The sequence below is a fragment of the Thermobia domestica genome, chromosome 11 (assembly GCF_964235325.1).
Source record: "Thermobia domestica chromosome 11, izTheDome1.hap1.1, whole genome shotgun sequence".
In the NCBI taxonomy this organism is placed as follows: domain Eukaryota; kingdom Metazoa; phylum Arthropoda; class Insecta; order Zygentoma; family Lepismatidae; genus Thermobia; species Thermobia domestica.
In genome coordinates, this window is record NC_137464.1 from 55987652 (window position 1) to 57111052 (window position 1123401).

Sequence of the window (1123401 nt, forward strand, 5' to 3'; positions counted from 1 at the left end):
TTATAGAGCCTATTATGGCTTATGTGTGAGACATTGGTGGAAGATTAACACCTGATGATAGATCGCACTTAACAATAGTTCTCGATGTAATCACAGTTTTTGTTCAACTGCTTATCACAACGGCAGATAATGTTTTCGATACAATTTGCATAGAAATCCACGGCAAGTTCTCTTAGCGGTTTTGACAGATAATAGTGGCCAGCCATTTTTTTTTTTTTTTTTTTTTTTTTTGCTTCAGAACGGTTAAAATGTGAAAGTCATTGGGGCTAGGTCAGGGCTTTAGAAAGGGTGCTCTAGTTATTCCAAACATAATGTCAGTGGCTGAAGTACTGGCTTTACTGTGTTCAGGGTTGTCATTAACAATGTTGGTTTGTCTTTCTTTGAAGGCACGACACTACTTCCCTACATGCTGCTTTGGAATTTATCCCCCCCCCCATACACCTTTACATCTGCCTATGAACATCAGCTGGTGTAGTGTGTTTTTGGCACACAGGAGCCGTACCACTGACCTCACTTTTACTTTCGACTAATTTTCCAGACGAGGGATCATTTTTAATGTCTGCTTCTCGGGTATGCATAATCAGAATTCGAATTCTTCAAACATGTACCAAGGCAGACATATTATGAATCTACAAATAAATTTTCATTAAGTTACAGTGAATAACATAACGTATAACCTCGTGTATCATTTTGATATTTAATATTCAAATTTAATTTATTTTATAAGTAACATTGCGTTTTTATTTTAAGTAAATTCGTTTTGAGGAAACCAGAATCGTTTGACTACATTGAAGAAGAAACCAGTAAAATTCAAACCATTAAGACTGAAGTTCATTTGAAAGAAGTAGAAAAATAATTAACTCTTTAAATCAATGGGTTAAAATTGAAGTGTCCGAAGGTCTATAACTTGATAAAATAACGTATGTAAATGGTTCCCGAAATAAATAAATAAAAAAAACACATGTCTTTATATTAACATACCGTATATAGTCAATGGAGTAAGCGTAAAAATATTACACTTCCAGACACTACTATTATATTTCTCACAATGCTTATGTAGATATCGAAGAATACAAACACTACCGAGGGACACTTGATCAGAGGTCATGAACCCTGTGATGACGTTATCAAATTGGTTTCCCATATCCAGAGAAATAGGTGCGTTTAAATGACCGTATCTCCATTGCTAATCACAATATCATCACGCTTTATTGTGTCATTTGAAAATATTGAAGTAAGCTATAAAATCGGTTCACACGAGTAGTTGAAAAGTTATAGCGGCAAAAAAATTGAAAGTGAGTAATACTGGTGAACATTTCAGAAAAACGTTCTCTAAAACGATTTTAACGGCATTTTTTGCGACATTTGGACGGTGTGTATTTTTAGGCATAACGAAATCCTGCTGAACATACATCTGAATGTTTCCAAACTGAATTTCGTTTCCTTATAACCAAAATCCAAGATGGCGACCAAAATGACTGCTGTATAAATTTGGTTTTGGAAACAGCTGCAAATATTGCCGTTTTATATACCATTCAAAATATTTTGTAGGACAGGTAATCCATTTGATCCCCGAATTATAATCGGAACACCAAAGAAGAACATCAACAAATCACCATGAAAGCCAAGATGATTGAATTCGGTAAGAAATGAATTTGCTACATATTAAAATATAAAGTATCATTTCCCTTGTTTTCGGGCTCAATAATCTCATTGCTGTTGCTTAATTTCTGATTCGGACATCAGAAGTGCTCAAATCCACAAGATGGCTCCCAAAAGTGGCACAATGTTGGAAAGTATTGCAATTGAAAGCAATAATAGCACAGGTTTCTTTTGAGAATGGGATAAATATATCATTAATGATGCATAGCAATCTCCTCTGACTTCGCTTACACAGAAACGTATTCAATCCCAGCCATTATTTCCAAAATCTTGCGTTAAGTTACTCGCAGGGTATTGTAATGTTTTCATATTCATTTGACTAATATTGAATTCAGCTACAAGAATGATCATCTAAATGTTTTTATCAGACAAACGGTTTAGAACTTATCGCATGAGCAATTTGAAAGGGAATGAAGAATAAGAAATATACCTTCCGTAGTTGTGTCTTAATCTCTACATTGAACATTACAACTAATGTAAGAAAAAAAATTATGGAAGATTTCATGCATCGACAATGATTGCACCTTTCTCTTATATCAATGTTAGGTCTTCCGACGTGTCCATAGTGATCTCAGGCTTTCAAGATCAGAGGGGCCCCCACGTGCACAGGCAGCAAGATATTTTTGTATAGCATGATGTCAGTTTGACAATAGAGCCGAATGGATCTCCTTTCCCAACATGAAGCAGTTGAGCGAAAGAGTGAGACAGTTTGTGTCAGTTAGAAAGCTGTTACGGCGCAATCTAGTGGTATTACTTACAATGTGATCCATATTTAATATTTAAGTGACTACGTACAGAGAAGATTCGTCGGAAAACTGGGAATTGAACGAAGAGTGACGAGTGTGGTCCAAGAGTTCAGTATTGCTTCACATGTTTGAGGAGCATTCTAAATAACGGACTATGCTTTGCGAACCAGAGGTTGTGCTCAATCACGGTCACGTACAGCAGAGGACGACTGCTACATTATGAAAAACTGACGTGAAACCTCTAACGAGTCCATCTGATGCTCCAAGTGATACATTAATTACATAGGGTGGTCTCATTGCCCGACTGCCATTACATTGTGTTCCTTGAACCAGTTGCATCTTTTGTAGTGGCGTGAAGAACACCAGAAGTGGAGCGAGCAGAAGTAGAGTCTTGTTCTCTTCTCTAATAAGAGCAGATTCAGACTCTAGACTACAGCCTACAGCACTGCTCTAGACTACAGCAGTGATTCTAGACTACAATAATTTTAAACTGGGCGAGAGGTGAGAACACGCAATGAAACAAGGAACTTTGTAGAGCATGATCATTTTGATGATTCAGTGTTCTTGTGTGGGGAGGCATAATGTTGCTTGGACATACAGATCTTTTAATTTTTGAGTGCAGTTCACTCATTGGTCAACGTTATTGTGTTGCTCTACTACTTCTCCACGTGCGTATTTTGAAAGGTTCACTGCATGCAACTTCTTCTTCATGGTTGATAATGCACGATTGCATCAAATAGAGTAGGTGATGGAACTATATGAAGGATAGAATATTTGGCGAATGGACTATCCTACCTATTCTCCCAAATTGAATCCCATCGAGCACGTTTGGGATGCTATGGGGAGACAGACGTCTTGCAGTTGTCCAGATGCACAAGGATGATGCAACAGTTGCCAACTGGTGGAGTAACGGAACTCCATACCACACTAAACCATTACCACTTTATGAACAGCATAATGATACGTTGTAAAGCATGCATTGGTAACTTTTGAGAACAAATTCACTCCTTCTGCAATGTCAGAGGGCATCATTTGTCGTAGTGCTTTCAGTGTAAGCCTTTATATAAAAGTGCCACTTTGTTGTTTTTTCAAATCAGTGTTTCTGTCTGTTATTTTCTATATCACACTCTAGAGCTGCTTTCTATGTATGGTTCAAGTTTGACCAACCTATGCCACTTAGGAGTAACAAGGCATGTGAAACTTACTTAGCATAGTAGTCTTTAGTGGTAATCATATGGTCCTTAACGTTTACTCACCAGTGTACTATATGGTTACCAGATAATATATTTTCGTCGCATATGACTTTTAATACTTATGACGTAAGTGGACCGTTGATTTTCATTAGTTATTCACCCCAAGGCTTAGGTTCGTCTGCAAATTACTTGCATGCTAGCGGCATCTTTTGTTTGGCATCAGGTAGTAGAAGATAATACAGCTAACGGAATCTATTAACATATCTATGCTATTAGCGTGACTGAGAGACTGAGGAATCTTGTGTATATAATAAGGATTAGGAATATGTACATATTTTCGACAAGATGTTTAAGCAAACAGTAACTCTTTAATAACCATTAACTTTTCAAGTTTGCATATTAGTGTATTTACTCACAGACTGAGATGTTTCTTTTATAGAACAAATACGATTAGCACAGTTTCGATATCGAGGCAGCGTTGGAGACCTTACATCATTATAACCTCTGATAAGCTAGTACATTTTTTATTATTGTCTGTGTGCATAATACTACTATTACTACCAGTGGCGTATTTACGATTTTCTTTCGGGGGGACTTTGCTAACTTTCGGGGAGGGCTTTGCCTGAAAATGTGAAAATTCTGCAAGATATTTCATATACTTTACTATAGTAAGTAAGATTTCGGGGGGGGGCTTAAGCCCGGAAGCCTCTCCCCCCTAAATACGCCACTGATTACTACAAATAATAATAGCAATAAAATGGTAGATTCTTGTGGCGAACTGGTTTGGTTAAGGTTGTAATAGTAATTTCCCCTCGATGCTCTGTGAAGTCATCTTTCGCTGCTCACGTTCTCAGCAAAACCACATGAGCAGACGGGGAACCTGCTGCGTTTATAAAGGCAGTGGTGATAGGAAACATGGATCGTTGTCGATGATTTATCAAATAAACCACTTGATCCAATAATAATAATACGCTACCAACCTTTGTCAACTTCATTTTCTTGCTTTGTTCTTTACCCTCTATTACTCTACCTATTTCTCTCAGGCATTGCTCTAAGCGCAAAAGCGTGCTGTTTTTCGGCATGTGCATGTCGTTTGCTCTAGAACTAAAGTACTAAGAATCCATTGAGCAGTTTGTATTACGGCCTAAGCAGCAGAGAATAAAATCTGTATGACAAATTCAGCTTTTCCTTCAAATTCTTAATTAGGTGATGGCACCCCTGAAGAAAAGTAAAAGAACTTTAAAACAACATATTTGGGAGAAGACGTGCGATTACAAAGTTGAATATTTAAACCTGTCACCCATTGCAAAAGAGAACTGGAAAGTAGATTATTATCCTTAGAACAAAACCAATAGTAGTGGTAAGATATCTTCTTTCAACTCTTAAGTGAGAAATTTCTGTATACTTTAGTGCAGAGGATCTCAAAATTTTGACATATCACGTATTTAATATAGAGAACTAATACTCAAAGTTTTTTTCATGAAAAGCGTAATTTTTTGTTCTAGAGGTAAAATTACATACCTATTGACTTATTTTAACTAAGTGGGTTGCGTGGTGGCTCAGTGGTAGAGCGTTCACCTCCGGTGCTTGGGGTTTGATCCCAGATCACACCGTGTGGACTTTGTGGTGGACAAACACCGTGTTCGTGGGTTTTCTCGGGGCTTTCCGTTTTCTCCCACTTTCTTTATTCCACCATTTCATTCATCTCTCATCATCACCGTCTCCTTAAGCCTAACCGACATAATCGTGGGACGTAAAACTTAAAGATTTCATTTAATTCTTTTTCAACTGTTAAGTGAGGAATTTTTGTATACTGTAGTGCAGGGGATCTCAAAAATTTGACATATTACACATTTAATATAGAGAACATAATTATGCTAATAGTCAAAGTTTTCTTTTATGAAAAGCGCAATTTTTTGTCCTAGAGGTAAAACTACATACCCATTGACTTATTTTAACTAAGTAACTAAATTTTAACTTTTCAATTGTAATTATACATTGAAAAATAAGTTACTCCTTGAATCTATAAAGTGATTTTTTTATTAAAATATTTTGTATATGATTTTTAAAAAAGAAAGAAAATAACATTAAGTGTATACATTACTTTTGATTATTGTCCATCAGTTCTGAAATGAACTTACAGTCATGATAAGCAATGAATGTAATTTATATCAGGTGTTCTAAAAATGGCGCTCTCGGACCACACAGCACTATTCTATAGGCCAAAACAAAGCGAAAATGATATATGATGGTATGCCTTCCGGGGCGTCCTTCATTCGTTATGTTGAATCAAAATTTCACAATGTGGCAACGTCGAAGTTTAAGTTAGAGCCATTAGCATTTCTCTACGAATACAACAAGCAGTTGAATTGATTGCTACACTCATAAGTGATGCTTGTCAAGCAATATCGACTTTACCCACCATCTAGAAAGAAAAAAAAAATGAAATGAAGTTTTACGTCCCACGATTATGCCGGTTAGGCTAAAGGAGACGGTGATGATGAGAAATGAATGAAATGAAGAAAGTGGGAGGAAACGGGAGAGCCCCGAGAAAATCCACGAGCGTGGTGTTTGTCCACCACAAAGTCCACACGGAGCGAGCTGGGATCGAACCGGGGACCCCAAGCACCGGAGGTGAACGCTCTACCACTGAGCCACCGCGTCCCCCATCTAGAAAGAATCGATATAACTACTTGATAGATTGGTAGATCTAATCTATGATTCTTTATTTACGACGTTGCCACATAGTGCAATTTGTTTCTGGAGACGAGAACTCGAAAGGTATATATATATTGCTTCATTTTGACTTGTAGAATAATGCTCTGTGGTTCGTGAGCGCCATTTTTAGAACACCCGATATATACTGTATATATATAATTCGTATTTTTTATTCAGTGTGAAGGTTGTGTCTGTTTAGCTAAACATAGCTTCTTAATCTGGTTTCAATAGATTTTTATCTTAAATCCGGTTTAAGATTGACTTAATTCTTCTACTTGTTTTTCATTTGCATGTGAGAAGAAAAAAATCTTAAAATGTAGGTAATGTCAGACACCGATAGGACTTCATCAGATATCATTGGATATTCATGTCTTCTTGCCAACCAGAAGTTTGTTAAATCCAATATCTTGAGCGCTTTACGTATTGAAACTTTCGTTACATGAAATCTCGAACAGCCGACACTTCTTAGAAGACATTATCATATCTGAAAAACTGTCTCTAATGGAAAACGAGTCTCTAATCCAAAATTCTGAAACAAGACAGGGAAGTATTCTTTAAAATATATAATTAAACTATCAAGACGATCCTTCATATCCACTAGCAGTTCAGTAGGAGGAATAATTTCATTCCTAGTTAAGAAAATATCTAACAATGGAAAGGAACTTGTGTTACCGGTCTTCGTTTCTTAAATGAAGTAAAGTTACTTCCTAACAGCCGAATTTGTATCCTTACCAACAAAAGAGAAGTGCTCAAGTGCGCTTTGCAAACTTTTATTCAGATGGTTGAGTCGGCAAAATAAATCTGGTTGAAATATCAGCGCTCATCACTGAACTAATGTGAATCTGGGAATGTGTCCGAGAGATAAATATGAATTTCTAAACTAAATTTAAACAGCCAACTCAATGCATTTTCCTTCAACAGCCAACTAAATTTCGCGTGGAGTAAAAGTGAATCATGTTGAGCACCCGTTTCATTACACAAAACGGAAAGTAGTCTTGAATTCAAAGCTCTGTTTTAATGAAGTTTATAAATTTAACACTTCCAGTTAAAATTATCTTTAAAGAGTCAGATATATGTCTTGTGGCTAAAATCTTCCGACGAATATTACAATGCACATACGAGGCACATCCAAAAAGTAAGTTTCTCATGCATCCCATAGCTAGAAAACTGTATGTTACGTAAAGCGTCTGCTTGTGCGTACGATATTAATATCCTAGCATGGCACATGCTCTAGCGGAACTTTCCTAGTGCTTTCCTCTCAGAAGCGTCGTGGCAGTGATTGAAGATGGACGTTGCTATTCCAGCTCCCGCCGCATGTGAAGTACGAGCAGTGATAAAGTTTTTGAATGCACAGATCACAGTACTGATTGAAATCCATCGCCAGCTGTGCCAGGTCTATGGGCCTTACGTCATGAGCAAGCAGATGGTGCGTTACTGGTGTAGACAATTTGCAAGAAAACTCCAAAATGTGCATGATGAGGACCGCAGTGAGAGGCCAACCGTCATCACAGACGACCTTGTAGACCTTTCTCGGGAATGCAAAATCGTCGCTTCACAATAACAGAAATAAGCATCAGCATTTTCAGAATGACAGAGAGGCGGAGGAGGTTGTCAAACTAAGGTTCCAATCACAGACGGCCGAGTACTATGACACATGTATAGACAAGTTGAAAAATGAAATGAAATCTTTAAGTTTTACGTCCCACGATTATGCCGGTTAGGCTAAAGGAGACGGTGATTATGAGAAATGAATGAAATGGTGGAATGAAGAAAGTGGGAGGAAACGGGAGAACCCCGAGAAAACCCACGCACACGGTGTTTGTCCACCATATAGACAAGTTGGTTCCACTGTAGGACAAATATCTGAATTCCGGTGGTGAATATGTTGAAAAATAGCTAGACACATCCTGTATCTGGTACAATAAATGTTTCCATTCAATTGTGTTTTGTTTTAGTTAAATTCTTTTGGGAAGGTTACTTTCTGGATGTGCCTCGTGTCTTACCTCTGTCCTACTTGTCTGAGTTTTGTAACTACACCGCTGTGTTGTTCAGTCTTGAACATGCTCCACTGGAACAAAGTCAAATACATCTTATTTAAATTCTGGTAATTGTTTTCTTAAATTAGTCTAATTTTGAAAGTATTTTAGAAGCAGTTAACGAAAAATAACACTTTTTCCCGATCTACAAAACTTATATGCGGATAAGAAGAAGACCATATTGGTGAGTCTGTAGTTTCATCCAATTCAATGGAAAAATATTTACTAGCTCTGAATTTTATCGACTAATTAATTTTTAACATTTAAAAATGTATCTGAAATTATCGTGATACGTTGTCATTGAACAGTGAAATAATTTCAAGCTGTTTTGCTGCTGTCTGTCATCATTTTCACCATATCAGTAGGTGATAACAATATTAATGATTCTCCTATCGTGACAGATGTTCCAGCCTTAGCTATTCTCAAACTGTCCTCATAAAATGTATGCATCGTCTTCAAATTAAATTCAGAAAGTTAGGATATTTGTTTCTTTCCTTGCTAACAAATTGTATCCTTTTCTCTCGAAATACTCCACATTTTTGTGTTTCAAATCCCAACGCTTGGTTGCAAAGTGACTTTTTTTTAAAAAAAGCAGAATCTTCATCGAAACATTTGATAGCGTTTCGTAATAGATTACACACTTTGGAGTCTTAACGAACTTTCAAATACACTACTGGCTCTTTGCCATTAGATATTGACCTACGGTCGCAGTATTCCTTTTGCAAGAGATCTGCTACAATAACAGCAGTGACAATGCAAATAACTACCTCTATAGAGTCAATAACGGAAACTAAAGACAATAAGCTTTTAATAGGAAACCCGTTTTGATGTTACTAAAATTTGCAAAAGAATACTTCTTATTATTGTTGTCATTCGAACTGCTATTGGGACGGTTTTTACGAGTTTGAGAATACGGTACATGAAGTTGCCACTCTTACAGTTAGTTTCGGTTTAATAGTTACCACGTTTTACGTACAAACAAAAACGAGTAAATTCTAATTTGAGCACTAATTCCAAACTAACTGTTTATCTCTTATAACAATACTTTTTTTTAACGTTCAAACAGATCAGTATAAGTTTTGTAGAATAGAATGATCTCAAATAAAAGCTCTCTTAGATGACAAATTCAGCGTTGTCAGTTATCAAAAACAATACGTTACTTAGAACGTATTGCCTATTTTGCTTAGGCAAAGCCTGTGCGCTGAGAACTTTACTTAATGTGCGGACCTCTTTACTTGACGGCTAATGTTGAACTCTTCTCTCCTGAGGACGTGTTTTTCAGTTTTATATATCTATATCTATATATCTATATATATATCCTGATTTAATGACTGAAATCTTTATATATATATATATATATATATATATATATATATATATATATATATATATATATATATATATATATAAAGATTTCAGTCATTAAATTCTCAATTCAATGAATCGAAGGCAGGTAAAGAAAGACAATACATATAGACTCACGTCAGATGAGGTGAGCTTTAGTAATGTGGATGAAATAAAAATCTGTGTTTATTCATTATGAAATACATGGAAACGATAAGTCAACACAATATAAGAATTACTTTTATTTTTTAAAACTATAAAAGAGCTGTAAATTTAAAATATAATTTTAACATTGATCTGATACAGAAAATTCACAGTGCATAATATCAAATGAATGATGTTAAACGTTTCTACAGAATTTCAGTCCAATCTGAGACACGTCCCAAAACTAGTTATTAATCCCACCCAATATAAAAGAATTTAAAACAATTATCGTATCCAGTTACAATATATTCACACTTTAGTACTATTTTAGTACATTGTTATAAAAAGTTTTAATGGTAATTATTAGAACAGATGAAGAAAAATTTCACCTATAATTCATATATGAACCTCAATCGTCTCTCTCTCTCTCTCTCTCTCTCTCTTTCTCTCTCTCTTTCTCTCTCTTTTTTTTTTGGTAATATTCCCTATGACTTTGAAGACTTTTAACTTTACCAACAAAGGAGGGGGAAGTTGTTCGAATGGGTTGATTTAATAAATTTGCTAATAACTTTACCATGCCTTCACGTATATATATAAAGCATGATGTAGTGTGAGTGTTACCGCGATTATTTAGTCTACGTTTAACTCTGATGATGAAAGTAATCAGTGGATTTGAAACGTAAGTTGAAATCAAATAAATAAAACAAGGATGTAATACCACAAATCGATTTTTAAAACAATAAAAATAATAAAGTGTTTAATATCTCTCTCTATAAGTATATAAACTAATATATAAATTGAGTGATTAGGTTTGTGAGTTAATAACTCTTAAAACAAGAGACCGATCTCGATCAAATTTTCACCATAGTTGAGGTTCGGGCCTAAGATGGTTTTCGTCATTTCACTTCCACAGAGCAACGTAAGGGAGTTGGATAAGATATTGATAATGATAATGATAAAAAAATGGCCAATATTAGTGTCAAATCCATAGTTTTCTGGAGTAGTTCAGATGAACAGTGACACTACCGGTGCCGCTTAAATCCAAATTCAGCCCTGTAACTTTAAGAGAGGGAGGGAGATATATATGAAAATGAACGAAAATGACCAATATTAGTGTCGAATCCATAGTTTTCGGAGTCGCTGAAACGAACAGTGACCTTTCCGATGCCGTTTAAATAAAAATTCATCCCTTAATATCCAAAATGAAACGTATTCTCCCCGTGCGAAGAATGAGTATACCCTATTCTGCTAGTCTCTCTCTCTCTATAAAAGAAATTTTGACAGACTGAATAAATCAGTTGAAAATAATTAAACACGTATTTCGGCGTTCTTTACTGTTGGATCTAGAAGGGAAGAAAAGAGTTCACTAAAATTCTCATAAGAAGCATTCCGTTTTCATGTGTGTCTTCGAGTTAAATTCTACATGAAAATGTGGAGAAATAAAAGCAATAAATTTTGTGCGCAGTAACACGCGGGCTCGTGTGATAGCTGCACATTATAACTGCAATTTTGTTTTAAAAATATTGGCGAAACATAACCATTTAAAAAAAAAAAACCTCTGAAGTAATACTTGAAAAGATGATTACAAGTGGTTCCTACTGACTGAGTATTTTACTATTACCACTGTCTTTCACCAAAACATTTCAAGATATCCTGTTTTTTTCTTCTGAGAATATGTACACTCTCGTAAATATTTCCTGAAGTCTCAAAGTTCATAATACCAATGTAAAATAACATATTTGGAACACATATCCGGGATCGAACTCATCGCCTTCCACTTTGAAGATGGTATTCTTATCACTAACCTGTGGTTTATTGAGAGTGGGAGAGAGAGATGACAAAAATTGGGTGTTTTCATTCATATTGCCCTTTTGAAGACGCCCTTCACTCTCACTTTCCCTCGTTTTACTAAATAGGGGCGAAGGCAAGAATACATTTTGAGGGCAAAAAGAACTGAGAGTGAGAGCGATAATTCGTTTCAATGATTAAGAGATTAAGAACAAGAATATATTTTGAAGACGATTGCGAATAAAGTTGAGGGCAGATACCAGTAAGGATAAAGACGAAAATATATTTTGAGGGTAAAGGTGAATGAGGGTGAGGGCTATAATATATATTGAGACTGAACGCGAGTGAGGGTAAGAGCAAGAATATATTTTGAGAGCAAGGGCGAATAAGAGTGATGGCGATTGGGGGTTAGGGTGAAAATGCATTTGAGGGCAAGAACGATGCTTGTGGAGGAGATAGTGCATTTTGAAGGCGAAGGCAAGTACGATTGAGGGCGATTTATTGGGAGGATGGCAATTTATTTCGAGTGCGAGGGCTAGAACGTATTTTGAGGACGAGAGCAACTGAGGCTGAAACCGAGAATTCGAAGGCGAAGGTGAGAGAGGGAAGACGAGAACTTATTTTGAGGACGGTTTCAAGTAAATGTGAGGATAAGAACGATAATACATTTTGAGGATCAGAGTGAACGCAGCTGTGGGAAAGAATATAGAAGTTGATTCAGTTACATTGAACTGAATTCAGTGTGCAACTGCACCGCGCAAGCGCAATCTTTCGCCGTGAGACTACTATGAGGCAAGGAACAGTATCTTGTTAGGCACACAGCAAAGCAGTGTGTTCCGCTCGAGCGCAGTTCGATGCCGCCGAATCTGAACAGATTCTGGAAATACTCATTGTGCCTCTTTCCGACGATAAGTTCACGGAGTTGCACATCGTAGAAATGTGTAAAGTTCGTAATTTTTGTGTAGTTCTTGCCATCGTGAACCGTATTGTATGGAATTATGCTGCACAGAGTCCTCAACACACCATACCGACAATTAGGAACCGACCTTCCATAAAGATAATCTCATGCGTGTGGTTCTGCGTATGGATGCCTCCGAAAATCCTCACACGCAGCATGCGATGGCCAGCAAATATCGCACAAAGCAGGTGACGATCAACTGCGCCATTCGCATCTCATGGTCGTTCACAAACAGCAATGTGCACACCCTGAACCCGTGTCATGTGGCTGAGCGAAAAGAAACTGTAAGAAGCTGTATGAATGACATCTAACGAGTTATCGGTGGAAGTTTGTTGTTATCTTCAATGAGGCGTGAATTTACCTCACAGACTGTGGTAAAATCCTTGCCATTACATGCAGAGGATTTTACAAAAGAATTCTTTTTTTTTTGGCCGGTTTCCCGTTCAGGGACCAACTACATCTGCGAAAGGTGGAGTGAAACGTCAAAATCAATTCTACATACTACCAGACTCATGTCTTGACTAAAATGTACCAGCATGGAATCCCAGCATTGTATTGACAAAATGTAAACCAGGTTGAACAGCACTGGGATTCCAAAATGTCCCGGATTTTAAGGGACAGTCCCTTTTTATGATTTTGTCCCGCGCGTCGGGAAGCTTCGATACGGAACGACAAAAGTCCCGTATTTTGCCCAAAATGACAAATTTACCTCAGGCAACGACTTCAAAGTCCGCAACTTTTAATGAGTCGTCATGAGTGTGCGCAGTAAATGGCAAATTCTATTTCGGAAAAATCTGAGTTGCCAATCTTTTAAGGGTCGTCTCGTTTTTCCTAAGCATCCCACCGTCAAACTCATTTGTGGAGACAATTTTCTCATATAGGTGTATGAATTTGAAATGGACTGACACAAGAAATAGGTGTTCTACCCAGTTGAAAGTAGAGTTTTTCGACAGCCTAAAGAAAAATTCAAACTTGAAAAAGATTATAAGTGCAGTTATGTGTGAAGTACGATTTTTTGAAGAAAGTTTAAGTAATCTAAGTTCAATGTTTTAAAATTAATATTTACCTAATTTTTCTTATATTAACTCTTTGTATCAGTTCATATTTTTGTATTTCTTTCAGTCTAAAATGATTGCACTTTATATTTGATGCCTGGCTCATTTTTTTACCACTAGACTGTGTTTATCAAAACCCTTCCCCGTAATACCTGTTGAAACTCGTCAATTCGTCCCATATTTTGACTATTTTTATTTGGTAACAGCACCAAAACAAGACCTCTATCCGTACTACGAAAACATCAGTGGAATTCTATTGCAGTAGGAACAGGCAACTGGAATTGCAGCAATTCCCTTCTCTGAAATCTCTGTCAAGATTCCAGATGGCACCCGAATGGACTATTATTACACTATAGAACTCCTCAAGCGGGGTCTGTGCCAGTGGTGGGCACAAAAACCCGTTTTTCGGTTTTCGGTTTTTACAAAAACCGAAACCGGTTTTTGAAAATTAAAAAAACTGTTTCGGTTTTCTTCAAAACCGGTTCGGTTTTCTCCGAAACCGGTTATCGGTTTTTCACCAGATCCGGTTTCGATTTTCTTGAAAACCGATTCCGTTTTTTTTAAAATTTGTTCTATTTCTGACCAGAATGGTGTTTCGTTGTTCTCCGGAAACCGAATCCATTTCCACAGAAATAGTCTTATGTGTTTTCGAAAAGTTTTCACCGAAACCGGTTTTGGAGAAAAACCGAAACCGGTTTCGGTGAAAAACCGAACCGGTTTTTGGAGAAAACCGAAATGTCGGTTTTTCGGATTTCGGTTTTTATAGAAACCGGTTTTCGGTTTTTATAAAAACCGGTTTTGCCCATCCTTAGTCTGTGCCATTGTTAGGTCTGTATCGTCTCCGGCTAGTGGAAAGGCTGTAAAGGTATATGGAATGCAATACCCTACTCCATCTGCAACGCAGTTTCTTGCAATGTAAACTTCGATGCCGGATAATAGTCAGTAGAGATAGCTTGCATATCGAAGACAACCGATGGTAACATGGCATTTAATAGGTAAGAGGCATATTCTAACTCGGCTCAATATAACTGAGTCATCCTCTGTAGATTTTGAGGGTGAGGGCTAGCACGCGAGAGAGAAGGAGTGCAAGAGTATATTTTGAGGGCGAAAGGGAGTGAAGGTTCGGAAAAATTTGCACCTAAACCGAGTCGAAAATATCTTTCACGTCCCTATCAAACCATATACTATATAATTATCTTCTAGACGCAATCATGGTTCACCGTTGTTTATTACCTCACGTTTATTAAAGTGAGCTCTCTCTCTCTTTCAGTGCGTGCCTTTGGGACCTGGCTGTCGCTCTTCGTGTAGCAAGAGTTTTGTGTTTTAAGAGAGGTTCGTCGCGCGTCAACGAATGAAAGCAGCGCCGCCGCAGACGAGCTAGTGGCGAGGTTCAACAAGGCTACTGCGCGTAGTTTGTTGGGAAATGTCTGCTCGGTCCGTACTCGAGTCAGTAAGTCGTCAAACACCGGTTTGAACGCGACAAAAATTATCTCCCGCGCGTGACAAAAAAACGCGTTGTAACAAAAAAGAAAAAAAGATTTTGTTTTTATCAACTCCAGTTCTACTGGTTTTACCCCCTTTTAGCTGAGAGGAATATTAAAATAAATATCGATGACTTCCTTAGATCTACTTTTGCTTTTAGAAGAAAGATAATTTCTTGCTGTAAGTTTGTTTTGCATAAAGAGCAGGATAGTGAAGTAACTTTAACTCAATGTGGTGGCAGTAATATACATTTATTTAATTCGTATAAAATATATATAGATATAAATTTATTGACGTGGTTTGAGTGACATATTGAACCTAAAGCTGTGCATTTCGAAAGCAAGTTGGTTAATAAACTCCACATTTCCGGTCTTTTACGCTGAGAAAGAATGAAAATTGTGTAGTGTTCGATTATTAACTATATTTAGAATCAAATATCAAGTAATTTTATATATTTCTATATTGTGTGTGTGTGTTTGTGTTGAAGTGAAAACAAGAGGTTGTTCTTTGGAATTAGGTAAGTACTGATGCATTTAAATTAAATCTTTAGGTTTTATGTCACACGGTTATGCCGACTAGGTTAAAGCAGACGGTGATGATGAGAAATGAATGAAATGATGGAATGAAGAAAGTGGGAGGAAACGGGAGAACCCCGAAAAACCCACGCACACGGTGATTGCCCACCATAAAGCTCACTTGGCGCGAGCTGAGATCGAACCGAGGACCCCAAGCACCAGAAGTGTACGCTCTACCACTGAGCCACCGCGGCCTATTGGTGTATTTAACTACTACGATTTAAAACTGATTTGTTTTGTATTTCTTTAAATTACTAATTGATAGCGTTATTTCAGAAACACAGAAAAGTAACTTAATCAATTAGGGACTTCAATTAAGGTGATACAGTAGACTATATTTACACAAATAAATAAATACGGGTGCATTAACGGTTCACCCGATTCCATAGTACGAGTACCCCTCGAATTTTAGGGGTATTCCTAAATTTATGAAATTCGATTCGCATTAGACTTTTTTCAGTTTTGCGGAGAACACCAAATATAATTTCACTGCCATTGAGATACAGAATTAAAATAAAAGTTATCGCATTATAAATCTACTAAAATGCGTTCTGTTATATAAACATCTCCTGTTAACCTGAAGTACTGTTTCATTCATTCGAGTGTTCATCTGAAGATTCTAGTTAGATTCTCGACCGATATACTGTCCGAGTTCTAGCTATTTTACCCTGAAAATTTAATTAACTATTGCATAAATAAGGGTATGGTATTGAAATTCGAAAGGGTGTTCATAAATCAGGAGGAAACTGAAACAGAACGTATCTTTTCTTACTCAGGAGGATACCGAGACATTGAGTTTCGACTCTAGATGGAGTTAAGACTGAAAACGCTGTTTGGTCGACTGAAACGGGACTAGGATTGAGATCGCTGTTTGTTCGACTGAGACGAGACCAGGATTGAGACTCTGTTTGTCGACAGTCTCCTGTCTTGTCAAGTCCTGTCGACAGCGTCCTGTCTCATCTTGATTTTATACCTAGTTTAGATCATGATTGATCCCAATAACGATACAGAAGTCTCATTCCAAAATAGTCATATAAACTTCATTAAATAAAATTACATAAACATCTCTTATTACCGTACTATCTCAACATTGCGCACGCATGGGAGCCCTGGGTTCGATTTCCGTGGGGAGCTCATGTAGTTCAGATCTCACATTAAGAGCCTGCCTTACTAAAAATAATACAAAATTTACCATTTTTCTTTTGCTTGTTTATTCATAAGTGAAAGGAGATAATAAACTGCAACGTACCACAATCATATATATTATTATTCTACAACAGAAAATATGAATCTCAAGAGTTTTCAGTGTTGCCATCCATAGATATTACAGTGATGCCAGAATAACAATTCCCCTAAAATCTAAGTTGAGACAGCAACTACAAGAACGAACTCAACTGCATTTGATTGCGTATCATGTTGTTTTGGTTTGCTGTGAACTACTTTTTAAATAACATTATTATTGAATTTTAATAACTGTATGTTAAAACTATTTTGTTTATTACAAACCAAATACAACTACTATTAAAAAAGTATTCTGGCAACACTGTAATTTCTATGGATGGCAACACTGAACATTCTTCAGGTTCACATTTTCTGTTGTGGAATAACATTATCTACGATTGTGGTACGTTGCAGTTTATTATCTCCTTTCACTTATGAATAAATAAGCAAAAGAAAAATGGTAAATTTTGTATTATTTTTAGTAAGGCAGGCTCTTAAGCTGTAGGTCCATGCCTCACATATCCTCGCTGCTAAAAGGGACGCTGAATTCACACGCAAATCAAAATTGTGCTTAATCGGGAAATAAGTGGCACGTTAAAATGCAAAGAAAAAAATATATCTTTAAGGTTTGTGTCCCATGTTTATGCTGACTAGGCTAAAGAAGACGGTGATGATGAGAAATGAATGAAATATGGAATGAAGAAAGTGGGAGAAAACGGAAGAAACCCGAGAAAACCCACGCACACGATGTTTGTCCACCATAAACCACAATTGGCGCGCGCTGGAATCGAGTCAAGGACCCCATGCACCAGAGGTGAATGCTCTATCATTGAACCACCGTGACCCTTATTGGAAAATAGGACTATATACAGGGTGTTTCAAAACAACATCGACAACATTTGGGAGGTGATTTATGACACCAAGATATGACAAAAATATGGACCAATCTGGGTGCACAAATGCTTCCTTTCGGAGTTATAACCTGACGAAAACAGGAAAAAAAACTTTGGAGACCCATACCTCCAAAACTATGGGACCTATCGTAGTCGGGTCAAGGCTTCACTTAGGAACTAGTATATGCTCTATGCAAATATCCGAGTTTCAGAATCCTGTGGTACTTCCGCAACAGTTTTTATAGAGGTAGTTAAAGCCAAACTCCCGGTATAAAAATTTCTTCGTGAGTACTGTAGAATTCTAAAACCTGTATTTTTGGATAGCGCACATAGTAGTTCCTACGTGAAGTCTTGACACGACTACGGTAGGTCCCATAGTTTTGGAGGTATGGGTCTCCAAAGTTCAATTTTTCATGTTTTGGCAGCCTATAACTCCGAAAGTAAGCATTTGTGCACCCAGGTTGGTCTATCCTTTTTGTCTTATCTTGATGTCAGAAACCATCTTCCAAACGTTGTCGGCGTTGTTTTGAAACACACTGTATACACAAAGATATGTGAGAATCGAAGATTCAAACTAAGAAATCACCGAAATATAACGTAATGTATAAACGAAGTTTTGAGGTTATAAATTTAACTCAAACCTTAAGTTTTCATGGTTGAATAAAATGTATGACTTCTTTGGGGGAAATCGGGTGATTTCTAGAAATACCCAGTTTGTTTAACTAGATGCGTACTTAACTGAGATAGTAAACACTTTGAAGCAAGAAGGCCTATATTTGTTTCTGTCTTTATCTCAGATCTCACAATTGAAAGAGTTTTGGAGACTTACTCTTTCGCGCAGGGATGGATCGAGGGGGAGATACAAGGGAGCATAGCCATTCATTTTGAACTATAAATTTACATTAAATTCAAAACAACATAGGTCAAATCTGTTAGTAGCAGTATGTTAGGACAAATCCCGTACTACGTAAGGAGGTGTAGCACATCAGTGTGCAGCGAGCAGAGAGTGATAGTGCAAATCGGGCTTCCTCTCTAATTTCCAATGGTATGTGGGAGACCTGGAAACCAATTTATATTTGAGTTTTGATCCATCATACCAATGGATCAATCCTATTGTTCACAACAAAATGATTTGCGTGAGTATAAAATATCATGTGTAGTTTTCGAGAGACTGAAGAATAATTAATTCTTCAACCTGAAAATTGGTGCTTGAAGTGAAACTGATTCCAAAATAATTTTTCATTGAGCTCTTCATTATGACTTAGCAAGATGGCAGTACATAGTATGAATAATTAATTAATTATGACAATAATTAGTCACTAAATTCTCATGTGTAGGTTTCGGTAGAAACTGAAAAAGGACAACAAGTATTTGTGTCGCTAAAGAAAGGTATGCTATTTGCTACCAATAATAATCACTTGCCAGGTTTTATTTTGCTCGAAGAGAATGTTACTTATTTTATGTACTGTATATGTAGCAAAATACACTGTTAATCTGTCATATAGGCTCCTCTTTTCCTAACGATGAGACGCATATTACTTCTAAAATGAAATCTTAATATAACAGTTAATTATAACTTACAATGAATGAAATAACTTACGGACGTGTACAAAAGTACTCGTGCCCCCACCCAAATCTTTTAGCCTCGCCTACGTTCATTGAGTTGAATTGATTTTGAGTTTAATCTCCCTTTCAACAGGAAGGCTATATGAGAGGGGATCTGCTGATTAACGTGGAATCCGAACTACATGAGCTCCCGCCGGGAATCGAAGCCGGGTCTCTCACGCCAAAGGCGCGAACGCAAACCGCTTAGCCACGGAGGAGCTCTCGACAACGTTCGTGTGCTAGAATCGGGAGGTTTTTGTCTTTCCTCTTTTTTCTTCGTTTTCCTATCTAGCGTACTTTTCTGGTCAAAAGAATGAATGAATGAGGTTGAACGTCAGCAGCTAGCTATTTGTTCCCGTTACGATTTTCTGCTCAAAAGAATGCAGCCTCTAAGTTTAAAAAAAAAAACTTGCACAAGTATATTCGTCAGAATATAGTTTACTTGTACTTATATACGACTAATATTCAAGTAGCTTACTTATACAGGTAATTGTTCAAGTTGTACGTAGTATAAAGTACAATCTGTTGGTAGATCTTACACACAGTAAGCGCATTACTAGAAAGTAGTGAAGTACAATCTGTTGACAGATCTTACACACAATAAGCGCACTATTAGAAAGTAGTAAAGTACAATCTGCTGGTAGATCTTACACCCAATAAGCGCACTGTTAGAAAGTAGTAAAGTACAATCTGTTGGTAGATCTTACACACAATAAGCGCACTATTAGAAAGTAGTGAAGTACAATCTGTTGACAGATCTTACACACAATAAGCGCACTACTAGAAAGTAGTGAAGTACAATCTGTTGACAGATCTCACACATAATAAGCGCACTACTAGAAAGTAGTAAAGTACAATCTGTTGGTAGATCTTACACACAATAAGCGCACTGCTAGAAACTAAGATAAAATACGGCTAGAAGATGACTGTACTACGTGTACAGTATTGAGATTTTTTTCAATAAAAACTGGGTAATGTCTTGTATTTGCGAATTAAGTCTGGTTTGCACTCCAGAAGTGAGTCAATATATACAAGGTACAACCACTTACTTCTAGGATGAAAGTCGGTTGAAATGTTCGTTGTTCCACACAAAATGCAATTGGGCTTTACACTTAAAGCTTTCAGCTGCACAACGGACAAGCACCAGCTTAAGCGAAGCTGCGGTTGCACTGAAACGTCGAGATATTGGTGGGAAAACGAAACAGTAATTACTGAAATCTTTTTGTTTGTAAAAGTGAAATATTTTACTTTAACGTCCTACGGTTACCACCTGTTAGGCTAAAGAAGACGATGGTTAAGGCACGTAAGATGGTGCAAGAATTGGTGGAATGAAACTGTGGGAGGAAATGGGTGTACCCCGAGAAAACCTACGGACATGATATTATACACCACAAAATTACTTGGCCGGGGATCGAAAGAGGAAGCCCACTTACCAGAGGTAAGCGCACCACCATTGAGCCACAGTACCACCCCAACCTTTTTGTTTGTGCAAAGTTCATTGTTATAATGGAGGGGGAGTGAATATATAGGCGTTCGAGGTGGTCGTAAAATGAGTTGAAGCTTTTCAAATTGACTGTTCTGCAATATTTGTTCCGTGGCGTTTGTCCCGCTGTACCCGCAGAGGTTTTGGACTTAACGTACACCAAACGTACAACTGAAAAGAAATAAACATACCTTCCGTACGAACGTAAGAACTGTATATAAGCGGTCAGGATCTCGCATACAGATGGGGGTATGAAACATATAGCTGACTTATGAAACATACGTATACATATGCAATATAAGGAAGACTGTTAGATGTTAGAGATCTTGCAGCAGCATGATATATCAGCTAAGCGCGGAAAATAGCAGTACGTTTGTAGGATATGGATAACATATGTTCCGTACTGATTTCTGTAGTAAACATACGGATACTGTATATTTGTACAATATACCGCTGTCCCGATAACGATATTTTTCTCAATGTACAACTTCCAACAAAATAAAAACTAACATGCTATATAAACAGTTTGAATAAAACGGCACTAAAAACAATCTGAAGAACATAACTACCACTATATCGAAAGATAAGCAAAAAGGACATGTATTTTACTATCTACCAGCTCTAATTCTTTGTCACTTACCATAGAAATGTCAAATTGAGTTATTTTTGAGTTTTAGTGTCCTTTTCAGATTATGTGAGGAGTAGACCAACAGCTCAACGCGTAACTGAACCGTATGAGCTCCTACCGAGAATCGAACTCGGGGCTCCAGCGCCAAAGAGTCACTTCTCTTGCTGCTGCCCTGATTTGAACAAATTTTTGTGAGCAAGTAGACCATCCTCTAAGGAACAAAGATTGCTATATTTGGAGGCTGGCTCGGCCAGGAACAGTCTCGGCTCGGCTCAACTTATATATGATACTGTATTTCTCACTAACTACTGGTTTGATCTGAACCACATTTGGTGTCCAAGGAATAGAGATCACTATATTTGGTGGCTGAGTTGGGCCAGGACATTCTCGTTCATTTTCTTTTTCTTTTCTTTTCTTTTCTTTTTTCTTTTTTCTTTTTTTGATTAGATACTTTTAAAGCTGTAACTGTTTGAAAATTGTTATGAAAATAACATCTAAAATTTTGTTTCACCGTTGCTCCAAATTTTCATAATTAAATTCAGCAAAAATTTTTTCAAAATTTTCATTTTAAAAAATGATTAAGAACAAAATAAATGTAAGGACAAAGTACAAAAGTGTAATGTTAAAATACACACGCAGGAAATAAAATAAATAAAATAAAACTGTAGGAGCTATAAAACACAATATAAATATTAGGATTGTTGGAACATTTCTTCTGTGTAAATGATTGTAGAAGCCACTGTAGGTAGCCATGTGTGGTCAAACGTAAATAGGACAACAGAATAATATTGTATGGTATCGTGTGTGCGTGCTAAGAAGCGCGTGCTGTGATCTTTATCTTCCTTTTTGATAAATAACAGGTAAAACTAACGACACTTCCTAGGGATACTTCCGGTTAAACGCACTGTCCGTAGCCTAGCAATATTGATGAATGAAAAGCTAAAATATGTCACTTTCCTCACACACACATACACACACTACTGAAATGTGTGAATTAATTTCCACGCTTCGGTGTCATAAAAGAAAGAATCAATTTTGATTTGAATCTACGTTTTTTTTATTATTTTCCACACTTCCAAATTAATATACCAAAACCATATTCAGAAAGAAATTAAAGCAGGGATTCCTGTTATTATTCAGTTCAAAATCTTTTGTTATCGCGAATTCTGTCGAGGAATTTGAAGCTTAAAATACATATTTTTCTAAGTATTATTATGCCTGTTGTGTTGTATGGTAAATTAAAAAAAATCCCTTACTCTGAGGAAAGAATGGAAAGAACGTAGACTTAAAATATTTGAGAACAAGATCCTGAGGCGATTCAAACCTAAGAGGAATGAGAATGGGGAATGGCGGAAAATTCATACAGAGGAACTACATAACTTATGCCGTTTACGAAACATTGTTAGGATCCTCAAATCTGTAAGGCTCAGGTGGGCAGGTCATGTAGCGAGAATGGAAGTAAGTAAGAACACTTTGAAAGTTTCTACTGGAAATCCAATCGGAAAACGACCATTAGGAAGACTTAGGTGCAGATGGGACTACAACATTAAGATGGATCTTGCAGAAATAGGAGTACAAACTAGAAATTGGATCTAGTTTGCTGAGGATAGAAGTCAATGGAAAGCCTTTTCAATCGATGGCATTGAACCTCCAGGTTCCATAGGTCATCGAGTTAGGCTTCAAAATCTAAAGTGTGTACATGTATAAGTATGGAATATCCTGGAGCAGCTATGTTATATTGTCCATCTGCCAATAAGAACAGAATCAGAAAAAAAAATGATGTACTCGATAGCAAGAAATTGTTTCCTGGTATAGATTTAGTATCCTAAAAATACAGTCAGTCTCTGGTTCATTTAAATCGGGAGTGGTAGGTACCAATTTTCGCTTTCTACAATTTCAGTGTTGATCACCATACAGCGATAACGGTAATAACGTTTTCCTTTGTATTTATTCATCGTCCTAGGAATAAATTCTCTCTCCCTCTACTTTAACCAGAAGTGTAGAAATCTGCTACTAATTGTGGTTCCAATATTGACCACCAAGAGCAAAAATTGAAACAAATGGCAAACACAAGTATTTTTTATGTGAATTCTCTGTGCAAAGAATAAGTCCAACCTCCAATTCTCATCCTTCTGTTAAAACTGATAGTGTTCGAGATATACTATAGCTATCGATTCGAGTATTGATTCCTATAGAGCAAAAACGGAGCGGAAATGCACCTTTTGTTACGAATTTAAAGTGCTAATTAGATTCCACCTTTGAATTTTATCCGTCTATAAGACCGATGTATCAGTTATCACATTGAAATAATTCCTGAGACGTGGGATGAAAACATTTAACAATTTAATCTTATCTCGAGAACCGTTTGTCATATTTCGTTACAGCTTTTGCTTACCTAATGAAAATGAAATGAAATCTTTAAGTTTTACGTCCCACAATTATGTCGGTTATGCTAAAGGAGACGGTGATGATGAGAGATGAGTGAAATGCTGGAATGAAGAAAGTGGGAGAACCCCGAGAAAACCCGGTGTTTGTCCACCACAAAATCCACACGGCGCGAGCTGGGATCGAACCAGGGACCCCAAGCACTGGAGGTGAACGCTCTACCATTGAACCCTTGCTTACCAAAATGAGTAGTTTCCAAAGATGTTTCTTCTATAAAATATTTCAATAACTTTGATACTTAATTATAACTTACTTCAGAAAGGGAGGGCTTTCTTAATTCAAGGCGTTAATTGTGTGTATGTTCACCCTTAATTTTGATATAGTGCACCGATCTTGATAAATTAGTTGTTGTTGTTGTTTGAAGGAGTAGCGTACCAGGTTGTTCTACGTAAATTTCACTAGATTCAGCTAGACTGTTCTTCGTACCTGGAATATGAAACTTCTCAATGCACGCAGCCTGCTTCATTGTGTGTATGTTCACACATAACTTTGATATAAATGTACCAGTCTTGATGATTTTGTTTGTTTGTTGAAAGAGTGTACCTATCTTGTTGTTCTACGTAAATTTCGCTATAATTTGATGACAGTCTTCATAGCTAGAGTATGAAATATCTCAATTGATGCAGCCTACTTTATTGTGTGTATGTTCACACATAATTTTCACATAAGTATACCGATCTTGATAACCTTTTTTTTTTTTTTTTGGTTGTTGTTTGAAAAAGTGTACCTACCAGGTTGTTCTAGGTAAATTTCGCTAGAATCTGACGATAGTCTTCATATCTGGAGTATGAAACATCTCAATCGATGCAGCCTACTTTATTGTGTGTATGTTCACAAATAACTTTGACATAAGTGTACCGATCTTAATTTTTAGTTTGTTTGTTTGGTAAAGTATATCTACCCGGTTCCATGTCAATTTCGCTAGGGTATAGCGATTGTCCTTCTAGCTAGAATATGAAATATCTCAACGGATGCAGCCTACTTCATTCTGTGCATATTCACCCATAACTCCGGCAAAGATTTGTCAATTTTAATCGTTTTTATTTCTTCTGAAACAGTATATGAACTCGGTGGTTCCACGTAATTTTCATCGTGATTTAATGAGAGTATTTATCAATGGAAGAGCCCGTTGATACCAGAAATATGTATATGTTGATATATAATTCTGCTGTGCATTGACCGATTTTTTAAAAATGAAATAAACATTCCTTAATACATTTTTATAGGCTTACCAATTTTAGAGGAAATTACTGTCCTACCTCTGGTAGAATTGGAATGAAATGTCCCTTTGAGGATCGAGGCTATATAAGACGGATCTATACCTTAATCTGGGATCCAAGTTATATGACGTCCCATCGGTTCTCCTACGTCGAAGATATATGGTCTCACCTCCAGTTTTTATTTGTCGTGTTGCAAGTCAATGCATTCGTCGTGTACAATACACCACACTCTTTACAGCTTCACATATCACCGATCTGTTCTTTATCGCATATTGAACGATACCTCGAACGCTCAGAGCCGCACGAAAATGCGATTAGAACATATCCAAAAACAGTGCCATTCGCATGCATTAAAAATAGAGATATATACATTATGAAGGACACCGACGTAGAAATCGAACCTGCGAATCCTCATAGTCAAAAACTAGGCTCGAACACGACAGACCGCCCTACTACAGAGACTGGCATTGGCCAAGAAAGAATAACAAATTAACATACATTCAAGTTACCAGTTTCTAAGTATTTAACAATGCTTACACGTTTTGTAGGGTAATGACAAAGAGATTTTCGAAGAGCTTTATTTACCGACCATATACTCGTCATTTTATAAATCATTATCTACAAACATATTTCGAACTAAAACGAATTAACTGCTATCCCAAATACTAAACACTATGATCCTCACAAATATACAAGATATTTCGGGTTAGCTTTATTCTACACAGAAACAAATGAAATTACTTTGCCCCTTAAATTATATCAACACATGGAAACTGGCTTCTCGATGCTTCAATACTGCCAGTGTTCCTCCTAACCACGCACAAGAAGACGAACTCTCTCAAGCAGGTATTGTGTGAGTAATTGCTACTTGTGATGTTGTCAGATTTCTCCTACAGTAATTCTAACCTATGAAATTTTGCATTGGGCCTTATTTCCCTCCGGACATTATTTGCTGCAAGTACTTTATAATGCATTCAATGCTCACTCACCGGAAAACAGACCTGAAACCAGTACACTAAAGGCTGACACTAGGCACTACATCAGCGCAAGGCTACCATTTTTCTGTGTCTTAATAACAGAGATGTACTACTATACAGGGTGTTATTCCCAAAGTATTGTGACAAATTTTTATATGTTCCTCACACCAAATAAGACGAAAAACTTCATATGAACCTGTGGTCGAAATTGCATAGTTTCGTAGTTATGGAGTGCCGAAACGTGAAAAAATGAACTTCTAAGGTCTATATTCCACTATTACAGGGCCGATCGTAGTCATGTCAAGACATCACTAAGGAACTAGTATAAGGACTATCCAAATATCCATCTGCCAGAAACTCCGGTACTTGCAACAATCATTTCCAGAGAAACTGTTTGGGAGTACTTGATTACTCTCCACCCACCTAACTAAAATTGTTGTGCAAGTATTGGAGCTTTCTTAAACTTGAATATTTGAACAATTCACATACCAGTTCCTCAGTAATGTCTTGACCTGATTACAGTAGGTCCCACAGTAGTGGAGTTACGTTTTCGGCACCCTATAACTCCAAAACTATTCACTTTTCAGCACAGGTCCACATTCGTTTATTTATTTATTTATTTATTTTGATGTGAGGAATTTGTCCTCAAAAGATTGTGACAGATTTTTGTAATACCCTGTATAATGAGATTTTTCATGTATCCGTAATCCAGGCATAGGACACCAAAGTACAGTCAAGAGAAAAACACCATCTTTCAAGTTACATAAAAGAGAGAAGAAGCGTCTAACCTGTTTTGTCAACATGTGTTGAAGGCTTTTATTTGCTGTACGATGTTTTGCCCTTTGGTGAACACAAACGATTGATTTGATAGTCGCCAGAGTCTTGTTAACCTTCATCGTCAAGGGAGAGAATGAAAGTATACTTAGTTCACGAAACAAACAAAATCAAATATTTATTTGCTCCTTGGCGTTTAGCGTTTGAAAACCCAAACAATGTTTCGGAATATTCCCATAAAAGAATAAAAGAATCTGAGAAATGCTTACTTGGCGTTTAGCGTTTGAAAACCCAAACAATGTTTCGGAATATTCCCATAAAAGAATAAAAGAATCTGAGAAATGCTTACTTGGCGTTTAGCGTTTGAAAACCCAAACAATGTTTCGGAATATTCCCATAAAAGAATAAAAGAATCTGAGAAATGCTTACTTGGCGTTTAGCGTTTGAAAACACAAACAATATTTCGGAATATTCCCATAAAAGAATAAAAGAATCTGAGAAATGCTTACTTGGCGTTTAGCGTTTGAAAACACAAACAATGTTTCGCAATATTCCCATAAAAGAATAAAAGAATCTGAGAAATGCTTACTTGGCGTTTAGCGTTTGAAAACCCAAACAATGTTTCGGAATATTCCCATAAAAGAATAAAAGAATCTTAGAAATGCTTACTTGGCATTTAGCGTTTGTAAACCCAAACAATGTTCCAGAATATTCCCATAAAAGAACAAAAGAATCTGAGAAATGCTTATTTCAAGATAATAATATTCTACTCCTACTTGACACATGCTTAGAACATTAATTCTCTTTTCGTTCTAGACATGAACATTTCATATTTTCATACTAGTAGTATTAGTATTAAACAAAATACACATTTAAAATATTTACAGACTAATAGAATGTCCACACTCCGAGATCATCATTCCTCGTTGCCTTATGTATGTGTATCTCATTGTGTGCAAACATTAGTGTTGCTTCCTGGAAAACTTCCGGACTGGTCAAAACAACTAGGAGATGGCTAACTGCCCCTTTCTCGAAGTTAATGTAAAACTAATTACGATTAAATATCACTTTTGTGTAGCGCATGTTCTTTAACGAATTGTGTCCGATTGCATATCCCCTCACATTTTGATCATTCCCTGGGAACAACATTTTCTGAAAGAAAAGTTGGTTATATTTCCAAATCCGCTTTCACTGTTCACTCCTAGGTTACATATAAAACTTAGTTATGGATAGAACTGGGATTCCTACTCGCAAGTTTAAGAGCTTTGGATGCACCCATGATATGTTTTGAGACAGACATAATTTTCCTTTCAAAATCGTACAATCCAACTTCAATTGTACCATAATGACTCCTGTAAGAAGGCTAAATGTGAAAAAGAATTTAGAATGTATCACCATTTTAAGCTGAGTTGCGAAACCACACTAGACTTGCAAATTATACGATATAAATTTTGTAATAGATGTATTAACAATATTGAACTTCCGGTGGAAACAGAGAGATAGTATAAGAGAAGTTTTCATCTGACGCTAAATCCATATAAAAACAGTTTCTTTATATGTCTTACAATTATTATTACATAGGAATCAAGATTGACGTAGTCGTTAACGCTCTCACCTTGGATGCAAGTGGTACTTGGTTCTATTCCCGGTGGGGATACTCGGTCGAAGAGGTGTAACATTATTTTCTGGTCCTGCTTCCTTCCTTCCCCATTCCTTTCCTCCTCCCCAATTCTCCGGGTGGTGTTATCTCCAAGGGACAACACCTCTCACATACATGATGGGCTTACATGGCCATAGATGCCGAAAACCCAAAACTCTAATTCCTCTAAAACTCTAATCCTAATCCTAGTCAAGATTAAGCAAAAATATGTAATATTTCTTACTACGTTCAGTTTCCGTAGAGGAATAAATCTGAGATCAAATTAAATAGCAAATTCATATAAAAAATCATTTAAGTATTGCCTCCTATCGCTCTAAAGAATCAGTATTGACACTGGAAGTAGTGTATATTTCTATCTCGAGTTACAATAGAGCAATGGTTTCCAAAGTTATTAACTCGATGTCCCTTTTGATAAGCTCCGCACACTCCGTGTACCTTTAGTGAACCCTACATTCTTCACATATTCCCCTTTGCCGCTCGTTGGTGTGATCAATTTTGCAACTTCAGATGCAGCATTAAATTATCAAATCGCCAATAGTAATAATAATAATAATAATTCTTGCCAATTTATATTTATTACACTGAGAAAAAATCGTATGTGCGCACGTAAATATGTATGTTACATTTGGTACACTAAGAAAAATCCGTTATTCGAACAGAAGTATATTGTACAAATATACGGAATCCTCTTACTTACTACAGAAATCAGTACGGAGCATACGTTATCCGTATGATGCATAGGCACTGCCGTTAGATGTTACAACATGCCGTAACAGGATGTCTGATATCTAATATTCTTCCTTATATTACATACATATATGGATGTTACCTTCGTCAGCTATATGTTATATACGTCCATTTGTTTCTGAGATCCTGACCACTTATATTGTTTCATACGGAAAGTACGTATATGTGGAACACTTATACAGAAAGTGTTATAAAACATGCGTTTTCAGTGATACGTTTGCTGTACGTTAAGTCCAAAAACTACAGGATTTACACTGAGAAAAAAATGTATGTGGCGTACCTAAAATCGTATAATACATATGTAAATCCTATAGTCTTAAAGGAAAATTATGTCTGTCTCAAAACATATCATGGGTGCATCCAAAGCTCTTAAACTTGCGAGTAGGAATCCCAGTTCTATCCGTAACTAAGTTTTATATGCATCCTAGGAGTGAACAGTGAAAGCGGATTTGGAAATATAACCAACTTTTCTTTCAGAAAATGTTGTTCCCAGGGAATGATCAAAATGTGAGGGGATATGCAATCGGACACAATTCGTTAAAGAACATGCGCTACACAAAAGTGATATTTAATCGTAATTAGTTTTACACTAACTTCGAGAAAGGGGCAGTTAGCCATCTCCTAGTTGTTTTGACCAGTCCGGAAGTTTTCCAGGAAGCAACACTAATGTTTGCACACAATGAGATACACATACATAAGGCAACGAGGAATGATGATCTTGGAGTGTGGACACTCTATTAGTCTGTAAATATTTTAAATGTGTATTTTGTATAACTGAAAACATATGTTTTATAATACTTTCCGTATAACTGTTCCATCTATACGTATTTTCGCTTTGAAACAATATAGGCAGTCAGGATCTGATCTAGAAATGGACGTATATAACATATAGCTGACGAATTTTAACGTACGTATATGTATGTAATATACGGAAGAGACTGTTAGATGTCAGACATCCTGTATAACAAAATACTTTGGATAGGTTAATAATTACCTGTACCTTGGGCAGAAAGTGCTCATACATATGCACTATACTTCATAGAATGTTAATTTAATAATAACAGAAGAAGAATGTTTTTAAGATATGTAAGATATTATTATGGGATAGTTGTTGCTATGTACATGTTTATGGATACCGAGTCAGCAAGTTTGTGTGCTTGACAGTGTTAAGGAAAATATATTATAAAGTATATCAACTAATAAACCATTTTTAGCACTGTTTATCGACGTTATCATTCTTATATAAAAGGTGAGAACGATAGTATATAATTATTAAAGATATAAAAATTTTGGTTTACCTCACCCGGGAAATACTGCAAATTCACATCCCGAAGCAGAGTAAGGTTGAATTTACTTTTTGTCATATAGTTAATGAATACAAATTTGACCATATTACGAAGTGGTAGAACAATTATAAGAAAAATGGACAACGAAACAATGGAAAAGGAATCCCATAATAGTGACAATGGTGAACATAATGTAGCACCAGAAATGACATCATCAGAAGATCGCATCTTGCTAGTATTACAGCAGCAATTGATGCAGATGTCTACTGAGTTAAAGCAGACGATGAAGCATAACTCTGAAGAATTAAGTAGACGAATAGAACAGAAGTCGGATGAATCTAACAAGCAATACGAGGAATTAAGCAAACGAATAGAACAGAAGTCGGATGAATCTAACAAACAATACGAGGAATTAAGCAAACGAATGGTTCAGAAGTCGGATGAAACAAAACAATTAATTATCCAGACGATGAGCGATATCACCTCGCAGTTCGAGGAAAAGTTAAAAGGAATATCGGAGCAATGCCAGAGTAATCACAACCACCTGAGCCAAGAAATCAGTGATATAAAAAAGGATTTAGAAGTAACCGAATCTTCTGTTCAACAACAAAAGATCCAGGTCATCAGTAATGCTAACAACATACGTACAAATACGCAATTGTTAGCTACGTTATAGGAAGAAATTAGAATGCTACAGGTTAAGGACCACACATACCACAATAACCCGTGTGATGGTCGCTTGGAGTTTCCACACTCACCAGAGATGAACCCACCTTCGCCGGTATCTGATGAGGATATCATTTTAGAAGAAAGTCATCCGAAGAGTACAGATGGACGAAACATAGATGGTGTAACGACACATCACGTCATGAATAGGAACTGTCACCCAATGGGTACATGGAATGATAAAAGGAAGGTAAAATTAAGTGTTAAGATGAGTGAAATACGAGCCATGAGTAAATTCAGTGGTAAGTGTAACGAGAATGCTACTTCTTTCTTAGAGAAATTCCAGGATGAGTGCAATATAATGTGTATAGATAGATCACAATATATGAAATTAATCCCTCATGTATTACTCCCACCTTGTTCACTATGGTTTAAAGCAGTACGTGATCATATCAGTACATATGATGAATTCAAAGCGGCACTGATCGCAAATTATGAAAATGACTTTTTGCTGGCAAATAGAGATGCCACCATTAGAAATCAACACTTCAATCCTCGATTGCATAAATCTGTTGTAGAGTTTGTTGTAAATACATACAACGAATTAAAGGTCGTTAATCCATTGCAATCGGAATCGAGAATAATAGCATCAATTCGAAATTTGCTTCCATTTAAGTTACAACAGATCTTATTTTCCACACAGTGTATGAGTTTCAACCATTTATTAATGCTTGTCCAATGCTATGAAACTCAATACCATGCTATGAATCAACAAGCAGGAATGGGTAAAAATAAGAATAATTCAGATCATTTTGTGCCTGTTCGGAATTTGAATATCCGAAGTGTGAACAATACGGAACATAACCTAAGCCGAGTAAATTCTAGCAATCAAAATGAGCAGAATAGGCAAAGTTATGTAGGGAATCCGCCTAACCTAATTAATCGTAGCAATCCATATGTTAGACCATATAATCAAAATAGGTTTAAAAATAGACGGAATGTATGGCGAAATTCCAGGAATACAGCGAACTACGTGGATAGACGTAATGGGAGGACAAGAGATGTCACTTCGCATCAGGATCCAGGTATTGAAGTAATTCCTGTACAGAACAGTAATAGGGGACATAATAATGATTGTGCAGTACAATGTACTTTATTAGATTCATATGCAAGTATGAATGTAACCTGATTACCGTTAATGAAATTAAGTTAAATTCATATCAGTTATAGATTTTCATGAACATTTATTTTATTTTTATTCAATTTAATTCTCTTTAATTCTCATTAATCAATGATAATTCTCAAATGTTTTTAATATATGTAAGAATTATAATTCGATTCATAAATGATTAAAAGCAAAGGTTATTTATATTAGATTGATTTGTGTAAAAAACTTAACTGTCAAAGATTATGTTAAGAAGAAGATCTATTCTATAAAACTAAATATTCGACAACTATCTTGAATGAGATTCTTCTATGTTGTGATGCCTTATTAATCTAATGTTTATTTTAAAATATCACCTAAAATGATTATCATATAATGCGCCCTGACTATTTGTAACTCATGTTTGTCCCTTACGATTTTTGAATTCGCACCCTTCAACGATTAAATAAATGAGCGACGACATTTTTAATAAGAAAATATAATAATAATATAATGAATGTAATTAAAAATAAGTATTGATGAAGTGTAATATTTGTTATAAATGTATATATATATATATATGAAATGTAATGAAGATATATACAAGGTGCGATCAAAATGTGATGGACATATGCAATGTAAGAACATTATTGTAAACGGACCAGTGGTTCTTGAACATAAAAGCCAAACTCGCTTATGACTTTTATATTCAGTCCATTTGTCGGGCGACATTTTATATAACAAAATACTTTGGATAGGTTAATAATTACCTGTACCTTGGGCAGAAAGTGCTCATACATATGCACTATACTTCATAGAATGTTAATTTAATAATAACAGAAGAAGAATGTTTTTAAGATATGTAAGATATTATTATGGGATAGTTGTTGCTATGTACATGTTTATGGATACCGAGTCAGCAAGTTTGTGTGCTTGACAGTGTTAAGGAAAATATATTATAAAGTATATCAACTAATAAACCATTTTTAGCACTGTTTATCGACGTTATCATTCTTATATAAAAGGTGAGAACGATAGTATATAATTATTAAAGATTACTACCACTCGAGATTTGTATATCATATTTCGCCGAACCAGGTTGACGACTACCCTCGGTAAGTCGTTATACCTGCAACGGCATGATGTAACATCTAATTGGAGTCGTGCCTATGTAGCATACGGATAACGTATGCTCCGTACTGAGTTCTATAGTATGCAAGAGGATACCGTATATGTGTACAATATACCGCTGTTCGGAGAACGGAATTTTTCTTAGTGTATTAGTAAAACTTCTGCATATTATTATACTACAATATTCTATTTTGTTTAACAGTTTTGTTTTGATAAAAAGCAGTTCTTATTCAATAGTTACTTTTTACTTGTACGATATATAATTTAAAGCTCTTTGAATATGCATTCGTCATATTTCTAGTCATTAATTTTGTTTATTTTTGCAAGTAGCTTGCGCTCCCCTTTATCGTTCTTCACCCCCCTCTCCCCAGGGTATGCGCTCCTGGTTGGAAATTATGGCAATAAGGGAATAATACTGAAGGAATGAATCCTATTCATACAGTATTAGTTCAATATTTAAAGAAAAACTTATCTCTACGTATTACTGTTTTGGACTGCTGTGATCAGTATTGAAACCTGGTTGACGTACAGGGACAAAATGTCTAAAATAAAAGTTTTTCTTTGGACGCTGAATGGACCTTGAAACTGTTCCCGATACCTCTTACATTTTTGGTTATTTGGTGAACAATATTAAAACCGAAAGTATTAGTAACTTTCTACCATTTTCCCGTTTTAGTATAGTGTTACTGGTGCAGATGATAATCAGGGGTTGGACAAAAAATCTAAAACGTTTGCAAAAGTGTGAAAATCGTACCTAGTATGGTGTGGAGGCTCCTTTTGCGTCCAAAACAGCTTAGATCCGACGTGGAATGGTCGTATAGAGCTCCTGAATCGTGGTGTGTGGAATTTTGTACCACTGTTCCTCCAAAGCATGCTCCAGTTCCTTAAGGGATGCAGGTGGAGGGCAATGAGACCGAACACGCCTTTCTAACTCAGACCCCAATGGCTCAATGATGCTCAGATCTGGTGATTGTGGGACCCAGAGGAGGTGCGATAGCTCCTGGTCATGCTCCTCAAACCATGATTTCACCGTTTTTGCAGCGTGACAGGGTGCCAAGTCATCTTGGTAGATGCCTTCACCATCAGAGAACAATATTTGAACCATGGGTAGAACCTGGTCCCCCAAAATGGCCTCCTACACCTTAGCATTCATCATTCCATGCCGAGCTATGATGGGACCTGCGGAAAACCGCAATATCACTGCCCATACTGTGACAGAACCATCCCCATGCTTTACAGTCGGGAGTAGAGAGTCTGTATCATAGGCCTGCGACGGTTTTCTCCATACGTAAACACGACCGGTTGTTGGAAACAAGGTGAAGGTCGATTCATTACGTGTTTCCACATTATGCGTTTCCACTGCTCATGAGTCCACGCTTTGTGGTCCTTGCACCACTGGATACGCCTCTTCGCATTTACTGCTGTGACCCTGGGTTTGGCGATAACGGTCCTGCCATGAATTTTCATTTTATGAAGTTCCCGTCGCAGTTTTCGATGAAACCGGGTTCTGTAGGCCAGAGTTGAGTTCAGACGTAATTTTCATTGCAGTGGCCTTCTTTTTAGCTGCTACAGTCCGTTTTAATGCCCTCCGGTCTCTATCTGACAGGATTGTTTTTCGACCACTGTTGTGCTTTGCAGACGTCGTTTGCCCATGAACTGTGTATGCCCTCGTGACATTGGACACAGTGCCTGTCGATACCCCCACAATGTTCGCCACTGTTCCAATGAAACTCAAACCAGACGGGCACCAACGACCATACCTGTTTGGAAGTCTGTCAGGTCGCCCATTTTACCGCACCACTTTCACACTACGACACTCACAGGTGAACTGGTTACTGCTGACGGAAGAGGAAGGTCCACATGACACATTGAAAACAAAAAACGTATTGTACAGTGGAGGGCCAAACTTACGTGTCCTGTATGAAGTGTTTTTTAGATTTTTTTTTGTGTATCCCCTGTATTTTCTTAAGACACTGAATCGATTCCAGTAAATCTTTTTCGCAATCTATTAGCTTTTGTTTTGTTCTATGGCGATTAATGTTGAAACTCGAAACAGTTTATTATACCACTTTCGGTTTTAATAAGAGGTTAACCTAGGAGATGGAACCTACCCTTCGGAAGCTGACGCTTCATAATATCGCGTCTCGAAACCTCTTAAAGTTTTTACTCTGATATCTGTTAGCAGAAAGACGGACGGACATAGCCGGTCTATAAGTCTTCCAACACTTATGTACAGCGTAGTTTGGAAGTTTACTAATTAATAGCAGTTAATGCATTCTTTTTTGGAACCAAAGGGGGTCAGTGATTGATATGAGCACTCACTTCTGAAGCGTGACACTTTTTTTCATTACATCATTTCATTCATTAGTATTATCTCCATCTCTTTAAACCTAGATGCAGGATCGTAGAACATTAAACAAAAATTAACACTAAAAGCGTTCTCTTTTGATCGAAAGGACACAATTTTGATACCCAGCTTGAGCGAACACATACTGATTTTGTTTTGCAAGAAAAAGGCATAAGCTATTAAGTAAAGTAGCTTCCTATGTTCAGTTTTTGCGGGACTTGGGGAGAATGTTTTATTTGTAGGAGACTACGCCCGAGTAATTTGGGAAGGTACACTCATGTCCAAAATTATTGTCGCATGTCTATAAATATATTGTTTAGGAATATAATTTGATAACAAATTCGCCCAGTATTTCTTATAATGTTAGTATGTGTACAATCGGCAAACACATGTATGTGGCAAATTTCATGTCAAAAGAGCAGTAAATAAGAACAATAAAACGAAAATAAAATTTTCTTGTCCATTTAGCAACATTTTGTTTTATTCATTCTAATTTTCGTATTTATAATTCTTGTCCTATGACATTTACTACAAATATACATTTCTCGATTGCACACATAGTATCAGTATTAAAAGTAGCCTGCAAAATCATTACCAAATTATATTCTTACAAGAAGACAGTTATAGATATGCGGCAGTCATTTTGGACATGAGTGTACATACTACTGGGGTAGAACATAGATACTATAATTAATAAATTTATTTTAACAAGTAATAAGAAAGCTATAAAAGTAAGAAATGTTTCCCTCTCTACCTGAATTCACTAAGCTTGGCATTGAAATCAAGATTGCGTGTCCGCAGACAGCACGTTTCTTGGGAGAACTGTCTGCTTGCAGATCTCACATGAAAGCAGCAGGTCTTTCGATGGAGTTAAAACACGTGAGCATGGTTGAGAGAATTTTCTGTCTCATGTGACTTAAAAGACAGAAATATTTCTTTCGTGACTGTACCATGGTGCTAAAACACCTTTTTTCTTTTCTTTTCTTTTTCTTTTTTTTTTTTTTTTTTTTTTTTTTTTGTAGTGTGCGCAGTTTGATCTTCAGTTGCAAGTGTCAGTGCTTGTGTTTTAGATGCCAAAAAAATGTGAGGTTAAGCTAAGATTAATTTCAATATATTTGATTAAATTTAAGCACAAGTTGGTTTGATTACTTGGGTTTGAGTTTAATGTTCTTTTCAGAACCGAGATTCTGTCAGACGTGGGCATACAGCTTAACAAGGAATATGAACCAAATGAGCTCCCGCCTTGTATCGAACCCAGATCTCGTGCACAACTCAGGTACAGATAACTATGGCAATACCGTACATAAAGACATATTTCCTATAGAAAGTTAAAGTTAGCAAATAATATGAGAAAACCATGCCATAACAAAATCAGTTGTTCAAAATTATCTACGTTTCCTTCAGATTTGAAAGTATGTTAACCTCAATATAACACAATTAGCATGCAACAGACAGTTTATATTTTAATAAATATCAATATATCGAAATAATGGAAAGGGTGAATACGTAAAAATAGAAAGTGTAAAAACCAATACGAAGCTGAAGGATTTAAATTAATTAAATATTATTAATTTTTCTTCCTTTTTTGAGTATATAAATCAGCTGCAAACCAGTGTGTATTGTATACTATAATTTTCTACACGTATGAACGTATATATATATATATATATATATATATATATATATATATATATATATATGTTTGAAATAAAAGAGTGGGAATAATAAATATAATAATTTAATTCAATATAACAACGAGGCATGTTTTTTTCAATGGATGACTTTGTTTCTACCTTAGGCAGCAGCAAAAATAATGAGAATAATAATAATAATAATAATAATAATAGTAATAAAAAATAATAAGCCAGAAGGAATTTATGTTATCAATAATTGATTCTCGGTATTTTGCCTGGTTTGTCAAAGCAAGTGACAAAAGAGAGGGTTGAAAAAGAGAGAGAGAAAAAAGACCAAACAGAACTTTAAGTTATAATGAATCGATATATTCCTATTAATATGTGTACGTATAAGCGTCAACCAGCATTATATGGTATTTCGCGTAAGAGAATGTTCAATAGGACATAAACGAGCAGCTTTGTATGTGTGTTGCTACCAACCAATATAATATAACCTTGACCCCTTTTTTTTTTATTTCTTCTTGTTCTCTTTTCTAGTGTGGAAAAAGTTCTCTTTGTTTTATGGGTTTTGCGTGCAAATATATTTCCTTTCTTGAAGAATTTGGAGCATGTTTTTCAACTTGTAGATTTCTTTCCACATGACAAGAAAATGCAAAACCTATACTTGTTAACATGAACCGTGTTTGTGTCTAGATATTTCTCTAGATAATACGGTACTTTACTGAAACTTTACGAAGGCGTTCACACTTTAAAGAAGTCAGCACAAGTATTTGTTTGGCTGGATAAGAAAGTGTTTAGGAAAACACGCATAGATAATTATGACTTACTTTATCGTTCCAATAAAACGTAAGTTTAATAAGTCAGTAACGTGTAGAATAAGCATAATCTTCAAACGACTCGCTCAAAGAAAGAGAAAAGATAAAATAAAGATTTTAGTTTGGAGTTTCTCAGTTATGATTTGTAAGTTATAAGAAATGGCAGATATATAGGGAGTTATAACTATAAAATAAATAATTCGTGTTTATTTTTTAGAATTAAAAAGGGAAAAGACCAAGTAAAAACATGAATATAATTGATTGATTGTAGTGTTTAATAGGGACTCCAATAGTGAGACTACACTGTACTTGTCTCTCTCACGGAAAGGTCACTGGCCAACACGTACTTCTCATAAAAGAACTCTCAATATAATCTTCTAATCTTCTATCTAATCTAATCTTCTAATATAAATAAAATAAAGAGTTTGTTTGTGTGTTTGTCTGTCTGTCTGTCTGTGTGCGGCCTGTGGACCAGACGAGTGGACCGAGAGTTACCAAATTTTGATCAGGGGCACCTTGGCTCAGGCCCCAGATCAAGACGAAGCATTTTATTTTCAAATTTTGAACCAGGGGGTCTCAGTGGGGGGTAGTTTACCGGAACCGACTTGGAACCAGACAAACTGACCAAGACTTACCAAATTTTTGTCATGAATACCTTGGTCCACGCTCCAGACCAGAGTTTAACGTTTTTGTCAAAATTCGAACCAGGGGGTCTCAGGGCAGCGTTTACCGGGACATCTAAAAGTAGTAGAAAATGACCGATATTAGTGTTGAATTCATAGTTTTCGTGGTCGCTGAAATCAATTCTGAAACTCCGATCGTATTAACTTCCAAATTCACGCTATTCGGCTCCGGGCCGGGGTCACCGGGGGAATTCCAAGACGTAAAAAGTAGCCCAAAATGACCGATATTAGTATCAAATTCATAGTTTTCGCGGTCGCTGAGATGGTAGCACTTCCTCAGGCGTTGACTTCCAAATACAGCCCCCGTGCCAAACATCGGTATATTCAACTAGTATAAATTAAAAGAATCACAAAAAGACTCCTTGAAAATTGCAAATCGACGAACTCTAAAATATTACTTGTGATTCGAATAATCTTTGGGCCGCGTGGCTCAGTGGTAGAGCGTTGACCTATGATGCATGTGGTCCATGGTTCTCTCCTAGCTCGTACCAAGTGAGCTTTGTGGTGGACAAACACCGTGTGAGTGCGTTTTCTCGGGGTTCTCTCACTTTCTTCATTCCACTATTTCATTCATTTCTTATCATCACCGTCTGCTTTAGTCTATCCGGCATAGTTATGAAACGCAACACTTAAAATTGTTAAATAATAGATTAAATAAACCTATAAGTAGATAAAATAGAAGTCGAGAAGAAAACTTTAAGCTATTAACAGAATAGGAAGAATGTAACAACAAAACCAACTAAAAGAACAGAAACACTAACGAAAGAAAACAGATGAAAGCTAAAAGGAAAAGGCACGGAACATTAACAATTTCAATCTCTCAAATAGGACAAGAATAGGTTATCCTTCACAACTTGACTACAGTTGTTACACAGTCCTTAATGTCCTCACAAGACTTAGAGGACTACAAGAATATGCCGAATTTTGAAAATGAAAAAATGAAATCTCTAAGTTTTATGTCCCAAAGCCATGCCGGGTAGACTAGAGAAGACATTGGTAATGAGAAATGAATCAAATTGTGGAACGAAGAAAGTGGGAGGGAATGGGAGAACCCCGAGAAAACTACCTAGCTTACTTGGCGCGAGCTGGGTTTGAGCCAAAGACCTCACGCATCAGAGGTGAACACACTACCACTGAGTCACCGCGGCCCTATGCTGAATTTTGAGTGAGACGATACAATCTTCATAGCTTGAACAATTCTCGTTACGTAATAAATACGAAAGCATAAGATAAGCATATCTGATACGCTCTGATCTGATCTGTGAACGAAGAAGATGTTTTCGACCTCACATTCACACGAACCAGAAACCTCTTATATCAAGGGTAAACACTCTACCACTGTTTCAGTTACTAAGCAGAAGTTACATTATAAGTCATTTACTGAAATACTGAGTTGACGTACCTATACTTCTACATGAAAACAAGTAAAGGAATGTAATGAAATAGTAAATATAGATTACATATAATGATATACTTGATATATACTCTGTTTATATTTAGGAAATCATTTATGGCGCTTAAGAACGGGCAACTCAGGACCGGATTTAAGGTTTAACCGTCCCTAGGCCGAAAGGTGTTTCCTATTTCTCAGGCCGCTGCAGCGGCGAAATCAGGAATTTTGGTTTGGGGAGGGAAAAGATATTGGTAGCTACTCGTGGGTATGCAACCATCTAAGGGAAGAACAAAGTTTTTTTTTTTTTTTTTCTAACCACTATTCCCCTTCGCTGATGTTGTTTCACCATGAGTTTCGTAGACTGTCAGTCATCTTGGACACAATCTCTGGTGACACATCCAACATACTTGACACTTTCGTCATGTAACCGAGAGCTAATAATTTGCCCTCTTTGGAAGTCAGAATGATCGCCCATTTTATATTTTCACTGTTTGCTCAGTTGACAGTAGAGTGCTATTCTACTGCTCCTAACGTAGGACGGAATTTGTCCTAACATGACAACAGTAACATCCTTGCGCTGAGATCGTCACCTGACTGTTACCATCTAGATATCTGTACTGATTCCAGCTCTAGGTATTCTAATTAAATTGATAATATTTGACTTTTTCTACAGCAGATTCCATATGATTTTTAAAACCCCGTCTTCTTTAAGAAATCGTAAAATAGAATATTAACCATTTTATAATGTAGAGATTGTAAGATTGGAGGTATGTAAATCAGTGGTATACGGGAGTATATATGCGATTGGGCTCCTTCAATATGAATATTCAGCAAAGATCAGTTGTAATGACTTTACTTCTTCGTGTTCTCTTCGTCTATCTAAACTTCTCATTTCTCTTGTGGGTTTCTCTAGTTCCTTTTTATTTTTATCAGTGTCTTATTGCTCTCTGGTTCTAAATAACAACCTCACGCTTTCAAATTTTATTTTTATTTTTATATCATTTTGTAGTCTCTAGATAACGTTTAAAATTAATTTGGCATCTTTTATCTAGAGAGATCTTAATTTTAACATTCACAGGGAAATTACGTGATTAAGTAGAATTGTCTGCTGGCATGATATATGATTCTATTACGAGATAGGAAACAGGTTGTGTATCATACCGTGCATACAGGAACACATTTGTATATTTTTCAAATGACTATCTTATAGAGGCACGTCCTGGCTGATGGTTAAATAAAAGGTAATATCTTTACTTTTTGTAATGGGGGGGGGGAATAGTATGTATTTTTTTGTATTGTGTTGTAGAGAAATAAAACTTCTACAACATTATAAACGTTTAAGGGATAGAGTCCAAAGATATGATATTTATACTAATTGATAGTTCGCATTAAGCTGAACAAAATGATAAGAATGAGTTTCAATCCTCATGCGTAGATTCCGAGATAATTAAAAAAAACTTTATTAGAACCTGAAAATTGATTCTGTGCAATAAACACAACGATCTATTAAGTTGAAGCTGATACCAAAGTATACCATGATCAAAGTTTTAATTCTGACACTAACGTGACGTCAGTAGGCAGAGTTTGGTTAATTAGATATTGTCCAAAATTATGCTTACGATTATGATTAACTTCAATTTTTGTTTTACTGTAATATTATTCAAAATGGAACATACAGAGTATAACAAAAACTCTCTTCACAGACATCAACCTTGTTATGAGTGCAGATACGAAACAATGTAAAGAGAGCAAAGTTACTGGAAATGATAGGTTTTTCGATCTACCGTGATGGAATTTTTAAGGGCGGTGCGGTGGCTCAGTGGTAGAGCGTTCACCTTCGGTGCTTTGGGTTCCTGGTTCGATCCCAGCTCGCGCCGTGTGGACTTTGTGGTGGGCAAACACCGTACTCGTGGGTTTTCTCGGGGTTCTCTCGCTTCCTCCCACTTTCTTCATTCCACCATTTCATTCATTTCTCATCATCACCACCTTCTTTAGCCTAACCGGCATAACTGTGGGACGTTAAATTGATTTCCTCTCCCTCCTCATGGAATTTTTAAAATTGGATCAACAGCTTTTGGCTCTTCTACAGTGTTGGATTTTTTTAAAATTAGATCCGCAGCTTTGTCCCTACACTTGTAGTCACCCCATTGGTGATTGAAACAGCAAGTTTGTCAGTCGTAGTGTTACAATAGAAACACTAGTTCACGTAATAACAAGCAAAATATATACCGTAGAGAAGAAACAGGAATAATACAAACCTCAATCGCAGTCATTAGTACCATGGAGTGTAGAGAGGGCGGGAATAGTGGGGATAAAATTCGTGAAGAGTTGAAACTTGGTTATGAAAGTAGTTCAAGATGCAAAATACATAATGCAGTTAAACTAAATCTGATGTCGTTGTTTACGAAGTTTACTGGACAGACTTACATGCTACCAAGAATAAATTTACGTACCTCATGCACGCACGTTTCAGACATAACTCTTTTGGGTGCTAGTACAACAAGTTTTTATTATTTTTAAAATTGGTTTCTCTCCCTCTGGTATCACATGTAGATACGGTCTCGTATACTCCCACACACACGCTGCAGAATCGCAGATGTTATTTCTCTACACATATGTCTGATGCCCTCATTCATGTGAATCACAACTTTGGGTATGGTTCCACACACATCTGACTTTATTTAATAGATAATCTTACAAGTAGAAGTCTAGTAGCGTTAGGTCAAGTGACCTGGGTGGCCATTTCGCAGCACTTCATTCCAATCTATTGGTTAGGAAGCACATCATTTAGACATTGTTGTATGTACGTCCATAATGTGGCGGTGTTCCATACAAATTCTGTGGCGGCGGCTTCCATAATGTGGCAGTGGGATTTCTAAAATGATGTAGATATTGGTCTGACATTAACTTGTCAAGCAGGAAAACGAGGATCATGAAATTATTGCTGCCTATCCCAACCACACATCCTCCACATCCATAATGTGGCAGTGTTACATCGTGCTGGAAGTAGAATAAACGTCTCGATACCAACTGCATGCATCCAGCCAGATAGGCTGGAGCGGAATTTCCAAATGATGAAGATATTGTTCTGACGTTAACTTGTCAAGCAGGAAAACGAGGATCATGAAAATATTGCTGCATATCCCAACCACACATCCACTCGAGAATCAATTTAACGATGAGCTTTCATAACTATGTGAAGGTTAGCAAAACACCCTGCTGGTTGTACTGTAATGTTGAAAAGTAGCCTCATCGCTGAATAAAACGTCGGTTTCTAGATTAGAATGCTGTATTCACGACTGGTGGAACCATCCACAGAACTTTGTTTCTCTGTTTGTGTCATCTACATGTAACTCTTGTATCAAATGTATCTTGTAAGGATGATTTTATTCTTCAGGTTACAAAATTTTGGAACAGGAGAGACATGTCAGCCTCTTGTGTAACTTTCTGTATTGATCATTGCGGACTAACTGTCACATTTGCAACCACATAATACTCTTGGTGCAGGAAGTTTCACATCGTGGTCTCTCATTACGGGACCAGTTCCCACGCTGCCTGTGGTCTTCGTGCCATGAGCACCGAATTGATTTGGTGGGACGGTGGTACCTGACGTCTGCGTTACTCTGCAATTGCTTCCCATTGACTCGTTCCAGCTGCATGAAGAACCATCATTTAAGCTTTTTCCCCGCATTGAATGCACTTTCACTTCCTGAAAATATATATGTCGCAAAAGAAACCAATAGAACAGAACTATACAAAATTGCTCGACAGAGGTAACATAAGACACGGCACGGACAGACACCTGCGTGACACAGCTACACACAACTCCAACTCCGATAGATAAGTAATTTGTCCACCACCATACTCCAATGATAACGATCGAACTCAATAAGACACGTAATCTCCGTACACGTTGCGACATTTCAAAATTTGTTCGATTGCCTCAAAGGTTACCATTTAATCGGGTTTACTTACTCTTGTTTGTTCTCGAGTTTAAAAATAAAGCAATTAAGATCCTATGCTCTGATATTATATTTCAATTACGTTTAGGAATGTTAAATGTTTTGAAACAAAATATTAACCAATGGTGGAGGTAAAAGTGTCCTTCTTCCAAAACTCCATGTCCTGAAGAATTGTAAAGGTTCATGGGTATGAAGAATTCTATACGTTGTTAACCTTGATCATGTAGTAGTTGGGTGGTCAACATGACGGCAATGCCTCTTTTCCTTCTTCAGAGTTATCTTCCGGTACTATATTGAGAGCCTTCGGCCCCAAATGTTTATGTAGAACTCTTGGTTGAGATCCAAATTACTTTGGATTTGCTTCACGGTTGTAGCAGTAGATCAAAGGATTTGTAAATCCTTAGTGATGCTAGAGAGTGTGGGAGAGATTGACATTCCAAGAAAAATGAAGACAAAACAAAAACTATATACCTTCCAAAGTAATGAGTATTATAGGGTAACACCAGATTAATTAATATTTCCCTTGATTTTAGCTACCGGTACATTTGTTTCTGTAAGTTCAATATTTATGTCATATACTACTGTAGGCTTCATATAAAAACACAGGGAACTTTGATGTGAAAAAGAGACTTGGATATAAAACAGTCACTGGTTATAATACTTAAACTTACAGCAGATCAGGATGAAACAACATACCAAACATCCGATATTCATGAAAAAAAAAAACTTTTACTTCCGCTGACGGAAAATAAAATAAAAACTTATTCCCGATGAAGAAATTACGTAACAATTCACCGATCATTGAGATCAGATGGATCAGTTATTTTATTTTATAAAGTTAAAGTTCCTGATGTATTTTCGTGTCCCTGTGACAATATTATTTGAATTGTATACTCAGCTCTTTTCCTATTGAGTGTATGTTTATTCGGAATAGAATTGGAGAATGTCCGTGGATTGAGATGTATATGTTGAGAATTAAAGATTTCTCAGTTAAATCTACAGCAGTGAGAAAAGAGGCATTGTAACAAAGTCCTTCTCTCCACCATTCCGGAGAATAATTTTTATCTAGTTAATCTCACTTTTTAAATGTATATACAACGCAACATATTACGTATGTCCACACTGTCTTCATGAAACCATCAGACATGGTTGCAGCTTATAACTACACTTCAAGTCTTGTAGAACCATTTACATTATGTATTGGATATATATATATATATATATATATATATATATATATATATATATATATATATATATATATATAGATAGATAGATAGATAGATAGATAGATAGATATAGATATAGATATAGATATATATATATATAGGCATATTATTGTGATATTCTCTAAAATGAAATCTTATTTATTTATGAAAGACAATTACTAGTCCTCCGTTTTATCTGTGCTCCCTACCGCGATCTTGCATAGATAACACTGCATATCAACAAACTACCAGTAAATCAAACAAACGTAAATATACTACATGTAAAGATATTTCCTCTACATGGAAGTTAATCTAGGTTCTTCTGTATACCTCTATATAACGATAGCCGGAGGAATTCTCTTTCTCGGTTCTAACTACGTACTCTCCTTCTTGTCCTGCAACATGTAGTTTTAATTGTTCAAGGCTCAACTGAAAAGCAGAAACTCACTTTGCAGATAATGATTTTTAAACTTATACTCCATAGTCAATGCAAATTGCTAGGTGGTCTGAGCAATGACCTTCTCATGGATATCCTACAATGGTGCAGGGGATACACATAAATTTTGCACTTAAATGTGTTGACTACAGCAAAACACCCTTACTAACCTCTTTTCCGTACTTTTCGGAACAAGTATGTATCTTACAGCATGTATGTTTTTTTTTACTTCACAAATAAAAATACATTTGTCAAAAAACCATCAAATTTATAGAAAACACGAAAGTAGTGGTATTTAACTCGCTCTCTGCTCACAACTGTCATCTGTTAAATATGAACTGTTGAATATAAAGATTTTTTGTTGTACAGGGTGGTCCGTAAGTGGGCCTACCTCCCCCTTTAGTTTCAACAGAATTTTGTTAGTTATGGTAGAATGTCTGTACACAGTTACCTTGAAGTCTTAAGAGTCATAAGCATCGGTATGATCACCATCCATGTCGTAACACAGCTGAGTTCTGCGCCAAGTTCTCGTAGATGTTTTGTAGAGATACTTCGGAGTCACGAGGATGAAGGCGTGTTCCATAGCTGCTCGTAATTCCTGCGTTGTGTTAAAACGGAGTGTTTCTTACTTGTTGCTTTATGAAATCCCAGAGAGCATTGTCTGGTGTCGTCAGATCGGGACTTCTTGGAGGCCAGGTAAAGAGAGCTGGTGAAGATGTACAACCTCTTCCAATCCAGAGACCAGGAAACGTCTGATTCAGGTAATAGCGCTCGTGAATTTCGAAGTGCGCTGGTGCACCATCTTACTGTATCACAACAATGTCTTTGATACCATTTTCTTCCAGTTGAGGTACCAGTCACTCATTAAGTATCTCCAGGTAGGAATGTCCATTAACATTGTCTTCGAAGAAGTACAACGCCAACTGTATGTTCTAGAGTACAATTGGCAGATAGTACAGGGTTTTTTACAAATAAATAGATAAATGCACTAAACAATTACACTACTCATGTTCAAATAGGTATAATAGTTAAATATATGCAACATATTACATAACAAACTGAATATATTTAATATAAACAATATTTTCACTCTGGTAAACAGAAACAACAACCAGCTATTCCAGGAACCGCTCTCACAGCTTGAAAGGTTAATATTTAATTTTGACAAAAGTAGTTTTTTTTATCACTCTTTCAAAAGGAGACGCGATTAGATACAATTTAACACCTATTCCTTTTTATTCCAATAATAATTATGTTTCATACGACTGAACTATATGTTTTGACTGTGATCCTTTCTAAAACAACAATTAAAATTTTGAAGAGAGGCATCCAATCAATACAAAATTCTGGCCTGCCGTAGAATTCCAATGATAGAGACACGTTAAGTTGACAAGATGTGAAATATTTGTAAACCTTGCAAATGTACAGCGTCTTGAGCAGTTATTAACTCGCATTAACTTGCTAGCTGTAAAAAAAAAAAAAAAAAAAAAAAAAAAAAACTGCCCTGTGTACGACTTCTTGGCAACAAGGTTGTAGTAATACAAACCATCCACTCTTTCTTTTGGCTTAGGAGTTTACATGTATTAATGTAGAACCTCTCTTCTTTAACCTTAAGATCTGAGTTTTAGTGGACGTTGAATTATCGAGATAGAAACGTAAAAATCAAGGGTAATGTATTCTAAAACTTCTTCAGAGAGCGAGAGAGGAAAAATTGGTATTCTTGCTGAAACTTGAATTTTGTCTAAAGTAACATTTGTATATCATTCCTCTACTCTCCTGTTATCATGGTTTATGAAAAAATAATCTATATTCGGTGACCCTATCATTCTAATATAATAACATATAATTCTGCATTCACTTAATAATAAGTGTTTTAAAAGCCACAAATTAATTAATGCAATGGGCATACAAATATATAATTCCTTGATAGCTGCAATCGTATGTAACAGATCATCACATATCAATATATATATATATATATATATATATATATATATATATATATATATTATGAGAATAATTTTCGAATGCCATATTTGAATATTCATGAACAAATGAACTATAAATTTAAATATTGTATGTAAATAGGTTTACTTTACATATTCGCACGCAAATGAACAGGGTGTTCACTCTGCACTTCATAGTGCACACATTATTTTGAGGTTGAGTCATCCCCACAGCATTCAGATGCGGAGACGACGGAAAACTTATCCGGTTCTTATCATCCTGGAAATGAAACTCGAATCTTCCCCGTTGCAGTCAGATGCTCTACCGCCTTGGCCACCTTGGCCAGTGCTGACAACATTTTTATTTTTGCACTGAAAAAAAAAACATTCTCCGAACAGCGGTATATTGTACAAATACACGGAATCCTCTTACTTACTACAGAAATCAGTACGGAGCATACGTTATCCGTATGCTACATAGGCACTGCACTTAGATGTTACATCATGTCGTTGCAGGATGTCTGATATCTAACAGTCTTCCTTATATTACATACATATATGTACAATATGTTACCTTCGTCAGCTATATGTTATATTAATATGTGAGACCCTGACCGCCAATATTATTTCATACGGAAAGTATGTACAGATGGAACACTTATGCAGTAAGTATTATAAAATATGCGTTTTCAGTTATATTTTTGTTATACGTTAGGTCCAAAAACTACAGGATTTATAAATATAACACACGATTTCACGTACGCCACATACATTTTACGTACAAATTTGTTTCCTCAGTGTGAGCATTTTACAATAATGAAGACATGACAGGCCAATAGTTCGAGTTTGCATCGAATACAAACTCATACATTCTCTACAAAAAATAATAATTACGTTGGGTCCCTAATTAGTCCGGAATGACTCTTTTGCATCAGTAATTTACAATTTGAAATTTGGCTGATAAGCTAGTAAAGAAGAACATAAACTCATGATGAAGAGGTCTATTACGATTCAAAAGTGACAATTGGATAAATATGTACTTTGCATGTCAGTACATTATTTTTTGCTTAGCGGCATTTCAGTACGAGATAGTAATACCCGCAGTATGGGTACGACACGTTTAATGTCAGTATTCGTTGAAGTAATATTGTCAGTAATAATACGTTAACAAGAGGAGGTAGTAGTTGCAGTAATTTGTAGCAATAGCTGCATTGTTTTTCACATCATGATTATATTTTCCCGAAACAATGTTTAACTTGTTATGAGTTTTATTCCTTCACCTCTTGCCCGTTCCTGCACCCTATGAGGCAAACGAGATTTGAATATTTTTGTTTATTTCTATAATATAATTTTAGCTTGATTTTCGTTCAATTCTTTCTTGATCAACTGCTTCTACTGTAACACTATGATTATCAACTTTGAGTTTTCAATTACCATTGAGGCGATTATTATATAGAGCAATAACTACTGGTCCGATTTGGAAAATCCAACACTGGAGATTGAAAACCTATCATTTACAACAATTTTGATATCTTTACGTTTTTTTTTTAGTATCTGCACTAATAACAAAGTTGGCCTGTAGCATGAACTTTTGCAACAGTAGTTCCTTTCAGTACATAAAAGATTAATGTCTAGATATTTTAAATAATTTGAATAATGTAAAAGGCAGTGTCTGACTCGAATCCCCCGTTCAGATTAAGCCTACGTCTCATACAACTTCGGTACTCAGAGGGACAGTAACTCTAACCAGCTAACAACTATATTAGAGTGCAATTTAAGAGCAATATCGTGACAATGCATTTGTCAAAGTTACAATGTAATTCTACTAAATTCAGTTGGATTTCCGTAAATTTTTCAATGTCTCTGTGTTACCATTAACAACTAATGTCATTGTGATTACATACTCTGAGAGAATAAATGTACAGAGAAACAAAGTCATGATTTTAATAATAGATATGAAGTAAGTAGTTGATAGCAATATTTGTAAACGACCTATTTGGTATTTGGTATTTTGTTTGCGGTCAATTACGATTCTCTTTTTAATGTTAACTTTGATAACAACAAGCAATTCCCTCGTTCTTTTCAGAAGCCGAAGAGAAAAGTTTCTTTGTGTGATGGAGATAACATCTTATGTAATATTTGAAACAACTTCAAGGTAGACACGAAACTTTTTCGAACGACATGTAATCCAGTAATAGATGCTGATCAAAAGAACTCGGAAACACAAGATAATATCAGTGAACAACATTTATATTATAGTACTTACGATTATTGATGTTGCTGGCAAATTGTTCACTTTCTTTTAACATACTTCTGCTCTACTTTTTATTTGCAAGAATATCATAATCGGAAATGATTGGTAGGCCGCAGTGGGTGACCTCTCTGCTGGTCTAGTGGCTAGCACGTGCGCCTTTGGTGTACGGGGTCCCGGGTTCGATTCCCGGTGTGAGAACCTTCGTAATTTTAACTGTCCTCGATATTTCTGTGTTCGTGTCTCTGTCGCTTTAAGTAATTAGAAAAAGCAAGTAAAATTAGTAATAAGTAGTTCAAGTAAGTTACTGAGACACGTTCGGTGAGTCAGTTTACTTTTAAAAAAAAAAAGTGGTAGAGGGTTAAACTCTGGTGCATGTGGTACCGGGTTCAAACACATTTCCCGCCAAGTGGAATTTATGGTCCACAAACACCGTGTGCGTGACTTTCCTCGGGGTTTTCCTGTTTTCTTACACTTTCATCATTCCACTATTTCATTCATTTCTCTTCATCACTGTCTCTTTTATCCTAACTGATATAATCGTGGAACGTACAACTCAAAAATTTCATTTTTCATTTCAGATTGATTGGTACGGTTTACAAACCTTCTAGCTAATATTCTAAAACCAAACAAGTAACATGGGCATGTGTATACCACGTGAAAGCGTTAATTTGTATGATGTGACTGACATTTTCTAAATTAATATTGAAGCTGGCAGTTGTTGTAGATTTCTATACTTTCGGTTTTACTAGAAGGTTTAGGATTAGGAATTATATTTCTGGGCTTTTTTCATTATGAAATGAAATGAAATCCTTAAGTTTTACGTCCCATGGTTATGCCAGCTAGGCTAAAGGAGACGGTGATGATGAGAAATGAATGATATGGTGGGTTGAATGAAGAAAGTGATACGAAACTGAGAACCCCGAGAAAACCCGAGTTCATTTCACACGGGCTGGGATCGAACCAGTGACCCCAAGTACGAGAGGTGAACACTCTACCACTGAGCCACCGCGGCTCCACTTACGGCTATGTTAGCCCGTCACGTATGAGGGATGACGTCCCTCAGCAATCGAGGGAAAGTAAGCAGCCTGAGACCTGTATGTTCGGTACCTTTCCGACATTTACCTGGTGTGAATGAGAAAAAACCAGGAAAACCCCACTCAAGATGACTAGCCTATAAAGGCATTTACACTTTTTCGACCGGATGTCCACACCGGGAATCGAATCCAGTAGAGAGTTTAGAATAAAGATGAAATATATTCATGGGACCGTTGATTGATTGAAAACAGCAGTTTCTAGCTATCTATTATCGTATTTATTCTATATCGATCAGTGTTAAAACCGGAAGTGGTTAGTCTTTACCACTTTTGGTTTCAATAGAAGGTTAAGAGAGAGGAGATAGCATTGTGATATTCTTAGACCGATAAATTGATTCAAACAAAGGAGAAAATTCTCGCTCACTTTTATTGTTTTTTTTTTATTTAGATCAACATTGAAACCGGAAGTAATAGTATATGTATCACTTCCGGTTTTAATCCCCATCAGGACATCGCGGTCGGAAAGATGGATTGCCGCCGTCGACGGTGGCGGGCCGCCAGAGGCAGTCGGCACCCGTCCGCGGCGGCATGACGATCTACTTGTTCAAAGTTGCCGACCTTTTGCCGAGGCGGCAAGCGATCGAAACTCGTCAAGTAAAATTCCCTTTGCCGACTCTTTGCCGACTGTTGCCGACCGTAAGAGCCGGCAAAACAATCGGAAAGGCCTCTTTCCGACCCTCTGCCGACTCTTTATGCCGGCCTCTTTTCGACGGCGGCGCCGGCGCATTTACTGCGCCTTTACGGTTATTTGCCGACTGCTCGGCAAGACAACTTTCCGACGGCGGTGCCGGCGCGTTTAATGCTCATTTCCGGCTGTTTGCCGACCGCTCGCCAAGGCAACTATTCGTCGCGGTCGAAAATCGCGCTGAAAGATGCCGGCGTCCGGCGCCGGCAATCCGACCGCGGCATCTGGTCGGCATGGTCAAATTGTCCGACTATAGGCGGCAGAATCCTGATGGGGATAGAGTTGTAATGTTGAAGTTGAAGTGTATTCTTGAAACGATTAATCGGTTACAGAAAACCGCTTCTCGAGATCTATTACCATTTTTCTTTCCTGTAGTGATCAACGTTCCAACAAGAAATGGTTGATTCTTACTACTCGCTGAGGATGAATCACCTTTATCAAAGAAACTCGATTCCTAACGTTTGAATCCATACATCCTGGCCAAAATTGATGATAATCTATGAACTTTGTCTTTTTGATATTTTCTTTGTCTCGTGGATGGATGGACATGCCGACAAAGTGAATATGTAACGGAATTTTGATAAACCAAATTCCTTAATAAAATACAATAAAAAATTTGAATTCAATATCCCATTTTTTCTTCTTTAAACTCAAGAAGATACATCATTTATGAAAATGAATCATCGTGGAACAATTTGTGAAATTGAGAATGTGGGAAAACCAGGGGCGGATCCAGGACGACTTCTAAGGGGGCCGGTGGGTTGTAATACTGCTACTTAGAGCTACTTTTAACAGCTCTAAACTCTGGGATGGTTTTTATTTATATGTAAAATAAGAAAGGCGCCCAATTTCCTCTTCTTGGGGGCGCCCGCACCACCTCTGGGTCCGCCCCTGGGGAAAATCAATTGTTTCATAAATATGCACTTTGTTTCATTATCCGCATCGTTTGAAATAAAGGGATGTTGATAAGCGCTGGATGTTGAATTAAACCTCTTTTTCTTTCTATCATATTTTGAATGCTTTTCCTTCGTATAAAACGAAAGTTAAACGCGACTAATATAGAAAGTAAGCGTTTAATTCGATATTTCCTTATACTTTTGAATACAATATGATAGTGAAAGTTCCAGCACATAAAAAGCGAATACAATATTCGCTTCGTGAATTCATTAAATAATGCCAGACGTAATTAACAGCAATACCTATATGTTCCACAATGAATTGTATATACAAAAGCACGTTTAACTCAAACCGTAAACCCTAATACATTACTTTAATTCTAGATTATAATCGGTAAATATTTTCCTTCCCGAATACTTCGTAGCTACAATGGATATATCTAATAAAGGAATATGACTCTTTAAAATTGTCATTTTTCAAGATGGTTCATCATTTTATTACTTTTCAGAACGTCATAACTCTTAACATAGAAATTATGCTATGTCAACAAAAACGTCTAGGATACAAATGTTTACATTAAGTTGAATCTCCATGGTAACTGGCTGTAATAATTTCCCCATTTTCATTTCTTTAGTTATTGTACGATTTTATACTAGAATAAAAATATTTTTTTTTATTACAAGATGTTTTACTGGCATAATATCTTTCGCTTATGGCTGATAAAACATGGTTGTAAAAACTGCACATTACCAGTGTGAAAGAAAACGTTGGTTAATTTAAAATTATGTTATTGGACACATTCAATAACGTAATGAACGTCAATAATTTCAGATCAAGTTATACTAGTTTCAGTAGTTACGGCAATGTCCAGCAAAGAGCAGAAAGTAATCACATCATTCATGATACTAGTTCTCGCAAATAGCACATTGTTTGTCTTTACAGTCATGCTTGTAATAGTAAGTTCTTACGAAAATCTTTGAAGTGTGGGGCTGTAATTGCTAATTACTATCTTTTAACCACTAAATTTTACTCTTCCATTTACAATTAATAATATGTATTTATCCACACTATTACAAAGTTTGAAATAGTCTGCAAACACAATGTTAGTCCGGCATATTCAAATCAAGAGACATCCCGATCTTCTAACGATAACTCTTTCTCCAAAATAATGCACAATTTACTAGAAAATACAAGACGAAAGATGTATAAATACAGGGTGGCTCAAAATTAAGTATACAGTACCGTACTGAGCACCTCATTGCATTTTATAGCTCTTATTGTTATCCATCAGGTAGACTTAGTTTCTTTATTATTTGTTCTAAATGTATTTTTACTTACATCTTAGGCTTGGAAGAGTCGAAGCAAATACGCCCATTAACTAGAATGTTATACTAGATCAATGCAGGGGTGTATACCTACTTTTGGGCCACCCTGTATAATAATCAAACACCTATGTATATTCTGTTATGTAAATTAATTTATGACTGATAACGGCAGAATAAGAAATGAGTGTACAGATATTGTTTCTTTGTTTATTACAGGATAGTACTTCACAAAAGAATAATTTACATTTCTTTCTAATTTCTTTCATTAATTCGTTCACGTGACAAGTGCGAGCTTATCTGCAGTTATTTTAGTGTAATTTTTTAGTATTTCTTTCAGACACTACCATATCAAGTAAACAAAATAAGTTTTCATATCTTGTGCAGAAATGGTGGTTACTTATACCTGAAATCTTTATCTATTGCATTTTGTACCAAATGTATATACAAGATCGTTGTCATGGGCTATGTGAAGCAAATGCCTGTATTTTTCTACACGTTGGAATAATTTGTGTTCTTACAATGCACATTTTTATGTGTCTATGTTACTGTCTGCTTATCCTCGCTGCGCCTCGAAGAACCGCTATGTGACATTTTTGTTGTTGTTGTTGTTGAAAATGAGTTATGCCGTGCAAATAAACCTCAAAGCTGCCAGGCAGCGAACTTTATAATGTAGTAAGTGAATATTCATTTTGTTTCGCCCCAACAATGAAAAAAAATAATAAATAGGCTTCAAGTTCCAATCACGTACGTATTGATTTTCTCTGTGCTTATAAAGGCGCAAGAGATAAACTGACATGTGCTACGTGAACACAAAAATAGTATCATAATATAATACTGTTGAAGCAAGCTACAACAATGTCCATTGCATAATATACGCAGAACCGATTTTATTATATTTTCAAGTGTTTTCGTGTATATTTGGCAACATTTTAAGAGTGAGATGTTTTTTGCTTCTCCTGAAAAGTTGTTAGTTTTAACACATAGCGGTTCTTCGAGGCGCAGCAACGTTATTCTCTTTGCATTTCGTTTTCTCAACGGAAAGGTTTCGGCACTATATCAATTGATTGGTTGACTGATTAATTAGAATTTAAGGTTCCTTTTGAGCGCTAAGCCTACGTGAGACTAGACTTACTTCTTAAAATGGGATCCGAATCGGCACATTGGATTTGTGTCACAAAAATGGGTATTTTTTCCAATTCCTCACTCACACTCCCTCGCCTTCAAGTATTAATGATACCCTCGAATATTATTGATGACGTGATCCTCACACTCAAAGGTTATTGATGACCTCACTACACAGAAAAAACGTATGTGTTATACGTAAAACGTAGGATACATGCGTAAATCATGTATTTTTTTGACTTAACGTACGACTCTATGTAACATGTTGCAGCAAACGTATAACTGAAAGCGTACGTTTTATAATACTATACGTATAAGCGTTCCATCCAGGGCCGGATTTCCCAATAGGCCCGGGCCTATGGGCGCAAGCTCCCAGGGGGCGCACGGCCGAGAGAAAAAAATGTAAGCTGCGTTTCTGAGATTGAAACTATTTTATAATGTATTACAGAGTTCTTTTTATTTATTTGCCCAAATGGCTAAATTGAACAAAACCAAAATTATTCACCAATCTTTTGTTAATACATTAACGGTATTTTGCTAAGCCCAGAACCAAGTAAATTCCTCAAAAAACTTGCAATAATAAAATTGCATCGTGGAGTGGTGTTTAAGCAATTAACATATAGGCCTGATATATTTTTTTTAATAAAGGTATTTAGGAAAGTAACTTTAACCAGACTAGGGGCGGAAAAAATTATTGGGCCTAGGGGCGCCAAAATGCCAAATCCGGCCCTGGTTCCATCTATACGTGCTTTACACATGAAACAAAGAAATGTATATAGGCGGTCAGGACCTCACATACAGGTGGAAGTATATAACATATAGCTTACGTATTTAACATACGTATAGGTATGCAATATACAAAAGACTGTTAGATGTCAGACATCCTGTAGCTGTTAGATGTAACATCTAAGCGGGAAAAAGGGCAGCGCTTGTGGAGCACATGGTTAATGTATGTCTAGTACAGACTTCCGTAAGCATATGGAATCCGTATATTTTTTACAATATACCGCTGTCTGGATAACGGATTTTTCTCAGTACATCGTTCAACTCCCTCACTATTACACTCACTTATCCCTCTCCTGAAATATTTATGTCTTTGCTCTCACTCACATTCACGTTCAGTCAACTCCTACACATACACACACACACACACACACATCTACACTTATACTCACCCTAAAGCAGACTTGCCAACCATACAATAATTTATTTTAATATACCATAATTTAAGTCTTAATGCCATATAAGGATAATACCCTTGTGATAATAGGTGAATATACGATAATTTTAGAACGCATATATATATATATATATATATATATATATATATATATATATATATATATATATATATATATATATATATTTTTGCAGTTTTTGAACGCACAAATAAATTGTTATTGTGTATTAAATAATTACAAAACACACATACTGAAGTTTTTAACGGTCATTCCTGCTAAAAATAAATCAATAACGATTTGAGAATTGGCAAATAGCAACCTTAATCCATTATTTAAAATCAATTATGTTATTGTTCCGAGTAATGTTAATAAGGATTTTTTTTTTAAAAAATGTAAGAACAATGAATACAATTTGAAGATTACTAGTTAAGTTTACGGCATACTGTTGCTATTATTAGTTTGTTTCTACAATAATTATCACGTGCATAACGAATATGCGATAATTTTTTTGTAATATACGATAATTTTAAAGACGAAAATCAACAATTTTTTTCCTGAGGTTGGCAACTTTGTCCTAAAGTAAAATTGATGCCTTCAGTCAACAGTTACCCCTCACATACACACTTACTCGCCCTCGCCCTCAGATAATATTGACATCTGACTCTCACCCGCTTTCACTCGGAAATGAGGGTGAGCGGCAGGCCCGTATCCAGGGAGGATCTAGGGGGCCGGTCCCCCCTAAAATTTTCACGGTAGGCTTGCAAATGAACTATAATATGGTAATGAACTATAACATGATTTGATCGGACACCCCTTAACTTCATCCGGGCCCCCCTACAATTTTCTGCAGGCTACCGGCTTGGTGAGTGGAGCCCTTTTGAAGGCAAAATGAATGAGGATATCCATCTCTGTTTTGTATCCCAAACGGGTATCTCCCGGGAGTCATACCCGGAACCTTCGGCCATCTACATCGAGAGCAAAAGGGGTAGTTGTCCACCTGGGTTTTAACCCTCCGTTGGTAACAAGGGGTGACGCGTAACCCCATCTCGGATTATTCTGTTCTTTAACACTAGAAATACTATTCTCAGATTTATGCGCCTTCATGTAAAGTTCGGAAACAACAGTGTTTATTTCACATCACCTTTCTTCGTTCACATTACCTTTCTTTAGTGAATTATGACAGTGTTGGAGTGACTAGCCACCCTTGTTACCATTCCCGTTCGTACACTTCTTTAGTAAAATCACTGAACATTTTTACGTATAATTGCATTTGTGACCGTATCCGATCTTAACTTTCAAAAACCTCTTTCTTCTGAATTGGAATTAGATTCTGAGTGCAGTACTGATGATGTTTCTAGGAATAAACAGGACAATGTTGAAGTATATTTTGAGTCAGTGCGGAAATACAGGTATCGGATTCAGAGACTGAAGTAAACAATCATTCAGGCAATATCGTAAAAAGGTAGAGCCTGACACACTTGGTCCACCGAAGAAGTCAAGAATAGTTATTCGTGTAATTACACATATACTTCATGTTTACACAACATGCACTTATAGTGATGGGGTTATCAGTCACCCCATGTTACCATCCACCGGTGTTACCGGTATATGTTACCAACGGAGGGTTAAAAGGGCGTTTAGTTCTTTGAAATGCATGTCGAAACATACTAATTTCCTCTCACATACTATAGTACTTAATATACCAAAGTAAGTAAAAAATATCCGTAATATTTTTTCATACTGATCTCTGTCCTCATTTTATTGTTATGCTGTTGTGGGCATGCTCTGATCCTAATTGCTCCATTTGTCTTCCTTTTGTTGCAGATAGACCATGGCCGCTCCATTAGAATTTTGTATCAAAGAGGACAAGCGAACAGTGGCCACAATCCATCAAAGACTTTCGGCACAATACGGGAGCAGTATCGTGCTGCAACGGAGTGTCTTACGAACGGGTTGAAGAATTCAAAAATGGTCACACAAGTGCTACGCACGAGGAAGGAGCCGGACGACCATCTACAGCCACAAATGATGACGACATTGAGCGTGCACGTGACATGATTGTGTTAGACACTCAGCTGCGGTAAGATACTGCTCCTGTATTGTGCTGAAGGAATTTGATAGATTGCGGTCCCTCATACACCTTCCGGCCATAAAAACTCGATCACTGCTGGTTGTTCCTCTTTGGTGCAAACTTCTAATAGAGCGGCCATGTTCTATCTGCAACAAAAGGAAGGCAAATGGTGGATTTAGAATCAAACTTTCATAGCATGACTACCACAACATAACAATAAAATAAACGAGGACAACATGTGAGTATGAAGAATGTAAGATGAGTTATGTAAACACGGGATAATTTTTCACTTACCGTCGTAGATATATATGTCGTACATTAAATACTACAATATTATAATTTATTTACTGTGGTTAATAAAATATGTGCGTATATACATATTTTTAAGTTACGTATTCATGTCTGCTTGTATGTCGATCTTTCGCGCAAACCCACCATCTTGGGGGGGAAAATCCTGCGGCGTTCCTAGCTGGAACAACGCATATTATTAGATATTTGGTCTTTAAATTGATTTAGCCTTACGTTTATGATTTAACACTTAGTCTAACAAGTGACAACATAAGAAAGGCTCAAATTAGAAAATATATTACAGTATTTTTGAATCGTAATTGCTTGTAGCTTAACATCACTTTCAGATATTAACGTAAAATTAGCAACTAAATTTATAATTCAAACTAAATATTCTCCAATTGGAAATCGAATCCAGACATCTCACATATTTGAGAATGGCATAAGGTATGAAGGAACATAATTGAATTAAACTGGATTGGAAATGAATAGTTAGTGTATCGTTAAATACTGGTGGTATTACATATTGGAGGGATCCATACATCCTAGCATACTATAAGCCACATGTTTTTTTTTTGTTTTTTTTTTACCACAAACACGTATTTTTACAATTATAAAGGAACAGTGGCAAACGACAGGAAGAAACGAAGAGGATACGGAGAGCCACGAAGAAATACGACAATCCCTCCATAAGCTCTCCCTCCAAAAAAACGGCTATATAAGCGAGCGACGGGACCAAAAAGTTATCAGTGCCAGTGCTGATCATTCACTTATAAAACCCTTCTCCTGTCGGCCGGGGTTCGCGGTGGCTCAGTGGTAGAGCGTTCACCTCTAGTGCATGTGATCCTTGATTCGATCCCAGCTCACGCCAAGTCAGCTTTGTGTTGGACAAACACAGTGTGCGTGGGTTTCCTCAGGGTTCTCCCGTTCCGTTTCACTTTTTTCACTCCACTATTTCCTTCATTTCTCATCATCACTGTCTCTTTTAGGCTAGCTGGCATAACCATGGAATGTAAAACTGAAATATTTTATTTCCTTCTTCCGAGGCCACCATAGGCTAAGGAAATAACATTTAATACCTTTTCCCGGGATTGCTATGAGCTACGGAGTATAACCTATCTCGTCTGAGGCCGGTTTGGGCAAAGACAAGCATCCTTTTTACCCGAAGGCAACATTGTATGCTGAAGGGGAATATTCATAACCTTCACTGAAAACATTTTAGAATGATCAAAGATTGAGAGAAAACTCTTGGAAATTTTGTATAATAGTTTATATAAGTCATTTTTTATAATTAAAAAATTGAAGAATTAAATTTGCGAGTACATTATTTTGACTACCTATAGAACATTGCAATATGTTCAAGAAAAGTATTTAGATGTAACACGAAGTATTAATTTAACACAATTAATGGCAACAATAAATTCGTTTCTTCACGATGATAAATAATTACAGTATAATTATTCCGTAATTAACACCAAATCTACAATTGAATATATATACCACTATAAACCGAAAATTGTATAATTTTTAGGTATGAATAGTAAATAATAAAACAATGAATAGTAAATGATAATGAGCATAATAAAACAAGGAGAAGGCCTGGTTACGAGGTGGTACCAGAAAGAGTGCTCAGCGGGAGTGTACTGCCATGAGAGGAGCGACGTGGATAGGAGTACAAAGAGAAATTTCATAACAAATATGATAAGAAGAATAGAAATGATGGAGGACGAAGAGGAAGGAAGGAAGGAGAGCATACAGAAATTCTACAGACAGTTAGAGAAGAACGGTTACAGCAAGAAAGAGTTAGAGAAGGAAGAAGAACGCAGGAAGAGGAAGAGAGGGAGAAAGAAGAATGAAGAAGATGAGAGTGGAAAATGGCATGGCATAGAAAGTATGGGAGAAGAAACGGAGAAACTGAAGAATTTATTGAAGAAAGGAGGGGTCAGAACTTATAGAAAGAGTGGAGAAACTTTATTAAGATCAATAAAGAAGAAGAATAGAAAAGGAACTAAAAAGATTAATGAAGAGGAAGAAGGGGTCATTTACAGGGTATGGTGTGAGGACTGCGATATGTCATATATAGGAGAGACAGGAAAGAGAATGAAAGAAAGGATAAAACAACATGAAGATGATGTTAGGAAGAAAAAAGATACCAATGCCATATACAAACATGTTAAGGAGACGAATCACGCAATTAATTGGGATAAGACGGAAGTATTAGAGATGGAGAAAAGAATGATAATAAGGAAGTGGAAAGAAGCGGATTGGATAAAGAAGGTAGGAAGAGATAAACTGATGAACTGGACAGGGGGATTACCAATTAATGAATCATGGCAAGGAAGTTTGAATAACATAGAGAAAAAAAAATAAATAAATAAATAAAAAAAATAATAAAAATAAAAGGCCCTTATAAGAACCAAAAATAAAGGAAGTGATTAAATGGAAAGTGAACACGAAGACTTATAGGATGTGCTGAAGGCCTAATAAGAAATAAATAAGAAAAATAAATAAATAAATAAAAATAAAAAAGTACAACAATGACTCTATATATAACTGTTGAAAGAATTTAAAAATTTTTTATAACAATGAATATATATATGACGGTTAAAGAATTTAAACTCTGTTATAACAACATTTATATATATGTCTGTATTTTCATTAATTTCGATCGTGTCTGAAGAAGGATATAATTTAAAATAAAGTAAAGTTTTAAGCTTTGGTCAGTGTCTCTTTTGTTAAAATGAATAGTAAACTGAAAGGTTAGAGATTTTTGGTATTAATTACTAGTTAACATTTATACAAATTCAACTTTGACTACTTTTGTGCCATAATGCAAATGATAGCATGATAAACGGATTGTGATATGTTCAGTTAAAATGAAAGCACAAAAGGTTATAAGTGTGCAAATATGCCAAAATTGATTTAACCATTTGCGAGATGAAAAAAAAAACAACCGAAAAACACACACAAGAGAAAAATCACGATATTGGCTCGTTATATTTCCACATTTAATTTGCATGGAATTACGGGTAGTTTGATGCTTTCGCTTTTATAACTAGTGCCTGAATTTTACATTTCAAATCCCATCGACAATATACCAGATTTAAATATCAAACGAGTCCACTGTGTTTTTTTAACCCCAATCCAACTACAGAAAATGATGATACACGATGGGTTAAAAAAAGGGAAAAGGTTTGTATGTATCCTGCAATGTTATACACAATCTCCAATAAACATGTTTCCATGTTGGCTTGCCATTTAGAATAAGTCATGTGTTATCATCGTTGCCAGGGAGTTATCCGTTTTTAATACCGCAAGAATTCCCTGGAACAAATATACTTCTCTCATATACTTGTCGCGAAGTGGTTTTTATTTCAAATGACTGCAAAAATTGTGGGAATTAATTTTCTGCCTCTGCAGCATCATTGAATGAAATTAGCAAACATTCTCTCTCTGGTAACCCAATTGATTTTTACAGCATGAGTGGGTTTTGGTAAGTACTGTATTTGCATCGGTTTCATTTTAAAATTTCCCAGTTAGATACTTCGATTGTATAAAGCATTTTGTAATAGTTTTAAAATTGTATAATTACTTTAATTAGATTTCTTGTTAACGAGTGTGCTCTGGGTTTCTATTTTGTATAATTTTGATAAAAAAATCTTACATTCAGTGAATATTTTCCATTAATTATGAAAGGTAGGTCAAAAATAACTAAGCATTAAAAATTTTCATAAATTCTGTAATATTGATATATTTATTTATTAGATAAACACGTACATTGTTATGTTCTTCGTTAGACAACAAAGCAAAAGCATTTGTTATATCTCAACGTAGGCGACTGTGTTATTAATCAGCTTGTTCAAACGACCAGGGACACAATTTGTACTATTCTAAAGGATTAGTGTTACCAGTTCCTTCACTGTGTGCATTTTGAACGTATACACTTCCTCCTTCATGTAGCCCTACAACAAGAAAATCACGGGGAGTAAGATCTGGACTTCTTGCTGCCATTCACAGCGATCTGAGCTTGCTCCGCCATGTTTGTTTATATTGCACGTGTTGCTTTCAGCGGTCAACGATTGAACGAAAAGCTCACAAATAATAGTATTGGGAATTTACGTGCTAATCATGACTCACCCAGATGAACATGTGCGATATAGTTGATCATAATACTTAACGGGGTGTAATTCCAGGAGCTCATTTTTGGTTTTCTCTTATTTTTTTTCTAAAACAAAAATAATAAAATCAGTCACAATGACAATATATACCATATCCGATCTACTGACCTTACCTAATCTTGACCAAACTTGCCATGAACGTAATAGACTTCGACTTACTAGGGGGATACCAAAACGTTCTTACTCTCACTATAATACAAATCAGCTAGGGATCTGTAATTTGGTCCGTGGACTTGTCCTACTCTACATAGTAACCTCTATTGTCTTGCTATTCTCACATTCATGAACCAAACCGTTAATAGTACCTGTATAAAAGTCTGTAAAGTTAGGAACAAATCAGATTTCCGATGCATTAACGACCTCCTCATCATTCGCAACTCACCTATAAATGATTTCCACTGTATTAAATGTCTTGAACGGTCTCTTATTTATTCATTTATCTAATTAGCCAAAAGTCATAATGCAACGACATCTTGTATTTTCAGTATAATTTTAAATATCTTTTCTTATATTTCCGGGCAATGTATGATTTTGAAATATGCACTAACCAGTTTGAAGAAGAAGAAGAAAATATGAAAAAGAAAGAGAATCAAAATTGATTTTAATATGATGATTTTGATGAGTTTTGTCTTTAGGTTGTCAAAACAACGTTTTGTAAAAAAAAAGAAAGAAAAAAAAAGAAAAAGAAAAAGAAAAAGAAAAAAACGATATAGTAATTCCGGAACCATCATATAAAGTATGTACACATAATTATAAAGGTGTGTATTTAATTTAATAATTATGTGCCACAATAAAAAAAAAAGGAAAGCTAAATGCAATATAGACGGTTTTAAATGATTTTAGTGATGTAATTTAGCTACAACTGAGAACCTGTCTATAACGAGATACGTTATAACACTAAAATAATGCATCTACCGACTTCATTTGTCTCTTGAAGATGAAATATTATCCGATATAGCCGTGTACAATTAATTCTCCGAATTCCAGCATAGTTACACATTTCAAGTGATGAACTACGTGAAAATCATTCATCTACATCTGTTGATCTCAGTAATGTTGGCATCACACTTAAAATGAGAGAGAGAGAGAGAGAGATCGGTATGTGACATCCTTGTATCGTGGCGGATATAAATCATTGATCAGGTAATGGCAACTGCTTTGAAACAAATGCAGAGTATAAGAATTAAATCTGTCATATCTATAGTTTGGTGGGGTGAAGAAACAAAACTTCTAAACCAAAGATTTAAGAACAACTCAAGTTTTTAATATAAACTATGCCGAAGATAATTGACTAATATCATTGAAAAAAGAAATACGAAAGACGTATTGAAATGAAGAAAAGTAATATACAACTTTGCAAGCGGAGGCAAAGTAACCTAACATAACCACACTAAAGACGGTTTATTTATCACGTAGTGATCTTGGTTCAGTGGTACAGTAGGCAGGAGGTGGGTGGAACATGGTAAACCATTAAATTCACAACACTTCAGTAATAATAATAATAATAATAATAATAATAATAATAATAATAATAATAATAATAATAATAATAATAATAATAATAATAATAATAATAATGGTACTAAAGTTTTAAATTTGTCCTAAATTTTGGCAAAACTTACTTAAAAGTAGGGATTTGGAGGAAAGGGTTCCGTATCTTCAAGACACCTCTGCAACTACTCAAATTTTAAACGAAAGCGTTCTATTAAAGTTTCATGTAGAAAGTATTCTACTGTATGTTTTAAGGAAAATAACTAGTAAAAATAACTGAATATCACTCAACAGTAAGACATACAATAAACTAATTTTTAGGATACGCAGAGGTAATTGTGAAAGCTTTGCTACAAAATTACTTACACAGACCATAATTCATTGAGCACTGTAATTCAAAGTAACAAAATAGTCTATAGCGAAAAGATCCAGTCTACAAAGCAATTTTTAATTCTAGATTAGACATACAGTTTTTCGAGAATCGAGACAAGACGAGAAATGTTTACGATAGTTTTTCGTCTCATCTTGATTTTCATTTGCAAAGTTAGACGATAATTTGAGTTATCTTTCTCCCGTATCGAATGTAAAATGTTAATAATTCTCATGTTATTTTGTTTTAGAAACGAGATGATAAATTCCTCTTTTCGTGGGCAACATTAAACAAAATCGAAATTTTCTTGTCAAATGTCACGTTTCTGCTTTTAATGGTATGGCCTGAGCGATAATTAGCTTCTCGCTTTTAATCTTCTACGAGATAATTATTATTAGTTACTTATCGTTACTATTATTATTCCTGAAGATTTGATAGTTCAAGTATTAAACCATCCGAGTATTCAACTATTTGATTATAACAAAACTTGTATCATCGTCACCAAAAATTCTAAAGTAAGAAATAAAAATACTTTCCAGACGGAGATTCGATCCAAGAAACTTCAGATCGAGCACCTTGAACACTGAACACTCGATCACTACGCGGTAAATGAATTGTCTTTAGTATGGTTACGTTAAGTTTATTTGCTTCAGCTTGCAAAGTTGTATGTTAATTTTCTTCACTTCAAAAAGTAATTCGTATTTCTTTTACACATGATATAAGTCGATAATCTTCAGCATAGTTTATATTAATAACTTGAGTTGTTCTTAAACCTTTGGCTTAGAAGATTGTTTCTTCTCCACACCAATCTACAGATATGACAGATTTAATTCTCATACTCTGCATTTGTTTCAAAGCAGTCGCCATTACCTGATCAATGATATATGTCCGCCACGATACATTGATATGAAAGTAATACATACGAGTTTGCATGGTTACCTGAACGTATGGGACCTTTCAAGTCGTTCCATACAACTGGACCGAAGCTCAAAAACAGGTTCATCTCAATTAACGTAAAGAAATACTTAAAAGATTCAACCAAGGTATTTATTTCTTTATTTAACAAATTCTTAGATACAGCATAACTTTGCGACTTTACACATGTTAACAAAAGAAAGAAAAACCAAGCCAACAATAACAACATAAAATTGTGTCAAAAAAGAGTGTGAAGGTAATATTATTCTGTCAAAGCTCGTTTAATTGCTCTTTCAAACACCCCGTAGCTCAAAAAAATGTCCATATCAGTTGTTACTTGATTATAACAGTTTAATACTCTGTAAAAAAAAAAGGAGGGGGACCTATGTATAATTGACAATCTAGGACGGGTTAGAAGGAATAGTTGGATATTCCGGGTTATGCGGGAAGGGACACGTAAGGATATTATTTCCTGAAGTAATATTTCCGATCTTAAGTTTCCATTAACTATCTTTTCAGGACTGAAGATATTTCAGGTCAGAGATAATTCTGCGTACTTTCGCAGTCTGGATACTAAGATGTCGCAAGAGTTCCTTCTTAGATAATATTCGGAGATGCAGAAACACGAAAACGGACTATAACAACAAAGAAATCGAGAATAGAATCAAGTCTGAAGAGATGTGTAGGTGTTGCCATGACTTATATGGGAGAGCAGTATTCGATCTTGAGCGCAATTAAAGTTTTATTAAAAGTTGCTAATGAGAAAACAGTGCGTAGGTCAGTGAATCGATAAAGAAGTCCCAACATGCGCATTGAATTCTTAAGTATTGTGGAGATGTGGTCAGAGAATGTGAGGTTTGAATCCAAGATGACACCAAGACCATTATGACAAGCACAATGTGTGATAGAGGAATCATTGATAGGGTATGTGGAGGGAACAGGAGACTTTTTCAAAGTAATCGTAATACTGTCACATTTCTCAATGTTCAGTTTCAAGTACCACATTTAACAGCAGCCTATAAGGTAACTTATGTCTTCCTGTAGGGTAATTGTGTCATGGAGACACGATATTGCTCTGTATAACTTACAATACTCAGCAAAAAGCAGAAGGCCACTAGGTTGAGCTGATAAGTGCGTGTAGAGATCATCTATATACAGGTCAAATAGCAGGGGCTTAAGTACACTTCCCTGAGGCACCCCTAAGATCATGGGTTGGGGGTTAGAAGTCGCCCCTGAAAGAACAACTCTCTGTTTACGGTCCTTCCAGTAGCTGGTAATTAAAGAGAGAAATTTGCCATGTACATTAAATCTATTGGAGAGCTTATAACTACATATTAAATTTGATGTACTACATTATTACAGGTAACGAAACTTGGATTCGTTCATACGAATCCGAAACTAAACAGCAGTCCACTGTCTTCCCGTTTCAAAGTGAGCCAGAACCAACAAAAGTTGTTCGTTCTAGTACTGCTGTCAGACAAATGATTGTTTGTTTCCTCGGTTACACTGGACCTATGGCAATCATAACTTTAGAAGATCGAAGGACTTTTAAGTGCTGTATAATATAAATAAAGATCTTTTCGCCAAAGATCATCAACAAAATGCGTAAAACAAACCCAAAAATATTTTTCACAACCACAACGTCAGTTCCTATTCAGCACACCCAAACTGAAAAAATCTCAAATTAATGGTTCACTGTTCTATGTACCTGATTTAACACCTAAAGATTCCTTTTTGTTCTCATAGGAGAAAAACTATATGAATGTTCAGCCTTTTGTGTCGCTTGAAGTAGCTGTTTACGCAAAACGAAAAGTAGTTTCTCAAATATTTCTTCAAACTGATGTAAAAAGAAACAAAAATTTTAGGAATGATCTCCTCAAAAAATGGATCGAAAGATCGCGATCTTGGCCAATAATTAGTTTTTGTATCAGGGGCACAAAATCTTTGAACAGCCCCTAATTCGAGTCTTCGTATTTTCTACGGAATAAGCACATCGCACTGAGTTAAGTGATAATTTCTATTCAGCTACACTATATGTAGTTCTCCAGATATAAGACCTCCAAGAAAAATTTTGATTGAAATATATCGGATCTTTTGATCCAATAAACGAACAGGCTGAAACAATCAAACATAATTTAAACATGGAAACGTATATTCTTCCAAATTGCTTGTTCAATTACCCCCTTGCCCTTCTCAAGTGACGTTTCTGTAACATAAATCTTGAAATAAATATGATTCATGGTTTCAATGAAACCATAGATCAAAAACACTAAATTAAAATTTGTAGACTTCATGAAGAATACTATATTCCCTACCAGTGGCACTCGCAAAGGGGGTGGTTCCGGTTTAACCTCCTCTTTCAGCAAGATACACTGGCACAAATCCCGTGGGGGACGAGGGTAAAATGTCCCCTCCAATCTTGGAACCTGGGAGGACTGTCCCCCCAAATAATTCCATTTGAAATGTGTTTTTTGGGAAAAAATGTTATGATTTGTGTGTGATTACCACAAAGGAAGTGAGATGAAATTGATTTCTCCCCAGAATATGCCTCAAATCTGCTCGCCTCCCAATGCTGAAGGCAATTCTGCTCCCTGATCCTCCACAGGATTGTTTTTCAACTTCACAAATATTTTGAGCATCGCTTAATAAAAAAGAATAGACAAAAAGGTCTTACTTGCACCCCCTTCCCCCCGATGTTGAAGACAGATTTGCGCCGCTGGCAAGATGTTATGCAAAAATAAAAATAAGTAACGTTGTAACATAAATATATGATAATATATGTACACTAAAGTCACTTAATGTTCTGAAACGGTAAAAAATTGGGTGCTTGAACCCTCCTTTTAAAAAGAAATTCTGTGTGCACCACTCTTCCCCTACAAAATGTTAGTGCAAGCGATTTTCAGATTTAAAAATGATTGGAATGTTCAGAGCTACTAGTGCTGCCACCTCCTGGACAAAAAGCAGTACTAGACATGAAATGACATGGAGGAGATCTTGGGGTCTTTGTTGAGTATTGTATTTTTATGCGGAAACCTTTTAAAGCTTTGCTTTTTCGTTTTCAACATTTTGGGATTCTCTAGGAACATTCTGTGAAGTCTATGAATGTATGGATGTATGTGTAAGTTGGCTGTCGTCTCCATAAAAGATAGAAAAAAATAAAATATAATAAAAGAAAAGCAAAATGGAATGTGCAAACACAGCCTGTAGAATGAGAATTTTAACATCAAGGGAACAAATGTCTGCCACATTTGGAATTTTTGCTTGAATTCCTCTACATTTTATCTTCCATTTTTCTCCTTCTTTGTTTTTCTTATTTCTTATTCTGAAACACAAAAGGAATTTTGCTGAACACAAATGAAGTGAATAATAAGACTATATGTGTATGTTCAGACATGGTAAAAAAAAATGAACACGTGCCTTCGTTTAGATTTTTTTTTCTCGCACAAATCGGTAATGTGCTTTCATGGAATGACTTGCGGGGGAAAAAGTCTCAGAACAAGATGAATAAAACGAGGCATGCTAATAATGTTTGGTGAAAATTCAAAAGAAAATAAAATAAATTATAGGACATAAATAAATAAAAAACTATGCGATATATTACAGGGTGTCTACTAAAATTCCAAAATGAAATTTCGTGCCATTTTCGTGACCTTTTCTTCACCAAATCATAAAATTTCTTAACATTTTCAAGAGCAAATTTGGGTGCGAATTAGGCCGAATTTTCATCCATGCGATAGAAACGTACTTTGCTTGCGATTTGGTAGCGTCTAAAGCCGACCATTGACATCTTTGGTGGTGAATTTTGACGTACGACATTTTCCAATCTGTTATTGCATTTGTACACTTTTAAAGAATCGTGACCCAAAAGCTAAATTTCGTGACTTTTTCGTGACTTTCATGACCGTTTTCTGATTTCGTGACTTTTTCGTGACATTCATGACTTTCGTGACCGATAGACACCCTGTTATTACTTGAATTATATTCAAAGAAAAGAAACTTTTTTGAATAAAATTTCTCATTTTGTGAAATATTTTATACGTTTATTAGCTCCCTACTCAGTGGCGGATATAGCCCGGGGCAGGGAGGACCTAATCCTCTTTCCCAGGTTTTTAAGTGTCAAAAATAATTGAAGTTATTTATTTTAACCCTTTCACTGTGGAAGGCGACGGAAAGAAAATTTCCCTAACCTGCGAATGTCGATTATAGTCGACGTCTTAAAATTTGTCTGTATCTTGGTTTTGTCGATTGTAGTCGCCAATGGTTTTCTGTGTGATTTCTATTGTTTATCGAAAACAATAGAACACACACAAAAAAAAAATAAACGGTACAACTTTGGCGACTACTCTCGACAAAGCCAAGATACGGACAAACAAATTTTAACACGTCGACTATAGTCGACATTCGCATGTTAAGGAAATTTTCTTTCTGTCGACGAAAGTCGACTTCCTCTGTGAAAGGGTTAAAAAAAGTTTATAACAAACTAATGATATACCTATCGTAATCTTGGTTCTGTCTGGCTCCAAGTTTTTACCTTCTATATCTACCACTATCCCTGCGTAATCATACTGGAACTCATAGTTCCACTCCAGATGCTTGTGTGTATGAATGTTGTACTTTAATTCTCGGAAGCTACTGGCAGGATCTAAACCACTTTTGGTGGGCAAGTAGTTTATCAGCCACGGAATAAAGCATGCTAGATTTGATGGGTAAACTCAACCAGGGACAAGTTCGGCTTAACTTGTATGTGGTGCTTCATTTATCGGCAATTATTTTCCGGATCGAAATCAAATTGGATGCCACTTAGGCCATCGTGATTAGTTTAAAGATCGCTATATCTGCATGGTGACCTATTTCGGTCAGGCACAGTCTCTTCTTCGCTAAACTCGGCCAAAGCTTTTCACGGGCTTTTTACTTAGAATGTTAATATAATTTCGTTGTATAGTAATGAATACAGGTTAGGTATGTTGTGTACCAGAATACTGCAAGACTTATGACTCAACCGTGAACATAGATTCAGAATAACATTAATAGTTTCTATCTCCCCATTATCCGCCTGCTGAAACAAAAAGTGACAAATATTTTTTTTCTTTTTTTCTTTTCTCTTCTTTATTTTTATTCAGTTAAACTCCTAAGGCCTTATGCAGAGTCGTTTTGACGCATAATTAGCGTCATACTAAAAGCTTAACTACTGCAGGAAACGTATGTTAGTCGCTCTCTATAGTATGGCACTAATCACGCGTCAGAACGACTCTGCATAAGGCCTCTATAGTTTAAAAGTCTACGTACAGATACATAATGTGAAGCGATACTCTTTTGTTTTAAAATAATAGTAGGCAGAACTGTATAAAGTCTAGGGCACAGCACACTCTTTTACCATAAACTGGTCAAATTCTAGTTTAAAAATAAACAGGAAATCGTAAGAGGCGTTATTCAAAGTCCTTCTGACGCGTGATTAGTGCCATACTAAAGAGTTCGACTAACATATATTTCCTGCAGTAATCAAACCTTTAGTATGACACTAATCATACGTAAAAACAACTCTGCATAAGGCGGAAGATGTGTTAAATTTGTTCCCAGTTATTTGAAGAGAAATATCATGGACATATCATTTTCGAAGTTCAGTCTTTTGTTAGAATTAGATGTTGATCCTATATTTCTGTTTAATTGTTCACGTATAAAGGGGGTGGTTCGTTACTCAGCCACCTTCGGGTGAAATTTTAATTAACTACAACCCTTTTCGCATTGCAAAGGAAAATTTAGTCCCGTAACTGTTAATTTTATTCTAAAACTCAAACACTAAACTGCAGTAACCTTTGGATCTATAGTTGGGAAATGCTTTAATATCTGTGAAAAGAGAAATGTAAAGCGTGGTATAATGAGGAATTTAAAACAATGAAATTGAACTAGATTTACAATAACTTGAGATTCCAACTACTAAACACGGAAGATACAAGAATAGTAAAAGCAAAGCTACTTTTCACCTTGGCAGGCCCGTATCCAGCCCCAAAATGTAGGGAGGTCGTGGTAGAAGTTAGGGGGACCGATCCAACAATATTATAGTTCATACTATATTATAGTTTATTTTCAAGCCGATCGTGAAAATTTTAGGAGGCCAATGAAAATTGAGGGGGCACCCCGTAGACCCCCGTGGATACGGACCTGCACCTTGGGGAACAAGAAGAAATACCTGAAAATGCTTTCTGGAGGCTAATATACTGTATATCTGTTCTAAACAGTGAATAAGAAAGAATATTTCAAAACCCAAACAATTAAAAGTATAGGTCACTACACTAAACTTTCTAGCTCCTATTTCTTAAGTTATTAAGGACGTATTTATTTAAAATATATGAATAAATCTTGTGAGTCGTTTCTGATAAAATTCTTATCAAAGAAATTCACCTCGAAAAGTAAATTACATCGTATGCTATCTTTTTATTAAGGAAGATGACTTATGATGTATTGCAAGGTCGTTAATAAAACATTTATGTATGGCACGTAAATAAAATGACCTTAGTAGTTAATGAAAAACTGGCGAAGAAGAACTTGCTTGTTCTGGATTTTTTTCTTGGAAAATGACCTACAGCACATTATAGAATTGTTAACAAAATGTTAATTTTTTAAATAAATAAACAAATAAAAGCATTAGAACACTTTTCGAGAAATTTGCAATTTGTTGATATTCACTCCCGAGTGAAATATCCTTATTTTTTTGGAATACAAAGAAAGTTTGAAAGCAGATAGATATTGAAGGTCTTATAATTTTATAAAATATCATTAAAGTTTACAGTTTGGTCCACATACGTTTAACGATGTGACCTTTAGATCTGTCTATTCGTAAAAGAACGAATAGATAACACAAAGAGAAAAATGTACGTGGCGTCAAGGGCGCCGATTTCTCAGTAACTTTGCGGGGGGGGGGCATTCATAAAAAGTAACAATACATATAACAATGAAAAATTCATATGAAAAAAATCATAAAATACAAGGGCTCACATGAGGTTTGCGGGGGGCCCGGCCCCCCAGGATCGGTGCCTTTGCATGACGTACGTAAAAATATAGATTACATGCATAAATCCTGTAGTTTCTGAACCTAACGTGCGACAATATGTTATATCCTGTAGTAAAAGTATAACTGAAAACGTATGTTTTATAATACATTCCGTTTAAGTGTTCCATCTGTACGTACTTTCTATACGCGATAAGGATCTCACATAGGGATGGACGCATATTACATATAGCTGACGTATGTAACATACTGTAGTATACGTACGTAATATACGAAATACTGTTACATCTCAGACATCCTGCAGTGGCATGACGTAACATCTAAGCGGGATAAGAGCAGTACGCATGTAACATAATAACGCATGCTCGGTACAGATTTCCGTATTTAACATTTGGATTCCGTATATTTGTATAACATACCTGTGTCCGAATAACTGGTTTTTCTCAGTGCAGACAGACACTTTTTGTACATATGAACTATGAAACATGTAACGGTAAATTATTTGAAATTTCTAATTGTTTATGCCACGGTAAGCATGCTTTCTCTGTTCCTATCAAAGCACGAAAGTACAAATGTGAAAGTAGTATTCTGAGTATTCTATATATCTTTTAATTTAATATATTCATTTTACTATGATTTCCAGTTAAGTTTGAAGAGTTTTAATCAATTTTTTTTCATGGTGTTTGACACAGCAGTACCCCACTGAAAGTAAATCCCATCCACTTGTAATGATAATTGAAAAGATAAGTGTATGAAATACAAAGATTCACTTGTTAAAAGCGTCTAGATCCCAAAGAGTTGAGAAGTAATATTTATTTTTCAGTTAAGAATGTTTGCATTCTGTTTGTTTATCCATGTTTAATATCACATCTTCCTCTGCATAAGCTCTGATGCCTTATATAACTAGGTTGATTGTCAAAAAGACTCTCAGAATAGTTTCTCAGGGGGCAATAAAATGCAAAACTTAGCCCTTTTGGATTTACTGTGCTGAGACGACTGTTCTTGATGGAATATATATACACAGAAGCTCTTTGTACTGGCTGCAAAGTTGTACTAGTATCTACAACAGCTGTATCGCAGCATCTTCAGTTTATGATGCATTGTGTTGTGAAGTGGCTCTCCAGAGAAGACTCTCTCCCTGCAATATTTGACGACAACCAGGTTTTTGGAGGAATGAATTTCCAAAGCGAAGACGGGACAAATCCCTTCTTCCTCTTTACCTCATCTCTTCCCTCCTCTACTCCTAAAACCTTCCTTGATTTGCTGTGATTCAATCGCTCCCTCTCTCTTTCTAAGTTTAGGTTTATTTTCCTCTCCTTTTTTGCTTTTCGTGTAGTTAATCAATAAAACAGTAAGCATTGGTTGAGTTGTTAGTCTTTGAGTATAAATTTTCTGTGGTTTTGTTTTCTAACTACTAGAAACTACGTTCCTCTTTTCTTTCTTTCTTTCTTTTTTGCTTTTTTTATTTCATTCCTCCATTTCAAGCAGACGGAAAACATGCTATTATGTGTCCCATAATAATACCATTATGAAGTGATATGTGGCTTAATAAATTTCCAGTCGTGACAGGCTTGGAAATGCATTGTAATGAGCGCATTTTCAACTACACCAATTTTCCTTCATTCGAGAACCTTCACTTTTCAAATTTTTTATGGACTTTTCAAGCATAACGATAAACTTTACTTTGGTCTTCATTTTCCAACTATTATAGTGGCCAGGACGACTGATAAAACAGATGTAAGCTAATATGGAATAGGTACTTTATTTTTCGTTTTTACAGTCTGAATTTAACTATTGTATTGCACATCTAAAAGAATAAAAGAATATTTCATTTATTGAGGAAGAAGCAGAAGTAAAAGTGGATCTGAAAAGGCAAGGGGACGGATGGCGTCACCTCGTCTCCTGTGTTTATCTTTGTTCACTGTAATATTTTACAAAGTGGATGGACGCTGTAGATATATTTTTGAAAGTAGAGGTACGGCGTCCTCCCACATTTCCCCTCACTTTTAGCCCTCAGAAGAAGTATCAAAACACTCTACGAGTGATGTAACCAAGTGACATATGAATACTTTACAAATAATGAGTATGTTTCTGTTAATATCAATACGTGTTAGAAGCGGATATGATAGTAGTTACAAGGATATGTATATGTAAAAAGAATACGCTGTTAAGTAGTAGAAAAAATCTCCTACTTACCCCTTGTCGTGCAAGCTATTTTTGTAACGTAGACGGCAACTGAGGCCTTACCAACTCCATATGTTCATGACTTTAACATCGACTAAAGATAGAATAATTCACAATTTTATTCAGAATAGATTCAGATAGAATAATTCAGAATCAGGAACTGAAACTAAATATATGTCTAAAGTTAACTAATTTTCACTCAGATTTCCAGAATTTGATACCTGAGAGAAAGAATCAGCCATTACATTAGTTGATTGTTCAATTCATAATATTAAGCCTATCTAGTATGATTTATTGTTTCTGAGTATGTCCATTTATAACAGCAAATTACACATGTATTGCTACAAAATTGTAATTTATTACTGTATTTTAAGGACATATAAAAATATATTACATACTTTCATACAAAACCACAGAAAATTAGCATTTGCTACACGGGATCCGTGGCATCATCAAGTTAGGTAAAAGTAGTTTAAGATCAGCTACGTGTAACAGCCAGCGCTCGGGCCAGTTCCGAACCATTGAAACCTTTAATCCGGGCTACCTGACCCCTAATTGAAAATATACTTCTTACATAATCTTAAACTGAATTGAAAATATTTCGTGGATAACTGATGTCCAATTTGGAAAATATTATCCACGTTGGGACATCCTGTATACCACGGTACATTGAGAGACTAGTTGAGAACATGAAGAATCGAAATTTCCACCTAAAATTAGAAATAAATAGTTTTTTATGTCAGTAAATACATTTTTTTGATTATTGTGTACGAAGAACGAATTTTTCCATTAAATGTGGCCGTTCGATTGTTATGAAATCGATACAAAACTCTACCACTGAAATTGTTATACTTTGTTTTGCAGGTGCATAGGCAACCCAATTTACAATTGCGAGTAAATAATTATGCCTGGCTTGCCTCTTCTTCCGATCCCTTTCCCTTATATAAAGCAGTACCCGTCAAGTCATTGCTGCTGTGGCGTAATATATTCCTTCGATTCAGATAGAAATTAGACCGGATAGACTTTTTAACCGAGCGTTAAAATGTGTTCATCAGAAGTTACTACACGTTAACTAAATGCAAAATGATTTTGTTACGTTTGAGAAGCTGTTTCCAAACAAAGCAGGATAGTTTTAAAAAGTATCTCTTTTCGTATAAACTCAAGAAGAGAGATATTCAGATATGGGGCCAGAGAGGACATTCACATATGCAAGGTTAGGATTGGAGAAACAAATGATCGGACAATATTCATATTCTAAAGAAAATTATGATTTTGTATAGCTGAAGAATCAAAGTTTCTTGGTCGAATCTGCGAGTACCACATCCGTTTGTAAAATAAGGTGATATTTTTAAGAAATCGTGTTACTTGATCTATCTTAATCTAATACTTACTATTATAGAAATAATCTATTATTTACTAATCTGGTAGATAAAATAATAGTTGCTAGTACACTTTATATATAAGTAAAATTTTGTAAAGATTACACACATACATGAGTTTTGTAAATTCTTGTAACACCAAAATATCTATGTTGCTTTAAATAAGACGCAATATTATCTATTGGATATCCTATTTTGATCTATTTTGTTTATAAAATAATTCACTAGTCATTATTTTAATCCATTATTTGTTTTAAATGTTAAAAAATAGATGGAATAGTCATATTTTGGCACTTGTTTCAATCATAATTTAGTAATGTACCAGTATATATCTAATTATATATGATTTGTCATAGTTTGGGACCATTAAAGTTGTCATAATTTGAGATACTTTATATCCTAAGAAATAATTTGTCAGTATAGAATATTTCTTAGTTATTTTATATTTTAGTTAAATAACACTTAGTCTGCTCAGAAATTCATTATTGTCTATATTCGTGAAAATATATCTAGCAATATCACGAAAAATAATCACTTATAAAGTGGAAAGATTAAGTCTCGTCTATTTTTATTAATGTTATTAAAATCCAACTGCGGATATTATTAAAATCCGAGTCGGCGGTTTACGCTAGACTATAACAGAGCCGTTTCTTATTTTAACTACCTGTGAGGAAATCCAAGAATTCCATACAATTCTTACATTTTTTTGTCCCCAAAATGCTTCTTTTACTGACGCATATCTACGACTCTCTTTGCGTACTCTTAGTTCTTGCTTAGGCGTCTAAATTTATTTCTATTTGCAATCATTATCTTAATCACTCGCGAATCTAGCCCGGGGTCGGGAGGCCTAGGCTCCCCCCAGTTTTTTCAGCAACAAAATAAATTTATCTGTTATTTATATATTTTTCAAAGTATCATAGTCTGGATTCTGGCTGTCTTCCCCCCCCCCCCGTTTTTACCTTCTAGTTACGCCTCTGATCTTAATCAACATAATATTATAAAATCGTTATGCAATTATTCGTAGAATTATATTCAGCATATAAAAATTTCATGCAAAATTATATTCAATGTTTAATATCCTCACGTATCTTATATTAGTGCGCTAGTATGTTACTGAGTTGATTATCATACACTTATAGAAATAAATATTTTATCTCGTAAGTTATAGTAAAATCCGTTGATTATATTTCTCCAATCTTGCAATTATTTTTCTCTCTCTTTTCAGGTAAGTGCTTTTCTGCGTCTAGGATTCGTTATGGAATTATATATATCTGCAGGTCGTGAGTATTTGCTTGAAATTGATATTTATCTATTATATTATGAAATAGTACGTAAAATTAATATAATAGTAAAATAACTGAATATTTTATTCTAATGCTTTGAGGAATAATTCTTGAATATAAATAATTTGTTCACCAATAATTAGTTTCGTATTTCCATAGATACTGACTAAATTCGGTAGAAATCATGGCGTTAAATGGGCAAGTAAAATATCCACATGCTTTACAAACGATCAAAGGAGACTTTTAATCTCTTATGGCGCTTTACTTCAGCGGCTTCTAACTAAGTTTGTTTCCGAAGATTTACTGTGTTTAAATACATATGTATGTCCCAGAAAATCGTCGGAATTGGCTTATCGGACTCTTAATTTTTTGTTTGTTAGAAAAGATGCATGTTTCCTCCCAAGCTAGTATTCTCTATGAAAAATATTTGCCTAACTTGTCAAGGTTTTAATTTTACTAAAATTTTGAATTTCAACTAATGAATATCAAAAATCAAATCGTGCTTCTTCCGGTATCTTTAGGTTTTTATTTTCAAAAAATGGAAAGATTAGGATTAAGTCTAATTTCAATAGAGCTTTGAGAGCTTGCCAGAGGCTCAACTCGCTGATCAAATTAAATCCAAAAGCACAGATTTACATTCTTCTTAACCTTGGTACTGCATCTATATCATTTTCTAGATTTATTCCTAGTTAATATACTCACATTTCTATCCTATTCATAATTTAATGAATTAATTCTTATTTTTATTAATGTCTTAAAATGCATAAATCTACCTTCATGACCTAGGTGTTATATTTCCTTTCTGAACTTTGGTCTATGTGTTATTTTAAAACTAAGCAAGTCTCCTTCTTCCGCCTCTTATTGCTTTTCGTGAAGACATAAAGAAACATTTCAGTTGAGCTGTTATGCTTGCTTCTTGTTCCTATTATTTCTTAATTTAGTTACAAACTATACCTTGATCATACATTCTTTGTCTGGTCATTGATATTTGCAATAGATGAATTCAGCATATAGTTGTCACAGTCAATTGTGAAAAAAAAAATACTTCTAGCTTAAAAACAATTCTTAAAACTACGTCTAAGTTATAATAAAATTAAATAAAAATAACAAAATATTCCTTAACCTATATATACTATACTGTATACACTATATAACAATGCTTGATGCCTAATTATAGTTTTGTCCTTTGACTATTTGACATCCAAGTTTGCTTTACTTAAAGATATGTGCATAAACTGATGCATTTTAGAGAACCACTTCAGATGATAACTGAGAAATTTGATCGTTTGTGGTATCTCATGAATGTTCCTACAACATCTGATATCTGATAGACAGATCCGAAATCGAATCTTGGACTATGTAATCAGAAACCATTTATCTAACGTGCTCTGGTGTACTCCAACTTTAAAAAATACCAATAATTGCTGTCTTTTCCTTTAATTGAGGCAATTGTAACGGATTCAAAAATTCTTCATGTCTTCACAGGATTTTCCACTGTCGCTAGAAATTTTACTTTGCGATCAAATTTATGTCTGGGTGTAATTTCAATTACAAATCACTTATATCTATTTAATAAATTTTTCCTGATTTTATTTTCCTAATTATTGTATTTCGGAAAATACTCTGTAAAAGCGTCAAATATGCAAACATGCAGCTTTGAATACCTGACTTCTAATTTAAGTCTCGCTTGTTTATCATCACTTCTCACAATAAGGTAATGCAAATTTTTAATAGTATTCATAATGCTGTTTTGATCTAACTTACTTCTAGTTACTAGTAAATGATTATAATTCTCTTAATAAGTAGTGTCTCCGAGCTTAAAGTTATAAATCATCTTAAAATAGCTTAGACGCCAATCAAGGTTGGATGGGCTTGAGTTTTAAAATATTTCTATCTTCATGTTAAAGTTGTCTGGAGACCGATAAAAGGTGCGTAAGCCTTACAGTATTCTCCACCTATGTTAAATTATTGGCTAGAGCTGTTGAGATAATTATATTTAAGCACTGTAAAACTGTTTTACTGGGATCGAACAGTGAACGTAAGCCACACAACAAGCCTGCATCATGTTGACGTAAGATTTATTTTATTTCTGTGTTTTAAGTCGGGGTGTTTTGCGAAAGGTACTACAATGAAATCTCATAAACCAAATTTCAACGGTTTTAACAGTTTAATATAGTGTGTGAATTTAAGTCTCTACTACTGAATAGTCTTATACACTGGGCATAGCCTACCACAAATAGATTTCTCTGATACATACCTGCTCTATCCTAATTATGATGAATATTCCATTTACGTGTTTTTGATTTTTCGTGAGCTTCAAACCTGATATAATCTTGATTGATAGTGTGTTACTATCTCACACGAAGTAATGATGGCGCTAGTAATCCTTTACTAGAATTATAACAATTATGCCGAACATCCTCAGTTTCGCAGATGTTAAACTTCAAATAAATATTGTTTGACATATAAAACTTTGAGTCTCTTTCTGCTATAATTTAAATCGAAGGCTGCTGGTAAATGCAGGGTGTAGAATTTAATAAGTGCAGCATTTAATACGGAGTGTAATGACAATGGGCATAGATCTTGTGTCGTTTATTTTCTGAATGCTACTGGACGCCATATTTAAAATTACCTAAAATTTTATATCTCCATCTTTGCTAAGGTTGTTAATTCTAAAATCTCGTGGACGTGTCGTAAAGTCCCATCATGCAACAGTAAAAATTTTCCAAGTCTGGGTTCCAGAAGTTCCAGAACAAATTTCGAATTTCGAAAATAAGAAATATGTCTATGCAAGCTTTCCGTAATGAGAGCTAATTATGTACATAAGTAAAGCTGTTGTCACCGCAAAGGAAGAATTCACTGTCATGGTTGTAGAACAGAGTGAACAGAGTGTTTACAACATAATTCAATTCTTCACATACAATTAGTTTCAACTGAACTCAGTTTCGTATTTTCTGATGTTTTGTAAACTCATATCTCTAAAATGAAAATTTGATTTAACTTGAAATAAAATCTAAGATTCGCACTAACATTATATATATATATATATATTTAATTTAGGGATGGCCATTTTCGGCATTTTTCGAAATCCAGAAAGTGAAATTTCCGATTCCACAAACTATGGGTTGGAATATATATATATATATATATATATATATATATATATATATATATATATATATATATATATATATATATATATATATATATATATATATATATATATATATATATATTGTTTTCATTATGATCCTTAGGCGTAAACACATGAAACCTCACATTCAAAACTAATTGTTTAGTCACCGATTACATTCCAACCCACGATATTCTCACTGTGACAAGTAAAGGTTATAATCCAACAATTCGGGGTGGTGGACATGGTACATCGAATGATGTGAATTATTCAGAGGTTTCTTTTTTATTAAATGCTAATAGGAACGTTTTATAAACTTTTAGAAACACAATGGTAGATTACAGATCACTCTGAAAATTTGTAAACTCAGTTACATATATATTAAGTTAAAGTTCAGCTGTGTATCAGTGAAAACTATACGGTAAAAATAAAGATATAGCACATAGGCAAGTGCCTGTTGTCGCTTGCATATTAACAGTAATGTATCTGTAGAAAAGGATTTAAAATCTTATTCTTAACTGTAATTAATTAACGTGCCATACTAATTGATGCAAAATATCACAGGATATTTAAGTATTTATGTAATATTTTGTCCTGTATTTTTTCTATTTCCAAAATAAAAGACCACAATGTAGAAGTTTCCAACGCTAACCATTAACCTAATAGATCATGTAGTATAAAATCATATTTATTGCAAGTTCAACAGCCGTATCCAAATGAGTTTATTATGCACACATTGAATAGGTATTGCTCCTTTTGCGTTTGTATGATATAACACGTTTCAACCATTTTGTTTTTATTTCCCACTAGATTCGAATATTAATTTCTCAGGATATGCTTTGTGTTTGCAATACGTGTTAACATAAAGAATAACAAATCATTCCTTGCGTATATTGGTAGGTGAAATTAAAGTATTGTCAATCGATTGCAAGAAAATTTAAATTTAATTTTAAAATCCTAAATCGTAATTGTTTCTGTTTTACAATAATATTTTTTTTCTTGCTATTTCAGCTAATGTAAGTACAAGAAACATTTTGTGTTGTAAAGATTACAAAATCTCATTCAAAATTGCGAAAATCGAACAAATGAGTAGAAATCTCGTGTATTATATTATAGAATAATGACGCCCAATACTGTTTAAGATACTTAAACATTTTTTAGGAGCACTTAAAGGCCTGTTTGAGTAATTATAACAAATTAGCAGAAGTACTTGGCTTCACGTGGGAAGTATATTGTTTATTCATAATATTTGTAAATAAAGAACTGAAGAGAATAAAGAACGAATACCAACCCTTTGGTGTTACCCCTGTCAAAGGTAAAGAATTGTGTATAATATGCAACCATGAGCAGCACCATTACTGGAAATATCACCAATAACTTAGTCACACCGAAAAAGTTATTGATTCGGCCATAATCTGGGCCATTTCAAATATTTTATATTTTATTTTATCACCCCTCTTGGCCCCACTTCAAATGCACGGGGGTTTAACTTGAATTGAGGTGGCATCGGAAGTACCACTATTCATCTCAGCGACCCCGGAAACTGTGGGTTCGACACTAATATAGGCCATTTTCGATTATCGTTACATACCACTCCTTTCCTCTTAGGAGTGTCTTACTCCCATATTTTTTAGATTGTAAATTATATGTATATATCAATTTGTTTTAAGAAATGAGGATACATACCTAGTTTCAACTTTCTAATATCAAAACTCCGTCAGATATTTTATTTTTTAAACATGTATTTTAATCCACCTTTTCTCCTTCAAAACCCCGTCCACCCCATTAGGATACAAACCAACATTTTTATAGATTCTATAATCTCTTCAAAACCTCTTTGTTTTAAATCATTTTCAAGTATTCCGAGTCATCAGTATGGATTTGTATACCAGACAAACAAGCAAATAAATATATAAACACTTTCATTTTTATATTGTATGAATTATTGCTAATAGAAATAAAAGTGTATTTTCAACTTTCATATCACAAAAGTGTGATGTTTTTAAAATATGTGAGAAGAGCGTGCATGATTTGTGACTTAGGAATCGCATTGGGTGAGTGGTTAGCGTTGATTCATCATGAGACAGAGGTTTTGTGTTCGAAACTTGCGTACAAAAGCTTGATAATTTTAATTCCTCATCTTCCGCATGTAAATATCTTTTTCTCCCTGTGGAATCATCTGGTGCTTCAAAAACAAGTTATCTACCTTGATTCAATAACTGTGGATCTGATGTTCGGCAGGTTCGACTGACAAACTTTGATTCTTCTGCTACACAAAATCACAATTTTCCTTAGAAAATTGATACTGTTCGATTACTTGTTTCTCTAATGCTAGCCTTGCTTATATGAATGCCTTCTTTTCTCTCCCTATGTTAAAATATATTTATCTCTCTCTCTTTCTTTCTTTCCTTCTCTCTCTGTTGTCCGCCCGAGTTTTGTGTAAACACATACGTTTAGTAACTGTAGGTACACTGTAAAAGATTTCATAGGTAAATTTACAAAAGAACGGTGGCAATCTGTTTGCGAACCCTCTTTGTAAATCAATTTACACCTATAAAGTAAAATTACCAATATGAAATGGTGTAAAATTACATTTTTATCAATAAAAATATCAAATTTTCTTATAAATTTACTGTAAATTTGTAAAAAAACCCAGAAAATTTTGTAATTTAATCTAAAGAAATGTATATCAACTTACAAAATGATGGGTAAATGATTTTACATTGATGTTTGGCAATTTAATTACAATTTTTTTTCCAGTGTAGTAGCTTATTCTTGAGTTTATACTCAAAGTAATACTATCTTTCTGAGAACAATCGCGCTTTGTTTGGAAACAGCTTCTCAAACATCATTTAGTTACATTTATTTAACGTGGTAATCTGACGAACAGATTGCAACGTTTGATTTAAAATTCTATCCTGGCGAATTTCTATCTGAACGGAATAACTTGACGAAAACTGATTTATATAAGGGGGCAGAAAGAATTGAAAACCAGGCGTAACTAATTACTTGAATATGTAAGTTGGGTTGCCTATCTATCTGCAAAACAATGTTAAGAAATTTCAGTTTCGAAGTCTTGTATCATTTTTAGTGAGTAATCTGTAGTGTACTTGTTCCAACCCGGAGGATATTTTCGAGGTGAACATTAGTTATTCAGAAAATATATTCAATTCATTTTAAGATATTACGTAAGAAATGCATTTTTAGTAACGGGTCAGATTGCCAGATGAAAGAGTTCAGTGGGCCAGGGCTTGCTCTGAAGTCGGAAGTTGTACATGACTGAATACCACAATGGTTCTTTTTTACCTCTCAAATTCACGAATATTCTTTCTTTTAGAGAAGAGAGGTTTCTCACGAATATTCTTTCTTTTAGGTTTCTCAGTACTAGAAAACTCACATCTAGTGCGAGGGGTCCTTAGTATTGACCCAGGTTACTTGAAAGTGAGTTTGTGCTGGACAAAACCATGTTCTTGGGCCTTCTCGGGGAATTATAGTTTCCTTCCACTTTTTCGTCCTACCAGTTCTTTCTTAGTCATTCATTTTAATTGATTATCCTTTTCCCTTAACCTAAAGGACATAAACAAGGGACGTTAAACAAAGATTTCATTTCTTGTTGTTCTTCTTTTATTATTATTCAATCTAAATTTTAGTGTTTTAAATTGTAATTGAAAAATTTCCATTTACTAACGCTATTTGTTACTAGCTAGAAACATTTTCCTTATTATTTTGTGTTTCCATGTTTTATATGAAAATGTATTAAAGTTTGTTATTCTTGTCAACAGTAGTAAGCTTTTATGGGCTTATTCCAACTATGATATTTTTTCATTATGTTTTTTCTTCTTGTATGTTTGTGCTAGCGGAATGAGTCTTGTTAAGCTTAATTTACAAGTCAAATCTGGAATTCTAATCGCTACTGGGACATTGATGTTTCTGTTTCGTTTGAAAAGCAAACATTTGTCGTTTTGCTCTAGAACTGAAACGAATGTTTCTCATGTTATTGTATATCAAACTAAAACGCTTTTTTTTTTTTGTGGGTGCCAAAAATTCATTTTAGTGGCTATTGAATTTTGATATTAATCATCATCCTTTTTCTTTATTTCTTTTTAAATAAACTTTACAGATAGCACACTTGTATATCTTTGATTTTTCTGCCATGGATTATCTAGTCCATTCTAGCGATATTTAGCAGCTTACGTTAAGATGACAAAATAATTATTATTATAGACATAAAATCGCTATAAACTATTAAAACTCTTCTTCATATCGTACTGTTATTATACCAAGTATTTTTTTGCTCACTATTAGCGGTATTTGTGTCACTATTTGGAGCACATGTGTCACTGCTTGGAATATTTGCATCACTGTTAGGAGAGTGTATGGGCTACTGTTAGGAGAATTTTTGTGACTGTTAAGAGTATATCTATTAGTGTTAGGAGCATTTTTGTGACTGTTAAGAGTATATCTATTAGTGTTCGGAGCATTTTTGTGACTGTTAGGACTATATCTATTACTGTTAGGAGCATTTTTGTGACTGTTAAGAGTATATGTATTACTGTTAGGAGCATTTTTGTGACTATTAATAGTATATGTATTACTGTTAGGAGCATTTTGCTGACTGTTAAGAGTATATGCATTACTGTTAGGAGCATTTTTGTGACTATTAAGAGTACATGTATTACTGATAGGAGTATTTGCGTCACTGTTAGCAGTATATCTATTACTCTTACGAACATTTCCATCACTATTAAGAGCATTTCTGTCACTGCTAAGAATATATGCTTTAGTGTTAGGAGCATTTTTCGTTATGCTTAGTTTTAGTGTGGCTCAGAGAGTTATTAACCCAATCTCTCTAAAATGCGTAGCTGCAGAAAGCTTGGAGGAAGGAGTTCACGGCAACAGAAGAATAGTTCTGACTGCTTCACCTCTTCTGTAGATGTTGAAGTCGAGTGTGGAGTTCTGATACCATAGGCCTATCTAAAACATTGTGCGGCTTGTCTTTATGAACAAAATACATATTTGTGAGTTTTCATAAGCATTGGTAAATAAGGTATATTACCTAAAACTGAAAAGGCCAAAAGACTATTCGAAATGAATGCCTAATTTTGAAAGAAAAATGTCCAAACAGAATTAGAAGGTCGTTTTATCCTCTGTAAAGTTTAGATTTTGAGTGAGGTCTTGCTCTTAATATCTCCACTAAATGCACAGTAAACATGATCGTGTTAATTCAACACAACGTCTGTGTGTTATCCGACCTGTGTTAAACTTTGTCACAGTCTTTTGCTGCTTGAACTCCATCACACTTTGAAATGAATGTTAAAATGATAGTCGTAAGTCAATTAATTGTCTGACATAATGAGGAATCATTTAGTGACCCGACATTGTTGTTGTTTTATATAAAATTGCCAAACAAATACTTTTACTAAACCATTTCTTCCAGTAAATGGTCATGAATTTTATGATGGATAATAAACTATTGATGAGTGGTTACAAGGAATGAAACACTATTGGCGACAAACAGGAACGTTGTGAACATAAGAACAACATATGTCAGCGCCTGTACTTATGTAAATATAAATTCATGCGCTCACAAAACCATTTTCGTGAAAGTTTGCCGGAAAAGAAATACGTAATACGTTACTTTGTATAAATGTGAAATATATCATGTAAAACTTTTCCCATGGCAAGAAAAAGACTAGTACACATTCCTAATCCTAGTTACTATATATTTATGACTTCCTTGGATGATAATGTGCTAGCTCAAAATAACAATATAAGAATATCTGTCTGATAAACTGGTTTTCGAGGTGGCTATGATACCTTTGCAAAATCATAGTTTTTTTTAGCAAACGAAAGATTTATTGACTATTGATGAAAATACAGTTACTACAGTAATGTCGCTGCATAAATTATTCTCCCATCGCGTAGCCGTCTAAAGCAAACGACAACGCCAGACAGCCCGTTTGTGGTTGTCCGCTGATGCTTTCATGCCCTTAAAAGTATTCAGATGTTTCAAAGTCACGCCAATAAGCAAAAACCGTATAGCTGTAGTTCATTGGTGAAGTTTAAAGGTGTACGTTAAATGCAACACAGCATTAACTTCATGTGCTTTCCAGGTTAGCGAGGCCAGTCCGGGAGCAACAGCGACAATAGTATAATATTAGTGTCTCAACATTTGGTGTGAATACTAAATAGAAAAATCAGTGTGCGCTGTTCCTATTTCCGCGTTCCTCCGTTTAATTTCATAGTTCTGTAAACGCAGCCGCGGTGTTATTTTCACAGCAAACTCTGTATCAAATTAGTATCAGGCCTCTGTTAACCGTAGTGTCGGACCCGCGATACTGAAATAGCACGCTGGAGAGATAAACTTGCTGGGACTACTGGCCTGTGTTAAAATTGACTCTTTTCTACTCTATCACTTTTTTGCTGTGTACGGCCTTGGACATTTTAAAATTTTATCCCAACCTTCTAAATAACAGAATCAGAATTAAAATTATACGTAGAAAATCATGCTATGGTTGAAACGCTTGAATGGAAAATGTAAGTTCCAAATATTAAGAAACAAACAAACAAACAAAAAAAAAAGGAATAATGTGACCTTGAGTTTCCTCGGAAATCATCTCCTCCTATATTATCAATTCACCAATTATTCACCAATCATTCTGTTCCATTAATAATTCGTCTCCTTTTGTCTAAAGAGCATAATCGTGCGACGTAAGACTAGGAATTCTACCATAACTTTAAAACAAAGTGAGATTTTGTGATATCCTTAATAACAATGTTAACTAGAGTTACTCACGAAACAAGACCAGAGACGATCTTCGTGACAAAATACAAACCGAGACAAAACTCTTTCAATAATAATAATAATAGACACGACTGGCCATAAAACGTAGCATGTGCTTAAAGACGAGGTAGCAGTGGCGGATCTAGCCCTGCGTCGGGGGGTTTAGCCTTCCATTTAAGTTATTACTTATATAATTTTGAAAGTTTATAGTAAACACATGCTATAACTATCATAGTCTGGGCTCTGGCTGTTCCCACCAGTTTTCATCTTCTAAATCCGCTACTGCGAAGCAACTTCAATCTTGTCTAATAGAGACCTTTTGGTATAAGTGGCCGACATGCGTATATTCTGTGTGCGTTTTCTCAGGCACGATCCTTGATCAGACGAAACTTGATTAGTACTTCGGGTCCTACTTTAGAATAAAAGAATATCTACTCAGACGTTGAATGCAGATGTTAACTCCGATAAATTAAACAAACGCATTCCTATTTATAATTCATAGTACTAAGGTATTAATTAAGAATAGGAAGAAGTGTTTGAATTAGATTTACTCCCAGAGGTGGCATTTCGCGTATAATTAAAGACCTACAGACTATCTTAAATGAGTATTTTCTACTGGGAAGAACGTTTTAAAACATATCACTCTCGTACATCGAACTACAGTACTAAATATCTTCTACTTTTATCTATTTTTTGTAACACATATATCCTTCTTTCAAATAGACTTAAAACATTAGCTATAAGAGCTAAGGAACTAGATCAAACTAAACGTAGCAGCTGAGATTTCATTATCGTCGAAAGATTTTCCGGAATCCTTTAATCCTTTAATCTGTGTGCTTTGCTGAACACCACTGTTTCCACGGTAACCGCGATCCTTTATTTATTGCACCTAGGAAGTAATTTGCAGTAACTCAGTGTACATTCTTCCTTTTATGGACCCATTTTTCCCCTCTTCTTTTGTACAGGAAGTAATTGAAATTGTTCAGCTTAAGGGACTCATATACCCAGTATTCACACATATTATCATTTTTTTAATAGTATTTTTCATACACTCCATTGCTGTAGAGTGTACGTACGTAAAATAAGAATTACTTTCTCCTCCATTTCAACAGAATGAAAATTGTGAATTATGTAACGAGGTCATGAACCAAAGCTACCCGAAAGTTTTTATTGTAGGAGGCGCGCTGTATTATGAATGGTCTTTAAAAACGCACTGCTGTTTTTAATTCCTTTTTTTATTATTATTTTTAATTTCTAATGTGAACTTACATCGTTAAAAGAGATGTATTTAGTGCAAAGCACGGGCCACTGAACTAAATTGTATCGCTCTCATTGTTTTTAAAAATGAAATCACACAGCATGCTGGAGTTATTATGGAATAGTTTATTTATAAAACATAAACAATCTCATCGTACATTTCTTGAGAAAATCGTTCGAAAAAAGTCACGTCCAAGGGTACGTAAATTTATTGTGCGTTAATTTTTCCGAAGAATGACCTATGTTTATGTTGTAGAATTGTTAATGAAACATTTATTTTTGAATGTAAATTAAATCGCCTAAGTCATTTTTGAGAATATTGTCCAAAAAGGGCTTCACTCCAAGAATAAGCTAACTCTTCCGTGTTTTTAAAACAGTAAAATGACTTACATTATATTATAGGACTGCTTGTTAAATAATATCATTGACTCTATTTTCGGATAATTAGCTATTTTCAATGTTCATTCTTCAGTAAATTACCCTTACTTTTGGGCGTAGAAAGGAAATTCAAACCTTCCCCCTGGATACCTCGGTTTAAAATATAGTTTGAATACATTGGACACTGTGCCCACTCAACATGTGCTGGGTCGGATGAACAGACTTTCAAAAATAAAGCTTTCTGCATGTAAGGACTATTAAATGTGTAAATTCATTAAAATCTAGAATTTTATTTATTTTTACAATTATTGCACTTAATTTTTAAACTAGGACTACTTCAAACTAAAAATTAGATCTAAATTTCTTCTCAACTTTTGACAAAATTTTACAGTATAAATTTGAGAAAATGCTAGGTAGGAATTCAATCAAATGAAGCCTCATTATATTTTTTATGCCTTCCATTATAAACAATTGATTGTTTAATTTCGTCAAATCACTACCAGCCATGGGTATATAAGCGATAATGCATATTGCCACAGCTGATTAATGAACAGGATGTTGGTTGTAGCTACTGCTTCGGCAAAACGATGGCACCTTCTTTCAGACAGCCTTCTTGTAGTCAAAACTCTTGTTCGTTAAACCAATGAAAATAGTCTATGACTCCTTAACATTCCGTATGTTTCATATCACCTTCGAGCGCTTTAGGGTTGTTGTCGAGCAAGATTTAGTACGAGAATCTTACACTATTGGTAAGCCTTAAAAGTTGATAGTAATCATGAGCAAGGAATGTTAAATTTGTAGTACATGTTCTGTTTGGGAAATGCCACATTATTCTGTGTAAATATTTATGTAGTGGGATACAGGAAAGTGTTGATCTAGGATTAAAGAGTAGGCGTGCCTCTTAAGGTAATAAGCGAATTTCGAAAATACATATTAGCTTAATACAAATTATGCGATACATAATAAATTACTGTGGTGATTGATTGTGCCAAGACCAACCCTCTTTTAATGAACCAAGTGTCTATTATGCTTGTTATTTTCCAAATGTTTCAGTGAGGCGTCCAAATTCATAAGATCTTCCGAGAATAATATGATGATCGATATTATTCTTAAAATCTTCTTTCTTTTGGACATCTTTAATCACTTAATTTTATTACTGACATTCACTAAACTCTCATATCATAACAATCCATTGTGTATCAATTTTCTTCAATGTTTTATACTCCCAACACCCTCTGCTACAGGTTCAATCCGCATATCTTTAAGCAGACTTTTAGTTTCCAAGGTGCATTAATTAGGTACATTATCTAATTTTTATTATTTTCCGTACCCCGAATGTTCCAAATTTGATGCAAATGTGACATCTTCGTATTCCGTTTACTAATACTGTCTCATTGGAAAGTATTTTAGCCTTATCTAAGTATTTAGGTAAGTATCTAAGTATTTTGACCTTACTCCTTTTCCAAATTTCTCTTGATGAACTTGGATATCGAGTTACGATAGTCTTTCACCCAAACAGTCTTGTTAAATTTTCTGCTGAAAACCAATCAGTAGTACGCGTTAAAGTCTTTCGTATGAAGAAGCAAAGTCGTAGTTTAAATTTTATTAATATTTTTTGCAAGATTAGTTGATGTTCCTGGAATAGTGTGGCAATATACATAATTTAATTGGACCATTCACTTTTAAAATTGTGTTTTATAAATCTGATTACCGCTTGAAGAAATGCTATTCTTATATATACACGACGTCCATTCGGAAAGTAAGTTCCGTTTGATTATAAAAAAACGAAATCAGGTACAGATAAAGAAAGCAATATATTGCACAAAAATCAATAAAACTTACACTACTTTTCCGCATAGTTCCCGTAATTATCCAAGCATTTCTCATAGCGTCTATAAATTTATGTATTCCTGCCTCATAGAATCTTGCCACCTGTGTTGTTATCTGTGTGGTAACATGTTCTTATAACTCTTCATCGTTGTTGAAGTGCTTACCACCAAAGAAAGACTTCAGAGGCAGAAAGAGATGGAAGCTGTTAGGAGCGAGATCAGGACTGAAAGAGGGTGGCCATAGACGTCCCAGCCAAAGCTTTCAAGGAGTTGTCTTTTCACATTCGCAGTATGTGGTTGGGCGTTGTCGTGAATGAAATTCACGCCTTTTGAGAGCATTCCTCTGCGCTTGTTCTGTATTTCACTTCGCAGTTTCTTAAGCGTCTCGCAATAAACATCTTTATTGATTGTTGCACCTCGTGGTAAAATTTCAATCAGTAAAATGCCTTGTTTGTCCCAAAACATTGTGCACATGACTTTTCGCGCTGTCAAGAATTGCTTTGGTTTAACTTTTATTGGGGATGAAATGTGATTCCATTCCATGGATTGCCGTTTCGTTTCGAGGGTGTCATAAGTAACATAAGTTTCATCCGCTGTGACTATTTGCGATAAAAAGTTCTCACCATCATCATGATAACGTGTCAGATAATCAGGTGCGCTGCCCATCCGTTGTTTTTTGTGTTCTTCAGTAAGAAGTTTAGGCATCCAAGGTCCGTAAAGTTTACGAAAACCTAGTTTTTCAGTAACAACCTCGTAAAGTACTGTTCGTGAAATTTGTGGAAATGCAAGACTAAGCGCATTAATCGTAAACCTACTGTTGTTCTTAATTCTTTCTTTGACTGCACTTACCAGTTCATCAGAAACCTTAGATGGACGACCACATCGTTCTTCGTCATGCACTTGATCACGCCTTTTCTTAAATTGTCAGACCCATCTTCTGAGCATTGAATCACTCATTGCATTTTCTCCTTAAACCTCGTAGATTTATTGATAAATGTCACTTGTTTACGTTCTTCGCATTCAGAAAACGAATCACAGATCTACTTTCACAAGCGGTGGGTTTTTTCGTCAACGCTGCTATTATAAACAACCACTACGAACGACACACAACACAGGGCGATCTCAAAATGGCGTCATTTCGTTCTGTTTTGGTCAGAGTAGCTATTGCGCATGAGCGGAACTGCGATCGCAGGGCTACCGCGAAGAAAAATCGAAACGGAGCTTATTTTACGAACTTCCCATCGTATATAACAAAATGATTAATCAAAATTAGTAAGTGATTTAGACGTAACATCTCCCAGATTGTGGGGCACACACAACACTTCGTTTCAGGTACCATTTTTGTCATAGATTGAAAAATTTACATTGTGGTCCGTACGAAGTTATAGAAGTTACTTAACAGGTCTGAGCACTATGCTTCTTTTAAGGTTGCTCCTTGCATGCATTCGATCCCTATAGGCCACTATGCAAATCAGTCAATTATACATCTGTAGGACAAATTATTTCACAATCATAGTTTGCTGACAGTAAATACCATAGTTCCAGTCTATTTGCAAAATTTGGACGATATCATGTTGACGTCCAATAGTGAAATAACCAGTGAACTTGTCGTGAGTCCATGACGATTATTAAATGCTGCCCTTACAAAAGTTTATTATTATCTTTATGGAGAACACTACAAATTAAGAACAATTTTATGCTGTCTTGGATAGCGTGCCTAATACAACATTCAAATCTTCGTAATTTGCTCTTATTCCGATTGAATAACACTTCTCCTACGGTATTTGCTGATGTATCTCTCATGTCAATTATTTCTTACTCATTGAATGGATATAAGATCTCTGCTTTACCTACACTTCACTTTATCAGCTCAAATTTTTCTTGATACTTTTGTGTCCATTTTCGTCATACGCGTTTTTTTGTAATAATTGAAATAATGATGGTATTTTCAACATCACCGATGATAAATGTTCGTGTAAAAATTTACCAGTCGTAGAATGACGGGACTTCTTGTACTGATTGTGATGGCTTGGTTTCTAAGATCGGTATTAACGTTAGCTTCACAGGAAGAATGTCATCATCATTTATCTTCCATCTAGAATATGTTATAGATTGCTTGAAAACGAAACTTTTATCTCTGTGTATATAGAAGTAGTATGGCTTAATTTACCTAGGAGAAGAGGTTATTCTATGGAAGCACTGTTGGAGCGATTGACCCCAAATAATGATGTTATCCAGATATTTACGTACTTCTCTTGGCGTTCTTGTAGTATTTGATCAATAAATCTTTGAAAAAATTAGGAAGAGCAACAACAAAATTGGCAGCTTTGATTGCCTATACAGGCCCAAAAGTGTATTTATTAGCCAATATTTTAGTTGGTTATAATTTCACTTCTAATTGTAAACATTCATTTCGGAGATCTAATAGAACAAATAGTTTGCTCTCGTTACTTTGTCGAGAACGTCTTTAATATTGATAATCGGTAAAAAAAAAATATGGTAATCGGTTCTCTGTATCTTTTGATTGTTTGCCGAAAATCGATACAAAGCCATAGTTCTCTATTCTTTTTCTTCACTACCACCATGACATTCGCCCAATCCGAATACTCTATTTTGTGTAAACCTTTATCTGAATAAACCAATATTAGGTTTGCAATAGAACATTGAAAATAATAGTATACATTTTTCGAAAATGGGGATTGCAATCAGTCTTCATGCAATCGAAACTGTAAATTCCCGAAGTGGCATATCGATGTTATTTATGAACAACTTTCATACTTTTGTAAAACAATTTGTTCGTACTTATAGGAAAATTCATTATCCAATGTTACTGGAGATAATTGTTTTTCCAGTATCAGATTTGTAAAATAATATTGTCTCCATGAAGGCCATAATTGTTATAACTATTCTCTTTCTAAAAATGGAAAGCGAAAGATTTTGCCATGTAAAATTATTAAAATTATCAGGACTTTAATGATTGTGTATAACACACATTGTTTTCCAGAACCTATCTAAGAATCTTTACTTCTCCTAGTCTTCATAAAACAAATGTCAACACCGGCTACATAAATGTCAACATATGTTAACCATAATCACTGGTATCTCAGAAATGCACAATCAATTCAGATTTGTTCTTCTTGCTGTCTCATAAATAACATGTTACGGCATTTGAAAGCAGGTAACAATGCAATAAATTATCATGATGAATTGAACTTCACTGATTTATCTTTGGTATTCTAGGACACATTTGAAGTGGGTGTTTGGGTGTTTTGTTGCATATAGAGAGATAGGAAGAAGAGTGTGAGAAGAGAAATTATAGTAGTTGGAACTTAGAATTTGACAATTTTAAATTTTAAGTAAATGTTGAAGATCCTCCAAGAGTGAAGTGGGCAGGAAGGCGACAGTGACTTAGTAGTTGTGAGCTCAGCTCTGCTGCAAGGGATCCATGGTTCGATCCCAGGCCGTGTGAGTTTGTGGTGGATAACTTAGTGCTCATGAGTATTTTTCGAGATTATCCGGTTTCCTTACATGTTTTCAGTCCGTATATCTTTTAGAAGCTAATCATCCATTTTCAATAATAACCTTTGTCTTTGATAAAGGCATATTTGTTGTAATTCATTTCATCTTACAATGGGGCACAGTGGCTCTGTAATGATGTGCGATGAGTCCGTGATTCAGCTTGAGGTAGACATCGTTTCCGTTGGTATTCTGGTTTATCCCAATTTCTCATTCCATCGTTTCAAGAAAGGAATCACTAACTTGGATTCAAAATCCGTATCCTTTAGACTACAGAGTATACACTCGGAACGTAAAACTAAAACTAAGCAACAAGAATTTTTATGATACTTTCAAGTATTTTTTTTTCCCCTCACAGCCAGTTTCAGTGAATTATTTAAAATGAAAAAATATAAAGAAAAGAAATTACATTATGGCAAACGGAAGCAATAACACATGTAAATTACTTCCCTTGCCTAACGATATCCTATTCAAAGTGGATATACACTTTAAAAAAACTACAGACGTCGTATTTACCTTATGAAGACTACAGAACCAATATATATTGCCCTCGATGAGATAGTAATAAAATCTCTCTGAGAAAAAAAAATGTTGATTCACTTTGGTAGCATTCCTGGAATAGGTAAAGCTCTGTTTACCTGCTCTATATGCTATCAATCAAAAAATACTTCTGCTTCCTGTTGTAATTGTTTAGAAATATTGCTGACTCTTGACACGTCAATTTGAATCGGTAAACATATTTTTAGTAGTATTTAGTAACCCACTTCAAAAGGATCATTGAACTATACGAAAACAAAAACAGTCTCTCTGCCCGACAAGTGACACTCTTGAGTTTTATTCAAATAAAAATATGATTTTGAAAGTAATCAATAAAACAACTTCCCAAGCTAAGCATATAAAGTACTCTTTTATAGCTGAGATTGAACATTTCATGAATTTTTTCTTCATCTAAATAAACATATAGCAAGTTTAAACAGGTGTTTTGAAACTATAATTTCTTCCTTCATAGCATTGCTAAACTTTAGAATAAAAATTGTACAAACTTTTGGTACTAATAGATAAAATTCATTGTTTTTACTCCAATTAACATGTGTGGGGGCGCGATGGCTCAGTAATAGATCGTTCACCTCCGGTGCTTGGGGTCCCTGGTTCGATCCCAGCTTGCGCCGTGTGGACTTTGTGGTGGACAAACACCATGCTCATTGGTTTTCTCGGGGTTCTCCCGTTTCTTCCTACTTTCTTCATTCCACCATTCCACTCATCTCTCATCATCACCGTTTCATTTAGCCTAACCGGCATAACCGTGGGACATAAAACTTCAAAATTTCATTTCATTTTCAAATTAACGTGTATGTAGTATATTGAAGTTACGAAACATTTAACGAGAGTAAGATATAGGCATTGAATGCCTGGTTTCATCACTTCAGTGGTTTAACTCTTAACTGCCTGCTGCCTTAAGAGCCTGCCTTACTAAAAATAATACAAAATTTACCATTTTTCTTTTGCTTGTTTATTCATCAGTGAAAGGAGATAATGAAATGCACGTTACCACAACCATAGATAATGCTATTCTACAACAGAAAATATGAACCTGAAGAATGTTCAGTGTTGCCACCCATAGAAATTACAATGTTGCCAGAAAAACAATTTCCCTAAAATCAAAGTTAAGGTAGCGAGTAGAGGAACAAACTCAACTGCATTTAATTACGTATCATATTGTTTTGGTTCCCTGTGAACTACTTTTTAAATAATAGTTGTATTTAGTTTGTAATAAACAAAATAGTTTTAACATACAGTTATTAAAACTAAATAATAATGTTAATTAAAAAGTAGTTCAAAAGAAACCAAAACAACATGATACGTAATCAAATGCAGCTGTGTTCATTCCTCTACTCGCTGTCTTAACTTAGATTTTAGGGAAATTGTTTTTCTGGTAACACTGTAATTTCTATGGATTGCAACACTGAACATTCTTCAGGTTCATATTTTCTGTTGTAGAATAGCATTATCTATGATTGTGGTAACTTGCATTTCATTATCTCCTTTCACTGATGAATAATCAAGCAAAAGAAAATGGTAAATTTCGTATTATTTTTAGTAAGGCAGGCTCTTAATCGCTGCTACACAACAATAATAAACAGACACACAACAATATACTGTGCTTTATTCAGTATTGTAGACTCAATTGTTCCTTTTTCAGTTTGTTTTCTTCTAAATATACATATATCGTAAATAAGAGTGTGGTTCCTGTGATAGTCTAGCCTCTAGTACGCAGTATTTAATATACAGTATTTCGTTCAACTGAATGTTACTGGCGCAGCCTGTGGTCGAAATGTTTGATTTTGTTAAGGTAACTTTGTTTAATTATAATATTGAAAGCTCTTTTTGTAACTTTCTGCCTGGTTTGAATCGTCCGTATCTTGAAGAATGCATTATCCCACTGAGTATTCGGCACATTCTTGTCGAATGTCCTGAATAGTCAGATCTCAGATTGCGTCACGGACTGTTACTTATACTTGATCGTTATTGAGCAATGATATAAATACTGTTGAGCATGTACGTGTTTTTATGAACACTTGTAACATTGATCACGTTCTCTGAACATTTTGTTTGGTCCTTTGCTCTTTTATTTTTTCTGCACTTCTATCTTTCCTCTGAATTTTTATTGTTTTACTCTTGGTTGTTATTTTCGATATTTACTATTTCATATTATTGTTATATATTTGTTATTTTCAAATATTAATTATTTTGTCTCTTCTTTTAGTTTCGATTTCTATTTTGCACCATTTTTGGTTTCTAATGTTCTGAAATGTTTATTTTTAAATTTTATTTAAGACAGTCCATGTTTGAGCAGTCGTGTTAATCCTGACAGGGCCAATAGCCTCAATCATGACGTTCTCATTAATTCTTAATCAATCAATCGCTCTCTATTGAGCAGTCGAGTTGATCGTGACGGGGACAAATATCCTCGTTGCTAACGTCCATATTAAACCTCAATCAATCAATCGCTCTCTATTGAGCAGTCGAGTTGATCGTGACGAGGACGAATAGCCTCGACGCTGACGTCCATATTAAACCTCAATCAATCAATCGCTCTCTAATGAGCAGTCGAGTTGATCGTGACGAGGACGAATAGCCTCGACGCTGACGTCCCTATTAAACCTCAATCAATCAATCGCTTTCTATTGAGCAGTCGAGTTGATCGTGACGGGGACAAATATCCTCGTTGCTAACGTCCCCATAAATATCAATCAATCAATTAATTACTTTTTTAACCATTATAATTAGAAATGCCATACAATTTAGGGGCTATGAAATGGTGATTTTTCATTTTAGCCGATTTTTTCGGTATCCCACTAGAGCCTGGTTCTGTGGTGGGTGGTTAACAGGGTATCTACTGTATAATGATACAGTAGAAATTTCCTGAAATAATGTATTCGAGAAACAGACCAAAATTTAAAAATGATAGAAGAATTATTACTCGTGCCAATGGCCACATATAGACAAACTTCTACTTACGCATTTTATACTAATTTGAGCTCATTAAATTTGATAAAATTTTCTAAAAGCATAGCTATATACAGGATTACGTGAAAAATAACCTGAAATTTGGGATATTTACCTTTATTTATATCTCAAATTTGATTATGGTATTTATATTTTTTGATTGGGATATTTATGTTTATTTACATCCTAATGGTATAGGATGATTTGTATATTTATGTTAATTTACATTCCAACTTTGGAATATTTAAGTTCATTTGTATCCCAACTTTGATTGATATATTTATGTTTATTTACATCCCAACTTTAATTGAGATATTAATGTTTATTTCTATTCTAACTTTCATTGGGATATTTATTTAATCCCAATTTTGATTGGGATATCTATGTTTATTTACATCTCAATTTTGATTGGGATATTAATGTTTATTTACATCCCAACTTTGCTTGGAATATTGATTTGTATTTACTTACATCTCAACTTTGAGATGATTTTCTTCGTAACCTCATTGGACGGATTTGTTAAAATAGTGCCATTGGATTTAATGTCCTAAAATTTATAGATAAAAAAAACACAATTAGAAATTTGAATTAGCGGTTCGGCAGTAAAAGGTGATAACCCACAAAAGGTGGAAATTGACAGAAATTTTGTAAAAATCTGTACTGAAAACACAGTGAAAATATTACACACAAATACAAAGTTATTGATTATTGATATTTCCTTTTCAGAATCGACAAGGCTATCGACATACAGTAATTCAGAGCACAATCTTGTTGAAAAAACACAGTATATTAAAAGTATCAGAGTTCAAAATGTTGGTTATCATATTTTACATGAATGGAACTACACAGCACAACAACAACTGAATTGAATATTTAAACATAATCATGGAGAGAGAAGCGTCATGTTCATTGCTCTTGTCAGCTGCGAGGCACCGATTGTAGAAGGTCTTGCACGTCTTGAAATTAACTTGCGTGGCTCGTAGTATTTTGATTCCAGAGACTCCTTTGAAAACAAGCCGAAAACCTTTCTCTTCTTCGCAGGTTTACTTGCTTCCGGATTATGGTGTCGCCTGTAGTGGCTTTGGTACTTGGGTAAATCCTCAATATGTTTACCTATGTGGTTGATTTCACTACTAGTGTATTTCGACCGATGATTGCAGTGTTTAACCACAGCCATCGTCAGAGGCACTAATTAGTTCATTCCTTGTCATGGTCTTCAGGAGGTAATCAATACGGCTTCGTGAATTTTGTAGACTATACATGGCCAAAAAGGCCTTTTTACAAACTCGAACCTCCGTCCCTCCAGTACGAATATAATAAACAACGGATTATTTCCTCTTAATGGGATGTGTTGCATAATGTCTCTAGACAAGATACAACTCCATTTGTCCAAAGAAATAAGCATTCTGTTTGTTATGATCACCCATCTGCCAGAGCGTTTGAAATACTGTAACACGTTTATTTTCTTCTATTTTTTTCCATAACATTTCAAAGGACAGCCGCAGTCTGCTCTTATTTCCATTGCACTCTTTGTAGTTCATTTCCCTCTATACTGAACATATTCCACTCCACTGCATTTTTTCTGCCTCCTGCTTGGATCCTCTCCGTTTCCTTTTCCTTGATATTTTATTTGGAGAATCCTGTAACGAACAAACACTTGCATTAGCTACTGTGCACACGAGGATACAAATTCCATAGCACGTAAAACACAACAACACACAAAGTCGTTTCTGCAGAAATGCCCTGTATCTAAGTACATAGTAAATATCATCTGTACATAGTTGTGTGTATTAGGTATTTCTTTGTTCATAACATTCGTTTTATCAATGCCACTGCTCTATCAACGACCCAGTACAATTTTTAGCTCATACCCATATAGTTTGTACGTAAAAGCTGACAACGAACAGACATAAGTGTTCAGCTCAGATTTATTGTTTACAATATTCCTAATCACTTACCTGGCTCTCAACATTCTTCTCAGATGAGCTACTTTCATCGGGTATATAATTCGGATCAACGTCACTGTCGTCACTAAAGTCCACAATTGAAGAATGTGCTACCATGTTTTCTAAAACATCCTGTATGCAGCATACAAAACAACACTTTCCGCCATCTTGATGTGGCTTCTCAGGTTTTACTTGCAGGAGGATGTGGGTTTATGGGTTGCTTCATAAATTTCTGCCATCTTCGAATGAACTTGTACCATTCGCCACTACCAGAATGTCAGGGAGAACAAGGATCTTCCGATTACTGAATTTAACCGGAATGTGGGTTATGGCATTTTTCTCCCAAGCAGGCCGGTATCCAGAGGGGGTTTAGGGGGCCAGGCACCCCCTAAATTTTCGCTGCCCCCCTAAAATTTTCATGCTGGGATTGCAAATAAATTATAATATGGTGATGAACTATAATATAGTTGAATCGCCCCTCCCCCCTAACTTCGGCCGGGCCCGCCCTAACTTTTTCGGGCTGGCTACCAGCCTGTTCCCAAGCCGCTCATTTATCCAAGTATGGGCACTTTCTTCAATGGCGTAATCAGTAATTCTTTATTTGTTTTCATTGATTGACTGATTTAAGTGTTACGTTCCTTTTGGGCAAAAAGGTTATATGAGACATGGGCCATTCTTTAAAATTAGATTCAAACCATTTTAGTGGTAGCTTGGAATCCATATCACGGATCGAACCTGAAATAGTGCGAATAAACATGAGAAACTATGCAGCACTGAAGTTTGTTATTAAAGAACTAAAAATAGGTTTATTTGTAAAGAGTTTCCGAATCATGTTTGTTTTCTACATATGTTACATGCAGTATATACCGTTCAGTTACATGTTGAACTCAGCGGTTTCGCTTTCCTGATTTTATTGTCGTGAATTCATACCTATATTCAAGCAATTATTAAAATAGATACATTGAGACGGAAACAATATAGCTTTAGGCTCTACGAAATCAGAAAATTAAAAAAAAGTGAAAATCCTTGAATAATCTTTGCTATTGAATAGTTTGGTATAATAGATGGCAATCAAGTATCAGACTACGCTTAAATGTGAAAATGTTTTTACTTTGTTCATATTTCACTAGTGGTAATTTAAGCACAAAATCATTTAATATACTAGGTTCAATTATTGCCACAATGTTATGAAAATTAGCATCATTAACTATAATTATTATTGAACTGTAGGTTCGCTCCGTTACTTATTGTCTTAAGAAAATATAATTTCCTGGGGCAGCATACGAGTGTACGCACACGGTAAGTCCATTCTAAGTCCCGGTGGAAATTACGAGAAAATAGATACTTTAAGGCCCAAAAATATAAAAATCAACTATAGAATAAGTTGTGTTATTTATAGCGGTTGAAATAGTTTCGATTTCGTGTTCAATACCTGTCAGCCAGTTAAGATATTACAAAATAGCCTCAGCTTAGCTCGAGTATCTGCCGAGATTTTTGAAATAACACGTCTTTTAATGAAAGCTCACTAAATTGAAGTACACATGCAGAGTAGTAATAATAGTAACAATAACAAGAACATTTGAGATGTTATGCAAATAATCATGAAATAGCGCTCGGTTTGTGACTCTTTTATTTATTCACCTCTTCGAAAAAAAAAACTTTTAGAGATATTAAAATACCTTCTCTCTTCCAAAACCAAGCAGAGAATAACAAGGGAAGAAATTACATTAAGGAGAAGAACATTCACAGCAGTAGAGAAAGAGAACAATGCTTTTTTGACTATTATATTACTTTTCGCTGTCATTCATAGCAGTTGAGAAAGAGAACAATGCCTGTTTGACTATTATATTACTTTTCGCTGTCATTGACAGCAGTGAAGAAAGAGTACAATGTCTGTTTGACTATTATATTACTTTTCGCTGTCATTCACAGCAGTGGAGAAAGAGAACAATGCCTGTTTGACTATTATATTACTTTTCGCTGTCATTGACAGCAGTGAAGAAAGAGAACAATGCCTATTTGACTATTATATTACTTTTCGCTGTCATTCACAGCAGTGGAGAAAGAGAACAATGCCTGTTTGACTATTAAATTACTTTTCGCTGTCATTGACAGCAGTGGAGAAAGAGAACAATGTCTGACTATTAAATTACTTTTCGCTGTCATTCACAGCAGTGGAGAAAGAGAACAATGTATGTTTGACTATTAAATTACTTTTCGCTGTCATTCACAGCAGTGGAGAAAGAGAACAATGTCTGTTTGACTATTAAATTACTTTTCGCTGTCATTCACAACAGTGGAGAAAGAGAACAATGCCTGTTTGACTATTAAATTACTTTTCGCTGTCATTCACAGCAGTGGAGAAAGAGAACAATGCCTATTTGACTATTATATTACTTTTCGCTGTCATTGACAGCAGTGGAGAAAGAGAACAATGCGTGTTTGACTATTATATTACTTTTCGCTGTCATTCACAGCAGTGGAGAAAGAGAACAATGTCTGTTTGACTATTAAATTACTTTTCGCTGTCATTCACAGCAGTGGAGAAAGAGAACAATGTATGTTTGACTGTTAAATTACTTTTCGCTGTCATTCACAGCAGTGGAGAAAGAGAACAATGTATGTTTGACTATTAAATTACTTTTCGCTGTCATTCACAGCAGTGGAGAAAGAGAACAATGTATGTTTGACTATTAAATTACTTTTCGCTGTCATTCACAGCAGTGGAGAAAGAGAACAATGTCTGTTTGACTACTAAATTACTTTTCGCTGTCATTCACAGCAGTGGAGAAAGAGAACAATGTCTGACTATTAAATTACTTTTCGCTGTCATTCACAGCAGTGGAGAAAGAGAACAATGTCTGTTTGACTATTAAATTACTTTTCGCTGTCATTCACAGCAGTGGAGAAAGAGAATAATGTCTGTTTGACTATTAAATTACTTTTCGCTGTCATTCACAGCAGTGGAGAAAGAGAACAATGTCTGTTTGACTATTAAATTACTTTTCGCTGTCATTCACAGCAGTGGAGAAAGAGAACAATGTCTGTTTGACTATTAAATTACTTTTCGCTGTCATTCACAGCAGTGGAGAAAGAGAACAATGCCTGTTTGACTATTAAATTACTTTTCGCTGTCATTCACAGCAGTGGAGAAAGAGAACAATGCGTGTTTGACTATTATATTACTTTTCGCTGTCATTAACAGCAGTGGAGAAAGAGAACAATGCCTATTTGACTATTATATTACTTTTCGCTGTCATTCACAGCAGTGGAGAAAGAGAACAATGTCTGTTTGACTATTATATTACTTTTCGCTGTATTTCTGGTGGACGTTAATAAAAATCTTCCAGAGTTTCCCAGTTGAAGTCTCTAAAGAAAATCGTGTTAATCACCTATAATATAACTACAATTATTTATAGTATCGAGCAAAGCTAAAATAAAATGTGTGTTTAACACATGTGATAAAGTCAATTATATATAACTAATACCAACTTAAAGAATAAGAAAATATTGTTTACCATCTGCAATAGAGGTAATATTACTTATAGTATCGAGCGAACCAAGAATAAAATTAAATATAGTCACTATTACTTGTAGTACAAAGTAAGGGAAGAGAAAATATGTTTAACACCTGCAATAGAGCTACAATCATATAGTACGAAGGAAATGTAAAATAAGATGGTATTTCCCACCTATAATAGTTACAATTACTAATTGTATCAAGGTAAGGAATTAAGTTGACAATTATAAAATACAGTAGTAGATGTTGATGTATGGCTAGTGGAGTCAGCAAAAATGGAGAGGTCCAGGCCAACATACCCCCACCTTGTGCCAAATTTGAGTGGGTGCCAAATTTTAGGGTTCGAAGGTCAAGATCAAAGTTTGGTATGGGGTCTTGGCCCAGAGTAATTGTCCAGGTCTAATCTCTGCATTTGATGTTTTTTCTAATTTAATTAAATTTCTAATTTTAAAAATAGAAGAGGAAGATCAAAACAAATTTGCTACTAATCTGAACTTTTCTAACGTAGAAAATGCCTAATACAAAGTAACTTCTTAACTATTCATTAATAAGTACTATGACCTTTAATCATGGGGTGCGAGAATGTTTCGTCCAAGTAACATTAAGGGTATAGCAGGGAGCTCCCATCTTCTATTTTCTTTTTTTTTTACCATAGAAAAGCGCATTTGTAACTCCATCGTTCGTACCTTCTACGCGGCGTAATGTGAGGCCCTGCAATGCAGGTGGAACCGATATAACTTGGGGGTTCGCAGTCCCTTTCTACATTTCTGAATGAGAGGGACTTAATTGTTGAGTTGAGTTGAGTTGATTTTGAGTTTAACGTCGCGTTCAGCAGCGAGACTATATGAGACAGGGGCTTAATTGTGTATTTCATTGGTCATGTAGGGTAGTCGTAAGTACTTGTTATGAGTAAAGCAATGGTTTTACAGTATGCGCCAAAAAGGAGGGAAAGTTTATTGCTGAGGTAAAATAAAGAAGTATGACTAAATCCAAAAGCACTGGGAACAATTTATTATTTAAGTTACGTTCCTACTATCCCTGAAATCGGTAGCACCCAAAGGTTTTAATCTGAGTTAAGCACTGTTTCTAAAGCGTTTTTACTGCTATATTGTATACATTTTAAATCCTTTTTGGATTTTGCGATTTTTAAGATAAATGTTACACTTTCAGTCTAGCAGCTACCGCATCATCACTATTTATTCTAGGATTATGGTTTGTACCTTATTCTCTTCAGAATAAAGCAGTCTGACGAACGGAATCATTTGTATGCCCTTACCATATATCTGAAAAAGGAAATGGGATGAAAATGGGAATTGTTCTGAGAAAATCTCTTTCTTCAAAGTTTAAATCCTCTAGATCGTCCTTGTGTTAACGAACAGATCTCAAAAAACTTGAAAAATACTAAGTGGTGTGTGCAATGTATGTCCAAAATATCAACCTCATATCTTGAAAGCTAAGGAGGCAAGGTGTTCTTGGATTCCATAAAACTTTTAGACAGCATTTGCAAGTGAACAAAATAAGCTTTTGCGTTGTAGGCCTACTCTTGAAAAAAAAAAAAAATAGATGACGTCATGACCCCACCAACTTCACGAGTTCTTTCTCATGTGATCCATTTCCCAATGCATGTACGACTGAAAAATAAAAGAAATCCTGCAGTAACAGATGTTATATGAGCGTTTTAAAACAAGACACAAGTGTGTTTTTTTAATATATAAAATTAAATAAAATCTTGGAGTTTTACGTCCCACGGTTATGCCGGCTAGGCTAAAGGAGACGGATGAAGTGGTGGAATGAAGAAAATGGGAGGAAACGGGAGAACTACAAGGATACCCACGCACGCGGTGTTTGTCCACCACAAAGTTCACTTGGCGGGAGCAGGTTTGAACCTGGGACCCCTTGCATCAGAGGTGAACGCTCTACCACTGAGCCACCGCAGTTTATAACATAAATGTCGAAAGGGTTAATTGATTTCAAATAGCTCCGAACTTTTCCATTAAAAGAGGGTACATACACCTATCGAACCTGCCATCTACTTAAGTAATGTATGATTAATTCAAGTTGCCTACGCATATATGCAATGATAAGTACAATTTTTTGGTTTCTTCGGATTCTAGCTTGTCTTTAAAGCACCGAGAACTATATGATGTAAACCTAGAGTATAAGTTGAAGTCCGAATCACCGTAATGCGTTTAAATTTCAAGTGTTTTTCCACCGAAAACCATCCAAGAAACTCCGAGCACACCTGGCGTTCATGTTAGCGTTTAGATCAAGTGAAGAGCTATATATGATTGTAATTACATGCTTAATTTCACAGTAGAAGGAAGAAGTACATCAAAGACTATGCAAAGATGTTGCATTGTCATCGTCTTCACACAGTTGTACAAAAATTTTAGAGCTCTAGTTGGTTGTGATACCTATGAAACGAGAAATACCGTAACTTCTCTTGTCTCGAAAAGTAGACCAATGTCGAGACAAGAATTACCTTCTTAAATTCGAGACGAGGGAAGATACATTGTAATTCTCTTCTCGTTTTCAAGATACGAATCGAGACGAGACGACATATATCACGAGCCTTGAAGGGGAACGCAAGTTCAAACAAGACTTATGGGGCGTTTACACTTAGTCGATTTGGGTTCGATTCAGTTGAATTGACGTCACTTTCAACTTAATCGACCGTGTAAACAGGACTTCAACTTAATCACTTGTTGATCGAAAGCGACTAATCGACTTGCAACTGAATTGAAAGACGTTCTATTTTCTGTGGTCGATTCTATTTTCTTCTGCTATAACACCGCAAATTGTACCAATTACTTTTTGCTTAGACATCTTTAAAATTTCCAGTCGATTTCGAATCGACCAGAGGAGAGCGAGTCGACAAGGAGCATTCAATTTCGGTGAAACAATTGAACACATCCATCGATCTCATTCGGCCTAGTTGCTTCGATTTAGTCGCAAATGCAGCGAGTCGATTTAGCCGACCAAGTGTAAACGCCCCATTAGATATCAAAAACTCTTTTAGTGTTGTATGATTGGTATGTATATCTATATCTACATCAATTTCTATCTATCTATCTACCTTATGAAGTGATGAAGTAATTGTACGGGCATTTATAGACTATTAAAAATTTGCAAGCCAATGCACAATATACGCCAGTAACAAATTTGGTTTAAATATTGCTATCTCACACCCTTCATGTACCTCTTGTGGCTCGGAAGGATTCTGATAAGTTATCAAATGAAATTACGAAAACAATATTAGGGCATAAATTGTGTACTTACGTTTTACAAAACAAGACGAGAAAAGCCTTTCGAGAAAAAAATGAGACGAGACAATAAGTATTACGAGACGAATTGAGAAAACATTATTTCTTGTTTCACCTATTCGTGTTGTAACACTACTTCGCCTAGTACATTTCTGTGAAAATACAGTGGGGGAGTTAAGAGAATACCCACTTTGTTCTACGAGATTAACCATGCCATGCATTAGATATTATTATACTAATGGAACGTCCCAAATGCATATAAAACACCATACAAAATTACCATACTATATAAATGTAATAAATAAAAAATTGGCACTTAAAAAAAATTTCGAACCTTTCATTCTATCGAAGTTCTCTGTCACATCGTGGAAGTCAAGAGAATTGCTCACTGTACAAATGTGTTTGAAGTAAATCGCCTATTATTGTAGTCAAAAATACTACCCGACTCCATGCATGCAGAGTTTATAAATGGACGGAACTTGTTGACAACCTATTGTGCATCTACGTACGCAATGACTTACATTTTGTGTTGGATTGGGACTGGATATTCCATAATTATATGAGACGGGAGAAGATTTGTTTTCAACAAGAAAATATGAATCACGATTCTCATGCACTATATTTAACCTTATTTAAAAAAAAAAAAAAAACTGACTTATGCTAATGTATTACGACGGTAGATGTAAGAAACGAAACAATTTGTTTCATATTTCATCTTCCATATGGTTAATGTGGACAAGTGTAATATTTGAATTGAAGTTAGAGTATTTGACTCTAAGAGACAAAAAGAAAAGTTATATAATAAAATCAATGTAGGAAGAAGAGTAAATAATACTGATAAATGAATAGCAGAAACTCAGTTTTTTGAGCGAAATATACTCAGATTGATCCTATAGACTCAGATGATGATTGTATCTTGTATGATTCTTTTTTTAGATATCCAGTTGAGATTCTGATCAGAGTGGAGATCCCCGTCCACCTCAGCCCGGGTTTACAGCCCCCTTAAGCTCCCCCTTAATCTGGCCCTGATTAATATGGAAAAGTGTAATATTTAAATTGAAGTTGGAAGATTTGACTCTACGAGACGAATGGAAAAGTAACATAATAAAATGATTGTAGGAAGAAGAGTATATAATACTAATAAGTAAATAGCAGAAACTAATTTATTCGAGTGATATGTACTGAGATCGATCCTATGGACTCATTCAGTATTTAGTTGAAGGAAAATAGGTTAAAGAAAATTAAAATGTATATCTTTTTTTGTTATTAACGTATTCATATTTCATTGAAACATTAATGATTTTAAGTGCCCTCACTGAAATTCCAATATTAAGTTATAGGCAAGATTTTATGATTTTCTTTTTTTCCCTCGTGCATTCAAAAATTGCGTTAATATACATTTTACCTATCGTATAGAACACACACAATTCAGCTAACCTATATTTTGATCTGGGAACCAGTTAACTTCGATTCACTTATGAATCTTTTAGTTGCTTTTTTTCGTTTATTATTTTTTTTTTTCATATACCGTATATATGAGTATTCTCCGCAAGATTGAACGAACGGAACGGAATCGATAATCACCGTTTGAGATAGAACGAAAAGGAAAATAGCACGGGCAAACCAAACCAGCTAAGCCTCACTACACACAGACTCACTCACTTCATATTTCATATTCGCTTGCAATCTGGTAAATGAAATGAAAAGTTTTCAGTTATTCTGTGTGAGTGCAAGGTTTGGGAGTTTTTTTTTTTTTTTTAATATTTTATATTTGCTTTTGCACGCACTATTCACACATTTGCTCCCCCTTTTGCAATATCTTTATGCCCAACCTTTCTTTGACGCTACCCATCCCGCATCTTTGAACATGTTCGCGGATTTAACATATATGTAGATACACCCCACACTCTTATATAACATTCGTTTTCCCTCCCGGGTACAGTCTATTTCATTGTGAGGGTATGACTTCATAACACAATCACACCATTCCAAAGACACACTCTCTTTCCTGTCATGTGCGTATGTGTTCGTGCGTGTTTATATATACGACCCCAGGGATCATAGTTTTTCATTTCTGCGGATCGAAGAGGCTTTCTCTCTACGCGAAAACAAACAGAAAGAAATAAAAAGAGAGGTGCCGACAATTCTCTGCCGAAAGCAGAAATGAAATGGCAGAGACACAGTGAGCCAAAGCTGGAATAAACATCCAGGCGATGAGTTGTGGCGATACGCATCGTATGGCTAAAGTACCTGCGGGTGGTACAACGCGACAATTAAGCCGTTAAGCAGAATGAAATTAAACTAGAAACATCTCTATACACTTGTCATAGATATATATATTTTTTTCCTTTCGGTCATTATCCAACAGCGATTTCAAAAGAAAAAAATCATAAAGGCAGCATTTTGTTTTGCCTGTTTGACACACTACACTGAGAAGAAAGGACTAGGATTTCCGTGTGGATACATCGTATTTACGCGGGTGGGCTCCTTAAGTAACGTAATTTCATGTATAAAAGTACAGCAGGTGGGAACATCATGCCAAGTCTGGAGTTCGATGTCGAACTAGACTCGCTGTGATTGGATAATTTTATTCACATGATTGATTTCGTGTTAAAAACTATTACTCTCGTAAGGTAGTGAATCACAGATTTAGAAAGAACCAAGAGGGGACACTCGTGGGAAGGTAGTAACAACATTATATACCTAAGTTACCACCGTCGGAATGGGTATGGCATTAATTCTAGATTTGAAATGGTGGTCTCACAATACAAAATTTTCGCTGGACGGTGGTGTAGATCGTACTACTGATGAAAGAACATTACTTAATGTGGTGACGCGCGTAACCTGGTAAAAACAGCATTTACATGCCGACTGGATTATGCATTTTTCTCCGTGTAGTCTTGTGCCAAGCATGTGTAGGTAGAAAATATGACTTTTTTCGATATTTATTTTGAAGAATGGTAAAAGAATAAAGAAAGTGTTTTATTTTTAAATGTCATAATCGAATAAAGTTATTCTAATCATTACATTTAGATCAGTGGTTTCCAACTATCCAATGTGTGACGTACGAGTAAGAGCACGTTTTCACAATCAGAGAAATAGCGAGCGGTTAACATTTGTACACGTGTGGGACGTCAGCTGTGTAGAACCATACCTAACAGTGTACGATAAACTTTTGACTTTGTTAAAGTGTGCTGTTAATTGTGTAACAGTTTTTTTGCCGTATCCTATCGCACCAACCTCGACATTCTACAAAGTCCGAAATCCTTAATGAGGTATGGCCATCCCACATCTTGTGATTTGGTATTGGTTTCATCATTCTTTTCCCACCTTTGGAAGACACTAACCACAACAGCTAACGTCGTGCTGTTTCATCGTTATCTGGTCCCCCATTTTTGCCATCATAGTCTGGGCCTCAGTCAAACTTTTGATATATCGCCAGATTTTCCTATTCTACACACCAGCATCATGCTGATTGATTTAATGAAATCTTCTGGTGAGCGGTTCTATTGTGCTCCGTGTCTTTTACGTCAGTTCATGACTTCCTTCAAAAAATAGCGGTTGGTCATAAAGATCTGGCTGGTATATAATCAAGAAATGCTCCTAGTCACTAAAACATCTATTACAATTGGTTTCGATTGCGATTACTATTTGTTTGGTTGCAAGAACCTAGTATTTGGTTACCAGTACCAAATATGAATTTGGCAATTTTGACCAAATAATGCCAAGTAGTTAGCCGGTCCTCATTTTCCAAGTAGGTGTAAAGTTGCTTTTTTTTTAAATTTCCTAAGTCTACTGGAAAGAATATTGAGATGACCAGTAGTAGTAATCTCTATACCTACTAAGGAACTTGAAATAATTATTTAAAAAAAATATTCCTACGTTTGTCCATTTACTTCACAAAGTCAGCATAGTTTTATACCCAGAAAATCAACAGTAGCTAATCTTACTGACAGTGAGTTCCCTCAGTCACTAACAACATAAATTAACAGAAACTAAGTAGATAATTAATATAATTTATATTGTAAAACTTTGTGTAAATTCGTCTCATATAAGGAAGAGGTAGAGCAGATAATAAAAAGAGTGTCCGGAATCGACTCCCACTACCAGTTTTATTATAAAAATATGAGTATTTGTACAAAATACTATACAATTTGGTCTCTATTTAAAAGGTAAGTAAAAGGTAGTCTTTGACCGTGTGGTCGCAGACAGGATCTCCAACAGAGCCCCGTAGCAGGCTAAGAGGAGTGGAGTTAAGGAACCAATGCTCCGTAGCAAGCAGAGGCAGGTTAAATTGCCAACAGAGCCCCGTAGCAGGCTAAGCGGCTGAGGTTGGGATACCCAGACAGAGCCCCGTAGCAGGCTAAGCCAGGAGATAGGATAGGCGTAGTCCCGTAGCAGACTAGAGGCCTGGGGTTAGGTTACTCCAAGAGTCCCGTAGCAGACTAGAGGAGGGTCACCAGAAAACTGGTGTCGAGTTGCCTTCGTCCATCCAATTTATAGGGTCCTTTTGGGTGGCGGTGGCGCTGCTGCTCCGATGTCGTCTTCTGCTCAGTGGGAGGGGCCAGAAGCCGTCGTCTGCATGTGATTACAGGTCCCTCTGGTGGAAGATCCTCTTGCCGAACCATGTGGTGTTGTTTGTAAACATTGAAGCGTGGAACTGCTTGTTTACGACATCACATAGGATATTACACCCCCCTGGCTTGTTTAAAAAATAAGCCGAAGGGTTATTTTTCTTTATATGAGGGTTGGCAACACTGAGGTATCACACACACAAAAAGCACTAAAACATTAATAACACTTGCAACACACAAAAAATCACTTTTCGGAGCAGTAATAAGGTAGCGGAAGAAAGCACTAAACAGTTAGTCCCTAATCACAGGCAGGATCGGTGCATTTTAATATGTCACTTCATTTCCCTCGAGGCAGGGCTGTTTTAAGCTTTGGCTTAATACACATATATTAGTTCACTTATAGTGAATGGTGTTGGAGCCTGTAATGTCAGTTGCTCCATAGTTAAAATATTGGTATTAAATGTGTCCATCGGAATTGGAGGAGATATTTCTAAGCGATGCGTTTTGGATATTTTTGGTAACGAGCGAAGACGGATATATAATCTATGTAAAATTATGAGTTAGGAGTAATAAAAAAGCTACTATTGACACTGAGATATAAAGATAATTTATATTGGAAAGTTCTGATTCGAACGGCAAGATTTCTTAGTCATCCTGTATAAGGTGTAAAATTTCTAAAATATATGCGTGAAAGATATGTATTTCAATAAAATAATCCAATTTTAAATGTTAATGACGATAATAATGATGGTCCTGAATTCCTGATCATCCTGTATAATGTAGAAGTGGTCATAACTTTTGGAACGTCCTGTAGAATATTTATATTCTATGTTGGTGGCACCATTTAGCTCAAAGAATAAAGAAGTTGTATGATTATAAGTTGATTGTCCCTGTGAAGGTCAGTTGCCTTTTAAATGCAAAAATGGAGATGTCAGCATTCTTTTCTTCAGCCGTAAAATAAATGAATCAGCTTTTTATAAAACAAAAAGGAAATGAATGTTTGTGTCGTTATGAAGAGTGTTTTATCTGCTGAACTCGCGTCTCTGTATTTTCTTTCTTCTTAGTGGTGAGTACTGCATTTTTTTTTTTCGCTCGTGTAGAAAATAAAATGAAGTTATTTATTCTTGTTCTATATGATCTCTATATTCATGAAATGGCTTGATCCGGTCCACTGAAATCTCCTGTATTGTTTGACGATATGAATTTGGAAATTTGATCTTATAAAGATTAGGATTAACTCTTTCGATAATTTCTAGAGGTCCTACATATTTGGATGAAAATGATTCTGGTATCCCAACTTGACGATTGGGAAAGAATACAAGTACTTTCTGTCCCTTATCAAAATTAGTTTGTTGATGTCTGCTGTCAAAATATTTTTTCTGTTTATTATAACTTGCGATTAAATTATCCTGAACGATCCCTCGTATCTTATTCAAATGTTCTTTGTTGACACATAATGTTGGAGTTGACGCTAATGCAATATCAGAGATGGTCTTAGGTTCGTATCCATACATGAGGAAAAAAGATGAGTATTTAGTTCCGGCTTGCACAAATGTATTAATTGCGAATGTTATGTATGGAATTAGTTTTGGCCATTGATTTTGATTCTCCTGTACAAAAAATTTAAGAGCGTTCTGTATTATTCTGTGGAATGTTTCCACTACACCCAGATTTTTGTGGTCATACGCTGGACAAAATTTAAATTCAAAATTGTAGAATTTTGCTAAGTTTTGCAGTCTCTTAGCGTTATGCACAGGGTGTCTATCCAAATACAGGTATGAAAAAGCTCCGTACTTAAGAATAATGTCATATATGAGAAATTGTTCAATTTCTTCTGCTGTGATGTTGTCTACAACTCTGGTGACACAGTATCGCGTGGACATTTCTATAGCAACTAGTATGTGTTTGAATTTTCCATCTCCGACTGGCACTCGCCCAATTGAATCGTACTGCCAAGCAGTGGCAATGGGTTTAGATGGGTGATGCAGCAATTGGCCCGCTGGTTTAGCTGGTAACTTCTTGAGTTTCTGACAGGAAATGCATGTTTTAATTCTGTTGGCAATGTACGCTTTCATATTAGGAAAGTAGTATTTCCTAAGCGCCGAATGATATGTTTTGGTATATCCAAAGTGTGGTGCCATTGGGTTATTGTGTAAGGCATCAAACCACTTACTTAATAAAGATTTCGGCACACAAAGTAGATATAACAATCCTAATTGGGGATGCTTCTGTGTTCTGTATAATATCCCGTCCTTTAGAGAAAAATATTTTGCGGCCCGAAGAGTAGACAACTTATTAGGTTCCTTATTTTCCAAAACAGTGATGATGTCAGAGAATGAAGGATCTTTCCTTTGTTCTTCTGCTAAATTTGGTAGGATTATAGGTTGTTCAATTTGGAGAGTAGTGTCTAAAGAATGGGATGCAAATACTTTAGCATCTTCTGTGTCCGAGAAATTGTCAATTTCTTGTTTTTCTCCCTGTTTAATCTCCTGTTTATCTTCTAAACGACTAAAGATGTCCGCTGGGTGTAATTGACTTTTAATGTGTTGTATTTCGAAATTGTAGTCTGCTAAGAATATTCGGTAGCGACTAAATTTTCCAACTTTGTCCACTTGTGTTGTGAGAGATGTCAAGCATTTGGCGTCTATAAATAATTTAAATCTTCTATTTAGTAGGAAGTATCTAAATTTTCTCAAAACATAAATTAAGGCGTACAGCTCTTTTTGCCAAGTGGATGCTTTCCTTTCACTCGGTGTAAAACGTCTACTAGCATAGGCAACAACACGTTCTTGTTTCGTTTTTTGGTTATAGCATGCTAATAAGCCTCCTGCGGAGATAGAGGAAGCGTCGGTATACACACGTATTTCCAGTGAGGGATCGAAGTGAAACAAAGATGGCGCGTGTATGATGTCAGTCTTAAGTTTCTCAAATAATTCGTCATGCTGAGAGGTCCATTTAAATTTTGAATTCTTGTCTAAAAGGCACTGAAATGGTTCTATTTTTTCTGAGAAATTTTTGATATGTGCTCTTAAATAAGAACATAATCCTAAAAAGCTTTTCAGAGTTCTTTTAGTAGTTGGTTTCTTAAAATTTCGAATCTTGTTAGCGATTTTAGGTGAAATCTTGATTTCTTTCCCACTAACTGTGAAGCCTAAAACGTCCAATTCTGTGTATAATAAGTGGGTCTTTTTTGGACTGGCACGAAAATCATGCTTTCTTAATCTTTTAAAAAGTAATTCTAAATCCGATAACTGTTGTTTCCAATTTTTACTTCCTATGACCAAATCATCAGCGAATGCAGTTATACGGGGTGGTAGGCCCTCTAAAAGCATGCGTACAGCTATACTGAGTCCGGCGGCGGAACTGGAGTGACCCATGGTACACCTCTGGAATTTATATGCCTTTCTAGTATGGTTGACCTCAAAAGTCATGTATTTTTGGCTTTTGGGATGCAACAATAGCTGGAAATAGGAGGATTTTATGTCGATTGTGGATATGGAGTTTTTTCCTCTTAAAACGTGTAGAATATCCTCCGTATTTTGAAATGGTATACTTAGGTAATGTGAGAACCTATTACAAGCTTGGAGGTTGAGAACTAAGCGGAACTCTGAAGTATTTGGCTTCTTCACTATGAGAAGTGGCGATGAAAACGAACTATCGCTAGTTTCCTTGATAATATTTGCGTCTAAGAGTTGCTTAATTTGTAAGTCAATTTGAGGTCTTACTGCTAATGGAACCGGAGGAGATCTTTGATGGAAGGATGCTCCTTTGTCTATCCGTATTTTATGTATATAACCTCGGAAATATCCAATGTCTGTTGGTGTGTAGGAAAAAACATCTCTGTATTTAAAGAGTAAATCTTGTACGGCTTTCTTTTTTTCTTCTGATAAATCCGGGTTTATGTCAAACAAATTAATATCAAAAAATGATTTTGTTTCTTCTAATCGATCCTGAATTTCTTTGTCTGATCTGTAAAAAGTTTCGTCATCATGGCCATTATCTTGACAATTACCCTGTAAATCTACTTCTTGAAGATTCTCTTCTACGTAAGCAATTGGGGTGCTCTTTACTAACGTTACCGGTCTACTAGTAGGATTTGATATCAATAAAGTCAAATTATTCTTAGGTACCTTAGTAGGTAACGTTTGTAGTCCGTATTTGTCCAGCAAATTTTCTAATGGAGAGATGAAAAAATATTTATTATTCTTTTGCCGATTCTTGACACTAATTGGTAAAAAGAAATGTGACCTGGCTGGTATGGTAACCTTTCGAGTTGTAAAAACATCAGCCGACTTGTGCTGTTTTATTGTATGCATAGCGTTAGCAGATAATTTTTCCTGGGTATCAATTTCAATTGGATACTGCGGAGGCCGTGGTTTCTTGTATACTGACAACATGTTATTCTTTTAGTCAATTTTGGTCTGTAATCGATTTAGAATGTCTTCACCGAATAAAGGCAAAAAATCTCCATGTTCTAAAATTCTGAAATAATGAGAAAATGTTGTTGAGCCAATTCTGAATGTAATCAAAGCTATATAGCGTAAATTTACGACAGAATTCTCAATTCCTCGTAGATTAGTGCTAAAAGGAATCAATTTTGTGTTTGGTGGAAGCCAATTTTTAGGCCAAAGACTCAATGAACTGCCAGTGTCTATGATTATAGGATACTTCTCTTTATTAATTGTTACATTAATTAATAATTTATGTTCCTGGTTTAACATTTTAATGTTCTCCCTTCTATCTGATAACGGAGCTACTGCATAAAGTGATGTATTTGTCAATCTTTGTTGTTCACTTTTTTCCTGGTTCTCGGCCCTCAGAACATGTTCTTGAGAGGGTGTGTCCTGGGGCCCCCCTAGGCGTTTCCCTGCTGATTGTTCTTATAACATGTACTGGAAGAATGACCTTTCTTATAGCACGTACCGCATACTGTAACAGTTTCCGGCCTAGGATTACTATTATTATCTTTATTATTATTTTTAGAATTGCTCTTATTTCCATTTCTCTGCCGATTTTGATTTCCGTTATTTGTACTTTTCGACCTATAATTGTTACGGCCACCTCTTCTAAATTGTGAGTTCTTAATGGCATTTTGAGCTACAAGAAGAGATAGTTCAGCCATTTGATTTGCTAATTTAGTAAAATCTAATGAATTGTTTGCACTGGAATTACTAGATGTGCTAGGCGCGGGGGGTTCGGGAGGGGGATTGGGATTAGCAACTTGGGGGGAAGGATTTGGAATTATCTGATTTTGTGATGCACCCTGTAGCTGTGGTGCTGAAGGTGTAGGAAAAACTGAAGCTGGTTGCTGGTATTGATTCCAACTAGGTGTTGGGTTACATATTGGATAGGTCAGTTGTTGATGATGTACAGGGAAGGAAGCGCCAGCGACTGCTGATGAATGTAAACTGCTGACTGGTGTACTCTGATCGCAGAGTGAATAGAATGCCTGTTGTAATTCCACGTAATCACGTTTCTTCATGAGGTCATTTGCTTTCTCGAGGTTGTGTAAATGCGTTTGTAAGGCGTGAACAGTTGTAAATGTTTCTAACGCTATCTTTTGCAAAAAAGTTTTCTTTAAACCTAAGGATAAATAATTTATTTTCTGCTCCTCGGTGGCCTGAGGCAGAACTTGTCTAATGACCCTTAATTTTCTGAGAAAATAAGCATCTACTGGCTCGTTTTCACCTTGTTGGACTTGAAAAATTTCGAATTCCGCTCGATATGCCGGTAATCTTGGTCTACTCAGTGCAACTAATTTGTCTTTTAATTGGTCATAATTAAGCGCGTCTAACTGATTCTGGGTCTTTAACTGTAGGACTAAATCAAGTGCTACATCTTGTAAGTACATAGGTAATAGTTCTTTCTTTTTCTGTTCATTCCATGAATGTAATAGTGCCAAATGGTCAAAGAGCATAAAAAATCTATCGGGGTCTTCCGTAACGTGTCCCGAATACTTAGTGAGGTGTGGTATATTAAAAGAAGGGCGCGAATTTTGCTCCATGTTAAAAATGTTTTCTGGAAAAGTGTTTTTACCAGTTCTAGTTTGAGGCATAAACAAAATTCAGTTCACTTAAAAGCACTAACACTTTAAAATTCACATACCTTCCAAAGAAAAAAAGTCCACTTCCGGTTAATAAAAATACTGTCCGGTAGGGGAGTATTCAGAGTTTATTCTGAGTCGGTCAAGCCTCTACCATGTAAAACTTTGTGTAAATTCGTCTCATATAAGGAAGAGGTAGAGCAGATAATAAAAAGAGTGTCCGGAATCGACTCCCACTACCAGTTTTATTATAAAAATATGAGTATTTGTACAAAATACTATACAATTTGGTCTCTATTTAAAAGGGTGAGTAAAAGGTAGTCTTTGACCGAGTGGTCGCAGACAGGATCTCCAACAGAGCCCCGTAGCAGGCTAAGAGGAGTGGAGTTAGGGAACCAATGCTCCGTAGCAAGCAGAGGCAGGTTAAGTTGCCAACAGAGCCCCGTAGCAGGCTAAGCGGCTGAGGTTGGGATACCCAGACAGAGCCCCGTAGCAGGCTAAGCCAGGAGATAGGATAGGCGTAGTCCCGTAGCAGACTAGAGGCCTGGGGTTAGGTTACTCCAAGAGTCCCGTAGCAGACTAGAGGAGGGTCACCAGAAAACTGGTGTCGAGTTGCCTTCGTCCATCCAATTTATAGGGTCCTTTTGGGTGGCGGTGGCGCTGCTGCTCCGATGTCGTCTTCTGCTCCGTGGGAGGGGCCAGAAGTCGTCGTCTGCATGTGATTACAGGTCCCTCTGGTGGAAGATCCTCTTGCCGAACCATGTGGTGTTGTTTGTAAACATTGAAGCGTGGAACTGCTTGTTTACGACATCACATAGGATATTACAATATAGACTTCAGTAAATTTTTGATGTCATAAATCATGACATTCTTCTTAGCAAGCTTGTTAACTTGTAGTGTTTCGCATACTGTACAAAACTTTCTATCATTGTATCTCCGCGAACACGTAGGCTACAGAAATGTCCTGATTTCTGCATTTGTATTTCATTTTAGATATTTTGCATGGTTCAAACTTAGGACACTTGCTGTTTCCATTGTTTATTAATCATTTATGTGATGTAATAAAGTTACAAATTTTGTTACATGCAAATAATTTAAAATTTTGCCTTGCCATAAAGTTCAGACAGTGACTGCATCAGTTGCTAAACAACATTAAATCACTTTCAATTTGCTGTAAATTGTCTATTTAATATTTTACTATACACTGAAAAACAGGTTTGGTCAGATTGACCAAAAAATAGGTGCTGATGACCAAATCGTTATGTCAATATAGCGCCAACCAAACGTTTCGTCATCAGTAGGAAGTCATTTGGTTACGATTTGTTTGGTTGCAAGAACCTAGTATTTGGTTACCAGTACCAAATTCAAGTTTGGTAATTTTGACCAAATAATAACCAAATATGTAGGATTTGGTTGGGAATGCCAAAAAGTTGGTTAAAATGGTCCAGGTTTTGGTTCTTGGAACTAAATAATTTGTTTGTAAGTACTAGACCTGCATTTAGTGAATTTGACCAAAACATTTGGTAACAACTACCAATTTGTGTTGGTATAGGTACTAAACTGAAAATAATAGGAGAGTTATCGCAAACGTTATGGGAACTTTTGGAACGAAAATGGTAAGAAAAAAAGAAATTCTTAAACATGCAAATGGAAAGTTAGTACATATTTAAATATTATGTGTAAGTTGGATAGAAATACACATTCCATAATACCTTTTTTTGGATTTAAACTATTTTTAAAGTACAAACAAGAAAACTTTAAAGCAAAAAATTATCAATCGTGTCCACTTTATGGTACCTTTTCCTGCGTTAAAGGATTCTAATTTTCACTCTTTAATCAAGGGTCCCGGGTTCATTTCCAGGTAGAGACAAAATTTCTCTCAGGTGCAAACTGAGTAGCGGTTCGGGTGTCACTTCAAGCAATTAAGTCCCATTCTTTATAACTTTGCTGTCGCACACCTTTGTAAGGACGTTAAGCCTAAACAAATCAAATGAAGCCAAATTGAATCTCATCTATCTGCTTGACTAAATGCCTGTTGTTTCATAGATTGTGAACAAAATTTACTTTGTTTACATGTATTGACAAAAGTTTGGGAAATTTATCGACTTCATCCGTAGAATATCAGTTGGAGTTTCCAATTTAAGTAGAGGGATATCAGAGAAGCCGAAACCTAGTTTTGGAACGCTAGATCGATTTCCGAAAACTGCTTCTTGTTCTCTATTACTATTTTTGTTTTATTGTCATTTATGTTGCAATCGGAAATATCAGCATCTACAATTTCCGGTTTAAGTAGAGAGGTTTCGGATGAAATGGAACCTACTCTTGAGATGCAGAGTCGATTTTCGAAAACCACTTCTCGATATTTCTCAACGATTTTGTTCCATATAATCAAACTGAAATCGAAACAGTCAATTTCTACCTCTTCCAGTGTTGGTAGAGTAAAAATGGTAGCATAATATCTTTCCTTAAGACCCTAAATCCATTATCGAAATCTGCGTATCGCTATCTATTGCCATTTTTGTTTTAAGACCATTTATATTGAAACAAGAAATGGCTTATAAAACGTATGGCATAAAAACTACGAAATAACATTTTATTTCTCCCCCAAATCCATCGACGGTTCCGGCGCTGGTAGTGAGCCGTAATAATTACCTTGTTTATACAAATGCCCACCATCGCTGGCGCGTCTGCTCCATACGGACGCACCCCGTTGCTACAGCTCGGGCACCCCTGCTAATTTCCTGTCCCGATGCGGTTATATAGCGTTCGTGCTTCTTAGTGGCAACCTAGCACAAACTGATTCGTGTTTTATGCAGCGTAGTTTTTATGCCATACATTCACACTGAATTTATACTCGTGACTACATCACAGTTACAAATAAAGAACAATAACCACTACCAAGTGAGCTAGAGTCAATATCAAGTGTTCTGAGAGAGAAACTAAATAATATTCCTTATTTCTTCCGTATATTTTAGATTTTGTGCATCTGTAAATTTTGAATGCATCAGTTTATTTTGCAAACTTCTGGCGTTAATATAATTTATTTACTCCTTTCTGGAAGTTTCTAGTGGGGAATAGGAAATATCCCAACCTTTGCCCCTACAATTTTGCACCTTGCTCTAGCGTCGTCAGTGAAACTTACCCGCTTCATCTGTGTATAAAAGCCTATGTGTTATGCAAAATTTACGGCTACTAAGCTAACCAATACACATTAATTAACAGTAAAGTAATATATACGAACACGTAAGCTTACCTCGATTTAAACAATTAGTCATACACTTAAAAATATTCATTTTCGGCTGCCAAATATTCACTTTTATTTGTCACTTTCATACTCTCAAATTGCCGGTAGTTGCCATAACGAATTACCCAGAAGTCAAGTAGATAAATTGCGACATTGTAACTAAACATTTTGGTCATGAAAACCAATTCTTTACCAAATCACTTAATATTTGGTTGGCATAACCAAATTAACCAACCAAATGTTCTGGCCAAAAAAAATATAATAGTGTTCATAACCAAACACGTTTGATGTAAATGACTAAATTTTGATTAAATTAACGAAATAAAGTGACCAAATGCCCTGACCAAACAAATTTGGTATCCCTAACCAAGTCACTTTTTCAGTGTAGGTGAATCAAGTTTAGTTGAAATACGGTTAAGTTTATATACAATACAAATGCATTTTTACAAACGAAGTCATACTTGAATAAACTTGACGACTTAAAGTATTGAAATTCCTGTTAATTTTGAACCAAATATAAAAAATGATTCTACATATAAATCAATAGGGTTATAAACAATAATGGTGGAGGTGCTCAAAATAGATGATCCTAACACTGTTCCTGGTGAGGACGGGATATTTATTAAGAAGTTTGATTTCGGATTCCAATTTAAATGATCTCCCATTGTCCTACTCCATGGGCGATCACGGCAGTGAGCATACATTATTGTATAGAATATAGTATATTTACTGTATACTAAATTACAAAACTGAATAACTCTAAAAATATCTATGAGTACGTTTGGTTCATAAATTATAATTTATTTCAATTTTATATCGCTAATAAGTATGAAAAAATTTGTTTTGTTTACACTACAAAAGCCAATTCATTTAACCTTTTGTTAAGCATCTCTGCACTCTGTTGATAAATACCAAAACTACAAATTTCCTCGTCTGCGATATCTGATATTCTTTCCCCCATTCTCTCCCTGATTCACACGCCCACAATCCATTTGCATACTCTAATGGAATAGTATTACCTGAACATAATTGATCACTGATTGATCGATTGGTGCTACAGTTTCCTGGTGTTGTTCACTAAATGTGAAATTGCCCTCCGCCGATTCTGACAGTTGCTGTGATTCATAACATTGAGAATTATCAGTTGCATTGATTTCAGGCATTAAATTCAAATGAATTACGTCATTACTTCTGTTATTATTACTACTATTCAATTTTTTTGTTTTGTTTTGTTTCAGGGCATTAAAAGCAAACGCTCCAATAAACAAACAAACAAACAGACAAAAAAGCACGACAAGAACACTCGAAATGACAAATGAGAATTCCAATAACGTGTTGTGTCATTCTGTGTTATGTAGTTCTTTAAATAAAAATTATTTTTTAATAAACGATACAAATGAGTGATCAGAAGTCATAGTTTGGAAAAATGTGTTATTAATGGGGTTTTTATTAGAAATGGAAATCATATTTTTCAGTATAATGTCTTGCTGAAGGCTAAAGGAGACTGTAATGATGAAACTAAAAGAAATGTTGTGGGAGAATCCTCAGAAAACCCACACACATGGTGTTTGTCTACCACAAAACACACTTGGTGCAATTTGGATTTGAACAATAGACCCAATGCACTAGAAGTTAACGGTTTATCATAGTGATTCAAGTAATATATATCTATATCTATATCTATCTATATCGATCTCTCTCTCTCTCTCTCTCTCTCTATATATATATATATATATATATATATATATATATATATATATATATATATATATATATAAACAAGTAAGCTTCGTTTCATAGTGTAAAACTACGGTAGACCGGTACGATAAAATATGTAAATTCACGATTGTCAAGTCATAATATGCAACTATGCAAATTAACTATGTAACTTCCAAACTATGCAGATTAAGTACTAAAACTGGGAGTAATATATCTAAATACTTCTAGTTGCAATAAAGACCAGATCAAAGATAGAACCAGTTTGTCGCTGGCTGAATCCGCATCAAAAAACCATTAATGGCTATCTCCTACTGTTTTTGTTCCATAGAGATTAATATTGGAACCGGAAGTGGTGGTTGATTTCTACTACTTGCAGTTGCAATATAGAAATTAAGATGAAACATATTCTTGTGGCATTGAATCTATATATATATATATATAATCCTCTTGCTCGCTATTACTATTTCTATTCTATGGCGAACATAATTGAGACTGGAAATAGCTACTTTCTAGTACTTCCGGTTTTATTAGAAGGATAAGTGTAGAATATGAATCCAATCTTACGACAAGAATCGATTTACAAGAAGGACAGAGAGAGAACATGTCTCGCTAATCTATTAGAGGTATTGTTCTATGGCGGTCAACGTTAAAAGAGGAAATGATTATTTTGTAATACTTCCAGTTTGAATATAGGGTTCAGGGAAGAGATGAAACTTCGCTAAATCAATTTCAAGAAACCACTTCTCGCTGTCGCTTACATTTTTTTGCTCTATGGTTATTAATAAGGAAACCGGAAGTATATTTCTGTCATTTCCGGTTTTAGTAGAAATGCTGATGAAAATTATATAATTCCTTGAGACTTTGAATCGATTTTTACGAACTGTTTGCCCGTATCTATTGTCATTTTTAATCTTTGGTGATTAAAGGTAAAACCAGAAATAGCTTTCTCTGCTACTTTTGGTTTCAGTAGAGTTTTAACATATTAAATGGAACAAAACTGTGTCAAGCAGCACCGTAACCTACATTTTTTGCCTGGGGAGGAGGGCAAACATTAATACGCATATTCGTTCCCCCTAGAAAAAAGTTGTTTTTTCTAATTCTTGAGCCCCCTCTTTCCATTCTTTCCATTTTTCTCTTCTCTTTATGGGCCCCCCAGAACCTGTGTGCCCTCCCGCATGGCAAGATCTACGAGACCGTTAGTTACGCCCCTGGGTCCGTTCCATACATAAGAAATTAAGAGAACAATATTGACGACAAATCTTAAAGCATACGAATAAATATTATTTCTAGGGCTCCTAATAGTAGACACTTTCTTACTGATATGGGCCCACGACCCATTTTTGTTTTATTTACCTTTTACGTGCTGTTTTACTTATGTAATGTAGTGAACCTGTTTGATGCTTCATTTTTAATTTCATGTTCGTATCGTATATAGAGTAAGAAAATTTTGTCTTAAAGTAGGCCCTTTCGGACGGTGGGGAGCTTCCCTGGGGGGGGGGGCAGTTGCCCCTCCTGCCCCCACACAAGTTACGGCCTTGGTGGCAAAGGAGAGTTTTCCACTAAATCATACCGTTTCTGCTCTATGTGGATCAACGTTGAAACGGAAAATGGTTAATTTCTATCACTCCTGTTTTGAATAGAGATCTATGGAAGAGGTTAAACTTATTGTTAGGTCGCTGAAGCTATTAAAAAGGAAGAAAAAACGGTGTTGCTATCTCTTACTGGCCTTACCCTATGGAGATCAATGCTGAATACTGAATCATACCCTTTCTCCGATTTTAGAAGAAAGATGGGTATCTTTTCTTGAGGCACTGAAAGAGGTCACGGTGTCTCAGTGGTAGAATGCTTACCTCTGGTGCGTGAGGTCTCTGGTTCGACCCACAGCCAAGTAAGTTTGTGGTTATTTTTCTACCACTTGCGGTGTAAACAGGTGGTTTACGGATGAACTATAACCTATTCTTGTGGCGCTGAATTGATTCCAGAAAACCGGTTGTCGACTCTCTTAACCATTTTTTGCTCTGATACTTGTCGACGGACAGACGACATTGCCGATCTATAATTCTTCTTGCACTTTATGCATAGCATAATATTGTTCTACCTTAACTTTCAATATGTCTGTTATAGTAAATATATTTAGAAAACAATCTTGTGGTGAATCTTTTCATTGAAATCTCGTCTCGTAGTATCAAATAACAATGGAGGGATGTCTATTTCATATTATTTCCTGTAACTATTGATCTATCTTGCCACCAGAACTATGTTGGTTTAGGCACTTTCTCGCACCGTAACAATATTTCTGTATTTAATGTGCAACCAGTGCAAGATTTACCGTTTTGCTAAGCTTAGGCCCAAGACGAGATCCTCTCATAGTGCATTTCAATTATGTAAATTGACGATTGTCAAGTGCGATAATATTATTATCCTATTATCGGTATGTAGTGTTGCTCACTAGGCGATAAGAAAGAATTTATCGTCCGATTTTGTAAATTTTAAAAAGACTCGTCTCGTTTTGATTCTCGAAGAATTCTTTCTTGGCTAGACACAATTCTCGAAATGTTTTTCTCGTCCCCCCCTTTTTTTTTTTTAAAAAAATGTATTACCAGTGGCGTATTTAGGGGGGAACTTCCGGGCTTAAGCCCCCCCGAAATCTTACTTACATGATAAAGTATATGAAATATCTTGCACAATTTTCAGATTTTCAGGCAGAGCTCCCCCGAAAGTTAGCAAAGCCCTCCCCGAAACAAAATTGTAAATACGCCACTGTGTATTACAAAATTTATGTTCTGAATATTGTCTTATTTTTCATCTAGAAATTATCGTAAGCCTTCTGCATCATGGGATATCTACAAAGGGTGTGACATAACATTTTAAACCATATTTATTACTGATTTAGTGTGTTACGACTTGCGTATCTTTAAACGTTGATAAATGTTTCTTTTATTGTATTTACTATCGTTTTATGAATTCGAAATTTTGTACTATCAATTGTGTGTTTCATATCTACAATTTGGGTGACTATTGTTGCTCACGAAACTGGACAAGTTTCTCGTCTGGAAAACGAGAATTGTCCAGGTTTTCAGCTGTCTCGAATTTATAAATGGCATTTCTCGGCTCGGGTGTCAGAAAATTATAGCAAGACCAATCATTATGTCAATTACAGCAATTGTCCCTAAAAGTGCTGTAACGCAACTGGAACACATAAATGCTAAACATCTCCCAGCAAACCTACAAAACTTAGTTTTACTAGACATCTGTCAGATGGTCAAGAATTTCTCTGAAGAAGAAGAACTCTTCAAATAATCTGCACTTGACAGACATGGCGGTCAGATTATTAAACTGAAACCGTTTTAAACCGAGATACAGCAGTAATAATAATAATAATAATAATAATAATAATAATAATAATAATAATAATAATAATAATAATAATAATAATAATAATAATAATAATAATAGCAATACATTCAGAAGAGTTTGGCCAAATGATAGTATTCAACAAGTGCAGTCAAGAACGAACGTCTGAAGTCGTCCATTAAGAGTAAAAACTATATACAAGCTTATTATATATATTTCAAAAGGATAATAACATTTTTAAAAAAGTGAAGTACAACTAAGAAGATGTTATGTCATGTAAAATACCGCTCTACACGTGCGGCATGTATGCGGACAAAAGCAGACGTAGTGAAATCGCAGTAAAATTCCATTAGATAAATTAATATTATTCCCGTTTAATTGTGGGATGCTGAGAACACACTTGGATTGAAATCACAATTAATCAACCTGTGAAAAAAAGCAAGCAACTGTTATTTAACTATTATTGTTTTTGTTTGTAATATGTATTTTGTTTCCGTTGGCTATATTTTATTTACATCCTAGAAGTACTTGTGTGCGCTTGAATATGGAGTTTCCACATCCATATTCATTATTGAAAGCGTGTGTCGGCTTAGAAATGTGAGTGTGTGTGTGTAAGAGTATTTGAGTAGATGTGTATATATACTAAAATGGATCGATAAAACAAACAATGATTTTGTTATTAACGATCTGAACCCTTCATATGCCCATGTTCATTTGCGTTTAGTATTTTTGCTCTTCAAATGCATTTCCCGCTCTGATTCAAAATCTTCTTTCATTTCAGATATTTAATGTGCGGATATTCTAGATGAAAGATAAGATATACTTAAAATTATTATTGGCTCAAAGAAAGAAAATAATCAATGCCCTTAGCCTACACGTGTTGAACATACTATTAATATTTTGTAGGTAAAAAATTACATTGCTGTCAAAAGACATGACTCCAGTCTAATGAATATCTGCACATTTTGGCTGTTAAAACGACGTCTATAACATCACCTTCACTGGTCTATTGAAAACGTACAAGGAAAAAATTAGTTGAATTCATAGTTCTCAATGTAGCTTGTTGCAATTGAAATTGCTCTATCGGGTAATAATCTACAGGGTATTTCAAAACAAGATGCGAAGATAAGACGAAAAGTATAGACCAATCTTGGTGCACAAACGCTTCCTTTCGGAGTTATAGGCTGCCGAAAACATGAGAAAAATCAACTTCAAAGGTCCATAGCTCCAAAACTATGGGATCTTCCGTAGTCGGGTCAAGACTTCACTCAGGAACTAATATGATGCTATCCAGGAATACACGTTTTAGAATCCTAAGGTGCTCACGTAACAATTTTCATAGAGGCAGTTTTTTACGGGCATATAGTTTAAAATACTCAAGAACTACTTCTATAAAAAATAATGCGGAAGTACCGTAGGATTCTGAAACATGAATATTTGGACCGGGCACATACTAGTTCCTAAGTGAAGTTTAACCCGACCACGGTAGATCCCATAGTTTTAGAGCTTGGTCCTTTATAATTCGTTTTTGTGTTTTCGGCAACCTATGACTCCGAAAGAAAGCATTTGAGTACCCAAGTTGGTCTATACTGTTTGTCTTATCTTGGTGTCAGAAATCACCTGCCAAGCGTTGTCGGTGTTGTTTCAAAATACCCTGTACATTACTAGTGGTCCGATAGGACGCAATCAGCGGTGGTGACATTAATTCTCATAGGGTAACTACAATTTCAAAATTGATTGGATATAACCCAATCTACCCTCTGTATGCATTACACCTTTATGCAAATTAAATTGAATAAACGACATCTTATATTCACATAAAACACAATTTTACATTTGCATAGCTGAGTTTTACCATTCAGTATGTGCACCTTTGACATGAATTAATATTTGTATATTCCGTGGCATTGAATCCAATAATAATAATAATAATAATAATAATAATAATAATAATAATAATAATAATAATAATAATAATAATAATAATAATAATAATAATAATAATAATAACTTGCTCCTTACTTGAGTGCATTATTATGGAAGCACAATGGAAACAAGTTTGTCTTTTGTTGTGTAATGTTCTCTCCTTGTATAATATTTTTATTCTTGCAAATAGATCACAAAATTTTCGATTGAATTCATATCCCGTGAGTTTCCAGGTCAGTCCAAAACGCTTATCTCGTTATCCGCGAAAACTTGTTTTACTGTGTAGACACGTGACACGGTGCCAAGTCTTGCTGGAAAATTTCTGGTCCATCCAGTTGAAGTTGTTGACTTCTGGAATCACTCCTTACTTCATCATGTCAATGTATTCGTTATTTTTCTCATCTAATCAATAGGTACAATTATTTCAGGAACAGTGTAGAAAAATCACCTGGAAAATATTCTCTTTAGTGGGTTCTTCACTATTTGGTTAATACATTTCGGCGAATTTTTCCTCTCGGCTCTCGATGATGGAGTTGAGCCCGCACATGTTGAACCAGAAAGTAGATATCGTTAAAGAATGCCTTCTATTGTCCAATTTCTGTATTTTCTTGCGCATTGGAGACGTTTTAACTGAACTTCTTGCCTTATTACCATCTTCCAACAAACGTCAATGGATTGTTGAGTCATAAACTTGAGTTTCTACACGAGCAGGATCTTTATGAGGGTTATAACTATTCTTTTGTGGGCAGGGCCGTTTTTAACCTCTCCGGCACCCTAGGCACTTCAAATTGTTACGCTCACCACTATTTCCAGAGCACCCCCTTACCAGTTTTGTTCGGGAGGGATTTTCCCTCAACTCTCTTATTCTTTTCCCTTTCTTGCTCCTAAATAAGCAAGTGACAAAATAATTCCATGCATGTACAATAGATTGGAATTTATTGGGTGCGCTTTTAATAATGATACATTGAACTCATCAAAACTATATTATAATTGTTGTTAATTTTTTTTATTCTTTCATGATGTTGATGTTCAGTTTATCATATTGAGTAACAAGCTAGTAGTTTTAAATGGACTGAGGTTGCATTTATAGATTTCTCGTAAAATATTGTAATTAAATAGTGCACAAGGAATCATTTCCACAGTCTCGGCTTTTGTCTGCTAATAGCAGAAAACACGTATTTTTCCTAATATTACTGCAGTTAATAGTTTGTTTTCACCTCCCAGTTATACTCAGGCAACTGTCCTTAAGTATTCTTATTTATCAAGTAATATAAATCTTATTTTCAATTAACAAAAGTAAAATTATACTGACAACACAACATTGCTACACGTCTTGCAAGTAAGAACAGAAATAAAACATTGAACTGCTGAACAAGACTGTACTCTTAATAAAATTAAATACTTTACATGTTACGTTTCGATGTTCTAACCAAGATCCTCATCAGAGTGTATGTCGGATGAGGAAACGTTGGTTACAAGATCGAAACATAACATGTAAAAAAGTATTTATTTTTTATGAATAGTACAGTCTTGTTCAGCAGTTCAGTGTTTTATCTCTAAAATTATACGTATTACATTTACATTAGCCGCCGAGACCTAGTTTGTTTGTAACCAGGGAGCTCAAACGGAAGGGAAACGATGTTTCCTGCACCAGTGTATTTTGATTTTTTCTCTTTTTTCGTCCTCCACTTTTTGCGCCCCAAATCCTTTGCGCCCTAGGCACGTACCTAGTGCCTAAGCGGAAAAGTGGCCCTGTTTGTGGGTCAATGTTAGTTCCCCGCAATAACCAAGAGTCACTCTTAGCAATGCTTGTGCGTTTTCTGAAACATATTTCTTTCCTATACTGAAAAACAGAATCCGTTTAGTTGTTGAGCTTAAGATTTTAAATTACTGCACTTTGGGTAACATCACATTTAGCAGCAACATCTCTTTGTGGAAGGGAAAATGTTTCGTTCGATATCACAATAGCTGGTCTCCTTTCTGGATGAATATTTATCTTACATTGTAGATTAACAAGGCACATGTGAAAAAAAGGAACAATACTTTTTACGTAGAGCTTGCAACTCTGTTGAAGTCGAGCGTGCGCAGGAGCATGTTTTACTATTCTCTACTTGCAACAAAGATAGAATCGTCTAAATGGAGTTGGGTACGCGCGAGTAGCACTAAGGTGAAATGGCTGCCCTAGTACAAATTCCCGCCAAATATGAAGTGAGATCTGTCATACAATTTCTGAACTCAAAGAACAGAATGCAGCTGGCATTCACCGGAAATTGTGTGTCATTTGCGGATCGACAGTAATGAGTGAAGAGAAGGGCAGGCAATGGTGCAGAGAGTTTTGGGAAACGCGTTCAAATGTACATAACGATAAGCGTAGCGTAGTGTTCAGACAGATGATCTGTTGGAGTGCGTTAACGTGGAGGTACAATCAAATCGTCGGTTTACAATAACTGAACTTGCCAGAGTTTCCAGAAGTGACTGCAAAAGCAGTCCATCGAATTGTGAGAAATCCTTTGAGTCATCACAAACTGTGTGCACAGTGGGTGGTAAGAATGCTACCAGACTCTCCGGAAAGCAAAGAATGATACCTGCACGTGATTTTCGGCCATCTGGGGGGAGGATAGAGATCACTTCTTTTTTCACACAGTAACGGAAGATGAAACTTGGGTATCGTACGCACCTGAAGAGGTGAAGCAACAACGAATGCGATGGCGGCGCTCTCGTTCTCCTAAAGCAAAGAAATGAAACAAACACAAGTAGCTCACAAAATCATGACGACCGTTTGTGGAATTCAAAGAATCAGGACAAACAATTACAGGAGATGCGTATTTCCAAACACTGAATAAACTGTGACGTGCCCTCCAAAATCGAAAGAGGGAAATGCTATACTCTGGAGTTTTTCTGACTCAATGAAACGCTCGCTCACATATAGATGCTCATACTGTAGAGCGATTTCAAAGATGTTCATGTGAACTATTCAATCATGTCCTTTATAGCCCGTAACGTTGCCCAAAGTTATTTTATTCACCTAAAAAAGTTACTTGCATAGAAGTGTTTCAACGATAGTAATGTGCTAAAGACATCAGTTATGAACTGGCTACATTTTCACGGCGCATATTTTGCAGGGTTTACGGAGCTCGTCACACTACTATAATTGTGTCTAAAGGTGCATGATGGCTACGTATAAAAAAAAACTAGCCAAGATGTTTACTTCTATATCCGTCACAATAAATTTGTTCTACTGTTATTTTCTGTTTTAAAAGAGAAAATATCGGCCCGTTTTTGACCTGCGCCACGTAGGAAGATACAAAAATGTAACAGTGTACCTTCACATACACCAATACTATCAAGTGTACAAAAACTCATTCATAACTACGATTAATCTGTGAAAATAGTGGCAACCAAATAAGAGCCTAGAGATTGGAAGACAGACCCGGTACTAACAACCTACAAACCCGTCATTTAATCTTGGTTTTGGTATGTGTTTCAATTAAGCATTACTCTCTTAGATTTCTATGCAAGATTACATCGAATTCTGATACGATATATTGAGAAAAATCCGTTATCCGGACAGCGGTATATTGTACAAATATACGGAATCTTTATGTTTACTACATAAATCAGTGCGGATCATACATTATCCATATGGTATACACGCACTGTTCTTAGATGTTACATCATGCCATTGCAGGATGTCTGACATCTAACAGTCTTCCGTATATCACATACGTATATGTATGTTACACACGTCAGCTATATGTTACATCCATTTATCTGTATTACATCCATCTATATGTTACATCCAGGTCATAGGAGATCCTGACCACCTATATACAGTTTTATCGTTCGTATGTATGTGTATTCTGAATACTTATACAGAAAATACTATAAAATATACTTTTTCAGTTATACGTTTGCTGTACGTTAAGTCCAAAAACTACAGGACTTACACATGTAATCTACGTTTTTACGAACGCCATATACGTTTTTTCTCAGTGTATCACTGTTAAATCTCAATTAATTTAACACAATAATATAGTTGATATTAAATATTCATGATAAAATATTAAGTATTGATACTAAAAATTAATGTGAACATAATTAGTGACGATGTAAATATTAATGACGAATTACACAAAGGAAAGTTCTTGGATTTTAATCCCCCATATTCAATATAATACAAAAATAAGCTTTTACCATACTTAAATGTATGAAAATCCTGAAACGATATGAACTAGGGAGATTGAACCCTTTTTCAATTTCAGTGTACGCCACTGATATAAACCATAGTGGTCATGTTGAACTTTCACATTGTACATTTGGCGGTAGCTGCTTGTCACTTCACTGGAAAGTCTTACAGTCGAACACACATGAATGTTATATGGAATAGAATTTAATTACTTTTCAAGTTTTGTTCATTTTGAGCTGTTCAACATCATGCCACCATATATGTCACTTTTCGATAAAACCTGTTTCTCTGGCAAAGCTAATCAGCCTAAGAGATTGTAGCAATATTCCTGTTTTGTGCGGTAGTTTATTGACGTGTGTTGGTAACATCATAAATAATACAGACACTTGTATCACAAAAAGGAAACAAAAAACGTTGAGAAACATCTGTCTGCAATCAAACTTCAGCACCTGTTAAGCTCATTACAAAAATCAATATTAGGCTTCAAAAAGCATATACATATATGTATGTATGTCAGTTTACTTTCAATAAAGAAATGGAATGTAAATATTTCAATTTGAAGAAAATAACAAATTCTATTAACTTGTTAGTGTATTTTATATGAAATGAATGACAAATTATATTCTTACATAACAAATTTAAAATATTATGTGACATGAATATGCAGTAAAATTAATTTTCCAACATTTAAGGATAAACAAACTAGATTTAAGATAAATTAATGGACCTCAGTAGGATTTGTGAGTATAATGTTCCAGTGTACAACACTGCTATGTGAGGCGTGAAATGCTATAAAATCGGAACATAAGGACTACTCAAGTATTCATATTTGGTCTGTCATGGCATCAAAGAAGGATGCCGTGTTTTAACGTCCTTTTCCATATAATATTATGGAAAATTAAAAATAAAACCATATTAATATACAAGTAAACAAAATACCGCGTGTCCTGACAACGAAGAGTTTAGTTTCAATCTTCTAGAATCTTTGAGAAAATAATCAACAGAAATCCTTATTTGCTTATTATTATTATTATTATTATTATTATTGAAATCCTCTCGTTCATATAATTATGTATGTTCCACTTACTGCATATATTATTAAAGATATGTGTAATCAGTGGAATGATATATGCATCTCTAACAATACGCAATCAATGGAATACATATAATTACATGAAGCAGATTTAAACAACAATAATAAATGCATAAAGATGTGTGTTGATTATTTTCTTAAAGATTCCGAAAGTTTGAATACAATTCCTTCTTTGTCAGGACATCTTGAATAAATTTGCTAACGACATATTTGTCATATTTCTATATGAAATATAATATCTATGTGTCTCTATGTAGTACAAATAGAGAATATATTACACATAATCGTGAATTGTGCCTATATAAATTGAAAATAAGTACAAAATCTATGACAAGAGAGTAACTTTTCAGGATAGTGAAAATTAAAATAAGAAAGAAAAAGTATATTTATGAGCAACGATATAATTTCACTTTCGAACTTGTGATTGACAGAAATGCATTACAAATAGCAATATTATAATAACAAATAGGAAACTCTCTGTGACATAGCTACATTGCAAAGAAACAATATATTTAATTCAGTAATATTACAGATGGAGAAGCAAATCCTACAAGGTGTAGTTAAAATATAACAAATAGTGCGTTACACGTAATAATATATTAGGTGCTACTAAGGAAATAGTATCGCAATAGATTTTCTATATGTATACTTTTAAATGCAATTCTGGTATAAAACCAGCATATTCTCGGAACAAAAATTATTGAGCATAGTATTTGGAGTATAGTATTTTGGTTTGTCTTCCCCTTCAATTTTGACATTTAAACTATTTTTCCCATACAATGCATTGGACTCTATAGACTTATTTGTGAGAATTTGTGTTTCGTATCTTCCCACATACATTCTTACAAGTTTCTTCAAGTTAGCTATTGTTGCTTTTTTTGTATCAAGTAGCATACTATTTCATATAGTACCTGGTTTTACATTACACCATGGGATATGAGGCCTAGAAAACAAAAAGAAAATTCATGGTAGCAATATCAAGACTATGTGTAAGGAATGCTTGTATCATCTTGTTTGTATCTTTCAGGGTTATTTTCGTATGAGTTGATCCATCAAAGTTTTGCTCATTTAGTTTCATAAACTACATAACAATTATCAGCTTTTAGAATAACTTTCGTTAACGCTGGTAACCCAAATTTATTTTGTGTCTATTTTTTTTCATTTCTTGTGAACTCCGGATGCAGCTTTCCTACTTTATAAAAGTAGAGCAAAGTACGAAGTATCTAATATATCTGTGGTAAGAAAAAAACCTGGAGCAGACCGACATGAATCTGTTAGTGTTCCCAATTGTAGTCCATACAATGTTTGGTGACGTAGCCCAGGAAATGTTTCTGCACTATGTAATCACACACGACCATTTTGAACCACGATTTCTCTTTTTCAGTGGTCAAGGTTTATTATGCTCTATGAAATCTTCAATGTTATGAGAACAATTGAGAACATTTACTTCTATACGTGGCGTATTTTTTTATTTTATTTTTTTTTTAAATAAACAGTTGATTATAAGATCATAAACTACATAGTTACGATTCTGGCTGCTGACATGACAGAAATATGAATTATTTAAGAGGAGTTGACCTTGAAATTTCTATTCTGGAAAATTTCAATTTTGGACTTTGCACTGAAGTGACCCTATCGAAACCATCATTTTGTACTTAGTGACTTCTGCCAGAACGACGACATTTACGACCATTATAAAGATGTTATTTGTTCTTTAAACATTGAGCTAATATACCATTAAAGCCAAAATTCCATTAGGGGACACGGTGACTCAGTGAAGAGCGTTTACCCCTGGAGTGTGAGGTCCCTGGTTTGATCCCACTTCGCGCCAGATGGGCTTTGTGGTTCACAAACACCGTGTTCTTAGGTTTTCTTATGGTCCTTCCATTTCCTACAACTTTATTCATAGTATCATTGCATTCATTTCTCATCATCAGCGTCTTCTTTAGCCTAACCGGCATAATCGTGGGACGTAAAACCGAAAAACTTCATTTCAATTCCTAAATTTCATTAACAGACTGCAAAATACACTTTATTTTGCATACTACAATTTTGTTTTCGCTGGGATTTTGCCTATGTCATGTCATTGTGAATGACAACAATATATTTTGTGAGAGAACATTTCCTTGCAAAAAACATTCGATTTGGCCTTGAAAATATCTTTTAAAAATTATTTAAAGAAAAACGAGCGCAGTGGTCAATTTAGGTATTTAAATACTTCGTTTATATATATATATATATATATATATATATATATATATATATATATATATAAACATCAACGTCTAATTCTTCTTTGCTATTTCGGTTTAAGGAAAGTAAAATTGGTAAGTGGAAAGCCTCGTTGCATTATGTGTCTTAAAAGAGAGACAAAATTAAAGAAAGAGAGAAGAAGTTCTCAAAGACTAAGAAGTTTCCTTTTCCATTTTTTTTTTAAGTATTAAGAGTTTTATTTTTATCAAATTCAAAGTTGTGCAGAAAGGCGATAGCGTAAAAAGGAAGGGAGAAAGATAAGGGGGAAGAACGGTTAAAACGAAGTAGAAATGAGACTAGGAAAATGGAAAACGAATAAAAATTAAGGCCCTCTATATCGTCTCGTTTTCTTCTCTTCCTTTCTTGCTTTCTTTGTGGAAGCTCTTTTTCTTGCTTCCGATTCTCCAAACATTCTTACAAAGAACGTACAACTTCAAGAAAGGTACAGAGGGGAAGAACAAAAATATCAAGCTGTTAACGTCGTAATCAACAAGTTAGACTCAAAAAGAAACTGGCTCTGTTTGCCTAAAACACTCGTAAAGATTATTTTAATAGCTTAAATTTATGTAGAAGTAGGAGATCAAAGACCTCTTTGCAAAATTATCATTTAAGAGAACAGTAATCCTCTTTGAAAGTATCGTTTAAATTTGTCTCATGATTATACATACCGAAGTACTTTATCTTTATTTATTCTTGGGGCAAGATTCTAACTTGTTATAATACAAGAAGAAATCAGGGCTCATTAAACTGGAGAGATATTAATTGGTATTACGAAATTAATACTTGTATAATAAAACTATGTTTAGTTACGAATCATTTTTTGCCATTAAACATTGCAGATGTATCATTTTATAATATTGTTAGACCACATAACGTATCATACTATGAAAACAAAGGCTATACTAAGAGAATGACAAAGAAACCACGGGCCACGATGGATCAGTGATATAGTGCTTACCTCTCGTGCTAGGGGTCAGTGGTTCGATTCCATTCAAAGTGAATTTAAGGGGGACGCGTTCGTGAGCTTTCTCGAGTTCTCTCACTTCTATCAACACTATCATTCCACCAATTATTTCATAAACAATAAATTTCATTATTCATTTGTGCCTCTTAGACTAAACAGTATAAGTGTGGGACGTAGAACTAGAGATTTAATTTAGTTTCACAAACGAAGTTATAGGATTTCGAATTTTGGGCTTCATTCCATACAATTTAATGAAGATACATAGAAGTCGAAAACAAAATCATATAACAAAGGCAAGTATAACCAATTTATTGCAAAACTTGTAATACAATTGCTAATCTCTTCAGAGTTTTCTGATTTTAGGTCAGTTAAACTATTCTTTAAAGTCGTCAGTCAAGTCTTAGGTATATTTCCTGGAGTCTTTGGAATATCCCGATGTTCACATCTAGTTTACATAGTTTTACACACTAGTAACTTCAAAAGATATTTCATAGCGTTGATATTTAATTAATTTAGTCAGTTCTTAGTTAAGTCACTATGGTTTTAACTATCTGATTTTAGTTTATAGAATTCCTTTTCCGAGCGTTTGGGATATCAAACTTGAAAGATGATAATAATAATAATAAAAAAAAACAAGATATACATCATTGACGCTAGTAGCCACATTAGCATGAAGGGAAGATGTAGTTGAAAATTAACATTTATATTGCGAATCATCATGTTAATATCATATATAGTTTATGCAATTATATATGGAAAATGATCTTGACGTTTACTGTGGTTTGTCTTCTTTAAATCAAATAGTAAAAATTTAAATATCAAGTGCATATATTTTCGCTTTATAATTTGCTTTACATAGTTTTTGTTTACACTTATAAACAGTCATTTCTGTTTCCATAATTACGCATAAATATTTGTCGAGACCATTGTAAATAATTAAATTTTACTACACTTTGTTGGTTATACGGCACAATTTTACAGCGTTTAAACATTTGTAAACATACAATACTGATTCTAGTTTTATCTATTTTACTTGTGTGGAGTCGAAGGGTCTAGGTCAAAACCCCCACACTCAAGAAATGTCAAAACGCCCTTGTGGGAGTTTTGGCTGTGGGGGTTATGACCGTTCGTGTATTTGGGAGATTTGTCCATTTGTGTGGGGGTGATGACCGTTTGTATGGGCGTTTTGACATTTCTTGAGTGTGGGGGTTTTGGCTGTGGGAGTTTTGACCTGTTCCCGAGTCCAAGGACATTTCAGACATTCCTGTTCAGCGAAATAAACTTTGGGAAGTGAAAACTCAATAACATTGTTGAATAGGTATAGAACTGTGCATACTAACGAAAGAAGAAATTCAAGTACATCTCCTTCAAACAGCGTAGCACGAAGTTAGTATAGTCAGTATATCTATTGATTATAGCGACTTTCCACCTTTGAATATATCTAATACAAGGTCGAAGAAAGAAGTGATAGCAAGCATTAGTAGCTTAATAAATATGACTAAGTTACCTCTTTCAGTAATACTATCACATTCGAAGGTACATACAGGTAAGGATAACAAACAAGAAATACTGAGCAGTGTTGCACCATCAATTTTAACTAAACCTGGATCAGTACCCGAAAATATATCTGTGAATGCTGATAGAAGCAAAGTGGTGACATTTCAAGTAGCAGAAAGTGATATGAATTCCGAGGTTAAAAACAATACACATGATGTTAACGTAATCTTCGTTACTTCTGCACAAAATTCACTGATAGATTTAACGGAAATTGAGAGAGGTAATAAAGAGTTATCCAATTCCAACTTTAGTCAAGGGAATCTTAGCGGATCAAAGTGGTCTACTAGAAAGCTATATTATGATTTCAGTGAAATTGTGTTAAAAGGGGGGGGGGGGAGATGAGATTTATTGATGATGAAATTTCCTTCAGGGTTTCCGAAAATATACCAGAATGTGATGTAATAGAATTTGAACTATCTTTGCAATCATTTGAGGTACAAAATTTGATATAGCAAAATTTGCAAAAATCCCTAAACCGCAGCGTAAGTTTTGAGAAAATAATGGCGATAGTTAAACAATTTAATTGCTATCCAACTGTAATAAAAAATAAAATAAATATAAAGCCATTTGAAGTTACAGACATACATTTGAAGCGTAAGCTACGACGTGTTATAAAGGTAACAAAAGAAAAAAGGACTCACACTAAAATTAAGTATATGTTTGTTTTCAGTGTCATTATTAATTTAAAAGTTCATGGTAATTTTTTCTAACTTTAGATGTTAAGGGTTTAATGCAGAATTATTATAATCTACTCAGATTTGCTTAATACCGTATTTGAAAAGAATATAGGTTTAAGTAAGTTTCTTGCAAGGAACTAATTTGAATGCATCTCCAACTTGCTCTTATCTTAATGACTAAGGGTTTTAGATTAATTTACTTTAAAATTCGTTGCAGTGATATGGCTGTTGTTTTCAGTAAGACTATATCAATCGGCTGGCAAATTATATCACATTATCTAATATCGCCTGGATCTTTCCTAGTTGTATCAATCAAAATAGATGAAAATCTAATTGCATTTATTAACATTTATATGCAGTAGGAGGAAATAGGAAGCATTATGTTAATGAACAAACTAAACGACTATGTCAGTTCAATAGCGCTTGATTCTTTTATATTAGGTTGTGATTTTAATATTTAACCTTAGATAAAGAAGATAGAGCAAACTGCAAAGAACATAAAGTATTACTAAGTTTATAGTTTTCCTGCAACAGTATATACAATTTTCATATATCGAATTCGAAATCCTGGAACATTACAATATACTTATTATGGCAAATTTAGTCATATGCCTTGCAACAGATTTGACTGTATTTACATATCTAAACATTAAACTAATTGTTTCCATAGTTCTATTGTAATTATTAAAATTAACTTTTTCAGATCATAATTGAGTATTGTTAAATCACAGCAATTTTTCAACTACAAATTATTAGTGAATTCCAAACTTTCTTACGCCATAATGATTTTTGTAATGCAGTAATTTCACTCATTGAACATAACAAAGAATTAACAAATAACTTTGACATTATTTCATTCTTAAGAAACACATTTAAAGCTGAAATAAAAGAAGCAGGAACTCGGTTTGCAAGAGCACGTAATTCTATAATAACAGAATCTTTACCTCACTTGCATTTAACGAGATAGAGATATTAGAGATTGCTTCAGATTTTTAATGTGGATTTATTCTGGTCAATTACAAGATTTCTATTTCTGAAAAACTCACGGTTGGAAGTTAATGACGAAATATGTTACATCTAATGAGTTCAACACATCTTATGCCCTTTTCTATCTGAGAAAAATATAGAATAGTATTAATTGCTTACGAATTATGGGTAAGTTCAAAGATCTAAGCTCCACGAAGTTCAAGTGCCAAAAAAACAGTAATTAAAGTATAATTAGAACGGTTATCTGAGATTAATAATGTACACCATACAGCCCAATCTAGATACCAAAAGTGTCCAACGTTACGGAAGTCTGTACCTTCTCTAAGTGTTTTAGCATGTAACAAGTGTGGTATCAACGTCAGTAGTGATTAATTATGGATTGCAGTCTCTCAATTGAAAAATAATAAAAATAACAGAACCCATGGGTTTACTGCTGATTTTTTAAACATTTTTGTCTCATATCTATATCTATCTATATCTAAGGATAATTCATCGTGAAGACACAATACTGCACAAAAGCGTGAGGAAGATAATAATACTTGATTGGAATTTGTACCAACAGTAAAACTAGGTCTCTACTTCCGCCCAACTGAGATCGGGTATTACAATCTCCTAAAATATAATCGAAATTATCTTTACAATATCAAGCAATTAGATTCTGATTACGTTCTTCTACAAAGACAATTCTTCTCAGAGTATAAACACCTCATCCAGTTCCTTGCCAGGTGGTAAAGTGCCAAGGACCGACGAGACGTTACCACGTTGGATAGAAACGGATATGCGCTGTATTAGATAGGATGTGGAGCGAACTTCGCCGGAAACACAAGAAATGCGTCTTCCTACCTCCCTAATGAATTCTAGACTTCTTGCACCCCAAGCACCACTTGTTTCAATAGCGATTAGAGTGAAAACAATATCCTTTTTATCTCGAACTTACAGAAACATGCATTAAAGCGGAACATTCACCACCACTATGTATCAGACTATAATAGTATTACTCTGCAAAGCATTTGATATATCCGATGTACAAAACTGGTACCTGGTATACCTATATCGTTACTCAATGTAGAATAGAAGTTTTTTGGGGAAAGTTTATGGCAACTAGATTAGGTTCAGTTCTGAGTACAACAGCACAATCATTCTGTATTACATATTTTAGCATCTTTGTTAATTCACATGCAGTCAGAGATGCTATTTATTATGCCAAGTTGCCTTTGAGAATTGTGTCTTTAGATCAACAGGAGGCTTTTGATATGTTAAATCTTGATTATCTTTCCCAACTACTGCTCATCTATGGGTTCGGGCCAAACACGAAATTATTCTGTTGATTATACTGCAGAGCTCAAAGTCTTGTACGAATTGTATCTCATCTTTAAACACCTTTTTCTCGCAAATGTGTTGTTCGCCAAGGTGATCCATTTTCTGCTCCTCTGTTTTCTCTTGCTATTGATCCTTTTCTCCAAATTTGGGATATGAAAATATCACTCTTTGCTCTTAAAATTTCACAGATTCCGTTAGTAACTGCAGCATACGCTGATGGCTGTGCTCTTTGTTATTAGTAACGAAGGATTCAACTGTCGTCTTCACGCATTCAATACGTATAGCAGTCACAAACTGTTCATAATGTGTCTAAATTTTGAGATTTATTTTGTGGAACTTAACAGCACCGTACTGATAAAACGTTATATTTCTTCTGGACCAGTCAAGGAGGCAAGTTCCTAGAAGTCTGTTTTGGTAATCATTTTGATCCGGAACATCAATATTGGAACCAAATTCTTAATGTCATAGATTGTTTCTTTTCAAGATGGGGACACAGTGGATTAGTGGTGGTTACATCTGGCGCTTGGGGTCCCTGATTCGATACCCGGACAAGTAAGTTTGTGGTAGACAACATCGTGTCGGCGGATTTTTTATGGTACTGCAATTTTCTCTCACATTTTCATTTCACCAATTTTTCCATCATCATTCACTCGCCTTAATCATCCATCTCTCTTAACCTAAACGGCATAATGTTAGAACGTTAAGTTGAAGGATTTCATTTCTGTTTTGTACAGATGTTATCCTTTACACTTCAAGCTTCAGATAAGACAGTATTTTGCGAAATGCGGCCCCCTAATGAATAATAACGAGACTGATATTTTTCTCTTTGGCGTTCGCCTGTTCTCGGAAAGTATTAGTGAAATTTTGTATAATTATTCTCCTTGCACTCTAGGCTGTAGGTAAGACAAATATTTTGCGAAATATAGTCATTAAGAACGGATCAGGAGGCTTAAGTGATGCTTTTAGCTGTTTGTCAAATATTCGAAACTATTAGATGTGGTATCTTGAACCTTTTGTATGCATTATCTCTTTATACTCTAGTTATAGATAGAAGAACCTCAATTTTGTAGAAAGTTGTAGATTTTGCAAAACTCGGGCCGTAAAGGAGACATGAATGGTTTTTGGTTGCTAGCCAGATTTCCGAAGCTATTACATATAAAATCTTGAAATTTTGTATAAATGTTTTCCTTATACCGGTACTTTATCATAACTTTTTCAGACGTCATGTAATAACAAGCTATTTAACAGCAATTTAGAAGCACACATGAACATAACTTAAGCGAACAAGTATTTGAAATCAGTAAAATGCTGTATATAGCTTTCAAATACTTTCCATTAGTTTTATTCTTTCCACACAAAGAACGAACATTCTGCTAATAATATACACGGAGTTACAAAAAATTTGTCACAATATTTTAGGAATAGATTTCTTTCATCAAAATAAGAACAAAAGTTCATATGGACCTGTGGTCGGAAGTGCGTAGTTTCGTAGTTACGGAGTGTCGAAAACGTGAAAAAAATTAACTATGAAGGTCCATTGTTCCACAATTATAGGACCGATCGTAGTCGGGTCAAAACATCAACATTACGTATGTGAACTATCCAAATATCCATCTTTCTGAACCTCCGGCACTTGCACAATTATTTTTAGAGAGGCTGTTTGGAAGTACTTGATCATTCTCCACCAACCTCTCTAAAAATTGGTGTGCAAGTACTGGAGCGTACTTAAACGTGGATAGTTCGATATTTCCTCAGTGATGTCTTGACCGGACGATGATAGGTACCATAGCAGTGGAGCTATGAAGTTTTAAAGTTGACTTGGTTCACGTTTTCAACACCCTATAACTCCGAAACCATCTACTTTCAAGCACAGGCCCATATGAACTTCGTTTTCTTATTTTCTTGTGAGGGATCTGTTGTGACACATTTTTGTATCATTCTGTATAGCGGTTAGTATATTTCCACTGTTAAAATTCTACCATTCAATAATTTCTAAATCTTTCCAAAATAATCTTAAACTAAAGGAAAACTAATTTTTAACGTGGAGAATAATCCATCTTTATAACATTGATTCATGCTAAAAGAGAACCATAATACAATAATGTATTATAATGAGAATGATTCTTCTTCGTGAAGTGATATTATAGGCTGAAACCCAGAAATGGTATTCCTGTACACAGGATATTTCTATACTCCAAATCTCATGTAATGCAACCTACGTTCACTGCGCCAATCCATCAACACGCGTTTCTTTCTTTCTTGAACGAATGTAGATTATCGAATTATTATTATTATTATTATTATTATTATTATTATTATTATTATTATTATTATTATTATTATTATTATTATTATTATTATTATTATTATTATTATTATTATTATTGGATAATTGACTGCTAAAACTACAGAGTAAAACCAGGAGCTGTACCCGTTTTAGCTATACTTCTTTCATAACGTTCGAAAATATAAATAAAAAGAGTGTTACGTATATAATGTACATATACACAACTGGTTCTCAAGATAATGGAAAAACGTGTTTTCTGACAGTATTTTTTTTTTTTGAGTTAGTAACCTTGAGATTTATTGTAATGTTCAGTTATAGTGAGTAGTACAGGAGGCAGTTTAATATTAATTGGTAAATGTTAGACGTTGATGATCAGAAATGTGAATAAATTCCGATTTTCAGAAAGGCTAAATTGTGAAAGTATGGTTAGTAGAAGAAAGTATTGACATCTCCCTGTAAGGTCTAAGGCAGCAAAATCTAAGATGATGACAACATTTGTACGGAATTAGTTTTTAAAAAATAATTAGAAACGAGAAATAGTAGTTGAAAACGAACTCTACATAAGAGATATCATCGAACATTGAAGTGAAATGTCATAACAAACTGTCAACCTAAGGCAGTATAACGCAGTCAAAAGCTGGATTGATTTGTTTTACAATCACAGGACGACGATAGTTGAATAAATTTATCACCCGTAGTCAGATTGCGATTTTGGAACTGAATATCATTTCTGAGAACTTGGTAACACAAAGCATGAATCCTTGATGTGACTAATGGACTAAAAATAGACCACTATAGTTAATTTTTATTCCAGTTTTCAACAACAGACAGATTTATGTAAGACAGATTTCCAAAAACACTCACATGCTTCAAATTGCTTATTTTCCACCATTAAAAACGGTGTCAATTATGTGCTGGTGTGAACAGCAATTTTGTGTTATTCTGTAGGTTTTAATGTTACTCTTGTCGTATGATTTACAAGTTAATATACGTATTTGCCTGAATTCAGCGGCAAATATATAATGTATTATCGCCTGATTCATAAAATCAGATAAAATAATTTTCTTAAGATAGTCCCGAAAAGAAAGTAAATCCATCTTAAAAGTATATTCATATTAAATCTAGAAAAAAACATTACAAACAAAACTGGGTGAGCAGCACACAAGAAACAAGATTCAAGGTCCCTACTCAGAAATATGTTATCAATAACCTTACTTTCTTTTACTAATTCTCCTTGTAGATGTATTCCAATTTCAGTGGATCTCATAAACCAAGAACTGTTTCCAACTATAAAGGTAACCAAGGAGTTCTATCGCTTTTTGTGGAGGTTTATGTTCAATTGGCCCTCACACCGTGAGTTGAATGCAAATGGTGGTAAGGTGATGGTCAGTTGTTATTGTGGGTTTATCCAACATACTAACTGGTTGTGGCAGGTTAGTTACACCGTGAACTTTCGTAAGGACAGAGTGAACATGTGACCTCCACAGAGCGTCATAAGGACGTGTATGCTGTACAAGTTCAAACTGGGTTCAAACTCCCTGCAATGGGGTGGAAGATATTTCAGGCCTTTGGTGTGGGTATCGTGACTAAGCAGACAGTGCAGCGGTGGTTTAACAAGTGCTGGAAGTCCAACATATGTATAAAATGAAGATCTTTAGGCAGCAATTGAAGCGAACAGTGGCCAGACATGTGAGGAACTAACCATTCGGCAGAATCTAGAGCAACTTGGGAAGCACTACAAGTTGGGTCGATTGGTTCCACATGATTTCACTCCCGGCCAGAAGACAACGCGAGGAGACACATGGGTTTCTTTGCTGTCTCGTCTGAGGAAGGAGATATTTATGGATAGGGTGTTGACATGTGATGAAAAGTGGGTCCTGTACGAAGCTACACGGCGCCGTCATCATTGGTTAGCATCCAATGATGCTAATCATGAAGCGGTTCCAAAACAGTTGAAACCAGCACTGCACCAGAAGAAAGTCCTCCTGTGTGTTTGATGGACTCCTTGCGGCATCGTTCATCGGGGACTGCTAACAGGTGGTCAGAGCATCAATGCAACTGTGTACTGTGCAACTGTGCTAGTGTTCTGCTAGCAGTTGAGCCGTATTCAACAAAAAACTCCAAACTCTGGAGCCAGCATTTCTGAATCGCAAAGGCGTCCTCCTGTCACAGGACAACGCTAAGCTCCACGTGGCTAGGATGGCCCGGGACACCATTCTACACCTTGGATGGGAAACACTATTTCATCCTCGATACTGCCCAGATATTGCACCGTCCGATTATCATATGTTCCATTCTTGAACAATTACCTTAGAGGACGCCAGTTCAAATCCTTAGGAGAGGTACAAAATGCACTTGATACCATCTTCGGTTCACCGCCCACCAAATTCTACAGCGATGGAATCCATGGCCTTCCAGAACGTTGGCAGAAGATCGTCGATGCTGATGGATACTATTTTTTGTCTTTCAGGTACGTTGTAGATGAAATATCGATGTTCGAAGGTGGTGCGTTAAAAGCGACAGAACTTTCGTTGTTACCTTTATAGAAGAAGTATCCCGAACGTGAGAAAACGTCCTTGATCGATTTCCATTACGCAGTTATTATAATTACACACTACATTTACTTGAGGTTTAATAACTGGATGGATTTACTTGACATACGAGGTAATTCCGAAAGTAAGATCTATTTTTGGAAACACTGTACAAAGAAACGTTTATTTTCAATTAGGCCTACACTGACATCACTTTAATGCTTGTATATTTATCTATTTTTCTTCATAATCGCAATGGCTTTTGATGCATTTTTGTAGGCGCTGTGCTAATGTTAACCGACTACCAAAAAGGAGATTCTCAGTTTGACCTGTATATGTGAATGTTTTATGTTTGTATATATATAATATGTGTGTGCGCAATTATCTCGAGAACCGGTTATCGTATTTCGATACGGTTTCCTCTAATCGAATAAGCTATTTCCAAGAAAGGTTTTTACATATAAAAATGAAAACTAACAACTAATTAATTATTTTCTTAAAAATCAAATAATTCGTTCAGCTCCTAACTAGAAAACATATCCTAAAATATACTACAACCAGAAATTCTACCAAGTAACGCAGATAACATACAATCAAGGAATAATAAAACTTGTCTGCTAGCTTTCTCCGAATGATTTAACTTTGGTGATGAATGGTTAGATCATTGGTGATGTCATGACTGTTTATATTCTGTTCTTCTTCAACCTTTGCCAGAATATCATCCACCTTTTTGTGATTGGTCACCTTTTGCTAGAAGCATCTTGGACAGAACAAAAGCGACTGTTTTACTGACTTTTTTTGTCCATGTTTCCTGTTTGAAGTACCTAAATATCTGCAGGCTACTAAAAGCAAACGTATAGGGAGTCACAAAGGCCATTGTTTCTCCAATTCGAACCTTGCATATGTGTAACTGGTTTCAACTTTAAAAGGGCTGATTTCACAAAATTATATATAGAATTATCAAACTTATCTTGGGATTGCCTTTCTCAAAATGATGATGTTAATTGTGCTGTTTCAAAATTCTACGAAATGATTTATAACGTATTCAGCCGATGCGTCCCTGCTAAAAAGCACGTCAATGCCAGTTATCCGTGCTGGTTTACCTATGATATAATCAAAAAAATCAAACGGAAATCTTACCATCGTAAAAAGTGGAAAGAGGGGCTAAATAATATCGCATACCATCGGGAACAGTTCCTGGAACTACGAAAAGAAATTAAATTAGAAATTTCGAGAGCGTACAAGGCATTTATTTCACATTCTGAATTTACTATAGAAAAAGACCCACGGCAGTTCTGGTATTTTATTAAAAGTAAAACCAAGCATCTTTCGTCAGATTCTCTAACATATAATGGTAACGAGTTAAAACATAACAAAGAAATTTCTCAGGCATTCGCGCATTATTTTCAGTCAGTATATAGTAGTGTACCCGCTAAATACGACACAGATTATCTAATAACAAATAATTCTGAATGTAGTATATTAGACACCTTTCATATAAAGGAAATAGAATTAGAAGAAATTGAGCAGGCTATTAAAGCGCTGAAACCCAAAACATCTTGTAGTATAGATGACATTCCACCGTATGTGGTGAAGGGCTGTTTAGATATATTCAAGCATCCACTCCACATTATCTTTAATATGTCCATTAAAACCAATATATTTCCGAATAAATGGAAAGAAGGTCTCATTTGCCCTATTCCTAAATCTGGAAACAGGAATGAGATAGAGAACTTCAGACCCGTAGCCATCCTATCTCCCTTTGCAAAAGTTCTTGAAACCATATTATACAACAGAATTTTAAACCATGTAAAGCCTGTCATATCTGAACATCAACACGGATTTTTAAGGAATAAATCCACAACAACCAATCTAGCAATAATAACGGATTACATAGCAAGAGAGTTAGACAAAGGCGGTCAAGTGGACGTCATTTATACGGATTTCAGTAAGGCTTTCGACAGAGTTGACCATGACGTGCTACTACAGAAATTGGTATCTTTCAATTTTTCTAAACGAGCAATAGAGTACTTCGCTTCCTACTTGTGCAATCGAGAGCAAGCTGTCTCTTACAAGGGATATATTACCACGAAATTTACCACATTATCAGGTGTTCCTCAAGGATCCCATTTAGGTCCGCTATTATTTCTTCTTGTAATTAATGATATTTCAACCTATGTTAAAAACTCTCACTTTCTGTTGTTTGCCGATGATCTCAAATTATATTCTAAAATAAGCACAATAGATGACTGTACACAACTCGAGCAGGATTTACAGGGTGTTGGGCAATGGTGTGCCAAAAACAAACTTTCATTGAATATCTCTAAATGCAAGTCTTTATCGTTCTCAAGGAAAGAAAATCCCATCAATCATCTGTATATAATTAATGGCATATCTATGTATAAACCAAATTCAGTTAAAGATTTAGGAGTAATTTTTGATTCAAAATTGACCTTCTCTCATCACATTGATGCAATCTCCAACGCTGCATTCAGAAACCTCGGTTTTATCTATAGAATGGGTAAAGAGTTTAGAAACGAGTCAACATTCATTAAACTTTATAATTTGTACGTAAGGTCCCGATTAGAATATGCGTGCGTTATTTGGACACCGAATGTAAATAAATACTTACAAGCGATAGAAAACATACAATTTAAATTTCTAAAAATGCTTACGTACAAGAAAACAGCTTTCTATCCCAAACAGATTCCCTACGTGGACTTAGTAAGGAGTCTGAATTTCCTAACGTTGACGAATCGACGAAAGATGTTTGATTTACTATTTTTATATAAAGTATTAAATAATAAAATTGACTGTCCAGAGCTACTCACGAAAATATATCTGAGCGTTCCAACAGGCAGAACAAGACCAGGGAATACTGGTATATTTTTCTGTGAAAGGGCACGAACAAATATTCTCAGTAAATCTCCGCTGTGGAGAATGTGTGACTCCTACAATGAATTAAGTCATAAAACTGATGTATTAGATATATTCAGTATGTCAGAATATGTATTTAGAAACAAGATTACCGAGTACCTGACACTCGAAGTGCATTGATTAATTGTACGGGTAAAAGTATATATGTATATGTATGTATTATACGACACTATAATTAGGCATTAAGTCTGTTGTGTTGTTTTCTAAATAAATAAATAAATAAATAAATAAAATGAATGTATCCATCTCTGTCCCCACGTTTGAATTTCTCTCCCTTTCTCTCAGTGTCGTCCGCCACGAACTCATATGGCCTTAGATCAAATCTCCGACTCCTGGTACAAATGCAAGCGTTCTTCCAATGGGCAATCGTGACTCCCTATGCGTTAGTTGTGGTAAGTTGTGGATATTTAAGCACTTCAAATAGGAAACATAGACATAAAAATTGTAAAAAAAGGAACTAAAAATAGGCATATGAAATAGTCAAAATAGACATACAGTAACATACATAAAATGTACTCAAGAATGATATTTATGTAGATACTGACAGTGAGAAAGAAGGAAAATCATTATTGAAGAAAGTTCCTTTCTCCTAGGATTTTGGAAATAAATCAGCCCAGGTAAATGTATCTGTAAATAAAAGGAGTACATTACGTCACAGGGGCAATGAGTGACAATGGCTGCTTGAGATAATACGTATCTTTACTGAAATAAAATTGTAAAATGTAGCGCAGTTTTTGCGGTAATTTCACTTATCTATACGACGCAATACCTTAGCTCTGATTATAATAATTCCGATACTTTGCACATCTACTACTCTTAAGGGGGACGCAGTGGCTCAGTGGTAGAGCGTTCACCTCCGGTGCTTGGGGTCCCTGGTTCGATCCCAGCTCGCGCCGTGTAGACTTTGTGATGGACAAACACCGTGCTCGTGGGTTTTCTCGGGATTCTCCCGTTTCTCCCCACTTTCATAATTCCACCATTTCATTCATTTCTCATGGTCACCGTCTCCTTTAGCCTAACCGGCATAATCGTGGGACGTAAAACTTTAAGATTTCGTTTTTCTACTACTCTCAACTATCAGCTGCTAAATGATGTTAGACCGGATCCGCTGCGATTGATATACTTTAAGATTTCGCACATTAAGCCACGTTATGCGCACAAAGGTTAACTACATTTTAGAGTACATTATATTTTGTTGCGGTTTTCCCTAACGTAAAAATCTATTCTAAAGGAAGGTTATTATTTGTATTTTTTTAAAACGTATTTTAATAATTTGATAAGTAAGACATTTCTTCACGCAAGATTCGTAGGGAGCCTTATTTTATACGGAGTTTGCCATCTCTCTAGTTTAGGTATCTAACTAAAATATTGGGAAATGGAATGAAAAAATTAAAAAAATATAAAAATAAAATAAAACTTAAAAGAGAAATAGCTAAGTTCCAAACCGGACTAGAAAACAAAACAGTAAAAACTGAAAACAACCGAACTCAACAATGCACTAAAAAGCATTTAAAAAAAGAAAGAATATGAACCTATTAAAAATAATCATGAACGCATCAAAGAGCACATTATAATAATATTAATAAACAGTCTAAAAGCAGAAAATAATTTATTCCTATTATCTATAAAAATATCTTAAAATCATGCAAAACCAAACATATTAATGACTCGTAAAATTACCAACTTTGTACAGGGTGGTGCCGAGCCGACTGACACATTTCAAACTTGAATGTTGCGCAGGCGTAATAACTTATACTAGTTGTCGGGCTGGGAACCGATAGAGGAAAGAGCGCTATTTTATATAGTCAGTCACAATGGAGCATTTTAACACAGAACATTGTGTTAACTCGGTTCATAGTAGTTATTACGAAACTAAGTCTGTGCTAGAAATGCAACATTTTTTAGACGAAAGTTTAATATTGGTCGACATAGTAAGATCCCATCTAGGAATACTACATTGGCATGGGTGAAGAAGTTTGAAGAGCCTGGTACTGTGTTGAATATGAAATATGGAGTATCAAGAAGAACAGTGCGAACTCCTGTGATCGCGGAGAGACCAATATTAAAGCTTCGTCTTAGAAAACGTTGCACTTCTGGCATAGACTTAGTTTCGTAATAACTTCAAACTGAGGTAACACGATGTTATGTGCTCTAAAGCTCCATTGTGACGCAATATATAACGTGGCATTCTTTCCTCTTTCGGTTCCCATCCTACCAACCAGTATGTTATTACGCCTGTGCAACATTAAAGTTTTGTAATGTGTCAGTCGGTTTGGAGCCACCCTGTATTACACCTTAATTTCTTCGGTTTGGCATGATTTCAAAAAAAAAAATGTTTGTAGATAAAAGTAATAATTTATTTTCTGCTTTTAGGTGCTTTATTATTTTTTATTATCACTGCTGCAAACTTTCAATATCAATTTCCGGACATTTCTAACGTCCATACACCACTCGCCGTACAATTCCGTTAATTGGTTATTAATTTTAATAGGTATAGTGCCTTTCACTTTCAAAACCCGAATAAATGCCCGAACTTCACACTTGGCGATAGCGCCATGCGGGAGCTTCATTACAAATGGCTGTCAAGCCAAGACTGAGCATCCGAGTGATGTGCGCGCAGGTTTGTTTGTTAGTAAGGGAAAGAATAAACACAGCAGTGTTGCCACCAGCCACACGAACATTTTCTTTAGATTCCCAGCACTTTGTAAGCCTTACTTTCGGGTAATTCACGTATTTCTCCCTAGTTCTTGTTCTAAATGGCAACTAGTGTTTCTTATTATTATTTAGTAAATATTTAAATAAGCCAAAACTACAATTTTGATGGCTAATGACCCAGGAATCAAAGATATACACATGAGAAAATATTTCACATCCACACTGAGTAAATGAAGGTTTACTTCCAAACCAAGTTTGTTCAAGATGAAATGATTTTAGCACATCATGTACGATAAATATTGTCCTCGTTGTTAGTTTCTTCCAGTGTTGGGCAAATTTCAATTGAATTAACAATTAACAATTAATCTGTAAATTTAATTGTTAATTGCAATTAACAATTGAAATAAGTAATGGTTAATTGTTAATTGCAGTTGGCCATTAAAAAAGGAGAATCAATTGCAATTGATCAATTGATTGAAAGTAATTGCAGTGGAAAGTAATTGCAATTGAATTCTGTAATTCAATTGCAATTGAAATTAATTGGCAATTGATTCAATTGCAATTGATTTCCACAGCAATTACTTTCAATTGATTGATCAATTGCAATTGATTTTCACTGATTAATTTTCAACACTGTAGTTCAGAGAGCGCGTGGGGCAATGAAAACTTTAGCCACGACCAATTGACTCACCACCCGTCGTGACCCACGACCCACCGTGACCCACTCTGACCCACCACCCACCATAAACCACTCTTACCCACTGTGACCCACAGACCCACCAAAACCCATTGTCATCAACTCTGACCCATGATTCACGCCCTCTTCTCTACTGACTAAAGAGTTTAAACTTGTAATAAAACAAGCCTATAAAATTATCACTCATCGGAGTTTGAATTTTTACGATCAATAGCTCAAGCACCGCACTAATACAATAACGGCGGATCTGACCTTTCTAATATAAATAAAATAGAGTTTGTTCGTGTGTCTATCTGTCTATCTTTGTGCGGCCTGTGGACGAGATGAGTGGACCGAAACTTTTCAAAATTTGGTCACGGGTAGCTTGGTCTAGGCCCCAGACCAAGACGAAGAGTTTTTTTTTAATTCCTTACTAGGGGGTCTCCAGGGGACGTTTACCGGGACCGGCCTGGGGAACAGACAAGTCGACCGAGAGTTACCAAATTTTGGTCAAAGATACCTTGGTCCAGATCCCACACTAAGGCAAAGCTTTTTCGAAAAAATTCGAACCAGGGGGTCTCAGGGGGGCGTTTACCGGGACATGTAAAAGTTGTAGAAAATGACCGATATCAGTGTCGATTTCATAGTTTTCGCGGTCGCTGAGATCAATGGTGAAACTCCGATCGCATTAACTTCCAAATTCACCGTATTCGGCTACGGGCCGTGGGTCAACGGGGGGGGGATGCCGAAACGTACAAGTAATCCAAAATGCCGATATTAGTGTCAAATCCATAGTTTTCGCGGTTGCTGATATCAATGGTGACACTACCATTAGCGATGACTTTCAAATTCATCCACCGTTGTATGCGGGCCTTGGGTCACCAGAGGGGGGAATTCCGAGACATGTAAAAATATAATCGAAAATGACCGATATTAATGTCAAATCCATAGTTTTCGGGGTAGCTGAGCTCAATAGTGAAACTCAAGACCGCGTTTACTTTCACATTTAGCCCCCATCAGATAAGAAACGGGGGCATTATAACGGGATCACGAGACATGTAAAAATAATCCACAATGACCGATGTCAAATCCGTAGTTTTCGCGGAGGCTGAGATCAATGGTGATACTTTCATTAGCGATGATTTTCAAATTTAGCCACCATTGTATGCGGGCCGGGAGTCACCGGGGGTGGGGAATTGCGAGACATGTAAAAATAATGGAAAATGACCGATATTAGTGTCTAATCCATAGTTTTCGCTGTCGCTGAGATGAATGGTGATACTTCCACAGGCGTTGACTTCCAAATACAACCCCCATCGGCTGCGGGCCAGAGGCATTGTTTTTTCAAAATTGGAACCAGAGGATTATAGGGACTTTTACCGGCATATGTAAAAAGTAGTAGAAAATGGCAGATGTTAGTGTCACATTCATAGTTTTCGCGGTATTAGTTGGGGGTTGGTGGGGCCCAGAGGAGATTTTTTTACAATACGAACCAAGGGGGTCTGAGGGGGCGTTCACCGGGACATATAAAAGTAGTAGAATTTGTGTCGAATCCATATTTATCGGGGTTGCTCAGATCTATAGTGACACCCCCGATAGTGTTTACGTTCAAATTCAGCCCCCATCGACCTTCCCAATGAAAACACATGTACGTTGTTGGATATATATTCACACAAAATATATCCAATTTTAGAAATGTTTCTTAATTGTTCTCCCGTTGTTCAGTTTGTTTACATTGATATTTTATCTGATCCGTTCGAAGAACGGGCATAACAGCTTGTACGAAATGGTAAACTGTTTGTTATGGACCAAATTACAATGAATTCAATTATATAGATAATTATTATAATTATAACTAATAATTATTTCGTTGTTGAATTATAGAGCTCCTCCGTGGCTAAGCGGTTAGCGTACGCGTCTTTGGCGTGGAAGACCCGGGTTCGATTCCCGGCGGGAGCTCATGTGGTTCGGATTCCACGTTAATCAGTAGGACCATGTCTCATATAGCCTCGCTGCTGACCGTTACGTTAAACCCCAAAATCAACTCAAAATCAAATCAACTTGTTGAATTATACATACTTTTCAGTGGAAAAATGAATAAAATTTAAAAGTCCCAAATCAACGTAAAGTAGACCAACGTAAAGGAAAAATGTATAAAATTTTCCATATAATTAAGCTTACAAACTTAAAATTTCCATGTAATTAAGCTAAATTTCCATTTTTGTGTCGTTTTGTGCGCCTATTTCCTCGTTTTCTGCGTCACCGGAAATGGGTCAATGTTATCCTACAAATATGGCGGAACAAGTTAATGCTGTTTCGTCAGGAACGATTTCGAGGTCGTTTCCTTCACATCGTCTTGTGCGTGTTTTCTACCGTTTTGTAAGCCTATTTCCACGTTTTCTGATTCAATGGTAGTGGGTCAAAATGGGCATTCAATGTGGGAAGAAAACTTTTCCACTCTCCCACCAGTATCGAATTTCAAGGTCGTTTTTTTCGCATTGTTTAGTGCATATTTATACCGTTTCTGCGCATACTTTCATGTTTTGTAGGCCAACGAAAGTGAGTCAAAGGCGACCTACAAATATGGCAGAGAAAGACATATTCATTCCACTTTCAAGGTCCATTTTGACCCTCTTCGACTGATTCACAAAGCGACACAAAACATGTATAAAAAATGTGAAGGAAACGACCTCATTTGTTGGTGACGGAACAGCATTAAGTTATTCCGCTATACTTGTAGGCCATTTTGACTCATTTTTGTTGTCGCACTAAAGTGGAAATAGAGGCACTAAAGTGGAAATAGGAGTACAAAACGGTACAAAGCAGGCACTGTACGATGCGAAAGAAACGACCCCCCAAATTCGATAGTGGCGGAACAATGGCTCTATTTTCTCACACATTGATGGACCATTTTGACGCATTTCTGGTGATGCTCAAAACGTGGAAGTAGGCGAACAGAACGGTACAAAATACACACTAAATGAAGCGAAAGAACCAACCCCGAAATTCGATAGTGGCGGAATAGTGAGCCATTTAACTCCCACTTTAAAGGCCCATTTAACTCACTTCCGGTGACGCACAAGACGAGGAAGTAGGCACAGAAAACTTTTTAAAAAATAATCACTAAACGATGCGAAAGAAACGACCTAGAAATTCGACGGTGTCGGAACAATGAGTCATTTTTGTCATACTTTGGAGGTCCATTTTCACACACTTCTGGTGACGCGCAAAACGTGAAAATAAGGGCACGAAACGGCATGAAACATTCACTAGTCGACGCGAAAGGAAGGACCACGAAATTCGGTAGGTATAGTGGCGGAGCAGTGGGTCATTTTCGTCCCACCTTCGAGGCCCATTTTGACCGTCTTCCAGTGACGCACAAAACGTCGAAATACGCGCACAAAAGGGTATGCAATGTGAAATTAACGACCTCGAAATTCGATAGTAGCGGAACTCTTGGTCATTTTCGTCCCATCTTGGAAGCCCATTTTGACCCACTTCAGATGACGCATAAAACGGGAAAATAAGGGCAAGAAACGGCACGAAAATCCACTAGTCGATGCAAAAGGAAGGATATCGAAATTCAGTAGTGGCGGAACTGTTGGTCATTTTCATCCCACCTTCGAGGCCCATTTTGACCGTCTTCCAGTGACGCACAAAACGTCGAAATAGGCGCACAAAAGGGTACGCGATGTGAAATTAACGACCTCGAAATTCGATAGTGGCGGAACAGTGGGTCATTTTCGTCCTATCTTGGAAACCCATTTTGACCCACTTCTGGTGACGCACGAAACGTGGAAATGGGAGCACGAAACAGCACGAAAATTCAGTAGTCGATACGAAAGGAAGGACCTCGAAATTCGGTAGTGGCGGAGCAGTGGGTAATTTTCATCCCACCTTTGAGGCCCATTTTGACCGTCTTCCAGTGACGCACAAAACGTCGAAATAGACGTACAAAAGGGTACGCGATGTGAAATTAACGACCTCGAGATTTAATAGTGGCGGAACTCTTGATCGTTTTCGTCCCACCTTGGGGACTCATTTTAATTCACATCCTACGACGTACAAAACGGAAGTAGACGCACAAAACGGCACAAAACGATGTGAAGGAAACGATCTCGAAATTCATTGGTGGCGGAAGAGCAATAACTTGTTCCGCCATATTTGTAGGCCCATTTTGACCCACTTCCGGTGATGCACAAAATGTGGGAATAGGAGCATAAAGCGACACAAAACACGCACAAAAGATGCAAAACAAAGTACCTTGAAATTCGTTGGTGGCGGAACAAGTTAATGACGCCGTGAGCATCAATATAAGTATATACTGTAGTTCTTACCAGTTGGCGCGGTGGGTCAGTGGTAGAGCGTTCACCTCCGGTGCTTGAGGTCCCTGGTTCGATCCCAGCTCGCGCAGTTTGTACTTTGTGGTGGACAAACACCGTGCTCGTGGATTTTCTCGGGGTTCTCCCGTTTCCTCCCACTTTCTTCATTTCATTCATTTCCTGTCATCACCGTCTCCTTTAGCCTAACCGGCATAATCGTGGGACGTAAAACTAAAGATTTCATATCATTTTTTGTAATTCTTACCATCAAGGCTGAGAATTGCACGGTCCAATTTTTTAGACAAAGTAGAAGCCCAACCGGAATAGTGATGTCAACCGACTCGGATCGGTTCAACTGAGCGTACAGCTTGAACTGGCTTGGTTGGGATTACCCATCGACTGGGCTCAATTGAGCCAATGGCTTGAACCGGCTCCGTTGAAACGAGTCCATAGGCTGGGTTCGAGTCAGCTTAACTGAGCCGATGGCTCGAACCGGCTCCGTTGGGGTAAGCAATCAGCTGGGTTCGGCTCGGCTCGTGTGAGCCATCGGCTCACTTCTCGGTTCGGCTCGATAAGTGAATAAGCTGTGAGCGAGCCGCTTGAGCTGTTGACAACCCTAAACCCGGGTCGAGCAGTTTTGAACATGTTTGGCTGGAGTCCCACAACTTTTAATAATTTTTGGCTCGAGCCCGAATACTTGCTCCTCCTGAACTCAAACCAAGAACCTCGTGACCGATGTCCTTGCCTTCTGAAGATTTCTTGACGACCGAGAGACGACTGAGACCGAGAGTCAACTAATTTTTAGTATTCCGATACAAACCGCCTATATTCCATGTTTATACAGGTACACGGTGTTATAATGATAATTAATTATAGTAGTAGTAGTAGTATCATTGATAATTATATTGTCTATATAGGATACTTGAAGATAGTAGTACTTGGAACTACACAAAGAATTTAGCTCGAATTGGCTCGACTCGACTGGAAACTCGATCCGAATTCGAGTCGAGTTGGGGGAAATTTTTCGAGCCGAGATCTCAAGTCGAGCTCAAAGATGTCTGCTTCGAGTCGAGTCGAGTTTGAAAGAAAACTCGCTCGAACTCGTTGGTGCCCATTCCTATTGTTTGCATGACGGGCATATAGAGTTCTTTCGAGGGGGATAGAACCATAAACATAATATATTTTTAAAAATACTTAGTTTCCCGGCTTTCTTCCCATGGGGGGGGGAAGGGATGGTAGGTATCCAGCTTTTCTTATAAGTACCTTATTTGAAATATGTAAAACAGTAACAAGTGGACAACACAATACACACACATCTTCTTATCTTCAGTTTTAATCGCTGATTTCAATTGCAATTAACAATTACAATTAACAATTACAAGTTTCAATTGTCAATTGCAATTAACAATTAAATGTTTCAATTGCACCCTTTGCAATTGACAATTAACAATTAAAAGTTTCAATTGCCTGGTGACCAATTAACAATTAACAATTGACGAAAATTTAATTGCAAATTTTATGATTGAATTCAATTGCAATTGAAATTAATTGTCAATTACAAATTGAAATCAATTGCAATTGAAATCAATTGCAATTGATTTTCAGAGCAATTACTTTCAATTGATTGATCAATTGCAATTGATTTCAATTGATTTTGCCCAACACTGGTTTCTTCTTAGCTTTCGTTTCACACTTTTTTCTCACAAAAATTCAAATAAAGGACGGTGACACATAACATTGTTATAACTGACGTTTAATTAACTGATATACGTAGCTTTGCAATTATTACCAAAACATATCAATTTATAAAGGCTTTACCAATAATTATGGTAAAACCAATAAAACATATTTCATTTCATGTTACATTTGCTACGATCACTTCACTTATCGTACATTTGTTTAACTTTACTTTTTCTTTGCGTCATTTCGTTTCCTTAAATGATTGATTCAAAATGCTTTAATGAAAATTTAAATTAGCTACAAGGTAATTTACTGCCTATTTCGTTATATCCACAATAGTTCTTTTCTTTGTGCGTACTCGCACTAAATCGATATTATTAATTTCGTCTACGCTGCCGAGTAATTTATCTTCTATTACGAAGTAAATGTAGAACATTGAATAATTTGCATTTCAGACATAGTACCTAGAGTGCAATGAAGCAGCCCAGCGTGAATTTTGCTTAGCTTAGAATAATGAAGTATGGATAGGCATCCCTTAAGGTAGTATTATTGGTCTTCTTTTTTGCTTTGTGCAATACATGTATATGTAGACACGTTTTTGTCTTTTTTTACTTCTTTTTATCACTATGTGAATACTAAAAGTTACACAAGATATCTCTCTCTTTCTCTTTCCTTTATCACTTTTCTCTGTTGCATGTAACAGCGAGCGTGTCTCTGTGTAAGTCTCTAGCGCCACCCCTGCCTATCCGTGACGTTGATTGAGTGCCTTGTTTGCAAAGCGCTGTGCTCAATGATGACACCAGGGAAGAAGCACTGAATTGAATGCGACGACTGAATTACAGTAAATGAGATGGCGAGATCGTTAGAGCTGTAAGATACTTTTATAACTACTCTAGACTACTCGATTTTTGAAGTAAGATCAGCTAGAATGTGTTTTTTTTCTTTTAATGGTCACTGCTGCTGTTGGTGACGATAATGATATCAGATGAGGATTTTCTCATTGCTTTACAGTAGAATACATAACCTTAGTGACCAATAAGGATTCAGTTTTTCTCCGTACAAGAGAAAGGAAAGAATAAAATAAAATAATCTCTTTGTTTACTTCTTTCTTTCTTTCTTGTTTGCTTCCTTGCTTGCCTGCCTCTTTTCTATTTCTTTCGTGCTTACCTGACTCTGTTTTCTTTCTTTCTTGCTTGCCTGTCTGCTTTCTTTCTTACTTTCCAACTATTTTTTCTTGCTTTGTTTGTTGAAGTGAAAATCCTCGTTTAGCATTGAGACTTGAACTATAGATTAAGACAGAATACGAATTACGGTAATGGTTTCATATTTTAAAGGTTTCCTACCGGGAATCGAACTTAGGTACGTATGATAGCCATTAGAGTAGCAGAGAAGGCAAAAATGAAATTAGTAAGACTGTGACACTTTCGCAAAACAGCAAAACAAGCAAGACACTTTTTACATGTTTAATCATGTGATTCATAAACGTGTTTATCATAATGTAAAGAAATTCTTGAATAATACAAGGACAACTAACAGATCTATCGTTTGTAGAGAAAGAATTCCCAATCTAGTCAAATGGATAACGTGTATAACTGTGTTGAATAATCCTAGGTTCGATTTTTAGGAATAATCTGAAAATTTCACATGTTTGAGGAACATCCTGAAATGATTCGTGAGCTGCCTCAATTAATATCACTACGTCCTAGAAAAAACATAAATGAACGCTAACTTATAAATATACAAATTACTTGGCTATCTGAGTCATCCGTAGTCTATCTTGGACTGTTACTAATTAAAGTTTACTTCTGAGTTATCTCAAATACAACAGTTTCGTTCTAGTGTACGTCCGTTCATTTCCAATTATTGTTAATCTACTCAACTTTCAGAGGCTTTTACTGATATCGACTTTTTTTATTATAACTACTTTACTATATAGTATTTTAATCATATACAACATTAATAAATAGCACTTATACAACTAATAGTTAGTGGAGTAAACGTACAGGTTCTGATAACGGTTAGTACAAACACCACCAAATGTCGTTAAAACCATACACCAGCAGACAAAGCATGATGTTAGTTGTCTGTTCGTCAGTTATCTGTTTATTGCAAAGCAGTTGCCCACCATAAATAGGGTTGTCATAATTTTTGAAATGACGACCCATCAGAGATACGGTGTCAAGCTGACCAGAACTTTTACTTTCAAAAACGGGACGCATACGAATCGGCGACAGTCGGGGGGGGGGGGGGAAGTGACTTCCACGTTGCATTTTGGAACTCAGCAGTGTTTTCAATTTACAAAATACACAAGTAAGAATGATAACACAGCGTTTCTAACTTAAGTACAACCCAACAATACTTTTAACTACTACTTGGACACTCAGAATTCCAACTCAATTTCCACTTGAACCACAGAACGCTCAATTCCCATTTGAACATTCAGAAGTTCTAGGCACGGCTGAACCTTCCCAATGAGTGGCGGTACGAAAGAGTGTAGAATTTGCATTGACCATTTATATTTTGAATAATAATTACGGGACACCTGGGTCATTTTTGCTTAAAAACGGGACAATTAGGCGTCCCGTTTGAGAATCAGAAAAAACGGGACAACGGTTGAAAATAAGGGTCTGTCCCGGCTAAAACGGGACGTCTGGTCACCTTGTACGGTGTCCAAACACAGAGCAAATATTTTGAAATGTGTTAGATAAAAACCACCTTTTTAGGTTCTTATCATACAATTGTTTACTGTAATACTTAAAACGCTATTAGAAACTAACATGTTTTATATTTTTTTTTCATTAACACAAATATAATTAGAGCAACCCAAAAGCATAAAAAGCATAATAGCAATTTAGACATATGGCTGGTACCTTGAACATGGTTGTGGTTATTTAAGGGTCCAGAAGAAACTAATTTTAAAAGCATAATAAAGCATAATTTTAGAAAATAAAGTATAAAGCATAATTTAAAATATATAGCACAATTCTTGGAAAATTCTGTTTAACTGCAAGTTTAACATACATACTATATTAATATTTTTTAAAACCAATATTTACAAAGCAAAATCATTGAGAACATAACAATATAACAATGAAAAGCTCATTTTATTTCTGCAAACTTTTCGATGTAATCCTTTGATGTGAAGAGAAAAAGGAAATGAAGAGAACTTTCCGCCAACAATGAATAGTACACAAGAACTCCACTATATTGTTATGTGTACCTCTTGAACTGGAGCACTTCCTGTATTTTTTTGTGATATCTTTTAATTTCCCTTGTATATATATGTACCTCTAAGGCGCACACAAGTGACACAAGAACTGACTCGAGTAAAGCATATCTCTTTACAATGCATTAAGTAGAAATTTCATTAAATATGAAAGAAGCTGGTTGCATAAAATATTAATAAATAGATCAAGATATTTAGAATATTTAATGTAGAGTAAAGATTTTACTTTATACACGATTAATATGAAGCAACGACTGAAATTAACAATAAAGCATAATAAAGTATAATTTGGAAAAAAATAAAGCATAATGTGGGTTGCTCTAAATATAATAAATCATGCCATTAAGTTACGTATATTAAATTTAACCAGAAAAATCCTGGAATGCGAAAATGAGATACTTGTGAAAAACCTACTTCATTAATAGTAACTAAAATACATATGATGAAAACACAATTCTTTTCGCCCGAGATTTTAGCAATTCCCGACACGGAAATTTTCAGGCAGGTCCAAAAATTGTCAAATACGGACATTTTCGTATTTCATGCTTTGTAGGATAAGGACACGGACAAGGACCCAAAAATACAAACAGTCGCAATATAAAATACGGACATATGGCAACCATAAATATGTCTCAATATGAATAGATTTTTTTTTTTTTTGTACATGAAATTTAGCCTTCGGCCAGCTGTGAGCTTTGTCCCCAGACTCCCGAGTTTGCTTGACCTATGACCTCGCATGTCATATGTATCAGCTTTTACTTCTTAGATATTCTGCTTAATCACTCGTAATTTGTTTTTACAGTAGCCTTTGTTTTGTCATTCATAATGGATCAATTTATTGTATGATAATGATGTTTGATTCTCATTTTCAGACGTCCTGCTTATATGTTATTTCTAGTTTTCAACAAAGAAATCCAGGGTATATATTTGTTCAACTAGGCATATTGCCAAGACAAAATTTGATTCTTTTTCTTAAAACTTTGAAGTATTTCCACACCACCCCTATAACAACCGTTTAAAACAAACAACGTTAAATAAAATGTAATGATAACGTAAGATAAGAATAGCCGTGCAGATTAACAATATGGTAACGACACAAAACAACTGTAACGAACACGTTCTGTTATACCCGTTTTAGCTTGATCTACGGCCTTGCACCCCTTAAACCCAACATTCTACCGAATGTCAAGTTTCTTTTCCTATTTCAACTACCTAAAAATAAGATTTTGTATCCTAACAAAACGCCCACTTAAATAACACGGAGATTTTTCATTTCCCCTCTATACCCTTAAAAACTGAAAATATTGTTTCTGCAATCTTTTTATAGGCTAGTCCTGGAAGTCTACAATCATGTCAAATTTCATTATTTTAACCCTACGGGAAGTGCCTAAACATTTTGTTGATTAGAAGGTGTGCCATATAAATAACATGGGGAGTATTTTCAATTGCCCTTAAAACCCCACCTAATTTTGATTTGTTTTTGGTGATTTACTTAGGATCAACGGTAACTAAACCGTACAAGTATACCGAATTTTAAGTGTTTATTCCAAGTACCTGAAACATGGGATCATAGGTCTAAAAAAGACCCATTTAAATTTTGCGGCCTTCTTATGAATGCCACAACATAACATGGGGAATTTCTTCATCCCCCGTTAGACACCCTAAAAATTAAAAATATTCACTTTTGGCAATTTTTCTGTGAGTTAGTCCCGAAAAGCAACAAACTTGCCAAATTTCAACTCTCCACATAAACAGGAAGTACCCGTTATTTTATGTCAATGAGTTCATGTAGTTTTATTAATAGTTAGCATGTTGTTTATTTTGCAAAACAAGACCAATAAATATAGTTTTATATAGACACAATGTGCATTATTCGGAAAATTCTGAAAATCAGTATTGTGCTCAGACTTTTGACAATGACTGTATATTCGTGTACAAGCAATTCACCATAAATTACAAGAGACTCAACGGTTACAATAATTAATTAACCTTCGTACAACTAACTAACTTAATTCATTATATAATTACAAACTACCAGCAACTCAACAGATTAGGCAATAATTACAAGGCACTAACTGAATACCATTCCTTTTTTGTCTATAAGCAACTATTACTTGTGATGATACTTAGCCTTCACCTATCAACACAAAATTGTAGTCCTTAACATGTAACACTCGTACAGATAGTAGCAAATGATTAGATATGCCTATATGATGCACATAATTTACTCAAAGGGAGCTTAGTTCTAAGGTTGTATAAAACTATGGTCTATACAACCACGGTTCTAAGGTTGTATGTTGAATAATAAATGGAACACTAGCAATTTTAGAAAGATAAAGAGAAAAAAGAAAAAAGAAGAAAACGATTGATAGATAATATCAAAGTACATCTTTTGTATGTTAATTCAGCAGAGATTATCGGGGTTCATAGTAAATGGAAACGCACTAGATTTACGTTACGTTACATACCAACGACTGTATTATAAACAAATACTACATGTGTATGTAATGAAAATGTATTACATACTGAAAGTTAATAAGACAAAGACACCAATTACCTTCATTTGACTACTAAGTATCTATTCAGGTGTAACCTAAAAGTGAATACTCTCTTTTTTGTTAGCAAATATAAACGTGGTGAATCGAAATTCATAGAATAAACTTAGATCTTTTAACTGAACACGGAGAAAGAATGTATGTGACATACTTAAAAATATAGGTCACATGCGTAAATCCAGTAGATTTTGGACTTAACGCACAGCAAACGTGTAACTGAAAACGTATGTTTTATAAGTACTTTCTCTATAAGTGTTTACGAACGACATAACTGTATATAGGCGGTCAGGTCTCACATACAGATGAACGTATAGAACATATAGCTGACATATTTAACATAACGTATTTGATATACGGAAGACTGTTAAATGACAGACTTCCTGCATCGTCATGAACTAACATCAAAGAGGGAAAAGGGAAGTACTTATGTATCTGGATAACGTATGCTCCATACATATTTTTGTAGTAAATATACGGATTCCGTACAATATACGACTGTCCGGATAACAGATATTTCTCAGTATAACATCTTCCAAATTTCACAATCAAATTCATAACTATGAGGATAAAACTAACCCTTACCATTCTATTAATATTTACAATATGGTGTTTTAAATCACAGTTTAAAATTAGAACAACAAAATTCATATACACTCTTTTATTTATTATACTTATCGTAGTTATATTATTTTAATAATGCTTCATAAGAAGCAAATTATTTCCGTGAGAGAAATCGACACACGAATGTGCACAAACATCCGTGGGAAAGGACGTGGAGCTTTGTGTGTATGTGGGAGAGTGTATTAGAACATTACGTAGAGGGAGAAAGAAAAATAACATGTGAATTCAATCGATTTAGTGAGAGAGTGTAGAGGAATGGGTATGAGTTTGTCTGTTGGTGAGTGAACGATCTGGCATCATGTCAAGGTTCCTCATGTCAGGAGGATATGCGATGCAACAACTCTCTCTATATATATATATCTCTCTCTTTTCTCTATTTTCTCATCTATCCGTCGTATTACCCCCATCAGTCACGCTACTCGTCATGTGATCAAAATGGCATCTTTTTTAAAAAAAATATTGCTAGAATTCATTCACTAAAAAAAATAAATGAAATGTGTTTCTGGCGTGGCTTCCATATGGTTAGAAAATGAAATACTCGAAGCTCTTGGTAACATGTTTATTTCTCAACTTACCAGTTTCGAGGTCTATTTTTTTATCTAGAAGTAGTTATTTTAGCATTTATTAAGTTTCTTCGTTAGTTCTATTTACCTGTCTAGCCATCTAGCTATCTGCCTATCTTTTTTTTTCCTTCGTTATTACAATTTTTCAGGTGGCACCAGGAGCGACGTAACTCACATAGGTGAAAATTAAAATTTTCTCTCTAAAAGTTTTTAAAAAGCTTACCTCAGGTACAAATTCTGGAACATAAGAATTAGTATATTAGATTAGCTCTCTTTCCCTCACTTGATGAGATAAAATTTAATATTTTACCGACCCGACTTCCTCAAGAACAGCCATGAGATATGATTATGTAGTCATTTTATAAAGGAAAATCTTAATTATGATATGGAGAAGAAAACGTGCAGGGAAGATGGTCAACGACCGTCGTTGAAGGTACTAGCACAATATTCGTCTGATGCAACTCAAACATATCCTGCAGATATTTTGAAAGGAACGCCAACCGCTCGGTTGACGCAATTATTAACTTGACTTCTTACAGAAGAATGATAATATACACGTTGAACACAAAATACACATAATAGAACATTATTGATGAAAGTTGTAAATACAAATTTTATACACTAATCGATTCATATTTAGGATCAGAAATATGACAAATGTGACACATATTGTCATGAAAATAAAAGCATTTAATTACCAGTATATTGAACATAGATCTATTGCCAGAAAGTATAGTGATTGATGAATGAAATCATTTTTAAACTGGATACCAAGAGACTGGAAGCTATCTAATAAACGTACTTACATAAGGTAATGTGAAGAAATCAAAGAAATACTGCGAAGTGGTCTGGAAGAGAATTGCCCAAGAAGGCTGTGGAGAAGAGATGTAAAGGCCACCCAGCAGTGGATTGGCGATGGTTGTCAATGATGATTTTGGAGTAATAACTATTTAGATTTGGATGGAAAATATTCATAAATTTAACATGCGTTACAGTCTTCTGTAGAATATAAATAACACTGGGTAAACACCACCTCTGAATTAGGTCCTAATTGAAAAGGTACTTCACGAGGTGCTTCTGGTATGCCACATCGATGTTAATCTACTCGATTATCAGTATTAGGTCCTGCAATTTCACCAAAATGTCGGGATATCTATTTCTGTGTTTCACCCGCTGCTCCAGATAGTCAAATATATTTTCAATTGAATTTAAATGTGAGGGTGAAACCGGTACAAGATGATGCAAGATTTAAAGTTTTAACCCGTGTGCAAATGCTTTGAGCTCACTGAACTCAGAAGTTGTATCCTTGCAAGAGAAAATGTTCATTGCATATTCTTCATGAAGATAATATGCAACTGGTAACACCAAACTGAAGTACTGCTTCATGATTGCATTCATGTTCATGAATGTTCGCAAGTCATGGAATAAAAAATTACTCTCACCACATCGCAGAACACCCTATATATTTCCTTTCTTCAGGGAGAAATCAACGCAAAACCAAATTACATTTGGAAGCTCAAAGCCTCTAGAAAAGCTTATCCTATTTTCATAATGATCAGAAAAGTTCTAGAAAATTAAGTTAGATATGACTATTTAGCTTCACAATGCTGTCCATGACTGATTTCAATCCTAGGTGATAAGTTATATAGTTCATGATATATTTTCTTCATTACATGTATGTGTTATTCTAAGTTAAAGCATAAGATAAGATATGATTTTTTGCATATTTGAAACTGCTGTAACAATTTTCTAACAATATAATTATCTCTGCTTCAAATTACAAGAATTAGAAATTATAAAACTGTATAAGGATTGAGGGATAAAAATAAAAGTTGGACTATAAATGAATCTAAGTGTAACAAAAGCAATACATGCTACGAAGAATAATATGAAGTTACAAAGTGGGAAGGTTTGAACCGTGGATAAGAAACTATATCTCGAGGGCACTCGAGTGGGAAGGTAAAATAATTTGATAATGTGAAATAACTGGAACTAAATCTGAAGTTTGAATTATGTCTTTAAAAGGAAGTACCCTACGTGCCTTAAAATTAAAGTATATTACCAGGAATGCAAGATTCACATTTTCTCCAAGAAGACTGAATAGATAAAAGTTAGAAAATACTAGAATTTATTTAAAAGAAGAAATAATACAAGGAGATGATGAAGCTGAATTGTTTGTTTGTTTTTAGAAGTGTTTCTTGTTTTAATGTGTAGTGCAACTGTGTTAAGTGCCCATTATATTAGTAGTTTGAGTATTTGTGGTATCTAGTAATTGTGATGATTTATTACGCATAATAAGCAGGAAATTATTGTAGTAGGTTTAATGGAGAAATAAATAACCTACAAGTAGAATTGATTTGGTTTATTTACGAGTAAGGTTACGTTAGGGTCAACGTTGTTAGTGACTTTTGTTGATCTGATTGTTAGAACTTTTTAAAGAATGTGACATTTTATGTCTCCTGCTCTGGTTATATCATTCAACCTCGATTAAGCATTCTACACTTAGATAATACCGATCTTGTTGCTCCCCCAATCACAACCAGTTCCGCAAGCAGAGGGGTACTACGGGGGCCTGAGTACCTAAATTTTTCGTGGCCACTCCAGATCTCAATACAAAATGCTACTATTAGTATAAAAAGCACAATTTAGATATTTATAAGAGAATTTTTAATGATTTCCCCCCCCAAACGTCTGTGGCTGGTTTCGAACCTGATCACGACTCACTAGGAAGAATAAATATATATCATTATTATTTTCATGATCTTAAGTAAAATTTAAACAGCACAACATAATGGATTGAATTCATAGTGATAGGAAATTATTTAGAAGGTAACCAATTGTAAGCGGTCATAAAATCTATACTTCGTACGTTTGAATCAAATCTAGAGCTCTGCTCTTATATCTGGCTTCTATTTACTTATTTCTTTATTATTATTATTATTATTATTATTATTATTATTATTATTATTATTATTATTATTATTATTATTATTATTATTATTATTATTATTATTATTATTTAGGAAAAATTAGCATACAGTTAAATTTGAACATAAAAAATATGTGGAAAGAATTGATGAATTGTTAACCTCTTAGCTGCCAATGAAGACTCAATTCGTCATGAGAACTTCGCTTGTATTTGCACTCTGATGACTACGTTCGTCATAATAAGATTCGTATTAGCTGTGACGAATTAATACCTATTTTCCGTGGGACGTAGAACTCAAATATTTTATTTCACTTCATAATACGCATTTTTAACAAACTTATTCCCCATTCAGGTACAAATTTCTGATTCCAAAACTCCCCAGTTAACAGGTTAATAGATGAATGTTATGTTATATATGTATTGTAGCAAATAAATAGATTACAAAATGTACTTTATTTTAATTCAGTAGAACCACCAGTAAATACCTTCAATGGACTTTTGATTACTGGTGTTTAATTGAATATACTGCTTTCATTTAAAATAATTAAATTTTGATTGTATTTCCACACAGCAAATTTAATGAAAAGGCATGTAAAAAAACGTTGTGAATAATTCTATGCTACATTAATTAGACAGTTAAGTAGCATTGTACTAAATCATTGATCATTAGGGTGTAATATTAAATATTAATACCTACCATTTGTTCTCTAACTATGGATTTTATCTGTTTCAGTAAATAGGATAACATATGAGTGTGCGTATAAAACATATTTCAATTAAAACGTATCTGCTTTTCGCGTATCTCATTAAATTCAATTTTGCGATTAATTTATGCCATTCTGTATTTGGCGTTTAGAGATGCAAAAATCCTTTGCCAATATATGGTACAGACTCTCGGACAGTAATGAATATTGGACTGTCCTAAAAGAGATATATCGCCTCAGTTGGTATGCAGCCAACATTATTCAGCTTATATGTGGGTTGCAGCATAGAGCAGGATGATTTTGAATCTGGACAGGGAAGATGGGTAAAAGAGAAAAGAGAATCAAGGAATAACCAGTAAATTTTCGTAGAGTTCGTGCGTTCTTTAAGGTACTAATTTGTTTATATAGGAATATTCCTTTAAAAAGATAGAAAGAAGGAAAGGTTTTGATTCAACTGCTTGTTTTTCATTAGAAACTACGTGTAATGGCTTAGTTCGCTCTAGAAGCGAACTACAATTAACAGTAGTCTCAGATCACACAGAGATTTGTAATAAGGAAGTACTGTATACATTAAGCCTATGGCCGTTCTGGGATACCATTTCCCGTGAGATCAACGAATTTAAGCAGCAACAGGCCTGGTCAGAGGAAATATGAGTGATCTTTCGTCCTCATCAGATGGCGTTGGCATTATGGCGTCTACTCAGAATTTACCGGTATAGTTCAACTCTGTAACTACTTGAAAGAGAGAAGTAGTGAACTTCACCCAAGAAGGCTATCCTTAACTGCGAGAGGGGTCGGTGTGTATGCACCACAGATTATCCAAAACATGACTGCTACACACTGACTAATCGGTCGCCCAAAGATAAAGGGATGTTACTGTTACAGACTGTTTTCTTTTCGGCGTCAATGAAGAAAGAAAATAGTCTTTAACAGTAAAGTTAATTATCAAAAATCACCTTTTTTTGCTGTTTTCTCAAAACAAGCAAAATGTGGATACTTACCTTTACCTTTGGGCGGCCGTAATGGAACCTGGCTCCTACGGGCTGTTGTATCAGAGTTTTAGTTTTTTTTTTAAAAAAAAAAAAGTTTTAAACACTCCAAGCAATATTATTATCTATTTCCTTTAAATTCTTAATTTCATTAATTCATTCATTTAAATATCTTATCATTTCATTCCCTTCTCCCTAGAGAGAGAGAGACCTTTTGTGGCTAAGTGGTTGGTGTACGCGTCTTCGGCGTGGGAGACCCGGGTTCCATTCCCACCGTAACCTCATGTGCTTTGGATTACGCGTTAATCAGTATGTCCCGTCTAATATAGCCTCGCTGGCGAAAGGAACGTTAAGTTCAAAATCAACTCAACTCCCTTTTCGATAGAGATCGGAATTACAGAATATTAAACTTTCAACGCCGTTAACGTAGAGATAAAATTCTCCAGGACCTAGAGGTTGACGGTAGTAGAATGTACAAATTATTATATTGAAGTTTTCTACTCATACTTATATATAACTTATTCTATAATTTAAAATATCCAAAGAGTTGTCATCGCAGAAACAAAATATTTCCATTGGCTTATGTGTTTCGCTAAACCAATCAAGCGACTATCATTGTTACGCATCTTCTGTAAGTAAGTAATTAAGTTCTTTCTTATGTTATGTAAATTTTGAAGAAATGGAAAATATTCTCTCTATTTTCGACACAATAAGCTTTGTTGATTTTTTAAATGTCTTTTCTGTTATTGATAACAAATATATATGATAATAAAACTTCTGAAATTACAATCTTTTAACAAGTTGACAACTCGTGTAAATAAACTGTACTTTGGATTTTTAATGAAAGTTCAAAATTAATCTCAGAAATAGAATATAAAGTAAAGCCAACAATAAGATTTGGTGTTGAAATTAAAGTTTAATGTCCCTTTCAACACCGAGGTAATATAAGAATTGGATATTCAACTTAAAGTGCGATCCGAGAAAAATGACCTCGACGGGAATTTAACCCGAGTTCGGAGCATACACTAATCAAGGAGCGTACCCTAACCATACAGCGTAAAGGAAGTGCTCAATAGTAAAGTTTATCTATATGTACTGCGTGTGTTATTTTTGGTTGTGTAAAATATTTTGATAAGACGTTACGAGCATTTTATGTTCTATTTTCGGTAATATAATAATGTTCTCGAATTTGCTACATCTTTCTTCAGGAAAGTATTATGCACATATTCGGGATTACATGAAAGTTTCACACAATGCATCTTCCTTCAGTTGACAGTTTATTACAGCTAAGTGAAAAGTTAACTAATTAGCTTCACTGTCTTCTCCTGTGTTAAGTCTTATTGCGTGTCCAAGGTAATAGGCTTAAGTTGCGGCTTAATTGGAAAAGGAAAAGAACACTTAGACATGAAGCGTTGCTGTTTTAATTTTGTCACGCAATTTCATAACACGAAAAGAAATGAAGCAGTTAACTACATTATCTATTTACAATTTTATAAGGAGATAATTTAGTTTCGCCTAAATTAATTTAATATACAGATTAATCTAGAAGCGTCGCTGGTAAGATATGTAATAGAGCTTCTTATATTGAGGTTGCAAAATCTAAGTATAATTATCCTGTCATTTCTGTGGTCACTTTCTTCTTTAGAAGTTCACAGATATTATAATCCGATGCAGACATAGAATACAGATTTTATTTTGTTCATTGTTATTCTCTTTCAAATAAATGTATCCTAGTTAACTCTGATAAAATTAGTTTCATTGGTGCTTATTTCATTGGTTTATTTGTTTTGCGTCTTTGGATTCAATATTTTTGTTGTTATTTCTGTATCGTATAATGTATGAATAAAAACTATTAATTAAGGAGTTAAAGTTGAGGAAAAAGGTTGAAAATTAGAACTAATGTTTCCACTTTTAACGAGATTATTTTGATTACTAGGGGGCACGATATCTCAGTGGTAGACCGCTTATCTCTTGTGAATGGGGGATCGCTGGTTCAATCCCCACCCAAATAAGTTTGAGGTGAACAATATCGTGCTCGTGGATTTTCTTGGGGGTACTTCCGTTTCCTCCCACTTTTTCATTCAACTGGTTCTTCCACAATTATTCACTTGCTTTAATCATGGTCCCTCTTAGCCTATATAGCATACTGGTGGGACGTTAAACTGAAAGATTGCATTTCGTTTTCATTTATTTTGACTTTTTAACAATTAACAGCGTTGTTTCAGGAGGGCAGGATTCACTTGAATACATTATTCTGGTAAATATAATCTGCCTTGCTGAAATGCGAACGAGGCGGATACTTTGCAGAGATAAACTGTTCATTAGTGAACCCTTATTTACTTCAAATATGAATATTTCTGCTATAGAGGACTGGTGATTTAGTAGTTGTTCACTTATCTCTAATGTATGTAGTCCCTGGTTTGATCCCAGCTTGCACCAAATTGACTTTGTAGTGGACAAACGTTGTGTGTCTAGGTATTCGCACGGTTCCCCATTTTCTTCATACTTTCTTCATTTCATCATTTCGAGTGATTATTATATATTATCACTATTTCTCATAGACTCATTGCATAATCGTGAGACGTTAAACTCCAAAATAAAAAAAAATGTCATACTTTTCCATTTTTCTTTCTGCTTGTTGCTATTAAATATTACGTACATGGGTGTGTTAATAAAAATATAAATTATTCCATAATACATTTCAAACAAAATAACATTCATGTGAAGAGATGCACTCTCCCCTACTTAACGAACAATAACATTTTCCTCATTAACTGCAAGAACATCATTAACTTAGTTTCTATGATACTTATAGCATATTTGTAAGTCGACTAAACGTAATTACGAAGTATTAAAAAAGGTTTCTTTTGAAAAGGTCTTCTTGTTCATTATAATATTTAAAGAAAACATCGAAGAGAAGCTACTTTTGTTCTTCATTAAGTTCTGCTCAACTTGTTTCTATTTTTGAAGATGTTGAAGAGTCTGTTTTAGCTTTTTATGCATGCTGGTATTAACGCTCAAATAAACATTTATATACTACGTATAGCTTAATGAAGGTAGATAGAATACAATCTTTCTGAATATCTTAGATTTACATGTATAATTCTCAGCTAACTTCTGATAACAATCTCTTTAAATAATTTGCTTCAAGAATATAAACATGGTTTGCAGTGAATATGCTTGTTGTAGGAAGAATTTACGCTTTGTTAGAACACTTAATGAAATAATATGGGAATCTGCTTGTTCCAGTATTTTTACATCTAAACCAAAAATTAAAATTGCTTCACACAAAGCATTCTACAAAGTAAGAAATAATATGTTCCTACTGTACAAACACACAACTACTGAATCACTTTAGAAAACATTTTGCAGTGGCGAATCTAGAAGGCAAAACTTCGGGGGGCAGCCAGAATCCAGACTATGATAAGTATATCATGAGTTAACTATAAACTTTCAAAAATGTATAAATAATAGCTTCAATTATTTTTGTCACTTAAAAAACTGGGGGGGGGGCTTTGCAATCCGGCCCGGACTGGATCCGCCACTGACATTTAGTCTCAGTGCTTTCCTAAAGAATAGCTCGTAGTTCATGCTCCTGTTTTAACTCAGTCTTCTCTTTCTTTAAAAGCATGAATCTAGTATTTATTAACTAGTTAGTGATGTTTTAAGTAATATTACCTAACTATAGTCCAGAAAGTATAACGCCTTGGCTTTCCGCGCTTGGACCTGCTCGTCACTAGGGGTATGGTAAGAGGGTAGCCAATCACCACCAACCGTCTACAATACTCAGCAAGCCACGAGTAACCAAGCTGGCCACTCCCCATAAACGTCACTACAACTTTTCGCGGGAAGCCAACGACATTATACCTTCCGTACTAAAGATAGGCGTTGTTACCACGCCAGCAGACTAAGGATACAGGCTGAAAAAGGTCTATGTATCTCTTACATTCGAACTGAATTTAGAGATTAGAATAAAAAAGTTAATAAGCCCTACCAGGGATGTTATTCTTTTTTTTTATAAAATAACTTGTTATTATTCATATAACCTCAACATAAGATATGTGTCTCCTATTTAAGGAACCTCGACTTTCTACAGCGACAATAAGTTAGGTATTTGACAAATGTTAAAAGCCAGTTTTTAGGAACCAATTCTTTTCAATTTGAATTTCGAATAAGCTGTATAATAAAATAGACATTTCCTTTTATTTTATATTGTTTAATTTACATATAATTTTAAGTGCTTCATTAAATTGGTAAAAGCTTTTATCATACCGATTCCTTTTCCTAGAAGCGCAAAGTGTGACGATTTTTCCTAGCACAAAAATTTACAAGTACTGAAGTTACTTATGCGAATTTGTGCTGTTCGATATTGTATTTGCAAGACTTCTTTCAGTTTTGTAATTTTCTTCCAATATTATGCATTTCACAAATACTTTAGCAAGCTTTTATTTAAATTTATCATCTATTTAATCAAACCTGTAGAATATTTTCGTGTGAGGTTGCAGATTTTTTCAATGAATTCTTGGACGCTTTTAAATTTTACTCAAGAAACATTAGGGATTTTGCTTTAAATTACTGTATAAATTGGGAGCTGTCCCCAAGAAAACGGGATGTCTGCTAGCTTGATTACCCCGGACATTTCAATTCAGTTGATCATAGATTTATACTCTTATACTGAAATACTTCAAGAAATTGGATGGTTTATGTTTTTGTCAATACGCCAGTTTAAATTGTTGTAATCACAAACTGACGTACTTAAGAAAATATGTGAGTTACTATTTAGACTAGTTGATATTTAGCATAAAGGAAAAGAGGAACAATAGGGATAAAATGGAATTCATTCCTGTAGAATGTTTCGAAATTGTAGAACTTGTATGCTTCAAGATAAAAAATCCCGTAATTTAGAATTAGATTAACTCAAACTGAAAAGTTTCAGGTAATGATATTTTTTTTTTATTAAAGATAATATTTATAGCTCTGAAACTAAAACATTGTATAGCATTAGAACTCGAATCTACATTTATGGCTGTGAAACAGATAGATACATACATATGTATACATATACATATATACGAGCTCCCTTGACTTTGGAGACCCAGGTTCGTATTCCCGGCAGAAGATTATGTGGCTCGGATTTTACGTTAAGCTATAGGTCCACGTCACATATAGCCTCGCTAGTAGAAAGGGACACCAAACTGAAAATCTAATCAAATCAACCTACAAAAATCAGTATAGAGAAATAGTTTTGAAATTGAAACATTTCAGAATACGAAAACTATTTTTTTCAAATCATTTTATATTTATAACTCTAAAAATAAAATCTGTTTTACATCATGTCATTTTCATTGATCTGAAACTGAAAAATTTTAGGATATATACATCGTTTTTAGATCGTTTGCTTATAAGTACGTCTGAAACTGAAACTTCGCTTCGGTATTAGCTCATATTTATGGCTCAAAAATAAAACACTACAGAAGTAAGTGCTTGTTATCAAATCAGCTAATTTTTATAGATATAAAAACAAAACAGTTGAGGAAATAAAACTTTTTAACTTAGAAAACAAGATAAGTAAAAGTAACTTAGCAGTTTATTTTCGTAACTTCCTGTAATTTCCGTAATTTTAAGCTACACGACTGAATGAAATGGGTGAAAATTGATTGGAGAACACATATTTACTCTATTTGTAAAATGAACGAAGAAAGGCGTCATCTGAAAAATCAGTGTTCACAGTTTCTTTATGAATTCTAAATTAGAAAATAAGATACAGTATTTATTTTGATATACACACTATCAAATAGTACAAATACACTACAGCTGTAAAGCTTTCAAACATTCTTATTTGAGTGAGCAACTTCTGTTGACCTATTAATTTAGCGAGAGAACTTTGCAATTGGATCGAAATTCGGGAGATATACTATAAATGATATATCTAATTACAGCCTCCCCCAAATCTTAAAATGGACAAACAAAAGGACAATTTGTAATAAATATTGCATAGGATAAATAAAAGTATTAAAGGTGAGGAAACATATTAGTTTTGAGTTTTACGTTCCACGGTTATGCCGGCTAGACTAAAGGAGACGGTGATGATGAATAATGAATGAAATGGTGGAATAAAGCAAGTGGGAGGAAACGGGAGAACCCTGAGAAAACCTACGCACATGGTGTTTGTTAACCACAAAGTTCATTTGGCAGGAGTAGGGTTTGAACCCGGGACTCCAAGCACCAGAGGTGAACGCTTTACCACTGACCCACCGCGGCCCCCATATTAGTTTTTTTGAAGTAATATGTAGACATACGGAGTTCGTGTTGTGAGAGAAATTAGAAAGTAAAGGAAGAAAAGATGTTTGCATGTTTTGTCGTCCTTTATACCTTGGTAATACGTTAACGTTTTGCAAAATCAAAAATAATATGATTTAAGAAATATTTACTGTGATTTTGTACGTCTATCCTTTCCTGTTCGAATAGCAACAAGCTCTACAATACTTTCTTATTGAGTGACACAGAAGCCCTTATATAGGTCGTCGTAAACACATTTTAAAACATAACACTTTTGTCTTTTTAAACGTTATCATATCAACGAGGTATACAAAACTACAAAATATGTAACGCTTGTTTCCCTTTCAAATTTCTATTACTACTTTGAATCTGTATGGTTTGAGCTCTCAAAATAAACTCATATGTTATCTTACTTTCCACACTTGTGTTTACACTAAATATTTAATATAATACTAGATGTTTAATATCTATATCAAATTGTTTTATTTTTGTATATCTATTGTAAGAATTAAATATATCATCTAGAGCAGTGATTCTCAACGTGGTGCTTAACACCCCCAGGAGACGTTCTCGTTTACAAAGCGGGCGTTGGAACAAAAATGAGCAATTGAGGGATGATGGAGTATTTAGGGGCGTTTAAGATTTAATTTGAGATGACCTGTTAGATTTCTTCTTACTATTATACATTTTAAACGCTATGAGAAGTTTAGACTTTCTTACAAAATAATAATAATAATAATAATAATAATAATAATAATAATAATAATAATAATAATAATAATAATAATAATAATAATAATAATAATAGTAATAATAATAGGTTAATTATAATGCCCAATTAGATCTTTAAAAAATATCTTTCAATGAAGCACTCGTTGGTCCCTTTCATTCGGAAAGTGGGGAGATTAAGTGCATATTAAAATCAGTAAATGGAATAATGCCATTTTTCCGGAAAACAAAGGTAATGTAAGAGAAATCATAGAAACAGAATTTCCTTTCATATATATATATATATATCAAAGCTGATTTTAATAATTTAAACGTTTTCCTGGTTCTTAGACTGCTTTTTCCAAGTCTTACGTTCCGTCTTGTGCATGGGTGGGTTGGGTTCAGTTAATGGGGAGGGGTCAGACATTAAAGATAATAGCATTCATTCAAACGGGCCCAAGATTCGAAAAGATTGAGAACCACTGATCTAGAGTTTCTCTCAAATACTGATAGAACTATAGCCAGTTTCTGGTTTAGACAGGAATACCTTTGATACACGGTGGCAAATTTATCGTGTTAAAATGATCGGTGTACAGTATATGTTCATTCAAAACCGGTATGTTCGAAAACGTTGAGTGTTAGTGTGTTTAATGAGAAGAAGTATCCTTATTAAAAGTAGAACATCCTTTTTTCTTTAAATATATTTTTTTTCGAATCATCGTTTGATCTAGCACGCCTATATCTTCGATAGCACTTTGTGTTCCGAACGCTATGAATTGTTGCTTTGAAAGAATATACGACAAGGTTAAAAACCAAAAGGAAGAAACTGTAACCTGTTTGATTCATAATGCAAAGACATGTCTGACAGCACATCACAACGGAAAGCACTCAGCAGCAAATTAAAGCGATGAATTTTTCATACAATTTCGTCGCAACCTCTTCTTCTCTTTGTGTATATTATCATGTGTGTGTGTGTATGCATGCATATACCCTCGTAGGCGGAAGAGCTTTAGCTGCACAGCATGAAACAGAATCTATGTGTTCGGCGGAAGTGAGCGTTCGCATGTTGTCTTTATTTAGAATTGCGTTTCAGTTACATGGTTTGTTTATGTATGGAACAAAAACGAAATAAGAAAATAAGATGCAAGCGATTTCGTGCTTGTTGAAAGACAAAACAGTGTTTTATTAAAATTGCAGAGCGTACACGTTAATCACACACGGATTCCGAATTCATTGTATCATACTGAACCTTCAAAGGAAAGTAACATTGTCTCTGATTTGATCTTGAATAATTCTGAAACAGTAAATTGAAATGAAATATTTTTTTGTTTCTATACCTTTGATATATGGTGTACATCCTTAATAGTGTGCAATACATATAACATCTTTGTATTTTAGCAAATTGATTTACATAAAGAATTACGTTATCAATTTTCTTTGTGATCAATTAGAATTATAATATGACTTTAACAATTTGGTTTTCATGCCTGGTTAAATATTGTAAAATTCTTCTAAAACAGGTAGAAGGTAGAGCAATTACGCATGGGAATCGATTTTCTCCTACAACCAGTTTTATTATAGAAACTTCCTGTTATACAAAATAAATACAAAGTTTACTAATAATTAGGATAAGTAGGTATACCAAGGTATAGTCAACCAAGGGAAGAATTCGTCACAAAGCTTTGCTGCAAACTGAGTGAGATGGCGTAGGATTATCAGTGCTCCTCTGAGAGCAAAAAGAGGTTGAAGTCCCGCATAGCTCCGCTGCAATCTAAGCGGGAAGCAAAACACGAAGCTCCATTGCAAGCTGGGTGGTTTGTGGACATAAATTTCTCACTGTCAGAGCTCCACTGTGAACTAAGAGAGAAGTTCCCAATGGAGGTCCACTGCAAGCTGAGCGGGAATGGATAACTCAAAGCTCCACTGTGAACTAAGAGAGAAGTTCCCAATGGAGGTCCACTGCAAGCTGAGCGGGAATGGAGAACTCAAAGCTCCATTGTGAACTAAGAGAGAAGTTCCCAATGGAGGTCCGCTGCAAGCTGAGCGGGATGGAGAACTCAAAGCTCCATTGTGAACTAAGAGAGAAGTTCCCAATGGAGGTCCGCTGCAAGCTGAGCGGGAATGGAGAACTCAAAGCTCCACTGTGAACTAAGAGAGAAGTTCCCAATGGAGGTCCGCTGCAAGCTGAGCGGAAATGGAGAACTCAAAGCTCCACTGTGAACTAAGAGAGAAGTTCCCAATGGAGGTCCGCTGCAAGCTGAGCGGAAATGGAGAACTGAAAGCTCCACTGTGAACTAAGAGAGAAGTTCCCAATGGAGGTCCGCTGCAAGCTGAGCGGAAATGGAGAACTCAAAGCTAGTGTTGTAAATAGAAAAAAAACGGTTCGTATTTTTTAGAAAAAAAAAACATTGGCTCTCGTTTTTTTTCTAAATTTCGTTTTTTTTCAAACAGTCATTTGTAATGCATCTTACGTCTATTTAAGTACGAAATATTTTTTATGTAGGTGTAATCACCGTAAAATGCAACATAAATTAAACGCTAGATACTGATACGCTACAAATATTTTACAATTTACATGAATACCATACCTATTAACAATTCGGGTTTCAGCAGTTTTCATCAATATCAACTAAGAAATAAAAGTAGAAATGAAATTTTGTTTTTTCCTGAATGCAGGCCTTTAATAAGTACGAAAATAATGTCACGAGCAGTATAAAATTCCAATAACTTGTCTAAAGGTAAAAACTAATACTAATTTGCCTAATAGTATTTTACTAAATGTCATATATAAATAATTTGTCGACTAGATATATATGATATGCAGAGCCGGCTCTACCATATATGCAGTGGCGTATTTACGATTTTGTTTCGGGAGGGGCTTTGCTAACTTTCGGGGGGATTTGCCTGAAAATGTGAAAATTCTGCAAGATATTTCATATACTTTACTATAGTAAGTAAGATTTCGGGGGAGGCTTAAGCCCGGAAGCTCCCCTAAATACGCCACTGTATATATGCAACACGTGCATTTGCGTGGAACGGCAAGATTGGATGGTACGGCAAAATCTGTCATAAGTATATTATTTAAATTAAATATTTCTTGTTTAAAACAGAGTTGCATTTACTAAGCTGACCTTCTATTTGAATACAACATTCATAAATTATGTTTAGGTTGCATTAGTTTAAGGCCACATTGACAATCCTAAAGCAAATGCTCGAATAAATCCGAGCACAAATTGCTTGATTGTTGTCAATTGCAAGAATTCAATTCTCGAATAGTAGTGAATATCTGTTCTATTTAAGTTATCACAGTTTTGATATGAAAGTAGTCTTGTTTTTGTTAGAAGCAAGTTCCTTATCATTGAAGATAGAAACAGTTTTTTTTAAAAAATGTTAGATGTAGAAGAAAAATCAAGAAATAAAGATAAAAGAGCTAGTTGCACTGGAATTGCAAACTGATACATTGAGATTGAAGCTCGATAGTGAATTCTATAAAAAGGATTACCATCTTTCCTCTGTAGGTGTGTTTGCTTCATCTTTCACTATCATAATAGATTAACATTTAAAGAAAAAATAGACACAACGGAATTGCATTTTTAGTAAGTATTTAAGCCTTTCTGAGTTCACTTACCCTCACCTTTGTTGTTCATGCTGGAGTAGCATACTTAAAATTATGACTTCTAAGATTTGTTCTTTCTGGAGAAAGGGGGAGGCGGCAAATTATGTCATTGCACGAGGCGATAAATTGACTAGGACCTGAATATAGCATGACTCAATTTGAAGTAATGCAGGGTGTTTCAAAATTAATATTAGGGTTTTGAAACTTTGTAGTATCTATTACAATTAACTTACAATTATAAATATTATATCAAATGAAAGAGCAACTCAAACAGTTTTGTACGCACGCATGTACATGCATTGTTTCTTGTGTCTGCCGTTAGAAAGAGCAAGTAGCAAAGATGGAGACTAGAGAGCAGAAAGCTTTTTGTGTTTTAATAAAGACTGAACCTGTACAGTGCAACCGTCTGTGTGAAGAATATTAAGGAGACGCTTGCAACTACGTCTTTATTGTTTGCAGTTGCTACAGGTCTAAAGCCTTCAGACTACGGTTTACGTGCCAATTTCGCAAGTGAAATATTCCTGCATAACAATGAAGATTTTCTGGATCAAGTCGTCTTCAGTGATAAATCGACTTTTCACCTAAGAGCTAATGTGAACACTCATAATGTTTGCATCTGACCGTCAGCAAATCCTCAGGAGATGGTACAATTGAAACGAAACTCCCCTAAATTGAATGTGTTTCGTGCCATATGGCGGAAAGTTTATGGGCCTTTCTCGCCTATCGACCAGATGTGTGCCGTGTGACGAATGAATCTCACATTGAACACTTGTAGTAAAGACTGTTTGAGGTCTCTTTTACTTGATGCATTGCTTATAATTGTACGTAAAATGTAATAAGTACTACGAAGACTTAAAACCTCAAAATTTGTTTTGAAACACCCTACATTTCTCAGCAACAGTGTTGGAACTAAGATGTAAAAAGTAGAGAAAATTTTCTTATAAAGTTATTGTTTACAACGATATTATTATTAGTCGAGACTATAACTACAACAAGAACACGAGTTAGTAGTCAAAAGAAATGTAATCAAATGTATACTCGGTGGCCCAGTTGGCCAAAGTGGCACACACAGGTGTGTCACTTGTTTAATCCGCTCAAATGTGGACACTAATTAAGATATCGGGATATTATTCTTGCAAATTGTGGTTGGATTATAGTTTAACATATTAATTTCTTTTTCTTCTGGTGTCGAATTTCCTTCTCAAATTTCACCCCAGTCAAAAATTCGAGAATTTTCTAATTTCGAATTTCCTTTACGTTTTTCCCTGTAGCTTCCTTCGTTTAGAAAGACATCCTTAAGACTTGCCAGGTAGATACTTCGGATGGATACCTAACTGTTGACATCAATTGGACGGGCCTGCGCGCAGTGTTGCCAATTAGGGAAATTAAAATTCTCCTATATTTGGGCAAAAAATTAGGAATTTTTGTTTATAAATCCGTACCTATACGTCCGAGTGCAAGTCAACTTACGCCAATCGAACATTTGTCCTTACTTAACAAACACAAGTACAGATCGGTACAATGGGGTAATTAGGGGGCGCACGTAAAATTCGTATTTAGGTTCTAGCCCTTGATTTTTCTAATTTTCCCTTACTTTTCTGTTTACCGTAGTACCAATGTTTAATTTAAGATAGTTTGCGTCTGTTTGGTAGCAGAGTTGCCAGCTACAGAATATTTTAATTTCAGATTTTACGGGGAAATTTTGGAAAAATTATATGTTTTGTTTCTATTATTTCCCTCTTGTTGGCTATATCGGAACAAACGTACCAGTATCTGGAAGTCTCATCTTTGCTCTACACAACCCACTATAGAAAGTTTCAATAGGATAATTAGGGGAAGTACAATTGAGGTTTGCAGTGGACCTTGTTCTCTAATTGGAAAGATAACTGTGATTTTTTTAAAGGTAGAATGAGATATTTTTTATTGACATGCTTACTTTATTAGATATCGTCACAATATTTGTAGGATATATTAGAGGAATACCAAAGCTTATTTTAAGATAGTTTGTGTGTGTCTGATAGTAGTGTTGCTAGCTACAAAAAATTTTAATTCCAGATTTTAGGGGCAAATTTTGGAAAAAATTCTCTTTTTTATTTCTACTATTTCCTTCTTGTTGGCTACATTCAAACAAATGTACCAGTGTCTAACAGCCTCATCCTTAGCCTACACAGCGCACCATAAAAAGTTTTACTAGAATAATTAGGGGAAGTACAGTTGAGGTTTATAATAAACCATGTTCTGGAAATGGTAAGAAAATGGTGAATTTCTGAGGTAGAATGAGATTTTTTTTTTTAATTTCATGCTTACTTTGTTATATCGCCATGATACTTGTAGGATATATTCTTGGAGCACTACGGTTTATTTTCAGATAGTTTTCGTCTGTCTGATGGCAGCGTTTCCAGCCAAAACAATTAATTCCCGCTATTAGGTGAAAAATTCGGAAAATTTTTCTTTTCCCTCTATTATTACCCTCTTACTGGCTACATTGAAACAAACGTACCACTATCTGAAAGTTTCCTCTTTGCCCTACGGAACGCACCATAAAAAGTTTCAATAGGGTAATTAGAGAAGCTGTACCCCGGCATATTTGATTTTTGCTTCTGAGGCGTAAAAAGTCTAAAAATTTCATGCGTATGACAGAATTTTTTCTTTCCCTCTTTGAATGGAAGCCAGCGACTTCAGGATTACACTGTACCTTGTCAATACACCAAAGATTTGTTTAGGTGACTTGAACCCATATAGAAGCAGTGGTGGTAGATTTTTTTTTTTTAATTTCTGTTAGGGAATTTTTTGTAAATTTTCACCCCTACATTTCCCTCAATAATTTCCCACCCGTTGGCAACATTGCAATACAAGTTACACCAAAAAATAGCGACATCCATTTTCTTAAAAACAAGGCCTTAACCATATCAATCGAATGAATAGTTTTTGAGCAATAAGTCACTAACTGGAAATGTAGGAAAACGCCAAAAATGACCTGGGATCGAAAGGAATAATCACACAATTTTGCTCGTATAGGTACAAAGAAACAAACGATTTGTAAGTTACGAGGGCTTCGACTCAAGTTCTGTTGATTATTTCAATAATCTGCAACATAAATCAATAAATAATAGTTGCCAGAAAAAAAACAGACTTTTGAAAAAAAACATGAAAAAGAACGATGTTTTTTATTGAAAAAAAACTTCACAGAAAAAAAACCGTTTTTTTACAACACTACTCAAAGCTCCACTGTGAACTAAGAGAGAAGTTCCCAATGGAGGTCCGCCGCAAGCTGAGCGGGAATGGAGAACTCAAAGCTCCACTGTGAACTAAGAGAAAAGTTCCCAATGGAGGTCCGCTGCAAGCTGAGCGGGAATGGATAACTCAAAGCTCCACTGTGAACTAAGAGAGAAGTTCCCAATGGAGGTCCGCTGCAAGCTGAGCGGAAATGGAGAACTGAAAGCTCCAATGTGAACTAAGAGAGAAGTTCCCAATGGAGGTCCGCTGCAAGCTGAGCGAGAATGGAGAACTCAAAGCTCCACTGTGAACTAAGAGAGAAGTTCTCAATGGAGGTCCACTGCAAGCTGAGCGGGAATGGAGAACTGAAAGCTCCACTGCAACCTAAGAGGTAAGGTTCTCTCAGAGCTCCACTGCAAGCTAACAAAGAGAAAGGGGACTTGACTAGAGGAAACTGATATTGGTTGTGGTGATCCTCGAAATTTTATAGGTGTCCTTGTGTAGCGATGGTGCTAGTGTTAATCTTCCATCACTTGATTAGAAATGATATTGATTCCTGCCGTCTGCTGTGTATAGTAACTTGTAGTATTGCTCGTGGTGGACGTGATGTCTTATCGTAGAGCACATGAACACTTAAGATGCACGTTCAGATTAGCAGATTCTCTGCATATGAAATATATTTGTATTAAAGAAGGGTGGACGTTCCATTTTGATTGCTTTTGTAAAGAGTTTGGTTTCGCAAAACTCCAAATATATTTACCCAGTATGTAAGTGTGTGTGTTTTTCGTCGACAGAGATACGAAAAATCTCAAGAGCTACTTCGTGGATATCCATCAATTTTGGCCAGGACGTAGAACCTTAAGAGTTAGAAATCGGTCTCCTTACTTGAGGTAATCCATCTACCGGAAGTGCTTAAAAAACATTTCCGGTTTTAATGTTCACAACTGTAGAGCAAAAACGGTAACACATAGAAAGAAATGATTTCCTGTAATTGGCTTAAGCACCCCAGAAATTCATTTGATCTCTACTGTAATCTCGTTATTAAAACTACCTCTTCCGGTTTCAATATTAACTTAGGTATTGCTCAGAAGAACTTGCATGGGAATTTTGTAATTATGTACTTGAAAGGAGGTGATATTTGATATGACGAGCGGAAAATTTCTTTGATACGGGATATTTCCGGCGTACTTTACTATCTTCGGCCGAAATAGATATTTAACTAAGTATCTAACTATAGCATATGGAAGCCTTAGGTTCAATGCAGCGTTCACAGAAGCAATCCACTTACTTCTGTCCTTAGCCGACTGGATCCAGTTTCTACCTTGTATTCTCATTTCTACGAGAACCATCTTAATATTGTCTTCTCATCTACGCCTATGTCTTTCTCATGGACGATTTCCAACTGAATTTCCAGCCAAAACTTTGGAAACGTTCCTACTTTATTCTATTCTGGCTACATGACGTGCCCACGTGAACTTCTTAAACTTGATGACCCTAACAATGTTTCTAAGATAGTATAAATTATACAGTTCGTCGTTATGAGGGTTCCGCTTATTCTCCATTCCCATTAATCTTGGGTTTGATTATTTGTCTCATTATCTTGTTCTCAAATACTTTCATTCTACGTTCTTCCCTTAGAGTAAGCGACCATGCCTCTCAACCATGCAGTACAACATATATAAGATGTTCGACTGCAAAATAAAATGCTCGAGTGAAGAAGTAGTATGAAATTGATGACTGCTTGTATAAATGATTCTTTAAGAAAAGAAATTAATATTTAAAAAAAAATATAAAACAAATCTTTGGGTAAGGTTATAATGTATGTGTAAAGCATGTCACCAACACACACAACATAACAGTTTCCTACTACTAATAATTGTCAGATGCAGATAAAAAGTAATATATCTTAAAGTAAAATATCTTAAAGTATTCTACAGCATTAAGCATTAATATATTTTAATGCTTCAAGCTTAATTCATCTTTCTGCATTATTTGTTAGTAACGAGTTTCAAAATAAATTGTTTGTGTTGTACTATTCTTAATAACTTAATACATGTGCATTCACTATGAGAAATTTTTATAATACTTTAGTGCAAAAACAGAATTTTCTGTTTCCGTTTACACTTTCAAATTCTTGAAGTCTAGAAAGGTCTACACATACGTATTATTTTCCTTACGTTGTTAAATGTACAAAATGCAGTAATCTTCCTTTATGTTACACCTTTCTTGTGGATTAATCATGAGTAGGGCAACCGAAAAGCATAAAAAGCATAACAGCAATTTACACATATGGTTGGTACCTTGAGCATGGTTATGATTTTCTAAGGGTCCAAAAGAAACTAATTTTAAAAGCATAAATTTAGAAAATAAAGCATAATTTAAAATATATAGCACAAGTCTTGGAAAATTCTATTTAAAAATCTTGAAAAATTCTGTTAAACTGCAAGTTTAACATATTGTATTCATATTTTTAAAATAAATATTTGCAATGCAAAATCATTGAGAACGTAACAATGCAACAATGAAAATCTTATTTTTATTTCGGTTTAATCCTTTGATGTGGAGAAAAAAAAATGACAAAAAGAAAACTTTCTGCCAACAATGAATATTCCACAAGAACTCTACACTATATTGTTAGGTGTACCTATTGAACTTGAGCACTTTCTGTACTTTTTGGTGGCATATTTCACTTTCCTTTTCTTGTATATATATATGCACTTCAAAGACGCACGCAAGTGATTAAAAAAAACTGACTTTCAATAAAGCACATCTCTTTACAGTGCATTAAGAAGGAAGTTCATGAAATATGTAAGAAACTGGTTGCATAAAATATTAATAAATAGATTAAGATATTTAAAATGTTTAATGTATAGTAAATATTATACATTATACACGATTAATGTAAACCAATAATTGAAATTATAAATAGAGCATAATAAAGCATAATTTGGAAAAAATAAAGCATAATTAAACAAAAAGCATAATATGAGTTGCTCTAATCATGAGTGTTATTTTTGTTTTGTGAAAAACGACCGGTGTTCCATTTTGTGCGTGGGACGGTCCCCTCATTAAGGTGTAAGATCACATTTCATCAATCTCGGTCACAAAATTGTTATTGGAAAACGATCAAACAAATAAAATTCCATGATAGGGTAAGTGTTAAGAAAAGTGACGAATTACGTTGGTTTAGATATACTGGATATAGTTACTTACTTTGCAACACAATGTCACATTTTGACTTTTTCCCTTTTGAAAATACGAGCACATACAAATACCGAAATAGATACACAGAGACCGAGCTACACAGCTACACATTAAACAGGAAATCTCCAAAGGATATTTCTGTCACCCGCAAAAAGCACTCTCCCTTTAATGAACCTATATGTGAGACAATCTTTACAGCTCTCACGAGACGCCACCTCAGGAGCCCTCTGATCAAGAGCGTCGGACGAACTCGCCATTAGTTTGTCTCCTAGGGCGACAGTTTTATACCGTGCGACGTACCTAGCTTGGATTTAAATCAATACACAACAAAATCTGGGGAGGAACACAAGTTCAAACCAAACGAAAATAGGAGAAAATATAAAAAAGGCACAGAGTTGAAAGAGAAGTCAAAACCACGTTGTTTTCAATCTTTTCTGTTTCTGTACACATATGCACAGATATTGTCGTTATATGTCGCTCCTATGGGTCCAATGGTTAACACACTAGCCTTTGACATGTGTGATTACGTGTTCAATTCACGGTAAGAATATCAATCTTGCAGCATTGATCCAGAGTTGTTAAGCAATTAAGAGCTATGTTATTAAGAAGTTGGAAATCCTATCCAAGAACGCTAGAAATAATGCGGATGAGAGTCATGTGCTAAATATGCATTATTCAATTAAAAAAATTCGTTACTGGCCATGTTTTTGTTTGTAATGTTACAAAGATAGATGCTAAGATATATACAAACAAAAAATCTTGGAAGAAAATCTATGTTTAAAATACCTACAGCGTGTACATTTTGATTAAAATTACCTGAAAATTGGATCAGTTTCTTGAGATTAGTATTAAACACTTTTAGCCTTGATTTCATTTCATTTATTTGCATGTTTTATTAGCTTACAAAATACGCGAAATTCTCATCTAAGCATTAGAATTGCCCAAAAAATTACATACAATATTGTGAAGTACCAGAGGTATACATCATGCATCTTTCTAAACTACAAAATCATATAATAGGGTATGTCAAGTATAAAAGTATGACAATTTACATCGTAATTAGCGAACCGTTTGTACCATGCCAGGTATGTATTCACGAGTAAGTACCTGCTATCAACTCTTCATTTAATGAATCAATGAATCACTTAAATATTCTTTAATTGCATAATAGCATTTTTCAGCAAATAGATTAAATAACGTCTTATGAAGTACAGAGGAATTTTTTTATACAACCTGACACAATTCATATACACGGTTTTGTTTATATTAGCATACTTCTGACGCATTACAAATATGTTACTATCTTGTCTTGTATAATGGCTTTCAATTATAAAGTAATTTAATTAGCTACCATAACTATTGTAGGTGGTGAGCTAGCGCAGATGAAGGTTACAGTTGGCCTCGCAAATCAAGAGGTTCCAGGTTGTCAAACTCTCAATGGGGCTACAATAACCTTAGTTGCAATCAGCTCTATTATTTCTACAATGTGTATAAATAGCCACGAATTTTTTGTTTTAATCATCTTCAATACACTAACTATTATTCTCTTTGATGTTAGCCATCCTCTAGTTGATACAAATTCGATACATTTTAATTAATAAATATCAAAAATTGTAACTCTCTGACAAGTCATAACATAATTTAATAAGATACACAAAACCTACGACAATGACACGTACAGTATTTTCTTGTTTATTTTGTTTAATATGTGTACGAAACTGACTGACTCGAATTACGTACCAGCAATTACATTCCATCTTTCTTTCACAACCCATTCACTATTTATTTCTTCTCTATTTATTGTCGTAATACTTATGTCTCTTCTTCTTTGAGAAATACCCTAATATCTTCCAGAAATAGTTTATCCCTCTCTAAACATAGTCGTTACTTTCAATTAACGCCAGGACCATACACATTTTAATTATAACTTCCTTCTTTTCATACCGTTTGGGAACTTCCATTATCATTATTATATAGAATACGATCAATACCTTAATATTTACTTCCTTAGTGTTTTCAGTTTCCTAGAGCTAACCAATTTAATTGAGCTCTCCTAATAGCCACTCCAATAATTACCACTTCATCTCTAATATTGAATCTAACATTGAATCTTTACTTCTCAGAAATTTCAATTCTTGGAACACTTTTAAGGACAATCTCTCCCCAAAGAAGATTGGGTGGGAATGGAAAGATCGAAGACTCTGAAGAAACTTATATATGAATCAACAAGTAAGTGTTAGAAGAGTGGGGGAACCGACAGAGGAGAGTGCAGTTGGAAGGGGAGTTCGACAAGGATGCTATCTCTCAACAAACATTATTTAATATCTGTCTGGAAGAGACAGTGAAAAAGAGCTTACATAATGAAGACAGCATTTCAGTAGCAGGTAAAATGGTTAAATGTATAAGATTTGCAGATGATATGGCGTTTATTTCAGAATTTGGAAAGAAAGTAATAGGATGTTGAAAATTTGAGGAAGAGCTTTGAAGAATATGGGATAAAAATAAATATTAGGAAGACTAAAGCCTAATGATTGTTACAAAGCGCTCAGTGTCGAATATAAAAGTCTGAGGGGAGAAAATAGAACAAGCGAATAGTTTTCGATACCTGGGTAGTATTATTAGTAATGACATGAAGTGCGAACGTGAAATAAAAGCATGGATAGGGATGGCGAAAGATGCTTTTAGAAGGAAGAAAAGTCTGCTTTGTGGGACCTTGAATAAAAGGTTGAAAAAAATCATAAAATGTTTCGTGTGGAGTATTGTACTTAATGAGGCGAAAACATGGAAATTACTCAAAAATGATGAAAAACGACTGCAAACGTTTGAAATGCGGATGTGGAAAAGAATGGAAAACTTAGTTGATTCGAGAGAGGTACGAATAAGTGTTAGAAATAGTGGGAAAGAAAAGAATACTTTTAGATATTATTGAGAAGAGGAGGAGAAACTGGTTGGGACATTGATTAAGAAAAAAATGTATCATGAGGGACGTGCTACAGGGTTTGATGACAGGAAAGAGAGGGAGGGGGCAATGGAGGCTACAATTAATGGATGATATAATAGCAGAAACGTCTTTCGTGAAGACAAAGAGGTTAGCGAAGGACAGTGGAGCATAGAAGCTTCTCAGCTGCGGCAAGGGACCTGCCAATAGGGTAGAACACCTATGATGACCAAATCTACCATTGTTATCAGCAACTAGGATGGTGCAATCTAACCAGGGAACTGTACGAATAGGGCACTCGAGTTGCCGGACGGGGTGCATCACATGTGAAAGAGAATGTAAAAAGATGACCATATGCAAAATTGTAGCGGCTGAGGGCAACATGGACGAGCGTGAGAGGCGGAAGAAGTGGGGGCTACAGTGGAACTTAATAACACAGAAATATGCAGAATCACACGTTTCGCTCCCGAATGGTGAAAGAAATGCATGTCAAATGTATAGGAAGTGGAACATGAGAAGAGGTGCTATATTGTGGGGGATATGGACATCATGAACGCCATCTTGAAAGTAGCCATCTTGAATTTGAATTCAAAATGTTGAATAAAAAGTGGGGCATATGGTATATCAATTAAGACTGAAATTTTACCAGAAATACATTGGTGTGAATAATTTTATAGTTTCTTTATTATGAGTTGAGAAATACGAACATGCAACATCTGGAGGTGATATATGGACCCCCCTCATTTGAGTCCTGTTAAGGTACAAGTCAATTGTCCAGCAAAGAATATATGACAAAAAGATATACTGTACGCGTATTTCAATGATCGTGTGGAAAACCATATTATCTAAACCATTCGCAGAATGTAGTCACTGGATGCACCTCTATAAGAAGAGTACAAAAAGTGTGTTCTCATGCAATTCACTGGGAATGTTGCAGGGGATAAAGATTCCTGTATGTATGTGAACAATATACGTACTTGCCTAAAACACGTTCCATTACACCGTGAGTCGTTTGAAATACAATACCATGAATCATAACATAGGCATTACAAGTAAATACAGGCGCAAAAAGATACCGCGCCAATCTATGAAACACAGTTGATTTGGAGGATATCGATAAGAATGTGCTGGAAGCAAAATACATTTTCGCAGTGTGCACACCTGACGAAGCTAAGATTAGTACACTGATCTTCCTGACAATCTGCTGCTATGTCAGAATCAAAACAAAAGGTCATTGGAGTTTGGAATTTTCCCGGATGTTCTTCAAGATATCCAGCTATGTGGAAGGCATGCTTAATGAAATTAATGAACCGGGAAGCACGAAATTGAAAATGAGTGAAAGTTTGAAGACGGATGAAGTTGTCTCGATGCCAGATATGAAACCAATCAATGTTCAATGCAGCGTCAGTGATAAATCGCACATACTGCTTGTAAGTGAAAGAGAATCCAACGTTTAGAGGTTGAATAAGTCCAGTGCATTTGGGGGTATGAGTTGTTTGTGAAGGACAACATTATCTGGAACCAGAGATGTGCGTCTACGCGTAAAAACGATAGTTTACGTTTACGTGTCAACTATGCGTAGACAATGTAAACAACGTAGACTATGTAGAATATGTCAACAACACGTAATTTAATATGTCATCGTGGACAATAAAGGAGCTTTATTGTCGTTACCTTGCGAAATTGCGTACAAAATAAAATGCCTAGACCAGCGAATAGTAACTTTCGAATACTTAGTTTCGTCTTGATGAAGGAAAATGAAAAATATTATGCATTTTGTAAAATATGCAAGAAAAAATTGGCAAATACAGCATATTCAAGACTGAAAGCTCACAGGTGAGAATTAGTTTTGTAAATTTCATTATAAAAGCAGTGCTCAAAGTGGAAAATCTAAGGAAGTGGTATGTGCAGAGCAGAGTAAACATACAGATTGGATAATTCCCTCTACATTTTATATGTTACTCGTTTCCCTAATCTTTCGCTGCACGCATATTTGCGGATCCTAAACGTTTCAGATATCCTCTGATCTGATTGGTCGATACAGATACGATATCACAAGACATGATCTACATATAGCACAAAGTAAACAGCAAATGGTGTCGGCTCTGGTAGCCGAGTGGGTTTCTCCAAAATCGTCATCGACAGCTGAATTTAATCCAGAGAGTATGGTATGTGAATACCTATATATGTTCTCAATTATGGTATACAGCACAGGTGTGGCCACTTCCGGACATCTGTGCGTAAAAAGTGCAATCGATCATTGGTTGGTTTATTTGGTGCGACTTTTTCTTCCGAGTTCCACAGGTAGTACTGGTGTTACCAGTAGACAATGGTGGCCTTGCTTTAATCAATGTACGACTTAAGTGCAAAATATTATTTTTATTACGTAGCTATAAATTGTATCATTTGGACCATAGTCATACACAACAATGGCTACAATGTTGGACGCCCACCTTACCTGCTCCAAATCCACCCAATGTTCCTTTCCTTCAACACGCACCCTTATATGTATCTAAATTCGTCCTACCCTGGAGTTATCTATCTAAACATGATGAGATAAGAGAAATCTGTTCTCGTGGTCTTTATCTGTATTTTTTAAAAATGACCTTTACTACAACTACGATACGAGTACAGCAGAACAATTATAGTTGTAACTGGAATCGCATATGGTTTAATATTCATAGAAAGTTTCTTCCGACTTGTGTACGTAGTTTATGATATAGTGTTGTGCATGATAATTATGCTACTAATCAACGTTTGTTCGACATTCATCGCCTACCACATAATGCGTGTTCCCATTGTGGACACCCCGACACCATTCTCCACAGATACACCTCTTGCCAGCTAGTCATGTCTGTGTGGTTAAAACTATGTGCTCTCCTTGCTATCGTATGTCGGACTTCTCCACACCATTTCACACCTGGTATTATTACCTTACCTGATTATCATTGGTACCCTCCAACCCGTAATAATGCTGTTACTTGGCTAATAGGACACACCTTATGCTATATTGATTCCAGTCGCAGTCACATAAGTGTCACGGATTATCATGAATTCTTAAAACGCACCAGGTGGAAAACTTTTGGTACGGTACCTTTCCACAAGAATTTCGCAAACTTTTTGACTGCCTCATTTTAACATGATATGACTAGTGTAATATCTGTAAGATCATATTTGTAGTACCTTTAACTTTCTATATAATACTGTCAATATTTTACAAGTTCTTGTCTACCTTGATGAGCTCAAAAAATGTAATATGATGATGTGATTTGTATTGTTCTTAAAGCACTGTATATATCCCAACTTTCTACTTGTATTTAACGTCTATGTCTTATGTCTAAACGACCAATTTCTTTCAGGTATGTAAGTGACCTTGAAAAATAAAGATGTTTAAAAAAAAGTGGGCTAGAGCAACATGCTAGTAAAGAAAATGTTTTTGGCGTGGGTTCAATTCCTGCCTACGGACAGTTTTTTTTACTACTTTTAAAAATTTTTATAACACTTCTTTCGTTAAAATAAGATTAAAAATAATATTCAAAAAGTGATTTAACGATCATTTTTTAAAATTTTCATTAAACTTCTTTCATTAAAATAAGTTTGCCCTTGTACTATATAGATCCACAGCAATTATAGTAGTATTTCGTTGCCCTTGTACTATATAGATCCATAGCTAATGTAGTAGTAGTTGTAATAGTAGTAGAAACGGGTTAGAAGTCCCGCAGGGGTTGTTTGGGTTCTGTTCTCGACATCAAATTGGCAAGAATGCTGAAACGTTTGGGATCGGCAAAAATGCTCGCTGCACCGAAGCGAAACAACTGAATGAGGAAATATGAACAAACGAGCAACGAAATTGTTCCTTACATTTGATAGTGGTTGTCTACATAGTCTACATGGGAAAAGGTGTAATGTAGAATACGTATAGATTACAGTAGACAATCGCGTAGACGTTAAATTATAGTTTACGGCACATCACTGTCTGGAACAGTAGAATGTATCAATTGCGTATCTTTGTTACAAAACCACGAATCAACAAGCAGCAAAAGGCGATTTTCCGTCACAGTTGGCCAAAATACGTCTTGGAGAAATAACTTCAGATCATTCTTGCTTATACTTGCAGTTTTTCGAGCAAATGCCTTGATATTCGAAGGAGTGTCTCGCATATTCGCGAGGAATTTACCTGTAGGTTCAGCACATATTAAAAATAATGGTGATAACAGTTTACCATCCATCGCTATAATCGGCATTATCATATAAGAGTCCGTAACTGCTGTCGGTGATCCAATGCTAGAATACACCCGTTTGACGCCTTTAATTGCCAGTGTTCTGCCTGAATGCAGTTCTTTATCAAATCGACTTTGATCTGTGTTAACCACTTGGCCTAAATTGAGATTTTCTTCCACAATTATAGCCTTTGTTTCCTCGACAAACACGTCTGCATTTCTCTGTAATTCTTGCTCACTTTTGGCAGATTTGGACACGGAGCGCGTAATTTTGCTTGACACAACATTGTTACGCTTTTTAAATTTTGCTACTCAGGAAGACGATGCTTTGAAGTTAAGAGTGTCAGTAGGATCAATGCCTTTCTTTACATTCATCGCCCACATTCGAATTGTCCGATCGTGAACTATTCCATTCATGGCCCGCGTTCGTTTAAAACGTAATAGCACCTCGTCGTTTATTTTGCCGATGGACGCTTTGTTAAGGTTGCGTTCAAAAGTACGAAGGGCCTTCAGACTCCCATGTAGAAATTTGTACCGTGAAAATACAGACGATGCTTTTCTTCTTTTACCGGATTTTTTTTCTGTCTCAATTTAGTAATTATAGGCTTTCTCTAACTGTTCCTTCGTACATTTCGTAGATTGTTTTGGTACAAAGGGGCGTATGACGAACTACTACTCTGCTCACAACTGCTATCTTTTGGAGAAGGAGTTGACGCATTCGCTACACAAGATTCTTCGCGATGGTCACTGTCACTACTCTCACTGTCAATCTCATTCTCATCTGCTAGACACTCGTCTATAACCAACGTTTGATATTCTTCGAGCACCGTATCGTTATTTACTAATAAGCGTCTGATGCGTTCAAAAGCATTACGATCTTCTCGACGGGGATTATCATCGGACGTCCCAAACTCACGAACTAATAACGCTACCACTAGTTGGGGATTCATGTTCACGAGCAGGACCCAAATACCTTCTACACTTCAAGCACTACAACACAAAACGTCAATTTATAACGCTTATTTACCAGGAAGTGAACGACCTATGTCACATTAAACTTCGCACTAGTCACTCTCTTGTGTCTATATTTTCGTCTACTTGCTGCTAACGCACGTCAGTTATTTATATCGCTCGCGCAGTCTCTCTTTGTTAGCACAGAATGTTGTCTATAGCTCTGTACTACCTGGTCCGAACTCTATCGTTTATAACATCTTTTTCTTACGCACAACTATTTTGCATCTAGCCACAGAGTTTATAATGACCTACATTGAAATTGCAATTGAAATGTAATGCAACAAAAAGCCACATTTACAATATTTTATATTACAATATGTTATAATATTAACCAATTAAGTCTATAAGTCACAGCATTATAATATCAGTCACTTATTCCGACATTCTTTGTGTTGTCCAGTGTTCAAACCCCTACGTGCCAAAATTCCATCATTGTAGGCTTTTAATACAACAAACAATACATACGAATCAGAAACTGTCGTCAGCCTCAACCTAATTACCTGTGGATTTTTTATTCTTAAGGTTTATTTCATGGGTATGTGCCATTTGTTTACCCATATCTGTGCTCTTTCTTACCTGCTCGTTTTTTTCTAATTCACAAGACAGTTACAATAGCAGTTTTCACACCAATGAATTTCTGGTAAAATTTCAGTCTTAATTGATAAACCACATGCCCCACTTTTCATTTAACATTTTGAATTCAAATTCAAGATAGCTACTTTCAAGATGACGTTCATGATGTCCATATCCTCCACAATATAGCACCTCTTTTCATGTTCCACTTCCTATACATTTGACATGCATTTCTTTCACCATTCGGGAGCGAAACGTGTGATTCTGCATATTTCTGTGTTATTAAGTTCCACTGTAGGCCCCACTTCTTCCGCCTCTCACGCTCGTCCATGTTGCCCTCAGCCGCTATAATTTTGCATATGGTCATCTTTTTACATTCTCTTTCACATGTGATGCACCTCGTCCGGCAACTCGAGTGCCCCATTCGTACAGTTCCCTGGTAAGCACCCGCCGCTGCATTCATTCTCTAACACTTTTATATAAAATACTTAATTGTAAAAAAAAATACTTATCTATCCTCTAAATTTAAATTTCTCGGCGATACTCACCCACTAAATACCCGTTCTAAAGGAAATACAACACTCGCCGTTCAAACGCACAAATCTAATTTATTTTCCAAATCTTTCACACTGTTTGCCACCAAAGCTTGGAATGACACCCCTGAAAGCATCAAAAACTCTGGTTCAATGTTGACTTTTAAACGTCACTTAAAGAATATCTTTCTAATGAAGGTCTTCAGTAAACAAACAAACAAAAAAAAAGTTATTACACACTAAACTATTCCTTCCATTACCATGCAGTCGTTCGTTTTTCTTTTTTTCTCTCTCTATTTCTTCTTATTTTCTTTTCTATTCCCTTCTGATACATGTGTATGAACGTATATATTATACACAATCACTTAAGTATTTGCATCATTTTATCTATACATAGTCAATCAAAGGAATATGTTTTATAAGTTATATATAATCAAGATTGATTTCTCTGTTTCTCTCTCCTTGTATAGTTTAACATGTCTTCAGCATTGTCGCTTAGTTATTTTCGTTTTGTTTTATATGTAGTAAGTTTCTTTTTCACTTTTCATGTTTTATTTTCTGTATTCTGTATGTCTGTAACTTTTTAACGTGCCTAAGTGTATATCCTTTTTATTATCGTTGTAAAAGGAAAACTATTATGAGATCCGACTGTAAAAGAAAAATGTAATTGGTTGAGTGGAAGAAAAGGTTATGCCTTTAAATAAAGAAGAAATAAATAAATAAATAAATAAATAAATAATAATAATAATAATAATAATAATAATAATAATAATAATAATAATAATAATAATAATAATAATAATAATAATAATAATAATAATAATAATGAGGATCTCCCTAAAATACAATGATTTGCTCTATTTAACACTAACATAATAAAGAGCCATCTCTCTTCCTTATTCCGTTAAATTGGACTACTTGTCATATGACTAGTATATGGATAATCAAAACATTGGTTATAAGTTGATCAAGGCACTATGGTAAAGGTTAATCCTATATCTACTTAAAAATTTAAAATAATTTTATTGCAATTGATTGTAATTTTGCGTGTTTCATATCTGTTTTTTTTCTTCAATTATGTTATATTAATGACAATATGACAGAATGGCTGTACTTTCCACAAGGCAACAAAGTATTCCATTTGCCTTTGAATGTAAATCTGAAACATTGCAGATAAATTATAATAGCAATAAAATCAATTCTCACTACCCAAGAAGAAACTTAATCAATTAATCCATTTAAATTCCGCGTTTCCATCCGAAAGTAATCTATTAACATGAAAATGAAGATTATATTAAACAAAATAAAGTTTTCTTGTTCAGTCACCGACTAAGCTCAATACCTTCTGATAGAAGCAAAGAGAAGGAAAGAGGTCGAACAAGTGCAATCTTGTTTATCATAAGAGACAGAATGTTCAGCAATTCGCTAAGGTAGATTATCTCATCCATGTGGTACATATATACAAATATAGTCCTCGTGATCTACCTAAAAGTTTTAAAAATTCAGATGAAGATAGTATAAATTTTGCTTTGGTTATTTTGTTAAAATGGACGTCACAACTTAGCCGTACTCTTCGGTTGAGAATTCTTACATATAGTCCAAAGGATCTTGGTGTGGTGAAGGAGTATGTTCTTCATGTTCTGTATTCTCTTTCCACTCTCTTTATTCTACTAAATGCTTCCTTGTTATTTACTTGGATTATCGTTCGTCCACTTTGAGCTTACAGGGCATGAATATACAACGCTAAAGATTCTTACCACAACAAAGGAATTTAAGCGCTTTACGTAAAAACAAAGAAAGTCGAAGAGGATTTCCGAACATATGAACAAGTTTGGCAAATGCGGGTTCGTATAAGTATGGACAAGAGAAGTTCGAGTCGATTCTATAGTTCAATGTTCCTGAGGTTACATGTAGGGAGGGCCGGATTTTTAACATTAGCCCCAATATGCTCGGACCTAGGGACGCAACGTTCTTAAGGACGTACGTTGAACGTAAAGTTGATAAGCAAGACGAAGAAATTGCAGAAGTTCAATAATATTAATTACAATCAGAGTAAACTCCTTCCAAGTATTAGGTAATTTATTTAGCGAATCTACTGGCTTCAATCATTGGTTGTTGAAGTTGAGTGGAATTTCAAATTTGTACTTATAGTAGTTAGTTGCGTAGATCTGGGTCGTAACGTTATTGTACTGGGTCGAGGGGCACGCAGCACCTCAACAACATCCTGTTACCATACAAATCTCTCTCAAATAATTCCGTTCCGCTTGTTGTTTACGGCACGCATTGAGGTGCCGTTATTTTGTATATTTTATTATTTGGCTTCAGCAGAGAGGGGCGGTAAACATTTTTCAGCCTAGTGGCAATACAAAACTAAATCCGACCCAGCATGAAGGTCCACTGTGGTGGTTGCAGATCTGTCCGTTAGGTTAACCCGAAAAATCCTTCTGTCCAGCTGCTTTCCTACGGGTTTCCGCGTCGAGGTAGCAGTACTGAGTATGTCTGCGACCCAAGATCCGTATCGCGAATTCCGTCAAACCAGCTGGTCTCTCGCATCTCCACTTTGCCGTCACATTCGAAGTCACCTAGGTGTACAATAGACATCTGTTGAAGTCGTACTGATATATATATATATATATATATATATATATATATATATATATATATATATATATATATATATATATATATATATATATATATATATAGATTTTACATTAACTGTAACTCACACATAATGGGAAGTTCGTACATTTGTTGCCTTGTGTGACGACCTTAAAATTTTTGCAATATGTTATCTGCAGTGGCTGGTGCACTAAGAGAAGCATATTCTCAAAAGACATTCTGAGAAGTGAGTTTCACTTGAATCAGAGGGTTTATATCGAATGATCGTAATTCCGACTTCTCTAGTTAATCAAAAAAATATTAACAAGATAATTTAACGCGGGGAGTGATATGGTTTATCCAACAATATGGATAACATTGAATCGAGATTTTGAGACATATCTATAACAGATTTGGATTGTTTAAATCTACTTCAGTTCGGAAAAATTTGTCTGTCAACTATAAATGTATTTTAGATACATCAGAATTTAGAACCAAACATTGTTTTTAACCCTGCAACCCTCACGCGGGGTAAATATGACCCCAGAGGGATATTTTTGTTTGGCTCTCCTAGACAGTTGGCAATTCTGACCCGGCCACCCTACTAGCTGTCTGTTGTATTGTCTACTTCAAGGCCAACAATTAATTAGTTGTTTACTGCATAGGCTATCCTTCGGTCAGTGCAAAAGGTTCTGTGCGTCCGGGTGGGGTCACTGTGACTCCACGCGAGGGTTGTTGATACCTAACACCGCGCGAGTGGTGCAGGGTTAAAGCAATCTTAAGCAGTTGAAATACAAGCAAACACAACTGGGTTAACTTGGAAACTAAATATCTCCATTTAGTGAGCGAAAAAAATATACCAAAAGACCAAAGTGTTTGGTATTTAATTACTGCAATATAACCGAGATAGAATATTTTAATAATGACAGATATTCTAATAATGATATATTGCATTTGATAAAGACGATTAGGGACAACAATCTACTGCTCTAAACACTGAGGCCAGGTACACTCATGTCCAAAATGATTGTCGCATATCTATAACTGTCTTCTTGTAAGAATATAATTTGATAATGATTTTGCAGGGTACTTTTAATACTGATACTATGTGTATAATTGGGAAATGTATAGTTATGGCAAATTTCATAGGAAAAGAATTATAAATACGAAAATTAGAGTGAGTAAAGCAAAATGTTGCTAAATGCACAAGAAAGTTTTATTTTAATTTTATTGTTCTTATTTACAGCTTTTTTGAGGTGAAATTCGCCACATACAATGTCTTTACCGATTATACACGTACTAACATAGTAAGAAATACCGGGCGAATTCGTTATCAAACTATATTCCTAGAACAACGTACTTATAGATATGCGACAATAATTTTGGACATGAGTGTACATTTCAGCTTAATCAAGCTTTTCTGCACTAATAATGAGCTATATTAACATTTTGGGGACGACGAATTAGCAACGTAAAACTTTTAGTCTGGACAGAGCACTCGTCTGACTTTACTTCACGTGATATGGTCAAAGGACTTATTTAAATCAAACAATGCGATGTTTACTATTTCTGAGAGAGCACAACAAAATCATTTTAAAATATTTCCATTAACCAAATACCAAAATTGTAGTTAATTCGCTTACATGAGAGCTATTATTATTATTATTACTATTAATATTATTATTGGAAAGTAGTGAAAACAGATTTCTACAATTCTGCCTATTTTTTTCTCCTGGCGTCTAGTCTTCGTCCATTTGCTCTGTCACGCGTGAATTAAACTGGCAAGCTGTTCACTCATTGGAGCATGAAAAGGACGTTTTGTAAACAAACTGAAATATCGTGTTAAGGGAGAGACTAAGAGAAAATTAAAAAAAAAAAAAAAGCCGCCAATTGCTGAGACAATATTCGATATCACGTTTGTTGTTTTAGTTCGTTTGTTTGCTTTCCTATGAAATATTTCACCGATTAAACAGCCTCAAACAGTTCAACATGTCAGGCTACGGTACTTGAAGTGGCAAAAATATCCAAGCAAAATATTGAGAAAAGGATAAAGAAAAATAAAATAATATTTTAAGGTTTTTCGTGTTAGCCTTTAATAGATAAAAATAGGAAAATAAGAGACATCAACTAGCTATTTCATGATATTTAAAGTTATTTTGTTGTGTATTTTAAAAATTCCTGTCATCTCTTGAAGATAATTAGACCACAAAAAAGACAGTATTCATTTTTCTTCTTTAATAAATCATATACGAACTTCGTGAGGAACATTGAAAAAAATGTAATAAGTTTTTAGCTTGAACTGCTTTCAGTGATGTCTTTTGAGTGCAAAACAATGAACTTTTATTGCTACAAGGCAGTGGCGTATTTACGATTTTGTTTCGGGGAGGGCTTTGCTAACTTTCAGGGGGGGGGCTTAGCCTAAACATGTGAAAATTCAGCAAGATATTTCATATGCTTTACTATATTAAGTAAGATTTCGAGGGGGGCTTAAGCCCGGAAGCCCTCCCCTAAATACGCCACTGCTACAAGGAATTGTTGTATATCAGAATCAGTGGCGAATTTAGTTCAGGGACGGAGTGCCTAGGCTCCCCCAAATGTTTTGTGTGACAAAAATAATTTAAGCTATTATTTATGTATTTTTTAAAAGTTTATAGTAAGCTCATGATATTCCTATCATAGCCTGGGCTCTGACTTCTCCCCTAGGTTTTACTTTCTAGATCCGCTACTGACCAGAATTAGAACATAGATAATTTTTTTTTTCTTTTTTGAAAATGAGACTTTGCAAGAGCCGCCACTACAAGAAGCTAAAGTAAAAATATATAACTTTTTTTTAAAAAAATATTACTCACAAATTTCATGTAATTTATTAAACAAGATAATTATTTGCTGTTTGGTCTAGTGATCTTGTTACCTTTCACGGACATACAATCAGATATAAAAATTCTTTCCGTTTCTTAAAATTTATTTTGCGAATAATAGTTGCATGGCTTGAACTTACAGCAGTGATATGGCTGGAATGTATACAAAATTACTTGGGGCGTTAAAAAATGATTGGCACTACAATTAATTTATTTTCACAGGAACCATTTATTGAACAAACGAGTACAGTTTATTTTAGAGTTATTCCCCGGCAATGTCTATGCACCTTTGCCACCGTTCCGGAAGCTTCCTTATTTGTGTAGCAAACCATTCTTGCCACTGGAGGACAAAAGCGTGAAGTTCATCATTTGTGATGAACTTTCTACCTCTCATGCCCTCTTTCATTGTGTCGAATAAAGCATAATCGCTAGGAGCCAGATCCGGCGAATATGGAGGATGCGGCAGTACACTAAACCCTAGTTCATGCACTGTGGCAATTATCTGGCGACTGGCATGTGGCCGTGCATTGTCGTGTTGGAGAAAAACGCCACGGCCCAATTTTCCTTGTTGGCGTTGTTGGATGCGTCTGCGGAGTCTATGCAGTGATCTGCAGTAGCTCTCACTGTCGATGGACGTATTGGGAGGGAACAATTCCTCCATCAGTATCCCTTCCTGATCCCAGAAAGCGGTCGCCATTTGTTTCCGCACGGATAGTCCCACAGAGTTTCTTGAGCGTGGTCGATTACCCGAAACTGACATTGACCAAGTCCATGTTTCTACACGTCGTAGACTAAACACAAAGTTCTCAAACTTGCTCCTGAGATTGCTAACGTTGACAGGTAAATGCACCAAAAGGAGACTTACCTGACTTAAAGTACTTACTTCTATATTCATTACTTCCTTGTTGTAACACCGTGCCGTGGGAAAAGAAACGAAACGGACAATGTCTTGTAGTAGCCTGACTATGAGGGGACAATGAGGTCGAACCAATTGAGAGAAGCAATTGATCTAACAAAGCAAATTAACAGCGTCGCGTGTGAGACTGTTAAAGGGTGAAGGTTCTGAAGGTCGCTACCACTGTTTATTACAAATCACAAGTACAAAGACTTCCTCAATAACAGCAAAGCAATAGTTAATTAATCTTTCAATGTAAAGTGAGCTAGCGACGTACAACAGAATATTGGTGTTAATAACATCAGGCAGTGAACTCTTGAAGGCTGCTTGGCTTACATTGATGGCTGGTTGAATTTCCACATGAAATAAAGATGTCCTAACTTGTCCTTACTTCATATTCCGTAACACTCTGTTTCATTCATCCGCGATAACAGGTATCTTGCCCACATGACTGATATCTAATTCTTGTCATTATAACGGCAACTCTCGAAGATTACGCTTTGCACTTTATTAATAATGAGGAATGGCCACGATCGTTCAATAGTAGAACCCTTACCTCTGGTGTGTGGGGTCCCTGGTTCGAACCCCTGCCAGGTACGTTTGTGATGGACAACATCGTATTCTTGGTTTTTCTCGGTGGTACTCCCATTTCGTCCCACCTTCTCATTCCACCAATTCTTCCATTATCATCCACTTGCCTTAAGCATTCGTCTCCCTTAGCCTAAGGACTATAATCGTGGACTGTTAAACTAAAATATTTCATTTAATTTCACTTTTTATTATTAATGAACTCTCCTAAAGACTGTAAAGAGGATCACGTAAACTTATGGATGAAGGGGTTGCTTTTATAATAAGGAATAAAAAATATCTAAATAATCACTTTTTTAAATCTAGATCAGAGTTTCCCAACCTTTTTCAACCTACGGCACACTATAGGTGTAATTTGAATTCTCGCCGAACACTCATATATATTATTATTTGTAAATATAAAATACCATCGTAATTTCTTTCAGTGATTACTGATCTCCTTCTTACAGAGAAGAAATCTTGATCACTGATTTTCCTTTGTGGTAAATCATTATCCTTATTTTTTTATTCTAATTTAAAAGTAGAAAACAATTGCAATGACATATAGGACTCAGGTTTTTAAAAATACACTTTCTTTTTCGAAAACTGTATTCAAATTTTACTAAGAAGGAAGATCACTAAATAACGAACGAATGCACAAATCTCTTGTACTTTTAAAACACAAATGTAGGTAACTTGTATGTATGTTTGCTTTCTCGAAAGGATTGAATGATATTTTAAAATTTCAAGTTACGAAATAGCCTGCAAAAATAAGTAAGCAATAATGGCCATAACAGTAATAACACATACTTTTTCTCAACATTAAAAATGTACAGAAAAGTAACACAATATAAAACTATAATTTATTAACATAGTTAATATACATTACCATTTTTAAATATTATATGAAAGTTAGAATTGTTCAATAATATTAGTAATGCAACAAGTTTTCAATAATATCTATTGAAGGTTACAATTGTTTAATAATAATATTTGAAGATTACTTCTTTTCAAAAATAAGTAAAACAAGTTGATGCACGAAACAAAATTAATGTGTAATTTGAACTTGATGTTCTTTCAAAATCTTCTTCAATTGTGGACGGATAGTTGATAAACACACCCTCATATCGTGTTCCGGAGTTGATAGTGGTGACCTGTTCTTACACTTGAATGCGTTCATTACAGAAAATCTTACTTTAATTAATTAGGATGTAGAAAAGGGAATGAAAACTTTCACAGCCTTTGAAGAAATAGCTAGATATTCTCTCCGGAGAGAAATTCAGAATGATGCCATATCTTGCTGCTTCATTCTGAAGCTTCAAACTTCGGCCATCCGAACATCAAAAATCCGAAACGTCAAAAATCCGAACGCGTCCGTAGAAGCTTTTTACATTTTGTCTTAGCGCTAGCGATGAACAAATAATAGGGTTGTCCGTCGGCATTGTGTGAAGTCAGTGTTTTTACAAAGGCTCACTCATATGTAATTGTTCGTCATACATGTTTTTATTTTTGTTTTCCCTTAGACCTATACAAGTTTTAAGTGTGAGTTACAAGAACGGTGTAATTTAGTGTACGAGTAGGTTCTTCAGTAACAGTAAATATAAGTAGCTTTACGTACATTATTTTAATTACTGTATGTACTGTATAACCGCTGTATCGATAAAAGAGTATACCGTACAGTACATTTAAGCGTAAATGGCATTTTCTTGGCCATTCTTCAAAAATTCAAACAATTTGAAAATCCGAACTACCTGTGGTCCCAATTACTTAGGATTTTCGACTCCCTACTGTATGCATTTTTCCTATGTCCTGCAATTTGGTTGCTATAGAATTAATAATTTTGTTTCGATTTCCTCGCGGCACACCAACGGCCAATTCGCGGCACATCAGTGTGCCGCGGCACACCGGTTGGGAAACGCTGATCTAGATATTTATAAAACCGTAAGTCTTAAGCATTTTGAAGTTTGCATATTATCGTTAGACAAAACGTACATTTTTTTAATGAATGGGATACAAGTAAGCATTTAAAATTTCCATTATCAGCGAAGACGTTAATGAGTTAACTCCATTGATGAACTCGGCCGAGATAAGTGCTCCAGCTATCTAATCCAAAAAAGAAAAGAAAAGAAAAGAAAATAAATAAATAAATAAATAAATAAATAAATAAATAAATAAATAGAAATTAGCTTTTGTTCACGGTTTCATATGTGGAGTAACGTCGTACATATCATACTACCATTACAGCACTATAAGATCTGTCAGCGTGATTCGAAAAATGTTATCATACTAGAATTGATATTGACTCTCAACATTTTCTGTACTAACTTAAGTTCAATGTAAGATCGTAAGTCTGTTGCAATCTTGCAACATGTAAGCAAATGCAACATGTAACAGAAAATAATGCATATTCCAATATATCGTTTAAGTATCCCTTGGAGAACCAAGGGACTCTAGTCCGGGATATACACAAAACTTCCCATTTTGGGCATCGAACATGTCGTAGAAAACCATATGTCCGCTTATACATCTCAAATGGGACTTCCAGCGTGATTCCTATTATACATTTCTGGACTCCTTGAAGGATAATCACAGGATAACATTTGGGCATCCAAACATTGTTTTGTGACAGAAATATCCCATTGAAGTCCATGAAAAATCCCTCGCATATTTCAATTTTCTTATAGTTGTTTCTGTGATTGTAAATATCTGGGAATAGGTACGGGACTAATGAAACATTGAAAGAGCTTACTATTGACATGCTACACAATGCAGAGAATTCGCACAAGCATACACCATATAAAGTACTATGAATTCTGTCACTGGTTATCAAACAAAACAGAATATTTTAACTCATACTCATATTTTGATAATAGTTTCTGTTAATTATTCAATATTCCTTAAATGAGTTTAGTTAAGTGTGTGTATCAGTGCTAGTGCTGGGTAAAGGACAATGGATGATATAATATTGACTGCCCAAACATCTCGACATTAAAATACCAATCTGAAGCAACGGTATAGAAACCTTTTAAGGAGGGTGCTTGATTCATATAATGTTCTTGCAAAATATACTGCTGTGAAAACAAAGACGCTATAAGTATTGCTTGCACTGTTATTCCCAAGAGATATAGGTCGGTAAAATACAATCAGTACGTAGAATATAGTCTTACAGTATGATATAGGAAACAATAGGAAGAAACATGTGGTTAGAAGAATAAGAACGACACTTTAACCCAGAATCAATAACTTACACTGAAGTCACTGCGACTCATTATGCCCTACCCCTGACATTATAAAAGAAGTGAAATTGTCCTTTGAAGGGTACGTGATTGCTACGGACAGCAATGCAATCTCTGCAACGTATTTGGATGCTTTCCATAAGGTTGGAAACGAGTTGCTGTGGTATGAAGTTTAATTTCTCTACCAACGGTATTGGGAACTGCTGGATGGTCCTTGATGCATCTAGACCGGTAGCAAGATGTCTACCTATAACACCTTACGCGTGATCGATGAGATTCAAGTTGTGCGAACGGGCAGGCCAACCAATTATCTCGTTCCAGGAGCCCCTAACTTGCGCTGCTGGATGCGATCTCGCATTATCATCCATAAAAATGAAATTGGAACCAACTATACCTCCGTATAAGGAAGGACCACAGTGTTACAATAAAGTTTACTGATAAATATTTCGCGTACAAAAATTGGGAGTCCGCACACACGAACACTAGGACAACCAAACGATCACTTTCGACAATATTCCCGGATTTATTGCGTGTTCCTAACTTTCGAAAGATGAGTGTACATCCAGAATCACTGCAAAGACTGAATCTGCTATCATCTGAGAATATAACTCCTCATTCTGCGTTCGTATAAGATTTTGACCTTTCTTTGTCTGAGCTTCGGTATAAGATTTGTAAAGAATAATTTAATAATAAATTACAAGATAAACACGTACTCAAATACGTGCAGGTCTCGGGTTCGATCCCAGCCCCTGCCAAGTGAACTTTGTGTTGGACAAACACCGTGAGTGTGGGTTTTCTAGGGGCTTTCCCGTTTCCTCCCACTTTCTTCATTTCACCATTTCATTCATTACTCATCATCACCGTCTCCTTTAGCCTAACCGACGTAACAGTGGGACGTAAAACTCAAAAATTTTATTTGATTTTTCAAATACGTGCAGAATACACGTGTTACAAAATTAGCTATAGGATAGAAGTTTATTTATTTTACATTTCTTTACGTATTTATTGTTCTTCATTTTAAATTTAAATCCATTTTTATTACATGAGATTAAAACATGTAAAAAAAACTTAATAATATGAATGCATCCTTAATCCAGCGTACTGATTATGTACGTTGCATATTCCATGTTAATTTGCTTGCTATTACTCACACACTGATGGATAAATATATGCTGAGAGCTTGTCATAGTGACAATGGTAGAAGTTTATATAATCAACACGGTCACCGGCTAACTATAAAGGATATAGTGTTAGCACACATTGTCTTATTGTTAGTGTAATAGTACGAGATGAGACTGTCACGAACTGCATCAAGATGTATTTATCCGGCAATATGGGATGCAGAGCCAACAGGTAGTTTTTCTACAGAATTGGTTCAGATAACGTAAGATATGACAGAAACATGTTGGATGATATAGAAGGCATATAGGACTGAAAAAACGACCATGATTGGCTGTTTGCAATGATTAGAGTTCAAGTACATTAATTACTTATGAAACTTGTTAGGACCAAAGGTTTAGTATATATGTCTACGCATATAATATAATTAGACGTACAGTATAATTTCCTTGTATGTACAGATAGTTATCAAAATCATGAGATCACCTAAGCAATATACAATTTACCTTATTAATACGGTGTGGGACCACCGTTTCCTTCATAATTGTTCTAATTCTTTTTTAGTGGAAACAGATAAGTAAAGAATGTGTTCTAGAGAGATGGTACCGTTCCCCGTACAACGCAGATCTCATTTCCAACAGAAGAAGTGGTCCGTAGCCTGACCTCCAGAACTGCCTAAAAATATTTAACAATGTTGAGATCTGGAAGTTATGTGGCCCAGAGAGTGTATTGTATTTTATCGAATTGTTTATGGAACTACTCCTTAACAGCTCAAGCAGTGTGAATTTTAAATATTGTCAGCTGGAAATATTGTTTTAGTTAGCAGATATTAAGTGTGAAATTCATGTCACATGGCTATCCTAAGTAATACAAAGATATTTCACAGATTTAACAAAGTTTGCCCCTCTGTTAATATCAAAATTGAGTAAAAAGTGATTGCGATACACTTCTAGATCTCGGCAGAGTATCTTTTGTGTTGGTAGAAATATTGGAATTTTGTGATAGTTAAAAAGTACAAAACACTGCATGATCGTGTAAACGTACGAGTAGCGTTCTAAGTTTTAATTATTAAAAAAAAAAAACTATATTGAAAGTATCAATTACAAAGTGAAATGTTTAAATCGCATCGAATAGCTGTGAAAAGACGACATGGAAATAACGTAAGCAACTACGGCAGAACGTATAATTCGGAACAACACAACACGAATGCAAACTTGTTTCTTTTGGCATCATGAAAGTATGATAGTTTGTCAAACTCTAGAAGTTTACTACTGAAACCGAAGGCGGAACATTTATCACTTCGGCTTTTAATGGATGAATATGGGTAGAGGAAGAACCTATTCTTCTTACAATTAAACTTAACTACTCTATGTCCTATGAACTAACACCTGAAGGTTCAATGCCGCGTTTACAACAGCTGCTCATTGACAGGTGTTCTTAGCCAACTGGATCCAGTTTTTACTATTTGTGCGAGATCTAACTTAGTAATGTTAATTCGTCTGCACATAGATCTTCTAATGGTTCAGTTAAAACTTTGAAGGTGTTTCTACTTTCTTACATTCTGGATGCACGATCTGCCCACCTAAACTTCCTACACTTGATGGACCTAACAATGTTTGGTAATGTATATATTTCCGTTTTGGCTCTGTTACCCGTAGACGAACGTAGTTTATCTATAAGATTTCCCATTCTTAAGATTCTATAAGATACTATGTAAATTGGAAATCCAAAAACTACCACCTGCACCCTTTTCCCTTGCATAGGTATCTTCCTTTCGCCTGCTCAACTGTACATAGTGATGTGATACGAGAAAAAGACAAATTATTATATAATCTGACTCTTAACACACCCTGTATATTTATAACTATACCTATCCATTTACATTTACATAGAGCTATATCGGTTGGAAACATATGTATGGTACTGTTCACGCAGAACAATCAATATCTTCATTTCTTTTTTATTTCTTTAAAAGTATCCAGTAGATTTAATAAGAATATCCGCTTTGAATATTGTAATTACAGATGTAACACTTCACGAAGTGAGTAATTCGTAACCAATGTTTGCAGGAATAGAAACTTGGTGATTAGTTTGTGTTCTGGTTTTACTTAAAAGCAAACAAAACTGATTTTAACGTAACATAAACAGAGATACAAACCAGAGTGGTGAAGGTTTAGCCCAATACAAAGTAATTATCTTCTTTGAAGGCTACTAATTTCCTGTCGAACGCAAAATTTCCTACTGGCGTCTGAGCCACACCGCTAATACAAACAATCCTTGTTGCCTGTATAATCATATATACCTAGATAGAGCTGAAAATTTATATTCACGCAACAGCGTACCTTCTATTACGATATTAGGCTAACAAGAGAAATTATGTTCCATAATCATATATATTACTTGATAATTAGCTCAAATATGATTAATTATCTGTTTAAATTGACAGTTTAATAACTTTTACACTACTTTATTGTTACATGAAATTGGAAACATGACTTTCAATCTCACCGCAGTTGATTTTTAGAAAATCGAGATAATTTAAAATAAACAATCGGGAACAATAAAAACGATAAATATATTAAAAAAAGTAATGTAATATTGTACAGCTTGCTATAATTTTTTGTAAAACCAACAATTTATAATTGCAGGCCTCGGCGGCTCAGTGGTAGAGCGCTTACGCTTACGCAATCCCAAACCCGCGCCAAGTGAATTTTGTGGCAGACAAGCACCGTATTCCCTTCTACTTACCTCTGTTCCAGTACTAAAAATCTGTATTTGATATATTCTAATACTGGATACAGAGATCGAACCAAAGATATATCTTACTCTAAGACTATTTGTCGGGAATGTGATACATTGATAGGTAGTCATTAATTGCAATAGCTCTACACTTAACTGTGGCAATGTTGCATTGTAAATGATTTAAATAAAACCAAAGGCTTAGGTAGAAGTGTTGCAGAAACCAAACTTAAAGATGAAAATAGATAATGAGTGAGATTAAAGGTCAAGTGGAGTATGGAATAGCCCACATGACATTGAGATTTGTAAGTTTTAGTTGTCTCCTGTGATTGATATTGGACTTCTGACTATCTAACTTGCACTAAAGTCCGTGAGCTCCAAACTTTTAGTCTTAAACAAAGGATTTGCTTTTAGTCCCTCTTTAAGATTTTAGAATCCGATGCCAGCACTAACTCTAGCCTCACTTTATAGATCTGCCAAGCAATTCACAGACATAGTCTAGACACTGGCTTCTTCGTGGATCCTGGTTGCAACTGTCGGCCTCAGATGGTGTGCTAATAAAGTTTAGATTGACAGAAAGGTTACTGTTTATGAAAAGCTAGCAACGCGGTAGTAGAAGAAAAGGAAAGTTTTTGCCGTTTATTGCGGTCTTTTAGTACAGAAGAAATACATGAAGTTGCGTCTTTCAGTGATGGTCTAATATCCGTTAACAGTTACAGCCCTGTGCAGGTCTTCTCTGTGTAATGACATAGGTAAGTATCGACGATGGTCCAAAGATCGAATCAGGACAGGTCCTAATATAACTACACTTCATTCCGCCATCATCATTCATCTCATCTTCATCGTCTCCTTTAGCCTCGGGGAATTGTCGTGTCATATTAGACTAAAAAAGCATATAGCAAAGCAGACTTACATATGTTATTTCAGGTTAGATGATGTGATCTTTTCTATAGTGGTCTAACTAGGTTATTTTTCTCTGAGAAGATTGTTAAAGAAAATTATGACATTTTAAATTCCAGACACTTCCATACAATGTAGAGCTCTAAACTTTTATGTAGATATAAATCTGATGAAATAGAATGTATTTACATAATGTTTGTGTTAGCTTGTGGTTTTATTGCAAAATTAATTAATTGGCTCGATTCCAAAGAGAATCTTCCGAGAGAATCACGAATGTAACAATTGCACTTCGTGGTAGCGAACACAAACATTATGTAACACAAACAATCAGCAGTTCGAGCTGAAATTTAGAACTACTATTGAATATATATATCAATAGTAGTGATACACCTGGAGCAACTTACACATAGGTTAATTTACAATCTGGAAACAAATACATTGGGTTAATATATCCTTAGTAACCCTAGAGGGTAGAAGGTGGGACGTAGAAATAGTCGAAAACGATCAATAATAGTAATGAATACGTAGTTTTCGGGGTCGCTGAGAGGAATAGTGGCGCTCTCGATACTATACTATGGGAGCAGCGGAGGCTCAATATTAGTGTTCACCTCTGATACATGGGGTCGTTGATTAAATTCCAGATTGTGCCAAGTGCGCTTTATGGTGGACAAATACGTATGCGTGGTTTTTATCAAGATGTCAGGAAGTAGGCTCAAATTTTGCAAACGGTGCGAGATATTGAAAAAATAATCGAAAAATGTATCTTCTTTATGATATTCCTTGCCGATTTTTATCAAGACGTCTTTCACTTATGTCTCTAAAGGAACATGTACAGATATTGTTGGGAATGACATGAAGATTCATGCTCATATTATGAATGATGCGCTGTGTAGAGAGCGCAGGTTCAGCTAGTAGTTTTTAAAATCTTCATATCTATTGGAAAGGCATGTAACTTAGTTACTACATGGTAAAGAATCTCCTTTTCACTCATATGACAATCATAATCAATCAATAAAGTAAAACGCTTTAATAGACATGTATTATGTTAGAATGTAAATGCGATAATAAAAATTGCAAAAATCTGCAGTACATAATTTAAGTTGTAACACACATATATAATTGAATATTACGGTCTTAGTTCGTATAAAATTACTTTAGCTTCCATCAAAACTTACCACGAAAATTATCTCAATAAATTAAACTATTTTTATCTCTTTTAAACTTTGTATTTCCTTAATACTTACGATTCATTACGCAGAAATTAAAAATACACTTCAATCAACTATAACGTCCTCACTTACTATATCTTCAACAGCATAAATAAAACAAGTTTAAACATGTCCGGCCACCTGCTTTGTTATGATAAGGTATCGGATTATCGTCCTTATTGCCCTGTAATTAAATATACATAAAAGTTATCATTGTAAAGTAAAGCCAAATACATGGTAACAGGCTCTTTTGAGCTAAAGAATAAAACTTAAACTACAGATTCGAATCACAGATAGAAAATGTAAACTACTTTATTTACGTTTCATTTTTCAATATATCTCACTAAATATACCCACTTTAAGAATTGAAATATTATATCAGTAAATCATAACATTGTTACAGTTGTATGCACATAACCAGTCGCTAGTAAACGTTATTAATTCCTTAAATTCTTCCTTTATGTTTAGGTAATAGATATTTGTAATGTTGGCATTCGTGTGTGTTTTCTGGACACAAGTTAATGATGTTTGAAGACGAGCTTAGAGAAGACAACTAATATTGCATGAGGTGAATGATTTGGTGAGTTGGCTTCTAAATGATGCTCTTTGATTAACCGCTAAAGCTACTAATCCAGGCTTTGATTCTCCACAGCTTACAAGCTAAATATCCTAGTGTGGTACACGAACAGTACAGCAACAAGAGAATTTGAACGTCAAACATCAATTTGAGAACACTTCAATGTGTTTACACAACCCACGACTAACTGCTAACAACTTGTACCATTTCCTTAATGACAAAGTCCAAAACTCTATTTGTAAGGTATTTAGTTTATGATAAACTTGTCTTGTTTTGTATTAGTTCTTCAAATATGCTTTAAACAAAGTTCAGACAAGATGTTTTAATACGTATATACTGTAAAAAAAAAGACATATAATTTCCAAAAAGCATTGAACTATGTTTTCCAAGCCGCAATGTAAGCAATTTTATCCAATCAAAATTTTCAAATAAATGTTTAATGTTTCATAGTAAATATATACAGTATATACATTACCATGTGAATATTCAGCAATATGACTCCATGCTCAATATTTGAGTTATACTCATTAACTAATAATGTATTTGATAAATAAATAAGAAATTAGTTACATTTCAACGAAATCTCTTTCATCAAGACTTTCTTAAGCTTGCTACATAAAACAAACACCATGTTTTTACATTGCTAGAACAACTTCTTTCCTGTTTATGTATCATGAATATATGCCTAAGGGAGTACTACGCAATGTATACTTTCCCATGCTACTTATAATTATGAATTCACCTGTAATATTTTGTTAACTGTTTTTGTACTTGTTACAAAAACACGTGAAACAGAAAAAAGGCAAGCGAAATAAAATTATATTTTTTATTATCTAAACGATTAATATGAAGTGATGTAAGATCAGAATATTATCTATAATAATATCAGTATCCGTCTATTACATTAATACTCAGAAACATTTTTTTTATGTTCCTTATTATTAACTAGCAAAATACCAGTTTTTGCACGGAAGAATACGTCCCATTTTAGACATAAAGCACTAACAGAGGCTGAATTTGGATTTAAACAGCATCGGAAGTGTCACTGTTCGTATCAGCGACCCTAGAAACTATAGATTCGACACCAATATCGGTTATTTTCGATCATTTTTAAAATTAATATATATATATATATATATATATATATATATATATATATATATAGAGAGAGAGAGAGAGAGAGAGAGATTCCATTATTATTTACTTTGGAACATTATAAACAATTACTATTCAACGTATAGTGACATATATTTTCACTCACTTTTATGAATGACAATAATACGTATATTGCATGCATTCAATATATAATTGACATGACAGGCACAAAAGTGGCATGAAAAAAAGATAAAAGTTATAATCTTGCGAATTGCATGCAGATAGTCTAAACCAGCGTTTTCCAACCTTTTTCAACTTGCGGCACACTACGGGTGTTACTTGGATTCTCGCGGCACACTTATAGATATTATTATTTGTAAATATAAAACACAGTCGCATCTTTCTGTGATTATTGATCTCCTCAGAGAGGTTTTTCCCGTGGTAAATCATTATGCTTATTTTTAATTCTATTTTATAAATAGAAAACAATTACAGTGAAATATTGGACTCGGGTTTTTAAAAAATACGCTTTCTTTCTTTTTTTTTAAAAAAAAAACTATATCCAACCTTTTCCTAAGAAGAAAGATTACTAAATAACGAACGAGGAAACAGTAACCCTGTATGAAACTTAAAATTGTAAATTTATAGTACAGGTTCATAGTCATGTGAAATACAAACATACATTTTTAACTACGTTTGACAATAGGATTGCTATAAAATTAATAATTTTGCTTCGTTTCCTCGCGGCACACCAGCGGCACATTCACAGCACACCGGTTGGAAAACGCTGGTCTAAACATTCAGAGCGCATATTATCATCAATGTAGAAAATGATGTACTGCGTGTTCTTCACAAAGGAATTTCATTATGAGACAGAAAGTGTATTTGGAACCACGGTGGCTCACTGGTACAGTGTCCACCCAGCTGGTGCATGGGGTCCCTGGTTTGATCCCAGCTCGCGCCAAGTAAACTTTGTGGTGGACAAATACGGTATGCGTGGACTTTTTTCGGTGTTCTCCCGTTTCCTCCCATGTTACAAACTAATGACAATTGGCAAAAATACATACAAGTTACCAAATAAAATATTAAAGCTATACCATGATACAATACTATGTGCGACTATGGCATACGCTTCAAGTCTATGGGTACATCGAATTTTCGAGAACAAAAAAATTAGAGATTCCATAAATAGACCTCAAAGAAATTTACTTATAAGACTAAGTGGAGCCTTTAACACAGTACCAAATGAAGCATTATGTATACTACTACATATAAAACCACTGCATCTGGTAATACTACAAAGAGCAGCATTGTACTGGCTAAAAAAGAAAGAAAACGCAAAGCTAATAGATCTTCTTTGCAAGGCAGTAACAACAAAGAAGAAGATCGAAGAAACTATAGAAGAAATATGGAACTTAGAATGGACAAACTCAAACAAATCAAGAAGATTATGGGATATTATTCCAACAATTAATAAAAGGAAAAAGTTAAAACATCTAAATTCAAGTCCAGGTGTCATTCACTTTCTAAGTGGGCACGGCCCCTATGAAACTTACCTGTATAGAATAAAGACCAAAGAGAATACAATCTGTGAATGCGGCGAAATTGGAACACCAGAGCACCACATCTTTTGGTGCCCTCTGACAGAAGATGTAATACCAGAGAGGGAAAATATCAGACGTAAAAATCTAATACAAATAATCGAAAACGAAAATGATTTTAACATCTTAAAGCGAATAGCAAACAGCTATTCTGAAATAATAAGAAGAACTTATTACAATGAAAACGAATAAGCAATGCATAAATATAAATGGAATTAGAGTGGATGTGTCTTTGAGTGTTCTTGAATGAATGAAATCTTCCGGACCGAAGAAAATCTTCAGGATGGCACTGGTACTCCGTGCCCCCCGGGGGAGAGGAGCGAGTGGATCATCGCATCCCCGATTTACACCGGATGCGTATGGTCTTGTGTGTGTGCGTCGCATGTGTGGTTTTGTGTTCGTGGTTTCCGGGTTTTCGGGTTTTCGGGTTCTTGGGTGTACCTCATTGCGTCATGGACAATAAGTGAAGAGGGGTGTCTCAGAGATAGTGAACTTAGTGACCGCTTCAGTCGAAGTCGGCCGAAATGACGGTCCCAGCCTGGGTGTGCTGGCGGAAGGACACAACGGACCAGGATCCACACTAAGTGCTCTGAGTGGGTCCTGGACCTCAAGTCAGCACATACAGGACTGTGATATGGCATGGACACGAAACTGAGAACACTCACAGAATACTTCATGAATAACCATTGAATTTAGGTCACATAAGAGTGGAAGTTATTAGTGAAGTGAAATGTTAGTGTAAATGTGTTCCGTGACCACAGGAGAGAACCAATCATACAGTGAAAAACCATAGTGATCAGTTTTGTTGTGAAAAGTGAAGAGGAGTGCAGTTTGATAAATAACCATAAAGCATACGGGAGAGGAACCATTCTCATACGGTGAAAACCGAAGAAAGAAGATGAAGCAACACATCATTAAATAAAACTTAACTAAATAATATAACAATTTAAATAATTAATAAAGAAATATAAAATTAGTAACCTAACTAATAAATGTATTAATACATGATAATAAATAATATAATAAACCATTAAATAAAAATAGGAAACCATAATTATAATTTTAAAAAATAAAAATTAGAAACTAGGTAACTAAAAAACATAATAAGACTACAATCTTAAAAAAATCTTAATGATTAATTAAAGAAATCAATCAGTAGGAATTAGATGGTTAAGAACTACAGGGAAATAAAATATAAAAATAAACAAATAACAGCAAAATAGAAGAGTAGATTAGTTAGGTAATATAGATAGATAAGAACTAATAACAATAGAATGTATTATTTAAATATTTTTTATCGTATTCCATACTATTACAGTTGTTGGATCAGGAATTGAAATACTAAGTAGTATAGTTCAGGATAGGTGCAGATCGATTTAAGCTGAGTAGCACTTTGCAAGAAAATTGTTGTTATTTTTTTTCTTCATAGTTTATTCTTGTTTGTTTCTTTGTTTTTTTTCTTTGTTTTGTTCTTGTCCTGTGGTTCTTTAGTTCTTTCCCTTTTCTCTTTTCCTTTTCACCTTTTTTCTTTCAAACATGGATATCCAATAAAGATAAGAAAACAAATAAATGGCAATGATGATAACCCGTTCCGGTCAAAAGTTTCAAATGCTGGATCTGAAAGACGGGCCTGAGCCAAAATAATAAAAAAAGAACTCCTCCCATGTTATTCATTACACCATTTCATTCATTTCTCATCTCCTTTAGCCTAACCGGCATAGCTAACTATGGGACGTAAAACTTAAAGATTGTTTTCTTTCTTTCTAAAAATGAAACTTAAATATTTCATTTTGAAAATGTATTGAAAAAGTGAACTAGCCTATCCTACAGATGGTTGTTAGACGTTAATCAGTGCAGATATAGATAGATCAAGCTTGGGATGAAAGATTGACTGAAAGTACATACTCGCATATGTCGTAAGGACATTAATTACTAATAATTACTGTTAGACAGATAACAGAATAAAGTAAAGGCATTAAAGGAATATATAATATGGAATAGTGTTCTATTTGCCGGAAATAGGTATATGTTGGTTATTACTGAAATACGATTTAGTTCTTTAAGATATAAGTAAACCACGACTCTTGTATAATAGAGCAATAAATAATACAGAGTAACGTATACGAATATAAAGATTAAATTTTCTACAATGACACATATTATTCAGAAGCAGTGATCGGACAGGAACGCAACAAATCTATAACATAGATAAACACATTAAATGCAGTTCCAATGAGTTGTAAAATGTGCGAGAAAACATAAAGAAAACAGTTGTCCTGCAAAAACGAAGAGATGTTTGTTTTTGAACATTATTCAAGGATATGTTATGCTAAATCAATGAATCCTTGATGTTAGTTGCAAATAAGTGACGGCCCTGATCCATTCATGGAAGAAAAGGAAATACTGAAAATTGCAATAAATCTAACCGTATCACAGAGTGATGTTAACTATTAGGAACAAAGAGCCGAACAAAATTTTATAACAAAAATGATATTAGTACGTACGGGAAAGACAACTAACTGTACGAGATGCGTTACCATAAATTGTATTGATAAAAGCAAAACAATATAAAAGAGAGGGAGAGACAGAAGGTTAAAAATGTAAAGGAAGATGTAAAAATGTTGGATGGAAACAACCTCTAATGAATCAGAAGGAGTTGGTCAATTAATATCTTAACTTCCGACAAGAAGGAAAAACAACACCGTGATTCCATCCCATCTCACCTAATCCCATCTCGCCTAACGATTTATCAGCCAAAATAAGAATGTCAAGCCATTTTAGGCGAGATGGGAATTCCCATCTTGCCTAATCCCATCTCGCCTAAAATAGTGGTAAGATGCAAGAAGGGAATTCCTGTACTAAAGAGGGAATTCTTCTACTAGCATTTTAATCAGATATTTCAATCAATATTGGCAATCTCTCTCAACTACAGTATAAATATATAATAAGTACCATACAACAAGAAAGTACAGAGGAGGGAAGGCGATTTAGTGAATTTAGTTCATTTTTGGTTTGTTTTGGGAATACTGGAAGGTGATTGGCAGATAGAGCTAATCAGAAAGATAATAGAAATATACAGGGTGTTTCAAAACATCGCCGACAACGTTTGGGAACTTATTCCTGACACCAAGATAAGACAAAAAGTATGGACCAATCTGGGTGCACAAATGCCTCTTTTCGGTACTATGACCATCCTAAAATCTATCGGAAAATGCGAAAAAACAGTCATAATTCGAGAACAAAATGCCGGATCAAAATCGGACGAAAACGAATGTGTATTATTTAGTCGTAGCTTCCATTAATGCACAACTCGATGTGGTACAGGGGCGGCGCAAGGGTCATCCCAAAGAAATTGAAGAATTATTGGGATATTTTATCAAACGTTACTGGGACAAATTAACTACAATTAAATACGATATCTCAGCTAACAAAAGTCTTAGAACGTGGTCTAAGTTACAACATCAGCATTAGGATTCGAAAAAGAAGAGATACACATATTTGATTGATCTACTTTTCCTCAGTACAGAATTAGCTATCGAGAAAGAACTGAATTTATGTGAAATCCATAACCTTCTAGGCTAATGAAGACAGAGAGATCACTCATGGTTATGTGGGTAGCGTACGCAGCTTTGGCATAGGAAACCCGTAGCGATTCCCAGCGGGAACGCAAGCGGTTCGGGTCGCACGTTAATCCGTGGCTCCGTGTCTCATTTAACTTTGCTACCGAAGGGATGCTAAACTCAAATCCAATAATAGAAACAGATAATAGATGGAAACTAATTATTGGGAAATAATTCGTGAAATGAGAATGTAGGTGAAAACAGGATAATACCGAGAAAACTCACGGGTATAATGGTATTCGTCATGAACTTTTATAGTCTGGGATCGAACGAGGTCCATCCCACACTAGAAATAAGTGCTCTATCGCTAAGCCACCGTTCCCTACTTTGGGAAAGCACTATGATTCTGACATAAGTATCGGTCTAGTAAATATTGTGTTATCAAAAGTTGGCAGACGAAAATTGGCTAAAATCAAGTACGTTACGTCAACGAACAAAAATCGTGCTACATTGTCCAACTTAGAAGAACGCTAAGGAGAGATGCATACGTTTAATTAATCTAATTTGCCTCAGAGTAGAAAAATTTTTTCAAGGGTGAACTGCCCTTCCTATAAACATTCTTTGGGTTTATGACTTATCATTTTTGGAAAATACTGAAATATATGTATGTTACATGTGAAAGCACAACTTTTGTAAGTGTGACGATTAAGAATGTGTTTATAACCAATCAATTATTATAATCTCTCTCTTATCCTTTTCTTTTACTTTCAGTCTTTTAATTTTAGAATGTATCCTTAATGTGTTTACATTCCTGAACTAATTCACTATTGACCTTACTATCATACGAACTTCTAACATTATTATATATGTTACCTGACTATCTCTTCCGTCTTACTCTTGTGAGTTCTCCTACTAGAAGTTTCATACACACGTCTCGTTCGCGGTGTCCTTGCAATTTTCATGCCCTAATACGTTCGCGATACTCCGAATTATGTAAAAGTTAAGAATCACTGACAACACCAGACGGAAATAGGAGGACGAGCGTCCGTCCTCGGTAACGATTCCTGCCCCCCACAAACAACTTATATTATGATATAGGTGAAGTAATATAAAAATACTCTTTTCGTATACAAAAAAATTGCTGTCTCCTAGTTTTTCCCTGTCCATTCGCTTACGTCCACCCAATTAATTAAAACCTGGCGTCGTCACTGTTAAGAATCTTTCAGTGAGCTCCTGTATCAATTTCATCCGAATTTAAAATACCTTTCACTGAGTATTTTATGGGTTAAGAAATAGTTACTGACTCAATGAAGCAATCTATGCAATTTAGTTCACTATTGCTGCCTACGTAGGTCTAGTAAAAATGATCTTAAAACGCTCATTTAATAATAATGTGAAATATCCTAATATGAAAGGTGCCCAATACATATCCGCACATATTAATGTCTAGACCCTATCAAATAGGAATTGAAGTAACCTCTGCTATTTTTCGACGCACTATCCTTCCACTACATTTTTTCCTTACCTACCTATGAGCCCCTTCACTCAGTCATTGAGTCACACTTTTGCCCCCCTCCCCACACACACACACCACGCAATCCCTCAGAGACGCGGGCAACCATTTAAGAATAAGTAACTTAGAAATGTACTTACCTTTTACGAACGAAGGAAACTCTACGAATTCCACATTCTGACCGTTTGTACTCTTTGTGTATTGGTTTATCACACACAATATATCCTCGGAATTCTTCAGTTTCTTAGGGGACCACCCTCGTGCCGCCCCTGCACCACAACGAATTGTGCATTAATGGAATCTACAACTGAAAATAATGAATTTTTACTAGATTTCGATCCGAAATTTTGTTCCCGAATTATGGCTGTTTTGTATTTTTCGACAGATTTTCGACTGGTCATAGCACCAAAATGAAGCATTTGTGCACCTAGATTGGTCTATAGTCTTTGTCTTATCTTGGTGTCAGGAATCAGCTCCCAAACATTGTCGGTATAGTTTTGAAACATTCTTTATACCTTTAATGAATTGTGCTGCTGATATAGACCCTATGAAAGTAGCAGATACTCTTCATGGTATTGTTCTAAACATGGCTGGACTTACTTACAAAATATACGCGGTGGGAATCGAAAACAAGAGATTTCCAATATTGATTGAAATAAACTAAAACTAGGTTATTGATTTTCTGTTGTACGAAGGATTAATACATAGAGAATTTCTTTTCTGAAGTGTGTGTATGATTTTACATTATTATTATTATTATTTTTAGTATTGGTGGTTAAAATAGTAGTAAGGAAATTCCCTTTTAGTACAGAAATTTTCTCCTTGCATCTTATCGCCATTTTAGACAAGATAGAATTAGACAAGATAGGAATTCCCATCTCGCCTAAATTGGCGGACATTCTTATCTTGGAGATATCAGTGGTTGATAAATCGTTAGGCGAGATGGGAGGACACCAACACAGGAGAATGTGAATTGCCTGTGACAAATTTTCTCTACGTTAAATGACACTAAAACAAAGTTCAGAATCAAATTGGGACCAGAGCTTTAAAATTTATTTAAATTATAAACTCCTCCCCAAAGAATGTAGAACTTTTCAGATAATAGACCAGGTTATATCTCTAGACACTCAAAGTATCGTAATAGTTTACATGTTCTTTAATAGATTCGACCCCGGTAATAGTGTAAAGAACTATCTATGTACAAGATCATCTTTCAGTGTTTCCTTTTTAAAAAACAATGGAATGACACGTTAGCATACGTAAAAGATTTTTGGTCAATGAAAGTACATAGTAGATACATAATACATAGCCTATGTATTATGTAACGAAATTGCGAGGTGTGATCAAAAAGTACAGTGAAAAGTGGCGTATTTAGGGTGGCTTCCAGGGTCTCCCCCGAAATCTTACTGACTATAGTAAATTATATGAAATATCTTGCAGAATTTTCACATTTTCAGGCAAAGCCCCACCCCGAAAGTTGGCAAAGCCCCCCGAAACAAAATCGTAAATACGCCTCTGACAGTGAATAGTTTTATTAGAACAGGGAATTTAATTTAATCTACTTCAAAGTATTGTCCTTCACTAGCAATGCACTTATCCCAACGTTGAATCCATTACTGGAAACATTTCCGGAAGGCTTCTTTTGGAAAAGCATTCAGCTGCTCTGCCGTGGCCATCTCAATGTCAGAAATGGTATCAAAACGTTTTCCATTAAATACGCTTTTAATTTTGGGGAAAGAGTCAGAAGTTGTATGGTGCTATATCTGGAAAGCAAAGTGAATGTGGACAGACAGAAATACTTTCTCGACCAAAAACTCGCGGATTAAAAGCAAAGTGTGGCATGGTGAGTTTTGTGGTGAAGAAGAAAGTCATTTGCGCATTTAATCGGCGGTTAAAATGCTTTCCACGGACTCATACCAGATATTTTGTTCTTCGGAAAGCTCTCAAATAGTGATTTGTCTGTTTGAAGAAGTCATTGTGCTACTTTTTGCACGTTTTCATCTGTTCTCGACTTCAAAGGACGCCTCGATCATTCCTCGTTTTAAACAGGCTCATTGCAGCTTTTGAATCGCTCATACCACGTGTAACGGTTCTTCAATGCCACCATTTCATCACCATGCAGTGATTTTGACATTTCTTAACCTTCTTTGACTCATTTTTGCATTTAGAACATAACTTGGCACGCGGGAGATACTCTGAACACGTCCTAATTCATTCCCTCGAACTAACATGTCACAACTGGTTCAGACTCAACAGTGACTGTTCCAAGGCTTTAGGCTATCGAGATTACTAGTTGAAATGGATACAACGTCGATAGATGGCACTGTGCAACTACATGCACCATACATTTTGATCACACCTTGAATGTATAAGAACATTCATAATGCATCACAATACATATATTTACTATTAACTTAATATTTCCCATAGGGACTTTTTGGTAAAGTAGGGACATTTTAACTTAATTCTAGGGAGTTAGACAAAATATTGTTGGTATTAAAGGGTGATACCTACGATAACGTCGCCAAAAAATATAGATATAGCTTTCTGTTTCGTCAGCTAATTCCCCATTGCCACATGATTTGCCTAATGCTAATAATTCAATGTCGGCGATATGTCCCAGATATGGTTTTTGCCTTTTGGATTGCAGAATAGCTGTCTTGAAGGTGATGTGTCATCTCGGAAAGCATATCTGTCCCTATTGAAAGAACATCGTGTCATCTCATCTCATAGAGAAACCTACATAAAGATATCGATTAATAATTAAAAATACATATTATTAAGTACTAGTTTTCAAGTTATGTAACAATTTACTATATACGAGCATATTTGAATATATAATTAAGAAGTCCTGAGTGGGTGAGTCACTGATCAACGCCTAGGCCAGATTGCTTAATATTGTTTTGGATGCTATCCTTGCTTCTTGGCTAGAAACTTTAAATTTGGACAGAGTATAAGATTTATGACATATGATACTATTAAGAAGAGATTTTTGGACATTCGATGCGGAACGAAGTAAATAGAGGTGGCAATTATTATATTAAAATTTGCCCATATCATTTAATTCCTACCTAAATGTCACAAATATAAAAGTCGATATATGGAATTCTCATTTAAAATTATATATATTCTTCAGATTTGTTTTTATATTTGACGTAGAAAGGAAGAAAATGAATAGGAAGAAAAACGGTTAGAGATAGCAGTTATTATAATAAGATGTTATACCTTGGAATTTCTGAAGGGTAGAGACATGATATTTGGCATTTAGACTTCTCAGTTAAAATAATAAGAGACATATATCAACGTTTATTGTTATTTGAAGGAAAGAAGAGCAGAAAAAATAAGTGCTTCTACATTTATTATAATAAGATTGCCATATCTCGAAATCCCTTACTGCTAGAGACATGAAATTCGGAATTAGAACTTTTTATTTAAATTAATCAAACATGTGTTTCAGAGGGAAGAAAAGGAGTAGGAAGGAAAGGTGTGGGGGGCAGTAATTATTATAAGAATATGTTCATATCTCGGACTACATGAAGTTTGGGGTTTATGAATTTTCATCACAGAAAAAAAGGGTGGGATTAAAATTATTATAATATATTCATACTAAAATAAGATTATTATTTCTCAGAATCCCTTATTGTAAGATGACATAAAATTTGGTGTTTGTTCCTTTCATTCAAAATAATTAGATACATAGTGCCCCCCCTTCCAGTAGCATAGTCACTAACGCTCTTGTCTTTGGAGCCAGCGGTCCCGCGTTTGATTCCTGTTGGGGACACTCGGTCGAAAAAGCTTTTAACAGGCCTCAGCCATCCTGAATGCGGTTTCCCTGGGTTTTCCTCATTCATACCAGGTAAATGCCAGGATGGTACCTAATACTCTGGTCTCAAGCTGCTTCCTTTCTTCTTTTTCCCTGAATAGTATGATCACTCAGAGACGTTATTCCTCATACGTGACGGGGCAACATGGAAATAGATGACGTAAGCTCAAAAATTTAATTCCTAATCCTAATACTAATTAGATTCATATTCCGTCGTTTTCTATTATTTCTCATAGAAGGTAAGAAAAGACGTGAGAGAAAAGGAATGGGTCTGCAATTAACGTTACTAAATAAAATCTCCACATCTCGGAAACTCTTAAGGCTAGACCAATGAAATTTGGTGCTTGCAATTTTTATCTATTAAAAAAAATAAACTAAAAATGCGTTTCAGTGTTTTTGAATGTTTGACCTAAAATGGAAGAAAAAGAGGATTCTTCCCTAAGATGCCCATAGGAGACGTTGGATTTTGGGTGAGACTTCCGTACATGGATAATTTTGTGCTTAGCGCTACTTTCAGTTTCGTGGCTATATGAGACGTGAACATACCGTTTAAAGTAGGATCTGAACGACATGAACTTCCGCCGGGAATCGACAGGGATCTCCCGTGTCGAGTGCCAAACTGAGTTTTGACGAATTCTATGTGAATTATCATGTAAACAAACTATTACACACAGTAAGATGACGAGATATTTAACCATTTATCACAAATGGCGTTAAATAATTCATTGACAAGACGTTAGCTAACGTTGCACCAATATTTCACTATTGAAAAGTAGATGTGGTTACGCCTTCTACTTCTCATGTTTAGATTAGATTCCCGATCGATTATGAATGGTAAAGTACATGGATGTTTTTATTTGGATTCAGATTTCAAAGAATAGATTTCATCTATGACATTATTATTATAATTATTATTATTATTATTATTAGTAGTAGTAGTATTAGTAGTAGTAGTAGTAGTAGTAAATTGAACGCGGAAATAATTTAATTATTCCTTCTTTCTATTGTTTGATACCCATGTGTGGGTATAAAACACAACCTTTTGCTTAACGTCATACTCTTATGCCCTTTACCCTGAACGGTACGGATGATAATTGAAAGTGAAAGTTATGAATGAATTATTGGGATAATAATGTCGGAGAAAACAGAAAAATCTTGAGAAAACAAGCTGACACGATGTTGTTCATCATGAATTCATATGGCTAAGGGATCGAACCAGAGACCTATCTACTACTGACACCACGCTACTACTATATTTTTGAAAGTATGTTGTAATTTATCAATGTAAAATGGAACTCGTTTATTTTCATATTAACTGTATTTTTCATGTTACGATTTTGTGTAATTTAAGAATAGTTTTGTCTGTCAGTACCCTATCACAAAGATTTATCGTAATTTCACTGATGTTTCGTCTCTTTATACATATCTTTTTTGTCATCTTTTATATAACATGTATCAACTGACAAATACATATTTTATTCATGTGTGTGTGTGTGCAGGAAATACTAGTTTTCTGGTAATTTGGATTCAAACTATGCATATCCATTTACTATCTGCTGAATGTATGTAGGTAATTTCTATAGCCCTGTCTCTTCTCTCTCTCTCCCTTCCTTAATTTTGCCGCCAAACATTCACACACGTCCTGAACAAAGCTTTTATTCATACGTATATTTCGTGCATTATGTCCCATTTGAAAATCGCAACAAGAGATTATGTTTCCCATACATTCTGGTGAAATGAAATAAGGGGGTTAGGTAAAAACAGTCGGTTACAGAGAGTATCACCGTTGTGGTTTTTCTTTCTGTGGTGTTTTCTACCCCTCTTTCTCTCTATTCAGCCTATACCACCAACACACTTTCCTCACTCGGTTGCAACCGAACACACACCACCACCTGTCAGAGGAGTACGTGGAAAACTTGTACAGATCCCGACCGCAGCATTAACTTCCCCACACAAACTACTCAGCCACATAAACACACACACATAAACCCAAACCACATATGCCATTTGTTTCACCGTTTTCCCACCTGTGTCACTTGTAATCTTGTTTTCTGTCTATCTTTATTTCCCTTTTTGCAATTTTTCGATTCTTCTGTTTTTTACTCCTTATTGTTTTAACCAATACTTCTTTAATCACACAGTTTCTCTCTGTTTAGAAAAAAAATATATGTTTGTGATATGTGTGGTATATAGAATGAGCTCTCGATGTTAGATACTATGTTAAATAGCATTGTTTCTAGTTATATCATAACTAATCTGGAAATAAAATGGATTGGAATAACCGGGTGCACCTCGTTTGCGCACAGTTTTCTCCCAAAGATCTATGATAATCTGTAGTTGATTGACAGCTGATCGAAAAGTATAAAATCGTGGTTTTGCGCACAGTTTTTAAATGCGACGTTGCCAAATCTCAATATAATCATGCTTAAGCAAATCATGCAGTTGCGCACAGTTTCAATACTTTAGAGAATAAGGGTAAATATGAAAGATACGAAAGAAATATTCAATTCTGCTGTTCAATGTTTATTATATTCAATTCTGCTGTGTGGTACATTATTTACAACTTTAGTCCTTGAAAGTTGTGTCCTACAACTTTAAGATATTTCATTCTCGAAACTTCGCTGTGTGTGTGGAGTTTTGAAAGTACCTGTATAATTTCATGATTTGTTCCCTCCTTGAATTTCTTCTTTCCTTTGTGGTTTCGAATCACCTTTCTGTACCGAAGCGATCTTCAAACGTGTTTCATGCTGTATTTCAAGTAACACTGATACTACCTTATGGACATCAGGTGCACTAGAATAGAACTGGCTGTTGTAGTGACGGTGGAAAGATTCTGGTCCATTTGTTGTCTTAGATGCTGGAGATGGTTCACAAGCCCACATCACTTGATGGTACCTGAAAAGAAAAGGTAATCATGACTACCATTTCCTATCACCGTTTAATTTTTTAGTTTGATATAATATTTTGATTTCCAGAACTGCTATAAAGTAGAAACTAATTTTCGGATCTCATTTCATATAATACTTTACTATTTCTGTACGCTATTTCTATATTCATGCCTTTAATTTCTCAAACGAGAATGCTTTTAGCCTATATACTAGACAGTTTTTAATTACTTTGGTTGGAGACCCTCTACCTCTTTAATTTTGATATTTATCATTCTTTAATAGTTAAAACTAAGTTAAATGGTTTTTCCCAGATCGGGACGGGTGTAAGCCACATGGTTGTTATTGCCCCCAAAATTCATTATATCTTTTACATTTATCAAACCAGAATGCTATTTCTGATTTGCAATATTATCTGCAATTATCTTCGATGTAGTTGTTGAGCACATAATCTGAACATCTAAATCCTTTAGTGTCAGGTGCCACCGAAATCAGATCAGCAAAGGCATCTGGTACTTGCTCTGGAGATAAATACGGGAGTCCAAAAAATGTCTTTAGCCAAGAACCTAAAAAGCATAGAAATTAAATTGAGTTCAACATTGTTGACTTTTTATGGATAGTTCACAACTTAAATTTCCTAGAGTAGTCTTACCTAGAGTAAAAGTCACAAATTCATATTTAGAAGACATAATCTAATGCCATGATAGTAGAGTTATTTCAAAAGTCTACAGCTTAAAGAAGTAACTATAAAACCGAAAAGAAAAGTAACTAAGGCACAAATCATAATGGTACAAACCTAACTGCGACTTTGAATCTAAATAGGCACTACGGAGATCATTATCACTTTGTATCTTTCGCCACCATACTTGACCTAGGTGGAACCTGCAACAACGAATATCACAGTCTGGGAACATCACTCTGATAGCTTCTATGGCAGAATTTTCAAAGTCTGTGTAAATATATCTGAGTGTCACTCTTGCGTCTAAACTGATAACCATCTTCCACACATCTTCGTAGGTCTGTTTATCTTTTTTTTTTGGCAATAACGCGAAGCATAGAGGAACATAACATCCATTCTTATAGCCGTGAATGGTATATAGCTGGGCAAAATGTCGTGGAGAATATGCAAATGTCCCGTCAGCAAACAATTTCATGTCCTGGAAATCACACCAAAACCTGAAATGAAAAAAGAATAAAGGAATAAGAATACCGAATAAGAATAAAGAACACATAGAAGCGAAACATTTTCTTCACTAGGCCTATATAGAAACAACTATATAAAAACAACATCAAAATCAACAACAACTAAAAAGGAACACATACCTGATGTTTTCATTGCATGTAAGAAGGACTATTTGCGCTGCTTCATTGACGTACAGAAACCTTTCTCCAGCCATAGTTATATCCTTCGTTCTTTCTTTCAATTGTTGAATACCTTCGGTGATATCTTTTGGTTTACTGGGCATTTTCTTCCTCCGAGATCGATACATTGCTTCTCTGCATGTTTTCTTAACCTTATGATCAAGCTTGTCCAAGCTTGTCATTTTTGAAATCTCCTTTCTTATGACTTTATTTGGCCGTTTGTCAAGGCATTCTACAGCACGACGTTTTCAGTTTTCCCTCAACAAATGCCTGTTAACATTTTCAATACTCCCTTGATGATTATGCTTCACTCCCTTCTGTAATACCCTGCTTTCAGTACCATCAACTTCAATTGTAGCCGAGCATGTTTTCAAGGTACACCTGCAAAATTAATGGTTTGGTGTAACTAATCAATCATTAGTAGATGGAGCAATAGTGAGCAGGTGCCTCACCAAAAGGTCTATAGATTAACTCTGCTACTTTTGTATGAAATTGTATTCAAAACCGAAAATGTTCGAAATCTTAGAGTATTAAGTTAGTTTACATCCACTGCTTCATTACCTTACTTTAGCCAGTGGAGAGGCACAGTAAGCTACGTTTAAACTCAAGGATTATAAACGTCAACATAGTCTGTAGAAATTAAAATTGTTCGCAAAGCAATCTGAGAAGAACAAAAGTTTCTGCTCTTACCACTTTAGTAAGTCTATTTTAACTTACCTCCATATTGATCCTTCTCTTCCTTCACGGAAACGACTATATTTATAACCTCCCACTTGCTATCTTGCTATGTATTCTGTTAGATAAGTGAGTTAGTGTGTTTGAAGAAGCCAAGAAAGTAAGGTAGTTGGAGTTACTTAGGTAATTTAATAAATTAGTTTATTTTATGTAATCAAATGATTCCTGTCTTGTTTTGCAAAAAAACTACAAAATATATTGTATATTAAGATCAAAGAATGAATTGGCAACGTTGCATACCATTTTGTGCGCAAAAGCATTAAAATGATTATTTGTTTTGCTTCTTATCTGCATGGAATGATAAGCTGGAAGAAAGTGTGCGCAAAAGCATTGCACCCGGAATAACCAATAATAAAATTCGTATAAGGCTTCCTTGTAGGAGACAAAAATTTAACTTTTAAATTGAAAAACTGGAACTGGAAGAGGAACTATGTTATATGTTTTGATTGATGGTAGAGATATGGACTAACGGAACCAGTTGAAGGTTTGAAACTTCGATCTTCTCAAATCATAAGGTTCTAATAATTTTTTAAACACATTAACTTATTTTATATTTAATATCACATAGGTAATCGACTAAGTTTTTCTTTGTATTTAGAATGTGATAAATGATAATAATTTGCTTACATTTTATATGTAAATCAATTATTTTACCGTTTCGTTACTTTACCGTTTACCGTCTTAAAGTACGATTCAGCGGGGAATCTGGTTTTCCTTGACTGTTTAGTTTTTAAATATATATTTATTTAAAAAAAAAAGAAAGAAACAAAAGCTTCGCTTGATTGAAGGTAATCTCAGAAAATCTGAGCACTCTGGTCGCCCTCTAGCTACCAGTGTGCTAATAATATCCACGTATTGATCCCACGAATAGTGTGAAGAGAGTTAATTAGGACTCAGCGTCCTCTCAGCGAACTCGGAAACTACGAATTCGACATTGATATCTGTCATTTTCGATCATTTCTAAATTCCCCAAGTTGCACCGTCAAAGTGAAACGACAAAAAAAAAAAAAAAAAAAACTATCCCAGGCCTGAACTTCAACAATGTTGAAACTTTGGTCGAGATCGGTCAGGTGATACAAGAGTTTTTAAGTCACAAACATAGTTCACTTTCATTTTTATATATGTAGATCAATGCTGAAAACTTTCGGATTAACAATAACTTTTTCCATGTGCAATTCATAATATTTTAATGCCAAGAATTTCATAAAACTACGCTTTATGTGCAGGACGTCGGAAACGTGTCAAAATACTTAGTTAATGTACAGTCATTTTGAAACCAGTCCGAGAGACCATTTTTCTATAATTTTTCTCTATTTTCCCAACCTCCTAGAAAATGTGCCACAAAAAAATCTGGAAATTACTTCAAAGATTTTGTCTTTAACAGCAATTCAATTCTCGTCTCCTAGAAGTCAGTACTATAGATATTTTCTCTGGATACTGACTCCCAATTGGTTCTATATAGAATGATGAGTTGATCGGTTAATTGTATTAAAATTCTTACAAAATTGCATTCAAGATCAATCTATTTCTGGGCCAGTACATAACAGCTTCACAGATCTTGTGATATGACTTCCTTATATTGAAGACCTGAATTGCAGACCCAAGTCCACCGGAGTACTTTTCTGATTTTAGAAGAAAGACAAGAAGAAGATTATAGCTATTTGGCATGCTATTCTGTTTAGCTGAAATTATTTTGTATTTTTTAAAGGTAGTGATTTGGACTTATATATTATGCAAGTGAATAACCCTTAAAACATAGATACTAACATAAAAAACAAAAAAAAACGTAAAATACGAAAAGAAAGAGTAGACTCGGGATGTTATGCAATTCAGGTACTCAATTATGAAATCTATAGTGCATCATTTTGAAGTTTGTTATAAAGGAGAATGCAGAGCCGGTTTTGCCGTGATAATTGTGCTGGGTCATTTCCTACTTTAAAAAAAATACTAGAGTTAAACAAGTTGTGACCACGCTAACGATACAAAATATACCCATTATTTTTATTTACAAATAAATATTATGTTTCATTAGTTTTTTGAAACTACAGAGAATGGGTTTCTATCGTTTCTTACGTCAATTACTTTCACACGAATTTCGTGTTATTCCTAATCGTATTCCAGTTACACAGAGGAATCGATAACAGTAATGAATTTTCAGTAAATTTTCGGTACAATTTGTTATGGTTTGGGAATCCTTTCTATTTTTTTTTTTTTTAAGTGATCTTGACTCAAGATTGCAGTCATGATAATCACATTGTATTAGTAATATTCCCAACTGGAACAATCCATAAAATAATAACTATATATTTTATTATTTTTAAAAATATTTTTTTTTAAAAAAAAGCATTAGCTGTTATATTTATTTCTACCAGTCTTTGTATTAACTTCATATTTCATTATAACTCACAGGGGGGCCACAATGGCTCAGTGGAAGAGCGCTTAGCTCTAATATATGGGGTTTCTAGCTCGATTGCTTACCAAGTAAGTTTGTGGTGGACAACACTGTGTCCGTGGGTTTCTTCGCCGTACACCCATTTCCTCGCACTTTTTCATTCCACCAACTCTTTCATCATCATCCACGTGCTTAAATCATCGTCTCGCCTAGCCTGGAGGACATAATCGTGGGACGTTAAACTAAAAGATTTCATTTCATTTATTATAACTCAACCAAAAATAAAGTTATTAACTAATGACATCAGATTAATTTGCGTAAAATTTCGGTAAAATTATGTATATCACAAGCTAGGATTGATTGATTCAGAAGTTTTCTTCCTTGGTGAATTTCCTTGCCCTGGGAATGAAAATTAGCACTATGGAAATGCTGCGAGTGTGTATTGAGAACAATAGATGATTTAATCGTGGATGGACTTTTGCAGCTCCAAGGAAATTTCCCTTCCAGGACACCCCCTGAAATCAACAGGTCACAAGACACTCTATTTTTGACCAGTCCCTTCCTATTTATCATCCGCAATATTGATTCAAGATGAATACTTTCAAGATAGCAGCCATGAATAACATTCATCTCATAAACACGTAGGGCAGGCACGTAGCCAAGGAGGGTCCGGGGGGTCCGGACCCCCCTTCGAGACCAGAAATAAAAAATATAAGGAAGGATGAAAAAAATTAAATGAGAAAAAGAAGGATCGCGTTAAAAATTTTTAAAAATCAGAAAGCTTTTGGTTACTCTTTCTTATGAGGAGATTTGTATTACTTGAAATACATGGTGGCGAGGTGAGCAAGATAACCTGGAAGAGTCAGGGAATTTGAAATTTCTAGATGAGTTACGGAATTCTCAGAATTTCTGCTACTAGTCAGAGGGATTTGAAGGGAAATTTCAAGCTTCCGAAAGTATAGTACCGTTGTGTAACAACGTGGCCATTTTTTTTATCATAAATTTTCGTCATCGCTTCCTTGCAGTATCAAACATGTTATTTCAAAAATAATTTTCTACTGCTCCTTCAACTTGTCATTGGAACAGACAGTAGTTGACGGAATAATAAAAACAAAACTATATATGGAAAAAAAATTTCTATTAACATTTGATTCAACAGAGAAAGGAACTCAGATGTTGTAAAATATTTTACAAGCCATTATTGATATGTAGTTTTTATAATAGTGAATATGTACTTTCTATAATAGTTGAGGTCATAATGAGAGAAAAATTGTTATATTTGAATGAACAGAGGAAGGATGTAAATATTGTAAAATATTTTTCACGCTTTTTTAAAAAATTATTTTACTCGAGATTTCTCATAGTTTGTTATTAAAATACTTACCAACATATCCTCATTTTATTGTTCTAACAAACCAATATATATTGATAGTAAAGTAGTTTCGACTGATCGAGCTCCTGGGCATTCAGAGTTTCATGTCACGCCACCCCCATCCCGTTACGAAATCCTGGCTGAACGAACCAATATATGTACCAGTAAAATAGTTTAGAATGATCGAGCCCCTGTTGTGATGACCACAGTATTTCACGTCACGTACCCCTCCCCCTTCACGAAATCCTGTTTACGTGCCTGCGTCGGTCTAATGCCAAAACCGCGAATGTGCAAATTTTGTTATTTTCACCTAAGTCCAGTTTCATGTTACTTAGGGCGCATATATTTCAATACCTAAGTCCCATTTGTGAAATATGAGTATATTAGAAGTTATCGTAAATTCCTAAAACATGTACCTAAGTCTATATACTGATTTTTCGGGGTAAGTTGAATATTAAAATGCTTATAACTCAAAGTCACATTTAGCACATTCGCGGTTTTTGCATTGAATCGACTTTCTGATCATTATCTATCCTGTTACTAGGGAGTTTTCGAACCAGAAAGTTGTATCTGAATGGGGAAAAATTTGTTAAAAATACGTGAACCAAAATGAAATCTCATATGAACCAAAATGAAATCTCTGAATTTTAGTCTGACGGAAAATTTGTATTAATTCGTCAGACAAAATACGAATCTTATGATGACTAACGTAGTCATCAGACTGCAAATACAAACGAAATTCTCATGACGATTTCAGTCATCATTGGCAGTTCTCAGAATCTAAATATGTTTACAGACTCTTATTTCGAAAGATGACGGTAACATTTTTGATTAGGAAATATTGGTTACAATTGAAATCCCCAAAAATAAATACAAATATTGTTAGTTTATTTATTTTGAAAAACAATAAGAAAATTTCCAACTACACCATTGGATAAAGAATGGGAGAAAATGTGAAATAAGAAATATGAAGTCATTGATGAATACAAATATGCTAACATAAGCAGCTTGTTCATTCAATTGTCAACAATAAAGACGGTCTACTGACAAGCTTAAAATGTTTTACAAGTAATAATCCTATATATGACTGGATAATATGTAAAGTATTTTTTTTACGTATCGTAAATAACACAGGTCTACAAAAATAAAACCGTGCTAAGCTGTTTCGGTTTAGTTAACTGATTCGTTTGTGTTGGGTGCGCTGAATCCAGGAATGACAACCCTTTTGTCCTGGGAATTCTGAGTTTCGAACAAACGGGTGGGCATCGTTGCACAAAAATATGAACACAAATATGCGATTTACAGAAACACCATTAACAGCGTAACACAAATTAATGGACAGAAATACGCACACACGTGAAGACAAAAAAGTAATACCACCCTCAATCAGATTGCTAGTGCAATCATCTTTTTTAAAGGTCAAACTTCATTTGGAGTTTGTTCTTTTGTAGGTGGCTGCCGAAAGATCCCTAAACAACATCCAGCAATAGTCTGCCATCATCATAACATTTCAGTTCCCGCTACCGTCGTTCCATTTCTTTGAGATCTTGATGGAAACGCTTCCCCTGTTCTTCAATCACTGTTCTCACATTGTCAGGAAAGTAGTCAAGGTAGGAGTTGAGAAAATGACTTTTAAGCATGAAGTAACCAAGCTTTAGGAACGCGTGCAACATTTTTTCACCATTTCCTTGTACTGTTGGTCCTTTTGGTTTCCCCTCAAAAATTTAATGACCACAGTGAAGGTAACGCAAGCCTCTGTTTGAGTTGGAGTCATTGAACTAATGAAGTCTTTGTCGGATATGAGTTTTCTAATATCAGAGCCAACAAAACCCCGCGTACTTGCATACTCGTAGTATTTGAGCAAAAAACATTGGAGCCAGAACTGCTTACCAACGTTTTACAAATCTAAGATGTAATCTTACTAAATTCGTTTTACGAATAAATTTATTTATTTATTTATTTATTGTAATTTCGTACTCTAATTCATGACACATAACGATATGTGTCAGTGATGAGGACCAATATACATGTATTTTCATGTTTCGGGGAGCACAAATACATTTAATTTTCCATGTTCATTTTTATTTTCGTGTGATGCATTTGTAATTTAGCGATTTCCAGTTACCTGTTTGACCAGGTTACATTTCGATTGTGCAAAAACTTGACGTTGCAGGAAGAAACGGGGGTCATTTTCGACTTCGGTGCACCCAGAAGCGTAAAAATCAGCTAAACTTATGCAAACAGCTTTTTGGTTGCAGACCTGCGTAATGATAATTTGAGAAGTGTTAACATTTAACTACAGGCAACATTGCAAGGATGATTCATTTCGTTTTATTTACACCGCGTGGAATTGTAAGATACAAACTTTACTTAACGACATAATTTAAGTGATATTATCAAATATAATGATACATACATATAATGATAATAGCAAAATCAGCAGAAAATATCATGAGATATTATCGAACAACAAGCAACAATAAATTATGTTAATTCTTTTTTTTTTAAAAAAAAAATAGGTATTGAATTAAAACAAATAGTGTTCCTATTATGGTGCGAATGTCGTAGCCGCACTGGTATATCTCTTCTTATGAGATGAGGGAACTCAATTATTGCCGGGTTTGATCAGAGGAAAGATTAATGATCGTTCCTACTAACTAAATGGTGTTGGAATTGCGGCTCCACTTAGCGTCATGAGGACATTTGGGAAACTACTTGAAAGAAATAAGTTGTGATATCCAGTCTACAAACCCAGCATTATCAGCGAGAGGAGTGGATGTGCGAAAATCACAAATCCCCGAAAACATGAGTGTCACAGGCCGCGTAGTAAGTTCTGGTTGCCTGAGATCTGTTACGAAAGGAGATTAATTTAAGCGTTACTAAATTACTAAAATATAATTCACTGGCCATCTTTGAATACACGTTATTTGCACTTGAAACTCGACAAGTAAGAGCTTTTGAGATGAAGTTTATTTTCAATTTAGGACAAAAGAGGAAATTATAATTTCAGGCACAAGTTCCAAATGGGAATAACCCGACATTAATAACTACTTAAATATAAAACAAATTACCTTCTTATTAACAATTTTATAAATGAATATTTAAAAATGTTCGTGAAATCAAACTCTGGACATGGCGTTTCAAGGATAGAGCTCGCTTCTTTGGTGTGAGAGATCTCTGTTAGGTCTTCAGGATTTGTGAGTTTATGTTGGGTAACGTGGTGTCCGTGGGTTCTTTCGGACATCGTCTGTTTCCTCTCCCATTCTCAATTTATCAATTCTTTAATAATCATTCTCTTGAATTAATGTTCCTCTTGTTCCTACAAATAATAACTATAAGGTATAAGAACTAAAATTCTTCAAATAAAACTCGGCCGAAACCGGTAGAAATGATGATATTGTTCCATCATCATGGGCTTATAAACACTTTCGGAAAGCTTGGTGTGAAGATGCCCATGTACAGTGTTGAATTCAGACATTTTCACCCGGGGGGGAATGTCAACTCCTCGGGGGGGAGGGTTGTTTTTCTGTATTTTTGCAAGAAAGCAGCATATTTAACAATTCCATTCACATGCACATCTTACCTAATATTAAGACTAATTGCTGATAAATAATCAATGAGAGATTATAATTAAAAAAAAACAATCGTTTAATTTTATCTAAAACATTAAATAAAGACTGGCAAAAATATTTTACATTAAACTTTAACTGCTATTTACAGTATCTATTTTTGTTATTATTTCCTATATTCAGTAGTTACTGTTTGTTACCAATGTAGAGGTTTTTAAAAAGATTTAAATTAACTGAAATATTTTTTGTCCTAAAACAAACATACATAGGAATATCTTAACAAAAAGTTATCATCCTTTCTCACACTTCTGATTCTAAATCAAGCATATTAGCCTTGGTTTCTTCACTGCATACACATCACTAGTTTAGTTTACGAAATCTTCAGAAGGATTAGTGCCGTGTCGTGGAAAATCAGCGTTTGGCGCGAGAGTATACGATGGCCCTCGTATATATGAGTGAGGTCGACAGACCAGCCGCGAAAGGTGAGAAAATTTTAAAAAGTAAACCCTGCTTTTCCTTGATTTTGAGCACTTTTCATTACTTTTTCCTTTCATTTTATGTTATATGTGCACATGTGTTTCATTCCTCTGTTTTTCTTTTCTTCTTTTCTTTTCTGTTTCCCTCCCGAATTTTACAGCCCCATTACTTCATTACTTCGGTGCCCGGGGCCGGCGATCCGCTTGCCCCTCCCCCATGGCACGGCACTGAGCAGGATCTTCATCACCTTCAATAGCAATCTTTTACTCATATACTAGTATCATATTGATAAATTCTATATAAATCTCTAACTAAGGAGGGATAACTGTTCCTCCCTGATCCCTCTAAATGACGCACTCTAAATCTCACCCTTTAACTGAATTACTTTTAATTAAAGAAAGGTGTGTTTACTTTAACAATGGTAAAACACATTTACGTCTGTTACTTCCGATGGGAGAAATGGGATTTAGGCGCCCTATTTCAAATAATGCAAGAACTGTAAATTTTCAAGAACTGAAGTCTGCTGAAATCAGAGATCATATGGAATGATCGAAAGATCTTTCCTATCTTTCCTTTCCTATCTCAATCTGTGCTAGTGCTACCTACTAATATATAGTACAGGGCGAGAGTATAGTACCTACTAAAATACAAACCTTTCTTCAACAGTTAACAATTTCATGTTCTGCCAAACTCGGTCATAGCGTTAAGAAATACAAGTTTTATGACCTTTTGGTGTTCTATCTTAGATGTTACATGTTTAATATTTATATAGAATGTGTCTGCGTCATTTATATGTATATTGAGAGATCGGATTTCGTCTGCACATGCACGGAAAGAAAGCAAATAATTGGGTGAAGTAATTTCTACATTTTGTGACTGAAATTCTGGGAGTTTCCCCGGGGGGGAATGAATTTTCTTCGGGGGGGAGATTCCCCCCCGGGCTACCCCCTGGATTCAACCCTGCCCATGTATGCTGAGCGAAATATCAACTACTTTGCAACATTAAAGGTAGGAAACAAGATCAAGAGATATAATCTTCTACCAATTGGCCTCATCGTTATTTAAGATCATGCTAGGCTCAGTATAGTAAACAACACTTCATTGGAATATCCTGTCATATCCAATTTATAGCCCAGATTTGTCATAATCCATTTTTCTTCTCAGTTTGAAGATCGATCGTACCAAGATACTTAGAAGCAGATGAAGCATTCACTTCACTTACATCGTCAATAATCAGCGCTTTCCAACCTTTCCTGACGGGCAATGTACACTCATGTCCAAAATTATAGTCGCATATCTATAACTTTCTTCTTGTAAGAATATAATTTGACAATGATTTTGCAGGGTACTTTTAATACTGATACTATGTGTATAATCGGAAAGTATATATTTGTGGTAAATTTCATAGAAAAATAATTATAAACACGAGAATTAGAATGAGTAAAAGAAAATGATGATAATGGACAAGAAAATTTTATTTTCCTTTTACTGTTCTTATTTACTGCTCTTTTGACATGAAATTTGCCACATACATGTCTTTGCCGATTATACACATACTAACATTGCAAGAAATGCCGGGTGAATTCGTTATCAAATTATATTCCTAGAACAAGATATTTATAGACATGCGACAATAATTTTGGACATGAGTGTACTTTACTAATCACATGTTAAGATGTTCGAATTACGGTGCTATAATGTTCAATTGTTGCTCCAGTTACAGGCGTTGACTCATATAATATGTCTCAAAATTCATCTTTACATAGTTTTAAATAAGAATTCATAGTAAAAATAAATGTGTCCTATAAAGTTTAAACTTATAGGGATTCTGGATATTATAAAATGTATTTTGAAATTCAAAAAATTACCAATACACTAGTTGCAAAAGCACGTAGGTGTACATTTTTTTTTTACACATATACGAGGTTATATACGATGTCATATTTCCAAGGTTTATATATCAGAATTTCCCCTAAAGTTGTCTCAAACAATGAAATTTTAAATAAAAACCTACTTTGTTTGTGCCGTTTCTAAGCAACTACATTGAGAAACTAGGCCTTCTCATAGCTTTTTAGCTGCAACCTACAACGGAGAGAAGCCTCTGTAAGTATTTAACATGACAAATGGATGTTAGGGTGAAACTTATATAACGCAATCTTCAAGTTCTAGTAGAAACAGGCTGTGAAAAGAAGACAAGGAGAAAGAAAACAAACTGCACATTATTTTCTGTGTGTGAAATGTCGCTTCATTCCAGAACGAGGAAGCTTTTGAGATCCGAGCGCATTCCAGAGCGGAACCTTGCCTCATTTCCAAAAGCATCGCTCTACTAGACTGTTACTTTTCTAGGACCAAAGTGAGGAAGCTTTAGGTGACGTATGGTGACATGTCACGTGAGAGCTTATCTCGTTCTCTTTCTCTTTACCGACCCTTTCCTTGTTTTCTCTCCTTCTTTGTGAAAAACATCAGTAGAAGGGAAGCGAGGAAAAAAGATACATTTTAAAACAGTTATCTGATATGCACTTCTACAGAGTTCGTTCAGATAGTGAACTCTGATAGGTGACTGACGAAAAGAATCGTTTCAACAAACGGATTCCACCAATCCAATTCCGTTCCAGTGACATACTACAATATTGCTATTCTTTTAAAATGTTACAGTATACTAACATGTTATTTTGGACAATCTTAACTTCCAAGTTATTTCTTTTGAACTATACTATATCACAGTGCCTATTGGTGGGCAAGTGATCAACGCGATTGGTCCCTGCGTGCGTGGTTCCAAGTTTAATTCCAGATGGAAATCAAAGAATCGGATGAAAGCCTAAGCAGTGATTCGGATTCAATAGGAAGTCACAATATTGGAAACAAACTTTGAACTTTTAGTCCAATAAATGTGCATTCCATATAATGTGACAAGGTATACAATTAATCAATTTGTAGGTAGAATTAAATGCGGTAATTTTTGACAACAAGCAGATCAGAAGATTGCATGAGAAAGAGATTAGTGTCCAGGTCTGAAAGAAATTGAGATCAATACATTAAAAAGACTAATACACATTTTTGAAAATGCTGGAACATAACTAGTACATTCAATGTCTTAACAAATCCAATGTCCGCAAGAACAAAAACTAGAAATTTTATTTTCTCCTATAAAACAAAAGTAAGAGAAACCCTTCTCGTTTAGATCCTTGTTCTTGTACCCCCCCCCCCTGATCTTCAGCTTTTATCGGAGATTTACTGGTTTGTGGCCAAGTTGTTAACGTACGTGCTTTATGTGTATGTGGTTCAGTGTTTGATTACAGATAGGACTGTTTGATTTAGATACAAATCTATGTAGTAATTCTGATCATATTTGAGTAGGCGCTTTCTCATACAGCCTCGATGCTGAAATCGAACAGATTAATTACTTATTTTCTGGAACTCTTGAATTTGGATTCTATTACACGTATTAGTGAGGAGTTACACTACTTTAGACATCTCTATGTTTTAAGATTAGGATTAGGAATTAGACTTTTGGGCTTTCAACAGCTATGGCCATGTTAGCCCGTCAAGTATCTGGGATGAAATCTCTCGGCAATCACACTTCCTGGGGTTAATTGGGGAGGAACAAAAGGAAGAGGGTAAGGAACGAAATGACCGAGAATCATATGTGAGGCACCATCTTGGCATTTGCCTGGTATAAACGAGGATACTCTCACTCAGGATGACTGGCCTAAAGAAAGTTTTCCAGCTTTTCGCATTCTTAATCTGGGAATGCTCGCACCAAAGGTGAGAGCATTAGCGACTACTGATTCGTTACGGGGGTCCACGTCTGTATGTTTTGTTTCCTACTTTGTTTACATAATCGTATACTGATTGGTGAAGGCCACATATTAATCGATGAAGTGATAGTTCGCTGTCGCGTTCAACAACAACAGCTGAGAGATTATAATGTGGCCTGATGAATTCTTTTAGTCAGGATCCAGTAATCTCTACAGCAGATATATTGACTACTAATGAAATCCTGGAAGAAGTCCTATACAATTTAGGAGAATATGTTAATTAGCTGATCTTTAGCTGATTTGTTAAAAGTTATAAAATCCAACGAACTCATCCTGCAACTCAATATTTTATGTAATAGAAATAGTTCTCAGTGTATATAGGTATTTCAGAAAAAAGGAATGATATTCACTTTAGTGTGTTACATTAAATATCGGTTCCATTAAATATGACAACTTAAATCGTTTCCAATCCCCAAGTAAAATGGTAACCAAATGACATTATTTTACGTCTAGCAAAAATTGTATTAACTTTTCAGAAAGGGAAGAAATTATTAGAGAAATAGCTTATTTTCAAATTATACGAAAATCTAATATAGAAGAAAAATTATATTACCCTCAGTCGCTACAATTCAAATATTTTAGACTAGCTAGTTGGATCAAATAAGTAATACCGTATTACAAGGAAGTTGCTTCCTTAACTGGAAGATAACTTGTGAGTTTTCCCCTTTTGGAATAGCCAAACAGAAGAGAGTAGAAGAATTTTATATAGCTACATATATTCAAAGTTAGATAAATTGAACCTAGTTAGTTTTTCCCACTGTGTACTCAAGTAAAGTAAGATGGTGAGTGACTTGTTTTCAAGGTCTTAAGTAGATTTCTTAAACACGTCAGGCACATCTATGATATTTTAGGTTAGAACGAAAGTTTATACCTCAATGATGAATACTTTATTCTAACAATGAAGAAAAATCCAATATTAGCTTTCTCATCACTTTTGTACTCCTACTGACATTTAGAATTAAATATTACTTGGATAGGTCTCAGCTATATGAAACTAATATACATACGTCAATACTAAAGATAAGTTTTGCTATTATCAAGCAAATGAACCCATTGAGTTCTTTTGATCAGCTTTCAGAGTTCGAAACTGAATGTAATCTAGTTTAGTGCAGTAGAAGTTTTCAAACTCCTGCATCCATTATCTGTACAGAAACTAACAGCATTATAGTACTAATGCATGAATAGAGGAAGGAAACTATTCATCGAGAACTAATGGCAATTGGATATTAGCTTAAGCAAGCTATTGTATTGTCGGAAGTCCTGTAATGGGCAGATATCCATACACAATACTGCCAGCATACTCCGTTAACTATAAATCGAAAGTAACAGAAAGATAAATCTCAAAGCTCAAGTTACTAGTTGGTTTGGGAGAGAGAATAATTCAGATGGCTTTCTATTTAAAAATAATGATTAGATTATAGAACTGAGAGTATGAGATCACATAAAATCTTTAGTGTAATATCTTACTGTTGTTTCTGGACGAGAAGTGAAAGGAATGTTAAATACTAGTTATTAGTTTGAAGCGTTCGTAACGAGAGAAAACGAGAAAATCACTTAGAAAACCTCTGCGGACTACAATGCTGGCCACTACAAGACAAGATTGGTTGAATTCATATCTTCAATCATATCAATCAACAATAAGCGCTGAGAAACGGAATTATTACAGGTTTTGTATGATTAGATTTCAAATCTTCTGTTACACTATATCAGGCAAACTCATTATGTAAAAGTTGTTACATACACTGGTGCATATCCCGGGGGAGATGAGGGGGACATGTCCCCTCCAATCTTGTAACTGAGGGGGACTGTTTCCCCAATAATTCAATTTGTAGTGTGTTTTCGGGGAGGAGAAATGTGATGATTTGTGTCCGATTGCTACAAAGGAAAAACTAGATGATATTGATGTTTCCCCAGAAGTAAGCTTCAAATATTCCTGCCTCCCAATGCTGAGGACAACTCTGCTCCCCTAATCCTCCACAGCATTGTTTTTCAACTTCATAAATACTTCGAACATCGTTTAAAAAAATAGAAACATTATGGGAACAGTCTTACTTTACAACGATAACGTTGTATATAGTATTTGCAATCTGTGCCAGCTTATAAAAAGGGGATCAGAGGCGAATTATTTGAGCAGTATTATGTATAGAGAAAAGAAAGACACACAGAGATATCGAGAGATTATTTTGTAATCGTTAACTAGAAAAAGAGTTGTTGCTATGGAAAGGTAGTAAATAAGTGTGTGTAGGTATGTAGACATCTTGTTAAATATGCATAAAGTTGATTATGTACGCTTCTCATGGTTGAATATTAAAAATCAGCAAAGAAAGTGATAAAACGTATGAATTATTTTGAAAATTACTATATTGGAATTTACGAACCACCTACTAACTTGTCCCTCCAATGTTGAAGACAGATTTGCGACGCTGGTTAAATAGTGAAAATGTGTATTCTAATCAACTAAGAAAACTCATTCATTACGCGTAAAAGTTTAAATCAGTATAAGGAATCTATTTATTTACTCCCTAGCTTTTACACAATTCTCATGATTTTATCACCTAGGCTAAAGACATAATTTCTACTATTTAAGGTGCCGCATGTCTATAAATGATGCTTACAGATTCCTCGTACTAGAATCGAAATCACCTTGCTTATACTGTCTTTGCTGTAGGAAGACTAACTGCTAAATGTCAGTTCTAATATGAAATTCCAATAAGTAGTGGCGCTAATGCGCTTAATGAACAGACATGATAGGCCTTATGCAGAGTCGTTCTGATGTGTGATTAGTGCCATACTAAAGAGTGCGACTAACATAGGTTTCTTGCAGTAGTCAGGCCTTTAGTATGATGCTAATTATACGTCAGAATGACTCTACATATGGCTGGATGTCTCCGCGCCAGAAAATTAAGCGTGTTTTGTGCCTTGCAAAGCTAAAATTTGTAATCCGAGTGATGGAAAAATTTACAAAATTGGATCTACGATAACCTCTTAGAAGAACAATCTATCTACTGAACGTTCATACCAACAGGGTGTTAAAAAAGATGCAAACAATGGCAGATTATCTATTTGGTATGTACGTATATATTGAACGTGTCAAGCTATTACAAGGAATCCGGGAAAATTGTTAAAGACGATGCTAAGTACGTTATATATTTCTGTCACATTTCTGGGAAACAATTATATGTGGTAGTTTTATTTTGAAAGCAACCTTAAATATATACTCTGGAGACACACATTATGAACACCGTATATTATGCAGAACCTTACGGATGAGGCTCCTACCCAGAACACTAAAACAGGGTGCACCAAGATATTTTTAAGAGCTTAACTTGAGTTCACCGTACCTTTATAATTTCTTAGTACATAAATGCTATTATTGTGAAATATAACTTAACTTTAATGAGCTACATTTAAACACAAGCATTTCAAATGCATTGAATAATTAGCTTAGTTTCATGTGTTTTTATTCCTTCTGAAACGTTTTGAACGGATATTTACTTAAATAAACACATTAAAGTTTCAGTTTGAATACTCTGGCGATCTGTAGCTAGGCAATACTAGGGACTCAACATTTCAACAAGACTGCAAGACACAAAATGGAATTTCCAAATTTCCACTCGAAAGACAAATGCTGTACTGTTGAACAATCACAGAGTCACTACTGAAACTTAAACTTCTCTCACTCTTAATAAAATAGTAAAGAGTCACTTAACTACTAATTATATATTTCACCATTATAGACTAAATTAGAATTGCCAATCGTAAGGGAACCCAAAATCCTTGATGCTCCGGTTCCGGAAGCTACATAAACAATATAATTCAATGTATTTCATGATGAGAGCCAAGATACATTTCAACACAGACATCTTGTTCCCGGAACTGAAAACCGTTATTCAGTATGTTTGGAGAACAAACCCCATAATACATTTTTACATAATAATTTCTGAACCACGTTAGCTCAAGATCGTTACAAGCTGAAAATAATGTTAACTAACTGCGAAATAGTAATTCGAGAAAAACAATTAACAGCACTTTTTGCTGCAAAACCTATTTATCATTTGTCTGTAATTGTTCTTCCATATCAACATCCGTTTCGATTCCAGAACCAAAACCAATTATCTCAGAAAATCGGATAATTGGTTTCGGTACAAAGTACCTAACGGTATTTGAATCAGAATATCCCTTTCGGTTCGACGCCCGGAATATTTTGCTTCTAGAACATCAGTTTCGGTTTCAGAACCAAATCTCAATACAATCTGTTTACGCCAATCTCTTTCGATATCATTATCAGCCTTGGAATAAATAGTGCAGTTGAATGGAAGGAAATTATTGAATTGAATCTTGAAAACTTATTAACAATTTATTAACAATGGGTAAAGCAGGGTTGAAATCTGAAACTGGAACATCTTCTGTTCTTCAATGTAGTGACGTAGACCATAGACCACTTGACTATGAATGTCAGCTACATTAGGCACTAGTCCATGCAGTTTGGAAAAATTGCCTTTTCATGTTAGGTTCAAATCTAAGAGCACTAAAAGTACCCCAAAAATCACTTAAATCTTTTAAAATGAAACTGAAAACTTTTTTATCTTTTTTTTTTTTTTTTTCGTAGTAACCTAGAACCAGCCAGAACTTCCGGATTGTTGCTATAGTTCCGGTGATTTGAAATGTATGTATGGATGTGACTGGATGGGAGATAGTGCAGGAACGGGTGAAGAAGGGAAGAGATGGCATCTAAAAACAGTTATCTTCTGCACTGTTGTTGAAAAAGAGCAAAAAAAAAAAAGAGAGAGAGAGAGAGACTGCTGATGCACAGCGAAAGAAAGGCCCAGATAGAGAGAAAGTGCACGAGAGGAAAACTCTGGCAAACTTCCAGTCTTCTGGTCTCTCAGGCGTCACTCGGGCATCGATCAATGGAACTCCACCACCACAGCTTCTGCTTGCGTCCGTTCTTTTTCAAAATCCCCGCCAGGCAGCGCGGCAGAAATCTCTCTGTCAAAGAGCCAAAGGAAGAAGGTTTAAAAAAAAATGAATTATCGAAAAAGACAAGTTACTTCTACACGAATCTTGGGACCGTGTTCAGTTAAGTTGGTAGTGCATGTGTGGGTGAGAGTAAAAGTTTTATGTTGAATGTGGGTGGATATATGTGTGTGTATCTTGCAAACGTCAATAGTTTTCCTTTTAAATAAATAAACAAACAGACGGAAAGGATTTCCTCAACAAAGAGCTAAAAGAACAAATGTTTTGTGTTTCCTTCCACTTTGTTAAACATTTTGTGTTCTTTTTCAATGCTTTAAATTTATTTTAATCAAAAATTTAAAAGAAAATGCTAACAAAGGTCACAATAGTTTCTTTCAAAAACTTTATTTATATCTTCTAAGTTTGGTATTCTAATAACAAAACTTGAAGTCTTCAAAATATAAGAAAAACAGTGTGTTAGTGACAGCGAGCCGAGTGAGAACACGTGCAAGAGAGAGTGTCATTTAATTAAAATTCTTATTTCATAACTGAAAAGTATGCGTTCAATTCATGATCTATTTGTCGGTAAATAACTAAATAAGTTCTTCCATTCCTAACATAGGAGGCACGGTGGCTCAGTGGTAGAGCGCCCATTTCTGGTGCAAATGTTTTCCTGCTTGGATCCCAGATCCTGTGAGTTAGTGAGGACACATCATGTCCGTGAATTTTCTCGAGATTCTTCCGTTTCTTCCAACATTATTATACTACGATTTTTTTCTTTATTCATTAACGTTCATCAGTTATTCGTTTCTTTTAGCACAAAGAATGTAACAGTCGGAGATTTAATTGAAGTTTTCATTTATTTTTTCTCTGAAACTTATTTCAAATACACCTTCCTTAAATGTTATACAAGTTTTTTCGTTTCAAAGACTTTTCTGAGTACTTCTCTAATGTTTCATGAATATTATACAGAAATAAGTAACAATTTCCATGAAACTAATATATTATCCCATATTGTTATTATAATATATAAAGAGAGTTCAATCCGAAAGAGACTCCAGCCCGCCACCATCAATTCATCGTCGATATGATGATCACCGGTATAGACCATTGCAAGAATCTCGCCGTTTTCATTGCAGTAGTCTTCGTTGCAAACTCTGTCTGGAGTATACTACTCTACTTCGGCTTGCAGACTTTCTAGATGTCTTTTTACGTGCAAGCCCGACGTGATGAAAGATGCCGTTTGATAAGTCTAGAAGCTCAGTAATCTATGGAACTAACAGGTAAGCTCTTAAACCGGATATCCTCGAACAGAAAAGCATGAGTTTCAACTTCCATGCGTCGTCCATCTAGGTCAGCAACATTTTGGGTTTGCAATTTGAAGTCTTCCCTGGTGCAATTCCAAGCGATGAGTGTCGCCGCCGTCATACAAAGTTAGTATTGCGGTTGTGTCATCTTGGGACGCTACTCGTTATAAGCAGCATTGATTTGGACATTTTTTCGACTTCGAGGATCTTATACTGTCCTTGTAACAAAAGCGAGTAACAACCATAAAATCCTACGAAGAACATCTTAGTATTGACATGGGAATTTACAGCGTCCTGTTCCATGAACACTTCTGTAGGTGATATCCAGAACTTTCCCACAGTCACTTAGGTAAGTCCATGTTTTGTCCATTGATACAACAAATTTCCAGCGGTTACTAGCTAGGTGATGCTCTGCAGATTTCTGCCCTTTTTGGGCCCCGCGATATGTCGTAGTGTTAACGCATGCACTGTAGCCATACGTACAGTTTTCAGCTCTAATTTGTGATAAATGGCATCATAAACAGTTAATTGAGATAGGTCTAATCGTTTAGTCATAAAAAGCTGTGGTAATGGATTGTCACAAATCGCCATATCTTCCATAACAAGGGTCCCGTGATTTTCACTGACGGCCTCTTTCGATGCGGTTTCATTGGCGATGTACAAATAGTGGAGGAGGCTATTCTATATAACACTAACAGTAGCTAGAAAGTAGCCTATTAGATAGCCAGTATCCGGATATTATTCAATTATTTGAAATGTTAATGTTTACATAGGAAACAGACATTCTAAAAAGCTGTTTTTGGCGACATTTTGCTCAATACAAAACTTTCACTCTGTTACACAACAAATGAGATACTAATACACGTATGTGAAAACCATTTTGTTGGTTTGTGAAACTTGGTTTGAAAGATGTCACAGTCTCCAAATTTTTGGTATGAAAACTGCTTTATTTCAGCTTGCACAGAATAAAAATTTAGGGTTGTTGAATTGTCGTGCACCATCTGATAGAATGATAAAGCATTTGGTCCGTATACAAGAAACTAGCTAACGATTTTCTTTCCTCAAGTTGGAAAGACCATGAACTCACCTTCTCAACTTTGATTGATTTTGCAACCAGATATTACCAATAATCTTAACGTTCAAAGGAAATACACGATATTTTCATGTAAATCTTAAATATTTTTTTAAAGATTATTTTTAAAACATTTTCTGAAAGTTAAGATAGAATTCGCCAACTTGTCCCAAACTAATTTCAACCCGAAACAAGCCTCCATCAAAGAATATATACGCCATATATACTATGAAAATTAGATAATGTTTAGAAAATGTACCTACGTATAACTAAATATATTTCTCCTTAAATACGGTATTTAAGAAAGCTCCTACCAGCAAGTAATTTATACCAAGCAACATATCCTATTAAGATGTTTTAGCGAAAGCACACGCACTATTGCAATGAAATGGGATGCATTTTTAAAAGAAAATCGTTCAAGAATAACCCTTATTGATTCTCAACAAACTTCAATAGGAACAATTCTTAAACCTCTAAATTTCTAAGAAAGCACATCATATATTTCATGAAAATCGTAGAATTTCAATTAAATTTCCCAAGAAATAGTTTTAAAGATAAAGATGAACTCATTTGAAAACCTTGATCGATTTACTAAGGTATAGGGAATGGGAGTATGTAAAAGTTTCCAAAAAAATCGTAAAAGTGCTTTTTTTTACAAAAAAAAAAAAGAACAACAACAACAACTAATAGATATTTTGATTATTTTAGTGAATGCACAAACTTAAATCAGGGTTTAAATTTACTCCTTCACTTTATTATACTATTTCCGACCAATTGTAACTCCAACCCAGAGAGATGCATGTGGGAATTTTTAATTATACCAAATATTAAGCAAAACTTATACCAAATATTATACCAAATTTAATTATACCAAAAGTTATCACAGAAAACAGGCATGCAAATACATATCGAATTTATACTTTTCAAAGGATAGATAACTTACACGGCATACTGATTCATACACAGAGAATTTCTTGCCTTGATTGCATACTTCAATCGTTTGTGCTTAACTATTTCTTATTTCTAAAGCTAAAATGATCGTTGAAGTATTGCATATATCCAAGTAACGTATTGTCTGACTACCAAGGGTATTTCAGTATTTCGAAGCTTGAAGTATTTGTTTGAATGACCCAAAAAGTGTATTGAAAGTAGTAAAGTTGCACCTCCGTATACTCTTATTTGTTTTAAATTATTCTCTGAATTTCACTGACTTATATGTGACAGTATATTTCGTCAGATTAGCAACAAATGCATTTACGTTTTCATTTTATATTTAAAGAAAAAAAATCACTTCTGTACGCTTTCGAAACTAGCGATAAAGGAAATACAATAAATAACCAGATTGTAACTGAGATTCTGGGATATATATAAATCTCCCTTTTCGAAAAGTAAAGCGAGTGAAGAAAATCGAGTCATAAAATACGCATATATTTATGAGAAGAGAGAATTCGTTCTAAGAGGCCTTTCTTCACATCCTAAATTTCAATAAATCTACCAGTAGCTTCACAAAAAAGAAAAAAATAATATTTTTTATCACCATCGTTGTATGTGCTTTCTCGTCATACGCAGGGCACTTCTACTTGAACTGAGGAGCTTCTACCGAACATACTTCGTTTCACTAATATCCTTGAATTTTCACATAAGACTTACTTTCTATAATAACATTTATCAGTTCTATTTTTTCCTTTGCTCCATTGTTTTCCTTTTATGATTAGTTTAGTGTTGCTCACGAGAAGAGAAAGTCTGTCTCGTCTCGGAAACGAGACAAGAAGTACATTTTCAAATTCGAGACAAGACGAGAAATATGACAATTCTCGTCTCAAAAATCGAGACGAGACGAGAAATTCCTCGAATCTTGTGGATGACACTACAATGTGACCCGTAATTACATATATAATGTTTCAAAGACTGTGATAAAGAAATTACTAGGAAAATAACCTGTACATAAAAGCATTACCCTCATGTCTTTCATTACAAGAATTTTAATTTCTGTTCTCCATGGTATGGTCCATCAACTGCACTACCCAAATCAATATATGCCTGGAGACGAAGAACAACGTTGTCACAAGTAGCTTGACAGACCCGTACTGATATTCTATGAAACTCTTCTCTAATAGCTTCTCGTAGTTCGACCTAATTGCGTATGCGATGTTGGTACACTTTGTCCTTTAAAACATTCCATAAGAAAATATCAAGTTGTGGCAAATCGGGAGATCAAGCTCATCTTACCTCCGCGTAATTGTTTGTTACAGAATACAAACACACACACTGTTCCAGATACAGCCGTTTCGCCATCCTGTCTGGCATACTCTACCAGTTCTAAGTCCAGTGACTGTTATTCCCATTCTCAGACTACGTATTGTTGCTATATCGAAACATATAAATACTACAGACAGTCGAACACCATATACAGAATTATGGGCCACCCTGTAGTCCATTCAAATCTTATGTCTGAACAATTAAAGTATTATATGATTCATGACATAAAACATATAAATTGTACGAACATAATAAAGAGCACTTATTTACTTCTGAAGATACGCAAGCCATTACACGAAAAACTGCAATAGTAAACATAATGTCGTGGACCTCTTCTGATGCGGAAGGATTTGTATCACTTCTAGATAAAATTAAGAAAAAAGTAAGGGAATTAAGAAAAAAATGTACATACATTTATAAAATGAGACGAGAAAAACTTTGTTAGAATCAAGATGAGAAAAATATAATTTTTCTAGAATCGAGACGAGACATCACCTCTGGAGAAAAAAAAATTATGAGACAAGACGAAAAAAAAACTTATTACTCGTCTCGTGAGTAACACTACATACCTTTAACCACATCCATATTAAAACAATTTCTTCTCAAATTATTTTGAAATTTATCACTTTCTCTTTCAATTATCCACATTATTGTTTACCTTTTCATAACTTTTGGTAGTAATACCTTATTGGTTTCTTGTTACACTCAGCTATTGTTAATTCTTTTTTATAGCTAAACTGCAAACACTTCAAGTTGTTTCTTGTCAGTCGTTTGTACTGCCTATGTTTCTCTTCCATGCTCCACATGAAAAATTTGATTAATATTTTTGTTTACTCTGTATTTAATGACGTGCGAATTCGAATACGTCTTTATTCTCTTCCTAAATGTTAAGTAGTTAAAAATTAGAGCAAAGGTATTTACTTTTACTTAACCTTCTAAACTACTGTAATTACCAAGGAATGTCGAAGCAACTTTCAGACTACTTTAACCTTTTAATGCACCTCTATATCTCTGGGTAATTAACATACACTATGCAACTACTATGGTTCAGAGATAACTACACTTCAACAACTAACTTTAACAATAATCCACTAAACTCAGCCACATATGGATCATATCCAATCAACAAATAACTTCAGCCACTTATGACTCCATTCCAACCTAAACGTAATTACACATTATTTATATTACATAGTTACACCAGTTACGCCCTTCATTTGTTCTTACAATGTCTTAACACCTTGTCCGATTATTCAATAGCAAATATTTTATCCCAACTAATTGACATAACCATCACTAAAATCTTATTTCGTCATTCCTATACTTGTTTGTACTTCCCATTTATATTCCGGATCTTCAGTAGTAATACTATCAAAGGACATAAAAACTAATACTACGTATATTATTATTAGTTTGGCTGCAATAACTAAGAGCTCAGGTTCGTTTCTAATCACTATTCGTTTGATCTTCTTAATACTTTGTTTTCTTCTTACACTCTTCATATATTTTTCTCGAATTGTCCAACATATTATTAACTTTGCATTGGTTGACTTGAATTTACGTTAAGTTTACGGTTGATCAATTGCTTTGAAATTCCTTACAAAATGCGTCTTTATACACGACGCACCTGCAAATATAACAGATTTTTTAAAGGAACGAATCAAAGTAAAAGATGACAAAAATTTAAAAGGATTTAACAAAACACTGTAATACTTATCGAATAGTGTACTGATTTTTTAAATACCTGTAAACCATGTCACTGGCTTCTAAACATTCTCTCTTGTTCACATTGTAAGGGTCCTTCGACATCTATTTCTTACCAACGAGTCATCATTGTTGTCTTGATACAAAAAGTGGTCCTCACTTCTATTAAAAGCATTACTGATGTCACACTTTAAGGAAAGATTTAATGGGTGTCAGTTCGGTTCATTTACGACCAAGATATCTTCACTCACGACAATCGCACACCTGTATGATTGTAGCCCCTTAAAAGAAAGAGATAAAGTAAATGCCTTGAAAAATAAGTGGCATACCAATCTCTATCTTTATTTTATGAGGATCATCCATACTCTCACACATTCTCTAAAGCGTTTTCTGTAGTAGGGAAGTCACGGTGGCCCAGCCGTAGAGTGTTCATCTTTAATGCGTGTGATTCTTGGTTCAATCTCAGCTCGCGCCAATTGGTGGTGGTAGAGAAACACCGTATGGATGGGTCTTCTTGAATTTCTTCCCTTTATTCCCACTTGCTTCATTCCATTTCATTCATTGTCATCATCACTGTCTGTTTTAGCCTATATGGCATAATCATGGGAAGTAAAACAAATATTTCACTTCACTTTCATTCTACGCAATAATATTTAAAGCTGGCATTCAAAACTCAGACAATATCCGGACCTGAGGAAAGACACATTTTTCGGAAATACCGAATTTTGAAGGTTGTTATATATTGAACAGAAAATGACTACCCCTGCAATTCTTTTCAAGAAATTTAATTAAACACTAAATGCAAAGCAAATGAAATTTTACTGTTTACTAATTAAATAAAATAATTCTGCAACGTTTTAGTTCATTTGAATAGAATATATCAGATAATTATCAATTGGAGCGCTATGAAAACAAAAAAAACGGCGCCTCCAGAAAACAGTGGTGCGAGAACGCCGTAAATTTAAAAAATGAACTCCGAAATATATGCCGGAAATCTGAATATATTAAAAAGGATGTCTGTGATGTTTGTGATGACATCATGAAAAAATTATTAAACTTATATGAATTTTTGGATACAGTTTCCAAGTATCTCTAACTGGATTTTTTTTATCATGCTACTTTGATTTAAAAGTTTATCGTAGAATGTAGGATGGATTCAAAATTTCAGCAAAAGTACAGTATCCCATGAACCCCTCAAGTTAGAAAGTAGAAACTAGGTATATAAATATATCCGTCTTTCCCCGTTTTAGAAAATTTCCATTTTAAGGGGAAAACTGACGATTTTCTATGATTTATCTCCCCATTTTAAAATGTACGTTTTCAGTTGTTTGTGACTGCGTCATGTTGAAACAAGTTAATGGGTTTGAAATGAATTCTTGAACATAGTACCTACCACAAGTTTTGATTTTATCAAGTAACTTTGATTTAAAGGATGTACCCTAGAGGGGTTGGAAAGTTCAAAATTTATGCCAAAAAATAAATATCTTTATAGGGTTTTTATTATTACATCTTGATTGATATGCGTATCCTAAGGAGGAGAGGAGGCTCAAATATTTCCCATAAACCAACTCTTGCTGTGCGCAGAACCGTCATTTTAGCTAGTTAGGTTATTCAATTAACTTCAATTTTACTTCTAAATATGATTTTTATTCAATTTTTTCTATACAATAATCTTTGTCCCTGTTAAGGGGGAGGGAACTACGATATAGATATTTATTTATTTATTCGTTAACATTGTTCTAGATAAAACTAGAGAAACATGTAACAGTAAAATCGTTGACATTGAAAGAAGGAAATATGTTTCAAAATATATCCACTATGATGCAGTGTTACCAGATTGGGTTATAAGCATCGGACTGGGCGATTTTTTTAAGTGCCCTAGCTACCAAAATTTGAAATTGGACGACATGCTATTTTTGGCTACTTACTATGACTCTTAAGAATGTGCTACTTTCTTATTTTTTTTCTCTGTTAAATCACAAATTATTAGTTTTGTATAATACAATAAAACTTTTGTTTGTTGAGTATTGTATTTACAATAAACAATAGTTTTAGTAAAGCTAACATTTTTGATATAATTTAGTTCTTCTTTTAGCGCTTTTTAATCTTTAGATCTGACCATGCTAGACTTTTGTTGAGTTTGTGCTGTTGCAGTACTACTGACCGCTACTGACCGTGTTGCTGTCTCATTTAATGGCTTGGCTTATAGTTGTACGAAGATATATAAACGTAAACATTTCAAATTTAATTATGTTTTGTATAATATTAACATAATGAGTTAATGAAGTTATAATGAAAACATACAAAAATGACTCTTAGATAACCAAAAAATAGGAAATAACTTTAACAAATATGTCTTCTTGGAAGAACGTTGTCCATTTTATGCTATCATTGTACACTGTAGTTCTACTCTTCCTGACGCAGTATGGATTATAGATGATTAGTAAGAGTATATAGCTGCGTAATAATTCATTTTTGTTTGGGCTACAAATAGTTCAAATCCGCTACCGTTGATCTCAACCTCACTACTTTTTAATCTTCAGATCTGGTAACGCTACCAGTATATAACGAAGGGATCATCCCGACATTTGCTAGATGAGATAAGAAACACCCTCTGGAATCTAATTTGGATTACCTTTTCGGAGTTAGAACCTGGTATTTATATTTATGCCGCATTCATTCTCGCCAGCTAGATATAATAATAATAATAATAATAATAATAATAATAATAATAATAATAATAATAATAATAATAATAATAATAATAATAATAATAATAATAATAATAATCTCCAAATTATTTTATAAATCTCAATATTTATTTCTTCCAAACTAAAAATTTAAAATTCAATATTTATACATTCTTCATTAACTTCAATGACAATAAATTCGTTATAAATTAGGCGCACTGGCTCTAACCAAAGCCTTGCTGTACTTCAGTTATTTACTCTTTGTTTTCTTATTACTACTTGTTCCACAAATCATATTTATTCCTTTTATAACAACCACGCATAGATAATAATTATCTTCGAAAACTCTCAAACAGTGTCTTCAAATCACATATATGACTGGACCCCAACACGCAAAGTCTATTCCCTTTTACAGCTATTACAATCGTCAAAGAATGAACAACACCATGACAATTGTTTACGTTAATTCCCTTTTAAGCAAACATTTATAATTTCATCTGCTAAGTAAGAAATAAACGTTCTGCTAGTGTTCTGCAAAATCCAATAAATTATGCCTGCTAGATACAATATATTATAAAAAAGGAAACCTGATCATTTTCTGATTTCTGTTCAAGCAGAATAATTAAATTTATTTCAGTTTCTTACATGTTTCCGTAAGTTGTAGCACTATACACAAAGAAGTTGATTTCTACGTCTATTATCATATATTTTCCTGAGTGAAATAATCTATTTAGCGAATATTTGATCTCTGCATCTGCCAGTAACCAGATCTCTATATCAAATATATTTGTTGCACTTTGTTGGTAATTCATCGTTAGTTACATTTTGCCCAAGATTGAAACATCTAAAGAAAATTGTAAAAAAGAAAATACATTAGCAAATTTTCCATTGTGTAGCTTAATTCTTCTCACTGAACTGTTTTTTTGTAATTTTAAATTTTGCCCCTGCTCATTGTACAAAGTTCTGAATTAATTATTTAGGTGACTGCCAACTTGTTACTGACACATTGCGTAGACTTAAAGTATTTCTAATATAAAAACAATGAAGTTAAGAAATTCATCTTTAAACATTCTTAAATCCCGTTTTCTTCTCTGTGTCTTATTTTATGTACGCGTTTGAGAACGGACAATAGTTCACCATTTATAACCAATCGAAATGTAGTAAATAGATAATAAACAGTTTTAAATTGATTTGAATAGCTCGTTGGCTCTCGTTATGCGATGTTACGCGACAAATTCCTATTTAGATTTATCTATGTGTTTGTGTTTGGTTCCATCCGCTGCACTTTCAGATTCTGAGGTGCTTTAAAGGGCAGAATCGACTACTGATTCACCCAAAGAATACTGGTCAGAAAATTTTGATATAGAGGGTGGCCAGAAAGTAGGTATACAGTTCCGCACTGATCAACTCATTGCTTTTTATATTATTTTATTGTTATCCATCAGATAGAGTTAGTTTTTTTATTATTTGTTCTTAATGTCTTTTACTTATATCTTAAGCTCGGAACAGCCGAAGCCAATAAACCTATAAACTAAAATGTTATACGTGATCAATGTAGGGGTGTGTACCTACTTTTGGGCCACCCTGTATTACCTTTCCCCTGAAGAACTAATTTTCTTTATCCGTTTCTCTATTTCTCCGTCAGATATTCACACAACTTCATTTACCAGGATTGTCACTTACTATATTCAGAGATTCGTCTAGTATTTCATCACTGCACAAAACTTTGGAACAGTTCCATGGCATGGTATCAAAGACACACTTTCACAGTATAATCAGGGAATAATATAACACTAATTCGCTGAATTTTGTAGTAGATACTGACGTGAGTATATTTCTAGTTCGTACAAAAAGTAAACAAATGATTTACTTGAGGTTATTCAAAAGATCTATTTGTAGTACTGTTACGTATGATATAATAGAAAAATTTGGCATCGAATTCTGGAAATGTATTGTGCTAAGCTAAGGAAATGACCAAAGTGAAAAATTTATTGCTATTACGGTTCTTCATAAATCTTGACTTTTATATTTGTTTATATGAACATATATATACGCCAATTAACATACGAAAGAAGTAGATAATGTTACGTTATTGAAACTGTTACAATTCTAATAAATAAGTACATACTCTAGTCAGAAAAATATTAACTATTATGATTATGTACTTTATCTTGTCATAGCTAGGATGGCTCCAAGACAAACGCTGAGAATCTTTTATCTCGAAAGATATTGTGAAAGTGATGTCTTATCTCATATTTTGTTACGAAAATTTTGGTTTCTTTTGTCTCGTGGGTATCTCTAGTCATTGTTACATACGACTATTTTAATATCAATTCTGCTAGTTCTTGCTTATGCAATAAATTGCTTCATATTGTCTATATTTACTATTTTGAAAATTCAGAAATAATGAGCAAATCTTTAGGTTTTCTTATGGATCAAATTAATCGGTTTTGTAGGAATTTTATGAAATTTCATTTTCAAAAAGAGATGAATATAAATATCAGTAGAAGTTTACCACACTATGATGTATAAGGTTATAAAAGTAAAAGGAAATTACATGAGAAATGTCATTGTAGTTCCACTTAACCCTTAACGAGTTTTCGTAACCATTTGGTTACACATGTTTTGATCTTGCCTATTGCGTTTGAAGACTATTATTTTTAGGTATTATTCCTTGTGGTTATTTGTGTACATGTTTTCCGCGATCCAGAGAAGCTATTGCTTCCTGGTGACAACTCTGGTAAATTTTACGCGGAAGGTAGTCTGTGGATATATTGTTTTGCAAGCAGTGCCGGAAACAGACAGAAAATATAGTGAACCGTTAAGGGTTAAAAAAAGTTCAATTTGACGCATCTCGTCCATTTAGTGTTAATATAATATAAGATAACCGATATTTCTCCAAGATTGCGTATATTACTCTACTCATTTGCAGAATATCGGTTTCTCTATTGAATACTTATTTGGGCTTTTTCGGGTATAAAAAAGTAAAGATGCGAATATTTATTAATAGGAGGAGAATATTATTTAGTATTAGTAGGAGGACTACTGTCTCTATTTATTTATTGTTTCGAAACTTTTCATTAATGGATGGCACAACTATATTTTTCCTTAATATACCAATATTAATTAGATTTATTCTTTTTCCATTAACATTACAATATTTACTCAATTTACCCTATTTTTACCTTAATATATACCAATATTTACTCGATTTATCTAAAGTTTTCCTTAATATATCAATATTTACCCGATTTACCCTAGTGTTTTCCAAATATATTAATGTCCACTTGTTTTTCCTTTCCTCTTAGTATGCCAGTACTCGCTCGATTTTCTGTACTTTTCTCTTAATACAGCTGATTTAAAATAGTTGTTTCTTCTATATACCAATATTCACTCCATTTACTCTAGCTTTCCCCGTATCATAGTTCTGGGTATTCATTAGTCCGCAACAAAGCCAGTACTTTGTTATGCTCTACGTCATCATATACTTTGTGACAAGGTTCTTTGGGATAAGCGTATCTTTTCCACCGTACTTTTTTCGAAAATAATTTCCTCGCTACTTGCATTTTCTGCCCTTCTCTCTCTCTCTTTCTGTGTGATGCCTAGTGAGCTGCATTTGCATAATTGTTAACGTGCTTTGTGTCAGCTTAAGCTGCGCACTAGAACATAGAAATTCAGTCATCTACATAGCGTGTGTGGTTCAGTGCAAATAACGCTCTTAAGAATATATCCTCACTTACAACGTCCGAAAACAGCTTTCGTTATGCTATATCTTTCACCTTCTTTCGAGTTCGTTCATATGTCATCTATCTCATTATCTACGTTACTATTTCATTCACTTTTTCTTGTAATGTTATTGCATTTTGTTTGTTTTTAATTTTACTTGTATTTCAATTTATTTCAGTATTTAGTTAGCATATCAAAATAATATAAGGATATTAGAACCACAACATATCCGTATTCCACAGCAGCTTTACCTATACTTAAGACCAGTGGCAGCTCTTTAGAGAAGCCTCATCGAAAAATAATATATGCTTCAAACTCAGGGGAGGAAACTTTTAATTTGAGGCAGCTTTTGTATCTTATCGATAGGGTTTCTTAAAATATCTTTTGTGTTTCGAGCTATGGCTTGTTTTTCATTGTGTGTAATGCAAGTTGTTAAAAGTTTGTCGTCATCTAAATCATACACATCAGTTCCTTTAAATGACTATTGTCGGCCCCGAACTCGATTCTCTGTGAGGAATCTTAGTTCCAAAGGAGTAACAGCTTCTTCACAGCACTCATCCTGAATTTTTCTGTTTTTTTTTTTTTTTTTTTTTTTTTTCATTCACGCAAGGCAAATACTGAGACGGTTTCTAATATATATGTCTCAGATTACTTTATTTTTTCCTATACCTTTCTTCCGCCCGCTTTACGGGATAGTATATTTACCAAGGAGAGCCACCATGTCCCATATGTGATGGGTTTAAGGACATAGTTGCGGATAATGTCTTTAAACATGTATAAATAAAAATAAAATAACAGGTCTATTGTAAGGAATGTATTAAGAGATTCATAGATATAACTGATTGCCTTCCCGATGACTTGACTGAGGTATTTCTACTGTAAGTCATTAGCTCAAATGTTTACCTTTTCCGTATTGAATGTAGTTGCATCGTATTGATTGTTATGATAGAGTGATTTTATAATTTAGTCAGTTAAATTGTTTTCAATATTTCGTTGATTGTTCTTCCCACATATGAGTGTTCATAGTGTTTATCCAAGCGCGTTTTCAGTAAGCCCGTATATAATTTTGGACCCTACAGAGATATCAACGATACGTAAGGAAAGTAGGTAAGTCACAAGTTCATCGACGCTCATTGCATGTGTTAGGACAGATGGATGAGTTTGAGTCCCTTTCTATAGCGACATTATAAGAGGCCTTTACCTAGAGCTTAACTTGCGATCTGAACCGTATGACCTCCCGTCGAGATTCAAACCCAACTCTTGCCCCAAATGATTATGCAAACCATATAGCCACGAGGGAACTCTATGTTATGATATATGTCGATACTTATTATTGGGCTTGTTGCTTTTTAAAAATATTATCTGTATTTGTTCTTTTCAAAACTTGTATTGTCCAGTTATCACAATCAAACATTGCTAATTTTGTCTAATATTTCCCTTTACTTTGGAACAAACTTCAAACTTGCAAACAACGTTCCGTGAAGCTTGATTTTCTATCTATTAACCGTAATTTCACATAAAGATAAAAAATAAAATATTATGAAATATTCAGTTATAGTTCCTTACTTATGTTTCTAGACTGAAGAAAGTGGTTATATATATGTATAGGGCCGGATTTAGTGGGGTGCACCGGAGCACGTGCACCCCCCTCCGTTCTGAATATACACTATCTAAAGTGAGAAACTGGCAGTGGAAATAGCAATACTTTCCTAAAATATCATGTCATGCTTCTTTCTTAAAAGAAAGCGGTTTTCCTAAACACAATAGTTTAAGTCAGTTCCTCATACACATCACAGATGCCTAAAGGCATTAAAAAATAAATTTGATTCATATGTATGATAGTTATTGGTGCAACCCGCTCAGAAAATCCTGGATCTGGTCCTGTATATATATATATATAGGGTGTTATAAAAATATGTCACAGTATTTTGGAAATAGATTCCTCACATCAAAATAAAAAAAAAAAGTTTAGATGAACCTTTGTTCAAAAGTGGATGATTTCGGAATTGAAGGGTGCCGAAAATGTGAAACAAGTGAACTACTATTATGGGACCTAACATTGTCGACTCAAGATACCACTGAGAAACTGGTATATGAACTATCAAAATATACATGTTTAAGAATGCTCCAGTACTTGCATACCAATTAGAAACGTAGGAGAGTGATCAAGTAATCCCTAACAACCTCTCTAAAAATGATTGTGAAAGTACCGGAGGTTCTGAAAGATGGATATTTGGAAAGTTCACATACTATTTTCTCAGTGATATCTTGACCGACAACGTCAAGCTACTATACGACTCAGTGGCCGTATAGTAGTAGAACTACAGACCTCTAAAGTTAATTTTTTCACGTTTTCGTCACTTCCGACCACAGGTCTATCTGAACTTTTACCTTATTTTCCTATTTCCAAATTATTGTGACAAATTTTGAAACACCCTATCTATATCTATATCTATATCTATATATATATCTATATCTATATCTGTCTATCTATCTAGATATATATGGTGTTTTCTAACAACACCGACAACGTTTGGGAGGTGATTCTTGACACCAAGATAAGACGAAAAGTATAGACCAACCTGGGTGCACAAATGCTTCTTTTCGGAGTTATAAGCTGCCGAAAACATGAAAAAATGAACTTCAAAGGTCCACAGCTCCAATACTATTTTACCTATTGTAGTCGGGTCAAGACTTTATTTAGGAACTAGTATGTGCCCTATCCAAATACCCATGTTTCAGAATCCTGCTGTACTTCCGCAACAATTTTTATAGAGGTAGTTGGGGAGTGAGTATGCCCGTAGAATCACTACCTCTATAAAAATTGTTGCGCGAGTACCATAGGATTCTTAAACATGTATTTCTGGATAGCGCACATATTAATTCTTATGTGAAGTCTTGGCCCGACTACGGAAGGTCTTATAGTTTTGGAGTTATGGACCTTTTTTGAAGTTCATTTTGTTCATGTTTTCAGCAGCCTATATCTCCGAAAGGAAGCATTTGTGCACCCAGGTTGGTCTATACTTTACACCTTATCTTGGTGTCAGGAATCACCACCCAAACGTTGTCAGTGTTGTTTTAAAACACCCTGTATAATATTGAATTTCATGAAATAATCAATGGAATAAATGAGGGAAGAACCAAAGGATCTAGACAAAATCAACAGCTATGATGTTACCCAGTACAATCTCCCATAACCCGATCTCTTTCATTAAAGATGATTGCTCTTAAACTGATTCACCCTGCTTAAAGTGCATAACACTGAAACTGTTTCCTTATTGAGATCTACGGAAACTACACAATTTGCTGTGAGTGGCACCTATTCCCAGTATTCGAAAAAGAATATCAAATAGCATGTACTCTGCTTTCTATCTACATCAATGTTTAGAAGCCAAATATATGCGGAAAGGACGTTCTACCTATATGAATATTACAGTGATGGACATGCACTTCATTATATACATCCTGGTTCGGATGGATCTCATAAATATATTCCGTAAATCTATATAGATGCAAACCACTTTGCCATGAAGCTGACCTTGATTTCCACACGTAATATCATTAAAAGTAATTTTAGTTGAAATATTAATTATTGTGCATTGCAAATATGGTTTGAACGTAGGGATCTATCTCAGTACGCCATTATATATTTAATATTGTAGAACTGAATGAGGAAATATATTTTTAACTAAAAAAATATTCATTTTACCGTAACTGTAATAAATATACTCATGTTAAGGCATTTTAATAATACACTAATTAATTTTGTTTCTTTCTTGTAGGTTCAGTTGGTAGTAATGACACTTACACCCAAGCGATGATGTCATATTATGGGCAGTAATTATGTGACAGAGGTAAGATACAACCTTTTAAATGTTCATGATACTTTTTCACACATACTCTGGACTCTGGCACGAAAAACATAAACTCATGTAATATTAGCTCACATTGTGAATTTTAATTTTTGTACGATGTCAAGCGTAATTTCTGTATATGTGATTTTATATTCGATTCCCAATAGGAGAGTACATATTTGTATTCAACATTGAGTAGAACTTTTCATCATTGCCCCAGTGCCTCAGAAGAGGTTAGTAGGCAAATTTCCTTTTCACAATGTGATGTGGCAAAAATGTCTCCCATCATTTCCATTTAACTTAGTACGTAATTCTACTTAAGTATTTAGTGTTTTGGAAACACCATCTTCAGATGGATTAGTTAAATATTCATTGATTTTCACGTCGGTTATAAAATGTAGCAAATACAAAAGATGAATTAAGGAATTGTTTTTTCTGTTTTTAATTTCAAAATTTAAATGTACACATCACACTATATATATATATATATATATATATATATATATATATATATATATATATATATATATTATAGCAAGACAGAGTGAGTTGCGAGTTGCCTGCATACCATACGATTTACAAGTTAAAACACACATTTGAGTTATATATTTTACCACGTCAAAAGAGCTCAAAATTAATGTATGGAAAATACAACTCACGTGGTAGTTAATATCTTAAATATGTGTTCTTATGTTGTTCTTGTTCTATTTCGTTTTATTCTGGAAGAGCTAAACACCAAACCGCTAACAACTTGGCGTTACTATTATATTTTAGGTTTCAGTTAGGTATATTTCCTCCAAATGAACCCTAATATACATTATTTATTATTTTGGATAATTGTTTAATCGAAACTTTACTTTCCGTTCGTCACCGATGAATATGATTTAGTGAAATGTACAATTGAGTGTATATTTTGTGTGATACGTGATAATTTATGTGAATTTGAACGTTACCGCTATAGGAGAATATTTAAAAATAATACACTTTTTATTATTTAAGATGTTTGAATCATTATGTAAATAAATTAAATTTGAAACATTGTATGGATGAATTATAGTAAAAAAAAAAACATAACATTTAAATATTATACAAAAAATCGACACACTACATCGCTAATATTGCTATGAATGTATCTATATTCTACATATTTGCGCTCTAGAACTGATTATAAATGGTTGTGTAATGTAAATTTAACTAATTATGAATAAGAAAATATATACATACTAGTTAAAATTATTAGGCAATTAAGTTAAATGCTATATAAGACTACTAAATGACTAATAATCGTGACAAAGTAAACAAAAGAACAGTATATAATGTAACGATTCTTATATCTGATGAAGATGTGCTACTGTAGTATACAAACCTTTATTATGTTTGATGAAGTTACTGCTATAATACCGAAAGATTTCCTTGTGATTGATGGAGTAACTGGTTTAGTATCGAAACATTTCTTTGTGACATTCTTCGCCTCATGAAGATACTGCTATAGTGTCAAAATATTTCTTTGTGTCTGATGAAATTACTACTGATGTCGAAACGTTAGACTATATACTCTTTTATTGTTCATTATATATATATATATACATATATATATATATATATATATATATATATATATATATATATATATATATATATATATGTGTGTGTGTGTGTGTGTGTGTGTGTGTGTGTGTGTCATGTTCTCCATTCTATCTCTTAATTATAAAAAAAATCAAAATGTAAAATATTGGTTACTTAATACGCATGAGGTATTGTATAAATTCTATACTCTGAGCAACAAATTCACCAATAGCCAATGCTTCTTTTTTTCATATTTCGTAAATCGTACGGATCAAAGTTGTCAACTTTCATAGTCATAATCTTGGATTCCGGTTTTTAAAATTATGTTCTATTTCCTTCCTTTTCTGTCTATTGATAGCGGAAATGGTAGAGATCTGTCACTTTCAGTTTTCACATTACATGCCTATAAAATAACAATAGTAGCGGGAAATTGCTTTTATGATATGGGCTCAGTGTCCCAAGAATACTTTTATCTTTGCCTTCAACTCAATAGGGAAAGTAGGGGCGCGGTAGCTCAGTGGTAGAACGTTCACATCCGGTGCTTGGGATCCCTGGTTCAATCCCAGCTCGCGCGCTTTGTGGACAAACACCGTGCTCGCGGGTTTTCTAGGGATTCTCCCGTTTCCTCCCACTTTCTCCATTCTACCATTTCATTCATTTCTCATTGTCACCTTCTCCTTTAGCCTAACCGCCATAAGCGTGGCACGTAACATTGAAAGATTTCAACAGTGAAAGCAAAAATGCTAGATTTATCCGCCTTTTGTTTCAATATTTGATCTGCGTAGTACAAAAGTGGCAAGAAATTTTAAAAATATGTTAATTACATGGACTCAGTGTCTCAATATACACAAAGTTATGCCTCCAACCTTAGCCTCTATTAGAACTGGATGTAATATCATGTATACCATATATACCATTATATTCTATCATCACTATATGTCAGAGTTTCTCAACCTGGTTATCGCAAGAGGGTTTCACGGTGATCGCGAAAATAAGCAGAAGAGATAAAATAATTAGAACCTAATACCGAAAAATATTTTTAAATACTATTTTAAGTTTGGTTCTGATAGGTATATTTTTATTTTTACACATACTGTTAAGAACAACAAAAAATAGGTCAACTAGACATTTTAAACAGGTGCAGAATTGTTTAGAACTTAATTTAAATGAAAGAGGTACTATATGAAGCTAATGGGAAATGCATATTAAATACAAAAAGGTACAAATACAAATGCAACAAAACCTGTGTATTGAAATACATTTTAAATTGAAAGCTTATGAAATACCTGAGCATGGTGTGAATTCACTAGTGCGGCAATGTCCGGTTCAATCTTCGTGACGCACATTATCGTCATTTAAAATACTCAATAACTTTTTAAACAACTGTCCAAGTTTTTAAAAAACAAAATTAAAAATCCCTTTATGTTTTATCATGTGACCCAAAATTAAGGGAGTTATGAAGTTTTAAACTTTCCAAATGGACTCCATTCTGAAACAGTATGACGGATCGGATTCGATATTTGAAATATGAATGTACTGACCAAATTTGGTTTTCATTCGTTTTCTTTTAGGGAAGCTAATGTATTCACCATACACAAGAAATGGATTCTACTGTTATAGAAATAGATGGATATCGTTGAGATCTCCCCAAAAATTATTTTACCACAAAATTCATAGTTGAAATTTTCAACACAGCAAAAGGTAACGTATAGATAATCTAGACCTATATCGATTGGCAATCACTAAATGTAACATAATTATGTTTTGACGAATAATTTAATGTAATGTACAACATATGTGACATTTTAGAATGTGCAATTAAAACAGTAGTACATTAAAATCAATATCAGAATATGATAATTTTTATAAATAAAATTTAAAAATTATCTAAGCAAAACTTGGTAAACATAACGTAATTAATATATCTAGCTCTAAAAATGCACATCCAATAGTTGCGTTAATTTATTCAGAACCCCTGAATATATTATATAGAGCTGTTGAACCATTAAGTAAAGGTTATGTACACATATTTAGATGGTTTCATTGTGTATATACAGAGAGGTTGCCAGTCTTGTTTATTTAGTCTTGACGTTTGCACGCCTGTTACTGCGTAATAAAAAGATTGGATGGAAAGAAGAAGAATTGGGGTGATTAAACACTAGCGTAACCTAATATTTGCTTTTAGTGGCGGTGCAAGAGTGAAGGATCAAGGGGGAAGCGGGGAGTGAACTGTTCTCTTCGTCAGGCTGCATAGCAAATGGTGCAATGAGGTGGCAAAATTCGAGATATTGAACTCTCTCTCCCAATCTCTCTTGATGTATATATATATATATATATATATATATATATATATATATATATATATATATATATTGTGTATTGTATATACGATGTACGATTTTGCTGTAATTTCACACTGGATTGCATCTTCTTTAGGACTAAAACCAACCAAATTTCTCTTTCATGTTTGTTTGGGTTTTGTTATGAACACGCAGTTTCAACGTTTTGTGGCAACAATTTCATAGCGTGCTGTTGTTTGTGAGTCTTCTGAGATTTGATGTTAATCATCCGCAAAATTACGTCATTTCCCATCTCATTTCTTTAGATTACAATCGGCTTATTTAATTTGTGATTTTGTTATTATATAGCATAGTGTAATGTTCCTATTCTTCGTTTCCTCTCATATTTATTTATTTACAGTGTTATTCTCCACCTTACAGGGTATTTTTTGGCTTGAATTTAATATAAAAAAATAATTGTACTTTCTGGTCGAACTGATTGTTCCAAATGATGGTTAAAGTAAACGTTCAAAAGATTGTAGCCTTCCGTAATGGTACATTTTAAAAGAAGAATCACGATTACGTCATTAATTTGCACCAAAGTGTCCAATGTATGGCGTATTTCTGCACAAACTATTTGAATCTCATCCCAATATATATCTAAACTCTACCATTTATGACGATACTCCTCATCTTGCACTTTGCCTATAAGGAAAGTCGAACGGCGTAAGTCCTGGAGACAGCGCAGTAAGTTCAATTGAACCCCTTCGTCCTATCCACTGACTTAGTAGTTCTTATCCAGGTATGCTCCGATACTTCTTATGATAGTGCGGCAGAGTGCCATCTTGTTGGTAATAAAATCTAGCATTACCGTACATTGCAGGAATGACAGGGAAAATGGAATCAGTAAGCATTGTTAAATGAGTGTCGTGACTCCGCACGTTTACACCAGGCAAAGTAGCAAATTTTTCAGTAGGAATGTGAGGATTATCTACGCCCTGATCGGCCTTTCTGAACATCATACACTGTCCCATGAATCTCGAATTTGTCTCGTAGACGTGTAATAGTTACCAGTGAAGGGGGATCAGCCCCTTCCTCTGAACCAACCACAGAAACATTCTCAAGTTACCAGTACCATTTAATGATCTGTTTCTATTCTTCAAGACATGTTGATATTGCTTTCTTGGAACTAACTGGGTTTCGCAGCTAGACAAACGTATTTACTGCCACATGTTGAGGAAACATAACATTACTTTTTCGCAGAAATATAATCTTGTAGGTTGGAAAATACATATTGTATGACATGTCACAGCGTATATACATCTTTTCTGACCGATCTGGAAATAATTAAATACCCGGCATTGCGTGGGAATAAAAATGATACAAAAATCTAAATACTCTGCAATCTCTTTCCTAACATAGATATGACAATTCAACATTCTTGATTTTAATTCTAGTTTTAAATAGCTTATGGTCACTTCCTTCCAGTTACCTAGAAGTATTACAAGCCAAGAGTGTGGATTATTTGGCGGATAAACATGAAACAAATACATAAACATATATTGAGCCCTTTACGTAAATTAAGGATCAATAGTCAAAGTTGTCAGATTCGAATTGAATGAGGAATGTAATACATTGAGAAATGTAAGGAAAATTTGCTGATGTGAGTCATTTTGGCACTCACACATACAATAGCAGCCGTCGTCCCTGCAAGTCAATACATAGAACTTTCGAACTACCAGCAAATATTTTCCCGCGTGTTGACACGTTCAGGTAGCGAGCTGAATTCGTCAGTAAAAACCTAAAAAAAAAAAAAAAAAAAAAAAAAAAAAAAAAAAAGCGCACCGTTTATAGAATAGGAAACAGTGCACAATATTTATAAACCTCCTACGTAAGCCAACTAAAATATCGACTTTAAGATATTTATTGCAATTACTACGAATTGAGAACGTGTTGACATTCTGTAGTAATGAAATTACGATTCATCGTAATTTGAAGAATACGATTGATTCTAGTAAAACAACTATAACTAATATTGATATCTTCAATAATAACAGCGATCCAGTCATCTCTATATATTAATCAAGCTCTGATTGATTAATTGGTAGGTTAAACTGTGAAAACTAGAAACCTGAAACTCTGACAGTACACGCGATTTGTGACTTAAGATACCACTAAGGAAAAATATTTGGAAATTTGACATAGATGGGGTAGATGGGATTTACAACTGTTTTAGTGTTTTTTATATTATTATTATTATTATTTGACTTAGGAAGGAGAAAAAGAGGTAGAAAGAAAAATATTGTGAGGAGTTCACTAATGTAGGTCAAATACATATATGAAAAAAATAGACAGAGTTTTACTTATTTTAAATGAATAGTCAAAATACCAAAATTTATGTTCCTAATGTTAAGGGATTTCGAGATTTGGATATCTTGTTATTAGAAATTGAACTTGGAGAGAGGCGAAAGGAAAGTTATTATTATTATAAGATATCCGTATATAGGAATGCCTTAAGTTTAAAGACGTAACATTTGTTATATTAAATTTTCATTTAAAATAATGGAACACGGGTATCAGCGTTTAAAATATGTATTTGACTAAGGAAGGAATAAAAGGAGAGAGGAGTAGGTTCACTAAGAGTCTCATATCTAAGAATTTCTTAAGCTTATGGAAATGGAATCTTGATTAATACTTTTCATTTAAGATAATTATACATGTTTCTTAGTTCTTTATATTTAACGGAAAGAGAAAGAAGGGGGTCGGGGAAGAATCGAGCTCGTGCCGTGCCGCAATTTTCAATGTTCGACACGGCAGAAGTTTGCCGATAATGTAGGAAGTATGCCATGAAATGTGTTATTTACGTACAAAAAACTGAAATTTCTCCTAGTGCTATTTAAATATATCTAAGTAAATCGTATTCGTCAACTGTTGATGGATAAATGTAATTTTACTACACTTGTTAAGATTCGTTGTAAATTTAAAGAAACTTTTGCTGTTCTTGAAAATTAAGCAAAATTAGTTGCAGGGACGGATCCAGGAGGGCGGAAGCCCCCTAGAAGAGGAAACTTTCTTATGTTATATATATAAATAAAACCTATCCCGGAGTTTGGGGCTCTTAAAAGTAGCTTTAAGTAGCAGTATTACAAGCCACTGCTCCCCCAAGTCCGTCTTGGATCCGCCCCTGATTGGTTTCACGAGGGCTGCAGTGACTCAGTGGTTAGATGCTTGTTCGCTATTCATGAGGTAGCACGTATTCACTGGTGCTCCGCCCAGTTCTTTTACCGTGTGAGTACCATTGAATGAGCCTAGTATATTTTCGATTGAAATTTAAGTTTTATTAGGGTAATAATATTTTTAAAACTGCAGTTAATAGTGAAATTTGCATCGAAATTGCTCATATATATGAAACATATAAATACATTTAGATTAGAATTCCGTGCAATTCCTGACCATCCATCAACAATAAAAATCCATGAGTTTATTCAAAACACGTTTAAGTTGAAGGAGTAACAAATACTACGTCTGGAGTTGGATATTTATCGTTAATACGATTATATTAAATTATTATCTGACTTGTTATGTGAAAAACTGTTCCGAAACAATGCTGATAGTGTGAATTTTCAGATGTGACACTGTAATATACCTGTGATATTTAAAAAATTAAGTAGTAGACATCTATATGCTTTTAAAATGAATAACCCTTATATAACATCAAAATTTATGATCGATGTCCGCTTAGGTATTTGGCTCAATATCTGAGTAAATATTAATGACACGACTTTATGTACTACTAGCAAATCATTTTGATTTATGATTGTACACAATATTATTGATACTAAAGAAAAGCTTAGCAATATGATTTTAGTGATTGTTCTAAAAGTTATAAGTGTAATAACATAGATACCTGATTCACAGAATGACAATCTGCCTTGAACCCTAGAGGATATGGTTAAAATTACGTAATCCCTAAGCTTTTGTTACCGTAGCTCATAGAACAATATAAATATCAACATGATTTTCAGGCGAGGTTATCGTTTTTTCCAGCTACCAAATAACATAGTGAGAATTGGTACATCGGAATTGCAATCAAATATATTTGTACTACCGATTTAAAAGCAGGGGAGTTTTCTATGTGCCCTATTTACAGCATCAATTTTTAAAATTATTGATGTAGATACGTAAGAGGAAGTTTGCAAATTTTATAGCAAATTCTTTGTTTTCTTAAATCCCACAAATATTCATGTAAAATTCTAGAACGTTTGTTTTGTCGAACCACCGTTATTCTGTGCCAAGTACACCTTGAGACACTTAATTGTCATTGATTGCTGCGTACAATAAATGTTTACTTTTAAAAACGTGGTAAAGTGTTCACTCTTGGTGAATGAGGTCCCTTGCTCGATCCCAGCTCTAGCCATGTGGACATAGCACTGAGAAAACACCATGTCTCGGGGTTCATCCGTTTCTTCCCATGTTTTTCTCCCCACCATTGCATTCATTCTCATCATTACCGCCTTCTGTAAGCAACTTGACATAAGCCTGGGACGTAAAGCTGAAATTTCATTTGACAATTGATTGCATGAATATTACAATATATTTTAAACGATAATGCGTATACACACTGACTATTATTCGTTATTAATACGTCTGTTATTCTTTGAGAATTCCCAGTTTACTATATATATATAATTTTATAATATGTGCTCAATATGGAGTATTATACAGCTATGAAATACTATATATATATAGTATTTCATAGCTGTATAATACTCCATATTGAGCACATATTATAAAATTCTGAACGCATAGTGAAAACAGGTTTATTCGTCGGCGCGCTGATAAAAATCGAAAATCCTATACAAACACAGCGAGAGTGACTGTGCACTAAAGCGACTTAACTGCCACGATAAGATCAGAAAGGCATAAAATATATTGACACAAGAGATACATTGCCAGCTTACACGTCATATGGTATGAACTGTTGACTTTTTTATTATAAGATAAAGCTTGTTGTCTGTATTGCTTCCCTGCGGTTACAATTATCTATATTTTTATAGGTTTCTTGGAATTACGTAGGAAAGCGATGGGAATTGAATTCTGTGTAGGAGGGGGATCGAATTCCCCCTATATTTATGAAGAACTGTATAGTTACAACATGCAAGTAGGTTTTCTTTCTGAAAATTATACTGCTTGCACTCATTATGTGCAGTAAGTTAAGGGTCTTCTTGTTTTGAGATGAAAATATATGGTTTTGCTTATATTATTATCGTTCTGAGTCTCTCGTGTTAATATCGTTTCAAGTGAGAAGTTTAAGAGATTAACTATATATAACGTATAATTTCATACACTCACTACAGAATAATTTAAACTTTCACCGAATCAATACTTTTACACAACTACCCCTTCGTGGTCAAGCTGTTAACGTGCTTGCTTTCTGTGTTTATCTCGGACAGAAACCTTCGTTCAGTCATTTCGAACTGAATGATCTGTAACGTCACACTTTCCGGCTCGCCTTCTCACTGAGAGACAAAGGAGCATGTAGGTCACTTGGCGTTGAAACAATATTAGTGACAGGTAAACAAGAATATCGATAGTGTAATCAATATTTTTTTTAACAGATACAATACTCGTGTATCTATGACTTTGCGTGCACTGCCAACATTTGTTCTCCTATATCATCTCCTCCCCTCTTTTCCTCATTGGGTTTCTCTCTGTTTTTTCCAGATTGTAAAACTATGCTCTGACGTCATACATTGGCAAATTTGAAATTATTGACGTTGGTACTTTAAACCACATCTTCTGTCTCATATAATGTCACGCTTTGCAACCTTCTCCGCATACTTCAGGTAAAAAATATGGTCGAAGGGTTTTGGGACAGGAGGTCATAGTAACACTTACTTATTTAAACACAAAAACGGCAAAGAATACAACAACTGCAATGAACTACAAATCATTATAGGATTTGATTAGGATTAGGAATTAGATTTGTGGGTTTTGGGCATGTATGGCCATGTTAGCCCGTTACGTATGAAGGATGGCTTCCCTTGGCGATCACAATATCCGAGGTAAGAGACAGAAGAAAGGGTAAGGGAAGGAAGGAAGCGGAACCTGTGTTAGATAGCATCCCGGCATTCGCCTGGTGTGTATGAGGACAACCCAGGAAAACCTCAATCAGAATGGCAGGCCTCAAAAAGCTTTTAGACTTTTTTGGTCTCCACAGGGAATCGAATATGGAGCCGCTCGCACCAAAGACGAGTGTGTTAGCAACTACGCTACGCAGGTCCACTTTATAGGATTTGAATATTATAGTTGAAATCAGATATGCAGAAATCTACTAAATATTTATAGAACATGAGAAAATATCATACAATCTCGTAATATATCAGTATTATTATGTCGGCAGCCAAAGTTTTGCATATGTTTATTTAATAGCATCTCAGTATGCCTACAAACGTACACTGGAGTGACTAAAAGGAATGTAGCAACCCATAGTTGAGGAACATACATGAGATTTAACATGTTAAATGCCAAGAGTGAATTTTGTTGTTCACCGGAAGAGTGCCAAACGTACTTACACTATTTCAATCATATTTTTAAAACATAAGGTTAATCTTGAAACATCATCTAAGGCAACATATTGAATCCGCAGGCACGAAAGTTGGGGGTCCGATCGGACCTACGTATATATATATATATATATATATATATATATATATATATATATATATATATATATATATATATATATATATATATATATATATATATATATATATATATGTGTGTGTGTGTGTGTGTGTGTGTGTGTGTGTATGTCTTTTATGGGCAAGGGGATAAATTACATTTAAACTGGCAACTCTGTTTTTGTCGTTTGTTCATTATTACATGTGCAAGCTAGCTTTGTATGAGAAGTGTGGATGAATACCTCTTGCTTTTTTCCTAGTAAGTAGTTTTTTTGTGTAACGAAAAACGAAGAAATATGCGCAGAACTTGATCTCATAACTAACAACAGTATAGACCCTAGTGATCTATACCTTGCTGAAAACACAACACTTGCATCTTGACAAAAATAAATTAGAATAAATAATGAAGTATTTGTTAGACTTTTATTACGTCGTTTAAAGAGCAACACGAAGATTCGATTGGGCTTACAAAAACAGCAATTACTTGTTACTTGATATTCAGCGCTCCTAGCGGTGATAATAAAGAACATTTATCTGTCCAGTAGTGCAGTGGCGTAGCTAGTTTTACTGCGCCCTGGATCACGCCACTGCTGCGATACTCATAACTGCCTCTGCCCCACGCATTTCAGCTGCTGTTTTATATATACTAACAGTACACAAATTTATTTTTATTACACTGAGAAAAACGTAGGTGGCGTACGTAAAATCGTATCTTACATTTGTAAATCCTGTAGTTTTGGACTTAACGTACAGTAAACGTACAGGAAACTGAATGCATGTTTTATAATACTTTCTGTATATGTGTTCCATCTGTACAAACTTTCCGTATCAAGCAATATAGGCGGTCAGGATCTCACATACAAATAGACGTATATAATATTTAGCTGACGAAGGTAACATACATCTATGTATGTAATATAAGAAAGACTGTTAGATATCAGACATCCTCCAACGGTACGATGTAACATTTAAGGACAATGCCTATGTAGCATACGGATATCGTATGCTATATACTGATTTCTGTAGTAAACAAGAGGATTCCGTATATTTGTACAATATACCGCTGTCCGGAGAACGGATTTTTCTCAGTGTAAGAAATCTGAAGCTTTTACTTATCAGGGGACGCTGCGATCTGATTGCAATGATTCATTATGCAAAACTTTCACTAGGCAGCTAGATAGAAAAACTTTGTAGTGACAATTGTCCGGGATATTGCCCAGTGGGGATCCAGAAAGAGGACGCGGGGCTCGTGTGCCCCTCCATGAGGCGTAAAATATAAAAATTAGTCCCTAATGAAGCGCTTGTACAAAGGCTGTGGGGGAAAAAGTTTTAAAATTTTTCTCAAAAGAAAGATTTTTAGTGCGTTCTCCACTCATTGCAGATAATGTATGCGTTTCCAGTTCATGGTAATTCTTGATTCTCTCGTGTTGAACATAGTTTTCCTCAATGCCACCTCCAGAAGGACAGAGATGAATACGTATTATGAAGGACTGCAGTGTACATTTTTAGCTAGCTAACCAAATATCGAAAAATATCTGAAGTTTATTTTTCAGACCTGCACCTCCTCAATAATTCCCCTGGTATCGGCTGTTGCCAATTAACAGCTAATAGTCAGAGCGTACCTTTTGAAATGTTTTCAAAAGTTCTTTCCATAAGGAACAGTTTTCAGTATTCTTTGTGTTTTCGCCCTTACGCCTTTTTCTGTGCGCCCTGTAGCAACTGCTCCACTCGCTCCATTGTAGTTACGCCACTGTTGTAGTGTATGTGATAGAAACACCACAGTTCATTAACACTAGATGCAGCACTTTACAATACAAGTACTCTAACGACAACTCGACGAATTAGAAACTGTGGATCCGATCTGACCTACGAGGACATTTTCTTAGACCATTCCAGTGGGTCCAATCGAGCCCACATGGCAGCTACAGATCTATCTAAACATCTTCCCATACAAAGCAAATTATCTAAAAAAAAATGGTGCAATTTCTAAATAAGACCACATTAGAAAGCGAAAGCCTAGGTGATTGTTCTACTTCATAAAAACTAAAGATCCTAATCTTAATCAGGATTTTGGTTCCCAGGACAAACAATTGTATTTTATTTTGAAAAGTCTTATTACGTCCCATGGTTATGCGACTAGGCTAAAGAAGACGATGGTGATGAGAAATTAATGAAATGGTGGAACGAAGAAAGGGAGGAAAAAAGGAGAACGAAGAGAAAACCCATGCATGTGCTGTCTGTCCACCAGAAAGTTCACTTAGATCTATATAAGGATCCCATGCACCACAAGTGAACCCTCTACTACTGAGCCATCGCGACCTCTATACTATTAAGGTTAGAAAAATTAGAATAGCTTACTTACCATCAATTTGGATCCGTAAGCATTTGTATAGTAAATTTTTCATACAGGGCATGTAAAGTTTTCGAGCAATTTATCATATGCTTAAGAATTTGGCACATATACTAGTTGGCAACTCTGAATCATTATGAAAAATAGATTTTGACTAATAACATACTTTTCTAAGTTTTCGTGTTGTGTACTTTTTCCGAGTGAATGCTTAACTAAACTCTGTTCGGCCTAAGCTCTAAACTGTGATAAACAATGCCACGTGAAACTAAATCTCGTTGATTTGCTGTTGGCCTACCGACGCTCGTACTCCTCCGCAAAAGAGATCATATGATTTGATTATTACTTTCACTATGAAGCTCCATATAAAACTACTTCATTATTATAAATGACAAAAATATAATACGGATTATCTAATAATACTGTAATCGAGTGTGTTTAATGAAACAATAGAAATAATCACTAAGCATGCGCAGTAATTATGGCACCAATTCAGCTGTGGAGGCATGTTCTGCTTTTACGTCTGAAAGATGTCTCACACAAATCCCGGTTCCGCGAGTGTTGTGGTGAAACACCAACAAGAGAAACCTTCCCTCACTAAACAACAATTGTTTACCAGCTAAATTTAATTTTTCTAAAAAAATTCTTTCATGTATTTTTCTTTCTTTTCTACTGCTGTCCTAAGTATCTGGACAACACGAGACACAAAATGCACGTGTATAATTTGCTCCTGCCCCTGGGGAGTGGGAGTGATACATCACTAGCCAATCGTATTTGTGACTAGCGGAAGGATACAAATATTTTGTTTATCGGAGTTTAGAGCTTACGCTGAACAAGGAATAGTAATTTTAGTAATTCGAAAATTTTGTAACTTTCAATAGCTTTTAAGAGTGAAAAAATCTCTCAGTTTGACGTCCCACGCATATGGCCTTCAGGGTAATGGAGGCTTTGATTAAGGCAAGTGAATGATGATGGAAGAATTGGTAGAATAACAAAGGGGGAACGGGAATACCCCGAGAAAACTGATGGACACGGTGTTGTCCACCACAAATTTACTTGTCCGGAGATCGAAGAATTGGTAGAATAACAAAGGGGGAACGGGAATACCCCGAGAAAACTGATGGACACGGTGTTGTCCACCACAAATTTACTTGTCCGGAGATCGAAGAATTGGTAGAATAACAAAGGGGGAACGGGAATACCCCGAGAAAACTGATGGACACGGTGTTGTCCACCACAAATTTACTTGTCCGGAGATCGAAGAATTGGTAGAATAACAAAAGGGGAACGGGAATACCCCGAGAAAACTGATGGACACGGTGTTGTCCACCACAAATTTACTTGTCCGGAGATCGAAGAATTGGTAGAATAACAAAGGGGGAACGGGAATACCCCGAGAAAACTGATGGACACGGTGTTGTCCACCACAAATTTACTTGTCCGGAGATCGAAGAATTGGTAGAATAACAAAGGGGGAACGGGAATACCCCGAGAAAACTGATGGACACGGTGTTGTCCACCACAAATTTACTTGTCCGGAGATCGAAGAATTGGTAGAATAACAAAGGGGGAACGGGAATACCCCGAGAAAACTGATGGACACGGTGTTGTCCACCACAAATTTACTTGTCCGGAGATCGAAGAATTGGTAGAATAACAAAGGGGGAACGGGAATACCCCGAGAAAACTGATGGACACGGTGTTGTCCACCACAAATTTACTTGTCCGGAGATCGAACCAGTGACCCCATACACCAGAAGTAAGCATTCTACCGCTGAATCAACGTGCACCCGTTTTTAGAGTCAAGAAATGAACATAGTGGTATGTCACATTTTCAAACTTTCGAATAAACTGGGGGGAAAAGGTTGACAATTCCTTTACAATTTAATGCAATAACACATACCAATATATCTTTGGTTCGATCACAATCCATTGCATCTTATGACTCAATTTTACCGGAATTGGCGCTAACCATTGTGTTCGCTGAGCTGCTAAAAATATTGTGAAGAAAGTATAAGGCGAAAATTAAAATGTAAAATCAAGCAACTCGATGAAACACTTCGTAGAGCTGTTCCTGCGGAAAACTATATCAGCAAATAAGTAACATATCGACATTTTTGGAATATAATAAAATTTTTAGTATATATAGATATATAGTAAATTGTTGTAATTTTCTGTTTGTATTCCTAAGTGCGTATTAGGCTTATATCAATATAAAGTCTCACATAATATGACAGTATTTTATAAATATGTAGCAAATTGCTTGAATGCAATAAAGTACACGATTTGTTTTTTAAAAAAATCCAGTCTAAACGACCGACAAAGTTACAGCTTGTATGGTATATCAATATAAAGAGTATTTATTTTTATATTTTATTAATAATCTTTTCTCGTGCATATTTGGCTACAGACAAAGAAGAAAAGAAAAAAATATTACACGGAAATAGTTACTTACGCTAAACATAAAGTATTGATTGATTGATTACAGTTTAGCGACTCCTCTTCAGCATAGAAGCTATATGAGACTTGGTCCTACAGTTTAACCCTATTCTGGTACCATGGAATCAATATGAGCGCAAGCCTCTTTGGACTACGTTTTTTCTCTGAACTATCACGACTAGCGGCTTCACCTTTCAGATATCTTTTCTTTAGACCTTCCTAAAAATATCGCAGACATTAGATGGTTTTCGCATCTTGTTATTTTTTGTTTGTAATTATTTCCATTTGAGGTCAAGAATTACTTTCTATATGATGGAAAAATTATGTAATAGAAATATTGTACATTTATTTGAGATTCTGTGACATGCAGAGCGTAACAAAATGTGCAAATGACGAAGACTCGTGCTCGATGGTGATATTCTTGCGAATTTGGATTACTTGAGTAACATGAAGGCGTGTACATGTAAATTATGCCGAAGATGGTTTGAACTCAGATAAAAGTGACCCCATTTACTAATGAAGTGTCAGATTCTCTTAGCGAAATAAAGATTCGGGAAACCAGAAAATTGTTGACAACTATGAAGTTCTTGCCAAAGACTAGTAGGTGTGACTACTGAAGCCAATAACTATACAAAATATAATCGAAGAGAAATCAGCACTGATAGAAACGAAACGAAATGAAATCTTTGAGTATTACGATCCACGTTTCTGCGGCAAGGCTAAAGGAGACGGTGATGATGAGAAATGAATGAAATGATGGAATGGAGAAACAGGAGAACCCGAGGAAACCCGCACACGGTTTCAGTCCACCACAAAGTTCACTTGGCGGGGCCTGGGATCGAAACCGGGACCCCAAGCACCAGAGGTGAACTCTCTACCACTGAGCCACCGCGGCCCCAGCACTGATAGAGTATGAATATCAAGCGAGCACACTTTTACGGTCACATTTTATTTATTTATGAGTCTTTGGCAAGGGCGCCGATCCTGGGAGGAGGGGGGATCGGTTGACACGTAAAAACTCATGTGGGCTCTCCTCATTGTATTTATGAATGTACAATATTTGGCATAATTTGAGAATTTTAAAATCCTCATATATGCCTTCTGCATCTGAATGGGCCCTTCAAAATTTACAGAGGAATCGGCGCCCTTGGTTCTTGGTAAGAAAGATTGGGACATGTACTCACCAGAATATTGAAGATATTAAAAGCAGTTATACTGGTAGAAGCAAACCTGAGTTTCAGCTAATAAAGACAAAAGAGAAATAGGTTATTTTCACTGCACATTTGAAATTGTTAGAAAGAAAAATAATAACAACAAAAGATTTGAAGGAGCTTGGCATTTCTTTGATTATTCCACAGATAAGCTAGTATTGGAGATAAAGCAAACACTTCAAGATATCAAGTTTCTCAATTGCAGTTGTAGCATTTCATCAGAGGAGCACTTATCAGCTCGAAGAGCCACCCAATTTCATTAATGTCGGTGCAAGCGATGTTAATTTTATCGCAGACCAAAGAACTAGAGGGTAAAATTTATATGATTATGATTAGATAAGTTTGTGTGCGAAGAGAACAGCAAATAACTGTAACTAATGGCAGAATAAAGCTAGGGCTAAAATTATGTAAAATAATTAGAATCCCACGCTCAAAATACATAGGGATTTCTGTTCCAAAATATTTGTATTTTAAGATACATTTTATATATTTCTTTCTATCTATATATATTATTTCAAAGTTGCTAAGATAAGAACTTTTCTGTCTAAATTTGATTATAAAAGTTCCATATGTAATGTAATTTGGAAAAAATATAATATTTTGATTAACAATGTTTTTTTCCTAATAATAAAGTGCTTTTTATCTCATGTTTATATTGACTCATAGTATTCTCAACGTAATGTTTTTCATGGTACACTTCTGGTCACAAAACCTAGACTACCTTCTTGAGATTAAGTCCAAAACAAATAACCTTAGATGTTTACTAATTCCTTTAGGTTTAGCACAGCTTCCCTGCGTCTTTCCCATATTCAGAACAGAAAATGAAAGATAATATTGCAGTATGCATATGCAAATTTTGCTGTAAAGAAACAAAATTACTATATTACGTATATATATATTTAGTAACCGATGAAAATAAGGGAAATTGCATTTCTACAAATGGAATACAATGATTAAACATCTGCTTCACCCGACTTGCTAATTGTTGATAGTGAACAACTATCAATCTAAATATCCGCAAAGCCTATCTTTGTTCATTACCTTCGTTGGAGCAAAAACTAAGGAGCAGTTTATGAAAAAAAAACAACATCAAATTTAAAAAGGTAAAAACAAGAATATTTGAAAATATTCTGCTGCTTTCTAGTATAACATATTATTCTACTGATCCATCTTTTACAGAGGAAACTGGTCTTTCTTTCAAAAACCGTTCTTTGATGTCCCTTACCGTTTTTGCCACATACAAATAAGTATTTGAAACCGGAAGTACAAATAAATTTCAACCATTTGCGGTATTGGTAGAGTGTTGCAGATAGTGACGATATTTTCTTTTGAAACGCTGAATCGATTGCTGAAATCCGCCCAATGCTATTCAATATCACTTCTGTTCTATGTCGATCAACGTTAAACACCGAAACGATTGATTTCTAGTACTTGTGATTTGAATAGAGGGTTAACGGAATATTTAGCACCTATTATTAGGAGACTGAATCGATTACCAAAAAAAAAAAAAAAAAAAAATGATTTCTTATATTGCTTTTGCTCCTTGAGAATCAATATTCTAACCGGAAGTACAAGTAAATATAATCACTCCCAGTTTCGGTAGAATGTTGCAGGTGATGGTATGGTCACTCGGGACGCTGAACCAATTGCTAGAAAAAAGGAAAAAGAAATGGAAAGAAAAGAAAAGAAAAAGTAATAAGAAAGCATTTGTCGCTATCCACATTGAAACCGGGAATGGACAATTATGCCACTCCCTGTTTTAACAGAGGATGAATGGAGGAGATGGGGCCCGTTTAGGGGACGCTGAATCGATTGCAAAAAAAAAAAAAAAAAAAAATAGCTTCTCGATACCATTTTTTGTCTTTCTTCTATGTACACTCATGTCCAAAATTATTGTCGCAAGTCTATAAATATGTTGTTATAGGAATATAATTTGATAACGAATTCGACCAGTATTTCTTTCAATGTTAGAATGTGCATAATCGCTAAAGCCATTTATGTAGCAAATTTCAAGTCGAAAGAGCAGTAAATAAGAACAATACAACGAAAATAAAATTTTCTTGTACATTTAGCAACATTTTGGTTTACTCATTCTAATTTTCGTATTTGTAATTCTTTTCCTATGAAATTTACCACAAATATACATTTCCCGATTATACACATAGTATCAGTATTAAAAGTACCCTGCAAAATCATTATCACATCATATTCTTACAAGAAGACAGTTATAGATATGCGACAATCATTTTGGACATGAGCGTACGTCCGCATTGAAACCAGGAGTACTAGTAAAATTTCAACAACTTCCGAGTTTGGTAGAGTGTTGTAGTGGAATGATATGTTCTCTTAAGACGCTGAAAGATTACAAGAAACAGCCATCTGCTGCCGTTTCTGTTCTATGACGAGAAACATTGAAATCGAAAATGACTGATGTATATCGTTTACGATTTGAATATAGGGTTAGCCTACAATATTAAAATCAATTGGAACGCTGAGTTGATTGCAGAAAAATGCTTCTCGATACATTTTTCCGTTTTTACTCAATGGGAAACAGTGCTAAAACCAGAAGTAGTCATGGATTTCAACAATTTGAGTTTTAGCAGAGAGCTGTGGATAGTGACAATACACGCTGAATTGATTGCAAGAAACAGCTTGTCGCTATCTTTTACCGTTCTTGTTCTATGGTGAGAAAAGTTGAAATTTTTTCATAAAAAAATAGAACTAGACTGTTTTTATACGAAAGAAATAGTACAGATGAAGAGTTAAGATCAAATCTTAAGGCTATATCAATACTTTCTTTGCTAAACAAGTATAATTCTGTTAAGAAAATGTGCAGATGTATGTCGAGTTACGGATTTTTTTTGCAGGGTGAATTAAGCACCCCGCGTGAACCCCGCGTGAGTGAGCACCTAAGCCCTTATATAAGACTTGTACTTTGGAAATGTACAATATGCAGCCCTAGATGCATTTATAGATGGGCAAATATACTTTTTGTATATTATTGTTTTATACCTAGCTTAAAATGTAGTTTAAGCTTTTGGAGAAACAAAAATGGCGCTAAAAGGAATGTATCCTTTGCTCATTGAAATAAAGCCATAGAAACAGCGTTATCTTACATAATTTCCTAGGTATCATAGAAAGCGAAACATCATTCATTGTGACCACTTACATCCATGTGTGCACATGAAGAATTGCTACATAAGCGTTTGTGTAATGTTCAAGAAGAAATCGAAGTTATTGCCAATAAGGTAGTCTGTGGAGAAATGAACCAAGAAAACAAAAAATAGTAACCAATCATTGAAACGCGTGAACTGGACGACAACAATGGTTGTAATACAATACCTGAGCCCTATGGCGAATGATGCTGCTGTAGGTGGAATGACGTCAATAACAGCGAAATGTCCGCTCGTAACATCAGATCATAAATGTGTCATAAACACCGTTTCATTTTGTAGAGCACTGAATATGACATGCTGTGTGATAACCTCAATAACTTAGAAGCAAAAATTTCCAATATGAAGGTCTTTTTTGTACAACATAAAAACAAGAATTATTTTGGCTTATACGATCAATGCACACATCTGGATCTATTTATACCTTTAGGTGAATTAAGCAAGTGTAGCGAACTAGTTTATAGTTTTCGTAGAAGTAAAATATTCAAACTTAAAAGTGTTTCTTTTTGTAATTTAAATAACTAGTTTCCGATATCATTATCATCATCATGTAAATGTTGTGCAGGTGTGGAATGTCAGCTTAATTAGCTCAGATATTGACACCATTTCCTCATGAATTATCATAAATTACGCAAAGGGATGTAAATGAGGTTGAGAACTGACAACTCACATTCAAGTAATATTGTGGAAGATTATGCTGCAATGCATAAATAAGTCTCAACAATCTCAAATGACAAAATAGAGACTACATTCGGTAGAAGGTAAAAGAGGAAGGAGAGAGTTTGGATTTAACTAATAAGGACAGGAAATGAGCACTTGCATTTATCCTTCGTTCTTGGTAATGCTGTAGTTTTTCCAATTGATGAAGAAACTCTCCGAAGTTGCTGCGTAACTTACTGGGGGAATGCAGTGGAACCAATGCTCATGTTGACGATTGGATTTCACATTCCGTCAAACGTGTAAGGGGCAATGAGTAGTTAGTTGTGTCACAGCTCAATGATTATATTTGAATAATGGCTGGGTTTCCTTCATGGGCTGCTTCTGCGATTATGGGTTTCAAGACCCGTACGGCCAGGGGACTACACAGTACTGCACAGTATTGCACAGTATTTTGACTTGTTCACTTTTATCTCATTGGTCAATTTAGAAGCTTACATGCACTAGATTCCTCTTCGTTTAATATTTTTGTTTCTATGTAAGAATTACCATCTTCAATATTGTATATTACCTATTCTTTATGTTTCCGTCCATCTTTTACCTCTTACTGTAACATATATTACAATTACAGCTATAATATGACAAGATTTCTTTTTCTCTTTCTTTCTTTTTTCTCTTTATGGTGAAAAAAATGCTTAAATCTATGTTGATGCAATCGTGTTACGGTAATCATAGTTTCTTTTTAGTTTGTTGTTAATTGTAAATTCAAACACTATATCTCATAGATGACGAATTTGTACCTTTCTCATAGTTTTTCTGTAACAAAATACAAAATATCAATTTCCTTAAAATTTTAAATTACCTACTTTTTTCTGTTATTTATTCATTCAAATCTAGGATGATCTACCAAAGTTTCACAATCTTTCTTATGACAAACTGCTCTTAGCATTAACTTTGCCTTATACTCTATCAAATCTTGCTAACACTGCCTCATTACTGTTTCCTTTCGTTCCATCTAGTTCAACTAGGATGTTGCTAGGGTTCTCAGAGAAGAAAAGAAAGATTCTACGTCTTACTAGTGGTAAAAAGGAAGAATTTGCTATAACATACACATATAATGTTTCGTACGATAACTTGTAGTGATTTGCATTGGAGACTTGGTCTGTTTCATTAAAAATAATTGAAACACATAAACCAAAAACCACATCATATTACAATTCCCAGTACTCATATGGTTTGGATTTCACGGAAAGATGTAGATCCTTGTCCCATATATTTTCGGCGCTGGAAATGTAAAGCCAATCAAGTATATTAAACAAATATTTATTGCCTTTTCATTGTATTTTAATAAAGACTTAGCATTTCTTAACACTTCCGCATCATTTCTTATAGATAAAAAAAAATCTGGCAGAACATATCGATATTCAGATTGACTTGGAATCGAGCTTTTATTACGAGTAATTCACAGTAACTTCTGTTCGGACGCAAATATATCGTGATTGATTGGAAACGTGATATGATCGAGCTGGCGTTATCAGACAAAAGTTAAGATGCTAAAACCAAATAATTATTCCAAGTAGGGCGACAGTTAGGTAGGAGATTACGTTCTATCATATTGTTTGACATACTTATGTTATTATTATATCAGATACTACAGCTGTTACTTGAATAAAATGAACCCAATATAATCAATAAAGAAGCTCTCTTCGTATCCGCAGGAAACACATTTTGCAACAAATTTCCTGGTTACATATTGCTTACTGACTAGTTTCTAATTTAACATATTAATAGAACCTTATTAAAATTTCTTATTCTATATTCATGTGCGCATGTGGAACATTGTATTTAAACCTTATTTAAACTTTTATATTGTAATATCTTTGAGGTAGACTCAATAGCGGTCCGGATGTTTTCCCTTCACCAATTTTATTATAAAATCTAAATAAGCCTTTTGCTCATAGCAGCCTCCAGAACATCTGTAAGGTTTTAGATGAATACTTACAGGAAAAGGTCCTCAGCCGAAAGCAGCTTCGCGCGGTTTAGTTGTGGTTAGGACTCCTAGTCCAAAGCGACCTCGAATTTAGGTATAGGTGAACTCTTTAGTCCAAAACTACCTCGGGTTTAAGTATAGGTGAACTCTTTAGTCCAAGGCGACCTCGGGTTTAGGTATAGGTGAATTCTTTAGTCCAAAGCTACCTCGGGTTTAGGTATAGGTGAACACTTTAGTCCAAGGCGATCTCGGGAGCAGGTGTAGGTTATTTGATCAACGGTCAAACTGATAGCTGGTTCCATTTCAGGCTTCGCTTTTATAGATGGTCTCTTGGTGGCTCGTTCCTCCTCGGGCTTTCGTGTTTTCCTAGTTGTACAGGGTGCGGCACGTAAAACCGGCCCGTCGTAATATTCTGGTATATTGTGTGTTTGGCAACACTTAAATAATCTACCTTCCTACCAAGAGATGGCGTGTCGAGGTCGGGTCGACTTACGTCACCTGCAGCGGTCACTTGCAGCCGCAGCCAGTGAAACTTGTCGAAACCAGTTGAGAAAAAGGCCTCGTTGTGTTAAGCTGGGTGAGTGTCAGTGTGTGATAATGCCGTATTCGATACCCGAGCGTGTTGCCATTGTTGAAGGGTTCATTCTCACTAGATCTTTTGTGAAAACAAAGAATTTGTTTCGGGAGAAATTTCCAGGACGTTCTGTGCCAGCAAAAAGCACCATTCAGGAATTGATTGAAAAATGGCGGCGTACAGGATCGGTTCAAAATGCTCCCAGGAATAGACGACCATCTGTCTGCACACCTGAATTAAAGATGCAGGTGGAGGAGATAAAGACAAGAAGTCCTCGAAAGTCAACCAGGAGATTGAGTCAACAGTTTCATGCGAGTGAGAGAAGTTGCAGACGTGTTTTAAGGGGACTGAAGTTAAAACCGTACCGGATAAGTGTTGTGCAAGAACTGAAGGAGCCTGACCTACAGAAGAGGGTGCATTTCTGTTCATGGCTGTTGAGCAATGTTGCCAGTGGTTTCTTGGATCCACTAATGCTCATCATGAGTGACGAGGCGTGGTTCCACCTGTCTGGGTACGTAAATTCCCAAAACAACCGGTATTGGTCGACAGAAAATCCACATGCAATCCACCAGGTACCCTTGCATGATGAGAAGATTGGTGTTTGGTGTGCCATTTCCGCCACACGCGTTATTGGGCCCATATTCTTTGAGACGACAGTGAACAGTGACGTGTATATGAGAATCCTGGAGGAGTTTTATACACACTTGATCGAAGAGGAGCGTCAGTTATGTTACTTTCAGCAGGACGGTGCAACATGCCACACATCAGCTGCATAATTGTCCCTTGTGCATGAGATGTTTACACCAGAGAGGGCAATCAGCAAAGGCTTGTGGCCTCCTCGGTCACCAGACTTGTCCAGGTGTGACTTTTACTTATGGGGACTGTTAAAGGGAAGAGTATACGAAACAAATCCACACACAATTGAAGAACTCAAGACCAGGATCCAGGATGTCACCAAAAGCATTACAACACAGGAACTGACAAGGGTATGTATGAATCTCCTCAATCGTGCTCACATGTGTGTTGAAGTGGGCGGAGGACACTTTCAGTACCTGCTGTGAAGGCTGCTGTGAAGGTGAGTAGTCATATTCAATACATTATATTTCATTTATGTGTTGTAGTTAATCTTATTCAATACATTACATTTCATTTTATGTGTTCACTTTACGGGCCGGCTTTACGTGCCACACCCTGTAGTTTCTTGACTGCTTGTACTGTTTGTAAATAGTAGCACGTGTTGTGGTAACATGTGATTGCGCTGAAGGTGTCCTTACAAAATACATAATATCTACTTCTTTCTAATTTAGTGTCTCAAGCTTTGTAGTATGGTCACTAATCTTGAGGTTGAAATAATTTGTATATTGAAAACTAAATTTATTGTATATATAAAAATATGTTGTTACCTTCTGTTAAAGAAATGATTAGTGCTCTGACAAAATGCACTTATGTCAAAGAGATCGTCGAAATCACAAACTTTAAGAACGGTTGATAGAGGTAATTGTTTACCATTTTCAATGTAATAGTGTTCTTTTTAATTGTTTTTTGTTTCTTTTTCTCTTTCTTTATCTTTCATTATTAATCCTATATATGAATGTAGGGTTAGTAACAAGTATCATACTGATATTTAGGAACAATCACATAATTATTGAAGGCTTTTCGGAAATGAAAGGTATTATTTTGTTTAATGTGCGTTATCTTTACTATTACTAAACGCTTGGATAGCCGAAGAAAGGAAAAATCTTAAAGAAATATATAAATTCAAAATCTAACTGAACTCCAGTAAATACTGGAAGAACTTATTAGTAGCAGAAAATCTGATTAAAGGGTTAATATACTTTTAGTTCAAGAATTTCATTAATGTTTTTATGAGTATTTGTAAGTCTGAACAACGTGAGTCGATGAATCGAGAAAAAAATAAAAAACGTTTCTAATACTTACTGCCATTATACTTTCCTATCTTATTATATTCCGCATTAAAGAAGCCTTTGGTTGCAGATGATCACCGCCGGTGTGAAAGATAACCAGAAGTTATGCTACAGAATTCATAATATTCCAGATTGTCTTCTTTAAGATTATAATGTGAGGTTGGTATAGGAGACTTCTGATGATAGATGCTGATAGCTATAGCTAAAGATTGTAAATATAATGACGTGCAGCTGAGATGATTAGTTTTGAAAATGGATATGCATCTTCCGAGTAGGTGGCTAATTTTAAACTTGTTGTCCCCTAAAAGCTTCCATCCAAGTGATAAATGTAGTTTTGAATCATATACTGCTACAGATAAGAAGAAGTCCGTATGAAAAGTGAATTAAGAATGATGTCGAAATATATTTCCGTAGAAAGTTTTGGAAGTACATTCAAATATATTTCAAATATATCACCTCTGTTTTTTTTTAAATATTGTGTTTAATACTTTGAAGTGGAAGGGACACGGTGGTGGCATAGTACTGTGCTCATCCCTGATACCACGGGTAACCCTCTTGTGATCCGATGCCATGTTTGGGTGTAGTTGTCAATATTGTATCCGTAGATTTTCTACCACATTCAGCGTGCGTTATTTCCTTTTTTCCACATTTTCATTTCTCCAATTTTCTTACAAATCATTCGCTTTCAGTCATTATCCCTCTCCTTTTGCCTACAGGGCATCATATTAAAAGTGAAGTCACATTAAGTCTTTCAACTCTCATCTAGTTTCTAAAATTACTGTACACCATCGAAATTCAGTGCAAAACTCAGTCTCTCAAAACTCGTTACTATAAACTTCACTATTATTTTCTGCTGTCTTAATAATAGGGTATTTTTTTATGAATGAAGAATCGATTGTAAGAATTCCGACTATGTACTATTAACATTGACTATAGATCGATTGAAAGACTGTTTTGTCTTAGTGTGTGTGTGTGTGTGTGTAGAAATGAAGTCTGTATCTGGTAATACTTATTTTGCCTTGAGTTTTAACGTATAGCAAAATGCATCGTCTAAGGAAGACACCTCACTTTGTATTTATACTATACTGAATTTTAAATATACACTTCATATTGGGCGTATTTGATATGGAATTATTTATTTGACATTAAAATCTTTTTCTTTTCAACGCATGTTACTATGAATGAATGTGCATGTTTCCAATGTCATGTTTCACGACAGATCTCTTTTTTTCTTTCTGAGGTTATATTTCTTTCCACTTGCCATAAAAGTCAGCATGAAATATAAAATTGTGAAGAAGTTGGTGGAAAGGTTAACAAAAGAGGAATGTCGTCGTCCAGAAATGAAATACTACTAGTAATAATAATAATAATAATAGAAAAAACAATGCTCCCTCGTCAGATTCATGTCACGACAACATTGCTAAATATAATATTTAATTATGTATAAATTTGTTATGGTGATACGCTGAAATTTATCGTATAGGAATGATTTATTCTGTGTCTCTGAAACAGATAAATTTAATGTACGTATAAAGAATAATACATTGCCATGGGTTGAGGAAAATTGTTCTTACATTCTATTAAGTGCACGTCTGAGAAAGATGATTTCATGAATAAATACCAAAGGTTAATGTGTACAGAAGATTCCAGAGATGGAAAATACCGTCTTTAAATATCAAAGACAGTCAACGGATGAAGACAGAGAATTTTCCGTACAGAAGAACACTAAAGTACAGTATCTACAAAGAGGACAAAATCACAAAACGAGGCAGAGAGAGGCTTAAGAGAAGGAATAAATTAAAAAATAATGAATGCTTGGTGCAGAAGGAAGCTAAATCTGCAGTTATATCTAGTTTTGTCATGCACCAAAAAAAAAAAAAAAAAAAAAAAAAAAGATCCTGCTCTCCCTCTTGGAAGGCTTCTTATTCACCGCGTGTACAGGATCATAAAATATTTCGTAGCAACAACCCTTTTCTCTAACGGAACTAACATCTCTTCCTGTCGTTACTAAGCTTCCGTACTATGTAAAACCAACAACTCCTTCGACAGATACAAAAAAAAAAAAAATCGGATTCCAGATTTTTCTGTGGAATTTAAATACGGTTGACATACGCATTTTATAAATACTTTAAAAGGAAAACGTTTTTACCCGACTTTTTGGGTCAAAAGATCCAATATATTATTCAATCCAAAATTTTCTTGTTCGCCTTGTATCTGGGGAACTATATGTAGTGTAGCCAAACCCAAACTATCATTTAATTTAGTATGATGTGCTTATTCCGTAGAAAATACGGAAACACGATTTAGGGGCTGTTCAAAAATTATGTGGTCCCTGATGTAATATCCAATATATTTCAATCAAAAATTTTCTTGTACACCTTACTAACATATCTGGAGAACTATATATAATGTAGCCAAACCCAAACTATCACCTAACTCACAAGGAAAGGACATGAACCTGTCATCTGGACATCCGAATCAAACCTAGTCCATTCGATAAACATAACAGATATGTTCATGCACAAAAACTTAGATCCCATGAACAACAGAGTAAGTCCCTGGGGCCCATTAACGCTGTTAGTACAAAGAAAATCGTAGACTCGTAGTGAAATAGCTATCGCATCAACACTGTTCATTGGAAAGTCAGGGTCTATAATTGTTATTTTATACTTTTAAGTGATCATAAGAGTAAAGCTCCCATATTTGTATATTTTAAATAATTCGAATTCTTTATGCAAATCTGTGTTATATGCAATTGCTACTTTTTGAAATATCAAGACCTAATTAAATAATTATTCAACACTCACCAAAAGTGAATGATAGAGATTAGTCTATATTCTTTCGATCAGTTGATTATTGATGACTAATGAAAGGTTTTGTTTTTAAGATATCGCAAGAATGATGTTAACTAACATTGTGGCCCATCATTATGCATATGATGTTTCAATGCCCGCGATAAAGAAACTAGCAACATAATTTGAACATAAACACATTTATCTCTTACCTTACCTTACAAGAATTTAGTCCCTGTTCTCCATGGACGACACATGTCTGGAGACGAAGAGCAACGTTGTCACAAGAAGCTTGATAAACTCGTACTGGTAACCTGTGGAACTTTTCTGTGATAGCTTCCCTTAGTTTAGCCAAATTGCGTATGCTATGTTAATACACACTGTCCTTTAAAACACCCGATAAGAAAGAGTTAGGGACTGAAAAATCGGAATATCGAGCTGGCAACTCCACAGAACCACGTTAACCGATCCAGCGGTTCCGGACTATTTTATGCAGCCATTCTCGCAGTGGTTCAGCCATTCACTAACTGTTCTAAGACCAGTGGCACCGTTATCCGCACTCTCTTGACATATCGTAATATTTTGACTAGAATTACAGATACTACAGTCAGTTAAACAGCATATAAATAATAATGGATCATCCTGTATGTATTAAAAAATCAACACATTTTGAATTTCGAACAATTTTGGGAGGCACAGATTTGATACTGTACCGGCTAAATCGGGATGACTGACAGGCCTACGTAATAGTAAAGAAATTATACTCACAACAAAAGAAATTGAACAACTATCTTCATTTACACATTTTCTTATCCCACTTGTCATGCGATAGCACTGCTTTAAAAACCTTCCTCCAGATAGGCTTGACTCTCACAGTTCCACAATCACATCAGATTATTTACTCTCACAATAGCACTTTCTATCACCTTTCTCCTTATACTTTTATGTTTTCTGCTTTCCGATATCTAGATCAGTGTTTCTCGACCCGAGGAGAGCGCCTTCTGGAAAACATGAAAAATGTGCAAGGAAGTGCAACCTATTGACAGAAATAAAGTATGAAGCTATGAACAAAGTATTACATCTAACGACCATTTAGAAATTAACTTCACCAAATTTCACACGCGCTGCATATTTGACTAGTAAATATTAACTACCACTACCTTACAACATTACCCATAACTCTAATTTTTTAAGCTGTTTGTTAACTAGAGCATTGACTTTTCTCTATGATTGTTGATGTCATTAAAAATCTATATATTAAAATGCTAGATTTATAGATTTGTCTCCAAAGAAAAGTTATATGTTTGTCTCAAATCCTTTCAACAATAAGATCTCGAAAACCACAAGTTCTAGAAACGTGTGGTTTTCACTGGTTGATTCTAAATTTTGTGTAAACTATTCAGTTATAATTGAATATTTACAAACATGGTGGCCATTATTTCTTTATTACATTTTTAGGAATAACAGGTTTAGGGAAGTGTTGAAAATTTTTAAAAAGTTAAGCATAATATCCTACGGGTTATACATTCCAATACTACATAGTTGCATACAGGGATTGCATGTCACTCAGGCGTTTGTTTCATGGCCAAATGATATTGAAAAATGAAGGATAACTATTTCTCCAGTCTGATTGGTAAGATGAATCGTTATTATTTGGAGTATTTTGCCCAATGAACACCATATATCACTGACATTAGAATTAATTGTAAATTTAATGTATTTGCTTATTACATGCTGTATAAAGTAAGAAAGAAAACACTAGTCATACATGAATTAGAAACTCCAACAGGTAGTAAGTTCAAATCTTGCAAACGGTGCGAGATATTGAAAAAAATAATCGAAAAAATCTACCCTTTATGTGGTATCCCCTTGCCACTTTTTATCAAGACGTCTTTCACTTGTCTGTAAAGGGATATGTACATATGCTATGAGGAATGACAAGGAGATTCATGCTCATATGTGAATGATACGCTGTGTAGAGAGCGCAGGTTCAGCTAGTATTTTCTTAAATGTAAAATTAACTTTTAAACAATGTAGGCCTATATAACTTGTTTACAAGTACATAAGAATGCATACTTTAATTACGCTGTTAGTTACGGTCATTTAACTTACAAACACTGTATTACGAACGTTGTAACAAAGATGCGCTAAAATAAATACCATTCAAAAACAAATTAACTATTGTGGTTCTATTAAGAGCAAAGCTGCTAAGTCAATACTACACTATATCGGTATGTATAAGTCTTGTCGAAAACAAATATAAGCTCTTCGATTATTATTATTATTATTATTATTATTGTGGAGTTTAATTATAATTTTAAATCACAGAAGGAGTCGAACAGAAAGCATGGATGCCTAACGAGCTGGAAGCGAAAGGGCGTGAAGTGTGCAGGTTTTACGAACAGGGTGCTAGGTAAACAAGAGCGAGAACCACTGCTCCACAAGGTGGCCAGAAAGTCCCTTTACACCTGCACTTATTTTTTAATACTTACAGTTATTTATCCGAAACATCCGTATGTGGACGTCCATTATTCGTGCACAGTTTGATATGCCTCCATGATTTTCAAAGTGAAGTTACCGGTACTTGTTATTGTTGGTCACCAAACACGAAAAGTCGACACAATGAATTGATCAATGTATAGACTTCATTCTCCTCTCTCTGTGTGCAATCACGTGGCACTTATTAACCAGTAATTACGAGGCAATTCACGTAAGGAGCACTGTTGCCATACGGAGCACTATAGGCGGAGGATCGGAGGTTCAATTCTTAACTTACATTGTTACACGTATTTAGTTCGGGTGTACAGAAACTTTTTGTGTAGCCTGTAGAGCAGCCATTTTCAAACAGTGCGGCCCGCCACACTAGTGCGTGTGCCGCGATGGAACTACAAGTGTGAGAAAGTAAGAATATAGAAAAGTTTATTATTAATCATTATTATTTCAAACGGGTAACAATAAGTAGTTTTTGTTATTTAATAGTTAAACAGTTTCAACTCTGTACTAATGTTTCTTTAATGATAAAACATATAAAGTAAACTTGGTATTACGTATACGAAAAAAGAACCGTTAATTTTTTAAGTGTGTGGTAAGATGTCAAGTCATAGAGTTAGTGTGTCAAAAATCTAAAAGATTGAAAAAACGTTTCTGTGTAAAGAGAGTGTAAAATCATTAGAAATTGCTAAACGTCTATTTTCAATTCTTAGGGACTCTACTAAGTCCAAAAGTACAGTGTATTCCTGGGATCATCACTTCAAAGTCGGTAGAATATGTATATCCAACAGCCTGATTCAGCAATAAATCAGTCCAGTACTACTACTGTAAATAGATTGTTGGTGAACGACAAAAGAGTGGCTATTCCTTTGATTAGTATAAGTGTAGAAAGTGATATGGGTAAGTCTATGAGATCCTACAAAGTCATTTAAGCATGAGGAAGGTTACATGTATATTTCGACTATTGGAGCTATAGAGCCAAAGCTGATCATTATGGAAACGTGTTGTCAAAATCAAAACCTTTGGCAATTGTGTGATGATATATTTTCTTATACCATAATAACAGTAAACGAAATCGGAATACTATATTTCAACGCACAAACTAAATATAAGGAATGGCAAGTACCATAAGAAGACACTTTTATAAACTTGCGCTATTTCTTCTGTGTGTAAAGTATTGGAATTCTGATGAGATAATCTTGATAAATTACGTTTTAAAGGAAGCACAATTATTGATACAGAGTGTTTTTTCCATACTTTGGTCTGGTCTATTGCAACAAACACTTTTTAAACGTTGTCCAGCAAAGCTATATGTGAGATTCTTTGTGCTACAAGAGCGTACAAGACTCCTTACTGTTCGCCAAGCAAATAACATTTTAAGTGATTTGCCTTGGGAATTACCGTTACATTTATTCTACTTATCCAACCAGTCGTCTAATGGTTCCTGAGTTGAAAAAAAAAAAACCTTCTTGTGATATGCATTTGTGCTTTTCCAGAATCTGAGTGTTGTAAAACAGAATTCAAATATTTGTATAAAATATACACCGAAAAATTTCTCTAAAGAAGCAATTTTTTACGTTAGAAGAAATATATACAATTAAATTGGCATTACGCTGAAAAATAACTAGTTAATAAAAATGGAATCTAACAATTAAGTAAAATCCATTAAAATCGCTAAAACATTGAAAATATCCCTTGTATATTCGTTATATTAATGGTACATAGTTATCAAAATATGAAAAAAATGACTACAATCATAACTTCTGTAGTTTTCTTTCTCAGGTTTTCTGGTTTACTATATTCCTTATTCTCTATTCCTGATGCTATTCTTCTTGGTTCCCTTCTTATGTTTCTCATTTCTATCGCCCTATGATTCAGTCAATCTTACTTTGTTTATTACTAGCTAAAATGCCCGTTCTTAGCACAGGAAAGAATATTTTTGTGGAAGGTAACTTAATCTTCCCTCTTCAGAATTCATCCTATCGATTCTTGGGCTAGCCGACATGCCCGATTCCGCACGGAAACAATAAGGTTATAAAAACTTCAAAGATTGGAAACATAGTCAACGTATGCAACCTACAACACATTTAAAATGATTGGGTTGCCTACCTCACTGGAAATATCGTTCACTGTACTGTACACTCATGTCCAAAATTATTGTCGCATGTCTATAAATATGTTGTTCTAGGAATATAAATTGGTAACGAGTTCTTCCAGTATTTTTTACAATGTGAGTGTGTGTATAATCGACAAAGATATATATGTGGTGAATTTCATATCAAAAGAGCAGCAAATAAGAACAATAAAACGAAAATAAAACTTTCTTGTCCATTTAGCAACATTTTGTTTTACCCATTCTAATTTTCGTATTTATAATTCTTTTCGTATGAAATTTACCACAAATATACAATTCCCGATTACACACACAGTACCAGTATTAAAAGTACCCTGCAAAATCATTACCAAATTATATTGTTACAAGAAGACAGTTATAGATGTGCGACAATTATTTTGGACATGAGTGTACATTCAAGTACTTTATTGTGTCCCTCAAACCAACTCGGGCTTAAAGATCAAAAAAAAAAATCATACGCCATTAAATCTGATTGAGATATATTTATGTAAAAATGTGGTGGCTCTGGGCGACCCTTCCCCACGTGAAAATTTGATAACACATCCACATATTCTTTTATACATTAGTAAGAATACTACTAAATCCGTCTTCATAAAATTTCTCCTTGAGAAATGGCATCAATAATGTATCTTATTTTCCACGTATACGGATGGTTAAAAATATAGAAACATCCATAATTTGTAACATGCAAGATGTGTGAAGTAGAAGCACGAAAGATGCGTATACAGTGCCTGGCCGTTGTTGGTAGCTTGCTAGATGATTGTCAAATATGTTAGAACGAAAGCAGATGTATTAAAACAAGCAGATGATGGTAATAGAAAATGGAAGGGAGATATCCTTGCGTTTTAAACACGCCAAATTGTGTGTAGTTAGTTGGCCCAATTTAAGTAAGATATGTTAAATGTAGCCACCGCGAGAAATAGTGTTCTAAGTGGTAATGGCTTACAGAACTCATAGCAAAATAACATTTTGCAAAAAAAGTAGTAATAGTGGGCGGGTGAGAAGCTGTGTCAGGAATCGCCGAACATTGAAAAAGATTGTCACAAAAACTCGCAGACCGAATGCGACAAAAATGAATGTCTAATTAAATCAATAACTGAAACAGCCTTTTGCGACACGAATCTATTTTATTGCCTAATCAACGTATCCAAAAGAAATAATTAGTTAAGTAAGAAGATATTCACATATACAAACTAATTAACAACGTTTAATTGTTTCTGATATAATAATTATGGATAACTTCTAACAGAATAATAAATAACAAAAATGAGTTTATCATATCGCATAACTTCTATAAACACAAAACATTTGTTTACTTTGTCTTCCTTCAGTGGCTATTCAACAAATGATAAAACTCTTATGGCCAAAGTTAGCCTTATTTAAGTATGTTTCATGATGGATGTAAACAATATAATACTATTAATGTTACTCGTTGTCCCAAATAAAAAGAATTAATATAGTTTATGAGTTGAGTTGATTTTGAGTTTAACTTGCCTTTCAGCAGCGAGACTATATGAGAAGGGAATATAGTTTATAGTGTTGAAAATAGTGAATATTGTTGAATACAGAATTTTTCCCACTTACGTAATCATTCTGGAATATAAGAGATCAATACCAAATGATTCCACTAACATGTAATATAAAATGAAAAGATTTTCTTAAGGTTAGAAACTCTGCTTATAGTGTGAAGGTGTGCGAAATGAGCCGAAGTATCATTGGTAAATGGCAATTAGAAGATGGAAGAGTAAGGCAAGAGAGAAGACAAAAAATTGGTAAGATCTTGAGGTGGTAATCAGAAACAAAACAATTGATCAAATTAAGTTGGTCAAATCAAGTCAGAAGACATGTAATCAGGGGTATTATTTATGTAACAGAATAATAAGATGGGGTATATTTTTCGTTAAATTTTTGGGCTTATTTAGGTATAATGAATGTCACCTAGTCAAATTAAGATTAGCATTCCAAGGTGCTATAGCCCCCAACAATAAAATTCTGCAACACCAACTGGTTTTGTGTTTTGTGATAGAGCATAATAATGTAGGCTTACTCCGCCAAACAAGATAATAATAGTGTTTTCGTTCAAAACACGTTAAGAATATGAGTTTAACAAATTGAAGCGAATAAACCAACATTTAAGTTTGAGCATAACCATAATAATATTTCTTGCCACGGTTGACACACTACAACATAAATCATGGCAGTGGGAAAAACAAAACACATTCTTCAGTATGGCCTCGTTCAGACAGTTTTATGGATGTAAGACAAAGACATGTTACATCAATTTATATACAAGTTTTACATTGTGAATGATCACAATTTCTAACACAGAAATATTGTTGCAATCGTAGAGATAATAGCCGTGTGGTAAAATCTGTGAATTAAAATTTGTCTCATTTTACGAGAAACACGAGGCAATATTATCATACTCCTCTTACGACAATGTGTAATAATGCGAAAACTTCAACCATTCCAAATTCCATCAACTGTACGACAAAACGCAGACTGAACTTAAAACAATAATGACTGCTTCTCTATCTCTCTGTGGCGGATGTATGAGACATGAAACTGTAATTAACACATTGCTGGCGCCCATACTCTGCTGTAATTACGGGAAAAATCGTTTCCTCTTTCAGCAGAGTTCTCAGATAACGTCGTACGATGAAGGATAATAGCTGGTTCGTCTTCCGAGTATGATGATAGCATATTGTCAATGATGTCTACTGCAGAAACGCACACATACATACATGTAGTTACTTGAGCTAATGGCTTGTTATTATCATTACGAATTAAATAACACGCTAATCTTGATTCATAAAGGAAAAAATAATCCTTTTATACATGCAATGACATTTTGCAGTAAACTTTGAATGAATCACTGCCAAATGTAATGTAATTACATCATTTTTAAAATTACAATCAATTATTTATCTTTATTTTACCGTAGTACTGAATATTGTATTTTCATAAAACCTTATATCTTTTGTTATGTTCGATTACAACTTATAAACTGTATGACATATAGTATATAATTTTAAGTAATAATTTCTTGTGTTTGACTATTGCTAGGGAAGAAACACGCATTATCACATAGCCTTTTTTTGGAACATGATCCTAGAACATCAAGTGACCAATGTATGAGAGATATTAGTCCATTTTTTATTGTCATAGATGGCTGAAATTTCCATCTCTGCAAAGAAACAGGATGTAATAAACCAAAAAAGGAGATGCAAAGTACTATGGACAAAGGATATGAAGTGCAAGTTCCATGAGTGCAAATAGTACTGACTATGGTAGTAAGGTGTGTGGCTATTTTTGACAAAACAACATTATGCATATCTGTCTGGGATATCGATCAAGGTGTTGTAGTGACCCTGTAATGCATTGTCCCATTCCTCTTCTAGAGATAATTTTGAGAACCTGATTGGATCAGGGTGATGGATTTCTCTGTGCAACTCATTTCACGGAGTCATCCAAGATATGTTTGAATAAATTGAGGTCTGCGAAAAATGCTGGTCAAGCATATTTACGCAAAATATTCAACGGCTCACTAGTGCCCCTATTAGTATAATTATATCAATAAACATAAAATATTGTATAATATGAGTTTTTCCCTTGGAATATAGATCCAAGGAAGTCCGTCCTGGGGCTCCAAGTTAACATGGGATAAAATTGTACTTCTTGACCGTACTATACAATGCCACATAAATGTGTATAATCCCTCTAAACCAAATGGTGGATCAGTTCCTTTATCTATCTAAAAACTTTATTTTATACTTTAATTTATATAGTGTATAGATGTAAAAATAGGTGGAAATGGGTATTCAAGTCGTTTTTGATTCATTTAGACCAAATTCGTAAGTTGCTAAAATAAGCTTGTACTCTAAAAGAATTGAGATCTTTCCTATGATAAATTTAAACATTATAACGAGTCACAATAATTCACGATTAAGTACACAGTACACTGCTCCTTTCAGTTCTGTTTAACTGGTTTGTATGGTATGTATTTGTTCAGGTCTATTTGTAGTGAATACACAGAAAACATCATCCGTCTATCGTTATAGTGTCAAAATAGTTCTTATATTACAAAGTAGACTACATAATTAAAACTGTTTATGTAACTCAAATCCGTACAAAGAAATCTTTAAAATACAGCCCAAAATATATTCGTCGTGGGGCTCCAAGTTAACATAGGATAAAATTGTTCTTCTTGACCATACTATACAATGCCACATAAATGTGTATAATCCCCCTAAACCAAATGGTAGATCATTTTCTGTATCTATGTAAAAACTTTATTTTATACTTTAATTTATATAATGTATAGATGTAAAGATAGGTGGAAATGGGTATTCAAGTCGTTTTTGATTCATTTAGACCAAATTGTACTTAATGGTAACACAATTTCCTTTAGTGTAATCAGACTACTATAATTTCAGTAGAGAATTCTTGTATTAAGCATTGAGTTACTATATACAATGAAGGTGTGTAATGGAATTATTTCTAAGGGATATATTTTATAATATTTAGTGTAGTTCTTTGATATTTGAGGAATAATAACAAGAAAGAAGCACCGTCTGGAAATACTTTATACTTAAGGTGCATTGCTACATTCATCCGGCCGAATATCCGTTTCCCAGGATTAAAGTGGGTTTGTTCGTATTGTAAATCTAGATTTTTCTAAACTTTTATATATTATTTTCATCCTTTGTTACATATATATATATATATATATATATATATATATATATATATAAACATTTTATCGTAATTAACTTGCAAAAAACGATATTACAACAAGGTATATTTGGTAGTATCCGCTTAGATACATCTTATTAAATATCTGTTATTTTTTATTTAAATAATGCTTGTGTCACGTTTGTAGCAAAAGCTTTGTATGTAAGTTTTAATGGACAAAGGAATAAAATACGTAATTAGTGATAAATATTGTTAAAAATTTTCTCAATAAGGTATGGAACAAACATTTTCTCCATGCTAGCCTACGTGTTCTTGTGGGAAGTCAAATAGAGTTTGTTTAGTTAGTACTTGAATAAGTTTACCGTTAATTTAAAAATAAACAGCGCCTCCTCGCAGTTTGGTACTCACATAGCGTTCTTAGAACAATTGAAGATGTATGAGTACCTGAAAGAATTACTCGTATATTGCGAGTTTCGCTAGAGTAATCGATTTTAAAGATGTAAAGAATATGATGATGTATTTGATCACATCCACACGAATGGTAAATCCGGGTACAGACACGACCCCTGTGGACTGTTTTGCTTCAATAAGCTAGAAGAATTTACATTATTATTATATATACACAATGCTGTGGTTCTCATCCTATTGTTTATTCATTTATGGCTTATTTTATGCGGCGAAGTTAAGGCTTTGCAGCCTTCTCCGAATAGTTAAACACGTGCATACATTTTGTATAGAAAAGAAACACCAATACATAGAAAATATTAACAATTATAAAAAAAAGTTATTTCAACCACATCAAAAAGAATATGCCACTTAAGTAAAACAAAATAGATAAATATTTAAAAAAGACAAATGAAAATAATATACAAGAGAGTAAACAAAAAAAGCGTCTATGTATGAATACAATCTGAAATAAAACTAACATGGAGAAAGATAAATTAAAATTAATAATCTGGTAAGAGGAAGATGCCTCACGTGCTACTCGTATTTTTATCTTTGTTTAAGAGAAGGGAATTTACAGCTTTTTAAAATCTGGCAACTGTTGAAACATTATGTATTAATTGAGGTAAACTGCTCCAGAGGCGTGTACTATATATTGTAAAGGATTTGGAGTATGAATCAGAATTGTGAATGGGTATGGAGAGCAAGAAATTATCTTCTGATCTTGTGCTTCTAGTATGAAAGTCCGATAAATACAAAAATCTACGTGCTAGGTATGAAGGTTCTGACGTAGTAAGTCTTTTTCTCAATAGGATAAGATTGTGTAAATTTCTTCTTTCTACTAACGTCAGCCATGACAATTTTTTTTTATGAAATGGTGTGAGATGTTCACTGTAAGTTAAATTGAAAATAAATCTAATACAAGCGCTTTGTACTCTTTGCAAGCGCTTTGATTGATTTTTGGGAAGATCAGAATAGGCTGAGTCGCAATAGTCAAGATGTAGAAACACGAGTATCTTGACAAGTTTGATGTTTAGAGATATTGGTAAGAAATATCTTAGCCGATTTAATGTATCCAAGGCACCAAATGCATTTATTTGATCTGACCAGGAGAGATTTTGATTTAACATGGCTCCCAAATTTTTGACAGTTGTAGAGAATGGAATAACAGTATTGGATAATGTTATATTTGGGAGCTGATAGATATTAATAGAAGAGAGAATTCTTGGGGAACCAATTAAGATGCACAGCGATTTTGTTACATTTAGTTTTAACCCGTGAGCTGTAGACCAGTTCCTGATTTTGTTTAATTCACTATTTATTTTCTCAATCGCATGGTTAATATCTTGTTGGGGGGAAAAGAAGCACATAACTGAAAATCGTCAGGTAAATATGGTATTTACAATATGTCAGAGGTTTAGGAAGATCATTAATGTAAAGGGCAAATAGAAGGGGACCTAGTACGCTACTTTGCGGCATTCCACTCTATATACAATGCCATATCGATTTGTGACCCTGATTGATTACTACTCTTTGTTTACGTTGGGGAAGGTAAGAGTGAAACCATTTACCCTGATTTAGAAAAATTAAACCATATTGATAATTTCTGAATTAATATGTCAAAATCAATCGTTTGAAATGCCTTACTATAGTCAAGTAGAGTAAGGAGCTTCAGTTTAGCCGATCTTATATATCATCCATTACATTTACTAGCATAGTGCATGTGCTATAATTACTTCAGAAACCAGATTGAAATGTATCCAATAAATTCTTTGTTTTTAAGTACTCCCGAATCTGATCATTTACAATATATTCAAAAACTTTAGAAAACACGAGAAGGACACGTATAGGACGGTAGTCTGCAATACTGTCAGCGTTGTTCTATTTTTGGAAGTGGGCGGACCTTAGCGAGTTTCCATACCGTGGGGAAAATGCCTGTGGAAAGAGAGTAATTAAATACGTCAATGATAGGATTAAGTATGCAGTAGGATTTTCTTGATCATAGCTGCTGAAATACCATCTCAAGCTGTACCAGTGGCTTGAGATTTAATTCTTTGGATCTTTTTAATACATGTGCAGGCTGTACGTGAGAAAATGAGAAATCCTATGCGACGTCAAAATTTTGTTCTCCCATTCTTACTAAAATATAGAAGAACATATGGTGTGCATGTGTCATCAGATTTTCACATAGGAGGGAGCCGCATAGAGCCACCAAATTTTGTATAGTGATAGTTCTTTACCAGACCTATCCGCGAACGAAGTAATTTTTTCGACTTTCGATTCAATGAAGAAACTGGAACATCAGACGTTCTGGGTATTCAAAAAGTATAGTGTATTTCAAAAGATCTTCAAGTTAGACAGCCCACATTACTTTTCTGTGTTGCAGGGTTAAATACTATTCAGTTAATTCAATGACACTGTGTAACAAAATGTAACTTTTGTTTTGCCCTTGGGACTATATTGTTATTTTTCCAATTTAGAGTGTCCGAATATAATGGAAATTGTTATTTATATACTTTAAACTTTGTTTTACTAGAGAATACATTGGATTATTGTCTTTTTAACCCGTTTAAATTCTTGCATTTCACACGAATTTTAGTTAAGTAGCTACTACGTCAGCACTATTAATGCGAGTATCATGGTTCATACGTCTTTCTCTTTAGAATAAAATAGGTTTTCAAATAGTATCACGCATACGCATACATGGTGTGTCCTAAACGAGAAATGTCGGGATTTTTAGAAAATTTCCCTAGAAAAAACAAAACAAAAAAAAATCAGATCTCGATGACTTCTGGTGTCATCCTGTACATATGTACTCAAAGTAACTCTACCTTAGAAAATACTTAAGCTCTATAAGTGACTCATCCGCCAAGTTTCATTACAATATATTTAATAGGTATGAAGAAACTATTTTGTAATTGTTGTTCAAAATACAAAATTTATTACGTAAAAAGAAAATAAAAAATACATAATTTTTAAACAGCAGAACGAAACAAGTTTTCTTTACACATGTACTGTATTTGTACTTTTCAGTAAGAACTGCTGTTACTGACAGTGATTTGCACGAAAACCATATGTTTTAACGCAAACTATTTTCATAGCTTGAACACAATCACTTCGAAAAGCGTGTTCGTTTTGTACATTGACGTTTATATGGTGTATTGCTCTCACGAACCAGGACCAGATACAATCTCAATCATGTTTTCTTTGTACTGTTCCTGATACCAGCGTTCGAAATTTAAAATATCCTGGTGGAAGTGCTCCCCATGCTCTTCGGAATACACTCCCATGTTTTCAGATGTTAATGCAGAAATTGAATTTTCAGGGACATCCTGCATCCCATTTTACCATAGCCAGATTGTCTATCAGCTCCGTATAATTTTCTGCTTTATGATTACCAAGAAATCCTTGAGTCACTGCTACACAACTTCTCCTAACATCCATTTCAACTTCAGCGAGTAACTGAGGAAATACTTCACCCTGAACAATCTCTTTTTACTTGTGGACCTGTGAAAACTCCGGCTGTTATCTTTGCATTTGACAATTTGAGGAACATACCTTTTAAATATGTGAATATTGCGGACTCCTTATTAAGAGTTATTAACAAACTGTTTAATTAACCCTAACTTCATATGCAGTAGGGGCATTAGTACCTTTCGAGGGTCTACCAGTGGCTGAAATTTCACGTTTTGCTCTCCCACCAAAAACTCGTCCGTAGTGGCCAGTCCTTGCAGTAATGTGCGCCAGTGTCCCTACTATCCCAGAGGCGAAAGTAGCATGAAAACTTTGTATAACTACCATGAAGAACCATCAGGATTGTGATAACTTTAAAGTCTCCTATAGTCTTTCATTGATATTTTTCATAACACAACACCTGCAATAGGAACTTTACATTATTGTATTTCTCCTTCATATGTACAGAGTGAGCGAAGGGAAGACAGGGATAGCACTTGTTGAGAAGCACTTCTTGCAAACTCTTAGAGGGTTAAAGGAGATACCAACGGGCTCGAACAACTCGGTGACATTATTACAGAAGCATAGCCCAGATTTCATCACGAAAAAATGCGAAAAAGACTTGTGACGTGACCTCTGAAGATCTTTGATCAAATCGTTAAGTATTTTTCTGCTGGCGGAAAATCATACGAGTAGTTCACATCTCATATTTTATCACCAGTGTCTGACGAGTCATGTTCTTCAGAGCTCGGTTTCTCGGGGCGAGACGGAACCCGATACTGGAGGCTGTGTGGAGCTGGGGCCATCGACGAAAGAATATCGTGATATATGATTTTACGTGCATTTTTACCACTTTGTCGTTTCGATGGGTCCACTACGTAGAAAAAAGCAGTTGGTATTGTGGTCAGTTGGTTCCCTCCAAATTCTTCGGCAATGCACACAGGTCACATGTGGAGCCCACGGTTTATCTAAATTCCCAATAGCCATTCCAAAATAAGCTTTGTAAGCCTGATACATATTGGAGCATGTTTATAAAAAGTATCGTTTTCTTCTTTTCTTCATGAATTCGCCACAGACTTAGAAAAAATGTCTGGAGAATACTTGCAATGCCGGAATGCCATTTCTGAAATAAAGCAAATATAAGACTAAACATTAGCCTTCTATTACACATTAAACACAATATTTTGCATTCAATCGAGAACGAATATTGTTTCATATCAGCAAGGACTATTCCCTTACAAACAATATGAAAATGCTATTCAGCAGGAAGTTGGAAACACTGTTAAAGTTTTACAGTTTATCAGTACCGCTTGGATAAGTTTCCTTTGTCACCTATTCGAACGATCCCTTTACTTAATAAGATAGAAACAGATTCTTTTTGACACGAATGTTTAGTACTTGTATCGCATATATGAATGATTACGATTCTAAGTAAATCAGAGCCAAAAGAGTGCTATACACTTTCCTCTTTATCATATTTCGTCGCATATGCCACAAAAACAAAGTTTATTCAAAATAATATCGCATTTCTGTCGTCTTTCAACACAAGCTAATAGAAAATAACAATTAGACTTCAAGGACAAAATGTGTGTTACATAGTGTGATCGGGTACTTCCGCTGCTTCTCCATGAAATAGAAAAAAATATCCACATCTAACAACCTAACATTGTCAAATGCAGTAGTGACAAATAAACAAAAACATCGGTGCCGTAATTGATGGCACTTCAAGTACATCGCTCCTGAATTTATTACTACTTATACACTGACAACACCACATTTTTTCTGCCTTGTACCCCTCCCTTCTTTCACTCTTTATGTTTTTCTGTGTCGCTCCCCTGGGTATGTTCTAAGGCAATTTACTGATTATTTAAGTAAAAAATGCTGGGACATTTTGAACTTTTTACTAAAGAATGAAATTTGCCAAGTTACGTAATGGTCAAAAAGCAATTGAAGCAAATTTTAAATTAATACACATCAACAGCAAGATGTTGATGAAATATTATCCTTAGATTATTGTATAAATATGTAAATATTAACATTTTTTATCTAGTAAAACAACTCATTACTGAATCACGTAATCATATACTGAGGATATGTAAATGTTTCTGAAGAATATTCCAATATCTGGAGATTATTAGTAGTGGCCTGAAACGGGTCATTCGCTGGAAGAGTCATTTCATAACCTCTAGATAGAAGCGGTCATTATTAAGCTGGCCTTTGGAAACATATTTCTGATGAAAGGGACCCTTATCATGAAATAAAAGGTTATCAATGATGACATTACTTGTGAGTTTTACATGCAATCCTTCATTGGTCTTGACTTTTCAGTCCTTTCGTAGGACTAATCCTTCCAAGACATTTACAAAAGTGTTAGTGCCATTCAAATGTGCTAATTTTGGACAACGTTTTGTACCCGTAAATCAAGGATGCAAATAACCACTCGCCCAGGGCGAGTAGTTCATCGGTGCAGGTGACTATTTAATACCATACTGAAGGTAAGTAAATGATTTCTATTGTGGGATATTGGCTAGCAGCATTTTTCTTGGGCTAGTAAAATTTTGTTGCTTATTTGCTTCCCTGCCGTAAGCTCTATGGATTTCGGTGACTGATTTTCCCCAATTTCAGTAACCAACACGATTGCAGCTCTGTGACCCATGCTGACTTTATTACGCAATAAGTAGCACTGCTAACGTCACTATTGTTGTATGAAACTATTAACATTTGATCTAGTCACTCGACGAATATGTAAGGTACAATCCCACTGATTATTACTGTGATAGAACGCTTCCTCTGGTTACAAAGCATTCCATCTAGAAACTTTATTGTCGCACTGTCGATATAACACGTAGTAGTGAAGTGTAGTTGTATGCATGTTGCATCTGTAAATATATGTGTGACTGGGTGAAAGGCAAAGCAGAATATCAACAAATCATGATATGTTCTTGAATATGCACTTCTATTTTAGTGATTGTTTTTAAATTTTAGGCGTTAGACGTAAGAATCGTAGTTTCTTGTATCTTTGAGTTCTAACACTGGTTTGGGATAAGATTAAATTTTTTCTTCATTAGTTCCTGTATACGTTCATAGAAAAATACAAGAACAGTGAAATTCTATTTTATAAAAATCAGATATAACTATGATGCAAGATCTACAGACAAACGTTGAATATTGTGTATACTAATAGGTTATTCTTCCATTAATCGAATCACTTAAAGCGAAAACTTAACAGATTTCTTTTTTTAGATTTAATAGACGTATTTTGCTGTTAGTTATACGAAACAACACTTGGTTAGTGGTCACACGCCCCAGGTCAAGCATTTTCAGTTAACAAGTTCAACTTACAGAACATGATTTGGTGGTCGTACGAACGTGCCAATGATTTTATTTTTGCTGTTCGGCCTTTAGGCTCTCTTTTAATAGCTTCGCATTAAAACCCTTAACAATTCTAATAATCTAAGTTTATGCTATTGTAGTTTTGAAAAAGAAATCTTCATTATCTAGTATTATCTCATGCCAAATTATGAGATAAATCGTGCGTTGAAATTGCGCGCTTAAGGCGTTGTAATTAATAATAATGATTCATATATAGCTAACAGTAAGTCATACATATTAACATTTAGTCGTTGTTTATTTTAGCTGCAATTCTATTCCTTGTGGCGTGATGTATTGTAGCTTTGATAGTAATTTAACGTTTTAATATGTAATCTTACTATAATAATTACTAGTAATAAGCTAGCTTTAATTGAATATTGCAGTTATCAAGTACTCAAAATTCCGACAATTAAGGAATTTTCATATTAACTAGTCTTTAAAAAACACAATTTCCTTTTTGGATCATTTTTTCAAATTCATTAGCGTCAATTGCTCGCTTCGCTGGATTAAAATTAGGGATACGCACGAGACAAGTCGAGACAGAATTTTCCTGACAAAATTCGAGTCGAGACAAAGCTCTTCCAATAGAGAAATATAGATTTTTCGAGTCGAGACATCACTTCTACAGCACGTTTTCGAGACGAGATGGACTCAAATCTTGCCTCGTGCGCATCCCTAGTTAAAATACGAAAAATTAGTAATATGTTCCGTTAGTCAGTCACTTTTTACTATTACTAAAACGCTCTTTGATATCGGTTATTGGAACAAAATATCCAATGTATTTCCATCAAAAATTTTCTTGTAAGCCTTATATCTGGAGACATATAGTGTAGCCAAACCCAAACTATCGCTTAACTCAGTATGATGTGCTTATTCCGCAAAAAGTAAGAAACTTTATTTAGAGGCTGTTCAAAAATTTTGTGACCCCCAATCCAAAAATTAGTTATTGGGCAACAGAAATTTTCGCGTAGACCTTATATCTAGGGAACTACATATAGTACAGCCAACCCTAAACTATCATTTAACTCAGTATGATGTGCTTATTTCGTTAAAAATACGAACCTCGAGTTAGGGGCCGTTCAAAACCTTTATCAAAAAAAAAAATCCAATATATTTCAATCAAAAATTTTCCTGTACGCCTTATATCTGGAGACATATAGTGCAGCCAACCCAAACTATCACTTAACTCAGTATAATGTGCTTCTTTCGTAATATATATATATATATATATATATATATATATGGAAAATCGATTTAAGGGCCTTTCAAAAGTTTTGTGCCCTGATGCAAAAACTAATTATTGGCCAAGATCGCAATCATTTTATCATTTTTTTTTTGATAATTTCAAAAATACTTTTTCGACCATTTTTATATATTCCCCTCTCCATCCAGTAATTTGTGGGGCGTAATTTGTTTATACGGCATCGGAAGTGTCTCTGTTCATTTCAGCGACCCTGAAAACCATGGATTCGACACTAGTATCGGTCATTTTCAATCATTTATATACCTCTCTCCCTCTCTCTCTCCCGCGTTACAGTGCTGAATTTGGATTTAAAGAGGATTGGAAGTATCAGTGTTCTTCGCAGCGACCCCGAAAACTATAAATTCGACACTAATATCGGGGACATTCGAACATTTCGATATATCTCCCTCTTCCTGTCCCCGAAGTTGCACCGTCAAAGTGAAATGATTTTTAAAAAAACATTCCATACCCGAACCTCCTCTATGTTGAAAATTTGATCGAAATTGGTCGGGTGGTTCAAGAGTTCAAGTCACAAACATAGAAATTTTCATTTTTATTTATACGGATAGATATATTAAGAACATAACTTGTCATATACCTATTGACAATATTCCTACAATTGAGGATATGTCATATTAACTAGTCATATTAGGATATGTCATATTATTAGTCGTTTATAAAATCTTAATTTCATTTATATTCATTCACTAACGTATTTCCAGTTATAATTGTTAGTTTTTACTTAGTATTTAACTGTCTTTATTTATATCGTATCCCCAGTTACAGTTGCAACATATTTAATTTTAGTGCGTGACAGGTGAATTGATGTGAGCGCCGCCCTGAAGTCAATCAACCCGATAGCAGCAAACGTTTCCAGTGCAGCAATACGTAAGTTCGTTTCATGCGAAACTGAAATAAAAACGTAATATTTCTGATACGAAACAATTAGTTACAACAGTGGTGCTCCTGAGGAAGTTACATCTAATATTGGTCACTGAACGAGAAGTACGGTTACAAATTCGAGACGAGACGTGAAGCATAAGAATTCGTGTCTCATTTTTGAGACGGGAATCAAGTTGAGACTAGACGTTTCTCAGCTCTCATGTGAAACACTAGTTCATCCAAGTCTTAGACATCAAACGCTGTATTAGTGTTACATATTTCATAGCATAAAACATATAAACTGATAAAGTATTGCACGAACATAAGGAGAATATGGTCAACGTTTAAAGATACGCACGTTATTACAAAATATACTCTAGCTAGCATCAATTACCCATTTGCTGAGTTAAATTAAGAAAAAATATGTTCCAGAAAAAATACTAGACAGTCACTTTTTATTATTCCCGGCGGGAGCTCATATTGTTTGGATTCCACGTTAATCAGTAGGTCCCATCACATATAGCCTCGCTGCAGAAAGGGATGTTAAACTCAACATAACTCAACTCACTTTTTATTATTACTATAGCACTCTCTCATATAGGCCATTTTCGATCATTTTTATATTTATCTTCCCTCCTCCGCTCCCATGTGGCGTAGCTGAATTTAGAGCTAAACGGCATCGGAAGTGCCACTCTTCTCCACAGCAATTTCGAAAACTATGGATTCGGCACTAATATCGGTCTTTTTCGATTATTTTTAAATATCTGCTCCCTCCTTCCATATTGCGGGTCACGGCATCGGAAGTGCCACTGTTCATCCTAGTGACTCCGAAAACCAAGGACTCGACACTGATATTGGTAATTTTCAATCACTTATATATATATATATATACCCTTCCTCCAAGTTGTGGTGCTGAATTTTGATTTAAACAGCATCGGAAATGTCACTGTTTATCTTAGCTACAACGAAAGCTATAGATTCAATACTAATATTGGTCATTTTCGATCCTTTATAAATGTCTTTCCCTCTTTTCCTCCCCTAAGTTTACCGTCAAAGTGATATGACGAAAACCATCTCAGGTCCGAACCTCATCTACAGTGGCGTATTTAGGGGGGTTGCTTCCGGGCTTAAGCCCCCCCCCCCGAAATCTTACTTAGTATAGTAAAGTAAATGAAATATCTTGCAGATTTTTTACATTTCTAGGCAAAGCCCCTCCCGAAACAAAATCGTAAATATGCCACTGCTCATCTATGTTGAAAATTTGACCTAGGTTCTAGGTTCTACCTTCAAGATGAAATTGTAGAAACTTTGCAGTCCAAACTGTGAAAATTTTGATCGAGATCGGTCAGATAGTTCAATAGATTAAGAGTCACAAACATAGGCACTTTCAGTTTTATAGTATAGACTAGACTTTGGCTAGCCGGGGGCTCCGCCCCAAATCCCCTAGCCTGTGTGGCGTACGGATTCGCATTTCTTATCTAATCGCCTTTGCATCAACAGTGAATTTTGTGAACTTGCTCTTCATATTTTCTGAATCTGCCTATGAGGCAGTTCAGCCCCACACACTGTCTTTGCTCGGCCTATGACCTCGCACCTCCTGAACCCACAATTCTATCGTTTCTTTTCATATTTCAAGTATCTAAAAGATAAAATTTTGTATCCCCCAAAAAACGCCCATTTAAATAGAATGGGAATTATTTCATCTCCCTTTAGACCCCTAAACAATTAAAAATATTAACTTTTGGCAATTTTCCTGTCGGTTAGTCCTGAAAGGCTAGAATCATGCAAATTTCATCATTCTAATCCTGCCAGAAGTGCCTAAACATTTTGGGGTGTAGAAGACGTCTCATATAAATAAAATGGGAAACATTTTTCAGTTCCCCATAAAACCACTCTACTGTTGGAAATTTTTATTTCTGATGATTTACTTAGATAACGTTAACGAAAACGTACAAGCATACCGAATTTCGAGTTTTTATTCCAATTTTAAGAACCTAAAACATGAGATTATAGGTCAAAAAAGGCCCTTTTAAATAACATAGGAAAATTCTTCACCCCCTCTTTAGACCCGCTAAAAATTAAAAATATTTACTTTTGGTAATTTCCCTGTTAGTTAGTTCCGGAAAGCTACAATCATGCCAAATTTAATCATTGTAGCCGTACAGGAGGAGCTCTATAATTTACGTCAGCTCATGTAGTTTTATATATAGTTGGGATAATAAATATACTTTGAGAGTTGTCATTAGCCTCTTGTGACGCGGAAGGATTTTGATAACTTCTAGATGAAATTAAGAAAAAAAAATCAGAACATAAATTTTGTACTAAAATTTACAAAATGAAACGAGAACAGCTTTCTGAAAATCAAAAATGAGGCGAGAAATAATTCTTCAAGAATCGAGACGAGATGAGATCTGCAAACCTTATTTCTCGTCTCGTTTCGTCTGGAAGATAACACTAGTCACATCGGTAAAAATTTAAATGGTGTCGCTGGAAATTTAAAACAAAAAGCTGCATTTAATTTCAGAAAGCTGTATACAAGAATTAGTATAGGGTGAAACAAAGAACGGCATATTTTTAACAATCCAATAAATTCAAGAGTGATGAAAGGAAAATATTTTATTCATAATAATTTTTCATTTAAGAAATATTCATGGAATGTATCATTTCTTAAAAATAATGTCTTTTAGCTGCCGCCTTTTTAAACGCCGCGGGCTCCTTAAAACAGACTCGCGTACAACATTAATGTTCTGTGGAATACGAGCACTTCTTGGTCGTCCTGTTGGATTCCTCTTTAGGGCAGTTTCAGTCTCTTCAAAGTTATTAACTCAGCTTTTTATCGAGCGTTTTAATGGAACAACACCAAGACGTCCTAAGTAGTGAAAACGTCGGAACTCTCTCTCTGCGCAGCTTGCAAACTATCATTGTGTTAATAAAATATTTTTACTTCTAACGCACGCTGTTCCCCGTTCCACTGAGCCATTGTTACTAAACTTTTAAAGTGTTTACTTGCTCAAGGTTACTGTCCCGCAGTGCTGGCACCTGCTCACGGTTACCAATACGCACTTCAAAAATTCCCGTTATTCTTTCTCACCTTGCATATTAATTAACCTGTCCACCGATGGCTCTAAGCAGTACAAATGTAAATTATTACTGATGTGTATTCCCTCAAGAAAAGCACTGGCTAAAAGAGTTATATTTTCTGACTAGTGAGACCGTGGTGGTTGCAGACCGTCTAATACGAGGGGCTATGCCTTGAATGTTAACCTTATTTCATTGTACTGTAATAAATACAGTTATTACAAGGTTTATGAGTCACTCTTTATTGAGTATAATAACAATGTAAATTATCTTTCTTCTTATATTAAGTATATATTCATCAATTCTTCTTCATTTTCGTTTTTGTTCATCTTAAATTCTCTTTCCACTTTTGAGATGAGAAGAAATAATTTATCACCGAATACGACGTATGGTAAGATAACCCCCCCCCTTTAGAAAATTGAAACAATGACTAGGGCATTCGTTTGCACTACGTTTGCACCGTTTGTACCGAAAATATTTTCGTTTGTACAATTTTCCTTATATTGTTACTTGAGAGGTCAACTGGAGGGCTATGTTGGCGCCAAGGTAGCCCCCACCGTATCACAGCACAAAAAATTGAAATACATTATTCGAAAGCAAATTGTTTGTACCGAGAAACTTTTGTTTGGGCCCTGATAGTTTTTGAGAAAGAGGGGATGACATATTGGCGCCAAGATAGCCCCCAAATATCATCCCCTCTTTCTAAAAAATTATCAGGGTACAAACTAAACTTTTTTCGGTGCAAACGGTACAAACGATTTGCTTTCGAACGACGTATTTCAATTTTTGTGCTGTGATACGAAGGGGCTATCTTGGCGCCAAGATAGCCCCCCCAGTTGACCTCTCAAGTAACCCTATAAAGAAAATGGTACAAATTAAAATATTTTCGGTACAAACGGTACAAACGTAGTACAAACGAATGACCTAGTCATTGTTTCGATTTTCTAAAGTCGGGGGGATATCTTGCTATAAATCCGAAAACGTCTGCATTTGCATTTCTTTTCTCCTTTGTTGTTTGTGTGGAATTTAGTATTTACTTTTAACAGCCCCTGCTGTATATAAGATACGAACCTTTAGTTGATCAAAATCAAGTGTATGGTGAGTATAACAGCAATGTAAATTATCTTCTTTTTTCTTTTTTATTATTTATCTATGTTTATTTAACGTTTATTCGTTATTTCTCTTTATTCCTGTTTCCATCTTTGAGATAAGGAGAAATAATCATTGATGCAAGCAGTTCGTGTCTTTTCTCCCTTGTTTGTTTCTGTGGAATATAGTATTTACTTTTAACAGCCACTGCTATATGTAGGATATTAAACCTTTACTTAATAAGAACTAAATGTACAGTAATACTATTGAAAAATACCTCAGGCTTTTATCTTCTGTCTCTCCCATTATACACACCCAAATTGCTGTAGCTCGAACATTTTATAAAGGAATTGCTTGTATTTGTATTTTTTTTTTTTTTTAAGTGATTCACCCAAAGACGTCTGAATTTTGCCGAATCATTAGAGATCGAACTATTTGCCAATCTCGTGTGAAATCTTACGATATACATATACATTCTTATCTATGACTGCACTGCATAATTTTAAATCACGCTCGACCCTAGCCATAACAACTAAATACGCTGTTCTGATTGGTTGAAGTTATCCGTTTCTCGCCACGTAGCATACATATAGCAGAAATCAAAGGCTGGTTGCTATCGGTTCTCATAGTCGAGCGTGCCAGCGCAACAGGTTAGTAATCATAATCACTCGTGGTGTGGGTTCAAACTCGGCCCAAGAAAGTCTTTTTTTTATTTTTTTATTTTCATAACACTTTTTTTATTAAAATGAAAATAATACTAAAAAAGTATACCTTTGTAGTAGAAGTAGTAGTAGGAGGAGGAGGAGAAGTAGAAGAAGTAGTAGTAGGAGGAGGAGAAGAAGTAGAAGAAGTAGTAGTAGTAGTAGGAGTAGGTGTAGGAGGAGGAGCTGGAGTAGAAGGTGTAGTAGTAATAGTAGGAACGGATTAGAAGCCCCGCAGGGCCCGTTTAATTCCACCTTGGCCCCATGCAACCAATCAGTAACGTATATTTAGTTCCTATGGCTAAGGTCAAGCGTGAAAAAGAATATGCTACTGCACCAGCTTAAATAAGTCATCTTTATTACTTTCTAATCCAAAAATTATAACATCCTCTGAAAAGTATACCTTTGTATTTCAGCGTACATATTTGTTCTTCTAATAAATGAATTTAAGTATATTAAAAAGTAACTTTTCATGTTTTTTTAATAATTCATATGTTGCTTCAATTTGTTGCCATAGCGACTACATAATTAGATTTTCTCTAGTCGCCACAAGAAAGAGGTTTGTATACGTAAGTAAATCAATATACTTCATGATATTATATTATGTTAAGTCTTTTTCGTCTTTATACACATTTTTTAAAAAAAGAAGATGCTGTTCGTCAGCCTTTTCTTCACTTTTCCAGCATCTTGTAGAACAAACTTATATACCTAATATAGAGGAAGTCTGTTTATCTACATACTTTGATAGTAGTTAGAAAATAATACCCAGTAAACAAGACTTATTTTGGAGAATCTTCGTAATTGCTCAGTCCTTCTCTTGATGTATTCGAATCATTATTTAAAGACATGTCACTTGGAGACATTACAAACATTTGTACTAAGCATTATGCTCTGGAAATTAAATAATTAAGCAGGTAATTTTCGTAGTACACTTTGATATCAACTAATGTTTGAGAGAAAGCGAAAACAAAAATGGTGATGCAACTGATGATCATCATGAAAGTCTCTTCCTAGGATCAATATCAAAATAGCTGGCCAAAGAAGTTTCTCATTTGTATTTAGATTACGAGAGATGGTAATCTAATCTAACAATCTCAAATTGTCCAGAATTTGTAAAAACGGGTATCAATCGGTAGATTCTACAACTAAGAAAACTTTTCCAGCTGCTTACATATATACACATTATTTTAAAAATTATTATGAGAAGTGCAGGATTTCCTGTCATATTACTGTGTACTTAAACCAGTCTTTCTTAGCTCTCAGCTGTGGAGAAATATTTTTTTCAAAAGTATTTTTCGCGCAAATTGGAGAATACAGTCTCGAACAGTAACTGACTAACTATAAACGTTTTTAAAATGTAAAGCTTTGACTAAAATATATTATATAATTTTGGATATATATTTATCACACGTTTCATACCAATTATAAGAACTTTTCATATATAATAAACAATATTGACCGACTTCAAATCAACAAAATTGGCTATGTTAGAGTTATGTATGACCACACGCAAAGTTATGATCCTGCATACTGCATTCGCTGATATGTTTCATAGTCCAGCACAAAAACCTACAATTGTATCTCGATTAAATTTATATGAGACCACTGCAAAAGTATACTTTTTCAAGAAAGAAACAAAACATAAAAGAATCATCATCTATGACCTGTATTAAAGTTAAGCATGAATATATCAGATATAAGTGTTAAATTAACTCATTTGGTGCCATAATTTTTCTAATGCATTTTTTTTGATTGAGTTATATATATTTTCTCTTACATAGGACACATATACAAATGAAAAATAGATTTTGATTGTATGTAGGCCTACCTGGGTACCCGGTACAGCCTGTCCTATATAGGACATTGGCATTTTGGGTTGACAATTCTAAAAAATAAACACAATTATATCTAATTTTTACTAATTTTTTGAAACAACGTTTGCAAGAATACATATCCGTACAATGTGTCTTAGCATCTTTACACAGCACTGTTACACTAACGATGGTAATTATCAAAGCACGGAACAGCACACGAGCCAACCTGGCATTCCTGATATGATGTTATCGGCTTTTTTGGACATCTCATTTCATATTAGGGTATGTTCGCTAGCTTTCCGTGCTTCTGAACACTTTCTGTACAGTCTCTATGGCCCCTGACGAAGTCTTGTCAATGCAGACTGTGAGAGCAATACCATTGTAACACTTCTGTGAAATTCTAGAAGATCCAAATTACCTAAGTCCAAGATCTGATAAAGTTTTCATCCAGCAACTAAAGCAGTTTCAACAACATTCGTAAATAAGGTCCAATATCACTTCTTGCTTGGGTATAAGCTCATCAATTTGTCAAATAAATCTACACCATTCTTGAATTTGTTATAGTAAGCAATACATGAAGGCACTTTGATGTTTTCTTTACGTCCTTGTTATTTCGTGTTACTGTTTCCACACAATCAACGGATTCAAAATTCGTTACAACAGTCACAACTTTGTTATCATTCCATTTAACCATACTGACTTCTGAGTTACGATCAAAATGCAGACCTCCAGAACATGCCTAGACGGCCTAAGCTGGTTGTGGAACGAGTGTGGCTCAAGAGGCGCTGCGCGTGACGTAACCTCACCTAACCCCTAATACCCCTACCTATTTGTATAATGTCAAAAATTCTACCATTTTATTCAGTACAAGGGTCAAAGTTTTCTAAAATAACTTTGTCGCATTATTAGTAAATTTATAATTTTGAAGCACATATATCTACAGATGCAAGGGCTCGGAAAAAACCGGCTTTTTTGAAAAAAAAAAAACTCTTTTTTTCTGCTTTGTTTTTTTGCTTGGGAAATTTTGTGCTTTTTTCAAAATTCTGCTTTAAATTGATAAAGCAGACTTTGTTTCGCTTCTCTATAACACAAAAATTCATTTAATTACTGGTTGATGCCGATAATAATATAAAAACCTCGAAAATAAACTATGAATTTCAAAAAGATATTTCAAACAATTTTACTTCAACATTTTTACATTATGAATTCCAAAGGATTAACCAGTGTATATAATAAAACATTTTTTAACCTCCTATATACAAAAGCAAGCAGAGTTGGCAAGAACCATCGTTCTTTCTGCAAATGCCAAAAACCCGCTTTTGGAGGGAGTTTAAACCAGGTTTTTTGGGGGGTTTAAACCAGGTTTTTTGATTTAGATATTTTGCCTTATGTATTTATATTACATATTGACAGAAATAAGTTTGTTTCGCCTTGGTGTTATTATGCAACAACGGGGTTATGCCAGAAGAGGTCCCATAAGCTTAAAGAAGTCCGGTCAGTAAATTTCTTAAATTGAGAAACTCCCGCCCTAGCCACCGGGAAAATCCCGTCATTATTTTAAATGTAAAATAATAACGGGAAAATCCTGTTATTGCTTTCCATGTAAAATTTAAAGGTCAACGTATCATAATCAGTACGCTAAAACTGAGGTATTAAATTACAAATTTAGAATGTAGATATCATTGAAAGTCCAATCCAAGCTAATGTTGGAAGTTACGTAGGCAATCGACAAATTTTGCCAATTTCTATCAATATATTTAAGCAACCTTGGCTTCTTTATAAAAGAACAGCCATGCAGAAATATATAATTTGGTTTCGTTTCGTATGTTTAGGCTTAACATCCTTACGTAATACCGAGGTTATCAAGGAGAAGACTTTCGCTTAAAGTGACCTCCGAACCGCTACTTGGTTTACACATGAAAGGAGAGCTGTAGTTCGACCAAGAATTGAACATGGGACACCTTGATTAAAAGGTGAAAAGAAAATAAGACTAATGAAGATGATTTGACATGTGGAAACGTCACCATGAAGTTCGTATTTTTGTTCTTTTTATTTTTTATTTTTTGGTTTAAACCAGTTATTTAAAAAAAAACATCTGGTGTAAACGAGCCAAACCTAAAAATAAAAACTTCTTTTTTAAAAAAATATACAAATAACTAGCAAAATTGTATGTAGTATTTTTACTTCAAAATATTCCATTCCCTCTTTTTGAAACAAAATAAAATTAAAATAAGACATAAGAAAAATACTTAGATTTATATTATACAGTTAAAGGCTGCACATCTAGAGCTTTTGGTTCTGTATATTCGTGAAATTCTACATTTAAGTTTTGTATAACCACCATCACGGTTTACCCAATCCACAAGTTTTCTGAATTTTTAACAAGAGGGATTCAACATATCATTACGGATCCCCCCTAGCAAAAAAAAAAAGGACTACGAAATATATTTAAACTAAATACAACTGCACAACAAACATGACTGAGTGGTTAGCTTTTGCGCTTCTATCGGGAAGTCCGGGATTCAACCCAGCATTCGACCATTCTGACAAAGCTTTTCTTCATTCCACCAGTGAATGTAGAAATAGTGCGTGTACTGGCCGACTAGGAGTGTAGGAGTTGGCAGATTTCCTTTCTTATTGTTTTTAAATTGTTATTATTACTAATTACCAGCAGTGACGGTTTTGCGAAGGTTAGGGGGTCGGTCTTTCGGACTGAAGCTTGTTCCCCAAAGTTGCGGAATGTCTAAAACGAACGAAATATTTATTAGTTATGCCTTTACTCATAAACTTTAAGATCCCGTCAAATAAAAATTACGAATGTTTAGAAAAACTAAACATAAATAAGAAAAACCCCTCAAAAAATAATTTTCTAAATTCGCCACTGATTCTCAGTATAAAATGATCTTCAAGGTTGTATTCGCAAGATTATTGCTAAACATATAAACGAAATGAAATATTAGTTATGCCTGTACTCATAAACTTCAAGCACCTCCCAAATAAAAGTAGGACTTTTTAGAAAACGAAACAATTAGAGAAACTCCTCCCAAAGTACTTTTCTAAATCCGCTACTGATTATTTGTATGTATAAATTGGAATTCAAGGTTGTATCCGGAAAATTATTGCTAAATCATTGCACAACTACAGTATAACAGAAATGTGGAAGTACGGTTAGACGGACATATTGAAAAACGTAATCTTTGAAGGATATATAGAAAAACGTAAGTTTAACTTTTGTGCTAGAAGCTAGAGTACTAAGCTCTTAGAAATGAAACACGGATGACAAACTAAAATGATCTAGAGAAGAAAAAAATGTCGATAACTTAAAAGTTAAAATAAAGTTAAATAGCCTGTAAAATTGCCCTCAAATACTACATTCTTCATGTTAGCTTTAATTCGTAAAACCTGTGCTCCATCCATCTTGATGGTGAATTACAGAGCTAAAAATGGCATTTAGGTCATGGAATTCTTATCTAACTATAGAATATATTATAAGAAAGCTATTTAAATAGAAAAATCATGAAAATGAAAAAAGCCAAAATTTCCAAAATTCTCGTTTTTTTCCCAAAAAAGCCAGCTTTTTATGTGAAAAAACCATCGATTCAAAAAAGCCGGCTTTTTTGCATCCCTACATATATCTAATATTATATTACCTAAAGTCAAGAAATATATATATATATATATATATATATATATATATATATATATATATATATATATATATATATATATATATATATATATATATAAAATATATAGTAAACCAGCTATCTAAATTTTTCCAGTAGTGTCTACATTCTGAAGGTCCACATGATTCAGATTACTATTGTACGTTTATTTATATTACATTTACCGTAAATAAATGGCAAATCCGTTTCAAAGTTATATGTACATAGAGTTTCGTTGCAAAATACCCGGAAATTGAAATTCCTTGAAACCAGCAGGCTAAATGGCCGATGTCCTATATATAGGACACTAAAGAAACAAGGTATTTTTATCGCATTATTTTATTTTCTTAGTTTAAGCAACTAATATATCAAAACGAATTATATTTTAAGAATATAAAACAAATGATTAACTTTGATTTCTCGGCTTTTTTCCATTTTTCTGTTTCGAAGACAAAGGTAACGTTCATCAACAATCCAAATTCTAGATACCAATACCAGATTTCCCTCCAAAATGTACCACACACGACGAACAAAGAAAGCATGTTCTTGTCTGAGCATGCGCAGAACCAAACAACATTCGGTTGATTAATCAGTGTTGCAAACCGACGTATTTTGTCACTGTCCTATATATAGGACATTGGCGCCAAGGAAGTTTCTTCAGTTTTTTGAACAGTTTGTAGTTGGTTCAAAACACATAAATGGTTACGCTATTTTTCTAATACACTTAAATAGTAATCTTAATTTGTGTAGGTCCCAGCTTCCACTACACCTCTGATTTCGATATTTCCTTCTTGCTTTTTCCTCTTCTATCTCATCCTTACCTATTCTTAATCAGTATTTTGTATATGCAATGCTTAATTGTCTTTTATACTTCTTATTATTGTGTTATACAGGGTGTAACATAAATGCATGCCCAAAAGTGATGAGGTGATTGCGTCATCCAAATAAGTAAAAATGTTCCTATAAACATGGGTCCGATGCCGCTTCGTCTCCGAGATACAGGGTGTTTAAATGTCGAGTCCCTCCAATGGCTTATTATGGGAAAGTGAATGGAAATGTGCAATATTACAGGAATAATACAATAAAGTGAAATTATGCCTGTGCAAATACACTTACACTAACAGGGAGAATGAAACTAATCAACATTTGAGGTTATTGTGTTGTCAGCGTTGCCAACCTGGTACAAAGTGTTATGTTTTCAAATAGTACTAGGCGTCCACATGAAGTGGGCAGCATTGATACTCAATAACAATACCTCGTAGCTTTTAACGTTTAATTACTTTGTGGCTTCATATGTAAGTTATTCTCACGTGCATTCATTTGTAACGACACAATAATACTTTCAGGCAAGAGTTTTGATCTATGAACCGTTGTTTCCTATTGTGGGCCGTTAATTGATTTCACACTTGAATGCCTTGTCTTTCGAAAACAACGCGGGATCGGCCCCATGTTTAGGACGTTTGATGTCAGAAGCCATATGCTAACGTGTGAACATCTAGTGCTATTTGAAAACGTAACATATTGTACCAGGTTGGCAACACTGACAAACCAATAACCTTAAATGTTGATCAGTTTCATTCTCTATGTTAGGGTAAATGTCTTGGTACTGGCATAATTCCACTTGATTGTATTGTTCCTGCAATATTGAACATTTCCAATCACTTTCCCATAGTGAGCCACTGGAGGGACTCGACATTTGAACACCATGTATCTCGGAAACGAAGCGACATCGGACCCATATTTACACGACCCGATTTTTGCGATCTTGTTCCATCTTATCCTTAATGTATTTTTAACCGACCTGAAAAATATAAAGGTACCCAAAAAAGTTATGTCGCCTTTTGTGAAGATCTGTGTTCCATTGGCCCTCAAACCGTGAGTTAAATGCGAATGGAGATAAGGAGAAGATCAGTTCTTGGTGTGGGTATATCCAACATACTAGCTGATTGTGGTAGTTTAGTTACACCGTGAACTTGCGTAGAGATAGAGTGAACATGGGACCTCCACAGAGCGTCATAAAGTCGCGTATGCTGTACGAGTTCAATCTGGGGTCAAACGCCGCTGCAGCGGGACGGAAGATATGCCAGGTCTTTGGTGAAGGTGTCGTGACTACACGAACACGACGGTTTAACAAGTCAAAGGACGGTGACGAAACACTAAAGACATACCACGTGCTGGAAGACCAATACATGTTCAAAATGAAGATCTTCAGGCAATAACAGTGGCCAGACATGTGAGGAGCTGGGACTACAATTCAGTGTGAGTTGAGAAAGCATTCGTCAGAACCTCCATCAACTTGTTAAGCACTATAAGTTGGGTCGATGGGTCCCACATGTTATGTCTTTGGTGACATATTGATGTTCGAAGCCGGTGGGTGAAAAAGCAACAAAACGTTCTTGATTATCTTTATAAATAACAGGAGGTGGAGGAAGTTCTCAATTCAATCCATTTATATACCGTATTAGCCCAAATATCAGCCGTCCCCCGTCTATAAGCCACATCCTAAAATTTGAAGGAACGAAAAAGGAAAAAAGGAGAATAATACCTAAATACTTACCGATCAAAGAAAAGAAAATACCCGTAATCATTTACGGATAAATTCAGAGAAATAAAATTGGATAATTAAGGGGCTGCTAGTACTATAGGTTGCATGGTTGTGCAAACACCTATTTTTTTTAACATCAGAGATTATCTTTTAAAGTTTTAAAGTGTTATTTCAGTAAAAAGAAATATTTCTTCTTCAGCGTAGGACTGAAAGAAAAAGAAAGGTTTACCTTTGCAGTTGCAACAAAAGTGGTTGGAAGCTCCTATTTCTTAACATGTGAAAACTTAGCGGTCTTCATATGTCTCAATTCGGTGCTGGAAATATGAAAACTGTTAAGATTTCTCCAGAACACAGAAGATGAACTGTCTTACAAAGGTATCTCTTGTAATAAGATTATTATCTTTAAAAAAAAATAGAAAAAACTTTACGGTCTCATCGTAGATTAAAAACAGAAATGGTACTTCCTATGAATGAAATAATGTCCGAGTTGATGATCTTTGTGTTCTCTATCCTGCACTCGACATGCTTTATATTAATTCTTTGAAATAATATACTATTAACAAAGTTGACATATATAATTTATAGGAAATCTTGACAAAATATAATTTCCTGTAACTATAAAGGTAAGCAAGAAAGTTCTGTCGCCTTTTGTGGAGATCTGTGTTCCATTGGCCCTCACACAGCGGCTAAGGTCAGTTGTTAGTGTAAGTTTATCCAACATACTACCTGGTTGTGGCAGTTCAGTTACACCATGAACTTGCGTAAGGATAGAGTGAATATGGGACTTCAACAAAGCGTTATAAGGGCGTGTATGCTGTACGAGTTCAAACTGGGGCCGTCAAACACCGCTGCAGCGGAGCGAAAGAAATGGTCAAGGTGTCATGACTGCGCGGACAGGGCAGCGGTGGTTTAACAAGTTTAAGAACAGTGACGAAATACTCGAAGACGAACCACGTGCCGGAAGACCAACACATGTACAAGACGAAAATATTCAGACAGTAATTGAGGCGAACAGTGGCCAGACATGTGAGGAACTGGGACGACAATACGCGGAGAAACCATTTGGCAGCACCTCCATCAACTTGGAAAGGACCACAAAGTTGGGTTGATGGGTTCCACATGATTTTACTCCGTGCCGAAAGACAACGAGAACAGGGGGGCCGCGGTGGCTCAGTGGTAGAGCGTTCACCTCTGGTGCTAGGGGTCTCGGATTCAAACCCTTCTCCCGCCAAGTGAACTTTGTGGTGGACAAACACCGTGTGCGTGGGTTTTCTCGAGGTTCTCCCGTTTCCTCCCACTTTCTTCATTCCACCATTTCATTCATTACTCATTATCACCGTCTCCTTTAGCCTAACCGGCATAACCGTGGGACGTAAAACTCAAAATTTCATTTCATTTCATTTAACAACGAGAACAGGCACATGTGTTTCTTTGCTGTCTCGTCTGAGGAAGGAGCATTTCTAGACAGTGTGTTAACATGTGATGAGAAGTGGGTCCTGTACTAAGTTCCACGACGCCATCATCATTGGTTAGCATCCCGTGAACTGGTTCCAAAACAGCCGAAACCAGCACTGCACCAGGAAAAAGTCCTCCTGTGTCTTTGGTGGACAGCTCTCGGCATTGTGCATATGAAACTTCTACCAGCTGGTCAGAGCATCAATATGACTGTGTACTGTGAGCAGTTGAACCGTGTTTTAAAAAATCAAAATTCTGGAGGCAGCAGTTCTGAATGGCAAAGGGGTCCTCGTATTACAGGACAACACTAACAATCTAAGCCGGACGTGGCTAGTATGACCAGGTACATCATTCTACGTCCTGGATGTGAGACACTATTTCATCCGTCATACTCCCCGGACATTGCACGTCCGATTATCACATGTTCCATTCCTTGGACAATCACCTTAGAGATCGCCAGTTCAAATCCCTAGTAGAGGTGCAAAATGCACTTGATACTTTCTTCTCTTCACGGTCCACCAAGTTGTACCGCGACGGAATCCATAGCCTTCCAGAACGTTGGCAGAAGGTCAGCAATCCTGATGGGGCTATTCTTTCTCTTTAAGTGACATATCAGTCTCACTCATCAGATATGCTAGTCTTGCCACGTATCGGTCCAAAGCTCTACTACTACTACTTTCCAGATGGCAGCACCAGTCCCGAATATTTTGGATAGCACCTCGCATTGTTGTCATTTGCAAATGGCAAAGTATGCTCAAGTACTAAATAATATATTTCTCCTAACTACTGGCCGAATCTGTACAAAATTTGGTGCGCAATTTAAAGAATAAAGATCACTATATCTGGCTAGTGGCGTATTTACGATTTTGTTTCGGGGAGGGCTTTGTTAACTTTCGGGGAGGGCTTTGCCTAAAAATGTGAAAATTCTGCAAGATGTATCATATACTTTACTATAGTAAGTAAAATTTCGGGGGGGAGGTTAAGCCCGGAAGCCCCCCCTAAATACGCCACTGCTGGTGGCCAAGCTCAGTTCGACAACAGAGGATGTTTTCCACAACCTTTACACGGTGGGAGCTTCTGACTTCGATTCACGGAATGTGTTTCCTTTGCTGTACTTACAACCATAGCTTTTCCAAATATCCTAATAACTCTTATATGTCCAAACTTTCTGGTTGCATATCAGCTCTCAGCTTCACTGCTTCCACGTGAATAGCACAGAAGAAACAAAATAAATTATGGGAAATTGTTTTCATTACTTCTATTGTAAAAGGAACAATGGCTTCCAAGTGCTGTGAATAGATTAAATGCATCAATTGTAAGAATTGAAGCAATTGTGTTTTGTACTCTTCTTATCCTTTCACTTTTTTATTAATAATATTTTTTTAATTTCAATTTTTAACAATAATACAATAGCCAATTTCCATGATTAAACCAGCATTCTGGATACAGGTAGAAAGAATGATGGCAGTAGTCACGTATATAAGATATTAGAAGGTAGGGGTTACACTGTGCACATACCTGTATCTAATGTCATACAGTGCATCTTTTAAAACTATGACAAAGGTAAAACAAAGTGCAATCATACCTGATAAAAATGTGGAAGAGGTATTTTGATTTTATTGAACAATTCTTTTTTTATTATTATTATTCCATCACCAGATTGGATTCTTAATTATCAAATAAAATTAAATAAAATTTCTATTCTAAGTTTCCATTGTTGTATTTTTCAATATAAAGGAAATAATTAATGAAGGGGAATAAATTTTGAAGTAATTGATAGAATGAAAATGTGCGAGGAACTCGTGAAAACCCACATATACGATGATGTCCGCCACATAGTCAAATGGCCTGGGTGTCAAGTTCCCTCGCTGGTGTACCATTTGGATCATAGACATGCATGAATTCTTGAACAAATAAGTAATTGTGTACTTGTCACATGTGTTCATTTATCTATTTAATCAGTTCAAATAAAATCCGTGTAACGTGGGTTAATGTCAGCATGACATGGCGCGTCCTCAGGTTGTGGATCGAGGAGAAGGCCTCTAGATATAGAGGTTAGCTGCGAATATACTGAATAAGCAGTCGCGGACAGACGGCAAGCAGTGGTCCTCCAGTTTGGGAGTTTGGGTAAGGCTAACAATCTCATCCTGTAATAAAAGGGACTTGTTCAAAAACATTCACAGAAGCCTCGGACAAGGACTGATAACTTGGCACGAACTCAGCAAAAGAAAATGGACATGAGATTTGGAACATGGAATAGTAGAAGTCTTTATAGGGCAGGCGCGTTAAAATCCGTAACGAGTTGAGTTAGAGAAATACAGGATGGACCTAGTAGGAGTTCAGGAAGTTAGGTAGGAAGGAAATGGAACTGTAAATTCCAGAAATTTTATGTTCTTTTACGGGGAAGAAAATAAAAAATCACCAATTAGGAACAGAGCTATTCTTTCACAAACTAATAATATCAGCAGTTAAGTGGGTTATATTATTGCTTTAAATGTACATGCCCCAACAGAAGATAAGGATGACGATATAAAAGGCAGTTTTTGCGAAGAAATAGAACGGATATTTGACCAACTCCCGCCATATCATATGAAAATTCTGTTAGGGGATTTCAATGCGAAGGTAGTACGAGAGGATATTTTCAAACCGATTATAAGGAACGAAAGTCTGCATAAGGAAAGTAATAACAACGGTGTTACATTGGTGAACTTTGTAACATCCAAAAACCTTTTGGTAAAGAGTACAAAATTCCCACATCGCAACGTTTATAAATACACTTGGACCTCACCAAACGGAAAAACACATAATCAAATTTATCTCGTTTTAGTAGATAGAGGAAGACAATCTAGCATAATTGACGGTCGGTCTTTTAGAGGGGCTGATTGTGGCACTGATCACTAGCTGGTAGCAGCGATAGTAAGAATGAGGTTATCATTGAATAAAGGAAATATTCAATGTCCGAAAACGGAGAGATTTAATTTAAAGAAATTAGAAGAGAGCCGGGTAAGAGAGGAATATCAGATTGAAGTTTCGAATTGATTCTCGGTTTTAGAAGATTCGGAGTGCACTAGTGTTGAGGATAGTTGGATTGAAATTAGAAATAGCATTACAATTTCAGAAAAAGAAAAATTAAGACACGCGAAAATACGTAGAAACAAACCATGGTTCGATCAGGAATGTATTAAGAGAAGAGAAAACTGGCAAGATTACGTTGGCTTCAAAATCCGAATGAAATAACTACGTAAAATTTCGTAGACATCAAGCGAGAAACTTCCAAAACTTTTAGTACAAAAAACGCGATTTTTTGAAGGATAAAATTAAGGAACTTGAATATAGTAATAAAAATAAAAACATTCAAGACATGTATAGGGGTATCAAACTTTTTAAAAATTCTATCAACTGCGTGCTTATATATAAAAGAAAGCTGATGGAACAGTTTTCACGGATATAGATAACATCTTAAATAGATGCAAAGATTTCTTTGACGATTTGCTTAATACGCAGCCGAAAACTATTATGCTCGGAGAAAGGGAGATACACACCACAGAACCGTATACTTTGGAACCCAACCGAATAGAAGTAGAAACCGCTATAAAGAAATTAAACAAGCACAAATCTCCGGGTAAGACGAAATTCCGACTTAGTTAATTTTAGCTGGAGGCGAAAAATTGTGGAACAAGATACACAAACTCATTCTCCTTATGTGGAACAAGGAAGAATTGCCACAAGAGTGGAAAGAATCAATCATTGTTCCAATTCACAAGAAAGGCGACAAAACTGACTGTAATAATAATCGAGGCATTTCTCTTCTGTCAACATCCTATAAAATCCTTTCAAACGTTCTCTTAGCAAGACTGACCCCATTCTCAGGTGAAATTATTGGAGATTATAAGTGCGAATGTACACTAAATCGATCAACTATCAATCAAATATTTACCATTCGCCAAATATTCGAAAAGAAGTGGGAATACAATACCCCGGTACATCAACGATTTATTGATTTTAGAAAGGCTTGCGACTCGGTCAAGAAAGAAACATTGAAAAACGTTCTTACAGAATTTAGAATACCGAAAAGGCTAATTAGATTAATTAAAGTAAGTTTAAATGAATCCCAAAGTAAAGACCGGGTAGGAAAATTTTTGTCTATGAACTTCAACGTCGTGAGTGGCCAGAAACAAGGAGGTGCTCTATCACCATTATTATTCAACTTTGCTCTGGAATACGCTATAAGGAAAATCAAAGATAGCAACCAGGGTCACTAGGTTATAGCGTATGCTGATTATCTAAATTTAGTAGAGGATGATAGGAGAACAATAGAAAGGAATGCAGAAGTCTTGTTAAACGCATAGAGTGACTTGGGATTAAAAGTAAATACAGAGAAAACTAAATACATGGAAGTGCGCCGGAACCGTAATACGGCAAATTGTGGATGCCTTAAAAAATTAAATAATACTTTTCATAAAGTTTATACTGTCAAATATCTAGGATCCATATTAACAGACGAAAATCATATTCACGAAGAAATTAAATGTCGAGTAAAGCAGGGAATTTGTGTTATTATTCAGTTCACAATCTCTTGTCGCGAATTCTGTCGAGGAATTTGAAGCTTAACATACAGGGTATCTCAAAAGTCCCTTACCACCCCTATTAAAATCCAAATAGATGTACTTTCAGCAAATTTGATGTGGTAGGTGAACTTGAGGGTTAGGGGGACACTTATTGGTGTAGATTACGCGGACGGCCACCATCTTGAATTTACCTTTTTTATTACAAACGCTACGTGGGTCATGTGTTACATGACCATAGGCTAGAATTTCACCAGAAAACCGCATCTGAAGTCAAAATGCATTTATCTTTATGTGGTAAATAGTTATCCACAATTGAAGTTGTGAATTTGACTGCGTTTCTTTTGTCTTGCAGGTTGTGAATCATGCCGTTAGCAAGGGACGAACGCATCCAGATCATCAAAATATGGGGTAGGAGGAGTGCCCGCGCTGTGGCTGCCGATTTCAATGCGCGTCATCCACAACGAACACCTGTATCGCATGTTGCAGTGGCGGTTATTGACCAAATTCGAAGAAACGGGAACAATTGTGGACATACCCCGTAGTGGACGGCCAAGGACAGCCACGGACGAAGAAACAGCTATTGCCGTGCTGGTCTCCTTCTCGAAGTCGCCGCAGCGAAGCACACGTCGTTTAGCAATGCAGTGTGCCGTGAGTCACAGTTCAGTGCACAGAGTTCTCCAAAAGTATAAGTGGCATCCATATAAGATGCAATTGCAGTAACATTTGTCGGAGGACGATCCCGATCGTCGCGTTCAGTTTTGCGAGTGGGCTATTGAGCAATGGAGGGTAAATCCGCAGTTCGCTATGCAGATACTTTTTTCGGATGAAGCCCATTTCTACGTAAATGGTGAGGTCAATAGGCAAAACATGCGCTATTGGTCCCGTGACAACTCCGGTTGGATAGATCCCTCGAAAATGACCGGTGCAGGGAAAACTATGGTATGGGCAGGCATATGGGGAACAAAGATCGTCGGTCCGTTTTTCATTCCAGGAACGTTAAATGCAGACCGATACCTCGCGTTGTTGCAGGAAAACATAATGTCGGCTCTGATGTCCGAGGATGGTACCTTCCCCAGGTTCTTCCAATAAGATGGTGCACCTCCAAATTATGACATCCAGGTGCGTCAGTTCCTGGATGAACAATTCCCTGGGACGTGGATTGGTCGACGTGGTCCAGTGGAATGGCCTGCCCGATCTCCCGACTTAACCCCCCTTGACTTCTACCTGTGGGGACATGTGAAGGCTATGGTGTATGCTGTGAAAGTTCGTGATGTTCGCCATCTGTAACAACGTATCATGGCTGCCTGTGAACAAATATCCTCAGAAACCTTAATACGAGTCCATAGCAATTGGGGGAAGCGTCTGAACACGTGCATTGCCCAGAACGGACAACATGTTGAGCACATTATGTAATACGAAAGTCACACCTGCAATTGTGGATAACTGTTTACCGCATAAAGATAAATGCATTTTGACTTCAGATTCGGTTTTCTGGTGAAATTCTAGCCTATTGTCATGTATCACATGACCCACGTAGCGTTTGTAACAAAAAAGTTAAATTCAAGATGGCGGCACAAAGATGGCGTCACCAAGATGGCGGCCGTCCACGTACCCTACGCCTGAAAGTGTCCCCTTAACCCTCAAGTTCACCTACCATATCAAATTCGCTGAAAGTACATCCATTTGGATTTTAATAGGGTGGTAAGGGACTTTTGAGACACCTGTATATCGGTAAACGGTAATCATACCTGTTGTTCTGTATGGTTTCGAAACATGGTCGCTTACTCTGAGGGAAGTACATAGGCTGAGAGTATTTGAGAACAAGATCCTGATACGAATATTCGGACCCAAGAGAAGCGGAATGGGGAATGACAGGAACTTCGTAACTAGGAACTACATAATTTATACGGTTTCCCAAATATTGTTAGGGTCATCAAGTCTAGGAGGCTTAGGTGGCCAGGTCTGTAGCCAGAATAGAAGAAAGTTGAAACGCTTTCAAAGTCTTGACTGGAAGACTAATCGGAATACGACCATTAGGAAGACCTAGGCGCTGATGGGAGGACAATATTAAGATGGATCTCGCAGAAATAGGAATACAAATTAGAAACTGATCCAGTTGGCTAAGGATAGAAGACAGTGGAGAGCTTTTGTGAACGCAACATTGAACCTCCGGGTTCCATAGTCCATAGAGTTAGAGTTAGATTTCTAATAAAGTTGAGGTAAAGTTACACTGGACGTGCAAACACTTTACAAAAAAGAACAATGTAATTTAACATAAATTATAAACAATAAAAGTGATTAAATTCTATATGCTATCTATCTATATACAGTTACTTCTAGATTTATTTAATTTAAAGGCAAGTTAGTTTATTATACATTTGCAGAAGTCCCTAAAAAAAAGATAAATACTGTTTGATACTTTTTATATCCCAGAATATATTCTTTGTAGGATAAAGGACACGATACTCAAATAAAAACAAATACCTCATATTTGGTGAGATTAGAATGTGGGAGAACCCGGAGAAAATGTACGAACACAATGTTACCACTACAAATTCACATAATCTGGAATCGAACTATGGACATTCCTTACCAGAAGTGAGCACCCTATCAATGACCTACCATTTTCCCTAAATACTTCCTTGATAATAGATTGCATTTTAAGTTTAGAATTGGAAGCATTTATCTAAGTTTTGGGAGAAATTGGTTCATTGTTTACCTACTTACAGAGTCATGGTTGTTTACAGTCGTTTGAAAGTCCTCGCAGTTGCTTACATTCAACCACTGAATAATACGAAGCACATTTCAAGTCTTGAACAACTAATACAAATAAAAAAAAATACCAAGAAAAAAAAGAAATTTTAGACATCAAATTTTATTATTTATAATGTACACTTCGCATCAAAGCGACAGCTAACACCGTACAATTAGGCCACCCAATATACACCTTCTTATCCCATAATCCTGTCAGGTAAAGAGACCCCCTCTCTATATCCCTTTATTTTCTCCCATACTAAAATTAGCTAACAACATGCGCGCAATTCTGATTTCGAACTACACATGTATTAGTTTCGATAAAATCAAATAACAAAACCAAAACGAAACAAGATTCATAAGTTGATGTAGGAGAAACTGAAACACACTCAATGAACAGTTGAAACCAGTGGATGCCTATTACACAGAGATTTAAAAATGAAGCAGAGAGAAAAAAAGAAGAAAAAGAAAAGAAACAACAGATAAAACTGTGGAATTCAAACGTAGCAAGACAAGAACCTAACATTATAAGGTTCCGTTACCAGACATCCAACAGTAAAATAGAAATAACGTTTGTTTTCACATATTTTTTCAGAATTATTAGAACTAGTTAAAATTAGAATTGAGCTCATGTTGTTAGCTCATTTTAGTATGGGGGAAAAGAAAGGAGGAGAGAGAGGAGATCTCTTTATATGACACGATTATGGGATAAGAAAGTGTATATTGGTTGGCCTAACTTCACGGTGTTAGCTGTCGCAATTTTTTCGATGCTGAGTGTACAATCTTGTTCAAAAAATCCTGGACACTCACATCTCTTATAAAAGCCTTGTGCTCTTACCTACAGTTCAGTAGAGTCGGTTCAAATTTTCCGGGGGGGGGGGGAGAAAAATTACCCATTGAAACAAGAGTTTCACGTCTTTTTATTAGTATGCTAGTAAGATTTGCATTTATCCTTTTGTCCTCCCGAAGTGACGCCCCTGATACAGTTGGAATTGAATCAGACAAATGTGAATTTTATTCGTACAGTCAACGACAAAACCTCTTTCCGTTTGGTGAAACTTATATTTGGAACAACGTCGGTATAGCTGGAACGTACAGAAAATTACATTCATTTTAATTTACTGAAAACTGTACTCAAATTATCCTTCCATTCTGAAGTTATTTACGAAACTAATTTCATCAAACGCAAATAACTTTTCTCGCGGACTCAACAACTGAATTGCTGATTTGAGAAACGTCATAAGTCAGCCATACGCCGGAAAATAAGTTTACATCCAGCTTTGATTCTTGAGGGATAGCTACATCTTTGGGTTGTGATATGTTTGAAGTCACACTAATAGTTCGTGCAATCAGTGTTTTTTCCTGACATGTTTTTTGCGGGGCATAGCCACCCGGAGGGAAGTCTGGAAGTGCCTCCCGGAGAAGACCGAAAATAATACGTCTATAATATAATAATAAATAGAATAGTACCAGCAGTACCCCGTCGGGAATATTAAGTCCCCCCGGAACATTTTTTTGAAAGAACGACTGCATGCAATATTGAGCTGCAACGTGAGTACCTGAGTTAAGAAACGTCACAAATCATTGACTTACGGCATTATTGATATTATTGACTTATGACGTTTCTCGAATCAGCTATTCAATTTAGATCTTTACTTCGAACCAAACTTGAGAACGTGTTGCTTACAGTTGACAGAATACGGCTTCCTTAAGTAAGATTGGAGAGAGATTTTTTTGAAGTCTATACACGAAGTGATTTGTTTCGACTTCCAAAAAAATAATAAAAATTCCATCATTTAGAAAAGATTTTGATATTCATAAGGATTGATATTAATGGGAGATTGTTAGAAATGGTGGAAGAGAAAAGAATAATTTTAGATAGTATTAAGAAGAGGAAGAAAACTGGTTGGAACATCGGCTAAGAAGGAAGTGTGTCATAAGGGACGTGATAGAAGGTATAATGGCAGGAAAGTTACGGAGCGGGCGAAGAAGACCAGAATTAATGGTCGACGTCAAAACAAAAGTCGTATGTGAAGACGAAGAGGCTTACGAAAGACCGTGGGAGATGGAAGCTCTTCTGTTTCGGCAAGTGACCTGCCAATAATGGCAGAATACCTATGATGACGACGATGATGATATTAATTCACTCATAAAACCAAGGCCAAAAAGACACATATTAGATTGTACTGCGCATTATATAATATTTATGCCTTTTAATAATAGGCGTCCACAACGTAAGACTATGTAAAGATCGTGAGTCTTGGAGAGGAAAACTTAAACAAGAAGTTTTGTTGCAATATGTCTATATGCTGTGAGTCGGACATGTGTATAAACAATTGCCGATACACGCCTAGCACCAGAATTCCCTGAAATCGAAGTTGATTCAATACACAATAGAATTGGGTTGCGCTAAACGCATTCTAGATGTTTACATTTCACCAGGGTGTTCAATGCTTGGGCAAACTACGAGGTGAAAACCATTAGTATACCACGTAGATTCAATGAGAGTAAATAACTTCTGCAACTTCCAGGAAACATGGGCTTTTTACTTTTTTCAAAAATAAATGGTGATAGAGAAAACAGTATAGAAAGGAAAAATGTTCATCTCAATGATCTTAGGTAATGTTCAAACTGAACATCCTACGCGAATTTCGCTGCTTTTTTTTCATGCGGAACAGGACAAAAGGAAGTAGTGTGCTGAGATGTACTAACTATCAACTTTCAACCTAATATTTTTTCCTCGCCTCATTTCATGACAAAACATCATGAAATCCTCTACTTAACGTTTCTCGACCTCGTCCTTTAAATTAAAGAAGATGGATAATTAATGAAAGGCATTACTGTGAGATATTGAAATATTTATTTATAACCACAATCTCATTTATATGTTTCCCAGACCAATATGTGGGTGACAAGGTATTTTGCACAAGATTCTACTCACCTTTTGGATTTGGAAAAAATATGAGTACCCTTTGACTGCAACATATTCAGCGCAGCATTTTTTGAACATTCAGGTGATCTCGGATTAGAACAATGTTTCAAAACTAATTCATACAGGAGCGGCTCTGTAATATATCACAAAGTCACGTGCCTTCCCAATTCATAAGAAAAATAATAAATAATAATGAATACTTATGGACGTTTATTGCTGTATAGGAATGAGAAGGAACCGATTATTTTTAATTATTTTGGAGTCTGCATCCTGATGAGAAATTTGGCAATATCGTGTAAGTCACGATGCTTGATGTTACCCTCTGTTCACGTCTTCTGGCTTGGCTTTTTCTTGAATTAGCTTGATACAGAGAACAGACCTTTAAACGTCTTCTGTTACGTATAATATAATTACACTTTTAACGTGACGCAAAAATAGTGCTTTCTACCTATCTTTCTTGAGGGCAACGCGGGAAGAAAGTAAGTGGGCAAAAATGAAAATGAATTCCACGATTTGCCCATCAGGCTAAAGGAGACTGATGATTGAGGCAAGTGAATGTTGACGGAAGACTTGATGGAATGAGAAGTGGGAGGAAACGGGAGAAAACCCACGGACATGTTGTTCTACACCACAAACTAAGCCTTTAGAGAATGAATGAATATTCTTGACCTACATTTTAAATTGATCACGTGAATTAAATTAAGCCTTTGATTTTGAAGTTACGATATTCGTTGCCTGCAACGAGAAGACTACGTTATTTCCACGCAAATGTTCATGATTGTAGACAAAAAAGCTATTCTTAACATATTCTTTTTTGTTTCATGGGAATTACGAATGGATTTAGTTCACACCCTGTTGTCTTGTGACAGTTAATGAAAAACGTGCAATGGAGTATTCTTGGAGAAGGACATCGAAATAATTCAAATTGAATAGAAAAATTTGGGTCCTAAATAGCGGTTCCAGTATCATAGTCATCGGGTCTTAGTCGAGTGCTGTCAACAGATACTTTCTAAAACTTGCTAAATGATTTATAGAGTCTACGTAAAAATGACTTAAGTTGATTTTGAGTTTAACGTCCCTTTCAGCAGCAAGGCTATATGAGACGGGACCTACTGATTAACGTGTAATCTGAACCACCTGAGCCCCTGCCGGGAATCGAATCCGTGTCTCCCACACCAAAGACGCGTATGCTAACCACTTAGCCACAAGGGAGCTCTACCTAAAAATTGCTAAGTTATTGGACTTCCAAACTATGCTATGCATAAATGTAGGGAATATTATAGAACTACTTTATCTTTCAGTCAGTCCGGCTCTTAACAGCTATCAGAGCAGGAACGCTAAGAGATATTGAGAAACTATTTATCATAGTCGATTCAGCGTCCCAAGGATGAGTTCTATCTCTTTGGTTAAAACTCTAAAAACTGGAGGTAGTTCAAATTAGTCATTTCCGGTTTCAACGTTTATCACCATAAAACGAAACCGGTAACAGACAGCAAGAAGCGGTTCGCTTTAAAAAAAAAAAAAAATATTCAGTGTCCTGAAGCAATATAGCATGGCTTTTCTGAACACTCAACCAAAACCGGAAGTGGTCCAAATTTAATATTACTTCCGGTTGCCATACTCATTTCCAGAGAGTAAAAAGGCTCAAATATATAGGGATATGGTTCTTTGCAAAAGATTTAGCGTCCCAAGAATAGGTTACAGCTTCTTCATTAAACCTCTATTCAAACCGGAAGTGGTTCAAGTCAGCTATTTCCAGTTCTAACTTTTATCGCCATAGATCGAATAGGGCAACAGATCACAGGAAGCAGCTAACTGCATACTATTCAGTCTCAAGACAAAGTACAATTACTATCGTGACGAGTCTACTGAAACTAGAACTGGTTTAAATTTATTAGTACTACTTCCGGTTTTAATACTGATTTTCATAGAGCAAAAAAGTTAGAGATATTGAAATGTGACTTCTTCAATTAATTCATCGATCCAAGAATATTTTCCATCTCCTTTGTTGACCACGTATTCGAAACGAAAGTGGCTGAAATAATTATTTCCGGTTTCAATATCTGTCTCCATAGAACTTAATGGCACTAGATATCGATAAACGGATTTCTGCAAACGATTCAGGCTGTCAAGAACACATACATCGCAACTCACAACACTCTACAAAAGAGGGAGTGGATAAAAATTTATTAATACTTTCGGTTTCAATACAATAACGGATAGCAAGATGCAGATTCCTGTGATCGATACAGCTTCCCAAGGGTACGTTCCTTTGTCTACCTGAATCATCTATTCAAACCAAAAGTGGTTTAAATTAACGATTTCCTGTTCCAATCTTTTTCACCATAGATGAAAACCAGTAAGGCATAGTGAGTAATAGCTTTTTGATAGGGATTCAGCATTCGAAGAACCGTTCTATCTTTGATATTATTAATCTATTGCAATCAGCAGTCAAAGATGTACTACTCCAAGTTTGCGTATTGAATTGTCATAGCTTGCCAGTCTATCGTACTTACACACTGTGAAATGAAAGTCACTTGTTATAAAATTATTGCTAAATTCATAGAAACACAACAGAAAAATACAAGAAAAATATGTCAAAGTTTTACAGTACAGCTACAACATACTGCAATATTCTTCTTGTTTCTTTAAATCAAATATTAACCACGTATCCACACTTAAGAGGCCTCATCCCGGCGAAATTAAAATACCGCTAATTTTAGAGTAATGATGTGATATCTTCAAATAGATAAAATATAATTGAAATGTCTAACAAGAGCGCCCTAGACAATATTATTTTGCGTGAGATACCGTTATCACAAGTCACCTAGTGCCTTTCCGTTTTCAGCCGTTTAGAAACGCGAAAATGAATGCCAATTTTCCAAATGGCTCGAAATCGAAAGCAGATAAGTGAGTCGTGATAACGGTATCCCATGTAACATGATATTGTCTAGGGAGATCTTGTTCAAATTTCGATTACTTTTTATCTATTTGAAGATACATCTTAAAATTCACATCTTAAAATTCTTTCGTTCATTCTTAATCGTTCTAGTATTATTGGCTACGTGACGATGGCACTATTGCTCTACCACAATAATAAAAGTTTACTATCCATACCAAACACGCACTCATAATTTTCATTCGAAAATCAATTATGGTTTAAAATTAGCTATGTAAAGTTGGAATTTTCAGAATAGACCTACTTATTTCTCGCGGGACCGTGCTAAGAGGAGAGAATGAAAGATAAGACACGTAAAATAGATTGTGACGGGGCAATAAGAACAGAAGAATTATTAAAATATGGTACGCTTAGTCTTCTATAGTAGTGTTGGAAAATTTCATGAAAAGTTTAAACATGAAAAGTTAGCGCGAAAGTTCGGCTCATTTTTTTTAAATTGTCCATTAAAAAATCCCTGTAAAATTACAAACATTTTGGTATATAACATAGCTATTTTAAATATCGAAGTAAATTTATTGTAGTTTCTTTTCTCTCTTTCTAATAGTACATAATTTTCACATTTTTTTCCAAAGACGTTACGGACGTTACAAACATGTATTTCAAATTCCAAGCCCATATCATAAAAAACAGTATGTTTTCGGCAGAAACCTTCAATTTTATATGATGCTGACAACCGAAAACTTAAATTTGACTTGCACAAACAAGTTTATATCATAAACTCACGCATTACCAATACAAAATTAATCATTTTATTTAATATTTTTTCTTTGTGGAAAGCACTGATTCATTACAATAATGTGTTTTACGTGTTTATCCATATCATGTATAATGTCAATATGTATCAGTCCATCTTGTATCATTATGGTGCAAATAACTACTGTATAACACATAGCTAGCTTACAGTTATCACACAATGTTCAGAATAAGTTATTATAAAAATGAGTGTCGCTAATCAGTAAATAAAAAAAGCGAAAGTTCGGGAAAAGTTGCTTATGAAAAGTTCGGAAACGAACTTTCGAAAATGAAACATCGCCTGAAAAGTTCGCTCATTTACATCTCTATTCTATAGTTAGGGTATATAGGCCTATCTTTAATTGTAGAGGAAATTTTGATTAGAAAACCTATTCAATTACCGCTAAACATAGATGTCTTTCTCAACTTTGAACGAAAAATTGGTCAAGAATTATAGCCAATATTTTAGCTAAATTATGGTAAACATGATTTAACTAATAGCTAATAGTTAAATCATGTTTACTGTCTAAACACCCTGTAAAATGACTAGAATTAGTCATAAAATGGTTAAATTAACAACATCGTAAACACCGCTGGGTATCATAATAGTACCTCCTACATTTGTTTTTATGATAAAGAAGAAATGGTGCAACTGTTTCATTGAGTTTCGTCATTTCACGATTGTTGCGCCACCTTAAAGTGAAGTACCTTCGTACAAGAGATACCCCTGGATGTCCTGTGGAAATTCTTATGTGCGCTTTGTCCCGAAAATGAGGCTTCCTTTTGAATTCCTGTGGTTTTACCTGGATAATCACAAAACAACTTTTATAAATTCAAACGTTAACTGAGAGGCACACTCGATGCAAATACAAAATAAATCCTCAATGATGTTTCCATTGTTCATAAAAGTTTTACCACTAGCTTGAATGTCTCGGAACATGCATGCGACCTTACTTCTCTTAGACATGTGCTTTGTGCACAATGATATGAAATCCGTGACTCATAGAGCAAATTTGACCAGATACTAATCCATCTTAAACCCATGACACGCTGAAGTTTAGCATTTCGGTGAGCGTAAAAAGGGACGTTAAGCTATTCACTAGAACTGAACAACTCTGAACAGGGAGGGCCTTAGGAGTCGCAGGGTTTAATTGGAAATAATTTTGATCGTATCTGGATTCCCAGCCAATTTTCAAGGTGTTGTTTGTACTTGAATACTTGGTCCCAATTGGGAGGAATCGGTCCAATCTCCATAAGTCCGGCTCTGAGTACAGTTAAAATTTCTCCACATAACGAATAGGACAAAATATAAGTTATTACGAAAGCAATGCATTGTATATATATATATATATATATATATATATATATATATATATATATATATATATATATATATATATATATGAATATTGATATGATCTTTAAAATGTAGACCAAATGTGGAACTGCAGCATCCGAAGTTACTTTACAATTCGTAATACAGCCCACTAACTGCAAAAAGTTGGACATTCCAGAAATAGGTGGAGAAGTAAGCACAGTAATATCATTTAACAGACACTCCAAATTCTCATATATATATATATATATATATATATATATATATATATATATATATATATATATATATATATATATATATATATATGTTGCAGAGTTCTCTGTTTTGCTCAGATATGGCATTGATATCAATATACCTTTGCTACTGTTATGTTGGTCAACGTGATCTACAAATATCAGTTTTTTTTCTATACTGCTTCTGATATTACACGTCTTGTCTGTTACATTCAAATGGATAAACTGGAATACCGTGTCGTCATTAAAGTCTGCACCCAACGGAAATGCACCCAATTAGACGATTAGCTATCGCCGATTGCCGATATAGAAAATTGCCGATTGTCCAGTACCTATGGTATTCAGCGTGGCAGCTGAAAGGGACGCAAAGATAAAATCAACTCTGATAAAGTGCATCATAGGTATTCGACAGTAGACGATTAAAGATGTACAAAATAACTGATATCATAGGTATATCAGGGGAAAAAAGTAAACAATATTTCGCATATGAAGAATGAAATATGAGAAAGCTTTGTCAAGGTGAGGTTCGCATTTGTTAAATGCTGAGTGAAAACGGATTTCTCAGCAATGTATGGACCGATGCTTTTTTTAAACTAACCCCATTGATTTTGTGCGCCAATTTTTACCGTGGATGAGACGTGGATCCACTATTACACGTCAGAAACGAAACAATAAACATGCCAATGGGTGGAAGGTGGTGGCCTCCCACGAGAACGGGAAAAGTCGATTTTATCGGCAGAGAAATTGACCAATTTTTTTCTGAAATGAAAAAAATAATTCTTCTTGATTGCTTTCTAAAAATAAAACAATAACTGATAAATACTATGCAAGTTTTCCGAACCAAATAAATGAAAAATATGTGAGAAGAAGCCTGGATTGCAAAAGAAAAATAATTTTTGATCACGATAAGACAAGGTACTTCGGCAATGAGATAGCTGTGGATTCGGAGTACAGGTAGTTGGAATATCCACCGTATTCACCAGTTTTAGCGTCCTCTGATTTCCACCTATTCCCGGATCGAAAGAAATTTGTGACTGCAAACATATTTAGTCAATTAAAGGGGGTTCGCACTTCAGGGATGAAATTTACTCATTGGAAAAACATTGGACAAAGTGCATTTGCCTGAAAGGGGCTACGTAGAAAAGTAACCATTTTTGACCTGCAAAGCAGTTCTTCACTGTCAGATTGAAAGAAGACAAGATTAGCTTCTGTTCTTTTAAAACATTTATAAAAATCGTTTTCGTTTCTTTATTTTCTTTTCTTTTTTGCATTTTTTTTACTTTTAATGGATTTGGTGTTATTGTTTTGTTATAATTTGCGCAGTAACTCCCTTCCTAGCGAATGACAAATATATTTGTAAGCAGGGACGGAACGTACGCAGAGAGTGGGTCCTGAGGGTCCGAATCCTATGCAAAAAGCGAGACTTAAGGCGCGTTTACACATTTTAATATAATCTATTCTTATATTGAATTTGGACCCCTCCGAGAAGTTTTGGACATTACCCGCGAAATAAATTCCTTTCTATGCGCAAGTATTAGCTCGAATATCTAGCGCTTTTTTTTTTACATTCCCCGTGTGATATACCAAAATTAAGGGGACAGACTACTAAAAATGATACAAAAGCTAACCATTTTCTCTTTTTCCCGTTTTGCCCGTAAGTGGAAAGAGATAATGAAATGTAACTTACCGCAATAATAGATATTGTTATTCTACACCCAAAAGTACGAACCAAAAGAATCTTCAATGTTGTCATCCAAGAAATTGCAGTGTGGCCAGAATATGAATTACCCAAAAATCTAGGTTAAGGCAGCAGCAAGAGCCTGTCTATCTCAGGTGTGCCTTCGGAAAATATGTTAAATACACTTCGGCCCCACCCCCGCCACAATCTGACGGAGGAAACCCTCCCTTTGCTTAGAGAAAAGAAGTGAATAACCTGAGCTGTGTTGCCAATTTGACATTTAGTCGTTTGGTATTGACGAGTGAAGAACGTAGGCTATTGAGAAATGGCTAACAAGACAGAGCACAGCGAAGTCCCTGAAATAATTCATTGTGGCAACGCTTCCACATCCAATAATGGAAAGATCTCGGACGCAGCAACTTGTCTCTCCTCTTTCGAGGGAAATCACATATCGACAGCAGCGCCAGAAGGGCACAGTTGAAACAGAAAGGCTCTAGAAACATGAACTCAACGTTAATTGATGACTCACCATATTGTCATGGTTTCTTGTTAACTACTTTATAAATAATATTTAGCTATATTTATTTTCTAATTACCAGTACAAAATAAATAATTTTGTAATAAGCAGTAGAAAATAAATACAAATATTATTTAAAAAGTAGTTAACAAGGAACCCGGACAACATGGTAAGTCATGAATTACCTTTGAGTTCATGTTTCTAGTTGCTGCCTTAACCTAGATTTTTGGGTAATTCATATTCTAGCCACACTGCAATTTCTGTGGATAGCTGCACTGAAAATTCTTCCGATTCGTATTTTCGAGTAACAGAATAACCTTATCTATTATTGTGTTCAGGGCCGAACTGGCTAATAGTTCGCCCCGGCGGCTGACTTATTGCGTTGGCCCCGAATTCTCAATCCCCCACTACCACTACTACCAAAATTGCTTACTGTTCTCCCACGATAAAAGCACACTATTATTTAGATACAACACACATTTCTTTAGTAGCCACACCGTAATATAGAATCAGGGTATATGTTATGTAACAATATTTATGAGAACAACATAGACAGTAATCGTAAGCATATATATATATATATATATATATATATATATATATATATATATATATATATATATATATATATATATATGTAGTTTAAATAATAGTTTAAATTACTTTTGTCACTCAAAAAACTGGGAGGGGAGCTAGCCCCTTTGGCCCCGGGCTAGATCCGCCACTGCTTATCGTATCCCTTGTTCACAAATACTGAAACCGCCAGTGCTGACTTTCAATTAGTTTGTCCGTATTTCTTTATGAACAAATTTCAAATCTCGCGTTGGGATGGCTGAGATTTGTAATTTGTTCATAAAGAAATACGGACAAACTAATTGAAAGTCAGCACTGGCGGTTTCAGTATTTGTGAACAAGGGATACGATAAGCAGTGGCGGATCTAGCCCGGGGCTAAAGGGGCTAGCTCCCCTCCCAGTTTTTTGAGTGACAAAAGTAATTTAAACTATTATTTATATATTTTTTTTTTTTTGAAATTTCATAGTAAACTTATGATATTTCTATCATTGTCTGGATTCTTGCAGCCCTCCCCCCAGTTTTTACCTTCTAGATCAGCCACTAACAATAAGCTGCAAATTAGCTCTCCTGTATGTAGCCCGAAATATTTTTCGGGGCTGATATATCCTCCGAAACAAGCACGACAAAATCTCGTAAGGACGTGAATATCAGTAAGAACTTGTGGTCCCCGAACTATGTCAAGTATCCAAATTGGGTGTAAGTACACATATAGGCCTACAGGATAGTCATAATGGAACTACTTACTATGGTTGCGATGTGATAAAAGATTAGGAAAGAAATTATCACTAATAAATTTTAATATTGGTACCAGAAAGTGAAGTAATGAATTTATTTCAATTTACGTAATTTTGTTCCAACTTTATGTGTATATCCAGTTCTTACTGTAATAACAAATGTAGTACCGGTATATGAATACACAACGAAAACCATTAAGCCGGATTCAACAGCAGCCACAGTTTTATTTACCATAAAAGAAACACCTACGTATTAAGAATTTACTATTTTTTTTTTCATTTATCAATGCTGTAGATTCAAGAAGTCCGAATTTACTATCCAATCGTTACAATAGCACTACATCCGTTCGCACGGTAATTTTCGAAACGACACGATAAGAACATACACTAACTCTATAATGTAATACGTTATACACAGGTCCTCAGTCATAATTAGCTAGATATAATATATATAATATAATAATAAATAATAATAATAATATAATAATATAATAATAAAATATAGCTAGATTTTATTAACAAAATCACTTAAAACAGTTTATGCTGCGTTTAGCTTTCCTGGCTTTTATTGTGGCACACATTTATTGAAATAAATACACATCTTTATGGTTATGCATACATCCCTTTTATGATGATTCCTGAATTATATCGTTTATTTACAAAACGTTGCTATGACAACGTAAAGACAAAATCTTATCAGAAATCATCATATTAGAATCAATTTTGATTCTCTTTCCTTTTTTTTTCGTATTTTCTTCTTATTCTTCAAACTGGTTAGTGCACATTTTAAAATCATACATTGCCCGGAAATATAAGAAAAGATATTTAAAATTACACTGAAAATACAAGATGTCGTTGCAACTCATAGTGTGACTGAATAACTAACCGCGGCTCGACTCCCTGGTTGAAAAAAATTGGTAACTACTGAGAAATGAAAGCAAACACTCATGAGTAGATTTCGGATTTTTATGCAAATGCATATTTTTGTTTCCTTATATGTATCTCTGTTCAACTTGGTATGAGTTTCTAACAACAATAATACCGTTCGAATTTGAAGTTTTAAAGTGCATCTAAATACATAGTATTTCGAAGGTTGAAGCACATATTAATGCTGAAGAGCATATTCTGTAAGTTTAATTTCAGATACACGCTTATAGTATGCTATAAATCCAATTTTAAATTGTAATTTCAATGTATTTAAATGTCTATGTAACAGAATGTCTTTTTGGATGGGACGATAGAGGAATAACTAGTTTATGAAGAATTAATATTGTTACGAACCGATCAGTAGAGCAAAGACACTTGCAATTGCCAAGACGTTAAGAGAAACCTGATAATGATAAAGATATTGTAACATCCTAATGACATCAATTCAGAAACAAGAAACGTGAGGATGCTGCTCTGTGAATTCTTAGTTCTAGTTAATGTAGTTGAGCATGAGCTAATGTAAATTCCTTTTGAATTCGGGCGCTCTCTGGAAAAGAAACTGACGGATGTTTTTACCAAAAACCCAGAAGATTGAAGCCATGGGAAATATACCTTCTGGGGTTATATCCCAATTTGCCAGAAAATATAGATATTAACCTTGCTCCTCTTTATAAATGTTGGCCTTTAACATCTGTTGATGTTGACAACTCATTTTCTGGCTGCAAATATCAGAAACTGACACCAGAAAATGTAGAGAAGCATCTCATAATATACTGTAGTGCTAATTACGGGAAGGAATAAATCCATAGAAACTCACCTTTTATACATAAAATAGACTAGAATTGTGAAGAAAGACTAGAATTGTGTTCTTATATCACTGTATTCATTTTAATCTCATCTGTCTAAGCTTCAAATATTTTAAAATATGTATACTGTAAATATAATAATACGTTCTGAAGACAAATGCCTGAAACGTCAAGAACACTTTCCATTTTATATTTCACCTACAAAACTTCTATCATCTTCGTTGTATGTTTGAAAGTGTTCTCTTTTACTATATTGTTAGTGTATATTAAGTGCATATTTTAACACATTTAACAGCATACTTGCTTGCATATTAAATGAATTTTAAGTGCATAAATATCCGATGACTACTCATGAGTGACTCAACAATGTAGCCACGGAATCTTGTTACAGAGGCGACGGCGCGACGCCGTGATATCATAAATCATAAAAATGATCTCAGATCTGTCACTGTTGGGTTTCAAATTGTTATTTTTCCTAGGTAGAGAAACTAAACTCTCAAGAAGTGTATTATGCCACTATATTTCCGGATCCCTTTCATAGGGATATGAAGCGTGTTGGATTTCACTAATGTTTTTGCTTGCACATACATGATTCTAAATCTAGCATAGCCCATTCTTACTTTAAGGACGTACTGGTAAGTTGCAACAAAATTTTAATGAAATGCTTGAAGAGCTTGATGTACGCAGATTGCCGTCGTGACTGTTCACAATAATATTAGTTGTTCACACGTTTTCCAGATTTTTCTCCCTTCGTCCTGGCCTTCTCTCTTTATTAAAATTTTCATTTGGCCCCCTTTTGATTTGGCCCCTGTCTGGGTGGCGATCGCTACATAGCCACCTGGGGCAGTCCGGGTCTGATTGTGTTAAGTTACATTTCATTATCTCTTTCCACTTATACGAAAAAAGGGCAAAAGAAACATAGTTGGCTTTTGTATCATTTTTAGTTGTTTGCCTTCTTAATAGTATACAGTAGTTTTATTATACATTAATTTTCAGTCACTAGATGGCAACAATGTTCAATAATTTTGAATTTACACACATTTGTATGCTTCGAGCAGACTATGAATATATATTCAAGAAATAAATTAATAGTACAGCGGGGGACACTTCTAAATGGTACACCTTAGCCGTAAATCTCCATATGGCTGTACCATTTAGAAGTGTCCCCCGCTGTACTATTAATTTAAGTGTCGCGCTGTACATGAGCGCGGTTAAGAAAATAAGTAAAATATCCCACTGAATCCAAACAATTAACTTATTTTGGAATTATCGAAATATCATTTACAGCATGTCGGGTACACATAACATATATATTGCTTTAATTTATTATGGAAAGTAGCTTCATATTAATTGACGAATACTTATTTTTCTTTAGTGCAATGATTCTACCCGTGAGAAAGTAATGCATTGGTATTAATTTCTCTGTAATAACGATAAAGGGAATTTACGTAGAAATTTGTACCATATATGGTACCTTTGCTTCATCCACCCCAAAAAAATTCTCTATGGTGGAGTGATAGGTAAGGTATTCGTCGTCATAGATATTTTGCTCTTATAGGCAGGTCACTTGTAGCAGCTGAGAAGCTTTCACGGTCCTCCGCTAACCTCTTCGTCCTCACGTACGATTTCTGTTTTTATATCATCCATTAATTGTAGTCTCCTTCGCCCCCTCCCTCTCTTTCCCGCCACCATACCCTCTAGGACGTCCCTCATGATACAATTTCTTCTTAGGCAATATCCCAATTAGTTTCTCTTCCTCTTCTTAATAATATCTAAAAGTGTTCTTTTCTCCTCCACCATGATAAGTCTTCAATTAATGTGATGCCAATTGTCAAATTTTGTTACTGTAAAATGCATCCTAGCATGGAAATGGCTTAAAAATCTTTAAAATAACCGCCATAAACCTATCAATGTTTTGTATTTTTTTTAAAAAAAATATATATATATATATATAAATATCTTCCAAAACGTTCCATATGAAATTCCTAAAAATAAAACTTGTCTTATCTAGTTTCTCTGCGTTCTGTCGAAGATTATGACAAGAAAGAGGGACGGAAATATTAATTTATAACATCAAAATGTAGGCTACTTATCTTCGTAAAAATTTTCAATTCTCTCTCTCTCTCTCTCTCTGTCTTTCTTAATGACCTATTCATAAACTGTTGAATTATGGTAAAAAGTCTGAATTCACTCACATATTGAAGAAATTGGGTTCACTTGTCATATTGCTTATAAATATTTTGCAAAATTTGGTAAATCGTGGGAAATTCAAAAGCAAAATGGGACTTTCTGCCTCTAGAGGAGGGATTTTTTAAATAATATTTCAAGTTTCCACTACTATTTTAGTGTTCTGTATAATTTCTAACCATTCACTAAATTTTATTTTGTTCTACAAACTTGGAAGTATTTCAGAGGGAAAAGATGTTGCCATGGAGTTCTGCTTTGCACAACTCACTCACTCTTGAATACAAGCAAAAAAAAAAAAAAAAATCCTGCTTAATAAGTGGAAGTTTAACATTTACACCACTTGATGAAATTTATTTTGTACGGTGTGATATTTTCTTAATTAATATTGTTGAAACCGCAAGATATACTAATATAGAGACTACAGTGAAGGTGGATTATATTCCTAACAAGCTTAGTTGATTACACAGAACAGCTTCTCTGTATCTATTACCGTTTTTTTTTTTTTTTTTTTACTTTATAGCGATTAGTGTGAAACCGGAAAAGGTTTATTTCTGCTACTTCCGGTTTGAATAGAGATTTAAGAAAGAGGATTTTATTTTATTAGAAAGCTGAATTCAGGATTGTATTTTATTAGAAACGTTTTATGTCTTATCGCCTTTTTTTTTCTATGGAGATCAATATTGAAATGGAAGTTGTAGTGAATATCTATTATATTCAGTTTAAATAGAGAGTTAAGAATATGTAGGTGAAATGTATTCTTCAGACGCAATCGATTGCAGGAATCCGCCATTCTGTATCAATTTGCTTTTATGCTTTATAGCAGTGGTTTTCAATCTAATTCCTATCACGACCTCCATTATATAACATCCTCTTGCTAGCGATCTCCTTATAATTTCTGGTTAGTAATAAGCTTGTGTGGAATTTTTAATATATCTATTGCTGAGATCTCCCGATAGCAATCTATTTCTATAATAGTAGAATCCATTTCTCGTATATAGTGGATACAGTAACTTCCTTAAAAGTGAATGGATTAAAACCAAGTTTGGCCAGTTTATTCATACTAGTACAAATATTGAATCCGATCCGTCATACTGTTTCAGAATGGAGTTCATATGGTTTTAAAAAGTAATCTAATCTTGGACAGTTGTTAAAAAAGTTGCTGAGTATTTTAATTTTCAACAAGCCGCCACTTTAAGTAATATCCAGTATTAGACTCTAATTATATTTATCTCTTTCGCTTATCTTTGCGACCCCAATGAAACCTTATCGCGACACTTACGTTGAGAAACTCTGCTCTATTGTGATAAACGTAACAAACAAAAAAATTGATCTCTACCTCTTGCTGTTTCAATATCACCTCCATCAATTGAAATGTTTGACTTTTCCACTAATTCTAGTGTGAATATCATTTCCATCAATGGAAATGTTTCATTTCTCCACTACTTCCGGTTTGAAAATCACCTTCATCAACGGAAATATTTTATTTCTCCACTACTTCTGGTTTGAATATCACCTCCATTGATGGTATTGTTTGAATTTTCCACTACCTCTGGTTTGAATATCACTTCCATCATTTGAAATGTTTGATTTTTCCACAATTTCTGGTTTGAATATCACATCTATCAATGGAAATGTTTGAGTTTTTCACTACTTCTGGTTTGAATATCATCTTCATCAATGGAAATGTTTCATTTTTCCACAACTTCTGGTTTGAATACCACTTCTATCAACGGCAATGTTTCATTTCTCACTACTTCTGCTTTTAATGTCACCTCCGTCAATGGAAATGTTTGATTTTTCCACTACTCCCGGTTTGAATATCACCTTCACCAATGTAAATGATTGATTTTCCCACTACTTCTGGATTGAATATAATCTCGATCAATGGAAATGTTTGATTTTCCACTACTTCTGGTTTGAATATCATTTCCATCAATGGAAATGTTTGATTTTTTCACTACTTCTGGTTTGAATATCACCTCCATTAATGGAAATGTTTGATTTTCCATTACTTCCGGGTTGAAGATCACCTCCATTAATGGAAATGTTTGAATTTTCCACTACTTCTGGTTTGAATATCATCTCCATCAACGGTAATGTTAGATTTTCCCACTACTTCTGGTTAGAATATCACTTCCATCATTTGTAATGTTTGATTTTTACACTATTTCCGGTTTGAATATCACTTCCATCAATGGAAATGTTTGATTTTTTCACTACTTCTGGTTTGAATATCATCTCCATTAATGGAAATGTTTTTTTTACTACTTCTGGTTTGAATATCACTTCCATCAATGGAAATGTTTCATTTTTTCACTACTTCTGGTTTGAATAACATCTCCATTAATGGAAATGTTAGATTTTCCCACTACTTCTGGTTAGAATATCACTTCCATCAATGAAAATGTTAGATTTTTTCACTACTTCCCGTTTGAAGATCAACTCCATTAATGTAAATGTTTGAATTTTCCAATACTTCTGGTTTGAAGATCATCTCCATCAATGCAGATGTTTTATTTTTTCACTACTTCTGTTTGAATATCATCTCCATTAATGAAAATGTTTGATTTTTCCACTACTTCTGGTTTGAGTATCACCTCCGTCAATGGAAATGTTTGATTTTCTCACTACTTCTGGTTTGAATATCACCACCGTCATTGGAAATGTTAGATTTCTCCACTACTTCCGGTTTGAAGATCGTCTCCATTAATGTAAATGTTTCAATTTTCCACTGCTTATGGTTTGAATATCATCTCCATTAATGGAAATGTTTCATTTTTCACTATTTCTGGTTTAAATATCACCTCCGTCAATGAAATGTTTCATTTTTCCACTACTCCCAGTTTGAATATCACCTTCATCAATGTAAATGATTGATTTTTCTACTACTTCTAGATTGAATATAATCTCGATCAATGAAAATGTTTGATTTTTCCACTACTTCCGGATGGAAATGTTCGATTTTTTCACTACTTCAGGTTTCAATATCGTCTCCATCAATGGAAATGCTTAAATTTTCCTCTACTTCTGGTTTGAATATCATCTCTATCACTGCAGATGTTTTGTTTTTCCACTACTTCCGGTTTGAAGATCACCTCCATCAATGGAAATGTTTGATTTTTACACTACTTCTGGTTTGAATATCACTTCCATCAATAGAAATGTTTACTTTTTTCACTACTTCCGGTTTGAAGATCAATTCCATTATGTAAATGTTTAAATTTTCTCTACTTCTGGTTTGAATATCATCTCTATCAATGCAGATGTTTTGTTTTTCCACTACTTCCGGTTTGAAGATCACTTCCATCAATGGAAATGTTTGATTTTTCCACTATTTCCGGTTCGAGGATCATCTCCGTTAATGTAAATGTTTGAATTTTCCGCTACTTCTAGTTTGAATATCATCTCAATTAATGGAATTGCTTGATTTTTCCGCTACTTCTAGTTTGAATATCATCTCAATTATTGGAATTGTTTGATTTTTCTGCTACTTCTGATTGAATATTATCTCAATTGATTGAAATGTTTGATTTTTCCACTACTTGCGGTTTGAAGATCACCTCAATTAATATAAATGTTTGAATTTTCCACTACTTCTGGTTTGAATATCACTTCCATCAACGAAAATGTTTGATTTTTTCACTACTTCTGGTTTGAATATCACTTCAATCAATGGAAATGTTTGATTTTTTCAATACTTCTGGTTCAAATATCACCTCCACGAATGGAAATGTTTCATTTTTACTACTTTCGGTTTGAAGATCACCTACATTAATGGAAATGTTTGATTTTCCTACTACTTCTGGTTTTAATATCTCTTCCTTCAATGGAAATGTTTGATTTCTTCACTACTTCTGATTTGAATATCACCTCCATCAATGGAAATGTTTGATTTTTTCACTACTTCTGGTTTGAATATCACCTCCATCAATGGAAATGTTTCATTTTTCCACTATTTCCGGTTTGAAGATCACCTCCATTAATGAAAACGTTTGAATATTCCACTACTTCTGGCTTTAATATCATCTCCATCAATGGAAATATTTGAATTTTCCATTACTTCTGGTTTGAATATCACTTCCATCATTTGAAATGTCTGATTTTTCCAGAATTTCTGGTTTGAATATAACTTCTATCAATGGAAATGTTTGAGTTTTTCACTACTTCTGGTTTGAATATCATCTTCATCAATGAAAATGTTTCATTTTTCCACCACTTCTGGTTTGAATATCACTTCCATCAATGGCAATGTTTCATTTCTCACTACTTCTGGTTTCAATGTCACCTCCGTCAATAAAAATGTTTGAATTTTCCACTACTCCCGGTTTGAATATCACCTCCATCAATGGAAATGTTTCATTTTTCCACTATTTCCGGTTTGAAGATCATCTACATTAATGGAAATGTTTGAATTTTCCACTAATTCTAGTTTGAATATCACTTCCAACAATGGAAATATTTGACTTTTTCACTACTTCTGGTTTGAATATCACCTCCATAAATGGAAATGTTTGATTTTCCATTACTTCCGGTTTGAAGATCACCTCCATTAATGTAAATGTTTGATTTTTACACTACTTCTGGTTTGAATATCACTTCCATCAATAGAAATGTTTACTTTTTTCACTACTTCCGGTTTGAAGATCAATTCCATTATGTAAATGTTTAAATTTTCTCTACTTCTGGTTTGAATATCATCTCTATCAATGCAGATGTTTTGTTTTTCCACTACTTCCGGTTTGAAGATCACTTCCATCAATGGAAATGTTTGATTTTTCCACTATTTCCGGTTCGAGGATCATCTCCGTTAATGTAAATGTTTGAATTTTCCGCTACTTCTAGTTTGAATATCATCTCAATTAATGGAATTGCTTGATTTTTCCGCTACTTCTAGTTTGAATATCATCTCAATTATTGGAATTGTTTGATTTTTCTGCTACTTCTGATTGAATATTATCTCAATTGATTGAAATGTTTGATTTTTCCACTACTTGCGGTTTGAAGATCACCTCAATTAATATAAATGTTTGAATTTTCCACTACTTCTGGTTTGAATATCACTTCCATCAACGGAAATGTTTGATTTTTTCACTACTTCTGGTTTGAATATCACTTCAATCAATGGAAATGTTTGATTTTTTCAATACTTCTGGTTCAAATATCACCTCCACGAATGGAAATGTTTCATTTTTACTACTTTCGGTTTGAAGATCACCTACATTAATGGAAATGTTTGATTTTCCTACTACTTCTGGTTTTAATATCTCTTCCTTCAATGGAAATGTTTGATTTCTTCACTACTTCTGATTTGAATATCACCTCCATCAATGGAAATGTTTGATTTTTTCACTACTTCTGGTTTGAATATCACCTCCATCAATGGAAATGTTTCATTTTTCCACTATTTCCGGTTTGAAGATCACCTCCATTAATGAAAACGTTTGAATATTCCACTACTTCTGGTTTTAATATCATCTCCATCAATGGAAATATTTGAATTTTCCACTACTTCTGGTTTGAATATCACTTCCATCATTTGAAATGTCTGATTTTTCCAGAATTTCTGGTTTGAATATAACTTCTATCAATGGAAATGTTTGAGTTTTTCACTACTTCTGGTTTGAATATCATCTTCATCAATGAAAATGTTTCATTTTTCCACCACTTCTGGTTTGAATATCACTTCCATCAATGGCAATGTTTCATTTCTCACTACTTCTGGTTTCAATGTCACCTCCGTCAATAAAAATGTTTGAATTTTCCACTACTCCCGGTTTGAATATCACCTCCATCAATGGAAATGTTTCATTTTTCCACTATTTCCGGTTTGAAGATCATCTACATTAATGGAAATGTTTGAATTTTCCACTAATTCTAGTTTGAATATCACTTCCAACAATGGAAATATTTGACTTTTTCACTACTTCTGGTTTGAATATCACCTCCATAAATGGAAATGTTTGATTTTCCATTACTTCCGGTTTGAAGATCACCTCCATTAATGTAAATGTTTGAATTTTCCACTACTTCTGGTTTGAGTATCATCTCCATCAAAGGTAATGTTAGATTTTCCCACTACTTCTGGTTAGAATATCACTTCCATCATTTGTAATGTTTAATTTTTACACTATTTCCGGTTTGAATATCACTTCCATCAATGGAAATGTTTGATTTTTTCACTACTTCTGGTTTGAATATCATCTCCATTAATGGAAATGTTTTTTTTACTACTTCTGGTTTGAATATCACTTCCATCATGGAAATGTTTGATTTTTTCACTACTTCTGGTTTGAATATCACCTCCATCAATGGAAATGTTGGACTTTTCCATTACTTCCGGTTTGAACATCACCTCCATTAATGTAAATGTTTGAGTTTTCTACTACGTCTGGTTTGAATATCATCTCCATTAATGGAAATGTTGGATTTTCCACTACTTCCGGTTTGAATATCACTTCCGTCAATGGAAATGTTAGACTTTTTCACTACTTCTCGTTTGAAGATCAACTCCATTAATGTAAATGTTTGAATTTTCCACTACTTCTGGTTTGAAGATCATCTCCATCAATGCAGATGTTTTATTTTTTCACTACTTCTGTTTGAATATCATCTCCATTAATGGAAATGTTTGATTTTTCCACTACTTCCGGACGAAAATGTTCGATTTTTTTACTACTTCTGGTTTGAATATTTTCTCCATCAATGCAGATGTTTTAATTTTTTTTACTTCTTCTGGTTTGATTATCATCTCCATTAATGGAAATGTTTGATTTTTCACTATTTCTGGTTTGAATATCACTTCCATCAATGGAAATGTTTGATTTTTTCACTATTTCTGGTTTGAATATCACTTCCATCAACGGAAATGTTTGATTTTTTCACTATTTCTGGTTTGAATATCACCTCCATCAATGGAAATGTTTGATTTTTTCACTACTTCTGGTTTAAATATCACCTCCATGAATGCAAATGTTTCATTTTTACTACTTTCGGTTTGAAGATCACCTATATTAATGGAAATGTTTGATTTTTCTACTGCTTATGCTTGATTTCTTCACTACTTCTGGTTTGAATATCACCTCCATCAATGGAAATCTTTGATTCTCCACTACTTCTGGTTTGAATATCACCTCCATCAATTGAAATGTTTACTTTTTTCACTACTTCCGGTTTGAAGATCAATTCCATTATGTAAATGTTTAAATTTTCTCTACTTCTGGTTTGAATATCATCTCTATCAATGCAGATGTTTTGTTTTTCCACTACTTCCGGTTTGAAGATCACCTCCATCAATGGAAATGTTTGATTTTTCCACTATTTCCGGTTCGAGGATCATCTCCGTTAATGTAAATGTTTGAATTTTCCGCTACTTCTAGTTTGAATATCATCTCAATTAATGGAATTGCTTGATTTTTCCGCTACTTCTAGTTTGAATATCATCTCAATTATTGGAATTGTTTGATTTTTCTGCTACTTCTGGTTTGAATATTATCTCAATCGATTGAAATGTTTGATTTTTCCACTACTTGCGGTTTGAAGATCACCTCAATTAATATAAATGTTTGAATTTTCCACTACTTCTGGTTTGAATATCACTTCCATCAACGGAAATGTTTGATTTTTTCACTACCTCTGGTTTGAATATCACTTCCATCAACGGAAATGTTTGATTTTTTCACTATTTCTGGTTTGAGTATCACCTCCATCAATGGAAATGTTTGATTTTTTCACTACTTCTGGTTTAAATATCACCTCCATGAATGCAAATGTTTCATTTTTACTACTTTCGGTTTGAAGATCACCTATATTAATGGAAATGTTTGATTTTTCTACTGCTTATGCTTGATTTCTTCACTACTTCTGGTTTGAATATCACCTCCACCAATGGAAATCTTTGATTCTCCACTACTTCTGGTTTGAATATCACCTCCATCAATGGAAATGTTTACTTTTTTCACTACTTCCGGTTTGAAGATCAATTCCATTATGTAAATGTTTAAATTTTCTCTACTTCTGGTTTGAATATCATCTCTATCAATGCAGATGTTTTGTTTTTCCACTACTTCCGGTTTGAAGATCACCTCCATCAATGGAAATGTTTGATTTTTCCACTATTTCCGGTTCGAGGATCATCTCCGTTAATGTAAATGTTTGAATTTTCCGCTACTTCTAGTTTGAATATCATCTCAATTAATGGAATTGCTTGATTTTTCCGCTACTTCTGGTTTGAATATCATCTCAATTATTGGAATTGTTTGATTTTTCTGCTACTTCTGGTTTGAATATTATCTCAATCGATTGAAATGTTTGATTTTTCCACTACTTGCGGTTTGAAGATCACCTCAATTAATATAAATGTTTGAATTCTCCACTACTTCTGGTTTGAATATCACTTCCATCAACGGAAATGTTTGATTTTTTCACTACTTCTGGTTTGAATATCACTTCAATCAATGGAAATGTTTGATTTTTTCAATACTTCTGGTTCAAATATCACCTCCACGAATGGAAATGTTTCATTTTTACTACTTTCGGTTTGAAGATCACCTACATTAATGGAAATGTTTGATTTTCCTACTACTTCTGGTTTGAATATCTCTTCCTTCAATGGAAATGTTTGATTTCTTCACTACTTCTGATTTGAATATCACCTCCATCAATGGAAATGTTTGATTTTTTCACTACTTCTGGTTTGAATATCACCTCCATCAATGGAAATGTTTCATTTTTCCACTATTTCCGGTTTGAAGATCACCTCCATTAATGAAAACGTTTGAATATTCCACTACTTCTGGTTTTAATATCATCTCCATCAATGGAAATATTTGAATTTTCCACTACTTCTGGTTTGAATATCACTTCCATCATTTGAAATGTCTGATTTTTCCAGAATTTCTGGTTTGAATATAACTTCTATCAATGGAAATGTTTGAGTTTTTCACTACTTCTGGTTTGAATATCATCTTCATCAATGAAAATGTTTCATTTTTCCACTACTTCTGGTTTGAATATCACTTCCATCAATGGCAATGTTTCATTTCTCACTACTTCTGGTTTCAATGTCACCTCCGTCAATGGAAATGTTTGAATTTTCCACTACTCCCGGTTTGAATATCACCTCCATCAATGGAAATGTTTCATTTTTCCACTATTTCCGGTTTGAAGATCACCTACATTAATGGAAATGTTTGAATTTTCCACTAATTTTAGTTTGAATATCACTTCCAACAATGGAAATATTTGACTTTTTCACTACTTCTGGTTTGAATATCACCTCCATAAATGGAAATGTTTGATTTTCCATTACTTCCGGTTTGAAGATCACCTCCATTAATGTAAATGTTTGAATTTTCCACTACTTCTGGTTTGAGTATCATCTCCATCAAAGGTAATGTTAGATTTTCCCACTACTTCTGGTTAGAATATCACTTCCATCATTTGTAATGTTTAATTTTTACACTATTTCCGGTTTGAATATCACTTCCATCAATGGAAATGTTTGATTTTTTCACTACTTCTGGTTTGAATATCATCTCCATTAATGGAAATGTTTTTTTACTACTTCTGGTTTGAATATCACTTCCATCATGGAAATGTTTGATTTTTTCACTACTTCTGGTTTGAATATCACCTCCATCAATGGAAATGTTGGACTTTTCCATTACTTCCGGTTTGAACATCACCTCCATTAATGTAAATGTTTGAGTTTTCTACTACGTCTGGTTTGAATATCATCTCCATTAATGGAAATGTTGGATTTTTCCACTACTTCCGGTTTGAATATCACTTCCGTCAATGGAAATGTTAGACTTTTTCACTACTTCTCGTTTGAAGATCAACTCCATTAATGTAAATGTTTGAATTTTCCACTACTTCTGGTTTGAAGATCATCTCCATCAATGCAGATGTTTTATTTTTTCACTACTTCTGTTTGAATATCATCTCCATTAATGGAAATGTTTGATTTTTCCACTACTTCCGGATGAAAATGTTCGATTTTTTTACTACTTCTGGTTTGAATATTTTCTCCATCAATGCAGATGTTTTAATTTTTTTTACTTCTTCTGGTTTGAATATCATCTCCATTAATGGAAATGTTTGATTTTTCACTATTTCTGGTTTGAATATCACTTCCATCAATGGAAATGTTTGATTTTTCCACGACTTGCGGTTAAAGATCACCTCCATTAATGTAAATGTTTGAATTTTGCACTACTTCTGGTTTGAATATCACTTCCATCAACGGAAATGTTTGATTTTTCACTATTTCTGGTTTGAATATCACCTCCATCAATGGAAATGTTTGATTTTTTCACTACTTCTGGTTTAAATATCACCTCCATGAATGTAAATGTTTCATTTTTACTACTTTCGGTTTGAAGATCACTTATATTAATGGAAATGTTTGATTTTTCTACTGCTTATGCTTGATTTCTTCACTACTTCTGGTTTGAATATCACCTCCATCAATGGAAATCTTTGATTCTCCACTACTTCTGGTTTGAATATCACCTCCATCAATGGAAATGTTTATTTTTTCACTACTTCCGGTTTGAAGATCAATTCCATTATGTAAATGTTTAAATTTTCTCTACTTCTGGTTTGAATATCATCTCTATCAATGCAGATGTTTTGTTTTTCCACTACTTCCGGTTTGAAGATCACCTCCATCAATGGAAATGTTTGATTTTTCCACTATTTCCGGTTCGAGGATCATCTCCGTTAATGTAAATGTTTGAATTTTCCGCTACTTCTAGTTTGAATATCATCTCAATTAATGGAATTGCTTGATTTTTCCGCTACTTCTAGTTTGAATATCATCTCAATTATTGGAATTGTTTGATTTTTCTGCTACTTCTGGTTTGAATATTATCTCAATCGATTGAAATGTTTGATTTTTCCACTACTTGCGGTTTGAAGATCACCTCAATTAATATAAATGTTTGAATTTTCCACTACTTCTGGTTTGAATATCACTTCCATCAACGGAAATGTTTGATTTTTTCACTACTTCTGGTTTGAATATCACTTCAATCAATGGAAATGTTTGATTTTTTCAATACTTCTGGTTCAAATATCACCTCCACGAATGGAAATGTTTCATTTTTACTACTTTCGGTTTGAAGATCACCTACATTAATGGAAATGTTTGATTTTCCTACTACTTCTGGTTTTAATATCTCTTCCTTCAATGGAAATGTTTGATTTCTTCACTACTTCTGATTTGAATATCACCTCCATCAGTGGAAATGTTTGATTTTTTCACTACTTCTGGTTTGAATATCACCTCCATCAATGGAAATGTTTCATTTTTCCACTATTTCCGGTTTGAAGATCACCTCCATTAATGAAAACGTTTGAATATTCCACTACTTCTGGTTTTAATATCATCTCCATCAATGGAAATATTTGAATTTTCCACTACTTCTGGTTTGAATATCACTTCCATCATTTGAAATGTCTGATTTTTCCAGAATTTCTGGTTTGAATATAACTTCTATCAATGGAAATGTTTGAGTTTTTCACTACTTCTGGTTTGAATATCATCTTCATCAATGAAAATGTTTCATTTTTCCACTACTTCTGGTTTGAATATCACTTCCATCAATGGCAATGTTTCATTTCTCACTACTTCTGGTTTCAATGTCACCTCCGTCAATGGAAATGTTTGAATTTTCCACTACTCCCGGTTTGAATATCACCTCCATCAATGGAAATGTTTCATTTTTCCACTATTTCCGGTTTGAAGATCACCTACATTAATGGAAATGTTTGAATTTTCCACTAATTCTAGTTTGAATATCACTTCCAACAATGGAAATATTTGACTTTTTCACTACTTCTGGTTTGAATATCACCTCCATAAATGGAAATGTTTGATTTTCCATTACTTCCGGTTTGAAGATCACCTCCGTTAATGTAAATGTTTGAATTTTCCACTACTTCTGGTTTGAGTATCATCTCCATCAAAGGTAATGTTAGATTTTCCCACTACTTCTGGTTAAAATATCACTTCCATCATTTGTAATGTTTAATTTTTACACTATTTCCGGTTTGAATATCACTTCCATCAATGGAAATGTTTGATTTTTTCACTACTTCTGGTTTGAATATCATCTCCATTAATGGAAATGTTTTTTTTACTACTTCTGGTTTGAATATCACTTCCATCAATGGAAATGTTTGATTTTTCCACGACTTGCGGTTAAAGATCACCTCCATTAATGTAAATGTTTGAATTTTGCACTACTTCTGGTTTGAATATCACTTCCATCAACGGAAATGTTTGATTTTTTCACTATTTCTGGTTTGAATATCACCTCCATCAATGGAAATGTTTGATTTTTTCACTACTTCTGGTTTAAATATCACCTCCATGAATGCAAATGTTTCATTTTTACTACTTTCGGTTTGAAGATCACCTATATTAATGGAAATGTTTGATTTTTCTACTGCTTATGCTTGATTTCTTCACTACTTCTGGTTTGAATATCACCTCCATCAATGGAAATCTTTGATTCTCCACTACCTCTGGTTTGAATATCACCTCCATCAATGGAAATGTTTCCTTTTTCCACTACTTCCGGTTTGAAGATCACCTCCATTAATGAAAATGTTTGAATTTTCCACTACTTCTGGTTTGAATATTATCTCCATCAATGGAAATGTTTTATTTTTCCAATACTTGTGGTTTGAATATAATCTCCATTAACCTAAATATTTGAATTTTCCACTACTTCTGGTTTGAATATCACTTCCATCATTTGAAATGTTTGATTTTTTCACAATTTCTGGTTTGAATCTCACTTGTATCAAAGGAAATGTTTGAGTTTCTCAATACTTCTGGTTTGAATATCATCTTGATCAATGGCAATGTTTCATTTCTCACTACTTCTGGTTTTAATGTCACCTCCGTCAATGGAAATGTTTGATTTTTCCACTACTTTCGGTTTGAATATCACCTTCATCAATGTAAATGATTGATTTTCTCACTACTTCTGGATTGAATATAATCTCGATCAATGGAAATGTTTGATCTTTCCACTACTTCGGGTATGGAAATGTTCGATTTTTCCACTACGTCTGGTTTGAAGATCACCTACATAATTGGATATGTTTGAATTTTCCACTACTTCTGGTTTGAATATCACTTCCATCAATGGAAATAATTGATTTCTTCACTACTTCTGGTTTGAATATCACCTCCATCAATGGAAATGTTTGATTTTCCATTACTTCCGGTTTGAACATCACCTCCATTAATGTAAATGTTTGAATTTTCCTCTACTTCTGGTTTGAATATCATCTCCATCATCGGTAATGTTCTATTTTTCCACTACTTGTGGTTTGAATATCATCACCATTAATGGAAATGTTAGATTTTTCCACTACTTTTGGTTTGAATATCACTTCCATCAATGGAATGTTAGATTTTTTCATTACTTCCCGTTTGAAGATCAACTCCATTAATGTAAATGTTTGAATTTTCCACTACTTCCGGATGAAAATGTTCGATTTTTTCACTACTTCTGGTTTTAATATCTTCTCCATCAATGCAGATGTTTTAATTTTTTTTACTTCTTCTGCTTTGAATATCATCTCCATTAATGGAAATGTTTGATTTTTCAGTATTTCTGGTTTGAATATCACTTCCATCAATGGAAATGTTTGATTTTTCCACTATTTCCGGTTCGAGGATCATCTCCGTTAATGTAAATGTTTGAATTTTCCGCTACTTCTAGTTTGAATATCATCTCAATTAATGGAATTGCTTGATTTTTCCCCTACTTCTACTTTGAATATCATCTCAATTATTGGAATTGTTTGATTTTTCTGCTACTTCTGGTTTGAATATTACCTCCATCGATGGAAATGTTTGATTTTTCCACTACTTGCGGTTTGAAGATCACCTCAATTAATATAAATGTTTGAATTTTCCACTACTTCTGGTTTGAATATCACTTCCATCAGCGGAAATGTTTGATTTTTTCACTACTTCTGGTTTGAATATCACTTCAATCAATGGAAATGTTTGATTTTTTCAATACTTCTGGTTCAAATATCACCTCCACGAATGGAAACGTTTCATTTTTACTACTTTCGGTTTGAAGATGACCTACATTAATGGAAATGTTTGATTTTCCTACTACTTCTGGTTTTAATATCTCTTCCTTTAATGGAAATGTTTGATTTCTTCACTACTTCTGATTTGAATATCACCTCCATCAATGGAAATGTTTGATTTTTTCACTACTTCTGGTTTGAATATCACTTCCATCATTTGAAATGTCTGATTTTTCCAGAATTTCTGGTTTCAATATAACTTCTATCAATGGAAATGTTTGAGTTTTTCACCACTTCTGGTTTGAATATCATCTTCATCAATGAAAATGTTTCATTTTTCCACCACTTCTGGTTTGAATATCACTTCCATCAATGGCAATGTTTCATTTGTCACTACTTCTGGTTTCAATGTCACCTCCGTCAATGGAAATGTTTGAATTTTCCACTACTCCCGGTTTGAATATCACCTTCATCAATGTAAATGATTGATTTTTGCACTACTTCTGGATTGAATATAATCGCGATCAATGGAAATGTTTGATCTTTTCACTACTTCCGGTGTGGAAATGTTCGATTTAATCCAATACTTCTGCTTTGAAGATCACCTACATTAATGGAAATGTTTGAATTTTCCACTAATTCTAGTTTGAATATCACTTCCAACAATGGAAATATTTGACTTTTTCACTACTTCTGGTTTGAATATCACCTCCATAAATGGAAATGTTTGATTTTTTCAATACTTCTGGTTCAAATATCACCTCCACGAATGGAAATGTTTCATTTTTAATACTTTCGGTTTGAAGATCACCTACATTAATGGAAATGTTTGATTTTCCTACTACTTCTGGTTTTAATATCTCTTCCTTCAATGGAAATGTTTGATTTCTTCACTACTTCTGATTTGAATATCACCTCCATCAATGGAAATGTTTGATTTTTTCACTACTTCTGGTTTGAATATCACTTCCATCATTTGAAATGTCTGATTTTTCCAGAATTTCTGGTTTCAATATAACTTCTATCAATGGAAATGTTAGAGTTTTTCACCACTTCTGGTTTGAATATCATCTTCATCAATGAAAATGTTTCATTTTTCCACCACTTCTGGTTTGAATATCACTTCCATCAATGGCAATGTTTCATTTCTCACTACTTCTGGTTTCAATGTCACCTCCGTCAATGGAAATGTTTGAATTTTCCACTACTCCCGGTTTGAATATCACCTTCATCAATGTAAATGATTGATTTTTGCACTACTTCTGGATTGAATATAATCGCGATCAATGGAAATGTTTGATCTTTTCACTACTTCCGGTGTGGAAATGTTCGATTTAATCCAATACTTCTGCTTTGAAGATCACCTACATTAATGGAAATGTTTGAATTTTCCACTAATTCTAGTTTGAATATCACTTCCAACAATGGAAATATTTGACTTTTTCACTACTTCTGGTTTGAATATCACTTCCATCATTTGAAATGTCTGATTTTTCCAGAATTTCTGGTTTCAATATAACTTCCATCAATGGAAATGTTTGATTTTTTCACTACTTCTGGTTTGAATATCATCTCCATTAATGGAAATGTTTTTTTTACTACTTCTGGTTTGAATATCACTTCCATCATGGAAATGTTTGATTTTTTCACTACTTCTGGTTTGAATATCACCTCCATCAATGGAAATGTTGGACTTTTCCATTACTTCCGGTTTGAACATCACCTCCATTAATGTAAATGTTTGAGTTTTTTACTACTTCTGGTTTGAATATCACTTCCATCATGGAATTGTTTGATTTTTCTGCTACTTCTGGTTTGAATATTACCTCCATCGATGGAAATGTTTGATTTTTCCACTACTTGCGGTTTGAAGATCACCTCAATTAATATAAATGTTTGAATTTTCCACTACTTCTGGTTTGAATATCACTTCCATCAACGGAAATGTTTGATTTTTTCACTACTTCTGGTTTTAATATCACTTCAATCAATGGAAATGTTTGATTTTTTCAATACTTCTGGTTCAAATATCACCTCCACGAATGGAAATGTTTCATTTTTACTATTTTCGGTTTGAAGATCACCTACATTAATGGAAATGTTTGATTTTCCTACTACTTCTGGTTTTAATATCTCTTTCTTCAATGGAAATGTTTGATTTCTTCACTACTTCTGATTTGAATATCACCTCCATCAATGGAAATGTTTGATTTTTTCACTACTTCTTGTTTGAATATCACTTCCATCATTTGAAATGTCTGATTTTTCCAGAATTTCTGGTTTCAATATAACTTCTATCAATGGAAATGTTTGAGTTTTTCACCACTTCTGGTTTGAATATCATCTTCATCAATGAAAATGTTTCATTTTTCCACCACTTCTGGTTTGAATATCACTTCCATCAATGGCAATGTTTCATTTCTCACTACTTCTGGTTTCAATGTCACCTCCGTCAATGGAAATGTTTGAATTTTCCACTACTCCCGGTTTGAATATCACTTTCATCAATGTAAATGATTGATTTTTGCACTACTTCTGGATTGAATATAATCGCGATCAATGGAAATGTTTGATCTTTTCACTACTTCCGGTGTGGAAATGTTCGATTTAATCCAATACTTCTGCTTTGAAGATCACCTACATTAATGGAAATGTTTGAATTTTCCACTAATTCTAGTTTGAATATCACTTCCAACAATGGAAATATTTGACTTTTTCACTACTTCTGGTTTGAATATCACTTCCATCATTTGAAATGTCTGATTTTTCCAGAATTTCTGGTTTCAATATAACTTCCATCAATGGAAATGTTTGATTTTTTCACTACTTCTGGTTTGAATATCATCTCCATTAATGGAAATGTTTTTTTTACTACTTCTGGTTTGAATATCACTTCCATCATGGAAATGTTTGATTTTTTCACTACTTCTGGTTTGAATATCACCTCCATCAATGGAAATGTTGGACTTTTCCATTACTTCCGGTTTGAACATCACCTCTATTAATGTAAATGTTTGAGTTTTCTACTACGTCTGGTTTGAATATCATCTCCATTAATGGAAATGTTGGATTTTTCCACTACTTCCGGTTTGAATATCACTTCCGTCAATGGAAATGTTAGACTTTTTCACTACTTCTCGTTTGAAGATCAACTCCATTAATGTAAATGTTTGAATTTTCCACTACTTCTGGTTTGAAGATCATCTCCATCAATGCAGATGTTTTATTTTTTCACTACTTCTGTTTGAATATCATCTCCATTAATGGAAATGTTTGATTTTTCCACTACTTCCGGATGAAAATGTTCGATTTTTTTACTACTTCTGGTTTGAATATTTTCTCCATCAATGCAGATGTTTTAATTTTTTTTACTTCTTCTGGTTTGAATATTATCTCCATTAATGGAAATGTTTGATTTTTCACTATTTCTGGTTTGAATATCACTTCCATCAATGGAAATGTTTGATTTTTCCACGACTTGCGGTTAAAGATCACCTCCATTACTGTAAATGTTTGAATTTTGCACTACTTCTGGTTTGAATATCACTTCCATCAACGGAAATGTTTGATTTTTTCACTATTTCTGGTTTGAATATCACCTCCATCAATGGAAATGTTTGATTTTTTCACTACTTCTGGTTTAAATATCACCTCCATGAATGCAAATGTTTCATTTTTACTACTTTCGGTTTGAAGATCACCTATATTAATGGAAATGTTTGATTTTTCTACTGCTTGTGCTTGATTTCTTCACTACTTCTGGTTTGAATATCACCTCCATCAATGGAAATCTTTGATTCTCCACTACTTCTGGTTTGAATATCACCTCCATCAATGGAAATGTTTACTTTTTTCACTACTTCCGGTTTGAAGATCAATTCCATTATGTAAATGTTTAAATTTTCTCTACTTCTGGTTTGAATATCATCTCTATCAATGCAGATGTTTTGTTTTTCCACTACTTCCGGTTTGAGGATCACCTCCATCAATGGAAATGTTTGATTTTTCCACTATTTCCGGTTCGAGGATCATCTCCGTTAATGTAAATGTTTGAATTTTCCGGATGAAAATGTTCGATTTTTTTACTACTTCTGGTTTGAATATTTTCTCCATCAATGCAGATGTTTTAATTTTTTTACTTCTTCTGGTTTGAATATCACTTCCAACAATGGAATTATTTGACTTTTTCACTACTTCTGGTTTGAATATCACCTCCATAAATGGAAATGTTTGATTTTCCATTACTTCCGGTTTGAAGATCACCTCCATTAATGTAAATGTTTGAATTTTCCACTACTTCTGGTTTGAGTATCATCTCCATCAAAGGTAATGTTAGATTTTCCCACTACTTCTGGTTAGAATATCACTTCCATCATTTGTAATGTTTAATTTTTACACTATTTCCGGTTTGAATATCACTTCCATCAATGGAAATGTTTGATTTTTTCACTACTTCGGGTTTGAATATCATCTCCATTAATGGAAATTTTTTTTTTACTACTTCTGGTTTGAATATCACTTCCATCATGGAAATGTTTGATTTTTTCACTACTTCTGGTTTGAATAACACCTCCATCAATGGAAATGTTGGACTTTTCCATTACTTCCGGTTTGAACATCACCTCCTTTAATGTAAATGTTTGAGTTTTCTACTACGTCTGGTTTGAATATCATCTCCATTAATGGAAATGTTGGATTTTTCCACTACTTCCGGTTTGAATATCACTTCCGTCAATGGAAATGTTAGATTGTTTCACTACTTCTCGTTTGAAGATCAACTCCATTAATGTAAATGTTTGAATTTTCCACTACTTCTGGTTTGAAGATAATCTCCATCAGTGCAGATGTTTTATTTTTTCACTACTTCTGTTTGAATATCATCTCCATTAATGGAAATGTTTGATTTTTCCACTACTTCCGGATGAAAATGTTCGATTTTTTTACTACTTCTGGTTTGAATATCTTCTCCATCAATGCAGATGTTTTAATTTTTTTTACTTCTTCTGGTTTGAATATCATCTCCATTAATGGAAATGTTTGAGTTTCCACTACTTCTGGTTTGAATATCACTTCCATCAACGGAAATGTTTGATTTTTTCACTACTTCTGGTTTGAATATCACCCCCATCAATGGAAATCTTTGATTCTTCACTACTTCTGGTTTAAACATCACCTCCATGAATGCAAATGTTTCATTTTTACTACTTTCGGTTTGAAGATGACCTATATTAATGGAAATGTTTGATTTTTCTACTGCTTCTGGTTTGAATATCTCTTCCTTCAATGGAAATGTTTGATTTCTTCACTACTTCTGGTTTGAATATCACCTCCATCAATGGAAATGTTTGATTCTTCACTACTTCTGGTTTGAATATCACCTCCATCAATGGAAATGTTTCCTTTTTCTACTACTTCCGGTTTGAAGATCACCTCCATTAATAAAAATGTTTGAATTTTCCACTACTTCTGGTTTGAATATTATCTCCATCAATGGAAATATTTGAATTTTCCACTACTTCTGGTTTGAATATCACTTCCATCATTTGAAATGTTTGATTTTTTCACAATTTCTGGTTTGAATCTCACTTGTATCAAAGGAAATGTTTGAGTTTTTCACTACTTCTGGTTTGAATATCATCTTGATCAATGGAAATGTTTCATTTTTCCACCACTTCTAGTTTCAATATCACTTCCATCAATGGCAATGTTTCATTTCTCACTACTTCTGGTTTTAATGTCACCTCCGTCAATGGAAATGTTTGATTTTTCCACTACTTTCGGTTTGAATATCACCTTCATCAATGTAAATGATTGATTTTCCCACTACTTCTGGATTGAATATAATCTCGATCAATGGAAATGTTTGATCTTTCCACTACTTCGGGTATGGAAATGTTCGATTTTTCCACTACGTCTGGTTTGAAGATCACCTACATTAATGGATATGTTTGAATTTTCCACTACTTCTGGTTTGAATATCACTTCCATCAATGGAAATGTTTGATTTTTTCACTACTTCTGATTTGAATATCACCTCCATCAATGGAAATGTTTGATTTTCCATTACTTCCGGTTTGAACATCACCTCCATTAATGTAAATGTTTGAATTTTCCTCTACTTCTGGTTTGAATACCATCTCCATCAACGGTAATGTTCTATTTTTCCACTACTTTTGGTTTGAATATCACTTCCGTCAATGGAATTTTAGATTTTTTCACTACTTCCCGTTTGAAGATCAACTCCATTAATGTAAATGTTTGAATTTTCCACTACTTCTGATTTGAAGATCATCTCCATCAATGCAGATGTTTTATTTTTTCACTACTTCTGTTTGAATATCATCTCCATTAATGGAAATGTTTGATTTTTCCACTACTTCTGGTTTGAGTATCACCTCCGTCAATGGAAATGTTTGATTTTCTCACTACTTCTGGTTTAAATATCACCACCATCATTGGAAATGTTAGATTTTTCCTTTACTTCCGGTTTGAAGATCGCCTCCATTAATGTAAATGTTTCAATTTTCCACTACTTATGGTTTGAATATCATCTCCATTAATGGAAATGTTTTATTTCTCCACTACTTCTGGTTTGAATATCATTTCCATCAATGGAAATGTTTCATTTTTCACTATTTCTAGTTTGAGTATCACCTCCGTCAATGAAATGTTTCATTTTTCCACTACTCCCGGTTTGAATATCACCTTTATCAATGTAAATGATTGATTTTTCTACTACTTCTAGATTGAATATAATCTCGATCAATGAAAATGTTTGATTTTTCTATTACTTCAGGATGGAAATGTTCGATTTTTTCACTACTTGTGGTTTGAATATCATCTCCATCAATGCAGATGTTTTATTTTTATTTTTTTTACTTCTTCTGGTTTGAATATCATCTCCATTAATGGAAATGTTTGATTTTTCCACTACTTCTGGTTTGAATACCACTTCCATCAATGGAAATGTTTGATTTTTCCACTACTTCTGGTTTGAATATCACTTCCATCAATGGAAATGTTTGATTTTTTCACTACTTCTGGTTTGAATATCACCTCTGTCAATGGAAATGTTTCGTTTTTACACTACTTCCGATTTTGAATATGATCTCCTACATTCTGATCAAAATAGATGGTGATTCATCAACTAGTTCTTGAGATTTCTATTTCTTTAGAGGAGTAGACACACACATACAAACATGATGAAAAAATAAGGTAAATGCAGGTATATACGCCAGTGGAGCTAAATATTCTAAGTGTTCAATGCTGAGACGTTTCCGACGAAATCCACTAGAATGCGCCTCCAATATTTGCCACGGTCTAAGACAATTCAGATTTGACGAATACTCCGGGAGACAGCGCTGAGACGACCACGCCGTGTACTGTTGTTTGCTTCGGGAAGGTTTGTAGAAAGGACGTTATTATTTCAATAAATGTAAGAATCCGTTATTAGTACCGTGATAACTCAGAACATTCCCGATTGTTTATAGCAATGTATGCCTTGTTTCGTGTCCGTCTAGGAATACTTTGATTTGTAAGTGTAATATTTCAGTATTGATTCCATGGCTACTAAATCAATACCAAGAATGGTGCAGAGAAATACGCCAGGACTTGTGCAGGACTGGCTGTACAAGATAGAGATGTTTTCATTTGTCCCACATGTTCTATGTAATATCCGTGTAGTTTTTGTTTTAAGTCACAGTACAGTGACACTGTTTCCTTATCTTCTTTTGGACTAACACTTTTTCAGTTTGCAACTTCATTTTAACTTTGGAAATAATCGTTTTTATATTTCATCTTGCACTTTGGTTATTCTATTTTTCTGCTTCAGCTATGTTGTGTAGTAGTAATGAGTTCGTATAATACAGACGACGTAAGCAGTTAGAAGATTTATTACAGGCTTCTAGTAACATCTTAGACTTGGCCTAATTACCTGCACGTATTGGTAAATACGCCACTTTGTAACAATTTTCTCTTTTACCTTGGGTACAAAATAGAAGTGAGTTGCATCATTGCCACATTTTTTTACATGTGCCTACTATGTAACGCACATGTCTTGTTCTTTGTGTTTCATGAAAATTAAAGAAATGAAAAATCCAACACCCTTAGCATGGCGTATTTACTTGCACCTACCTTATACAAGGAAATTTTAGTAACCCAAACATCTTTTTTTTTTTTTCTCTTTCTAAAAAGAAACTACAAAAATATTTTCGAACTTCTATCCCAAGCTGGAAATATCCTCTGAGAGAAATGAAAGACCAGCGAAGAAGGACAAAGGCCACTGAAATAAAATGAACAGTCAATCTTTTGAAACTGCAAAGGCTTCCGATTTTTTAAAACATGATTTTTAAAAAAAGATGAGATCCACAATTCAAAGCACACAAAGCTTCCACGTAGGTGCACCGACTTTGATAATTCTTCTCTTGTTTAAAATAGTATATTTTCCTGGATAATTCCATCAAGTAGGAATGGTAGACTTGGAAGGTAGACCATAAAATACCCCAATGGGTAAACTGTGAAAACCCAGATCAACAAACTTTAATATGCACAGGTTCACCAATAAGTAAACCAATTTGGATTTTTTTAAATGGTAGGGGTAAAAGTGAGGGGGAACGTGGGGTAAGGCCGTCGCCCCGCCTCCAAAAGATATGTACGGCGTCCCCCCGTTCCAAGAAAAAAAAATACAATGAGCAAAGATAGGCAGGGGAACTGCGTGACGTCATGAAGCTACCTAACCACCCCCTACCTTTTCAGATTCACTTTTTTCCCTGTGAAAAGATGTTATTTGCTTTTAGCCTTTAGGCTCTCATAATTTCATAGGGATCTAACGATAGTGTCCGAATTCACATGTGTTGATATCTACTGGTACCGTTAGTGTTGCAATATTACGCCATAATACCGGAAATATGGGATTTTTAAGGTACGTACATGGGTGTAGCCAAGGAAGGGCCCATCGGGGCGAGGTTCCCCCAAATGGTTTTCTGGCCCCCAAAATGACCAGCTTTTAAAACATCATAGTAAAATTATCTCGCTTCATTCATTTAAAAGTAACAAAGTTTATTGACAATTAATAATTTACGATAAAATAGAATAGAAAAATATTGTTTTTCCATCCCGATCGAAAAATAGTATAGTATCTCTTCCTTATACCGATCGAAAAATAGGATACTTTTTGTATCAGCAGATTACACAATCTACTGCCATTTATATTTGACAGTTTGAAGACAAACGTCTTAAGAAGGTACTACAAATACAGCCATAAAACAAAGGTACTAAACTGATTTGTAAATACAGTATATTTTATATGCTTTAACAAGTGTTTTAAAAGACATAAAGGATGGAAAATTTGGTGAGAAACAATGATTTTATTCAATTAGAATTTCTTTCGCTCTCTCTTTTATTTCTACTCACGTCAGTGTAATAAAATAATTATTTTTTTTTTTAGTCACGAATAATAAATAAATATTTTTGTCAGGAAACCGTAAAGAAATTAAGTGAAATTTCAAAGAAATCAATCTTGTGTAGATAGGTTCTGTATACAAGGTCTTAAATTTAAATATAAAGGTAACCAAGAGAAGTTTTCTTGGTTTTTCACCCACCACCTTCGAACATCGATATGTCACCTAACCTGGAAGATCAAAAATAATCCCCATCAGCATCGACGACCTTCTGAAAACGTTCTGGAAGGCCATGTAATCTATCGCGGTAGAACTTGGTGGGCCGTGAAACGAAGAAGGTATCAGGTGCATTTTGGAATTTTACTAGGGATTTAAACTGGCGTCCTCTAATGTGATTGTCCAAAGAATGGAACAGGTGATAATCGGACGGTGCAATACCCGGGGAACATAGTGGTTGCAATATTGTTTCCCATCCAAGGCAAAGAATGGTGTCCTGAGTCATCCTAGCCACGTGGGACTTAGCGTTGTCCCGTAAACGAGGACCCGTTTGCAATTCAGAAGTGATGGCTCCAGAGTTTTGAGATTTGGTTGAGCACAGCTCAACTGCTGACACTACACAGTTAAGTTGATACTCTGACCAGCTGGTAGCAGTGTCCAATGCACGATGCACCAATCACACAGAAGAACCTTCTTCTGGTATAGTGCTGGTTTCGGCTGTTTTGAAATCGGTTCTAAAAATGCTAACCAATGATGAAGGTGCCGTGGAGCTTCGTATAGGACCCACGTTTTATTACATGTCAACGTCCTGTCCAGAAATGGCTCCGAAACAGTAAATAAACACAGGCGACTGCCACGTTGCCTTCTGGCCCGGAGTCAAAACATGTGAGACCCATCGACCCAACTTGCAGTGCTTCCCAAGTTGATGGCTACCGAATGGTTTCTCCACACACTGAATTGTAATTCCCAGTTCCTCTTTGTACATGTGTTGATCTTCCGGCACGTGGTGTTTTCGGGTGTTTCGTCATCGTCCTTAAACTTGTTAAACCATCGCTGCACTGTCCGCGGCGTCACGACACCCTCAACAATTGCCTGGCATATCTTCTGTCTCGCTACAGCGGCATTTGACCTCCATTTGAACTCGTTTAGCATACGTGTTCTTATGACGCTCTGTGGATGTCCCATGTTCCCTCTGTCTTTACGCAAGTTCACGGTGTATCTGAATTGCCACAACCAGATAATATGTTGGATATACCTTGGATATACCTACACCAACAAATGACGTTCGCCTTATCTCCTCTCGCATTCAACTCACGGTGTGAGGTCCAATTGAACACAGAACTCCACGAAAATTTTCTTTGTTACCTTTATAGTTATGCACAAAAGGATAGCGTTTGGTCCCGGGCTGTAGTTCTTGATTAAGCATAATAAAAACTATCTTGAATATAATTTGTGGAGAATAATAATAATAATAATAATAATAATAATAATAATAATAATAATAATAATAATAATAATAATAATAATAATAAGAAGAAGAAGAAGAAGAAGAAGAAGAAGAAGAAGCTAAAATAGTGTTTTTAGTATTCCAGAAGGAAACCAAAATTTTCCTTTCTTTCAGGCCTCAAAAACACTAGCAGCAACACATTTTTTTTTTTTTTTTTTTTTTGGCTTTGCACATTGTAGCTGCCCCCCTCAAAAACGACGCTTCCCTCCTACACAAACCTGCTGGCTACACCCCTGGGTACGTAAGTGTCACTGTTGTGGATTATCTGCACTTGGTATCAAAGTGTTGTTTCAGAACAATACATTTCTTCCCAGCCTACTCATTAGTATTCCTGTTTGTCTACTGAAGAGCCAGCCACAACTGCCTTTATTTATGATGTTTTAGATTTTGTGAAAAATAATCGTAATCTTTTTTATGTTTCTTGAATTCATGAGGACGAACATCTAACCCTACTCCACAAGTTGTATCTCAAAACTATCTACAAGGCAGGCACGTAGCCACGATTTCGTGAAGGGGGGAGTCCGTGACATGAAATACTGTGGTCATCACAAAAGGGGCTCGATCACTCTAAACAATTTTACTGGAACATATATTGGTTTCTTTAGCCAGGATTTCGTAACGGAGGGGGGGGGGATGACATGAAATTCTGAAGGCCCACGAGCTCAATCAATCTAATTTACTTTACTATTAACATATATTGGTTTGTTAGGACAATTAAATGAGGATATGTTCGCAAGTATTTTAATAACAAACTATGAAGAAATTTCGAGCAAAATAATAATAAAAAACAGTATTGAAAAAGATTTTGCAATATTTACGTCCTTCTCCTGTTCATTCAAATATAACAATTTTCCTTTCGTTATGACCAAAATTATTATAAAACGTACATACTGAATACTATCTTGTAAACTATCTTATAATATAAATAAAATAAAGAGTTTGTTTGTGTGTTTGTCTGTCTGTCTGTCTGTCTGCGGCCTGGGGACCAGATGAGTGTACCTAGAGTTACCAAATTTTGGTCAGGGGTACCTTGACCCAGGCCCCAGATCAAGACGAAGCGTTTTTTTTAAAAAAAAATCGAAACAGTGGGGTCTCAAGGGGGCGTTATCCGGAACCGGCTTGGGAACCAGACAAATTGACCGAGAGTTACCAAGTTTGTCACGACTACCTTGGTCCAGACTCCAGACCAGAGTTAAACGTTTTTGTCGAAATTCGAACCAGGGGGTCTCAGGGGGCATTTACCGGGACATGTAAAAGTAGTAGAAAATGACCAATATTTACTTACTTATTTATTTAACAATCTCCAGATACAGCTCAGAGGCCATTTTATATTGAATATCCAACAACATTAACAATGGAAAGGATTTGGAAAGGTATCGGCCAGGGCCTGTTTAGTAGGAGCCATCCCGGCATTTGCCTGGTAGGACTGAGGGAAACCCTGGAAAACCTCAGTCAGGATGGTAGGTAGTGGGATTCGAAGTCACGACCTCCCGAATGCGAAGCCAACGCTCTACCACATAAGCGAATTCATATTTTCGCGGTCGCTGAAATCAATGGTGAAACTCCAGTCGCATTAACTTCCAAATTCACGCTATTCGGCTCCGGGCCGGGGGTCACCGGATGGGGGGTGAGATACCAAGACATATAAAAGTAATCCAAAATGACCGTAGTGTCAAATCCATAGTTTCCGCGGTCGCTGAAATCAATGGTGACACTTCCATTAGCGATGACTTGCAAGTATGCGGGCCGGGAGTCAGTGGGGGAGGGATACCGAGACATGTAAAAAAAATAGTCCAAAATGACCGATATTAGTATCAAATCCATAGTTTTCGCGGTCGCTGAGATCAATGGTGATACTCCCACAGGCGTTGACTTCTAAATACAGCCCCTGTGCAAAGCATGTGTATATCCAACTAGTTTTACAATATATGCGTTCCTCTCTCTGTTGAATCAAATGCCAACAGAACATTTTTTAACATTTTTTTATTATTATTCCGTCAACTACCGTCGGTTCCAAATGACAGGTGAAAGGAGCAACAGAAAATTGTCCTTGAAATAACATGTTTGATACTGTAAGGATGCGATGACGAAAAGTTATGATTAAAAATGTCCACGCTGTTACACAACGGCACTTATGCTTTCGAAAGCTTGAAATCTCCCTGACTAGTAGCAGGAATTCTGAGAATTCCATAACTTTTCTTGAAATTTCAATTTCCCTGACTTTTCAAGAATACCTCGCTTACCTCGCCACCATATTGCAAGTAATACAAATTTCCTCATAAGAAAGAGTAAGCAAAAGCTTCCTGTAGTTTTCTTTTTAATTTTTAACTCTGATCCTTCTTTTTGTCATTTCATTTTGTTTTATCCTTGCTTAATTTTTTCATTTCTGGTCTCGAAGAGGGGGTCCGGTTGGCTACGTGCAGTTTTTCTCTGGGTGAAAATATCATTTCATTCGAACTGATGGGTCAAAAGTTCTGATGCTCAAAAATTAAGCAAGGAATTAAGTAATTAAGTAATTTATCAATTACTTTATGGATACCCTGTAGACCATAAAATATTTCAATGAGTGTAATGTGAAAACCGTAATTAGCCGACTTTAATATCCATATGTCCACGCATAACTTCATATCTTCCACATATATGCACCGATTTTGATAATTTTGAAGTAACATTTTAGAAAGCAGCAAAAGAAAAATTGGGACACGCAGAAATACGTAGGAACAAACCATGGTTCGATCAGGAATGCATTAAACTAGCAGAGAAGAGAAAACAGGAAAAATTACGTTGGCTACAAACTACGAATGAAATAACTACACAAAATTTCGTAGACATCAGGCGAGAAACTTCCAGATATTTTAGAACAAAGAAACGCAATTTCTTGAAAGCTAAAATTAACGAACTTGAAGATAATACTAAAACTAAAAACATTCGGGACATATATAAGGGGATCAACGAATTTAAGAAAGGCTATCAACTTTGTGCTTATATATTAAAGAAAACTGACGGAACAGTTCTCATTGATACGGATAGTATCTTAAGTAGATGGAAAGATTTCTTTGCCGATTTGCTGAACACGCAGCCCAAAACTAATATGCGTGGAGAAAGGGAGATACACACCACAGAACCGTATACTTTAGAACCCAACCGAATAGAAGTAGAAACCGCTATAAAGAAATTAAACAAGCACAAATCTCCGGGTAAGACGAAATTCCGACTGAGTTAATTTTAGCTGGAGGCGAAAAATTGTGGAACAAGATACACAAACTCATTCTCCTTATGTGGAACAAGGAAGAATTGCCACAAGAGTGGAAAGAATCAATCATTGTTCCAATTCCCAATAAACGCGACAAAACTGACTGTAATAATTATCGAGGCATTTCTCTTCTGTCAACGTCCTATAAAATCCTCTCAAATATTCTATTAGCAAGATTCACCCCATACGCAAATGAAATTATTAGAGATTATCAGTGCGAATTTAAGTGAAATCGATCAACTATCGACCAAATATTTACCATTCGCTAAGTACTCGAAAAGAAGTGGGAATACAATACCCCAGTACATCAACTATTTATTGATTTTAGAAAGACCTACGACTAGGTTAGGAGAGAAACATTATACAACGTTCTTACAGAACTTGGAATACCGAGAAAGCTAGTTAGATTAATTAAAATGTGTTTAAATAAATCCCAAAGTAATGTTCGGGTTGGAAAATTTTTGTCCATGAGCTTTCATGTCGAAAATGGCCTGAAACAAGGAGATGCGTTGTCGCCATTATTATTCAACTTTGTTCTGAAATACGCTATAAGGAAAATCAAAGATAGCAACCAGGGCCTACAGTTGAACGGCATTCACCAGATTATGGCATATGCTGATGACGTAAATTTAATAGGGGATGATAGGAGAATAATAGAAAGAAATGCAGAGATCTTATTAAACGCTTGCAGGGACATGGGTTTAGAAGTAAATGCAGAGAAAAGTAAATACATGGAAATGCGTCGGGTCTGTAACACAGCAAATTATGGATGCGTTAAAATATTAAATAATACTTTTGATAAAGTGGATAGTTTAAAATATCTAGGATCAATATTAACAGAGGAAAATCATATTCACGAAGAAATTAAATATCGAGTAAAAGCAACGAGTTCGTTCAAAATCTCTGGTCGTCGGGAATTCTGTCGAGGAATTTGAAGCTTAAAATATATAAAACGATAATCATGGCTGTTGTTCTGTATGGTTGCGAAACATGGTCGCTTGCTCTGAGGGAAAAGCATAGACTAAACGTATTTGAGAACAAGATCCTGAGACGAATATCCGGACCCAAGATTAACGGGAATGGGGAATGGCGGAAACGTCATAACGAGGAACTACATAATTTATACGGTTTAGCACACATTGTTAGGGTCATTAAGTCTAGGGGGCTTAGGTGGGCAGATTATGTAGCTAGAATGGAAGAAAGTAGAAACGCTTTCAAAGTCTTGACTGGAAGAACAATCGGAAAACGACCATTAGGAAGACCTAGGCGCAGATGGGATGACAATAGTAAGATGGATCTCGCAGAGATAGTAATACAAAGTAGAAGCTGGATCCAGTTGGCTAAGGATAGAAGTCAGTGTACAGCTTTTGTGAACGCAGTATTGAACTTTCGGATTCCATAGACCATAGAGTTAGTTAGTTAGTTTGATAATTCTGTTTTGATGAAAAAGAATTATTTTCCTTTGTTCTCGTGTAAACTTAATAACAATCTTCGAAGATAGCCTTCATGATAGTTCTCGGAGACTCGATGACTGACAGTATTCATACCATAATTGTACATATAATCAGGCATAACTTTGACATAATTTGATGATTGGTTTTTGTGTATTATTTCCTTGTGGTCTTTTGTAAACTTCATAAGCACCTAATAATAATAATAATTTTCAGAGATAAACTATAAAACGTTCAACGGTTGACAGTGTTAATACTTAATATTTCAATTAGCCAACTTCTTTGTGTGCATGTTCACGCATAATTTTCAAATTCGTGTACCAATATTGATTGTTCTCTTTTCAGTTTCATAGAGTTTATTTTTCTTCCAAATTCCAATAAATATTATCATTCAGCATCCACCTAGTCTTTGGAAGTTAGACCGTGATATTTTTCTACGAATAATTCCATCACGCGGAGACCGATTAATATACAACATATATAGTCACGCATGTTTCGTAGACTGACCACGCTTTATAGGTAGTTAGTTTTGTTTAGTTATCTAAGTAAACTACTGGAGCAACGAAAAAATATTAAAAATAAATAAACTTAAAGAAACATTACGAATTGGAAAACCGCAAAAAAAAAAAAAAAAAACTACGAAATAAAATGTTTAATGAAAATGATTTCAACATAGGCGCCAGAAAACAGAAAATAATAAAAGCGCTAAAAGAAGAAAATAATAAAAGCGCTAAAAGCAGAAATTAGTCATAAGAAACCGCCTAAAAGCAGAAAACAATTCATAACTGTTATCTATTTTTTTTTAAAAAAATGATGTCTGTGCCAAGTCAAACAAATTAATTCGTAACATAAACCAGTTTTCATCATAATTTTGTGAGATAATTTGTTTGACTTAGCTCAGAGTTTTAAGTTTTTTATAGATAATAATAATGAATTATTTTCTGTTTTAGGTGCTTTATATTATTATTATTATTATTATTATTATTATTATTATTATTATTATTATTATAGCTTGCATAGTTGAGAAAGAACTTGTATCATTGATTGTTATCAGAGCGTTTTAAGATTGTATCTTGTGATTAAATACATTATATTCGTTGGTAAAGTTTGCATTAGATAAATTAATTCATATTGCAATGCATGAAAGTGTGATTTCAAACTTAAATCAAACGCAAAAATGCATTGGGTGCTTGAGCCCTAAAGCACTTATAGCTATGACTCCAATTTTTTTTGGCCATTTGCTGTATATATTTTGGGTGTTTTAAACAAAAAATGAAATACTTTGGAAAATGGTAGTACGGAAGATTTGAAGAAAAATGTTCATACGAACATGGACCCTATTCTCAACAGTTTAACAGTTAAAGGTTGTGAACCATTCTTGATCTTATATTACTGCTCTCTTGTAGTTATTCTATTGAGGTAAGACGTTGAGCATTTAAAAGGAGATGGAATGGCCTTTCTAATGGTATGTAAACCAAAGAAATGGTGTCTTTGAGTGGGAGATTATTGATTAAAAATTGGAAATCATTACTCTCATCGAATTCCCTTAATTGATGTTAAAATGACCTTAACTCGCCTAAATTCTGTTCAATGAGTTCCTTTACAAAGAAATAACTGTCTCAGGTTGAAAAGTTCATTTCATCACCTTTTAAATGCTTGATGTCTTTCTTCTGCAGAATGACTACAAGAAAAGCAATAAGGTAAAGAGTGGTTAATAACCTGTAGCTGTCAAATCGTTGAGAATAGGGTCCATGTTCATATAAACTTTTTTTGCTTATAATCACTCATACTACCATTTCCAAAAGTATTATCCTTTTCCCTTGAAACACCCTAACAATATTTATCTTTATTACTACACTCGTTTAAAATCTAACTTCTTATACATTGATGGCTTAGTGATTGGTCGCTTACCGCTACTGCGTGAGATCCCTAATTGGATCCCCGGTCAAGAAAGTCTGTGGTGGACAACGTCGTGCCCGGGAATTTTCTCGGTGTTTTCTATCGTTTCCTCTCACAACTTCATTCCACCAATTATTCCATCATTCATTCAATTGCCTTAATCATATGTCTCCCTTAATCTAAAGGGCGTAATCGTGTGAGGTTAAACTTAAAAATATTTCCCTACACATTGATTAGCACGGATAAAAGAGTATTCTTTTAGTAATTATTACCTGGAATATTATTCATTGATTAATAATACGAAGACATTAATAGAAACATTTTGTATCATTAAGTACTGATCGCTAAGTTGTTTTTATGGTAAGCTGGTTAGATTAGAATTTAACGTCCCTTTGAGAAATGAGATTGTATGACACAATGATCTACAGTTTAAGGTGGAGTTTTGAAAATGCACATTCAAATTTCAAGTCTTTCCTACCCAGAGGTAAAAGTAAGGGGGAACGCGGGAGAACATTGTTCCCCGACTTCCAAAGATATATCTATGGTGTATACCACTACTTCCTAAGAAATTACAATAGGCAAAGATAAACACGGGGGACGGCGTCACGTCACCCGTTCCGCTACTTTTCAGATCCAGTTTTACTTCTGCTCAAGGTGACCAGACGTCCCGTTTCAGCCGGGACAGTCCCTTTTTTTCCACCACTGTTCCCTTTTATCTGATTCTCAAACAGAACGCCTAATGACCCGTTTTTAAGCAAAAGTGACTAAGGTGTCAAGTAATTATTATTCAAAATATAAATGGTCAATGCAAATTCTACACTCTTCCCTACCAGCACTCATTGGGAAGGTTGAGGTGTCTGGAACTTCTGAATGTTCAAATGGGAATTGAGTGCTCTGCGCTTCAAGTGGAAACTGAGTTGGAATTCTGAGTGTTCAAGTAGTTAAAAGTATTGTTGGGTTGTACTTAAGTTAGAAACGGTGTGTAATCATTCTTACTTGTAGCTATATTTTGTAAATGGAAAACACTGCTGAGTCCCAAAATGCAATATGGAAGTCAGATATATATATATATATATATATATATATATATATATATATATATATATATATATATATATATATATATACCCATATACCCCGCTCCCTGTCGCCGATTCGTATGCGTCCAGTTTTAAAAAGTAAAAGTTCTGGTCACCTTGCCTGTGCTTCTACCGGAAATTGAAACCGAGACCCCGTTCAACAATTGCGAGCGTGCACTATACATTATATGAGCTGGAAAGTTTATTTTTTAAATACATATATAAAGGAAAATCTATATTACATGTTAAAGTTATATTGGTCCTGGAAGTAGGATATCTTCCTTTTACACGATATGAATGTAGTAAATTACATTATAAGTTTCACTCGTATTTTATTTCTTACGTATCAAAAGAGTCGCTGCTGTTGTGCTTCCGTGGTGCTATTGGTTGAAGAGGGTAGATGGCAGGAGAAAGATAAGTGTATTATCTCCATTACTTTACAAGGTTGCCAAGATATAAAAACGCGTCAACTTCAGTAAATATAGTGAATTTCTCGTTTTCTTTCGTTATTTCATACAACTGAAATGATTGTTGTGGGTTTGAAACGGAAAATGAAAACAACAGAGAAAGTGTCACATAGAGTAATCGTGAAAAAGGAAGTATAAAGTGTTGAACATCAATAGACTTAACAGTTTGAGTATCTTTCTTTACTCATAAGGTTGGCTTTTTATAGTGAAAACTTCAATTACCAGATAGTAGGTTCATATATTCATCATAAAATAGCTTAAAGTATGCAGTCAATTGCTCCATACAATTTTGACTTAGATGTCCCATTTTTTAGCAGGATCGTCCCATTTTTCAGAAAATTGTCCGGTGTCCCGAGAACAATGCAAATGGAACGCTAAATGCCTTTTTTATTTTATTTACAGTGGAGTCCCGGTAATCCAAACACGTTTAATAGGAACACATTTATCAGAACATCTGGTTAATCCTAACAAGTTCGGGAGGATTTTTTTACGCAGGTTTACGAAATCAATAACTAAAAGGATGGAAATGGGTGTATGTTTTCGTAGAAAACAGAGTAAACTTTCGATAAATACAGTTTTTATAAATACCTTTATTTAAGCCAATTACGACAATTACAGAAAGTTTGTAATAAAATACAGTGTATGTATTGTACAATATTGAAACTTATAGGTTTAGTATGAGTGATATACAGTAATGCAGTAGAATAAGTAATTACTGTACTGTAACATAAAACTGAACGTACAATACTATAGTCCACGTCACTCGAATTGGCGTATGGGGTCAACCAATAAGCTTGCAGTGCGCTGTCGTGATTAACCATAAATTCGAACAAAATCAATTACGAAAGATTAAATTCCTCACTGAAGGTTTGTCACTCGAATTGGCGTATGGGGTCAACCAATAAGCTTGCAGTGCGCTGTCGTGATTAACCATAAATTCGAACAAAATCAATTACGAAAGATTAAATTCCTCACTGAAGGTTTGGAATCAGTGTATTGTAAGCTTATTGGCTGACACCATACGCCAATTCAGGTAACACGGACTATAGTAGTGTGCAGTACTAGTATTGTACTAGTATCTACCATATCGTACTAGTATTACGTGTTATAAGACATTAACTCAGTTATTGTCTTTTATCGCTGTGAAGAGAGTCTATTGGACGATGCGTAGTTTCGCCATCGTGTCATAAACTACTGTTCGTACTGTACATGGTAAAATAAAGACATCACGTTTTCCAACATTTTAAACATTTTTCCAGTACAGTGCATATAGTGTAGTCAGAAAACATGTTTTGAAACACTATACGCTATGTATTACAACACAATAGACCCATTGCCCCTCTTCAAACCGTGATTTTACTGTTATTCCGGCCAATCCGAACAATCACGTAATCCGAACAGGGTTTGGTCCCAATTAGCTCGGATTAAAGGGATTCCACTATATTTATTTGCTTTTTTAAAACTAAAGTGTCTCATTTATTGTTTATAACTACGTAGTGTACTAGTAATTTCTTGTCGAGACTTCTAAAGTGTTTTTCTTAAAAAGGAAAGACCAATCCTTATAGAAGAAATCCAGTCTTAAAAAAAAAAAAAGTATGACATTTAAGAGACAATTGATGTCCCTAATTCTGATTTCTGTTAAAGTAAAATTTAAAATAGAAGTTAAATTTTATAAAAAGAGACTTCCTTCCTCACTGACATGAAATAATGACATAACAAGAACTATATGCCCAGGTGAATTGTGAAATTGGCAGTTTTTGAGAATCCCCAGGCTCTGTTTTTTTCTGTCTCTCTCTAAATCTGGTAACCTAGATCAGGCCCGTATCCACGGGGGGGGGCTAGGGGGCGGGCCCCCCTAAACTTTGGCTGGCCCCCTAAAAGTTTCGCGGTCGGGTCCCCCCTAACGTTTACCGCCCCCCTAAATTTTTGGGCTGGCTACGGGCCTGACCTAGATTAGGTTCAACTTATCCTTTCTATTTTCCTGAAAAATTTATGCTCATTCTAGAATTTTAAAGTAAAAGCAGTACTTCTAACAACAGTACATTTATCTAACGTTACTTCTTATAAAGAATGAAATTTGTTCGCAATCTTGCCGCCTGCAAAAATATATTAGACAGGTATTAAACAATTAGTACCCCAATGAGAAAGCACAATTAGTGGGGTGCGCTATGTCTGAAATTACGCATCCGTGTGCATTTCTTGTTAAAATTGAACTAACATTTGATTTTTGTCCTTTCGGTAATGCTTTAAAATTCTGACACGGTTGCCATTTTTTCGTTAATCCGAATTCAATATGACGGCTATCATAGATGGCCGCCTTCGTGAATGCACAGCGCTGTTTTTAAAGGCCTATATCTCCCAAACTAATTGACCAACCTTCATGCAACAAACACCAAACGACGTAAAAAGTAATACATGTTTAACAATTGACAAGGATTATTACTTATCAATACAATTAATAACGTGAGAGATAATTTTATTTCAAATTTTGCACATTTTATAATGTGTTTTCTTTATATATATATATATTTAAAAAAATAACAGGTAAACGGCAAATAATTGAGAACAACGTTGTATACCTCTTAAAAGAATAATAAATTGTCATTTATATCATTCAGTTTGGTTAAGAAACAACGAAATTATAACAAATTAATATACTTTTTTTGCTTGATTTTCCCACATGAGTAGAGGGAGACCGAGACCTATAGGAAAACCAACTATGAATCCATGATCTGCGCTCTAAGACAAGTAGTTTGATATGTCACATGCTATACCCTGACAGACAATTCTATTAGCGCACATCTAGTATATACCATTTATGCAAAACTTCTAGAAAGTTCCAGAAGTAGCCACAAAATTCTGATGGAAAGCTCTAGGAGGCTCTAGAGGCTTCTATGACATTTTATTAAAACGTTCTAGAACTTTCTGCACTTTTTCTAACATTATATAACTTTCTAGAACTTGCCCGAACATTCTAGAACTTACCCGCAAATTCAAGAACATTTTAGAACTTTCTTGAAAATTATGGAATGATCTAGAACTTTCCATTATAATTCAATGGGGTTTTAGAAGGTTCCATTAGAATTCATGGACGTTTCTGGAACTTTCTAGTACTCTGACAAAGTACCTAGGTATATAAGTGCGGCGGAAAGTGTAACTACTCACGGTTAGCAGCGGAAACTGTGCGGTTACTTGCCGAATATCAATTGCTACATAAGTATTGTATTTTATCACTTGCTTTACATTACCTTTAGCCCTCTTGTGATTTACGCTTCGTTTCCAAACTGTTTCCCAATTATTTCTTGTATTTTCAGAAATGAAACTGTGTAATTAACTTACAAGATGGAGTCACCAAATCCGAAGGAACTTGATTATAATCTCTGCATCTTATGCCAGGACGAGAAAAGAGGAGACGTAACTCGAAATCCATCTCTTGAATCGCTAGAAAAGCTAATAACAATTGCAGTGGACAGAAGCAAATTTGGTGATCTTCAGTATTCAGCGGTCGCATCTCTTCTTAAAACGTTATCTCCTGAGCATCTGAAGGAAAAGGCAACATTCTTCCACAAAGTCTGTTACTCTAATTTATTTCACAAAGGGCACTATGATAAATCGAACCGGAGATATGAGGAAGCTTTAAAACATGGATCCATAGCCTACGGTTGCGAAAAGAGGACGTTCATCGAAATTAACAGTGAACAGTGCAAGTTTGGAGACAACAGGGGATGCTCCAAGTTCAACAAGGTCTTCTACCTTTCCATTTGACAAAAACAAATGCATATTTTGTCAAGAGGCTGAGGGTGAACTTCATTTAGTGCAGACGTTGTCTATAGGGTAAAAAATTAAGAACGTTATTGAAAGTACTGATGAATTGAAGTACCGCCTTCTCGCCTTGTTGAACGAACCCGGGGACGCAATTGGATATGACATGAAATACCTTTTTAAATGCTTGGTGTATGCTGAAAGAAGAAAATCTTTATCAGAACCACATGAAACTGGATTTTTAACATCTTCGGCAGATGTTTTGGCTGACATCGAATTACTAAGTATCATGCAATACATATTTTATCAGGATAAAGATGCTATAATAAGTATGCGAAATGTCAGTACAACTTATCTTAATCTTCTCTCTGAGAAAAGTGGAAAGATAGTTGATGGCAACTATAAGCGTCATCTGAAATCACAAATAAAAAAGAAGTCACTATATGAGAACTATGTCCGCCCACCACAAACGAATGCTCCTGAGAATCTCTGCGCTTCCAAGACGATTGAGAAGGTCGTTCATAGCTTCGAAAACATTTCTCATGCTCAGGCAACTGGAGTACTCAAAGCATCACAAATAATTCGTGACGAAATCCTTGCCAATGAACACTGGAAATTTGGTAGATCTTTTGATGGGTATAGCTCTCCGCCAATCCTCCAACAGTTCATGCGTTGGCTGATACAAGGCTGTAAGTCAGAGATTCAGACAACACGACGAGTTGAAGAAGTTAATAAAGCCGTGAACAAGTTATGCCAATTAATTGTCGCTAGTTGTAGATCTGATCGTCAAATTAACTATCATCCAAAACATGATAGTAATTTCCGACAACAAGCTGATACACCATTAACCATTGGGATTCCGCTAATCATTCATTATAAAACAAGAAGCAAGCTCTTAAATGCATTGGAGAACTATGGAATTGGAGTTAATTATAAGAAAATAGAGGACATTGAAGTTAGACTTGAATATTCAATGCAGACAGAAGTGAGACAGTATGATAATGTTCATATACCTCCATTCACAGTTAAAGAGAAGCCGGTGTGGTTTGTTATTGATAACATCGACCTTAATGAAGATACAGCCACAGAAAAAGACACTTTACACGGAACTTGCACCGTAATGTATCAAAAGCAGTATTCGAATGAAGTAACGATGGTTCAGATGTAGCGCTTCAATCCTGAAGGTAAGATCAGTCACGAATAACTTGATCCAAGTGTGTGCATTCGTCAGTTTTCAGCTCCAGTTCCTCAGCCACAGACTCACAAAGGTTACAATATTTAACATGATTTAATTATACCAAGAGAAAACATGAACAGGACGTAGGAATAGAGAATAATTTATTTACAGAATAATTATTTAATTTACCGAATAATTTACCTCTGAATTCGGTTGTCAGAGGTAAAAGCAATAACTAGAGTACAATTTTTCTCTCATCAGAAATATCACCCACGGATCAACATAATAGGTGCTTACCGGGTTAAGTGAGAACAATGTTTTCGCTATGGCAGCTATTTCGATGGCCGCCATATTGGATTTGGCCAACCTATCAGACTGGGACTACTTCAATTCCTCTTTCATCGTATCATAATATCAACACATCCAACTGGAAAGATTTCAGCAAAGTGACTTTTTGGTTATTTTATTACCCTTAACCCCTCTATTCATGTGGGAAAATTAAGCAAAAAAAAGGAAATATTAATTTGTTATAATTTCATTGTTTCTTAATCAAACTGAATGATATACATGACAATTGAAAGACAATTTACTACTCTTTTAAGAGGTACACAACGCTGTTCTAAATTATTTGCCGTTTACTTGTTATTTAAAAAATATGAAGAAAACACGTCATAAAATGTGCAAAATTTGAAATAAAATTATTTCTCACCTTATTATTTGCATTGATAAGTAATAACTCTTGTCAATTGTTAAACATGTATTATTTTCTACGTTGTTTGGTGTTTGTTGCATGAAGATTGGTCAATTACTTTGGGAGATGTAGGCTTTTAAAGACAACGCTGTGCATTCGCGAAGGCGGCCACCTTTGATAGCCGCCATATTGAATTCGGATTAACGAAAAAAATGGCAACCGTGTCAGAATTTCAAATCATCACTGAAAGAATAAAATTCAAGTGTTAGTTCAATTTAAACAGGAAATGAACGCTGGTTTACACAATACCCCCCACTAAATATTTCAATTGAGCGTTAGTTTAGACAATGCTGCGCAACCCTTGTATGTACACTAAACTTACTAGATAGTACACTTTTCTTTGTTCGTACATCTTTCGTTGAAAGTTTAACATTATTTGTTATTTGAAAACACTTTTGTCTTCTCTTATTTATCTTTATTTTATTTTATTTTATTTTATTTATTTATTTATTTATTTATTTATTTTTTGCCTAGATTTGTATCAATATTATTTAATGCTACTGAGTATTGTTTTCTTAACTTCATTTCTTTAATTGATCTCCCGGTTTGACCGCTTCTTTTAAACTACTTATTTTTTGATACGGAGTTTAGTTAAAATAAATGAGGAGATTGCTCAAAAGGTATGCTATAATAAAGTGTGCTTCTCTGTAATCAAGGGTAAAAGTGGGTCAGAACGCGGGGGAACACACTTCCAGAAAATATATGTGGCTTCCTCCCACTTCTTTTTTTTTAAAAAAAATACAGTGGACAAAGATAGGTCATGCGTCCCCCCTACCTTTTCAGATCCACTTTTACCTCTGCTGTAATAACTTATAATAAAAATACAAGAGATTAATGTACGAATGCTCATTCTATTACCGTTTCTCTACCTTTTTAAAAAAACAGTCTGTTTTAGCATTATAAAATTAAGCATCTTGATTTATCAAATGTTTAGAAAAACATGTTGAGATTATGAGCAAAGTTTTCGGCAAGCCTTTGCAAACTCATATCGTCCGAAACTGACCATCGGAGTCGTACAATTCGTTAGGGTGGGATTAGAGTTTAGCGTCCTTTTCAGCAGCGAATCTATATGAGACAAATGAACTGCAATCTATGCTATGAAACAATACTAAGATTGCAGTTCAAAACATCTAATATTATAGAGTGAATATTATTCCAAATATTACACAAAGTTTTCTCTCATTCAGAATATGATTGGTTATTTTGAATTTGTCATCTTCCTCATTACTAAGAAAAACGAGTTTTCTAGTGTAACGACCCAATAGATTTATCTTTTATTTATACAGTATATTAAATAATACTTTTGATAAAGCGGATACTTTGAAATATTTAGGATCGCTATTAACAAATAAAAAACTATATTCACGAAGAAATTAAATGTCGACTAAAAGCAGGGAATTCGTGTTACTATTCGGTTCAAATCTCTTGTCGTGGCGAATTCTGTAGAAGAATTTGAAGCTTAAAATATATAAAACGATAATCATGCCTGTTGAATGGTTGCGAAACATGGTCGCTTACTCTGAGGGAAGAACATAGACTGAAAGTATTTGAGAACAAGATCCTGAGAAGAATATTTGGAACCAAGAGGAACGAGAATGGGGAATTGCGAAAACTTCATAACGATGAACTACACAATTTATACGGTTTACCCAACATTGTTAGGGTCGTCAAGTCTAGGAGGCTTAGGTGGGCAGGTCATGTAGCTAGAATGGACGAAAGTAGAAACGCTTTCAAAGTCTTGACTGTAAGGCCTATCAGAAAACGACCATTAGGAAGACCTAGGCGCAGATGGGAGGACAATATTAAGATGGATCTCGCAGAGATAGGAATACAGAATAGAAACTGGATCCAATTAGCTAAGGATAGAAGTCAGTGGAGAGCTTTTGTTAACGCGGCATTGAACCTCCGGGTTCCATAGGCCATAGAGTTAGTTAGTTAGTTAGTTAGTTATACAGTAACCTCACACGCTCATCTCTCTGGGGCAAAACGAATTTATTCAGCTATACATTTTCCAGCCTTGAAGCCTTCTTAATCACCATTGCAAAACAAAAATTTAGCAAGAAACTGAAGTTGCTTTAAAAAGATGATATATTCAAAAGGAAAAAGTAATATTCCTGTCACATACACACTCGCCCTGAAAATGGCCTAAGACAATAATTGTTTCAGTGATGTATGTAAGGCATTTCAAATTTAAAGAAAGAACATGAAAAAATTAATTTGTAAAACAGAGATGTGACACGAGAACAATAAAAGTTTAAATGGTAGCATCTCCTTCAAGTACATAAAACAATTACCTTTGGAATGCAATCATGGGCGACCGAAGAAAATTTTCTAGGGAGGAGCTATCTCCTTTGTTGCTATATTATGTCTGGTATTTAATATACATGGTTTGTTATGTTATGTATACATTTTCGTGAGCCAGATGGGGGCCCCGGGCTCCACTCTGCCCTCCCCTTCGGGCGCCCATGAATGCAATGGACAATAATACAAGGTTCTTGCCGCTCTAGAGCATTGATAAACAAGAAAAATATAGTGGATGGTACGTACCTTCAGGCTTCGAAGTAATCTCCATCAGCATCTGATACCTTTTGCCAACATTCCTGCAGTTGCACAATACCCTTATGATAAATCTCTATGGTCGTAGATGCAAAGAAGTCCGTGAGTGCGTTCCGCAAGTCTCCCTCATTTGTGAAGGATCTCCCACGGAGGTGGTTGTCGAGAGAATGAAATAGATGTAATCTGCTGGTGCAAGATCCGGTGAATGCGGTACACAGCACGGTGTTTCCCAGGCAAGTTGCTAAAGGATCTCCAGGGGTCTCTTTGTCATATATGGCTTGGCTTTGTAGTCCAGGAACTCTTGCGATTCAGTAATGCTGGCTCCTTCTAATGCAATGTACGGTGAATCCTTTCAACTGTTGAGTGTAGAGGTCAGAAGTGAGGGTCTGACCAGGTGGAAAGAGCTTGTTATGTACCACTTGCCGACAATTTTACCATACAGAGAGTGTAACCTTTCGTGGGTGTTGAGGTGGACTTGTAGTGCAAGGTACAGAGGCAAGAGGCAGCAATCAATGTCGTTAGCTTGGAAGTGTCATAGACAATTATTTTCGTCATCAGTGAGCAAAAATAGGTGTGTTCAAGTGCTGAGTGAGCAAGGACAAACAAGTTGTTACTCATTGTTCCATGTAGGCTGCCGACTTGCTTAACTTGTATGACTTCTCTATCCTATGCAGGGGTAGTCTGACTGTTTCAGCGGAAACCTGCAACCTTTTTGCAAATTCATCACACGTTAGATCACTGTCCTCCTCGATAGCTGCTTGCAGAGCCTCGTCATCCAACGCATGTGGTCGTCCCCTGCAAGGTTCATCTGAAAGTCTCAAATCTCTCAAACGGAATTTCTGGAACCAATGCCCGGCGATGTGTTCTTTCGCAACATTCTTCCCAAATGTCTGGCTTATGTGACGACTTGTTGCTGCAGCTGGCAGGCGCACTTTAAAGTCATACAACAAACATAAGCGAAAAAGATATTTCCATATCTTTTCTCAACATTGGACGAATAGTGACTGCTGTACGTGCGCAACGTGCCTGTATTGCTGAATTTCGATGGTCAGATTAACTGCAAATCGCTTGGCAGGAATGTGCGTCACTTCTTCTGCTAACAGCAGAAAAATGGCAACATATATACGGGAACAGAAATTCCATACAATTACCTTCATTTAAAAATTACCTTTGATGTCCTTGTCTCAACTGGAGACGATCAGCAAATCAGGGATTCACACTCCTGTTTCCATGGCAAAGTTATATTAAAACATGTAAGAATATATGAGACTTTGAATATAATCCGCCTATTTTTAATAATCATCGAATTTTTTGAGTGGATAATTTTGAAAATATTTATGAATAATGAAATTGAATATTTAGAATACGACAATAATAAAATAATGTAAATTCACATAATTTAGAAGAATTTTCCTACTTGTTTGTATTTCGATGAGTGACAAAGTTGATCATTAGTAGAGGTCTATCACTACACCTACATATAAGCGAGTTAAATAACAACATGACAAATGAATGACGTAAACGAAAACTTGGAGGATTTAAAATAATAATTATTAATATACGAAATTTGAAACAAAATACAATAATATTGTTTAAAAAATAACATTGTTTGAAAAATTTAAATTGAGATTCCTACATCTGCTGCCCATTGCAAGATTTGCTCAGAATGAGATTTTTCTAGCATTGACTCTAGTTCTCTCATTTCTTCCAGGATTTAGTCAGGAGTAGCAACATTTCATACTTTCAGCAAGATTTAATGGGTTCGACCAACACTTTACTTCCAAAATTAATGTTCAAATTCCATCTTCTTCTACTTCTAAGAGAGGACGACTGCAAGCGGACTTCAGTGAGAGCTGTGCTAGACCGAAGAGAAGGAAAACTGTGTACTCTCGAATTTTCAAGAGTTCAGAATCTTTAACATTTGTAGCGGCTATGAAGAAAAGAGGAAGTGACAACATAGACTTTGCAAAACTAATTGACGAAATGCAAATATCGTCTACGTTAGCAATAAAATTAGGAGAGCTTAGCAGTCTGTTTCGAAAAGCCAACCTATTGGGAGCTACTCGAAAGATAACGCATTAGCTCTATTCCTCGAGGCAGGTAAGGGGAGAAAAATGTAAATGCTGACATGTATCTACCATACAGCATAAAAAAAATTCTGATTGCTAAAAACCGGTGTTATCCAGAAAATATAACCATCAGAAGAAAACACAAAATTTAATATTCAAGATTTACTAGATCATACCACATATCGACTGCTACAAGTGCAAGATCCATTCTACAAAAACCCCAAAAAATTATCTAGGGGTCACTGATACTTTTGTCCAAATGAGGATTTGATGGGAGTAGTGGCCAGTCACAGTACGCACAAACGGCAGAACAAGATGATTTTTCAGATAATGACATATTTTTGACGTCATTAGTTCCACTACAACTATATTTCACGAACGACTAATTTGAGCAAACGGTAATATGACAAAATCATAAACCATCTTCCACACTCTTTTTGTCGACCTATTAAATTTCAGTTTCGAAAAGAGTCCCAGGACCTCGTGAGAAAACAAGCTCCCAACTTCGAACAGCAAATTAAGAATCTTAACAAAACTGAATATGCAATTAAGGGCAAAATAATACACATAGAACATCACCTTTCATTAACGATGGTAGATGGAAAAGTATGTGCCATAAGTTAAACATCCACCAAGCGTTGCTATATTTGCGGAGCAAAATGAACCAATTGGATATTCTGACAGGAAAAGACATAGATACATCCACATTCAGATTTGGAATTTCCACTCTTCATATTTGGATAAGGATTTTTTAATGTTTACTTCATGTTTCATATAGACTGCAGGTCAACAGTGGCAAGTAAGAGGAAACACAATTAAAAAATAGTTAACGGATGAAAACTAGCAATCCAGGAAAACTTCAAAAGAGATCTAGGTATCATTGTAGACCAACCAAAATCTGGAGGAAGTGGTTCTTCAATGACGGTACTACCGCCACGACTTTTTTTTTTTTTTTTTTTTTTTTTTTTTTTTTGAGAAATGATAAGTTTCAGTTGAAATTACTGAATAGCTCATGAACTTATTGATAGGTTCGGTGTTATATTGGGCACATTTACAAGTGGCTTTCCCATCAAAGCTGATGCGTTTAATAATCACTGTAATGAATCCTCCGAACTCTTCGTTTCCTTATATTCTTAGTATTATATGCCTGCCTCTGTCCACAAAGTTCTAGTTCACGTTGCAGCCATTGTTTCTGCAGCAGTGCTCCCCATAGGACAAATGGCACAAGAAACACAAGATGCCAGGAATAAACATTTTAAAGAATACAAGAGAGGCAACATATATTGACATCATGCAGTGCCTATTACAAACATCAGACCCGTGATTTCGTCACTAAGGTTGCAACTCCAGATGAATCCAAAAGCTGAAGTTTTCCTCAAGAGGTGATTGGTCTTCTAAATCCAGCAACGCTGCCACAAAACGAACTCTCTACCCCTGAAACTGACAGCGATAACAGTGATTAAGTTAAATAAGTATGTCTGTCTGTCCTTCTAATAAGATTTTATGCACTTATTAGTACCTCATTATGGTTTTTATTTCGTACTATAAGTAAGGAGTAAGATTTGAAGCTTTCCTGGCGGTGTATATGATAATCAGCCCGAGAAGAACTTTATCATATAAGTAAGGAATTAGAATATATTTTACCAGAACACGAAATGTATATAGTAAAAATAATTTTGACCGCATTTTAGGGTGATTGGGCCACTGTGCCTCCTAGATTGGGACCATTGCCTCCCATTTTTTTTAGTGATGTTCAAAATATTTATGAAGTTGAAAAACAATGCTGCGAAGGATCGGGGAAGCAATATTGTCTTCAATATTGGGAGGCGGGCAGATTTCAGGCTTATTCTGGGGGAGGGGGCATCAATTTCATCTCACTTTCTTTGTGGCAGTCACACACAAATCATCACATTTCTCCCTAAAAACACACTTCAAATCGGATTATTGAGGGAACAGTCCCCCCAGTTTCAAGATTGGAGGAGACATGTCCCCTTATCCCCCAGGATTTGCGCCTGTGGATAACGGCATAAGTAAGAAACAAATCACTGTTAATACTGGTAGAGAACGACAAAAAACTGAAATCAAACCGATGCGTTCGGATAACGAATGGAAGATAAACTTTGGTGCTGATATGGTTACAATTTCTTGATTTGGTAAAGAAGTTGGAATTATAAATTTTGAGTTTAGCACTCCAAAATCATGTACCGGTACTAACTTAGAAACGTTGCTTCAGCAATCCTCTCACTACCAAATTCTATAATTTGGTGGGGGGAAAACCGTGCTCTAGTCACTACTAGATATACTAGATCTTATGCAGAGTCATTTTCAGAGTTATATGAAGAGTTTAACTAACGCATGATGCTAACTTGCGTATTTAGAAACACGTTAGTGAGCTAACAATGATTTATATCGAAAAAGGAAAACCACGATTATTCTCTCTTATAGTTGTAATGTGTTTGGACAACCTTTTGATTCGTGAATTGCCTTTTTTCGATAAAAATAGTTTGTTAGCTTCACCTACGTGTTTCTAAATACGGAAGCATTAGGCAAGCTCTTAATACAGCGCTGAAAACGACTCTGTACATATCCCACTGTGTACTGTCATATTGCTAATACGATAATGAAAAGCTTGATTAGGGTATCAAGTATCAATGTAATAGGCGTTGTGGTTGACCTACAGCATCAGCTTTAACGTGTAAAAACTTGTTTCAAGAAATCGTGCTATTAGTTTATGGGAGCATTCTAATATTCATAAAATATGAACTTCCGTTAGCGGGAAATGCACTCGTACTACCTTACAAGTTTTTTTAAAGGTAAAACTTGATTAATGCGTGCAGATTGACTTTAGGAGGGCTGAATGCAAATACAGCTTGTGGATATAGGTCTACTACATAAAAACTAGTGCATAAAACACGAAATAACTTGAAAGCAGAGGCCAAGGTAGCTCAGTGGTAGAACGTTCACCACTGATCCGTGGGCTCCCTGGTTCGATTCCAGCTTGTGCCAAGTGGACTATGTGGTGGATAAAAACTGTGTGCGTGGATTTTCTCGGGGTTATCACGTTTGCTCCCACTTCATTTATTCTAAAATTGCATTCATTTCTCATCATTATAGTATCCTTTATCCTGGCTGGCACATCCGTGGGACGTGAAAATGAAAGATTTCATTTAATTTCTTTTCAATTTAAAAGCACTAACCAATTACCGCTAAGTGACCACTAAAAAGCACGAATGTTATCTAGAGGAGTCAGGCAAAATCACAGCAAAGAGACCCGCGCGGTAGCACGGAAGTAGGTCAGTATGATACAGGCGCGTTAGCGACAGCGTGTAGCCTACACATAAGCCTAAACGAGGGTAGTGAAAAAGTATTTCGTATAGCATAAAACCACATGCCTTGTGTATAGTACAGCTTTGGGACACTTATATCATCACTTTGTACACTGCCTTCAGATAGCACTTCACTTTATTGTACTTTTTTTAATGAAATACAACGTGATAAAGTGCACAAGTTGCATTTCGTATTTCTACCTTATTATACATATGAGAGGTAAGATCCCGATCAGTGATGAGTTCAGAGGGTGGGCCGGAGTAAAACTTCCTCCCAGAAGTCATAAAATTCTCCGTGATCATATATATCACATCGTGCTCAAAGTGGATTTCCAGTATTTCATAATAAGTCTACCGGTACTTCTTTCCGTCCCCAGTACAAAGAAATTCCCTCCGGATAAAATGTTCAGGAATCATCAATGATTCGGATGTATTTTGATTACTCATACAATCCTATTGCCATATCAATTCATATTTTTTCCTAGATTTTACTAACTTATGTCCAAATAAAGTGGGATAGTAGAAAAAAAATCTTCAGTTTCCCGAAAACTGTATGTGAAGATTTATATGCGTCCCAGTCATTTCATTCGTCTAAATGGGCTCTATTGAATAGTATCTCTCTCATTTTTGGACTTTATTTTAATAAACTAACAATATTGTAGTGCAAACTGGCGTTAATCTGTATCTGGAAATTGTAAATAGGAAACATTTTCCACTGTTGTCTGTAAATTATTCCTAAATATTGCAGAATCAAAAAATTACTAGATGTCTCCATTACTAATTAGTCCATGTCGTTTCATCATAAATGTAGTGACAAATGTACCTAAAGTTAAGCAATGTTCAGTATATTAACTAAAATATAATGTTTGAAACATTAAGTACACCTTAAACAATAATAAACTAAACAGTGTACTTTCTTTTCAGATGCCCATTACGCTTGTATCACTTTCACTGGAGCTGATGCTTTTAGTAGTGATTGGCGAGGCCGTGAATCCAGGTAATGCGGATGCCATTTTTTAATTAAATTTAAACTTACTTTCTTTCTATGTGTTTGAATTCTATGATTGTTTATATGATACTTGAAAAGTAAAACAAATCAGTGTGTTACCAGTGTTGCCAGATCTACTGATTTTGCAAGAGATCTGCTTTTTCTACGTTGTACTGATCTACTGCGAAAGAAAATGAAAAGTGAACAATCTCCTGCTTTTTCCTTACTTCGAGAAGTTGAAGAAATATATTATTATTAATATTGAATTTTCAATTTTTCCTCACATAAAAAGATGATTTTTTCTGTTATAATACACAAAGCTCTGTAGAGCATATAGCTATAGAGCTTTACGTATACAGGGTGTCCGAGAAGTCCTTCCCTGATTACAGAAATTGATAACTCAGGCTAGAAATAAGATAGAAATATGAAACTGGTGTTGAACTGTTTACAAACTATAAAAGTTTTGGTCACATCAGTACACTTCCACATGAGCACCCTTGGTAGCACGTAGCACATCTAGGCGATATTCAATTTCCATCCACACATTAGCCAACATCACTGGAGGGATCGATGCAACGACCGTACTACAAACCTAAAACAAACAAAATTGAGACTTGGTAAAACAGAACAAACCTAACACAGACAAAAACTTTTATAGTTTGTAAACAATTCAACACCAGTTTCATATTTCTATCCTATTTCTAGCCTGAGTTATCAATTTCTGTATTCAGGGAAGGACTTCTCGGACACCCTGTATAATATGAATCCAAAGAATACAACTGTACGTCATCTTCTATATGCATTATGGTTAGCGTTTTACAAGCAAGTGTTGTTTAGATTGGGACTTGGGTTGGAAGAATGGCTTAGATCATTTCTCCACGATCTTCAGCAAGAAATCGTCTTAAACCACGATCACGTGTGACTATACCATATAGCTACGTTATCGCTACGTGCATGAAAAACATTTTCCCACTCCACTTTGCTCTTTCACTACGTTTTACTTCACATACGTGTGCATCAAATAATAATGTAAATCGGGACTTTTCCCTTTCATTTGTTCAACATAGTTCATCGGAAATGAATTCTGGACTGCTTGTTTTGACTACTGCCCCCTTAATAATGGCAAATTTTATTGCCTCCTCCCCGGATTTACATTCAAATGCCACCACTGTATATGTCTACTGTTTTCTCCTGTTTTTATCTTCGAATCTCCTGCTTTTCCAACTGACTGGTCTGGCAACACTGTGTGTTACACTAATAAAATTCCTTGTATCTGTTTCTGTGATATTTCTTTTTTGAAAAAAACAAAAAACAAATGAAGCACGAAATGTTAGTTTATATTCTGGGGTCAGCTGTTGTGTAATAGACCATTTCTGTTACAATCCGTTACAGTCGATGTTCTAATGAGTTCTGTTATACTTTACTCGATTTATCTTATATGCAAATAAACTATACATTTCTACGACAGTCACAAATGGTGTTTACTCAGTTTGCTGTTATATACCTTACGTAAGACAATTATATAGCGTGCCCTCAAAAAATCTTCTTCATTGGAAGCAACTATATAATCAATGTTTCTTAGAATATTCTATTACAATTATATCAACTCATCAAGCTATGTGGTATCAGTTCATTGCAGACAATCGATGTACACCCTGTGTATTAACTAGCAATCATCGATGCGATGATTGAGCTCGGACCACACTCTCGGAAGCAAATCCAGCGCCAGCTTCAGCGATGCAATTGCGTATTAGCCATAGTTTGTGATAGCGGAGGCACGTACATTCGGTCTTTGACATTCATCAAAAGGAAAAGAAAGTCACAAATTAATGTATGGTTATCGCAGGGGCCACTTGAGGAATACCTTGTCATTTCGTCCAGCGAAAATAGTCCTTCTGTTCGGAAGGCTGTCATTGATTTACGGACATCGCAATACCAGTGGGGTAGTGCTCGATCGTGTTGAAAAAATACATATACTTTATCAACTAGTTATCACATCAACCATTTACATAATATATGTAAGTAACTTTGGCTAATCACCCTGTCATCTCCGAAATTAAACAGACCATAAGCTTTCCCTTCTGATGTGGTTTAAAACATGTTAATTTTAGAGAGTCAAATCCAACTTCCAATGTTGCTGCTCTCCATATCTGCGCTGGCGAATATTCAATTTCCCATCTATGTAGAATGATGATTTATGACTAAAAATGATCGACAATAGGTTGTCTTGGTGGTCATTGATCGTGAAGTTCAGTGCAGAATTTGATATTTTTACATTCTCGTCCGACTTAAACTTCTGTGTTCGATGCAGCTTATATAGTAAGGGTGGAACTGCAAGTGATTGTAAGATCTTATTAACAGTGCTTCTTGAGATCTGTAACTTTCGGTTAACTCGGCGCGTTGACTTTCTCAGGCTCCGGAAAAAGTTTCTCTGACGTGATCAACAACTTGATTTGATCCTGGTCGTTCGGATTGTTTCTCCTTTTGATGACCATTAATGCATTCTCCTTCAACAGAAAGGCTGTAATATTTCAAAATTTGTAGATGGGTTCATACTAAATTAGCTCTTGGAACCACGCTGTGCCCACACGACACTTTCTGTTGAATGAAGTCCTAACATATACTAGCTGTATTGTTGTCGGTAACGCGCCATCTTGTAGTTCACCTCAGTGCCCTTTAGTAGCATAAGGAACTGAAAATGAACAAGAAACAATATTTTGAATCAGTGTATTCGCTGACACCTTATACTTCAAAATATTCCAGTAAGTTCTGTTTTAAAATAAATTCAAATCAAGAAATGGTTTCGTTCTCATATTGCGTGTAAGTTAAGTAACATAAGGAAACACTTCAGATGTTTGTGTTCAATGTTAGATTCGTGTGGCACTAGGTATTCAAAAAAAAAAAAGTGAAGTAAAATCTTTAATGAACCATGTTTATGCCCCTTAGAGTAAACGAAAGAGATGATGAATGAAAGCATGCAATCATGAAAGAATTTGTCAGGAGAATCCGGAAGGACGAGAGAGAACCTTTGGAAAACCTCTCTGATACGACTTTGCCGAATCAGTGACTCCTCGCACGACAAGTACTGCTCTACTACCGGTACTTTAAAATATGAATTTTTACTTAATCTTGTCACCTCTTTTTTACATTTTTTGAATCAATACCAGGCTCTATATTGAGGACTGTCGTAAACAGTTAAAAAAATATTAATGCTCCTAAGTCAAATGAACTTGAACCTCAAATGAGATTTGTCTTACGATAATTAACCTCGTCCCTCAGACCTCTCGATTTTATCACTCTGGCTAGGTCCTCCTAATGTTATATATCCACGATGTAAGAAGAAGACTCTATGTTCTCTATACTTGCAATGTTTCATGTTCAATATTAAAGAAAAAATTAATATACATACATTAGAAAAGAATACAGAGTAAGTCAATGTTTTTAATGTGCTGTGGAAAGCCTAGTTAAGTACAATACATTTCCGCCTATAAAGCTCATACGAATGTAGTGTGCACTGTGCCCTATTCAAAAAGAAACTATATTAGCGAAAATATAAAGTGTACATCAAACGTATAGAATACAGAAAGTGATAAGAATGAGGAGTGTAATTTAAGGAGGATAGGGGCAATTGCCCTTCTTCCCGTCTTGTCCTGTCCCCAAGAACACTCTAAAATGACGTTACTGATAAGAAACCATTCACATTGTAGCAACGCCTAACTGGATGCTTCCCAAAAATCTGCAGTGTTAGTCTTGTGTATGTTGTGTATTTGTGCCAGCATGTGGAATGATTGTGTGCTAGTTGAATTCTTATGTTTACCGTAAACAACAATCGTCAAACACAGGATTTCTTGGTAAATTACCACGTATATTTTTATACTCGACTAAAAGATGTGTATCTCAAAATTTGATCTGATATATTTTCAATATTACAGTGTGCCTTATATTTGGGATAATGTAGTGAGTTTCTAAAAAGGAACTGTGCAAGTTTGTTTCAACGCGACTATACATTTTTATGCCCAATATAACTTGCTCTTTTTTGCTGCGTCTCCGAAGGAAAAGTGTAACTGTAAAAATAGGAGAAAACCTTGTGTTTGAGAGGTTGAGAGGCCAGGGGAGGGGGCAGGATCGAAAGTGCTCTAGAAGTCAACTCAACGTCTCCAATGTTCCCCATTAGAATGCTACAACAAGCGAACAGAAGCAACATCCCTGGTCGCCTTCCCTTCTGTGACCGCCCCTGAGTCCCATTTAACAGGCGACTAGGTCGCTTGACACGCGAACAAAGAACCGGATAAGCTCTATCGACTTTCGCGGACAACGACGACTAATCGCATCTCGTCGACGGAGAACTACCCAATACTTACATTCGCACACACACACACACGCACATTTCCACACTAAGTTAAAATGGGGAGAGGAAGTTTGGTTACATTCCCCACCCTCTATGTCCTCTTTTTTTATCTACTTTTTTTTCGTTCCTGTACATGCCATTAGTTTTTCAATACACGAAACCTAAAAGAAACGTAGCCCATTTTATTTTTTTCTCCCGTCTATATTACTAGAAAAGCCCATACTCCATTTTTTCTTTTTATGTTCTTTTGTTAATATATTTAATATATGTTACAATATTTCAAATCTGAACGTTTAGTTGCTCCATCTCTCTCTTTCTCTTTCTCTCTCTCTCTCTCTCTCTCTGTGTGTGTGTGTGTGTGTGTGTGTGTGCGTGTGTGCAACACTTTAATTTCAATATTCTTCTTTTGTTCAAGGAATATGGTAAAATGAACAGTGTCCAGAATGAATAGTGCTCAAATAAAGGTATTTAGAATATATGCTGTGTATTCGTAGGATGATTGAGTTGAGGCCTATCCACAGCCCTGTTTTACACATCATTCTTTCAAGGAAACAGATAAAAACCAATATCATACTCGTGTTTTTGGTGAGTTTCCGGCCTCAAATGACGTATCACATGTTCACGATACTATTTGAACAATCTCAGTTATATTTAAGACGATGGGCTCCAAGATGGACGTCATGATCTTCATACGACCCTTTCTGTAAGAGCAATATCATATATTTCACCTCAAACCCCGAGTTATCTACATCTACAACAATATATTCGCACTTTTGAACCACCTTGTATATGTAATACAGTGTTTAAGCATCAGTATTACATTTTAAAAAAATAATAATGTGCTAAAGAAGTTATAATTTGCGAGAGCTGAGTTTTAAAGAATTGTGGTTTATCACCATACTAAAAACATTAAACAGTCTTTTTCTTCTAAATCGAGAGCAGGGAGCCTCAGTAATGTAGCAACATATAGATAATGTGCCTTCCGAATTAATACGGAGAAAAATATTTCTTTTTAAATGGACATTTTTTTTTCGTATACGAATGGGGAACAACCTAACACAAGTTTTATCATTTTATATGCAGTCTAGAGCTCTGGATGATATCGACGAAAGTTTGGCAACATACCTTTAGTCACGTACTCCATGTTGACGCGTTCTGGCTTAGCTCTTTCTAGTATCCACCAGCTGTTGTAGAACAATCTTCTAAATCCCTGACTTTACGTACAATGCAATCATACGATTGGGAAACCTCCCATTTTTATCTCCTTGCGGTGGGCGGAAGGGAATAAAATCGATGATCCTAAGTTCTTTGCTGTCTACTCGCGCTCACAGAAGGATTGTAGGTCGGATTTCTTCTGCTTCATGCATGCAAAATACAAGTACTAACTTATGTTATTCCAAGAGTGAGAAAACTCAGCAGTAGAATTTCGATTTCGAAGCTTGTTTGCCTTGTAGTGCTCATATACAGATTATTATGACGAAATTAATAAAAACATTTCCTTAACCCGAGAAAGCTAACGTGTCGTAAATTTTACGAGCGAGTTGTATTATTTTGATGTTCGCTCCCTTCGCCCGGCGAAAATGGACTCGTCCTCTGAGTTCCGTTCTCTACTAAGCCTGCATTATTGGACAGTATTTACTTTGCTCAGTTTCCGGCTGTATTTCTATATGAACTCGTTAGCCGCTCGTAAGATTTACGATACGTTAGGAATAACGCTTGGATTTTTGTACATTGTTTACTATTATTCTCTACTTCTAGAGTGAACTTACTGATACATTTTAGTGAAAGTACTGGTTTTATTTTATAGTATTTATTCAAGGAAAGTTAAAAAATGAATCGAACGCGTATTGATGGCAGTGACCTTATCGAGACTTATAATGCAACGAAAGAAGACGTTGATGCATTAGACCAAATGTGTGATCAGATGTCGTGCATACGTAAGACCAAACGATGGCCCTTGTGTGTCTTCTTTGGGATGATAAACATAACCCTGGTTAATGCATACGTCATTTATGTTCAAAACGTTGTGAAAATGGGTCAAAAGCCTCTTTCTACAAGAAAATTCGCCATGAAAACTCACAGCAGTCTTATTGAGCGATGGCTCCAAGAATGGGTTCAATACTCAAATTTGCCACGAAAACTCCGGCAACCCATTACTGATATCCTGAAAATACCTGTGCCATAGAAGAATGTTGTCCAGTCCAAAATCCTGCCTCGCACAATTTGTGGGATTTGCCCATCAGCCAAGAGGAGAATGACGTCAATGTATTGCTGCCGCTGCAACGGGCCTATCTGTTGAGAACACCGTGGGAAATGCAGTGTGTACTGCGCGGAAAGAGTTTGAACAACCAAACTGGCTGCAAAAATGTTCACTAATATGTATTCTTACCAACTGTAATTATTAAAATCCCAGTTTGTAAAAGGATATGTATGTAGTTAAGTTTTTGTAACCAGTCGTAAATTTTACGATACGTTAGCTTTAACGTAACTTTTTTAACACGTTAGCTTTCCAGGGTTAATACAGTTTACAAGTTCGTAAATTAGTAACAGCTTAAATATATTTCGTAACTTTTCTGGAACTACATTTTACACTAATTTAAGTCTGAAATGTTAATGTGAAAGCATGGATATGAAACTACATGCAAATGTCCTACACTTCTAATTCAAATAATTTCAAAATACCAATATAGAAAGGAAAACAAAATGTCAAAAAATAAAATTTCAACTTTTACCTAGAAATATATCGTACATAAACATGAATGTATGTTGTTTTAGTTTGCCTGGCGGTCAGAATTATCATGGGTTTGAGTCAATTATCAAGTCATTTAGAGTAAGTATAAGTTGAAAGGAGAACAGTCATGGATGATTAAGTAAATGCAACCCACGCTAAACTTGTGAAACTTCACGTAGACCTGTATTTTGAATATACTCATGTCATGGATATATTGTTAGCAAACACATCTCAGGCATGAAATATCAAGGTTTGATTCTCGACAGAACCAGTGTAATTCATATTCTACGTTAAACAGAAGCTATACGCATTGATGCTCAAAATGAATGGTCGAATAAATTACTTTTTGCTTTTAAAATGATCGAATACTTGAATTTCAATGCTTTATAAAAATATCATCGTGTATTCTTTTACAAGTTAATAAAATAAATATTATAAAGGTATGAGAAATTAAGGTAGTTAACTTTTCACTATTATTTATTTTTTGTAGCTGTTTCAAATTACATAATTTATAAGTACATGTGTTAGTGGATATGTAACACAATTATTTTTAGAGAATCGACTTTGGGTCGATTTCAAATTGAAGAAATTGGTTTAGCAAAGTTGGGAATATAAATTGTTTTCCAATTCTTGATTTACTTGAATTATTTGTACTGACAAGTAAACACCACATTTGGGTGAATCGAGTTGCTGCCCGAGACATATGTGATAGAGTAGTACTGAGTGTGCTCAATATGTCAGGGAAGATTTAGGTACAAAGCTCAAAGTATTTAGGAGATACAGCCACTAGAACGTCATATGGAAGTACATGTTATATTCATAATACATAGTCCAAAATGTAAGAGAAGTCTTTTACCTATTATTTCCTCTAAAATAGATTACGCTAGTATTTTCACCATATTTAAGTAATGAAACATAAGAGAAATGTATTTGTTTTGCAAGTCCGAAGTGGTTTTGTTAGAAAAGTTACCAATTACTATAATTAATATGCAGTTCAAAAAAAGTGCATGCCTCGCACATATACTCTGCTCACAGTGAGCACACTTGACAAACGCAATCAAGTCACTCTTGAAAAATTTGTCGTTCACAAATCCGTCAAAGCAATAATCGTAAGGAACGATTCAACTTTCAGACTCCTCATTCAAGTGTCCAGCCTTATACAGGGTGTCCAATATACAATACAACCCGGAGTTTGGGATAGTAGAACCTTTGAACCTGAAGGGATACACAAATAATGATTATACCAAAATGAATCTTTGTTCATGCATACATCTTTAAACTAGAAAGCAATAATTAAAGTACAGTAGAAACCACACAGTGTTGCCAGATGTAACCGAAGGTGTAAATTAATTTTTTTTGCAAAACATGTAAATTGACTCATAACTCATACATATGGATGTTCTGTCGTTAATTTTCAGTTTGTTTAGTTGGAGTAGCTTGGAAACTATGGAGCAGAAAAAGAATTTTTCATTTCCACCGATAACTAATCGGATGAGACCTCTGTAAAGGGGAACTAGGGAAATCGTAGTTTTCATAAATTAACACCCTGAATTGACAACGTTGCTGATATTTCAGTGCATCAAAAGGTGTGTTAAGGATCTGTCTATATTATACAATTCCTGAAATTAATGAAAAACAAACTTTGAAATTATCATGCTAAAATTTTTACTTACATGCACCCGGCAACACTGCTATTCATTTCTATGGGGCTATTTAAAGCAAGAGGTATAGAAGAACAATTCTCGAACTATTCAAGACCTGGAAACGAATATTCGCAGTGCCATTGAAAACATTAACACTTATAATGTTCGTAAAGTTGCTGTCAACCTGGTGAAACGTGAGAACCCGTGTTTGAATCAAAACAGGGAACACTCCCAGCATCCGTTGTAGAGCTGGTAACTCATTTCTGATAGTAGCAGTGAGCTCGATTAATCTAAACTATTTTACTGGCAACATATATTGGTTTATATTGGTTTGTTAGGACAATATAATGAGGATATGTTACCAAGCATTTTAAGAACAAACTATGAAGGAATCTGGAGTAAAATAATAAAAAAAAATATTGAAGAATATTTCACAATATTTACGTTCCTTCCTTAGTTCATTCAAATATAACAATTTTTCTTTCATAATGACCTAAACTATTCTAAAAAGCACATATCCACTATTTTAAAAAAGTTCATGCACAAGTCTTGTACAATATTTTACAATGTCTGCGTTCCTTTCTATGTTGAATAAAATGTTAACAGAACTTTCTTTCTTCATAACTTTTTTGTTTCCATTATTCCGTCAACTACTGTCTGTTTCAAATGACAGTTAAAGGAACAGTAGAAAACTGTTTCTGAAGTAACATATTTCATACTACAGAGAAGCGTTGACGAAAAATTATGATAAAAAAAATGTCCATACTGTTACCGAACGGCACTATGCTTCCGAAAGCTTAAAATTTCCCTGACTAGTAGCAGCAATTTTAAGAATTCCGTAACTTTTCTAGAAACTTTCAAATTTCCTAACTTTTCCATGATATTCCGCTCATTCGCCACCATGTGTTGCAAGTAATACAAATCTCCTCATAAGAAAGAATAACCAAAAGCTTGCTGCAGCTTCTTATTGTGAACGCTGATTTTTCTTTTCTTCGTTTCTTTTGTTTCATCCTTTCTTAATTTTTTCATTTTTGGTTTCAAAGGGGGGTCCGGACGTGCCTGTTGGCATCTAGAATGTTATCAGTGATCATAAGATCACGTACTGAAATAGACTATAACATGTACCTCCATGTCACTTTCTATTAGCTGTAGCTCCTAAACCCTTTGAGCTTTGCACCTAAAACTTCCCTGCTATATTTACCACACTTAGTACTATTCAATCATACATTATGTCTCGGGCAGCAACTCAATTCATCCAAACGTGGCGTTTACTTATGAGAGCGTAAAGTTAAACTATTCTGTTTGTAAGGCATACACTGAGTGTTCTGGTTATATGATTATGGAATTGCAAATTCGTTGCTACTTTAATATTTGTAATATTTGTGTCTCGCATCAGAATTTTAAAGAATATCTTCAAAATGGGAAGCCCCACGACGAGCGGAGGACGAAGCCTATTTCAACTATATGACTTCCTTCTTGTAGAATTCTGGATTCGCTACTTATCAAAAGTTACATGTTAAAAAGTAAATTTTCTAATTTTTCATTAAAAATACGAAAGGTTTCAAATTTCCAGCTTAGATGTCAATTCAGTCTTAATTTTGTGATTAGAATCACCTTCCAAGCTATGTAATGAGATTTTTCTCACACTTTGTATCCTTGAAATTCGATCTCCAGTAAGAATGCAAAACACACATTATTAGAATTAGCATTTTATTGTAGATCTCGTACATAAACGGTCAGTTTGAAACAAGACGATAAATTTTGTTTTATCAATTGACAGATGTATCTAACCACATGACAGAAATCACAAGAGGTTACGATAAATAGCGAGAGGAGATATCTATGTAGTTTGAAACACATTTAACTTAGTTGTATTGATATACCGGTAGAATTTAGTTTTAATGAGTGAGTTGAGGCTCAATCTACAACTATACCTAAACATATGTATATAATAACCTAGTTCAAAAATATAAATTTCGTAGTGTGCAAAATATTATTCGAATTATCTTGAAAATTGATTTTGAAATTGCTATAATGTTTAGCTCATTATAGAAGTAGGTGGACCTAACATATAAGCATACAGGAGGTCGTTTCGTTCAGAGTGGGTATGGCATATAAACATAGCGTATTATGGAGAGGATGGTTGTGATTTATAAACCTCATTAGGGTTTAATAAGTCATTCAGTCCCCAATTATAGGCTTAGGACATCAATTTCTTTGCGCCTCTGCAAAAAGACCGATACCCTTCCCGGAAGGGAAACTCTTCAGAATTTGGCGTGTCATATAAACACACAACCAATCATTCTTTTGAAGAGGACGGGACTAAAAGACAAGAATTTATATTGACATGTCTCGGAAATGTCTCATGAAAAGAGCTGTCTCGTCTCGAAAAGAGTATCGGTTTCTAAGGGAAGAGATTTATCTTATCTCGTATCTCATCACTCAAATTCTGTTTCATCTTATCTAATGGGGAAACCCAACGGGGAGTATGGCTGTGGTTTATAAGCCTCATTTTCGTTTGTCAAACAAGTCATCCTATGTATTGCAACATAATAAAAATTTAGTTTGACTTTTTCAACTGGTTAATAACTGTTCCTAAAAGGTTAAATTTGAAAACAAGTTGCAACTATAGAATTATACATAAATTTGCTCTGATAATAAGGATTTTTTTTTTTTAAAATCTCAATCCCAACCCCTTTCGTTCAGGGACAAATCAGAAGTTTCCAACCAAAATAAAATTTGAATCATTTTTGCTTCTTTATATATACTCTAAAACTATGCTGTGCACGTGGGAGGTTTTGTAAAATGGTTTGTCGCTAGAAATGAGAGCGAAAACGGTAAGGGACAGAAACGGTTTTTCACGTGGTTACAATGTCTCAAAAATTGGTTCTCTCTTCAGTTTTAATGCCCTAGGTGTCGAAGCCAAAGTGGTACAAGTCTATCACTTCCCATTTCAATATTGAACATTATAGATTAATCATTTCCAACTCACCAATGTATGACGCATGAGCGTGGTGTTATTCTGTGAAAAAGCAGAGAAATATAATTACGGCTGTGTGATATCCGGATTTGGATATCGAAAATCGATATTGATGAAATATCGAAATTTGCTCGATATATCGCAACTTGATCGATATATTGAGTTATCGAAATATCAATATTTTGATGTTTGAAAAATTGATCGATTCATCGAGATATTGATTTTCAAATTATCAATCGATTGATCTAGATATCAACATTTTGATACTTGAAAATTGCCATCAATCAATCTAGATAATAATATTTCGATCTATTAGAATATTCAGCTATTGGTTGATATATCGGAATATCGTACAGCCCTAAGTACAATGAGGAAAAGAAGGAAGGGAATAACAAGAGAGAGCAAATCTTGTCAGTGAACGCGAGTAGGGCCTAATGGATCGACGAGAGAAATATGCCTGCGAAATCATTGACTGCATTTTCGAAGTTCCTGTATGACTGTTAACACCGCTTTCATCAACGTTAGGTTACCTGTCAGCTCTTCCTCTCAAGCTGAGCAGACGAGAAGAAAACTGTGACGTAACAGAAGATTCAGTTGGAAATGTCTGCTAAAGAAATATTAAGCTTTTCTATTAATTGAGACGAGACAGAATGAGACGAGACAGGCGTGACGAGAGTGAGCTTTTCCGATCAATATATTCTTGAGACTTTAAATCTGTATCAAAATAGAGTTTATTTTATGTATTTTACTGTTCTGCTATCTGCAGACAGATAAACAAACGCATTTAGTACAGAATAACCACATATTACATGGAATTGATTAGAAGTCTAAATGTTGCAAAAGCGAACGAGAAATGGTGTTGGATAGAATAGCTTCGGCCTCCTTGCATTGTGTTAACTAGGATATGCTTCGGGGAAGGGAGTGGTTGAGAATGGAAAGAACCTTACATATGGTCCATCAATGTTCTCTATAGCATCTGCCTTCCCTGGTTACTTCTAGTTGGACGTGTGAGTCTATAACCATTATGTTACTTTTTTTTTCTGGTCAACGCTGTGCACTTTTTGGTTTCAAAATGATGCGAAACATTAAAAATTAGTAGGAGCATACAGTTCTTTAGCTAGGCTAAACACTTTTCATTTTAATGTGTACGAGTTAATGTTCCAGTAGTGTAAGACACTTTTTCAGAAAGAGAAACTTTAACACAAAAACCAAATCTAAATAAATCAATTTGTCAGTGTTGATTTCAGGCATGTTGAAAAGGGCACTGAGTCTCCCTAGAATATCTATAAACATCCATTGAAATATTTACTTTTTTGTTTATTTTTTATCGGAATTAAAAATAGTCTTAAAAGCAAGGATTTTTTAAAAAAGAAAATTGGTTTCTTCTTTTACTCAACCTAATTGTTCTAATTAATAAAGTCGAAGTTAAATGAATACTTGGATATTAGATATAGACGCACACAAATGCTTTACGTTATCTAGAGAAATATGGCAATATGTTGGTTATTGCAACCGACCGGCTATAAACAAGGGTGGGAGCTGAAGCACTATATTAAGGACTTGGCAAACAAAATAAAATAGCCCCGAACAAGGTTCAAAGTAGCCTTCACCCTCCTGATTCATTCTTCACATATATATTGCATAGGTTTCGAGACGTGCTATTTTAGAAGCGTTCTTGCCAGGGGCGGATCCAGGGGGGCATCGGAGCGTTCGCCCCCCCAAGAAGAAGAAACTTTATTGTTTTTTATATATAAATAAAATCCATACCAGAGTTTGGAACCCTTAAAAGTAGCATTATGACAACCCAACGCCCCCCCCCCCAGAAGTCGGTCCTGGATCCGCCCCTGGTTCTTGCACTGTTAGGAGGAAGAGAGGAAGGCAGAAGGTCGAAAAAGAGTGTCTTTCACATGGAGGTGTCATGTGAGGGTTTTTAAAGAAAGATTTCTGTGTTTTGTACTTTTTATGGGTTCAGACATTCGCCTGGTAGGACTAAAAATTCTTTAGAAAATTTTGAGTTAAAATGGCTGGACCAAATCCTGAAGTGTTTTTTTTTAACGTAACCCTTAAATTTTTATTACCCCCCGCCTTGTACAAAAGTCAGAATTCAACACTGGTAAAGCAGCATGCAGCATTCAACTGTCAACAGATGGTAGCAGAACTTGCAGTGACGAAGGAGACTGTTGGTTTGCTCCCGAATCTTCTACTGTAAGCTACCTTTTGCATTAATTTTTGGAAAAGAAAGAAAGTGTGACTTATACTATTGTAGCTTGAAACTGTCAATATTTTCCTCCATTTTAGACTTTTAAATTATGCTATGCATAAGTATTGAAAGAGTTGTAGAGCACTTATATTCGTCCGTTTGTTGCCAAAATGTGAGAGCAAAAGTGGTGAAAGAGACAGCGTTTCATAAATAGATTCAATTTACACTCTAAATGGCAGTGATGTCAACCTGTGGGAAAAAAAAATCTCATATCGTGGAAGATTTTGACCTTATTTTCTCGGAAAGGGATAATAAGCAGCATATATGGGATTTTTCGAGAAGATCGAAATTTACGGCTTATTCATTTAGATATTGTAAAAAGTGACTAACACAAAGAAATTTAATTTTTAATATTACAGCATACCTTTAATTAGTATAATGTGGGAAATTCGCACGTAAAATGGGATTTTTTGCCTTTCGACATGGGATTGCATATTGTTTCAGGTTGGCATCACTGCTAAATGGTGTCATAATATGAATTTAGTCATAAACACACAGTAAGTTCATTCTCAGCTATAATGCCTCGACTGAAAGCGGAAATGGTAAAAAATAAATAAATAAATAAATAAATAAAGACAAGTTTCCCTTTCAAAACATCGTAAACGTTGTTAGGTATTTAGGAACGGTTTCTTGATAAGAGAGTATAACTTCAATTTTCGGACTAATACTTTTAATGAAACCAAAAATATTGGGAATATAGCCTACTACCATTTTTGGGTTCAATATTGATCCTCGTAGCTTATAATAAAAACGGTAATATAAATGAGAAAAGGTATCTTTGGCATGATTTCAAATAAATAGGTTGAATTTCGGCCTTCATTTCCCCATTCAAAGCAGGAATTCCGGCAATCCGTCACTACGGGTTGAAACAGTGGCGGATCCAGGGAACGATCGGGGCGATTTCCCCCCAGAAGAAGAAACTTCCTTATTTTATATATATAAATAAAATCAATCCCAGAGTTTGGAGCTCTTAAAAGTAGCTCTAAGTAGCAGTATTACAGCCCACCGCCCCCCCAGAAGTCCGTCCTTGATCCACCCCTGGAGCAAAAGATGTACGAGGTGTGATTGGAAAGTATTAAGACTGGGCTTGTAATTTAAAAATGGCAGTACTTAAGGCTATTGTGATGGATCTCCTTTAAAGTAGTCCCCTGCTGAATGAACACACCGATTCCAACGGTGTTTCCACTTCTGGAAGCATTCCTGAAAATTATTTTCAGTGATGGTGTGAAGCACTCTCTCCGTATTTGCTTGAATATCCTCAATTGAGTCAAATCTATTTCCTTTCAATGACAATTTTAATTTAGGAGTAGAGGTAGAAGTCGGCCGGGGCCAAATCTTGGGAATGCGGGGGTTGCAGAAGCACAGAAATGTTGAATTTGGCTTTAAAAATCCTGGGTCGAGAACGCACAATGCGCTAGTGCATTGTCGTGGTGGAGAATCCAATTCTTTTCTTTCAAGAGGTCAGGCCTTTTCCGCCGTGCATTTTCCACCGCGCTGACGCTCAAGGATACTTTTGTAGTATTCCTCGTTGACTGTCTGCCCCCTAGGGGCAAACTCATGATGCATGATACCCTTAGAATCGAAAATAACCACCAACATTGTCTTCAGATTCGACCGACATCTTCTCGCTTTCTTTGGTCTTGATGAGTCTGGGTTCTTCCACTGAGAAGATTGGCAGGGTGTCTACTGGTCATGAAAGTCATGAAAGTCATGAAAAAGTCATATATTTTGCTTAGTGGTCATGAAAGCCATGAAAAAGTCCTTTATTTACTCAACTGGTCATGAAAATCTGAAATCTCAAAGTATATTTTTTACTTCATACTTTTATACCTCATACTGCATGTACTGAAACAGTTGTATCAGGTCAGTAATTGTGAGAATTTCCCCCACCAGTTAGTGCTGGCTAACTGGTACTTTACTGTCTTCCTAGCTGCTCCCCATTTCATCTTCTAGTCACTGTAATATAGTAACAACTTTTTACTGTCCAACTTTCTGATCTGCTATTTCTTTACTTCCAAGAAATGTAAATTGTGTATTTTTGGGCCTTTAGACTTATGCAAATAATATTTTTCGTTTGAGTTTGCAGATTTTAAATTTGATGATCTATTTTTTTAAACGAATTTCTTTTATAATTTGTTTTGTCTTTGGGCAGTTCTCTGAGTGCTTAATTTCAGACAAATTTCTGCTAGATGGATAATTATACTCAGAATTAAAACTTCAAATACAGTATAGAGTGTTTCACTGGTAAGAGCAGGCCCGTATTTAGGTAAGTGCTATTCTGTGCTCGAGCACAAGGCGGCAGAATTTTAGATTCTTTCTTTAAGATTCACAATAAGTGATATTTAAGACTAGCAACTCGCATAGTTCCGATGCACCACTGATGGTAGGGGTTTATTATTACTAATGGTAAATTTTTATCGCCATGGTCATGAAAATTTGAACAAAAAGGTCATGAAAAGTCATGAAAAAGTCATGAATTTACTTTCTGGTATTCCAGTAGACACCCTGATTGGGCTTTTGTTTCTGGGTCATACCCATGAACCCATGATTCGTCTTCTATCATTACCCTATTCAAGAAATCTGAGTCCATTTCGGCTCGATTAAACAGTTCTTGGGGCACTTCAAGTCTGTGTTGTTTCTGCTCGTGTGACAATAGTTTTAGAATGAATTTCGCGGACACTCGACGCATGTTCAAATCATCAGTTAAAATTGACTGAACCGCATACGAGCTTAAATTCAGGTCTTCAGCCATCTCCCTAATTGTAAGTCTACGGTTCGAGCGCACTAAATCGCCAACTTTGGCAATGTTTTCGTTAGTTTTTGATGTTAAATGCCGGCCAGTCTGGGGGGTCATCCTCTACTGACTCGCGGCCATCTTTGAATCTGTGAAACCAGATAAACACGTTTGTCCGGCTCTGACATTTATCTCCAAAAGCTGTTTTTAAGAGTTCGATGGTCTCCGAAGCAGATTTCCCTGTTTTAAAACAAAATTTCACACAAACTTTTTGTTCAAATTTTTCATCCATTTTGCGCACTTGAAAATCCGCCAAGACAGACACACACACACGCCCGCACTCAACTGGTTGCTAGGCCGTAATGAATAAAGATATCTCGGTGCATGTTTCAACATGTCTCAAGGACACACCAAGCCACTGCTTCCATGGTAACGGGCGATTATTCCTGAGCAGTGTTGCCAACTGTCTTAAAACTTTCCAATCACAACACGTAGGAGTTACCTAGATTATATATACCTATGTATACTAGCTGAACCTGGACTCTCTATACAGCGCAGCGTTCACATATGAGCATGAATCTCCTTGTCATTCCTCACAACATTCATGTCCTTTTATAGACACAAGTGAAAGACGTATTGTTAAAAGCTGGCAAGGGATACCATAAAGGGGAGATTTTTTTTACGATTATTTGTTCAATATCTTGCATCGTTTGCAAGATTTGAGCCTACTTCCGGTCGGAGTTTCTAATTCATGTATGATCAGTGTTTTCTTTCTTCCTGCGTGCAGTAAGTAATAAGCAAATACATTACACACGTAATTAATTGTGTATAATGTCAGTGATACATGGTGTTCATTGGACAAAACACTCAAAATAACAAATATTAATCCTAGAATGGAGAAATGGTTATCCTTTGTTTTTCATTATCATTTGGTCATGAAACAAACGCCTTGGAGATACATAACCATTGTATACAAATATGTGGTGTTGGAATGTATAACTTGTAGGATAGGTTTTTAAATTTAAACATTTCCAGTGTACTCCTCAAAATATAATAAAGAAATAATGGCCATGGTTTTTTAAATATTCAATTAGAACTGGACAATCTACACAACATTTCTAATCGACCAGTGAAAACGACACGTTTCTAGCATTTGTAGTTTTCGAGATCTCATTGTCGAAAGAATAGCAGGCAAACATCGGAGGTAAACTTTTTTTTTTTTGCAGACAAACATATAAGCCTTCAGCATCCTATGTAAAGGTTCCATGTTTCATTACATTAACGTAGCACTATTTTGCTCAGAGACTAAAGAAGATGGTAATGATCAAATCGATGATAATAGTATAATGGCGAAAGCAGGAAAGAACGGAAGAACCACGAGAAAAACACATACACGGTATTTGTCTAGCATGAAGAATACTTTCCGGGCGATGGGATCAAACCAGGGACCAGTGTGACCACCCAGCAACAATATTTCGTACTAGTACTATGCAGAAAAAAGTACTAGATATGGGGAAAAGTACTAAAATTTTATGGGAACCGGTCAAAACCCCCACAGCCAAAACACCCACACTCCAGAAATGTCAAAACGCCCACACAAACGGTCATAACCCCCACACAAATGGACAAATCTCCCAAAAACACGAACGGTCATAACCCCCACAGCCAAAACCCCCACACTCAAGAGATGTCAAAACGCCCACACGATCGGTCATAACCCCCACACAAATGGACAAATCTCCCAAATACACGAACGGTCATAACCCCCACAGCCAAAACCCTCACACTGGTAATCGGTCATAACCTCCAACGGTCATAACTCCCACACAAATGGACAAAACAGCCACACATAGCAACGGTCACAATCCCCACATAAATGGACAAAACCCCCACACAAATGGACAAAACTCCCACACAATCGGTCAAATCTCCCACACTCTGAAATGATCCTGGTTGTATGTCTTGCCCTTGTACTTTTTAATAAAATGTTTTATTCCACTTAAACCGATGTTGCAACTATTCTTCTTGCACTGTTTTGTAATGACAGAAACACTAAAGTGGGCGTCGTAAAGAGCCGCAACAAAGACGTGGAATCACGGTATTTTCAGAGTGTGGGGGATTTGTCCGATTGTGTGGGGGTTTTGTCCATTTGTGTGGGGGTTTTGTCCATTTATGTAGAGATTGTGACCGTTGCTATGTGTGGGAGTTTTCTTTATTTGTGTGGGAGTTTTGACCGATCGTGTGGGCGTTTTGACATTTCTTGAGTGTGGGGGTTTTGGCTGTGGGGGTTTTGACCTAGACCCAATTTTATCTGCTTCAGTTTTACTCTTATTTATGACATTTTACGATATTAATATCTTATTAGGTTTCCGGCAGCTTCCCTTCCCCTGTGGGTGGGGGAATGCCCTCCCCCCACATTCTTGAAAGAACCTCCAAATTTTAATTGATACAAACTGTGCAAACCACTTAAACCCTCCCAATTTTGACTTTACGCCCTCAAACTAAAAGTCCTGGCAGAATCCCTGCTTCCCCACCCTAAGCATATGCCGCGATTCATAAAAAAAAGCACTAGGTCTATCATCCTGTTTCCCGAGCCCTTTGAATTATCAAGCGAGGAACAACTGACCACTGCCAGAATTCCTTCTCGTTGGAGGAGGTGACCGGACGGCACCTATGTCCCACTTCCGGTTTTATAAATACCACTGTTAAAAAAAACTGAGAAAAAAGTTACTAGAAACAATGAAATTTTCGTACATTGCCAAATTTTCATGATATTCCTTTTTCTCTCCGAAATATACTTATGAGAAAAGAAGAGGAGAACAAAAGTACTAGATTTGTTGGTGAACGTATTAGAACACTGAAATATTATAGAGCTCCTTCGTGGCTAAGCGGTTAGCGTACACGTCTTTGGCGTGGGAGACCCGGGTTCGATTCCCGGTGGGAGCTCATGTGGTTCGGATTCCACGTTAATCAGTAGGTCCACGTCTCATATAACCTCGCTGCTGAACGGAACGTTAAACTCAAAATCAACTCAACTCAACTGAAATATTATAAAATGTGCTAGATCTAATACGAAAGTACTAACGGTGGTCACACTGCCAGAGACGCTACGCGCTGAAGGTAAACGCAGTGTTGCCAGATCTACTGATTTTGTAGGAGATCTCCTGCTTTTTCTACGTTCTACTGATCTACTGCGAAAGAAAATGAAAAGTGAACAATCTCCTGCTTTTTCCTTACTTCGAGAAGTTGAAGAAATTTATTATTATTAATATTGGATTTTCAATGTTTCCTCACATAAAAAGATGAAATTTCTCTGTTATAAAACACAAAGCACTGTAGAGCATATAGTTATAGAGTTTTACTGTATATAATATGAATCCAAAGACTACAACTGTACGTCATCTTCTATATGCATTATATTTAGCGTTTTTATGACTTTCTGTAAGATTTACAAGTAAGTGTTGTTTAGATTGGGACTTGGGTTGAAAGAATGGCTTAGATCACTTCTCCACGATCGTCAGCAAGAAATCGTCTTACGCCACGATCACGTGTGAGTGTACTATATAGCTACGTTATCGCTACGTGCATGAAAAGACATTTTCCCACTGCACTTTGCTCTTTCACTATGTTTTACTTCACACACGTGTGTATCAAATAATATTACTATAAGTCGGGACTTTTCCCGTTCATTTGCTCAACGTAGTTCATCGGAAATGAATTCTGGACTGCTTGTTTTGACTACTGCCCCCTTAATAATGGCAAATTTTATTTCCCCCCCCCCCCAGATTTACATGTAAATGCCATCACTGTATGTCCTACTACTTTCTCCTGTTTTTTTATCTTCGAATCTCCTGTTTTTCCAACTGACTGGTCTGGCAACACTGGGTGAACGCTCTATCACTGAGTCACCACAGCTTGCAGATATAATTTCTTTGTCCACCCATTATAACAATCTTTTTCTGTGACAAATTTATCAGTTTTTCGGTAAGAGCACTGGAACCTTCGAGTTTGAAAATCTACCATAGTTCTACAATCTGAAACGAAATTCACTTGTTTCTACACATTTCTTATACTGCTGTAGAATTTTTCCGCTAAAAAATGTGGAGTACAGACAGTATCATTGAAGCTAACTGCACTGTATAAGTATAAATTTATATATATATATTTTTTTTTTAAAAAAAAAAAAAAAAGAAGAATGTAACAGTTAATAAAGGAAAATTGCCCAAATTAACTCCGTTGGAGATTAAAAGGGAAAGGGAAAAATTACGAAAAAGAATGGGATAGATAGAGAGAGAGAAAATACCAGAGCGTGTTAGTTTAAAATTTCGTTTCTAGTTAGTCAAGCACCTACAATGGAGGAGGTGGTGGGAAAAAATCGAATGAATTAAAAACACGGTGTCATAGATGTTCTGCATAGCTCAGGTACTGGTACGCAATTATTGCAAGCACTCAGGTGAACTAATTACAAAATTGCAAAAAAAAAAAAAAAAAAAAAAAAAAAAAAAAAAAAAAACTAACGAGAAAGTAACAGTTACGTGTTCTGCTGCATCGAACCGCTGCATGTATTGTAGCGGCCTACCGTTTGCGGGAAAGAACTGACGAATCAGAGCCTATTACGTACTACCCCCTCCCCCGCCGTTCTCTCTTACTCCCTGTTCAACCTGGTTCCCTTTCCCTATCTCAACACTGGCCATTTAACCTTTTTTTTTTTTGTTTTACGAAGTGAAAGCGTTGGTGTTTCATATGACACACAAAAAATGTATTATTGAATACATAATAAATAAATAAATAAATGCGTTGAAGCTACAGTTAACACTTTCTCTCGCAGCCGACTGGTGAATAGAAAATGTATTGATTAATATTGTATATTATTTATTGTTTGCATGATTCCTTATAAATTTTAAACGCATAGGTCACACTGTTCGTAGTTTGAGGGGAATTTTCGTAGATAGGGATATCTAGGAAAATTTTATTAGATAAATTTAGCAAAGAAGGAAAAAGGAATATTTCTATGAAAATCCAGGGAAATTATTATGCTTACTGATTGACCAATATAAATGCTTGTTTTTTTCTTTGTTCTTCAGAAATAAATCAATACAATAGCAGCAATGGTTTGTATGTGCTTACATATGTTCAAAGTAGCATAATCTAAAACCAATGTTGGCTGGGTGTATTTTTGTAAATGAAACAAAGGAAAATGTAAAAAAAAATAGGAGAAAAGCAAATGATCAAAACAAAAGTATAAAACTTATTTTAATATAGCTAAATTAATCTTATCACATACATTACATTAATTTTATCTTATCACATCTTATCTGTAACAGGAAATGGACCCTCAAGGGAAAATTTGATACGAATAGGGAAAATTTTGAGTCAATTGAGGGAAATGTTCGTATGGAAACCTACCAACACTGATAGGTCATTGTAATGTGTCACCGGTTCGTAATAAGACCCTTATGTACTGTTAACTGGTTACCAGTATCCACAGACCAATAGGAATTAATATTGGTCATAATTACGTAGTTGTGGCAATCAACTGAATAACAGGAAACAAGAACTATACTCGCTGAAAGAGCAGAATGGGGTATTTAACGAGGTTTTTAATTCTCTTACTGCGTTGTTCTCACTGCCAAAGCAATCAAAGTAAAATTCATTCCTTCAATAGAAAACCATGGCTCTCAATAGATGTAGATTTTATCTGCAATTTTTACTGTCTTTGATTGTGTTTCTGATTAGCAATATTCTGTCTCTAACAAGTATATAATTGGCTGCAGTTAGTCGATAGTGTATAATGTGTTTGACGACTGAGGAAAGCCAGCATTACTTTCATAGTTTTTGAATCTGTCGATTACTAAATATAATAGAATTTGTTTATTCTATGATTATTATGGTTCGTAAAGTATTTTCTACTCTATAATGATTGTACGCAAATATATACTTTATAGCTAACTGAATAGTGATATAATATTGATAAAATGTAAGGAAATCATTAAATAAATCTTTGTCTATTGCAGTGAACAATACATGAAATAGAAGTCATTAAGACAAATGTTACTACTTTAAGGAAAAGCATAATGCACTCAGTTAATGGCTTCTCAAATGCAAATTTCTATAAAGGTAACCAAAAACGTTCTGTCGCTTTTCCACCCACCACTCTCGAACATCGATATGTCACCTAACACGTACCTGGAATACCAAAAATAGTCTCCATCAACATCGACGATCTTCTGCCAACATTCTGAAAGGGCATGGATCTGAAAGCTCCTCTAACGTGATTTCTAAGGAATGGAACAGGTGATAATTGGACGGTGCAATGTCCAGGGAGTATAATGGATAAAATACTGTTTCCCGTCCAAGGCGTAGAATGATGTTCCGGGTCATTCTAACCACGTCGGCCACGTTAACCGCGTTGCCGTTTAACAGGACACCTTTGCGATTCTGAAGAGCTGGCTCCAGAGTTTTGAGTTTTTCTTGAACACGGCTCAACTGCTGACATTACACAGTTGCACTGATGCTCTGAATTGCTGGTAGCAGTTCCCTTTGCACGATTCCGCGAGCAGTCCAACACTCACGTAGGAGGACCTTCTTCTGGTGCAGTGCTGGTTTCGACTATTTGAGAACGAGTTCATGGGATGCTAACCAATAATGACGGCGCCTTGGAGCTTCGTACAGGACCCACTTCTCATCATATGTCAATACCTTGTTTAGAAATGGCTCCTTCCTGAGACGAAACAGCAAGGAAACATAGGTGTCTCCTCGCGTTGCCTTCTGGCCCGGAGTCAAGTCCTGTGGGACCCATCGACTCAACTTGTAGTGCTTTTCAAGTTGATGGAGGTGCTGCCGAATGGTTTCTCCACACACACACTGAATTGTAGTCCCAGTTTCTCACATGTCTGGCCACTGTTCGCCTCAATTGCTGCCTGAAGATCTTCATTTTGTGCATGTGTTGGTCTTCAGGCACGTGGTGCGTCTTCGAGTGTTTCGTCACCGTCCTTAAACTTGTTAAAGCACAATTGCACTGTCCGCGTAGTCACGACATCCTCACCAAAGGCCTGGGATATCTTCCGCCTCGTTGCAGCGGCGTTTGACCCCAGTTTGAACTCGTACAGCATACACGCCTTTATGACGCTCTGTGGAGGTCCCATATTCACTCTGTCCTTACGCAAGTTCACGGTGTTACTGAACTGCCACAACCAGGTAGTATGTTAGATATACCCACACCGACAACTGCCCTTCGCCTTACCTCCATTCGCATTCAACTCACGGTATGAGGGCCAATGGAACACATACCTCCACAAAAAGTGACATAACTTTATTGTTTACCCGATAATAAGAAAATTGTCCAGCTGTTAAATTTAACTGAAAATTAATTTTAGAGCAAATTGCTTCTTTCTTTTGTTTATCTCGTTACATTACTCATAAGATACGAGAATCTTTGTTCAGAAAGCAAAGGCGAAATGGAGACAAGGCGCCCTTACGGAAGAAGAATAAATTATCTCAAATTAACTTCGGCGCTAAGTCGGTAAACGCAGGTCCTTGGTTCCATTCGCGATGGAGACATAGGTCGAAAAAGTTGAACTGCACCTTTTATAGATGAGATGGTTATAGATGAGATGGTTAGATGAGATGGTTAGATGAGATGGTTAGGAAAATGGCGATACTTATAATTTATATGTAGACATCTATCAAATTTGGCCCGGCATCAACGGAGTCGCCACCCTCGCGCGTAACGGCTTGGGAACTTCAGAAGGTATCCAGATAACAATATGTATATACATATATATGATTTTTGATCAAAGACAGACATAGAAAACAAATAAAACATAAGATATACGTGCAGTTTTATCGTCTATTGCAAAAATATATTACATTAAATAATAACAACAGTTAGTCCACATGCAGAATTAGAATTACTATGTAATCCATGCATTTGGTTTATCGATTGGATAACTTGCTTGTTCGTATCTTGCTCCAATGTTCCCATGACATCTCGATAGCTATACATTTCTGCTCATAAATACTGCTTATTATTATTATTATTATTATTATTATTATTATTATTATTATTATTTGCACAGAACAATTACTCATCTCCGCCATTTTATAAATAATATTCTTCCTCTCGTAGTAAAACATTTATCATCATCATCATCATAAATATTTATCGTATTTTTATCTTCTTACTAGTATATATCTATCTACATACGTACATATATTATAATCATACTTCATTTATATTTTCTTATATATTTTTAATCATTTTACATAATCAAATAGCATAGATAACTTTTGGCGGATTTAAGTACTCCATTAAAATTAATAGTAATAGTAGTTCTGTATTAAAATAAATGTACTATCATGATGTTATTTTGTTTTCAATTGAGATCAACTCTAAAACTGTTAACAGACTTTTTTTTCAAATTACATCTTACAATTGGAACGTATTCATTACGTATTATCCTCTTCTTTATATTTGTATATAATTCTCATACTTTATCATATTATTTAAATCATACTTCATCATTTATTTCCCCTATCGTATTTCTTTGAGGATTGTTTCATGAAACTAAAATTAAATTCTCAGTAATATATGTATATAGACAATCAATACTAATATATAAACAAAATACTAACCTAGTTGCTCCAGCTCGAACTGATTTTACTTATTTAGTTTTCAGCTGATTATTAAATTTTAAATAGAGGCCTAAACATAAATACAATCATAATTGGTTTTAGCTTTCGACATTGGATCTGAGGCTTTACTCGTTTACAGAATACATATTTCTAGTATATCTATTGTCAATCAAAATCACAAATGTCTTCTTCACCATATTTGATAATATCAATTTCTTTTAATTTCGATTCGAAAAATGTTTTAATATTCTTTTAGATTTTAATTTTAAGATAATCTGATGCAGACCGGTATGCCTCTCACCATCTTCCAAGAATCGTGTAATGCGACTGTTCAGCTATAAAATAGCGGCGCATTACAAAGTGTAAATGCTTTTACAAAGCAATCATCGTAATTGAGATTTTTCCTATGTTTTCCTCATTAGCACCAGGCAAATGCCGGCATGGTACTTCATATAATGGTCCCAGACCGCTTCCTTCCCTTCGCAATTCCCCGGGCAGTGTGATCACTGAGAAACGTCATTTCTCGTACGTGACGGGATAACATGGTCATACATTACGAAATCCTAGAAATCCAATTCGTAATCGTAATCCTAATAAATTTGTAGAATATTCGAATGTTTGATATGCATATAGTAACGAACTTTATTGCACTCATTGATGTGTTTCATTATCTAGCTCGGAAGACTATAGCCACATCCTGATGAAGTTACTATGAGAGCACCGGGAAAGAATACTTTTCAAACGAAAAAAAAAATGATATATGCAACATGTGTGTAAACATACTCACATATGCATCAAACTGGTCGAATTGAGAAAGTTCTCCATCTTTAAAGTCAGTCAGAAATTAAGAAGAAAATGCTATCCTAAAATTTCAAAAACAGCAGTAAGGTTGTGCCGATCGAAGAATATATAAAGAACGATGTTATATTTCTTGTTTCGCTATTGCTCATAATAACTTACCTGTTATTAGATTTTGGTGCCTCGAAAGACATTTATTTCAAATTGTAGTAGTACGAAGTAATGTGCTATATATGGAATATTGAACTATATGGTTCACGGACTTGGCTATTACTGAATTTAGAGAAAAAAAAAATTAGACAACTTCGAAATGCTGTGTTGGAGGAAGATGGAGAAGATGAAATGGACAGAGAGAGAGTAACAAACGAAGAAGTTCTAAAACATAAAAGAGAAGACGACGTTTTCAGTCAGTATGCTTCGTAGGAAGGGTAATTGGATTGGACACATGTTATGAAGAAATTGTCTTCTTCATACCGCCATAGAGGAAAAGATAGAATGAACGCAAGGAGTAGGAAACAGACAGCTGATCGATGATTGAAAAATAGAAGAAAATATTGGAAGTTAAAAGAGAAAACAAGATTGAGAAACGTGGACGAAACATTTCGAAGCCCAAACCTTAACAAATATCATTAGACCCAGGAACTGAAAAAAGGCAGGATACATAATAATAATAATAATAATAATAATAATAATAATAATAATAATAATAATAATAATACGAGGATCGTCCAGCAAAGAAGGATCATTTTAATGCTATTATGCAAAACGAGAAATTCTATGTGGAAAAGATTTATGTTAGAGAAACTTCAGCCTTTACATTCTTTACTTTACCTTACAGCTAGTGCTCTCAAACGGGTCGGGTTGACCCGACCCGACCCGTGACCCGACCCGACCCGAGTCGGGTCGGGTCAGCTCGTGTCGGGTTACGGGTCGGGTCGGGTCAGGTCAGCTCGGGTCGGGTTGTCGGGTCGGGTCAGTCGGGTCAGCTCGGGTCGGGTTATCGGGTCGGGTCACTCGGGTCGGGTTGTCGGGTCGGGTCAGTCGGGTCAGCTCGGGTCGGGTTATCGGGTCGGGTCACTCGGGTCGGGTTGTCGGGTCGGGTCAGTCGGGTCAGCTCGGGTCGGGTTGTCGGGTCGGGTTATTCGGGTCGGGTTGTCGGGTCGGGTCAACTCGGGTCGGGTTATCGGGTCGGGTCAGTCGGGTTGGGTCAGTCGGGTCAGTTTACTTTGGTCAACTAATTTTAGGTTGAGCTTAAACTCGGCTGGAGTCGAAAACTGCTGTTTTACACTACCTGTGAAATTAAAAATAGCAATTTTCAATTGATTTTATAGAAGCCATAAATGTATTTTGAACACTTGCAGCTAGTGTTTTTATGGTAAATGCTTATTTTTGTACTTGTGTGTATTTTAATTTTTAAATGTGGAAGATTGATTTTACCAATCGACTGTAATATTAACATCTACGCCAATATGGAGTCTGGATTTAGAACAAAACTAGAAGTTGTTTAAGCAAGGCAAAAAGAAAGATTGGATATGGACGACCAAGCCCAAGCAGGGCAGCGGTAGCTCAGTGGTAGAGAATTCATCTCTGGTGCATGGTGTCCATGGTTCGATCCCAGCTTGTGTTAAGTAGGCTTTGTGGTGGAGAAACGCCGTGTAGTGGGTTTTCTCGGGGTTCTCCTGTTTCCTCCCACTTTCTTCATTCCACAATTTCATTCATTTCTCATGGGCACCATATCCCTTAGCCTCGAAGCAGAATCGAGGGACCTTAAACTCAGGGGTGTAGCTAAGGGGGGGCCATCGGGTCCAGGCCCCCCAAATGGTTTCCTGCCCCCCCCCCAAATGACCAGCTTTAAAAACATCATAGTAAAATTATCTCGCTTCCTTCATTTAAAAGTAACAAAATTATTGACAATAATATACGGTAAAATAGTATGGAGAAATATTGTTTTTCCATACCGATCGAAAAATAGGATACATTTTTGTGACAGCAGATTACACAATTTACTGCGATTTATATTTGACAGTTTAAAGACAAACATTTTAACAAAATATTATAAATACAGCCATAAAACAAAGGTACTAAACTGATTTGTAAGTACATTATATTTTTATATGCTTTAACAAGTATTTTAAAAGACAGAGAATGGAAAATTTGGTGAGAAACAATGTTTTTATTCAGTTTGGATTTCATTCGCTCTCTTTTATTTCTACTCAGTGTAATAAAATAATTGTTTTTTTCTTTTTTTTAGTCACGAATAATAAATAAATATTTTTGTCAGGAAACTATAAAGAAATTAAGTGAAATTTAAAGAAAATCAATCTTGTGTACATAGGTTCTGTATACAAGGTCTTAAATTTAAATAAAAAGGTAATCAAGAAAAGATTTGTTGCTTTTTCACCCACCACCTTCGAACATCGATACGTCACCTAACCTGGAAGATCAAAAATAGTCCCCATCAACATCGACGACCTTCTGAAAACGTTCCTGAAGGCCATGGAATTCATCGCGGTAGAAGTTGGTGGGCCGTGAAACGAAGAAGGTATCAGGTGCATTTTGGACTTTTACTAGGGATTTGAATTGGCGGCCTCTAAGGTGATTGTCCAAAGAATGGAACAGGTAATAATCGGACGGTGCAATACCCGGGGAATATAGTGGTTGCAATATTGTTTCCCATCCAAGGCGGAGAATGGTGTCCTGAGTCATCCTAGCCACGTGGGACTTAGCGTTGTCCCGTAAACGAGGACACATTTGCAATTCAGAAGTGATGGCTCCAGAATTTTGAGTTTTTGTTGAGCACAGCTCAACTGCTGACACTACACAGTTGCATTGATACTCTGACCAGCTGATAGCAGTTCCCGATGCACGATGCACCAAACACACAGAAGGACCTTCTTCTGGTACAGTGCTGGTTTCGGCTGTTTTGAAATCGGTTCATGGGATGCTAACCAATGATGACGGCGCCGTGGAGCTTCGTATAGGACCCACTTTTTATCACATGTCAACGCCCTGTCCAGAAATGGCTCCGAAACAGTAAATAAACCCATGCAACTGCCGCGTTGCCTTCTGGCCCGGAGTCAAAACATGTGAGACCCAACTTGTAGTGCTTCCCAACTTAATGGATATGCTGCCGAATGGTTTCTCCACACACTGAATTGTAGTCCCAGTTCCTCTTTGTACGTACATGTGTTGGTCTTCTGGCATGTGGTGTTTTCGGGTGTTTGGTCATCGTCCTTAACACTAGAAGCATCACAGGGGTCATTTTGACCCGTCTTGACGATTAATTTGTTATAATTTCTAAAGTTATGAAAATGTTGGCACTAGATTTCTTGACTTTTTATCACTCTACAAATACTCTAACTTAATCATATTTTGACACTTAAGAATATTTATATATGTCGCATATTTTACATTTTACCTAGAAGCCTCACAGGGGTCATTTTGACCCTAATGCCTACAACGCTGATTTTTGACAATTGCAAAGATTATGGTACTCAATATTTTTGACATACTAATTAGTATCACGTTGGCGACTGATATAATTTACTACATGTTTGTTCTAACTGGTTGTTGTTAGTGTTGTGCATGATGAGTGCTGAGAAAAAAAAACTTTCGTCGGAAGAAATACTACAAGAACTATAGACTTTTGATGGAATCGACTCGGGTGCTGACTATAATTATAAAAGATGAATAGATTGGTGATATCAGAATTGATGAATTATCAGATGGTGAAAGTGTTTCTGCGAGTAATTAAGAATTTAGTGACAGTGGAAGCATGGGAAATGAGGCAGATGCTGAAAATTTTGAATTATCCAGATATCAGACAGTTTGGGTCGAACAAGGTGAAGTGTTCGCGGAAGGGTTAAACATCATAATGTGTTACGTAAAATTCCAGGTCCAACCCCATATGCTCTTCGGCATGTCAACGACACAGTTTCTAGTTCTTTCAAACTAATAATAGATGAAACTGTTATGCGACATATAAAGAACTGTATGAAAGTCGAAGCTCAAAGAGTTTTGAAGGACCCAACTTGGTCAGCTTCACTTCAAGAGTTAGGTGCCTTCATAGGATTGTTATATTTCGCGGCGCATTAGGAATGAAGGAGATTAGCATGAAGAGTTTTTGGTCAAAGAAATAGGGACCGCGAGTTTTCAGTGATACAGTGTCAATAAGAAGATTTAGAGAAATCACTCGGTTTGTGAGATTTGATACGAAAAGTACTAGGATAGAAAAGTATCAATCTGACAAGTTTTGTATGATTTCCACGGTTTGAAAAGTTTTTATTGAAAACTCTCTAAAGTGCTACAATCCAGAACCTTATTGTGCGGTTGATGAACAACTGTTTCCAATGAAGAGGCGATTCAAATTCACACAGTTCATGGGCAACAAACCAGACAAATATGGCGTAAAATTCTGGATGCTAGTAGAAGTACATGAAATACATAATAAATGACTTCCCATATTTAGGAAAGGATGATGAACGACCAGCAAACACACAGTTTGGTAAATTTTGATGTATAGAAGCTTGTGAGAACTTTCGCAGAGTCCGGATTGAATTTCACATGTGACAACTTATTCACATCCCTATGCCTCCTCGTGATCTCAAGAAAAATATTAGTTTGGTAGGAACTATCCGTAACAACAGGAAAGAAGTTCCAGATTCAGTTAAAAAAAAGTCGAGAGAAATTACCTATACAGTACAACTGTACTGAAAACTGAAGATGGTTTCACGCTCACGGCATGTCATTGTAAGAACAAGAATGTCCTTCTTTCTAGTAGCCTTCACTCTCGTGTTGACATCGATATCAACCAAAGAAGAAAAAGCCTGAAACAATTTTATATTACAATAAGCAAAAAGTTGGATATAATCGACCAGATGGCACGCAAGGACTCCGTGAAAGCTGCGAGTAGAAGATGGCTAGTACAAATTTTCTATAACATCCTTGATTTGGTAGCTATAAACGCTTTCGTCCTCTACAAGCTGGTAACAGGGAAAATATCATTCGCTATCAATTTACTTTGGCATTAGGAGAGAAACTGCTTTCGGAAGTGAAGACACTACATGAGGACTTTAATCGTCCCGAAGAGTGTACCTGGATTGCTTCAACCAACCAAGCGCAAGAGATGTCAAGTTGCTGAGTACAATGGAAAAAAGACACACAATGAATGTTTCCACTGTAAAGGCCAACATACACTAGCGTATTTTCAGCGCGCATTTTCGGTCCGTAAAATGATGTCGTAAATTTCGGTCCGTAAGTTGGCCCATACACCTAGCGTAAAAATAGGCGCGTAAAAGAAGAAGAAAAAGAAGCGGTCATTTTTCGCTCTTCCTCTTGCCTGTTGTTTGAGCACATGGTGGTTTTCCAGTTTACTCAAGTTGCTTGAATAAGATGGATCTATCTGAGGCCATGGCTTTAAGTGCAGGTGCTATAAACATTGTGTTGTTAAGTAAAAGAATAAAAAGAAAGCATAGCACAAACAGACTGGGAGCCACGCCGAAGAGGATAAAAATTCACATTTATCTATATTACGTCCAAGCAGCTCAATCCATTTGGCCTATTTTTGGTACAATCTTAGATCATTGTACTTACTGATCTGAGATCACTAAATATTTATATAAATCGTACTTCGAAGGAGGAGGACACAGGACAGGGAAAAAGTTATATTCAATTTTTTACGATATAGATTGCAAACATTTAAATTTCTAAACAGACAATGATGATTTAATACAATCTAAACGAGCTTGATGTGTAGTTTCCTCTTACCTTCCGAAATAAGCCTATTGTTTGGAAATACAGTTTACAAAGAATAAGGGAGTAAAGGAGTGTTCCGATAGTTGAATAATTGATTGATTTTTTTTATTATACAATGTTTTAGGCTGTTGACTTTGGTCGTTAAAAACTGGGCTACTGAATGATAAATTCAATTTAAAGAAAATATGATTAATTAATGGTTGCAGCTTTCGTTTTTTTTTTCTTTCTTACAAAATTAACGAAGAATATAGTAGTAACAAATAGAATAAATTATCCCCTCACGGGATGCCAATTTTTATTTCGTTATCCACAGCTCAAAAATAGGCCAGAAAGGAAAAACAAGACTTATACAACTACCTCCAGCCGCATTCTTTAGAAATATATTGATCGTTGTTACCTCGGCTTTTGTAAGTTGAAGGGATCCTCCCCGCTGCTTCCACCTACCTTTTTTATTTCAAAGTTTATCTTGCCATTTAGTTTTTATCTAGTTGTTAAAAATCATTTAAATATTTATGTATTGAAAGGTTGGGTGTTAGCGGACTTAGGTAATTTCATTACCGGAATTTTCGGCACCGGTAATTTTGTCACCAAAATATTAGCATGTAGGCTATTTCGTCACCGGAAATTTCGACATAGTAATTTTGTCACCAAAATATTAGCGTGCAGGAAATTTTGTCATGGTCATTTTTTCACCTTTGACAAACTAAGTAAACGACCGAAACAGGGGCATCATTTAGGGAGGGCAGGAGGGGGCAATTGCCCCCCACGAGTTTGAGGAATACATATACTTTAATCGATTGTCTAATAATATACTAGTACAAATCGTGAAAGTCTTATGTCGGTAGTGCTCTTGCCCCCCCCCCCTCAAGCGAAGTCTGAAATGACGCCCCTGGACCGAAACAGCTGACTTGATCTTAATCAAAGTTGGAAAACAATTCAGTTGGTGTTCGACTCTGGAAAATCAAAGTTTCGGATACTCGAAGCAGCAGTAAAATAACACAATGTCAGTTTCAGCAAATGTTAAAAGCACAGGCAAAATGGGCCAGTAATGGATTTATATATCACTATTTACAAATATTAAGTTTTGGCAATATTAAAATTTCAGAACAGAAAATTAACAAACAAAATATAACTTGTATTAATGCAATAAATGGTTTACATGTTCATTTTCTACTATTCATAACATTATAGGAAACAACAAGCAATTTTTTTTTCAAACATTTAGTTCCAGTGTTATACGTTAAGCACAAAGACTAGAGCCGTTTCTGAAAAATTTGAAACACTCTTCTAGTTTGCTGTTTGGGTGGTTGCCCCACAGCATCTTGATGAAGCACAGCTGAAATCGTTGCTTCAACTTGTTGAATTTCATGAATAAGCTTCCAAATAGTTGCGTGGGACATTCCTAATAGATGATGAAACTTCTAGTTCCACAATTCACAAATACTATTTATCCTATAATTGCTGTTAAAGGTAGCTTGGTGAACATTCCAATTGTCTGGGGGATATAGACGGGGCACATTACGCAAACAAATATTCCCAGACCGACCTTTAACACGGCGATACGTGTTTGACACGTAAGTGCTATCAAAATAGTCCAGAAGTTCCAGCTCTTCCTCGATGCACATCTGCAGTTGTATTAATCTATGCACATCTGCTATTGGAAGAAATGCAAATCTGTTTATTTTCTCGCAAATTTTCATTGCTCTTGTACCGTTCTAAGAGTCCAAGCTCTTGGACCTTCCTCCATGTCGACTGAGTCAGGTGAAAAAAGTAACGCTATAAACGAGTTGAATCTCCAAAAGTTGCATTTACAGCCAGCATTTACGCTATATCAAAATCCATTACCAAAGTTACAGGTCCGGATATTTACTAAATTCATTGCACTGATGCACCACCGCACGAAACAGTTCTTCATATGAATTTTGTGTCTTGGTCTACATTAGGGCGTATACCTAGTAAAGGAAGTCTCACCTGAAATAACATACACTTTTTTTAAGCCATTGAAAAGTTGGCGTCCACCATCCATGTTTCACTTTTTAATAGCTTCATAAGGCTATATTTAAAGGAAACATCCAGAAATATTAATACGTTTTTCTTCCTTTATAGAAATTTGTTTTCTTCACATATGTATATCCAATAACAATTTGCCAATGTTTACTCAGAGTTGAAATATAATATAATTCTTTTAATAGCTCCTAAAAAAAAAAGGCCACTCTTTTCAAATGACTCTATTAACTTGGAAAGTCCAAGAGTTTGGGCTCAGAGAATGGTACTAGAACGATGAAAATTTTCGTCTATTCTGCGGGAAAATTAACAGATTGGCGTATCTTCCCATATTTGTTTGCTATTTTCTGTTCTGAAATTTTGATATTCGCAAAATTTAATAATTGTAAATAGTGAATAATGAATCCATTAGTACCCCATGTTGCCTGTGCTTTTAACATTTGGTCAAGCAGACATTATTTTCTTCTACTGGTGCTTGTTCTTGCGTCGAGTACCAGAAACTTCAATTTTGCAGAGTTCAACACCAACTGAATTGTTTTCTAAGTTTTATTAAAATAACGTAAGCTGTTTGATCGTTTGCTTTGTCTCTATTTAATTCAACAAAGGTGAAGAAATAACCGTGACGAAATTTCCTATATGACAATTTTTCTCTTGTCTCAAATACGATATCTAAAATATGTAACTCTTTATTCAATAATAATAATCTATTTTGGTTATGCTGCATAGTTTTGCTTCAGTTGAAGATTAAAGAAAACAATTTCAAAAACCTTTCTGAAGTTCATTCATTGTACTTGTATTATGTTCTAAAAGACACTGGTGATGAAATTATCGTGACATTATTTTCGGTGACGAATTACCTATATGGTAATATTTTGGTGACAAAATTACCGGTGACGAAATTACCGTGACGAATATTCCGGTGACAAAATTACCGCCGCCCGGTGTTAGCATGCGGGGTCAGGTTAAATTCAGTTCTACTCTGGTTTTCGTTTATTGCCAGTTTATCAGTGTTTATTTTCATGTTTTCTTTAAATGTAGTCTTTAGTAATTTACTGTATTAAAAAAATGTTTTAAACACTTAATGACTTTTTCTTCGTTCTTGCTCTCGTGTGTGTGACATGAGGGTAAAATTCACCCGAACTTGAGGGTTTCCACATATACATACAAATCAATTGAGTAGTAGTAAGGGCGAACTCAACATCGGATAATTTTCTTTAAATTCGAGTGATAAGTTTCTAAACTTAATACTTTTATCAGATTTCCAAGAGAAAGTTTTCGAATTTTCTTCCTATCCCCCAAAATAAAGGAAGTTCACTGATAGATGAAAATAAAAAGACAAACGCGATTTTATCGAAAAATGACTCTAACGATTCTGCTCGTACATAAATATTTCATTACCACTTTTATTATCTGGCATAAGTTATTTCTGTGGTAAAAATACAAAAAGGTTAGTTTACTCTTGCCTGTGAGTTTTTTCGAGATATTTTCTCAAATACGAGTCAGTTAATTTTGTTCGTAATTGATAAATAAATGATTTATTAATAACCGTACAATATGACATAACTAATTTTTCCTGAAAAGATCCACAACGGATAGTTTTCTCTTGAGGGAGAATTTGTTTCAAATTTCTGAAAAACGCCTTAGGTGATAGTTCATATTTCATAAATAAATGTTTAATCACTAGCCTGCAATATGGAAACATTAACTCGAAGCAGTCTTGAAGATGAGTTTCTACTATGTTCAATATGTAATGTCTATGAAAAATATACACTATTAAGTAGCAGATTGCGTCAGTAAAACGATTGAGTTGTTAGTGAAATAAATTATTTAAATGACAAGTATTGAGTGTTACATAATATTTTATGGCAATATACCTCCATTTTATGGCAATATACCAAGTTGACATTTGGGGCCGCGGTGGCTCAGTGGTAGAGCGTTCACCTCTGGTGCATGGGGTCCCGGGTTCAAACACTGCTCCCGCCAAGTGAACTTTGTGGTGGACAAACACCGTGTGCGTGGGTTTTCTCGGGGTTCTCCCGTTTCCTTCAACTTTCTTCATTCCACCTTTTCATTCATTTCTCACAATCACCGTCTCCTTTAGCCTAACCGGCATAAGCGTGGGACGTAAAACTCAAATATTTCATTTCATTTTCAAGTTGACATTTATCTAGGAAGGTTTGATAGTACTCCCAACACTGAGATTGAGAAATGCTTTAATAAGTTAATATAAATTTATGAGTGTATTTCCTGTAAATGGGTGTAATTTTCAATTCTGGTCTTAGTTATGAGCTCTTTTGGGCTTACATCTATTGTACTTTTCAGGTAAGTGTTCGTAAACATATCCCCATCATGGTGAGATATAATACAATGTTGAAAAATATTCAACATGGCCGGCACCTCGAATTGAACCAGAACTTTTACGGCTGGGAACCAACCATACAGAAAAAAAAAACTGTACAACGATTTGCTATTTGACTTAGTATATAAGCATTAATGATGAAATAGGGTTATTATTAGATTTAAATATTTGCACAAACTGAGGTTTGGAATAATATACGAAGAAAGAAACATTATATCTCGTGGTTTATTAATTCTTTTTTTACCGGAGTAATGTCAAGATCAGGTGAAAAAATAGTTACTTTCTGAAACTATTTCGCTATAAATTCTTGTAAAGTTGAGAAAGTACTTAAAATAACAAGCAGCACATTGTCAAAATGGCAAGAATCGTCATCGAATTTCGATATTCGAACTCAATTATTTGCTCTGTGTTATCAGGGAAATATCGGATAGTATCTTGTTCAAGGTCAGGATTACTAGGCTACTATTTAAACTTACTTCGTAGGTAGCTATAGCTTTAATGCTGGTGATGCTTTCTTCGAATATTTTTTTTCAGGGAAGCGTCGGATAAAAAAATGCATTAGTTGGTGAAGGAGTGTCCTGCACAAGAATGAAATCTAATTTATCTTTATTATTGGGATCAGGTTTATTTGTGTTCGGCCGGAGGCAACCATGTTCCCGCAAGTATGCTGGAAGAAACATTGCTGCTGGATGCGCTAACCTTATCTTTCACTTTTCTTTTCTTTTCTTTCTTTCTTCTTCGTTTTTGTAAATAGCGTGGCATCATTTATTTTTTTATTTATAAGAGGTTTCAGATACAGCACTAGGCCATTTTACTCTGAAAAATTTTAACAATTTGATAACAATTTGAGGTCAAGATGGTACAAGACAACAGCGACATTACAAAAATAGCTTATTTATAGATGATCTGAAAGTATACTCACTTGAAAAAACGTCTACAGTTTCTGGTAACTGATTATAGGTACTGATAATTTTGTTTAGAAGGGACCTTTGGACAATATTAACTCTTACCGCTCGAGTGTAAAAGAGATCACTAGACCGTGTTGTTCTAGCATGTACGCGAAAATTGATCTGACTTAACAACTGTACATATGATATGTGGCCATTTACAATTTTTTGCAAAAATATTAGGTCAGCAATTTTGTTTCTCACTAGGGGAGGTCTGATACTGAGAAATTTTAAAATGCTATTTTTTGGAAGTGTTCGGAGGTGAGGTATTCGGTAGGATACAATGGCTAAACAGAAATTAATTACGGAATTTAATTTTTTAAATGAATAGGACAGGCCATAGACCAGATAGGAGAACAATTCTCAATAGTGGGAGCAACATATGATTTATAGATAATTTTCAATTCGGCAAGAATTGGTCAAATGCTATTGACAGTCATACTTTTTTTTAAATATCACAACAGAGGACCACAGCGACTCAGTGCTAAAGCACTTATCTCTGGTGCGTGGGGTCCCTGATTCAACCCCCGTGCAAATAAGTGTGTGTGGGCAACATCATGTCCGTGAGGTTTCTCAGGGTACTCTCGTTTCCTCACACATTTCATTCCACCAATTCTCTCTTCATCACTCACTTGCCTTAATTATTGTATTATTTAGTCTAAAGGGCATAATCGTGGGAAGTTAAACTCAAAGATTTCATTTCAGTATCACAACATGGGTAACTCTGAAGGTGTGATTTCATCTTTATACGCGCCTTTACCTGTGTGAAAAAAAAAACTAATGTCCAAATATTAAATTAAATCTTAAATTCCTAGTCGAAAGGCATCAGGTTCGATAAGTTTAGCGAGCCTATATGAGAAGTAGAACCCGAACCGCATGAGCTCCCGCCTAGAATCGAACAGGGCGCCCGCACAGAGGACGCGTACGCTGACTATATAGCCACGGAGGAGCTCTCATAATTTGCGAATTCAGATTAGGAAGTATTGGATTTATATACCTTTTTCTCTGTGCACTCAAAATTAATTATGAATTTTAATTAGGAAATAATGTCTCGTTTTGTGCAATAGGAAATATTAGTTTAGCCGAAACCGTATCTTGTATGGAAAGACTGAAACTAGATTGGAATGATGATTTCTGGTGAATCTACCAGCAAACCACAGCAACGATTCGCGAGGACAACACAAGAACAGGTTTTCTCTTCTGAAAACAATAAGACCAGACCAAGGAGAAGGCAAGAGACCACCTGCTGCTCGAAAACCCTTTCATCTGAGCCGTTTTTACGCGCCGTATTTACGCTCGAAGTTAAAAGCAGCCAGACTTTTCCAGCGTATGAAAATTCGGTGCGTAAACTTACGCCAGGTCCCATACACTAACGTATTGACAGCTGCTAACAAGACTAGCGCATGAAATTTTATGGCTACGGCGGAAAAATACGTCAGTGTATGGCTCGTATAAGAGGCACGTCTGTAGATCCTGTACAAAGATCACCAGAAGGTCCGTTCTGTGTACAAAATGCGATCAGTAGGCATGTAGATGTGAACGTTATAAAACATGCCTACTTGTAAAGAAGTTCGTGTTGTAATTCATTTGTTATTATATTTTAATTCCTATTGTGTATGATGTTTGAAAGAAAACTAATAACATGTACAGTAACAATAAGTAGTGTTAATTATATTTGCTATTTTATGTAACTTCAATTTAAATAGCTTTATAGATTAGAAAATGTATAATATTAAAATTATTCACTAAAAACAATAACAAATGTAAAATATAGGAAGAAAATAATGATATGTGAATTTATAATTAATAAAACCCCAACAATAAAACCAAAAGTATACAAAAAGTAAAGAGTAGTACTGTTTAATGTGTATATTTTTAAGTAGGGGTCAAAATGACCCCTTCGATGCTTCTGGTATAAGCATAATTATGATGCTCCTAGTGTTAAACTTGTTAAACCATCGCTGCACTGTCCGCGTCGTCACGACACCCTCAACAAAGGCTTGGCATATTTTCTGTCCCGCTACAGCGGCGTTTGACCTCCATTTGAACTCGTTCAGCATACATGCTCTTATGACGCTCTGTGGATGTCCCATGTTCCCTCTGTCTTTACGCAAGTTCACTGTGTATCTGAATTGCCACAACCAGGTAGTATGTTGGATATACCCACACCAACAACTGACGTTCGCCTTATCTCCACTCGCATTCAACTCACGATGTGAGGTCCAATTGAACACAGACCTCCACGAAAAGGGACAGAACTTTCTGGTTATTTTTATAGTTATGCACAAAAGTATAGCGTTTGGTCCCGGGCAGTAGTTCTTGATTAAACCTAATAAAAACTATCTTGAATATAATTTATGGATAATAATAATAATAATAATAATAATAATAATAATAATAATAATAATAATAATAATAAATAAGATAAAATAGTGTTTTTAGTTTTCCAGAAGGAAACCAAAATTTTCCTTTCTTTTAGGCCTGAAAAACATTTTTTGCTTTGTACATTGTAGCTGCCCCCCCTCAAAAACGACGGGCCCTTCCTACACGAACCTGCTGGCTACACCCCTGCTTAAAGTGAATATTTCATTTTATTTCACCAAGCCCAAGGACATCGATACAAGAACAAGATAAAGATTGAATATGCAAGACGAATTGCATAGTAATCTTGCTCTTGGCCTTGTTTTGGTGATCACCAAGTAGCGATGAGCGTATTTTCTAGCTTTCCGTATAGTATGAAATACCATAATCAAAATCACACTTGGTCTTCATTTGTACCGATGAGGTGAGCATTCTTGGCTCTTGTATAACATGAAAGATCACCAAGACTACGAAATGCAGGACCAAGACTTGACTGCAAGACAAAGAATAAGACGCAGTATTGATGACCAAGACCTAGGGAGCGAATTGTTTGAATTTCATTTGTTGGGCTGAAAGTGATGAAATAAAATTAGTACTTTATAATTAAATATCAACCTGTATTTTTAAATTCATATTATGTATCTTCTTACGTGTAACTATATATACTGTAAAATACGTTTTAATTACCGAGAAAGAAAAATCAAAGTGGTACGGGTCCCGGAATCATAAGAACCTATTTTGGAATGAAAGTTGAAGGGTTGGAAAAAATCACAGGTGTTCTCCTGTTTCCTCAACCCTTATCATTGTAGTTAAACGATTTCCTTTTGTCTCCGCCAAGAGACTCTTGCTACTGCCTTCCGAGAAGACGCCCTGCCGTCCCAGCAGGTGAGAACACTGACCTTGAAGAAAAATTTCGTCACATAGAACTAAAGAAAAAATAAAATAAAAATAAATAAATAAATAAAATAAAAATAAAAATAAATTTCTCCCACGTCGGACATTGGTATCAATTATAAAAAGAAATAACCAAACCTCAAAAGTGCCAAATATTCATTAAGATGCATATACAAATCCCCGCTTGATCTAGCTAGTGGTTAACGTGTAAGACTTCGGTACACGTGGTCCGGGTTCAATTCCCAATGGGAGTGCATTTTGGTGTTCACCCAGTGTTGTGACCATAGTGCTCTCAAACGGATCGGGTTGACCCGACCCGACCCGACCCGACTCGGATCGGGTCAGCTCGGGTCGGGTCAGTCGGGTCAGCTCGGGTCGGGTTATCGGGTCGGGTCACTCGGGTCGGGTTATCGGGTCGGGTCAATCGGGTCAGATCGGGTCGGGTTATCGGGTCGGGTCAATCAGGTCGGATCACGGTTCGGGTCAGTCGGGTCGGGTCGGGTCATCGGGTCGGGTCAGTCAATTCGGGTCACGGGTCGGGTCGGGTCGGTCTTCAACCCGACCCGACCCGACCCGTTGAGAGCACTACTTACAGCATATTTGCCATCGCATCAAGTACTTATCGCGGTATGATACTAGTTTTTCTGTACCATCACTGGACTCTGTTGCCACTAGTGTGATCAAACAATCTTTGAGTTAACGTGCCCTAATCGTAACCACACGCTGCATCTTAGGACTTTAGAGACGGCCACTTTAAATTAATCTTTCTGTAGAAATGCAAAATAAGTAAATAAAAAGGAATATTCAGACTGATTTTTTAAAATTATATTGCAATACATAAAATGACTTTTTTTGACAAATCAAACGCAAATGGTGGTTTAAAATCCATACTCGTCTTCTCCTTCTAGATTGTATGTATATATACCACACCCATAGTTTACGCAATGATCTTTTCTGTGTTTATATGCCACAACATTCTTTAAAAGCTTTGTCTTTAGGAACACCTATCAGTACTTTAGAGACACATAGAAATCGGCACCGTAAAAGCCATACCATCTTTCTGTATGATTTGGTACTGACTAACTTATTTGACAATTCAAACGCAAATAAGGATTTAAACCATACTTTTAATCTCCTTCTAGATTTTGTGTTTATATATCAAACTTATATTACACGGAATAATTTTGTGTTTATATGCCACACCATTCTATGAAGGTTTTGGCTTTAGGAACAGCTATCACTTCTTCTTCACAGACACATAAAAAATGATACCCTAAAAGCCATCCCAGTCTTCTGAATGATTGGTTACTGAAAAAAAATGAAATCTTTAAGTTTTACGTCCCACGGTTATGCCGGTTAGGCTAAAGGAGGCGGTGATGATGAGTAATGAATGAAATGGTGGAATGAAGAAAGTGGGAGGAAACGGGAGAACCCCGAGAAAACCCACGCACACGGTGTTTGTCCACCACAAAGTTTACTTGGCGGGGGCTGGGATCGAACCCGGGACCCCAAGCACCAGAGGTGAACGCTCTACCACTGAGCCTGGTTACTGAATTGAAACGTATAATAACAAACGTAAATGTGGCTTATAAACTGCACCCGTCCTCTCATTCAAGATTCTGATTTTATATACTACACCCATCCTCAACGGTTTGTGTTTTTATATGCCTTTACTTATCTCAAAAGGCTTAACATTCGCAAGATTTTTCAATCTTGTCGCGCATATTTAGGATTTGCAATAACGTTCTGGTTTACCTTTGCACAGTCTCGCAACTTTGTGCAAACTGAAGAGTCATCTATGATATATGCTGCATGTTTCATTCGAATGTTCCTTCTTGCCGGATAGCAATTTTCCACAGGTGATAAACTCAAATATGTTATTGTATATGGCTCAGTACTTTGGTGGCAAGAGAGTACAACAAAAGTTATAAGTTTTACCCACTATCAATCCAAGTGGTAAAGCGCTTACATAGGGTTCCTGCTTCGATGTGAATTGTTGGTGGACAACATCGCATTTGTGGCTTTTCTCGGAGTTCTCCCGGTTTTTATCACATGCTAATTCCACAAATGCTTTCATTATTATTGACTTTCATTAACTACGCTTCTTCTTACCATAAAGGGGTTAAATTAATTTTTTTTTCTTAATTCTGAATAAACCAGACGAAGGTAAAAGGAGAAAAAAAACTGAAACGTTGATAAAGAAAAGGTGACACGAAACCAGAAAATCGATCGTGTCATACACTGGCAACACTTCCCTACACCTTTCTCCCGCTTCTCTTGACCCTTCCTGTTTATCCATGTCGCTACTCGAAGCGGAAGCCCATGCATCGACTGAAAAGTTACATAACACTGCCGTAAGTCATTAGAATAAATTAAAACGGTGCACAAGTAGAAGGGGAGAAACTGTTATTATGAGAGCAAATAAATTCATTACTCTTATGAACTCAAATAGCATATTTTCTTTATATGACGGGCCTTCACATACCATTCATTTAATACTTTTACTATGTTATAACCAAAATAACTTTATAATTTAAGGCTGCAATCACGTGACTTCATATATTATTCCAAGTGTATATAGCATTTTTTTTCATCATTACAGTAGCTATATAGAACAGTGGTTCCCAACCTGAGGATGAAGTGGTGCAAAAGGTGAACACATTTGTAGTAACGACCTCATGTATTAACAATAGTAAATAGATACAAACCAATGCTATAGGCTATAAGCTTGTTAGGAATAGGAACTAGATTTCTAGGTTTCGGTATGTACGGTTATGTTAGCACGTCACATATTGGCGATAGCGTCCTCGGCAATCACACTACAAGAAGAACAGAATAAAAAGAAAGTAATGAGAAACCAAGGAAACGGTATGGGACCATTGTCTCGGCATTTGCCTTGTATGAACGAAGAAAACCTCATTCAAGATAGCTGACCTGAAAAAGGTTTCACATTTTTTTTCGACAGAGTGTCCGCCACCGGAAATCGAACCTGGGAATTAGCTCATTGCAAGGCTGGTTAGAAAATACGATTTGAATTTTACAACCCTATCCGTCTACCAACAAGGATATCACAGGATAAATTGAATGGGTACGAGATTCTATAATACACTAAAAAATATACGTAGATGGACTGCAATGAAGGATTTAGGTATCTTGCGATCCTAGGCAATTTATGGCTGTCGAAGGCCTCTCGATGCTGTCCACTAATGAAATTTAACCAAATATTGATGTATTTTCCTTTTCTGGTCATAGGGAGTTTTCCTTGTTTGCCTAATCGGGAATCCGATTCTGATGGAGGGAATGATGGATATACTTTTATCCATGGTGCGTGTTATGTTGTCCTGTAGATGGGTTACTTATAGAGCTGTAATCAGGTTGATTCGGATTTTCTAAACTTCGTATTTTTTTTAAATAGCCCTCTTTATGTTTTAAAAAATAAAGAGGCTTAACCCCAGCCATTTGCCAATTCGCCTTATGACGACAATTCCTGATAATTCATAAATATTGTATATTTTGAGTTTTCAATATTGTTTGCTATATACGTTTACTCCTTTTCTTTGAGTATAAAGTAGTGTGTTGTTCCTCTAAAGTCTAGATTTCCTTAACGATACCACACTTACTAGAAATGAGGAATGAGGGGTATTACTCTCCCATACCCTCTCTAGGAATGGTCATAGAGAACACACATCGAAATTGTCATATACAGGGTATTTCAAAACAACATCGACAACGTTTGGTAGGTGATTCCTGACACCAAGATAAGACAAAATGTATAGACGAATCTGGGTGCACAAATACTTCCTTTTGGAGTCATAGGCTGCCGAAAACATAAATAAATGAACTTTTAAGTTCCATAGCTTCTAAACTATGGAACCTACTTTAGTCGGATCAAGACTTCATTTATGAACTAATATGTGCGCTATCCAAAAGAATCAAAAGGTACTCACGTAACAATTTTTATAGAGGGAGTTTGGCTACGGGCGTCGTTTGAAGTACTCACCAACTACCTCTATAAAAAATGTTACGGAATTACTACAGGATTTTGAAGCATAGATATTTGGATAGGGCACATACTAGTTCCTAAGTGAAGTCTTGACCCGACTATTGTAAGTTCCATAGTTTCGGAGCTATGGACCTTTGAAGTTCATTTTTTCATGTTTTCGGCAGCCTATAACTCCGAAAGGAAGCATTTGTGGACTCAAGTTGGTCTATCTTGGTATATATATAGCATTAAATGAGGCATTAAATCACGCAATTGGAACTATGCCACTTCACTATATAGAGTGGATTTTTGAACACCCTGAATTCTTTCATTTAGATAAATATTGCATAAATGTTGCTTAGTATATAAAATATAGAAAGATAATGAGAGAGAGAGAGAGAGAGAGAAAGAGACCTGAAATTTAATCAATTTTAATCATTTCGCAAACGCTTTTACTGTAACAAAAGGTTTTATTACATTTCAGAGAAATCAGTTTCAATAAAATTGAAATGAAAGCCGAGGTTTATTTTTATTTTTTTTTTTTTTAAAGTGTTGCTGTTTTCATTATATACACCATCATGCTCCTTTTTTGTCCTGGGAGAGGTAAAAAGTCCTATGAATGATTTTTGTGCACTGTTTATTTAGATTTCGCTGCGTTTATATATTTACTAAATGTATTTTTTTTTAATGTAAAGACGCGACACGCTTTCTCTATTATACGAGGACCCTCCCATCTCTCTTACTGTTGTACAGCGTCCGTATATAGAATTGCCAATGTGCACAAAAGAGGTTGAAACAGTGTAGAAAAACGCAAGGCAACATGGGAAATAAAGAGACAATAAAGGTGTCGACGAAAACTCGAGAAAATATTTATAGCCTAATATTTAGGGAAAAAAGGCTTGCTTTCCATAAACTGTTTTATATCCTCCATTATTTATTCTCTTCACTCGTTTATCGCACTTCACTTTTCTACTTCATTTTTTATGTGTGTTTCTTCTTCTCGTTTATACTTTCTATGCGTAGACAGTGTTTCCAACTTATTTAAGGTCTTAATGTCAGAATTCAATATACTATAATATTCATTTAGGATAACTATGAACAAGAACTTGTGACTCATAAATAATGATATACGTGGACATACGCGCTTTTAATAAATTCCACAAAGAAAACTGCAGTGCAGAAGTTAACTTTATGGCCAAGCTTTGTGGATAACCACTTTCTTGGTTGTGAGCCGAGAAATTTCCTTTTTCTATGTTCTTCTGATTATGAAAACGTCTATCACAAAAGAAAATAAATTGTAGATTTGAAGATGATGATAATCACTTGGTTCCAAGTACAGATTATAAGCTAGATGAAGCATCAGGTCTGCTGCTGTTTTCGGACGGTGTGCTCCCGGACACAACTGTACTGCTTTGGAACAATTTCTGTGCTGGGATAAAGTTACACTGAAAAAACAAATCAGTGTACATTTCTTAGAAACGACTTTTGGCATTGCTAAATATGTCTAATGTACACGTTTAATGGCATCCTAATGTACACGTTTAATATAAAGCATCCTAATACGGTTTTAAAATCGTTTATGCTCATATACTCATTGTGCATATCAGAGGTTCAGATACATTTTGAACACTCTTAGGGCAATTTCTATTAACCACTGTTACAACACATTCTAGAATGTTTTTTTACTGATGGAACAAGTCAGGACATGTTTGAACATGGTGAGTAATGACCAAAAAGAATTTATAAAGAAAATGACCAAATCATGTTCAAACACTATTTTTTGTATTGTAGGACGTTCCGAAATATAATCCACCGATCTAAAGAAATTTTTATTATTTATATGTCATAGTTTAAAAGAGTAACAATAACTATTTTTCGTTATTTGGTAGTCAAATAATTATAACAGTTCCATAGATAATAATGTTCCTCTATGATCAAATAAATAACGTAACTTGCCATTAGCTATGCAAAAAATCTAAAATTTTTCTGTGTGCCGTAGAGTTTTAAATTAGTTAGTGTACCAAAAACAGAAAGTGATTGAAAAATGGTATTAGTTCAATATTATCAAGTGCCAAGATAGTTGCCTAGGTTTAATGTGCCCAGTGGCGTATTTACTATTTTGTTTCGGGAAAGGGCTGACTTTGCTAACTTTAGTCCTGGAAATGTGAAAATTCTGCAAGATATTTAATTTACTTTAATATAGTAAATAAAATTTCGGGGGTGGGGGCTTAAGCCCGGAAGCCCCTCCCCTAGATACGTTACTGAGTATGGCAAATGTGGTTTAGCGTAATTATGTTACGTGACATCCTTTCTTCGATTGACTAACAACATATATATTTTTGTGACAAAGCAGAATCATTTGCATAGCTGAATGGAGTACAATTTAGGTGCAAATTGTCTTCATGAATATTACCTGAACTTTTATTGTTACTCAAGGACCATTTACGAGTGGTTTCTTCCGTGTGTGTTTAGGGTATTAGATTTTTAAAGAAGCAGTAAATTTAAGAGATATTCGCCTGAAATATAACTGCACTAAAGTTACTTAACCTTTAGGTTAAATTTTAAACATGTATTTATCTTTCAAACAACAAGGGAAAGAACTGGTTACCCTATCCTTGTGCCACTAGTTAAGCCAAGTAAATAAGCTAGAACATGCTTTCTATCAGAACACCAACTGTAAGAAAAAGGTGATACAGAAATTAATTTTCTATTGGTTAATTATAGGGTTTTGAACAGTATCGAGCTGTAATAGGTCAAACTAAGTAGCCCTTCCTATAGCCAATTTAGCGAAGATTGAGCCACTAAATTTTCCCCAAACCACCACATTATAGTTAGCAAATCATACAATAAAGATTCAGGACGATGGGTCCGAAACTTGGCTTCTTCTTGAAAATTTGATTACAAATAAATAATTTTCTAAAAATTAATTGTGCTGTCTTTCATAATTATATAGTTTATATTAATAATTCTCCTGTAACCTATTACAGGCAATGACCATAGGTTTCGTTAAGAAAATTTCCCTCGACTGACCCAAAATATTCCCTTTTCTTATCAAATTTCCCTCGTTTATTGGGTGTTCAATTCCTATGACGGAACATATGTGGGAAGATTAATTTAGCTATATTAAAGAAAGGCCCACCAGATTTGTTTTTTGCTTCTATTTCGTTTACTTTTTCCTTCACTTTATTTATTTTTTTACAAGAAAAATACACACAAATACACACGCAAGAGTGGGTACAAATTATGCTACTTTGAAAAGACACGCACACACACACGATATTGCTATTGTACTGGTTCATTTCTGAAGAACAAAGAAAAGTTTTAAACATTTATGTTGGTCAACTAGTCTGCGCGAAAATTTCCTTTTATTTTTACGTTTTATCGAAAATTATATTTTTCCCATTTTTCTAAATTTACTTACAAAATTTCCCTTGATTAGAGAAATTTCCCTTAAACTACGAATACTGATTATGGGTGCATGAAACTCGTCTATAACCTTTTAGAGGGTGCTGAAATTTTAGGTTTCAAGTAGTGTAAACAATTGTTAAGAGCCTGCCTTACTAAATATAAAGCAAACTTTACCATTTTTCTTTTGCTTGTTTATTCATAAGTTAAAGGAGATAATGAAATGAAACTTACCACAATCATAGGTAATATTATTCTACAACAGAAAATATGAACCTGAAAAATATTCCGTGTTGCCATCCATAGAAATTACAGTGTTGCCAGAATAACAATTTCCCTAAAATCTAAGTTAAGGTAGCGACTAGAGGAACGATCTCAACTGCACTTGGTTATATATTGTGTTGTTTTGGTTTGCTGTGAACTACTTTTTAAATAGCATTATTATTTAGTTTTAATAACTGTATGTTAAAATTATTTTGTTTATTACAAACTAAATACAACTATTATTTAAAAAGTAGTTCACAGGAAACCAAAACAGCATAATACGTAATCAAATGCAGTTGATTTCGTTCCTCTAGTCGCTGCCTTAACTTAGATTTTAGGGAAATTGTTATTCTGGCAACACTGTAATTTCTATGGATAGCAACACTGAAAATTCTTCAGGTTCATATTTTCTGTTGTAGTACAACATTATCTATGATTGTGGTAAGTTGCGTTTTATTATGTCCTTTCACTTATGAAAAACAAGTAAAAGAAAAATTGTAAATTTTGTGTTATTTTTAGTAAGGTAGGCTCTTAAGGAAGCAACCAAAAATTCATTTGAATAGTCAATTTTGTCAGTAAAAAAAAAAGCTATTTTTAAGTTCAAGGATTTGTTTATTCGAATCTACAATGGTGTCATGGAAATTAGAAATTAAAATTCGAGGTCACGCAAATTAAAGAGAAACGAGAATTACCGGTACCATTTCATATAATGTTGAATTGAGATTCATTCGTTTATTTATTTTTTAATCATACAGTTTTATGCGCCGCTCAGGGTGGGTAAAAATCAATGTTGGTAAGATTTTGTATGATTTTAAGTGTGTCTGGCGTGTTCAAAATACAAAAAGAAAAGCAAGAAACAAAGAAAAAGAAAAGAAAAAAGATAAAGAAAAACTACCACCTAAACGAATATTTTCTTCAATTTAACATCTACCTTCGCATATCGTCGCTGCGCCTCGAAGAACGGCTACGTGTTAAAATCGCAACTTTTCAGGAGAAACAATAAGCAATACAAACTTATAATTTTGCTAAATATACACGGAAACACTTAAAAAATATAATAAAATTAGTTCTGCGTATATTATGCACTTGAGATAGTTGTAGCTTGCTTCAACAATATTGTATTACTATTTTTGTGTTTACGTAGCACATGTCAGATTATCTTTTTCGCCTTTATAGAGGATCAATACATATGTAATGAGAACTTAAAGTCTTTAATTTTAATCTATTATTTTTTTCATTGTTGTGGCGAAATAGTTGAATATTCACTTTTCATATTATAAAGGACACTGTCTTTCAGGTTTATTTGCACGGCATAACCCATTTTCGACAAAAATGTCACATAGCGGTTCTTCGAGACGCAGCGACGATATGAGGTATATATATATATATATATATATATATATATATATATATATATATATATATATATATATATATATACTGTATCTTGAAAAATCTAAGTTTTACGTCCCACGCTTATGCCGGTTAGGCTAAAGGAGGCGATGATGATGAGAGATGAGTGAAATGAAGCAAGTGGGAGGAAACGGGAGAACCCCGAGAAAACCCACGAGCACGGTGTTTGTCTACCACAAAATCCACATGCGCGAGCTTGGATCGAACCAGGGACCCCAAGCACCGGAGGTGAACGCTCTACCACTGAGCCACTGCGCCCCCAATATATATATTGAAGTTTATCCTAACTACAAAAGTCTCAGTCTGTGAGTCACGCAAATAAATATTGCTCCATGCTCTATCTGGTGTTAAAATGTGCATGAAATTTAACGATTTAAACTACTAGTGATGTAAATTGTCATGCTTCCAACTTTAGGAAAACAAAGTAAATTTGGTCAAGACTCTTAAAAAGTCAAGTGTCTCTCAGCTAGGTGTCATTTGATGTCATTTTCCTATTTAGGATTTCTCCTTATCCTGGATTTTCTTCCATTATCCCATAAAATAAAAAGAAGTCCTCCATTGATATACAAACACATAAATCTATTTGTTTCACTTTGACCAGAGATCAAGGAGAAGCATTCGAGTACACCTAAACCCATAGTAACATAAATAATACGACCTGGCATCATTTGCGGTGAAATATTTATAATATCCTCCTCTCCTTAGAATTACCTCTCAGGCTCTGAGGTTTCCAGTGTACTTTTTTTTTTTTTTTTTTAAACTTTTTAAAGACTATTTAAATTCAGATGCGAGGCACAAATATTACATATTTTCCGTTTTCAATATTCAAAGTAATGCAAATTCTTGCACTTTTTAAATTTTCTTTCTCTAATAGGGTATATAATAATATTTTACCTGTCTTAATACAGCACTTGGAAAATATGTTTCCTTTCCGCAGAAAATAGATTTACCAATGATCATATGGAATAAATTTATAAGCAATGGCTTGACTTTATTACCTAGTTTAATAAAATCAGGAAGCAAAAGTTTGAAATGAAATATCTTGTAGATCATTCTTGAAATGTCAACATGTATGTCTGTCTAACTTGAAAATTGAGTTAAAAAACATAATGTACAGTTTTTACTAAATAGAATATGGAATTATTGAAATGTTTGTAACGTTCTTAACATTCGTTAAATGTGTATAACAGTTATGGGTGGACAAAGGTTCACTAATGGGGTGTAGTTCGAACCAATCACCTAAGAGATAATTCCTAAAAGTCGTCATAAGCCCGCACTATGGGATATGTGAGGCCGTTATCGCTACCATTGTCTGGTATAGAGATATTTAAGCAATTTTATATAAGCTGGTCATTCTCTCAGGAGGTCTTGGCATCCCAGATCTACGCTTTAATTCTCATTAATTTTATTATTAAAGGAAATTTGAGTTAGAAATACGCGTAAATAAATAAAAATTAAAACATGAAGTTCAGTCTACGAGTATATGTTACGCTACAACTTTAGCGTTTGAACTTCGACTTAAATTACTGTAAAATATTAGTCGCGTTTGCAGCAAGTGACCGAGAGTTACCTATGACAGAATACCTATGATGCTGCTGCTGATGATGATGAGCTTGGAGAACTCCTTGCCTATCCATTTATAGAGTAATTCCGTTTGAAATGGCCATACGCGGAAGATGGCTAATCGTTCTCATTTACACGACTAACACTCAGTTTGAAAAATGAAATGAAATCTTTGGGTTTTACGTCCCACGGTTATGCCGGCAACGCTAAAGGAGACGGTGATTATGAGAAATGATTGAAATGGTGGAATGAAGATAGTGAGAGGAAATGGGAGAACCCCGAGAAAACCCACGAACACGGTGTTTGTCCACACGGCGCGAGCTGGGATCGAACCAGGGACCCCAAGCACCGGAGGTGGACGCTTTACCACTGAGCCTTCTAAAACTATACAGGGGCAAGTGTTCCAAATACTTCACATGCTAATAAAACACAGGTAGTAAATCGTTGCTTTTACTGAAAAGGTACTTTTTGTTTATTGCTTGGACAGTATAGAGAAGTGAGATTATGGTAGGACTAATCAACAAATTAACAAAAGTAATCATTGTCTGAATCACAATGAACGCGAACAAAAATTACATCTCCCTTTGTACAGTTTTTGTGTGCCCAGTTGTTGCATTTTGTATACCTGACCCACTTCTCCTTTGCCTGAGAGTTGGAGAAAGGTTCAAAGCAATAAATGCATAAACAATCTTCATCATCTACATCACTCGAATTAAAGTTTTTACACAATAGACTATATTGTCAATGGCAAGCACATATTCAGTATTGTTTTTGGGGGGAGGGATAAGGTCATAGCCGCTTCGATATTTCGACGGGGTTGTTCGGACGTCATTTTTGCAACAACAAAAAAAGTCAGCATAGAATAACATTAGCTTTTTTTATGTTCCCCCTGGCTGCGTGCCTGATCACGGGCTACGTATTGTGTACCATACATTGTTATTTCGGAGATTTCTTTACACAGTAGGCCCTACATGCATATGTTATAGTCCTACTAAAATTAGAGAAACTGACTGAGACCGGAAAAATATTAGAATACGTGCTCCGTATGTTGTTGGAAAACCTGTCCCATCGCCATTTTTGAACTTCAACATAACCTTGACGAGTAATGGTGTATATTATTTGCAAAACAAACACATCATTACGTAAAGGAAGAACACCATCTTTAGTGCATGCAATGTCAAAGCAGTACGTTTAACACTAGTACATTTATTTTGTTTTAATGCAGAACTGCTATGTTACTCATTTTCGAAAAAAATGATTTCACAAGATCTCCTGCCTACGTCAACACAGCTACTCAACTGAAACTTGCGTAGATGGCGTGCCAAGATTGCTGCTTCAGTCAGTCCACCCGCAGGAGCGATATACCAGATACTTTCAGAACTAAAGCCAGTTGGAAAACGCGCCCCGGTATCCCCTACATCTTTTGACTTCTTGTTTCTTTTTCCCACTTTGTCGACTCATATCTGCTTTTGCAAGAGTCTTAATATTTCAATTATTCACGAATTAATACGGCTTTGTCCCATTTGATGATCAAGGCATTAGTTTTGAATTTCCTTCCCGTTTTCTGTTTCGGAGAGATTTAGCCAATATTTTAATATTTCCTACAACTGATCTCAGTAGATACTCCCTGTTTCGTGTAGATCCGCTCTATTTGGTACCGACTGTGATACCCCTAATATTTGTTTTATGAACTTCGTTCCTGATTGATTGATTGATTGAATTCCCTAATAATATAGTAAGTGTACTTGTATTCTGGGCGGAAGTTCATGTGGTAAGAAATTCACGTTAAGCTGTAGGTCCACTCTAATATAGCCTTTGCACCGAAAGGGAACTCAAGAAAAACTCTTTGTCAAACTCAAGAAAAAAATCTCTACTTTTTCGAGTTTGTGGAACGCAATCTGAAAGCTTCAACTTTAAAACCAGTTAAAAAAAAAAAAAAAAAAAAAAAACCTCATGTTAAGGTGCAATGACTTACAGCGAAAGGGAAAAAAATCCTCTATAACACGATATAACTGAAAACGAAGGTGCTATATAAACTCCACTTTAAATGTGGAGTGCACAGAATATTACTAGCTCTAGTCCCTGTAATAGATTGATCATGGCAGGGTCGATGAAGCGTGTACAAGAACCCATCCAGGAAAAGACGAAATTTTCCAGTCAGATTCTTCATCACTCTTAAGGAGAAAGTGCCTATCTCCTTCTCTTTCCCTATCATCTCCTTAAACACCACAGAAAAAGATGGGAAATAAAGACGGCAGCTCTCGGAGTTTTGCCCTGATAAATTTCAGCAGCTGTGATAAATGCAGCGTAATAAAATGCTACCCCTAGGATAATGAACGAGGGCAAATTATAATGCATGGCTCTCATAAATTCGCTTCAGGGGCAGGGGATTAATAGAGATGATAAGCCGGCGGAATGGGCTGAGATAATTACACTCATCAGAGTCGACAAAGACAAAAGATATGTATGCTTCTTAATGTTAGGAAATATAATGGAGAGATATAGTGTTACAAATGCCCCGGATTATGATTTGTAGTTTTATTTTTTTTTTCTTTGTACTTGAAAGTACTTTAAAATAAAAGAACAGATTCATTAAAAATTCCTTAGGAAATGTCTGAGATTTTAACACTCTATTGTAATGGCTCATGTTCTACTTATTTTAGCAGTCTACTGCTCGCAAAGAATATTCTGTTTCAGCTGTGTTCAGTAAAACTTAAAATGTTGCAATCATTATTTCTAACTGTTACAAAATTTTAATTTAGTGCGTACTATAAGAACTGCAATTTATAACTTTACTTTTCTAAGCGTTACAATGTTTCAATTATGTTTAATAAATGTTTAACGTAAGTTTCATAAACATCACAATGTAACACTTGACTTTTCATAACATTATAATGATTTTATAAGAACTATACACATAAGTTTCATAAACGTTCTCAAAACATTATAATGATTGAGTCGTGTGTCATAAGTGTTACATTTTATACACGTCACCATATCACTTGATTTTATAAACATTAGAATGACAAGAAGTACATAGTGAAAGAAACACATAGTGATCTTGAAGGGAGGTGAAAAAGATAAATACAATCACGATATCATCATTATCATCACAGGTATTCTGTCATTATTGGCAGATCCCTTGCCGCAGCTGAGAAACTTCCATGTTTCATTGTCTTCCGTTAGCCTCTTCGTCTTCACGTAGAATTTTCTGTTTTGATATCGTCCATTAATTGTAGTATCCTTCGCCCCCTCCATCTCTTTCCTGCCACGATACCCTCTAGTACATCCCTCATGATACAATTTCTTCTTAGCCAATGTCCCAACCAGTTTCTCTTCCTCTTCCTAATAATATCTAAAATTATTCTTTTCTCCCCCACCATTTCTAAAACACTCTCATTCCTTTCCGCTTGACCCAGCAAATTCTCTCCATTCTTCTCCACACCCACATTTCGGGAGCTTCCACTCGATTTTTTATCATTTTTGCGTAATGTTCATCTTTCTGACGCATTCAGTACAATGCTCCAAACGAAACATTTTATGAGTTTTTCTCAACTCTTTATTCAGGGTGCCACAAAATATTCTTTTCTTCCTCCTAAAGACTTCTTTCGCCATTCCTGTTAGAGGATAACAAGTACATAGCTACAAAGTGTTAAAGTATGTGACACTAGCCGTTGGTAAGGAGAAATGGGCACGAATATGTGCAAATAAAGAGAATCAAGATATCGACTAATGAGATTGAGAATATAGGTGTGGAGGATTTACAAGATTACGAGAAAGATTATAAATATACGAAGAAAGATGATTTAAGAAGATTACGATGATAATAATGTGAGTTATGTAAAGATATGGAAATAGAGTGGCTCAGAACAAGAATAAATATATAAGAGAAGATATCAGAATTAGTTGTTGGTGTATTTGATGTAGTTGTAAGTAGAGCTAACCCGAAATGATATTTAGATTTATAAAAGATCATATTTAAGATTTTAACAATTCTCTATCCTTGCTTTTATTGCACCTTCACGCTTCATATCATCACTAATAATACTACCCAGATATCGAAAACTAGACATTTGTTCTATTTCCTCCCATTCTACTTGTATATTTGACACAGACCGCTTCGTTCCAATCACCATGTTTTTTTGTCCTTCTGACATTTATTTAAATCCCATATTTTTCACAGCCCTTCCTCAAATTTTCTAATATCTTATAAATTTTCTATTGAGATTTTACAATAAGCGCCATACCATCTGCAACAAGCGCCATAACTTCTAATCATTATACGTAGTACCGAAATGCCGTGTTGATTATGTAGGCTCAATTCTACTATCACTTCTACATCGATATTAAATATTGTTGGCGAGAGAGAGCATCCCTGTCGAACTTCTCTTCCAATTGCGTTCTCCTCTGTTATTTCCTCCCCTATTCTCACACTTACTTTTTTGGTTCATTTATAAGTTTCTTATGAGCCTTCGATCTTTCGATTCAAACCTAGACTTCTTCAAAATTTCTAACAACAATTCCCTGTTCACGTGATCAAAAGCTTTTTCTAGATCAACAAATACTATATACACACCCCGTTCCCATTTCTACAAACCTTTCACCGACTACCCTTAACAAAATCAGGATCTAGAGGCGGCAAAATATATTTTTGAAGATAATCTTATTTCCAATTTCATATTTTGACAAATATCCATACTTATTGTAAAACCAGTTATTCCTATTCCTGTATAAGGCTTAAACTCATATACTCGTATAACTGTAAACAATAAAAAGCAATGATCTATTAAGGTAACCAAAAGAGTTCTGTCCCTTTTTGTGGAGGTCTGTGTTCAATTAGCTCTCACACCATGAATTGAATCCGAATGGAGATAAGGCGAAGGTCAGTTGTTGGTATCGATATATCCGACATACTACCTGGTTGTGACAGTTCAGTTACACCGTGAACTTGCGTAAGGATAGAGTGAACATGGGACCTCCACAGAGCATCATCAGGGCATGTATGGTGAACAAATTCAAACTGGAATCAAACGCCGTTGTAGTGGGGCGGAAAGTATGCCAGGCCTTTCGTGAGAGTGTTGTGACTACGCGGACAGTGCAGCTATGGTTTAATAAGTTTAAGGACGTTGACGAAACACTCGAAGAGACACTAACATGCCTGAAGACCAACACACGTACAAAATGAAGAACTTCAGGCAGCAATTGAGGAGAATAGTAACCCGACATGTGAAGATCTGTGACTACAATTCAGTATGAGTGGAGAAATCATTCCGCAGCACCTGCATCAACTTTAGAACACTACAAGTTGGGTCGATGGGTCCCAAATAATTTGACTCCGAGCCAGAAGGCAACGCGAGCAGACACCTATGTTTCTTTGCTGTCTCGTTTGAGGAAGGAGTCATTTCTGAACAGGGTGTTGATATGTGACAGGGTGACACATCATTAGTTACCATCTCATGAACCGGTTCCAAAACAGCCGAAACCAGCACTGCACCAGAAGAAGGTTCCCCTGTGTGCTTGGTAGACTGCTTGCAGCATCGTGCGCCGGAAACAGCTACCAGCTGGTCAGAGCATCAATACAACTTTGTACTGTCAGCAGTTGAGCCGTGTTCAAGAAGAACTCAAAACTCTGGACCAGTACTTCTGAATCGCAAAGGGGACCTTCTGTTCCAGGTAAGCTCCAGGTGGCTAGGATAACCCAGGACACCATTCTATGCCTTGGATGGGAAACACTATTGCGTCCGCCATACTCCCCGGCCATTTCAGTGACCGATTATCACCTGTTCAATTCTTTGGATATCATCTTAGAGGACACCAGTTCAAATCCCAAAGATGCAAAATGTACTTGATACCTTCTTTGTTTCACAACCCACCAACTTCTACCGCGATGGAATCCATGGCCATCCAGAACGTTGACAGAAGGTCGTCGATGATGATCGGGACTATTTTTTAATGTTAAAGGTATGTCTTATGTGATATATTAATGTTGTAAAGTGGTAGGTGAAAAAGCGACAGAACTTTCTAGGTTACCTTTATAAAAGCGTAACATAAATCGAAAACGCTTACGGGGAGTCGCTGGTGGGAGAATTTTGATATGAAACAATTGTATGTCAATTGGAACCAAAACTTGTTTAAACCTGTAGCTTCTGTTTTAAATATTAGATATTTTATTGAGCAAATACAGTAAAAGATGGCGAGAAACCGGATCTTATTAATACATTCTAACGCCGTAGGTTCTACTTTCAGAATCCTCCCTTTTCAAAGAAAAATAAAAATAAAATAAAATAAAATGAGATGCAGTTCTTGTGTTATAAATTACAGCGAAAATTATCACCGACTGAGGATGAAGCCAACACTCAGGCGCTGTTACAAAAAGTGTCAGTGTTAGATACATATTTAGATGGCATAAGCAAAAAGTATATCTCGGCGTAAATTTTAATAGCACTCTGCTTGGAGACTTCATTTACAGACTGTTGAGAAGACATACGCTGGCGCTTATATTTGCTGATTCGCTTAAGTTCTGAACTCTTACTTTCAGTGTTGCCACACTCCTAGCTCTGGAGTGGGCTGAAAAATAGTACCAAATTGAAACAAAAAGGGCTGAATTCATTATTTTGTATCAGTGTAATACATGGTTCTATAACACGAAACTAAAAGAGGTAAAGTTCTAGAACACACACCCCCTCTGCCAAGTCCAAATCAAGAAAGTGCTCTTTTTAAAAATTATTTTTTAAAAACATCCAAATAGCAGGACCCAGTGGCATAACAATGGCCTTTGGCGCCCCTAAGCAAAATACCTAGTGGTGCCCCCTCACCGATTTAATAGACCAATGTATGGCCATCTGAAACTTACACGTATGCGCCACACCCCATATTTGACTACTAACTTCGGGCAGTGTTCCCAATATGAAATTTTTCTTTCCGCTAAAACAGGGCTAAAAATTCGCTAACTGCAAAAAAAAAAAAAAAAAAAAAAAAAAAAAGTTATCACGTCGTTGAGATTAGAGCCTAAATAGGTCGGTATCGTCCTCATCTATTTAACACTACGTCATCTCAGTCAACATCAGGAGCGGACGAAGGTAAAATTTTCACCCTGCCAATGAGTCTTCCCCCCCCCCTCCTAGTCGTAGCCTATATTTTACATTTCTTTACAGTGATGTTAGAAAATATGTTCGAAAATTTATTTTCGGGTGCTCGTTTGGGCGCCCCTGACGTTAGCGTCCCGGGCAGTTGCCCGGTTTGCCCAGCTTTTGGTGCTTGGAGAATTTCTCGTTATTGCTAAAAGCCTGTTGCGCAGGGGAATTTTATTTATAGTTAGTAAGCTCAGTACATGGAATATAGGACTGATATCGTATTATTACGGTAATAAAAAACTACCAGGAGGATTAATTTCTTAATCATACAGTGCTATAACCTCGACGAGTTTATAGTAATGCCAATAATTTGATACACAAATGTAATAAACTGCGAGAGAGGGGGGAAGGAATTTTTATTCTTGCCATATTTGAAAGTGAAGACCACGAAAACTTGGGGCTCCATTTATTTCTTTGTAATTTGTAATTTGTTTCTTTTTTATTAAAAACCTGGGGCTCCCCCTAATATACCGAAACGTCCTGCGTCCGTAGGCAATGCCTACCCTGCCTACCCTATTGCTACGCCGCTGGGAGGATCCTAAACAACCGTGGAAGTAGATGAAACTTTTCTTGTATGTAGGAAGTATAACAGAGGCCGCAAATTAAGAGAAAACAGTTATCATCTTCGGTATGTATTGCAAGGAAACCAAACGCGCTTCTATTTCAAAGTGACCATAAATCAAAACGGTATTATGGCCATGTATGAAAAAATATATATAAAACGAGAAACAAATCAATCATCTCCGAGTTCGCTCCTCATGACATCACACAGTATGAGTAACATGAGATGTAGGAAAAGTCTTACTGACACTTTTGAAAATGTGACAAGTATTTGTTAAATGGTGCTGAATTGGGTAGAATTGTACCAACTTTTTCACAAAAAGGGCTGAAAATGCCAGCGTGGTACCAACGGGCCGATGAATGACAAAAAGGGCTGAATTTGGTACAATTGTACCAAGTGTGGCAACAGTGCTTACTTTACACCTATAAGGTATTCGTCCGTCCTGCAATCACCTATGGACATCTCGCCAGGCTCTCAGGAAATCAACAGTTCCACGATCGACTCCAAGTCCTTGAACGCCGAACCATACGCATCGCTTATTCACTTCCAGCACGAAGACCTACTGCACTCGTCTATCAGCAAACTCCAATACCCCTACTTTTAGCGCACATGCACCTCAGAACCCGCTACATCATGCACCTCATAACAGACCATCATCCAATCATTGCCGAACTCCTGGAACAGACTCCTGACATGCCTCGCCGTGCACATCCACCTTTGAACCATCTTCTGGCAATCTATGAACGAGAGGCCCAAACCGCGGACTATAACCCTGATCGACGTATCTATCAACGCCATCCGTCAATCTATCCTTCCTAAAAGTCCATTAATTGCATGATCCTTAGTCAACAAAATTCTTCGAACATCGCTAACACCACTATATTTTTTCAAATTACCTGTCCACAGATGCTGATCAATATACTACTCCAGAATAAACTGTATCCTGATTTATCCCCAGTCTTGTCAATCCACTGGCCAGAGAGAAGGCGAAACCTTACACGGCCCGCTCATCTTCTGATGGGAATGAAAGACTTTGAAAAAAAAAGCAAAAAGTACTTGTAATATGTAGTGCAGAAAGGCTCATATGCCAAATTTCTACCAATAGTACAATAAATGAAATTTATTCTCTAATATATAAGGTGGATAATCGGGATCTATCTACTTAGCCTGGACGCTAATTCAGACCACACGAGAAATTATTTTTTGATACACAGTAGATGCAGCTTTCCAAGAATTTCTTCTTCTCTCTCCCTTATCCGTCAATTCAAATGACTTGAAATGAAATCTTTCAGTTTAACGTCCGGCGATTATGCCCATTAAGCTAAGGGAGATGGATGGTTAAGAAAATGAATGATGACGGCAGAATTGGAGGAATGGCAACGTAGAAGGAAACGGCAATATCCCTATAAAACCTACGGAGACGATGTGGTACACCACAAACTTACTTGTTTGGGGATCTAACCAGGAACCCCATGCAGCAGAGGTACGCGTTTTACCACTGAGCCACCGTGGCCTCCATTTATATCAATTGAAACCGGAACTAATAAATCAGTATCAATTTCCGGTTAAAATATTGGACCCCAAAAATTTGTATGATGTTTACCGTAATTTCACAGTGTAGAGCAAAACTCATTGGTTTAGTTTTCGTAATTTCTAAATCTTTACTTAGAGAGCATGGGCGTCCGCAGAATTTTTGTCACGAGAAACATTTCTAGTAGTTTTATTATTACTGTTATTATTATTTTAATATTTATCACCTTTGGCATATAAAGCTCAGCTAAACTTGTCATCTTTCCAAAGCAAAATCTAAGAACATTTTATGCATTCATGCAGTCAATGAGGGAAGGGGGTAAGGGATAGGAGAGAGAGAGAAGAATTGTACCAGTGGTCATGTTTCCAAAATAATTCATCTCTATGTATAAAAGAAGTCCTGAGTAAATGAGTGACCGACCAATCCCCACTTCAAACCGCTTAAGCTAGAAACTTGAAATTTTAACAGTGCATAGGTTATATGACGTGAGGTACCACTAGGGAAGGAGTTCTTTTTTTGGAAATTCGACGAGAAAAGTGGGAGAATAGGTCTGGCAATTATTGTAATAGAGTGTCAACATCTCCGAATTTCTGAAGAGTAGAGACATCAAATTTGGTATATGGATATCTCATTTAAAATAAATAGATACATGATTCAGCGTTATATATATTCCCTAGAAGGAAAGAAAAAGTCTGGAAGAAAAGGCTGAGATTACAACAATTGAATCGGTCTTTGCAGAAATGGCACATGTTCTATACTAATAGCACAGAATATGTGCCCTTTCTGCAATGACCGATTCATTGTCATTTGTCATAACAAGATGACCATTACTCGGACTCCTTTAAGGTTAGAAACATAAAATTTGGTATTTTGTTTTTTCACTAACTAATATATGAAATAACATGTGGATCTCCCGCCAGATTTTCACGTACAAAGAAGTCATCTAAACGTGCGTTTTGTACATAGATAGATCCTTACCAGACCTCATCGCGTAGAAACTCTTTCCGTTTTCCGACTTGAGGAGGCATTGAAGGCGGAAAAATTTTGAAATACATATACCTAGGTATACAGTAACAAACTTCGGGAGCTGATTCTCGACACCGAAACCAGCAAAAAAGTATGTTTTCAAACCTCCGTAAGATGTGTACGGGGGATTCCCCAAATGAACGTAGGGATTACTTGCCAGGTTGTAGGGAATCCTACGTTCCTTTGGGGGATCCCTCGCACACATCTTGGGGAGGTTTGAAACACATTTTCCAATCGAACGGGTATGACTTCGAGTGTCATGTTTTAAACCGTAATCTCTACGTTGCGTTTTTTTTGAATTACAGGCTTCTGAAGTTCATTTTCCCACGTTTTCGGCACCTTATATCGCCGAAACCATTCCTTACTGACCAAAGTTCCAGAGGACTTTTTTTTTTTTTTTTTGCTGGTCTCGGTGTCAGGAATCAGCCGAAGTTTGTTCATATAGTTTCTTACCATCCTGTATATATCCACAATTGTACAGTGAACCATATTCCCTGTGAGATAAACAACCCAATCGACTTTCGTGTGTTCCAGATTATATACCATTTTCATCTCCGAATTCTTTTGAATTAACTGGTACGTGTACGAAGAACGGGTGTATTAACTTGACTGAGAGTTGAAAAGGACAGTGCCAAAAGCATTTCTTGTCGCTATACAGTATATTTCATGCATTTTCTTTACTTTCATATATTTTGCATAAATATTGTTCTTTCTGTACAAAACCATGCACTTCTGCTAGTATAAATATACCGGTAATTAAAAAATGATCATTTTATATAGTATGTAGCCTATGTATAGGCGTGTCACGCATCTATCTGCCCCTGAACGTGTCCTCTCATTTTGAAAGCTCTGTATAATAATAATAATAATAATAATAATAATAATAATAATAATAATAATAATAATAATAATAATAATAATAATAATAATAGTGGTGGTGAAAGTGACAGTGATAGGGGAAGAGAAAGAACATGCGAACGAGTCACCCAAAGGTTGGATTGTATGGGACCAATCTGGTATTCTTGGCATAGTTTTCAGCACAGAGCCTTTTTTTTTTTTTTTTTGTATTTTGCTAACTACCTATAGAAATTTAAAAAAAAACAGAAGTAGGAAAAGTAAACAAATCAAGAAAAATAATGAAAAAATAAATTTTAAAAAAATTGCTCTCTCTCTCTCTCTCTGGAAACTTAATTCAGAATTATTGATTCATTTGAGTTCCAGTGTGGGGATCATGTCCTACCCCGCTTACCCCTTGCGGCTGGCGTCAATGGTGACGAATAGGTTTCAGATTCAATTTTAAAGTATAGAACTCGTGCTACATTGATTCGCTACTGACAAAGCACGTGAATACAAACAAATCACTTCTTGGTCACAATCTTTCAGTAGCTATATAGTATAGATAGCATCAGGAAGTTTAGTATTATTAGATTGTTACAAAAGTATGTACTAAATTATTTACATTGCTTTTCAATATTCTCACTACTTCTAGTGATCAAACTAAAGTATGAAGTAATATTCAGCCGTTTAAGAATACGTAAAAACTTAATATACCTCGTACAAGGTAATAACAATTTAAGTGATGGTAATCTCAGCAGTCCAGCGCGGGATATAATCAACATATTACACTGAAATTTGGTAAATATGCTGATAGGACCATGCGGAAGCAAGTCACACTGGAAAAAATATTAGTTCCGCTTTCTGCCACGAGTTGAAAATTTGGCACTATACAGGCAATAAGCACGTGGAAATAGTCCTGAATGTATGGGTAAGACGATTATCTAGGTCGAAGGGGTCTAAGGTGTGAGATAAATGTAATGCAAACAAGGTGAAGAGCAGGTAATTGTAACAAATGGTACAAAGGGAACAACTTTAGGAACAATTTGAGGGTAACAAAAGGTAAAACTTTATTTTTATTTAATGGTAACTAAAGGTACAATGGGAATAACTTCATTAATATTTTCGGTTATAGTGACCAATTTACATAATATGATCCATATGGCCACCAGACATTTACGACATGTTGCATCCGCAAAATGGCGTGCTCAAGAGTTGCTTCCAGCAGTTTCAGCGGAATTATTAGAACATGTCCCCTTATGCTGTCCTTGAAATCTGGCAGCGACTGGACATTTCCGTGGTAGACACAAGCTTTCAGATATCCCTACAGCCAAAAGTCATATGGATTTAGATCGGACGATCTTTCCGGCCGCGCATCTGAAAAACCTCGGGAGATGATGCCATCAGCAGTGAAGGTTTCATGATGCAGATCTTTCACGTGGCGACCGATGTGCAGTGTTGCCCGATGGGACATGAAAACAGTCATCTTCAAACAGTTTCGTGCCTGTAATGCAGGAATCACATGTCGCACTAAAGAGTCCCTGTAACGTACCGGTGTTATGGTACAGGTGACAACTCTTTGGGATGTTATCCCCTCAAAAAAAAAAAAAAAAAAAAGTCAATAATGAACGTTTCTGTGACTCCACATCACACAGTCACGTACGCAGAGAATAATGGCTATTCCTGCACAACATTCTTTGCAGACACCGATACTCCCTCAATGCTGCATTGTATTTGCTCCCGTTCTAATAAACCATCTTTACTAACAGTGTACGGTCTCTCTTATCAATAACTATCACGGGCGCACGAAGGGCATTGCAAGATGGGGCCCGCCTCCCCCTGTCTCACGAAAATGTATACATAATATAGCAAATCACGTATATTAAATACCAGAAATACCAGATGTAATACACCAAAAGTGGAAACGGGCTCCCCTAGAAAATTTTCCTCGGGCACCCCTGATAACCATACCGCTCCTCATGGCGATCGTGGGTGAGCTCGCGTGTATTACGACCTGTACAGAACCACATTTTCCTTTGGTGGCGGAAAGTGGAACTAATATATTTTCCACCGTAACTCCCTTCTTCGTGGTCTCACATTTCCAAATTTCAATGTAATACTGATTACAGCCTGCACTGGACCGACGTGAATAGTGGTACTTTAATTATAACCACCCTGTACCATGAACAAAACTGACAAGCTTAGAACTTAGATAATTTCATTTATAGATGGCAATTGTAACAATGTTACGTCCAAATAATACATTATAATGCCAACTGTAGAGTATGAATATATCTTAGCAACATGTTATTAAGAACTATATTATTTAATTACCTTATACTACCAAGAACATTTAATTATTTTAGTTGACGTTCAACGCTACGTTTGCATCTTTGAAACAGCAATAAATAATACACAACACTTTCATAAGTTTAGTTCCTCATGTACGATTTACAGTTACTATTTACAAGTCATAGGTTTCATGATAATTATATGAATTATTTAGAAACTTTAGGAAGTTGTATCTGAACTTAAAAATTGATATTTATTTGCAATAATTTGAGTTAAAGACAGTGATGCCAACCCATAAGAAAATTTCACTTTGTGGGATTTTTTTCCATATTAATTTTTCGAATGGGAGTAAAGGGAATTTTCGTCAAAATTGACAAAATACATGGGATCTTTCATATATTTCATTCATGCCAACAAACGCGGAAGCAGAAGCAGGGCAATGACGCTTAAATAAATTTAAAATGAGTGCTAATTGTCAAATTTTCTTATGAAAAGTACATTTGGATGAAAGTGATTTACGCAGGAACTTGTGAATATACAGGGTGTTTCAAAACAACACCGACAACTTTTGGGAGATGACCCCTGACAACAAGATAAGATGAAAAGTATAGACCAGCCTGGGTGCACAAATGCTTCCTTTCCGAGTTATAGACTGCCGAAAGTATGAAAAAAAAATGAACTTTAAAGGTCCATTGCTCCAAAGGTATGGAATCTATCGTAGTCGGATCAAGATTTTACTTAGGAACTAATATGTGCGCTATCCAAAAATACATGTTTCAGAATCTTAAGGTACTCACATAACCATTTTTTGTACAGGGAGTGTGGCTACCGGCATTTAATCTGTAGTACTCACCAACTACCTCTATAAAATTTGTTGCGAAAGTACCACAGGATTCTGAAACTTGGACATTTGGATAGGGCATATAGTAGTTCTTAAGTAAAGTCTTGACCCGACTACGGTAGGTCCCATAGTTTTGGAGCTATGGGCCTCTAAAGTTAATTTTTTCATGTTTTCGGCAGCCTATAACTTCGAAAGGAAGTATTTGTGCACCCAGGTTGGTCTACAGTTTTTGTCTTATTTTGGTGTCAGGAATCACCTCCCAAACGTTGTCGGTGTTGTTTTGAATATATATATAATGTCCCGTACGGAATAAATGGAGAAAGTTTCATTACTTTCAGTAGAACATTATAGCAAGAAAGCGTGATAGAAATATTAAATTCTGACAACAAAATGTGTTTTTGTTTTCATCAATAATTTTAATAGTCTTTTTTTAATTAAGAAAAATTCGTATTAGGAATTTAAAAGATCGAAATTTACGAATAATTCACTTAAGTATTTTTTTTAATAAATGACATGCAATAGTTTCAGTTCTTTTTATTTTATAATTTTTTTTTAAAAAAATTGCAATTTGTTTACCGCGTGGAAAATTTAACAGCAAAATGGAAATTTTTGTCTGTCAAGATAGAATTTTATAAAATTCCAAGTTTGTATCACTGGTTAAAGAATATTGTAATATGACTAAAGCATTTTGGTGAAGGACGATTAATATTTTATTGGTTTTGACTTCAATATTTTGTAAACCTTGTTATATTAACTGCAAATAAAATCCAATTCCCAGTCTGGTGCTGTAGGTCATTCACACATGCAAAGAAATCAAGGAAGTCCCATAATAATTTAAAACTATGTCTAGTTAAAACATTCTTCTAAATAGGAAATATAAAAATATGTTACGTAGCAATGTATCAAGGAAATAATAACACTTCCCACTTCACGTTATGAAGTAAGTCTAAAAATGTAATGGTAAGCGGAAGAAATGACGCTACCAAAACTAGGAAGAAAAGGTAGGTGGAAAAAGAGTAGGGAACTCAAAGAGAGTTCTGAAGTGACCGTCTGACTAGAAGGATCGACATCTCTAAAAAAAAAAAACTTCACTCGTCAAAGTCTGGGTGAGTACAATGCTGGTTATTAATTGATATCACACTTTATTATTCGACCTTGTCTCAAAATTCTTTAGTCATATTACAATATGGTTACCCCACATCCTTTTCATACCCGGATATGCTCTCTTTTAGAGGGTATAGACGATTGCTTCAACTTTAAGGTGATCACTGGTAGAAGACAGAACTAGAATACATACAATATGCAATGTAACAGTGATTCTCTTTGTACTTATGCAGTACTGGCGTTTGGAAATCTGTTATGGCACAGAAAAACGTGTCGACTATTATATTGGTAATAAGCGACATTTTTCTTTTAGCGAAATAAAAACAATTTTTTCTCAAAAACTACGAATGGAGAGTTTTCCTCGCTTATATCGTTTTCTTCAAATCAATAAGATCTGCCGATTGCTGTATGTCTCATATTTGGATATTTCATTCTTTGTTACACACTATTATTAACTAACTAACTAACTCTATGAGCTCTGGAGCCCGGAGGTTTAATGCCGCGTTCCCAAAAGCTCTCCATTGACTTCAATCCTTAGCCAACTGGATCTAATTTCTACTTTGTATTCTTATTTCAACGATATCTATCTTAATATTGTCCCCCTGTGTGCGTAGGTCTTTTTAATGGTCGTTTTCAGATTGGATTTCCAGTTGAAACTTTGAAAGAGTTCCTACTTCCGTCCATTCTGACTTTATGACCTGACCACTTAAGCCCGCTAGAGTTGATGACCCTAACAACGTTTGGTAAACGATATAAATTATGTAATTCCTCGTTATGAAGTTTTCCTTTTGCCTTGAGCCCGAATACACTATTATGATTATTATTATTATTGTTATTATTATTAATAATAATAATATCTCACAATTATGCATGAGACTAAGGGATACTGTAATAATGGAAATAAATGAAATGCTGGAATGAAGAAAGAAGGAGGACGTGGAAAGAATCCCTTGAAATCTAATTCATACGATGTTCTTCCACTAGAAATCCCACTTATCGTGAGCTGAGACCGAACCAGGGACTGCACGCTCCAGAGGTGAGCGTTCTACCATTGAGTCACTTTAATAATATTGTAGAATAAATAATAACTTAATATTACGTTAGTTTCAAATTCTTGTCTTCTGAAATTGTTTTCCTAATGTGTCTAGTAAGGCAATTTCGGCAAATAAAGCCAATTAAATAAACTCAGGTGATTTTATTTCTAGAGCCGTAACATTCACAAGTCAAGAGAGTAAACCCTTAGCTATAATGCAGTGAGAAAACAGAATTATCACGTACACAAGGACAACACAAATGAAAATAATTGTTATGTACTAATTTACTTTCTTCCAAGAAAGTATGACGTAAAGTTGCTCAAGTATGACGTAATCAGATTTTTAGTCATTTCAGTAGACCTTCTCCTCCCTAGTTAAGCAAACGTAAGCAGATGATTTATCTCCATCATATACGTGGTATATGAAAGAAACACTCCTTCCCATTGTTGTCTGTTCAGTTTTATTAACTAAAATAATATTTTTTTTCTTGAATAGTCAGTGGAAAATTACAAAATATGTCCGCTAAAGATTATTGATTAAAATATTTCAGAAGCAAGATGCAGATTGAAACAGAGTACTCAAGATAATAATAAGATTGAGCAGTTAAACCTTTTGTCCCTGGCCAAATGAAATGAATGCATCGTTCAATGTCAGAGTAGTTAAATCGTGAAATTAAATTAAGTCCATGTTTTATGTATTCAAGTCTTTTTTCCAACTTTTCAATTGCCATTCTCAGAAGTTGAAGAAAATAATTATACAGGGTGTTCATTTATTATGTAGCCAAAATTCACTGCTGAAATCCTCACACCTAAACAATAAAAAAAAAAAGTATATATGAACGTAGGGCGAAAAATGCGTTGTTTGAAAGTTACGAGATGCCGAAATTGAGAAAATTGTAACTTTGAGACTGCCTAGCTCGAAAACAGTGAGAGATATCAAAGGTGGTTAAAGAAATATTAGAGCAGTACATTCTTAGTACATTCTCTAGTTAAATACCTATGATTCAGAATTGAGTTGTACCGACGCACATGATTTTAGAGAGAGAGAGATGGAAGAACGGAACCTATACATCAGCGTTCTCTATAAAATCCGTTCCGCCGATACGTCTCAACTCTGAAACATGGTTATTTAATTAGACAGTGTACTAGTTCTTCTAATAGTTCCTTAACCGCTTTTGATATCTCTCATAAGTTCGAACTCTTCATCCCCCGCAATTTTCTCCATTTCGTTCTCTCGTAACTTTGAAACAAGGTATTTTTCGCCCTTTGTTCATATGGATCTTTTTTACTGTTTAGATGTGAGGATTTCACCAGTGGATTTTGGCTACATAATAGATGAACACCCTGTATATCTAATCCTGTGGGGGGGGGGAAACTATAATATTCTTTTCCTTTTTCCTTCGCTGAAATCCAGGTCATCGCTGAATATTTTCGGGACACCAGGACGCAGATCTAGATTCTGTGACGGTCCAGGATTTTGAGGGATGAATGGCAACCCTAAAGTAGTATTATTTTATATTAGGAGTTAAATGGGGTGGCTTTTTTTTCGAAACAGTAGACTACCCTAGTAGCAAGGAAGCTTTCAGCCAGTTGGCGCATGCTTGGATTTTGGCTTTCTATGCTTGCACTTGAAACGCATGCTTTCATACAATCTGCCTTTTGTTGTACTTGCAAGTGATGCTTTAGACCCTTCGCAGAGCTTCATAGCATCACTGGTCGTTCATTAGCTATTGACTTGACTTCACTTGTAAAATGCTTGTGTCAAGCTTGAATGGAACACTGAATGCAAGGCTGTCCCCATGTAACTTCGTTACTGGAATCCAGCTTGCGGCATGCTTGCACGTTTTCCAGTCAAGCTGGATGCAAGCTTAAGCGACTTGCAATTCAAGCTTACAACAAGAGGTTTGCAAGTTTTCTTTGCTACTAGGGTAGTGTTTCGACCAGCCTTTCTAAACTTAAAACAGGGTCGCAGACACATTGTGTATGTTCTACTGTTACGTAACGATTCACCTTATTGACATATACTGTTAGCAATATATAAAACTTAATGTTACACGAAGAGAAGGCTTACTTCTTTTAACGCGATGAAAATCGGCGAACTTTTGGCACTGATATACGGCTATAACGTCTACGCTTGTTAATTTCTTACTCTCAAACTGAAGCCACTGTTTCTTGTATACACAAAGACGACAAGTGCTATTGCATGCCACACAACCGTGAGTAAGCGATGCTTGAAGTGTGTAAAATTTAAAATGGCGCTATTACCCGATTCGCGTTATTTGCCGAAGATAGCTTATACCACGATCAGAAGGGAGTAAAAACATACACTGTTTTATTGTCAGACTTTCAAACAATAGTAAATTATCAAAGAACATTTTGCTGAAAAAAGGAAAAGAATATTGACGAAGTATTAGCGTACATCCACATAGATAATGTTTTGTTTATATGTGTTTCCAGAAACTTATGGTTTGCACGAAGACCTATTTTAACTTTAGCTTTTCGTCAGTGTATAACTGCAACACCTAACCTATTTTAACTTTCGCCTGTGATCATAATTGCAATGCTGAAAGTTTGTTGCTTCACGATTTCTGCAGTCAGGCAAGACAAGACTGCTATGCTAAGAAGTGATTCTAGGATTTGAATGAAACGGGAAGGAAACCTTTTTCTTCTTCTTCTTCTTTTCCGCTTCAAGAATTTGGAGAAACAAAGTTTATGCGTTCTCTGATGCGGTGAAATGTAATTTCAAGGATGAAATATTAAACAGAAAACATGAAGGACAAGGATTGTAGTGTTTTCTGCATGAAGCTACATTACTTTCACGCAAAAGATAAGCAGGAAGTTTGTGGGGGAAGGGAACGGAGGGATGATGTAATCTTACATTTAAGAATTTCGTGCTGGAAGTTGAATTTGATAGAAAATTTCTCTATGTTATCTATTCTACATGAAGTAAATAATGATTATTATATGTTATGTGTATTGTATTTAAAAGCTGGTTTAAAATAATGTAAGCTTAACACAGAAAATAATAAATAAGCTAACTTATGTTATTATGGTAATCAAACAAATGGTTGCCATAGTAATAAATAGGAAAGCATATCTTCACTAAGACCTTGAAACTCATAGGGTCTGCCCCGTAATGTTAAATTAAAGGAAAACACATACTCTTATCACTTCATATTTTAATATTAATCACATGTCTGTAGCATTAAGTGACTTTATCTTAAAACGTAGTCGCCTTTGGCGTTGAGGACATGAGCTCGCTTACCACCGGGACCTTAGGTAATTTTGATACCGCGTTAAGTTGTAGATCCACCCAGGTCTGTGGATAGAAATAGTCAGAGAACATAGCTCACTGAAACTTCTAGTTGTTCGCTGATATGCCTTTCAAAATGTAAAATGATCTTATGTTAAATCCGTGCAAAAAATGATCTTAGTCTTCCTCCTCTCTGTCATAGTGATCTTGCTATGTCCCTTGGTCCATTTCTCATTTGGTATCCTCGTGGAAACGGAAACAAAAACTCCAATCGAACCAAACAATTAATCTAATTTTAAAACATTTAATTAATATGATCATTATAAGTTCTGTTCCTTTTGTATACAGAGATCCACGCTGCCAGTTCATAAACATTCATGAACATCCACCAACCCACTCATACATATCTTTACAGAATATATAACTTCTAAAGAAAGAGTGTTTTCTTTTGAGATCAATTAAACCTTCTTCAACAAATAAAATATGATTTGGCTATAAAACGTATTTTTCATGTAATTCATTATTTGAATTAAGATGCGATGTGATTGCAAAGATGTAATCACGGTAAGTACATTCTAGTTGCAGAATAAGAGGGAAGAAAAGTATTTCAAGTAGCATGTTCGTAACTGTTAAGACTATATGTACAGAAGCGCCCCCACGCGGAGGCCCACCGCGTGCGCATCCCCATTGCCCCCTCCCCCACCGAAGAAAAACCTTCGTATCTCGACATACATTTGTTCACTTTCTTAATAAAAGTACACTTATTTAGCAGCAAAATAATGGATGTAGCATAAAGCATTGATCTTGAACTTCATAGCTACTCTTTCCCTTCTTGAAGGCACGGTGGCTCAGTGGTAGAGCATACTATTGGTGCGTAGGGTTCCTGGGTCGGTCCCCGGTCAAGTAAGTTTGTGGTCAGAGCCGTAACTTAGATTTCTTCTTGGGGATTCGAGCATTAATACACGTATGTGGCCCCATAGAATTTTTTTTTCTAATTCTTGGGCACCCTCTTTCCATCTTTCCCTTGCTCTTTATGGGCCCCCTCATAGTCTGTGGGGCCTCTCGGACGGCAAGGTCTCGCACGTTAGGTACAGCCCTGGGCCCGTTCCATACATGACAAATTAATTAAGGGGACAATATTGACAAATCTCAGAGCCATACGAATAAATATTATTTCTATGGCCCTAATAGTAGACTTTTTTTTTTTTTTTTTTTTTTTTTTACTGAAATGGACCCAGGACTCATTTGTTCTATTTACCTTTTGTGTGCTGTTTTGTTTATGTATTGTAGTGAACCTGTTTGATGTTTAATTTATAATTTCATATTCGTATCGTATATGGATAAGAAAATTTTGTCTTAAAGTGGGGCCCCCCTCGAACGGCGGAGAGCTTCGCTGGGGTTGGCAGTTGCCTCCCTGCCTCCCGCAAGTTACGGCTCTGTTTGTGGTAGACAACATCTCGGGGTACTCCCTTTTCCTCCCACGTTTTTATACCATCAATTCTTCCATCACTCTTAACTTGCCTCGATCATCGTCTCTCGTAGCCTGAATGACTTAAACGTGGGACGTTAAACTCAAAGATTTAATTTAATTTTTTCTTTCCTTTTTTTTAAAAAAAAAATATTTCTATATTTTCTTTCTGAGAGAATAGATGCAGTACTTAGCAATTACTTATCGTTGTTCCGGATGTAGAATAGCACTAGTTTAATACTATATAGACGTAGTGTCTTGTAGTATTTGCCTTTTCCTGAAACTTTGCCCCCTCCAAATAAATAATTTCTGGGTGCACGTCTGTATAAGTGTTACTATTAGAAGTACCGTATATAAGTATCATTATTAGAAGACATACGATCAATAGATACTTCTGCTAAGTAATATTTATTTGTATTATTTTAGTACAAATAAATTTTAAAAATCTGTTCCAGCAACTACAAAACTGTAAATTATTGGCAATAACCGACTTAATTTTTAGTGCCATAAAAAATAGTCTTAAGGTCGATTCAAGCATAGTGTGCCGTGCCCATGCCATTTCCCCGTCGTGCCACGGCCGAGACCATTTACTCACATATCATTCCGTGCCGTGCAGTGTCCCTTACTGTTTTCTATACCATTTCCCACAGTTCTGGTTAACTTCGTGTCGCTTCGTGTGCTCCGAAAAAAGCCGAAGGATCACGGCCAACGAGCCAAACCCGGATTGATTTCTCTTCAAGGCATCCTGTCGGGGAAGGGCACACTATGTGTGAATCGACTTTAAGACTACTTTTTATCGCACTAGAAATTAAGTCGGTTATTGCTTACAATTTACTGTTTTGTAACTGCTAGAACAGATATTTTAAAATTTATTTGTACTAAAAGAATACAAATAAACATTACTTAGCAGAAGTATCTATTGCTCGTATTTCTTCTAAATTCGACACTTATATACAGTTCTTCTAACAGAAACACTTATACAGGCGTGTATCCAGAAATTATTTATTGAGGGGGTGCAAAATTTCATAATTAGTTACATGTACTGCCATCTTCTGAGTGTCATAGTAAAAAGTGTGATGAGGATACACTTCAATATCAGTTTTATCTCGATAGATGGTGTGGCTATTATCATCTTTTTCATTTCAACCATAGGTTGGTAGGCACATGAAAATTGTATAACTTTTCTCTCTCTTGGCTGAGTTGTCTTATACGTTGATAAGGTCTCTTCTTCGAAACTGTATCTAGATATTTTATCCTTGTTCTTCTTCCTGGTTTTCTTTCTGCCTTTCCCTTTATCAACACGGTGACCCAATCGGACTGCCGAATAAGATGGTCAAGCATGCTGTTTCTTCTTTTGCCTATTATCTTCATAATCTGTCGTCCTTCATTAGCTTCCCTTAGTGCGTCTTCATTCCTTTTCCTTTCAGTTCATGAAATGTACAGCATTCTGCGCCAACACCACATTTAAAATGCTTCCAGCTTAGATATTTTAACTTTTCTCTAGGTCTACGTCTCTGATCCGCAAAGCGCCACGGTCCGTACCAGAAGTTTAATAAATCGTTTTGGAACGTCCAACGACAATTTCTTGCGGTTATCAAACAGAATATTTTTCTAGATTTACAAACAAATGAGATTTGTTGACTTTCTTGAAAACTACGCGTAAAGGTTTAGACTGATGGCATTATTTTGTTTCGCTCAGTGGTTCTTATTGATTGGTATATGCCTCATCCATGAAGGTTTTTTTTTGCTAAATGTTAATACGATTTTAAAATTTTCCCCAAGCTTAAGTCCATTTTTTTCAATTTTCTTTTAATTTACTATTCATTAATACTGTAAACAATATTAATTAGTGAGATTAGGGAAAGGGAATTTTAAAGCTGAATGGAAAAACACAGATCAGTCAGGGGCATAGTTAGTAGCAGTCTGTCCCAAAGTCCCCAAACAGAATGGAGTTAAGTTGGCAAGAGATGTCACCAAGAAAAGCTACACCCACAAAGCACAGGAGAGTCAGTGTCGCTACTTAATTTCTGGAATGGTGTCAGTGGAGTGAGGGAAAAAAGAAAGGCTAGCAGTGGGAAAAGTGTTACGTTAGTATTGGCATAATAGAAGAAAGAGAGAAAGAGTATGAGAATAGACGAGAAAGGCTGAATGAGAATACTGGTCTATTTTAACTTGAAGTTCCCCGTCCCTCTCTCTCTCTCTCTCGCTATATATATATATATATATATATATATATATATATATATGCTATTCCTCTGAGTCGACCACTGTCTTTTGATGAGATCTCATTTGAGAATTCCCGTACCTCGACCAAGTACTCTCTACAACCTCTTTGTTTCCCCCCCCCTTTCCCTTGGCTCCTTCTCATTGGTCTCTTCCTTTCTTATACATACAACGTCACACAAGCAGTCGTCTAAATTCCCATCCAGCATTGTTTCAGCTGATTGCGTTAGGCGAGAATCGTTAGCAAATGCATATATATATATATATATATATATATATATATATATATATATATATATATATATATATATATATATATATATATATATATATATATATATATATATATATATATACAGTATTCCCTCATACCTCTGCTAAGTGTTCTATTTTCTTAGAACTAAATCAACAGCTTGAGTGAAATCAACAGCTCTCCTCACCCCCCTCTTTCTCCATCCAATAGTAGGAAGATCCACCTACTTACCACTGCATTAAGTAACATTTCATTGTAGAATGAAATATGTACGGTGTAAGTTCATTGGAGCTATGAAATAGATAGTTTGTGTATGCGTGTGTGTGTAGTGGAATCCCTTTCCATTAGAAATTGGCAAATAAAGTAGGGTAGGTTGTTAACACTTTGTGTCTTAGAACTCCAAGTAACTAGAAGGAGTGGATATCTGATGATCACAAAGCTAGTGTGTTGAAACTGTTACGGGATTGTTTTTACATTTTTTTTTTTATCTCATAGCCTTGCACAGTGTGTTGTGTTTTATTTGATAAAAGAACAGAAATGGGTGATTCATCACTACCGAAGCCGTACCACTATATATTGTATACTAAAATGAAATTTAGAGATAACACTTTTTTTGTCACCAAGATAAGAAATAGGCAACTATATTCATAAACTTTATACCGCGATAGAAAGAAACCCTTTTTAAATATTTTTTCCTGGTTGTATGCGCTCAACGTGGTGCTGGTGTCACATGGCGCAATGCACACTGGTAGAGTTGGGATCTCTGACGAGGTACACTCATGTCCAAAATGATTGTCGCATATCTATAACTGTCTTCGTGTAAGAATATAATTTGATAATGATTTTGTAGGGTACTTTTAATACTGATGCTATGTGTATAATCGGGAAATGTATATTTGTGGTAAATTTCATAGGACAAGAATTATAAATACGAAAATTAGAATGAGTAAAACAAAATGTTTTTAAATAAACAACAAAGTTTCATTTTCGTTTTATCGTTCTTATTTACTGCTCTTCTGATATGAAATTTGCCACATACATGTCTTTCCAATTAGCCTATACACATACTAACATTATAAGAAATACCGGACGAATTTGTTATCAAATTATATTCTTACAATAACATATTTATAGACATGCGACAATAATTTTGGACACGAGTGTACTTTGGAGTTTTCGAGCATATCTGTATTATTTGTACAAGTATTTCATCTCTGAAACACCTAACACCAATGCCATAACTTATAGGGGCCGAAAACACTTGCCCTCATTTAAGCTCCCGGTTGTTCAAAGGGGACCAGCTCAAGATAATTTTTCTTTTTCATATTGTACAATATGAACATGAATTTGTGAATGGAGCATGCGATGCGTTCAACATTTCCTAAAAAGGGCCAAAATATCTTTTAAATTTAGTGAAAATGATCTGGTCCGATTTCATTAAAACATCTATTATTAGGGTCCCCAGAAAAAAGGATATATATATATATATATATATATATATATATATATATATATATATATATATATATATATATATTTAGTTTGTTAAACTGTGTCAAGTGTTATCCCATCAATTTAACTTGTGAAGCATGGAACAGATCCACTGTGCCATTTCCGAAAGAACTAAATAATTTAAGGCGCTGCTGATGCCGTATTATCCAAACAAAATATTTCATCAAGATGAAGCAAAAATGTAATCTGGGAACTACTACATTAAAACTCAACCTGGGCCCCTAGATGTAATAAACATGTTTATTGAGATTTTAAATTATTGGGGAGGTCAAAAATTTCATATTTCGTATTTTTCTTCTAGGGAAACTATATTTTTCTAACGATTCCAAGTATTAATGCTTTCCATCCCCCAGTAAAAGTTCCAAGTTATGGCATTAGCTTGAATTTTTGTAATAGTTCATTTACAAAACGTTACTCCTCTATCAGGACCAGAAATTCATAGTGTTCAGTCCGTATTATCCCTTTTAACCTCTATCGAAATATGAGAACATTAAGAGATAATTTTATTTCTGAATTTGGTAAGATCCTACATGTTTTATCTTCATAACAAAAAGTGTAATACTCCGTGCTTACGGGTTTCTTTATTTCTTCCTATTGCTCAACAAATTTATTCTTGATACAGTCCCACGACGGGTGACATGGCAGGCGTCGTGGAACTGTAGGCCCATGGTCGCCATTGAGGTATGTCCTCAAAACAGATAACGCATTCCAAGTTCGTTGAATAATAGGCTGGCATGATGGAAACCACATAATCACAACGCCCGGTCGGTTAATTGAGTATTACCGTGACGTAATAGATGGAACTATTCCAATACATAAATGCACTGTACGTGTATACGAGGGAATGAGCATCATCATATCATCTGATAATTCAACATTGAATATATTAACTAGAGTATAATGCTATTTCAATTTTAATAATTGAGACCCTTTAAATATAATGTTCTATTTACAGTTCAAATACATCAACAGTAGTAACACCTGGAATATCAATGAAAATGCGAAATTTTATTAAGAAATGACGTTTCTTTCAGGAATAAAAATACTAGATTATAATGAACATGTTCCCTTTTTCCAACTGTATTAACAGAACGTAGGAATCACAGAAGGTAACTATCCATTTCAATAATATTTATACATGCAATATTATCAAAATTATCAAACTTCAGAAGCCACTATGTTTGCTTTACCACAGCACGTATCACATTAGTGTACCAGATATCGTATTTGCATTAAGAATCAATTGTACTTTTCGTACACTTAGGAAATAAGTCGCATCGCCAGTTTCGAAATTCGTACTTATTATTACACATTGTATTAACTTTAATTATACTTTATTTCTTTATATTATTAGTATTAACTTCTTTATATCAATAATTATCTTATACTATTCAATTACGTAGAAATGCAATGGCTTATTACCTATATTATTGTATTAATAAAGTATTATTTTCCTTCTAGGTGCAAAATGTCATAAGCTGGTATTTCAATGCTGAATTCCTAGTGGCAATGATGAATCAAGCTATTAGTAAAACGTTCATAATAATGTGCATGTATTCTTTATTATTTCTGTGTTGGCACTCTCAACGATTCTACACATGATAAATTGACTTTTGCTTCGGCAGGCCAATAAGATGCAAATTTACCAAATATAGATGATTGAATTATTTCCAGAATCTGTTTTGTTAACTGTTGATTTTGATTATAATATGAAATTTACAATATTTCTATGAATTTTGATGACTTAGCATTGTCCCTGGGGTTTTGAAGAAAAGGGACAGAGCCCCTAAGCTTACCGTTTACAAATTCATGGTTTTTGAAAACCTTTCTGCAATAAATAAAATTTATATTAGCTTTCCTTTTTAAATAAAATACTTGGAAATCACTGAGATTATTGTTCCACTTGGTGAGTTGTCAAATAATTTGTTTTAAAACAAACTTTATAGTAATTCCATATTTTTTTCTTAAATCGAAGTCACAAAACAATTTTCTTCTTCTTTATCTTCATTTGATTAAAATTGATTCGGACCAAATTCCAAGTTCTCGTTATAATGTCACATAGTATGGATTGACAATAATCTCACTTATTATAACTAATAACAAAACAAATACTTTTAAAATTATATGAACAATGAACAAAACATTAACATATTTATGACGGTGCAGGATTGTAATACGTACACCAAATGGTGGAGCATTACAATTTTCCCCCTCGCCAAATAAAATTTTAACGTTAGATAAAATTTTAGAGATTAATTAACTCATGCATAACAGAATCTTAAAAAAACTGAGACAATCCGCCATATGATTATATTTGGAACTCATGTAACGTTCTTGTATATGACTATCACATTCTTTTTCCTCTTTTTCGATTCGGAGTACCCTAAGGTTACACTGCTCATAGCGTCTATCAATACCAATTTCGGATTTATTTCGCCATATTTCCTCATGTTCCGAAATCGCTTTAGAAAAGTAGCATTTTTCATTTTTCTTCTCTTGCGGTGCATCAAGTGTGTTTTCACCCTTATGTTCGAAGCAGCTTTCGTTGTGTCATCAGATCGGTATTGTTCTTCCATTAACTTCTCTTTTTGACCTTTCTTCCGTTTTCGTTTTCTGGGTTTCCAAATGACATGGAAAAACCTTTTTCTTGTCAGTTTTCGGTGGAATTTACTTCTATTCCTCTGGCTATCCCCAATTACCGATTTATTGAATTTTACTTTCCTCCTTTTCCTTTTCCACGCTTTTCTGAGCGGATTGTTATTTTTACAGGCAATTCGTGATTTGTTTCCCTTCATGATTTGGTAGCCATCTTTAGAAAGTTTCTTCATTTTCACTTTCTTCTTTTTCTTTCTCCAAGTTTTAACTCTTCTTTCATGATCCAATTTCTTTCTTTTCTTCGAAAGGTATATCCACATATCTCCTTTCAGATATATTTTATTCATTCTTTTCATTCTATGTACTCTTCTTCGTCTTATCCGATGTTGTTTCACTCTATATTTCACTTCTTTCTTCTTGCTATGTCTTCGATTACTTTCTCTTTCATTTGATAAATGTCGGATACTTGGTTCAAACTTCACTGTCTCATCTTGCCCGATCTCAACCTTTACCATTTCATTCTTGTTGAATTCATCCGTTTCTTTCAACTTCGATTCTTCTCTTTCGTCTTGTTTCATTTCCTTTCGAATATGATCCTCTTTCTTTTTAAAGTGGTCTTGTCTTTCATCAATATGCGATTTCAAATTACGATTCTCTTCTTCAACACCAATGTCAACTTCTGTAGTCGTGTTACCTTTTTCTTCAAATTTGACTTCACTTTCTTCGACTTCGGTGCAACGTTCTTCATCATGAATATTGCATTGTTTATCAATTTCTTCCATAACTCCCTGGCTCTTCCGACTTCGAGTCTTGCATACGATCATGTCGTTCTCTGTTTCACCAGATTCCAAATCTAGATTCACATCTATTTGACTGACAGTTTGTTTTACTTTTCCATTCTTGGTTTCACGATTTCCAATGGATTCCATTTCCGGGATCAAATCTGTTATAAACATCCGTTCATCCACACTTTCTTCCACAAGAAATGTACTTTCTTTACGTTGTTGTTCTTTATCTAAATTCGATGTTTCGAAATTTCGTGACTGATGCTCATTTTCTAACAGTTCGCATTCCTGTGCTCCTTCATCAGTTCTGTTAATTTCGATTTTATTACCTTTCCCAGTGTCAGACTTATTATCTTTCAACTCTTCCTCTGTAACTTTAACTAGCATCTGAGATTCCTGTTTCATTTCTTTATTAAACTCTGTACATTCTTGTCTTTTCTGTCTCGAGCTTTGTACGTCATGCCGTATTTCAAGAAGTTTTCTCAGTATTCTATCTAGTTTATCTTCTACAGTTTGTTCTTGTCCCTCTTTGGTTTGTCTTTCGCCGCTTTGTCTTCCTTTATCTTGTTCTTTTCTTTGTTTCTCTACATTTTGTCCTCCAGCATTTTGTTCTTCGTCCTTTTCTTTTACTTCCTTTTGTATTTCATCATTATGCCTTAATTCATTTTGTTCTTCACCATATTGTTTCCTTGAACAATTTACGCAATACCAAGTAGTAGTGGACATACTTATAATATCATACATACTAATATTAACACACTTCCAATGGTACGATAAATTACAACTGTAACATATAATAGAGGCTACTATTCTCCTAGACTTTTGCATGGACATTATTTCATCACTACAACAGCCATACTTATTAGTCTTCATCACCTTATGGGTAATGTCCATATTATTACTTTGCTTTTCAGTCATTTTCACTTTGTTTTCGAATGTTCAGTTAGGGACTTCCTTCCCTTCTCTAACCCCAGGACATATCTTCTAAAGTTTTTTCACACAAACTCTGTTTTCTCTCGCACAACTACAATCAATCAATAATTAAGATTTCCACCACACACAACTCTAAAATTCCAAAGTTGAATCCACTTCATTTCAGATAGAATTTACCTGTATTCCCTGACTTCAACTTCCAATCCTGTCGCTGGAAGTCGCCATTTTGTAATAATCCTCTCACCTCTCTATGTTATTATTAAACCTCTCATAACAGGATGGATCCTGTTTCAGTCATGGGAAGCTTGTAATTAGGATTAATTTATCAGACTTCGATTTTTAAGTGCAAGTTCGGCACGAGTAGTGAGTTAATCGAACAGTTGAATTTCCTTTGTTTAAAAAAATCAAACCAAACTATCTAAAAATTTCTAATAATGAAAATAACACTTATTATTTTGCAAGCAATAATAATTTCAATCTCTCTTCTAAGGAAAAGAACTTTGTTACATCTTCTTCTCACAATCCATTATAAGAAAAAAATTACACCTACTCAGTATTTAAAGAGATGACAAGGTCTCTAGTACATAAAGCTTATAAACATGAATGCAAAATTCTAACAAAATTTAATACATTAAAATAACATTCAGTAATCAAATTTAAACAAATAAATATGCCAATAATTAAACGTTGAATACAACTATTTAGACAAAAATAAAACGAACAGATTGAATATAACTATTTAGACAAAATAAAACTGGAACAGAATAAACAGTCTGTTACAAAAGTTAACTGTATCAAGATGAATTTTTCCCAGGAAGGCGTTATGTTTTGAGGAATGATACAGGTGCTAAACCGTCTTTGCATTATAATTAGGATTTATCCTAAAGATCTTCATTTAAAGAACACTTCTCTACCTATATCGCCATTTTGTTTGTGTAAATTAAGAATTAAAGATTTTTCAATTACTTTTTAAACATTTTAAAATCAGTGGCATGATATATGGAAAGAAAAAATGTCATTAAATTACAAATCCGGATGCTTAGTTGAAATTCGGCTTATGCAACCTTTTATACACCTAAAGTACGGGCCATCATATACCCTCTCTTACTCTTTCTCGCTCTCTATCCTCCTTGCTATCAACATTCATCTTTGCTAGCGCCTTACTTCTAAAGCATTTGATATCTTCATATTTACTAACTGTATGTCAATGGAACTAGGCAAAATATAGCCTAAAAGAGATAATATCATTCAAGTATCTGCTATGCATATATTAGCACCTGGGGACGTTATAAAAGAAAACAAAAAATATAATTTCCCAGATATTCCAAGAATTTCTTTATATTTCTAAGGTTTTGCAGCTGTGAGGTAGTGTATGGTATATTCGTTTATTTTTTTTTTTGACTTTGTGTGTCTAAATTATGTGTCTAAATCATGTGTCTAAAGTAATAATGATACGAAAAGGAATTTTCTAAAATAGGTATTCGTTTATCCATTTATCATTACATGTATTATTCGAAAAGATTTTTCTTATACATACTGCCCGTATTTTTAACAATTCGAAAACGTCTTGAGAAAACGGAATGTGATATTTGCTGAAGTATCTTTCGTGGAAGTACTTGCACTCTGGGACCCGGTAGAGGTGTCCAAATAGATTACTAGGTTGTCATTTGCTTGAAAATTCCCGAAAAATGCTCAAATTTCTTCCGAATTTGCATCTTGGAGTAATGTGTTAGACATCGTTCACAAATCTCTTTTCTATTTTCAAGAAAACCATGAAACTAGAATAATTAGGTTAGAAATAACTGCTTCCTAAGTGAAAATTTAAAAACTTCTAAAAAATCGTAATTTTAAATGAAATACACGATACGTTAATCTATTGCAGTTTATTAGAAACAATGACGTTTCCGAATCACCTGCATTTTTAAATATTCAGAGATGATAAGAGAAGTAAAATGCTCTGATAAGAACGATGTTGGAAAACGATAAAGATGTTTCCGAATCACCTGTATGTTTAAATATTCAGAAATGATAAGAGAAGTAATATGCTCTGATAAGAACGATGTTGGGAACGATAAAGATGTTTCCGAATTACCTGTATATTTAAATTTTCAGAAATTATAGGAGAACTAATATGCTCTGATAAGAATGCCAAACCTTGCTTAATTGAACATCAAATAAACCGTAATACCTCGGTATTTTCCTCTAGCTTATATTTTTTTAAGAAAAGTCTTTCAGTATCTTTAGATCTCACCATCTTTAATAGTAATTTGTTTCAAGACATCCTTGAAAGCTTTATAAAATATGAAACGATCTTTGTCTTTGCGAACGGTACATTATTAACACTTGTGGAAATTATCTGGCTGTCAGTAGTATCTCCAGGTGAATCAAGTCTGCTCGACAGCTGAGATATTTGCTCCTCGTTCTTGGCTGAGAGATTACTTGTGAGATAAAAGGAAAAAAGGAATAGTGAGATACTACGAAGTAGGTGTGAGATATTACGAAGAAAGGGGCTGAGTTATAAGGTGGATAATTGAGATGTGGTTTCTTCTGTGTGAGCGATCAGCTGCTGGTTTCTCATCGCTTCAACGTGATATTTCTTTGTCTATACGCACTGGAGTGGAAAAATGAAGGTTAGATTAAACACTGCAACAAAATTCTTAATCTCCTCTTCACTCCATCATTACATTCTACTTACTAAGCCTATATATGTGTTGTGTGTATGTGTGTGTACCTTTGTCTCAAACTTTTGAAATACTTATTTGTAGGATGAAAACGAAAGAATAGAATTTAGAATTCGGCATCTGTGGCCATTTAGCTCGTCCCTCGAGATATGTCCCTCGGGAACAGAATACCTGGGAAAAGGTAAGGGAGGAAGCGGCCTGAGACCTATAAATTATGTATTATTCCGGCATTTGCCTAGTGTGAATGACGAAAACCCATGACAACCTCATTCAGAACGGCTGGTCTGAAAAAGCTTTTTACATTTTTTCGACCGAGTGCTCCCACCGGGAATAGAACCAGGGACCAATCGAACCGAAGGAAACGCAAGAATACTGTAATATTCAAATATGGTAAAGAAAACTTGTTAGATGTACTGGGCTTCAACATGTAACGTTCCTTTATAGAAAGGAGGTCGTTACTCGACACGGCTGTCCCACTAGTAGAGACCCGCCACATTTAAGAAGATTGTTTGAAGGTTAAATACTAGTGCGTATTGGATAATAATATTTCTAACGGGCATAATTTATACATATATAAACACAATGTAGAATTCTTGGAAATGATATGTAATACAACATTTATATGTAGCACTAAAAATGGGTTGAGATGCCACTCTACTTTAGTTTAAAGTTATTATAGCTTTACAAAAATTTACAAAGGAATACATTAACATTACAGCTACTAAATGTCCTCATTTGAATCAGAACCCTATCTGGATTTAATATGGTTACAATAAGAATCAGCTTAACCATGAAATATACGAAGATTTCAAATAATAAGAACAATATCTCTTGCATTTCTTTAATATGCAAATTTGTAAGAAGTTATTAATATGAGGAACCCAAATGTAACTTATATCTCATTCAAAACTATGTTTATTGACTCCATTAGAATATGCAGAGACTTGTTAAAGTAGTGAAAGAGAATTGTACAACTCACCTATATAATGAGTATACAACGCATTCGCACTTATAATTTCAATTTAAGCTCACTAGTTATCCTCGCAAGATACAACTTTGTTTTATATATAAAATTTAACCGAATAATTATTTTGTAGATTAATAGAAACAAATGAAATAATGATTCATTGAGTACATTTTCCAGCACACGTCTAAAAGGTTAAGCTGAAGTGCTAATATTGCAGAAAGTAACCACCTAAGGCACTATAATAAAAAATTTCACAATCAAAATTTCCAACCAAAGGTCCCATAAGGAATCAATAGAGACATAATCAAAAACTATTACAACTCCTTTTTTTTTTTTTAAAAAAAAAGTAACTAATAGAAGGGCATGTTACAAACAGCAGGAAAAGTCATGTGATACAGTACTAAAACAAAACAATATTTAGTCCTCTGCTAATGCCACGCATCTTTGATATACGGAGTAGCAGGTTAGACTTTTGGTAAGAGTGTTGTAATTTGAGTGTAACATTATTAGGTGGTTCAAGCTTCATCTTAGAGTGTAAGTTTATGTCTGATGTAGTCTCAAGGCTGAAAAGGGTAACTAAACTTCAAGAAATAACAACCGAATCTTAATACGCTAACCAGCGAGAACGTTATGAGCACGTACCTAATATCTAGTATGTTCATCGTTGGCTCGCAGGACAACAGCAATGCGGTTTGGCATGGAAGCAATAAGACGTTGGTAGATTGCTCTGGAATAGCGCACTACATCTGCGCACACAAGCCTCTTAATTCCTGTAAATTACTGGATGAGCTCGGCTCTGCCCTTAAATGACATCAGAAACGTATTCAATTGGGTTAAGGTCGAGCGAGTTTAGGGACTATTGCAGTAATTGAAATTTACCACTGTGCTACTTGAACCACTGAAGAACGAAGTTGACTGTGTGGCAAGGAGCGTTGTTCTGCTGAAAGGTGCCATTCCCATGTGGAAATATGGCTAAAGTAAATGACTGTACGTGATCAGCAATAAGATGCAGATAGCTAGGATTCATCATGGTCCCTTATATACGCATTACGGGGCTCACAGAAGACAGTGCGAAGTTTCTTTAAACCATGATGGAGCCACAACCGGCCTATCGTCATCCTACTGTGCACATTTTGAGCATCTGTTACCTGAACAGATTTTGGCTTGGCATTGATGTGACAAAGGGAATATTGTGATATATCGGATCATGCAACGTAGTGCCATTGCTCTGCGGTGTAAGGACGATGATCATGCAATATTTCCGTCTTTATTGACTATGCTGTGCAGTTAATGTTGGTACAGGTAAAGGACGTAGGCTGCGGAGACCCATATCTAACAATGTGCGGTGAAGTATGTACTCAGACACACTCGTACTTTGTCCACTGGTAAGGTACGTGGTGTCTAAATAAAGTAATGAGACTGACTACACTGTACACTAACCCGAAATGCTGCTGACCTGAGACTTTGAGGGGAGGTGGATGAACAGGTGATACACCATCATTGTAAGTGGAAACTCGCTAGCGTCATTTTGTTAGTCCGTAGCGACTATTTTTAGTGAAACATGTTTCGCTAATAGGTTCTGGCAATGAGTGACATGAATATCGAGCAACGGTATGCGATTAGGTCTTGCTTCACTTGGACATAGAGCAACAGATCTTTGGCAAAACGTCTTCAAGTTTCGGACACGATATTTTTTCAAGGGCTTAGGTGTTTCGTTGGTTTAAGACATTTCCTAGTGCACCAATATACAGGCTATAAACTTATAATTACTTAGCCTGGAATTTTAAATACAAACTGTCTCTTATTCTCATTCCTTGAAAAGACAAGAAGGAACTTCAGTTTCCCCGCTACCCAAAAGTTTGTTCTGACGTATGGGAGTCTAGTGACGTAGAAAGAACTCATGTTGTTGTGAAATCTCTGCTAAAATTAGATTGATTTCTAGTGTCAATTCGTTCTGCAAAATCCAGAGAAAGAGAAGCTTAAGTTTCTGAAACATTCTATTTATTTAGAGAAGGAATTCACCTGAGAGATTACTAAACTAACTCAATTAACACGTAAACATTAAGTTTTGTTTAAACATTACAGCAGAAACAAGAAAACACGGATGTAGCATCCTAGCTGATGTTGAAAAACCAGGAGTAAGTAAACACAGTATATATAAGAGACTTTCTGTGAATAGTGGCCGACGACAACGACGACTCTACGAATATCAAATGAGAGACTTTGTAAACCACCCTTTCTTCCCGCTCCTCCTGCATGCCCTTACTTTTTATTCTTTCTCTAATTTCATCTACAATTATCTGTAAACTAACTGCTGTGGCGAAAGGAATACGTAATGGTGATTCAACACTCAAAAGCATCTCTCCACTTCCTCTTTCTCTGCTTTCACCCCAGGAGAACCTAGCAGAGGAATGACTGCAGAATCCCAAAGCATACGAGATTCACACCGCCATCTAATTTCATTTCCGTCCCACTGTGCTTTGCGAATTAGAGACTCTCTTCTCTACCTACTGTGCTCTCCATAGTCTCTCGCTTAGTGTACAGAAAGAGCTTTCCAAATCAGACGAACACATTCTCGTAATCCCAATGTAAGCCGAATTCTCTTAGAGGGTATTACAGGAAACACTTCGCTTTATTATTGTTGATGTTGCTTTGCCTTCTACGCCGTGTTTGTAACCAGGAAAGGGCAGATTTAGAAGAGATCATTTACTTATCTGTCGGTATATCCGTCTATGCATATACTGTGTGGATGAACTGTGGATGACGTTCACTGTGTGGATGAACTGGAAGAACGTGGACGATTTTTTTTTCAGAGTTCTTTATTTGGATGTTGAACGTTTGGTACTGAAGGAGGAAGGACTTAGGACTTAGATTTCTGGGTTCTCGGCATCTAAGGCAATTTAGTTCATCACGTACATGAGGTCCCTCGTCCCTTGGCGAGCACACTATCCGGGCAAAGGGAAGGAAGGAAGCGGCCTGGGACATGTAAATTACGTACCACCCCAGCATTTGCCTGGTGTGAATGAGGAAAACCCAGGAAAGCCTCATTGAGGGTGGCTGGCCTGAAAAAGCTTATTACACTTTTTCGTCCGAGTGCACCCACCGGGAGACGAACCCGGGACTGCTGGCACTACGTCACGCGGGACCACCTGGCAGTGAAGAGTTATGTGTATTATTGTTAGCATAAGATAAAAAATAACTGATAATATTCTGTTACTTAACAATGCATTTTTAACATATACAGTACATAAATATATATGAAATAATCTGTTCCAGTAACAGAACAATCTACATACACATACCCGTAATTTCAAGTACTATAAAAATTCATTTTTCAATTTTATTAAAAACTACGCTTAAAAATTTGCATTTCATTCCAAAGCATTTTATTTGATTCATTTCAGTATATGCCTTACCTTTGAAAAACGTTATAGTTAAACAAAATTTGAAGCTTAAGAAGTAATCATGATATAAAATATCATTAACCGGCTTGTGTACCGCCGTCTTGCTGGTATCATTATAGGAAACTTTGTGAGCGTGTACTCCAGTGTAGTTACATCTTAATAAAAGTGGGTGGTTATGCGCAGTATTATTATCTTTTTTGTCGATTTACAAAAAAAAAAAAAAAAAAAAGTTTTTAATTTTCCTGAAAAATGCGAGTAAAGATTTACTCACTCATCAATATCGTTATTTCAGGTTTTGCCAGGGGGAGAGGACAGCAAAAGTGTACACAGACATAAGAATTTCACGTTCTTATTAGTATATTAAAGTACATTTAAAGAAACCTTGACAGTTTGACAGAGCAGGTGGTGTAGTGATTGCCATAGGCTCCTCAATCGTTCAGGCAGTGAGTATCTCCGACCACAAACTTAAGATGTTTAACAAGCATAACTCTATAATCGTAATGCTATGACAGGAAGATGCGATTTCCAAATAATAATGAGGTGCTACATTGCTGGACCTAAGACAAACTGCAGCAAAAGGTACGAAAGATACCTGTCCTAGAGGTGAAAATGGGAAATGATTGTCACGTTCGATTAGTTCTACATTTACCTCACGTGTAGTAATATTACTTGGGCAATTTCATACCGTGACACCTCTTGCATGGGATGTACCATGTTTCATCGCTGATGCAGAGACCGTTTCCCAAAGGAATCGCGAATGTCACTCGATATGGTTACCAGGGGAAGTTTTAGGTATATAAGGTTGCCTAAAGCCTGGAGGTGAATGTTGCCTATTTTTGCTATGACTCCACCACGACTCCAAGCTATCTAAAGATATTCCTAGCTTGAACAGAGCAACAAGAGTCCGATACAAACGCATATGAACAAAGCGTTCACCCACCTGCCCAGTTTTACTATGACATGAAGAAGAACGCAGTAATCCATATAATTCCTTTTTATAATGCCCCTATCAAAAGTCTTAACTTCAGCACAATTAATTTCCGCATATTTGGATTGTTAAAACAATGACTACAACATCGCCTTCACTGCCTGTGGAGAACCTGCTAGGAAGAATGGGATGAAATTTCTCTGTGCTTCAATATTAATTGTAGCATACATTACGATGTCAGACAGTAGTTCATAATATTGACGGTCCGATAGAATACAACTTGTGATGACGGAATGGCTTTTGGTAGAAGTACACTTTGAAAATCAGTTGGATATAAACTGAACAACCTTCTATAATCACTACTTCTCTTAGGTTTCACCAAAACAAAATGTTTGTGGCTAAACTGAATCCATTCACAGATTTTCCCTTCTTTCATTATACATGTCTGGGGGAGAAACATAGTTCATTTTATATATATATATATATATATATATATATATATATATATATATGTATATATATATATATATATATATATATATATATATATATGTGTGTGGGGGGGGGGTGAGTATGTGCTTATCTTTGCACGATCCAGTGTAATTAAGTTTCAATAATAACTACGGGTAGCGCGTATACGAAGAGAGAAACGTTAAATAAAATCCGCAAACCGAGAAAATGTCGGCAATATATATGCCGCCCGCAGTTTTGCGGCACCAATAATGAATCTTGGTGCAGCAGTAGCATATACACAGGGGGAGAGAAATTTGAAAGATTTGTGTTGTTATTAGAAAGCGAATAAGGGGAAAGGCAGTTCTTTTTTTTTTTTTCGTTTCGTGCAGTTATAGGCAGGATAAACGGAGATGAGATTTCAGAACTAGGATTGGAATTTAAAAGCGCGAGTAATCGGTATTGATGTTTTAATTTCGAAAAACGATTTCTATTTTGCACGTAATTATTTGAGCGCTTACTACGACGGTTTGAAACTATATATTTTCATGCTATTTCCTTTCTAAATTTACATGCAAAATATTATCTTTTTTTAATCTTACATAACAAAGCTGAAAAAAAGCAATGACCGCGCAGTTCTCAAATAAGGGAAGTGTTACTTCAATAATAGGAAATCAAGGAATACAACCAAGTGTATGCAGGAATATGAACTTCAATTGTATTGCGTGTAATGAAATTACGCCAATCTCTGCTACATTACCCATGACTACATAATAATTAACTTAATTATGTTTGATAACAGGTATGTGTTACAACTAAGCGTGAGTTGATTTCCAAAAGCTTCGACAATTTCTAGGTAACAAACTGTGTATCGATTAATTATATTATTATATTCATAATGGCGTCTATTATTTGCTTCGCTGGGTTGAAAAAAAAACTTTAAATGCAAAACTCCCTATCTCATCCCCGAAAACTATGGATTCGACACTATGATCGGTAATTTTCTATCATTATATACAAGGTGGTAGGTAACTCCACCAACAAACTTTGGGAGGCGATTCCTTATACGAAACGAAAGAAAAAAGTTCTAATAAACATAGGCCGAAAAATGCCTCCTTTTAGAGTTATGATCCATTGAAAATTCGAAAAATCATTTTTCAAAACTCCCTAACGTAGAAACTATAGGACCTATCCCAAGCGGTTTAAGGAATTACAAAAGGAACTGGTATACGGTGCTTCTCTTGGTGTTTATTAGATTGTGAAAACGCACTCCCACATAACACATCGGTCAGTGGAATTCCTTGGCATGTGCTATTCGATTTTTTAAATGTATAAACCTCCTATAGAATTTTCTGATGACTATGGTAAAAAATTTAGGAGAATAAAGCAAACAATCGAAGTGCGCTTTTCGAGAAGGAACAGAGCTATCCTTGGTGTAGCTTATTTCTCTTCGATAATATTATAGAATTTACATTTTAAAAAAAATGTACTAGTATATAGACTCTATAAGCTAAAAATAAAATCACTTCTATTTACGAGGGTATCTTCGAATGTTTTCAGCCTAGTACTGCACAGGAAAATCTTCTAATTTTACATCCCATATGTATACAAAAGGAAGTGGTGATGATAAGAATGAATGAAATGGTGGAATGAAGAAATTAGTGGGTAAAGAAAGAACCTCGAAAAAATCAACACACACGGTGTTTGTCCACAACAAAACCTACTTGGGGCGAAATGGGGTCAAACCAGAAACCTTATATACCAGAAATAAGCGGTCTACAACTGACCCACTACAGTCCTATATATATAGGCACAGAAAAGCGTAGAAAACTACATGTAATCGAGTGGGTAGTGTTCAAGGTCTCAGGTTTCATTTCTACATAGAAGACAGATATTTTAAAAGTGTTCACTCTGTATCAGAAGTAATATCATAAGAGAGCTACTCAACCTATGATATAGAAAAGAAGAACCAGAAATGGAAATGAAAGTACATGACAAGGTAACCACATGTAGACTGATTGATTGGTTTTAAGTTATATCCTTTCAATAGAATAGAACCTAGTAGAAATAGAACCCAGGATCTTTGCACACATGCTAGCTCAGCAAGAGGAACTGTGGAACACGTGAAACCCAACTTAAATCCTAATTATCAAATTATAGCCTCAGTGGGACTCCAATAAGTCCAATAGTTTAAAAAAGGACACCAAAATACATATTTATATATTTACTTTTTACTTGTGCTTTACCAAGTCAGCAATCTATTTACGACAATTACAACCAAAGTTTTCCTTCCCGCAAAATAACGTCTAGCTTTCACTACGAGAATGCTACAGTAATTTCTAATCTTCATATAGAGATCTCTCAATTTGTTGACTCATTCATTCGAGTTTAAATTCTCTTCACAACAGCGAAACAATATACTGTGAACTATGGATGAACGGCTTAAAGGGGAATTCAAATCAATTCTTTGGCTTTTATTCAACACAAGTAATCCTAATCGTGAATCGAACCCCGGAACACGTTCACAGAAAAAAAAATACCTTAGTCATTTGGTCACGAAGTGGCATTAAAAAATCTCACTGAAACTTAGATTTCAATGCTCGGATTACTCTAACTTTTTCTTTTTTCCTAGAAATGACATTTTATTTATTAACATAATCCAGTTGACAAACAATATGAAATTTCAAGTAAAATGTAGGCAGGATAATGCTGTTTGGCTTAAATATAATTCATGTAACATCCTCCATGCTTTCTTCACCAAACTTCTACGCTGCGCCGATTTGAAGTTTTAAAACCTATCGTTTTGCTTTAGAAAGTGTTCAAATATATATTAATACAGAATCAAGAGCACAAATAGAAACAAAGATAGGAATAAAGAAAGATGCATTTAAGAAGAGGAAATTATGTTGTGGGTCTTTGAATAAAGATTTAATTAAGTGGGAAGTCTTATGTGGGGCAAAAGCAGTATGCAAAAACGACGTAGAAAGTACCGGAGGCATTTGGAATGAGGGTGTGAAGAAACGATTGCAGGGAAGAAAACCATTAACCTATGGAGAAGTACTAGAAGCAGTAACAAAGAAATGAATAGTATAAGTTAAGAAAAAAGAGAATAATCTGGTTTTGGCATATGGTGAAAGGGAAAAGAAAGGCGTAGAAAGAAGATATAATCGATGGACGTTTTATAACAAAAAAAAAAAAAAAAAAACTCCAACATCAAGACAAATAGTTGAGATGGGAACCTGATACACGGATGCATCTAATCTAAATAACCTGACACTAAGATCAGAATACACTTATGATGACACTTAAAGCATATATTCTGTAGTTGCAGATAAAGTACCAATGTTCATTCTTTGTCGGCCAATTACCTAATCCGCTTGAATTTCGATAACTGGAAGAGAGCACAGCCTCGTTAATCCGAGCTATCGAGAGTACGCTGTATTACTCTTATACAGTCAATATATATATATATATATATATATATATATATATATATATATATATAAAACACACACACACACAAATACACGATTTTGAAATTCATATAACGTACACCAATCTATTCTGTGGCATGTTTCACACAATGAATGGTATGCAGTAAGTTATATGAAAAAAGAGATACATGCAAGAACTTTTACGATAAATCCAAACTAAACTACTTCGAACCAGCGCCCTATTTAGTTTCACTCCTGTTCTTTATTCTTCGCTTGGTTTCGAGATACGTAACTTCTTTGATTTTATATCTTCATAGCAGCGGTCGAAGCTACTCGTTTTCTTGGACGAAGACTTAAAGAATGATGAGAGTTTTCTTTTTCTCTCTGCTCAATTCTCTCCCTCTTCCCTCCTTCTCTAAACTTTCATCTTCTCTCGGCCTCTTATCTCCCTCCAAAGATAACCCTGTTTCAATTGGGTTGCCTAACCACAAGGCGTTAGATGGGAACTAACTGAACAGACCAAAGGATTACAACTTCATCGTGGTTTTAAGACCTCTCAATCTGGAGAATTCTTTTCTTTTTTAAGGGAAAGAAATAGAAGGAGGCACTGGAAAGATGTTCCACCTGATCCACAAGAGCCAAAACTGGACAAACAGTGTTGCTAACTTGTACAATTTACTGGTACCAAAGAACGAATGTAGCTATTGTTACAGAAACAGAGAATAAAGGGGCGTTTTTTTAGCATGCAGTATAATCAGTAAAGCTTTGTATTTTGTAGACTTAGAACTTTTTGACCATTCTTTCATTTTCTTCCTAATAAAACGTTTCTTTTGAAATTTATTATTTGTATTTTACTCTTTCCACTCATGTAGATTGTTCATTCTGTGCTTAAGCACTGCCTTATGACTTTGGACTGTTTGCACAATGAGAACTTTTTTCTTTTCTTTTTTTTTTCATTTTTGACCTCCAATTTGATCTTAAAATGGTCGGTACCAGAAATCAAGTATGGTGTCATTCGAGAGAGCTAATCGTGATCTACCTTTTCCCTTGAAAAAATAAAAATAGTAACAAATCCAATACAACTCCCTTTTAGCCTGTGAGAGGGCACAGTGACTCAATGGTAGATCACTTGCCTCTGGTGAGTGATGTTCCTGGTTCGATCCCCAGTCAAGTTTGTGGTGAACAATATCGTCTCCGTGGGTTTTCTCTGGATACTCCCGTTTCGTTCCACATTCTCATTCCACCAATGTTTTCCATCATCATTCACTTACCTTAATCATCCGTCTTCCTTAGCATAATAGGCATAATCGTGGGACGTTAGACTGAAAAAATATTTTTTTTTTCCTTTTAATTGTACTTGGCTTATTTCTATCTAGTTCTATAAGCAGGTTTACCTTTGCTGATCACGTCAAAGCAAGCAAATGGCAAAAATAAGTGAAAATTATTGCAATGATACACTTTTCAGAGAAGATCAATTCAAAATTGCAGAGAAACAAAGAGGTCAGAGGAAAATAGTCGAGTGCTTTCAACGGTAGCATAAAACAGCACCACATCTAAGTACTAGGCAAATTAAGAACATCACATGAAAGCTCGTAGTACTACTTCAAGCAAACTATACATTACACATGAGAAGATGAACAGCAGATTAAATTAAAGTTTGTAATTAAGTTCCTTCTAAATTTAATTATTGTTCTTTTCCCGTTTTAAAAGAAAATATTCAATACTGAACTTTGAAGAGTCCAAAGCAAACTATTAACTTTAACCATGTTAATTACTGCGTAAACTTCTATCTAGTAAATAAAAAGGAAGTACAGTGAAAATTCTAATATATTGTCTCTGTTAATTACGAGAATAAATGTCAAATGTCTCTTCAATAAATTGTTCATCACCTTAGCAACGCATCTTCGTGAAAGGAAAGCTTGTAAAAAAAAAAAAAAAAAAAAAAAAAAAAAGAAGAAGAAGATTTAAATGCTCAATAACGCAACAAATCCACTACGGACTTCATACCATGTTACTGAAGAGTGGCTGTAGAATTGATGACAAAGAGAACATGTCCACTGTAACATTTATAGCATCTGAAACTAAAGCTACTCAATGTGTTTACGAAATGGAAGAGCCCATTTTATTTTATTTTATTTTTTGGAATCTAGCATTGACAAAGAAATATTTTTGAACCTTCTTGTTTTTTAACTGAAATGGCGGAAGAAGAGTATTGTCTGGTTTAAAACATTTAGAAAATTAAAAAAAAAGAATTAATTTGATCCATACAACATTTGAATACAATATAAACTAGGAAATTAAATATTTTTGTGAAATTAAGTCATTGTGATTTGTCATAATGATGACAAATTATTGCGTGGATTGCTTAAGTCGATTTTCCGTTTCTTGACGATATTACGGATTCAGCACTTAATAAAATAATTGATATGAACACATTAAAAATCAAGCATAAGCTTAGCGAATCTATAAGATGACAAAAATTGTATATATATATATATATATATATATATATATATATATATATATATATATATATATATATATATATATATACTCCCAATTATCATATTTATACGACATATAGCAAAAATTGTTAAATTGTTTATGTTAATTACTTCATGTCCAAATGAAATAAAATAATGAAAAATAATAATATAAATTATAACTATTTCCTTCGCTGCCCGAGGTGCTATACACAGTTTGATACATTAATACGCAAATTGAAATTTGCTTAGAAATTTGCTTCCTAAAAATGAAAATCCTTTTTGAAAAAAAAAAAACCTTATGTATGTAATAAGGAGACAAAATAATAATTGAGGCTTAGAAGAACCCAGTGGCGGATCTAGCCCGGATCCGGGGGGGGTTACCCCACAGTTTTTTGAGTGACTAAGATAATTTAAGGTATTATTTATATATATTTAAAAGTTTATAGTGAATTCATCATATACTTATTATAGTCTGGATTATGGCTGCCCCCTCAGTTTTTATCTTCTAGATACGCCATTGGAAGAGCAAGAGCTATATGAAGGAATAAATTCATGGTGTTGAAGAAAAAAGAACGAAATCAGCGAAGTAAAATTACAGCAAACTCAACCGTTTTACTGAAAGTTGTAATTCAGCTGTGATACATAAGAGAACGAAAGTGAGGATGAAGAAGAAAGAACAAGGAGACCTCATGATACAAGAACCCATTGCACCCTCTATTAACAATACGGGAAAGGTTACGAGGTTTGGAAAGAAAGAGACACAGCCATAGAATGCAAACTCGTTATTATATTGTATTTAAAAAGCCCACAAATGTTTGCATATCATTAATGTAATTCCCAGTCATATATACGCCTCGCTGATACATTGTTGATGGGATATATGGTAGATTAATAGTAGCCCCATTTTTACTGATGATCTCAACAGAGTGTCTTATTCCTTTGAAGATAGTGTTCCTGGTGAGAAAGCTCTGTTCTCTAAATGCTGCCTTTAATTAGGTTTGGGCAGAAAACCTCACGGCTGAAGTCTCGTGTGGCCAAAAGCTGGCTGCCAAAAACCTCACGGGCCAAAACAGGCGCCCATCTAGAAATTTTTGCTTGGAAGGGTCCAAGCTTTGGGAAAAGTGTCCAAAATCGTTATTTCCAAAAAAAAAAAAAAACTTGTTTATCCTTTCTGTTTTGGGAAATTGTAATTGTTTTTCGTCATGTATAAATATTACATATCGTGGAGAAAATCTTTCTTAAATGCATACAAAATACAACTATTACATACTAAAACGGATGCCCGGTATTTAGTGAAACTAAAAGCATGAACTTTATGGGATCTGCAATTCTATATCCTCATAGGATGAACTGCGATTGGGATTCAAATGTTTCAAGTGTTCGTTGACAATCAGGTACTAAACGGTGAACGAATTACAAGGAGAAATTATTGTGATCAACAAAAAGCAATTCTAAATTGGATAAGAAAAGACCTAGGAAATTTATTGACAGAAAGTAATTTCTCGAAATCAAAAAGAACCGCGGAGTGACATAATAGAGGGTGCCGGAAATAAGAACGAATTTGAATTTCGCACTATTTTGTCATATGACGGTTGGCTGCCATGGTTTTACCATGTTTGTTATCCTCTAACCGTCCGATTAGTAGCCTGTGTGGTGAGCATTCTTGGTTGGCATGGAGCGTTTGACAACAAAGCAACGCATCCAAGTGATTAAAAGTTATTACAAAAACAAGGAAAGTTCCACGGCAACCGTTCGAGATTTGCGTGTGACACTTGGACGCAATGTTGCTCCTACTGAATCATCAGTTCGGAAGTTGGTCCTGAAGTTTGAGACCACGAGGTTAGTGTTAAATGTTAAGCAAACTGGAAAACCGCGTTCTGCTGAATGAAAAGTTTCCTCAAAAAATTAGCTATTTGCGAGGAAATCAGGAATGGCCTGCCAGATCATGCGATCTTACCCCTTGTGACTTTTTTTTGTGTGTGGCGGGGGGGGGGGGATTTGTGAAATCTAAAGTGTACTGAACAAACCACAGACAATACAACAACTGAAGGATGAAATTAAGAGAGTTATTAACGGCATCACACCAGATGTTTGTGAACGCGTCATCGCAAATTTCAATGAACGCATTGCTCATTGCCTTGCAGACTTGGGTGGTCATATACCGGATACAATTTTTCATACATAAATGTGAGAAAATTACCAATATGTATGTATACATAAATGGGAGAAGTTACTCAATGTGTTTATATAAAAAAAAATTAATATATTTTATATTAGCTTTATAGCACTTTAATATTCGTCCCTATTTCCCGGACACCCTCTAGAATAGTAGAGTATATATAATTGTGGAGGGCATTCGAAGAGACCTTCGTCCAGCAGTGAACTAACAACATTGATAATTTTATATATAATATTTGTTGTTCGTAAATACTATCACATGGGTTTATCGACAGAACGTCAAGAACTGTTTAATAGTCTAATTAGTGATAGATATGTGCCATCAAGGTGTTATATTCCAGGAAGTTTATGGATACTGCAATCTTTCTCGTGCAGCATGTAGGAGTGTGGAATATGCCTGGAAAGACACCACAGAATGCAAAAGACCAAGCAATTTAATTAATTACAGAGATTATTAAAGACGAGGAAGATATAATTAATTAAATACATTAGCACATTGGACCTTCGCAGTACCAAGTGACAGTCCACGGACGCTGTATAATTAATTAAATACATTAGCACATTGGACCTTCGCAGTACCAAGTGACAGTCCACGGACGCTGTAAGTATAATATAATCAAATATAATTAGTAAGTTAAGGAAAGATAACGAACAAAAAAGGAAGCAATAGTAGTCAAAGAAAATTAATAATCCAAATTTCCTTCATTTTATATATTTGATAACAATTATTTACAAAGAATTTAGTAGAATAATCCAGATTACACGTACATAATATTTATCTTATAAAAGCGAAATGATTACTAAAATTTCTATTGCTATGTTAACGGAAAATGAAAATTTGAACATTTAAGAAGTGACATCAAATAATTTGTGCTGTATTTTCTACCAGACAATTTTTTCCTGTTCTACATCCAATGAGTTGTATAAAAAGGAAAACTATATAGGCCTATTTTGTTTTACCGTGTATATCATGAGGCCAATAATCAAATTCAATGAGATACTCATCATAAAGCACTTGTGTCTATGTATGGTTTCAAATTTTTTTTTAAAAAAAAACATAAAAGCTTCGCTACAGTGCTCACTAGTGGCTACTAGCGTAAGTCATAGTTTACAAAAGACTAAAAACACGCACAAAGGAACCAAGATAATTATCGTTCGTAATGTGTACATTCTTTACATTTCAAGAGAATCAAAGTGTGATGTGTCGTCATACCATGAATTGTTTTGAACAATCAGTTTCATGGTTAAGCACACTTTACAGTATTCAATGCATTTTTATGTTGCATTACTAATGATGAAGTAACTGAGATTACTTACCAAATGAGAAAACTCATCATATTTCATATATTTCAACATAATTCTTTATATTTTAATGATCAATAATCATCTCATGGCATTTTTGGTCTTTAAGATCTCCTGATTTTACACCACTCTTCTTCTTGGAGAGAAAGTATAAAGAAATAAACGATATTGAGTTGCGTTGATTGTGAGTTTAATTCCCTTTCAACAGCGAGGCTATATGAGACGGGACCTACTGATTAACGTGGCATCCAAACCACATGAGCTCTGGCCAGGAATCGAACCCGGGTCTCCCACGCCAAAGACATGTACGCTAACCTCTTAGCCACGAAGGAGCTCATAAATGATATTGAAGTGATACCATCAAACGGAGCTATTCTTCAAACAACTGAATATATTACCAGAGCTACTTGGACACGTCTAGTCCAAATTAGGAGAGTAATATATATATAAGCCTTGTTCACAAAACTCAGCTATTCACTTCGCTTAAAAAAAGCTTGCACTCTTACATATAGTTAGAAATAAATCAAACAAATATGGATTGTTTGGGCCAATTGATACCTTTATTTTGAGTCAAAATGTTATAATTTTCAATTTACGATTTCTAGAATATTGCCTTCTAAAACAAAGTGAATGAACAAGATTTTTTTGAAAAAGATTGTACCTCTTCCGTCTAAACAAAATAGTGCAATGTATGTATAATTCATATGTGAACTATCCTATTTGCTTATCCTGATGACTTTACAAGTCTGTTTAGTTGTGGAAGTGGATGTTTTTTTACGATTGTTGAGGTTCTGTTTAAAACATTCAAAGTCGAATTGGGGCTTAGCGTCTCGCCCAGCACTGAGTCTATATGAGACGTGAACATATATGTGGGATCCGAACCACATGAGCTCTACGCTAATCCATACATCTACGATGGAGTTCAACATTCAAGGTCAGTAAATTCCTAAAGTGTCGAGTGAGCGTAATGCGTGAATGTTTGTCAATTGATGGGATTTGCACGATACTTTGAGGGAACATGGATGTTTATGCTTAGTAAACACAATTAGTTCTCAATGCCTGATGAGAAAAGCAAGAGACATAGTGTGGTCTTTTGGATGTAAAGAAAATTTACTGTACTTCACACATTTTAATTTATTTTTGTGTACACATTTTTCGTGTTCTGGAATACTTTTTCCTTGAGCTCAATGCGAATTATTATCCCTTTCGGACAATGAACTGATTTCGTTCAGTAGTCTGCTCTAGTGATGAGCAAATGCAAGACCAAGACAAGACTCTTGCATATCCAATCTTGGTCTTGCTCTTGCTCTGAAACCCTTGGTCTTGGTCTTGGTCTTGCACACCCAGTCTTGGTCTTCCTTGCAAGTCTTGCAAGTCTTGTATTTAAAAAATCTTATGCTTTTCATAGGCAAATTTTACTCTGAACATAAGGGATAATAAATTTTACAATGCGCCAATACTTATGGAAATAAAATACATGTTTCTACATATAATACAGTTCATGTTCGTGTAAGTATGATGATAGTATACAACATAAATGATAGCCTTTATTTTTTTTCAATGAGTGCCCACACTTCACTACTTATAAACGTTTCGTACTCTTTTTATATTTTTAAACAGATCCAACACTCCACTGGTTCCCAAACTATGAAGACTACCCCTCGGACGCATGAAAGAAAATCAAGACGGCACATATTACTGAAATACCATGAGTTGCAAAATTATTTTTACACTCTAAAAGCATAAGATTTTTTCCCCCTTTTCAACCACGAATAGCTAATCTTTGAATTGAATAAACTTCCAATTAAATATTGATATTTTGTTTTACTGATTTCAATATGTACTCTATGGGGAAGAAACATGGACATCATGCAAAAGCGGTGGAAAAAATGAAAAATTTCGAAATGTGGGCATGGGGGAAAAAAGGAGAAAATTAGCTGAGTTGAACGGAAAACGAATGAGATGATGTTAGAAATAGTAGCAATAGTGGAGAAAAGAAGAATTTTAGATGTAATTAAGAGAAGGAAGAGAAACTGCTTGGGCCGTTGGCTGAGGAGAAACTGAATTATGCGGGACGCGCTAGAGGGTATGGTGGAAGGAAAGAGAGAGAGAGAGGGCGAAGGAGACTAGTTGAAGGAAGGTATTAAAACAGAAAGTTGCTACATCAAGACGAAGAGACTAGCTGAGGACTATCGTACCATCGAAACTTGTCAGTTGCAGCAAGTTACCTGCCAATAATGGCAGAATAGCTATAATGATGATGATGATGATAATGATGATATGTTTAGCAATATTGACCAAAAAAGAGAAAGAAGTATTAAAATAATAATAATTATAATCAAACCTGTTGATTTCCAACGGATGCTTGAGTATCAAAGTCAAGACCATATCCATGTAGTCGGCCCTATGGTCTACGGAATTGCCTATGATCAGTACGACATTTCTCTATAGTTTTGGATGAATACCACTAATATGTTTTAAAATGAAATGAAATATCTAGTTTAATGTCCCTCGATTATGCACCGAGGATAAGGGAGACGGTGATGATGAGAAATTAATCAAATGGTGGAATGAAAACAGTAAGACGAAACGGGAAAACCCCGAGAAAATCCACTCACATGGTACTTGTTCACCAAAAAGCTCACATGAGCAAGCTGGGATCGAATCAAGGACCCAACGTACTAGAGGTGAATGCTGTACCACTGAGCCACCGCGTCCATAACACGTTTTACTTTACTTTTCGATTATCCGCTTCTTATGGACACAACTATTCTTCGTATGATTCCCCAAAATCCAATCATGGGTTGTTGTATGTGATTCAAATGATGACCAAAGTAAATCAGACACTGAAGTTCTTATACCTTGTAACAATTCATAGAATTATGCTCTCGGTCGTCTTCTAACTATCGTTCCAATTCATTGTCATTTCCCGTGCTCCAATAAGTACTAAAGATACACGGAGTTTGCATTTGACTAACATTTACTCTTGTTGCTTTTATTAAGGAGGACTCGTGCTCACAATATCACACAACTAATGTTCGTCTAGTCACGACTCAAGAGAGTTATGGCAGGCAGAAGCGAGTGATAGAAAACTGAAATTACTTTCGAGACTATGGATCAATCAACATTTTGCTGTAGAATGAATGTATCAATGTAAATCTTCTGAATTCGAAACCTTTCCGTAATCAATACATACATCTGTTGCATCTTACTCTAAATAAACTGGTTTTCATTGTAAGTATATACAGGGTGTTTCAAAACAACGATTGGGAGGTGATTTCTGACACCAAGATAAAAACAAAAGTATACACCAACCTGGGTACGAAAATGCTTCCTTTCGGAGTTAGAGACTGTCGAATATATGAAAAAAATTAAGTTTAAAGATTCAGAGCTTCAAAACTATGGGACCTACCGTAGTCGAGTCACAACTTCACTTAGGAACTAATGTGCGCTATTCAAAAATACGTATTTCAGAATTCTAAGGTACTCACGCAACAATTTTTATAGAGGGAGTTTGGCTACAGACACTTAATTTGAAGTACTCACCAACTACCTCTATAGAAATTGTTGCGGAAGTACCACAGGATTCTAAAGCTTGGATATTTGGATAGGGCCAATACTAGTTCCTAAGTGAAATCTTGACTCGCCTACGGTAGGTCCCATAGTTTTTGAGCTATGGGCCCTTAAAGTTCTTTTCTTTTTCAAGTTTTCGGCAGCCTCTAAGTCCGAAAGGAGGCATTTGTGTACCCAGGTTGGTCTATACTTTTTGTTTTATCTCGGTGTTAGAAATCACTTCCTCAACGTCGTCGGTGTTGTTTTGAAACACCCTGTATACGGACGTTTGTGGTATTTCGTCAGCAGACTGCCTGAGGCAACTGAAGAGTGAAAAAATTCCTCTTTTGCTATATTTACCGTAAGACGAGCCGACAAACTTTACCAGCTCGAAGGTCAAAGTCTAAGTTTACCCCAGATAACACACATCTGTAGAATAATGTCTGCTTTCCCGATAAGTAATTCCCATTGCTTAAAAACGCAGGAATGAATCATAATCCAGCACCAATGACACATATCTTTGTGTGCAACAAACTTCGACTAGAATGACACCTGTGTGAGTTGGAAACGAGTAATAACTACAAAAAACGCGAACGACCGATTCAGGCTAATAGCTACAGAAACCGATTGAAATTGGTTTATACAGATCGATCACACGGATTGCATAAACTACTGGGAACCAGTGTTTCTTCCAGACACTTTTCTTCCAGAAGCTTCGTGAATGCACCCCCCAAGGAGACCAAAATAATACGTCTATAATATAATAATAAATAGAATAGTACCAGCAGTGTCCCCCCGAAATCCTAAGTGTACCCCCCGTAACATTTTTTCTGACAGAAACACTGCTGGGAACACATTCATTCCAGTGGCATTTTTACTGAAGCCAAGAAATTCAGGTGAAAGATGTAATAACTTTTCCCCTTCCTTTTCACATCCTATAAAAAAATCAAGGAGTACCGGCACTCGTGCAAAACTCTTGCGCAAGAGTCTTGGTCTTGCAGGTATGGTCTTGGTCTTGGTCTTTGTTTTGCATCGGGATTCTTGGTCTTGGTCTTGGTCTTTGTTTTGCATCGGGATTCTTGGTCTTGGTCTTGCATGCAAGGCACTACAAGACCAAGACTCTTGCGTTCATCACTAGACTCCTCAAGTCCTCAGTACGTTTTCTGGGTATAACGGGATGAAAAAACTAAATCTTTCAATTTAACGTCGTACAATTATATCCTTTAAGATAAGGAAGACAGATTATTAAGACAAGTAAAACATTTTGGAAGATGTGGGAGAGGATGGGAGTATCGCATAAAAACCCACGGACATGATGTTGTACATCACAAACTTACTTGGCCGGGGATCGAACTAAAGGTAAGCGCTCTACCACTGAGGTAAGTTGCCTCCCTGTAGAGGCATGAAACACAAGTTTTTGCTACACGAGTTGTTCCTATTAGCTCCTAACAGTTGAAAATAAGAACTTTAGCCACAAAGTGGACAACCAAATTCTACTACTACACCTTACACTATATTAATATATAGTAGAGGATATTGTACTTCAGGACCACCGACTAAAGGTACATGATATTGCGGAAGCTCTAGGCATTTTAGTGGATGAGTATTTCATGCTTTGACCACAGAATTTTCCACGAACAAACTGTCTGCAAGATGAGTGCTATGACAGCTGACATCAATAAATCTCTAATTAGCTCATTTTAAGAATAATCCAAGTACTTTTATGCTTAGACCCATAAACACAAATGGCACACTGCTACATTTCTGAAATGTAAAAACTGTTAAAACAATGGACACCTATGATTTCTCCAGCTCTGAATTTAACCATGTGTATGTGCAACCAGCCAGATAGATCTTGGCTTTGATGTTAGAGATACAAAAGTCCCCCTATTGGAAATTCTGATCACTGTGTTATATACATGGTTCTTGATATTTATAAACCGCCTAGCCCGAAACCTGAAATTCTTAGCTGTCGAGATTATGGTAGTTTTGATGATTTTTTTTCTTTTGCGATGCTCAATATATATACTGGAAAACATTGAGTCATTTGAAACAATAGACGGTAAGGTTTCCTTTGTACAGGACGCATTAACACCTATATTCGATGTGCATGCTCCTATTAAAAAGATCAAGCTTTCTAAAACTAAACTCCCGTATCTCTCAAGTAATACCAAGCTATTAATAAAGATCGATCACATCTCAAGTTCAAGCGTACCAGAACCCAACAAGATTGGGAAGAGTTTAAAAGGCTTAGGAACTTTACAACGTCAGTGGTTCGACAAGAAAAAATTGCTTACTTCTCTTATCGTATTAAAAACTGCACTGTAGTTAAAGACAAATGGAAAGTAATACAAGAGTTGGGTCTTTGTAACAGGAACAATGATGTAGCACTTTCCAGTGAAATCAATGATCCAGATATTATTAATGATCATTTCGTCAGTCTTCGTGGTTTGCCTCCTATTAATTTTGAGAGAGTTGACAATCAAACTAAGAAATTTCTGTCTAAAAAACATCCACAGCTACAGACAACATTTCTATTCAACCCAGTAAATGAATCCGATGTGAAAAAGACGGTACACAGCATAAAATCTAACTCATCTGGCCTTGATGGAATAAGTACTAAAATGATCAAACTAGCGTTACCATTCATACTAACAGCTCTAACAAAAATAATTAATTATTCACTAGTTAAAGGCCGCTTTCCTACTGCCTGGAAAACAGCAAAAGTGGTGCCGCTACCAAAGAAACCCCGCGTTACTTCCTTAAACGAGCTACGTCCAATTAGTATCTTACCAATAATGTCAAAGGTTGTAGAGAAATTAGTAAACCAGCAATTATACGACTATGTTAATCATAATAATATTATCCCTATTATTCAACCTGGTTTTCGTAAGCATCATAGTACTGTCAGTGGTAATAGATGGGATATTAAACGCAGTTGATAACTCTCAAGTTGCAATCATAGTCCTCTTAGACCTAACCAAGGCCTTCGATCTAGTTAATCATAACCTGTTGCTGGCTAAACTAAGGTATTATAAATTCTCTGATACCGTTATAAACTGGATTGAAAGCTACTTACTAGGCAGGAAGCAGCAAGTATATCTTAGGACAGCTCAAAATCCCTTATATTCGTCACTCGTTATAAACAAAGGAGTACCTCAAGGATCAATCTTGGGTCCCCTTTTATTTTCTATTTACATTGCTGACCTCATAGATTCCATTAAATACTCTACTGCGCATTGCTACGCGGATGACACACAACTTTGCATCATGTCATCACCACAAAATATTGAACAAACTGTAGAACTTGTTCTCCTATCTGAATGAGAACTTTGACCTCTATATCTGAATGGTGTACCGATAACGGTATTGTCATCAACCCCAGTAAGTGCATATTTACGATTATAGGAACCTCACAAGAGTTGAGTAAAATCAAGGTACCGGTTCTAAAAATAAAAATTATGGACACTTATATTTTTTACTCTACCCATGTGAAAAGCTTGGGACTCATATTGGATAAGGAAATAAATTATAATAATCATATATCTACTCAGTGTAATAAAGCTATTACTTTATTACGTCGACTTTACAAAGCCAAAGACTTTCTCTCTCAGTCTATGAAATTAAATCTCATACAAGTTCTTGTTTTACCGTTATTAGACTACTGTGACGCTGTATATGGACCATCTGTCTCCTTTTACAATTCTAAAACTATACAGAAAATACAGAACTCGTGCATTAGGTTTGCCTTTAACTTAAAGAAATCGGAACATATCCTACCAGTGCTAAATAGAAACGATATTTTAACAATGTCGAGAAGAAGATACCTACGGTATAGTTGTCTGATATATAAAATCCTTAAAATTCAATCCCCACAATATTTATATTGTAAATTTACAAGGCGGTCACAAATTCACTCTCACGTTACGCGTAACAGTGAGAAATTCAATGTACAAAGACTTAAACTGAAGATAGTGCACAGATCACTTTCTACAGCAGGTCCGAGAGTATGGAATGCGATACCAAAAGCTCTCACGGAAATAGTCATTTAATTCATTTCAAAATTCATTAAAATCAGATTTGATGAAATCCCAGCGACTGGCCTCTTTTCACTTACATGTACAGTTTAATGTTACAACTTAGCTAAATCCAACAATATCGATACTTTTTATTGCATATGTGACTTGTTTATTTTCTGATTTATTCTTATACTTGGATTTTTTAAAAGCTTTCTCCCCGTTACTTTTGATGTGTAATGTTAATTTTTGTATTCTTTTGACAAGGGTTAGGTGGTAGAGCAGTCATGGCTGAACCTCGCCCGCTTCAATAAAGACATTTTCATTTCATTTCATTTCACTAGACAAAACCATCATTACTAAATACTATGCAAAACTTTTGAACCAGCTTCATTTAAAAATAACGGAAAAAGATAGTTTATCAAACAGGAATCTCACATCGTAATCATGATAATGCTTCCATACGAATGTCGTTGCAATTGACCAAGTTGGATATCATTTACTTTCACATCCGCCTTATTCATCAGATCCGGCTCCATCATACGTTCATTCCTTCTCGAAACTGAAAAATATATTGGTAGTCTTCGATTATCATTAGATGATCTCCACTTATGTATTCTATGTGCTGTACTCCATTACTAGCATCAAGGACTAGCATATCGTGTAGCATCGAGTGTATTTAGTGTCAAAGAATAATATGTTTAAAAAAATTGGAGGAGATATCAATGTTTTATACATCATATCTAGGCATTTTCATATAACCCTCGTAGAAGTGAGAGCTTCTCTGCTCATACATATCTGCTTCTGTTTTATATCACATGAAAGGGGGGGGGGAATCAAAAACTAAATTCCTCAAGATATGTCTCGAAAGACTTAAACTCTTATGTCGTCGTTTCCAAATTAGAGGATGTATGATCATCTGAGATAAGATTTCCGTAAATATTTATCTCAGTATTCCCTAGATAAGATATTTTGTAAACTTTAAACTTATTTTAGCTTTCCTAAATGGCAACCCTGTTAACTCGATTGCAACTTCCATGATTTCATGGAAACGCAAAGAGGAAAAGAAAGTTAAAACAAGAAAAGGTGGATATTTGACGAGTTTCCAATACAACGCCTTTAGTAATCTAACACGGCCTGTTCCAGACATTTGGGTTCTCCTTTATCAAGGAAAAAGCATTGATGTAATAGGAAAAAAGAACAATGCAAGGAAAGAAAATAAAACAAGGAAAACGGAGTAAGAAAAAAGAAAGTGCTTTTGTATTCTAAGAAACGAATGATTTTACTGCTTCCGTGGAATCAATATATTGAGATCGATTACCTTTTCTCTCTCTCTCTCTCTCTCTCTCTCTCTCTCTCTCTCTCTCTCTCTCTCTCTCTCTCCTCGACTCCGATGCTCTCAGATATTTTCAGAAGAGGCATCTTTTCCTTCGATTTAATCCTATCTATCATTGTCAGTACCTGTACGAGGAAGTATATCAAAATTTGTCTCCTTCAGCTTTTTGATGGTCTAACATTTCCAGAAGTTCCTCAATGATTATTTACTTGATTTGTTGTTTTTAACATCTCTTTTGAGAACTGAGAGTATAACTAACTAATTAACACTATGGACTGTGGAACTTGGAGGTTCAATACCTCTCCTTCGACTTCTATCTTTAGCCAACTGAATCCAGTTTCTACCAGCGTTATTTTTGTTTAAAACAAAATCTTCAAAACAAATGATTAAAACTTGTTTTAAACAATTGATTTTGTTTAATACAAATTTTATATACGTTTTAAACATTTTGTTTTAAACACGTCTTGTAATCTACAGTTTATTTTATCTCATTTCCCCCTTGATTTTAGCGTTTGTTGTATTGTTTACATGTTTATCAGTTGTGGTATCGAAGATTGGACTACTTGTAGAAAAGATATTAACAAATAGATAAAAGAATTATCTTGGAAACAAGTTTTTGTGTTCTGCTCAGAAAACAAACAAATGGTTCTTTGCTACAGCGCGGTTTTGAAATTAAATATCGCAGATATTTGTTGATACAGTACGTGTTGGTTATCAGTCTCTGTACAACTTGGAATCATTTAAAATGATTTTTACGGTAATAAAAAAGGATATCATTTGGAACAAATTTATTAAAGTAACTTAAACTCCATCAGAGAAGAAACCAACCATACGAGCTCGTTGCAAAGCGTGTAAGAAAGGAATGGTTGATTTAGTTCAAAGAGCGAAGAATCATTATGAAAAATGCAATGCTATGAAAAAATTGGAAACCCAAATAGATGGTAGAAGTTTTGATCCGAAAATTGCTTCTGATGATTCTAACGTCACTGATATGATTGAGATTCAACCGGAAACTTCAAGTAAGAATTAATTTTGTATCATCAATTTCTTTTTCACTATATTATGAACATTTTATTTCATCTACCTCCTCACCACTATTCTAAATTTTCTTTAAAACTTTACATCCTGAATAGCTTGTATTGAAGGGACCAGGCGAGAAAGTGCAAGGTATGGCAGGCACCCGCGTAACTATACCTTAAAGCGTGATACTTATTGTTACATCATTGTCGAATGTCAGTGAGGCTCCTGGGACGACTTGATCTACATTTGTTCGTCTGTCTGTATGTATGTACCACGCTACAGGGTGCAATTTTCCATCTTTCAACGTTAAATTTTGAGGGTAGAGGCACAGACGTCCGGAACTTGTATAGATTTTGATTGCGATCCGATGTAAAATTTCAAGGTTAGTGGTTCGTATCCCACTTTAAACAATAATCCCTGTCTCATATAGCCTTGTTATTGATGAAAAACTGTAATCAATCAAACCAAACAAACTAATTTCATGCATTTCGAACAAACGTGTGTTGCAGGATAAATTTGGCTTGAACTTAGTTTATTTTTAAAAAAATATTTTTTTAGATATGAGGGATTCAGAGCACTCGTAATCCAAGTCCATTTTCAAAAGCCACGTGAAAGGGTGTGGTGTGGGCTAGAGTTTAGGACAACTGCTAGACAAGGGCATTTCTGAAACGGGGGAACAGGAGGGTTAATTGCTCCCTCCCTGATCATAAATTTAAGATATTAACATTATATCGTGTATGCTGCAGCATGGGAAAGATTAACAAGTCAAGTTCCGAATATCATAGTCAGTAATGCATACTCGTAATTACGTTAATTATATGCAGGGTGTGTCAAAAGAAATACATCAACAAAAAAGTCAGATCTTTGCAACCACCAACCCGAAACGAAAGGAAGAAAAGCTATGTGACAAGGTGCAATCTAGAGTTTTATGTGATTGGCGCTAGAGGGGAGCATCCGTTTAGTCATCTGCACACCTACTCTGAATTTCAGATTTTGGGGGCTGTAATGCAGATTTAGAAACAGTTTGCTGAGCAAAATCCAATAAAACAAATTTGAAGTCCTTACACCGAATACATACAGATTTTGATCAGTTATAATCCGTTTCCATTGGCCGTAAAGGATCTGTAGGCCTATATACCTATTGCTCTTTTGTATTTTCTTGGCCCAGGAATTCCAAAGGTGGCTTTACTCTCCAGTTTTGGGCCTGCTTAAAATTCTAGAAATTGGACCTAAGCAAGATTTTGATCATTTGTATTTCCTCCGTATTTATTCGACGTAAGGACCTCAAACTTGTTCTGTTGGATTTTGGTTATCAAAAGGTTTCTAAATCTGCCTTTCTGCCCCTAAAATCTGAAATTCATGGTGGGGGTGGGGACAGCTGCCCTTCTGCCTCCACTGACATCGCTCTCAAGCGGCTGTCATATGAAACTAGCCCACGCCCTTTCATATGGTTTTAATTTCATTTATTTCTGACTCTTGACTGTGAAGATATTACATTTTGAAATAGAATTCATCTGCTGAGCAAAACTGAACCTTATTGAAAATATTCTTTGATCCATTGTGCTCAGAATGCCCCGAATATTACTTGTCTTCAATATAAATATTGACTTTAAAAAACAACCAATACATAGGCTGGTAGAAAATATTCTAAAGTTAGCATAACATGAAGTCTGCTTCAGATATTAATTTTCGAAAATTTATTATTTAAAAATCATTTTATTAGCGTCATTTTTCCGGAATAGCAATCAAATTTTGCAACTAAAATTTCACTCACCTCCAGGTGATCAATTGAGTAAAAATGACGCACAATTCCGATAACAATACAATTATTTGAGACAAATGTACAAAATTGTGTTAGAGCCAAAATCCAACGGTCATTCAAAAGTCATTGTACAAACCACCGGTCCTACACAAATGAAATTAGGTTTAAAAAAGTGCGTTATCAGTAATAGCTTACGGAAATAAAAAGTCAGCATTTTGAAACCGATATGGACACTCAAAAGTCATTTCCAAAACAGCTAATGCTATAAAAACGAAATTTAGTATATTAAGCTGCATTATCACTAGTGGACAATGAAATAATAATAATAATAATAATAATAATAATAATAATAATAATTATTATTATTATTATTATTATTATTATTATTATTATTATTATTATTATTATTATTATTATTATTATTATTTTAGAAAATCATCTTCGAGTCTAATTTGGCCAACAAAAATTCATTATAAAACTATTTAAAAGACATTTTTTAGCCAAATGATTTTATTTTTGTTATCAATTTTGCACTAAACGGTATACACAGGATGAATCTGTAATACCGGTTGCATGTAAAGAGCAAAAAGTCTTAACAAATACACAATTTTGAAATATGTTTAAAATCATGTTTTAAACTGTTCAGAATGTTTAAAACATGTTTTTCGTATCTTTTAAAACATGTTCAAAAATTTTGAACATATTTCTCATGTTCCAAACAAATGCTTTGTTCTTTTTTTTTTTTTTTTTTTTAAACTGTTTATTTATCCCTGGTTTTTAATTTGTATTCCTATTTCTCCGAGATCCAATATAATAGTGTCCAAATAAAGTGCCCTACAATAAATATACTTGATATACATATAAAAAAGTACTTTGATTACGTACTTTAACATGTAGAACATATACTATGTAATGTATTCATTTATGTATTCTACTGAACACTGTCAATGAGTATATACCTGTTGTGTTCAATATACAATAAATAAATAAATTCATGTTAAAAAATTGTCCTTCCATCTGCGCCTATATATTCCTAATGGTCGTTTTCCTATTGAAAGTTCAGTTAGAACTTTGAACGCGTTCCTATTTTCTTCCATTAGGGCTACATGGGCTGCGCATCTGAGCTTCCTAGATTTGATGATCTAACAATGTTCGGTAAACGATATAAATTATGTATTTCATCGTTATGAAGTTTCCGCCATTCCCCATTCCCGTTCCTCTTGGGTCCGAATATTCGTCTCAGGATCTTCTTCTCAAATACTTTTAGTCTATGTTCTTCCCTCAGAGTAAGCGACCATGTTTCGCAACCATACAGAACAACAGGCATGATTATCGTTTTATAATATATTTAAAGCTTCAAATTCCTCGATAGGATTTGCGACGACAAAAGATTTTGAACTGAGTAATAACATGAATTCCCTGCTTTTAGTCGACATTTAATGTTTTCTTGAATATGGTTTTGGTCTTTTACTATTGATCTTAGATATTTGAAAGTATCCACTTTGTCGAAAGTATTATTTGATATTTTAACGCTGCAGTATTACGACCCCGATGAACTTCCATGTATTTAGTTTTTTTTCGGATTACTTCTAAGCCCACGTCCCTGCAAGCGTTTAAAAAGATCTCTGCATTTCTTTATGTTGTTTACCTATCATTCCCTATTAAATTTACATCATTAGCATATGTCATAACCTGATGAATACTATCATTCAGCTTTAGGTCCTAATTGCTATCTTTGATTTTCCTTATTGTATACTTCAGGACAAAGTTGAATAATAATGGCGACAACGCATCTGCTTGTTTCAGGCCATTAAAGACATTGACAAAAAATTTCCTACCCGGACTTTACTTTGTGATTCATTTAAACATACCATGATTAATCGAACTAGCTTTTTCTTGTATTCCAACTTCTGTAAGAATATTGTACAATGTTTCTCTCCTAACCGAGTCATAAGCCTTCCTAAAATCAACAAATAGTTGATGTACCGGGATATTGTATTCCCATTTCTTTTTGAGTATTTGTCGAATGGTAAACATCGGGTCGATAGTTGATCGTTTTCGTCTAAATCCACACTGATCATCTCCGATAATTGCATCTGCGTATGGAGTCAATCTTGATAATAGAATGTTTGAGAGGATTTTATAGGATGTTGACAAAAGAGAATTGCCTCGATAATTATTGTAATCAGTTTTGTAACCTTTCTTGTGAATTGGAACAATGATTGATTCTCTCCACTCCTGTGGCAATTACTCCTTGCTCCAGTCAAGGAGAATGAGAATGTGTATCTTGTCTCACAAGTTTTCCCCTCCAGCTAAAATTAACTAAGATGGGATTTCGTCTACACCCGGAGATTTGTGTTTCTTTAATTTCTTTATAGTGATTTCAACTTCTATTCGGTTGGGTTCTAGAATATACGGTTCTGCTGGTGAATATCTCTGTCTCCACAAATATTAGTTCTTGGCTGCGTGTTAAGCGAATCGCCAAAGAAATCTTTCCATTTTTTTTTTAAGACGTTATCTGTGTCAGAACAGTTCCATCGCCTTTCATGAATATGTAAACACGCGGAATCGGCTTTCTTAAAATAGTTAATGCTCTTGTACATGTCCCGAATGTTTTTATTTTTACTATTATCTTCAAGTTCCTAAATCTTAGCTTTAAAAAACGCGTTTCTTTGCTCTAAAACTTTTGAAATTTTCCCGGCAGATGTCTACGAAGTTTTGTGCAGTTATTTCCGTCGAATGTTTTAGCCAACGCAGTTTTGCCTGTTTTCTCTTCTCTGCTAGTTTAGTGCATTCCTGATCGAACCGTGATTTGTTCCTACGTATTTCTGCTTGTCCGTCTTTTTTTTTTTTTTTTTTTTTGCTGAAATTTTAATGCTATCTCTGATTTAAACCCAAGTATAATCAACACTAGTGCACTCCTAATTTTCTAAAATCGAGAATCTATTCGATACTTCAATCTGGTATTCCTCTCTCACCTGTCTCTAATCTATTTTTCTAAATTAAACTTCTCCGTTTTCAGATATTGTATATTTCCTTTATTCAGCGATAATCTCTCTCTTATTTTCGCTGCTACCAGATAGTGATCAGTTTCACAGTCAGCTCAACTAAACGACCGAACATCAGTTACGTTAGACTGTCTTCTTCTATCTACTAAAACGTCATCGATTTACTTGTTTTATTATTTTTTTTTTCGTCTGGTAAGGTCCAAGTCCACGATAATATCTTTAGACGTTGCAAAGTTCGCGAGTCTAACACCGTTGTCATTACTTTCCATATGCAGACTTTCATTTCCACAATCAGTTTGAAAGTATCCTCTCCTACCTTCGCATTGAAATCTCCTAACATAGTTTTAATATGGTATCGCAACATTTGGTCAAATATCAGTTCCACTCCTTCGTAAAAACTGTCTTTTATATCATCATCCTTATTTTCTGTTAGGGCATATATATTTAAAACAATATCACCCCCCGACCCATAGCCCTTTTAGGATTTTTGGTATATTTTTATACCACGGTATAGTATCGTCTTTGAGCGCTTATTTAGGTCCTATAACAAGTATTTAAGTCGGTTGTTTATTGGTCAAGTCAAGGATGGACCAAAGAACACCCTAGATGCGTTTTAGAACCGGATGTTCAACTTGGCGGCACCAAGTGGGTGTGGAGGGACGTAATATATGTTTTTTCTTAAGGCAAATTTCAAACATTTTTCACGGTTTTAGTTTTCAAGATATCAGACTGACATTTTGCATACTGATTGTGCGTACCTTTGGGTATTTCCGAATTTTTTCAGATCCTACGTAAAACTTATGCTGGGCCCGAAAGGCGCAAGTGTTCCGAGAGAGTGATTTTTTTCAGAAAAATTCCGGTTTTCCCGATTTTTCCGGTTCAAGTGTATGATACGGACATGTGAGTGGTGGCGTTGGAAATGGCTCGTTATACTGAAGAAAGTAGCTTTTGAACCATGACTCTAGGCTAAATAGTAATGAGGCAGTAAATTTTTATTATATGTATACATATGTATGTATATACATGTATAGGGCCTAAATTCATAGTTTCAACAATTTTCTGCCCTTTGTTTTTAAGATACAAGAGCGACATTTTACATACGTATTATGTACATAACAACGTATGCTTTAAAAAAAATCAGATCCCTACGTGAAGACAGTCTCGGGCCAGAGGGGTGGAAACTTTTCGATTTTTTTTAAATCTCACGGTTTTTCTCAATTTTACCGTTTCTGGTGTATAATACGGACAAGCGACTGGTGTCCTTAGAAAGTATGGTCTACCCTAAAAAAAAAAAAAAAAAAAAAAACGAGGTATGAACTATGATCCTACAATAAATAGTAAGGAACTGTTTGAGTGAAAGTCTAAAATTTACCTCATTCTAAAAGGAAATTCTAAAAGGGTTAAGAGTAATAAATGAGTCTATCGTTAACAAATTCAACCAGCTTAATCGTTGATATAATTTAGTTGTGAACGAAAAACTCTGTTACTAATTGGTAATTTTATTTCCTTCCCCGTAAAAGAACGTAAGATTTCCGAACTTTACAGTTCCATTTCCTTCCCACCTAACTTATTGAACTCGTACCTGGTCCATCCTGTATTTCTCTAACTCGCTCGTTACGGGTTTTAACGCGCCTGTCGTACAAAAGACTTCGAATATTCCACGTTCCAAATCTCATTTCCATTTTAGTTTGATGAAGTCGTGCCAAGTTAACAATCCTGGACCGAGGGTTCTGTAAATGTTTCTGAACAAAGTACCATTTTTACAGGATGAGGTTATTACCCTCACGCCGAACCCCCCCAGCTGGAGGACCACCCCTTGTCGTCTGTCCGCGACTAGTTATTCAGTATATTCGCAGCTACGCTCTTTATCTAAAGGCCTTCTCCTCGATCCGCAGCCTGAGGACGTACCATGCCGTGCTGACAGGGACCCAGGAACTAAAAGTGTATGAGATGTAAACCTAACAGTATGAACTCAGGGTGGGAATAGAACCTGGGGTTTCCTTCGTTGAAGGTGCTGGGAGTTCTACTCAAAAGCAGGTTGGGGAGTACAGTAGCTCAGTATTAGCACTCCTGACTAGTCTAGTGGCTAGCGTATTTGGTGTACGTGGTCCCAGGTTCAATTTCCGGTGGGAGACCCTTTAGAATTTTGTCTGTCCTCGATGGTTGTGCGTTCGTGTTCCCGTCTTTATAGGTTACTGGAAGAAAAGTAAAAAGTGAAATAAAACATAATGATAATTAGGTACCAGTAATTAAGTTACTGAGGGACGTTCGGTAAATCATTAAAAAAGTGATAGAGCGCTTACCTCTGGTGTGTGGGGTCCCTGATTCAATTCCCGGCCAAGTAAGTTTGGGTGAACAACATCGTTATCGTGGGTTTTCTCGTGGTACTTTCGTTTCCTTCAAGTTTCACATTCCACCAATTCCTGCATCATCATTCACTTGTCTTAGTCATCGTCTCCGTTAGTCTAAAGGGCGTAATCATGGTACGTTGCCTGAAATATTTCATTTCATTTCCAAAGGCAGGTTCCAACCCACTTCCCTTAACGTAGCTACGTGAGTTCATTAAGTCAGAAAGTAGGCGGCCAGTTTATTTCCCATGAGCTTCAAAAACTGTGACAAGCTGGAAGTTGACAGTAGATTTAAAATAAACATAAAATTTGACCAAAGTAAACGTTTATGATTACTAATCTGTATTACAGTTTCAGCAATATAGAATTACCTTCATCAAACAATGTTATAAAAGCACAGTCTCTTTCTGAATATAATTTCATAACGTGTTTGGTGAAGGCTATAATATAACACAGAAATATATTGCTGAAATTGTAACACAGGTTAATAATAATAAATGTTCGGTTTGATCTGATTTTATATTCATTTAGCTGTACGTAGTTCCATAGCTAGTGTGAGCAATATTCTAACAACTGGAGTACAAGAATAAATTGAAAATGTGGATTAAGGACGCCATAGATAATTATGGCTTCATTTCGCAGCTAGACATTTGAATTATGTCAATTAATATTTTCCCTATATAGAGCACATGACTTTCTATAGAATCAAAGAGTAGACAGAACCTTGTGTCATAATAATTCTTCGAATTCTGTGTTGCAAGGTGTGATCAAAAAGCACGGTAAATGTACTTGCACAGTGCCACATATTGACATTGTATCCATTGCAAGCCCGGTAGACTAAACCTTGTGGTACAATCAGTGTCGAGTTTGAACGAGTTGTGACATGTTAGTTGGCTTCCAGAGACAGAAAAGTAAGTACGTGTTAAGAGTGTCTCTCAGCCACCAACATTAAGTTTTGTTCTAAGCTGAAAAAAAAGTGCCAAAGAAGCTCAAGAAATGTCAATATCAGTGCATGGCGATAAAGCGGTGGCATTGAAGACTCTTTGCAAGTGATATGAGCGGTTCAAATGAGTCAAGAAGTCGTTTGAAAGCGTGCAACAACCGAGACGCCCTTCGATGTCAAGAAAAGATGAAAACGTGCTTAAAGTTGCACAAATGATTTTTTTCGAACAGCTGTCAAGAATTCGACAGCTTTCTCTGGGGGCGGTGGCTCCGGTGCTTGGAATCCCGGGTTCGATCCCAGCTCGCGCTGTGTGCACTTTGTGGTGGACAAACACCGTGTTGGTTTGTGGGTTTTCTCGGGGTTCTTCCGTTTCCTCCCACTTTCTTCATTCCACCATTTTCACTCATTTCTCATAATCATCGTCTCTGTTAGCATAGCCGGCATAACCGTGGGACGTACAACTCAAAGATTTCATTTCATTTCATTTCGACAACTTTCTGAAGAACCAAACATCTCGCGTGGGTCCATGAAAAACATTTAAGCAGCCAATTAAATGGGCCTTCTTCATCACGAAAACCACACTTTGCGCCGTGCCACATCTTGCTTTTAATCCACGAGTTTGTAGTCGAAAATATACGCCTATCTGTCTACATTCGCTGGGCTCTCCAGATATAACGCCAAACGACTTCTGGCGCTTCACAAAAATTAAAACCATGCTTAAAGGCAAACATTTGATCACCATTGAGGGCGCCATGATGTTGGGATAAACGCATTGCTAGCTAAGGGCAGTACTTTGAAGGAGATTGCATCAAATTCTATGTAAGCGTGTTACTTTGTTTCTAATAAAATTATTCACCTGAGGGAGATTAAATCAAATTCCATGTAAGCTTATTATTTTGTTTCTAATAAAATTATTCACCTGAGGGAGATTAAATCAAATTCCATGTAAGCTTATTACTTTGTTTCTAATAAAATTATTCACCTGCAGGAGATTAAATCAAATTTCATGTAAGCTTATTACTTTGTTTCTAATAAAATTATTCACCTGAGGGAGATTAAATCAAATTCCATGTAAGCTTATTATTTTGTTTCTAATAAAATTATTCACCTGCAGGAGATTAAATCAAATTCTATGTAAGCGTGTTACTTTGTTTCTAATAAAATTATCATATACAGTATGTATTGTATATTATACCTGGGTGTATATATATATATATATATATATATATATATATATATATATATATATATATATATATATATATATATATATATATATATATATATATATATATATATATATATATATATATATATATATATATATATATATATTTGGTACATTTTAAGTTTTCATGCAATTAAGCAACATTTGCCGCATTTTTCATTATGATTTGTTTATCAGGGATGTTTTACTTTAAGACAATTTGTTTTCTCACGCTAGCAATTGCATTTTTTATGATAAAAGTTTCATCTTTCCGCTCGGATTAAACTTGTTTGCTTCTCGAAGTCACATCGGTAAAATATTAAAGTTTAGTGTCTACTTACTTAAAAAAAAGAAAGAAAGAAAGAAAAAGAAACTTCAAAGAGCTTGAAAGTAAAGTTCGTGGTTTGAGGGAAATTTCATACGTAAATATTGCAAAAAGGAAAAATGGGATTTTTTTGATAAAACGTGAAAATCCAGTGAAATTCTTAGGGAAACTAGTTGACTAATATAACTGTTTAAACTTTTCTTTGCTATTCAGAAATTAACCAGTGCAATAGCAACAGTGTGTGTGTTTATTCAAAGGAGCGTAATAAGTACTCATTACTGGTTGAATGTCTTTATGTGTTTGTGACAGAAACAAAAAACAAATCAACGAAGCAAACGTGGTTGGCACTCCCTTTAATATACAGTAGTTAAATTAGTCTTATCTCATAACTTCTGTCGTAGGGATTAGACAATAAAGCAGGGGAGCTCCTTCGTGGCTAAGTGGTTAGCGTACTCGCCTTTGGCGTGGGAGACCCGGCTCTTCGATTCCCAGCGAAGCTCATGTAGTTTGGATTCCACGTTAAGCAATAGGTCCATGCCTCATATAACTTCGCTACTGAACAGGACGTTGAATTCAAAACCAACTCAATTCAACAATAAAGTAGGAAAAATTTGATTTAAAAAAAAGAAAATTTCGTATCGGTCGAGGGAAATGTTCTTAAGGAAACCTACGAACACTGCTTCAAAGGCCTGTGAAAAGAATTATATCATTAGGTACGCTTCAAGAACTGCCACATCTTAAAAAATAAATAAATAAAAAATAAAATATCCAATTATTTTATTTTGCAGCAAGAAATGATCAAGCATTCAATTTGCTATGCATTATGCATAGTTCCTTATCAAATAGTGAACAATGTTACCAACGATCTGAAAATTAACGTTCTTTTTCTCTTTGTTTATTTCAGGGTGCGAATGTTTGCTGTTTTCGGGGACGTACAACAAAGAATATGGACTGTTCACAAGTCCAGATTATCCAAGCCCTTACGATGACAATATCAACTGCCTGCTCTATACATTTATCGGAAGTAAAGAAGAAATTATTCAAATTACTTTCAAAGAATTCGATGTTCAAAAGTCACATTTAGAGTAAGTACTGGTTATCTTTATAATTATCTTTTTATGTAAATCTGCAATCTTAAATTGATAGTACTTGTATTAAACTATAATGAGTACATTTGTTTTCAGTTTATCGTGAAATGTGTATCAGTTTATTTTGTGTCCGAATAAAATTTCAAGATTGGTGCAAAGGGTTGTTTAATTCGTGTCCAAGCGTGCGTTCTGTCTGTAAGCGTTAGTACCAGGTTTGATTCCTGGGAAGGATGGTTATACAAATTCGGATTTTTCTATAAACATTAAATATCTTCCTATGACAATATAGGATTATACGAAAATGCAGCTATTGATTTATATCTCTCAAAGTTTACAAAACTTATTTTGACAAGATTTGACTCTATACAAATGGCAGAATCCATTCATATTGATTAAAGTGCATATGGCTTTCTTCAACAGGATTGATTTCACGTAGCTATACTTAATGATTCACGTTGATTAAAATGTGACGAAATTTTTCTGTCAACATTTTATCAAATCTAAGTATACTCTGTGTGTGTGTGTGTGTGTGTGTTTCTTCTTTTTTCTAAAGTGAATTCCTCCTAACATAAGGATTCAAGACACGTAGCTAAATTACCTTTATTAGGTATCCTTTATCTCTCGTCGTCACGATTTCTGTCGAGGAATTTGAAGCTTTAAATGTATATAACAATAAACATGCCTATTCTTCTGCTGTATGGTTGCGCAACATGGCTCTTTATTTTAAGGGAAGAACACAGACTGAAAATATTTAGGAATAAATGCTGAGACTAATAAATTTATTTGGGCCCGAGGGGAACGGGAATAAAGAATGGCGGAAATTTCATAAATAGGAACTGCATGACCATTTACCAAACATTGTTATGATCATTAAGTGTAAGAAGCTCAGATGGTCAGGCCATGTAGCCAGAATGGAACAAAGTAGGAATGCTTTCAAAGTTTTAACGAGAAATCTAACCGGAAAACGTCCATTAGGAAGACCTAGGAGCAGATGGGAGGACAATATTAAAATAGATCTTATAACGATATGTGTATTTTTATACTTGTATTTTATACTTATAACTTGTATTTCAACATCTTTGGGCAAAATGTGCTTTCAATTGATATATAAGCTATTAAAGAAAAGGAAGAAGAAATATATAGAAAAAAAGATATATAAAAATGTAATTACTTAGCTGTTAATATACGTTGCTGTTTTTGTATTAATATAGAGATTCGTTGTCATAGCAACAAAATATAAAAAAACATAATTTCAGAACCATCTTGTAAAAAGCTACACGCAAAAATCTTTAAGGTGTGTATTTATTGTAGTGATTATGTGCCATAATAAAAAGAGAAATATTAGAATGCAATATGAAATGTTTTGTGGTGTTTTAGTAGCATTATTTATATACAAATATTAACTGAGGACCTTTATATAAGCAACGTCTTATAAATTTTTGGTGGTCCTCGCCGCAGGATCATCGTTATAATCTTGCAGATATAGGAATACAAAGTAGAAACTGGATCCAGATAACTAGGGACAGAAGTTAGTGGAGACTTTTGTGAACGTTGCATAGAACCACCGGGTTGCATACGCCGTAGAGTTAGTTAGCTAGGTTAATTTTATAAAAGCTAGGAAACCTTTTGAAAAAGTTGACGAATTCACTTTTATAATACTTCTATTCTTATTTATTTCTTTGCGTTACATAATTACATTTATATAATATTGCACATTTCTACGTATGCTTAAAGGATATAATGCAATGTGATATAATAAGATTTGAATTCATATTCTACTAAATTCTAAAGGATGAAAAATATCTTATTAGCATCGTTAATTATGGAATTCATCGTCTTAGAAATATCTTCCTTTCCTTCTTTCTTCCTTTTTTAAATCTCGTTCTGTAGAAAGACAAGCATATTAGGAAAACTACACGTGGAAACGACAGCGAAAAGTGAAAATAAAAGAAAGAGTATTCCTTTTTCGAATATATATATATAATTAGAAATGGAGTATCGAGCATACCACGAACAAGAAACAAGTGAAATGCCACTTTTTTTGCAGCAATGCAACAATGACAGTTCTCTCTCTCTCTTTCTCTCTCTCTCTCTCTCTCTCTCTCTCTATTGTAAGTAGTAGTGCTCTCTTCTGTGAAAGGATGAAGAGGGAAAACATAGAAAGAGAGAGAGAGAGAGAGGTTGATCCTTTCCTTCAGCCAAAAATATTCTATACAAAGCATCGTTGAAGCACTTGTGCATTAATTTTGTTCCGGGAGTCGTTTGCGCTTTTTGTGCGGGTAATTTGCTCACTCGGTGTAGTAGTCGAGGCTAAAAGACAGAATGAGACAGACGTAGAGAAGAAAAGAGAGAGAGGGAGGGAGGCATTTCATCCGGTAAAGAACGTGCCAAAGCAAAAGTCCTCGTATTATGGGAACCTGCATTGTCGTGCTGTAGACAAGAGCCTATTTCTGTCCATTATCTCTTGGCTTCTTTTTTAAAAAAGTTCTTTTCTCCCTAAATAGAAGCCAGTTAAAGTTAGATATTTGTGCCGACGCAACGGGGTGCTGCTACAGGACTAATGGTTGAATGTTCTTCTGTATGGCTCTGATGGTAATGATAATAATGATAATGCTCTTGACGATTCGATGTTTTGTCGAGAAGGGTAATTCGTTCAAGGGGAATATCTTGGTTTTCGAGCACTCTTTCGTTGTCATAAGTTACATACTAATACTGAAAGCTATTTGTTTTCGATACAATACTGCCTTATTAATCACATTCATTCCTGTAGATTGCTTTTTCTCTTTATTCGGAGCTTGTTAGTCATTAAAATACTGATCAATCTACGCACACCCTGGATAGCTCAAATCTAATCTGCACATCCACACACAAATAAAAAAGAAACAGAAACAAAGAAAAAAGATTAATCACACAATCATATATATTTGATAAATTTGGATGGAAATCAAAGGCATAAATAAACAAGTAACGAAGAAAAACAAGACTTTTAATTTCAATATTGTTTAACCACTTGAATTCGTCACCTTATATCGGTCTCTATCAGAAGCCTTCCAAAGTATATTTCATGCTTTGAAATCATATCATAAAAAGATCGTATCCAGTGGATACGATCGTATCCGATCGGAACGTAAAAACGTATCCAGTGAAACGTGGATCCGTTGCAAACCGTGTCAAAGGTAGGACCATGATAAATGTGTAGTACTAATTACTTTCCAGATACAAGCTATGCTTTCTAAGGCATAAAATGGAAAAACTTTAAGCTATATGAACCATGGAACATTTGATAATGTATGGTATGTGATGGGATACTTTACATATTACGAAGTTTCATTATTTTGATTTTTAATAAGACTGTGAAACAAGAAAATGTATTGCGAAGTTCTAAAGGAATCTTCAATAGTTATCTCTTTTCCTCGTAAAATATTCGTTACTCAACTTTGAATATATATATATATATATATATATATATATATATATATATATATATATATATATATATATATATATATATATATATATATATATATATATATATATATATATATATATATATAAATGAACAATTGTCCCAAGAAGACCGTAGGGGACACTAGTTAAACTTCGGAAAGACAGTATTTGACCAAAGAACACATTTTGTAGAATGCTTCTATTCTTAATCTTGTATGCCGATTGTTAAACTGTATAAATACTAGAACCACCGATCAACATACAACAAATGTATTGGTTTTTATGTAGTATACACTTTCTTCATACACAATATAAAAATATTCCTGACGTAAATTACGGACATACGTTCCGATGCAGTAACCCTTCAGATGTCGCCTACTTGTTTCGTAACCGAGAGGTCATGCACGTTGATTCGTATTTTGTTAACTAAAGTTAAATGATAATAATTTATTGGAAATACTATTTATATTCTTTTAATATTAGTTTTTAACACATATCAAGTTCGTTAAATGTTTTATTTTGATTTCGTACAAAACAAATTACGTTATTTACACTTTCCACACTTACATGATGAGAAGAAATAAATATTTGCTATCATTTGCAATACGGAGTACAGAGATGAAATCCAGTACATACGAAACAGTTGTATACAAATATTGTATTAATTCTCGTTATCACACAGAGATAGGGATGAGCACGAGACGAGTCGAGACAGGATTTTCCTGACAAAATTCGAGTCGAGACACGACTCTTCCAATAGTGAAATATACATTTTTCGAGTCGAAACATCACTTTTACAGCACATTTTCGAGACGAGACAGCCACAAATCTTGTCTCATGCGCATCCCTTCACACAGACACTTATATGACCAATATATTCATTAATGAGAGTACACTTCAATGTACACGCACATAAAATTGGTTAAGTTACTTAAAAATAAAGTCAATGCTGCATAATGGTTGCTTGTTAGTATTCTCTCATTAAACAATTAACAACTAGAAAAAGATAAGATAGATCGCAGTGGCTCAGTGGTAGAACACTTTTCTCTGGCGCGTACCATCTCTGCTTCGATCCCAGCTTACGCCAAATGAACTTTATGATGGACATAAAGCGTGCCCATTAGTTTCTCAGGGTCCTCCTGTTTCTTCTCACTTTCGTAATTCCGTCATTATTATCACCATCTCTCTTAGGTTCAGTGGCGTAGGGAAGGGGGGGCCCGGAGGGGCCGGGCCCCCCCAAAGAGGTCCGACGATGTACTTTGATGTTTGTAATTTTTTATATATTTTTATGTTTATATATTTTCTTGTTTGTAATTTTTCTATATGTACCTATAACAGCACTTGCCCCCCCCCCCAAACACACATCCTGGCTACGCTACTGCTTAGGTTTGGTGAGTAATCGTCGAACATTAAACTCAGAAAAATAAATAACCAACAGAAATGATAGTAAGTACTGAAACACATACTTAACATTCTGAGTTGAGTTTTATTTCACTCATTGTCAGTTTTAATTTGAGAGTCAGGATTAGCAGACTTTATATCGTTGATAGTGACGACTTCAGGTAGTGGGCCGGCTTGTATCTAATCGTGCTCGACTTGAAACCTTTGTAATGCTAGTTTCATTCTCACAGTCAGTTTATTCAGTCTTTGCGACGCAAATCTTCCAAAATCATTACCGCATTGGAGGTTGTGTGTCCTGCAGGGGTAAAGTGGATCCGAAAAGGTAGGGGGACGGTAGGTAGCGGCATGACATCACATCGTCCCCTGCCTATCTTTGCCCATTGTATTTTTTAGGAACTGGGGGGACGCCGTACATATTTTCCGGAGTTGCGGAGACGGCATCCCCACGTTCCCCTGCACTTTTACCCCTGCTCTACCGGTATAGTAATTACTCAGATAACACCTTGTATTCGATTTCCCGTTTTTCATCCAGTCACAATAGTAGCACCTTCCTGAAGCATCTCTTTTATTGGTGGATGACGACGTAGCTTCATTTCTGAAGTTCCTGTTATTTTGTGTAGCTTATATTTTATGTTCAGAGGAAGTATTTTGTTGCGAATTAGCCCGTTCTCTCAAATCCAACGCATCTTTTTACATAATCTTTTCACAAGCTGATTATATTTCAGTTTACTATTCTGTGGTAGCACAATAAAGCTATTCAGTCCAGGAATGCTTAGTAGACTGAAAGAAATAGTTATCGGCCACCGATTGGAGTTTATACTTACTGAACAACATCCACAATGTGTGCTCCTCCTTTAATATATTTATTAAATGTATACCGTAAAATTACTTTGTTAATATAGAAGGTACGGCAATTTACATATGGGATTTGGTTTTATCCCACAACCGTTTATTATAATTTTTTTGTTATAAAATATAACACAGAGTTATTATAAGTGCGGTTTTAAGACCAATACATAATTTACTAAGTAGTTAGTATAAATAGGTGTTTTAAGGCCCAGGCAACCTAGGAAAGGGATTCCATAAAGCTCTAGGCAAACTGAGTGGAAGCTGCTTAGTACTTTTAGTGCTTCAGGGGAGCAATGAGAGGTTGGAGTCCCTCAAAACTTTAGGCAAACTAGGCAGGAAAAATTTTACGCAAGCTGGTTGGTTGTGGTTAGAATTTTTTAAAGCTCTACGTAAGCTAAGAGAATGGTTGAGTTTTTATAATGTTTCAGGCAAGCTAAGTGAGTAAAAGACCTCAAAGCTCTAGGTAAGCTAAGAGAACGGTTGAGTTTTTACAATGTTTCAGGCAAGCTAAGTGAGCAAAAGACCTCAAAGCTCTAGGTAAGATAAGAGAACGGTTGAGTTTTCACAATGTTTCAGGCAAGTTAAATGGGTAAAAGACCTCAAAGCTCTAGGTAAGATAAGAGAACGGTTGAGTTTTTATAATGTTTTAGGCAAGCTAAGTGAGTAAAAGGCCTCAAAGCTCTAAGTAAGCTAAGAGAACGGTTGAGTTTTTATAATGTTTTAGGCAAGCTAAGTGCGTAAAAGGCCTCAAAGCTCTAAGTAAGCTAAGAGAACGGTTGAGTTTTTATAATGTTTTAGGCAAGCTAAGTGAGTAAAAGACCTCAAAGCTCTAAGTAAGCTAAGAGAACGGTTGAGTTTTTATAATGTTTTAGGCAAACTAAGTGAGTAAAAGACCTCAAAGCTCTAGGTAAGCTAAGAGAACGGTTGAGTTTTCACAATGTTTCAGGCAAGTTAAATGAGTAAAAGGCCTCAAAGCTCTAGGTAAGCTAAGAGAGCGGTTTAGTTTTTATAATGTTTTAGGCAAGCTAAGTGAGTAAAAGGCCTCAAAGCTCTAAGTAAGCTAAGAGAACGGTTGAGTTTTTACAATGTTTCAAGCAAGCTAAGTGGGTAAAAGGCCTCAAAGCTCTAGGTAAGCTACGGGGCTTGAGTTAAGTTAACATTTTTCAGAGCTTTAGGTAAGCTAAGAAAAAAGTTAAGCGGCCAAAACTAATGTTGATTGAAGCAATGCGTAAAGTTTTATATTTCTTTAAGCAGCGGAGATGTTAGTGTTTTTTTATTACATAACCAAGTTAACTATGATTTTTGTTATTTGCTTTATGCAATAATTTGCAGTAAAAATTATGTGGATTTGTTTATAAATAAAAAGCATATGTTGGTGTTCATAAATATCATAAATCACGTGTAAAATATTACAATACACAAAAGTGGTTCTCTGTTCCCCTTATTGTGGGTCTACGACGTCAATAGATAACAGCAATACTATTTTATACATCCCTGATTAGTATATATCACTATGTCATCTCGCATAGAGTTCACACGAAATAGTCTCTATGTATCAAATAGTGTATTTACTGCTGCTGTTACTATCTGTTTGTGTAATGAAGAAGTTAAGTACAAGAAAATAATATGATTGAATTAGTCGGCGACGACACAAATATTGTAACAGAATCGAAGGTTATCCTTTCCAGTATGTACAGGAAAAAATGATAGATCATTATGGAGTGAACGCTGTCCTACCCCAACCCATAGGATGAGAAATGCGATTTCGCATGTCGTTTGCGGAGGATTTGATACCAATGGTTTGCGGAGGGTTTGAAGGTCTCTAAAGGTATTCTATATTCTGTCCTTTTCAACTTTTCTCTGCCAAATGCGTAAATCTCTAAATATTGTAAAATTCTGTCTTTTTAGGGTAGAGCTGAAAGATGGTACACGCGAGTTTTTGGACTTTCCCATCACTTTTTATTATAAAAATTTCTTCTTGTATACAATAGTAATAAGTATCACAAATAAAATATGTTCCTCGAAATATATTAGTGGTTTGCTGGTGATGTTGTAGAACTCCAATGTCAAAGCTTTTTAGGGCGATAGGAACAAAGGCTCTTGCGGCCAAGGTGTAGGTACCTTTCAATGACCAGTCGTCTTAAAGAGGAGGATAAAACTCAGAGACCAGATATCCTAGGGAGTAGATAAGTCCTTGCAGAGACCAGGCACCCTAACAAGAAGGAACTTTCAATGACCAAGCGTCTTAGAAACTGATAGATGATCAATCGGTGAAGACTGATACCTTCTGTGGTGAGCGGGCTTCCTTTATCCAGAAATGTAGCTTACTTTGAATCTACATCAGTTGTCGATCGTTGGCGATGGTTGATGATGTCCTCTTCATGGTTGGCGTCTGAAGGGTGTTTACACCCAGCACGTGGTGTTGGAAGCACATGGTAATCTCACAACATTAACTATAAATATTAAAGAACTGCATTCTACATTGTCAGGATTAGCCACTTACGAAGTAAGTAAAAATCTTTAAACGTCTGTATCTGAAAATTGCGATTTTAGACTTATTCCCCATGTTCCCAAACACCACAGACATAAGAACCGAGTATTTATGAGTTCGATATTTCGATAAGACACGTATAGTAGTTGCTATGATATGAGAATCTGTGAATTCTTGCAGTCAAGAAATGGGATTGTTGGGACGAAGAACAAGTAAAAAGTTTTTCTTTTTGAAATTTCCAATATTTACTGCTAAGAAAAGTACGAAATTTCACGGTGCGAAAACATTAAAGCTGTAAGAAACAAAGAAACTTGGAAGAGATTTTTTTTTCATTAAGACTACGCCGTAAAATAGGAGAGCGTATTCCCTTTGTTCTTCCATTTTCACTTTGTTGGAAAGTCAAAATATGAAAGGTAACAGCGAGGAGAAGACATTAAGCAAAAGAAACACAAGAGTGGCAGGGACAATAGTATTTTTTGGAAGAGAAAGGGAGAGTAAGGTGACGGGAAAATGTCAGGTAAAATGAAAAGGGCGGTGCTTTAATTGAATCTCCCAACAAAAGAGGTTAAAGCAATTTCGCCTGAATCACACCCCGTCATGACGTATATAAATCAGGAGATTCGGACGGGGTGTAAAAGAAGGAAAGCGATAACAAAAGGTGTGACAGTTTCTTTTCTTCTCTATTCCTAAAAAAATGAAGAAAAAGTTTATAAAAATAAAAAAGTTAACAAAACACTGTTGTCTCTTTTTCTTCTTTGTATTCTCTTCTTTCTTTTGATAACAATATTCTTTTCATGATATAGAAGACTGAACAAGAGTTGTATCCATTTCGTATTGCTTTGTATACACTTTTAAATATTAGAATTCACAATAGTTGATCCATAGAATGATCCTTGAATGTCGTAAACGCATATTTGAATAAAAGAAAACTTACTAACTTACATTTTCTATTCTAGCCAAGCTGATATACACAGGGTGGGTGGAAAGTAACTACCTATTTTTAATATTATTTCTCTTCTAAAATACTGTAGGTATAAACTCAACTTTTTGCACACATATGTAGTTTATTATATACCATTATATTTTCTAACGTTATAACTCAATCTATGCTCTAGTATTTTCTAGACACTGTCTCAAGCGATGAGGTACGTTTGCTACGACCTTCCTCAATACTTCAGCAAGAACACTACTTACGACATCATGGATCTTTTTCTAAAGTTTGTCAAGAATTTATGGTTTGCTGCGATAACCTTCTTCCTTAGTCCACCCCATAAAATGAAATCACATGGTGAGGTCTGGACTTCGGGTTGGTGTGACCCCGGCACCTAACCAGCATCCTGCGAAGCGTTCATCAAACCATTGTCGTACAAGCAAGGTATAATAAGGGGGAGCTCCATCTTGCATAAATAACAGTTTATTGATTCGTTCCATTCAGAAATTGTAGGCCGTACAAAATTTTCTAACATTTCCAAGTATCTTTCTTGCCCTGTCGCGACAAAACGCTGTAACTTTGGCGGAGCAGTTTGAGAAAAAGAGCCGTAAAGTCGCTACAGACCGGCTAATTTCCTACTTACATCGAAATTCTCTTTGTTATATTTTCAAAAGTATTTGCTCAGCTCAATGCTGGGCCTGGTGAACATAAATATCGGTGACGGAAAATTCGAAAATGCTTATAGCGACAAAACAATGTAACTCAAGTTACAGCGTTTTGTCGCGACACGGCAGTTTCAGCGTTCATAGTGTGTTTCAACTGATAGGGTCCAATAATGCAGTATAACGATACGTGCATTTTTCTATTTGTACTATAACATCTTTAGGCAGGATGTACTTCAAATTGATGCACAAGCTATTTAAAAAAAGGAAGAAGAAATATATAGAAAAAAAAAGATTTGCTGTTTTGTGCTAAAATAAAGATTACATTGTCATAGCAACGTAAAATAAATAATATCGTAATAGAAGAACCATCTTGTGTAAACTACATGCACAACTTTTAAGGTGTATAAATGTTTAATTTGTTACACGATATAATAAAAGGTATTTTCTTGATGCAGTATACGAAATGATTTTAGATGAATTAGTAGCCTATTAATTGCTATATAAAAATTTATATGAATTGTGGGATTTCGCCTTAGGATCGTCGTTATATAACTTTGGTGGTTTGCCGTCAGGAACCTTAGGAGATCCGGACGAAGTTTAGTAGACAATCTTTTAAACAATAAAATCCAAGTGTACAGATTGACTTTAAGGTTACATAGTTTTGATAAAAGAAATATCAAGACGGAGTATACTTTATTACGGAGTGGCACAAAAATTCTCAGGAATAGCAAAATGAGTCTTCCTGATATTGGAAATACATCTGAATCAGATGGCAACAGGGAAATGAGCTTTTCTGACCTGGCCGATCTCATTAAAAAGCAAATGAAACAATCGAAGCAACAAATGGAACGAATCAACCAACTTGAGGGACAACTAAAACAAGATTTTGGTAACCGAATGGATCAACAAACGGAACAGATGAATCAAATGAACTAATATATAGGACAATTAAAGCAAGATTTTGGTAACCGAATGGATCAACAAACGGAACGAATAAAACAACTTAATAATAAAATCGACTAGACAAATCTACGAATTGAACAAAGTGACCTTGAAATGGTACAAGTACTACGTAGTTTCACTGAAGATTTTCCGTTACCAAAGAAATGTCATCACAGGCTAGTATGAACGCTTTAAATGAACCTGAACCTTCCACAGAAAATGTAAAAGCAACAGTAAATGCAGATCCTGAGTTTGCATTGGTGAAATTTGCAGAGTTTTCGCGAAAACATACTGCACTATTGATTGGATCAGATTATCCCAACTTCTCTCTTCATTCTAATGTTTTTGATTGTCTTACTGATGCTGCGTTTAATGAAGATCTTAGTATGCATCAATATGTGAAAAGTTATGGTTATCTTCGTCTATTGAATGCTATTGATTGTTTGTAATCACGATATAGTCAATATCATATTAATTCTGAAGATGAAGTAATAGTAATAGAACCGTTTAATGATATTACACGATACTGGTTCACGTAGTAGAAAGAAAGTTGATTCCAGTATTCGTGAAATTCAGAAAGAGAACGTGTGTCCACACCAACGCTTGTAGTGACTGGTTGAATGAGTTGGAGCTATTGAATTTTTCATTTAACGAAAAGACCAAAATGATAGTAGTGAACAATCAAATGGTGATTTTACAGAACGTGATGCAATGCGTTGATTTCAATCATCTAGACATGACATTGCAAAATTTTGAAAATCCATCAATGGTGCAATACAGTACTAACCTGAATCAAACCAACCTTAATCGAAACCAAATTCGAAATATCCATGTGAGATTGATCTCAATGTAAAAGGTAATGTTAAATTCGAGTCTACCGGTAATGTAACCGAACCTAATCACAGAGGAAACAAAAATCATGGTAGGACAAATTACCGTGAATATTGTAGAAAGGATAGGTACAGATCTGTTAGGAGACACGACATTTCTCCACCAGTAAAATGAATGAGAACTGAATCTAATTTTACCGGTAAGATAACCGAACCTAACCTTAGTAGTAACAATAATAGTAATCGCGTAACCGAACCTAATCCTAGTGGTAACAACAATAGCAAACGCATTACACTTAAAAAGCATGTAATCACTAGATCTAATTTCCTTCGAATTGGATTTCGTAGAAATTAAATAGATGGCACAGATTCTCAAAATAGGAAACAAAGAAGTAAATAACACGCAAGATTGTTTTCCGGTTTATGACTTTCAATGCAACTTAAACGAGTTCGTTGGTCATGTAACTTAAGCTAAAGTTACGGCGTCCGAGGAAACCGTATTCAATTGATTTTTCTTGTACTTTACTGCAAATACCGTTATGATTTCGTTTGTTGTTTATACTTCATTTGAATTCTATGAAGATAATATAAATAATATATAAAAGATTCGAAATATGAATAATGCTTATCAAAGTTATGATAACTATGGTAATTCCTTTATTTATGTTAGTTTATGTTATGACGTTGATTATCGTGTTTTGTTCTAAATATTGTCGATATTTCATTTATAAATTGCATTTTCTTTGAATATATAATGTATTTGATCCTTTCTCATTTAAGAAAACAATCATACAAACATCATAATAATATCCTTTTCGTAATATTCTTAGTTTCGCCCAAGAAAATGACATAGATTTTGTTAACTTCCCACTTGTAACACGTATCAATGGCCACAAAAGGATCTAAAATTGAACAACTGTTATGCCGTACTCCGAATGTACCTTAGGTTCGACGTTAATGTATATTTAAAGTGAAAATAACTAAGATGTTATAGTAAAATATAGAAATAATATTGTTGTAAAAGTGAAATATGAGATATAATGATGATAAGAATTATAATTTTATATATACAAGGCTCATTCGGAAAGTTCAGTACCTCGTTCGTAATAGTTAACGGCCCAGGATTTATCTTTTTATTTAAAAAAATAAAAGGTCCATTTGTTCAAGGCGCCATTATATAACGATACGTGTATTTTTCTACTTGTACTTTAACATCTTTGGGCAGAATGCACTTCAAATTGATGCACAAGCTATTTAAGAAAAGGAAGAAGAAATATATAATATATATATATATATATATATATATATATATATATATATATATATATATATATATATATATATATATATATATATATATATATAGAAAAAAAGGATTTGCTGTTTAGTGCTAAAATAGAGATTACGTTGTCATAGCAACATAAAATAAATAATATCGTAATAGAAGAACCATCTTGTGTAAACTACATGCACAACTTTTAAGGTGTATAAATGTTTAATTTGTTACACGATATAATAAAAGGTAATATCTTGATGCAGTGTACGAAATGGTTTTAGAAGAATTAGTAGCCTATTAATTGCTATATAAAAATTTATATGAATTGTGGGATTTCGCCTCAGGATCGTCGTTAGAGCGGGAAAAAGTCAATCCATACTATACTGTCATTACCTGCTTGCTCTGCATTTTCTTCAACGGTCTCTTTGGGATCATCTTCTGCCCAATAATGGCTATTATGAGGATTAACGAACCCCCTATGAAACACAACTTCATAACTCCACAGATTTTTTTTAAAAAAGGTGTGGATGATCTTCATGCCATGCGAGCATCATTTCACAAACTTCGACACACCTATCGCAATCATCTGGACATAATATGGCTTTGGGACATAATGAGGCCTCCATGGTCGGTAATTAAGAATTGCAAGTACAGAATAGTAGCATAACCACTCCTTACAACTACGTTCCAGCCTGCCTTGTTGATTGTGAATGTGTTCGCTCGAACATCTCCCTCACCGTGTCCACCTTTTCCTCTGATACCTACTATTTCAAGTCGAGAGCCTATCTGATTTCTTAATGTTCACGACACTTCAGGTAGTCATTAATTTTCTACAATAGTAACTTTTAATTATTTTTGCATCCGAAACAACTTATCTCCCACGTTGACCCCTCAACCACCGTTGGATCTGAATTACAGACTGCCACACCTCAAATCTTGGTGCAATTTGGCTCAATGCTTAATTGTCCTGTCATCAGTGTGGCTTCAAAGAAACAACAAAAACTTCCAGAGCCTGAAAAAAAAATAGGAAAATATGGAATACTTTAGTCTATAAAATAAGATAACTTTCATTGCTATGTAACATCAATAGAAATTCCCAATTCAAAATGGGGAGTTACTTTCCACCCACATTGTACATGATTTTTCTATAGTACTTGGTGTATGTCTTTTTGCTGTCTTTCATTAGGCCCAGATTATTAATTGCGGAGGGGTGTGACTTGTTAATTAACGTCATATTTATGACAAAGTTATAGTTAGGATGGCTTAGGTTAAATTGAAATTTGTTAAGTGAGAAATATTTTGAGTGAGTGAAATATGTTAAGTAGTTTGTAATAGGATTAATTATTTTAATCCCTTTAATTGTAAGTGTTTTGCCGCCAAACGTAAATTGGGAATATTATCTATAGCCACGCATCATAAAAAAAAAAATCTTTTCTCACAGAATGCTACTACAAGATGCAATTTCCTCGAATGCGTTTTCTCTATGGTCCTGCCATTTAGAGTGGCTTTTTTTTTTTTTTTTTTTTTTTTTTTTAGAACTTGGTGTTCGTCTCTTATTCTTTCACTTATTATCGGTCAAATTTCTAAGGAAAAATAATTTAGTTCTTGCATTCGGTTTTGCTGAGCAAAGGTCTTTTCTCGAAGGTACACTGAGAAAAATCTATTATCCAGACAGCTGTATATTGTGCAGATATATGAAATCCTTATGTTTACTATGGGAATCAGTACGGAGCATACGTTATTCATATATCAGTATACATGTTTTCCCGCTTAGATGCTACATCATGCCGTTGCAGGATGTATGATATCTAACAGTTTTCCGTATATTTTATACATATACGTATGTTACATACATCCATCTATATGTGAGATCCTGACAGCCTATATATAGTTATTTCGTTCGTATGGAAAGTACGTTTATTAGGTACACTTATATAGATGTATTATAAAATGTTCTTTTTGAGTTCTACGTTTGCTGTACGTTAAGTCCAAAAACTACAGGATTTACACAGGTAACCTACGTTTTTAATTATGCCACATACGTTTTTCTTTCTCAGTGTGTTATTTATATATATAATGTACGTATCGTTAGCTCAGGATACTCGGGTCTAATTCTCGACGAGAGCTTATGTCATTCGGATACCTTGTATCGCTGTCGGTCTACGTCTCAAATAGCCTCGTGCTGAAAGGGACGCTAAATTCAAATCAACCAATTAACTAATGCCATAATTTCTTTGCCGTTTTTCCCATACGCAAAGTCACATGCCTGGTTTTTTTTTTTTTTTTTGGCATTGTGTGATTACTGATGTTAATTTGTGAGTGATATTTACTGCCTGTGTAAGAGGAAAATATGTACAGGGGGACATACGATCTCCCCCTCATAACAAATAGTAATAACAAAAATCTAAGAATGATAGAAGTATGTGGTTTGCGGCAAAAAAATAGGAAAACTCAAAAAGTTTTTTTTTTTTTTTTTTTTACCTATTTAGAGAATTCCCGCTTGTGCTCCGTTAGTTGCTGTCAAGACATCCATGCGATGTCACATGAGAAACTTGCGCTTCGGGGACGATCTTCTTGTGTTAACACATGAACAATCTACACTTGATATGCGTATAACTTCAAACGTTTGTGTAAAATTTACACGGTTGACTTCGGTATGTCCAGTTTACGTGATGTGCAACGCAAGGATTTCGGTGCGCTTCGGATTAAAGTAACACGAACAGCTTCCACACGATCCTCATTAATATTAAGTCTACCGCTTCTATCACGATCTAAGATGTTGCAATGGACTTGCTGTACCCATGGTGGAAAGACTACAAGGTGGTTGCATGCGCATGTCGCCTGGAGCGCTGTCGTGGCTGTGACGTCATCTGGTTTGGAAGAGACAACGGGAAAAGGCGCGGCTTTAAGTGACAAATGGAAATTCTTTGTTATTTTAAATGATATCGAGAATGACTAACTGTGCAGTGTATGGCTGTAGTAATTATTAGAGAAAAACTAAGGGAACTAATATAAAATACTTTAGATTTCCTCAAAAAGAGGGGGAATGTCTCCAGAAATGGATTTTAGCTTGCAGGCGACAGGGCAAAATAAACCTAAAATATGGTAGGTTTTACATAAAAGTAATAAATAAATGCAATGTTAAATGAAATTATAAAAAAGCGGTTCCATTATGGAGTTTTTTAGTATTAATAGTAGGTAATAATGTTTTTTAGTATTAATAGTATATAGAGCTACAGTAGCTTTTGCTAATTCTGCATACAAAATCCAATAGTACGATTTAAAAAGACGAACTTTGAGGCAAGGCCCGCATTCGAAATCATGAGGGAGGGGAACCGACAGAGGTGATCATTTCTATCATCATTTCCTTCTACATAAGATATTGAGACAAAATTTACCCCACAGAGGCAGGCATGTAACTCGAGAAGGTAGGCAGGATGATCTAGGAGGCTTACCTCCTTCGAGTTACCCAAATGGAGAGCATTGAACGCGTTAAAGTAGTTCAGATCCCATTTCATTCTGGAGGTCTGCATTCCCTGTAGCCTCGGTGCTAAAACGTGACGTTGTACTTCAAATTAACAAACGAATGGAAGTTTTGTTATAACGATTAACGGTTACAAAGATATATAACAATGTATTAGATCAAGAGAATAAAGTATCCACCTACCATGTCAGGGCGACATTGTCGGGACATTTTTAGACTCAGATTTTGAAATTTTTGTTCATTTTAATCATAACTTTGGATGATTACATATACATATTGAGGAACCCCCTCCAGAATTACCAAATTAAGAATGACTGCAGTAAACTTAAAAATATAGTAGATTCCCAACCAATCAAGGAAGCACGGTGGCTCAGTGGCAGAAGGCTCACCTCTGGTGCAAGGGATACTGGTCCGCTTCTCGGTCAAGTGAGTTTGTGGTGGACAGCATCGTGTCCGTGAGTTTCTCTTGGTACTCCCGCATTCTCATTCCACCAAATTCCACATACTCATTCACTTGCATTTATCTTTTGTCTTCCTTAGTCCACAAGACAGAAAAGAGAAAACTTATCAAGAAAATTTAAAAAATATGTAATTTTATGGTTTATATGTTTTCTAGTCTAACTATAACACCCCTACATCGTCTTCAGCTACGCCTAGTACTTTGTTTCTTGCTTGGAATAGTCAAGTTGCAATTTCTTTGTTTGAGATGCTTTGTATATACATATTTATTTCTATATGTTTTTGGAACACAATAGTATATGTAACGTTCTATTTTGTACAGTCCGCGGCATAAAATTTGTTACAAAAATTCTAAGTCCAAATTAATAACAAACTCTTGCCCAGTTTTCTTATGCATTCCCGCAATACATGTACCAATCGATTAGTTGCTCCTAGTATTTATTCCAACTCCTCCCCGTCCTCCAACTCTCCTTGTCTAAAGCAGTGTGTGTGACGTAGTACACTCTTTCCATTCAGCTGAAAAAGAAACAGGAATCAAGTTTACAACGTTATAGCTTTAAAACAGTCTTTTCCATTCGTTTGTTCAGAAATATTTTTAAGAGCCTAAATTAAAGGAAAGTCACACAATCTTCCCAGAACTTCATAAATATCTTTAGTTTCATTCTTTTCTTTCTTTAAAGAGTGCAAGCTAGTAAGATGCTCCCTAAGAAATCTATGGAAATTGCCAAGAGCTCTAAAATATCTACGGACAGAAACGAGTTTTATTCAATGATTCATTTAATTTCTTTTCAGTAAGTGCAAGCAAACGTTTCAGGGGCGTCATTTGGGCAGGACAGGAGGGTGTAATTCCCCCTCTCTTGAGCTTCATAAATACGTATTTTTTGATCAAATGTATAGTAATACACTAATAAAAAGTTAAATCTTATGTCGCCGGAAAATCTCTTCCCCCCCCCCCCCAATAAAGTCTAAAAGACACTGGTTTTAACAACAAACCTATAGAGTTACGATAGCACATTGCTAAAGAGCTTACATTTGGTTTCAAGAGTCGAAGGTTTGATCTCAAGCCATATGACTTCCTGGGTGACATTGAGAGACAGAGAGAGAGAGAGAGAGAGAGAGAGAGAGAGAGGGATTCAAGTATGGAGACAGAGAGGGATGATTTGTATACACATATTTAGAATTGGGGAAAAAATGATCGGACAGCATTCGTATTATGACGAAAATTCTGATTTTGTGAAAGATAAGAAGGGAAGTTTTCGAACTGCGAGGATCACATTAGGCAGTTGTCGAATTAATTTGGAGAACTCTTTTTAGAGCATCAGATGATTACGAAAGGAGAGAAAGATCTTCAGAACTGAGGAATTAAGATTTTTAAAAATCTGATTTCGGCAACGGGTTTCGAACCACGAACATTGCTGTTATCGAACCATTACTTTATCCATTCTGCTACGGAGAATTCTATTACTGCTTCACATACGTTTCGCTTAGCTGCGTTGAAAGCTACCTTAAGTGGATATTACAAAAGTTGATTCGGTGGATGCGCCGTTCAGATAGGACGTAAACCTCTTGAACCTTAGTTACAATGTGCAAAATGAACTTCCTCTTCTTCAGGACACTTTTTAAAGCTTTAAAATTTGTTACTATTGTTTTAATTAAGTTACATTTGATAGAACCATCTGATAAAGTCGGGCCAAGCCCTGTGCGTCATTGTCTGTTAGGTGAATGGTTAATGTAAGTTACTCCTACGTGGATGGTCCGAGCTTCCAATCAAGACCATTCTTATTGATTATTTTATTTGAGCTACGCTCATACTGTATATTCCTTAAGTTCAATTTTGAAGTAATGTAGTCACAGCTAGTTTAATTCGAAATAATTTTCCAATATTATATTTGTTACTAAATTTACATGGCACTCCTCACTGTTTGTAGCCCTGAATAAATGCAAAATTGTTTTAAAAGTATATTTTACTTTCAAGTTTTATTGTTTTTTTAATTGTCCTTCAACTTTATTTTATAATTATTTTCTATTTCTTAATTATAACATATTTTCTGTTTATATTGTATTCTATGTTACACGTTTATTATTTATATTTTATGTCTTACGTTTGAAGAGGAGCTTTTGACAATTCAGAGCAGCAGGGACATACACAGGATGCAGGCCTTTGCAATCAAGAGCTTTTGCCCCCACGAAATCACTACTGTTTTTTGTAAATTATATCTAATTTTAGAGATGATGAGACCAGGGGCGGATTCAGGGGAGTGCGTTCGAGCGATCACATCCCCCAGAATAGGGAACTTTTATACTTTGTATTTTAAAAATAAAACATATCGTAAGTATTTTTCATCTTTGTATAATAAACTTAAATTAAAACCTAAAGTAGATAGGCCTTACTTTCTTAAGAAAGTTAATTCTGCAGAAGAGCTACTTCTCCTTTTCTAACTTTGTTTTCCTTTCCTTTTATTTCTTTCTTTTTGTTTTGCAATCCGCTCTTACCTTGATTTGACTTCGAACGACCGCCCCTCCCAAACAATCATCCTGGATCCACCCCTGGATGATAGACAGTTTAGTAAAATATGCCCTCAATCGCTGAAATAAATTCCTGTCAAGCTTTCGATCGCTGAAATAAATTTCTGTCTACGGCTCTGTAAAACAGTGACGATTTTAGGAAGTGATCAGTTAGTAATGCCTCCCTGGAGCAACGACACTTCCCCAGAAGTCATATCTCCGATAATTCAGAATGTGATTTGTGCATTATCACTTTTCACTCTCAGTGTCTTGAAACGCACCAAACAGGAACTGTTCTGAAGTATTTACTGGTTCTCCCTATGACCCCATTTCAATATGGCCAACCTTGGACATATACACATCTGAAATATCACCTTTTATGTCAGTGATCCCGAAAACTATCCATTCGACACAAATATAGGATATTTTCGATTCTTTATTCCTGTCACCCTCCCATTGTCAACTCGAAGCCAACCAAGGCTTATTTTGGACCTACGCAGCATCCACAGTGTTACTTTTCATCTTTGCATATGAACTCGACACTAATTCCGTTCGTATTTGACTACTTTTACATGTCACCTTCACCTCTTGGTAGGGATTTTTTCAGTATCTCGCCCCCACAACTGTGGAGAAATTTCAACCAACTAAGTATAATTATAAATTATCATCTGAAACACAACAGTACGGGTGATCTTTTTCGCAGAGGAATTCGTTAACTACTGTTTCAATATCAATGTATTGGCTTTTTTTGCTGTCCATGCTGAAGATTGCCAAAGGGCTAAACTTCATCTGCACTATTGTGCAATGAATATAGGTTTTAGTGGTTTAATTTACTGAATACTCGCTTAGATGTTGCTCTCGTCACAGGAAAAGTGATATACAGTTATAAAAGAAAAATGAAATGAAATATCTAATTTTTACATCCCACGATTATGCCGACTATGCTAATGGAGAGAGTAATGGTGAGAAATAAAGGAAATTGTTTAATGAAAAGTGGGAGGAAACGGGACAAACCCGAGGACACTCATGCATACGGTGTTTGTCCATAATAAAGTTCATTCGGCGTGAGCTGGGATCGAACCAAGGACCCCATACACCATAGGTAAAGTTATAAAAGAATAGGCGTCTAAACAAATACGGAACACTACTATCAATGAGAGTTACATAAGATTAGATTTTTAGTTATTTCATTCAAAGTTAAAATTTCAATCAATCTTGTTCTTCAGTACTGTTCGAAAACTTAATGTTTTTGCTGCAAGGACGTGATAAATCTTTTCAGTAGACTTCGCAGTCCCCTCCACAGCTTCTTTTTCATGTAAGGCTAAGTAGTTACATTTTAGACATTGAGGAAAAAGTGTGAAATTAATTAAAACCATTCAAAGTGGAGTTACGAATCTACAATGGACCCCATTTTGCTGTTGGCCTCGCTCAACGCACTCCCGTCACTGTTCAGGGTGCACGATGGAGTTTCTCCCTTTTAGGAATACTTTCTAAGACAGTACTAGTTTTTTTTTTTACAGCTGTTGCAATTGAGTTGCATTTGCTAGAACTGTCGGTTAAAGGAAACAAAAATCCTATACTCAAACACAAATCATCTCTCTAGAAGCTCTAATGGAAAACGAAACGAATCGTCGTAAACATGTTACGGTCTTGAAGAGGAGAACAGCAAAACATTGATTGCACAAACGTATAATGGTATCATTTGCTTGCAAATTTAAAACTTATAGAAGTTGATGGCTTGTTAGGTGAGTGGTTAGTGAGCAGGAGTTTTGTATTGGTGGTCCAGGGTTCGAATCTTCTCTGTTCTTCTTATGTTTTTGTTCTTTAAGCTACACTGAGTTTGTTCATTCCGATTCTTTAAGCTTGAATTAAATCTAATACTAGTTAGTGAATTAAAAGTAGCTAACATTATTTTCAAATACGAGACGTTATTACATGCTTGTCACTAGCTCACAATACTCAACTTTGATATAAACTCTTGCAGCCTTCATTTAACTCATTTCTTGACGTGTTTTGTTACAAATGTCATGAATCGTGGCGAACAAAATTGCTTTACCAGATAATGGTGACTGCTTTGAAACCAAATGACAAGTATGAGAATTAAACGTATCATATCTGTAGTTTGGTGTGAAGAAGAAACCAAATAGCGAACGAAAGGTTTAAGAACAACCACGTTATTAATATAAACTATGCCAAAGATTATTGACTTATATGATTTAAAAAAATCGAAAGAAATTTTGAAAGAACGAATTTTGTAACTTAGAATTTTGTAACTGGAGGCAAGGAAATCTAATTTAAACATACTAAAACATACCATTTAGCGCATATAGAGCGTGGATCTCTGCTCAAGGCGCTAGCTAATAATCTGGAGGTTCTCAAGTCGGAACCATGTGTGAATATTTTGTTTAAATTTAGAATGTTTGGTGACCATTAGTCGGCGATGACACACGTTTAATTGTCTTAAGGTATTTGAATATTTTGATCTTTCAATATGTGAATGATCAAATCTTTAATAATAATAATAATAATAATAATAATAATAATAATAATAATAATAATAATAATAATAATAATAATAATAATAATCTTTATTTTAGTGCCGCGAACAGCTTTTGGCAAAAATACAGCACTTGATATCAGAGTATGCGATGGAATAATAATACTACTAAAAAATAAATAATAAGAAAGAAAACAATAAAAAGAAGGGTACTAATATAAAACACAATGTAGCTAAAAGTCAGCTAAGCAGAAATAATTCCTTGTTAACGCAGTAAAACTTATCAAGTTTTCCATCCATCTAAAACAACAAGAAGCTAAGAACAGCAGTCATAAAATGTTTAATGTTTGGCTTAATGTTTCTAAACGTCATTGATTAAAAACTATCAGTCAGATCACATAAAACTTTCACATTGTTTGATACAATAAGCCTAAAATGAGCTTAAAGAATATGTCAATCTTTATAAAATTTCACATTTCCAATTCAGAGGAACTAAAATCATGGTATTTCTTATGCTATGATTTGGCACTTTAAAACCTATGTTTTGTAAACAATATTCACTGATATAAATGTTATCTAGTATTTTTTGCATGCTACTCTGTCGAAATTTTTTCGTCTATTCATAAGGCTTTCTAAACCCCAATAATCAGTCCAATATTCATAACTATGTGAGTAATAGCTCATTTTCATTTTAAAACATAGAAGTCGAATAAAACATTTTTGCACAGATTCAATCTTGTTTGTCAAAGTTTTAGAAATGCTGTTCCAAATTACCGAACCAAATTCTAATTTTGGTCTTACAAGTAATTTATATAGAAATACATACGTTTTATCTCTTTGGAATACAGGCCACTGTTTAAAAATAAAACCTATTATCCTTCTGGCACCTTGAACAATACAATTTATATGATTAGAAAACTTTAACTGACTGTCAAATGTAATACCTAGGTCTTTAATAATGCTTACTTTCTCAATTTGTACACCATTGACCTCATATTTACTGACATAATATTGAGTTTTATTGGTGTGTGTCATAAATTTTGTTTTCTTATCATTAATTTTTAGAAAATTATTTCTACACCACGTGTTTACTGCATTTAAGTCTTGTTGCAGTAAATAATTATCGAACTCATTGTTGACTAATCTGAACAACTTCATATCGTCAGCATATAGGAGAATTTTAGAATATTTTATTTTTTCTGTCAGGTTATTTAAAAATAAAGAAAATAAGAGAGGGCCCAAGGGCGACCCTTGTGGTATTCCGTTTTTTACATAGCCTACACTAGAATGTACAGGTCCGATTTTAACTTTGTAATTTCTGTTTGACAGATAGCTTTCAAACCAGCGAATGTACAAAGGTAACAAACCAATATTTGATAACTTGCTAATGAGATACTTATGACTGACAGAGTCAAAAGCTTTTGATATATCTATGTATATTACATCGACTTGCAATTTATTTTTCAGTGCGTTATAGGTAAAGTCTGTAAAATGAATTAGATTTGTTACAATTGACTTGCCCTTATAAAAACCATGTTGAGACTCATTTAAGATATTTCTTACATTAAAATATATGTGTTTATGGACAATTAGTTCAAATATCTTCGAGAATGCATTGACAAGAGTTATTGGCCTGTAGTTGCTTGCAATCTGTCTATCACCTGATTTATACACCGGAACAACATATACTTGCTTCCACATTGAAGGATATACACCTGTACGTAATGAAACGTTAAATATATTTGCCAAACTAGTTGAAAGTTCAGTTGCACAAGCTTTTATTACATAATAAGGAATATTATCTGGACCTGGAGTAGTGTTCGGTTTAATTAGTTTAATTGCTTCCATTACATCTAAATCAGTAACGGTAGGAATTCCGATTAGAGCACTATTACTAACGATATTCTCAGGCAATACCTCTTGAACTACTTCTAAGTTAAAAGCTTCATAAAATACACTCTTAAATGCCTCAGCAATTTCGACAGTGTCTTGAATTAGCATACCATTACAATTTATTTGCTTCGGTACTTGTTTACAGTCAGACTTTTTAAAAACGTTCCTAAAATATAAGCTGTTCTTATAAATACTATTTTCTAAACCTGAATAATAAGATTTTCTTGCTTCAATGTATTTCTTTTTTACAAGTTTCCTTAGGTCTGAATATCTCTGATACCATACGTCATCATTTGTTCTTTTGGCTTTAACAAAATATTTAGTTTTTTTGTTTATTAGTGCTTTCAATTCTCGCGTCATCCATGGATCCTTATATTTTTGTTTACAACCAATTGACTTCTTAGATACATGCTCATTAAATACAGAATAAATTATAAAAGTGGTCAGTGGTTTCAATGATACTGTTACTGCAATTATTTATTAAGTCAATTTCTCTAATGCCCTTGTAAATACCTAGGAAATTTGCTTGTTTGAAATTATATGTATAGTACTGAGGAACGGGACAATATTTGCCACTATCTATAACTTTCCACTCAAGCATGAATGGGGGATGGAAGCGATCGACTTTAGTCAGTGGTGGAATGTCAAAATACATAGAACCGTTATCCAAATTTGTTAGCAACAAATCTAATACTCTTCCCGGATTACTATGGTCATATGACTTATTTTTCTGGTTTAAATTTAAAATATTGCTTAATTCAAATATTTTTTCTGCTTTTTTCTTCGAATAATAATTATCAGTTGTTATGTTACCTGAAATCCAATCTATGCCTCCTGCGTTAAAATCTCCTAATATAATTACATTAAAATATTTCGTCAATACAAAAGAACATAGCCAATCACAGTAGTTACTAAAATCTTGAAGTAACATGTCAGGAGGGAAATAAACTAAACATAAAATCAATGGGGTACTGTCAGGAATTAAAATTTTTGCTATAATAATGTCTAAGAATTCGTCAGGGGGATTAAGGATTTCATAAGAATATTCATTTTTAATTAATAGTAAACACCCTCCACCTTTAGACTTAATTGTGAGGGTTAGATTTCTATCTTTTCGTATCACACTGTAGTTTCTAGAGATTTGAGAAAGGTAACAATTTTCCTTTTTATACCACGTTTCTGTTATACAATAAAAATCATAGTTCTCACAGTTTATTTCATCTGTAAATTCTTTTTCTTTTGTGTTCAAACCATTAGAATTTTGATAGTATAGTTGTAAATATCTCGTATGCATTGATTATGTATTAGTTACCTGTTGTTGCTCTTTTCCATTCCGATCGCTTGCCGACGTGGGTACCACTATTTCATCCTTCAAACGTCCCATGAACCTTGTAAACAATACTCCTTCAGGCCACATGTCTGAATTGCACACAGTATCAAAATGTTTTTCATGTACACTAACGTAAAAGGATGAATAACTGTTGTGTTTTGTTTTTAATTTGGCACACTTTACAACCTCAATGTTTGTACTATCTTTAATAAACGAACTAAGCTCATCACACGAAACACTAGGATCAAGTCGAGTCACAAACACTGCGGATACACGAGGTGGTTTCTTGTTTACCTTTATTTTATCACTAGTACTTCTTCCCTGCATTAGATTTGAGCTTCTTATAGGTTCGCGTGATTCATGATTTGTTACGATTCCTGGCTGTTTTGCTGGATTAATACGCCTCGAGCGTTGGCTTACAACCTTCCAGTCACTATTGTTTACATTTTTTGCAACTCGCTCATATGGCATGTCGTTCATTCATTGACCTTGACATTGTTTTCATTCGAGCACCCTTGCACTATAACACGGTCACGTGTGGATGGACTATTTACAACTTCTGCAAATGTCTTAACTCTGTTCTCACTACTTGCTTTCACTAATTCGTTTAATTTGATGTTATCTTCCTTTACAGAAATTAATTCTGCTTTCAATGCCTCATACTTGTCACTTATTTCCTGTAATATAGGTATTACATGGTCTAACTTTTCATTCACCACACTACAGCATGAAACACCTTTTGAGTTGTTATTTGAACAAATAGTACTTGAGGATTTATTTTCCTCATGTTCTAAAACTTCATCATCACTAGAATCACCACCATAATTGTCTATTTGATCAGTGTCTATGGAACTTACGTGCTTCCTCAATGTAGAAGTAACTGCCGTGTTGTCGTCTCGTTGCCTTATGCAGTTTTGACATTTATATGTTGAAATGCCTTTTACCGAATACATTTCGTATTCAACACGTCCAAATTTGAGACAGTTCTTTACATGATATCTATTGCTGCATAGACAACATGCTAGAATTAATTGTTTTCCAAAAAATGGCTTACGACACAGACCACACGTGTCGTTAGTTGGCGCCATCTTGATAATCAATAATAATAATAATAATAATAATAATAATAATAATAATAATAATAATAATAGCTATTATTATTATTATTATTATTATTATTATTATTATTATTATTATTATTATTATTATTATTATTATTATTAGCAAAGTAATTCAATAACACGTTAATATCTTTAATTATTTCTCGATAACTACTCGAACTTAAGACGTCCTCGAATCTAAGTCGCACCCCGATTTCGCTGGGCTAAATTAAAGAAAAATAGTAATATGTTATTCTTTTACTATTACTAAAGCACTCTTTGATATTGGTCATTTTCGATGATTTTATGTATCCCTCTCCCCTCTCCATGTTGGGGGCACGGTATGACAAAAAATATCCCAGGCCCGAATGTCATGTACGTTGAAAATTTGATCGAAATCTGTTGGATGGTTCAAGGGTTGTTCTATTTATTTTTATATATTAATCTCACCTTCTCTTATCCTCTCCTATGTTCTACCGTCAAAGTGAAAATATTAAAACAAAAGTTTCTAGGCCCGAACGTCGTCTATGTTGAAAATTAGATCGAGATTTGTCAGGTGGTTCAAGAGTTGTTAAGTTTTATTCATTTTCATAGATATCTCCCCTCCCCTCCTCCTACCTTACGTTCTACCATCAAAGGGATATGATAAAAACCACCCCAGGTCTGAACCTCATCTATGTTGATAATTTGATTAAGATCAGTTCGGTGGTTTAAGCGTGATGAAGTCACCAAGACAGCATTTTTATTTTTATTTTTTTACATAGTCCCCCCTTCCCCTCCCCTACATTGTGCCGTCAAGGCAAAAAATGAAAACATCCCAGGTCCGAACCTTATCTATATTGAATGTTTGATTGATTGGGATCAGTCGGATTGTTCAAGAGTTATTAAGTTTTATTCATTTTCATATATTTACCCTTCCCTCCTCTTCCGCAAGTTCTAATATCAAAATGAAATAACAAAAAGCTTCCCAGGTTCGAATTTCATCTATGTTCAAAATGTGATTGAGAACGATCGGGTAGTTCAAGAGTTATTCACCACCGAACATTGTCACTTTTATTTTTATATTTATAGCTGTTATGTATCTTCCCCCTCCTCTCCATCCTCTACGTTATTCCGTCAAAGTGAAATGGTAAAATCCATCCCTCGCGTTAATCGAGACGGGGACATATAGCCTCATTGCTGACGTCCCCATTAATCCCCCTACTCATACCCTTTAGTGTGTATAAGTTAGTTTTTTTTTTGTCTTCAGTTGCAAATTTCTAAGTTATTTTTCTTTGTTTCAAAATTCTCGCATTTCTTGTATGATAATACAAGTTAATAATCTTTGACTTGTTTTATATTAATAATCTGAGTTGTTCTTAAACCTTTGGTTTCCAATTTTGTTTTGTCTCTACACCAAACTACAGATATGACAAATTTAATTCTCATACTTTACATTTAATTTCAAAGCGGTCGCCATGAACTGCTTAAAAGCACTTTTTCCGTCACGAAACACCCAGCCGAGAGCGTACGATATCGTCTACAGCAATGAGAGGAAACTCCGCCTTGTTACGTGACATCACATGAAGCACGTTCCGTTCAAACATCTAAGCAAAGCTATCATTTTGCTTCTGGTGTGAAAATGGCTCACTACGAATCTTCTGTTAAAAGCAGCGTGATTGCTTTAATTGAGCATGCTGGCATGAACTATAGCGAGGCAGGCGCGAGATATGGCGTTAACCGTGCTACAGTACGGAGATGGTAGAGGAGATATGAGGAAACAGGAGATATAAGACGTAAAAGAGGAAGTGAGCGACAACGAGTTTCCTCTGCCGAAGAAGACCAGAGTTTAATTGCCCAAGGCCGTGAGCACCCTTTCATGTCTGTCCGACAGTTACGAGAGGACACCAATTTCCCAGGCGATGTTACGACTGTCCGTCGTAGACTCAAATCCTTTGGTTTGAGATCATACAGGGCAGCTGTTAAGGAGCGACTAATAGAAGACCACATGGTTGACCGTCTGGCGTTTGCACAGTTAAATATTGCACGTGTGTGGGACGAGGTCGTTTTCACAGACGACAAAATATTTTCCAGTGCAAACTTCGGGCCGAAGCGTGTTTACCGCCCCTCTGGAAAAAGATATGCCTCTGAATACGTTTATCGATCTTGTCGAATGGGACATGTAACTGTCCACTGTTGGGCATGGATATGCAAGGCTGCAAATTTCGGAGGAATCTACAGGATTCCTGGTCGCCTAAACGCCCACAAGTATGTGGAACATCTGGATGAAACGCTTCCGGAAATAAAAGCTCATGTAGGTGACGGTATATTATATTTGCAACAGGACAATAGCTCGATACATAATTCAAATATGGTTCAGACATGGTTGCAGAGTCAACCTGATGTCGAAATAGTTGACTGGGTTCCTCATGGAGCAGATCTGAACCCTATTGAAAATATGTGGGCCTCTGTTGCAAGAACATTGCGGGAAACCTGGTCGAACAATCCTCCACGAACATCTAATGATCTTTGGAAGCGTGTTGAAGATGCGTGGTCGATCTGTTGCACCCAACGCTATATCTCTCGCCTGGTGGATTCAATGCCACGGCGTATGGCAGCTGTAATCGAGTCCCAAGGGGACTATACACACTATTAATAAATGCTCGCCCACAACACCATCAGTCCTCTCGAGGGCTACCTAATTCGACCCACTTATTAACAAAATGTTATGAAATACATTACGCGACACCAGTGAATGTAAGTGTCTCAGTATGTTCTGCATTAATAAAGAGGCTAACGTGCGAGACTTGGTGGCCGAGTGGTATTATGCCTGCTATGTAAACCAAAACCGCCTGTAACAGTGGTTCGAATCTAGTGAAGAAGACCCCTACTTTTTATCACCAGGGATATTTGCAATACGCCTTCTGCTATATCCGCCTTTGTACGGTCTATTATATGACACATAATGTGGACCGTCATACGTTTTAACTTAGTAAACAATTTATAAATATATGAACAAATATCTAGGTATATTAGAGTAACAATGGAATATAGTACTTTCGTCCGACTGACGTCGCTCTGCAAATATTCATTGTATTACACCGGAGGATGAATTAAATAAAGACTGGAAACTTTGATATAACAATTGATACGTAATAAGTTAAAGACAAAATATGTAATTATAATCTCATATTTGAAACTAATTTCGACTACAATTAATTCTCTACCTGCTTTCATAAATAATCCAAACCAAACTTCTAGGTTTGGAATGCACAAACTAAGTGTAGCTAAGAGAAAAAAGTAACAAGAAGAGCAGAGATTCGAACCCACAACCACCAGCGTAAGAATTCCTTTTGCTAACCCTTCATCTATCAAACCATGACGTGAACATGACTGTTGTAAGTTATAAATTTGTATCCAAGAAACACCATTAAACGTATGTGCAACTACTGCTTTGCTCTTTTTCTCTTCAAAAGCGTAACATGTTTAGGACGATTCGTTTCGTTTTCCATTAGAGTTTCGAAAGAGATTATTTGTGTTTGAGTGTAGGATCTTTAGTTTCCTTTAACCGACATTTCTAGCAAATACAACTTAATTCACACAGCAGGAAGAAAAAACTCGTACTGCCTTAGAAAGTATTCCTGAAAGCAGAAGCTGCATCATGCATCCTGAACAGTGACGTAACTAACGGCAGTGCGTTGACGTAGCCCAGAGTAAAACGGGGCCCATTGAAAATTCGTAATTCCACTATTTTTCCTCGATGTCTAAAATGAGACTACTTTAGCCTTACATGAAAAGAAGCTGTGGAGGGGACTGCGAAGTCTACTGAAAAGATTTATCACGTCCTTGCAGCAAAAACATTAAGTTTTCGAACAGTACTGAAGAACAAGATTGATTGAAATTTTAACTTTGAATGAAATAACTAAAAATCTAATTTTATATAACTCTCATTGATAGTAGTGTTCCGTATTTGTTTAGACGCCTATTCTTTTATAACTTTACCTATGGTGTATGGAGTCCTTGGTTCGATCCCAGCTCACGCCGAATGAACTTTATTATGGACAAACACCGTGTGCATGAGTGTCCTCGGGTTTGTCCCGTTTCCTCCCACTTTTCATTAAACAATTTCCTTTATTTCTCACCATTACTCTCTCCATTAGCATAGTCGGCATAATCGTGGGATGTAAAAATTAGATATTTCATTTCATTTTTCTTGTATAACTGTATATCACTTTTCCTGTGACGAGAGCAATATCTAAGCGAGTATTCAGTAAATTAAACCACTAAAACCTATATTCATTGCACAATAGTGCAGATGAAGTTTAGCCCTTTGGCAATCTTCAGCATGGACAGCAAAAAAAGCCAATACATTGATATTGAAACAGTAGTTAACGAATTCCTCTGCGAAAAAGATCACCCGTACTGTTGTGTTTCAGATGATAATCTATAATTATACTTAGTTGGTTGAAATTTCTCCACAGTTGTGGGGGCGAGATACTGAAAAAATCCCTACCAGGAGGTGAAGGTGACATCTAAAACTGGTCAAATACGAACGAAATTAGTGTCGAATTCATATGCAAAGATGAAAAGTGACACTGTGGATGCTGCGTAAGCCTTGGTTGGCTTCGAGTTGACAATGGGAGGGTGACAGGAATAAAGAATCGAAAATATCCTATATTTGTGTCGAATGGATAGTTTTCGGGATCACTGACATAAAAGGTAATATTTCAGATGTGTATATGTCCAAGGTTGGCCATATTGAAATGGGGTCATAGGGAGAATCAGTAAATACTTCAGAACAGTTCCTTTTTGGATCGTTTCAAGACACTGAGAGTGAAAGGTGATAATGCACAAATCACATTCAGAATTATCGGAGATATGACTTCTGGGGAAGTGTCGTTGCTCCAGGGAGGCATTACTAACTGATCACTTCCTAAAATCGTCACTGTTTTACAGAGCCGTAGACAGAAATTTATTTCAGCGATCGAAAGCTTGACAGGAATTTATTTCAGCGATTGAGGGCATATTTTACTAAACTGTCTATCATCCAGGGGTGGATCCAGGATGATTGTTTGGGAGGGGCGGTCGTTCGAAGTCAAATCAAGGTAAGAGCGGATTGCAAAACAAAAAGAAAGAAATAAAAGGAAAGGAAAACAAAGTTAGAAAAGGAGAAGTAGCTCTTCTGCAGAATTAACTTTCTTAAGAAAGTAAGGCCTATCTACTTTAGGTTTTAATTTAAGTTTATTATACAAAGATGAAAAATACTTACGATATGTTTTATTTTTAAAATACAAAGTATAAAAGTTCCCTATTCTGGGGGATGTGATCGCTCGAACGCACTCCCCTGAATCCGCCCCTGGTCTCATCATCTCTAAAATTAGATATAATTTACAAAAAACAGTAGTGATTTCGTGGGGGCAAAAGCTCTTGATTGCAAAGGCCTGCATCCTGTGTATGTCCCTGCTGCTCTGAATTGTCAAAAGCTCCTCTTCAAACGTAAGACATAAAATATAAATAATAAACGTGTAACTTAGAATACAATATAAACAGAAAGTATATTATAATTAAGAAATAGATAATAATTATAAAATAAAATTGAAGGACAATTAAAAAAAACAATAAAACTTGAAAGTAAAATATACTTTTAAAACAATTTTGCATTTGTTCAGGGCTACAAACAGTGAGGAGTGCCATGTAAATTTAGTAACAAATATAATATTGGAAAATTATTTCGAATTAAACTAGCTGTGACTACATTACTTCAAAATTGAACTTAAGGAATATACAGTATGAGCGTAGCTCAAATAAAATAATCAATAAGAATGGTCTTGATTGGAAGCTCGGACCATCCACGTAGGAGTAACTTACATTAACCATTCACCTAACAGACAATGACGCACAGGGCTTGGCCCGACTTTATCAGATGGTTCTATCAAATGTAACTTAATTAAAACAATAGTAACAAATTTTAAAGCTTCAAAACGTGTCCTGAAGAAGAGGAAGTTCATTTTGCACATTGTAACTAAATTACAAGAGGTTTACGTACTATCTGAACGGCGCATCCACCGAGTCAACTTTTGGAATATCCCCTTAAGGTAGCTTTCAACGCAGCTAAGCGAAACGTATGTGAAGCAGTAATAGAATTCTCCGTAGCAGAATGGATAAAGTAGTGGTTTGAAACCCGTCGCCGAAATCAGATTTTTTAAAATCTTAATTCCTCAGTTCTGAAGATCTTTCTCTCCTTTCGTAATCATCTGATGCTCTAAAAAGAGTTCTCCAAATTAATTCGACAACTGCCTAATGTGATCCTCGCAGTTCGATAACTTCCTTCTTATCTTTCACAAAATCAGAATTTTCGTCATAATACGAATGCTGTCCGATCATTTTTTCCCCAATTCTAAATATGTGTATACAAATCATCCCTCTCTGTCTCCATACTTGAATCCCTCTCTCTCTCTCTCTCTCTCTATCTCTCTCTCTCAATGTCACCCAGGAAGTCATATGGCTTGAGATCAAACCTTCGACTCTTGAAACCAAATGTAAGCTCTTTAGCAATGTGCTATCGTAACTCTATAGGTTTGTTGTTAAAACCAGTGTCTTTTAGACTTTATTGGGGGGGGGGGGAGGGAGAGATTCCTCGGCGACATAAGATTTTAACTTTTTATTAGTGTATTACTATACATTTGATCAAAAAATACGTATTTATGAAGCTCAAGAGAGGGGGAATTACACCCTCCTGTCCTGCCCAAATGACGCCCCTGAAACATTTGCTTGCACGTACTGAAAAGAAATTAAATGAATCATTGAATAAAACTCGTTTCTGTCCGTAGATATTTTAGAGCTCTTGGCAATTTCCATAGATTTCTTAGGGAGCATCTTACTAGCTTGCACTCTTTAAAGAAAGAAAAGAATGAAACTAAAGATATTTATGAAGTTCTGGGAAGATTGTGTGACTTTCCTTTAATTTAGGCTCTTAAAAATATTTCAGAACAAACGAATGGAAAAGACTGTTTTAAAGCTATAACGTTGTAAACTTGATTCCTGTTTCTTTTTCAGCTGAATGGAAAGAGTGTACTACGTCACACACACTGCTTTAGACAAGGAGAGTTGGAGGACGGGGAGGAGTTGGAATAAATACTAGGAGCAACTAATCGATTGGTACATGTATTGCGGGAATGCATAAGAAAACTGGGCAAGAGTTTGTTATTAATTTGGACTTAGAATTTTTGTAACAAATTTTATGCCGCGGACTGTACAAATGTTTAATAATACAATTTGTTGTGGCGTAAATTTTGACACTAATATTCAGAGAACTGTCAGTTTCACCAAACCTTTTGTTTAAATACAAAAAAAAATCTATAAATAGGCGAGCAACAATTTCAAATAAGATGATTTTTTTATAAATCAAAAATAAAAGCGATGTTTAAAATATTAAATATCTGCGTCCTTACTCAATAAAGTTTTTAACCTCCCCTGAGATTCTGACGAAACTTAGGTGGGAGTAACCTCTTAAAAAAACTGTTCAAGCATAACGGAAATATACGTATGTGCATTTCTGTTTACGAAAACCATGAATTCTCCCTTGAGATATTCTAAAATGTATATGGGATCATTAGTAAAGAATTCTCTTTCAAGCAAAATAATAATAATAGTAAATCAAAACCGATCAATGTGTAACGAAAATATACTTGAGCATACATAAATATATAATAATGAAATGAATTAACGACACACTGTGTTATATATTATTGAGGCTTATACATACTCGAGTGTATTACTTCAGATGTTTAAGAAAGAAAAGAAAGAAAAAGAAGAAAATGTAGTGAGTAATATTGGCTTGTTCAAGCTTCAAAGTTGTTTGATATGAACTGATATTGTTGTTTCTTTTGCTATTGTAAATATCTTCCTTTAAATTCACTTAGCTTAAGCATTGATTACATTACGTTTATATAATTATTGTTTGTACTAAAATTTTTACTTCGTTGAAAATCACTATAAATAGAAGAAAAGTTTGCGTGTAAGATACCAGCGAGCAAGCGCTTGTTAAAAGTTCATCTGCCTCTCGCTGGCCACGTTTGCGACTAAGTTGACGTCATGCCCCAGAGCGACAAGAATGTAGCACTGCATTGCATCCACCTTGTAGTCTTTCCACCATGGCTGTACCATTCCTTTATGGTGGCTGCTGTCCATACTCTCTCCTGAATGTTCATTGAACTCTGACGGGAGATTTTGTTTCTTGGTATCACAACTCACACTTCGCTCTCTGCTGTGTTGACGCCATTTTTAAACAAATGACTGTCGTACTGTGGTCATCTGCAGTAGATGGCAGCACAGGCTATGACAAAATCTTGAAGTATCATACAAGCTATGTTTTCAGACCGCATGCTTCTATCATTCTGTATTTTCTTGTTGTTAATGTTTATTATCAGCTAGATGTTTTCTGCCCACCCTGTACATACGGAAAATAGTGTAAATAAGTAACAAAAATAAAAACTGATTCTAACACTAAAGACTGATAACAATAAAGACTAATAAGTAATAATAACAATAAAGACTGATTCTAACTGAACTGTATTTGTTTTCTAAAGAAGACGGTCATGAAATTAGTTTACAAAAAATGACTAAGAAAAGATCGTTTAAATAATTTCGTTTGTATATTAAATTTTACTCGTATTATCTTTCAAGAATTGAGGGGGTTAGTGCAACAGTGATCTAACCCACATTTTTTAAAATGGAAAAAAATCAAGTTAAAGTTAAACACATGTGATTGTTTGTACAATATACCAAAAGCAAGCACAAGTGGTTGAATGTGTCATACATTGTACATACATATATTGTACAAAAAACCACATGTGTTTAACTTGATTTTTCTCCATTTTTTTTAAAAAGTGTTGCACTCACCCCCTCAATTTTACTTATGTGTCCATTAAATTAAACTCTCCCAAACATAAACCATTAACAGGCGAAAAAAAAAAGAAAAAGAGGGTGAGAGAATGTTTGACTTCTGTAAACAAGGAGCACATTTAAAGGATTAATCTACACTGTAAAAAAATAAAACACCATTTTAAACACTTTTAGTACAGATGTTGAGGCGAAAGTTGATGAAATAGTGTTTATAAAGTGTGCTTCGCGTGTTCAAAAGTGTTAATACTCATAAACCAGTATCTAGTGTGACATATTTAAAATATTTCTTCTCGGCAAATAGTTCGAAAATAAATTGATGACATATTTTGCAAATATATCTGAGACACATTTTGCAAATACACTTTACACGTGGAAAACACAGTATCTTAAAGGGGTGAATATATGTAATCTGGACATTATGATAATGTGGCCTTGTATCCATCTTGAGTAGTGTTGTAAAATTTCCGGAAATTTTGAACCGGCTGGTAAAAAACCGTTTTTTTCCGGTTTCTTTCCGGAAAAATTGAAAAAATTGGGAAAATAGCAAAAATCTTTGTATTACGTTAGTTTTATCTACTAGTAATGGGATATTTTATTTTTCGAACGCGTGAAAAATGTAAATTGAGAAATTTCAGTATTGTGAACATTTTAAAAAAGAAGCATTCCAAGATAAAACTGTTGTAAATATTTTTGAGTCTGTCTTTATGGGCCTTTTAGTCGGGTAGGCCTACTCCTGGTTGTCCATTAATTACAGAAATTTTATAATTGCATACACATCTGCCGTCATGAAGGGTTTCTGTTGCAACAAATAGGGCTCTTGAATGAAACTGAGTTCCTAAATGTGCTCTTTGATCTAGTGAAATTTTGTTAATTTTAACCAAATTACTTCTTAAAAGAAAGATGAGTAGGCAAATTTCACTAATACTCATGCACTAAGACATATAATTACTATTATTTAAAATTCAAATATAGACTATAATATAAACTTAATGCACAAAATTTTGTATGTAAAGAAATACCTGTTTTCTAGTGCGACAAATTATCTTAACTATATATATACTGTATAAAAGTACATGAGCTGACATAAATTATTGAGCACTTCCTGTAGCGCTACAATGATTAAATTTGGCATGATTGTAGCTTTCTGCAACTAACCGACAGGAAAATCGCCAATAGTGAATATTTTTAATTTTTAGAGGATCTAAAGAGTTGATGAAGAATTTATCCATGTTATTTAAATGAGCCTTTTTCTGGACTTATAATCTCATATTTTAGGTACTTAGAATTGGAATAAAATCTTGAAATTCGGTACGCTTGTAGTTTTTGTTAACGTTACCTAAGTGAATCATCAGAAATAAAAATTTCCAGCCGTAGAGTGAGTGGTTTTATGGAGAAGTGAAAAATCTTTCCCATGTTAATTATATGCAACGTTTTCTACACCCCAAAATGTTTAGGGACTTCGGGCAGGATTAGAATAATGAAATTTAGCATGATTGTAGCCTTCCAGGACTAACCGACAGGAAAATTTCCAAAAGTTAATATTTTTAAGTTTTTAGGAGTCTAAAGGTAGATGAAGAAATTCCATGCTATTTAAATGGGCGTTTTCTTGTGATACAAAATCCTTATCTTTTAGACAGTTGAAATAGGAAAAGAAACATTACAATTGTGGGTTCAAGAGGTGCGAGGCCGTAGGCCTAGCAAAGACACTGTGTGGAGGCGAAGCGCCCGGATGGGCAAATTTAGGAAATATGAAGAGCAAGTTCACGAAATTCACTGTTGATTCAAAAGCTGATAAATAAGAAATGCGAGGCCGCAGGCCGAGCAAACTCGGGGGACTGGGGACGGAGCCCCTAGCTAGCCGAAATCTAGTCTGCGTATATAAAATGAAAGTGACTATATTTATAACTTAACAACTCTTGAACCACCAGACTGATCTTGATCAAAAATTTCAACATAGATAAGGTTCAGGCCTGGGATGGATTTTACCATTTCACTTTGAAAGTGCAACTTGGAGGAAGGAAGTGCGGATATATATTGAAAATTACCGATCTTAGTGTCGAACTCATAGTTTTCAGAGCTGCTGAGATGAACAGTGACATTTTTGATGAAACTTAAATTCAAATTCAGCACTGCAACTTGGGGGAAGTAGATACATAAAATAATAAAAAAAATGACCGATATTTGTGTCAAATCCATAGTTTTCGTGGTTGCTGAGATGAACAGTAACATTTCCGATGCTGTTTAAATAAAAATTCAAGGCACAACTAAGGGGAGGGGGAAGGGGAGATATATAAAAATGGCTGAAAATAGCCTATATCGGTGTCGAATCCATAGTTTTCAGGGATGCTGAGATGAACAGTGACACTTTCGATGCCGTTTAAATCCAAATATATCCCCGCAAACTGAGGGAGGAGGGAGATATATAAAAAATGATGCAAAATGATCGATATTAGTGTGAATCCATAGTTTTCAGGGCCGCTGAGATGAACAATGACACCCCTAACGCCATTTAAATCCAAATTCAGCGCCGTAACCTGGTTGTGGGGAACATACAAATGATCAAAAATGGCCAATATTAGTGTTGAGTCCATAGTTTTTGGGGTTGCTGTGGTGAACAGTAACACTGCCGATGCTGTTTAAATCCAAATTCAGGCCCGCAACTTGGGTAGGAAGAGATATATAAAAAGGACTGAAAATGGCCGATATTAGTGTCAAATCCATAGTTTCCGATGTCGCTGAGATGAGCAGTGACATTTCCGATTCTGTTTCAATCCAAATTCATCCACGCAATTTGGGGGCGGGGAGATATATAAATATGATCGAAAATGACCGATATTAGTGTCGAATCCATAGTTTTTGGGGTCGCTGAAATGAATAGTAACACTTCCGATGCCGTTTAAATCAAAATTCAATATATAAATGATCGACTGATATTGGTATCGCATCCATGGGTTTTGGGGTCCTGAGATGAACATTAACTCTTCCGATGCTGTTTAATTCCAAATTCATCGCTGCAACTTGGAGGAGGGAGAAGGGTGGATATATAAAAATGATCAAAATGACGATATTAGTGTCGAATCCATAGTTTTCGGGGTGCCTGAGATGAACAGTGACACTTCCAATGCTGTTTAAATCAAAATTCAGCCACATTACTTACTCCGAAAGGACGAAATTGATATGTAAAGGTAATTGAAAATGAATGGTCTTGGTGAAAGTTCATTGGTGAAAGTTTTGGTGTCCCTTATATCCAAAATGAAACGTATTCTCCCCGTGCGAAGAACGAATATACTGTTAGTCCTTAGGGGGTCTAATAATAAAGAACGGAAATTTCACATGTTAAATTCTTTAATATATTTGTCGCTGCTCAAATTTACGCACTTGTGTGGTGTATGTGTGTATACGGTATGTAAATAAGATAATCTCTCTTTTTGAATTGTTCGAAAAATATAATTACAAATAATAAAGAGGGATTTTTATCAGAAATCAGAAAACTTAAAACTAAAATTAAAAGCTGTTGCCTTAAGTATTTTTTCCTGCTAGCGAAATACGTTGTATACATATATGCTGCAGACACGTTAGAACAAATGATTAGTGTCAGGCGAAGAAATAGTTTTTAATTATATTTTCTGCGTTCTGCCAATATTTCCCAACAAAAGATTCTTTCTAATGAGTTCAAAATTTCCGGAGATTTTACACAGCACAAGAAAGATACGTATCTCCATAAAATAAATATTTGATTCTATACTGGTATTAACTAAAATTATTCTGGCCCTGCTACTTTTAACACTTCCCTGCCTTAAAACGGTAACTTCATAACATTACTTAAGATAATATTAATTACGTCTATATTACTTAATCTAACTAGGATTATATTTTAGAATCTTTTGTTGCCATAACTCCAATCTGTCATGGTGCTAACTTTAAAGAAGTGGTACGAATGTATTTGTTGCCACAAAATTTCCCTATTCTAATACAAGAAACATAACTACCCAATGATCTTAACTGTAAACTAGTAAATTTAAAATAGTTTTCATTTTAAAAGCATAATGTAGTAAAATATTCGAAAATTTCAATTTTTTCCAATTTTTTCGTTTTTTTCAAGCTCGGGAAAAACTGTAAAAAACTGTTCTTTTTACCGAAAATTTCCGTTTTTTCCTGGCCTTTACAACACTAATCTTAAATAAAGAAAAACACAGCTTCCTTACAAGGCTGGCTAGAATATTTATTATAAAAAAATGAACTAGAAAAGTAACGGTTTCGGAAGTATAGCACTTCCTTCCTCAGACTACACTCTACAACTCAGAGTTATTCTAGCCAGCCTTGTAAGGAAGCTGTGTTTTTCTGTAATCTGGAGATGTTCAAACAATGTCGGTAACTTGTAAAGTGTTCTACTGTCTCTAAAAGTAGTTTCTTTATTTTTTGCAGTATAGTACTTAAAACTTAGCAACTTAGGTTAGTAGGAGTTACAAATCTCGAGAAATCGTTATCTCAGATATAATTAGTTTCTAAGGTGCCTAGGTGTTCGATTCCCGGTGAAGACAGTCGGTCAGAGGAAAAACGTCTTCAGGCCAGTCATCCTGAATGAGGTTTTCCTGGATTTTCCCCATTCACAGTAGGTAAATGCTGGGATGGTAATTAACATACAGGTCCTAGGCCTCTTCCTTAGAGTTTCCCAATTCTTTCTTCCTTCCCTTTCCTCGGATAGTGTCATTGGCAAGGGACATTATCCCTCATACGTAACGGGCTAACAGGCCAAGATGCCGAAAAGCCGAGAAATCTAATTCTTAAATCTAATCACCTAATCCTACTTTGTCTAAGTAAGGCTATTAATATTTTACATTCTATTTATTATTATTATTATTATTATTATTAGCTCTGACGGTGACAAGTTATATTTTATTTCATAAAAATCCGATCATACCGTGTTTTTTGAGTATCATCATACCTTTATGATGTCAAAGATTTAGCTCTGAAACAATGTATATACCAATCTTTGTATGGTGTAAAAGAATGCAGGTGTTAACCAAAGCTGTTTAATTTACCGAGAAAATATTTCCATATCCGACCAAGACATAAATTCACGAAACATTGTCTTATTAATTTCCCGAAACTCCAGGGTTTTCGTATGTGTTTTTTCGGTGGTGTGATTTCATTTAATCTGATTATTTTCTTATACATGTATGCGTTTCATGTATGTGTATGCGTTTTATGTATGTATGTATATATATATATATATGCGCTTCCTGCAATTGGTTGTGGTCTACAACTCTCCCTTTGAATGTTTGAGAGCTTTCTGTCTGCTCGCTGAAGCGGTTGATACGTGATCAGGATTGCTATGACTGAAGATTCCGATGGTGAATTCCATTTGCTGCTGGCTTCTACCTTGATTGGATACGATCGTACTTAGGTTCCCCTTTCTCCTCCCAACCCTCACCACCCATCAATGTTGCCTCTATCCTCTACTATACGATCCACACGGAAATTTCCTGTTTCTGGTCCCATGTGTATTCCATGTGCACAACACACATTCTCCAGCACCGAAATGTTTCACTGGTTGGGTTACAATAGCTCTATTGGTTCTGTGGAAGCAGATTTGTCACTCTGACAAAAATGTTTCGATTATTGATAATGGCATTCGAGGAAGTTAATGTCGTACTGAATACAAACAACAATGGCGAGTTGTAAGTGCAGTGGGAATTAAAGAAATAGAAAGACGTTGCACGAAGCTAATTTGATTTGGGTCAAACTTGTAATAGATTAACAGTGAATTGTAATTTAATGCTATTAATACATGCACTCAAGGGCAGATTGAGCTATCAAGCAACCAATTTTTTTTAACTAGTGCGTTCACTTATATGTACATTTAATGCACTCTGCAGTATAGACTTTCAAGTGTTGAATATACATACAGTTATATATGTATATATGTATATATATATATATATATATATATATATATATATATATATATATATATATATATATATATATATATATATATATATATATGGGGTGCGGCATGAGTAACGCCCTTTTTAATTACTCAAATTTATTACTCTAGTTAGATGTATAAAATAAAGTACAGTAGCTTCTGAGAAATTAAGTATTGCTCCATAAAAACAACAAAGCAACGCCGCTCATTGAGATTAAATAACGTTTTTAAAATGCCCACCTTCTTGCTTAATATAATGTTGAACCCTACCAACAACATTTCTACAAATCTTTCAACACATTTCCACGTTAATTTCAGAAAATATTTCGGAAATTACTTGTTTTAACTGAGGAAGTGCTTTTGGTTTCAGGCTGTAAACAAGATCGTTCAATAACCCCACAAGAAAAAGTCTGATGGTGTTGGGTCTAGCGACCTCGAGGCCACTCAATTGCTCCACATCGTCCTATCCATCTGACCTCAAAATGCACATTTAACCATTTCCGAATGTTTAACGCATAGTGATGCGGTACACCATCCTTGTGAAAGTAAATGTCGTTCTGATTTTGAACTCTGGACAAGTGTTGCCAGAGCATATGTAAATAATTGTCTTGATTAACACTGCCATCGAAGAATATCAGGAGCTTGTTATTCATATTCAAGAAATAGCAGCCCGAACTTCTGGTAAATTAATATTTTCTTGCAAAATGGCATGTGGGTTAGCATCGCTCCAGCATACACAATTATGACGATTGATGTGTTCGTTCAAATTGAAGGTTGCTTCACCATATCTTATCAAGAATCTTATCAATATATATCAGTGGCATGCGGTGCCGTTTCGGATCGGGGAACAGATCACTAATAATAATACACGGAATGGTAAAAAAAAAATCTCCTTCTTAATCTAAGTGACGTATTCGTGGGACGTTAAAGATTTCATTTTATTTTTACAATGCTCGGCCAATACTGTGGCTGATTGTCAGCAACATCATTAAGAATCATAAAAATCGTTTTTCCCCCTGTAAAAGTTTTTATAGTTGGTACGCCTGTTATTTTTTGAAATAATATTGTGAGAAAGGAAGAATGGAATATGTTATGCCTTATTTCGTTGAACATTTCTTCTGCTACACAGCTGCTTAGGGAATTATGAGTTCTAATGTAAGTTCTAGCAAATTTAGTTTCGTTCAACAAATGGTTTGCAACTTTCGATTCATATCTTATAATCAAATTCAGCAGTTCAACGTAGTTGCTTTTGTTCATTGGCTTGCTACCGTCTTTATGTCTTCTATAATCCAATTTCTGCTTTGGCTTTAAAAAAGACCTTTGACACTAATTGACTGACATTCTCTTTTTTCTGTTTGCTTTTCAAGTTTTATTAACTCTGCTTGATTATCAATTCTTTATAATCAAATGTTTTTACACAGTACTTGGGTAGAAATGGTGTTTGGATTATTCATGAGACCCACTATTTACATAAAAAATAAGCACTGAATTCTAAGACATTCCAAAAACGCCTTTTCAGTAACAAAAGAAAATGACTAATATGACAATTCGTCGCTTGATGAACACTCAAGAATTATGGTGACTACTTAGAAAATGCCTAGTGTAAGATTTTATTTTGTTTTAAATTCTGTAAGAGGGAGGCATGCCATTTAAAATAACCGTACTTTATCATAAGGATCAATGAATTAGTAAAAGGACATAATTTCACTTGACCTATCATACATTAGGTGGTTTATTTCTGTGCAAGGCGAAATTTCCAAATTCGTGAACCTAGAACAGGTACCACTCACCTGTTCTATTGCCGTTTTATTTGCAGAAGTTTAATTAACAGTATGGAAGCCTAAACCTTCCAGGTTTTTATATAAAAAATATACAATATCGCATACAGCGTTATATAAAAGGATGAACGAATTCCTTGATTCGTTAGCAAAATAAAATTACATAAACAAACTGAACTGTATGAAGCGCTGAATTCAACTATGCTCTATATGTACAGTGGATGGGATAGGTTAAGCGCACAGCTTCCCTGGCTTTATTCGTTCCTCGCTATATTCGTATCTGCTCGGGTTTATTCGGAAGAAAACATTCCTCGTACCGTCGACAACAACTGAATGTTGAACGGCGTTGCACCCTTGCAGAATGGACGATATGGAGCTTAAATGCAGGAAGGCGGTAATGAGACTTTTCCTCCCAGAAAATGCAGGTCACATAGTAATGTAATTCTTTCTTCGAGATGCACAAAAGGAAGAGATCAAAGTCCTACCTCTGCTCCATTGGTCCACTCTGTAATAGCACAAGGTTAGCAATGTTGCCAACCCAGCATAAAGTTCTATATTTTAAAAACGCCACTACGACAAGTTATTTCATTTTTCAAACTTCAATGTGTCAAACGGAAACTAAAATTTTACACCAAGGATGCAAACTATGGACGCAACAGTATCACAAACAACCAACTTTGGATGGTTTCTGTAGCAATAATAATGCAAATGAAAGAGATGGGGCAATGCATATTCAATACTTTAGTGTGTAATGCTATGATTATTATATGATGGATTTCGAATGGAGAAGAACAAAGTTACAACGGATTGAAAATTTGACCTTTTCAAAAGCTTGTACTTCGAAAAGCGGCTTAGAGATATAACTATATAATCCAAAACCATAGAAAATTTTCAATGGGTGAAGATGACAATGCCGTTTCAAGCAATGTGATATCTCGAGCCGCTCTGAACCTATGTTAAGAAAAATAGTTAAAGTCCGCAACACTGCTTAAATGTATGTAATTTCGAGAACTTATTGTAATTTCACCTTCCAAAAAGTATTGTTGTAATGTTAGAGAAGCAAAGTAAATCAAACATTGTTTAGAAAGTACTCTCAAATACGACATCTAAGTAATATATTAAATTTTACCAGTTTTTTTTTTTTCATATCTCCGGAATGGTTTGAGATATCGAATAGCTGTAAACAGCATTACGATCTTTATATTTATTGAAACTACGTACGTATACGTAATTAGACATGATACATGGCAACGATACAAGTTAATGAGATAAGAAGGCATTTGTAATTTTCGCGTACAAAAACGAATTATTAATTTCGACATTTGGAAGTTTTTTTTTTTTTCATATGAATGAAGGTGACAAGCAAATATTGCAGTACATTTTTTACGTCTCTGTGGTGTTTCTACACTATGTACTTTCACTTTATTGTTCACTTCTTTTCTAAAATTGGATTTTGTTTATAAATTAGGTAACGATCAGTAGCGTATTTAGGGGGTGGCTATCAGGTTTTAAGCCTCCCGAAATAAATTTGTTATATGCGAAATTTCATTAAAATTTGCCGTACCCACAAGAAAAAAAATATAAGTGCTTGTTCATATGTGTTGTGCATAACCCACCCGAAACAAAATCCTAAATACGCCACTGGCAATGATTATACCAAGGGACGTGCACCTTGATTGTTTAAGGGACAATACTTTGAATATAAAGAGCACTCTGTGTTGTGATGATCTTGTTACTAAAGTTACTTTGCGTAACAAAAAATCCCATTTAATGAGAAAGAGGAAACAGGCTATGGTTTCTGCTTTTTATTCTTATCGTCTGTTTTGTAACAAATAAAGTAGTCGTAGAATACAATTCATTATCATTGGATCCAATATCATCCCTAGATGCAACGATTCACTGTTCCTTGCTACGTATTGGATATGTATCAAAGGACAAAATAACCTTCCCTACACAAATAGCTCTCGCGTTCTTCTCACGGGTGCAATCCCCTTGGAACTTTTACAGAATAAAGCTGAAACACCAACTTATTAGCAACATATCTCTTCTTTTGCCATACACAAATATGATCACTTCTTTAAACAAAATATAAGAGTGTTCCTGGAGCGAACAACTTTTTTTACTGTCGATTTACTGGACCGTTTCTTGTGATATAACCTATTTGTCACTGGTTTTGCTAGGTACCAATCAGAGTATTTGCCTGTATCTCGGAAACCAATAGAGTTATTGAGAAACTAACTTTAGATTCAGACTCGGGCTCTCGATTTATAGTAGGGCCGCGGTGGCTCAGTGGTAGAGCGTTCACCTCTGGTGCTTGGGGTCCCGGGTTCGATCCCAGACCCCGCCAAATGAACCTTGTGGTGGACAAACACCGTGTGCGTGGGTTTTCTCGGGGTTCTCCCGTTTCCTCCCACTTTCCTCATTCCACCATTTAATTCATTCCTGATCATCATTGTCTCCTTTAGCCTAACCGGCATAACCGTGGGACGTAAAACTAAAATATTTCATTTTTTCTCGATTTATAGAACTGTTGCCAATTTAACGATTTGTCTGTCACTGGCATTATCAAGGATCTGTTTTAAGAGTCCTCGTAGGCTTTTCAGATATATATATATATATAAAAAAAAACAGTTATTGTTTCGTTTTCTGAATCTGAATGGTATCCCTAGTTTACTGGATCATTTCAAATTCTTTGACTTGTCTATAAATGAAATCATCATGACACTACGTTTTGGAGGAATAATCTAGAGGAGGAATCATGACACTACGTTTTGGAGGAATAAATTAATCTAGATGAGCGTCAAATACAAATGTTTGTAGTTAAGTATCCAGTTTTTTATTTGGATGTAAGCGAAATTAACACTCTTGGTTCACCAGTCATAAACACGGCCTTCCAAGTTTGCCTTTCTAATCCATTTTTCACCTGTACAATGTGGGTCACTGACATCCTATAATATGTCATTTTAGCTATGCTATTACCTGACCACCGAACGAGTGCGGGCGGCCGGTTTTGGAACTAAAATGCAAGCAGCAGTGTTTCTAACCGGATTACTTGTAATCAATCTATCACAGTTTATTTTGTCCTGTTCGTAATAAACCACTTCACGCATATGCTCAAGTCAGGGGGCAGATCCAAGGGGTGGTGCCATCGGGGTGATTCCCTCCCCCCAGAATAGGATATTTTTTATTTAAAAATAAAACGAAAGAATTTTCACCTTTATATAATAAATGTAAAATAAAACCTAAAATAGGTAAACCTTACTTATTTGTTTTACTTTGCAAAAGTCAAATAAAGAAATAAATTGCAAGAAATTACCTACTTTGGCGTTCTTGTTCAAAAAAATGTCCACCTTCAAAATCGCAGGTGGCCATTTTTGTTCTGGAAATTGCAGACAATAACTACTACTCCTTTTCTAAAGTTGTTTTACTTCTTTTTTTTTTTTTTGTAATTACCGTGATTTGCCTTTTTTGAACGACCGCCCCCCAAACATTCAGCCTGGATCCGCCCCTGGCTCAAGTTAAAACAAACAGTTTTAAAAGTTCTTAAAGTTATTTGCAGTAAATCTTAAGTAACAAGCAAAAAACAAGAACAACAACAAAAAAATATACCCTCCGTATTAGTTTCCGAACAAACTAGCGAGCAGCGTTTTACAGGCTGCTCCTGTTTTATAATGACATCGTATAAAACGTAATCAATTTTTATACAATCTGCTTAATACACGATAGAAGCTCACTGAATTGTCAATTGTGCTACATTGTTCTTAAATTGGTAATTTCCATTTATATATCACTATTCACAATACATCTGCATTACTGCAGGAATGGTTCACTACAACCACTTAACTTACGGCGTTCTTTATTAAGCAAAAGATATTAGGCACTACATAACATCTAAACTGCAACTTTTAAAAACGTTGGATACACTGCAGAGTGAAACTCTCCGCTCCGCGCTTGCCAAGAAACTGATGTAAACACAACACTAGCGCCATCCTCCCAAAACCGCACTGCTATCCTGGTCAAGTAATACCACCTTCTTAAACAATCATTTCTTGTGTTTATAAACAAGAATTACCAATCGATCACCTTTCGTCAGTGCCATACTTCTGCTGTAATCATAAAGCAATAATTCCATCATATTTAATTTATAATCAAACAAATCACCTTGGTATTAAAATTAATTATTGAGTTTTTGCTATTTATAAATTAATATTTAAAATTATATAAATGTAAAATTTTAATATCTACATTGCAGTTCATAATTCAGTACTAATATAGTAGAAAAATAAATCTACCGCGTAAAAAAAAAAAAAAAAAAAAAAACACGTACATTAATGTAAAACTCCACTTTATATCATTTTAGCTGTTGAATATAAGCATGGAATCAATATTTCAAAATGTTAACTTTGTTCGTTATGTCTGGTTATTAGACAAAGCTTGTTTATCCAAACGTATTTGCAAAATATTAAATCAAAAAACGAAAACAGAAAATCCAAATACAAGTTCAGTCAAACAAAACCCTTTTGTCCTTTTTGTCTCTTGTTAAATACTATGTTAAAAAGGAACGTAATAATATATTCATATAGAAAATATGAACAAATCAATTTTCTGTTTTGCTAAACCTCGCTCATACAAAAGCAGCAAAAAATTATCGTAAATCAGAAATAGAACTAAATCCTTTTCAGACAGGCTAAATTAGAGGGAGGAAATAGCTATTTTTCGTTCTTATGATTAATGTTTTATATAGAGCAATACAAAACTGAAGTTAATGAAAGCAAATTATCAAAACTGTTAATAGATTTTCAAAATACCAATTAACATTTACTTCTAATCCCTCATATCCCATATGAAATGTGGATAAAGAACATACGTTCAGCAAAATATGCACTAGGCTTTGTGAATACAAAACATGGGAGATGACATCAAAGATAAGGATTAAACCAATACAAAAGACAGATGATTTTTAATACACTCTAAAAACGGTATAGTTGTGAGAACCAGAAATATGATTGAATGCAATAATATGGCTACAGCAATACTTATAGCTTGGAGCACAATATGATATGGTTAAAAATACAGCCGGATCAACTAAATGTATTGCTGTCGCAGTCACTTTTTTTTATATAATCATAACAGCAATGTCAATTACGGTACTTGTAATTATAAAATTACCGCATAATTCGAAATACCAAGACCATCACAAGATTTTATAATAACAAGTACCATGATTGACGTAGTTGTTACCATCATAAAACTGACTGCAATAGCAATACATTTTGTTGATCAAGCTATGTCCTCCCAGCTATAAGTATTAATGGAATCATATTGTTACATTCAATCCTACTGCTGATTGTTCCAACTATACCATTTTTAGAGTATAGTATGCAAAGTACTTGTAAATTTAGTGAGGAAAGCTCTCTTTGGGTGCAAATCGACTCTCAACCCATTTGGATTCAAGTTATTTTTTGTTTTTATTTAGTATAAATACAATACAATTTTAGAGTCACACTATGACCAAACCTTTTGCCTATAGTCAGTGCCGGATTTACGTATAAGCTAAACAAGCTATAGCTTAGAGGCCCACTCGCTTGGAAACCCAAAAAAATTTAAAGAAAAAATTGATTGTACTGTGTTTTCCAAATAACAAGAAAAACAAATAAGATAAAACGCATATACAACAATTGTGTTTTTTATTGTTATGCACTAGGTTTTCATGAAGCAAGTAAGAGGGCTTTATTTCTCAGCCCCATTTGTAATGAGGTCGTTGTCATCAAGTCCCGCTTATAATGAAGTCTCCGTTTTCCTGCCTCGCTTGTAATGAGCCCTTGTTTCTATTTAGATATACATTATGTTCATAAATTAGCATATAGCAAATATTCAAACCTAAAAATCGGCGACATTTTGTCTCTGACAAAGAAAACTTGACGTATAAAGGGCCTCTAAAGCTTGACATATAAAGGGCCCCATTCAATAGCTTAGGGCCCTATGAAATATAAATCTGGCACTGCCTATAATGCCAGCAACAATACTACGGAATTTCTTGTTGTCCGTTATACTACTGCAAGTTGATTTCTATTTTCTTCCACTAAACTTGTCCTTTTTGAATGTAACCGTAGTAATCCTAGGTTTGTTAGCCTTCTTCACTCTTTCAACGGTTTTTTCTTCCTTCCTGCAATCTATTACAAGTTTCTACTAAAGTAGTGCATGATTCCTCTCAACAATCTCCGATCTTGAGGGTTTGGGTTAGTTAGAAGTGATACAGGATTGTTCTATCAAGATTTGAAGAGGCTTAATCTGTGGCAATAAGTTATACGGAATTTGTGTTAGTAACTAACTCAGGTGTTCGAAGCCCCTTGGATATCACAATTATAGTATAAATCTTACAGGACATATTTTATGTGATCTTTGATTGGTATTTAGAGAGTAAAGTCCATTCTGTGATGCGAATACTTTTACAATTGTTGAATTATTCTAAGTGTTAGAATAAAGTAAAGTAGTAAATCAAACAGTGGAGATTGGTATATTATGAAAGAAGCCAATTAGACGATATTACTACCATTTACTCCTTGGATAAAAGTACGATAACATTTCTTTCAGAAACAAATCCACTTTGGATCAAACTCTTATTAACTTGGTTACAGCAAAATGATCTTTAAACTAGTGACTTCTTATCAATTTGCAACCTCCATTAATAAAAACTACGATTATCGCACATATTTAATTTTTTGAATCCTTCAACTCAGAGATATTGAATGTTGAAAATTATTTCGAAGGATTTGAGCAACTTTGTGAGTGTTGGAGATTAAAGAAGATGTATTCTCACTATTAGGGATAATGGAACGATGTTTCGTTCTGTATCAATTTTTAAGATTACAAAATATTTATTTTTCTTAATTTTCTCTAAAACTACACATGACTTTCTACACTGGCGCTTATCATTTTGCTGTTCTCAGTGAAATCAAACAAATTGCCATATTTCTTATCTCCGGACTTCTTTTGTTCGTAGAGCTCCTTCGTGGCTAAGCGGTTAGCGTAAGTGCCTTTGACGTAAGAAACCCTGGTTCGATTCCCGGAGGAAGCTCATGTGGTTTGGATCCCACGTTAATCAATAGGTCCCGTCTCATATAGCCTCGCTGCTGAAAAGGACGTTGAACTCAAAATCAAGTCAACTTAATCTATAGGTCTTATTTAGTTGAACAAAATGAGGGTATGAAGGTAAATTCTGACGCACAGTTTCCGTGAAAATCAAGTATTTATAGCGCTAAAAAGATAGCTCGTTTGTTGTAAGTCTTTCTGCCGGGGAAGAGGTTATTTACTTATATATTTCTGTACTGTATATGAAAAACATGCTGCGACATCGCCTTATATTAGTAAACAACATCACTCCATCAGCACAAGCATCACCAAGCAGGCGCCGACGTGTGCTGTCTCCGATGAAATACGAAGAGGACACGAAGAAATACGAGAAAGATACGAAGAGTCACGAAGAGGATCCCCTCCATAAACTCCGCCTCCAAAACTCACTATAAAAGAAGACGTACAGAGGCAGAAGACATCATAACCAATTGATCACATTCTATCTATTTCTCAAAGCTGCTCTAGGTAGGAGAGTCTCCCTAACCTTACCTCTGCACTGCATCGGGCAAGAGGTCCCTATGCAACAACCATAATATAAGCATGCTGCTTTGGGCAGGAGGTTCAACTTATACAGAAAGGCTTATTAGAGATTGTATACCGATTTGTAACTCTGTATACAGAACTATATAGAGACTTTTATAATGTAAAAGGTGAGGAAAACCTGTGTACCGCTTCTCTACCGCATAATATAATGCAATGCTAGATTAACTGCACATTCTTTGTACGTGGAGAATAAGTGTATCGAAAATAATTATGTCTCTTTTCTGCTGATGAGCAATGCATTTCAATGACAAAAATCCATTAAATTTTCAAGTTTTGGAGTATATTTTGAAACACCCTATCCGCAGAGAATACGAATTTTAATCCAAGTAACATTATAAAACCCTCCTTTTAGGGAAACTAAATCTAAAAAATATTTCAAACAGTCAGCCGTTTCCCCGATCCCGAAAAATATGGATTCAACACTATTCTCGGCTATTTTTGATAATTTATTTTTCATCCCTTTTCACCTACCATGCCGATGGAACTTTAACTTGAACATTCCTTTGAGATAATAAGTAACTAAAAAAACTATCGACGAGCAGTCGCTTCGGGGTTGTCTTTACGGAAACTAAATCGTTGCTGCTGTAAGTTCCCGAGCCAGATAACACGCTCGTTTTTGCCTAACCTTGGGCTTACATGTCATCAAAACTGGCATCCATCAGATTAGTGAGCGCAAGATTCTACAGTAACCTCGGTTATCTTAGACACTTTATTTTTCACCGCTTTTCAATCCCCATACCGATGGCGGCTGAATTTGGACTTCAACCGTTATCGTGAATGTGACTATTCATCTCAGTAACCTCGAAAACTATCGATGCAACACTAATATTGGTCATTTTTATATTATTTTTACATATCAACCGCTTCCTTTTTTACTAGAAGTGCTAACAGAGACTGAAATTGGACTTAAACGTCATCAGAACTGTCAAAAATTAACTGAGCAACCCCTCGACACTAATATTGGTCATTTTCGATTATTTTATATATCACCCTCTCCCACTTACCGCAGATGTGCTAAGGGTGTCTTATCCCCGCAGTACTCGTTTTTAGATTGTAAATAATGTGTGTATCAAGCCTTTGTTAAAATTGCTCTAGGTGTTCCAGTTATGCTGGAAGATACATACATCCATTTTCATATATGTACCGGTACATTAAATAGCATATTGTATCTATTGTTGAATTCCTCCTAACAATAACATAACTAGTCGTAACATTAAACCACACAGTCCTAACAGTGACGGACATATTCATAACACAGACACAGATACTCCTAACAGGGATACAAATAGATCTCTTAACTTATAAGAAACTACTTGAAGTACCCATTCTTCATATAAGGGGAAAACATTTGAATCCCCACCCCCTTAGGATAATTATCATTTCAATGAAAGAATAATGATAATAATTTATAAGATAGTCTTCTTTTGCCATAAAATTTGAAACACCCTACCCAATAGAATACAAACTCTAATTGACGTCACATGATGAAAGCCCACCATGGCGTACAAACTATGATCAAAAGTTATTTCAAGCGGGTCAACAGCTTTCCAAAGGTTATTTCACTCTGTCTCTCTCTCACCTACTGTGCCAATGGGGGCTAAACGTGGACTTAGCCTTGAGAATGTCAGTATTCATGTTAGCGATTCCGAAAATTATATATTCGACACTAATGTGTGTCATCCCGTTCCGACTCCACCCAGGGGGAGTACTTCAGCAAACTTGGACTTAACAGCGTCAAATATGTCAGTGTTAATATCAATAACCCCGAAAACTATTTATTTAACATTAATGTCTGTCGTTTTATGTCTCCCCTTATCTATCCGCACTCCTAGTAGAGATAGGGATATCTTATTTCACAGCAATCTTTTTATGGTTCAGAATAGATATAAAGGGAAAGTGTGTATTGGTATACAAGCTTTTCCCTCATATTATTCCGTCTATCACTACAAAACTTGGTACACACATTTATCCCCTATAGTATTTTTAGAAATACATTTGGTTGGGGTGCTTTTACCCGGAGCCACTCCAGAGGGGTCCAAAGTTGATGGGAGGGATTTCTGGAGAGAATTTTCAAGACAATCTCCCAATTTTCCCTGTTCAAGTGCTTTATGGGCTCCAATACATAATACCTGTAGAAAGCTTGTTTCATGCTGAAGAGAATGAACTATAAACCATGACTTTCCAACGAAAAGTGGTGATGCAATAGCTATTTCACTGCGAGTCTACGATTTTCTTTATCCTAAAATGGTTAATGGGCCTCGGGGACTTAGTTGTCTATAGCACCTAATTTTTTGTATATGAACATATCTTTGTTATGTTTATCGAATGGACTAGATTGTAACCACTCCGTATTCTGTTCGCTGTCCGTGGCTCGTGGTACTACCAATAAGTATACTCCTGATACTTTAACTTACCTGGACAGGACAATGAAGAACCTCTCCAAGAAGAGTTACAAACTGTTCCCAAATCGCTCGTCGATCTCAATAATGAGATGAGCATTAGGCGCCGAGAGGTTCGGGTGTCTCGTCTCGAAAACCTCACGGACGATCAGACGGTCATCCAGACCATAACGCACACAAACATCACTCATACAAGCAACGAAAACACACTGGATTAAATGACACTATACTTATTTATTAGAACACTATCACATATATTTAAATATATATTTAAAAAATAGCGAAGATGAATGAACACAAGACTGAACACCGAATAAGTAAAATAATTTTCGTAACTGAAATCACGCTTTAACTTTTCAGTGCGCGATAGCCCTTTAAATATATAAAATTATGATTCGGATTTCACTGCAAATTCTTCTCTCACACCATTGACACACTTGGGGGATTAGCACTGGGGAAAAGTTGTCTGGATCGTCACACGATGAATCCAGTTGTTACGCTGAACAGTCCTGCAGCGTAAAGGTGAATCTTCAGCAAATAAACAAAAAGAAGGTCTCCACAGTGGAATACTGATATTGGAGGGCGCGTATATAACTTTTTAGCGCACTAGGTTTATGAACCTGGGACTTCCTAGTTGGGGCTAGCCGGAGGAAATCGTCCTTCACCGGCTAAATAGCTTGTGCCCCTTCACAAAAAGTTAGACTTGAAGCTCGACACGACATACGTGGTTACGGCTTCCAGACCTGGAGTCGAATTCTTTGAGCATCCAAGCTCAAGCTACGGGTTGCAATGATCAACTAAAAGTGTTGGCAGTTCATTTCAAAAATCACTCAGTTAACTCACCTGTATGCTCATACAAACAGAATACGGAAAACAATTTACGTTAATTTTAGTCAACTGCCTATAATGCACTAGACATGGCGATAACACTGGCGTGAGAAAGTACAGATAACGAACTGCAAAAACTGTGAGGCTGGTGCCACTTTGGTTGCTGAACATCTGGTCAGCCCGTATTTCTCTAATCTATTATAATGTCTCCATTAGCGATTAAAGAAAGCACTTAATTCAGTTCCAAATAACTGCAGAATATATACTGTGCATACAATAAGTCAGGGAGAAACACTGAAATGGTTAGTCACTAACTGAAATGTTCTCAGCAAAATCAATGTTTTAAATATATATATGAGAAAACGATGAAAGACTTCTTTGTCCAATTCTGTGGGAAAGAAGCAATTCCCACTGAAGAAAGAACTTATGTGCGTTGCAGAATAAAGTACAAATCGAAAATAATAATCACTGTCTTTACGAAATATACAGAGTGTCCACAAAAAATCCTTCTATAACCTGGTAGCGGTTATAAGATATGATTCAGATGTCTGGATGACAGGTTCATGTCCGTTCCTTGTAAGTAGAATGAATAACAAGTAACGCCTTTGTAAATTCCCGAGCCGATTGATATACCAATTCTTACCTATACTTGGGTTTCAAGCGATCCCACAACTAGTAATCGATGAAACTAGTAATCTAGTATATATGAAGATAAGCAAACTAATAGTTTAATTTAACATAGACATTTTGGACTGTATGTTTCTGGATGGGATTTGCTCGTACTATCCACAAACAACTAATAGTTGTGGCCATTGATTGCTAGAATTGCCCTTGTAAAAAAAGGAAAAAAGAAAATAACTTCTCTGCAGCAAGTTAGGTTTTCGAGGCTTTCCCGTTCCAAAAGTTAGTTTCAGTCGGCTGTGGTTTTGAAGCAATCAGATGACATTCAACGGTGAATCATTCGTCTATTCAAAGGAGTGTCATGCGTAAGGCTAGGCGTCTCTCTCTCTTTCTCTCTCTCTCTCTCTCTCTCTCTCTCTCTCTCTCTCTCTGTGAAAATGTATGTGTGAGACAGAAAGAGTGAGCGCAAGTGAGTATATAGAGATGTCAAGACAAATTGACAGATTCTCATTTCTGGCACCTTCTCCACAAAAACCAATTTCCTACCTCTTCAAACTGGACTTGTCATGACTTGAATTTTAAAATGTCTTCTTTTTTTTCAGAAGACAGACTTAGTTTGCGATTTCTTTTGCTTCTTTCGTAGGATAAAAGAACGGATCCTAATTAAATTTGTAGCTCTTGAATATGATCTGTATTTTAATAAGATTGAAGGTTATTATTATTTTTTTTTTTTTTGTTTACATCTTACATGTTAAAATTACAGCATTTGATAGAAAATAAGCCATATTCGTAAAATGTAAGGAAGACAAGAGGAAGACAAATGATAAAAAAAAGAAAGAAAGAAACTATAAATTTGCGAGGTGCAACACAATTAGGGTGACCATAAAATTTTCAGCTGAAAACGGGACAGGTTCCGGCTTTTTAAAATCATAAGAAACGAGTAACAGGTCAGAGAGTAAATTTGTTCCTGTTTACTTCAGCAATACCTAATACATTTATATTGTAATATAACATTATATATATATATATATATATATATATATATATATATATATGCTATAAAATATAAACAGCATTTAACTTGCAATATAAATGCTGCCTTCACTTGCTCCTTTCCCCTAGCTCGAATCCTTGATATTACATTGGGCGAGAAATTGACTCTTGAACTGAAAAATACCAGAAGTATTTCTGAGAAGAATCTATCTTCTTAAGAATAGCTTTATTCTTCACTAGTCTTTCATAAAATCCACAGCAGTTCTCTGTGAAGTTTACCTATACAAGTAACATAGATTTCATTGTTGCAACATGTAAGGAAGATTTTTCACTTATCCATATGTTATTCATGATTGAAAAGACACGCTTCACAGGAGTGGATGTACCAGGTCCAACACCATTCCTACTGCTATCAATAGAATATCAAACTTTATATTTTCCTCTTTTAATTTACCAAAAAGTTGTACCCATCATTCCGACAAGGAAACATTGCTTTCTTTCTTTTTTTCTTTCTTTTCGTTTTTCGAATTATATTACAATTTCTTTTGCACACTGACACTGATCAAATAGTCGTGTCTAGAGATGCAAAAAGCCGGCTTTTTTGAATCGATGGTTTTTTGCACATAAAAAGCCGACTTTTTGGGGAAGAAAACAAGAATTTTGGAAATTTTTGGCTTTTTTCATTTTCATGATTTTTCTGTTTAAATAGCTTTCTTATAGTATACTCGAAAGTTAAATAAGATTTCATGACCTAAATGCCATATTTCGCTCTGGAATTCACCATCATGATGGATGGAGCACATGGTTTATGAAGTACGTACTAGTATTTGAGGGCAATTTTAGAAGCTACTTAACTTTATTTGAACTTGTTAATTTATCGACATGTTTTATTCTCTAGATAATTCCTTTTTAGTCATCCGTTTTTCACTTCTTAGAGCTTAGTACTCTAGCTTCTAGCACATAATTAAACTTATGTTTTTCAATAAATCCATCAGAGCGTACTTTTTCAATATATCTGTCAGAGCGTACTTCCACTATACTGTAGCTGTGCAATGATTTAACAATAATCTTCCGGACACAACTTTAAATACCATTTGATAGAAATAATCAGTATCTGATTTAGAAAAATATTTGGGAGGGGTTTTTATGAATATTTGTTTTTTCTAAAAGTTTCTAACGTTTATTTAAGAGGAGCTTAAGTTTATGAGTACAAGCATAACAAATATTTTGTTTCGTTTGTATATTCAGCTATAATCTTCCAGATACAACCTTGAAGTCCATTTGATACTGATAATCAGTGGCGGATTTAGAAAAATATTTTGGGAGGGGCTTTTCTTATTAATGCTTAGTTTTTATTAATATTCCTAATTTTTCCTAATTTTTCCTAAGGGGTTTTTATTTAAGTTCCTAATTTTTTAATTGAGGACAGCTTGAAGTTTATGAGTAAAGGCAAAACTAATATTTAGTTTGTTTTAGAAATTCCGTAATTTCGGGATAGAGGCTTCAATCCGAAAGCCATCCCCACCCTAACCCTCTTCGCAAGTCCATCACTGCTGGTAATTTAGTAATAACAAAGATTTAAAAATGATTAGAAAGGAAGTCGGCCAGGACTCACAGAACACGCACTATCTCTACATTCACAGATAGAATTAAGAAAAACTTTTGTCAAAATGGTCGAATGCGAGGTTGAATCCCGGATTTCACGATAGAAGCGCTAAAGCTAACCACTCACTCATGTTTGTTGTGCAGTTGTGCTTAGCTTAAATGTATTCTCTCTCTCTCTTTCTCTATGGCCACAAAAGCTCTCCATTGACTTCTGTCCTTATCCAATTCAATCCATTTTCTACTCTGTATTCCTATTTCTGCTAGATCCATTTTAATATTGTCCTCCCATCTGGGCCTAGGTTTTCCTAATGGACGTTTCCCGATTGGATTTCCAGTTAAAACTTTGAAAGCGTTCCTACTTTCTTCCATTCTGGCTACATGGCCTGCCCACCTGAGCCTCCTAGACTTGATGACTATAACGATGTTTGGTAAACCGTATAAATTATGTAGTTCCTCCTTATGACGTTTCCACCATTCCTCATTTCCGTTCCTCTTGGGTCCAAATATTCATCTCAGAATTTTATTCTCAAATAATTTCAGTCTGTGTTCTTCCCTCAGCGTAAGCGACCATGTTTCACAAACAAAAAGCATTACAGGCATGATTATCATTTTATATATTTTAAGCTTTAAATTCCTTGACAAAATTCGCGACGATAAAATATTTTTAACTGAATAATAAGAATTCCCTGATTTCAGTCGACATTTAATTTCTTTGTGGGTATGATTTTGGTCTGGTAATACTGATTCAAGATATTTGAAAGTATCCACTGTATCGAAAGTATTAATTGATATTTTAACGCATTCACAATTTGCTGTATTACGATCCTTGTGAACTTCCTTGTATTTAATTTCTCTGCATTTACTCATGTCCCTGCAAGCATTTAATAAGGCCTCTGCATTTCTTTCAACTGTTCTCCTATCAGATTTACATCATCAGCATACACCATAACCTAGTGAATACCATTCAACTTTAGGCCCTGGTTCCTATCTTTGATTTTTTTATAGGGTACTCCAGAACAAAGCTGAATAATAACGGCGATAACGCATATCCTTGTTTCAGGCCAATCTCGACGTGGAAGCTCGCATTTTTCTACACGGACTTTACACTGGAATTCATTTAAACACTTAATAAATCTAGTTTTTTCGGTATTCAAAATCCTGTAAGAATGTTGTACAATGTTTCCCTCCTAATCGAGTTGTAAGCCTTTCTAAAATCAATAAACAGTTGATGTACTGGGTAATATATTTCCATTTCTTTTCGAGTATTTATCGAATGATAAATATTTGGTCGACTTCGACTAAATCCACACTGATAATCTCCAATAATTTCATCTGCATATGGGGTCAATCTTGTTAATCGAATCTTAAGAGAAATGCCTCGATAATTATTACAATCAATTTTGTCGTCTTTCTTGTGAATTGGAACAGTGATTGATTCTTCCACTCTTTTTAAATATATTCCATAGTTTTTCTGTTTTGTAAAAAAAAAAAAAAGTTTTATAACGATATGTTGAATTTTCTTGTTAAAAATTCAGAAACGTTCAGTAAACCGTGATGGTGGTTATATATTCTACAGCCTAGGAAACCATACGCTCAGATGAACCGTCTATTACGTATATCATCCATAAACAGAAAACTCGATACTTTCCCGATTCTGAACAAGCTTAAGGAACAGTCAGTGCATTACAGAATTTGGAGCTTTACCGATTTTGCAGATCCGAAGCACCTGATAGGTGGTAACAGATTATTACGTATGTGATCAATCAGTGAAAACTTTGTTCGAAATATTCATACAATGTATATGAAAGTTAAAAGTTAACTGAAAAATTTGAAGAATGTACAGAACCACCCGAAACAAAGCTCTTGATATGCAGATTTATCTCATGTTTTTCTTTATTTTGCTTCAAAAAGAGGGTGTGTGATATTTTGAAGTAAAAATACTGCATACAATTTTGCTAGTTATTTGTGTATCATTTTTTAAAGTACTTATTGTATATAAGAGGTTAATTATTACATATATTGGTTAATCCTTTGGAATTCATAATGTAAATATGTCAAGAATTTTAAAAAATCTTTTTGAAATTTATGATTTATTTTCGAGGTTTCATATTATTATCTGCATCAACCACTAATTAAATGAGTTTTTTGTTGTAGAGAAGCGAAACAAAGTCTGCTTTATCAGTTTACAGCAAAATTTTCAAAAACAAAACAAAACAAAACAAAATTTCCCGAGCAGAAAACGAAGCAGAAAAAAACGATTTTTAAAAGTTTTTTCTCGAGCCCTTGCATCTCTAGTCGTGTCTCGTAGTCGGGATCAGACAGCATATTACCTTTCACCAATTTATTAGGTATGCTGGAAATGCAGTGTTGTATGTCCGACCAACAGGGTGTATTCTGCACGAGAACCCCTTGAAGTTTTTCAGTGCCACTGTAGCTATTTTCCCATTTTTCAAAGTATTTCACGTATGTGCTCTAAAAATTGCGAACAGTGACTATGAAACCTTGTCTTGATATCTCCAGAAACCTTCAAGTATTGCAAACAGGCTACAACCTGCAAGGTGAGAAACCTTTCTTCTTTTCTTGACACTAGCTTCTTCTTTAATGAAGAAATATAGCACGAAGCCTTTGTTGCTGATATATAATCTCTCTCTATCAATCGAACTGTGTCTTCAAATACCTAAATTTGATGTGTTAGAAACATCAAGTAGAGCTGAAATTTTGAATCAGTAAATAGGTCTTTAAAACAACAAGAGGATTTTCTTAAGAAAGAAAATAGGAACGCAACCAAGGAAATACATCTATAATTCTTTTTAATTCTTTTACTCGCATACAGCGGGACAAATACTACTTTTTTCTATCTACTGGCGGGACAGCCGAGACACGCCCCTAAAACGGGACTGTCCCAGTCAAAACGGGACGCATGGTCGTCCTAAACACAATTAACCTGTTCTGTCCTATGTTGCAACAGCCTTTCTTTTGTACGCGGCAACTAAATTGACCTTTGACCTTGAAAATTGGTTTAATGTCAACCAATCGGCTTATTGCAGTGTTGCCATCAACATTTTGTGAAAGTCCTCTTCAGCAGGAATGCTTTATGTAGTGATACGACATCGTTAACTTTCACATAATCTACTTAGGACAGAACATGATTGCCATTACGTGAACAAAGTTTAATGTGATCAATGTTTACTCTACAATTTTTTATTACTATGGAGACACAAAGAGGTGAATTTTCGAGTACATTTTATAGGTTGAAGAAGGAAACGGAATTGCATAAGATACTATCATACATTAAAACGGGTAGATATTCATTTTTTTCTCTTCTGCATACTCTCAGCAATATTTATGTAATGTTTCATGTCTATCCAATCCCAAGTTTCTTCCTTTAGAACCAGTTAAGTAGCTTAAGTTTAAGTGTCCTGTTTATATACAGGGTGTATCAAAACTTCGGAACCATAGTGAAGTCTGTTATGATTAAAGACACGAAACAAGAATTTTAGGAATGACGCAGAAAATGTATCAAAAGATTGCGATCCTGGCAAATAATTAGTTTTTTTTTTACCAGGGGGCCACAAAATTTTTCAACGGCTCCTAAATCGAGTTTCCGTACCGTATATTTTACGGTATAAGCACATCATTCTGAGTTAAGTGATAGTTTGAGTTTGACTACACTATATGTAGTTCTCAGATAAGGCCTACAAGAAAATTTGTCTGGATCTTGGATCAGGGACCACAAAATCTTTGAACGGCTCCTAAATCGAGTTTTCGTATATTTTACGGAATAAGCACATCATACTGAGTTAAGTGATAGTTTGGTTTGGCTACACTGTATGTAGTTCTCCAGATATAAGGCGTACAAGAAATTTTTTGACTGAAACATGTTTGATCTTTTGATCCAAAAAAGGAAAGAGATGTGTTGTTGGCAACAGTTAAAGTTTCGATATAAAATGTTGGAATTTCTGCAATCGCGCAAGGCGTTTGGGCTTCACACTGGTAAGGCACCTTACGTTAAATGAAAAAGCGACATTGCTAGTTCGGCAGGCTGTTTCGTTAGGGCCCTCGTCATACTAATAATGCAATATACTGTTTTGAAAAACTTTCAAGGTCTTCCAACTTCCCTAATTTAACAATGGGCACGTTCCGCGTATCATTTTGCGTGACTTTACGTTTCATTCGAACAGTCTATTGAACTGAAAAGGTTGCTTTTTCATTTAACACAGAGTGTTTTCCCAGTGTGAAGCTATTCCACCATTTTAGATAGAAAGCCACTTATTTCCATTAACTGTTCTCTTTTCATTTCCTTGTATTTTTATTCATAACGAAGTTATAGCCTATAGCACTGAAGTTTTGGTATAATGTTGTAAATCCAAATGATTTAGTTTCAACCACCTTTCCTACTTAGAAATATAGTATTGTATTAAAAAAATAATTAAAGTCACCCTCATAATTATAGGTATTGTGTCATCCCTTATAAGTTGCTTTTCGCAAAGGACCTATCCGGTTGCAATGATGTGAACAGACTTTCGGAGAGAGGGCTGAAATTCAGATCAAATGTAGAAGAGACTATGTAGATTCTATGATATATTTCGAAAGCAAATAGTCCTAAAATGGATGAAACGTAGTCAAAAAACGCACTAAACGTTCACATTAAAGGATGATTTTCATGCAAGCTTCCGTTGCGTTTGTTGTTTGCGATTTCTATGTGTAGCTAACAAAAAGTTGTGTTACACGTAGAACCGTGCTTAAACAACCTTCCCAATTGCCTATTCAGCCACATCACAAGCAAAGAACGCAATGGACGCTTGCATGAAAATCGGTTTATTTTCTATCAAAAATCGGTTTCGGTTTTCTGTCACACCGGTTTCGAGTATGTCCAGGTCACTGAGTTTATCTCAGTCAGTGAATATGTCCGAGTCCCAGAGTCTGTCTGGATCATTGATTACGCTCGAGTCCTTAAGTCTGGTTAGATCACTGACTATGTCTGGTTTACTGGGTCTGTCTGAGTCACTGAATATGTTCGAATCACTGAGTATTTCTTGGTCACTGGCATGGGCGCCCGAAGAAAATTTTCTAGAGGGACCCATCTCTCTGGTTGCTATATTGCGTTTGGTATTTTTTTTTATTTTGTATAAAGAAAGTCTTAAGAAATTTAATATACTTTCGTGGGCTAAGAGGGAAGGGTGCCCATGTTCACTGGGTCTGTCTAGGCCACTCACTGTATGTGTCTGGGTCACGGGGAATGTCTGAATCACTGAGTATGTCAAAGTCACTTCGTGTGTTTGGATGAGTCTGTTTGGGTCACCGAGTCAAACTAGGTTATAAAAGACATACATGACTGACACAAAAGGACAAAAATCGTTATCTAAGTGATCCAGGTGAGCCAGTACTATCACTGCATCGTACAATGTAATACTCTACTGAAAACATTTTAGTGATAAAGTATACAAAATATACTTTTCTTCTTCCTAAAGGCTTCTTTTCCCATTCCTATTACTCTTTTAACTTCTCGTTCACGTTTCATGTATTTCGTAATGATGTTATGTAGGTAGTTAAAAGTAGTTACTGTTTTACTTTCTCTCTTTCAATTTCTATATTTGACGCATCTCTTCCTTCCAATCACCATTGCACTTTTCCTTTTTAACGTTTATATTCATCCAATGTTTTTTTTTTTAAATTCCTAATTTTTTAAAAAATACATTCTGTTAATTTTCATTTCAGACTCTGCTTTAAGGATTATATTATCTGCAAACAGAGTACACTTTATTCTTTTACACCTTCCGAAACACTGTCTTCTCTGTATAGACTATGCGGCCAAGGGTTTCGATTCCCGGTGGGGGCACTCGGTCGAAAAAGTGTAAAAAGCTTTTACAGACCAGCCACCCTGAATGAGGTTTTCCTGAGTTTTCTTATTCACACCAGGCAAATGCCGGGGTGGTACCCAACTTTAGAGGTCCCAGGCCACATCTTTCCTTCCCCAATCTTTCTTCCTTCCCTACCGTCATTCCTCATACGTGACGGGGTAAATTGACATACATGCCGACATCCCAGAAATCAAACTTCTAAAGTCTAAATCTATATAAACTATCCTTAACTACTTTCTCTAAATATGAAGGTATTTCATGATGTTGGAGAAAGACAACACCCCTGTACAAATATAACCATATCTTATAGAATTATAGTTCGTTCCAGTAGAAATTTAAATGAAATTATACCAATTAAGCCTCTCTTCAGTTTTACGAGGATCACTACGAAAGTTTTGAGATGTGAAATAACTTACATACTTAAAATCAATTTAACACTTACATTTTCTCAAAGTATTCACCATTACACTACACACGTTTGCATCCTCGAAAACCACTTTTGGAAGCAGTGTTGCCAGTTTTTTCTTCAAGTGTTGAAAGCTCATTCTCGTAAGCCACTACAGCTTCTTCAGGGCTGCAAAATCTCTCCCCACGCATGCGATTTTTGATCCTGGGGAACAGAAAAAATCACACGGGACCAGCTCAGGGCTGTACGGCGGATGAGTCATAAGTTTGACCTCCGTAGATTCTAAAAACTGAATTGTGATGTTGGCCTTGTGTGCGGATGCGTTGTCATGATGAAGCAGGATCCCACGCAATCCAATTCTTGGACGCCGTTCACGAAGCTTCTGGAACACTTTTGTTAGGCAAACAGTGGTGTACCACTGAGCAGTAACAGTCCTTTGTTCTTCAAGTGGAATAGTTGCAACATGGCCAGATTTGGAGAAGAAAGCTGCGACCATTTTCTTCTCCACACTTCGCGGTCGCTTCAATTTCGTGGATGGATTTTCGTCTGGAAAGATCCAAACTGTAGACTGGCGTTTATTTTCAGGGTCAAATTGATAGATCCAGGTCTCATCACCAGTAACAATGTCAGAGATGCGTGAAGAATTGCCTCCATCAAATCTTGCAATCATTTCTTCACACGCATGCGCTTCTGCTGTTCAGTCAAAGTGTGAGGCACCCAACGAGATGAAACCTTTCTGAGCCGAAGATGATCATGAAGAATTTTTGTTACTGCTGGCGATCCAATGTTCACTGTAGATTCAATGTCCTTGAAAGTTGTTCGAGGATTTTCTTGAATCATTTGTTCCACAGCGGCAATGTTTTCATCTGACACAGCTGTTGCCGGACGTCCAGCTCTCTCTTCATCTTTAAGCAATGTCCGGCCTCTTCTGAATTCACCAAACCACCGAAAAATTGTAGCACGAGAAGGAGTAAGGTCCCCAAATGCCCCCTGCAAACAGTCAAGGCTTTGAGTCTCGTTCAAACCACTTTTGAAATCGAAAAGGATCATTGCCCGAAAATGTTCCCTTTCGAGCTCTATTCTAGACAGCCGAATACTGCTCACATCAACAAACAAGTGAAGGCGATACGGCCACGCCGATAAGCGAGGCGAGTTGAAGCTTGCTTCGCTTCTTCGCTCTGGATACCACTACCGAACGCAATTGTTGGGATTCAAATATTCTGCCACATTAATGCGTATCTCAAAACTTTCGTAACGACCCTCTTAAGAGGCACATATAATAATTGACTTTAAAGAACCGAAGTTGAAAACAAATTCTGTATGATTTTCAGTTTATTCTCGATTCTTTTAGTCTGCAAGTAGGCCTACACAAATTAGATTTATACTGTGAATTAATTTTTCCATACTGACAGACGAGACTTAATATGTCCGATTCATTTCTCAATTTCTCTTTTCGAAAAAATAATTTTTACGATCAGCAGGAAACGGCAGAAAATAACATTTTCAGTATTTTCGACATAAAACCATGATAATGAAAACGTCCGTAAAAATTTATTATTTCAAAACAAAAAAGTGTGGACACTTTTTAACTCTCCCTTGACGTTCGAAAGATAATGAATGGGGAATTTGTAAGCATATACCTTTTCTACTTTCGATGCAAGTTCAATTTTCGTTAGCAGCACACAAGGTTTTATTACTGTATTATTATTATTATGATTATTATTATTATTATTATTATTATTATTATTATTATTATTATTATTATTATTATTATTATTGCGTTTTGGTATCATTGTGAGCGAATTTGGAACTTATTTTAATTGACTGGTAAGGATCTCCAATCTCAAAAGTCAGCAATACCGACGATGAAAATTACGTGCTCTTACCACAGATTCTCAAGTTAAAAACAGTCTGATCAATCATATTTCCACATAAACTTTAAAGACAGAGAATAACATTTATATTTAGTTTTTAACAGCAAATCTTAAATTAGTGGATGCAGCTACTGTCCTGTTGTTTCGAAAATACCCAATTCTTTTTCACTTTCATCCATCACTAGTGTGTGACGGCAAATAGATGAGAAAAAAAAAGATAGGAAAAAGAGACCAAAAACAAGTTAACCTCTGAGTTTTTCTCTGCTCAACACAGCGGCGACCCGTCCCTCATCTTTTAACCGCTGTTTCGATTCCCCAGCAAGTCAACTACCAGCTGTTTTACATTCCACTCCCGTTGGGTGTTTCCATAGGAAAGTGCTGAGGGTAGAGTGAGGGAGGAAGAAACCTCTCACGCGAATTCCTGATCCCGCCACGTCTACCATAAAAAAATCACCTTCACTCATCTCTCTCTCTCTCTCTCTTTTTTTTTTTCTCAAGGGTCTTCTTTTTTAAGCTAAGGGTCCATTGCACTGACTATGCGGACATGAGTAATGCGCTAGTTTAAACAAGCACTTCGCGCACTACTGCCACACCCGTGTATGTGTGTGTCTTTTCTACTACATACATACATACACACACATCTCCCTCAGAAACATGGTCTGACAACATAAAAGCACGTGCAAGAGGAAATTTCGTACAGCCACGTAGAAAATGGAAAAGTCAAGACGGAAAATATACACAGACAAGAGAGAGAAGCCTAATTTCTAATGTGTTTGCCGTTCCTATTCTCCTAAATTTAACTCTTTTTACGTTCAATTTAATTACTGGTCTAATTTCCTCCCATCTCATACATAAGCATTTTGTAAGTAAGGAAAAGTTATGGTACAATACTAATGTTCGAGCATCATTGTGTTATTTTAGATTTCCATACCATGTTGTGAAGAACTATAGAATAGCTACATCTGTCCGTCTATCTGTCTGTCAACAGAAATCAGTGCAAACATGTTAAGATATAGCGATCAACGTTTGTTTGTTTTCTTTTAGAAGGATTAAGTGTCTCAAAACTAGGTTAATCTCCTCTCATAATACTCTATTCAAATTAGAAATGGTTCCGTTTCCGGCGGGAGCTCATGTGGTTCGGATTCCAAGTTAATCAGTAGGTCCCGTCTCATGTAGAATTGCTGCTGAAAGGGACGTTAAACTCAAGTAAACTCAACTCAAATGCTAGAAATCAGTCATTTCTGATTTGCACTTAGATTACCACAGAACGAAAATGGTATAGGTAGCGAGATGCATTTCTATGAAATGAATTTAGTATCCGAAATATTGTTTTCATCTCCACTCTTATCACTATCTACTAAAAACCGGAAGTGGTAGACATCTAGTGCTATTTCTAGTTTCAATATTGATCTCCCAGAGCGGAAACATTAAAAGATAGCGAGAACACATATCTCCTACCTGGATAATAATATCTAGATTCATCATCCTGAAAATAAGCTCAATTTCAGCCATTATCCCTATATCCAAACTGACCAACTTCCTGAGAACAAAATGTGGGAGGAGAGCACTGTAGCTCAGTGGTAAACCGCTTATCTCTGGTGTGGGGGGTTCCTGGTTCGATCCCGAACTAAGTAAATTTGTGGTAGACAATATCGTGACCGTGGATTTTCTTGGGTTACTCCCGTTTTGTACCATATTATCATTACACCAATTATATTCTATAATCATTTGCATGCCGTAATTATCAGTCTCTCGTAGTCTAATGAGGATGATCGTTACAAAAAGGGGATATTTTAAACAAAAAATATAAACACCGAATTTCTTGTTTCTAAATTGAAGGGACCCCCGAGTATAGGCATTTTACTACAATAATTGCAACCACTCTACCTCCTCTCCGTTTCACAACGAATTTCCAAGAATATTTCATTAGTGGTATCTCAAGTCACGAAACCTGTTCTATGATCAAATCTCAAGTTTCTAGCTTAAAGTTTTTTTTTTTTTTTTTTTTTTTTTTTTTTGTTCAGACGTGGATCAGTCTCTCAGTGAGTTAGGTTATTTTCTATTATACATATATATAGAGAGATGGTTATTGTTTTCTACTTTTAAAAAGCATGCTATGAATAAATACGGAAGTCGCATTAAACGATATTTATCTGTCTAAAGATATCAGAGATGAAACGATATGAGAACAAGCAATTGTCCTGGAAATAATTAAAACCAAATAGAATCCCAATAATAATAATAATAATAATAATAATAATAATAATAATAATAATAATAATAATAATAATAATAATAATAATAATAATAATAATGAGAATTCAGCAACAATATCTTTTAAATAATTATTCAGAAGCACTCATAACTCCTTGACCCTCTATTGCTCTTGTAGGAAAATCTAAATACATACCTTAAACTAAATCAATATTATACCAGAAATATGGTCTCGTTCATACACAATTTTTACTGTGACAGCCAAAATCCATTAAAATCAGTAAATTCTGTGTCAGTATTTAGTAACAGATGGCAGAATATTATTATTTTATAATTTTCATAAGTTAAAATAAATTAGAATAATAGTTTACATTTTCAACATTTTAAATTTATGCAAACTAATTCGTTCATAATACAGAAACAATTTTTTTGATATTATTCTTAAAATCCAATTTGTTTGTCCGTAAGTCTCAGAAAATCACCAAGCTGAAGTTAAAAATCTATATTAATAAGAACTTTGCAGTGTATTTCAACTTAAGTAGAAAGTAATTTCTTTCATGAATTGTAGGTTTTCATATGCTGCCTTAAAATATAGTTCCAATATTGAATAAAATGCTTTTGTCACCACGAAAGACTTATTTAATTATTCTTGCTAGGCTAGCATCTCGTTTAAAGTAAACATCAATAGCCAACTAGAGAATTGAAGGAAACATTTTGACTGAGGAATTACTTTATTGTTTTAGATTATTAATAAGTAACAGAATATCTATTGAAATACCGTAAGAAGTGACTGTCCCGAATTTATTACTTTGCTGCTACGTCAGAGAGATTTATATAAGATGTAGCCTATATGTTTTACAGTAAATTTTTGAAATTTTCAAGACGATATTGTTTCACATTTTTCTCTTAGGTTAAGTCGAAAACATAATAAAATCACAGAACTTACTTATTTTTTTAAAAGAAAACTGATTTCACTGCAAAATTCAATGTTACAGCTTTGCTACAACTCATTATTACGAAGTAGTTGGCATTGACTTTGAAGGTTGGAAGCTAAACATTTCTTTAATAGAATATATTAATAGTATATTTTAACCATTTTCATATACGTTATTCCATATCCATTAGCATAATTGCATAAAATACCTAAATGTCTGTATATATTTCTCAGAAAAATGGCAAGCTGCAAGTTATGTTTTATAATCATAAGTTATGACTATTATGTTAAGAATTTAAGAAGGAAACATTAAGAATATTCCTGTAAAGAATCCTTGGATGTACATTACAACGACTAGTATGAGAAGGGAACATTCATAGTAACATTTGAGTTAGTATGGGAGAAATTTGACGGAGAGGTGGAACGGAAATTTTTCGCTACTCTGTGTTTTGTCCATTTACAAACTATTGCGTAAATCTGCGGCAATCGATTAAATTCCTAACAGCAAAACTTAGCATATTCGAACTTTCTATGTTTAAAGCATGTGATATAGTGAAAAATCTCCATCAACTCTCATCTAAAGATGAAATCAAATAATCATTAAACTTGCATCAAGCACTCAGCCGCTGTATTATATCCATCACAGTCAGGGGCGTAATTACGATTTTGTTTCGGGTGGGGGCATTTGCTAACTTTATACCTGGAAATGTGACAATTCTGCAAGATATTTCATTTAACATACTAAATAACATTTCGGAGAGCTTAAACCTACAAACCACCATAAATACGCCACTGATCACAGTGTGCAGATGCTCGAGTATTCGTTAATGACTTGAGATTCAATAGTAAAAGCATCACTAACTAAAATTTGAATCTGACGTGTTCGAAAAGTAGCTGAATAAAGGAAAAATAATAACTGTTTAGTTCACAATAAAAGCTTAACCCATTCTGCCAGCTTCAAATCTTTGAAAGCGGTACATTATCTTAAACGCTATTTACTTGTAAGTTCTGTCATTAGAAAGCGCTATATCAGACAACACCCACTTTAACGTATGGGAAACAGTAAAGCAAAATAATTCTAACTAACTAACTGTATGGCCTATAGAACCCGTAGGTTCAATGCCGAGTGCACAAAAGCTCTCCACTGTCCTCTATCTTTAGCCAACTGGATTCAGTTTCTACTTTGTATTCCTATCTCTGCGAGATCCATCTTAACATTGTCCTCCCATTTGCGTCTAGGTCTTCCTAATGGTCGTTTTCCGATTGGTCTTCCAGTTACTCTACTACTGACATTCCTACTTTCTTCTATCTTGGCTACATGACCTGCCCACCTGAGCCTCCTAGGTTTGATGACCCTAACAATGTTTGGTAAATCGTATAAATTAAGTAATTCCTCGTTATGAAGTTTCCGCCATTCCCGTTACTCTTGGGTCCGAATATTCGCCTCAGGATCTTGTTCTCAAATACTTTCAATCTACGTTCTTCCCTCAGAGAAAGCGATCATGTTTCGAGATCATACAATACAACAGACATGATCATCGTTTTGTATATTTTAATGTTAAGCTTCAAATTTCTCTACAGAATTCGCGACGGCAAGAGATTTTGAACTAAATAATAACACGAATTCCCTGCTTTTAGTCTACATTTAATTTCTTCGTGAATATGGCTTTGGTCCGTTAATATTGATCCTAGATATTTGAAAGTTAATATTGATCCTAGATATTTGAATGATAGAAATAATACTTTATCAAAAGTATTATTTCATATTTTAAAGCATCCATAATTTGTCGTATTACGATCCCGACGAACTTCCATGTATTTAGTTTTTTCTGCATTTACTTTTAAACCAATGTCCCTGCAAGCGCTTAATAAGACCTCTGATTTCTCTCTATTGTTCTCCTATCATCCCCTATTAAATTTACATCATCAGCATACGCCATAACCTGGTGAATATCTTTTACTTTAAGTGCTGGTGGTTATGTTTGTAGTCCAGGACAAAGTTGAATAATAATAGCGACAACGCATCTCCTTGCTTCAGGCCATTATAGACATGAAAACTCGTGGACAAAAATTTTCCTAATCGGACTTTACTTTGGGATTCATTGAAACATATCTTAATTAATCTAATTAGATTTTTCGGTATTCCAGGTTCTGAGAATGGTGTATAATGTTTCCGTCCTAACCGAGTCGTAAGCCATTCTAAAATGCATAAAATAATTGATGTACCGGGGTATTGTATTTTTACTTCCTTTCTAGAGTTCATCGAATGGTAAATATTTGTCGGTAGTTGATCGATTTCGTCTAAATCGACACTGATAATCTCTAATAATTTAATCTACGTATGGGGTTAATCTTACATTCTACATTTCATTACTTGAAAAGTTAATTTAATTATCATAAATAACGATAACTGTGATACTATATACAATATTTGTTTTAAAATAGGAAGAAATAACTAATTTGCTAAACTTCGGTAAATTAATTCTAAATGGATTATATTTTTAAAAGTTGGTCTGATTAGTTATATTTCTATGCTTGCTGTCCATAATTACATGACGTCATTGTGAAGTAATCGAATTTAAAATCAATTATTTTGAATAATATAAACTAAACGGTTTAAAAGCTTGTGCAAAACCGAATAATTGATTAGATTAGCCAGAAAATGTTATACGCTCGTACATTATAATATACCAAGTGTACTAAAATTATGAACTACGTCTCATGTGAGTACAAGTGTCAAATACCCTGAGCGCTTTAGTTACATGTAATGTTTATGGTCAATTAAATGTGTGCTGAAACTGATAACTAAGAACATTTTTGTTTCCTTCCAGTTTTAACATCCCTATTTAGCACCAGAACAGTGTGAACCATGATTTACAGGGTAATCTGAAACATATAAAGTTCTACAGGATATCAAAACCATGTCTCCGGCAAGAACACAAGCTGTTCATTGAGAAATTAGTTTTATTTTGATAAATATTTTCATATTGAAAAACTAGACATAAATCTAGGCACTTAATTGATGCATACATTAGACCCTATTTTCTACGCTGAAGCAACAGCTATTTTTTAACTTGAAAAATTGTTTTTGAAGTGTTTGAATAGTGTTTGTTCACAAATAAAAGTTTGCTCTTTATCACAAGACTATATTGATAGATTTCTCAAAACTTCACATTTGGAAAACTGAAATAAAGTGAGCAATTCACGTTTCTGGTTCCTTGAGCACTGCAACTATATGCAGTAATATAGCAGGGAGCTCCTATTTTGCAACATGTGAAAATTCATTTATATCTGGGTCTCCTATCTCCTCGTATTGTCGGCAAATATTTATAGTCGTTTGGCATTTACCGGTAGCTTACTTCCATAGTAGTTACGAATTTCGCCACTTAGCAACGGTTGATTATGGATAAATGAAAAAAAAAAAAATAGTGCAGTATGAATAGTTGAAAAAACGTTATACGAGTACACGGTTTTCCCTAAAACAAGCAAGTTTGAACATGTTAGTCCATGCAATTGAGCTTGAGTTTCATAACTACACACAAAGTGTTGCTTAAAATGTTCTCTGAGTTTGTTTTTTTATTAATTTTTCGTTTAGAAACTTTAAGTAACAATGCATTTTCATCTTTTATTGCAAGTGTGTATGGGGATGTGGCCGTGCTTGTGCTTGTAATTCCGAAATTAACATATATAGGTACGTACGTAAGTATGAAAATATATTTAATGCCTTACAACAGCAATTTTATAAGCGCAGACTAGTGTGCCGTGACGTAACCAATGGCTAGTCGACCAAAAGTTAGGATATATCAGAACTAAACTGCACTCTTCTTATACAAAAGTCTATTATCGGTCTCCTAGCAACTATAACAATAACTATTTTGTTCATTTACTTGGTAGTCAGTGAGTTAGTATTTCTTTATGATTGAAAATACGAAGAAACGTGGCATTACCTACTGCAAAAAAGAAAAGAAAGAAAGGTGTTAAACTTCTGTAGCTATACTGTAGGGTTTTAAATTACATAGTGTCTAAAACTGGAAAAGATTGAGAAATACTGCCTTACATCTTTATTTCAATTAACTAGAGTTAAGTAACATCAATGTAAAAGATTTGTATAGAAATAAATTTAAAGTCTGAAGCAGGGGGGTCCAGGGTCTACTTCTGGGGGGGCGGTGGTTTGTCATACTGCTACTTTTAAGGGCTCCAAACTTTGGAATGGGTTTTATTTATATATATAAAATAAGAAAGTTTCCTCTTCCACCCCTGGATCCGCCCCTGGTCTGAAGTAATTGCTTATTATGATTGCAACTAAATAATAACTGAATATTATAGCAATAATAGCGAATATAAACCTAAATTAAATAGGGGAGAATATGTTGCTATTCGTATATTCTAAATATTTGAAATAACACTCACCAGCAGGGAGCACACAAGTCTTCGATATTGCAACCGTTGCTTTTACAGGCCTCTAGACGCTACTAGAGACGCATGTAGCTACATACATGAAACACTACTACGTTCATGAATTAATGTCTCTGAAAGCAATGAGCGAGTATTTCATCTAAGCTACTTAAGGGTGATTTGAGCAGCTGGGGTTACTTGTCATTTCTTCCTGGATATTTTAGTGTTGTTATACAGGAGGAAAGATTAGGTGAACTTTAACTACCGTGTCTCGTGCTTTTTAAAGTCAGGGTCACTTTCAAACTTCCCTAAGTAGTACGTAACAGATGTAACGAAACGATGAAGGAAGGTTGCACCCTGAATAGGCAGAAGAAAGGAAAAGTTTGCGTTAAAGTTGCGGGATCTACTATAAAGCATGGAAAGGATAATAAGGCTGTAAGACTTTTGGTAATAAAGTACCACGTGTTACGGAGAACCCGTTGCCGTAACAACTCACTCCAACGCGAAATAAGTTTGAAGGTAAAACTTTTGCCTGTTCCGTTGTTTCCTTTTCAAACACAACATTTCTCTTGACAGTATTGCGAAACATCGTATGTTAATCCTTGAATATAAAGTGAAAAGTACCCTTAGGCTAACATCAGAAAGCATATGCAAAATGTCAGAAAGGAACATGTACTGTGCATCTGCCTTTCTTACACATTATTTTCTCTCTCTCTCTCTCTCTTCTGTCTGTCTGTCTATCTTCTAGAATGTACGTAGAGAACGGTCGTATTAAAATTTTGTATTCATGCATAAGAGCTTTCTCGTAATGATCAGTGCGTGTGATTTTGGGTTAGAAAGCTGAAGATATACTAACACCTACACAACATTTAATTTACTATGCAGTAAAATCCGCTAGATGTGTTATGCAGTCGAGTTTTTGCTATAATTACGAGAACGGAAATCATTGTCATCAAGTGAACATACATTAGTGATTATGGTTGGTGCTTCCTAATCAGAACAGGAACATCCAAGTTTGAATTTCAATTATGACTGAGAAACTAGATCTCCAAGATGTCTGAACCAGTAGCGTCATTTCAGATTTAGCTTGGGATGGGGGGCAAGACCCCTTGATATAAGTAATATTTCGCGTTTTTCACTGACTTACTACTATTGTATTGATAAAATCTATATAAATCTCAAACTCGGGGGGGGAATGCCCCTCCCTGCCTCCCCTAAATAACGCCCCTGGTCTGAACCGTTCTTTACCAAATTTGACATGGGGATATGAGAGTGCGCATTGAGTGTCGTAAGGGGTCACATGTCGCGATCGTACATACTATTGAGGAATAATCACCGAAAAACGGGATGCCCATAAACTTAATATTGGGAAAGAATTTGGCACAAATTCTCATTGTAAGGAATGGAATTGGAATTTTCAGCATTAGACACAATATGAAGCCCTTTTCTTATTGTTCTACGAGCACAATTTTTCAAAGCCGTTATGCTTTCCGGTGATACGCCAAACTCAACTATTTGCATGTTGTGTTCGTTCACCAAAGCAATTGATGATGCTCTGTACTATTCTAAGAATCACCAATAAAGGTCGATCGCTGCGCTCCAAATTTGCAATTAAGGCATATCTAGTTAATACTTCAATATTATGACCTTTCCGGTGAATCTGATTTTTTTTTTCAATAAATAAAATATGCAGTATGTATAATACAAGCATTCAACGTGTACACCACAATCATGGTTTGATCGCTGATTGAATCCGACACTGAAGTTAAAAAGTTGTACTGTTATATGAAGGGAGTATCTACTAATTATTTACTTTAAATTCGGCAATACTATTAGCAGTTAAAGAGAAAAATGTCCAAACATCTGGTGCACCAATCAATTGACCTTGTTGGACTGAACAAAATGACGTGAGTGTATATGTTTCAGTCTCAAAATAATATGTATTTCATGTATGTTTAGCAATCTTTTTTCAGTTTTTTTTTTTTTTTTTTTGTACAACGCTCAGGGTCCGGCAAAAGGACTTCCTGTATTTGTAGAGGGCACTGTGTGAGTTGTGGTGGGGATACGGGAGCGGAGGGAGTGTGATTAAATTTATATTGAAGTTTTACCACCCTGTCATGAGGTAATGTCACGTGATATTATTCCACTTTGCCACACAGCTTTATTGATAAATAGACGAGCGATTTTAGCGAGCGTATTGAGTTGAGTTGATTTTGAGTTTAACGTCCCTTTCAGCAGCGAGGCTATATGAGAGAAGGGACTTACTAATTAACGTGGAATCCAAACCACATGAACTTCCGCCGGGAATCGAACCCGGGTCTCCCACGCCAAGGGTGCGTACGCTAACCGCTTAGCCACGAAGAAGCTCTGAGAGCGAATTGAGTTAGAAGCCCCGCAGGGCTCGTTTTATTCCACCTTTACCACAATTCACATACCACGTGACATTATGTCACGACCGGATGGTGCAACTTTCATGTAAATCTAACCTCACCCTAGAGGAGGGTATCGATCGATAGTGGTATGCGTGCCATTTTCAGTTGTCGCAATGGTGTGGCGCAATAAGCATTATGTGTTTGTTGTGGATTTTTTCCCATTGCAAACCCTGTTGCTTTAAAGTTTGGTACCCAAACGTGGATAATTTTTTTTCTATCTGGAACAGAATTATGACAACAAAGTCTAAACTGAATGCAAAATACCCACTGAGTAGTAATCACAGAACCACCGATTACGAATATACTCCTCTACAGCAAACGCACGATGTTCACCGTGGTCGTCCAGAACCTCGCGGCGATAACATCGCGGACCGAAACCTCGCCTGGGGACAAAACCTCACCGCCCAGAACCTCGCTGCCCAAAATGTTGCCGGGCCAAAACCTCGCTTGGTCTAAACCTTGCGTAACAAAATCTCACCGGACCATAATCTCGCCTAGCCAAAACTTCGTGGACCCAAATCTTACCTGGCCAAAACATCGCCTCACAAAACCTCGCTGGCCAAAACCTCGCGGTCCTGATCTCGCGAGACAGAATCTCGACTGGCCTGAATTACGTGGGACGTAATCTCGCCTGGGAAGAAATGTTGTCAGTATCAAACCACGTCACGACGATTTCTTCAATGTTCTATAAATTGCTATATGCATGTATTTAGTAATAACACATAATTGCATTAAAATAATGACAAGAAGAAATTCTAACGCGTGCTTTTGAAATCTATATATAGACTAAAAATGAAAATGGTTTTGTTTGAAACATCATATCTTTTGAGCCACGCAACCGATCTGGATCAAATTTTCAACGTAGATGAGGTTGGGGCCTGGGATGTTTTTGTTATTTCATTACGACGGTGCAATTTAGGGGAGGGGAGGGCGTTTCATCCCGCAAAGTTTTGGCCAAGCGATATTTTGCTCCACGCGGTTTTGGACGACGAGGTTTTAACCGAGCAAAATTTTGGCCCATGAGTTTATGGACGGCGAAGTTTTGACCACGCAAAGTTTTCGGCGGCGAGGTTTTGGGAGGCGATGTTTCGGCCGCGAGATTTTGTCCGTATCCCGTTCATCGCGCCACGTCATTAAAACTACTGAAAATGGCACGTATACCGTTATCGATCAATATCCCCTCCGCCGCCGTATCCCCACCACAACACACACAGCGTCATCTCCAAATACAAGAGGTCTTTTTGCCGGACTTTGTATTTATAGTATAAGAATGTGACAACCCTACCTTATCCCTGAAGGGAGTTTATATTCCCTCGTGACTGAAAATGTCTGAATCCCCCTTCCCTTGTTGTCACTCTATGAAACTGTGTTGCTATTGCCGTTAATGTTTTACTGGATAAAAATAAATCGTAAAAGAATTATGCATATACTCTATCCCTCACATAAAGTGTATGTATATAAATATTCATGTATTAAATTTCTTTCTGAAACACTTTGTATTTGTGTGTGATTTCTCTGGCTCATCCTATCGCCTAGAGACATTCAGAGAAAAGTGTTAAGTTGATATTGTTTTTATTATTATTATTATTAAACTCTGCTTACTTACTAGTCAAGAAACTTTCAGTGTTTGGTTCCCACAGAAAATCACATTATAAATTCAAAGCACGTCAAGCTACGGAGGGAATGAGACGGCGGTTAGTAGCGATGTTGCTTGTTTGTCATTAGTTGAGGCAAAAGGAACAGGTAGGTAGATATATACATATATACGTACGAGGGTCGTGATAGTTTATGAAAAACATGAGATGACTTAATTACCTCAAAACTCATTAGGAACACTCATCTTGTATCTCAAAGGGGAAGGTTTCAAAATCTTTAGAAAGAAAAACTTGCTAGCGGGAAGGACTTTTCAGAAAGTGTCAGCCTCAACAAAGATAGTTTAAAAAATTAGTGACGACTTATCTCTCGCGAAATTCAATAACAAGAGACGTTTTCATCTTTCATTTTCGTCTTGTATTTAGAGAAAGTTTGAGATTAATTTGATATAGCTTGTCCAAATGCATTTAATTCCCTTGACAGATTAACCTCGAAATATGAGAATATTCAATCAATATACAGTAAAAACAATACAGGGATAAGGAATCGTAACTTTTAACTTAATAAAGATTGTTGATTAAATTCTAAAGGTTATTTTAATAAATTTTACAATAGCTCAATACTCAAAAAATAGATGCTACGAAATTTGAAATGAAACTCACAGCATTTGCAAAATAGGTAACTCAGTGTTTTGAGTATTCGATGAATAACACAGGGTGTCCAACTCTTAAACAGCCCGGGGAAAGTGTTAGAAAAAACTTGATATGAAACCAAATTAGTATATGACATACCTTTGTGGTTAGGTAATGAAGGTACATTACAAGAGATGCTGGAAGTGATCTCCCCCACCTTTGTACACAGTTCAACGTGAAGCTGCATGTTCGTGAACGCTCCTGCCAGAGTATCGGGCGTATCGGGCGTAACTGCCCGCGAATGTTCTCGCGTAACTCGTTTGATCTTGTACACAATACTTTAAGGTGACCCCACTGAAAAATGTCAGATGGTTCCAAGTCAGGTGACCTCGTTGGGCCATAATCCTTTGGAAATAATTCTGTCAGTTAAAATGATTCCAGCGCAGCCATACTCACCTTAGAGATGTGTCATGTTACCTCACCTTGCTGTTACCAGTCATGTTTTACTTCCTCGTCATCCAACTGGTTCACATATTCATGGAACAATACCTGGCACACTTGACTGGTGACGGAAGTGTCAACAAATTGGTACAATGATGCGCTGCTGTGATAATGCACAGAACACGCTCATCTTCTGTGAATGAAGGGGAACCTCAATGACTGTATGCTAGTTGTCACTACTCTATAAACGTATGTTTTGTGAGTTCACGTATCCTGACAAGTGGAGCCACGCTTCATCACTGTACCACGTGTACTACAATATTCCTCTCCTTTCAGCGATAAACTGCTAAAACCAATGGCAGTATGTTAGGCGTTTATCAAGGTCAGTCTCCGTCAATTCGTGGACAACTGTAAACTTGTACGGATACAGACCTGCTTTCTTAGCGGCTCTGTGACACGTGGTATGTGGTAGTCTACATATCTGTGATAAACAACACAAAGACTTCGTGGGCTACACAAACAAGCGTGTCTTTACTTCACCCACACTTTCCTCCGATAACTGAGAGCGTCCCCTTCTTGCAGATATAATCATGTTCCCTTTGTCTCCAACTTTGTTACAGGGCCGCGGTGGCTCAGTGGGGGAGTTGCTGTTAAACTGTGCTAGCGGTAGGATGTGTTGTCCGGTGCAGTGTTTGTTCGCAGTTTGACGTGCTTAGCTTTACCACTACGTGTGGTTTATTTGTGTAAGTGACTATATATTGTAAAATATTACGATGTCTCAGCTCGTTAGAAAAAATACCATCAAATGTGTATTTGACAAGGAAAAACGTAATAATCGCCCGTCACACATCGCTATTCATAAATGGATCAAAAGTTTATTTAAAGAGGACTGCTATGACATTATTGCGCTCCAACTTCACTCTGATGAATATGCTGTGTTTGTAACTTTGAATACTGATGCCATTTTTTGAAAAAGTGTTAAGTAAGCTTGAACCTACGGTACCATTTAAACATAGTGACGGTAGTACCTCTTTTGTCAAACTTGTCAACGCAATGGAAAATATTACCAGGGTAAGAGTCTTTAATTTACCTATTCAACTAGATAATAACGTAATTGTGCAAATTCTGACTGAATATGGAACAGTGAAAAATATAACTAATGAGACATAGTCTCAAAATTATCCCCTTGCAGTGTCCAATGGAATACGAACTGTGAATATTGTCCTTAAAAAACCTATCCCTTCACGTTTACTCTTTAACGGCTTTCGTGGCTTCATATCATATGAAGGCCAGCCTGTAATGTGTTTTTTCTGTCGATCATTAACTCACCGACTTAGTGACTGTGATAAGAAAAGAAGACAAGAACTGAATGGCTCTCATACGTCTCAAACGTCTGACATTCGATTTACCGAGTTTCGCCCCGCGCCCCGGTTGGTAGCGCACCGCCACTGCCTTTACAAATGTAATCCCTCGGCACTATTCCAAACAAAACCTTGTGAACAACATGTGCAATTACAACCAAACAGTTCAGAATCAGTAACTGACACCTCTGCTACGATTGCTGCTCATACGGATGACAACTCTGATTCCACATCTGGCCTTATCAACAATGCAGCTGAAGAAACACATACACCTAGTGTTAATGTTAATGACCTTACAAGTGTTGATAATATCGATACATGGTCTTGTCTCCCTGGTAAACAGCCTGTTGGTACTGAGGGCTCCCTCCAAGCTGTGAAACAAAAAACTGATATGGAATTCCTTGCACCTACTTCAGATACAGACGGTAGTGACCTTGACCTGGAAAGTGAAACAACAGACATTCCTGACACAACAAGGGAATTACGTTCACGAAAGAAACGAGGGTCACGTGGTTCTTATTCACAACCTGTGAATGTCATAACAACTCGAAAGAAGAAAAGGCGTGGTGCTTCAATAACTGAATGTTTACGTCACGATGATACTGCCTCAGGTGTGCTCACTGATCTTCAAGATTTGTAAACACTTTTTTCGCTTTTTTGTTGTCAGTGTGACTATATTGACGTTCTCGTCTTCTGTTTATAGTAATACGTTGATATGTTCCAATCTTACATTTGCTTTTTTGTTTTCTTACTTATAACACTGTACATTACACGTATTGTTTCCCTCAATGTAAACCGTATGCAAAATAGTGTTAAAAAAGAATTGTTTAAAAAAATGTTTATGATTATGACGCAGATTTTGTATGTCTTCAGGAAATAATCTCCGATGAACACTGTTCCATCTCTGGTTATAAGAGTCATATTAATATTGGTGGACATGGTTTTGGAACTGCTATATTAGTGAAAGAAGGAATACAAGTTGATTCCCTTCAAATGTTGGTGGATGGCAGAGGGATAGCGTTGTATTGGAAAAATACTGTAATTGTCAATATATATGGGAATTCGGGGCATCAAGAGACGGGAAGACGCGTAGAGAGACTTTATATTCTGAAGATTTGTTGTATTTTCTTTCTGAATCCTTTAATAACATTATGCTCACGGGCGATTTTAATTGTGTACTTCGAGCTAATGATTGTGTCGGGACACCATCATATAGTCTTGCACTACAATTTTTCGTTTCTCAATATGGGCTGGTTGACACTGCTATCTACTGTAAAAAGGATCATATCTTTACTTACGTGCGCAGTAATGCGGCGTCCAGAATTGACCGTTGCTATTGTAATCCAGACTTGGTTAAATTGATTGTAAAATATGATGTCGTTTTAGCCCCGTTTACTGATCATTTGGGTCTAGTTCTTGAATTTAATATTGGTTCGCCGTACTGTGTCTGGGGACGATCCTACTGGAAAATGTCCCCTCTTTGTCTAAATGATCCTTATTTTCTTAACCAGTTTCATCGGCACTGGTCAGTCTGGCTTCACCACCGCCACAGGTATACCACAAGCCTCACATGGTGGGAGCAATATGTGAAACCCAAAATCAAATGGCTATATATCGATCACTTTCGAGATAGGAATGCCAATAGTAACCATATGATGCAATTTTATATAAAATGTTTACAATCTGTTAGTGGTTTATCGGCTACTTCCCCAATATCGTAAAGAGATATGCAGTATTATAAAGGTAAAATTTTACATTTGCAGAGAGAATGTACTGAAAAATTTTATTACAATTGTAAAGATAACACTGTGGTAGAAAACGAGCGTATGACGTTATACCACCTAATTCATACAAAGAAACGTAAAAATCGAGCTTTAATTTCAAGATTAACCTCTAATACTCAGCAAGTACTAGCTAATCCGAGTGAAATTAGAGCTCACATTCATAATACATACCAAGAATTGTATAATGTATCACAGAACACGACTCCTGTTTGGCAATTTACGCCTCTGCCAGGTTATACAGTGACATCTGATTATAACGACATGTTAATGCAACTATATACCAAAAATGAGATCCATGACGTAATACTCAGTTTTCAGCGTTATAAAACTCCTGGAATTGATGTATTAATAGTAGAATTTTATCAAAAGGTGTTTCCTATTATAGCAGATGAGTTTACTACTATTGTCAATGAAATATTGCATCATGGTGTAATTAGTGAATCCTTTGCTACAGGTGTCATTATATTAGTACCAAAGTTACCAAATCCTACTTGTCGTAAGCATTATAGAGCGTTAACTATGTTAAATGTTGACTATAAAATAGTAGCAAAATGCTTTTTCAATAGGTTAAAAACAGTGCTCTCAAGCATTCTACACCCAATGCAAGCAGGATATCTAGAATGTAATAAACTTCTTGATGTATTGATGGATCTTCGCGATGCAGTGGCATATTTTGATTACAACAAATGTAAAGGTGGCCTTCTATCTATAGATTTAAGGACAACATTTGACTTGGTTAACCATGGGTATTTATATCAAGTAATGGAAAAATTTGGATTTCATCCTGCTGTAATTAATCAAGTGAAAATTTTGTATATGTTTGCGAGATCTAAAATTCAGGTGAATGGATATTTGACCCCTTTTGTAACAATCAATAGATCTATTAGACAGGGGTGTCCGCTTTCTATGTCTCTTTTTAATATTTACATTTCACCATTGATTTGTGAATTACATGCTATGCAAATAGGTATTTCCTTTGCTGATCTCCACCTTACAGTGCGTTTCTATGCTGATGATCTTTCTGTTTTAGTACGAGATGAAGCTCAACTTAATCAAGTTATTCATGTCATACAAAATATTGGACAATCTAGTGGAGCATGCATAAATTTTCAGAAAACAAAATTGCTTGCATTTGGTACTTGGGACTTTCAGATGATTACTTTTCCTATTCTCCATGTTGATAGGATAAAAATTTTAGGTGTTTATTTTTATTGCACGGTCCAACAAATGATTTTAGAAAATTGAGCTCTAGCCCTCCAGAAGGTGAAAGGTTTATGTCAATCGTGGAGAATTTCGTGGCTACTGTCTTGAACAAAGAATTTGGATTGTTAATACAAATATTACATCTCACCTTTGGTATTTAAGTCCTGTTTTACCGTTGCCAAGTCGAATTGCCCACTCTATGCAAGCTGCAGTTTATTGGTTTGTTTGGAGAGGTAACATTTTTAAAACACCCATGCATGTTCTTACTCAATCTAAAAATGCTGGAGGCCTTAACATGGTGGATATATATTGCAAAAGCACTGTTTTATATTTGATTAATTGGATGTACAAGTTACAATTAAATACACCCAGTTTTGCTAAAATCTGGAGTCTCTATTGGGTACAGGCCACGGCGGTCACCCCTCCTCTTAATATGTCGATTCTTTCAAACACTGTAAAATATTTGTATGATGTACTCTTGAATTCTAGTTACATGGTTCTAGACTTAGATACTCCCAAACGTCAGAATATTAAAATTTTGTACAGCTCATATCAGTGTAAACAAAATGTTACTATTAAACGAAAATACAACTTTCCTAACTATAATTGGGATATGATCTGGAAAAATATCAATAACACAGTCCTAAATGTCAATCAACGCTCTGTGTGGTACCGGACTGTACATAACGTCATACCAACTAATATAAAGTTACATAAGATTAAGCTGATGTCTATCGGAACATGTTCGCATTGTAGTAGAGACGATACTTTACAACATCGGCTTTCAACTTGTGTTTTGGTGCACGACATATGGTTGACGTTCGCACGTATCATGTGTATTCTAGTTCGTTGTGGGATCCAGGATATTTCCCCGCTAATGATTTTATTTCCTGCTTTTTCATATTATCCTCATTACAAACAAAATAGTGTAATCTGGTTGTGTGGTGTAACTGTGGAATATTTGATTCAAAGTCAAACGCCAACCCTTGCTGGCTACTATTTTCACCTGTTGAAAGAACGATGGAAGATAACTGAAAATATCAAACGAAAACTGTTCTCGAATTATTTAGCTGTTGTTGATGAAAAATTAACAATGATGTATTAATAATTTTTGCATTACTAATTTTTTTTAATGTTTCTGCTGTTTGTGATTTGATTCCTTGTTATTTGTTCATAATACAGTATAAGTTATCCTTTTTGGAAAACAAATTGTTATGTATTCCAATGTATAATACTTTCCTGCATCTAAATAAAAAATGAAAAAAAGTGGTAGAGCGTTCACCTCTGGTGCTTGGGGTTCCGGGTTCGATCCCAGCCCCGTCAAGTGAACTTTATGGTGGACAAACATCGTGTGAGTGGGTGTTCTCGGGGTTCTCCCTTTTCCTTCCACTTTCTTCATTCCACCATTTCATTCATTACTCATCATCACCGTCTCCTTTAGCCTAACCGGCATAAACGTGGAACGTAAAACTTAAAGTTTTCATTTCATTTTTTCCAACTTCGTCACCAAGCCTTGAATGCGGTGTTTAGGTGGTTTACGTTGACTACAGAAGCGTTCTGAAAACAGTCGTTGACATGTTTAAAATAATTACTTATTCAATACTGTTTCACAAGAAACACGCGCTGTTTCAGAAGAATATCGATACATCGGCAGAGTCAAACAACACCGGAAGAAGCAAGTCGCATGGAACACAAGAACCGTAAGCTAGGCTACATTGAAACACAAGACTCATACACAATTCGCGGAACTTTATTGTTGCCACATTTCACAACGTGAAGTTCGAGCGGTCACACCCAATACTTTGGCAGCAACATTCACGAACATACAGCGCCATGTTGAACTGTGTATACAGATGAAGGGAGATAACTTCAAGGACCTCTTCTAATGCATTTTCATTTCTCAACCACAAAAGCATATCATCTACAAATTTGTTTTCATAACCTCTTTTATTAAGATTTTTCTAACACTATTCCCGGGGCCCTTAGGAGTCGTACATCCTCTATATAGCATGTGCAACCGAAAATGGGGTGACGAAGCGTAACTTTATCCGATTGTATTAAGAATTTAACTAACTAACTCATTCTATGGCCTATGAAACCCAAAGGTTCAATGCCGCATCACGAAATCTCTCCACTGACTTCTATCCTTAGCCAACTAGATCCAGTTTCTACTTTGTATTTCTATATCTGCGATCTTCTAGTTATGAATCTGAAAGCGTTCCTACTTTATTCTATTCTGACTACATGACCTGCCCACCTAAGCCTCCTAGACCTGGTGACTCTAACAGTGTTTGGTAAATCATATAAATTATATAGTTCCTCGTTATGAAGTCTCTGTCATTCCCAATTCCCGTTCTTCTTGAGTCCGAATATTCCTGTCAGCATCTTGTTCTCAAATACTTTCAGTCTACGTTCTTTCCGCAGAGTAAGCGGCCATGTTTCGCAACTACACAGAACAACAGGCACATATCATTTTATATATTTTAAGCTTCAAATTCCTCTACAGAATTCACGACGACAAGAGATTTTGAACTGAATAATAACACGAATTCGCTGCTTTTAGTCGACATTTAATTTCTTCGTGAATATGATTTTCACCTGTTCATATTGATTCTAAATATTTGAAAATATGCACTTTATCAAAAAGTATTATTTGATATTTTAACGTATTCATAATTTGACGTATTATGATGCCGATATTTGATATTTATCTTTTAAATTTGTATTATGATGTTAAAACCACTTCTCAATATATTTTATTTTGTGTGTCTAAATATCAAATACGTTAGATACGAAGTCCAGGACTAAACCAAATTCGGGGACGAGAGAAAATTTAACAGGTAAGTATCATTTGTACACCACGTAAAGGAGTTTGAATTGTATTTCTAGACATTTTCTCAATAACTATTGAAACCGGAAGTAGTAGTAGGTATCTATCACTTCCGGTTTTAGTACACAGATTTGAAATGGAGGTAGAAGATATTCTTGGGATACTTAATTAATTGCAAAAAAAACTATTTATCGCTATTTATTTAAAAAAAACTTCTAGCTCTCTCTTATCCTTTTTGCTCTATGTAATCAATATTAAAACCTGGGGGCGCGGTGGCTCAGTGGTAAAGCGTTCACCTCCGGTGCTTGGGGTTCCTGGTTCGATCCCAGCTCGCGCCGTGTGAACTTTATGGTGGACAAAACACTGTGCTCGTGGGTTTTCTCGGGGTTCTCCCGTTTCCTCCCACTTTCTTCATTCCACCATTTCATTCATCATCACCGTCTCCTTTAGCCTAACCGTCATAACCGTGCGACGTAAAACTTAAAGATTTCATTTCATTTTTCAACATTGAAACCGTAATTTGCAGCAGATGTACTTCCAGTTTTAGTAGAGATTTAAGGATGAAAAACAACACCGACAACGTTTGAGCGGTTATTCCTGACACCAAGATAAGACAAAAAGTATAGACCAACCTGGGTGCACAAATGCTTCCTTTCGGAGTTATAGGCTGCCGAAAACTTGAAAATATGAACTTTAAAGGTCCATAACTCCAAACCTATAGGGCCTACCGTAGTCGGGTCAAGACTTCACTAAGAAACTAACATGTGTGCTATCTAAAAACATATGTTTCAGAATCCTACGATACTCACGGAACAATTTTTATAGAAGGAATTTGGATATAGGCATATAATCTGAAGTACTCACCAACAACCTCTATTAAAATTGTGGCTGAAGTACCTCAGGATTCTGAAACTTGGATATTTGGTTAGGACACATACTAGTTCCTAAGTGAAGTCTTGACCCGACAACGGTAGGTCCCATAGTTTTGGAGCTATGAACCTTTAAAGTTCATTTTTACAAGTTTTCGGCAGCCTATAATTCTGAAATGAAGCATTTGTGAACCCAACTTGGTCTATACTTTTTGTCTTATCTTCGTGTCAGCAATCACTTCCCAAACGTTGTCGGTGTTGTTTCGAAACAACCTGTATATGCTTGGGACGATTAATTGATGGCAGGAAGCCGCTTCTTCGCTGTCTATTACCGTTTCTGTTCTATAGTGGACAATATTAAAACCAGAAGTGGTTAATATCATGATGGTTCAGTGGCAGAGCGCTTATCTTTGGTACATGCGGCACCTGGTTCGATTCCCAACCAAGTAAGCTTGTGGTGGACAACATCCTCTCCGAGGGCTTTCTCGAGTACTCCTGTTTAAATCCTACATTCTCATTCCACGAATTCCATCCATTGTCATTCATTTGTCTTAATCATCCGTATTTCTTAACCTAAAATGCATAATTGTGGGACGTTAACCTGAAAGATTTCATTTTCAATTCATTTTCATATTATCTTCCGTATTTTTCAATGGCACTTAAATGGCTACTATAATGATGAAAATGGAGATAAAAATCTTAATTCTTAAAGCTTATCTTGCTCTTGACGTACAGTACATATTTTTTTTCACGAAATATCAAAATGTCTTGAAACTTTCTGGTATCATTTTATAGCTGTTTATGTAAAGATGTTTAAAATCTAACCACATTTTGTTCTTTCAGAATAGATATTTTTATCAATAAAAAGAAGAAGAAGAAGAAGAAGAAGAAGAAGTTTGTGACTATGTATATCTCATTAAACAATAAAAACAGTAATCTAGTCGCCATGTCTGCGCTTTACCGGTCCCACCTAGGATGACGTTAAGATAAACTTACTTATTGGCAGAATACTGTTGAACCCGTCTCGTCCGCCCTCGGCTGATCCGCCACTCCGGTTGATCCGACCGCGCTCGAGCCGAACTTGTCCCGACTCGTCGGTGGCTCACGAGGCCCATAATCGTGTATTACCGTCCCGGCATTGTTGTTTACTTGCTGTTAGCGCTTGTCCGCTTTAGTGATCCGTTATCTCTTGTATCATTTCGTTTGTTGTACGTGTTTTCTATATTGTACTGTGCAGTTTTTAGTGCTTACTGTTCGTTGTTTACTGCTGAAAATCCGTAGTTTTCTGTATTTTCTGATAAGCCGACCTTTTTGCGTTTCGACCGTACGTCCAGTCCCAAAGGTGACGGATTAGAGGGGTTCTACTGTACTCAAACAATCCAAGATAATGTAAAGGAGTAAATCTCGTAGTTTGGAAAGTTACAGGTATATTATAGAGCTTTCGAAATTAACAGTTTATCAGTCTGTATTAACTTGATCCATTACGTAATTCTGTTTTAACTGGCCCGAACATTCATAATTTCTTATCAGATTTTTTGACTTTGAATTTTTGCTGTTTATGCCCTTATACTATACCAAGGCTGTGAACAAGACCTACTATTAATGGGGCTTAGAATCACGGTGGAATCTGAACCCGGTGCATTTGGTAGAGGCGCTGACCATCATGTAGTCTAAGATCAACCTTCGCAAATATGGGCCGTTATCCACCACACTTTTGCATCTTCAACGGAGTTAAATTACACGAATGCTAATCTCCTGTGAGGGTAAATTCTCTATTAAGATAGAGCAAAACTGTTGGAAAAGCGAACAAAAGGAATGGGTGAGCTCTTTAGTTCTATTGAACGTTTATGTTAACAAGTTGAAAATAGAACTTTTTAACTTCAATATAGTTCAAGATATTTATTGTACCATTGAAAATCAAAATTTAGTGCATTTTGGTTCAGAACTGTTGATTAACCACGATCAACGAAGTTAAACTCTGAAAAAGGTTAAACCTAGTTCATTCACCATTTAATCGAGACTTAACATTGAACGTCGTTCAACGGTTGAACTCCATTGGTCTACACGGCCATAAGACTTAAAACTAGATTAAACGGTTTTTAGCTGCTGAAGACCATGAGAGGGGGATTGGATGAAGAAGTTAGTCAAAGAGGAAGCTACCGTTCATCATATGAAGAAACACATAAGTTGCACGAGGGACGTTACATTACGTAAGTTACTACATAAGATGCGTGAAAGCAAAGCTCTTCCACTGTGCGCCTGCAAATGGTGAAGTTATATTTTTGGTGGATAATTATCAGGGTTGCCAGACTCACAGCTCGGAATTATTCCGAAACCTGATCGAAATTATGCTAGATTCGGTCAAATTATGCTAGATCCTCATAATTACTAATTCAGGAGTTTTTAAAGGAAAAAAAACGAAGTTGAGATACGATAACGTAACTTAAAATACGCAGATCACAAGAATGCGAGGATAGAACTCAATACTTCACGCACCAAATCTTTAAACAATTAAACTAGTGCAGTCGTTGCCAGCTTGGAATTATTCTGAATCTTTCATTTTAAGAGCAGGAAAAGCTTGGCTTCTAAGAAGAATAAATAAAGGAAACATATGTCTTATAAATGAATGCAAAGTGTTTGTTTACATATTTTGAAAGAAAATGATCTCGCAGTCAAAGGATTAGAAAACCTTGGGTGAAACTTCAAATAAATAAATAATTTTTATTTAAAAAAGCATCTCTGGGGTGGACTGGGTCAAATACTTGGCGAAAGGCCTTTGAGTCACCTGCATTTGTGTGCTATATGTTTTATCTTAATGTCAAGAAGATACCATCTCCAATAAAACTCATTTTCAGAAATACTAAATTGTTTTTACTCCCAGGCCCCTTCTCTAAAGGCATCGGTAAAGAGATGACCTCGGTATCGGTTAAGGGTTTTAAACTTGCTTTGAACAATAAGATTACATGTATGGTTTAGCGACTGTATTAATCAATAGGAAAGGATACACTTCTGTCGCTCTTTTTCTTCCCACGACCAACTTCTTTCTCATCTCCAGGTTATGCGGCTTTTTGATAAACTTGCTGAAATTATGTTAGATTTGGGCAGGATGCTAAAAGTAAGATGCTAGATCAGCGTTCTCCAACCTTTTTCAACTTGCGGCACACTACAGGTGTAATTTGAATTCTCGCGGCACACTCATATTATATATATATATTTACTATTATTATTTGTAAATATAAAATACCTTGGTATTTTTCTGTGATTACTGATCATCATCTTACAGAGAAGAAAGCTCGATCACTGGTTTTCTCCCGTGGTAAATCATTATGCTTATTTTTCATTCTAATTTTAAAATAGAAAACAATTGCAATGAAATATAGGACTTGGGTTTTTAAAAATCCACTTTCTCTTTCGAAAACTGTATCTAATCTTTCACTAAAAAGGTAGATCACTAAATAACGAACAAATAAACAAATCTCCTGTACCTTTAAAACACAAATTAAGTAATTTGTATGTATGTTTGCTTTGTTGAATTTATTGAATGATATGTTAAAATTTCAAGTTACGAAATAGTCTGCAACAATAAAGAAGCAATAATGGTCATAACAATGATAAATACGTTTTCCAACATTACAAATGTACAGAAAAGTAACGCAGTATGAAACTTAAAATTGTAGATTTATAGTAGAGGTTCATAGTAATGTGAAATACAAATATACATTTTTCCCTATGTCTTGCAATTTGGTTCCTATAGAATTAATAATTTGTTTCGATTTCCTCGCGGCACACCAGCGGCCCATTCGCGGCACACCAGTTGGGAAACGCTGTGCTAGATGCTAAAGACATGCAAATTATACTAGATCTAGCATCATTATGCTAGATCTGGCACCGCTGATAATTACACTTGTCTTGGAAAAAAATATAAACTAACAGTTCGGATCCTACTATTAGAACTAGGTTCTGTTTCGTGCTGTTCGAGGAACTTTTTTTTAAAATTATTCCAATAATCATTTAATTTTTCTGCTTTAATTCAAATATTCGAATATTTGTTTTCATAATTCAAATAAGAAAATTTAGTTGCAACATATGAGTATGGTATTCGAATATTAATTTGAAGAATTTTTTGAATCAGACTTGGAAACAATACTACATATATGTCGGAAATCTTATAGAATGGCTGTTTCTCGTCCTTTCATCTGTTGACAGGTATCAGAGCAAAAATGGTTAAAGATATCGAGATACAATTTTCTGCAAACGATTAACCCTCTATTCAAAGTTTATCGCCTTAGAATGAAAACGGCAAGAGAAAGCGAGAACCATATTTTGCGAGCGATTAGGCAATTCAAGCCATCTAAATATGGTTATCCCGAATACTCTACCAAAACCGCAAGTGGTTGAAATTTGCAACTACTTCTGGTTCCAGTACTGATTTTCATAGTGCAAGAGTTCTCCTCATGGATAAGCTATTAGCGTACGCATCTTTGGCATGGGAGATCCGAGTTCGATTCCTGGCGGGAGCTCATGTTACAACAGTATGTTGTATATTTTTACTTGTAAATTATTATTTACTTGTAAATTTGGGCCATAATGCATTTTAAATAGGTACTAGGCTGAATCGGCTATTAGAAGAAGAGAAAGAAAAAGAAGTAATATAGTTATAATGTTAATAACTAACTAACTAACTAACTCTATGGCCTATGGAACCCGGAGGTTCATTGCCGCGTTCACAAAAGCTCTCCACTGACTTCTATCCTTAGCTAATTGGATCCAGTTTCTACTTTGTATTCCTATCTCTGCGAGATCCATCTTAATATTATCCTCCCATCTGCGCCTAGGTCTTCCTAATGGTCGTTTTCCTATGGGTCTACCAGTCAAGACTTTGAAAGCGTTTCTACTTTCTTCCATTCTAGCTACATGACCTGCCCATCTAAGCCTCCTAGACTTGACGACCCTAACAATGTTGGGTAAACCGTATAAACTATGTAGTTCCTCGTTATGAAGTTTCCGCCATTCCCCATTCTCGTTCCTCTTGGGTCCGAATATTCTTCTCAGGATCCTGTTCTCAAATATTTTCAGTCTATGTTCTTCCCTCAGAGTAAGCGACCATGTTTCGCAACCATACAGAACAACAGGCATGATTATCGTTTTATATATTTTAAGCTTCAAATTCCTCGACAGTTATAATGTTAATACAAAAAGATATTCAATTTTTTTTAGGTAATCTAATCCTGATGTCGTCGTCATGACAACATATAATAAATAGAATTATTCAGTTAAGCATGTAGACATCTTAAAAAATTGTGTGGTAGTAAAATGTACACTTCTCTTATATATTTATTAAACTAAGTGTGCAAAAAGATAAATTGATGTATTTTAATGGCTCAATAATTAAAGAACCGTTATAATATGGTTCGGATTCTACGTTAAGCTGTAGGTCCACATCTCATATAGCCTCGTTGCTGAAAGGGATGCTAAACTCAAAAATTATCATTATCATTCATAGGGCAAAAACGATACGAGATATCGAGATGCGTTTTTTAAAAAAATTGATTCAGTGCCCAGAGAACAGGTTATATCTTCTTCATTAACCCACTATTTGAACCGGAAGTGGTTATAATAAACCATTTGCAGTTCTAGCATTTATATCCATAGAATAAAAATGGTATTGAATAGCGATAAACAATTTTCTGCAGTCGATTCAAGATGTCAAGAGAACATACTATCAAAACCCTTAACACTCTACCAAAACCGAAAGGGGTTAAAAGTTACAACTATTTTCGGTTTCAGTACTGATTTCCATAGAGCAAAATGGTAAGAGATATCGAGATGAGGTATTTTGCTATTGTTTCAGGTTCCGTCTTCCCCACTAACTTCTATTCAAGCCGAAATTTGTTAAAATTAACAATTTCCGGTTGAAACACTTATCGCTATAAACCAGAAATGGTAATAGACAATGACAAGCTGTTTTCTGCAATTTATTTAGTATGTCAAGAGAACATATCGTTACAACCTGCAACAAGCGATCAAAACCAGGCGAAGTGGTTGGTATTTGCTATTACTGATTTTTGTAAAGCAAAAATGGTCAGATATAGCTTGCAATCGATTTAGCTTCCGAAGTGTAATTTTTTAATCTCCTCCCTTATCCCTCTATTTGATCCGGAGTGGTTAACATTAACCATTTCCGGTTTCAATATTTATCCCCATACAACAAAAATGGTAACAGATAGCAACAATTTGTTTCCTGCACTCTATTTAGAATGTAACAGAACATATCATCACAATTCGCAACATTCTACCGAATCCAGAGTTGGTTGAAATTTACTACTACTTCCGATGTCAACACTAATTTCCGTAAAACCAAAACCGGTAAAATATATCGAGATTTAGTTTTTTTGTAATAGATTCAGCTTCCCAAGTGTAGGTAGCCATCTATTCAAACCATAATTTCTTCCAATTCGCGATTTTCAGTTTCAACCTTTATAACCATAGAACAAAAACAGAAAGTCATAGCTTAAATTGCTTACAGTAATTGCTCTTTGATATGGATCCAGCATCCGAGAAACAGGTTCTATCTTAGATCTTATTAATCTATTACAAATAGATTGTACTACTTGAAGTATGAGTATTGAATTGCCAAACATTTTGGAATTCTATCATAGTTTCACACTGTGAAACAAAACTCACTTGTTAATTAACAAATGAACACAGTAGTTAAAAAAGTTTAATCGAATCACGAATATGATAAAAATGAATTGTTCTAATATTCAAAAAAGCAAAATTCGACAAGTACATTAGTCGAGTATTTAGAATTTAATAATTCAAATTTTAACATCAAGCAGGAAAACGTTTTCTAGGTGTGTATGCTTTTTTAAAAAGTTCAAAATCTCTCGTCGTTGCGAACCCTGTCGAGGAATTTGAAGCTTAAAATATATAAAACGAGCCTGTTGTTCTGTATGGTTGTGAAACATATTCAATTACTCTGAGGGAAGAACGTAGACTGAAAGTGTTTGAGAACAAGATCCTGAGACGAATATTCGGACCCAAGAGGAACGGGAATGGAAAATGCTGGAAACTTCATAACGATGAACTACATAATTTATACGGTTTACCAAACATTATTATGGTCATCAAGTCTAGGAGGCTCAGATGGGCAGGTCATGTAGCCAAGATAGAAGAAAGTAGGAACGCATTCAAAATCTTAACTGGAAGACCAATCGGAAAACGACCATTAGAAACACAATATTAAAATGCATCTCGCAGAAATAGGAATACAAAGTAGAAACTGTATCCAGCTTGCTAAGGATAGAAGCCAGTGGAGAGCTTTTGTGAACGCGGTATTGAACCTCCGGGTTCTATAGACCATAGAGTTAGTTATTTAGTTAGTATGATTTTAAACATGGGTTGTTACTATTGAAACATTTAGAGACAGACGTGATTATGCTCTTCATGTTGACTGTATTTAGATAGTACATTCATAATATTTACCAAACATCCTAAATTTTCTGCTGTAAATACAAAAGCAGACAAACAGAGAACAAAATGGGAAAGCTATTTTGAACTGTAGTGTTGCAATATTTTATTCGAATAGAAATTTAGTTGCACAATAACCACAAATTTAACCAATACTAAATTACCTTCGTCTCATTCTCTCTCTCTCTCTCTCTCTCTTTCTCTTTCTTTCTTTCTCTGTACAAAGTGTCGCTCGTCGAAAACAATAATAATACAGAGAAACATAAAAGCAGTTCTGTTCTATAGTAGCTGAAGCAATGTTTTGTAGCTAATTGCTAAATCCGACCGACCAGACCATGTTTTAAACTCAGTTGATATGTTTTACGCAAAGAGTTTGTTAACTTCCCACAAAGCATAATATGTAGGGATTTGCACTGTAATGGAAAACCACATGCAGGAAATAAATTATCCTGCCGAAAACATTATCCGTGGTTTTCATCAGTGCAGGTTTGGATACGGTATGCAAATATAGTTTGAGCTCTTTCAACTAATAAAATCGGATTTATATTCCATTAAAATTTATATCGCTAAACCTTTTAATGTTTATCTATAGCTTAAGTTCTGCAGAACTCATTAAATATCCGTAGTGGTACGCAAATAACTTGTAGAAGGTCAGCGCAAAAGCATTTTTCTGAGAACAGTAAAGGAAAGTCAACCTTAAACAGAAATAAATATGGCATTGTTTACTTATATAGTAAGCTATCTACTTCCTATTTGTATTAACATACTATATTTAATAGAAATTGTGAGAATCATACCTACAAACAGTAATCATTACAGAGGGAATTACTGGGTGATCCTTATACAACCAATTCCATTAATTTGATCATATTTCAGTAGAGTATTCTTAACGTTACTGCTAATTGTGACATATTAATCCTTGGACCTTGTGGCAGTGAGAACACTGGAGTTAGGGAAGGAGCGGTATCATCTACCCCCTTCCGCTGACTGCCCCCTGATACGATGTCCCCTCAGATACAATCCAGGTCAATTAATATAAAATATTATATTTAGTATACATCTGCCCTCCCAAAATGCTTCTACTCCTCCACTTATCCCCCAAGAAATGAAAGTGGTGTCGTCATTGCCTTGTGGATTCGAACAGTGTTCAGTCCAGTTCACAAGTATCAGTAATTAACGTGGCCGATACAATGGATTGATAATCCCTTCATTTCCCAAGCATTGCAATAGTGCATCCATAACAGCCATGCAGTGCCTCGTAGCAGTCCCATAACTAGGGTGGGGGCAGGCAGGGCCAGATTTAGTTTTTTTCGACCCTCACCCTGATGTACAAAATATTTACATAATATCTAAAATAAACTTATTTTATGAATACCTTTGTGTGGGTATTTTTGTATTTATTTTAATGAATTTTGTTATAATGTCACGCTCATACGGTCTCCGTACAGTAGCACAACAGTGCTACGGGCTCGCACTTATACAAACGTCACCTTTAAACGTAAGATTAAAATTCCATTTAACTTCAACCACCAACAGCTGAGTTTGAAGACAGAAGACACGTTCTACCCGCAGTCTTACGACCATGAATAAAATATCCGACTATCAAATTATGTCCTTCGGAACCACACGATCCGTGAAGAAGAATATGAACTAAATATTCCAGCTTATCCACCACACTTAACATACTCAAGCATTTATTCCATCCAACAAGTGCACATGGCGTGGTGGTCATCATCATACTAATCATCATCGAGTGATATGTTGACCCAACTACTCAACTTACAATTCGAAGATAGAAAACGTTTTCACTCACTGGCCATATACAGAACCAGCTTTCAGGCTTGTCTGCCGTTCCCCTACAACAAGAAGATAATTTCTTTCATGTAAACAAGAAGAGAACACTTGAGAACGAGGAAGACCACTAGATGTGATGACATACTAGCGGACTTGCTCAAGTGATTAGGAAACAATACACTGAAAGTACAAACTTAACTTATGAACAAAATACACCTGTGGAGTGTGGAATATCCGAAGGATTTTCTGCATATTACAATTGTTGCATTACCTAAAGAAAAATAACCAAAAAAGTATTCTGATCGCAGAACCATTAGCATTATTTCCAACACTGGAAAGATTATTTCGCGCATTCTAAATAAGTAAGGTAAAAGAGGTATTGAAGGAAGATCAATTTCAATTCTAGAAAGGAAAAGGCATTAGAAATGTTATCGGTTTGATGGGAATTATATCAGAACGACTTCCCGACATAAAGAAAGAGTATTGTTTGTGCTCCATCGACTGGAGAAAAGCTTTCAGCCAGGCAGTTGGACCAAACTTCTGGAAATACTTAAAGAAGCCGAGGTTAACTGGAGGAATCGTTGACCCATTAACAAACTGTACACAGAATAAAATGTGAAATTGTGCCTGAACCGAGAAGAGACCAGCACTGTGGAAATTCAGAGAGTAGTCAGATAAGGATGTTTTACGTCCTCCCAACTACTCAACGTTTACAGTCTATGCTTAATAAAGGAACTATTAATGGAAACTGAAGATTTAACGATTGGGTGATAGATCGTCAGCAAGGTGAGGTGTGCTGATGGTATGATTAATATAACTAGGAGGATAATACAATAACTCGGATTAATATAACCGAGGAAGGATTGAAGAACATGATGGATAAAACAATTGATACTGGAAAACAATATGGAATGGAAATCAAGGTCGAAAAGTCGAAAGTCCTGAAAATACCTCTTTAAATATGCCCTTACGGATCGTAGTGGAACAAAGAGAACCTGAAGAGAATCATTTCAAATATGTGGGAAGCATTTTGGCCTTAGACGCTTACTGCACCAAAGAGACCAGATCAAGAATCTCCGAAGCAAAATAGGCATTGAACAAGAATGCTCCTAAGTAGCAGGCTTAATGTTGGACTGAGGAAGAAGCTAGTCGAAGATTGTATGTGGAGTATAAGATGCTATGGTTCTGAGATTTGGATATTACTGAAGTTAGAGAAGAAATATTTAGAGAGTTTCGAAGGATGATGCTGTAAGAAGATGAAAAGGATAAAATGGACAGATAAAGTATGAAACAAAGATATGTTAAAACGAGTAAGAGGAAAGATGTTCTTAACAAGCATTCTTCGTAGGTAGGCCAACTTGATTGGACAGATCTTGCGAACAAATTGTCTTTTTCATGCAGCCATATATATAGAGAGAGATAGAGATGGAAGGAAAGTGAGAAGTAAAAAGAAGAAGAACTTAGAGATGATTTGGAAAATAGAAGAAAATATTGGAAGTTAAAGGAGGAAGATGTAAAAGATAGTCAAACGTGAAAGAAATGTTTCCAGATCCTAACCTAAGAGTAAGAATATATTGTCTCAGGAGCTGCCATTAGGTAGAGTAGTTAATAATAATAATAATAATAATAACAATAATAATAATAATAATAATAATAATAATAATAATAATAATAATAATAATAATAATAATAATAGTGAAAATGTAAACACAATATCTACGGGAAGAGCTCAGAAAAGGGGCTTTGCTAACCAATGTGTTAGTATGCACTCACTTTTACCTGGAATGGAATCAGTTTCCATGCAAACTAATGGGAAATGGTAACAATTACAGTGCATTGTAGTGGATGTTACTTTGGCATACACATACATATGTAACAGGTTGGCAAATATTTACTCAACGTGTGACGCCTTGGAGAAGATAAATTAATAGTAGAAATTTGATTTTGAATCTATTTCCGTGTTGCGTAGTGAAATAGTTTGTTGTTATGAGTTCTACTTAGCGGAGAGTATGAAAAATTATGTTTTAGATGTACGAGTAGTTATTTATCCTTAGATCGAAGTTACTAATAAAAACAATGAAGTAATTAATTGGGGTATAATTGATTCTAAAGGAACTTATCAATATTGAAGTATATGAAGATACGTAAATTTAGTTGAAAAATGAAATGAAATCTTTCAGTTTAACGTCCCATAATTATGCACTTTAGGTTAAGGTAGATGGATGATTGTGACAAGTGAATGATGATGATGGAGGAATCGATGGGATAAGAATGTGGAAGGACTCAGGAGTACCCCGAGAAACCCACCCGAGCACAATGTTGTCCACCACAAACTTATTTAGCAGAGGATCGAATCAGGAATCTCATGCACCAGAGGTAAGCGCTCTACCACTGGGCCACCCTGCCTCCCGAATTTAGTTGAGAGTATTACATTATATCATTGGTAGGAACTCTTCCATATTATATATAGCTACATACAAGTAAATCAACTGTTATACAGAATATCATCTACATAAAAATCCAGGGGCGTTGGGTTTCAAAAACCAATAGGGGTGCTCTAATTTACATTTCAAAACCGAGGAATCTGGAAGTAGTGTTCCCGCGTAGTGTAGTCGCTAACGCTCTCGCTTTCGGTGCGAGCGTTCTCGGGTTCGATTCCCGGTGGGGCCACTCGGTCCAAAAAGTGTAAAACGCTTTTTCAGGCCAGTCACTCTGAATGAGGTTTTCCTTGGTTTTCCTCATTCAACTCAGGCAAATGCCGGAGTGGTATAGGTCCCAGGCCGTTTTCTTCCTTCCCCAATCCTTTCCCCCTTCTCTTTCCTCAGATAGTGTAATTGCCGAGGGACTTCATTCCTCAAAACGTAAAGATCTAAATGGTCTTAGACGCCGAAAGCCTAAAAATCTAAATCCTAATCCCTAAGGTTCTGAAAGTACAGTCATGAAAGAAAGTATTCTTTAGTTGACAAAATTTCTTTTCCTAGTAACTCAACAACAAATAACCTTATAGAGTACCGATTTTGCCAGGTTATCGAGTTATAACTATTCTAAGGATAGCAACAAAAAGATCCAAATTAATTCATTAGTTCCCGAGTTATTGACAAAAGAAAATTTGTCAACTGTCAAATACTTTCTTTCCTGTGTGTGCGGAATATCACCGGAGGTTAGTGGAAATGCAGTTTTTTAGGTATCTTTGAATACAAATGAAGTTGTTTTTGTTTTTTCTTGTTTTTGTCCTTCATTTTTGACAGTGGAAAATATGTATTTTTGGCGTGTAACCAGAGTGTAAATAACCAGAGTGTAAACGCGTTTCTGGCGTGTAAATAAGAGTATGGCGTGTAACCAGGGATGTTCTAGGGTTGTAACCGCAGATTCAAATTCACGTCACACCATTACCATTTTCTTCAGTTTCTTTGTGTGGATGCTGAACACCCCCACAAAGATTCTAAGAGATTCTTAAGCCCTGGAGAACCCTTAGTCGATGCTACCTATAACAATCATACCAACAAATCTTTGTAGTGCTAAAATAAAATACAGTGCTTGAACAAATGTGCAAAATGAATTCTTGGTTATTTTTTCCATTGCTAGATGTCTTTGCCATATTTCCATCAAAGCTAGATGTCTCTGTTATCATTGTAGTATATGTTGTAAAGAATTTCCTTTTACCAAAGTTCGTGGTGACATTCTTACCGGTTGATTTGCAGCTTTGTCGCGTTCATTGGTGGAAAATAATTATGTCCTTTATATTTGCATTGAAATAGAGCAAAAGCATTGAATTTAATTAAGATTTGTGTCATAACTCTGAGCAAGGAGTTTTTATGTGGAAGTAATGTACAGTATCAAGTTGGCAACAGTGGTTGCAGAAGGAAAGCTCGGAGAGCTGTTCCAATGACTTTAAGGATATCTTGCTTCAGAGGTTATCCCTAAGGATCACATCATGTCCGCTACCACGTCTTCAATCCCCCTCGCACCCTCGTTGGAAGACCAGCGTGTTTTGTCGTCACGTCGCAGCGTTACCCACAATCCCTCATCCAACTGTCTCCGTCTGTTTCTTCTTCTTCTTCTTCTTCTTCTTCTTCGTTGTGTGCCACTCTTTTTTGTAGTTCGCCTTCAGCGTCTCTTGCTCGCCGCTGAGAATAATCCTTCAGAACGTGGGCCTCCCTCTGCTCTGGAACTAACTTTAGTAATCCATTTTTCCGTCACATTGGTGGAAATCCCAGAAGTAACAGTAGACATTTGAACTACAGACTTTCTACAACGACGTGCAATACTGTGAGTTTTAGCTGCAAAAAGGGAAGGATAGCTAACAATGAGTGGCAGTCCACCACCTAACAATTGACGACCATCCAACCACCACACTTGCTTTACTATTCCTAGAAGGAAGAGAAAATCTAATATAGAGCAGCAGGCGTTCAAGTTTTCCCTTTATTCGGTATAAGTGCACAATTTTGTTGTTGTAAGAAAAAGTGCCCAAAATATAAAAAAGTACAAAGTGTGTCAAAAGTTATCTTTAATATTCTAAAAACTTCTTGGAATTGTCAAAAGAATCTCTGAAAGTAATCAAAAGTTTCAATTCCGGTCTCATTTTATACAGTCCTTGAGAAATTTAATCCAGCTTTGAGGCCATAATCCTCCATGTCAAGAAACTACAGAATTTACTATGAATAAAATATCATTTTAAGTCATATCTGAAGTCTGTAATAAAGGTTCTCCTTTTATGAAACACATCTAACCAGGTTCCTTATTCTGAGTAAGCCTTTGGTTCATTTTTACTCCATACAGGAGACCTCACATATGTAGAGAAATGCTTTGTTTCTAGACATAAATAATTAGTTGCACTAAGGTAATATCAAGTAATTTATTTTATTGAGTGCTTAGTAAGCAGAAAAAAAGTATTGTTATATTCTCTTTTATCTGTCTATCATGTTTTCTATAATACAAGCCCGTCCAAGGGCGCCCATCAGGGTGAAGAAGGTGGGGCGCTCGCCCCCCATTTAGAGGAAATTGTGCTTCGGAAGATCGAAAACCCAATAGATATTTTAGAATAGTTCCCGCAAAATTTGAGACTACATTTGAAATGTCGCTTATACTTGCCCCCCTTGGAAACAAAACATGGGCGCCCTTGACCACGGGCCCACCACAGACAGGGCCCACCGGCTCTAGAACCCTTCCCCCCCAAAAAAACTTGATAACTCTGTTTTATTACTTCTACGAGGCGCGTTCGGAAAGTAACCTGCGATTGGTTACTTTGTGTGAAGTATTGAGGACAGTGCTACCATTTTTGCACAGACGTGCGCGGTAGGACAGTCTGCATCCAGCAGTGGTAGAGTGAAGGTTGTCTGATCACTAGTTCCACTTTTATAGCATCTCAAAATGTGTGCTGCAATAGAAAACCCCGCCAAGTGGGAGGTGCGAGCTGTTATAGTTTTCTTACAGCAAAACAATATTCAGCAGCAGCTATTAATCAGGAACTTTGTGCCGTGTATGGACCAAGTGTGATGAATGAAGGAGTTGTTCGTGAATGTGTTCGTTCATTTAAAAATGGACGAACAAACATTCATGAGGAAGAGAAGAGTCGCAGGCCATCGTTCAAAAAACTGATGGAAAAGTTAATGAAAATCTACGTTTCATAATTTCGGAGCTTTCACTATGCATCTGAAGAATTGGCTTAGATCTCAGTGTTTTGGTAATGATGAAGAGCTGAAAGATGCGGTCACAGACTGGCTCAAAGCACAAGCGGAATTTCTAAGCAAGTGCACAGATACGATATGTGCTTAAATGTTTATGGAAACTATGCTGAGAAAATATAGCAAAGAAGTAGGTTTCAGATGTATGTAATAAATTCTTCTTATTTAACCAAACGACCCTCGTAATTTGTCTGTACCAGAGACACACTCACGGAAGTTCTATCTGGTCTAGACCCCGCCCAATCTTAGTAACTTGACATACATTTATATTCTGTCTTAATAAAAATATACTTGCTTTAACAGAGAAACAGCCTAAAGATTTGAGCTTACTTTACATCTGTACCCTTTCGATTCTTATAAAAACAATTTAATTCTACCATTTTTTCCCTGAGAACATACGTGGAAATACTTGAAAATTACTTATCATTTTCTCGGCTATAGAATAAAGTAGCTAAATTCTACATAGACTAGACATCTTGCAGTATTGGATTCCAACAAAACTTTATTGGTAGGTGTCTGTATAGAGTGTATCTTTTGAAGCTTTCTCGTACCATAAAATGAATATTGATGACATGACACAGCACTTTATTGCTGGATCCTCATCAACAGAAACTAGAGGATAAATTGAGGGGCAACTGGACTCACTAATCCGTAGTACATTTAGATGGATGCAATATCCTTATTGATGATGTTTATGTTAAAAGTCCTACAAATGGGCTACTTATAGAACTGTAATCAGTTTAACTATTTTGAGATTTTCTAAACTTCAGGATATTGTCGAATGACAGATAATTATTGTCCATAAATGTTTTTTTAAATCAAAATGAGAGCTTTGAAGCACCAATTTCAATATACGTGGCCAATTTTACTACTATCTGGCTCTAAGTAAAGTTTGGCCCTGAGTTTTGATATAGTTACCCTAGTGGCTAGACACTATTCTAGGTTATGTGACGTTGACTTTCAAGTTTATGTATTTCAATCCGTAGCTGTAATATTGCTTGCAACTCAAGAACTCTCTCGCTTTGGGAATAACATTCAGCCAAGATTTCTGGAAACAGGTTACGAGCATAACGAAGTGTGGTGCCTTTGGCAAGGGCTGAGCAGATGCTTTTCCTTTAGCCTGTTATCTGATCGCTATAAACCTCCCCATAATTGTATAGCCTGAAAAGCAATACGCTTCATTCGAAATTTTCCAACTCGTACTATGAAACCATTTCGACGAACGATAATGGGATATGCCCATGGGCGCTCGAAGGGAGGGGCAGGGTGGGGACCGCCCCCATGGCTCACGAAAGCAACTTAAAATTTCTTAAGGTTTTCTTAATAGAAATTAAAAATACCAAACGTAATATAGTAACGAGAGAGATGTCCCCCTCGAAAATTTTCTTCGGGCGTCTATGGTTATGCCCATTAACGCAATAGTTCGAGGCAGTTACCTCAAGAATGATGAACGGGACTTCCCTACCGACCTCTTCAGTATATAGATATCGGAAAGCTCATATCTTTCTTTTGGTGACATATGACATACCGATAACGCAAAGTACTGAATACCGCGAGATTTCTACAACTTTCTAAGTGTCCAAGCCATTATTTGGAAACCATATAGAAACCAGGAAGTGCTGTGTTCCTAGTCCTGTTTACTTTGATTATGACCGACATACTACATGCACTTCTTCAGGTAGTGTTCATGCAATCCAACTATTTGCGATTCCTACAGATTTCCCCATGCCGTGGCATGCCGATAGGACATCTCTTCACATTTTGCCCACTTTACAGTGAATGACCGCGGTGGCTCAGTGGTAGAGCGTTCACCTTTGGTGCATCGGGTCCCGGGCTCAAACTCCGGTCCCGCCAAGTGAACTTGTAGCCGCCCCTTCACATCGCCGAGTCACTCCTACGAACATCACCAAGGCAACACGAGACGGTTCCAGATAGATTAAAATTTTATGTTGGCCTGGATATCGAAAGGTACGTTGCCAAGTCCCCCGGTCGTGGTGCGCAGCAATGTGGAAGTGATTGGTACTATTTGGATGGTCTTCTGAAATACTGATGACTATTAGATGTAGCTGAAATGGCAGTTAACAGTTGATCAATCTCACAGAAAAGAACATTAGGATGATGGACGGGAATGAAGTGCATATGCCTATAGCGCCTCATAATACATGTCTCAATCAGGTTTTACAATTAATTATTTGCCACAGACGTGAAGTCTTCAAAGAAAGCAATACGCTACAGCCGCAATAGACAGGGCTCTATAGGCACCATGTGGCTAAATGTTGCAGCGTTGCCTCAAATATTTAGTTTCACCGTGACTATTATAGTATCCTGATTAACATGCATTTGCGACTAGTGTTAGACTAAGCTATACGGCCGCATCCACCATCAGTACGCTTCACCACTATAGACCAGATAGATATGCTATCATCTGCCAAGAACAGCTACGGTAACTATTTTCACCTACGACAGAGAAGTACGACGTATTCAGGTGATAAGATATTGTTAGGGATCCTAACTGTTTACTCGTACATGTTCATATTTATATCATCTGCAGTAAAATATAAATATTATTATATAAAATTTCACAGTACAGTGCACCAAATGATTTAACACTATTACTGTAATAATATTATGTATTCTTTTCACCTTATTTCAATTATAAAGCATCAATAACAATTTTCATGACAGGAACTTAATACATCAATAATCTATTTTTTTTAGTACATTCTGTATCTACTACTTTTCTTCTTCTTCTTCTTACATATTTGTTTCAACATATTTTTATAAACAAATTTAAGATTTCATGTATAAGAAAGAGTTCTAAATTAAATTTACAATAGATTAGGAAGAAAAATGTATCATGTTATTTTGTTACATAATTTCGTTAAATATTTAAATAAAAATTGAAATTCATTATATAATTCATAATTCCAAATCTGCATATATACTAACAAATTGAACATCTTTATATAAATAATCTTTGACTCAATGATAAAATCGATTAAATAAACAAACTATTTCAAACTTACTTTGGCTTTCATATAGACAGATAACACGGGAGTTGACAAATTAAATTTCTATTACAGCATAAAATATACTGTTAGGACCATGTGCCAAAATGGTCCGTTACAGTTTTGCCGGCCCATAAAAAAAATTTTAAAATGGTAGTTTTAAAATTTTTCACAAAATATCGTAACCTCAATTAACGTTGGGCAACAAAGGGTTAACATAGCATCAAAGGGTTAACATTACAATAAAGAGTAAACATTACAACGACAATAACTAAACACAAATAATTAATAAAACAATAAGCATTGTTCTTTTTCTGTTAACACAGAGTACACACCTAGTTTTCCTGACTCGTAATTGCATTAATGGTAGTGTTTGTTTCGTTAAAGTTAGATTCCACGCAATTACTTCCATTTCAGGATTATTAGCTACATTACTATGGACAGGACAACTGGTGTGACAACAACATCTCTGCCTTTCGTTATCATCATTTGCATAGTTACAATTTCTTCTACGGAAGCGACTACCATTATAGTTCCGATAACGTTGAAATCGACCTTGTCCTATATTAAATTCCATAGAACTTGTTTGTACCGCTGAATTTACCATTTGTTTGTTCTGCGAAGTTCTGTTAAAGGCAGTTCTTACGACAGGCGTTTGTCTCGGGGGATAATTAGGACATCTCTGTATATCCGCCAGACGGAATAATAGATCCTCTACTGAACGACAAGGAGCAGCGCGTAGCAATCTTGAATCGTCGGGAGGAAGACAAGATAGAACAATATCGATGGCTTCATCCTCATCATACTCTTCTACAATCATCCTGTATTTGTCCACCAATCCCCACGCAAATTCTACCATCGACGCGTGGCGAGACTTGTCATACCGTTCCTGCAGGAGTTGACGCTTCTGAGATCTCTCCATCTTAGGAGACAAATAATGTTTTCTGAACATATACAAGAAATCATCATAGCTGTAAATGGAACTAGATACGTTTCGTAACCAGGCACCTGCAGACTTGACTAAACAGCGCGTTAATAATAGCAATTTGTCATTCCCAGTTATTTTGAACATCGCAGCATATTGTTCGAACTCATCAAGGAACATCCGAGCCGCCCCTGGTGTAACTTCACCCCCATATTTAGGGATATCTCTTAAATCACCAGGTTTCATACAACAAGTATTATCTCGATAAGGTTTCATACAACAATTACTATCTCGATACTCATCATCAATAGGTAAACCTTTCCTTAACTCGGCTAAGGATATAGCGTTCTCACGTTCAGAATAGTCGGAACACTTTCTATCTGTGGAATATCGATATGGAACTAAATATTTTTTTCCATTCCTCACTCGAATTATCCTCGCGATGTGATGGTATTGGACGTCCTACATTCAACATGGTAGGGTTCGTGTTCGCCTGTGATGTTCCCGAATTTACATGTCTAATACATTTACAGCAATCATATCCCAATTGACTGGTAACTGTTGTTACCGTGGCGGTACTTAAAGAAACAGATGTCGCAATCACGGGTATTTCGGAAGATGCATTCATACCTGAAACAGAATCATGTATTATAACAGGATTATCAACTTTAACACTTGAAATATCAGCATTGTTATGGTTAGATTTACCTGGAATTCGCTGAGACAATTATTCATAATTATTCTTTTGTCTTTCTACCTGTGTATTCAACTCCGAAAGTAATTTACTATGACAGTCCACTGTAGCTTTCAGAATTTTCAAGTTCTCCTCCTCTGATACAATTTTCTCTTGCATCTGCAGAATTTCATCCTTCTGTTTGGTCTCAGTCACTTGGATTTCCGCTATTACCGTCTTCATTTGAGTTAGTTCATCATACACCTCCTTTCTCAACTCGCTATTCAACAGAATCATAGTCGCCTTGAGATCTGTTATTTCCTTCTTCCTATCCTCTTTGTCCTGTTGCAACGCTGAAGTGAACTTTTCCTCTCTCTGTTGCAACGCTGAAGTGAACTTTTCCTCCAATCTACTATTGAGCTCACGAAACTCTCTCAGCATAAATTGCATTTCCGGAGACATTTGAGGCACTTCTGTTCGTCTGTCGACACTTCCAGCACACTCTTGATGGGATGATCTTTCAAGGTCATTCATTCCTATTTCAGTCTCCTTTTCTACGCATTTCTTACATTTCCACTTATTTTCAGGACTACAAACCGCTTCATATTGTTCGGGTTCAAGATCTAAACACTCAACGTGGAATACGGTCTCACACTCTTCACAGTTCACTGTGGGTTCACTTTCACCCTCCTTTGGCTCACATCCACAAGCGTATTTCAATTGGGAGTCTTTATTTCCCGTAACATTTCTTTTGTTCTTCGACTTTGTCATATTTTCACACAACGGTTCCCCAACAATTTCTACACCTTCGTCGATTGATGTTAGATAACTTCTCTTCACAAAACACCTCCACAGGCTTTCGCAATCACAACTAAGATGCCAAAACAAAGACACTAACGTCCTCTAGCGACATCCTGGCTGGGTCGCCATTCTCTACTGTAGCCGCCCCTTCACATCGCCGAGTCACTCCTACGAACATCACCAAGGCAACACGAGACGGTTCCAAATAGATTAAAATTTTATGTTGGCCTGGATATCGAAAGGTACGTTGCCAAGTCCCCCGGTCGTGGTGCGCAGCAATGTGGAAGTGATTGGTACTATTTGGATGGTCTTCTGAAATACTGATGACTATTAGATGTAGCTGAAATGGCAGTTAACAGTTGATCAATCTCACAGAAAAGAACATTAGGATGATGGACGGGAATGAAGTGCATATGCCTATAGCGCCTCATAATACATGTCTCAATCAGGTTTTACAATTAATTATTTGCCACAGACGTGAAGTCTTCAAAGAAAGCAATACGCTACAGACGCAATAGACAGGGCTCTATAGGCACCATGTGGCTAAATATTGCAGCGTTGCCTCAAATATTTAGTTTCACCGTGACTATTATAGTATCCTGATTAACATGCATTTGCGACTAGTGTTAGACTAAGCTATACGGCCGCATCCACCATCAGTACGCTTCACCACTATAGACCAGATAGATATGCTATCATCTGCCAAGAACAGCTACGGTAACTATTTTCACCTACGACAGAGAAGTACGACGTATTCAGGTGATAAGATATTGTTAGGGATCCTAACTGTTTACTCGTACGTGTTCATATTTATATCATCTGCAGTAAAATATAAATATTATTATATAAAATTTCACAGTACAGTGCACCAAATGATTTAACACTATTACTGTAATAATATTATGTATTCTTTTCACCTTATTTCAATTATAAAGCATCAATAACAATTTTCATGACAGGAACTTAATACATCAATAATCTATTTTTTTAGTACATTCTGTATCTACTACTTTTCTTCTTCTTCTTCTTACATATTTGTTTCAACATATTTTTATAAACAAATTTAAGATTTCATGTATAAGAAAGAGTTCTAAATTAAATTTACAATAGATTAGGAAGAAAAATGTATCATGTTATTTTGTTACATAATTTCGTTAAATATTTAAATAAAAATTGAAATTCATTATATAATTCATAATTCCAAATCTGCATATATACTAACAAATTGAACATCTTTATATAAATAATCTTTGACTCAATGATAAAATCGATTAAATAAACAAACTATTTCAAACTTACTTTGGCTTTCATATAGACAGATAACACGGGAGTTGACAAATTAAATTTCTATTACAGCATAAAATATACTGTTAGGACCATGTGCCAAAATGGTCCGTTACAAACTTTGTGGTGGATAAGCACAGTGTGCGTGAGTTTCCTCGGGGTTCTTCCGTTTCCTCCTACTTTCTTCATTCCAGCATTTCATTCATTTCTCATCATCACTGTCTCCTTTAGCCTAATCGGCATAACCGTGGGACGTAAAATTTAAAAACTTCATTTTATTTATTTATTTATTTATTTATTTATTTTTACAGTGAATGAGAAAGGGAGTTATTGCCAGTAAATAACGTTACCCCAATTAATGTATATATTTTCCAAAGTTCCGATAGCAAATTTTTGAAGCGCTGTAGGGATTTTGGGGTAAGGAAGATTTCCCGTGTCCGTGACTGCTGCACTGGAAAAAAGCCTGTCTCTCATATACATAAGTTTTGAAGTTGAACCCAGCATAAGCGTAAGACAATTGTGCTGTACATTATTGAAGTAAGACGAGATGTAACTGAGTTGTTTCCATTAAAATTTCTTGTATCCTTATTATTTTCCTCTACCAAGTCTCACGGATGCTTGACCACCTATAAAAACATTTATTTGGTGTGGTATTCCAGCCAAATTTTATGAAGGAGTAACCTATTCTACAATTTGCTTATATTTAAGTCCATTAGTTGTTAGAAGACTCATTAGCAGATTATACTAATTTGTTGAGAAACACGTAATTCTACCTACAAATTTGAAAATATAAACTATCTTATAGCAAGTTCTACTTTATTGAATTTTCTTCAATTCTATCTACTTAATATTGACTTTTACTAAATGTAAAACTTAAATTAAGAAACATGAGAACTTTGGTGACGTTTCTGGTATAATTTATCAATTTAGTAAATGTAAGGAAAAATGCATCATTATATATATATATATATATATATATATATATATATATATATATATATATATATATATATATATATATATATATATATATATATATATATATATATATATAAAGTAACTCCATGGTTTTTTATTATCTTCTTTTCCACTCATCTCCTTTTTAGCGCCGTAAGAGATGGGACTAGCAATAGACCCACCCAGTGCATAAAAGAAATTCTACCTTTGAAAAGCTGAAGAAAGACGAATGAAATTTGTCAACATTGACAAATTAAAGATCGTCTTTCACTTTTTGCCCCGACGTTCATTTTTCTTCTTCCTACGAGTGAAAAAAAAATGCTTATTTTTTATTCTATAAATTCCCGAGTCCATCGACTGAGATGATATATTAAATTTGATAACGGTGGCAGTTTATTAAAGCGATGGTTTGATAGGTATGACGTCATGTATGATTCAAGTATTAATGTTAAGTTAAGAAAAGAAAGATACAAATACGTAATAAATGGAAATGAAAGAGGAATTTTACATTATATTTACGTTGAGGTTCTATTTGCCCAATCATGAAGTGCAGAAAGTAAGATCCCAATGTTCAGGCAGGTAGTCATGGCAATTTTAGGAGGTGCAAGATTAAGTTGATTAATTTTTCGTGAAGGGGGAGTCCCTGACATGAAATACCGTGGTCATCACACCAGGGGCTAGATCACTCTAAACTATTTTACTGTAACATATATTGGTTCGTTTAGCCAGGATTTCGTAACAAGGGGGGGGGGGTAGACATGAAATTCTGAAGGCCCAAAAGCTCGATCATTCTAAACTACTTTACTATTAACAAATATTGGTTAGTTAGGACAATAAAATGAGGATATGTTGGTAAGTATTTTAATAACAAACTATGAAGAAATCTCGAGTAAAATAATAAAAAACGTATTGAAAAAGATCTTACAATTTTTACGTCCTTTCTCTCTTTATTCAAATATAACAATTTTCCTTTTATTATGACCTCAACTATTATAAAAAGTACATACTCAATAATGTCTTGTAAAATATTTTACAATATCTGTGTTCCTTTCTCTGTTGAATCAACTAGGTTAAAGGAGCAGTAGAAAATTGTTTTTGAAATAACATGTTTTATACTGCAAGGATGCGATGACGAAAAATTATGATAAAAAATGTCCACGCTGATACACAAGCTTTCGGAAGCTTGAAATCTCCCTGATTAGTAGCAGAAATTCTGATAATTCCGTAACTTTTCTAGAAATTTCAAATTCCCGTACTTTTTCAGGATATCCCGCTCATTTGCCACCATGTATTGCAAGGAATACAAATCTCCTTAAAAGAAAGAGTACCGTAACCAAAAGCTTGCTGTAGCTTTTTATTTTTAATGTTGAACCTTCTTTTTCTCATTTTATTTTCTTTCATCCTTCCTTAATTTGTTTTTCATTTCTAGTCTCGAAGGGGGGGGGTCCGGACCCCTCCCCCCTTGGCTACGTGCCTGCAATGGAGTTACAGTGAAATTTTATTTGTCGGGACAATGAATGACATTAAATATGCCAGGTTGTGACAAATTTAGTGAAATAAAATGCAATTTATAGTTTTACGCCCCCGATTATACACTGTAGTCTAAAGGATCATCATCATATGTGTTCTTCCATTATTGGCAGGTCACTTGCTGCATCTCAAAGATAGGTACGTCGAAAGAAATATTCAGGAAAAAGACAAGTCTATTTCGTTTGTTATTGAACAAACAGGAGAAAAAGATTCATCAAGTGTTGTTGTTCCATTAAAAGAAACATGCAATAATCATCGTACAACAGAAGCAAGAAATGCAATCAAATTTGTAATCAGTTAACCCCGTAACCAATAAGAATATCCAATCTGTCAACATGTGACAATTATTAAATACTATAATTCATTAACCGTACAATCATTAAATACTATAATTCTTAAATTCGATTATTTATTTATTAAGCATCACATGCCACCATCATAAGCTGCTCGTATGTTCAAATTACACTGATACAACAAGTACATAATTTTATTTAATCTATGATACTTAACTTACATATTTGTTAGTGTATTCTTAAACAGATTCACATGTGGTAAAACTCAACTCTTTCATTTATTCTGATGTCATTATGTTTCTATAACGTCAACACACCAACCACGGAAATATCTTATCTACACTTTGGAGCATTGTATTCTATGGAGCACTTGACAAAAATGATTGAATAAGATTGGAGGCTTTCAAAATATGGATATAGAGAAGAACAGAGAAAATCAGCTGGGCATAAAGGAAAATTAATGATAAAAGATTAGGAATATCAGGAGAGAAAAGAATTATTTTACATTTATTTAGAAGGAGAAAGAGAACTTGGTTGGAAGATTAGCTAGTAAGGAACTGTATTATGAGGGACGGGATAGAAGATAAGATGGCAGGGAAAAGAAGAAGAGGTCGAAAGATGCTACAATTAATGTACGATAATAAAGCAGAAAATTACTAAATGAAATCGACGAACTTAACAGATGACCGTATTATATGGAAGCTTCTAAGTTGCCAGCAAGTAGTTCACCAATAATGTCAGAATACCTATCATTACAAAATTTGATAAAACAGCTTGTGTTGTTACCTGCGAAACCTCACTGAATAAATCCTTGAAAAGTCTGAGAAGATGATATTGCTAAAAAAAAAAAAAAAAAAAAAAAAGTAAAGCTAGATTTTTGAGAAACTGATATTAGCAATTCTAACAGCATCAGCTTAGCAAATACTATACAATCCACTGGTTGAGCTTTGAGTTCCTTAAGATATACGAGTTACGGTACCTATTGCAAATATTTCAATGAGTCGAACGAAACCTGACGACACGTCCAATTGTGTAAACAAAACAGCTTCTGACTAATTTCAACATAACAAATCGTGCTAGTTGAAAAGAAAGTCTTATACTTTTTTTGGTCCTTTTTTACAATAGAAATCAAAGACTCGACTTTCCCGAGAGAAATTTGTCTTTGCTTCTTCCGTGTCCAAAGAATGAATCTACTTACTTGGTGAAAGCTTTCTCCAATTTTGCTGCTGGAAAACCGATAGAGAATCCACAACCTAAAAAATTCTTGAACACAATTCCGCTTTCATTTCCACACGCTAAGACTTGAAAGTGGTGGTGGAGATGGTGAGAAGAGAAGAAGAAACGGGGAACAAAAGATGGAAAGAGACGGGAGAGAGGAAGGGGGAAGGAGAATAGAAACGAAAAGGGAAACCGAACTAATTCCTTCCTCCTCCACTCATTTCCCTATTCTAAAGAAACGGAAACAACGAAGAAGGAAAGAAAGAGATTTTTGAACGATCGACCACAAAAGTCCTTCGACGTTTGCAACCCCCCAATCTTCTTCTCTGAAACTCTCCCCCTACTGGTCCGCCTCCTTTGTAGATATTTGGTGTTCTGTAACTGGCATTAGAAATCTAAGGCTTAAAGTTAGGTATTATCCGTCGCATACATTGAACGAAACTAAACTCAAAGTACCTAAGTATTGATCCCTATTCTCCCACAACCGTTATTTTCTTTCCGTGTAACCAAAGATCCTTCGTAAGTAACTGCTAACGTTGTAAAGCCTCTGTTGTCCCAGATGTGGGTTTTACTATTTCTTTCTACGTAGTAAGCCCATTGACTTTAGATTCCAAGTTTGATTTTACATATTTCCGTTTAGGAAATTTTCTTTTTATTTCGAAAGATATTTTCATTCTTTGAGAACTAAGTATTGGATTGGGTAAAATAAACGTTTTACCTATAAAAGTGAAATGTTATATCAAGATGTGTACCATCTCGGAACTAGGAAAAAAGACAGCAAGTGAGTTGTGTTTCACATTGTTTAACTACGGTGGACTTTTCCTAACTGTGGTTCTTAAATATTGAAACCGGAAGGAATATAGATCCTTCACTTCCGGTTGAAATAGAGGGTTAAGCTCTGAAATTGAACTTGTTCTTGAGAGACGGAATTAGAGTAAGAAACATATTTCTCGCTATCTATTACCGCTTTTACTATAAAAGGCAATAAGATTTGAAACCGGAAGTTCTGTACATTTGTACAGCTTTCCATTATACAAGAGCGATTAGGACTGTAATATAGCATACTCTTGTGACATTCTTGTGACATATGTAGAATCTTTCCGTCTCTGTCTGTCAATCTCTCTCTTTATATATATTGCAGGTTTTCTTTATCGTGGTCAGTGCTCAAACCAAACATCGCATATTTCTACTAGTTTCGGTTTCTGTTTGAGTGAAAGATCAAGAGAAATTATTGAACCTTATTCACACGACATTGAATCCATATTAAAGCATCGTGTCTCGCCACCTATTTTACCGTTTTTGCTCTATTGCGATGAGGATGAAAACTGGAAATCGTGGATTTCTTCTATTTCAGATTCACAAAAGAATAATGTTGAAGACAAAACCCATTCTCGGGATGCTGAAGCAACTGTGAGGAAAGCTATTTCTTTCTATCTCTTAACAATTTTCCTATATAGTGATCAATATTGATATCAGAAATGGTATACCATCACTTCAGTTATCATATATGGATAATACTGTATATGAGACATATTCTTGGAACGTTGAATCCACTTAAGGAAAACGCTTCACTTTTTCTTTTACCGTTTCCCTTCTGTGCTGCTCAACGCCAAAAGCGAAAGTGGCTCATTTTCGAAGAGTAAGAAGGGTAAGAAAGAAATGAAACCTATTCTCTTGAACACTGACTTCATTGAAAAGAAAGAAGCAAGGCTTTTCTCGTTATGTATTACACTTTTTTTTTTTTACCTGAAACCATAGTCAGACGAACGGACACGACCATCTCTTATGAATTCTGATGCTTATACATAATATAGTTTTGGAAGCCTAAGTTCGCATTAATAGCACTTTAGGGTAATATGTAAAATCATAAAAATCCTGACGTTCGTGAAATCCATATTTTGACTATATTTTTTTTCTGTACTGAAGGATACACTACGTTAATATCATTACGTAAGCTCTACCCTCTATTTTGTAGGAACACTCTCACGCAGTAGAATTTTGTTCCGGAGGGGGGGGGCTATGCACAACACTTGAATAAGCATTTATAATTTTTTCCTTTTGGATGCCGACAAATTTTAATGAAGTTCTGCATATAATAAATTTATTTCGGAGGTGGATTTGAGCCCGATAGCCACACCTAAACACGCCACTGCTCTCACGTTCCTAGCATAGCTAAACGATGTTAATTTATCGCAAAGCGTAATACAAACAATATAAATAACATTTAAATAAATAAGTATTTACCGTTATTAGATTTCCAAACTGTGCTACGCGTGTTATAGAACTTTTGTTCGTTCTCTTGTATTCTGACAGATATCAGAGTAAATACGGTAAAATAGTGGCGCGAAAATATTACGAACGAGACGGAAATTTTATACTCCTTATCTCTCATGTTCAAAAAATATGTTCGATGAAAAATATCCATTAAACTTGCTCAAATTTGATGGAATAGTATAAGTAAATTTTTGCATATTTCTGTTTGCATATATCTCTCTGTCTCACTGTTTGCAGTTATCAGTTACAAATTAGCGGGTTGGTTATCGTAATTTATAAAAAGACATGAAGATAAGATCATCACTACAGATCGTTACAATGCTGAACTGCATACAATGCACCGCAAAATTGTCCGCAAAGATCCGACAGTTGCCAGCAGGTCCTCATTTTGAGTGGGAATACATGCCCATGTCGAAGAAATGAGAGTGTAGTGTTTCCATGTGTCGTTGTATGAATTCTCACTCATCTGCTGTCTCCACGATCGGTTACTACCTCTTGCGGTATCTTGACTAATTCTTTGCAGAGAAGAACTTCCCCGACTACCGGGTAATGTAACGTGTGATTGCTGTCGGCTTCACATTGTTTACTCCAGATTTTTTCTTCCCATAGAACCCACTCGTTGACTGAGCGATAGTAAAATATGTGATTGAGGGCAGGCATAATTTTGACTAAATAATATTGTTGCTCTCCTTTAGGAGTAGCGTAAGTTACATGTCAAATAGACACTTCAATACAACCAACATAATATGTATGTTAAACAATGTGTTATGTGTTTGGTTATAATTTCCACAAATGCAGCACAAGAAATATTTTTCGTTTTCTTTTTCTTCGAGGCAAGTGTAGATTTTAATGTACTTTTATTACTATAGTACACGTTATTCTTACATTCCGAAAAATAAAGGTGATTTGATAGAAGTTTCTTTACATGTGGATTTTGTGTAGTACGTGTAGAAATAATTCAGACGATATAAACTGACTTATGAGATGCTGGAATATGGTGGACAAACCGATATATATATGTGTGTGTGTATGGGCGGGAATTTGTAAATTTCTATTCGATTATTATTTATTTTATTGTTATTTATTATTATTATTATTTATTATTTATTTTGTTTCTTGATAATATAATTTTGCTGAAACAGACATATTAAATAACAAAAAAATTAAGAGATGCTGTGTAGGTTTTAGAAGGAAACTTTTTTTCTTTCACTAAAATGATAATAATAAGAGGCCGTGGTGACTCAGTGCTAGTGTTTTTATCTCTGGTGCTTGGGGTCCGAGATTCAATCTCAGTTCACGGCAATTGCGCTTTGTAGTAGACAAACCCCGTGCGCGTGAGTTTTCTCTAGGTTCTCCCATTTCCTGCCACTTTCTTCATTACACAAGCAAGCTCGTATCCAGGGGTCTAGGGGGTGGACCCTCTAAATTTTTGCTGGCCTCTACACTTTTCACGGTAGACTTGAAAATGAACTATAATATGGTTAGATCGGGCCCCCCCTAACTTCAGCCGCCCCCTCTACATTTTTGGGCTGGCTACAGGCTTGTACACAAGTTCATTCATTTCTCATCCTCACCGTCGCCTCTAGTCTATCCGGCATAAACGTGGGTTGTGAAGCTATGAAAGATTTCACTTCATTTCATAGAATAAAAATAATTGTATTTATTACAAAAATGCATACAATTGGCTGCGAAAACTATGTTAAAAATATATGATATAAAGCAAACTATAGAACAGATACGTTGTTCAAAAATTTTATTCTTCATATTACATGGAGCATTTGCTGTATAGTTAGTGAGTGTTACTAGTAGAATAGTGCTACGTTTGTTTTTAAATTGTAGAACAAACGGAAATTGAACGTTTGTTTCAGCCAATTTTATACACTCTCTGCATGGACCTAGCATTTGAATTTGCTTTGTAGTATAACAATTGAAATTAATCAAAGGGTGGTTTGTGTGCCATATTAAGTCAGAATGTCGATAAGAATTCGTATTTTTAGTACATTTCTAAAAAATTAATTCAATTTTATACTGATTGTTTGTTACTAATTAAGTTAATCAAGCCCACTTTATATGGCGTTTTCCTTGAAATAGGTGGAACGTGGTCATTTGTATTTGTGGCTAATAAGTTTATCTATATTTTTGCTAGTGTTCACAATAAATACATATTTTGAATACTAAAAAATAAGAAAGAAATATCTAGGAAGTCCACGAAAGACTATGTCCGGCCATACAATTTCACTTCAGTATTGTTTTGCTATTTAACCTGTTCATACCATAGTTATTTCTGACTTTCTAAACAGGACTTTGGTGCCTCTTAATTCCAAAGGTTCCCTATTTGTCATGTGAAGCTGCACAATGAATATAATTCCCTGAATTACTTTAAATCAAACCTTCACCCGTACAGCAGATAAGTGAATCAATTATTCGATTGTAGAGAAACATACATCATATGAGTGGCTCGGGTGAACACAATGATCTGTTGCATTTTTGTAACTTCTGCCATCTAAAGGTGCATTTTTAAAATCAAACTATCTACATATTATTCTGTGATCCGGTCCCTACATATATATATATATATATATATGGTCTTCCAAAAGTCCTGCAAAAAAGTAAAAAGCTGTAACTTTGTGACCATTTATTGTATTTGTACAAAACTTCTAGTTTCTAGTGGACTTGTAAAAAAGTCTGAAATTTTGTTTCCAAGCACCTTTTCAACGCCAAACCTCCAGCTGACCACCATTTGCGTCCAAACATTGCTGCAGTATTTTCGGCAATCCAAGAATGACATTTCGACGTTCTTCATCCGTAATACTCCCAATCACATCACGTATCTTCTTCCGAAGGTCCTGAACATCTTTCGGTTTTTGCTTGTAAACTTCTGTCTTCATATGTCTCCAAAACCAGTAGTCACAAGGCGTGAGATCTGGCGATCTCTCAGGCCAATTGATTACTCCTCTTCCTCCGATCCATTTGTTGAGAAATTGCTTCCATCCTGTTGTAGGTGGACCTCATTGATGATACGTACCTAACTTCCGAAGCTCCGGAACAAGAAAGTTTGTTAGCATATCGAGGTAGTTGGCGCCATTCACCGTGTCTTCATCAAAGTAGAAAGGTCCAATGCAGTGTTTCATTGAAATGACACACCACACATTTAACTTTGGAGAATCACAAACATATGTCTCAAATTCGTCTGGATTCTCAATTCCCAGATTCTACAATTGTGTTTGTTTACCTTACTAGACACATTAAACGTGGATTCATCTGAGAACAGTAACTTTGAAAGAAGCCCTGGATCACTGTTCAACCGTGCAAGCATCATTTCACTAAACTCACTTCTTATGTCACAGTCTTCTTCAATAAATTCCTGTACAAGTTTCAACTTGTAAGTCTTTGCCTTTATTTTCTTACGAACGATATTGTGTAGCGTTGTCATTGGCACTCGCAGCTCCAAGGATCTGCGTTTCAACAATTTCTTTAGACTTCGCAATACGCTTTCCTGCACGGACTGAATCACACCAACACTGGTTGTTGGCCTTCCGCTACGAGGCAAGTCCAAGACACTTACGGTAGCTAGGAACTTATCGTACCATCTCTTGATACTTGAACCTGCAGGTGGTTGTTTCTGATATTTTTGTCGGAATTTTCTTCTCACCAAAACACTAGATTTTAACTCACAAAACCACTTCGCTTTCTTGAGTAGACGCCATCTTTTTCACGTGATTTGCGGTTATGACGTCAACGTTTACATCCGCTCATTGTTGCCAACAAAAATTTTAACATTTCCACTAAACTTTACAAACAATATACAAAATTATAAATAGTACCTTCAAAGTTACAGCCTTTTACTTTTTCTCCAGGATTTTTGGAAGACTATATATATATATATATATATATATATATATATATATATATATATATAATGTAGTTGTTTTTATTTTTAATTGAACACCAAACATTTATAACACCTGGACATAAATGTCAACGCACCATCTCACTCGAATCTTCCTACCAGGCGAAAAGGATAACTCTTATCTAAATCCATAATCTATAAATTTTATTCATATTTTTGTAGAATTTTCTTTTTAATTTTCTTTTTTCGTAAAATTGTCATGCTACAAGTCCAATACATATCAACAAACTCCACTTCACTGGAGAGAGAAGGAGAGGGAGAAAGTAAGATATAAGTAATTTTGGAAATGCATGGTTTTCAATGCCTGTCGGTGAACAGACATCACTTTCAGAAGTAGTTTATACAATAATTTTCATTCGCGGTAGAAAAGATAATATTTATAGCATAATTTTATTGAAAATTCCCAATTCTATTTCTCATATACAGGGTGCTCATTTATTATGTAGCCAAAATTCGGTATTGAAATCCTCACACCTAAACGTTTTTTTTTTTTTAAAAAAAAAAGTCTACATGAACATAGGGCAAAAACGCGTTGTTTCAAAGTTACGAGGTGCCGAAATCGAGGAAATTGTAACTTTGAGACTGTCTAGCCGGAAAAATATGAGAGATATCAAAGGCGGTTAAAGAAATATTAGAGGAACTAGTACACTGTAATGTAGGGAATTTGTTGATAATTTTAATAAAAGGGATTTTATCGATAAAACATGAAAATCCAGGGAAATTCTCGTGCAGACTATATCAATATAAATGTTTAAACGTTTCTTTTTTTTTTTCAGGAATGTGCCAATAAAATAACAATAGTGTGTGTATGTGTGTGTGTACTAAAACAAGTGTAATATGTACTGATTCTTGACTTCGTGTATATGTATGTGTTTTCAAAAAACGAAGCGAAAGAAGAAGTAAAAAGAAATACAGAGTTGCCCAAAAGTAAGTATACAGATCTGAATCTATCAAGTATGACATTTTAATTGATTTAGATAATGCATTTATTTGATTCGGTTTGTTCCACGCTTAAGGTATAAGTGAAAATAAATTAAGAAGGGATAAGGAAGAAACTAAGTCAATACCTATATGGATAACAATAAGTAAATGATACAAAATGTCATCACCGACCAGTATGGGACTGTACACCTACTTTTGGGCCACTCTGTAGAAGCAAATAACATATGAACTAAATAAATTTGGTTGGCACTTCCTTTAGCATAGCTACGTTAATCTTATCACATAAGTTCTGTCATAGGAATTAGATATACAACAAGCTGAGTAAAATTTGATAAGAAAAGGGGAAATTGGGCCAGTCGAGGGAAATTTTCTTAGGAAACCTACGAACACTGCCTATACGACGTAATTGCTATCGTAAAATTATGTGAACCTGCAAAAATACACGAATACCACCGTATTTCGTGTACGAGCGCCTACTCTGTTATGCAACCCACAATAAACTTAACCATGTTTGGTTGCATAACACCATGAATTTCATGTTCCTTTTCTAGTAAGGTCAAGGTATTAACTATACTATACGGCACAATAACAATCTATCACAATAATAACCATATCAATAAACAACTTTTCAGAATTAGAATTTTGAGTATTTACATTTCGAAATATAATTTTTAAAGAAAAGACACGTTTCATCCTTACATGGCGGGTGACAATTCGCCAACAAATTTTGTAAATTAGCTAACTTCCATTATGTTTAAAGTTAATTTTACAATTATTTCGTTAATTTTCCGTTTCGCAAGAGTTCTATAATATATTAAATATGGAGTCCGTGAAATTTAATAGAAATATTCATATTAAATAACTGTATGATCTCAGTTTGCAATTTTGCCTTTTTCGTGACTATGTGGCCAACGTGTGTATTTTATAAGGGCATGATCCTGTCTTCTATTCTTTGTGGATATAAATTCGAGTAGTGGTTCGAATTCTACAGTTAAACCACAGAATATGAAGTGAGTTAGTGTAAGATAGGAAGTTAATTTCCACAGAATAGGAACTAGATTACTGTAAGATAGGAATTGGTTTAGCACGAAGTAGGAAGTGAATTAGCACAGGATAGGATGGGATTTACCACAGGATAAGAAGTGAATTAGCACAGGGTAAGAAGTAAATTATTAAGTTTGATTTGATTTTAGCTTGCCTTTCTGCTGCGACGTTAAGTGAGACTTGGACTTACAGCTAAATGTGGAAACTAAAGCACATGAGCTGTCGTCGGTAATCTAACCCGGCTCTAGATTCAAAGGCGCGTAGGCCTAACCGCTTAGGTGCAAGGAAACTCTAAGAAATTGATCATCAAAGAAGAGGAAGTGGGCTAGGACAGGACAGGCTATTTATTAACACAGGATAAAAATAGGATTAACACAACATAGTGAGTGTATTACCACTAAATTGGAAGTGAATTAGCACAGGATAGAATGTGGATTAGTGCGAGAAAGGGAGTGGATTAGCACATAATATCAAGTGGGTTATCACAGGATTGGAAATGAATTTATATAGAATAGAATAAAACAGAATTGAAAGCGAATTGGCGCTGGATTGGAGTTTATTGCCAATGGATAGGGAGTGGATTTGCATACGTTGGGCCAATTCGTCGAGTTTTGTTTTTGCGGTGTTGAACGTGTAAGATTCATAAATCACTAGTTACTGAAAATCTTCGACTACTAAATTCTAAGTATTGATGAAACGCAAATCAACATTAAATAATAATGATCTTGTTTTAACATGCAAACAACGTTACTGTTCAAAATGTTTCCGAATGGATATAATTAAATTTGTAATGAATTGAAATTACAGAGATTTTATCCACTTCGTCTTCTTATAATTTCCGAATCGTTCAACGTTTGGATGGAGAAGTTGCTAGTTATTATTAATTTCAAGTTTTACATAAAGGTTGCTTTTTCTGTCACTTTTACATCCATCATCTTAGAACATCGATATGTATCATAAGATGTACCCGGAAGATGTAAAATAGTCCCCAAAAATATCGACGACCTTCTTTCAATGTTCGGAAAGGCATGAATTCCATCGCTGTAGAACTTGGTAGGTCGTGAAGCGAAGAAGTTATCAAGTGTATTTTACACCTCTACTAAGGATTTAAACTGATGTCCTCTAAGGTGATTGTCCAAGTTATGGACAGATGATAATCAGATGGTGCAATGTTCTGGAAATATATCGGATGCAATAGTGTTTCCCGTCCAAGGCGTAGGATGGTGTCCCGGGTCATCCTAGCCACGTGGGGCTTAGCGTGTGCTGGGTCCAGAGTTTTGAGTTTTTCTTGAACACTGCTCAACTGCTGTCGTGCACAGTTGCATTGATGATCTGAATAGATGGTAGCAGTTCCCGATTCAAGATGACGCAAGCAGTTCAACAAACACACAGAAGGACCCTCTTCTGGTGCAGTGCTAGTTTCGGCTGTCATGGAAACACTTCATGGGATGCTAACCGATGATGACGGCGCCGTGTATTTTCGTACAGGACCCATTTCTCATCATATGGCAAAACCTTGTCCAGAAATTACACCTTCCACGGACAAGACAGCAAAGAATCACAGGTGTCTGCTCGAGTTGCCTTCTGGCCCGGAGTCAAATCATGTGGGACCCATTGACCCACTTGTAGTGCTTCCCAAGTTGATGGAGGTGCTGCCGAATAGTATCTCCACTCACACTGCATTGTAGTTTCAGTTCCTCACATGTCTGGCCGCTGTTCGCCTCAATTGCTGGCTGATGATCTTCATTTTGTATATGTGTTTGTCTTCCGACACCTGGTGCGCCTTCGAGTATTTTGTTACCTTCCTTAAACTTGTTAAAGCACACTTGCACTATCCGCATAGTCACGACACCTCCACCAAACGCCTGGCATATCTTCCGTCCCGCTGCTGCGGCGTTCAACCCCAGTTTGAACTCGTACAGCATACATGCCCTTATTTCGCTCTGTGGATGTCCCATGTTCACTCTGTCCATACGCAAGTTCATGGTGTAACTGAACTGCCAAAACCAGGTAGTATATTGGATATACCCACACCAACAACTGACTTTCGCCTTATCTCCATTTGCTTTGAACTGACGGCATGAGGGCCAATGAAACACAGATCTCCACAAAAAGCGACAAAACATTATTGGTTACCTTTATAATAAATTTGAAAGTAATTTCCTCACGGCACCAAGCCTCTTCACTCTGGTGTATAACCACGATTATTATAATATTCAATTTCTGTATTTCAGCTATATAAAACATATCACATTTAATGGGATTGCGATATGGGATTTATAAGATTGTATTATTATGTTTGTTGATCCAGTTATCCATTACTCCACGCACTCTTAAAAGGAAGCGAATTTTTGACTTTTTTGTAATAGAGCGAATATCTCGACCGAGTTAAAAAAAATGGATTAATCCGTTAATGTCTTCATCTGTGACGGTGAATTTAAAGCTTGTTATCCATATGAGGAAAGTTAATTTATAGCTATATTATAAAATTGAAAGTGACTATGTTTGTGACTCTTGAACCACCGCAATCAAAGTTTCAACATAGATGAGGATCGGAACTGAAAAGTTTTCTTTTTATAATTTTTCTTTGACAGTAGAACTTATGGTTGGGGAGCGAGTGAGAACGTATATAAAAATGAACAAAACTTAATAACTCTTGAACCACCTGGCCGATCTCGATCAAATTTTCAACATGGATGAGGTTCGGAGCTATGATAGTTTTATCATATCACCTTGGCGGTGTAAGTTACCGGAGGGTGAGAGTGAGAGACATTTAAAAATGATCGAAAATAACCGATATTGGTGAGGATTATATAGTGTTAAGGGTCGCTGAAATGAACAGTGACACATCCGAATGCGGTTTAAATCCAAATGCAGCCCCGTAACTTGGGGGATGAATATATATATATATGATCGAAAATGATAAATATTAATGAAAAATATATAGTTTTCGGCGTCGCTGAGAAAATCACTGACTAGTGCTCTCAAACGGGTCGGGTTTACCCGACCCGACCCGACTCGGGTAGGGTCAGCTTGGATCGGGTTACGGGTCGGGTAGGGTCAGGTAAACTCGGGTCGGGTCAGTCGGGTCAGCTCGGGTCGGGTCAATCGGGTCAGCTCGGGTCGGGTTGGGTCAATCGAGTCAGCTCGGGTCGGGTCAGTCGGGTCAGTTCACTTTGGTCAACTGAGTTTAGGTTGAGTTTTAACTCGGCTGGAGTCAAAGCTGCTGTTTTTCTGCTGCCTAATTAAAAATAGCAATTTTCAATTGATTTTATAGAAACCATAAATGTATTTTGAACACTTGCAGCTAGTGTTTTTATGGTAAATGCTTATTTTTGTACTTGTGTGTACTTTAATTTTTAAATGTGGAAGATTGATTTTACCAATCGACTGTAATATTAATATCTACGCCAATATGGAGTCTGGATTTAGAACAAAACTAGAAGTTGTTTAAGCAACGCCAAAAGAGTTATTGGATATGGACGACCAAGCCCAAGCAGGGCCATGGTGGCTCAGTGTTAGAGAATTCCTCTCTGGTGCATGGTGTCGCTGTCCATGGTTCGATCTCAGCTTGTGCTAAGTGGGCTTTGTGGTGGAAAAACGCCGTGTAGTGGGTTTTCTCGGGGTTCTCCTGTTTCCTCCCACTTTCTTCATTCCACCATTTCATTCATTTCTCATAGTCACCTTATCCCTTAGCCTCGGTGCAGAATTTAGGGACCTTAAACTGAATATTTCATTTTATTTCACCAAGCCCAAGGACACCGATACAAGAACAAGAAAGATTGCATATGCAAGATGAAGTGAATAGTAATCTTGCTCTTGGCCTTGTTTTGGTGATCACCAAGTAGCGATGAGCGTATTTTCTTGCTTTCCGTATAGTATGAAATACCATAATCAAAATCACACTTGTTCTTCATTTGTACCGATGAGGCGAGCATTCTTGGCTCTTGTATAGCATGAAAGATAACCAAGACTACGAAATGCAGAACCAAGACTTGACTGCAAGACGCAGTATTGATGACCAAGACCCAGGGAGCGAACTCTTTGAATTTTATTTATTGGGCTAAAAGTGATGAAATAAAATTAGTACTTTATAATTAATTATCATACTGTATTTTTAAATTTTAAATTACAAAATGCATATTATGTATCTTCTTACGTGCAACTATATATACTGTAAAATACGTTTTAATACCGAGAAAGAAAAATCAAAGTGGCACGGGTCCCGGAATCATAGGAGCCTATTTTGGAATGAAAGTTGAAGGGTTGGAAAAATCACAGTTGTTCTCCCGTTTCCTCAACCCTTATCATTGTAGTTAAACGATTTCCTTTTGTCTCCGCCAAGATACTCTTGCTACTGCCTTCCGAGAAGACCCCCTGCCGTCCGAGCAGGTGAGAACACTGACCTTGAAGAAAAATTTCGTTACATAGAACTAAAGCAAGAAAAAATTCTCCCACGTAGGACATTGGTATCAGTTATAAAAAGAAATAACTAAACCTCAAAAGTGCCAAATATTCATTAAGATGCATATACAAATCCCCCGCTTGATCTAGCTAGTGGTTAACGTGTAAGACTTCGGTACACGTGGTCCGGGTTTAATTCCCAATGTGTGTGCATTTTGGCGTTCACCCAGTGTCGTGACCATAGTGCTCTCAAACGGATCGGGCCGGGTAAACTCGGGTCAGGTTGTCGGTTCGGGTCAGTCGGGTCAGTTCGGGTCGAGTCAATCGGGTCAGCTCGTGTCGCGTTGTCGGGTCGGGTTATTTCGGATCGGGTTGTCAGGTCGGGTCAATCAGGTCAGCTCGGGTCGGGTTATCGGGTCAGGTCAATCATATCGGATCACGGTTCAGGTCAGTCGGGTCGGGTCGGTTCAGTCAATTCGGGTCACGGGTCGGGTCGGGTCGGTCTTCAACCCGACCCGTTGAGAGCACTATCACTGACACTTCTGATGCCGTTTTAATCCACTCTATAAATTTTATTGTTTTAATAAAAATTACAAGTAGTACGACCGTAACTCTTGCTATTATATGTGTCATATAGTAATATACGTATCTTAAAATTGCAGATATTTCATAATCTAAACTGAGAACACTCTGCTTTCCGGGTTACAACATGGCGTTGCAGGATGTTTCACATCTAATAGTCTTCCGTATATTACATATGTATACGTACGCTACATACGTCAGCTGTATGTTACATACGTCCATCCTGACCTCCTATATAAAGTTTTTTGTTAGCACGGAAAGTATGTTTATTCGGAACAATTATACAGATGTATGTATAAAATTTATTTTTTTGAGTTATGCCTTTGCTGTACGTTGTCTAAAAACTACAAGATTTGCACATGTAACCTACGTTTTTACGTATGCCACATAGTTTTTTCTCAATGTATAAATAAAAGTGAAAGTGACTATGTTTGTGACTCTGAATCTCTTGAACCACCCAATTGATCTCGACCAAAATTTCATCACACTATTTTTATCTATTCAGATTGACAGTAGAACTTAGGGGAGGGAGAGATGTAAAAATATTAATAATAATAATAATAATGCTTAACTTTTGAACCATGCGACCGCTCTCGATCAAATTTTCTACATAATTGGGTTTCGGATCATGGATGAATTTTATCACATCACTTTGACGGTGCAACTTAGGGGAGGAGAGGGGAAGATATTTAAATATAATCAAAAATGACCGATATTATTGTGGAACCTAAAGTTTCAGCGTCACTCAGAAGAACAGTGACAACACCTCCTATGATGTTTAAATCCAAATTCGGCCTTGCAACTTGGGGGGAGGACAATGAGAAATATATCTATATATATAAAAGAGAACGTACAAAATCCTTTGTCCGCTCATCACGCTAATATGGCTGAACCAATTTCTTTCATTTTTGGGGGGTTATTAGGATTTGGACCCTAGATGGTTTTTATCATATCACTTTAATTTTTAATTACCAGTGTCTTGAGATAATTGACCATTCAAGTGTCCATAACGTACAAATCCTTTGTTATTAGTTCATCATAGGTAAAAATAAACGTATTTATATGCAACCCGCATGACCGCGTCACTCGGCGGGTTAACATAAATGACAGGCGATATACAGCGGAAAATAGCTTGAATCTTCTGTTTAAAATTTTTTAATTGATTTGCTTATTTTTACAGACACTTTTACAATATGCCAGCACCGGGATGACCGCAGCGAAGCGGGGCGGGTTAACATAAATGACAGGCGATATAATGTTAAGATTTACTGCAATCTTCTATGGTTTTTATCATATCACTTGAAAGCGAAAAAGTAAAAATTATCTAAGTAACAAAGTTTATTGCGTTCCGGGGTGACCGCAGCGAAGCGGGGTGAACGCTGCTAGTATATATATATCAGAAGATTTAAACAGCATAAGAAGTGTCACTGTTCTTCTGAGTGACTCTGAAACTTCCGCAATAATATCGGTCATTTTCGATATATATATATATATATATATATATATATATATATATATATATATATATATATATATATATATATATATATATATATATGATGGAAAATGACCAATATTAGTTCCAAATCCATAGTTTTTGGGGTCGCTAAGACTAACAGTGATACTTCCGATGGCCTTTAAATCCAAACCAAAAACATTATATTTTACAGGTACCAAACACAAGAGATAAGGACTTAGCACTTAACATTTTTATTTTAACTCTGCGAAGCGGGTAATCGATGTTAGTGTATAATAAGTACTGTATGTATGTGTATGTAAAATATGTATATGCCGTAGCATTATGTAAAATAAGTACAGTGGAGCCGTGGTACAGTATTCACCTCAGGAGAGAGGAATCTTTAATTCGATCCAAGGCCATCTCAATTTGTAGTGTACAATATCGTGTCTGTTTGTTTTCTCTCGGTTCTTGCGTTTCCTCCCACACAGTCATCCTACCAATTATTTCATATTCACTTATTCACTTTCATTATTCATCTGTCACTTTTATCATGTAGAACATAAATGTGGAACGTAAAACTACAGAAAGAGAGAGATTTCCAAAAATGTATATTCACTGCAGGAGAATAAATTCAATAATACTGTTAGGGGTTCTGTACTTTTTTTGTCTTTCTGCATGAAGTAAATAAGGAAGCAATTTTCAATAAAATTAGGAAAGTTAAAAAAGAGAAATTTATATGCGAGTACTTAATATCAATGTTTAGGCAAAATGCTACAACATCATTTTATGCGGTAAATATACAGTTACGATACACTGTGAATAGTAAAGCGAATCTTTACATATGTATATGTCTGTGTGTGTGATCTATGCATATATTGAAATGAATTTAAAATTACAAACTTAATAAAAGCTGTGTTTCAATATAATGTGAAGTCACAAAGCTAATTTTTACCCTAACCTTTTTGCCAAGCCTGTTTTATCTATATCTATTATCTTCTTTATCCAGATAACAGACGAAACAAAAAACCTATCTAAATATGAATAAATATAAGGAAATATTCATACATAGTATGATGCCTAATTCATACATAGTACGATTGTATATTTTCCAATCAAAAACTGTCAGCTACAGTAGATAGATAGATAGATAACTTGATTGTATTAAACTCATTTTGCCCATAATGACATTTTTTGCTTTAAATTAAAGCTTGTATACCATATATATATATATATATATATATATATATATATATATATATATATATATATATATATATATATATATATATATATGTATGTATGTATGTATAAAGTGTAAAATATGCACAGATAAACAAAAAGATAATCTTATTTAGGAACAAAAACATAACTATTGTTTTCATACTGTAAAATAAAATTGCCATATCAACATATTTAGAAAACTCGGATGAAATTAAAGCAAATAAATTATCTTTTCATATGTATGCATGTGCTGACAAAACAAACAATTTACACTTGTTTGTAATTCTTTGTTTGTCTAGGGTTGCAATTAAAACTTTTTATCGGTCTTTATTTATAAGAGAAAGATATTATTTCACTTACATATTTAGTTACTGTAACATCAATTTCAGAGTTGAATATCTACGTAGAAAGTTTTTCTTCTCCGAAAAAAATGTAAATTGAAAGGTAAGGGCGCCTATAAAATGTTGATTGTTTTATGTGGTTTAATGGCAACATCAGAAACTAGGTTCCTTGTTCCTGTCACGATAAGTTGAACAGCTAATACATGCTGAACATTAAAATTTCAAACAAGCAAACAAACCAACTCCTATGAAACCTGGAAATTCAATGTCGCATTCACAAAAGCTGTCCGTTGACTTCTGACCTTAGCCAACTGGATCCAGTTTCTACTTTGTTTTCCTATTTCTGAGAGATCCATATTAATATTTTCTTCCCATCTGCGCCTAGGTCTTCCAGTTAAACTTTTCGATCGGATGTCCAGTTAACTTTTAAAAACGACCCTACTTATTTTCTTACTGGTTACATGATCTAAGCTTCCTTGATTTACTGACACTAATAATGTTTTTCGTAAATGCTTTTCTCGCGTCCTTACAAGAAGTATGCGCGTGTCACCATTACAAATCACAAATAATATTAGGTATAATATGTTATGTTAATAGTGTAAACTTTGCTACATACACTTTGCTACACATCCAAGTGCTCACTAAATTGCTATCACCTATCCAATACAATGTTGCTCCACCTTTTGCTCAGAGAACGGCCTGGATACAACGTGGCATGGATTTCTATAATTGCTTATATGTTTTCAGGTGTATCTGACACCATATACTCCTGATGGCATCGCACAAGGAGCTCACAGATATCGGTGCGGGATTCATGGTACGAAGAACTCGGCCAACAACATCCCATAATGCTCTATAGGATTAAAATTCGGTGAGTTAGGGTGCAATGGTACAGCTCCGTTGAATGTTCTTTTAAGCCAAGCAAGTACAGTCCTGACTTGATGGCACCGTGTATTGTCGTCCTGGAAAATGCCGTCTTCGTCTGAGTAGAAGTATTGTATTGTAGGATATACGTGATCCTCTAACACATGCAGATACACAACGGATGTCTCGCTGTGACCCATGCACACCAACGGTTCTAGTACCATATTAACAAAAGCATCACCAAACTATACAGCCTCACTTGCCTGTACAGTACGCACCATGTACGAGGGGTCCATATCTTCGTGCGGTTGGCACCACCCATGCTTCACAGGCCTGTTCAAGAGGAGTAGCACAAAGCGTGATTTACCAGACCAACAAACCCTTTTCCAATCATCCACCGTTCAATTAGCGTGTTTCTGTGTCCACGTGCGACGAAGTTTTCGGTGACGAGTCGTAAATAGTGGGTCGTTTGCTGTGGAACTTCTCTGTGCCAGTATACATTCAATAGTTACATGGGATATAGGTGTTATGCATCCACCATTGTATTGGTCACGTAATTCTTGGACACTGATTCGTTTGGCTTTTACGAGCTGTTTGACACTACGCTCACCCCACGTTTTGAACTTCCGTACGCCCTTGCACTTTCGTCTCTTGGAGATCATAACCTATTTTCCTCCCCTTCTTGTACATAGGAACGGGCGCATCCGACAAGTATTTCTGTCTGGGTTATTGACGCAGCTATTGCTAGAGTACCCATAATCATGTTCTATTGGACTGCAGATAAATCTCCCACTATAACAGTGCTGTCTACCAAACGTAGCCTCGAGTGTGTTCTTTCTCTGCAATACTACCAGTCGGGGTGATCATGTAATAAGCTCGGATGCTGGCCACACTTCCTTGTGTGGAGAAGTGGTCGCATTGAACACTCAGTGTATATAACACATAAGTATCAATTTCTTACAGCGACATAAAATCTTTCAATCGATGGCAATATACAACATTTATTTAGTATCACAAGAATTCATTGTTTCGGTTTTCTTCAAGGGGGCATGGTAGATCAGTAGTAGAGTGCCTAGCTCTGGTACGTGGAATACCTGGTTCGATCCGGATAAGTAAGTTTGTGATGGACAACATCGTGTCCCTGGGTTTCCTTAGGATACTCCCGTTTCCCCCCACACTCTCATTTCACCAATTTTTGCATCATCATTCACATGCCTGAAGAAAATCAAATTTGTGTAGAGTTATATATTATGTCGTACATTGCTAATCATCTGATGTGGTTGATACTTTTAATTCTATTGGAACAAATTATTTATTTATTTATTTATTTGTGTAATATACAGGGTGTCTCAAAGTCCCACAAAATCGGGTAACTCTGTTATTATCTGAGTTAGAACAAAAGGTAAGATGGGAAACCGTCTCCAAATATGATGTTATGAATCTAAAGTGAAGGATTTTTTTTTTAATCGGACGAGCCGTTTGAGCTATACACTCTTTATGCGCCCAACGTTAAATAAAAGTGCAACGCTGCCTTTTACCTGGACCCACAACATAACTGAATGAAGTTACAGTCTCCTACGCTAACGTGTCGATGACCAACCCCCATTTCAAACAGTAACTTCGTTCATTTATGTTGTCGGTCTAGGTAAATGCTGACGTTGCATTTTCATTCAACATTAGGCACATGAAAAATGTACAGCCAAACGGCTGGTCCGATTTTAAAAAATCCTTCATTTTTTCATTCGGCGCTTGCTCAATGTATATATTCATTGTCCTTTTAGATGCCTCACCAACTACGCGACCGGGGCAGGTTATCTGCTTGTTCTCCTCTAGTTGAGGATCTAAAGTTTCTCTCGACCTTTTTTTTCTCATCAAAACCGAAATGGTAGAAATTAACCATTTCCGGTTTTAATTCATCGCTAGAGTGAAAATCGAAATAGATACTAGAAAGCACTTTCTGATATGGATGTGCGCATAGTAATGAATTCGGATAAATTTGAAGTATAACGTACTTTCAGTACTGAGTTCGCGTAATTTGGAAGCGTAACATAATGACAGTAATAAGTTCACATAATTCGGAAGTCTACCATTATTTCACAATTAGAAACGAACATCAATTATGTTCTTTTATGTAACGAATAGCGTTAATTTGCTTAAAGAAACTCTTTCCCTAAAGAGTTTATTGATCATAAAACATACTTCAGAAAACTGCAAGATTTTCTAAGAAGAAAACTGTGTACCTATCATTCATTGTGTATAGACATGCCAACATTTTTTTATCCGCTGACGTTCAACAACGGAACTTGAAGGAACTTTGTTATTTATGTTACAATATTCTATGATGAACGACTTCAGGGATATATTATGTAAGTAACGTCAGTATATATATATATATATATATATATATATATATATATATATATATATATATATATATATATATATATATATATATATATAAACTTGTTGCTTATGCTTACTTCGCTTTTTTTCTTTCTACTCTTTACACACTTCTCCGTATATCCGTCAAAATAGATGAATGCGATTTATTTACTTCAGGTAAAAAAGAAAAGATTACTATGTGCTTCTTCTTTGGTATTTCGTTCTAGATATAAACTCATATTAATCTTTATCACATATGGCATATTTGTAACGAAACTTTTTGTTGTGTTTCACGTGTGAAAAATACCTTCGACCATTGTAAGAATATAATAAGTGACCATTGTTGATCGGTGAGTTATAGTACCTTCTTAACAAGCATAGTTTTATGAGAAAACAAGTTATAACTAGATTAAGGACTTCGTACTTTTGTTAAGGTTATTTCATACCTAAAACATATGCTGTGAAACTTATTATACTATATATAAGAATCTCTGTAAATAAGTAAGTAAATATAATATTCTTGCTTCTAGTGTAAAGATAGTGTGATAAATCGACACTTACTGGGCACTTTAATGGAATAATTTTATGGAAGAAGAGCGTAAGTAGGAAAATGAAATATAATTTCAAATTTTAGAGGCGCAAACAACCTCATTATTCTCATATCTTCAATGTTTGTACTTACACATACATCGTAAACGTATGAAAAGTATTTCAAAATAAACTATTTCTTGAGACACTCGTAAGACTATAATACAGGCTTCAAATGTCTTCCTTGGATAATAGGACATTACTATAAACCCAATTTCATGAATATTTTCGATTAGAAGTTTGTAGAGTACAAATATGTTGTAACACGTGCTTTGTTTTCGTGATTATTTGTTTATTTGTTTGTGAACAACATAACAGGCATAAGCCCAATTACAGTGTTGATGTGTTACAAAATAAATGTACAATAGTTTTCTTAAACATATTATAGTTCGTATTACACATGTCAAGTTGTTTGTGTTCGCTATATGTTTTGTTATAGGAAGATCATAATCTGCAGATAGATGATTTCAATACGTAATACGTTGGTCCTTGCTTTTCTGCAATAAAACAGGCCAGAGTTGTCAACAAAAGTATTAAGTGTCGGAACACGAAAATTTAGTATCGATATCAGATCCATAGAGTTAAGGTTGTTTTGTATTATTTCATGGAGAAAAATCAGACCTATCATATTACGTCTTTGTTCAAGTGTAGGGTTTACAGAAGTTGTCTATTAATGTAAGATAGTTTTCATAAGACGCGTAGATTTCAATTCTGGTGTATGCTAAGTATTTGATAAAAGATTAGACTTTTTCCAGTTGGTGTTGGTATTGCTGTTTCTAGGGTTCCAGATCACAGCAGCATATTTCAGTTTTGATCGGACTTGAGAGTAATACACTTTGGTTAGTGTGGTAATATTGTCAAACTCCTTTCCAGTTCTAATTATGAACCCTAACATCTTAAGAAACTCGTTAACTGTGTTCACAACATTTTTACTAAATATTAACTTCGTGTTAAGCTAATGTATTTGACTGAATTTAATCTATTTAATAAAATATAATTCATTGATTAATTTAACTCTATTTGCCATTTGAATAAATGCTATTTATCAACTGAATTATTCTACTGATTCATGTCGTATTCTTGGAAATTGCTCATAATAATTAGAGTTTTAACACTTCACACGTGGTGCTCGTAATTGCAAAAATAACACTCAAAGCCGCTCATAATCTCCCTCACAAACAAACAAATCATTCAAGTACAAGATTGGTCGTCACGTCATACTCAAAAAATATGGAAACAACCACATAAATGGGTCATAAACCCCACTAAATAAATGACTTCCTTAAGTGTAGCTATAACCTTCACATTACAAAAATGTCAATACGATCATACAAGCGGTTACATCATACAAACAAACGAACAAACCCACAAATTATGCTGAAATAATCTAAATTTGATGACCATAATAATGTTTAGTAAACCGTATAACGAATGTAGTTCCTCGTTATGAAGTTTCCACCATTCTCCATCCCGTTCCTTTTGAGACCGTTCTGCTTGGTATACTACACTATATATTCGGATGGCTAATTCTTGACTTTGTTTTAGAGGTTTTGAACGTTGTAAAGTTACTGTGTCTCGCATCAGTTTAAGATTTACAAAATACAATTAGACTTATACAAATTTCTTCCATGCAAAACATAACAAAATTAAAGCACGTTTAGGATACAGCAGGACTTCCGCTTGGTATGCTACGTTAGAAATTCGGATTGTTATTTGTCATTTTTTACAGGTTTAGAACATTGTAAAGTGTTGAACAAATTATTCTGAAACAAAGTTTGAGAAACCCAAATTAAAGCATAATTTGAGTAATTCACCGCAACAAACAATTTAGAGAGAAAAGAAAGGGGATCTTTGAGAATCCCGGCTTGGAAAAACAATGTTGGCAATCTAGGTGTGTAATGTTATTGGTTAAAGTCGAGTAGATTTTTTGTAGGCTATAGAGACAGAAACACAAATGTATGTTGAGTTGAAAATTTTGCCTAAGCTCATTTCTAAAACTACTGCAGGTTGATTAATATGAAACACATTTATATGTTACTTTATTTTAACATGAATGACCAAACAAGCTCCTGCACATCAAATGAAGTATGTATATGGGAAGATTTGTAATATCCACAGTAAATCCTGAAAATTTCGACTCTACTGCTAAAGGCAAACTGAACAGGATACGTCATTTTGTGTTCATGATTGCATCTTGCAGGATTGCGTTGTCAATGCTATTGATCTCGTGTGTAATGTTCTGCTGCAAACCGTTCAATATTTGAATGCAATTGGAGTATACTTTGCTTTTCAAATTTTGGTCTTCACAAATTCTTGGAAATTAGCGATTTCCGACGAAGCTCGAAATCAGCTCCATGGACCTCTTTCAAGTATATATTTCTTTCAGTTTAATGCCCCACCATTATACCCGTTAGCTTAAGGGAGACGATAATTAAGCCAAGTGATGGGAGAATTAGTGGAATGAGATGTGAAAGGAAACAGGAGTACCTCGAGAAAACCGTCGGACACGATGTTGTTCAGTACAAACTTACTTAACCGGGGGTCGAATCAGGGACCCCACGCAACAGAGGTAAGCGCTTTACCACTGAGATACCGTGACCCCATTCAAGTATTGTGTCGTATCGCTGACTTGTTAAAATTACTACCCTCCACGTAAATAATCAGGGCCATGGTGGCTCAGTGATAGACTGCTTACTTCTGCTGCGTGGGTTCCTTGATTCGATCTCCGACCAAGTAAGTTTGTGGTGGATAACATCGTATCTGTGGGTTTTTCTCGCGGTGCTCCCGTTTCCTCCCAGTTTCTCATTCCACCAATTCTTCCATCATCGTTTATTCGCTTTAGTCATCGTCTCCTTAGCCTACAGGGCATAATCGTTGAACGTTGAACTGAAATATTTAATTTAATTTCATTTCATTTACGTAAATAATGAGGATATCTAAAAGAAATTCATTAGTTGGATAATATATAATCAGAAAGTCCATTTGTGTTGTCATTTATTCTATTTTTCAAAACGAAAGAGTTCTGCTTTATAATTCAAAATTCCTTGTTTGATAATACTTGACCAAACAGGAAAGAAAACTATGCTTTTATGCTTTCAGGTCGAATTGAACCCGAGACCATATGCAAAAGGAAAAACTTGTAACTATTATTTTGTAGTGGAAACATAATAAAGTAGAGTATAACTCGATATAATACAGAATGTTCCAAACAACATCGACAACGTTTCGGAGGTGATTCCTGACACCAAGATAAGACAAAAACCATAAACCAACTTGGGTGTACAAATGCTTCCTTTCGTAGTTATAGTTTGCCGAAGACATGAAAAAATGAACTTTAAAGGTCCATAGCTCCAAAACTATGGGACCTACCGTAGTCGGGTCAAGACTTCACTTAGACAATAGCATGTGCCGTATACAAATATCCAAGTTTCAGAATCCTATGGTACTTCCGCAACAATTTGTATAGTGGTGGTTGGTGAATACTTCAAATTAGATGTCCATAGCCAAACTTCCACTATAAAAATTGCCTCGTGAGTACTTTAAGATTCTGAAACATGAATTTTTGGATAGCGCACATATTGGTTCCTAAGTGAAGTTTTGACACAACCTACGGTAGGTCTCTTAGTTATGGAGCTATGGGTCTTTAAAGTTGATTTTTTCATGTTTTTGGCAGCCTATAAGTCCGAAGAAAAAAAGCATTTGTGCACCCAAGGTGGTCTATACATTTTGCCTTATCTTGGTGTCAGGTATCACGTCCCAAATGTTGTCAGTGTTGTTTTGAAACACTCTGTATATTTCACTATAAATTTTTATTTGATCTCTCTTGTATTTCTCATAGACCCTACTAGCAGAAGTGTTGTTTCTTAATGATTCTTTTTTATGTGGAAACTAAATTGTACTTCCTTAACAAAATACACCTGCGACATATCTTTAACCATCTTTATACGAATCAGTTAATACATTCTGTAAATTAAAAATGTTGGGAAAAATCCCGAGACTAATATATGGTGACACATATTTAAAGACCAAAGGTAATCTGTTGAATGAGAAGTCCAACAGTGGTAAAGAGTCTGAATAGTTGCACCTTACTGTGAGATAACAAATTTCTCTACTTGGAGAAAGGGGACACCCAAATAACAGAGGAAAAAGTAGAGAATAAAATATGAGATAATTATTCGAAAGGAATGCAAGTGTTTTGAATGTCCTGGGGAAGAAGTTTCGCAGAAATTTTACGATGGCAATGAAGACCGTCTCACAAAAAAGATAGAAAGGAAGGAAAATAGAAAAGCGAAGACCTTTTTGGAAAAAAGCCTCGTGTGAGGAATTTGTTTGGAAAAGTTCCAGAAGAGGCGAAAGAGCAAAGATGAGGGCGGGTAAAAAAAGACGACGACGAAATAAGTGCTAAAGAAAGGGAGAAGAGAAACGAAGAGAAAAAGAACATTCAGAAATGACTTCCAAAGAGAAAAAGAAAAGAAGGAATTATGTGACCTCCCTTTTATCATTGTATTTCTTTCTGTGTTGTTTGTTAAAAAATACTGACCACACAAGGAACAGTCATTCTCTTCTCTTTCTTTTCTCTTGTTTCATTCTTAATTTATTTCTCCCTTTATCCTTAGATTAACTAGAAAATAAAAGGTATTTACCAAAGTGATGTACAATGTTAAATCGTACATTCATCAAAATATGCAGTTAGTTAAATTTGAGAGAGAATTGGACATACTAGAGTTGATCAATAAAGAATGGTCATAAATGAATGAAACATAATTACCCGTAATAATCCTTCAAATTTTGATGGTATACGGTCTTTTTGAAAATAGTTCCCATTACATGCAATGCATTTGTCCCAACGTTTTTGCCAGTCATCAAAGACATGCTGGAAGCCATTTTTAGGACAGATTTTTTACAATCCCCTCCGCATCTTTCACCACTGCCCCTGAAGATGCAAAACGCCGACCATGGAGGTGCTTCTTCAAAGTTGGAAAAAGATGAAAATCACAAAGGGCTAAATCAGGGCTATATAGAGGATGGGGAACACACGGAACGTTGATTATTGCAAGATAGTCAATAACAACATTAGCAATATGGGGCCTGGCGTTATCATGGTGTAGAATCCATCCTGTTTCTTTAAAATGTGGTCGTTTCCAACGAAGGTGAACTTGAAGGGTTTGCAGTACACCCTTATAATACACCCCCATGATAGTTGTATGGACAACGTGTTGGTACACCATGCCTCGAATATCGAGAAATGAGATGACCATAACTTTGTTAGCAGAAGAAACCACTGTCACATTCTTGGTTGTTGGTGATAAAGGGACTTCCACACAGAGCTTTGCAGCTTGGACTCAGGGTTATAATGATGAAGCCAACTTTCATCGGCAGTGATGATTTTCGACAGAAACATGAGATTTGGGGGGAGCTCTGATTTCCACTCCGAACAAACCTCCACACACACAGCCTTTGATCGGAATGAGCAATCATGGAACCCACCGTACACAACACGTGACACGAGCAGTTTGTCTGTGAGCAACGTATGGACGGAACAAAATGAAATGTCTATTCTTTGCGCTATTTCTTTACCGTGATTCGACGATCTTCTCTCACTATCACAGCAGTAGTGTTGATGTTCACTTTCGTCAGAGTAGTTACTGGAGCGCCGGGTTCACCTTCCTTTAAAGTTGATTGTCTTCCATCTTTAAACATTTTGAACCATATTCGCACTTGCTATAGGAAAGAACAGACTCCCCATACTCCTCCTGTAACATCGTATATGCTTCAGCTGTCTTCAAGCGAAAACAGAAATCCGATGCACTGTACTGTTCTTCGCGTGTCACTTCCATGTTTCCTTATGCAAAACTGAAACTACGTGTGATTGAACGGCTGCCAAAGTCACATTCCTGACGTCGTGGCCTTTAAACTTGTTTGATCTATTCGTCACTTCTCTCACTACAGAGACGTGTTTCGTTTTCTGTGCCTTGCTGTTGTATTCACCTCTTAAATACTGATGATCGATCTTTATTGTTCAATCTACGTGTTAATATGACTTCGAATTACCACCAGGCCTACAATCCGGTTCAGTTGAAAGATGCAAAGACCCATGCAAGATTAATTCTCATAGCATGATATAGTTCCTTCCGAACCACATTATCTCACCCTCAATAGAGCTGTATTTCAAGGCTACATCAACAACCCATACATGCAAGAAATTTGTAGGTTTCTTTACAGTTTAACGTGCCCTACTACACCGAAACTACTTTGGATCCTCCACAAAGAAGTTTTGTATGTTAACGTGTGCTTACAATGTATAACAGTAATGCACTTAGCACTAATGAGATTAGCAGCCAGCAGTGAAGTTCATAAATTAGCTGCCTAATTGGAAAGTAATACAGATAGGTTATTCTTGTATTTCCATTCAGAGAAAATCTCTTACTACAAAGATTCTGCAACAAATGTCTGCTTTCTCAAACGACCTATTCATAGATTTACCATCTGCATTATTATCCAAGACGTTCATGCTTTCCGAATTTGGGCCGCGGTAGGTCAATGGTAGAACATTCACCTCTAGTGCATAGGGTCTTGCTTTGATCCTAGCTCGCATGAGCTTCGTGGTGGACAAACACCGTGTGCGTGGGTTTTCTCGGGATTTTTCCGTTTTCTCCCACTTTCTTCATTCCACAATTTGCATTCATTTCTCATCATCACCGTCTTCTTTAGCCTAGCCGGTATAACCGTGGGCCGTAAAACTTAAAGATTTCATTTCATTTCATCATGAGTATCATCGAAAGCCAGATCCTCCAAACAGAAGTTTTGTATGCTGACATGTGGTAACAATACAGAAAATCACCCAGAATGTTTTGTTGGGTGTTGTTCAGAGTTATTTTTCTGGGGGTGTCCAATACATCTATGAAGTCTTAACCATTTCTTACTCTGCATCCGCAAAGACGATAAGTAATTGTTAATTACTATTCTCAGAAAATCTGATAGAATTAGATTTTTTTGTAAAGAAAGGAAGAGTACAAATGAGGAGTAAAATCAAATTTTTAGACTACAACAATCATTTTTCTGTTAAACAAGTACAGTTACGTTAAGAAGTGTACAAATATTAGTCGAATTACGAAGATTTGGGGGGTTTGGTCCCGGTGGCCCCCCTGGGTGTTCCCCTATCACAAAGTGTAACTGTAATGTGCCTAGGTTTACTAATGAGCTTAACAGCCAGAAGCGAAGCTCAGAAATTACGTTCCTAATAGGAAAGTAACGCAGATATTTTAGCAGCAAGGTCACTTTGTTCCTGTATTTCCATTGAAACAAGATCTCTTACTACAAATATTCTGCACCAAAATGTCTACATTCTCAAATCTCCTCTTCACAGTCTCAACTTCTGTATTATTATCCAAAGCTTTCTTTGCTGGAAAAAATCTGTTATCCGAACTGCGATATATTGTACAAATATACGGTATCCGTATGTATACTACGGAAAACTGTACGGAGCAATGTTATATCCATACGCTACCGTATATATGTATTGCCTTTTTCTCGCTACATGTCACATCATGCCGCTGAAATCTATTACTCTTCCCTATATTACAAACGTATACGCATCTTATATACGTCAACTTTACGTTATATACGTCCATCTGTATACTCTTACCGCCTATATACAGTTCTTTCTTTTAGACGGAAAGTACGTATAGATGGAACTCTTATACGGAAAGTATTATAAAACATGTATCGTTATTTCTTTGTTACCTTCCCTGATTCAAATATATTTTGAATATTTATAAAGTTCACGAGATCATAAATGAATTGCACCACAGTTATGCAATTTTAGATTATATATTTTCCACATTACCTTATTTGTCATATTAAAATAATATGCATCCAATTATAACAATATGGTTCTTCATTCTATATATTTCTACATTACCATATCAACCAGATAGACAAGTCATAGCAACGAAAAAAAAAGTATCTCGATATAATACAAATATTTAAATTATTTTATATATTTTTCTTCTTCTTCTTAAGTGCTTGTGCCTTTAAAATAGCACTTTTGCCCGTAAATATTAACTATACTTAATAAGTACTTACAAATTATACATTATCTTTGTATGTGTGGCTCCCGAACTATGGGACTTCTTTAAATTGATCACAATTAAAGAAAGAATCCTGGACCGTTAAACATTTCATTTACAATAGTTACCTTACTTTTTGAATACTTTTATATATAAAAATCACAATTCATAAAACAATATATTATTTTCATTTTATCTCAATATCATTCTTATATTTATTCAATAATCAATTTTATTTTAATTCTATAAAATTATCGACGAGAAAGACATTCAAAATGTGGTAAATATGTTGGTTAATTTTAGGTCCTAAATAGATTCTTTAATTCGATGCCGTTTATACTTGTTAACAATAAAGCTAGTATGAGTTAAAATACAACGTAACATGTTTCATTTATTCAGGCATATTTAACATAAATTTGATAGACAACATTTGTATTGATGCATAGATGTAATTGCATAGAATGCGATGTAAAAATTACAATGAAATCATAACAATATTCAAAGTAAAGCAAAAAGAAAACTAAATGAATATGTTTTTTCGGGCGTTATAACTTTAAGCTTAAGTTACATTGCCAAAAGATTCGATTAAGTGGCATTGAATGGCACAACCTTGAGTACAGTTCTACATGTTATTTACTTCACCAATTCCTTGGTTTCTAATTTGAAAATTTTTGCCATCTATGTAATTATTACGAAATCTGAGAGTTCGTGAGAAATTAGCTCAATTATTTACATTATTCCTAAAAGCTGTATGATTATTATTTCTTTTTCTTCTGAAATTAGGTTCAGTCGTATTGCTATTACGAAAACATTTAACATTACCTCTCGTATTACGATTACAATCTTCTCTAACATTGATATTTCGAACAGGGAATATAATTAGCTTGATTTCTGTTATTATTACCTTGCAATCTTGTCTGACTCTCATAATTTTGAACTATCATTATTAAGTGATTAAAGTTAATACATTACGAAGAGATCAATACTTGCTGTAGCATAAACGGTAACAATATTCTTATTGATGCGATAATACGTGATTCCTGCGGATATGGATTGATCTGTTTCAAGTCATTATATCTTGAAATTACAAAATCTGTAATACTTTTGTCTACATTAGGATCAAAACGTCGGTTTCTAATTTGAGCATCCTGGTCTGCTAATATAAAATCATTTTCAAAATTTGCTAACAACGCATTTTTAAAATCTGAATAACTACGCAGACTACCTTTGATCGCTTTATACCATACTGAACAAGGTAGTAACAATATATGTGGCAATATTTTAAGGAAATTAGCCTTATCTATACCAATTAGATCACATTCTTGTTCGAATTTTTCCAAAAAGGTACTCGCTGGGACGTCTTCAGTTCTACCGCAGAATTTAGTTAAAGATCTGATTTCACTGAATTTCACGCGATTACACTTACTACTAAAATACCTTAGATGTCTTGGCTCTGCGTGGGTATAGTTCCTTCGACGTGGTCTTATTTACTCGTCATCGACATTAGAGATGGTGCCCTCCCTTTCAGAATAACCTTCTGATGGGTTGCTGTCTTCTTCACAGGGTCTTGATTCATTTCTCCTATGTTCCTCATACACCACGTTGAGGGCAGTATCAGGATTGCACTTTGCAGAACTGATTTTCTCTTTGATGGCCTGTACCTCTTCTTGCAGTCTCTGAATTTGATTTGTATGTTCGTTGACTTGTGTTTCTACTACAACGGTACTTCTCACCACTGCAAAGCTATGGCAATTTGCTATACCCTATTGTCGGTAATTTCCAATTTGGTATTTATTTGCTTCGTTACTTGCTCCAATTTAGAATCCATCTGCTGTTCTATTTGTTGAGTTACTTGTTCTAGTCTGGAAACCAAGTTGGAATCCATCTACTGTCCTATTTCTTGTATCGCTTGCTCCAATCTGGAATCCAAATTTTGTGTCATGGAATTTGTCTGCTGTCCAAGCTGTTGTAAAAGATCAATCACGTCCGATTAATTCTCAGTTGCTGGAATATGAATGTCTTCAACTCCTGTACTGGTATTCATTTTATCTCTTCGATATATTTTTCTTTTATTACGTAGTAAAATGCACTCCGTGATGTTGAGATAATTTACTAAACTTCTGACTAATCTCAAGGTTCCACGGTTTTGGCACCATATAAATATGTAACGTTATTCTTCGTTACCTTCACTGATTCAAATATATTTTGAATACTTATAAAATTCACGAGATCACAAATGATTTGCACCTCAGTTATGCACTTTTAAATTATATATTTTTCCACATATACCTTATTTGTCACATTAAAATAATATAAATCCAATTATAACAATATGGTTCTTCGTTCTATATAGTTCTGCGTTGCCATATCAACCAGATGAACAAGTTGTCATAGCAACGAAAAAAAAAGAAGTATCTCGATATAATACAAATATTTAAATTATTTCTTTATATTTTTCTTCTTCTTCTTCTTAAGTGCTTGTGCCTTTAAAATAGCACTTTTGCCCGTAAATATTAACAATACTTAATAAGTACATACAAATTATATATTATCATTGTAAACATACGTTTTCAGTTATACGTTTGTGAGGGATGTTACATATGTTAAGTCCAAAAACTACAGGATTTATGCATGTAACATGCATTTTACGTAGGTCATATACGTTTTTATCTCTGTGTTTCCTTCTAAATTCATCTTCATTTTTTGTAACAAATATTAATCTGGTGGTGTTAAACGAAGATAATATAAAGGAGGCTATTTCCTTCGCAGCCTGAATGCTCCAATCTCAGAGGTGTTGAATGTGACTTCTGACAGAGAACGTTGTGCTTGAAGAGCAGAATCTCTCATCGCAAGATCCCCACCACATTTCACCCTTATGCATACAAGAAATTTAATTACATACTTGAAATAATTATAAAATATCTTTGACGTAAATTGTAGAATCTTTCTTCATAAAATAATTGAAAAAGAAATCGTATTAGTCCCAGAAAACTAACGCCATCACTTTGCTATCACATTTCTGTCCTCAGAACTTCTTGTATCTGGGTGAACCCTAATATTGTAGCACAGTTTTCCACTTTTTTCCTGACGAATACCTTGGAAATGAACAACAACGTTTGTAGCAGAAAGTAATCAATGACGTTTTTCATATATGTTCAACTGTTCAAGAGTACACTTTACAAGGAAGTTTCTCATTCGCAGTCTTTGACGAGCATCGTGAAACATATGTTCCGTGGAGAGGCGCAAGATCTCTACAAACCTCTTCAGGACAAATCGTTTATCTTCAAGTATCAAAACGTGGATAGAATCCTCATTTCTATTGAACCAATGCAGTTCTCTTTTGTTCAGCAAATCCAGTCTTCACTTTGTACTCTACCGTTTAAATTCAGCAACCGTACACATTTCCTTGATAGTTATGTTTGAAGAACTTTCATACATACTTAACTACAAAAGTAATCAAAGAGTTATCATGAGGAGTAATATACGAACGTAAGTCATCGTTATCCGCTAAAATGTTAACAAATTGACCCCGTGACAACTCAGTCAAAACAATTGTTCTAGCTTGTTATTATCATTAAAAAGAATGCTTCCATTGAAGAGTTATCATGTGTAATAACAGTCGTGCAAACTTGTTCAAAAAAAACTTGACTATCTATCTTTGAAAAAAATCTGTACTCTCACTCAAGTTGGAATTAAGTGAAATAATTATCGATTTTCTTTAGTCTATCCAAAATGTTAGAATTTCAAACGTGCTATTGCCAGAATATGTTTTCTTTAAACCAAAATGGGTGGCTAAGGTTTTTTGAACAAGACTACATGTACGGACGTCCAGGCCTGTAGCCAGCGCAAAAGTGTATGGGAGGGGGCCGGCTGAAGTTAGGGGTGCCCGATCCAACCATATTATAGTTCATCAGTACATTATAGTTCATTTGCAAGCCTATCGTGAACATTTTAGGCTGGCCAGTAAAAATTTAGGGGGGCTAGCCCCCTAGACCCCCTGGATACGGGCCTGGAACGTACTAAAGTTATAATATTATAACTCCTATTTCCGTGATCCAAATAAGTCTCAGTCACGTTATTCTATAAATGAAAGAATAACTGTTATTATCTACATATACAATTAAATAGTTTAATAGTTTTTCAATAGTTGTTACTTAAACGAACCGTACATCTTTTTTATATAAAAACAATTATTGCAATTCAAAACATTGAACACATGTTAATTCAATACAGATCAATATCTTATCCAGTCCACAATATAAATGTAGATCATTCACAACATACTTCTCCAGATTATAAATGTATTACTGATCAAAATTTACATACGATTTACGATATACATGGTATATAGCTTTTATCTGAAATTAACATATTACTTATTTTTGCATAGTTCAGTTACGTTGACCACATTCACAAGTTTTCTGTTAAATTCAATATTCTGCAAAAACGTAAGTAATGTGTTATGACTATAGTTTAATACATTTTTTTTTAATTAAAACTAAAATAAACTATTACAGTTTCGAAATCTTATCGTTTTCTTCATCAGATAACGATAACTTGTCGAAACTGTAAAACTTTATCTTAGTTTTAATAAATAAATGTATTAAGCGCCATCAGAAAGTCTTATTTATTCGTGCAATAATTTCGAGAGTCGTGAAGAATTGAGTTATAAATGTTCTTATAACTGAAAAGAGCTAAAGATAGAACAGAAAAAGGAATAATAAGAAATATTAATTGCTTATATCGATGTCTGATGAATTAGTCTCCTTTATATCATGAGAATTTATTTGCATCAAAACATAATAATATTAATTTTCAAAACGTGAACGTTAAATATTTGTCACGAGTCTAGAGGTTCGTGGCTTTTCTGTACGGATTCCTGTGTTTCATTTCAGGTGCTACAACATTAAACTCGTTAGAGTGGTTCGGATTACATCTTAAAATGAATTTCCACGTCTTATCATTAGAGGTTCCACAAGGAGCCAGATTGCTTTCTAGACTATGGTCGTAGTCTGCTTGGTTGATTCATTGGAGCTTGCTGTTATTTTACAGCAGTGGGGATACATCAGGCATGGATCTAAGTTCAGATTTCAAGACTGGGCCATCAGGAATCGAACCCGTGACCCTGTGCAACAAAACGAGGGCGCGTTAGCTACTAGATCAGTTGGACGGGCTCATAAGCTCGATATGCAGAACAGAATCTTTACTTCTAAACAGAATACTGCGGTACATATTAACAAAAATAGGCGATATTAAGAAATAATATGAGGTTAGTGCGAATGAAATATCAAAATAGACACCCCTTGAAAAACTCACCTAAACAGGTGCATTTCGCCAACCCTTCCCCCCCACCTTGGAGTTTCGAAACAAAACCTATGTCGATCGTTTGTGATACGTTTGTGCCGGAATGTGCCGCAAAAATGTTCGTTTGTACCACTTCCGGTACAACGTTATAGGAGTTTTAAAGAGGGGGTTGGGGAAACGGTAGCCTCCAACCTTGGAATTTCGAAACAAAACCTATTCCAATCGTTTGTGATACATTTTTACCGGAATGTACCACAAAAAGTTTCGTTTGTACCACTTCCGGAGTTTTAAAGTGGGGGGCTGGGGAAATGACAGCCTCCAACCTTGGAGTTTCGAAACAAAACCTATGCCAATAATCGTTTGTGCTACGTTTGTGCCGGAATGTACCGCAAAAATTTTCGTTTGTACCACTTCCGGTAAAAAGTTATAAGAGTTTTAAAGTGGGGGGGGGCTGGGGAAATGGCAGCCTCAAATCTTGGAATTTCGAAACAAAATTTATGACAATCGTTTGTTCCGGAATGTACCGCAAAATTTTCGTTTGTACCACTTCCGGTACAAAGTTATAAGTGTTTTAAAGTGGGGGCTGGGGAAATAGCAGCCTCCAACCTTGGAATTTCGAAATAAAACCTATGCCAATCGTGAGCTAGGTTTGACCCGGAATGTACCGCAAAAAAGGTATGGAAGTTTTAAAGTATGGAGCTGTGGAGACTGCATCCTCTTAGTTTAAAACTTCTATGTCTTTCTAACGGAAGTGGTACAAGCAAACGTTTTGCAATACATTCCGTTACAAACGTAGTACAAACGATTGAGAAAATCTAAATTTTGGAAATTGAAAGGGGAGTTTCCGTTTCTACAGCCCACACTTTTAAAGTCTTATACTTTTGTAACGGTGCTGGTACAAACGAAATTTTTTGCATTACATTCCGGTAAAAACATACCACAAACGATTGACATAGTCTTATCTCGAAATTCCAAGGTGGGGGGTTCTGGAAACGGCAATCCCCTAGTTAAAACTGTCATACCTTTGTACTGGAAGTTATACAAACAAAAATGTTTGCGATACATTCCGGTACAAACTTTGTACAAACGATTGGCATAGGTTTTGTTTCGAAATTCCGAGGGGGCTGTGAAAACGGCAGCCCCCTAGTTTGAAAATCTCGTATCTTTGTACCGGAAGTAGTACAAACAAAACGTTTTGCGGTACGTTTCTGTTCAAAAGTAGTACAAACGGTTGGCATAGGTTTCATTTCGAAATTCATAGGTGCGGGGCTGCCGTTTCCACAGCCCCTCTTGAAAACTCATATAACTTTGTACCGGAAGTGGTACAAACGAAAATTTTGCTGTACATTTCGGCACAAACGTAGCACAAACGATTTGCATAGGTTTCTTTTCGATATTCCAAGGGGGGGATGCTGCCGTTTCCCCAGTCCCCACTTTAAAACTCTTTTATCCTTGTATCGATGGTGGTACAATCGGAACTTTTTGCGGTACCTTCCGGCACAAATATAGCACAAACGATTGGAATAGGTTTTCTATCAAAATTCCAAGGTTTGGAGCTACCGTTTCCCCAGCCCCCCCACTTTAAAATTCTTATAACGTTGTAACGGAAGTGGTACAAACGAAAATTTTTGGGGTACATTTCGGCACAAACGTAGCGCAAATGATTAGTATAGGTTTCTTTCGGAATTTAAAGGTTGGGGGCAGCCGTTTCCCCAGCCTAACACTTTTAAACTCTTATAACGTTGAACCGGAAGTGGTACAAACGAAATTTTTGCGGCACATACCGGCACAAATGTAGCACAAACGATTGACATAGGTTTTGTTTCGAAATTCCAAGGTTGGAGGCTGCCGTTTCCCCAGCCTCTACTTTAAATCACTTATAACTTCGTACCGGAAGTGGTACAAACTAAAATTTTTGCGGCACATTCCGGCACAAATGTAGCACACACGATTGGCAGAGGTTTTGTTTCGAAATTCCAAGGTTGGAGGCTGCCGTTTCCCCAGCCCCCACATTAAAACTCTTATAACTTCGTACCGGAAGTGGTACAAACGCACATTTTTGCGGTACATTTCGGCACAAACGTAGCACAAATGATTAGCATAGGTTTTCATTCGAAATTCCAAGGTTGGGGGCAGCCGCTTCCCCAGCCTAACACTTTAAAACTCTTATAACGTTGTACCGGAAGTGGTACAAACGAAAATTTTTGCGGTACATTCCGGCACAAACGTAGCACAAACGATTGGCATAGGTTTTGTTTCGAAATTCCAAGGCGGGGGGCTGCCGTTTCTCCAGCATCCCCCACTTGAAAACTCTTATAACTTTGTATCGGAAGTGATACAAACGAAAATTTTTGCGGTACATTCCGGCACAAACGTGGCACAAACGATTGACATAGGTTTTGTTTCGAAACTCCAAGGTGGGGCGAAATGCACCTCACCTAAACAACACATCACAGGGATACAATATGGTTATGTGTCGAATGTCATATGTTCAATTATATATAAGTGAATGTCAAAACGTGTAAAATCAAATTAAATATAAGTAATACTAAATTTATATACCGAGGTAGTGCAAACATATCTACCACCTTCAATTTCAAATAACCACTGAAAGAAAAGACATGAAGTCTTCATTTAAATTTTATTACGGTTATATATTTTGTCACTTATATTACAATATTTTGCAAATATTTTCCATTAACTTCAATGAGTATGCTCAATCTTATCTTGAAACCAAACTGTCAAGACTTTATGAAGGCAAACATGTCACGTTTTACTTCTAATTTTAGGTCTTCCAAATTCAAAAACCGTCTGACGCTCGTTAGATGTCAAATATATTCCATCAAAGTTTATAACTAGATTGTAGAGTTATTTTCAAATTTGATACATTACTCTGTGTAAATGGACGTACATTTTGGAAAGATATGGGTAGTTCAACTACACTTAAAGAAGAAATCTTCAGAATTCCAGTTAATTTTATAGAAAACAATTAATCTCAAAGTAACATGGATTAAACTAATGCTTTTCTACTTTTCGATACGCGCGTTCCGCCAAAAGACGGGAATACAGTATGTTCAAGTAAAATGTCTCGTTTATAAAAACTCTTGATTGACTTCTGTACTTAGCCGACTGGATCCAGTTTCTACTCAGTGTTGCCAGAGCTACTGATTTTGCAAGAGATCTCCTGCTTTTTCTACGTTCTACTGATCTACTGCGAAAGAAAATGAAAAGTGAACAATCTCCTGCTTTTTCCCTACTTCGAGAAGTTAAAGAAATACATTATTATTAATATTGAATTTTCATTTTTTCCTTACATAAAAGAGGAAATTCCTCTGTATGCATACACAAAGCTTCGTAGAGTATATAGTTCTAGAGGTTTGCTGTATAATATGAATACAAGGATACAACTATATGTCATCTTGTATATGCATGATGGTTGGCGATCTTTATGACTTACTGTAAGACTTACGAGTATGTGTTCTTTCAGATTGGGATCTGGGTTCGAAGAGTAGCTTAGATCACCTGTGCACGACGGTCAGCAAAAATTGTTTTACGTCACGATCACCTGCAAGGGTATCACATAGCTATACTATCGCTAGGTCCATGATAAGACATTTTCCCACCCCACTTTGCTCTTTCACTATATCTTACTTCACACACGTATATATCAAATATTATTGATATAAAGGGGGCATGAGGGTCTTACCTCTAAAAGATTACATAATCATCGGGAAAAAAATTCTTTATGAAACTTATTTTGAAGTAATTAAAGTTCAAATTTATGTTTTGTATGTATTGTTTTATTTTGAAATGAAAGTAATAATGAATTCTGGACTGCTTGTTTGATCACTGTCCCTTTAAGAATGGCATTTTTTGTTGTTCGCTCTGGATTTGCACTCAAATTCCGCCACTTTATGTGTCTACTGTTTTCTCCTGTTTTCTTTATCTTCGAGTCTTCTGCTTTTCTAACTGATCGGTCTGGCAACACTGTTTCTACTTTGCATTCCTATTTCTGCAAGATATATCTTAACATTGCCCTTCCATCTGAGCCTAGATTATTCTAGTATTTGTTTTCCAATTGAATTTCAAGTCAAAACTTTGAAAGCGTTACTACTTTCTTCCATTCTACCTACATGACCTGCCTACCTGAGCCTCTTACACTTGATAACCCCTAACAATGTTTGGTGAACGGTAAATTATGCAGTTACTTGTTATAAGGTTTCCGCCACTCCCCATTTCCGTTCCTCTTGGGTCCGAAAATCCGTTTGATGATTTTATTTTGAAATACTTTCAGTCAGTGTTCTTCCCTCAGAGCAAATGACCATCCCACATAGCACACGACATCCCTAGGACGTCCAATTTTGATCTCAATTACCCCATATAGTTCCCGGGATTATAGGGACAATGAGTAGACATCCCACGGACGTCCTGCATGGGACATCCTAAAGGATTCCCATGTAGGATATCCACGGGACATCCCGGATGGTACAAGAGATTCCAGGGAAATTCCACGCCGGACATACCTAGGACAACATTATCCCATGATTTACCAGTGAACATCCCTTTGATGTCTAGTTGAATATTCCGTTTACCGGGATATTAGCGGACATCTGGATATCTCGTGGAGGTCCAGTAGATGTCCCGGGAGCAAATGATCCCGAGTTGTCTCGTTGTCCATTGCGGATCAGTCTTCGATGCCCCGTGGACGTCCGTGTACTATGTGTGCATGTTTCGCAACCATACAGCGCAACAGGCATGGTTATCGTTTCATATATTTTAAGCTTCAAATTCCTGAACAGAATTCGCGACGAGAAAAGATGTTGAACTGAATAATTACGTAAATTTCCTGCTTTTAGTCGTCATTTAATTTCATCATGAATGGTTTTGGTATGTTAACATTGATCCTAGATATTTGAAAGTATCTACTTTATCGAAAGTATTATATTTAGTATTTTGACACTTTTTGGACACTAATCAAAAATAATTTCACGGACCGACAGTTGAAAACCACTGAATTAAACAATAGAATTGGCGCAGGTACTCAACGAGGTTATTGTTCCAAGTAAAAAAAGCAAATACTTTGAGAGTTACCCCTCTCCCCACGCATATCTGCCACTATTTCTCATACACGGCTTCAGTCACGAAATAGAACACTAAACTTCAACAAGCAACAACAATTTGACGTTAACTTTATCGTTTTGCCACCAGAGGCGCTAATACAATATATTACGTCAATCACGCTGTCCTGTCCCAAAGATCAAGCTTGAAATGACACACACCGAAGAATCCGGACTAGATATTTGTCTCAATTTTTTTGCCCTATCATTTGTTTTTAAAATTCTGAAAAGTAAATGACTCTATCTGTTCTTCTGGAAAATGTATTTGTCTACAATGGAACGCCACCATAAATTTCATGGAAGAATGCAACATTCTTGTAAATGTCTGGCCTACTTGTGTTCTTGTACAACTGAAATATAAAGTTATTTCTGGATTATGTTCTTAGTTAAGTACTTAGACACGTATATACAGTACGCAGCTACAAAAGTACATATGAAAGAAACTTATTTACTGTAGCCCAGTTTCTCTTCTTCCCAAATGTTTCTCCAGCGTTAAATTATAACTTGTGTTTCTAATCTGAATCCTCATTTATATTCATTCTGCTGTGGAATCAACTTTAATTCATAATTCAGAAAGAGTAACGCTGCAGTGCACAAACTAAGATTAAGTTTGCCATTATTAAAAAAAAGAGAGAGAGAGAGTAGCGTATGTTGCCCACGCATACACATGCTCTTGCCACTTTTGAAAAAGGTCAGCAGTGAAATGTCACGAGACGCAATTTGTTTCTGGTGCTTCATTCTCAGAAAGAACTCATATAACAGCATATGGGATCATATTCAGATAAATGAAGTATTTCATGTCCTTACGATTGATATAGTGTTTTCCATAATACAAGCTTTGATTTCTTTTAAATATTTAAATTAGATTTCAACTACTCGTTAAGCAAAAAAAAATTGTAAAAATTACTAATGTGTAACAGTTTCGCCAACTATTCACTTGGCTTCATCAGACGCTATGAATGCACAGGTAGTGAGAGATTTAATATAAGAGATAGAGAAAAAAATCCTGATTCCTGATTGGTTACTATAAGCTACAACAACCAATCACCTTACATCACATACCAAAAATGAAAAAAAAAAAACAGAAACAAAAGTCTTTAGTAAAAGGTGGGATGGAGAATAACGACTTTTTTCTGTTTTCTAATTTTTGGTATGTGATGTAAGGTGATTGGCTGTTGTAGCCTATAGTAACCAATCAGGAATCAGGTATTTTTTCCCGTTATCTCTTATATTAAATCTGTGTAGTATCACGCAAACCAATATAACTTCAAAAGCCAAAAGTCATATTTATAAACTCCTAATCAGAACAATTCTACTTTATGGGCACCCTATTTATAATAGGGAGAATATTACAGAGGTTGCAAAAACTGAACGATATTGGCTCAGATGGATTTTAAAACTAGAAGGAACTATTGACGCCATTTATGAACAAGCAGAACTATTACCGCTCGACAAAACAATAAATAACTTAAACGTCAAATATTACGACAAATTACGACAAAAGGATTTTTACCAAAAACACTACACGGAAGAAGATCAACAATATCATCCAAACCCTACAATAATTTTTCAAGCTTTAACCAACTATTATTATGAACGCATAAACGAATAAAAGCACAACCTAAACTCAATCTCACCCAGTTTTTGACTCAGTGCGGGCTTAGGACTGGCGTGGACACATTGGATGCGGCGAGACATCAGCAACCTTATCATCACCAAGAAGAGCAGCTAAACCAGCATATTGCCTACCTTCACCCCCACCCAATCCCAACTAGACCTATGCAAAATAACTCACTTATTACACAACTGTAATTACATAAATACAAAGTTAAAAAAAAATCTGTTACATAGTGCCATTGTAACACGCAGACTTGTAAACACACACAAATATACAATTCATTCTTTGGATAAAGTAGCTTATAGCTAGATATCCTTCCTACTCAATATGAGTAGGAAAATATGACAGTTCTTGACTTGACTTGACTTGACTTGTCTGATGAAGCCAAAGTGGATAATTGGCGAAACTGTTACACATTAGTAATTTTTACAATAAACATACAGTTTTGCTTAGCAAATAGTTGAAATCGAATTTTGATATAGTTGGCCAAAATATTTATTTTCTTCCTACACCTATCTAGACAATAATATATATATAAATCATTACAGAATTCGAATTTGATTACACGAAATTTAAACATTGATTAAGAAAAGTAACATACCTACTATACATACATGGTGATATTGTTGACAGTTGCAGTACTAAATAGTTTAAAAAGCGTTGGATATTCGATTCAAATCTGATTTTCAGTTAATACTAGAATAAATAAAAATTAAAAACAAAATTGTATAGAACAAGTTAACTTCATAACTGAGAATAGTGAGTAACTCCATCTTCCACATCTTTGGAAGTAGCATGAGAAATATCACGGAGTTGACAAAACTTAGTTTATAAACTCTTCAGTTGAAAGTGTTCATAAATTCCAGTTCATTCCAAATAAAAAACTTGTTCCATCTATTCTTTTTACTCATCATAATTGTAAATATAATATGGATACAATGCATGGACCCTAGGAGCAAAAAGAACCTCTTCGTGGAAAAGAACCTCTTCGAAATGATGATGTAGAAGAATGTAAATTTGACTCTACTGGAAGTTTTGCGTTGAACACCGAGACTATATGAGATGTAAATCTACAGTGTAAGATGTAATCCGAAGCACCGAAATGTGTTCAAGACTCTCCCGCCAGAAAAAGAACCAGAACCTCCATGTATCTAAGGTGCAGGTGCTAGCCACTGTTTTTTTCTAATTCACCCCAACCAGAACATGGGTTTCCACCTTCACCAGTTAATTATATTTCTACTTAATCCAGATACGGCAAGGAGACGAACACAGAAGCTTTGAGGACAGTTAACAATCCGACGAAATTTTGCAGATGAACTCGGACCCCCCCCCCCAATAAATTTCAATTAACGATCGTCAACTTAACACTTCAGACCGTTCGATTATTAAGTAAATTACACGATAAGAAAAAAGTGCTTGCCGTTTTTGACGTTTCGTTAATCTTGCGCTCACAGAGAGGAAACGCAATGACGCACGTGCCTCCCAAGCGATTGGGAGTTAATCTAACCATCGACCTTGTCTTCCCATCCGCACCTAGATCTTCCTAATGGTCGTTTTTCAATTGCACTTCCAGTTAAAGCTTTGAACGCGTTTCTATTTTCTTTCACTCTGACTATATGACCTGCCCACTTGAGCCTTCTAGACTTGACGACCCTAAATATGTTGGAAAAACGGTATAAATTATGCAGTTCCTCACTATACAGTTTCCGCCATTCCAGTTCCTCTTGCGTCCGAATATACATTTCAGGATTTTATTCTCAAATATTGTCTTTGTATAACTGAATAATAAATGTGGCACAGTAAGTTTTTGTTTAGATTTGAAATATAATTTAATCTAACGTGGTGCCATTTGGAAAAAAAAAAATCAATCTTTGTGTTGAATTGATACTGCAGCCTATGTTAAATAATGCATCAGTGTTGATATTTGCATAGTATTAAAATTTCATTTTAAAAAATCTATCAGTTTAAGAGTTACAAATTACAAGGACATTTTAAGATAATGTTCCATCCAGTATATATAGGGTGCTACGCTAAAATGTGTTCAAATTTCAATAAGTGAGTCCTCAAAAAAAAAAAAAAAAAAAAAAGGTTTTGTTATTACATAGGTTGAATCACCGACCCACTGGTACACATTTGTTCAAGAATATGTTACCTAGACAGTAGGATGCCCATCGAAGAGAAAATACGACTGAATTTTACCTTTGAGATCATTGCTAAGCTCTTGGCTATTCTTTCGCCACCTGTCGAGATTATTTACTATCTGTATAAACTCACCACTCGAGACTACTATACCATTCTAACAACACTACAAATCTACGAACATGTGCATGTATCTATGATGCGTTCTGTTTGCCTCTGTCTCTACTCAGATCGTGATCATTTCAGACACTTTCCTAACCACGCTGTGTCCAGGGCAAAACCATAGCCCTGCCTCCTCCTGAGAGACCTGTCTCATTTCCCGAAGATTGCATTAATTATTTCGGTTGATTGATCGGAATTAGTGTTCCTTTTTGGTACCGAAGCAATATGAGACCTAGATATACAGCTTAAAGTGAAATTCGAAATTTCAGTGCTCTACTACTGACAATCGAGACTGAGAATCGAACCCAAAACCTCGCGGACCAAAGTCACTGGCACTACCCACTAGACCAGCGTGAAAGACAGTGCATTAATTAAATATAGCTCCTAATGGTCATCATTCCACCTGCATCGTTAACAACGTCTACGTAACGCTGGTGACTATTTCCAGTATTTTCAGCATGTCACTGAATTTCACAGGCTTATCGATGGGGCATACACCTCTACTTGCATACTTTTAGTTCACTTTGTATACAGTTCATCTATACTGCAATCCTACGGTATCGCTTATACATTTATATATATATATATATATATATATATATATATATATATATATATATATATATATATATATATATATATATATATATATATATATATATATATATATGGTGTCCATAAAGTCCGTTGCCACTCCGTGTATCGTCGAAAGGACTGCGAATATGATAAAACGCAAAAACACGTCTATCATTATTTTAAAGGGCTTAAATTTTGAGTTATAAAAGGTTCATCCCAGATATTCCCAGATAGGGGTAAGAGGGGTTATGTTTTTGCATGTTATCAAATTCTTAGTTTTTCGAAGATATACGGAGTGGTAACGGACTGTATGGACACAAAATGTGAACCCCCGCCATTTTGGATGGTGGTCATCGTAGGGACTTGAAACGTTTGGCGAAAGATTTCTCTTGTTGAGTAATTTCCAAAGATATATTACTTGAACCCCTTTGCCATTTGAAATTTTCAAGTTGACCCCATGTATTCCTATGTGGAGGTGTCCGAGACGGACCTTCTATAGCTCAAAATTCAAACCTCTTTAAAAAATGATGGACGTGTTTTTTGCGTTTTCTCATATTCGCAGTCGATTCGAAGATACACGGAGTAGCAACGGACTTTATGGACACCCTATATATATATATATATATATATATATATATATATATATATATATATATATATATATATATATATATATATATATATATATATAATTAAATTAAATTTTCATTTTTGTTTAAAGATCCGATGTTGTCAAAGAACAAGAATATTACTAAAAAAATCACGATTATGCTCAGTAATTAAACTGTAATATAACGTTGCAATGTTCTCTTATTTATTGCAGTTGTTCACACGGTGATTTCCTGAAGCTGTTCTTGCATTTGGAGAGGGCTGAAGTAAACGAGTACACTCCTTGGTCGAATGTTCTGTGTGGAGGACTTAACGACATCCCTCACATCTTCTACAGCTCAGCGAACTATCTGGTGGTGGAATTTCACACCGATCGTCGCCCAGGGAACAATACAGGATTCATGGGGACATTCCGGTTCTTAGATCGCAGTAAGTACATACCTGAAAGTCCTTTTTTCTCCGTTAATTTGAGTGCTTCTTCTAGAGTAGAGGTTCTCAAACTTCTGGGTAACAGGATTAGTGGAAAACAGTTTTCACAGCCTTTTATGATCGGCATTAATAATATGTAGTGATAGATATTGTAATAGTTATTGTTGGAAATAATTTAAAAGAAAGTACGATTAACTGCGTATTATTATGTAGAGTAAATACAAAACAATTGTAAAGAAAACAACGAATTATCTATCCACCTATATAAACAAAAACTAAAGTGACTATGTTTGTGACTTAATCACTCTTCAACCACCCACCCGATCTCGATCAAATTTTCAACATAGATGAGGTTCGGACCTGGGTTGTTTTTTTTATTATTTCACTTTGACGGTGAAACTTTAGGAAGGAGGAGAAGCAGTTGCATAAGACTGATCTAAAATGACCGATATTAGTGTCGAATCTATAGTTTTCGGGGTTACTGAGATGAACAGTGACATTTCCGAATCCGTTTAAATCCAAATTGAGCCCCACAACTTGAGGAAGGGGGTGGATATATATATATATATATATATATATATATATATATATATATATATATATATATATATATATATATATATATATATATATATATATATATATATGATCGAAAATGACTGATATTAGAACCGAATCCATAATTCCATAGTTTTCGGGGTTACTGAGATGAACAGTGACACTTCTGATATCATTTAAATCCAAAATTCAGCCCATAGTAGTAATATTTAATTTTTATTTTTATTGATTACTTATTATTTTCTGATTGTTCATTATATTTTCTTTTAACAAGAGAAACACTGACCAAAGCTTAAAACCCACTGTATTTTAAAATATATGTTGTAACGGTTTCGGATATCTAGCATATCCTTCTTCAGAAACTATCGAACATAAATAAATATACATATACATACATATATATACATACATGAAAATACATACATACATACATTGTTATAAAATATTCTATTTTGTGAGGCGTAAGTCTCCGTGTTACTTTCCAACTAATCACATTTCGACATTTTTGGTTCTTATAAGGGCCTTTCTTATTTTCTTCTTGTTTACGCTCTCCAAACTTTCTTGACATAATTCATTAATAGATAAGCCCTCTGTCCAGTTCATCAGTTTATCTCTTCCTACCTTCTTTATCCAATCTGCTTCTTTCCACTTCCTTATTATCATTCTTTTCTCCATCTCCAATACTTCCGTCTTATCCCACTTAATTCCATGATTAGTCTCCTTGACATGTTTGTATATGGTATTGATATCTTTCTTCCTCCTCACTTCATCTTATGTTGTTTTATCCCTTCATTCATTCTCTTTCCTGTCTCTCTTATATATGACATATCACAGTCCTCACATCATACCATGTAGATGACTCCTTCTTCCTCTTCTTTGATCTTTTTGGTGCCTTTTCTATTTTTCTTCTTTATTGATTTTAATAAACTTTCTCCACTCTTTCTATAAGATCTGACCCCTCCTTTCTTCAATAAATTCTTCAGTTTCTCCGTACAGGAGTACGAAGGGAAATTTTATAACAAATATGATAAGAATAGAAATGCTGGAGGACGAAGAGGAAGGAAGGAAGGAGAGCATAGAGAAATTCTACAGTTAGAGAAGAATGGTTTCAGCAAGGAGTTAGGGATGGAAGAGGAACGCAGGAAGAGGAAGAGAGGGAGAAAGAAGAATGAAGAGGATGAGAGTGGAAAATGGCATGGTATAGAAAGTATGGGAGAAGAAACGGAGAAACTGAAGAATTTATTGAAGAAAGGAGGGGTCAGGACTTATAGAAAAAGTGGAAAAAGTTTATTAAGATGAATAAAAAAAGAATAGAAAAGGTGCCAAAAAGATCAAAGAAGAGGAAGAAGGAGTCATCTACATGGTATGATGTGAGGACTGTGATATGTCATATATAAGAGTGACAGGAAAGAGAATGAATGAAGGGATAAAACAACATAAGATGAAGTGAGGAGGAAGAAAGATATCAATGCCATATACAAACATGTTAAGGAGACTAATCACGGAATTAAGTGGGATAAGACGGAAGTATTGGAGATGGAGAAAAGAATGATAATAAGGAAGTGGAAAGAAGCAGATTGAATAAAGAAGGTAGGAAGAGATAAACTAATGAACTGGACAGGGGGATTATCTATTAATGAATTATGACAAGGAAGTTTGGAAAGCGTAAACAAGAAGGAAATAAGAAAGGCCCTTATAAGAACCAAAAATGTCGAAATGTGATTAGTTGGAAAGTAACACGGAGACTTACGGGATTGGCTGAAGGCCTCAGCAAATAGAATATTTTTATAACAATGACTATACGTATATATGTATGTTAAAAGAATTTAAAATTTTTCATAACAATGACTATATATATGTCTGTTAAAAGAATTTAAACTTTGTCATAACAGTGACTATATATATACAGGGTGTTTCAAAACAATACCGACAATGTTTGGGAGCTGATTCCTGACACCAAGATAAGACAAAAAGTATAGACCATTCTGGGTGCACAAATGCTTCTTCTCGGAGTTATAGATTGCCAAAAACATGAATAAATGAACTTTAAATGTCCATAGCTCCAAAACTATGAGACCTGCCGTAGTCGGGTCAAGACCTCATTTAGGAACTAATATGTGCGCTATCCAAAAATACATGTTTCAGAATCCTGAGGTACTCAAGAAGCAATTGTTGTAGAGGAAGTTTGGCTACGGTCATATAATTTCAAGTACTGTTGAACTGCCTCTATAAAACTTGTTACGGAAGAACAGCAGGATTCTGAAACATAGGTATTTGGATAGAGCACAAAATAAAGTCTTGACCCGACTACGGTAGGTCTCATACTTTTGGAGCTTTGAACATTTAAAGTTCATTTTTTCATGTTTTTGGCAGCCTATAACTCCGAAAGGAAGCATTTGTGCACCCAGAATGGTCTATACTTTTTGTCTTATCTTGGTGTCAGGAATCACCTCCCAAACGTCGTCGGTGTTGTTTTAAAACACCTTGTATATCTGTATTTTCATTTATGTTTGATAGTGTCTGAAGAAGTATGTGTTAGATATCCGAAACCGTTACAACATATTATAATTTAAAATACAGTTGGTTTTAAGCTTTGGTCAGTATTGCTTTTGTTAAAATAATCAATCCAAAGCCATGGATAGTCATCCTATATTTTCTTTGTTCTATCGATTTGAGAACGCTTCAATAATAGTAAAACGTGACTGACTAACGGGAGATATTTCTAATTTATCTTATTTTAACCCAGTGTCTTAAGTCTTATTAAGTCTTATATTATGTAGTAATATTTTTTAAGAACTGGAAACACTGTTTCTACGAAATTTAGATTTCATTTGTCATTCAAGATGGAAAGCGTTGAAGAAAGACGGTGCATAAGGCACGAGGCACGAACATTTCTTCCAGAATTTTAAGTTAAAGTTGTTATTTAAGAGCAATGAACACAGTGCAGTTATATGTACTTTGTGGTTTATTTGAAGTGTTAGTTAAAAACCAGCGATTAGTAAGGTACAATAAAAACTAAAAACAAGTATTGGAAGTTTCGATTGTTAGAAGACAGTTCATTACCAGTTAAGTAAATCGCGAACATTTAAGAACATAAGCATAAACACCCAGCGAACCAGGAAATTGTCGCTAGTTTATTATAAACATAGATATCATACACAACATATCATAAACGTAACCTAAAACTTACCAAGAAAGAAAAAGGAAACAAAATAATTAGAAAGACAGAAAAGAAAAAAAAGAAAGAAGAAAAAGGAAGGAAAAGAAATGGAAAGTAAAGGAAATTATTATGGAAAGGAAAAAAGAAATGGAAAGTAAAGGAAATTATTATGGAAAGGAAAAAGAAAGAAGAAATTTAGAAAGCCGAAAAGAAAAAGAAAGAAATGAAAGAGAAAAATTAGCAACAAAAGAAAAGAAAAATAATTGGGCACTCTATTCTCTCTTAAAGGCGATATTTTTTCAACTATTTGCATTCATATGCAATTCCTTTGGCCTAAACAAAACAATATTAGTTAACCAATGAAAATTCGTCTTTTATAATTTAACTCTATTTAAAGATAGGAGTGTTGAGTTTTCTTCAAGAAAGGTAGTGGCCAGATTTTTTTTTTTTTTTTTTACAGGACTACACATTGGGATGCTGGACGTTCGGCTAAAGTACTCTTATTAGAATTATAAGATACCATTTTCTAATTCTTATTAGAATTAAGACTCCAGGTTTCCTTCGGAATTTATTTTACCGACCTTGGTGTGTAAAATTTCTGAGGCAAGAACCATACTTGACACATATCGGAATTACTACAGAACAAGGAAAAATTCCCATCGTGAGTTAAAACCAGACCTGGGATGCGCTGTTGATAGGTAGACACCACATCAGCTTTTAGTTCAAATATACTAATAATATTGATTTTCTAAACCATACCGTATAGTAAAGGAAAGTGTGTGTCCAACAAGCATGTCGTTGATTTAAAGAAACTAACTACAAGATTTCTAGCTGTACAATACGAAGCAAAAAACCTGCAACATGAAAGTTTAAGTTCATTGTGAAACTACGCCAACAACATAGGCAACCAATCTAACGTCTTCGTGGCATTGATCACGCCAGGGTAACCTTCGGCTTCGTCCCCCTGCACACTTCGTTTGGAGCAAGAAATGCATAGACCACGTGACTACAAATCACAAATTTCTCACAAGATGGAGTAATAGATTGAGGTTCTTCTCATTTCTCTTCTCATTTTACATCCTCAGTTTTAAAGAGAGAGAAAGAGAAAAAGGTCAACGTGATAAAAACTAAATAAAGAGGAATATGCGAAATATAAAGGAAAAGAAAACGTGCGCATATATTGACAAATGACACATGCACTTCAAAGGAGACCACCTCAAATTTTGTTATGAACCATATATAATAACTGTGAGAATCAGCAAACCACAAAGACATAATTACACACAGTAAGTGTTATATAACACATATTTATTTAAACAAATAAAAATGCTTGCAGAAAGCTGAAAATGTCTTTAAAATCTCAACCATAACTGAAACAAGAGATTACTTCTCTATTGTTTTTCTTCGTAGCATCCATCTACATGGAGAAATGAGAAATAGAGAACATCTTAAGAGATTCGCACGTATACAATATCGGAAACTGCTAAATGGAAAAAATTACAGTCTTTGGATGGGATTCGAACCCAGAACCATAGTATTAGAAATCCCACACTCTACCGATGTAGCTAGTCTGACAGTAATACCCTACTCCTCCATCATTACCTATGAAAGATGGAATGGAGTTTGCAGAAAACTACGTCTAACATGTCCACGACAGACCGCCTATAACCTATGTCTAATTGGTACTTAAAAAAGCTAGTTCTACACGTGCATAGAAAAGTAAAATCAAATGAGTAGTTAGTACACATCACTTTGTCTGTCTCACTCTATCTCTGACTATAGAAATCGAGGAAGAAGAAAAAAGTATAGAGGTGAGAACACAGGAAGAACAAGCAAAAATATAAGTTGCAGGAAACTGAATATCAAGGAGAGAGAGAGAGAGACATAGAGACAGAGAGAAAAATAGAGCAACGGAGCAAATGATTTAATATACATCGGAAAAGAAGGTTCACAACTGTGCTATACATTTAATGTATTGAATACTCTGCAGGCCCGTCTCCACGGGGAGCTAGGGAGGCCGGGCCCCCCCTAAACTTTGGCCGGCCCCAATAAAGGTTTCACGATAGGCTTGCAAATGAACTATAATATGGTGATGAAGTATAATATGATTGGGTCGGGCTCCCCCTAACTTCGGCCGCCCCCCCTATATTTTTGGGCTGGCTACGGGCCTGATACTCTGTTTCTTCTAAATTCCTTGCTAGATGACAAATATTAATTTGTAAAAACGTAGCAAATGCCCACGTTGTCTTGTTTTCTTACTGTTTCAGTAATAGTGGAAAACGTGGTTTATGCAACATAATAAATTACTAATTTTCCCACAACAATCATGTAGATGTTGTTGATGATTTTGAGTTTAACGTCCGTTCAGCAGCGAGACTATATGAGACGTGGACCTACTTATTAACGTGGAATCCGAACCATATGAGCTGCTGCCGGGAATCGAAGCAACCATGTACTGTTGGTAAGACATTTCTAAGCAAAAGAAAAAACTGATCAGCAAAATACATAAAACGATAGTCCTGCAAACTATTACTTAAAGAGAATTTATTGTAAAATCAATACATCCATGTGGCGGTATATAGTCGTAAAGTGATTAGAAAACTTAATATTAAACTGTCGATCACATTGTTTTAGTTATTTGAATTCAATGTCGTATAGATTCGGTTTTAGCTCCAGATTTCAGCGTTCTCACTTCGATTCTTAAGTTGTTGGAAAATGCATTAATCGAAATTATAAAAGTATACGAAATTTAACTAGCTAAAAGAAGAGAATAACATAAAAATCCGGATTAGAGTATTACAATAAACATGTGTATTTTGTTTAGGGCTTGCAAGTCATAGCTTATAGGAATTATAGAAAAAACGTTAGTTGTGAAAGCACAAGAAAAAAAGCAGAGAATAGACACAAACCTCAGGTGGGTTTGAACACGAGAAGGCGGAGGTAGTAGACTACTCTACTAAACCGCTCGGCTATATCTTAATTCTCTAGTACGTTTTGAAAAATATTGTCTAGAGTATTTGCACTTTACTTGTTTCTGTTTTTTTTTTTTTTTTGTCATATAATGTATACGAGTGGCGAATAATAGAATAGAACTGTTTTAGACGAGTATGAACAAATTTCCCAGACAAGTTGTAATCTTATATGTTAAATTGCACAAATAAATCAGATTAAATCTGTAAAGTGCTTCGGGGGTTTTGATGGAAGTTAACTGTTGCATAGTTACGAGCTTTTGTTTATGCCCACCACTCGATGGAAGTTATGTTCTTGAAAAATAGTAACTGCTACTATATTCTAATGTATTGGATTAAAAAAAAAATGAAAATATTTTGTTACTAACAGTGAGTGAGTATTTTTGCGTGCAACAACAGTTGATTACAGGCACATCTACTTCTTCCGCGCATGTTTTTCATAATACGACGTCATGTATAGCAATATTGTGCATTATCCTATATTCAAAGACGTTTTTAGCACTTTTACTTTTGTGTAAGAATGGCGCAATATGATCATTATGTACGTGAGAGTGTTATCGCTCTTATTAAACATGCGGGATTGAGTGTTCCTGAAGCAGGCGCTCGATTAGGCGTGCATCGTGCAACAGCGTTCAGATGGTGGAAAAAAATATGAGGAAACTGGAAGTCTAACTCGAAAATCTGGAAGTGGTCGGCCACGAGTGTCCTCACCGACACAAGACCAACGATTAGTTGATCAATGCTGTCGACAGCCTTTCATGTGTGCCCGACAACTGCAGCAGTCTACCGCCTTTCCAGGTGATGTAACTACAGTCCGACGGCGACTTCGGGCCGCAGGCTTAAGATCCTTCTGGGCTGCTGTTAAGGAGAGATTGACAGAAGATCACAAAGTCGATAGACTGGCGTTTGCAGAGCTAAATATTACTTGTCACTGGGACACTGTTGTCTTTACAGATGAGAAAATATTTTCCACTGGAATCTTTGGGCCAACACGTGTGTATCACCCATCTGGAAGACGGTTTGATCCACAATATATTGCCCGTTCAGCGCGAATGGGTCATGAGACGATTCACTGTTGGGGATGGATATGCGAGACTGCAGGTTGAGGTGGTATCCATCGAATTATAGGCCCACTTAATGGTAAAAAAAATGTTGATCTTCTCGACTTTATGCTCCCTGAAATAAAAGCACATGTTGGCGACGACGTACTCTAATCCGGATTTTTATGTTATTCTCTTCTTTTAGCTAGTTAAAATTCCTATATTTTTATAATTTCGATTAATGCATATTTCCAACAACTTAAGAATCGAAGTGAGAACGCTGAAATCTAGAGCTAAAACCGAATCTATACGACATTGAATTCAAATAACTAAAACAATGTGATCGACAGTTTAATATTAAGTTTTCTAATCACTTTACGACTATATACCGCCACATGGATGTATTGATTTTACAATAAATTCTCTTTAAGTAATAGTTTGCAGGACTATCGTTTTATGTATTTTGCTGATCAGTTTTTTCTTTTGCTTAGAAATGTCTTACCAACAGTACATGGTTGCTTCGATTCCCGGCAGCAGCTCATATGGTTCGGATTCCACGTTAATAAGTAGGTCCACGACTCATATAGTCTCGCTGCTGAACGGACGTTAAACTCAAAATCATCAACAACATCTACATGATTGTTGTGGGAAAATTAGTAATTTATTATGTTGCATAAACCACGTTTTCCACTATTACTGAAACAGTAAGAAAACAAGACAACGCGGGCATTTGCTACGTTTTTACAAATTAATATTTGTCATCTAGCAAGCAATTTAGAAGAAACAGAGTATCAGGCCCGTAGCCAGCCCAAAAATATAGGGGGGGCGGCCGAAGTTAGGGGGAGCCCGACCCAATCATATTATACTTCATCACCATATTATAGTTCATTTGCAAGCCTATCGTGAAACCTTTATTGGGGCCGGCCAAAGTTTAGGGGGGGCCCGGCCTCCCTAGCTCCCCGTGGAGACGGGCCTGCAGAGTATTCAATACATTAAATGTATAGCACAGTTGTGAACCTTCTTTTCCGATGTATATTAAATAATTTGCTCCGTTGCTCTATTTTTCTCTCTGTCTCTATGTCTCTCTCTCTCTCTCTCCCTGATATTCAGTTTCCTGCAACTTATATTTTTGCTTGTTCTTCCTGTGTTCTCACCTCTATACTTTTTTCTTCTTCCTCGATTTCTATAGTCAGAGATAGAGTGAGACAGACAAAGTGATGTGTACTAACTACTCATTTGATTTTACTTTTCTATGCACGTGTAGAACTAGCTTTTTTAAGTACCAATTAGACATAGGTTATAGGCGGTCTGTCGTGGACATGTTAGACGTAGTTTTCTGCAAACTCCATTCCATCTTTCATAGGTAATGATGGAGGAACAGGGTATTACTGTCAGACTAGCTACATCGGTAGAGTGTGGGATTTCTAATACTATGGTTCTGGGTTCGAATCCCATCCAATGACTGTAATTTTTTTCATTTAGCAGTTTCCGATATTGTATACGTGCGAATCTCTTAAGATGTTCTCTATTTCTCATTTCTCCATGTAGGTGGATGCTACGAAGAAAAACAATAGAGAAGTAATCTCTTGTTTCAGTTATGGTTGAGATTTTAAAGACATTTTCAGCTTTCTGCAAGCATTTTTATTTGTTTAAATAAATATGTGTTATATAACACTTACTGTGTGTAATTATGTCTTTGTGGTTTGCTGATTCTCACAGTTATTATATATGGTTCATAACAAAATTTGAGGTAGTCTCCTTTGAAGTGCATGTGTCATTTGTCAATATATGCGCACGTTTTCTTTTCCTTTATATTTCGCATATTCCTCTTTATTTAGTTTTTATCACGTTGACCTTTTTCTCTTTCTCTCTCTTTAAAACTTAGGATGTAAAATGAGAAGAGAAATGAGAAGAACCTCAATCTATTACTCCATCTTGTGAGAAATTTGTGATTTGTAGTCACGTGGTCTATGCATTTCTTGCTCCAAACGAAGTGTGCAGGGGGACGAAGCCGAAGGTTATCCTGGCGTGATCAGTGCACAAAGACGTTAGGTTGGTTGCCTATGTTGTTGGCGTAGTTTCACAATGAACTTAAACTTTCATGTTGCAGGTTTTTTGCTTCGTATTGTACAATGAGACATCTAGTAGTATTTCATATACTAACATTTCTAAGGTACCCGCAGATTCACTTTCTACGTTAAATTTTTAACTAGCAGAAGTTCTTTTTTTAAAAACACAAATTGGAGTGGTATCTAAGCTGCAACCTGTAATTCTTTTCGATCAAACGACGATGAAACGAGCTAACCCAATTCTGATTAAATTTGGTTCCATGGGGGGAGGGGGTGCTAACAGGTGAAATTGCCTCCCTATATAATTATTTGTAGTACGTCAATACACGTGACAATCAAACTATAACAGTTGGCGATCAAACGACAATCAAACGACCCAGCCCAATTCCAGTCAAATTTGCTTACATAGGGGAGTTGGCTAACAGGTCACCGGCTACAACAATGGAAAGGTCAAATCGTCGAAAAATGTTCACTTTGAGATTCCTAGATTACTTAAGACTGTATTGAATACCAGAATTTCAGCGTCCTAGAACAAATGATAATGAAGAAGCATTGGATTCGTCTGCAACAATTAAAAAATTATAACAATGGAAAGGGCAAAGTGAAAGAAATTTTTACTTTGAGATTCATAGTTTACCTCATTTTGTATACTAAGTGACAGAATTTCATTGTTTTAGAACAAACCCTAATAAGAGAAACATCGAATTCCTCCATTCTAATTGAAAGCTTACAACAATAAAAAGGTCAAAAGTCAAAATGTCGAAAATTTTTCATCTTGGGAACCCTAGATTACTGTACTAAATGCCAGAATTCCAAAAGTTCTAGAACTAATTCAAATGCAACAATTAGTTGAACTCAACAATGAATGAGTCTAAACTTCGGAAAATCTGACAGGAGCAATCGTTGTATACAGTCATTAACTTCAAATACATAGTTTAATATTCTTAGATGTTTGACATTTCTTGTACTGTTAATTTACATTGAAAAGATAGAACGAAAATAACGCCATCTGTTATCACAGAAACAAACTTTCTGTAGCTGTCCTTAACAGCATAGTTTGGGTTGTCTATCTTGAATGGCGGGTGAGAAACTTATTTTTTGAACCTCCAAAACATGTGACTCCCTGAATCCCTCTTGTATCAAATATCAAAAAAAAAAAAAAAAAAAAAAAAACCTGCTTCATACGCGATTAAGTAATTGCTTTGTATGTCAAAATTTGCTGACACACACATACGTTATTTTACATATTAGTAAGGATATCCTTTAAGTTATCCACTAGAATTCAATTGCTGTGTAGAGTTAAAGGGATATATACAGGGGCGGATTTAGGGAGGTGCACCGGTGCACATACAACCCCTTTCCTTGTAAATATACACTATCTAAAATGAGAAGCTAGCAGTGAAAATAGCAACACTTTCCGAAACTTTCTGCCATCATGTTTCCATCTGGGGCTTAAAAGAAAACAAAGCTTTGCAAAAGCAATAGTTTAAGTTGATTTTCTAAAGGTTGAAGGAAAAGGATGCACCAAGCAAAACAATATAGCATTTGTCAAGTAGGGACGAAAACAGAAGCCAAGAGGAGAGAAGAATATTTTTTCCTGCATAATCCTTGCGACTCTCTTTATAATACTTTCCTCCGTTCTATGCATCAGTGTTGTCAGGGGTAAGAAATATTGTCACATGTCACTTTGAAGAGTTTCAGTGTGATTGGTTATTTTGGTAATTATTGGTGCATCCCCCCTCAGACAATCCTGGATCCGGCCCTGGATATATATATTCCAAGAACAAGCACAAATATTGAAGTAAGTTACTGTAGTTGTAGTAGTCTGATACATAAAGAAAAGTATACAGGTTGTACCTAAAGTCTTCATACAATTTCAGTGTTATAGGTTGAAAACAGTTAATTCTTTCTTGCATGAAACGCCTACAATTCGAAAGAAGAAGGTTTGTTTGGTTAAGAGGGTAGAGGTCGCTAGTGGACAGTAGCGATGCTCACTAATTTCTCCCGGTAACCATCCGCCAATTCATCCACTCAGGAACGTATCTAGGGGGGGGGGGCTCCTAAATTTTCAAAGTAGGCTTGCAAATGAACTATAATATGATGATAAACTATAATATGGTCGGATCGTGCCCCCCTAACTTCAGCCGGGGCCCCTTATATTTTTGGGTTGACTACCGGCCTGCGATCAACTTCCGTCAATATTCAAGGTATAGGAAGAGTTCGACTGTCGATTTGACGTGTGCCGTACGACCAGAGAAGGCAATATTGAACATTTGTGAACAGGAGACTTGGTGTGACAATACTTTTTATTTCGCCGTTTAAAACGTTTCTTTTTCACAGGACTGTGTAATTAGGTGGTTCATGCATATTTATATGAATTTGAACATTTGCGCTTTTGAATGATAGGCGTTTTATTCAAATATAATTTACCCTTGACGATTTTAGAGACTCTGATATTTCGGTAACCGAGGTACAGGGTGTCTCTAAAATTCGCTTCTACAAATTTTCATTCATTTCTTCATTCTCATTTCGATGTTTCAAATGTATGTCAAAACAGTTTCAAAAGTATGTCAAATGTATGTCAGAAATGCTTTTTTTTTTCTGTCGGAGACGTCAATGCATCTTGTCGTTTGCACTGAATTTATTTTATTTGTTTTTTCTTGTGTTTTTCTTCTTTCTTGTGGTGATTATTGATTTTGTTTCTTTTTATTTGTACTTCCATTTTATTTTGTTATTCTTTTTTTAAAAAAAAATATCTAATATGAAACGATACCATAGAGAAATATATTTAACATTCAATTTAATTATAGCTTATCCAATGTCTTTCATCTAATTTTTTTCCTTTTAATTTTGTTACGAACTTTGTTAAAATTGTAAATAAAGAATTAGCGCGAAAGGTTTCAAAAATTAAAACAAGCAACTTTCATCCATAACTAATTAAGTCATCACCTGATATTGAATGTTCAGCGATCGGCTTATATTCCATTGATACAGAAGTGCTGCTGCCACCTGTGTAGTTGTGCCAGAAACACGAAATCACTGTTGTTATCAGTCTCAGTTTTCAGGTGCCATAGTTTTGTGTTGATACTAGCGAAACGCATTTGGGAAACGTCAACTGTTATTGGGAAACATAGCTGTTTTCCCACGCACATTTTTCGTTTAATCGAATAGTGAAACAGGTGAGGAAACCAATGGAGTAACCACAGTTAAGGGCATGGCGGTCTGGAGGGTAGGGCAAGGAGGGCAATTGTGCTCACTTGGTTTTTCGAAGAAGAGTCAGTTCTCCTGCATTCGTGTCAAAACCAAAGATGTATACTTCGGCCTAATCTTATTTGACCTGATGCTCACACTATCAATCAGATATCACATTCACATTATTTCAACATCACGCTCACTCAACATCACGATCACAACGTTCTTTCAGCATCATGCTCACCTGACCTCACATTCGCATCATTCTGTAATCACGCTCACTCAGCCTCTTACTCTCAACACCATTTCGATATCACGTTCGATCAATCTCACATTCACATCATCCTTTCGATACCTCGCTCACAACATTATTTAGACATTACGCTCATTTGACCTCACACTTACATTATTTCGGTATTACGCTTACTTGACCTCACACTCACAGCATCCTTTCGGTATCTCGTTCATAACTTTAATTCGACCTTACGCTCACATTATATCAACATCACGTTCACATTATTTCGACATCACGTTCACTCGACCACACATTCACATCATTTCAATCTCAAGCTCACAATATCATTTCGACATCACGCTCACTTGAGCGATCACTCACAGCATCATTTCAACTTCAGGCTTACACTATCATTTCGACACCATGTTCACAACATTATTTCGGTATCACGCTCACTCGACCTCAAGCTTATAACATTATTGTCCACGAAACTGTCGGTCTCCTCGACATAACGCTGCATATGGTTAAGTTACATAGCCGTTCGCTTGCTCTTGTTGAACATCATTAAGAAGCTCAGGAACCTATCAAGTGGAATTATGCCAGTGCAAATATATTTACACTAACATAGAGAATAAAACTGATCAACATTTAAGGTTAGTGGGTTGTCAGTGTTCCCAACCTGGTAAAAAGTGTTACGTTTTCAAATAGCACTAGACGTCCACACATTAGCGTATGATTGCTGACATCAAAACGTGTCTCAACATGGACAGATCCCGTAAGGCGTCCAAGTATGAAGTTTATTAACGGTCCACAATAGGAAACAACGGTTCGTAGATCAAAATTCTTACGTGAAAGTGTTATTGTGTTGTTACAAATGAATGCACATGAGAATAACTTACGTATGAAGCCATAAAGTAATTAAATGTTAAAAGCCACGAAGTAATGTTATTGAGTAACAATGTTACCCACTTCGTGGTATCTCAACGAATCGTGATCAATGTCAGAAACACTACCATACGAAATGTCAAGCTCCTTGGCAATGTCCTTGAGATGAACACGTCTATTGGCTTTCACCATTTCACCAACACGTAACGTTGGCCGATGTCGGAGAGGAACGATGTCGGCCTGATCGCTCATTGTCCTGTAAGTCTACCTTTTCTCGTTCATTTACATACTCCTTGCACCACGACTGTACATTTTGTACTGCTAGTCACCTCCCAGTACTCACCATAAACCGGCTCCATCCGCGGCTGTGGCTCTTGCATCAAAGAAAACGACTTCGCTGCTTAAATGGCGTGGACGTTCTATGCAGTTCGGTTATCTTTGATAACTGATAGCGCCGTGTGGTGGAAAAAAATCGGAAGTTGCACGCGTCATTTCAAGCAAAGTTCACCTCATCGCTCGAATACATCACTTTTGTTTTATAATGCATTCAACGCTTTAAAAAGGGCAAAGAATTTTCAATTTTTCCTCGTATTATACGTGGAAACACATGAATGCACGCATGAACGCCTGTGTGAAGGTAGGAAGGTATGTGTGTGTGTGTGTGCTTGTGTGCTTGTGTATGTGTGTGTGTTCATGATTGCCCTTCCGTGTCGGTGTTTTGCCTCTGGCCTCTTGCCTTAAAAAAAAAAAAAAAAAAAAAAAAAAAACAGCGGGTGTCTCTGGCTAAAAATATCGTGGCCAGACAAATACAAATGGAGCCCACACAGAAGCATTCAACAATAAAACGATATAACCCAGTTAACATTCTGTAAATGTGATTAATATCTAAGTCTTTATCGTTAAGTTCTGTAGAACATACTTTTATTGTTAGCTTTATTGTTACTAATGTTGTATGCAATTTGTTAAAGGAGCAGTTCGACTTAGAAATGCATTTTTTACAATTTATTTCCATTTGTAGATTTGAAAATTCTAAAAGGAATGGTGTTTGTTTGATCGCGATACGTTCAGTCGTTAGCGAGTAACAGAGGAAGAAAGATTTTGTGATGACGTCATAGGTGGGCAAAGAGCGAGAGCAGGCTTACATACTATACAGTGCCAAGCATTTCGTTTGTGAGAGGTGCGGTGGCACGTTCTAAGTGCGGTTTCCTTTTCCGGAACTGATTGCAAAGACTTACAAATATCATCTGCATGTGGAAAATGATATCTGATGGTGGGCTGTACAAACGTTTTTATAATATTATAAAACGTATCCTATAAAGTATGAGTTCAGAGTTTCAAAAAAAAAAAAAAAAAAAAAAATCGAAACCAATATCTAAATAGATGGCGGATGAGATTGCTGCAACATCTAAGTACCTTTTCTTTAATCATTCTTCCGATTCCCAAACATAAGTATGTTCATTTTCACGTTTTGTTGCAATTTTTAACGCTGACCCTATAATTTCGTGCTTCAAGGTGTGTACAGGAGCGTAACATATGAGGCAAAAATGAAATAACATCTGTAAAGTTTGCCAGAATAAGAAAAACACTTCACCGGTTAAATTTCTTTTATTCTCATAGCTGTCCGCGGAACAACTCTCATCACCCGTTGCATCATCATTGTCACATGATACTGAGAAATTAAACGATGTATCAATGTCTTGAGGAACAGTCATCGTCACTGATTCCTTCTACAAGCCGGGATATTTCACTCCCTAATTCACATTGTATAGCTTATTTCTAAAGCAGTATCTACAGAATCATGAGTGACATCATCTCTATTACCCTCTAATGCCTCGTCTTGACTACAACCATCAATTACGTCTTGTACGATATTTGTACGTAGGTAACTGGATATAGATCGGTGCTTGTTCAATGGCTCGGATTTTAAACCTTTCAATAATATACTTGGAACAGCATTCTTTCTCAGTTTGCATGTAAATAATTCTCCTGGCATTAGCCAGAAGTGGATCTAGACGGTAAAAACTCAGAGGGGGGGGGGGGAGTCAGAACCCAGACTATGATATGTATATCATCTTTAATAAGAACTTTCAAAAATATCTAAATAATAGCTTAAATCAATTTTGTCACTCAAAAACTGGGGGGCCTAGGTCCCCGTCCCCAGCCTAGATCCGCCACTGGCATTAACTTTTCTTTCAGTAAACTTGACTTCTCGAAGGCAGGCTCTTCAAGATGTTTGGAACACGAGTGATTTTATTTGGTACATTCTTTTCCATTGATTTTCTTGGGCCATAATTTATATCGATCTTGTGATTTCTACGACTTAGAAACGTAAGAAAAGATACTTTACGTCCTCAGCTTCAATTGCACAAGAATTACAACCGAAAACACAGCAAGTGTTAGGCACTTCTACTTCACTTCACAGACTCAGCACGCGCTGTACTAACACGTGTTTTCTACTTCACACTAGTGTTTCTTTCAGAAAAAAAATCCGGGGGGGGGCACTTAGTATTCGGAGAGGCACATTATTTTTACACAGTACTATTATATTTATTACATTATAGACGTATTATTTTGGTTTCCTCCGGGGGAATCTCTCAGAGCTCCGGGAGACAGTGCCACCCTAAAAACATGTCTGGAAGAAACACTGTTTCGCACAACAACTGCTCTCTCTCTCTCTCTCTCTCTCTCTCTCTCCTCTTTTTTATACTAATGCTATAGGTAAATCAACTAACAAAAAATTCCTTCAAGAATTCAACACAGTGCAAGACTGCTAACAAATCCAAAACACAATCTATTAAATCCAATGCACTATTAAAGATTTATCAGCTGCGTACAAGGGAGTGTTTGCTGACTCACATTGAGTTTCTCGCGTATTCCACCCATGACGTCACCATTTACGATTGATCAAAAACAAATGCCTGTAGAAACTGAACGAGACGGCCAATCAAGATATTAAAAAATACGGGTCTCTTATTTTTTTGTTTCTCTTTCTATTGCAGCAAACTTGTTTTTAACTCGAACTGCTCCTTTAAGTAGTTCTCTCTTTGAGTTTATACTAGGTGCGCCTAATAACAGTAAAACTGGTTATCTCATGCACGTTTTTTTTTTCGCGTAAATGTAAGTCTTTTCGTAGTATAACAATGTAAATTTAGTGCCTGCAGATTTATGCGTTTCCTGAGATCTTGTACTTAGGTACAGTAGCTGTATTAGATCGAACTTAACGTTCTTTATTAGCACTGAGGCTAACAAAACCTAGTGTTTGAGGCAAGGTACGAACTACTAATTAGGTTTGCATAAGACGCAACTATCCCCTTCAGGGTATCAAATCCAGCACCACACACACAAAAAGCATCCCAACTATCCACTAGAACAGTAATGGTCAAATTACGGTCCGAAGGCCAGTTGTGGTCCCCTGGTAGGTTCACCGGTGGTCCGGTCTGCGACATGATTCATTATTTGACGAATGAAAAAATAAATTTGTCACCAGACGTCTCTTTTTTTTTTTTTTTTTTTTTTTTTTTTTTTTTACTCGATAGTGCCCTCTTTTGAACAGGACCTAAAGTAATCATTATTGCTGACTAGCTGAAATTCCCGTTCTTTGCACAGGGAAAATAAGATTATAGAAGGTACTTGAACTTCTTCCCTCTTTAGGATGCGGAATACGATTTGAATTTGGACGTAAGCGGCAACGGAAGTGGAATTATTTATCTAGTGTCCCCCCAACATCTGGGTTGGATACTACGAGTAATTTCGATCATATTCAATTATTTTTACATGAAAACCCGTTTCCACCTCCACCCGCCACTCCCAGGCCAGTAAGGGATGAAATTGGGCTTGCATGGCACCAGAATAGGGATAAATTTAGGCTTACGCTGCACTGGAAGTATGACTATCGTCTTAGAGATCTCAAAAACTATGGATTAAACACTAATTTTGGTCGAGTTCTTTCGTGGCTAAGCAGTTAGCAAACACGCCTTTGGCGTGGGAGACCCGGATTCGATTCCCTGCGGGACCTCATATGGTTTGGATTCCATGTTAATCAGTAGGTCCCGTCTCATATAGCCTCGCTGCTGAAAGGGACGTAAAAGTCAAAATCAACTCAATTGAACTAAAAATCGGTCATGTGATAATTTTAGTGTTACTCCTTACCATCCTCACCTCTCACCCCATGCTAACTTGTAAGGAGAGACGAATTTGGACTTAAATGGAATCGTGAATGTCACTGTTCATCTTAGAAACCCCGAAAACTATAGATTGAACATTATATCAATCGTTTTTGATTGTTTTCTCGCTCCATTACCCATTGTTTTCCGTTTGTCAAGGTACTAAAAACTGAACTTAGATTAGAATCTACTCATGTATCGAATGTCATCAAAATTTGGGCAACGATGTAGGAAGAGTTAGACATCAAATATAGTTACATTCATTTGTATTTTTCTATAAGCTAATTCAATACCCGTTCTGTGTACCGGAAGAATAATGTTTTTGAAAAATCTTTGAAAGCATAAAAAAATGTGTAAAATATATAGCAATGAGTAATGACTTCGGCATTAACCTTATTAATTCTTGAACCCACTGGTATGGCCGTTCTTCGCAACGGAAGAGTAAGCTTAATGCAAAAGAAACTCAAAGATATGAAAAGTATGCAACCTCGAACACAGGGAAACTATTTTGGTTGCCTATCTTGCAGGCATTATCGCTCACTGCACAAACCTGCATTTCATAAATTTTGACCTCTAATCTGCCCTCAAAATCGGAAGAACGATTTCGTATACGATTAATTATGGTGAAGATCTATTTGCGTACAAATCTCACGACAGACACAATAACACACACAAACACACAGGCACACGCTTTATATATACACAATAAAATATTGACGATATAGATGACAATAGTCTCATTTGATCTCAATTTATAACTACGTGTAGTAGTGATTATTGGGACTTATGCGGCTCTTATAATAAACATAAAATTATGCAGTTCTCGTATAAGTAGATACTTGGTCGTAATTATCGATACGTCTCTCAACGTACTCTACATGTTATTCAGTAGTGTAAATAATGTAGAAATGTTATTACGTTATTTTAATTTGAACAAATATCTCTCTCAATGAATATTACATATCATGTTGTAGAGAAAATAACATTAAAATTTTGATTGTACTAATTTTTCTCTCAGCGTACAATAGTCGTGATGTGTCATTGTATTACGTAAATAATTTTATTTGAACTAATACTTTTGTCAACGTACTCTTCGTATCATCCTGTAGCGTAGATAGTGTAGAAATGTCATTTGAACCATTTGCTTTCCTCAGTGTACACAAGGTCACGTAAATAATACAGAAACTTTATCTATTCCTCAACACACACTGCCATTTTATTTCCAACTTCTATCAGATTTTTTTCCTTTCATATATATATATATATATATATAATTCGGTTCCCCTCTCCTCTAGAGAGCAACGAAAAAAAAAAAGCTAGAAAAACGGAAAAAGAAGAAGACCAGATGAAGAAAGTATTTTTCAGCTCCTTTGAGTGCAATAATCCTTCGCCGCGTGGAAAAGCACGATTATTCTTCAGTGACTAAGAAGAAAATGTTTTCCAATCCTGAAATGTGTCTCTACTTAGTCCGTGGGGGAAACAGAAATATAAGAGGAGAGCTGGATGAACGTATCGCGAAGATTGATCACAAGGGAAGATTAACGGGGAGGAGTTTCTATTATCTCGGTTTATTGTGACGAGAAACCAGTGATGATATTTCTTTTATTATTAACTTTCTGCTTTTACCTGATCTTTGAACACTGTATTTTCAGTTTTCCAGGAATCAGGTTCAACAACCCAATAACAAACCTTAATATCTACTACAACAATATACAGGGTGTTTCAAAACAACACTGACAACATTTGAGAGGGTGATTCCTAACACCAAGATGAGACAAAAAGTATATACTAATTTGGGAACACAATTGCTTCCTTTTGGAGTTATAGACTGCCGCCGAAAACATTAAAAAAAAATGAACTTTAAAGACCCATAGGTCCAAAACTATGGACCCTACCGTAGCCGGTTCAAGATTTCACTTAGCAACTAGTATGTGCCTATCCGAATATCCAAGTTTCAGAATCCTGTGGTACCTCCGCAACAATTATTATACAGATAGTTCGTGAGTACTTCAAATTAAGTGCCCGTGACCGAGATCGGTCTGGTGGTCCAAGAGTTATTAAGTCACAAACATAGTCACTTTCAATTCTGTGTATAGATCTCTGAGACTAACTGAGATATCTATGAATGGTAACTCTATTCTTGTTACACTAGCAGAACCGAACAAAGATGTTGGAATCATCATCATTCCCCTATCGAGGCTCGCAAATGGAGATCGCTTTCTACTTTCAGTGGCCATGCAGGAAGGTACAAATATTTATGAGGGCCTCAATGGACGAGTTATTTTGAGGATATAACAGTTGAGGCGTGAACGCTTTACCAAAAACGAGACCTCCTTGAATTCATTTAGCCCATACATATGGTTTTCTAGTTGCTTGTGCGGGACATTCTCCCTCCGAGGACCCTTGTTACATCAATGGACGTTACCATGAGTGGGTAACACTATTAAAACAAATCAAATTAGCCTATTAGATCTTTTGATTTCAACAAAGAAATATTACACGTACAATTTTGATAATTATCACAGTGATTAATTTTGATCGCTTTCTCATTTATTTCATTGACCCTTTTGTTAGTCTGCATTCAAGAGCCCAGTCTAAGTTTGCTTTCTTCAAGTTATTGTGCATTGTAGAATGCGAACTGTTTTAAACAGCGGATGAGGAACAAAACGACCAAGACAAGTTTGCTACTAATCTGAAATTTTATATTTGTAAATCTCACATAGAGAAAGTGATTAAGAGGCTAATAAATATTCAGTAATGTGAGCTACAAACAGTAGGTGCGGGACCCCTTCGTCTGGGACTTCGGTGCATTGCATCGCTTACACCGCCGATTATTACGGCTCTGAGTACACCAATAGAACACAAGGGCACGGAAGCTTTTCAGTATGAAAATACAAGTCAGTACTACGAAGTCTTCATTTCTAAGACATTGTTTCACTTTAGATTTCTTGAAGAAAAGTTCAATCTCTAGGTTCACGCTTTCAATCAGAATCAGGTTTGTAGCCTGGAGGAGTGTTATAGAAATTAGAGTCATGCAAGGCCCATAAACTATTATGCATAAAATATCCTTGTGTGAAATTCAATACCGCGTAAGTAAAATTTCACCAATTTTACAGCAGAGACAAAAACTCTTTAAAAACTATCTTCAACCTCATTATACGCCGTATTATTTTGAGGGAATAACAGAGCAATTTGTCGTGATATAGGTCTATTATTTAACTAGATTGTGCGCCATCCTATACTGATTCTAATGGTATCAAAATCTCAAATTTGCCAAAATTGAAGATACGCGGTGTTGAATTTCAGATGACGACATACAATTTCACACACGTCATCAGTCATGTCACATGGTCTCGTCCCAAGGTTTATTCCGGTTAGGCTAAAGGAGACGGTGATGATGAGAAATGAATGAAATGCTGGAATAAAGGAAGTGGGAGGAAACGAGAGATCCCGAGAAAACCCACGCGCACGGTGTATGTCCATCATAAAGCTCACTTGGCAAGAGCTGGAATTGAACCAAGGACCCAGACACCAGAGGTGAACGCTCTACCATTGAGGCACCTCGGCCTCCACAGGGTCTCTGGTACCGAGTCATCTGAGTCATGACTTTTGTCTCACTCGCTCGGATTTGGCCTCGCTTCTCATACCCAATGATCCAGACAGACAACACATATGACGATGTTTCATCATTTCCAGGTCTTTTTGGTCACAAGGTCAAACCGGACATATCCAGGCCACAAATTATGACGTTCATGACCTGTTCCATCATTGAAAGGGGAGTGTATATGTAATGTCTAATTAAGGAGGATATTTCAGAAAATTTGTTGTGAAAAATAAATCACTGCTTCAAATTAACTGAAAGAATTCTAAGCTGTAATACAACCAGAATGGCTTTTTAAAAATCTGGAGCTAGTAATAGTTCGTTAAAATAAATTTCCTGCCCCCATTCTCGTCTCTTGCCTCATTCTTAATTATTGCATCAAGATTACTTTTGTTCGTTACAATGTGAAAACAATATGAATACGAAATGTGGTACTTTTGTCCATTTACCCCATTGTGGCAATACTGTAGTTGTTAGACTTCAAAATTACATAAATGAAATTTAGATACAACTCTTATGAATGTAAGAAATGTTTAAAAGAAAAACAAGAGAAAAGCTTCTTCCGTTAGCTTCCGGAACTAACGGCAGCCATTCTACTATATCGTATATCAGAAGAAGAAGAACTGACACATACATACGCACACATTATATATATATAATACCCTAGAGCTGAGCATCAGCCTTACACAAACACAGAAAGACTCTTGAAAGCACTCTGGGAAACAAGTTTTAAGTTAGGCTCAGTAGTCAGACTCAATTGTAGTATTGCAGTTTCCTTTTGCAATTTTCGTCGTCCATTTAGTTGTGTAGAGAATGGCCTTATACCCGAGAGAGCCATTTCTGACCAATGTCGTCAGCTTCTGCTTTTAGCAACTAACGCAGTAGAAAGCGGCGCGGCAGGCCAAAATGGGAATTTCGTTTTGTTGTCCAGAACAGCCAGAAAAGAGAACGAGAGAGAGAGAGAACTAACTAGCTAGGAGACAGCGAGAACAACTACTGACCAATGAGAGAGTAAGCTACAAAAACATTTTGTTTTGTTTTTTGTTCCTTAACCAAATTATCTTCATAACGCACTGTCGTACATACACATTCATGTTATAGATAGTATTATTTTCTGATTTAAACAGTGGATTAAAGTAACTTATGATTATTAAATGTTGCACCAAAAAATAAATGCCATAAAGTTATTAAATAAAGAAAAATACTGTGTTGATATACGCTACATAAATAATGGAACAAAGGAAGATAGATGGCTGAATGAGTTGGAGTTGATTTTGAGTTTAACGTCCCGTTCAGCAGCGAGGCTATATAAAACGTGAACCTACTGATTAACGTGGAATCCGAACCACATGAGCTCCCGCCGGGAGATGGCTGAATGAGTATGGTAACATATGTAATATATTCGTATTGTAATTGTATTCTGGATAACACACCTTTCTTTGCCTTATTACTAGCAGTGACCAGTCTAGTAATTAACTTGGTAGAACATAATATCAAAGCATAATTCGTCATTATTAGACAGGGTAATTCAGTATCATAATGTAACAATCTTCAATATACAGTGTGTTCGGTTGGAAGTATGAAACAATATCAGTAAGCAATAGCGATATGATTTTACTACAGAGCATGCGCTTTGCATTTGTCTACAAATGAGCAAATTGGAGTAATTTATTGTGCGTTAGAAAGTTCAGAGCCATGTTTGCTGTATTAAATGTAAGTCCCCTGTAACCGTACACAGCAAATTTAATCAATAGTACGGACAAGAACAAAGACCATAAGTATATTGTTGGATTGCATAAAAACTGGATCTGTATTGAGGAAGAAATCAATGCCAAGAAACTAGTGAGTGGAGAAATCGAGGAGGCAGGTTTAGATAGCTTTCGAGCGAAAATCGTGCAAATCAGTGAAACATCTAGTATACAACTCAAAATACACCGTAATTACACATACACCGTAATTACACCGTAATTACACATAAAAACACATACAAGGAATGTGTTTTAACTAGACAAAGACGCATTACACACGTAATGTAAATTTCCTGGATAATTATTTCCGAAACAATTGGATTGAAAAGCGATGCTCTACTCAGTGGTCTCCGAGGTAGCCAGATTGTTTCCTGGGCACTTTTTCCGTGCGGGTACATCACAATTGTTGTGTATTGAAGTGCTGGAATGGATCATGAAGTTTGTGGCCCGTGACCTGGAAAGCTGGTAGGCAGTATGACCCACGAACCACTAGATCCCTGGTTCTATCCGATCTGACCCAGTGATCAGTGACAAGAATAATAGTCCAAGAGCTAATAGACGTTTTATTTACAGTTGATACCTAAAAGTGCATTGTGTTTTCTTAAACGCCTACTACTTATATAATCAAAATATGGAAGTCTTACTAAAAGTAAGTGGTGGGGCACGAAATATGACGTCATCAGTATGGCCGCCGTCATAATTCACAGCACAGTCTTTAAATAGGGGTAGGCTTTCCAATTAATGAAGCTAGAAACTTCGTTCTTGTGCCAAATTAATGGTAATAAATGTGCTAAGTATAACAAGTCATTGCTGTTTACATATATTGCCGCCATTTTTAAATATGGCGCATAATTTGCTTAGAATTTAGTTTGTTTTGCTTCACTGTATTCCTTTCATGACAAAAATCTATGAAGCTGCTAGAGATAGGAGGAAAGCTTGAAATAAACGAAATGGAGCAGAATATGACCTTTCCAACGGTACTGACATCATTATTGTATCTTAAAAAGTGACTGAGATATTCAGTTTTGCGCTGGTCATAATACAGTTCTAGACCTTTAATAATATACAAAGCAAACTACTGTACTTGGTTCCATTTCAGAAATAATTGTAAATACTGAATAGTATTTGTTTTTCCTTTAAGGAAAATTATCACAAAACCTGTATAAACAGTATTAGAAACTGAAGATATTGGGTGTTTATAATGATTATAAACATTTTTGTTACCACAAGATTCTGGAAAGAATGAGAAGAAAAATTGTCACTCGCCATATTCTGCTATAACAAACTGTGAATAAGGACGCTGGGTCAAGGTTTGGTGGTATCACAGCATTCGCTAATTCAGATTCCGCCAAAGCAAGATGGATGAAAACAAGGTATACCAGGAGCAAAATTGTGACTCATTTATTAGAACTAAGTGAATTAACACATGCAGAAGACATGAAAGCGGAACTTTATATCTCTAGAAACAACATAGACAATAATGATGTCAGAGAAATCATGACATCACACTATGACATCATGACATCATATCATGACGTCATACATACTATGCCTGAAGTTTAAAATCCTTTCTACAGCACTGAACCGAATACTCCTCTTTTAAAATTATCCACTGGCCAAGTTATTGCGGATGACATGGCAGATCAGCTGATACAAGGTTATGAAGAAGGTGAGGCTGCCTTTGAAACGTTTAAAAAAATGTATGCTAAGGATCCTAAAAGAGTCGAGAATCCGATAACGAGAAACATAGCCCCAAAACAAATACAACTCAAACAAATACAAGTTGGAAACCGTGAAGTGTTCGCGAGATCTTTTTTTGGAAGGTTACTTTACCTTGCAGCAGTTGAGAAAAGGAACATTGAAAAAGTGATCGAGTATCCACCTACCCTAGTTCTCCTACCTTCGAGCCAAATAGTAGGTTATATGAACAAAACTGACAAGAGCAAACTAATGCATGAAATAGAGAAATATCAAAAATCAAATAATGAAAATCCCCATCAAGTGCATTCTGGCATATATATGATGCAATATTTGTCATTTATTGTTTAAAGTTTCCTAATACTTATGGAGAACTTGCATATAAACTACTAAAAACAATTTGCAATACATGTGCAAATGAGGTTCATCTAATTTGTGATGTTTACAAGACTCCAAGCATAAAATATCCTGAAAATGACCATCGATATGGAACAGTGTTCTATGGTGACACAATAGTGATGGGACCAGAACAGAAAACTCCAAAGAAGTCAAATGAGTCTTTGAGAAGCAGTTCACTTAAGACATCGCTCCTTGCCTTCATTTGTAATGAATATAAGAAGGATGAATCCTTGGTGAAGGGTGCATCCTTGGTGAAAAAGTATTGTATATAAACACTGAAAGCACATGCTATCAGTCAGCAAGCAAAATAATATTATAAATTACAAACTGAAATGTTACTACGAAGAAGCAGATCATGCACATTCAATACGTAATCCAACATAACCCAAACAGCAATATCGTTGTTCGAGCTAATGACACGAATATATTTATTTTGCTTGTCTCTCATCAAAGGCACTTCTAGAATTGCAAAGTGTGGATGGATACAGGAATAGGCTCCAATAATACTAGACGGTTAACTGACGTTACTAATATTGCGGAAGAACTAGGTGGTGATTTAGCTCTAGCATTACCCGGATTCCATGCATTCACTGGATCAGACTTTACAGCAGCATTTGCTAGACAAAGAAAGGTTAAGCCGTTCAAAATAATGTTGAACAGTGTAATATACAAGATTTTTTTTTTCGCAAGTTTGGGAGAATCAGTACATCTCGAAAATATCCCGTTTACTAACGCCGAACAATATAGGGTCTGTGTTTCCTATATGGACAGACTCATTGCACATCAGTCACACAAGCAAGGTACAGCCTATACAAAACCGAATGCGCTCCTAAACAGGCACAAAAACCTTTGAAGAGGACACAAAGTATTGATTCCACTCTCCTTCCTCCATATAGAGTTGCTATTCGTGAAAAGTTAAAAAGAAGTAATGCTGTTGCATTAATATGGAAAAAGCCAATCAACAGAATCCTCACAAAGATATTGATCCTTTACAACACGGATGGTATTTGTATAATGGGAAGTACTAGATTCAGTGGTTTGAAGGACCTATGTGCCCAGAAAAGATAGAAATTAAAAATTATGAACATTCAAAAAATGAAGAAGATGAATACAATGACGACAGTGATGAAAGCCATAACCAAAATAAAGAGAAGATTGTTATTATTCTTCATCTTCAACGATTTCAATTATTATCGGGAGCACTTATTAATAACGTTAACAGTCCATAGTGTGTTTCTACATACATACAATTATTATGCTATTATTATTATTATTATTATTATTATTATTATTATTATTATTATTATTATTAGTAGTAGTAGTAGTAGTAGTAGTAGTAGTAGTAGTAGTAGTAGTAGTAGTAGTAGTATCATAATTAATAGCATTATTGATCAACTTTAATCCATAGATTTAAAAGGTGTAAGTGTTTCTCGAATACTTCCTTTCTACAAATTATCATAATTAATATTTACAATTATTTCTGAAATGGAACCAAGTACAGTAGTTTGCTTTATATATTATTGAAGGTCTAGAACTGTATTGTGACCAGCGCAAAACTGAATATCTCAGTCACTTTTTAAGATACAATAATGATGTCAGTACCGTTGGAAAGGTCATATTTTCCTCCATTTCGTTTGTTTCAAGTTTTTCCTCCTATCTCTAGCGGTTTCATAGATTTTTGTCATGAAGTGAATACAGTGAAGCAAAACAAACTAAATTCTAAGCAAATTATGCGCCATATTTAAAAATGGTGGCAATATATGTAAACAGCAATGACTTGTTATACTTAGCACATCCATTACCATTAATTTGGCACAAGAACGAAGTTTCTAGCTTCATTAATTGGAAAGCCTACCCCTATTTAAAGACTGTGCTGTGAATTATGACGGTGACCATATTGATGATGTCATATTTCGTGCCCCCACCACTGACTTTTAGTAAGACTTCCATATTTTGATTAGGCTTTCAGAACAAACACTATGGAGCCTTTGGGTTTTCTAGGGTAAATAAATCGGTCCTAGCTCTTGGACTATAAACCCTGCACACAGAGTGATCTGGTCCGGACAGATCTATTACGGCCCGGAGACGACGAAACCGTCATAAAATTAGCGAATATGGGTAAGGCTCCTAATGAAAATGTATCAAAGATAATTCTCTCCCCCTATCTCTCAATCTCTGTCTCCTCCCACTACAGTTATAACTTCCTTTCTCACTAGTTGTTGGCCTCTGCGTGTGTCAAGGCATTGCATTAATAGATAACTACAAGATTTATCAGAGTATAAGCGGGAAAGAGTCACCTAAAAAGATAAGTTACATATTTTTCTTATGAAGGATCGTTAAATTTTAATCGAACGAATCTGTAAAGCTTCCAAGCTTGTCGTTTAGAATATAAAAAATGTCATTTTGGCATAAAAGTGTGCCGTTAAATCTTTTTATAGTACGTGCAAAAACCACAGTATTATTTTTCAGCATGGGAAGACGAAAAAGTACGAAATTATATTTGAAATATTTGAAACATATCTTGATTGAAAATGCAAAACCGAAAATCAATGAAATAAATGCTCGAACTCGGAAATGAACATTGCTATTCAACATTATAAAATTTTGCAATGGTGCTGCTAAGGTACATTATAGCTGTTTCCGGATCACCGAGTCTCCAAGTTACCGGGTTTGTCTTTGTCTCCAGTTCTGTCTGGGTCAGTGGGTCTGAGAAGGAAGACACAAATTCGATTGATCGGGACAAAATTCGGGACCGAAATAACCCATGACTCACTCCATCACTGGTATAATCATTAATAACGCAGTGTTCGTAGATTTCCGTAAGAAAGTTTCCCTCAAACTACTCAAAATTTTCTCTTGTCTTATCAAATTTCCCCTAGTTTGTTGAGTGTCCAATTTCTACGACAGAAGTTACGGGATAAGACTAATTTAGCTGTATTAAAAGAAGTGCCAATCACATTTGCTTCATTCATTTGCTTTTGCTTCTATTTTTTGCCTTATCGTTACTTTTTTCTACAAATACACCCATCCAACAAGGGGTGCAAATCATGCTACTTTGAACACACACACAAACTATTGCTGTTATATTAGTATATTTCTGAAAAACAAAGAAAAAATAAGCATTTATGTTGGTCAATCAGCCAACGAGAGAAATTCCTGGATTTTCAACGTTTTATTGAAAATTCCCTTTTTTGTTTTTGCCAAATTTACGTACGAAATTTCCCTAGATTGGGGAAATTTTCCTTAAACTGCGAACACTGTACTAAAACAAGGATTACCTTATCTACAACAAAGAATTATTGCTCTGTGTGGATTCGTGATGCGTTAGACGCTGCTCAAATGTTAGATGCAACAACCAGATCAAGTTTGAGTACCGCCCTGAAGCTTGTTGAACAACCAAAGGAGCACATCTGAAGATTTACTGAGATGGCTATAGTAATATTTTGTGATGGTGACGGAACTCGGTATTTTTGTCTTCCAGAAAAAAAAAAAAAAAAAAAAAAAAACTAGATAAACCAGTGACTATTGGTTATCGAGATATTGTCGTTTCTTATTCGTATACTTTGAAACGGGAACAGTATATTTTAGCTTGTAGTCATTAAATAAAATGTCACACTACTAGCGACAAAATTTTAATTACAAGATTAACCGTGCACCACGGCAGTCGTTCTTTCAGAAAAAGTATTCCGGGAGGCACTGCTGGTACTATTTTATTTATTATTATATTATAGATGTATTATTTTCGTCTCGTCCGCGGGGCACTCTCAGAGCTCCGGGAGAGGGGCAGTGCCCCCTCAAAAACATTTCTGGAAGAAACACTGCACCACAGGTGTCTCATACAAGTTTTAAAGTACTTCAAAACCCACGTTTTGATGTATTATGATTGGAATTGTATTTTTTAAACCTTACTTTGGTATATTGTGCTATTATTGTTATAATAATGATATAAAAGCTTTAAGATAACAGATCTGGTTTTAAAATGAGAAAGACGCATAAAATACATACGTTCGGGAGACGCCGAAAACTTCTCAATAATCCAAGGCTTTGCTGGAATCAATTTGGTATATCAGCTTTAAGTCCAAGAGATATAACTAAACGATAATATGCATATTGTTCTTACAGAAGAGTGTCATTATCTTATTAATGGATTTAAGAAAAGTGGGTACACGCTGTAAATCTATGAAAATTGAGCTGCAAATACTATCTTTAGGTTTCAAAATGTTGTGACGATATTTACTGGCAGTTACGTAAGATATTTTCCAATTTAAATCGACAACCAACTCGAATACGAACAGAATCAATTTCACATCTCTCGAATTCTCAAACGCTCTCCCAGCTGATTCAGTAGGTAGCGTAGAGACTTTTAGTTCATGAGATTCTGAGTTCGATTCACGGTAGGAACGCCTTGAAATTGGAACGCATTGCTGTGATTTCCATTTCACTTTTATTTGTAGATTCACGTCTCATATAGCCTCGATGCTAAAAATGGACTATAAACTCTAAGCCAATCACATTAAATTCTCAAAATTTAGTGTTTGTAAGAAAAATGAAGATGTACAATTAGTGACAAAAGTTCTTTTCGTTTGATGACATCAGTTTCGTAAATAATTTCAGAATGGAAGGACAAATTCAGTATAGCTTTCAATAAATTAAAAGGAACGTAATTTTCTGTACGTTCGAGTCATTCCACGGTTATACGTTCCTGCCATACCACCGTTATTCCTAAAAATAAACTTAACGAAACGGAAAGAATTTTTGTCGCTGACTGTACATAACGTTTCTTCTTTGGGGATTTTATGAATTCAGATTTTCGCTTTATTTGTATATACTCAATTATACGTTTCTGTTGAGATTGAGATAGGGAGAAGCATTTTTTTCTTATTTTGTTATTTTCAGTACTGCGTATTTGTTTTCTCACAACTGCTTTAACATAGTCTGTACTACATCTACATACTGTACATTTAAACAGTCAGAATTCGATCCCGATGGGACAAAGTTTATATTTTGTTCAATCTCAGGAGGTTAACTGCCTCTTCAAAGTAGGCACATAGGAAAACTTAGAGGTCAACCAAACTGTGGCACTGACTGCATTATCTCCTCTATGTACTGGGGTTTAAGGGTGGAGTCAAACCTCTACACTATCCGTGAGGCTTATTATCATGTCTGGAATTAGGCTGGCAGAATAGCACATTACCTTTGTATTTGTTTATGAAACAAAATTGCAGTACATTCGCTTTTTTACCCGGTTTCTAGCTAGTCATCCTAGATAGAGAGTTCTTTGTAAACTATTTACTGATTTCAGCTACTGTACAGGGTGTTAATGAACTATACCGACAAACTGTAAAAGTTGATTCCTTATATCAAAATAAGGCTAAAAGTTCCTATGGACCTGTGGGGAAAGATGTATAATTTCAGAGCTAGGGCTGTCCAAAATCGCGAAAAAGTCAAATTTCAAGAGGCCCTATTTCGATTTCGAGAAATCGTGGAGTTGTGGATTTTATCAGCGTAAAGGAAGTTACGCACACACAATCCAAAAATACATATTTCATTAATGTTGAATGGGTGTGCAGAGTGGAATTCCCAGGCATGCATTCAACCGAATTTTTAGATATGCTTTGAATTTATGACTGGTCCTAAGTAGGCAAACGATAAACGTTGACAGCAGTGAACATGGAAACCTTTGGCGCAATGTCGGAAATGTCAACAACACGGTCTCCCGAACTCGGGAAAAAGCATGCTGCGATGTTTTCTTTCACGCTTTTATAAGTGAAAAACCGTTAAATATTCCTGACGAAACACATCGCATCACACGTAATTTCGAACACAAAAAAATCATGGAGTTGCCGGTTCCTAACACTTCCGACTTCCCACCAAAGCACTGGATGTCGATTGTTGTGAAGGCTTACCTCCTGCCTACTTTGGACCCTCCTTGAAATCAGGGTATATCTAAAAGCTCTATTGAGGTCATAATTGAGAATTATACCCTCAACAGAATACCCTGCACACCCACTGAAAATTGATGAAATATGCATTTTTGGATTATGTATGCGTGACATCCTTTACGCTGATAAGGACCACCATCCACAATTTCTAGAATTTGAAATAGGGCTTGTTGAAATTTAGCTTTTTCGCGACTTTGGATAGTCCTATCTCTGAGACTATGCACTTTTCGCAATAGGTCCATATGAGACTTTTACGTTTATTTTGATGTGATGAATCACTTCTTACGGTTTGTCGATATAGTTCATTAACACTGTATATTACCTCTCAATATTGGGTGAAAATAAAAGTTGGTTCTGAAATATACAGGGTGTCAACACTAATATCAGTCATTTTTATATATATTCCGCCTCCCCTAAGTTACACCATCAAAGTGAGATGATAAAAAAAACACTTCAGGCCCTAACTTCATCTACGTGGCAAATTTGATTGAGATCAGTCTCGTGGTTCAAGAGTTATTAAGGTTTTATTTATTTTTATATATCTCCCTCCTCCTTTTCCCCACGTTGTACGTCAAAGTGAAATAATAGAAACACTCCTAGGCCCGAACCTCATCTATATTGAAAATTTGATCGAGATCGGTAGAGTGGCTCAGAAACTGAGTAATGAAGTCACAATTATAGTCACTTTCAATTTTATATATTAGATTAGATATAACACATTTTCAGGGTGTCTACTGGTCATGAAAGTCATGAAAGTCATGAAAAAGTCATATATTTTGCTTAGTGGTCATGAAAGCCATGAAAAAGTCCTTTATTTACCCAACTGGTCATGAAAATCTGAAATCTCAGAGTATATTTTTATACTTCATTCTTTTATACCTCATACTGCATGTACTGAAACAGTTGTATCAGGTCAGTAATTGTGAGAATTTCCCCCACCAGTTGGTGCTGGCTAACTGGTACTTTACTGTCTTCCTAGCTGCTCCCCATTTCATCTTCTAGTCTCTGTAATATAGTAACAACTTTTTACTGTCCAACTTTCTGATCTGCTATTTCTTTACTTCTAAGAAATGTAAATTGTGTATTTTTGGGCCTTTAGACTTATGCAAATAATATTATTCGTTTGAGTTTGCAGATTTTAAATTTGATGATCTATGTTTTTAAAACGAATTTCTTTTATAATTTGTTCTGTCTTTGGGCAGTTCTCTGAGTGCTTAATTTCAGACAAATTTCTGCTAATGGATAATTATACTCAGAATTAAAACTTCAAATACAGTATAGAGTGATTCACTGGTAAGAGCAGGCCCGTATTTGGGTAAGTGCTATTCTGTGCTCGAGCACAAGACGGCAGAATTTTAGATTCTTTCTTTAAGATTCAGTATAAGTGATATTTAAGACTAGCAACCCGCATAGTTCCGATGCACCACTGATGGTAGGGGTTTATTATTACTACTGGTAAATTTTTATCGCCATGGTCATGAAAATTTGAACAAAAAGGTCATGAAAAGTCATGAAAAAGTCATGAATTTACTTTCTGGTATTCCAGTAGACACCCTGATTTTGCTTGAGTTCTCGTTCACTAAAATGCTTAGAGTGCTTTTTGCACATACTGTAGCTACTGTATATAATCTCGATTCCCTGTTGAGTTTCTTCAGCTTCATATTCCAGTAAAAATGTGAATCTAGACATTATATAACTTCTTACAGTTTATATTTCATAGCTTCGGCACTTAAAAAAACTGAATTTCCATCAATCATTAAACTAATTAAGCAACAAGCCCTCATTTCACGTCACTTTTGACCGAGTTTCTTATTCTGGTCCCCCTCCTTTAATTTACATCACCCCTTTAATGGTATAGACAAGGAGAGGTCTTTCCTCTAACTGTTCTAGTCAGCCGGGGAAGACAAAGTATTTCGGTGGTTTAGTTTGATAAGCCATGTTAAACAATGTTCCAGAACTAGTAACATGCCTTTCGAGGTAAATTATTTAAAGTCTTGTTATACGCGTCTCACAGAGAAAAAGGGTAATACCATAAGGGAAGGTTAAATTAATAAACAGTAGAATGAGAGACTTAGGCAGGGTGTTCGTGCACCTGCTCCCTCCCAATCCAATTCTGGCTGCATTCTAAGAACGCGACTTGTTGCAAAATGATGCAGCCACCACCACGTACGTTCCATAACAAAATCGTTTTCTTTCCCTTCTAAATGTAACGGTCAGAGTTGCCAACTTACTAGTTTGGACTCCAAGTTCTTAAAGTACCTTTTAAACGCACCAAGTTGAAGGTGAGGAACTTCCATAAAACAAATTACTAAAGATTAATAAAACATGAAAATAAGGATGGGAAGGTGAAACTAAGTCTTTAGGGAGGAAAAAGTATATTTAATGTAAGATTTTTTTAAACTCAATGCTCTGTGACGTCGTCATGTACTGCTCCTATTCTCAGAAAACACACAGACTGGAAAGGGAGCATGTAGGAAACGTGTTAATATAGTAAAAGACATTGCTAACAGTCAAACAAGAACCTTGATGACATTGTCAATGGTTTTAATTGAATGCTCTGTTGCGTCTCCATTTACTGCTCTTATTCTTTTTAAAAATTACAGAGCGAAAAAGGAGTATGCAAGAAAACTGCTGTTTATATAGATAAAAGTCGGTAGTAACAGTCAAACAAGAACATTGATGGTATTGTCGATAGATTTGGTGATACATAATTGTCGATAGATTTTGTGGCATTGTCGATAGATTTGGTGATACAGTGGTGGTGCTACGCGCACACTGTCAACACTTGTTTTATTTCATCCTCCTTCCTCGTTATTTCCCTTAATTTTCTCCACTTATTATCTTTGTCTCTTTTCTAATCATAATAACGTCATTCTACACCACACAGCTTCAAGTTGTAAATATTAATTTAGTGTGACGTTGAAGAAATTGTTAACAAAATATATTTACGTATTAAATGAATGGGTCAAGGATTACTTAATTACGGCATCATTTGTTTTCTTAAGGATTTCAAACAAATGTGCTACATATCGAACTTTCAGTGAATGAGTATAATGTGCTGCTCCGCTAGCACTTCCGGCACCATTTGTTCCCGGTGGGCTCTAAAGAAATGTGATACATACACTCACAAGCTATAATAGTATGACTTAATATATGGTATATCCATCTTTTTCTCCCACGCGGGATGCATGACACACCATATCGGCACCAGAAGTCACTTAATTTCTGTAAATTTCGTGAAGGAAAGCTATGAACTCGGATCTAATGTTCAACACCATAACAAGGTTGATCAATTGGGTTAATATCGGTGAGTATGAAGATCATTGCAGCAATGAAATTCATCATTGTGCTCCTCTCATCACTGCGTTACAATGGTGGCCTTGTAACAAGAACTATTACCATATGGACACATGGTCGACAGGAATAGACGTACACGATCAACAATGACTTGCCGATAGCAAAGAGACATCATGGTGACTATCATACCCACTACTGATCCCACAGATGACCACGTGAAAGCTCCTCAAATATTAATGGAGCCACTTCAGCGTGTTTTCATCCTACTATACGCATCGTGAGCAGCTATTCTCCTGGAAGACTTCGGATTCTGATCCGGTCATCGATGTGATGAAGGCACTAACATGATTAATCAGATCACGCAATGTTCTGCCATTATTCTGCTGTCCAATGACGATAGGCACCTGTACATTTCCGTCCTAAATGACGATACTGTGCTCTTAACATTGGTATATGCATGGGATTTCGGCTGCAGAGACCAATATCTAGAAGCCTGCAGTGAACTGTATGCTCATGTATACTCGTGCTTTGTCTGCTGTTAGAATAGACCAAATCTGTAGTTTATCGTGCCACAATTTTACCAACCTCGACAGTCTACGACATCTGACATTTTATTGAGGTGTGGCCATCGATGTCTTTTGATTCATTGGGGCTGGTTACCTTCTCCCACTTTTGGAAGTCACTAAGCACAGCAGCTACTGAACACCCAAGTCGCATTGCTCCCGAGATGCGTGTTCTAAAACATCTGCTCATCTCAATCTGGACCGCATCAAAATCTGATATGTATTACCAGCCTTTCCTATTCTACGCACAAGCATTACACTGACTGACAGAGGGAAGTCAATGCTACGGTTCTGGTGTTCCCCGTGATTCTTAGGACAGCCGAACGACTTCGTTCAAATAGAAACGGGTGGTCATAATGATTTAGGTGGTGAATGTACACTAGAATTTACAATTCTTTTGTTCTTGTTTGCTGAAGTTTAGTGTCCCTTTCTAACACCGAGGTTATTTTTTCTCATAAGCTTACAATTTTAGATGGAATCTGAACCACCATAATGTGTTCAAATTTGAAAGCTCTCTCATTGGAAATCGGACCCAAGACCTCATGCACCAATGTTGCGCGCTAGTCACTAGACCAACGGAGGGGATTTCTGTTGTGTGTTACCTCCAAACATAATAATAAAAATAAGTGGGAATGTCACAGTGTACATCTCAGCAAAGAATCTGGTTTGGTTTTTGTTAAACCAAACTCCTTAAGGAACTATTTTACCAAGCGCAGTCTTCAAAATATTGTATTTTACCTCAAATTAAATGAAGCACACTTTAAGATGTATTAATATTTGAAAAAAATAAAATATTAAGGTCTTTAGATTTGTCGAGTAGAAAACGTAGTTTCATTTGAGCGTAGTATTCCATTAATAGATTACTATTTTTCATCCTGAGCGTTATACTATTCTGCTTATCACAACACTTGTGTGGGCACTCTATTAAGCAAGAAAGACATTCACAGTCTCTGCCATAAGAATACATAAAAAAACGAAATAAGATCTATAAGTTTTACGTCCCATTATGCTGTGTAGGCTAAAGCAGACGGTGATGAAGAGAAATGAAGGAAATGGTGGAAAGGAAGAAAGTGGGGAGAAACGAAAGAACCCCGAGAACACCCACACGTACAGTATTTGTTCACCACAAAGTCCACTTGGCGCGAGCTGAAATCAAACCAAGGACCCCACTAGCACTGAGCCGCCGCAGAAATACTTGAGAAACGTCTCTCGGGATCAACTGGATTCATCACGTCTGCCAAAGAGCTTGATTCCTAATTTTTTGACACTCTACACAATGTTCAAAATTGATGCTGATCCTCAAGTAATTCTTGGAGGTTTCGTGTCTCCTGCACGGACACGGACAGAAGGAGTAAATATATTATATAAAGAAGGCTTTGATAATCCAAACTCCTACAAAAAACTGAATTATATTTTTTGTTTAAATTTCGGTAAAAAAAAAAAATAATAAACTTTCAATGAGAAACAGGTAAGGAGAAATAAGAGAGGTGAAAAAACCGTGTTGCATGAGAAAAGAAGAGGATTATATACAGACCTATGTTTCAATTACCTTGTTGCAATCCTATTTTTGATATCGAAATTGCAACTTTTGAAACTTTGCTATTACGTTGTCATCTGAAGTGACGAAATAATTTGACTCACTCATTGATTGGTTAGAGATTAACATCCATGTTCAGTACTGAGCTGTATGAGACAACGATGAATACCACATTAAAGTAAGATCCGATTCGTTTCTCACATTTGCATTTAAGGCAAGAATCCGCATTGGGAATCAAACTTTGAACCACTTGTGTAGAGAAGAACCAATACTCTTAACAACTCGGCCATGTAGGCCGAGGCACTAAACCGTGCATAAATGGCACAACTAGGGGCACTAAATCAACTGGAATGTTGTACTGTATAGAACAATACCTGCATATTATTAGACTTCCAAACCATGCTATGCATAAGTGTCGCAAGCCTTGTAGAACGGCTTTGTCCGTTCGTCTATTCATCTGTCGACAGGCACCAGAGTAAAAACGGTAAAATATATTGAGATGCAATCGATTTAGCGTGAAAGGATAGTTTCTATGTCCTCCATTAACCTCCATTCAAACCGAAAGTTGTTCAAATTAACTATTTCCAGTTTCATCATTTATCCACATAGAACATAAATGGTATTAATAGCTACAAACTGTTTTCTACAGTCCATTCAGAGTGTCAAGAAAATATAGCATTACAACTCGCAGCACTTAACTAATACCGGAAGTGGTTCAAATATACTACTACTTCCGGTTTCAATACTGATATCCGTAGAGCTAAAATGGTAAGAGATATCGAGATGCAATTTTCTGCAATCGATTTTGCTTCCCAAGAGTAGATTCTACAGAGTGTGGCCAAAAGTCTTGATCGGGCTAAATATTTGAGGAACTGTAAATGCAGTCGATCCAAAGTTAATTGGGATTAATGTTTTTTTTGAGAGAATGAAACATTATGACGTGGTTAAACTTGTTGTTCGACATATTAAGGGCTGCCATATTGGAATCAACTTGTTTATTTTAAATTGCAAGATAGTCGTCTGACGTATTAAACAACATGCTCGTTCGAAGAGAAATCCAATAGTAAAGTTATTTTCCGAAAAATCTGCAACAAGTTTGAAGTCGTGAATTGATTTAGGATAGGTTTTGTGTGAAATGTTGTACGATGTTTCTAATTGAAGGATAAGATGGAAAACAAGCTTTGTAACATCTCACATTACGTATTCTTTAATGACTAGGAAAAGGAGAGCTAACACACGTGAGATAATTACAATCGCATGGCATTCTCAACATGTCCACCGTTCAGTTGTATGCACATCCTTAACCTTGCGACCTAGTGCTCGTGCACTCTGAGAAGCACAGTCGGTTATATTTGTTCACAGGCCGTGATGATTCTCCTGTTCAAGTAGCCAATGCCATTAAGTTTACACTGATAGACAATATATTTAAGGTGCCGCCGAAGATAAAAATCCAACGGGGTTAGGTCGGGGAACCTTGGTGGCCACTCAACTGGTCCAGGCTGACCTATTCATCAACCTTAAAACTGTTCAGTGAGTCATCCAATTACATTACGACCATAATGTGGCAGTGCCTCATCATGTTGCCAATATTGAGAAATGTACCTTCTTCATATCAGTGTTTTCAAGCGTATCTCCATTTTGTGCAGCATCTAAAGTCCGATCAATGGAAACAGGTCCTAAGTTTCTCGTCCCGTATTCCACACCACATCATTACCTTACCTGCACCATGAATCTTTGATGCATCTTTCCAATTAGGATTTGTGTTAGCCCAGTACCGAACATTTTGCTCGTTAACCACGCCTGTTACATAGAAATTTGTCTCGTCACTAAAAACAATTGGGTCGCAAGCTATCTGGACCAACGAACACTCACAGAACTCCATTCGTCTATCAGGATAATTTTCCGATAGGTTTTGTACTTTCCCTTTTTAATATTCTTTGAGCACTTTTGACACTAACTTTATGTTCACTTGATAGATGGCGCATACTCTTCGTAAGACTTTTCACCAATACACCTAACACAGGTGCTGATGTGTCTGAATCAGTTGTACAGCGGGGGACACTTCTAAATGGTACACCTTAGCCGTAAATCTCCATATGGTTGTACCATTTAGAAGTGTCCCCCGCTGTACATCGTGGTCGTTCTGATCGAGTTAAATCATCAACATTTCCCGTTGCTCTGAATTTGTGGAGTAGTTGTGGATACAGCACTTTATGTCACCGGCTCGAGATTAGGATGTCGCTCATTGAAGATGGTAGCTATTATTACTGAACAGCGTTATCCAGTCTAAAGGTAAATTTCGATTATTTCCTCTCGCCGTCCTACCTACAAGAAAAAAATAAAGGGAGAGCCAGTTTCCGTCCATACAATGCTCCACACATAATGCAATTTAAGTCTATAAGATAACATAACCTATCTTGTATTTAAGTTGCTATTCAAAATAAACAAGTTGTTTTCGACATGCTGCCAACAAGCTGGCGGACGACAACTTTAACCACGTCATGTTTCCATCCTCCCACAAAGATTGATCCCAATTGACTTAGAATGGACTGCATTTAAAATTTCTCGAATATTTAGTCCGGTGCAGACTTTTGGCCATGTCCTGTATATTCTCCCTTAACCTTCTACTAAAGCTGGAAGTGATTCGAATTAACGATTTTTAATTTCAACGTTTCTCACCATGGTCCAAAATCCGTAACAAAAATTGAGTAATGGCACATACATATGGATTTGTCGTCCTAGGAGCAAATTCTGTGTTTGATATTATCAATACATAAGAAGCAGTAGTTAAACATGCATTACTTCAAGTCTGAGTATTGAATTTACATAATTTTGAAGTTTACCATAGTTTCACACTGTGAAAAGAAAATTACTTATTAAATATGGAGTGAGAAGAAACTGGATGTGTATGAAGAAAAATTGAAAACATTGCCTGACTAGGACAAAGAATTATGAGGAATTGTTAGGAAGGGAAAATTTAAGAAATAAACGATTCCGGAAATTGGATAAAAGAGGAAAAAACACGAATTAGTACATTATTTTAGAATAAAAATGGTCTTGTTTGGAATGTAATGGAAGATAAGAAAAGGAGGAGAAGAAAATATTTCAATTCATATATGACATACGACAAGATCAGTGGCGGTTCTTGGGAGAAGCCACATTGGTAGAAGTTTAAATATTTCTTCTATAAGTAAGGAAAGAAAGTTTATCTACTAGAGATTAACGGACGAAGGTTTCTCAATGTGACGTAAGTGAACTACCAAAGAAGTTAAAAAAAATCAATTCATTTGGAATCGCCGAATGAGGTTAAGGACGAAATTTATTATTTTATAACTTTTGTACACTGTAGTTGTAATATTTTTGACAGCTGAAAACAAGTATTTATTTACTTTCTAGATGTTCAGTATTTCTTTGAGTGGCCATTTTGTATATGCGTGTCAGCCTATTTTATTCTTCACAAACGTTTGCGTATATGCTAAGGCTCCGTTGTTTTTTTTAAGAAATTGATTTCAAACAAAAAATGATGATTGACAATTAAATTTGCAACATTTTAATGTGCAGTGCACATTTAAGCCTCTAAATTACAAACACTTTTTTAAAAATATTGAAAGTTAATATTTGGAAAACGGAAATGGTCATCTTTGAAATAACAAATTTCAAAGAAATAATTAAAACAGTGTTAATTTTTGTTTCAAATTTCAGAAATAGAATATGCGGTATAAGCTGAGCCAAGCCAAATCTATCCCTGCCACGGCCAAGCACGGCCACAAAGTTGAGGGATATTTAGTTCTTTAGGCGGTGGGCTACGTGCTCGCCAAATTTCGTTCAGATCCGACCAGTAGTTACCGAGAAACGAAGTATCACATACAAACATACACCTATACTTACGTCGTGATCTAATAATAGTCAATATTTAACAATGTACAGAAACATTTTACAATGTTAATTCTCCTTGACGACGTTTTTAGAAAACTTGTCACTTCAAGAAAATTCGACATTGGTTGGAAACAAGATGAGAGTTCAGCGGTGATCGTGGTAGTGGCCACATCCTCTAGTGTGGTGTGTAGAAGAGGAAGGGGATTAAGTAAAAATTTTATTTTTCACATTACTTACACAAATTTACATCTAATCTCAAATACATATACATACATCCACAAATACCCTGCGCCTTTTCATTTCATTTAATTTTCACTTTTCTCAACTCTGGGTAGCTAGCCCTCTTCATCCCGATGAACTTCCTTCTCGCTTCCTACCTTGATTTACCCCTATTCTGACAATTCTTTGATTTACCTGATTTTGACATGTTCTTTTACCTAATCACGACTATACTGAATTCTAGTATATTTAACTTCTGTCAATTTCTTAGAAATGGAATTCAGTCACCTCGACTCTCATATCGGCCAACAAATAAAAATGGCGTCGTCCGCCATTTGAAAAAAAAAACTTTATACAATTTTATACAAAAGTATTTCAATTTTTATACAAATAATTCAATAATTTTACACTTTTATCGCACTTAGCCTTAGTTCCTGTTGCACCAATTATTAAACACCGTTAATGGTGAAGAAGACAGGATAAATTCAACATTAAATTACTGATTTCAGTCTTGTATTTAATCCATTACAAAAACACTAATTTCAACAATTTCATAATTACAGCAAACAGAAAATCTTTTGAACAATTACAAAAATATTTTGCATATCACGGTTTTCAACAGTTTTTTTCTAACGTTGTCAACGAACTGAAAAAGTTCGTTACTGAAGTCACTATGTCTGTCTGTCTGTCTGTCCGTCTGTCTGTTACTTGCGATTTTCTTAAAATTTTGAGCCCTTCATTCGATAGAGCATCAGAAATTATCAGAGAAAGTGATAGAATTTTTCGCGTCACTCTTACTGTTCCCGAGATATAGGCTAAAAAAATGGCCAATTTCCGGAGATTTAAATATCCATATCTCGGCAACCGTAAGTCATAGAGAGATCATATTGGTGTTGACCAATACCTAAGAGGATGGTGAACATTTTGGTACCAAATAGTAACCGGTGGCCATTGAACAATTGGCTACTGGCAAAATGGTCACCGTTCCCCAGATATTGAGCCATAAAGTTCGAATTTCGTGAGATTTGAGGAGCCTTTTCTTGGAAAAATTCATAGAGAGATGATATTTTGCGAATTTTTGCGAGAAACAGAAAGAGGTGTGGATAAAAAAGATTAACTTTTACTTATAGGAACAATGACAGTTATCCTTCCCTCTCCATCTCTGCATTATTTTTAAGTTCGTTCTGGCAATGCTCGTGGAGAATTCTCAACTCGTTTTATTATTACACATATACTGGCGAATTGGTAATGGGATTGTCAATTCAAGTTTTTTCAAAAAAAGTAACCAAATAAATGCAGTAAAACGGCACATAATCATGTGAAGATAGCATTATTGTACAATATAAACGAGTCTACGTAATGATTTGTGATATCATAGTATTAACTACAGTTGAAGAATGGGTACGTGGTAGAATGATCACTTTTGGTATGATGATTCTCTGAGTTGATCCCACTGTAAATCTGTGATGAACTACATCCGAGGGTTTTCTCGAGGATATTACGTTTCTACAGGATTCTCATTATATAAGTCCCACTCATAATCACTCATTTCCATAAAATTATCTTCTCCTTTTACCTACAAGACACAATTGTAAGATTTAAAACTGAAACATTTTCATTTTCATTTACAAGGGTGAGTCGTAAGTGTTGCAATATTCTGCTACACAACATTTTCATTTCATCATCATTTATTTTTAACATTATGGATACCCTCCATAATATTAACATTATTTGCATAGTTTTTTTATTTTTATATGAGAAAAATAAGAAAAAACGAAGAAAAATACAAGCTGTATTTATTATAGTATAATGAAAGCAGGTTAAAATTCAAAGTATGTCCTCTCGTGTTAGACTATCTGCAGCTATTCCCTTGCCAATCCCTCGATTCCACTCCTAATACTTAGAGGCAAAGAACTCAGTTACTATTGTTTCCACCTCTTGCTCGTTGGTGAGGAATCGCGATTTCAGGAAGTGTGTCATGGGCCAGAACAGGTAGTAATCCGAAGGGGCAACTTCAGGACTATATGCAGGGTGTGGCATCAGTTTGATGTCATTTAGTTCTTGAAATTTTTTGTTTGCGTTTTTTGAACCGAGTATGGCTTTGCGTTATTCTGTTGCAACATGGAGCGTTTTTGGTTCAACAACCAGGATATTGTTAGCGCAGTGAAGCATACCTCTGTTCCAACTATTCGAGAAAAAGTTAGCATTGATGATACCACCGTTAGGATATAAACTGGAAATGAACTACCTCCTGGTAGTTCCATCACACACAGAGCATGACTTTTTTTCTCGAAACGGCCTGATTTGACGACCGGTTCTAGAAGTTGGTCCTTGCTTAACTATTGTTTTTACACATTTGTATTTCGAAAAACGATACCCACGTCACGTGTATCAATCCGTTTGAGGAAATTCACATCACACGGAATTTTTCCAGAAGTTTTCCGCACACATCCACTCTTCTCTAGGCTTCAACTGTGATCAAATCATCTGTCACAATGCGGCAGCTGCTGATGATTTTCCAGATGTCGTGAAAGTTACGTACTACAGCGGTCTGGCTCATATCGAGTTAGTTTGAAAATCATCAACGTGGTGGTAGACAGATTTTCCTCAATAATGTGACATAATGACCTCAGAAACTGTTAGCCTAGGGCGGCCAGACCTTTTCTGATATTCAACATTTTTACAATACAACCTGCACAAAATTTCTGGAACCAGAAAGTTGCTATGTTACTGTGTCACTGCACCTTTCCCTTTTGCAGGACAAATATTTTCGATTGTGCCGTATAGTTACATCTGAGTTAAAACTCATCCACTAACATTCAAAGTATCAGACATTGTTGAGCGCACACTGTCACTGCCACTAAAACTGACTGAAGATACTGACGAAGCAGCGCCCTTTGTGTTAACCAGTTCGCTTCCCACACTACCTCTTGGGTCAGTTTGACCTTGTACTTAGGTGCTTAGGATTGATTACGGCGTATACACATAGTTGCTGTTTAGAAAAAATGAAATCTTTGAGTTGAACGTCCTACAATTATGCCCTTTAGGCTAAGAAGACAATGATAACAGTGTCCCTACTGTTCAGGGAAATTAGAGAAGTCAGGGAAACTCAGGGGAAAAGACTGGAAATCAGGAAAAGTAAGGAAAAATTTATAAAATATATATTTCTCTAACATTAATTGTACACCAATTTGAACTTAGCCAACCATTATAATACAGATGTGTTTTTATTATTATTTTTTTATTGTTGTACGTATGAGAAAGTCATTATTGTTTGTCTCTATAGAATAAATGTTCTCACATATAAACCTTCAATGTTACTTATTTCTTTTTTTATATATATGTCAACGTCATCCAATACCTATTATGAAAGTCAGGGAATTTCCTGCCTAAGGCCAGAAAAAGTCAGGGAAATAATTTCTTCAGATCAGTAGGAACCCTGATAAAAGCAAGTGAACAATGATAGAATAATTGGTAGAATGAGACAGTAGGAGGAAACGGGAGTACCCCGAGAAAAGCCAATGATACAATGCTGTCCACCAGAAACTTATGTAACCTAGGATCGAACCAGGGACCCCACGTACAACAGGTAAGCGCTCTACCACTGAACCACTGTTCCTCTAGGCTGCTGTTTGGATTGAGGAAATATTGCAAGATCTATTCCTCACTTTTGTATAATTCAAGAAATATGTACTTTAATGCATTTTCTTTATACAACTTTTGTATGTTTAATAATATTCTCTGCGATAATAGTTCATAAAAACATCTAGTTTGATTTTAAAATTTATTTATAATTCTAAAAAAAATATGAACAAATTTAATTTAAACCTATTGTAAGAAAGATTTTGAACAATGCGGTTTTGATTAGCACAGATATTACCAATTTCCAATATTTTTTTTTTAGTTTTAAACATGACTTAATATTTTTGTTAGCAAAGAAATAATTATGAATTAGTAATTTCTATTTATGTTTCCTGCAATAGTTTCGCTATTTTTTTTCTGTTAGCATACTTAGCAAATCTATTAATACTTTCATTTGTGTCATTGTTTAAAGTTTGAAATACTTTTCCAACATCGACGTTATTTTGTAGTCATGCATCTGTAGTTTATTACGTGATTGAAGTACCACATTTCAAATAATTTCGTATTGCTCATAGACAGTGAACGATATTCACCTGAGATGTTAAGGATAATTAAATATCAGAGGTAATAAATAAAATGTATAATTAATTCGAGCTACTACGTCACAAGGAAATGAGGATTGGGAAGTTCGACCACTAGAACTGTTAAATCGAGGACATTCCTTAAAGAATTGATGCGAAAAGACAAAAACGAAAATAAAAATGTAAATCTCGGGAACTGATCTTATTCCAGCCAAGCCAATTAAGAGGGGAAGTATCTCTTTAATCAAAGAGATCCCCACATTAATCTGCTAAATATATAAGAAAACGGAAGTTCCTGGGGAATGAAAGGAAGCTATAATAGTATCTACGGTTTAAGAAACAAAACAAAAGTGTCTGTGGAATTACCAAAGCATACCGCACACCTTCAACTTGCTGCAAAATCTAAAGTAACATTCTTAAGGTGCTATTGGGTAATCGAAGACCACTTAACGTTATTCCGGATAAAATTATTCAATATGTGTACTCAGAAGATGCGCTGTGGTAAAATGTTATACAGGATGGCCCAAAAGTAGGTATACACCACTGCATTGATCAAGTATAACATTTTAGTTTATGGGTTTATTTGCTTCGGCTCTTCTGAGCTTAAGATGTAAGTAAAAACACATTAAGAACAAATAACAAAGAAACTAAGTCTACCTGATGGATAACAATAAGAAATGATATTCAGTAGTATAGCGTGCACATCTCACGAACTTGTTCCGAAAATCTCACGAAAATGGCCCTAAAATCCGCCATTTTGTACCAAAATTTACCCATGTTCCGAAAATCTCACGAAAATCGCCCTAAAATCCGCCATTTTCTACCAAAATTTATCCATGTTCCGAAAATCTCACGAAAATGAGGCTAAAATCCGCCATTTTGTACCAAAAATTTACCCATGTTCCCAAAATCTCACGAAAATGGATGCAAATTTCCTCTTGAATGTTTTATCATATATTTTAATACAATTTTATATTAATTTATACAATTTATACTGATTACTCACCGTTTTTCCCCAAGCCTTTAAGAAACTTGTTTCTTCTTTGCTTATTCCTCCTTCAAATGCTGAAAATACCTAAAGGAACTTCAGAACATGTCCACACAAGTCTTTTCGTTAATCTTGAACGCAGTTGGTCTTGGTATTCAAGAAACTAATTCTAAAGAAAGAAGGCACATATAATAAAAGAATGGGATGTTGTAAGATGACGTAACCAGTGGGGGAAAGGATCAGGAAGTGGGGGTGGCTGTAGCTTTGGTGGAGAATGTAACCATCGTGTGTGGTCCTAGAAACAAAGGATTGGAGACAAATACCTTTGTATCCGTAATTGAGAAGCTCTTATGTAGCTGTCACGTATTTTCATCATTGTGTCAATGAAAGAAAGAAGAAAACTGTCAATTTAATGTGACATATGGATGTTGCACAATACTTTAACTGTTGGAAGTCAGAAAGACATGTCAAATAATTTAGAAAACATGGGAAACTCTGGATAAAGAACAATTGTTAAAAGACATTGACTGTGTAAGATGGAAGGCGTAGGAGGGATAGAACCCTTTGATGGGTGAAGAGTAACGAAAGGAACATAGACACCTGCTTGTATGTGTGTGTTCCAAAATGCTGGAGGGGTGAACTGTGTTCTCGTGTGGAGTAAAAGACCATGTTTAAGGGGAAGTGTGACTTCTACTGCATGGAAACTGAAAAATATGTGAAAAAAAAAAGAAATAGGAATCATTATTCTAAGGACAAAGATTTTAAGAATGAGATAGTTACGTGTCACTTTTTAAAAGTTAATGTATTGCTTCCCATAATGAGAGACCGCACATAAGATTGGAGGGGCGAACTGTGTTGTTATTTTGAGCAAAGGACCACTTTAAATAGCTGTGTGAGATGTTACGCATTTTGTTAAGACCTTGCCACATACGTAGAGGGGAGAGAAAGAGTGGCCCTTCCTACCTGAGTTGCAAAGAGGAAAAAAAAAAGACTGAATGAATTGTGTGCGTAAGGGAACTTTCACTTTTGTGCTTTTGGAAGAAGTCTTCAAACAAGATTTCTTTTTAAGGTATTTCCGCATAAATGATTTTATCCTTTTAAAAACTAGAGTAATGAATTAATTATTTATGAATATTAATGAAACGATAATGAATATTAATGAGATGGTAATGAATATTAATGAGGGGGGTATTTTATGTATTGATATTGTATTTTCAGTAGCTGATATGTGATTTCTAACATAGAATATCATCTTTTGGATATTGTATGGGTCTAATGGTGTACGAAGCTTAGACGAATGACAAATTGCATGTATTTGTGATTAGTTTGTAAGTGGGGTGCATGTATGTGTAGCTGATATGTGATTTTAACATAGAATATCATCTTTTGGATATTGTATGGGTCTAATGGTGTACGAAGCTTAGACGAATGACAAATTGCATGTATTTGTGATTAGTTTGTAAGTGGGGTGCATGTATGTGTAGGTGATATATGATTTTAACATAAAATATCATGTTTTGGATACTGTATGGGTCTAATGGTGTACGAAGCTTAGACGAATGACAAATTGCATGTATTTGTGATTAGTTTGTAAGTGGGGTGCATGTATGTGTAGGTGATATATGATTTTAACATAGAATATCATGTTTTGGATACTGTATGGGTCTAATGGTGTACGAAGCTTAGACGAATGACAAATTGCATGTATATATGAATAGTTTGTAAGTGGGTAGATGTATGTATGTATGTATATTGGTTTTTGATATTGGGACAGGAATATATGTATCATAATGTAGACATATTATCTTTCGTTTGCATGTAAGTGTTTTAAGCATGTGTTGTTGGCTTGCATAGCTTTAGGGGCTATACTAGACTGGATGAAAACACCTGAAGTGTTTCTATTGTATTAATTTTGGATTGTAACCTTATTTTATCGTATTGTAGAGCTGTATATTTTGTTTGGTGATATGCTAGATGAATGCAAACACATGAACTAATTCCTTATGTATATAGATTACCTTGAATACCATGTTAGAATGAATATATTGTGATTTTTACGCATGTAGATGGTTGTTAGACATGTTGTACTGATATTTGAAGCACAAAGGATATCACTGTGTTATAACCCATTTACATATAGATATCTTTTCACTACAGTATTCTAATGTCTTATATTGCTACCTTTACTTACTTCTAAGATGCTTGTTCACCTTGTAGAAGACATTATGCCATCATTATGGTTTCCAACTTAGAGTCATTTATTGTAGGAAATACGTATAAATAACCTTATATGAAGCATAGGTATTCTTCCTTTATCTTATATAGAATACAGATACTTCGTATTATAGGAATATTTGTTGGAGAAATAAAACATATTATTATAAATTGTAACGCTTTATTGTATTTTCCAATATTGGTATATTGATATACATATATAGATATATTTAAATAAGATATTTACTATACTTAGAATATTCTTAATAACTTATTGACATATTTACATTATATATACGTACAAGTACCAACTGATAGGAAAACTTATGGACATATTTGATGATATTATGACCATGTTACTCCATGATGCTACCTTTAGACAGTTTACTATTTACATATATACAGAATACCATTCATTTAACACAGTTATTACTTTGATAACCATATGGCAATGTTCTATAGTCAGTAATACTGTTATGATTTAATCGTCGTCTTTTATTTTGAACTTTCTGATGTGTTTTAGTTTCAGACTTGGATACGATGACAAACCCAGGCTTACGAACAATTCTTCCTGGATTGTGTAACTGTTTTTTCTCAGCTTTATCCCGAACTAGCTGATAAAAATGATCAAAGTTAATTTCTTGTCGTGTACGATGATTTAAAGTTATTCCTCTAATTTTAAATACATAATCTACTTTCCCTGTTTGAACTTCTTTCATTCTATAGGCATAATTTTTTGGCCCTAAGCCCATAAAGGCATCAATTTTCCAGCCATCAGGAACTTCATTAGTTAACTCACCTAAATAGGAACCCAAAGAAAGTGGAGGCTTTTCATTACGTTGCTGCACAAACATAATACTATCAGTGTCGCAGTACAATACACGTTCAGGATCTATAGCTGTTAGTAACTCGTAAAGTTTTAGCCGTGCCCAAGAGGTGATGAAGGCTGCAAGGACAACATTGGAAAATTTCCATGGCTTGTTTTTGTTCTCATTGTTTTTATATGATAGAATGAGATGTTGCTCTCCAATAGGCAATACAGTTTGTACCTCATATTGAGGTGCCCATAGATAACTTAAAAATTTTTGTGGAGTATCTACAATTACAGATTGAGATAAATCTGTTCTTTGTCCCCATTTCCCATACAACGAATTGAGAAATATTTTGGAAATATATCTTAGACCAGGATTTGATTGAATGTTATTTTCCGATAACTGAATGCATTCATGTTCATAATAGTCTGCAATATATTTTTCTTGATCTTGTTTAGTTTTGCACCAGCTAGGAAATCCTGAAGACTCCTGTTTCATTTTTAAGAAGGAATTGACATAATCTTTAAACAGATTATCTTCTGATCCAGATAATTTGAATTCCCAAATTTCGATAATTTGTACAATTTTGTATCCGAGATCTAAAGCCACATGAAGTTCAGGAGTACAGTGTGTACCAATAAGAACACGCTCGGTATCATTGTGCATGCAATTGTTGTCACTTTGTTCCATACACGTACGACATAACCCAAACAAAAGGCGTTCATTACATGTATATGGTAAAATTGGAAAATATAAGTCTTTGGGAGGTAAGATACTACATTTGACTAATCCATGAATACTTTGCACTTGTGGAAAGTCAGGCCCCTTGTATATTATAGGTTTACCTATAGGCAATGGCTTACGTGCCATCACCCAGGGGTAAAGACTGGTAATATCATAATATGACACAAACTCTTCGCTGGTACATTCGTACAAGGCATTAAAACATTCTGTACGTCCACCATGAAAACTATCTTTAGGTACAAGATGATCAACAAGATCATGACACTGTGTTTGAATAAACTGCTGTAATTTTTTATCATTTTTTATCATATGATCCCATTCACACTCCCACATTTCAACGACATTAAGATTTAATTTTTTAAGAAATGCTATTTTTATGGTAGTGTTTTCATACCGATCTTGTAGTGATGTACCTTGCTTACAGGTAGAATCTAGCGACACGTGTCGTAGTGTAGGATAACAGTTTAAACACCCGTGATAGTAACATCCATGAAATTCGTAAACTGTATTTGTTTTAGTTTCAAATCCATCAACCTTATACCTCGCAAATCGTTTTTCCAAGCCATTCCCAGAATGGAGAATTTCACTACCAGTAGTACGTTCTAAGTACCGTAGCCAGTACATTGCCTTGAGACTTTGACGATCACGATGGTCAAATCCATAAGGCGGAATAATTGGAATAATTTCTTTGGGTAAATATAAGGTACGATATGTTAGTATTGCCAAACTAGCAATAGTTGGTGCAGCGATAAAACATTGGATACCATTTGTTTTGTCTTCAATTAAGTTTGAAAATTTAATGACAGCCTCTGCTAAAATTTTAACATCATTCCGACAATATTCAATCATTTCCTTTTGGAGATTATACTCCTCATTACTTGTAACACGTTTTTCGTGCCATATGATAAGTTGCTCTCGATCTTCAATGCTCCTTGAATCAGGATCAAAATATTTTAGATCAGGAATTTTGCCTATATAATTTTGGTTTTCTAATGTATTAAACAAGTACGGAAAATCTCCCTTTCGTAAATTTGCAGAAAGACCTAACGTCTTAGGTAATTTAGATAATTTAACTCCCATATACAAATATGTGTCACGAAAGTAAATCTTTTGTCCTAAACGCATTTCAATAATTTTTTGCCCTGACATTATTACTTCAGGTGTAAAATGATGGTTTATGATCAAAGTTTTAGCACAGAATTGCATATCATAATTACTGCCATTATGGGAAAGCACAATGATTTTTTTAAACATTGGTCGAGTTATTAATACATGATTAACAAATTCTTCAATGTTGTGAAAATCAAACGAACGGAATCCATTTTTATCGCCGCATACAAAGCATGTATCATCAAGTTTCATGTCCTTACACTTGTAACAAGCATGAATACAATTTACGAAATTTACGCGATGTTCTTGTTCTCCCTGTTCATTTTTAGGAAGCAACATTGTTTCTACATCAAAGATAATGTACAAAAAGGTATCTACATGTTGCATCATAGCCGTTTGAACAAAACAAATATGGTCATCGCTTACATATGTGTAACATGTTTTACAATAACGTTCACCACATTCATGTTGAGACTTGCGTGAACGCATGTCAATCATATCACCACAAAGGAAACAAATTTTCTTTGTTTCGCATAAACTTTTTCCGGAAACATTTATTGTTTTATGATTAGCAAAACATTCTTCTGAAGAAAACAGTCTATGACAATCAATACATTCGCGTTTAATATTATTATCATTATTAGAAACATTGTGATACTTTTCACACATTGGACATTTGAAGTTACACTTATGATTTTCTGTACGATGATAACCTTCCAAACAATACTGACAATAATTTTTCTTGTTTAATAGTGTTGTAATACTAGTAATTAATTCATAGTGTCCCTCAGTATACAAAATTAAAATTTTCTTTGATGCATATATTCCAGGATAAATTACATTGTAGTTTCGAGTTAAACGATTTTTTTCGTAAACAACAATTTGATAATGAGGTGCTAGCTTATTTTGAAACTTTTTTACATCATCAATAGTACATCCATCATGGATTTCAATGTCAACTTTAGCACTGACACACAAATCCTTTGCTTGTTTCATCAATCGTTCAGAATGATTTTTTAATTCATATACGTAATTATAACGATGATCAGCCCTACCCATTCCAAGAATAATACTCTTGGGAAGACAATACACATCCTTTTGTACAGGAATAGTACATTGATGCATGTGTGTTAGAAGATCAACATATTTTGATGAACCCATAGTTCGTCCCCTACCTTTACGTAAATCAACAATATGAATTTTGAAATTTACTTTATCACCTAATAAATAATTTTCATTACTATTTAAAACATTTTCAATTTTACGAAATAGAATGTCGGAGCTTAAATTTGACTTTTGACGCCACGAAATGTATATTGGTTTATTAATTGTGGAAGCAGAACTTTCTATTGTTATACCAACATACATATCATCATCGGCATCATTTAAAACATGATCCTTTACAAATTCAAATAACAACTGAATATATTTTTCAGGATCATCTATTCCGCTAGTTTGCATACGTTCAATTGTAACTTCCTTTCCTGTAAGTCCAAAATAAGTATAATGTTTGGTTCTATTATTAACAATACGAAAATATTCATTTGTTTTACCACTCCCATACATGACAGGTTGTGATACATTATTAGTATTAGGACTTGGAAAGTTTATAAAATTTTCCATGAAAACGCTAAAGTCATGTGTAGTTAAACTATTAGCTTTTCCTTCAGACACAAGTTCCATAAACTTTTCACGAGCTAAATTCTTTATATTATCTTGACGAAAGAAGCCTATATGATATAAATCAATAATATCTTTTGCAGACTTACATTTTTTCAAAACAACATGAGGATCAGAACCAAAATGCATAAACAACGCCTGCAATAACTTGGAATAAGCTTCATTGCTTACCCTTGCACCCGTAGCATGACATTGTGTTATCACTTCCCATGTAAATAAAACTTCGTTTGGATTTTCATATCCACGTGCTTCTTGTGCCGACAACATGGTACAGATGACAGACTGTCCTTCCATTGTGTGATTGACACACTAAATATGTAATTGCAATTTGAATTTTTTGTCTTATACAGTAAATATTTTACACAATAATGTACACAGAACTTTGATATTTCTTTTCACAGTTTTTAAATGACAAGGTTTCGTAAGTAGACTTTTATGATATAATTCACAATGTGTTGACCAAAGATACACTTTTTAAGAATTTTTTTTTACACTTACCAGTAACTATAATAATAAAACTTTCCCGAACTTGTTTTAGTTCACAACAGATTTAGTTGTAAGTTTACCGACAGCACACTTGAAAGGTTGTCGGGAATTGCACTAACACTGCCCGTTAACTACAACGATAAAACTTCCCGTAACTTTTTTCAGTTTAGTATCGATGCACTACCACTTGTCACTCACTAAGTATATTTTAGTTCACCAAAGATATACTTTTAAGTTTATCGGTTAATCCTTTAACACTTTCCGATAATTGTAATTTACAAAGTGCCGTAATAAAATTGTTTTAGACTAATTACAGCACGCAAAGTACAAACAGGAAGTGTGTTTACTTTTTATTGATTGTTTATTATCAACACTAATAAATGGAAATTCCAAGAACTCCACACGAAGATTTCCGAAGATTGCCGAAGGTTCCCGAAGTTTCCCGAAGTTTTCCGAACATTGCCGAACCTAACAGAAGATGAACATGAGAGTTTATCCGCAATTCCTGTACATGTTGGTTAATGTACCACACGAATGGTTCCGAAAATTGCCGAACTTAACCGAAGATGGACATAAGAATGTATGAACAATTCCTGTACACGTTTAGTAAATGGAACTTGCAAAAGTCTTGTAACTTTAAAGATCAGCAAAGATATACTTCAAAGTTTATTATTAGATGTAACTTTGTAACAAAATTGGTATTTTAAAATAAATGATTTAACAACAGAGAGTATACCAATGATTGGCTTTACTTTAACAGTCGTAATTTTATAGTGCGCGGCGCGGCTTGCAGCGCGGGATTTATACTTTTAAAATTTAATCTTGTACCCAAACGCATTTGGTTTTGTAATCTCGTACCCAAACGCAGTTAGCTTTGTAATCTCGTACACAGGTGCTTTAACATATTTTAAATTAGTAACAGTAATATTACATAATGTGATATAATTTGTAAATGCACTATTAAAGTTTGCAACACTTGAAATAATTATAGCTACTTGTTTGTATGCTTTTCCACTGTGTTATGGGTCTAAAAAATTCCTTTGTTAGTAGTGCTAAGAATTTGTTTTGTCTGCTAAACTGGTTTAAACCGGTTTAAACTAGTTTATTGTTTTTTTGTTATACAATTATTCAGTTCTGCAAGAACTTCGTTGTTAATTTTTTATTTGTTCGCTTCCAGCGTAAGCTCTGAACAATCGTTGATTGTGAAAATATAAAAATTGCTGTGCAAACTCGTTGTTAAATTTGATTGTGAAAATATAAAAATTGCTGTGCAAACTCCTTATTTATTTAAAATCTCGTAATAAATTACTCGAACACTACGTGTGAGCATACAAAAGATAATTTGAAAATATAAAAATTTCTGTGCAAACTCCTTATTTATTTATTCTCTTATATATTTTATTCTATCGTTTCCTTTGGAATTTTAGTTGGATCGTTTGTTACTCAAACTTCGAGGTTGAACACATCATGTTACCTCAAAATGTGAGCATACCAAAGATAATTTGAAAATATTAAAACTTGTGTCAACCTACAAATAATTCCGATAGAAACTCAAAGTAACATAGTTACAAATATTTTATTCGTTCGCTTCATTAGCAGCTCAGAGGGATTACATTCCGAAAATATTAAAATTATCAAAACAACTTAAACATAAGAAAGTTATTTTAACACAACACAAGACGATTAAACTTAAAATTTATTACATGAAGCTCTTTGAATGTTAAATGGAGAAGTAAAATTTAAGTCAGTGTTGCAATTGAATACAGAAACTATCAGTAAAAGTACAAGTTCCCAAAAGTAAAGTGTAGAAACAAAACTTAAAACACAATGTTGCAATCTAAATTGGAAAGAAAATTAAAAATACAACTTACAAACAAAATGAAGAAACCGAAAATAAAATTGCAGAAGCAAAATTAATACTACAAGTTTAAAAAAATTGAAACTGACATGAAAATACATAAACAAAATTAAAACAACGCTACAATCTAAATTTAAAGTACAAGTTCCCAAAAGTAAAGTGCAGAAACAAAACTTAAAACACAATGTTGCAATCCAAATTGTAAAAGAAAAAATTAAAAGTACAAGTTTAAAAAATAGAAACATGCAAACTAGAAAATAAAAAAATACAGAAACAAAACTTAAAACACAATGTTGCAATCCAAATTGCAAAAGAAAATTAAAAGTACAACTTTAAAACACAATGTTACATTACAAATTCCGAAACAAAGTAAAAATTACAACTGAAGAAATAAAAAATGCAAACTGAAAAACTAAAAATGCAGGAATATAAAATTTTAAAGTACACAATGTTGCAATCTAAATTGCAAAATGAAAATAACAAGGAGGAAACAAATTTTAAAAAAATGCAAAACTGAAAAAAAAATACAAAATAAGATTAAAACAATGTTGCAATCGAAAATACAGAAAGAAAATAAAAATACAAACATAAAACATATACGAAACATTATGTAGTAGTATAGCACGTCATTATTTTAATAACATGAGTTGGCACCAGCTTTGGTGAGATTTGCGGACAAAGTTGGTGAGATCTTTGGTATGCTCACATTTTGAGGTAACATGATGTGTTCAACCTCGAAGTTTGAGTAACAAACGATCCAACTAAAATTCCAAAGGAAACGATAGAATAAAATATATAAGAGAATAAATAAATAAGGAGTTTGCACAGAAATTTTTATATTTTCAAATTATCTTTTGTATGCTCACACGTAGTGTTCGAGTAATTTATTACGAGATTTTAAATAAATAAGGAGTTTGCACAGCAATTTTTATATTTTCACAATCAAATTTAACAACGAGTTTGCACAGCAATTTTTATATTTTCACAATCAACGATTGTTCAGAGCTTACGCTGGAAGCGAACAAATAAAAAATTAACAACGAAGTTCTTGCAGAACTGAATAATTGTATAACAAAAAACAATAAACTAGTTTAAACCGGTTTAAACCAGTTTAGCAGACAAAACAAATTCTTAGCACTACTAACAAAGGAATTTTTTAGACCCATAACACAGTGGAAAAGCATACAAACAAGTAGCTATAATTATTTCAAGTGTTGCAAACTTTAATAGTGCATTTACAAATTATATCACATTATGTAATATTACTGTTACTAATTTAAAATATGTTAAAGCACCTGTGTACGAGATTACAAAGCTAACTGCGTTTGGGTACGAGATTACAAAACCAAATGCGTTTGGGTACAAGATTAAATTTTAAAAGTATAAATCCCGCGCTGCAAGCCGCGCCGCGCACTATAAAATTACTACTGTTAAAGTAAAGCCAATCATTGGTATACTCTCTGTTGTTAAATCATTTATTTTAAAATACCAATTTTGTTACAAAGTTACATCTAATAATAAACTTTGAAGTATATCTTTGCTGATCTTTAAAGTTACAAGACTTTTGCAAGTTCCATTTACTAAACGTGTACAGGAATTGTTCATACATTCTTATGTCCATCTTCGGTTAAGTTCGGCAATTTTCGGAACCATTCGTGTGGTACATTAACCAACATGTACAGGAATTGCGGATAAACTCTCATGTTCATCTTCTGTTAGGTTCGGCAATGTTCGGAAAACTTCGGGAAACTTCGGGAACCTTCGGCAATCTTCGGAAATCTTCGTGTGGAGTTCTTGGAATTTCCATTTATTAGTGTTGATAATAAACAATCAATAAAAAGTAAACACACTTCCTGTTTGTACTTTGCGTGCTGTAATTAGTCTAAAACAATTTTATTACGGCACTTTGTAAATTACAATTATCGGAAAGTGTTAAAGGATTAACCGATAAACTTAAAAGTATATCTTTGGTGAACTAAAATATACTTAGTGAGTGACAAGTGGTAGTGCATCGATACTAAACTGAAAAAAGTTACGGGAAGTTTTATCGTTGTAGTTAACGGGCAGTGTTAGTGCAATTCCCGACAACCTTTCAAGTGTGCTGTCGGTAAACTTACAACTAAATCTGTTGTGAACTAAAACAAGTTCGGGAAAGTTTTATTATTATAGTTACTGGTAAGTGTAAAAAAAAATTCTTAAAAAGTGTATCTTTGGTCAACACATTGTGAATTATATCATAAAAGTCTACTTACGAAACCTTGTCATTTAAAAACTGTGAAAAGAAATATCAAAGTTCTGTGTACATTATTGTGTAAAATATTTACTGTATAAGACAAAAAATTCAAATTGCAATTACATATTTAGTGTGTCAATCACACAATGGAAGGACAGTCTGTCATCTGTACCATGTTGTCGGCACAAGAAGCACGTGGATATGAAAATCCAAACGAAGTTTTATTTACATGGGAAGTGATAACACAATGTCATGCTACGGGTGCAAGGGTAAGCAATGAAGCTTATTCCAAGTTATTGCAGGCGTTGTTTATGCATTTTGGTTCTGATCCTCATGTTGTTTTGAAAAAATGTAAGTCTGCAAAAGATATTATTGATTTATATCATATAGGCTTCTTTCGTCAAGATAATATAAAGAATTTAGCTCGTGAAAAGTTTATGGAACTTGTGTCTGAAGGAAAAGCTAATAGTTTAACTACACATGACTTTAGCGTTTTCATGGAAAATTTTATAAACTTTCCAAGTCCTAATACTAATAATGTATCACAACCTGTCATGTATGGGAGTGGTAAAACAAATGAATATTTTCGTATTGTTAATAATAGAACCAAACATTATACTTATTTTGGACTTACAGGAAAGGAAGTTACAATTGAACGTATGCAAACTAGCGGAATAGATGATCCTGAAAAATATATTCAGTTGTTATTTGAATTTGTAAAGGATCATGTTTTAAATGATGCCGATGATGATATGTATGTTGGTATAACAATAGAAAGTTCTGCTTCCACAATTAATAAACCAATATACATTTCGTGGCGTCAAAAGTCAAATTTAAGCTCCGACATTCTATTTCGTAAAATTGAAAATGTTTTAAATAGTAATGAAAATTATTTATTAGGTGATAAAGTAAATTTCAAAATTCATATTGTTGATTTACGTAAAGGTAGGGGACGAACTATGGGTTCATCAAAATATGTTGATCTTCTAACACACATGCATCAATGTACTATTCCTGTACAAAAGGATGTGTATTGTCTTCCCAAGAGTATTATTCTTGGAATGGGTAGGGCTGATCATCGTTATAATTACGTATATGAATTAAAAAATCATTCTGAACGATTGATGAAACAAGCAAAGGATTTGTGTGTCAGTGCTAAAGTTGACATTGAAATCCATGATGGATGTACTATTGATGATGTAAAAAAGTTTCAAAATAAGCTAGCACCTCATTATCAAATTGTTGTTTACGAAAAAAATCGTTTAACTCGAAACTACAATGTAATTTATCCTGGAATATATGCATCAAAGAAAATTTTAATTTTGTATACTGAGGGACACTATGAATTAATTACTAGTATTACAACACTATTAAACAAGAAAAATTATTGTCAGTATTGTTTGGAAGGTTATCATCGTACAGAAAATCATAAGTGTAACTTCAAATGTCCAATGTGTGAAAAGTATCACAATGTTTCTAATAATGATAATAATATTAAACGCGAATGTATTGATTGTCATAGACTGTTTTCTTCAGAAGAATGTTTTGCTAATCATAAAACAATAAATGTTTCCGGAAAAAGTTTATGCGAAACAAAGAAAATTTGTTTCCTTTGTGGTGATATGATTGACATGCGTTCACGCAAGTCTCAACATGAATGTGGTGAACGTTATTGTAAAACATGTTACACATATGTAAGCGATGACCATATTTGTTTTGTTCAAACGGCTATGATGCAACATGTAGATACCTTTTTGTACATTATCTTTGATGTAGAAACAATGTTGCTTCCTAAAAATGAACAGGGAGAACAAGAACATCGCGTAAATTTCGTAAATTGTATTCATGCTTGTTACAAGTGTAAGGACATGAAACTTGATGATACATGCTTTGTATGCGGCGATAAAAATGGATTCCGTTCGTTTGATTTTCACAACATTGAAGAATTTGTTAATCATGTATTAATAACTCGACCAATGTTTAAAAAAATCATTGTGCTTTCCCATAATGGCAGTAATTATGATATGCAATTCTGTGCTAAAACTTTGATCATAAACCATCATTTTACACCTGAAGTAATAATGTCAGGGCAAAAAATTATTGAAATGCGTTTAGGACAAAAGATTTACTTTCGTGACACATATTTGTATATGGGAGTTAAATTATCTAAATTACCTAAGACGTTAGGTCTTTCTGCAAATTTACGAAAGGGAGATTTTCCGTACTTGTTTAATACATTAGAAAACCAAAATTATATAGGCAAAATTCCTGATCTAAAATATTTTGATCCTGATTCAAGGAGCATTGAAGATCGAGAGCAACTTATCATATGGCACGAAAAACGTGTTACAAGTAATGAGGAGTATAATCTCCAAAAGGAAATGATTGAATATTGTCGGAATGATGTTAAAATTTTAGCAGAGGCTGTCATTAAATTTTCAAACTTAATTGAAGACAAAACAAATGGTATCCAATGTTTTATCGCTGCACCAACTATTGCTAGTTTGGCAATACTAACATATCGTACCTTATATTTACCCAAAGAAATTATTCCAATTATTCCGCCTTATGGATTTGACCATCGTGATCGTCAAAGTCTCAAGGCAATGTACTGGCTACGGTACTTAGAACGTACTACTGGTAGTGAAATTCTCCATTCTGGGAATGGCTTGGAAAAACGATTTGCGAGGTATAAGGTTGATGGATTTGAAACTAAAACAAATACAGTTTACGAATTTCATGGATGTTACTATCACGGGTGTTTAAACTGTTATCCTACACTACGACACGTGTCGCTAGATTCTACCTGTAAGCAAGGTACATCACTACAAGATCGGTATGAAAACACTACCATAAAAATAGCATTTCTTAAAAAATTAAATCTTAATGTCGTTGAAATGTGGGAGTGTGAATGGGATCATATGATAAAAAATGATAAAAAATTACAGCAGTTTATTCAAACACAGTGTCATGATCTTGTTGATCATCTTGTACCTAAAGATAGTTTTCATGGTGGACGTACAGAATGTTTTAATGCCTTGTACGAATGTACCAGCGAAGAGTTTGTGTCATATTATGATATTACCAGTCTTTACCCCTGGGTGATGGCACGTAAGCCATTGCCTATAGGTAAACCTATAATATACAAGGGGCCTGACTTTCCACAAGTGCAAAGTATTCATGGATTAGTCAAATGTAGTATCTTACCTCCCAAAGACTTATATTTTCCAATTTTACCATATACATGTAATGAACGCCTTTTGTTTGGGTTATGTCGTACGTGTATGGAACAAAGTGACAACAATTGCATGCACAATGATACCGAGCGTGTTCTTATTGGTACACACTGTACTCCTGAACTTCATGTGGCTTTAGATCTCGGATACAAAATTGTACAAATTATCGAAATTTGGGAATTCAAATTATCTGGATCAGAAGATAATCTGTTTAAAGATTATGTCAATTCCTTCTTAAAAATGAAACAGGAGTCTTCAGGATTTCCTAGCTGGTGCAAAACTAAACAAGATCAAGAAAAATATATTGCAGACTATTATGAACATGAATGCATTCAGTTATCGGAAAATAACATTCAATCAAATCCTGGTCTAAGATATATTTCCAAAATATTTCTCAATTCGTTGTATGGGAAATGGGGACAAAGAACAGATTTATCTCAATCTGTAATTGTAGATACTCCACAAAAATTTTTAAGTTATCTATGGGCACCTCAATATGAGATACAAACTGTATTGCCTATTGGAGAGCAACATCTCATTCTATCATATAAAAACAATGAGAACAAAAACAAGCCATGGAAATTTTCCAATGTTGTCCTTGCAGCCTTCATCACCTCTTGGGCACGGCTAAAACTTTACGAGTTACTAACAGCTATAGATCCTGAACGTGTATTGTACTGCGACACTGATAGTATTATGTTTGTGCAGCAACGTAATGAAAAGCCTCCACTTTCTTTGGGTTCCTATTTAGGTGAGTTAACTAATGAAGTTCCTGATGGCTGGGAAATTGATGCCTTTATAGGCTTAGGGCCAAAAAATTATGCCTATAGAATGAAAGAAGTTCAAACAGGGAAAGTAGATTATGTATTTAAAATTAGAGGAATAACTTTAAATCATCGTACACGACAAGAAATTAACTTTGATCATTTTTATCAGCTAGTTCGGGATAAAGCTGAGAAAAAACAGTTACACAATCCAGGAAGAATTGTTCGTAAGCCTGGGTTTGTCATCGTATCCAAGTCTGAAACTAAAACACATCAGAAAGTTCAAAATAAAAGACGACGATTAAATCATAACAGTATTACTGACTATAGAACATTGCCATATGGTTATCAAAGTAATAACTGTGTTAAATGAATGGTATTCTGTATATATGTAAATAGTAAACTGTCTAAAGGTAGCATCATGGAGTAACATGGTCATAATATCATCAAATATGTCCATAAGTTTTCCTATCAGTTGGTACTTGTACGTATATATAATGTAAATATGTCAATAAGTTATTAAGAATATTCTAAGTATAGTAAATATCTTATTTAAATATATCTATATATGTATATCAATATACCAATATTGGAAAATACAATAAAGCGTTACAATTTATAATAATATGTTTTATTTCTCCAACAAATATTCCTATAATACGAAGTATCTGTATTCTATATAAGATAAAGGAAGAATACCTATGCTTCATATAAGGTTATTTATACGTATTTCCTACAATAAATGACTCTAAGTTGGAAACCATAATGATGGCATAATGTCTTCTACAAGGTGAACAAGCATCTTAGAAGTAAGTAAAGGTAGCAATATAAGACATTAGAATACTGTAGTGAAAAGATATCTATATGTAAATGGGTTATAACACAGTGATATCCTTTGTGCTTCAAATATCAGTACAACATGTCTAACAACCATCTACATGCGTAAAAATCACAATATATTCATTCTAACATGGTATTCAAGGTAATCTATATACATAAGGAATTAGTTCATGTGTTTGCATTCATCTAGCATATCACCAAACAAAATATACAGCTCTACAATACGATAAAATAAGGTTACAATCCAAAATTAATACAATAGAAACACTTCAGGTGTTTGCATCCAGTCTAGTATAGCCCCTAAAGCTATGCAAGCCAACAACACATGCTTAAAACACTTACATGCAAACGAAAGATAATATGTCTACATTATGATACATATATTCCTGTCCCAATATCAAAAACCAATATACATACATACATACATCTACCCACTTACAAACTATTCATATATACATGCAATTTGTCATTCGTCTAAGCTTCGTACACCATTAGACCCATACAGTATCCAAAACATGATATTCTATGTTAAAATCATATATCACCTACACATACATGCACCCCACTTACAAACTAATCACAAATACATGCAATTTGTCATTCGTCTAAGCTTCGTACACCATTAGACCCATACAGTATCCAAAACATGATATTTTATGTTAAAATCATATATCACCTACACATACATGCACCCCACTTACAAACTAATCACAAATACATGCAATTTGTCATTCGTCTAAGCTTCGTACACCATTAGACCCATACAATATCCAAAAGATGATATTCTATGTTAGAAATCACATATCAGCTACTGAAAATACAATATCAATACATAAAATACCCCCCTCATTAATATCCATTACCATCTCATTAATATTCATTATCGTTTCATTAATATTCATAAATAATTAATTCATTACTCTAGTTTTTAAAAGGATAAAATCATTTATGCGGAAATACCTTAAAAAGAAATCTTGTTTGAAGACTTCTTCCAAAAGCACAAAAGTGAAAGTTCCCTTACGCACACAATTCATTCAGTCTTTTTTTTTCCTCTTTGCAACTCAGGTAGGAAGGGCCACTCTTTCTCTCCCCTCTACGTATGTGGCAAGGTCTTAACAAAATGCGTAACATCTCACACAGCTATTTAAAGTGGTCCTTTGCTCAAAATAACAACACAGTTCGCCCCTCCAATCTTATGTGCGGTCTCTCATTATGGGAAGCAATACATTAACTTTTAAAAAGTGACACGTAACTATCTCATTCTTAAAATCTTTGTCCTTAGAATAATGATTCCTATTTCTTTTTTTTTCACATATTTTTCAGTTTCCATGCAGTAGAAGTCACACTTCCCCTTAAACATGGTCTTTTACTCCACACGAGAACACAGTTCACCCCTCCAGCACTTTGGAACACACACATACAAGCAGGTGTCTATGTTCCTTTCGTTACTCTTCACCCATCAAAGGGTTCTATCCCTCCTACGCCTTCCATCTTACACAGTCAATGTCTTTTAACAATTGTTCTTTATCCAGAGTTTCCCATGTTTTCTAAATTATTTGACATGTCTTTCTGACTTCCAACAGTTAAAGTATTGTGCAACATCCATATGTCACATTAAATTGACAGTTTTCTTCTTTCTTTCATTGACATAATGATGAAAATACGTGACAGCTACATAAGAGCTTCTCAATTACGGATACAAAGGTATTTGTCTCCAATCCTTTGTTTCTAGGACCACACACGATGGTTACATTCTCCACCAAAGCTACAGCCACCCCCACTTCCTGATCCTTTCCCCCACTGGTTACGTCATCTTACAACATCCCATTCTTTTATTATATGTGCCTTCTTTCTTTAGAATTAGTTTCTTGAATACCAAGACCAACTGCGTTCAAGATTAACGAAAAGACTTGTGTGGACATGTTCTGAAGTTCCTTTAGGTATTTTCAGCATTTGAAGGAGGAATAAGCAAAGAAGAAACAAGTTTCTTAAAGGCTTGGGGAAAAACGGTGAGTAATCAGTATAAATTGTATAAATTAATATAAAATTGTATTAAAATATATGATAAAACATTCAAGAGGAAATTTGCATCCATTTTCGTGAGATTTTGGGAACATGGGTAAATTTTTGGTACAAAATGGCGGATTTTAGCCTCATTTTCGTGAGATTTTCGGAACATGGATAAATTTTGGTAGAAAATGGCGGATTTTAGGGCGATTTTCGTGAGATTTTCGGAACATGGGTAAATTTTGGTACAAAATGGCGGATTTTAGGGCCATTTTCGTGAGATTTTCGGAACAAGTTCGTGAGATGTGCACGCTATACTACTATATTCAGAGTGGCCCAAAAGTAGGTATACAGACCTACATATATATCACATACAGGACTGTATACCTACTTTTGGGAAACTCTGAAAAATGCAATGAACTGATCAGTACGGTACTGTATACCTACTTTTGGGCCACCCTATATAAAGTTGTACTAAAAAAAAAGAATAAAATTAGATTTCTTATTGAATGTTCCACATTTATGTTCTTTAGGATGAAGGAGACGGATGATTAATAAAAACGAATAATTATCAGGGAGTTGATGGAATCAGAATTTGGGATAAAATGGAAGAATACCGAGAAAACCTACAGACACGATGTTGTTTATTACAAAGTTGTATGGTCTGAAGTCGAACAGAGACTTCTCGCACCAGAAGGAATAGCTCTATCACCGATTTGAAGTAACCCTTAACCTTCTCCTAGCAAAAGTATGATAGCAATATTTTTATGGCATTAAAAAAATGAGTGTTCGTTATCAGTCCGATAAAGTTAGTAGTTTTTATTGTGCTAGAAGTCTTTATTTATTTATTTATTTATTTATTTCTGCTGGAATAGATTATTTATTGATTTCTACTAGAATAGACTATTTATATATTTGTTTCTACTTGAAAAGATTATTTATTTATTTATTTCTACTGGAATAGTATACTTATTTATTTAGTTCTAGTGAAATAGATTATTTATTTATTTATTTCTGCTGAAATAGATTATTTATTTATTTGGTTCTACTGGAATAGATTATTTATTGATTTCTACTAGAATAGACTATTTATATATTTGTTTCTACTTGAAAAGATTATTTATTTATTTATTTCTACTGGAATAGTATATTTATTTATTTAGTTCTAGTGGAATAGATTATTTATTTATTTATTTATTTCTGCTGGAATAGATTATTTATTTATTTGGTTCTACTGGAATAGATTATTTATTTATTTCTGCTGGAATAGATTATTTATTTAGTTATTTCTACTGGAATAGATTATTTACTTATTTATTTCTACTGGAATAGATTATTTATTTATTTGGTTCTACTGGAATATATTATTTGTTTATTTCTGCTAAAATAGATTATTTATTTATTTCTAATGAAATAGATGATTTATTTATTTACTTCTACTGGAATAGATTATTTATTTATTTATTTATTTATTTCTACTGGAATAGATTATTTATTTATTTATTTATTTATTTCAATTGGAATAGATTATTTATTTATTTATTTGTATACTGCAAACGAGAAATATACACTATTAAGAAGCATATTCTGTCTATTGTTTTACTAATAAACATGATCCTAATAGTGGCAAAATATTATTTGTAAGTTCGAACTATTGATTAACAACGCAATAGCATTGAAATAAAAACTTCTTAATGTGTATTTGAAAGTGTCTATATCCAATACCTACCTATTAAGCTTCATGAAAGTGTTTGTTCTTCTCCCGGTATAAATGAAATTAGTAATTAATACTTGCAATAAACCTAGAGAGAGTTTCTTCAATATTTTTAAGTGAAATTTTCAGAATATTCTTTGTATTTAGTTGGCAACATTGGATTGAACTTCTGGAAGTTGTATCTAGAAGATCACGAGGCTGTTAAGGAAGACTTTCTCGTACCTTCTAGCAGCCTAATTGGTGCGGTCAGTAACTGTAATTCTGTTGGGGCTTTTGCTTCGATTTTGCGTTACTTGAACTCTCTCCTCTTTGTTTCTCGATTTTTCTTACCTTTTTTCTCCTCTCCTTTTCTCCTACTAACGTGTTTTCGATACGAGTCTTCCTAACACCTCTAAATTTATCCAATGGCGTAGAAGTCACGCACAACGAAAAACCATTGCAATTGGTTGTGAAAAGAAGATGTCTGGAAAAGTTTTCGTGTTCTTTTTCCATTTATCTTGTTCGTACGTTTTGTCCTTAATTGTGCCCATTGGCAACTGAAATGGCTTGGACGATTTTTTTCACAGTACTGATACGAGGGGGATTCCGGAAATAAGTTTCCCCAAGCGACTATGGACAAACGTGGAGATGCAAGACCAAAAATTGCATGTGACACTCAAGATCAGACGTACTTTTATTTTTCCACATAAGTACCACGTACATTTAGACATTTGTCAAACCGGTCTATAATCTTCAAAACTCCTTCCAGGAAAAATTCAAGGCTCTACATACGAAAGAAATGTTGAACAGCTACTGTTACCAGCATTGCATCCAAGGCGCCTGCCGCCAAGGGTCTTCTTCAAAGTCGGAAACAGATGGAAGTCACTGGTTCGCTTTAATCATGTCATCCACCATTCTGACATTTTCGTCTGTAGTGACCGTGCAGGTCCTTCTAGGTCTCGGTGTGTCCAGTATTTGCTGCCGCCCCCACTGAATTGGCGACACCATCTCCGCAAAACTTGTTTTGACATTACATCAGGCCCATAGATTTCCACGAAGCGATTATGGATTTCTGCTAACGATACGCCACGTGCCCATTCATAGCGGACAACCGCTCGCACTTACTCCTTTAACCACGATGTCAAAACGCGCCTCCTCTCCATATAGCTACCTGGCTCAGACTGAGAGACTCTCTCCGCTTTGCGCAGGCGCTGTGATATCGCCATCTGCAGGATCGCGGACGAACTTGTGTCTGGGTCTGTTGTACGTGCAACCGCTGTCTTGTTTGGCCCATTGCCGTTCACTTTCCTTGGGAAAACAAGAGGGGAAACTTTATTTCGGACTCCCCTCATATGCATGTACTGACCAGCCAGGACATAAATTACCATATCCTAATTTTTGAACAACGTCGTTGGGCTGACTTAAGAGGTGCAGGGCATAGAAGAATCGCTCGCAAGACTTAGACAGGGATCCCACTCAATCCATAAGTGTGATATTTGTGCGTAGAATGGGGAAATTATATTGAAAAGATGTTGTAAATGTGAGGTTGAGTGATTGTGATATCGAACTGGTGTTGTAAGTATGAGATTGAGTGTGCATGATGTCAAAAAGATGCAAGCGTGAGCTAGAGTGGGTATGATGTCGAATTGATATTGTGAGTATGAGATCGAATGAGCGTAATGTCGAAAGAATAATGTGAGCGTGAGGTTGAGTGAACGTGGTGTCGAAAAGATTGTGAGCGTGAGTTTTAGTGAGGCTAGTACAAAGTGGACATCTTTGACCACCACTGTACAGTTCTTAAAAGGTCATTCTTTTATGAGTAGTTCAGTTTCAAACCGGTTTTTGACCATTTGTAGTAAATCCTGAAACACTGTAGGATTTGTATGTTTTATAGAACTCAAATGCTTTTTTAAATTGAATCAGTTGAAATATTTCCAGTTGTAGAAAATATATTAATTCTACTATTTTTCTCAGGTGTTTAGTTGCACTCATCAAATGTGGAACCCAAGAATCAAACTTTGTGGTGAAATCCAGTTGCACAAGCCTTCTTTCGACGATTGTCCTGTGTACCTGGAAAGATTTCGCTAATTACTGAAGAGTTGGATTCGGATTGACTGTTATATCTTGGTTCAGATTCTCTTCTAAAATCGCTGGCAGGCACCGAGATCTTAATTGATCTTGGTAGCCTCTATCGTTGTCTCTGACTTTTCCCTACCAGAGACGACATATACTTTCGTCAATTGTATCCTCACCATACACTTGTCTGATGTTTCGGCAGCCCAAAACTACCCTCATGAAACTCGATAAACAGTGAACAATGTCTGGTTTCCCTTTGATCGGCACAGCAATCTCTCCAGTTACGAGCCACTAATATGCACTTACTGCCTACTGATAGTGTAATGTTTTCCCGATAACATAATTACCGATTCCAGCTCTTGGATATTTGGTCATAATCCTTTCACAAGTTATCTATCATAAATAGATAAAATTCCTGCACGTACCTGATACTAACGATATTCCAGAGTAAGTTCTTGTAGATTTGGAAAATACCCAAAGATAAGACATACACATATAAATTGACAGAACTAGTTAAGTTGAATCAGATGATATACCTGAGGGAAAGTCCTCATGCATAGTTCTCGAGAGAATCGATGTAAGCTGTCTTATGCCACTTTAAAATACGACATGTAATTCAAAGCGAACCGTAACAGACTCAATAATATTCCACATTAAAATGAAACTGATCCTCCTTATCAAGCGTTTAACTATGCTCTAGCAAAAGGGGCAGAACACAATGCTGTTAGTGAGATATAATAATTTAAAACTCTTAATTTTATATATCTTTTAATTTAATGTTTCCAGAGTAATGCGACTTTCTTGTAAAACAAACAATTTATTCTTTCAAAAATATTATTTTTTGCAATTATTTTCTTCAGAAATTGAAGTGTACATAAGCCAATCTTTAAATAACAGAATTGATGTACATTTTTCGAATTCCGGTGTGTCACTTTTATCTTTTAGTATTCCAGAAATAAAAAAAAGATCTAGAAATATAAACATAGATGTTAACAATGAAATTTCGAGTGTTTTTCTTAGATTTATTCGCAGGCTAGGATGTTATCCTGTGGCAAATGGACTTTTATTCGATAGCAACATCGGCACAGTTCCTGTAGGTCTCTTGGATGCCACAACCCATGGCGGAGGTACCATCTCCACATGGTCCATATCTGTTACCTGCAATTAAAAAATAATATCGATGTATGGTATAGTCGAAGCAGTGAAAAGCTTAGCAAGTTGCTAATAATTGGAACAAGATGACTAAAACGTTGGTCAATGCAATACATCTCAAAACAAGATTATTTAAATCACACTCATATCTTACTGGGTATTTGAATACGTATAATTGTGTTTGAAGCAGGCCCGTATCCACGGGGGTCTATGGTGGGCCGGGCTCCCTAAATTTTTGCTGGCCTCCTAAAATTTTCACGTTAGGTTTGCAAATGAACTATAATATGGTGATAGATGGTTGGATCGGCCCCCCTAACTTCTACCGGGCCCCCCTACATGTTTGTGCGGCCCCCTAACTTCTACCGGCCTGGTTTGAAGTTGTTGATATCAACTAGTAAATTCCTTTACAATAAACAAAGATCCAATACCGCTTCCTTCTTTCCCTACTACATTCTTTCTTCCCGACTTTCCTGGATATTGTAATCGCAGAAGGACGCCATCAGTCATTGATGCAGAAAGACCAGAAATAAAATTTCTAAATTTTGTGACGATTTGTCGTTATTTGGACATGACTAACAATAAAATCTTTGTTTACAAGTTTGTGATTTTAAATTGTCCGAATTCTTTTAAATCTACGTTATTGAACCTTTACATGTTTTGTGAAACATATATTTATATTATGCTAATGAAAGATCCTATCAAGTGGTACTTGAAAATGAACCCATCTTCATTTTTTTTTTTTTTTTTTTTTTTTACCTTCCGAAAAGCTTGATGCATTACAATAAAATAACTCCTATTTATTCCTTCCCTTAGCAATAATAATTTCAAAATTTGCTTTTCAAAATAAGAATTAAATACCCTTTGTAGCTTCTTCACAACGCAAGACAGTTGCAAACATATAAATTAAAAAGTTATTAACCTATCATTTTCGTTTTAAAAATTAAAAAAAAGGTTTCTAGTTGAAAATAAATTGAAGCATTCCAAAAATTGAGTTGTTGATTTTGAGTTTCACATCCGTTTCAGCAGCGAGACTATATGAGACGGGACCTACTGATTAACGTGGAATCCGAACCACATGAGCTCCTACCGGGAATCAAACCCGGGTCTCCCATGCCACAGGCGCGTACGCTAATCGCTTAGCCACGAAGGAACTCATATACCAAGAAAGGATGGCACTAAATGAAATAACTTGTATAAAGAAGTAAGTTATCTCAGTGGCGTATGCAAGGAATGGGTATCCGGAGTTTAACCCTCCTGAACAAGATACCATGTAAAAATATACATTTATCATGTGAAGATATGTATGTAAAAATGGCACATGTCCTAAAGTGATATGATCTTGAGTGTTTGAATCCCACACATCCCGTTGACGAAATTTTATATACGCCAGTGAGTTGTCAGATGGAGGAAAGAAGATCCATTGTTATTATTCACGTATTTTTTTTTAACAATAGTAGTCGGGTTTAATATGTTGTTTGTTGTTTGCTGGCAACCCACCTTCAGTGTTAACACCTCACAAATGTCACATGTTACAACCTAAAGATGTTTTCTTTATTTTGATAACTATCTGTATATAGTTTTAACACATCCAGTTTCATTTGTTTTACTTACCTAGAAAATAAGTTACTAAATTCTGATTAGTATCTGAAATGCTACTTTTTGGAGACAGGTTTCAGTAACTTGACATAAAAAGATGTAAAATATTTGACAGCAGCAAGAATAAAGAAAGTAAATGACATTTTTAACACAGGAAATGCCCGATTACAATCACAAAACTTAAAATCAATGAAAAAATACTGATGATATTTTTAAAAATAGATACTAACCACATTGCCAGTGCCATCTGAATACACAGTTGGTGCAAGTGACACCAGCGGGCAGTTGGAGTTCTACGGTCCTGATTCCTGAATTGTAGTTATCGAGTGTGTAACGGGTGCCAGAACCATCAGCAAGCTCCAAAATATGTTGGCTAAAACATTCTTCGGTCTCCATCACGGTTGGATCGTTACGTTCGCACAGATGGAATTCAAACCAGCCGACGTGAGAAGCTGAGATATTCACACTAACTTCGATGACTTCACCTGATTTGTATGTTCTGCCGACGACCCCAGTGCCGTAGGTGCCACCAGATTCGTTGGGGCGAGGTTGGGCCAAAGCGTAGTCATCACCACAAAGTCCGCATTTGCCATCATTCTGTTGCCATTGCACCTATGATTTAAAAACAAATACATATATTAAAGACCCTCAAGAGAAAGATATTTTATAGATTACAGTAAAGTAGTACAGACTAATGATATTCAACCTTTTCCCCGCGTATCCCTGATGATACTTTCCATTTAAGCGTGGAAGAACTGAATTCCCAGATTTCAGCTATTCTTATATCAACTTATAGGTAACTAGGCCTATATCAGTATTACTTATTAATTAAATAAACTAGTTTTACTATAAAGATACACTTATGCTATAAATTTAATAAAACTATAGTCAATGATTTAATTGTAAAAAAATATTTACCGCGAATCACCTTATGAATTTAGCAGCCTCTATATGAACTCATGTTGGGTTTCAACATTGACGAATGTTTCACGGAACAACGTTCCGTTGTGTCCTGCTTCAAGCCACTTATAACGACACCGCACTTCGGTTTACTTTATTTTCGTAATATAAATAACTCATATAAAAATATTCTTGCTACTCACTACGATAAATATTTAAAGATTACACACTAGTTTCGATTGCTTAAATGCACTATATTTCAAAATACTCACTGCAAATCAGTAAACAGTGGTAGAGCGTTCACCTCTGGTGCATGGGGTCACGGGTTCAAACCCTGCTCCCGCCAAGTAAACTTTGTGGTGGACAAACACCGTGTGCATGGGTTTCCTCGGGATTCTCCCGTTTCCTCCTACTTTCTTCATTACACCATTTCATTGATTTCTCATAATCACCAACTCCTTTAGCCTAGCCGGCATAACCGTGGGACATAAAACTCAAAGATTTCATTTTCATTTCATTTCCGTATATTATGGCGTCTTCTTATATCATATAGTAATAATCATATATAAACAAGTTCTTGGGAACGGAACTGTTACCTTAATAACCATACTATTATCCTAAGGACGAATCAACAAACATTTAATATCTACCAACTAAAACATACAACATTTATAAACAAGATTACTCACGACATCATATCATTTTCTTCTTCTTCTTCTTTTTCTATTGTATAGTTAGTGCATACATGAAAGCACTTTTGCCCAACATGTTGGATGAAATAAACAGCGTAAAATGCAGATTATCGTTGTACGCTAACTAGAGTATATGACAGTTAAGATGGAATAAATGTTACATTATGAAGTCAAATGTTTTGATCCCTTAATGAGGATGGTGAGCTTGTTTTCTGCACACCAGCTCCTTATTTCGTGGCTGAATCTGATCATCGGGTACCCTTGGTAGTACAAACACACCGGGTTTAACAACTTTAGTATAGACTATTGTATTTATACCTCTCGTTTACTAGACTTCAAAAATAAACAGTATGACTAAATGTAATTTTGAATAAAGTCTTGAAGTATTTGTTACAATCTGGTTACTAAGTAGTATGTATGTGGAGAGTATGGTACCATCATTAGGAAAAAAGTACAATTTTTAGCGCCAAAAAAGTTTTACTTTTTGCGATTTTATTGAAAGCTGCTCATGAGAATTTACCCTCAAGCATATTGTTTTGTTCAGGTCAACCTAATCTACGGATCGACACACACTGACCAGCCAAAATATTATGACCAGCTGCTACATTTTGAATAAGGTTGTTGGGGGTGACATAAAAGTCACAGGAACAACAGAACCCCCCAGACAGTGACAGGGATCTCGCCCGATGAATCTTTAATGTGATGCTTATTCGTAAAATTTGAAAGACCGGTGGTACATTAAAGTTTAATGGCCAGAGAGCTATGAAAAATCATCTCGGAAATAGCATGACATCTCGGATATTTGCGAGCTGCCATGGTTAGTGTCTTCAAAATGTGAGAAAAGGGCGCCGAAACCAATATCAAACTACAAGATGTAAGGTAACCATATCTCAATAAAAAGTAGATTTTCGTTAGGTAGTCATAAAGTTTTGGTATGTCTTATGGTTGGACAATTTTTAGGCAAACACAAATTAAAATTTAAAGATGGTTGATTATTTTAGGCTATATCTTATTAACCATATATTATGCACCATCGTCTCGCTGCTGTCGTAATGAAGAACTAAATTAGTGTATGTTTCAAAATGTTTTCACTTCAATAATGGGATGGTTCTTGTACAGTATTAATTTTTAAGTTTACAAAATAATTATTTGTTGTCAATTTTCTCGAAAGGTGCGCATGAGATTTTTTCTACTCAATACAATCCACCGATTGGAATACTGATTTTTTTTAAAATGTCTGATTTTTGGACATTTTTTCATTAAACGCTAACAATATTGTAAAATTATTGCTAATTAATTATGACCTGCAAATTTCAAATTGATTACAAATTTCATTTTGCTAGAAATGTCTTCCTGTTAAAATTAATAATAACAATAATAAAGAAGCTGTAATTATAATCAACTTACATCAAATCCACCACAATTAAGGCTGCCATCGGTGTAATTTGGTGGGGTATTGAAGCCCGATCTCCACATGGAAGAACGCTGGGGTGGTTCGGACATAAATCCATGTCCTGCCACCTGGTGGCTGACGACTGCAACGATCAACAAGAATGAGTAGAGAACCATCTTAGCTAGATTTTCAGCTAACTACGGTGCTCACAAAACTGAAATAACACTCTTTTATACTGCCCTTTAGTTTCTATTGATAAGATTTGACCAAAAGATAAAAAATGAAAAGAAAAGATTGCTTGTAATCTAATACAGGAACAATGACACTTAACTCTCTATATATAAATAGATAAGCCGAATATTTTAAAAGTTTCCATGTCACGTTCTTTGTCACACTTTATTGAAATCGGATTTATTTTCAATACCATATATACATAGGTATATAGGGTATATATATATAGGGGGATACCATATAGGGTAAATAATATTTCGTGCAAATAACCACTCGCCTACTTTCCCAGGGCGAGTGGTTCATCGGTGCGGGCAAGTTTTTAAACAGTAAAGACTATAAAAATCATGATTGGAATATGGGAATGTAGGCTAGTAGCTCTCATCTTGGGCTAATAAAATTTTGTTGCTTATTTGTATTTCTGCTATATATATATATATATATATATATATATATATATATATATATATATATATATATATATATATATATATATATATATATGGTGTTTCAAAACAACGCTGACAACGTTTGTGAGGTGATTTCTGATACCAAGATAAAACAAAATGTATAGGTCAATCTGGATGTCGAAATGCATGCCGATGCTCAATGACCAGCCGAAAATTTGACGAAAAAAATGCAAAAACAGCCATAACTCAAGACAAAATATCGGATCGAAGTCAGATAAAAGGGAATATCTATTACTTTTAGTAGTAGATTCTATTAATGCAGAAATGGACATAGTACAGGAGCAGTTCAGAGGTGACCCGCAAAGAAACTGTAGAATTACTTCAGTATTTCATCAAAAGTTGAATGAGGAAAATAAGCAACAATGAAATATAATGTTTTAATGAGCTACAACCATTGTACTGTAGATCGTTAAACTTAGAAGTACACTATCAGGATTCGAAAGGAACAGAGATACACATGTTTGACTTACTTTGTCTCAGTACAGGAGAAAATCTCGTAGGAAGAACTGTCCTGCCGGCTGACACATCCTTTGAGTGTATGACTTGTCATTTATAAATAATATTGAAATATATACATATGATACGCGGGAGTTTGCTGCTTTTGTAAGTGTAGATATTAAAAATGTTTTGTGTCTTACGAACAATCTGCCACTTTAAATTTCTCTTTTCTAATTTCTTTTTAATTTTAAAATTGGTTTGGATGTTAGGTTTGTTTACATTCCTAAAATAATGTGCTATTGAACTTCCTATACATTTTTACATTCCCTATTATCCAACTATATTTCTTTTTCTCCTCTTGCTTTTAAAATTCTATTTGTTGACGTTTCATAGCCACATTTCCTTCTCGTTTCTTCTACATTTTAGGCCTTAATAGGTTAGCGATCCTCTAAGTTATGAAAATGTTAAGAATCTGTAACATCACCAGAAGGGGGGGGGGGCAGGTGGGCGAGTGTCTCTGCCCAATGACGATGCCTGCCCTCCCAGACGTATTGTATTGTTTATTTATTTATTTAACAATCACCAGAGGCATTTTATACTGAATATCTAACAATAACAATGGGAAAATTTGGGAAGGTATCGGCCAGGGTCTGCATAGTAGGAAGCATCCTGGCATTTGTCTGGTAGGACTGAGGGAAACAGGAAAACTCAGTCAGGATGGTGGGCAGCCACGACCTTACGAATACGAAGCGAACGCTCTACCATTTGAGCTACTTCGCTCGGTAAGTATTGTAACGTACGTCAAGTAATATAAAAACTATTATATTTTTCTGCATACAAAAAATTTGCTGTCTCCAATTATTGTCTCCCCCTTTCTTGCCCCCAACAAGAAATAAAAGGTAGTGTCGCCACTGTTAAGAATCATTCAGTGAATTCCTATGTCAATTTCATCTTAATTTAAAATACGTTTCACTGAATGTTTTAAAGATTAAGAAATAACATAGTTATTGTGACTTAAGGAAGCAGTCCAGAGAGTAATCTACACCCCCCAACACCGCCCCCTCAAATTTCTTTACACACACCCCTGGATAGAAAAGGAATAGATTATTATTAAATCGGATTAAAAAAGGTTAAAAATGTATATCAGTATTCTGAGAGCACCTTCTTTTATTTTGAACACCACCCCCCCCCAAGTAAAATTTTCTGGCGTACTTACTGAAGCAGTCTATTTTATTTATTATTGCTGACAGAACATCAAGACCGGGCGGGGGGCGATATAATTTTAGGAGAGCTTACTTGAGTTCACGTAATATTCATACACTCATAGTCACAAACAACTGAAAGATTCAGGGAGGCTGAGCCCCCCATGGTCACCACCAAGCTACGAGCCTGAGTGATGAATTCGTAGGTCTTATATAATTGATCTTAAAAAGCCTCTTGAATGATGTACATCATAATGTGAAATATGCAAATACGAAGGCCAAGTGAATATCCTTACAATGACTAGACTTTATCCATATGAATCAAAATTATTTGTATTATTCCTCAATATCATCCCCTGTCACTACAATATATCTCTAACATCTGGCTTTGAGATTCTTTACTTCTGCATCGTGAAATTCCGTTTCCTTGTCCCTCCGCCATTAGAATCACTTCTCAGACTAATAGAATGATATATGACTAATATTCATGATAGGGACCTATATGATTAGTGATACTTAATATTTGTAAATCCAGTATGCTAGATGTCTTTATACACTATTCATTTAATTTGTATTTTTTAGAATTAACTAGAACAGTAATTCCTAGCCTTTTAAACACTAAGACCCGCACGACCCCTTCATTCTTACAATTAACAAAAATAATTAAATGTATTAAAAACCATCTTGCCTTTGGCGTGGGAAACCCGGGTTCGATTCCCGGCGGGAGCTCATGTGGTTCGAGCTGAACGGGACGTTAAACCCAAAATCAACTCAACTCAACTAAAAACCACCTTTACGGCGACCTACGTATAATTTGTTCATGATTGCTGGACGGGCGGGCCCACCAGTTGAGAATGAAAGACTTCAACAGCATCCTTAACATTTCCGGATGCAAAAAACTACGAATTCCACACTTAGAGCGTCAGTAAGGTTTTTTGTACATTGGTTTTTCACACATAGTATTCACTTGACCAATACATCTATCGGAATCATAGTTCTTCCTCCAAAGAGATCAATACTGTAGGTCAGTGATCAAGTGCTCACTTCTGATGTGAAGGGTTGTTCGGTAGATCTCAGACCATCAAAGTGGTGGGTAACTTCGTGTTTGAGAGTTTAATTGGAATTTCTCGTTTTTTCTACACTCGCATTCCACGAATTCTTTCGCAATAATCAGCTTTCATTTCTGATCCGTCTTCATTAGCCTAAAATATATAATCGTGAGACGTTAAAGATTTCGTTTCAGTTCAGTTCTTCCTCCGTGAATTTATTCTCTACTGACAAAGAATCATTCCGATTTGGTGAATTCAATTGTTGAAAATGATTGCTTTAAGAAAACATGCAAAAATGAAATTTAAAGTTTCATAGCTCCAAAACTATGGAATCTACCGTAGTTCGATCTAGACTTCGTTTTGGAACTAATATGTGCGCTATCCAAAAATGCATGTTTCAGAATTCTAAGGTACTCTCACCAAGCAATTTTATAGAGGTAATTTGGCTACGGGCATATAATTTGAAGTGCTCACCAACTATCTCTATACAAATTTTTGGGGACGTACCGTAGAATTCTGAAATTTGGATATTTGGATAGGTCACATACTAGTTCGTAAGTGAAATCTTGACCCGACTACGGTAGGTTTGGAGCTATGAACGTTTAAAGTGATTTTTTTTATGTTTTAGGTAGCCTATAACTCCAAAAGGAAGCATTTGTGCACCCAGGTTGATCTATGCATTTTGTCTTATCTTGGTGACAGGAATCACCTTCCAAACGTAGTCGATATTGTTTTGAAACACCCTGTATATTGTGGTAAAATTTTTCTTCTGAATTTAACCGACTTTAATGTAAAGGTGGCAGAATTTAACATAATCTAAAATATCAAGGAAGCCATAGTTTTCAATTTCAAAAGATCCTTCTGTACAGTAAACATTACATTATTAATATTATTATCTATTCACAATCTTATCTACATTACTAATATGTTTAGTTAGGTAAAGGTCAAGTACTCAAAGAAATTGTTGAAGCAATTTATCTGTTATTAAAAAGACACTTTATAAATAAAGCCTGATATCTGTAAGAGAATCAGTTAAAACAAATGAATTGTTTCATTTTCTTAAAATAAATACTCATTAAATGTCATGGAGCTCCTGGTGTAACTGGAATACATCAGTTTATATCCTGTATTTTTATTTCGTGCTTTTCACTACTTTTGAGATCATAACGGATCCTCTAGTTATTAAATTGAATAGAGGCTATGTGAGATCCGAGCTCGGAACTCGGGAAGTTGAGTGCCACATGGGCGTCAGTGTGGGAAGAGCTTTTTCTACTATTATATAAAAGATAATCTGTACTTGTATTCTAATGTAATGAAGTGGAATCACGAGGAGTACGCAGATTTAATCATTATATTACGTTTAAATGACTTTTTGTGAACTTTATTTCATGTCTCCTTGACTTTGTCACGTGTACATGTTGTGGAAATTAACGAAGCATTATTTAAATCTACTCGTTTGAATCTACTCGACTACTTTGAAATGCTTTGTTGCTATTCCTTTTTTCCTATATGCCTTTTATAATAGAGATTTGTTTTTATTTTGCAAGTTCTTTAGATTTTATCTTTAAATGACAACAATTGAATTTTAAAAAATCTTGATTTAATTGCACGGAGGAAAAATGTATGTGGCGTACAGTCCGCAACAAAAAACCTACAACATGAAAATGTAAGTTTATTGTGAAACGACGAAGTCTTTTACTCCAAAATAAGGACGCCGAGGAGGACGCCGAGGGGAGGACGCCGAGGGGAGGACGCCGAGTTTTCTCCTGGCGTGATTCGTGTCACTTAGACGTTACGTTGATTTCCTGCGCTGTTAGGCGTAGTTTCACAATAAACTTACATGCTCATGTTGCAGATTTTTTTGCTGCGGACTGTACGTAAAAACGTAGGTTACATGCGCAAATCCAGTAGATTTTGGACTTAAGGAACGAATATATGTAACATCCTGCAACAAACGTATGTTTTATAATACTTTCCGCATAAGTATTCCATCTATGAAAGTAAGTAAGCACTGTATGAAAGTAAGCACTGTATATAGGTGGTAAGGATCCCACATACAGATGAACGTAAATAACATATAGTTGTCGTATGTAATATACGGAAGACTGTTAAATGTCAGACATCCTGCAGCGGCATGAGTAACATCTAAGCGAGGAAAAGGGCAGTAAGTATGTAGCATATGAATAACATGCTCCGTACGATTTACGTAGTAAACATATGGATCCCGTATATTTGTGCAATATATCGCTGTCTGGATGACGTATTTTCCTCAGTGTGATTTGCACCACTGAACACGGCGGTATCATTTAATGGTTAGTGTTTGAACTGAACAGTGTTATAAATTATATTTTTCAACTATCATCCTTTCAAACTAGGGCTATTACCTTTCTAAAGCAAAATGTAGGAACGTTTCATTTAGATAATGGATTAGAGGGGGAAGAACTAACGTCCCAGCGGTCCCTTTTCCGAAAATAATGTAATATAAGTCTTTTTAGTGAAGAGCAAATCATATTTGTCTAGTTTATAAAAAGGGAAGAAAGACAATTTAGTTCATATATACGTTAAATCATATACGACCAATTTAAATAGTACCTAGCCTTTGAACATAATGTTATTACTAGCTACGTCTTTCTGTTGCAGGGCACGTTGCTACTTGTCTGCCTCCGTGCAGCTGTAGTGAGGTTTCGTCTTATTTTGAAGGCTCAGTATAATAACATGTAAACTAAATTCCAATAATATTAATAACTAACTTTATTAGTAAACAGAGACAAATAGCCTTGCTGCTGCAGTCCCCAATGAACTTTTAAACAATCAATTAAATTCATCAATAAAAATAACAGTCGAGACGTTTGAATTACTGAAAAAGTTATGTCGGGACACTTTTTCTGAAATCAGAACTGTCTCAACAAAAATCAGGACTGGTGGCAAGTCTAGTTACCATATGACAAACTTGAAAGAAGAGGGCATTTTTAGATTTCACTAAAAGATTTCACGCTCAGTAGATCAGTTGTCGAAAATTATATTTCATTCGGAGCGAGATTTCCCAAGACATAGCCACTAATTTGCACTTAGATTTTATTTATAAGGAGTTAGGATTTTCAACCAAAACTTCTTTTTATTAAATATTATCTTTACTTTGTCTGTCCAAATGTATTCGTCCGTCCGGGAGATACGAAATGTTTATTCGTGTCTCCGTTCGGAAGATACAAAATGTTTAAACATGTGTGCGTCCAGGAGATGTGTCCGTCTGAGGTACAAAATGTTTATTCGTGTGTCCGTTCGGGAGACAAAATGTTTATTCATGTGTCGTCTGTTCGGGATACAAAATGTTTATTCATGTGTCCGTCTGTCCGGGATAAAAGAATTCGCAAGAAAATAGACAGAACTAACTCTTTATTAAAAGTAAACAGAACATGTTCTAGCAATTTTTAAAAAATTCTCTTTTAATAGGGGAACACTGTCTATATATGGGAAATTGTTAGGGGTTGATATGTTTGAACAATCGAAAGCGATCGATATTAGTTGAGAAATAAATTGAGAAACAAAAACTACAGTACTTCGCATGTTGTATCCATTGCTTTCTTTTATAATAATTGCTGAAACTTGTATTTGTTTTATGGAGCGTTCAGAGCACAAGGTAATAAAACCATAACATTATGAGAAAAAAGCATACACATAACATTTGTGCTGTAAGCTTAATTACATGGAAATTTAAGTTTGTACGGTATGCTTAATTATATGGAAAATTTTACACTTTTTACATATGTATTGGTCTATTTTACTTTGATTTGAGACGTTCAAATTTTATCCTATTTTCCACTGAAAAGTATCTGTAATTCAACAAGAAAATAATTATATATGGTAACTAAATTGAAATTCATCGTATGACAAACACTTTACTATTTTACATCGTAAAGGTCCATCGGTATTGTAACAGAACGGTGCTTGAGTGCTTGTCCGTAGAAATTCAAACTCGGATTAGTGATAATTTCACAGCCTTGTATTATTATAAGTGTAAACTCTTTAGTCAGTGGAGAGACAACGATGGGTCACAGTGGGTCAGAGTGGTTCATGGTGGGTGTTGGGTCATAGTGGGTCAAGTTTCCATCGACGCACGCTATCTCTGGTACGCGTCTTTGGTACACGTTGTTCCATGTTCCTTTCCCGGTGGGAAAGCATTGAACGCATCGTGGAGGCACTGATTACATCTTAAACTGTTGATCCACGTTTCATATAGCCTCGATTGTGACAAAAAAACGCTCAATTTCAGTAACATTAGCATGTAAAGTTTTATCACTATACTACGTTTGATGAAGATTGGATGAGTTCAACGATATAAAATGTCCTTCTCTTTTCTTTACTTTTTTAAAAGAAAGCTCATATAAAGGACGAAATTATTGTCGTTCAATTTTATTTTAAGTTAATTTGTGCTAAACAGAATTTCTAGATAAAATTACTTATCTACGTTTTTATCAGACTTCCTCTTGAAGAGAGTCATTTGGAACTTTGAACAATATAACAAGTATTGTGTTAGGTACGCAGTAAGCAAAGCATAAATACGTATATTGCTTCGTATTTTACGTTTGGCTACTATATTTGCTTCATTATTATAATTGTCTAACTATGGTATTAGGACTACAGAGTTAATCACTGAAGAATCAAAACTTTATTCATTGGGTTCTTTTCTATTCAAAGTAAAACTAATCTGATTTGCTATTCTCACCTCTCTAGGACTAGATTTCCAGAATTCTTTTTCTTGTAGAATAGATAACCCTCCGGATGTTAATAATTGTCTTCTCTAAATATAATATAGCCTGGATTCTTTTGATTGCCGTAATATTCTGATTGTGTCTCTCAGAATCTGTTCCGCCTTGACATACACCCATTATCAAAAGTCTGAGTATACTGTTCATTTTTGTGAATTTTCCAAATAAAAGACATTGTTATGACAAAACCCCGTTTTTATTGGACCCATTTTACAAAATAATCAACGTTGTTCTTACAAGGATACGAAAATACATCTTGTTTACATTGAAACAAACTTACTGAAGCAATAAATATGTAGTTAATAAACTAACAACTTACGTCAGGCTTTGTTTGATGATGCATCGTTTACACGAAATCTAGTGGTGTTTAGTATGAACATTTATTAGTGGTTGTCTCTTTACTGCAATGAAAATTTCTGTATGCGCTACTTAATGGTGTAGTAATTTGGATAAAATTGGATACGAATCTGAGACATGCGATTGTGCTTTTTTTGGTTCACGTAAACCAATTGAATAGTGAGGGCAAAAATGCAAATACTATAAAATACAAAGCAAAAGCTGTTATTTAAGTTTCCAAACACGTATTCAAGTGGTTAGTTTGAGAAAAGAGAGACGTTCTCTGCGAAAATTCGCTCTGTGGTTAAATATGTCAGTCCGAGCAGTGCGTCGAACTCTTGAAAGACAGACAGAAACTGGTGTAAATTTTACGGAAACGAACTGATCGTCCGAAAACAGCCGCTTCTCGTAAGGACAAGCAAGTACTGTCTTGGACGAACGCTGGAGAAACAAGAAAATGGAACAGACGTCCAAGCGTGGAGAAAGTAGGAAAAGAACTACGGAGTTGTCATATCCAATCCGTATGAGACAAAGTTGCAACCCATCTCCTTCAGATCTATGGTGTTCATGGTAAAGTTGCGATAAAGAAATCATTCCTTGCGTCAGGAAACATTACAAAAAGATATTCCGGGTAGAAACGTAAAGATTGGGCCGATGACCCATGGAAGGGATACTCTAGACCGATGAATCTAAATGTCAACTTTTCTGTTCCCAAGTCTAGTAAATTGTACGTCGTCGTCCCGAAGAGCGCTTTCATTCCAACCGTGTAATGCCAATTGTAAATTACGGGGAAGGCAACGTCAGGCAACGTCACTGTGAGAAGATGTTTTACAGGTAAGCAAGTTGATAATTTAGTTCGAATTAACGGAATAATGGACAAAAACATGTTCCACAATATTTAAGTGAGTCGTGATATTCCTTTAGGAGCGCGTTTTTCTGTAAGTAGCTTTGTACTATAACAGGATTATGATTTAAACTTTCTTCCAAGTTATATAGTAAGTACGTGCAAAGGAAACAATATGCATGGTCGCCATTGTCACCGGGTTTGTCATTCATTCAGCTCTCGTAAAAACAAACTTTACAGTATAGTCCATAAATAGATGCCAACGAATACTGAGGATGTTTGGAAGGCTCTTCAAAGTTACTGGAGACGCACAGATTTGCAAAAGTTCGATCGATTAATCAAACGAATGTCTGGAATTTGAAAAGCTTTTATCAAGACTAAAGGTCGGCACTACTCAATAAATTTGTCTCAATATGGAACCAGGACCATACACTTCTGTATCCTTAATGAATTCGTAAAATGTTTCGTTTAGAGTATTGTACTGTATGGGGCAGAAACCTGCACATTACGCAAAAGTGATAAAAAAAAATGACTGGAACCTTTCAAAATGTGGGTGTGGAGAAGAATGGGGGAAATTACTTGGGTCGATAAGAAAACGAGATTTCAAACACTGTTTCAGTGGCACATGACTCATAGATGAAATTATAGCTATATATTCTATAAACTACACATGTTATATTCTACAGTATTATTTTTGTAATGAAAATTATTTCCACTTGAAAGAAAGAGAGTCAATTTTTCACATAAATTGATTTTTGATAAATAATTTTGTGAAATATTTGATTAAATGTATACTATTGGTTCTTTATATTACTTGTACTTGTAAGAGATCAGAAGTTTAATCAACATCTTAGCATCTCATATATACTCCGAAAACTTACTTAACCTTGTAATAAACAATTACCAGTAGTTTTGTGCTGTAAACTAATTTTTCATTCGTTTTGCTATGAACATCAGGAAACCTGAAGATATGTTTTTTTTTTTTTAATTATTGCCAATCATTCAATAGTTGTCGTTATATAGCATTTGACTTTCCTGTTACTAAGGGTAATATTCAAGAAAGACTATTTTCAAGAATCAAGTACAGTGAAATCTTCCTTAACGGGCACCTGTCTATAACGAACTTCCTAAATATGGAAATATCCTATCCTTTTCTGCTGATAAAAATATATGTATTATTACGAGACTAAACCTTCCCATTTACCGATACTCTCATATACGGTCATGGGCAGTCTTCGATTCCACGCAACGTTTAGTAACTCCTTCATAACAAAGACAAATTATTGTGAGCTCATATGTATTTAGCATACGAAGCATTTTATGCATTTTCAAAATCTTTACTTTTTTTTGGGGGGGGGTCATGATCTTGTAAAGCACCACCCAGGAAAGTTGCAAGTTGAACTAGAAATTCTTTTCGCTGTCAGCAGTAAATTGCTTCTGGTGGAAATCCACGGAAGCTTTCAATAAGTAAAAACAATCGTAGAGAGTCAGTTTTATAACTAAGGATTCTGCAAAATTTCTTCCTTTCTTTGATAAAGCCAGTCGTGAAAAAAATTGCCACACTTGTTGCATATTTTGCAGTACACACCCATGTAAACATATTCCCCACATTAATACCTTCATTTCTTTACAGAAGAGGATTTCCCCCTAATTTTCTCAGTAATTGTAACACTTGAGTATAATATTTCAATATTAGCCTATATTTACTCTTTACACATATTTACTGTATCTGAGTAAAATATATTTAATTAAGTAACGTATTTGTAACGGACACTTCTCATTTACGAAAATATAATCATGTCTCATGGTATCCGTTATTCAGAGATTTTACTGTATATCAATATACAAGACAAGACGGCAAATTTTCGAGATGAGGCAGGACAATAAAAGCTTTTCGAACAACAAAACGAGACAAGAAAGTATTCTTTGGGAATCTGGACGAGACGAGACTTTTTTCAATTTTATGAAACGAAACGAGACAAGACAGGGAAACGATATGTTTTGCCGTCTCCTGGGTAACATTACAAATATGGAAAGAACTTACCGCACGAATCAAATTATACAAAATTCACTCAGTAAGTACCCTAGTAGCAAGAAAGCTATCAGCCAGTTGGCGGGTGCTTGGCTTTTGGATTTCTACGCTTGCACTTGAAACGCATGCTTCCATATAAGCTGCCTTTTGTTGTACTTGCACGCGACCCTTCGCAGAGCGTCATAGCATCACTGGTCGTTCATTGGTTATTGACTGAACTTGACTTGTAAAACGTTTGCGTCAAGTTGAATGGAACACTGAATGCAAGGTTGCCTCCATGTAACTTTGCTACTGGCCGCCAGGTTGCGGCATGCTTGCACGCTTTGCAATCAAGCCGGATGCGAGCTTGACGACTTCCAATGCAAGCTTACACCAAGCGTTTTGCAAGTTGTCTCTGCTACTAGGGTAAATAAGTAACAGAAATATTCCTCGTTTTACGTATTCTTCACAGCGAGATGAAATACTCTGGCACCTCACGACCGCAGAGTTATCGTCTACCTCATTCATAGAGAACAATGATGTTATTAGTTAGTTTGAATTCACGTTCGTTGTCAGTAACGCTCTTAAATAAGACGACATCTACAGTTGAAAGTGTTAGCTGAACCACTGTCGTGCGTTCAATACTCTCTTACCAGTATAGAACGTTTACCTCTGTTGCATGGGGTCCTTGGTTCGATCCCAGCTCGCGCTAAGTTAATTTTGTGATGCACAAACATCGTGTGAGTTTGTTTCCTCGGGATTCTCCCATTTCCTCCCACTTTCTTCATTCCACCACTACATTCATTTCTCATCATCACCGTTTCTTTTAGCTTAGCCGGCATAATTGCAGGATGTAAAACTCAAAGATTTCATTTCATTTTTCTCTGAGTGGTAATCAAACCCAGGACCTTCTGTACTACAGGGACGCGCTCTTGTTACTTGGCCAAGAAAATAATATGCTTAAATCGCGGCACTTGAAAACATACTCCTGATTCTCGAAGTTGGACTTTGAAGGAAACTACAGTTTTGTGCCGCTTGCAGTATAAATTTGTATATTACTTTCTTAATAAATGTACGTTTTTGTTCATTGACGCGTTTCTTCCCAACGCTCAGAACACACTAATCCGTTAAACGTGTCTTTGATTCATAGTCGACTGTCACCATATTTTCACTCACAAAAGCGATGAATGACCTTTTTCATTCTGCACAGCGATGCAGGTAAACTGCGACAAATTTTAATTGCTTTCTGCAACGATTGAATAAAAGGAAAAATAATCCTGGTTCTGGAAGTGTGACAGAAGATTGATCTACATATACAACACTGCAATCTCTGTTAGACCACATTTGAAAATACCTGGCACTGAACTTGAACAATCAAACAATGAATTCCGTAAAATTATTCTATTTTAGTTGACGGTTTCTTTAAATATTTCCTACAACTGTAAAACTATTCTATTACCAGTAAAATTATTTTTTTTCAGTTGTCAGTTTCTTCAAAACTTTCGTAAAACTATAAAACTACTCTATTTTCGTAAAACTATTCTATCTTAATAAGCACATCCTTGAAATTTTGTATACAACTGTTCTATTTCCATAAGAATATCTTATTTCAGTTATCTTTGAAATTTTTCGTAAAACTGTAAAACTTGTCTATTTCAGTTGTCGTTCCTTGATTTTTCTCGTAAAACTGTACAACTCTTCCATTTCCGTAAAACTACTCTTTTTCAGTAGTCAGTTCCTTGTTTTTCGTAAAACTCTGAAATTATTCTATTTTACTTTATTTTTTAGTTCCTTGAAATGTTTCATAAAACTATGACTATTCTACCTTAATCGTTTTGGTAAAACTGTAAAATTATTTAATACACGTAAACTTTGTCCTATTTTATTTTTTAGTTTCTTGAAAATTTTTGTGGAACTGTAAAGCTATTCTACTCCTGTAAAACTATGTGATTTTGGTTCTGAGTTGCTTGCAATTTGTGTATTCTTCCATTCCGTAAATGTTTTATTTTGAGTATGACTTCCTTGAATTTTCCGATGATTTTTTTAATGTTTTAATAGCAAATTATAACAACAGAAATGAAAATTTGTTTTGTTTGTCAAAAATCCTTGTTTTAATGTCAGCATGATACGATGTACGAAATAAAAATAAACACCGAAAATCACTAGTTTGGAATTTTACATGTTCTGACACATTTGCCCATTCAAGCCTCCCATTGACTGTTATGAGTGCTGGAGAAGTTGCTAGTCGTAGAGAGGCAGAAAAGGAAAGGAAATACAATAATCTCCTCGACAAATTTATTTTTGCTTCAATAGCCATCGAGACCAGTGGGGCATGGGATTCTAGAAGCCTTGATTTTATCAGAGAGGTAGGCAGACGCATATCTATCGTCTCTGGAGATGTTCGTTCAGCATCCTTCTTAATACAACGTATATCCATTGCGGTCTAACGTGGCAACGTTTCGTCAGTCCTTGGTAGGTTGCCGCCTGGAAGAGAACTGGAGGAGATATTTCCTCTCGAGTAGAGTAAAGCAGGGCAAAAGGCCGCACTTAATGTTCAGCATGCTATTGCTGCTATACCAAAAACAATATTGGGTTGATCCATACCATCTAACAAACCTTATTCTTTTGCCTATAAAACAGACTGGGTAGATGACAACTGGATTTCATAACATATGTTCTAGACGGTGATAAAGTAACAAACTCAGTGTGTGTCTTTTACCCCATATAGGGGGCAAAAGTCCTTCAGTTAATGGGTAAAGAGACGCATAAACAAAAGAGAAATTTACGTTGATAAACTTTTTATTTCATAGTTATATAGTCTAAATATAAATTGTGTTTGTGTTTGAGTAAATAATTATATTTAAAAAAAAACACCGAAATATTCCTCAGTTGTTAGGTCTGGTAAATACATAAATATGAATACTCTAACGTCTGCATTTAATATATCTCGAAAATTTAACAAATTCGGTATCATTAGTTCTAGAAAAATCCAAATTAGAAATCCTAGGTATCAAAACATTCTTGAAGAATTCAACCCTAAATCAAATTAAAATTTATCCGAGTAGTTAAAGTCGTATAAAATTGTGTTCATAAATGTTGTAAATATGAGTAATACAGATTTTCATATATTCCTGTAACATGACACATTTAAAATGTGCAGGGAGAAAAAGATGATTCAGGAATGTGAATATAATCCGTGTAAACAGAATGATTCCTGTTAATAATACAGTATATCTGAACTCTCTCTTTTTTTATCATAACAAGTGAATTTGAGACGAATTGAATGTATTGGAAGAGATTTTTTTTTATTCTACACCTTGATTTGTAACAAATGTGAGATAAGTGCTTTGTGCAGTAATTTCCCTTTGTTTGTGTAATCATTTATTATGGAATCAGTCAACTGGAAAACATGGTATTTCAAAACTAATTTTAAAAAAATAAAAATAAAATGTCATAAATGACAAACTAAAAATGACCACTCATTATAACTTATATTTTATTCTACTGCCGTAGATTAAATATATAGAACATTACTCACTTTGAATATTAGCCTCCTCTTGAGACCGCTTATAAAATGCGTTTTATGTTTATGATATTTTCATAAAAATATGTAACATGAGAAGTTAATAAATAAAGTAATATACTGGCCAACCAGAACATTATGACAACCTACCTAATATTTTACATGTCAGTTTTGACTTCCTGGACAGCAGCAATGCGGTTTAGCATGAAAACAATGATATTTTGGTCAGTGGCTGGAGACCTGGTGCACAACATCTGCTCAGACAAGTTACTTAATTCTTGAAAATTCCACGGAGAGAGTCGATGAGCTCGGATCTGACGTTCAATGACATCCTAAATATGTTCAGTTGGCTTAAGATCGGATTTGGGTGAATTTGGAGAACATCGTATCACTGTGCTCCTCGAGACATTCCAACACAAATTTGTCCTTGAGACAAGAAACGTTGTCCTACAGAAATATACCATTTCCAGCTGGAAATATGACCTTCATGAATGGATATACGTAATCAACAATGACCTGCCAATAGCTAGAAGCTCCCAGGGTACCCTCGATACATGCTACTGGATGCATGGATGACAATGTGAAAGTTGCCGATGTGCGGCCTGTCGTCATCGCACTGTGCACGCCTAGAGCAGTTGTTTCCCTCGAAAATGATTTCTGACCTGGCCATGAATGTGGTGTGATCGTGGTTCGTTGGAACATATAACAATATGTCATTGGTCTGCTGTTCAAGAAAGATAGACATGTGTCTATTTCAGTCGTTATCGATGATACATTGCGGTATAACAGTATAACATGTCGGCTGCGGAGGCCAATACAGCCGTAACAGTGTACGATAAACCGTGAGCTCGAACCTAATCTTGCTTTATGCACTGTTAAAGTCTGTTAAAGTCCGCCGAACTAACATTTAATAATACAAAATGTCCAAAGATGAGATGAGATATTTACCAATACGTTGACCTCATTGAGCTAAATCAAATGACAAGTGTAATTTCTCATGCGTAGTTTTTGAAATCGAGTCAAACTAATGCTGTACGATAACTATTAAGATAAAAACTAACAAGCTAAAATATACATTAAACAAACTTATCATTATAACACTGTTAAGACTAGAATATACAGTATTATAACGAAGCATAATCCAAAATTATGATTAACGCTTGCTTTTTTTTTTTTGTTAAATTAAGTTAATTTTGTCCAAACATAATAATCATTATCATCATAGGTATTCTGTAATTATTGACAAGTCACTTCCTGCAACTGAGAAGCTTCCACGCCTCATGGTCTTATCTAAGCTCTTCCTTTTTACGTACAATTTTTCTGGCTTGATACTGTCCATCAACTATAGCCTCCTTCGGCACAACCCTCTTTTTGCTTGCCTCTATAACCTCTAGCATGTCCCTCATGATACAGTTCCTCTTCAATCAGTTTTATTTCCACTTTTCAATTATACATCTAAATATTATTCTTTTCTCCGCCATCATTCCTAACACCCCTTCATTCGTTTGCCGCTCGCCCTAACTCATTCTATCTATTCTTCTCCACATCCACATTTCGAAATTTTCCGATCCTTTTCGATTTTGCGCAATGTCCATGTACCTGCCTCCATACAGTACAGTACTGAGAACGAAACATTTTATGAGTCTTTTTCTCAATTCTTTATTCAAAAACACCCACAAATATGACTTTTCTTCCTCCTAAAATTCTTCTTTCATCATTTGTATCCTTTCTTCTATTTCACGTAATGCACTTCATATTATCGCTAATAATACTACCTAGATATGTAGAACTTGTTAGCAGTTCTGTTTTCTCTCCTCCTACTTCTATATTTTATATGAATTTGTATCGGCATATGAACCGGTAGCAATTCTAACCTTAATTTGATACAACTTGTCCCTTCTGACAGTTGCTTTCCCCTGATTTTTCCTTTCTGCACGTGGCCATAACAATCAGGCAAGAAGAACTGCTTCTATAGCAACAGCACGTTCAGCCAATTATAGTGCCTCAGTTCTCTCCCTCTGCAATGATAAACGTTCCATTCTCTCCGCACGTTGCCAATTTGAATATAAACAAATGCACATTGTTTTAAGTCAAATGTCAACTTGAGTAGTTGACTTACTGGTTATTGACAGCATTCTTTTTTAGTTTTCTTTTGTGTTATTTAATTTTATGAAACAGAGATTTGCTTGCAGTAAATAATTTCGTGTTTCAATACTCGACGCAAAAGCTGGCAACACAGCGTTCAACACCACGTGCGCGTAGCGAGCTGTCAGAAAGGACGAGTAGTACCAATTGTAGTAGTTATGGAAAAAAGCAAGAAAAACTAATTTTTGTGGAGTTAAAAACTAGATGTCGTTTGTTGCCAATTGGATTTATACCTATTTATTCTCCTGGAATAAATTATTTATTTATTTATTTCATTATATATTGTAAAAATGTACACTGTTAAATATAAGTTGTACCTATTGTTTGATTTGTCCTAGGAGTGATACAATAGTCCACAATGCGGCCGTCCGAAGGTAAAAGGAAGTATCTACATTTTTTTGTTTTGAGAATAACCCTCCAAAAAACTGAGTTTTGATAATTAACGTTACTGTTAAAGACTTGTTTTCTTTCCGACGTCAATCAACACTTAGATATTGCTCATTGATGTCGACAAGAAAACAAAATCTTTAACAGTAAGTTAATTATCAAAAATCACTTTTTTTTGCTGCTGTTCTCAAAACAAGCAAAATGTAGATACTTTCTTTTACCTTTGGGTGGCCGAATGACACACGCATGCATACTTTATAGGAGGTACATCGCCCTGATAATAGCACTTGCAAGTAATTAAACTCATAGTTGATTAAAGAACACAGCATCTTATTTACCAACGAGCCGTACATAATTCATTATAGCAATTAATTATCCATTCCCAGCTAATATGATGCAATATACTGTTGAAACAGAAACCACTTATAACCAAACAGAGTAGACAAATGATCAACCTAATACATATATGAGTTAAACGCAATGTAATATAACAAACAGGAAATTTTCCGCAAATGATGATGAACTTGTGACCATGTGCGGTCGCGGAGAGAGAGAGACACATCTTATTGTCTAGAGAGTTGTGATCAATGAGTAAGGCCTCTTGACAACGCTGGTGCGTTAATTGATTGTCTCCGCGATGAAACTAATTTGCATGATATCATTTAGCTCTCAGCTATGTACACAAAGAAATGTTTAACATCATCGTTCTCACTATTATAAAAATTATCCTTTAATTTATGTTAAAGTTGCTGATAGCACGATGAATGATTTATTAATTAGATTGTTAAAATATTAGATTTTTTGGAGAGGAGGTAAAAGTACAGTTTCCTTTTAAGAGAATAGAACTTAATACAATCGTTAGTCTAAGGTTGATCAGAGACGATAATATTTCATTATATGCTCATATGCGACATTTGATTATCCTTGTACGGAAATTTGAAGTGATAAATTGAATGGAACATCTACGTGGACATTTACGTGCAACACGTTCAAGAATTTGAGGGGAGCTTCCTCGTAGCTATGTGGTTAACATACGCGTCTTGGGCGTGGAAGACCCGAGTTCGATTCTCGGCGCGAGCCTTGTGATTTGCATCCCACATTGAGTTGTAGATCCATGTCTCATATAGCCTCGCTCCTGAAAGGAACAAAGAAGTTTCACTATCTATAATTACAGGATACTATACTGTGAAATTTTAGTGAAATGAAATTAAATCTACAGAGTGATCACAAAGTCCCGTGTTCACATATTCATAGAGGGTCGCATTGTATTAATATTGGATCATGGCAGAGGACAACTTTGAGGTAGTGCGACTGTTCTTTACTACTTATTCCAGAGTGTCTGTGTGTACATCATTGTTTCCATAACAGAGTATGGTTTTCCTCCGTGTCAAATTCCCCTCAACATCGCTGGCGTAATTGCAGTAAATGCACGCCAAACAGCATCCTTAAGTTCACCAACTGTCTCGTAACGTGTGGCAGCAACCTTTTGTTTAATGGAACCCTATAAGCATTGTCGCAAGATGACAGATCAGAACTTACGGGTTGGCCACTGTAAAGTGCAAGCAAATGAGCAGAATTACGTCAAATTCGTTTATCAGGAAATACGTCGTTGAGGTAATCTCTAACGGCAATAGCATCATGGGCTGGTGATCCTTCCTGCTAGAACCATATACAACCGAGCAGTTCCCGATCTTGTAGATATGGAATAAACCAACCACCTAACTAAGTGAGATACGCAATCTGATTCACAGTACCTTAAAAGAAATATGGATCTACAAGTGGGTTGCAGATATTACAGCCCAGATCTTGACATGCGGTAAATTTGTGTTCAAGTTCTTCACAAAAATGTGAATTTTCTTTACCCCAGAAGTAAATGTTTCTGGCTTTTGTGCCGCCATATATTGCAAACTCGTTCGAGAAAAAACACTTTATCCCTGAAGAATTAATTGTAAAGACATCGAGCATTCACCCTCAAGCCTGCTGACGTTTTGGCATGTCACCATCGTGCAATTTATTTACAAATGAAGGTTTAAATGCCTTTAACTGCAAAATTCTTTTTTCATATGTTTTTGAAATGTCGAGTATGGAACATTCAATTTCTGTGACCGCTTACGAATGGACATATTGGCGAACGTTCGACAGACTCTGCAGCCTCCCCACACGTTTCCAGTCGTGTTGATGGTCGTCCTGCGCGAGGCTTATCTTTTATGCAACCAGTTGCAAAGAGCTTTTTTCTCCCACCGTAAGATTGTTGGTTCGGAGGAAAAGGTTTTTGAAACGTTGTAGTGAAATCATGCTGAATGTCTCTCATTGATTTTCCTCCAAGGGGCCTGTTTGTGAGTCCACGTGCTCATTACGATCCGTTCCTCGATGGTGTACGTGGACTCATCAGCTGTGATTTAGATATATCTCAGCACCTGCAACGATAAGATACAACAATTCATTAACATCTATGTAATAGATAGTGGTAACAGGACTTTGTAATCACTCTGTATAGTTTTACGTCCCACGTTATACCGTGTATATTGAACGAAACGGATGATTAATAAAATAAATGAGATTGAAGGAATTGGTGGAATGAAAATGAGAAAGAAATTAGAAAACCCACGGACATGATCTTGTCCACCACAAACTTATATGGCCTATGATAAAATAACGGATATCACGCACCACAGATCTCTGGTTCGATCCCGGCTCGCGCCGTGTGGATTTTGTGGTGGACAAACACCGTGCTCGTGGGTTTTCTCGGAGTTCTACCGTTTCCTCCCACTTTCTACATTCCACCATTTTATTCATTTCTCATCATCACCGTCCCCTTTAGCCTAACTGGCATAACCGTGGGACATAAAACTTAAAGATTTCATTTCATTTTCATACCACGCACCCCAATTGAGCGCTCTACCAATGCTCCACCATGTCTTCATATTGTGAGAAGAAATCAACTATCTATTAAACGATCACCCCTTTTAACGACCATTTTCCAGTTGAATAAGCAGTAATTTCGTAAGAGAAGTTGGCTGTATTTCTTTCTTTCTTCCTTTCTTTCTCGGTGCGTTGGCTCTAAAAGCGAAAGAAGAGGCAACACTCTCAACATATAAACGTTTATTTTTCACTTTCTAAACATACAAAACAGTAGTAAACAGTTATAAGGAAATATAACTGGAAAATACAAACTTTCAGAGAAAAAGAAACTATAACAAAAGTGAAATATTAAAATTAATACAAAACAACATTCAAGGAAGAAAAGAGGAATGTTATAAGAAAAACGCGACTATAACGTCTCTTCTCAATAAATAAATGCTTTTAGAAAAAGAAGTCTGAAAAATGGAAATATATTTTTTTTAAAAAAATATGGAAGTTGAAAACAAAAAGAAAAGATAGATAATAGATCAGGACAAAATGGAAACAGAAAAGTAAAGAAAAAGAGGATAACAAAGAAAAGTAGATATGAGGACTAAAATTCCCAGGAACACATTCTATTTCCCATCACTGATAGAGACAAAATAATGGAGAAAGATTTCGATACAGTTCTTGTCAAAAAGTGTGGAATCGTTTCCAACGATATTGTATATCTGACATCTGTGAATTACTTTCATCTCTAATTGTAGCTATTTTGGGCAACGGTGCTTAAAAGTGCACAATATGTTATGAAGAAGAAGAAGAAGAAAAATAGAATATATGTTGAGATAGATTGATATTCATGTAATGGTAGTAGCTATAACTAGAGATAATTGTTTGTTTCGTGTTGCTATGACAACAGAAAGATTATTATTCATGGAGTTTTGAGAATAAAAGTTAGTTGTTCTATATATTTGACGAGCCTAATTTCCAAAGTATGCAATTGTTAGTTTTTGCAATTAAGTGTAAAATTAAGGCACTGAATCGTGTTGACTTATCTAGTGATTCGAATTGCGGGCAATATATGTAACAAAAGGAATCAGAAATAATGTTACATACATATAATATTTAGATGGTGTTTTCCGCCAAGGAACCTTGAGATTTGTGTGAAGTAAAGTAGGCAATCTCATAAATAACCGTCAACACGGAGTACACTTTATTAAAAAGGAAAAGGAAAATTTATAGGAATATTAAAATGGATTTACTCAGAGTCGAAAGTAGTAATGATGAAGTTGGTGATGAAACACCAGGATCGGATACATCAACGAATGTGGATGACCTTATAAAACAGCTAGGTCAATTCTTGTCACAGCAAATGAATACTAAATTTGAGCAACTGACACAGCAATCAAAGCAAATGAATACTAAATTTGAGCAACTGACACAGCAATCATAGCAAATGAATACTAAATTTGAGCAACTGACACAGCAATCATAGCAAATGAATACTAAATTTGAGCAACTAACACAGCAATCACAGCAAATGAATACTAAATTTGAGCAACTGACACAGCAATCACAGCAAATAAATACTAAATTTGAGCAACTGACACAGCGATCACAGCAAATGAATACTAAATTTGAGCAACTGACACGGCAAACACAGCAACTGATTCAGCAAACACAACAGATGGATACTAGGTTTCAGCAAATGGATAGATAATTTGAACAAATTACCAAGCAAATGAATACTAAATTTGAGCAACTGACACAGCAAACACAACAGATGGATACTAGCTTTCAACAAATGGATAGCAAACTTGAACAAATTATGCAGCAAATGAGCACTAAACTAGAACGAACAAACTGTAGGGTGGAACAAATTTTGCACAGATTTACAATTGTACAAAGTTCGGTGGAAGTGGTTGAAACCCAAGTTAATGAGCATAGCAACTAAATTAAAGTATTACAGAAAGAAATAAACACTATCAAGGAAAGGATCACTACCATAAATGATAATCCTGATCAGATCACCAATAGCGACCATAGGCCGAATGAATACAGATTAGCTTTGGAAGAAAGTGATTTATGCTCCTTATTAGTGCTCCTACCCCCGGGAAAGAAGAAAGGAGACCGTATTCATCACATTGCCGGAAAACCAGATACGTTATGTCTAATCATTTGAAACAGTCTCATAATCATCATCATTTCAGATTTTGTGAAATAAGGTCTTTAACAAAATTTAGTGGAAGGTCAGAAGACATACCTGCAAGTGTATTTTTAGAAAAGTTCGAAGAAGAATGCGATTTAATTGGGGAGACAGATCCAAATTTCTTAATATTTTACCACACGTTTTGCTACCACCGTGCTCTGTTTGATTCAAAGCGATCAGGGGGAGTTTACGCAATTATTTAGATTTTAAGAACGCACTGCTTTCCAATTTTGAGAATGATTTTATGTTGGCAAACCGAGACGCTTTGGTTCCAAACAGACGATATGATCCCAAAATTGATAAGAATCGTACTGATTTTTTGATTTCCGTATAATGAGTTGAAATTAATTAATCCATACCAACAGGAATCAGGAATCATAGCATCTATCCGGATATTGTTATCTTTTAGGTTGCAGCAAATACTGATCTCTGCACAATGCGTTAATTTCAATAATCTAATTATGATAGTACAAATGATAGTAATACTTTAATTTAATTTGTCTATAAGCTCCGATGATATTGAGTTAAAGAATCTATTTTAGGACCTACATAATCAACAAAGAGATCATATTTTGAATAAGTCCTCTTCTTCGATAATTTTATAGAATTAAAATGGAATTGATTATTAAGTGAATGTAAGATTAGTGTTGAGACAAAACGAAATTAATATATATACGTATTATATTTTTATATATACGAGGGCTATTCGGAAAGTAATTTAACCACGCATGTAAGATATGTAACAGTCCAGGATTCTTTCTTCAATTGTAATCAATTTAGGAAGTCCTCGTCGGGAGCCATATATACAACGATATTGTATATATGACATATTGTATATCTGACATCTGTGAATTACTTTCATTTCTAATTGTAGCTATTTTGGGCAACGGTGCTTAAAAGTGCACAATATGTTATGAAGAAGAAGAAGAAGAAAAATAGAATATATGTTGAGATAGATTGATATTCATGTAATGGTAGTAGCTATAACTAGAGATAATTGTTTGTTTCGTGTTGCTATGACAACAGAAAGATTATTATTCATGGAGTTTTGAGAATAAAAGTTAGTTGTTCTATATATTTGACGAGCCTAATTTCCAAAGTATGCAATTGTTAGTTTTTGCAATTAAGTGTAAAATTAAGGTACTGAATCGTGTTGACTTATCTAGTGATTCGAATTGTGGACAATATATGTAACAAAAGGAATCCATAAATCCGTTACACACATATTATACGTTCAGTGTTGTTTCCCAGATTACGATCACACAAAACGAAAAAATATATCAATAGCAGGAAAGATTCAGAAATAAACCTTCAATATATTTCTTTCAGTAAAACCAAAACTTCAGTGAGTGGGTTTCAATCATACCAATTTTACATATTAAATAATATATATTATAAAATTGGTGTATCATAATCTCTTGAACCACTCAATCAAATTTTCAAGGTAGATTAACTTCGGGCCTGGAATGGTTTTTATCATTTCAGTTTGACCGAGTAGCATAGGGGAGAGAGAAGGATTTATATATATATATATATATATATATATATATATATATATATATATATATATATATATATATATATATAAGTGATAGTGACTATGTTTGTGACTTAATACCTTTTCAACCACCCGACCGATCTCTATCAAATTTCCAACATAGATGAGGTTCATGCCTCGGAGTGCTTTTATCTATTTACTCTGACGATAGAGCTTAGGGGAGGGGAAGAAGGGGAGATATAAAAAATAAATAAAACTTAATAACTCTTGAATCAAATTACCAATCTCGATCAAATTTTCAATATAGATGAGTTTCGGGTCTGGAATTATTTTTTTACTCATTTCACTTTGATGGTGCAACTTAGGGGAAGGGAGGAGAAAAATATTTAAAAATGATCGAAAATGGCCGATATTAGTGTCGAATTCATGGTTGCTGATATGAACAGTAACACTTCCAACGCCGTTTAAATCCGAATTCATCCCGCAACTTGGGTGAGGGAAGGGAGAGATACTTAAAAGTGGTCAAAAATGACTCATACTAGTGTCGAATTTATAGTTTTCGGGATCGCTGAAATAAACAGTGACACTTCCGATCTCGTATAAATCCAAATTCAGCCCTGCAACTTCGGTGTGGGCAAAAATATAAAAATGGTCAAAAATGACCAATATCAGTGTCGAATATCAGTCTTCGGGGGCGCTGAGGTGAATAGTAACACTTCTGATGCCATTTAAATCCAAATTCAGCCATGTAGCATAGAGGAGGAGGAGGAGGGGAAAGAAATAAAAATATGGACGAAAATGACCGATATTAGAGAGCCCTTTAGTAACAGTAAAGAGTGACTGACTAAAGGAACATATTACTATTTTTTTCTTAATTTAACCCAGCAAAACTATTCTATTCGTAGTTAAACCCTTTAATCTTTAAACATGCGATACATGCTTGTAGAAGAAGCAGTGATAAACCTAAGACTGCAGAAGTTGAAATGAATCGCGCTATCAATGAAGTTCGACATAAAGCTAGACAACAAATGAATTGCCATTTTTAAAAGATACGATACCTAAATAACAAATTTTGATTCCTCTGTTCCGTTGCCGACTTCGTCCAACAGCAATCAGACAAAACAGAAAAAGGCTGGAGTGTGTTCTGGTTTGACATTATTCAAAAGACCTCGACAATGTAGAATTATACCATTATTATAATGGCATCATTCCTTCATCAAGATGCACAGAGGAAGCTAGAGAATAGGCTAGAGAATTCTCCCCATTAGGCATATTGAAATACATACTTTCATGAGAATTGATGCCTATAAGAGTTTGGCAATTGCGCTTCAGCTTTTGATTGCACTGTCTATGTCTGTCACATCATGTAAATAGCCCTTCAATAGAATGAAACTAATAAAGTCATGCTTCAGTTCCACATTAGCCAAGAAAGACTTCCAAATCTGGCTGTTTTCATCGAGCACGAAACAGCATCGACTTTTGATTTTGAGAATAGAATTGAAACTTTCCCGACTTCTGTAGTTCAAAAAGTTTCATTCTGAGTTTACGCAGCAAAAACAGGCCAACGAGATAGTAGTGCGGTAGGTGGAAATATCATGTCATGTAATCATATTGTAATGTACCATGTGTTTGTGTTTATAAACAATCACATGTATTTACGTTGGAGTATTACACCTGACGTTGGATTATTACAAGAAGCAGATTACGGACCATCAACACCACCTACAAGTCACATGACGACATGGGAGCAGCAGCGCCACCGCCACCCGAGGCTCCTATATAATGAAGAGGAATCAACGGACAGTCAACAGTCTGCGATTGGTCTCCCCTTCTCTAGCTTGCCTGGCGCTCTAGGAGAAATCCAACCTCAAAGTCTCTAGTCTGCTGCGGGACTCTAGGATTTCCTTCTACTTGGTTTAGCTTGGTCGGAGTTCTGTCGGCATTCCAACCACAGTTGATTAGCCTGCTTCGGGGCTCTGTGGCTCTTAAACCCCTCACTGCTTGCTGAGAAGCATTGCTGTTTCCTACACCACACTACCCAGTTTGACCGGAGCTCTGTAGAGATCCTGCCTCGAGGGTGCAAGGTCTTGGGCTACCTTTTGCTACCTAGCATAAGTGAAAGTTGTATTGTAGTATTTCTATAAATAATGTTGTTATATTATATATTGTTATATTGTTGTTGGCTAGCGTACGCGCCTTTGGCGTGGGAGACCTGGGTTCGATTCCCGGCGGGAGCTCATGTGGTTTGGATTCCACGTTAATCAGTAGGTCCACGTCTCATATAGCCTCGCTGCTGAACGGGACGCTAAACTAAAATCACCTCATCTATATTGTTGTTATAATAAATCGGTAATGAAAGTCGATTCCGGAGTCTGATTTACTCAACTTAGTTCTACCTACTGCTTCAAAGGGAAAAACGTTTTACACCTGCATTGAATGGTGTTTTATACAGAAATTAACCTAAACCCCATAATGATATTTTTAAATTAAAAGAAACAATTCAATAGCAAATAAAAATAAAAACACATAAAAATAAACTGCCAATCAAAATCTGATTACTGACCTACACTTAATGATGAGTGGTAACGCAAAAATAATAATCCCAGCAAATAATTATAATGTGCGCTCAAATTCCTTCCGCAAGCTGGTCTCGATAAATTTTACTTGCTAAGGCAACCGTTGGACTTCCTGCCTCTGATCATAAGCAAAGTTACATGACTGTTTATGGCATTCTGTGATTACTATTCTTATTATTATTCGAGTGATATTTACTAGCTGCCTAATGGAAAATGTTACATATTGTAAATAACTCAGAAAATCTTATAGAAACAGTGAAGATTTATTCTAATTCGTCAGTAGTTTTTAAGTAAAAAGATCATGAGATAAAAGGCTCAAATTAGTTTATAGCTGCTAACAGAAGAAAATGTTTGAATAATTTTGGGCGTGGATTAAATTTTACTTTCTTTCTAAAATTTCTTTATATGTAAAATTAAAGTCTATGTAGAAATCAACCATTTCTATCGACAGATGAAAAACTCTCACCTAGGGATGGCTAGTGAAAACGAGGCTTCCTTTCAGGAGCGTGATTTGAGGGCGATAGGAGGGTACGCACCTATAATTAGGAACCTGGATTTGAGAAACATATGCTTATTAATAAATTGTATACTGATATACTAACAAAAATGTGAAACTCTTATAGAGGTGGACAATCTTGCCTCAACCCCCTCCTTGACAAAATCTGAAATAACGCTACATCTTCCATTTAGAAAAAAGTTAATAAGAGATGGATTTTAAAGTACTGGTTTACTCATGGTGGAATTAATCTACAGTAACTTCCTTGTGTGAATGTTAAATTGACGTATCATGATGGGAATAAGATAAACAAATATTTCATAGCTACAATCTGCACCCTTTAGTGCAGCCACTTTTCTTAACAGTATACAAATGTCTTTCTCTAACTTCTGGGTACCAAAGTTTTCCGCGTATTTTATATTTGATATGTTTTAGAGGATAAGTTACAATCCGGAATTGTCGAATGTAGGGTCAACTAGAAGTAAATCAACACAGATTTTGTATCAAATTCATTTTAGTGATACAATTTCCATTCAGAAACGAGAAAAGGCGAACTTACTGAATTACGTAACACAATTTTCTATACTATACAATAATTAATCACATAATATTACATAAACGCCTTCACTTCATACCTTAAATCTCTGCACATTAAAAAAATTTGTTCGTCCTACTTCAAGAGATATAATTTTAAAAATCATTAAATAATTAAGAATAATAAGAATAATTCTGATATATAGTAGGAAAGATCATACACTTTGAAGTTTCAACTTCGTCCGGTCAACGGTGTTTGATGTCATCTAACTATCGCGATCTATAATTTCTACCATAGTTTCAATAGTAGAAAATTTGATTCTGCATTGTCTGAGCTCTCTGCCAACGATCGCTCAGAACCAATACCCCTATTCTTTGCCGAGTAAAAGCGGTTCATAAAACATGCGTTTCCTCTGCTTCACCCTATATGAAAGTGTAAAAGCCACTGCTACCTATTAAGATGTTACAGGGTAGAATACACTGAAGAACTCGACCGAGATCATTCTTGTCGCTATCTACTGCAAAAAACAGAATCAAAAATTCACTTTCCTTCAAGAGTTATCGTGTGAAGTAATAAACAAACGTAAGTGACCGTTACCCGTTAAGATGTTAACGGATGGACTCTATTAAGGAACTCGGCCGAGATACTGATTTAGCTATTGTAAAATTTTCCGTTTTTCAGGGTAGACCTAAAAGATAGTACACGGGAGTTTAGACTTTCCCATCACTTTTTTATTATAGAAGTTTCCTCTTGAATATTTAAAAAAAATACAAATAAATACCAGTTCCTCTAGTTATTTGGAGGTTTGTTGGTAAAGTTAATGGAGCTCAATGGCCATGTGTCTTAGGGAGTGTTGGATAGGTGCCTCTCAATGACTGTGCGTCTTAGAGAGGGAGTTAAGGTGCTCTCAATGGCCAGGCGTCTTATACAGGGAAGTCCGGAAGTGGGCGTACCCCTCTTTGCCTGGCCTCCAAGAAGTTCTGACCTGGCGACACCAGACAATGTTCTCTGGGATTTCATAAAGCAACAAGTAAGAAACACTCGATCACACAACGTAGGAATTACGAGCAGCTGTGGAACACGCCTTCATCCTTGTGACTCCGGAATATCTCCTCAAAATATCTGCAAGAACTTGGCGTAGAACTCAGCTGTATTACGACATGAATGGTGATTATACCGATGTTTATGACTCTTAAGACTTCAAGGTAACTGTATACAGAAATTCTACCATAACTAACACTATACTGTTGAAACTAAAGGGGGATAAGCCCACTTCCGAACCACCCTGTAGAGGAGGTTAGGATACTCTCAATGATCAGGGGCTTAGAGAGTTGGTTGTTTGATCAATCGGGCGAGATTGATTCTGTTATGTAAATCTCCTTTTATGAAAAAAAATGCTGACGTCACTTGCCGAACTTGCCGAACGTTGGCGTTGATGGACGACGTTTTCTTCGTGGCTGTTGTCTGAAAAGTGTTTGCTTCAAGCACGTGGTGAAGGAAAACATGGTTACATATAGCACGTGTTGTGGGAACACGTGAAACTTTACACTATATATTGCAGAAAAACAATTTAAAAGTTCCATCGACATTATTTCTGGCTTTCTAAAATTAAATTTGATATCTCTTAATTTACGCAGGAGGTTTGTATGGTTGAGCAGTGGAACGCGAGCATAAGACCTGTCTATTGGGATTCGAGTATCGCTCAGGACATGTGTGTTGTGTATTATTTTGCACCATTTATTTCCTTACTCCTCATTTTAGTCTAGTCGCAATAGACAAAAATAAATAGATATTTAAAGCAACTTGGTCATTGTCTCATCTTTCTTGAGATAATTACAAAATGCAAAAGGCATTGCCAAAGGTGATCAAACTTGGATAACGAATATTTAACTACAACATGCTTAGTTCATTCTTACTATTGGAGCAGATAGTCATTCCCAAAATCATAGCAACCCGCTTAGCAGAAAGAAAAAATTTCTTTTCAGTTTAAAGTCTCACGTATATGTCCTTTAGGCTAAGGAAGACGATGATTACAGCAAGTGAATGATGATAGAAGAATTGGTGGAATGAGAAAGTGGAAGGAAAGGAGTACCCCGAGAAAACCCACGGACACGTGTTTAGCTGGGGATCGAAACAGGGACACAACACACTAGAGGTAATCTCTCTTCCACTGAGCCACCATGCTTCTTTTACAACAAAAAGAGTCAAGATATAATTGTGATATATCAAAGTTACCAGGACGTACACTCATGTCCAAAATTATTGTCGCCTGTCTATAAATATGTTGTTCCAGGAATATAATTTGATAATGTTAGTATGTGTACAATCGGCAAAGACATTATGTGGCAAATTTCATGTCAAAAGAGCAGTAAATAAGAACAATAAAACGAAAATAAAACTTTCTTCTCCATTTAGCAAGATTTTGTTTTACTCATTCTAATTTTCGTATTTGTAATTCTTTCCCTACGAAATTTACCACAAATATACATTTCCCGATTATACATATATTATCAGTATTAAAAGTGCCTTGCAGCATCATTATCAAATTATATTCTTACAAGAAGACAGTTATAGATATGCGACAATCATTTTGGACATGAGTGTTGCACAGTAAGGGACACTTCTGGATGGTACACTTTCTCTGTAAATTTCCATATGGGTATACCATCTAAAAGTGTCCCTTACTGTACAATAATCTGATTTCCAGTAAGTTTATAGTTTGTTTTAGAGTAGCACTCTTCTCTACAACCAGTCAAGTTAGTTGGTGAGGATTATTATTTTATTGTATACACTAAGAATAAAGTAAACTAATGCTATGTGAACCTTATCAAAATAATGTAAAAAGGACATTTGCAGGAATTCAGATTTCTGTAAACTATACTGTCATCTATAGATATCTCCCTTTCTTCTGTCAAATGATCATAAAGTATATTCTTATTTGTTAAAGTGGGTACAAAAGTTGTTGCTTTCTGAAATCTTTGTTGTGCGTACTTTATCATACGATAGACTAACTAGTGACAGGAAAATTATACCTAGAAACAGGAAAATTTAAATTTACGGTTCGTACGAGTAAAAGCTTCTAATAATGCGAGTTATGAAAGATTAATGACTTCTTGCCTTGCCAACAGTTCTATTCTTGACTTTGGGAATCCACACCGGAGAGAGGGAGAAGGAAAGGACACGAAAGGGAATTTAAAAATGCACAAGAACATCTAAAAAAAAAAAAAAAAAAAAGAAGACAAAGCGCTTTCTCATAAGAGTAGTACTACTGTGGCGAGAGACCACTGTGACCTCATTCATCATTACAACGAGATTCAAGGGAATCTAAATCTACCAACATAATACACGTGCGCACGGCTCTACATATTCTCTTAAAAGAGAAAGAGATGGAAATATCTCACTAAATTTATGGGCTTTCACTCAAAAGCATACTTTTACAAGTGTTGGTATTAATCATATGGAATGAAATCGTTGAGTTTAACGTCCCACGGTTATGCCCTTTAGGCTAAGAGAGACAATCATTAATACCAAGTGGGGCACGATGGTTGGTTTAGTTGTAGAGCGCTTACCTCAGGTGCGCGGGGTCCTTGGTTCGATTCCCGTTCAAGTAAGCTTGTGGGGGACAACATGATGTCCGTGGGATTTCTCGGGGTACTCCCATTTCCTCCCGCTTTCTCATTCCGTATTATAAGCACGTACGTTATCCGGCTGTCCTATGGTTCTCAAAATTCCCTAAAGGGGATTTTTAGAGGGATTTTCCCCGATTTTCCCCTAATTTCCCTTTCTACGTACGTTACGGAGCCATGAGCACTACACTACCTAAAAGCTTGTTTTATTCCGAAGAAAACTATGTGCGAACTAGCAATTTCTGACCAATAGTGCTGAAGCAATAGCTACTTTACTGAAACTGCAATTTCCTTCAAAAACACCTTTGTGCTCAAATTGTTAATCATAGTTTCTTGTAAGACTGTTATTAAGTTTCGTTTTTTATTTGTTTTCTTCCAAGAAGTCAATATTATAGGTACAATATAATATTATATATTGTTTGCGATCAACGAAACTCATATCTTTACCATATATGACATGATGGTAGATCCTGACATGATTACTATGCTTATAGCATATAATAGTGTGCAAGACTATGGTTCTTGAGTTACGGCCAGTCCAAATGTGAAGTTTGGAGTTACTCCAATTATTTTCAAAACAATTCTTTGCTCTATTACTGAAACACAATGGAGGTTGAATTTGACACATATGAAGTTTAGTAAGCATATGAAATATTACAGTGATCCGACATCTGTATGAGTCTTCTTGAGTTATGGATCGTCAGATTTTGGGTAAATATAATGAAATTTTTGCAGGAAGTTTTTCTAGGTGATCGTGATCGACAAAACTCATTCGACTTTGACCAAACATCCTATGTTAGTAGTAGACCTTCTTGACTTGAGTACTCACGCAAAATACGAAGGCATGTAGAGGTCCTTAGTCCCTGTCATGGACCATGAAAGTAAGGGATTATATTTAGTCAAATTTTTGTTTTAAGAAAAAGGAAAATATATCTACGTTATCAACGAAACTCATTCGATCTTGACCAAACTTGACATATGTTTTGTACAACTATGCAAAAATTTAATACAAATTCAAAATATTATGTGTAGCCGTATCAAAACCATATTCACGAAAAAATTAAATGTCGGACTCGAGTTTTTATTCTGTTGTACGCTTACTCTGACGGAAGAACACAAACTCAAAGTATTTGAGAACAAGATCCTGAGACAAATAATCAGACCGAACAGAAACGGAAATGGGGAATGACGGAAACTTCATAACCACAAAGTGTATAATTTATACTATTTACCAAACATTGTTAGGGACATCAAGTCTAAGAGGGTCATCAAGTCTACATGGGCAGGTCATGTAGCCAGAGTGGAAGAAGACAGGAATGCTTTCAAAGTTTTAACTGGAAGTCCAATCGGAAAACGTCTATTAGGAAGATCTAGGCTCAGATGAGGGGACAATGTTAACATGGATCTCGCAGAAATAGGAATAAAAAGTAGAAACTGAATCCAGTTGACTAAGGAGAGAAGTTAATGGAGAACTCATGTGAATGTGACATTGAACCTCCGCGTTTCATAGGTCATAGAGTTAGAGAGTTAGTAAGTGTAGAATTTTACTTCCGGAATTATAACTCATCAAAGTTCGGATTTAAACTTTAATGATTATATTTTGCCAGAAAACATCGGTATGCAAAAGATATAATTCTTAGATCTTGGCCAAGCTTAGTATGGAGGTAGATCTTTACGAGGTTAGCGGACTTACTATGACTTGCAGACCGTTGGAACCTTAGTTATGAGCAGTAAAATTGGAGTTGGTAAAATTGTGGGAGAAATCTTATTACTATTTAGAACAATTAATCGGGGAAACCTGTTAAACATTAAAGACGGATGATTACCTATTTTTAAATGATCATATACTTAGACTAATGGTTTGCTCCAAAAAGATCAGAGAAGAATAATTTGGTTTTTTTTCTGGAGTAGGAAAACTTACTAATTTCATTAATGTCTTATGTTTCTTTCATAATGGCTTCTCATTAGTATATTTCTTTATCATTTTTTAGAAACGTTCCAAACAGATGGACGAAAATTAGCGGGGACAATGTGTGATTATCAGTTCACCAGCAGTAACCACACAGCGCCCTACGGTCGATTTTATTCTCCACGATATCCTTCCAGTTACCCGAAGAACATCAAGTGTGCCTACAGATTCCATGCTCGGTAAGTAACGCAGGTTTCCTTTTCACATTATTTGCTTCCTTTTGTTTTACATGTAAGTATATTAACTAAGTAAAATTCCATTATTCTTATAAACTTTTTTCATCTATGAAGGAACTAAGTAGCTATGTTTCCGACATGGCTCTGAAACAATGGTAGGTTGGTTTGAAGTTAAACGTCAATTTCCAGCTATATAATATGTTGTCACACTGTTTAATATGAGATCCTAACCACATGAACTTCCTCCAGAGATCCAACCCGATTTTCTCGAGACGATGCTTAGGAGCAATGATTATTACAGATAAATGCTACAATATCTTGTTTTATACAGTATACAAGTATTTATTGTCAGTGATAATATGTTATATCAGTAGTGTGGCAGGAAAGATACAAATAAGCAATTTCACTATTTCGCAGAAAACTTTTACACTAGTGGAAACAGATTTTAGAAAATAAAGTAGGAAGTTATGGATCTTGCCGAACTTGGTAGACAAGAAGCTGGCGGTAAGTAATAGTGATTCCAATGTCGCCCGTGGGATATTCTGAACATGTTATATAGTATGTTGAAAGAAATAGGTAGAGAAGACATTGCAACATCGTTGCTCTCTTACGTGCTAACGGCATTTAAAAGGAACTTGAAGTTCCGCCTTCAAACGCTATAAACGATGTACCTTAACATCGCAATGAGCACTGTAGCCTCTGTTGATATAATAAATAACCCACCTCTTTGCGATCCATGAACTGAAACCTTCAAACTAATATCAGCATGCTCTCTACAGACACACATTCTGTGGTAAAAATTTTCTTTCAAAGCAGGCAATTTATGGAATGTTCTTAAATTGCGTTACGACCATCGTTTTTAAATGAGAAATTTCCTACTACATTTAAAAAAGCCATTGGAATTATTTGAATAGGAGCTCTGAAAATAAGAATAAGAATGTAGTAGGCAAACAATTCATCATTCAGGGTCATTTAAAAAGAAATAGTTGAGAGCAGTGGCGTATTTACGATTTTGTTTCGGGAGGGGCTTTGCTAACTTTCGGGGGGGGGCTTTGCCTGGAAATGTGAAAATTCTGCGAGATGTTTCATTTACTTTACTATACTAAGTAAGATTTCGGGGGGGCTTAAGCCCGGAAACCACCCCCTAAATACGCCACTGGTTGAGAGTGTCAATCACATACAAAAACAAAGGAGAAACTGGAAGTTGTATACGGGAAATTCGAAATTTCATTTAATAGCTTTCTGTATTTAATATTAAGTATTGTATATAAGTAGATATATTTTTTTAAAAAAAAGTATAGACTCTGTGTTTAAGAAGGGCGGTCTCCAACTAAAATTTTAAAATAATAGCTACACAAGTTGCTGTATTTTTTATAATATATTAGTACATGTGTGAAATGAAATTGGTGTTCTCGATTGCAGTTATTCTAAAACAAATAAACTGCTTGTAATCTACTGGGGCTCGGAGGCTGAAAACCTAAAAATTGCCTAAAAAGAACCTATAAAAAGGTCTAAAAATATCTAGAAAAGGACCTAAAAACTGAAAAAAAAGAACATAAAAATAAGATCCAATTTAACGAGAATTACATTTTTAATTAATACAATGCTCAAGAAATGCAAGCTTCTGGTAGGTTAACGGTCTGTTCTTCCACAATCTGAACTACAATCTAAAATAAGAAACCTTCCCCACCCTCACCCCTCTTCATGGAGGACATTGTTACACCTCGGGGCCGCGGTGGCTCAGTGGTAGAGCGTTCACCTCTGGTGCTTAGGGTCCCTGGTTCGATCCCAACCCCCGTCAAGTGAACTTTGTGGTGGACAAACGCCGTGTGCGTGGGTTTTCTCGGGGTTCTCCCGTTTCCTCTCACTATCTTCATTCCACCATTTCATTCATTACTCATCATCGCCGTCTCCTTTGGCCTAACCGGCGTAACCGCGGGAAGTAAAACTCAAAGATTTCATTTCATTTCATTTCACATTGTTACACCTCCTTATCTGACTTGTGATTGCTGCAGATCTGGTCTTATCAGTATAATCTTTAAAGAATGTCTTATCTTTTGAATTTTCTTTACTGAAGAAAAGATTCGAGAAGTGGTGGTGATTTGAGTTTGTAAATTTATTGTCGAAAGATGAAGTGCCAAAAAAATCGTTAAGACCTAGGAAAAGCTTTAAAAAGACCAATAAGCAAAAAACAACGCCGAAAAAAGACAGAAAAGGACAAATAAAATTCACCATTTTTTGGCCTACAATGACCCAAAATGAACATATGTTATGTTAAGCCTCGTGTTTGAACACTCATAAAAGAGAGGAGTTTTCCTCAATTTCCGGGCCTTACTAATTACATCGTGCTTTGAGACGCGCAACTGACTTATCATTTCGTTCACAGGAATATCGCCTATTTCTTGCCTACTTTGAGTTGTCTTACAATGTGTCTCCTACAGATGATGGGTTCCAATTATTGTAAAAGTTCTACAGTTCACACATGGGTTTCTAGGATCTTACTTTTGGTATTAATCCCTTGAATTAGTAAACAACTAATTCTAGAGATAATTATTCTCAAGAGATCTTCGACAATATCAGTTCTATTACTGTAACCTGATTTTATGGCCTGTTCAATTGTCTACTGCGGATAATGATACAATATTCTAATAGTGAAAAAGAAAACAGTATATAAAAAGACATTACCAAATGTTAAAGAGATAATTTAAAAAGTAACTCACAAAGGGTAAAGCGAGGTATTTTATCTACCTATTTTCATTACATTAAAACTACACTAACTTTCAGATTTGGAATCACTCACTTTATAGAGGAGCATTTACCAAACGTCAGTTCTTACAAATTGATCAATTAATTATATCAAATTCTGAATTATGATTAGAACTACTGTTGGAAGAGAAGAATAAGGTAGTTAGATTTGAAATCGCAGGCACCACACGGAGGAATAACTACTTTAAACCAGTTTCTTTCATGGAGTTTAACCCAGTTGCCGTTCTCTACGATCAAATACACAAAAAATTCATTTTTGACACGTTTACGCACGTTTTTTTTTCAACTATGCAAAGATGTTCATAACACAGAAACACGCTTATTTGGTTTATTTCAGTATTGTCAAATTTCATCCGACAAGATGTGTTGTCAAATACATTTTGACATCTTGCGATCAGAACTTACAGGGAACCCTGTTTTTCGAACGTTGGCCTACTAAAATAGCTACATGTGGATGAGATGCCCGCGCGTAGAGTACGGTTTAAAAAGGCGGAAAAACTTTTACTAAATATTTAAAAGGTAGAAATGTTTATTAACTCACCTATCAAATATCTTGGAGCTTGATATATAGGCTAAGAATGTATATCAATCATTTTTGTTACATTTCTAGTTTGTGTTTTGTGTGTGTGTGTGTGTGTGTGTGTGTGTGTGTGTGTGTTCTGTAGTCTCTTGATGTGTGAGGGTCATACATTATTCACTCCCTTATGCTCTTGCAAAAAGCTGTCAAATCAAGATAAAATGTGATGTCTCGCACACGTCAAATTTCAGAAAAATAATGCAACGGAAGTAGCAAAGAATGGAGAGAATATTTTTTAAAAAAAGCAGAGGGGATAATGGAAAGTGAAAGAAAAGGAGTTAAATCACACGAAATCGATATCAATAATTGAATAGAATTCACCAAGTAAAAAAAAAAAAAATGGGAAAATTCTCACTGATCTCTTATGGGCAGATACATTATTCTCATGGGTGATAAAAAGAGAGCTAAACTATGAAGTAGTGTCTTCTTGGGATCTTTCACCTGTCTATAGTCTGCCAAACAAATTTCACATAGACAACCAAGTTTACAGTTTTTGCTTCATCTTTAAAATTCAAAATTCTCGAACATAATTTATTGTTTCGGATCAGTGACCCGACTTTTGTTTAATAGTGTTACTAAAGTGAATCAATGTGGAGAAACAACGACATTGTTCCAACATTGACTTTTGTAAACCTGCCTATTATCTGTTTCGCCTTACATCTAAACCACGATAAACGAAGCCACGTTTACCTAAAGCACTCTAAGTTACTGTTGAGTTAACGACTCTTGTACCCTCCCTCCAAAAAAAATAGTCTACCACTTTTAATTATTACTTTTATTATGAAACAACCATACAAAATTATGAAATTATTATAAATGACCAAAATATGATACAGTTTATCTAATAATATTACAATCGGCATTTAACCATGCGTATTCAACTGTGTAGGTGTTTTTTTCTACAGGACACACCACGTCTATAATTTACTCCTCCCAGTGCAAGAGCGGGAGTAATGCATTTCTAGCCAATCATTTTGTAGTTGCTTCTCTTGAAAGAGTACGGATATTTTTGTTTATCTCCATTTAGAGGTAAGGCTGAACAAATAATAGTTTATTTGCCTCATATGATATGGAAAACATGATCACAGACTGAATTATTGCATCACTGAAGACCCATCCTCTCAGTCGTCAATTTATCTGTAGCAGTTCACTTTTCGTGGCCAATCTTAATTGAAATGGCGAATCAAACACACGGACTTAATTACATTTTTTTCATGTCGCAGATAAGGTGTAAAAATAACTTTTTAGTTATATTTCTTTACTGTTTCTTTTCAGATTCCGAGAAAGAATTCGGATAGTATTTGAAGAAGTGACCTTACAAAAGGGAGACCTGAGGTAAGCTATGATTTTTAAAATGTTTCAACAAGAAAAATATTAAATTAATATCTACCTAGGTATTAATATCTCATAAGTAGGAAAAATTTGCCTTATATCACAAGAACGTAACTAAAAATAACTATAGAAGTAAATAAATATTCATGGCAGCTGTATGTATATTTGTTATGTGCAGATATATTGTTTTCATGGACGACCCAAAAGATAACTAAACTATGAAACAGTGTCTTCTTGACATCTTACGCCTGTCTATAGTCTGTGAAAAAATCAAATAAACAACCAAGTTAAGTTTTTTTTCTTACTTCTTCTAGAAAATTTTCGAACACAATTTGAAACCTGCCTGAAACGTAAAATGTCGGATGACACAAAAGTCAAATTTAGAGGATTAAGGTCAGTAGTCTTTTTCCGACATTATACATCTAAATCTTGAAAGGTCAACAGGCATTATACTGCTTTGTATTTCTTGAATTATTGGTAGGTGGACTACGAACTTTTTACCACTGTTTGGGTTTCAGATATGAACTTCTCCAATTTTTCACCAAAAGTAGGCAACCGACATTTTATATCTCAAGCAGATCTCTCTCTCTCTCTCTCTCTCTCTCTATATATATATATATATATATATATATATATATATATATATAGAGAGAGAGAGAGAGAGAGAGAGAGAGAGAGAGAGAGCGAGCGAGCGAGCGAGAGAGAGAGAGAGAGGGACAGGCCCAAAAGTAACGGTAAAAAATGAAACAACAGATTCCTGGCACCAAAACAAGCAAGTTTTTATGACATATGGTCCGGAAATTGACAGAGGCGGAGACAGGAGATAGACAATTCCGAAAGTTCATTTTTTACCATTACTTTTGGGACACCCTCTATATATTGTGCCGTGGTGGGAATATCAGTTAATAGCTCAGTTTATGATTACTAAATGCTAAACTAAGGGATATAAAATATGCGGATGAAAACTGATGTCCTACACGGAACTTAATTACAAAGGGTTACTATTAATATAAATAAAATTCAAATGTTTCAATTTTTTTTTTTAAAAAAGTGATTAATTGGAAAGGTAAGGTGAAGAGAGAAAGGTTTAGATTATAAAACAAAGGGGAAGAGCACTAGCCTGAATGATCCCTGGTGACTGGCGTCGTCTTCATCCTCTGGAATGATAAATGTATCTTTCCGATGTCTTGTCCCTGGAGGAAACTGGAGAAACTGGAGCTAGCTGACAACTGGAACCTAATTCTGTCAAGCGGTTAGGGTCATTGAATCAAATCTTCATGCTGCTAGGGCCATAAATGTAGTTCTTCAAGTCTGCTCAATCAGTTGGGTGTCTTGCCAAAGAGTTTATGCGGCGATGAACCTTCAGAATGATATTCAAAAGAACATGAAGCTAAACGTCTCCAATGGAATGGTCTCTTCTGCACTCGATATGATCCTCTTCAAATCTTCATGATGAATACAGAAAGCGACGAACCCTTGTGTTCAACGAACTAGGAAACATCAGCCTAGGCGAAGGGGAGTGCACAAAAGCAGGAAGGGGAAACTAGTCTTGTTTATTAGCAGCTTTGGCAATGAAGAAATACATGCTTATTTAAGCTGTCTGTGAATGTACATCAAGATGAAAAGTTTTGTCTTCATTAAACTTGTGATTTCAATCAGAAGTACACACGACTATGAGTTACTTCACTATATATATATATATATATATATATATATATATATATACAGATGGTGATCAGAAAAATGGAAACACCTGTAGTTTACAACACGTCAGATATACGGGTTGGCAGTGGTGTCGTGGCGCCCGCAGCGCCGGACCGCTGGTGGTGGTGTGTTAGGTCGGTCTCCATACTACGTCAGGCGCAGTGGAACACCACTGTCCAGTGGCTGCAGCAGACGGAGGTAATGTAAAATGGGAGACCTCTCAGATTTTCAAAGAGGGCAAATTGTTGGTGCGCGGTTATGTGGAGTGAGTGTGACGGCAGTGGCTACTGTGTTAGGTATGTCGCGTGGGACAGTGTCGAAGGTGATGACGGCCTACACAACACACGGGAAAACCACATCGGGGAAGTGGAACAGTGGAGGGAAGAAAATCATGAGTGACAGGTCATGCCGTGTATTAAAGCGCATTGTCACGCAGAAACTACGTGCTACTGCGGAGCAAGTGACGGAGGAACTCAATCAGCACCTCCTCCACCCTGTTTCGACAATCACAGTCCGCCGCTAATTACATGACATGAACTTACGGGGTCGTGTTGCACGGACCAAACCGCTCATCAGGGACCATAACGCTTTCGCACGCCGCAAATGGTGCCGCGACCATGCAACTTAGACCGTTGAGGACTGGAAACGCGTGATATGGTCGGATGAGTCATCCTTCACCCTACTCCCAATCACGGACCGTGTTTGTGTGTGGAGAACGCCCAAAGAAGCTTATAATCTGCAGCATCTCCGCCCAAGTGTGAAATATGGCGGCGGCTCGGTAATGCTGTGGGCCGCCATATCATGGTTTTCATTGGGTCCTGTGGTCACACTTAGCGGACGAATCACTGCCAACGATTATGTCGCAATTTTAGGAGACCACTTGCATCCTATGGTCCGGATGTTGTTCCCCGACAATGACGCCATGTTCCAGGATGATAATGCACCCATTCACACAGCTGGCATTGTTGCAGCGTGGTTTGCGGAACATCGGGATGAAGTCCAACACCTTCCCTGGCCCGCCTAATCCCCAGATCTCAAAATAATTGAACATCTGTGGTCCGTCTTGGAAACACGACTCCGGCGACGATTTCCATCTCCACCCTCTCTCACAGAAGCGGCCAATGCCCTGCACGAGGAATGGTGTAAAATTCCACTTGCTACCATTCACGACCTCTATGCATCCATCCCACGTCGCGTCAAGGCTGTTCTGAAGGCGAAAGGTGGCCCGACACCATATTAATCTGGTAAGTTGTAATTTCGTTCAGGTGTTTCCATTTTTCTGATCACCATCTGTATATATATATATATATATATATATATATATATATATAAAGATAAAATATTTGTAAGCGAACTATAATTGTGAAACGCGTCAAGTAACTATTAGAATGAGCCATGATTTCCTTTGCATTGTACGTACATAAGACAATAGTTTTTAGGAATTGTGCGATTGTCATTTTTCTTATCGATTTTCGTTTTGTGAACTGAGAGTGAAGTTCAACAGTATTAAAATAAATCTTTCAATGTAACTAAATTTTCGTCTTATTCGTCAATTCTATTTCTCAATATTCTTAACTGTCTTCTCTACTTCCCCATTTATTTACAAAGGTGATAAATTGGATAGAGAAAAGTTTGTGTTCCTTAGAAGTCATTGTTTGGTGTCTACTGGATCACGTTATTTTTTGGTGACTGGTGATAAGTGATACTAATTTGTCATTTTTTTTTTACTATTTTCTAAGTATGTCAGTTATAGGTACAGCTCAAACAATATAAAAGGGATTCTTAGCCTTCTTAAATACAGGGTGTTTCAAAGTGAATATCGAGATTTTAAGACTTTGTAGTATTTATTACAATTAACTCACAATTATAGGTGATACATCAAATTTAAAAAAATCAAATAGTTTTGTACGTACGCATGTGAATGCACTCTTTCCTCTGTCTTCCGTTAGAAAACGCTAGTAACAAAGATTGTGACTAGTGAGCAAACTGTTTCTTGTGTTTTACATGTTGCAAACACTGAATCTATAGTTACAGCATGTGCAAGGTAATCAGTTCCAATTATCAAAGTTGTAAGAGAAGGAGACAATGTTTGTACTTCACGCTCAAATACATAGAAAAGTTAACACTGTTTTTTATAGCATAGGAGTAACTAACGATACGCTTATGTACGCTCATGTTCAAATTGATTGTCGCATATCTATAACTGTTCATGTAAGAATATAATTGGAGAATGATTTTGCAAGGGGAAAAAGTTTCAATAACCAAAGTTGTAAGAGAAGGAGACAATGTTTGTACTTCACGCTCAAATACATAGAAGAGTTAACACAGTTTTTTATAGGATAGGAGTAACTAACGATACGCTTATGTACGCTCATGTTCAGATTGATTGTTGCATATCTATAACTGTTCTTGTAAGAATATAATTTGATAATGATTTTGTGGGGTACTTTTAACCCAATATTATGTGTATTATCGGGAAATGTATATTTGTGGTAAATTTCATAGGAAAAGAATTATAAATACGAAAATTAGAGCGAATAAAACAAAATGTTGCTAAATGGACAAGAAGGTTTAATTTACGTTTTATTGTTCTTATTTACTGCTCTTTTGACATGAAATTTGCCACATACATGTCTTTGCCGATTATACACATACTAATATTATAAGAAATACCGGGAGAATTCGTTATCAAATTATATTTCTACAACAACATATTTATAGACATGCGACAATAATTTTGGACATAAGTGTACAGGAAAAGTTAATACTGTTTTCTACATTGTGTTATTAACGATATATTTAAGTATATGGAAAAGTTAACACTGTTTTACATTATAAGAGTTATTACCGACGCGTTTAAGCATTATGAAAAAGTTAATACTGTTTTCTATTATAAGAATTATTAACGATACGCTTAAGTAGATGGAAAAGCTAATACTATTTTTGGGTCAAAAGACGCAATATACTTTTCAATCAAAAATTTTCTAGTAATCCTTACATCTGGAGAACTAACTACCTATAATGTAATCAAACCCAAACTATCACTTAACTTAGAATGATGTGATTATTCCGTAGAAAATATGAAAACTTGGTTTAGGGGCCGTTTAAATATTTTGTAGCCCCTGATCCAAAAGCTAATTCTATATTGGCCAAGATCACAATTTTTTGATCCATTACTTGAATCATTCCTAAAATTCTTGTTTACTTTATATGAATTATTAATGATACGCTTAAGTATATGGAAAAATAAACACTGGTTTTTACAATGTATAAGTTATTTATAATATTTAAAAATAAATCTTTTGGGTTCTGAAAGGATAGGTGAAAAATGTCCAAAATGACCAAATATAAACTTGATTCCCTTGCACACTGAACGTGCCATACATATACAATGTAAAAAATTGCTCTTTGAAAGCAAATAATATAGCTACTTTCATGTTAGTTATTTGTCAAAGTCGACAACTGATTTTATTACGTTCATTAATAATACTTAACTTATAAATACCTTATACTCTACCAATGACTCTCATGCGTGTTTCTGCACAGCAATTTGTTATCATTTAAGTTAGGTCGGGGCTCGGGGAGGAGGGAAGAAGGAAGAAGTAATGAATTTTCCGCTCCCTAGAGAAGTTTCCAGTGCATAACTTCATCGTGGGAGTTTATTAAGTTTTAACTTTATTAATTTAAAGCCTTCCAGAAACTTTAGTCTTTAACGAAAAAGACGACACACAGAGAGTCTTTAAACTGCAAAAGGTTTGCTACTTGGTGATAAAATAACACGTAAATTACCTTCACGAATATTCTAGTTATTCTCTCTCTCTGTCTCATTCATAAGAAGAAGCAAAAGACTGACAAATCTTGTTCAGGTGGATGAGTACCTCTCTCTGTCTCTTCCTCTCTCTCTTCAGTTATGGCGTAACAACACTTCGTCCGTTGAATTCAAGAAACTGCATCATTGTGTATGACAATTGCGTCCTGCACTTGTCTGTGGCTGTCTGTATGGACGTGTGTATGTGTGTGTGTATGAGTAGATGTGTTAGTGCGTGTACAATTTAATAATTTCAACCAGTTACTTAGCAATGAGAAAGTTTAACTCTCCCTCTTGCAAACTGTTTGTGAAGTCAAGTTTGTGCTTCAGAGTTGTTCATTTGAACTCTCCAAAGACAGAACAATGAATCAACGAAATTGTTGTTTTTGACTTAAAGTTCTGCTTAAAATACATGTGTGATGGCTTAATCGAAGAACTCCAAATCCTTATTTAAGATATATATATTATATAGGGTGGCAAAAAATTAGGTATACAGTCCCGTACTGATCAACTCATTGCTTTCTATATCATTTCTTACTGTTATCCATCCTATAGACTTAGTTTCTTTATTATTTGTTCCTAATTGGTTTTTACTTATATCTTAAGCTTGGAAGAGCCGAAGCAAATAAACCCATAAACTAGAATGTTATACTTGATCAATGCAGGGTGTATACCTACTTTTGGCCACATATATATATATATATATATATATATATATATATATATATATATATATATATATATATATAGTGGAAAACGGGTAATTGAACTAGCTTGCTAGTTGATATGACTTTTTTGCAGAAGATCAAACGAAAATCAACAAGATGTTAGGAATTTTGAATAAAAGTGTATCGTCAAAAGAAGAATTTTGAAGAATATGCGATAGACAAAAACCGAACTTTTTAGGAGCTTTTCAACATATCACTGGTCAACATATCACAAATTCCATTGTAGCTTTTGTCAGTTTCTTTGAGTAGGAGAGACGATACAAAGCAATACTGATTAGCAGGAAAGGAATTGTGTCAACTATAGAAATGGAAGGGAAGAAGGTAAAATGTATCAGTTGATAGTAATAGTAATGAAGGTCTGAGATTGGATAGGAAAGAGAAGAATATAGTGATGGTGTAAGATGACTATAGAAAGAAAAACCTTTTTGTGGATAGTTGAAAAAGTTAGAAGAAAGTCTGATCAGATGTTTGTGTAATATTGTACCTAATCAAGTAAAAATATGAACGTTACAAAAAGTTCTATGAAAAATTACTGGAAGTGTTCGAAAATTAGGTCTTTAGCTGGAATATAAAAGAAAATGATATGTTTATCAAGGGTAGGAGAGAGTCGGAAAATACAATTAAAAGAGGGAAACTAAAAGGAAACTTGTCAGCACATTGAGAAGATACCTAATTAATGGTGAAGGAACAGACGTATGGCAGGATGTACAAATAAAGTGTAAAAATAAAATTGCAATTCATAAAAGATATTAGATGACATCTCCTACTGAGGAAGATCATACTTTATAGGTTCTTTTAAATTTCTAAATGATGATCAACCACTGATTACAGAATAAATATGTGATATTCGTAAATGATAATAACATAATTACTTTCTCTATTTAAAACCGTTTCAATGATTACATCTTGAACAATCAGCATATTCTGTGAAATTCAAAGACATTAATATCCACCAAGTTTTAACTTATCACTTGCTATTTTTTATTACATTAAAGTAGGAAAAAGGTAGCAAAAAGAGCAAGTGATCAATTGAGTTCACACACAATCGAAACTAGTAAATTTCAAATTCTTTAGAGGACTTTTCTTGAAACAAGAAGTCGAAGAAAGAAGCAAACTTGTTAGAAATGTGGAGCTGGTTCGCCTTAAAGAAGGCTTGGATCGTTCCCCAAATATTTTACATTTGTCGTATTCTTGACTTGCTTTGCAAAAGATGTCTCTTCTTTGCCTGTATAAATACGTATTCCTCGCATCGAGTTTTATTTTTTATTATTTTTTAAAAAAGCATCTCTACTCTTTGTTTTAAATAAGATGACTGTCTAAATCTTGCCAAAGCTTACTGTCACTCACAAGAATTCTCCATAATAATGTAAAGTATTTTCATTGTGTGAAATGCTGTTATTCTGATAGTCACTATAATTACGTAGACTGAAAATGAAGCATAGTTAAAGGAATGACATTGCTGAAGTCATCATTACTTTGTCTCTAATACATAGGTCTTGTTCAAGATTTAAAGTCACCATCACTTTGTTTCTAATACTTAGCCATTGTTCGAAATTTAAAGTCACCATTACTTTGTCTCTAATACTTAGCCATTGTTCAAGGTTTGTCATCATCACTTTGTCCCTAATACTAATACTGTTCAAGATTTAAAGTAATCACTTTGTCTTTAATACTTATCCATTGTTCAAGATTTAGTCATCACCACTTTGTCTCTAATATTTAGCCATTACTGTATTCAAGATTTGTCATCATCACTTTGTCCCTAATGCTTAGCCACTGTTCAAGATTTGTCATCATCACTTTGTCTCTAATACTTAGCCATTGTTCAAAGTTTAAAGTCATCATCACTTTGTCTCTAATACTTAGCCATTGTTCAAGATGTATTCAAATCAATATCTACTCTGTAGAATTAGATTAACTAATGATGTCATTCATTGTAAAAGAGAGTGAGATATTCCCTTGGTTTGTTGTTGTTTAAGATAAAGATACTCTTAACCGAAATCCACACCAGTCAATAGAAGAAAATCAATGCAAAGTTTCATGAAAATCGCATATGTTCACGAAACTTATACGTTACTATTTTGGTCAAGCCGTATGTAATGCACCCTCTTGCACAAGATTGATTTCAATCCAAAGCAATAGATTGGGACGCTTTAAAGAAAGCACACACAACGGCTTTAACGAAAACGAGTTATTTCCAGGATATTTATCTCTAACATTTTGATTCAAAGGGAAGGTTAATTCTTCCACTAATTTATAAAGTTCGTAAAAATTTATATTAAATTTATCGTGAAATGTGTATGTTTCTCAAATGAAGATACGTAATTTCTCCTGCTTATTCTTTACCGAATTTAAGTTCAAGTAACATGAATGATTATGTGGCTTCAAACAAAATATATATATATATATAATATGCTACTTTGAATCTAAATCGAATGATTTTATGAAGTTTATTGTGTAAAAAATATTCTCCTATTTTAATTCACAGATACTTCCAAGTTCGAGGTTTTTTTTAAAAAAAAATATTTTTACTCCTTTGTAATAAATTGAATTCAACCCTAACCAACAGGAACGATTCGGAGTCATCAGGGACAATTAACTTCATGTTACACCATAATCCAGTACTTTTTAGAAATGATGTTGTGTGAACACGATACAGTAGAGCATCAATTCCGAGCTAATGTGGACCGGACTAACGTCGGATAATTGCTGCTCGTATAATACAGACTTTCTGCAAGATGAAGGGCTGCATCGTATTTTGATTTGATTTGATTATGAGTTTAGCGTCCCGTTCAGCATCGAGACTATATGAGACATGGACCTACAACTTAATGTGGGATCCGAACGACATGAACTCCCGCCGAGAATCGAACACAGGTCTCCCACGCCAAAGGCGCATACACTAACCAGTCCGTACTATGCGTACAGTAGTAAAGGAGTAAGACAAATAGGAATTCCCTCCCTGAGTTCAATACTTTTAAATAAATTGTATACTAATATACTAATAAAAAACGTGGAACTACTGTGGACAGTCTTGCCTCCCTTGGAAAATGTGAAATGACCGTATTGGAATGATATTCAGTATATTACAGTATAATAAATACTTCTGTAGGCCTATATTAATGGCTATATGGCATGTTCAATCGTTAAATTGTAGATTGAAGCATAAAACAATAAACTACAGAAAATTTTAAAAAGTAAGAAAATCACAGTATATTTCAAAGGTACATCATAAGACAATCCTGAAGTTTCCAAGATGATCATTGAGAGCTGTACACATAGTTGCGCAGATGCTCCTGTGTTACGACCAGGACTGAAGGTTTATAAGGGAGAAAAACTAGAAAAGGAATGACTAGATTTTACGAATATGGCAGTGACAGTGGCTCGGCAACAGTGCGTGTTAGAGCTTCATGGCAGTGATCTGGGGTCGGGCGTTCGTATCTTGTCCCTTTCTTATCAACTTTTTTTTTCTTACTTTTGTTAATTTATACCAAATGCCGCATCACCTCGTCTACTACTTGTACACTACCAGGGACGAATCCAGGATGGATGGATTGCTGGGCGAAGCTGTGAAAGATTTGTCAGTTTTCTTTCTCACCAGGTCTTCTGTAGCACTGATGCCTGCGCCGCTGATGGGTGCCAAGCGCCATTTAAAACGTTAGATAGCTCCGGCATTTGTTTTCTTCCCTCTTTGTTTCTTTATCTCACAATAATCTCGGTTAATTTGAAACTCGGTTAGTCGTTACTCTACTGTATTATTTTGTTACCATTAATACGTTCGGAAACTTTCAATTTGATGTTTGGTTTACCCTTTCACTCAATAATTATTGATAAAACTGATTTCAACCTGGAGCAACAGGTTATTACATCAACTTTAAAGAAACGCACGCTAAATTTAACTTAAACTGGATAATTTTTCGAAAGTTATCGTAGTGTTTAGGGATGCGCACGAGACGAGTCGAGACAAGATTTTACTGACAAAATTCGAGTCGAGACACGACTCTTCCAATAGAGAAATATACATTGTTCGAGTCGAGACATCAATTTTACAGCACATTTTAGAGACGAGACAGCCACAAATCTTGTCTCGTGCGCATCCCTAATAGTGATAATACGTAATCCATCACACAAATGCATATTAGTTCAAATGGTAGAAGCTTTTTTACGCATGTTTCAATTATTATACTAAATAGTGCATTTACAATATGATCTTTAATAGCGGATAGCAAGCAATGATAGTTTTTAAAGCAAACCAACGCTTAAGATGGACCGAAATTAGTAAGAGCTAGTTAAAATAATCCCTAAATGAGTTTCTGCTGCCACATTTTCCTGGTATTGTCTATTGGTTTCAGTGGTAGATCTAGAAGGTAAAAACTGGGGACCATCAGAACCCAGACTATGATAGGTATATCACAACTTTACTATAAACTTTCAAAAATATATTGTAATGATTTTATAGGTAGAGACTAAATGACAGTCCGGGCTTTTTCCCCTTCACCAATTTATTATTAATATTGTTAAATACAAATGTCTTTGATTACAAAGAGTAAAATGGTGTCTATCTTGTTATTGACCAGATGAGAGGGAACAGGTGTTTTGCAAGGTGCCCCTTCTCTCAAGCCAATCTCCAGGGCACCTACTGGTTCTGGTGAGTCTTGAAGGATAGCCCCCTCAGCCCAAGGCAGCCTTCGCGAGGCTTGGGTGTAGTAAGGATCTCTAGTCCAATGCGACCTCGGGTAAGGATAGGTGTACCCCTAGTCCAATGCGACCTCAGGGCAGGTGTTGGTAGTTGATCAGTTGGTCGATTGATGCCAGGTCCCGCGGTGGTCGGGCTTTTATCTGTCCTCTTCGGGTTCTTCCGTGAGGTCCGTCTTCTTTCGGCGTTCCTCGGTGTCTTTCGTGTCGGCTTCTCGTCTGTTACGCTGTTTACAATCAATAACACGTGTTGTGTTGACATGTGCTTTTGCCGTGATGTGGGGATCCTTACAATATAAATAATAGCTTAACTTTTTTGTCACTCAAAAAGCTGGAGGGTCTAAGCACCTCCGGCCCCAGGCTGAATCCACCACTGTTGGTTCAAGTTTTCCAGCACTCCAAAAACTCAGAAAAGGATATTGCTAGTTCCCATTTTCATTTTCATTTCTCGTATAGAAATCAAGTACAACTAAACATAGACCCAATAGTTCGAAATAAGCATTTTACGTTTTCCCAGAAAATTAAATGGAATCTTCAATACTCTACGGTTATGTTCTGAAATCTAAAGGAGATGAATGTTAAACATAGGAGAATGATCGCAGAAGAGTTGACGAAATAAAATATTGCAAGGAAACAGAGAAATCCTTAGAAAATGTATGGTCGCAATTCATATGGCCTGGAAAGAAATTTGAACTTCCTTCTGTGAGAAGTCAAGTGTCTTACCACTGAGCTACGGCGCTTTTTCATTTCTCAATAATGAATACTTCTATTACTGAAAACGCTATTTTTTTTTTTTTTTTTTTTTTTTGCTTCCTCGCAACTAAAAGAAACCTTTTTATATCTTTTGTATTTTTAATGATTTTCTTTTTGACTTCCCCCATTTATATAAGATAAAGAAACCTATAAATTACGGAAGTTGAAAACAAAACATATATTTTGTTCCATCCAACCGAAGGAAATTTATTACGCGTTGGAATCAATATTTAATTAAGAGCAAACTTTCCATAGTTCACGAAGAAATAAAAAGCTTGGAATAAAAGAAAATTAAGCCAAATGAAAAAGTTCCTTTAGACATTTTTTGTTATCTTTATTTTCTTCTTGAATAACAAACAACGCAGTCTAGGTTCTATTTAATTATTAAAGCAACGAAGTTTTTAATTATATCGAATTGTATTAACGGATCAAACAATTGCTTGTAACCGATAGAAGATCAACGTTAATACTAAGAAATGTTGGATATAGAGTTCAACAGTCTACGATTAAAAACAAACAAGAAGGATAATAAATGTGTATGAACGTTCAGGAAGGATTTGGTAGAGTCAGTCCGTAGGGCCAGCAATACAGGGAGGCCCATTACAAAATTCACTTTTGATGTTACTATCTTAAAATCCACTTCCCAGCTTTCATATTACAATACTTCATACTTTTTTCTAACATTGTTCTGCAGCTTAGTGCTTAGAAAGCCATTTAACTTACCGCGAACAGAGACTGAAGTAATAAACAGAAAGGTTGATTGATTGATTTTTGTTTTAACGTCCTGTTCAGTAGCGAGGCTATATGAGACGTGGACCTACTGATTAACGTGCAATCCGAACCACATGAACTCACGTTGGGGAATCGAACCCAGGCCTCCTACGGCAAAGGCGTGTACGCTACCGCAGAGCCACGAAGGAGCTCCATAAACAGAAACGATTTGACAGTATTCAATAATTCTCAGCTGAGTGTGAACTAAATTTTACTCTTTTACTTGGTAGCAATGACAGCAAAATCAAGCTGGGTATAATAATATGAAAAAAATATCTTAACCCATTGCGTATCAGTTAATTATACCTCTGTGAACAACGGTGCCGACTTTCCAAAATTTATGTGGGCGCATATCAATGGCGGAACGTGTTAGCCCCTATGGTTTCAAGGAGGCCTCGATATTTGATTGATTTATTTTTAGTTAAAATCTTTTCTGAACACTAAAGTAAAATATATCGGGACTATAAGGATAAGCTGGGGCTGCCCTAGCTCAGTCAGTAACACGGCTGACTTAAATGCAAGAGAAACAGGTTCAAACCCGGATCCAAATTAAAACTCTTGTAGGGCGCCGCTCCTACAAGATTATATGTGTGGGTGCCGGAGCACCCACATAGTCGGCACGCATGCATGTGGATTTCATGTCTTTTCCTTTTCCAGTCCAAATGTTCCATAATAATGCTTTTAACAGTAATGTGAATGATGTCCTTGCGCTTGCGCAACAACCGTGCCCTATATAACGGTCTAGACAGTATTTTAACAATAAACGAAAACCTATTATTACAGCACGCACATAGGAAAATGACGCATGGAACGCAAGGACTTAATCAGACTTCCCTTAATCCGGTCAGATAATAAAAACTTTTTTTTTAAAGAAATATATATATATGAACAAACTTTAAAAAGGGCAGTAAAAGTCAAAAAGCTAATAAAAGCGCTAGAAGAAGCAGATAATAATAGGATTTAGGATTTAGATTTCTGGGCTTTCGGCAGCAATGGCTATGTTAGTCCGTCACATATGATGGATGATGGCCCTCGGTAAGCACACTATCCGAGGAAAGGGAAGGAAGGAATCAGCCTGGGACCTATGTGGTAGGTACCACCCCGACATTTGCCTTCTGCGTATGAGCAAAACTCAGGAAAACTTCATTCAGGGTTGCTGACCTGAAAATGCTTTTTACATTTTTTCAACCTAGTGAAGCATATAATAATAATAATAATGATAATAATAATAATAATAATAATAATAATAATAATAATAATAATAATAATAATAATAATAATAATAAAGTGTTTAAAAGAAGAAAATAATTTACTAATATTATGTATAAAAAGTTTATGAAGTCGTGCCAAACCGAACAAATTATTACCTAATATAAGATTATTTCGATGCTAATTTTATGAGTCATCAATATGTTTGGCTTGGCACGACTTCAAAAAAAAAATTTTTTTTTGTTAATAATAGTAAATTAATTTTTGAATCTCTCTCCTCCTCTCTTTGCCAATGTCAACTGTCACTTGCTCACATGGCCTCAGACCAAATCTCTGACTCTTGAAACCAAGTGTAAGCGCCCTACCAATGGACAATCGTGACTGCCTATAGCTTCACTGTTAGAAAAGTGCGTATGTTTAGGCACTTCAAACAGGAAACATATACACCAATAGGAGTATATTTCCAATATTCATGCATTCTCGAGATATACAAGAAAAACATTGTTTATGAAGTAACTTTCTCCTTGGGTGAGTGGTTAGTATCGTGGGTTTCATAATAATCGAAATTTTCTTGGTTTGAAGGTTGTGAATTTTTAAATTCTCCATATGCTAATTTATTTCTCTTTCTTTGCAATCATCTAATTCTTCAAAACAAACAAATGAAAAAATCTTCACTTTAACTTGATAACTGCTAATTTGATGCTCACAGGTTCAACTGAGAATCTATGATTCTTATTATGCTTTGGAAAATCACAATTTTCCTCAGGATGTGGATGTTGTCCAATAATTTATTTCTTCAATTCAGTGGCGTAGCAGCTACCCCCGCAACCCCCGCAGTGCGGGGGGGGGCTGAGGTATACGGGGCTCCGAAGTCTTGCGATGAATAAAGATTTAAAGAAGTAGAGATTCAACCTTACTTCTGTCGGCTTTACAACTAGGACACCTTCTCTATACTTTGCGGGGGGGGGGGCAAAAGTATGCTACGCCACTGCTTCAATTTTAAGCTTGCAAACGTGAAAATGTGTCTCCCTCTGTCCCCATATTTGAATATCTCTCTCCCTCATTTATCTCTCTTTCTTTTTCTCACTGTCATCTGTTACAAACTCACATGCCCTGTATCAAACGTCCGGCTCTTGAAACCAGATATAAGCTTCTTACAATTTCCATTGTGTCTCCCTTTAGGATGTATGTTTCTTTTAGTAGGCTGCGGATATTTAGGCATTTCAAATGGGAAACAGACACAAAAGTCAGTAAAAATGTAGATTTAGTTCTGAAAATTTTGGTCTCCAAGATGCTTCTTGAACAGGGCGACCAATCACTAAAAATACATATTCTGGCAAAAGTTGAGTATGACCGGCATGTAAATAGTCATGATATCACCAGTATTAAATCATTCGGAGAACACTCGCTGAAGTGTATATTTATCCCTTGGTTGTATGCAACCTCTGTTATTTGGTTGAATTTCTGGTTATGGTATATTATGGGATAGTTTTTTCTCATTGAGTGTTGCATGAATTATTTCAGTTTTAAGAAAATTGTTGTTTTCTTATTTTTATGTGTATAAACTTTCCTTGGGAATAGGTTATTCGACATATGACCACCGGGTGTCGGGAAAATCGAATGCAGCACTATATACACACAAACATACACACATACAGATCAAACTGAAAATCTCCTTATTTAAGTCGGTTTAAAAATAATGAAAAAAAATAAAACGAAATTAAACAAATAAAAAGTTCAAGGTTTTTATATATGATTAGAAGTCAACAACTTTGCAGCAATGTAGTTCATTGCATAGTTAAGTACGCATTCGAAATACTTCCGTTTACCAAATGGAGTAAGAAGGTTAGTAACAAGTCAACTCTCACATTATTGGAATTATTTTTTTTATATTTCTGTCTAACAAATTTCTTGGAGAAGTAGTTACGGAAGTCTGGAAGCAGAACTATATCTCGCACATCTGTGGATATGTCATTGTGAATCCCATACGTTTAGACTATTTCCGTCAGTGTGCAGTAAGGAACAATTGAGAAAGAAATATTAGTGTCCGTAGCTATTTTAAAGTGTTGTGTAATAATACCTCAGTAAAAGAAAAATGAAATCGAATCGTAAATAAATAAATATGTAACATTGACCAGTGTATAAATTTAGAATCATGCGTTATACGTGTAAGAATATATTTGCATTACACTAGACATGCAATTCTGAATCAAACAGCCTGCAACGTAACATTCCTTTTGTTATTATATTTCAATCCAAAGAATTTAACATATTTTGTTGTTTTAAGACTATTGTCAAATTCGATCTAGCAGTTCGACTTTGCTTTCCGAAATCACTAAAGTTTTGTTAAGAATCGTTTGTTTGGGGTTTACAAATGACAGGTTTGAGAACTCAGGCTGTGAAAATTTACAAATTAAATGAAAATTAGAGTCTTATATAAGGTGGCCAAGAAAGTGCTGTCACTTTGTCACCCACCACATTTGAACATCGATGTCACCTAAGACGTATCCGGAAGATTATAAAAATAGTCCCCATCAGCATCAACGAACTTCTGCCAACGTCTTGAAAGGCCATGAAGTCCATAGCCGTAGAATTTGGTGCGCCGTGAAGCGAAGAAAGTATCAAGTGCATTTTGCATCTCTACTTTGGATTTGAACTGGCGTCCTCTAAAATGATTGTCCAAGAAATGGAACATATGATAATCGAACGGTGCAATGTCCGAGGAGTATGGCGGGTGCAATCATGTTTTCCATCCCAGGCGTAGAATGGTGTCCCGGGTCATCCTAGCCACGTGGGGCTTAGCGCTGTTGTGTGACAGGAGGACCCCTTTGTGATTCAAAAGTGCTGGCTTCAGAGTTTGAGATTTTCTTGAACACGGCTCCACTGTTGACAGTACACAGTTTCATTGATACTCTGACCAGCTGGTACCAGTTTCCGATGCACGATGCGGCGAGAAGTTCACTAAACACACAGTAAGATCTCTTCTGGTGCAGTGCTGTTTTGGTACAGGTTCATGGGATGCTAACCAATGATGACGGCACCGTGGAGCTTTGTACAGGACTCACTTCTCATCACATGCCAACACCCTGTCCAGAAGTGGCTCCTTTCTCAGACAAGACAGGAAAGAAACATACATGTTTCCTCGCGTTACCTTCTGGCCAGGAGTAAAATCATGTGAGACTCATCGACTCAACTTGTAGTGCTTTCTAAGTTGATGGAGGTGCTGCCGAATTGTTTCTGTCAGTTTCAAAGGTAATAAAACCTGCTTCTGAACCCATCGCGCCTGTCCTGTAAGCGTTCTAAACAAGGCAGATTCTTGCTGACTTACCCAGCGTTACTACTAGATGCAGTATAACCATATCAGTAAAGTAAAAACGTGGAGGCGAGTTCTCATCCCCTTTAGTCTAAAGTGAAGTACGAGAAACTTTCACTGCTTTACTCCTCTGTCTACTCTGTCTACCGCGTATCTACTTGTATGTGTCCTCTTGAATGTAAAAGTGATACATTAAGAGCTAAATGGTTAGGAGTAAAGAGAGGTTGGTAACCACTATCAAGTTACTACGTATGCAAGAATTGGGTAATTATAACTTCATTTCTTATATGTTCACTATACATGTCAATATTCCTTCCTAACTATTAACATTCTGACATTATGGATCATTTCCCGTTGGCCGATCTCCGCATTCATTTGCGCTCAGTACAATCACCAGGAGAATAAATCAGAGCTGTAAAACTCCCCTGCACGTCACAGCGGTTCAGACCCGAATTTGTAAGTTTAAATCTCCAGAAGAAGAAAAAACTCAAAGGTCAAACCACAATGACTATACAAAATAGGCCGTCACAGAACAAAGTCCAGCTAGAAGAATTTTTACGTTCAGATTCCATTAATACAACAATTCAACTATTATAATCATAATTTAAGACTGAAATATTCAACAAAATTATCAAATTCCAATGGTAACAATTTATTATGAACAATATCCAGTTAATACAGCAGGACTAAATAACCAACGTTCAATTCGATTACCGAAAAATTACTGAAAATACACAAAAATACTGCAATATATATTCGCTCCAAATGATATGGCAAACTCGATTATATTATTTATTTCCCGAAATTCGATAATTGAATGCAATCATAACTGAAAGTATGCAATCCCGCGAACTCAACAATTTTGCCGGTGTCTGTACAAGCCAAAAATTAAGTTAAAAACTTAACTTTTCAGATTATGCTCAAAATCGATAAACCGATTTATTTTAACTCCGAACTATGAACAACAGACAGTTTAAAGGCTTAGAAACCTCAAAATACTTTAATTTTTATACTTCTAGTAAAAACCCAAAACACGTAACTCATCGGTATCAGTAATAATATATAACAGTAAAATCCTTGAAGAAACATTAACTTTACACTTGGAAATCACTTTTGGCTATTCTTATATTAATTTCTAATGGAATCTAACCGGAAATGAGCCAGTGGATAACTGCACCACTAAATGTGTCCGAGCCGAGACAAACGCAAATTAATCACAATAAAAAATAACAAAATACGCGAGTAATAATTAATAGAAATCTTTAAGCAACCAAAATTAAACCAGAATTCGACCTCAAAGCCAACTTCAAACTGTCAACACACGTGGTCAAACTGAACGGCGAAGAAAGTCAAGTCTTGCAAGTTAACTCAAAGTTAATCAAATATTGTTAATAATGATCAAAATATGAAGTTAATTCTGTTTTTACTACTGAAAATGAGAAGAAAGGAAATGGCACTACAATAAACTACACCTTTTCTTACCGTTTCCACACCAAACTATTGGTCCACGTCTCAAGCAAGACTAGGAGCCCCATTGTCTTTCTAACATAAATCGAGTGAAACCTCAAAATTCCTTGCGATTAATAAACCGAATGTGCATATATGACCTATTAGCTATGATAAATTTACGTAGATGTAGTTAGTGAATCCCATATATATACAGGCTATTAATATGAGCCAACTGGCGACTTTTTTATTTATAAAAAATTAATTCCACGCGGTTACGATACAAGGTATACGAACTCGCTCACTTCTCGTTTCTGCTGGTCCTTTTCCAATCCCAGTGGCTTCCTCCGTCCAACTAACGTTCAACCAAGGCTACTACATAAGCAGTGTAGCCAACTAACATCTGGTCATTTTTTCAGGTTACTAAAACCCTACATTTCTATATAACTTAATACCACATCAGCATCGATACAAATGTCAATCAGTTTACTAGATGTAATATAGTCCTTTAAAATGACAATTTATTAATTTTTAAATATATAAATACATACAATTTTCCATGATTTTTACTCTTTTTTATTATATAACGTTTCTTTCATTTTACTTTTTTCCCTATTCGTCACTTCTTCCGCACATGACAGCGTAATTTAAAGGAAATTCTGTAGCAGCTCCAACGCTAGTACAGAGCCAAGACCCAGAAAGGATGGGACGGTTAGTAAAATATTCAGAGGTATTGGAAATGTATGAGTATATTAATGAACCTACGTGTACACATCTAAAAACGGCTACACCACGAAAAAAAAAAAAAGAAAAAGAAAATTGTCTTTCACCACTTCTTTAATAGCTTGAAGTTTTTCCTGTCTCCCATGTTTACTGAAAATGATTGAAGCAAAATATTACGTCACGTCAAGTTGGGGATTATTGTTCTGCAGTGTCAAGAAGTCACATACTTGACAGAAATAAACGCATATGTATAAGGAGAAAATGTTCTGCCCGAAGATAAGTTCTAGCTAACCCATTTGCCTAGCAGAACTAGTGGAGTCTCTAGGTCAATGAGTGGTGACTAGCATTTTATTTTCCCGTTTGATTGAAGAGCGTATGGAACACGGATCCTAAGAAGTTGGAACGAAGGGATATATTAAGATGGTGAAGATTAAAGCATGAAACAAACTTTATTCATGAGGTTCAAACAAATAGAACGAGGACTGTGTCTTTTGATAAAGTGGTATGTGGGTAATCAGGCGCACTACAGCGCGGGGAAATGAGTGCAGGTAGCAGATAGATTGGTATGAATGTATACAAAGAGCTGACAATACTGCAGCTGTCTCATTTGCTAACAGTATTTAAAAGGATCTCGGAGCGTTATCTTCAAATACCATCATGTTTGTCTCACGCTTTGCTAATAACTATATAATAATGATTATATTAGACACTTATTTATTTCCATCCAGCATTTAAGATTTTACGCATATTAAAAAGGTTCTCTACATATTATAAGTATCTTTAACCCTTTCGGCATCCGGGGTTTTTGGGGTATTTTTTAGACTTTCAGTCAAGCAGCTACTGCGTCGTCACTATTCATCCTAGAATCATGATCCATACCTCATTCTCTTCAGAATGGAGCTGGCTTTCAAATGGGATCACTTGCATGCTCATACAATATACCAGGAGAGGGAAAAATGATGTCAGAGGAAAAATTTAGGGGGGATTTTTTTTCACAATTTGGGCCCCTCTGGAACGGCCCTGTGTGAGCGTAGGGATCTCCAAAAAAATCTGATAAATAGTACTTGGAATACTGAATGTGTGTGCCAAATTTTAAGTTTCTATTTTGAATACTAAGGGCGGGAGAAAGTTTTATCAAGAATTCCCACAATGCCCCAAATTACCGCAAAACACCATGATCTCAGGTAAAAAACTTCCTGAGACATCTCTATTTATCCTAGGACTATAAACCGCCAATCATTCGCTTCAGAATAGAACTGCCTTTCAGGCGGTACCATTCACATGTCTTCATCATGTATCTAAGGCGGGAAAATCCCGAAAAAGGGATTTTTTGGTCTAAATATCCCTTTTTTCAACATTTAGCCCCTCTGGATCCCCCCTGTTTTAACGCAGAAATCAATAAAATCTGGTAAATACTACTCGGTGAACTGAATGTTTGTGCAGAATTTCAATCTTCTACGTGCAAAAATAAGCCCGCCAAAAAATAATGAACATAGGCTTAATAAAAGAAAATATATTTTCGAATTTTGACGTCATCTCCTCCTATGTTTCGACGCAGGAAAATGTGAAACCATACGTAAGGTCTTCTACAATGCCTCTGGACTTGGAAAACAAAAATAAAAGAACAGACGAAAAAGCTCAAATAGGAGAGTTATAACGCAATGTACCATGAAACATCCGTATGGTACAAATTGTACCATCGGATCTCCAAAGGGTTTTAAAAGTAGTTGGGAAAGCCAGAGTAAGTCTAAAAATAGTTAATTTGTTATGTTAACAAAATATGAATTTCAGCAATTAGAAAATGAATCTCCCTTAGAAAGGATTGGAATGTCCTGTGGTATATTGAAAATTATAGCCCAATAAAGTACGTCTTCATTCAAAGTCTTTTCTACGATTTAAACATAAATAAAGTCTGACAAAAGCAAACACTTATTATTATTTATCTGTGTTACAGGTTTACTAATATATCATTACCTTTATCAGACCTATTATCTATGATAAATTTACGTAGATGTAGTTAGTGAATCCCGTATAGATTTAGATATAGATATAAATAATGTATTTGTGTTAGATTGAGACATAGATAATGTGTTTGATATTCATATAGCAGTACTGTCATTTGGGCCTACAGGAAGACAATTCCCTTTTTCCTTAGTTTGAGATATGGACATATCTTAATCAATAATATACTACTGAAACGTATGAAATCTGGTTACATTGGAGAGTTTTCTCTCCCTCGCGAGAAAAACTTTAAATAGTGTTACTGATATATAGATAATATATCTGAGGTGCCTAGTTATCAAAAGCCACAAAATCCATTTTATACCGAAATTGAGTTTTATATCTCTTGTTATATGTTTGATCCTAAGGGAATTTTATATAAACATAATTTTGTTTAAAAGTTTAATATTTCATACTTAAAAACTAGTTCAAATATGGGACTTTGTATGCTTGTATATGGTGCATCACTGCACGTTTTGTGAGATTACTCGAAGCGAAATGAATGTGGCGGATTTTGATACTAGACGCCTCATTTGTTGGAAGTAATAATACGAGGGTGTATCAGAATGTTTGTACAATCACCTAGAAGAAACCAACACAGGAAAACTCTGACAGCATGATGGTATTAGTCCTTTTCTACGTAGTCATCGTGCTTAGCGACATATTTTTGCCAATAGTTCTTCACTTTCCGCAAGCCCGTTTTGTAAAAGTCTCCAGTTTGCTTTGAAGCCATAGTTCAACCTCAGAAATGACGTCATTCCTATTGTCAAAATAGCGTCCTTTGAGTCGATTCTTAATTTCTGAGAAGAGAAATAAGTTACTTGGTGCTAGGTGTGGTGAGTATTGGAGTGGAGCAAGATTTCATATTCTAATTCCATTGCCTTCATCATGGATACAAGAACGAAGCGAGCTGGTGCATCGTCTGCCAACAGCAGCACCCCTTTTCTGACCAATCCACGACGTTTCTTCTTCAGTTACGGGAGTCAGGACATGGGAATAATAGGTATTAGCAACAGTTTGCCTCTGTGGTAAGTAATCTGTCATGATAACTCCTTTTCAGTCCCAGACAACGGAAAGCATCACTCTTGCGACAAATTTCTGGACTCGTACCTTTTAAGGGGTGGGGGAGGAGGAGTATTCCCATTCTTTGCTCATTTTCTTTGTTTCTTGGTCATAAAGATAAATCCAATTTCCATGCATTGTCAGTACTCTGCCGAAAGAGTTCTCTTTATCCACCTCACAGCTATGCAACATTTCCGTTGAAGCGTCCTCGCGATTTCTCTTCTGGAAAGGTGTGAGCAGTCGTAATACACATCGTGCTGACACGTACCAAGCAGACCCGTACTCATACCTATTGTACACACAAGGCTTTCAATGGTTATCCTATCTTTTCAACTTTCTTCGTCAAGACGACTCATCAGTGAAAGACGTTTTTCCAGATCCAGAGGTGTCCGCAGTGGTCATGTGTTCAGTTTGAAATTGCCGCTTCCATTTGAATACCATCCCATAGGATAAGTTTCCATCACCATTAAACTTCTTTCATCTTTTCGTGAATCTGCTTTGCTAATCTCTCTTGAAGATGGAGGAAATTAATGAAGGCTACGTGACTCAAGCTTGTCAATTATCGCACCTTCAGTGATTTACCTGCAAAAAAGAGATAAAGAGTTGTTCTAACTCATCCAGAAGTTGCATGATTAACATACAAAACCCTAACCATAAAATGCATGCCCAAGGGGATTCATAGTTTCTCACTTTCTAAGGGTTGCACGAACGTTTTGATACTCCCTCGTATATCATAGAAACTGTAACACAGATTATTAACAATAATTTTTTTTCTTTGGTTAGATTTTACTATATTTATATTACACATAGTTTCAAGGCTAGAATCAGGAGCGGTATATACTATTAGTAGAAAATAAAATCAAATTTATGCAAAATATTCCTCTTTTTTAAAAAAAATCACATTTAGAAGTGTGTAACCTTCGTGTCAATATAAAACTATGAAAAAAGTAAAAAATAGAAATTTTATCCCAGAAAAATTCTCTTACTACATTACATTTCTCCTATCATTTTTGTCTTTTTTTTTTTCAATTCTTAATCGAACAAAATTTATTATGTTTCAATCTTCCCCTTGTTTCCCAATGAAATAAGATATAAGTCTTGCAGGAACAAGTAAAATAAGAAGTATTCTCTAACAAAATTCCCTCTAATCGCTTTTTGTCCCACGTATTTTCACCCACGTTTTCACGTTATAAAAAAAAAGAAAGAAAATATATATTTCCTCTTTTTTCAGATATTCTCTATAAGGAAATCCCTTCTGTAAATTTTCCTCCAGATATTTGATTCCATTTTTCTTTCAACTTTTAATCTAATCTGCTTCCTAATTCTGTATCTGTTTTTTTTTTATTTTTTGTGCTTAACATGAAAATAGGATAAAACTACTTTAAAAAGGAAAAAAAAAAGAATCTTACCCTACGATGTCTGTTCGTATTATTATTCAATCATACTTACAGATTCTTTGTGTGTGTGTGTGTGTGTGTGTGTGTGTGTGTGTGTGTTAAATTTTTCCTTGAACTGCATGGGAATAAAAAGTTCTTTGATGTCGGAAAAAAGACAGGAACAAGAAAGGGGAAAATATCAGAAATTATTGCATTTGCTTCCGCCTGCTTTCGACACTTTTTTGTGTGTACATTTTTTTTTTAAATCTCTATATATACTGTTTCAATTTTAGTTTAATCTCCCTGATGAATCCGGTAATGGTAGAATACTTGTCTTTGGTTTCCCATCGTTCAATTTATTTATGTAGGCCTTATTAAAGCAAGTTAGGTAAGTTTCACATTGTGAAACTAGTGTCTCCGCGTAGCGAAGTTGCTAACACTTTTGCCTTTGGTGCGAGCGATCCCGGTGGGGGTCATTCGGTCGGAAAAGTGTAACCGCTTTGTTTAGGCGAGCCATCCTGACTGAAGCCAGCCTTTAGGCAGCCAAGCAAATGCCGGGATGGTACCTAATAGTCCCAGGCTTCTTCCTTCCTCCCGCATTCCTTTCTTCCTCTTCAATTCCCCTGGCAGTGTGATCGCCGAAGAATGTCATCCCTCATGTGTGTGACGGGCTACTGTGGGCATAGACGCCGAAAGGCCATAAATCTGATTCCTAATATTGTTAAAGTACGGTACGGTACTCTTTACAAACAGTGTGAATTTAATACTGTAGCCAGAAGTGATTTTTCTGTAACTTGCAATGGCAATAGAGGGACAATATCGGAGGTATAACCATTCTTCGACGCTGAATCCATATCAAAACCAGTTTACCGCTCTCTCTTACAATTTTTATTATACAAGAATCAATAATGAATCTGGAGGTTATACTAGTTCTTAACTACTTGTAGTTTCAATAGAAGTATAAGATCTGATGTAAAATCTATTCCACATCAAGATACCGTTTGTTATCTGCTGTTACCGTTTCCTATTTCCTATGGAAATCAATATTGACGTAAATAAAGAAATGGAACCTATTCGCTGGAGGTACTAGAATCAAACCGAAATTGGTTGATTTCGACCACGTCAAGTTTGAATGTATGGTCAATAAATGAGATGGAACCTATTCTTGGACGCTGAATCGAACCCCCCCCCCCCCGCAAAAGAAATTTCTTCTATCTGTTTTTTAAGTGTTTGCTCTAATACCTATCGATACAGCGACGGGTGGATGCACATAGAAGTTCTACAAAACTTCCCCTACTTAATGCTTAGCCTAGTTAGGAAGACGAAAATATAGCTAAGTTAGGAAGACGAAAGCGGCATTCTCACAACTTGTAAGTAGAAAATGCATTGCTTTTACTTTAAATAAAAATCTTTCTTAAAGATAGGAAGATAATTCTCATTTCGGGCACGATGGTTCTGTGGTGGAGAATTTACTTCGGGTGCGAAGTGTTTTTGATTCGATCCCAAATCATATGAGTACAAATGATGGGTTTAATTGTCTCCGTGGGATTTTTCTCGAGATTCTCCCGTTTTCCTCCCACTTTTTCATGCCACCAATTCTTTCATGATAATCTTCATTAATCACCCGTACCCGATAACTAAAAAGACATAAACGTGGGAAATAAAACTAACAAAGAAAATGTTAGTTTTGTTCGGTTGGTTTATTTTCAATTACTGGTAGGAGTGCATAGTTTACTAGAGCATAAGAAATTCAGCTATCTAAGATATTTTAACAGGACTAGGGGGCATGGTGACTCAGTGGTGGAGCACTTACCTCTGGTGCATTAGGTCCCTGATTCGATCCCTGGCGAAGTAAGTTTGAAGTCGGCAACATCGTGTCTGTGGTGCAGCTAGTGATGTGAGGTGGAAAATTTTCCGCGGAAAATTTTCCACTATATTTTTCCGGAAAATTTTCCGTTCTTAACAAATATCAATGATCAAGTAACAGTTCCTCAGTATTCATAAAATTCATTGAAATCATGTATAAAAATGTTAAAAAGTGAAAGATCGTTTAAAGAATCTGAAAATTTTCATGGCTCACACAATATTCAGTACTATATAGGAAGAAGTGAAACAATGTTTCATAAATCGAAATATTTTGTGATTTGTATGGAAAAATTGAAGAACATTTTATGAGCCGGAAAATTTTCATCATTTTGAAGCAAAAAGTAAAACAACTTTTCGTGAATCGGAAAGTTTTATTGCTCTGTAGAAGCAAGTGAAAGGAATTTTCATAGATTCCTTTCACTTGTTTCTACAGAGCAATAAAACTTTCCAATTCACGAAAAGTTGTTTTACTTTTTGCTTCAAAATGATGAAACTTTTCCGGCTCATAAAATGTTCTTCAATTTTTCCATACAAATCACAAAATATTTCGATTTATGAAACATTGTTTCACTTCTTCCTATATAGTACTGAATATTGTGTGAGCCATGAAAATTTTCAGATTCTTTAAACGATCTTTCACTTTTTAACATTTTTATACATGATTTCAATGAATTTTATGAATACTGAGGAACTGTTACTTGATCATTGATATTTGTTAAGAACGGAAAATTTTCCGGAAAAGTATGGAAGGAAATTTTCCACCTCACATCACGGCTATACAACGATGTACAAATAAGTGGAGTATGCTTTTATGAATCGGAAAATTTTCCGTTTCAAAATTTTCCGGAAAATTTTCATCACCGTACAGGACAGACAATTCTTCGATTCATGAAAAATTGTTTCACTTGTTCCTACATAGTACTGAAAATTGTCTGAGCCATGAAAAATTTCAGATTCTTTAAACGATCTTTCAATTTTTAACATTTCTATACATGAATTTAATCAATTTATGAATACTGAGGAATTGTTACTTGATCACTGATATTTGTTAAGAACGGAAAATTTTCCGGAAAAATATAGAAGAAAATTTTCCACCTCACATCACGGCTATACAACGATGTAGAAATAAGTGGAGTATGTTTTTATGAATCGGAAAATTTTCATCACTGGGTGCAGCTTTCGTAGCACATGAAGACCTGTGCTTATTACTGCTATTAGTTTTATATTTTTTCAACAAGAAACAAATACGCGTACTATTTACGGACACAGGCAGTCTTCTCCCTCCCCGAACGTTCTAGTTTTCTGTAATTTTATTTATTCATTTCTAAATAAAACGGAAAAAAATATTTTTAAAAAAGTATATATGCGAAAGTAGGCTATCTGAATACCACTTATTCAAAGATTCGAAACAATATGGTATAGTAAACAATGTTCAGTAGGTGTTTAGTGTCATAGGAGAGATGTAGATGGAGGGACTAAAAAGAATTTTATTAGAAACATGGAGAGAAGGTTAAAAATGATAGACAGTGATGACGAGTAGAGAAAAGAAGACATAGAGCAGTTTCATAGTTTATTAGTGAAGAATGGATATTGTGAAGATAGATTGGAGAAAGATAACAAGAAAGAAGAGAGAAGAAGGCAGAAGGAAGTGAAAGAAGATACAGAAAGAAAGAAATGATGGTTTGGGATAGAGAGCATAGGAGTAAAAACGGAAGTCTTGAAGAACTTATGGAAAAAAGTAAGGAGTAAGAACATAGAGAAGAGAAAGTAGAAGAATGTTAGATGCATTAAAAAGGAAGAAAAGCAGGGTAAGACATTCAATTAAATGATAAAGGGGCTGTACATAGAATTATATGCAAAGAATGTGCTATGGGTCATATAGGAGAAACAGAAAAGAGATTAGAATAAAAGATTAAACAGCAAAATTACGACGTTAGATTGAAGAGAGATAGTAATGCTATATATAAACATGTAAAGGAGGCAGGACATGAAACAGACTGGAAAGGCGTAGAGCGACTGGAAAGGGAGAGAAGAAGCATTGTAAAAAAATGGAAAGAGGCAGAATGGATACGAAAGGAAAAAACGCGAGGAACTTATGAACTGGAATAGTGGACTAAATATACAAGATGTATGGAGAAAGATGTTGAATAAAGCAGAGAAGAAAGAAGGGGTAAAAACAGGAGCCAATTAAACAGGTGTGCCAATTAAAAGTTTAGCTCTCAAGTGAAAGTTGGATCATTTAAAGTTGCAAATGTGCAACTAATTAAAAATTGTTAAAAATGAATGGACGAATCTTATTGGTTCCTAGATATAACTTCCTCTCATTTTAGGAAGTATATAAGCTGAGTCTTAGAAATTATATTTCACAATCTGTCTGATGAAGGCAAAGATAATTTGGTCAGAATTTGTCTTTTTTGTATACAGGAAGTAGGCTTTATGAAGTGCTGGAACCAATCAAATTAAATCTACAAAAAAAAAGTTTCTGATAGCCCAATTCAAAACACTTCGTGTCAGAAAGATACCAAGTTCCGAAAGTTATCAATATAGCCAAATTCTTCAGCCAAGGTAATTTATTGTAACGATTTTGCCATGATTCTTAAATTAAATTTCCTCATTCTGAAAATACACATAATTGAAGAACTTGCCAACTAGTTACGTTATCAATGCAGCCAAGTTCTTCTTCCGAGATAAGTAATGATATGAATTCTGCCAAGTTTTTGAAATAAATTTCCTCATTCTGAAAGTACACGTATTTGAAGAGCAGGCAAGGAATGTTGAGATATCGATTCTGGTAAGTACTTGAAATAAATTTTCTCATACTGAAAGTATTTGAAGTAAAGAATTTGGCCAACTGGTTACGATACTAGATTATAGATTGCCGTGGCTAAAGAATTTAATGTATTGCTAGCGTATTACTCAGCGCTTTAAGTTTTGGCAGGGATTTGTTTTAAATTTTGCCCTTTTTTCCTAATTTCTCTTCAACAACGTTCCCAATTGAAAAGACCGTAGTGAAACTAGTTTTCACTGTTTACAATGTCATATATCACAAATCGAGACTAATGTTGGAATAAAATTTACTTCTTTTTCTCGAAGAATCTGTTGCAATAAAAAAAAATGGGGCCCCCATTTGAGTTTTTAAAGTTGCCTTCATTTAATTTTCCAGAAAAACTCTAGCTAGCTAATTTCAACACAGCTAATTTAGTCTATACCTTTGAAGCGATTCGATCTACCAAAAAAACGTAAGGACCTTTATCGTGTAGAATTTTATATACTATAATTTTCCTCATAATTATTTTCTTCAAATAATTATAATTTTCGGGATAATTACAAAAAAAACTAGAATTAGCTCTTTCCCAGTTAAAAGAAAAATCCGTGACTCGAATTGAGGTTACGTTTCAGGAAAAATGTAATGAAATCTTTAAGTTTTACGTCCCATGATTATGCCAGTTAGGCTAAAGGAGATGGTGAAGATGAGAAATGAATGAAATAGTGGAATGAAGAAAGTGGGAGGAAACGGGAGAACCCCGAGAAAGCCCACGGGCACGGTGTTTGTCCACACGGTGCGAGCTGGGATCGAACCAGGGACCCCAAGCACCGGAGGTGAACGCTCTACCCTGAGCCACCGCGCCCCCCTATACTTTTCAGGATATGCTGAGGTCATCATAAGGGTCTCCACAGAAATTCGGCTTGTTCGGATTTTTTTCGAAGACGCTTTTTTTTCTTCATTTTTATACTGGGCTAGAATGGAAACATAAGGAAGACACTGATCTGGCTAAAAATATGGAAAACTAAGTAAAACCATTTAAATTGACGTAGATGCTACGTAGTAAATTAAAATAGATTTAATTTGAAAATAAATAGGAACAGCCAAAGAATTGTTACGATTTTAATGGAAAGCTAAAACTAAGAATAGTAATATCATTTATCTCGAATATCATTAAATAAATTTAAAATAAATGACACTTCCGATGAAAAGAAACTAAAACATAGTGATCCTTCACTTAATTGGTAACGATAAAATTAATTTTTATAACAGCAAAATATATTAGAAGAAAAAATAGATCTTTCTTTATAACAAAGTATTTCCACTCAACATGACAACAAAGTTAATTTTGGTGTACTACGTATGATGGAGGTCCTTTTCTGTCGCTGTTTCTGAAGTAACCCTTGTTAACTTTATAGCGTACAAGACTTAATGAATGTGTTCATTCCCAATGCAGTTCCGGGAAATTATGCAGAGCCAACACTTGAATACTCATGAGCTCCAACATAACATGTAAGAAGCTTTACAGGAGGTCATAGTTCCAATCAGTATTCCGCGCAATTCTCCAGAAACAGTGTTCGTATGACATGGTCGGAGGTTAGCAGAAGCGACAACAGGTTAAGTTATTTGTAACTGGTGAGATGAGCAGAAATAAGTCAAGTTTCTTTTTTTGATGACGACAACAATTTTCTGTGGATATTGCATCTTTATGACTGAATATTGAAATCCCTAATATGTTGGTGGAAAAACAAATTGGACAAAAAGTATTTAATTAGTATTTTCCTTTGGTTTCAAAGTAAACAACTGAATATTTTTGTTTATTTCTCTAGCAGCACAATAGCTTTCTCCATAAGCTAATGGGCGGTTCTAGGATTGTTTTACTGGGGGTATACCTGTCTTAGTATTTTTTCTGAGATATACCTGTCCTAGGACTGTTTTATCGAGATATATATATATATACCTGTCCTAGTACTGTTTTATCGAAGGTATATCTGTCTTAGAATTGTTTTACCGGGTTTATCTTTCCTAAATTTGAGTATTGTTTGACAGGAGGTATATCTGTCCTAGGATTGTTTACCAAGAGATATATTTGTCCTAGGACTGTTCTACCAAGGGTGCATATCTGTCCTACGAGTGTTTTAACGGGAGGTATATTTGTCCTAGGATTATTTTACCAGGAGTGTAACTGTCCCTAGGACTATTTTGCCAGGAGCATATTCGCCCTGGAATTATTTTACCGGGGTCATCTGTTATAGAACTGCTCTACCGGGGGTTATATTTGTCTCTTCGAGGGTATATGCTTATACTCTTTTATCGGGAGGTGTATGTTTTGTGCATCGTTAAAATACAGTAACAATTCGATGCTCCAACTTTCCACGTGTTTATATTTCTATGGGTTTTCAGATGGTTCCAACTTAACATTATTTACATTTGACATCAAAGTCCTGTTCAGTACAAGAAAATGTGTTAATGTTAAGAAACATAGTTATAATCCACTAATGACATAAAATCAGTTCTCATATTAGAAGATACTCGTTTTAATGTCATAGAAAACTGATGTAAATTAACTTCATAGAGAGTGGTATTATTTGCTGATGTAGTTACAATCCTGAAACATAAAGAGCGCGGAGAAGGGGGATATTATACAGGAAGACACGTGGTAAGTATAATGGCGCAGTAGATCTGTAGTCCCTGGTTCCATCCCCGATCATGGGATCTTATGGAAAACATCGTCTTTTCCATGGACTTTCTCTAGAATTTGTCATTTCCTTTGGATTTAGGCAAAATTTATCAACTACAAACCGATCATATATTTACCATTCATCAAGTACTTGAAAAGAAATGGGAAGAAAACAACCTGGTATATAAATTATTTTTTACTTCAGAAAGGTCTACAATTCGGTTAGAAAGAAAACATTGTACAACATTCCTATCGAATTTGGAATTTAAAAAATACTAGTTAAAAGATTAATAAAAATATGTTTAAATGAAATCGAAAGTAGTATCCGAGTAAAAAAATACTTACATCAAAAATGGACAGAAACAAGGAGATGCATTATCATCATCATTATTCATTTTTTGTTCTGGAATATGCTATGAGGAAAATTAGACAGAAAGTAGGGTCTATAGCTGAGCGGCATTCACCAGGTTATTGCTTGTGCTGCTGATGTCAAACTGATAGGAGATTATATCAAGACAGTAGAAAGAAATGCAGAAATTTTATTAAACGCCTGCAGGAATATGGGTATACCTAAATGCAGAAAACACTAAATACAAGAAAATTCGCCATAATGTTAATAGAGGGTAGCCAGTTGATATAATGGTAACCAACAAAGTTCTGTTGCTTTTTCACACACCACCTTCGAACATCGATATGTCACCTCAGATGTGCCTGGAAGATCAAACATAGTCCCCATCAGCATCGACGACCTTCTACCAACGTTCTGGAAGGCTATGGACTCCATCATGGTGGAAAGTGTTGGGTCGTGAAGCGAAGAAGATACCAAGTGCATTTTGCACCTATACTAGGGATTTAAACTGGTGTCCTCTAAGATGATTGTCCAAAGAATGGAACAGGTGATAATCGGACAGTGCAATGTCCGGAGAGTATGGCGGATGTAATAGTGTTTCCGTCCATGGCGTAGAATGGTGTCCTAGGTCATCCTAGCCATGTGGGATGTAGCGTTGGTCTGTAACAGGAGGACACCTTTGCGATTCAGAAGTGCTATCTCCAGAGTTTTGAGTTTTTCTTGAACACGACTCAAGTGCTGACAGTAGATAGTTGCATTAATGCTCTGACCAGCTGGTAGCAGTTCTGGAAGCACGATGCTGAGAGCAGTCCACCAAACACACAGGAGAATTTTCTTCTGGTGCAGTGCTGGTTTCAGCTGTTCTGGAACCAGTTCAGGGGATGCTAATCAATGATGACTGTGCCATGGAGCTTTGTACGGGACTCACTTCTCATCACCTGTCAACACCCTGTCCAGAAATGGCCCCTTTCTCAGACGAGACGGCAAATAAACTTAAGTGTTTGCTCTCTTTGCCTTCTGGCCCAGAGTCAAATCATATGGAACTCATCGATCCAACTTGTAGTGCTTCCCAAGTTGATGGAGGTGCTGTCGAGTGGTGTCGCACTGAATTGTAATCCCAGTTCCTCACATGTCTGGCCACTGTTCGCCTCATTTGCTGCCTGAAGATCTTCATTTTGTACGTATGTTGGTCTTGCGGCACGTGGTGCGTCTTCGAGTGTTTCGTCACCGTCCTTACACTTGTTAACTCACCCCTGCACTGTCCGCGTAGTCACGACATCCTCACCAAAGGCCTAGCATGTCTTCTGCCCCGCTGCAGCGGCGTTTGACACCACTGAACTCGAACAGCATACACGTCCTTATGACGCTCTGTGGAGATCCCATGTTCACTCTGTCCTTACGCAAGTTCACTGTGTAACTGAGCTGCCACAACGAGGTAGTATGTTGGATATACCCACACCAACAACTGACCTTCGCCTTATCTCCATTCGCATTCAACTCACGGTGTGAGAGCCAACACTAACTTCCACAGAACTTTCTTGGTTGTCTTCATATTATGTTTTCTTGAATACTGAATCGATTGAGATAAAAAAAAAAAAACAGTCTTTACTTGTTATTGTTTCTGCCGTGTAGCGGCAAACATTGAAACCAAAAATGACTTCTTTCTTTTCCTTCTGATGAATATGTGGGATTAACGGATTAGATATAACATATTCTTGAGATTATGAATTGATTCCTTAGAACAGCTTCTCGATATTTCTTACTGTTTTTGCTCTGACACGTGTCATCAGACAGACGAACGTTCGATAAGACTTCCGAAACACATGCATAGCATACTTTAAAGGTTTAATAATCGTTATTAGATACAATATTAACAAAGAAAACAGAAGTCTTAGAAAAGTTGTAGGAAATCAAAAAATAATAATAATAATAGAAAACTACAAAAGAAAGAGCATTTTTCAGGGAATAATTGAGAGGTGAAGATTCAGATGTCATATTAGAAAAAAATATATACATGTACAAGTTGTCGTTATTATGATATCGTTATTGCACCCTATATGAATCTACAACATATATAATTGATTATTCCATACAATAAATTCCAAACAACTCATACATAACAAATACTCAAGTCTCGTCCAATAAGTTTATTTTTTGTTTCTTTTTGTCACCATTTCCTTGTAGATTTATTGTTATTATTATTTTTTAAAATAAAATTTGGAGAAATGCAGACAAGCAAACGCTAAGAATGATATCATTTTAAAGGGAAAAAATGCCGTGAGAGACGTTTGTGACAGATATAAATTTCTTAAACATGTGTTGTTCTCTCCTTAAGTAACACAAAATGGACATTTTCTCCCCTTTTATACTCGTATCTTTCATTTTATTTTATTTCTTTTTCGTAAAAAATATCAGGAGTTTTCTGTCATTTCATTTTCACTTTTCATTATTGTTATTATTATTATTATTATTATACTTCTTTTGTTTCAGTTCTCTTCTTATTTTTCTTCCCCTTTTAAAAGCATTTTTATTTATTCTCTCTTTTCTCATTCTTTATTACTTTTCCTTTTCATGTTAAGAAGAAATTTTCGTTTCGTTTCATTTCATTCTTGGATGTCACATAACTGTCTGAATGTCAACTTTCCAGGAAAGACATATCTTTTAATTTTGTCACAAGTCTCGCTATTTTCATCTTTGCTCGTCTAAAAAAAAAAAGTAAGTGACGGGGAAATTGGTGGTTTTCGATTGCTTGAAATGTATATGTATAAAAAAAATGAAAAGAAAAAAAGGAAGCCCGGTTTGTACCACAAAAGTGCTTTTTCACAAATAATAAATTAGAAATTCCGATATGATACCAGTTCTTTTATTGATTTTTCGCGCTGCCTTTTCCAGATGATCTTGGTGGTTGAATTTATTTTTATAGTAATTATCATATTCAATACAGGTAGACATTATGCAGAGACAATGTGGTCTGTTGTTCAATGATGAGACTTTGCTTCATGACATTGCGAGATCACACACTGCGAGATTCTTATTAATAACTATTGCCCATTCTTCAATATATTTGTAACATAAACATTTTTAGTCATTTAAAATACTTTTCTTGATCCCTTTTTCAGGACTATATTAAACTATCGTCAATTAAACGCTTCACTGATTGGGTTAAAATAAGAAAAATTAGTAATGTGTTCCGTTAGTCAGCCATTTTTTTATTATTATTGAAGCACTCCCTGATATCGGTCATTATCGATTATTTTTATGTCTCCTCCTTTCCCTCCAACAAGTTTCGAGGCTGAATTAGAATTTTAACGGCATCGGAAGTGTCACTATTCACCTCAGCGACCCCGAAAACTATGGATTCGACACTAATGTCGGTCATTTTCGACCATTTATATCTCTAAGTTACACCTTCAAAGTTAAGTGATAAAAATTATTCCAGGCTCGAACCTCATCTATGTTGAAAATTTGATCGAGATGGGCCGAGTGGTTCACGAGTTATTAAGTCACAAACATACTCACTTTCATTTTTATATGTACATGGTGTTTCAAAACAACACCAACAACGTGTGGGAGGTGATTTCTGACACCAAGATAAGACAAAAAGTATAGACCAACCTGGGTGCACAAATGCTTCCTTTCGGAGTTATAGGCTGCCGAAAATATGAAAAAAATTAACTTTAAAGGTCTATAGCTCCAATACTATGAAACCTACCATAATCGAGTCAAAACTTCACTTAGGAATTAATATATGTCCTATCCAGAAATACATGTTTCTGAATTCTCCAATACTCACGCAACAACTTCTATAGAGGGAGTTTCGTTACAAACATATAATTTCAAGGTTATAGAAAGAAAACCTGCTAAATCCACTTTTCTATTTTATCAGAGTCAAAACAAAAGTGAGTTCCTTATATCTCAGAATTGTTGAACATTTTTTTTTCTGCTTAGTGGTCACTATTTAATACAGACGAGTGAAATCAACCACAAAAGGAAAGTAATTCTTTAACAAATCTGAAACATAAGGGAGTCACTTTTTTCTTTTCCTGAAAATATTGAAAAATGAATTTAACGGGTTTTGCTTCTATACCCCTGATCTGAAGTACTCACCAACTACCTCTACAAAAATTGTTGCGGAAGTGCCACAGGACTCTGAAACGTGGGTATTTCGATAGGACATACAATAATTCCTAAGGAAAGTCTTGACCCGACTACGGTAGTTCCCACAGTATTGGAGCTATGGACCTTTAAAGTTCATTTTTTCATGATTTCGGCAGCCTATAACTCCAAAAGGAAGCATTTGTTCACCCAGGTTGGTCTATACTTTTTGTCTTATTTTGGTGTCAGGAATCACTGCTCAAACGTTGTAGGTGTTGTTTTGAAACACATGTATAGATTATATTACTTTTAGTTATGTCTCACCATTATTGTATTACGCCGAGTGTATGTTTCATTCCGGCAGCGCTGCATGGGTTCCAGAAACCCTGTGCTAATACTGCTGAAATGATTTCACCTAACACAACTTGTGTGAAAGCAATGTGAAGTGGCACTATTTTCACTGTATGACAGAGCGGTGTTAGCTTCAATACCCTGCTTCCCACATCCCACACGGGAGTCACTTAGCACACATTAGATTTAATTAATATGCCAAGGTGAGAACAGACGAATTCCCTGCATATCGATCTCTTGCCGCTAGCTTGCTGACCACAAGCCTGCAAATCTATGCCGGTAAAGTGAGCTATCTGGCTCCATGGCTTTCTGGCAATATCAAACTGAGGTCATGCACACTGAGAAAAATAGTTTCTCCGGATAGCGGTATATTGTACAAATATACGGAGTCCTCTTGCTTACTACAGAAATCAATACGGAATATACATTATCCGTACGCTATATAGACATTGCCTTTTGATGTTACATCATGCCGTTTTACGATGGCTGGTATCCAACAATCTTCTTTATATTGCATACATATGACATTCAGACAGTATGTTACCTTCGTCAGCTATATGTTATATACGTCCACATTTGTATGTGAAATCCTTTCCGCCTATATTGTTTCATTCGAAAAGTAGTACAGATGGAACACTTATACAGAAATTATTATAAAACATGTGTTTTCAGTTATACGTTTACTGTACGTTAAGTCCAAAAACTAAACAAATGTAACATAGGATTTTACGTACGCCACACACATGTTTTTTCTCAGTGCGTAGTATTATTTCCTTGATCAGTGGTAGAGCGAAAGGGTTACTTGACAATTACGAGGTGAAGGTACCAGAACAGATCGAAAACTGACATCTTCGAGCTACACCGTCACGCATCATGTAATTTCGAAAAACTAAAAAAATGAACTTTTTCACACTATCATTCAGAAGCTCTTCAAGAACTAAAATCGACTTTGAAGCCGACTATCTTATTCTTGATCATAATTAAAACCTCTTCTTTACTTACATTATCTTTTAGACTGTACAGATGTCAACAATTACTGTTAGTGTACCTTATGTGTAATTGGATTTTCTGATGAGTTTCAACGTCAGCGCCGACTAAGTGTTCCAATAAAAATGAGGGAAAACTAAAATAGAGCAATTTTCACATTAATTCTGTAATGACATCAATTCAGCAAAATATCTCAAATAGGCCCACAAGTCGAATTGTTTTAGAATCACACACAAATTTGGAGCCGCCTGGTGTTATGGACTCATATGTATAGCCAGTGCCGAAATCATTATGAGAATTTCCTAAATGGGGATTAATTAAATTGTGAAATATTATGAACCTAATTTTTATGAGTAAATTGCAAGAAAATTATTTTGAAATACCACGAATACCATATAAAATTAAAGGATTATCAAAGGCATCCAGTTATCGATTAATTACAAAGTTATTACCGGTGAAGCGTCCAGCTCCCGTAGTTGTAGACACCTCGTAAAATTAACGAAGTCCAAATTTTGCTTTAAAATTTAAAAGAAATGCTAAAACCGACAAAGTCCCTGTTTCTATTCACCGAAAGATATCCAACCAGCAGCTAAAAGTCAAGGATTTGCCGAGGAAACTTTGGGTTTCCTAGAGTGCCTACAAACCAAGATAAGTCCGCGAAACTACACGCGCACTTAAACGTAACTTTCTCTTGTCAACCATCGAACTTAGAAAACTACATCATTGCTCTTAACTTCACAGGAGGGGTCTTTTAAAGAGCAGCGTCGAAATCCCGTGTCGAAGTTCTTTCAGAGCCCTATGCGAGCATATATATATATATATATATATATATATATATATATATATATATATATATATATATATATATCCCTAAACAGAGTGATTTGTCTTTGATGATTCACTCAGTTCTGATGACACACTTCCTTCAGACAAAACAAAGGGGTCGAACCCAATGCGAGAAAGATAGGGCCGCGGTGCCTCAGTGGTCAGAAAGTTACTCGGCAGACACCGTGCTGTTCACACCGCTCTCTGTCTCGGTAGGTATGCGAGTGGCAGTGTTGAGTTTGTTTTTTACAACTCACCCTGCATCGTCAAGTGGATTATTTTCTACCATCAAGTACTAAGTGTTTTCTGTTTACTACTTTCTTCATATGGTTTAGTGCAAAGTACTGTTTTACCTTCTAAGTGAACGATGTCAGTTATTAGAGTGAATACACTTGTTATTCCAAGACGTAGTGAACAAACCTAATAAATTAGTGTTGCATGAATGGATTCATAATATTTTCCATTTGCTTCGAGATCAAGTGTTAGTATTGAGTTTGATTATAGTCGCAAACAGTTATATCTTAAGTTAATATCGCAAGTGCTTTGTGAACAAATTCTGTTTCAGTGAACGGAAAGCTAACTTATTTAGATGTCCTTGGTACATATAACATTTTAATAGATTCTGCAAGCTCCAATGTTATGACAGTTCATTTACATTTTGTACCTACCGAGTTAGATCATAAAAATATTTCCCGTGTCCTATTCCAGTACGGTAATATCAAATCAATTGCAGATGAAATGTATTCTACTGGACATATCTACTAAGTCCGAACTGGCAGAAAGATAATACGTATGTATATTAAGAAACCTATACCGAATAGTATAATCATATCCACAAAGAAATTAAACGTCGACTATAAGCAGGGAGTTCGTGTTACTATTCGGTTCAAAATCTCTTGTCGTCGCGAATTCTGTCAAGGAATTTGAAGTTTAAAATATATAAATCGTTAATCATGCCTGTTGTTCTATATGGATGCGAAACATGGTCGCTTACACTAAGGGAAGAACATAGACTGAACGTATTTGAGAACAGAATCTTGAGACGAATATTCGGACCCAAGAGGAACGGGAATGGGAAATGGCGGAAACTTCATAACGAGGAACTACATAATTTATACGGTTTACCCAACATTCCCGTGTAGGAGGCTTAGGTGGGCAGGTCATGTAGCTAGAATGGAAGAAAGTAGAAACGCTTTCAAAGTCTTGAATGGAAGACCAATCGGAAAACGACCATTGGGAAGACCTAGGCGCAGATGGGAGGACAATATTAAGATGGATCTCGCAGAGATAGGAATACAAAATAGAAACTGGATGCAGTTAGCTAAGAATAGAAGTCAGTGGAGAGCTTTTGTGAACGCGGCATTGAACCTCCGGGTTCCATAGGCCATAAAGTTAGTTAGTTATATCTTCTTATGTGATTATCTGTAGTTTACGTTTGTGGTTAACGTATGGCGGTCAAGTTAAAACCTGTACCATTTGTAACTCACCAAATCATTTTTCGATGGCATGTACGAAGCACCGTATCCCTCTAGCCGTATCGACTTCTCTCTCCAGTTACCGGATACTCATTCCTTTACCAGCTTTTTCGTATTAAGTGAGAAACGCCCTCCGACTTTACAGAAAAACCTTCCATCTCCATATTTGACTTCTGGTACTGCTCTTCCCAGAGCACTCACTATAAATGAACCTTATTGTCAACTCAGTCTTCCTACTAGTTCTAAAGTTGCATCTATCACCAGTTCTCCCGCTACTGTCTCCCAGAGGATCTTTGCTTCCAGTACAACGCCTCAGAGTGACTCATCAACTTCCACTACCATTGTGACGACTGCTTCGGGTTTTCCATAAGAGAATCCTTCTGCTCCAACATTTCCATAATCGGAGTCGGATCCGTTACCTGAAATCGCCGTAGGCACTCCGTTGTTAGCGATCACGGATCACTCCCTACCAGGAAATGAGTGTTTCTTCCTATATGGATTCTTCATATATAGAAGCATCCCAGTTCCCCTCTTTACCCGAGAAGAGGCGTAGAAATGCCGATTTAAGTCCTCCCCTCGTGATAAATCCAATTGAGCCAATAAACCAGAAACTAAAAGTGCTCTCTCTGTGAACAATAATATTTCTTTAACCGACTTTTCTAAATTTCCGTCAGGTCGCATTATTACAGCCAAGTATAACAACATACATTTTGCAACTTACGTTCACTCTCTGGCAATAATAATCGTTCTGAGTGTAACTCATATCTTATTGTCGTTCCAACGGAGTTCCATTCTGGTACACGAGATTTGACTACAAAGCAGCGTTAGATCCTATAGACTCAAGTTTTGATTACAATACTTCTACATTGCGCCAATTGGTTCAAGACTAAGTTAGTTGACGTTTGACGTTGTTACAAAGGTAACACCACAGGACACACTTTCTTTCAACGAAATAGGTCCTCACGTTTGGATAGGATCTATGTCAGTAACACTTTTATTAATTTTGTGCATTCAAGCTGTATGTTTTTCTGATCACTGTGCTGTAGTTTGCATCATTGATTTGCCCATCCGTAAGTACAATTCTTCAATGGGCTTTAAACTTCAATAACTATGGCATCCATATCAACAACTATTCGGTCTTCAACTCAGTACATTATATTACTGACAAACACTAACTTCTTTCTTCCTGAAGCATGTTCAAAATTCTTTCGCGCTTTCTGCCACATATCCTTCTAATTCCCTACAACATTCCCCCTTCTTCTTCTTTTTGTTATAATCAGCATTTAATTCCCAATAATGTTTCTACACCTTCTTGTAGTCTTTTACTGTGCTTCCGAAAGTAGTTATCCTTTACCATCCTTACTTGTTACCTTTTGCTTGTGTCCATTCCAATACCGACCAAATCTCCATTTCCTAGGTCATGATATTTATTAGTGTTCAATCTCAACAATTGATCGCTCGTTACCGTAACTAAATCTTCTTCATCCTCCAAAGAAGAGTGTTTCCTCCTGTATTATAAAAGTAAGTTAATTCTCATCCGTTCACCCTTTACAACAACTTCGTTTGTAATCTTGTCATTTCTCCATTTACATTTCTTTTTTCCTTTCTCCTGTACTACTAGAATTGATTGTCTAGTTTGTTTGGAACTCGTCATCCACTTTCGTGAAGCAGATCGAAAGCTGTCTTCTGTCGAATCAGTAAGATCACATGAAGTACTTTGATTTACCATGGACCTCCCATTATTGAACGTATACAACCAGTCACATCCTATAATACTGTGATCCAAAAATTCTTGGCATACTTTGAATTCACGATAGTAGTTAATTCCATCTAATATCGTTGATGTCTCTAATTTTGCAAATAAGGTAAGATTACGTTTACCCCACTGCACCGTTTCCACTGGAATTGATTGATTGTAATATTATTGTATTAAGTAATTGTGCATATGTTAAAATTGATATCACAGAATATTGAAGTTCAGTTTCTGTTGTAAAGGTTAAATTTACTCCATTACAATTTAATACATCCAATTGCTCCCTGTTATCTTCTTTATTTGTCTGATTAACTGTCTGTTCGTTAATCGAATCTGAAAAAAACTGTTGCTCTGATAGCACTGGCTCTTCTTTTTGTCCTGTTTCTATTGTGAAACCATTTAGATGAAATTCTTCTACTGGGTTCAATACATAATCATCACGCACAGAGCAAGTAACCAAATTATCTAAAGCATGTTCATAATCCTTGGATGTTGATGCTTGTTGTTCGTTCTGTGAAATGTGATCAATTTGTGGGAATTCATCTACTCGTTTTGCAATGTCAGTGTTGGATGGGAATTTATTATCACAACATACAGCAAAATGGTTAAATCGTCCACAATTCCGGCACTTTACTCCTTTGGCTGGACACTGATGCCACTTATGACATCGTCCACACGATTTACATGTAGGAAACTGGCGTCCATTATTCCTTTTATAACTATTATACGATGTTCTGTTGTTATGCAGGTGATCTAACCGATTTTCTTGTCTGTCTGTAAAATACTCGAATTGATTGATTATATCAATAGCCATAGACATGGTCAAGTCAGGTGTAGACAACAGCTTCTTTCGCGCAGATTCACTAACAACACCACAGACTATCTGATCTCTCATAGTATATTCTCGAAATACGCCAAAATTGCAGCGATTAGCCTGCTTTTTTAAATTGAAAATGTAATACTGTGCAGTTTGGCCTATTTCTTGCTTCATAGAATGAAATTTGTATCTTTCAACTATGTAATTAGTTGTCGTGTGATACTGTTTCATCAATAGATCCTTTATTTGCTGAAAATCAAGCTCCGGTACTCGTTTGGGTGCTGGTTATTCCTTTAATGTTTTATAAACTGCATTTCCCATAACGGATATAATAATACAAACTTTCTTGGCTTCTGGTACCTCATTAGCAAGACAATACTGTTCAAATCTTTCAATGTATGTTTCAACATCTGTCTCTTCTGGACTCAAAGGTTCAAAAAATTGTATATGTTTAGACTCCGCTATCTTCTATGCAAAAACCAGCTCGTCGCCAATTGTAAGATTTGTTATAGCTAAATCCCGTGTTGACGAATACAGAAACTTTACTGTGCTCAACGTGGGTTCAATTCGTTACTTGGGCGGTATTGCGTTTCATAGAACAACACAGACTCGACTCCCTCTTAATTACACATCAGTAAACAAATAAGTCCAACTTGAATAGTTTTCGTTTTCACACCTATCTTTATTATCATTACCTCATATGACCACATATAATAAATCTACCTCCAAGATGCCACATTTACACACATAAATCTCTAGCCCTCTTACTACGTCCAGTACCTACTACACAATTAATATAATTAACAATTCTTCAATGGGCTTTAAACTTCAATAACTATGGCATCCATATCAACAAATATTCGTTCTTCAATTCAGTACATTATATTACTGACAAACACTAACTTCTTTCTTCCTGAAGCATGTTTCAAATTCTTTCGCGTTTTCTGCCACATATCCTCCTAATTCCCTACACTCACAAGAAAAGTTTATTTTCCTTGTGGTTATATCACATTAAACCTGTGTGGTTATCGGTCTATCTGTAAACAGCACAGCAAATACAGATCCCCTCTTCTTAAAGAGTAATACAATTATTACTATAACTTATTATGTGACTACTACAAAGAACTCGTTCAAAGAGTACACGTCCTACCTTGTATTAAGGAAATTAAAGCATTTCTACTCACTTTACATCGTAAAAAAATCAGTTTCTTTCACGAGAGGTAAAACAACGATGCTTCAACATGAAGTTCTCTCTTTACATACAGTTATCAGGGAAGGCGAAGAGATAAAGAAGCCATTATTTCCAAGGTCACCTTTCCTAATGGTGAAGTTCATGAGCATGAGTGTGTACTCTCAGCTCTGTATGATGCATACAAGAACCTATATTCCCCAGCTCCAGTCTAGTCTTCTGGCTATTCCTCCAAGCATCCCACCAGTTCTTTCAACTGGGAAGCCTGTAACATCCTTAATGCACCCTGTGCAGAACGCGAAGATCACCAAGTTATTTTTTGGGGGAAAGTTAAACGAATTTCCGGGACCAGGTGGTGTTTCACTAGAATTCTACCGCCAATTTCACGCCATCTTCACGTCTTTTCTCACAGAAACGTATAACGAACTCCGACTCACCCCCAAGTGGAACTCTTAATTTACTGCTGGTATTAGGATACTTGTATCTTAACATACAGATGTGCATGATTTTGATAATTTTAAATCAATTACCTCCTTAATGTTGACCAGAAAATTTTGTCGCGTTGTCTTGCCTCTCGGTTTTTAAATCAGTATGGCTGAAAACATACCAAACCTAGGTACTTTGCATTAAGCAATATACGAGAAAGTATTCATTGGAGACAGAAAACTAGTTCTCCGCATATCGCTTTACTAGCTCTTGATTTCCATAAGGCTTTTGACAGGTTGTCACATGGTTATATGTTTAAGGTAGTTGAAAAATATGGTTTCGGAGACAGTTTCCTAATGTGATTAAATTTCTTTATACTCAACGGTATATAAAATTAAAAGTTAATGGTGCATTTACAAATCCTATGAATGCACATCAATAGAGGTCTGCGCGGATGCGGATATCCGCATCAAAATGAATATCTGCGGATATATGTTTCTTTTCTGTGCGAATAGCAGATAAACTTGGGGATATGGTTTCTTATATCTTTTCCCTACACAAAAAAAACACTATGAAATTTGTAATGTGGTGGAAAGGGCACTAAGAAACGTTTGTTTTCAATTAGAAGTTTTTAAAACCATTTGAAAAATAACTAAAATGAAACTGTGTGTGTTTGAAACTTGTGACACAGTGATAGCAAAAGGACAAGAAATGACAGGAGAGAGTTGTTCTTTTATTACTCTTTTCAATATTTTTAGCAGCCGTTTTGTAGATGAATGACATCTCTGACCTAAATAGAACAAAATGACAAGTCCCTTCGCTACTCCTAAAGTACTGGTATTTACTGTAAAAATATAAAAATAAAAAATAATCAGAATTGCCGCCAAAGCCCCTCTGAAAAACTGAAAATTTTCAGACCATTGATCTGAATTCGAAATCATGGCCTGAAAATTTTCAGACCATTATAGAATATGCAAGTTGTATATATTTGCTACCTCATTAACTGCGGATGCGAATGCGGACAATGTTGCGGATGTGGGTGCGAATGGGAATAGAAATGCTGTGGATGCGGTACGGATGCGGATGGGGTATTTTATATCCACGCACTCCTCTATACGTCGAGGTATTGCACAAGGTTGCCCCTGTCTTCCATTATTGTAGCTTTGTTCTTGGTTCCTTTCTTTTAACATTGGAACAACACATTTAAGATATAGAGATTAGTGCGACAACCTTAAAATTACAAGCATTTCTTGATGATATACATTGTTTTCTTAACAGTCCACAAGAAATATCACGTCTTGAAACCCTCATATGAAATTATGAATGCATTTCGCGTTCTACTCTCAACAAACAAAAGTCACGACTGATGTGTATAAACCCGACTGACCAACATGTGTATTTGTCCGCGATTCCTTTTACTGATCGCATCACAATTCTAGGTGTGACTTGGCAACGCCGAATAGCACACACTATAGACATCAATTTTCATACCACAACATGTACTTTGGTTGCCCTTATTCATCAAAGCAAAGCCCGGCATGAAAGTCTTGCAGGCCGAGTTTAGTTTTTAAATGTTTTTATTTTTAGTTGTGTGTGGTTCCTTACATAACTCTTACTTGCCAAAGAAATATCTTAGTATCATACGAAAACACACAGAGCAACTGCTGTGGAATAATCACTGCCCACGGGTGTCACACGACTGTTTGTTTATTAAAATGTGATGGTGGTCTTGGTCTTAAAAGCATTCAACTTCAGAGTTACTCGCTGTAATGTGATGGCGGTCTTGGTTTTAAAAACATTCAACTTCAAAGTTACTCGCTGTTGTTATATAGTGTGTGCCAGACACTTTGTTCATACTCTGAATCCCTTCCCTAACAGCACAATTACATAGCAGGCATATGCCTATCATGGTCCCTCAGGTGCATGGGAATGTATCCAGTATGTGCATTATATACCTCTGAGAGAGAAATCACATGGATGGCAAGTGATAGTCACAGTCTATGTCTGCTCCCAGGTACATGCCTGACACGTACCTGGGGAACGTGCCTAGTATGTTCTAGGTATGTTCCGCATGCTGTAAGAGTCAATGAACCACAAAATTACTCCCCCAAAATATGTTAAATCGCCTATATGCGTAATGTGTTTACATTAAGGTGAGTTTAAAAGAATAAGTAAAAACTGTACCATAGGGTAGGCGCGAACCACCAACCCTTGGATTACTAGCGGCGTGCTCTTCTGACTTGGTCACGAAGGCGATAAAGAGAACGTCGCTTGTAGAGGTATAAATTGTTGAGGTCTTTTGAATTTGGCTAATCAGAGTGCTCCTTTAACCGCGTACATTCGACGATAACCGTTTGGGATCAGATAAAACCTGCTCGCCATGTAATTTCATAACAAAATGATGAGTGTCTATTTGCTTTATTTCACGGTTCTTCCATATTCACTTTCAAATGATCGGCGACAGTTGCCATCTACTAAAGTTGATGTGTTTTTTTGCTTCTAGTACAAAATCGCTTAGAAAAAGAAGCAAGAAATACATCAAATGTGGGAGATTATTTTAGAACCTAAATGGAGCATACCTAGTATATCTTGTGCTGTTAGGGTATCTGAAACAGTATACACGTAAAGGACGTATCTAGAACATGACAAATATATGTCCCAAGTGATGATATAAAGCAAATGACTGTTAGAGTGCGAAACTGAGCCAGGTATATAAATGCTATATTTGTGGTATATAGTTGCAAATATCAATTAGGTGTAACAAGTTCCTAAAGCTGTAGGTAGCTGAAGTACTTACTTAGCACATGAATATCATATGTGCCAAGTGTAGGGTACCTAAAAAGTAGCTGAAACACCCAAATGGCACATGCCTAGCACATCTTGTGCTGTTAGGGTTTCCAGTATGGCTTTTTGTATACCACTATGTTACATTGAGTTACAAGCTCCCCTGCATACACAACCTTACACTAGCATTGTGTCATATCTCAAGACGTATTGATTGATATTAGCTACTCGCTTATCGCACGGAGTCACCTTGAAGATCTTTGCGTCAAGCAATTATGTAATCTATTTCACTCCATCACAGTTTCTGTTCCCCATCTTGTAGCACATTGCCCTATGAAACACTGGAATAAAATATGGGCGAACATTTATGCTTCGGTATTTTCCCCTGCCATGCAATATCTCTGGTATAGAGTTGTTCATAATATACATTCTACTAACGGGAGATTATGAATTGGGTATCCGCAGTATCTCTTTCTGTACCTGTCATGCTCTAGATACTCTACAACATCGGCTCGATGATTGTTCACAGAACGTAGAAATCTGGTCTCACTATCAAAAAATGATTGCCCGTATCTCCAGGACAACTCCTGCTATCAATTGTACGTCACTAATATTGTTTTCTGATAATCAATTTTATCCCTGTGCTAAACATAGCGCAATTCTGTGGATCACGTCCCACATTATAGATATTCTTTTATGTAATTATGTTAATGGTTATGTGACTTTGTACGTCTACCAACTTTTGTTACGTGTGCACACATTTGCACTTCCAATATGTAAACAAAGGTTTTCTAATTTTCTTGCAGTAATTTATTAATGTGACTTTTGTATGTTTTGTTATTTGTTTATGCGTCCTTATGTAATTCGCTGATAAGACTACAAATAAAGTATTTTTAAAAAGTGGTAGAGCGTTCACCTCTGGTACATGGGGTCTTCGGTTCGATTCTAGCTCGCGTCAAGTCAGTTTTGTGTTGGACAAACACCGTGTGCGTGGGTATGCTCGGGGTTGTCCCGTTTCCTGCCACTTTCTTCATTCCACCATTTCCTTTATTTCTAATAATCACCGTCTCCTTTAGCCTAGCCGGTGTAACCCTGGGAAGTAAAACTGAAATATTTCATTTCATTTCATTTCCAAAGAGAGAAAGAGAAATAGAATATTTTCAGGATCATTGGAAAGCAGAAATATATCTCTGCTGAAGGTTGCAGGACTCTTCTAACTTAGGTGGCTGAACCCCGTATGAACAAAACAATGTATTTTTTACACTTATCAAATAAGAGTAAATTTAATTGGAATGAATTTCGTTAATGTAGGGCGAATTTCAACATTATTCTTCTCTCGCCTTTGCAAGCATTGAAAGACAAGTGTCATTGTATTCGATTAACCTTTGTTTATTCACTTCTTTTTATTTCATCTCTCCTCGTAACTATTCTGAGTGCAGATTAAAGGTTATCCGCTAAACCTTTTCCAGCTCCAAGCGGTCACTAGTGAATTTGCAATGATATCACTCATGCGCCGGTGATTCGCTACGTGACATGTAGGTGTTAATGAGATGGGGCTTCCAGCTGAGAGGCCAGCGTGCGAGACCGTCTCAATAACGCATTCATAACATTTAAAGCATTCATACATTTGGCCAGGAAGACCTCGCTCGACCAGCAATTTGTACGTAACCCTCACAGTCTATTAACAGTTCTTTTGGCAGCCTTCTATCTTTCGTCTAACTTCCCTATGTGTACACTAAGTCGAACAAGAGTCGAACCCAGATATTTATCGCTATCCTAGCGAAAGAAAAAGAATGTTGTTTTGTAATCACAGTGCTCGTGAAGCACTGTCCTTGTTCTCTATTATTGTAGTATCCTTTTGTTATTGTTGTTACCATTATTAGTATTAGGATTAGTATTAGTATTTTATCAATGTCCTGCAAACCATAAAGAAGCCAGTCTGCTATGTCCATTCATTTCTTTAGTCTTTCCACAGCTTCCGGCAACAAAAATTCTACAGTCTATCTAAACATCTGTATTATTTCAACTTTACTTCTCTTTGGGCTATTAGTTCCTTTCTCGGTTAAAACATAATACACTATATGAATGGGCCGTAAAATCTTGTCCCGCAACAATTGACGCATTGTCTCGAAAGTTCCACAGCACATACACATGGAACCTCGCGATACACTGATTGAGAATCACTTGTCTACATAATGCTGATTAACAAATTTCTGGTTCTATTTAAACTGACCGATAAAGGTGGAAAAACCAAAGGTTTGTTATAAAAATATAAAGGTTTATGCAGTCATTCTAACGCGTGATTAGTACCATAATAAAGACTTCGACTAACATATGTTTCCTGCAGTAGTCAGACCTTTAGTATGACGCTAATCATACGCCAAAATTACTCTGAATAAGACGGATAGAGTGTGATTGGTATGTTTAGATACCTGTAGTTTGTATCCGTTAAAGGTGTATTGAAAACATAAGTTTTCAACAGTCGAGTGTATATCCGGTTTGATTGGATACCTCATCCTTAAATTTTGTCAAGTTTCCCACCTCCAATTACCACACCTTTGACCAGATAAAGATAGTATATCGAGGTCCCCAAATGACGAGAATGTCCAATCGGCGGTGCAGTTGAGTGGTTACGTACACATCCAAGAGAGTCTGTTTCTCTACGTACCCAGTGTCCTTGTCAAGCGCTGACGTAGGTACATTAATTTACGAGAGATAGAAATTTTGCTGAAAAATAGTAAGGTAGTATTTTACAGTTTGTACAGAAGGTTGTTCAGTTTATATCCGAGTGATTTGGCCATGCTGCTATCCAGTGGGGTAGGTTTGAGCCCCTAGGCCAGTCTCCATTTTTGGTCAATATTAATATTAATTTTAACTGTGATTTGAAGTTGTGAATTGAACATTCTGAGAAATTAAAATACACTGTAAAATAAAATACACTTTCGTTTGAAAGAAAACTCACCTATAAGTCATTTCTTCTTGATTTTCTCGTCGCAAATTGTTGTATGCTGTATGAGACCCTCTAAGTTAACTTCTTGCTGGACATCAATATTTGCTGTGAATGATACCAAAGTCTTCCATCCGAAGTTGAATTTCTAAGAGCAGCTTTATTCTTGTTAAATTATTGATCGCTCTATACTTGCATTACATTGTATAAAATAGTCATTAAAAATTTCAAAGCAATGTCTAGATTTGGGAAAACTACTTACGAAAATGTTTTTCAGAAATAAGTTTTAAGGACTCATCAATAGATTTCACTTCAAAGTTGTTCACAAATCCTGCAAAATAGACACATTCTTCAATTAGTTAACACGACAAAGCTTTAGGATATTTCTTCAATAGATTTCCGGCACTTTCTTTTTTAATGTTTTCTGAAGGAAATAACGTTTAAGTTATCTTAGGAACTAAATAGAGTGAGTAGTTCATAGTAAGCGGCTACGCTTCTTTCCAATTCTGTTGCTAATTTGTTAATTATCAAATAAAATGTATTGATTTTAATATGACTTTCCATCAAATCCCACATCGTTACAATATCATCCTCTCTTATTATTCGTATTCTTTGTCTTCTTTTCTTTAGTTGGTAACGGTTTACTCCAGATGGTTCCATTCCCCTTTCTTCGTAAAATTCAAATCTATCCCTAAGACATTGTATATATTTCTTGAGAGAATAATACAAATGTCATTCACGATACTGCTTTCAAATTGTAATGATTCATTGATGGGTTCAAATCGTTTTACTATATATCAATCCAAAAATGAAATAATAATCGGTTTCTAACCTCTGAAAATATTTACATAACCCACTAGTCTGAGCTCTGATCTCTGATTTCTCAGTGAGATCTTGACTAAAAGTTTTGTGGTATATCCTGGAATTATTTAACAGTGTTCTAGAAGCGTCCCAGCTAGCCGACCATCGTGAAATAGACAATTCCTTAGGAAGCAACTTTACGTTTAGCATTTTTCTTCACATGATTTTGAACTTCTCCCAGCGTAATGGAAACCCAGTAAGAAATGCATACAGTAAAATATGAAACATTTTGTCCTCTTAAGACAACAAGTAGCTGCTGCTGTACCTACGAGAATTAATAATTGTGTAGAACGTGGCACGAATGTAGCATATGGATTGAGATTCTGAATAATATCTTATAGTCCGGACATATTTTATGCATTATAATAACACTGTCCCCTGCTATAGAAATATTCAAGAATGATAAGCCATCCAAAACTTTTTTCTCTAAGACACTTGCTGCATGATCACAAAGTTTTATAAGAGTTATGTATTTCTCTACAGAGAATCCCATTTTCATATATATATGTGTGTGTGTGTGTATCTAAGTAGTACAGTTAGCGGATATGAATTTGAAACATCAGGAGTAGAATCGACTGTAATAGAATAAATTTGGATCCTTTATTTTCTGTACTATAATATTCAAGATATTTCTATCTATATGATCAATAAATTCATTGCAAATTGTTTTTGACAGATAACTTATTTTTGCCACTCCTTACATTATTATGTGTGTTGATACAATTTTTCGAGAAATCGTCATATTCAGCTATAAATTCTAAAAGTTACATATAATTTTCATTTTCGTCAAAAGCAAAATTTCATTGTCTTTCCCACCGCGAAATAGCAGACCACGAACATCAACAAATTTAACAATGCTCACAACTCGCCTTAATACTTGCTTCCAATATTCACTCTCCTGTAGGTATTATTGGTGTAAAGCTGAATCTGATTTTCCCAATGCATTTAATTTCATCATAAGTTTCTTTGTGCGCTCGCAATATCATTCGTGCGCTCATGTTCGATGTTCAGTCGCGTTGTATTTTTCCGAAAGAATTATCACTGTGATAAAATAGTTTACAAGGAATACAGAAGAATTCACCATCACTTTCAGAATAGAGGATACATTCACACGCTTTAACCTCTCCATTATGTGAAACAAAATCAGTTTCGAGACATATCTTGATTTGTCAATGGAAATACGATATGAATTGGAGAAATCCAAGCTACTGATATTCCGCTTTTCTGTCAAATTTCTGATTATAATGTGAACATCATATGAAGATAACTGTAACCAAGAACCAAAGACAGTAAGATTTATTTGACTTCTTCCCTTTTTTCAAAACTGGAGGAGGGGTAGTTTCGCTACAACATTATCACTCTTACAAAGAATTTGTAAGGTCTGTTGTGCCGAGGAGAGACTGTTGGTCTGTTAAGGAGGTATCGATGGAAGAAGTTTTACACATGTAGCTGATAAAGCTATAGGATTTGATAATTTAGCATTAGCATCAGACGCGATTTCTGAACAGAAGAATAACTTCTTAATAATTTCTGAAGGATCTTTTGCCTTTCTCTTTCTTCATTTTCGCCTGTGCTCACTACTTGAACGATGCATTTTTTACACTAAGATAGCATCAAACAAAAAGAAACTGTGTTCTAATGTGTCACTTGGGACAATGAATACTCTAAAGAGTCAATTTCTCAGTGAGACAAGTAAAACGAAAACAAAAAAAAAATGAAAAGAAAGAAACGTACGAATTGTTCTAATTCGAGGTAACCGGCGAAAGTGATGCCTGAGCTGCCATGAAATTTGTCAACCTGCAGCCTAGGAGAATCCATAATCTCAACGGGACATGTCCTAAAGATTATGTCTTGTGCAATTCACTATCAGCTACAATTTCCGTAGGATCACAAGCTCTTCGGATGCTATATAGCTGAACAATACAAACTCTTGTAAACACTACGAAAACGTTGGCGGGGTCAAAATGACAGAAGATTATCACATTAAACCACCCAAATTTACAGAGGTACCTTAGTCGTGTAGAACAATTACCATTTTTTTGACAATTACAAAATTTGAGGAGTGGTGCAATGTACTTTTTTACGAAACTTTGAGAAGGATGCATCAAGGTACTTACGTCCTTTCAAAGAAAATGGACCAATGTACCCATCCACATGATCATATGTTGTTATTAAGCCACATCTTAGAGGATAAATTAGGACAAAAACCGTCCATGTATAAAATGTATTAATCACATATATATTTTTGACATGTTCTAACCATAGATAAAATAGATTACCCACATTTGGAGAAATATATATGCTTTAGTCTTATAAAAGGACTAGCAATTTTTATTCTTTGACAACAAATGTCAGGGATGGACCAATGTACCACTACCGAAATTTGAGACAGGAACATTAAGGTATTCATGTCCTATGAAAAGAGAAAGAAACATGTGCTTACTCGATTGGAACATATGATGCAATAAAGCATCATCTTAGAACATAAGACAAGACAGAAACCTCATGAATTTGAATTTTGTTTACAACTTTTTATAAACAAGAGAACAAGATGAACCACACAAGCTTTCAGAGGGGCATACCATGGTCCTATACTACCCTTCCAAATTATTAGTTTTGGCAATTTCCTTACTTTAAGAAGTGGTCCTATGTATCACTCCCCAAAATTAAGGGGAGTGAACCTGACGAAATTTAGATGTTTTCCTATTCTCCCTCTGGAGCGTCGTCTATACATCAGGGACTCAGAGGCACAAAACGTAGCAGTAGTAAAACGTAATTTCCAGCATCGTAATTTCCATTTCAACAGAATACGCTAGAGCGCACACATAAGAATTCCACTCCATTTTCCCCTGAAGATTTTTTTGAAAGCTAATGAGGGGGATCTTATAGACGTCCTTTTAACAGCTTTCATGCGCAGACACCTATTGGGACAAGAATGTCATGAAAAGAAAATTCCCAATCAAAATTACTATTCGGGCTGACACGGATTCCTGTTTTCAGTTTTACATTATGATAAAACCGGGTAATACGGCTGGACCACTTCGTTCGCATCTGACTCTTGTTAGCTCCGTTCAAACAAGGTATACCTTTCCGATAGATTGAAGTCCCTTTCCGATAGTTCGGAGTCATGATGGATTGCTGGAAGTAGGCAGCATTCACTTCCTTGGTTTGATCTACCTAACAATTTTCCCTAGTAACCTCGCCCAACGACAATCACAACTCCCTGTGGGAAATTTTTAACTGTACTGGCGATAAAACTCTATACCTCTCTTGTTTTTGCTAGAAAATGAACAACAAGAAAGTTTCTATTTCCCGAAAATATAAGATTCTAGAAATAGTTTTTGCTATCAATTTTTTTAGTTATATTTTAAATTAAAATTTTTCATTATTGTCACTTTATATTCAGAAAGTAATAATTTTGTTTGATAACAGATGGGGATTTTAAATTATGAAATTAATCGCTTTTTCAAACTGCGGACACTTAACTAGTATTTTCATTAGGTGTATTCAGTTTATTTTGGAAATGCTTCACCGTTCCAAATGTGAATTTTCAATGCGTAAAGCACTGAGTGCTAGTGTCGAACAGTACAGAGTACAATTCTCTCGTTAGTGGATATATTGTCTGGCAAATATTTATTTATGATGGCACAAGTGTATATTTATAATTTTTGGAATTGTCCACACGTAAATATTTTCTACAATATTATTAACATTCAACAGGAAAACATGGTCTTAAGAGAAATAAAAAGGTATACAGGGTGTTTGAAAACAATACCGACAACGGTTGGAAGATGATTCCTGACACCAAGATAGATAGTTTGTGAGTATTTCAATTATATGCCCGTAGCTAAACTCCCCTATAAAAATTGTTGGGTGAGTACCTTAGGATTCAGAAACATATATTTATGGATAGTGCACATACTAGTTCTTAAGTGAAGTCTTGATTCGACTACGGTAAGTCCCATAGTTTTGGAGCTATGGACCTTTAAAGTTAATTGTTTTCATGTTTTTGGCAGCCTGTAACTCCGAAAGGAAGCATTTGTGCACCCAGAATGGTTTACACTTTTTGTCTTATCTTACAAGGAAAAGGCACACTTTGGTAAGTGAACTTCAGGGCCATTTTTTGCGAGGTGGTAGTGCACATTTAAAGAGTTAATATTACAAACTGGGAGAGCGCAATGGCAAAAATGATGGAGAAAAGCCGTGTTAAAGTTTTCTACTCGACACATATATCGTACGACGCGCAAACTTATCAAGTGACTGCCTGGCAGAGCGAGAAGAATCAGCGACTCAAGTGCAAAGGGTCCTGGGTTCGATTCTCGTTTGAGTCAAACCTTTTTTTCTTGTTTTTTGCTTCAACTAATAAAGTAGGCATTTGTAACTATTATAAGTAATTAATTCACCATATGTTTATAATGAATAAAACAATAGAAATTTTAAAATCACTTGTAAAATTTTTCAATGTTCCATATTAACTAGCAAGAAAATTTAATCTATTCCGTAAATATACTGATATCACGAGTTGTATTATGGTTACGACAGTCAACGGCGCCGATTTCTCTCTAAATTCGGGTGTTCCATTCATAAAAAATACACACTACAATACAGGTAACAATAGAAAATACATATGGAAATACATATTCATAAAAATACATGGGGCCCACATGAGCTTGGGGGCCAGTCCTTGACGACAGTCGTGTAATAAATGTTCTTGATGCTTCGTGTCCACATCTGTTGACAATGTGCGATTTACAAAGGAGTTGAAGGGGGAAATCCCCTTTGCTACTACTGGATGTTGCTATAACCAAAGCAGATCCCCCCATTCCCCTTGTAATTCTCACACTGTCAACAGATGCAGACACGAAGCTTCAAGAACATTTTTTACACAACGACTGCAGTAACAATAATATTTAAGGAGGAGATTAAATTTTGTTCCTAGTTAACATGGAACATCAAAAGAATTTACAAATGATTGAAAATTTCTATTGTTTTATTCATTACAAACATATGGTGAATTAATATTTTACTTATAGTTACAAGTACCTACATTATTGGTGGAAGCAAAAAACAAGAAAAAAGTTCGACTCGAACGAGAATCGAACCCGCGACCCCTTGAGTCGCTGATTCTTCTCACTCTGCCACGCCGTCACTTGATAGGTTTGCGCGTCGTTCGATATATGCGTCGAGTAGGAAACTTTAAGACGGTTTTTCTCCATCATTTTTGCCCATTGCTCTCTCCCAGTTTGTAATATTAACTCTTTAAATGTGCACTACCACCTCGTAAAAAATGGCCCTGAAGTTCACTTACCAAACTGTGCCTTCTCCGTGTTAGTGTCAGGAACCACCTCCCAAGACTGAAACACTCTCTATAGTTATGCCTCGATAACTCGAAGGTATAGCTCTATAGCTTTATGTAATTGTCATTGTTGCTAGTCCTGTCATTCAGGTCCGCAACCAGAGGGAGTCTAGAGGGCCCTGGTCTCCTAAACTTTCCGTGGCCCCTCCAGACCTCGATACAAAATACTATTATTAATGCAAAAATCATAATTTAGATATTTGCAAGAGACTTTTCAATGACTTGTCCCCCTAACATATTCATGGCTTCCCCAAACCCCTGTGGCTGGTTTCGGGCCTGGTGTCATTGTTGCTCATGAACTCCCATGCGCAAAAAAAAGCACGTATACTGTAAATAACGATTTTTCGCAATTATTCCATTTTCCTTATGTTTATGGGTAAAATTCACTTATTAGTAAGTGAAGATAATAGAAGCAATCCATCTAAGTTGATATTTCCAAAAAATATAATAATAAAAATATAAGCAAAAAACAAAATTATGTTTGGTTTTGTGTATACTGGCAATAATGGTTCCGAGGGATTTTTTGCAGTAGCACAGTACGATTGCAGAGGTAATAACAGGATTGGTAGGGGGAGAGTTGAATCAAGGAACTGGAAAGTGGAGTAAAATATTGCATTTATTGGCTTAAATCTAGGGTGTAAATTGTCTGCCAAATATAAATTAGCTTCTGTAACCAAGATGTTGTAAGCAAATTAGAAACAATGAGAAAAACTGTTGTCTTAAGTTTGGAAGTGACATGCTCTATAGCCATGAGTATTTATTTGTTAAGAAAAAGACAGGCAACAAAAGGTAGTCTGTGTGCTTAAGTGGGTAGAGTGGCGGACTGGTAATTATTATACTGTTTTGACACCAGATCGAATCCCATTCGAACCTGTTCATTTTTATTACAAAATATTATAGAAGTGTATAAGTTTTGTTAATAAGAACTGAAACAATATAATAAGGAAATAACTTTTTGTTTCCTCTGATGACGTATTTATTTAGAATTAGTGTACTATTAGTAATAGCGATTGTTTCTAGTTTATGCTGTTGTATAGCTTCTTTTCTCATCCTCTTTTCTTAAAAAAAAATTGTCTCCAATAAAGTATGAAAAATGTATATAGACCGAAACAGACATCTTAGTATCAAACGTGATTTGTCGTGATGAAATAAACAAGTATAAGACTGTATAAGTCAAGTATTCTGTATAAGACTATATTTTATAAGGCAAGATGTGCGATCATACCAACAAATTTAGCTAGTGAGTGAAAGATGTTTTTGGCACAAATATTTTACAGATTTAGGTGCATGGAACACCAATACACCATGGTCTCGACCTTCGTTTACTCCACATTATTATCCAACATATCATAGCAGGTAAAAAGCAGCATCAATTGGCAAGAACAACTGCAAGTTGTGGTCTTAGTCTGTTTTTGATGCTCCGGACTCGATCGTCTAGCACGCCCATCTATACCATGACCCATAAGTCTATCATTCAGTGCAGGCACGTATCCAGCTTTTCTTTTCGGAGGGGACCCAACACGAATCCTCGTAAGCATGTAATTCTAATGTTTCAAAAATATCAATAATAATAATAATAATAATAATAATAATAATAATAATAATAATAATAATAATAATAATAATAATAATAACAGTAATAGTAATAATAATAGTAATAATAATAACAATGCAACAGTTCTGTATTTCTCTTAAACGTTTCTTACTTTTCATTTATGAACCGGTCAAATTGCATTGTAACACAAACGAAATCAAAAAAAATATTTTCTAGAGACATGTAAGGAAAACTGTCTGCTACGTATATCACATAACAAAATTAGCAAATGGCAATGAGTGTATCGTTCTAATACAGTAATGTTATAAACAGAACAGAAACGAAATTGTTATCTCATTTAAAAGTGTTCTTTAATTCCACCTGGTATCAATGACATTACGGTATATTCTTACAAGTAACACTTCCCAAGTGTAACACTCCGATTTTGATAAAATTTGACAGGCAGATACTACACATAAAAAAAACGAATACATGTTTTTTTTAATTTTCTGTGGAAAAACTTTTAGGGGGGCAAAAGCCCCCACACAAAATTTTGAAAGTTGACGCCCGAAAGCCAAAAACAAGTGGAACAAAGTGAACGAAATTGTACACAGATATGGAGACGTAAAATGAAGAAATACGTGTTTTGTATTTTCCTGTAAAAAGCGGTTAGGTGGGGCACAGACCCCTCCAAACCTTTGATCATGAAATATCAAAAGTGCTAGTAACAATATGTCAAATGTGTGTAAAGGACGAAGAATTGCAACGACACTTTGTGTATGAACAATACGAAAAACTAAACGAATATATGTTTTTATTTTCTGCGGAAAAATGGTTTTAGGGGGCAAAAACCCCATCCAAAATTTTGAAAGTTGACGCCCGAAAGACAAGAAGAAGTGAACCGAAATGAATGAAATTGAGCATAGATATTGTAGACGAAAAATGATGGAATACGGGTTTCGTATTTTCCTGAAAAAAAAAAAGAAAAACATTTGGGTGGGACACAGTCCCCTCCAAAACTTTGATCGTGAAATATCAAAAGTGCTAATAACAACATGTCAGAAGTGCTTAAAGTCCATGAAGAATTGGAACGACACATTGTGTAGGGACAATACGCAAAAAACGATCGAAAACGTTTTATTTTCTGCCAAAAAAATAGTTTTAGGGGGCAGAATTCCCCACCCAAAATTTTGAAATTTGAGGCCAAAAAGGCAAGAAGAAGTTCACCGAATTGAACGAAATCGTGCACATGTATTCTAGACGTAAATTGATTTAATTGTGTTTCGTATTTTCCTGAAAAAAAAAAAGCGGCTGAGTGGGGCACGGACCTTCTAAGCTGGTGATTACGAAATATCAAAAGTGCAAATAAGTATAGTCAGAAGTTCCTAAAGAGTATGGAGAATTGCAACGAAACTGATAGGGACAATTTGCAAAACAATAAATGAAATGTGTTTTAACTCGTACGGAAAAACAGTGTTGGGGCCTAGAGTCCCTCCGAAAAAAAGTAAATATTATCGTAAAAGTGCAGGAAAGAGTGGACCGAAGCAAATGTAATTGTGTGTAGATATTGTATAGACTGTAAGTAAAATAAGGACTTTCGTGTTTTTAAGATGTCCCTATCAATTTTGGCACATCAACAGCAAACAGAAAATTAATCGGCACGTGTTTTTGTTTATGCGGAAAAACATTGAAAGGGTTAAAGTTGCCTCGTGAAATACTATAAAATACGCTATACTGTTTGTGCTTGTTGTTGATCTGCCAAATTTGAAGAAATCTGATGGAGACACTTGTGAGGCACGAGAGGCTTTATTTTTCATATCCAATATCTACAGACAATTTCATTCGCTTCGGTCCACTCCTTCCGACACTCAACGTCTCGGTGCACTCAACAGTTTTCTTTTTTTTTTCTTTTCATGAAAATACGAAACACGTATTCCCTCATCTTACCTCTACAACATTTGTGAACAATTTCATTAAGTTCGGTCCATTTCTTCTTGCCTTTGATGCGTCAAATTTCAAAATTCTGGATGGGACCTTTTCCCCCTAAAACCGTTTTTTTTTTTTGCAGGAAATAAAAAAGCCGTATTTGTTTATTTTTTGCTTATTGTCCTAACACAAAAATTGTTCCAATTTTTCATGTAAATTTAGGCACTTCTGACATACTGATATTAGCACTTTTGATATTTCATGATCAAAAGTTTGGAGGGGTCTGTGCCCCACCTAACCGTTTTTTCCAGGAAAACACAAAACACGTATTCCCTAATTTTATGTCTGCAATATCTGTGCACAATTTCGTTCACTTTGGTTCACTTGTTTTTTTTTTTTTTTTTTTTTTTGCCTTTCGGGCGTCAACTTTCAAAATTTTGGGTGAGGGCTTTTGCCCCCTAAAACCGTTTTTCCGCAAAAAAATAAAAAAAGCACTTATTTGTTTATTTTATGTGTAGCATCTACCTGCCAAATTTTATCAAAATCGGAGTGTTACACTTGGGAAGTGTTACTTGTTAGAATTATAACAACAACGCATTGTCCACAGTTTGGACACTGATTCAAAGTAATCTGATATAAAAGAACCTCAAAAGGGAAAAAGTAGGTTTATTAAAAAGTGCTTGAGGTTTGGAAAAGGACAGCTTCCAGGACCTCACGCTGAATACGTCCCTGAGTCAATGCATTATATTTGTTTCTTGCAAAACATGATTATTAGATGCGTAATATATAAAATTATATCATAGTTTGACTTTTAATAGGTCTTTTCTTAGCACATTCATATTATCCGGCGTTCTGCCTGCCTGTTTTATGTCGGATAAGCGAAAATCTGCTGTATTTCCAAAGATAGCATATACACAGGGGCTAGAGGTCTGCACGGGCCGGAATTTTTAGAACGGACCCGGCCCATCCCCTTTAATTTATAATCTATAGGCATTAGAGGATTAAGAGCGGAGCCAATGGAGCCCAGGCTTCGAGGCTCCAAGCTCAGAGGGCACTTTAAAATCCCTCTGTTAAATACTAAAATATAGTAATCAACTTATTATATTATAGGCTTCAGACCGATGCTAAATTTTTTTCCGCTCGTTACGCTCGCGGTATCGCTAGATTTAAGTCTTTCCATTCAGCAGCATTTAACTGTTGATAATGAATGCAATTATTTAATTGTTAATAATGAATTTAACTAAACTAATTATTGTAAACTTGGAGCACATTCAAATATTACAGCATAGTTCTTGGTAGTTCTATAAGCCTATGAGGCTGTGGAAGGCAGCAAAGAAAATTTATGCAGTGGAACCATTCTTAACATACGGACCCCTTAAAATAGTAGGCTCTAGCTCCCCAATGCTTTAATCCGCCCCTGTCTGTAAGCAACAAATGTGTTCGTTATGTGTTTTTTTTAACAAATGTGTTCGTCATCAAGTTTTCATAAAGTAGTCCTTTTCTCCATTAAGTAATTTCAGAGACCACAGTGTTTCAGTGGTAGAGCTTTCACCTCTGGAGCATTGAGTCCTTGGTTCGATCCATGCTCGCGCCAAGTGAACCTTGTGCTGGACAAACACTGTGTGCGTGGGTTTTCTCGGAGATTTCCCGTTTTATCCCACTTTCTTCATTCGACCATTTCATTCATTTCTTACCATCACTGTTTCCTTTAGCCTAGCCGGCAATAACGTGGGACGTAAAACTTAAAGATTTCATTTCAAATCATTTCAATCAAAAAGCAGTTGCAGGAAGTATGTAATTTCGAATAAAACAAACTACTATATACAATTCTGAATATATTCTTCTTTTATGAAATTCTCGCGAACCTTATTTCTAAATCGAAGGGTAAGAAGACTAAATTCACTCTCTTATTGTTATAGATCCATTTGAATTGAAGCAGTTGGAATAGTTGGAAAAAAAATAAAACAAAACATACCCTATATTCCAGTGTGCCACAATCGGTATAACGCGGCACACTGGTGTGTCCAGCAAAGTGAATTGTGTGATGCAAACTTTTTCCTATTATTTGCAAGAATATTTGTCGAGTTTCTGTTATTTATTATTATTATTATTATTATTATTATTATTATTATTATTATTATTATTATTATTATTATTATTATTATTATTATTATTATTATTATTATCAACGATTCTTCCATGGATCAGCTGTCTGTATACGGTTAAGCAACCACAAGTATCACATTGAGAGAATGAGTATAATTATTTACTTTAATAGTAATACAAAAGTCTATTTGCTTGTATATTCTACCGGGAATAACTGCATCCCTCTAGAAAGCTAGGATTAACAACAAAGGGATCCGATGTTCTGACCACACACCGCCCCATGAGTTCTCTTCTACGCCTTAGCACAATAAGGGCTGTTGCGTTCAGGGAGAGAGAGAGAGAAACAACTTAATTCCATTGCAGTTATATGTTTATTAAATGTTAACTTATGTTTATAAATTATGTAAGTGATCGTATCGTTTTCTGTTTATTATTATTATTATACATTTCTTAATACGTTGATTGCCCTGTGTATGGAATTCCATACATACGCCTCTCCTGGCAGCAGAGCGTGATGATTTTCCATACGCAAACAATGTAGATATTCCAAGTATGTTGTGTTAGTTCTATAGGTGTGTATGTAATTAGTATCAAAATTTAATGGCCATGCCACGTATATGCAAAACCATACACAAAGAAATTTATGAACAAAGACATTGAGTTTGAGTTTAACGTCTCGTTCAGAAACGAAGCTATATGAGACGTCGGTCCTCTGATTAACGTGGACTCTGAACCACGTGAGCTCTCGCCGGGTCTTCCACGCCAAAGGCGAATACACTAACCGCTTAGCCACTAAGGAGCTCATGAACAGAAAAATTTATGGGCTAAAACAAAGGCGAAAACAAAGATGTGTGATGTGATTTTGAGTTTATCGTCCCTTTCAGCAACAAGGATACATGAGACGTGAAACTACTGATTAACGTGGAATCCGAACCATATGAGCTCCCGCCGGACGAAAATAAAGAATTACTGGCGGATTGCTGTCCGTGATGCACAGGTGATAACTGTCAACAGTTTTAAATTTAAACAAATATAGTTCTAATTAAGCACGAATTTAACTTACACTGTACAGTGGAGAAGGCTCAGGAATTTTCTAGGATCGTTACAATATCAAAACCCGCCAAATACACCACTGCAAATCTGTCAGCAAGCCCCTATCAGTATTAAACAGATATTGTGTTCTAATGTTCATTTCAATGCAAACCTATGTAGGCCTACGGACTTCAATATTCGCCCTCAAACGAAGGTGCAGACTATCCATGATTTGCAGTATTAAACTCTCTCTCACCCTCTATATTCTCCTAACATGTCTCCCAGCGATTACAACATTTTTTGGTTCTCAATCACTTCTTATGTTAGTAGGATAGCTTTATTTAGAGGCCACTGATTAACCTGGGATTGTATTTTTCACTTTTTTACCTTTGGAATTGACAATCATCGTCTGGATATTTCAGTCCCACCTACCTAATATTAACAACTTTCTACGATAATTTCGTAACATTGTATTATTTCTTTGTTGATTAGCTTGGTTAGGCTTATTTAAACACTTCTTTCTTTGCACCGACGTGTCACATCTCTTGGATGAAAATACACTAGCTCTCACTGCAAATCAAATCCAGAACCAATGCACTTGAATCATTTGACCACAACAAGGCACATTTAAAAAGAAGTTTTGATTTTGTTCTGACATTAGGTGTAACATTTAAAAAATATATTTAAGAAAGGGTACGGAGCAAACGCACTGTACTTTCTCGCTCGAATTTTTTACACTGACTTACGTTAGACTGCAATTATTGAAACATTTATTTGGGAAATTGCGAATAAAATAATGTTTTGGAAAACTTTGCTAGAAGAAACTTCAGGCCCAAAAGTAAAGTACCTATTGGTCATATTTCCGTTAGAAATAACTTGATCCATATATTAGAATTATTAAGGATATAATTGTATATGAACTATAAGCAAAAGCGTCTGAGTAATTTCTGAGAAAATCATGAAAAAAGTCACCCTCCCTTGTGGATCTTTTCAGGACAAACGAGCTATGCTATATCGTTAGTGTTTTCATAAAACATTTATTTATGAAATACGAACACAATCGCCTGAGACGTTCTTGAGAAAATCGCAGGGTAAAACATACTGTCAAAAGTAATATACCACTTCTAGATTTTCCGGATGAGGGAATTATACCATATAGCTAGGTTATTTATGTAACATGTATTTATAAAATATTCACAACAAACATCTCCTGAGTTGTTTTTAGGAAGTTCATCGGGAAAAGCTTATCCCCAAAGTTAAACTCTTCTATCTGTAATTTTGACAGTATATCCAGTAATTTTTAAGCAAATCGTCGGGGAAAATTTCACTGTCAAAGTAAACTATCTCTTTTGGATTTTTATTTTCGGAAGAATCGAGTTATACCATATTGTAAGGTTACTACAGAAAATATTTTTACTGAAATTAGAACAAATTTGTCTCAGTTATTACTGAGAAAATTGTCAAAAAAATTCAACCCTTGAGAAAACCACTTCTTCTGTATGTTATCGGAATAAACGATTTATGCTGTATGTTAGTTTATTAATGAAACATTTCTTTACGAAATATGAACCAAATTGCCTGAGGCGTTAATGGGAGAACCATCGGGGGAAAGCTCACCCTAAGAGCAAACTACTCCTTCGAACGAGTTGTCATATTGTTACGTTATTAATGATACGTTTATTTATGAAATGTGGTTGAGAAAATTGTGAAAAAGAACACATAACATACAGTAAATTACATCATATATATTTTTCAGAAAATTTATTCATATATGGTGGAGATTTGTTAATAAAATATATATTTATAAAAAGTAAATAAAATTGTCACAGCTTTTTTTCTTGAGAAAATTGAATTATTTTAAATTTTAATCCTTCAGTAAATTACCCTTACTTTTAGGTGTCGAAGGATATAAAATTCAAAAGATAGTATGTTATTAAAACGTTATGTCCAGAATTCGGTTTTTTCATAAAAATGTAAGCATGAGTAGCTCAAAGATCAAGTTGAAGTTGGTTGTGTTTTTTGATTGGAAAGGCATTGTTCATCATGAATTAGTATCACGTGGTCAGATGGTAAACAAACAGTTGTACCAGGACAGTTTAGCGCAGTTGAGGGATATTGTGCACAGAAAGAGGCCTGAATTGTGGGGAAACCAGATTTGGACGGTGCATCGTGCCAATGCGCCTAGTCACGCTTCGCTCCTTATCTGAAGTTACCTGGCAAAACATCATTATCCTCCCGTTGTGCCAATTCCACTCTATTCTCCGGACCTAACCTCAGCAGACTCTTTCATGTCTCCGAAACTTCAAATCACTTTGAAAGGACGTCATTTCCAAACCATGGAAGAGATTCAGGACAATGTGACAAGAGATCTACACACCATCCTAGAAAGCCCGTTCCGGGAGGCTTTCCAAAAATGACACAAACGTTAAGAACGAAATATTGTCAGTAGAAGGGAATACTTTGAGCGGGACAGTGCTTAAAGTGTTGTACAATGAGAAATAAAGATGTTATAGCAGAAGTTCGGTTTCTCTTTGAATACACCTTGTATTCCAAGTTTGATAGTCAATTACTGAAGAACCAAATGTCTCCACACCACGGGCTATCTCACATAAATGAAAGCTTATTAAGGTCTACCAACATTTAAAATGTGGTCCAGAATGAATACCTTTAGTTTCAAAGTTATTGGACACCACATTTTGGGCTTGGACTGAAGGAATCTGTTAAAGGCAAGTAAGTGCAGTCTCTCTTTATAATCAAGATTGGCTAAAATAATAATAATGATAATAAATAAATAAATAAAGGTAGAATTTTTCTGCTATAGGGAAATGTACTAGTTTTAATTAACACCTTACTTGCTTGGTAGTATGTCGTCGACTAGTCGAACTCTGAGAGTCTTGACAATAGGATAGATGGATCGCACGAGATATATGAATCTTATGAGGTGATAATTTAAGTTCTAAAACACATTGATGTGTTTGGAAGAACATTGGTCATTATTACAATACATCAATACATTTTAGAAGGCATACATTGTTGTTCTATATTTAAATTAAAACGGATGTAAGTTCCTTGAAACGCATTAATTTAGCTTTCTTTCTCTAAGGGTTTTCCTTTCTTTTTTACTTTTTGCCTATGTTGAATAAACAATGTTCACGTTACTGTTTAGCTCCTAAATAAATGCATTTTATCAGCACTTTTTTCACCTTTGCGAATCCTTCGAATGATTCCGACCTACCTACGTGGTAGTGACCTCTCTTTCTTTACATGCTTCCGAACTATCTACATAGTAGTGACCTCTCCTTCTTCGCATGCTTTCGACCTACCTACGTGGTAGTGACCTCTCTTTCTTTACATGCTTCCGAACTATCTACATAGTAGTGACCTCTCCTTCTTCGCATGCTTTCAACCTACCTATGTGGTAGTGACCTCTCTTTCTTTACATGCTTCCGACCTATCTACCTAGTAGTGACCTCTCCTTCTTCCCATGCTTTCGACCTACCTATGTGGTAGTGACCTCTCTTTCTTTACATGCTTCCGACCTACCTACCTAGTAGTGACCTCTCCTTCTTCGCATGCTTTCAACCTACCTACGTGGTAATGACCTCTCTTTCTTTACATTCTTCCGAACTACCTACCTAGTAGTGATCTCCTCTTCTTCTCATGCTTTCGACCTACCTACCTAGTAGTGATCTCTCCTTCTTTACATGCTTCTGACCTACCTACCTAGTAGTGACCTCCCCTTCTTTGCATGCTTTCGACCTACCTATGTGGTAGTGACCTCTCTTTCTTTATATGCTTCCAACCTACCTACCTAGTACTGACCTCTCCTTCTTCGCATGCTTCCGACCTACCTATGTGGAGTGACATCCCCTTCCTCGCATACTTCTGACACTACTACATTGTAGTGGCTTTTGCAGTGCTATTTGAAATGGCATGACTTCTAAGTTACTTAGCATATTTCGGTCGGAGTTTTTTAAATTTTATTTAGAGAGAATGCTTCCAGAATGTGAATTAAGGGTATAAAATTAAAATATTCTTCGATGTATTTTCAAACATTGATTTAAGCTCCTTTTGTCATTAAATAACATAGCATATATTATTGATCATAAAAGTATAAATCAGCGAGTGAAAAGAGACTCATTCTGAATTGAACTTAAAGCTTGCTCACAGCGTAACATGGGACCATTAATTCCCTATGATATTTCTCACTGACAACTTTCATCGCTTCTTTCTTTGTTTTATTCAGAATATCATGCATGCCCTATGTTACAGTAAGTGCGCTTAGGCCCATGGATTAGGGAATCAAATTGAGTTAAGCATATTTGCTCTGAAGGGGATTACAGGCTTAACTGATGTAATTACTAAACTTTGTAGACGCGGTAGAAGATGATTACCATTTACTGGTTTATTGTGTTTGCTTATACGATAAATTCCGCCCGCTGTTCGTATTTGAGTAATCAATTTTCTTCACACGGGAAATGAAATAATATATAACTTTAAAAAAAAGAGAGGGAAAGATATGGAATATAAGTTTGTTTCTTTTTATTTCTATTTTCAACATAAGGGCTGTGGTGGCTCAGTGGTAGGGCATTCACCTCTGGTGCATGGGGTCCTTGGTTTGATCTCAACTCGCACCATATGAACTTTAGTGGTGGACAAACACCGTGTGGAGCGTTTCCTCGGGGTTCTCCCATTTTCTTCATTCCATCATTTTCATTCATTTCTCATCATCGCCGACTCCTTTAGCCTTGTTGGTATAACCGTGGGACGTAAAACTGATGGATTTAATTCCATTTCATTTTCTATTTTCAACATAAGTGATCAGATGTTGGTATAACGCTTAATATGAACTCCGAACCACATGTAGCATTCTAACCGCGTATGCTCTGGAGTTGATCACAAACAATGTAATTCTATTATTATTAGCTTTAAATGAAAAGAAAACTGAGAGACATATAGATCTTATTTAGATAAACAAATGATATGAATCACCTCTGGTGCCTGGGGTCCCGGGTTCGATCCCAGCCCCCGCCAAGTGAACTTTGTGGTGGACAAACACCGTGTGCGTGGGATTTCTCGGGGTTCTCCCATTTCCTCCCACTTTCTTCATTCCTCCATTTCATTCATTACTCATCATCCCTGTCTCCTTTAGCCTAACCGGCATAATCGTGGGACGTAAAACTCAAAGATTTCATTTCATTTACAAATGATATGGATGAGTATAAATCTGGAAGTGTAGTTTTCGATAAAATCGAAAAAAGAAAGTCTTACTCTTGACATTACCGTATTTACTCAAATAGATTCCATGTCAGAAGAGCCCAAACAAAAGGACGAGAACACAAAGGCCCGAGTCAAAACGGCTCCGCGCCAAAAGGACCCGGATCATAAGTGACATGCGAAAAAGGTCACCTGGGAGTCAAAAGGGTCCCACGTACAAAAAGCCTGAAATCAAAGCAGAAATGGAAATCATGGGAGTGTGAGAAAATGGCGTCTCCCCTAGTAAGTTGAAGTGTTTGTCCAAAATAATGAAAAATATCAGTGATTATTAAAACAAATTGGAAACTTTGAATGGTGATCTTGATTTTCTTTGGTTATTGTTTTTCTATAACAAAAGCTATTGCTTATGTCGGTTCGCCATGAAAATTTGCTTGCGCTCCCGTCTCCTTGACTTGTATTCTAGTGAAATAGCTATATCTGACTTTACACAGGGGTAAAAGTGGATCTGAACAGGTAGGGAGACGGTAGATAGCGGCATGACGTGACGCTGTTTCCCCTGCCTATCTTTACTATTGTAATATTTTAGAAACTGGGGGGACGCTGTACAAATTTTTTCGAGGTGGGGGACAGCGTCCCTCCGCGTTCCCCTTCACTTTTACCTTTGACTTTACCGATTAGCTATTAAATTCTGGAACCACTCCTGGATCAAAGTAGGAAAATCAGAGCCCTGCAAACCCAGGCCTGAAGACTGCCCAGCACGGCCCGGATGGATCTGTATTCTGTGGCCGGCTTGACCCGACCCGGCCCGGCCCGAATCTCGAGCCGGGCTCTAAACGGGCCGGGCTTAACCGGCCTGAGAACAACCAAGTCTGATATGTTAAGTCAATCCTTTAATATGCAATGGAAAATGAGAAATGTGTCGTCATAATATTGCAATAATAATATTGATATTCAGCGTAGCCAGGAATCTCATTCAAACAATTCCTCGAAAAATGAGAATCAGGTGTCAAATGATCAATTAAAATTTCCTCGTGTTGAATTGCCATCATTTGAAGGATGATACGAAAATCGGCTTTCATTTTCAGACAATTTTAAAGTTATGATTCATAATAACGATAACGTGTCAGTGTTGCAAAAGTTCCATTACCTAAGGAGTGCATTGAGGGGGGAGGCGTATGATTTAATAGCGAATCTGCAAGTTACAGAAGCTAATTATAGAATTGCATGGCAATTATTGAAAGACAGGTATGAAAATAAGCGTTTGATTGCAGCTACTCATGTCCGTAATTTGTTACATATTAAATGTATAACAAAGGAAACTACATCGGAATTAAGAGAATTTATTAATACAGCTACTAGTAACTTGAATGCATTACGAGCTTTAGATTTGCAGACACCACTAGAAGAGGTTTTGTTAGTTCAACATTTCGTTTCTCAATTAGACAGTAACACTAGGCGTGCGTGGGAGTTATAAATCACAGATCATTCTATCCCTCCCTTATCAGAGTTCTTTGCTTTCTTGGAACGTAGGTGTCAAGCATTTGAAACTATAAAAAATACACTATCTCAGGAAGTAGTGTCAAGGTCAAGGGGCGATAAAAATAGACAGAGTGCTGAACCAAAACAAAAAGAAAAAACAACCAAATCATACGTGACAACAACTCAGTCTTTCTGTAACTTTTGGAAACAAAACCTAATACATCAGTTGTTTAAATGTCCTACATTTTTAAACGCTGAAGCAAAAGAAAGACAAGACTATGTTCGAGATAATTTATTGTGTTTCAACTGTCTCAAACAAGAATGTAAAGTAAAGACGTGCAGATCAGGTGGCTGTAAACGCTGTTCGAAAAGGCATAATACCTTGCTGCATTATGACGTAATGTCAAAAGCAGATGAGAAAACCAGTGTTGCTAATTCACAATCAAATTTTTTGAGTCATTCTAATACGAATAGGGAAAATATGACACAAGGTTCTTATTGCATTTTCAAGGGAAAACCAAATGTTACTGCTATGTTATCTACTGCTATAGTAAATGTACGATATGCAAATGGTAAATTACATCCATGTAGAGTATTATTAGATTCTGCCAGTCAAAGTAATTTTGTGACTGAAGATTTAGTTCAAAGGTTGCGTCTACCTAAAAATAAACACCGAGTTCCAATTCAAGGTATTAATAGTGTGATTAGTGAAACAAAGCATTGTGTAGATGTGCATATAGAATTAAGAATTCGTGAATTTGCAATTGATGTAAACTGTTTAGTTTTGCTCAAAATAACAGATAACATTCCAAGTAGGCCAATAGATCATGCTGATTGGAACTTGCCGACAGACATAGTATATGCAGATCCTAACTTTCACCAACCAGATACTATTGACATTTTGTTAGGCGCGGAAGTGTTTTTGGACATTTTGCGGTCACATAAACTAACTAGACCAGGGAATTATCCAGTAGTACAAGAGACTGAATTTGAATACATTTTGGCGGGTAAAGTTCCTACAACAAGAGATTCTAGTATACCACAAGTGTCATTTTTTGTGCAAGAAAGTAACCTTGATAGACAGTTACAGGCATTTTGTGAGCTCGAAACTATACATTCAACAGTCATGACTCAAGAAGAAAGGCAATGTGAACGACACTTTGAGGAAAACACTACCAGAGATAGCAGTGGTCGATTCGTTGTACGTCTGCCAATTAAGCCAAATCATAAACCATTAGGAGAATCTATAATTTAGCTCTTCGTAGATTTTACCAGCTAGAAAGACGGTTGCAGCAGTGTCCAGAAATTAACGAGCAGTACTGTAACTTTATGAGGGAATATGAAGAATTAGATCATATGAAACCTGTGAAAGAAGAACATGAAGATAATGGTATGAAATGTTATCTGCCACATCACGCAGCATTGAAACCATCCAGTACCACAACAAAGCTAAGAGTGGTTTTCGACGCTTCTGCAAAGACTTCAACGGGGGTTTCATTAAACGACATACTTATGACAGGACCAACAATCCAGCAAGATTTACATTCAATTGTCACGAGATTTCGAACTTTTCCTATTCAGTCAATGTATTGAATGATTGAAGTTCATGAAGATGACATTGGAGTTCAAAGAATTCTGTGGAGATATTCATCAGTGGAACCAGTCAAGATTTATGAGTTGCAGCGGGTCACATATGGTGAAGCATCATCACCATATTTGGCGACGGCGGGTCTTCGAAGGTTAGCGGAAGAAGAAAGAAGTAAATATCCTCAAGCAGCAATAGTATTGGAACGTGATTTTTATATGGATGATGTAAGCTCAAGATGCCATAATGTTGAACAGGCGTTAAAGCTTCAGAAAGAACTTATTCAATTATTGCAAAGCGGTGGGTTTACTTTAAGAAAATGGTGTTCGAACGAGCCAGCATTGTTGGAAGCAGTGCCAGAAGAACATAGGGAAATTCACTTACCGTTTGAATTTGAGTCCGAGTCAGGTGTTTCAACATTGGGTTTATCGTGGAATCCTGCATCAGATAAGCTTCTCATCACCAACAAGTCAGTTAAAGAATGTCTCACGACCAACATACCAACCAAACGTCAAGTGACTTCGACCATAGCAAAAATATTTGATCCTTTAGGACTTATAAGCCCTGTAGTTACTCCGTTCAAGATTTTCTTACAACAAATGTGGATCCATAAGATCAATTGGGATGATCAAATACCATCAGAGCTCTATCAGCAATGGTTAGACCTGTGTCATCATCTTCCAAGTGTTAACGAAATACAAATTGATAGATGTGTAGTATTGAAAAATTATGTTCATGTCGAGATACATGGGTTTGCTGACAGCAGTCAACTTGCGTACGGCTGTTGCATTTATGTTAAAACTGTGGACATTTCAGGCAAAACTACTGTTAAACTTTTGGGTTCTAAATCGAGAATAGCTCCTATTAAAAAGATAACTTTACCAAAACTTGAACTTTGTGCGGCAGTACTTTTGAGCAGGTTGTAACACAAAATAATTCCGATATTAAACATTTCAGTGAATAGTACTTACTTCTAGACCGATTCAAAAATAGTGCTTGCATGGATATCATCTCCAGCTGCCAGATGGAAGGAGTTCGTGGCAAACAGGGTTGCAGAGATACAGGAGATCACATCAGTCAACCAGTGGCATCATGTGTCGTTAATGGACAATCCAGCCGACATTATTACACGGGGAATGGATCCGAAACAGTTGAAGGAAGCAGATATTTGGTGGCATGGACCCGCATGGCTTGAATCATCTGCATGGCCCGAACAATCAGAAGTGGTAGACGAAGATGTTCCAGAAGAAAGGGAAGTAACGAGCATATCTTTAGCCACTTATGAAGGTGGCATAAGCTGTCTGGAGAAATTTTCATCATTATGAAAACTATTGCGAGTTATTTGCTTGTGTCGTCGTTTTATTTACAATTGTAAAAATCACAACGAGAAGAAATTAGGAACTATTTCCACTACTGAAATTAGTGATACTTTACAACAATGCATTAAGTTAATTCAGCAGGTCAGTTATTCGCAAGAATTCAAGGACTTAGCTTCATCAGGCCAAGTTTCATCCCAAAGTGAACTTAAATCTTTGTATCCATTTATAGATAATGAACAGTTGCTACGAGTGGGAGGACGGCTAAAAAAACTCCGACTTACCGTATGATAGCCGACATCAGATTATCTTACCACCTAAAGAGCATCTCACCAAATTGATAATTGAAGCAGAACATAGAAGATTGTTACATGCTGGACCGCAGTTATTGATTTCATCATTGAGGCAAAAATATTGGATCCCACGAGCTAAACAAGTCGTTCGATCTATCATTCATGAGTGTTTAGTTTGTTTCAAATTGAAAGCGTCAGCCTCAGAACAACTCATGGGTCAATTACCATCAGCAAGAGTACAGCCAGCTCGAACTTTTCTTCATGTAGGGGTGGATTTCGCCGGTCCCCCAATGATTAAGCAAGGAACTAGATCTCGTAAAGTGACAAAGGCGTATGTTGCAATATTCGTGTGCTTAGCAACCAAAGCGATTCATATGGAGTTAGTGAGTGATTTGAGTAGCCAAGCATTTTTAGCAGCTCTTCGAAGATTTATAACAAGAAGAGGCAAATTTTCGAACATATATAGTGACAACGGAACCAATTTCGTTGGAGCTCAGCGAGAACTTAAGGAGCTTCAACAACTACTCAGTTCACAACAATTTCAAAACTCAATTCAAGATGTTGCAGTGCAAGAAGGATTTACATGGCATTTCATTCCACCCAGCAGGCATTTGGGAAAGTGCAGTGAAGTCATTTAAATTTCATTTAAGAAGAATAGTAAGTTGCACGATTTTGACATTTGAAGAAGTCAACACAGTCATAACACAAATAGAAGCCTGTTTGAATTCAAGACCAATCACCGTTCTATTCAATGATCCCGATGATCCTTCATTTTTGTCGCCCGGACATTTCCTTATTGGTGAACCTTTGATGAGTATTCCTGAACCAGATCTAGTGGATATTCCGACCAACCGATTATCAAGATGGAATCACCTTCAGAAGATGAAGCAGCATTTTTGGAAAAGATGGTCTCAGGATTATCTACATGAACTCCAGCAGAGAAGAAAATGGACAACAAAACAACCTAATATTTCTATTGGAGACGTGGTTCTAATCTAAGAAGACAATTCTCCTCCATTGTCATGGAAATTAGGTGTCATTCAACAAGTGTTTCGGGGAAAAGATGGACTAGTGAGAGTAGTGAGTGTAAAGTGTAAAACAGGGACTGTTAAGAGACCAATTACTAAAATTGTACCTTTACCTAAAAGTGATAATGTGGATTATGTGTAAGTTGATTGACTTGGTTCAATCAAGAGAGGGGAGAATGTGGAGACTTTTATAGTGAGTTTGTAGCATTGCCATTATATTTGCATAACGTTTATCTTTTGTTTTAAAAAAATAGTTTTGTGTGTGAGTGTCAGCAAGTTGAGCACCAAGAGATCCATACAAGACGGTCCTCCGGAATTCGTAAAACAGACAATATAACAGTAAGTTGTAAGTGTTTCAGTTGTTGTGTAGTTAGTGCAAATAAACATTTATTCATTTAGCACAATTAAGCTGTTTTGTGAACATTTATTCATCAAAAGACAGAAACATCCGGTTTGAATAGAGAATTAACAGATGAGATAGAACCCATCCTTGGGACGATGAATTAATTTCAAGAAATCCCATCTCCATATCTGTTTTACTCTGATACCTGTCAACAGACGGATGGACGGACAAAGCCGTTCTATAACACTTCCGACACTTATGGTCCTTTGGGGCAATACCGACACATTAAGGACATTTGCACTACTACAAAATTGTAATGACTTATTAAAGAAACGAATTATAGCCCATTGTATTTGACAGATACAATACATGTTACACAAAAACAATGTGTGGTTGTGGAGCCACAATTGAAATGAACGGTGAAGAAGTGTCGGACTTGCCCAACTCTATGGTGGTGACCGACAGGTTGTTGGGTTAATACCGACATCAACATTAAAACCTTACGTACTATGATAATGTCACTAATAATTCCACAACGCACATTACTGTTCGTAAAGTAGTTCATGAGCTTCAAAAAGAAATACGGGAATCTGTAAGTTTAGGAATATAGAATGTCTTTATTTACAGCTAAAGAAAATATTTAGAAAATGTCACTGAGTTACAAATGGAGAAAAGGATAACAGCAAAATTTGTTCAGTTACAAGAAATATATATAACAAGAATTTCTTTTTAAGAAATAATATGCTAACTGTGAGCTAGTGCAGAGAGCACAAAAATTTTGTACTTGATGAAAAAGTATTTGTTAATTTAAGTTAATGATATGTTATTAAAGGTATGGTTATATATTAAAATATTAGTGTTTCCTCCATATACAGGAAAGAGCAAACATTATACTCATATATGTCTGAGATTTCACACTGTTGACACACAAAGAAGGGATCGTCTGGATGAAGAACACAGTCCCCTTTAAACAGATGAAAATATTTTGTACACTGAATCCAATCACCGGAATTGTTTTCGCCGTAAAAAAAAAAAAAAAAAAAAACGACATATAGCACAATATTTTTTTTTAATTTTCTCATTTTTGTTACTGTGTTTTGCAACATTTTTATGCATCTGTATATTCTTTTATGTGATACTATCTTTTGATTTTTCTATTTTACTATTTTTCTGTGCAGATATTAAAAGTTTGACACTATTGTCCTTCGCTTTACACTACCACATCTTATGTTCTTGAGTAAACTCATACACGTCTAATATAATTAACTTTTCTTCTAGTGCGTGTTCGTCTTCTTCAGTAAATGTTGTATGTTCACCAAAATGTTTCTTGCAGTTAACTTTCAATAACCTGTCACGTAAAGTATCTGAGGAACTTTAAAAGCTCTTGAAGCAGTAGCAAGTAGCACTGTATTTTTTACGATCTTTGTAGCCTTATAGCTTTATAGCTACATTTTGTTCAAATTCCAGAAACATCTCATGCAATGGAAAAAGGATGCAGACATTCTATTATATATATGTTAATACTAATGTGGTATTTTTATATATAATTATTAAACATCACAACGAAAGGGGGGGGGGGAAGCATTTGTCGAATGTGCTCCAAATGTGAGTGTCGGAAGTACCCCGAATCCATATGTTGTACTTAATTATATTTTATGCAAGTTAGAAACACTGCACACTGATGAGCCTACTACCTGTGATTGCACAACTTTTAGCTGTATGTTGTTCAGCATGAGTACTGAGCAATATAACCTTTACTTCCAAACAAGAGCTTAACAAAACATACTCAAATTTTACAGTGACCCTGGACTTCTCACATACCTCTCACACCTTACCTCATAAATTTAGACTTTTCTCGTCAAATTATTTTACTTATTTTTAAACTTTTACAGATATTTATTTCATACACCCCACAGTTTCACTCGTTCACTTCTGGTGCTTGGGGTCCCTGGATAGATCGCAGTTTGCGCCAAGTGAACTTTGTGGTGGACAAACACCGTGTCCGTGGGTTTTCTCGGGGTTCTCCCGTTTCCTTCCACTTTCTTCCATTCCACCATTTCACTCATTACTCATCATCACCATCTCCTTTAACCTAACCGGCATAACCGCGGGACGTAAAACTCAAATATTTCATTTCATTTTTTTTTTTTTCAGGTTGAACTGACAGCGCTTGAAGCTTAGAAGTGTCGGTATTCCCCAACTGTCGATCATCCCCTGAATGACTATATGTATCGCGTAGTTTGGAAGCTTAAGAAAATGGAATGAAATCTTTCACTTTAACGACCCACGAATACGCTCTTTATGCTAAAATAGACCGATAACTAACGGTAGTTAGTGATGATGGAAGAATATGGAAGATCGGCTGAATGAGAATATGGAAAGAAATGGGTGTACCCTGAGAAAATCCAGAGATACGATGTTGTCCACCACAAACTTACTAGGCGGGGGATCGAACCAGGAATCCCACGCAACAGTGGTGCCAGATTAAAAATTTTCAACTAAAAAAAAAGATTGACCCGGAAGGCTACTAACATCGTACAGTCTATTATAGGTTGTAAATAGTACCGTCAGCCAGAAGCTTGCTCTCTTGTATAGGAGATAGTGTGTTTGAGAACAGCCTGTACTAAACACCATGGGCGCCAATCCTGGGGGGCCAAGTGGCCCGGACTCCTCAAAGCTCATGTGGGGGCCCTTTATTGTTTTTAAGAATATACCATATTTGGCATAATTTGAATGTAATTTGTCTTAAAATCCTCATATATGCCTTCTGCATCTGAATGCCCCCCCCCCCCAATTTACAGAGAAATTGGGGCTCTTGCTAAACACACAGGCAAAGAGAGTAAATATATCGTGTAAAGAAGAACTTGGTAAACCAAATTTCTTTAAACTCTCATCCTGCTTACCTAGTATAAAGAAATTATTCAGGTTGTGGAATATTTTGAAATGTAAGTAAGTTTTGTAGATAGAAGTGAAAAGGTCCTTAATTCTAATCATTATCATCTCTATTTCTTATTATTCATTTAATCTTTTTAGCGCAAAGTATACAAGGAAAAAATCAACAAAATATGAGATCACTATTTCAAAACCAGCGGTAGAAAGGTGGGAGTATGGCATCCCCTTACTAAAATTTCAAGAAATATGAAAATCTTGATTTTGACTGGTTGTGGTTTGTTCTGCATTAAACACGGGCATTTTTGCCGGCCACCCATGAAAGTTTTTGTGTCCAAACCCGTATCAAGGGAGTCTAGGGAGGCCAGGCCCCACTCATTTTTTTACTTCCCCCTAAAATTTTCATGGTAGCCTTGCAAATGAATTATAATATGGTGGTGAACTGTAATATGGTTTGATCGGTCCTCCTCTGTACTTTTGGGATGTCTACAAGGCCTGCTTGTTTCCACCCTGAGCATGTGTTCTCGTGACGTAGCCCCATCATACTGTATTTATTAATGACCGACTCTTTAGTTCCGGAAATCCATTCTCATCCCTGTTCGAAACTATCTGTTAAATATATTCTAAGTTCATGAATTATCTGGTTGTCAATATACTAAAATGAGACAGTTGAGTTGAGTTGATTTCGAATTTAATGTCTCTTTCAACAGCAAGGCTATATGAGACGGGACTTACTGATTAACGTGGAATCCGAACCACATGAGCTCCTGCCGAGAATCGAACCCGGGTCTCCCACGCCAAAGATCAAAATGAGACAGGTCTATAAATATAACTATACGTATATATATATATAATATATATGTGCAACATTAACGGTATTTCATACCAACAGACAAGTTTTACTCGGAGATTCATTATTTGACAGGTTTTCCTAGTTTGCTCTTGTTTAGCGAAAAAAAAAAAAAAACAAGACCGCTATGTATTAACGAGAAGATACGTACGTATTACACTATAAGAGATATATTGTTTTTTTTTTTTTTTGTTTTTGTTTTTTAAGAAGGAAAAAGCGAGTAAACCATTTTAATTAACCTACTTATTTTCATCTGTCAGGACACACAGAAAAGAGACCAAAAAAACAAAAAAGAACCTAAAGAGTTTGAGAATAGAGTAACAAAAGGATTTCAAGTGGAGGTTAGTACTGAACAAATAACAAAGAAAATGGCGCCAATTACCAAGTGGGATAGGAGAAAAACAAACAAAAAAAAACGAAAATAAGAGAGAAAGAGCCATTTTGAATATCTTTTCTGCTGAAATGAGACACGAAGAAAACAGAGTGAGACAGAGAAAACGATGAATCTTTTTTTTTTTTTTTTAGGAGAGGGAAGTAAGAGGTGCATAGAAAAGTGTTCTAATTAAAACTTCACAAAAGAGAAAGAAGAAGAAGAAGAAAATTCTAGAAAGAGGACGAAGTAGAAAAAATAAATCCCAAAGTGTAGGATAAACCAAACGAATTAAATTGCAGGAAAATGAGATTGGGGGGCGAATTCTGATTAACTCGAGACCGAGACCGGGAGAGAAGAAAAAAAGTATTGCTAATTGATGGGGGGAAGTAAACACACTTTGGCCAAATGACACAAACTGCAACTCAATTCTACGAGATCTGTGTATCATTTAAGAGGAAATAAACACACTAGAGAAGGTAAGAGATTTTTTTTTTTTTTTTTTTTTTAATTTTAGTTCCTTTCTTTTCATTCTAGTTTGTCTCTGACGAAATTCATCAATTTACAAAATACGAATGTTATGCGTACTTTGTTTCAAAATAGCTTCGTTTGTTGTTTAAGAAATGCACTTAACGTGCATTACGTAATTACTTCTGTAGGCTATATGCACTTGAAGAAAAAGACTTTAAATTGGAACGATGCCAAAAATATGCAAATGTCCTTTGGCTAATGAAAGAAACCTAATAATTATAGGATTTTCTAGATTTCTCTCCTAGACGGTTACACCGCAGCTACTTAGGATACCAACGCTACAATTTAATCAAAATCTAAGGGTGCAGGATTCTTAAATAAAGCAGAAGTAATGTTTAAAAAATGAGGGAAATAAGGACGAGTTGATAGGTAGATTAGAGATGTAGTCATGGGAGAAAACTGAAAATAATCTCCAGTGGCGGGTATAGAAGTTAAAAACTGCGTAGGCAGCCAGAACCCAGAGTATGGTAAGTATATCATGAGCATGAGGTATCACTACAAACTTTAAAAAAAATATATGCCTTGTATATAATTCCTTCAATTATTTTAGTCACTAAAAAAACTGGATGCCTAGTCCCCCCGCGCAGAGCAAGATCCGCCACTGATTTTTTTTTCTCTCTCTCTAAATGGCTTCCTGATCCCAGCGATTGGAGTTCGTTTTATATCTCTTGATTATGTCAAGTGAAAATTTGGGGAGGATAGTAAAGCAAAGGATATTCTTGAACAAAATCCTGACTGATCCGATAATATGGAGACAGCTGACAAACCTAATTGTCTTCCATCGGTGTTTTATTTTATTTTATTTTATTTTATTTATTTATTTTTGTAGCTTTGTGAAGAGAAGTTTGATATCTCTTAATGCAAATAGTTTCCCAATTACGATGCAGGCTCGGATTCACATCCACGATGGACATAATCTGGTGGAATATACGTCTTGTATTTAAATGATTGCTTAGTTGATTGACTTCACCTTAATAATCATTTTTCAACACTGCAACTATATGGCAGCAGATCTATTGTTTGAAATTGAGTCCGAATAACTACTTAAGTTTCTCTATTCGAGGCAGGCACAACCACTCACAGTGGTAAGTCGAATCCAGGACGCAAGCACAAAGAGCCTATGTGTTAGCCTCTCGGCCACAAACAGAAAAATAAACTATAATCTTTTAGCTTTACTTCCCAGTGTAAAGTCTGTTGGATAAAGGAACTGGAAGCTTAATAAAATATCATGAAGATTCATAAAGAATTTGCGGTAGAAAATGGGTTCCATCGACGTAATGTTCTACATGAACACCAGAGACCCATTGTTTGTGTTGTCTGCTACGAGACGAGAATAAGGTTTGAAAAACGGAATCGATTTTTGAAAAGCTTTCGTCGTTTTATTTTAAAATTTATGTACAAACTTTGTGTCCTTATGGTTTCTTAAGTTCATTTAGAGCGTATCAGAATTCTGTCACGTCACAAAACGTCCATGAACAGTGTGGTATAATAACATTCAAACCATATTCATTATTGGAGCATACTCTGTAATCACTTGCATAACTTTTTAAACGTTAGTAAATGTTATTCATTATGTTCGTACAATCATTTCATCAATTTATAGCTTTTATACAACGAATCATACAACACTGAATCAGTTTTTGAGATCTACGGCTTGGGTAAACTAGTATTGTCCAAGAGCCTCGTGAAATTTCTAGTCTTGTCTGGTATTTGAGAATGTACTTCTTATCTCGTTTTCGAGACAGAACGAAATTTCTCGTCTTATCTGGAATTTGAGAATGCACTTCTCATCTCGTTTTCGAGACAGAACGAAATTTCTCGTCTTATCTGGAATTTGAGAATGTACTTCTCATCTCGTTTTCGAGACAGAACGAAATTTCTCGTCTTGTCTGGAGTTTGAGAATGTACTTCTTATCTCGTTTTCGAGACAGAACGAAATTTCTCGTCTTGTCTGGAGTTTGAGAATGTACTTCTTATCTCGTTTTCGAGACAGGACGAAATTTCTCGTCTTGCCTGGAATTTGAGAATGTACTTCTCATCTCCTTTTTAAGACAGGACGAAATTTCTCGTTTCAGTCGCAATATTAACCATTGTACCAGAGTTGTTCTTTCTACCACTAAACTACCATGCCTAGCTCACACATGTAAACCATGTTATGATCGTTTATTTTAACAAATTTCCGGAAACAGTCTTGGATGCTTATTTAAGAGGATTCATTGACAATCGTCCGCAAGGGAAGTATTCAACAACGGTTTGTATTTAAAGATAACACTACGGTAATTCGCCTGGTAAAACTCAGAAAAACCATAGAAACTGTATGCAACCGCCGGATTCAAACCCAGGATCTCGTAGCTGCAAACTATAAACTATAGCACTAACCACTGTGTTATATTGGCTCGCTAAATGTACTTACATCACTTAAAGTATAAGTAACCGCAAACAAAATGTTATTATTGCAACTAGAATAAACAAAACAGCTTAACTACTTGTTACAATGTATATGAAAATGATTTTTTTTCAGTTTAACGTCCCACGTTTATGCCCGTTAGGCTAAGGGAGATAACGACTAAAGCAAGTGAATGATGATGGATGATGGAATGAGAAAGCGGGAGGAAAAAATGGGAGTACCCTAAGAGAACCTATGGGTACATATATATAAAGATAGAAAGATAGAGAGAAAGAAAGAGAAGTTTCTTACATATTGAGGACCTAACAGGTGTCACGGTGCTTCAATGGTAGAGTATGGAGTATTTAACACAGGTACAAAAAAGTCTTTGGTTTGATTGCAAATGTTCTCAGTTTGTAATAGAGACGGGTTTTAGCCAGGGTACTTCCGTTTCCTTATACATTGTTATACATTCGCATGTCATAAATGCCTTAATATTCCATTACACTTTCTGGACCATACGTCTCCTTTGGCATTCATACTGGGCATAATCTTACGACGTTACACAACAAATTTATTTTCATCTCAGTACAGAATCTAGCATAAGCATGTAACCAAACTTGCTTTTAACGTCATTACTAGGCTAAGTGTTTTTTTTTTTTTTAATCTTGGTGTAGCCTATTTAAGAAAATAAGGGGGGAGAAAGCCGTAATAAAGAATTAGAAGAAATTGTCTTGTCGAAATTTGCACACAGTATATTATTCTATATGATGAGTAGCCTTTCAGCAGAAAATTGAAAATGAATGACACTTGAAAAGATAAGGATCAGCAGACTTTTTTCTTTCATTTTTTAATACAATCACCACCACTACTTCAATTTTCTTCCTTTAGATCAGATAAATGCCCACCAACTAAAGTAAAAAAAAAAAAAAATGAGATGTAGAAAGAAACAGACGGAAAGAATACTTCCATTTCAGGCTGTAGCGATTACAAAGTAGAATTTGATTTCTTGAGGTTTTTTTTTTTCTTTTTCCGTTTCTTTCCTTTTGGAGTTAAGGGGTTGAGGATTGCAACCTAATGAGAGGGCCATCTGGTAGCATTCTTAATAGACTGCCAACATCCTAATTCTTCTCCTGCTAAAAGAAAAAGAAAAAGAGGAAAAACAACCTTCCATTTCATTGCGCACTCTTTCTCTTGCAGAGAGTTAGAAATTCTAAAAAGTCGTCTTCTTTTTGAGATCAAATGAAGAGAAGAGGAAGTTTCTTCCAAAGACAAGAACTTCACTGGAATTATTAGTTGAAAGATGGGAAAAACAAATCGGCTGTTGGTTGCAGATACACAAACCTAAAACCACAGAGTGCAGTTAATAGCAACAATAAACCGAAAATAAAACTTTCTTGTCCGTTTAGCGACATTTTGTTTTACTCATTCTAATTTTCGTATTTATAATTCTTTTCCTATGAATTTTTTCACAAATATACATTTCGCGATTATACGCATAGTACCAGTATTAAAAGAACCCTGCAAAATCATTATCAAATTATATTCTTACAAGAAGACAGTTATAGATCTGCGACAATGATTTTGGAGATGAGTGTACATTTTGTTAAAACAAATAATATTCATTTTACCACCAATTTGTCTTTTACAACGAACTTGTATAGTAAAAATATGTTAACTTTGTTATCTCTTTAATTGGTTACCTTGTTAACTTTCTCATCTCTCCAAATGGCCACCTGCTTATCCTGCCTTAAAATCTGTTAACTTTTTTATCTGTATAATTGGCCACCTTATCTTCCCTTAAAATCTGTTACCTTTGTTCTGTCTATCTTGACTTAAAATCTGTTAACTTTTTCATCTCTCTAATTTGCCACCTGTCTGTCTTGATTTAAAATATGTAAACTTTGCCATCTCTCTGATTGGCCACCTGCCTATCTAGGCTTGAAATCTGTTAACTTTTTCATCTCTCTGATTGGCCACCTATCTATCTAGGCTTGAAATCTGTTAACTTTTTTCATCACTCTAATTGGCCACTAATTTTTCTTTTACAACGAACTTGTATAGTAAAAATCTATTAACTTTTTCATCTCTCTATTTGACCACCTGTCTATCTTGGCTTGAAACCTGTTAACTTTCTCATCTCTCTCATTTGCCACCTATCTAACTAGGCTTGAAATCTGTTAACTTTTTCATCTCTCTAATTGGCCATCTGTATATCTTAGCTTGAGATCTGTTAACATTTTCATCACCCTAATTGGCCACCTGTCTATATTGGCTTGAAATCTGTCAACTTTTTCATCTCTTTAATTGGTAGGGACGTGAAAGCTAATTAAAATAAAATAATATTTTAAAATTAAAAGAATAGTTTTAATTTTTGACATCTTAAATTTAAAAGAATAAATTATATATTTGGAGTTACCATCTGAGAAAAAATGGCTCGATATCCCTCCTAAACTTGGATTTATTTAAAGTATGATTTTAATACATATATTGATTAAACATTTCACTGCAGTGTTTCTTAACATTTTCTTTACTTCAAGAAAACAATTAATTCACAATATATTTATTTAAAACTCAATTCATATCATCAACACATATTTTCACTTAATGGTGATTTATAGTTTCTTCAATGTTTTACTTATTTTTCAAAGGACTAAATTGTCAATATTTCCACATTTTCTGCTTTAAGGTTTTGCCTCCTCTTACTGTAACTACGGAATTGTATACTGAAAAATATCTTTCAGAATCAAGGTTGGAAGCTGGTAAAGATATTGCTTCAAGAGCACAGGCAGCAAAATCTCAGGGGCAAACTTTCACTGACCAACCAGTCTAAATATAACATGATTGATGGTCTTCTGTGAACCACATTTTGTTGCAAAGGAAACTTGTGTTATTTTATTAGGATTACCGGCCATGGCTATTTCACGAATTTATCGCTTTATGAAGTACATTTCGCTGTTGTTTTGGAAAAAATGCCAATTTCGTGTTACTTCGCGATTTAAAAATACCAAAAACGTCCTTCTATCATATATTTAGGTATATCTATATACTTTATTTTGCCTTTTACAAGTTTTCGATGTTATCGTTAAATCCAGAACTTCACCTCCCTACTAACTGGTCACCTGTCTATCTCGGCTTGAAATCTGTTAACTATTACATCTCTCTAATTGGCCACCTGTCTATCTTGGCTTGAAATCTGTTAACTTTGATATTTGTATAATTGCCCACTTCTCTCTCTTGGTTTAAAATATGTAAACTTTCTATCTCTCTAATTGGTCACCTGTTTATCTTGGCTTAAAACCTGTTAACTATTTCATCCCTCTAAGTGGCCACCTGACTATTGTATTTTAAAATATGTGGACAGTTTTATCTCTCTAATTGGCCACCTTAGCTTGAAATATGGTAACTTTTATCTCTCTAATTGACTACCTGTCTATCTTGGCATAAAATCTGTTAACTATTTCATCTCTCTAATTGGCCACCTGTCTATCTTGGCTTAAAATCTGTTAACTTTGATATCTGTCTAATTGTCTACCTGTCTCTGTTGGCTTAAAATCTGTTAACTTTTTCATCTCTCTAATTGGCCACCTGTCTATCTTGGCTTGAAACCTGTTTACTTTTTCATCTCTCTAATTGGGCACCTGTATATCCTGGCTTGAAATCTGTTAACCTTTTCATCTCTCTAATTGGCGAGCTGTATATTTTGGCTTAAAATCTGTTAACTTTTTCATATCTCTAATTGGTCACCTGACTATCTTGGCTTAAAATCTGTTAACTTTTTCATCTGTTTAATTGGCCACCTTGGCTTAAAATCTGTAACTTTCATCTCTCTAATTGGCTACCTGCCTATCTTGGCTTAAAATGTGTTAACTTTTATTATCTCTCTCTAATTGGCCACCTGTCTACCTTAGCTTAAAATCTGTTAACTCTTTCATCTCTCTAACCTTCAATCCCGAGAGGACGTTTTCATGATAAATAGCTTTTTTATCTACGACAATAGACACAGATAAGAGCATCCGTTCAAGTCAATATTAACAATTTGCATGCTGTCTGACCCCTCTATGTACGAGTAAAACAGCTAAAGTGACTCTTAGTTGTTGATTTATAAACGACTAACATGTTACATTTAATCTGTATAAGAAGAAACAAAAAATTGCTCTTTTACAAAAGAATTCAATCGTGTTACAGTTTTCAAGTTTTCTGCAAGTTTCTCATAAAGAAAAAGCTTCAAATTACGAGAACAAAATACTTCCATAACTCAACATATCCGACTAGCCTGGTCTACCGAACGCAAAATATTAATGGAAAGGTTTAATGTAACCGATCTCTTAATATTCTGCTGACAATATATATATATATATATATATATATATATATATATATATATATATATATATATATAACAGTATTATTGCCACCTGTATTTTTAAGAGATGTTTCAATAGTCAAATTTTCCTTCTTTCTCTCCTGTGAATCTCCCGAAAGATAACAACAATGTAAGACATTTTGAAACATATCTACCAAATCAAGATCTTTTTTAAATACTTTGATTATTAAATTTTGTGTCAAATATAGTGGCCAAGTATCAAGAAAAACTAGTGGTCAATTTACATAATAGTAAATAAAAAAAGCTTTGCAGGAGAATGGAGGTTCTACGAAAAACGAGGTTAATTTTATCAGGTGGCAAAGCTAGAGAGATTGTCAAGTTAACAGGTTTTACTGTACTTACCAGGGCCAATAGAAGACCAGAGCGAGATGTGCAGCTGCACGGGGCTCCAAATTCGAAGCACCAAAGGACTTAAAGAAGCGTTTTCGAAAGAAACATTGTGCATTGACTAGTAATTTATTGGATTTTAAGTTTCTCTATTCTAGATTGTTTTGGTATGAAATTGTTTTCTGTGTTAACATAGTTAGCAGTGTTTTCCAGCTAGAATCAGTAGATGTTTTGGAGACAGATGATTTATTTGACAAGGCCAGGCACCATCTTGAAAACATGCTAATATTGCAGTTGATGATAAAGCAATTGTGAAAGCAATCGACATTAAACCAGATTAAACCAGAATTTCACCACAGAATTAAAACTCCGGCCTAGAAAACATCAAACGACAATTTCAATGTGAGTCTGAAAACGAACTAATTCATGATCCATATAATGTGTTTAACTGAAACTTATTTTGTGCATAATAGATGTGATTATTTTGTTCCCTGGGTGAAAGATTCCAAGACTCGAGCAACACAGCGAAATATTCGGGTTTTCTGTCTGATTTTCGTCCAAAAAGAGACAAAGAGTATTTGAAAAAGTGTTGCAAGGACTTCCTGTTATCCTTATCGGACAAAGATCACAATGATGTTGATGGTCTTAATCTATATCAAGAGCTATCACCATCTTATCTTTATTTCTGTCATGAAAATGGAACTAACCCGTTGCAAGTATTGATATATATTTGCAAGAACTCGCTCATTAGATTATTTCCAAATGTAACTATGGCCCAACAATCTTCTAACTATACTTATAAGTGTTGCTTTGATAGAAAGTTTTCCCAAGCTGAAACTACCTTCGCTCAACAATGTCGCAGCAGCAGCATCTTCTAGATCTTTCCATATCCCAATTGAATGTGATATTCTGCGTGAATTAAAAACATGCTTTAATTCAGGATTTCACAGAGATAAAGACACACAAACTTCATTTTACTTAAGGACATAAAATTTCTGTAAATAAAAGGCAATTTGTCTTAAGACTTTATAAATATACAAATGATGTATTATTTTCTTATATTCAAATATTATAGTTTCTTCTGAAGTTATGATCGTATTAGTAAACAAGTGTTCTATAATGTGATTCATTTTGTAAGTGTTTTATAACATGATTCATTTTGTAAGTAATCTATAATATGATTCATCTTCTAAGTATTTTACGATATTATTCATTTTATAAGTGCTCTATAATATGATTTATCTTGTAATTATTCTATAATATGATTCGACTTGTAAGTGTTTTATAATATGATTCATTTTGTAAGTGTTCTATGAAATGATTTATCTTGTAAATGTTCTGCCCGGAGTCAAATCGTATTAGATCCATCGACCCAACTTGTAGAGCTTCCCAATTTGATGGAGGTTCTGCCGAATGGTTTCTCTACTCAGGCTGAATTCTAGTCCCAGTTCCTCGCATGTCTGGCCAGTGTTCGCTTCAATTTCGTGCATTTGTTGGTCTTCCGGTACATGGTGCGTCTTTGAGTGTTTCGTCACCGTCCTTAAACTACCGCTGCACAATCCGCGTAGTCACAACATTCCCACCAAAGGCTTGACATATTTTCCGTCCCGCTGCAGCGGCGTTTGACAGCAGTTTGAACTTGTACAGCATACACATCCTTATGACGCTCTGTGGAGGTCCCATGTTCAATCTGTTCTTGCACAAATTCACAGTTTAACTGAACTGCCACAACCAGGTAGTATGTTGGATATACCCATACCAACAACTGACCTCCGCCTTATCTCTATTCGCATTCAACTCACGGTGTGAGGGCCAATTGAACAAAGACTCCACAAAACCTGACAGTACTTTCTTGGTTCCCTTTATATAATATGATTCATCTTGAAATAATTTAGAACATGATTCATTTTGTAATGTTCTATAATATGATTTATCTTGTAAATGCTCTATGATATGATTTATCTTGTAAGTGTTCTATAAATTGATTCATCTTGTAAGTGTTCTATAATATTCTAAATCAAGTTACACATTATTATAGCCCCTAAATCATTGCTGTGCAAATCTGTTTTAAGATTTAATAAATTACACGGAATAATATATACTTTCATCTACATCTATTCATACGTATGTGTTTCGCATATGCTTGACCAGAATTTTTCCTTTGTAGAGAAACTATACCACTAACATGGAAGAACGAAATTCTGATACATTTGCAGAATTGATTTCCTCTTTATTAAATTTAATAAGTTAACCATGAAGAAAACAGACTGCTTCAATATAATATAGAACCATATTACGTTGATGAAATGGAAATCTGAAAATATTAAAATGGAAGTCGTGATATCTGATTCTTAGCACATGTGATATTTTTCGCTTGCACCGGTTCTGGTACTTATAGTGTAATTTATGTGTTTTATGTTAAAGAATATACGAGGAGTAATAAGAAAGTACGGTTACAGAGTCTACAGTGAAACTTGTAAATTTCATACAACAACTGCCACAAGATAGCTAGTGCATAAAGTAGGTTATTTTTCAACATAGGCTCCATATTGGTTGAGGTACTAAGATAAGTTCGAAGATTTCCTCCTGATAAAAAAAAGAACTGTCCTTGCGAGTTGAGCCACGCTGTCACCAAGTGTTTCACCTTCTCGTCTGAAGCGAAACGACGGCCGCCTAGGCGCTCCTTCAAGTATTGGAACAGGTGTAAGTCGCATGGAGCGAAGTCTGAGCTGTAGAGAGGGTGGTCGATGATATCCCAGTGAAACTGCTTCAACAGCGTGGTGGTCTTCTAGGCTTCTCTTTGGTAACGTTTTCTCTACCAGCCGCAAACTTTCGTGGCGACATGCTGACGAGACATTACAGTCTCTTCGTAAACCTGTACAAGCTGCTGGTGAATTTCGACCGCGGTTACATGTTTCGCCCACAGAAATCGAATAATTGAGCGGACTTCTTCGCGAGACATGTTTTCCAAATGTGTCGCCATTTATGTTTATATACAACTAACGCCGTATGTGGCGGGTGGTTGAAACTCTGAATTAATTTCAACTTCATGTACTAAAATTACCACATTTCTCTATAACAGAGGAATCTCCAGAAATATTGGCCTGATGATGATTGACTGTTGACAGATCACTTGTCTCGAAAAGCCCAACCGCGCCAGCACAAATAACTCACTTTGATATATTGTTCCAAAACCATGTTCCAATAATGGAACAGCGGTCCCAAATGGATTAATTTTAAGTAACACTTAATTTGTTTAAAATTTTATTTAATGTTCTAGATGATATAGTTTCTTGTGATGAAGTCTGAAAAGAAAATCAAGATGTTAAGGAAGGACTGTGAAAAATAAGGTGTGAAAATAAATGTTAGAGAGAGAAAAGCCATGGTGATTGGAACGAAACGATCGGTGTCAAATATAGAAATGAGAGGTAGAAAATAGAACAGAAGATTAACTTCGATACCTGTTTAGTATTATTAGTGATGAAATGAGGTGTGAATTGAAATAAAAGCAAGGATAAGACTAGCGAAAGAACACTTTAGAAGGAAGAAAAGTCTGTTTTGTGGGACCTTCGATAGAGTTGAGAAAAGGACTCATAAAATGCTTCTTGTGAACTACTGTACAGTATAGAGTAAACATGAACATTACGAGAAAATGATGAAAAATGATTGGGATCTTTCAAATGTAGATGTAGAGAAGGATGGAGAGAATTATTTGAGTCGAACGGAAAACGAATGAAAGGAGGGGGGAGAAAAGAACAATTTTAAGTATTATTAAGAAGAGGAAGAAAAACTGGCTGGAACATTGACTAAAAACGAACTGTATCATAAGAGACGTGCTAGAGAGTATGATGACAGGGAAGAGAAGAAGGAGGCGAAGGAGATTACAATTAATGGACTATATCAAAACAGAAACGTTGTACGTGGAAACGAAGAGGTTAGCGGAAGACCGTGAAACATGGAAGCATTTTAGTTGCTGTAAGTGACCCGCCAATAATGGCAGAATACCTATGATAATGGTGATAATGATGACCATGATGTATTTGACAATAAGTATGGAAATAAAAAGTATAGAAGTATTTAAAATTATTGAAATAATATAATCATTGAAATATATTTTTCCTCTACTATGTCCACTTTATTTGTCTTTTTCCTTTCATTTCGTGAACCTCACGTATTCCTCTTGAGTGGTCCCGATCCTTAGGTTAAGAAAGCCCGCGCTAGAAGATCCCCGCCCCGTTAATACATGTTATCAAGAGTTCATTGTACTAGAAAATTTCATAGTTTTAAGCCCACGAAGATTTTTTTTTTTTTTTTTTTACATTCTTTACTTGTTCCACTCCATCGTTACATGCTCAAGCACCTTACATCCTAACATGACATACATACGCAAGACAAACAGTGAAAAAAGGCCACACAATCTAAAAAATAAAGAAAAAAAAACACTCTTCTCGTCCCTGCTTGTTTCTTCTTCCTTGGTTCTTCATCTGTGTCTACTTCGCACAAAAACCTATAATCTTACCTTGTCTATGTCGTATTTTTCTCTAGGGTCTTTTAACATCCGCTTCTTTTATAGCGGCCTTTTATTACGTTCGTCGTCAAACACGTACAAGATCTGTCCTTCAGGACACACACACAACTTGTGCTAAGAATTTCTACCAAGATTCTTCTTCACGTTGGGGAATCACGTTTACGAGTTTCAGCATCTGAAGGAAGCAGGAATAATAATAATAATCATAATACAAAGAAACAAGTAAGCATAAGTATGGTTATGTTAATTAGGAAAGCGCGACAGTATGGTACTTTCCGGTACTCCAGAAACTAAGAGACAATGTGATGAATTTTAAAGGCTTTTGACAATTTCTATGAACAGAAAATTATTTTGAAAGTTTTGTAATACGTATTTACACAGTTAGCAGGAGTAGATTGACTCTTTGAAAAAAGTAATGGTATATCCAAGGATGTTATAAAATAGAGGATCTGCCCATACATATCTTCATCATATGAACTCAGTGAAGCTAAAAAAACAACCAAGCATCGTCTGAGCTGGTACGTCTGATTGGCTACTCTCGTTTCCGCCATGATTGTTGGCTCGAAACATTGCAATCTTAGTGGAGCGGAGTGGGCAGAGTAGGTGTGGCGAAGCTGTGACGTATGGCTTCACGATTTTGTTGTATGGACAGATCCTCTATTTTATAACATCCTTGGGTATATCTAAGAGAAGGCTGACATACCAATTGATCGGAGAAAGGGACATTATGTCATTTATAGATGTATGTTGCCGTGTTTATAAGAGCAGAGATTCACAATATACGTGAATTATCTCATGTATTATTCTAAATAGATTTTGGGAGGTAATTGTGAGGTGCACCGAGCATTTCCCCCATTACTTGGCAAATCAGCCCACCTCTGACGGTAAATAAAGTGTTTTTTATTATTATTTAATCTTCTTAATACATACGAAACCTCAAGTGAACTAAAATCATGTGTACTGTTATCATAACATATTTGATAGTAATATAAAATAGTATTATGCTGGATGTTACTTAAGTACAATTTGGAGTATTGTCTACAGCGCCGATTAAGCTATTTTGCAGAGGTCACGGTTAGATCAAGGTCACAGGTCATCTTGAGAACCCATTTGAATATACTGAAAACAACGTAATGTCCGTACTTCATCATGTCAAATGGGTTCTTAAGGTGACCTGTGACCTTGATCTGACAGTGACCTCTGACCATAGCACTTGATTGATGCATATTTGGTCAGCTTGCGACATAGAATCATAGCATACAGCTTTTTCTTTGTTATCACTTCGATTTACGTCTTTTCAGGCTCTTTCAGAATTTACCATTGCAATCCTATAAGGAAAAAGTCGAAATTTGACCTTTGATCCTACATCTCTTCAATCTTAAGTACAAGTGGCATGCTTCTATGACGAAAGAAAACGTATGTCTTTCGTCTAAAGTTACACCAAATTGCACGGCTTTACCTCATACCACTGTACAGTGAACAAATGAAATTGACACACGAATTAATCAACCCTATATACATACATATATATATATATATATATATATATATATATATATATATATATATATATATATATATATATATATATATATAGACAGAACTGGTTCTTAAACAATTAGAGTAATACCACTGTATTAACTCATGTTTTTAATGGCTTTCAACATAAACTATATCCAAAATTATTGTTAAGTATAATGTTCCATTACTTCAGTTGAGTCGGCTATATTTGATTCAACGTGACAAGAACCTGGTCAGCCAATCTGCTAATTAAACATCCTCCCCCTCTCACTTAGGCATGTTGGCGCACTGACCTATTCATTAACATAGCAAACCTCAATGATGCCTGTTCAGTTCAGTTATCCCATTTCACTGGAAACATTCATGCGTTAAATAGGTCATTTCACGATATTAATAGTTAATGAGCCCTTTAGGAAGAGAAAGAAAAAACTTGCTCTGTGGATCGTTAAATAAAGTGTTTAGGGAAGACAGATTCAGAATCTCGATGGCGTTTTCATTGTGGTGTTATCGAGTGATTTAAGGTGTCTTGTTACTAATGATAAGGCGAAATTCATCATGGGTTCGAGTCACTCTGCAGAGTATTTCTTTCAAGGGAACTTAAGGGGGGCGCGGTGGCTCAGTGGTAGAGCGTTCACCTCCGGTGCTTGGGGTCCCTGCTTCGATCCCAGCTCGCACCGTGTGGACTTTCTGGTGGACAAACACCGTGCTCGTGGGTTTTCTCGGGGTTCTCCCGTTTCCTCCCACTTTGTTCATTCCACCATTTCATTAATTTCTCATAATCACCGTCTCCTTTAGCCTAACCGGCATAACCGTGGGACGTAAAACTGGAAGATTTCATTTTTTTCATTTCAAGTGAACTTAAACTTTAATGGTATCATTTTTATTGATTTCGTCTACAAATCAATTTAAATGTCTCTTGCTTACTAAAAATTAAACGCTGATAGTGGCGTATTTACGATTTTGTTTCGGAGGGAAGGGGATTTGCCTGGAAATGTGAAAATTCTGCAAAACATTGCATTTATTTTACTGCAGTAAGATTTCGGGGGGCTTAAGCCCGGAAGCTTCCCCCTTAAATAAATATATTTAATTTTAACAAGAATAAGTGCGTTTGCACACGGCAACGATAATATCGGTGGAAGCCCCCATAATATCGATGTCGGTGTCGGCGTACTTTGCACACGTCGCCGACAATATCGGTGGAAGCCCCGACAATATCGTTGCCGGTGATGAGCGAAGTAAGCGACACACACAAAAAAATCTTCTCCATATATGAAAACGAATAAAAAAATAATAATTGGGAAAATTATTTTTTAAAACAAGGACTATAAAAACTGTTCTGAAGAGGTGTGGAGGATGGTACAAAACTTAGAAAAAATAGATCTATGCCTAAACATGTTTAGATTTAACAGTGCCGTTTTAAATAGATGCTGTAAACATATTATTTTCGTTTCGATGAGAATTGATGCTGCGGTACATTGCAAACTATATTAGTTTTAATTTTTGTTGGAACACTGTTACATATTGTATGTACAGGGTTTTCATAAAGTCTGGACGGATTTAATTTGCTTATAATTTTCATAAAAATGCTCATAATGAAATCAAATAAAGTGCAAACGGTAGCGGAAGGATTACATTTTTAGTTGGTAACCGGCCGCCATTTTGCACAGGATAATTTTAGAGAGTCGAGACGTGTTCTGTCTTCTTTCGTTTCCCAACAGCTTTCCAACGATATGGTACTTACTCCTTGTCATTTGAAAATTCTGAGTAGAACAATAACGAAAATGAGCAAAGAAAGATGAGTATGCATCATACACGATCCTTGTCTCTTCTCATTCAATATCTGTTTGGATTACCTCATATAGATGTACACAGAGGATGAGTTTAGAACAGGTAAATGGATATTTTCCGTGCAATCACGGAAAACGAAAAGTTTCCGAGTTGGAGGTGTGGCGGTGAATGAACTGAGCTGGTGCAGATTACAGATAAAACTTTAATCCTTCCGCTACCGTTTGCACTTTATTTGATTTCAATATGAGCATTTTTATGCAAATTATAAGCGAATTAGGCTAAATCCATCCAGACTTTATGAAAACCCTGTATATTGTTAAAACGTTAAAAATAGGTTTGTAATTGTTTTTACCATCAATTTTGTATTAAAATTTAAAACCATTAATAGATTAAAAAATATACCATCAATTGTTTGTAATTAAAAATAGGTTTGTTTTACATTGTGGTACACAATAATATTATTTTGTTTTCCATGCAATTAACATTAATGTCATAGTAGATTAAATGATAAGATTCGAATTAGTAATTCTGTTTTACATTGCTCCATACATACACTGGCGCAAATCCCGGGGGATGAAGGGGACATGTCCCCTCCAATCTTGGAACTGGGGAGATTGTCCCCCCCCCCCCAATAATCCGATTTGAAATGTGTTTTTTGGAAGAGAAATTTGATTGTGTCCGATTGCCAGAAAGGAAAGTGAGATGAAATTAATGTCCACCCAGAATAAGCCCCAAATCTGTCCGCCTCCCAATGTTGAAGACAACTCTGCTCCCCTGATCCTCCACAGCATTGTTTCTCGACTACAGAAATAGTTTGAACATAGCTATATATATGGTATGGGAACGATCTTACCCGCTCCCCCCCCCCCCCCCAATGTTGAAGACAGATTTGCGCTGTTGCATACATACCTGTCGTTTCTCGTTTCTTTTTGTCCATGCACTCAAAATCCTGGGCAAGGCTTGCATAAACTTTTCGCCATGCATTTTGCTTTTCAATTCTGTCCTTGAAAGAGTCTGATATCTTATCCGATATGCAAGGTCTTCATTCCACAAGTTCATTAAGGGTAAAATATCGAATGGAAAAATATCCTGCCATCTCTGAAAATCTAAGCAAAACTAGAAAGATACGAATGCAATAATACACAACCTTTTCATTCAGTCACTGTAGCTAAACTGCAGAACTCTATCAGAAGGTCGATCCCGGTACAAAGGGAAGAGGGAAAACTTGGATACATAGCTTTGGTCTTTGTTTTCAATTGCCATTCCACAAATTCTTTTAAAAAGGGGGGGATTTGAGATAGTTTTGGAAATGAGAGAAAAAATCTGCAATAAGTGAAGCATGAAATCACATCCCTATTGTTGAGATCACAATCAAGAAAATGCCAAATGAGTAACTTGTCCTTGGAGCTTTGGAAAGAGTTTGATTGTGCTGGTTTCGTTTCAAAATAATAATAATTCTACTTTGATTTGTCAACAAATATTCTATTCAATCATTGCTTATTGAGTGGAACCGGGAAAAGTGATCTGCACACAAATCTGATGAAAATAAAAGAAAGTAATAATAATCAGGAATTTTTTCCATATGCTTATGTTCACAGTGTATCAAACTTTGAAAATTACGCTTCAATTAATTTCCAGAATGTATTAAAATTTAAAACCATTAATAGATTAAAAAATATACCATCAAAGAGTGTGTGTGTGTGTGTGTGTGTGTGTGTGTGAGAGAGAGAGAGAGAGAGAGAGAGAACAAAAATAAAAAAAGGAGTGGAAAATAATCAAGAAATTGGTTATCTAAATTTCCTATATTTTATTTGGTAATAGCTATTTAGAGGGAAACCAGTACTCTTCAGACTTCCCACATTTTATATTTATTTAATAAAGGGAATTAGCTACTCCAAAACAGAGACTGTAAAAAAATAATAAACTGTTCCGAAGTTGTTTATAGGACAAGATAATAATTATAATATTATACAATTGTAATAGAAAAAATGGAAACAACAAAATTCCAAAGTCAAGAAACGAAACAAAAATGCACAGCGCTTTGTCACTCACTCTCTTCATCTAACCCGCTGGCCGGCCGACATTATCGGTGGCGTGTGCATCCAATCATAAGAAAACATTGCCCCCGACAAAATCGGTGTCGGCGATACCGCCGACAGTATCAGGGGCTTGGCCGACAGCATCTGCGTGTCGGAGGATCGGCCGATAATATCGGTGGCGTGTGCAAGCTACGATTTGAATACATTGAAGTCGATTTCACCGCCGACATTATCGGTGGTTCCACCGATATTATCGTTGCCGTGTGCAAACGCACTAACGGAAAACAACAAGGATTCCGTTATCATTGTCAAGTCATGAGAAGTAATATTGGACTGAATGTATAGAGGGAAATTACTTATTATTGAGGATTGACAATGACACCGGAATCCTTGTTTTTTCTTTCAAGTGAACTGGGGCTTTAATTGTATCATTTTTACTGGTTTCTTCTGGAAATCTATTTAAATGTCTCTTGGTAAAAATTAAGCGCTATTATATTTAATTTTAATATCTAGTAATCAGATTTAAGTAATATTGGGTCTTATGCAGAGTCGATTTTAGCGTTGTATTCAGAGCTTGACTAACGTGTGATACTAACTTCCATATTTAAAAACACATTCTTGAAGTTAACAACGATTTATATCGAGAAAGGACAACTACGACTTACCGCAGGGTTGTCCAAACATATTGGGAGACATCTATGTAAGACAAGCATGTTCTCTCTTATATTGATTTCTCCAATTGTGTTTGGACAACCCTGAGGAGAAGTCATAGCTGGTCTTCTTCGATATAAATCGTTGTTAACTTCAAGAATGTGTTTTAAAATACGGAAGTTAAGCATCGCATATTTGTCAAGCTCTTAACATAACGCTTAAAACGACTTTGCATAGGGTCCTTTTAAGTTTATTTACAGGGTGTAACATAAGTGGATGGCTAAAAGTGACGAGGTGATTTCGGACATCCAAATAAGTAAACACGTTCCTATAAACAAGGGTCCGATGCCGCTTCGTTTCCCAGATACAGGGTGTTCAAAGGTCGTGTTCCTCGAATGCCTCACTATGGAAAAGTGAATGGAAATGCTCAATATTACAGGAATAATACAATCAAGTGTAATTATGCTTGTGCAAATACATTTACATTAAAATAGATAATGAAACTAATTAACATTTGAGGTTATTGGATTGTCAGTGTTGCCAACCTGGTACAAAGGGTTATGTTTTCAAATAGCACTAGACGTCCACGCGGGACGTCTTACGAAGTTTATGTGTGGTATAAACAAACGTTGTGGCCTAAATCGGATACCTTTTTCAATTATGTATCTTTGGAAACATGCAATAGTTGTGATCTATGAACCGTTGTTTACTATTGTGAGCCGTTAATTGACTTCACAAGTGGGCGCCTTGTCTTTCTATAACGAAGCGAAATCTGCCTCATGTTTAGGAACGTTTTGATGTCAGCAATCATATGCTAACATGTGGACCTCTAGTGCTATTTGAAAACATAACACTTTGTATCAGGTTTGCAACACTAACAACCCAATAACCTCAAATGTCGGTTAGTTTCATTCTCCATGTTAGTGTAAATGTACTTGCACAGACATAATTCCACTTGATTGTATTATTCTTGTAATGTTGAACATTTCCAGTCACTTTTCCATAGTGAGGCATTGGAGGGATTTTGACATTTAAACACCCTATATCTGGGAAACGAAGTGACATCGGACTCATTTTTATAGGAACATTTTTACTTATTTGGATGTCCAGAATTCGTCACTTTTGGCCATGCTTTTATGTTACATCCTGTGTAATGAAAATTTATTTTTTGGAAACGCGAGGGACATTTTACTCCAGTTCAAGAAGAAGTTAGTAAAAATACATAAATTAAAGATCGGTTCCTCCATAAAACCAACGACTAAAAATAAAAATGGTGTTTGTAGTCAACACCTTTAACTTGGTTTTTCTAACCCAGATGCCAGTATTAGAGTTTATTATAAATGTACTTGAATTGTCCTATATCACAAAATAAACTGGCATGTAAATAAAATCCGCGATTTCTGTTATTGACACGAAATAGGGTTGTCAACTCTGAAACACACACTCACACGCTAATAATCTTCAGGACAGTTTTAGAATGATTGTATTTCTTTCTTTTTTTTTTTAACTCAAAATCACCTCGGGGCCGCGGTGGCTCAGTGGTAGAGCTTTCACGTCTGATGCTTGGGGTCCCGGGTTCGATCCCAGCTGCTGCCAAGTGAACTTTGTGGTGGACAAACACCGTGTGCGTGTGGGTTTTCTCTGAGTTCTCCCGTTTCCTCTCACTTTCTTCATTCCACCATTTCATTCATTACTTATCATCACCGTCTCCTTTAGCCTAACCGGCGTGATCGTGGGACGTAAAACTCAAAAATTTTCATTTCATTTCATTTCAAACCAACCTCACCTCTACCTTATGCTTACAGCTATATTTCATTTCTATTCTATGATATAAAACTAAGCAAGGACACAACCAGGGTGGGTTCACCGGGCCGGATCCCCTTCCTCCCTCAAAAAAAAATCCAAATTTCACATATATTTGTGTACTTCCTCAATAAAACTATAGTTGTTTAAGAAGGAAATGATTGATGTAGCATGAAAATTTGATCTTATACTTCATCTGTACTCATTGTCAGGTGGAGCCGCGGTGGCTCAGTGGTAGAACATTCACCTCTGGTACTGGGAGTCCCGGGCTCGATCGCAGCCCTCGCCAAGTGAACCTTGTGATGGACAAACACCGTGTGCGTAGGTTTCCTCGGGGTTCTCCCGTTTCCTCCTACTTTCTTCACACCATTCATTTCTCATCATCACTGTCTCCTTTAGCCTAGCCGGCATAAACGTGGGACGTAAAATCAAAGATATTTCATTTTTCTTTGTCTTATATAAAAATCTAGTTCTATCATTTTTTTCTGAAAATATAGGTGAAAGCATTCTACAATTAATTATTGTCTTTCCGGGTGCAGAATAATACCCGTTCAATACTACATAGACGTAGTGATTTGTAGTATTGAAGCTCCTTCTAAACTTTGGACTCCTCCCAACAAAAGTTTCTGGGTACACGCCTGAAACTAAAACACTTTTAAAGTACTAATATTACTTTTATATTACTGTATAAGCATAATCACTACTTTATGAACAATGGTCTGTATTAAAAACAATAAGAATAGAAGGGTGGCATAATATTGAGTGCTTACAGGCAGGGGTAAAAGTGGATCTGAAAAGGTAGGGGGATGGAAGGCCGCTCTCCCTGCCTATCTTTGCCCACTGAAATTTTTAGGAACTGGGGAGGACACCGTACATACTTTCTCGAGGCGGGGACAGTGTCCCACAATTTCCCCCTCACTTTTATCCCTCTTATAGGTATATAGCCTGAAATATGATCTGTGTACTACTGATCTATGTTGTTTTTATTTTTTACAGTCCTTAAAAACTGCTTTACCGCCCTCCATGATTATCATTATTAATTGTTAATCAGACGATCAATAGTGTTGTGTTGGGTTTGTATGTAAATAAGTAATTTGTAATACATTCAAAGAACATATAACAATCATTTCATGAGCTTATTATTTCTTCTCTGTTTCTTTCAGTTGTTTAAATCGAGCAGATATAATCAAAGTATTTGACGGCAGCGATGCTAATTCGACTGTGATCAACGTCCTTTGTAACGAAGGATCCGGGCTCGAAATCCTCTCCACGGGACCAGACATCTACATTGAATTCATCGCGAATTCTGATGTACCAGGACAGGGTTTCAAAGCCACATACGAATTTGAATCTTTGGACAGGAGGAAAAACAGCGGATCTGAAATTCCATCCACCGGTAAGTTAAAAGAATAAATTAAAGATTATAACCATACCAAATTATCCTATTTTTCTCTTTTTTGCTCTTCAAAAATGTATTGTATCGTATTTATTGTGTTCGATGTACGTGTGCGAGTTATTCCTTTTTAGCTACAGAACATATAAGGAAATATTAATTTGATTGATAATATTATGTTCATAGATAATTAATAACAATAAAGAAACGTACTATTTATACGAAGTATTAGAACAAATGAGATTAAAAAATTATAATTGTAATACGAGGAAGAATCAGGAACTAAAGTTACAAGGACGATATTTCTGGAATTTCATCTGTCATAGTGGAATGAAGAGTGTGCGGTAGTTTTAATACATGTAGTTGGTAACTGTGCAGAGTTTCAGGCATTTTCCACCTACGGCGCTAGTTAGGTAAACAGAAATGGCGACTCATTTGGAAATCTAGTCTCGCCTAGAAGTCGGCTCAGTTATTCGATTTCTGAGAGCCAACTTCTGTAACTGCGGCTGAAATTTACCGGCAGCTAGTGGAAGTTTACGGAGGGATTGTAATGTCTTGTCAGCATGTCTCATTAAGAGCGTCATCTTCCTTCACGACAACGCGCGGCCGCATGCAGCCCAGAAGAGCACTGCACTGTTGAAGTAATTTCGCTGAGACATCATCGACCACCCTCTCTACATCCCGGACCTTGCTCCAAGCGACTTTTACCAATTCCCGCACTTGAAGGAGCATCTTGGAGGCCGTCGCTTCGCTTCACATCAGGACGTGAAACACTTCGTTACAACGTGGCTGATCATGCAAGGACAGAATTTTTACCAGGGAAGAATCTTCAAACTCATTTCACGATGCTACAAGTGCCTCAACCGATGTGGTGACTATATCGAAAAATAACCTATTGTATGTACTACCTATTAGCTGTATTGGTAGTATGAAATAATTTCTACACGTTTCACAGCGGGCTTTTTAACCTTACGTTCTTATCACCCTTCGTAGTTGCCCTAAAACCAGTCGTATATTGTTAGAAGTTTTGATAAATAAACCACGCTCGATCGTTTTCAGAAATGTAGCGTCAACCCATCCCTGTATACACTTGTTCTTAATCGATGGATCTTAATAATCACACTCAAATATTAAGATCCATCGATTAAGAACAAGTGTATACAGGGATGGGTTGACGCTACATTTCTGAAAACGATCGAGCGTGGTTTATTTATCAAAACTTCTAACAATATACGACTGGTTTTAGGGCAACTACGAAGGATGATAAGAAAGTAAGGTTAAAAAGCCCGCTGTGAAACGTGTAGAAATTATTTCATACAACCAATACAGCTAATAGATAGTACATAGTGATAATAGTTGAGTGTGATTATTAAGATCCATCGACAGAATAAAATATACTATTTAATTGTCTTTCTTACTTCTGCTTTGAAACCATTGGTATTTTGGTTCACCAGAAAAATTACTTCTCGTACAGTTGAAACTATATTAAGTAGTGTGCAGGCCTGTAGCCAGTCCAAAAATGTAGGGGGGGGGTCGGTAGAACTTAGGGGGGACCCGACCAAACGATATTATAGTTCATCACCATATTATAGTTCCTTTGCAAGCCTACCGTGAAAAGTTTAGGAGGGCCAGTGAAAAATTAGGGGGAGCCCGGCCCACCCTAGCCTCCTCGTGCATACGGGCCTGGTAGTGTGTAGAGTATATTTTTTATCACGTGTTTATTGATTATGTATATTTACGTTTCCATTATATTTCTTGCTTTTTGTTTTATGTACATTACATAGTCTAATACGGGAAGAATGGTTATTTAATTATCCTAAATAACTTTCATTTGTAGTTTGAACCCTCGCGTGATCTTATAATACTAAGATGGGTCATAAGTCTTGCAATATTCGTATACACAAAACATCTGCATTTATTACAATGCAATGAAGGCACGTTAACGTTCAAAGTATAGTCCCTTGTTGTGAACTGTCTACATCCATCTTCCTGCTAGTTTCTCATTTCCACGTTGATACCACGTCTTGTCCTTAGAGGCAAAGAAGTCAGTCACTGCTATATCCACCTGCTGCTGGGTTGTGAAGTATTTTGATTACAGGAAATATACCACGCACTCAGACAGGTAGTAATCCGAAGGAGCAAGCACTATATCATATAACGGGTGTGGCATTAATTTGATGGCGTAAGTTCCTGCATTTTTGTTGCGTTTTTCGGTCCGAGTGTGCTTTTGCATTATTCTGTTGCAGCAGGGCGCTCTTTCGTTTCACGAATTCATAACATTTCTGCCGTAGTGTGACATACATCCGCTCCAACTGTTCCCAATAAAGGTGAGCATTAATGATACTACCGTTAAGAGCTAACTCGAAGTAAATTACAAACTTGTAGTTCCGCCACACAAAGAGTATGACTTTATGCTCGAAACGGCCCTGTTTGATGCCCGGTTCTGAATGTTCGCTCTTACTTAACTACTACTTTTGCACATTCGTATATCACATTTTGCTGCATGTGACAATCTGTTTCAGGAAAGGTACTTTACTCGGATTTTGCAGCAGTTGGAAGCACATATACACTCTCCCCTTGGCCTCAGTTGCGTGCATCTCATATGACATCATGCTGCAGCTAAAAATGGTTTTCGAGCTCACTCGTGGCTAAGTGGTTAGCGTACGCGCCTTTGGCGTGGGGAGACCCGTGTTCGATTCCCGGCGGAGCTCATATGGTTCGGACTCCACGTTAATCAGTAGATCCACATCTCATATAGCCGCACTGCAGAAAGAGACGCTAAACTAAAATCAACTCAACTCAACTCAAGATGGTTTTCCAGTCCGGTTAGTGGAGAAAACACACTACAGTAGACTGGGACCCGCCGAGCTAGGTAATCGTCGTGTGCTGGTGGGTGTATTTTCCTCAATGGCGTGTCGTATGACCTCAAAATCTGTATACCAGAGCTGGCCGAACCTCGACTAATCTTCGACATTTATATAACTTGAACGAAATTTCTGGTACCAACAAGATGCTGTATGTGATTCACTGCACCTTCCCCTTTCGCATGACAAATATTTTCAGTTGCTGCTGCAGCATTATGTCCTACTTCGAACACATACAGTGACAGTTCATGTATCAAACGTTATTGAGCTCTCAATTTAAAGTTTAAGGTAGAATCCAATCTATGTAATGTGTTCAGTCCCTCTCCCTGGGAACCGAAATTGAGACCATGCTCAAAATTAGCGAGCTCCCAAACCAGAGGAGAGGACTCAATAACTTATGCAGTTGCAGCCAATTTAGACTAACAAGCAATGTACAGAACAAGGCACGATCAGATCCGACTCAAACTTCGCCCAGAGAACACATAATAGAAAGGAAGAAAATTGGATATGCCAAATTGGAGCTGTCCCTATCCAGAAACACCGGAGATATGCTCCGCAACATAACGCATAACGCGACAATATGATATAAGGTAAACATCGCAAGATACCAGTTTATGTTGGAAACGGAAAGGATGGGCAGCACCAAGATATCAAGATATTTGATTTGCTATAACACTGACTTGGCGACCATCTTGAAAGCCGCCATCTTGGATATAACGTAAGGTATTGAAATGAGAAGCGGGGTGTATGATATATCCATTAAGGTAAAATGCAAAAGGAAAACCAATGATGTAACCGCGAAAAACATATGTATGATGGTATGGACGGGACGAAGTGTAGAAGACTCGGGCAAAACAAACGTGTATTCGAAGGGCAGAATAATAGGGCAAGACCCCACGATAAATGGTACGCGACAAGTAACTGCAACAGTGCCTGTGCATGGAAGTGCATCCGCCTTGACAGATTATGCCTTCCGAGGATATTGGTGCCTTTCTCTAATATTGTGACTGTTTGGGACCGTCGTGAAACAATGTAGCAAACCGTGCAAAGGAAAAGATACATTCGTAAAGAAATGTAAGCTAGAACATGGCTGGCCTTTCCCATCCGTACGCACTTTGTTTCAGATTGTGTTGTTTAAACAAACGTGGGCCGAAATGTCTCTTGTTCACACGAAACAACAAGAAAATTGAACAAGAAACGTACAAAACGATGTCCAGGAGTGGGCTTCAATCACAGGTAGATTGCGCTTTTGATCACCAATCCAAGATGATATGTCCTACACTCCGGAGTGAGGTGCCGAATTGCTGTTCAATAAGAGGTAGTCCTTTGTAGATTATGTAGTCTCCAAACGAGTGATGGTATCGCGGGTTGCAATTGTGGTTTTCACTGCTCCAAACGGAATCCCAATATCCTCGGAAGGCATAATCTGTCAAGGCGGATGCACTTCCGTGCACAGACACTGTTGCAGTTACTTGTCGCGTACCATTTATCGTGGGGTCTTGCCCTATTATTCTGCCCTTCGAATACACGTTTGTTTTGCCCGAGTCTTCTACACTTCGTCCCATCCATACCATCATACATATGTTTTTCGCGGTTACATAATTGGTTTTCCTTTTGCATTTTACCTTAATGGATATATCATACACCCCGCTTCTCATTTCAATACCTTACGTTATATCCAAGATGGCGGCTTTCAAGATGGCCGAGTCAGTGTTATAGCATATCAAATATCTTGATATCCTGGTGCTGCCCATCCTTTCCGTTTCCAACATAAACTGGTATCTTGCGACGTTTATCTTATATCATATTGTCGCGTGGTGAGTTATGTTGCGGAGCATATCTCCGGTGTTTCTGGATGGGGGCAGCTCTAATTTGTCATTTTTTCTTCTTTTCTACTATATGTTCTCTGTGTAAAGTTTGAGTCGGATCTGATGGTGCCTTGTTCTGTACGTTGCTTGTAAGTGACGAACGTACCCAACTTTAGCCAACTTGACAAAGTACTGGTAATAGTATATATCTACAGAAGTTTGATCCTTTGTATTCGACTGATTTAGCAACGCTGATGTCACCTATATGGTAGTGTGAACCGTGAATATGACGTAATTATCAGTGTCTTAGCTTGCAGATGTTTGTGTGTCGTGTTGATGCCAGTGAAAGCCCCAAAATTGAACCTTTTTTCCGAAGGGTATCTTGTGGCTCATTCACAAAACAACTGAATAGTGAAACAGTATCAAGAAAATGTCCAACCATTGCTGTGATCATTGCTAAAGATATCATTTGCCAAGGAAACACAAATATTGTCCTATAAAGAAACATTCGCCCTAGAAAGGGATCGTTTGAGATAACCAGTGAAAGTATTGTCTGAGGTGCATTGTGGAATTCGTCAATTAGTAGGCCAGGAACATCCACCACCCCAACGATGCAGCCAAAAGATTAAATCTGGCTAGTACACTGTCAGCTACACCATTTGTCGCCGTCTTGACTCGCAGTACATACATAAGGGCCAGGTTATGAACTTCCTTCTGCATCGCATTGGTGAACGTAAAACAACTTTCGCACGTAAGACAATTAGGGGGTCAAAATGGAAGAAAAGTTGGTATCATAGTACGTAGTCTACATTTATCTTACACGTAATGTTAACATTCGGTTAATTTCGTACCGAGATATCCCTGGGAAGGAACAACCTAGTTTTATCACTGGTACCTGGAAAGCTTCCCTTGGGACATCATAATTGCCGCGAAATATTGTTACGAGAGAAAGTTAGTGGTATGTTAGATGGGCCAAAATATAAAAGTGAATGTTGCCTACTTCCAGCAATCCATCTTGACTCCAATCCTACCAAAAAGTCATCACTTTCTTGTACAAAGCCATCAAGGACAAGGTGGGCATCCACATTGACAAAACATACTTGCGGATTTTATAAATACTTTCGGATTTTATCATGACAGTAAGTAGAAAACGGTTATCCGCGTAATTGCTTATAAACGACGTTCCTGTTAAAAGTTCTGATACTGTCCAACGGATTTCTGCTCATTTGGACTGTTAAAACGACGTTTAAACCATCACCCTCATTGTCTATGAAAATCCTGCAAGGAGAATTGGATGAAGTTCCTATGCATGTGCTCCAACGTAGTTTACAGTTGGAAAAATTGTGATGTCGGTCAATAGTCCATAATGATTGTGGTTCGACACATCTCAACCAGTAATGTCGCTATTACCTTTTACAGGGTAAATATAGTTTGACAATCGGTCAGATACAACCCGATCAGCCTTTTTATATAGACATTGTTTCTTAGATATGAAACAAATTACCGATTTAGTAAACTTAGTGAGATAAGCAAGTAATTTAAGAAGTTTGACTGCAAATAAAGGATTTAAGCTGGTTACTTGTTATAAACTAGGTATGAAAACACAACTCAATAATTTCCTACAATGCTTATTTGTAGTCTGTATAATCGACTTACATTTTAGTACACAAACGTAGAATATACTGATAAAAAATGGTAATATGTAACATTAAATTTGATTTTAAAAAATTCTAAAAGATTAAAGGAAATATTATAATTTTCTCAACGTTGCTAAGAGTTTTAAATGTATATGTATACTTTTAATCGTTCTGAACAAGTACCTTCTGTGTTCGATTCGAATGTGCTTCGGCTATTCAAATGAAATATGCACGATTGCCTGGGATTGAACTGTAATTCAAGTAACGTAATTGCTTTCAACACCACCTTTTAGCCTATAAGTCAAGGGTTATCATTCTCGAAGCGTTAACGTTTTACCACAGTCGTGTTTCGAATAACACACACACACATACACTCAACACACACACACACACACACACACACACACACACACACACACACACACGTACATACATACAAACAACATAGATATAAAACATTTAGAACAATTTATGTATATCTTGAAAGTAAATCTACTCAATATGAAAGCTTATTTCTTAAAAAAAAAACTATCATCTAATTCTTCAGAGTTATATTATTACAGAGCAGGCGCGCATTCAGAAGTTTTTGTTAGGAGGAGTCCAATATTACAAGACACTATGTCCGTATGGCAGAGTTTCTCAGCCTGGGGGTCGAGAGACGGTTTCATGGGGGTCGTGAAGATAAGTGAAAGAGATAAATATAATTAGGATCTAATACCTGAAAATATTTTTAAATATAATTTTGAATTTTGTTCCCGTAGGCATATTTTTTATTATTATACGTACTATTAAAAACAACAAAAAAGTGGGTCTACTAAACATTTTCCACATGAAACTAATGAGAATTACATGTTGAAATACCATGAAAATACAAATGCAACAAAACCTGTAAATTGAAATACAATTAAAATTGAAAACTAATGAGATACGTGAACATGATGTGATTTTATTAGTGCGGAAATGTCCGGTTCAATCTTCGTGGTGCACCTTATCAAGTCATTTAAAATACTCAATAACTTTATTAATAACTGTCCAAGTTTTTAACCAAAATTAGAAATCACTTTATTTTTTATCATATGACCGAAAATTAAGGGAGTTATGAAGTTGTAAAAGTTTCAAATGGCCTCCATTTTGAAACAATATGATCAGATCGGATTCGATATCTGTAATATGAATGAACTGACCAAACTTGGTTTTAATTCATTCGCTTTTAAGAAAGTTACTGTATCCACTATATATAAGAAATAGATTCTACTATTATAGAAATAGATGAATATCGTGAGATCTCCGCAATAGGTATATTAGCCTAAAGAATCCCACACAAGCTTATTACAGACCAGAAATTATAAGTGGGTTGCTGGCAAGAGGATGCGATAAAATGGGGGTCGTGATAGGAATTAGGTTGAGAACCCCTGCTGTATAATATTAAATCGGATTTATTCTACACCTGAAAAGACCCTAAATAATGGTTAAACATTTGCCACATGGATTCTCAGAAAAAATTATGAAACTAGATTGTTTTTGATAAAATAAGAAAGAGTACAGATGAAGTGTGAGATCAAATCTTCAGGCTATATCAATCATTTTTTCACCTAAACAACTATAGTTCATTAAAGAAGTGTACAGATATATATCGAGCTACGAAGTTTTAGGAGGGGGTCCAGATCCGGTGGATTCTCCATCCGTGTGCGTTTGCCCCTGTTACAGAGTAACGTGTACGATGAAACTGATTTCCCACTTGTCAATTATGGAACCTTCTATGCAGTAGCATCATTTCAGAGGGAGGAGACAAGTTTGTCCAGCGACACACTGTATTAGTATACAATTTATTTAAAAGAAAACAAATACTTCTCAAACTCAGGGGGGCAATTGCTTCCCCTCTCTCCATAAATGATGCCCCTGGCTCTGGAGGATAAGATTTCTCTATAAAGTCGTGAACGTTATGCCTCGTTGATAAAGCGCTCAGCTCTGCTGCAAGGTTCCTGGTTTGATTCCATGTCGTGCACGTTCGTTTTTTTTTTTTTTTTTTTTTTGAGTATAGTAAACAACATAGTGTTTGTATGCTTTTCCAATAACTTATATTCTCATCATTCAATTACACTGATCAGTCACAACACTATGACCACTTACTAATATCTGGTATGTCCACCTTTGGCTCGCAGGGGATGAGCAATGAGATCTTGGTAGGTGTATGGATATGTGCCGCACTACATATAGGCACAGAATTCACTTAACTCCTTCCAATTCTGCGGAGAGGGTCTATGCGCTCGGATCTAATGCTCAGTAAAGTCCCAAAGATGTTCATTTGGGTTAAGATCGGTAGAGTTTGGAGGCCATTGCAATAATTGAAATTCACCAGGGTGCTCCTTGAATCACTTCAACACATATTGGCCTTGTGACAAAGAGCGTTGTCCTGCTGAAAGATGCCATTCTTAGCTAAAACTTTGGCTGACATAACTATGATATGCAATCAACAATGACCTGCCGATAGCTATGAGCCATCTTAGTGGTCTCCACATGTACTACTGGGCCCGTAGATGACCATGTGAATGTTCCTGAATTCATAATGCAGCCTGTACCGACCTGTCGTCACCCTGCTGTGCACATCTCGGGCAACTGTTCCTCTGGAAGGCGACGGATTCTGGCCCAGCCATTGATGTGATGAAGGCAATATGTGATTCGTCGGACCATGTAACGTTGTGCCATTCTTGCTCTGAAGTCCAATAATAATGGGTAGATATACCCATTCCAGTCATTATATTGTGCGGTTAACATTGGTACACGTGTGAGACATTGGCTGTGGAGGCCCATATCTAACAGTGCACAGTAAATTGTTAACAACTTGTGTTTGTCCACTATTAAAATCTGTCAAATCATACTGTTTATTGTGCCTCAGTTTGCATCATATGCTGTTGTACCAATTTCGACAGTCTAAAGGCCATTTTCAGTTATGTAACCGTTCCATTACATGTAGTTTCGTGCTGGTTTCAAAGTCCTTTTTCCACTTTTGGAAGACACTAACCACGGTACCTAGTAAATGTCCAACAAGACATGCTGTTTTCGAGATGCTTGTTTCCAACCGTCTGGCCGTTACAATATGGTTCCTATCAAACTCTGATGTATCACCGACCTTTCCCTTTTTACGCACAAGCATCACATTAACTAGTCGAGTTAAATCCCTGTAACCGTCTGGCGCAGCAGTTCTGCTGCACCTCGTGCCTCTTATGTAAGGCCAATGATTTATTTTTAAAAGTAGTGAGTTGTCACAGTGTTTTTCAGTGTAATTCTACTATTTTTCACTTGCAATTTCATCTTCTTCAGCCTCTAGGACAATGGTGAAATAATTTCCCTTCATTTTCTCCCTGAACTCCTTTCATCACTGGATAACTATACACATTTCTTTATCATTCACATTGCTCGTGCGACAGGAAATTACTGAAACACAAGCATTCTGTATGGGAGGGAACTGCAAGTAAATAGTTGAGCCGATTTGAACGAATTCATTTTGTGGCTTTCATGCAAACCTAGTCCGTTCTATAAGAGACATGTCTGCACTAGTATTTTGCCAAGATTTATGATAACCTATGGCAGATAGTGAAACAATAATAATAATAATAATAATAATAATAATAATAATAATAATAATAATAATAATAATAATAATAATAATAATAATAATAATTACAAACAGTTAATGTCATGTTCGTTACAGCATCAACTGTATGATTATCATGTTTCATTGAAAGATCTCAACTATCAATTTATATAGACATTTGTCGATATATTCTACTTACTCTGGAATCTCTACTTCAATTTTAATTGAATCTTAGTGTGTATAGATAAAGAATTAGGTATTAAAACCTAATTAATTGCATCTCCATTATGTGCCAGTGGCACCTCTAACATGATCTTGTGCGAACATCAGTTCTATTAGCTCAGATCCAAATATTGACTTAAAACTACATTCTTCTAAATTACTAAAGCAAAGGAATGTAATAGGGGATGAGAACTGATGTCTTATGCAATACTTCAATAAATAAGAGGTTAGTTTGAATATAAATTAAATTCAAAAAGTTAAGTTCATTTTAACGAAACAAACACTAGTTAGGTAGAAGGTAAAAGAGGGAGAAAGATAGATTAACTAAAATGATAGAAATGAGCACTAGCCTCAAATATTCCTGGTCATCATCGATGTTGCAGTCGTCCAGGATGACGAATGGATTCTTCTCTATGTCTTCTCACTTTCTGGCTGGAAATTAATGAAATCAAATGAAGTTACGTCTGGATAGGAATCCCGTCAAAACTGCCATGGGCAATGAATGAAATTGCCAAGTGAGTCGTTCTCAATCTTAAGATAATGAGTTGAACACTTGTTGTAAATTGCTTCTGCTGTGATGAACCTCTTCTCCTATAGTTTAGGTATCTGGAACGAATTCTTCTCCAGTTTGATAGTAGTTTCTTCCTCAATGTTTCTCCCTTGTAAAACTTGCCACAACTACCCCGTTGAGACGAGTCTCCTGTAGTTTTGTTCAAATAGGACATTGAGACTAGCGTTCATTCAACTAAGAAACTCTTGCAAAGCAGAGAAGAATGTGATGTGGAAAGAAATGACACTACTCTTACCTTTACTGGTTAATTTACAAAGACGAAGTGAATACAAAAGGTTACACAAGTTCGTCTGAGAATGTACACTCAAGATTAAATGTTTTGTATAAGCTGAATTAATATTTTCAATGAATTTAAAGCAACTTGATTTTTAAAATGAATTAAACTGTCCAAATGTTTCCCTTTCAATTCTCAACACAATATAGGAGTAGCATACGTGGTTTCATGTTGCTGCACATTAGAATTGTTTAGAATTAACCATAGAGTTACTCTGAATATATCTAAGATTTTATTTAGATTGGTGTAGTGGTTACATAGATAATTGAGCACATCGACAGATATTTTCATATATAGACATTTCCAATAATATTTTGCAAATAACATTTTGCATATTGTTTATATTTATTTATAAAAACTAATATATTCGAACAACAAACGAACACATTTCTTTGCTTGATTCTTTAGCTTAAAACAGGATGTTGAAAAAATTCTGCACTAATGAAATTTAAAGTTTCAGCGTGGTAAAATAAAATGAAATTTTTTCTCAGTACTTTACGGTACATACATATTGTTTTCTTGCCTATTGCTATTAAAAATTTTAGAAAATTTTTCCTAATACTAAACTCGATAACAGTCAGGCAATTGTTAAGCTGTTTCCAAGTAACTCATTAAGACTTTCAAATATTTCTGGGATCTCAATATTTGAACTGGTAATACGGTGTATGTTTAGAGTACTTGGTAGAAATAATGAATATTTTTTTCTGACTTTTTTTATTTCTGTTAATTTAGTAAATTACATAATAAATAGTAAGAGCTCTGAGACACAAATAACTTCATACACACAACATGGCAGGAAGCCATAATAATTTTTTACATTGTAGTCAATTGCATTTACTAACTACTACTCTTTTATTATAGTTTATTATAATACCAATTAAAAAAGCTGCAGTATACCAGAGTCACCTAAGAAATATGTCCTTAATTTTATTCTGCCATAACAGTATTATGTGCAAGTTTATAATTCGTTTTTCTTTGCATTACAGTAATAACATATTAATGTAATACTACTACTAGTAATAATACAGACTTATTTAGCAAATACGTATTTACACTAAATCACTGAGATCTTCCATAGCATGCAGGATAAAAGTAAAAGATTAAGACCTTCTATGATATAATGGACAAGGTAAATTAAGCAACTAAATTTGTTCTATGAAATGAAGGACAAAGTAAATTATTAAAACGACTTAGGTTGTCTATGGTATGAAGGAGTAAGTAAATAACTAAGGTTGACAATTGTATGAAGAACAAAGTAAATTAAACGACTGAGAATGGTATATGATATGATATGATATGATATGATATGATATGATATGATATGATATGAAGTAAATTAAATGAATAGAATTATGTATGATAAGAACAGAAAAACGTATTGGACCTCTAAGACAACCTATGGTATCACCATCCTAGGTATTCTGTCATTATTGGCATGTCACTTTCTGTAACTGAGAAGCTTCTAGGCTCCATGGTCTTCCGCTAACCTCTTCGTCTTCACGTACAATTTCTCTGTTTTGATATCGTACACTAATTGTAGTGTCTTCGCTCTCTCCCTCTCGTTCCTTTTATCATACCCTCTAAAACGTCCATCATGATGCAGTTCCTTTTTAGCGGACGTCCCAACCAGATCCTCTTCCTCTTCTTAATAATGTCTAAATTTGTTCTTTCTTCCCCACCATTTCTAAGACCCTCTCATTCGTTTTCCGCTCGACCCAGCTAATTCTCTTCATTTCTCTCCGCACCTACAATTCGAAAACTTCCAGTCATCTTTCCTCATTTTTGCGTAATGTCCATGTTACTGACCCATACAGTACAATACTCCACACGAAACATTATATGAGTCTTTTTCTCAACTCTTTATTCAAGGTCCCACAAAACACACTTCTTTCCTTCTAAAGGCTTCTTTCACCATTCCTATCCTTGCTTTTATTTCACATTCACACTTCAAATCATTACTAATATCATCACTAATGTTATAAAGGACAAAATAAATTGACAAAGATCGTCTTAGATATGAAGAACGAAGTTAACTAAACAACTAAGATTTCATCTGCAGCGTAAATAAACGAGTAAGATCGTCTGTAGTATGAAAAACAAAGTTAATTAAATGACCAAGATGTCTCTAGTATGAAGGATTTAGTAAATCAAACTACTTAGGTTACGTATGGTATGAACAATAAAGTAAGCTAAACGACTAAAGATAGTTTATGGCATGGACAAAGCAAAGAATGACTGAAATAGTCTACGAGATGAAGGACAAAGTAAATTAGACAACAACGATTGTCTATGATTACGATGGAGAAAGTGAAAATGACTATCTTCTGTGATATGAAGGACAAATTAAACGGATAAGGTCTCTATGTTATAAAAGTAAATTCAATGAATAAATAGTCTATGGTATCAAGAAAAAGTAAAAAAAAAAAAAAAAAAAAAAAAAATTGAAGTTGATTATCGTATAAAGGACAAAATTATTTAAACTACCAATAATGTCTATGATATGAAGAACAAAGTAAGAAACAGGCAAAGTAGTTTGTTAAACTGAAGAACAAAATAAATTAAACAATTAAGTTCGTGTGTGAAATGATGGACAAAATAAATAAAATGACTAAGGTTTGTAAATCATAAAAAATAAAGCAGATTAAAATACCAAGGTCATCTATGATACATTGGACGAATAAACTAGGATCATCCACATGAAGGACAAGAACAAACAAGAAATGTTGTTTTAATAATGAACATTTTAAAATGATGTTCAAGAAATTTGTAGTTGTACAAATACTTAATAGCTTTAGCTCATTGCTATATACAAACACATTGTCTTTATCATTATTATTATTGTTACTATTATAATTTGGCATTTTTGAAACTTTAATTGAAAGAAATAATAAAGTATTTTTCTAAAAAAATAAACAATTAAATAAGCTGAAATAAATATGTATATATCCTTCTTTTTAAATATTCTTTTATATTTTTGAAAAAAAAAATTAAATATGTTTTTTCTTCATATCTTTCAGAACCTGATCGTATTAACTACATGGACTTACCTCATCAAAAGTACTTACTCGAAATCGGTGCCGCTGCAAGCACAACAAGTAAGAATCTTTAATTGTTTCCCTCAAAACTCACTTTTTCACTATTCTAAGATTTCCTGTAGAACTTGTGCTATAGATTTCATATATATATAAACATTTGAGATAAAATTCTGTTTACTTGTGAAACAATGAAAAAATACGCAATTCGTAGTAATAGCTATTACCTTCTAAGAACGCGAGGAAACTTCTTCTGTTAACTAAAATTATGGTGAACAAGTTACTTTACGTACCTGTGTATAAAATTATAACTAATAATTATATTTATATGTATAGAATATCTTCTTATTTTAACTGCAGTAGTGTGTGATTGGAGCAGTGGAAAATTTTTTGATTCATAAAAACATACTCCACTTTTCCTACATCGTTGCTTAGCCATAAAATTTATTTGTAATAAATATTGTCTGAAGAAAAAAGTTTCATGAAATGAAAGTCTAACGATTCTTCATTTTTGCAAAAATGTTTTAAAACCTTCAATGTATTCTTCCCTCAGAATTTACCTTTGATCTCACAAAATCATATTTCGTCAGTGTAAGACGAAGTTTTCTCATAGTTTTAAACACAATAAAATCAAAGCATTTCTTCTTATTTTTCTGTTACAAAAATAATCTTCATGAAAAAAATTATGTAGTTATTTCATTGCATAGACAAGCCTGTATGTGAAAAAATTGTGCAACTTTCTGTTTTTGAAATAATTTGTGCATTCAAAAAGGCTTCTTTTGGCTTTCTTGTTACATTTTAAACAATGGGATGGGATATGTATACTCTACGAACTCGATTTATGTTCCCTGCACTTTACACACAGACACACAGACAGACAGAGAGCGAGAGGGGGAGAGAGGAACACTGTAAATTTTTACTTGCCAACTCGAAATATTAGAAAATTTTCCGGTTCCCGAAAACTAATTGGAAAATTATAATTTGTTGCTGTCTAAGTTTCCTCTACAAGGATTCAATTTTATAACTCAATGTGCAGTTACATATAGTGGAAAAGTTTCCACCTAACATCACTATAATGTAATATTCAAAATTGTTCGGCTATGAAAAAAGTTTTTCCACTTGTTTTTCCTTTGTAATGAAAATTTTCTGATCCATGAAAATTCCTTTCACTTGTTTCTACAGAGCAATAAAACTCCGATTCATGAAAAATGTAACTATCTGAAAACCGACCGTTTCAAGTTTTATTTGTTTTGGTTTACATTGTGATTATTGATTGTTTTATTTTATTCTAAATAATTGTTCATTTCATTTTAAGCTTATTGTTACTAATTTTAAAATGTTATTATCAATTTTCAACTCAAATTTTATTAAAACGAATCTTTGAATTATAGTTTTCTGGGATACTAAATGAATCACTGAGCGGAAAGTGCTTTAAATTCTGTATACATTCATTTTTATCTTTTTCTAATTATTGATCGATTGAAAGGTATACACTGAATGTCTACGTAAACAGAGAAATCTAATAAATGTAAGAAACGAATTCATTTGACGTTTTTAAAACAATTTCAGGTGTTGTCTAAGTTAGATACCATAAAGTATTGACAATCATATTCTTTTGTGCGGTAAATTAATATATATGGTAAGATGTGTTCAAACAATATCATTGAGATGTGTTATAATATGAATTGCTAAGAGCCTAGCCCCGCCTACTTCCGTATCCCAGTTGATTCCCAATGTAAAATTATTAAGTTTGATTTTGTATGTAATAATTATTTTATTAAATAATATGGATTTTTCGGAATTTAGAAAGCTAATATTACAGCCTATGTACTAACACGAGATGGATGTTACTGATGTTTTATATGTAGTCTTAGCCATTGTTTATAAAGCTTCGCAGTCATGTGGAAATACGTCGTTGCCTTGAAATAATATATGTACTGGCTGTAGGAAGTAAACTGGTGAGATAACTGGTGTATCCTACAATCCGGATAGTTTAAAAGCAGACAGCTGTAATATGGCTCTTCTATCCTGGTAATTGAAATAAGCATTAAAATTTTGGAACTGAGATTTGGAATCTGTATTATTATTGTTATGATTGTTAAATGCTGTGAATCTACTTCCACGCATGATATCCGGACCTGCTCGACTGGTTATAGTTGGAATGGAAGTCCGAAATGCAAATTATATAAAGTTAAGGTTTTCGTATGGCAACGAATGGTTATTACTATAGAAAGAAAATGGGTAGTACTAGTGAGTGTTATAGAAAATAATTTAGCAGTCACAAAAATTGTTTTACTCTGTGCTTCAAAATGATGAAAATATTCCGAGTCATAAATATGTTTTCCAATTTTTCCGTACATGATTTCCGAAATTTTTTTTGATTCATGAAAAATTGTTTCACTTGTTCCTACATAGTACTGGAAATTTTCCGAGCCATGAAAATTTTCAGATTCTTTAAACAATCTCTCAATTTTTAACATTTCTATACATGAATTCAATCAATTTTATGGTTAATGAGGAATTGTTACTTTATCACTGATATTTGTTTACAACGAAAAATTTTCCATCTTACATCACTAGATTGGATTATGTTGCAGAAGATATAATATGAATATTTATAATACAGTTAACTTATACTTAATATACAAAAAATATGGTATGTCTCCATATCATGCTAAAATAAAATATCATAGTAAAATTTCTATTAAACGATCACCCAAAATTTTAACCAAAATTGATCGTCTAGAGAGGCATCTTCTTAAAGATGATTTACTAAATAGTATCAAATTGGAATATAATGCACAAGTAAAGTAGAAGGGGTATTGAATTATTGCATCTGTCGTATTTCTTCTCACCTCTGTTTCAGAATAAGAAGAAAAAGAGGACAATCATATACAAATAGTACTTCTGATGAACATTCCTAGTTACACCTGCAGTCTTTTGACGAACATTATTTAATGTAAATTAGGGCAATTCTTTACCCTTTTTGTTTTATTTCTTGTTTTTTACATTGTCTTAAAAATGATGTCTGACGCTTGCTGGAAATTAGACATATAAGTTATATCCATCTACGAATAATAAAGTACCTGAAGTAAGTGATAATTAGAAGTTTAATTCCAAGGTCATATAAAAAACAATAATTTAGGAATATACGTCCAGTCAACAGCAAAAATATATGTCCATTTTATTTATTGATTTCTGTAACTTCTAAGTGACTGAATGAATTTGAGATTACGATAAACTACTTTTTGACATGAAAGAAAACTGCATTGAAATTAGTCCATTGACAATGGAAGAGAAATGTGACAAAGAAAAATGATTAACCTTCTTCTTCTTCTTTATTATTTTGTGAAGGCAATGTCCACTTTTCTTGTGCGGAAAGCAAACTCTAATATGTAAAAAGTACATAACTCATAATCAAGGCTCAGAAAAAGGATGTGGTAATAAGCTTCTTACTCAAAAACTCTTTCCAGTGTGCCTTTGTATTCATTCTGAACTAGAAAGTAAATAATAATATACATGGTGTTTCAAAAAGAATGACCTGATTTTAAAAGTCCATATGTATTGATAAAAACATTCAACAAAAATGGGATAAATAGCAAAACGCTCACTAAATCTTGAAGTTTTGGCTGTGCTATTACAAATGTTCTGTGTGCCCACCAGCAGCAGCACCACTGTTTCCACTATTTCATCGGAAATGCGAGGCCGACCTGGACTGTTACCTTTGCACAAACATCTTGTCCCTTCAAACTGGCGATACTAACGACGAATATTTTTAGGTGCAGGCGGATCAATGCCAAACGCCGACGAAAAGCACGTTGGAACGAAATCACTGACTCAGTCTTTGGAAAAAAAAAAAAAAACTGCACACAAAATGCCTTCTGTTGAGCGGACGCGAACTTACTTCTGACTGACTGTAAACTGAGAACACGCATTGACTGACATCTAACGGCGATTTTCGAAAACTTTAGACCACACCCACTCAAACAACACTCATTTTCTTGCCGGCACGTTCCATGTTCCGTAATTATTACTATACAAAATCATGTCATTCCTTTTGAAACCCGGTTTATAATGCGTCTATATAGGCTTTGCTAGTGGTTTTATAAATAGTGTAAAATACTAAAAAGTAATGAACAATTTTCAATTTGTTCACCTGTTAATGTCTCACGAAAGCTTCTTTAATGTAAGCCATATTGAAGTTTTGATTTAATATTCTAATTCAACGTTAGTTTTGTTCTAAAACAATAAAAAAGAAAGTATTGCATGCAGTCACTTTATAGTTAATAATTAAAGTTGGGTTTTAAAAAATTCAAATAAAGAATTCATGTAAACAAACTGAAAAATGTATGAGACTTACATATTAATGTATAAAATTTAACATTTAAGACTCTTATGTCAAAGTTTTTTTGGAGTTTCAAGTATTATACTGTAGAAAGTATTTTTGAATGTTTCAAATGAAATTTCACATTCAAAATTCTGCCTTGTTTCCATCTCTGTGTAAATTTCACTAAATCAAGGCCTACATACAATAAAAACATTCAATTCTTGTTACAGTGAAAATACGTAATAAAACTTGCATGCTTTTTTTATGTATCTATAAGTCTTTTAGTCGATGAAAGGTAAAAAAAAAAACAATTCATTTATTATCAATCTTATGTTATATGCATACCATTTATTTAATAAATCAAAATTACCATACATAGTATTTGGGATCTAGATAATAATATTCAAAAATTATATTAACTAAAATTACATAAACTTAAGTTACCAACAAAAAAATGGCTACATATTAGGACTATTATTGTACAAATGCGCTTTTCATTACCTATACAGTAGTTTTAACTTTTGTTCAAATCTCTTCTTGTTTTTACTTTTACTGACAATACTTTTATTATTTTTATTTATTTATTATTTACTTATTTATTTCTTCATTATATATATATATATATATATATATATATATATATATATATGTTTTAATTTCGATAGCACTAGGAAAAATTATTGTTCATCAGGAGCCTAATTGTAGCAGTAAATACCCTAATAAAAATATTTTTTTTTTTCACTAGTGAAAAATTGATTTCTTTCCTTCGTTCGCATTCATTAGAATTAAGATGAAGATTGCTGCTTCACATATGCAAATAAAATGGACTGGCAAGGTGATGATGTATGCTACTTTACATCTTGTAAATTAGCATTTATTCATACATCCTCTTTTTGTTTAGTAAATAATATACTTCCTACCACATTGCATGGAAGTAGAATACCATACTTTATTATAAGATATTTTGGGTATAAAACCAATAAATATATATAAATAGTATACAATAATTATCCTGTAAAATTATAGAGTATATTCAAATAAAAGGGTAATAATCTTGTAAAAGACTATCTGATGTTAACGTAACTTTTAGTCATGACATATTATATATATACCCAAGTTTCAATTTATGACCTTTGTAGTGAAACTAGTTCATTTAAATTTTTATGAAGATTTTTCAATTTAATATGTTGTTTAAAACATCATAGTTATTATTTTATAAATATTCATAACACAACTTGTTCTTTTTTTTCAGCTTTCACCTGCAACCATATATTTAAAAGTGATCTAGCTAAAAAAGGAATAGTTTCTTCCCCAAGCCATCCAAATCCTTACCCAGCCGGAACGCACTGCCAATATGAGTTTGAAGGAAGAGGAAAAGAGAGAATTCAAATTGTATTCATAGATTTTAATCTTTATCATCCAAACAACAATCCGAGAGAGTAAGTAATCATGGAAAAGATTAGTTTAAATTAATATTTAAAATATGAGAAACCTTTTAATATTTTTATGTTAAGTTTTGGTAAATGTTAACTTGTTTCTTCCAATTTTATCAAAATTTTTATAATTCTTGGATTTTATGATCAAATTAACGGATCATTTTGTCTGAGATATCTAGGTAAGGAAATTTCGTTTTAGAAGGATTAGATAAAAGTTAGACAAGGATTAAATAAAATTAGAATGGATTTGGTTTGGATAAAGATACTAAGCATTAGCTTAAAAAAAAATATGAGATACTACCACTTTTACTTATCCGTAGACCTGAAGAGTTCTAGTTTTACTTTAACAAAGTACATTCTGAAGTGTTCCCATGGAATTAGTGTAAAATTGATTAAATAAAAAGCTCTTCATGGCTCAATGTGTATGTACTAATTTTAGCGGTTATACAGGTAATTTGCATATTTATGAGCCTTCGTATATCCGGGATTCAATCATAAAGTATTATAACGCTCGGACACAAAATTACTTTTAGTTTCTTTACATATAGCTGAACATAAATGTGGGCATATGCAAAACAAATTGGATCAAATATTGCTTCTCTGACATGTGTTTCAAACCCCGGCCGCCATCTTGGATCCGCCATATTGGATTCAACTTTCGATTTTTCAAATGGGAATAGATGCAAGTGATGCGTCAAGGGATATATTTGATTCAATATTCGTGAAGTGCCTAATATTTAACATGCAATAACTTGCAAACGGTACAAGATACGATAAAACTCACTACACTAGTGAATTTAGGAGAAAATCGTACATGAATTTTATGTATCACTTTGCACCTATTCCCACTTGAAAGGCCGAAAGTTGAATCTAATGTGGTGGATCCAACATGGCGGCCGGGATGTGTAACATGTGTCAGAGAAGCAATACTTGACCCAATTTGTTTTGGATATGCTCACATTTATGTCCAGTTACATGTAAAGAAACTAAAAGTAATTTTGTGTCCGAGCGTTATAGTAGTTTATGATTGAATTCCGGATATGTATGAAGGTTCATAAATATGCAAATTACCGCTATAGACCGCTAAAATTAGTACAATACACATTGGACCGCGGAGAACTTCAAATTTGAATCAATTATACGCGAATTCCACAGGAAATTTTGCAAAGTGAACTGAATTAAAAGCTACTATGACTAAACCTATATTAGAATTTAATGTAGTAGATATAGCAATAGAAAATTTTAGCAATTTTCAATTAACTTCTCGGTAGAGTATTAAAAAATTAAAGAAATATTTATCTAGTAAATAGTTGTTCAGATATATGAAAGGAAGTTCTGGATATATTGATCATTCGATATTTGTTATATATTATTACCTAAAATAAAAAAGAAAGAAACAACAAGGCAAAATTGAACAACTAACCACATTTTAAATATAAATCCGATAGGGATTAAAAACAATATTAACAATAAATATTGAAATTGATTGATAGAGCTTATAAAAGACATTATTTTCTTATATTATCTCAGGGATATTAATAAAAGTTAAAATTAGCAATGGAACATCGTGTATTTATACGTAGACTGTTGTTTCTTTATTTCATTTTAACAGAAGTATATTTATTCTCAACTTACAATTTCATAAACACCATGCTAGTTACAATAGTCTTTTCTGTAGAACTTTGCAGTGCAGATACATTTGCTTCCCTGGAGAGAAAACTACATTATTTCATCAAATGTAAACATTTTTTTGTTTTTTTTTTTTTTCTTCAGTGTGGTTTTAAGATGCCAATGTTGATAATTTTTTTATTAATTATTTTTAAAAGTTATCATTAATGTATGTAGTTAATTTATAATTTGTCAATTTTGTTTCAAATTTTAAAACCATGCCCTTTACTCACTTATGCAAAAATAATAGTACATTAAAATTTTAAGTATTATTGTTAATCTACATTGTAAAATGGTGTAGTAAAGCTTTATAATATACAGAGATATGAATAAAATGAAAGAGCAGGAACTTACTCTGCTCTTTCCTAAGATACTCTTGAATAAACTATGGTTTTACTGTCCTTGGTTTACAATAAAGAATTCTGAGGTTTGAATAAGTTCTTCTAATACTCTCTCCTTAGTTTCGCCAAGTGGGTGCCGGGGTGGTATCTTTAAATAAAGCCCCTAACCGATTTCCCTCCACTTTCTCTCCTATTGTTGTTATTCGTTTGTTTTGATTGTTATTTATTCCATTTTCCCAATGGGTACTCACGTTTCGGTATTTACAAGATAAATCACAACATCTAGTATTCTATTTTTTAAACATGTTTTAAACATTTTTAACAATGATTTCCAAACTGTAGATTTCTCTGAGAGGTGTGAAAGATTATCCAGGAAACACAGAATAGTGAAATAAAATGACTTATGAAATTATCTTTAAATTGTTAAGCGATCAGACTTTTTTTTTCCCTACGATTTCCTAAACTTTATGTTAAAACTGAAACTAAACGCTGAGATCTTTTCTTATAACTTTAAACGTGTTTAGCAATATTGGATCAAAGGAATGATACAGAAAAATATTAAAGTAATAATGATCACAATCAAATCTCTAAAACAGTTGAGAATAATTTGAATATAAACTGAAAATACTCAATCGTCTTGTATTTTGAGTAAACTCAAGTTATATAAACGCTTTTTTAAAAATATATTTTGAAAAACATGAGATAATAGCATCAAACTCCAAGTTATTTAAAGAAATAATTCTAGAAAATCACACTCACTTGTAAAATAATGTATTGTTATTATTATAGCTTACATAACTGAAGAAGAACTTGCTCGACATATTGTTTCCACAGGTTTAATATTCCATCCAGTAATTAAATAGATTATATTAATTGTTAAAATTCTCATTAGATGACTTTTTCTTTTCACGGCACAAACGTGTAACCTCGAAATTAACTCCAGAGAAAAAAATCAATAGTTGCTAAGCATCCATTAAAAATCAATGGGCCCTTGAGCCATGAGGCATCCATGTAGTCGGTGCTTATGATTGACCCCATGTAAATTGAGCTCACATCTGTATCTGGGAGTTTATAAAATAAATGAATAAATAAATAATATGCATAACTGCACGATAATAATTGAGAGTATACCATTCATATTAGCTGAAGATACATGTATTTTAGTTATATTTTATTTATATATTAGTTATATTTATATATTAGTTTTATTTATATATCTTATTTATATATTAGTTATATTTATATATTTATGTTATATTTTAGTTACATTATGATGACTCTCCTACTTCTACACACCTTTTCTTGTTTCGTTTAAATTTGATATTTTTTATCTTTTTTAAACATGTTATTTGTCTCATAGTTAAATTTGATGACAAAATATATCCGTAACTAGTGACAATGCATCTAAGATAATGACAGTGTTCGAGAAATTGCAAAAGATTGAAAACGAAACAAAACAAAGAAAAACATAACACAAAAAAGAAATGCTGAGCTCAGGAAACTATTCTCTGGAAAGTAAACAATAGAATTGAATTTCAAATTAATGAATTTGTTCAATATATTAGCTCAACATTCTCTAGGAAAAGTCTTTAAAAGTAATATTTGGTTGATTACACTTAAAATAAACAATTTACTTGGATCGCTCAGTTGTATAATTCAAACAATGTTTTTATTTGAATTTTTAATTCATCCAATTTTACAAGTCCAAAACTACTCTAAAATTAATATTATGATCATTGTTAATTAAGTGTTATGATTTATGTGTTTTCTTTTTCTTCTCTTTACTTATTTTGAAATACATATTTCTGAATGAAAAAAGTACAATCCTTCTCTTTGTTGTTCCTCTATTTTTATATCTTTCTTGGAATAAGATTCAATCAGTAATATTATGATATTTTTGACTTTGAAATTTATCAAAAGAACAGAATGTAAAATCTATCCTATATGTTTCTGTTACGTAAGAATACTTATTAAATTTATAATTCAATTAATACCTAACTTAATTTTTACATTTAAAGAACTCATTTCTGTACGTTGTGATTGTTTCTGATGATCGTTTCGTAAGTGCTCTACTAGCTTACTCAGTGATTCGTAAAAACAGTAATCTCTCAATACATATATTTATACAAGAAACAAAGCGATGTGAAAATACTATATATGCTGAAAGTTTAATGTGTTATATACTCCTGAGTAAACCAGTAGTGTAACTAATGAAACAATTATCAGAAACAGCATAGTAAAGGGCGGAACAATCATAAGAAACAGTAGAGTAAGTAGCAAAACAATCGTCAGAAACAGTAGAGTAACTAACAAAACGATTGCCAGAAATAGTAAAATAACTACCGAGACAATAATCAGAAATAGTAAAATGACTAGCGAGACAATAACCAGAAACAGTAGAATAAGTAGCAAAACAATCATCAGAAACAATAGAGTAACTAGCATCACGATCATCAGAAACAGTAGAATAACTAGAGCGACAATAATCAGAAACAGTAGAATAACTAGAGAGACAATAATCAGAAACAGTAGAGTAATTCGCAGAACGATAATCAGAAAGAGAAGAGTAACTACAAAAACATTATCAGAAACAGTACAGTAACTGGCAAAACTATCATTAGAAACAACATAGTAACTAGCGAAAGGATTGTCAGAAACAATTGTAAATTATAGGAGAAACAGTGATTAAAAAGAAAAAGGGCGAAAATGTTGAAATGAATAGTTTTGAAAGTGTTACAATAAATATCTAATAAGTAACCTGTCTGAACTAAAGGCTTAACATAAGGCTCTGAAACTTTAATTATGGCCACGATGATCCCAGAGGAAATTTGATATAATCTTTACTAATTATGCAATTGTGAAGTGTATAGTCCGCAGCAAAAAACCTGCAACATGAGCATGTAAGTTTATTGTGAAACGATGAAGTCTTTTGTTCCAAAAAATAAGGGTGCAGGGGAGGACGCCGGGGTTTCTCCTGGCGTGGTTCGTGCCACTTAGACGTTATGTTGATTCCCCACGCTGTTAGGTGTAGTTTCATAATAAACTTACACCCTCATGTTGCAGGGTTTGTTTTCTGCGGACTGTACCTCTCTCCAATCTCTCTACAGTAATGAAAGATTGATTTTTGGTGGACATACAAGTTATCTCCAAATGTACTTAAGAGAAAGAGAGTTTCTGGTATAGAAGTTTGATTTGTTGAAAAGAATTGTAGAAAGACACAATATTTATGTACCGATAAAAGTATAGTGTCACAAAGCAATATAGTTGTATCATCCAATTAAAAGATGGATTCCAAATCTTTTCATAGAAAGGAGGATAAAGATCGATTTTTGCATTAACTCCGAAAAGATATATTTTTTTTAAAACTTTATCCTGAATAAGAAATTACGGCAGAAACTGGGTATCAGAAAAGTATTTCTAGTTTATTGGTTTTGCTTATTAATATTTGCATTAATAGGATCACAATTAAAATACCACACGGGACTGAACATTTCTGTATCTTATATATTTTTTATTTTTTAATTTGTTGTTTCAAGAAACTCATCTAAGGGAGCTGCACCACCTCTACCTCCTGCCAAGTGAGCTGGGGACGACAAACATCGTGTGCGTGGGTTTACTTGGGGTTCTCACCTTTTTCTCCTAGTTTCATCACCCAATCATTATCATCCATCTTGCCATCACTGCCGTCTCTTTTAACTTCAGTGCATGATCTAAGGCGTTAAATTCAAAATAAATAAATAAATAAATGAACCATCTAAGAAGTTACTTTCTCAATAAAATAATAATTCTTTCTTTGTTTCTTTCTTCCATTTTTCCTGGTGATATATTTCGCTCAGATTGAGTATTGGACAACAGTTGTTATTAAGGTTTGTACTATACAATCTTATTATTCAAAATTCTATTAAAATCAATTTTCTTTCTATTTTTCACTTTTCATCTTGCACATTTCACGGTGTGGCAAATATCGCATAATTGGCACAAAATGATTATTACATTTTCATTAATGAGCATATGACAATGTTTGGTTTTACTCTAACATTTCTCAGACACTCGTGTATTTTCATATTTTCTTCCAATTATTACACTTTTACAAGTTGTGGTGGTTTACAACACGTTGTTTTGAATATTTCTCACAAACTTTAAAAATGTCACTTTATCAGTACATGTGTACACTATTCCATTTTCTAAAACACAACTACAATTCACTTCATTTTCTTCCAGTGTGAGCTTAGTGTGTGTATCACAGAAACATATTTGTCTTTTAAAATCATTTTATTGAGATTGATTTCAATTTTTCACTTGTTGCGAAAAATACGTTTATATTTCACTAGCAGAATACCCGTTCTTCGCACGGGGAGAATATGTTTCATTTTGGACATAAAGGGATGAATTTGGACTTAGGTATCAGAAGTGTCACTGTTCGTCTCACTGAACCCGAAAACTATGGATTCGACACTAACATCGGTCATTTAGGATCTGTTTATATATCTCTGCCCTCTTCCAAGTTGCGGGGTTGAATTTGGATTTCAACGACATCGGAAGTCTCACTGTTCATCTCAGCGACCCCGAAAACTATGGATTCGGCACTAATATCGGTCATTTTCGATCATTTTATGTATGTCTCCGCTTTCCCCTCCCCTAAGTGGCACCGTTTAAGTGAAATGATAAAAACTATCGCAGTCTTAAACCTCATCTATGTGGCAAATTTGACGGAGATCGGTCGCGTTGCTCAAGAGTTATTAAGTGTTATTTATATATATATATATATATATATATATATATATATATATATATATATATATATATATCCCCTTCCCCTACGTTGTACCGTCAAAGTGAAATGACAAAAACCATCCCAGGTCCGAGCCTCGTCTATGTTGAAATTTGATCGAGATCAGTCGGGTAGTTCAAGAAGAATGAAGTCACAAACATAATCACTTTCATTTTTATATGTATAGATTAATATTTAATCTCTGTGGTTATAAAGTATTTGAATGTAATTTTTCAAAAACGAATACCAGAATTAAATACCAGAACTTCAAACTTACGCATGTTCTCCATGGATATGACGTGCAAGCTGGATGTCCTTACGCATGATTATGACTCTCTTTGCGTAAATAGCACACAAGTTGGTGTCTTCCAAAAGCCCTACAAGATAAGCTTCACTTGCCTCCTGTAAAGCCATAACAGCTGAACTTTCGAAGCTAAGATCTGTCTTGAAATCTTGTGCAATTTCACGAACCAGTCGTTGGAAGGACAGCTTTCGGATAAGCAATTCAGTGCTCTTCTGGTAACGACAAATTTCTCGAAGAGCCCAGTACCAGGCCTGTAACGATGGGGCTTTTTAACTCCACCGGTAGTTGGAACAGTTTCTTGTAGCTTTGGTGGCAACCTGCTTTTGAGGAGCTTTGCCTCAAGTACATTTCCTGTCTGTCTGCTTGGTATGTGCCATTCTGACTATGCGACTTATTTCAAAATAATAATAATAATAACGACAGATTTTTAATGTGTGTTTGTTGAGGAGTTTGAGGAGTGTAGGTTTCTCTGAAATAGAATGCAGAACAGTAGGTGCATTTTAGAGGCAGGCGAAATTGGAGGAATTATAATTACCAGAATGGCAGTTTGTTGGTTTCGGGAGGTTCAATGGTCAAACGTATGCCAACTATTAGGCAATTTTTGCATCTAGTTTTCATGTATAAATTTGGCTGGGAATGAAGAGTTTTGAGGATCTAGTTCTCGTGAGCCCAGTCTATGTTCGGTAGTTTCGGTAGGTTTTCGGACGCAAAAATCTTTCGGTTCTTGGCAATGAAGAAAATATAAGAAAAATGAAGTGTATGAGTTCCTAAAGGGGCTTGAATGATATTAATATAAGAAGATTTGGAGTTGTTGCTGTTGTTGTAGGGTCGAATAGGTCTTGAAGCAGTTATCTATGGATGACCTTGATCGGGCAGATATATGTTTTACGAATGACCAAGGTATAAGGTAAAGCTGACATTCGGAGATAATAGTTTTGCAATTTGAATCCATAGACAGCTTAAACTAAAACACTTTCAACAAATTCCAAGCATATGTGAATTACTAATTTTATCTTATTTTTGTTCTAACCACACTGTCGCTTTTCTAAAGGTGAATATCAGACTTAAGAATAGGTGCCTCTAGTTTGATATACATATTAAACTCACCAAGCGTATGCAATACTACCATATTTTTTAAAGCTTACACTCTTATCATATAAAGTTATTTTTTTGCCTCACACCCTATCCACAAAAGTTCGTTTATATAAATTTAGCCGTTTCAGTACCAAGGGTATATAAGATATAGACCTACAGCTTAAAGTGGAATCCGAACTACCGTAATACGCCCAAACTTTAATGTTCCCCATTGACAATCGACCCGGTACTCCATGCACCAAAGACGCTATCAGTAGGCTAGCGGAGAGGGCTTCTATTAACTAGGAAAGAAAGTTTGTAGTACAAAAAAGTATAACTTTACTTATTTGTAACTGTGATTCCTGAAAGTACATTGTACTTTATAACCTTCGGATTTCCGCTAGACTCTTGTTGATGGAGGATAGAAACAATAAAGCCGTTGGAAAAAATAAAAAAATAGTGGACTCACCGGGGTAGCACAGTGTGAAGAAATTTTTTTTGGTTGCCGGTCACACATAAAATGGTGCTCTACCCTGCTGAGTCCGTTCCTTTCTCTTTATTCTAGATGTTTTTATTGTTTTTTGCCTTCTGTTTTTGTCCTCTGTGAACAAGGCTGTAGAGCCGAAAGCTAGGAAGTACAAGACATTTCCAGAAATCACAATTACAAGTAAGCCAAACGATTGTGTAAAATTCCTGAGCATGTTAACATATTGTACAAAAGAAGTAACTGTAAAATGTCCAGTTGGAGTGTCATGTTGGAATGCAGAATCCAGAGTCAGTAATGTTACATTGAAAGTGAAGAAAGTACAGTACAAGAAAATAAAATTAGTGGGAAAATTGGTTTCTAAGAGCAGAGAAAGAAGAGGAAATATGTATATATGATTAATTAGGGAAAATAATAGAAAAGAAACCAAGGAAAAGGATTATAAAATATAAACTAATAAAAATTAATACATTATGATGTAACAATGAAAAAATAATGAGAGATGGTGATGAACAATGATGATAGATAACACAATTAAAAGTATGTAGGAAAAATAGTCAAAAAACATGGTAAAAACACAAACAGGTGAATGATAAACAAAGTTATTGTAGTGAAATGAGATGATATGGACTGTTAAGAACAAGGATGCTATGTTCCGCGGAATAAAGTGGTAATGTAAGTATTTTTCTGTCTCTGGCGGGCGTGGAAGAGTTAGAGAAATAGGTTTTGAGGATATTTATACGAAGATGTGATTGAATGTATTATGGTTATTCTTCATTCAAATACTGGTAACGTGTATTAGAACAGATAGTTAGAAATCATTAGCAATGCGGGAATTTAGGTAATTATTGATGACGATCGAAAGAAAATTGAAGTTTTCCCTACATAAAAACTGGACGAGACAGTTCATTATTACCGTTATTCATTTTACTATTAGTTAACAAATAGTTTTCATTAAATTTTATTAATTCATTTTATATATGTTTAAACTCTTGCTTTCCTTATATTTGTCTATTATTTTACATACGCATTTTTTTCATTTATTAATCATTTCTCTCCTGTACTCTTACCAATTATCTGTTTTATTCTCCTAAACTCATGTTTTATTTTCTTTAATTAAACTTTCTCCACTTCCATCTCAATAACTCTATTACAGAATCTTTATTTTAAAATGGCTCCTAAGTGAATGCTTTATAGTTATTTTAATTTGTCGTTTCTTCCTTAATCTGTTTCGTTCATCTGATGAAATAGTTAGTGAAAGTACTTGTTATGTACATCTTTAATGTTGTGAGATAATGTTTAAATTATTTTCCAATTTATAGTTGTGTGTTACTATAAGATATATTGAATATTGTGCTAGAACATAACGGGTGAACCTGTGACCAGATAAGTTTCAAAAGCGGAAGAGGCAGAAAATCGCTGTAGAAAAGATTGTATAATTATAATGTAAAATAGTAAAGAAAAATTCAAATAATGAGACACGGGAAAAAATGGAATCGAGATGAAGATGGTCAGAAACAAATAAAAGACAAGAAAAATAATAAAGGAAAAGTAAAATTAACAAATAATAATAGCGACCTTAGTCACAACCATCAATAATCTCATTCGTAGAAGTTGTATAAATAAAAGCTTCTGAAAAGAGTGAGGGAGAGACAGAAAGATGAAAGAGGAGAGAGAACAGTGAGAAAGAAAGGTTATAGGCAGTTTATTTCAGGCCGAAAGCTTCAGATAGACTCAGTCGCACTCTCAGAATTTTTTGTTGGGAGTGTTTCAAGCTTTTTTTTTGGGGGGGGGATACTACAAGTCACTACGTCTAGTAGTATTTAAGCAGTGACATGCCATGGAGAAGGCGAGCTGGGCGGTGGCCCAGAGCACCTGAGCAAGGAGCTACAAGATTCTGGAAGAAAAGAGAAAAGAAAGAAAGAGAAAAGACATATGGAAAAATGTTACTCATGTTAGTAAAATACATGCACATTTATAAAATGGAAGGGAAAAATAATAAAAAGTACTGAAAATCAAGGAAAAGCAGGGTTTTGAAAATTTTCTTACGCTTCGCGTCAACCATGGTGGCGCTTCGCGGCTGGTCTGTCGACCTCACTCATATGTACGGGAGCGCCGTCGTATACTTTCACCCAGGACGCTGATTTAACAGGGCACGGCACTGTATTTCACGGATATTTTTCTGAACCCCAAAAGGCGGTAAGTAATTGTAAAATACTTTCAAATTATTTTCAGAAAAGAATAATAGAACTAGATTGTTTTTATAAGAGAAAGAGTACAGATGATGTGTAAGATGAAATTTTCATGCTACATCAAACATTTCCCTGTTAAATAACTATAGTTTTATTGAGAAAGTGCAAAAGTGTATGATGAGTTAGGAAGTTTTTAGAGTTCTAACCCTGTGGACGCCTCTGGACAGACTGAATATATATATATATATATATATATATATATATATGCTCTTGTATCTTTCTTTGTACGGAAAAAATGAGATTTTCAATAGGAGATTTTGAACATATGAACATGGCAAATTTTTGTGGTATGCTAAGTTGTGATAAGGTGTTTACTCAGTTAAAGTTAAATAAGGAATCAATTGTGACATTTTGCTTTCTTATAATTAAATATAAACTAATTATTTGTTGAGCAAAACTATATATTTTCATTAAAATTCAACACGTGTTACAGTTTCACCAACTAACTCTTTGGCTTCATCAGACACTATCTGATAAAGCCAAAGAGTTAGTTAGCGAAACTGTAACACGTGTTGAATCTTAATGAAAATATATAGTTTTGCTCGGTAAATAATTAGTTTATATTTAAGGAATCAATGTGTTACAGGATGATGATGGTTGTTGATGGGTTCAACTAAAGGAATTTATGATTTTCCTTTATCCAATACAGAACACTAGGTAGATTTTAGGAAGTATAGGAAGTTGGAAGAACCGCGAGTTCCGAAATGACAAAATGTAATGAAATTAAATATATATATTTTTGTCCCAGGTCTATGCTCTGAGGGCTAAAGAACATACAGTAGAGCGTTGATTATCAGAAGTAATTGGGGGACATGGGTGTTCGGAAAACTGGTTTGTTCGGATAATCGAACTGTACTGTACTGTACTGTACTTCTACAGCCAGTGCCAAACCGACAGAAGTGTGCTGATTGTTGAAACACAGCGACTGGCGGCTTGGCCGGTCAGCAGCGCTTTATGAAGGCCCCATTAGAAGCAATGTTCCGCCAGCGGTGGCTCAGTGCGGCGACTACTGGGGGAAACTTGGTTTGGGAGTGAGGAGGATGATAGACGGTAGGATGGGAGAGTAACAGATGCGAGCGAGTACACAGTTCGGTTAAGCGGTCGTTCGGTTGACCGACGTTCGGATAATCGACGCTCTACTGTAGTTGGTTAATGAAAGTAAACTATTACGAAATAATTGGTGGAATTAGACTGTGGGAGGAAACGGAATAACCCTGAAAAACTACTGACCTAACGTTATCCGGCATAAACTTACATATCTTGGGATCAAATCGGCAAACTCTAGCACCGTAGAGAAGTGCTCTACTATTGAGTAACTGCCTCTCTAAAACGATAGATTGAATATATTTTGTGGATTTTGGTTATTCTAACTTAAAACAAGTGTTGAAAATAGAGCAAAGTTTGAATCTTGTCTTTAAGCGTTAATTTGGGATGATAGCGGGAGATTTTAAGGGCACTATTGCAATTAATTTATTTTACGCAAAGCAAGACATTTTAAACCATTTGTATCTGACTACAAACTGAGCACAATAACTTTCGCTAAATGACAATACGATAACTTAGTAATATTAGTTGGCTGTTAATCAAGATTATTTGCACTACAAAACCAATCAGAACATATACCAGGACAGTCAAAAAAGTTCCTGGAATGTTGTAGTTTTCACGTTTGTGGTGTATCTTGTATCATTACGGTTCTTAGGTTGCTTAATTCTGAATTTGGAAACTGTGAACACGTGATAACAGGCAATGTAAGAGAAGTGTAGCTGAACGAAGGAAGTGTGTGGTGATCAGTTGATGCAATTTTACAGATTGAGCAACGCGCAAATATCAAGTCCATGTGCAAATTAGGGAAAATCTGATTCAGAGAGTTTGATAGTCTTATAAACAGTTCAGTGCCATCGGATGTTTGGCTCTTCCCAAGCTTAGAAATGAAGCCTTTCTCCACCATACAAAAAATCAAAACTAACGCGACGGCTAAACTTGGGAAGATAACAAAAGAGAACTTTCGTTGGCGTTTCCAGCAATCACAGGAGCGGTGGAGCAAATGTATATGTTCCGAAGGTGCCTGCTTTCAAGATGATTAAGTAAATGTATACTTATATTGGTGCTAATAAAGAGCTTCAACAAAATTCCGGAAAACTTTCTGACTGCCCTGGTATTGTATTAGTATGTATATACGTATCGTGATAGACGCTAGGACAATCATATATCTTAGCAGCAAGAGTACCAAGGTAAATAATACACTCATTGATGCAGCTCCAGTACCATTATTGCAAAAAGTTGTATTTAATCACTTGAACGAAACGAAATACAAAAGAAATCCTCTTTAAACTCTTTGAATACAGCATTTACCATGGCAAAACTTCAGGTCTATTTTGAGGGTGCGGTAGGTCACTGGTAGAGGGCTTACTTCTGGTGCGTGAGTTCTTTGGTTTGACTCCCAGCCAAGTAAGTTTGTGGTGGAAAAATCGTGTCTGTGGTTTTTCTCCGGGAACTCCGGTTTCCTCCCACATTCTCATTCCATCATTTTTTCCATAATCATTTATGTGATTTAATTATCCGTGTCCCTTAGCCGAAAGGGCATAATCGTGGGATCTCAAATTGAAAAACTTCATTTTCATTTTTCAGGTCTATCTAGCCGGCTTTCCTAAAGACTATTCTTAGCTTCGTCTTACTCCCTTTTTTAGTGAATCGTATAAGATTATTTTCCTTTTGCATTTCGTCAATAAACAATAACTCGAAAACTGATCACAACAACAGAAAATGAACACTAGAAACTAGTTTTCATAACAATATTTTAGTACCTATAGATTATAAATTACTATGTATAGATTTACATAGTTAGCTATACGATAGTGATCGCAATTGGTTATATTATACTTCACCCGAATTGGCGTATGACATCAACCAATAAGCTCGCAGTGCGCTGTTACTAAATCTTCATGGAGGAATCTAATCATCCATAATTGAGTTTGTTCGTATTTGTGGACAATTGTGAATGATTAGATTCCTCCATGAAGGTTTAGTAACAGCGCACTGCGAGCTTATTGGCTGATGTCATAGCCAATTCGGGTGACTGGAGTATAATTATTTTTCCAGTTAATTAATTTCTTCATACTTAAATTTCTAAAAAACAATGACGTGCATATAGCTAGTGTCTTTAAATGTCCTTTCCTTTATCTAATGCCTGAAAATAACTTTGTACCGAAAGTATTAGCTCTGTTTTACCTGTCTTTCTTCGTAAGACATTATTTCCGTTACAATGATATCTCCCTTTTGTATGTCGAAAGCTCAGTGCGATTTGTTCTACGGTAACTTTCATATTGCAAATTAATTTTAAAGTTATTAAAAAATAACCCAATATTTTAATGTTTTTTTTTTAATATGTGAAATATGTTTCAATTGTTTCAGCTGTGAAATGACTGATGCCTTAATGGCCTTTGTACATACTGACGGTCGAATGGAAAAGATTGATAGTTTCTGTGCCAGCAATATTCCCATACCATTAATGTCCAGTGGTCCCCGGATGACTTTAGAATTCAGGGGAATGCTCTCATCACCATATTCCCGAGGGTTTAAGGCTCTGTATACCTTCACCGAAAGTAAGTATGCTCCTTCATATGTTCAGTTGTTTACTAATTAAAATAATATTAATGATATAATTTGTATTGACACATTTTTGGTTCATAGCAGCATATATACATACATACATACATACATACATACATACATATATATATATATATATAGATAGATAGATATAGATATAGATATAGATATAGATATAGATATAGATATAGATATAGATATAGATATAGATATATAGATATATGTATGTATGTATGTATTGTAAAACTCTGTTTCATATAGGTTATAGGTAGGACAAGGTAGATTAAATGAGCGTCCGGAATCGACTTCCACTACCATTTTTATTAAAAAATACAGTAATATTTACAATAGTAATAACAAATACTAAATTTACACTTCCTCTAAGACAAGGTCTGAGTAGGACCTCAGTAGCGTGCTACGTGCGGGGCTGTAGGAACTGCTCTACTCCACTGCAAGTAGAGGGGGCTTGAGACTCCCTTCAGATTGCACTGCAAGCCTGGCCGGGTCGTGGAAGATTCTGCCGGTACTTCACTTCAAGCAGCGGAGAGGATAGGATAGGAACCGTTAGCTCCACTGCAAGCTAAGGCCCTTCGGATAGGGAAGGTACACTCGTGTCCAAAATTATTGTCGCATGTCTATAAATATGTTGTTCTAGGAATATAATTTGATAATGAATTCGCCCGGTACTTCTTATAATGTCAGTATGTGTATAATCGGCAAAGACATGTATGTGGCAAAATCCATGTCAAAAGAGCTGTAAATAAGAACAATAAAACGAAAATAAAACTTTCTTGTCCATTTAGCGACATTTTGTTTTACTCATTCTAATTTTCGTATGTATAATTCTTTTCCTATGAAATTTACCACAAATGTACATTTCCTGATTATACACATAGTATCAGTATTAAAAGTACACTGCAAAATCATTATCAAATTATAGTCTTACAAGAAGACGCGACAATAATTTTGGACATGAGTGTACCTCCTAGACTCCACTGAAAGTCTATAGAGCGGTACCAGAGAACTGATAAAGAACTGCCGGCTCCGTCCCATTATATAGGCGCGCTGGCGGCGGTGGCGCTGCTACTCCGATGTCATCATGTGTTTCGTAGGAACCAACAGTCCGTCGTCTGCTGCTTATAGTAAATCCACGTGGTGCGTAATACACTGTCGTAAAATTATAATATATGGTGGTGTTTATAAACACAAGCGTATTGTTTGTATACAGTACCACGTGGGATATTACAATATATATTAAAAAATATTATGCTGCATACTTTCCTATATATTTGAGCCAGCGTTTCTCAAATAGTTTTCAAGTGGAGACAACTTTTATTAGTCAAAATGTTCTATGAACACTTTACTCTTTGTTTCCTTCGAAAGTAAAGCTGTTTTCTTTTCTTTTTTTTTTAAAAAAAAAATAGGAATTATATATATTTCTGGACTTCCGGCATCTATTGTCAATTTAGTCCAGCATGTATGAGAGATGACATCTCTCTACGTTTACACTACCCGAGGAAGTGGGGGGAGGAAGAAAATGGCCTAGGACCTTGGTGTTAGGTACCATTCCGACGTTTTCCTGGTGTAAATGAGGAAAATTCAGGAAAACCTCATTCAGAATGGTTGACCTGAAAAGGTTTTTGACCTTTCTGACCGACTGTTCCCTCCAGGGTCTTTTCTTTTTCTTTCTTGTAGCATATGTTAATACCAGTAAGCTTACATTTTAAAAGCATGTTGATTATTTTACTTTTATGTTAGTATTGAAAAAGGAAATGCATATTATTTTTTAAAGATATAACTGAAGGTAACTAATAATATTTTATAGTAATACATTTGTATGTGCTGTTAGAATTTGTATTATCTATTAACCTTATCAACCTTATTAACTTTTCTATCCTATTATTTTTAGTATATGATACACAACAACTTACTTGAGTTTTAATTTCTCTGTTTTTTCAATCTAAGAGGACAATAAAGGTACATCACAAGGACCAATTTTGTGATTCATAAACCACTTTCTTAAAAAAAAACTGACTTAAGCAATTATATATATTAAAATACTACACATATTATGAAAGAGATTATGCTCCCCACTGTTTTTAACAGCGAACATTATTACGATTTTGAAAAATAACTCGATCAATTCTCATAAAATGGTTACATAAACTAATAATTACAGATTTCTAGCCTATAAGAAAGACTTGAAAGAGTTATTAATTCACTAAATACCGTTTAACAAAATACTATCTGACTCATTATTGTTATCATTTTATATTATTTTTATATTATATTTTATAAATGATTTAGCTGAATTAATTTAATGACAGTACCCTCGTGTATGTGGGCGATGTTAAACTGTACAAAGTTATCAGAAATTATATTCATGTATAATGCTTGCAATATTGTAAAGACGACGTAGTAAATTGGACTAATAATAATAAAATGTTTGTTAATGTAAATAAGATAAAAGTATTGTCATATACGAGAATATTAAACCATGTGGTGAGCAGATGTTGTATAGCAGGGACGTAGCCAGAGTTCTGAGTTTGCGGGGGCCATATTTGCAAATGAAATAACATGATATATATATATATATATATATATATATATATATATATATATATATATATATATATATATATATATATATATATATGTGTGTGTGTGTCTATACTTTTTTGTCTTATCGTAGTGTCAGGAATCACCTCCCAAACGTTGTCGGTGTTGTTTTGAAACACCCTGTATATACTGTACATTTTCGCCTTGTACCTTTATATACTTTGTAGCTTGAGAAATAATTATAAATAATATAGTAAGTAATAGGTAACAGGTAATACATTAACTACTCTAAAAAAGTGACATGACTTCCATGAGGTTACCTAAACTGAACACACAAGCTCTCAAGACTTATATTTTTGCGTTAAAATGTAATATTCTACATAGTTAAAGAAACATTATAGCCTATACTAGACTTCAATATAATTTCAATACTGAACTTCAATATAATTTCAACTGACTATCGTGTAAATTTGATAAGCATTAACAAACCTTAGCATTTATTAAAGATCTTGAGTTCCTTCATATACATTTTTATTGTTCACAAAATCGTTAACGTCTTCCGTGCACCTCAAACATATGAATATTAAAGAGGCCTACAATACATGAACGTCCGTAAGCATAAAAAATCTAATCAACGAAGTACATATAAAATAATAATTGGTAAAATATTGGTATAATATTACACCACTACTTTTTATGCTGTTCTTGCATCCATCTGACAAGGTTCTGCCACATTGCATTTACAAATTACTTGCTGGACACAAACTGTAGCGCATCTGCTACGACTTTCTGAATAGGCCTATGTCAATAATTTTATCTTCTTCAAGCTTAGGGGCTATCTCTTGTTCTATTTCAAGTGCGGCTAATGCTGATGTTCCGTCCTGACCAGACTTACAATGAAGATATGATTTGATCATTGGTGTATTTAGGGGGGCTTCGGGCTTAAGCCCTCCCCCGAAATTTTATTTACTATATTAAAGTAAATGACATATCTTGCAGAATTTTCATATTTCCAGGACTAAAGTTAGCAAAGCCCCCGAAACAAAATCGTAAATACGCCACTGGATTTGAGAGTCTTATGCATGCTGAAAGAAGACTCACAAGAAGCTGATAACACAGGTAGAGTCAAAACTATTTCCAACAAATTCGTAATTTGGGGGAAAATTGCCTTGGGCAGAACAGCTCGCAGGTCCGAGATATTTGTAATTTCTTTCTCCATAAGAGATTCTACGTAATTTTTACAATAACGAATTCATATTCAGGAAAATGTATTTCGAATTGAGTAGCAAACTCTTCCATTGCCTCCTTCATCAATAACATTTTTGTTTTAGGATGACATGCTTGAATGCCACCAATCACAGATATATTTTCCTTGCAGAATTTTCTGACAAACTCGTTCACAATGTTGTCATCATTCTCCTAAATTTTCATAAATAACTATAAAGATGGTCCTAAATTCTCCAAATAAGTACAGATAACGATCACTAAAGTTCATAATTGACTGTTTAAGAACATGTCGGCCCTAATTGATATATCACGTGAGTACCTTTCAAAAAATATGACATATTTCAAAATGACGGTTTTCAAAATAGCGGCGGAGGTTCCTGATCTACTTTGCCCATTCTTCCCTTGTCAATATGTGAAACTACCACTGTTTTAATTCTCTATCTTTCACAATTTTTACGATTCAACAGTTTATTTGATATATTTCTATAACATAACATAGCCCTTCTCCCACCAAATTTGACACCCTCCTCCTCCGTTCCTTATGATGCTCAGCCGCTATAATTTTGCACATAAAAATATTTTCACATACTCTATCAGGTACACTATGCCTCATCCTGCATCTCAACTCATCCATTTGGACCCTTTACTTGTTAGTCGATTGTGAAAAGTGCATTCGCATAGATTTTTAGCCCTTGGCACCTCAAGGCGACTATAAGGCTGGAATCACTATGGGCTGGAAGAACCTAGCAATGTTAAAAATGACGACTCCCAGCCCCAAAGTTACTGATCTTATACTCACATTACCGTTCACTTAATGTTTAAGAAATAGCCTATAAATGGGTTTAAAAATAACCTTTTCTTAGAAGTACGAATAATTTCAGTTTACTGTTGATAATTTTTTCATTTATTGTCGGATAAAAACAATTTGTAACATAATTTTAAATAAATATTTGAGGGGGCCAAACCAAGATTTTGGGGGGCCGGTGCCCCCCCCCCGTGCCCCTCCCTAGCTACGTCCCTGTTGTATAGATGGAATAAACTTTTTTTTAAAATTTTACAAAATAGATACAGCAGTAATATTTTGCGAACAGCTTTTGTTTGATGAATTTGTGAAGATAATAACTAGAGATGCCGATAATCTTTAGGATTTCTGTTTATTTAGTACAAGAATTTTAACAATATCGATGCGTATATTTCATTGCATAAGTTTCTGTAAGATCAAATTTAGAGTATGTACCTCTATTATGGAACTCTGTAGCTGAAGTTCATTCTCAAAAGCTAGAGCAAATACCAAACAAGTTGATCAAATATTTATGACTTTTAAAAACAAACACGACGTTATAACTATGAACAATAGGTAATGTTTTTAGAACTTCATTTGCTGAAGAATAAACGTGTGTTACATAATCGTAGAAGGAAACTGAAACTATAAGTTGTCCAACCCTTAAATACTTAAAAAACTTTTACTAAAGGTCCCTAATGTTAGAGCAAGACAAGGTACATATGATGTATGTTAGCAGGTACAGTAAGTCTGTTATAGATAGGTTGCTAAGAAACTATAATTGGAAAAAGAGCCAAGAAAACAAACATAACCATGTAACAAGAATTATATTTTAAAGTATGTAAGTGAACAACAATGCAATACATGGTAAGCAATTAACATGTAAATTATGATTGATTCGAAGCCGTAACAAACAAGGAAGCATTTTGGTCATTATTATTATTATTATTATTATTATTATTATTATTATTATTATTATTATTATTATTACTGACTTATATTCTTTATTGTTTCTAAGGCATTAACTAAAATCAAAAGAGACACTGAGGAAGCATAGAGAAGATACTTTATAAATTAAATGTGTAAATAAAATAACTGTTTAAATAAACATTACGTAGTTAATACCCTCGAAATGAGTATGCACAAAAAAATTATTACAATGGATAAACATTGTAAAAAAATGAAATATTTCAGATTTACTCCCACGATTATGCCGGCTGGGCTAATGGAGACGGTGATGATGAAAAATGAATGAAATGGTAGAATGAAGAAAGTGGGAGGAAATGAGAGAACCCTGAGAAAACCCATCCACATGGTGTTTGTCTACCACAAAGTTTACTTGACACGAGGTAAGATCGAACCAGGGGCCCTATGAACGCTCTACCACTGAACCTCCGCGGCCCCGGTAAACATTGTAGTTTGTTACTTCCCACACTGAGTTTTACAGAACATAAGAAAGCATGTTCCGTAATATTCATATTAAATATCCGATATACTAGTTGCTTAAACATTTGTACGAACAAAAATCATATTAATTCAATCTCTGCATCTTGAAGCGGAAATAATTTATAAGTTCAAACAGAATATAATTTTCATTCTTAGTATTTGATTTGATTTGATAAATATTATATATTATCTATGTCGATTTAATGGGACAATTTCAACTACAAGTGATTACTACAACATCTGAAAGAAGAAAATAGAAAAAATAAATAAATAATATTGCAATAAGAATAAAGATACATAATTCACAAACAGAACAAAATGGAAAAAGAGAGTAGAAAAATTGCTACAAAATATGTCTTTTAAAACTAGAGTTCCATATTATTTATATTGCTTCATTCATTTCTCAGAAACTCAATTCATCAGAAAAGTAAAAATTTTAGGAATGTCATTAATATAGAAAAGAATGAGTAATGGCACAAGAAAGGATCACAGAGGAAATACAGAAACTAATTCAGGAAATAGTACTATTGAAGTTCTAAATAAAACTTTGAATAACAACTTGAAAATAAAAGTTGTTGTTCTAAAGGTAACATTTTGCCAAATCAGAAACAGTTCTCACAAATCCATAACTTTTTGATCAAAAGTAAATAAAAATTAACAGAATTAAGGTTTTCCCCAAATCGATTTAGACTAGGAGTCAACTTGGAACTTTCATTTCAAGATGCATTAACGTATACTGTATAAGACCAGTATGATTACTACCTATGTTTAACAAAGACGTATGCACACTAGCAATGAAAAGTGGGACATTTGTATGGATTCTATTGAATAAACAATACCTTTGATTCTTTTATAAAACAGAGCTAAGGTTGGTATGAACCTATTACTTTCGATCCATCTATTGAAAATTGGAGTTACATGAGCAAATTTTCATCTTTCGGGAAATAGAATATACTGAAAAGAAAACAACTATTTGATGTCTAACTAGCAAACATTGATAAGGTTTATCATTACGACTCTTCCCCAGTGAATCGATTCTTTTGTGGTGTTTTTATTACTTTTAACTTTATTTACTTATTTTTATCCTTTTTAAACAAAACCCCAGAGAAGAGCTGAGAGACTGAAAGTGCAAGGAATTTATAGCAATCAGTATTTAAAGTAAGTGAAATGTTTATTTGGCTCATCCAATTACTTTGGCTCAGCTATCTTACTAAAAAAAATAATTTACGAATTAAATTTTAATTACAGATTTTGGCATAAATTCAGGAAGACAACTACCAAATTACCCTTGCGCCTTTGTGTATAAAAGTATAGAATCTCCAAACGGCTCCTTCGCCAGTCCTAACTATCCTGGCTACTATCCAAGAGAGACTGAATGCCACTACTTTTTCAATGGACAGGGAATGGAGAGAATCCACTTACACTTCACTTATTTTGATGTTGAGGGAGTGGAACCGTAAGTACTTACATGTATTGTTATTTTATATAAATGTATACTAATGTGCGACTACTTTTATTAGATTCACAAGTTTTTACCTATTTTGTTATATAAATTTACACCTTAGAAGTTACTGGGAATGTTCCTGTACCCTTAACTAATATATATATATATATATATATATATATATATATATATATATATATATATATATATATATATATATATATATTTTAAAAAAAGCATAAATTCATTTTTCAAAAAAGAAGTACACATTTTCTCAACTCTTTATGAAAATATTTTCAAACACACTCGTATACGATAAATGAATGAAATCGTAATATTTATATATAATTTGAAAAATAAGGTTTGATATACGACCAGATAAGATAAGGTCTGGTTTATGGTTGCTCGGTCCTTCCAGATCTTAGATTTTGCACGGGAATGCGTGCAAGCAGAAGAAGGATCATATACATAAAACCAACATTAAAGGCAAAATTAAGAGCAGGAGGAACGGACTTCTTACAGGTGCACAAAACAAATAAGACACACAACTGTCTTATCTCTTCACAGTGCCTTAAGAAATGATGATGATCATACAAAATGGCGACAGTACAGTGGACATGTGATTATCAAAGTCAATGAGGTCACGACGCTTAAGAATGAGTAAACTGATGAATGATGATGATGGTGATGATGTAAGATAAACAATATTCCAATTTAAGTGTTGTTAGTGTGGTATTAAATATCTGTCGTTTTGATCATTTTCGAAAGAACAATTTACTATAGAATGATAGTAAGTTGTCAATTTCATTTGGCCTACGTAATGGTTATCTCCCTTATATGCTGAGGAAATCTATATGTATTTAATCTGCTTAGAGTGCAGTGGTCTGCTAAATGCACAGAATTGTTTATGTTGATTCAGCATCGTTAGGCAACTGGGAAGTTGCTATAACCAAGAGATAACAGACGTTATAACCAAGAGATCTAGCAAGAAGCAATAACAACAATAGAAGTTCATGTATTAACCATATATCACCATCAGTAATGACTCTTTGAGTTGACCAGAGCCTTCATGCTAGGGAATTATAGTGTAGATACATTGAAGATGGACAACTAATTGGAAGTCCTCCTTATAACTTTAATAATGTTTTCGTACTTGCTTTCGTTGTTCCTTAATGTTTACAAGTAGTATGTGTTTCACTGCTAGAAGAAGATATACACTCTCCTAATTAACTGTATTATTTTTACACATATAGTAAATAAATAATCTGTTCCAGTAAAATAAAACATATCAATTATTATCGGCAACAAATGATATATTTCTAGTATCATGAAAACATATTTTTCTTTATTATTTAGAATACTACACATGAGGATTTAAACTCAACAATATCATTTTGTTACGAGGATGACAACGGATTTAGCATACGTACTTCGGAATGAATTTGAAAAGGCAATATCCGAGATGAGGAATGGAAAGTCAATCAGAATAGATAATATACCACATGTAACTTCATCCATCTTATCTCTGGAACTACTGCTTAAAATAATTGATACTTTTCTGATCAGAATGACGCTATATGCGAACATGTTAAAGAAACGAGGGATGATATAAATTGGGAAGGGGTACAAGGTCTAAGGAAATAGAAAGAAAGAAGTGAGGTTAATGAACTGGGCAAATGAACTTCAAATACATGAATTACGGGATAAATTGTTAGAACGAATTGAAGGATAAAATTCAGGGATATGAGAAATTATTAAGAGAAGCAATAGAAATAAAATTATGTAATAGAACATGGAATTGAAAGCAAACTTTATAATTAACTTATATTTGGAATAATTTATTAAAATAATACTTATAAAAGAGAAAAGTGAAAATAATAATAATTAAGAAAATAGTTATGTTATAAATTAAAAACGAAACAGTAAATTATAGCGATACATGATTGTTTCATATTAAAATTTAAAATTGTAAACTGTAACAATAAAAATTATAATGATTTAATGTTATGAAGATATCTCTTCCAGTTAACGTCTGATGAATATAATGCTAAGTTATTGAAACTGTTATTCCTTATTTTAATTTAAATAAATAAGTATATAATATGTTCAGAAAAGTATCATTTAAATAATATACGAATTGTATTCGTTGCAAGAAAGAATTTTTCCAACTCTATAGTAAAATATATGAAACAAGAGAGTGACAAAAAGATTTCTTGAACACAATCATAATACCGTTGGCTACAAAAAATCAAACCCAGAGACATGTGAGGACTACAGAAATAGTGGTTTGATATCACATGCAGCATTAATTATGTTTCTAAACTGGATAGAAGTTTGTATGGATAAAAAAATGAAAACGTTGAGAAAGAACAACAAAGGGTTAGAAGAAATAAGAGCACAAGAGATGTAATTGGTTTAATTAAGAGTAATCGGTGAAAGGTTTATCGAAAAAGGGAAACATTTCTGTATTTTATTTGTTGATGTAGAAGAAAACTTTTTTGAACGTATGAACTAGGAATTATTGATCAAACTTCTAAAGAAGATTGGGTTGTGATATAAAGATCGAAGATTCGTTCATGAATCATTAAGTAAGTGTAAGAATAGGGAAAGAAATGGCAGAGGAAAGTGCTATTGGAAGGGGAGTTTCACAGGAATGTTGTCTGTTACTTAATATTTATAAAGAAGCAATAGTGAGAAACTGACTGCATAATGAAAACGGTATTTCGGTTCGAGATAGAATGATTAGATGTATACGGGTTGAGAATGATATAACACTTGTTGCGGAATCTGAAAATAAAAAAGGAGAAAAAAATATGAGAAAACTTGAAGAAGGGCTAAAGCTACAGAATCAAAAATTTCCTAGTAAAGTGTAAAAGAATGGCTGAAGGCTTCTCATTTTTTGCCAAGTGAACTTACTAATACTGGGAGAATAACTATGATGATATAATTTTGTTTATCTAAATGAGATTTATCTTTGAACATTTTATATTCTCCCTTTTACGCTAATAACACTGTAGAACATATTTGACTATGAAACGTCAACTAACATAAATAATATGTTATTCAAATATATGCAAAGATCAACCAATATACAATATTAAATTTACATAACTCTAGGGTGACCAGACGTACTGATTTTCGCAATACAGTACTGTTTTTTTAAGGAGCTGTCCTAGAAAATCGACAAATGTACTTCTTTTTTAAAATGTCCTGCGAAATATCATGAGTTAACTTACTTGCAATATTTTAATGTTCCATTCTTTATTCACAACATTTTGAACCAGAGACACTTTTCTTCTGAATGATGAACCTCCATGTTTTTCAACACTCCTCAAAAGATTATTGTTAGGAAAGGTGAACAATAAACGAACCATTGTTTAGGAATACACTGTTTTTACTGAGAAGGTCTTGTTGAGATGTCAGTAAAGCAGGTACAAGACTTCACTAAGTAATTGAATAGGATAATGTCCACGTCAACTTGAAATAAATTAATAAATAGTCAGGAAACAAGCAAACGATTCCTACCTGTTTGATGAGATCACAAATGTAAAGAACTATCCTACTTCTGAAAGAAATTAAAGAATAGAACATTGCTCAAAGGAAGATCGATTTAAGATGGAGTGAATTATTCAAGGATTTTAAAGAAAATTCCATTCCATATTTACCAGTATATGATATTGTGGAGTCCAATACATGCTTCCCTGCTGCAGATGTTCCAACTGAGTGAGTTGTTTCTATAACGAATAATTCGTGAACTGATGTGAAATCTCAGTTGAAAACTGAAACTCTTAAACAGCTAATAATAACCAAATGTTATTATAATTTTACCTGTATTGAATATCACTGATGTTTAATTGGTAAACAGATGTCATAAATTAAAGGAAAGAATTTGTTAACGGTTTTGAAAAAGTTTGCAAGATAATTTATAAATAACCGTTAAGACGAACCACATTTTTATGTTTCATCAAAATTTTATGCTTCTACGTACTTAAGCTTTTATATATATATATATATATATATATATATATATATATATATATATATATATATATATATATATATATATATATATATATTTCATCAATCTTGTATTTGCCATTCATGAAAATATTTGGAATTGTGTTGAATTCTTTGAATACTTTTGTTGAGTCCTTTTTTAAAACAAAAATTAATGATTACCCTAGGGTTAACGCTAGATGAAATAAGAATATGTGTATTGCCAACGAAGTAAATTATTATATTTATGTACTACTTTTCTCTTAGCAGAATCTGGTCACTTTATAACTCAGCTGACTATATTAATAAAAGAAAATTGACCGAAGTAGCAAATATTAAAAACACTTGTGTGACAGTTTCGGCAAGGTAACATCGCCTTCACAGGGACTCTATGAAAGACCAATCCAAGAATAACAACTTAAATAGAAACAGAAAGTGAAATTAGTTACGCTCATTCACTCAGATCCAGTCATGTTTTTCTCTTTACTTTTTATACCCACATGTGCAAAAGTGAATTTTTAATTAGGTACTCGTCACGTACTTTTTTCCAATTATTTGCACACCTTTGCTAAACTATGGACACCTGCACATTCGACAATGTTTCCCACGTCTCTTAGTTCTTTCTTTCTAACTCATCCTGTTCTATTCAGTCCAGTACTGCATTCCATAACTCATGAATTAAGAGTCTGTTCGTCTAATTCATCAATATCTTCTTACAATTTTTCTTAATCCATTGAGCTTCTATCATCTTCCGTGTCATGTTTTTCTTTTCTCTCTCCAGCCCTTCTATTGTTTCTCAATCTATTTCATGTCCTGTTTCCTTGATATCTTTATATATCGCATTGTTCCTTCTTCTTAATCTTTCGTTGTCTTATTTTTTCTTCCAATCTTTTTTCTTGTTTTCCTGTCTATTTTATATTATATTTTCTATAACTTATTTTATATACTACTCTTTCCTCTTCTGCTTTAATCTCGCTTTCGTTCCTCTTTCTCTTTCCTCTAACTAAATCTAAAATCCTCTTCCCTTCTTTTCTTTATGTTTTAACTTCTCCTTTCCTCCTCTTTAAGATTATTACTAATAAAACATATTAAAAATATAATAATAGAATTTTCTTGTAGCTGATTAACTATTGTTTAGATCACTACCTAAACATTCTTTACCGCCGTTAATCAAGTGTTCTTATAACGGGCTTTCTAGCTTTATGTTAATAGTACATTATTTTATTTTACATATTCTTTATTTATTCTTTTTATTCATTAAATAGTTGTCTATGTAATTTTAGTCTCTATTTGTATGTTTCAATTGAGTTAGCTTTATTCTTGTTAACGAGCTTCTATGGACTTCTACAAAATAACATTTTGCTTTTGAAATAGGTTCGGTTAGTTCATATGTTATTATATCAACGCATATATTTATTTCATTACAATGAAATTTTCTCATTTGTTAAATGCAACAAACTATTGTTATACACTTTTGTATTGTTGTTTCAGTTGCGAAGCAATATCTGCCAGTGACTACGTTGAATTCTCTAATTTCATGACAAGAGACAGGAAGTATCCTCGTTACTGTGGTCAACTGAAAGAATTTGAGGTGGAGTCAGACAGAAGGTTCTTCCGTGTTACATTCCGATCCAATGATAGACTCGACGCAACAGGATTTCACGCCACCTATCAATTTTTGGATAATGATGATGTATATACCATCAAACCGGTGCGTGGAAGCAATGGTGCTCAACTAATAGGTAAATAGGAAAAAAGTAAATTATTTATAATACATAGTTACTTAGTGGTGTGATGTATTCTTAATTGGAGGCTAAGTATTACGTGGTTTTTTGGTTAATCAGTGTTGTTAGAAGTCACTTAAATTTTCTTCTGCCCCTGCTGTTACGAAGTACAGTCTTCAGTTATATCAAATATGATGGAAATCATCCCTTAATTCTTCCTCATCTTACCTCACTTCACAAACTACTCACCTCATGAAAAATTAGTTTTCTCTATCTCTCACTTTGGTTCACCTCATCTATCCTTTCTTTTCCCCATAACTTTACCTCATCAACATAAGATTAAAGGTATATAAGATTTAATAACCATGCTCGATAATACGTGAAAGTTTGAAACTATTTTTAAGAAAAAATAGTCTGTATTGTCAGAATCGAATTTTACTCAGTTTTAATAATGATATAAGCGCGAATTTAATTATTTTAGCCTTCATTCACAAAACATGACCTGTTATCGCGATTCATTACAAATTAGTTTCAAATTTTGATGTATTATGGATACTGTTATGGTTAAATGATTTACTCGAACATGAGATACGTCTTACTGTCTTTTGTTTTCTATATACTAATGAATTACATATTGAACAGTTATCAGATGAGGGTGCCATTTATATAGTACGTAATATAATACAAAAATAACCAAAAGAACCAAACACAAAAATCAAAAATAATAAAAAAAGAAATATTCTCACACTTCTTGGCAAGAGTGGAATGAATGGAAATTTCAAAGTACGCTTCTCGATCTGCCAAAGCATTTGAAAATAAGAAACAAGAATCATTCTCGACCGTTCCTAATTTATAGATTGAAATCAGAAAGTAAAAGATGAAAATCTCCCTTTTGACCCACAGAGAGACCTCCAGCAGCACACATGTCCTGTAGCGCGACCGAAGGACGTAACTTCTGAATGGTTGACTACCTGCCCTCAGTTTTACTGATCCCAACCAACCAAAGTATAGAAAAGATGTTTTAATGAAAAAGCACTGTAGCATTCTAGGAGGAAGGGAGAACTGCTTTAGTTCACAATTTGCTAGAAAATAAAGAAAAATCCTACAGAAGCAGAGTAACCATGTTATCAAAGGGTGAAAAGCTATATTATTATTATTATTATTATTTGGTCTAGGAATTAATTCGTGCGGGTGGACAAGAGATGGCGCAACGAACGGAGCGTCCCACAGTTCCGTGTATCCACACATGTGTTGCAAACCCCTGTCATCGCGTATCGTTCGTAGTATAGGGCAGTGGATTAAAGCGTCAACAACACCAGTTTGTAGTTAAGTGAACATGGCGCAATTTGTGCCTGATAAAGTGTTTTTGCGGGGTGTCCTGCTGCATTACTTTAACATGCAGAAAAGTGCGACTGAAAGTCATCATATTTTGGTGGAAGTGTATGGTGACCATGCTCTAGCTGAGCGAACGTGTCAGAAGTGGTTTGCACGGTTTAGAAGTGGTGATTTCGGCTTGGCAGACCAAGAGCGAGCTGGACAGCCAAAAAAATTTCAAGACGAAGAATTGACAGCATTGCTCGAGCAGGATTCGTGTCAAACGCAGGAACAACTTGCAGCAGCATTAGGCGTTGATCAAACAACAGTCTCCAAACGCTTGAAAGCCATGGGAATGATTCAAAAGATGTCACATTGGGTTCCACATGAATTGAAAGACAGAGACGTTGAAAGACGAAAAACCATTTGCGAATTGCTGCTTCAACGACAGAGCAGAAAGGGGTTTCTGCATCGAATTATTACGGGTGATGAGAAGTGGATCCATTACGAGAACCCTAAACGAAAAAAGGTCTGGGTGAAACCAGGTGAACCAGGTAAATCACAACCAAAACGAGATATTCACTGTGCAAAGGTTATGCTGTGCATATGGTGGGATATGAAAGGTGTGGTGTACTATGAGCTGCTGCAACCGGGTGAAACTATGAATGGAGAACGTTATCGACGACAATTAATGCGTTTGAAGCAAGCTCTGGCCAGAACACGACCAGAATGGGAGAACAGACATGATAAACTTATTGTTCAACATGATAACGCTCGCCCACATGTCGCAAAACCGGTCAAAACCTATTTAGAAAATGTCGGATGGGAAGTTTTACCCCACCCGCCGTATTCACCAGACGTTGCTCCTTCGGACTACTACTTGTTCGATTGCATGAACAACGATTTGATTGGACATCGGTTTACTTCTTCAGAAGATATCGAAACATGGGTCTCTGACTGGATCGCTTCCAAGGATGAGGACTTCTTTCGCCACGGAATCCGTACATTGCCTGACAGATGGGCGAAAGTGGTGGCTAGCGATGGACAATATTTTTCTTAAGGTATTTATGTATTTTGTGTTTGTACTACAGCTTCAATATGTGCGTACCAACCGCACGAATTAATTCCTAGACCAATTATTATTATTATTATTATTATTATTATTATTATTATTATTATTATTATTATTATTATTATTATTATTATTATTATTATTATTATTATTATTATTGGAAATTTGAGAATTCAATGCTGCATCTAAAATGGCAGAGAGAGTCAATCTAAAAGCATATATGCCCAACAAACAGGAAGAAGGGGACATGAAGCGTGCATAATTTATGAAACGGGGCATAAGATCAGGAGCCACTGATCTACAGATATTAGACAACTTATTCTTTTGTCCAGGGCTGGATTAACCATTAAGCAAAATAAGCATGTACTGAAGGCATCAAGGGAAGAGGGCACCACAATTTTCCATAGCGGAATTTACCATGGTCCATGGGCCATATAATGCAACACTATAAATGCAAAATACAGAATACAGAGCTAATGATACCATATTGATAATGCAGAGAATTCAGTTCAAGGAAATAAAACTAGTGAGACAAATTAGTCTTTGGGAAAATATAAATTAATAAAAAAAAATCATTATTGTGTAATAACGAAAAAGTAATGAGAGATGGTGATAAACAATGATGATAGATAACACAGAATGAAAAGTATGTAGGAAAAATAATAAAAAAATAATAGAATCAAAAATAGATGAATGTTAAACAGAGTGAATGTAATGAAGTGAGGTGTTATGGACTGTAAAAACAAAGAAAGTATGGTTCGTGGATAAAATAGTAATGTAAATAGCTTTAATCTCTTTCTCACGGGCATGGAAGATCCAGGGGAAAAGGTTTTGAGGATATTTGTGCGAAAGATGTAGTTGAATATATTATGGTTAGTCTTCATTCCAAAACTACTTGTGTGTACTGTAACAAATAGTTGGGAGATATTAGCAATGCTGGAATTTCGGTAATTATTGATGCGGTTCGAAAAAGAGTTGAAATTTTCTCTACATAAAAACTTGAAACTATTTTTGCCGTTATACTTTTTATTACTACTTAATAAATTGTTTTCATTAATTTTTGTTAATTCATATTTTATATGCTTAAACGCTTTGTTTTTCTTTTATTTTTCTATTACTTTACATACACAAATCTTTCTTTTCATTTATTAATCATTTTCCCTCCTGTACTCTTACCAAACATCTGTTTTACTCTCCTCAATTGATATTTTATTTTTCTCAATTAAACTCTCTCCACTTTCATCCTAATAGCTCTATTACTGTTTTTCTATTCTCAAATGGCACTCAACTGAATGCTTTATAGCTACTTTTGTGTTACTTTAATTTTTCGTTTCTTCTTAAATCTTTCTCATCTATTTGATGAATAATTTAGCGAAAGCACTCGTACTGTATATCTTAATGTTGTGTGATAACCGTTTAATATTTTCTAATTTTCTGATAAATATGGTTTCTGATATGTCGGTATGGTTGCAGTTATTATTGACTATGTCGAATATTGTGCTAGAATATGACGGGTAAACGTGTGACCAGGTAGGTATAAAGAGAGGAACACTCAGCAAATCGCTGTAGAGAAGAGTGCATAACCTCCATATAGCGCAACACTACAACCAGACAGATGTAGCGTTGACTCAGAACTGTATAAATTTGTGATAGTATAATAGTTGTATAATAGTGTGAATTTTAATTGGAAGATGAGAAAATTGTAGTAATATTAAGTATTGATTTTTTCAGAAGTAGGAAATGCAATCTTCATTTACACACTGCAAGTTATTATGTAAATTAGAAGCACTAAAATTATTTATGTTATTATCATCATTGTCATACCGTCGTATGAGAACCAAAGAAACGTAAATCCAAGAATAAAACTTTTGTTTGCTTGGATTATGAACATAATTTTGAAAGTCATTTGAGTGTTATTTGAGTGTTATTGAAGTTGGCTTTGTCATTGACTTGTCTGCAATGTATTAATGTGCTTATCATCTTATTAAAACAACATTTGTTTATAAAAAGACAACCCTTTTCTTCTCTTTTCTGTAAACCTACAAAAATAAAGTAACGTTCCTCTGGTTTTCATACAACGATATAAAGAATGAAGGAGAAAAACGCGTTTAGTCATATGTTGTAAACAATTCAGAGGAGTGTTTTAGAAGGTTAGAAACACATGCATTTTTCCTTTATGTGGTGTTTATACTCGCTTGAAATATGAAATCAGCCGTGTGTGTGACAATATACCATCCTAAAAAGTTACTCTATTTTAGCTATAAGAAGGCATTACGATATCAAAATCACAAATTTTGACTAAATATTTATTTTTCTTTCTTTTCTTCTTAAATAATTAACTTTTCTTTTAAATTTCAAACATCCGAACGGATACCGTTCATTCATTATCTTCTTTCAATTTTTAGATCTTCCAAGCAAGCATATCATCTTGCTGTTTCTTCTGTTGAATATTATATAAACACATCTTCCGAATGGAATGAACTTGCAGTTCTGACTGCTGGAAGAGGACATCGAATTCTGTCTGTAAGTAGTAAAAATAGTTACACTCTCATATATAGAGTATACATCAAAATTGTAGCATTCATAAAGGCTGACAGTGATACATTATCGGAGCTCTTTCTCTAATATTTGTTTTTTTCTTCTCTCGTCGCAACATTTAGTTGACGAATATTTTGAGGTTTGAAAGCTAAGTGGCTATTTCGTGTCTTTAGTGTATGTTCCGTGCAAATAATAAATTCTCTGACATAGTTGAGAATATATTGCAAGTATTGTTGATGATATAAAATTACTAAATTTTGAGCTATCGCTGCTTTTAACTTCAGAATTATATGGATAGTTTAGGAAAATATTATCTTCAGATAAATAAGTCAAATTGTATAGAAATTAAACTCAACGTGTAATCAATAAGTTAAAAAAAGGAAGAAAGATCAAGTGATAGTTAACGCTTTCCTTGTCGTAACATTGAATGTAAATCACAAAATATTTTTATAGTTAGAAGAGAGTAGATAGTGAAAGTGATAAGGATTTATTTATTTATTTATTTATTTATTTTATTATTATTATTATTATTATTATTATTATTATTATTATTATTATTATTATTTTACATTCGTCAATAAAGATTTCCATGATTTCTTTAAGTTACTATAATCAATGTTAAGAGAAGGATCTTAAGTTTTTAGATGAAATTATTTAAAGGTATTTCCTTGGAATTTTTAATTTTTTCAAACAAGTATTTATTCACTTACAAGCTTTATTTGGTTTGTAAATACTGTATTGCTGGTTTACAATTTACTGAAGTTCATAATCTAGACACATAAAAATAATTAAGAACCTCATCGTTTATTCGAAAGTATAACAGCTTATAAGCATTTAACTCTTAGACAACAGCCATTTTGAATGCCATTTTGTTTACATACACTGAAAAGTAATGATTGTTTTCTTCTTCAACGGGTCAATATAATTTTTAATAAACTTTTCTGCCACAACATTTACGAAGTGGGCACTGTTTAACCGTATTTGCAAAGTCTAATAGAAAGTTCAACACTTATAAATCACAAACTACTTGTGATAAAAGATTGAAATAAAAAGAGAAGCAGGACAGTGCTATAGATCACATCAAGTAAACCGCTCTGTTTGCTTCACAGGGTCACGGCAGTCATTTGAAATTTTTAAATGTTAAGATATATAATTTGATATATCAAAGTTTCTAGTTTGGACCATAGTTTACGAAATGAACATCATTTAATTGTGAGTTTCCTCTGATGGTTAAATTGCTTTCATTCAGTTAAGTGCTCCACAAGAAAAAACTCTATAGTACATAATTAGTTTCCTTTATCATGGTCTTTTCAATGATATATTGAGTTATATACCTTACTATCTAAAATTTTTAGGCGATCCCCTGGGGCTCTGATACAGAGTGCTCTATTCGAGCAGTGACAGTGCTAATGGGGAAAGGGATACGAATGCCCTTGGTTGTTCCTCATACATGTTGCATTGTAATCTAGGTCAAACAATATAAAACTATTATTTTCGGTGAATAATAAAGTAGCTGTCATTTCAAAAAATGACTAAGCATCCGCTTTTCCTCCGAGAAATTAAAGTTATCGCCGTCACTACGTTCAATGCACAATCTGGTGTTTCCCTAGCTTACCTTCTGGTTCATCCTTTTATTTCAAAATTTGAGATGTATGAGCAATGGACTTTTTATTTGAAACATTCAGTATGTAAACAATAATTAGTAAACCATTAGTTTTCAATAAAACTTTCAGAGAGAGAACGAAATGCAAAAATTAGAGAGTTGTTTAATCTAGTCTGTCGTACATTAAAGCGTCCTCATATTACCATATACTTAGAAAAGTGACATGGCAAACTTAGAAGATTATCAGTATTGTCACAAACTCAGAAAAATAGCCAGCTTACAAAGTAATACTGTTATATACCTAAAATAAAGTGGAAAGAGTAACGATACCACAAGCTTACAAGGCTGTACAAGTAACAGAATAATAGTGGCATATACTTACAAACAGTGGTCGAAGTGAGGCGGTACGCGGTGGTATGCCATACCACCTCTGGTTTTTCAATGATGAAGGCATACCACCTCTGGTTTCTCAGTGATCAAGACATACCGTCACTGCTAAATACCTTTAATAAATCCATTTTTATACACAGTAATTGACGAATAGCTTTGTCTTTTCATACTCATCAGTAGTTTCATAATCCACAATTCTAAAATTGAAAGTCTTACAAAGTTGAAAGTCAAGAAAAGACTTAAGTTGATTGCAGTTGTGTCTGCCGATGTTCTTTCATAAAGATTACAGAGTCATAGAGCAAGTGTTTATTTGTAAGTAGAAGTCTTATGTTGTGGTTTTAGAAAAATGGGACGTATCCTTATCTTTAGTACATATTCCTTCGAATATTACTTGTATATTATTAATGTTTGTTTTCGACGGAAGGGTAAATAAAGTAAATCACAAGTATGGATTATCTGACCTCATGCATGAAAATGAAAATAATTTGATATCGAAGTAAAATGAAAATAGTAAGGTATTTTACGAATTGCACACTTAAAAAATTTCGTTTCTTTGTTTCATGGGATAGTACGATATTAAGTTTCTTATCTTTTTTTCTTTCTTTATACAATACTTAAATCACAATTGATTCTATATACTCATAAGAACTCGAATTCACAAGGCAAATAAAAACGTTAAATATGGTTAAAAGTCGTTAACTGTCACACAATAATAAACAGGGAATGTTATTTTCTATCCTACACATAAAAGATCAAGTTAGTGATACTATTTGAGATGTCTAGGTTATACATTTCGAACTAGTTCTCTGTGCTTATTTAAGGGCTCAATTCCGGATGAAAATCAGGTTTCTACAATCATGCAGATCATAATTATCGTAACTAAACAACTAAATAATAGTAAGAACATTCTGTATAATTATTCTTAAGTTTGGCAGGTAGCAGCAAACATTCCAAAGTATTTGCAAGGCATTAAAAAGTAATGCTAGTTAATGATTGTATATTTGACCTAATTGATAAAGGAAAAAGGGATTTTTTTTTTTTAACGTAAACTGTCAATTTGTGTCTTTTACCTCAGTGCCTTGTGTAGTAATCCACAAAGTCTCTAGTTATTTACTCTTTCGTAACATACTTTCAGATAACTATTTTATGTTGAAAATAATTACAATGAAACACGGAAATAAAACCAGGGTATATATATAAACCAGGGTATATATATTAAAGATATCAGGTCAAAATTCTCTTTGTGAAACTGAGAGTTATCATAGAAAAAAATTCATGAGTTTAGCTGTGAGAACCAAACCCTCTGCCTCCCAAGTTCGGAGCTAGATTTCATGTTATTTATCAACACTAGTTAGTTCACGATCATAGAACATAGATTAAGGATTATGGCCTTTCAATGTTCTGTTTTATTGATCGCAATCACACCATTATCATTCTCTCACTCTCAAAATACCGACTGCTTTGATCAAATTCCACATAATATACTTTTGTAGAACGCACAATTACTCACAATCAGAAACTAGAAAAGATTATTCCCTTCTGATTACAGTTGTTTTGTGGATCTATTTTAATGCAACATATCGGATACTTATATTTCGTTTCTTTTCCAAATCAATAATTATAGTGAGTATAGATAAAACTTACTTTCTGTTTGTGAAGTAACTTAAAAATAGAATGATTCTGTACTTGTAAGCCAATTTTATTTTTATTTTTTAATCGTAAAAGATGAAAATATCTGATAAGTTTTCATTGTTATGGTTATTTGTTTTTCACTTTCACATTATCCACGTGCACAATTAATCTTTATCTATGTATGCATTTTTTTTGTGAAAATCACATTATGTTTTCTTGGTAAATGAATGGATATACGGTGGTTGTCATAGCACGAAGGTCATCTGAATATTTGTATGGAATCTTGAAGGACTTATTAAAACTTTTAGTTATGTTCTTTATCAATATTTCTTTATTTGAATAACAGAGTTAGATAAGTATCCTATATTACACTTAATTGGCAATTTGCGTTCAGTCATAATAATAATAATAATAATAATAATAATAATAATAATAATAATAATAATAATAATAGAATAGAATAGAATAGAATAGAATAAAAACTTAAAATAACACAATAGACAATTACTGTGAGAATAGTGTGAAAACAAAATGATATTGCGTGAAAGTAAACAAATACAATACATATTCAGTAGGGACATGTACCTCATCTAATTACACAAGCACTATTATGGGTAGAAACTGAAAAGTATGTAAGGAGCACTCTACATATGTATTTAGTTCCTGTTAAGACTAATATATTGCGTGTTCAAAACAAAAATAAAAATGTTTCCGAAATAAATCCTTACACGAGAGCATTATAGAAACTGAGTGCATAAATGTATCATATTCGAAGTTATACTCCGCCAAAAATTGGTCGAAACCATATGAGAAGAATCATAGCTAGACAACGAAATGTCAGATAATGATCGAGTAAAAGAACATAGTGATTATTTTAAGTCTAGATTCGATTAATGTATCAGTGTACCATTCGATTAACATGTTCCCGTTTTCAGTTCCTGACTTTATAAATTCCCTTCTGTATTTTAAGGCTAATCCCTCGCCACCCTTTTCCCACATTCTCTGGTGCATTAATGTGATCTAAGCTCGAAATAATCACTATCTTTCTTTACCCGACCTTGATCCAACATTTCAACCTCAAGTAATGATCTTTTATTGCACCTACGTTGGTCTGTATATGTATATATCATATTTTTGTGAATGACTCATTTAAAAAGCTTCCTGGTGTTGTTTCTGAACGCTCTGTATTTTATCAGATTTATTATCAACATTTTTTCAAACATAGTTCTTATATTTTTAGGTAGTTGAATTCCAAATTCTTATTAACCAACTGCTCTTTTAAATGAATTTGTGAACATACTTGTTTCATCTGCAGAATGTAAAACACGAGTTTACTTCAAGATGTGATACAAGGAATGGTAGTTATGATTTCATAAGAAAACAATGTATATTTAGTCTATAAATCTCCCTCGTGATTAAGCAGTTAGCGTATGCGCCTTTATGATTTCATAAGAAAACAATGTATATTTAGTCTATAAATCTTCCTCTTGGCTAAGCAGTTAGCGTATGCGCCTTTGACATGGAAGACGTGGATTCGATTACCGGCAGGAGCTCGCTTTAAACTGTAGGTCTCCGTCTCATACAACCTCTCTGCTAAAAGATATGTTAAAATTAAACTGAATTCAACTCAATATTTACTCTACATCACTCAAAATTGTTACTAAAAATTGTCTTAGAATTATTGATTTCCGTCATGACATAAGTCACTTTTGCGATTTTTGGATCATCCCAAATTTTCTGCACAGCAAGTAAGAATGAAAATCATGCAAGAAAGTTTATAACTCGATACAATCCTAACTCGATATAATGCTATTTGATGTTTACATCGTGAAAATAACATGAGCAAGACAATCATAACAATTTCTTCCTCTGCTGCTTCTAATATTTATTTTAATATTTGCTTTAAAGCAAATACATACTCGTATTTTAAATTTTTTCATTGAATTTAAGAATAATTGGATTATTTTAAATCCATAAATACCATTTAGAAGGGTTAATGGTTGGCAAAATGGATATATTTTCCATGCACTCCCTAACTTGTCTATGGTGCCACCATTGGTTTTATTAAAAGATGGCAATTTTACAGAGAATTAAGTATATTTTGAAGCAAAAGCTTCTATAGTTAATAATATACTTATTTCTAATGCAATATTTAAGTATTATTTTGTATTTTGTATTTTATATAGTGAAAATTCATTACTACAGTGTAAAGATATTGCATGTAATAAACCACTCTTAATGAAGATATTCTGGAAATATAATATATTAACATTTATGATCCACTGCAATGAATTCTTATATTCTTTAGTTAGCCTTTGTTTCTAATGGTTAGAAGAAAATTAAATTTACAAAGCGAATTCATTCATCATTTGTTTAGAAATCGGTCTAAGTGCTCTTGAAAGAAAAATAAAATGACAATATAACAAAGAAAAGAAAATGTCCCTAGTCAGTCAGTAAATCTGTACAAACCCCTAGACTGCATTACCAGTTCGAAAAGTGTTTGGACATTGTAGAGATTAAAGGGAGCCAATATACTGACTGATAACCATTAAAGGACAATAAACAGACTACAACTTTTTTTTGACCAATCTCTTCTTATTGGCTTCCTTCATTACTACCTACTTTTCTAAAAATGGTGGTATAAAAGAATTTCAAAGATAACGTATGCAATCAAATGTTAGATATATCTAACATATAGTTATATTTAAAAATAAAATCCTGAGGCGAATATTAGGACTCAAGAAGCACATAAATGGGAAATAGTGGAAACGTTATAACGAGGATCTGCATAATCCATAACATTTACCTAACATTGTTGGGGCCATTAAGTCTTGAAGCTCAGATGGGCAAGTCATGTAGCTAGAACGAAAGAAAGTGGGAACACTTTCAAAATTTTAACTGGAAACCCAATCGGGAAAAGTTTTTGTAGGAAGACCTGAACGCAGATAGGAGGAGAATATCAAGATGAATCTTGCGGAAATAGGAATACAAAGTAGAAACTGGGTCCAGTTGTCAAAGAACAGAGGTCAAATGAGGGGTTTTGCGAATACAATATTGAACTTTCTGGTTCCATAAGCCATAGAGTTAGTTGGTTACTTAGTTAACATATAAAGGTGAATTTAGCATTACTAGCATTTACATAAAGCTATTTTAGAGCAGGCAAAATTTAAAATACACAGATGACTATCTTAGAGAGAGAGTCTTATAAGAAATTGCAGTTTACATTAAAATGATTATAGATAATCAGATTTCACTATATTGTTTTTCTTATATCGTCCCAAGTGGTTGTATCGTAGTTTAAATGTTTTCTATATCTAATAAGCTAATCGATTTTAGTTGGAATTTTACATAGTACTCATTCCACCAACTCTTTCATGATCATTCACTTTTATTAATCAATCATTTCCTTTTGCATATAGTGCATAACCTTGGGATCTGAAAGTAGAAATTTCATTTCGTTTCAAATATTTTCATAATAATGATTTTCCAAGATGTCTTGATCTAAAAATTCGTAGACTTATACTATCTGGAAATGATTATACTGCATTTGGTTTCAAAAATTTCTCTTATCACTTTGTGTTCGAATGCTCTCAACTTTTGTTCATCCTGTCATTTTAGTAGAGTAACTTTTGTATCTCAGGACACTACAGACAATACTATACTCCAAATTTTAACTCCCTCGATATTAGTTATGACTCGGTAAGAGCTTCTGCAAAGGGTGCAATCAACCTACCTTTGTGTTTATTATTATCAACTAACTTGTAATATTTTCTTTCACTCCAGAAACATGTCGAATAATGGCGAGGAAACATAAACATAGATCTTGTTCGTCTACTGACTAGCGCGAGTGCCTTTGGCGAACTAGGTCTTAGGTTCGATTCTCTGTAGAAGAACATCAAATGCTCTACAATGGTTTTGATCCCACTTTAAATTGAAGGTTTCTTGTCTTATATAGCTAACTGTTGACAAGGAGCATACGTACAAATCAAGCTAGGATTAGGATAAGGATTTAGATTTCTGGACTTTCGGCATCTATGGCCATGTTAGCCTGCATATCTTTCTGAAATCACACTGTCTAGGGAATTGGGAAGGAAGCAAAGACACGACCTGGGACGATTTTGTTAGGCGCAATCTCGGCATTAGCCTGATGTGAATAAAGCAAACCCAGGAAACCTCACTCAGAATGGTTAGCCTGAAAAAGCTTTTTAACTTTTTCGGCAGACCGGGAATTGAACTCAGGAACATTCGCATCAAAAGCGGGAGCGTTAGCAACTATGTCACGCGGGACCGCCCAAACAATTCAATGAAGATGATTGCCTCATTAAAATGCTGTAGAAATATATGATTCATTACGATCATCATAAAGAAAGCTCTATGCTATTCAAAACTATAACGAACTGAGCTTATTTGAAAAAGTACAATGCAAACACTAGTTCGTTACAGTTTTAAGAAGTGAGGTTATCTATTTTTTCTCTCAGAAAAGTTCCACAAGAAGGAAGGAACATTTGGATATGTATCCAGTTTAGCAACATTTACAAATCACCAACAAAGATGTCAGTGAACACTGAAATTTCTTGATTAAAGTTCAATTACTTTACTTTACAAGTTAAGACTGTTCGTTTTTGAAAACAGGACTAGTTTACGGATAACTTTGGACTGCTTAATTGGTACTCATCAGCAGATTGCAATTTCAGCGAAATCCAATTACAGAGCCGAACTTTTACTGCAATTTTTTTTATTTTATTTATTTATTTATTTATTTTTTTATTTTATTTTATTTTTTTGTGCCATTTCCTTAGCCTAGACTATCTCTGGTCAGAAAACATTTCCTCTTAAATAAATTCTGGCAATATCACTGACAGACAGGTCAGGATATTAAAAGTGGCTGAGAAAATTAGGTAAGTTGATTCCGAATCTGAATCTAGTAAAAGGTTCAGAATACTTAGACCTTAGAGAACGTTTAGATCTACCTGAAAGTCTTAATCAGGTGTTGGAGAATAAAGCGGTCTTTAGTTAATGAATTATCGCTTTATTCCTGAAGTTGAAATATTTAATGTTCTGTAAGGTTTTAGGTTTTTTTTATTTTTCCTGTTATGTGTTACTATTAATGCTATTTTGAGTTAATTTAATGTTATATATCATATTTTATTATTTATTGATTTAGCCTTTTCGGAACCTATGTCTCAATTTTAAATACATATTTTCAACGAACTTATAAAGTTCGTTACTGAATTCCTTATGTCTGTGCGTGTGTCTGTCTGTTATTTAAGATATTTTTCAATTTCGAGCCCTGCATTCGATAGAGCATCAAAAACTATCTAAAGAAGTGATGGAATTTTTCGCGTCACTCTTTACCGTTCCCGAGATATTGACCAAAAAAGTTCCGATTTCGGAAGATTTAAGGAACCGTATCTCGGGAACCGTAAGTCATACAGAGATCATATTGGTGTTGATTAATACCTAAGAGAATACCGAACATTTTGGTACCAAATAGTAAGTGGTGGCTACTGGCCAACTAGCCACCGTTCCCCAGATGTTGGTCAAAGAAGTTCGGATTTCGGAAGATATCAGAAGCCACATCTCGTGAACTGAAAGTCATAGAGATATTATATTTTTCGAATTTTTCAATTTTGAATCCTCCATTTTCAGCATGTCTTCGTAAAACAACATATCGTAGAACGTTTTAACAGAACTCAAACAAAACGTGTGGAAAAAAATTAGTACTGAAGGAAATTATTAATGGATAGATGTATTACAAGAATTGTTTCATGAGTATAATAGTAAAATACATAGAACAATTGGTACAATGCCTGTAGAAGTTAATAAGAAAAATTAATTCATTTTAAGATCGTTCTGGCAATGCTCTTGGTGCATTCTCAAGTGGCTTAATCTTTTATTTCGTCGAACTTACATTTGAACTACATGTTCTTAGAATATTATTTTATTTATTTATTTTTTTTAATGTAGAGGATGTATTGGCCATTAGTCTTATTCTGGTGGGTAAAAATTGCATTGCTGCTGACAACCCCATTAAAATACAATCAATCAATCAATTTGAATCCGGAGTCAGTTTTCCGATGCTTCCCTTTCTTTCTCCGGAATACAGTCAAAGTCACCCGAAATAGATTCTTGACGTCGCCAGTAACAAATAAGTTGTGGCATTGAATAGGCCAGATAATCGATGTTAGTTTCAAATTTGAATTTTCCTTTTGCAATAGTTCTTCCCGTTCTTAAGATGTAGTAAAAAAAAAAAAAAATCCCCATATCCTTCGATACCCTCTCCTCATTCATGCATACACACAAACAGACCAATAACTTGTTTTGACTGTGCTGTTGCTGAATCCGGAGACCTTGTGGCAATAGTTCTTTCTTTTTTTGAGATTCATGGCATGTATTGTCATGAGTTATGGACACTATGATGGATAGACGAAACGAACATATAGTTTTTTCTTAAGAAGATGCTGAAGAACAGGAAACTTCTTATGGTCTACTTTCGGGAAGAAAGAAGAGAAAGATACTGAATATGCGTAAGAATTTGACCTTGAAAACTGACCTAATGGTCTTCGTGAAATGAAGTAAAATTATGATGCGAGAAAGTAATTTAACTAGATCTTTAATCACTGATAACATTCACTTAGAAGTGTCTTCCATGAGCGTAGTTAACGAATAATCATTGTAAACAATCACTTAAAAGTGTCTTCCATGAGTATACTTAACGAATAATCATTGATAACATTCACATAGAAGTGTCTTCCAGGAGCGTAGTTAACGAATAATCATTGATAACATTCACTTAGAAGTGTCCTTCAGGAGCATAGTTAACGAATATTAAGTATTTACGCTATCTTTATATTTTACCTATTTGGTTTATATGGGAAATAATTTTTTTTAACTAGATTTCACTGATCTCTTCTCTCAATCTATTTAAACGTTCCTTGCTCTATGGAAATTAAATTTTGTTATATATAATTTTAAATATTTAAGAATAAAATTTAAGTAATGTTAAATTTATATGTAACGAAATTTAATTTGGAAAAGCAACGAATATTTATCTAAACTTGAAGCAGAACTCTGTCAAACCACACCATAATAAATCTAATTCGCTCAGTTGAGTTCCATACATCACATGTTACACGTATTATTAATAATAATGCGTTATGAATACAAAAGAATAATTGTTATTGTTTTCTTTCGACTACCATGAAACTAAGTAATATATACTAAAGGAAAACAACATGTTGAACTGACAATTACTTCAAGAAAGTTCCATGTAATAAGAAGATTCCATTGAGTAATCTCCTATTACCATTTCCGGCATATAGTGATTCCACTTCAGATATCACCCGATCATTAGTCTCTGGCACGTGTTCTATAAAAGAATGTCTCTTTGTTTGAAAGAATTCTAAGAAAATTATCTTATCACAAATGGAGATGTTATTTCGAACATTAATGATAACAATTATACAAATAGTATTTTTCTTATAGATCACGTTATATTTATAGTTACGTAAAAAAAGTATATTACGCTTTATATATACAATACATACATAGGGTGTTTCAAAACAACATCGACAACATTTGGGGGGTAATTCCTGACACCAAGATAAGACAAAAAGTATAGATCAACCTGGGTGCAGAAATCGGTCATTTCTGAGTTATAGGCTACCAAAGACATGAAAAAAATGAACTTCAGAGGTCCATAGCTCTAAAACTATTTAACCTACCGTAGTCGAGTCAAGACTTTACTTAGGAATTAAGATGTGCGCTATCCAAAAATAAATGTTTCAGAATCCCAAGGCACTCACACAACAATTTTTATAGAGGAAGTTTGGCTACGAACATATAATCTGAATCACTCAAAAACTACCTCTATAAAAATTGTTGCGGAGGTACCGCAGGATTGAGTAGGGCACATACTAGTTTCTAAGTGAAGTCTTGACCCGACTACGATAGTTCCCATAGCTTTGGAGCTATGGATATTTAAACTGCATTTTTTTTCATGTTTTCGGCAGCCTATAATCCGAAAGGAAGCATTTGTGAACCCAGGTTGATCTATACTTTTCGTCTTTACTTGGTGTCACGAATCACTTCTCAAACGTTGTCGGTGTTGGTTTGAAACACTCTGTATATATATTGCGATAAACATTTCAAATTAGTACTTTTCCGCACAGTATTCTTCTATTGCTCTTCTTAGCATAATTCGCATAGACAAAAACAAAAACAAAAAAATTGCTATTGCCTCCGGAATCCGAGTGCTTCATAGGGCGAACAACTTGGAATCCGAATGAAAAATTCGAGCAAATTTTACCTTGAGATTCGAACAACTGGTACGATGTTCATGTGCACATTTCCTCAGAAGTGAGTTGCCTTCCAGGCAATAATTTTCTTTCTCTGTCTTCTTCCAGCTTCTACATATTCCATCATCTTCATTTTTAAAATTAAATTCAGTTTATATATATATATATATATATATATATATATATATATATATATATATATATATATATATATATATATATATATATATATATAATATTTTATTAAGTTAAACTATATTATTATTTGTTAATATAGCACTTTACATTAAAATCCAGAGCACCCTCATGGCTAAATAGTTAGTGTACGTGTCTTTAGTGTGAGAGATTCGGGTTCGATACTCGGTGGGAACTCATGCGGTTTGCATTCCATGTTAAGCTGTAAGTTCACGTCTCATACACCCTCGGTGCTGAAAGAAATCCGAATTCAAATCAAACCCTAAAAATCCAGTGTGTTTACTGCTAAAATCATTTTGAAAATTCGAGTTCTTAGGATCTAGGAACTAATTAATCCAGTTTCTAAAAATTGTCTTGAAAATCAAACGATTTGGAATTTGAACGAGGGTTGTGAAACGCATTAAGTTGGGATTCCAAGATATCACTATACATTTATGAAAAGCTGTTATCACAAAATAACGAAATGCAATCATTAACCCTCGGGATGCCCAAGATGAGACAAATGTACATTTGTTGTAAGTAATGAGCTTTGGTTTTCAAGATTAGGGCATACTCATTTCGACTAACTTGCCATCGTTGCCCTATTTAAGACATTGAGATTTGAATAGTTGTTGCGCCTATTCTGGCAAAATAGTCTTATTATTTTATGAGAAATTTACATGGATAAAAAATGACCCATTTTGACTAGGACTAGGATTAGGAATTAGATTTCGGGCTTTCAGCATCTGTAGTTATGTTAGCGTGTCACTTATGAGGGATGACATCCCTCTGTGGTCACACTGCCCGGGGAATGGGACAGAAAGAAAAGAATGGGGGAAGGAAGGAAGTGGTCTAGAACCATTATGTTAGGTAGTATCCTGGCATTTGCCTGGCGTGAAAACCCAGGAAATACCTTCTGACCTGGAAAAGCTGCTGCATCTTTCTGACCGAATGTTCCTACCGAGAATCAAATCCGGAACCAAAGGCAGTTTTTCTTATATCAGTATTTTGGGTTCCTTTGCACTGAAGTATTCTGGATAAGTACCGATATTTTTCACTTCTGAGAATAAAGATCATAGTAAAGCTGGACCGATTTAACTGTGTAGATATTGTCTTGCTAGTCAAATCGTTCAAGTGGGTTTCAATTATAACACATTTTATCTAGTGAGCAATTTATATAAATTATTAAAAGAAAATAATATTTTAAAATTTCCAGCAATAATATTGGAATCATTGTTCGACTGACTTTCTTATAGAATAACAATAAAGATTTTATACTCTTGATTTCTGGCGGACTCGAATATTAATATTAAACTGTATTACTAAACCAACTCTCTTAATACATATTAAGATGTTGTTGCTTCCTTTCCAGTTCCACCAAACGATGAGCTAGCTACATATCGTCCATAGCAGTAACCATGCAAGTTTACATGTAATTCATAGCTAAAATGGAGGTAAGTAGGAATTGAACGTAAAAACAAAAAGCTAAAAATCAAAACAAAAGGCTTATCTTATCAGTTTCCCAAGAGAAAACATAACAAAAATATCATTTTGAAAAGAAATCTTCGTTCTTCTTTAAAATAAGAAAAACGCACAAAATTCCTTATTAAACTTACGTTACAAGATATATATATAGGGAATAGATCTATCATCACATGTGTTCAACTCCCTTATATCTAATTTATCTTTTCCTATTCGTATGCGAAAATTTTGTCACTTAGGAAAGAATCTGCTTAATTCTTTAAAGATTTTATATAAATTATACTATAGAGGGTTCATTAGTATAGTACGCAGTCGATAACTCGTTATGTTGTTGCTAACTCATTATCACGATCACTATTTCCTAGAGTTCGAAAATTGTGAAGTAATTGAGTTCATGAATATGATAAAATTACAACGTAAAACAGTTCTACACAATCTCGTAGTTATGTTAAAAGCTGATACTTAGCATCTTGAAGTTTAACAAACAGAAATAGTGTGTAGTTCATATTTTTCTCTAAAGGAGTTAACATTTTCATTTACTTCACTTATTTATACGCACGTCAGATAAAATATATACCATGTTTATAGTATGTAGAAAATTTTACAATCCCGTGCAAGATTTTATTGTATACAAGAGACGAAAATTCTATATTAAGTAACTATGTGAGGAATTTTTGTTTATTATACTATATTTTTAATATTTGTTTCTTATTCATCAATCTGTAATAGTACTTTATTATGTATTATTGTTTAGTATTTATTTATTGAATAATTAATGATGATTAAATTACTGGCTTAATAAAGGTTATAAATATGCATAGTTTACCATTAAACTTAGTCATCGATTTACGTCTTCCTAAGTCCATGCACTTAATAGCACAGCTGCTTCCTGAATGGCCTGTAGAAAATTTCTTTTGAGATTGTGTTTAGTTTCTATAGTAATTGCGTTTAGTTGCCTCATTACAAATTGTTGTATTCCCAAATTAGATTCCAAACATTTACCCTTCAAAGGTAATTACAGAGTAGTTTACCTGTGTCAAATTAGCGAATAATGTGGGTAGTTTATGACAATAACTTGTTTCTGTATCAAAAACCGTTAAACAATTATTTTGTGGCTTGGTCCGTTCTTTACTTTCTTTAGCAGACTATGAATCAACCTTTCTTTTCTTCAGCTTCTGAATTATATATTCTTATACACTGTGTTCTTATGCAATTCAAGTTCCGAAGTAATAATCCTTAGTGACTGTGAACAGTTTACATTCAGTTTTTGTTGCACCTTTTTAACATATTCATCAGTCCGACTAGTTGAGGAACGGTCTTCTGTAGAATCATCCACCAAATCTTCCCGGCCAGTCGACGATACTAAATCGGAAACATTTGCACAAGTGGCTCCGTTGCCATAGACAGTTTTCAGCATTTCAACTGCTTTTTAAGAGGTTTTTCCAAATTTTACATAAAACCTAATTGCCGCTCTCTGGCGATCCATGAGAAAGATAAAACACTGCAGTAATATGAAAGCTGAAAGTCAATATCGGATCCAAACAGACTCTGATTTTTATGAACACACTCACGTATTTCACTAAGGATATATCAAACACCAGATACAGCATTTTTCTCCTTACACTGTTGACCATTTCAAATCTTAGTAGACAGACTGTGTATTTAAAGAATCCATAACAAGAATACACATCATGGTAAATTAAATATTATATATGTCGGACCCTTTTAATTTAATTTTTTTTTTATCCAAACGTGGGCATTTTGTCATATACTTGTATATAATTCTAAATTACACGAAAAATCTAAATTACGCAATACATCTCCAAGCAACTTACAATAATGAAGTGCTTTTTTTTTCTTTTTGTATTACGAAAAGTAATATCAAGGATGATGTATTCACAAACAATGATCTCCAACTATTAAACAGCTTTGCAAAAGCTAATAATTGATCTTAACGATGATAGTGGTTTCGAAGAGGATCATTCTAACCTCACTTACAAAAATATATGTTGACTTAACAGTTACCATTATAAATAGAATTTTTATTAAGATTCTAAATAATTGTGAAACTGACACTTTTTTTTCGATTCCAAGATGGCGTTAGGCTCCAGGTCGATGCAAAGTGTTTTTTTTAAACCTTTTTGTGGTGGTTGTGTGTTATGTTCCTTCGGTGCCGTGACTTTTCCAAGTGTAGTGTTGCCAGAGAAACATGGACTGAAGTGTAGTGAAATATCCTTCCATTACATTGCTGCGGCTTGCATACCAAGAAGACCGACATGTGATTTCTTAGCTTCTGCTGAAAGTGACAAAGGAACTACCAGTGATTGTATGACAAGATATGATTTAAAAAAAAAAGTACCTCATTCTCTTTTGTCTTCTCTTGCTTTGTGGTGATATTCACATAAATCCTGGTCCATCTGGTTCAGACTCCACTAGTGCTTTTAATATTTATTACCAGAATGTTCGTAGTATTAAAAAACAAATTACTCGAATGCTCAATCAACCTAGGAGAGACAATGGAACTGGATTGCCTTGCAGTAACTGAATCGTAGCTCAATGAATCAGTGAACGACAGTGAACTTAATTTCTCGAATAATTTCTCCATCTTTCGTAAAGACCGCATAACTCGTGGAGGTGGAGTGATGATTTGTATAAATAATAAGTGGAAGAGCAAGAGAAGATTGGATCTTGAACGGAATTGTGAACTTATTTGGGTGGAATTTTTTATTCCAAAGTGTAGTTCTATGTTTATTGGGTGCTTCTATAGACCGCACAGGAACACTCCTCAGTACATCTTAGAAGCTTACCATGACTCACTGTTACAAGCATTGTCACTCGGTGACGTCATCCTATTGGGTGATTTCAACCTTTCCATCAAGTGGCAGGACAGTAAGCATGGCATTGCTAAAGACGGAAATGACAATTATTTCATGAACAATTTTATTCATGGACTTGGACTGGGTCAGCACAATATGCATAATATCCGCAACAATAGCAATCTAGATTACGTTCTCTTTAACTTAGAACCTCGTCGTATTGTTACATGCAGAAATCTCTTTCCCTCGGACCACGATTCCTTAGATGTTTCATTCAATTTCTTCCCCTCCAGTACTACAAACCAGCTCCTTAAAAGTAGGTCACAATTTCTTTGGAAGAAAGCCCCCTGGGGTGACATCTGTCGGGCTATTGAACTCTTTCCTTGGTGTTTGTTGGAGGCAGGATCTGTCGACGAGGCGGTGGACCTATTCACATCTGTTGTCCACTCAACTATAAACGATTTTGTCTCTGTAAAAACATCAAAATCGAAGAAGTTTTCGGTCTGGTATGACAGTGAGCTGCGCGATCTTCTAAAAAACAAAAAGGTTGCCTGGAATCTATGGAAGTCACATCCGAATGACTACACATACAAACAATTCGCTAAAATTAGAAGCTTTACGAAGAAAGTACAGCGACGTAAGTACTTTGAATACATGGACTCAATTGGTGATTTTACTGTTAGCAACCCTAAACTATTTTGGACTGTAATTAAATCTTGATCGAAATCTCCCGGCATGCCAGCAACAGTTCATGACGTGAATATTGAAGCTAGTGATGGTCAAAGACCCGACCTTTTTAATAACTACTTCTGTAAAACATTTACCGCCCTTCACCCTACAACCCATCTTCCCCCTCTCCGCCTCATTTGTACTAGCACCTTATCAGACCTCTCTACCACCGCGAGTGAGGTTTTGGTTCTCTTGCAGTCGCTTTCTCCACATAGATCTCTTGGGCCCGACAACATTAGCTCTCTCTATCTTAACAAAACTGCTTCAGCTATTTCAGTTCCTCTATCCATCCTATTCAATAGATGCTTCAGAGAAGGATATTATCCCACCAGCTGGAAACTAGCTCACATGACCCCAATATATAAATCAGGACTTAAAGATCAAGTATCCTCCTATAGACCAATATCTCTTCTTTCTGTAATATCTATTATTTGCGAAAAAATAATCAAAGACAGGCTTCTCAAATTCACGTCGCCTTACATTTACACTTCTCAGCATGGCTTTCTACCGAAAAGCTCAAGTCTTACAAACTTAAGTACTCTTCTTTCCTGTGCAGTTCAATGTATAAATAACAATACTCAATTAGATGTCTTTTATTTTGATCTCTCTAAGGCCTTTGATTCTGTTAGTCACATTCTTCTTCTTCACAAGTTTTCCAATAGGTTTAATGTACATGGTAAATTTCTCTCTTTAATCACCAGCTGTCTGAAGGGCCGTAAACAGAAAGTTGTTCTTTCAGGGGCGACTTCTAACCCCCAACATGTGATCTTGGGAGTGCCTCAGGGAAGCGTACTAGGGCCCTACTATTTGTCCTGTATATGGACGATCTCTACTCTCACTTATCAGTTAATCCTAGTGGCCTTTTGCTTTTTGCTGACGATTGCAAATTATATAGAAAAATATGTTTCCATGACACAATTGCCCTACAGGAAGACATAAATTATCTTTTAGACTGGTGTGAAATGTGGCAATTGAAACTTAACAGTAAGAAATGTGACAGTATTACACTTACTCTGAAAATGTCTCCTGTTCCCTCCAAATACCATATTAACGATTTCCCTATAACACATTCTGCTAGTCATAATGATCTTGGTGTCATCTTTGATTCGAAACTCTCGTTCTCTGACCACATCTCCTCAATAGTTAAGAAATCAATACGTATGCTGGGGCTTCTTTACCGATTCACTGAACTTCGTATTGTGGCATCATTAACAACATTCTATAAAACTCTAATAGCACCCAAGATCGAATAGTGCTCTCCCATATGGGCCATGGCCGCACCTACACATCTCCCTAGACTTGAGACTGTTCTCAATTTCTTTATTGCAATAGTACGTTTTCGTGTTCCCGCACTTCGAATATTACCTAAGGAGGAAATTTTGCGATATCTTAATATTTAGACGCCGGAAGTACGCAGAAATAACTCTAATCTGAAGTTTCTTCATAAGATAGTTAATGGGAACCTAAGATCAGAAACCCTACTTCAACAACTATCCTTACGTGTCCCTTCCCGCAAAACCCGGAATACCCACCTATTTCATCTTGCACGCCCTAGGTTGACAATTATACAGAGGTCTCTTTTTCACCGAGTACCGAAATATTATAATAATCTAACTAGTGAGGTGGACATTTTTTTCGAGCTACCCAGTGTTTGAAAGAGCAATAAAACGCATGCTGGCCAATAATATTACTTGTGTACTCTTTGTTAATATTATTGATGTTACTGTTGTTATTTATTTTTATTGTTTTTTATCCTTTTTCTTTTTTTTCTTTTTTCCTGCTTGTTAACATTTCTCTGTGTAAAATGGCACAATTATGCTGTATCTGGGAATTTGTTCAATAAATAAATAAATATCAAAATACTTTGTGCATACAGGAATATGCAAGTAGATTAAAGGAAATAATAATCAAAGAAAACAAGGTAAATCTACAATATGGATGATTTAGCCAGAATTCGAAGGAGGTTAATTAACGCACTGGCCTCCCATGCAGGAAACCAGAGTTAAAATTTCACCTACTTGAATTACAGTACATTTTTTTTTCATTTAGTTTTGCCATTCGAAATAAAACTATTGGAAAATAACAAGAACATCATACTCGTGCAAGAACACGATTCATGAAAGACATAAACTTACTTTGTTCATCATTGTACAAGCATTCTGAAGATGTAACAACTTTAGGTATCACAGTATCGTTTCTCAACAAATAAGTTTTTTACCGATATGATAAAGTGTATTACTAATGTCATTGATGTTACCTTTGTGGACAGCTTTTATAGCATATATTATGTCACGAAAACTTTACAGTGACTACATACATGCATTTTAAATGTTTGAATTTATTTACAAAATTTTAGCATTATCTGAATTCGCGAACTACAGAATCTGTTGTGCCATATGCGATGAATAACATCGTCTACGTGGATTTTCTCGGAGTTTTCCTGTATTTTCCTACATTCTGATTCCAGTAATTCGTTCATAACGTTTACTTTTATTAATTATCCGTCTTCTTGAGCCTAAACGGCAAAATTAAGACACGTTACATTAAATATATCATTTCGTTCTCTATTCTATTGTGCCGTAACTTTTTACATTATAATAACAGCGACAGTTTGCGAAAGTTACAATTTCAAGGGACATATTAAATTCATTATCCAACTTTTCTAAACACATTTTGTATTTGGTAAGCATTTCGTTCTCAGATAAAATTCAACTTCACAGCCACACGCTGTAATAGTAATTCTGTTTCGATCAGTATTAAAACACATATGATCTTGTACTAGTATTTTTAAATAGCTAATTTGTACATTAAGACTGAGTTTCAGAAACAAAGCATTATGTTTTTGTTATAGCTCTGTCTTACTGCATATGTTGCAAAAGAAACATACATAGTAACTTACAACATTACTAACATACTTAAATGATAACCAATAATTTGTATATCTTGTATTGTTTAGTTCAGATCTAAATCCATAACAAGAAATATAATTTGAATTCTGCAATTCTACTGCAGAAAAAATATTGTTAATCTATTTTTTAGGAGACAATAATTAAATACAAGTATCAGAAGACTTAATTAAATAACTGAGATGAAAATACTTGACTGAGACCTTAATTTGAGTAACCTCTCCAGTTAATCTTTTGGGCACAATTCAAAACCCAAATTTAGGTAGAAGATCTACAAATTCCCGTAGTTGCTAATTAGCTTTGCTAATGATGTTGATCGTCACCCAAAGAGATTAGGAAATTTTAGTGAATATTTGTCTCAAATAAGTGCTTAAACAAGTGTTCTTCGCTTTGTACTACTTTCTGGGTCATTTTTGTCATATTTGGAAATCAGTTTAGTAAGTGTAATTAGGAGCCCTAAAGTCATAGTAAGTTTCCACCGTCGTTATTCTTCATTGCATCGTCTACTTCGTGAAACGAAGAAAAATCTAACAATGAGTCAGTTTGATAACTATTTCTACAGTGTAATTACAGAATCTTTGTGTGTAATTCGCATCCTTTGTTATTATGTTTATTATGCGATATTTATCAACCGAAATTTACTTCATAAATAACTTTAATATAATACACTAACACTATACCTAAGTTTTCCTCTATCCAAAGGAGAGTTACCGGAAATTTAAGGTAACAAGACTAAAATTACGTTTATTCTGTGTGCAAGGAAGAAAATTTAGCTGTAACTGAAAGAATAACATATGCATAAAATTATTATTATTATTATTATTATTATTATTATTATTATTATCTTATTACATAAACGGTGTGTATTACATCTTTTATTTTTAATGTAACTTTGTGTATAATACATCATGTATAGATGTAATTCTTTTACTTTTTGACCTTATGATAGTAAAAAATTTGTTGTCTGAAATATATTTGTGTCTTTAGTTGTGTCTTTTTTTAAAAAATTTACTTTAGAAAACCTTTTATATGTAAATATATTTACTTAAATCTTACAAACACTGCACGTTAACATTTTATAATGCTGCATAGTTTATTCTCGTGATACCTACATTAAACACTCTTAACTTCAATACTGTCGAAACTGAAAATTTGTGAAATCAGAAATGGAGAAAAGAAATTGTAACGGAACTATTTGCTACTCCAAATTATTAAGTATACAACGTCGTTAATATTGTAAAAGGTTTACTCTTTATAATTACAAAATAACATATACATGTACTTAAGAAAATATTGACTGATAACAAGAGCCATGTTTAAATGTACTGTGCTTTTTTTTAAAATTTAATTCTGTTTATATGAAAATTAGTAAGTGGGACCACAGTATTACACCACATTTCAAAAGTTTTTTAGACTCATCTCGAACAATGGCCTCTATTTATAATAAGCAAAATTTGTGATTGATTTTTCTGAGTAGTGAATATTTTAATAATTAAATACATAGGTTATTAAGATGCTTGTAATATGCATGAATAAAACTATCAAACAACAATATGCAAACGTTGTAATAGTCACATTAATAGTTGAATGGAGAAACAGTACATTCTACAAAGCATGGGCTATTTAGTATCATTTTGAGTTTTCCAACGTAAGTTTCTATTTCATTTTGTAGGTTTCGTTCTTTGATAAGAAAAAATCTTTGCTGTGGATATGGTCTTCTAATAATATTTTTTTCTCATTCGTCCGTCTGTCCTCAGTTTTGAACCCAGATATTTAAAATTTACTATTATCTTTAATGAGTTTCCTCCTAGTTGATACAATAATCTGTTTTTAGTTATTATGCTTTATTGAACATAGTGTATATACTGAGTGTCATAATGAAAGGGTTGATGGGAGTATAGTTTAATATCAGTTTCTTTTTGACAGATGGTGTGCTTTTGAAACTGGCTTTGTTGACCATAAATATCATACCTTTAACGTCATAGAAATAGTTTTTGTTGATTTTCTCCTAAGCTGTGCCATTTATTCAGCTGGGTGAGATATATCGATTAATGTTTATCTCATCTTTAGACCACTTTTTAAATATTAGTATAACGAGATTTAGAAAATTAAAAACCGGAATACTCGGCAAGCTGGAATAATTTGAGACTCTATGCAGGTATAGTCATTATTACGTGATCATTCATCCCAGTGAGTAAGAAGTTGTCGAGCTTGTCAAAATAATAAGATTGTTCTTTATTTAACCTTATTTCAATTTTAATTTTTTACATTATCTTTTAACAATTAACAGGAATCAGGATTAGGGGAGACATTGATTGTTTCTTGAGTGTCATACTTTACAGATGATTAGATTTCTTGTAAGAAAGCTGGTCCTTCCTTGAAAATCTGTAAAAGTTCATGCAAGGTATTACTAATATACTACGGAATTACTTAACTACGAATGAGCCAAGAACGGGACGTATTTTTAAAAGTAGCATTTTGCATTCCTTTTTGCATTTTTCTCGGGACACTGGGCGACTTTTTGAAAAAAAAAGAACAATCCCAATAAAAACAGGACGTCTTGTCACCGAACGTTTTATACCAATAATATAATATAATTTATATTGTTAACTACCTATATATCTATCTACATATACACCTATAATATTAATTTGCTTTGGTTTCTTTACAGAAATACAAGAACTATGCAGACCGAGTAAACTGATAATGATTCTTGGAAATGTGGTGAATGTACGTATAGTGGACAACAGCTTATGAAAGTAATAGTAATAATTTAAAAAACAACTCTTTTAGAACATTGTCAATACATACTTTGAAGAGTGAAGTGATATTCTTAGTTTAAAATTATGTTTTAAGTGAGCCCTCATTTTTATAAAACGTATGAGATAGATGCAGTTGAAAGTTGTATAAGACAAAAGGTATGTGAGAATTTTAAAGAAAACAATAATGTAATTACTAAATCAACAATGAATATTTTTATATTTTTATAGACAACAATATTAGTTTTTGTATTATTGTAAAGTAAAATGAGAAATGTCGTATTAGTACAAGCACAAATGTGTAAAATATTGTGTTTTGTATGGTTCGTTGTTAATAAAAAGGAATTTCTTTTAAAAATTGTAGTTTTCATTTAGGGCGATTCTCAGCGTTACTCACGGGACATATGTACACAAAAACTGATTTTCGTTAAAAAAAAGGATGTATTTTCAAATAAAATAAAACGCACGTCAAAATTAAAGGGGAAACTATGATTAGTGCATAGTTAAATAAAATGAAACACTCAAAACAATTGCAAATTTGAGTTATAAGCCAAAATTAAGTGTTACGCACGGGACTCAGACCAAAAGCTCATTTCACAACCTCTTTCATTGAATATTCTCTGTGATTTATGGCAGCATTTTAATTTTATATGCTATCACTTATGGTCTACATTAATTTTGCTTACTGTGCATTACGTTTTTAAATTCGAAAAAAAAATTAATTATCGTAACATTATGGTTTCTTTTTTGACTCACCGTTACACCCGGGACGTTATGCACGGGACAGAAAAGTAACCATACATTAACAAGCATAAAAATTTTGCATCCATAATTTAATTTAAATGAATTAAAATTACATTCCAAAGTATCAAATGACTAGCTTTGTTAGGCAACTCGCTCAGTGTTATTACCATGTCTTACCATGAGTTACTCGTCTGAGCGCTGATTGGTGACATTCAAATCACATAATTTTGTACAACTGTTGAGCTTCTCGATCCTCTGTGCTACCTATACCAGCCAAACACTGAGTATTAAATACAATAAGCCATTTTCTTGTGAAGTTCTTCGCTACATCTCACGGTAAAGGTATTGTTGGTGAAATAGGTGGCAGAATCAAATCACTTGCTCGGACCAGTGTTATGAGTGAAAGGTATGAGGCACCAATTGTCCAAAATGGTACAGAGTTTGCCAATTTAGCAAACCAATTGATGTCACAAACAAAAGCTGTGGCCATTCTTCTCGCAGACATCTCCAGAGATGTCATCGTGTGGATTGATGCTGAAAAATTAGTTCGTATCAAAGAAAAACATGTTGTACGATGCAAAAATGGAAAACTTCCGCTCTTTAAAACTGTTCGGAACAAGAAGAAAACACTCTAAAATGTAAAGACGAATAAGGTAATTCAAGTCAGGTCGGATCAAGGAAAACGAGAAGAGTGCCAGTGTACAGAATGATATATTCATCAAATGAAGAGAGCGACATTAATTCAGAATATAACTTTGAAGACGATTTTCATAATGATATTCCTACTGTCGAGCTCAGAGTGAACAATGTTAGAGCAGATGTATTTCTCCTAGTGAAATTTGATTGTGGTTCTTACAGAGACAGGATTAAATATCGGTATGTATGTGCGTCTGAAAGTGATGTAGAAGAAGATGGAGATATTAGAGTAGGGTGACCAAATCGTCAACTAGAAAAAACGGGACATTTGGATAGGTTGCTCCCCTAAATATATAGGTTATATTTGCCTCTCCGTTCTGTATCTCTCTTTTCTATCTCTCACAAAAAAGGGCAAATTTACATTTTTCGTTTTAAAACCTATTGAAAAGCTTGTGGAGTTAATTAAATAACAAGTAACTATCAGCAACTAACAAAAAATGAAATTTTGAAAACATTACTAAAAATATATGAAACATTCATCAATATCTGTCAATCAACAAAATCTTGTCACCGACAGAATTTATAACGAACTACTCTCAGCATCGGATTCCAACTCCCTTTATTTGCATTTTCTCACTTTTAAACAGTATTTCACTTACAACTAGTTTTCCTTTTACTTTCACTTTTATAGTTCAATACTTCTATTCCCCTTTCGTAAGTGACAGTATGTTGCATCTTAGTTAAATCACAGAAACACTGTACTGTACTGTACAGCGCCTCAGTCTTCCACCGCCCAAAACACAGAGTAAAAACAGTTTGTTTTTCATAAGACTTAAGCTTCTTACACTGTTGTCTGCGAAGTGGGAGTCTTGGAGGGGTAGGCCTAGGAGGGAAAACAGTGCAGCCACCACCACATACAATATCGCAAACGTCATAATGACGTTGCTCAGTAATTAGACATATTCCAATATAATCACATAGCTTAGAAAATAATAATATAAAATAGGAAATTTTAGATTGGAAAGTTTTTTTGCACCCAATGTACGTAAATACGGGATATTTTGGCGTCCCGGGAACATTTTCCGGGACACCAGGAATGGTAGTGAAAAAACGGGACAATCCCGTTTTTACGGGACGGTTGGTCACCCTATATTAGAGTAACAATTCTGAAATACATGGACAATAGTTGTACAAAGTTTTGTTTTGATGAAAAGAACAGATTTTATGTCTCATTTGATCAAGTTTTAAATATACTTCCAGCACCAAATTTGCTGATAAAGGGTGAAAAAAAGTACTATAAACTTCCAGAACCAATAGATTTTTTTGAAAAGAACTAAAGAGATTTGAAGAGAATTCATTTGCCCCCTACAAGACTGTCAAACCAACTTACATACCTATCTTTCTAATGAAAAGAAAAAGAGTGATTATCATAATTTCTTTCTAAGCCTCGTGGTAAATATTTCGGGATCGGGTCAGATGCTCAAGTATGTTTTGCCCAACCATTAAAATGTTGGACATTTGCTTAAGTAGCTTATTTTGCTATTGATCATGAACTGGAAATCCATGGCAGGCGCAAAAATTTTGGCATTTGGCCAAAACGAGGGGTTGAGATTTTCATATATGATAAAATATATGCAGGGTTGCTACAGGTTAGATAAAATTTTACTATGATATTTTATTAATAAGATTGAATGTTTTTAATGAATCATATATGTCAAAGAAGATCTGCATATTCCTGAAGTATGTGCATGTACTTGGAACTTAGGTCTCAATCCTAGCAGTTATCACATTTTCAGTATGATATTTTAATATTACGAAGCCAAAACACTGTATCTAGGCAATTCAAGGTACAAACTGGATTTCTTTCATTGCTTAAAAGACTTAAGGAAAAGAGAATAATTAATTACAGACGATATTGTATTTAAAACAAACTGTCCTCTTACACCGAATGTACGAATTCTTCAATAAATCACGTTAATTTCTTAGATTATGAACAGTATAATTCAATTAGCTGTATTGAAGGAAATTATATTAAATTTTCCATTGTTTGAAACAAAATGTTTTATGCGTAGAGTATAACAAAGATTAGAAATAGTGTTAGCCAGAGACGAGATTTAAGGCTGTTTCGTCTTGAAAAGGATACGTGAATGTGTTGTTTTTAAAAACGTGTTTATTGGAAGAGTTCGGTGTCATCTCGAAAATTCTCCCTCGACATTATGTTGGGTAACACTAATGCCATAATTTATATAGTACTATTATATAAAAAAGTGGAAGTGATTCGTTCATCATCACCTAGATCATACTTCTTTAGGTAAAAGTAAACGTGAAATTTGGACAGAATATTCCTTGGGTGTACTCCACTAGCGTACAAAGAAATGAAAGAAAGTGTTTATGGTATAGCGAGCACACAATATTCGATGCTGCGATGTCATGTTTGGATTTGTTTTACAAATTATAAAAGAGATTGTTTCTGTTACATAGAGAGGCAAATATCAAGAAATATAATAAACGTTTGTTATAACACGATTAATTGCCACAGTTTGATTTTTGTAAAATATGGGAAGATATTTTTGTATGAAAAGGTAAATAGCAAGAAATATAAGATATGCGTAATATTATTATATAGTAAATTTTATATCCACGATCCGTCTTTAATTGACATTTACTCATTTTTAGTTCGCACCTATAATAAAGAAGAAAGTGAGCATAACCGGCTACCATCACAGTATAAGTGCCGCTAAATGTGTAACTTTCGTCAAGGGAAAGATTTAAGTTTGTTTCTGTACCAGTTTTAGGCAATTTAAAATAATATTCTTGAATTTCATTTATGCATAATTATCCTTGCTATTTACTTTGAAAATGATTACCTTATGTTAATAGAGAACAGCAGTTTGCTTTTTTAAAAAGTATATGTTGACAGTATGAAAGTATAAGGACATGACACGTAATATGTTGACCTATCTCCAAATTCTGTTTTCTTCTCCAGCGCGAAATAAATTAACTAAACTTGTACTCAGTGATAAAATGCAATATTTGTTTCGAGAGTGGAGGATGGTGAAAAAAAATCACTATTGTCAAAAATTGTTTGACACAATTGAGTATCATCGCATCATATTTTATGCACTCGGTGTTTGTTATTTATGTCATATTCGCAAATAGGCCCATGTTTGTGTGCTCCCGGCGGCCTATTGCTTTTATCACGGAGGCAAGAAATAAGAAAGGATTTTTTGGAGCATGTATTTCAAGGAAAATAAAGAGGTTTTTTTTTCTTTTAAAAAAAGAATTGAGTATCTCACACATTCATGAAATTAGAGATATGAAACTCAGTATATAAACTCTTCTTTAAAATAAGGGAATACGTATTTCAGCGCTTTCAAAAATACCGCTCCTAACGGAGACATTTCTATAATATTCAAACTTTTCTTCCTTTCTTCAGAGACTGTCAAATGTGAAGATTCGCTTTAAGTTGAAGGTGTGGAATTCGGTACATAGATTCTCAATTAAAAATAAGAGAACACGTGTTTCCAAGAGCAGAAAGAAGGTCATATTTATTATATTGAAATTTCCTTTTATTTATACATAAAGTGCCGAGTATGACAATTTACATTTCCGGTTTTATATTTATTACACCATATCTTTCCGTGAGGAGAACGGAAACTTCTACTACTGTATGTATAATCAGAATAAGATAAAATACTTATTCAATAACTAGCCTTCGGTTATCTGGGGACTTCGCCTAGAAACCGCCGTATTTTGACGGCCTACACCCTCACATCTCATACACCTGCAAGCATACCGAATTTTAATTCAAACATCAAGTTTCATGTTTCTAACTTTTGGGATCCCCAGATATGAGTGTATTATTATAATAAACTCAAACAACGTAAAGACGATTACGTAATATTTTATCACTTAATATTGAATATGGAAGTTGTAGTATGGTTCTTTCAATTCAGGTTTGAGTAGAAAGATTACTGTTGAGATGGAATATATATTCTTGGGACACTTAATTGATTAAAGAAAATTGCTTCTCGCTGTCTATTGTCGTTTTTAATTTATAGTGATTAGCATTACAACCGGAAGTGAGTAATTTCTACTTCCGGTTATACTAGAGTTTTAAGGATGAAGATAAAAGTTGTTCTTGAAATGTTTAATTGATTACGAAAACAGGTTTTCGCTATCTATTACCGTTTTTGCTATATAGTGATCAACATTAAAACAAGAAGTGGCTTATTTCTACAACTTCCGGTTTCAATAGTGTGTTAAGGATGAAGATGAAAGTTGTCCTTGAACTATGCTCTGGCTTCGCAGTGGCATATCAAGAGAGCCAAAGGGCAGTCAACTTCAACCTCCTCTGAACCACAGGTGAAACGGAAGAAGACCAGACGCAAAACCTTAGAAGACCAGACGCAAAACCTTTCAATTTTCGCACTGACTATCTATTCTGTGGAGAGATCTGTTCCGATCCTGATCCAAAAAATCCAAGTCGATGGCGCAGATATCACCTTCTTAGAACGGTCGATCGTCCAGAGCAACTGACTATTCAAAAAGCTATCCTCAAAATATGTGATGTTAGAAATGACAAATTATCCGAAGCTGTTCGAGTGCTTGTAAATGGAGCTGTTTGAGATCTACATGCGGCAGACGCTCGTTACCACAAAGACTGTTACAATCAATTCTTGCACAGTAAGTCAGCTAAAATTTGTTCACTGAAACGCAGCATAAATAAAGGAAGTGACGGAGATGGAATCAACGCAGTCACGACAGCCTTAAAAGAGGACACTTCTCGTATTTGGAACTCCATCGAAGTTTACCATCTTTATCAGCAGAATGGTGGATCTAGAACTGATCGTCTTGCAATTATAAGAGATGTTCAGGAAAGAATAGGTAAAGACCTTCTAGTATTGTTTTCTCCTAGTGCCTTTAAAAATCAAGCTGCTCTTTCCATGAATATTATCGAAGATGATGACGATGATGGAGAAACAATAAAAGAACTAAGTAAAAAGATAATGAATGAAGTGAAGAATCCTGATGATAGATTGAAAAGTTACGAAACTACCCTCTCTGAAGACAATATTAAAAATAATATTAGTGAAACTTTACTTTCCCTATTGGAGATGCTTGGAATAACTGAGCTACCTGCAATACTCATTGGAAATATCGTAACTGCAGCATTGGAAAAGTAGCCAACTACTCTCCAGATTGCTCTTGCTATGCTTCCGAACAGCAAACGTCTCATTGATGAATTCTATAAGTTTGAAATCACTTGTAGTTACAGTAAGACCCTAAGATTTAAAACGTCAGCTGCAGCAGAAGCCAGAAAAGCACCAACTTTGCAAGGACTTAATCCCTCAACAGACGGGTCTATGCAAGCTGTTGGTGACAACTTCGACAAGTCTATTTCATCTCAAAATAGCCTACGTCAAACTCACAGTATGGCTCTGCTGATAACTCAAGTGGAGAAGTCATGGAGTTGCAACAGTAACAAAATTTGTCGTATTACGAAGGAAGAAATTAAAAACACGTGTGACTAGTGGAGTGCCTGTACACCGGTACACAGGGCCAAAAAAGCCACCAATGCCTCAACATTTCTCAGTAAAAGAAGTGCCAACTCTAACATTACTTGCACTTCAAGTTTATTCAGTGTACAGAGCACAGAGAATAAATTTCGAGTTTTTAAAGTCGATCATCCGGAGTCCTGAAGTTACTCCTGAATATGGTGGCTATAATACAAGGAAATCAACATTAAACAAGTGTTAAAAGGAGTTAGCTTGAAAAAATTGGGGTCTCAAGAAGAGACAACCAGTGCTACAGAACAAGAAGCAACTGAATTCGTAGCTGGGTGCTATGGTGTAGCAAGTGTGAAGTCTATGTTAGAAGTTCGTATTAACGTTTGGAAGAAAAAAAAACTGCATCTGCTCACACAAGAGCACCACTAGTTTGCTCTCTTCCACCCACGTCGGAAGCTTTTAAACTAAATGTAAAGCGCACACATCTACAAATGCTAATTTGGCTGAGTGCAGACAGGGCAGACCCACCAAATGTTATCCAACTTGTTATGGATGGACACGTGATGAAACAACCAAATCGTTAAGGCCAGTTATGCTTCCTCCAAATGTTGAGCCAGCTCCTGCCGATGTACTTCACCTCATCAAATGCTCCTGTTCGTCAGAAAAACCTTGTTCAACAAGAAGATGTATTTGTATAGGTAAACTACCTTGTACAGCGGGGGACATTTCTAAATGGTACAGCCATGTGGAGATTTACGGCTAAGGTGTACCATTTAGAAGTGTCCCCCGCTGTACAATGTTCTGTAAATGCTTTGATGGTAGATGCTACAACAAACTAAACACGCACTCACATAACGACACTGGAAGATTGTTCGAACAGAAGCAGAAAGGGATGAAGCACTATTCTTTGTTAATTTGTATAGAAGTTCAAGGTACATTTCCCGCAATGAACTATTTTTAATATAGATGATGGGAAATCATGAGTTTAATGGGAAATTGTCAAGGTGGCAACCTTTCTAATATTGTTTACTAGTGTAGAAAGTTCATGAAAATATAAAAATATTTCTTTCGGAAGGAGGTACACCCCATCCCTTTTGTACTTTAAGAGCTGAAAGATGCTTTGGGAGGGAATTTTCCGGAATTTCCCATTTTATTTTAGTTTCCTTTTCATTACAGTCCATTAATTCAAGTGATTAACATTGTTGGAAAGACTGTTCCAATAGAAGCATAACAAGGTCTGAACCGTTATTCTACGTTAATTACTGTAGAAGTTACAGATAATATCCCAGAAGTCAATAATTTTTTGGTAAAATACAAATGATGGGAAATTGTGAGTTTTGTGGGAAATGTTCAAGGGTGCCAGGGCGGTATCCTTCCTAATATTGTTTGCTAGCGTCGAAAGTTCATGAAAATATAAAAATATTTTCTTTCCGGATGGAGATTCGAAGTACGGCTCTTGGATATTAAGAGCTGAAAGATGCTTTGGGACGGAATTTTCCAGAATTTCCCATTTTATTTCCCTTTCCTGTTTGTCGCAGCCCAAGTGATTAACATAGTTGGAAAGACTGTTCCAATAGAAGCATGACAAGGTCTGAACCATTATTCTACGTTAATTACTGTAGAAGTTACAGATAATTTCCCAGAAGTCAACGATTTTTTAATAAAAAGGGGAAAGGGGAAATCGCTAGTGAGTTTTGTGGGAAATGGTCAAGGTTGCCAGCGTTGCACCCGGCAGTTTTGGATTCAGCATATCACAATCTATAAGAAAACATCAAAAAAACCTTGGTCACCCTAAAATGCAAGGTTCTCTTGCTCTGCCACCAGACTATTTAGCCTCGGTGCATAATCATGAGACGTTATGCTAAAAATAAAATAACGGCGTCAATAGAAACTCGATACTTAATCAATATAACTTCTTGTTTTTGCTTCGTTTTCACCTTGAGATAATTTAGTCAGTACTTTTAGGTTTAGTCGAGTCAAAATACGGTTTGACCTGGGCAAAATTGCAACCTTTAGTTTTACACCTGTATTTTGTTTAGGTACCTCACCTGATGAAAATATCCAAAATCCGACAAAATCGGACCACGGGAACACCCCCAAAAACGGTTTCAAAATGGCGGACCATGGTGTTTCGAAAAAATCGTAGACCTTTACGTTGGCGGCTCTAGTAGCCCTCTTAATTGACACAGAGACATAAATTATACCTCGTTGAAATGCTCATAGACCACAAATTCCAACGAAGTGACTTTTTTTACCCATCATGCCCAACCCGTAGAAGAAGAAGAAGAAGAAAGTCGATTTTTGTTTTTTTAATTGATATTTGTTGGACCCTGGCAATACTGTACGTCTTCATACGCCGGCATAAAACTTCCTATGCGTAGACCAGACATTGATAACAATAATATTAAAAAATGAAGGACGTAGGTTCAACAGTAAGGGAGAGAAAAATTCGGAACCGCGGACCAAGGAGGATCACTCTATATTTTTTACTGTGGTCTAACTTCTGTTTCTTAGATCTAGAATCCTCCCTAATTGTCAAAAAGACATGAAGCATATCGCGTTGGAAAGCTTATGGAACCACCTTGCCAAAGACGTATCGTTTGTGCCCCCTGTGCCCAACCTGTAGAAAAAGAAGAAGACGAATCCTTTAAAAAATTGGGAAAATCTACACTTTTACCTTTCTTGGGCTCTGGCAACCCTGATAATCGTTCTACGCATGAAAAAATCTTGTTTCTTTCTTTAAATCAAAGGTCGCTTTAATATAAGTACTATACATAAAACAAAAATATTCTTAAGCAAAAGAATGGGAATAACGAAAGACTTTGGGAGGCAAATTACTCATCTACATCGTCATTGCCTACGCTAACACTGTCCTCACCATATTGGCATAAACAGTTAAAACATTCAGTTTCTTGGCATACACCACAAGCAATAGCAAATAGAAGGTCATACCATAATACAGTGTACAAGACAATGCGTTTTATAGAAACATAACACCTATATATAAAGCAAAAATATTCTAAAGCAAAAGAATGGGAAGACGAAAGACTTTGGGAGGCAAATTACACATCTACATCGTCATCGCCTACGCTAACACTGTCCTAACCATATTCATTTAAACAGTTAAAATATTCAGTTTCTTGGCACACACCACAAGCAATAGTATATGGAAGGGCATGCTTTCTGCAAGTACAATACGTTCTTGCACACCCGGTAGCGCAGTTGCAATTAACCTCGGTGAGCAAATTCCATACCCATCAAACACGATGGTTGATGTGCCATATTTACGAACCGTATACTCAGCAAATGATGCAGCGATATTGTCGTACGAACTGCCTTTACATCATGGTAGTCTATGTAACTGACATCATCCGTCTAAGACATACAGAATATTGTCTGGCTTCGTTTCCTCAAACTGTGCGGTCTGCTGCTTGCTTAACTGTAGTATCGCATGGGCCAGTGGGGCTTTGTCTGCCTTACGCATCATGCTGGGTGACTCAAATAAACCTGGTAGGTAGGCACAAAATTTATGCGCTAAAGTCTCCTCTAAAGATGTGCTGCCTGCATTAGCGACAACTAACAGTCTTGGAAACAAAAGATTTGAATCGACGGAGATATCGCTGCTGATTTTAACACTACTCGGGGATGTTAGAGTTTTGACTTTATCTGTACGTTTCCACTTCACAGTGAACAGGTCTTTGCCAGATAGTTTCTTCGCAAGCTTCTCTAACTGAAAATAAATTATGTACGTTGACCGAGGAATCCGCTGTGACGCCAGTGGCGATGTTTCTCAACGATTTGTCTCCGTCAAGTGGTGAAATGGGCTGCAGTCCTTCAAGAATGCGACGTGTGTCACTGATATCATGTGACATTCTTGACGTTTCGGCTTCTTTATGTTGTTCGCTAGTGACATATGCTGTATGAGTAAGAGTTTGCATCGCCAGATTTTACTCGGAGCATTCTGGCATTGAAAGCACCCACAAAGATAGTTGCATCTCCGACATTCCACTCCCAAGGGTTAGATCTCCAGTGGATTTTAGCGATCTCATAAGAACCTGCTCTATGATTAGATCAGAGGACAACCCAGCCCAATAACTGTTGCTTCTTCTAATAACTCCGAACCCATTTTGAAAGCTTTCATGAACTGTTGGATTGACCGATGGCAGCGTTAACTTTGTTTGCAGGTACAAGCACGTCGACTTCAAATAATTGAAGTGTCCTGCTGCAGCGAATATGGGAATGCACTCTGCTATAGCATCAAGGTGATCCTCCCAGCTTCCTGTCCGGTCTGCTGCCACAAATTTCCTTGCTGTAGTCAACATGCGATGGTATGCAAGCCACAACTGACTTGTTTTTGATGTGTTAATAAGTTCTGACTTTCGTGCTTCTATTTTTTCTCGGGCTTCTTGAAGAAGAGGTGAAGAACTAGCTCCAGTTACAGTAATCTTACCCGACATCAGACTCTGGTAGAGAGAGTAAGCAACGTTGATAGTTCTGTGTGTTCCGTTGTCGGTCTCCAGAAAAACATTCTCCACAAGCAATGCACTTAATGCGAGGTCAACCATCATGTGCGCATGGAAGGCTCTTGCTACGGACTTGCCACTTAACATATGTACAACCGAATTTTCTCCATAAACTTCATGCAAGATTTCACGTAAGCCTGAACCATCCATCAGGGAACCAATTGCTCCTAGAAGGTTCATCAGAGTATGAAATTAGCTCAAGAGGAGAACCGTGTCCTTAATACTGGTGTTATGTGCTCTGTCATCCAGGATACGTGAAGCTTTCCTAAACAGTGGTTGTCTAAGGTGATGATTGGTGTGACTTTATATTTTCTCGCAAGATTATTCAGTTACACTAAAGTGGAATAGATGAATGACATTTCAGATGGATGGAGGTCAATAATCGGTAAGCAAAGAACAGTGGATTTCCCTGAATGGTGACGAGGTGGATCTGCGTGAATGGCCTACACCATTCCTGACCAGTTTGGTGTGCGTGACGGAAAGTGCCAGGAAATTTTCCATAAAATATCCAGGGAGCTTTCGTTCGGTGATGGTGCTGTTACCAGTTCACAGTTGACCTTTTCAAGAATAGCCCTGGCTCCAGTGTATGTGTGAATGGGAACACTGGTAAGGGACTTCACATCAGCATCAGAGACGAGCTTCCGAAGAATGGTTAGACTTGTAGTAGTGGATGGAGTAATGGCCGCCAACATTTCCATACCATGGAATGTGCCTAATCCACTCAGCGTTTGTAGATTATGGTCTACATTATCCGCTCCAAAGAGGAGAGTCTGGTCTGCTGGCATTTCGATCACACGATTACCAAATGTACTTGCAGCACAGCGTTCAAACTGCTGCACTTCCGCGTATGAAGAGCAAAATCCCAGGTGATGCAGCGTGTCAATCAGGTGTTTCGATCGATAGTGGTGGTGTAGCTGCACAGCAACACCTAACTGCAGAGGAGCTAACATACCTCTTGGTCTGGCTGCTTGCATCAAACACTGGCCAATCGATGCTATTTTGGTTTCATTGTCCTTTCCGGGAAAAAGTGTGGCATAGAATAGTTTAAGGCTAGATACTGAAGGAATTCCTGAATGGTCAAGTCGCTGGGTGAAGGATATGTATCACTTCCAGTTTGTAGTTTGGATTTTATGTCGCTTTTAATCAGTCGAGCTATGGTTTCTATTATTCTATTTTTTCCTTTTCTTCATTATACTATCGTGGTAAATCACGATATGCCCGTAGAATGTGATTGGCAGTTTCTCGTTTCCACTGTCACTAGAAATTATAACTTTTTCACCGAAGTACTCCATTAGTTGACGCTTCATGTGCCGTCTGTCATATGCAATGTGATTAGTCCCTACAAGAAATGTGCCCATTTTTGTAACAAGTTCTCCCACAGTTAGTTGCTCATCATCGTGCTCTTCCAAATAACTACAGATGCGCTTAAATGCTCGGATTCTCTCATCATTTGTAGGTCGGCCAGCCCGGAATTTTTTTGACGCTGACTGATTATCGGTGCAGTATTGTTGAGGAATTGCTTTACCTGTTCGAAAGTTGATACTACATAATCTGTGATAGACACAATATCCCGCATGAAGATCAGATGAGAAATACTCAATTCGACCTCGGACAGTTTGTGACCCGGTATCGTTTCGTTTATTGCAACACTTTAAAATACTGTGTGGCATTCACTCGCACATTTTCTGATTTCAACACGTGACGGTCATCAAATAAGACAGGCGTTCCGCAAAACAGGCAGTCACTGTTGCTGTTGAAGGACCCATCCGACGAGCGAGTGACTCGTTTTTGAATCGGCGATGACGTTTTTCTTTTTAGGGCAATCGCAATATCTTTTTATCAATATAACGTTTGCGACAAGAGACATGAACCACCATACTTGTAGCGGCGAGAATGTTACTACCGCGAGCCTTACTGGCATTGTTCACTCCTTCACCTCCTTTTCTTCAAGTGTGATGAGGTTATCGTCAGGATGTAGGCTTCTGCAGATGATACACAAACGTGTAAGGGAATCAGTCATGGTTCTTCATTGCCTAGTTCATGCAAGACTATGATATGTAGAAAAGCTTATGGGATCCCATTTCCAACGACGTATCGTTTGTGCCCCGTATACCTAATGATTATCAGAGTCGCCAGAGCCCAAGAAAGGTAAAAGTGTAGATTTTTCCAATTTTTTAAAGGTTTCTTCTTCTTCTTTTTCTACAGGTTGGGCACAAGGGGCACAAACGATACGTCGTTGGCAAGGTGGTTCCATAAGTTTTCCAACGCGGTATGCTTCATGTCTCTGTGACAATTAGGGAGGATTCTAGATCTAAGAAACAAAAGTTAGACCACAGTAAAAAATATACAGTGTGATCCTCCTTGGTCCGCGGTTCCGAATTTTTCTCTCCCTTACTATGGAACCTACGTCGTTCGTTTTTTAATATTATTGTTACCAATGTCTGGTCTATCCAAATCAGAGTGCACGAAATAAAAGAAGTGCGCCCGAAACATTCCCGCAACCAGTCACAGATGTTTGGGGGCCATGGATATGTTAGGGGGGCCAAGTCATTAAAAATTCTCTCGCACATATCTAAATCGTGTTTTTTGTGTTGAGGTCTGTAGGGGCCACGAAAAGTTTAGGGGAAAGACCGCCGCTAGCCCCCTCTAGTTGCGGACCTGGCTCGAAATAATTTGGATTGATCCATTTTTAGATATTATCTGTTAACATAATAAGTCTGGTTCATCCGATAAGTGGTGAACTCAACGAGAGAAGTGAGGAATTAAGTTAAACTACGGTAACTCTAAACACTTCAAAGATAATACTGGATTTGGAGCTCTTACTTCGACTCCAGAGCAGAATATTTGAATCAAGATACTGCTTAATCTATAAACTGAAAGATAACCATACAAATACAGAGGTTCAGTGGAAAACAGCTGACGGATGTATTCTACTTCAAGAACTAAGCTTAAAACCCATAATTGCCCGAATTATTATTTTTTTCTGATTTTATAATATTTTCAGTTTCGTTTGTTCCGTCTATATGGACACGCTGGGCATTTTGAGCAGATTTTCAGCTGATCTTAAAAATAATTTTAATACTTATTTTAATATGTGAATTAGAACTTACGCCTATACATTCACACACACACATTCCCATGCGTATTTGCAAACACACACATCAACACAAATAGAAAACATCAATATAGTAATTTTTGAAGAAAAGTCTATTTCTGAATGGGTACAAATAAATGACAAATTGACAACAATACATATAATATCTTTCCTAACATACTGTTCTGTGAGCATCGCTCACAACGATGTAATCCACATCAACGCACATGTCTCTGACAATTTCTTTTCACTATTTGGATATGTGAAAATTCAAAAAATTACACGCACAATCCAACATTGCACTTTCCACATTGTGTGCGAACAGCTTCAGAAATTACTTGTGAAGTGCACCCATGGGTGCAAGTTTGCAAGGATCCTAGCTCGGTCTGTACTTGAAATGTCTTGAATGTCCTAAGTAATAAAATTAAGCCTACATTTTTAGAAATTTTAAACATTGAAGTTACCTCTGCTGGGGGGGGGGGGACGGACGGACCTGTTCAGGAACCTACCCCCCTCCAAAATAAAAATACCTGTTTCCATAATTATGAGTTCTTCTATCTTGTTACTCATTTAATTACAATAATTGCAAAATAGAAAAATACGTTGAATTGTTAATTAATGAAATAATATATTGATTTAGATTCATAAGGGGCAGATGTTTCTGCGAACATTGTTTACAATAATCTAACTAGACCCAAGTTTTACTTCATAGCGCATTCAAAGGGTTGCGCAAGTGTTTCTATACTCTATATACAAGACGTCAAACTAAATTAGCGGTTCTTTCGTGGTGCAGTTAGTACAAAACTTCCATGAATCGAGAAATTAACACTTTATGCATAGTGTACAAGAGTTCTATTTTGTGATAGTCTCACATGGAGTGTGTCATATAAGATACAACCTCCAGTTAGTTTCGTTCATACCTTGATCAAATTGACCATTACTGCCCAGCGTGTCCATATGGAGACGCATCAATTTGTTTACGTACTGAATGCACAGAATTACGAACAAACGATTTCCAACTATGTAATATGTTAGGCTAGAACGTTGGTAAATAACATAAACAGTTATGGCCCAATAATCAATCGTAATAATTATATAATAAGTTCATATTTGGTATCTACACTCATATTTTTCCGGCGTAAAGGAACGCCACCAAAAGTATTCAGCAGGACTAGTTTCAAGTGCTTTCTATCCAGACTCTGCTCTATGCAAACAAAAGACACATATGTTTAGCCACTCCTAACACAGTAGTCAGGTCACAAAAGTCCATACACAAAATTTCACAGGCATAAAAAGTTATCCCTATTTACGTGTTCATATGGACACGCTGGGAAGTTATGGGTTAACATTAGATGCAACTTCAACACGTTAATCTCTACTTTTACGCCATAAGTTAATGTTCTCCTTTAACCTATTCACAGATCAGTAGTTTTCAGCCACCTGTTCTCGAAATTGTTGGTTCGGCTAATTAATTTATCCTGTCACTGTCGACTGATTTTAAAATTCAATCAGTGGGCATGATTTGGAAGCGTCAGAAAATAAAAAAAGTTTAATTTTTCTAAAAAATATTTTGTTCATAAAAGGTACTGTGCAACATTTATTTTTTTCATTGGAGGGGATAAACCCACCTCTTTATTCTAACCAGATTTTAGCTTTATCCAGTGTCGATTATTGAGAAAAGGAAATATGTGCCATATTACTTCAAAGTCAAATATTGTATATATATCTCTTTCCGGATCGGGGGTTTTGGGGCTATTTTCTAGACTTTCAGTCAAGCAGCTACTGCATCGTCACTATTTATCCTAGGAACATGGTTCATACCTCATTCTCTTCAGAATTGTGCTGGCTTTCAAATGGTACCACTTGCATGCTCATACCATATACCAGGAACGGGAAAAATGATGTCAAAGGGAAAATTTCGGAGGGAATTTTTTCCCTCGCACTTTAGACCTTCTTGAACGGCCCTGTGTGGATGTAGCCATCTAAAAAAATCTGATAAATAGCACTTGCTATACTAAATGTGTGTGCCAAATTTCAAATTTCTATCTTGAATACCAAGGGCAGGAGAAATTTTATCAGGAATTCCCACCATGCCCCAAATTACCATAAAAAACCATGATCTCAGGTAAAAAATTTCCTGAGACATCCCTAATTACCCTAGGGTTATGTTTCGCCCAGACGGTATGACTCACGTGTCTCCATCATGTATCTAAGACGGGAAAATGAAGAAAAACGGGATTTTTTGGGTCTAAAGATCGTTTTTTTTTTTTAACTTTTAGCCCCCCTGGACACCCCTGTTTTAACGCAGAGATCTGAAAAAATCTGGTAAATACTACTCGGTGGGCTGAATGTTTATGTACAATTCCAATTTTCCAGGTGCAAAAGTAAGCCCGCCAAAAAAAATATACCGACAATGTCCTATATTCCCGTATACAGAGGGAAATGTTTAAACATTCCCTGAGACATCCCTAATTACCCTAGGGCCATGTTTCTCCCATCATTCTCTTCAGAATAGAACTGCCTTTCAGGCGGTACCATTCACTTGTCCCCATCATGTATCTAAGGCGGGAAAATCTCGTGAAAGGGATTTTTTGTTAAAAATTTCCCTTTTTCAATGTTTAGCCCCTGTGTAACCCCCTGTTTTAACGCAGAAATCTGAACAAAAAATCTGGTAAATACTACTCGGTGGACTGAATGTTTGTGCACAATTTTAATCTTGTAGGTGCAAAAATAAACCCGCAAAAAATAATACCGAAAATGTCCAAAATTCCCCTATACTGAAGTATATTTTGATAAAAATTCCCTGACAATTCCCTAATTACCATAGGGCCATTTTGTCGCACATCATTCTCTTCAGAATAGAACTGCCTTTCAGACAGTATGACTCACGTGTCTCCATCATGTATCTAAGGTGGGAAAATGAGGAAAAACGGGATTTTTTGGTAAAAATATTCTTTTTTTCAACTTTTAGCCCCTCTGGTTCCCCCCTGTTTTAACGCAGAAATTTAAAAAAAAATCTGGTAAATACTACTCGGTGGACTGAATGTTTGTGCAAAATTTGAATCTTCTACGTGCAAAAATAAGCCCGCCAAAAATACTTTACATAACCACCCCCACCAAAAAAATATTACAGGAAAATATATATTTTAGAATTATGACGTCATCACCTATGTCTCGACGCAGGAAGTTGTGAAACCATACGTAATGTCTTCTTCAATGCCTCTGGACTTGAAAAACAAAAAAAAAAAAAAAAAAAAAAAACTCCGGACGAAAAAGTTTAACCCGAGATTACTAACACAGCGTAAATTTTACGCATAGTCACTAAAATTTTAGTGTTGTTTCCCACCCTGATGTCACAGTAAACTAACCTACTAGCAGTGCTACCTCTGTTCATTTGGCTGTCTGTTCGTGCAAGTGATGGTTCATTTTTGGAGCGGGACAGCTCGCAACAGGTGCTTATTTTTAAATTAGTGCGTCGATTTTACGCATGGTTAGTATTTATAGAAAAATGTTGTACGTATAGTTTACTCATGGTTAGTATTAAGAGGTTATAAATAATACGTAATGTTTATGCAAGTATATGATTAACAGTGAATCTTTCTGCGGAAAACAGGCGCAACATCCACACATAAGTTGAAAAGAATGCTATAATTATGAGGCCTTTCCATTCTTCATTTTTTAAATTATCGAATGACTATGAGTGAGGAAGAACGAATAATTCGTATGCTGATAAGCAGAGAACTTAAAGTTACAACAACTAAGCTCTTGGGGATAACAGAAACCGAGCCAGTCAATGGAAAAGAAAACCTCAAATACTGTTTTCTGTGTCATTACTCGAAACGGCGATTCAGTACAACATACTGTACAAAATGCAAGAAGCCAATGCAAATGCAAGTGGTAGGGATCAAAGGAAATGTTGTCCAAACTTTTAAAATGACCGTGAAGAGTGAGTGAAAGTGATAACAATGTGTGGACAGTCTGAAAATCTTCAGTTTAATGAAAGACAAATATTTCTGTTTTCGTAGAAAATGTTGTGTACGTGATATCAGCATAGAATTAAATTGGCTTTTATACTTAGCACATAGTTATGTATAGCAACATACTGTAAAGCATAAATCAAAGAAACTGCTTATGCATATCTCATAGTAAGTTGTTTATGTTAGTATTGTAATGCAATAAAATACATTCAATATTAATATTTTTTTTCCATTTTGCCTTATATTTAACACATTTTTGGATATATGCGTCAGTTTTACGCATAGTTAGTAATAAGAGGTAAAATTAGGGTTAGTAATCTCGGGTTAAATAGGAGAGTTATAACGCAATGTACCATGAAACACCCCGTATGGTACAGATTGTACCATGGGATCCCCGAAGGGATATATATATATATATATATATATATATATATATATATATATATATATATATATATATAGATAGATAGATAGATAGATAGATAGATAGATAGATAGATAGATAGATATAGATAGATATAGATATATATATATATATATATATATACGACAAGTATCCCATAATGGTGAGGAAGGAAGGGGTTCAGTGCAACTTTTCATTCTTGACAGGCTTTAAAACGGAGCAATGCTGATTAATGGTAAGCCCTATTTTTTCATTTTAACATCTCTATTGGTAAGCACTTGACAAAATGTACATCATATTGCATCAAAATAGATTTATTTTGCTGAAATTATAGAGGAAAATTTATTTTTTATAGCCCTATTATTTAAATAAGAAAACAAATTTGGGAAAATTAATCCTCTTTTACCTACTTATTCTTGACAGATTTCAAAGGCAGTCAGTGAGAGTCTAATAGTGGAAATTTATATTATATAGCTTAAAAGATATTAGTATTTCAAACTGTAAATAATTTTTAAAGTATGATTATTTTGAAGTATGATTTTTCTGGTTAATCAAAACATTGCATTGTGTATGCTGAGAGAATGATACATTTATTAATTGTTTTAAATTAGTAAATTAATGCTAGCGAGAAGGACTATGCCCTTTGTTTGGAGTATTTACCTATGATCTGTATATAGCGCCAGCAACAAAAGCACAATGAATAATTATGATTTCACAATTTCATAGTGCTGATAGTTAATAAACTAGAACAAAAATCCCCTCTTTAGTACAGAAATTCCGAAATTACCATTTTAAGCGAGATGGGATTAGGCAATATGGGAATTCGCCTGTCGCCTAACATGGGGGAAGTTGTTACCTTCAAAAAATCACTGACTGATGAGCTGTTAGGCAAGATGGGATTAGAAGTAATGAAACCACCACATTTGAATATCAGCCGGTACCGATGTAAAGGATGATATTTCCTTTTGTAGACTACTGTAGAAGATTTGGTATTATTAAAAAAAAAAAAAAAAAAAAAAAAGCAAGGCATCTACATTCGTTCAGAAGATTCTGCAGAAGAATACATCCAATCAAGCTCTCGTCAATCACCTCTCGATAGACTTGAGGGAGATGGGAAGCCAGGCCAGCATTTTAGTGTTATAAGCTCCTGACTTCAGAATTGCATATTTCCGAACCGAGATGAAAATAATTAAAAGGTAAGGTCTAATGTCTCATGTTGCTATTTGTATTAACATTTTTGGCTCTTTTAAAGAGAGAAACTACAATTTTCTGCTATGTTATTGGAAATATCTTCGAAAATAATTCAAAAATGCAGTATAAACAAATATACATTTAAAAATATAGGTCTATAACACTGAAGTGGACACTAATTCAAGGTTGCGGTAGTTCAGTGGTAGAGCTGGGATCACTGGTTTGATTCCAGCTAGTAGCAAATGGGATTTGTGGTGGACAAACCCCATGTGAGTAGGTTTTCTTAGAATATTTCTATTTCCACTCACTTTCTGCATTCTACTATTTCATTTATTGCCATCATCACTGTCTCTCTTAGCTTTGATGCGTAAGCGTGGGACGTTAAACTTGACATTTCATTCTATTCATTTCCTTCAGCATTGATTCTTTGACTTGATACATCCTATATATGTTAGAACTCAAGCATAATACTTTCATAAGAGATCGCTTAAGTGGAAGTACGTATTTGCGATAAGAAAAGGAATTGGACGTAATATATTGTTTCTCTTATCTTGAATCAAAGCAGGCGATTTTTTTTCAATCTCTAGAAACAACTTGGTTATAAATACCTTTGCGTCTTCCTGCTTTGTAATGGGAAACGTAATTGTTAATGACCTTCGCCTTTCTTGGATTCTATTATTTGATTTAATTCCTTTTAAATAGTCAAGGATAGAGATATTTAGCTCTTCATTCTGCTGATATCTTTATCTTTGATGAACGAATAGCTTGGGTTGATAAAGTACAGTAGGTGATTTTTTTTCACGCTTGTTTTGAGTTTTTAAAAAATGAATCACATAAACTTTCATAATCTTTCCTTTCTAACAGGGGCGGATCCAGGACTGACTTCTGGGGGGCGGTGGATTGTAATACTGCTACTTAGAGCTACTCTTAGGACTCTAAACTCTAGGATAGGTTTTATTTATATATAAAATAATAAAGTTTCCTCTTTTGGGGTGGGGGGCGATTGCCCCGATCGCCCCCTGGATCCGCCACTGCTTTCTAATAATTCTGTGTAACTACTGAGTAAGCAATATTACACTTATCTTCTTTGTATATACGGATCGCACTCCTGTGAAGAAGCTAGCACTGTCAGTGAAACGATCGTTGGGATAGAATAAATAAATGAACATGACAATAAATTATGTAGCCCCTATCATTGTATAATGACAATAAATTATTGTATAATTTCGCACGCTTGTGAAGTTTCTAGAGAAAAAATATTTATTTCGGTACATAAACATTTATACAAATACAATAATATACACGTCAGTTTAAAGAAGATTTTATGCAGAATTCACATCAAGTTACGTAAATTATTTATATCTAAGGCAATGGATACGTATCATTAGATACTTAAAATGATATGTAAGATACGTAAAATGTACGAGATACTGCACTGCAAACTTTCTCTCTCCAATTCCTTAAACTAAATCATGTTAAGCTGTAAACTATTAATGAAACATATTATCTTAAAGTACGAAAAAAATATAAACATTGTTGTAAGGTATTATCGAAAACCTTCGGAGGAAACTCATCCCTAAAAATAAACTACTCCTTTGAATTCTTTTCATAAGAACGACTTATGTCATAAGTTAGTGTGATCAAATATATGCCATAAGTTAGTGTAAGCAATTTACCTCAAGAGTGAACTACGCCTTGTGAATATATTTTCGTAGAAATGATTTACGTTACATTATAGGAGTATTGATGAAAAAGTTATTCATGAAATAGAATAGCATCACTTGAGTCGTTTCTGAGAAGTCCTTCCCTAAAAATATCTCACCCACAAGAATAAACTATCACTCGTGTTTTTTTTTTTTAAAGGACAAATGAATTATGCTATATTGTCTGATTATTAATTAAATATTCATTCATTTATGAAATATAAACAAAATTTCCTGACTCTTCTTGAGAAAATCGTCCGAAGTGAACTCACATCCAACAATAAAATATTCCTCCTAGATTTTCCCCCAGTAAAACGACCAGAGTATAGGGTTATTAATGTTACAAATATATGAAATAAACGCAGTGGTATTATTCTAATTTTTTAAACCGGTTCTCTCTCTCTTTCTCTAGAGATTTATTTACAGGACAGGATTTAGGGGGTGTGGAGAGGCGTATGTGCACCCCCCCTTCGTTGTAAATATATACTACCTAAAGTGAGAAGCTAGCAGTGGGTTTTGCAAAATCAATAGTTTCAATCAATTTTCTGAAGGTTGAAGGAAAAGGATTAATCGAGAGCAGATACTTAGAGCTTTTCCAGGGCAACTCTTTATTCACACCACAGATGCCTAAAGGTATTTAAAAAACTTAAATTTAATTCAAATGTGCTGGCTGTTATTTGGTGCACCGTGCTCAGAAAATTCTGGATCCGTCCCTGTATATATATCCCCTAAAAGTTAGGTTGCTATATACTGGTTAATTATAGCATAAACAAATACTGTTGTTACTTTAATATATTCTGTGGAATGTCTAATTTACGATACAAACTATTGGAATACGTAAAAATATAATAATAAAAAATTATATTGAAAAATTTGACCAAAGTTGCTACACTGTCATTTTTATGAGGGGTACCTAATAAGAGACACCGGCTTTTTGTGTGCTCTTAAAAGAGTTCTTTTATTAATTTACCATTCATCACTGTTTTTAAGCCAAATCCTGTGATGACACAAAAATATAAAACGGTATATTTTCAATCTGCCTGATTTTTTAAAATTTTACAGTATAAGCACTAAAAATTTTCACATTTTTTGTCCGCATAACTGCAACGACTTCTGATCACTTCTTTTAATGTGCAAATGTGTACCAAATGGGTAAGAAATGTTTCCAAAATGACAGCACAATGCCAAAATGAAATTACTAGCTTCATGCAGAGGACTGTCACAGGGCGCCCATCAGGGGGGGCAAGGTGGGGCACTTGCCCCCCCCCCCCCTAAGAGGAAATTGTACTTGGGAATATTGAAATCCCAATAGAATTATTACATTAGTTACAGCAATATTTGAAACTATATTTAAAACGCCGCTTATACACCCTTGTCACTCCTCGCTGGTAAAGATTTACTAGGAACGATTTTGTCATATCATTTGCATCAAAAGAAAGGAGAAATGAACTTAAACCATTGGTTTCTAATTAGGAATATGGATGTGCATTTACTTAAGATTTATGATCAACTAAAAACAATTTTCAGTTGATCACTGGTATAAAAGAAAGTAAAAAAATAATGAATATCAACTTCCTTCTCCATTTTCAGCGTCTGATGTGTGCACCTTAAAAAAACTTCGTACGGACACAATTTCTTCCAGCCTCCACTATACTAACAACTCTCCACACAACGTGCTCACGTGACTTTCGGTGTTGTGATTTGCTATTTCCTTTTGTTTTAACTCTCTTCCACTAGATTGCAGCTCCTGCTTCACAAGATAAGTAGGGGTCTCTATTTAGGTGCCTGTCCTCATATTAGGGGTTCTTACTCTCTATATATGTCTATCTACACACACACACACACACACACATATATATATATATATATATATATATATATATATATATATATATATATATATATATATATATATATATATATATATATATATATATATATCTTTTAGAAAACAAAGAAACAAACCATACAAGGTAGACAGAACGCATTTTTTTAAAATGGATATCAGAAGTGACGAATCCCAATACGCCGAAATTAGGTAGCACTGCGAATATCTTGGAAACGAATTATCTAAGATAGATGATTATCAAAAAGCATGGGAATGACCTTAATCTAGCAATGGATCGGCGATTGTTGATAATGATATGTAGTTTCAAATATAAATAACCCTCAACACTACACTCATGTGAACCCAGTTCTCATTGTTGATATCTGAGCATTTGAGATTAAGAAACAAATGCTTATAGGCCTATCTTGTTCTGAGAGATCATATGTTTGTAAGAGATTATTTAAAAAAAAAAAAAAAAAGATAGTTGAACTAAAATTTACTGTTTCTGTGTATAACTGGGTAAAATTTACTGTTTTGTCTGGGTGTAACAAACGGTTCTGCGAACTCGAAATATTTTAACAACCGGTTCTAGCGAACCGGTAAGAACTGGCTGAATATCACCACTGCATACGTAAACAAAATCGCTAGAGCCATTTTTAAACAAAAAACAAAAAAAGAAAAAAAGAAAAGAAAACACGTTATTTTCACTAGTGGCGTACTTACGATTTTGTTTCGGGAGGTGCTTTGCTAACTTTATTCCTGGAAATGTGAAAATTCTGCAAGATATTCCATTTACTTTAAAATAGTAAATAACGTATCGGGGAGTGATTAAGCCCGGAAGCACCCCCCTTAAATAAGCCACTCCTTCAGTAAACTATCCTTAGTTTTGGGAGTAGGAAGGATATTACTAGGTCTATTATTATTATTATTATTATTATTATTATTATTATTATTATTATTATTATTATTATTATTATTATTATTATTATTATTATTATTAAAATTAGATTTAACATTTTGTTCAACTTAAGAATAAAAGTTTTAAAATATAAGCAATATTCTCTTGTATTTTTTTCTTTGCTCCATTTTAAAATGGGAAGGTATAGTTCAAGAAACAAGTTTCATAGCTGAACTTCTTACATTTATTAACTACCCAGGCATCTTTCGGGAATTTGCCGGGCCTGAGAATATGCCAGTTGTTTATATAAAGGACCTCAGCGCCCATGGCCTGCAAATTACAAAGGAGAAAGAAACCTGACAGTGAGGAAGATACCATTAAAGTAAACAACCATCGAAGCTTCCTTTTCATAGAGAGATTTATTCCAGGGCGCTGTTCCCCTTCCCTCTGTTATCCCTAAGTAACCTTAACAGCCAAGTTACGAACTAGCATATTGATTAAACATTCATGCTTTTTCTTATATACGTAACTCTTCCGTCATTCCTAGTAACGTTTTTAGCCTCAACACCGCTAGAAAAAAAAAAGTGGGGAAGTAATTATAAATTACTTACCTTAACGCGCTCACTGAATTTTGCCACACGAATAAGAGAATTTTAATTCCTAGCAACTGTTTGATTGTTATTAAGTAGTAAGTATTAAAAAAAATAAATTATTCAGTAACAATGATAATCTTAAAGAATATTAGCAATTTCAAAATTGAAAAATAAACTCTATTGTCTTACTTTGAATTTATATAAGTTTGATTGATAATATCCAGACCCGTATCTAAGGAGGGCCGCCCCCTTAATTTTTGCTGTCCCCCCTAAAATTTCACGGTAGGCTTGCAAATGAACTATAATACGGTGATGAACTATAATGTGGTTGGATCGGGCCCCCCTAACTTCAGCCGACCCCCCCTACATTTTTGGGCTGGCTACCAGCCTGATAATATCCAGTATACGTTTAGGCTGTACTAACGTCAATTACTTACTAGTATGCCTAATATGTTTCGTTAGTCACTTTTTGCTATTACTTAAGCGCTTTCTGATATCGGCCATTTTCGATTATTTTTTTAAATTATATCTACGCTCCTCGTCCCCCAAGTTGAGTGGCTGAATTTGGATTTGAACGGCATAGAAAGTGTCACTGTTCATCTCAGCAATCCCGGAAACTATGGATTCGACTCTAATATCGGTCATTTTCTATCATTTATATATATCTATCCCTTCCCCACTCCAAGTTGCGGGGCTGAATTTGGGTTTAAATGGCATCGGAAGTGTCACTGTTCATTTCAGCAACCTCAAAAGCTAAGGATTCGAGACCAATGTTGGTCATTTTCGATCATTTATATATATTTCCCCCCCTCCCCTAGGTTGCACTGTTAAAATGAAATTATAAAAATCATTTCATGCCCAAACCTCATCTATGTTGAAAATTTGATCGAGATCGGGCGGGTGGTTCAAGAGTTATTAAATCACAAACACAGTCACTTTCAGTTTCATTATATAGATTGGAAATACATTTTCTTCAGTAACTCATTTTCATAATGCTTGGTTATATCATTTTATTTGAAATTTTATCAGAGCTATGCAATGCAGGTTCAGTATTGCCCCTGAACAAGAAACAACTTGGAATACAAACGGAAATTTCGAGCAACTATTGCCTCGAAAGGCTAACACTGCTTTGAAATCCTAGCGCACAGCATGTATTCCATGTGTGTGTGTCTGCATACGTTTCCCCTGTGTTTGTGTTATCCACACAATTTGTCGCTTAGTTCGTTGTTGGAAGATGGAGCAAAAGGCCTTTGTACTGTACTGTACGTCTCCTGGCCTGCATCTGTTTTGTGTTATTTTTACAAAATATACAATAACAACTTCAGGTATTCGTTACGAGTCCTAAAAAGTTCATATTATTGAAATATTATTAATATTTTACCTTAAAACGTAGAGTATTTACTGTTAAATCAATAGAATTTGCGAAACCCAGGAATAGGTTAATTAAGATTACATTATTTTAAAGAAAGAAAACTTGTCCTTGGAACTTGTCCTTAGAGGTCTGTAACAGACTAAATTCGTGTTCCAAAGTATCACTGTACAAATAATATTAAAAGATGCGTTCTACCGCACTAAACTTTCATGCTACAATTTCTTAAACTAAATCGTTATTACTAAAATTTTATTTTTTTTTTCTATTTATGGAGTACGAATATTATAAGGCGTTTTCGGGAAACCTCATCCGAAGAAAACTCACCCGTCAAAAGTAAATTATCTCTTGTGGATATGTTCTTAGGTGTAACATGTTTAAAGAAACTAGTTTTCCTCTGTATATAATATATGAAAAAGAAAGCAAAGAAGGTTACTACTATAGTACTCGCGCCGAGTCGTGAAGCTTGGGCTCTAAACCAATCATAGAAATATTTTGCTTGAGCTCTAACACATCGGAAAACTTCGGTACAATTCGTGGAGCCGCTTCCCGAGCGCACACTTGGGGAAACGTCAAACAGCTGAAATTCACCAACATGTTGCCAAACTTTGAAGGCATAGTAAACGAGTATATAAAAAAGCATTTAAAAATTACCAAGAATAACACTGCACAACAATAACTACTGTAACAACTAGTCTAAAATGGTAACAATAGCACAAATAATAACAACGAAAACATAGCGCAACAAAAAAGAATGAACAAAACGGAACTTGATGCCAATCCGACAACACTGTACTCTCGGGAGATGTTTTCCATGTAGCGCGAGAGAAGACACTGACAAAATTTGATGGGTGGGGGTTGACAACCGGAACACACCCTCGTGTTCTATTGGGTGGTGAAATCGGTAGATATAGGTCAAGCTTCACAACTCGGCGCGAGTGCACCCTGAGTTTGTAGCAGGTTTTGAGTTACTATTAAACATACAGTAGGTTTACGGAGACACTGCCGGAAAGGCATAGGTCTTTTGAATAATAAAGGGAAGGGATCAGGGTTACCAACTTTACTTAAGAAAAATCGGGACGAGACAATCGATGTTGGGGCCTCTTTCCCCTCACCCGAAGACGATTACGCGTTCGGTGAGTCGTTGAAAACAATGTAAATAATTATTTATAATCAGCTGAATAACACGAACCTAAATGAATGCAGCACCTTATTTTCTTATTTCCCCACCCATTGCTCATCATTAGGTATAAGCAATATATGCAACAAATTCAAACCAAAACAACTGCAATTATTTAATATGAACAAAGTTTTAGAAAGAAAACTATATAGAATGTTTTTTTTTTTTATCTCAAACTAATGAGATCCTTTGGAGATTGTGTGAAACAAAATATCAACTAAACTAGTATTTTCTTTGTCTATTCCCTTCGGTAAACTTAAATTTTAAAATGCAAAGGAAAGACTTCGTGTTCTTCCTGCAGAATTTAGCATCTTCTTTTAAAAGCACTTTTCGGTACTCCTAGTAGCATTGATCAATTTCTTGTTGCTCTTATAAGCTGAGATAAAGTCAGCATAAGACATGTCCAAGTTTAAAGTAATGAGTAGCTCAGCTCGTATTAAGTCGATAGAACATTTGTCCGGAACATGAGTCGAAATTAAAACACAAATTTGTTAAATTTATTCCATACATAAAACTGTGCGAGTAAAAGAATAAGTTATTTCTTTGTAAAAATGGCCCAGTAAAATATGAATAAATTATATCTTTGTAAAATGGCCCAGTAAAATATTAATTAACTTTGAAAGTCGATAGATTGGGGTGAGATGGGTCCCGACGAGTGTCCGGTCGGGATGCGGGACAAATAAGTCAGAAATCGGTAAAGTCCCGACAGAATCGCGACGCTTGGCAACTCTGGAAGGGATGGGTCTTTCGTTACATCGAAACGGTGCTAAAGTTGGTTTTGTTAAAATGGTCACAGTGAGATTTGTGAATCGAAGTGAATATAATTGCCTGAAAAATGGTGGTATTTCTGTGTTACAATAAGAAGAATGGTGTTACGACGATTACAATTTAAAGCTTAAAATTCTACTAAATAGAAACTTTGGTTTACTTTGAAGTTCAAGTGACACCTCCTTGTTGGAAGTGAACTGGAATTTTCCATGGGAAGCATTTGTCTTTTTCTGTCAATTCAATGTATCACCTAATATTTTGGAACTATGGATATTCGGGTAAGTAGAGCTATATTATATCTATTATAATTAAATAAAACCCATCACGGATAAGAAACTGTTACTGTTGAAGTGACTGTTAAAATTGAGTGAATCGGGAATCTAATGTCACAGTTTGATAGTTAAATTTAACCAGGTTTTGTAAAAAAAAAAAAAAAAAAAAAAAAAAAAAAAAAAAAACTATATTGCACAGTTCCAATTTTCAAGAATTAACAAATTAAATGTAAGTTCTAGTATAATGGAAGTTTTAACATCAAACGTATTATTAAATTTCCATAGTGAAATTTACGACAGCTTTTTTTTTTTCATTTAAAAGAACCGTTGGACTGATTAGTGACTCTTATAAGAGGGTACCTTCAAAAATAATATTAATTTGCACCATATATTCCGGATCACTCAGATATTTTAATATTTAATTGTTTTGTGTGAGTATTTCTCATTCAGCACCGGACGTGTCCAATTTATAACGTTACATAGGATGTAATTTACACAACATTATACGTTATTAATGGAATATTTATTTATGAAATATAAACAAAGTCGATCAAGACATTTTAAAGAAGATTGCCGAAGAATCTTCCCGCGAGTAAATTACTCCTTAGAGGCTTTTTCATGACAAATGAATTATGCCATATTGTCAGGTTATTAATGATATATTACCTTGATAAGGAAGTAATTAAGAGCAATTTAGCACACGGAATTCTGTTTTCTTCCACAACATTTTATTGTAAGATTCTTGTTATATACAAATATAACACACAATCACTATAGGGTCTAATTGTGATCCGAAAACCACTACAAAGTTATCTATGTAGTTTGTTTAGGTAAATAGGTGTCCCAACGCCTAGGTAGCCAAGGGGATATCACAGAGCTCCAGGCAAGCTAAATGGTAATGATTTAGGAATTCTCAGTGCTCCAGGCAAGCAAAGTGAGGTTAAGGTCCCGCAGATCTCCAGGCAAGCTAAGCGGATAGGGAAAACACACACCTCCAGGTAAGCTAGGTGGTTGCGGTTAGTAACTCTCAAAGCTCCAGACAAGTTAAATGGATAGGAAACCTCAGAGCTCTAATCAAGCTAACAGCCTTGGGTTAAGTTAGATCTCTCAGAGCTCCAAGTAAGCTAAGACAGTGGGATGATCAGCCGAAACTAATGCCGATTAAGGTCATACATCGTGTTTTATATCTTCTTCTGGACATCGGTGGCGTTCTTTATCCGTCATATGACCTGATGATTATGAGAATACCTGTCGTCTGTTTGTTTGTAGTAAAGGGTGGTCCAACTACAATGCACGATGTTAATTATGTGTCACACCGTAACGTCAAGGTTTTTGCCCAACTTAATTTGACATTTCTTTGTTTCAGGGTTTGGCAAATTCAACCATGGAGAGGTACACAATTGAGCAACGCGTGAAGATTATTGAAACCTTTTACGAAAATGGACGTTCAAATCAAAATGAAGTCGGCCAAGCAGTTACCGTGACTGGTATTCGCTATCGCGAGATGATAACGGACTTCTTGTGGCCAGAAATTGAGGATATGGACCTGGACGATATATGGTTCCAACAGGATGGTGCTACGTGCCACACAGCCAACGAAACATTGGCTCTTTTGCGCGAAAAATTCAATGGCCGTGTAGTCTCCGAGTCATTGAAAATATGGACCATCGGATAGAAGTCTGCCACCGAAGCCGTGGCGAGCATTTGGCCGATATTTTGTTTCACACATAATTGTCATAGATTCTTCTATCATAATAAAAAATATTAAGATTATTCTCTGAAAACTTTGCGTTTCATTTACAATTAACATCGTGCATTGTAGTTGGACCACCCTTTAGTTGCAGTACGAAAGTACGTGATTTTGTTTACAAATGAGAAGCAAGTGTTTGTGTTTACAAATATAGACCACGTGTAGGATATCACAATATTTATTCACGATTATAAATAAAATCACTTTGGACGTCTTTGAGAAAGTCACCCGGAAAACTCACTCCTAAGAGTAATCTACTTCTTAAAGATCTTTTGAGGACAAATGAGTTATGCCATATTGTTAGGTTATAAAACTATTCATGAGGTAACATATAATGCACAAAATTGTGAATCACTCACAATATATATTCATGATGAAACTCAAAAGTTATTTATAAATGTTGTTTATATAACACCATCTTCCCCAATAAGTGTATATCAAGATTATTTTAATCATTTAGAACAGAACAACTGTTTAGTTGCTTCCGACATCTTTATAGTTGGAGACTTTAATATAAAAGAAATTGGTAATTCAAATCATAATCTTCTAAGAGGATCGAGAACGTGTCAAAGGCTCCAACAATTTATTTCATATTTTAACATGACTTCATATAATACTATACAAAATTATAACCTAAGAACCTTAGATTTGGTTCTAGCGAATGTTACAGTGGAACTCGAGCAAGATGAGTCTCCCTTAGTACCTGAAGATGTTAATCATCCTAGTTTATCAATTTCAGTACCGTCAGTCAAAAAAATGCCCATAAGTAAGACAACGCAAAGAAAATATTATAATTATAGGAAAGCTGATTTTTACAAATTATACTGTACACTGCGCGATTATGACTGGAAAAACCTATATGATTTCGATAGTGTCGACTTAGCATTAATCTTTCTATATGATTCTTTATATAAATGTTTTGATAATTGTATACCAATATGTACGCAAGTTAGGAAGTCTAGGTATCCGGTATGGTTTACCAGAGAAATAATTCAAACTATTAAAATTAAGAAAAAATGTGCTAAAAAGCGTAAATTCTCTAGGTATTATGACGAAAGATTCAGGAACTTAAGGTCGGAATTAAAACAGCTTATACATAGAGCTTATGATGATTACATAGAACAACTCCAAATGAATGTCAATGATAATATAAAACGTTTTTGGTCATTTGTAAATACCAAACAACAACATAACATAAGAAATCTAGTGTACACTTTGAATAACGAGAACTTTTCCCAAGGCAATATTTCAGACGGTTTTGCAAAATATTTTTCTTCAGTTTACAGTCAAACCAACTTTAGTTATAAAATTAACGATGTTCTTGGAGATTTTCCGAACATACATCACAAACTTGATATTTTGCATTTTAACTATGTTACTTCAGATGAGGTTAAAAGTGCTATTAAGCATCTCAAACCCAAACAATCGTGTGGCCCAGATGGAATTCCTTCTTACGTTATTAAAGCATGTGGAGATGTTCTATGCGAACAAATTAAATTTATTATTAATTTGTCATTGAAAACTAATATTTTTCCTCAAAAATGGAAAGAAACAAAAATAACTCCAATTTTGAAATCAGGTAATTCGAACGTTATAACAAATTATAGGCCTATTTCAATAATTAATTCAATGTGTAAAGTATATGAATACATACTATACGAAAAGGTGTTTAATCATGTGAAAATTTGCATTTCTCCAAATCAACATGGCTTTTTCCCTAACAGATCAACAGTAACAAACTTGTTGGAATTCTCACAGCAGATCTACAATTGTTTTGAAAAAAGGGAACAAATGGATGTAATATATTTGGACTTTGCTAAGGCTTTTGACAAAATAGATCATGAAATATTAATCAAGAAACTTATAACATTCGGATTATCCAAAAATTTAATTATGTTGTTTCTATCTTATTTACATAATAGAAATCAATATGTAGAATTTCAACAAGAAATTTCTTATCAGTTTGTAAGTTCATCTGGTGTTCCGCAAGGTTCCAATCTTGGTCCTTTGTTGTTTTTGATTCTAATTAATGATTTGCCTGAGGTTGTAGAAAATTCCAATTGTTTGTTATTTGCCGACGATGTAAAGATATATAAATCAATTACAGTTGAAGAAGATAGCAAAATTTTACAACAAAACTTGAATAAAATCATACATTGGTGTGATTTAAATAAACTACAACTGAACGTAAATAAGTGTAAAAGTGTAACCTTTAATAGAAAAAACAAATTAGTTAAATATGTATACAAAATTAATAGTATCCAAATAGAGAATGTTACATCGATTAGAGATCTTGGTGTAATTTTTGATTGTAAATTAACATTTGGTAATCATTTAGTTAGTGTTATAGACTCAGCAAATAGAGCCTTAGGTTTTGTTATCAGAAACACAAAAATATTTTCACAACCATCAGTAATTATCAAGTTATATGCAACCCTAGTTAGAAGCAAATTAGAGTATGCGTCGGTAATCTGGAGTCCCCACTTTAAGAGAGACATCCAAGCAATTGAGGTGATTCAAAACAAATTTTTGAGGTGATTCAAAACAAATACTATAAAACATTTAAACCAGATTCAACAACTTACTTGTCAGTGTCACTTTTACGCTCGCTATTCAACCTAAGTAGCTTAAAGGATAGAAGAATTGTACATTCTCTTATTATTTTAAGAAATATATTGGCACATAGAATTAATAGTTCAACACTGTTGCTACATATCCCTTTCTATGTACCAAGATATCGCTAAAGAAATCAAAATATCTTTTATATACCTATGTCGAAAAGTTCAACTCACGCACACTCACCTATTATACGAATGCTGAGAGTCTATAATAAATTAAATGATAGGATAGACCTATTTTCAGATGGAAAAGTTAAATTTGTCAAACTTCTCTATGAAATACTGAATAATGACCATGTATGATCTATTATTATTTGTTAACGTACTGATATATATTATATATATGTATATTATTGTTCTCGTGGCTGGATTGTACATTCTTTCCTCTTTCCTTTTTATTTTTTTAGTATTTTTTCTTTTATTTTTTCTCTTTCCTTGTTTTATTTTTCTTCTTTGTAAAGTCATGTTACCATCAATTATGTAAGTCAAGAAGGTATGTTGTGGGTGTATGCCTGTGTACTTTCATATAAATAAAAATAAATTAATTAATTAATGAAATATTTATTTACGAAATATGAACAAAATCGTTAAAGTTCTTTTTTGAGAAAATAGTTTTAAAAAATTCACTCTGAAGAATAAAATAACCATTTAGGACCTTTCCCAGAGAAATAATTTATACCACAATATAGGGTTATTAATGAAATATTGATGTATGGAATTTAAACAAAATCTTTGAAAATGAAATGAAATCTTTAAGTTTTACGTCTCAGGTTAGGCTAAAGGAGACGGTGATAATGAGAAATGAATGAAATGGTGGAATGAAGAAAGTGGGAGGAAACGGGAGCACCCCGAGAAAACCCACGAGCACGGTGTTTGTCCACCACAAAGTCCACATGCGCGAGCTGGAATCGAACCAGGAACCCAAGCACCGGAGGTGAACGCTCTACCACCGCCCTCTACACAAAATCTTTGAGTTCGAGCCCCTATGGCGTCAGGGTTTGGTGGACTGTCTCGACCTTCCGTTTCAAAATCTGTTTTCGTTTAATACAAGTGCTGTGTTTTCTTTTTTATTTTGGATTTAATTTTTATAGTGGATATTCCTGGCGTGACTATTTATCATATCTACAATGCACTTATTCTTTTTAGTGCAGGCCAATTTGAGTTAATACCCTCTCCATTTTCGTTACGACTAATGTCATAACCATGTATTCTAGTGCAAGCAATTTCATTATTTTCTACAATTAATCGCTCATAATAATTTCTAGTCAATGGTCGACTTGGCTAGCAAGGCTGCGATTTTCCTATTACAACCAAATTATGGTTAAAGAGATAGAAGAAGAAATGAAATCATTAGAGCCATTTTGGTTCGAAAAAGTCTCATTTTTTATTTAAATTTTCGACCTTTAGTAAATTACCCTTAATTTTCGGGTAGGAAGAAAATTCAGAAACTGCTAGGAAATCTTATGAAGACCTCAAGCTTAAAATTTGGTATGGGTAAATTGAATGGTACAGCTCTAGGAGAGTAAACACTTTGACATTGAGATGAACGAACAGACAGATATTCAAAAATCAATTTTTCTGGCTTTTGGAGGTCATGAAACGTACATATCCGTTTCAGTCTCGAATTTTAATTGTTCGTGATCACCATACTTTCTTCTTTCCCCTCGTCGCTCGAGAGTAAACCCAAATTCTTGCTTTTTGCATCTTATCTGCAAATTTGTTTGCTTCTTTTCTAACGTGTCCATTTTCTGACTGGTCCTCTACTATATATTCTAATGGTTCTTAAATTTTGAGGAAAAACTTCATAAGTGCTGCTTTTGCTATAGCATGCCTCCCAGAGAGAGATTTTAAGACGTTTTCATTTCCAGTAGAAGCTTTAAGAATTTTCCGCCTGCTGATTGAGACTTTAACAAGAAGTTTAGGAATGATCCAAAAAATGGATCAAAAGATTGCGATCTTGGCCAAGAATTTTACGAGTGATCAAAAAAGTACATCAAAAGATTGCAATCTTAGCCAAGAATTAGTTTTTGGATCAGGGACCAAAAAATTTTGAACGGCCTCTAAATCGAATTTCCGTATTTTTAATAGAATAACCACATCATACTAAGTAAATTGTTAGTTTTGGTTTGGCTACACTATATGTAGTTCTCCACGTATAAGGCGTACAAGAAAATGTTTGATTCGATGAAATGTACTGAATTTTTTGGATGAAGGGCTGCAAAATTTTTGAACGGCCCCTAAATCGAGCTTTCATATTTTTTACAGAATAAGCACATCATACTGAGTAAATTGTTAGTTTTAGTTTTGCTTCACTCTATGTAGTTCTCGAGATACAAGGCCTACAAGAAAATTTTTGCCCGAAATATATTGGATCTTTTGATCCAAAAATGTATCGAGTAGCTGCACCGTAGAGAAGACTATACCTCTGTACAACAGTCAAGAGACCTCTGCCTAGTAGATATACAGAATGACTTGCACTGGGATATTATATACAAGGGTCAGTCATGAATTCCTTTAATATTTTTACAATCCAAACAGTAAGTGTATGGACCGTAAGTACAAGGTCAAACTGGCCCAAGATGTGTAGTAAACAGACTATTTGACACGGAGATCGACACTCCGTCAATATCTTTAGTCAGTTTTAGTGGCTGTGAGAAAACAACAGTTACAACAGTTACTGTGCGAGTTCAAACTCGGACGTAACGCAGCACTATCCAGTGTCGTGGCTACAATGGGGCGAGTGGAGCAGTTGCTCCAGAGCGCACAGTAAAAGGGCGCAAGGGCGAAAACAAAGAATACGGAAAACTGTTCCTTATGCAAAGAACGTTTGAAAACATTTGAAAAGGTACGCTATGACTATTAGCAGTTAACTGTCAACAGCCGATACGGGGGGCGGATTCAGGAATTTTTGAGGAGAGGGCGCAGATCTGAAAAATAAACTTCAGCCATTTTTTATATTTGGTTCGTTAACTAAAAATGTGGACTGCAATGCTTCATAATACGTATTGATCTCCGCTCTTCTGGAGGCGGCATTGAGGAAAGCCATGTTGCTTAACACAAAAGAATCCAGGATTACCATAAAAAAAAACAGTTTTTATTACCATCTTTTTATTATTGTATTATTTTATTATTATCGCTATTTTTTTATTAAATTGGTTTAAGTACAGTAAACCATTTTTAATTTAATTTCCTATAAACATAATTCATATTAAGTATGTAGTGACAAGTTAGGAAAAGATAAGTAAAAACTTTAAGTTTCTTAATAAAAATAACTTTGCATATATATATATATATATATAACGCAGCAGCTGAAATGCATATGGCAGGGGGCGCATATGAGTAAATCGATGATCGTTCGATCCAGGGCGCGGTGAAGCTACTTACGCCACTGGCACTGTCAACTCAAAACCCTCGTCATGCGCACACCACATCACAGCAACTTAATGGTTTCAGAAATTTCATGTAGGTTGCAACAATGTCAAAAATCATAAAAGATTCGGTCTCCCCAGGGTAACAGATTCTTTGGTCATACGACAGACAATTGATTAAAATGTATCCACCAGTACACGATGATTGTTGCTTTTCTTGTATCAAGGTTTATGTGTTTTAGAGGTTTGCACGGGACTGAATTTTTAGCCCAGGCCAGGCCCGGAATGTGAATTTACAATGTGAGGCCCGACCCGAGTCCGAAATATGTTTTAGCATTTAGGCCCGAGCCCGGTCTGAGCTCGTGTGATAATCAAATGAACCCGGAATAAGCCCGAATTACAGAAACTTAATAATCAACGCAAAATTGTATTTTTATTTACAGCAATTAGAGGTTTAATTTTGCAGTTATGCTTTAAAAGTTCTCCAGAAACAAAGGTGACATATCATTGCACAGTATATTTACAAAGTTAGGCCCGAAAAGGCCCAAGAAATATGGTTGTATATTCAAAAATTCACGGCCCGAGCTTGGCCTGTGCAAATCACTAGTGTGTATATCTACGTATTTGTGACTGTGCTTGTGTGCCTCGGTATTTTGCCCTCTCCCTGGAATCGGTTTTTTACCCATCTTGGAAAAAATCCTGTCTTCAACCCTGTCTTCCTTTTTTTCTGCCTTCCTAAAATGATATAGAAAAGTAGTATAGTACAGCCTTAGCAACGTACTTTAGTAAACTACATGTTAGTCAGTGACGTATTTACGATTTTCTCTCGGGGGTGGGGACTTTGCCTGAAAATGTGAAAATTCAGCAAGATATTTCATATACTTTACTATAGTAAGTAAGATTTCGAGGGGCTTAAGCCCGAAAGCCTCCCCTAAGTACGCCACTGATGTTAGTTGTACTTACTATATGATTCTTTGACTTCCAAACTATACTATGCACAAATATGGAAGTCTTATAGAACGACTGTCTACAAGAATCAGAATAAAAACGGTAATGAATATCGTGAAATGGTTTCTGAAATCTATTGAACATCTCAAGAATAATCTCTGTCTTATTCTGTCATCTTCTATTCAAACCGGAAGTGGTAGAAATTATCAATTTCCAGTTTCAAGCTTGATCGCCACACAACAGAAACGGTAACATAGCGACATACTCCTTTTTTTTTTTTTTTTTTTTTTTTTTTTTTTTTAATTGATTGAGCGTCTGAGTGAAAGATCCATCTTCACCTGAACACTCTACTAAAATCACAAATGGTAGGAATTTGCTAGTTTCTGGTTTCAATGTTTATCTTCATAGAGCAAAAACCGTCGAAGATAGCGACAAGTGTTTTTTTTTTTTTTTTTTTTAATCAATTGAATGTCCAAAAATAGGTTCTCACTTGTCCATTAACGGTTCATTCAAATCATAAGTGATAGAAATAAAGCATTCGTGATTTAATTATGTTCGTCAAAAACACAAACGACAATAGATAGCAAGAAGCAGTCTTTTGATATCACTTTTGTGTTCCAAGTGTAGATTTCATTTCTACCCTGATCTTTTTACTAAATGCTGCAAATGCTAGAAATTTACTACTTTTATTATCAATATTGATCTCTATATAGAAAAGACCAATTAGAGGTACCGAGACGCGGCTTTTTAACATAGGTTCAGCGTCATAAGAATGACATTTGTCTCGACTTATATCTCTCTATTCAAGTGGGAAGTAGGAGAAATCGTAGATTTCCGTTTTCAACACTGATTCTCATAGAGAATAAATGGAAATATATATTGACAAGCAGTTATTTGATATGGTTTCAGTATCGCAAGTATATGTAGTATCTATGACCTTTTTCCTCCATTGCAACTGAAAGTGAAATATATCTGTTACCACTTCCAGCTTTAACAATTATCACCATAGAAAAAAAAACAGTAAGATATAGTGATGGACATTACGCAAAAGTAATGACAAAAGACTGGAAACTTGCGAAATGTGAATGTGGATAAGAATGGAGAGAATTAGCTGCGTCGAGCGGAAAACGAATGAGAAGATGTTAGAAATGGTAGGAAGAGAAGAGAACAGTTTTAGATATTGTTGGAAGAGAAATTCATTGGGATATTGACTAAGAAGGAATTGTATCATGAGGGACGAGCTAGGGGTTATGATGGCAGGAAGGAGGGAGAGGGAGTGAAGAAGACTACAACTGATGCACGATATTAAAGCAGAAAAATAGTACGTGAAGACGAAGAGGTTGACGGAAGACCGTGGAGCATGGAAGCTTTACAGTTGCAGCAAGTGACCTGTCAATAATGACACGATATCTATGATTATGATGCATTGTTACCAAAAGTTTTATATGTATTACTTTCAGTTTTAGTATTGAAATCACCGTAATTTCACACTGTCAAACGAACCTCACTTATTTTAATATCATTTTATTCCTAATATTTCAGTAGAAAAACTTAGTGAGTAAAAAGCACCAGAATGCGTGATAGACCTTATAAATAAATTGCAACTTTCCTTATTTCAATATTACTTCATGATCTGAACATCTTCGGCAAATTATCATTGAATGCGTTAAAGAAAATTCACTCCATTTATATAAGATATTTATAAATCATGACCTGGATCCGGTTCATCAAAGATATTGATAAATGAGTTAAATATTTGCATCATTTCGTTACTATGTCATAAAACGATAAAGACCATTACTGACATAATTATTAATACTGAGGCAACTGAGGACTTCAAGAATTAAGGAACACAAGGATTCTTTTTAAAATTAAAAACCTATGATGATAAATATTATAGGAAATGTTGTCTACATAGCCTAATATAGGTATACGGGTCCAAACCTATAACACTGTAATACCAGCGAATCAGTTCACTGAACTCAAAATCTCAAATTATAAGTTGATGAACCATTTTTTTAAAAACCAAAATTAACACTCCATGCTTTCTATTTTATTTATAATAACCAACAAATAACCCATCACAAAATTTTAAAGATTGGCCAACACTATATTTAATATTTGTTACTGTGTCTCCAATATTTGAGTGGGCCGTTGTGGCTCAGTGGAAGAGCGGACAATTCTGGTGCATAGGGTTCCTGGATAGATCCCAGTTTGCGCCAAGTGAACTTTGTGGTGGACAAACACCGTGTTCGTGAGTGTTCTCGGGGTTCTCCCGTTTCCTCCCACTTTCTTCATTCCACCATTTCATTCATTTCTTACCACCCTGTCTCCTTTAACCTAACCGGCATACCGTGGGACGTAATACTCAAAGATTTCATTTGAAACATTGAAGAAACTTTGAAACATTGCGTACTAGTATGCTGTTGCGATTGAAATGTCCCATTTTATCTATTGAAAAGCCACCTTGTGGAACTCAACCAACGGATAGACCAAGGTTACGTGTACGACGTCACAAAACCTATATACTGCATTTTCAGAAAACAGGCTGGGGTGCCCGTCCAGTAAAAAAGGCTCCATCCGTTTACGAAACTAAGCTGGGGTGTACTGTGTATCTAGCCGCGTAAAACAGCATTAATGTATTTGAGCCAAGAGTGGTGAATGAACGCACCATATGATGTTGGTTTGTGAAATTTCGTGCCAGTAGCATTCAAAAATGAACCCCTCGACTACAAAATAACAGAATGTTCTGTCAAGTTGTTCTTCAACATCATGAAAGTGGATCCACATTAATGAAACGAGTTAAGCATACATAATATGAGTGATGGTCAATGGCTCTGCACATTCCGTAAGGTAATAAAGTTGGATTCATCAGTTGACACCAGCCAACAGGGGTTACCAGTTGGAGGTGTGGAATTCTTTGAGCGTGCGGGACACCAGGAAGGTTTCCAAGATCTAATTGTCAATTCTGATTAAAGAAAAGTAGTTCTGCTACGATAATCGTAAACAGGACAGTAGTAATTGGATCCTGATCAATATTCAGAACTATTTCCAAATCACCCCTTCATCCTCAGCTGTTGTTGAGGATATGGTCATCTATGGCCTTGAAGACTTCTTTACGTTGCAGATTCCTGATTTATTTAGTTATGGAAACTAATTGTCGATTATGCGGTGTCAAAATTATGCGGTTGCAAAGAAAGACTACTCTTACGCTTGTGCATTCGGTAGGAATGCTTTCGTCGTCGTTTTGAAGAAAGAAAAGAAACTATTATCGTTAACTTGGGAAATATGGCTCACTGGTAGAATTGAGAGGTATCTGAGAAGACGACGAGCGTATTTAGTTTGTAGGTCATGTGGGTAGAAATAAATAAAAACAATTATATAAAAAAGAGAGAGTCGAGAGTCTGTTTAGGAAGAAAGAAAAAGGAAGGTTGTTTGGGCGTTTAGGACCTTGGATGTGTATTCCGTACCTCCGTTCCTGGTCGTCGACTGGTGGTCTCCATGTCTCGGCTTCTGTGTCGAATTGGCGTGAAACTTGGAATAGGTCTCTCCTGCCGTTGCTCACACTCGCTCCTCGTGAACTTTACCGCTCCTCGTGTACTTCACCGCTTCTCGAGTGCTACTCCTCTCTTCCGGGTCCTGGAACGTTTTTATATGAACCAAAGTAGGAAGATGGCCGACGAAATTACGGAAAAACATCCAAAGTACGCACGTGTAGGATTCAGGAAAATGCAAGGTAAATGGAATTCTCGACTTATTTAATAATTTGTCAACAGTTACAGAACGCTTTGGTTACATCAGATTACATAAGTTACATAAATTTACCAAGAATGAAGAATGAGGAATCGTCTACTAAAGAGAATTTTGAAATGTTTGCTGACTGTCTTATTATTCCAAGTTGTGTCTGTCTCTCATCATCCACAGAAAATAAAGAAAGAAAAAAAATAAAAAAAATATAAAAATAAAATCGTTTTTAAATCTTGATTTGTTTATATACTAAATATTAAAAATATGAGGGAAATCCAATATCTCTACACTACTTTAATTAAACAGGTAGTTTTTATTTAGACTCCTATTTATATATTTATTTCCTTTGAAACTGACACGCACCATCGGACATTTCAAGCCTACGAACATATTACAAGGGATCCTGTGTCATGTGAATTTCTTGTAGACAATATTGTGTCTTTCTGTATTCTCAAGGATTCGTTGTTTTATCGCATATTTCTACTGCACCAATTCCTATTATAATCACTAATTCTCTTTAATCATCCATCCTCTTTAGCTTAAAAAAAACAGAAGAGTGGGACGTTAAGTTGAATATTTCGTTTTATTTACATAATTAAGTATATTTTCCAGGTTGTACTATATACTTAATCTAATAGTATGTATGTTTATTACTGCTAATACTGTAATATCTAACTAAGTGCCACGATTGTTCATGGCAAAGCTATAAACACCATTATTATTATTATTACTATTATTATTATTATTACTATTATTATTATTATTATTATTATTATTATTATTATTATTATTATTATTATTATTATTATTATTATTATTATTATTATTATTATACGTATTTAAGTTATTTTCTTATCTTAGTTTTCGACATGATTTTGGATAGATATGGATAAACACCGATTTCCATCGTAATTCCCGCTCTTCAATAATCCAAACACACAGAAAAAAATCTCACCGAGCGCCACTGACTTGTATGTTACATAAATACGAGGTTCTACTTCAAGATTATACATCTCTTAGTATCTTTATTTTGCTCCCCCCCCAAAAACAAAAAGATTTGAAAAAAGAAGATAAAAGAAAATTATCGAATAACCTTGACTTTAATATAATCAAGTGTCCTTAAAAATACCAAAAGTTTGATGCCAACTAAGTCTCTTTTTTAAAGTAACTTTATTTTTAGTTCTATTTAGCTGATCATTAGGAAGTAAATCTTAATATAGTTTAGTGTAATGACATACAACTAAGAATTCCATCATTCAGTTGCTTAGTACATGCACTTATCTAACTCAACTTGTTAACCATATCATTATCTCTTAACGAAATCTAATTGTTTCCTACATAGTGTGGGCAGTGCACACAAGTAAGGTCAAGTGATAACGAAAGAATAAATGCGTGAACATCTTCATGTGTAGTATGTCGATAATTTTTATTTCTTTTTTTTTCTGGCCATTACAATATAGTATTATTGTATTAAATTTGATTTGATCATATGTCGCAATCACTCTGACAATTGGTATAAATAGCTTCGTAATTTATGGTGTCATCAGTGTAGCATCTCTCCGCCAATAACCAAGATGTTCCGCACCGCTTTCCTCTTGTTCGGTACTCTCCTCATCCACCAAGTGGTGGGTCATGGCTTCATGGCCGAACCACCAGAGAGGTCATTCATGTGGCGCTTTGGATTCAATGTCCCACCAAACTATAATGACAATGGTTTGAACTGTGGAACATACGGAGTAAGTGCTTCAATTATTATTATTATAAAATAATTCCACTCAAATAATATACATAGATGATCCAACAAATACTAAATGTGCTAAATGAAGCGACTAGTCAAATTATTAAATATAGCAAAGTGATGCATTATATTTTAAATTCATTTTCATTCATTTATTATTCACATTAGCATGAACATTGGTCAGTTCTTATTTGAAGTGAAGTATCATACGAAAGATAGAAAATAAGCTATACTTTTTGTAAACTTTCTGTCATTATTAGGTTTGAAAACAATTGAGACAAGGATTGTAATTTAAATAGCATTTTTTTTTAAAAAAAAGGGAGTAAACAATGCAGTTCAATAAAAGTAAATAACAAAAAAAAATCTGTCCATTATTAATCCTTGTATTGTTTACAAAAAGACAACGAAAAATTATGATTTTCCATATTCATTTTGAAAAATATTTTTCATAAACCAATGGACAGTTGTGAATAATCCTTATAAAATGATAAACAGTTACAAAAATAAAATAAAATAAAATAAAATAAAATAAACCTTAACTCATCAATGGTCAATTTCAAAGATCGAGTGCTATAACTAAACAGGAACTCCATATCTATATCTAACTAACTAACTAACTCTATGGCCTATGGAACCCGGAGGTTCAGTGCCGCGTTCACAAAAGCTCTCCACTGACTTCTATTCTTAGCTAATTGGATCCAGTCCATATCTATATCTAAAATAAGAAATTCGAGGTCTATAATTAAAATAGGAGATTCGAGGTCTGGTCAGAAAGTACACACTTACGAAGAAAATATTGAAAAGTATTTGTATTGCATCTAAAATTTTGTCAGAGCCCAATTTCTATTACAGAACATTGTTTAAAGAATTTTTCCCCTTATGAATAGCACAGAAAATATGATGTAGAAATTTCTTTACCTGCTATTGGATATAGAACGTGAACTTCAGATAGGAACAACAAATCGATTGATCAGTTATTTATTTTAACTATAGAAAAGTAATAACGCATAAAACTGAAGAAGACTTCTTGGAGATTAACGTTGGAAAATATAATTAAACAAAATGTTGACATGACTATTTAAGGCTTGCTCTACTTTTCGCCTCAATATAAGTAATATTGCATCATATTCATGCAATATTAGGTGCAAAATATTCATTATTTGCTAGTAGTTTGACATCGATTCATTTTTACAGCATTATAAGAACTAGAAGGCTTCCTACTTAACCCTTTCACAGAGGAAGTCGACAGAAAGAAAATTTCCTTAACATGCGAATGTCGACTATAGTCGACAGGTTAAAATTTGTTTGTCCGTATCTTGGCTTTGTCGAGAATAGTCGCCGAAGTTGTACCGTTCAATTGTTTGTGTTCTATTGTTTTCGATAAACAATAGAAATCACACAGAAAAACTTTGGCGACTATAATTAACTAAAACAAAACCAAGATACAGACAAATTTTAACACGTCGACTATAATCGACTTTCGCAGGTTAGGGAAATTTCTTTCCGTCGCCTTCCACAGTGAAAGGGCTAATACTTAAGGCAAACGAATCTTGTACTCCCTACAAAGAAGATATCAGAATTTGTACTTCAGAACTTAAGGCTAGTTAGAAGTAGATGATAGAACAATATTTTGTTTTTTATGTTTACAGCATACTTGAAACAAACGAAGAAGGGTTCAAGGATGTAGGACTATCGTAATACTCACTTAAGAGTGTCGTCCACGGAACAAACTGAATATTATGTTACAAAGGCATTTGTAGTTAGAATAAAATTTCATGAATAAATTTTGTAAGTATTAATATGCATCCTTGTTTGCTTCAGGTCCAATGGCAACAGAATGGTGGCAAATGTGGTATTTGTGGTGACAACTACGCTGACCCACGTCCACGACCCAATGAGAACGGAGGAACTTACGGTCTGGGAATCGTTGGCCGAACATACGAACAAGGTCAAACTGTACAAATCGCTATTAACTTCACAGCTACTCATGCTGGTTGGATGGAATGGCGTATTTGCAAGTTGAACAACCCCAATCAACTTGAGGAACAAGATTGCTTCGACCAATACCTCTTGGAATTGGCTGATGGATCAGGAACCAGATATTTCTTGGACCAGAATGACAACAACCATAATGGAGTCTACACCATGGATGTCAGGCTTCCTGAGGGACTTACGTGCGACAGATGTGTCATGCAGTGGTACTACAGAGACGGTAAGTAAATACTTTTTTGATATTATACCACACTAAACGCGTTTAAATTCATATTCAATTGCGTATGTAATTGCTGCCAGATTTCTATGGATGTGTCAAATAAGTTCATAACTATCGCTGCCGATTTGAGTGCAAGGTTACAAAGGTCATCTTTCGAGTTCTAAACAACACATCTGCTAGGTAAAGAAAGCTTAGGTCGGTGTGTGTTTAACTTTATGTTCATAAGTCAATGTATTTCCGTACATTTCTTTATCTTTTTTCTGTTTCTTTTTGATCCATTCGCTCTTTTAAATCTTTTGTTTACACAGAAACTACAATTCTTTGATTATAATATTTCTTGGCCAAGACAATATATATATAATTCATGTCTTTGCAACCCTTCAGAATGAAAGGATTCCAGAAGGATTGGCGAAATTACATCAGACTAGATTAATCCATTTGGTTATTAGGATTAGAAAATAACAATCTATGAAGAAACTAAAGCTAAAACTACTAATTCATTCATCTTTCTAAACTTCAAAATTTAGATTTGATACATAAAACAAAGGAAAAAATAATTATGTGTTTCTTGTGGATTTCGAATTGTGTAGATTATTTGCTCACTTAATTTGGAAATGTAAATTGTTTATTATAATCGTTTTCAAATTATCGAAAGAAGAGAATTACTTCAAATATTTTCTGTCTACAAATATTCATTGTTTTGTTGTAGGTAACCGATGGGGAGACTGCGGCAATGGCTCTTCTGGAATGGGCTGTGGACCACAGGAAGAATACAGAAACTGTGCTGATATCGCCATCCAATAAGGTTACTGGTAAGTTTTCAAGGTTATAATAAAATTTCAAAATTGAGTTTTTCAAGGTTATAATAAAATTTCAAAGTTTTTATACAACTTAATATAAAAGAAATGTTTTCTGACAAATTTGAATTTTTTCAGAAGGAAAAACTTTTAATGTTCCAATATACTTTGAACTTTAAACAAAAGTTGTAGTAATATATCACGGTCTTTATACACAGTGTAGAAATGTAAATTGTCATTAAACCATCACATTAAACCATTAAACATTAAACCATCACAATTTGGTTTCTTTATTGAAACTAAACTAATAAAATATTAGCTTTCAACAAAATTACGAACATTCTGCTTAAACATCAACCGATTCATGGTATTTCCAAAAGATAACAAAGTTAATACAAAGAATCATTTTTATTAATTCATGTTGCTCTTCGAGAGGTTTGAGGTTTATTTCTGTGTTGAAGTTAGTGAAGAACCTACTGCAAATAGTATGTTCTCTTTTATATGTAGAACACTTGTTATTTAAAGAATTTACCTCCGTAGTTTAAAGGTTAATATATAGGCAGATGTCCAAATTTTTCAGATGGAAGGATCATAACTGAGTTCCTAAAGTTCTGTATGTCCTCATTTTTAACTATCATTAAATACCTTTTATAAGAACTTTGTACTGCTGTGTTTTAATACAATGTCATTCTAAGAGACAAAGTACAGTATAGGCCCTATAGACTATTAAAAACACAAATGTGATAATAATAGGTTATGCTTTGACTTCTTTTGCTACTTACAACCATCAGAAAGCAGAGTGTAATTGGTCTTTTAAAATAATAGTAAAACAAAACTCAATATTAAAATCAGGAGTCTTCTTCTATAAGGATCTAGTACATACTATTAATTAGAGTGAAAATAGTTTTGGAATAAGTTATTATTAGGTGAGAAATATGACCTACAGTATCTTTCTGATATGTTGAAACTATCAGTTCGGATATTCTAGATGAAAATATTGTCTCATGAAGACCTACCACTTTATTTTATGTTCTAAGATAAGGAAAATAAAAATTGACTAAATTTTACTTTGAACGTCTCTTAAAATCTTTAATACTAAAACTACTACCAAAAACATTAACAGTATCAATTCACTAATAAAGTACCAAAATTGTAGGAAAAAGATAAAATCAATATTATTAAAAAAAAATAGGTTGCATTTATATATGCTAACGATTTTCCGCTTTCTATTTTCAGTTCCTGGCTGACATGAAGATTTACGAAAACTGAAGTCTTTGACTTTTACATCTGTAGTATTGATACTACCACCAAATCTACTGCATAAGAACTGTATATCAACAGAAACTTACTAAAAAAAATAAATAATACAATACAACATTTAAATTTGTGTTCATTTTTTATTACCCTATAATAAACTCTAGCATAGTTTTATTGCAGATCTGCATGCTTAGCGCGAACGATACTACAATTAAAATCCCGCAATTTTGAAGAGTGAATTACTCAAAAAATATAAGTCACCTATTTTGAAAACAGCTCTTGAAGTGACTAGTTTTTCTTTTTCTTTTTTTTTTCTTTCTTTACTAGAGTGTAGATGTAATTTTTAAACTGGGTAGCGCAACTGGGAAGATGATTGCAGAATGAAATAGAATGAAATTTCTAGTTTTATATGCCAGAGTTATGTCCTTGAGGGTAAAGGAGACCGATGATTGATAAAAATGAATTATTATGTAAGATTTGGTGGGATAAGGATGTGGGAGGAAACAGACGTTCGAATCAGTGGTGGGGAACACTTCAACGTTAAGACCTGATATTTCTCTAAGAAGGTTGTAAAAGGTAATCGAAAATGAAATATATTATTATTAATAATAATATTTATTTATTCCCTTTTCTTATTTTTCAAATTAGCTTTGAGGAGATATGACTATACCTCATTTCTACTGCTATTCAAGCTATTCAGCAATCTCGAAACAGAAAATAAAATATAGCTAATCATTTCTATACTACTAAACTGCTATGTCCTACATTGAAATTATGTTTCTTTGCAAAGAAAAAGAGAAAAGTTTCTAAAAACTTTGACTTTGACTTATCGTGAATACATGAAAATACTAAAAGTTTGGTGTAAAGTAATTCCTTATTGTAAAGTATCTTTATTTTAGTTAAAAGAAGTAAATCGTACTGTAATTTATGACATAGACTTATTATATAAATTAATAATCCGTATGCACTTGATATTAAGTAGTTATCTGGTTGCCTTATCAGAACCCAAATTATGTGTGACATAATGGGGCTGGTGACCACAAATAAGGTCAAGTATTTAAAGAATAAACATGTGCACATATTCACGTGCAGTACATCATTTGATTACTTTTTTCTCGTTATTACAATATGTAGTATTTTTGAATTAACTTTGATATGATGATATATCCCTAACAAGAGGTATAAATATCTCGGCAATATTATGGTGCGGTCAGTGTAGCATATTCTTCGCCAACACACAAGATGTTCCGCACCGCTTTCCTCTTGTTCGGTTCTCTGTTCATCCACCAAGTGGTGGGTCATGGTTTCATGGCCGAACCACCAGAGAGGTCGTCAATGTGGCGGTTTGGATTCAACGTTCCAACAAACTATAAGGACAATGCTTTGAACTGTGGAACATACACAGTAAGTGATACAGACATTACAAAATAATTTTACTCAAATTTTAAATAATATTAAATTTAAGATGAAACGAATAGTCAAATTATTGTGGCACTTGTGAGGTAGGGACTAAAGTCCTCATACTTGTGGAACAAAGTTATCGGAATAATTTCACACATAAATTGTTTCCTCATAAATTTAGACCCAACATAAGTATTTTTTTAAAAAAAAATAGATTTGTCAAAATATTTAAATTATGCAAACAACATTAGTATTATTAGTACTCGAAATGCATGATAAAAGCAGGAAGTTACTTAGGAAATGTGCTGTATTTAAATTTTACCAATTGCTTAATGTCTATAAGATAACATTGTTCAAAGGAATTTGTATCTCATCAAGGATCTTATAAAATAGAGAATCTGCCCTTACAACAAAATCTTGAAGCCATACGTCACAGTTTCGCCACCCCTACTCTGCCCACTCCGCCCAATAAGATCGCAATGTTTTGAGCCAACAATCATGGCGGAAACGAAAGTAGCCAATCAGACTATGGCAGATACGAGAGTAGCCAATCAGACGTGCCGATGCTCGGTTGTTTTTCGGCTTCATCGATTTAATACAGTGGTGCCCACCCCCCCTTATGTCCATGACGCACCCCCCTCAATTGTCTATCCGTGTTCTTCCATGGAAAAAAAAATCTTTTCGATTAATTTTTACACACCCTCAAACATATTTATATAGATTTTAGATTTTTACCCCCCCAAATATTTCAATGACGCAGTTTGCGTCATAGCCCCCCCTTGTGGGCACCCCTGATTTAATAGGATGAAGATACATATGGGCAGATCCTCTATTTATAACATCCTTGTATCTCATAAATACGAGTTTTAATGAGGAAATTTGGGTACCTACTACTGGATTTTGTATGTGAATTTGGAACAAGATGAAAAAAATTTACTTGGTCAATTATTGTTATTAAATATATTATAACAGGGCGCAAAATTTCCAGTCCCATTGGCCATTCAAATTGCGAGAAGGAAATGGAGTCGAAACACTCTAATTTGGCTGCTGGATTCCGATCTCAAAAATCTCGTACCCTGAATTGTACAAAACGGAAGAAATAAACTCTTCCGATTGGAAATATAAGTAAAATATATTTAGCAATATATTGCACGCTTGTTTTTCGTTTCAACTTATTTTCACCTCAATATAAGGATTCACGTATATATTACCATTTTTCTCAAGTTTGAAATTGGTTCATTCTTAACGCATAATACTAAGCTGGTAAAATACTATCCTTTTAACACTTTGGAAAAATACTTCTTACTACCTATAAGGAAAAGCTTAAAATTTGTTCTTCAGAATTCCAACTACTATATCTTAATAATTAAAAATTAACGAAATCTTAAACAACGAAATAACATGAAAATTTCGAGTTTGACGTCCTATCGTTATGCTTTTTGGGCTAAAGGGAAAGGTTATTTATGAAATACTTGAAGAAATGAGAATGTAGAAGGAAACAGAAAAATCCTGAGTAAACCCACGTACACTATGTTGTCCACCACAAGTTCGTGTGGCTGAGAATCGAACCAAGGACTAATAAAATTGGACTACGAGAATAATATGTAGTAGAAAAGTGGACAACTTGAAGCATAGAACCAAAATAACTTGAACTGAAGAAAAGAAAAAAGTTTGAAAAATAGAAACATGTAATAACATTTTTAATAGTTCTCCAGGAATAGTGTTTTTTTTTTTTTCATAACATTTTGCCTTTACCAATTAGGTCAAATGGAAGTGAATACTACAAGGGACTACCTTAATACTCATTTAAGAGCGATCTCCAAAGAACAAATTGAATTGCTATTTGCAGTTAGAATATAATTTCACGAAGAAATTAAATCAGTATTAAGATGAATCCTTATTTGCTTCAGGTCCAATGGCAACAGAATGGCGGCAAATGTGGTATTTGTGGTGACAACTATGCTGACCCACGTCCACGGAAGAATGAAAACGGAGGAACCTACGGTCTGGGAATCATTGGCCGAGAATATGAACAAGGACAAACAGTACAAATTGCCATTAACTTCACAGCTACTCATGCTGGTTGGATGGAATGGCGTATTTGCAAACTGGACAGCCCCGATCAACTAGAAGAGCAAGATTGTTTTGACCAATACCTCTTGGAATTGGATGATGGATCAGGAACCAGATACTTCATGGATCCAGATGATAAACACCATAGTGGAATCTATACCATTGATGTCAGACTTCCTGAGGGACTTACCTGCGACAGATGTGTCATGCAGTGGTACTACAGAGACGGTAAATAATTACTTCTTTGATATAGAATAACATTAATACTCTTGAGCTCAAATTTTACCGGTAATTATTGTTACAATTAGTGACAAGTAAATATTCCTTTTCGACTAAGAAGGTAAGAGAATAATGTAAATAATGCTCATAATATGGAAAGTAAATTTCAATTTTCCTCCTCAAGAAGTATTTAATATTATGGAACATTTAAAACTTGCCAATGACACTCTTTTCGGCCAATGTTTACTTGAAGGGGGCCAAAATATTTTTCAATAAAAATGTTTAAATTGCGCTAATTTCTGTTAATACTAGGCTAAGTTAGGTAAAGTATTTTCAATTAGCACTTACCTTCATGGTTTGTATAAATCTGACACTAGATTAGATTAGGTATTTTCAATTAACACTTACATACTGTAGTCTATAGTCATTACAACATTTCACTTTTCTAATTTCTACAAAATGTACTTCTGTTCTGTGCTTAAATAAGACACAAATCAATTACCCCTCCCTTACTTCATCTCATTTCTCCTGTAAATCTTATATTTGTTTTATCTACTTTCGGGTCCATTCATCTAAACACTAAGCCTCTTTTCTAACCTTTCAACCAGAGATGTGCGTCTACGCGTAAAAAACGATAGTTTACGTTTACGTGTCAACTATGCGTAGACAATGTAAACAACGTAGACTATGTAGAATATGTCAACAAAACGTAATTTAATATGGCATCGTGTACAATAAAGGAGCTTTATTTTGTCGTTACCTTGCGAAATTGCGTACAAAATAAAATGCCTGGACCAGCGAATAGTAATTTTCGAATACTTAGTTTCGTCTTGATGAAGGAAAATGAAAAAATATTATGCATTTTGTAAAATATGCAAGAAAAAATTGGCAAATACAGCAGGTTCAAGACTGAAAGCCCACAGGTGAGAATTAGTTTTGTAAATTTCAGTATAAAAGCAGTGCTCGAAGTGGAAAATCTAAGGAAGTGGTATGTACAGAGCAGAGTAAACATACAGATTAGATAATTCCCTCTACTTTTTATATGTTTGTCGTTTCCCTAATCTTTCGCTGCACCGAAGCAAAACAACTGAATGAGGAAATATGAACAAACAAGCAACGAAATTGTTCCTTACATTTGATAGTGGTTGTCTACATAGTCTACACGGGAAAAGGTGTAATGTAGATTACGTATAGATTACAGTAGACAATCGCGTAGACGTAAAATTATAGTTTACGGCACATCACTGCTTTCAACTAACAAAAAAAGCTCGTAATAACTAATATAGGGAGGTACACAAAACGTTATATTTACCTAGATTATTCACAGGTGGCAATTGAATAATGGGAATAGAAAAAAATGAAAGTATATGTCAACCTGACCAAACTAATTGATTTTTTATACATAAATTTATACTTTAACTACCTGTTAACCCTAATTTGGAATGCATAATATGTATTATCCTTCGGTTTTATTGTGAGCAGCGACGTTTTCAAAATCATTCATTGCAACTCTAAAGCCACTATACTACAGACTTAGCTACGCACCTTTTAGTGATAGAATAGGTTCCTTAGAGATGCTATCAGGCTGGGGTGGACTTCTCTTTTAGGAACTCCAACCGGCATAACCGTGAGACGTAAAACTTACAGATTTCATTTCATTTCATTTTCTTTTAGGAACTATATTCCTCGTTAAGCTTTTAAATTTAAGTTCTGATTCTATTATTAAGTGGTTAGACTTCCTAAGTGTGTTAGTTAGTGATGAAACCAATCTTTGTTCGGCGTTTTTTATTATTTCTTTATTTTTGTAATCTCTTTTGGTTTGTCCCAATGTATTTTCCCACATGAATATGTCAATGAGTGCACTGCCATAACATATCTCTTTCAGAAGGACGAAGGAAATTTCGGGCATCCAATCAATGAATAGACCCCGGCGCAAGAATGGATTTGTAAAACCTCTCAAATCGGGGACTTACTTTGATGATGTAACAGTTTAAGTTAGATCCTCTTGCAAAAATCCATATCTAAACTTGGAAAACGTCAACAGTACATCTGGGCTAGTAATGGTGAATATTTGTGCCGGTAACATACTGTACTATTGAAATATGAACCCGACGACTGAACACCATGCTCTGATGAGCTCGTGAGAAATACCGTGGAATTGGTTCGTCGTAAAAGTGTTCGTGTTATTGCTGATGAGTTAGGCATATAGGCAATATACGCAGTGGTGTTATTCTAATTTGTTAACAACCTATTATGGATATGAGAGAGAGAGAGAGAGAGAGAGAGTAGTAGATGGGTAGGTAAGTAGGTAGATATAACTTTCTTAGGAAACAAACCATACAAGGCAGACAAACGCATTTTTTTACTGGATTCCACAAGTAACTAGTAGAGACTTTCACATCATCCTAATGCAAAGTGGTGTCACGAAATTAGGTAACACCGCGAATATCTTGGAAACGAAAGATAGATGCTTGTCAAAAAATATTGTGAAAACCTTTATCCAGCAATGGATCAATAATTGTTGATAATGGTATATACACGTTTGAAATATAAATAACCCTCACGACTACACTCATGTGATCTCAGTTCTCAACAAACGGTTTTGCGAACTCGAAATATTTTAACAATTGGTTGTAGCAAACCGGTGGAAACCACCTAAATAGCACCACTGAATATACCATACTACTGTCGTTCGGCCTCTCTAAGGCAAAGTTGGACTCATGGATCCAACAAGAATTACCGTATAGAGTTATGCAGTTCTTTGAATGAATGAAATAGCCGCAGAAGTGTTCTGATTTTCAGCTCTGTTGATAATAGATTTACTACGACAATCATAAACGGTCATGACAGTGGTTGAATCATTATCAACGTCCAGGACAGTTTTCAAAACAATCACTTCTCTACACACTTCTGTTGGTAGAGTGCTGCTGGTAGAGTGAGAGTGATTCATTATGTCTTTGTCTGTTGGAGTGAAAGATCACTGCTGATCATGACAGTACTAATCGTCAGGAAATACATCCTAAACTTGTCAATAAAGATCCAGCAATGATCAACAAACATAGTGTTTTCATGTTGCACAAAATACAAGGTCGCATATAGTGCAAAGGACGGTGGAGACTCTTACGAAAACTTTCTCATTCAATGTATTCTCCTGATGTCTCTCCTTTTTACTACCATCTCTTTCGGCATCACAAATGACTTCTTAGCAAGGAAGAACCTTCCTTATTGGAAGCGGTGCAAACATGATGTCTGTGTGAGTACGGTACCTCTTCGTATCACAACCCCACATTTCTTTCATCTTGGAATCACTTTTTGCCTGGATTATGGTAAAAGAGTGTGTGGCTACGAAGACTATTTTGAGTAAGAGAAAATGACAGCAAATAAAAATTCCTTTATTCTTATTTATACATGTGTCATAATACGAGAGGTTTTAGTGCCGTTAATACGATGGTAACTACAAATTAATGTTTGTCTTCTAATTTTATTCGTTTCCTATAGGTAATCGATGGGGAGATTGTGGCGATGGCACTTCTGGAATGGGCTGTGGACCACAGGAAGAATATAGAAACTGTGCTGATATCGCCATCATATAAGGTAACTAGTAAATTTTCAAACATTAATAACTGATCGTAATCTTTGCATGGAGTGAGTGTAGATACATTAATCAATGAATCGGATTGACTTCCGTAAATAAAATAAAATAATAATTTTAAATTTCCACAAAGTTATGAAGCTTTCTTTAAAACATCAACTGATTCATAAAAACACCCTAGGCTTTCTAAAACAAAGAAAAAATATGATCAATACAGGAATCATTTTTCATAATTCACATTTCTTGTATTTCAAGTTTTCGAACAAAATGTTCTCTATCTGTTCTTCATCTGTAGAACACTAATGTTCGAAATACTGACAGAGGTTAACTTTGTTGTGAAAGAATGATAACTGAGTTTCTATAATTGTTAAGTCTTTGCAATTATAGTTATTATTAGTTATTATTAAACATTTTTAGTTGAATGGCAGATGAAACACTCAAGGTTGCCCGAGAATCTATAAATATCCTACAATTTCTCAAAATTTAGCAGAAAATGCTGTATTTATGAACATTATAATCAGAGCGCAAAATTTCCGAGTAAAAGTTTAGAGCTTGCAACCAGTATTCAGTAGGAATGTTTTCTGCGTAAACTCACAGGGCTGCACAGTTTCTGTTTCGCACGAAAATATTTGTGACTGAGTGAGAAAACAATTGTCACTGTTATGAATTGTCCAATCCAATCCTGCATCTAATTGTCTAGTTTTGAAATTTTATGCCTCTTACTTTGTCAAACCAAAGCCCATACGTGAGAGATACTGGCGACCATCATTTTTGGATTAGCGAGTGCGTCTAACTTTGAAATTTTGCGCCCTGTAAGAATTATGTGTGCTGGGGAATTGCAACATCGTTTACTGCTAAAAAAAGAGTATTTCATTGGAAAGGCTGGATATACAGTATGTAACGATTTTGTATTAATATTCGAGCTGTTCCTAATTTTCGCATATATTTAGTGTGATAAATAAATAAATAAATAAATAAATAAATAAATAGATAGATAGATAGATAGATAGATAGATAGATAGATAGATAGATAGATAGATAGATAGATAGATAGATAGATAGATAGATAGATAGATATAGCTATAGATATATATAAGTAGTGAAAAAAGAAATTTTAAAATATACATAAATAATAAGATTGCATTTACTTATTCTAATGAATTTCTACTTCCTTTTCAATTTCAGTTTGACGTTCAAGAAAATAATAGCATTGCACTTTAACATCTTTAGTGTTGACACTACCAGCGAATGTTCTGCACAATATTTGAATATCAATGGAAATTAAACTGTGAAAGAGAAATAAAACCAAATAACATCTATAGTAGTATTTATTTACTAATATCCTATAAACAACCCTTACATATTTGTGTTGCAGTTCTACACACAAATACTAATTATAAAGGAGAAGCATGTCGGTCTGTACGTCACACTGTCCTGAAATGTTATGCAACAATGCTTAAGTAATGTAATTTTGATTGTAGAAAGACAGGGGGCATATTGAGAAGTCCTTATAATAGACGAAAAACATCTCAGTGTGTAATGCAAATTAATAATAGTAAACAGTTATGCTAACAGATGTCGCTACCAGAGGTAATATAGTAATGAAATATTTGCATAAAAACAAGGTATGAAGTTTGGATAAATTTTGAAGAGTTAGTGGGCAAACAATAAATAAATAAAGAAATAAATTTGATAATTGTAAATCATTAGAGCTTTTAGATAAGCACTATTTTAGCCTATAGTGTACAATGGACCGAAAGATTTCGCGCAACAGCACTTAGGAATAAGTCATTCAGCATGCTTTACACTTTATGTATTGATTCTCAAAAATAGTACAAATGAATTACTATTACCATGTATTTATTTTCATTAACTCAATTTTTTCCCCAGAAAAGAGCTGTTACATGAAAGAGAAGTGAAGTAGACTTGTTTCATATGAATCACGGTCTTACTAAGCAATCTTTGGAGGAGGCGGAGACAGTGCCATTCTAAGGATACTTTTGAGGGCAGCACAACTGAACTTCTTGTACTGACTTGAATAGAGAATACTAAATTTATGGTTGCCATATTAATTCGGGCGTGATACAGTGCATGTCATTTCAGTGATATTTCTGAGCTACACGACCATTGTCTTATTATACTGTCTTATTTTATTTTATTGATTAGACGGCTCCTTTTGGGTATAGTCTTGATATTAACTATAGAAATGTACCGAAGTTTTCAAGAACGAAATAAATTGAATTCAGATTTTCTATATTTTTAAAAACAAAACATAAAATTAGGGCCGAAATGTTGGCCCCGGCGGCTGACATATTGTGTTGACCCGGAATTCTCTATCTCCCTTAACCACCATATATAATACCCCAATTGCCCGCTGTTTTCTCACTATGAAAGTACACAATTTTGTAATTTGTTGGTAAATAACTACGGACAAATGAATTTAAAGTCAGCACTGACGGTTTCGGTATTCGTGAACAAGGGATAAACTGCAAAGCAGAGCCCGCTACACATAGCCCGAAATATTTTTCGAGAGGGATAATATTTCCCTCCGTTACAAACCTGACAAAATCTCGTAAGGACATAAATATCAAGTAAGCACTTGTTGTCCACGAACTATGTCAAGTACCCAGATTGCGTGTATTTATGCAAATCATGTGCAAATATAGGGAAGTCATAATGAAATTACGTCACGTGATACAAGATCAGGAAAAAACTATCAATAGTAAATCTTAATATTGCTACCAGAAAGTAGTGTAAGGAATTTTCATTTCAATTTACGTAATTTTATCCCAAATTTGTGTGTATATCCAGTTCATACTGTAATAGCAATTGTAGTATATGAATACACAACGACATCCGTGAAGCCGGATTCAACAACAGCCACAGTTTTATTTAAAAGAAACACCTACGTACAAAGAATTTACTAATTTTTCACATATCAATGTTGCAGATTCAAGAAGTCCGGATTTATAATCCATCCATTACAATAGCACCAACCCCCCGTTCCCACGATAATTTTCGAATCGACATTATAAGGACATACACTATCTCACAGTGTGACTTGGACCGCGGCTCGACTTCTTGCAACCGGCAACTATTGAAAGACGAAAGCAAACACTCATGACTTCCTCAACAATTCTAAAACCACGGGATCTTGTTGCAGAGGGAACGGCGCAACGCCTTGATATCATAAATCATTAAAGTGATCTAGATAACTTTCTGCTGGATTTCGAATTATTATTTTTTTCCTAGGCCAAAATGGTCACTTTCAACAATTGTATTATTGTCAGGCCACTATACTTTCGGCTCCCTTCTATATTCCGCAATAGAAAGCGAGTTTGATTACACTATTGTTTTTCCTTGGACCGATATGATTCTGAAGATGGAATGAACCATTCTTACTTTAAGGGACATGAGTCGCAACAAAATTTTAACGAGTCTTCGGTGCCAGTGGTCCCGGATTCGATTTCTGGTGTTGGCACTTGGTCAAAAAAATGTGAAAAACTTTTTCAGACCAGCCATCCTGAATGAGGTTTTCCTGAATTTTCCTCTTTCACACCAAGAATATGCCGGGATGGTACCCAACTTATAGGTCCCAGGCTGCTTCTTTCCTTCCTTTTCCCCGGATAGTGTGCTTGCCGAGGGACGTCATCCCTCAAACGTGACGGGCTAACATAGCCATCGATGCCGACAGCCCAAAAATAACAAAAGTCCTAAAATCATAATCCTGAAATTTTAATGAAAGAGCTTAAGGGGGGGGAAGGACATTTTCCTAATCGTTATTCTAAAGTTCATACCAGAAACATCGTTTGAAGATGAAAGATGGCCACTAATCCTCAGAGTATTTCAACATTCCGGTAAAACTAGCTATTCTCAGTTGATGTTGTTTTTAGACTATATATATTTTAGCAAATAGGCAATCATTTCTGAAGAATGATGAATCTTTAAAAAAAAATCTATACCTCCACTTTGATAGGTAATTTTCTACTTTTTAAAATTAGACCAGTTTGTTTCTTCTTTAAAAAAGCCTTTTAAAAAAACTAACCGAAAACCGAATGAAGGTGCCTCTTCGTGTGCCATTTTTTGAGGTGGCGATCTTAGCACAAGTCGGATCAATGGAAATTTTAAATATTTACTGAGGATGACAATTACAAGAATTTTATGAAGAAAAAGCTTTTATTAATTGTATCCATGAGGACCATATAAGCGAATTCTAATTCGAATTGCCTATTAGATTTTTTTTTTCAAAATTTATCATGTTGCACAACATTATTGCAATTGTTCTTCTTTGAAGAAATTTACGTTCTTTGACAAATTGAACATCTAGTAATTTTTTCTTTTGCAGAAATGTGCATTTCCTTCTTACGTTTACAACGATAACGTTGTATGTATCATTGGCAATCTGTGCCTATTTTACAGAAAGGGATCAGAGGCGAATTATATGAGCAATATAATGTATAACGAAAAAGAAAGACATGTAGAGATTTTGAGATTATTATTTTTGTAATCGGTAGCTAAAATATGAGTTGTTGTTACTATAGCAACGATATAAGTAATTGTACATATATGTAGACATCTTAACGAGTAGATAAGTGTGTATGAAGGTCTATATATATTTTGTTATATGTGCAGAAAAGTTAATTATATATACTTATCATGATCAAATATTAAAAGTCAATTAAGAAAGTGATAAAACGCGTTAAGTTATTTAGAAGATTAACCTGAAATACGAACCAGGCCCTTATAAAAATTGGTGCCTCACCACGGGAGTTATATAAAGTGTCGTTTCGAAGGTCTAGTAAAAACGGCATTTCAACGCGTTGAGTTATTTTGAAGACTAATAAACGAACCAGGACAGACCTCTTCTACGTTTCAGAATGTTGAATGAAGTTAGTATGAATTACCTGTGCTTAACTTCTTAGTATGAAATACACATATGTAATAGTATGTTTACCGTCACTTTTTTCTGGCAAATTCTGCTTTCGATTTTCAATACACGTTTATTGTCGTTAAGATCACTTGTTTACACCAGTCGGCTAATGTCTACAGAAGTAGGAAAGAAGAAATTTAGGAAAGTAAACTATGTACTACGAAATTACCACGATATATAGTTAAACCTTTTATCTTGACCAGTTAACTTAGTCTTAGTTTTTGTTGACCACTTCTTTAAGTAGACTATCTGCTTAACGTAGCCTTATTTTTTGTAGAACCTAGATATTCCCATATGATATGATTTATTTAGTACTCTATAAATTGGCTACTTATCCAGCTGAGAACTTTGTCCCATTGAAGTAATGTTACTCCTACGTTGTTAGTGTTAAATGTATCTCTCTGTATGTTGGACACCTGAACGTTTGAGGTATACATTCTCTTCATTTCTTACAAACATTATATGCTGTATTGTTTCAACAGACACAGGTAATGAAACATCTCCAAAGCTAATTACATATAATTGAAGTTTATTACGGTAGACACTTGGATGTTTCATGTTTTATTATGATACACATCTCAATATAAGATATTACAGTATTGAAAATACCTTTCATATGCAAGGCTACAGAAGGATAACTATTACAATTGATTAAGCTAGCATAAACGCTCCTCTCCTAAGAATTTTGCTTATTCCTGGTGTCAAATGCACAATTAAAACATATGAATTCCGATATATTGCCAGGCAGTTACTCTTGAATGCTGTCTAATGCCCCTGTAATTATGAGTTGATTTGATGCCAATGGGAGTCCGGTACAAATTTAATTGGTAGTTCGAATTGTACTTAAGGCTTCTTTCACATTATCCGGTGATTTGCCGGATCCGTTTCCGGCAGTTTGCCGGATAAGAAGTGTAATATTATCCGGCGCTTTGCCGTAAATGAAAAATATGCGAGCAGGGTTGCTGTGCAACTGAAGAAATAAAACCTTGTGACTCTTGTCGTGTTGTGGTAGTTGCAGTGGACAGATGCAAAAAGTGTCTTCTACTCTCCTTGTTAAGACAGACAGAAAAAAGTCAGAGACACATATGGGTTTACCCTTTTTAATTTTTTTTTTTTTTTTTTTTTTTTTTTTTTTTTTTTAGAGAAGTGGTATCTTGAAGGAGATTTTTCTATACAGTTTCTACAATTGAAGACTTGAGCAAAATAGCGACCAGGTTCTGGATATTTAAAATACGATTCCGATATTCACCTGTTGTGACTGGGGAAACCAGGATAAGTCCTTTCAGGATAGTCGGTGGTTGAGATCTATCCCAGAATCCAGTGGCGGATCTAGAAGCTAAAAACTAAGGGGGGCTGCCAGATCCCAGACTATGAAAAATATATCATGAGTTTACTGTAAAGTTTCAAAAATATATAAATAATAGCTTAAATTATTTTCGTCACCCTGAAAACAGGGGGGGCTAGGCTCCGGCCCGGGTTTAGATCCGCCTCTGCCAGAATCCCAAGTCAACACAAGCACTGAGCCCAAGGCGGATCTGGCATTATTATTATTATTATTATTATTATTATTATTATTATTATTATTATTATTATGAAACAGACAGGAGTGAAACAAACGAGTGAATCAGGCTTCGTTTCCAGAAACCGTAATATTCTTATGCAAGGGAAGAACACCACGGACAAACTAAAGGTAAACAAAAAGTCGCCTCGTACAGCAGCACTGTTTGTAACGAGACTTGACCCTTGTGTTTCTTGTGAGGATCTTAATTCATTTGTGAAGGACAGTGTTAATATTAGTGTTAAAAAATCTGTTCAATTAAGAGCTAAACATAGCAGTTACTCTTCGTTTTATGTTAGTGTAGAAGAAAGTGAGTTTAATGCTATTTGTAGCCCAAATGTATGGCCTGATGATGTGCTATTTACTAGATTTGTTGGACGATTGAAAGACGAAATAGTATGCCATGAGGCTGAAGCTGATCCGGCTGGAAAGAATAATTCAGGTAAATAAACTAGAATAAATTAGTGCACAACAAAAATGTCGTACTTACAGCTATTCTATCAAAATTTGAACGATTTAAATACAAAAGAAAAGCTATTTATAGATGAAATAAACTGCTCTAACTACGATTTTTATTGCATAACTGAAACGGTTAAAAGAAAAAAAACAACATTTTGTACAGCTCTCAAAAAATTATAATGTCGTACGAAAAGATAGAAACTTGACATTAGTAAATAAAACAAAGGGTGGAGGATGTATGATCATAATAAGAAACGAATACTCGTATGAAGTAATAAATCCTCCAGATGAAATACTTGATGTTATTATAATTAAAGTTTTAATCCCTGAAAATAAACCATTATTGTTGTGCTTGCACTACTTCCGACCAGATTTACCGTTGACGAATTTTACTATGTGACTGGCTATGTACATTTTTACTCACAAAAAACTATAATTTTATAATTTTAGGTGATTTTAACGTAGGTGGAATAGATTGGGTTACCGGAAATATAAATATAAGTAATTATTATATTAAGAAAAAAGCTGAAAAAATAGTTGAACTATGTAATGTTCTCCAGTTAATTCAATTGAATAGATCATATGACCCCTTTAACAGGGATAAAGTATTAGACCTACTGTTAACTAATATAGAAAATAATTCAATAATATTTAAAATTCCACCGTTAACAAAAATTGATCATTTCCATCCACCTTTTCTATTTGAATGGAAAATAACAAAAAAATTATAGTAATGACTTTGGAAACACCTCAAATCAAGCCAGAATTTATGATTTTAAAAATGCTGATTTTCTACGTGCATATAATGGAATTAAGGAAATAGATCGGATAGATACTAAGAGTAGTAATATTAATGAATTGACCAATATATTGTATAACAATATATATGATGTGCTAGATAATTGTGTACCTATGAAACCAATTAGCAATAGGCCTAAATACAAAGACCCCTGGATGAACAAGGAGTTGAAATCATTAATTAATAAGAAAACCAAATATTTTGTTAAAGCAAGACAAACAAATAGCAATACATGGTATCAAAGATACTCCAATTTACAGAAAATTGTCAAAAAAAGATACTTAGAGGCAAGAAAATCACATTATATGAGTCGGGAAAATAGTGTTGTCAATAACAATATGATTTTCTGGAAAATATTTAAAAATTCTGATGGCAAGCAAATACCAACTGAAATGAAACATAATGACAAATCAGTTACAGAATTAAATGATGTTGTGGAATTATTTAAGGATGTTTTTAGTGAAAATTTTAATTTAGAATTAGGACATTACCCAGATAGCCAGGTTATGAATTCTCCTTCGCTCATTAGCAACCATGACGTCATAGATATACCGAATATCACTGAGTCTGATGTAATTCATACAATCAAAGTTATTAAGGCGAGCACAGCTCCTGGTCCTGACAATATCCCCTATTGTATAATTAAAGCCTGTAGTACCGAATTGTTAACTGTTTTAACAAATATATTTAATGCATCCCTTAGAAATGGTGAGTTTCCTTCAATGTGGAAACAAGTATACATTGTACCAGTATACAAAGCAGGTGATCGTAGAATTATAAAAAATTATAGACCAAATTATAGAATTATAGTCAATGCATTTTGCAAGATTTTTGAAATTATAATATACAAACATTTATATTTTAATGTAAAAAACAAATTAAGTGAATTTCAGCATGGATTTTATAAAGGGAAATCGATTGTAACAAATCTTGTACATTTTACTGATTTTACACATTTAGGACTTAAGAATAGATTACAAGAAGACACTATATATATAAATATGTCAAAAGCTTTTGATTCCATAGAGCATGAACTTCTTATTGATAAATTAAGAAACATAGGTCTATCTCCATTGTACATTCGATGGTTTGTAAGCTATCTAGCAAACAGAACGTTTGAAGTAAAAATTGGTCAAACAACCTCTAGTTACGGTTATATAAAGAATGGCATGGCACACGGCAAGAGCTGGAATAGGAACGTCCATCTTCAACCATGCCACGACGCTAATGAGAGCACTAGGAAAGTTCCGCTAGTGCATGTGTCATTCTACGACTTTACTCTCTCACGTACACGCAGTCGCTTCGCGCAACATACCGTTTCCTAGCTATGAAACGCGTGGGAAGCTTACTTTCTGGATGCGCCTCGTACAATAGATAGGTGTCACTGTACGAATGCATGTGGTTTCGAAAATATGAACATAAAACCATTTATGACTTCGTAAAAAATAAACATTCAGTCTCTAAAGAAATACCAAGTAACTCTGAATTTCGACGATATGTGTGAATTTTTTGGCTTCTGTATACCCTCAATTTGGTATTAACAAGATAAAAGCTATTTTTGTTAAATTGTATAGACTCTTGTCCCTCAATGGAGAGCGTTCACCTCCGGGACTTGGGTCCCTGGTTCGATCCCAGCTCGCGCCGTGTGGACTTTGTGGTGGACAAACACCGTGCTCGTGGATTTCCAGGGGTTCTCCCGTTTCCTCTCATTTTATTCATTCCACCATTTCATTCATTTCTCATAGTCACCGTATCCTCTAGCCTAACCGGCATAACCGTGCAACGTAAAACTGAAATATTTCACTTCATTTCATTTCCAATTTGTAGTCTACTGACCCCTTGTGCCATCATGATTCAGATATTCATAGTTTCCATTAATAATTTGTCATAATCATTGCATTATTACAGGTTAGAGTCTCTTTCAAAGAAATAATAAACACTTCTGTCCAGAGTATATACACTGTAATTTAGTTTTTAATAAACAAGTGTATATACTCTGGACAGAAGTGTTTATTATTTCTTTAGTGAGTTCCAGAGTCGTGATGAATAGAGTCTCTTTCAATTCAATGTTATATAAGACGTGAACCTATAGCTTAACTTGGAAACCAAACTACATAAGAACCCGCCAGAAATCTAACCCCTACCCCAAAGATGTGTATTCTAACCATGTAGCCGGGAAGAAGCTCTATTTCTCATAATCATACAATTCAAAACAAACATACAGATTTTCTTACCAATGTAACACTACGGAAGGCGTCAAAACTATGAAATATGTGGATCCAACTTTTAACCGGAATTTGTGATTCTACCATTTCCGGCTTCAATAAAGCAATAAAAGCGGAGGACGGAGCCTATTATAGATACACTAAATTTATATATTAAAACATTCTCCCTATCTCTTACTGTTTTTGTTGTATGGGGATCTAACTTAAACTGGTAGAAAGTGTACCTTTTTTGGGTATGATAAATCCATTCCAGAAAAAAATATCCCAATGTCTCTAGTGATGTTCAAGAGACGAATCTCCAAATTGAAGACGATGCAAGAAACTTTACGAATCCCATGAACAACTTTACATAATGTCTAATAAGGGATCAACAGTTTAGTATCTTTGCATTTCAAATACATAGAATACTCGACAAATTTGATTTGTTAAAGGAAGTTATTAGTAACTCTGTGCTCTTCTCGACTTTTATGATCGATTGGGTATGAATATTGATTAAGGAACCTGAGGATATGTATGGTTTTTTAATTACTGCTAATTTATTCAACAGTTATCCTAATATAGTACTTGAATCTCTCATTATTAAGTTTAAAATTCTACTAAGATGACTTCCCTAAATCAACTACATAAATTTACGAAAGGGGGTTAGAAAAGTGTTTTAACATTAGGAAAGACGAGACAAAAAAAACTCATTTCTCATCTCGTCTCGTAGGTAACATTAGTTGCCTCTTGTTTCTTACCTATTTTTCTTTAATATTTGTTAACAGACAGACGACATAGTCACCCAACGTACATAGTCGTTCATGACTCCCTATATTATGTATAGTACAGGTTGAAAGCCTAAACCAAGTGATTTTTAATCATTTCAGAATTTGTTGTTTGCAACCATTATTTTTTAAATCTCTATTATTAGTAAAAATTGTTTTTTTTAACTCTGTAATTATCATTCAATATCTTCAAAACAAAAATTAACTATCTTTGTAATAATCATAGCCTCACATAATCATGTCTTGGGTTAGTTATCTAGAACGTATGATTGATATAGAAGTATATTTCAAGAAAATAACATTGCACTTGTTTATTAGTGATTGTCATTATGAGTTAGCTGTAAACAATACGCATAATTAATGTAGATTGTGGAATAGAACACTCGTGCTCCGCACGTGATATCACTCAAAATAATCATTGGAGAAATCTACCTCGTAATATTGAGATATGAATTCAGAAACTAATTAGTCATGTTACAAAATTACTTGTATATAAAACCATTGTAAGAACTTGAAACTTGTAGTCATCCTCTGCTCTACTCTATAGTCAAAATGGGTCTCTTTAGTTTGTTGAGTCTCCCAATTACACTGTTATGTGTCCATCAAGTTCTCAGCCATGGACACATGGCCGATCCTCCAATGAGATCATCCATGTGGCGATATGGCTTCAACACACCACCCAATTATAACGATGAAGGACTTAACTGTGGATCATTTGACGTACGTATCAACACATCTCTCTTCTACATAAATGAACATTACACAGTGTGACAATTCATAGGTTATCTCTGCTTTAAAGTGAATAACTAAACTGTGGCTCAAAGTTGATGGCGCGCGGTCTAAAGGAGTGAAATGAAGACTGTGTCGAGACGTTGCCATGTTATAAAGGGGTGTGGCTAAGTAGACACATTATAACGTGAACAAGTGGCAGGTGGTAGATACACTGACGCGAATGTACAGGTAGCAACATCGCAATTCTCTCGTTTGCCAAAAGGGTTTTAGAGTGAAATCCAAAGCGCCGCTTTCAAACAGCATAAAGTTTGTCTCACGCTTTACTTGCGGATGTTGTATGAGTTTTGAATCTAGGATAATTGTAAAGAAACGAGATACTGAGCTTTAGTAATAGAAAATGCTTGATATCATGTGAGATTATTTTCTTTTCATGTATAAACGTAGACAGAACTAGTGGCGTTGTATCATTTAAATATATATATATAATAATTCGAGGAAGTTCTGCTAATGTTTTCATACTAGGTTTATTTGTTCTGCTTGCGTCCATGATACTATACTTACCTATAGGGAGATTACGACGCTGCAACTTTTAAACTCATGGCACAAAGAGCATAGAAGAAATTTACATTTCTCTTCTATTTAGAGTGTTACTACAGAAATTATTATTATTATTATTATTATTATTATTATTATTATTATTATTATTATTATTATTATTATTATTATTATTATTATTTTGAGGAAGAGGTGCAGTACTCAACATAAATTTGCAATTACCTATATGCGTTCATCTTCTTTAGGTCGATCCTTTCTCTCGGTATCAATTTGAGGATTATGACCTCGGGCACCTGTCAGTTCACTCACATGTGCTAGAGTTAAGGAAGGTGGTCTCTGATGAACAACTCTGCAGAGGTTACTCGTTCAGACAGAGATGATTTTTCGAGCATGTCCTAGACTTTATTTCCTTTAAGATGCTCATGGGAACTTAAAATTGATTTTCATACATTTAAGCTGAAGTGTTGTGTTGACTTCCTAATTTTGGCTTCATCAAATGTCAACTCAGGATTATCTGGTCAATGATTGGAAAATAATAATTTAGCATTTGGAGGCAAACAAATATCGTGTCATTTAAGGAAACACTTTACAACGTTTTCTTTCAGTTTTCGATGCAGCAAATGATTGGAGGAGGGAGAGTACTTTGGCTCAGTAATTGCGTATTGTTTGCCACGGTATTGTTTACTACAACTCGATTTTGATGTTGTTTGCCACGGTATTGCTCTCTGATTTGTCTTATATCATAATCGTGAATATCTTTACAAAATCGACTCATAAGCTGAGGGTTGCCAGATGACTATATTATAACTATCAAATCTACTATACAATTGTATATATTTACAAACAGAATAGGCCTATATACAACATAAACCGTCCCGAGCACGTTATAGGATTACTGTGATGTTTGCTGTTAACGCTACAGTTAAATTTATTCAAGTTGAGTTCAAGCATTTGAGGTAATCATTTGTGTACTTAGAAACTCACAAAATGCATCTTGAAAATTGATATGACGTACAGCTTCTGTGTGTTCGAATGTGTAGCTAACATTAATCTAGGCATATCATCAGGACAACCTATAAGTGGAGGGTAGCAATACCGACAAATGGGGGACCCGGACCTTCGGGAGAGTGCGTGATAAAAAAAGAAATATTTTTTTCTTATATTTCATAATTTTCCTAGAGATTAAATTAGCCTAGCCTACTGGACATGAGTATAGAACATACTAAAATATTTCATGACGTTTCATGTAGCAAATGATTATCGGAACCATACATGTTTACTTAATATCTTCATAATTGTTGGTGTCGCCAGGAGTCTTTGATATTGAACTCATCGAGAGGAAATTGGACAACAAGTAAGGAACACTAATCAAAGCTAATATAATGAAAATAATTGTGCTAACCACACGTATCATTGAACTAAAATCCGTCTTATCAGCCCTATCCTCTTACTGTGTAGCAGGCGTATCCTCTCATACACTTGAACAAAAAACAAAATCCAAACGAAATCAATAACATTCTATTTCGATATTAGTATACAGTAAACAGTTATATTTTTCTTGCAGTATCCACTATCGACACATTTCCACTGAAGTTTTCAAAACAAAATTGTGACTTCTCTAGCCATATTGATATTTTTTGTCATAGAAGTCTGAAAGTAAAGGTTGTAAACCATCTGCTTAAATGACACGATACTTATTTTCCTCCAAACGCTAAAATATTAGATTTCGAAATGCCGAATTGAGATTTGTAAAGCCGAAATTAGGAAATCAACACAATTTTTCAGTTTAAATGGATGCGAATCAGTTTCAGGTTTCCATGAACATCTTGAAGAAAATAAAGTCTAGGATATGGTACATTTAAGCTCAAAATCACGCTTTGAGCTTAATTACATTTTCCAGTGAATGTTAAAAGGAGCATCTTAAAGGGAAAATTGGTTTAACTCTAGAAAATTGGGTTCCTTAGACTATTTCTTCTTCTTATAGTATGGTATTTCAAGTGGATCCGCCATTTAGGAAGTAATGATTTATCCTAACATAGTTCGAATTCAAACCTGAATATCAGGCAATTCATTACGAATTATCAATACGATTATTGCATAACGAAATATCAATATTGTATAACAAAATTTAACTCTCAATTTATTTATTTATACTTTTTCTTATTTACTTTTGTCTCACAGGTTCAATGGAACCAGAACAATGGTATGTGTGGAGAATGTGGAGATGACTACGCCCTTTCACGACCACGTCCAAATGAGTCCGGAGGTCAGTACGGAACAGGAATCATTGTACGCGAGTACAAAGCAGGAAGCGAGGTTCCAATTTTAATCACCATTGTAGCACCCCATACTGGTACCTTCGAATTCCGTGTCTGTCCAAGAAATGACCCCAACGTTCTTGAGACCCAAGACTGCTTCGATCAGCATCTCCTGCAGTTGGCAGATGGATCAGGAACTCAATACTACATGCCAGAACACATCGCTGGAAACTACACAGTCAATGTGAAATTGCCCGAGGGACTTACCTGCACTAACTGCGTTCTTCAGTGGTATTGGAGAGCATCTAACAGGTGGGGACCTTGCGGCAACGGCACGTCTGCTGGAGGATGTGGACCACAGGAAACTTACAGAAATTGTGCTGATGTTTCCATCTTGTAAATTACTCATAAACACTTCAAAGGTAAACAACGATTTAGTTTTCTTATATCACGTTTCTAGGATTGATGACATTTCTTGACACGTTCATATTCCAGAAAATACTTAGAGAAGACAAATAAGATTACTATAAAATATAATTAAAACCTCAATATTTTAAGAAATTATTTCTGTATTTGAAATAAGTGAGTTTCGTTTCACAGCGTCACAGTATAGTAGACTTCCAAACTATGCGAATTCAGTATCAAAACTTCAAGTAGTACAGCTATAACTACATGTTTACAATAGAGAAATAACATCAAAGATAGAATCTATTTCTCGGTTGCTGACTTCATATCATTAAATTAGTTGTTGTTTCTTACTGTTTAGACTCTATGGAGATTAACATTGAAATGGGAAGTGCTAATTAATGCCATCATTTCCTGTTTCCATAAAGGAGTGAAATTAGAGGTGAAATATATTCTTATGATCAAAAACTGCTTGTCGTTACCTCTTTCTATTCCATCTCTTATGCGATCAGTGTTGCAACCAAACACTCTTAGGTTTATACCTCTTGCGGTTTCAACAGATAAACAAAAGTCGAAACAAAACTCATTCTCAATATTGAAACCGGAGGTAATAGAAAATTTCAACCACTTACGATTTTCGTAGTGTTGCGGGTGGAGATTGTATGTTCTCTTGAGACGCTAAATTGATTGTTAAGAAAAGCTTGTCGTTATCTAATACCGTTTATGTTCTATAAGGATCAAGGTTGAAACTGGAAACGGTTGATTTGCACCATTTTCGGTTTGAATAGAGCCGTTAGTGGAGGAGATAGAAAGTATTCTTGGGCAGCTGAGTCTATTGCAAATAAACGTTTCTCAATATATCTTACTGATTTTACTCAGTTACTTGTCAACAGACAGACAAACAGACGGACGGACAAAACTGTTCTTTAAGACTTCCGATACTTCTGCATAGCATAGTTTGGAAGTCAATAGAAGAAAATGTAGTAAAATCTAATTTCAATCAGATTGAGTACGTCTATTTTCACACCTCTCAGATGATAACAGTTCTTCTTCAAACAAGTTGTATTTTGTTACTTTTTAAATATATATTTTAAAGTCCGTTCCGAAATCAAATTTCGAGAAATTACTCTACAATGTACATTTTTTCGGCAGATGAAATGTTTTTGAGATATAAATAAAGCAAAGCCTATTCTAAATTTTCAAATCAAAAATTTATTAAATTTTGCTTAATTATTTTAGAATCACATTTTTAGTGGAACATACACTAATAAATTTTGATTGCTAAGATTAAAATGAAAGGTTTTCTACTACTGATATATTCCATTGTGCACATACATTAGTTTTTTTTTGTCAGAATAAGAAAAAAAAGCTTACAATTTATCCATAATGAGAGAAAATGTGGTTTAACTGATTGACCTGTAGAGAAAGAAGAAGTCTATATATTAAGTAATCGGCAAATAAAAGAGGATTACAGCATAAATATAGCAATAAGTAATTAAGTGGGCATAATGATACAACAAATAGTACTTGTGACACCACCTGCTTTCATAATTAAGCTGATAGAAAATATATCTTAGAAATCATGACACTGTCTGTTCTCATAATTAAGCTGATAGACAAAATTAGAAATCATGACACTCATAATTAAGCTGATAGAAAATATATCTTAGAAATCGTGACACTCATAATTAAGCTGATAGAAAATATATCTTAGAAATCGTGACACTCATAATTAAGCTGATATAATATATATCTTAGAAATCATGACACTGTCTGTTCTCATAATTAAGCTGATAGAAAATATATCTTAGAAATCGTGACACTCATAGTTAAGCTTATAGGAAATGTATCTTAGAAATCATCGTAATGCAAATAATTACTAGGCATACTACTCGAACAGTATAGTGTATATTTTTTACCACACAATGACATTAAACAAAAAACAAAAAAATTATACTATTAAGTATATACAGTATAAGCATATAAGTAAGTGTCTTATTTCTTGAGTGCTATATACAAATATGATTTAAACTATAGTGCAAGAATCATTTCTCCATTATGGATTTCTCAGTGCATATACTTGTTTTAATTGAAACTGTTCTTAACTTAAATTCATAATAATTATGACTTTTATATTTCACAGATATGATTCTTCAGTATACGGTATATATCTACCTTCCATAGTTCCGAAGAAATTCTGAAGTCCAGTTATCAACGTGCTTTTCGTGCTAATACGAAGCAATAAGTTTTGTATATAACAACATATTAAGAAAAATAAACTGTACTAATTGCAAATACATGTATATATGTATATCTCCTGTATTTGACTACGCTATAGTACAATGTGTTTTAGAAGAAAACAATTTCTGATATATCTGTTTCATGTATTTCTTAAGCTATTTGCTAATAAATCATTATATATATTATCATATTTAATTTGGTAAAAAGAAAGTTTCATCAAGTGTATCTAGTAGCAGAAAAAAGACAATTCTACCATGGCGTCATATAACACCATTAATGAACTTAAATAATTGAGTGGAGAGACAATATTAAAATGAATCTGGCAGAAATATGAATGTAAAGTAGAAATTGGATCCAGTTGGTTAAGGACATAAGTCAATGGAGAGCTTTTGTGAACGCGACATTGAACGTGGGATTAGAAAGAATATTCCTGTACATGTAGAACCTGTGGTCAAATGAATTTAAAGATACCACAGATTACACCAGATTTACTTGACTATTAAAACTACAATGAAAAATACATTCAAAACTTTCAGAAGGAACACTGATAGCGGGTAAAGAAGGAACACTGATGAAGGATGTATTCTTCTTTCGTGTACTGTGCGATTAATCCTACAGCATTAAAAATCATTTTCCTCTCTATACTACTATTAATGCACGTCATAGTAAGTACATTTGCAATAACACACGATTACACCCCTATAGTATTGATATGCAACAAATTATATCTTAATTGAACTTTATTTAAGCAGGGATTCCACTTTGTGTACCACATCTAAGATACCATGACCTCAGCTCAGCCACAATGTCTAAAACTTAATATCGGGTGTCATTATTGTCTAGGAACAAACTTGAACACTAAGCCTGTTCACAGATATACATGAACTGTTTCTTAACGTTCAAAAATCTGAGTCTCAACGGAAAGTTCCCGTTGATTTGCTTTATAAAATCTGCTGAGATATCTTGGTTTGTTGATAAGTAGATTAGGACGTAACAACAATTTTTCTTTGCGATCTATTTCTAGTGAACAACAATATATAGAAACTCATACGATACATCACTGGATAGAAGACAGTTCAAAGTTTTAAACGCCTACCTATTAGTTCCAGTCAATGCCTACAGCGTGCTGTGGTTTGCAGGGGCGGTTCCAGGACCGACTTCTGGGGGGGGGGCGGTGGCTTGTCATACTGCTACTTTTAAGGGCTCCAAACTTTGGGATGGGTTATATATAAATATATATATATATATATATATATATATATATATATATATATATATATATATATATATATATATATATATATATATATAAGAAAGTTTCCTCTTCTGGTGGGGGCGATCTCCCCGATCGCATCCCCTGGATCCGCCCCTGGTGGTTTGTTTACAAGAAAATGACGACGTCTCAAGACAAGTCGTTTTGTGAGTTGTAGTATGAAAAGAGTGAATCGATTGTTGCAATGTAGCATGTATTTTATTGTGAATTCACCACCATCTATGCTTGCTACTCTTCAAGATCTGCTAGACCGAATTCTTATAGCAGTGAGTTCAATAACCAGGGACCCATTAATTCGTATGTGAAAGAAATGAACTACAGATTTGACGTTTAACACATAACAAATCGTGCTCATATTGAATGCATAAAATAAAACTTTCGACTTCCCTCTATCCAATGATATATCGTATGTGTTTCTGTCTATTGTTATTCACTGAAAATAAATATCTTTAATATGCTCCCTTTTTGTGAATAACCTTGTATTAAACATCATATAGATACTTCAAAAGAGCCCTTAACCATTACTACCCACTCAAGGAAAAGACTGCCATAGCCTTTGTACTTGGAAGTTAACAGTTTCTGTAAGTCTTTCGTAAATATTCTAATCAGTATACAACATAATAAATAAGTTATATAATATTAATAATGGTTATATTATGTTGCTCATAAGCACATAATAATAATAAAACAACAGAAATGAATTTTTACCACAGGTTCATTAGAAGAAAAGACAGTTTTCTTCTATATTAGACCACGAAGCAAAATATGCTGTTCTGTCTGTGTTGAATTAGCTATTACGGTACAGAATACATAGTCAGCTTGGCACCCTCACAATGATGAGAAAGAGGAAAACAAACATTATAATGTTCAAAGTTGTTGGTATCAACGTCTACGACATATCTTTCTTTTATATCCTTCACATGAGCTTGAATTGGTTGCTCTGTTAACTCATCCACAGTTGAAGCAGTCAGTATTAAGTACTTTCTCATACTCTAAGCATATGAGACTTTAACCTCACCAATATTTCTTGAGTTTAACCCCCCCCCCCCCAAAAATATTAACCTCTTAAATACCTGAAAAACCTAAAACTTGAAAAATATTTTACCTTTTAATCTAAAAAAGAAAAATCTTACCTTCAGATTGAGGAAGATCCCAAACGATCCCAATCTGTTCAATGTTTTCTCACCGAGAATCAAACCAGGTACTTGAGCTAACCGCTAGACGAGTAGAGAGAATTCTTTACTGGAGAATCAGAAACTAAGGTTACAAGGTCTATATTTCTCGCGTTTCGTCTGTTATAGAGGAATGAGAAGTGTGCGTTGGCAACTGTACAGTTTCAGTTACCAGTCACATACAGCGCTACTTGTAGGTAAACACAAATGATGGGATCGTTTGGAAAACTGATCTCGCCACATATTCGCTCAGTTATTCGATTTCTGTGGATGAAAACCTGTACCCGTAGCTGAAATTCACAGGTAATTGGTAGGGATTTACAAAGCAACCGTAATGTCTCGTCAGCATGTCACACAATGGTGTCTAAAGTTTGCGGCTGGTAGAGAAAACGTCACCGACGAGAAGCACAATGGCCGACCCAGCACGGTATCAACCAATTTGAACACAGCTCGTATGGAGGAACTGAACCAGTACAATTGGAGGATCACGTTATGGCATCTGATGGAAAAAATTGGAGCACCTAGGAGGTCGTCGCTTCGCTTCAGACGAGGAGGTGAAACACTTCGTGACAACGTGGATGAACAAACAAGAACAGGAGTTTTACTATAAGGGTATATCCAAACTCATCCCACAAAGCAAGAAGAGCCTTGACCGATATGGTGACTATATCGAAAAATAACCTATTGTATGTGCTATCTGTTGGCTGTATTGCTTGTATGATTTAAAATACAGTGCGTTTCACGAATAACACAAAGGCCCATCTCCTGAAAAAAAATCCAAGGCAGGTAGAAACATGAAACCTTTTTTAATCTTCAAGGGACATAAAAGATAACATTATGCTGATAAGGAGAATCACCCAGGAAGTGGGCTCAAGGGGGTTACAGGGGGTTTAAATAGCAACCCCCATCGTGTGGCACCTTGTTTGAATGGTAATCACGTGTTAATACCAGTTCTGGAAACTGTATATCGCTAGCGTGTTTCTAGCAAACATGGAGACCATCGTAAAGTACGGTCGAAGTGCGTTTCACGCATAACACTAACGAGGGAACCTATCCAAGTGTAACTCTGACTTCCAGTCGAGACTATGGCCGTTGGATACCTTGTCCTTAAAGACCATAACACGAAAAGTTATACATCCTCGATCTCAACCGTTGCGGAGATATAAGCGTGAAAAGATAGAAATTTAGCTCCATACTAAACATTACAAAGTCAGATTCCGGGTCAGACTTTTTGGAAACGGTCGGGTAAGGAAACTTAGCGAATACATATCAAATTAGTGTAGAAAGCCAAAACCTTTTGAATGAAAAATTTGTGTCATAGGGTCCCAGGCGGGATCCAACTCAAAATTTGCAAATGGAACCGACGGTCAAGTAGCATATTGTATGAAAGCTATTGTTAAATAAAAGAAGATAAAACAAATCTCAACTCTCTACGATAATCCTGTGCAAACGGGCAACTGGTCAAAATGTTAATTCAATATACATCGGAAAATCTATGGCCACGCTTCTAAATCTGTAAAGTTGCGACAATAACAAAACAGAAAAACACGTTTAAAAGTGTAATGCATTGAAGTAAAGCAAATTCCTGCAGAATCTCTCACAGAGTCGCACAACGGATCTTATCAAAATATAAGTGTGACATCGAATGACCAATGGACCATAGAATGACCATGACAATTGGATTTCGTGTCCTAGAAGAGAAAGGATACATTGTCAACCGTAATTGTCGTAGAGGGTGAGAAGTTTAAAAGGCAACGGGTCTGTTTTCATTGAATTTTACGATATTTATTATCATTTTGTCTAGCGCAGTATATGTTTTCTTTATTAAAGTAACATTCTGTAAATATAACAACACGTAAATGCGAAGTTGTATGTCTATTTTCTTTGGACAATTTTTGTTTACTTATATTTCATCCACATATTCTTCCAATAAATTGTATATTGCTGCAAATCAATATTGTATTGTCACAGAGTATTTTGTATGCCAATATTCTATGAAACACTGCCTTCTGGGACGTTCACTATGTTTTGGCTCGTCTAACACCCCACTTGGTTATCGTTTTCTTTCCCGAGTTTACAATTATCAAACTAGTTTCCAACTTTATATTTTAACGAAATATTGCCCATTTCCTATAACCCTAGAAAAGCATCCTCCGATATATTTTATTTCTGCACCGTTATTCCAGTTTTCTCCAACCCCACTCCTCTCCAACTTGCCTCACAATCTCAAGGTCACTCCTTTTCGTCTTTACCATCACGTTTCTCGTTCAGTAAATCCCCCGAGAGAAATTTCACGGAGCAATCTGCGAATTGGGGTCCCGATTCGAGAGTCATATACCGTAGCCTTTTGACCTTCCCACTCTCCACGACGGTTGCGATTGGCAATGTATCTTTTCTCTTCTAGAACACGAAATCCAATGGTCATGGTCATTCTATGGTCCATTGGTCATTCGATGTCACACTTATATTTTGATAAGGTCCGTTGTGCGACTCTGTGAGAGATTCTGCAGGAATTTGCTTTACTTCAATACATTACACTTTTAAACGTGTTTTCTGTTTTATTATTGTCGCAACTTAACAGATTTAGAAGCGTGGCGATAGATTTTCTGATATATATTGTATTGACATTTCGAGCAGTTGCCCGTTTGCACAGGGTTATCGTAGAGAGTTGAGATTTGTTCTACCTTCTTTTATTTAACAATAGCTTTCATGCAATATGCTACTTGACCCCCGATTCCATTTGCAAATTTTGAGTTGGATCCCGCCCGGGACCCTGCGAGTGCTCCGGGACACAAATTTTTCATTCAAAAAGTGCTGGGCTTCCCACACTAATTTGATATGTATTCTCTAAGTTTCCTTACCCGATCGTTTCCGAAAAATCTGACCCGAAATCTGACTTTGTAATGTATAGTATGGAGCTCAATTTCTAAATTTTCACGCTTATATCTCCGGTTGAGATCGAGGATGTATCCCTTTTCGTGTTATGTTTTATTGAGACAAGGTATCCAACGGCCATAGTCTCAACTCGAAGTCAGAGTTACACTTGGATAGGTTCCCTCGTAAGACCTGTCTCCTGAAGAAACTAAGACAGAAATAAACATGAAACCTTTGTAACCTTCAAGGGACATACGAAACAACATTATGCTGATAAGGAGAATCCCCCATGAGGTCGTCCAAGGGAGTTACGGAGGTAACTACAAAATTTTAAATAGCAAGCTCCATCGTGTGGCACCTTGTTTGAACAGTAATCACGTGTTGTGGACACTGCATATCGCTAGCGTATTCCTAGCAAACATGTGACTATTGTAAAGTACGGTCGAAGTATGTTCCACGCATAACACTAAGACCCGTCTCCTGAAGAAACCAAGACAGATAGAAACATGAAACCTTTGTAATCTTCAAGGGACATAAGAAATAATATTATGCTGATAAGGAGAATCCCCCATGAGGTCGTCCAAGGGAGTTATGGAGGGTAACTACAAAATTTTAAATAGCAACCTCCATCGTGTGGCACCTTGTTTGAAAGATAATCACGTGTAGAGACCAGACCATGTTCACAACCAACTCTAAAGTTTAACTTATACCTAGTTCGGAAGAACACACAATACACGTACTACACGTTTAGCACTGGTACAGTATTGCAAATACAAAACATGCAAATTGAACTGAAACGGATAGAAAAAAGTGTACCATAATATTAACGAAACATGAACCCTCCGAGGCTCGAACCACAGACCGCACCACTGCGCTACTGTCGAACTGCTACTCTTGCGGGCGAGAAGTTGTAGTTCATGAGAACGAATTGCCTGTGGTGGTGCTTTGGTGTTGGACACATCTACTTGAGCCAAGTCACTCTATTTACTCGTGCACCATTATCAGATGTGGTTTTCCTACCAACAGTGCGCTACATTACAACCCGGAGCAGTAAGTCTGAAGGCCGTACATGTGTGTTTTTGCTAGTGCGTTTGACCATTCTACATTGGAGACATAATTTGGTCTGTTGAACAGAGAATTGAAATTGGTTACTCTTTGGTGCTGCGAATCGTTCGCACAGTGCAACAATACGGTTGTTCAATGAACAAAACGTGCGCAACCGATTAGTGCTTCTTCTGTACGCCATTTATTACTTAAATTCTTTACGACAGGCAGTTTGGCCAATGCCGCAAAACCTCGAAACCGTAGTGTTCCTACGGAGGAGACACGGATACAAGTGTTAGCGGAGCTGACTGTACATCCTCAACAGTCCGTAACAACGGTGGCTCAAACGTGTGTGTGTCACGCACAATGACATGCAGAATCCTAAAAAAACACAGTAGTAGGGGTCCCCGTTGGCGCGAATGACTCATCCTCACTCTCTTTTATGACAGGGGTCAAAGGTCAATGACCTAGGGGTACCTAGGACCACCCCCTCTAAATTTTGGCAGGGGTACCTTGGTACCACCCCCTAAATTTTGGCAGGGGTACATAGGACCACCCCCATTAAATTTTGGAAATTGCCAAATCTAAAAATTTGGTGTGGTAGCCTAGGACCACAGTATGTACCTCTATCAGTATTGGGGGTCTATGTCGTTCCCTTTCATGGTAAAAAATTGCCAAAAATTCAAATTACGGGGGTTTTTGACCTAATTTATCCTCTTTGATGAGGTGCTATTACCCTATATGGTTATATGGACGTATACAGGGGTCCATTACCTTTCATAAGACATGGGTATATTAATGCACCCCTTGACAAATTTGGGAGGGGTACCATGGCCCACCCCTTAAATTTTGGAAATTGATCAATTTAAACATTGGGTATTATAGTACAGGACCCTAATATCTATTATGATAAATTTGGGTGGTCCACCTCATAGGTCAAAGGTCAATGACCTTGGCCCGGGGTCAATGAAGTAGGGGTACCTAGGACCACCCCCTCTAAATTTTGGCAGGGGTACCTTGGACCACCCCCTAAATTTTGGCAGGGGTACATAGGACCACCCCCCTTAAATTTTGGAAATTGCCAAATCTAAAAATTTGGTATGGTAGCCTAGGACCATAGTATGTACCTCTATCAGTATTGGGTGTCTATGTCGTTCCCTTTCATGGGTAAAAAATTGCCAAAAATTCAAATTTCGGGGGTTTTTGACCTAATTTATCCCCTTTGATGAAGTATTATTACCCTATATAGTTATATGGACGTATACAGGGGTCCATTACCTTTCATAAGACATGGGTATATTAATGCACCCCTTGACAAATTTGGGAGGGGTACCTTGGCCCACCCCTTAAATTTTGGAAATTGATCAATTTAAACATTAGGTATTATAGTATAGGACCCTAATATCTATTATGATAAATTTGCGTGGTCCACCTCATTCCCTTCTAGGGGTACAAAATTGCCAAAAATATAAACGTAAGCAATACGTTATACCACGTGTTTGGTTTTTGGCTCAATTTATCCCCTTTGATGAGGTGTTATTATCCTATATGGTCATGTATAGGGGTCCATTACCTTTCATAAGATATGGGTATATTTGTGCACTCCTTTAAAAATTTGGGAGGGGTACTTTGGCCCACCCCTTAAATTTTGGAAATTGCCCAATTTAAACATTTGGTATTATAGTACCGGATCCTAACATGTATTATGATAAATTTGGATGGTCCACCTCGTTTCCTTCTAGGGGTACAAAATTGTCAAAATATAAACGTAAGCAATACGTTGTACCACGTGTTTGGTCTTTTGGCCCAATTTATCCTCTTGGATGAGGTTCTATTACCTTATATGGTTATATGGTTATGTATAGGGGTCTATTCCCTATCATAAGACATAGGTACATTTGTGCACTCCTTTAAAAATTTGGGAGGGGTACTTTGGCCCACCCCTTAAATTTTAGAAATTGCTCATTTTATATATTTGGTATTATAGTACTGGACCCTAACATGTATTATGATAAATTTGGGTGGTCCACCTCGTTCCCTTTTAGGGGTACAAAATTGTCAAAATATAAACGTAAGCAATACGTTGTACCACGTGTTTGGTCTTTTGGCCCAATTTATCCTCTTGGATGAGGTTCTATTACCTTATATGGTTATATGGTTATGTATAGGGGTCTATTCCCTATCATAAGACATAGGTACATTTGTGCACTCCTTTAAAAATTTGGGAGTGGTACTTTGGCCCACCTCTTAAATTTTAGAAATTGCTCATTTTATATATTTGGTATTATAGTACTGGACCCTAACATGTATTATGATAAATTTAGGTGGTCCACCTCGTTCCCTTTTAGGGGTACAAAATTGGCAAAATATAAACGTAAGCAATACGTTGTACCACGTGTTTGGTTTTTTGGTTCACCCCTTGGATGAGGTTCTATTACCTTATATGGTTATATGGTCATGTATATGGGTTCATTTCCTATCATAAGACATGGGTACATTGACGCACCCTTTAAAAATTTGGGAGGGGTACCTTGGCCCACCCCTTCATTTTTAGAAATTGCCCAATTTAAACATTTGGTATTATAGTATAGGACGCTAATATGGATCACTATAAATTTGGGTGGTCCACCTCGTTCCCTTTTAGGGGTACAAAATTGCCAAAATATAAACGTAAGCAATACGTTGTACCACGTGTTTGGTTTTTGACCTAATTTATCTCCTTGGATGAGGTCCTATTACCTTATATGGTTATATTGTAATGTATAGGTGTTCATTTCCTATCATAAGACATAGGTACATTGGTGCATCCCTTTCAATTTTAGGAGAGGTACGTACCTTGGCCCGCCCCTTAAATTTTGGAATTTTTTTGATTTAAGCATTCGGTATTATAGTACAGGACCTTAATACGTATCATGATAAATTTGGATGGTCCACATCGTCCACTTTCATGGGTACGAAATTGCCAAAATATAAACGTAAGCAATACGTTGTACCACGTGTTTAACATTTTGACCCAATTTATCTCTTGGATGAGGTCCTATTACCTTATATGTTTATATGGTTATGTATAGGGGTCTATTCCCTATCATAAGACATAGGTACATTTGTGCACCCCTTTAAAATTTGTTAGGGGTACCTTGGCCCATCCCTTAAATTTTAGAAATTGCTCATTTTATATATTTGGTATTATAGTACTGGACCCTAACATGTATTATGATAAATTTGGGTGGTTTACCTCGTTTCTCTTTCATGGGTACATGTTATATGGGTATGTACAGAGGTTTATTACCTTTATATGTTTATGTTCCCTTTTAAATTTGGGGAATTATCAAATAACAAAATTCGGTAAACCTTTTTCTAGGACCCATTGTAGATGTTGGTGTTCCTCTTATGGCCAAATATTCAAAATTTAAAGGTTATTGACCGGCTTTATTATTGAATAAGTACAGGATTTATTACTTTTTCATAACACACAGGTGTATTTGTGTACCAATCTTAAATTTTGGGAGGGGTACATTTCTTATTGTCATATCAATAATTGGTAATTGGATAGTATCTCATTCATTGGGTAAATCATTGTGATCACGTAATCAGTTATTGACCTATGATGGAATTAGGAGTCCAGGACATTGGAACATTGAAACTTTGTAGGATAATTTGAGAATTGCGTCATTGGTTTTGATTATTCCCGCCAAATATAAACGTAAGCAAGACGTTGTACCACGTGATTGTCCTTGATGAGGTAGTGTACAGGGATTCATTTCCTTTGTTGTGGTACTTCTTAAGTTTGAGTACACACACACTTCTAGAAAACAGCTGGTTCTACTCAGGTAAACAATTGACGGACATTATTGACATTATTGAACATATAATGATATGATTAACTCTAAGACTTAGGTATATCAAGAGAAGTATTCTTTAAATTTGGGAATGGTGATAAACAGAATTTTAACATAAGGTGCGAAATTTGAAACAATACATTGAACTTTAGTCACAGCTCATAGTCTAAGATCATTGGTGATGATTGATTTGAAATCTGATAGCTAACCTTATTGAATCTTATGACTCATAGACGAAAGGCAATACATGCTACAACACTGGCAAAGTTATTGTTAATGCAATTTGATTGGTTGATCACTATCTTTCTTGCAATCTGATTGGTTGATCACTATCTTTCGTGCAATCTGATTGGTTGATGATTTCCAAATCTTTGCTGTATTCAGTTTTAAGTTTTGTTTAACATTTAAAAATCTTGGTTTCGTTCAACATTTTGCACTCACTGATAAATATGATCAAAACCGTTTATTTGTTAATCGAATAGTTAAAAACCGGATAAAGTTTGACGGTTAACCGTGAAACGTAAAATTTTTTTAGTTTGAAATTTTTTTTGCTTGAAACTTTGGTTTGACATTTTTTCGTTTCCAAATTTTTTTGTTTCAAAATTTTTTGTTTCGAAATTTTTGTTTGAAATTTTTTTCGTTTGAAATTTTTTGTTTGAAAATTTTTGTTCGAAAATTTTGTTTAAAATTTTTTGTTTAAAATTTTTCGTTTCCAAATTTTTTGTTTGAAATTTTTTGTTTCAAAATTTTGTTTGAAATTTTTTTCGCTTCAATTTTTTTGTTTAAAATTTTTTGTTTGAATTTTTTTTTCGTTTCAAAATTTTGTTTCAAAGATTTTTGTTTGAAATTTTTGTTTCAAAGTTTGAGTTGACATTTTTAAAAGTTTGTGCACTTATTAGTAAAGAACTGGAACTGTTTAGAACAAAAACCTTTGACAACATTGTGGTGCAATAGTACACGTCAGAACCTGGGGTTGTACTTGAAATGAAAAAACACAATTCATTGAAATGGATCATTTTATTACACTCCACATACATCCATACCAGATAGTGGTTCTGGATATTGTCGATACAATGTATTTTGAACTTCTTGCACTAGTTTGTCTTTAGCATATAATTTTAATTCCAGTTGAAGTCTTTTAAGGTCTAATGCAATATCAATTGGTGGAAACTCAATGTCCATTTGATCACAAATAAACTGTTTATCAATACAGGTATGCACCCACGAACGATGTTGACAACCATCACAATATCTAGATACATGTTGTACAATATGCATAACACATTTTTCAAAATAGTACTTTTTCAGGAATATACTAGTTTTGTTGCACACTTCCACTGCATGTTTCACACACTGAAATACGCTGATAAATTTGTTCCATTCCGTTTGTGTTAGATACACCATGTTGCGAGGGACATGGAATGTACTCTTTTTACGTAACAGCACCATCTTCTCTTCGAGGACTGTACGCAGCACCACTTCATGATTTGAGCCTAATGATTTGACTATGGTCACATTTAGCTCATCATGAAAATAATCGTTCATTTGGTCGATTCGTGAACATAATATTTGCCATTCTTCACAGGTCAGTTGTACACCAAATTGTTCTGCTTTGCCCAATCGAATCACAGGTTCAAATGTTTTAGCACTGATACCAATCATCACATGTTTTGTTTGAAATATATTTATTGGATAATAGCTTGCGAAGATGAACTCTTTATCGTTAGAAGTACACATCTTTCCTCCTGAAAAGCACTTGCTCAAATGATTTCGTGGGATGACACTGTATTTGCTGGTTTATAGTTATTGCTGACGTCATTGGTAAGGAATGTGCTGATTCATGATTTCATCACAGTTGCTGACGTCATGCCGACCAACCAAATTCATACAACTACAGCTGACGTCATTGGAAAGAAATGTGCTGATTCATGATTTTGCTGACGAATCCGGCTGTGTACTAAATTCAAGTTGATGACTTCGACCCAAGAATCCTTTGTAACATAAAGATACAGATCCAGTATTTAAGAAACGCAGCAGTTCTTCTTGTTTTGATGCTTCCATGGGTAAATATCTTGCTGGTAAAATTATATTCTTATCATTTTCAAGCTTCACTACGATTCTTAATCCAAACTTTGTAGGGATCATTTGGCTAGCTAAGATTCTATAAGGTACATTTTGTTGTAAATCGGTAATCTTGGTAAATGATTTCATCACATCACGTGTGTTTAGAAACTGCAGACAAGTAGCCATGATGACGTTATCATGAATACTAACTCGAACGATAATGCAAACTGATGACGTTGCATTATCATGTTCTAACGTGCACCACAACGTTGCCAGATGTTTTTGTTCTAAACAGTTCCGGCTAGTGCATACCTGTATTGATAAACAGTTTATTTGTGATCAAATGGACATTGAGTTTCCACCAATTGATATTGCATTAGACCTTAAAAGACTTCAACTGGAATTAAAATTATATGCTAAAGACAAACTAGTGCAAGAAGTTCAAAATACATTGTATCGACAATATCCAGAATCACTATCTGGTATGGATGTATGTGGAGTGTAATAAAATGATCCATTTCAATGAATTGTGTTTTTTCATTTCAAGTACAACCCCAGGTTCTGACGTGTACTATTGCACCACAATGTTGTCAAAGGTTTTTGTTCTAAACAGTTCCAGTTCTTTACTAATAAGTGCACAAACTTTTAAAAATGTCAACTCAAACTTTGAAACAAAAATTTCAAACAAAAATCTTTGAAACAAAATTTTGAAACGAAAAAAAAATTCAAACAAAAAATTTTAAACAAAAAAATTGAAGCGAAAAAAATTTCAAACAAAATTTTGAAACAAAAAATTTCAAACAAAAAATTTGGAAACGAAAAATTTTAAACAAAAAATTTTAAACAAAATTTTCGAACAAAAATTTTCAAACAAAAAATTTCAAACGAAAAAAATTTCAAACAAAAATTTCGAAACAAAAAATTTTGAAACAAAAAAATTTGGAAACGAAAAAATGTCAAACCAAAGTTTCAAGCAAAAAAAATTTCAAACTAAAAAAATTTTACGTTTCACGGTTAACCGTCAAACTTTATCCGGTTTTTAACTATTCGATTAACAAATAAACGGTTTTGATCATATTTATCAGTGAGTGCAAAATGTTGAACGAAACCAAGATTTTTAAATGTTAAACAAAACTTAAAACTGAATACAGCAAAGATTTGGAAATCATCAACCAATCAGATTGCACGAAAGATAGTGATCAACCAATCAGATTGCAAGAAAGATAGTGATCAACCAATCAAATTGCATTAACAATAACTTTGCCAGTGTTGTAGCATGTATTGCCTTTCGTCTATGAGTCATAAGATTCAATAAGGTTAGCTATCAGATTTCAAATCAATCATCACCAATGATCTTAGACTATGAGCTGTGACTAAAGTTCAATGTATTGTTTCAAATTTCGCACCTTATGTTAAAATTCTGTTTATCACCATTCCCAAATTTAAAGAATACTTCTCTTGATATACCTAAGTCTTAGAGTTAATCATATCATTATATGTTCAATAATGTCAATAATGTCCGTCAATTGTTTACCTGAGTAGAACCAGCTGTTTTCTAGAAGTGTGTGTGTACTCAAACTTAAGAAGTACCACAACAAAGGAAATGAATCCCTGTACACTACCTCATCAAGGACAATCACGTGGTACAACGTCTTGCTTACGTTTATATTTGGCGGGAATAATCAAAACCAATGACGCAATTCTCAAATTATCCTACAAAGTTTCAATGTTCCAATGTCCTGGACTCCTAATTCCATCATAGGTCAATAACTGATTACGTGATCACAATGATTTACCCAATGAATGAGATACTATCCAATTACCAATTATTGATATGACAATAAGAAATGTACCCCTCCCAAAATTTAAGATTGGTACACAAATACACCTGTGTGTTATGAAAAAGTAATAAATCCTGTACTTATTCAATAATAAAGCCGGTCAATAACCTTTAAATTTTGAATATTTGGCCATAAGAGGAACACCAACATCTACAATGGGTCCTAGAAAAAGGTTTACCGAATTTTGTTATTTGATAATTCCCCAAATTTAAAAGGGAACATAAACATATAAAGGTAATAAACCTCTGTACATACCCATATAACATGTACCCATGAAAGAGAAACGAGGTAAACCACCCAAATTTATCATAATACATGTTAGGGTCCAGTACTATAATACCAAATATATAAAATGAGCAATTTCTAAAATTTAAGGGATGGGCCAAGGTACCCCTAACAAATTTTAAAGGGGTGCACAAATGTACCTATGTCTTATGATAGGGAATAGACCCCTATACATAACCATATAAACATATAAGGTAATAGGACCTCATCCAAGAGATAAATTGGGTCAAAATGTTAAACACGTGGTACAACGTATTGCTTACGTTTATATTTTGGCAATTTCGTACCCATGAAAGTGGACGATGTGGACCATCCAAATTTATCATGATACGTATTAAGGTCCTGTACTATAATACCGAATGCTTAAATCAAAAAAATTCCAAAATTTAAGGGGCGGGCCAAGGTACGTACCTCTCCTAAAATTGAAAGGGATGCACCAATGTACCTATGTCTTATGATAGGAAATGAACACCTATACATTACAATATAACCATATAAGGTAATAGGACCTCATCCAAGGAGATAAATTAGGTCAAAAACCAAACACGTGGTACAACGTATTGCTTACGTTTATATTTTGGCAATTTTGTACCCCTAAAAGGGAACGAGGTGGACCACCCAAATTTATAGTGATCCATATTAGCGTCCTATACTATAATACCAAATGTTTAAATTGGGCAATTTCTAAAAATGAAGGGGTGGGCCAAGGTACCCCTCCCAAATTTTTAAAGGGTGCGTCAATGTACCCATGTCTTATGATAGGAAATGAACCCATATACATGACCATATAATCATATAAGGTAATAGAACCTCATCCAAGGGGTGAACCAAAAAACCAAACACGTGGTACAACGTATTGCTTACGTTTATATTTTGCCAATTTTGTACCCCTAAAAGGGAACGAGGTGGACCACCTAAATTTATCATAATACATGTTAGGGTCCAGTACTATAATACCAAATATATAAAATGAGCAATTTCTAAAATTTAAGAGGTGGGCCAAAGTACCCCTCCCAAATTTTTAAAGGAGTGCACAAATGTACCTATGTCTTATGATAGGGAATAGACCCCTATACATAACCATATAACCATATAAGGTAATAGAACCTCATCCAAGAGGATAAATTGGGCCAAAAGACCAAACACGTGGTACAACGTATTGCTTACGTTTATATTTTGACAATTTTGTACCCCTAAAAGGGAACGAGGTGGACCACCCAAATTTATCATAATACATGTTAGGGTCCAGTACTATAATACCAAATATATAAAATGAGCAATTTCTAAAATTTAAGGGGTGGGCCAAAGTACCCCTCCCAAATTTTTAAAGGAGTGCACAAATGTACCTATGTCTTATGATAGGGAATAGACCCCTATACATAACCATATAACCATATAAGGTAATAGAACCTCATCCAAGAGGATAAATTGGGCCAAAAGACCAAACACGTGGTACAACGTATTGCTTACGTTTATATTTTGACAATTTTGTACCCCTAAAAGGGAACGAGGTGGACCACCCAAATTTATCATAATACATGTTAGGGTCCAGTACTATAATACCAAATATATAAAATGAGCAATTTCTAAAATTTAAGGGGTGGGCCAAAGTACCCCTCCCAAATTTTTAAAGGAGTGCACAAATGTATCTATGTCTTATGATAGGGAATAGACCCCTATACATAACCATATAACCATATAAGGTAATAGAACCTCATCCAAGAGGATAAATTGGGCCAAAAGACCAAACACGTGGTACAACGTATTGCTTACGTTTATATTTTGACAATTTTGTACCCCTAGAAGGAAACGAGGTGGACCATCCAAATTTATCATAATACATGTTAGGATCCGGTACTATAATACCAAATGTTTAAATTGGGCAATTTCCAAAATTTAAGGGGTGGGCCAAAGTACCCCTCCCAAATTTTTAAAGGAGTGCACAAATATACCCATATCTTATGAAAGGTAATGGACCCCTATACATGACCATATAGGATAATAACACCTCATCAAAGGAGATAAATTGAGCCAAAAACCAAACACGTGGTATAACGTATTGCTTACGTTTATATTTTTGGCAATTTTGTACCCCTAGAAGGGGATGAGGTGGACCACGCAAATTTATCATAATAGATATTAGGGTCCTATACTATAATACCTAATGTTTAAATTGATCAATTTCCAAAATTTAAGGGGTGGGCCAAGGTACCCCTCCCAAATTTGTCAAGGGGTGCATTAATATACCCATGTCTTATGAAAGGTAATGGACCCCTGTATACGTCCATATAACCATATAGGGTAATAGCACCTCATCAAAGAGGATAAATTAGGTCAAAAACCCCCGTAATTTGAATTTTTGGCAATTTTTTACCATGAAAGGGAACGACATAGACCCCCAATACTGATAGAGGTACATACTGTGGTCCTAGGCTACCACACCAAATTTTTAGATTTGGCAATTTCCAAAATTTAAGGGGGGTGGTCCTATGTACCCCTGCCAAAATTTAGGGGGTGGTCCAAGGTACCCCTGCCAAAATTTAGAGGGGGTGGTCCTAGGTACCCCTAGGTCATTGACCCCGGGCCAAGGTCATTGACCTTTGACCTATGAGGTGGACCACCCAAATTTATCATAATAGATATTAGGGTCCTGTACTATAATACCCAATGTTTAAATTGATCAATTTCCAAAATTTAAGGGGTGGGCCATGGTACCCCTCCCAAATTTGTCAAGGGGTGCATTAATATACCCATGTCTTATGAAAGGTAATGGACCCCTGTATACGTCCATATAACCATATAGGGTAATAGCACCTCATCAAAGAGGATAAATTAGGTCAAAAACCCCCGTAATTTGAATTTTTGGCAATTTTTTACCATGAAAGGGAACGACATAGACCCCCAATACTGATAGAGGTACATACTGTGGTCCTAGGCTACCACACCAAATTTTTAGATTTGGCAATTTCCAAAATTTAAGGGGGGTGGTCCTATGTACCCCTGCCAAAATTTAGGGGGTGGTCCAAGGTACCCCTGCCAAAATTTAGAGGGGGTGGTCCTAGGTACCCCTAGGTCATTGACCCCGGGCCAAGGTCATTGACCTTTGACCCCTGTCATAAAAGAGAGTGAGGATGAGTCATTCGCGCCAACGGGGACCCCTACTACTAACACACACATAACTTCCATCCATACAAACTACGTATGGTCCAGGAGCTAAGTGAACATAATCCCGATATGTGTATCGAGTTTTATAAGCAAGTGTATGAGGCATTGCGTGTGGAACCATTGTGCTGACGAACGTGCGTTTCAATTATGAGAGTACATTTTACTTGAAAGGCAAGGTCAACAGGCATAATTGTCGATACTTGTGTGACATAAATCTTCATGTATTTCTTGAAGGCAACATGCAACACCCAAGTCTCTGAATGTCTGAGTGCATATCTTTGGTAATCGCATAATCGGGCACCTTTTCATCGATGGAATATTAACAGATGAGAAATATCTGGCAATGCTACAAGACTTGATTCCGCCTGTTTTTCAGCATGATGGCTGTCCTGCCCATCTTGTACCTGACTATTTAAACGGTGTGTTTCTGTAGTCGTGGCACCATTGAATGGCCAGCATGTTCTCCAGATCTTAGTCTACCCGACCTTTTTTCTCTGGTTCTCTTTGAAGACTATGGTGTTCCGCATGCAGCCCAACAGCATTGTGGAGTTGCGCCAATGCATAGTTGATGCCTATTATTCCATACTGGTAATGACTTTTACCCGTGTTCGAGAGGTGTTCTTCCAACGTTTACATTACTGCCAAGAAGTGGGCACTGCACAGTTCGAGCATCTCCTGCATTAATGTGGTATGTCCCGAACGGTACCATGTTTCTCTCTGCTTTCAGTTTTGCAATGTATCTTCGACCGTACTTTACGGATGACCGCCATGTTGGCTAGAGACACGTTAGCGACATATAGATTCTAAAACTGGTCTCTATACTTGATTACCTTTCAAACGAGGTACCACACGATGGAGTTTCTATTTAAAATTTTGTAGTTTACTCCCGTAACCCCCTTTGAGTCCACCTCATAGGGGTTCTCCTTATCAACATAATGTTGTCTTTTTTGTCTATTGAAGATTAAAGAAAGGTTTCATGTTTCTATTTGCCTTGATTTCTTCAGAAGATGGGCCTTAGTGTTATTCGTGCAACGCACTGTATACACGTTTCACTGCAGCTTCTGTAACCTTACTTTTTGAACACTTGTAATAGCTAACTCTAACATAAGACTTGCTTTATTCAATTATTTCACAATCTTAATAAGAATACAGTAATCCCATCCACGTTTACGAAACATAGACAAATAGTTTAATTCATATGGTAGAACCAGTCACTCACCACCAAACTTCTCAATTAAAGCTTTACTTAATATTTGTTCTATTTATTGAATTGGTTTAGATCTTGCATGTTTTATTCTCAAAATCAACGGTACCACCCAGACAATTTTCTATTTTCCACTTTAGTTCTGATGATAAGTGAAAGTGATCGTGAGAAAGCCGCATATTGATTGCTAATTTTGACCAGAAATTTTAGAATACTATGTACGTGATGTTAACATCGAATGAAATTTTTCATTCGATATTTTCAAAATGATGTCACTTAAATTTTACTGTGTAACATCTCACGACTTATACAGGGTGTTTCAAAACAACACCGACAACGTTTGCGAGGGAATTTCTGACACCTAGATACCACAAAAAGTATAGACCAACTTGGTTGCACAAATGCTTCCTCTCGGAATTTATAGGCTGCCGAAAACATGAAAAAAAATGAAGTTTAAAGGTCCATATCTCCAAAACTAAGTGACCTACCGTAGTTGGGTCAAGATTTTACTTAGGAATTAATATGTGTCCTATCCAAAAATCCATATTTCAGAATCCTAAGGTAGTCAAGTAGTAATTTTTATAGCGGGAGTTTGGCTACAGGCATATAATTTGAAGTACTCAGTAACTACCTACAAAAAAATTGTTGGATGAGTACTTTAGGATTCCGAAACATGGATTTTTGGATAGGGCACATATTTGTTCCTAAGTGAAGTCTTTGCCCGATTGCAGTAGATCCCATAGTTTTAGAGCTTTGGACCTTTAAAGTTAATTTTTTATGTTTTCGGCAGCCTATAACTCCGAAAGGAAGTATTCGTGCACCCAGGTTGGTCTATACTTTTTTGTCTTAACTTAGAGTCAAGAATCACCTCCCAAACGTTGTCAGTGTTGTTTCGAAACACCTTGTATATGTTAAGGCTTACTTGTTGCAAAGTTAATTTCATCTCAAAGACTACTATCGCAAAGAGTGTGAAGCACAGATAACTTTCTTATGATATTTACGGTTATTTGAGCTAATTGCATTACTCAAGGATCAATAATCTCCCGGATATTCCCGATGAAGTTTGTTTATTTATTAAAATCAATGTTATTTATAAAGTGTTAAATTACACACATATTTCGATTAAAAACTCTAAACAAACATTACGGATTAACAGAAAGGTATGACTGCACTTTTACAAGATTCGGTTTTTCTAGGTTAACGTATTTTTTCAGCACTGGAGCTATACGAGATGTGCTACTACAGTTTAAGATATTATTCAAAACAAGTTTTAACGCGAAAGGTATTTAAGTGATAATGTTGTAAGGAATATAAACTTCTTCCAGTTTGTTTCTTTTCACTGCTACAATTATCAAAATTTCAAATACAGTGAAACTACAATTATCACTATTATTGTCCTGGATGCAATCTGGATGCGCAGAAATTGTTATAAATAAAATTACGATATGAGATGAAAATTCTCTTAAATCGCTGGGGCCACGGTGGCTTAGTGGTAGAGCGTTCACCTCTGGCGCTTGGGGTCCCGGGTTCGATCCCAGCCCCGCCAAGTGAACTTTGTGGTGGACAAACACCGTGTGCGTAGGTTTTCTCGGAGTTCTCCCGTTTCCTCCCACTTTCTTCATTCCACCATTTCATTCATTACTCATCATCACCGTCTCCTTTAGCCTAACCGGCATAACCGTGGGACGTAAAACTCAAAGATTTCATTTTATTTCATTTTTCATTTTCTCTTAAATCGCTTGTTTAGTAGAGAGGCAGTGTAATATATGTTGAAAATAATACAGTATACATTTTACTACAAACATCTAACAAAAATTACATATTTCAATTAAAAATATGTTTTAACGTTAGTTCAAATAGCAATTTCAAGGAAATTATACATATTTATAAACGAATGTATACAGTTCGTATTTTTTATCTTTTTTTCTTTCTTTGTCATTTTTCTTTTCTTTTCTTCTTTTCTTTTTGAAATGTATTTTATTTCCTATATATCGACCTGGAAGATTGGAGTACGGATGATCAGAGTCCTGCTGTACTTTCACTTGAAGCTCTACTGGTCATCTATCGAATCTACTGAAATTGCACATAGTTTCTTTTGTTCGTGAGCTCCAAGTCAGTTACGGAGTGATAAGTATTTGATGTATTACATAAAGAAACAGCAAGATGAAAACAAATTATTGGCTGACTTTTTTTTATATATAATTCTCCCAAAACATATAACTTCTTAAATCATCTGGACTTTACGAACAAAACAATATTAATTGTACGCGAAATTCATTTCTGAATTTAATATAACAGAATTGGGACACAAATAGAATTGGGAATATCTGGCAGTACTATTCGGTATAACTTTAAATTTAGATTAAAATTAAACAAATATTAGGAAGAAATACAGCTAATGAACAAAATTTAAATATTATATTGTCTGTCTATTCAATAAATCAAAGAATTTATTAATGAGCGTGGAAAAAAAGAGCTGAATCTGAGAACTCAGTCAACACTACCAAAAATGTAACCAAGAATTGTATGAATGTCAAAGCAGTAATGCTATTTTAAAAACTTTCCTCAGGAATGCTCAAAAATTCCCTTTTTTAAGATACAATTTCCTTAACTTTCGTATATATATATATATATATATATATATATATATATATATATATATATATATATATATATATATATATATATATATATATATATATATATATATATATATATATATAATTGTTTAGGGAGAGCATTATTGCGAATATACATACATTTGTGCTTTTGATCTGTTATTACTTCTACTACCACTAACTGACATGTAATTTGCAACAGCTCGAAGCAGCTCTTCTGGTGATCTGGGCAATTTTGAACATGCCTTACTAGCAGCTAATGTTGCAGAATGTCAAATAAACAAAACCTTTTAAAAACCTTCTTGAAGCTTAGTGAAAAAAGATTTTTTTTGCTCCTAATCATTACACTACCTCCATCATTTGTAATGTCTAATATATTATTCAGAGAAATGTCTTTGAAATTTAGTTATAGTTTGAAGGCATTGTATAAAACTTCTGCAGAAAAATCAGCTACGCGTAAAGGGATCTATTCTAAAAGTTATGTTCTCACGCGTCTATTAAGGGGAGGAACGTATTTCACTAGAACACAGATATTTTTCTGAACGTATGTCCGTACTCTCGTCAATGGGAATAGAGAATTTAGTGTTTTTAAGTATTTGTACTGTTTCGTTCACTTCTACCTTGGCAACAACATTATTCAATAACGCGACATATTTCTACCCCCCTCCCCCCAAAAAGAGAAAAGCTTGTCACTTTGTGTGTGGGATTCTGGAAAGAATGCCACCATCTTTCGACATACTACCGTACTGCTTAGTAGCATAACATTTCTTGAAAAGCTAAATTTCTGTAGTTTTATCTCATATTCATAAAATCTCAATTTTTGCCTCCTTAAAAAATTCATTGCTAAATCCCGCTACGGCGAGGGAAATTTTTCTCAAATTAGCATCACTGTGTCAAAGTAGAATAGTTCAAATTATGGTAAAGCACTGATCGGACATTCATATTTGAATATAATAGTAAATGGAGTTAATAACAAAATTACTTGGTACTTTCATTTGTTATTTAATTTACTTACTTCGCGCCTTATTGAGAATGCCGTTTGGAGAAACTATTTCCAGATGCGGATCTAGAAATTTAAAACTAAGGGGGCCAACCAGAACCGAGACTATGATAGGTAATTCATGAGTTTACTAAAAATTTAAAAATATATATAAATAATAGCTTCAATAATCTTTGTCACTCAAAACACTGGGGGCCTAGGACAGCCACTGACTACTCCATTCATTTGAACCTTGTTGGATTATAAGTATTCCTGCATCGACACCTGACATTCACTTTAAAGCATGGCTTTATCGAATATGAAAATGTAGAAATTTAACATCAATTTTTCACGTTCCTCAAAGAATTATTTAGGTATTTCAATATGCACAAATATCCATGTAACCATCTAAAATTCTGACAATGAGCACCTGTTAAATATATTTCATCTGATGATAGGTTTATGCATCGATTCCTGCCAAAGAATATTTAGTTACACACAGTATTTTGTTCTAATGTCATAGCCAACTTTCTTTTAAACCATAATCACAAAACACAACATAAACGTAGCAACTGACCAATTTTGAGAGATGAATAAGCTAACAAGTTCAACAGAATCCAACTATTAGTAACAAAAAAAAGAATATGAGCTGGTGACGATTTCAGTAATTACACAATTTAGTTAACATGTGTGTTCACATATTTCACTATTGTATTACGTCTTATATGTGAAGGTTACACTTTCATTATCATCTAATAAAGAAACTCTCATCTCTGAGGTATTGTTCAAGATCTATCAAACCCATTAACCAAGAACCTGACCTGTGGTCAAGGTCTTATTATCATATTTTTCAAGAGCCCATTTAAAGTGTTACGTATTTTCACGTGTTTCCACTTGCACTTTGAACAGAAATCACTGCAATATACTTTAAAAATTTAATCAATGAATAGCTACCGTATTTATCATATCTGATAAAATTTTGCTATAAAAGAACTGAGAATTTGGTGGTAAAGTTATCGCAGCAGATCTCTTTGCAAAGATGGCTCGCACCAGTCTTGTTCTCATTGGCGCTCTTCTCTTGGTCCACCAAGTGGTAGGACATGGACACTTGTCCGTTCCTCCCATGAGGTCTTCGATGTGGCGAGATGGATACAACGTCCCTCCCAACTACAACGATGATGGACTGAATTGTGGAAGCTTTGACGTAAGTAATACATTTTGTGTTAGAACATCAAGTTCCTTTTACTTAATATTTAGAATCCTTGAACATTGAAGCTATAGAAAAACTTAAACGTACAGTTAAGCAAAGGGATTTGAACCATAGACTCTTATTAAAGTATCATGCGCAAAGTTCCCAATGGAAACGAAACCCCATTAAGCTTACTTCTTTAAATAATAATTAGTTGGTACACACTACTATAAAGAAATAATTACTTCTTATTATCCGTATCTCTCGCCTACATTATTTAACCCCTATCTAGAACAGATAGTGCAAAAGAGCCCCAAAATGAAGACAGCACTTCAGTAGGAGGTAGAGTGAGTAGGTGTATTCGGTTTACAGATTATGTAGCGTTTGTTGCAGAATCTGAGGAGAAAATAAATAAGATGTTAGGAAAAATGAGGAAGAATATAGGATTAAAATAAATGTTAGAAAGACCAATGTCATATTGATTGAAACAAAGGGGTCAGTGTCAAATATAGAAATAGGAGAGAAAATAGAACAAGTGATTAGTTCTCGATACCTGACTAGCATTATTAGTGATGATATGAAGTGTGAACGTGAGATAAAAGCAAGAATAGGAATGGCGAAGGAGGTCTTTAGAAGGAAGAAAATATATACTATTTTGTGAGATCTTGAACAAAGAGTTGAGAAAAACTCATAAATTATTTCATCTTCTTACAGGGATTCCTACATCTGTAATTAGCTTCTGCTAGAATATAATCTATCTATAATTAAACGTAACTCATTAACGCTTATTTTCAGCATCGAGGTTATAGGAGACATGTCTCGAAACAGAGTATCTTTTAATTAAACATATTTCAGGTCATCAATCTGCTGTGCGTTATAAGCTAATTGCATGCTTAATTACATTTTTAATTACCTGCATTCATTTTTTTATGGAGGGGGTTGCATAGTAATCAACACAGGGCTACGTAAATACTAATGATGAAATCTAAATAAAGGTTACGACCCTGGTTCTATTTCAAAAAAATTGAATTGTAACAATATAGTTTTCAACTTGAAATTAAAACGCCACAGTATTTTTAAATTGGCACATTTCATTCACGCTAGCGACATCTATTGGCCTCAGTCACACAGGCAGCGCAGATAGCAACATCTATTAACGTGATTGTTCAGTATTAGGAATTATCGTGACGCACATACTGGCGCGTTTTCCATGTGTTAGAATCATGATAGTTGGCTTTATAAGATTGTAATATTAGTATGTTAGTCTACCATTCCACATGAAACATCTTGAATGGAAACGCTTTTATAAATTACTTTTTTCTTTGCAATAGATAGCTAGAACGATAATCTTAAAAGAGTTCAATAATGGAGCCAAACCGTTATCATCTTCACGGGTAACGGTAACTTTAAAGGTGAATTTTCATATCCCATTCATTCATAAATGTACGTTTCGCGTAGCCCAAATATACAAACCCTGCGTACGTTTCGCGTAGCCCAAATATACAAACCCTGCGTACGTTTCGCGTAGCCCAAATATACAAACCCTGCGTACGTTTCGCGTAACACTGCGTAGGTACAGGTTGCATAAATATCTAGTCGCAATTCTTCACGTATTCTTAATTCTTATAAATTCAAGCGCAGTCATCCTTCTCGTAAAGGTAAGATTTATGTGACTCCTACTATCTTTAGCAGAATTTAATGTTATTAATACTCACGGAAAAACTATTAAGAAAAATTTTAACGCATTTACTAGGAAACGAGACCCAAAAAATAGATTTTGATGAAAAATAAGAATGATATAATTATATTAATACATTTAGATCAAAGTTTACTCTATACAGTTACTACGTCTCCGACGGGTCTACCTATAAGTCAATAAATTTAATTACTCGTCTCCAAAAAATTAGTTATACCAACTACTCGATTTCTAACATTTCACTTACAACGAAATATCATGTTCAAACTTGCACCCAACACGTTTCTACATGTTTTGTTATTTTTTAAACAACATATAGAGATCTGTAATTACTTTACATGATACTGTTGTTATTACCTATAGATATTTCAAATTACTATGGTTCAATTGTAGGTCCAATGGGTGAAGAATGGTGGAAAGTGTGGAGAATGTGGAGATGACTACTCCCTGCCCCGCCCAAGACCCAACGAATCTGGTGGCATGTACGGCAAGAACATCATCGTTGCCAACTACCAACAAGGATCCACCATCTCTGTTGATCTTCACATCCAGGCTCCTCATATTGGCTTCTTCGAATTCCGTCTCTGCGCCAGAAACGACCCCAATGTCCTTGAGACCCAGGACTGCTTCGACCAACACCTCTTGGAATTGGCCGATGGCTCTGGCACCAGATTCACCATGGAGGAACACGTTGCTGGCGAGTACACCGTTGACCTGAAATTGCCTCAGGGAGTTACCTGCACTAACTGTGTCCTCCAATGGTTCTGGAGAACTGGTAAGCAATCTTTCTATTCCTTCTCTTTCTTCGAAATTAATTAATATTATGCTTGACTTATCTTTGCATACATTCTAAACGGACCAATTCTGGGCATCATAAAATAATTAACATAACAAAATTTCAAATTTAACTTTGTGAACATAAATCGTGGTAATATATTGCAACTTTTAAATACGAAAGAGTCTTTTTTAACTTGTTTACTGCCATAAAATCGACAATTTTATTAGTTGAATGAGTCTAAATTGATATATTGCAGGCTCAAAATACGGGAAATTTATTAACAAAATGCACGCTATAAAAATATTTTTAATACGTGTTATTTTACAACCAAAAATTCATTTTTAATGATGACTAGTTTAGGAAAATGTATATTCGAGTAAAGTTTTTAGATCGAATATTTTCCAAATAGATATAACCGACAAAATGAACTTTTCTGCAGTTAAAGGGAGAATCAAATGAAGAATGACACTACACAAATTCATTAAGGATATACAGGGTGTTACAAAAGTGTGTCACATAATTTTGGGCACAGATTATTCATATCAAAATAAGAAAAACGTTCATATGGACCTGTGGTCAAAAGTGGATTGTTTTGGAGTTATAGGGTGCCGAAAACGTGAAACAATTCAATTTTAAAAGTTAATGGCACCACTACTATGGGACATATCGTAGTCGGGTCAAGACATCACTGAGGAACTGGTACGTCAACTATCCAAAATATTCATGTCTAACAATGCACAATTTTTAGAAACGTAGTAGAGAGTGATCAAATACTCCAAAACAACCTGTCTAAAAACGAGTGTGCAAGTACCGCAGGTTCTGAAACATAGAAATTTAGATAGTTCACATACTAGTTTATTTTGAGTTTAACGTCTCGTTCAGCAGCGAGGCTATATGAGACTTCACATACTAGTTCCCCAGTGATGTCTTGAGTCGACTACGAACTATAGTAGTGGAACTATGAACCTTTAAAGTTCATCTTTTCTCATATTTTCGTCACACTTCAACTACAGAACTATCCACTTCGGACCATAGGTCCATATGAACTTTCTTTCTTATTTTGATGTTAGTAATCTATTTCCAAAATATTGTGAATTTTTTTTGTAACACCTTGTATTGCTAGTATAAACTGTCTTCAAAACATTCTCTTTTTTTAGCTAGTTGTACAAAGAAAATTTAAAAGAATTATAGGTCACTTTTACTTAGAACTGAAAATATTTATTGCATAATTATCGTCGATTATACTCATGTATTCCAATGACATTCCCTTATTTATATATGTGAATAGATTTAATTTACTTCAATCATGAATAAATTTAAGCAAAAAACATGTAACTTTAAAACCAAAAATGCAACAATAAACGATAAGAAATATGTATTAACCTTCACAATATAACCCAAAATAGGCTCTCGATTCGTACCTGATTTAGTGTAAAAAAAAAATATTTTCCTAAAATAACTGAACACAATATATTCATTTTTAAAAAATTGAACTACGATTACATCTTTTGGGAACATAAGGTAAATAGATACCAGTAATAATTATAGTTCTAAATTATTTTACAATTCATTTCTTTTTTAAATAAACAGGCAACAGATATGGTGACTGTGGAGATGGTACATCTGGAATGGGCTGCGGTCCTCAAGAAGAATACAGAAATTGTGCTGATATTGCTATCGCTTAAGAAATTGGAAATGTTTCTTGGATATCATACAGATAAATGTAAGTATGAATGTCTATATAATACTTCCCCCATGTTACTTATGTAGCGAAATAACTATAATATTGTTTAAATGTCACGAACACATATACATTTAAACTGGTAATAAATCATCTTTCATCAACTTTAGCAAAAATCTTCATTATTCGAAGTACACACTGCATTTGCTAAATCTTTAAAATCAAATTTACGTTTAATACTATTGTTTCATATATTTTCTCCTAAATTTTGTTCTAAACAGAAATTAGTGAAGAATAATGTCTTAAATACAAATTTGAAAATGGATATCAATATAGTTAAAAAACAATCAACATCAACCTATTTTGAATATTGAGTGCGTTATCGAATATTAAACAAAATGGCGTTTGTAGCGTCATTAAACACAAGGGTGAAGAATGTCTACAATAAATAATAGATTGGACATTATTTATTTTTTTAAATAGACTACTTGGACTGAGGAGTAGTTTAAAAAACTTTTTTTTAATGAACAACAGAAATCCATAAGTATTATATTTGAAATATATGATGCACAGGAAAAGAACGCATGAATACCAATTCCTCCCATTTTGAAATACCAATACTCTAATACAGGTATGATATAATTATATTGTATCTTTTACGAACTCTATCACTTTACGAAATAGTGTTAATAATCGTTCAATACAAATCAAGAGTGAAAACACGATAACACAGAAGAACATGGGAAAAATTGCTTGAAATCACTCAGCTACAAAAGTTGGTAAATGCTACTAAGAAAGATTTTGCTCCAGATCCTTCATTTGTCATTAAAAATAACTAAAACACAATGAAAAGATTATGTATAAATAACTCTTCCGAGACTACTTAATAAAAAATACACCAATAATTTTAATTTTCTTCGGATAAAACATGTAAAAACCTATCATGGACAAATTGTAAGGCTCAAATCAAGCAATGAACTTACGTAATTATTCAGCATGACATGATAATATTGAATAATTTAGGAAGGTCTTCACGAACTTTCCAGATCTATGAGGGGCTTCCCAAATTCTAAACAATAATAACATAATTTTCATAACAAAATAAGGGACGAGACGAATCTTTTCCAATAGAAACAAATATACATTTCGAAGCAAAAAAAAAAAAGCACTTTCACTACACTTTTCTGATACAATATAACCCTAAATATTGTCTCGTGTGCAACACTACTGAACATACATACCATCATACAAGGTGTCCGAGAAGTCCTTCCCTGATTACAGAAATTGATAACTTAGGCTAGAAATAAGATAGAAATATGAAACTGGTGTTGAATTGGGATTCTTTTTATGGGGTTATGTCAAGGATGAGGTCTACCGAACACGTGTACCAGATCTTGAAACCCTGCAGCGCACGAATAACCACAGTCGTTGCATCGATCCCTCCAGTGATGTTGGCTAATGTGTGGATGGAAATTGAATATCGCCTAGATGTGCTACGTGCTACCAAGGGTGCTCATGTGGAAGTGTACTGATGTGACCAAAACTTTTATAGTTTGTAAACAATTCAACACCAGTTTCATATTTCTATCTTATTTCTAGCCTGAGTTATCAATTTCTGTAATCAGGGAAGGACTTCTCGGACACCCTGTATTAAGGCCGTGCTCAGAGATGGAGACCAGAAACTCATCAAATATACTAAACTATATTTACATTGAATAAGCTTGCATTTCAACTCTTTTTAATGAAGTTTTTTCATAATACTATAGTAATACAGATAGTTCTATATCTTATAATGAATACGACGCTGCAGCACCCACATATACAGTAAATAAAAGCGAAGCACTCATGATTCAAGAACCTGACTTCTATTTATTAATACCGGTTTATCTGTAAGATCATCTTCAATTAAAATAAAGGATATAAAACGTATCCCATCCTATCCACCTTAAGGTCTCCAAGTAGTTACTTATACTAAATACCACTGAAAACAGCAAGCATCCTTCAGAAAGTGCATTTTATGAATTAAAATACTTTTAGAATTAAAATTAGTTTCACATCAAAGCTTACATTTAACAAGTAATATATTTTGTAAAAGCTTAATTGCATATTTAATTTTTTGAATAGTTTTAAAATGCTTTAACTGAGCAATGCGTGATTATTAGTTAAATTTATCGACAAACAAAGAAGTATAATGAATGTTTATCAATATGCCAATTTGTGTATTTCTTTTTGTTCGAAATACAAGCAAAACCTTATTACATACAATCTTCAAATAATATTTAGTTAAAGACATATTCCATATTACAAACGTATGACAATTGTCATACACAGACTTTTCTTTTTAAACAAATCGTAATTTGTTTATTAAGAATGTTTATTATTTCTCCTGAAACTCCTAATAATATTTTTTGTCTTTTCAGGACCTCGAAATTACAGTAGGCAGCTACTTCCTCCTTTACCCTTACCTTAATTAGTTAAACCTTTTCCTTCAAAATTTTATGTACTTCCCCTCTCCCTTTCTGTACTGTAGAATTTCAAATAAAATTTAAAAATACAAGTTTGTTTGTTTTTACTTTTAACTTCCATTTCAATACATTGTCTAGTGCATAATATGGGAATTAGCAACAGTGAGTTGCTACAAAAAATAAAAGAAAGAAGGATACGAGTGATACAATCATTTAGCCAGATGAAAGATATATTGTTGTTCATTAACGTCAATGGAAAAGTTCGACTGTCGACAGTAGATGGCAGCACATTTTCTCTAACTGGTAACTACGAAACACACTGAAGGAAATACGTGGGTGTTGAAAGATTTAAAGTAAAAAAGTGTCGATGTCTGCTATCAGTTAGTTGGTTTATATTTCCATGCTACTGGCGCAAGTCGGCGTTGCAACTAAGTTACCTATGTATTATACAAGGGTTTTTAGATCTACGATCGTTTCACTAGCTCGAAAGTCAAAATAAACTTTGTAAGTAATTTTTCAATGTAAATTCTTTTGCTACCCTAACAGCACAAGATGTGCTAAACTTGTGCCATTTAGGTGTCCCAGCTACTTTTTAGGTGCCCGATACTTTTCACATATGATATTCATGTGCTAGATATGTATCAATACCTACAGTTTTAGGTACTTGTTACACCTAATTAATATTTGCAAGTATGTGCCACAAACATAGCATTCATATACTCGGCTCAGTTTCGCATTCTAACAGTCATTTGTTTTTATGTCGTCACTTGAGACATATATCTGTCATGTTTTAGGTACGTCCTTTAGGTGCATATTGTTTCAGATATCCTAACAGCACAAGATGTGCTAGGCATTCGCCACTTAAGTGTTTTAAATTTATCTGCCACCTTTGATACATTTGTTGCTGGTTTTTCCAAGCGATTGTGTACTAGAAACAATAAACGCATCAACTTTATTATATGGCAACTGTCGTCGATCATTTGAAAGTGAATATGGAAGAACCATGAAATAAAGTAAATAGACACTCGTCAATTTGTTATAAAATTACATGGGGAGCAGATTTTATCTGATCCCAAGCGGTTATATAAGAATATATGCGGTGAAAGGAGCACTGTTATTAGCCGAATGCAAAAGATCTCAATAATTTATCCCTCTACAAGCGACGTTCTCTTCATCGCCTCCGTAGCCAAGTCGGAAAAACACGCGGCTAGTAATCCAATGGACAGTTTTTCGTGCTCACCCTAGGGTAGCTCTATGTTCTTTTACTTGTTTAAAGTGTTGTCTAGAGTTACCTTAATGTAAACACATTATGCACATAGGCGATTTAACATGTTTTCGGGGAGTAATTTTGTGGTTCATTGACGCTTACGGCATGGGGAACATACCTATAACATACTAGACACGTTCTCCAGGTACATGTGAGGCATGTGCATGGGGCAGACATAGACTGTGACTATCACTTGCCAGCCATGTGATTTCTTTCTCAGAAGTATATAAGGCACATACTGTGCACATACTATGTGTATAAGGCCTGCTACGTAATTGTGCTGTTAAGGTAATACTGCCCTTCCACTTTCCAAGTCTATATACTTTCATTACTTGCATTTTAACGTCGCTTCAGCGACTAGCTTACTAGACTATATCAGACGTAGATCCACAGCTTTAATTCAAACCACAGTATCTTACCACCGATAATCAAACTAGGCCTTCTGCACAGACAACGAAGTTCTAACCACTTAGCCACAAGGAATTCCATCGATGTATGCTTGTGTCTGTCAACAACATATTTCCATCCTTTAATTCTTTCTGTAAATAATAATAATAATAATAATAATAATAATAATAATAATAATAATAATAATAATAATAATAATAATATCCGGAAATACTTCATTTGGCAAACAGAGATGGCTGGAAATCGGAAGATTAATATACACCCTCCATTTCAAAAGAAACCGAACGTTTTAAAAAAACAAAAAAGCAATGTACATTTTGGAACAAATCATTTTTATTAATCAATGTATTCCCCTTCTGCATCGATACACATATTTGCACGCTCCAACAAGTTGTCAAACGACTTCTCCATGTCCTTTATTGGAATGGTCTTTAGGACGGCGGTCGTCGCCTTCTCAATGGCATCAATCGATGCGTGCCACTTTTCTTTCATCGCCAAATGCAGTTTCGGGAACAGATAGAAATCGCACGGAGCGAGATATGGTGAATAGGGCGGATGATGCAACCGAATAATGTGATTTTTGACCAAAAATTCAGTTACAAGTCGTGAACGATGTGATGGTGCATTATCGTCCAAAAGAGTCCAACTGCCGATTTCGCGATATTCGGGCCGAATACGACGAATTCTTGCCAGCAAACGCTTCATGACGCCTAAGTAAAACTCTCCAGTGACTGTCTGGCCGGGCGGAACAAATTCTTTGTGGATAATTCCTTTTGAATCGTAAAAACAAATCAGCATTACCTTAACTTTTGACTTCACCAAGCGACTTTTTTTGTGTGTTCCTTCATCCGGCGCTCTCCATTCAGCACTTTGCCGCTTTGTTTCGGGCTCATATTCAAAACACCACGTCTCGTCACCAGTTACAATCGATTTCAAGAAGTTTCGATCCTGCCGAGCACTTTTAACGATGTCTTTGCAATGCGCAATTCGATCAACTTTTTGGTCTTCGGTGAGTTTGTGTGGTACAAACCGCGAATTAACCTTCTTAAGGCCCAAAACTTCGGTCAAAATGCGGTATGCGGTTGTTTGAGGAATGCCTAATTCCATTTCAATAACTTTCACCGACGATTTTTTGTTATGTTTGATGAATTCACGCACTTTTTCGATGTTTTCTTCCGATAATCCGGTTCTGGGACGGCCTGATCTTTCGTCATCATCCAGCGTCTCTCTACCCGATTTGAATCGGCTGAACCACTCGTAAACTTGCGTACGGGATAGACACTCATCACCATATGCATTTTGTAGCATTTGGTGCGTTTCACTAAAAGTTTTACCCAGTTTAACACAAAACTCAATTGCAGCTCGTTGTTTGAAACTCATTTTCCGACCGATGTACACAACACACTGACAGTTGAAACGCAATAATTTTGTTGCCGTGCATCCAAATGTCATGACATTTATACCAGTTGTCAATGAGGGACTACGCCATCTACCGGTAAAATATTACAACAGATGGCACTAGTGGTACTATTTGTTTTCAAAAGTTCGGTTTCTTTCGGAATGGAGGGTGTATATGATTAACATACGAAGAACAGAACATAATCCACGACCAGTTAGCTCCCATAAGTACGATGCATGTTACAAAAAGATTAGGATTATAAAGGTAATTTGAAAGATAGTAGTAATGTAAAGGAGGAGTCAACAAACTGTTCTTGGTATGTTAGCGTTTATTACACCAAAGATACCGTATTGAACATCAGTATTATGGTGTAAAATAAGGTAAATGTTAATCGGTAAACATTATGCATTTTTCGCCTCTGATCAGTAATTAGTGATGAGCAAATGCAAGACCAAGACCAAGACCCGGGTGGTCTTGGTCTTGGTCTTGGTCTTCCACATGCGGTCTTGGTCTTGGTCTTGCACGGGAACCCTCGGTCTTGGTCTTGGTCTTGGTCTTGCACACCTAATCTTGGTTTTGGTCTTGGTCTTGCACACCCAGTCTTGGTCTTGCTTGCAAGAGTCTTGCAAGTTTTGCTTTTAAGAAATCTATGATTTTCATAAGTAAATTTTACTCTGGATATAAGGGATAATAAATCCTACATTGCGTCAATAGTGAGGGAAATACAATGTATGTTTCTAAATGTAATATATTTTACTTCGTGTAAGTGTGATGATACTGTACAACATAGGCGATGACCTTTACTTTTTTTTTTTCAATGGGTGATCACGCTTCACTACTTATAATATAAATCACATTTCGTAATATTTTAATATGCTTTAACAGATCCAATACTCCACTGGTTCCCAAACTGGGGAGGCTACCCCTGACAGTGAGACGCATGAAAGAAAACTAAGACGGCACAGATTACTGAAATACCATAAATTGCAAAATTATTTTTACACTCTAAAGGCGTCAGATTTTTTTCTTTCCAACCACGATTAACTCATCTTTGTATTGAACAAACTCCCAATTAAATATTGAAATTTTGTTTTACTGATTCTAATATGTACTGTATGGGGAAGAAACAAGGATTACGCAAAAACGATGAAACAATTAGACTTTCGAAATGTGGGCATGGAGAAGAAAGGAGAGAATCAGCTGGGTTGAACGGAAAACGAATGAGGTGTTAGAAATAGTAGCAGTCGGGGAGAAAAGGAGAATTTTAGATGTAATTAAGAGGAGGACATTAGCTGCGGAGGAACTGTATTATGAGGGACGTGCTAGAGGGAGGGGACGAAGGAGATTGTAGTTGAAGAAAGCTATTAAGACAGAAAATTGCTACGTTAAGACGAAGAGACTAGCAAAGGACCACAGTCATCGAAGCTTCTCAGCTGCAGTAAGTGACCTGCCAATAATGGCAGAATAGCTATTATTATGACGATGATGATATGTTTTGCAATATTGACCAAAAAAAGAGACAAAAAATTAAAATAATAATAATTAAACCTCTTAATATTTTAGAATATGAAATGAAATTAAATTTGTGAGTTTTACGTCCCACAATTATGCCGGCTAGGCTAAAGGAGACGGTGATGATGAAAAATGAATGAAAATGGTGGAAAGAAGAATGTGGGAGGAAACGGGAGAACTAAGAGGAAACCCACACACACGGTGTTTGTTCACCACAAAGTTAACTTGGCGGGGGCTGGGATCGAACGCGGGACCCCAAACACCAGAGCTGAACGCTCTACCACTGAGCCACCGCGTCCCCAATATTTTAGAATAATTTGAGTGAAAACTGAAAACGACTCAATTGTTTATGATTTTTGTGTAAACTCAATTTATATAAATACTTTTGACCTACATTAGAAATACATAATAACGGCATCAAACTTCAAGCTATTTGAAATAAGTACGAAATCACTCTCAGTTGTGAATATAGATTATTTATTGTTGTATAGTGTTATATCGTTGAATCCTAGATATGCCGTATATCTAAGGGGGCTATAAGTTATATTGATAAACAATTATTCAGCGTATAAGCATCCATCTATGACATCAAACTTGCGGTCACATGCGCTAAGTTTTTGACAATGTTATGAAAATGTTATTTCAATATTAAATTTATAAGTACACATTAAAAATTTCCATTGGATGATTGAACCTCAGAGCCAAGGCCATACCCATGTAGTCGGCACCTATGGTGTACGGAATTGCCGATGTTCAATACTACATTTCTTTAGTTTTGGAAGAAGAACACCACTAATATGTTTTGAAATTAAATGAAATATCTGCTTTAACGTCCCACGATTATTACACTGAGGCTAAGGGAAACAGTGATGATGAGAAATGGTGGAATGAAGAAAGTACGAGGAAACGGGGTGTTTGTTCACCAAAAAAGCTCACATAGTGCAAGCTGCGATCAAACCAGGGCCCCACGTATCAGAGGTGAACGCTCTGCCACTGAGCTACCATGACCATAACATGCTCTACTTTATTTTTGCTTATCCACTTCTTATGGACACAACTATTCTTCGAATGATTTCCCAAAATCCAATCATGGGCCGTCGTGAATGATCAAATGATGACCAAAGTAAATCAGACACTGAAGTTATTATAGCACGTAACAATTCATAGAATTATGCTGTCGGTCGTCTCGTGAACAACCGATTCAAAAAACGACATACTGTAGCTATATGTTACAGGAGCAGATCGACTCACATGGATTGCATAAACTACTGGGAACACATTCACTCCGGTGGTATTTTTATTGGAGCCTAGAAGTTCACGTGAAAGATGTAATGATTTTTCCCCTTCCTTTTCACATTTTATAAAAAATCAAGTAGTACCATACTTGTGCAAGACTCTTGCGCAAGAGTCTTGGTCTTGGTCTTGGTCTTGCAGGTATGGTCTTGGTCTTGGTCTTGGTCTTGGTCTTGCACCCCTTGGTCTTGGTCTTGGTCTTGCATCGGGATTCCTGGTCTTGGTCTTGGTCTTGGTCTTGGTCTTGGTCTTGCATGCAAGACTCTTGCAAAAACTGCAAGACCAAGACTCTTGCGCTCATCACTATCAGTAATCCAACTAACTTTATATACAGACTGGTCCATAATTCGTGTTATTTTCTACAGCGCTGGGAGAAGATGAAGTTTATACACTATTAATGTAAAATTTGGCACTCTTATTGAGAAATATATGAATTTTTCGAATTTCTAAAGAAAATAAGAGAAAATTGCTGTTTAGTTCCCCTTTTAGGGGTGTAAACACGAAAGTTCATTTTCCTTATGGGAGATTCAGTGTTAAATTTTAGAAGCAGTTTTCTCCAATAATTATTCGTGAAGATTTTGGAACAAATGAGTTGCATTTGCTACAAAATGCAAAAACACTCATTCACAAAGCTAGTAAAGCCGTCTCAAACATTATTTTGCGAAGGTCCCCCTTTTGGGGGTCAAGGGGCGTAGAAAGATGGTGGGTGATATGTTACCAAAATCCCAAATTTTATTTCGGAATGCCAGTAAGCGTGAGATTAATCACAAATGTCACAGAATTAATGCTCCAATGTCCTTACATGTAAGAGTGACTGATAATGGGGCTACAGCCCACTTTCAAAAGTAAAAAAAAAAAAAAAAACTCCATAAATATCCTTAGTAGGGACATACGAGAAGAAGATATTTGTGTTAATTAATGTGAAATTTGGCGTCATTGTATCAAATGAGTATGCGTTTTTCAAATCTGGAATGTTATTTTGATAACGCACCGCCTTAGGAGGGCACAGAGGGCGAAGTACTAAATGATGGATCTTTATAAAAATTCAAAATTTTGTTCCGGAAATACCAGTGAGTGTCAGACTTTTCACCACTGTCACAGAATTAATTTTCTAATGCTCCTTGCATGTGCCAGTGACTTATATGGGGCTATAGCCCCCTTTCAAAAATAAAAAATCACCATAAATATTCTTAGTAGTGACATACGAGAAGAAGGTATTTTTTTAAATTAATGTAAAATTAGGCGTCATTGTATCAAAATAGTGTGCGTTTTTCAAATCTGGAATGTTATTTTGATAACGCACCGCCTTAGGGGGGCACAGGTGGCGAAACATAAAATGATGGATGTTTATAAAAATTCCAAATTTTATTCTGGAAGTGTGAATGAGTATTAGATTAATCAAAAATGACACAGAATTAATATTCCGATGCTTCTTGCATGTGCCAGTGATTGATGTGGTGCTACAGCCACCTTTCACAAATCACCAAAAATCACGATAAATATCCTTAACAGGGACATACCAGAAGAAGATTTTTTCTATTGGTCGATTAATGTGAAATTTGGCGTTATTGTAATAAAAAGTTACGTATTTTCCAAATCTGAAATGTTATTTTGGTAACAGGGGACAAAGGGCGCGGTTGGTAATTTTTGGCTTTGGAAGGCATAAGGGCCGAAGTATAAAAATTCCAAATTTTATTTTGGTAGTGCCAATGAGCATGAAATTAATTGCAAGGCGCACAGAATTAATGCTCCTATGCTATTTCCATGTACAATCCGCAGCAAAGAACCTGCAACATAAGCATGTAAGTTTATTGTGAAACTACTACTAACAGCACAGGGAATCAACATGACGTCTAAATGGCATGAATCACGCCAGGAGAAACCTCGGTGTCCTCCCCTGCACACTTATTTTGGAGCAAAAGACTTCGTTGTTTCACAATAAACATATATGCTCATGTTGCAGGTTTTTTTGCTGCGGACTGTACCAGTGACTGATATTAGGCTACAATCCCCTTTCATAAAACAATAGAAATTCATGATGAATGTCCTTATACGCAAGGACCTACTGGCAGAAGGTAAATATTTTTCATTATTAAAGTGAAATTTGTCATTATTGTCGAAAAATGCTTGTTTAGAAAAAGAGCTAAAGCGACAATATGATAATGGTCATGTGTTGATCTCTTTTAGTGGCGTCAACTCAAAATTTGATTGGCCTAACTGGAGTTTCAATGTAAAATGCGGAAAGCAGTTTGCTCTATATTTATACGAATTTTGCTGTAAATTAGCAGTTTTAGGTAGAAAATACGATACCATTCCTCTTCTTCCTCCCCTTTCATCTATGATGGTACATGCGTTTCTAGTTTTATTACGCCAAACCTCCAAATTGGGGAAGATAAGCAGTAAGAAAAATTCAAACCTTTCGTTACTTCCCGTGAGCGTCAAAATATTTGGAAATATACCAAAATTAATGCTTAGAAGCTACCTCCATGTGCCAGCGACCACTTTAGTGATTCAATTCCCCCTTCCCGGTCCCAAAATCATTTAAAGAACCACACCACTTTGTTTTATTATCTTCCATGCTTCTATCTGGCCTATTCAGAATGCATGCTAAGAGATGTGTGTTTAAGAAGCACTGGAACACGTCCGAATCATTTGTTGGCGTCCCACTGTAAGCTGATTTTAGGCAATGTTAACAAACTTTTGTTTATAAAACACCCTCTAATTCCTGACTCAACTTCTTGTTCATGTGTGCTGACAAGAGTTTCAGACCTTTCCTTATCGCAATACACCAATGATTTACGAGTTAATGTGTTGACAGTTCAATAGGATTTCGTGTCTGTAATCAACACCTGGGTTAGATTGACTTCTTCGGAAATGGACATTACATAGTAGGTGAATCTCGGGGATAGACTGGCTTAATCATTTGATAATTACTTGTCGTTTCCAGTATACTTTAAGAGTGCATTCATACTGTAGTGTCCTTCGATTATGCAGTCTTTAACTCAGGATCAGCGAGCTAATGTAATTGAATGGTACATTTTATGAGAAAAATCTGTAAGAGCAACAAGATCCCGTATAGTTAAAGAACTCGGATTAAAAGTACACGATATGCAAATTCACCGTTTGTACAAACAGTTCCGCAGCAATTGATTTCACACTGCCCATCTTGCATGTAGAAAAAGTGCAGGAAGATCTCCAAGTGTATCTACAGAAGAAACAAAAAGACAGGTGTTATTATATGTTACTAGTTCACCGCGGAAATCCCTTGCTCGTGGAAGCTTAGGCTTAAATAGTAAGAAAACTACGCTACAAAGAATTTTACGAAACTTGAAGTAAAACCATACAAGGTCCGAGTGGTTTCTAAATTGTGTGCAAGTGATTATGGTGATCGTGTTTATTTCTATAACTGGTTTATCGAGAAGTTAAATGAAAACCCTATGTTCTTATTTCAAGTGATGTTTTCCGATGAAGCAAAATTCTTCTTAAATGGTTCTGTGTCCTCATCACATGCAAGATATTGGTCATCGATACAGCCGAACGTGAGATCAGAAGTGTCAATGGACAAACGAGGAATAATGGTTTGGTGTGGTATAACTGCGACTGAGGTGATAGGACCTTTCTTTTTTGATGGAAGTGTAACAACGTCATCATACCAAAAGCTACTAAGAGAAAAAGTATTTGCTGAACTTGATCGTTTAAATTTAGGTCAAAGTGATGAATTATGGTTTATGCAAGGTGGAGCGCCAGCGCATCGCTCAAATACGACTATAAATCTTTTGAGAGAGGAATTTGGGGAACGGATTATTTCTATGGGGTCAAGTGTCGAATGGCCACCAAGAAGTCCGAATCTTACACCATGCGATTTTTTCTTATGGGGATTCCTAAAACAAATTGTCTACCAAAAATCATGTAACAGTGTAGAGAACTTGAAACAGAGGATTCTCCACAGTATAGAGATGATCACTCCAGATATGTTGGAGAAGGTGTTCACAGTTTCTTCAGTAAATCGCATTAATTTATGTCTTGCTAGTTCAGGAGGGCATGCCGAATAAAAGTAAGTTGATTTTATGGGTTTTACACTTAGGTTAATAATCTTTTTAAACAATTAGTGATAGTAGAGCCAAAAAGAGTTGTTTTCAACAAAGAATAATTTCCAGCAACTGATTCTTATTCCTCGGGAAACATTTGTTTCTATTACAACCGTGTGGCTTACGTCTGCAGTACATACGAGTAAGTTGTTATAAGAAAAGTTGGATAATACGGTTATTGTGTAAGAAGTAATGAAAATACATGCTTTTTCTTTTTACGAATAAAGCAAACAATATTGAAACTTAAAGCTCACTTTTAATTTTTAAGATCTTACTTTTCATTAAGATTTTTTTTTTTTTTTTTTTTTGATCCTGCTACGTTTTCCATTGTCATTTTGTGTTCTATTTCGAGATGGTTCTGCTTAAGTGTGTAGAAAATACGTAGGTGATTTGTGTGTGAGATTTTCTGCTATAAAAAGAGCCCTAATTGATTTTTAAAAATATAAAATTCTTTGATTATATTCCAGTGACACCATAACAACAAAGCTATATGCATAATCAGTTACACTGACAGAAGTTATTCATTTACAATAATTTCCAGGTTTGTTGTATATTTTTTTTTGTTTTGTTTTGCAATAATGACAACTTACATATTATGACATGTTTATTGTGAATTTTTGTGATTTTTGGAAGGAGGCTGTAGCCCATATGTCATTGGGACATGCAAAGAGCATCGGAATATTAATTCTGTGACATTTGTGACTAATCTCACGCTCATTAGCATTTTCAAAATAAAATTTGGAATTTTCATAAAGATCCACAATCTTATGCTTCGCCCCCTTTGCCGCTAAAGGTGGTGCGTTATCAAAATTATACCGAATTAAAAAAAAACGCCAGCGCCAAATTTCAAATTACTTGATTTTAAAAAAATAGCTTCTTCCAGTGTGTCCCTGTTAAGGATATTTATCGTGATTTGTGGAAGGGGGCTGTAGCCCCACATCAATCACTGGCACATGCAAGGAGCATCGGAATCTTAATTCTGTGTCATTTGTGAATAATCTGATACTCATTCACACTTCCAGAATAAAATTTGGATTTTTTTAAATAAAGATTCAAATGCTTATGCTGCGCGCCCTGTGCCCTCCTAATCCGGTGTCACCAAAATAACATTCTATATTTCAAAAACGCGTATCTTTTTACTAAGGTAACAAATTATTTTACATTATTTTGACAAGAAATAATGGTTTCTCGGATGTCCCTGCTAAAATATTTATGGCTAATTTTTGTGTGATTTTTTGGAAGGGGGCTGTAGCCCCATATCAATCACTGGCACATGCAAAAAACATCGGAATATTAATTATGCGAAATTTATGATTAATCTGATGCTCACTGGCATTTCCAGAATAAAATTTGGAATTTTTATAAACATCCATCATTTTATGTTTCGCCCCCTGTGCCCCCTAAGGCGGTGTGGTACCAAAGTAACATCCCATATTAAAAGACACATACCTTTTTAGCAAAATAACACCAAATTTAACTTAATTGGTTAAAAAAATAGTTTTTCTTTTTCGGTATGTTCCTGCTAAGGATATTTAGGGTGAATTTTTAATATGATTTTTGGAAGGGAAGCTGTAGCCCCATATCAGTCACTGACCCATGCAAGGAGCATCGGAATATTAATTATGTGACATTTGTGATTAATCTGACCCTCACTGGGATTTCCGGAACAAAATTTGGAATTTTTATAAAGGTCTATCATCTGATGCTTCGCCCCCTGTGCCCCCCTAAGGCAGTGGTTACTAAAATAACATTTCAGATGTGAAAAACTCATACCTTTGTGCTACAACGACGCCAAATTACACATTAATTGAAAAAAAGTACCTTCTTTTCGTATGTCACTACTAAGGATATTTATGGTGATTTTTTGAGAGGGGGCTATAGCCCCATATAAGTCACTGGCACATGCAAGGAGCATCGGAATATTAATTCTGTGACAGTGCTGAAAAATCTGACGCTCACTGGTATTTCCGGAACAAAATTTTGAATTTTTGTAAAGATCCATCGTCGAGTGCTTCGCCCCCTGTGCCCCTCTAAGGCGGTGCGTTATCAAAATAACATTCCAAATTCGAAAAACGCATACTCTTTTGATACAATGACGCCTAAATTTACATTAATTAAAAAAAATACCTTCTTCTCGTATGTCCCTACTAAGGATATTTATGGTGATTTTTTTATTTTTGAGAGGGGGCTATAGCCCCATATAAGTCACTGGCACATGCAAGGAGCATTAGAAAATTAATTCTGTGACAGTGGTGAATAGTCTGACGCTCACTGGTATTTCCGGAACAAAATTTTGAATTTTTATAAAGATCCATCATTGAGTGCTTCGCCCTCTGTGCCCTCCTAAGGCGGTGCGTTATCAAAATAACATTCCAGATTTGAAAAACGCATACTCATTTGATACAATGACGCCAAATTTCACATTAATTAACACAAATACCTTCTTCTCGTATGTCCCTACTAAGGATATTTATGGTGATTTTTTTTTTATTTTTGAAAGGGGGTTGTAGCCCCATTATCAGTCACACGCTTACTGGCATTCCGAAAATAAATTTTGGGATTTTGGTAACATATCACCCACCATCTTTGTACGCCCCTTGACCCCCAAAAGGGGGACCTTCGCAAAATAATGTTTGAGACGGCTTTACTAGCTTTGTTAATGTTTTTGCATTTTGTAACAAATACAACTCATTTGTTCCAAAATCTTCACGAATAATTATTGGAGAAAACTGCTTCTAAAATTTAACACTGGATCTCACATAAGGAAAATGAACTTTCGTGTTTACACCCCTAAAAGCGGGGCTAAACAGCAATTTTCTCTTATTTTCTTTAGAAATTCGAAAAATTCATATATTTCTCAATAAGAGTGCCAAATTTTACATTAATAGTGTATAAACTTCATCTCCCAATCTCCCAGCGCTCTAGAAAATAACACGAATTATATATATATATATATATATATATATATATATATATATATATATATATATATATATATATATATATATATATATATACTAGAAGTCTGTATATATATATTAGGGGGGTCCAAATTTATATGGGGCTGCGGTGGCTCAATGGTAGAGCGTTCACCTCTGGTGCTAGGGGTCTCGGGTTCAAACTCTGCTCCCGCCAAGTGAACTTTGTGGTGGACAAACACCATGTGCGTGGGTTTTCTATGGGTTCTCCCGTTTCCTCTCACTTTCTTCATTCCACCATTTCATTCATAACTCATCATTACTGTCTCCTTTAGCCTAACCGGCATAACCGTGGGACGTAAAACGTGGAACGTAAAACTCAAAAATTTCATTTCATTTCCAAATTTATATTGGGAAAAATAAATTTAGGAATTTCTTTGGACTCACCCCCTAAAATGGCTCCATATGGAACCAAATTAAGCCAGGAGAAAAATTAGATCTATTGAATAATTTTAAATGGTGCCCCAAACGACCTAAAATTTTGAATGCGTTTACAATACATAGTGTATGGGGAAAAGCTGGAATAAACTCTTGTAATTTAGAATCGGCTGAAGGGAATGAAAAGATATCTTGGATAATGGAACTTGAGGAAGAGACCAACCTAATCTTGTATACGTTATCGTGGCGGCTGTCTTGAAGTCCGCCATCTTGAATTCAGGTCAACATTTTTAAATAAGAAGAGGGTCATGCGACATATCTTTTTGAGGTAGCATTTCACCAGATGCACAAATCTGGCATTATTTTCAAGTTACCTATATTCATGTAAGAGTTATTACTTATGAAAAACAAAATGCTTCATGTAATGTTATTTTATTGCAGTCAGTGGCGTATTTACGATTTTGTTTCTGGGGGAGCTTTCCTAACTTCCGGGGGGGCTTTCCCTTAAATGTGAAAATTCTGCAAGATATTTCATGTACTTTACTATAGTAAGTAAGATTTCGGGGGGGTTTAAGCCCGGAAGCCCCCCTAAATACGCCCCTGATTGCAGTTATGGAACAAATATATAAGAATTTTGGAAGTCTTTTACAAAAACTGAAACAAACTGCTTGTTTCGCTTTGAACTACAAATAAGTTTTTTTTTTTCCATCAAGATGATTCATAGACTATTATGAGGAAAGAGAAAAATTATAACTTGGAAGAAATTGAAATATCCCTTATTTATGTAGTATCTTTTTGGTAAGTTATGAATTTTATTTGCTACATAGTTCACTTTGTCGCATATAGGAAAAGATTGTCTGTAGGCCATCAGTATCTGAAAAGAAACTGTGCTTCTCATTTTTCGTAAGAACGTCGTTGTAATCTTCTATTAGTTACACTCCCCTTTCTGCTGCACCGTTTGTTACGTGGATGAATTAAACTATTGTCTTTCTTTGAAGATAGTCATTGTTATTTGGCCATTAAGTCGGATCACACTCAAGAAACCCTTTGGGTATTTTAAATCTCTCGAGGAAAATTTGTTTGTTGTAACAAAATCACTGATTTCTCTTTTCACAAGAATTTTTGTGGTATCATCTCTTGCGTCAAGCCTCTTTGCTGCTTCACGGTTTCCCCTTATAGTTTTAATTCTTTCAACCATTTTTTTGCTTTTCCATTATGGTAACTCCATCATCAAAAAACCCCAAAGTTATGTGTTCCTCCGTCAAGTACCAGAGTCGGCGTGAAAATTTAGAAAGAGCCACTTCAGATAATTCAGCATCTATTTGTCTTTAACTATACAAATATTCAAAAAATTGTAGATCTTGTAATGGTGAATGGGATGTTTGATCACATTTAAGCCAATTGTGAACATATAGTCGGATCGGAAAGTGTATACTCTCCGAAGACCCGTTTCTATTTGCTTCATTAAACGAAATTGTTGGCGAAAGATAAATATTTTAAATAGTATCTTGCTTTTCCCATCCACCTTACATGGTGAATTGCACCAGGCAAACGAAAGAAAACTCCTCAAGGAGGTATACCACCCAAGAATATGATGGTCAGTTCTAAAAATTCTCTGCAGTGTCCTGCTTCTACAAGTTTGATAGCAAAATTCAACACTTCATTTCTTACATCGGAAATATTGTTTGTTACATCATCGTAATCAATTCCTGGAATAAAGTTAGTGCAATCTATTCTAGACCACTCGTTCTGAAAACACTTCAATAAGAGAACGTCCGGTCCAGATGCAAACGAAACACAACAGTTATCAAATACGCATTTTAAAACTAATTCATAAATGTGGTGTCTACAAGGAAGGTATAGAATGTTATTTTGGAGCAACTGCTCTAGCAGAAGCAAGCACCGTTGACAAGATCCATATTGCAGGGAGTAGTATCACAATAAACTGCCTGCACGAACTTTACCAAATTCCATTCTTCAAGCGAATGTACTATAGTAGAATCAATATGTACTTCTCTTGATGACGACAAAATGGGAACACCAATTAACCTCTCATGACCATCTCCTGTAATAATTATTGATAACCTGCCGGCAGTCTCTCTGCCAGTCAAATTCAGCAGTAGTTTTCCGTTCCAATGCACAACTAACGCACTTGATGCACTCTGAAATTGTTTCTTGTAATTTTGTGCAACTTCACTACATGTTTTCTCTCAGCATCGGTGAATGGAAGACCCATTTATTGCTAGTTCCTTTACATTATGGCCTTATGCCTCTGCCGTCGCTGTCAGAATATGTATAGCTGCTCTATGAGTGATCTTTTATCGATTAAGAGCAACACCAGTCTTTGAGTAATAAAATTAGTTTTTCCCCCTTTTACTTCTCTTGGACGGTCCGGGCACACACGCATTCGTATTTACATTTTCTCTAACATTCTCAACTGGGTTTTCCTCTCCACTACTTGAACTGCTCCATGTCTTTTGGCGTATAAAGTTCAAACAAATCGTTTTTCAGAAGTGCATTTTCTTTCGCGTTCCTCTTTCGTTTGAAGCCGTGCATATCCATTTCGTTCTTTTCACGCCAAACTCATGTCTTTACTTTTAGTCGTGTAAGAATTATTAATCTGAAAAGGAAAAATCTTTTCACAGGTAACAATTCTTACATGACTAAAGCTATCTTTAAAATACTACCAGATTTGTGCTTCTGGTAAAACGATACCTCACAACGATATGTCACATGACCCTCTTTTTATTTAAAAATTTTGACCTGAATCCAAGATGGAGGATTTCTAGATGGCCGCAATAACAGTACTATACAAAATTAGATATGTTTCTTCCTCTATTTCTATTATCCAGGGTATCTTCGCATTACCTTTAGCCGTTTCTAAATTACATGAGTTTATTCCAGATTTTTCCCTTGTACTGTAATCGGATTCAAAATTTTAGGTTGCTTGGGGCACCATTTAATATTATTCAGTGAAGCTAATTTTTCTCCTGGCTTAATTTAGTCCCATATGGAACCATTTTAGGGGATGAAACCAGCCCGATCTGAAAATTGAAATTTATGGACCACCCTAATATATATATATATATATATATATATATATATATATATATATATATATATATATATAGATAGATAGATAGATAGATAGGGTAAGAACCCCGAATATGAGCCCCTAAAAGTTAGGATGCTATATACTGGTTAATTGTAACATAAACAAACTCTGTTGTTACTTTAATATATTCTGTGGAATGTCTAATTCACGATACAAACTATTGGAACACATAAAAATAGAACAATAAAAATTATATTGAAAACTGTGACCAAAGTTGCTACAGTGCCATTTTTATGAAGGGTACGTACCTAATAAGAGACCCCGGCTTTTTGTGTAATCTTAAAAGAATTCTTTTGTTAATTCACCATTCAACACTGTCTTTAAGCCAAATCATGTGATTGGACAAAAATATAAAACGTTACACTTCCAATCCAATTCATTTTCTTTCTGATCCCTTCTTTTAATGTGCAAATATGTACTAAATGAGAAGAAATGTGTCCAAAATAACAGCCAATGAAATCACCGGCTCTATGTACAGGACTAAGGCTAAGAGACTACTAAATTTAAGAGACTACCACACATATTTCAATACATGGTCAGCGTATTCCAAGCCTACACATAAGAAATAAAAACTTGTTGCCAACGCGTCAAATAGCCATGCACTTAGCCCAACTAGCCTACATCTATTTACAATATTAGATAGACATAATGGTTAAGTTTATGTGAAATTACAATTTAGACCGATGTGATGCCAAGAATGTTCAAAGAAATTGTTTTCTATTATTTCATTTCTTATCGTAAGAAAGTCATTAAATACATCCTTTAGTTGTCATAATACACGTTGTTACAAATTTCTGATGAGCTACACTCTACCCCCAAGCATAAACATTTCTAAGAGATTAAGTTATTTCAGTTTTAAATTTGCAGCACACATTATGGTGAAGCATCCGGTTCTATCAATTTACAAACGAATATAATTACACTGAACAGATTTTAATCTTTTTTTCTTGCTTTTTTTAAAATGTATTTTACTTCCTATATCGACCTGGATCACTGAAGTACGGATCATTGGAGTTATGCTGTACTCAGGTTTGCAACTCTACTGATCATTTATCGAACGTACTCAAATTTCACGAAATTTGTTTTGTTTGTTAGCTCCGTTTGCTGACTATTTATTTAATCCCTTAAAAACGTATCCCTTCGTAAATCATGTGAATTTTACGAAAAGAACCATATTAATTGTATGTGAAATTAATTTCTGAATTTCATATAATAGAATTGGGACAAGTTGGGTTCAGGTCTGACACATAGTATTCCATATAACTTTAAATTCAGATTAATATTAAACAAATAATAGGAAGAACTACAACGTATATAGTCAATAAACAAAATTTTAATATCATGTATGTTTTAATTCGAAAACATCTGTTCAATAAGTCAAAGTACCTATCATTGCACTTGAGGGAAAGATTCGAATTCGAGACCCCCTTTCAATACTACTGAATGTGACCAAGAATTGTGTGACTGTCATTTGTAGAATAGTTCAAATTGCAGGAAGACAATGATTGGACATCCATTTTGGAATATAATACTAAGTGAATTTAGTAACAAAAGCAGTTGAGAATACTCCAAGAGCATTGAAAAAATGAACTTAAAAAGAATTATTTTTTTCTTATTAACATCTACAGGTTTTATACCAATTTTCTATGTACTTTATTATTATACTCATTAAACAGTTCTTGTAATATATCTATCCATTTACAATTTCCTTGAGTACTAAATTTTTTCCACATGTTTTGTTTAAGAGTTCTGTTAAAACGTTCTATGATATGTTATTTTAAGAAAACACATGCTCAAAATGGAGGGCTCAAAATTGAAAAATTTGCAAAATATCATCTCTCTATGACTCACGGTTCACGAGATATGGCTTCTTAAATCCCGAAATCCGAAATTTTTGGTCAATATCTGGAAAATGTTGTCGCGTTGGCCAGTGACCACTGGTTACTATTTGGTACCAAAATGTTTATCATCCTCTTAGGTAATGATCAACACCATCATAAACTCTCTATGACTTACTGTTCCCGAGATATACTCCATAAATCTCCCAAAATCGAATCCTTTTTGGCTAATATCTCGGGAACGGTATGAGTGACGCGAAAAATTCCATAACTTCTTTGAAATAGTTTTTGATGATCTATCGAATAGAGGACTCAAAATTTTAAAAAAATGCCAATAACAGACATACAGACATAGAGAATTCAGAAGAAGACTTTTTAAATTTCGTTGAAAATTACTTACACTTTCAATAATTTTGTTATTTAATCTATTTGCTTCGTGTTTTATTAAGTATACCTTCTGGAGAAATTGCTCCATTCGTTTCAGTCTTGGTACACTACGAAATATAAGTACTTCTGCATCAATACCTGACATTCACTTTAAAACATGGCGTCTATATCAAATAAAGAGATGTAGAAATTTAAGACCAATTTTTTATATTACTAAAAGTTAGTCAGGAATCACTTAGGTATTTCAATATTCACAGACATCCATGTAACTAGCTAAACATTCGAACAATGAGGACCTTTAAAATACATTTCATCAGATAATACGTTTATGCAACAATTCCTGTCAACGAATATTTAGTTGCACACAGTACTTTTGTTCTAACACCTGGCCAACTTTCTGTTGAGCCATAATCACAAAACACAACATAAATGTAGCAACTGACCAATTTTGAGAGATGACTAAGTTAACAAGTTTAACAGAATCTAACTGTTAATAACACGAAAAATCTATGCTGGTGACGCAGTAATCACACAATTTAGTTAACACCTATGTTCACATATTCTACTACTGTGTTACATATTATATGTGAATGTTACATTCTCGTTATCATCTAATAAAGAAATCCTCATCTCTAAGGTATTGTTCAAGATCTATCAGACCCATTAACCAAGAACATGACCTGTGGTCAAGGACTTATTATCATATTTTTCAAGAGCCCATTTAAAACGTTAGGTATTTTCACGTGTTTCCATTTCCACTTTGAACAAAAGTCACTGCAATATACTTTAAAAATTTAATCAATGAATAGCTACCGTATTTATCATATCAGATATAATTTTGCTATAAAAGAACTGAGAAGTTGGTGGTAAAGTTATCGCAGCAGATCTCTTTGCAAAGATGGCTCGCACCAGTCTTGTTCTCATTGGCGCTCTTCTCTTGGTCCACCAAGTGGTAGGACATGGACACTTGTCCGTTCCTCCCATGAGGTCCTCCATGTGGCGAGATGGATACAACGTCCCTCCCAACTACAACGATGATGGACTGAATTGTGGAAGCTTTGACGTAAGTAATACATTCAATGTTAGAATATAAAATTTCTTTTTACTTAATGCTTAGCGTTCTTCAGCATTTCGGCTGCAGAAAACGTAAAGCTACAGTTCAGGAAGCGACTTGAACAATAATACTATTATTAAAATACCATGCACGAACTCGCTAACGGAAAGGAAATCCTATTAAACTTACTTCTCTAAATAATGATTAGTCGATAGTAGTTATTAATGCCCATATCACTCACCTGCATTATTTAACATCCACCTATTAAAGATAGTTAAAAAGAGCATACAAAATGCAAATGGTATTTCAGTAGGAAGTATAATCATTGGATGTATACGATTTGCAGATGATGCGTCGCTTGTTGCAGGATTTGAAAAGGATATCAATAATTTGTTAGAAAACTTGAAGAAGGGCTATGACGAATATGGGATGAAAATAAATGTTATAAAGACAAAAGCGATTATGCTTGGAACGAATGGATTGGTGTGAAATATAGAAGTAGGAGGAGAGAAAATAAAACAGGTGACTAATTTTCGATACCTGAATAGCATTATTAGTGATGATATGTAGTATGAACGTGAAATAAAAGCAAAAATAAGAATGGCGAATAAGGCCTTAAGAAGGAATAAAAGACTATTTTGTGGGACCTTGAACAAAGAGTTGAGAAATAAGACTCATAGAGTACTTTGTGCTGAGTTTTGTGATGTATGGGTCAGAAACATGGACATTATGCAAAAATGATGAAAAACGACTTTAAATTTTCGAAATGTGGGTGTGTAGAAGAATGGAGAAAATTAGCCGAATAGAGCTGAAAACGAATGAGACGGTGTTAGAAACGGTGGGGGAGAAAAGAACAATTTTAGATATTACTAAGAAGAGAAGAGAAACTGGCTAGGGTATTCGCTGAGAAGGAACTGTATCATGAGGGACGTTTTAGAGGGTATGGTGGCAGAAAAGAGAGGGGGGACGAAGGAGACTACAATTAATAGATGATATCGAAGCAGAGAAATCGTAAGTGAAAAGACGAAGAGGTTACTGGAAGACTGTGAAGCATGGAAGATTCTCAGTTGCAGAAAGTAACATGCCAATAACAGCAGAATACCTATGATGGTGATTTAATTATAATAAACATGTTGCCAATAACGTCATAGAAGTAATTGTATTCGTACAGAGATTTCTACTTCTATAATTAGCTTCTGCCAGAACATAATCTATCTATAATCTATAATTGGGTATATATTATTAACACCCAATTTCTGCATGGAGACGTCTCGAAACAGAGTCTCTTTTAATAAAACTACTTTGAGTCCTCGGCCGTTGTGCATTATAAGCTAATTGCATGCTAAATTAAACTCTTTATTTACACAGGGCTGCAAATTGAAAAAAAGTTCATGTTGTTTTTTTTATTAATAGGTGAACTTAATTCTTTGTTCCAAGCTGATTACCAATAATGAATTCGTTCTCCCCTGTCACGTAAGGTTTTCTTACAAATCAATGTCAAAATTTGGGCCTTCTTCCGTATTCAATACTGCTTTATTATACCTTATTTCTTATCTTCTATCAGACTAAAGAGCTTATTATGCTAAATATCTGAACATGTTTTGTTTAATGTGAATGCAGACAGACAAAGAAAAGAATATAAGATTCTCTACACATACAGATTACTACATATATACATATAATATGGAAATATATACATAAATATATACGTTGCAAAATGGAAATCAACACAGTCATATAACATACTTATTTTTCACATTTTTTAGCACGCTTTCTCTTATAAGCTTTCCTAATTTTCTTGTGATTTTCTTCTGAAGTTTCTCTGTGCAATGTTCAACAGTAGTCAGCCATCATGCTAACACTCCAAAGTGCCTGGTACCTTTTCTCCATATCCCTCATGTCTTGGTGGAACCGTTCGCCTTGTTCCTCACTTAATTCTCCGAAATTTGGTGGAAAGTAATCAAGATGGGAATGCAAAAATTGCAACTTGAGATTCATGTTGCAACCCAGTTCTTGAAATTTAACTAACATATGCCATTAAGGTAAACTAACGGTAATTTTAACGGTGAATATCCATATCCCATTCATTCATAAATGTACATTTCGCGTAATCCTAATATGCAAAACTCAAAACACTTAAGGGTTACGGGTTTCATGAGCATCTAAACGAAAATATTTACGGATTCGTAATCCTCGAAAGCGCATTCATCCCTCTCGTAAAGGTAAGATTTGCATGACTCCTACTGTCCTCAGCAGAGTTTATTATTAATACTTATCGAAAAATGATTTTTAAAAAACGTTAACAGGCAGGTATTTACTAGGAAACTAGACCAAAAACATCGACTTTGAGGGGAAAAACAAGAATCATATAATAATATTAATGCATTATAGATCAATGTAACTCTATACAGTTACTTGGTCGCCCACAGGGTCTACCTCTGAGTCAATAAGTTTAATTACTTGGTCTCCAAAAAGTTAGTTACCAAAACTATTCGTTTTCTAACATTTCACTTAACAACGAAATATCATGTTCAAACTAGCATCCAATACGTTTCTACAATATGCTTTTCTTAACTGTTATTACTTATAGAGATTTGTAATGACTCTACTTGACAGTTGCTTTTACCTATAGATATTTCAAATTAGTATGGTCAAATTGTAGGTCCAATGGGTAAAGAATGGTGGAAAGTGTGGAGAATGTGGAGATGACTACTCCCTGCCCCGCCCAAGACCCAACGAATCTGGTGGCATGTACGGCAAGAACATCATCGTTGCCAACTATCAACAAGGATCCACCATCTCTGTTGATCTTCACATCCAGGCTCCTCATATTGGTTTCTTCGAATTCCGTCTCTGCGCCAGAAACGACCCCAATGTCCTTGAGACCCAGGACTGCTTCGACCAACACCTCTTGGAATTGGCCGATGGCTCTGGCACCAGATTCACCATGGAGGAACACGTTGCTGGCGAGTACACCGTTGACCTGAAATTGCCTCAGGGAGTTACCTGCACCAACTGCGTCCTCCAATGGTTCTGGAGAACTGGTAAGTAATCTTTGTATTATTTCTCTTTCTTTTAGAAATTGATTGACTTATCGTTACATACATTCTGAGCGGATCAATTCTGGACAAAATAAAATAATTAACATGAACAGAATCTCAAATTTAACTTTGCGAACATAAATCGTGGTAAAATATTGCAATTTTTAAATACGAAAGAGTCTTTCTAACTTGTTAACTGACATAAAATTGACAATCTTATTAGTTTAATGAGTCTAAATTGATATATTGAAGATTCAAAATAAGGATAATTTATTAACAATATACACGCTATAAAAATATTTTTGGTACGTGTTATTTTACACTGAAAAATTCATATTCTAGTAAAGTTTTAGATCGAATATTTTCCAAATAGATATAAACGACAAAAATGAACTTTTCTGCAATTAAACACTACATTAATTCATTAAAAATGTACCGGTTTTTACAAAAATGTGTCATAATATTTTACGAACAGATTCTTCACATCAAAATAATAAAAATGTTCATATGGACCTATGGTCAAAAGTGGATTGTTTTAGAGTTATAGGGTGGCGAAAGCATGAAACAATTCAATTTTGAAAGCTAATTGGTCCACTACTATGGGACACATAGTAGTTGGGTCAAGACATCACTGAGGAACTGGTATGTGAACTATCCAAAATATTCATGTTTAAGAATGCTCCAGTACTTGCACAACAATTTTTGGAGAAGTAGTAGAGAGTGATCAAGTACTCCAAAACAACCTATCTGAAAATGATTGTGCAAGTACTGCAGGTTCTGAAACATAGATATTTGAATAGTTCACATACTAGTTCCTCAGTGGTGTCTTGAGCCGACTACGAACTATACTAGTGGAACTATGAACCTTTAATGTTATTTTTTTTTCATATTTTCGACACCTATAACTACAGAACTATCCACTTCCAACCATAGGTCTATATGAACTTTTTTTCTTATTTTGATGTCAGGAATCTATTTCCAAAATACTGTGAAAAAATTTTTGTAATACCTTGTATTGTTAGTATAAACTGTCTTCAAGAATTTACTTCTTTTTTAGCTAGCTGTACAAAGAAAATTTAGATGAATTATAGGCCACTTTTACTTAGAACTGAAAATATTTATTGCATAATTATCGACGATTATACTTATGTATTCCAATAATATTCTCTTATTTATTTATGTGAATAGATTAATTTACTACAATTACGAATAAATTTAAACAAGAAACACGTAATTTTAATACCAAAAATAAAACAATAAACGATAAGAAAGATGTATTAACCTGCACAATATAACCCAAAATAGGCTCTCGATTCGTACTTGATTTAGTGTAAAAAAAAATATTTTCCTAAAATAACTGAAAACAATATATTCATTTAAAAAAATGAACCATGATCAGATCGTTTAGGAAACAAAGGGAAATGGCTACCAGTAATAATTATAGTTTCTAAATTATTTTACAATTCATTTCTTTTTTTAAATAAACAGGCAACAGATATGGTGACTGTGGGAATGGTACATCTGGAATGGGCTGCGGTCCTCAAGAAGAATACAGAAATTGTGCTGATATTGCTATCGCTTAAGAAATTGGAAATTATTCTTGGATATTATACAGATAAATGTAAGTATTTTTATGAATGTCTGTATAATCCCTCCCCATGTTACTTATGTAGCGAAAAAACTATAATATTGTTTAAATGTCACGAACACATATACATTTAAACTGGTAATAAATTATCTTTCATCAACTTTAGCAAAAATCTTCATTATTCGTACACACTGCATTTGCTAAATATTTAAAATCAAATTTACGTTTAATAGTTTGGTTTAATATATTTTCTCCTAAATTTTGTCCTAAACAGAAATTAGTGAACCTTGTATGAAAATTTGACCAAGTCCAAATTCTAACTTTGATGGCTTATAACTCTGTATAGGAGAATATTAAACAAGCCAGGGTCTATCCCATGTCAAATTTGGCAAAGATTTGATTAGTTCTGTAGATCGTGTACAATATAATAATATCCTTGTGATTTATTCATTTGTAGAAATATCAAAGGACGGTAATATGATGCAGATTTCAGAATTGTTAGTTTAATTAAGGATTGCTTCTATTTGCGAAGAACAATGTCATGCAGAGGAAATTGTATCAATATAGTAAAAAAAGCTATATCAATATAGTAAAAAAAATGAATATCGACCTATCGTGAACCTTGAGTGCGTCATCCAGTATTAAACAAAATAGCGTTTTTAGCTTCATTAAACACAAGGGTGAATAATGGCTACAATAAAATAATAGATTGGACATTATTTATTGTTTTTTAGCTAGACTACTTGGACTGCGGATTAGGTTAAAAACATCCTGGAATAAACACGAGAAATCCATAAGTGTTATATTTGAAATATATGACGCACAGGAAAAGAACGAATAAACACAATTCCTCCCATTTTCAAATATCAATACTCTAATACAGGTCTGATATAATTATATTGTATCTTTTACGAATTCCATCACCTTAAAAAATAGTGTTAATAATCGTTCAATACAAATCAAGAATGAAAACACGATAACATAGAAGAAAATGGGAAAAGCTTGCTTGAAATCGCTCAGCTACAAAAGTTGGTAAATGCTACTAAGAAAGATTTTGCTCTAGATCCTTCATTTGTCATTAAAAATAACTAAAACACAATGATAACATTATGCATAAATACCTCTCTCGAGACTACTTAATTAAACAATACGCCAATAATTTTAACATTCTTCGGATAAGAACATGTAAAAACCTATCATGGACAAATTGTAAGGCTCAAAACAAGCAATGAACTTACGTAATTATTCAGCAAGATTTGATCATATTGAATAATTTTTGAAAGGTCTTCACGAACGTTCCTGACCTATGAGGGGCTTGCTAATTTCTAAACAATACTAACATAATTTTCATAACAAAATAAGGGACGAGACCAATATTTTCCAATAGAAACAAATATTTCGAAGCAGAAAAAGCACTTTCACTACACTTTTCTGATACAATATAACCCTAAATCTAGTCTCGCGTGCAACACTACTAAACATACATACCATCATATTGAGGCCGTGTTCAGTGATGGAGACTAGAAACTCATAAAATATACTAAGCTTTATTTACATTGAATTAGCTTGCATTTCAATACTTTTTAATGGAGTTTATTTTTTAAATAGTACTATAGTAATACAGATAGTACTACATTTTATAATGAATACGACCCAGCAGCACGCACATATACAGTAAATAAAAGCGAAGCATCCATGATTCAAGAGCCTGAATTCTATTTATTAATACCGGTTTATCTGTAAGATCATCTTCAATTTAAATAAAGGATATTAAACGTATTCCAGCATATCAACCTTAAGGTCTCCAAGTAGTTCCTTATACTAAATACATACCACTGAAAACAGCATCCTTCAGAAAGTACATTTTATGAATTAGAATACTTTTAGAATTAAAATTAGCTTCACATCAAAGCTTACATTTAACAAATAATATTTTTTAAAAGTTTAATTGCACATTAATTTTTTGAATAACTTTAAAATTCTTTAAATGAGCAATGCGTGATTATTAGTTAAATTTATCGACAAACAAAAAAGTATAACGAATGTTTATCAATAGGTCAGTTTGTGTTTTCTTTTTGTGTGTTTTTGTTCGAAATACAAGCAAGACATTATTACATACAATCTTCAAATAATATTTGTTTATAGACATATTTCATATTACAAACGTACGGCAATTGTAACACACAGACCATGGTGGAAAGACTACAAGGTGGATGCAATGCAGTGCTACATTCTTGTCGCTCTGGCGCATGACGTCATCTTGGTCGCAGACGTGGCCAACGAGAGGCAGATAAACTTTTAACAAGCGCTTGCTCACTGGTATCTCACACGCAAACTTCTCTTGTATTTGTAGTGATCTTCAACGAAGTGAAAATTTTAGTACAAACAGTAATCATATAAACGTAGTGAAATCAATGATTAAGCTAAGTGAATTCAAAGGAAGATATTTACAATAGCAAAAGAAACAGCAATATCAGTTCATATTAAACAACTTTGAAGTTTGAACAAACCAATATTACTCACTACATTTTCTGCTTTTTTCTTTCTTTCTTTTCTTTCTTTTTTTTAAAAAAACTTCTGAAGTAATTCACTCGAGTATGTATAGGCCTGAATAATCTATAACAGTGTGTCGTTAATGCATTTCATTATTATATATTTATGTATGCTCAAGTATATTTTCGTAACACATTGATCGGTTTTGATTTACTATTATTATTATTTTGCTTGAAAGAGAATTCTTTATTGGTGACCCCATATAAATTTTGAGAATATCTCAAGGGAGAATTCATGGTTTTCGTAAACAGAGATGTACGTACGTATATTTTCGTTATGCTTGGACAGTTTAAAAAAAAAAAAAAGGTTGCTCAAACGTAAGTTTTATCAGAATCTCAGGGGAGATTAAAAAGTTTATTGAGCAGGGACGCACGTTTTTAATACTTTAATCATCGTTTTTATTTTTGATTTATTAAAAAAATCATCTTATTTCAAATCACTAATCGCTTATTTATAGAATTTGTATTTGAACACAAGGTTTGGTGAAATTGACAGTTCTCTGAATATTAGTGTCAAAATTTACGCCATAACAAACTGTATTATTAAACATTTGTACGAAATAAAACGTTACATATACTATTGTGTTCTAAAAATATATAGAAATAAATATGTATATACAAAGCACCTAAAACAAAGAAATCGCAAGAACATGATTATTTCGAGCAAGGAACAAAGTAGGCCTACTAGGCGTAGGTGAAGACGATGTAGGGGTGTTACAGCTAGACTAGAAAACATAAGCCATAAAATTACATAATTTTCTTAATTTTCTTGATAAGTTTTCTCTTTCTGTACCGTAGACTAAAGAAGACATAAGATAAATATAAGTGAATGATTATGTGAAATTTGGTGGAATGAGAATGCGGGAGCACTCCGAGAAACTCACGAGCACGATGTTGTCCACCACAAACTCACTTGACCGAGAAGCGGACCTGTACCCCTTGCACCAGAGGTGAGCCTTCTGCCACTGAGCCACCGTGCTTCCTTGATTGGTTGAGAATCTACTATATTTTTAAATTTACTGCAGTCATTCTTAATTTTGTAATTCTGGAAGGGGCCCCTAAATATGTATATATAATTATCCAAAGTTATGATAAAAATGAACAAAAATTTCAAAATCTGAGTGTAAAAATGTCCCGACAATGACGCCAGGACATGGTAGGTGGATACTTTATTCTCTTGATCTAATACATTGTTATATATCTTTGTAACCGTTAATCGTTATTACGAATCGTTATTACGAATTATTCGTTAGTTAATTTGAAATGCAACGTCCCGTTTTAGCACCGAGGCTGCAGGGAATGCAGACCTTCAGAATGAAATGGGATCTGAACTACTTTAACGCGTTCAATGCTCTCCATATGCTTAACGCGAGGGAGGTAAGCCTCCTAAATCATCGTGCCTCCCTTCTCGAGTTACATGCCTGCCTCTGTGGGGAAAATTTTGTCTCAATATCTTACGTAGAAGGAAACGATGGTAGAAATGATCACCTCTGTCGCTCCCCCTCCCTCATGATTTCGAATCCGGGTCTTGAATCAAGGTTCGTCTTTTTAAATCGTACTATTGGATTTTTGTATGCAGAATCAACACAAGCTACTGTAGCTCTATATACTATTATTACATACTATTAATACTAAAAAGAAACTACATAGTGAAATTGCTTTTTTTACAATTCCATTTAACATTGCATTAATTTATTACTTTTATGTAAAACTTACCATATTTTAGGTTTATTTTGTCCTGTCGCCTCCAAGCTAAAATCCATTTCTGGAGACATTCCCCCTCTTTTTGAAGAAATCTAAAGTATTTTATATTAGTTCTTTTGGTTTTTCTGTAATAATTACTACAGCCGTACACTGCACAGTTAGGCATTCTCGATATCATTTAACACTTAAAGCCGCGCCTTTTCCCGTTGTCTCTTGCAAACCAGATGACGTCACAGCCACGACAGCGCTTCAGGCGACATGCGCATGCAACCACCTTGTACTCTTTCCACCATGACACAGACTTTTCTTTTTAAAGAAAACGTAATTTGTTTGTTAAGCATATTTATTAATTCTCGTCAAACTCCTAATAATATTTTCTTTTTCTTTTCAGGACCTCGATATTACAGTAGGCAGCTACTTCCTCCTTTACCCTTACCTTCATTAGTTGAACCTTTTCCATCAAAATTTTATGTACTTCCCTTCTCCCTTTCTGTACTATAGAATTTCAAATAAAATTTAAAAATACAAGTTTGTTTGTTTTTACTTTCAACTTCCATTTCAATACATTGTCTAGTGCATAATGTGTGAATTAGCAACAGCGAATTGCTAAAAAATATATATATATATACGAATGATACAAGCATTTAGTCAGACGAAAGGTATATTGTTCATTAACGTCAACGGAAAAGATCGACTATCGACAGTAGATGGCAGCACATTTTCTCTAACTGGTAACCACGACACACTGTGAAGGAAATACGTGGGTGTTGAAAGATTAAAAAAAAAGTGTCGATGTCTGCTATCAGTTAGTTGGTTTATATTTCCATGCTACTGACGCAACTCGGCGTTGTAACTAAGTTGCCTGTGTATTATAAAAGGGTTTTTAGACTTACGATTGTTGCACTAGCTCCAAAGTCAAAATAAACTTTGTAAGTAATTTTTCAATTTAAATTCTTTTGTTAGACGGACGTACTGCCCTTCTCCTTTCCAATATTTTTCTGTTACTTCCAGTTTAACGTCGCTTCAGCGCCTAGTTTACTAGGCTATATCAGACGTAGATCCACAGCTTTAATTCAAACCACAGTTTCTTACCACCGATAATCAAGATAGGTTAGGTTAGGATTTAGATTTCTGGGAAGCATTTAGCAGTCTGGATGACGTCCTTCAGCGAGCACACAATCTCCAGGGAAAGGTAAGGAAGAAATGATTGGGGAAGGAAGGAAGCGGCCTGGGGCCTATAAGTTAAGTACCACCCCGGCATTTGCCAGGAAAACCCAGGAAACACTTTTTCGACCGAGTGCACCGAGGGCGACAGCGTTAGCGACTATGCTACGCGGGGCCCCATACCGATAATCAAAACAAGCCTCCTGTACAGACAGCGAAGTTCTAACTACGCCACAAGGAATCCCATCGATGTGTGCTTGTGTCGGTCAACAACATATTTTCGTCCTTTAATCCTTTCCACAAATAATAATAATAATAATAATAATAATAATAATAATAATAATAATAATAATAATAATAATAATAATAATAATAATCGGAAATCGGCTGGAAATCGGATGATTAATATATATGATTAATGCACAAAGAACAGAACATAATACACGACCAGTTAGCTCCTGTAAGTACGTTGCATGTTACAAAAAGATTAGAATTATAAAGGTAATTTGGAAGATAGTAGTAATGTAAAGAAGGAAGAAACAAACTGTTCTTGGTATGTTAGCGTTCATCACACCACCAAAGATACTGTATTGAACTTCAATATTATGGTGTAAAATAAGGTAAATTTTAATCGATAAACAATTATGCATTTTTCGTCTCTGATCAGTAATCCAACTATCCAATTATCTTTATATATATATATATATATATATATATATATATATATATATATATATATATATATAGGGTAAGAACTCCAAATATGAGACCCTAGAAGTGAAGATGCTATATACTGGTTAATTATAGCATAAACAAATATTGTTACTTTAATATATTCTGTGGAATGTCTAATTTACGATACAAACTATTGGAATACATAAAAATATAAGAATAAAAAATTATATTGATAAATATGACCAAAGTTGCTACAGTGCCATTTTTATGAGGGGTTCCTGTGAAGGCACAAAAATATAAAACGTTACACTTTCAATCTAACTCATTTTCTTCAATTTTAGAATATACGCACTGTAAAATTTTACACTTTTTGTGCACATAAAGTGCAACTATATTTGATTACTTCTTTTAATGTTCAAATATGTATCAAATGAGAAGAAATGTGCTCAGAATGACAGTGCAATGCCAACGGAATCACTGGCTCTATGTACAGGACTAAGTCTAAGAGGCTACTTTGTGAATACAGAAATGTCGATACAAATGAGCTCCTAAATATAAGACCCAATATTACTATACGGGTCACATTATGAGACCGGTCTCATATACTGAACTCGTTAAGGGTCTCATAATAAGACATTCCACAGATAAAAAAAAATGACTAACATCATCTCAAATATAAGTGGAAGAAAATCCGTAGCTCATTACATGTTCGCGGTGGCTCAGTGGTAGAGCGTTCACCTCTGGTGCTTGGGGTCTCGGGTTCGATCCCAGCCCCCGCCAAGTGAACTTTGTGGTGGATAAACACCGGGTGCGTGGGTTTTCTCGGGGTTCTCCCGTTTCCTCCCACTTTTTTCATTCCACCATTTCATTCATTACTCATCATCACTGTCTCCTTTAGCCTAACCGGCATAACCGTGGGACGTAAAACTCAAAGATTTCATTTCATTTTTTTCATTACATGTTGCAATACGCATATTCACTGGTATAAAAGAAACTAAAGATAGAATGAATATCAATATACCTTCTCTATTTTCAGCGTCTGATGTGTGCACGTTAAGAAAACTTTGTAGGGGCGCAATTTCTTCCAGCCTCCATTATACTAACAACTCTCTATATAACGAGCTCACGTGAGTTCCGGTGCTGTGGTGGGCTATTTACTTTTGTTTTAGCTCGCTTTAACTAAATTGCAGCTCTTGCTTCACAATATAAGTAGGAGTCTCAATTTAGGTGCCTATCCTCATATTAAGGGTTCTTAGTGTTGCCACGAGACTAGACAGAACCTTTTAGACGAGACACGAGACGGGACAGACTACTTGTCCCGTCTCGTGTCTCGAAAATGAAAACGCTGGCGGAAATGGCCAAGATTGAAATTGCCAATAGTCATATAGATTGCAAAAGGAGAAGTCATGTTTGTGTGAAAACATGTTGAAAGCCTTCATAGAAAAGTGTCCTCTGTCTATTGAATGAAACAATCGTGATACATGAGTTTCCAGGAATATCATCCTTAATGTCTTGTCCCCAATTCCCCTTGCTGTAATCTGAGGAATTCTCATTTTTTTCATTTCTGACTAGAATGATGACAAACAAAATCAAAGACAGGGAAGATTTTTACAAGGTCAAGAAACCGAACTACCACGACCATCTATTCAATTTGAAAACTGGATAAGGTCTACACTCATTACAGGCTGTAGTTGAAAGTTCTGGCTGAGGAAGAGAACAGGACACACTACACTTGTCTTTATTCTCTGATGGCGGTATTCTTTTTGCTATATGAACCGAAAACGGCAATTGAAGTATGTCATCTTGCAACTAAAATTTTGTCTTCTCTCTCTCTCTCTCTCTCTCTCTCTCTCTCTCTCTCAGACACACACACACACATACACAAAAAACACACTTTTACCATTTTACCAATCGCTCACTCATTATACAGCAGTCATGTTGTAAAATTCACCTCTTTGTTTGCAAGGCGGTCGAACGACAAGAAAAGCAAAGTATTATCAAGGAACCGTTCAAATTGTTTGCTTTCAGCAAATTTAAAATACTAACAATAACACTTTAAGTGAAGAGGTTTTACAGGGGGACCTTCGTTTTGTTACGCGGAAATGTTTGATCTGACCTCTGCGAAATTGCCCTCTGCTTTCATGTTGAGAGGAGGGGAATACTTCCCTTTCCTAGTGAATAATATTCATTAGGACCTAAATTATCTTCAGAAATGGTTTCTTACAGAGCGTAAAGAACATTTGGTATAATATTCATGGAACTCCGTTGAAAGCAGAAAATATCATGAGAATAATCAAAATCCGAACATTGAAGAACATAATTAACAGAAAAAAATAGGATACCCATAATTTTAAACCTGCTATAAAATGTATATCCTATATTTTTACTAATTTCTTACTCCCATGAAAGTATCCTGGGGAGGATATTCTCTCCAAGTTTTTCAGACTGAAATCCTTTTATCCCGTACGATTTCTCCCCCTGACACAATACGAAAAAACAAATGCTGTTAAAATCCATACACATGACCCTTCCGGGACTCAACCCGGGGCCTTCAAGCCGATGGTCTATCGCCGCAGACCGCTCGGCTTGGTATGAAGATGTACGTTGTATGATTGCGAATAGAGCACGACAATATAAGAAACTTTAATCCAAAATGGCCACCCAAAAATCAACTACTTTTTTAGACCACTAGCTAATCTGGGTGTACTGTCATGAGGTTGTTACACAAACGTGGCAACCACCATATAGTGGCATACACCCCGCGGTTACGGGAACAGATTTGTACCATGGAGGTGAAGACTGGCCCCAAGCATTCTTTGGTCCGATGTGTCTTTCAGCTACCATTACTATGGCACTTTAAGTAGAGCTTACTGTGCAGTAACATATAACATTTCAATCAAATACTTTCCATTACTCAATAAAATTATTTGGTTCCGAGCTTTTTTTTAAAAAAAAAAAAAAGAATAATTGCAACAAATCTAAATATGCCAAAATGGTAAGTAGTTTTTGGATTGGTATGGAAGCCTAAAGGCTGCAATATATGAAATCAAAGTGTACACACATATCTATCTCTCTATCTCTCTATTTATCTATATATCTTTCCATCTCTCTCTCTCTCTCTCTCTGTATATATATATATATATATATATAGATACAGATATAGATACTATAAATCAAGTGGGCTGCAGTATACGATAATGTCGGGGATGGTGACACCTTTACATCGAACTTTTGTCGTGTAAATATTATTTGACATTAGTGTCTTCATCTTCGACGTACCTATGAGCAATTTACTGTATATTCGTGTATTGAAACTGGTGAAACAAATTACAATGTTTCAGAATGTAAAAAAAAAAAAAAAAAAAAAAAAAAGCCAGGGTCGAGAAGCCTCAGACAACTAACAGCAGAGATATATTATCTTGTAAACTATTTGTCCTTGCCTTGTGAGCTTATTTGAATTTATTTTTGAGACCTTTAGGCAACTTTGGCTCCCCCGAATGGATGATGATGAGAAAATTAATGGAATGAAGAAAGTGGTAGGATACTAGACAACTTGGAGAAACCACACACATTCGAAAAATGAAATGAAATGAAATCTTTGAGGTTTACGTCCCACGGTTATGCCGGTTAGGCTAAAGGAGACGATGATGATGAGTAATGAATGAAATGGTGGAATGAAGAAAGTGGGAGGAAACGGGAGAACCCCGAGAAAACCCCCCCACACGGTGTTTGTCCACCACAAAATCACTTGGCGGGGGCTGGGATCGAACCCGAGACCCCAAGCACCAGAGGTGAACGATCTACCACTGACCTACCGCGGCTCCCATACAAACATTCGACGTTTGTCCACCACAAAGCTCACATGGCACTAACCGAGATCGAACCGACTACCACATACACCAGAGGTGAAGGCTTCACGGTGTAGCTACCGTGACATTTCTTGTCTTGTGTGTTCTGGGTAATACTTGTAACTTAGTTACAAGTATCTACAGTCTGCTACATTTTACTTTCGTTCCCATGGTATGCTGCTATATTTTTTACGAGACAAGACGAGACAAAACGAGACAAACGAGACGAGACGGGATAGAACCTCTCGAGACGAGACACGAGACGGGACGAGCACATTTTTTCGAGACGAGACACGAGACGAGATATTTCATATACTTTACCATAGTAAGTAAGATTTCGGGGGGGGGGGCTTAAGCCCGGAAGGCCCCCTAAATACGCCACTACTACTATCATAGGCCTAGGAATTGGGTATTCGACGAACCAGGGACATTTTGACAAGAGAAGGGAAAATTTTGTCAATCGAGGGAAATTTCCTTAAGGAAACCTACCAACACTGACGGAGAGTTGCCCGAGACGGTTGCGCTAGAACAGACGGTGGCAGCAACAGTTTTAGTTAAAGCAATTGCAGTTTCTCCGTAGGAAATCTCCATTTTAAAGCAATACTTCGTAAGCAGTGGCGCAACTCGCTTATGCAACTCAGTTGCTTCGTATACAAAAGGGCTAAGTTGTATTGCATTGATGTGACAAACCAGTTCCCTTGCTGGTGCTATAGAGCGTCTCGCTCTTAGATTGCAGTACAGAGTAAATGGAGCGCGGTGTTGCCACATTTCTTCCGCCGTATGTATTCTTCTGAAGAAAGAACAAGAAAGACAAAAACAGTGACAGTATGTAAATAAAACTTTCCTTAAATTCATATATTTTGAACCCTTTTTTCATTTCATTCAGTCAAATTCACTTGGAACGGCTAATTGGAGGGTATAAAACAACAGTCTAATAATTGCGTGTTAGAAATTTATTTTTATGATAGTTTATATATCGTTGAAATAAAATTTTGATAAGAGCAATACGAAATCGAAAGAACGTATGAAACGAATAGAAAACATATGATTGAAATCAGGGGCGGGTCCTGGGGGGGGGGGATCGCGCGATCGCCCCCACAAGAGGGAACTTTCTTGCTTTATATATAAATAAAACCCATCCCAGAGCTTGAAGCTCTTAAAAGTAGCTCCAAGTAGCAGTATTACAACCCACTGCTCACCAGAAGTCCGTCCTGGATCCGCCTCTGATTGAAATAAATGACAGACTAAACAGTTTCACACAGAAATTTCCTGTAACAATTGTGCGGCAAACTAAGGAATAACAATGGGTAAAATACTGCTACTGAAGTTGGATAAGAGTGAAAACTGGAGTAGTGTAATAGTGATACGTCGAGAAAATATGACGTATGAAAACGCTCATTCGTCTGTATTGCGAAAACGCAAAATATCCTCAAATCCAATTCCGTTTGTCAAATAAAAGTTACATCGTTAAGTATACTGTGAAGACGGCTGCTCCCCACTTCCGATGGTTTAGATTCGATTTTATCCGTGGAACAACAGTATGATATGTAACAAATACCAGGTCTAAATGAACCATCGCACTATAGTAGGAAGAGATAAACTGATGAACTGGACAGGGGCCTACCTATTAATGAATTATGGCAAAGAAGTTTGGATAGCGTAGACAAGAAGAAAATAAAAAAGGCCCTTATAAGAACCAAAAATGGCGGAACGTGATTGGTTGAAAAGTGAACACGGAGACTTAAGGGATTGGCTGAAGGCCTCAGCAAATAGAAATCAACCTTTTTCATAACAATGACTATATATATGTCTGTTAAAAGAACTTTAAAAGAAAATTGTTCATAATAATGACTATGTCTGTATTTTCATTTATGTTATATAGTGTCTGAGGAAGGATATGTAAAATATCCGAAACCGTTACATATTATAGTTTAAAATACAGTGAGTTTGAAGCTTTGGTCAGTGTTTCTTTTGTTAAAAGAAATTATAAATGCATTTGTGAACATTAACAAAAGATTTGCAAATATAAAATAAAAGGAGAAAAGAACGCATCCTAAATACCTTTCAATCACTTTTACTGCTTCCACTTAAACACTTTCAGCAGTATTTGACCCAATCTCCCACGCAGCCTACCAATTGAATGTCTTTTCCGCACTTCACTCTCCATGACGAACAATACAATAAATACAACACTGTACACGACACATCAAACATTTTAAATATTTCAACATTCTACAAATGTAATGGTGAATAGGAACTGAGTCGCCCTGGTTTCTATACTCACTTCTGACACCTCAGACACATATTATCAAACTGGAAACAGAAGAATGAGAAGATACCCTATTATATCTGTCCAGTGGCGTATTTAGGGGGGGGGCTTCCAGGCTTAAGCCCCCCCCCCCCGAAATCTTACTTACTATAGTAAAGTATATGAAATATCTTGCAGAATTTTCATATTTTCAGGCAAAGCCCCCTCCGAAAGTTAGCAAAGCCCTCCCCGAAACAAAATCGTAAATACGCCACTGTATCTGTCCTAAACAAACGCACAAGTTGTGACTTTAAATCACGTTTAGTGACAGCCAACAAGGTACAGATAGTTGGGCGAAGAAACAAAACCACACAATAATCAAACACTCCGAAAATATATTTTGTTTCTTTCATGCTTCATAAAGAAACATAGGGGGAAATGAACAAAGAACCTTTTTATTCTATTTTGTGAGCTCATGAAGTTATTTGTTATTAACGCTTCTTTTTTTTAAAAAAAAAAATCATCTGTGTATCCGCAGTAAATAAGAAAAATGGAATTACAAACGAAACGAACTTTTGCTGTCAAAATTTTCAGCATTCGAAAGGTCATTAGAGACCACATGCGAACTGTAAACGAATCAATTACAAAACCTAATAACTTTTGATCACCAATGAGTGAGGAGTTTTATTATTAACAGATATCGTCCTGCTTTTTTCTCTTCGATAGATATTGATCTTCTGAAGAAACAGTTGGTTTTCTTTGAGTGCCAATTGCATTTTTGTGATATATGTTATTGCTAACTGAATTACTATCCTGATTCGTGTTTACTTACTATTCACCCGCGATTGAAATTTGTCTTTCTTGGAAGAAAAAAAATAAAAACTATACGTCTGAATGTTAGCCTTATATATAGGGAAACGAGCGAAGTAAGTGCAAGATAAGATTGAGTGGAATTGACGCAATATTTCTCGTAGGTGTGGTCCAGGATTCGATTTTGCGATCATGCTTCTGTTAAGCAGTAGATTCGTGCTTGCATAGCATCAACAGTGAATACTCGTCGGTATAGCAAGAAACTCTATATCAGTGACTTTAAAACAAACATTATAAGGAAAATAGCATTGGCAAGATTTGTCACTGCCTTTCTTCTGGTCAGATGCGCGCGCTTTGGAAAGTTGACTCTTAACACTAAAAATCATAAAACCTAAATAAAGATATCGACCTGCAATTTTTTAAAAAAATAATTTCAATTATTTCTCAACATTTTTCTCGCTTTGCATCCCCATCTAACCTGAAAAATAAAAAGTTTCTCACTAGTCAACTTTTTACATATTGCATTGCAATAGTGTACGCACTTTCTCTTACATTTTATATTTTATTTTAAAATTCGAAAAGTTTTTTGAATGCAAACTTTTCCAACATTGACACCAAATATGGTGTTAATATCTGTTTAAGTTTCAACTTTGTATCTCTTATAGTTCCGAACTTATGACGTGAAATATTTAACGCGACGTTAGAATTTGCCATTAGTAGGATTTCATTGTTTCAATTTATTTCAATACTTGAAAATGCTTCATGAAGGAGCAGTTCGACTTAGAAATGCATTTTTTACAATTTATTTCCCTTTGTAGAGTTGAAAATTCTAAAAGGAATGGTGTTTGTTTGATCGCGATACGTTCAGTCGTTAGCGAGTAACAGAGGAAGAAAGATTTTGTGATGACGTCATAGGTGGGCAAAGAGCGAGAGCAGGCTTACATACTACACAGTGCCAAGAATTTCGTTTGTGAGAGGTGCGGTGGCACATTCTAAGTGCGGTTTCCTTTTCCAGAAATGATTGCAAAGACTTACAAATATCATCTGCATGTAGAAAATGATATCTGATGGTGGGCTGTACAAACGTTTTTATAATATTATAAAACGTATCCTATAGAGCATAAGTTCAGCGTTTCAAAAAAAAAAAATCGAAACCAATATCATGTAAATAGATGGCGGACGAGATTGCTAAGTACCTTTTCTTTAATCATTCTTCCGATTCCCAAACATAAGTATGTTCATTTTCACGTTTTGTTGCAATTTTTAACGCTGACCCTATAATTTTGTGCTTCAAGGTATGTACAGGAGCGTAACATATGAGCCAAAAATGAAATAACATCTGTAAAGTTTGCCAGAATACGAAAAACACTTCACCGGTTAAATTTCTTTTATTCGCATAGCTGTCCGCGGAACAACTCTCATCACCCGTTTCATCATGATTGTCACATGATGCAGAGAAATTAAACGATGAATCAATGTCTTGAGGAACAGTCATCTTCACTGATTCCTTCTACAAGCCGGTATATTTCACTCCCTAATTCACATTGTATAGCTTATTTGTAACGCAGTATCTTCAGAATCATGAGTGACATCGTCTCTATTACCCTCTAATGCCTTGTCTTGACTACAACCGTCAATTGCGTCTTGTACGATATTTGTACGTTGGTAACTGAACATAGATCGGTGCTTGTTCAATGGCTCGGATTTTAAACCTTTCAATAATATACTTGGAACAGCATTCTTTCTCAGTTTGCGTGTAAATAATTCTCTTGGCATTAGCCAAAAGTGGATCTAGACGGTAAAACTCAGGGAAGGGGAGTCAGAACCCAGACTATGATGGGTATATCATGTTTACTAAAAATTTCAAAAATATCTAAAAAATAGCTTAAATCAATGTTGTCACTCAAAAACTAGGGGGCCTAGGCCCCCGGCCCAGCCTAGTTCCGCCACTGGCATTAACTTTTCTTTCCGTAAACTTGACTTCTCGAAGGCAGGCTCTTCAATATGTTTGGAACACGACTGATTTTATTTGGTACATTTTTTTCCCATTGATTTTCTTGAACCATAATTTATATCGATCTGGTGATTTCTCACGACTTGGAAACGTAAAAAAAAAAAAAAAAAAAAAAAAAAAAAAAACTTTGTCCTCAGCTTTAATTGCACAAGAATTACAACCGAAAACACAGCATGTGTTGGGCATTTCTACTTCACTTCACAGACACAGCACGCGCTGTACTAACGCATGTTTTCTACTTCACACTAGTGTTTCTTTCAGAAAAAAAATCCGGGGGGGGGGGTTACTTCGTATTCGGAGAGGCACATTATTTTTACACAGTACTATTATATTTATTATATTATAGACGTATTATTATGGTCTCCTCCGGGGGAATCTCTCAGAGCTCCGGGAGACAGTGCCACCCTAAAAGCATGTCTGGAAGAAACACTGTTTCGCACAACAAACGTAATTATTGCTCTCTCTCTACTCTTTTTTATACTAATGCTGTAGGAAAAACTAAAACTAACTAACTAACTAACTCTATGGCCTATGGAACCCGGAGGTTCAATGCCGCGTTCACAAAAGCTCTCCACTGACTTCTATCCTTAGCTAACTGCATCCAGTTTCTACTTTGTATTCCTATCTCTGCGAGATCCATCTTAATATTGTCTTCCCATCTGCGCCTAGGTCTTCCTAATGCTGTAGGAAAAACAACTAACTAAAACGTCCCTCAAGTATTCAACACAGAGCAAGACTGCTAACAAATCCAAAACACAATCTATTAAATCCAATGCACTATTAAAGGTTTATCAGCTGCGTACAAGGGAGTGGTTGCTGACTCACATTGAGTTTCTCGCGTATCCCACCAATGACGTCAACATTTACGATTCATCAAAAACAAATGCCTGTAGAGGCTGAACGAGACGGCCTATCAAGATATAAAAAAATACGGGTCTCTTAATTTTTGTTACTCTTTATATTGCACCAAACTTGTTTTTAACTCGAACTGCTCCTTTGATATGGGAAAAACATATTATTTGATAGAGAATACAATGTTCTACAATAACCTATCCATATCTAGTAAAAAAAAAAAAAAAAAAAAAAAAAAAACTATTTCCAAAATTAAGGCTAAGTTTGGCAACAATGAGCATAAGGAAAAGCATTACCATTTACTCCTGTACTGCAACCTAAGGGTGAGACTCTCTATAGCTCATTCGATCCGGCACCGATACGAGAGTCGTTCAAAGGTACGAGCTCATTTTTGAACTGTTTGGTGAATTCGGTTTTCTAATGGTGCTGGTGATTACAACACCGTTGCTACTATGAGAGCAAACAATTTGTTCAATGAGTTCAAATGTTTTCTAGCAGATGACAGAGCAAAATATTCATAATTGCATCTTAAAGAAAGTGTATTTCAAGATCTTGTTTTAACAACTGAATTATTGTTTCATAGTTCTATTTTGATAACATTTTAAGATACAAATTTTTTGTAAGAATATCTCCACGAAAATGACATTTTAAGCTTATTCATAAATATTTCTCAAGATAAGTTGTCGATCTCGTTAATTCATAGTCATAACTAGTGGATATGCATGTTAGGAACATGAGACTCAATGTTGGCTTATTAGTTTCAACCAGTGGCGTATTTACGATTTTATTTCGGGGAGGGCTTTGCTAACTTTCGGGGGGGGCTTTGCCTGAAAATGTGAAAATTCTGCAAGATATTTCATATACTTTACTATAGTAAGTAAGATTTCGGGGGGGGCTTAAGCCCGGAAGCCCCCCCCCCTAAATACGCCACTGGTTTCAACCCATGGTTTATCGTATGGTTGTCAGCTCAAATTTAAATATATGGCAGATTACCAATTCTGGAAAGTAATGCTTCACGCCTTGCATACACTCTAACACAAGAAGTCTAACGCGCAGCATCGATATACAGACACTTCTACCACATCTCTATCGTCTTCGGTCCCGTTATATGAACCACTGCATTAGAGACGCTCACCCGATTTTCCATGAACTTCTCGAGTAGATTCCAGCATTACCACGTCACGATTCCTAGCCAGTCGGCCATCTTCTTGCAATTCATGAACGTAAACAGGTGTCAGATTTCTATAACTTTCATCGTCGTATTAATAGCCATACATCTATAGCGCATGATTTCATTACTACACACCTTCGTTTTCATCAACATGGTTACAAGTGTCTATCCCCGCTCTGAATAGCCTCTGAGCAGAAGATTAATATATTTGTTTAAACTAACATACTTCTTCGTGTTTTGTTCACAGCACTTCACTAGAGATGCGCACGAGTAGAAACATGTATCGAATCTCGACTCGATTCGACTCGAATTTGAGTCCAAATTCGAGTCAAACTTATTTCTAGACCCGAATTTTCGAGTCCATACACGAGTCAAGTCGTTACTGGTCGTAAAATTCTCGACTCGACTCGAATGTCTCGGAAATCTTTCTATAAGTTTTAATATTATTTTGAAGAACGTATTCACTGAAAAACACTTGGCACGAAACAAGTAGCGAAACCAAGGGAAAACGACGTCCAAACGTCGAGGGGTTGGGCGCCCAAAACCTCATTACAGATGTCGGACGTCGTAGGTTGGGTAGACTGGTAAAACAAGACAGACAGCGACTAACATCAGACTTTAATGCTGGACAAAGTACAAGTGTGTCTGAACACACAGTGCACCGAACACTCCTAACGATGGACCTTCGCAGTCGACGACACATCCATGTGCGAATGTTAACACCACGACATCGGCAAACTACGACTGAAATGAACACGTGACCATCACCACTGGACTTTGGCGCAGTTGCAAAGCGTGGCATTGTCTGATGAATCCCGATACCTTCTTAATTATGACGATGGGAGGGTGTGAATCCGTCGTGTTCCAAGGGAACAGCTCCTTGACACCTGCACTGCGGGAAGGAGACAAGCTAGCGGCGGCTTAATTATGCTCTGGGAAACATTCACGTCAGCATCCATATGCCTAGTGGAGCTCGAGCATGACACCATGACGGCCGAGGTGTATCACACGGTGCTTGCAGACTACGTACACCCCTTCATGACGACCATGTTTCCCAATGGTAGTGACATTTTTCGACGAGATAATGCATCATGTCACAACGCCAGGAGTGTGATGGAGTGGTTTGAGAAATACAGGGGCAAGTTCCAAGTGATGTGCTGGCCTCCCAACTCGCCGGATCTGAACCTAATCAAACACATCTGGGGTGTGATTGAACATTACGTCAGAGTTCCCTCCACCCCGGAAATTACGGGAATTAGGTGACCTGTGTGTGCACATGTTGTGCCAACTCTCTCCAGCGACCTACCAGGGATCATTGCATCCATGCCAAGACGCGTCGCCGTTGTTATCCATGACGTGGACATACTGACAAATATATAGGTAGTCATAATGTTTTGGCTCATGTGTGCGTATATTTTAACCCGTATATTTGTCTCCAAGACACGAGTAGAGACAACATTTTCTCGAGACGAGTCGAGACAGGCTTAAATCTGACTCGACTCGACTCGTGCGCATCCCTACACTACACATGATCATTTTCATCATATCCTCTCTCTCATAACATTATTATGTCTAGGTAACAAGAATGAGTAAATGAATAAATATAATAAATCTTGGATACATCTCAAATTCCTTATTTACTATTAATTTGCTACTAGTCCAAGAGAAGGAGTAACCCTTTTTGGCTAGCCCATTCTAGGATGAAAATTAAACTACACTTTAAAAAAAAAATAGGAAAGTTGACAGCATGAAGGGTCAAATATTTTCTTCAAGACGAAGATAGTAGTCTCGACCAAAATACATTTTCGGTTGGAAATTTTCAAAACTTGTTTATGAGGGAATAATGCCTCGAAAGCTTTACTCAAGACACGTTCTGATTAGTGTTTGGACATCATCTATACGGGTCATAGATATCTGCTTCGTACAAAATTCAATGAAGAGTGTCGCAGTTTTGTTGTTAGATTATCAAGAAAAGAAAAACATCGTCTCTGTAATAGATAATGATCTCTAGTCTTAGTGTTGCCGGCAGTGGTGCCAACCTAAAACACTATAAAATTCCATTTCGGCAAAAATCCCATTTTGCATTTGATTTCTCAGGTTTTATTATTATTATTATTATTATTATTATTATTATTATTATTATTATTATTATTATTATTATTTATAATAATAATAATAATAATATATAAATGAAATCTTTGAGTTTTACGTTCAACGGTTATGGTAAAGACGGGGCAAACGGACATGCTAAGCAGTTTTCTGTTGCTTGTATGAATACGAATGACCGAAGAGAACTCAAGATATTTCTTACAAACCAGTATGCTTTGTACAAAGTGAAAATATAACAAAGAAATCAGTTTGTCAATTAGTCAAGGATATATTGAACAATTAGTATACAAGAGTGCAAGATGTCCATATGCCCCATGGGGTGGGGCAGAAGGACAAAAATAGTGGGGCAAACGGACAGTTACAGTTAAAGTTTATAAATCACTAACACTGTTACAATGAATGCGTACAAAGTATTCATCAGGACCATTTGGATCGCATTTCACATGGAACCAGAAAAAAACAACATATACACATTACCCAGTCTTCTTCCTCGAGATATCGTTTCCACGAGTTAAACTTCTAGCTGTAGCATAGGACAATGATTGCGCTACAAGCGCATTAAGTGTTTTGTGACGTTGTATGAAACCATGCTCCCAATCTTTACCAGCCATTTTTGCATCATTATTGAATATGTGTTTGTATTTGTTCTCAACAACAAAGTTGTACGCCAACTTTCGTAATTCGCATAGAGTTAGCCCAAATCCCATTTCGTCCAAGGCAAGTAGATAGATGCTTTTCTAATTCATTTTCAGCTGTCCCATTTCGTCCAAGGCAAGTAGATAGATGCTTTTCTAATTCATTTTCAGCTGTGCTGAGAATGTTGTATGATTTCCAAACTTTCGGATTATGTGCGATGACATAACGCTCGTCGTAGTGTATTACGAGGGACATTGAAAGTTGTCGCTGCAGTTGACAAAGGCATCTTGTCTTCACGTACGGCTCTAACAGCAGCGATTGGGAATCATTTTCCTATTTGCATCTGTGTGTTGTACGAGATCGATAACGTACCATCTTTGGAAGAAATGGTAGTACTAATAAGAAACCTCTGAAGTAATATACATACACAGAAATATTGTTTTTCTATTTCATACTAACCATTTATGTCACTGTCCGTTTGCCCCGCTAATTGCGTGTCCGTCTGCCCCGCACACACATTGGTTTCAAATATTTCTGACCCTACTCAATAGATGGCACGCAACATTCATTTACTCTAGTGGTGCGTGTGACTATCCATCTATTGTCTGCTGCTCCTCCCGCGAATGTTTAGCAACTTTCCTTCCTTGTCAAATATTTAATTTCTGAAGTCGAGTTTTTAGAAATCACGTTTTGGGACACTTGCCTCCGTGTAATTGTTGCCAATTTCTTCGCAATAGTGCTGTACACATACGATATTCAGTGAATCCTACTCCTGCAATGTGAAGCACGAACTATAACCAAACACCACACACGACTCAACTCACTGTTGCCAGGTTAGCATATTTCCTATTACTATATTTCTTAACTCCTGTCCGTCTGCCCCCACCGTCCATCTGCCCCGTCCTTACCATATGCCGGTTAGCCTAAAGGAGACGGTGATTATGAGAAATGTGTGAAATGAAGAAAGTGGGAGAACCCCGAGAAAACTTAACGGTGTTTGTCCACCACAAAGTCACATTCCGGGGCTGGGATCGAACTCGGGACCCCAAGCACCAGAGGTGAACGCTCTACCACTGAGCCACCGAAAGGATATTTAATGAGGACTATAATATAACAACTAGAAGTTCCTAGCACATAGGAAGGACATAAAAGTAAAAATACTAAATGTAGAAAAAAGGTAGGGGTTATGGAATAGGGGTGGGTATACGGACATGTGAGTGGTACCTTTGGAAAGGGCTTCTTATACTAAAGAAAACAGCATTTGAACCATGCTCTAAGCCAAATAGTAATGACGCAGTAAATTTTTATAATATGTCCTATATGTGCGTACACATATATATTTAAGTATAAGGTCTAAATTCAGATTTTCAACAATTTTTCCGCCATTTCTTTACAAGATTAAAGCTTTGCACACGTATTATGCACATAACAACGAATTAAAAAAAAAAAAAGATCCATACGTGAACGTGCCCGAGAGGCAAAGTATTCTGGCAGGGTTTTTGTAAAACAAATATCCTGATTTTTCTTCGAATTTTCCGTTTCAGGTGTACGATACGGACATGTGAGTGCTACCGTTGGTAGGGGCTTGTTATACTGAAGAAAGTGGAGTTTGAACTATGACTCTAGGTCAAATAGTAATGATACAGTACATTTTTCAAGTATATGTATATATATAAGAAAAACATGGGTCACCTTCAGACTTTCAAAAATTTGTCCCGACCTTAGTCTTCAAGATACACGATTAAAATTTTGCACACGTATTATATACATAACAGCGTTTTTTTTTTTTTTTAAACAAAAATCAGATCCCTATGTGAACCCAAGCCCGGAACAGAAATTCGCAAAAATTTCGACTTTTTTTCAAAAACACTTCCAATTTTCCTGTTTCTAGTGTATAATACGGACAATCAAGTTGTACCGTTAGGAAGTATGCTCTATCCTGAAAGAAACGATGTATAAACCATGATCCGACGATAAATAGTAAGGAAGCAGTAGCTGTTTGTTTGAGTTTGTCTAAAATTTACCTCAAAAAGTGAAAATCCTAAAAGGGTTAAATGTTGATAAATGCTTGTAAATAATTCAATGGAACTTTGGAAAATTCAACATCGCTATTAAAACTCCAACTGACCAAAACAATATATATGTATTTTAAGAATATATATATGTGTTACATAGCCAGGGATTTCTGTATATTACACACATATACGTATGTTACATACGTCAGCTATACAGGGTGGCCCAAAAGTAGATACACAGTAGCGTGCTGCATTTTATATCATTTCTTATTGTTATCCATCAGGTAGGCTTAGTTTCTTTATTATTTTTTCTTAATGTGTTTTTATTTACATCTTAATCTCGGAAGCAGAAGCAAATAAACGAAAATTTTACACTCGATCAATGCAGGGGTATATACCTACTTTTGGGTCACCCTGTATGTTACATACGTCTATCTGTATGTGAGATCCTGACCGTCTATATACACTTATTTCGTTCGTACGGAAAGTTCGTTTACTCAGAACACTTGTACGAAAAGTACGTATAGAATATAGTTTTTCAGTTACACCTTTGCTATACGTTAAATCCAAAAACTACAGGATTTACACATATAACCTACATTTTTACGTACACCTCATACGTTTTTCTTCAATGTATCAGCGTTTTTTTATTAAGAGTTTGATTTTAGCGTTTTACGTCCCACGATTATGCCGGTTAGGCTAAAGGAGACGGTGATGATGAGTAATGAATGAAATGAAGAAAGTGGGAGGAAACGGGAGAACCCCGAGAAAACCCACGCACACGGTGTTTGTCCACCACAAAGTTCACATGGCGGGGGCTGGGATCGAACTCGGGACCCCAAGCACCAGAGATGAACGCTCTACCACTGAGCCACCGAAAGGATATTTAATGAGGACTATAATATAACAACTAGAAGTTCCTAACAAACATAGGAAGGACATAAAAGTAAAAATACTAAATGTAGAAAAAAGGTAGGGGTTATGGAATAGGGGTGGGTATATGGAATAGTAGCGAAGTCCATCAGAAATTGATGTCTTTCTAGGAAAAGTACATATACATTTGCAGGTTTTCACAACTCGTATATGCTTCACATTGTCATTTATAGAAATCGCATATATAGATGTCCTTATCGGATCCAAAATACTCTTCATGAGTCCACATTATGCAAATCACACAGTTAACCCACACTTCTCCACGGACATCGCTACTATTCCATTACGGAGCCACGACCTTTTCATCACTGGAATCTTGAAAATTCATTTCATCAGATTCACTACTAAAGTTAGTAGATGAAGATGGTTCCATTAACCTTTTCTCCTTCTTCGAAGAAGCACGCCTTTTAGGAAGACATTAAGAGCCCCGCCTGGATTCTCTTTCACGCGAACGTGCTACGTGTTCTTTGTATGGCGACGAAATCAGAACAATAGTTGAGACCCTTGGACGTCCGCGTGTAAATAGTTTGCGTTTCTGCAATGGTAGTGGTGAAATGTCATAGGGAGTGATAGATTAGCTTGTCGAAGATAACTATCCTGAAAATGAGAGAGAAATGCTTTCAGCAAAGTGACATCTTGTTGAGAGAATTGTTTGTAAGCAGTTTTAACGACCAAAAGAATCCAATCTAATCTACCGCTTCTTATAGACTAGTCTATAATCTATTCTATTCATCCAGAAATATGTAGAATAGCTACCCACTGTAGAGTTCACATTTTTGTTGAAATCCAAGTTAAACTGTGAGTCGATTTCGTCCATGGCAATCGTCACAGTTTTATGATTCAAAAATTTTTGGGCATGAAGAAAAACAACGCCTCTACTAATCAGTTACAGTTATAGGTTTCTATGAAACAGTTGGAGGCGATCTACGTCCAGTGTACTATAGACCCCTGTTATATCTTGTCTTTTCAAACTAGACCTAGACTACTTTACCTAATCTACTAAACTAGAATCGGTTCTGCCGCATCAGGTTTGTTCTCCTTGTGCTCTAAAGTATCTTGCAGAAGAGACTTTCGCCCACCGGACGTAAATGTGACTTCGTGATCTGTAGAAATAAAATCAGTGGAACCTCTTTTCGTTTGAATATAAATTCTAATAAACATTGCACTGATTTAGCTGTAATAGATCTATTCATATAGAATATTGGATTATTCATCATCTTAATTTCTTTACAATACCTTACTGGACTCACAAACCTATGTTGGAGGTCTATTATTATGCTGACCGTTTTCATACAGCTGGGAGAGGGTTATAGATTATGAACAATAGAAGTACCATGGCCATTTTATAAAACACTCACATCTGAAATAAATACTGCACACAACGTGACATTTCGTTCTGTTCCCTACAAACACAACATAAGGCGCACACACTACTGTAGAGTTGGACGTTTAATTTGCAAAATCATGCTGCGAAATAAGTAATGAAAATTTAGCTGCAAAAGTTTTTCGGAGGCGCAAATTTAAAGAAGTCGAGTTGCAGGAAGTCTTCCATCAGTAACAACTAGCGCAATACTGCCGCATCATGAAGCTTCTTCGAGAACATAGTTTCGCTTATTCCCGCGAGTATACATCTCATAACAGAGGCAATAAACCACGATTCCATAACCCCACCCCTATCACCCCTATTTCATAACCCTCTGTTTTCCTCTCTCTCTCTCTCTCTCTCTCTCTCTCTCTCTCTCTCTCTCTCTCTCTCTCTCTCTCTCGAGGGTAATTTAATTAAAACTGGCAACATTCTTGTGAAATGGAATGTAGTGAATCACTCACCTCAAGAAGCTGACAGTCCTTCGATGTAGTCTCTGCCAGCTTGTTGAACCCTTCGCCAGATGTCTGGTAACAGTTGAATACCTGTCAAAGCACCACATTGTGAGAGAGTGTTGACAGTGCGCCCTAAGGCACGAACAATGCTGGGAATGTCTCTAAAACGTTTGCCCTTGAGAGGTTCTTTCATTTTTGGGAAAAGATCAAAATCGCAGAGGCTCATATCCGGAAAGTATGGCGGATGCTCCAGTACCTCCCAACCCCATAGTCGTAACAGAGTCTGTACTGGATTGGCTGTATGGCATCTGGCATTGTCGTGTAGGAGAATTGGTCCAGACTCCAGGAGGTGTGGACGTTTGCGCCTCAATGCTGGTTTCAAATGGTGACTGAGGAATGAAGCATAGTATGCAGCATTGACGATAACGCCCGGTGGAACTTAATGTGACAGGATAATGCCTTCGTGGTCATATGACATTAGCATCATCATCTTGTCGTTTGCTGGCTCGTGGCTAAGCTTTTTCGGTCTTGGAGATTCTAGGTGGCGCCATTCATTCGACTGACGTTACAATTCAGGCTCGTAGAATTTTACCCACGTTTCGTCACTTGCAATAATGAGGTACAAGAAGTCATCACCTTCCTCAGTGTAACGTTGAAGGTGTAGGCGCGCACATTCCCACCTATGCCATTTTTCAATCTAGATCAGAGCATGGGGTACACATCCGGCTACAATTTTCCGCATGCCAATATCTTGTGTTAGCATGCGGACCACTGATCCGGAAGAAATGTTCAGCTTCTTCGCCAATTCACTACAAGTCCAGCCTCCGATCACCGTCAAGCAGAGTCCATATTATTGCAAGTTGAATTTCGTACGCATATGCCCTCCACCGTGCATTTTGTTTGTTGACTGTCGTCCCGCCTGAAATGCTGTAACCCATCTCGCCACTGTCCGATACGGTAGAGCAGCTTCACCTCAGGCCTCTACTAATCCTCTGTGAATCGTCCTAGCATTTCGCCCTCGTGCCACCTGGAATTTCATAAACACGCTGTTCTGCTGTTCACGTGAACATTACGTTAGGGCGGTATTTGGCAAAACAATCACTTTAACAATGTCTACTCGCCACACACACCGTAACATGGGACTGCACCAGCGTTAGACTGACTCGTACACATCCATGGGAGGCACCTTTTTCGCACTAGCCATCATCGAATTTCCAACAAAAGTGCAAAACGCTCCATCCTAGTATAAAGCGTCCTTCAACCACCCCAACCACCCCCACAAGCAAACATCCAAAGGTGTAAGATGTGCGGAGCGGGTTGGCCAGTGAATAAAAAGGGTTCTTCCCAGTTGCTGACGTCTCAATTGCGGACGCTGCTCTTATCTGTTAAAATCATTCCCAGTTGCGGACGCACATGTGTTGCTTGGAATTTCCCTGACTCGATTACGAAGCAACCAGAATTGTTAGTCCCGATTGCGGACGCGTGCGGGAAAAGAGGTAAGATATATTGATAACAAGTAGCAACGTTGCCACATTTTTCATTTCATTACATTTACTACCCTGCCCTCAGCAACGAGGACTACTATAGTACTCGCGCCGAGTCGTGAAGCTTGATCTAGATCTACCGATTTCACCACCCAATAGAACATGAGGGTGTGTTCCAGTCGGGAACCCACACCCATCACATTTTGTTAGTGTCTTCTCTCGCGCTACATGGAAAACATCTCCCGAGAGTACAGTGTTGTCGGATTGGCGTCAAATTCCGTTTTGTTAATTCTTTTTTGTTGCGTTATATTTTCGTTGTTACTATTTGTGCTATTGTTACCATTTTAGACTAGTTCTTGCAGTAGTTATTGTTGTGCAGTGTTATTATTGGTAATTTTTAAATCCTTTTTTTACATACTCGTTCACTATGTCCTCAAACTTTGGCAACATTGTTGGTGAATTTCAGCTGTTCGACATTTCCCCAAGTGTTCGCTCGGGAAGCGGCTCCACGAATTGTACCGAAGTTTTCCGATGTGTTGGAGCTCAAGCATAATATTTCTATGATTGGTTTAGAGCCCAAGCTTCACGACTCGGCGCGAGTACTATAGTCGTTTCTGCATAGCCGCCTCATTAATTTATTTGGGTTATGTTTTGTTCAAAAGGAAACATATTTCAGAGGTTTTCCTATTCGCGTTAGTGGATTTTTTTAACGTCACATTTCCGGAGGTACTATTTTTTCTTTCTTTTTCTTTTCTTTTCTTCTTTTTTTTTTTTTAACTTTACATGTAGAATGAGCTTATAGTTGAAGTTATTACGTTGTGTGTTTGTTCAGTTTTTCAAGGAAATGAACCTTTCACTAAATTTCATTTTATTACTCTCCTTGTATTATTCATCATAAGATTTTGATTCTGCATTAACATGCATAATTATGTCTCATATAGTTTCGTACGAAAGTTTAGGCTAGGAGTTTGCGTGCAATTATGTTGAGAAATGGATCTTCTTAATGAATCTTTGTAAGAAATTTTCCTCGGACGCTAAATATTCCTCGTCGATGAGCGTGTGCGAAACGGTCGATTATGAATAAATATTTAATCAACTAATATTCTGCAAACTACAAGCTTTTGTTAATGACTTCTAAAACAAGGAATTAAGTAATTGCAAAACAAGTAATTAAGTAAATTATCATGTCAAACTAATAAATTTAAATAACTTCTCTTTCGACAGGAGTTATTTTGGGTTAGCATCTACAAAAATTTCCCTCACTAAAAATTTGCTGGGATAAATGAAATTAAATAATGCACATATCTGATGTAATGTATATGTATTTCATATGTAATTAATGGATAAACTAGTGGTTAGCAGTATCCCTAATATTGCATAGCTTCATAATTATAGATGCTCGTATACTGACAGATTTGAATTCTTTATATCGAGGCAGGGTAGTAAATGTAATGAAATGAAAAATGTGGCAATGTTGCTGCTTGTTATCAATATATCTTACCTCTTTTCCCGCACGCGTCCGCAATTGGGACTAACAATTCTGGTTGCTTCGTAATCGAGTCAGGGAAATTCCAAGCAACACATGTGCGTCCGCAACTGGGAATGATTTTAACTGATAAGAGCAGCGTCCGCAACTGGCACGGATTCGAATAAAAAACCTCCGTCCTCCGCGATCTATCAACCGATGAGGAAATTTGGAGTCAAGATATTGACACACAGCTTGTGTTGCATGAGAGGGAGCTCCATCTTGCTGGAAGTACATGGGCCGAGTTTGAAGAGTCACATTTTCCAGTAATACTGGTATTTCATGGCGCAGGAAATGCAAATTATATTTAGCGGTCAAACGCTTGGGCAGAAGAAAGGGACCAATGGTCTGATCACAGATAATCCCCGCCTACACATTTACAGAAAATCGTTCCTGATATTGTCTTATACTGTGAGTACCCTAGGATTTTCGTCATCCCAACGATGCCAGTTATGGGTGTTGCTTATCACATTCCTGGTGAAAGTGGCCCTATCGGTGAACTAGATGAATGGCAAAACATTAGAACGCTCCTGTACCCATTCGAAGAAATCAACACGTAGTTCACCGTCTCCTGGATGGAGATGTTGCAGTCTTTGGACATGGAATGGATAAAGCCCTCCTTCTCGCAGTACATCAGTATATACGTACGTGGAAGTACAAGTTGATTAGAAAGTCTACTAATGCTGGTGGTTGGACTTCGCTGTACAGTCTGAATAACGTTGTCTTAATAACGTCTTCTTGTTGAAGGGTGCATTTTGAGACTCGTTCAGATGTATGCTTCACGCTGGAAAGCTCAACAGTTTCCCATAGTTTAGTATACACTTGTGTAAAGACCCGTGCACTAGGGATTCGGCGGCGAGGAAATCTTCGCTGGTATTCTTCCACCGTTGATTTGGCATTGCCATCACAAAACCCGTAGACGTACATCATATCTGCACATTCAGCGTGGGTGTATTGGAACGGTATTCTACTACAAGATTGTCGAACTTCTTTCACAGTCTACACACAAGCACTTTGCAGTTCCTCACGGTACCGAAACTCCTGCTATCACTTGCACACACGAGACACAAAATAACTAATAAAGGGCCCTTTCAAGTTAATGAGTTGCGGTGCGCCACTTACTACAGAAAAAATACGAAAACATTTCGACGGAATTGGGCATTTCAGTGGGAACGTCTCTGTTGGGTGTACGTAAGACAAACAAAATGTTTGTGAACATTAGAAATAATTAGTTATGATTCCGACAACCCTATTACAATGGACATTCTGATGTAATATGTTGTTCGAAAACTTTAATTCAAGTTTCACTGCCACAGGCACGTAGCCAAGAGTGGGGGTCCGGACCCCCCTTCGACACCAGAAATGAAAAAATAAGGAAGGATGAAACAAAATGAAATGAGAAAAAGAAGGATCAACGTTAAAAATAAAATATTACAGGAAGCTTTGGGTTACTCTTTCTTATGAGGAGATTTTTATTACTTGCAATACACGGTGGCGAGGTGAGCGAAATATCCTGGAAGAGTCAGGGAATTTAAAATTTCTAGAAAAGTTATGAAATTCTCAGAGTTTCTGTCAGTAGTCAGGGAGATTTCAAGCTTCTGAAAGCATAGTGCCGTTGCGTAACAGCGTGGACAGTTTTTTATCATAATTTTTCGTCATCGCACCCTTGCAGTATCAAACATGTTATTTCAAAAACAATTTTCTATTGGTCCTTTAGTCTGTCATTCGGAACCGACAGTAGTTGACGGAATAATAAAAACAAAAATTTATGTGGAAAGAAAGTTCTGTTAGCATTTGATTCAACAGAGAATGAAACGCAGATATTGTAAAATATTTTACAAGACATTATTGAGTATGTACTTTTTATAATATTGAATATGTACTTTTTATAATAGTTGAGGTCATAATGAAAGGAAAATTGTTATATTTGAATAAACAGAGGAGGGTGTAAATAGTGTAAAATCTTCTTCAATACGTTATTTATTATTATTATTATTATTATTATTATTATTATTATTATTATTATTATTATTATTTTACTCGAGATTTCTTCATAATTTGTTATTAAAATACATGCCAACATATCCTCATTTTATTGTCCTAACAAACCAATATATGTTGATAGCAGGGACGAAACTTTCTTATTTTATATATAAATAAAATCCATCCCGGAGTTTGGAGCTCATAAAATAGTTCTAAGTAGCAGTATTATAACCTACCGCCTCCCCAGAAGTCCGTCCTGGATCCGCCCCTGGTTGATAGTAAAGTAGTTTAGATTGGCCAAGCTCCTGGATCCATTACGATCCTCCTCCTATTACGAAATCCTGGCTAAACGAACCAATATATGTTCCAATACAATAGTTTACAATGATCGAGTCCCTGGTGTGGTGACTACAGTATTTCATGTCACAGACCCCCTTCCTTCACGAAATCTTTGCTACGTGCCTGACTGCCATCTGTTGTTCAGAACTGTAATTAATGTTACTGCATAGAAATGTGGAGCTCTCGTGTGTTAGGAAATAATATTGTTTAAAATCATTCGTTTATTAATATTCGTAACCATTGTCATTTATGGAAAGTTGGAACATTGCTATGTTATTAGAGTAAGGAGTCAGAAAGAATGCGATTTTTAAGTCTTCTAATGAAGCTAAAAAATTGACACCTCACCTGAATCTTTGGTATACAGTATCAGTTTCGCCTAATCAGATACTGTTCCTACAGCGACAGTGTTTCCACTCAAGAACTGTGCAAAATTGTTTTAAAAAGGTAATTTTATAGGGAAATTTGAAAAAAAATCTCTTCGTTACTTCCCTCTTGTATGCAATACTGTGACAATTTGTATACCACCTGCAAGTCTGTTTCATTAGCGTTCAAATGAGGTATAATATGTAACATAATCCCAACTACAGGATGTGCTGGAATATTACAAACGAAAATCGGCAAGTGTAAGAGGCAAAAAAGGTACTCCCCACCCTATCTCCGGAACGAGGACATTTTTGCTTAGAATGACCTCCCTTATCACGTCCCAAAAGCTAGCCCGGGGCTAGAGGATACGACGACGACCCCGTGCATATAAGTAAGGTCGACAGACCAGCCGCGATGAAGCTCAAGAAAATTTTCAAAAAAAAAAAAAAAAAAAAAACGCTGCATGTTCTTGATTTTGAGCACTTTTTATTACTTTTGCCTTCCATTTTATATACAAAAGTGCACATGCATTTTCCTAACATGAGTAAGATTATAGGACCACATTCTAAAGCAGGAAGAGGATTTAAGTACATAATAGTTTGTACTGATATATTGTCAAGACTAGTTTTCTCTCTTTTTTTCTATCTTTTAGCTTTACTTTTTTTCCTCTCAAATATTGCGCCCGTCTTAATTTGGCGCCCGGTTCCATCATCACACTCCCCCCCCCCCCCATGGCATGGCACTGTCTTCAATAGTCTATTAAATAAGTAATAACAATTTGCAAGTCTTTCCTTGCAGATGAGAAATTGAGGTATAGAGTTTCTGACCTCATAAATTTTGGGCACCGAAAATTACATACTTTACGAAAGCCCTTGAAAACTATTATGAGTTTGTATAATGGTATTTTACAGATACTATTTCTTTCAATTTCTAGATTTTGAATGGTCTTTATTGACTTCAAATTATTCAATATTTCTATGTAGTAGGATGAGTTTAGCGGAGAGAATTATCTGTTAAATTGATGCTCCAGTTTCATTTTTGCAGCGGAGAAGGTGATTTTTTTTATCGCCGCTTCTACTTACAATGATATTACAAGTGATAACCTGAAACGTTACACGTGACACATCATCGTTCAAGATAAAGATCCTATTGAAAGTTCAAGGTAAGATGTAACTTCGTAGTTTATCTTCTTTGTCAGATTACAATTATTCATTTCCTGTTTTACATTTTACAATTAAAGTGTTCATGCGCTTAATCAAATAAAATTAGCAACTCGTTCATCATTACTAGAACAATCATTCTTATCTCCTGATAATTGATAAATCTCGAAGTATTGTAGAATCAGTTTTCATATAAAAGTAGGCAGATATCCGTTGCACAATTATTCACAATGGCTCGTGTAGCACTTCTGTTCAGCCTTAGCGCTCTTCTCCTGGTTCACCAGGTGTTGGGTCATGGATACATGTCCAACCCTCCCGAGAGGTCATCTGCATGGAGGTTCGGTTACGATATTCCTCCCAACTACAATGACAATGGATTGAACTGCGGAGGCATGGGGGTAAGGACTCAGGCAAAATAATTTCACTTCAAATATCATATTTACATTATTATTATTATTATTATTATTATTATTATTATTATTATTATTATTATTATTATTATTATTATTATTATTATTATTATTATTATTATCTACGTGTCTATAAGCATAGGCTTCCTTACTTAAGGTATGGTATAATCAACAAACGTGAATGGAAACATAATACTTTGTATAAAATTACATTAAAGACTGCATAGATTGGCTCGTTTCACAAACAAGATTTCCCACCAGGTTCCTTAACATCTGAAATTTTGTTACAAATCTCCCCGGATTTTTAAAAAAATATATTTCTACTATTATTATTATTACTAAATTTAGATCTTTAGTAACTGCTTTCAATATTAAAATTAGCAAATTAAATCTCCCTTAATGGAAGTGATTTTACGTTAAGAAGGATTCACTTTCAATAATTTGCGAGGAAGTGTTTTAAAAATACGTTATCTTGGATCTTATGAAAAATATATCACCTAAAAGCTTTTCCATTTAATAAAGGGTAGAGTAAATCACAAATGATAGAATAGAATATTTTTATTATCACTAAATACCATTTGTTGCAAGAGACAGTGTCATCAGTTTCTTTGTTTAATATTCAAAGAAAATGAAACAAAAAGTTCCAATTTACACCTTTCTTCAAATTCGTCAGTACTATCGAACTACTTAGAAAGAAATTATTTTAGCACTTTTGGAAATCGTTATAATGCATACACTACTGTAATGTACAGTTCGATGCTTGTATATTTATAACTTTTTGTTATGTATCTGAAAGCATTTAAACCACCTTAATGTCTATTATTATGTAGATGTATACTAATACAATAACCAACACTATCCTAATTTTTTCTTTAATGTACACAAGGCAACTATAAATATGCATAGGGAGAACTATCACGATTTGTATTTCCTTAAAAAGATATCTATATCAGAGTATCAGGTGATCTTTTTATTGCTCTTATGGCTTTCTTCTGTCTGTAGTTTGACCAGGTAAATTACCTCTCAATGTTATACTTAACCGTAGATGATTTTTTTTTTTTTTTTTTAAAGTTTGTCCCAAGAAGCAGTGTTTCGGTAACTGTTAATATCTAGATAGTTTCCTACATAAACTTCTGATATTCACATTCTGGTTTAGTTTCGGATCCAAACATATTCCCAACAGTTTATTTACAGTAGCGAAGCGAAAAATCCCACAAGTAGGGTAGGCCTGATAAACTACCTAGGTAATAACACAAATAGCATTTAATGTATCATAAAATATTTTAAATTATAGTCAGAATTCTATTTCCCTTATTGAGTTAAACAAAAACAAAACGAATCGAATCTATTTATTTTAAAGAACTTTCTTAGCTGTATTTCTAACACTATTTAGAGTAAAATTTATGTGCATATATACATAGTTTCTTTTTTATTATTAATTTAACAAGAAAGAATTAATCTTTATATAAGCAAAAGCTTACCTTACAAGTTCAACATCAAACAAATAAAACAGTACATTTATTATTGTAACCAGTGAGCCATTTATGTTTTGTATACCAGTGTAAAACTACAGTATTTCCATTTTAAAGATTTTCGACTTGGTATATCCTCTTGCTTATTAAATGTTTCCTTAGATGACAAAAGTTGTACGACGACAAAAGTAGTCTATTATTATTATTATTATTATTATTATTATTATTATTATTATTATTATTATTATTATTATTATTATTATTATTATTATTATTATTATTATTATTATTATTATTTAACAAATATTTACATGAGGAAACATGCAATTTGTATTAGTGGAATATTTCCATTTAGCTTCACTACAAATATTTTGAAGTGCAGTTGATATTTTCTTCCGTATGGAATTTTCTCCGCACTTGCTATTTTCATTTCTTGCATATTTGAAACTGGAGGGAGAGAAAAAGAAAGTTCATTCTTACGGTTAGTTTTCAAATTTCTTGGATAAGCGTTTGTTACTTGCATCTCCCACTTTAAAGTAAGTACAATACTGCATTTAATTAATGCATCACGTGATAATGACTTCACTAGAAATGTTAATTCTCAGAAGAAACTTAATTTGAATCAACACAAGATATTTAATATTGTATTCTAATGCAATGGTATATTTAACAAGGTGACTTCCAGGGTTCCGAAATTTTATCGTAGCTTTTTATTGTTTTCTATATATTGCAGAATTTTCACATTTCCAGGAATAAAGTTAGTAAAGCCCCTCCCGAAACAAAATCGTAAATACCTCACTGATTCTTTGAAAACTCAACTACAATTATACACAAATATTATTACTTTATCCTGTACGGTATCATTTGATTTATCAGACTTATATCAGACTTATATTCTACAAGCTATTAGGGACCATGTCTCATGTAGTAAAAAAAAAAAAAAAGAAAAAAAGAAAGAAAAAAGAAAAGAAAGAAAAAAACCAGCTACTCTGAATAACTCCTGAGGGTATATACCTAAATTAAACAAGTAATCCTAATATAGATACATAATTCTACACAGAAACTTCTTACTCTGTGTTAAGGAAATCATTTTATACCAAATTAGCATTGAAAGAACCCTTCAACGCTAAAACTAAACTCCCAGAGGCGAGCCTTCCGATCTTCCCAAGAATGTGTGCAATCTCCAGCGATAATAACTTTCCTTCCTGAGTAGCATAGCCTGTAAGTGTTTCTAGCGAGCTGATGAGGCTCAGACGGAGAGGTCTCTAAGTGTTTCCAACCTACTATTTTGTTACCAAAAAAACAAACAGAAATATTGAAGTATTGACTTTATTTTATAAGAAACCAAAGGCAAAGAAAATATATAGTAGAAAACAGGATAGGCCCGGCCTCAGAGCCTCATAGTACGCTTCGCCACTGTTTATTTAGACTATTCCAAAAATTCAACTGTCATTTTTTCTACTTTCAGGCTCAGTGGGACCAAAATGGAGGCAAATGTGGAGTATGTGGTGACGACTACTCTCTACCCCGTCCACGACCCAATGAATCCGGTGGCACCTATGGCAAGGGAATCATCGTTGGTGAATACAAAGCGGGTCAAACTATCTCTACCACTTTGACCATTGTAGCTCCCCACATTGGATGGTTCGAGTTTAGAATTTGTGCAAGAAATGACCCCAACACTCTGGAAGAACAGGAATGCTTCGACCAACATCTTTTGGAATTAGCTGATGGCTCTGGCACCAGATTCACAATGACAGAGCACGTCGCTGGAGACTATGTTGTAGATTTGAAATTGCCTGAGGGACTTACATGCACCAACTGCGTCCTTCAATGGTATTGGAGAACTGGTAAGTACTTTAACTGTTTCATAACTTTTTATAAGTTCATAAACTATAATATTTCAGATCATCTAACTATAATTGAAACGTAGTATGGAAAAGTGGATTAAGTCAGTTTTAAAACGTTTTGAGATAATGAGATTTTTATTAGAATTGTCATAGAAAAATCGGACAAAATCGGTTCTTTGTGCTGTTATCTTTTGGCCTATTTTTAATTCTGAGATACGCAATTTTGCCATCCAACAAGTTATGGTTTCAAGTACACGGAAATGACTTAATCTCTTTTTATTTATTTATTTATTTATTTAATGAGTTACAGCACTTTGCCGTCTAAGGTCTCAATGAACTTAAAATTTTAGCAACCAGTTTGCAACTCGAACACTATATACCGTTTATTGTGTAAAGTAATGGGAAACAATTTCATGCTGATAAACCCGATCGATCACAAATAGAATATCCGTTTGTATTAGGGGAAATCACACAACAATAGACAATCTGCTATACAAATAAATAAGAATTGTATACCAACAGAATTTAAGAAACTATTAACTGCATCAAGTGAGCAACAAACGATATACTATTTTAATGCTGTAAAAATTCGTTTTTCTTGGTTTCTTCAAAAACTACGCATCTGAATTTATCCTGAAATATGTAATTCTATTCACTTCAATGTGCTGTATTGGTTGATACAAACATATCTTATTTTTGGTCAATGTACCAGTTAAGCAAAAATTAAAAGCTTAAGTGTTATTTATAACTTAGGGCTATTTCTTATTAACCATAGAGTGGACTATATCTCATTAACAATACAGTAAACTAGGCTATATGTTATTAACCATACCGTACACTAGGCTATTTTCCATTAACCATACTGTATACTGGACTATATTTCATTAAAATTACAGTATACTGGGCTATTTCTCATTAACCATACTGTATACTGGGCTATATCTTATTAACCATACCGTACACTGGGCTATTTTCCATTAACCATACTGTATACTGGACTATATTTCATTAAAAATACAGTATACTGGGCTAGTTCTCATTAACCATACTGTATACTGGGCTATATCTTATTAACCATACCGTACACTGGGCTATTTACCATTAACCATACTGTATACTGGACTATATTTCATTAAAAATACAGTATACTGGGCTAGTTCTCATTAACCATACTGTATACTGGGCTATATCTTATTAACCATACCGTACACTGGGCTATTTGCCATTAACCATACTGTATACTGGACTATATTTCATTAAAATTACAGTATGCTGGGTTATTTCTCATTAACCATACTGTATACTGGGCTATATCTTATTAACCATACCTTACCCTGGGTTATTTGCCATTAACCATACTGTATACTGGACTATATTTCATTAAAAATACAGTATACTGGGCTAGTTCTCATTAACCATACTGTATACTGGGCTATATCTTATTAACCATACCGTACACTGGGCTATTTTCCATTAACCATACTGTATACTGGACTATATTTCATTAAAAATACAGTATACTGGGCTAGTTCTCATTAACCATACTGTATACTGGGCTATATCTTATTAACCATACCGTACACTGGGCTATTTACCATTAACCATACTGTATACTGGACTATATTTCATTAAAAATACAGTATACTGGGCTAGTTCTCATTAACCATACTGTATACTGGGCTATATCTTATTAACCATACCGTACACTGGGCTATTTGCCATTAACCATACTGTATACTGGACTATATTTCATTAAAATTACAGTATGCTGGGTTATTTCTCATTAACCATACTGTATACTGGGCTATATCTTATTAACCATACCTTACCCTGGGTTATTTGCCATTAACCATACTGTATACTGGACTATATTTCATTAAAAATACAGTATACTGGGCTAGTTCTCATTAACCATACTGTATACTGGGCTATATCTTATTAACCATACCGTACACTGGGCTATTTTCCATTAACCATACTGTATACTGGACTATATTTCATTAAAATTACAGTATGCTGGGTTATTTCTCATTAACCATACTGTATACTGGGCTATATCTTATTAGCCATACCATACACTGAGCTATTTGCCATTCACCATATTGTATACTGGACTACATATCATTAAAAATACAGTATACTGGGTTATTTCCCATTAACCATACTGTATACTGGGTTATATCTTATTAACCATACCGTACACTGGGCTAATTGCCATTAACCACACTGTATACTGGACAATATTTCATTAAAAATATAGTATACTGGGCTATTTCTCATTAACCATACTGTATACTGGGTTATATCTTATTAACCATACCGTACACTGGGCTTTGCCATTAACCATACTGTATACTGAACTATATTTCATTAAAATTAAAGTATACTGGGCTATATCTCATTAACCATACTGTATACTGTCAGCTTGATAGAGTTATAATGAAAAGCTTAATGACAATATTCTTCAGTATAGTATTGCAAGTATACCACTCATGGACTTGTCAATAATCGATCGAACCCTGCCAATCTTGCTTCATCCCATTCCTCCTATACGTCGTTTCCTGCACTTTCTTCCTCAATTTATCTTTCCCCTTATCGGATTTTATCGTAAAAACCCGCTCCTACGTGATGCACTGGTGAGCTGGAAATGACTAGCCTATACTATGCGGAAATTGATCCTGAATGATGTTCTCTGCACGGATGAACTGCATCGGATTTAAGTCCTGGTTGTTGTTCGAAAGTCCATGTTAGTAACAGGCCCTATCCTATCATAACCTCGTTGTTCCATAAGGACTCAGAACAAAAAAAAAAAAAAAAAACTTATACCAAAAAGTCTTTCTAGTTCCAACAACAATTTTAATTATGTACATTTCTTCAACATTATTTTCATTCATATCAGTGATGTGTTAAAATAATTTGTAATTGGCGTAGTAGCTGAAGAAAGGATGTAAGCACATATTAAGGCATTGGCCAACATGGGCAAATGGCCCAAGGCGGCAAGTTTTGGGGGTGGTGAATTTTCTTCTCAAACCAAATATTTTCCTAAAAATCCAACATTTATATATTATTATACAATGTAACATAAATATATCATGTTATATATATATATATATATATATATATATATATATATATATATATATATATATATATATATATATCTTCCACTTCCATTTAAATATTGCTTATTTATATTGATTATCACTGTGTCAAGAGCTCCTCCGTGGCTAAGCGGTTAGCGTACCCACCTTTGGCGCGGGAGACCCGGGTTCGATTCCCGGCGGGAGGTCTGTGGTTCGGATTCCACGTTGATCAGTAGTTCCACGTCTCACATAGCCTCGCTGCTGAAAAGGACGCTAAACTGAAATTCAACTCAACTCTCACTGTGTCAAATTTTCCACACACGCCGATATTTACTCATATTAAGGGAAAAGTAATTTTTTTAATGGCTCAGAACGGCAAAAGTGTTAAATATAGCCCTGCACATATGTACGGGTAAGCCATGTTTTTCGAGACAAAATGGCATTACAGTTTATTTTGAGTACAGAAATCAACTCTGCATCATTGCTCGCCAACTGCTGTCCTGATATCTACTGTTAAAATTTTGCAAACAAAACTTCCAGAGATTTATAGAGTATGACAAGAGGATTCATTTATGTTGATGAATGGGAGAAAAGCGCATAGTAAACATGAAGTTTTCATAAAGCAAACAAGTTAAAAAATCAACAATAAAATGTCTCAGGTAGATTTTATTTTTCCAATTAATGTGTCATTTTTTCCAGCCGCGCACTTATTGCTCTTATTAATCATGTATCTTTCATGTTAATAGGTAACAGGTGGGGCGACTGCGGTGATGGTACTTCTGGTATGGGCTGTGGACCACAAGAAGAATACAGAAACTGTGCTGACATCTCTATCTCATAAAGTTCAGAGCTCACGTTTTAGACAGGTAAGTTTAAATGTGGGTTATTTCTGATATTTTAATAATAATAATAATAATAATAATAATAATAATAATAATAATAATAATAATAATAATAATAATAATAATAATAATAATAATAATAATAATAATAATAAACTATATTTTACGTGCTGAGAACAACTGAAATGCAGCACGTTTCATATTCTACAACATTACATTATTTTAACACTATAATATAGTAAAAGAGATCAATAATGATTAACTTTTAATATGAATTGATAATAAGATAAACTCTGACAGTGTAGTTATGTCAGTTCCTAAAACACTGAGACGTCACAAATTAAAAGTAAAAATTTTAAAATAGCTACTAAGTTATATTTAAAATTCTAATATAAAGTCACGTTTTAAGATATGCGTCTATTATAGTTTGTTAAAAATCTTGACATTAAGATATGTTTTCTATCATGTGATTGCAATAAAATTTTTACCTTTGTACCGTATATTGGAACTTTAAACTACGTTCTTTTTTAGAAGTATAGTCCAAGTTACATCTGTCATCAAGTATCTTTGCTACAAATACAGTCATTTAAATTTCTAGCCGGTGATTCAAATTTATAATATGTTTTCCAGTGTTCATACGTGCTAGAGTAATAATACAGACCTAACTTAAAACAAAGTATTCTAAGAAAACACTTTTGGACTATTTCAAGTCTGTTTACGAGAGTATTAGTTAGACTGTTCCAAATCACCGAAACATATTCTAGTTTTGATCTTACCAGTACTTTATAATATGAAACAGGGCGCACAATTTCCGGACGCCAGGTCGCCATTGGCGACTAAAATTTAGAGCTGGCGACCAGTTTTTAGTAGGAATAGTTTACATGTATATGAATTGTCCAATTCAAAATTTATTATCCTGAATCTAATTGCCTGGTTTTGGAAATTTTATGCCCTGATATAAGAGTACGTAAGTAATCTGGTTTACATGTATAGTCCAATTCAAAATTGATTATCCTGAATCTAATTGTCTGGTTTTGGAAATTTTATGCCCTGATATAAGAGTACATAAGTAATCTGACTGACATAAAGTATTATGTTTATACGTATATAAAATAAAATGGAAAATAAAATATTAACGTATTTTCTCTTTCATAGTTTTAATATTGGCCTATATTTAGATTATTCTAAGTATGAAATTGACAATAATTTTCAAATAATCTGATTAAATTTTCTTTCTTTTCAGGTATCTCACACATTTTCAACGACGATGATCATACTGGAATATCTCACAAGAAACATAATCCTTTCAGTAATATTTGGAATTTTCTGTACATCTTTAATAGTGAAATAAACAGTTTATATTAATCTCATTGATGTTTAAAGTGCTTTTATTCGTAGATAGTTAAGTAAAATTCCATTATAAACTCGTTTCCAATATGTTCACTGAATATCCATGTCAAATCTACTATATTCAACGATCTACGCGTTATCTTATGAAAGTCCTCAGCATATATTCATGGAAAAGAATAGTTCCTGGCAAGGATATGTCCTATGAATGGTCAACAGTGGATGCTCCATGAAGTCACAGAATATCAAGCCCAGTCGTGCCTATCTCTGGCCAAGCTTCATCAACAAATTTAGTATTATTTATTCCTTAGACAATGGGCTATCTATACAGAAAATTTCCTTCAGACTTGGCCACAGTTATTGAAAAATAAAGTTTATCACATACAAGGCAAGTCGAGCCTGTTCCTACTCGAGTTCGGCCATTAAATATAGCAATCTTTATTTCTTATATGATGGGTTATTTGCTCACAAAATTGGGTATAGATCTGGCCAGTAGTTACCGAGAAATAAAGTTCCACACACACACACACTCACAAGTGAAACTATAAGTTTCCATATGTTTACAATGTAATATAGTTGATTAGAGTTTAGCATTCCTTTCAGCAGCAAGACTATACGAAACGTGCACCTACAGCTCAATGTGGGATCCGAATGACATGGGGTCCACCGGAAATCGAGCCCAGGCTTCCTACAATGCAGAATTTAACTGTATTTTCGATAAGGCTACTTTTCATGTGACCCGTCCACACGAACTTGAAACACAAACGTGTCAACCCAAACGTTTATATGTGGTGTATCATTTCTATCGGGTATTTATTAGACTTATTCGTCTTCTAGGAGAATGCTGTCACTGGAAATTAGTTCTTACAAATGTACTAATTCAGATTCCAGTATTAAACAGATCAGGAATACACAATATTGATGAGTTTCAATAAGATAGGGTGATTTCGTTCTCGAGTACTCTTTCTGATGAATCATTCTCAGAATAAACAATTTGTAGGAGACGTATTAGCCTTAGGAAATCAATTTCTTGAACCGCAAAGTGTATAAATGTAAAAGGGAAAATTCGTATTTTCATTTAAGATAGGGTTTCTCAAGATAGTTGGTATGTGTGCACTGGTGGTACGCGAGCGGCTTTTGGTGGTACATCCGGCTTATGATGGTATCAATAATTAATATGCGTTGGTGGTACACCTGTGTAAAAGGTTGAGAACCCCTAATTTAGGGCAAATCAGATGAAGATTACTAGCAGCCAGAGAGTGTTTGTGCATCAATCGAGCATAGTTGGAAGGCTGATATTAAACGGCTGTACACATAATTACCACAATTTCAAGCGTGAGAAAAATTTTACAATTTATTTCAACTTCATTCAGCTCTCCAATACTATTTATAATTGAGTAGTGAGAAACCAGAGTGAACCAAACGCCATGAAGTAGACAACGGAGAAACTAGAGATAAAGTTCCACTCTTATGAGTTTACTGTAAGCCTCGCTTTTTTTTTTAACACGATAGTACACTACTTTACGAGTGCTACAACGCGTTCATTATACAGTGAAACCTGTCTTTAGCGGAATCGAGCGGGACTTGCAAAAATTTCCGTTAAAGTCAGGTTTCCGCTTAGTGGAGGTAGACCTTTCCTTTCTTTTTTTTTAATTCGATTACAGTACTCTTTCTTCAACGAATAAATATACAAAAAAGTTAAAATGAATACAAAATATGCTATGCACACGTTTTCTTTATCTTTCTAATAGCCAAGCAGGGTTTTCTGTGTGCATTGCTGCTTGGCTTTCCGCACACACTTTAGCCTGAGAAATTATACTAAGTGAATCAGAATCATTTTTCCGTAAGGCAAAGTTTTGCAGTTCCTTTAAACTTCTGAGAGCATTTTGATATGTATTTATTCTACACTCTTCTTGGAACTCGGTATCGTATTCCTCTTCTTCCTCTATCTCGTTTTCTTCTTTCCGACATTCCTTATTATTCTTGATTAAGTTGCGGGGATTAAGAACAATTTGTGGGAGTGAATATGAGTAGTAGTTGATGAAGGTCAACACTGTCCAGAAATATTTAACAAAAGAACGAACATTTTATCGCAAACAGTGTAATGTATATGTCTCACAGAATGTCGAAACATCTAAACGCTGTAGTCCGGAACTCAGAATTTTCCGTTAAATGTTTATTTTTCTTTCCATTGTCCGCGTAACACAGTTTCCGCTTGATGAAGGGGCTTTTACACGTTTTGTTCTCCAAAATTCATGGGACCGTGAAATATTTCCGTTTAAGACAGTTTTCCGTTTAATAAAGGGTCCGTTGAAGACAGGTTTTACTGTACCAGCATAAACAGTGTGCCAACTCAAGAATCAGATAATATTAATATTTCAAAATCTGCTGAAAATGGAGTTCGTTCACTCTGGTTCTGCATCATCCAATTGTACCTGATTGACCTAGCATAAGACCTAAGCTTTTAATTACTCAGTGATGAACTTTCTAGTTCTTGAGTCTTGAAGTTTATTACTAAGAAAAATTTGAGTGTTTGGCTGACATACCATCCTCACGAGTACTGAATTTCCAGCTTTAACTCGCAACAGAATTAGAACCAAACTTTCTTTTGTTCTTTAATACATAAGCCTACCTCTTGGCAAGCAGTAGCATCATTGGTTTTGTTTCTGCCCTTCGTTCTTAGTGGTGGAGGGAGTACGTGATTTTACTACTTGTTAGAATCTAGAACTAAAATGTCTTTTCCAGATGGTTGGTCTTTATCATATTGATAGTCTTATTTTTTACTGCTGACCAGGAGCGGATCCAGGGGGGGGGGGGCGATCGCCCCCCCAGAAGAGGAAACGTTCTTATTTTATATATATAAATAAAACCCATAACAAAGTTTGGAGCCCTTAAAAGTAGCAGTATGACAACCCACCGCCCTCCCCCAGAAGTCGGACCTGGATCCGCCCCAGTAATAGCTTTTCACTATTTTACTTCGACCCCATCGTAGTACTAGAAGCCGGGTACTAACATTCTTCACCTTGTCTGTAATCCTGTTACACTGCTTCATCGGAGCCCCTAAGATTTTCAGATTTTAAAGGAGTTTGGTTCACCAAAACTTCTTTATATATTGCAAAATTATTTTTTTTTGAATAGAAATGAAAATGGTACACAGAAATTTTGGACGTTCCCAATCACCTTGTATTATAACATTTCTTATATACAATAGTAATAGTAATTACAGTTCAAATATAAGTTCCTCTTGGATATTTCTAGGTTCGTTAGTAGGCTTGTAGGAGCCCAGAAGTTATGCATCCTAGGTGTGAGGTGCAGGTAGCTAGAGACTAAACTTAGCATACCAGAGAAACACCACCACAATAAAGATGATAAAATTAAGGTGGAGTGGCTAGGGATATTCAAAATAATACTAAAATTTACATAAAATGCAAAAAAAATGCGTCAGCATACACAATTCCCTGCTTGGAGATAAAGGTGATCTCCTGTGGAAGCCGCCACTGCCACTCTTAATAGTCGGTAGAGCATATGTAAATGAATATAAATGAACAAAAGATCTGAGGGTATTCTTGGACTACAGTCATGGTCTGGAAGCTACTTATAGAGAGTTTTCAAACTAAAACAATAGGTTAAAAGAAAGAAAAAAAATCTAGTTTCAAAAACAAACAGGTAGCAGCCTGTTAATTACTCTATATACTCATGACTGTGTTCTGTTAGTTCTTTGGGTGTAATTCTCCCTGGGCCCCATTCAGGGAGATGGTCAGATGTACAAAGACAAGGAGAAATGTTTCCTTGACTCACACTCCTGAAAACAAAACATAGGAATTAGCATCAGGTACTCACCATGCAGGAAAAACAGACCTCTAGAAATACCTTGGATAGATGAAGGTTTATTGTTGCCTTGGTAGACCATTGGTGAAAATTAACACACTTAACACTTCCATTTGAGATACACTTATATTGAATTTCTATTCTTTATG

General features: G+C 35.2%; 8 protein-coding genes and 1 pseudogene across 8 annotated transcripts; 7 read left to right on the forward strand and 2 right to left on the reverse strand.

Moving 5' to 3' along the window:
• The first annotated feature begins 15068 nt into the window (after window positions 1–15068).
• LOC145664075 (suppressor of lurcher protein 1-like) lies at window positions 15069–953512 on the forward strand. Its single transcript, XM_081730414.1, has 16 exons — window positions 15069–15643; window positions 262133–262204; window positions 393521–393593; window positions 512288–512468; window positions 667573–667787; window positions 774747–774903; window positions 779519–779578; window positions 877782–878014; window positions 892000–892077; window positions 897594–897780; window positions 912083–912273; window positions 919542–919749; window positions 925225–925475; window positions 930249–930366; window positions 943850–943931; window positions 953082–953512. The coding sequence occupies exons 2-14, from the start codon at window positions 262181–262183 to the stop codon at window positions 930299–930301; spliced, it is 1911 nt and encodes a 636-aa protein (XP_081586540.1). The 5' UTR covers window positions 15069–15643; window positions 262133–262180; the 3' UTR covers window positions 930302–930366; window positions 943850–943931; window positions 953082–953512.
• LOC145663560 (uncharacterized) lies at window positions 736659–741799 on the reverse strand. Its single transcript, XM_081729667.1, has 3 exons — window positions 741590–741799; window positions 738821–739202; window positions 736659–737000 (listed from the first exon to the last, which is right to left on the reverse strand). Exons 1-3 carry the CDS (start codon window positions 741749–741751, stop codon window positions 736906–736908), a joined length of 639 nt encoding a protein of 212 aa, XP_081585793.1. The 5' UTR covers window positions 741752–741799; the 3' UTR covers window positions 736659–736905.
• LOC145663561 (histone H3-like) lies at window positions 904831–905244 on the reverse strand (annotated as a pseudogene).
• A 42334-nt stretch (window positions 953513–995846) lies between the features above and the next one.
• LOC145663562 (uncharacterized) lies at window positions 995847–1000419 on the forward strand. Its single transcript, XM_081729668.1, has 4 exons — window positions 995847–996025; window positions 997849–998239; window positions 998949–999051; window positions 1000273–1000419. The coding sequence occupies exons 1-3, from the start codon at window positions 995864–995866 to the stop codon at window positions 999041–999043; spliced, it is 648 nt and encodes a 215-aa protein (XP_081585794.1). The 5' UTR covers window positions 995847–995863; the 3' UTR covers window positions 999044–999051; window positions 1000273–1000419.
• A 1103-nt stretch (window positions 1000420–1001522) lies between these two features.
• On the forward strand, window positions 1001523–1008881 carry LOC145663563 (uncharacterized). Its single transcript, XM_081729670.1, has 4 exons — window positions 1001523–1001697; window positions 1003605–1003995; window positions 1007485–1007580; window positions 1008764–1008881. The coding sequence occupies exons 1-3, from the start codon at window positions 1001536–1001538 to the stop codon at window positions 1007577–1007579; spliced, it is 648 nt and encodes a 215-aa protein (XP_081585796.1). The 5' UTR covers window positions 1001523–1001535; the 3' UTR covers window position 1007580; window positions 1008764–1008881.
• A 9966-nt stretch (window positions 1008882–1018847) lies between these two features.
• LOC145663564 (uncharacterized) lies at window positions 1018848–1024606 on the forward strand. Its single transcript, XM_081729671.1, has 3 exons — window positions 1018848–1019033; window positions 1021782–1022280; window positions 1024407–1024606. Exons 1-2 carry the CDS (start codon window positions 1018866–1018868, stop codon window positions 1022256–1022258), a joined length of 645 nt encoding a protein of 214 aa, XP_081585797.1. The 5' UTR covers window positions 1018848–1018865; the 3' UTR covers window positions 1022259–1022280; window positions 1024407–1024606.
• Window positions 1024607–1047875: 23269 nt separating this feature from the next.
• LOC145663565 (uncharacterized) lies at window positions 1047876–1054763 on the forward strand. The gene is made up of 4 exons (XM_081729672.1): window positions 1047876–1048066; window positions 1050141–1050522; window positions 1052116–1052248; window positions 1054627–1054763. Exons 1-3 carry the CDS (start codon window positions 1047902–1047904, stop codon window positions 1052208–1052210), a joined length of 642 nt encoding a protein of 213 aa, XP_081585798.1. The 5' UTR covers window positions 1047876–1047901; the 3' UTR covers window positions 1052211–1052248; window positions 1054627–1054763.
• Window positions 1054764–1074205: 19442 nt separating this feature from the next.
• On the forward strand, window positions 1074206–1083801 carry LOC145663566 (uncharacterized). Its single transcript, XM_081729673.1, has 4 exons — window positions 1074206–1074397; window positions 1077051–1077432; window positions 1078918–1079050; window positions 1083665–1083801. The coding sequence occupies exons 1-3, from the start codon at window positions 1074233–1074235 to the stop codon at window positions 1079010–1079012; spliced, it is 642 nt and encodes a 213-aa protein (XP_081585799.1). The 5' UTR covers window positions 1074206–1074232; the 3' UTR covers window positions 1079013–1079050; window positions 1083665–1083801.
• Window positions 1083802–1110637: 26836 nt separating this feature from the next.
• LOC145663567 (uncharacterized) lies at window positions 1110638–1119447 on the forward strand. The gene is made up of 4 exons (XM_081729674.1): window positions 1110638–1110818; window positions 1113771–1114152; window positions 1117982–1118101; window positions 1119321–1119447. Exons 1-3 carry the CDS (start codon window positions 1110651–1110653, stop codon window positions 1118074–1118076), a joined length of 645 nt encoding a protein of 214 aa, XP_081585800.1. The 5' UTR covers window positions 1110638–1110650; the 3' UTR covers window positions 1118077–1118101; window positions 1119321–1119447.
• Window positions 1119448–1123401: the final 3954 nt, after the last annotated feature.

Coding starts and splice junctions, on each gene's coding strand:
- LOC145664075 (XM_081730414.1), top strand. CDS start 262,181: ATGGGCAGTAATTATGTGACAGAG. Junction 512,469..667,572: donor GTTCAAAAGTCACATTTAGA/GTAAGTACTGGT, acceptor TATTTATTGCAG/TTGTTCACACGGTGATTTCC. Junction 919,750..925,224: donor GATGTTGAGGGAGTGGAACC/GTAAGTACTTAC, acceptor TTGTTGTTTCAG/TTGCGAAGCAATATCTGCCA.
- LOC145663560 (XM_081729667.1), bottom strand. CDS start 741,751: ATGGTTCTCTACTCATTCTTGTTGATCGTTGCAGTCGTCAGCCACCAG. Junction 739,203..741,589: donor TTAATTGTGGTGGATTTGAT/GTAAGTTGATTA, acceptor TTTAAATCATAG/GTGCAATGGCAACAGAATGA. Junction 737,001..738,820: donor CAGATGGCACTGGCAATGTG/GTTAGTATCTAT, acceptor TTTTAATTGCAG/GTAACAGATATGGACCATGT.
- LOC145663562 (XM_081729668.1), top strand. CDS start 995,864: ATGTTCCGCACCGCTTTCCTCTTGTTCGGTACTCTCCTCATCCACCAA. Junction 996,026..997,848: donor TGAACTGTGGAACATACGGA/GTAAGTGCTTCA, acceptor TGTTTGCTTCAG/GTCCAATGGCAACAGAATGG. Junction 998,240..998,948: donor GCAGTGGTACTACAGAGACG/GTAAGTAAATAC, acceptor GTTTTGTTGTAG/GTAACCGATGGGGAGACTGC.
- LOC145663563 (XM_081729670.1), top strand. CDS start 1,001,536: ATGTTCCGCACCGCTTTCCTCTTGTTCGGTTCTCTGTTCATCCACCAA. Junction 1,001,698..1,003,604: donor TGAACTGTGGAACATACACA/GTAAGTGATACA, acceptor TATTTGCTTCAG/GTCCAATGGCAACAGAATGG. Junction 1,003,996..1,007,484: donor GCAGTGGTACTACAGAGACG/GTAAATAATTAC, acceptor CGTTTCCTATAG/GTAATCGATGGGGAGATTGT.
- LOC145663564 (XM_081729671.1), top strand. CDS start 1,018,866: ATGGGTCTCTTTAGTTTGTTGAGTCTCCCAATTACACTGTTATGTGTC. Junction 1,019,034..1,021,781: donor TTAACTGTGGATCATTTGAC/GTACGTATCAAC, acceptor TTTGTCTCACAG/GTTCAATGGAACCAGAACAA.
- LOC145663565 (XM_081729672.1), top strand. CDS start 1,047,902: ATGGCTCGCACCAGTCTTGTTCTCATTGGCGCTCTTCTCTTGGTCCAC. Junction 1,048,067..1,050,140: donor TGAATTGTGGAAGCTTTGAC/GTAAGTAATACA, acceptor GTTCAATTGTAG/GTCCAATGGGTGAAGAATGG. Junction 1,050,523..1,052,115: donor CCAATGGTTCTGGAGAACTG/GTAAGCAATCTT, acceptor TTAAATAAACAG/GCAACAGATATGGTGACTGT.
- LOC145663566 (XM_081729673.1), top strand. CDS start 1,074,233: ATGGCTCGCACCAGTCTTGTTCTCATTGGCGCTCTTCTCTTGGTCCAC. Junction 1,074,398..1,077,050: donor TGAATTGTGGAAGCTTTGAC/GTAAGTAATACA, acceptor GTCAAATTGTAG/GTCCAATGGGTAAAGAATGG. Junction 1,077,433..1,078,917: donor CCAATGGTTCTGGAGAACTG/GTAAGTAATCTT, acceptor TTAAATAAACAG/GCAACAGATATGGTGACTGT.
- LOC145663567 (XM_081729674.1), top strand. CDS start 1,110,651: ATGGCTCGTGTAGCACTTCTGTTCAGCCTTAGCGCTCTTCTCCTGGTT. Junction 1,110,819..1,113,770: donor TGAACTGCGGAGGCATGGGG/GTAAGGACTCAG, acceptor TTCTACTTTCAG/GCTCAGTGGGACCAAAATGG. Junction 1,114,153..1,117,981: donor TCAATGGTATTGGAGAACTG/GTAAGTACTTTA, acceptor TCATGTTAATAG/GTAACAGGTGGGGCGACTGC.